This window comes from Rhodnius prolixus, unplaced genomic scaffold, assembly GCF_049639745.1.
Source record: "Rhodnius prolixus isolate KJV_2025 unplaced genomic scaffold, Rpr scaffold_2, whole genome shotgun sequence".
Classification (NCBI taxonomy): domain Eukaryota; kingdom Metazoa; phylum Arthropoda; class Insecta; order Hemiptera; family Reduviidae; genus Rhodnius; species Rhodnius prolixus.
In genome coordinates this window covers 39,230,083-40,383,515 of record NW_027411592.1, presented here as the reverse complement: position 1 = coordinate 40,383,515, position 1,153,433 = coordinate 39,230,083, and the positions used below count along the sequence as shown (strand labels likewise).

Below are 1,153,433 nucleotides of genomic sequence, written 5' to 3'. Positions count from 1 at the left end.
TATTTAATATAAAAGGAGCGATGGCATGGCTTTGTGAGGAAACAGAAATCAAATACCTAAATTCAACCAAATGTGCAAGAAAACTATTGCTACCGTTTCCATCTTCATTTTTAGCTGAATGTGGATTTAGTGCTGTAAATGATTTACTGGTAAAAAAAAGAAATCGGCTGGATATAACACAACGTGGAGACTTGAGACTGCAGCTAACCAAATTGGAACCTTATATAAAATCTCTGTGCAGCAAGCATCAAGCGCAAGGATCTCACTAAATTAAAATAATAAATTAATATAGAAAAATCTGTATTAAAATTATTTGGAATTTGTATTTCAGTTTTTCATTATATGTTTTGAAATTTTACTTACTGTGTTTTGTTAACAATTTCAGAGTGATTTCTTCCTAGAACCTATCATTTATGTTTCTTAAGTGAACGAATCAATTTTTTAATGTTAAATATTATATATGTTACATGGGGGGGCATAAAAATTTTATAAAGGTTAAGGTGGGGCATGACACAAAAAAGGTTGGGAAACACTGCACTAGAGGATATTTCAGAATCTTTTTTATAAACTGTTCATCGTGGGTACAAGTTGATTTCCATCAAAATCATTTGATTTTCACTCTCAACTCCCAGGAGATTTGGATCTTGTATTTATTGAAGTATGAATCTTAATAAAGATTTTTTTTTTAAATCCATAAAAAATGAATAAGTTCCAAGTTGGTTTTACAAGAATTTATTCATGAAAAATGAGTAATTTCATACATTTTTCTTGCATGAGAGACCTGTGAAGCTAATATGTATTGTGGTACTGGGTTCGATTCCCGGTCTTATGCCTTGGATTTTATTTAATGGTTAATAAGGGAATTTTGTAGTAAAGTATGTTTGCTAGTCGCCTCCGTCCACGACGCCTAATTTGATCGTTGGACGTAAAGCCCGCCTGATAAAATAGGCAATTACTTTACTTTTACTTCTTGCATAAGTAATGAATTTTTGAGGTATCTCCTGCCTTTCTCCCTTCATTCTGAAAACTCATAACTGAATAGTCTGTTCAAACTAAATGCTAATAAAAAGTTTGCAAACAAATTAAGAACAAATTTCGCCGAAAAAGTTAGGACATTAGTTTGTAGTATCCATTAATCCAATGTGAACATTGTTGAATACTAGTAACAGCAAATTGGTATCAAGTTCCCCTTTATCGTTAATATAGTAATTTGTTACAACAGAACTTTACTAAAGACTTGGAAACTTCTCTAGTGTATTATTGAGATTAAACTTTGAGCTGATAAATCTTCTAAATATAATAAAGATTCACTTTTACATTCAGAAACTTTTATGAACTTCAAATTACAATAAAATTAATTATTAATTACTGTATATATTTAATAAAGACCATTTAAGGACACCTAAATAAAATTAAACTCAATCTAGCTATAAAGTCCTTAAACTAACCCTGAAGTATGCAACAAAGGCGATTTTAAAGATCTTTTATTATTTGGCTTATGCCAGATTTTCGATGATGTCCATAGACACCTTTCTCTTATTTTTTTAGTAATATTCTTTCAAAAATTCTCCAAACTACTACACAAATCGGAAAATAAACAATTTACAATTAAAAAATATATGTACGTATATAATGAAGATCAGAGCATTGGTTATGAATAAGAAAGTTAGTATTTAATTAAACAATGCCTCTAGTGTGGGGTATAAATTATACTTTCAATTTTGGGCGTGCAGCAGTTTTAGTATTGAGTTTGTGAGTTTTTGAATTTATTTAGATTTTGTTTTTTGTTTTATTAGTCAGTAGAATTCAATTCATACGAGTATGTGAATTGAGTTCATACACATAAACTGATCATAATAACTTTATCATTCAAATGTACTGTGGAAAATTTGAAATTAGTATACTATATTGACAAAAAAATATATAAAATGGCACAGAGCGTTATGTAATAATCAATAACTGGCACATAAAGAAATGGTGGCGAATTAAATACAGTTTTTATTTGTAATTGCGTTGGGTTCTTAAGAAGAAAATAACACATTCCTAGGAAGCAATATCAATTATTTATGGACGATCATATTACAAAAGTTGTACATCTGTTTGTTATTGTTTTTTTTTTTTTGCGAATCACTCAATCGTTATTTAAGAGGATTCATCAAGTATGTACGGCCTTATTTTTACCAAGAACAGCCTCTATACCAACGTAAATATTCCATTAAAGAAATATGGACTCTTACAAAGAAACAATAAAGTGGAATAAATGTAGAATAGAAATCAATAATAACGAAACAAATAATGTTTAAATTATAAATAACAAATCAACATTATTGTTTATCTTATAATATTTCTTAGAATACGTTCATTGCATACATTATCTATTGGATACTCTGTAACTGTTTCTCTTGTCCAGAACGGAATTGTTTCATTTGAAAAATTGTATTCTGATACATTAGGATTTAATATAATTAGGTATTAATATAATTATAAAATAATTATTTCAAAGTTTGATATTTGTTTGACGAATATTAACGTTCATGTTTCCAAAAATTGCTTATAGCTTCTAGGAAAGCCACTTTTGAAGTAAGTGCTTTGAATATACAAATACAGATAATATTTAATTAGATTGTTAAAGTTAGAAATCACGAAAATATTTTTTCGAGGAAAAAGTCATTATGTGCCGATATGTCTTCTTTTTTACTGATAATACAGAAGGAAATAACAGTTGTAAATTTTAGTAGCTGTCCAGAAATTGTAGTTTGTTCATTTAGAAGTGTCCACTGCTTTATTATCTATATCGACAATGTTCAATTACTTTAACATTCCACCTAAGGAAGTCAAAGGTTACAAATTGCACTTCCAAAAAAAAAAAAAAGGTTGTTAAGGTTTATTCATTTATTAACATTTTTTCTTTTTTAACAGTGTAGTTGAGAGTGAAATTGTAATTTGGAGTAAGTACTAACTATATAAATTTTTGTTTATAAAAGTAGTACTTGTTTAAAGTATTTCCTAACATTTTCTCAAATATTTCAGAGATCAGATTTTTTTTTTTTTTTTTTCAAGTGCAATTTGTAACCTTTGACTTCCTTATTATAAGACAATCTACTTTAAAATTGACTACTGGTCCATCTAAAAGAGTTTTCAATGAATTAAACTACTTGATAACTAACACTCTTGAGTGCTCATCAACACGTTTTCTTGCAAAACAAACGTAATTTCTCATACGAAGATAAAAGGAATCCTGGAAAATGATCAGGGGCGGCTCTAGCTCGTGTAGCGCCCGTGTGCAATGAAACCCTGGCGCCCCTAGGCCTGACCCCCCCCCCCGCGGCTATAACTATTAACTAAGTTATCGCGTTTGATAACTGCCGCCACCGCGCTGGCTGGCCGCTTCTGTCATGTCATTGTTGTACCATGATGGTCCAAGACGATGCTCTTAGCTGTCTCAGGGAGACGGCGGCGCCCGTGTGCATTGCACACCCTGCACTATAGGTTAAGCCGCCCCTGAAAATGATATACCGTTTGAAAGCCCATTAGGCCAGGAAACTTTCATAAAAAGTGCCAGCACCCAGGTCTGATAATGATCACATAAGGGCCAAATGAGTTTTCTTAAAAATTTCGATTACTTTTATTTTTCCAGCATTTGGAGGAAGATTGAGGCTGTTTGGAGAATAACATATGCTTCAAAATGGTATCAATTTTTAGAAAATTTATCTGTCTTTCTAACCGTGTCATCAGAATCGAATTCGGACTAAAACTTTCTGAGTAATAACATTTTTATTGGAAAAAAGTAATGATTTTAGAAAAAAATTAAAGTGACGTCACTCAAGAACAGTGGAAAATATGAAGTAGGCCAATACATCATTGAACTCCATATCAGATGTACTACACACAGTAGGCCTATGGACAATACTTACTGGTTCATCCCTGTATAGTTTCTAGTTCGTAGTTTTATGGTTCAACATAATTATTCAAGTTTTAAAATGCGTAACATCCAATAGATTACGAGGAATTTGTATATATTTTAAGGACAATTAATTGTTTCAAGGAAGAGTGGTTTAGTGGCTACCGTACTAGTCTTTGCGATTATATAGCGTTCGAATTTTAAGATGGTTTAGTCAAGGTTCACTCGAGGAACTAGCAGGCATCGAATGGAAAAATGGTGGTCAAACGGGGGGGAAAAATATCGTATGTCAACCAAAAGTCGGTGCCTTGCTAAAAAAAAAAATTGCCTCGGCCCTACTTAAGCTTCAACGCCAAACTTGAGTTGAAGTTCCAAATTGCAAGAAAGATATTTATAACAGAGTGAAAGAGAAATTCTGAAGACATTCACTTTTGAATATTTATAGCAAAGAAAAGGAACAACAATGGTTACAAGGAATGCGCAATAATTCATCTTAAAAAATTCCATTATTGATTGAAATGTTTATAATTAGGTCACTTTCAATAGAAATTGTCGCTTGCTTGCTATACGGCTCTAGAAGCACAATCATTTGCGTTGCAGTAATTGGTTTAATTCTAGGAACCCGTTCCCAATTAAGAGAGAGAAATGTGCCATTCGGAAAATTGCCAACAATCACCGTCATTTTGAAAGAAAATAAGATTTAATTAAAAGGCTTCTCTTTCTCGCTCTTCATTTAAAAAGATTCTCTCTTAATTTACATATACAGGGTGACCAGAGTTAAATGCTCCACCCACTTTTTTTTTAAACGGCGAGAAATTTCGAAAAAATAAAACACACGTATTTAATCATTTTTAGTCTAGTTTATTTTTAGTGATTGGCCCATTTTTTAAACCCCTTGTATCTCGAGATACAGCATCCAACTTCCTTTTTTTTTTAAATAGAACGTTATATTTTTTTTGCATATTTTTATAGTATTTGAGCTCCTAAAAACAACAAAAAAAGTTTTTTTGAAATCGGTTAGGTTTTTCAAAAATTATGGTAATTTAAAATATGAAAAACAAATTTCAGTTTGTCAAAATTATGTTTATTTTTTTTAAAGAAGCCGTTCAAACTGGGCACAATCAACGGATAGGCAAGCCAAAACTCTGGACTCCCACGCTTTGCTTGTAGCAGCACTTATGGTGGCGAAGACAAGATCTGGGCAGGCTAGAGTTATTCGACGTTTCAGATCATCGACTGAAGCCACGGGATTAAGGTTACTGTACACTTTATTTTTTAGATATCCCCACAAAAAAATAGTCCATTGGGGTTAAGTCCAGGTGGCCATTGGATATGGGACAATTAATCCCTAAGCACTTTTCATGGAAATTTCTGTCCAAGTAACCTCGAACAACACTCGCATTATGTGCCGGGCAATAATCTGGTTGAAAACACATATCTAGCCGACGTTGTAGAGGAACATCTTCAAGCAGAACTGGCAAAATGTCTCTTAAAAAAAGTTCGATACCTTTCACCAGTTAAGTTCTCTCTGTAGAAGTATGGGCCGATTAGTTGATTTCCTAAAACTCCACACCAAACGTTTGTAGAAAAAACAACCTGAACGTCGAATAACTCTAGCCTGCCTAGATATTCTTGACTTGCTACCATAAATGCTGCTACAAGCAGAGGGTGGGAGTCCAGAGTTTTGGCTTGCCTATCCGTTGATTGTGCCCAGTTTGAACAGATTCTTAAAAAAAAAAAAAAAAAAATTACGTAATTTTGACAATAAACTGAAATTTGTTTTTCATATTTTAAATTACTATAACTTTTGAAAAACCTAACCGATTTCAAAAACTGTTTTTTTGTTTTTTTTAGGAGCTCAAATACTATAAAAATATGCAAAAAAAAAAAAATATAACGTTTTATTTGAAAAAGAAAATTTGGATACTGTATCTCGAGATACAGGGGTTAAAAAAAATGGGGCAATCACTGAAAATAAACTAGACTAAAAATGATTAAATACGTGTTTTTTATTTTTTCGAAATTTCCCGCCGTTTAAAAAAAAAAGTGGGTGGAGCATATAACTCTGGTCACCCTGTGTATTTAAATTTATAATTTAGAAATTATATTGCATTTTTCTGCAAAATTTTGAATAATTTACGAAAAATCTGGTTTTAGCATTCAAAAGGCACTTTTTAACGTATTCACGAAATTCAATTTTCGTTAAACTTAAGAATGTTTACAAAAGAGAAAGTTAACATCAATGTTCTTACGTGTTTACTACTTCTATTATAAAGAAATTGTTGATGCACAAGTAACGTCACAACTTTCCCAGAACTCTGCTAAAAATGAATATTTCTTGAGAAGAATTTACAAACCAAAGTCATGTCATTTGAATATCCAAATTTAAACGCACAATTTATTTATTATTATTTTTTGCCGGCGCATCGACGTCTACGGCCATTAGCGCCCCGCACAATTTATTGAAATTTGTTCAACCCCACCACAATTGGCCTCCCACAGCCCTTTAATGCTCAACAGAATACTCTTTTACAAAACACTTTTTCGTAATCTAAACTTCGTAATGGCCTAAAGTGTCCCAGCGTCAATTCAACCTACCGTTTTAGTACATATTACTGTAGTAATTTTCCTTCTTTTTTCTCTGCATTCTGCATCCTTCTCATCTTAAGCTTTCCCCATTTTATTGTTATGAAGGTTATGTATTGTTCGTATATTTCATGGCACTTCATGTATTTATTTATTGTGCATAATAAATAATAAAGATTATTTATCTATCATTTAGTTGTGACAATAAATCAAACAACACAAATTACTAAGTAATTTTTTAAATTAACTGTTGGTTATACTATATTTTAAGTCTCCTTGACTTGGAACAGCAGGTTAAACCAACGTTGTTGATTCATTTCCTACTAATATAGTAGTAATTCATAGACTTCTTGTAGGTTGAAGAACGAACATAACGTAACTTCAAAACATTCTATAGAGTGGTTTAATGGGTAGCGCATTCGTCTTTGCCATTATTTCGTCAAGGTTCACTCAGCATCAAGCAAAGGTACAGAATATAGACCAAAAATTTGCATTTTGATTGGTTAAACATTCTGATGGCCTAACCTGACAACCAATCAAAATATACGAATGTGCTGATTCCGATGCATTTCATTTAAACATCAGTGGGTAACAGCAAACGTTGCTCTCTGTATCAACAATAACACAAAGCGACTCTTATTCAGCCACATGCCTGTTTTTTTCCAATCACATCGAAGTTGATTTGAGAAAAATATCTATCATGTCATTCTGATAATTAGAATCAATCATAAAAATGTCCACGTTCGTTACAAATAGATTGTGATTGTTGAACACATGAACTAATAGATGTGGAGAAAGAGAGGGAGGCGAGAATAAAGAGAGAATGCGATCTTAAGACCAAACTTGTATCCGCTACTTGTATCTTTTTTAATTGTTATAATAATAAGCTTTTATAAAAATTATTATTATTTTAAATTTATTTCTTATTTAATATCTGCACATACATATATACAATAAGTAAATAGGAAGAATGAAAGATATCTGGATACGTGAAAGGCAGGAGGAAAGAAACTGCCCAGTGGAAGTACTCTCTACAGGATACGATTTTTAGGCCTTCAGACTACGAGGAAGTCGTGGGGCCACTGGAGATTCAGTCGGCGAGTACTGTTAGGGGTGTCAGAAGAGGCGAGAGGCAGTACAAGAGGATTAGAGCTAGTCGAGAGAGCAGTATGGAATTTTTGGTATTTAGTTTTGGCGAACGAATGAGGTCGTTGTGAAGAGTGCGGTTAGACACGTAGAAAGGAGCGTCAGCTGCCTGTCGAAGGAGTTTTGACTGAAATGTCTGTACTGTCCGTATGTTTGTAGGTTTGGCTGTACCCCACAGCTCTAGTCCGTAAGTCCTCATAGGTTTGAGAATAATGTTGTATATCAAGCGTTTGATTTCAATGGGTAATTTGGAGCGTCATCCAAGTAGTATGTAAAGAAGTTTCGCACGTTTTGTCATTGCTTGTCTTTTAAGTCTAGTATTGGGTTCCCCGTGAGTTGTTTGTCTATGTAGAGCCCAAGGTAGCGCATTAATATTTATCAAAAATATTATGTTCATATACTTCAGGGCAATTTCTATCTAAAAGATAAGAACCATTGACCATTGACCAATGACGCATTGACTTTAAAAATTTATGGATTTCTGCAAAATATATAGCTGCAAGTTTATTATTAGCAATATATGTATACGAGGGTCGTTTGAAAAGTCCGTGCAAAGTCAGAGAGATAGCACTACTGGCGCGTATCGAGGTTATGTTTAGTTAGTAGCATCTCTTGAAAGAACACACACCAAGTTTCAGCCAGATCGGTCTATTTCTTTGTGTTTGGCATTCGTTTGAATCGAGGAAGTCGAGTGATTTTCAAAAAATGGACGAAAAAGAATTTCGTGTGTTGATTAAACACTACTTTATGAAAGGCAAAACGCCTCAGGAGACTAAAGAGAAGCTTGATAAACATTATGGTGACTCTGCACCTTCGATTAGAACAGTTTATAAGTGGTTTCAAAATTTTCGGAGCGGCCATATGGGCACAAGTGACGCTGAACGTTCTGGACGCCCTGTTGAGGTTACTACTTCAGAAATCATTGATAAAATCCATGATATGGTGATGGATGACAGAAGAGTGAAGTTGCGTGAGATTGCTAGTGCTGTGGGCATCTCGAATGAACCGGTACATAATATTTTGCATCAACATTTGGACATGACAAAGCTATCCGCAAGATGGGTGCCGCGATTGCTCACGCTTGACCAAAAACGAAATCGTGTGAAGTGTTGCAAGGACGGTTTGCAGCTGTTCCAGAAGAATCCGCAGGACTTTAAGCGTCGTTTCGTCACTGTGGATGAAACATGGATACATCACCACTCCTGAGACCAAAGAACAATCTAAACAAGGGGTTACCAAGAGGGAATCTGCGCCAAAAAAGGCGAAGACCGTTCCTTCGGCCGGAAAGATTATGGCGACTGTCTTTTGGGATTCGCAAGGAATAATCCTCATCGACTATCTGGAAAAGGGTAAAACTATTACAGGTGCATATTATTCATCGTTATTGGACCGTTTGAAAACCGAGCTGCAAGAAAAACGCCCACGATTGGCCCACAAAAAAGTCCTTTTCCATCACGACAACGCACCAGCTCACACCTCAGCAGTTGTGGTCGCAAAATTAATGGAAATAGGGTTCCAACTCGTTTCACATCCCCCCTATTCTCCAGACTTGGCTCCCTCGGACTACTATTTGTTCCCCAATATGAAGAAATGGCTGGCGGGAAAAAGATTTTATTCAAACGAGGAGGTGATTGCAGAAACGAATGGCTATTTTTCAGACTTGGACAAATCCTATTATTTGGAAGGGATCAACAAACTAGAACAGCGTTGGACGAAGTGTATAAGCCTAAAAGGAGACTATGTTAAAAAATAAAAAAGGTTTACCCCCAAAAATTAAGTAGTTTTTATTTTTGCACGGACTTTTCAAACGACCCTCGTAAATCTAGCACGTTCTCCTCTCAAACATTTCCCGACACAAGGTTTTCCTGCATTGCCTAGATAGTTTCCATGCACTTCATGGTTAATTACAACATTAAACCTGTTTGAACTTCCAGCAGACTGGTTGCTAATTGATCAGGTATCTCTGATCTATTCTCATCCAAAACACAGTGCATGTTTCGTATAAATCTAAGCCAGGGCGTAGTGAACCATAAATTTTAGTTTTTAAATACTAATTCAACAATAATGAGCCAAGCCAGACGTTATTTCTCTTATATCACACTTGTCCACCATTTCAGTAGTATTAATTGTGAATTGGAATCAAAAGTGCTGTCCATATTTTCATTTTCAGGCCAATTTGGCTTTAGAAGAATACAGAAATCCAGACAGGGGTATGCGTTTTATTTTATTATTATTATTTAAGGCTCGACATCTAAAATCATTAGCGCCCGGAGCTTTTCTTCAGTGCATGCCGGCTTCAGAAAGTGCCCTCTCGTTACAGATAACACCAGGCAGTGAGCTGTAAGAAGCCCCTTGGAAGAGAAAATCTAAGGGGACGGGTTGTTATTATTTAAAAGAAAAAGAATTACTTTACATTTAAAAAATGCTTCTGAAATTTTTTATTCTATATTTATTCTGCCGGTTTTCTCTAAGTAATCTTTAGTTATTTCAAGCAAAAACAGTTCACGGAGAATTGTGGACCCTTTATTCAAGGGTCTTATCCCATCCAATAAAAACGCCCCTACAGTGGGAACTACTGATTGGCTGATTGAATAATGCATGAAGGAGCCACCATTCTCGGCTCTTTTCCAGGCGTTCGATTTTTTATTCGATTACCCTGAAGAAGGTAATGCAAATTTCCTTCTGCAGCAGCTGTGATTTTTAAATAAACACCAACGAATAAGTAATGAGCTACTTCGAATTTGTAAATGAGTTTGTTACCACGAAAAGACTACTTATCTGGCCGCTAGTAAATTTGAGATTCTTCTTTAAAAATGTGAGTTTTTTTTGTTTAAACCTTTAAAAAATATTGCAATAACACAGTCTCAACTATTTTAGTGGATTTCTCCACTAAATAAGCCATATTTAGTATTTGGAATGGTATTCCATTCTTTCACTGATTTCAACAATTATTCCCGAAGTAAAAGTGCTTTGCGATTGATTACCCTAAGTTGCCCTAAGTACAGCCGTCATTGAAATAATTTTATTCTTATCAATTTGTTATAATTTAAAATCTTGTTAATTATTCATAAAATATATTCTAGAAAATAAATAAAATAAAACCTGATTCGCTACTTCAACATTCATTGTCTCATTAAGATGTTTGTATTAAGATTAAATAAAGATACAAGAATAATTTTACGAATTTGAGTAGAAAAAAGCTTTGATAAACTATTTTATCTGCTACTTAAACATGAGGTTCCTTCGAGAAAACCTTTCCATGAGCTCGAAGGGTCCCTAGAAGAAAGTAGAAAAGCACCTCTCCAGAACCTGAAAGCGAAGTAAATAAACGTTAAACTTCCTGCATGCGATCAGTTGGAAAAAAAGTGTAACACGTTTTTTCGCCGTTTCATACCAACGTTTCGGTAAATACATATTATCATATTATACGAGTACATATTTCTTAGTGAGCCAGTAATAGTCTACCTCAGGGGTCTTCAACCTTTTACACTTTTAGGGACCATTCGAGCTCTTATCTTACTTCTATTGCCAATTTTCTCAGTATTTTATACCGCAGAGAGCTTCTACTAACAGTGTCAAAACTCTTCCAGGGTTGAATTCTGAGGGCGCTTGCTTTAACTTTGCTGCTGATCTTATCAACCGTTCTAAGAAGTTTTCTTTTAGATTAATTTTCTAGTGCTAGCTTCTTCTTACGCTCCAATTCATAAGCCGACCCTTCATTTTTCCATCCTTCCAGGGCGACAATGTCCCTTATAATATGATGGTTTTGGTTTTCGATCCCGCTGTTATTAGATTATCATAGGAAAACTATTCAGGTGCAGTCAATAAATATTGTAATCAAATTTCTTTTTTCACACCGACGTTTCGGTAAATATATATGTATACCCTTCTTCAGGGTGTTATAAAATTTGTGAAGTTTAATGCTACGTAATCAAAATGAGTTATGAGAGTTATGAATATGATATGAGTTACTGAGAGTTATGATTATGTAGCTTCAACTTCACAAATTTTATAATACCTTGAAGACGGTAATATGTTGTATTTACCAAAACGTTTAAAGAAAGTTATTTACAATATTTTTATTTTTTTGCTTTTTTTTATGGCATTGGCTTCCGCCATACAGCCAGCATCGTCTAGGTGCTTATCACTAGAATATCACTCACTCTCCATTCTTACTTATAAATACATTCGCTTCACACATTCATCCCTCTACTATATACAACTATTTACATAAACTACAGCTAATGGATGGATCAGTACTCTGTGCTTCTGCCATCCTTATAGCTCCAACGAAATTAAAATCACGTAATCCTCCTCTAATCATTTTCTTGCATTCATTCTAATCGGCTATAACTTTTAAATATCTTCATATTTCTTTTCTAGCTCTGCTATAGATTTAAGCACATAGATGTTGGTGGAGAATATTATGTCTTCGTAGCGAAATGGTGCACCTAAATACCTGTATATGTCGTCAAACATTCGTTTCCTTTCTACTTCATAACGTGGACATATCATTATTATATGTTTGAAATTTTCCTCCTCATTGCAATCTACGCAAAGAGGAGAGGACCTTTTGTTGATCCTGTGGTTCGCTCTCAGCCAGCTTATTGTCGTAACAACCCATTTATTAGTGACAGTTCCCTTAAACCATGGTTGTCTAGGTAACTGATCTACCATATTTTTATAGAATCTCCCTTTATTACCATTACTGTAATCTGTCTGCCATTTTTGTTGTGCTGCTTTTGCAATTATACACTTGATGGCGTGTGGTAATTTATAATTAGCCATTTCCCCACTACTGGTGGCTTCCTTTGCAAGTTTATCAACAATTTCATTTTCTTTTATACCACAATGACACTCCAATACAATACAATGACAATACAATATTTATTGACCGTACCTCAATAGTTTACCTATAATAATTCCTTATAGTGCAAGTGCATTTCATCCAATCTTCATTTCTTTCAAGAAGGGAACTCAAAATATGAGTAGTTACTTAAATGAAAAAACTTAGGCGTCTCCAGGAGGGGCATCAGCCTCCCCCTAGAACCCTAGGCAAATAAATTATAAAATTCATCTTTCCTATTCCATTTGGTGACCTTAGACTTTAACATTCAGCTATCTAATTCCATTTCTTGTGATACCCTCTTTGGCAACCATGATTCTGACCCTTCGAAGGGTTAAGAGGAGCCCACCTTCTCTAGCTAGTCTGCCTTGCCATTATCCTGGATTACTTAGAGAAGGCTCACCATTTTCTTTCGGCCTAGTTCACTGAGTTTCCTTCTATACTATATATTCATTTACCAGCTTTGATGAGCACTCAGATGTATCTAGAACCTTCAAAACAGCCTGGCAATCTGAGAAAACTCTTTCTCCACTAATCTGTTGTTACTCCTTAATTAAGTACCTCCTGCGACCAACATTCGAATGCGTATTAAATGGAATATTTAAAGGGCATACACATAGTAAGCAAAAATTTTTCTGGAGAACAACTTTATCGTGGAATGTTATAATAATAAGTAAAGAATTACCTGAATTGTTAGATTTTGAATTGTTGGCTTCAAGTTATTGCATAATATTATTTAGTACAATTTATTTCTTATGGTTAATGTTTATGATAAAATCTCGGTAAGTTATTACAGCTGGCGTGATTTATGATGTCATTCGTTACGCAATACATGGCTGATAATCAACTGTACTTGTAAATAATTTGCAGTAACGATTGAACGGGTAACATGGAGCAGACGGAGTTATGGTGGGAACGAGCTAGAGCTGTGTTAGTGAGGCTGAGCGGCGTGCAGACAGTTCGAAATTCGAATCCCTTCCAAGAAAGGCTACAATTCGTGGAAGTGCTCCAGCTGTACAATGCGCGGCAAAAACATGCGCCAGATATTTACTGTTTGTGGCCGTGCGTTGCTCCAGCATCTTACCCGGCCACTTCCTCGAACTCAGCTAATGCCTTCTACAGCTCGGCTTTCGTATCCGCCAATAAAAATAATGTCAACGTCTCATGTGTTATTTAACTATTCTCACTGTATGAAACTTTTCAAATTGTAAATAATTTTAAAGCAATTGGTAGCGATTTAATTTTTATCACTTAACAATCAGTAAGCTATAGTAATGTTGCTTCAACATTATATCAGGAAAACTTTTGTAACGAACTCCTCCGATTGTCGGTTTTACAGGTCTTACAAATATTATTGGAGATGTCTCTATTAAGAGCGACTTCCTGTTATTTTTGTAATTACAGAAAAACATTTTCAATTCTCCTTTAGAAATACGAGTACTTGCCAAACTGTTATACGATATGTTAAGTTCCCATAAGCTTATTAAAATATTTACAAGTAATAATAATAGTAAGTTTTATAGAAAAATTAAGAATTCAAAAGACATTTTAATATATAAAAATAAAAACTTATTGCGGCACGGATATCCGTCTGCCGGGTTGATTACGAGTACTTCTTTTATTTAAATTAAAATGTTTGGTTTTAATTGAAGCCATAATGAACAATAATAATAATTCAATAATTAAACAATAACTTTTTTTCTTATTTTATCTCCTGACTCTAATTCTTAAATTGAATCTTACATTACTTTAATAAAAATTGCCCACCATTGTCGCAAGAAAGCAGTGAAATGCTTGTCGATAATTGACGGACGGATTTAACAGTTTTTTTTTAAATTGGTGGTAGCCTTCAGACCATCAAGACAATAGAGAATAATAATAAAGCAACTGCTGTGGAATACTGCGCATGTGCAGTAGGCTGTATAATTCTAGAACTTTCATCTTAATTTACTCGTAGAGCTTGTGATATGTCGCCGGAAATTTATTGTATGTAGAAAATGTATGCTAATGAAAGCAATTTATTTATTTTTGAAAAAACATTAAGTCTAATGAACAGATTGTGAATAAGGTGGCCGTCTTCTATTAATTAACCCCTTAAAGCACAGTTTTTTTGAAAAAACCGGCCAAAAAAATCAATTTTTTTTAAATGTAAAATAGGAGTATACCATATATTTCGTTAGTCGACCAATATATTCTTTCTTCTGGTTTTTTTTATAAGGCCCTGAAGTATATTTATCGCTAGAAATATCATCATTTCATTTTTGTCAACGTGTTTCCACTGACTGTCAGATCTGATCGGTTCTTGTTCCGAATATCTATTTGTTTCTAAAACTAACAAATCTAACACCGAATCATCAAAAAATAATTAAAAACATGCTAGTATTGCTAGTATATCAAAATTGTCCTCCAAAAAAAAAGTTGAACCAGCAGCAGCAACAAATGGAAACCTTTGAGGAGCTGGATTTCGTTGGACATTGCTTATAGCCTTCCAATCGGCTATCTCTTCTTCTGAACTATCTTTAGACTTACTACTACAATTGTCACTTTCTTCTGTGCCGCTTTCCGACAAATTTGCGTATTCATATTCAGATTCGCTCATTTTCAATATATATTTTACTAAAATGTAATAATAATAATAATGTAACAACAACGCCGCTCTAATTATCTCGAGTGTGCACAGTTTGGCCAGTTTAGCGCGCTCAAGTTAACTCGACCGTGCACGTTAAGGGGTTAAAAAGATCTTAATTAACCTCTGATGAAAATCCGAAACTTGTTATGGATACAATAAACATACTCGTGTATGTTCTTCGATTGATGATCAGTGCTCCGACTGATCGATTTAAAGATATCCGACAATGCGGACCTAAACCACATTTATGTACAAATATCTGTAAAAACCTGACCATTCTTTAGTTTGCACTGATTTTTCAAGTAGCCGGTAGATTGTACTGTTCTTCTGAACAATTTTTGTCATACTCAGAAAGTGATTGTATTGCTGCTGCGTTTAGCCAATTCCACCCTCATCGGATAGAACAGTTGAGCCCCAAAATATTTTAACCAGGGGAGGACCATATGGTATCTGGGGATTCGGATTTCATCCATTTTTCTTTTTAATGGAGAGTGTATGTCATAAAATATGGGTCTTGTGTCCGAGCGTTTGTTCCAGCGGACCTCCTGGATACAGAAAAAATATTCTGGCTTTAAATATAATTGTTTTTTAGCCATTTATCTTCAACGTTTTGACTCTCTTCTCCATTTTACAAATAGCAACATGGTACATCTCTTTCTTTAATTTTAAACGCGAAATTTGGGAAAAAAAACTATTTTCAGTTAAAGAGAAAGAAATTCTCTTTGAAAAGCTAGAAAATACAAAAAACTTTGCTTTCTAGAGTTTTTTGGTTATTTTTATGATTGTTCTTTCGATTGGTTGAATAGTTATTAATTTAAATATTTCAAAAATTAATTAATCATTATAACATTTACCCGATTTATTTTTTATAAAAGTGGTTGCCTCAGCAGTTGTAAATTTCAATAAAAGTTAATTTAAAAAAAAGTATTCACATTAATTTCTCATTTAAAATTGAAGAGATAATCAAGTCAATTAGTTTAACATTTACAGTGAACCGACTATTGTCATCTTCGTAATTTCCATCAAGACAATAGTTGGCAGCAGCTATTCAAACAAGAGCATATTATCGTTTGAGCTAGCCCCTGGTCGAGATTGCTAATAGATGCACTTCGAAGAACAAAGGTGGGAATGTAAACAAAAGCATGAAGAAGAGGTAGGGGCTACCTTATTCACGATCATTTCATTAGACCGGTCTTGCATGAATTATCTTGTCTAGAATAGATTAAAAGAAAAAGTATTGCTTATCCAGTGAATTCTAAGCAGCTGCGAATTTAGTTACTAAATTACTGTTTTTCGATGTATTTTTAAAGACTATTTAATAAAATGCGGCCAAGATACGAGGTGCGGCCATTAAATAACGAGACTATTGCTGTAAAACATTTTATTTTAAATTTATACATATTTAGTTATTATCACCTTCAATATACACCCCTCCCCTATCCCTACAACGCTTCATGCGAATTTACCATTGTTCGAAACAGTGCTGGAAGTCTTTTTCTGTGAGCTCCAGCATGACGCGTGTCGCTTTTTCTTTCACAGCTTCAACAGACTGAAATCGTGTTCCTTTTAATCCAGATTTGACTTTAAGGGACAGATAAATGTCACATGGGGGCCAGGTCAGGCGGATGGCCTAAAACTGGGATGTTGTACTTGGCTAGAAACGTCTTGACAGACAATGCAGTGTGAGCCGGCGCGTTGTCTTGATGGAGAACCCATGTCTTGTTCTTCCACCAATCGGGTCGTTTTTTACGAGTTACTCTTACTTACTCCTTACTCTTTCAGGGAGTTGAGCAAGCACATCATGGTAGTAATGTTGATTAATTATAATCGATATTTTCATCCGTTTTGGACGTGGAAGGGTGACCCGGGCGGTCATCATCTCCGGCGTCTTCACCGCCATCTTGGAAACGCTTGAACCGCTCAAAAACTCGCGCACGTGATTAATATTCATCCCCATAAACTTCTTTTAATAAAAGATAAGTTTCAGAAGCGGTATTATCAAGTTTTATGTGAAATTTCACGACAATTCGTTGCTCTACTACATGTGTAGTATCATGTTTTCGGCAAAACGAAACTCTCACCTCACAAAACACCTCTTACACAAACGACGGTTCAGTTTTTCTGTAGCATCATCAGTCTCGATATTTAATAGCCACACCTCGTATAGTCAAGAAATTGTGTATACACAATAAAACCAAGTTTTTTAGTCGTTCAAAGAAGGTTTTTGGGAACACAATTTTGTTCCCAGAAAGAAAATATTTTCTTACGTTCAGCATTAAAATAAAGGAAATTTATGTATGTATTGCCATTTTGTGTTAGGGAAAAGACGAGTTGAAAATAACCACTATAACTCAATTTCAAGCTAGAATATATTTTTTGTGCTCGGACATACACTGACAAAAAATTTCTCTTTCTTTGAAAAGACGGTGCCCACGTATCTAGTCGCTCTTTCTAGTACATTACTTCAGATCTCCGCTAGATCTAGAGATGGTAAGTGCTTTGTATCCATGAGTTAACCGGTCACGATAATACTTGAATTCACAAGTCACAGATTCTCATTTTAGCTACAGTAAATTCCATTTTCTTTCCCAAGGATCATTTCGCCTCAAAAATTTGCTTTTGAGGACCTTGAGAATCTCTCTCACCTTTCTTTGCCTCATAATCACTTCCATCTTCAGGTGATCTTCCACATCCAGTAGCCATTTTAACAGAACCTTCCTAAGGCGCCTCTTTTCTCCTGGGAACCCTTCAATCAGTTTTATTTTATTCATCCGTTCAATGTACTTCGTATGTTGCAGTCTATTCAGTTTAACCATTTTTTTACCCGTTTAACCAATTTTTCTACATTATCGCCTAATCTCCATGATTTTCTTGAGTATTTATTTATTCAAAGAATCTTTGTTGTTCTCCTTCTTCTAACCCAAGAGTTGCTGCCCATTCTTTAAATCTCTTTCAGTTGTTTCTTCAAAATATTTCAAATAAATTTAGTGATCCCACTCGTATCTAATGTTAACAATGTTTAATGCAAATCGTTAGTCCATTTTCGAAAAAAATAACTTCTTCAATAGAAGAACATCAACCCTACAATGTAAAAATATTACTTTTTAAACTAGGTAAATAATTTTTGTAAATTTCATTATATTATACAAATTCATTTTAATAGAATCATTGTTAACAATCTGTAAACATGTTCCACAGCCCTGAAGATGACCTAGTCCCTAGGTCAAATGCTCGGCAGTATAAATGTATCACGACTGAAATGGCAATTATTTTTTCATCCTATTGAAACTATGAATAGTCACCAAAAAGAATGAACAACAATTCTTCAATAGAGTAATTCTGACGGCTTATTTTTGTCAAATATTGACATTTTTTTATTAATTCTCATTAATATTTTATGGGTGGAAAGACCGTACATCACTCTAAATAGCAATCGGTGCTCGGATTTGAAACACCTGTGACCTGTTTCACATTTCATTCATCACTGATTGAATGATTAATCAATTTGTAGTAGAGAATTTGACTTCAACTAAGTTACCGTCTCAACGACAGAGAACCAGGGGTTCTGTGCCACCCCCGCAGATTCTGTCTATTTGATTAGACGTAAAAGCTTAGAATGGCCTCTTGGATTAAGCTTGAACGAACTAATTTATCTTCTCTAAAGGGCTTAACTTCCCATCAAAAAGCCGTACACATCTTTCACACTGATAGGAAATACTGCTTACTTCCGTCACACACTACGCTTGCTCACTCAGTGCCTTAGCACAGATAAAATCAGCGATATTATCCACCACTGCGGCTCTAACCACATTTTTAATTGCTTATTTAAATTCTTTAAGACTTGATAGCCAATAAAGCTGAGAAAACTACGACTTTGGACTTGATTAACCCTCTCTTATAATCTTAGCACCAAGAATAGATTGCAACTAGCTTTGTATGAGAGACTATGGCCAGTTTCCCAACCTTATCGCGATATCATTCCTCGGATTAGTGCCGTTGAACCCAGCTCTTCTTCCTCTGTCTTGCAGCCGTCCGAGAACCTCAAAGCTTAAAGTAATTTTTTTTTTTAATCTTTTATTGCAATTTACCACTGCAACAGTTGTTGCAACAAGAAAACATGGTAAAAGAAATAGAAGAAAATCATGAGTGGAGAAGGCACCCAGTGGTGTCACTCCAGTAACGTGCTTTTCACGAGTCCATCTTCTCTTCAATCTCCTTAGAGGATTACTTGGTAACGTGGAGGAAGATGGGTGTTCTATGAGAGGGTTAGGATGAGCTGCTGTGGAGAAATGAAATTTGAGAAAGTGAGTGATAGCAAGATCTGTAATGAAAGGGATTTTGAGGTTATTATGGATAGTGAGGTTAGATACATAGAACGGAGCGTTAAGAAGTTTTCGAAGTACTTTTGACTGTAATGCCTGGAGGCGTAGTGAGTTGGAACGCTTAGTCGATCCCCATACTTCGATGCCTTATGACCAAATAGGTCGCAGTAACAGTAGATAAAGTAATTTAAAGTAATAAATTGATTACTACCAATTTAATGTTATTTTACGGTTAAAAGAGATGATTGCTTAAATTATTTTGTATAATAAGTGATTCTTAACATGAAGAGAAGATTTCCTAATTTCAAACGAATTGCATTCATTCGCGTACCGAGACCAATCAAAATTAATTGATGAGTGAAATCTTCAAAAAATCTCTTTTGAAATTACGAAAGACTTTTATACAAGGAAATAGAAGTTTAATTTAATAAGCAAGTGTTATTTTAATTTTCATAAAGACAGTAAGGGAATGACCTTTAAAATGTAATCGTTACAAAAAAGAAAAAGTTAACTCGTTGCAACTAATCTGATTCTAGAAGTAGATTGTATATGCAGATGTTGTGCTATAAAAAAGGTTGCTAATAGTGAGAGGTCAGTATAACTCTCGCATTACAAGAATATGTTGTCTTAAGGTTACAGCCCTATAAATGGCGAAGTGGGCATTTTTTTTAAAAGGCGTGTAACTAACTTGCCATGTTGCCTAACGGAGCTATAAATAAATTCAATTCTATGAACAAAACATGACGTAAAGGAATGTAGTTCCTTTATTCTGGGTTCAAGGACTATAATTTATTTATTTTGCTTTTTTTGTTTATCCAAATAAATGAAATGAAAAGAAAGAGGGGGTATTAATTTTTTTTTTTAATTTGGAGTTTCCACAGGAGGTCCACAGAATCTCTAACAGAGATTTCCAAGATGTTCTCCGCGAGTTATGAGGTCATTATTCAAATTCGGAAAATCGTTGAATGTTAAATACTTTAATTTTAGTGTTCCAACGGTTGCCAACATCAGGAGCTTTTGGTCGGAAAGAAGCAACTGGAAGTGTCAACAGTTGTAAAGGATTTAATCGAAAACGGCTCCGATTCTCTTTACACTTGGTACGCTCATTGTAAACTTGTAGATGTAAACATTTTGTTTCAAATTGTTTCCGTGGCAAATGCTTCTTAAGGCAGTTCTGGAGGAGAATTAGAGTTTTTGCTATCCTCTAAAGTGTCTTTTAAGTGCAATGTACGTCTTGATTTTTTTTGGATAATACTAATAAGAGTCTAATATACAGGGTGACCAGAGTTATATGCTCCACCCACTTTTTTTTTAACGGCAGGAAATTTCGAAAAAATATAAAACACGTTATTCGTTTCAGATCTTAGACAGAAGCCACGAGATTAAGGTTACTGTACACTTTATTTTTTAGATATCCCCACAAAATATAGTCCATTTGGGTCAAGTCCGGAGATCGAGGTGGCCATTGGATGGGACAATGAGTCCTTACGCACTTTTAATGGAAATTTCTGCCCAGCTAACCTCGAACCACTCTCGCCGGGCAACCATCTTGTTGAAAATACATATCTATCCGACGTTGTAGAGGAACATCTTCAAGCAGAACTGGCAAAATGTCTCTTAAAATAAGTTAGATACCTTGCACCAGTTAAGTTCTCTCTGTAGAAGTATGGGGGCCGATTAGTTGATTTCCTAAAGCGCCACACCAAACGTTTGTAGAAAGAAACAACCTGAACGTCGAATAACTCTAGCCTGCCTAGATGTTGACTTCGCCACCATAAGTGCTGCTACAAGCAAAGCGTGGGAGTCCAGAGTTTTGGCTTGCCTATCCGTTGATTGTGCCCAGTTTGAACAGATTCTTAAAAAAAAAAAAAAATAAATAACGTAATTTTGACAATAAACTGAAATTTGTTTTTCATATTTTAAATTACTATAACTTTTGAAAAACCTAACCGATTTCAAAAACTGATTTTTTGTTTTTTTTAGGAGCTCAAATACTATAAAAATATGCAAAAAAAAAAAAATACAACGTTTTATTTGAAAAACAAAAGTTGGATACTGTATCTCGAGATACAGGGGTTAAAAAAATGGGGCAATCACTGAAAATAAACTAGACTAAAAATTATTAAATACGTGTTTTTTATTTTTTCGAAATTTCCCGCCGGAAAAAAAAAAGTGGGTGGAGCATATAACTCTGGTCACCCTGTATAACTTGAATTATAAAAATTAAAATCGGCTAAGCGATTGTGTCAACTTACTGACTTAATTTTGAAGATTTTTAGTTATTTTTTTCAATTTTCTAGAAAATTAATTACATACTCGTAGATGTCAAATAAGGCCATGCAAGAGTTCGTACAACTTTTTCAATCTTCTTCAGAAAAGAAGATTCTGAAATTTTGAGGAAGAAGAGTGATTCAATTCTTGATCATACATTAAAGAAAAAAAAAAACATTGTAACTAATTATTACTGTATAATTTACAGAAATGTCTTCATTTTTAAAACAACATAATACAGTCGAACCTCGCTTAACGAGCATAATTCGTTCCAGAACCTTACTCGTTAAGCGAAATACTCGTTAAGCGAAACAATTTTTTTCATTTAAATTAAAATAAAAGGGGATAATTGGTTCCATGCAAAAAAAATATTGATAAAATTTTTTTTTATAACATTTATTTCGAAAAAATTATATACATACGTATGTACATATGATGTAATATAATATAAATTACATATATTAATTGAGATAAATATGTACATTCATAATTAATCCTTTTTAATTATAAATTTGTCCAATGTTCCTTGTTTCTGCCGTCGCTTCAAAATGTCTTCAAAATGTGACACAGCATTATCATTAAATAAATTTATAGATCGCATAGCCACAGCCTTATTCGGGTGATAGTTTTCTACGTGTGTTGCAACAGTTTCCCATGCTTTCAACATTTCTCTTATTGCGCTGGAAGATTGTTGTTCCTCTGATATTTTCTCCTCTTTGTCTAATAAATTCTCTTCCACCAATTCTTGTTGTGAAATGTGTTGCAACTCAACAAGTTCCTCTGTGGATAGCTCTTGACTATGATCTGCTACAAGCTCATCAATATCATCTTTATCAACTGTCAATCCCATATCCGTGGCCAAAGACACAATTTCATTATCTAGAGATTCCACAGGTTCGGATTCAATCGCCTCAAAACCAGATTCGACGAGGATTTCAGGCCAGAGCTTCTTCCATGCAGAAATTAGAGTTTTTTTGGTAACCTCGTCCCACGCCTTGTCGATTATCTTGAGGGATGTAACAATATGGAAGTGGTATTTCCAAAATTCTCGCAAAGTAAGGTTTGTCTCTTCAGTCACCTCAAAACAATGTTCGAAGAGACCTTTAGTGTACAGTTTCTTAAAGTTGGAAATTACTTGTTGATCCATAGGCTGAAGTAACGGTGTAGTATTAGGAGGCAGATATTGAATTTTGATAAATTGAAATTCGTCAAGAAGATCATTTTGTAGACTCGGAGGATGGGCGGGAGCATTGTCCAGTACAAGCAACGCATGGAGCGGCAGATTTATCTCCAATAAATATTTTTTCACAGAAGGACCAAACACTTCATTTATCCATTCAACAAAAATGTCACGTGTCACCCAAGCCTTGTTATTGGCTTTCCACATTACATTTAGTTTGTTCTTGTGGATGTTGCATTTCTTAAAGGCTCGTGGAGTTTCCGAATGATACACCAGCAATGGTTTAATTTTCAAGTCACCGCTTGCATTAGCACAAAACAGCAACGTGAGGCGATCTTTCATGGGCTTGTGGCTGGGTAATGCTTTTTCTTCTTCTGTTACGTAGGTTCGCTTGGGCATTTTCTTCCAAAAGAGACCTGTCTCGTCACAGTTAAAAATTTGTTGTGGCAAGTAACCCTCGGAAATCAAAAGTTTTTTGAAGTCGCTGACGTAGTTCTCAGCTGCCTTCTTATCGGAACTTGCTGCTTCACCGTGCCTCATAACGCTGTGAATGCCGGTTCTTTTTTTGAATTTTTCAAACCACCCACGGCTTGCTTTAAATTCTTTTTCGTCTGTTGACGATCCTGGAGTTTTCGTACGAAACACAAATGTCACTATATGGACTTTCCCTATACACCACTCATTCGGTGAAGTTCGGTTTCGACTGTATCAGTGCATTAGATACGTGGAGAATATGAAACGCATATGCGTAAACAGGTATGACTAATCGAAGAATGCGCAGTTTTCGATGAGTCAGCGAAAACTGCGCAGTCAGCGAAATGTCATTAGAAAACTATCGTTATGCGAAACATCGCTCGCTATAAGAATCAATTTGTTTTACTCGTTATGCGAATTACTCGTTAAGCGAGGTGCTCGTTATGCGAGGTTCCACTGTATAGAGTTTGCATTTGCTATATGTATATTTAGGCATTGGTGCAACGAGGAATAGTTTTAGGGCTTGTATAACCCCCCTCCAATTTTTTTTTTTAAATTATTATTATTTATTGTTACTTGCTTATAATACATTGTAGCAAGGGGTTGACCCGTGCCTTTACATGGATAAAATACAGAAGATACATGAAAAAAGAAAGAGAACAGAAACAAAAATAGATTCACTTTACGGATAAAAATAATAATATACAATAAAGAAAAAACTTATTAAATTAATGAGGAGACATATTAAATTTTCGTTGAGTTAATTATAAAAAAGTACATATATTTAACTTTGTTTACTGAATCAAAACATAAGAGATTCTCCAACATAATTTCAGGCTGAATACAGGAAGAAAAGTTAATGTTTTGCAAAGCGTAGATACTTGGATCTTAAGACATCTAATATCGGGCAGATAATTAAGAAATGAATTAGATCATCTTGATTTTCTCCACATAACGGGCAGGAAGAATCAGTATTAAATTTATAAACCCTACTGAGGATATAGAGTTGAGGCTTCTTCTCAGACATTAATCTTAATTGACTGGCAACTCTTATCATATCGATATGAACGTAATGTTCACCCACACCAAAACTGTTAATATTCCTAAGGAAAGTGTTAAATCTGGCGTTTAACAGGGATTCAACAATATATTGAAAAGAGTTTACCAATGTTATGCTATAAAACAATTAAACTGCATCATTTAAAATATTCAATATTTAAGCAATTCCAGCTCTAAGATAATAATATTAAGTGGCTGAACTCTTTTAGAAATACGAATGCATCTGATGCAAGCATTCCAAACATTACTAATCTAGTAATTTAATTCTAGATTCTAATCTAAATTCTAGTAACTTAATAATAGATTTCACTAATCTAGTAATTTAATTCTAGATTCCATGGGAACTGATTATGTACGCAGTAACCCAGAGAATCTCTGGAACCCCCCAGGTCCTATCTTGATTTGATTAGATTTAAAAGCTTTGAAGTCTTTCCTGGATAAAGCGTGAACGAACGAGATTTTCTCCTCTAAAGCGCCGAACTTTCTATCAATAGCTACAGACATCCTTCACTCTGGCAGGTTCACATGTTTCACATACTTCCGTCTCACACTGTAATAGTTCTCTTATAACCTTATCAAGCATTCATCTATTTCAAGTAGCTCTGACTGAAAGTTTGTGGCCAGGTTTTCATAGACTTCCCAAGATTTTATAGCTCGGATTATTACTTCCCCATTTTACTTTGAATTTATCTTTAATATTCTTCTTCTCTTCGATGTTTTAAGCGCTCCCTTTTATTTTCTAAACATGGCGACTATACATACTTCCGCTTAATTAATTGTTTTCTAATTAAAAGAGAACTGGATTTTATAGTTTAAATTTGGAACTTTTTTTCATATTGTTTGAAGTCATCAACAACAAATACTAAATAATTGTTTGGGATCGACAACAATTAAGCTAATCGAGAATCATTTCCAAGTGTACAATTGCAAAAGCAGCACTACAAAAATGGCAGACAGATTACAGTAATGGTAATAAGGGGACATTCTATAAAACTATGGCAGATCAGTTACCTAGACAACCATGGTTTAAGGGAACTGTCACTAATAAATGGGTTGTTACGATAACAAGCAGGCTGAGAGCAAACCACGCGGTGTGCGGATCGTATCTACACAGGATCAACAAAAGGTCCTCTCCTCTTTGCGTAGATTGCAATGAGGAGGAGGATTTCAAGCATGTAATAATGATATGTCCACGTTATGAAGTAGAAAGGAAACGAATGTTTGACGACATATTACAGGTATTTAGATGCACCATTTCGCTACGAAGACATAATATTCTCTACCAACATCTATGTGCTTAAATCTGTAGCAGAGCTAGCAAAGAAATATGAATGTATTTATTAAAAGTTATAGCCGATTAGAATGAATGCAAGAAAATGATTAGAGAAGCATTTCGTGATTTTAATTTCGGTTAGGCTATAAGGATGGCAGGAATATAGACTACTGATCCATCCATTAGTTGTAAGGTTTATGTAAATAGTTGTTTATAGTAGAGGGATGAATGTGTGAAGCGAATGTAATTATAAGTAAGAATGGAGAGTGAGTAATATTCTAGTGATAAGCACCTAGACGATGCTGGCTGAATGGCGGAAGCTAATGCCAAAAAAAAGCAAAAAAAAATAATCATTTCCATTGCTTTCCAGTAATCCTTCATTTTATTTCTTATTGCAAGCAGTTTGTTTCACTCCAAATTCCGTTTTTGCCATTTTTCGGTCATTTTTTTTGTTTACTTTTGCAATAATACACAATATAAACAGTAATTTCTTAATTTACATCCTCCTAGCTTTTTTTGAAATTCTAAAGTAAAATTTAAACCATTTTCCGATAGTTAAGTCTTCACTACGCTAAATAAAACTAAACTTAAAGACATACCTAATAACCCTATTATTTAATTAAAAATTATTACAAATTAAAATTATTGCATAATACAGACGATTCTCTTCGCTGACTACATTTAAATTACAGTTTCATTATACTTCTCTGGCTCAGTAATTTCTGTGAAATACGAGTACAGTAAAAGTTCTTTATTCGCGGGGTATATGTTCCATAAATATGCCGCGAATACAGAAACCGTGAATACGGAATGGTAATTTATATGGGATTATAGGGGATACGTTCCTAGCTGACAAAATAAAAAAAAACTAATATATAAAAAAATCAATTTAATTGAAGTTTTTGAACATTTTGATTAATTATCTTAAGGCTTAGGCAATGGTTTGAAGGATTTTGTAATTTTCTCTTGCTTGGCAGTTTTTAAAAGCTTTTGTTTGCAGTCAAAGTTTGAACTTGCCACTACAACTACCAACAGGTTCTTTAAAATGAGCGTAAAGATACTTTGCCTTCTCCCGGACCATTGGACCACTCAGGGGCACCCTTTTTTGGATGCGGTCTTCGATCCATAATGACAACGCCACTTCCATTTTTTCTATTGCTGGATCACGAACAATTGCTTTCATTCTGTGCGTTTACATTCTAAAAAACACCGATCGCGGCGAAGGCGGCTTATGTCAAAGTCCTCGGCGATATCATTTAACAACATACTTTAGGCAAAGTTGTAATACTAAGATCTATTTTACTTTTTTTATTAGTCCATTTGACGTCATTTACAAAGGATATTGGGTTGGATACCTATTGGAATCCTTTTATTATCATAGTGTACTTCCGCGAATATAGGAATTGGGTCGCATTTTTTTAATCCGCGAATAGTGAAAACGCGAATGAAGGAAGCGCGAATAAGGAGCTTTTACTGTATAAATATTTCAGATGTTATAACTAAGAACAATCAAAAAGTAATGTTAATGACGTGCTTAAGCAAAACATTTGAATATACAAGATGAAAATTATTCCAAATTCTTACTTCTTTGAAACGCTCAAAAAAAAAAAAACTATCAGCTTTTCATTTTGTCGATGGTGTTGAACTATCGAAGTGTAATTCGAGCCCTTAATTTCTGTCAGCTGCAGTATCAAGCGCAAGCCCTCATTTTTACTTTTCCTTTTTGATGAATTCCAGGTAACGGATTACTAATTATAGTCTTTATGTTTAGGCATGCCATTTTGCCGGCTGAAATTATTGCGTGTTTGATCATTATACTATTTTATATTTCTCAGAAATTTTTAAAATGGGGACTGAACATAAATTCAAAAATGTTAATGAGCTGTGAGGAAAAGTAGGTCAAACTACCGCCAGCTCAGTGCTAAACATTTCACTATCAACTAATATTTATCAATATATTTTACAAAGAGGGTAAATGATAGAGGTAGGGGATAAAAAAGAAAAGTAAAATATTAAAAAGAAAAAAAACTAAGCGCAAATAAGTGGAAAAAGTTAAGTTTCAAAAGTTTTCACGAAGTACCAGGTGATAAAATAAGTTTTACGGTAATTTGCAATCCGATAGCTAAAGGAATTTCTTACTTGTTAGATAGGCTGCATAATGCATAGAGATATAACTTATAATGAATGGGAAATCTGCTAAAAACTTCTGACAGTGAAAAGAGCAAGATATTTAGCAGGAATAACGATGCACAAGTTACGATAAGAAATAAGTTTCACTTTAAAAAGAAAAAGAAAAAAAAAGTATTTTGGTACAGGGAAGAAGATATACTAACTGAGTAGAAGAATGAGGATCTGCAGTTTTTTGGAAGAAGTGGGTAACTAGAGAATAAGATATTAGTAATAGAGAGAATAATCAACTAAAAAAAGGGTTCCATTTTGATTTATATTATTGCGCTGGATAAAATTGTAGAAATAAATGTTTTTAATTCTGTTAAAAGTTTTGAAATTTTGTTATTGTATGAAATCTTTTCCTTGAAAATAAAAAATTTTAGTTGTTTTGGGGAGCGAAATTTAAAGTTAATAGAATTAAAGTTAAGCGTAATATTTAGTTTGGCCATTAATTTGACATTAAATTGGATTCAAGATGGCTCACTGGGTCATTATAGGCGTGGGTTCTTAGGGTAATTGTATCTAAGGAAGTGTGAGCTGAAAGTTGGGAAATTTTGGATGAAATGATGTGAAGACAATAAATACGGTTAGTTCCACTTGTAACAAGATTGAAAAGGAAACCACTTCAGTTTGTACACGTCGAAAAGAAATTTTGGGAAGTTGAATAGAAGCAACGAATTCCTAATTCCTTAGAATTAACATCATATGGTGGGCGATGTTTATGCTTCTAATGTTTGAGGAGCCTATTTTGAATTCAGTTAAGTGCTCAACAGTCTTATAAGATAAACTAAAACGATAGCTGCACTCCAGTAGATTTTACATAAAACTACGGGCAAAATTAGTAGACAATTGATTAAAGAGAAACCGCTACTGTTTTGGAGAATAACGTGTTAAATTACTTTGAACTGACATACTCGATGTGCCAATCGAATGTGAGTCTAGAGTCAGTTCTTGAAAGGAGACAACCATAAGCAAAGTACGAGTCGTAGAATAATCTATTCTGTATAGGTAGGACTAAACGTTGTTTGTATGCACTTGATTGAGTTCACAAAAGACAATTATTGTTTAGATAGAACTTCTTAGATTGTCTTGCAAAATTAACACAATGAATTAAATAAAATCGATACCCATGTTGAAAATTTGGCATGATTGCAATACTTGGTATTTGACATGATGGCGCATTAATTAGAGAAACCGTAACCTCTGTTTCCTGCTAATGTATCTAGAATTAGGCATAGATTATTATTATTTGTTGCTTTAAAATCGATAAAACAATTTATTAATTCAATTTCTTGTAGCTAACTTTAAAATTTTGTACAGTTTATTTTGATATTGATCTTAATATTGTTCCAAGCAATGTAGATCAGAAATCTCTCTCCCACTCTTAAATGCTGTTTCGTTTGAACAATACCGTCCTTATTGGAACAATGGACAACATTTCTGCCAATTATTGAAACAAGCCAATTATTTGAAAGCCTCGCCAAGGGTGTCACTATTAAAATCTTCCCTTTGTAATAATAATATTCTATATCATTCTTTCAGAAGGTTTTTGTTAAAAAAAATGTTGACAACTGTTAAGAAAACATTATTTTGATGGATACTTTCACGAACTTATACTCAAAATTCTAACTTACAAATTTTCTTCATACTCAGGACGTTTAATTGAATTTATTAATACTTCCCACCTCTCAGAAGAATCATTAATCTAATTTTTGGGAAAAATGATTGAAGTAAAAGTTATACATTTAATAAATGCTACTAGTAGAGAGTATTTGTTCAGTAAAGTGTAGGAGTCAATTTCACTTGCATTAACTTAATAGGAGGTATCAAACTAATAATCATTGAATCTTTAAAAATATACAAAATGGCGGGCATCCTAGGTGAACATGAAACATAATTTTCTTTTACCTACTTTGCAAGAAAATAACCATTATTCCCAATTTTCTGTTTACCCTTACGTTACTAGTACAGAAAATAATACGTACATTAAGCAAGAAGAAAAACATTTATTTTTAATGTTTTTACTTAGAACATTTTTTATTGCAATACTTCATTAAATACCTACGGAGGAAAAATTAATAAAAAAAATTAAACTTTTATTTTTCAGTAGAATAATTAGTAATAAAGAGTTGGCCAATCACAGTGAAGAATGGAAGTGTGAAAAGTAGGTTTCTTGAAGAGCCAATCAGAAGGTTTATTAAACCACGCCTACCCCTCCATTTATGTCACACCACGCCCTCTTTGTCCCATAATAAAATGGAAAAGCACAAATTACAAACATAATTAAATAACTGCTTGTAAAATTCATTTTTAAAATATAATTTAATGTAGTCTCTTTAATTGAGTACCTACTTGTACAGAAGTTTTATAATTAATTAATAAGTAAATTACTTAAAAGATAATTGCCTATCTTAAAAATATGCATATCTTAACTAATACATGAATAGTGTAATACCTCCTATTACAATCAATATGTGTGCTACACTTTACTGAACAAATATTTTGTATATGAAAATGGCCACCACAAGGGTCTGTGACATCTAATATATTCTAAACAATATCAATGAAAATTTAATACAGTAACATTTCTTAAATGATCAAATTTGAATAAAACCCACAAGCTTTTTCGATCGTTTCTAATTGGCTGAAATTACGAGCTGCAATATTTTTTTTTTTTTTTTTTTTTGCGCATCAACAGCTGAGGTTATTAGCGCCCGGAACTTTTTCCAGTGCACTGCCGGCCTCCGGACAGTGTTCTCTCGTTACAGACAACACTGTCCATCACCGGACAGTGAGCTGTAAGAAGCTCCTAGGAAGAGAAAATCTAAGGGTCAGCTGCTGGATTCGAACCCGGGACCTCCGCGTGGGAGTCCAGTATGCTAACCGCATAGCTAATCCCTTCTTCCCTAGCTGCAATATTAATGTAATGTTAGGTACTAGCTGGTTTGTGTAACTTTTTTCGTTTAATCAACCCTAAAATTATTTTTGTAAATTTTTAAGTTTTCGTTAAGGAGATTTAGGCGAATGATGGCCCCACATTTTCTGTTTAATATTGAAAATAATTAAAAATGTATGTAAAAATACAATTTTGAAGGTATTTTTGAAGAAATGCTTTTTAATAATTAGTTTAGCTTTTTTTTCTGTTTGCACAAATACTAAGCTTGAAGAAAAGTCCATTTTTGTAAGTTACAGGAAGTGAAAGTTCTGTGATTGTTTCTTTTGCTTTCTTTATTTTCTTAAAATGAAATTAGTACTGTTCCTTTGATTTTATTCAAAGAATAAGCAGGGCTAAAGTATAATTTTATTGCTTTAATGCAGCTTTATCTGAGGATTAATTTAATGAAAATAATTATGCAAAGCGTAATTCAGTCAGAAAATTAAAATTCTAGGAAAACTCCTTTATCTTAATTTGGGATATCAAGAAATTCAATTTAAATGTTCATGCAACAGAGTGGTTCTGGAATATTTAATTACACTGATAAATCAAGCTTAAGTTGTAAATCAGTTTTAAATTATAAAATTTCGAACTTTAAATTTACTTTTAAAGGTTAATTAAAACATTAAATTGTTTTTTCTTATTTCATAGTTAATATTCAAATAGATTATCAAAAATTCTTAGTCTTCAAAATAATAAGAAGGAAAAGAAGCAAGATTGCAGAATATTCAAAACACTGGTATTTAAATTCACCTTCACCACCTGTCCAAACTTGAGATTAAGGTTCTTCATTATCACTCTGCTCCCAACAAAATAGAATGTTAATACGTATTTAATTAAACATGCAAATTACATGCAAAGCTCCTTAAAATATATCTAATTGTAAGTGTATCTTTCTCGTTCTAAATCCAACTTCTACAGATGCTTTCTGAGACAACAATCCCCGCCTAGAAATACAGATTGCAGAATTTATTTAATTCAGACGATATCTGTTCAGGTTATAATTGTCTGTGCTGGTCACGTCAGTATATGAGCAGCCTGGAATTTACTTTGTGGAGTTTTTGAATCGCTCCCAGGCCAAAAACCAAAAATAAAAGTAAGAAACTAACGCTACCAGCTGTGCTAGAAAGTCAGTTATATTGCTGAACGAGATGTCATTCTTAGATTAGCCCGGATTACCTCAACTCAATTCCATCTTCTTTCAAAGAGGCATCCAATATAAAGAATCAAGTCAGCGGCTAGGCGTTTTAGACTTTCTTTAGTGGGCATATTTGTGATAGCTGTGTGTACGAATTACAATGGTCGTTGATACGCCCCACCATGTCTAGAGCCAAGTAGAACTTTCTCGCTGTACCCTAGCTGTACAGATTCAGCCCCACTTCAAAGTAGATGAGGTAGTGGTTCAGGTTTAAACGGCAGTCCTTATAAACAAACAACGTAACAATGGAAGTGTTCCCTTCTCATTCAGACAACCAATCCTTAGAACACCAATCAGCGTCCATCAAACTACTGGCCAAAACAACACTAATAAATCCACCCACCATAATGGATACTCGAGGACAACCGCTAACTTCTTAATCCAAAACTTATCAACACAGTTGTTTTCACTTATCGAGAACTACATTATTGCTCATCTTACACGAGTGAGTAGTCTACGTCAAGTTGTGGGCAGCATCAACCCCCAAAAAAACGTATCTGCCATTTAAAAAGAAATCCTATCCGTCTAAGTAATGTTTCTGCCAATCCTCGCCAATTACAGAATGAACAATCTTAGTTTTTGAACGTATAATGGAGAATCCCTCCGATCATTTATCACCAATTTTTAGAGCCATCTGTGTGCATTCTAAGATAAAATTTGTGAAAAACCGTCAGATCACTATCGCCAACTTACAAACTTACAGGAGACGTAGTAAATATTCGCAGATGAAATTCAAACTTTTGTTACATAAACTAATTAATTTTAGAAGTTGATATACAATTATAATTAATAGAGGTTAGCCTCAAATATTGTTCCGAACAGTAGGACTTTTGTTTGTATTTAATAGGAAGCCCAGAGAGGTTGACCGCCATCATTATTCTGCCCAACTTTGGACGGATTATAATTTGAATTAATTCCCGTTGTATATATTATGTAACCTTTATTCATTACTGCCATTTAAGGTTTCTCTTATAAATTTACATCTCATTAACAAAATGAGAAAAATAAAATGAAAAGATGAAGTAACTAAATAAGCAAATTATTGCTTCAGTCAGTTTCATAGAAAAGCTTTCTCAAATTATATGGCTTCCAAAATAACCGATTCCATGAAAGTTTATTTTTGCTTTTTTGTTGGTTGACAAGGTTTATACTGTTATTGTTAGAATTTCCCTTATTCAACGGTTAACCTCTTTAGTATGAAATATTTTGCTATAATGAAACTTCTACTGTTTAAAAAAACATTTATTGTTGTTTATATTATTAAATCTGGAAATATTTTTATTTTCACTTGCAAACAAATAAATAGTTTTATTTTAGTTCCTAAATTGTATTAATTTGGAGATAGTGGTTATGTCACTAATTAAAAGTATTAAATTATATTATTACAATTTCCACATCCATAAAATCTATGGTAGGATTGCGGATACAATCTAATGTGAAATTATACAAGACCTAGAACTTGAAAATAAGGATGAATTCGTTCAAAACATTTCATTAAAAACAGGTAAACAATGCCAATTCTAGCATGGAAGCTTTAATAAGCTCTGACATAAGTGTAACTCACTTACAATGCTTTGGCTAGAAATGTTTTAGTTTTCATTTTTAAATAATGACCTGCTTCAGCACTTACGACTGCTAATACTGCATGTTGTTTGGATTAAATCGCATTAAAACTGCTAATGATGTCCAAAGAAATGTTAAGATTGCGAGTTTTCTTCGATATTATTGTCAATAGGGTATTAAAAAACTGAGTGTTTACTTTCTGTTCCCAGAACAGTCCGCTATCCTTAGTAAATTGCCCTCCACCAAATGGGAATTTTGGAATCCGAGTTAATAATGTCTCAAGCAGTTTGTTTGTATTTCAAATTTTGCCGAGCTCAGGGGCACTTAAAGCTTGTATTTCTGGGATAACATTACATCCCAGATTTTCCAAGATCCTATTGGTTTCTTTTGGCTTTAAAAAGATTTTACAAATTTTATAAAACCAAATATTAAATATACAATCAAATAAATGTGAAAAGGATTAATTGCTGAGTATTGCGTCAATACAAAATTCTTCTTATACAAAATGGAGTTTCCTAAGATTGAATGAGGATGAAGTGTACGTTCTGAGAATGCCAAGAGAGCTGCATCTGGTATTGATTGGCAGCGAGCAAGTTGAGAACCAACCGACGTTTTAGTTATTTAGGTATGATCTTACCTTAGGCTGGACTAATCGCAGTGCAGCTCTTCTCTTTAGAAAAAGTTTTATTAAAAATAAAGCAAACAACGTTTTAACGAGAAAAAATGAACTTTATTAACATGGAAATTTTGAAAAGATTGGAAAAAAAAATAGGTTTAGGTAAACTTTTTTGCAGGAACTTTTTTTTTAATAAGAAAAGTTGATTCTTTCGCCTAAACATAAAAAAGTACTTACATTTTTTATGAATACAAATTGAACTTCACTCAAATATACAGGGTGAACCAGTAAGTATTGTCAATAGGCCTACTGCGTGTAGTACATCTAAAGTGGAGTTCAATGACGTATTGGCCAACTTCATATTTTCCTCTGTTCTTGAGTGACGTCACTTTAAAGTTTTTTTCTAAAATCATTACTTTTTTCCAATAAAAATGTTATTACTCAGAAAGTTTTAGTCTGAATTTAAACAAGTGCTATTTTTATAATCGAAGGCTAATTTGCTTAGTTTCAAAATCTAACATTTTGTCAAATATTTCAGTTTAGATTTTTTTTTTTTTTTTATACATATATATATGCAATAAGTAACCTTAGACTACCTTATTTTAAGACAATCTACTTTAAAAATTGACTACTGGTCCATCTAAAAGAGTTTTCAATTAATTTGATGATCAAAACAACTTGATAACTAACACTCTTGAGTGCTCGTGAACACGTTTTCTTGCAAAACAAACGTAATTTCTCAAACGAAGACAAAAGGAATTCTGGAAAATGATATACCGTTTGAATGCCCATTAAACAAGGAAACTTTTATAAAAAGTGCCAGCACCTAGGTCTGATAATGTTCACGTAAGGGCTTAATGAGTTTTCTTAAAAATTTCGATTAATTTTATTTTCCCAGTTTCCGGAGGAAGATTGAGGCTGTTTGGAGAATAATTTATGCTTCCAAATGGTGTCAATTTTTAGGAAATTTATCTGCCTTTCTAAACGTGTTATCAGAATTGAATTCGGACTAAAACTTTCTGAGTAATAACATTTTTATTGGAAAAAAATAATGATTTTAGAAAAAAACTTAAAAGTGACGTCACTCAAGAGCAGAGGAAAATATGAAGTTGGCCAATACGTCATTGAACTCCACTTTAGATGAACTACACGCAGTAGGCCTATTGACAATACTTACTGGTTCACCCTGTATAGTGAGACATTAAAAAGTATGTACAGATACCACGCTTGTTGGCACACCAACTGAATTATTTCTTTACAGAACTCGATGGCCTGCTGTCGCGATCTCAGCCTCCAACTGCAGTTTCCGGTGAGTGTTCATGAATGATAAAATTCCTTCTGCAACGAGATTTTTGTTCTAAATATTAAATAAATATAATTTCGCATTGTTTTTGGTATAGTAGTGGAATTTAGCAAGTTTTTTTGTAGCTTGATATTCTGAAATGGATCAAGAGGAGAATGATTTCAGAGTACCTACTTGGTAGACCCTACCAATTTGTGTCGGCTAGTCCAGAATCGATTGGGATAGAGTACATTCAACAGAAGAGTAGTTAAAACTACTTTATTAGTACTTATAAGATGTCCCAAAAAAGTACAATCATATTTAAGAATCTAACCTGGACATTAGACCATTTCAAGACTGAAAATTAAAGCACTTCTTTGTTTGTAAATCATTTAATTATGATTAATTAATTGATATTAAAGGCTCGTCTACAATTACTAATAATATTTTATGTTTTCCAAAAATCTAAAACAAACATTTTTAAATAATATTCTGGATCTTTGACTAAAATCCAAAATAATCTTCAAACAATTTTGGTATTAAATTCACAAATTAAGAAAAAAAAGTTATCTTACATGTTTAGTTACATCCAGAATTGTTCCATTGTGTCTGACAATTTTGGTAGTTTCTCGAGTTGTTCCTGTACATATTACGTTGTTTCTGTACCTGTGATGGATAACTGAAATATTGCCAGAGTGAAGAATTTTAAGAATTAAGTATTTCGATTTAATTTATTATCTGAACGGGTGTTTAGGCGGCAAAAATGATGACAAAAGGATGCTGGGCCATTGAGTTACATAATCTTAAGTTCATTTATAGTTCCAAATGGTTGATAACATGCGGTATGGTAGTTAAATATGGGCTCAAGAATGCAAATTGGTGATAAAACAGGTGTCTAGGATATTGGCAGATCAGTACTTGACCGTCTAAATCAGGGGTCCCCAAACTACGGCCCGCGGGCCACATGCGGCCCCCTAAGGACATTTATCCGGCCCTCGCCGCAAAGCGCCGCGTCGCTCGTGTACAATACTACTTCCGATGACGCGGGATGCACGCGTCACGGCTCCGAAAGCAGTGTAAAATAACAGCAGAAGTAGGAAGAAAGGCAAAGCACTATAACTAAACCGGACATTGACCACCTCAAGAGCAGGCCCATAGTTCCCACAGAAATACTGGGCAGTTTGGTGATTTAAATTTACTTGTTCTTTATTTGAAATATTCTATTTGTCCCCTTTTTGTGTTTTTTACTTTAAAATAGTTTTTTTTTTATAGTCCGGCCCTCCAACGGTCTGAGGGACAGTCAACTGGCCCCCTGTGTAAAAAGTTTGGGGACCCCTGGTCTAAATTATTGGATTAACTAATAATTTTCTGAGATGTAACAAGACCTTTTTGGTTTACTTTAATTACGAGAATAAACTGGCTAGTAATTAATTTTAATTAGTTTATTTAAAGTATAATCCGTTGTTTTTAATTACTTCGTAACTTTTATTTGAAACGTTTTCAAAGAAAAATTCATTTAAGGCGAGGCTAAATGTCCAACTACCAATTTAGGTGTCGTGGACGGGGGCAGAAGCAAATACTTTACTGCTAACTTTTTTTTTAACAAATAAAAAGTAATCCCATATACGGGATTCGAACTGGCGATCTCCCACTTGCAAATCCACTCTTCAAAACCACAAAACCCTTCTCAACTAAATATATTTATATATTTTTTTAATTTGTAGCAATTATATAATCTTATAATCAATGTGCTCACAACCTTTTTAGATGTTTTTATTCTGAAACAGAGCTGATGGTTTGTAACGGCTGGGGAAATGAATACAAGTAAAGAAACTAGCTTGTGAATCATAACAGCGGATGACCCAAATAAATCAAAACGTTCGGTCCACTTTCCTAAAAATAACAGGCTGATTCTAACTATTGGATCTATCTTTCTTCAGCAGATCTAATAAAATTACATTCTGTTTCCTGTTCTAAAAGCAAACACCGCTGCGTTAGAAAGACATAAAAAAAAGAAAAGTTTTCAATTAAAAATTTACCAAATAATAGAAATTTTAAATTCAATCAGGATCGTAATGAGGAGGTAAGAGCAGATAGCGTCGTCAGCAAAGGTGGAGAGGATAGTATTTGTGTGTTGAATTGATAGTATTTGTCTGTTGTATGTAAGGAGTAAAGAAGAGGACCTAGGACACTGCCCTGAAGAATACCAGCTCGAGCTAGATGGATATCCTCATTCCGATCCTCTTATTGCTAAACGAACTCTTCAAACGCACATCAACCACTTACAGGACTGGCTTTTCAAATGGAGAATCAAAACTAACGTTACGAAATCAAAATATATAGTATTTACTCTCAGACGAAAAATCCTACCTCCCATCATCTTGAACCAAAGTTCTATACCAACTGTGAACAAAGTACGCTACCTTGGACTGTACCTAGACAAACGGTTGACATGGAATCCCCATACTAGACTGAAAAGACAAGAAACTAATCAACGCTACAAACTTCTCGCCAGACTAGTAGACAAACGATCTAAATTCAACTTACAAAACGAAAGACTCTTATACCTGTTGTTACTGCGACCTATTTGGTTCCAATTCTTTACGCATCCAGACTTTACAATCAAAAATACTACGAAAACTACTTAACGCTCCATTCTATATTTCTAACCTCACCATCCAAAATGATCTCAAAATCCCTTTTGTTAAAGATCTTGCTAAAACTCGTTTCTTAAAATTTCATTCCTTTACATCAGCTCATCCTAATCCTCTAATTGAACACTTATCTTCTTCCAAATTACCAGGCAATTCTCCAAGGAGATTGAAGAGATGGCCCCGCGACCTACTCTCCTCTTAACAGTATAGTGCATCTGTTCGCGTTAATGGAGTGTCGCCACTGGGTGCCTTCTCCAATCTTCAATCAAGACACTATATTACATCACATTTGCTTGTTGCAACAAACCGTTGCAATCGCAAATTTCAATAAAAGATAAAAACTAAAAAAAAATCAATCAGGTACATCGATAAAATAAGAATTGAATAAATTAACTTTTGACCGGTATTTCAACAATGAATAATTTATCTCTTACCATATGGTTTCTCGGGAACTGTGAATACGATAATATTTCTTTGAAAATAATCTATGTTACATAATTAATTTCTCATCTATAAATCCTATTGTACATATACATACAACCCAGTGGTTATAGGAAGAGATAAAAGTAATGAAGAAATCGAAGAAATGAACTAAAATTTATAACAGGAGGGGATTTTAATCTATAACAGGAACTCCATAATGTATGAAAATACAGTTATTAGGGATAAAGTTGTGACAGAGCTAGGTATTCTAAGTAATACGGGTCGATGTCGCACTTCCGCACCCCCTTCTGTGTGCGGCTTTAGCTTCATTCTTGCCGTTCTTCGTACTTGTGACTAATGGTAGGTGCATCAACAGAATATCCGTTAAGAGACGACGGGCGACATATTTTCCACATCTTTCTAGGAAAGGTTCCATTGTAGGTTTCTATATCTGGCAGCCATCCACGCTACTACTTTGTACAACAGTCCATATTTCAATTCTAAATGACTAACACTGAAATCTGTTTACATTACTTTCGCTTTTTTTCTGAATAAGAAAGGATATTGTAATTTTGCGGTTTTAGTCTTATCACCAAAAAGGTTCATTTTAAGTCCGTAAAAATGTACAAATTATTCTGTGTGTATCCATTATAACTGAAAAACAAAAAAGATTGCACAAAGTTGAAATTGGATATAATACAGCTGCGTTATTGATTCTATTCGGTTCTATGTTTTAGAAAGAACTATTTTAAATAAGGGAAAAAACATGAATCACATAATGATATTTATATACATTATTTTTATTTTATTTTAATTAAGGCGTGTCCACATTTGAGTTCAAATTACTGTCTAAATGTTTCAGGTAAATGATAAGGTAGTTTAAAAATGTCTTATTAATATCTTCTTTTTTATTTTAATTTAACCCAATAACAAATAAAGCAGGGTTACCAGTTCTCCTTCTGCACTACCGAGATTAAAGGGCGAGGAATTATTAATTCCAAGGTCGTAATTTTCTCGGATAGTCAGGCTGCTCTACGGGCAATTAGTTCCTACCAGGTCAACTCAAGACTGGTCTGGGACTGTCTGGGTGCCCTGAAGGAAATTAGTGACCAAAATAAGGTCTTTCTGGTTTGGGTACCTGGTCATTCAGGATATAAAGGAAACGAAGTGGCAGATTTATTGGCCCGGGAAGGCTCTGCGGGACACTTCGTTGGCCCGGAGCCCTGTTTTGGGGTTTCGAAGAGTGTCAAGACTGCGGCCATTAATTTGTGGGTGCAGAGTAGGTCTCAGGAGTGGTGGCTCGCCACCACTGGACAGAGACAGGCGAAGGAGTTCATCAGAGGCTATTCGCCGAGGCTGACTGCAGAATTAATCCGTCAAGGCCGTGGGGCTATAAGGATAATTGTAGGCTTATTAACTGGCCATTGCAGACTCAGAAAACACATGCATCGCATGGGCCTGGCAGATGACAGCCTTTGTAGGTTCTGCCAGGAAGAAGAGGAAACTGCACTGCACGTGTTGTGTCAGTGTGAGGGGCTTGTATGGCTAAGGATGTTACTTCTCGGGGAGGAAAAACCAAGGCCTGAGAGCATTACCCAGGAGTCACTCTCCGGAATTAAGAGTCTAATTAAACGGACGGGTCTGGAGGGTGAGCTCTAAAGTCGGGGAGCCACAATAGATCCAAAGGGGTCGCAGTGGCGTAGGCCTTGAGGCCGCCCTAATCTAATCTAATCTAATCTACCAGTTCTCCAAACATGTAATTGTACATTGTGAAGTTTCTATCCACAGATTGGTACCATTGGTGGGTCTGATTTTTATCAAAAATCCTGACGTTTATCTTTCTTTTCCTCTTTAGCTTCATTCCTGCAGTTCTTCGTACTTGTGACTAATGGTAGGCACATTAACAGGAACATCCGCTATAGGTACGTGGGCGACATATTTTCCGTTGTTTATGGTGTAAGTAAAAGATAAACGATAAAGTAAACATGAGTTTTAAAAGAAATCTTTTAACTGCTTATTCTTTAAATACCCTTTATGTTTTAGGAGAATTTTTCTAGAATTATAAGGTGTTGCTTTTGTACAAAGTTTTACTTTTTGAGGTTTCATAGTGCGGTTATCGGAGTACGAAAAAGTGTTTTTTCATTAAATTGTGTGTGTGTTAGCACCGTAAGCCCTTCCTTTTGTTCTATACTTTACTGAAATTTACAACTGCCAAAGCAATTGCTCCTACAAACAATTGAATATAGTAATTGGTGCCACGATAGCCGAGCGGTTAGAGGCGAGACTTGCAATGCTAAGATGTATTGTGGTACTGTTCGATTCCTGGTCTAGGCCTTGGATTTTATTTAACGCTTAATATGAGAACATTGTCGCAAAGTATGTTTGCTAATCGCCTCGGACCACGAAGTTGGACGTTGCTATGGAAGTTGGACATAAAGCCTGCCTGAAAGAGTATGTAGACAATTCTTCACTCTTTTTTTTATAGTAATTGATAGAATAACATGTGAGGAGTTACCATCTATTGGTGGCTCTCCGATGAATCAATTACTGAACATTAAAACCAACGAGGACAACGACATCTCTTTCAACAGTTAGAGGTTATCAGGAAGAATAAAAGATGGAAGCTGGTCAATGAGACGATTGGAATTTGCGAAACTTCTTTTCTCGGGCGGAGATTTGGTCTTGAATAAAAGTTACTTTTAGTTCGGTTCTACTTTCTAGTATTTGAAATAGGCGCAGAATTTTTGATTGTAGAGTTTGGAGTAGGAAGGGGTTGAAATGCTTGGCTATACCTCATAATTCGAGCCGATAAGTACAAATCGGTATTGGTAACGACCGTAAGCTCTGTAGGCGCGCGAAGATGCCTACAGCCAGAAGCGGAAAACGCGAGAGTTTCAGAGAGGGTTAATCTCTAGAGCCCTTAGTGCCTAAGGGTACGTTCACAACGGAGCTGTGAGCATAGATGATAGCGGAGATGATAGCAGTGATGCATCAGCGCTTATAGAATAACCTAGTACATTCTTATGTGAGCGTGCACAACGAAGCTTCGACTAGTGACTCATACTCGCTGGTATAAACGAGCATAGATGATAGAATTGAATTTTTCATTTTTCTGCTAGCTGAACTCCAGTATCGGAGCTTCAAAATGGAGGTAGAAAAATTAATTAGTGCTGTCTTTACTCATTATTTTATTATTTACTTTTAAACAATATTTTGTTTTTTAAATCGTGCTTACATTTATTTTTATGTGTATTTATTTGTTTTTCCTCAATATAACCTTACCTCAGAGTTATCACTAGTTTTTCTTCTATAGTTATAGGATTTCCATGACAATTTTTCCTACGTTTTCTTAATTTTGACCTTATTTTTTCTAAAATTTAGTCAAATGTGGTTGGACCCATCCTCACATATTCAAAAAAACGATCCGGATAATTTCTAAGTTCCTTATATAAATAGTGAAATTCGCCCAAAGTACTTCGTTTTTTTATTTATGGTATGTACATGATATTTTCTACATCTTTTTTTTTTAAAATATACCATTTCGTTGCTGGTGAACATAAAAACTCTTCTTCACTACTCGACATGTTGCATGTATCACAGCTCCGTTGTGCACACTAATCAGCGATTATATTTTACTCTATCAGTTATCATCTCCGCTATCATCTATGCTCACAGCTCCGTTGTGAACGTACCCTAAGCCCCACCACTTCGACAAGGTTGGACACCAAGTGGGGTCAAGACCTGAAGGGCCAGGGCCGTAAAGAAGGGGCAAACAAAAGACACCGAGACAACCCCTGCAGTTGAGGATGGAGAAAAACTGATGCTGAAGAGAAGTGTAATGTAAAGGATACAGGTAGGCGGTTGTTGCTCCTTCTTCTTGCCAATAAACAAGATGAACTGCAGCCTGGAAAGAAGAGAAGTGAAAACACAATGAAGGTTACAAGATGCTTGGCTACAAAAGTTAGGCGGGAACCAAAACGCGGGAAAAGCATGGCGGGAAATTTAAAAAAGAGGGGGCGCCGAGAAAAGCTGAGTTCAACTGAACAAGCTCTATAGCAATCAGTTGAAATTTGATATTTCTCCAAAATTCACCAGAGATAGCGACAATAAGGTTTTAGTCAAAATTATTGAACCAGAAAAACGATTTTACAGAATATACTAAATTTGAAATATATTTCCAGTAAATTTCTACGAATGGCATAGTGAGAGAGCAGGTGGATCATAATAATGTAGAACTAAATTTTCTAATTATTTGACGATAATCGGCTTATTGATTAGTTTTTTCATATTTTTGAGATTTTTACGATCTTTTATCTATTAATTTAAATTTAAAATGAAAACAGCGTCACTGTCCGTGCGATTTCTTCGACGATGGGAGTGAATAAATTGATTTAATGTGGAAGTCCCCACTGGGTGATGAGTCTTCTCGCCTCTGTAGTCAGTGGATTTACCTGATGCAGGTCGTTGTGGTGTCCAATTTTAAATTTCTAATAAAATTTAAAAAAAGAATAGAATGTAGTTTTTAATGAACGTTGTATAGATTATACTTAATCAAAAGAAAATTTTATAAACTTTAACAAGTTAAATTGATGGGAACAAAGTAATAAATGTGGTGTGTGACAGCAATGAAGTTGATGTACGGTTGAGTGAGCAACATCAGGAAGGTTTCTGTTTACCAGAACTCTCCAGGTATAAATTTTGGGAATATCGGAAATAAAAATGATTACGAACTAATGGATAATGGCAATCGTTGTTCATTATTTTTGGTGACTATTCATAGTTTCAATAAGATGAAAAAATAATTGCAATTTCAGTCGTGATACATTTATTCTGCCGAGCTTTCGACCTGGGACTAGGTCATCTTCAGGGCTAGTTTACAAAGTAATATTTTTACATTACAGGGTTGGTGTGTCTTCTGTCTTGTCTGTTCATGGACTGAGTGTGATCGGTCTGTTCAATACAAGCTTACACATATCAAACACAGACCGATATTACTTTGTAAACTAGCCCCTAGGTCGAAAGCTCGGCAGAATAAATGTATCACAACTAAAATGGCAATTATTTTTTCATCCTATTGAGCAGCCATTTTTAAAAACTTCAATCGGTAAAGATTTTTGTACCGTAACCCAGCTGATTGTAAATGAAAATTACGTTAAAAAATTCATTCATTAATAAATAAACAAAAAATGTGTAACTTATCTCTAACTTCTGTGTTTTCAATTCACTTTGTTGTGAGATAATTTTATATACGGCTGCCAAGTAGAGAATACCTTCGTTGAAATTAAAATCTAATTTTGTTTTAGACATTGCAAAATTTTAAATCAAAATTAAATTTTACTTTTCTATAAAAGTCCTGATATCTTAATAGTTATTAATAAATATGTTTGCGAGGAGACGCTATAAACCCAGTTTATGATCGTCTAAAAATTATAAAACAAATAATTGAGTCATCCTAAGATAATAAGAATTTAAAACATAAGTCATAAAGTAAAAAATTATGATATTATGAGTATTGTTCGTCACGTTGATTAAAAGTTACTAGTTTTTTTTATTACTGGGAGTATAAACAAAAAGATGCCCTAAACAAAGAAAACAATGCCGACAAATATATAGACTGTAATAATATATTGGTTTATAGACTGTATTATTTGAAAAATATTAGTGAAAGTTCTAAGCTTAGAAATGAAATGGGTGTGTACTGTCTATAGTTTGTGTCCGCTTATTAAACATGAAAACATTAGTTACTTGAACCGGTTTATTAGGTCACTCCTCTATTTAGTATGTGAAGTGATATACCCCTGAGGTTATGGCCAATGAGGTAAAAGAATGTCGTGTCACAACACACTTGCAACATGAATGACTAATACTTCTTTGTTTAGACTTAAACATAGCCCAGCAGTCTGCCTCATACTTTCAACCGCCCGGTTCGCCTTCAAGAGGAAATACCAATCTTCTAAAACATTTTTATAATGCATTTTTAGATAGTTATTCGTTTTAATATTTCTCTTTTCCTCTTTGATCTTGTGTTTGTCATTGAAGTAGAAGTAATTCTTGAGAATTAACATTAAACTATGCTTATAAGAAGGAAGAATTAATCTGATGTAGACAAGTATTTCTAGATTTAGCTCAAAGATAAGATGTTAAGTGGAAACTGAATCTGTTTGCGTTTGCGGTTTTTCTTGTAAATGATGAAGAATGTTTCAAACATATTCGTAGCTTCTTTTATTCTCAGAAGTTCTAAAAGCTTTTAATGAGATACTACAAAGTTGTTCAAGTTCCACCAAATCCAACAATTCCATCAAAATAAAAGCTCGAAGTACATCAAAAATACTAATTACTGAATAGATTCTTCAAATTACTAACTCATTGTTACTAGTTTTGTTCAAGAGGCTCCTGAATTTCCTGTGCGTACACGGTTATGATCTGAGATGTTTTTAATAAAGTAGTTGTTGCATCCATCTAAGTACTTTTCAGAACATGGTTCGTGATGATTGTGTGGAGATGTTCACTTCTAATTTTCTATGTTCATAGTTTCTATAGGGAAGGGTTTCTAGCAGGGTTTAAGATGGTGCACAATACTTGAGACTGCCAAGAGAGAGAGAAGGTGGCCAAAAGATCTTCAACTCAAAGTCTAAAAACTAAAAGTTGAAAAATCAAAAAAAATGGTAAAATTAATTAACGGAATTTATGGAGTAAAATAGAATCGGTCATAATCTTGGCATAATTAACTCCAGAGACGATTAGCATCGATTTTTTTATGGTATTTGTCTGAGAAACGGCGGTTAAACTTGTAAATTATTTTACAGATTATTTCCTGAATGCATATTTGATAAATTTACATAATTTTAATAGAAAGTATCAAGGCACAAATAAAAGCCTCTTTCTAAAATTGATTTTCTGTCCGAATTGCAACAAAAACTTGCAGAGAATTGGGTAATTTCTGATCCGTGTCAACAGCGGCACAGTAATTGAAAAAATAGTGAATGATAACATATGCACTTATATGGTTTCATATACACATATTGATATTATACATACACCAAAAATGTACGTGTATGTTAAAAATGAGCGGGTGACACTACTTCGCGGTTTTTCACTTATCGCGGCCGGTTCTGGTCCCTATTAACCGCCATAACTGAAGGATGATTGTATATGTTTTCCACAATTTTCTTGTTTAATTTTAAAGTATAGAATCAGTTTATTGGGATACACCAACAATAATCCTGGAATTCTCCAAGTTTATTTATAAAAAAAAGTGACGACAAGCTGGAAATTATGACGCGCACTGTTTATTATTTTATTGGTAACATCCCAAATTGGGGTTTCCCTAGTATCTGTTGAATCATAGTAATCTGAAAAATACGACTACAGAAATAATTATTATTAGTTAATGCTAGTCGCATTTGACAGAAGCGGAAATTAAAACTCTCAGCACGAAACTGATGAATCAACCTCTGGAGATGGATGAAAAAACGAAAAAACGTTAGAAATAAAAAAACTCGATAAATAAAAACTTGAACTTTAATAAACTGCGGTTTAATTAGAAGAGGTTTCTGTAAAACCATACCTTACCTTAAGGAAAATAAACATTTAGTAAAAATTCTTTGATTTTATTTTTTAATAACAAGGCGGTTTCATTGAATAAAGTTGTTTGAATGCAGGCGACGATTATATAATTGCATAATCATATAGGTAAAAGATGAGGTGACAAATATAACAGCGATTATAACTCGTTATTAATTAAAAAATACTTCCAAGAAGAGTTCGCTAAGATGTAATGTAAACTTTTAAAAGTTAGTACCATTGATTTCAAGTTAGTAGCCCTTAATACGAAGTTATAATTTAATACTTATACATATAATATTCATAGCATTCAAGAATTTAGTAAAAACTTGATAGTACATTATAACGAAATATTTAGTTAGATTTCTAGAGGCATAACGGTTCTAAGAGAATTGACATTATTACACCACTTCAATAGTGGTTCTTGGAACAGGGACAATCGTCTCTCTTTTGGACTATTTCACCTGTCCACAGCCTAGTTCATGGTAAAGGAAATAATTACAACTTTCCTGTTATGGCCATGATGTAATTTCTCTAGAAACAAATTTATAAACCAACATCGATTGATTGTAATTTCTTTCTTTGGAATTACAAAAATATAACAAATGTTTTTTTCGCCATTTCAGCTCTCTACTAACAAATTGTTTCCATTGCTTATTTATTAGCACATTTATTTATTATTAATAGACACAGAAAAGTTAGTAATGCTTACTTTCACTTTTACTTTCCCTTACTGCTATGAAACAAATTATTGCATTTAACTTCTTTTAATTTAATCTAGGAGTTCAAGAGGAGCTGTGGTGGAGTAAACATCAAAATCTAAGCATCTAACTTATGTTTATTTAAATTATTTTTATTAGTTATAATTAATAGTATTTGTGTATAAGTTTTTTTATTAATTTAATAATGTAAAGTGTAAATCTTCTTTTATTTTTCCGTTATTAATCTTACTATTTATAATTTATAAAAGTGAAATTTTATTGAATTGGTTTATTTGTTTGGAATTAATAAAGGCTATTTTTATTTTTATTTTATTTTATAATTTAATCTAGGCAATATTTGTCAACGACGACCAAAGCCATTTTTACAGTGCATTGCCGGCCTTTAGACAGTGTTCTCTTTGACAGATCCAAGCGGCCATGTCTCTTTCACTGAGACCTCTGAGTAATTTTTTTCGTTCGCCCTCTTAGGAAGTGGAAAAGAGATTAATGTCGGCTAATAGGAGCTATTATGGACTAAACAAGCGCTTAAAAGTAAATTATTAACAAGGTGCCTCAAATTTAGGCTGAATAAGATCCTTATTCGGCCAGTCTTAGACAGATGCCTCAGAAACTTGAAGCATATCTCAAAGATATGCTAAGCAAAAATCTATGACCCGATCTGGGGACGTAAAAAGAACAGAGAGCTCTAACAAAGCTCCCAGTAGTAGCTTGGATTAAGTTAAACCTACTGAGATGGACAGGCTATGTGGCTGTAGGGCTAAGTACCGACTAGATTCCCTACAAACTTAGGCGCAAGATCCCGCATAGAAAACGAAGGGTTGGAAGACCCAGCTTACGTTGGTAGGGACGCAAGGAACATCTTCAGATTGCGTAACTGGTTGGCGGCCATGCAACACTGGGTTGTAGAGCCAGGAAAGAAGAAGAAAAAGACTTAGGAGTTTTAGTTTTAATTTTAAGGTTCATTCATCGCTGTCACAACATGATTTAGTAGCAACAAGATGTAGTAGGAGCTACAAATTTTTAAATTATGTGTTCACAGCTAGGCATATTTGACTGATTATAGAAACACAGATCAAAAAGGCTGTGCTCTGTAGTTAAAAGGAGCAATTTTTCTGCTTCCTTTTTTTTTAAAAAAATTAAATAAAAATTATAAACCGGCCAAAATTTGTAATTTTGCTGTTCAATAAATGTATTGAATACAGTTCATACGCAATTAGTTCTTGGCCAGGCACTTATCTATTTCTACTTTATTTAATACAAAGAAGAAAAGTTACTTTGGAGTTTTTGTTGCATATATTTTAGGGCACCTCAGTACAGCTCTTTTGTTCGGTCTTCGCTTCGAGGTTCACTGTCGCCATCATGTCTTCAGATGGATTATCATCCTATCCTGAACATATTATGTGCACTCAGCTAATCATGGCCTGTAGCTACCGGCTATAGAACAGAGTAGTTGGGATCTTTTTTTCCGTTTACATTATCAATGTAGTACTTTATCCACTGTTTCCTGTACTTCTCCTTTTTTCCCCTGCCGTTCCTGGTTCATGAGTGACAGGTTCCTAAGACTGCAGCAGATCGCTTCCTCTTTGTCTGCTCCCCCGTTAGCTATCTCATTCCCCTTAATTCCAAAGTGACTTTCGTACCCAATTTTACGAAACCAGCCATCCGCAGTTGATTAGACGTCTACCTGTGTTCTCCTTATTTTGAGCAGACCAAGTTAAGCTTATTTGTTCGGTTGATCCCAATACACACACCGCTGTCTGGTAAACTGCCTCAAATTGTTTGCATCAAAACTAGCGCTTTTTCCTTAAGTCTCACTTTTCACTCTCCAATAAACCAGCGCAGATGAAAATCACATCAAACCACTGGTAAGCGGGTGTTCAGCTCTTGTCGATAACTTTTGGCAGGTACAAACTTTGTTTTCTAAAATTAAGATCGCTGGAAAAAAATATTAGATAAACCACCATTTGCCTACAGCCAGATCTATCTTGATTCTGAAGATAGAATTTCTTAGATTTCCGTTTTCATACGAGATTGATGAAAGTTTCATTCACCGAGTACCTGAATCTTCTTGTAAGTCAGCTCGTTTCAAAAACATTAAGCTTTGTGAACTTCTAGGAACTAATTTGTGGTCCTTACCAACAGAGAAGTAAATCTCCATCAATTGTTCTAAAAGTGACTTGTTTAATTTTACTCATTATACAATTGTTTGAGTAGCTATTATTAGGGAGAAGTAAAAGCCTTTGCTTTTAATTTCGGAAAACGTTTTTCCCTCATATTGTTTCCTACTTCCTTAGATATTATTAATGTATAAACGGGAAACTTCACTTTGCGTGGGAAATGAGACGTAGAGGGTGACCGGCCAAAAAGTCAGGGAATTTTTTTATTGACTATATTTGAAGACCTATTATAATTATTAAATATCTAACAGCTAAATTAATTAACAAATATTCATATATTTTATTTTAGGAGCCCTGCGAAAGATCGAAAGGTATTGAATACTCTTTAAAATTAACCGTCATCCTAAAACGGTGGCTATCGAAAAGATGATTGATTGCAATTGAAGAGCTTGGTGCAAAAAGGAGTTATCTACAGTTTTTTTTTAATTTTTGCGTGGGGACAAAAAACTAAATATGCTTTAAGATGTATTCCTTATGTTGTGTCTGCTGTAAGGATTAGTTAATATATTGTGATGGGGGGTCATTTGGGGCTCAATTTGAACTTTCTAGAGCATTTTTTAAGCTTGCTATAAGCAAAAGTTATTTTGCAGCTAACTCTTTTTTGCACCAAAATCATAATTTTCAGTAAAACTTGAGTACATATTAAGTACTTAAGTCAACAGATTTCTTGTTTTGAGCTTTTAAGTGGCATTTCTAAGTTTGAGTCTATTTAGACCTTTAAATATGGTGGAATATTTAAAGTTTTGGCGATATCTTTATTTTCGAACCACTTTCCACGGCCGCGATAATGTTTTCTTTGTGGGACACAGTAAGGGAGACGTACTTCCAATCGTGACAAAGTAAGAAAGAGAATTGGGAAGTTAAACTGGGCTGGAAGGTGGGAAACATTAAGCCAGAAATGAACAATAAGCAGAAAATGAGAAGTAAACATTACTAGGGAAAATTCGAATTATAAAGAGAGGAAACGCCCTAGTTCGAATTATAGAGCCTTCTCTCCCCCTGTTGTTAGGAAAAGGATTTCGAATTATCGAGCGTATCTTAATACACTGGATTTTTTCGATTTACCGAAGTTAGCAGCTGTAGAGTTCGAATTATCGAAAAATTCGAATTATCGAGGTTCGAATTATCGAGAGTCGACTGTAGTTAGTTATGAAAATACTTTCTAAGTTTGAGTCTAATAAAGAAAATCATATTTTATTCTTCTGCAGTAAGTAACTGGAGGTTGTAGTCTGATGTAAGCACGCGATATATGAATTAGTTATGGATGTAAATTCAGCTATTAACTATTTCTAGGAAGTTGGTCTATCTGTTATCTAGCTGTAAATCAACAACACACTCTCAATTGTGTTTGACAATAATTCTTTCTTTGTAAAGGATAGCGAGAATTGAATTTTTTTAAACAATTTTAAAGGTCTAAGTAAAGAGATGAAATTGTTTGTTTAATTAACCAGTTAAGCGTGTTTGACGTGTATACACCAAATCTCTATTACGTGTATTCTCGTTGTGAAAAATATAAAATTGCCATTAACTATAAAAACTCGAAATTTTAATAAAGTACAATAAGAATATTATTTGGTGGGATGTTTCCTTTATCTTACCAATAGAACTGTCAAGTATTTTATACGGAAAGGGGGTGGGAGTCAGCCAAATGATAATTGGTTGATTGATGTTTGGTCTCCACACTAGAGATTGGGAATTACGCACACAAATAGAAGCTCTCAATCCATGTGCAATGCTGTTTTTACCTCAGCTAGAGATGCAGACCTCAGTACGAGCATGATTTCATTTTGCACAGAATTCAAAGCTCTTTTCTTCCTTGTGAAAGCTCTCGCGTCCCTAGTTATCTAGGCAATGCATACTTGAAGCGGTGCAAGATTTTGAAATGCACTGTAACCTCAAGCCCCAGAGATGGCAGAAAAAGTTCTTGCAGTGACTATTATGACGTGTATACACGTCATTGTCTGATTTTAATTCCGCACACTGTGGGGAGGTTTTTTAAAAACTAAATTCCACGCTTAACTGGTTAATTGTTAAGAGAAAATTTTTTGTTCTTTAATAGAAAATAGAAAATTGTCTTCTTTAATTACATACTTTTGAATAATCATAGTTACTCCATTTAATGAGATCATATACTCTACATCAGCACCATTGGCCATAGACGACAATTAAGAAAACAAAAAATAAACTAATGGCCGGGATGCGGCCAAATGAAACCTAACGAAGCCTGAGTGGCCACTTCAATCTGGAAACCCAGGTCAAAAAATTAGGCCATGCTGCTTCATCATGCCACCATCGTAGCCACGAAAAGAATGGGAGAACTCAGAGAAGGAAAGCTATAGCTGTACTCCAAAACAGAATTAAAAAAAAAAAAAGTTTAAAATGCAAATCCTCGCAATTAGTGGCAGTGGAAGTGCAGTAGCAATTCTGGAGTTACTGCAGCTTTACCCCATGTACATTGTATGCAAGTTCAATTACACCATTCGCCCGGTTCGCCTTCAAGAGGAAATACCAATCTTCTAAAACATTTTTATAATGCATTTTTAGATAGTTATTCGTTTTAATATTTCCCTTTTCCTCTTTGATCTTGTGGTTGTCATTGAAGTAGAAGTAATTCTTGAGAATTAACATTACTTAACATTAAACTATGCTTATAAGAAGGAAGAATTAATCTGATATAGACAAGTATTTCTAGATTTAGCTCAAAGATAAGATGTTAAGTGAAAACTGAATCTCTTTGCGTTTGCGGTTTTTCTTGTAAATGATGAAGAATGTTTCAAACATATTCGTAGCTTCTTTTATTCTCAGAAGTTCTAAAAGCTTTTAATGAGATGCTTCAAAGTTGTTCAAGTTCAACCAAATCCAACAATTCCATCAAAATAAAAGCTCGAAGTACATCAAAAATACTAATTACTGAATAGATTCTTCAAATTACTAACTCATTGTTACTAGTTTTGTTCAAGAGGCTCCTGAATTCCTGTGCGAAGACGGTTATGATATGAGATGTTTTTAATAAAGCAATTGTTGCATCCATCTACGCATTTTTCAGAATATGGTTCGTGATGATTGAGTAAAGACGTTCGCTTCTAATTTTATATGTTTATAGTTTCTATAGGCAAGGGTTTCTAGCAGGGTTAAGATGGTGCACAATACTTAGACTGCCAAGAGAGAGAGAAGGTGACCAAAAGATCTTCAACCCAAAGTCTAAAAACTAAAAGTTGAAAAATAAAAAAAAATGGTAAAATTAATTAACAGAATTTATGGAGTAAAATATAATCGGTCTAATTCGCACAGTAGGCCATCTGATCTTGTAAATGATGAAGTATGTTTCAAACATAATTTACTCCAGAGACGAGAATAAAATATATACTCAGATATGCACAAAGATCGGGGGACCAGATTGGCTTACTAGCTGAAAACAACCATACAGAAATGTTATTCATTCAGAACAACCCAAGAGTAAATCGTACTGCTATTTTGAAGTTTTCTAGTTATCCTCTAACTCTTGGAGTTTTCCAAAAACCTCAAAATGACACTCTGTGCCCCCAGGTCCAGAGAATTACTGTTTAGAGTTGCTTAGTGCTTTTCATCTCCTTTTTCCATATCTGCGTATTTGATTATCTTCAAGTCCTTCCCCCTGTCCTTTGAAGGTATCACTTTCATCAGTAATAAATAAATAACTAAGCAAAAAGGTACAATGTATACTGAATTTTAAGTTAGGATTGCAAAATTAATGGAAAAATAAGAAATTCTCATCTAGTTTCACTGGAAAATTTGAGATTTTGGCTTCAGCGAATTAACATAATAACTAAGCCTGAAAAATCCTTTGTGGTTGTTTTTCAAAAAGGTGGCCGTCGTTTGAATAAAAAATTGTATTATGATGGTAAAATTATTAAATTCGCTAATAAATTTAATTATTTGGGTTTACCCTTTAGTACGTCGGCAAAATTTTATCCCGCTACTGAGCACTTTTTGTCCAAATTCGTTGCTGCTAAATCGACCGTTTTAAATGTACTCAGAAGCTCTAAGTCGGACAATTGGAGGTCGAAGTGTTATCTTTATGAGTCTCTGGCTGAGTCGGTGCTTTTGTATTTATCTGAGGTCTGGGGTGGTCCATACACTGAACAAATTGAGAGAGGTCAGTTGTTGTTCTTCAAAAATCTCTTAAAATTGCCAAAAAATACGCCTAGTGCCTATGTTCGGATGGAGGTAGGTCGGATCCATTCAAGATTTACAGTATTTAAAAGGATGATTGGCTGGTGGCTGTCTTTGTTGGCGATGCCAGAGGACAGATTACCAAGAATGTGCTTATCGCGTCTTGTACAGGTTGAAAACAATTTCAATTTACCATTTAATTGGTACTCATACTTAAAATACAATTTATGTTTAACTGGACATCAGTATTTATTAATTGAGGATGTTGATACTATTAAAAATAACAAATTTAATGTCTTGTTTTCTTTCAGAAATTATTTATTCGGTAAAGATGTTGAGTTTATCTTAAATTCTTCATTTAACCCTCATTTTAGATGTTTATCTAGTTTTGACCCTCAAGGTGAGCTCTATTTGCATTTTAATTCTAATATCGAAAAAATACGAATTTTTTGTCAACTGCGTTTATGTAATTATAAAAAGAATTTTAGGATAATTCACGGTCATGACAGATATCAATTTTTTCCTTTAGCTTTTTGTAAATTGTGCAATAACGATAAAAAAGATGATCTTTTACATTTCCTATATGACTGTAAAGTTTTGGATAATTTAAGAGCTAAATTCTTAAGTAAATATTTATTAACTGCTTATCCACAAACAGACTTACTGAAGTCTAATGATTATAAACAAATAAATGATATATTTTGTTATCTATCTGCAGGTTTAAAGTTACGTAGAAATTTGTATGATTGAGAGACATCACTTCTTTTTGTTTTATTTTTATTCTTCCTTTCTATCATTGTCGTTCTGTTTATTTACAAAAAGAAGAAAATAGGGAGGAAAGGGAGAAAAAAGGAAAAAGGAATGTATTTACAAAAAGTTTATTTACAAAGAATAAGAAAAAGAGAGAGAAGGGAGGAAGAAAGGAGAAATTCTTCTCTCTCGTTATTAATCAATTTATTTTTTTTTTTTCTCAGCTGATTTTGTTTTCACCCACTTAATTGTTTTTAAGAGTATATATAGATATAAGAGCTCTTTTACTCAGTTTCACTCTTATTTTCACAGATGTTGTTTTGTTTGTTCTTAACTTTATGATCTTATTTTTATTTCTATAATTATTTTGATTTTTGTAACCAACTCCTGCTACAGAATGTATTTTCTAAAGCAATAAAAATATTATTATTATAATAACTAAGCCTGAGGTGTAATGCATTCAGATGGTAACCTGAATTTCAAATTACGTCCGAAACAGGAATGGAAAAATAAAAATTCTTTTCCAGTTTTAAAAAATAGAATGAGAAATATTGTGAAAAAAAGAAAAAATAAATATCAATCGTTCCAGTGGAACTAGACGAGAATACTTTATTTTTCCATTAATTCTGCAATCGTAACTTAACATTCTGGGCTTCCCTGTCTGTACAATCCTCTTTTGTCTTAGTTATTAATACATTGAAGCAGAAATCTCAATCCTTCCAGCCAAACTAGACCAGAATTACTTATTTTTCTTTTAATTTTGCAATCGCAACTTCAAATTAGAGGCTACCTTGTTAGTACAATCAATCTTTTTCTTATTATTTATACACTAAACCAGAAATCTTAATCTTTCCTCGCAAACTAAACGAGAATTCCTTATTTTTCCTTTTATTTTGCAATTGTAACTTCAAATTAGGGCTACCCTTGCGTGCACATTCCACCTCTGGCTTATTTATTAAAACACTGAAACAGAATTCTCAATCTTACCAATCAAACTAGTCCAGAATTATTTATTTTTCTTTTAATTTTGCAATGGTAATTCCAAATTCGGGATACCCTATCTGTACAATTTCACTTTTAACTTAGTTATTAATACATTGAAGCAGAAATCTCAATCATTCCAGTCAAACAAGATGAGAACTCCATGTTTTTCCATTTATCTTGCAATTTTAACTCAAAATTCTGGCTACCCTGTGTGTACATTGTACCTCTGGCTTTGCAACTAAATGTATAAAGCAGATGACAATCCCTAATTCGGGCAACCCTGTCTGAACAATCTTTTTTTTAATTAGTTATCAATACATTGAAATAGAAATTTCAATCTTTCCAGTCAAACTAGACAGGAATTCCTAATTTTTCCATCAATTCTGCAATCATAACTGCTAATTAAAGGCTACCCAGTGTGAATTACCCATTTTTGTCTTAGTTATTACAGTAATGCACTGCGGTTGAAATAAATTACTTTTGTTCAAAACTAGACAAAAATTACTTATTTTTTACCGGTAATTTGAAATTCAGGCATGAATTGGATTAGACAAAAAGGTACTCCGAATTTGATGTTACGATTGCTAAATAATAAGGAAAAATAAGAAATTCTCATCTACTTTCTAAGGAATGATTGAGAGTTCTGTTTCGGTGAATTATTAAATAAGCCAGAGGTGGATTGTACACCTGAATTTTGAGCTATGATTGGAAAGTTGACGAAAAATTAAGGGATTTTCATCTAGTTTGACCGGATGTATTAGGATTTCTGCTTCATCGTATTCATAATTAAGCTAGAGGTAGAAAGTGTACACAACAGGGCCGGCGTCAGCACCAGGCTTACCCGGGCAAGTGCCAGGACCTAGATCAAAAAGTTGAATCAACAAAGAAGCTAAAGGTACGTGGTTTTAAACAGAATGACTGCCAAAGAAGACGACGGCTAATCTTCAGAATAGCGACTGAGGGTTGGTCTATTTATTTATATGGTTTTATTTACTGTGTAATTTGTAATCTAGTTGGCTGTCGCCCACATGATTTTCTTCACAAAAGGCTCGCTGAAGCTCTATCGCCCAAGAAACCATGGAGCAGGCCCTGATGTGTACAGAAATAAAAGTCTTTAAAATGATCGAAGTCTTTGTAAACGGCTATGGTTAGTTTTTATTTATTAACAATTACAGCAGACTAAGTTCAAACTAATTTGAAAGCACTTTGATAAGGAAATAACGATAAAGGAGGAGAGAATTTCCTAAAATCTTGTCGTTTATTTCTAAGAAATAGTTGCTTTCATTAAATTTTCTCTCTTAATTAATTTAGAAGACGATTTCTCCCCCCTTGTTTTGAAAGCTGTGTAATTAAATAAGCGTTGTTTATAAAGTAGATAGAGGTTAGGAACTTCTAAAATGTTAACTAAAAAAGTTTACGAGAAATACTTTTTTTCTTTTTCTGTAAACACCTTTTTTTATGAGCTAATTATAATGATACAACATTATTTTTTCTTATGTTGCTGTCAATTGTTATAGAATTTATATTAGGCAGTGGAACGTTTAACTCAAAGGCGAAGTAATTAGTACAAAGGTCATGGGCTCCAATGGCTCCCTTTGATTATCCCTTTTTTGGTACATCGTAATCTGTGATGGACGTTTCAGGCGGCTATCTGAAAACCTGAAGACATCGTCCCAAGGTTGGATGTTGATGAATCTCAGAATAAAAAAAAATAGCTGGTGTGAACATCAAGAACTTCACTCTTCACTGATTACGTAAGTAAAGTTTCTTGTAAATTCTAAGTTCATAAAAATGTATTGAAGGAAGCGTTACTCCTAGACTAGAACCACCTTTAAATAAATATTTTCTCAGAAAACGTTTTCCAAAGAAATACCTAGTACCGTTGTGTCTATCATACCTTCAGGCATGTGTAGAGTATGTTAAATGTGTGACCGGCTAGGAGTGAGAGAGAGATATCCCTTTTATTCCTCCTCTCAAGGTCACCACATAGCCTAGGCTATCCGAGACGATACTCCTAACCAGCTCCAACATGAATACTCTTAAGGGAGCCTCTGGCGGGATAGCACAACGCTAAGAGGAGGGAGGGTCCACTAGTCAATCACACAGGGCGACAGAGAACTGAATAAAATTCTCTCTGGTGCTATAATTGAAAATAAAAATAACTGTATTTAAAGAAAGGAACATTAACTCAAACTAACAGAACAATCGTAAGTAGATTGAGACTTTATAATTATACTAAATACTAAAATTAGAGAAAAAAGATATACAAAAAAATAATAAGACTAAATACAAGGTAATGACTTACAAGTGGCGATAACGTTATTCGAGGCATTGACGAGGCCTAGCGTACGAGAAAGAATGAATGTTTAATGTTCTGACATTAAACAATAAATCCAACGGTCACTCCAAATTTGTAATAATGCGGCAGCTCCTGCCATCTATCGGCATTTTTTGGTTACAAGTCCAAGTAAAACTCTAAAACTAGAGGAGAATAATAAAGTCTAAAATCGACAAGTAATTAAGAAATCATATGTGATGTGACGGATAAAAACAACGTTATAATGAAGTTAATTGGCGACTACCTAGAAAAATAGTAATCGCCCTGTTCAGTTGCAATTCCAATTTATAGATATTCTTCCAGCTCAGAATTTGAAATTTCTTGAAAATAAAAAAATATGGAGTACATCATGAAGGAACAGAGCTTACAAGAAGGTGAAGCTATGCATTTTAATATCACTTTAAGTTTAACGAAAGTGTCAAATAATTTTACTGATAATCAGAATAAGATCGTGATGTCTTACCCTGATAATATGGAAATAAAATTGAAAACAATATCTCAGAGTGAGCGGACTGAACATGGCTTCTAGAGGTAAATTTTTTCTAATTCTCTAAGCAAATTAAAAATCTACTGAGTTCTATAATGAAAACTTTATGCCAATACATAGCGATGGGAACTCCTTTACTGCGTAGTAGAAGATTTTAAAATTTGAGAGTTCTTTTTAATTTATTTATTTTTTTATTATCATTTACCGGACTTTAATTGAACTGTGACTGTTTTGCCTGAGATTTTCCGATCACCGGATTTATATTGCCAGCTAATCAACTTTATAAGCCATTTTTTTTTCCTGAAGAACTTTCAGTTTTACAAAAAATTCGTTTATTTATTTTAGTTGTTTAAAATTGTAAACTATAATTACCTTCCAAATTTTCTCAAGAAAAAAGAAATAGAATTATTATTAAACAGACCAATTTTTGTTTCTTATCCATTAAAAAGAATTATACTAGAAATAGTTATACCTTACATTGGCCATTAGATCCCTCTACATGATCGCTTTCCTGGAATTTATATCTCTAATTGTACATAATAGAGCGGATGTGAATATTTTTCTTTTCCTTATCTTTAACTGAACTTAAACGGAAGGCAATAATTATTCTGTATTGTAAATATTATTCTAAAAAAATATATATACGTATATTAAATTCAACAGTTTCCTTTAGAAAAACAAAAAAAATTATTTGTCACGCGTCAACTTCTCTGGAAATTAGCATAGCTGCCTTCTTAGTCAGTTTCTGGACAATGTTTTCTCATGGCAGCTATCTGTCGTCAGCTATGTGCATCATAGAGAATTATAGAAAATATAAGGAACTGCTGGACTCGGTAACCTACGAATCTAATTCAGTGTGGGCTCACACAGTCAGCGTTATAAGCAGATCTGAGCAGTGCCTTAAATAATGTGCATGCTGCAGTAGGAAGGTAGTATTGCTGCAAGGGTTATCAATCGAAGTACAGAATTAGGTGGGAAAGCGAATATTGTTACCCTTAAAAAAAAAGGTTATATTTCTGTAGAAATGGTGGAATTTCTGTATTATCATGTTTAAGGCTCCCTTTTCCATGTCACACCTTACTAAAAATTCCTTTTGTTTCTGCCAAAACCAAACTCCTTAATCTAAAAGTTTATTCCAAACTATCTCCCAATATTAATCCTACTCAACTTCAACTCTACCCACAAAACCATCAAGACGTTTGAGACGCCGCTGGCTGCCTGACGTGGGCTATCTAAAGAGTCAGTAGTACTCGCTAACGCCTCAAGGACCTGGCGGTTGTCATCACTGGATGGCCGCCGTTCATGGATAATTATGAATACACCATTAGTTGTTTTTGAAAACAACAGAAACGTCTAGTTTGTGAAATTGCAGTCTCAGTTGTATGTTCTCGTCGAAAAGCTTTTATTATAGTGTGTTGCCCAAATCAAATATCAAATTTCTGCAGTTTTCATTTTGTTGTTACGCTGATCTAACACAAACACACAGACAGAGAGAGAGAGAGAGAGAGAGTTTATACCAATTCTTATGAACCAGTTTTCGCGTTCAGAGGACCTCAAACAGATATTTCTGGTAAAAACTCAAAATCTGCATGATCGCAATCCTTTGCCTTTCAAAAAATACAAGTCAAAAATAATAATAAAAGTAAAAAAATTAATTCAATTTGGTTGCACCATTACCGAATGTAATTCTCAGTATCGCATTTCCAAGAAGTGTGTAATTGTAGGAAGTGGTAATTTCAGCTAATGGTGGCGGTATACTTCAAACACACCAATTCATTCATAGAACTGGGCTTTTATCAACTCAATAATTTCATCAATTCGCATTCCTATCAATTGTACTTGAGATAAAGTTGTTAAGCTATGACTCCTTTCTTCGAATTAATCAAATAAAATGCAAGAAAACTAATCCTTTATAAAGCTAAGACTAATATAGTGGTATACGAATTGCGATCAAATTCGTTATTTCCATGCATTTTTTTTGTACGAGTATTATTGGAGGCAAAACTTCTTTTTTTAGTTTGCACCTCTGCTGTGTCCTCTATTGAAATTAGTTTACTGATACCACGGTAAGTAATGAAATCTTTGGTTTTTTCATTTTACTGGAGATAGTCTCATTTTACGAGAAAAATCTGTTGACTGATTCCTACAAACCAGATGAAAAATTGCTCTTACAAGTTGACATACTATAGTGTACTTCAGTGTAAACTATAGTTAATGCTGACCATTAACATCAAGATTGAAGAATTATTATTCACTCCATTCAAAATCAACATTTTTAAGTCAAGTTTATGGATCTTAAGGGTTGATTAGAACTATAATTAAATTTATCATTTTCAAGAGGGAATAAAAAGCAGCAGATCTATCTCATTTTTTATATGTTTATTCTATGTTCTTTGGCCCATCTCTTTATAATTCTAATAATTGATTCCACTTGTTGATTAGAGGAACTTCTTAAAAGTTGTACCACACTAGGCAATAAATCGCTGAAACAGAAATGATAATTATTTAAAATTATTTGTTTTTTACTAGACTTCATAGTTAGTACAATAACATTCACTCAGCCAGCATAATTTTACAAAATCTAGTAATTAACGCCTACTACTTAAATATATAATAAAAAATAATAATAATGATATTGATAATTTTCTTAACATATGAACATTTATTTTTATCCTGTAAGCGTCTGAACTAAGAGTAATTTAGACCATCAATCCATGGCGGTTTATTTTCCTGAATTTTTTAATCTTATTGAGAAATATAAGATATTAGTACAATTAGATATCATGTGATAACTAAAAACGAATGCACCAGTGATAATAATCTAAACTACATAGAAAGCATCTCTAACTGAAAGATCTATAAGTCAATCTAAAAAATGGCCAATTTAAAAAGTTTAACAGATTAAAAAGAAGACTCCGGAACAAAATATATATTCGATAAACTTCACAGACCTTGATTTTTTTTCTGCAATAACCATTTGAAAGGCACCTATACAAGCTCCTCTTTTTCCTTCCCAGTATTCTGGAGATGGATCCAATCTTTCAAGAAGATCAAACGCTTTTGCGGCGTACAAAAAATGACCCATTCTGTAGCAATCGTTTGCAATAAGCTGAAGTAATGAATACGATTCAGTTGATGAGTCCATTTTTAGATATAACTCCCAAGCAAATTGGGGTTTACCAACCATAATATCTGAAAAACCAAGGTTTAAGACGTTAAAGCAATAGAGGCTAGAGGTACCACTCTTAGATGGTAATTCTGGAGATTTTCAAGGACAATGCAAACATGAAATTTTTAAAGATAAAATACGAGGGAGTAATAATCTCCATTTAATTTTAAATATATCATTTTATAGTGTCTTTGGAGCATTTAAGAACAGAAAGTGCATCCAAATTAATTTTGAAACCCATGTGAAAAAAATTACTTACAACAACGAGCGAGGTGACTAATATAAATGTATTCGTTTTGAATTTTTTCACTCTGAATATTCAAAAATGTTTCTTCAGCTTCCTTGTAATTTCCTAAAGCGGATTTGGCCTGAAATTATTACTGAATTAAATCGAGAAAACAAATGAAAAACTATCAAAGTTTTAATTATATTCATCATACATTTCAATTCTCTAACTTTGATTTTACTAATTCCAATTTTTGTTCATTTAATATTTAAAAAGATATTTTTGAAATTATTTTAATTTTTAATTTATCATTAAACACTAATTCTCAAATATTCGCCCAATTTCTTTTTCTTTCTTTTTTTTAAAAAAAAAGCTTTCCTATAGAATATGATTTCATTAAATTATAACTTTAATATCAACATTTAATCCATTTTTTGATCAATCTTCCGATTGTTTTATGGATTGACTCCCAAGAAGACAAAACGAAAAATTTGTTTAATTTGAGAACATCAATAGGTTGAAAAATTATTGCCAATTTCAGTCATATTTTGATTTTTTTTATTATGCCAAGCTTTCGACCTAGGGACTAGGTCATCTTTAGGGCTAATTGACGTAATATTTTACATTATTAAAGGTTGGTGTGTGTGTTGATTGTTGTTCGTGTGTTCATGAACTGAGCGTGATTGATTTGATGTGTTTGGTTGTCAAAAATATGACTGAAATTAGCAATAATTTTTCATCCTATTGAAACAATGAATCAGTCACCAAAAATAATGAACAGTAGTTGAGATCATCCTGATCTTTTAGTTAATTACTGTCACCATAGTGGTCCTAATAGCTCTTCGTGAGAGAGAGTACTCAAAAATTCTAAATTCTAAATGTCCGCGACAATTATCGTACAGTGTTAAATAACAGGCAATGTTACACGATAGCGTAGTTTGTAATATACAAAAAAGAGGTGAAAACAACACTCTGAACTACAATAAAAAAGACAGGTAAGATGGAAATTCCTTTCTTTAGCCCAGTATCAGAATATCTCAAAAAATCAACGCGGAGAGCCCGGGTTCGTATTCAGCAGTTGGCCCTTAGAATGATCTCTTCCTAGGAGCTTCTTACCGCTTACTGTCCGGCGATGAATAGAGATGTCAGTAACGTTTCCAGTGCACTGAAAACAGCTCAGGGTGCCAATGATCTCAGACATTGACGTGCTTTAAATAAAATTATATATATATTTGCGAAAAAGCGTTAAAAAGATTTATCAAGGATTGATTTTTGCTTTTGTCCCCCTTAATAATTTTAATCTTGCAGTACCAATCTTACTACTTTAAGCCAAAGGCGCAATAATACAAAGCTAAATTTGTTACAAAAAAATAAATAAATAAAAAAGACTATTTTTTGGTAGCCTGTGAGTGCAGCGATTTATATAAGCTAAGCGACTGTCAAAATTTATCTTAGATCTCACAAAATCATAATCGGATATATGTACTTCCTTTTTATAACTTAATTACACACACAAATTCATTCATTCATAATTAACCTGTGCATAATTAAAATTGAAACTGTCATCATTGAAAAAATAAGTCTTGATAGATGAAAGGTAAACATGGACATCTTCAAACTGCCTTTGTAGAAAATAGAGTGAGGCCATGCATTGCCTTCCAGGTATAGTATCGCATTCACTTTCACTGTTCCCTACTAATAAAAAATACTGTTCTGCAACTTTCAAATGATCTCGCTGAAAATAAAATCGGTCATAAATTAAAACCACAAATTCTTAATATTTTAAGGGTGTGAGAGAGTGAAAGGAAGAACTTACTGAGTTAGTTTCTTGACCAACAGCTACATTTACAATCCCTTTCAGTATGTACTCTTGTGGGACAGATGGTTCAAGATTCTTTATTAATTCATATGCTTCCATGTATTCTCCCTTAAAAACTTAGCAAATTAATTAAACTTAGCGCTTTTAGACAAGTGCAATGGCATACTAAAGTGAATTGAGAAGTTCAATAAATAAGAATATCAATCTTTAAAATAATACATAAGTAGCCACACTTTAAAAAGTAAAATAAAATGTATTTTTACCTGCTTAAAGTGGAATATTAAAAGATTGAGTCTTGCTTCTGGTATAACATCAACCAAAGGTGGTAATACTTGTAAAGCACCAGCTCCTCCTCGGAATGCCACCAAGTTATGTTTTACTAAATCCTGAGCAAATGTAAACGATGAAGAGCTCATATCCTAAATTGAAAAAAAAAGTCCTGGTGATTGGCCAAGTAAAATGTCATTCAAAAACTTTTGTATTTATTAAAATTGTTTATAAACATCGATAAGAATCTGACGAGTGAAATGTAACAGTCTAGAAGATGATGATATTAATGAAGGTGAGCAGGATGAATATAACACGAAATTAAGGAAAGCTGCAAAACTAGTTGGAATCACGTCTGAAATGCTCAGATATATAGTATGGGTTCACAGATCGAGAAGTTTCCATCACCTCCTAAATTTGGCCAGAAGCAAAAGAAAATCCCAGAAGATTAGATAATCGCTGCTTTAAATTGAACTGAATACATATATACAATTCAGTGGTGAATTTTGGATTGGTGAAAACCATAGAGGCATACTACTTCTGAGTGGCCTGGGTAAGTTCTATCCCAGGCTACTCTAAGGGTGACTGAGAACGAATTGTATTAGATAACTAGCTGGGACAACATATGGATCCCGCAATACATGACAGATTAGCCATCAATTTTAAGTCAATGATAATGTCAATTATCTATAATGTTTATTACTGCTTCATTAATACTGTATGAAATTCGCTAGATATATCTTCAAAGAGATAAAAAAACACTTCTATTTTTAATACATTTGAAAATTTCTTTAACTTGATATAATAAGATTATTTTTTCACTTTTTTTATCATAAAATGTACTATTTTACTTTACCATTAAATTTTTTATTTCGCTTTCAGCTGCTTTCCCATTTTCCAACTTAAAGTGATTGCAAGCTTTAAGATTGATTGCTATTGCAGAGTCGGGGTATTTTTGTAAATATGTTGCTAATACTTCCTGAGATACATCATAATAGTCCAGTTTATAATAGCATAAAGCAACATACACATTCAATGCAAGAAAAGACCTAAACATAAAAATTGTCTTTTTAACACACAAAATGAAACTTTTAAATTATAAAAATTGTCTTTTTAACACACATAATGAAACTTTTAAATTATAAAATATCAAACTGGCAATATTATCTTAGTAATTTTAGTAATAAGGTAAGACTAGAAAAACTATTATTATGCATCTTAAAAGAACTTTTCTTTTGTGAAACGATTGTACTCTAACTTAGTAATTTAATAATCTTCTCTTTAAATTTAAGTAACTTTTTGAATTTTAATACGTTTTCCTTTCTTTTAAAAATAGGAAACATTCATGTGTGCCAAGGGTGATCATTATTGTCTAATAATTGTCATTATTACCTAACGTGCGAAAATTTCAGGTTATTGATGTGCTGAACTGAATTATTATTCTCTGGTTTGAAAGTTAGCATGCAAAATATTTTATATAAATTATACCTACATTTTAAAGTAGATTCCCTTGATGAAGGCGCTGCTATAATTGTCTTGATTTGGTTTATGATGAAAATTATATTTATGATGAACATTCAGGTAAGTAAAAACTATTACTATTACTTATTCGATTGTTTATAAATATTTACGATTGCCCGCATTTTCGGCTGCCTACAGTCTTAGGATTTACATTTCATTGCCAACTTACTATGATCAGACGCCACTTAGAGGCGAAACCTTATGAGGCAAAATTAAGAAATACTGTTGGTTCGGTTCTTGGTTACTAAAATACTATTACAGAAAAGGAAATGGTACACCGAATTAAAATATTATTGGAAAATGTATAAATTAAACAAATTAAAAAGGCTCACATGCTCCAATCGGGAAACAGTTCTGTAAATTCATATACATCACCTTCTCTTATCTGTTGTTTCGCGCAGCCCCTGAAGAAATGGAACAATAATGACATAACTTTTTTTATACAATTTTAATAACGAAAATAAAAAATTGACAACTTCCAGTATTTTAAATTAAGCATTTCCATTTACTACATTCTTAGAAACGAATCATCAGGAAATTTGAAAGTAAGGATTAATGTCTCTTGAAATTCTAGAGATAGCCAGAATTGTTTCAGCAAGCATTGAAGCACAAAGGTCAGGTTTTAGAGAAAGCAGCCCAAATCAGAAACAACACTTTTCTCGGCATTGGTCAGAAAACATAAAGACGTTCTTATATAAGTTCAAAAAAGAGGCAGTGTTTCGATTGGAAAGTTACCTACAATACCATGCCACTAGTGATGTAGTATTGTTCAATGAAGAAATCTTAGATCAATTGTTGATCATACATGAATGATTTTTCTCTTGAGAATTTCCCATTTTCGAATTTGAAAACTATATCTGTCTTCAAATGGAATATGTGGCAACTGAGCGTCAGCCAATTACTTTATTGGACGAGATTATATGATTTTAATATTTGCCATTTTCCGGGCCGTTAAAACACTATTAATACTGACTTATTCTATTAAGCATTAAAATCTCAGTTTACGTTAAAATCCCAGTAAATGACGTTTCAACGATTCTCTGAACAAATGTTTTTGTAAGAAACGTTGCTTTTACTAACAAGAGCCAAATCTCATGTATCCGACTCTGAGGTCGTACGGTTCGACTGAAAAAAAAAATCTAAAAAATTCTTCTTTGTCTGGGAAACATAAATAATAACTTTGAATACAGTAATTCTTATACAGGTTAATTTATACTTAGAAACGCTTTTGAGTTGAAACTGAAGTGATGGAGCAGAATCTAGGCAGTCTGAAGTCTCTGAACGTTCTTTATAGAATCCTCTTCAGCGATTATAAATAATGAAGTGCTTTAAAAATTTAATAAATTATTTTTTAAAAAATCTTCACCTGTTATCCAATAAAATGCGTTTATAAATATCAATAGCTTCCTTATAATGTGAACGTAAATAATGAACAGCAGCTAAGGATAACATATCTTCCGTTACGTTTTGCAATTTATGGTGGTATTCAATTAACCGAGATTCATCATCTTGTTTGTGGCATAAGTGAAATAAAAGCCTTACTTTCAAAGGGCACTCATCAGCTTTTTCTAAAACCTGCAATTAATATTAATAATTTATCTCTTTATTTACAATAATAATTTGTAATATACTTATCGTTTCTTCGCTACCTTCTTATAAAGTTAATCTTTATGGAACTTTCGAGTTCTCATCTTATAATAATTATTTAACCTTTTTTCACATTTTCGAAAGGGCTGTAAACGACTAAAAAATTGCTGACTTAATTTTGCTTGAAACCCTTTGCTATTAGAGGCAGAGGCAGAGACATTGAGAGAAGAAGAATAAATGTCAAGGATTTATTATTATTTAAAATACTAATTCAACCATTTTTTCATTTATTTTTCAATCCTATTTAATACTATGTAAAGGATAGAGATTTAAATTTAAAAGTAAAAGGAACATTTAAAAAAAACTTAAAATTAAAGTTGTATTATTTAGCTTATTATTGCACAAAGTGCAAATAAATAATTAAAAGTTCTAGGTGTAGGATAAATGAACGACTCCACTAACTCTTAATAGGGCTTTAAAATTAAAATGTTAAGAAGAAATAAAAAAAATAACAAAATAGTAACTTTGTCCCTCACAGCAAATATGATTAACTACATATGAAATCTAATATGTACCTTTTCTGCTTCTTGGTACAAACCAAGAAAGAAATAGCAACATGCTAAATTCACAAATACATCTGGAGGTGGACTGGTAGCATTAACAAGATTCTCGTAGATTTTCATGGCTCTTTTATAATCTCCAAGATGGAAAGCACAGTAACCCATCCACCTATCAGTTAATTCTGTGCCTTTTCCACTGGATTGATCAAACTGCAAACATTTTTTAGAAATAAATGTGCTACTTTACAATTATTGATTCACAGGAAGCAAAAAGCTGTAATATAAAGTACAAACCTCCAAAAGAGTTAATGCACCTGTATAATCCCTGTTGGCCAAAAATTGCTCCAAAGACGGTACAGATTTGTTTGAGCTTTGGGCATCACTAGTAGAGGGACCAACTGCTGGCTTTATTCTTGATAATATCTGTCAATACAAATCCATTATTTTGGTTTATTTTTAAAAAGCTTTTTCTAAAAAACTGAAAGAAAAATAAAATTATTGAAACATGTATAATCTTACCATGACTTAATGTGTGGTAAAACAGCTTCTGTTTTGATAAGTAGGCATGGAAACCATTTCATTACAATAGAAGCACGTATTTTTTTTCTCTCTCTCTCTCTCTTTTCATAACTGATCTGTTGTTGGCTCCATTAGTCATAAATTAAGACACCCAAAATACCTGGTTGGTCTCTTTTAAAAAAACATGTGAACATGCATTAATTTGTTTCATTCTAATTAGTAAAAAGAATGAAACAAATTGTAGGAATCTAATCGTTAGGAACATACAACATTATCTTGAAAACAATATATCTTGGAGTGTAAATGCAGTACAATTTTACTAATAACGATAGTATTAATTTTTATTCTGGCCCCAATTTCGTTCAATGCCTTGACTGATGTCAAGATTACTTTGTAAATTTGTAAAATTTAACTTATAAAAGCAGAGGTTCTGTCTGGGATCTCTCAACTCCACTCCTACGAATTCACTTCTGGTAGAGGCCCGTGATTTCCCTCTTAAAATTTGGAGGAAGCTTTTAGCTTCTAGTTTTATTGTGGATAGGCTGGTGGTCAAAAACCATCCAACTATTCGAAAAATATTTAATGTATCAACTAGAGTTTTAACAGAAAAATAATGGGCTAGAAAGAAAACTCCAATTTTAGTTAAGGTTTTCTGCGACCTGTAGCGTTTATCTTCTCTTCCCCACTACATCAACTTCCGCTCCTTCCTGCTTTATTATTATTTATTTATTGTTATAGTGGTCTTGTTTGCACATTAACCAATTACTTTATATGAGGGCTGGAATGTTTTATATGTTTGATTACTATCGAAATAGCTAGATATAAAGGAATTTTTGACCCCATTATGTTGTTGGAGTACTGGCACCTGCGAGACTAGAAAAATAGCTGCCTTGAAGTAGCTGTCGTGCAATTTATGTAAACCTTTCATATTAACTTCAATATAACATTTCAGATAAATTTCCTTTGTGGCACGTATTAGCTTTCGCCTAATCGCGGCCGCTACGAAGGAGTAGGCTTGAACTTATGATTATAATTTAAAATTTAAATTTTCCCAGAAAAATGCATTCTGGAAACTTTAGAATTGTAACTATTAGGTTAAGGTGACATTTCTGAATTTAGTAAGATCTCTGGCAGTATTAATAAGAATCAAATATTTTGCTGAAATTCCGAGTTTAAAAAAGTTCATTTGACTGGAATTGCGCATTTATTATAAATTTTTTTCATTTTGCTGAGCTTTCCTGAAAACCAATCTTGTACTACATTGTATAAACATATGTGCATTAAGACATAATTTCTGCTTTTATTATTTTTTTTTTTTTCAAGGAAACAGTTGTTCCTCTAAAGCAGTGATTTCAACTTATTTGCTGTATTTAAAAAACGCTGTTGCCCCCTTTCAAGATTGTAGAGTGGGATGTACAAGTAGTACAAGGAACGTAGAGTGCGATATATCGATAGATAGAAAGCGTATATCTATTAATCGTAAAAAGGTTATGGGAAGGTTAATCTAGCCCTAATAATCATTCAATTCACTAGCTGTAAATACGATGTAACTGTAGAAATGAACCGTGGGGTTAAACATGCAATTTTAGTACTGTCTGGCAAAGGAGGAGTAGGCAAATCAACAATTAGCGTAAATTTAGCCCTCGGGCTTAAAGAAAAAGGATTTAAGGTTACAGATTAAAGGTAAATCAATGTTAATGATTTTTTCTTAGGCTATTTCTTTTATGAAAAATATGTTTTAGGTTGGCTTGTTAGATTTAGATTTGTGTGGGCCTAGCATCCCTTACTTGTTAGGTATTGAAAATGCTCCAGTTCATCAAGGGCAAGAAGGATGGGTTCCTGTTTATACGGATAAAGAACAAAAGCTAGCAGTTATGTCAATTGCATTTCTTCTGAACAATAGAAATGACAGCGTCATTTGGAGAGGGCCTAAGAAAACAAGTGAGGTTTTTTTTTTTATTGTATGGAAGGCCTGTAAGTTTAAAATGTTATGGGCATATTAATTTGAATTTTATAACATGGTTTTTTAAACGTGTAGGCATGATTAAGCAGTTTTTACATGATGTTTACTGGCAAGATATTGATTTTCTCGTAATTGATACTCCACCAGGAACATCAGATGAACATATTACAGTTGTCGAATTAGTGAAGTAAGTTTTTTCTCTATTTAAGAAATTTTAAATTGTTAAAAAATATATGCATCCATGTATTCAGCAACTACCTATTTAGGACCTACCATGCAAATGTGGGTCCACCTGTAAATATCTAATAAAATATTTTTACAGAGATGTGTGCGATGGTGCTATACTCGTAACGACGCCGCAGAATGTTTCATTGGATGATGTATTGAGAGAAATAACGTTTTGTGAAAAGACTAAAATTCCTATTATTGGCATAGTTGAAAACATGAGTGGCTTCGTCTGTCCTTCCTGCAAGGTATAAACTTCATTTCAATTTTTTTGGAATGCAAGCTGTCTGCGCCACGCGACTCCTTTTCTTTCTCTCCCCAGCTATTTCTCCTTTATGTATGGCCACTCGAGCTGTGATGGTGCGTGCTAGCCTGTGTGTTTCCACACGAAGCACTGCTCGGCAAGGCAGGGAGGAGCGACGGAATCCAATGCAATACTATTTTCTTAACAGCCTCAGCGATATCAGCTCAGAAATTGTTAGTTAACACTGCCTTTGGTGTAGGATAATACTGCTATTTTATTGGTTCAGAACTTTAAAAAAAATAGGTGGGCGACAATGTACTATGAACAAGAAGAGGAGCGACGGTACCGAATTTTGGGAAACTTCTTTCTTCTACTATATTATTTTAAAATGTTTCAAATTGGGTTCCTAAAAGATTTTTTTGTTTGTTTTAGGATTGCACAAATATATTTTCTAGTGGTGGTGGTATAGCTTTAGCCGAGAAGAAGAAAATTCCTTTCCTAGGAACATTGCCTATTGATCCTACAATAAATAGTTTGTTTAGAGACAAAAAAGAAAATATGTCAGTAGCAGTTTCTTCATCATTGTGTAAAATAATTTCTGCAGTTGTTGCTACAGTTATTAAAGAGTGATTGTAATCTATAACTAAGACAAAAATGAACTAATTTTCGTATATTATGTACATAATTTGCAATGAATTATAATGTTTGAATAGATGAGAGTATTTTGATACTTGTACCCGAACAACTAAATAATTCGGCTGAAATGTTCAGTAAAGTTTGAAGAAATTGATTTTTTCAGGCGTGGCTTGACATCCAGCAGCCAAATTAGGTGTAGCGGATGCACATGTACGTAGCTATTAATACTTTTTCTAACAAATAATTAGTAGCTACCACAGGATTCGAACAAGGGGTCTCTTACGTCAAATCCATGCTCAATAACCACTACACCAACACACGTCCCCAGTAAAATGTGCATTCATTTTAAATGATAAACACAATTTTAATGAATAAAAACATTCTAAATCCGAAACTGAATTATAAAATTTTCAAAATTAAAATCTAATAACATAATTAGTGATAAGAAGTGAATAACCGCCAATTATTTCTGTCGGGGCTCAGCGTTCATCTAGTAATGTTAATTAGGTGTCACGGACGGTGGGGTAGAAGCTCGTACCTTTACTATTGCTAATTTTTTTGGCAAAAAAAAGTAGCTACGCGCAGGACATGTTTGGGGATCTCCTATTTACTAGATCACGCTCATAACTACTACAGTAAACCCAAATTGTTAGTTAATAACATCGATAGTAAAGTGGATTACAATTTTATTTATCTAATATACTAGTTGGGTTAGTTGAAGTAAGAGCCGTCGGATAAAACCTGCTAAGTTACAAAACTAAGTTACTTAAAATCATCAATTCTCTTAAATTTTTGTATTATGTAGGTAAGGACTCTCTCAGAGCTCATGTCACTAACTCACTTCGAGGTAGTGCGATTTGTCTTGAGTATACCAAAACCAATTAAGAGGGTATCAGTCACATTTACAATGATGCGTCCTCTCGTATAAACCAGGAGCCTCAGCATAGATTAGAAGGTCTCTTTAAATAATATTTTAATAAAACTTATTGAGGACTTAGGCAGTGGGGTAGTACACTGCACTCTCTCTGAGGGGCCAATTGGCAACCCTTCTAAAACGTAAAGAAGCGATCATAGTTTTTACATACTTGCAACGACCTTAATCAATTATGCATAAAATAATTACATTATTTAAAAAATTATGAAGTTTACATCAGAAATGAGGCTAAATGTGAGTCTAATTATTATTCTTAGGGTAAGAAATGACATATAGCGTAGTAATTCAATATAAAAACTAGGAACTTCAATGATAGTTTTAGATAGATAATGGTAGTTTTAATAACTACCTTTAGATTTTCTCTTCCTAGGATCTCCTTACAGTTCATTGACTGGTGATGATGGACAATGTTATCTGTAACATCTAAAAAACACTGTCGGGAGGCCGGCAGTGCTATAGGAGGCTCAGGGCGCCAAAGCACCTTAAAAAAGGAAAACAAAAATGAAAACTATCTCAAAATAGTAAGTCTTTTTAATATGGTTTACTAAGTTATAAGAAAGGATCATAAATAAGTTAACAGACGTGATCAAGTTGAAACTGTACAAATATCTCTAGTATAAAATACAATTAATATTAACCATTCTCAAAAAACTTGTAAGAGGATAATGAATAAATAAGATTCTCATTCCTCAGACTCCTTAAGACACAAGGAACATTAAAAAGTGTACTCGAACCAAACACAAAAAGACGTTTTTAGTATTGTTCTACTTCAACAGCAAGAATCAATAAAAATACTCATTACCAATTGGCCCTACTTTTTCAATTTCGTTAACATGTAAGTTTTGCTGAATCACGATTTAACAAAACATTTCAGAGATAAAGTATTCTATTTACAGATTTTTGCGACTACTTTCGGCTCCGGTCTTACAGTGAATCAGATAATTAATTGACATTTTAAAATCGCCAAGATTACCTAAAACGTTGAACTAAAGAGAACTTTATCCCTAATTTAATTCCACTTTCTAAGCTAAGTTCATAATTTTGATTATTTTTTGAAAGACAATTTGAACAAGTCGGGAAATGTTTAATCATTAATTTTAATTTGTGCATTTTCTGGAGGATCATGTGTTGTTATTAAATTCTCAACACCAGATGGCGCTTTCAAAGTAAATATAATTGGTAATTTACTAATTCGAGGATTAGTTTGTTCTAGCAATCTTATCCATGAAAGGAGAGAGTCTCTTCCAGATGTTCCGGTGGAACAAATCGCCATTATTATACCATCTTCCTGCTCATGGACGGATGGTCTTCTCATTGGTAATTTACTTGGTTGTGAAAAAAATGGAATTTTCAAATTACTTACATCTGTAAAATCAATAGGAATAAAATAAAATTATTACTTTAACTAATTTAAAATGTTCCAAAGTTTTGAAAGGAAATTCTGATAACAATAAGAGAACTTTGTACTCTATGGATAATTACCGTCCATATTTTCTTCGACGTCAATTTTCCTCCGTATATCTGCTCTCAGGGTAAAATACGTGACGGCCTGATTTTGTAACCAGATACGATAACGTCCTTCAACATAAAGTGGAGTTTCTTCGGGGAGATTATTTAGGAGATTAATTTGTTCCGGACTTTGTCCACTAACTATCCAAGTGTCTTCGATAGAATCCTTAACTTCAGAAGTCTTGAAATAAAAAGAAAACCAACCTTCTTTTTTTACTGGAGAACAATATTATTTACTGTTATAATATAATAATAATGCCAATTTCAGTCACTACTTTTTTAATTTTTGCGAACTTTCGACCTAGAGACTTGGTCATCTTCAGGGCTATTGACTACTTTTTACATTATTATAAGATTGGTGTTTCTTCTGTCCTGACTGCTTATGAAACTCTTCATTGAATTATAATAATCTTTAGGTCGAAAGCTCGGCAAAAAAAAAAAAAATAATGACTGAAATTGGCAAATTCTTTATTCCTTGTGAATTATGTGAATATTTTTTACACTAACAATATAAAACTGTCTGTCACTCTTGTTATTCTCAAAAGTTACAAGGATACGTAAGATATTGCTTGTTTCACAAATCCTTTCCTTTAATTATTTGTTTCGTAGGTAACTATATCCTTTAACAATGAATATCTTGACTAAATGAAAAGTACGAAAACTATAGGAGTGTTATGATTGCTTCATTCTTCAGATAGCGTCCCAGAGCAAATAAATAATAATGACACCTCATTGGAAACCCAGTTTATCGCGCGCATCTGTTAATATCATTTTTATCTTTAAAAACCAATTTATCCACTTATTCATCCATCATCGGTGATTTCAACCTGTTCAAAACTTTCATTGATTTTTGAATACTCTCCATGACAAGCAGAGATAGAGATGTGCAACTATTTTGGTTAAGCAAAACATTCATTTTAAGTTTACCATTTACAAGAGGTCTACATTTGTACACAAATAGCCAAGAGAGTCACATCTTAACATTTAGCTCTTTACACTCTATTCCCACACGCACCAACTCTCTAGCAAATAGTGAATGGAGTGAAAAATGTTAACACCTGTCATTTTGTGAAAGAAAACTAATTCATTACGATATCTTTTGTATGCATTATCACCATACAATTTCATTTTCACTTTTGACATAAACAGTTCCACCTCGAAGTAGAAGTCACTTCACCATAAAAGCAGAAACGAAATGTGTTATAGTTTTATCCTCCCAAATGTATTAATAATTATCTGGTAACATTGTCCGGAGATCAGCAGAGGCCATTAATAGACCAATGACCTCAGATGCTGATGCTCTTTAAATAAAATAATAAAAATAATAATCATCATAATAATAATCTAGAAATGAAAAAAAAATTACCTTAAATACTGATATTTCAGAAGTAACATCAACACTAGTCATTCTTTTCACTGCAAGCATTGCTAACTGAAAAGCATCATTAGGCACTTTCTCTGGAAGATGCCAAGGAGATGCATTTTTAAATTTCGGCATCCAATACATCATCCTCCAATACCTTCTTACTGGGTATCCTCTTCTACCAAATACATTTACTAATTGATCTTCCATATTCCAATCTGGCATTACACCTAAAAACATTTTTGGTTTAGATGCACTTCAACCCTTCAATCAAAATAATTTATAAATAAATTTTTTATGGAGTTAACTGTTGAGTGGTTTGTAAAGAGCATTGTTCTAAAAGATTCAGTTTAATTTTAATATTTACCAGCCAAACGCCTAAAACGAGTTAAAAAACATTTCATATCTATAATATCATTTTGTAGAATCCCATTAATCACTTATTATGAAATATTTTCTATGTCTGAAATAACTAGTAGATTTCCCGCCGAAGCAAGTACAGTGGGGAACAATGGGTGCAAACCCTTACGGATGGGTGTAGCCCATATAAGAAATTTCTGAGGCAGGGTCAAAGGATGAGACTAAGATTGTGCCCTTGTAAACCATCTATCCATCTTTAATGTCGTGTTCTAATATTATTGAGGAAGTACCAGAGTTTTTGGTGATTGACACTGTCAGAAGTGGTCTTAAAGTCCACACCCCCGCTATGATTTTACTTGCTTTATGGCTTAGAACTATAAGTATTGCAGAGATATTGTACGTACATTATTATTTATGCAAACTTACCCTTCCTAAAATCCGAAAAAGGTCGCAATGACAAAAGATTGCAAGATATGATGGACGGCCTAGCTAGCCGATCCAACCGATTCAACATACGGTTGATAAATAACATCACACCAAAATGTTTTCTTAAGGTACTCATACACTTACCATTTTCCTCCATTTGTTCTAAAAGATCAATTGCACATTGTTGTTGTTTAGGATAATGCATAAATTCAGCTTGAAACATATTTCTAGGTATCATTTTTCCCTTTGGTAAAACATCTATTAAAGATTTGTAAACATCCAAATCTTTTTCCACTCCAAATTCTTTCATGTGCTTTAAAGCTGAATAAATAAATTCAACATGACCTCTTCTCTTAATCTCTTTCTCTTTATATATATTCAACATTTCCAAATATGTGTCCTTATTTTTATTTTTAATATTTTGAAAAACATCTCTCTGTACCAGCTCCTTATTCACATCGTTTTTATGCGTTGCGAAATACTTAATGTGGCACCATGTAGCGGGATAGGCTGATTTAACAATGGAAGAGTTGCATCCTCTTCTAACATAACGGCTAATTAGTAAACTTGCAAGAGGAATCGACATTTAAGACTACTCCTTGACTGACGGCAAGCATGTAACTGAAAAAATTAATGTAAATATAATTCTTAAAATGGTTAAAGCAGCTACTTACTCTCTCCACGCTCGTTTTTCCTTTCATTTCCCTGGCTTTGCTGGTTATGTGTCATACACGTTTACTCCACTAGTTTGCTGGATGAGGCAAACAATATATCCGCTAACACAAGATATATGTACCGACAGCGAGTCCCTGTCCGGACTATACAGAACGCCAATACCAACTAAATTTGGTCTATTGCCTTATAAAGCAGATAGGATTGAAAACATCTTTACAGGATATTTCGCCGAAGGTGGATCCAGGCCCTGAGGAGATGAGAATGAGGGGAAGTCTCTTTTATCCAATCAGATTGTACTAAAATCACATGTTTGCGTCATGAGATCTCTAGCACTTGGTGATCAGAGAAGACAACCCGAAAAACAACAGATGGGAAACCGTGAAAGACTATTTTATTCACAGGATTGAATATCCTAGAACCCCTTTGCAGAATGTGTCAAGAACAGAAGAAAATGGCTTCCCTATTTGCCAGCGTTGCAATCGCTAGGATGCACTTGTTGAGACCTGAGAAGAAAGCGATCAAATCAAAACGTAATATGACCTGTGGTTAAAACCTACAACATCTTAAAGGGGGGAAGCTTTGTTTACTAAAACTTTTAAGTGGAAGGTGCAATAAGACACTTGACTACAATGCTTTAAGGAACAAGAACTGCCTCGAGACCCATTAAATAAAATAAATAGCCAGCTCTAAAATAAATTTATTTGGCTGAAAGTAGTAATAAAAAATATCAGAAAAATTAAAATACCTTTTATAATAAGTTAGGTCAATTGCAACTATCGTAGACATGTGCCAGCATAACAGAGCTACCTTCCTCAGCGGTACTGATAGTAAAATATAACTTCTAGGAAGAAAAAAGGATACTAACTTCTTGAGCCTTGACGTTTGGTTGCAGTAGAAAATAAACTTCTGCTACCAAAATACTAAGTGTCTTTTTCCGTCTAGTATTGTGCCTCTTGAAGGTAACTGAAGGTAACAAAAAAAACCTCTTTCACTGTTAAACAGTGATTAGGTTATGAAAATAAAGTATAAAGTAACACGTCACTGCTGGACACTTTGCCAAACTTTTGTTAAAAGTATTATGGACTCGTAAGCGTTCTATAAATTTTTTCATTAAATGGCTTTAAAAATTCTTATTGATGAAGTGGAGTAATGAACCGTTGCTTGGAATCCAGAAATAATGAGAATGTCGACGAATATCCCCAGCCAGTATCAGAGAAGTCTAAGATGTTTATCGTATGCAGAGAAATATTTTTTGTATTTGCAATTCTGTTTACTGCTTATGCTACCATACTTAACACGTAAGAACATTCAAAAAGTTATATGAAAGTTGTGGTTTCATTTCTTTAAATTTTCAACGGTAGTGCTTTTCTGTAATATCTTTAAAATTTTAACGATTTGCAGACAGTCAAAAACAAAGAGAGGATCACCAGCTGTACCTTTCTTTCATAATGAAAACATTAAGGATTTCTACCAAGGAGACCTTAAGCAGTTGATGCTTGATATTTCTGAAGTGGATTTTGCATTTGTGATGTTTTATGCTCCTTGGGATGCAGATAGCCAAGATATAAAAAGTGAATTTATAGAGGCATCAGAATTTTATTCCCATTTGGTAAGATATTTTATGTAATCTTAAGTTATTGGAATTTCATTTACTTTAGAATATAATGCAGACATTGTTAGGCAATTTAGAAGTATAATTGTAATAAATATTGAGCATTTTTCAACACTTTTCTTCTCAGTTTTTATACGTTATGTTATTAAGGATTGAAATAAATAGAAAGGTAAAGCTTGTTTGGAAGTTTATATTAGTTAAACTTTGCGGTGATTGCATAAAACATTCATCAAACAAAATTTAAAACAAGCATAATGTTGACAGTAAAAAAATAAATAGTAATATCTACGTGCAGATTATAGTATGCCCAACTGACAATGAAGTTGAAAGGGCGAGGTAGATTAGCAAACACTCGTATTATAAATTTTTTTCATAATCATTAAATTAAATTAAAATAAAGTCGGTAACCATCCCAGTATAATAATCAGTAAAGTGTTGGAGTTTACAGTTCGCGGTTCAAAGTGATACACAATTTTTGGCCTAATTGCTGAGCATAGTCAAAGTTCAAAATTCAATTTTGGAAGTTACAGGTGTTCTGTCACTGGGCAACACAGTGCTTTTATGATGAAACGTAGCTCTTCATTTTAGGATTACTTACAACTTATTCTTATTTGGAATATTCGCTATTCCGACTTTCTTGAGATAGTAAATTGCTTGCCTTATTTTATTATAATATTTTAAAAACTTTTTAAGCCATCGAAACAAATTTCAAATATTCTCTCTCTTTTCAATTGTAATAATTTATTTAATTAATTAATGTATAGGTTTACTTTGCGGCAGTTAATTGCTGGGAACCTGGAAGTGAATGTAGAGCCGCCTTTAAGGATGCCGTATATCATTTTCCACAGTTGGTTGCTTATGTTGGTCCTCATAAAGCAATTGAATTCAAAGGACCCCAAACTGCAGATCACATAATAAAATTTATACATTCCATTCTTCACCCTATTCAGCGAGTTAACTCCGTGACCGATTTATGGCGTCTTCGTTATCTTCACGATGTAGGTAACAAAGTTGAGATGTTGAGGACACTCTTGAAGTATGCTACATTATTAAAAGTACCCAAATTATGTACCATTTTCAGGCTGTACTGGTTGGTCATCTCAAGTTTTTGGGAAACAAACCTGGAAAAGGTTTTCAGATGTTATATCAGACTTCATTGTTATTAGCATCTAGAGATCACGAAAGACATACAGCTATTGCAGTATTTACTCACACCAAAACTAACGCCTTGCTTGGAGTTACAAATACGCCAACATTTGTTCTGTATCTCTGGAATAAAAGAATTGTTAGTTGAAATGCAATCCTGTAATTTTAATTGCTCTTAAACATAATTTTCAGCAAAATTTTAATCCTCTTACTAATTAACCCTGATTGATGATTTTCTGTACATCCTGATTGCTTTTTTTTTAATGACATTGCATATTTTTAGTAGTAATTTCTCTTGTAATTAGTAAGAGTAATTACAAGTAATTAGAAATTAGTAATTATTTTTAACAATTATTTATAGGTGTATAATGGACAATTGAAGACTGATTCTTTAGTTAATTGGGTTCTTTCTCGAACTCAAAAAGGCTTATCGGAATTAAATTCCAACACATTATTACCAAATATGAAAGGAGGAGCAGTCATGGTTATGTTTACTCCGAGACATCCTCTTTCTAGCGTAATTCCGTATTATCACATGGTTCGTATTTTTTTTATGAAATGATGTGTCGACATTTATTTTTTATATTTGTGTAATATTACCCAGTTTTTAGCAACTTTCCGGTCGTTCTAAAAGGTTTGCTCTATTTATTTGGGTTAAATTCTAAGTTTGCTAGATAACCCTTGAATTTATTCATTTTACTTCTTAATTCTAAATAAATTTAAAATTATATTTAAATTAAATAAGAGAGATATTTCTTGACCATAGGTCCCCAAACTGGACAATGAAACGATTGAAGGGCGTTGGTAGGCTCAGGTTTAATCGTGATCGTCTATAAAACAAAATGGTGGTGAAAGTACCGAAATGCTCAAGAAAAATATTCATTGAGAATGTATTGAATATTTTTTGTAAATACTTAAACAGATTTTTTCAGTAAGTCCATACAGCAGTCATCAAATACAAAATAATTTTCGTTCCATGACAGAAGGCTGCGGGCGCAATGAACTCAGATGTTGTTGCACCTTAATTAAAAATATTTCTAGTATATATAGCAAACTAAAAATAATTTCTAACAGAATATTTAAAAAAAACTTCTAATAAATGTTCCAATTTTCTGTTTATTAGATAAGGAGAATTGCTATGAATTTCAATGTCTGCAATAATAGTACATCTTTTTTCGAAGAAGACTTTTTCTCTTATGTTTTGCAATATGGAAAATTTTATAAAACTGGTTATGAACAAGGTACATATTATAATTCGTTTTTAAAATATTCAATTATACTTTTATTCTTGTCTTCAATACTTCTTTATAATATGAAAGGCTTTTTGTTTTTATTTTCATTTTAAAAAACCTAAGAACAATTTCATTGTTTAAAAATTCTTCCTGATAAATTCATGATAATCTTTAATGGCTTTTATCATTCCAATTATGTATTGTGGTTCTGGGTTTGATTCTTTGTTCATACTTTCGATTTTAACTGTTTATTTGTAGTTAAGGGCAAACACCTGGTAACTACCAGCCAGCCTCTCCAGGAAGCAAGGGGACTCCCAATGCTCTCCTGATTTTCAAAAAATGGCTCCCCAAAGAGAGGGAGCGAGAAGGCTTAATCTCTCCAACCCAGCCATCTCATCCCGCAAATCCCTTCTCCGGTATTCTCAAAATTGGCCCCACTTTAAAGGTTGAGGTTTGGTTGATTCTAATATAGTTGTACACCTCTCCAACCCTGGTAACCACCCAGACACCCTAGCGAAATCCCAGGGATGGGCAAGCCGGCAGATTGGTATTACCACACCCTGGCTCCTGTACCCTTCCCAATTTCCCAGGGAGAACATACCACACCATAACATTTGGTAACCATATAAGGTTTTCGGGGTTCCCTCAAGAAGGGAAGAGAGCCAGCAAATCGGGATGTCTGTTCCTTAAACTTTTCCGCGAGAGAGTGTATTCTACAACCAACCTACAATTGCGTTATAAGAAGTTTTTTGGGGGGGGTAATGCCCTCTCTCAGCTCGTGTTTACTACAAAAGCCTCCTTACTTCTTAGGGTATCTCGGAGACTCTGCTTTTGCCACAGTCCACCTCTGCGAGTCCTTATTCCGTTTCTACTGGCTTGCTCCATCATCGCAGCATTCTCAAAATAAATTTTCCACAAAAGTTTCAATCAGCTATTATTGTATTAATCTTATTAAGTGAACAGTAGTTCAATTCAAGAAATATAAAAGTAAATAGTAGAAATATATTACATGAAAATTAAAAAATTGAGCCTCCAGATTCAGATTTGGTAGAATTTTATTAGAAGTGCGTAACATTTTTGAATCTACGACTTTGCCACGGAGATGAATTTTAATTTTTTATAAGAGAAGGTAGATAAGATAAAATGTATGATATGTGATAAAGTGATCTATTTATTGCCCTACTTGTTCCTTGCTTAATTAATCTCCAAATCTTTCTTTAATTCACAAAATTTCAAATAATAAAAAACAGAAAGGAAGGAATTAGATATGCGATTAGCGTATTGGATTCCCACGCGGAGGTCCCGGGTTCGAATCCAGCTGGTGACCCCTAGATTTTCTCTTCCTAGGAGATTCTTGCAGCTCAATAACACTGCTGTTTTGTGCGTGATGTGATCCGCCATTTTCAAACTTGTACCTTTCAGTAAAACGTATTCAAATGCAGTTAATTGCTGAATTGCTTTATAAATTTTTATAATTTACATTTACTGTGTGAGGATTTTGATTATTTCATAAGTTTCCATAATCTATTATCAAGAATTAAAGAGTTTTACAGACCACTTTTAAAAGAGGTTAAAAGTTTCGGACAGTTCCAGGAGTTGATGACAACAAATTTTTGGGAGCTTATCAATTACTTTTGTATCTTTGAGTTACAGTATTCACTTGCCATCAGAGAAGGGTCTCCTTAATAATTAAAAGGGTTAGAAGTTTGTAAAGGAAAATAATTATAAGACATAGTTTTAAAATAAAATTTGCTTTTAGAAATATACTTCTTTTATTTATTATAAGGAAGTACTCTTTTTTGTTATGAAGTTAAGTGTTGAGTGTTTTGTAAAGAGCTATGTTCTAAAAGATTCAGTTTAATTTTAATATTTACCAGCCAAACGTCTAAAACGAGTTAAAAAACATTTCATATCTGTAATATCATTTTGTAGAATCCCATTAATCACTTATTATGAAATATTTTCTATGTCTAAAATAACTTTAGTAGATTTCCCGCCGAAGCAAGTACAGTGGGGAACAATGGGTACAAACCCTTACGGATGGGTGTAGCCCATATAAGAAATTTCTGAGGCAGGGTTAAAAGGATGGGACTAAGATTGTGCCCTTGTAAACCATCTGATCCATCTTTAATGACGAACAAGGTTCATTCAAAAATGTATAATTAAAAGTCATAAGGCTTTAACTCGTGTTCTAAGATTACTGAGGAAGAACCAGAGTTTTTGGTGACTGACACTGTCAGAAGTGCTCTTAAAGTCCACACCCTCGCTATGATTTTACTTGCTTTATGGCTTAGAACTATAATTATTGCAGAGATATTGTACGTACATTATTATTTATGCAAACTTACCCTTCCTAAAACCTGTTATTTTGTTCAGTTCAATTAATTAGCCTTCATAAATTATAACAGCCAAGATTTTAACTTATATTTTTTATGAGATTTTAGGTTCGTTTTTTTTTTTTTGACATAGTTTTAATCTAGTTTAAACATTCATTTACTGTAAAATCAACGATTGAAACATATTCAGAAAATATATAAATGAGACATCAAAAACGAAATTAAAAAAGTCATTCCGAGAGCAAAACAATGAAAATGATCTAATTTATACAGTTTCGCTTTTGTCTTTACCAGTATGTGCAAATTATATAATACTATTTTGAAAATTTAATTTTTTTTTTTAGATATAATTAGTTCTGAACTTCTACTTCGAGAGAAGTGTACAAAGAGAAGTAAAACAAATCGACAAGTGTCTGGGATATCCTATAATTCTTGTTCAATAATTTCACCACGTGTATGGGATAATATGACATGTTCTAACTCAATGCATGTTTGCCCGAACTTAAAAATTATGCTTTCTGAGGAGAGATATGGCGAAGTGTAAGTTATATACCACTTAAAATAGCAGTGAAAGAGTAATTATCACACATTGGCCTTCCAGTATTTAAGATTACAAAGAATCCTCCTTAAACGTATCATGATTTAAATGTGCAACTATATATGTGTAACAAAAGATAAAGGATCTTATAAATAAAAAAACATCGCAGACTACTTCTATAAAGTTACTTCCATTTTATAATGCAACTCCCACATCCAAGTTATATTTTCATAATACTTTATTCTTAAAGCAAAGTAAAATTTAAGATGGTATTTTTTTGACAATTTTTTCTACGTTTCAGTTTTTATTAAAAGTTGAAATAATGATTTCTGTGATTTACAGTTCAAAAATTTGGAAACAAGATAAACGATCGACTGAATATGTTATTGCTCTTGCAGAAGAAGAGAGATGTTCTATTTTAAAAAGAATTCCTTTACCTCTTATGCCAAAGCCATCATTCAATTTAACAAATTTACCATCATCCTGTAAAATTAATTCTTCTTTTTCATTTATTGCATTAGACAGTGATCAATATTCACATCTTGCTAACGGACTTGGTATACAACTTAAAAAAATTAAGCATAGAACAGCAGTAGCCATTTTTGATGATGAAGTAGGTATTCATTTTGTTTCATTTGAAGTAAAGTTTATACAAACGTAACAGTTATTTTTACCTTTTATAGGAAGTTCTTAAATTAGACACAGCAGAAGTAACTGAATTGAGTGTATCCAATTTACTTAAAAGATATTTTGCTGGTGAAAGAAATAGATCATTGCGCTCAAAAAAAGATTCTGTGTACTTGCACAGTAATTCAAAACAACTATTGTATGATTCTCATTCTGTTTCTATAATAGAACTAGATACGAATACATTTCTCTCTGTTGCATTAAATAAGACAATGGTATGTTCTAATAATTTATATATTTTTAATAAATACTAACCTTTGAGTTTTATGACTGCTTGCATTTGAATTTCATTGCAATCACAGATTCACTCCGATAATATTTTCGTAACTTATGTTATTCTCAATTAACTTTGCATTAAAAAAAAAAAAAATATGTTTATATTTTTTATAGGTATAACACCTCTTTATGTAATTAAATATACATAAATATTTGAAGTCTTCCTCTTATGCGACAAATGTACCTTGGTCTAAATAATCAGAATTTAATCTTTTGTGGAGCAAATAACCAGTAAACAAATTACTTCCGTTTGTACTGATTATTGGTGTATTTACATTTCATTTGCTAATTTTCAGAACGTTGCTGTATTATATCATTCACCATATTGTTCCTTCTGTCTTGGAGTATCAAATTTGTTTCTTTCTCTAGCCCATTTATTACGCAATATAAACAATCTGTTATTAGTTCGTTTGGACGGAGAACTTAATGATCTTCCATGGCAATATACAGTGCATTCTTATCCAAGCATTATATTTTTTCCAGCTAAAAGGTACTCACCAACATGTTTTAGTTAGTCTTTATAGAGGTTGAAAGAAGTACTTTAAATAATTTTTTTTTTTTGGCGCATCAACAGCTGAGGTTATTAGCGCCCGGAGCTTTTTCCAGTGCACTGCCGGCCTCCGGACAGTGTTCTCTCGTTACAGACAACACTGTCCATCACCGGACAGTGAGCTGTAAGAAGCTCCTAGGAAGAGAAAATCTAAGGGTCAGCTGCTGTAATAAATTATTATTATTATTAATATTATATATTTATTTTTTTTTAGAAAATCAGAAAGTCGTATTTTTCCACAAACATCGCCCCTCACGTTTTATACATTATCAAATTTTATACTCTCTAATTTACAAGTATATGAAAGAATATCTGTGTTACTTGCACTATGTTCAAGATGGGGAGATGATCCTGTAAGTAAAATTATTTTATTACTACTCAATAATAGTGCATCAAATGTCATTAATTTAAATTTGTGTCACTTCTTAAAGTCAAATTTCTTAAATATCATTAGTTTTTGCACCTCAAACAATGTAAATAGATTGTTTCAATTTTTATTTATATTATTATTTATTTATTGTATTATAATCAGCTCACTTGAAGTTTAAATTCTTATTCTTAAATACTTCGCCTTCCCTCAACATAAGTGGAACGAAGTATAATTTGTTATTTCGGGCTAAGATCAAATAAAATACCATTCAATCGGTAATTCAAATTAAATCAAAGAGTAAAATAATTATTCACAAAAATTATATAGTTATTCTTGATGACTTTTCCAGTAGGAAATAGAACATGTTTGTCTATGTTTGATTATAACATAAAATGCATTATCCAATGTTGCATACATTTGCGAAAATATAATATTTGATACATAATTAATTTAATTTTTAGTAATGTTTTAAAATAATATTTTGTCGAAGAACCTATAACTAAGTTGGGGTTATTTTCTAAGTCCAGTGCCCCCTTAGATTTTGGCTCTAGAAGCCGCTATTGCTTGCTCACCAACCGAAGATAAACCGAGAGATCCGGAGTCCGCAGTGACGGAAAGTCTCCGTGCTCCAATGACCTTAAATATTAACGAGCTTTTCATTTATGAAAGTCTGTTATGAAAATTATTATATTCATATAATCTCTGTATTGATTTATATTTTTCCGTCGCTTTCAATAAGTTTTAATTTAATAATTTTGTTAATTTTATAAGTTCATATTTTTTCTACAGTTGGCATCAGAAGAAGGAGAACGTTGTTTACAGAATGTTCGCACTAATTCTTTAGAAGGAATATCAGACACCCTTAGAGAATATCGACGTATTTTGTTGAGGTTAAAACATTCCTCATCTCATGTAACAAAAGCAGATCTTAATGTTCGTCTTCGCCTTTTGTTTCGTTACTTAGAGTATCTTAAAACTGCTCACTTGCAATTAGCTCTTGTTAAAAGCTTACAATTGACTGTAATTTTTTTGGAACAGTTGAAAAACAAACTGTTCATTATGTAATCTTAGCATCAATTGGTAGAGATTTATAAGTTCTCCATAACGCTTGTTGCGTGAAGAGCCTTTATTCTAAATTGATTGTTATTTTAAAACTTTTAAGATTATAGTGAAACAGTATTTGGTATCATTTATTTACATTAAATTTAAATACTTCTGAATAAAATAGATTAAATTGCATCACTTCAATTTTTTTTTTTTTTTTTTAAATTTGTGAAGAGGAATCCTTTAATTCTTTAAAAAGTATGTTTTCTTTAAAGTTATCATTTTGTAAATAACTTGTACACATTTCAACATATTTAAAAATATTTACCATTTCTATTTAGCGTGTTTTTGAAATGTCTCTACTGATATAAATAGATATTTTTTTAATTTAATTACTTTTCCTAAAAAAGATAAGGTAGTAATTTTAATCTTGTAAGTTAAAGCTTTTCGTCTACATTGCATTGCTGTACTTATTTAAATAAAAGTTAAATGACTCAGGTTTCATCATGTTTATTTGGGGTCACTTTTTTTGTGCTATTTGGAACTGAAAATTAAACGTTGTGTTCTAGGTACATTTGGGATTTTAATGGTAAAATAGTTAGAAAATAAAGTACTTTAAATTATTCTAGTAAAATGTAAATATTAAAATGAGGATTAAGCAATTTAGGATTTAAATCCCCCATAATTAAATTAGTATTTTAAAATATCTTTTAACTTTGGTTTCAATAACTTCACTTTAAAAATCATTTCCTATTTTTCTATTTGTAGAAAACTTCTTTCTCAAAAAAAACAATTAGGCAAGTATGTTGAAAAATTTTATAAATAAATTTTGATAATATATGTATATTTTAAAAATAATACTTAAATAACTTAATATTTGTTTAAATTTATTCCTAAAGTAATAATTTATACCAAAATTTCCCTTCATAAGCCTTTTGTTATGAATAAAAATACATTTTTTATTTTTAATTCTTATAAAAACGTGTGCAATATATTTTGCTGAGGGTTGTGCAAGTTTTGTTAAAACTATTAAAAAATATTTATTTTATGTAGCCAAACAGCCTCTTATATGGAAAAAGAAAGTAAAAAGAATTCATTTGTTAATTTGTTTTATAATAACAGTATATTAATAATAATACGAATTTGTGATCCCTATAGACTTCATTGATAATTTTATCATAAAATTATTTAAGAAAAAATTATTTGTCTTGAATTCAATTTTTAAAAAAAGAAGATTTCTATAGTTTGACAGCGCAAGTAAAAGAAGAAATAGCTCTGGGTACTGATTATACTGTGATAACGAGTGTCATTTGTATTTATATAAATTCCATTTATACCTTCAAAAAGCGTAATAAAGAAATTGTAAATAATGTATAAAATAAACATAAATTGTTAAGTTTTACATATTTTTGTCACATTCCTTTCATTACTTGAAACTTGTATGCAATATTTATTCATATTTGTTTTTTATTTCCTGACTAATCCTTTACTTTCCGCTACTCAATTCTTACTTAGATTTCTTAAAATAAATACATTTTTATTGCAATTAGTATTTTTATATTATTGATAAATATAAGATGTTGAATTGCAATCAGATATGCCTCGAAAAATTAGGATTCAAATCACAGGCACTGACTGAATAATATTTTGCCTTTCTAAATATTTGACTGTCAAAATCGATTATTAGTAAGTATTTAAAAGTGTTAATTAGATTTATCTGCATTTTAAGACAAAAGATAAAGGAGTGCTATAAATGTCCTCCTATACAAAACCGATGTCTCTATTTAAGTAAATAAGTTAATTTAAAATATAATCTGGGATTATTTGTTCAAAACTATAATCCAATTTATTGATTATATCATTATAATATTTTCCAAATTGTATAGGCCAATATATAGCAATAATGACTATTCTTTGTTTACGAAAAAACCTTGGGACTTGTCTTTTTGGAAAAAGGTAAATAAACCCCAACTAACAAAAAAAAAAAAATCTCAACCTCACGGTCACACCAAAAACTTAATTATTTGTGTACGAAGTTAATCAAAGTACTATTTTTAAAAATTTTATTTATTATCTGTTCAAATTGAAATTCAAAACTAATTGTTAGATTGTTTTCCCACAATGTTGCAAAATTTATTAGTATGATTCATTTGAATTATGATGGAGTAAGTCGAACTATTTAGAATCGGTTCTCGCATTCATTCTTCTTGTTGGTCATACTTAATTCAATTTATTTCTTGTAATTATATTTACATTTAATTTTCATAAAGAAATTTTAAAATTTTGAGCATTAAAGCAAAGTGGAGTTTGCCATGTGCTCTAAATTCATGAAATAGAGAAGGCTGTGCATTAGTGACCTTTCAACCAAAGGCACAACAGTGGAATGTTAGGAGTGGGGGTTACGCCGTGTTGCTCCGAAGATGAACTGTGATAGAAACAAATACTACTTATCAATTACTTTGTAATACTACCCAAAACGTTACAGTGATATCCCACGTAGATGGAATATAATCTTTCACAAACCTCTAACTATCAGTGTACTTATTATATTTTTTAAAATGTGTAGTGTACCCGCAAAGTTTTATGAACTCTGTCGCCTTTGTTTATCACGCGATGGTGGGAAGCTGTCTATTTTCGATGATGAGGGAACACGCCGAAACTTTCAAGAAAAAATAGTGACGTGTCTTCCTGTAGAAGTAAGTAATGAAAAAATATTATAAGCTAATCCTATTAATAAAATTCTCAATTATCAATGCCTTGGCCTAGATATAGAAATGTCCAGATAAGATGAATTGATAAGAGTTTACCTGGTGAATTATGATTCAAGGCCGAACAGTTTTCTATGGTATATCAGAACATGTGCATTAGAGAGCTTTACAATAAAATAAAATTTAAGAGTGTGATTTATCACTCATAAGTAAATGCTCTTTGCTTTTAAATGGCTTCATGTGGGCCACATGTTTCTCACGTTAATCACACCTTTCGCATCCTAAAAAGTTATTTTACTTTCGTAAAATTTGTTTATAAATGATTTATGTTGAAAAACGAATTGTTTGATTAAGGCTTTAGAAAAATGCATTTCTAAATACAGTTGCTTCGGCAGTGATGGTGTCATAGTTAACAAAAACGGTTAGGTTGTGATTACTAAATTTTACTGGCCTTCTCTCATCTTGCGCTGTTCTCATCTTATGTTTGTGTTTATTTGTTTTGGAAATTAAGGAAGTGTTTTAGATAGTGGTCCCTGGTTAGTGAACAGAATTATGTAATTAGGGTTATGGATGTTTATTTACTCGATTTTACTTAATTTAAATTTATAAATAAATATTTTAAATTTTAGCAAGATTGCCTATTTTCAAACTTGTTCAAGTAATGTTAAGTTCATTCACATTTCCCAGGTATATTTACTTGAATAGTTGTTATCAATATTCTTTTATTGTATGTATTTCTATTTCTTCAGTTCTTTTCACAAGAACCCTAGCCAGGTACACAAAATTATACCTGCTTCTTAGCCAATTGGTGTAGGGGTAATTGTGTCTATCCTCTTTTTGTTTGATTTTTTTTTTTTAACAGAAAAGTATAGATTAAAATATTTCGTTAATAATGTTCAAAGTAAATAATTTTTTAAAAATATAAAGACAATGACTCTAGGAAGTGAATGTGTACTTTCACTTAACATAATTTTCTTTTCCTTATACAATTACTCAGCTAAGAGAATGTTTAAAAAACAGTTATATGCTTCTTTTTTTTTTCTTTTTTTTAATACATTTACAACATTAATAATTTTATCAGAAACTTTGAAGAAATATACAACTTTAAATGACTTATCAAATGTTAATGCTGTATAATAACTTCAAAATAGTTTTTGATAAGTCATCATAATATAAGCATTTACATTGTCATTACGAGCACTATTAATTGTTTTTTATATAATTAGTAATATTTTTTTTTACATTTCGTTACGCTAAAAGTTTTTTAATATTTTGTAGTTTATATTGAAGGACTTAGCCCGAGAACTGAATTCTGTGGCTTGCTTATTAAAACGACAAAAAGTGGAAGTTCAAAAGTTTTAATTTTTAGTTTTTAATTTTAATTAACAGAGCTTAATTTCGAATGTTTTGGCAAATCATTCTTTGAGAAGTACTTAATCATTAACTCGCCTTTCGCTGAAGAAGACTGGGCGCAAGTGCCCTCATGATGATTTCATGCGCCTGAATAATGATAATAATAATAATAATAATAAAAACTCAGACAAAGTAGCAGGATTACATTATAGTTTATATTTTAATAATTTTATTAAAATGATCAAATTTTCTGAAGTACTTCCCGGTACTTGTTAAATATTGGATGTGAGGAATAGAGTGTAAAGGAAAAAAAAAATATTAAAGAAAAATTAAGACAGTGAGACGTTATTTGGGTGCAAAACCAATGTACAGATGTACGTCTTTAGCACCTAAGAATAAAGTAAAAAAGGTCAAAAGACAGCTTACTGCAAAGGGTACTTACATACATACTTTCGATTATCATCGAATTTTTACCTAGCGTTACTTGGCAGCAGTGTCGGTGCAATGCGTTAAAATTGTGCTTTTGAGGGACAAATGACGCCCCACAAATCTCTAAAATCTATTTTCATGAATAGAATTTCAAACTATAGCGTTTTAATTTGAGAATGAAAACATAAAAAAATAGAAGAAAAACACTTAAATGCTCTCTTTAAACTTGGCAACATGAGTATGTGACCTGCAGAAACAGAACAATTCACTGACATCCACTTAAGAAAGGAGCATGAAACATTTTATTCCTCTTATCCATATTAAGTTAAAATTTCACGGGAATTGTTTTAAACATAAGTCTGCCTCAGAATGGTTCCCACAAGGAAATTAAAAGAACCAGTTTGAGTGGTTTTTGATTGGTGAAGAAAATCGGAGGGAAAAAAAAATTAGCTTAACACCTCAAGATGAAGAATCGGTTTCTGAAGATACTCATAATTTTTTTGAAAAGAAAATTTGAAACATGGAACCAGTTTGAATGAATAAGACTGATGGGATTAACTCAGCAGTTAGTGCAATGGGCTACCTCGTAGTAATCTTCTATATTAGTAAAAGCCTCCTCATCTTTCCTGATGTCATAACTCACAAAATATGCTTAGTGTAGCCAATGTTGCAAAGGAGAATTTTCCAAATACTAAATTTAAAAAATTAGATTTAGTAATTAATTTTTTTCTCTTGTATCGTACAAACTTCAATTACATTAAAAACACTGAGAAATTTTACTCAAACCGAGATTGTTCGGATAAACTAATTTTTTCGGAACAGAGTGTCAAAAAACGAGACTGTCGCTGTTAATCCAGGACTTTGGACACCTTAATTGTTATCAATTATATCAGTCATTTATTTCATTTTTTTGCAGTTTAAATTTTTTTTTTTTATGAACATTAAACTTGTTGGCAAAAGTAAAGACTTTAGTTTATTTTGGGTAATTTTTTTTTTTTTTTTTTTTGCGCATCAACAGCTGAGGTCATTAGCGCTCGGAGCTTTTTCCAGTGCACTGCCGGCCTCCGGACAGTGTTCTCTCGTTACAGACAACACTGTCCATCACCGGACAGTGAGCTGTAAGAAGCTCCTAGGAAGAGAAAATCTAAGGGTCAGCAGCTGGATTCGAACCCGGGACCTCCGCGTGGGAGTCCAGTATGCTAACCTCATAGCTAATCCCTTCCCTTATTTTGGGTATTCTTTCGATTTCTCTAAGGTTACCTTTTTACTGACTTCTCTTTGAATCACTTGAGCGTCATTTCGTTTTCAATAATTATTTATTTTGTTTTTTGCTTTTTTTCCCCCTAAAAGTTAGAGAAATTACAGGTTCAAAATCCTTGAAAGATTGGATTCACTTTTAAATAAAAAAATTAAATAAAGGGTATAAATCACCTAACGAATTAGGCCCTATTCGCCCTATCCCACAATTTTCGCACCGGCTCTTACATTACTTTAAATTATTTACCAAGTATAATTAAGCGTAAGTACAGTTACAAAAATCAGGTGATTCAATTAATTCACAGACAAAATTTTAAGGAAGGGTAATTTAAAGTTAAATTTTCTCGCTTTTCCTTTCAAATTTGTCTATTCGTACACGTGCAGTTCTTATTTTTTATTATTTTGTTTCCAAATTATTGCTAGAACTGTACTTCTTCTTACCCTTCAGAGACGCTGAAAAGAAAAGTATTAAGAATGTTAAACCTGAAAATACAAAAGTTATTGTACAATTATTGTACGAAACGCACAAATGAGGCCTTTATAGTTTTGGATATTGTGCCCCCAGGTAGATATCAAAGAAACCATGAAAACGTTCCGACTCAAATCTCCGTTGTACATTTTTTTGTTTTTCCATTCAGTAAATGATTAAAACTATTTAAATCACAAATCTCCCTAAAGCTTTTTTCCTTGAAGAAAAATTATGTATATACATTAATGAATGTATAGTTTTCGTGACCGCAAATTGTTAAACTTAGGATGGAAGATTTGCGAGGAATCGGTCAAATAAAACAACTCGTCTTTTTGCCAACGTTTCGACAAATATATTGTCCTCTTCAGGGCCTGGATTGTTTTGTATTTGTAATATCCAAAAAGACGAGTTGTTTTATTTGACCGATTTCTCGCAAATCTTCCATCCTAAGTATATACATTAAGTTACTATTTTGTTTTTATTAGTATCTACATAATAACAAAAATTATAGAAATTTCTGATAATTTTTTGTTGATACAAATTTACACAAAAGTACGTACTTTAAAGTATTCTTATACTTTTTTTTATAAATAATCCACAATAATTTTATTCATCTAATCTTGATTGAGACAGTTCAGAACACTGAAACCAAAAAGAATACTACAGGTCTTTTGATTTTTTCGGATTTGTTAGCGGATCGACTACCATATCGCTACATCTTTTTTAAAAAAGATTAGGAATTTATATACATTCTCTTTGCATTGCCGACTGAAGACTTTTATGCCATGCAATATTTCTATTTTTATAATGAAGGACTGAAAATGAATTATTATTCTTAAAGTAGTTTACAAATTAATTTGCATATTGAAATTATTTTTATTATTATTAAGGAGAGCTTATTATCAATATTTGTGATCATAGCCCAGAACGAATAAAAAGTAAAAAAAAAACGTTTTTCTATGATAAGATAGGAGTCTCCGAACAGTCTGAGATATCATCGTAAGTTCTAAAATAGAAATTAATAAATCAACATAGAAACTCCAGATAGATCACACAATTTTACCAAATACCCTCTCCAAGTTGTCATCGGGTCTTATTGACATACTTCCTTGATGTTAGGTTCAACAGTCGTTAGCAAAATAAATACTGAAAGCTTATTTTATGTCACAATTTAATTACTAATTAAAAACCAGACTAGCGTTCTTTTCTGAAAATTGGAAAAACCTTCTTTGTGGTAATTAGTATACTCTCCAGGTAGTGATGTAGCAGAAAGTTATCGTGTGATTTATCTTGAAAAATCTTATAAAAACTAATCTTGAATGCTAACTAAATAGATCTTATCATTCTGCGAACGTTGTGCTAGACATTTATTTATCTAGATATTATATTACAGTTCTGAAATTCAAATGAAAATATCATTTGAGAAGCATTCAACAAGAATATGGATAATTAATTTTCTAGCGCTAATATTCACTTTAACCAAGTACTTTAAACTAATCCATACCTTCTATAAGGCTGCTACTAAAGTAGGGTAGACCTGAATGTCTTCATTCTACTTAACATGCGTTTATTAATAACTGTCAGGAAATTTAGAGTTCAGTGTTTGTCACAGGTGGTCATTGTATAGAAAATTCTAATTTGTAAAGTTGCACATCTTCTACACAATAAAATAGTAATTCAAGCCCTACTCTTGTCGCTTAATTTCTCTCAGCCCATGTCTCAAGACTGGGTTCTCTTAAATTAAAATGGTTAGCTGTTCATCGGCAAATATGGTCAATTATCTTTAGGTTGTCGCGATGGCCCGGAAAGTATGCCACACTAGTCGCTCAAGGTTTAGCTAGTGATCCAGTATAATTCTGTGTTCCGGTTTTGCCAGTTGCTTATCCCAAATGTCCCTCCCTTCCCATAAAGGCACGGCTAATGTATAAATCAGCATTAATCCCTTTTCTTTTTTTTTTTTTTGCAATGATATGGTATTATCCTGCGGTTGTAGTGAATGGCGTCATTCCTTGCTAGGCGATATGCCCCTTCATTAACCGTGATTTTGCAATGAGCTTCAGGACCGCACCGTCACATCCGTACTTCCTTGTTCGAAGTTTGAATAATAGCAATAACACATGCATTGTACTCACCACAATCTGTCCTTAACGTAATTCATCGAATTGGCCCTGAAGAAAATTTTCTTTCCTAATAAGTAATGAAACATATAATAATTCTACTTAATATTCTGCCAAATTTTATCAAATTCGTGCTAAAATTTACAGAATTATTAGTAATAATAGTTTAAGAAGAGGTCTTACATACATGAGTACCCTCTCATTGGATGTATGGCTTCAAAACCCCCAAAAGGTACATCTACATGAAATTCCAAATTAAATGACACCTTATTCATAGAAATCGGTTCAACCTGTTTAAGCACTAAGTTGTTTAGAAAAAAGGTCAATAAAAGGACAAATTTTTGAAAATGCCGTTTTTGCTCATTTTTGGCTACTTTTTTCTTGAAATCTATTAAATCCATGCTGTTGCACAAAAAATTACACTTATGAGCGAGGACATGCTCTATATTTTATAGAAAAATTTGACAGTTTTAACTATTATTATAGAAAAAGAAAAAAATTTCAACCTTAAGCTTTTTCGTGCACATTTTGACGATCAGTCCTAATGCAACTATACTACCGCAATGTTTTTTATAATTTACATACATTTAGTTTATACAGAAAATTAAAAATACAAAAAAAAAGAAGTATTTTCTTTCATTAATGATCTTCAAAAAGAATTTAGTATTAAAACTGTCCAGTAGGATAATTGTATATGGGTTGTTCGCCAAAAACTGCACGAAAAAGCGTAACGTTAAAAAACACCCAACTTTGACAATCGTTTTCTCTTTTTCTGTAAAAAATAAAATTTGCCAAATTTTCTTTAAAGTGTTGGACATAGAAATAAGTGACCTAATAGAATTGCCAATTTTAATGAATTTATCCTTAGGATAAGCACTTAAATTTTCTCGGTCCTGCAAAAAGAAAGTTCATATATTTGAAGATTTCTAAGTGGGTTAACGAATATAAAGTTATCGATCATTGCCTTATTCCCGTGATTAAAGGCTGCGATTCGTTAACTTCAAGATCTCACAATGAATATGTAGCAGATTTTTCAAGTATAAGGTACCAACTTAACCATACTCTAAAACACTTCCCATAGACGTCATGATTGTTGATGATTATGAGGAATGTGAATGGTCCTGAATTCCAATGTCGAACTTGTTCATAGAATTGTATATCTTTCGTTATTAAATGAGCTGTATATCTGTATTTTATACATATGGCTTAACCATTTACACCAGTTGGTGTATTTATGAAGCATACAAAGCTTGGAATAAGTTAATGTTTCTAGCCAAGGCATGCAGATAACTAAAAGTTCTTAAAACTGTAATATCACTGTATTTATTTACTAAAACAAAAAACACAAAATTTAATTAAGATATTCGGATAGGGTTTATTAAATCTGAGATGTCAATTGGAATTATATAGCCAATGGGTGGAACAACATACAAAAAGATGAAAACAATAAATTCTAGATTCAGAAAAGAATGAAAATGTGAAGCAAATAAGGATTTTTTTTAAATATTATCTCTAAAAGAGTAAATAACTTTGTGAAATTCTCTGTGAAATAGTGATAAAACCTTCAAAAATGCAGAATACAAAAGACGCTATTGTGAAATGGTACTTGATAACGATATGACCGATAACTCAGAAATTCAAGGCATATCCAGACAGAATTGGAAATTCCATTACCTATCAAACATAAGATTTCAAATATTGATAAGAATCAAATAATGAACGAGGGTGATGAAGTAGTGAACCTAGCTGCTAGATGTCACCTAAGTTCATAAGCCACCTCTTCAGATGGTCTTCCAGCCATTCTTTACAAGTACTTCTGCGGTAGAACTCTCTCGATGAGTTCGAAACAATTTATAGTTACTAGAAGAGATATGGAATTATTAGTATATTGTATTTATTAATCATTTCATCATGCAAAAAGATCTCAAGAAGAGATAATAAACATATTTATTTTTATTTTTCTCTTACAGGTCTCATCAGATGACGATCTTCCTAATACGTTGTGTATAGACTGTATAGCAAAGCTCGATGAATTATACAGATTCAGGGAAATTGCATCAAAATCAGATAATGCGCTCAGACAGTTCCTAGCCTCTCCTAATCATCTTCCAGAAGATGCTACAGTATGTTTTTTTAAAAATATTTTTTTTACCAATACACCCCTTTGAGGGCAGTGTATTTTTTCATTAGCAAAACTTATTAGAATTTCTTTAAGTAAGTGATAACATAATCATCAGTTAACTACATCTTTTTAATATTTTTTTTTCAGGAGGAACTAAAAAGTATTTACATTATGATAGAAAAAGATGAACCTATTCCAGAAGAAGCAACAGATGATGTTGAAGTTATGATGAAAGAAGAGGAAGTGCGAACAATGGTAAACGGAGACGATGGAGATTCAGACTGTGATAGACTAGTTATTAGAACTGAAGACGATTCATCTTCTTTATTGGAGCCCCAGACACAAATATCGGAGCCAGAGTCTCCCTCAAGGAGGCACGAAGAGTTCCTCAGACATGTTGTAGAAATGAATAGTACCAGATTGTAAGTGTTTATCTAACTTTATAATTTCGTGTAGTTTATTAAAACTGTCAGGTAGGACAGTTGTGTAAGGGTTGATCGTCAAAAACTGCACGAAAATCCGTAACGTTAAAAAATACCCAACTTTGACAATTTTATTTTCTCTTTTTCTATAAAAGATAAAATTCCCAAATTTTCTTTAAATATAGAACCTTCCTTTATAATATTTATCATGAATTCAAGCCACCTAAGTGACTTTTATTAAATTTAAAACAAATTTTATCAGTAAGCTCTTTGTAGAACAAAAGGTTTTTTTTAAAGTTTCAAAACTCTCTGATTTTCTGTTATATGTCAACCACTGCTTGTTATTTGCCCAAGGAGTAAATTGTGATTTTTTTTTTTAATTTATTTTTTTTTTAGGACTGAAGCAAATAGTTTGTTAAGATCACTAATGACAACGCCTCAAATGTATTCGGGAAGATCAGTTATTTTGATGAGAGAAGAAGTAAGATGGCCACAACCTAATTCACCAAATGAAGTACTTGCCAATAGAACGAACATGCATTCTCCAAAAAATGTAAGTTCTACAATTGTAATAACTTATAATTGACAGTAGACCTAAACAGTTAAGATTAAGATTAGATTATCGGTGTGGGACCTAAGCCCCACGGCACCGCAGCCAAAAGAGACATTGTGTCATCCCCTTTGGATCTAGTTGATGAAACCTCCCCTACTATAGAAGTGGAAGCACTTTCCCAACTAGTTCTTTTTGCGCTACTATCTCCTTTGGTCTCAAAGATGCAAAGGTTTCTTAGCGCAATCACTCGATTGCAACGCAGTGAGAGGCAGTTTCCTCCTCATCCTGACACAATCTGCACAACGGTACCGAGCTAATAAGCCACTCCTTGAACAGATGACTAAGCCCTTTGTCTACTGTGTAAATATATTGGGGTGTAACATTATACGTAGGTCATGTTCATGTTGTTAGACTGGGATACCCGCAGGGACGCCAAGTTCGCTGAAGAAATGGGTAATCCACTTCCCCCTACGGGGTAACCTAAACAGTTTAACCAATTTTTTTCTATCAAATTTGCTATATTTCGTCTTAACGTTAAAGTTGAATAATGAAGAAAGGGAAAAACTTCATTCGATACTCTAAAAAGGATGTATTTTCATTTCCTCTCTGTTATGGAGTGCTGCGATTGGGTACTCCATGCAGTTTAGTATGAAGAAGATGCGCTTATTCCTGTTGTTTTTTTCTCAACAGCCGTATTACATTTAAGAAATTGCCGCTAACTTTAACTACATTAAATATACATACAAGTGACCGTTTGCAGGCTGATAACGGGACGAGTACTGAAACTCGACCATCCGGAGGAGGAGGCCGACGTAAACAAAGTTGTCCAGTAAAATCAACAGAGGCATCGGTAATTCTATCAGGCGAAAGTGAAACAGTAACTGTTACACCTTCTACCCCTGTAGCTACTAGACCTCCGGAACAAAGGTTGTATCGGTCAGCAGAAGCTATATCACGTCTGTTAGAAGCAGCAAACTATACAGCTTCCGGAGATACAGAGTCTCAAGAAGATGTAAACGAGGAGCCAAACAATTCATGGTGTTCATCAGTAGATAATATATTGCGAAATAATAGGGTAAGTGTTGTGATACGTGTAATAGGCCTGAATTACTGTGACAAGTGTTAAGAATTAATAATTTTAAATTATAATTTGTTGTGAGAGAATTTGGTAAACCTCGAAAATTTATTAACGAGGTATTCATTGTACCGTTTTAAATGCCTTCAATAGTTCAATAGCCATAATAGTTCTGATACCTACAGGTACCGAAGCGTGTACAAGTTGCTTGTAGCAATTGTGGAACCCGCACTACTACCATTTGGAGGAGAAATCCTAATGGCGAAATGGTATGTAACGCTTGTGGGTTGTACTACAAGTTGCACAACGTGAATAGGCCTGCTGCAATGAGGAGAGATACCATACATACTAGGCGCCGGCGGCCAAAATCCGACAAACCTAGATCTAAGAATAGGAATAGTGATACCTCATTCCACAGAGCAGAAAGTAAGTCTTAATTGTTATTTACTTCTTAACAAGCATAAAACTCTGGCGAAGTCCAAAACAAATTCAAAATTAAATTCTGATTTTGGCAACAAGGTGTACTATTTTTGTAAAATTTATTCTGCAGCAATTAACCTAATTCGAACATTATTTGGAAAAAATTAGTGGCAACTTCAAACACCAAGAAATATAACTAGTTCTTAAACGTAGTTGGATTGTTTCGGTTACTAATATTAGTACGTTGTTTTTCATTAGGGTGGAAAGTAAAGATAAACTAAGAAAGCCTGTAATCGCTTTAAAAAGTAATCCTATAGAGGATTTTATCTAGAAAGTCATAAAAAAATAAGAATAATAATGTCTTAGGGTCCGAGTAATCATTCCGTCCCGTTTTAAAATAAACACCTCTCTCTCTAAAATGTAAGGACATAGCCAGCCGAACATTAGCTACCTTTCTCCCGATCAGTACTTTTAGTTAACAGTACATATTAACCATTCTGAATCAGCAGCGATGTTGGACAATATTTCAGATGTTAAATAGTGAGAAATTTTGTACTGTCCGAATCACTTTCTCCAGGACATCCAATTCCAGCCATCCACTTACTTCAAACGCATTGATTCTATTAATATTAATATACTAGAGAAGGATATCAAACAATACCTTTACTAATAGGTGGTAATCAGGGATAGGATTAGCTCAGTGGTTAGCGTATACTGGATTTCCAAGCGGAGGTCCCGAGTTCGAATCCAGCTGCTGGCCCTTACATTTTTTTCTTCCTAGAAGCTTCCTGCAGTTCAATGTTTTGGTGATGGACATTGTTGTCCAACGAGATAACACTATCCGGAGGTCGGCAGTGCACTAAAAAAAGCTCCGGGCGCCAGTGACCTTAGATGTTAATGCACCTAAAGTTACTCGTCATACCTAAGACAAATTCTTGGGTAGACTATGTTACTAAATAAAAAGAGATCATAGTGTTTGGGAACCTTCTAGACCATTTATGTTTTGGAAGCAGAAATTATTTGCAAAATTAGATGGAAAAGTTCCTCGAACAAGAAGAGTTGGACTTCTCAATAATGAAAATACATAGCACCTAATGTTGCAAGTAAAAGTGCAATAAGTTTTCTGCAAGGCGCCACGGTTCCCTTGAGCGGTAGAGGCGAGGTCCGCGAAGCTAAGTATTGTGATTCTAGGTTCCATTGACGGTCTAGATATTGGATTTCGTTTAATGGATAATAAAAGGTATTGCGGATAAAGTATATTTGCTAACCTCCACCGTCTACCACACTGATATGTAGTGGAGCGTAAAGCCCACCTGAAAGAATTGTGTTGAATTCCCTGCTGTCATTTTTATATTTTCTTTAATTTTAACTATTGAACTCTTCTTTTATATTTAAAATAGACGTTTTTCACTTCTATAGTTTTAGTTAACTTTACGTGGCGAAGTCAACTGTCACTGCAGTTGGATATGACAGAATATATGTGGTAGTTTAAACGGCTACAGCATTTATTTGGCAAAACAACCCATTGTGTAATGCATTTTATTTATTTATTTTATTTTTTGAGATGAAAATCGGAGAGGATTGCCTTTTTAAAATTATTTCTACATTGTGAAACTTTTGTTAATCAGGCATTCATTCAGTGTTACTTTTTTAGAGTCTCCCAGTGAATGTGCGAGCAGTGGAGGGAATTCTGGGAGCGAGGAATGTGACGATATGCTGGCAGCATTGCGTCGCCAAATTCAACCACAATTCATGATGGCTGCTTTACAACAACATGTTGTTGCAACGTCTCCCAATCAAGATAAACCTCTGAATCTTGTCGCTGGATCACACTAGCTGCCATCGTTACTTTATACATTTAATAACTACCCTTCTCTTTTCCTACCTCGACTATGGACCAATCGAGATGATTCATTGGGAGCCTAATTTTTACTGATTTTTTCGCCACAACGCCACAGATAACTTATTTGTTTCACTTATGAGTTAAGGTGATTGAAATTTTCATTTATTATAATTATTTATACTTTAAGAAAATTATGTCTATTCAAAACTCATACGTTATCACACACATCAGTGCCGGCTAGCTAAAGAGATGGTCACTTAATTTTTTTTATTGGCCCTTTTTATTTTGATTATTTCGGGGAACTGGATTGCTGTGGTCCGTTGAACTAATCTTTTCTGGGGAGATATAAGAAAAGAAGCTTAGAATTGATGTGATTGCTGAATGTAACTAAAAAAGCGTTCCAATGAAATCGATCTGGTTTAAGATTGGCTCCTTGTTTGTATTGCATATTGACAAATAATAAAGTAACTAGAGTGGTTTTAATTAGATTTTTGATTTTGATTTTTAATTTTTTTATCTTTTAAAACTTTGGTAAGCAGTATTGTGTATATTTTAAAAATTATTTGTTACTAACAAAGAGACCATTAATTTTTTTTGAACTACTCATAAACAAAAGCCTTTAAAGAATTAGGTTTACCTGTTATTTTCTAAAACTTTTATGAATTTTTATTATCAAATTAATTAACAATTACAACTTAGGACACAGCAGCAGCTCTTCGTTGATCTTTTAAATTCAGTTACTTTAAAAACATTTAAAATATAAATGAAAATAATTTTTGGGCAGCTCAAACAAAATACTCATGTTTTTAAATAAGTATCTTAATCATGACTATATTTATTTAATTTTTTACTACTTTTTTTAGCCAAAAAGATTATAAACAGAATATTTGTAAACTACAAAGTATCTTAATTTCTTTTATTCAAAATTTGTTTCTCATGTTGTTAATCTTAACTTAATCTTATCTTCTTTCACACTTAACACACAAGTGAAACATATATTTAGGTTTTTTTTTTTGTTTTTTTTTTTTAAGATTATCACTGTCACCCTTGTCTTCCTTTTGAACAATTTATTGCTATTATTTTATTTGGGGATGTTTTATTTTGTTTTTGTTTTTTAAATATAATGCATAATATTAATAATACATGGGCTGTGTGAATTGTATTGTTAAAAATCAAAAGTTGTTTGTCGTATTAACAAAACAAAAAAATTTGATTATTTAGAAATTCTAAAGATCTGCTTCAATATTGATCTGTATTAAGTTATTAGTGGGTAATATAATTCTCCTCTTTTTTTTATTTTAATTTTTTATTTAAATAAAAGAAAAATGAAATGAATCTCTTCAAGATTTGAAAATGTATTCCTCTATTTGTGGTTTATCAATGCGATTGTGAAATAATAATTTTTCAAGTTACTTTTGAAAAACCATTAAGTAGTTTACATCTTTAAATTTATTAGGACATTTTAGTTTTGCCAAAGACTAAAAGGAAAGAAAATTAATCATTTCTTTTCTACATAGACAGTGATAAGAATCTTCTTTTCTTACATATTTCAGTTATTCCTCTACAAGGAATATATATTTAAAACAGAAAAAAAAAATGAATTCATAGAAAATAAACTGCCTTTTTTTTATTTATTTTATTGATGTAATTTTAATAAAAGGTACAATCCTGGGATTTACTTTTCACTATCATTAAAATAAAAGGAATTCTTTCGTCCAATAAACAGGTTGTGTTAATTCATTTAGTTTTAGATTGTATTTGATATTAGATCTTAATAATAAATCATGTGTAGCATGTAGGTATTACATCTACGTTAAGGCTCATGTATTTATCCTAATTAACATTTTTTTTGGTTTTGTTTTATAATAAGAGCTATGCATTGCGAAGGTTAAAGAAGAGTTTGGTACATTTTTTTTTTAAATGTGTAATCTCGATAAAAAGTATGTTTAGTTTCAACTAGAGAAATCTGATAATTTTTTAAATTGCTATTTTGTTGGCTAAATGGAGTTTAAAAGGTTCAGTAATTCCTCATTACTTTTAGATAGAAAGGTTTGACTGTGAGTTATCCTAGAGAAACTTACTAGATTATTCATAAATAATTAGCGTTTTTATTTTACTGTGTCCAGAGAAAATCTTATTATTTTTTGCGAAATTCTTCTAATGCATTTGTAGATCAGAAGGATATTTTAGCTCACAGCGATTATCTGACAAAAATTAAGGTCAAATATAAAACTCAAACTCATGTAGGCGCTTCGCTTTCATAATCAGAATTATCATTGTTACTCATGAATTTCTTGTGACTTGTCTCGAACATACTTCTCGCAAAGGCGTTGTCTAGAATTGATTATTTTCAAAGGTTTAGTATATCAATGACAATTTCTTTAAAGCTCTTGTTTTTTTAACACATACGCGTCCCTGCTCTCTTTAAAAGGTACGAGCATTGAATGAACGTGCTAGAATTTGCTGTACTGAAACATTTAACAATGGTAGTTTAAATTGGAGGATATTTTTTTCTGAATTATTTGCTGGAAATAGTAGCGACAAAATAATAATAAGAAATTAAATAACATACAACTCTTCCTCCTGACAATTTGAGGTGGCTCTACTGTTGTCATCATAGGATCTGGTTTAAAAAGAATAATAAGTTTACATAAAAATATAGTTAAATTTAATTTTTGTCCCGCTTAATTACCCTTTTTTTGCGATTTGATAAAGCCATGAATGAAAATATTAAGATTTTTTTTTTACTTTTCTGAAATACCTTTGCTATTTATTATTTCTACCTGCACTTAGTTTGTTCTGATTTAGTCCATAAACCTCGGTCTACTGATGACAATTTATTGTAAGATTCCAAGAAATAATTTCGTTTTTTCCAGATTCGCTACAGTCGTCCATTATTTTAAATCACTTCAAATTTTGAGCTAACATCAATTATCTACTTATAATTGCCCAAACTCTTTTTAAAACAAACAAATAACTTACATTGTTTCATTGTCTGTATGTTCATAGTAACCTGGCACAGAACTGCATATTTACTTCTCACAATATCAATTTAGTACAATATGTACCTTTTAGGTTTTGATTTTTCATTATTTTTTGAAAAAAAACCCTCGCATTGCATTTTTTTACCTATACTTTGTCACTTTTTCAAAAAAAGAATAATAAAAAAAAAACTTAGAAATAAAATTTTCTAAATACAAAAACTATTTTTTCAAACAAGTTTGTACAAATTGTTGGAATTTTGTAATGAATGAAAAACATTTTTTTAAAAAAAAGGTAAAAAAAAAATGTTGATTGTTTTGTTTTGTATATAGTACTGCATGTTAATTCATATTTTTTACTAACCTATGTTAAAACTTGTTACATTGTTTTTGATTGTAATTCATTCTTACAGTAATGATCGTAAACTGTAGACCAACAAAATTATTTTGTTTGAAATTAACAAATCACTAAATTTTTTTAACTGCTTTATTTTATTTGGACAGTATTAATTTGATTTGTTTGCTTTATATAAGTAATAAAGTAATACACGCCTTATAATTGTTACACTGATTGTAAATAAATAATTAAGAAACAAATTATCATCAGTGGTTTTGTCATAGTAATTACGATACTCCTTCAGTATAATTCTAACAATACTACTTATCAACTACTTAGTTTCTTTTCATTTGTAATTATTTCGTCCTTAAATCATTGTTCCTTGAATTTAGAACTACTATGATTGAATCACTTGATGGGAACAAATTTCAAAAATGATCAACCCATATGTGCCTATATTTAATAGTTCGCAAAAATGAAATAAAAATATTGTAAATAGATATATATATATATTTAAAAAAAAAAAAATGTATTTTTTAGTAGAAGTAAACACGTCATATTGTTTTTCCTTTGTGTAATACATATTTATGTATAAAAGAAAATATCTGATGAAACAATTTTCTTTTAATTTAACTCGGGTATTATTCTTTGGCAATAAGCAATAAAAACAGCTCACTTAGATTGAACTTGTTTTTTTAAGAATTTTTTAACAATTTTCAATTTTTATTTGATTACATTATTATATATATATATATATATATTTTTTTTTTTTTTTTGTATTTCTAATGATAAGATTGTGATGTTTGGTGTAGCCGAACTAAAATAAGATTTTAACATTATGAAAATTGTAAGTCGACAATATTCTTTAAATGTCTTTAGTTTTGTTAAATACTGTACTAAAATTAACAGCCATACCATTTACTTAACTACAATTGGTAACTTTTGTAGCTTGGTTTAGTATGCATTTTATCAATTTTCTTTCATTCGTGCTCTCGTTTTTTCAATATTGGATTAAATTTTGCTTTCTTCCCTAATTCACTAGTAATTTGGACAGTAGAAAGGTTCCTTTGTGTAAGTAAATAGTACTTAACAGTTTTTAACTTTTGATGCTCTCGTTTTATCATTCTCTCAATACTGTTTCAGGACTAATGTATACCTTATTTGGTTCGTGGTATCACACGCGTGATCTTCCTTCCGTTCTTGGTCTAGTGTTAGAATCGAAAACTATTGGGCCATAATTCGGTATCCGGTAAAAAATTGAAGAATTATTACATTTACTAAATTTCCTCTCCATTCAGATCATAATTTCCCCCAATACTTTAGTTTAAAAAAAGTCCAATTTATGCTCTGCTGCTCAGTTAATTGGTATTGGTCCAAAGTAAAACCTGTTCCTTCTATCCATTTTTACCAACTTATTGGACTCATCCTTTCTAGGCAGATTTTTATCCCATTGTTTGGGAAGACATTAAGTTTTCAAGTTCTGGATTCCCTCCCAAAAACGTTTGATGGTTGGTTAGATGGAAACTATAAATTCTCGTGCTTGTGGGGTTTCGGAGAACTTTCTCAGTATACTTGCACTTATTTATCCATTCGGCTCTCTCAGCGTTATTCAATGGTGTCGTTACAATATGTAGATAAGAAGACTTGAAGAAATGACTCGTTTAAGTGGACAAAACCAATATAAGAAAGAGAGAGAATATAAAAGGGGACAAGAATCTGAATTTTTATCATCTGACTGATTTAATTTAAGAAATATAACACTTGACCTTTTCTTGTTCTTTACCTGTATTATTCTTTACTTAGAGAAATCTTGGCTCTTAGAGCCTTAGCCAAGTATTTTAGCTTACATAGGGACAATAAACCTCCTTTGCATGTTTTTTATACATCTTCAACTTAAAATTCTTTTCTAAACCAATCCCTCTAATACTGTTTAATTTTTGGGAAAGCCATGTTTACTGTTTCTTAACATGGTACTTTTATTGTTGGTTGTTGCGATTTGTGAAGGAAACTCTTGATGGATAAGATTCAACTAAGAAAATCTGAAAGTTTACAGTAATTACACAGAAAGTGCACTCTGACCGCTAAAGTATCAGATACCTCTTACAATGGGGACTCACTCATTTTTTTTTTTTCAAAAATCTACCCTTCTGTAGAAGAATGACGTTATAATTTTGATCAGCCAAAGTAATTGTTGTTTAATTAAAACTATATAAATATTTTTTTTAAATAATAGCATTTATTTTGAACGTAAATCGTGATTCCAAAAGGCTTTAACAGTCATACAATCACTAGTAACTCTTTTTTAATTTAAAAAAAAAGAAAAAAAAGTAATAATAAAAATTAATTTTCCAGTATTGAAATTTCTGATTATTTTTAAATCGTCTTACCATGTACAATAATAATAATTCAGGTTGTAAAATCTTTAATATTTATAATTTTTTAATGTTTTAAATGATTGTTGTAATTTGTAAGTATATATTTCAAATTAATACTGACAAGAAGTTTTTTATTTGACTATTTATTTCGCCAAGATTAATACAAAAAATATGTGCTCTCTATATTAATTATCAAAAAAAAAAAAAAAAAATACTCAATTTTATAATAGGGGACAGTTGCTTTGTTGAGTTATTTTAAATTTGTTTACCATGACGGTTCCATGACTTGTAGTTTTGAGATCTGCAGTATTAATATATACTGAGATAAATAAAAATAGTATTGTATTAATATTTTTATAATTAGACTAGTAAAAATTACTTAAAATGGAATGTTTCTTGCTTTTACATTTCTCTCTATTTTTTATTACTATTATTATTATTTTCTTTAATTTTGTTTTATCTACTAAAAATAATCGTTTAACATTCTTTAATTTTAACCATTGTAGATTTTTTTCAAAATAAATTTGATGAAATGATGACATTTACACGATTTTTTTTGGGGGCAATTGTACTCTTGTCATATATGTACTTAAAATGAGGTCTAGGTCACACTACTTAAATTTATTATTTCATTTTAGCCTTATTTGATTGAAGTGCATTTTTAAAAAAACAGCATGTGTGATCTGTCTCTAAACCTGATAATTATAAGATTTTTTTTTTTTTTTTTTTTTTGTACTGATCATAATTTTTAAAATTTTTAAGCCAGTTAAACAAAACATACACTGAGTGTTTGTAAAACTGGCCAACTTTTTTTTTTAATGTTTTGTTTAGGATTAGTGTTTGTGTAAGTTTTATAAGTTTGTATGTATCAGTGCTAAGTATTAATTAAAACTAATACTCTTTTTTATGTATTTAAGTTTGCTAGGTTTGAAAGTTAACGATAAGCCAATTGCATAACTTCACAACAGTATTTATTATTACTTTTTTTTGGCTTACAAATTTTGTTAAATCCATATTTATAACTGTATTTATTTGTTGTCTCAATCTTCAAGTATATATGTTTTTGAAGAGTTTAATTTAAGTGAGGTAGCCGAATAAAACTTATTAATTAATTGACTTTTCAATTGTTCACTAATCAATGAAATTCATTCTTAAGTTAAAATTTTATAGATTTTTTTTTTAGAAAAGAAATAAAAATTTTAGACTTCTGAAGCTCAAGAGGATATTAGTTGTAATTCACTCATAACTTTACTGTTTTCTTCCTCAGTTTTCTTGACTTTCTACCTCTGTTAATATATAAAAGTCCGAAACTTTCTTGAAATAAGGAAACTATGATTGCTATGACTGATCAAATGATAAAATAATTGCAATGGCGGACCTAACCACAATTTCAGTTTAATTATATATTTATTTGGTTTCTGGGGGTAGGTATCACCTCCAAATAGTGTCAGCAAACGTAGAAGCTCGGTTAGGTGCGGAACTATATGTATTAGGCACTCCCTACAATTTTAAAGAGCAGGGCTGCAGAGATCCAATTATTAAAACTGAATCTATTAACGGTAACCTGCAGTATAACAGCCAATGGATGAGCTTAAGTTGGCTAAGTAGGGCAAAATGATTCCGAGGGTTTTTAAGTGGTCAGGGTATAGAATGGAAAGTCAAGAAGCTAAAAAGTTCGCTGTAAAGGCAAACCCTGTGAGCTGAAGACCCTGTGGTAGACCGAGTTTAAGATGGTCGGATGATGTCGTAGACGGCCTAGCAGGTCTTAAGTTAAGAGCCAGTGAATTTTTTAATTCAGACTGGATTAGAGAGCTGTAGTAACATCCTCTCACCATTCATGTCATTGTTTGCACATCTCTCGTTCTTTAACGCCATTCATCTTTAATAACAGCAGCAATTGGAATGGTAGTTCAACAGTCAGCCGTACCAGAAAGTAACAGTGAAAATCCCCTGATGTCAAGGTAAGATTCAAGTAACTAATTTTCCTTGGACCAAATTCTATTAATCCCAGAAGAAGTCTAATACCCTGTTGCTCCGTGGCCTAAGAAAAGGAAGTTATGTCCTCATTTAGATTTTCGATATTTTGGATGCTTGAAACAGATATTTTACAATTCTATGGACGAATAAATCTAAATTTAATTTTTAACAGTGGTTTTATTTATAAATGAATTTTTAGGACATGCTGAAACAGGTTAGAATTATAAGTTTATTTTACGAAACGGACAATTTTGTTAGTAATCAGTTGCTTTTGATGATGTCTAAAGTTTCCTAAAAGATTTTTATTCTTTTCTTTAATAATAGGTTAATAAATTGAGAAATTTTTATTTTAGTTGCCTTCTGCAAACTTGTCCAAATACTTAAATGTTCTAAAGCTAGGTTTGCATTGAATGTTATTATAATAATATACAATTCGGCTCAAAGATTCAAATTTATAATGCCGTGACAAGGCACATTGTTATGGAGCTCAACTTTGGGGAGTTGCTTTGTATAATAAAGTATTTCTGTTTAAATGTTTAAATTAAATTTGTTTCTTCCCAAGTACTTTTCAGATTGTATTATAGTTTAAGGGACTTCTCTGATGCCTATTTTTCAGAATCAATAATATCAATCGTGTAGCATAATAGGAAATTATGTCATTATATTGTATATCGGTATCGTAACCTGCCACCTACCAGATATAACACATATTCAAACATTAATGAAGGAATAGAGAAGAAAATATCTTTACACCGGGTGTAAAACATCTTTCTCCTCCAAATAATTTGGTACAATTTTGAATAAAAACCTCTGCATCTTTAATAAATGTAATGATTTATAGCTTACAAAGAGTTATAAGTGACGAATAATATCGAAACTATTCCAAACTAGAAAAATGGTGAGTGAAGAAAAGGATAGAGGAAAATACTTATAAATTTACTCGGAAAGTTTTGCTCTACATATTTGTATTTCCACTATTTAAAATATTTGTAGAACTCACATTACTTTCTCTTAACAAATATCGATGTCACATAATGACGGCATTGTACCTGTATGGTCACTGTTTTTAGGGTCAGGCTAACACTGTCGGTTTAAAGTCTTGTCCCATAACCAGGATTAAGATAATCCACAATCTTACCTCTTTCCATATGGCTAAGTGGTGGAAGGCAGTCATCCTTCAGAACATCCGTGGGATAATTTTTGAGAAGAGAGAAGAAAGCAAGATTTCCCAGATACTCCTCTCTTCTCTTCCCAGCACTTCTTAACCCATTAAATGGTGTAGTGCCACTCCTGTTGAAGAATTAAATGGATGGACCTGTGTCGAAAACGGAGTCTAAGGACTATCCTAAGGATACCGTGCACTCCCTCTGGAACAAAAGTCTTTTCCAAATTACGTATACTTGTAAAGGCTTTTGTTCGTCAGGAGTTTTTGCAAATGTCAATGATAGAGGAAATATACTCGCTTATGGGCTTGAAATGTTAAGACTTTAAGGAGTGGAGTGATCATCCAAATCCGCCATTTCTTCTCTGTTGCTGAGGGCCCTCCAATGAGCCTGGGTGGTAACCATGTTACGCATGGGAGGGTTCCGTACACCCTTGGATAAATTGTGGAAGAGGTCTAGCGCCAGGACGAGGCTCTGCTAATCTGTCTGCTCCCCGATTTCTAGAGTTTCCTTAGAGAGACTAAACGGTTAACAGGGCTGGCAGGATCTATAACTTCCTTAAATCACTCCTAACGTATTTGATTGTTGCCAATTTTGGAATATCCAGGGAGCGCTTTTAAGAGGGATTTATGAATCACCAGAGAGAATATGGTGTTCACAAAAATTTACAATTTATGGTTAGTTAATTAATTTATTTAGTTGTGATGAATATCAGCCGCTAAAAGTTATTTTTTGCCGTGGGCGAAACCCACAAAGCAATCAAACCTTTTACGTTACGCTTTTTCGTACAATTTTTGACATCAACCCTACCGGTTAGTTTTAATATACTATTCATACCTATTAAACTAAACTAATAGCTAAATAAACTATTAAACTGTTGACAATGTGGTCATATCATTAAAATTATTAGAACTACATACATATGTAAATGGTTTTAGGTTTAGTGAAGAGGTAGAATGAGGAAGTCAATTTTACTGATTTTATGCAGCACATAAACAGTGGGCACTACCATTTTTAAACGGTGAGTCAATAGTTCATATACACCTATTAGTTAAAAGCTTAACAGGTCCACGAGTTTTGCTAAATGAAAAAAGAAAGCTGAACATTGTCAACGTTAGATGTACCTACTTGTTATGTTTTGTATTTTAAAGAGAAAATTGCTTTTAAAAATAAAAAGAATAAAGTAAAATAAAACTGTTTAAGACTAGAATAATGTTGTTTCTTATATTCATTTATTTGGTTTAAGGGTGCACTTTGGGATTAAAATATTTTCGTATTATATTTTGAAAAGCCATAATCCCTGATTTATTACAAAGGATTGGACCGTTACTTTTTGTGCCTTTCTATACCTGAATGTTCTAAATGAAGCCAATGGATTTTAACTCCCGTTGGTCGATTGTAACTTCTGTTAAGTATTACGAAAGTATATGTTGTTGAGTATTGTATTATTTATAACAAATATCTGGGATACAATTTTAGATACTTTGATATTATTTGAAATGATAGTTTTGGTTTTCGACCGTTGTTAATTGAATGATTTAACAGTTATGATGATGTACCTTAAAGTTATACTCCACAAATTTTACACTACCCTGAAGAAGGTAATATATTTACCGAAACGTTGGTGAGATGAAACAAAATTTGTGTTTAAATTTATTGGTTGTCCGCACCTCAATACTCCCAAAATCATTATTTGAAATATTTATTATAGAAAAATCATGGATTGTTGTACATCATCTTTCAGAATACTACCACAGCCAGTAAATCATGCTAATGTAAACCATCACATAAAAACATAAATTTCAAGAGTATTTAAAAGAAAGGGTTATCCATTGCTCTAGTATGCAATATTTATAAATAATTCAGATTAAGATCTTAACATTCTGAAGCATATATTTTTTTCCTAAACAAGTTCTTAAAGTTCTTGTACCAATACTGTGCATGCTTTCTGTATTACTAAAGGGGTTCTTCGAAAATGTTTTATTTTGTGGTTCACTGTTTTAAGAAATTCACCCATAGGTACTTTTTCATAGTGGTAGTTCTTTGATCAAAAAGTGCTCATGATAAATATATTTCTAGGCAGATACTACGCTAGTTGACGATATATTATTTTAAAGATATTCTGAAAGGGGTTGACGACAAAAAACCAGTGAATGATCATTAAATGAATTAGTTAGGGAAATTATCTGACTACCATAATGCGGACCAAACATTACCAAGTAATAGTAAAATAATATATTTTAAAATTTATTTGAATACAGATTTACATTTCTAAAAAATAAAACAGAGGAAAATTGAAACCAATAACTGTTTTAAAATTATTTATTTAAATACAAATTGTCTAAATTGTCCTGTGTCTCAGTTGAAAATACAGGCAATTTTAAGATTACACATTTTCTGCAAAAATAACAAGGAAAACAATTTAAAAAAAAATTATTTCATACATGACTAGAGGAAGAATTATAACATTTACAATAAAAATAGTAATAATACAATATGTACATTCAAAAAATTTCAATTTTAATTCTTACGCGAATACACAAAAATAAAAATTATACATACAGTAATATTAGGTGAGAAATTATGAAAATTTCACTGTTTTTTTTTTAAGGGGAATAGTTTAATTAATTCAAAAGAGTAAAAGCACAACTTTTACAAGTAATGATTGGTTTAAATTTTGTTCTGGATTAGGGGAGGGAGAAATATAATTCCATACGAGTGATAATTGTTTTAAAAAAGAACATGTTCGCCAAAAATCCAGAACAGTATTCAGACAATTTTTGGTATTAAGAACCACTAAAGTAAATATAAATCTAGTAAATTGTTACATCACACATAAATGTGCTTTATGCGTAAATAACACTACGAGGTCCTTGAAACATAAAATCACACTGAATTTCGTTGTGCATTTTCTCGTGGATGATATTATTCTAAAAGTTGATATTAAATTTTTTTTGATGTTTATGTAACTGTAAACTACGAGTGCTTAAAAAAATACATTTTCCTAAGTCTATGGTTACGTTTTAAAATAATTCCTACTATTACGTACTTTCATAAAACTTTTCATATTTCAATTATTTCTTTTCACACCAGAAGTCCTAATTTAGACAAATCAATTTATAACTTATTAACAAAATTAAATAAATAAAAATGCACACAATTGCATTTTATTTAATTTTTTATAAAAAGCCTTAAATGGACGGTAATATTATTTTTATCACATTAATTGGACGGAAATGTGAAATGTTGAGCAACAACTAATTAAATTTATAATTATGTAGAGAATACTTTAATATTTCATCTATAATTTTAAGTTTTCAATCGAAAGAAAAATTTAAGGCATTCTTATTTCATTGAAATGCTGGAATATTGCTTTTTGTTTGTTTTTTTATAATTTTTTGCCACTACATATATGATTTTTTAATAAATATAAAACCTTTGCATTACCTATATATGTTCATTGGATAGTATTAAGTTTCGAGTTAATGGCCAATATTATTTATCTTCAATCTCTGTTCTTGAGACGAAAATATTCCTATAAAGATACATCTTCTTCTATTTTATTTTACCTCCTAGAAAATTAACAGTTTTTATATCATAGAAAATATTAATATAAAAATCATAAACAACAAAATGACTATAGCAATTCAATCTTCACATCCGTTAAAATTGCAGAAAAATGTTAGCATATATGTACATATGTCTCAGGCATAATCCTTCGATTGTGCATGTACTTATATTCTGAGCATAATGCAATGTTTATCAAAGCTGTAGGTTCAAGAAGAGAGACGCAAGCCCAAAACCCGGTAGATGGGCAAAAAATTAATTTTATTTTAGTAAAATAAAAATGTTTAAAATTCAAAAACAAACTTATCCCCTGGGGGATCTGGACTGGTCTTTTTCAGGAATCTTGGGATCCGGCGGGTATTCATTAATCTAAAATACAATATTCATAAACACAAAAAAAAAAGCTTACATTGCAATCCAGCTCTCACTCAATAAACATAGAGCATGCAGAGGTTGTTGATGTGTTCAATGAACCCACAGGCGAACACTAGCAAAATATCACAAATATATGCCCATTGCACATATCAATTTTTTCTGATCACTAAGGGCTCCATAATATATCTTTTAGTAGACTTGCAGTCATTGCCATACAAATCTACGCCAAACAATAATTTATCAATTTATCCAGTCATTCAATTAAGAAGAAATTTTCTCTATTATCATAGAGGGCCAAAGTATAAAATCAAAAGGCTTGTCATTTTTTGTTATTGGAGTGAACACATTTCGTTCAAAATATAACTGTTGTGGCTTCCATTGGTGCCAGGTGAAATTCTACAGCACCAGTAAGTAATGAAACAACTCATCTAGCTTCTCTGGGGAAGTTCTAAGAGAAGCGGAGTGTCAGCAGCAAGGAAAACAATCACTCAGCAACAACATCCCTCCCCTTCAATGCGTTCTAAGACATTGTGAAGATTCTAAGTGGGGTGTCCTCTCTATCTATTAGTCATCCAAGTTCTTCAAGGAAGTTTAGGATGAACGGTAGGAAAGCAGCGGTTACTCTCTGATGCCATTATACCTCGGATGTTCTGAGGATGTCTCTGCCAGTTTAAACAGCTCCATTTTCTCCACGGAAGATTTGGAAGAGGGGAGCTGGTTGTCAGGTATTTCTCCTTCCTAAAGCATCCCCACATATTAAGAGAGATGGGAGGGATTATCTTCATCCTTCCAACTTGGGTGACTACCCAGGCTCCCTAGGGACCTCAAGGAGCCAGTTGTTAGAGTTAACGACTTATTACTAGCATCAATGCAATATACGCAATAGAGAGAATGTACACCCTCCAATACCTGGTAATTTATCCATCCAGACTATCAAGATAAGAGTAGGAGTCGGCAGATGGAATCCTGGTGCCAAATATTTTTCCTTAACACCCCAAGGGACCTCCCACCATCTAGTAATTGCCCAAGCTATCTAGGAAGAAAGTGTAATCAGCATTTAAAGATGTTTATTTGAGCTAACGCCATGAAAATCTAAAGAGTTAATTAGTAAATAATTCAGAATTTCACTTGAGAAATGGAAAACATGGTCACAATTATGTTAAAGTTTTTAAAACATGCTGATCTTATTTTTTCCTCGTTAATTGACAAATTAAAAGATTGTTCTCTCCACTTCGCGACTGATAACCTCAATATGCACTTTCAAATTCATAAATTCCATCAATGAATTTGGAGAAAGAATTTTTACAATTGAATTATGACCATTGATGTGATGAATAACATATGATTTTAAAAGATTTTCATTTAGAAAGCTTGTGGCAAAAAAAAATCTATCAATATAAGTTCGTAATGCGAAGGTTTTAATATCTAATATGATTAATTGATTTCTACCGTTCTGAGAATCGGAAATTTAAGCAGTTTATACTACGTCGGTAATAATTTTTATAACTTGTAAGTTTTTTGAGTAATTTATAAAATCAGCGGATTATAAAAATTTTAAAAAATGTCATCCATCATAAGTCTTCAATTAACTCTTGACCGATTTCATTTAATATCCTGTTTTATTTTATGACAATCGACTTGCAGTGGTCATTGCACAATGCTGTTAACTTATCCACTTATATTCAGATTATGAGTCTATCTCTACATTAATCCTTGACGCCGCTCCGATCATTAAGGTACACATGGGTGATCGTCCTATGATGATAGCAAAACAAAAAAAGCAGGCTATTAGAAAAAAATCTCAACTAATTTTCTTAAGGATTGTTAGAGGTCTGGAAATACAGTTGTTAATTGCGAGTTCATAATACGTGATAGTGTATTATTCTTCTGACAGTCTTTACTTTTAGACAGATTTTCCACCGGTGACCTGCTTAAATTTCCTGAATCTTTCAGAATCAAACTGATCCAAATAAATTGTTTGTACATTATCTGTTTAGCACACATGTATGAGATTATAAAGTTAAAGTGGTCAACATGCGTTTTAGATGTTCAAAGCGTATCCAATAATGAATGAAGTAGTTCTAATTGAGAATCATCCCAGTTGACATTGCCAAGAATCATGGTGGTGAGCTCGTCTTCTGGGCTGATTATATCCGGCATTAATGATTCAACAATAACATTTGGTCCTTCAAATGACGTGGTTGTTACATCAACTACTATATCTTTTTGCTGTTGAGGCATCGTTGCATCTACTGGTTTCCTTTTCGGCCTGTTCACTCTTCTATTCGACAGCCCGCTACTTCCTATAACATCATAAATTTAGTGTAACATCACCCTATAACATCATAATAACTACAGAAATTGTAAATCTTTATTTTATTTAAAAAAAGTAATGCTATTTTCTCAGGCCAACTCAACTCCCACTACAATTTTAGCCTTTGCAATCTATAATTATATCAAGCCATCAAGCTTACTCCATTGATGATAAAATCGATTCTTAACACGAGTGTGAAAAAGTTTTAAAGTATTAATAAAATAAAAAAATTATGAAAAAATATTACTGTAAAAAGTTGTAAGTAAATTTTGGTTAACATCAAGAATATGCTTCATTCTCAAAAAAAAAAAAAAAAAATTATATATATATATATATCTTACATTCCTTCTAAACAAACGTAGTAATAGCAATAAAATAATACATTTTAAAAAGAGCCTTAATAATATAAAATAAAAGGGAGGCGATAACAAACACATCGATTTTGCTACCTTGGTCATTCTGTCAAAAAACTTAAAAGACATCAATTGTGCTAAAAAGGAAAGATAATAAAAACAAGAATGAACGGCATTCCGAAAAGAGAGAGAGAGAGGAAGGAAAATAAAATTGAAGTTCAATAAGCTCGAAATTCTCCTTGATCAATGAAGGTGGTCATTTGAAGAACAATTTTTTTTTTAATGAAAAAATGTGTAGTAATGTGAAATATTTACTGAAACTAACAAATAAGATCTTGTTTTGTTTAAGAAAGAGCTACAAGAAAGAAGTAAAGAAAATTAACTATTAGGCGAACAGAACTTCAAAATGTAGGGCATCAACCTCTGCACTATATCAGTGCTAATGCGTTCAAAGGAAGAAATCGGTCTTTAGTGAGAAGGGTGTGCTTGTATTTTGTTGACAATACTATTTTATTCACTCTCTTACCTAGTCTTTTTCTATTCCTTTGTCCTTCTTCTAATCTCTCCATATCAAGTTTCCAAAAACCACCCTTTCCAGGTTCATCCTTGTTTCTTGGCACTTTTACAAAGCATTTATTTAAACTCAGATTATGTCTAATAGAATTCTAAAAATAAATAAAACAAGTTTTTAAAATAAATTAAAGTAAAAATATCTAATTTTTATAATAAAAATATTCACAATTCATAATTTAAAACTCACTTGCCAACTAGGATCTGCATGGCGATAATAAAGGAAATTTTCCTTAATCCAAGCATATATAGCTGATAGAGTCATTTTGTTTTTGTTTGCTCGCATTGCCATGCATATCAACGTTGCATAGGAAAAAGGTGGTTTCTTATCTCCACATGTTCGGTATTCTTCTGCCATGGAGGGATCTGCAACAAATGAATGATCTTGTACTTTTCTTTTACAATGAAACTTTTGGATGAATCGAAAATGTAATTAAATAACAATTCTGGAATAATTAATCAAAATAATAGAATCAAAAAGAAAAATTGCATACTTAGTGTAAGTTTCAAGGCAGGTGATTTCTTTGGTGGTTTAGGTGATGTAGGTGGCGTGGGAAGAGCTGGAGGCATTATGTTCAGATTGTGAAGCCAACTGAGGCTGGTCAACTCTACATCCACGTTCGATTCCATCTGTGTGGCTGACACCATAGCCATATCTGGACAAACAAACGAATAGATTGATATAAAATAGATTGAAAATAAAAAAATAAAAGTTCGCTGGGTTAGTAATGAAGCGGATAGTGCGAAATTTGAACTACGATCCCGCCATATTAAAATGCCAACTGAAAATTAGGTGATGAATGAAGAAGAAAGACTGTTTTGTTTGGTTTCGAGAAAATTTGGAAATTGAAAATTATAATAGTGACTATGAGGGAAAATCGTGTAAGTTTTTCATCCTAAATTTTTAATTTCTCTTATTAGTAGTAAGTATTGGGTAAAAATTTCTATGTCAAATTTTCAAACAGAGCTACCGTTTAGAAGTCTCGTCAGACCAACAATTAACAAGTAATACACTTCAGCTCAAAAATAAAATTAAATAAATCACAGAATGCCAGACTGTAAATTTTATTTGAGGGAACTGGCTGTAATTTAGCAAAGAAAATTCCTCTAACAAATTTGCAGAATAATTTTTTCACTTTTTTGCTTTTTCTTACTAAAAAAAAAAAAGAATTATGTGATCGTTAAGAATATTCAAATTGTTTTCACTAGAAAAATTTGTTTTGAAGTACCAAAAAAATGTTTTTACAAATTGGTGTCTGTATAGTTCGTGGTCAATACGAAAATCGCAATGTATTGACTGTTACTGTTGCACACTAGAAGCTTTTTCCATATCAATAACCCATCAGAGCACATTTTTTAGTTTTTATTTTTTGCTTTTTTCCATTGTTTTCTTTAACTTGTAATGTACACTGTAACAAACTATATAATGTGAATAAGAATTAAATGTGTTTGAAAAATCCGTTTGATTAAAATTTACAGGTTAGTTCTTTAAGAAGTGCTATGAAAATAAGAAAATTTTACCTCAAGTCATAAGCAAATTTAGAAAACGGAAAGTGAAAAGAAAGATATCATTAGAATATGGAGGGAACCAGGAAATATTTGACAAACTTGAATTTAACACTTTATTTTTGCATTTATATATTATGCACTTTGATTTCTTGCTTTAAGCACTAAAATAAGTGGAAGTATTGCGTTTCTATCATAGAGTTTACACTGGGATTACCTATTTTTCTTTTAAAAATTCAGTGGTATAAAAAAATTTAAAAATTTACTACAGGGAGATGAGAAAAGTAACATTTACTAGTACCAGTAAAAAATGCCGTTTACTTTATATTACAAATGAAGATAGTAAGTTCGACATACATATATTTCACTTTTTCTGAAGAAATGGTAAATTTTTTTAATGTATACTCGTATATATGTATATAAGTGTGCATGTATATATATTTGATGCAATAAATTAATGTCAGGCTTGGACGGCTCTTCTATCGCGAACCACAATACGAAATGGATAAAATCGATAGTCTTGACAGAGTGAGGGACAAAGGACTACGCGCGAACGTTGGACCCATTCTCATCGCTGGTGTTCTGCATATCGACCTACTCTTCATCCGTTCTAGCCATTTACTCTGACAAGATAAGCGCCCTGATTTAATCACTAATTAATTGACAAAACACACTTAGGCAAACCAACAACGTATCTTCTTCACACGCTTACTGACAAACTCATGCGTATTTTAACTAATTTTAATGAGAATTTTAACGTATTAGACCGCAACGTAATAATACATAGTTTTTTGGGATAGTGAAATATGGTTGTAAAAGCACGTACGAAAACACCCAATTCTTTTTACCTCTCCAAACGTCTCCTTAAACTTCTAGACGCGCTGTGCATTTATATGTCCAAATTTTCAACATAGAGTTTACTCATTTATATCACCATTAAGTTATGACTGAACCGACCATTCCAAAGATGTGTATACATACATATATCCATCAAGATGCTGGAAAGATATAATTTTCTCGATTACCTATTTTTCTTTTAAAAATTCAGTGGTATAAAAAAATTAAATATTTTTTAATTTTTATAGCTTTACCACAATAAATATTTGCATGCTTGAATGGTGAGGCATGACGTATCAACTCCCTACGAATATGTATAAAATAAATTTTCAGGGAAATCTTTGCAAGAGACAGTGATAGTATGGTATGGTAAGTAGATTCCATCTTAGAGACGCTTGAATCTAAAAACTGAATACAAATAAAAAGCAGAGCTTATCTATAATACACAGTTATATCAAAGTTGGAGTTTTCAGAATTACGCTTTTTAATGTAGTTTTTATGGTCAACACTTATACAATGTCCTATCGGACAGTTTTAATACATAAATATTTTCTTAGAATTTACCCTTATTGTAAACTCTTTTATTACAATGCGATTATTCAACGATTACTTAAAACTTCCGGAGGATTCCTTAGTACTATCTTTTCAATAAAATCTTAAAAAGCGAAGAGGTATTCATTTTGATTAATAAAAAAAAAAGGTTAAAAAATAATATTGAATTAGGATTCCAATCAAGGATCAATATTTGCGAAAACCGTTCAGAAAAAAGCAGGCTTACCTTCATGATAAAATACTGACACTACAACTGTGGTTTAGAAAATTTTTTTACAACTCTTCATAATATACTTACACAATAAATAAATAAAAGTAACGGTTACTAAATTAAAATCTACATGGCTTTCATAAAGTATTCGATCGATAGCTTTTCAAAAGTTTTTATGCTTAGGAGTTGATAGTGTGTTTTTTAGAATTGTAGAGCATTGATGCGAAAACTGTAAATGCTACGGTGCAGCTAGTGTCGAATGGTTTTGCAACAAGATGAAGCTGACTTCAAGTTAGAAAGAGAAGGTAGATCGCCAAAATTCTTCAAAGCGATTAAGATCAATTTTGTAGAAAAGTGGACGGAAATAGGTATGGTATTATTATACGTAAACAACTTATGCTTAACAGAGAATGTTTCTAGAATCTGTTGCTAATCCTAAACTTGGAAATTTGTTAGGCTCCAAGGGTCACAGGTGCCACTCGGACCTTCTGAGTCACAAATAGATTCCCATAATACGTTTCCTTTTTACCTATATTTATCCTACTTAATGAAATTACCAAGTGGGACAAAAAATTCCAAAAATTAAGAATTTTTATCAAATAGAGTCGTGGAAAAAGATGTGCAGATGTTTCTTCCTTGTCTTTTTTTTTTAATGATTTTGGCCGCATGTTGCGATCTAAATCAATTAGATAGTTCAGTTACAGATGGTCATCCCGTGATTATTTCATGTTGGCATTTTGGTCACGTGCAGATAAGCTCGAAGTGAAACATCGATTAGAGAATGAGCCAGTATAATTAAAGATAATTGTTGCAGTTATTTCCTAAAATCTACTCCCCTTAAAACAAAAACAAAAAAATTCACTTGGCAAAAATTAAAGTAGTTTTTATTTCTACTTCGGTACTATTCAATTAAAATTGCGGAAACAAAAAACAAAACAAAAAAATACTGAACATTCCACAAATGTTTAGATTTGAAATTTTTAATAAATTTGTGTTTCAAATTATACAGACAGTGACTTTATTAATAGTATAAGCACAAACCGAAATAGCTCTCAAGTCCACGCTTGCAAAACTATTCAAATGAAAGAAATTTAAAGCTTGTATTTCTACCAAATTCTACCATAATATATCTACTTATAATAAATAAATAATCATTTATATCACCATTAAGTTATGACTAAACCGACCATTCCAAAGATGTGTATACATATATTCATCGAGATGCTGGTGAGATATCATTTTCTCGATTCATAATGTTGAGGATAGATGTTTTTGCTAGATTCCGAAAGCTTGATCAATTATCTGTTAAATAAGTAACTCTCAAAGAATTTTTAAAATGGTCTTCCACATATTTGACGATCTCTTTTATCACAAGAGATTTTGAAGTAAAAGTGGAAGTGAATTCCACTTTTACTTCCATTTCATTTCTGGTTGCTAATTCGTATAAAACACATCCTGCTCCGTATTTATTCTTTGAGCCACCCGTGAAAAAATAACAGGTATCCGAGAGGAGTCAGTGATAATAGTTGTAGGAGATCAATTTTCCAATTGGTAAAAATAGATGTAATGAAATGTGTAATAATATGGGAATTTTGCAGTTCACATCGTGCTTGTGATAACAATCTCGCAAAAACATTAGTTTTTTTATTTATTTAAAGTCAGTACTTTTATGATAGCACTCTAATGGATTTTTTATTCATTCACAAGGACCGAATAAGAAATTGTATGCCGAGGAATGTTACAGGCAGTACCACATCTAAATGAGGAAACTGCCATGCATACCCAAGTGATAGATTACGTACCTGAGAAGTTTTGCCACCAAAGAATGCCTGTCCTCTCATTTTTATCTTATTTTACCCGTTTAAAAACGCGCACTCAGAATATCTTTTCGGAGAGGCTAAGGTTTGCCTGTATCTTATTGATTAAAACCGCTCAACAGATACATGGAGAGAATTCATCACTTTTTACTTGCTCGTACTGTACTAAGTGAGAAAAGATATTGTTATTGGGCAGTTTTTCGATTCTGACAAATCCCCGTTTAGAGAATTTGTTTTGGGACAGTTCTGGGTAGTGATAGCGGTAGAACTCCCTCTGGTATCACTCTGTGGCATGTAGAATTTTAAAAATTGTATGTGGTAGTAAGAATTAAATCTGTTTTAAAATTCCAAGTTTGTATAAATTGTATACATCAGAGAATTGTACCACGAGATAGTCGTGTGATTGTCATAACAGATTTTTATGAAATTAATTCTACGTAGACAAAAGGAATAGCTACTAATATTTTTTCAGTATACCCCAAAAATTAATATGCGTGGTAACATATTTTACATAAAAAAAAATAGGAAATTAGTTAGGTAAATCAAATACAAAATTTATAAAAGAATCTTTGTAACTATTAAAAAAAAATCGCTTTCTGATTTTTGTCTGAAACCACAGTATCGGAAGCGACAATGTGCAAGTTTTTATGATATAAAGATATAGGATATAAAGACATTAGAACTAAGTAAGATATAAAGAGTTATTACAAAGAGAGGAAAATAGGTCGCAATAAATTGGAATAACGTGCTCTGCAAAATTATGTTCGGACTTCGTTATCCTAAAGATTTATCCCCCCCAAAACTAAAAGAGCGGATACTCCTGGAACAGATAGTTTTTCGAACCCAGTTGGCTTAATCCCTAAACATTAAGATTGCCAAACACGCGTTACTTTTTTTTTGAAGAAATAAAAATCTTTTTCTAGTTTACCTAGAAATTTCACACTAAAAACTATAATTTAATTTGATAAAATCAACTGTGTAAAAGTTAAAAAGTGCTTAGTTTACTTTAATGTTAACGATTCTGTCTGCAGAAAAAGATCAAGACTACTAAAATTGTAACAGAGTTTACTTCCAACGAAACTTTAGCATTCAGTTGACCTCTCAGCGAAATATAATAATATTACAATAAAATTCCTCTTTTTTAAAAAACAATATATACATACATTTTGCAGTGAGTTTTTTGCGAAATTGGACACAGTATTCGAGCAATTAGGTTAATGTTATTTGACATTAAAAATAGCTTTCCAACTTCCGGATGATTAAAATAACGCATTCCACATGGGTGACTCAGTAATAGAAGTCCAGAGATGTTTAAAAATGTGGGAATCAGAGAATAAATATTCTTATATCAGGGAGCTATAAAGTCTAAATAGAAAATGTTCCATTCACGTAATTTTTTTTAATATAAAGTAAGTAAGGAACTTATCTTCAATAGAATCTTGTAATATTCCTATTTTTATTTATTTTTAATAAATTAAGTTAAATGAAACTTTATTCTCCACCTTCTTTTAGTTTGAAATATTTAAGAATTAAATTCGTTACTCTTTCATGTTATGAAATAATCAAGTATTTTGAAGATTCCTAAATGATTGGTTCACTAAAAGTTTTTTGCTAGTTCGTTTTGCATAAAAACTACCTACTCCAATTTAGGCCCTCCACAATATACACCGGACTCAACATTCCTTTCATAGCTGGCAAGGAAAAATGCCAGAAATACCATACTGTACTCTCCCATTGTCTCGTTTTTTTCAGTGAGATTTCTTTTGCTGTCAGTAAGTAGCCACTCTCCTCCTGCTTCTCACTTCTTACAAATTGCATTGTTCATTTCATTTGCTTATTGTGTACATAAGTATCTGAATAAATAATAATAATAACAATAGAATCTGTTAACACTCAGAAAAAATGCTCTTACCGAAGTTTATGTATTTAATTTTCTCTAAACTTACAATTTAAAAAGTAGTAGCACTAGATAGAAGTTTATCACCTCTCCCTCCAAAAAGTGATATGTTAGGTCCAACGATGGCACCTGAACCACATATCAACTATCTTTATTAATCAAAATATTCTAAAGTCAATTCCAGCTAGGTGAAACATAGTAAAAGTGATTGTTTATTTTTCCGGTAGATAGCTCGCTAAGCATAATGATAACTGTCCAAGTAGGGATAAGATTTTGTGGTAGTTTCGTAAAAAAAAGATTCAAGTCAAATTTCTCAACACAAACCTGCACACCGTCTCTAAAATTGGATGAAAATCCGAAATCGTACAGAGTAATAAAAACCGAACATACTGTGAAGGGTAAAGTTATTGAAATCTTGCAGTGTTTTGGGTCCAACCGTAACATTGTTCATCGATATTATATCCTGCATCAAATAAATTAATTAGATTAAATAGCGGCAAGTAAGTAAAAAACTTTGGATGTAAAAATTGTTTTAAAGTTCGATAGGGTTGATAAGTTTGATTAGTGAGTTAATTAAAGAGATACACAAAACAGCTTTATTAAAATAGAGCATTTTTATCCGCTGCTCACCTAGGGTTAATCATTTCTCCGTGTATATAGTGAATGGCACCTACCCCAAGGTCACAGTGATTCATTCTGTTGCAAGGTTCAATGAGACTTCTAGCTCAGGTCAAATGGCATGTCTTTCTCAAATATTATTTTTTCTACTTTCTATTGAAAATTTTTGTTTTAATATTGAAAACAATAAAAACATTAGGCGAGATGAAAACAAAAACTTCTTGATTTTTGAGGAATATTATAACTCTTGTTTTATACCTGCTTTTTTTTTAGTGGAACCTTTTAATAGTTTTCGACCTAAGGACTGTCATCTTCAGAACTTATGCTTATTAACAATTATAATATTCAACATTGTTAACAAGTTCTGCCCTGACTGCTTAGGTACTCATAGGTTTAGAATCGTCCACTTTTGTTTGTGGTTGAATTTTATTTTTAAAGATTTCGGTTAGAAAGCATTTTCAATGGATAAGAGTCATAAATGTATTTCATCATTTATTTATAAATGATTGTTAACAGATATAAATAGATGTATTAAATGTATCTGAGATTAAATATATATTGTAATTTAGATTTTGTTAATTGTTTGCAAAATTATTTCAGGCTGGAGAAGGAAGTATAATATAACTTTTTTAAAGATGTTTGATAATTTGCTGAGAATTTTGGGATGAATTTGATGCTGAATAAGAAAGGAAATCCAACGGTGTGAAGTAGCACATGCACTTCGAATATCAAATTTATCTGGAAAATGTTAGAAAGTGAGTATTCACTATAGGGGGAGCCCTTAACGTTCTTTGGGTTTATGGAGATTGATATGTTGGGTAAACAATCGAAAAAATTTGGTATGAAAACTATTCCCTGAATTTCTAATTACACTGAATATTGCTGTAAGTTATTAGTTTTGCTTAGATAGTTAGTGAGGCCTACCATAAGTGACTTTTCAAGTAACTAAATACGTAATTACACTATACAACATCTTGCAGCACTACCGTCTAATTAAGAAATCTGTTTTCAAATTATACCTAGCGCTTCCAAAATTTGTTAATGAAGGTAAACGAAAAAAATGTTGAAGCCGTTACTAGACAATTCAGAAAACCATTCTGAAAAAATGCATTTTCTGTTATCAAATTTACTTCCATTTTGGGTTCCGTAAATTCGTCTCATATGTTCCATTACGAAATAATAATAATAATAACAATAATAAATCTTGCCTGTGATCAGGGCAGTCTTTTAAACTAGTATCAGGCGAGCTTTACGTCCAACTCTCAAATTAGGGACGTTGACGGAGGCGACTAGAAAACATACTCTACTAAAATTTCGCAAAAATCGTTGAATAAAATCCAAAGTTTAGACCGGAATCGAACCAATTACTACAATTCATCTTAATTTTCAAGCTCGGCTATCGCGGCGCCCAGCGGAAAATAGTGTAAGTTTAAAATAACTAAGGAGCCATTTTCGTGAAAGTCTCCAATTCTACAAAAAAAAAAAAAATCGCTTCATAAAGCCACACTTCAATTTGCTTGAGATCTTTTTGTTGATTACAAGATGATGTAATCCGAACAGTTATTTATTATAAAGAAATTTAAGAAGCTGCATATTTCGCAGAAATAAGAAAGTATTGCGACTGTGCAAATTTATTATTTGGTATATTAAATGGAAAAAGTCCGTTCTGAGCTGACCTAATCCCATTTACAAACAGATATCTCTCTCTCACTCACACACTGAGGTGGGGGGTCAGCATTACTCACGAACTGGAAATAGCAAAAAGTTCAAATCTTCTATTTCATCTCGCACCATGGTTCCCGTTAATATGCCTTTTGGCTCAAGTGCTGAACTGATTCGATTTTTCAGTTTTGAGGAGATTGGATTCAATCTAAAACAGCTCCAACGTTTTGCTTTTAACTTCGTAAGCTTGTTGTTTCATGTAGATTTATACAAGATATTTATGACTTTTATTTGAAACATTTTTCTAAGAAAAGCTTTAATTAGTCCAGGAAGTAGTGGGGCACAGTGGCCTTATTAACTGTAGAACTCTAACAGAATTCGGCAAATAAATGTCTAGATTTTTAGATTTTGAAATGACGCGGCGGGACCCTACTCCCACGGCACCGCAGCCACAAGAGGCTTATTGTGCCTTCCCCTTAAGTCTAATAAGTGAAACCTCCCCTTCTAAAAAGGTTGAAATAAATGTGTACATTTGATTAAAGTCGTTTCTGTGGAAATCCCTCCCTACTGAATAATTTTTGTGACGATTTTATTTAGAAGAATACGTGTGATTGTTTGCAGACGATTCTTTTTGGCCAATTGTGCGCTGTCTATGCTCACAATAAACAGAGATCATCAGCATCTCAATAGTCTGATACAGCTTTGTGTTTATTTCATTAGTCTGCGATATAGTAATTTACAAGTCTCAAAGTAAACAAGTCCATTAAGTAAAAATGCCGATAAATAATTTTTTTTCTAATTAATAATATAATTGTGATGCCAATCACAATCGATTTGAAAAGTCATTACGAAATATAGTCTTGGAATTTCCAGTAACTTTTTTCAAGTGCATCTTATCTATTGATCAGAAGAATTTTTGAGTGAATCTAAGGGATTCCTGTAGTTTGTAGGAAACACCAAGAAAAAATAATTAGATTTTTCATCCACTCAACTGATTAAAAATTTAAAAAAACAAAAAACAATTAGAATAAGAAAAAAAACCTTTGAAATCGGGTAACTGCGGACAATGAGGCATTAACGGTCAGACGAGGGGGATGTTGGTCAGTTCGGTCGATAAGATGACGTCATCCGGGTGCTGACCATCCGTTCCAGAGTGGGATTAGGATCAATATCAAAAAGAGTGGAGGGGAGAGTGGACCAAGATACTGGTCATCTGCATTATTTATCAGGTGAGCTAGAGGTAGGTCCCTTCTTCCCATTTTGTATTACACATTAAAAGATGGCGCAAGTGAAAATCCACCTGTTCCTTGCGATTAATAAAATCAATCTTTCGCATTTTTTTTAAAAAACATTTGGGTCATTTATTGAATATGTTAAAAAAAAAAATCCACTTGGAGTTCGAAATAAAATCAGATAATGTAAATTTTGGAAGTAGTTGCAGAACCTCATTAACTCGTAGGGGGTCCAAATAAAATATGATCATTAACTGCATCTTATAACACTTTCTGTTTTAAATTTCAAAATTATTTAGTGCCCAAAATTAATTTATAGTAATAAATAATAATGAGATAAATAGTTGAAACAGCACAACGGATACAGATGTTTGTTTTTCCATACCACTAACTTGCATGACAAATTAGGCACAATAATATAATTAAAGCGTATCTAGAAAAGCTGAAAGGATATAGTAAACTTGGAAAATTTGCAAATAGAAAAATTTATGTGTGCCTGTGCGGAAAAGATCTGTCATCTATGAAAAAGAATGGCGGGTAACAACCCAAATGGTCTCAGAGCATCTGTCTCGTACCAGCGTCCATTTCCTCTCTACTATCAATTACATGCTTCTCTAAGTTTGATTAAGTGGTTTTTTTTATATATATTTATATATAAACAGACTATTTACTACAATTTTATAAAAATTAAATTACTGAATATGTGTTAAGGATAAGATAAAATTTGAATAATTTAAGATCACGGTTCTATTTTATGTTTATTCATAATTAAAATGTAGAAGTTTACTTTAAAGTAAAAAAATTATTATCATTAAAAAAGTTTTAACGGTCATTAAAAAAAAAGAGAAATTTATTTCTCACAAACTCCCCGAAATTTGAGTTCTCACTTAATTGAAATCATTTGAATTAAGTTGGATTCAGTAAATCTAAGCTCATGAATTACCATATAGATCTACAGTGCCGTTTAAGTGTTTGTGCTTTAAGAAATAAATCTTAACTAAACAAGAAAATCATGTGCTATGATTGTGAACTTATTTAAGTGAACAAAATAGTATAAAATAAAACAAAAAGTGTGTGCAAAAAAAACAATCTTTAGTCTTTTATATCTTGTTGTGTTTTAATGGACTTAACTTACATATATAAGTATAGCAACACTATATGAACTGAGAAATAACAGAGATATTGGAAATGTGGTGCGAAGGTAGGTCGGAATATTTGAAGCGGGCAGCAGTCTCTCAAAACAGCGTCATTGCTAGTGGTAGAATGAGTGTTCGCTGTTGGAGGTACAGCCCAGCGCAGGTGTTACACAGGTGTGTAACCTACTCAACCCCTCCAGAAGCACTCACTCATAAAGTACCCTTGTAGGCAAATGACTTGCACCATATCTGCCGTACGGTGGTTATTAATCACCCAGCTTCTAATACTTGTAATACATACAATGCGACTTATTAGGAAAAAGATTGTATTCACCATACGAGAAATACTCCTTTTTTCACATTCTTCTGCTTCTAGTTTACGAATAGAATTACTTTTTTATTGGAAAATATATAAATATATATCTGGGGTGAACTTTTCTTATACTGTTCTCCAGCTGATGACTTTACACATCTCAAAATGCCCGCAAAAAATTTTCTAAGCAAAATTATTAAAATCAAATCTTCTTATCTAAATGAAGAGTTTACAGAAAATAAAGGAGATGTTCAGGAAGATTTAATTAAAATTTTTTTATAAAGACATTATAATAATACAAAAAACAGGGTCAGTAAATTGAACTGAAATAATACTTAAGAGGTAGAGAAAAAATCACTTCTATCAATATAGTCTGTTTAACCGAATATTCCTGGGTTATTTCTGAAATAAAACTGGTCGACCAACTCTAGGGCAATGAGAATAAAAAGTTTAAAGAAAATATTTCAATGTACATTTAATAAAATCTCAAAAAAAGTGAATTGTTCAAGTGGACTTACTTACTGAGTAGTAAAGGAGGTGATTCTGGTAGTGGAATTTCCATCAAACTCGAAAAGTCAGCAATAAATTCAACCTTCCATTGTAATAAAATTCCGTGTATTGCACTCAAATCAAAGCTTATCAATCCCTCCTTCCAAGAAGGGCTTTTCTTGGGAAAAGTTTCACATAAAAGTTGTAGACCACCATAAGAACAAATTTGTTTACAAACTTTAAAGGAAATTGTCTGAACCATTTTCGAGAAAGTCTCAAAAAAGTGAAAATTACATTCAGGTAATCCGGTTAAGGATAGCTAGGTTGCAGTCAAGTCCTCTGGTAAGGCCCAGTCTTTTCAGCTTTTGCTTTTTAACTTTTAGATTTTTTTTTTTAGATAACATATTCTGTTCACACAAAGAAAAAGACAAATTTCAAAAAATGATTTTTTCTGATTCGGGAGATCTCAGTATTTCTGGTGAAAACACGAAATAAAAAATTCGTAACACTTTCCTTACCTGGTAAGAGGAAGTAATTAAATAATAACTGATCCTTAGATTGAGCTATATAATTAGGAATATCGTACAATGATTGGAATTCATTAACATTCTTTATCCTTGCAGGTTCACGAACTAAAAAAAAATGTCTGGCGTCAAAATTCACTCGGCTTTAAATTTAAAATTCTAAAATTAATATTCTTTAAACACATTTTATTTTCAATCGTTTTAAGGCAGACTAAGGGGCCCTAGAAGCAATGTGGGTCCCCACTTGCTCGGGTTAGCTGAGTGCTGACGCCGGCCCTGCTTTGTATACATTCCACCTCTGGCTTAGTTATTAATTCAATGAAACAGAAATCGTAATATTTCCTGTCAATCTAGACGAAAATTCCTTATTTTCCCACTAATTTTCCAATCGTAACTCAAAATTTTAGGCTTACCTTTGTAAATATTTCATCTGTGGCTTAATTATTAATCCACTGAATCAGAAATCCGTGTCTTCCCGAATAACTATTCAATTATTCCTTACTTTCCATTCATTTTTCATATGTTATTTGAAATTCAGGCTACTATGTGTATACATTCCACCTATAGCTAAAGGATAAATACATAAGCAGAAATCCTAATATTTCTGGTCAAACTAGACGAGAATTCCTTATTTTTCCTTTTATTTTGCAATTGTATCTTTAAATTCGGAATTACCTGTTTGTACAATACAATTCACGCCTGAATTTCGAATTACCATTACAAAATAATTGGAAAAATATGTAATTCTTGTCTAGTTTTGAACAAACCTATTTGATTTCTGCTTCAGTGTATTAGTAAATAAGACAAAGGTCGATTATACACACAGGGTCGCCTATTAGTTAGAAGTACGATTGCAAAATAAAAGGAAAAATAAGGAGTTCTTGTCTAGTTTGACTGGACAAATTGATATTTCTGTTTCAGTGTATTAATAAATAAGCCCGACGTGAATTGTACACACAGAGTAGCCCGAATTTGAAGTTAAGACTGTATGAATAATGGAAAAATATCTATATTCTTTAAGAATTCTTGTTTTTTTTATGGACTAGAAAGGTTGAGATTTCTTTCTTTATTCTTTTTTCAATATTTCTCCTTCATTCGTTCAAAACTATAAGAGAATTTCTTATTTTCCCATTAAATTTTTAGTAGTAATTTGAAATTCAGCTATCCTGGGAATACATTCCACTTCTGGCTTATTTATTGTTACACTGTAGCAGAAATCTTAAACTATGCAGTCAAACTAGACGAGAAATCCTTATTTTCCAATTGTAATTCAAAAGTCAGGCTTCTTTGCGTATACATTCCATCTCTGGCGTATTTAATAATTCACTGAAGCAGAAATCTCGGTTTTTCCAGCTAATTAAACTCACTTTTCATTTAATTTTGCAATCTTAACTTCAAATTCGGGCAACCCTGTGGTTACAATCCACGTCTGGCTTATTTATTTATACATTGAATAAAGAAATCTCAATCTCTCTAGTCAAAGTAGACGTAAAGGAATTCCTGTTTAGTTAGACAGGAAATTCTGTGATTTCTGCTTCAATGTGTTAATAACTCTAAATCAAAAGAGGATTGTACAGACAGGGAGCCAGAATTTGTAATTACCATTGCAAAATTAATAGAAAAATAAGTAATTCTGGCCTAGTTTGACTGAAACGATTAAGTTTCTGCTTTATAGTAGTGATAACTAAGCCACAGGTGTATTGTGTAATCAGTACCCTGAATTCGGATTTACGATTGCATAATGCAGGTAAAAATAATGAATTCTCGTTTAGTTTGACTGGAAAGATTGAGATTTTTGTCTTCATTCAATATTTGCAATATTTATCCTTCATTTGCTCAAAGCTAGAAGGGAATTCATTATTTTTCCATTCAGTTTTCAGACATAATATAAATTCGGCAACCCTATGCATACATTCCACCTATGGCTTAATTGTTGATACACTGAAGCAGAAATCCTAATATTTTCGGTCAAACTAGACGAGAATTCCTTATTTTTCCATTAATTTTGCTATGGTAACACAATAATTCAGGCAACCCTGATTATTAGGGCCGGCCCCAGGTTTTTGTGGGCCTTTGGGCTTCAGCGGGACACTTTGTAGAGGAAATCATGTGGCAACAGCCAACTAGATTAAAAATTGTACAGTAAAAAAAACGATCCAATTAAACAGGCCACTATTCTTAAGCTTAGCCGTCGTTTTCTTTGGCAGTCATTCTGTTTAAAACCTTGCACCTTGTACTTTGTTGATTCAACTTTTTGATTCGATTTAATCACTCCTTCTGGGTCTTCCACTCGGTGGGAGGGCGGCAAGTGCCGGGAGTCACTAGAAGCGATGTGGGCCCCGGCACTTGCTCGGGTAAGCCGGGTGCTGTTGCCGGCCCTGAGCACCTAGGTAATTGTATGATATTTTTCAAAAATTTGGGTGACTGAATCATTGTTCCAAAAAATAGAAAAATTGCAGAGCTCTGTAAAATATTTGACAGTGACAGATTATAATGTACAGTAATTTGGTCTAAAACATTTATAAAAATACTATAATTGTCTAGAAGTATGAGGTAATTCATATTTTTTTGTAAACTGTTTTATTCCAAATATAATGAACTTTATGATCTATCACTGTCAAGAATGTTCCACAGCCCTGAAGATGACCAAGACTCTAGTTCGAAAGCTTGGAAAAATAATTAAAAAATTATGATTGAAATTAGCACTAATATTTTCAACTAAGTAATATTATTGAGAACTGAATTATGTTCCTAAAATGTCGAGTACAAAGAAAATTGCTTGACTGGATTTCTTAATCCCTTGGATAGTTTCTTTTTCAGGTAGAGTCCGATCACTTACGTTCCAATTCCCTTCATGAAAATGAATTTAAGGAGAGGTTCTATTCTGTTCTCTTTTTTTTTTTTTTATAACTTTTAGGACAAATATTTCATGATTTTTGAATTTTATGTTGCTACGAATTGTGCTCACTCACATTGTATTGGGTTCTTGCCCTCATTCACATTGTGTGGGGGTTTTAATACTCACCCACTATGTTTTAGGGTTTTTATACCTACGAACATTGTGTTGGTTTTTTGAACTCTCTTACTGGTATGGTATTCACCAGCCGACAAAGAAATATTAAAACTGTACTAAAGCCAACTTTTAGTAGAAAGTAGAAAAAACTTTCTAGAATTACTTAAAATGTAGTGTGTGTGTTCACACCAGATTTCTATTCGAGTACAACTGATTAACGTTCGAGCTTTTTGATTGCCCATAAACAGCCTGTAGTAACGATATAAGAAACTAGCTTGTTTAACTAAAGAGAAGACAATAGAGCACGGAGAGCATTTTGGATACATAAAGTAGTGAATCTCGCTGTTAATAAAAAGATTGTAATACCGGTATACATCGATAGTAAGGAATACCTAGAACAATCTGACGCTACAAAGTGTGCACGAGTAGAGCAACTAATTTAGTTAATGAACAGAAGAAGAGATTAGAAAGCGAAGCAATATAACATATGTATCGATATAAGCAACGCACCCACTTTTAATTAAGTACGATTGGCTGCTAGAAGACTTGAGCAACAAAATCCGGATTAGCACAACTAATCAGCACAAAAGAAGCATAAAATTTTCCAAGGGTTCACCTTATTAAAGGCCATCTTAACATGTGTGTAGTTTCGCATAGAGTCCAGTAGTGTATAATGCGCCCAGCTCATTCTAAGTTTTGAATACTTTGAATTTTTTTTTTTATTGATAAATTTACATTGATACAACTATAATACATGTTTATTGATACAACTATGTTTCTTAAAGAAGCTACTTAAATTTCTAATGTTGGAATTAACCCTTTCTTAGAATAATTTTTTTTTTGCATATTTTCTGATCAATAATTGTATAAAATTATATACTATATATCCGTTACTTTTACATGGTTCTTAAAAAAAACTGCCCTTTAAATTCACTTTGTTATAAAAAATATAAGCACAAAAGGATAAAACATATCCTCCTATTTAACTCTGTTTTATGTCGTCTAGTTTTACTGCGTAGGATTTCTGCTACAGTGTAACAATAAATAAGGTTTTTTTTTTTGTTTTTTTGCCTTATATTAAGTCTGGACAATTTATCAAAGTAAAAATCATGGTTGTAGAGAGTATAATAGGCACTGCAGCCTGAAACTTCCTTTTGAATATATATTTGTATAACTGTTTTTAAATAATAAATAAACTTTTCAAATTCAACTCAAACTCAAAAAAACTGCCCAATTTTCGAGAGAGCGCTTGTAAGAATAATTTATACCACTGTCCTCTTAACATCTTTTGGTGGGATATTTCTCTTCATCTTACGATGAAAGGAACATAGAACAGAGGAAGAATTGTAACTAAGAGTGTTTATGTTATGTATCTATGTAATCTAATGGTATTTATTCTGCTCGTAGATTTTCTCTTCTTGCAAACATCTTATCGCTCTTTGTCCGAAGGCTGGTAATGCATTAAAAAGGCTATAGGCGCCAATTTCCTCAAAACAGATGTTTCTAGTTAGCTGAAATCCGAAGTCTACACCATTGCAGATAACTAGAAGAAAGAGAAAGCAAAAAAACAAATAAAATGGAGTTCACTAACTTGACATTACTTTTAAAGTAATGAAGTACTTTTGAAAAACTTATTTGTATTATTTTAAAAAGCTAGTACGTACGGAGCTTTTTTCAGCCAACAGCCGCCCTCCACACGGTGTTCTTTCGTCACAGACGCTGGAATAAGTTCCTAGGAAGAGAGATATAAGGGTCAGCACCTGGATGCGAGCCCGGGATCTCCGCATTGGAATCCATTATTCGTAAACTAGCTAGCTAATCCATTCCCTTTTTTATTATTACAATTAGAATAATAATTTTAGAATGAATAATTTAAATTAATTTTAATTTTTTTTAAAAAAAATAACTGCTTGAATTAGTAATATCATTATTTTTTCATATCCTTGGATCTGGTCGAAAGTTGTTGGTCAGAACAGATTTTAATCAACCGGGAGCGAACATCCAACATTTCTAGAAAGTCCTGACTTTGCAGTAACTTATTCTCTTGACTTAAAGGTTCTTTAACGTAGTGTAGTAGTAACATCAATATATATAATTTCTTTTTGTACATAGGTTTCAATCTTTTCTTGGTTCTAAGATTTTAGGCATTTATCTAAAAATTATAATTGTCGCACGTAAAGTAATTTTTCAGGCGGGCTTTAGGTCTCTTCAACTCCGATCAGGTGTCGTGAACGGAGCAAACATACTTTTTTACTTTGTCTCTTATTATCAAAAAAATTCACGGCCCAGACCGAGAATCGCGAACTCAGCATCACAATACATCTTAGCTTTGTGGGCCACGTCTTCAACTGAAAGGCTACATGTTTATTTTTAAAATTAAAATTAACATGTGCATTTTTACTTCTGTTTTCATCTTTCATCTTTACTTAATATTCAAAATACAAATAAGAACGCAATTCAAATAATGAAGTAAAAATAACTACTGTTTCATGTAAGTAACCAATTATTTTTTCTTTCAAAGAAAAGGTTTTCACTGAAATGAAAGAAAATAAAAAGTGAAAAGAGCGAACTAATCTTTCTTGTATCCATTTTCTAAAATTGGCTTTTCGCACTAAAATATTTCCTTTGAAACTTTCCATTTACTAGTCAGAGGTAGTAAAAATAAAAACAATATTATTAAATTCAATTTTTATTTCCTGTTTTAAACATTTAACTTTACACAAAGGCATCTAAAAATTTTCGTCTAAAAAACTCAAGTAGGTGGTACATTTTAAGTTTCTGTTTCTAGTTTTTGAACTGTGATTTGTAAATTTATAGAAGCGCTGTGACCCTGAGTTTTAAAATGATGATTTGATTCTTCTCCAAAAATTCTAAAAGAATTTTTAGTTATGCAATAAAAATATTTTTTTTGTTTGAAATGCCAAATTTGGTTATTATTAAATAAAAAGGGATGAGTACTTATTCTTTTTACAAAGCAATAAAAAGTTCATAGCACAATTTCAGTAACGATTTTCTTTTCTATCACTCAAACTTTAACATTTATATCATATAAAAAGCAACGTTCATGTTAATATTTATTTGTAATATATATTTTCTCTTGTTTTTAATTACATTATATAAATACTATTTTTGATAATAATTAGCTCATATTTATATATATATATATATTTTTTTTTTTATTAACTTGACCAACTTGTAACAAATCACAATTCTGTTTATCCATACACTAATTATGTACATTTTACAAAATCCAACCAAATGATTGTCATTCGTTTTATATTATTTCTTTTTCAATTCATACACAAAAAAGATTCCTCATTTATTTCTAACATATTTATATATGTACAAATACAATGGTAATTGTAAAGACTAGAGCTATTTAAAACAAAAAATAAAAATAACTTCAAGGTAATGTAGGCTTACGTACCTGAATTGGAATATTGCAACTCTAATTTATCACAAGATATAATATAAATGTACACATTTTAAGTTTCTGTTTCTGGTTTATATACGAATTCTCACACATATGTGTGTGTACATTTTAAAATATATTTTGAGTTACACATCTCAAATGTTTCAATATAGGATGTTACAAATTGTTCGGTGATTTTGAGTAAACGTTAGGTGTCCACGATAACCCAAGTTCGACTTTCCATAATTTGGAGAAAAATTAAAAAACAGATTTCTATGTTTTGTAAATTAACCATTTTCAAAGTAATGATGGTTTAGAAAAAGCTACTTCTTAAAAACACTTAAATGGCAATCGTAATTTGCTTTCTGCCTCTAAACGGGTTTATGTTTGTTACTAACAGAGCTATCCAATGTCTCCCTAGAAATCTAAGCTCAATAGAAACTGAGTAGGGCAGTTCTTTTAAAATACTGTTGTTATCTGGAGCCACTCTCCTAAGATGGAGTTTCTCACCATTAACAACTATTTTTTTCTTCAGTTTATTTTAAAAAGTTTTTTTACCCAAAAATCTGTCATCTTTGAATCTTTGAAATTCTAAGAAATATGTCTATGTTTAAAAATATATATATATATATATATATATTATTTATTTAAGAGCGTCTAACGTCTGACGCCTGGAGCATTTTCGATGTACTGCTGCTAAACAGTTTTTTTCACTACAAGCAACATTGTCCATCGCCGGAACGAGAGTTGCTAAAGCTCCAAGGAAGAGAAAATCTAAAAATAGCAAGGCCGGATTTGAAGCATCGGCTGTTTAGTTTCCTGGTTAATCCGAAAGTATATAAAAAAAAAATGTTTCGAATTACATTGATTGAAATTCAAACTCATTGCAATGCAATTACAAACGATATTAATAACCTTGGTAAATTAGAAATTTCAATAAATATTTGGTTGATTTCTGCCCTTTATTTGGTAACATATCTGAATATTGGTAAACGCCAGCCTGATACAGATTAAGAGAACGGGTTATAAAAATCTAATGAGATAATGTTATACTAACTTCTACTAATTTACATTGCTGTATTAGACTTGGAAATTCTTTTAGGATTTAGAAGAAGAAAATTATAGGAGCCAGTAATAATAAATGGAAGGCGCTTTTTCAAAAGAAGAAGGAAGCGAAATCATCTGGATGGACTCTGCTAGCTATGGGGGACAGAGATTACTACAGCAGGCGAAGGATCTGGGGCGATCAAAAGATCGTTTGACATCTGACATGTAAATTAAAATTTTAATAAGAATCAATTAATGTATCAAATAAGTAGTGGCAACTTTAAAATACAGTTATGTAAACTTCAAAGTTTCATTATAACTTATTAATTTGGTAAAGTTGATTAAGCTTAAAATGTATCACGAACATTTCACTCACCATATGCCCAAACGTCTCGAATAATTCTTTAATTTTAACATCGATTTTCGTTTTTTTTCATAAGAAAGAGAATAACGAATCTTTTATTGTCTAAAAATATAAATTTTTACAATATTGACCATCCCAGGTAAACAATTTTAACTTTAAAAACAATTATGTCAAAAACTTGGACGAATAAAAATTATTGCCAAATGAGGCATCTTAACAAACATACAAAATATTTGCCTCTAATTTTATCTTAATGAAATTAAAAATTTTATAAAAGGCACAAACATTTGTAGTTAGTTAATAGATAATCTTTCCAATTCCTAACCTAGGTTAGCTATTCAGAACAAATATTTCAGTAAAAAGAGAATTTAGTTAGATATTAATAAGTTAAGGGATCGGGAAAAGGCTGAAAAATGAAAATTAATGTTTTGGTTGGATATTTTAATATACATGGTCAAAATGGAGTAACAACCATAAGTTCTCTTAATTACTGTAGGTTTGTGGATTCACTACGAGTCCAACTTAGCTAGCATCCAACCAAACCTCCATTTCTCAAGCCAGTATCGCGATTACTGCTGGGTCAAATCTTCTTTCAACTCAGAAATGGTGGATCATCACTACTATCATATGCATACAATAGACGAAACCATTATGAAAATTAAGTATCTTCTCAATGGAGAGAGTACTTATTAAAGGAAAAAAGTAACAGGCTAGTTTAGAGCTAGCTAATGATTTCATGCTCAATTGATGTAGTCATTTTGCTACATTGTTCTTAAATATTAGAAGTAACTATCAGTAAGAATAAAGGTTTTATAAAAAAATAAAAACAAAACCTTTTTTGCCCTCACTCTCTTAAAAAAATAGAAAAGTCTGTAACTATTTTGAAAAAATTAATTGAAATTGGATGGAACAAGTAAAGTTATTTAATAATTGATTAAAATATAATAAATATTATGTATACATAAACATTTATAGCTATACTGAGCCTTGACAGTAAATGCTCAGGTGTGGACAGAAAATATCGGCTTGCACCGAGACAAGGGGGCGGGTTCAGTGTAGTGGTTATTAATGCGGACCAGTAACTGGGAGATCCCCAGTTCGAATCCAGCCATACGAATACTTTTATTTGTTTGAAAACATTAAAGTGAAGTATAAGCTTCCGCTCCCCGTCCGCAAACCAATTGGTGCCGCCTGAAAAAATTGGAGATTTCGAAAACTGAATCAAAGGGCAATAGTAAATAAACTTCTTTTCATAGGAAAAGATAGGAAAATATTTCCAGAATTAAGGGAAAAATACCTGATTTGTGAAAAAATTGGAAATGAGGAGAAAATAAAAATCTGGATCAAAGATCCTGATCAGATGTGCAATTTTCAAATTCCGGAAGATTCTTAAAACTTTTAGACATGTTTGAAAGTTAAGGTCACGAGTTGGATGATTTCATGTTTTTCGAAAAATCAGTCAACTGATCGTTCCACCGTAGGCACTTATGACTGGCTCTCCGTAAGAAGATTGTATGGATCTAACGATTTATTTAACAATACTTATATAATTATGATATCAGTTAAAAATTTATGAACAATCTTATTCTTACATGAAAATTAAAAGGGGGCAGTATCCGTAGATAAAAACATAAAAATGTGATAACAGATATAAACATAAAAATGTGATAACATATGGCCATAAAAAAGTAAATACACGTTTATATACTTTATCATTATTTACTACTTCGAAGATATGGAAAAAATTTTGAAAAAAGGTTCAATATAGTTTCTATAGCATAAGTGAAACATTAAGAACATAAGCAGAAATTTAAAAAAATTGGGTAATAAGTCACTAAACTTGGTAAGGATTTTAAATTTTAGATCCAATTACATAGTTTTTATCTATTAAAAATCCCTTTAGATGCACGTTTACAATCTTCTACTAGATCTTCAAAGGTAAAGCACTTAAAATATTTGCACCTTAATAAACATTAAAGAGCGAGAATAGATTAAAAAAAAAAACATAATAAACACTTAGGCACCAAACTTACACACCAAAAACTTTATACTGAATCAAATATGATTTAAAATTGAATAATGGAAAATTATGTTTACAACTCTATCACAAATATATATATACATATTACCTACATTAAAAAAATTAACTTTCATTATAATAATATTTCCTTTGATTTAAAATATTTCAAACTGGGGTATACAATTGATAGAAAAAAATAAGGAATACATTTTTATATTAAAAATGCTTAATAAAATAAGATGTTTAAAATAATAATTTTTTTCTCCTATTCCTAAACAGTTTATTATGGCTACTATAATTTTTTCTTTTTTAAATAATAAAACTGTAATATAATGATATTTACAGAATTGTAAAGATAACAAAAAATGCACATCACAAATATTTACAAAAAAGGGTACAAAATTTAACAATCGAGAAGAATGTTTCTTAGAAATGTTAATAAATGTTTCCCAAATCAACTAGTTGAGCAATACAAAGTCAATTAACAATGCTCCAATAAAGTTAACATATTTTTACTCACATTAAGAACAGCGTAGAAAAAGCAATTGGTGAGAAAAATATAATCATGGAATATCCATGGTATATATTGTCCCATTATCTAACATGTTATCTAAAATTTCACTAAAATATTGAGATGTATTCACGTTTGAAGTTTCACTTTGTATAATAAATGGATGTACTAAAAGTCTGTTATATTTAGGTCGTTGATTTTCTTCTTTGATCAAGCTAAAATAAAACACAAAACAAATAAATGACACATATTTGATCCGTTCGTTCACTGCACAACTCGATTAACTACATAAAACAAAAAGTGGAGAAATGCGTTGAAATTATGTACATACTTTGTTTTTTCAAAATTCCGTTTATAATATAAATTCAAATAAATTTACCTCATCATTTAGCGCCTATTACTGAATTGGAGTTGTATTATTGCAATTATTTATATTAGAACACAGAGTAACTAAGTCAAAATGGCTTCTGAAATAAATTATTTATTATTCGATGACCCCCAAAAATTTTGCTGTTTAGTAGTATTAAACTTTATTATTTGGAAATTTATTACAAATATAAAAAGCTACTGCTGAACCAAGCGCTTTGTTTGAGAGTTAATCGAGTTGTGCAGTCAACGGCATGATATAATAGTTTAAAGATCTCTCTTTACGTGAGATATTGATGTTTTAAAGGTCAGTATATTCGGTGCAAATAGAAAACCGAATTCCTGGAAATGTGCCCGAATAATAAGTGCAACTGCACAAAGTAAGGTTCTATTTTTTATACATTCAAAAACCGCTATTTCTTAATTTAAAATGCAAATTAACATAACATTTAATTTTAAATTCCAATTGATTGAAGTCGGCTTCCGGATCTAAAATTTATCTCGTAACTCGAAGCTTGACCTAAGTCTTATGATCTAATCATACTCCATCGCTTTTATTCTAATGAAAATCTTTTTTTGGCATTTCAGCACCTTTTTTTACCTTTTTTCATAATGAATATTTTTGAGTAAGGTTTTAATATTAAAAGCCAAAGTATATTTATAAAATTTATCAAATAGAAACAATAATACAAAAAATAAACCTTACCAAGTGTCCACAAAGGATATAAATTTCTGTGAAAATTCAAATTGATGGTAGTTATGCCTTAGTGTAGGAGCATTACCATTGACAACTTGAAGAAGCTGATCAAACACACAATTCCATTTAGGATATGGAAACTTGCCGGTTGCCACTTCCATAAGCGTAATTCCTAATGACCATACATCCGAACGCACATCATATCCACCTTTTCCTCTTTGAGGATCTATTCTCTCCGGCTATCACAATGATTTTGAAAAATGAAATTATTATCATAAGTGTAGTATACAAAATGTAGAGAGAAGTATTGAAATTATAAATTTATGTACATTACATTATAATAATTATATACAAGGTGACCAGAGTTATATGCTCCACCCACTTTTTTTTTAACGGCGGGAAATTTCGAAAAAATAGAAAACACGTATTTAATCATTTTTAGTCTAGTTATTTTCAGTGGTTGACCCATTTTTTTAAACCCCTGTGTCTCGAGATACAGCATCAAACTTTGTTTTTTCAATTGGAACGTTATAATTTTTTTTGCATATTTTTATAGTATTTGAGCTCCTAAAAAAAATAAATTTCAGTTTATTGTCAAAATTACGTAATTTTTTTTAAAGAATCTGTTCAAACTGGGCACAATCAACGGATAGGCAAGCCAAAATTCTGGACTCCCACGCTTTGCTTGTAGCAGCACTTATGGTGGCGAAGTCAAGATCTAGGCAGGCTAAGAGTTATTCGACGTTTAAGATCATCGACTGAAGCTACGGGATTAAGGTTACTGTACACTTTATTTTTTAGGTATCCCCACAAAAAATAGTCCATTTGGGTTAAGTCAGGAGATCGAGGTGGCCATTGGGTAGGACAATGAGTCCCTAAGCACTTTCCATGGAAATTTCTATCCAGGTAACCTCCAACCACTCTCGCATTATGTGCTGGGCAACCATCTTGTTGAAAATACATATCTAGCCGACGTTGTAGATGAACATCTTCAAGCAGAACTGGCAAAATGTCTCTTAAAAAAAAGTTCGATACCTTGCACCAGTTAAGTTCTCTCTGCAGAAGTATGGGTCAATTAGTTGATTTCCTAAAACTCCACACCAACCGTTGGTAGAAAAAACAATCTGAACGTCGAATAACTCTAGCCTGCCTAGATCTTGACTTCGCCACCATAACTGCTGCTACAAGCAGAGCGTGCGAGTCCAGAGTTTTGACTTGCCTATCCGTTGATTGTGCTCAGTTTGAACAGATTCTTTTAAAAAAATAACGTAATTTCGACAATAAACTGAAATTTGTTTTTCATATTTTAAATTACCACAACTTTTGAAAAACCTAACCGATTTCAAAAATTTTTTTTTTTGTTTTTTTAGGAGCTAAAATACTACAAAAATATGCAAAAAAATATATAACGTCCCATTTGAAAAACAAAAGTTGGATGTTGTATCTCGAGATACAGGGGTTTAAAAAAATGGGTCAATCACTGAAAATAAACTAGACTAAAAATGATTAAATACGTGTTTTTTATTTTTTCGAAATTTCCCGCCGTTAAAAAAAAAGTGGGTGGAGCATATAACTCTGGTCACCCTGTATATATATATACCTATATAACAATCACATTTATATATATATATAATCACAATACATATATTGCTAAAATTGCTTAAATGAGCATAACAACATTAAAACATTTTACAATTTCTGAACTGGGGTAAGATACTGTTCAAATGCAAGATAAATACTTTTTTCGGTCATCATTTACATAATTTCTTTAATTGTAATCAGCTTTGGAATAATCTTCTAAATCGACTCCATTTTTAAATGTTGACAAACTGATAATATGGAGGAGTTCAATAGCGGTATATCAAGGAGAAACTATCCTTAATCAATTCGGATTATGAGAGACTAAAACTCGAACAAGTCAATGTATCTGATAAAGTTGGTGAACCAAACTTTTGCTCCGGAAGGAAATCAAAACAAGTTTAAAGAAAGGGATTATGATAAGCCGCAATTAGGTAATAAAGAGAAGTCAGTGTCTTACTATCCTCTCCTTACTATCCTAGTACGTCTTGTGAACTAAAATTAGGTTCTTTAAGACGCTCGACCTCATTCTTACATATCCATAACAAACTTGGACCATTATGAAATCAATTAGAAAGAATTTCTTTGTATTTGAACAGCAAATTCTTCAAAAAATCCTGGATCTTGTGAAAGAAAACAATTTAGGGAGAAGGAGAAAGAAGAATGGACTGTCCGGAAAAAATGATGTAGCGGTTAGATTACCGATGAAATTAGTGCCAGGAGGCAATATAGTTGGAAGAACTCTAGAGGGAGCTCAGGTGGCTAGATGGTGTTGCCAACGACGGAGAAATCTTGTGGGTACTCGCCTCAGGAATTAAAGAGCAGCAGAAAGTTACATGTAGAAAAGAACTTATTTACGAGGGAAGGTACTATCACGGGTTTTAGCACGATGAACATAAAAAGTCAATTAAAAATAATTAAATATAAAAATATGTCTTACAGCCATGTACGGCCTGCATCCTGCGTCCCTCGTCTTGGCTATGGAATCAACTAACTGCCCGGATATTCCGAAATCACATAACTTTATATTTCCTCCTCTATCTAATAGAATATTACTTGGTTTTACATCACGATGAATTATCTTCAGCTTCTCTTTTAAATAATTCAAAGCCCGTACCGTCTAAAAAATAAATATAAATTATAAATTCATTATGAAATTATTTTTCAAGATGAGAACAGTTCAAATTAAGATTTATACTAACAGCTACAGATATTTTCCCTAAAATTTCTTCAGGGATTCTAGCATGTAAGTGATCATAAATATACTTATAAAACTTATCCAACGATGTATCCATTAGTTCCATACAAATCCAACAATCTCCCTAGAAATGATTTCATGATTACAAATTTAAAAATACAAAATATAAGATGTGTGAAACTATCCTTCGAGTATTTTAGCACATTTAATGTATTCAGTTCTAACCTCTTTGAACAATGCTCCATAAAATTTTACAATATAAGAACAATCATTAGATTTCATGACGACATCTAGGTCCATCAACAGTTGTTTTTGCTCTTTTTCATCAACAGTTGAACGGATTCTCTGTTAAATTATGAACAATTATTAATCAATATCAAATGGAATGATGCAAAAATCAAAGAAAACTTTAAGATTTTCTTTACACTAGATCAGGGGTGGCCGACCCGCGGCCCGCTATGTAGGAAGAACTATCTTAAAAATTAGTACAGCTCAAGCATAATGAATTAAAATATCCATAAAATAAGAAACAAATATAAGAACAAATTTTAATTGATTTGAAGATTCAGTCAGTCGTTATTAGTTAGCGATCTTCACATAACTTTAATTGATTCAGTATGCCGAAAAAGCTGTTAAAATTTCGAATGGTTATCGCGAAATCAGCATATTAACACATATCCTGTCCTGTCCAGGCAAAGTATGTACTGTGTATGAATGAAAAGTGAATCAGTGGCGCCCAGGGAATGAACAGAAAGGAGTGGGAGCCAATTTCGGTACTAAACCGAAGTGTAACATTTCGAAACCTACAATCTTCCAGGAGGAGCTGGTCACAATATATATTTGTGCTGTTAAATCATAACACGAGAATGATTCATTTCAGAGTCGTCATTTTCTTGGATTATAATAGAAAGATTTCCACATTATTAATTTATTTTTCATTATGTTTTGGAGAAAATTTAAGCGGCTACCACCTTTTACACTGGTTCAACACATTATGTACTTTTACCTTATTTTTTTTGTTTTATTTAGTCGGGATCTTCCCTTCAGAAGTGCAAAGGAAGCTTAGTTAAATTACCTAATTTATGTGAAGTAAAAGAGTTTTCATTTTTTCATCAAAATGTAATTAATTTTTTTTTTTGTCAAGTTTAGGGGAATCCTTTTCAAACGCGCCTAGAATAAACTTTCTCTTTAATTCCCGAAAGAAGTTATGTTTATAAAGTCACCTAATTAGTAATTTTTGTTTACTCAGAATATCATTCGTTTCTTAAAAAAAAACACGAGTTTGTTGAATGAATAAAATCAATATTTTTATAAGAATAACAAAATATTTAAACCTTCACAGCCATATAAGTACTACTTTGGTTGTGAACCATTTTGTTTACGGTTCCGAATCCACCTCGACCAATTTCTCCCAAATCTTGTAAATCGTCAGAAGTAAACCGATACACCTTTGAAACAAAACAAAAAATAAAAAATAAATACATAGAATGAAAGTAAATAATAATTAGACTTGCTTAATAATAGCTAATGTACAGAATATGGAAACTCAGTTTAAAAAAAAATAAAATATGGGTTTCACAACTAATTTTTTTTATTTTGAATAAATATTTGGGTATTATTAATAATAATAATAATATAAGGGAAGGGATTAGCTATGCAGTTAGCGTACTGGACTCCCACGCGGAGGTCCCGGGTTCGAATCCAGCTGCTGACCCTTAGATTTTCTCTTCCTAGGAGCTTCTTACAGCTCACTGTCCGGTGATGGACAGTGTTGTCTGTAACGAGAGAACACTGTCCGGAGGCCAGCAATGCACTGAAAAAGCTCCGGGCGCCAATAACCTGAGATGTTGACGCGCCTTAAATCATTAAAATAATAATAATAATAATACCCAATAAATTGTACAGTTAACTATTATGTAATGTACACTCTTTTTCTAAAATACTATTTAAAATAACATTCAACATATTTTCCAATACGAATCATAATCTTAAAATGCTTGATATTTTTCTACTTGTACTACTTCTTTTAATCAGGAATATAACGGCACTAGGGTAGCCAAGAGTTTAGGGGCAACGGTCGCTAAGGTAGTCTTTGCGATGGATAAAAAGTTCGTGTCCCAGTCCTGGCCTTGGTTTTTATTAAAGTATTAATATGATAAACTTATGTAGAAATGTTAACTGACCAGCTAGGTCCAAAATAAATGATCAGTAGTTGGAGTAAATCTCGAATGAAAAAACTTCACCTTCCTAACAAACATTACTATACTTTTTTTCATCCCTCCAGTATCCCTTTTTAATAATAACATTACTTTGATGCAATCACAGTTATAATGATAGCATAGCTTGATGCATGCCGCGTACTTAAACTTCACTGCAATAAGCACTTCGCGACGCAAAGGGCAAGAGCAAGTCATCGAGCTAGTGTCAGATCGTCAAACGAGACATCTGCTATTCAACATGCGCCTAGCTTTACTGAAGATTTAGTTCTTTAATTGACACTGATGAGGACCAGATACAATTCAGGGCTTCAGTTTTTATAGAACTAGTAGTTAATACATTTCCTATCGAAGCAGGAAGTAATTAGTTTCAATTTTAGAGCTGAATCTAGTACCTCCACAAAGAATTTTTTTTGTGAACAAATGAATAAAAATTGATAGTTCATCATATATGTTTGAATTTTTAGCTTTTCAAATTAAAATGAACATTTTGGAACAATTTCCGGAGGTATTCCACAAAATCAAAAACCTATTCTCTAAACTCACCCAATCCTTAAAATTTAAAAAAAAAGAAGTAAAATAACAGAATGTATAGGTTAAAGAACGTACCAATATACTTTTATTTTAGGACGGATTTACGTCCATCTACAGCTTAGTTTCATGGACAGAGGCGAATAGAAGTAGAATTCTTACCAAACCTCACAAATTAATCTTATTCATATCTGACATATACCTATTATTAGTTTATTGAATAACAGATTTAATACAAGCAAAATCGTATTTATCACCTCTAAAATCCGAAATATATTTCCTGGCTTCAAATCTAGTACGCGCAACAACGTTTAGAGCACAACTTTTTGCCTGAACTAAAACTACAGAACATACAATAAAATTAATAATTCATCTCTTGTTCATTACCTGCTCAGATGATACTTGCAAAGTTCCAGTAGAATGTAAGTTTTGGCACATTCTAAATCTTTCTCTAAAACAATAATAATTAAACATATATACATTATATGAAATAATTATGAGACCAGGGAAAAAATAATATAAAACACACACAAAAAGAGGTAGCGAAAAAATCATTCCTTATTTTAAAACAAGAAAATACAAAATATTAAAGCAAAAAACTGTAGTACCAAATCTAAAGTTTATGTTCTTCATTTTTTGATATATTAAAGCTCCTCGTATTCTCCATAAATCTGATATTTATTTGTAAATGAAACCATAAAAGATATCTAATGTGAGGATCGCTTGTTGTTCTACTAATTTGTTCTTTTGTAATTAGCCCCACGTCAACTTTATTAAGTCTTTCAGACGTATAAAATCTTCTATGCACTTGGAATCTCTTTGGATGTCCAAGTCTAATAACACCAAGAATTTTAAAATCTGTTACAAATTGCCACTTTTTAATTTGTATGTTTTAGAAACATATATTTTATTGAGTGTCGCGTTAGATGAAAGATTGTAGTCAAAACACAATTAAAATTAAAGTAAATGTATATTTAATATACATTTTTTTAAATGTATATTTAATACATCGATGTATAACTACAGCTGTACATTGTAATTGCAAGAAAGAAATTGACAGTTCAATTTATTATAATTCGGCACTAATTTAAAACAAAATGGCAGCAATGGATAAAAATTCTTACATTTTTAATTATGAAAAAATATAAATCTAATGGGCAATAAATGGGTTCTTCTTGTTACAGACTGCGTCACTAAGCTATGGATTGTTTTACCCGTTTTGTAGAGACTTCCATACAAAATGATGTATGATAATAACAGTAAACTTTAATCGGTTTTAATTTTTCCAAAGAGAAAATTTTCCAATTCGAAAACATCTGTTTGGGGGTCGCCTGAATCCCAAAAATATTTTTTTTCAAGTGATTTTGTGTGTGTGTGTAGTATATACGCAACATAACTCAAAAACAAAAAATAAAATTGAAAGTGGTTTGGGGTCCACCAACGTCTAAAAGAAACCTGATATTAAGCTAGCTTATGGACAAAATCAGTCAATCAGAAGTGCCACTTTTTAAGTGAACTTTTACCAAGTTTAAATCAACTGGTTTTTAGTACAAACTGTATTTTTCAAAAAAAATTTAAGTATTTAACTGTTGTAAGAGAAAGGAGTGTGAGTGATTCAGACTAATACTGTTCTATATTTTCTCACCCGCCCGATTTTTCTTTAAAGACCGTTGTAATTTAAATTAGTGTAATTTAAAATGTGTAAAGCAATATTTAGATAAGTAACTAAAATACAATCTAAGAATAAAGAAAAGATGGCTCACTTGCAAACTTTAGTAAACAATTATTTAACCAATAAAATTTAAGTTGTTCTCTTTATTACAATTGCAAAGCAATGTGTTCTATATGAAGTCCTATATACTTTTCATTTTTTTTATACATTCAGAAGCTACACCGTGATGCCGGTATCATTATTGATGTACCTAAAACGTCTCTTTACGGATGTTACTACATGCACCTCAGAAGAAAACTACAACTTTAAAATCAATTAGTGCACGAAGAAAGTAAAAATAATTAGGAACTGGAAAAAAATTAATAAATAATGCAATCAGTAAACTGATCTAATTTAATCATTAAAATAATAGTTAATTTGGAAACAAAAGAATAATTTAAATAATTCTAGCAAAAAATAAAAATTTATTGCATGTATAAACAGTCTTTCTCTACAAGGTTAAAAAAGTTCAAACCAATATCATTCTGGAAAAGAGAGTTTGTGGAAAGCTGTAGTCATTCAGAAGACAGTAAATGATCAAATAGAACAGTAAAACGATTTTTCAAAAAAATACTTTTATAATTTCTGAACTGCAATTAAAATAAATAATTTAGCCCCAGTACTAATAATATTCTCTACTCAACATTAATCTTATAACATTTAAGAATCCGCTGAAGAAAAAAATAGGTTCTGATGTACATGAAGAAAATATGTAACGTCAACATTAAATTTTGTTCTGTAACACAGTAAAAGGCGCTATCAAATTTCTCTTCTTTTGTTTCCTGGAAAGTTAAAGTATTGCAGTTGGTCAAAAATGATTTATCACCAAAACTGTACTTTGAAGGTTCAGTGAGAACTGGAAGCGCCAATCAATTAAAATAAAAAATAATCACCAGAAAAACTCAAATTTTAGCACACTTGGATACTATTGTACATACACTACCGGATATTTCAAACTTAAGAATTATGTTTGAGATAAATATAGATAAATCGGATATATTTCAATAGAATAAATTTTTTATCTTACTTTTATTACACCCTAAACGATTTTCATTAAAACAGGAATGTTAACTTACATGTAAAAACGAGTGAAAACTAACGAAAAAACTAATTTTAATGTTTAAACTATAAGAAATGAAAAAAAAAAACATGCAACTGAAAGTTAACATAATGTTAGTTTATGTAAATCACAGCACTCAAAAACTGCACAGAAACTTATTAACTGACCTTAACTTAGAACGTTCTGGGTGGCGAAAACTGAAAATTAGGCAGATTATAAAAAAATTACAGATACTCTTTATATTCTGAACTTTGTAATTCATTATTTTTTTTAAAAAAAAAAAAAGAAAGATAAATATTGAGAAAACATCGCTTTAGATAAATTATTTCAATACCTAAAAAATTGCAACAATTACGTGAAGTCTGTAAAGCAAGAAGCATTAGTGTTCGAAAATGGCATATATACATAGTCTTCTGGTTCTTTATCCCTTTCCTGACCTCCTCTTTGAAACACGAATTTTTGGAATGTGAAAACGTTTTGCAATAAATAAACTGCAAAATTAATCGTAATTTGACCGTAAAAATACTTCTTTTTTAAATTTGCTTTTCAACATTTTCTTTACTAACTTTGTAATTTATCCATGACTACATGTTTATTATATATATGTTCGCTTTATACAATTTTAAAATTTATGAAGCATTCACTTTATGTCAATTATTCTATTCGTTTATAATAACACATAGCAATCACTTTGATAGTGGATAATTAGAGAAGATTTTTATTTTTGAAGGGACAAAAGCCATTTAATCCTAACCAGGCAACCGCCTACTAAGCGGATTACACCGATCTGACAGTAATAATTCGATGCACTTCTAACGGTACCAGAAACTAGGCTTCTGGGCTGGGTACGCTAGAAATTCAAATCAAATCTTCGATTACTGAGGCCGTTTGAAGTGTGTTGTCTTGCGTTCAGTTGACGAACTTTTCCGTTTTCCATTAAAATAGGAGTCATATTCTTGCAAGTTAAGAAAATACGCTTAGTAACTGAGTAAGTCAAACGTAGTCAGTTGCAAGACAACTCCAAGTTAAGGATGCCCTTAGTTCAGCCAAACGCACAGAATCATAGTTTTCTCAACGAGAGACTAGGCCAGCTCTAATCTATTTTTTATTAAAGACATGAACACTAATCCATTAATATTTTGAAGAAGTGTTATATTTTAACTGAGCATGCGGCTTGAAAGGTCGTGAGCTGCTAGGGGCCATATGATGTAGGCAGATGCTTGTTACTTTTGATGTGGTGGGCACCGTAGAAAATTTATAAAGTGTTATTGCAAGCTTATCCAAAAAAAAAAAAAGGTCACCCTAGACTAAGCTTGAATTTCATAATTTTTCCAATTTTCCAAATCAATACCAGTGTAGAATTTCTATTAAGTTTTAAAATGGGTCGATGAAAGTTTTTTTTTAAAAAAAAAAGTGCTAAAATCAAAGTGCAAAATCGTGCTAAATTTTAGATCAAGATGGGTTTATTTCTTTCCGTTCAAAAATCGCATAGATCTTTCCTCAGGCTGATTTAAGCATAAGTTGAAAGTATAAGGGTTCCTGATCATCAATTTCAGGAACAATTTTCCTGAAGAAAATCAACACATTATTGAGAGATAACAGAGAGAGCAAACTAGGAAATCAAAAGGACGTTCACACTTTTGTTGCCCGAGTTTTTACCTATAAAACGAGAAACAAAGCATAAAACAGATTAGATGATGGCATCAGTTACTCGAAGGGAAATGAAATAATCAAAAATAAACATGACCATCAGTATGTCCGTCGCCAGAAAATTTGTATTTTGTTTAATCTGTGTGATAATTTAATAAAGACTTTATTATTATTATTATATTATATTATTATTAATCAAAAATAAAAAACTATTTCAAACAATAAAACGGGAATTAAAAAAAAAAAGAAAGTAAAATCAGAAATTAAAAAACCCAAGATGGTATAAGGTAATTTTTTAGTAGTACATTTATGTTTTAATAATAATTTGATTCTGTAATAAATAAGTCATCTTTTAAGATGTTCTAAAAACTAGAATAAGCATTTTTCCAACAGAAGAATTTTTTATAACCGTAAATGATTGAAAATAGTTGAAACATTTTTCTAAGGTAATATGAATAATATGTTAATATTCAATATTATTTCTAAAAACCAAGTCGAAATTTAAAGAGAATTTAACATAGTTATATATATTATATATAATATATTTATTACTTTTATAGTCACTATTCGTTTCAAATTGCTCCGTTCGATACGTTTAAGAGAAATGTATTCCTCAAACCTTACACAAAATTACTGAAGTAATAACCAATGGGTTTAATACTTGGTTTAAAGGTGCACCAATCAAAGCCGTTATCAGTTATAACATCGACCTTATTACAATGCGTGATACAATTTTCATATCCCAAAAATTAAAATTCCGAACAATTACATTTAAAAAGTGCGATATTAAGAGGTACAGAGCAAGTGTACTGGACTCCCACACGGAAGTAAGGGTATATTTATCATATTTCCTCTTCCTAGGAGTGACAAGCAAAGCTGCCCAGGGAGTGTTGCCTTTATCGATAGAACACTGTCCGAAAACCCGCAATGCCCCGAAAAAAAATCCGGGGTACCTTAAATTAAGTTAATATTAAAAACTTTTTAAAAACCCAAAGATAATAATTTATGAAAAAAAGGTTTTACGTTTAATAAGGAATTAAAAAACTACATTTTGTTTACTAACCGTGTCCTTTCTGTTACTTCATTGCTACTTCTTTGTGGTGCTCTTACTCTTCTATCTCTATCTTCCATATTATATGAATTCGTGGGAAGTGGAACAATATTAGATCTAAATCTATAAGAGTTAAGCAATTATATTTAGTTAAAGATTTTAATAAATAAGATAATGCAGTGTTTAATTAAAGGAACTTACATTTGTTGTTGAAATACTGAAGAAGGACCAGGAATTGAATTACCAGAATTAGTAGAGAAGTTTAATTTCAGCTGCCTTCGCCTTTCATCTATCAAAAATATGTTAATTTTAAACATTTGGATTTAAATGATGCAGCCTATGTAATGGTTTATTTACCTTATATTAAAAATAAATTAATAGTAAGACAATTTAATTATATATAAATTATAATAATATATATATATTTCACGTTATTTAATGACAATAATGGAATATCTGAACAGAAATGACCGTTTTTAAATAAAATTCAAAATTTTTAATAATTTTTAAGGTATTTCCACACAGACTCATTGTTGATTTGCAAGCTGATGATCATTGCTGATACCATTCTTTGATTTGTTGAGGGGGAAAAAACCTCTTCTCAGCAGATTTCCGTATTCTAAGAAGAATAAATAAAATATATAAAATAAAAATTTACTTTTAAAGAGAGATTAGAAAGTATCCGTTCTCTTGAGGATCTGCTGAGCTATAAATTTATAAATTCGTGCGTCGCTACAATGATCTTTTTTTAATTTTTTTTCCAATTATTGAAATGAGATTTACTTTTCCTTAGACATTCCAGTTCTGTTGTAAGAGTACAATTAATTGTAGAATTTATTTAGATATGCCGGCCGCCCTGAACATAAGGTCGTTATCACCACTATAACTTTTGTTTAAACCAACCCTGTGCTATAAGCAAATCAAGAACATCATCCTCTTGTAATATTATGCATTAATACACATCTTGATTTTTGTTCTTAGTAATAACGTGAAATTAGTTTTATACTGTATAATATTTACTTTACTGTATTGCGGTATCCAACTAGTGGTCGATATCAGGTCTATTACTAAGGTTTTGTTTTGCTAACCCTAGTAATTTACAGATTTTTGAAAAATTTATAAAAACAAACTTGCTTTATTTTGACGTAATAAAATTTTGCATTTTAATAAAATAACCACCAAATTTGGATAAACAGAAAGATATTTTTTGAGAAAAATTAAGCCATTAAGACAGTTAAAATTTCTGGAACTGCCAGAACGAAGTGTGTTGCCGACTTAATTGGTATATTGCCCTAAGAAGTCATTGCAAGATAGTCGAAGAGGAATCTCGGAGTTAACCCTATATGTAAAACATCCTTTTCAATCGCTATGATCTGACTGTTAAAAAGTTCAAACGGTTGTTCAGCAGACATAAGAAAAATATTGACTAATCTGGAAGAATTTTAATTTTAAATTCAGAACCTACTTTGAAGGATGGTTATCCGAACAGAACAATCCTGTAAAGGAGTTAAATATTTAATAATATTAGAAGGTGAGAAAACCATCTTTGACCAAATAAAGATAAGAACTCCCCCAGAGTGCTGAAAATTCTTCATGGATTGACGATTGAACTGTACGAATGTCGCCTGGTACTTTGAAGAACAGATTAGACATTTATGAAAGCACGGGAAATAAATTGCAAAAGAACACTATGACGGTGTTTCGAGTGTTGATCAAAAGTTGCTTTTCGAAAAAACGTTTTTCTCTCCAAAAATGGGAACGGAAAAAGGCCGTCCGGCATGTTTTAGAGGAAAACTGCCAGGTTTTATTGGGATAAAGTGCACAACAAACATGCACTTCTTCCTCACGGCAAAGGCGAATCGGTTACGTCATTCTACACGCCTGTTCAAAACTTCAAAACCAAGTACAATGCGAGAAAAAACTTTGAAAGCAACTTTGGACCACAGATACTTCTTATACTGAACATTCTGTACACACACAAAGCCTACCACTCCCGTAACTTAAAAGAACCAGTAATTTTATAAAACGCTGCGCAGCCATGAGGTAACAGCTAGATCCCTTTTTGCAAGAACAAACGTTTGCCAAGAATTTTCCATTCCAATTATTTGAAAACTAATATCAAAGATGGTACATATTTAATGCACTAAAATAATTTTTTGATGCAAAAAAAAATAGTAAAGTCATGTCTGACTATGCTCCGGCAGCCACAGGACAATACCGCTCATTTAAAACAAGCTAAAGCCAAAGGTATTATCTCCATACATTGTTGCTATGTTGGTGGCTAAAAATACATGGGAGAGACATTATTAAAAGTCAAATGCAATGCCTTAAATGACTATTTAATTTGTCAACTTTGTTAGAAAAATTACTATAATCGCCTACAACTTATTACGCAAGTTCATTGGTTATCTAGATTATTAGGGCATGTTTGGCTTTCAAGAAAAGACAATGATTTTAATTAATTAAAAAATTTCAAAGCTTATATGAAAAGATTAACTGTAATCAAAGCCATATCTGTGTTTGCAATGCCGAATAAGAGATTGCCGAGAATCCTCGCACAGGAAATAATTGAATATAATATTTATATTATAAATATATCTCTCTGTGTAATAGAGACGAACAGGAGGATTTATATCACTAGGTGTCTGTCCAGTCCTGACCGAATATAGAGTAAAGTGGCTGGGGGAAAAGTATCTGACTCTTTCCGAAGTTATATTCCTGTTGAATGGTGGAGGATGGAAGCAGTTATTTTATCACCATATCACCGCTTATAAATATCGGGCTTTTCTCATAGCTGAATACAACAGCTAAAAACATATCAATTGTAAATCAGAAGAAATATTATGTTTTAGTTGAATTTTGCCTATTTTTTTTTATTATTATTTTTTTTATTTTCTCAGTTATGTAAATATACTAGCAATTCTAGGCTGACGGTAATTTACCAAGCTGAAAATGATTTTTGTTTTTCAGTAGCTTTATATTGAATCTAAGTTTGTATAAATATTCGTCCAATAAAGCTATTCTATTCTATTCAAAGCCATATCTGCGTCACAAATAACCTTAATCCAGCTAAAATAATTTCTTAAAAACTAAAGAAAACCGCTTTTCTATTCCTTGAAATGATATCAATAAGCAAATAACATTACAAATTCTTAAAAACTGATTTTTTTTTCCAATGATCGTCCATCGAATCATCACTTGGCTACGGAATCATGGAGATCATCTTATCGAAGATTTTTTTAAAATGTTTAACCAGCTTTCTGTACGTGTTTAAAGTTTCTTTGGCATAGTTTATCAAAATGTGGACATCTGGATTCTCAGTTGGATCCTCTCTACCTTCTGTTCTATTACTGCAGTTCTATTCTGGCTAATAGTGCAAACTGATGCCAGGAAAAAGGAAAAAAAAGAAGAAAAAAATACTGCAGAGATTCGTTCAGACTAATATTAAAGCGTCTGCCGACAACCAACCCCCTTGCAGAAGGTAGGCCTTCACTAATTTATTTTTTAATTGAAAAATGTGATTTATTTTACAACTGTTCTCGATTTGTATTCTTATGGATTTATGCCCGCTTCTTTAAGTGTACAATTGCCCTGCTAAACAGACGTTAGCTTTCTTCATAAGAACAAATTATTTACACGGACTTTTATTACTTCTATATTTTTACATATTTTATCTTGAATTTACGGGTGAATGTTTACCCTCGTACATTAACATTATAGAATATGTGGATGAGTCGGCTGTGTTCATATAATCAGTCGCACAATTGCATGAACATAACACTTTTGGCCGGTTTAAATTTGGCGATTCTCTGCCCTTAATAGATACATTTCACCTCTGATGACGGACGAAAATCCGAAACTGGTCAGAAACAATATAAAAATGCGTGCTACAACGAATAAAATAAACTATATTTATATTACATAATTTTACATTGCAAAGATTATATTCTAATTCAATGGGATCCTTGATACCCACAAGTTGAATTTACTTCAGCCCTAAAATAAGAGCATATCAAGATTGTAATAGTTTTAAAAAAGCTCATAATTGAACTATTTTAAGAGAACACAATTGTACAGATATATTGACCAAGTTTAAGAAGCTATAATAAAAATTTTTATAAGCAGTTTTACTTATCTACTCTGCTACCAACTACTTTTAAAAATATAGTTTAGATGCGCTGGTAAACAATTTGAAAAAAACAATAAAATTTTTGGACAAAAAGTTTCAGTACAGACAAAATAGCAGTTTATGGAAATAATCTTGGAAAAATAATGTACCTAACCTTCTCAAGTTAATGACAAAATATAAGATCTTCACCACTGTTGGTTAAAACAAATTGTTAGTCTTGTAGACAATCTCAGAATTCATATAATAGTGAGATAAGTTCCAGCTAATAATGAAATGCCTTATAATTCATTCATAGCAAAAACCGATTAAAACATTGTTTTGAATAAGGCTGAAATAAATCCGACACAAATTTTCTATTATCGCAGTTGAATGACAATCATCAAAAATTAAAAACACTGGAACCATTAAATTTTAAAGAAATGAAATAGATTAAAACAGAAAATTAGATGTACACTAGGCACAAAAGTTTATTGGGATAGAAGCATTGCACGACACTTTTAGAATATTCAAATAGTAACAATATCACAGGCCTGATAGACGCTTTAAAGAACTACTAAAATCTCATTAAAATACAAATAGTATTACTTACTTTGCGCATTAGAAGTTATATGATTTCCTTTATTATCTGCCATTTTCTTGAAAAAAAATTTCACGTACTATTGAGAAACTATTTTTGCCAATATTTACAAAAATTTGTCATTGGGAAGGTTAAATGTATTTAATCAACATACGGCTCCAACTGTACGATATTTAGAACATAAACAGTCATAAATATGTCGAATCTCTGAGACATTACAATTTATAAGTGCTGGAGATAAAAAAGACTGCCAAATTTAACGCATAAGATAATACGAATTGACCATGAGTTGAAAGCACATAACCTAAACTACAACCAACATAAATAAAACAAGTTTTAATTTTTTTAACAGATAGCGCCACCCTCCCAATAGCATTTACTACAGCAAGATTTTGCAGCGTTTTAACATAATGACCATGAAATTGTTTTAATTACATGCGTCTTTTACTCTACATTCGACAGAAATTTCAATAAATTCTTTCTTTTCTGGCATTCTATGGCTAGATTTGAGGATTAAGCTGAAACTTTAGTACACTACTTAGCTGGTATTATAACTGCTTTCATAGTTTTAGGACCGATTGGGCAAAGGTAAATAAAAAAAAGAAGAAGAAATGTAAATTTGAATAATAATGAAATTACATAAATAAGTTTATTCAATGATATGTTTTAAAAGCTTTTATGGGATTAAAATACAACTTCAATAAATGGTTTTTCATTGAAAATACCCATTATTTTGTGAGTGTAGTTGTTTTGGGAACGAACATTTCCATCAAATGACAACTTTGTTTGTTTACATGCCAAATGTATTTAATTAAATCAGCTCCTTTCTCTGCAATCATCATGACAGCAGCATTTATATTCGCGCTTGGCATTGTAGGCATGATAGAGGCGTCTACTACGTATAATTTATTCGTCTTATGTACTCTAAAAAAAACAAAAAAAAAACAATTTAATGTAAATTATCAATCAAACAAGAATACAAAAATGGTTCACATTTCTTCCACATGATAGTTACTGATAACAGGCCTGACATTGGTTCTGAATTTCGATAAAGATGATGGATTATATAATTTTTTTTTTTTGCAGTTTATTAAAAAATGAGGATATCACAGAATGAATAATTGCACTCGTTGACAGACTCTTCTAATCATATACTAGTTTATTGAATGGGCAAGGGCATTGGTACTACTTTATTGTTGTACACAATCTTTCTAAAATCCGAAAGACATAGTTCTGAATTGAGATTATGTGTATAAAATTGACGTTAATTAGGAAGAAATAAAATATGTCAATTTCATAAAAGACAAAAAATATTTATCACCTCAAATTGTAATCTACAACAGTAGAATCATCTTGTCCCATTTTGCATGTACCGACTGGATGATAGGCTGTAAGAGTGAGATGTCTAACGTAACATTCCCAATAATCTTTACTACTAAAATTGAATTTTTCACATCCAGGCATCAGCTTATCATATACACGCGCTCCAATTTGGGCCAAAGGTTTAGTTCTTATTAACTTCTGAATCAGTTCTAATCCTTTAAAATAAATATATATTAAATAAAATGGAAATTACAAAAAATATTACATCTAGAATTCTCTCAACATTTATAAGAAACAGTCAATCCACTTCCATTTTATATCACTGAAAAAGAGAAAAGATGGAAGAAAATGTCAGTTACTTCACAAAGGCGACAAAAAAGTCATGTAAACAGTTATATTACTTATTTAACGAGCTAATTTAGTCTTTTTAATAAAACATATTAATTATTATTATAAGCAAAATAAACATGGACTAAAACACGTTTAGCTTTAAAGCATTGAATGAAATATCAAAAAAAGTTAGGGAATTAGCATTTCAATTTAAAACATTTCATTTATATTTAAATAAATAAACTCTTATATAAAAGAACGTGCTCTGTATTCTTAATTATAATAAAAATGATAGACCCAGTACCTTTAACTAATATCTGTATATCGTAAGGATGAGTCAAATATTTCGGATTTATAATAGGAAAATCCTTTGGATCTGAACTCTTCAGGCGCACAAAGCCACGGCTCTTAGGATGAAGTAGAGTAGGAAGTATAGAAACCACTTGTTCTCCTACTAGCGGGGTGAAATATTCTTGCCATACCTTAATGGGGAATTAAAATCACAAATTTTTTAATGGATTACCTGCGTATGCTGAAGATGTAAAAATAAAATCAACAACTGCGTCAAATATCAGTGTTCTTAGTATTATCAGTTCCGAAGAAACCAAAAATATTACTAATTCATATGTTTCTTCTCTATAAAAATATTTTGATTATGAAAACTGGAGCCAATTACATGAACTAACCAAAATTACCGAAAAAAACTGTATACCTTCTCTGATATTCCCATTGCATTTTTCAGAACTACACCTGCATCACTTGAAATACCAGCGGGTATCACCATTAACTGCAAATCAGGAGTTAATTTTTCTTTAACACGAAATAGTCCGATAACTTCACTGCCAGAATGTGTCATAACACCTTTAAAGAAGAAAAAGAAAAAAAACTAGGATAAAAATGAGTTATTTAACATAAAAACAGATTCAAACAAAAAACAGTCAAATATATATAAACAGTCAAATTATAATTTTTTTCTTAGAGAACGAAATTTTTTTTATAGAATACATATTTATTCAAACTTTTGGATAAAAATATTACGAAAAGCAATAGTATTTATAATTTACCTTGGCCGTTAACGAAATAATTATAAGCCTCAAAAGGAGATTTTAATATTGCATTGCTAGAAACCGGAAGGGTTTCATTTATTATTATCAGATCCACTCCAGTAGTAACATGATCCTGCAAATTCTCACCAACTGGTAAATCTACCAGCGGTTGAATCTAGAACAGACAAAATCTTCTTTGAGGCATAATTACTACCAGTATTAAACTAAAATGAGTACTTCTTAGAAATAAAATTTTCTATTTACAATTTCAAACAAGAAAAAGATACATTAATTACTCTTAATTTATTCTTTTTAATTAATTACTACTTTTTCTGTCAGACTTTACGTTCAATTCCAATTAGGAGTAGTGGGGGCAGACTATTTGTAAACTTTTTAAACCATTAAATTCTCAAATTAAAAACTAATAAAATCAAAGCTAAGATCGGAAATCGAACCCTTAACCGATATCCATTTTCAATAGACTAGGCATCTGTTTTCTTAAATTATTATGCATAAATCGTAATAAGGTGTTTAATAGGATGTTTTTCCTAATCTAAGGCGCGACAAAATCAGAGGACATTGCCGCTCGGAGCCATTATTAATGCACTGTCGGCCTTAAGCTGTAATATGCTCCTGGGAAGTGATAATTCAGGGCAGGCAGCTGGATTCGAACCCGTGATTTCAGCGGGGGAATCTAGCGCTCTTACCATTGAGATCCCTTCCATTAGAGTTTGTCATTTTTATTTTATAAATTCTCTGCAAATAAATTCCTATTTTATTTAAGTTAATCAAAAATGCCATTAAGTCACATCTTATTCCTTAATGTAAAAATTTCTTCTCTTGAAAATGAATTACGTATATGGAAACGTGTGTTTGGTTAAACAATCGACGCTGTTTTAAAATGAGTTTTAGTGAAATAAAAATGGAAACAAAAACAACTGACCCGGCCTTAACATAAAAACAATTTCCAAAATTTTGTTTAATATATATGTAATTATAGTCATAATTTGAAAACTGAAGTAGAATATTTATCGTTTATATACATGTTCGGTTACAGACGCGGTTCCGCAAGCTAAAACGTATTGTGGTACTAAGTTTGATTTCTGATCTTAGTCTTGGATTTTATATAATGAATAAAAAAATATATTGTAAGTTAGCCATCTGCCTTCGTCCGCGACACTTGATTGGCAGATGAATGTAAAGCCCGCATGATTATTGCTTAATTATGTCGTACCTAGAAATTAAAATTTCAGAACATTAGGACACATTATGATGTTATGAACAGTCTATTGAAAATAACATTAATCAACAACTGCAGTAGTTGTTTTTTGCGAAAAAAAAATATCTTACATTATGTTGAACAAGATGATTCTCAGGTCCGATTCCTGAAAGCAGAAGTATTTTTGCTGTGCCTACAGTGCCAGCACATAATACTACAGACTTTCTTGCATTAACCTTTCCGCTCAAGCCATTTCGCCTGAACTGCACGCCAGTAGCTTCATAGCCATTTTTGAACAGTACCTAGAATAACAGCTGCATGATATGCCTTAATAATATATTACACTTGATGTAAAAAAGAATAACACCTTCGTTACTTGGGGTATTGGTGTAATTACCTCCTTCAAATTTCTTGTATTGATTCCTTCATTCATCATCATTCACGAGATGCAGACTTCACAAACTTCACTATTTATGTTTAGGGTTAGAGATAAAAGAAATCACTTTCTAAAGTGAAAGGTGAGTTTAACTTCCGAATAGGTATCATTAGAAGTTAACGATGTAATGCGTTTTTTTTTAAATTTCAGCCCAAGAATGATACTAATGTTTGGGTAAGCTATAGGATGTCAAGAGATGCACCAGATTGCTTTTTTGGGACAAAATATCGAACGAGGTCGTAGGGTCTTAATGACTCCCTGCCAACGCACCCATAGGCTTCAATAGTACCTTTGCTTCCAACTAGCCTGGAAGACTGTGACTTCATCCTCAAAAGTCACAGTACTCCTTGACTTTAAACGCTGCATCGAAACTGCAGTTTCAGTTATGTAAGTTTACTACTTGGAACCGTCGAAGTACCAGAAGACTCCTCAAAACCTTAGGGATCTCCTCCCTCAACTCAAAATCCCTTTTCTTACTGATCAGATAATTGAGAAAAAAAGTACACGAAAAGCAACATTACCTGTACATTATCAAATTAAACTATTTACACCTGAAAACTTTCTTTTGTTTTTCGATATGAAGTTAATATTAAACTAATTTTTTCCTTATACTTATTTAACTAAGTTCTGCTATAGAGAACTTGGGTTAAGAGACTTTAGAGATCCTGGTCCTTGCATTTCATGACCCTAATGATACATTTCTCCTGAAGAAAAGTATAAGCTCGTGATGGAAAAACTTACAGTACAAACAAGGGCAACGAGAGTTTTTCAAAAGAATTTTTCTGGCGCCCTCAAATCAAAAACATGCCATAACAAAAACATATAAAAAAAACATAAATATCAAGACTAGTGAATTAGGATTTAGTGAACTCACCTTCTCCACTACAGTATTAGTGACGATTTTAAGATTATCTCTGGCTTTCAAAAAACTTTGCTTTAGTGCCCGATCAGCGCTCCATCTTTCTCCTTTATAAGCTGTTACTTGAGCTTTCATAAAACCATCACTGGACATCATATCATTTAAATCAACCGGCTTAAAACCCAATTCTTCTCCTGCTTCCAATACTTTTTTAGCCAAAATAGTTTGAAATCTCATATCCGATACATAGATTGGTCCTTCAGTACCGAGACTCTTAGCTGCAAATTAAATTTCAAAGGATAAAATAAAAATAAAACCAAAGAAATTAAACATGAAATAATATTTCAGGTATCAATTAAAAATAAAATCAAGGCTTGATTATTTTATTAAAAGGAAATTTGAAAGAAATTCTTAAGGTAATAGAAAATAAAATGCACTTCTTGAATGAAAAAAAAAAGTTGCCACGATTGAATTTTCAGTCCAAGAAATTGAAGAGATCTGCTTTCTATAACTAACAAAACTTATTTAAAACATTGACATACCATTATTTGATTTTGTTCCAACAAAATTTTCCAATTTTTTGAAATAATAAAAGATATCATTATGAGACCATTCGTTTCCATCACTCCACTTTTCATAATCATTCCTGTGCCCTCGTAGGTAAATCATGTAGTTCAAACGGCTAGTGCCTCCTATAATTTTGCCTGCAGGCCATCTGCTTCGCTGCAATTACTTGTATATTTAAAATAATATAATCATAAACATGGGCATAACGTCAACATACAAATACTAACTTTATTAATCATTCCATAGCATGCATTTTCTTGTGATACTGTGGTGTATTTCCAATCGGCATGTGACTGCTGTATTAAAGGTGACAGTAATGGGATGTCAAGAATTGTCGAAGATTCTCCCCCAGCCTCAATTAAAAGAACCTGATATTTTGGATTTTCAGCAAGTCTTCCTGCCACTATTGAGCCGGCCGAGCCGCCCCCAACTTAAGTTTCAAATTTTTTATGGCATATTTTTGGAGCATTCAATGGAAAAGATAAGTGATATGACAAATTTTGGGAAAACTCACCAACAATAAAGTCATATTCCTTTTCTATTATATTTTCAAATTCATAAAAGGCCCATTCCTGGGCATTTTCGCACTGCTTGTGAATAAACAAAAAAAGGCTAAAAATTCCTGCGGATGTGCAATATATATAAAGGATCCAGTAATATTTAATGTAGAACATTATTATTGGAAGTTTTCGTAAGTCCTAGAGTTCAATGTATTGCATCATTACTGAAATGTTGCGTAATGAAATAAATAGAATAATCTCATTAAAAGCAAATGAAATGAAAAGCAGACGCCCCTCATTTTATCAGATTAAAGTTCTTCACTATCACTTAAACGGCCAGTTACATAATTCTACTCTAGGTTAGCATAACCTTCCTCTTCCTAAACAATACAATTCTTTAAATTTAAGTTCAAGTTCGTAAGTTTTTAGTAATAAGGTATTTATTTTCAAAAGGTTCATAAATTTCACAAGCTTCATAAATTAGTTCAATAAATTAAATTGAATCATTAGGGACCTTTGGCTTTTTCCGATATCAAAGCCTAACAATTGACACCTGCACTCACTGTCTCTACCCTATACTCTTACAGTTCAGTGCCTGCACATGTAGTTGTGTGTATGTGTACCGATTTGAAAAAAGCGTACCCACCCCACAAGTAACCTCTAAAAAGCCTTTAATCAGGCTGACTGTCACACCAATGAGTACCAGTAGAATAACGTTACAGACTGATTGAGCTATCGGAAAATCCGAGCTTCAATCAAACCAAAAAAAAAGAAGTCAATCAGGGTATATAATTTACCTCACATTACTCTTGATTTTTTAAATTTTTCATTTCCTAAAATGAATGAAAAGAAATAATTTTCAATAGTTGGGAGTCTAGTAGAGCCTCCACCATTCTTGGAAGTAACAATTGTCGGTGTAAAAGTTGAACAGTTTTCAAGAAGGAAGAAAGAATAATGCAAAAATAAAAAAATAATACTGAAACGGTATAGTTCTTGCTTCCTTCTGAATCACCCACTAATAACAATGAACTGTACTAAACAGTTTTTAAAAATTACAAATACTCAAAAATATTGGGTAACTCCCACTTCCTAAAATGTTGTCTTTTCAAATATTGCTTCTTTCCAATAACGGTATCTAAAAGTGTTGGCAGTGTCTACACATCTACATCTCTAGATGGTACGAATATTAAACCATAAAATTGTTTCTTTAATTGTTGAACGAAAACATTAATGTTAAATATTAGTTTAATCTAAATATGATGGGATGAGTCTGTCGGTCTGGCAATCCCTCTAGTACTTACTTCAACTATCTGTACTGCTTCTATAATAACGTCTTTTCGAGTGGCTATTTGATGAAGAACACATATTACTTATGCAAATTTAAATTAGTCCTACTAATCTAGGCTGGATCATATCTTCTTTTGAACATAGGGAAATGGGGCAAAAGAGTGAGGTGGGAAAGTACAAATTGTTTCACAATCACAATTGTAACAAATTACTGAAATAATTTTATACTTGACTATGTAATCATTTCAGTGATTATGGCCTTCATTCGGTCTATTAACTGTACGAAATGAATGAACCTGGTGTTCATGGCAGAGCCATCCTACTTGAAATGGTCTATTTTAATTATTTTATCGATGGGATGGGTTTATTTCCTTTATTCCGACCTGTTTCATATTTTCAGCCTTTTTCAGTGATAGCTTTATCCGGTTTTTCATAAAAAAATTTGACTTTCACATCTAAATATGTATATTCACTGTTTGACATGACAATATGCGGTGACAGAAGTTTTTTAAGTTGAAGTCAATTTTTTCTACTCCAAGCCTAATATAGCTATCTATCTAGCTCTGAAAACGATCGAAAATTCGAAATCAGCCAAAAGAAAAGAAAATAAGCATGCAGTAACGGTTTACATTATTTGGCTTTTAAGAGTTTCTATTAATTTAAGGGGCGTCAACATGTGAGATCATTGGCGCACGGAGCTTTTAAGTGCACTGTCGGTCTCCGGACAGTGTTCTCGCGTTACAGACATGTCCATCACCAGTGAGCTGTAAGAAGCTCCTAGGGAGAGAAAATCTAAAGATCAGCAGCTGGATTCGAACCTGGAATCTCCGAGTGGGAATCCAATAAGCTAACCGCATAGCTAATCTCTTCATGTTGTTCCTATAATTACAATCTTTAATAATAAATGGTAATAAGATTTGCTTCGTCCATAATGAAAATTACTAACTGATTTGCAACTCTGAAACATAAATAAAAGAAAAGTCCACTGTACAATAATTATATTTATAAATTCTTTGTATATACACTTCATGTTACTTTTGAAAGAGTTGTTGAAGGCACCTTATACTTGGATAAGGACTTCTGTACTTAACCGTGATTGTTATTTACCAATCACAATCTCTCATAAGATCTGTTATTTTTAATGGATCTAATAAAAATTAAATCATGGATTTGTGTAAAAACGATTAAAAGCAAGCTACATAATAAACAACTTTTTTGTTTCTTATTTCTCTAATTCTTTTCGTGTGTCTCAACACTGTGACAAGAGAAAATTCCTTCTTGCCAAATTTTATTCCACTTTCGGTAAAAAAATCGTCTGATGTACAAAAATGTAATCCTAAACACAAATCACATTTTAATATATTTTGTCATAGATCTAGTAAATCTATTTAAATAAAATGATAGAAATTGAACATACCTGCTGTGTCTGAGTTCATTTGAGATTTCCAATTTATAAATTTATCTAATTCACTTTTAACTTTAATGGTATTTTTGGGTCTTTTTAGTAATTCATATTTCTGAGTTAATGTGTTATTATAGGCGTCTATAAATTTGTTTACGTCAGTGACTTTTAATCTACCTTTCATGTACCTACAAATTTAGAATTTAAAATTAAATGATTAACATAAAGTTTACAATATATTACGGAAACAGTACATTATATAAATCATGAGACTTCTGAAATTTCATATCTACCTAAAGTGTGGGAATTTACAGAGCTTCTTTATTAAAATTGAAATTATTAGCATAAATACTGATTTCATACATAATAAATCGTCTTGAAATTATACTTACGGAGGAACATTCTGGAATTCTAAATTAGAAACATAACTAACTGATATTTGTAAATCCCCTCTAGGTTTTGGTGTTGGCACCGTGAGAGTGGTTCTATCTGCTTCAGGCTGAGGGGAAGTATAGTTGTTTTGTGAAATTGTAGCATTTTCAGAAGGAACCTGCGTTTCAAAATGAACTGTCGAATCATAAAATATTTGTACTCTATAAATTAAGATTACCCTTAAAACATCTTTGAAATGCTTGATACTTTTAGTGTTTTCATCCGTCACAGAATGCTTGTTATTCTTCATTCTGACCAGTCCATCCTCTATCTTTAGGATTGAATCATTTGTCTATTGAATTTGACAAAACAACGGAAACTGTATAAGAGGAAATCAATTTTTCTACACTGATTTGAAGAAAAACAAATCTCTGCAGATAAACGAAAATTAACCATTCAAATTAAAATGAATAGACATACTGTGTCGGATCGATTGTAAATTTGGCAGTTGGGCAATGAATATTACTGATTTCCATCTTCAATCATTACTTTCCTAAATTAACTGAATTGCTAGAAATGTACTTCAATTGTACCTCTACAGAATCTACTCGATCCGGGCTTCTATCATCTTCAAATATAATAACTCCTCGGGGATAGTTAACATTCATGTAAGCCATTCTTGTCTGTAGGGTCCGCAATCTATTAACAAGTTGCTACACAAAAAAGACTTAGAATTAACATACGAGAATTTACTTATAACGAAATTATTACTGAAGTAGTTAAATGCCATGCTTAAAAGTTAATCATTACTTAATAAGGAATAAGTATTTGTGACCAACCATTCGATCTTCAATTATCATTTGATTATTTTGAAGAATCTTCTTTCTTTCACTTATTAGAAATTTAATTTCTTTAACTGATTCAAGCAATTTTAAGCATTCTTCGGACGTATCATCATACCCATCCAATATCTGCACTCTTCGGTTTAGTTCACGCACTTTTTGCAATAATTTATCCATTTTTAAACAAAAATCTTTCCTTGATTTTACAATAAATTCATAACGGTCTCACCACATACACATTAATTAACCTGGACACTTAATTTAACATATTATAACGTATGTATATTATGTAAAATGTAAATGCGCCTTTTGATTAAATTAGCGCCAAAATGAAGAATCAGGGCTGAAAACATTTGTGCAATAAATATTAGTTTATATAGCTGAACAATTAAAAAGTAAGCTTTTTCCTCCCCTATTTAACTATTTTTTAAAATTAGTTTTATCATATTACAGCTTGAAAAGTCAAATTCATTATTGGCCTACACTGATGATCAATTATCAAAAAGTGTGTCCCTATGCTTTCGTTTCTTTAAGCCAGTTCGGGGTACTTAATAATGAACGTTTTCTACTTTTGAAGATTCTAGCACAATTAGCGTGAATTCAATTGACCTACTGATTCCAATTGGAATTGGTTAAGCACATGCGACACAGAAATCTTAAAGAACCTCTTTATTAGAACAACTTCAAAATAATGTAGTTGTAAAATGGTTAAAAATCCAAAGCCGGCCAGAATTAAAAAACGAACCACATAAGAATATAGATCTAAGAATATAAAACGATTGTGGTAATTGATTTAAAATCTCCACAACATTAATACGACTAGGTAATTAATTCTTTTTATTCAAAATTTAAGCATTGCAATTTTTCTATTGATTTTTTTTATCGAATATCGATTGTGCAAAAAAGTTGTCCTATTGAGTTTTACAATCATCTTATCTTCAAACAAATAAAAAATTTAAAATCAAATTTTAACTAGCCTAGTTCACTAGAGGATTCAAGTTAACCTGAAGTATCTACAAAAGGTTACATATTAGAAGGTTATAGTTAACAAAATTAGTTTATTACAAAAAACAAGTCCTAGCGTTCTGTACTAATTATAAGTTTGATTTGGAAGCGATTAAATCGTAGATATGATTATTTTTTTGTAGGTATCTGTCTAAAAATATGATTTCGTTGAAGGAAATTTTGAGGAAGAACTTTTTTGAGTGGTAATTTTTTAATTAAATTTACTCTATATTTGTTATTTTTACTCTAAGCGATTATACAGTTATTTTATATGTAACTTTCAGGCATACTTTTTGGGTACGAAATGCTTCCTATGGAGCAAGTTTTATTGAACCGATTATTCAGAGAAAAAAATTAGAAGAAATTAAAGGAACCGAAGAAGCAAAGAAATTAGCTCATATTCCAATCAAAGCTGCTAGAAGTGAACAGTCTACTTCCGTTTTTTACGACAGCACAGTAGAGTCAGTGTAGAAAGTAACAGTAAATAAGTCGCTTGGAATTGTCTTTGTAGATTGGAAGCTAAAAATGAATAACTAAATCAATTTATTTTTAGGAAGTTTATAAATTATGTTATGAGAGGCGGAAAGAAAGAACTTGCCAGAGTTCAGGTTAATAAAGTAAGTAAGTTTTTCAAAAAATAATGACTGGGTTAAAATGCGAAGTTAATTTAAATATCCTATTTTTCATATAGACACTCGAGACAATTAAACGTATTCAAATTGAAAAGTACAATAAAGAAATTGATCCAGAAAAAAAGTCAAATATTGAGTTAGATGCTATGACGATATTTCATAAAGCAGTTGAAAATTGTAAACCAGTTTTAGCTTTAACGGCGGTCAAGAGAGGAGGCTCTACCTATCAGGTTTGGATTTCCGGTTAAAATAGTTTTATGTTAGGCATATAAATTATGTATATTGCCTTTTATTAAATTAATGAATCACATTGGAAGTTGGAAATCTTTTTCCAAATCAAACGTGATAGTTGTATGCAGAAGAGGGATGACGACCAGATGGTGAAGTAGGATATAATGAGACGTTGATCAGTAAACTTGTTTTTGCGAGTACATGTTCAGATAATGTGGAAATTGTGTATTTTAGGATTATGTGACAGTTAAGAGTTTTGAATTGATTCCTTTCATTGAACTTATAAGTATTTGGTTTTTGGAAATAAAGGCTGAGTTGTCTAATAATTTTAAGAGTTTGGCCAAACGTTTTATTCCCAAAAATTTAGGGGAGCCGCTCTGGGATAAAACAGAATTTTTTTTTATAAAGCTACAGTTAAAGTTAACTGAATTTTTTACCTGTTGACAGTAGGCATTATTAAGAAACTGTACTACTAGTTGAGACAAGGAAATGAAATGTTTTGCCTGCAAAAAATATGAACATGAATCAGTTAACTTGCATCGATCGATAAAATGAGTTTTAATTTTGTTCTTGAGACTTAAGGACCGCATTGTATAAATCTATTAGTTTAGGGACACCGAAATTGGAGCTTTTGTCATCTGGAAGTTCAGTAAACTTACTGAAGGCTACTGAATATGTATAGAAGTGACTACTACTTATCACAAATTAGAACATAAAGCTGAGTGACCTTGTCTCTAGGAAGTGATGTCTAGTAGGGTAGTTCATGACAAAAATTTGCATTGATTGTGAAGTTAGTAATAACTTTTTTCATGTGATACCTGATGAATCTTGGCACCAGCAATGGTAGTAGGTGAAGATTTTCTAAAGGACTGTGAAGTAATTAGGTAAAATAGTCTCGTTAAAGAAAGTAGAAGAAAAAACAAAAATGGTAAGCAGTTATAGTAAAATGTTCATATTCACAGAAGAGTTTAAAGCTGGCGAGTTAAACGTGGCAATGGAGCTTACAAAGAATGAATTATTGAAGGGGCAAATAAAATCCCATTATATGACCTAGAGGAAACGGATACAAAAATGAAGATTGAACTTTCCACAAAGAAACATTTACAAATCAGAAAAAATGCTGAATTTGAGGAAATAAAACATTATTTGTCAAAGAGTTAGTTGAGTTTTCGAAAACCCTTCTATCACCAGACGGGCTAGTTGTATATCGACATGGATTGACAGCGAGTGTGTGATAAGACGTTAAATGTATTAAGAGTGATAAACGTTAGGTGTGTTTGAAGTTCATGATTAGATAAAGTGAAAATTGGAGGTATCAAAAATCGTTAAGGTTTAATTGTTGAATTAAGAGTTTTGAATTGATTCCTTTCAGAGAAAAAATAGAGTACTTAGTTTTGGGATATATGTAAAGGTTGAGTTTAATAATTTTGAGTTTGATAAACTTTTGTGCTGATACTTGTTTCCACATACATTTTTGAAATAATGTCTAAAAATTTTAATTTTGCAGTACTTAAGTACGAATATCCGGTATTATTTAAAAATGAAACTGTTAGGTTTCAGGAATTTAGAATGGTTCTTTTAAATTTCTATTTTATGCTTTTTCAAAAGGTACCAGTGCCCATTTCTGATCGTAGAGCAACTTTTCTTTCTATGAACTGGCTAATTGACCAAGGCAAAAGTGAACCTCGTACAACACGGTTTTATGTAAAATTAGCAAACGAAATTATTAACGCTAGCAAATTCGAGGTGAGTGCTCAAAATATTTTGTTAATTAATAACTTTCTACATTACTATATCACCTGGTCCTTTCCTTTCAGTCACTGAGGAAGTTTAAATCAAACCACATTTTCCCAAACAAAAACTAACATCCTACGTTTCTGATCATAATTTTATAATTGTAATCTTTCTGGCTTTCTTTCATTCAAAATAAATTTGATTTGTAAGTTCAGTAAAACTCTTCAAAACACTAGTAAGTAGATGTAATTCTTCATTACAAAACTGTTAAAGGCCTGTGATGTCTATTCTGAATCCTTTTCTTAACGTGTTAGTTAATGAACAAAACTAAACGTTTAATACTTCTCTCCTGAATCTGGTCTATGTTTGTAATACGAAATCTGAATTGTTGTGTCACTTTCCTATGATTAGCTATAACCATCGATGGATTTTCACCTTTTTTTTTGTGGATCGCAATGAATGTTTCAATGAGGAATGATTAATAAATTAACAATACGAAAAAACTGGAGCAGCCAACTGAATAAACGTATTATTAAGCTCTTCAAAAACAAAAGTTATGTTCAATGGAATGTGCCGTCTAGTTTTTCATAAATTTTACTTTTTCATTGCATTCTTTGTTTATTTTCAACCGTCTAGATAAGTTAGGCAGTAAAGAATACCAAAGATACTACATACTTTATTTTCGTTTCTAGAAGGATTCCTGGTTTCTTTAACATTAAAGGGCTCCAGAACTCCCCAATTGCGATTAGCACGAAGTTGATTGAGTTTTACTTCTGATGGTTAATTGCTCGGCATTTATCTTACTTTTGTCATCCTTAGTTACTCCGACTTACCTATGGAAACTGCATAAAACATTGAAATTATTTCAGTAAAAAATTTTTAATAAATGCTTTATTTTTAGGGTAAAGTGATCAAAAGAAAACAAGATCTTCACAAGCAGTGCGAAGCCAATAAAGCGTACGCTCACTATAGGTGGAGCTAAGTTAATTATAATTATAATTTTATATTGTGTGTTTTTAAAATAATGAAATTTAAAATAGCAAATATATTTTTTTCATCCCAGAATAAGTGTAGTAGCAAACTATAAAACAAATAAAAAAACTGCTTCAAAACAAGTATTTCTAATGGAAACTCAAGTTATACAGAACCGAAATTTAAAAAAAATGGAATTAATGTACTACATATTCAGATACACAAAAAATTGGGAGTACTTCGGGGGCTCAGAATGAGAGAAAGTTTAAGGATTCTGTACTAGGGTCGAATTTAATTTCGGATGCTTAGAATTAAGAAACTTTCTTCGTCTTCATCAAACAAAAAAAAAATAAAAATAATATGGGAGACATCTGACGTGCGATGAAGACAGCAGAAGGGCTTAAAAACTCATTCCGCGGTTCAGAAACCATTGGTTATCACGGCAATGCGGGAGGAGACGTTCAACAAGTCAGCGATAGGCCATATTCCAAAAGTAATTTGTTTTTCATCTCTCTGAATGAAGTTGTGGAATCATAAAAAATGAGAAGAGACTGCGAGTCAGACGAACTACTTTAAAATCAGAAGTTACCATCGAGGCGTCACCTCAGCTTGAAAAGTAATATTCGATTCTTTTCAATGGTCGAGATCAGGTTTTTCTTTTCAAGGTCCATGTAAAATATTTTCATAAAAATCCCGCTAATGATCTGGTGCACATTGCGTGATAGAATAAACAATTTTACGGTAACTTCACCTTCTGCAAAAACTATCAATTATCTGGTGTAATGGTGAATAATATGAGTTTAAGTTCCAACGTTGGGAATCAGCGCGAGAAACTGAGTAGCATGTGTTATATTTGATAAGCCGACTTACTGTTGAGGACTGAGCTTACTTGCACACTGTTCCTTTCCGCCATGATCTATGGACTGATACTGGGGGAAAGGCACCTTTGGTTACAAGAGCCTGTAAACAGCAAAAGAGAGTAGTGAGTGAGTTGTACGTGTAAAGTAAGGCGCTGTCGAGAACTATTTCCTCAGAGACATTCTTACTTTGCCTTGCTGCTAATGCGGGCAAGTGCCTTGTTTGTGCTTGACAATTTAAGCAATTTTAGCGCAGAGGGCAAGTGCACGCGATGTTAATACGTCAGGAAAGGTGGGCACACATGGTGGAGCTAAATTTAAAAATACCGCTGTGCTTGACTGAGTAAATCTTCAATTTTTGCCTGAATCTCTTCTTAAATTGGTATAAGAAATAAAATATAAATTTTAGAAGGAATTAAAAGAAGAATCGTATAACAAGTATTTCTACTCCTTAAATGAGTTGAATTACAAAATTGTACTTTGAATTAAGAGTTTTAAACGTATTACAAAATCGCTGTCCCTATTCTTGTTTCAGTATCGAGAATAAGGAAAATATCTGTTTAAATAGTGCCTTCCTAACAATCTGCGATTAACACTTAATATTGCAAACTTGAAGAAAGAATTATTAACTTTAAGTTAATTTCAAGGGGTGGTACCCTTTTGAATAAAATTCGTTGTGATAACGGGTGTTAAATCTTTCGATTTAAAACATCGATTTGGTGGACACGATTCAAAAATAACCTCAAACTGTCTGTGAAATGTGTAGTGTGTGTGTGTAACTTGTACCTTAACTTTCACCTCGTTGGAGTTTGTCAGCGTGTGTGGGGTTAGGAATTTGTTACCGTCAACTATTTTTTATTTGATTCTAATCAAATCATTAGTACTACATGCCTGCAATAATGGAAGACCAAGATAGGGAAGAACATTTAGAACTACCTAGATTTCAAACGCCCGTAATTCAGGATAACCCCCATGGTTGGGGGCCTTGTGATATGCCTGATCAGTTCAAAGATATGCCTTACCAACCCTTTTCAAAGGGAGATAGACTCGGCAAAGTAATCTAATGAATATTTTATGTTAAAATTACTTGAGTTCTAAAGTATTTACTTCAGTTTATTTTATTCAGTGAATTGTGAGCTAATGTAGGTTTTTAATTCATTATATATTTTGATTGCACAGATTTCTGATTGGACCGGTGCAACCTTCCAAGACAAAAAGTACACCAGTACGTAATTCCTCATTTTTCATCTTAGCATATTATTTTATTAACGTATTGTGTTAATTAAGATATTGTATTGTGTTGTTCTAATTAAGGTTGTTGGGTAAGGGAAGTTAGCGGAAATATTCCCGTAGGCAAACGAAACCATCTTCCTCCCAAAAGCATCGCACTGAGAGCGTGAAAGGGGAAGGAGCTAAGCCTCCAAAAATCACCGTGATTTATGTGCATCTGTTGCAATAGAACCAGAACTTTTGCACAAATATCGAAATTAGAGGCGAGATTCGTGGTTCCAAGAATCTCGCTGTGACTTTTTCACATTCAAGCTGACTTCAAGAATTGACCATCATTAGAACACATAAGTGGCCTTATAGCAGACTTTGTGAGACCCTTAAACCCTGAGGATCTAATTGAGGAATCAGCCTTTAGTTTTCGCGAGCTTTTACTTTTACGGCCTTAATTGCCATCAGAATGTCAGAATTCTTTTTATTTGAAGATTTTGTATGAAAATCCTTTACCTACTAAACAAACTTTTTCCCATTAATTGGAAGATGTGCTTGTTGTACAGTTAATAATTAGTTACCTCGTGACACCCCTAATGGATGATCCTTAGTCCTTTCTGTACTGTGGCATTTTGGTACGGAAATGAAGCCCGAATTATACACTTGAACCAAGCTATCTGTGGGCGTTCTAATCATCTTGTAATGGGTAGGCGAATGTTTAATTTAGGTACATGCGGCTGTAAATTCCAGTACCTAAAAACCTCTCAAAAAGTTCTTGTATTTACTTGAACGTAGGTGCGTAAGGGCGATTATTCTTTATACTGATTATTTGAGTACAGCAGGCCCGCATCCTTCTGCTATGCTAGTTTGTCTCTACGCTGAATAATTGTAGATGCTTCCTGCATCGCCTTAATCTTGAATATTCCATCAAAAAAGTTACAACTGCTTAGAATAATTCTTTTATATAATATATAAAATTTTTGTAATTTTATTATAGGCAAGTATCAATCACAATTTGGCGCTGGCAGTCAATATGCATATTATCACGAAGAGGACGAAAGTAGTTTTCACCTTGTGGATACTACCCGGGTTCAGAAACCGCCTTATCAGCGAGGACGTTTCCGTCAAAATCAGAGAAATTTACGCGGTAGAGGTGGCCAGAGGGCAGGGTAATTAGCAGATATTGATTCTTACTAGCTTATTAATTATTTGTTTGGTTTCTATAAATTAATTTATTAAGTTCAATATTTTGCATTATAGTTATTCGAAGGTGAGTGGTATTGCAGTAAAAAATAATTGCCATCAGAATTCGTATCTCATTTTACCTTATCCAGAATTAGAAGTACGCTTCCATATCTTCTAAACTAGCCGCGGCTACTATGTTTATATCGCCAGTGGAGGAAGGATTAAAAATTTCCTTCGCTTGAAAAAATTTACATTTGAAAGATTCTGAGATTCGCTCTTGCTGAAATAAAACGTTTAACTTCTAAAATGTAGTAGAAAGTCTTATTAACGTTCCATAGCTGACTCCGAGCTTCTTTAACTTTTGTTATTAATTATTAAGAATAGAAGAAATTTATTCCTTATTCTGAGAGTGATTTTTTTTTTATAATTTAATTTTCTAGATTACTTTTTATTTTGAAATTGTACAGAGATCGCAAGAACCAAGTTAATGCTAAAAAGTATGGTAAGCAGCAGGGTTTGAGAAATCAGAAGAATCAAGCTCCAATTAAAAATCGCGATGCAAGTGTAACAGTAAGACCTGATTGGGTAACTATTGAAGAAATGGACTTCCCCCGCCTTTCCAAACTATCTCTTCCAAACGTTAAAGAAGCGGAAGATATGTAAGTAGCATAATTTAATGTCGCCCTTTGGTTGAATTATGAAGTTATATTTATTTGGTTATTAATTTTGCTGTAGAGTGTGCTGTGGATCGTTGGAATATTATGATAAAATGTACGATCGAGTAAATGTGAAGAATGAAAAACCACTACAAAGAATTGATCGCATCTTCCATACTGTAACTACTACTGATGACCCAATTATTCGTAAGGTAATTAAGATATTTTATGTAGAATTTGAATTAATCTATTTAAAACTGGGAACTAAATTTTTGTTGGTTTACCTGTTCAAATAATGGAAAGAAAATATTTCTTACCGTAATACAGGCGGGGAAATTCTAGCTAAGATCGAAGAGTAGGAAAGTGGATAGATGTTGTCGCCTGGAATGCTGTATCCTAACTACGGCTAAGGCTTCCTGTGTTACTCACCACAGAAAATAGCCTGCAGCAATAAACGCGAAAGAATCTCGTCAGCAATTTTTGAAAGTTGCTGCATCATAAGGATTTGGAAATGGCACTTTTACGCCAGCCTCTTCAGCTTTACAGCTTTAGGCAAGGCTACCTTTCAAGATTGATAGAGCTTTGCGCATTTTTTAAATAGAAAGATGACTTTTGCAAATCAACAACTCATTTGGGCATTTGATCAATTATAATGAACATATACGATATATACAAGTTACACTAATTCATGAAGAACTAAACAAATAAATTAAAGGAAAGCACAAGTGCCAGTCGGTCGTCTGGTGTTCTATGCAATTTTTTTTTTGTTTAAATTGATGCTAAAAAATGAAAAAATTCAACTTCCGCAATATATTAATTGATTAATTAATTGAGTCAGCTTTGAGTCCATGTTTGAGTATATTTGAAGGGGGGTTAAATAACAATCGAAGTGTGGTTGCCGTACGAAGATGTGGGAGGGGAAAAAATATTAGATTCTAAATTTGACGCGGTTTGAAAAGTATGAGCCTGGGCTTGATGAAAAGATCTTGGCAGATCTGATATAAAAACTGAAAGGAAAAGGCCATATTAGCTATCCCATACAGAGAGGAGCGTAGTAGACACGAGTAGTAAGCAATCAAGATAAAGTAAGAAATAATGAAGCTAAAGTGCATATAAAAATGAGAAAATCCGGAAGAAGATATATCGAGAAAGTAAAGGGAGTTTTAGGAAAGTGCCTACACAAATGTTTTCCTAATAAAAAAGGTGGAAATCCAAAACATTTGAAATAGAAATTAGTAGTTGCAAAATTAATATGGAGCCGATAGACCTAAACGAGCTGTATTGTATGATATTGAAAAAAGTCAAATTTTTTGCTAAAGAAGTTCGACCTTAAAAGTAGACATGAAACTTTTTAAAAATTTGAAATTTCCTCGATAAGAATACTAAAATAATAATAATAATAGAGAGATTTATTGTCATCAGAAATATACATTTACATAAATATTTTAGTTCAGATAATCTCTACTCCTTAGTCCTTAGACTGTGAGGAGGAAGGGTCTCACTAAACAATACATTTTACTGTCCGTGAAAAACATTATACATAGTTGAAAATCATACCTACAAATCCACTGCATGCAGCTTCTCAGCTGTTCAATTGGTGGTAAGTTTGTCAAGTTTGAAAAACTATTTGCGGTTATATCTGTATTATTATGACCTCCGCCTATACAGGATGAACCAGTAAGTATTGTCCATAGGCCTACTGTGTGTAGTACATCTAAAGTGGAGTTCAATGACGTATTGGCCAACTTCATATTTTCCACTGTTTTTGAGTGACGTCACTTTAAATTTTTTTTCTAAAATCATTAATTTTTTCCAATAAAAATGTTATTACTCAGAAAGTTTTAGTCCGAATCCGATTCTGATGACACGGTTAGAAAGACAGATAAATTTTCTAAGAATTGTCACCATTTTGAAGCATTAATTATTCTCCAAACAGCCTCAATCTTCCTCCGGATGCTGGAAAAATAAAGGTAATCGAAATTTTTAAGAAAACTCATCAGGCCCTTATATGACCATTATCAGACCTAGGTGCTGGCACTTTTTATAAAAGTTTTCTCGTCTGATGGGCTTCAAACGGTATATCATTTTTCAGGATTCCTTTTATCTTCGTATGAGAAATTACGTATGTTTTGCAAGAAAACGTGTTCACGAGCACTCAACAGTGTTATGGTACAATAGAAAATTTTGAAACTAAGTCTAACAGATAAGGGAAGTTTATTTGTAAGGCACCTAGTTATATTGGTTAATACCTAATTCAGATTATAAAGATTATCTGTTAGTGGGTTCAAAGGGTTGTTAAGGCTTATTCACATTTTTACAGTGTTAGTTTATCAAGTTAGTTTATTAAGATTTTAGAAAAAAAAATTAAAGTGACGTCACTCAAGAACAGTGGAAAATATGAAGTTGGCCAATACGTCATTGAACTCCACTTTAGATGTACTACACACAGTGGGCCTATGGACAATACTTACTGGTTCACCCTGTATAGCACCACCTCCTTTCAGGCAGATGTGCTACCATTAGGCCTAAAACTGGAAGTTGTTAGTATTTCTTGTTTTTTTGGTTGTCTTTTATTAAATAACTAAATTGTAAATTCTTTTCATAGTTATCGAAGAATGAAGGCAATGTTTATGCTACTGATGCTATTCTAGCAACGCTAATGTGCTGCACTCGATCTAATTACTCCTGGGATATCGTTATTGAAAAAATAGGAGACAAACTATTTTTTGACAAGAGAGACAACACTGAATTTGGTAAGACTTCATAATTGATTTGCATTTTAGTTGATTATTCTTCTTATTTTTCTCTCTCTTTACGCAAGAGAAGATAATTCGAAAAAACAAATTTTTTCACCGTAAATATTCGATTTGAGGTTCTCTGCGTAAGAAAAAGTGGTTTTTGCAATTTAATCTGAAGGTGTGTGAGTTCGTGCATAACTCAGAACGAAAACCCGTGGGGTGTTGAATTCGGTGGAGGTGCCGATATCGGATCCCATTCTACGTTTTTAGACAAAACAATCACTATAATGAATTAGCTTAAGTTCTTTGGGTTTGTATCGTAAACGGCTCCAACGATCTCTTTAAAACTTAATTTAACTTACTCGTATTATATTGATTGTACCTTGTAGATCATAACTTATTTCTAACATTTTCCAGGAAAATCTGTTTAAGGATTTATTAGGGTATGGGTGAGGCAGGCTTACCTTTAAAGTGTCTTTTATCAGCTCTATAATTTTTACATGAGCCAGATATTAAAACAAAATTAACAATTTAAAAGAAACTTACGACCGAAAGTGCCGCTGTGAATTTTTCGAGAACGGTGCTAATGGTTTTCATTAAAAATGGTTTATTCATTGTGTCCATGCAGATCGTTTACTTCTACATTTGAAACATTTTTCAGATCATAGCGGTAATGCTTAGGGATGGTGAAATTCAGATCTTCCTTTAGGTGCGATTCTAAAACACCTTCAAACCTATAAAAATGTTCAACCAAAATTTCGAGTTGGTAGAATATCTATTTGTATTTTAAAGTACTGCTTTTTGATTGACATATTTTCAGTTAGGTATAACGTACGCAAAGTACAATTACTTTGATTGAGTTTAAAGGCGTAAGAAACTTTTATAAGAACGATCTTCCTTTAATGTAGGTGTAGAATTCTACATTAAATTTTGATTCATTAATTCCAGCAATTCACTGAATTAGTTGCATTGTACGACATAACCTTTAAAATTTTACTGGTGTAATGGCTGTACCATTAACCTAGTCTTAACCTCTCTACCAGACCGCTAGAATTTCTTACAAAAAGATTTGTCGAGTAAAAGTAACAGATTATTGTGTTTTCTGCGAAAATAATTGGAATCATATTTGAGAAAATTCCGTAAAACTTAGCATACTGTAAACACGGACTTCTCGGTTTCTACATATGTATTTGAAATACTTTGAATTAGTTTGTAATTTTGAATTACTTCACAAAATGCTAACTTACATTTAGATTGCAGTTTGTTTTCGTTTTCAGCACAACTGATTTAACAGATTATTTCATAAATTAAACATTTTTGTTTGTTAATTTCGCTTATTTTTCAGATTTACTTACCGTCAACGAGACATCAGTTGAACCACCGTGCGATGATAGTACTTCCTTAAATTCACCTAGGAATTTAGCCTTAGAAGCCACTTTCATCAACCATAACTTTTCTCAACAAGTTCTTAAAACTGTAGGTATCTTTATTTATTTTGACAGTTCTTACTTTTTCAATTGTGTAAATTAAGTACGGAATATCCTAGCACAAGACAAAACTATCTCCTCTCTCCTCTCTCCACGGTCTTCTGGGCATCATGGTTGGCCAGTCCTTCAAATTTCAACTTCATTTGAACTTAATGGCAGTAGATAAACAGGATTGTGGTGTATGGCACACCTAGCACCTGTTTGTGTAGTGCATAAATAGTCCGTCGTTGGACAAGATAGATGCTTGAGCGAAATACAGCTTCTTAAATTAGAGCTGTTATTTTAGACCAAATTACTTCTCATTAATTAACGTCTAATCATGTAAAAAAAAAGTTGAACGGACAAAGACAAACAAGTTTACTTTTTTTAAAATATTTATTTTTACGTATTAGGAGAAAATTCTACGTCTTAATTGACCTCCTCTTCAACCTGAAAAATAACAGTCTGATTTCATTTTATTCTAAATTGGAGTGACTAATTTTTTTTTTTTTTTTTAGGGCGAAGCAAGATTTAAATTTGACGAATCGAATCCTTTCATTACTTCTCCTGAAGAAGGGGAAGAAGCGTCAGTGGCTTACCGTTACAGAAAATGGGATTTGGATAATGGAGTCGTATTGGTAGCTAGATGCGAACATGATGCAGTTTTGAATACTCCTTCAGGCGATCTGCAGTTTCTTACTATCAAAGCATTAAACGAGTGGGATTCAAAGGTAATATTAAACTATTAAAAAAAAAAAGTATTATGAAAGAAAGCACTAATGAGTTAAGAGTGCAAAAGAATAATTATAGCATTAATTGAATTAAGGATCATTTAAATTGGAATCAACTGTGATTTTGTATACTGCCTAGAAACATTTTGTAAGTTCAGTTTCATTATAATTATTCATACCTGGTTGAAAATGTGATTGATATAATTTTTATTTTGTAATATTGCATTGTTATTAGAAATTGATGTAAAAACACGTACTTCATAAATTTGTTTGTTAAACAAACCAACATTTCGCCAACTTGTGGTGCAATTTATACTATCTTTTAATTGAGTTGGTATTAGAATAGATATTTGAATTTTATGAATAAAATAAATTATTGCCTGCAACGAATGGAATAAAAATAATACTTGAATAAAAATTCGTACTTACTTTGATCTTGGTTTAGGACTTTACAAATTCTGAATATTTATTAATTAAGAACTTATTTCGCAGCTGTCAGGAGGCGTTGAATGGAGACAGAAGCTTGATATTCAACGAGGTGCTGTACTTGCAAATGAGCTTCGGAATAACGCTTGTAAATTAGCAAAGTGGACTGTGCAAGCAATCCTTGCTGGATCAGATCACATTAAGTTTGGGTTAGATTCATTTACAAGAGAGAGAGAAAAAAAAGTATAGTTCATGAGAAATAAAAATAAAAATTATTTTGTTTTTCAGCTATGTTTCTCGAGTACATGTTCGTGATTCATCAAAACATGTAATTCTGGGAACTCAGCAGTATAAACCTGCAGAATTTGCTACTCAAATTAAATTAAACATGGACAACGCTTGGGGAATACTGAGATGTATTATTGATATATGTATGAAGCAGCGAGATGGCAAATATCTTATCATGAAAGATCCAAATAAGGTGTGCTTATTATTATTATTTTTTTTACGATTTAAGGCGCGTCAACATTTAGATGTTGGCTCTGGGTTATTGGCGCCCGGAGCTTTTTTCAGTGCACTGCCGGCCTCCGGACAGTGTTCTCTCGTTACAGACAACACTGTCCATCACAGGACAGTGAGCTGTAAGAAGCTCCTAGGAAGAGAAAATCTAAGGGTCAGCAGCTGGATTCGAACCCGGGATTGAACGTTGGCTAAACAAAAGTTAAAATATTATTATTATTATTATTGATATCTTGTACATAGCAAGCCTATTTCCAATCCTTCTATATGAATTGTTTCCTGACTTATGTTGTGTAATAAGTTATTGGTTCTTTGTGTAAATCAATCTACATTTTACATTCATAATCTCTCGATTTTTGTCGACTTTCTTTTGCTGGTTTCCAAGCAATTTGTAGATTACATGAACGCTGAATAAATTAAAAAAATAAATAAATATAGCCATTGTGCTGCTGGCTACAGAAACACATTTTATAACGTAATCCAACTGATATGTACTCCAATTTGTTTGTACTTATAAATCAAGAAGAAAAGAAAGAAAGTTATCACCTGCTTTTTAGGCGGGGTTAATCGCGCAACTACCCAATTAGGTGTCGTGGCCTGGGGGCGGTTGCTGATTCTTTTCCAACAGATAGAAAAGCTATACTCGGGACTCTAACGGAGATCTCCAACTTACTGGTCTGAATTCATAATCACTGTACAAATTCTGCACAAATAAAAAAACTGTCCGGTAAGACAGTTGTATAAGGGTTGTTCGTCAAAAAGCGCTAGAAAAAGTAATGTTGAAAAACACTCAACTTTCACAATTTTTTTTCTCATTTCCTAAAAGATATATTTATTTAATTGTCTATTAAGTACTTATTAAGACTATTATTAACTGTTTATTCATATAAGCTTTAATATTTCTAATGTAGATGTATTATTAGCCGAATAATAATGACTTTATTTTGACATTTATAAAACAAATAAATTAAAAAAAAAGTGTTTGGAAATTTCCGACAGCCGCTATCTGAGAACCATTATGGAAAATGTTTCGATATAAGGACCTCTTGAAGGAAAGTGATCATTGTTCTCACCAATTCAGTATAAATAATTGTTCTGATAACCTCAGGCATTGTTACAAGATCGATATTACGGTTATAAAAAAATTTCTCTCTTTACAATACCTAAGGCTGGAAACATAGTGGAGCGGCGGGCAAAGCGGCGATGATAGCGAAGAGCAAAGCGGCAAAAACAAAAACTAGAAGTAGATAGAGTTGCTCTATCTTCGCTTTGCTCGCCACTATGCGCGGTCCCATATGTTTACTTGTGTTTGATTTCGCCGCTTTGCTCTTCGCTATCATCGCCGCTTTGCCCGCCGCTCCACTATGTTTCCAGCCTAAGTGATAATTCAGATGGCGACTTGTTTATTTTATTTTCCTTTAACAATTTTTTATTTTCTCTAACTCAGAAAAAAGTGGTATTGTAGTACGAGTATTGCAGTTTTTCTATTTTAAGGAAATATTCATTTTGAGGTTCTATGCGACCGGAAAAGTGGGGATTTACTAAATTAATTTTGTATTTTTAGCTATTTTTTACTCTCTGAATAGTTTCCAGGAAATTTTATTACCTTCTTGACGGTAAGAGAAAGTGAAAGTGATGAGTTGATCTCATTTCGTTTATTTCACTTCTTTTTTTTATTTAATGTTTTTTTGTTTCATTAAACAAATCTAATTAGAGGCAGTACGTTTGCTTTCAATAACATTCCCCACTGATTTCATATTTTTGCATACTAGAGCAAAGTGCAGATGTTGAATTTTGAACAAGCTATAGCAATTTGCTATTTTCAGATAGCTCTTTGTGCATCGTCTAATCCAGGCCATCAGCTTTCAGCAAATAGTTAAGATTTATTTTGAAATTTGGAATTCCAAACAAAGTCTTTCTTAAATTGTGTTGTAATATATTACAGTTTACATTTAAAGTTTTCAGTTAATTTAAGACCTTTTACGATAAGAGATGATGTGGTCTTATGCATCTTATCGCATCCACTCTTATTTTTCTGAATCCAAATATATTAACCATAGTTAATGTATTTTAAATGAATTTGTATGATATTTTACAGCCTCTCATCCGTTTGTATGACATTCCTGATAACACTTTTGAATCTGAAAATGAAGATGCCGAAGAGGAAGAAGGTGGTCTTTATCTAATGTAGTGTCCTCACCTTGAAAGGCAATATACATATGTATCCATTTTTATAATAAATTGTATTAATATACGCAAAATAAAAATTAATATTATGTATACTTCATTTTAAAAAATAAAATAAACATCTCCAGATTATATGTTTTTCAATTTTATTTACAATAATTCCTATTTTCAATTTTAAAGTTCCTGTTATCATCCACCCAGCTGTTAATATTCGCACTGCATACCTCGGCTACATTTACAGATTTACAAGTTAATCTAAATCTAAACTAAAGTTTACACGCCTATGCCATGAGCCGGTGCTTACTTATTTACTGCTTATGTAAACTTAAAACGTGGAGCAAGGAATTCCTAGAAAATAAGGGTGTTGGCTCGCTAGTGGTCGGATTCTTCTGTAAGCCTAGCTGACCAACACATCTATTGGGTTCTGGATTTAAAAGAGGATCAGAACCAATTTAAAGTTTATTACCAGAAGTTTTAATATAATTTCTATTCATCGATTTCTTTTTTCTGCTTCTTTATTTTTTATCTTAAATTATCAACAAAAAAAAGACCAAAAAACAAAATCCTGGCTGCCATTTGCTCTTTAAAGGACGAAAAAATGATGAAGTGGAAAAAAAATTTCGTTCAAGCACTAAACTTCTCGTAATAGTAAATGAATTAATAATAATAATAATTAAAAAAAATTACGAACGACGATCGTAAGGATGCTCTATTAATTGTAAAGAACTTATTTTTTAGGTTTCATTTCAATTGCAAGGACTGAGCAAATGTTAATCAGAAATATCTAATTTCATAACAACCAAATTACAGGAAAAATGAATGTCATTGTCTAGCAAAAAAAAAAAAATTTTTTCGTACTTTAGTAAAAAACGCTAAACAATTGGAATTTAATTGATTAAATTTTTGTCTATCTCAGATTATAATGATAATTTGCTCGGAAAACAAAAAAGATTCTTAAAAGAATGTTATTTAAGAGTACCAATTATTGTTTTAATAAAGAATTTCCCAGGAAGACAAAATAAAGAAAAAAACATTTATATTTACATGGAAATAATTGATAAAAGCATTGAATCATGGCAAGTTTTCAATCACTGTTAGAAAAAAGTAACAATAGCTTCAAATACAACTTTTCTTCGTTCACTTGCAATGGCGAGTTTTTTAAACCTGTTTTTCTGTTGGCATAATAGACCTTCGTAGCATATAGCGATCATCCTTCGCAGACTGTTGAAGAGCGCTACACTAAATAACAGTTCATTTTCCTTAAAGACTTTAAATGCGACAATGTCTTTTATTACTTCATTACTAAATTTCTTCTCCTTCCATACTAGATCTAATTCTAAATCTGCATCTTGGGCGTTAAAAAAAAAGTAGAAGCGTAAAGTTACACCCCTGAAAGTTCCACCTAAATTGACGAAAGAACTAAATGTTTGATTAGTATTAGGGAAAAATAACTTTTAGAGAATTTATTGTGCAAAAAACCACTAAGAGCGCAATATATTTCTAAACACGAGATGGAATGCGAATGAGATGAACCTTGACGAAATTTCATACTAAGTCCACGATAAAAGTCAGAAAGCTATTCTTAAAATCCGATCTCAACCGATTTCCTGCGAACTTGGAATTAGAGCAATGTCGCTTTAATTTCTCTTAATAATAATAATAATAATAATAATAATACTTTATTTACAAGATAAATAAAAAAAGGAATATATAAATAAGTATTTTGCGGCACGGATTTTATCCGTCTGCCGGAAGTAGACATGCACGTACCATAAAAATGTAAACTGATACAAAAAGCACAGAAAAAACCAAAAAAGTACAGACAAACTGGTACGAAAAATAAAATATATTCTTTTGAATTCAAATGAATTGTAGACTTATAAATGCATTAAATAAAAGAAAAATTTAAGCAAGCTATTAAGCGAAAAAATAAAGAAAAACAAAGAGAAAGAGAAAAGAAACATAAATATCGTACATAAATGAAGAGGTACTAGAAAAAGAGCTAGAGCTAAAAGCAGAATGGAAAATAAAATTTAAATTTTTTTTTTTTTTTTTTTTTTTTAAGGGTTTTCCCCACAATGAGGATTCCCTCGCCCAAACTAATTTAATTTTTTATTTTACTTCTTCAAACCTCTCTGTTCTTTGCGTCCTCTATTGAAACGCCATAACCAGCCATATCCTCCTTAGCCATCTTCAGCCATGACAGCTTCGGCCTGCCTCTTCTCCTTCTTCTCTCTGGGTCCCATTCCATGATCCTTCTTGGAATCCTTTCCTCTTCCATCCTTGAAACGTGTCCGAGCCACTCCAACCTTTTCTCCGTAATTCGTTGGAGGATGTCCTTCTCTACTTCCAAAGTATCGACCACATATTCACTCTCAAACAAATATTGGAGAAAAGTGAGGCTAGGGGTAAAGATATTGGCTTGGTCTTCATCGATTTGGAGAAGGCCTACGATAGTGTCCCGCGCGGAAAGCTCTGGGAAGCCCTAAACATTGCCGCTATTAGTGACCCGATGATCTGCATGATTCGCCGAATTTATAGTGGGAACTGCATCCAGGTGAAGGTGGGGAAATCATTATCAGCCATATTCCGAACATCAAAAGGACTCCTTCAGGGTTGTTGCCTTTCCCCAACATTATTTAAAATATATGTAGATGTAGCCCTTCGTAAATGGTCCCGCAGCTGTAAACCATTGGGATTAAAGATAAATAATGGCGAAAAATAAAATAATAATATTAATAATTGAAGAGTTGTATCAATTGATAGCGGTATTGCCATGCATGACGAGCAAAAGATATAAGAGGTTTAAAATTCTCAATTTGGAGATAAAAATAAAACAGATCTGGATAAGCGGCGATCAAGCCAAAGGAGACGTATCTCGTTGAGAATCGAACATTCAGCCACAAAGTGGAAAATGCCCTCCTTGGCTCCAGAGTGACACAATGAACAGATATCTATATCTCTGTCATACCAAGGCATGTAGTTCAGGTATAGCAGCTCACCTCGCAACTTAAACAACCAGCGAAGCTCAAAAAGACTTAACGTCTCATCTGCGCTACCATTAAAACTAAAGAGCAGACGGTGTGATCGAGCTCTTTGTATAAAAGAAACCTGGTGGATGACTGGGCAGACCGTAAAGACTCCTCCCGGAGATTAGCACTAATTGCTGGTAGAAGCTTAGAGATACTAGACCGCCACTGCGAAACATTCTCCAAGGAAAGATCGAACTGCAAGTTATATTTTTCAAAAAGAAATTTCCAATGAAGAAACCAAGAGGCGTTTTTACTCATTACTTCTGATGCTGTTATATGAGGAAAACGGGAAATAGGGAGTGTAAACACTTTTCTGACGTAATTGAAATGGAGTCTGAGAGTAAAAATCAAATCAACTGAAGTCTCCAGGTACAACATAAAATTTGGGGTAGAATCAGGGAGCGCAAACAGTTTCTTGATAAAATAACGCTTGACCTTCTCCAGCTCCTCATAACGCTGAAAACCCCACACTTGGCAAGCATAACAAAGAAACGAGCATAGCGAAGAATCGAACAGCTAGAAACACTTTGAATTTGGAACGTAGAGGTACCAAATTCTGTTGATCCCCTGCTACGCTACCGAAGCTTTTTCCTTTAGATGACCAGCCAATGAGAGCCTGGGGGAATTTCTCTTAATATTATGTAGGGCAGAGCTGTAAATTGTTCGGCAAGGGCACTTCAGTGGGAAACTTAATTTTAAGTTTAATTTTGTAATTTTACAATACCCTGAGATCCTACTCACTAACAACATTTATCTTGAAAATGCTTCAAATAAAAGTGATGGGCCAATAAATAAACCCATGGAATCCGATGTTGAAAGGAAATAGTTTGGAGTTTATTTTTATGTAAAACATTGTATCAATATCTGTGCATACCATGTTTAAAGAAAGTTGTTGGAACCTTTTTGGAGAAAGATATTTCACTCTTGAGCAAAACCGGATTTCCTCTCCATAAAGCGTAAGACAAAGCTGCGGGCGTTTTCGATTCCAGGTGAATAATACCACCTGGGTAATACGGATATATGAAAACCACTTTTACGGACTCAAAGGACCTTAAATGGTTATTCCATGAAAATATAAATTTGAAAATTGGCAAGAGTATACCAACGTTAAGAGAAGAATCCTTCTTTACTAGGAGTGTGAGAAAAAGTAAAAAATACTGAAATTATTCACTTATAAAAGAAAATTAAACAAAGAAATTTAAGTAGAAAAAAAAGTTAATGTTAATTACATTTTTAATTAGAAATAGTAACTATCTCCTAAGGTAATATTTTTTTCCATTGAATAAAATATTATCTATAATAACGAAAAGTAGGGGTGCTGATATAATAGGCATTCTTTGTCAGTTAGGAAAGAGTTGTCATTTGCATCAGACTACAGCATAACTTAAGAATATCAACGTGAATTTGAGACGCTTAGTCTTCTCATTTTTTTACTCTGTTGATAACATTGGTTTTTTGAAAATTATTTAATTTATGTGCGAAAGTTGAATTTAAGCAACATGACTTATGAATGTTGGCCAGAGAGGATTAGGAAAGGTAAGGTTTAATTTAATCCATATTTTAAGAATTAACACAGTGCTTTATTCCAAACCCCATATTCAAATTTAAGCTTTAATATAATTAAAGAATTTCCTTTTTTTAAATTTTTTTTTTTTGAGGACTTTATAGGAGCGATAGCACTTTTTCTTGCAATCTAAAATATTGTAATAATTAACCATTTTTGAAATAAAAACAATTTTTGTTTTTAACGGAAAAGCTTATCTTTGTATTTGTTTGTTCGTTATTTTTGGTTTTTTTTTACAAAAATTTGTACTTAATGAGAATTATTATTTAACGCATAGAAGTAATAAATTAAGCCATTGATCTGTCATAAATAATTTTATAATCATGTAATAAACTTGTAATGCCATAATAAATAATGATTATTGACAGTAACATTCCTTTTCCAAATTCCTCATTTGTTCAAAACGTGAATTTTCTAGACAGAAAAAAAAATTATTATTGCTTTTGAGTCTTCTTTGCAAGTTAAAAAGTAAAAAATAATAATTTTCTAAGTTTTCCGCGTTATCTTGACATTGACATTTTTCAGTTAACCACAACAATAGTACAATAATTTATTGCAGTTAATGACACATTTTTATATAACTATTATGAAACAAAAATTAGTTCAAAATGTTGTTAGGTTTACTTATTATCTAGCAGTGCTTTGATTTTATCCGTCCTATGACGCATGTTTATTGTATATTAACCCGTTTCGGACTTGTTAAAATGTAAAACGAAGTTAAGAGAAAATAGAGGAGTCATTTTCGACACTTTTTAGGAACAAAATTTAATTTAATATAGGGTTGTTCGAAAAGTAATGTCGATATTTTGTTTTTTAAACTATATAGATATTTTATTGAATTACTTATTGATCTTTTTTATTTATAGTGCAAAAACTTTGGCCGTCTTTCCGATAGTAGCACGATTCCACGCTTATAAAAGTTCTGATCTTTACTTACGAAAAGTTGAGCCAAGTGGTTTTTGACATCCTCATTTGAAGTAAAAGTTTTACTGTCTAAAAACTTTTGTAAAGACCGAAATAAGCAATAGGCTGCGGTTGCCAGATCTGGCCTATATGGTGGGTGTAGCAACATACCTCATCCAAGCTGCAATAGCTTCTGATGAGTGACCAAACAAATAGTCTGAAGTCTGGCATTATCCAACTGGAACACCACACTTTTTCTGTTAATCAGTTCTGCTTTTTTTATATTATTATTATTGAATCATTTAATTTGTGCAATTGATTGCAGTACACTTGCCAATGTATTGTGGAATTGTCTGGTAGAAGCTCGAAAAACAATTATTCCCTTAAAAAAACCTCCAAACTTTTTTTAAAAAAAGAATATTGGATCTCTATTTTTTTTAAAAAAAAATATTGGCTTTGGAAGTGCTTTGAGCCGGTTGATCTTTTCTACTCCATTATTGCTTATATTCCACATTGTGTATATAATCAATTTTTTGACGCCAGTTATGATTCGCTTCAACAGTGGATCATTTCCTTGACGTTTGAGAAGCAAATCATGGATGTCAATTAAACAGGAAATCTCGTACTTTAACCAAAACCTAGTCGTTTCGCTTGACCATAAATAGTTTAATCAGACAAATTTAGCTTTCAGCCAAATCTTGTGTCGTGATAAGGCAGTTCGCTTTAATTAATGCCGTTGTAGACTGAAAGTATGACAAGTTGGGGATTGAATTTGGCTAGAAAAAAAATACAATTTTTGACCCAAATAGTACGAAAAAACGAAAATACTTTACGAGCAACCCTGTAGTATGCAAAAACTGAAAAATGCATTATTTGAAGAAGTACTTTGGAGGGAAAGTACTCTCCTCCCCTAAAAACTTTAATCAATTTGTTTAATTTTTACTGTAATCGTAGGTCAAAAACACTTATAGGTCATTCATTAAAATGGGTGTAAGGGGCCTGAAAAAAAAGTATTACATAAAAAAAAAATGGCTTTCACGAAACTGCTAATGCTCCTGTGGCTCTAAACCCATCTTTGTACTTTTATGGGGTGTTTCTGAATAAAAAACGACAATGTTGGGGATTTTTGAAATTAGGCTTTCGAAGGCCAGAATAGAATGAAAAACTTTAGCTGACGTCAAGTAGTTCAATTTTTTTGTCGAAGTAATTAGTTTTCTTTTCAAAGTTCCTCAAAGCCAAAACAGCTTTCTCCTAAAAGTGGCACTTTGTAGAGATATAAGCCGAAATATGTATTTATTTACATTTGTGATTACAAACTAAGGTTATACTATTTACAACCTTACTTCTAATTTATGCAATACAGATGAAAGTTAACAAAGGATAAGCTGAGTTTATTCCTGCTCTAATTTGATTGCGATATTATTGGTGTTGAATTCATTACATCGGCCAGTCTGGTAAAAGTGTTCTTAGGGTTTCGGTTAACTAGATTGATTTAATATGAATCGGGTAAGTTTTTCTGCTGGGGTCATAATAATAACCCTGTTGATAATGGCGGCGTATTAATTAAGTTTTTCCGAGATTGTAGTTTTAAACAGCATTCCGGATAATGTTTTCTGAAAATCAGAATTAATTAGTTGATGATTTAAGAAATTGATAACTACCGAACCGAAACTGTAAATAATCTATTTGACCAAGCTGACTGACCTGCTTGATAAAATATACATATGTAAATAAATAAACTTTTGGTGCAATACCTTCATAAAATGTGTCGTTTTTGACGAGAAAGCAATTTTGAGCTGAACATTTCGACTAAACGTCGAATAATCAACTTGACGTTCGATATTTTCTTCTAGCGTTCTCGACACTAATTTGAAATACCTCCATACAAGTGCTCATATTTTTATTTTAAGTAGAAATATCTCCTAAAAATTTCATTAAGTTGGGTTCAGGTATGTAGGAACATCAGCAATGGAATGAAAGCCTTTTTTAGTAATTTTTTGACAGTAAACTTTTTTTTCTTGCCCCAGTGGCCCATTCAGACGAATACTTGGCGATTTATTTTCGACCAAAGTAAGAAATACTGATTTAGATGACTTTCTTAAGTTTTTTGTCTAAATTTCAGAAGCTTTTTTAAATTTTCCTTTTCTTTTCCTTTCATTTTTTTTTTTGTCAGTTTTTCTGCCTGAACACATTTGCAAATAATTAATTAGTAGTTGAATTTTGTTCACAATTCTGCCTGTGAATCACATGACTTCCTTGTAACCAATTGAAGTCATAAGTAGGCAAATTGTTAGTTTTATCTCATTTGAAAGGAGCTGTTTATTTTTAGAGAAAGAGACCATTTATTATTTGGAAATATCACATTAATTATCAATATTTGTTATCAATTACTATCACTAGAAATTACTACAAAAACCAACAATTTCCATGGTTTTTATACTTTTCTAACGAATAGAAATCCGGATTCATATCTTTTATACAATACCCGATATTTGCTTCATCGCAAGTCTCACATCACTTAGTGCTTTGTTATGTATGAATAGCTTTACAACAATCTGACAGATGTACTTAGGCCCAATTCACCCGTTTATGGCCCCCTGGTGAAGAAATATTGATTTATATCAATTTTATTATTTAGGAAGGGTAAAATAAATTTTTGTTAAAAGCCACAAATCCACTTACTAAGGCAATAAAAATTGATGAAAGATAACTACGTATAAAACTTATATTGGATTATTTACTTATTACTTAGAGATTTTATTTTTTGCTGAAAATGTGTTTTTAAAATAGTTTTACTTCAAAAAGAAACACCATTAAATATCAAATTAGATCTCTAAACAAATTTATGAATGATGTAGATTACATAATTGCTGGATGAAGCCTCACCTTAAGATAAGAATATTTAGAGTAACGTGAGCGTGATAAACAATTTAGTACTTCAAGAATTTGTTTCTATTGTCTTGTCTTTAAACTGTTTGTCTGATTTTGAATCTTCCGAAAACTTTATGGGCGTATTACACATATACAGATCTATAACTTTATTAGCAAAATTTCTGGAAAATTCAGATTAAAATGTTCTAATGAAGTGAAATGTACGGATCAATTTATTTATGTTTACTCAAATATCTAAAGTTTGAAGAAATTTTCTTGGCCAGAAAGGATTTTTTTTTTTAAATAATTTAAAGCGCGTCAAATCTGAAGTTGTTGGCACCCAGAGTTTTTTTCAGTGCACTGCCGGCCTCCGGACTGTGTTCTCGCGTTACCGACAACACTGTCCGGTAATGGACAGTGAGCTGTAAAATGGTGCTAGGAAGAGAAAATCTAAAGGTCAGACGCTGGATTCAAACCCGGTACCTCCACGTGGGAATCCAATGCACTAACCGCATAGCTAATCCCTCCCTTCGATTTATCTCTTTATATTGTTATTATTAGCGGTTTTAACCGCTCTTTAATCTTGTTTTAACAAGATTGGTCACCACCAGAAAATTAATAAAGTTATTCATAAATAAATTTATTTTTAAATATTTTCTTCGAAACCTTAACCTACATAACAAAAGACTCTTATATCTACTGTTACTGCGACCCATTTGGTCACACGGCATCGAAGTATGGGGCTCGACTAAACGTTCCAACACACTACGGCTACAGGCATTACAGTCAAAAATACTTCGAAAACTTCTTAACGCTCCGTTCTATGTATCTAACCTCACTATCCATAATGACCTCAAAATTCCTTTCATTACAGATCTTGCTAACACTCGTTTTCTCAAATTTCATTCCTTTACAGCAGCTCATCCTAACCCTCTCATAGAACATCTATCTTCCTCCACATTACCAGGTAATCCTCTAAGGAGATTGAAGAGAAGATAGCCTCGTGATCTTCTCTCATCGTGAGAGCAAAGCACGTTACTGGAGTGACACCACTGGGTGCCTTCTCCATTCATGATTTTCTTCTATTTCTTTTCTCTTTTACCATATATGCTTGTTGCAACAACTGTTGCACTGGTAAATTACAATAAAAGATTAAAAAAAAAAAAAAAAATTCTTCAATTTAATTGATTTTTGTGGTTTCTGGAAAGAAAGGGTTACTCTTGACTTTCCTGTAATTAAATTTTAGTTAATCTTGTCCTCGTACACACTATTTAGTAAGAAAGAATCTAGCACCCTTGCTAAAATTCCGCGTTTGAAGATAATCTTTTTAAAGATATTATTTATTCTATTTTTTTTTTTTTATTTATCCTTTTAATGTAATTTACACCTGTACCCACAGGGTACAATAGGTAAATGCGATAAATGTATAAACAATTAACGTGTCAAACGTGAATGACGGTCATCCAGTGATGGCCGCCATTAGTCACCCAGTTGGTCACGGGGCCAACGGCGCCTCAGCCGTCTTCGAGGATTGGAGGGTAGCGCAGTTGAAGACAGGTTTGCAGCTAAAGGGTTGGGATGAAATGAGAGATTTTGATGAAAATTTTTATAACGGATTTTGGCAAGTTCAGAGATGAGTGGAATTTGGAGATCTGTATGGATTGTGTGGTTACTAACATAGAATGGAGCGTCTACTAAGTGGCGGAGAATTTTAGATTGGAGTGTTTGCAGTCTATTGATGTTTGATTTTTTAGCTGTTCCGTAAAATTCGAGTCCGTAAGTCCATATTGGTGTGAGAAGAGCTGTATAGAGTCGTCGTTTGTTCTGCAGTGAGAGTTTTGAGCGTTTGTCGAGTAGTCTGGCTAGAAGTTTGTATCGTTTGTTTAGTTCGGTACGTTATTCTATTTGAAAAGGATTTTAAATATTTAATTAATTTAATTAAACTAATTATCAAAAAATCTGCAACATCATAAATTTTTGCATAAAATATAGTAAATAAATGTTAGAAATACCTTCAATTTAAAGGATTTATAAAAACATAAATAATACATAGATATAAAATATAAAAAAGAAACATATAATAATAATAATAATATCTTTTATTATAAAGAATTTAAATTATACAAAATAGAATACAAATAAATAAAAGACAATATTCTCTGATGTTAAACACCAACAGTGGAGTTGAATCAAAAAACAATAAAACGAAATAGAAAAAATAAACGAATGAAAATAAAAAGGAGGCTTTGCACAAAAAACAGCATAAATGCACAATACTGTATAAAATTAAACAGAATAAAATTACAAAAAAAGTATAAAATTAAAATTTGAATTCTAAAATTAAATTATATCTGTATGACCAAGCCAATTTACAATATTGTATTAATAAATAAATAAAAAGAAACATAAAAAGGTGTAGTAAAAAAAAAAATCAAATATATCAATAAGGTAAATTATATGAAGAATTAATGAAGATTAATCACTTAATTAATTAATTAGTAAATGATTACTTAATAAATATATAAGAATCATCTTAGATTTTCCTTTAATTATCATTTCACTAATCATTATTAGAAACTTGAAAGTTTTCATCCTGTAACTCATCTAGGTATTTACGTCCTTCAACATGTTAAGTAAAATTTCATTCCACAGTTTTTACCGCTTTAGAGAGTGTAGAAGAAACTTAGGTACAAAATAAGAAGAGTTGAAGAAATCTAGGACTAAAAGATAGTGTCGTCCCTCTAGATGACTAAACTTTAACCAAACACTGAATTTCGGCTTAATTTGAGCTAGTTCTATTTGTCATTTCCAAGTAAGAAAAAGATGTTGACGGTTTCTTATTAGACTTATTTATTTTTGCTCAGTAAAATCGTGTTCAAATCTGTCAGGAGGTCATTTCATAGACTTGCGGATACCGAACAGTGATCTGCAATTGCAGAGCACCTACAACTCTGGATTGCAGTGTGGAGGAGGTTCCAAGGAAGTGAATAGTCCATTGGAAATATTAATTTTGTTGTTTGTTTCCTATTTTCCTAAAATCAAAGCCGAGAGGGGGGAGTTACTCCTAAATTCAGTAACAAGTTGTGTTTTCGTTATTCTCTACCTATAATTAATTATATTTCTCTGTTTCAGTTTATGTGCCGCAAAGATATGTATTGGGCATAATGGGCTTTCTTGGCGTAGCTAATGCTTATATAATGAGAGCATGTCTCAACATTGCAATCACTCAGATGGTAAAATCACCAACTATTGATAATTTTACATCTAATGATCCAGACAGTTGTCCTTTTGAAAATGTACCTAAATATTCAAATGCAACTACAACAGTTTCGGTAAGTTTCTTACCACTATTAAATTTTTATAGTGTTGACTAAAATAACTCTTCATTTTTGAAAAGAATAAGTAAATAAAAGTTATCAATTCCTTCACATTCTTAAAAATGTTTTTTTATTGAAACATCTTAAGAATTTTTAACATAGCATTTCGGAAAGTATTTTTATTTAGTTATAGTTTTAGTTACTTAGAGGTAACTGCAACAAGTTTTTTTAACGTATATTTACAACTAACTTCTTATTACTTCTGGATATCTCTACCATTCGGCTCAAAATAATTTAACAAAACATCTATTATATTCTCTTGTATTTGGTTATACGTTGTGATTGAAAGTGACTCGATTTATTTCAGTATCTGTATTACGAAGATCTTCCCTTGGTTAATGTCGTAGTTGGTTAGTGTCGCTGATGACACCAAAGCGAATTATTAGAAATGAACGTTCTGCAGTTGACGCACTGCCAGTTAGGTTGAAAGACACGCTCAGAGAACAGTTTGTAAAAACCACTTGTCCGTATTTCATTGCAAATTCATTTTCTCATTATTTTTTCATAGTGCTTCCGATTTCAAGGTTGTTTGCAATCAGCTTGTCTTAGAATTGTTAAATTGACTTGTCAATGTATTAATAATTCTTGTTATTACGTATATTTTTCCTGCTTGTTACAAAAAGGTAAACAACGTTGTTCTATTAATATTGTCTGAAGGTTTTTAATTTAATAATTCTAAATTTTGCGATAACATTACAAAAAATTGTCATACGTAGCACTTAAGTAAAATATGATACAGTATGAAAAAAAGTTAAATGAAAATTATTTTGGGTAAAGGCAATAATTTCGAAAACTAGATATTTAAATTAATATAAGTTAGTTAAACAAAATGTGCTGAATTCTCAAATATTGAGAAGGAGCGATATGTTTAATAGAATAGTCCAATATTACATTCTTTCCAATCATAAACATTGTTTATTTGTATGTGAATACAAATGGCTTATCTCTGTGACATATTTAAACAACTTTCCACAATGCGATTATTTCAATTCGATTCACTGTTTTCATAACCAAACGAAACGAAACGCTTGTGTGAAATTATCTACAAATTCCTGGTTGCAAAATTCTTGAATCTAAATAGTCTAAAATAATTACTAACATTGCTATTACTCGTTTATCGCTTTAAATAGGCGAGAGATTACCAGTTTTACACGGAGTTTTTGTGCTTCTAACTTCGAATTAGGCTGAATCTATGTGTACATTCTAGCATTGGTCTCGTTTTGGGACTTTCAGAAATTACCCTTTTTATTATTTTAAATTATTTTAGTATTCTAAAAAAATCTGTTTCTGGAAACTTCAGAAAAAAGTTATTGACCCAAACCAGTGACTCACAGTGATAACCAAAACTTTCGTTAGAAGATCCGAGTGAAGGATTGACAGACATTCCACTTAAAAACAAAACTCTTATACAAGTAAACAACATGTCAAATAAAATTTATATTCCAATAAATTGACAAGTTTATGGGCAGTTCTTTTTAAATCAATTCTTCTATAAACAAAAAAAGTTCGTTATTTTATTGACTTTTGTAAATTTTTTTTTATTTGTTTATGATAAATTTTTTATAATATTTTAATGACAAGTAGATACTACAAATGTACTGAATGAGAGAAATTGTTTGTTCTTTAGAAAAAAAACTGCAGTAAGATCTACGATTTCCACTTACTGTAATAACTTCTAGTAAATTTTCTTCACGCACAGAAAACGTTCACCAGTCGGCGAACAGTTATTAGTGCAGTATGTACGATCCGAACTGTTTGGCAGCATAAAATTGCTGCAAATTCCGCATTTTTATTCCTTCATTTCATACGCCATTGAAATCTGCATTTACTACAATTACTATCTGTAATACGACGCAAAACATGTAACTCCCTGTTAGTTAATCCTGATGGTGAGGTATTTCTAGTCCAGAGGTTACTATACGAATTGAAAGTATAAATTTCCTGCAAGGAAGATGAAAAAAATAAAGTTTGCGACATTCTTTCATCAAAATTCCCACAGTTAGCCGGCAGGACAAATTTACCAATGCAAGTGCCGGGGCCCCAACACCTGCGTCCTCCCTCAACTCAAAAGAAGCAATTAAAGCGAATCAAGAAGTTGAATTAACAAAGCACAAGGTACTCGGTTTAAACAGAATGACTGCCAAAGAAGACGACGGCTAATCTTCAGAATAGTGACCGGGTGGTGGCCTATTTATTTAGATCGTTTTATTTACAGTATAATTTTACCTAGTTGGCTGTCGCCACATGACTTCCTCCACAAAGGGCCCGCTGAGGCTCTATCGCCCAAGGGCCCAAAAAAAACTTGGAGCCGGCCCTTATAATCAGGGTACCCTAAATTTATGTGTTATAATAGCAAAATTTAATTAAATCAGTATTTTTCTTTTTCACTCTTAACTTCAAATTCGGGCTTCCCTTTCCGTACAATCCACTTTTGGCTTAGTTATTTATAAAATAAAGTGAAATTTCTGTCCTTCCAGTCAAACAAGATGAGAACTCCTAATTTTTCTATGAATTTCGCAATGGTAACTTCAAATTCTGTGCTACCCTGTGTTTACATTTCACCTCTGGCCTGCCTTGAAGTTTAATGTAAATTTGTGACGCTGGTCACTAGCTGTTGCCCGTGTACTGGTTTTTTTAAGACAAAATCCAAATATTCATAAGGAGGAATGTATCGAATTTTGCTTTACAGTAATTTTTTTCTTTTTCTAAAATTTCCAATTTTAACTTGTTTAAATTTAAAGAAAAATCATTGGCTTATTTATGCGCATTTACAAAATAAGACTCTCCATGAAGAGATTGTCCAGAAAATGGTGCAATACCTTTTCCACCCAAAATTCTAGCAGATTATTAGACTAAATGATTACTTCTATTTGAACAAATGATTCAGAAAAATTGATTTGAGTGGGATTGTATGGATCTGATTGTAAATAAAGATGACATATTACCAATAATAATGTCATCTTTATTTACCAATATATTACTCATATTACCAATAATAATGAGTCTTTAGAAAAAGGAAGTTAACCACAGTGCATCCTAATGGGCCAAACCCTAAAACCTAACCTAACTGCGTTTAATAGTTGTGGTGTGCTAGAGTTGTCTGACAAATTCAAAATAATTTTACCCAAATTATTGCAGCACTCCTTTGTGTATAATTAGAAAGTTGTGCGTGAATGTTAGCGTTGTTGTCTGCAGAGACAGTAAGTACCCTAAAGAGTGGCTAGTATAAAGTGACCACATTTTCATTGAGACAAAGCGGGACAAGTGGGATGAAATGAGAATTACAATTTAGTTATACATATTTTATTGTATACATTCATTTACTTGTACAAAAATGTATTTATTATCAATTATTGTTAACTATAAAAATATTTGTAAAAAATAATTTGAACATCATGATTTTTAATCAAATTAAATTTTTTATTTAAACAAAATTATGATTTTCTTTCACGGTCATATTTTTGATCCGAGTGAATACTTTGCAATAGATTCGGATCATTTATTAAAATGTCGTGAAATATTTCACATGAATTGGTCAAATTATATTTTACACTTAATAATATAGATTTTAAAGTTTTAATGTTCAACAACGTTTTTTCAGTTGTCCATATTTTATTGATACTAGAAAAAACACGTTCTGTTGCTGCATTTGTTCCTGGAATGGAGAGCGCGAATTCTACAATTTTCAAAATATTTTGATGAGGAATATTATTCTGTTTAAAATGAAGGAATAACTCCGTCCATTTTTTGTCTGTTTCCACATTTGCAGACAACCAACATTTAATTTTTTCATCTGAAACATATCTTTTTGCCAATGACACCTCATCAAAAAGATCATTTTCGCAAATATTATTTTTCGGAAAATGGTTACTAATATATTCAAAAGATTTTTCCACATATTCCCATAAAATCTCCTTTTTTAATTTCACCCAATTAGACGATTCCAATGTACGAGACGTAACGACAATGATCGAACACCACCGAGTAAATCTAACTCGGTACATTGCCTAATTTAGTTTACTCTGCACGCATTTTGTGTTTTTTTTAATGTATTTTTTATTTCTTAATATTCACCATAATACTTAATAAGTATTAGGTAACATATTTTTACAGTACATTTAAAATAAGAAATTTTCTAAAAAGCGGGACTTTTTAAAAATCGGCGGGACGCGGGACAGTCCACCAAAAAGCGGGACTGTCCCGCCAAAATCGGGACGTGTGGTCACTTTAGGCTAGTACTCTCAGCAAGCGGCCACCAAGAGTTCAGAAACAAGTACAGCTTGAGAAGAAATGGGCATAAACCCTAACTATATTATAAAATTAAATTAACTAAATTATAAATAAATTACTTCATAATGACAAAATCTGAATAATTGATTCACTTTTGAAGATTGAAAGTGAAAAATTCTCAAAAGCTTGAACTTCTAAAAAAAAAAAAAATTTCCACAACATAAATATTTTTTTTTTTATATAAAATATTTTTTTATTTACATTGCATTAGTAATAATGACAATCCAAAAAATTAAATTGATATAATTAAATAACAAGATTAAAAATATAAAAAAGAAACAAAGAACAGTAGCAAGAATTTGAAACAGGGGGCCACTTCATAGCACCGTTATCAAATTCAATTGAAATTAATTTCCGTGAGTTTAAATATTGAAATATGTTTAAGTATTTGTATAAAATTTTATCTTGGTGCATAGTTTTAAGTGTGCGAATTGTATTGTGTATGTTTGTGTACTTTTCATAATTATTTAAGAGGATCTATAACTAACTGGTCGGTCAGGTTTTTGAGAAATTATGTTTTAAGCTTCCGAGGGATTGAAAAGAATTTTGAGATGTTCTCAAACTTTCTTTATCGCTTACTGTCCGAGTATATAAACAGATCTACTTTATTTGAAACAAGATATAGTTATATATCAAATTGAAAAATAAAAAAATACAGGAAATTTAAATTCGTAGTTAAACCGAAACACAATATGTCGGTCAACGTCCGAGAATCTGAAAATGTGTAATCTTTTACAAAGCAGCGAGTGTGTAACAGCGAAATCCAAGATAGATTAGTTGCTGGTAACCGACCCTTCTTTGCGCTGTACCGGGTTGTGAAATCCAAGTCCATTTCAACTAATTATCTTACTGATATTATTTTTTAGTTAATCTTGACTAAACTGTTCAAAACTCAAGATTCGTTGTGAGAGCAATAATTTTTTTTTTATCATTCGGGTAAAGAAATTATGTAGCTGTGTTCTTAGTTAGTAATGTTTTTTTAACCCGTTGAACCACTGCCCGCACGAAAATGGATTGCGGGGCACATTCTAACAAAAAAGCTGTTCAAAACTAAATAGTTAGCAAACTTAAGTTGCTCGCCATTCCTCTTCTTTACTTATATTAGCCCATAAAGAATCACACAATTTTAAAAACTTCTTTTATTTTTACTTTCAAAAGACTTCATTTCCAATGAAAAAATATGAAAAATTTGGCATGTTAACAGTTCTTTTTAGTGATAGGAGAAGGAATTATAAAAGCAAAATTATTTAAAAAAGGGTCAGTTGCATATTTACCATTTTATACGTAGAGGTTTACATCGTTGTCCAAAAAAATAAATAAATAAACGTAAAATATTTATCGCTTTCTTTGTTTAGTTAAATATTAAAATAAATCAAGATGTTCTTATCTTTTAGTGTACATATGTAAAAACATTTGGACAGGGATTTACTGTGAACGTTTATGTTTCTGTAAACACATCTTTAGAACTTTGTTCATTAGTAACTGAATCTAACAAATTAATACATTCAAAGTTGTTAGAGAAATATACTTCTCAGTATTAAAAGACGCCCTTTAGTTCTAAAGGGAACTTTCCTTTTAACCTTTGAATGTGTGTATTTTAAGATTTAGTATTGCTCTAAAACTTGCGTTTTTCAAGTAATGTACGCATTATCTTTCCGTTAATACCCAGAGATAGCCGAAAGCTAAACTTTAATTATTATTAAGCAGATATCCCAACTGGAATGGAGAACTGCGCAACAGTAGACTACGAAAAACACCAGCCTTTGGTTTAATTCTTGGACGTTATTTCTTGCAGCAACATATTTTTAATCAAACCTGCTATTGTATGCTGAAGTACAGGTAGTTGTAACAGACTAACAAAAGCAATTTTTAATTTTTTCCAACAAATTTTAAGGCAGGCTTACATAGACTATGCTACAAAAATATTACACTGTTTAATAAAAACAATATTAATCCAATACCTCTTCAATCGTCAAGGTGAATTTTATCCATTTTTTTTTATAATAATGTTAAATCTTTAATAAAAAAAATACTGATGTATGTACGATGAGTGGAAACAATTCAACATTTTTTTTATTTATTTAATCAGTATCAGTTTATTAGATATATCTTATTCAATGGACATTTCGTTTTTATTAAGGACATAGATATGTATTAGTTTTTAAAAAGGGGAAGGATTTAGAAGGGATAATGGGGTTAAATTTGAATCACACTGATTGGTAACATCTTGATTTTAATTTGTCGGAACAAATTCTTCGATTCTGTCTGCTATCGGAACTTCACCCTTTGTCAAAGTCAGGTTTCTGAGCAGGAGTTTGATTTCCATAAACCTGATGATCCAAACTCTGAAGAGGTGGAAAGTGAAAATGTGTAGAGTTAAAGAAAGGAAATAGGGTTTGAAGGTAAAATAACAATAATAATAATTAAATACGTATATCATTTTGTAACATGAGTATGGTTACTACAGGTTTGGTTACTACTCCAAAAATAATATAAAAATTGTATTTTTAACACATTTTCTAAACCTTTACTTATTAAACTATCTGAATCGTAGTTCCTCAACTTCGGCGGAACTTCAGTTTAACCAAATGCATACTTGTCTGAGTTGGTCCGTATTGAACATATTAGAACAAGTCAGAAATTATTTTATTTTTTAAAACCATAATGTAATATTTGTTCCGTTTATTTCAGAAAACAAATTCGTTACACGTCAAGTACGAGTGGGACGAACAAACTCAGGGCATAATCCTTTCTGCATTCTATTATGGCTACATATTCACACACATTCCTGGAGGTCTGTTAGCTCAAAAATTTGGTGGAAAACATACCATGGGTTTTGGTATATTGTCTACGGCTTTATTCACCTTGCTCACACCTTTAGTAGCAGAATGGGGAGCTATTCCAGTCTCAGTCTTAAGATTTTGTATGGGACTTGGAGAGGTATGTTGTTTTTTTTTAAACTTCTGTTAGAAAAAGTTGACTAAGTATGGAAAGAAATTGAATAGAACTAGATTATTCCTTTTAGTAAATAAATAATAAATATAGAAAATTATTAATATTGGTTACTACTACTACTACAGACTCGACAAAGTCAGTGATGGAGTTCTCAAATACCTAATCAGGTGCGCTTGATAAACCTTCCTGTAGAGATCTTGTAAATGGATCCAGAATCCAACAAATGTTGTTTCCAGTATCGTAAAAGCTTTGTGCCTAGGACAACGTCTGCCACGATAATGCCAGGATTTTTTTTTTCTTAAAAATAGCTAAAAAAATCTCTTCTTCTTCTTTGTCTAATGCTCTTATGCCTTTCAGCGTCGAGCTTAAGAAAAAAACAATCTCAAAAATGAAAAATAAATTCAATAAAGCGATACATAACGGGGGATTTTGATCGGTGGGTTACAATTAGATGAGAACCAGTGAAAACTCTTCCTAAGTCATTTCTACTACTAACTAAACCGAATTTCTAAGTCTGAGTGCATGATTAGATTTGAACCAGAAAAAGGGAACCAATTTAAATATCAAGTTTTAGGTATTTTTTAGGTTAGCGGTCGATCAATCAGTTTTTGAAGAAAATAACTATATTTCTGTCTCACACTAAACTTACAGTAAAGTGTCTCGAGCACTAAATCAACGACATTACCCAGCACTGTCTACCTATCCACATTTTCAGCATCAATATTCAGCTACGAGCTATTTTCAGTTTTAAAGATATGAACACCTCATTTTCTGACTCAGAAAACCTCAAAAGGGATTTTTCAAAGAAAATTGGAAATTTGGCATAACCTATTTACTGTCAAAGAAGAAAGAAAATACGTTTTAAAAATGTATGCGTCAGAGACATATATAAATATCTAATCACAAATTTAAACAAAATATCGGGAAAAGTGAGTGTAATATTAAATTGGAATTTTGGTGTGTGTGTGTGTGTTTGTTTTGAAATTTTTCCTCAATTTAAACTTTTATTTATTATTTTTAGCTTTTTTGTTATCTAAATGAAATTCCGTCGGATTCAAACAGTCACGCGCGTATTGAAATTGATATATTACTTTTATACCGTGTAATGGTCAACTCTTGTGAAATGTAAAACGCATAAATGCAGTTTATTTTCTTTTTTTCCTTCTTCTTTCATGCCATTATTAATTTATTTTTTTTTAATTTGTTAAGTTACCCAGCGGTAACACTCCCTGGAAGTCATCTCCAGGATTAACTAATCTCTTCAGAAGAGATACAATCGCGAGGCTACTGGCGTTTTAATCGCCTAGGACAGCGGTTCCCAACCTGGGGCGAAAGATTGTTTAGGGGTACGCCAAAAAAAAGTTATTATGGCGGAAGATATAAAAATTATACAGATATATTATTAATGAGAAAAAAATTATATAATAAATGATTCCTACAACTTAATTACAAAATTATTTTAATAAAACTGAATAACATATAAATTGACAAGAATTAAGTACTCATTCGATACTGCAGTATTTTTTTTAAAAGTAAATATATTTGTATATCAAAAATTATTAAATGATTTCTTGAAAATGTGAAAATTTGAAAAAATGTTGTTTTGAGTAATATTACACATGGCCCGCATATAATTTACTTCTCCTTTATTAACGCTTTGCTGTTTCAATTTACGACCCCTGCAATAGTTATTGGTTTGAAATGTTTACCTATTCATAGATGATTTTTTTGATAGGAACATATCATATGTATATGTTCTTTACAAGACACATTATATTCAGATTGTTTTGCTGTTAATTTAAAGTTACAATACGTAAAATCAAGAATACGATTATTTATTTTTTTTATTTATATATTATATACATATATGTATATATGTTAGGGGTACACACTAAGGAAACAATCAGGTTAAGGGGTGCACTAATGAAAAAAGATTGGGAACCGCTGGCCTAGGAGGATGATCTGAAAGGTAATAAAATGATAAATGGCGGACAAGTGGATTGGAATGAGAGTGTAAGTTCCGATGCAAGAGTTTTTTTAGCGAGTTCGAGCATTTCTAACTCTGTGTGGATGGTTAGATTTGAAACGTAAAATGGAGCGTTAACGATAGTGTGGAGAATTTTTGATTAAAGAGATTGAATTCCTTGAAGATTGGAGCGTTTCGTTGAACCCCACACTTCAATACCGTAAGTTCAGATTGTTCTTGGTATAGAAGTATATATCAGTCGTTTGTTATTAAGTGAAAGATTAGATTGTTGGTCTAGTAGTCTTTTAAGTCGTCGATAACGCATGTAACTTCAATTCGTTTAAGTAGTGTGTACGGGTTTCAATCTTTTGCCTAATACAGCCCAAGATAACGGACAACGTTGGCAGAAGGAATAGGAATTGAGTCACAGTAGAGATGCGGAGGAAAGTCAAAGTAATGTTTTGAGATTTGATTTCATTTTCCACTTTTTAAACCATTCTTCAAGAGAAAAGAGATGGGTTTGAAGGTTTCTGTGTGAAGTTACCGGATCAACGTGAGGAGAAAGTATAGCTGTGTCATCTCCATAAGTTCGAAAGATAGTTTCTGGATGATTTGGTATGTCTGCTGGGTGTACTACATATAGGATAGGTCCTAAGATACTTCCTTGCGAAACGCCCGCTTCAATACGATGTTCAGCTGAATACGAAGTTTCGATTTGAACTTGAAAATAGCGTTCAGACAAATATGCCTTCAAGATGAGGAAGTGTGTGACTGGAAGTATGGCCTTGAGTTTCCAGAGCAACCCCGGGTGCCCCACCCAAACGAAGGCTTGCTTCACAACGAGAAAAACACCCGAGCAACACTCTTTCTTCTCAAGGCAGGATGAGATTGTGTCTCCTTTTTGATTGCATATTCACATGTACAAAGAATTTAATTAATTAGTGCTTTTTATAAAAGAGGTTCTTAAATATTAATAGAATTTGTTTCATTTGATTGAAAAGTTTAAATTTATGAATTTAATTATAACTACAGAAAAGAAATATAGCACACATTATAACTACAAACGTCCTAGTAGTCCGGATTCACTAAACTAAATAAACATGTTCTCAAAATGTCTTCTTTGAACAATAACTTGACTTCCTTTTATTGCCGTATTCAACTTCAGGTGTGCAAATTTTCTAAACATTAAATATTAATAACTAATGGTTGTTTTTGTTCATACTGTTGGAATACAAAAGGAGGCCAGACTTTTTATCACTCTCAGAAATCACTATTCTAGAAATATTTGATTTTAAATTAAAATAACAATTTAATACAGGTTTAAAATTTACGCTACCTTTTAAGAATGTTCTTTTAAGAGAAAGTAGCCATTTTCAAGTCACCTTGTTTATTTCTTTTTTCTTCAATGACTAGTCAGACACGCTTATCTCATGCTCAGTCAAGTAAATGACCTATTTATTCTTATTTTAACCTTTTCGATTCAGAAGTCAAATAAATAAATTATGAAGCTTTTTGTTAATCATAGTTTGAAGAATCTTTTTTTTTTTTAATTTAAGGCGCAACAACATCTGATGTTGGCGCCCTGAGCTTTTTTCAGTGCACTGCCGACCTTCGAACAGTGTTCTCTTGTTACTGACATTTTGTCATCATCGGACAGTGAGCTATAAGAAGGAAGAGAAAATCTAAGAGCTGGTTGCTGGATTCGAAATCGGAATCTCCGCGTGGTAATCAAGCTCGCTAACTACTGAGTAAAATTTTCCCTAAATACAGCCACTTGTATTATTTATTTACTCATAACTAGCCTCAATTTTGAGATAAAATTGCAAAATATTTGGTAAAGTAAGGAATTCTCGTATAGTAAGACTGGAAATATTAGAATTTCTGTTTCGATGTATCATTAATTAAGCCAGTAGTGGAATGTATGTGCAGGGTATCCGAATCTCAAATTACAACTAAAAATTGAATGGAAAAATGATAAATTCTCTTCTAGTTTTGAGCAAATGAAGGATAGATTGCAAAAGAATGAAGAAAGAAATCTCAATAATTCAAGTCTAATAGGCGAGAATTCCTCATTTTACCATTAATTTTGCAATCGTAACGTCAAATATGGTCGACCCTGTGTGTATAGTCCACCATGGCTTAGTTATTAATTCACAGAAGCAAAAATCTCCATCATTCCAAACAAAATAGACGAGAATTCCTTATTTTTTTATTAATTCTGCAATCGTACCTCCAAATGCGGTTTACACAGTGTGTATAAACCAACTTTGACTTAGCTATTAATTCAATGAAGCAAAAACCTCATTCTTTTGTTCAAATCTAGTCAAGAATTACCAATATTTTGTAATGAAAATGCGAAATTCAGGCTTCAGTTGGATTGAACAGAAAGGGACTCCGAATTTGATGTTACGATTGCAAAAAAAAGAAAAAATAAGGAATTCTCGTGTTGTTAGCCGGAAAAATAGTGATTTCTGCTTCAGTATACTAATAATTAAGCCAAAGATGGAATGTATACATATGGCAGCAAAATTTTAAATTACCTCTGAAAATGAATGGAAAAATCAGAAATCCTCTTCTTGTTTTGAACAATAGAGAGAGAAAGATTGCGAAAGAATGAAGAAAGAAATTTCAATTTTTTTCAGTCAAACCAATCGAAAATTCTTTATTTTTCCATTAATTCTACAATCGTGACTTCAAATTCAGTTATAGTATTAAGAAGAAATCCAAATCTTTCCAGTCAAACTATACCAGAATTTCTTATTTTTTAATTAATTTTGCAATGGTAATTACAAATTCGGGCTTCTTTGCATTTACATTCCACCTTTGGCTTAGTTACTAATACAATAAAGCAGAAATCACATCCTTCTGTTCAAAACTAAAGGAGAATCACTTATTTTTCCATTAATTTTGTAATGGTGATTCCAAATTTAGGCTGCTCAATGTGTACAATCCACCTTTGTCTCAGTGATTAAAAGTATAAAGGAGAAATCACAATCTTTACAGTCAAAGTAGACGATGATTCCTTAATTTTAATTAATTTTGGAATCGTAACTTCAAATTCGGGCTGCCCTGTGTGTACAATTTACGTCTGGCTCATTTATTAAAACACTAAAGCAGAAATCTCAGAATTTTCTGCTCTCTTCTTAAGATGATTAAGAGAAAGTAATAAGTCAAACGGTTACTCATTAAAGAGTAACCTAATTAAAGTTCAGAATCTCAAGATATTCCATACTCCATTAGATTTGAAGAGCTGCGATTGATTTCAAAGTTCACATAAATAATTGATTGTTAATAAAGTATAAAGTAAACAAATTATCAAAATTGTATTTAATTTTTAAAAACAAATTTTAATACACAGTAATTAATTAAAAAAGATAAGACAAAGATGGAACTATAATATCAAGGTTTTAATGTTAATAACGAGAGCGGAAAAATACAATTACATAATTTTAGGACGACATTGTTTTCTAATTCAAAGCTCTTCCAATGCTATTTGATTCTGGCATACATCGAACTATCTTTGGCACGATACAATCTGCCTCAAGTAAAAGGAAGAGTAGACGCTTTCCTATGTAGTAATACGAGTATGTATGAATTGTTGATTTGGAAATTGGAAGTAAATAACAATAGTTTAATTATGATATAAAACATCAATCTGTTTATATTTAGGTCATTATTTTACAAGACTTGTATATACTTAGTATATATTAATAAACAAATTCATAGGTGCCAGAATTTTATCTTCAACTGGAATAACAATCCTTGTTATTCATCTTTTAGTTGTAAACTTAAAATACGAAGAAAAAGAATACTAAAAAACCCAAGAACCTGAGCAGGAGTTAGACAAAATTTATTTGATTTAATCTTTTCAAGTAACGTTAATTCATTTCATCCAAAATTGTTTTAAATGAAAGCTTCGAAATCATTTACTGAGGATATTTTAAATAAAAGATAATGATTTAAATAAATGTACGTGTCCTAGCACCGAGAAAGCGGAATCCTAATTCACCTATGGGAGTAGGTCCTTCGTTTTTTTCAAAGAATGTTTTTGTGATTGATTCTATAGACTGCAAAATGATTTGAATGTTTATAAACTCATGAAGAAATGTAGACAATTTGGTAAGCAAAAATAAAGAAAGAGTATTTGTTTCTAGAGAAGGTGGAACATTCAGAAATTTAATAATTTAAATAATTTGTCTAGCGGTAGCTAGTATTGCAAGTTCATAACTGGTGACAAAAAAGAAGAAACAAAGTTTTCTCCCACAAAAATGTTTTTGTTTTCAACTTCTTTGGCAGGGCACCCATTTATTACATTAATTTTAGATACATTTAATTTTTATTCTTGCCAACCAGACCAAGCTTTCAATAATTTGTGCATTAAATCTTGTTTTAAAGTAGTTATTTTTCAGGGGACGACATTTCCTGCTCTAAGTACACTTCTCTCCCAATGGGCACCGCCACTGGAAAGGACCAAACTAGCAGCGCTTGTTTTTGCTGGTAAGTATAACGGTACAAAAGCTATTAATTTCTTCTTCATTAAATTATTCAATCCAATTAGCTATTAAAACACAGTAAATAAAACCCTCTATAAATGCGCAATTCGGATTGTAAAATTATATAAATTAATAGGAATTTTGGATAATCATTGCGGACTGGTAAATGGGGGGATCTCCAGTTTTGAAAAACCAATTTTTTGGAAAAATATCATTAGCAAAATATGCTTCCACGACAACGCCCATTTCATTCAATCCACGACACCTAATTTGGTAGTTGAGCATCTCCTGAAAAATTATGCGTCACCTTGCTGCAGGAAAGATACGAGTACGAAGAATTATTATTTTAGTTTACAGGTAGAATTATTCATCAGACATGCCCTAAAACTCTACACATCCCATTCCTTACTCTAAAATTCTGAAATTCCTTCCTTTCTGGCTAAAAACAAAGTCTAGTGAAAACAATCATACGACATACAATTTTCAAGGTTTTAACTTATAAATTTTTTCAAATTTCGAATGTTCAATGATATTTCCATGCTTACTGACATTTCATGTCACAAGTATTCTAGCAAGTCCTGGCTTAGCAGTGATTTATACAAATTTTCTAACAAATTCCAGCATCCTGGAACTTTTTTTTTCTCAATATCCAGCAAGTACGCACAGATTTTTCGTTTTAGCGCCAATTCTAATTTTTTCTTTTTGTCAGCTCTTCATTTTACTTTTATTGTTTTCATACTTAATGTACTTAATGGCTGTTGGGGATGGTAGCTGCCTCAACCGGCCCTTTCCTGACGACGCCCATGTAATGAGCCATACAGTTACAAAAAAAGCAGATTGATTGCCACTGTATAATGAGATGTAAAATAAGATGCAACAAATTATACTAATTTATGTATGTGCGTTAGTGTGTATGTGGTTGAGAGTGTATATGAGTGCATTATACAGTCGCAAGTTATGTAAGCTATATACTTAGTATATCACACATATTTAAATTTCGATTATTTTATTTAAACTTTGATAAATAGATATCAATTTAATTATATATTCATAATTGTCATGCTAGATGAAAATTATAATATTATATTATAATATTTCTTTTGCTAAAAATAAAACCTTTTTAAGTAAAGTGACGCTTCCGCTCAAGCTCTTTTCTTAAAATTTGATCTTTTTCACAGTACACCTCTAAAAGACTTTACAGGAAGCGTCACTCCCAGGACTTTCTTAAGATTATATAGAGCAAGGATTTCAAACAAAAGTTATATACATATAAATGTAATCTTAACATTCCGCAATTTTCCGTTTTTGAATAATACTGTCACCTACCAAACCAACACACACGTACTCCTTAACCTTTACAAGCAAGTAAAACACCCTCAGGTCAACTACTATAATAGCAACAATTCGAAATGTCAAATTTGAACTTTCTGCGATATTCTGCTAAAAAAGATAAGCAGGCTTACACACAAGACCAATTTGTAAAAACACTTCTTTTTTTTTACGAGATTTAAGGGATTTCAAAATCTTAAAATTCTACGTGATTGCATCAAACTACCTTAAAAAAATATTTCCACAGTCCAGAGGAAGGCCATAGGTGGTTAGCTGGAGGAAATTTATTCAAAAATAAAATTGAGCAACCATTACATTTTACGTTTCTAAAGGCCTGCAGCCAACAGCTATGGAATAATGTAACATGGAATAATATAACATTTATTCTTTTGCAGGTGTCCAAATAGGTACTGTTGTTGCAAACGTCTTAAGCGGTATTTTACTTGAATATTATTCTTGGCCGACTGTATTTTACGTCTTTGGCGTCGTGGGGGCGTTGTGGTTTATTGTTTGGTGTCTTACTTGTTACAATGATCCATCCTCTCACCCCTACATTACGGACGAAGAGAGAATCTACTTAGCAACAACGATAGGAGCCACTGCTAGAAATAAGGTATTTTTTTTTCAATTATTTGTAGAAAAAAACTTCTATTCAAAAAACATCTAGATTTAATAGTGAAAGTGAACCCATCTTTTCATTTTCGTAGGTTTATACTTATTCTGACAATGCGTAATTTATTCTGAAAACAATATTTTACTTGTATCTAAAGATACAAAATTTAGTTATATCACCATATGTATCGTTATGTACTTGTCAAAATATTGTTCAGAAGTCGTGTATATTGAAAGCACTTGTTTATCTTTCTTTATTGTTTGTAGTTATCATCCTTAAGAGATGTAAATCCAGAGATTAATTAGACAAAATTATCTTTAAAACCAAGGTTAATTTGGTTAGTAATTAAAATGAATACTCATTCAAAATTGCTTACTTTTAACATTTCCATGTTATTTACTATTAAATTACCATGAAATTTAAAATAATAAATTCCAATTTTAATTTTATCCTATCTGAATGTGGCAATTGCGACTCCTTTCTATTTTCTTTACGTCCCCGAAAAGTAATTTTTATTGTTCATTTCGTTAATATTCTGTCTAAAACTAACGTTATCGTTTCTTTCATTAATAAAATACTAATATTTTAAAATTCATTCTTTTATTCTCCTTTAACAATACTCGCTTAGTTATTTCATGTAACGAAAGGCTTAGTATAGTATTATTTTATACTATTTCTACATAAACGACTATATAAAATAATTATTTGTTCTTATAAAAATTAGGATTTTTAAACTATTTCAGAACCCAGACTTGGATCGTTTCTCGAAATTATTGAACGTTGAAATTGAATCAACGATTTTTTAGAAATGTTTTTAAAGTTGTCCTTCCATTAAGAAGAATTAATTAGCCACATTAAGACTTTCATCAAAATACTACCATCTTTAGTTTTATGTATAATATTTTAGGACCTCGTCAGCACTCCATGGAAAGAGATTTTTACATCAAGACCTTTGTGGGCCCTTACTATAGCAGAAATAGGACACGACTTTGGGCTCTTTATGATGGTTTCTGACCTGCCAAAGTACATGAGCGATGTTATGCATTTCAAAATAGCTGAAGTTAGTAATTTCTGAAATTTAGAGATAGATTCTTATATCGAATGTAATCTAAGTGAAACCTTACTAATGAAGACATTCATTTCAGAATGGAGTGCTATCCGCTCTACCTTACTTAGTAATGTGGATTGTTTCAATCTTTCTTGGATATTTAGCCGACTTAATACTGTCGAAAAATCTAATGCACATCACTAGACTGCGGATTTCTCTGGCTACTTTAGGTATTCATTTATATTAAATTTTTTAATATATTTTTAATTTTTATTTTTTTTAACTTAATTATTCAATCGCATTGTATCACCTATCTCTCATCCGCCAAAAATCAGCTATTTTCTGACACAAAAAAAACTGACATAAAATCCCTAACAAGCAACTTATTGAATTTGAATGAAGTTGAATTAACACGATTGGGGTTCGTGAAAAGACTGGTTTATACATATAGAAAAACAATAACGTTATATATGTATATATAAGTGTTATTATGGTATTCTTTGTATATCATTTAGAGTTTTAAATTTTGGGAATATATGTATATTCATCAAGAACTTGGCTCTGCAATCACGTCACACGTTAAATTAGGTCTTTAACCTCAAGAATGACTCTCTACCTTTCTCTGTTCAAAATAAAAGGACTGAAATACTCTATATTCAAACTCTGAAAGAAGAGTTCTTTAAATGCCGATTGCATGTGCATTATAGTTTAAAGAATTAAAAACAATAAACAAGTCCATATTCCTCAAATACCAATCGTATTTTTTTTCTTATTAAAATAAATGTTTCCTTATTTTCTTCCATGGGTAAGATTAGTTCTTTAAAAATCCATTAACAATGCTAGCAACTTACTTAATTATTTTTATCATTAATAATGAAAATGAATAAACGATAATCCATGAGAACATTGTGAGATTCATAAGATTTTTTTTACAGGTGCCGTTGGACCAGCTATTGGAGTAATTCTGGCATCCTATGCTGGATGCAATAAAAGCGCAGTAGCAACTCTTTTCACGGTTGGAATGGGTCTTATGGGATTTACATACGCTAGTCTACGAGTAAACAGTCTCGACCTATCTCCGAATTATTCCGGAACAATTATGGCCATCGTAAATGGTTTAGGTTCTGTTTCAGGCATGGTAGCTCCAGTTTTAGTAGGAGGCTTAACGCCGAATGTAAGTAGTGTTTTTTTTTTACTTTTTCTTTTTCCTTAGAGGTAGGATTGAATCATGGTCAATATTCTAAAATGACTCAGAGGACAATATTTAAAAATATTTATTACATTGTAGGATGTATTTAGTAATGGTGTTGACTTGATAGTTACCCTAACTGATCGATTCCCCTCGAAGTAGTGTTTCCGAAGGTAAATCATGAGTAACAGAAAGGAAATGTAGAAATGATAGATAGAATATTGTATTGTGTAATGAAAATGAAAGATAAAAAGTTGCAATACCTACACCAGCTAACAAATAAAATTTAAGATTAAGAGAATATGGCTAAACGGCATAACAAGAGTAAGGGATGTATCGTCATAGTCGTTGGGAAGACCCTTCACTTAAAGATGTAAGAATGTTACTGGTCACTTTTAGGTATTTTCTGAGCCTTTCCCCCACTACTTTTTCAATTTATAAATTCTACTAATCAATCACTGCTTTTCCTGACATATCTGATGTGTAAGAGTGAACAGAATTTCTTAAACCCTAAAACTTACAGAAAATTCAACTTGATATTCCATTTTGATACTATCATTACTTTTGGCACCAAGATCCATCAGTAAAAGAGCCATTTTCCCGGAAATGGCCAAGCGATTTACCGTTAAATAAAATCCAAGATCTAGACCGGGAATCGAACCCAGTATCACAATACTTATTGTTATTAGCTTTACAGGTCTCGCCTCTAACCACTCGGCGACTGTGGCGCCTCCAAGCGATTTTGTACGTATACTATTTACCCACTTAAATGCCCATTACTTTCATTTAAAAAATATTTTTCATGAAAAAGTTAGTGAATTCTGAATTCAGAATAACCTATTGAATGTCTCCACAATTATGGGCCATGTTCGTCTTTTACTTACCATCACTCATGCATTTCGGTTTGAGGGAACTAAAGGGTTTGAGGAGGTTTGCCATATAAAATTAAATTCAAATTAAAATGAGTCTACGAGTACACTCCTTCATTTTTTAATTAACCTGACCCTTTTCAGCATGTTTGTTATTAGTAATTAATTTAATTTATTTTTCAGAGAACATTAATGGAATGGCGTTTGGTGTTTTGGGTGATGGCTGTTGTACTTGTGGGATCAAATTTCTTCTTCGTCTTTTGGGGATCTGGAGAAATACAATCTTGGAATGAACCACCCAGAATAGGAGAAAATGGAGAAAAAAAGGAAAATAGGACTGCAGGGACAACACCACTTTAAGAGATTTTCAGAAATTATGCTCAAGAAATTGATTAATTCTGTAAGAAAAAAACATTTTTATTTTGCCAAAAGTCAAAAATGTACAATATTTGAGTTAAGGATGAGAAAATAAGTTATTTATTGTAAATATTATTTTTATTTGTACATAAACTATGTTTATACTGCTTTATATTTATGTGTGTATATATTTTTACCGAATTAATAAAATTATATACTTGTCCATTTTTTTATTATGAGCCTATCATTGGTTTTCAAAAATTTCATTTTGCAAAAAGAAAGATCCTCTTCTTAAATAAGGAGTACAAGATACAAATAATTCTTACTTAATACGAATTGCATGGATAATACTCACGACTCGCAAAAATGAAAAAAAAAAAAATCTCGATTGACATTCATTACTTTCTCAACGTTACAACTCATTTTTTTTTTCAAACTCGGAACGTTTGAGTCATATTTTATTCATATTATTTTAAAAACAGAACATTGTCGGCAGCCGGCCGGGTACCAATCACCGCAGATATTGACTCACCTTAAATTTTTTAAAAAAATAATAATACAAAGATAACAATAATGCTATTTACCTAATTAAAATTGCTTTACTTTTGGATTTTAACTCTTTAGCAGTCTACTAAACCTTAATTTAAGCTATTACATAAAAAAATGTTAAATTGTAAAATATAAGAAAGTAATTAAGCTTTAAGCTCGCCCTTTTAGTTTGATAACTCCAATAACAAGCGTTCCTAGCGAAAATAAGTAAGAAGAGAAACTATATCCATCCACGAGCTGGAGTCAAGTTCATAAAAGTCAGATATATACGAGGATATAAAAAAAAATTCTCTTCCTACCTCTATTAAAGAATTTTCTAAAGAGCACAGAATAATATCGAAGTTCTTCTTTCAATCACTGATGCATCAACCTTAGTGAATAATCATAGTTCATCATTTAAAAGCAACTTATTTTTGTCTTGTTAGGGAAATGCGTTTTAATTTTTTTTCTTCGAAATTATTATTTATTTATGTTTTTGTTTCATCCGATTCGATCTTTTGCTTTAACGGGGTCCTCGACAACAGTTTTTAGTTCGAATCAACACCGTACACTCTCATGCCAGAGCAAATTTCAAACATAAATGTCATTACATCACGAAACCGTAGTCTGCAATGTTAACAATGCGTAAAAATAATTATACACATAATTATAAAAACTAAAATTTGCTACAATCTCAGCATATTTTTTTACAAATACTGTTTATCAAAAAGCAAAAGAGCTCTACAAAACTCGTGACTCGAAGAAGCTATGTTCGAGATAAACTGTGAAGAATGCGTATGGGGAAAAGTATTACTTCCAATTAATTAAGGAATTTATTTCTTACTCCCAATTTTCGAAATATATTTAATTTTTTTAACAATGTGTGAGGTGACCAGTTCCAAAACAGTCCTCGTCCAAATGTTTTGAAATTGAGATATTACTATCACAGGTTTCAGAAATATTCTTCTTTATTCATCCGACTAGAATTTTCGGGGCCAAAACGACCCGGATTCCACGATTAGAAATATAGTGGTAGTAGTGGTGAACGGTAACTAACCGCCCCATGTCGTTTTACTAAGAAATGATGATCCTTTATCCTTTTAGAAATCGGCCATTTTTCCTATCAAACTAGAAATAAAAATATCTTTTTCTCGAACATATTCATTCTATAAACTGAGCAAGTTTCTAAAACGATCCCTTTCCATTTTCTTACGCTTCAACATCTTTTCTATTGTAAAGTCAATTGCTCCAATTTAACGTGGTTTATTTGTTTTCTAATATTGTCAACATTATCCTTTGAATGATATAACAACTTCTCTCTAATTTTTGAGAGGTGGCTAACGAATAAATCTTAGATTTTACTGTTTCTCTGTTGTATCTGGTTTTGTTGCGAAAGAAATAACGAAATCCTTCTTTCAAAACAGGAAACGCTGTTTTTAGAAAAGTGGCCAGTGTATAATATTTTATAGTAATATTGATAATTTATCTTTACCAAACAAATTTTGTAAAGGAGGAAGATAAAACACTACAGTTGTTCAATGAGCTGGACGTAGTTCACCTTGACAATGGCCACTGGCCATGAATATAAGGCAGCTGTAAGTTAACCGTTTTAGTTCAGGTTATGTTGTAAACTTCCCTGTTATGAGTATGACATGTGACAGATCTTCAGAGTTGTGCACGTTGAATTATAATAAATGAATACTTGTTAGCTGTTTTAATATCATCAATGGTGGCCAGATTGACGGTGTGGAGTTTATGAATGTTTTTGTGAGCATGGATGTAGCCGTAACATATGGAAGCTTAAGAGATCAAACTCGAAAGAGGAAAGGAAAAGGAATTTGATCGGAATGTTTCAAGGTTATACTTTCTAAAGAAACAGTTATTAACCTCACGAAGTATTAGAATCGTATAATCGAAGCAGTCTCTTTCTTGTTAAGGGTATAAAGACTTATTAGGCCCAGCATCCTATCTGGAAAATAGCAATTATCCCTTTCACGGAGACGCAATAAATAATAAAGAAAAATGACCAAGGAAATAGAAGAACTGTATGACAGATCTCTTCTTGAACAGTTAGATTTTTCTTCAGTGCAAAGCAGTTATAATCCAAAAATTAACATAGAGAATCCGGGAAATAATCTGAAAATTAGGCCTTTGAGGATAAGTGATTATGAAGCAGGTACGTGTTACTGTTTTTTCTACTTAATGTAATATTAATTTACTACTTTACTTTTAAATTTGTTTTTCTTTGAGGACTCTCACTGAAAAACATGTGGTTAGACTCGCGATGCTACTCAGTATGATTTTATCCGTCGTAACCATCTCACAGTTTTTTGCTTTTATTTTTATATTCTACATTTAATATTAATTCTTCACACAAAGAAGTGGTGTGAATGAAATAAAATAAGCTTGATGAAATGAACTCCCAAAATCAGTGATAAAATCGTAATATTTATTGAAGGTTGGATGATATTATTTGTATAAAGAAGAAAGAATAGAAAAGCTTACTTACTATAATTTTTTTACATTTATCCATTGGAAACTTTATTTGCAGAGGTCATGTACATGTTCACTTCTTCAAGCATTATTCATGCGTTTAGGGGATTCCGTACAAAAGATTATTTCGGTTCCTCATAGCTTCTCATCAATCGGTGATTGTTATCAGAGAAAACGTATCGTACCAACCGCATTGGTTCCGAATAATTATTGACTTTACATTTCTAAGTAGAAAATAATGTCTATGGAAATGGATTAGCTCAATATAGTGTACTACAAGATTCCCACGCGAAGATCCTGCTGCTTATCCCTAGATTTTACTCTTCTTAAAAGAACTTCTCACAGCTCACTGTCCAGTGACAGACAATGTTAATTGTAACGAAACTGGAAACTGAAGAAGGAAACTCTCCTAAGGCCGATGATAGCGCCTTTTAAAAAAGGCTTATTGCTGCTCAATAAATTAAAAAATAAAAACTGTTAATGTGACCAGTATGGAAGAAATCCTTATAATATTTGAATTTTCCGATTAAATTAAATTTACTGCATGTGTTTTGTTAGGTAATGGAAATTAGAGATATTAAAGAGGTTGATGGCCAAACGTTTCAAATCCTTCCCCTATGTAAAAAATATTTTCGAATAACTTAGTACCAAAAGGATGTAGCCCAAAAATTAATATGTATTAGTGGATCAGGATTTCAATTCAAGTTTGATGGCTATATAACTTTCAACGTTAACGAAGATGAAGTATGATTAAGATTAAAGATAGCGGGACGGGATTATGCCCCACCGCAGCCAAAAGAGGCTTATTGTGCCAGCCCCTTTGGATCTAGTCGACGAAACCTCCCATACTAAAAAGGTTGAGGACATTCCCTATTACATCTTTTTGCGCTACTATCTTCTTTGGCCTCAAAGATCCAAAGGTTTTATTGCGCAACCACTCCATTGCAACACAATCGGACAAGTGAAAGGTCATTTCCTCCTCATCCTAACACAACGGTTCCGAGCTAATAAGCCCCTCCTTGAACAGATGTTTCCTGAACCTACCATGTCCTGAGAATAGGCCTGTGATCAGAGTAAGCACCAAGTCACTTTGGCTCTTTGTTACACAGGCAAGGCATATTCTTACTGTGTTTGACCCCAGGACACATCACCCAGTTCGTTTCACGTTCTCTCCAGATCTAGTCTCTGAGAGCCTCACGAACTGAACCCTTGGTGATTACCAGGCAGTAGGGGCTCTGTTAAAGGTGTTTTGCCTTTAGTGTAACTTTATCTAGATGTGCTTTCCAAGTGAGTCTGGAGTCTAGAACAACACCCAGATACTTTACTTCACCAGACACAACCAGAGCTTTCTTTAAAGGTTTTTTTTTAGCTCTCTATGTCCCTTCAAGTAAAGGGGACCAGACCAGACTTAGAAGGGTTCACAGTCTTAGAAGATCTTCCCTTCTGCACCGATTCTCTATGATCTTTATTATCTGCGTAGCCCAGGAACTGCGAAGGTCTAGCATCTCAAGTAAGTAGTCTGCGACCATGCGCCACAGGAGCGGAGATAAGACCCCTCTGAGGGCACCGCCTGGCAGACTTTAATTCCAGCGTGAGTTGGGGGGGATCAGCGGTCACCTGTGGCAGAACCACACTACCACAGGAATGCTACATTACAATGGGGTTTTGCCCGGAGCCCAAGGTGATCGTAACCGCACATAATTTTATGCATTCAGCCTCGACACGAGTCCCCCTCTAAGCTTGGGTAAGAATCCGGGGTTCAAGAAAGGGATAGACAGGATCAAAGGAGGGATAAAAGCAAGGATTAGCAGTATACTATGCCTTATGTATACTATGTAAATGTCATGGGATGTTTCAGAGTATGTTGCTCATGTTCATGTTGTTAGGCTGGGATACCCGCAGGGACGCCAAGTACCCTGAAGAAGTGGCTAATCCACTTCCCCGTATGAAGAAGATGAAGTAGGTTATGGAGGTGTAAGATTCATTTGTTATATTTATTATTCACTAACTGAGAATGTCAACTCCATGCTAATAGATGTATTCTTATAGCAATAAATATAATATATTTATTATTCACTTTTTTATGATATTTTTGTAATGTGAAATTTATTCTAGGGTACATGCAGCTTTTGAGCCAGCTAACTGAAGTTGGAGAATATGGCAAGGAAAAATTTATTGGTAGGTTATAGGTTATAGTAGAATTTGCTCTTGTAAACTCTCAGGTTTTTTAAGTACATTGTGATCAATATAGTTTGAGTGATCCATGTGTGAGTGTAGGTTCTCAAGAACCGCTAAGTTTATTTAATTATAATTAATTTGCCTCCAGTGATACTCGTTTCCTAAATCACTAGAAAGTCCTTCTTCCCTCAGATTCAGATTTTCAAATGAGGTAACCACGCGGTACCACAAGAATGTGGTAAAAAACTGAAGTAGTTAGGTGTGCGTAATGCAACCGAACCCTACAAGGAGATCAAAAGAAGTTTTCCCCCATTTTCACTTTCAAACGGAGTGTTAGGTTTTTTTTCTTCTAGTGCTTACCCTTGTAAGTCTTTATTTTTAATACATGGAGTAACGTACCTAATTTCCCTGAAGCTACCATTGCCTATGTCCAACCTCTTGTCCCATTTCCCCCACAATATCGTAATTTGAGAGTTAATAGACCCGCGATGAGAAGGTTGGATGATTGCAGCAGCGACACTGCTTTCAGATACTTGGAAAAGTTTTACTCTTTGCGAGGAAGTACAATACCTTAAGTCTATTGGGGTCCACGTTATCCCAATAAGTTTAGATTGATTTATTTTATTTATTTATTTTTTTAGAAACATTTGCATTAATGAAGCACCATAAAGGAATGTATTACATAACAGTGATTGAGGATGTTGCTTCTGGTCAAGTCATAGGCTCCGGTACACTTTTTATAGAACAGAAATTTATCCATAATTGTGCACTGGTAAGAACAAAATTTTATGTTTCATTTTTTCCATTTTAATTGAATTAATTAACTTGTTAATATTTTCTTTAGAGAGGGCGACTAGAAGATATTGTTGTTAACAGCGAATACCGCGGAAAGCAGCTAGGAAAGTTGTAAGTAACCTTCTACTTTCTTTTCTCAAATAAGTGTGATATCTGTAATAAATGCAACTAATTACTTTCAGGATTGTACACACCTTGACTCTATTGTCGAAACATCTTAACTGTTACAAAGTAAGTCTGGATTGTAAAGACTCCAATCGACCTTTTTATGAAAGTTTAGGGTATAAGAAAGAAGAAAGCAACTCTAATTTTATGCAAATAAGATTTGATTAATACTTTTTTAATTAACTGTATATAATATTATGTAAATAAAGAATTTGAACATAGTATTAAAAGATATTAGCGTTTTCGTCAGATACACCTCGACTAGTCAGAGATTGGTATCGCCAACCCCATTTTGGCGAATGAGATTTAAACAGGATAAAAAGAAATTCCCGCCTAATAAGGGGGTTTATCATTTATTTAAGTAAGATTATTCTCTTTAGTTAATAATATCTGTTACTTTCTTTTTTTTTAACTTAATTTTACTAATATATTCTTAAAATTTTAATTATTGTAATAAAACTACAATAACTTTTATATTTATAAATTAGACAGGTCAATCCTTGCTACGAGATTTGTAATCTCTATTAGCAATAATTATTAAAAATATTCATTTATTTATTTATTATATAAAGTAGTATAGTACGAAAAGCTCCCGTTCCCGCATCCTATTTTGGTAGTTATAGTAAAGCCCACCTATAAAAGCATACTATATTTAACTTACTTTTTTTTCAGGCATTTTCGAATCTAAAAATCTTATTTTTAACCTTTATTTAAATTCTATTAGGCATTATGTTTACTTGAAGAAAAATTGAGATAGTCAACTTTTTGAAGTAGATTTTTCTAAAATGATATTTGTTTTATGAAAAACTTGGGGTAGATTTCTAGGTAGAAAGGGCCACTAATTACAGAGCTTATTTCTTCCTTACTTTTTTGTATTATTACTTCTGCAGTTAGCATAATATAGTACAGTACTAAGACTTAAGGCCGAAAATCGTTAAAACGGATTCGCAATTTTACAGTTGAAATTTTCTGTATAGAAGCCGAACGATTTTTTTTTTTAAAAAAAACTTCATTCTTTGCTTTTTATACATCAAGCCGTACCACTTCTGTTTGAAATAGTTTCCGAGGAAAATTGTAAGTGCAAATATATGGATTTATCAGCTAATAAATTATTTTTAACCTCAGAGATTAAATTTTGAAAAGTTGCTGACAAAAATATGTGAAAAAAGGATGGAGTTGGTTGGACAACTATCTTTGATTGTATTTCTTCTTGGAACTATCAACTTAAGCGGAGCTTCATTTCCAACTAATAGAGAAGTGATAAAACTTGAAAAATTGTTTAAAGACATCTTCAATACCTTGACTTAATTAAGCTAATTAAATGCAAAATATTGAAGATTAAAACATTTAAACAATTCTCCTTAATCATTTTGTAATGCATTTTTCCAACAGAACCTACTGTTCCAAAAGAGGTGTATGTGATTGGTTCCTAACTATCCCATATAGATTTTTGATTTTTCACAATAAATTCTAAAAAGTATTTCCTTCATAACTGTGCTGGATCGCAAAAATGGTTATTTCTCAATTTTTAAAGAAAAATCACAATTGCAAAAAAAATAGCCAGTTTGTAAAATCAATCAAGCAATCCTGCTGAAATTCGGAATTAAAACATTGTGACTTTTTTCAATTAAATAACGTAATAAAAACTCATAATTCTATATAAATAAATTTATTAAAATGACTTTCCTTAATGACAAGAAATACTAAATAATAAACAGTAATTACAAATATTATTACAAAAAATATTTAAGATATAGATCTGTACATGGTCCTATACATTCATATAGTTTGGGTTAAGATCTGAATTATATACATTTCAAACGGTATTTACAGTTAATAATTGTACAAATAAAACCAGATAAAAGGATTATAATGATTTAATAAAATATTTAAACAAGATTTTGTCAATTGGCACAAAAAACTTGAGAAACATAAATAAAATAATTAGTTTTTGAATATTCCATAATATTGCACAATTAATTCAACAAAATAAGTGTCAAAATAATATTCTAAATTTAATGATATGCAAATTTCAGGTAGTGGTGCTTTTGGAATTTAAGAAAAGTGATGAAAAATAAATAAATGAATGCTACACAACCAATTTTCATTACATTTATATAATAAAGATCATTCATTCTGCCTGCCTTATTGTCTAAATTATTTATTGTACATAAATAGTCTCAAAGTTTGACGTTACAAAGGTAATGAGGGAAAAAAAAGGAGTTCTAATATGAATAAATTTCTATTATGTTTTATAAAAGTGTTATTCCAATTTCTAATTTGAAAATATAATTTTATAACCATTTTTTTTAGTACATCTTTACTTGTTCAGTACAAATTTTCAATTACCAAGAATATTTTAAAATGCTGACATAAATTCAGTATATTGATTCGCAGTTCTTAAAAAATAAATTGCGATGAAATATATATTTTTTTAAAGTTTTCTCTATCATTTGGCCTCAAATACTGAAGATGTAAATCGAACGTAGACTTAATTTTTTGTGTTAATATATTTGTCCTCCTATTAATATTTTTCAAGAATTTCTGATACAAAATATATCTTAAGTACATTTTATTACTGTATGAGTTTCAACTAATTTATAAGGAACTTCTAATACCCTGCAGTCTTTCATAACAGTTAAATATCAGCACAAATGAAATGTTTAAGAATCATTTAACAGAAGTGAAAACACGTTGAAGACGTGTTAAAGTTAAATTATTAAAATGTTCAATGCAGAAAGAAAGAATTATTAATTTTTTACACAGATTAATTCAGAAAAATATTTTGTGTTTACATCCACCATCACGACCTGAGACGGTCATCACATTTGTTAGACGTTTTACGTTACTTCCAATTTATTAGTATTATTACTTTAAGATGTTTAATACAAACATTCTCTAATCATTGTATTTCTAGAGCTATTTGTATTTATAAAAGCAGCTTCATTTACTTTACTTATATTATGTCCGCCATGGTTGCTCGCTCATTCACGGTGTCATTGAAAAAGAAAATTAAGCTCCTCAAGTGTAGCAATGCTTTCGATATACGTGCAAATAGGGAAAATTTGTATTATTATTTTAGAAATCTTTGAATATAAAAATCGAATAAACACATCTTTTGAAGGTGGACCTAGAAAAATTAGAAACTCCTCGATATTATATGCAAGCAATGTTGGAGATCGTAAACACAAATAATTATGCTGATTTATTGAAAGTTTTTTCGAATGATCTTACAATCTGTTTTCAATAAAACATAAATTTGTTATTCGTATAAATTTGAAATTGATTAATACTTCAATATTTTCTAAAATCTCATATTTTAGTAAGAAGATTACTTCAGATATTGCATTATAGTATTCGCCCCATTAGGTCGTAACCCTTAATTTAAAAGATCTGAAAGCCCGTTATCGTATTTACATAGAATAATATACGGTTGTATTTATCCAATTAAAAAAAATCCTAATCACAAATCAAAAATGATTAGAGTAGTATTAAGTCATGGATAATAAATCCATGAGAGAAAAACTCAGAACACGTGAAAAAAAAGAAGATTTTTAAGTAAGTCTTCACAATTAGTGTGAAATTCAAACTGAAATCTAAATCTAGTAATAAAACAACTAATTAAGATCAGTTCTAAAATATCTTTGCCACATTTAAGTTAATTGGAAGACAACGATATAATAAAAACACTGCAAATTTAGACTAACGCAGCATAAATAAGTTTGTTTTTTTTGCTCTGCTTTACGGGGGCAAATCGAGGATCTTAAAGGAAAGAATGCAGGCAGCAGAGTTACGCTTTTAACAGTATTCAGTGGATTCTGCACGCAAGTTAGATAATAATTTGGCCTCAAATAAAGATGGAAATAGGAGAGCAAGAAATGAGGACAGATTTTACGCCAGGCTTTGGCTGGAATATGCGATCACACCTTTTATTCATTTCGATGATTTTAATAAGAATTAGTGGCGAAAATTCTTATAACTAATTAAGTTTTGTACATTAAAAACAAACTATTCGGCACTCCTACTGTTCTTGTGATCAAATCAGAAGCCCTTATTTAGACGTTGAGAGAATAAGTTCAGCGGATAAAATTCATTCGGAAAGTGTCGGCAAAAAAAAGTAACAAGAATATTAAAGCGGTATCAAAGTTTAAAAAGTGTCTTCTTCCCTCGATTACGAAGAGGATTGAAGATGATTTGCTTTAGTTAGACCAACATCACGCACTGAAGGTCCTCGGTAATAATGTTTAAATTTATAAAAGCGTAAGAATACATTGCATATATTCATTTATTATAGGTTAGTTACTCACTTTTGCTTTATTAATTTTTTATTTCCTCCCCTCTAAGTCAATACTTAGGCTCATTTTTGGGTTTAGTTTTGATAAATAAAGAAAAGACAAAGGTTTAAAAGAAAGTAGCTTGAAACCATTTTTCTTTTCTTATTTATTTACTTTTGAAGATACACTAACTTGGTGAAAAGCCTTTTGATTTAAAATTAAATTACTAGAACGTTAGGCCAATTTCCATTTTGGATTTTGTTCTCTAGCCTACTATGATCCCATTTATCCAAGGAAATATCTACACCTCAAAAAATTAAATCAAATATTTATATTGTCACCGAACGATAAAATTAAAACCGTTAATTACTCATACTTGAGGCAATAAAGTAGAAACTTTAGACTTGATTTTTGGGGGCATTTCTGATGAGCAATTTCCGGATGTATTAATAAATATTTATTTTAATAAAGGGATTCACTTAAAAAAAGATATTAATAATCTCTCTTCAAATGAATTAGGAAGGGCTTCGTTAAATTAGAAATATTTATCGTTTTTGAAATGTCAGTGTGATATTTTACATAGAACAAATTAAAAAAGAATGATGCGCAAATGCTTCAAAGATTTGCAAATGAAAACAAAATCTTACTTAAACCAGTATCAAGTTTTTGAGGGTAGAAGAAGTTCCTTTTGTTTTAGAAAAACTAAAACTCAGCAATATCAACTATCTAATCATAAATACACTTAAGCATTAAATTTTTGTATGTTCAAATACACATCAAATATATGTTTAAAAGATTTTTATTATTAAAGCGTGAAAATATATTAATTTATATATGTATATTATGTGTTTCATACAAATAAAAGCGATCACAGCCCTACACGCGGAGCATTGTTAATTGGTGGCGGTTGATAACTGCTGAGAATCACCTTATGTTTTAATGCTTCTTCGTATGGAGGTGGCCCAGCTGGTAACAACAAACAGGGTGGAAACGCAGCACTATTTCGAGAATCAACACCATTCATTGGACCAAACACTGTATACAAAATAATCATATTTAAACTGGTTAGGGAATTATCAAGGTCTTAAATTTAGAGGAAAATATTTTTCGGTAATACACAGAAAATAAATTATGGATTATTTTTTTATTATTATATTTGTCATTTCAGGACATCCTCAAAAGCTCAAAGAAGCTGTAGATGGTTAGTACCAATGGTACCCTACTACATTGAGTAAAAATAATGAGTATAATAAAAAAAAACCTTGGTTTTGGGTCAATAGTCTGCCACATTCGAAAAACCATTCATTAACATAATACAAATTAATCATATACTATTAACGCGTTTTCCTCAATTAAAATTCCTCAATGAAAATACATCTTTCGGCGAATAAAAGAAGAATTGAATAGCAACTTTTTTGGAAAGATAGAAATAGTCAAAATGAAGAAAGTAAACTGTTGCATTCCCAAATTATTAAATAATGTTTTGGAAGGATTGAGGCGGCAACTCTTTATAATAAAAAAGTCCAGCAGTAAGTAAAGTAAAGTAATCGCCTATTTTTTCAGGCGGAGCTAACGTCCAACTACCAATTAGGTGTCGTGGTCGGAGGCGACTAGCAAACATACTTTACTATAAATTTCTTTTATTAACCTTTAAATAAAATCCAAGGCCTAAAGACCGGGAATCGAACCCAGTACCACAATGCATATTAGATCTTGCCTCTAACCGCTCGGCTACCGTGGCGCCTTAAGTCCAGCAGTATAGTGGCGAGAAGTGGTGAGGGACGCACGCGCAGTGTGCGAGGAGAGACTGCAAGAGAAAAGTGTCCTGATTTATCTAGTACTAACTTTTTAGAGTCTATCAAACAATCAATATCTTTCTTTTGCTTAGCGCGTTAGACGGTTAAACATTTCAATTATAATTTTATCTTGCAGTGAGTTTAGGTCATCTTCAGGGCTAGCATAAGTGAGATTACACAACGTGTTCCGAGAACATTTTTTAACTAGTTGTTTTCTAAACACTATCTAGGCGCCAGGTAGCCGAGCGGTTATAGGATTTAATGAAAATGGTTTTCTGTAATCTAGGTTAATAATTTTGTTTATATAGATTTATAATTTTTAAGTGAAACATTTCAAAGAAAATCTGGTTAAGAGATTTCTGGAAAAGGGTGGTTAGGGTTCATTCTGAAGTGTTGCTACTGTTTATTATTCTGTCTTTACACCTCCTTAAAGACAGAAATCCCTCTCCAGTTTACAGCGAACATCCCAAAATTTATTATTGATTTTGATAAGAATAATTCGATATTAAGTTTATTATAGACGAGAAATTTTGTTGAATACATTACCTCTGTAAGAAGCGATAATCTGTGAAGGTCCAACTGCAGGTATTTGTGCCTCTTCAATCGCTCTGGAAACTTCATTAGCTCTTCGCCTGCGACGCCAGCTTTTACCACTACGCAATGTAATGATTATTAAATTTTAACATTATCGCATAACAAGGAAGCCGCTGGATCAAAGAACGGAAAAGAGCTTAAAAGAGACTTGTGCCAGATAAAATAATCACTTGTAATGAAGGTTGTTAACTTAACAGCTTGAACCATTTCTTTCAAAACCTTATTCGAATCTATGAGCAAAAACGAAAATCTCGCAAATGAATCCCAATTTTATAAGTGTTAATTTTGTTTTTACCTTCAAATCAAACCTTAATTTCACACAAAAAATTTAAAAAAAAAATAAAAATAATAATAAAAAAATTAAACCCCACAGAGGCAACGTTACAAAGGTAAGATTGGAAATTTCTTACTTATGTTGCGTAACTTACTCGTATGTTCAGAAGTTGTGTAAAGTGCATTATTTGATAAATTAAGGAATAAATTTGATCCTTAACATGAAAGATATTGATCACTTAAATATGAGGCAGGTGGTTTCCAATTTTTATTTTATTTATTTTACATCTGTTTTAAACAAGAAGGTTTAATAATTATTTGGTAATTTTGGGAGAGTTGCGTTTAATTACCAAAAAAATTGGAAACCACCTGCCACATATTTAAGTGATCAATATCTTTCATGTTAAGGATCAAATTTATTCCTTAATTTATCAAATAATGCACTTTACACAACTTCTGAAGCATGTTCTGTGCCTTCAAAGGTGCCTCCTCAGATACAGAGAGCAGTTGATAACCTCCAGGCTAACCTGGATTGCGAGCCAGAGAAGGCTCCTTTGAAGGCACAGTACATGCTTCAGAAATGGCAATTTTGAAATGGCCTAGCACCTTTAATTTTGAAGATATCGAATTGCGGTTTCCGGTTTCTTTCATAACTTTTTTTACTCTTTAAAACCGTTATATGAAAATGGGGGTCAACAGCGAACCCTCACTTTTGGTCGCGCGTCAGTCGCGTATGCGGGCAGGAATCTAAAATCAAGTCCCATATTCTGAAACTAGAGGTACGGGCAACAAATTGTTCCTCTACCAGAATGAGTAAAGGAAAGTTCGAGGATTGATTTGTTTTTTGATTAGTGGTTTCATAAATTTTGGCATTATTAGTAGTTTTGCATTATCAGAGATAATGATAAAAGATCAGAGTTACAAAATCCAAATGAGTACACTCTGCTGACTAGTAGATTGACAAATTTAAACTTGCACGTTCACTTTCAATCTCGCTTGAAACCTAAATTAATTTTTCCAAACATAAAAAGCAGGACTGTACAGTAATAAATATCTCTATCTTAACCCAATGATAACCTATGTTTTACCTACTGGAATCTAGGAAACTTAAAAAAAGTAATTGGCCTACCAACGGGCAATATCTTGATCAGAAGCAATGAGAACTAAATTTCGAATTGTATATAACTGTGCGCACCTTCACGGCGATGGCAGCTCATCGAGAGATCTTGGATACATACTTCTGTAGAAAATATAGATGAGTATGAACCTCATCACACTTATGTAAAGAATAAATTTCAACATGCTCCTTTTAACACAATTTTAAATCTAAATTATTGGGGTATCCAGTAGAAGATTACGAATGTCTTAAAAAAGGAATACAGTTGAGGGCGGCTCAACTCGATGTGTGCAGATATAATTGCATTTAAAAAGAACCACATTTAAGATGAAAAGGATATTTGACCACATAATTTGCTATGAAAGAAATGACGAGGATAAAGAGGTGAAATCAGACCAGGAAAAAACTATCCACAGTAAGTACGATTCTTCTACTATGGTAACCAGAAATCAGTTTGGAGTAAAGGAATATTGGTAATTATAGGATTATAGAAATTTCAAACATTCTGAGCTCCAGCTACTTTCTGCTAAGGTATGTGGTTCGGCTCGCGTGGCAGTAACCTGAAATTCACAATAACGTTCTTCAGAAATTGGGCATCTCCAAGAGTCAGCCCATTTTATCCGAGAAATTCAGGTGGACTCCTTAGAAATATGAGCACATCAACGTAAAGGTAAAGGTGGTGTTAAATAGTTTTCTTGGGTTTTTGGTAATTTAATTCCTTTTAATTTAGTTAATGTTAGACAAAAATACATTTATCTACTTTAGTTTTTTATTTTTGTAATATGTTTTCAAACTAAGTAAGGTAAAATAACTTCTACTGTGATTGGTGTCACCATTTTAAGTGTTATTAATTTAATGGGGTTTAATAAGAAAATATTAACACAGAACACGTGTATTAGAGATGAGCAGAAGAACACACACAGAGCAAACGCATACAAGAACAATAAGACCGCCAACAACAGCCAACATAACAACAATATTTTTCTTAACACCCTCTCTCAATGAGATGTAGTTACTTAATGTCTACAATAAGAAACATCGAATTGAATACTAATAACACAACATCCACATAAACTAAAATAATTAACAAGATATTAAATGTTAAAAAAATCAATTAGTGAGCAGAGAGTTTCTAAGAGTTTCAAATTTTTCGGCTCCTAGAGCTTTGGTAAATAGATCAGCTATATTTTCTTTTGAACAAACATAGTCAATTTTAATAACATTATTTAGGCACAGATGTTTGATGAAATGAAATTTTATTTCTATGTGTTTGCCACGTTTGGTATTTGAAAATGTATTTGCTAAAGATATCGCACTAGCGTTATCTATTTTAAGAACTGCTTTCATTTCATCAGGCTCTTGTCCTTTCTCATTAAACACATCTTTAACAGATTTTAACACTTTTTCACATATCACCTCACTGCTTGCTCTTTTCACTTGACTCAAATCACTTAACACACCACGAAGATTCACTAACTCTTGAGCAGCGAACCCTGCCGCGATGTATTCAGCCTCCATTGTTGATTGAGCAACACATCTCTGCTTCTTTGAGTACCATGCGATAGGGTTTCCAGCATGAAAGCATATGAATCCACTGACACTTCTTCTAGAGTCATTTTGATCAGCTCCCCAATCAGCATCACTCATACCTTCTAAGCCTCCTGTATTTTTAGAAATAGGGAGCCTTAGATCTTTTGTACAACTTAAGTAACGTAGAATTCTTAGGCCAGCTTTCCATGTCTGACTGGTTGGCTTGTCGAGATATCTACTCAAATATGATACAGAGAAAGTAATATCTGGTCTTGTTGTTATAGAGATGTACATTAGACTACATATCAGTCTCCTATATGGCACATCATTTATAATATCCAAGCTTTCATCTGCCTTGAACTTAGCCTCCATAGGTGTTGAGATTGTCCTACACACCTCCATGCCAAACTCTTTTGTCAAACGATCTATCATTTTAGTTTGAGACAAGTGTAAACCATTTCTAACATGATTAATTTCCATTCCTAAAAACGATTTAGGACAACCTAAGTTTTTTGTATTAAAATTCTTCTGTAGATCTTTCAATAATGAATTCACATTCTCCTCCGTCCCAGCCAGTATCGCATCATCAACGAAAAGAACTAAGTATATATTATCTTTATAGTAAAGACAATAATCATAATCAGATCGTGTAAATCCAAGATTTTTCATTACGGATGAAAATTTATTGTTCCAACATTTTGGAGCGGAGCGGAGACCATATAGAGATCTATTAAGAATGAGAGTATTTTCTTGACATTTTAAACCTTTAGGTGTTTTAATATAGACCTCTGTATCTAAATCTCCATTCAGGAAGGCGGTGGGTACATCAATTTGAGTCAAAATCCAGCTATACTGGACTGCTACTGATAACAAGAGTCGAACAGTTGGGATCCTACATACTGGTGCGTAGGAGAATTCCCATTCTTCTTGAGGAACTTGAAATCCACGAGCCACAAGTCTCGCCTTCTTGGTTCCATCTTCTTTGATTTTAAACACCCAACGTGTTTCAATAGCTTTCATTCCTTCAGGTAATTTTCCGGGGGTCCAAGTTCCAAGTTTCTCGTGAGACTCTAATTCTGAATGTATTGCACTTTTCCATTCTTCTGATTCCATGGCCTCTTCAAACGTTTTTGGTTCTTCATTAGTTGACAATAGAAAACAGTAAGCTGTGTACAGCTCATAGTCATCCAGATATCCAGGTTTTTTCTTTTTTCTGTTTGTAGTAACTATTTCATCTTCTGCATTTTTATCCATAGAACCCATTTGTAAGTCATTCTGCACTACTTGTTCACCCTCTTCATTAATCTTTATTACTGGATTATTTTCTACCCCTTGAATTGGAACGATAGTGTCTTGTCCATTTTCCTTGACCATATTATTATCTTTGTATACCATGATTGACTCATCAAATTTGACATCTCTTGACTTTATTATTTTCCTTTCCTTTGGTAACCACAATCTGTAGCCACCTCCACAGTAACCGACCATTACCGCACGAACTGCTCGGGGTTCCAATTTCCCAGGCTTAGGTGTCACAGTATGCCATGCTCTACATCCGAATATTTTCAATTTGGACAGATCATTTCGCCCATTCCACAGATCCGAGGGAGTTTTACCTCTAGGCAAAACTGAAGTTGGTGACCTATTTGTTTCATAAACAGTACATTTTAGTGCCTCTCCCCACAAATATTTGGGAACCCCAGAATCAATTAATTTAGTTCTTAATTTTGAGAGTAGAACCCCATTCATTCTCTCACATCTGCCATTCATTTGAGGAGATATTCCATTCGAATGCCATTTCTTTCCACAAAGTTTAAAAAATACTTCGATTTCGCTTCCCCACCATTGTCTAATCTTATGCGCCGGACGCTTAAACCGAACTGAGTTTTTATTTCTTTAATGTATGATATCAAGTTTCTAGCTGCTTCGCTCTTATTTTTCAGCAATTTAACAACTACAAAGTGGGAATAATCATCTAATATTACCTGGAAATATTTTTCGCCATTGAGTGTACTCGGTGTGATGGGACCAACTAAATCGCTTGAAATAAGACTTCCTATTTCTGTTGCACGCTTTTTGTTCTCATAAAAGGGTTGCCTCTTTGCCTTGCCTTCTATACAAGATTCGCATAATTTGTGCGGAGTAGGTAAATTCAATTGTGTTAGCCCATCAATTGAGATGTGCCCCATTCTTTTATGCCAAAGATCTCCTTCATTGGCAGCAACAAAGCACTCTTCATTAAATTTATCCGCTTCAAAAAGGAAAAGACCATTTTTGGGTTTGAAGAAAAGTACAGGTTTATTTTTAATGAAAATAGTTGTACCTGATTTATCAGTGACTATTTTCGCCCCACGGCTAGCAATTTTTGAAGAAGACAAAAGATTGTGCTTCATACCAGGAACGATTAATGCTTCGATAACGAATTTTTGTCCCTGGCAATAAAGGCTCAACTTCCCTCTTTCATTTGCTGTCAATAGCCGGCCATCCGCTTGAACTATTTTTACTGTATTTTCTAATTCTGTAATGTTTTTCATGAAACGTTTTAACTCTCCTCTGACAAAATGATTTGAAGCGCCGCTGTCATAGATAAAAGATTTTTCTTCGAAGATCATGCCTGAATTACAACTTTCAGTTGTAAATAAATCAACTTCACTCTCACTTTGAGCATGATTTGCATGGCTATCCCTTTCTGTAAATTTTCTTCCTTGACTCTGCCGTGAAGGAAAATTGCTACCTCGGGTCCTTCTGGCTCTGTGGTATGATTGGTACCCTCTACTGTTTGATCCACGTCCTCTTGTTTGGTTGCTTCCCTGGACCATTTTTGGACAGTTCGCCTGGAAGTGTGAACTATCCCCACATCTAAAACAGCCATTATTTTGAGCTTTAAGGCCTGTCTCAGAAATATCTTGAGACTTAATTTTTAGTTCATGATCCAACAGACGTGCCTTCACAAAATCCATTTTTATTTTTTCAACAGTTTCCAAAGCAGTGACCACAGTATCATAATCTTCTGGAAGTGAAAGAAGCAAATGACATATTTTATCACTTTCGTCCAGCGTGGAACCTAAATCACTCAGTTCTCTGATAATTTTATCAAAATTAAGAAAATGGTCTTCCAAATTTTCAAACCTCTCACTTTTTAAGTTTACTAGCTTCCTCCATAAGGTTAGTTTAGAAAAAGAACTAGACCTCGCAAATACATCTTTTAAAGCTTGAAGCATTTCTTTTGATGTTTTAGAATCTTGAATAATGTCAAGATGTTTATCGGAAATACCTTGAATTATGATGGCTTTTGCTTTTGCATCGTTAATGAGAAAAATTTTCTTTGCTACTGCATCAGTTGGAGGGTCACTTTCTAAAACGTCAACTAACTGTTCTTTTTCAAGGATTGCATTTATTCTAAATTTCCAGTTCGTGAAATTATTCGACGAGAGTATAGGAACAGGCAAAGTAAGCACTGACATTTTTATAAACTGCACTAATTGAAATTATTCAATTAATCACGTAACACGTAACACTAATATACTTTTTAATTTAGAATAACTGGGCCCATAACCTGTTATGAATTTATTGGGGTTTAATAAGAAAAGTTTTAACACAGAACACGTGTATTAGAGATGAGCAGAACACACATAGCAAACGCATACAAGAACAATAAGACCGCCAACAACAGCCAACATAACAACAATATTTTTCTTAACATTAAGTACTTAAATTGGATTTTGAAAGTGTTGTCACTTTAGATAAATCAGCACGCTGTGTATTGCACAACTCAATTTAGTTAAGCAGCCGCGTGATGTAATTCGTATCAATAAAGTTTTGCTCTGTTATAGAACCTTTCCCTAATTAAATCGATCACCAAATGTTTTCATTAACACCTATAAGGTGAATCTCTTTCTTAAACTCATTTGACCGAAGAGGAGTCTTGAATAGATCTTTATGCTCTTTCAAATCGATTTGTAAGATTCCTTCCTCAGAGTAATCCGGAACCAAGAAGAATGGTTTCTGCCCACATATGCGCAACTTCTCTGAAATGAGCTTGGATCAATTATATACAAAGATGTATCTGTAATTAATGAAGTCTCAAACAATGATGGCTTCTTTATCTAACTCATATTCACAAAACTTTTTTGTTACTAAAATACCACATTAATAATAAAAAACCTTTATTTGTGTAAAAAAAATATATACAATAAAATTATACAAAACTTGTTCATTATACAGAAATTTAAAAAAAAAATATATATTCTTTTCCCTTTTTATTTACATTCTTAATGTTAGTAATATTATTTTTAATAAGTAATAATTTCTATTCAATAATATTTTTTATTATTTACACAAAATCAGCCTTAGCTGAGGTTTTATTTGGTTGCAATTTAATGACTTTATGTGTCTTTCAAAAACAATTAGGCACAAAAACGATTAATATATAAAGCAGAAACTAAAAAGAAAACAAATAATAAGCCTTTTAATAAGAATGTAGTCTATGAAGTTCGTTTGCCCACACTTCACAGAACACTTGCGTCATTCGCTTCCACTCCGTTCTGTCTCTAGCTACCCTAGGCCAGGTCGCTCCACCGCAAATCTTTATCATTTCTCGATCCCAGTCCGTAGTTGGACGTCCTCTTCCTCTTTTCCACATCCTAGGAGTCCACTCTATCAGCATCTTCGCCCACCTTACCTCTCCTTTTATAATGTGACCTGCCCATTTCCACTTCCTTCTCGCCACTCTCTCTATTATGTCTGTCATTTCCGTTATGCTTCTAACCCAAATATTCCTTTTCCGATGCCTCTTTGTTATGCCCAGCATATACCTTTCCATTGCTCGAACAGTTATTCTCAATTTATTCATTGTTCTTGCATCTAAGGTCCAGGCTTCACAGCCATATGTTATTACGGGCAATACAAGTTTTTCCCAAAGCTTAACTTTTAGTTTAACATCCGCTTGGGATTTGAAGAAGTGTTTAAGGCCACACATTTTTTTCCAACCTAGAATGCATCTTCTGGATATTTCAGGAAACTGACCTTCTGAACTTATCTTGTGACCGAGATATACAACATTTTCAACTCTCTTTATCTGGATGTTATCCACAACCAGATCCTTCGGTGGACAGCCAAAAGTGATGAGTTGGGTTTTGGACGGGTTTACAGTCAAACCAATAAGTTTACATTGGTGCATTAATTCTTTAGCCATTTCTTCCACTTCTCTTCCATCTTTAGCGATTAGAACGACATCATCTGCAAAGTCTAAGTGATTCAACCAAGAACCATCTACTCGAATTCCTTTTCCAGTCCAATCCAAGTTATCAAAAACTCCCTGAAGAAGCAAAGCAAACAATTTCGGGGAACTTACATCTCCTTGTCTCATCCCTTTTTCAATTTTCACTTCTACTGTGCTTCCTTCTAAGGAAAATAGGGCTTTTGCATCTTTATATAAATCTTGAATAATTTTAACTATTCTATAGTCAATGTTTTTCTCTTTTAATGAATTAATAATTCTGTCTATTTTCACACAATCGAAAGCTTTACGGAAATCAATGAAAAGTAGGTATAAGGGAAAATTGTAAACTTTTGATTTGTGAATTAAATGTTTTACTGTGAATATGTGATCCACAGTAGAGAACTTTGGTCTAAAACCGGCTTGATTTATAGTGAGGTAGCAGTCCAATTTAGCGTTCAGCCTGTTAAATAATATTTTCATAAATATTTTATGTGTTACAGAGAGAAGACTTATTGGTCGATAGTTGGATAAATCTTTTCTATCGCCATTCTTGAATATTATTATTAGTTTAGCTAATGCCCATTGGGTAGGTACTACAGCTTTCTCTAGACATTCAATATAAAACTGAGTTAAAAAGGACAATACTGTTTTGCCTCCAGCTTTAATTACTTCAGCTGGGACACCATCCACCCCTGCTGCTTTACCGTCTTTCATAGATTTTATTGCATATTCTACTTCTGCTTCCGTTATTTTGGGTTCCAATTCCTCTTTATTTTCTGGTTCTAACACCGCTGCTGAGTAATTAACATCATCGTCCCTGTAGAGGTCAGAAAAGTATTCTTTAATCCTTCCTAGAATAAGATGATTCCCTCTGAGCTCTTCTCCGTTCTTGCTATTAATACTTATTAGCTTGTTTTTAATGCTTCTCTTACACTTTAGTTTACCTGAACCCTGCAATGCCTCCACTATCTTGTTTATTCTATTCTCCACCAACCATATTGACAGTTCTTTCCTAATAGTTTTACAGAGTTCTGTATACTCATCACAGTCAGTTTTCGTTTTCTTCATTTTCCTTCTTTTTTCAAGCATTCTTTTTACCCTATTAGGTAGTTTCCTACAGTTAAAATCCTTACATCTTACACCTTTATCTAGAATATCTGTTACTTCTAACAATGTCTTGTTGAAATCATTTAATTTACTTCCTACATCGCTATCCGACTTTACGCGCAATACTTCATTTAATTTGGCTTCGAACTCTTCTTTATTTAAACTTATAAAGGAGGAACTAGGTTGGTATTTTTTCTTTCTAATGCTTTTCCTTTTAAATTTGTTGTCCATCACCCTTGCTCCAACAGGTCTGTGATCACTGCCTATATCTAATTCAGTTATTACTTCGACGTCTGTAACTAAATTCTTTTTATTTGTAAGTATATAATCAATTTCGTTTTTTGTTTCCCAATTCGGGCTTCTCCAAGTCCATTTCTTCTCTGAACATTTTTGGAAAAATGAGTTCATTAAATATAATTTATTGCTCTCTATAAATTCTGCCAATCTATCACCTCTGGAGTTCCGGTCCCCTAACCCAAAGTTGCCTATTCCTTTTTCACCTTTATTTGGGCCAACTTTAGCATTGAAATCCCCCATTATAAAAGTTAGATTACAGGGGTACTCATCTAGGGCTTCTTGCAGATTACTGTAAAACGCTTCTATTTCCTCCTCCTCTGCTGCAGACGTTGGAGCATAAATTTGAATAATTTTCTTCCTACCATTTTGTTTATCTTTTACCAATAAGCTGGATATTCGATGTGTATAGCTTTTAAATTTCATTATATCTAATTCACAGTCGGATCTTATTATAAAGCCAGTACCTCCAAGTCCACCTTCTCTCCCATTAAAGTAGGTTTTGGTACCATCGCCCAATTCTAGGTAATTCTCTCCTTCTCTTCTTACCTCAGCCAGACCAATTATAGACCAATTAATGTTTTTTAATTCCTCAGTTAATTCAAATAATCTAGCTTCTGTTCTCAATGTTTTACAATTGTATGTTATTAAATCCCATCTGCTTTCCTTGGCCTTCCCTATTTTCCTATTCCCCCATAACTTTGATTGCTACTTATCGCGAAATAAATCATCGTTGAGTTCATCAATTTCACTTTGATTCTGGTCATCTTTAATAGCTTTTACTTTTTTGTTTACCTTAAGTGAAGTTGCGTTTTTACCTCGTGGTGACTTTTCCTCACTTCTATTCCTTTTGCTCTTATTATCTTGAAATTTTAATTCCGCTAAGGTGTAAAGTTGTCCATTAATCACAAGTTTATCTCCTCTCAGCATTACCTTATTACCTTGCTTCTTATAGTCAATCAGATAAGTAAATAGTTCCTTCCTCACTTCCCTCACGGAAATAGGAAAGTCCTCCTTTATTGTAATGCTTCTGAAATTCTCCGAAGAGTTCAGTAAATTCTTAGATTTCAAAATTTGATTTTTTAGAAGAAGAGAGATAAGTTTAATCAGAACGGGACTATTGTCTTTCTTCAAATTAGTTTTACGAAAGTAATCTATATTCTGTAATTGTGAGCCCAGTTTTAAATACTCGAAAATATTTTTTATTTCTGTAAATAAAGCAGAAAAGGACGTTCCAAAAAGCCCAAAGATTAATAAATTATATTTTCTCCTGGAACTTCGCTTTGGAAGTTTCGATATCTAATTTAATTTTTTCTATATCGTCTTTTACTGATTTTATATTTTCTTGAAGGTTTTGTTTTATTTCGGTCATTTGCATTTCCAGACTATCTAGTTTATTTAATTTATCCAGAATGCTGTCTATTTTTTTCTCCATTATATGTTTAATAAAAATAGATTCAATCAAAAATAAAGAGAATATGAATGAAATGTTTATGTTTAAACTTTCTTACCTGCAGTTACAATAGTACAGATAAATAAATTTGGCCTTCAAAACTTCCAAAGCTCACGTCCAACTATCCCCACCTCTACTGCACGTTTAACTTTGTTGCAGCGGAATGAATTTAATACAAATATTCACTGAAATATATTTCAATTTCTGTTCGATAGAATTTCTCCGTAATTCACACAAATATTCTTAAACTGTAGAACAATCACTCTGCCAATTTTCACTACTTAAAACCCAATTCAACTTTACTTTCTTCACTGATCTAGCAGACACGATGTGCACACTATGAACTCTACGTAACAACATACCACATTAATTACTAATAATACATTTTGTTTAATTTCCGCTCCCCACAATACCTCTTAAAAAAACACTCAGTCACCTGCGTTAATATCAAAATTATTCATCTACCCTGTACAGCTGCAGTGAAAATGAGAAATACTAGAAGTAAAGAAAATCTTTTCTAATTTTAGCTGTTTTGCAAAATAATAATAATAATAACAATTCTTTGGAAGAGACTGTAAAGCCGAGATATCTTGTTTTATCGAAGGAAGAGCAAAATACAATTTTGGATAGCTAACATTTGCAGAAAGTAGCTGGAGCTCAGAATGTTTGAAATTTCTATAATCCTATAATTACCATTTTTCCTTTATGTTTCATTCTATTTTCTGATTCAACAGTTTCAATAAGATCCTTTTACTTGTCACCTATGTAGGGATCCTCCTGCTTTGCAATGAGTAAAAATATCGCCAAAATCAAAAGTAAACACAACTTACCAGTTGCAAAACAATTTAAAGCAAAGCCAAGCTGTAGCTCCCAATGTCATTAGAATTACAGATGGGATGATAACATCTCTCGTAGGATCAAATTTATCTCCTAAACATAAAGGTTAAATTTTCTATGATAATTACAATTTTTAAAATAATTAAATATTTATCAAATGTCAAAATGGAATACTTACTGATAAATGGATTTTCATCTTCAATGAGGTAGCATCTTTTTGATACAATGTCCCAAACAAGTCCTCTAAAGAATTGCGAAAAATGATTATTTAAATTAAATTGCTAGATATAATTTGTGAAATACTAATTATTATGTTTAATATTAACACATTATAATGATCAAGCAAAAAAGACTGGTTTAAACTCTCTTTCTGCAAATAACAAATCTTGTATTGCAAGGAGATAAATTAATTAAATCAACTGACCAGTTTCGGAATTTTTACTTAATTATTTATGTTTTTAATATACTGGTGAACTTGATTCATCGTTATAGATGTTTATTTAGATGAATTACTTTAAAGCCTGAGTATCTTTTTGAAATTTCTCTTTAAGCAAAAAGTTACCAACAAAAGTGAAATGTCCATAAATTAGTAATTAGTTTTTAGGAGGTTGAAGAAACCGGCACGTGTTTTTGAATAAAATCGTATTAATTGCTGAAAATACTTCATTTTGAAATGTGCATTCTCTAGAGACAAGAAGACAGCAATTCTATCTCTTTCTTATATACCAAAATTTATCTCAAATTGAAATTTCTTTTCATATAATTTTATAGAACGCTCAAAATCCTTTTTTTAGAGAAGATGTGTTAGATGGCATTGATAAGTCACACGCAGTAAAGAAATTCGAAGAAGAAATTGAGATGAAAATCATAGAAGTCAAAAATCTCAAAGAAGTTGCAGTGACAATGAACCAATGAGTACATACTTGATGTATACTTAGTAGTCCTTAATATTGTTCCTTTTTATTACAAAAATTTTGGTAAATGTTAACTTCTTCAAAATAATGATGTAAACATTTACTGTTCTAAGAGCATGAAAGCAAGGTACTGGTTAATTTTGGATAAATAAGCTCGAATCAATAAAATAAGTTAAATTTATTAATTGATTTAATATATATGTCAAAAATAACATTTTATGCAGTCAGAGGACCTCCCACAACGTGGAAAATTAAAATTGAAAACCGTTCACGAATAGATAAAATTGTAACTTTGAGCTTAAATATCTCAACTAATTTTGGGGATATCGAAACGGGATTAACGACATTTTTCACAACTTTTTATGTAGTTTTCATAATCATTGTCAAAACCAGTGGTCCTTATGAAACCTTAATTAGGTTTTTGCCAGTAACTCCGCCAAAACTAAAGATACAGCATCGGGGGTGGAAAATTTGAAAACTAGATAAAAAAAAACATATAGTTTACTTCGTGGGTTTTTTCGAAATTCCGCTTTCCTAAAAAGTTATTAGCGATTGGTGCGTTTTAAATGGATCACCTTGTATAATTATTTAATTTTAATATATAATATAAAATATTTAAACAAGAAAATCTGGTATGAAAATTAAAATTTGTACTTTAAAGATACTCAATTGATTTCAATATTTTACACACAATGATTCTACTGAAGGAAGTTTGATGTCAAACAATGCACGTCGGTATTTCGGACACATGTTTGTTACTTTTAAATTACTATTTAACATTGTTAGATCAATAAACAACATTGGAGACAACTCATGTAATCTCCTTTAATAATATATAAATAGTAAGACGAAAATAGCACAGAAATAGTACTTTCGAGGGAAATAAATGTAACCTATGTTTAGTTTCTCTTACGAGACTAATAAAAGAAGGTACTGCGCGATGGTGCAGATTTTTCGATTTATAGTTTTCCCCGGAAATATCAATTTTGAGTCGTTAGTTCCCCCCCCCTGACACCGAAAAAGAGTTTTCTTTCTACAATTTCATTTGTTTTTCATGTTAATTTGTCGGAGTATGGTAAGAAATAATTTATAAACGAATATTCATAAACTAAAAGAGATTTCATTTTAACAATGAACTATAGGGAAGGGATTAGCTATGCGGTTAGCGTACTGGACTCCCACGCGGAGGTCCCGGGTTCGAATCCAGCTGCTGACCCTTAGATTTTCTCTTCCTAGGAGCTTCTTACAGCTCACTGTCCGGTGATGGATAGTGTTGTCTGTAACGAGAGAACACTGTCTGGAGGCTGGCAGTGCACTGAAAAAAGCTCCGGGCGCCAATAACCTAAGATGTTGACGCGCCTTAAATCATTAAGAAGAAAAAAAAAAATGAACTACGTTAATCGAAGGTAATAAATTCAACTACCTTTCACAGTACCTAGTCGAAAGCAAAGCAAAAATAAAAAAAAGGATTAAAATGGGGCATAATTTCGTTAGATTTTATTCGTCTTAGCGATAATGTCTTTTTTTTCTATTTCTGACCAGTTTCGGACTTTAATCTTCCATCACAGATGGTTCATCAGTTTGGTGAAGAAAATTTGACTCAACTATGATTGTGTCACACACTAATGGAAATAATTTCTCACCTTCTCAGAATAATCTATCAGTCATACAAATAAATAAATACATGAAATAAAAATTATGAATACAGTACGATAAAAATATCTTACTTTCGATTTATAGTTTTCCCCGGAAATATCAATTTTGAGTCGTTAGTTCCCCCCCCCCGACACCGAAAAAGAGTTTTCTTTCTACAATTTCATTTGTTTTTCATGTTAATTGGTCGGAGTATGGTAAGAAATAATTTATAAACGGATATTCATAAACTAAAAGAGATTTCATTTTAACAATGAACTATAGGGAAGGGATTAACTATGCGGTTAGCGTACTGGCAGTGCAGTATAACAAGTTAACAACCAGAATGGGTACTAAAAGCTCAATAGCTGATGATTCAGTAAACAATAAAAATCTTCAACAAATCCAGCAATAATGTGCGATTAATTTTTGAATTGAAGTGTAAAATTTTTCTATTGGAGTGTTATGCAATAAAAAAGTTTAAACAAATAAGATCTCTAAAATAGGTAATTATTACAAAAACGTGTACATCAAACACTTGAAGCAATAAAAATTAACATTAACCAAACATGAAAGAGAAATTTATCAGTATTTCAATTATTCTAATACTGCGCACCATTCAATTTATGTACAAATACGTTGGTAATAACACTATTGAAGTCTTTATATTTATATTTTCCCTTAAGTCGCTAATATTGATAATAACTTTCCAGACTTTTAAAGGAAAACTAATAAAAAACATGAAGAAAATGATTACTTTAATTTCGCACTGTTTTTATTTCTTTTTATTCATCTTGATTTAATTTTTCTTTTATTACTAGAGTAAAAGAAAGTACTGCGATCTGAACTTGATATTTACATGAAATATCCAGACTCCTCTACTTTATGATGATTGATTTAAAGACCACTGTACATATCCCATTGTCGTATTTATAATTAATCATAGCTTTTTATTCAAAATCAAGAAAAATTAATCTATTTTGTTAACTAAAATCGCAAAATATTAGAGTAAATAATCGCCGGGGGCTTACTCAGTGCATGTATAAAAGAATAGGAAAGAAATAAGACAGTGGACTGGACTTCCCAGGGATCGAGTACTGCTCCCTAACCTTAGATTTTCTCTTACACGGTGTTGCAGATGCACTGTACAATGATAAATACTTTTCTCAACAACGTGAAAACAAATTTCCAGAGGCCGGTAATGAACTTGAAAGCTCTAGGCACCAATGACTTAAGATCTTGACATGCCTTTAAAAAAAAAAACACTCAAATGACTTGCTCCAAAAACTCTTTTCAAAGTTCTAACTCAAAAATTCTTCAAACTCGAAATATTTGCATAATTTAATTCTTAGCAACATTATAATAGGGTGTTCATTTTAAGACGGCTCAAATGCATTTCATGCTTGAACGGTTGATCTGAGCAAAAATGGTAGAGGAAAAATTTGTTGCCCGTCACCTCTAGTTCCAGAATATGTGACTTGATTTTAGATTCCTGCCCGCATACGCGGCTGACGCGCGACAAAAGTGAGGGTTCGCAGTTGACCCCCATTTTCATATACACAGTTTTAAAGAGTATAAAAAGGTTATGAAAGGAACCAGAAACCCCAATTCGATATCTTCAAAATTAAAGGCGCTAGGCCATTTCAAAATTTGGTATTTATTAATCATATTTCAATTTTTTAACTTGTTATCAAAGAGAAAGATAAGCACGCAATTGGTCATTTTTATGTATTTTTTCATCCCCTTTCTACTGAAAATATTGCTAAGGAAGTAAAGCTAGTATTTTTCTTAATATCGGGAAATAAATCGTTTTCCGAGTGATTTTTCTAAGAAAAATCAAATGTTAAGAGCTTTAGATGTTCTCAAGCGTACACATAATGGCTAAAAATTAATTTTACATCTGTTACAAACAAGAAGGTTTAATAATTATTTGGTAATTTCGGGAGAGTTGCGTTTAATTACAAATTGGAAACCTCCTGCCACATATTTAAGTGATCAATATCTTTCATGTAAAGGATCAAACTTATTCCTTAATTTATCAAGTAATGCAACTTGTGAAGCATGTACTGTGCCTTCAAAGGTGCCTCCTCAGATACAGAGAGAAGTTGATAACCTCCAGGCTAACTTGGCTTGCGAGCCAGAGGAGGCACCTTTGAAGCATCAGTACATGCTTCACAAGTTGCGTAAAGTGCATTATGTACTTATGTACGTACCCATACTTCTCTCTCTGAGAATTGCCTTAAAATTATTTTTTTAAAAAATGATTAAAGAGGAGGATAAAAATGAATGTGAATGTAATACGAAGTTTACAGAAACGTCAGAAGACATTTCTTAGAAAGAGTCCAATCTATTGAGTAATGCGGTACTTCCGGTTTAGGAATCTTCGGCAGCAGACTTGATTTCAGCAATACTTTCAACCCACCTTAACATTACACAAGAGAAAGAATCGTACAGTATAGAAAAATGACACTTTTAGAGGGAATTTTCCAAGAGTACTTTCATTCGAATTTTTTGTAAAAATTTGTCAAATATAAGTTTAGATTCATATGTAAGCGATCACTGTACAAAGATTAAAAAATAAAATCGTAGTGGATACGTAATCTCTAAATACAGAAAAAATTATTCGGTAAGAGGTATTTCCGGACGGCCGATTTTCTTCAAGACTCACATTTGATTTTTATTTAAAAATTAGCATTCTTATTTATATTATAAATTAATCAGATCTATTTGAGGTAACAATGCTGGTTTTTAAGAAAACTACTTATAATATTGATAATTAAATTAATATACATATATTAATATTAATGCATGCCACTTCCGTAAATGTAATATTAAAACAACTTGCTCTACGTTTGAGGATTAACATAATGTAACAATCTTTTATTACAGTGTGAAACGAAAGATAATTTCGTAATGATATCAACGTAATAATTTTGAAATAAATAAAAAAATTAGTTAAAAAAGTTATATAAGAAAAAGTTTTATAGAGTTTTGCAATAATTAAGCTATAAATTAATTCTTTATTTAACTTTCTATTAATCTTTTTCTTGATATTATGTTTTTGATAGTCTAAATTATTGTAAAAAAAGAACATTATCGCTTTACCTTCTACATCTGCATGTCTTAGGTTCGGTTTTGGCACAAATTAAATTAGCATCTCTAGGGAAGCAATCATGATCTGAACGACAGGTATCACCATAACTTCTTACTGAAAATAAAATGATTATTATTTTTTTTTGTGGTAATCTAATTATTAATTATTAAAAATTTGTGAAGTTCTGAGGGTTCATCCCCTAAATGATAGCCATAATGCCAATAACGAAACAGGGAAATCTATGGATCTTGAGATGATTGAAACAGGTTGTTGCAGACGTCCCTTGAGGACAGAGAAATTACGGTAACCACCTTTCTCAACATTAAGGGGGCTAATGGCCACAGGCATAGGCCCAAAAAAAAAAAAAAAAAAAAAAAAAAAAAAAAAAAAAAAAAAAAAAAAAAAAAAAAAAAAAAAAAAACATTAAGGGAGCTTTTAACAATGCCTCTGAGTTGTCGGTAGAATCACTGGCAAGGCGCGGTTTGAGGAGAAGGACGAATATAGCTAACTTAATGTATTCGTTTCAGGGATATTTTCAACCCCTTTGCTGTGATAATTTTAGCTGATGATCGTCTAGTCAGACTTCTCGAAGTTTAGAGGAGCGCACCTTGAAAGGATTAGAATTCTTTTTACCAAGGAGACTAAGTATTTAAGATCATTTTTGACCAGAAGTTGGCATGAAATCATCACCTTAGAGATTCACAGGCAAGGCTAATATTGCCCAAATGAAGGCGCAAAAGACTGTATGGAAAAAGTTGGGGTTTAAGCCCCAGGATGTCCTTATGGATCTATACCTGCGTGGATAGACCAATGGAGTTCAGTGATTTTGTTGGACGAAAACTTCGAAAAAGCGAGCTATCAGAGCGATCAGGGGCGCATAAAGGCTTGCTCGGCTGAGCGTGACGGATGCATTGAAGACCGCACACACTGGGGCCTTAGAGATCTTCATCTACTGCCACTTCACATCTACGGACAAAGCGTAGCTAGAGTGAGACAAAAAAGATGTAAAAGGGGTAAGTAGACTCTAAAAGCAGCAGTGTGTATGAAAAGCTGTGTGAGGAGCTGAAGGCGGATCCGATTTTTGGTCTGCTGGCTGGATAGCTCCTAGGTACAGTTTTCCGGGCAAAGAGCTTGGAATCGCGGATTGCCAGTGACAGCTGATTCAGGGTGGTACACAAGACGGAGAAGAGAATGGAAGCCGAGGAGTGGTTGAACTTGGAGGGGCTGAACCAAGATTTGATATTTTTGATAATCCAGGTAGACTCCGTTCAGTCTTTCAGATGGAGCTAGACGCTATATATCTTTGGGCTGCGGAGATCTTAAGACGAGGAATAATTCATTCTGGCGTCATTTTCTCAAAATACCGGCTCGTCAAACAGACAGGAATGGTGGGAGTGCTCTAATTAGTTAGAGCCACAATAGACCCTCTGAGTCGCAGTTCCGTAGCCTTTCTGGTCAACCCTTTTAAAAACTAATCAACGTATATAGTAGTTTCCAGTACGTAGGGTAACATTAAAATTAAAAGCTAGAGAAATCGTAGAAAATCTTAAAAATTTGATCGATGGATAAACTACTTAGTTTATTAATAATTAACATTGATGTAAAATAATTATACAAACTATTGGGCTAAATGAATGGTACTTACATTGATTGCAAGGTGATGCAGGAGAGAAGAGAGTTTCTTTAGGTATTTCCCTCTGTTCACAAACACATTGGGAATTTTGACACGTATAACCGACTAGCATTTGACAATCATTTGAATCTTGACAAAACTGTACTCCTTTTGTATGAAAACATAAAAAAAATATATATATAAAAAATGAAAGTATTAGTATACCATAACCATTGGGAGAATATAAAAAAGATAATTTCTTTGTAGAAGTTAAATTGTTAAAAACTGTTCAAGCTATTTTTACCTAAAACTGTGCCAAACATTATTGCAAAAATAACGAACTGTCGAAGTGTTGATAAGCGAACAGAACACATGGCAAGGCCGCACACGGCCCACTATACCAACAAACTTCACTCCCACTGGCCGTGATTACCACTTCACATTATTGATCCTGTCATCACTATGCAAGGATACCAACCGCTTCTAAAACTATCCAACTTTATTTATTTCTCTATTTTGTACTTAAAATTAGATATCTGCAAAGGATTACAGAATGAAAGACTACTTATATTTATCCCACTTTATTAATAGAAAGATACAAGACAAATCAACTTGGCACCAACTTGGTACTGATTACTTCAAGGCATTACAAATTTTTACCTTTTTTTGTTTATTACAAATTTAACAAGAATAAATTTCTTACAAGTACATTTACAAGAATTACAATCACAGATCCCATTATTATCTTATATGAACAAACTCTGTAAAGAATTAACATTTAGATATTAACAAACTTATTTGTTTTTACAACAATAATCACTACGCTATTTATAAAGCAAAGCTTTAAAATAATTTCATTTTCACTTTATTGTATTTCAGAATGAAATAATTTTTCATTATCATTTAAAATCCAAAAAATTTTAATAATTATTTTGGTAAAATCAAATACTTTTCTGTTTAAGTTAATCTACTTTCATTTCCACGGATTTGAAGACTTCAGAGAAGTAGGATGAAAATTAAAGCAAATGTTTGGTGGAAACTAAATACAAAAATCTAATATATTAATCTATCTTAATTGGCACTTCCATGATTTGCTGCTTATAAACGCTTGTTAAGTCCAAAATATTTTAAATTTGGTTCCTTTAACTTACATTCTCTTTTAAAGACTTTAACCCGGATTTAAAATAGGGGTGCTAAAGAAGTAACTGTAGATATGGAAAATCTCTGCAGCGGTCTTTGAATGAATGAATATCTTTCTCCCACACAAAAAGGAAAAAACTAAGTTCTCCTTAAACTTTGAAAAGTAAACTATTGTTATATACTTTTTACAAACCATAATTTTTAATTGCATATGTTTTCTAATATTTCTCACGAATTACAAGCCACAAAAAAATTACTTATTTACCAAAACGAGTGACAAAATTTAATTAGATTAGGCTGAAACTTTTAGTTCTTTTAATATCCAATAACTAAAAAAAGGCGAAACAGGAAAAACATAGCAATTCCTAACTCAACAATTTATTAATGATATTTTTCAAAAAGTATTCATCTTAAAAAGTTGTGACTGAAAAGTACAAATGCTTGCCTAAAATTCCATTAATTTTAAATAGATTTCAGTCTGTCCTATTTATAGTAAAAACGTTTAGATGTAATCTCGTAACTATTAGTGTAAGTATAAAAACCAATAAGATTTACGCGAATTCGTATCAGAGTTCAGGACAATATCTAGGCAAAATGCGGTGTATTGTTTCTAGTTTTCTGTTTTTCAAAAAAATTTGCAAGCATAAAACTTTCATATGAGCAGGGTAATTGGGATATTATGCAAGAATGAGCAACCAAGTTATTGACAGTCTTCATACCTTTTCGCGGTACCACACATTAATACGATGCTCCGAATAAAATCATTGATTTAATTTTTTTTAAGTTAAAAAAGTTGGATAGCGTTAATTCCAACAATTAATATTAATAATTCTAGAATTTGGGAACAAGTAATACCTGAATTCAGGAGACAAAAGACACTGAAAAGTGTATTTAAGCTGTGAGAAATATTAGCAATAAAAATAACTGCACATGGTAGGTAATCTGATTATTATGCCGCTAACATAGTTACTTGAACATTAAATTTTATCTGTAAATAACTCCTAGCATACCCTGTGGAAATAGTAAAATATAAAATTTTCTGGTTTAAAATGGTTTAGTTCAAAATAAACAATCTCCAGCTAAAACAGAAAAATTATCAGCTATAATTTTATTGTCAGATTCACATCTTTTTGAATGTTCTTCTATATTGTTATTTCCTGCCTTATACTGGACACTATCTTGTGGTATAATCATTAGAGTTGTAGGATCGATTCCTGAACGCTTTAACGATAACCACATCAGTGGAATTCGAGTATCTATACTCTTTGTATAAGACATACAATGTAAATGCTCCGTCTTTTCATAAGTGACTTTCATAAATCCTATATGGGCTAATGCCATTCTCCAATTTTTCATTAATTGCGAATTAGCAGTGGCATGTTTTGAATCTGGTGTAATGATTAATAAAGCTCCACCTGGTCGGAGAAGTTTATAAGCCTTCAAACAACAGTCATATCTATTATAATAAAAAGAATTTTACAAAGTACCAACATTTTATGTTTATAAAATATGTGTAAAAATTATGAAGAAATTGAATGTTAACTATCCAGAGATAATTAACCTTTTTATGAAAAATTAAACATACTCAGAATCTAGTTCAGGTTATTCATTATTGCAATGAAGTCCAAATGTTAAAAATAGACACGAAATAATCGTTATCAATCGAAAATTAGAAGCCTGTTTGTGAACAGTAAAAAGAACAATGAATTTCTCAATGATAAATCATTGGTTTCTGATGTGAAGTAGAAAGCTAACTTAATGTCCAAGAGAATCAAATGAAAAAAAGATGGATACCAAATGGGAAGAGTGTAGATAATTTTTCATTTCTAAATTTTGCAACACATTATTTGCTGTGATTTTCTTTTCAGAGCTATACCCTTACAATTTCCAAATTTAATCAAGATAAACCATAATCCCAGTGTCGGTCATAAACCTCAACCATAACTTCCTTGGCTGGTTACGTTTCCTCCACGCAACTTTAGCAGTATTCTGGGTCATCTTCCAAAACCCATACACTATAACAACTGCAACAGCAGTGTCTTCTGTGAAAATACTCGTATTTTGTTTTTTTAAAGCCTAAACTAAATATGAACTTCTAATGAAGGGGAGATAGCAAAAAGTATGATATATATGTATGATCTGGCCTTCTGAAAACTACTTGGTTATTTCCCTTAATATTTCATTTTCTCTGGGCTTCATTTTTAAATTAAATCTGTTTTAAGAAAGTTTGTTGCGCTTTCTACGCCCAAACAAAAACCTGCGGTTCTTTTAACTACGGTTCCAAAACATATTGTGTGATCTAACTAACCATCTACTGAACGAAATTCACTAGGGAATAAGAATTGCTGATTGATTTGTCTTAAAAATTATTTCCGTCGAAGCACATATTTATACTGTATCCCTAAGCAGTTATGGACTTACATCCATCATCAGAGCTAGATAAATAAGTTAGATTAGGAGAATTCACTACAACTATGTTTCCGTCTCCCTGGACTAGCTGATTTAGCTGAAAATCGGAATCCTCTTAAAGATACAATACACATGCGCCTTAACTAGGACGGATAAAATTGGCGATATTATCCAACACTTCGGACCTAACCACTTGACTTAAATATTTTGATATAAATTATACTGATATAAATCTGTGTTGAATTAAAGCTCACTTTCAATTATTTCCAAAACAACCAAATTGGCGACGACTTTAAATAATAGAAATAAAAAAAAATCAAAACTTATTCTGCCGGATAAATGACTACTACAAAAAGGAAGAGGAAAATTCAAAAAATATTTGGCTTGAAAACAACCATTTCCAAGCTTGTTAGAGGAAATAAGTTTCAAAACCACCGACGGGTACAGCAATGCAACTATTGGTTAATTACAATCCTAAAAATTGTATCAAATAGAGTAAATTTTAGCCAATGGATAGAACGTTTTGAAAATAACCAAATCATAAAGGGATTAAAAGACAAAATAAAGTCTCACCTAACTCCATATTGTATTAATTAGCATAAGATCTGAATAGTACGAAAAAAAAACTTATTCGAGGAGAAATAATTATTTCAACCATTCTCTAAATTGAAAACAAGTATTTATTTTTATCCCTTTAAAAACCGTCTATTTCTTTTGAGGAAACAATTTCACATTATGATATAATGCTGATTCTGATGAAATATCTAATTTTTCGTATTTAATGTTATGGATTGGATGTATTTGTTAATTTACCTTAAAGAAGGATGTGGAAGATACTCCAACAATAGAGAGAACACAACAGTATCAAAATGTTCCCTAGGTAGTGACACCACTGAATCTTCTTGTATAACACATTTGTCGTCTATGTTGACACTTAGAAAATCGCACCTAAAAGTCATAATGAAAAATGTAAACGCAAGTACCTAAAAAACACGAATACTGAACAATTTTAAGAAAAGTATCTCAACTTATATTACGGATGGGGAACAAAAGATTATATTATACGAAATAACAAAAAAGTACCTTAAAACGTCTTGCGTGGCCGGAGCCAAATCAATAGCCGTAACTTCAAACTGTTCAAATTGTTTGAATGGATTATAACAACTGCCTACGTCAAGTAACTTCAATGCTACTTTACTTCTTTGTAGTGCATAGTCTTCAAAATTTATTATATCCCCAAAATAATAATGGGACATTTTTTGCTCCTTTTCGAGCCTCTCTTTCTGTTTTGTTTGTGAAAAATAAGTATCACATTCTTTAGCTATCCACTTTACTCTGTTAACGTTTTGCTCAACACTTTTATTCCAAAAAACAGTAGCCAAATCTCGCATTGTTTCGGCATATTTCTGAAGAAAGAGAAAGTAAAAAATAAGAGTGTGAAATATACATAATTTAAATTCAACAAACAATGAAATACCTTAAGAACATCGTCTTTCTTGCAATGTTCTTCCCAAGCGGCTTTTGCTCCAATTTCTCTTGAAGCCAACCGGAGATCTATATGAACTTTTTTAATGTAATCTGACAGTTCTTGCTGATTTGCCATCGCTGTTAATGTTTAAATTGTTTAATTAGTGTAGAAAAAACAATTTAGGACAGGGGTCGGCAACTTATTTTAAGTAGAGAGCCATTTCTCCTTAAATAATTTTAATAAATCTTACAAAGAGCCGCAAGGATGATATTGTAAAAAAAAACTCTGTAGAACATTTGTGTTCACAAATTATTATTTTATGATATTCAATAACAATTAAATGTTTTATTATATTTATTTTCACAAATTGCAAAGTAAATAAACAAATAAATAACTAATAATAAACTTGTATTTGAATGAAAATGGCGGCAGTCCTATATAATTAAGTACTGCATTTTAATATAATTCTATTCAATTTCAAACCTATCACATTAAAAATTCTTTTTTTGAAAAAATATCTTTACTTTAATAAATGAAATTTTCATTTGTTTCAATAAAAAATTGAAATATACAATTTATTTTGGACAGGCTGAAGAGCCACAAAATTTGGATAAGAAGAGCCGTATGCGGCTCGCGAGCCGCGGGTTGCCGACCCCTGATTTAGGAAATAATTAGCAAAGTTGCATTTTTAAAAGAAACTTTACGTTAATGTCATTAAAATCTAAAAATTAATAACATCCTACGCAGAAGTCAATTCACCCGAAAAACACTAACAAAAATTCAAGCAGAAAATCACCATTAATCACAAGAAATAAATTTTGTATGAGATCGAAATTGCGGAAACAGATAAGGAAAATCCAAGAGTGGATCCTGGCCTTTCTGGGCTATTTTCGCTAGCTTTCTTCATACAAAATATCAGATTAAGTTGGTCTCTAAGGCATAGCAAATTCTGTGGATAGGCTCATATGAACATCATCACAATACTACCTCCCCCACATAAAAACAAAAACAGAACCCAAATCAGGGTACCATCCGGAGAATGCAAAAGGAGTATGTTCGGAAAAACCAAATCGGGGTACCATCCAGAGAATGCAAAAGGTGTATGTTCGGAAAAACCAAATCGGGGTACCATCCAGAGAATGCAAAAGGAGTATTTTGGAAAAAGCTCCCCCATCAGGCAAGCCTGAGGGCTACACTAGCCCTCATAACGCCATCATATTTTCAAATATCGATTAACAAACAGCATGAAATGCTTCACCAATGTTTGGAAAATCGATGACTTGTGAATGGATGGTGATCCTAGAGACAATAACCTTGTAGAGTTCACGTAAGTGGAAAGCCACGATATGAAAAATAATCTATAAGAGACTTATTGAGAAAGCCAGAACCAATTAAAACTAGAACTAGAAACAATAGATTGTTAATTTGAACTTCCTAGCTTTCTCTCTTCTGCTTTTATAACACATATCTAGAAACAATTGGGAGAGAACTTACTTTTCCAAAAAGTATTCGGCTATCACTTTTCCTTTAAAAAACAGTGTACCCTCAGTATTCTTCTTTTAAAATCCGACTATCAAAGAAAATCGAAATAGTCATAGGGTTAGTACTTCATAGAGCCTTGTTACATTACCACATCAGATAGCAGCCTTTCATTTCAAAACCGAAGTTCAATATCGTATTCTTGCCCCAAAATGCCTGTTGCTCAAGTGCGAGATTTAATTTTTATCGAACACACAAAAACTAACACTGTTACCACAATCCAATCTCTTTTCTCTTTCCAAGTATAAGCTCCAAAAAATAATGAGGCTAAATGATTTTAAAAAATCCGACTAAACTTACCTGAATTAACTGTCGCAATATGTTAAGTAAGTTTTGTAAGCAACATCAAGCTTTTCTTCAAGTTCTTTTGGACTCTTTAATAATTTCTGAACCAAATCAGGTTCTAATTCTAGTAACATTCCAGTTAATCGGGACGCAATTTCTGGTCGGAATTTTTCACAAACTAAATCATATAATTTTTCTCCTAATTCTTCACGTTTTTTTGTTTGCTTAAACAGACAAAGTAAAATGTTATAATTCTATTAATTATTTTTGTACTTCGGTTCATATAGATTTTATATTCAACTATATCAAATAAAATTTATAAGCAATACATGTAGAATAAACTTACATTTGTGTATTCGACGTATTCCTTCTTGGCCTTAATTATTGCCTTACATAAAAGTTCTTCATCACCTAAAAGCTGTTTTATTGTATTTGTATCAAGTTCCAATAACATTCCAGTTATTTTAGCGCAAAGGTCAGATTCAATATCAGACACTTTATAAAACAATTCTTCGCCAAGTTCCAACTTTTCATTTTTATAACTAAGGGGCAAAATAATTATTATAAAATGTTGATGGAGGTCTTCATTCAAAGTATAAGATAAGATACATCACAATAAGCTGAGGTTAAAAGTGTTAAGAGGTTATGTAGCTTTCTACTCACGCGTTTGATTTATTTACAACTTGCAAAAGTAATTTATCATTTTGTAATAAATCCAGTATATCCTTGTTTTGAAGATTATTAGCTATTTCTAACAATATTTCTTTTGCAAGAAGTTTTGTTGAGCACAAAGGAGTAACTTTTGCTAGCAAATGATCTAATAAAACTTGGCGAGTATTTAACACAGGAGCTGACATAATGCACATTTAAATACATAATTAGGACACTTAAACAAAAGTTATATACTTTTTATTTTAACAGCACAACAATGACTACTCCCTAGACAAGAACAACTCTAGAAACTGGCGTACTCTTCGATTTTCACATTACAAAGCAGTGCCCATGTGATACTGACCACCTTAATAAAATATTTGATATAAAGATAATTATTATTTTACATTGAAATTTTCATTAAAAGTTAAAATTTTAAGTAGCTGCTGCTACTTAAAATAAAACTAATTTCATTAAGTTCTGGAAGTAACAGTTAATTTGTAGATGGGAGGCGCTCATGTCGAATAACTGTGTGCTGCACTCGTTTGGTGAAACCAGTAATTAACTCACATGCCAGATAGCAGAATACAATATTTACAAAATGGCTAGAGGTGTGTGTGTTGTCCTTAGCTAGTGATGTGAGGTTTTTGTGATAATAAAAGTGTTCACTTCATAATTTTGACCATGGCGGAGTTTAATATAGACATTTCAAAGCTGCCAGAAGACGTTAGAGAGAAGTTGGCCGAATTGGACTTAGAATTATCTGAAGGTAAAAACATAGAAATTCATTACCGCTCATTGCCCATTTCTGCATTAGATGATAAACACTTTAAAATCAATAATTACCAAAATTGCTTGCATTATTTAAAGATAGATTTTAGCTACAAATCTTATGTGTAGGAAAGATATATGTGTATTTAATTTCGTTCACATCGCATCGATATTTTCCGGGCACTTTTTTTTCACTTAAACAGTTTTAGTATAATATTTAACCTTAGGCCTTGTGAGTTATATAGGATACATTATTTATTTTTTAATGTGTATTTAGTATAATTGATAGCATTTATTGTGTGTTATTGTGTGTATTACATTGGGTAAGATTTGTGTAGATTAGTAGACACACATTCCCTCTTAACATTTTTAAAGCTAAATTATTTTTTCCTAATACATTTCAGTTATTTAAGGCTACTGATGGATTTAAAATAATAAATTTGGTCACAGATTAAGTTGATAATAATAATTTTTGGATTTTTAATCAATAAAAGATAAGTGAAAACTAGAAACAGGATGAAAATGGGAACCATTTTCTTCTTTGTTATCAATGCGTTTGTTTACGGATTGGTTGTGATTTTGAAGAAATATTTTATTTTGCTTTTTCAGAAGGTAGTTACGGAAAAAAAAATCAAATGCCTGACATTTTTTCATTTCAAACACGCTCAGATTAATTTGAGATTTTGTTGTCATTTTCTGAATTAATTTTTAGAATCATATTTTATAAAGTAGTTTGATTTAAATGTTTAATTTTAAAGTATTTTATTTTTTCCTAACTCGAATTTCGTATGTACATTTTTGTTTATATTTTGAAGTTGAAACTTTTTTGTCGTCATAAATGTGATTATTCTTTTAAAGATTGATTTTTTCAACACGTATATTCTAATGAAAATAATGTGAGAAATAAGGTTTACCTCATATTTTTACAAAATTGAGGAAAATAAAATTATTTATCGATATCATAATCATCTTGCTTCATTCCTTGTGTTTACTAGATAGTGATTTCTGGTGTATAATAAGACATCACAACTCCTATCAAAAAAACATTCCGTTTTATTTAAGTTTTGTCAGATTGATTTATAGGTCCTAAATCTGGTTCGCGTGTTACATTGTCGAAATGTCTAGTCGGACTTTTCGTCTAAAAACAGGTTAGCACCGCCCTTGGTATGTATGATCTTGTTGACTGGATCCCACCTTAGAAGTAGGAAATAATTTCTCCAAAAGATTATTAGAAATTATTGTTTAGTTTCAATTGATCTCATAATTAAATTAGTTTAATACGGTTAATTTTAGAAGTATTTTTCAAATTTTCAATTTTATATTTCTTCCTCAAGTTAATTTTAGTTATATCACAACATTGTTAAGGCTCTTTTAACAAAGACATGAATGGGAAACGTTACTTTTATTAGTTCCTGATAAAAAAAAAATTCTTTACAATATTTTTGTAGTAATTTTGTATTTTATTACATTATAGTTGAGAATCTTATCGTGTCACCCTTTAAAATGATCTACTGCCAATTTTCCGTTAAAAAATAATTTATCAATTAATTTGCCTATACTTGGGTTGCATGGCTATAGTTATCACTTGTTATCTTTGTCTAACTAGCTCGCTAATAACTGGCTTTATTTTGTTATACATGTAAGCCCATATCATTTTTTCTCCCCTAGCTGTAATATTTTATTTTCTTTTTAAATAATGTGACCTCAACAGTTCTTAAATATATTGCATCGTGGTCATTTTATTTATTGCCATTGGGTTTAAGAAATGTGTGATTAGGAATTACGATATTTATGACGAGCTTTGTGAAATCAGATTTAAATTATCATTATCAATAGATTTATGAACAAATTGCAAATAATTCATTTAGTTACAGTTTATTTATTTGTTATAGGAACTAATAGGTGTAATTTTTTATTTTTATCAAGAAGTGGCAAAATATTTTTGAATAATAGGGTTTTCTCTCTTTTATATTTTAAATTATTTGTGAAGAAGTTTTCGTAGTTGTTAATTTGGTTCTCTTTTAGTTATAATCGTACCTGCTGTTTTTCAAATCCTTAGGGTTCCCTAAGTTAATACAAGGGAGTTCATTTCATATATAACTGGAAAAACCCTGTGCAGATAGTTTATACCATGCAGCTAGTTACATCTAAGATAGAGATAGAATCTAAGATGAAATTAAATTGGTTGATTATTAACTAATATAATTTTGATAAACTATCATTGTAATAAAATTGTTAGATTACTAGCTTCCTCAGTGCGGTCCTTAAAGATTCCTGAGTTCATTTATTTGAAACAGTTTAAGAGGGAAGAATGTCCATCGCTGGACACTGAGCTGTAACAAGCTCCCTAAGGGTACGTTCACAACGGAGCTGTGAGTATAGATGATAGCAGAGATGATAACTGATAGAGTAATATATAATCGCTGATTAGTGTGCACAACAGAGCTGTGATACATGCAACATGTCCGAGAAGTGAAGAAGAGTTTTTATGTTCAGCAGCAACGAAATGGTATATTTTAAAGAAAAAATGCTTTAGAAAATATCATGTACATCCCATAAATAAAAAACGAAGTACTTTGGGCGAATTTCACTATTTATATAAGGAACTTCGAAATTATCCAGATCGTTTTTTTGAATATGTGAGGATGGGTCCACCCACATTCGACTATATTTTAGAAAAAATAAGGTCAAAATTAAGAAAACATTGGAAAAATTGTCATGGAAATCCTATAACCACAGAAGAAAAACTAGTGATTACTCTGGTAAGTAATGGTTTTATTGAGAAAAAACAAATAAATACACATGAAAATAAATGTAAGCACGATTTAAAAAACAAAATATTGTTTAAAAGTAAAGAATAAAATAATAACCAAAAATAATGAGTAAAGACATCACTAAATAATTTTTCGACGTCCATTTTGAAGCTCTGATACTGGAGTTCAGCTAGCAGAAAAATGAAAAAATTTAATTCTATCATCTATGCTCGTTTATAGCAGCGCGTATGAGTCACTAGTCGCAGCTTCGTTGTGCACGCTCACATAAGAATGTACTAGGTTATTCTATAAGCGCTGATGCATCACTGCTACCATCTCCGCTATCATCTATGCTCACAGCTCCGTTGTAAACGTACCCTAAGGGTAGAAAAACATATTACATTTGAATGTGAGCGTGCACAACGAAGCTGCGACTAGTGACTCATACGCGCTGCTATAAACGAGCATAGATGATAGAATTGAATTTTTCATTTTTCTGCTAGCTGAACTCCAGTATCGGAGCTTCAAAATGGACGTCGAAAAATTATTTAGTGCTGTCTTTACTCATTATTTTTTATTATTTACTTTTAAACAATATTTTGTTTTTTAAATCGTGCTTACATTTATTTTCATGTGTATTTATTTGTTTGTTTTTCAATAAAATCATTACTAACCTAAGAGTAATCACTAGTTTTTCTTCTATGGTTATAGGATTTCCATGACAATTTTTCCAAAGTTTTCTTAATTTTGATCTTATTTTTTCTAAAATATAGTCGAATGTGGTTGGACCCATCCTCACATATTCAAAAAAACGATCCGGATAATTTCTAAGTTCCTTATATAAATAGTGAAATTCACCCAAAGTACTTCGTTTTTTATTTATGGTATGCACATGATATTTTCTAAAGCGTTTTTTCTTTAAAATATACTTTTTTGTTGCTGCTGAACATAAATACTCTTCTTCACTTCTCGGACATGTTGCATGTACCACAGCTCTGTTGTGCACACTAATCAGCGATTATATTTTACTCTATCAGTTATCATCTTTGCTATCATCTTTGCTCACAGCTCCGTTGTAAACGTACCCTAAGAAGATAGATTCGAACCTAATCTTTGCGTGGGAACACAATAAGCGAACCGTTGAGCTTATCCCCTCCCTATAAAGCATTTTATTATACACTAGATAACTAAATCGATTAATTTCGTTGAAACAACAAAAAAAATGGCGTCACATTTATTAAATTTCTTCTCATTCCATTCCGCAATCACCTCTGTAAGTGACTGATGCGTCTCCTGAAAATTAATCACATGTGAAGGTTAATATTGATTACTATTCATCTCTAAATTGCGCTGAACTTTTTATATTTCCTAGCACCTGTAAATTTTATAGAGATAAACATTTTTAAAAACCTTGAATAAAATGACAATTTTTAATAAATGCTGAGAGTTCGGCCCTGAAAATTATTAATAAATGCGTCTGGTTTTTTATTTATAATCTTCGAGATTAAAAAAAAATAGAAGATCTCTCATCAGTTAAACTAAGTTGAACTCTTTAGTAACAAATGTTGGCGATTTGTTGGCTTCGGTTGAAGTTTTGTTTCTGTCGCTTGATTTGATGGTAAAGCTTCCTTGCGCTTTGTTCAGCGCTAAGGGTTTTATTTGAATCTCTAGCTAGTTGCCTCTTTTCTCAAGAAGAAGAAACCTTGATGAAGTTAATGACCCTATCTGTCCAAATCCCCCCCAAAAAAGTAGCAAGAAATTAATTGTTTAGAGAGTGATAATGAAGCGAAATTCACAGCGACTTATTAGATCTTTTATGGCCTCCTTTGCTTTCTATGTTTGTTCCTGGGATTATCTTTTGAAAACTGTACAAAGTGATAAATGTGCGTGAAGAGTTAGCGTTTTTCTGTAGATTCGCTAAGCTCAAGTAGTTCCACAAATCAACTCCTCTGCTCTGTGCATTGCTTGGTTGGAGAGTATGAACGAACGTTGGTTGCTGTTAAACTAAAGTAGATACAGGGACGCCAAAATTCTTGTTGATAATCTTATAGATTATAAACAATGATAATCTATAATTAACTTTTATTGAGACGTGGTAATGATTTTCCTAACATTAGATAAATATTGCGTCGGATATATCTTAGCTAAAAATGTGCGATTTAATCGCAAGGGAAATGAAAATAACATTGATGCAAATGTTAAGTGTGTCCGCTGTTTTCGCGGTTTCGGTTAGTGAAGAACGGTTTTGTTTTCATTTACGGGAATAAAAAGTAACCTGCTTCTAAAGCAGCGTTTCCCAACCTGAGGTACGCGAGTTGCTGGTTGGTGGTACGCGAAAAATAATCAATAATGGCGGACATTAAAAATAAAAAATAAACCATAAAAATATTAAAAACGTTTTTTCCTAAAATTCATAAAAAAAAAAATTAATTCCTACTACTATACGAGTACAGTAAAGATGTTAATGTGTACAGTAATAAGGCTGGTCTGTTTCAAGATACACGAGAAAATATAGCAGCACATTTAACAGGATTCAAATTGTCTTTCATGGAGTATTTTCCAAAACCCGAAAACACAAATGATAATTGGATTTCAAACCCCTTCTAGAATTAGAATTGCTCATTAGAACGCTTATATCACAAGCCTAATATTTCTATAATAAAACAGGGAACATTTGCACTGATTTAAATAAAGTAAATAACATTATGTTTAATATATTTTGGAATTCTCAAAATTTATTACAAAATGGTGGTCACAAATATTTAGATAAATTCATTTCTTTTCGAGTTATATGAATTCTTTCTGAAATAAGATTGGGTGGCCCTTATGTTATTAAATTTAAAAATCAATAATGCAATTTATATAATCAAACCCAAAGATCATTGTTTAATGTGCAATAAAAACGAGCCAGAATCATTAATACACCTGTTTATCAGCTGCCCGGTCTATGAAAGTTTTAGAATCCCACTCCATATAAACAAATGTAATAAACCTAAAGAACTTGTAAATTAATTCATAATTTTGAAGAGAAAAATATGTAGGCAATTTTTAATTATTTATTAAAAAAAGTTTTAAAACTATGATTAAACTCCTTTGTAACAGATACATTGTATCTCTGTACAAATAAAAATGATAATAATAAAATAACATACTCGGAATAACAAATTTCACGAAATACAACCATTCTGACGAAGTGGTACAATTTAGTATGTTGTACTACCTAGTGGTGAGCGAGCCAAAATGGGTTGGGAAACGCAGTTCTAAAGTGTAACCATGTTTGCGTAAAAGGGACGTCAAGTTTCTGGGAAATTTGTGTAATAATATGGATGAATAAATTTTCACAATTAAAGGCTAAATTCTTCCAGAATATTCTTCCAAAATCTTTCATATTCTTACAAAAATAAATATTAAAGAATTAGTCGAGACAAAATACCGTAGTATTGATTACGTTTTGATGTAAAGCGGAGATTAATAGTCTAAAGACAATTTTAAATTGATCGTATTTGTAACTTTATGTTTTGTAAAATAAACTATTACATAACGAACTCAGCATCTTATACAAAATACTAACCAGTAATATTTTGATTGATTTATTGAAGTGCCTATGACAGCGTTCTTAGTCCCAAAATTGTATAAAGCAACGGCGGAAATGAAAGTACCTCGCAAGCTTACTAGGTTGGTTAAGATAACGAAGTCGGAGATTGCAAGTGTAGTGCGCGTCCAATCTGGTACATCCTCAGAAGAGTCAGCTAAGGAGGTGTTCTTTCTACCCTCTTATTTAATTTAGCGTTAGAAAAGGTGGTTACGGATTCTGAGAGGCAGACATCTTGCACAATTCTGATCAAGTCCATCCAACTGCTAAGCACATGCAGATGACGAGGACGTTATTGTCTGATCTCTTCCAACAACGCTTTTAGTACCCATCAAGAAGCAGCGTGGTATGTAGGAATTATGAAGAAAAAAGAAAAATGTATGTATGACGGAGATGGTAGTGCCCTCCGGAGGGAACATTGTGGTGAATACCAGAAGTGATGGACATATTTTTTATTTTTGAAACAAAAATTCGTTGAAGGATCTTTATTTGTGAAGGAAGGAAGTAGTTTAGAGAAGAAGGAAAAATAAGGAAGTGTATGATAATTATTACGAAAATCAGATATAGTGAGGAAAATTAAATAGATTAAGATAAGCGGACTACGTGGTAAGAATGATGGGAAGAGGAGGTACCAAGAAAGATACTCAAGGGAGCAATAAGGTGGCCCAAAAAAATGAGATGACAGGAGGGTACCTCCAGCTATGTTTGGATCTTATTTGATACTCACAACTAGAAGGAAACTGCACAAAACAATCACAGTTAAAGGAAACTAATTCAGGAGAATAGGACCTACTTAACTTGGGAACTACTTAATAGGACCTTGGGTTGCAATGGATATAAATACAACGAATTCTGCTTAGTTGTTGGTATGCTAAACCCAAATGGTTTAAGGTTTATCAGCATTTGGAAGGCTACTTATTAAAGCGCACCTTCATTATTTGTGGCCATCCTCTGGTCAATGCTAAGAAGAAAGACTGCAAAAGGTTCAAAATATCAAGTTAAGTTCTAATTTCTCTTAAGAAAGTGCATAAAACCCCTATCTATGTACGCTAAACCTTGATTATAGCATGATTATTTCTTTTATCAGATATAGTGAAGTAGTAGTTTACTCTCTTCTCGATTCGCTAAGAATGTGAGGGATTTCGTGGTCTGCTTTAATCTAAAGATTGGGTTGCTACTTCTGTAGAGGCTTTTCTCTCCACTAGTGAAATTTAATCTATATTTCTTATTCATTTAGTAGATACCCAGACAATAAATGTTTAAAACCACTTATTAATGTTTGTGGTCACGAATTCCATTCTCCTAAACATAGATGGGATGTTGAGGTACCTATGCGTTTGAAGTAGAACTAAAACATTGGCCTGAGGGAATGAATCCGGTGAGCTAGTCACCTAATGACTCATTGTCTAAATATGTCTATGTTTCTGCTCTCCTTTATAATATTCTCCTTCTTTATCGAATAGTCTTTTGTTGGCTGTGTGTGCCCTCATTCCTTTCTAGTATTCTGTGATACAGACGATTGTTTTCTGGGGGTTTTTGGAACACCATTCATCAAGTCCTAAAGCCGAGGGAGTTTTGTTTTTCTTTATAGTCAAAATAATTAATGTTTTGCGAATTGAATTGGAGATAAGTAGAAAATTTGGCGAGTTCCAAATAAATAAATGAAGCCTTTATTCCAAAAAATTACAAAAATACCACTTTTTAATTCCTTATACAGGGTGACCAGAGTTAGATGCTCCACCCACTTTTTTTTTAAACGGCGGGAAATTTCGAAAAAATAAAAAACACGTATTTAATCATTTTTAGTCTAGCTTATTTTCAGTGATGGACCCATTTTTTTAAGCCCCTGTATCTCGAGATACAGCATCCAACTTTGTTTTTTCAAATGGAACGTTATAATGTTTTTTGCATATTTTTATAGTATTTGAGCTCCTAAAAAAAAACACAAAAAAATTTTTGAAATCGGTTAGGTTTTTCAAAAGTTATGGTAATTTAAAATATGAAAAACAAATTTCAGTTTATTGTCAAAATTACGTTATTTTTTTTAAACAATCTGTTCAAACTGGGCACAATCAACGGATAGGCAAGCCAAAACTCTGGACTCCCACGCTGTTCTTGTAGAGCACTTACGTGGCGAAGTCAAGATCTAGGCAGGCTAGAGTTATTCGACGTTTCAGATCATCGACTGAAGTCACGGGATGACTGTACACTTTATTTTTTAGATATCCCCCACAAAAAATAGTCCATTTGGGTTAAGTCCAGAGATCGAGGTGGCCATTGGATCGGACAATGAGTCCCTAAGCACTTTTCATGGAAATTTCTGTCCAGGTAACCTCGAACAACTCTCGCATTATGTGCCGGGCAACCATCTTGTTGAGAATACATATTTAGCCGACGTTGTAGAGGAACATCTTCAAGTAGAACTGGCAAAATGTCTCTTACAAAAAGTTAGATACCTTGTACCAGTTAAGTTCTCTCTGTATAAGTATGGGCCGATTAGTTCATTTCCTAAAACTTCACACCAAACGTTTGTTGAATAAACAACCTGAACATCGAATAAATCTAGCCTGCCTAGATCTTGACTTCGCCACCATAACTGCTGCTACAAGCAAAGCGTGGGAGTCCAGAGTTTTGGCTTGCCTATCCGTTGATTGTGTCCAGTTTTAACAGATTCTTTAAGAAAAATAACGTAATTTTGACAGTAAACTGAAATTTGTTTTTCATATTTTAAATTACCACAACTTTTGAAAAACCTAACCGATTTCAAAAATTTTTTTGTGTTTTTTTTTATGAGCTCAAATACTATAAAAATATGCAAAAAAAAAAATATAACGTTCCATTTAAAAAAACAAAGTTGAGATACAGAGGTTTAAAACAATGGGTCAATCACTGAAAATAAACTAGACTAAAAATGATTAAATACGTGTTTTTTATTTTTTCGAAATTTCCCGCCGTTAAAAAAAAAAGTGGGTGGAGCATATAACTCTGGTCACATAAATCTATTAATCTGTAGTAATCAAACTATTAATCACAGGTTGAAAAGTAAAACGTTATGTTTATTTTATTTATTTAGTTTTTAAATAAAAATCGTCGGTTTAAGTTCATTCTTCGATTAAAGCAATTGTTATTTTATGTAGTAGTCAAACGTTTATAATAATAGGTAATAATTATCTGGCTTTATCGCAAATAATGTAGTTTTCTTCAATTACATTCTCCATCTAGGTGTTCTTCCCACAATCTTATATGTATATATGGAATATAAAATAGATAAAATTTGCACATATTTAGGACAGTTAATTATTAAAGTATTTTACTGCAAGTACTCAATTAAAGGAACTGCATTAGAGAAATGAATAATTTACTTGTTATTAACTGTGTGTCATTTGTGCTCTCAAATACTTCTGTTAGACGAATTGAAGATTCAAATTTTGTTCTAACTTTGTGATTCAAATTGAAATAGTAATCAGAACTACACTCAACTTTTTATTTTATTTTAATGTACATATGTATGTGATTACACAGAATAAAGGGCATAATAGAAATAAATCAGAAAAATAATTTGGAATAGAGTTAAAATAAGCTTCTATTTAGTTATGATGAAGAAATATACATTTTATTATTATTTTCACAAAAAAATTATTATAAATGAATTGGCCAGCATAAGGGTCTGTGACATCTAATGAATTCTAAAAAATAGTAATGAAAATTAATGCAGTAAAATTACTTAAATAATATCAATGAAGTATTAATGAAATGTTGGGAACTGCTGATTTGTGTACCTTTTGGCGTTTAATCAACCCTTATACTTAACTTTTTAAACTGTAAGTTTTTGTTAAGGGTATAAGAAGTTTTGTTATTAAATATTTTCTGTAAAACTTTAATTAGCTTATTTAACTAAATAATTAAAAAACGAATATTTTTTTTTATATCTTTTATTTGAAATTTACACCTGCACTCGTGCAGTACAATAAGTAAATATGCTGTGCGTACAATAAAAATGGCGTGGCAATCATGAATGATGATCATCCAGTGATGACCATCATTAGTCTACCAGTTGGTCACGGGGCCAACGGCGCCTCAGCCGTCTTCGGGGGTTGGAGGGAAGTGTGGTTGAGAATAGGTTTGCAGCTAAAGGATTAGGGTGAAATGATAGTTTTTGGTGGAATGTGTTGTAGCGGGTTTTGGCAAGTTCTGGTATCAATGGAATGTTGAGGTCTGTGTGTATGGAGTGGTTACTGACATAAAAGGGAGCGTTTACAATGCGGCGGAGTATTTTAGATTGGAGTGTTTGTAATCTGTTGATGTTAGATCGTTTAGCTGTCCCGTAAAGTTCAAGTCCGTAAGTCCATATTGGAGCAAGAAGGGAAGTGTACAGTCGATGCTTGTTCTGTAATGTTAGTTTTGAGCGTTTGTCCAGTAGTCTAGCAAGGAGTTTGTATCGTTTGTGTAATTCAGCCCGTTTAAGTCTCGTATGAGGGTTCCAAGTTAGTCTTTTGTCTAGGTACAGTCCAAGGTACCGCACATGGTCGGCTGGTGGGATAGGAGTGTTATATAAGAAGACAGGTCCAAGAGTTGTTCGTTTGAGTGTGAAGACTATGTGTTTGGATTTGGAAAAAAATTAAATAAAAATTGAAAGGAATATAGAAATAAAATATTAAATAAATAAATAATTAGATATTTTTAATTATAACAGTTAAAAAGGTTATAGTGTTACCTTATAGAAATTTAAAATGGATTCTAGTGATTCCTGTTTAGTTTTTTTTTTTAGTTAATAACCCTAATGGTTGCAGAAAAAATATAATATTTAACTCGAGTGTAAAGTATTTTCCACACTTGTTAAATAAATAACTATACTCTTATGGTTAAAGCAGTTTATACTGCTGAATCTTTACTACTTCTAGGAAGTGCATTTTTTTTTGGTGCAGTAATTAAATGCATTATAGTGAAATTGGGACATAGATTTCAATGATATGGTATTTCCATTGTTGAAAATGTATTTCTCTTTTCTTAGTATGACGTCAATAATATGTAAAGGGGAAGTATCTCAGACTGGACGTCCTACCCAAGTGTTTATGTCATTTATTTAGAGAGTATGGCGCAATTTCGTGATATTTTATTGATTAAGGTAAGTGCTGAAGTAAGGGTACCTAATCCATTGCTTTACGCTCCATTTGTGATGGATTGCTCAAAGTCCTTTTGGTGATTTTCAGACATAATCGATTTTATCTCTTTACCAACTTATTTATTGTACGTTGAAATAAAAGAGAAAACAATGTCAATGAATTCAAAATTGAAGTACAAGTCTCTTTTTAATATCTCCTAGCATTGTCAAGGATTGGCGATCATGTCAAATTTTCTAGTTCCTGTCTCCTCCGAAAATATCTGCATCGAGTTCATTTTAAAGTCCCCTCCAAAAAAAGGTTTTAAAGAAAAAGTTTTTAGATTTTTTTTTTAAGTCAGTTAAAAAACTGGGAAAAACAAGTTAAACTTTTTGGAGATCCGCAAAAAAAAAAACAGCTTTAAGGGGAAAAATGTAAACAAAAGAGGAGAAAAACTAGATTAAAGTAGAGGATGTTTTTGTTTTAAAATGTGAGCATTACAAAGGTTTATACTATTTTCACCTCAAAAGCAGAGAGATAGTTCGCTTCTTTTTTTAATGTAGAGGGGTTCGGAAATATAAAGACACTGTTTAAAACTGTAATGGTGGTTGGCTTGGGCCAAAAAAGAATTTCATTTCCTTAATTGCAAGTAAAAAGCATTTCCTTCCTTTATTTAAGATATTGTTTACTTTTAAAAAGAGCACAATCTACAGCCACGGATGTTATTGCGAAGTGATGCAGAATTATTGCCTATATGAGGTTGCAGTTTCCAAGTGCCCGTACCACTGAATTCCCATGAAATTTGAACTGCTTTTGGAATAACAATAAATATTTACTCGTAACTCCTTTTTTAATCTTTCTGTTAACATTGTGTCACATAAATAAGACACCTTATCTGTGGAAGCAGGTAAAAATTGGGTGACAACAAGGTTATAGTGTAAGGATATCGTTCAAGTCTATTTTCAAAGTCACACTGCTCACTTATAACATTATTTTCGTCACATAGTTGTATTTTGTGTTAGCCAGATCTTAAGTTCGCTAGTCGGGTGTACTATTCACTACAGCACTAATCTTTTTAAAAATTACCACTCCTTTTAACTATTTTTACAAAAACCGGTAATTGAGTCCAACATTGATCATTTTCTTAATCTTAGATACTGTAAAGTGTTAAGCTACAAATCATTTTTTAACTTTTAATACGTGCTAAATGTTTTTTTGCCTTTAGTATTTTGTAAGGTGGAATTTAGATAAAGGAAAGACGAAGAATAAATAGTTATAAAACGTTTTAACCGAAAGTTAATCTAAAGAAAACACAAATGTACAAACTAGACTTATGTTAATACTAAATGACAATACTGGGCTTAATGAATGTAGACTGATGACTGGAATAAATGTTGATGTATGCAGATGGCAGTGAATAGAAGAAAGGTTTTAGATATGGCTTCTAGCTGATCTGCTTTTTTAAAATCATTTCCACCCTTCCTGTTAGCTTTTCCCTTCTGTGGGCGCTACGGTAGGGTCAAGTCTTGGCTAGTGAAGGAAGATGGATTATACTAAGAACCTTTACTAAGGACGATAAGTTTTATTCCGTTACATTTCCTGACAGAATTATAATCGCGCGATAATGTGAAGCTGAAGCGTGATATTTTCTCAAAACCTCTGTAGAATGATGTTTGTTTTTATTAAAATTGATAAGATAATATGTATATTGTGGGTTAGCTTTCAGAAAAAGCTTTACAGAATCCATTTGGATGTAGCTTTTATTCATTTTTTGAGAAATTTGCAAAAAAGTGGAAAACATGTTCGACAAGTCGCGTTTCTGATAATTTTTCTTTTTAATTTGTTATTTTTTCTAAAGGTTCAGAATTTTTTTTTTAAACAAAATATCAAATTTGAACTATCTATTATTCTGTTTTTGCGCTGCTCGCCAGCCCAGAGAAAAAGAAGGAGAGAGTCTAAATAAAAACCACCTGATCGTATTCACTATAAACTCCAAATAGGTTATACGAGGGTCGTTTGAAAAGTCCGTGCAAAAATAAAAACTACTTAATTTTTTGGGGTAAACCTTTTTTATTTTTCAACATAGTCTCCTTTTAGGCTTATACACTTCGTCCAACGCTGCTCTAGTTTGTTGATCCCTTCCGAATAATAGGATTTGTCCAAGTCTGAAAAATAGCCATTCGTTTCTGCAATCACCTCCTCGTTTGAATAAAATATTTTTCCCGCCAGCCATTTCTTCATATTGGGGAACAAATAGTAGTCCGAGGGAGCCAAGTCTGGAGAATAGGGGGATGTGAAACGAGTTAGAACCCTATTTCCATTAATTTTGCGACCACAACTGCTGAGGTGTGAGCTGGTGCGTTGTCGTGATGGAAAAGGACTTTTTTGTGGGCCAATCGTGGGCGTTTTTCTTGCAGCTCGGTTTTCAAACGGTCCAATAACGATGAATAATATGCACCTGTAATAGTTTTACCCTTTTCCAGATAGTCGATGAGGATTATTCCTTGCGAATCCCAAAAGACAGTCGCCATAATCTTTCCGGCCGAAGGAACGGTCTTCGCCTTTTTTGGCGCAGATTCCCCCTTGGTAACCCATTGTTTAGATTGTTCTTTGGTCTCAGGAGTGTAGTGATGTATCCATGTTTCATCCACAGTGACGAAACGACGCTTAAAGTCCTGCGGATTCTTCTGGAACAGCTGCAAACCGTTCTTGCAACACTTCACACGATTTCGTTTTTGGTCAAGCGTGAGCAATCGCGGCACCCATCTTGCGGATAGCTTTGTCATGTCCAAATGTTGATGCAAAATATTATGTACCCGTTCATTCGAGATGCCCACAGCACTAGCAATCTCACGCACCTTCACTCTTCTGTCATCCATCACCATATCATGGATTTTATCAATGGTTTCTGGAGTAGTAACCTCAACAGGGCGTCCAGAACGTTTAGCGTCACTTGTGCCCATATGGCCACTCCGAAAATTTTGAAACCACTTATAAACTGTTCTAATCGAAGGTGCAAAGTCACCATAATGTTTATCAAGCTTCTCTTTAGTCTCCTGAGGCGTTTTGCCTTTCATAAAGTAGTGTTTAATCAACACACGAAATTCTTTTTCGTCCATTTTTTGAAAATCACTCGACTTCCTCGATTCAAACGAATGCCAAACACAAAGAAATAGACCGATCTGGCTGAAACTTGGTGTGTGTTCTTCCAAGAGATGCTACTAACTAAACATAACTTCGATACGCGCCAGTAGTGCTATCTCTCTGACTTTGCACGGACTTTTCAAACGACCCTCGTACTTTAATGCTGATATTTAGGGCAAAGTTTGAGTCCTAAAATTTGCTAAAAATTGTCCGAATTACCTCGTGTGAATATATTAACCAGTTAAGCGTATTTGACGTGTATACACGTCAAACCAAATCTCTATTTTGGTGCGTTTGACGTGTAAACTCGTCGTGAAAAATGTAAAATTGCCATTAACTATAAAAACTCGAAATTTTAATAAAAATACAATAAGAATATTATTTGATGGGATGTTTCCTTTATCTTACCAATAGAACTGCCAAGTATTTTATACGGAGAGGGTTGGTGGGAGTCAGCCAAATAATAAGTGGTCTCCGCATTAGAGATTGGGAATTACGCACACAAATAGAAGCTCTCAACCCTTGTGCAATGCCGTTTTTACCTTAGATAGAGGTTCAGACCTCAGTGCGAGCATGATTTCATTTTGCACAGAATTCAAAGCTCTTTTCTACCTTGTAAAAGCTCTTGCGTCTCTAGTTAACTAGAGCAATGCATACATGAAGCGGTGCAAGATTTTGAATGAGCACAGAATGCTCTGTAATCTCAAGCCCATAGAGATTGCAGAAAAAGTCGCTTGCAGTGACTATTATGACGTTGTAAACTTTTGGTTGTTTTTGCCCTGCGTTCGACGTGTACACATTTCGCGCTTAACTGGTTAAACATAGTGTAATCGTTTTTGAAACCGAATAAAAATTCACAATGCTTTAATATGCCAGAGTGACGATAGATCATTGTCTGTCTCTTGGTAGTGCACTGAAAAGGTCCGGGCCCCAATGACCTAATGAACATTTTTGTTGACCGTGTGGATGAGACTTAGTTTTTTAAATATTAATAATTTTTTATATTATTATTATTATTATTATTGTCTGTAACTCATGACAATGAATCTAGTCTGGTGAGAAATATTATTATTTAATATAATGCACATATGTTAAGTGTGTGATAAAAGGCGCAAGGTTTATAGTTCAATGAATTCCTGTATTTATTTCAACCACATGACTCATCCTTTAGTTTAGAGATAAACACGCTAGTTTATCACCAATACAAGGTTACCGGAGTCCTTTTTTGTTTAGTTATCCTTTAATTTATTTAGCGTTTAATTATTAAACGAATTTTGTATGTTTTTAATTATTTTAAAGAATGAAATTATATAATTTTAAAATATTTATTGTTGTTTAATTTTCGTGGTGGAATAAAGTTTTGATCAAACTCTCGCTACGACAGCTGAGCGGGAATAGGCAAGAGCCGCAAAGCTAAGATGTATTGGGGTACTGGGTTCGATTTCCGGTCTTCGCCTTGAATTATTTTTCTCATATTGATTAAAGTGAGAAATTTATAGTAAAGTACGTTTACTAGTCGCTTTCGTCCACGACACCTAATTGGGTAGTTGGATTTAAAGCCCTTTTCCAAAAAATTGGCTTTACTTTTTACGAGTTCAAATTTTCATCTTTTTGAAGTACTCAGTCCCAAAAAGTGTTGTTTAAAAAAAATGTTTTTTTCTGCAACCATGTAGGGAAGTTCTCATTACTCAATTAAAATCGGCTGTGTAATGCCCAACTTCCCACACTAGTGGGGAAAAATTCCCATTAGTGTCACTTTCCTCACTAGTGAGTGGAAAAACTTTATTGTGCTTCCTTGATATAAGAAGTTTTGTTATTAACATAAATATTTTCTGTAAAACTTTAATAAGCTAATAAGCTTCTTAAACGTTAAATATAACGTAACTAAATAATTAAAAAACGAATATTAAAAAATAAAATAAAAATTAAAGGAATATAGAAATAAAAATAATACTTTAATAAATAATTAGATATTTTTAATTATAACAGTTAAAAAGGTTATAGTGTTACCTTATAGAAATTTAAAATGGATTCTAGTGATTCCTGTTTAGAAAACACTCCTCCATCAATAAAAGAAACAGCAGAAAATGTAATAAGTAATGTAAATAATTGTAATATAACAATAAATGTTTATAATAAATAAATTACTTTTTGTAGACTGTAAAAATGAAATTTTTAATTTTTTTAGTTAATAAATCTAATGGTTGCAGAAAAAATATAATATTTAACTCGAGTGTTAAGTATTTTCCTCACACTCGGCAATTAGCACTTGCACTCGCCTCGCTTCGCTCGCTCGTGCGTGCAAACCCTGCCTCGCGTGAGGAAAAGTACTACTTTCCACACTTGTTAAATAAATAACTATTGTTAATATGCAGTCATAATTTGAATTGACCGGAAGGTAAAACATAGAACATGACTGTAGCTTACTGAACTAAATACTTCTACTGAAGTATCTCTGTGCTAAAAAGATTTTTCTCTTTTTTTGTGATTTTCTCGAAAATGGCCGCAAGGATTTTCTTTATACATTTTCCTCATTTTGTTCTTGAGTGGTCTAAAACGTTTTATTACAAATGTTTCCCTGTAAAATTCGAGTTCTTTCCAGGCATTAGGGAGTTAGGAAAGCATAATATACTGTTCTCTTCTTACATATGTATTTGATAATAATAATATTTATTATTCTTAGAAAATACTAAATACAAAATAAAAAAGTGCACATATTATTGTATTTGGATCCAGATCAAAACAACAGGATTCTGTGCAACGGAGTTTATTTAACCATACAACTCACAACTCGCAACTCGTTTCTGTAAACAATAAATATTTTGTACTTACATGAATATAAGAGAATAGAACTTATGCTAACAAATTAACAATAAATATGACATTTACCACATTTGTCTGCTTCTCCGGATCCACAACCCAAAACCAAATACCAAATTAACTACAAAACTGAATACTAATAATGTTCTTAACACATCAGTCATATGATAGTTACTCTAAAATAGAACCCATATGTTCGATACTTATTCTAAAATATAAACCCATGTGTTGCGCACTAACAATTATTACAATACTTATAATTATACAAAAATATAATACATACACCTTCAGAGAGAAAAGAAAATTAAAAAAAAAAAAATCTGAACTAAAACAATATCTTAACTAGAAATAAAACAAAATAAACGATATACGATATTAATGATATTTTAAATTATTAAAAATTAAATTCTTGAACAAGCTGATAACGATAAGACCAGGCGTGGCGAGCATATTTAGTGAGAGGTCTACAACTAGACGTTCCATTTAACAAAGAAATAAGTTGCGCTCTTGTAAGTACTGAATGTCCGAAATACAGTCTCCGAATCTCAGAAATACAAAAATATAATTAATACATACACCTTCAGAGAGAAAAGAAAAAAAAAAATCTGAACTAAAACAATATCTTAACTAGAAATAAAACAAAATAAACGATATACGATATTAATGATATTTTAAATTATTAAAAATTAAATTCTTGAACAAGCTGATAACGATAAGACCAGGCGTGGCGAGCATATTTAGTGAGAGGTCTACAACTAGACGTTCCATTTAAATAAGAAATAAGTTGCGCTCTTGTAAGTACTGAATGTCCGAAATACAGTCTCCGAATCTCAGAAATACAAAAATATAATTAATACATACACCTTCAGAGAGAAAAGAAAAAAAAAAATCTGAACTAAAACAATATCTTAACTAGAAATAAAACAAAATAAACGATATACGATATTAATGATATTTTAAATTATTAAAAATTAAATTCTTGAACAAGCTGATAACGATAAGACCAGGCGTGGCGAGCATATTTAGTGAGAGGTCTACAACTAGACGTTCCATTTAACAAAGAAATAAGTTGCGCTCTTGTAAGTACTGAATGTCCGAAATACAGTCTCCGAATCTCAGAAATACAAAAATATAATTAATACATACACCTTCAGAGAGAAAAGAAAAAAAAAAATCTGAACTAAAACAATATCTTAACTAGAAATAAAACAAAATAAACGATATACGATATTAATGATATTTTAAATTATTAAAAATTAAATTCTTGAACAAGCTGATAACGATAAGACCAGGCGTGGCGAGCATATTTAGTGAGAGGTCTACAACTAGACGTTCCATTTAACAAAGAAATAAGTTGCGCTCTTGTAAGTACTGAATGTCCGAAATACAGTCTCCGAATCTCAGAAAGAATTGAGCAGTCGCCAAGAAAGTGTACCGCGTCCTCAATGCATTACAAAGAGAACAAAGTTCAATTTCCCTAGGGAGCCATGGCTTTATGGTTCAGTTAGACTAGCTCACATCTTAACTTAAAGATCCAGCGGAGTTCAGTCAGAGTTAGACCTTTTGGAATGATCCTCATTCAAGTGACAAGGGTTAAAAGAATGGTCCAGTTTTTTTGTATAAAAGTAGAGAGAGAGACGCGGTCCAGAAACTCCTATCGATTGGCTGCTTTCATCTTAAGCTAACCGGGAGCTTAATTGATCTTTCCTCTTCTTACATATTTCCTTGATTTTCTTTAAACTTCTTTTTTATGATCAAAACTTTTTTAAAAAAATTATTTTTTGTGGAAAATTGGTATATTAGGATTTTTCCGAAGGAATTAAAATGTAGAATTAACACCACCACAAGAAAATAATTAGAGGAAAGAAGTGTAAATGCATTTTTTTTAAATTTTATTAGGGTGATCCATTTAAAGCCCACCAATCGCTAATAACTTTTTAAGAAAGCGGAATTTCGAAAAAACCCACGAAGTAAACTATATGTTTTTTTTGGTCTAGTTTTCCAATTTTTCACCCCCGATGCTGTATCTTCATTTTTGGCGGAGTTACTGGCAAAAACCCGATTGGGGTTATATAAGGACCACTGGTTTTGACAATGATTATAAAAACTACATAAAAAACTGTGCAAAATGACGTTAATGCCGTTTTGATATCCCTAATATTAGTCGAGATATTTAAGATCAAAGTTACAATTTTATCTATTCGTGAACGGTTTTTGATATTAATTTTCCACCAGAAATACACATTTTGGGAGGTCCTCTGACTGCAAAAAATGTTATTTGTGACGCAAATAACAAAAGTAATAATAATTGAAGATTTTAAAACATGTAGTGTAATGTAATGGTTGTGGGTGAATCAGGATAAATTTGTTTTATCATCAAATAAAAGCAATCATCACATCATTTTAATGTACCCCGTATGCAAGACTTCTTGGCCTATGATTTCGGTAAGAATATCTTGCCAGGGAGAGGCGGATCTTGGTCTAGTGGTCAAGAGTGTGGCTTTGTAAGTGGGAGATCCCCAGTTCGAATCCTGCGTATGCAGACATTCTTATTACTTAAAAAATCATAATACTTTGTTTAATAAAGTGTGGTCATACGCAGGATTCGAACTGCCGATCTCCCACTTACAAAACCACGCTTTTGACCACGAGACCAACACTTGGCTAAGATATTCTTACCGTAATCTGTATATACAGGGTGATCCATTTAAAACGCACCAATCGCTAATAACTTTTTAGGAAAGCGGAATATCGAAAAAACCCACGAAGTAAACTATATGTTTGTTTTTGGTCTAGTTTTCAAATTTTTTACACGTATGACTACATTTTATTTAAAAAAGTGTTATGATGTATTAAGTATTGTGAATGACTGCACCCGTGTGATTCGAACTGGGGATTTTCCATTTACAAAGCCACGCTCATGACCACTAGACCAACACCCGCTCCTCCCTGGCAAGATATTCTTACCGTAATCATAGGTCAAGAAGTCTTGCAAAGGGGTGCATTAAAATGGTGTGATGATTGCTTCTATTTGATGATAAAACAAATTTATTCTGATTCACTCACAACCATTACATTACACTACATGTTTTAAAATCTTCAATTATTATTATTTTGGTTCTTTGCGTCACAAATAACATTTTTTTGCAGTCATAGGACCTCCCAAAACGTGATTTCTGGTGGAAAAATTGAAAACCGATCACGAATAGATAAAATTGTAACTTTGTTCTTAAATATCTCAACTAATATTAGGGATATCGAAAAAATTATGGAATTAAACTTCAGTTAGGAATCATCCTAGTAGCGAGTTACGGTTGTACGTCATGTAGCCCCGCCCCAAAATTAATTGTAAATAAAATTAACTTGGAATAAATAAACCAAAAAGCAAGGAATAGTGCTGTAATTACAACGTACAACAAGAATACAATTTGTTTGACATATATACAATATTTATAATTACTGCAGACTTAATCTCAGGGGTATTAAAATAAGAAACGGGAATATTGCCAAATATTCTGTTGTTAAACCTAAAAAGAATTATGAATGCGCTAAGATTGGCTGGTGTTTGGTCAGGTGTTTCTCTAATGATCGTTCATTAAGCGGATCGTAGACTTGATGTACACATTCTTTCTTGTAATATAGTTAAATGTTTTATCTGATTATTAGTATATTTACTGCGAAATAGCGTAATTTACGGGCAATTTTGTATTTGTCTAATTAAATTAGATTAGTAAATGGATTGGCTACAAAGCCGAACTCACTGCGCCCATCAAGATGTATTTTGATTCCCTAAGTACAGACAGTAGGGCTTTGCAAAGAATGCACTGTGTTGGGTTAGTGTAGTAATGAGCTAGAGCTAGCCTCTATATTGTAAGAGTTTTTGTACAGATCAACTTACCTCAGACATGTTTTTGAAATTACTTCCTTTATTTGCGGTGAACTTTATGCAAGAATGGCTATTTTTCATTAATTAAGCAAAAATTACCTATTTTTTATTAAGATGTGATAGTGGAGGTTAGGTTTATAGAGGAGCTTGGATTTAGTAGTTGAGCCACCAAAGTCGATATACTACTAAGTTTGAAATTTAAAGTTTACACGAAAGCACTGGTTAAACATTTAGTTGATTCAAAATGCGAAGGAAATTTTTTCTATCTCCCTGAACTTTTGCCTTCTTTTACGCGTTATGCAATTTTTTCTATTCTCACAAATTTTGTCGAATTTAATTCTTCTTTTTCTGACACTGACAAGTGTAAGAGCCGTCAGTTCAAGGCAGGAAAGTTAAAGGTCTTTCAGCGGCATCTCATGGTTGAATGATAAGGATGCTTAGGTTCATCCTATCGCTGGGAAGTCTGCAAGCATAGATCATGGCGTTTCTAGAATGCAATGCGTTGAATATACGAGTATCTTGTCTACAAACATCGTTGGGGGTGTTTTCTTGAAAATTTCCTGCAAACCGTCAAATCTTCATTTAATTGGCATTTCCAATTGGCTGATTTGCCAAAAATGCTCCTACAGAAGCACCGATTTGAACAATCAAATTTGTACTTTCTAAGATTGGGACTTATGCCACCTCTTAAATTTCTAAAATTCACTTTTATGTTTCCTTTTTCGCCCTCAAGGAACGTTAAAACGGGACTTTTCTGGGGAAAACTAAAAAAAAAATCGAAGATCTGCACGATCACAGTACCTTCTTATCACTAGAGGTAAGAGCAAATAAAAAAACACGTGTCCGTGATCTACCAGTTTTACGTTGCAATGATAAAGGATTTCTCCCTGTGTGTGAACTTAAAAATAGATAAAACTTTATTATATATATTTTTTTCGTCGCACGTGTAGTGCACGTGTCCGCGATCACTTCTCTCTTGACTATATAAAATTCTTAACATTATTTTGTATTATTCTTGAAGTTTATCTATCGCGTTATCAATAGTAGTTTGAAGACAAAATTTTTTTTAACTAGCACGTTAAGTTGAGTCGCACAACTCGCACGATCCAAGGAGAATCGAAACTTTTAAGTCGTTTCTGGCATTACCTAGCTAATAATCGTTGAAGACGATGCTTCTATCATTCAGCAATCTTAGTTAATCCTTTGGCAACTCTTTGTTAAATATTATTCCCAGGTAGGACTTCCTCTTGTATTTGAGATCTTAATTCTCATCACATGCACTTAAATCCAAATTTATAATAATTTTTATTTTTATCAACTTGTTTTCTCAGTCTCATTGTTGGAACTTGCTATACGAGGGTCGTTTGAAAAGTCCGTGCAAAGTCAGAGAGAGATAGCACTACTGGCGCGTATCGAGGTTATGTTTAGTTAGTAGCATCTCTTGGAAGAACACACACCAAGTTTCAGCCAGATCGGTCTATTTCTTTGTGTTTGGCATTCGTTTGAATCGAGGAAGTCGAGTGATTTTCAAAAAATGGACGAAAAAGAATTTCGTGTGTTGATTAAACACTACTTTATGAAAGGCAAAACGCCTCAGGAGACTAAAGAGAAGCTTGATAAACATTATGGTGACTCTGCACCTTCGATTAGAACAGTTTATAAGTGGTTTCAAAATTTTCGGAGTGGCCATATGGGCACAAGTGACGCTGAACGTTCTGGACGCCCTGTTGAGGTTACTACTCCAGAAATCATTGATAAAATCCATGTTATGGTGATGGATGACAGAAGAGTGAAGGTGCGTGAGATTGCTAGTGCTGTGGGCATCTCGAATGAACGGGTACATAATATTTTGCATCAACATTTGGACATGACAAAGCTATCCGCAAGATGGGTGCCGCGATTGCTCACGCTTGACCAAAAACGAAATCGTGTGAAGTGTTGCAAGGACGGTTTGCAGCTATTCCAGAAGAATCCGCAGGACTTTAAGCGTCGTTTCGTCACTGTACATGAAACATGGATACATCACTACACTCCTGAGACCAAAGAACAATCTAAACAATGGGTTACCAAGGGGGAATCTGCGCCAAAAAAGGCGAAGACCGTTCCTTCGGCCGGAAAGATTATGGCGCCTGTCTTTTGGGATTCGCAAGGAATAATCCTCATCGACTATCTGGAAAAGGGTAAAACTATTACAGGTGCATATTATTCATCGTTATTGGGCCGTTTGAAAACCGAGCTGCAAGAAAGACGCCCACGATTGGCCCACAAAAAAGTCCTTTTCCATCACGACAACGCACCAGCTCACACCTCAGCAGTTGTGGTCGCAAAATTAATGGAAATTGGGTTCCAACTCGTTTCACATCCCCCCTATTCTCCAGACTTGTCTCCCTCGGACTACTATTTGTTCTCCAATATGAAGAAATGGCCGGCAGGAAAAAGATTTTATTCAAAGGAGGAGATGATTTCAGAAATGAATGACTATTTTTCAGACTTGGACAAATCCTATTATTCGGAAGGGATCAACAAACTAGAGCAGCGTTGGACGAAGTGTATAAGCCTAAAAGGAGACTATGTTGAAAAATAAAAAAGGTTTACCCCAAAAAATTAAGTAGTTTTTATTTTTGCACGGACTTTTCAAACGACGCTCGTTTAAGTTTTTGCGAGTTTTTTTAACCGAGAAACAATCTTATCTATTCTTAATTGTATTTAAAGGATAATCGGACGATGCGGCATGTTACCGGCACAATTGTTTTTTGTAATTGTTGCAGTTTGAACTCATTGGATTGGAGTTTCAACTTTTTAAGTAAATTTTTAGTTTTATATTTACTTGATTAATTGTAAATTATGTCTTTTTAAATGCCATTTTTTATGGTTTCTGTATGTAGATTAAGATTTTCTAAGTGACTTGCAATAAAAATGCTTTTATTAACAATATCTTTATATGGTTAGATTATATTTACAAGAATGTGGACTCCATTCGTTTCTTCATTGTATAATAATGATTTCCTTCTTAGTCACAGTCAGTAATAACTGGGCAAAAGTTAATGCTTTTGCCATTTACTTCTATTCAGAATAATTCTAGAAGGAACCACAAAGCCGCACTGGACACAATCTAGAGTGCTTATCAATTTTTTGGCTTGGTTTTCATCTTCTGTACCTTGAAAAGGAGACTGTGTCAAATTTTGGTAGTTAGTGGTCCACCGCAAATATCCGTTTTTAAGATTCCTTCAATCCGGCAATAGACTCGCCATTCCTGCTCAGTCTGTGTGTGTGTGTGTGTGTGTGTGTGTGTGTGTGTATATGTGTTTGTTTACAAAATAAATCGATAGTGAAAAATCGAAAGGCACATGAAACTAGTTCGATTAATTTTATTTGCTCAATCGGAATTACCATTTTTTACGAAAAGTATAGCAATTTTTATGTCTTCATATTTAAGAATATTGATCTCTGTTCCGCTCTCTATACGATTCAAGTCGCACTCTATCTTGCTCTAGAGCAGTGATGGCAAACCTATGACCCGCGGGTCAAACACTGACCCACAATTGCTAGGCAACCATTTGTTTGTTTACGCGGGTTTATTTAAATTTTCTAATTGTGTGGATAATTTATATTTTATCTGTATTTTTTTCAATCACGCATTGACACAAAAGCAATTTAAATAGTATCTATAACCTTTAGTTTGATCATTACAGTTCTAAAACGCAAATGACGATAAATGCTTTTGTAGTATTTGAAATAAAGCGAATGTGTTTACAAAATATCAAATAAAATGTATAATTTTACTCATATTTTCTTTGTTAAAAAAAATCGACAACTCAAAGCAAATAACCGTATTTAGATTTTTCTTCAGATAAAACACACTTTAGTAAGGTTTTGTTCAGTTATGTTTGTAAAAAGAGACTGCCATCGCACTTCTTTCGTCCCGTTTTACCCGTTAAGTCAACTGAATCTTAAAGATGTTTAGTTTTGAAAATACTCAGATTAATATGCTCTTGTTCGCAGACGACCTGGTAATATTTGGATACTCCTGGTACGATGCACAGAAAAATTTAAAACTCTTGGATCAGTATTGTTCTAGTAATTGTTTATCAATAAATTCCCAAAAAACAAAAGTTTTAGTGTTCCATAAGTCACCCAGATTAAAGCGATTGAAGCCCTGTTTTGTGGGGGTTTAAAGTTAGATTATTGTAGGAGCTATATTTATCTGGAAGTCCCCTTTTCTGCGAGTGGAAAATTTAAAGCCGCTTCAGATTTTTTTCTACAAAAGTCGGTAATAGCCGGCGCTAAAGTTAGGGACATTATAATAAAGAGCAAAAGTGACGCTTGGGAAACGAAAATGGCTCTATTTGACTCTATGGTAGCATCAACAACTTTATACTGTTCTGAGGTGTGGGCTTTAAGGTATTTGGATGTGTTGGAAACAGCACAAACTAAATTTCTAAGAAGTTTATTTTACTGGTCACAGTGTACCCCTCACTACATGATAAGGCTTGAAACTGGTAGAGCTCCGTTAAGTTCGTTTGTTTTTAAAAGAATCATTAATTATTGGACAAAATTACTCTCTCTTCCTGAAGATAGGCTTCCGAAACAATGTTTCAGATTTTTATGTTCCCTGGATACCAATGATCATTATAGCAATGAATACAACTGGGTGTCAATGGTTAGATCCTGGGGGGAATCATTAGGTGACGTACATATCTTTCATACAATGGACAGTGATTTTATTTCAAATGATGTAGTTGATAAACTACTAAACACCTTACTTAGTAAAGATATAGATCGGGCTCTTAATTCAAAATTTAGTTCCACCTACAGACGTGTAACTGACTTCAACTATTACCAACCACAAACCTATTTGAAATACAAAATTAACTTTGAAAAATTAAGAATAGTTAGTCAATTGAGGCTCAGTGGTGATAATATGATAAAATTGTTCTTCAAAGGTTCTCTCCTCAACATGTCATCCGATCAAGACTGCCCAATTTGTCAACAAATAATTTTAAATCCGTTGAATCATCTGCTGGTAGAATGTCAGGCGAATTATAGTAACCGTGAAAAGTTTTTAGAACACTATTTAACAGAATCTGAGAGTGATGCCCAATCAGATCGCTTGCTGAATTTAGACAGCATTCAAAAAATAAATTCTTTGTTTTTGTTTATCTTAAACACCATTAGAAAAACCACTTAAGATTTAAATAAATAAAAAAAAAATAAATAAAAAATGTAAAGTTGTTTTATCTCTGGATGCTGTCTCATTATTACTGTTAAGTCTGTGCTCTTGGTTTTATATTAAAAAGATTGGTTCATTTTTTATTTATTAATATTATTATTATTTTAATGTTACAGTAGGTATAGTTTTCAGAAGAATTGTTTAATTCGTTTATACCAGACTCATTGTACAAGTTTATCTTAAACAATAAAATATTATCTATCTATCTAGTTTTGAAAATATTCAGTTTAAAATTTGTAAACATAACTCTTGTGCAAATGGGCGGTAGTGACCCAAGAGCTAGTACTAAAAAAAAAGAACAAAATTTGACCCACGTCTCAAAAAGGTGCGCCATCCCTGCTCTAGAGCAAACTTCAGTGATTGGAACACACTGACATTTCGAAGTATGACAAGAGCTTGAACTGTAGTGTGAATTCACTTAATGGCATCTAATATCAAGTTGTGTGACGTAAGGGTTTACCAATTTTTGTAGTGAATTGATTTTGTTGTATTTTATTTCAGCCTAAATTTATTTTCAGAATGATTGCGATCAGTTTGATATTTATGGGCCAATCAACGATCACAACAATAGAAATGGTATTAATGAATGGTGTACAGTTGATGAGAATGTTATTGTGTGGGCCGTTACCAATATACTGGCACATCTGCTGTCGTCCTCACATTTATTGTGAGCACAATGGTGACCACCTGCTTCTTCCAACCTCTGCTTCTTCCAGCCTGCTTATTATATTGAAGCGTTTTATACATTTGACACAAAAAGAAAGAAAGTCCTTTATCATACGGGCTAATAAAACAACATTCAGTTTCTTCTCTTCTCGTTTTTGTGTCATTTTTTCGTGACCTTCAAACGTCCGTCCATTCGCTTTTGTTGTGAGTTAGCTGAGACCTTAAAAGTTCATTTCTATTTGGGAAATTTGAGATGTTGAACTCTTCTGGACTACGCTTTCAATAAATCGAAGTAATGGAGAGGGTGGCACATTTGAACTGAATTTACATTTTCTGTTACAGAGTGCACAGAATCGTATTATTGAACCTTTTTATTTTGTTTTCTACAACTTTCAAGTATTCTTAACAGATCTGTATCAATACACAGTTGGTACTTTACCTACATATCTATATTTTTTTAATTTAAAAATGTTGTGTCAAATGTTAATATCTGCCCCCACTGGTGGGGTACCTTTGAACACAATATAAAATAGAAAGAAATGATATTACTTTTTCTGCAACCATGTAGGAAAGTTCTCATTACTCAATTAAAATCAGCTGTGTAATGCCCAACTTCCCACACTAGTGGGGAAAAATTCCCATTAGTGTCACTTTCCTCACTAGTGAGTGGAAAAACTTTATTGTGCTTCCTTGATATAAGAAGTTTTGTTATTAACATAAATATTTTCCGTAAAACTTTAATAAGCTTATTTAACGTAACTAAATAATTAAAAAACGAATATTAAAAAATAAAATAAAAATTGAAAGGAATATAGAAATAAAAATAATACTTTAATAAATAATTAGATATTTTTAATTATAACCGGTTAAAAGGTTATAGTGTTACCTTATAGAAATTTAAAATGGATTCTAGTGATTCCTGTTTAGAAAACACTCCTCCATCAATAAAAGAAACAGCAGAAAATGTAATAAGTAATGTAAATACGTAAGTAATGTAAATAATTGTAATATAACAATAAATGTTTATAATAAATAAATTACTTTTTGTTGACTGTAAAAATGAAATTTTTAATTTTTTTAGTTAATAAATCTAATAGTTGCAGAAAAAATATAATATTTAACTCGAGTGTCAAGTATTTTCCTCACAATCGGCAATTTGCACTTGCACGAGCGAGCGAAGCTCGCTCGTGCGTGCAAACCCTGCCTCGCGTGAGGAAAAGTACTACTTTCCACACTTGTTAAATAAATAACTATTACTCTGAATCTACCTTCTATCAGTTATTTCTCTCACTACTACATTACTTTCTCTTGTAAACCAGTGAAATCTAGTTCGAAAATCAAGAATGACTCAGTTCGGGATGTTGTACCCGAAGTGTGATGGGTTTAGGAAGTTTGAACAAAATATTCGGTTTATTGCGCTTCTTAATGTAGATTCGGACCACTTTCCACTTCTCTGCGATTAAACAGAAAAAAAGTCACAAACTTGCAGGTCGATAAGGCACATTTTAACTGTGATGTTGAAATGTGCCCCCTCTCCTTCCATAAAAGAAAATATTCAACGCTTTTTGCAAGCAAATAGACTTTTGTAAATACTAGGTTTAAAAGTACGAATTTCAAATGTTAATATGGGGACTAACAATATTTACACCTTGTCCACCACAATCTTCACATCACACTTCCAAAGCTGCGACAATAAATTTTACTTTCACCTTACAAAATATAACATTCCTCAACTCTGGACTTTGAATGAAAACGAAGGGAAACTCGTGTCAATTATACAACAGGTCTACCACAACATATAAAGACAATTACCAATCATAAATGTTTTAAATATTTGGCGGGAAATTAAAACTGTTCAAATGTGCCCCCTATATATATATATATATATATAGGGAAGGAGAGGGGAGTTAGTTGTAGAAAAGTAAGGAGTGGACACGGACCTACCGTCCGCCAGGGCCCGAAGACCAATTGGTAAAATATTTTTTTGAGCTCATTATTTTTAAATCTTAATTAACTTGATTATTTAATTTTTGTATTTTAAAGGAAACTTCAACTGTTTTATTATTTTAGTTTATTTATGGTTTATATAACTTGTTACCCAGCTGGCGTCATTATTTAATTTAAAGAAATATACTTTGGTTTGTTCAGTTTTGATATGCGTTTTTTTGTTTTTTCTTTATTTGATATATCACCACCTCTGAGGACAACTATAACGTTGCATATATATTTATATATATATACGAGTATACCCAAAAAACTGGAACCAATTATGTTGAAGCATTCTTTCAGTTTTCAAAAATTCAAAAGTAAGGTCATACAGACAATATTGAGGGAACATAGTGCATTATTTCCGTTCCGTCGGACGCGGTGAATCTTTTAGCACGACCGGGGGCGATATAACGAATTCATCGCATTAAATTTGATATTTAATTACAGGGAAAATTGTATTCGTCTTATAAAAATATAAGGCTATAAGACGCCATAACAATAATTCAGACATAGTTTATTTATAGATTTATATCTACAATCATAGTTTACATAGTAAACTTCAACCAAACTTGTGCAAGTAGGACAGTAAAACAGGCCGTTCATTTTTTTTATTTGAAATAAGTAATTATAACTATTAATTACTAATTATAACTATATAATAATTATAATCATAATAATTAATAATTATAACTAATAATAACTAATTGGCTAGTAAAAAATATTTAATAAATGTTATGGGTTATACTAACCATAATTTATTGAATGAAATTATTTGGCATGCCATTTATTTAGACTGTGATCCTAAGTAAGTCCCCCTGGAATACTACGGCTCCTGATGCAAGCTGGAATGACGCGAGGCTGGCCCCGATATTCGAGATGTTCACAAACCCCCCAGATAGGTCTTGTAGCAGAGAGTTTTATTCTCGTTTAAACATATCTATGCCAATTTGCAATCCTATCCAATACTGTAATGAATCACGTTCAGTTTCTCTTGTTTCGTGACGTAAAAAACAATGCTTGCTAACATCATTATGTTTCCTTGACATGTAACTATGTAATCTTTCTATTCTAGCTAGTTTATTCATAATTTCAACAATTTTTATTCTCTGTGGAACTTACATTTAAGATTAAAAAAGCGTGTTAGTTTAAAGTAAGCCCACTTCCATTCATAAATAAAATGTGAGTGAGAATACATTTTTTTTTAAGATTTTGTTTTTTTTGGGGGTGTGTGTGTTTATAGAAATACTTTTTGATTATTTTATTTTTTGTTACTTTTTTTAAAGCACTTCAGATATATTCTGAAAGCACAGTTGTGAAAAAACAGTTTTAGCGAATAGACATTCTCACCACTTTTGTGATTGTTGAAAACAGTTTAATTTCTCAAGAAAAAATCTCGGTTTCCGCTACTATAATTTGGTTAAAATTAGCCAATCAGAAACGCTACTCTAAAATAATTTACTTTTCAGAATTATTTCCAGATTTTATAACTATTTCAATTTAAGTATTGGAAATATGACAATATTTAGTTTTACATTTCATACAAAATAGGCTTCGACGATTTGGATATAAAGTTTTGGCATAATTAAACCCAATTGATTTCATTTAACCTTCCAAAAGGGAAGTTTAGGAATCAGCCTACAGATTACAGATTCCCAAACTTGTTTCTGACATAGCTCTCATAGTTTATTGTGGCCTCTGACCGGTTTCGGACGCAAGATATATCAGTTTGATGTAGAGATTTAGACTTCAAAATATTATCAAAAAATAAACTTACAAGACATTATCCAACACAGCGGTCCTAACCACATTTTCTTAAAGATTTTGTTACAAATTAGACACATCCTGGAATATGAAATAACTGAATTATTTTATTAAAATCAATGTAGAATTAAAAATATAAAACAAGATGGAGTAATTACAAAATTGAATTTTCGTTGCACATATTAAGAGTAGTTTGGGAGAAAAGATGAACTTGTTGCAGTCTGTTTGTTTTGAAATTTTAAAGAATTGCATTTATTTTTGAGCAATGAACCTTTTTCGGTTATTACGCTCTTCCACTCTCTGCATCTTGATTCCTTCTTCATCACTTCACTGACTATTCAGGGTGTAGTTCCACTTTCAATCTTATATTTGATCAATTAATTTGCTTCAAAAACTTAAATCACCTGGTTTATTTGGACTGAATCATTTCCAAGGGCCTCCGCAATGTTGTTTTGAATTCTGTTACTCCCGTCGAGCCTGTTCATAGGACGGACATTCAGCAATGTTGTGCTGGACGAACAGACAGCTGTTACAGGCGTTGCAAAACAGGGTAGAGTCGCCATACATCAGGTAACCATGCGTTAGCCGGGTATGGCCAATTCGCAGCCGAGTCATTACCAACTTCTCTCGTCTATGCTGAAGTCCCAGGCGTGCACAGTTTCTTTTAATTGCTCTGAGTTTGTTGTCCGTTATTGATGTCCACTCGCGCTGCCACTGGCATGTTCCTTTCTATGTTTACTGTCATGATAGCGGCCTCTTTTGCAGTTGAATCTGTTAAAGAATTGCTAAATTTTTATCTCCCAAAAATCATTCAAAATGTCATTCAAACATGTTCATTTTTAAAATATTTCTTTTATCTTTCATTTAACTCTGAAAGGAAAACAACCAAATGCTGACAATTCGTGATAATGTCATCATGTTTTCCTTTTTTTAATAAAACGGAAACTGTTTTTTCGTCCCCAAACTTTGTTCGAAGTCCTCTTTCCTAGCAGTTCACCAACTTTCTTTGGTGTCAGGCAAGAGGACGAGATCCTGCCTTTTTTTAAAAATTCTATTTTAGATAAGAACCTGTGTTCTTGATTACATTATGAAGTAGCAAGCTTTAGTGTTTTTGTCTTTGAGTGTCATTGATGAGAATCGACCTGGGGTTAATATTTTAGAGCACTTTTATAGTTTTATGACGAATAATTGCGATAACAATGAATCCCAAAAAGCTCACTATCTCCAGGGTGAAGTGGATCGCTCGTCAATATGTTAGAAAATGGTGGTCATTGTACTGGCCTCCCATAGTTGCCGTTTTTGCTGTACATTTTTTTCACTTATCGCTACATAATTTAATAGTCACACGAGAGGAATAGTGCTGTTACAAAAACTAGTATACTTCGCTTCACAAAGTGTTGTTATGTTGTAGTAGCAACATATTGTTAGGCCTACCATATGTTCAGTAGATAGTTAATATGTGTTCGCCACAAAATACTTCCGTTGCTTATATTGATTTCACCCTTTATATGTATATAAAAAAAAATCTATGAAATATTTTACTTTTAAACTTTAAAAATATAGTTAATTCTAGGCGATTTTCATAAGAAATCACAAGTTTTCCTTTATTTAATATTGTGAACTAGTTTATATTTTACTGCCTACGTTGCTGTACCAGTATGTTATGAAGAGATTAGCTAAGTGGTTATTGTGCTGACTCTAATAGACAGCCGTTTCAGCTGTAATTTATTTTCACTTATCACTACATAATTTCATAGTTATACGAGAAATAGAGCTGTTTGTAGAAACAGACGTATTGTGTAATTCCGTAATTTTAAATTTGCTAAGGACTGGATCTTGTAAAATGCTGAAAGCAATGTACAATCTTGTCTAAAATGCCTATTCTCTTCTACAAACTCAATTATTAGAATTTAACTGTTCAAATAATTGCAACCAGTTCGTAGGGTAGTTTTTTTTTAATACTAATTTAATCTGAGTTTCGTCCTTCAGTTTATTTGTACTTAAGGCTAGGACGGAGTCAGCAGTGGACTAGTCTCTGCGCTAAAGTGGTGTTTCAGAATTAAAGTACTCATTACGATCTTATTATTTTGTTTTTTGTGCCATAATCTATGCAGCCTCCTTTATCATTCCACTGTGTACCGAGTCTTAAATTGAGCTTCTACCTCCCTCCACCAGTCGTCTGTTTCTTGGCCTGCCAATCTTCTTTATATAAATCGTCCATTCTGTACTATCTTCAACAGTCTTAACTTTTTTCATTCTGATGGACCATGGCCCTTGCCCCTACAGCTCTTTTTAATCTCTCCAACCAAAACCTGAAGAACGGTACAGAACTCCCAGCTTCTAATTGCTCCGCATTTTTCCATTCTCCGTTTATTCTTTCATTCAAGAATGACTTGCGTAATACCTAAGAGTTGGATAATGATTTTTTATAAATCCTTGAGTTATAAACTTTATTTGTAAATGAGTTCGCCATTACTTAGGACCGCCATGATTTCCTTAATCTCACTTACTACAAAAGAAGTAACTCATGTACTGAACCATAACATGTCTTTATAAGTAAGGCTCTAGTTTCCAAAGTCAGTTATATACTTAAATTTTGATTGTAGTTTTACATTAGTAATCAATTTTTTATTGAATTAAAACTGTCCGGTAGGACAGTTGTATAAGGGTTGACCATCAAAAACTGCACGAAAAAGTGTAACGTTGAAAAACAGCCAACTTTGACAATTTTTTTCTATTTTTCTATAAAAGATAAAATTCCCAAATTTTCTTTATAATATAGGGCAAATCCTCCTTTATAACTGTAATTTTTTTGCAACCACCCAGATCTAATAGGTTTCGAGAAAAAAGTTGCCGAAAATGAGCAAAAACGGCTTTTTCAAAAAATGTTCTTGTTCTTGTTCTTCTTCTTCTTCTTGTTGTTGTTGTTGTTGTTGTTGTTGTTGTTCTTGTTACCTTTTTTGTAAACAACGTAGCGCCTAAACGCGTGAACCGATTTTCATGAATGAGGTGTCATTCGATTCGGAATTTTATGTAGATGTGCCTTTTGGGGGTCTCGGCCCTGTACATCGAATGGGAGAGGAGTTAGCCCCCTTTATGTAAGGCCCCCTCCAAAATTATTATTACTAATTACTCTGTAAATCTTGGCCCGATTTTGATAAAATTTGGTAGGATGATAGGGTTAGGGCTCCCCTACCTAACATTAAAGCGACGATCTGCTCTTACACTTGTTAAGAGGAAGTATAGCAATCATTTCAAATTATCGAGGCGTGAACCGATTTTCATGAATGAAGTGTCATTCGAATCGAAATTTTGTACAGATTTGTACTTTAAAAGTCTCGACGCTGTGCCTTATAAGGAGGGGAGTTTGCCCCACCCAAGTAAAGCCCTTTCTAAATCTATTATTACCAATATTTCTATAACGCTTAGTCCGATTTTGATAAAATTTAGCACGAAGCAGTAATTAAAGCTCCTCTACGTGGCTGTGATGTGCCATCATGCTCTTACACCTACTAAGAGGAAGTACTGCAATCGTTAAAATTATCAATGGGTGAACCTATTTACATTATGAATGAATTGTCGTTCGATTCAAAATCTTTGCCTTTTAGGGAGAAGTACTGTAATCGCAGTTTATTTTTCTTGCTCCTCTTAAAAGGAAGTACTGAAATCGCAGTTTAATTTTGCTATTTACGTACAAATACCTTCCTATTTTATTCAAAACGCTTTCTCAAAAAAATGGTTATTGAGGATGGTTTGGGGACCGCAACTATAATCATTCTTTAAAAAGATCTCTCCAGTGGTAGTTACGGTTCCGATTTAACACCTTATCAGGTTATAATGATAGAATAGCTTATTCCAAATTTTAAAAAATCTGTAAAGCAGACGTAACTTTGCAAATAGACAAAAAGGAAAATCTATCCAAAAGGTACAAAAATCTCCTTAACAAAAACTTACAGTTTTAAAAGTTAAGTATAAGGGTTGATTAAACGCCAAAAGGTACACAAATCAGCAGTTCCCAACATTTCATTAATACTTCATTGATATAATTTAAGTAATTTTACTGCATTAACTTTTCCTTCACATTTTTTAGAATTTATTAGATGTCACAGACCCTTATGCTGGCCAGTTCATTCATAATATTTTTTTATTATAATTATGATAAAATGAGTGATGAATTATTCTGAGTAGTCACATATACATGCATGTTAAAGTAGAAAAAAACAAAGTTAGAGTCGGCCACTTTTTAAATTTCAATCACGGAGGATTCAAAACAATATTTCAGTCTTAAATTCGTCTTACCGAAATATTCGTGAGCACAAATAACATACATTTAATAACAAGTAGATTATTCAACAATATTTACTCATTTCTCAATTGTAATTTAATTTAGTCCCCCTAATTTTACTTATGGTAAAATACTGGAATAATTAGCTGTCCTAAAAATATGCATATCTTTATTTTCTTTATTTTATATTACATATATATAACATTGTGGGAAGAACACCTAGATTGAGAATGTAATTGAAGAAAACTATATTATTTGCGATAAAGCCAGATTATTTATTACTTATTATTATAAACGTTTGACTACTACATAAAATAACAATTACTTTAATCGAAGAATGAACTTAAACCAATGATTTTTATTTAAAAATAAAAATAAATGCATAAAATCATTGATGTAAAAAAAGTTTATGAATTTTTTAGCCTCTTATTTTTTTTATATTTTTTATAACGTTTTCTTTTTCACCTGTGATTAATAGTTTGATTATTATAGATAAATAGATATTACAGTCAATCCAAGTTAAATGGTGTGCTACTTGAGTAAATATTTTGTAGACGAAAATGGCCAGCATAAGGGTCTGTGACATCTAATAAATTCTAAAAAATGTGAAGGAAAAGTTAATGCAGTAAAATTACTTAAATTATATCAATGAAGTATTAATGAAATGTTGGGAACTGCTGATTTGTGTACCTTTTGGCGTTTAATCAACCCTTATACTTAACTTTTAAAACTGTAAGTTTTTGTTAAGGAGTAGTTATTGTATAAATCACGTCTTATGGTTGCTAAATCTAAATTTGAGACAAGAACAAAGATTTTATAAATGTTCAGCGTCAGAATAACTGCAGAACTAGTGCAGAAAGTGATCCATTTTTGGGAGTGAGGATTATTGCTTCACCCAGCCGAAGACTTGTGTTGTAAGCGCACGAATAAGGGAACATTTTTGCACTAATCTCACACATCATTTTTTTTATCGTCAAAAATAATACAACTTTTGTTTATCCTGAAATGAAGTAAACTGTGGTTTGTTGTGGCAACAGTGGCAAAAAATGCGATACTAAAACAATATTTTAAAATTGAAATACCTCATCTATTAAAAATAAAAACCTAATTAAATTTAATGTCAGGAACCAAGACAGTAGGAAAGTGATTTCCTCAGTGGTTAGCTGGCTGAGCCTCAGATTTTCTTTTCCCTGGAGCTTCTTACAGCTCACTGTACGGTGATGGACAGTATTGTCTGTAACGAGAGAACACTGACCGGAGTCGGGCTGTGAGTTGAATAAAGCTCCCGTGAAATGTCCTGAGATATGGACGCGCATTAAAATTTTAAAAAATACAAACAAAAAACAAGTCCTATTAAATATTAACCCACAGAATTACTTTTATTTGTAACGTTATTATTCATTTACAAAGAGTAAAGGTTAGGTTAACCAAATTTCTTTTTTGCTTCTTCTTTTATTACTAAAATAATTTAAATAAAACTACATTTTTGTAAAATTAAATAAGACGAATTGAACTCTGCAGAAAAGTGTAAAATACAACTTGGAAATCTAATTTAAACATGATTTCAATAAGCGTGCGGAATTCAATTTCCGCAAATTGATACCAGCGCCTAGAGTAAGTTCTTGTGGCAAAGAAGGACTTCCCCCCCCCTCCACTTACTCAAGGCATCTTCCCACACACAACCCTCGGAAAAACATTTTGCGTTATTATCCTGGTTTATAAAAAAGTTTCAAACTACCAACTAGGCGTGCATACAATCTGTCGCATTGATTACGCCTTAAAAAGCTTTAGTACAATAAGTTCTACTGTAATCCAAAGATTGCTTCTAAAGTGTGGGGATCTTGCAAGGAGGTATAGGAGTAACTTAAATCGCTATCATCTTCAAAAGCTGCTGAAGTATATAAAAGGCTTTAAAAGTTTGTTGAGGTCCATTGTAAAAGCTTCCCGTGTTCTTTGTGTATGTATGCATTGCTCTTCTTTCTATTCTTTTGGTTATCATGCTAATTAGAATATAAATAATTAATGCCTACCTCGGCTTGTTTCCTCTTCCAAGACCCAGGACCCTTGTGGATTTTACTCTATTCTACTTTTTTTTTAATCACTAGGGAGAAAAATGCTTTAAGAAGGAAACATTTCTTGTTTAATTCCTTAATTTATGCAAGTTTTATCACATTTTATCTATTCCTAATCAAATTCAAAAATAAAATTTATGTTTTAGTTACTATTTACTCGAGTGAATTTTTGAAATATTATTTCTTTAAATTTAATATTCTTTATTTCCTACTGGACAAGGCTGTGGTCTTCCAGAAATTTAGTAATAAAGGGTACAATCCAGAAAGTGATATTTTTGCTTGCCCTTCTGTATGTCCAACTCGGCATTAGATTTTTTTTTTTTTAAATAGATCATTTCTAATATTAGTTAATGAGTCTTTGGAACGTCAGCTAACTCTTCCAGCTCCTCCAGCTTTTTGGTACTGTTGTAACGGAAAGGAGTATTAAGGAAATTTAGCAAAAACTGAGTATATTTCGACAAGAAGCGGAGAAGACGTAACAATAGAAGACTTAAGAATCCAAGAGTTGAGAAATTCAAATACTTGGGGCAAATAAAAATGATGAATTGAAGGAAATGCAAGCGCGAAAAGAGCAATCAGCATACAGAACCCTGTATTATGGAGCGGGAATATTCTGAATAGTACAAAAAGGCAATATATGGTAGCTTGGTATTAAGTAGGGTGAGATGGCTACCATTTTATTTGGAGGGTGCCTGCAAATTTTTGGTAAGAGCTAGGCTTACTTTATTATTATTTTTGGAAACCTCATACGCTCACAAACATAAGATAAGGAAAAAAATTCAGAAAAAATACTAAGGGAAACATTTTCTTATTCTTACAAAAAAAAAATAGCAATTGGCTATCTATCCCCACTGGGTTGGGTGAGTTGGCCAATGTAGCTTGGGAGAGATGGCCACATATTGTAAATGAAATTGCACTAGTAAAACGTAAAAATAACAGAAAAAAATGAATGGTTAATTAATATTTACTTATTATTCTTCTTTTTAAATGCGCTTTTACTACAATTTTGGCTAGCGCATGCAGAAGAAGAGCAATTTTCGTGGAACCACTTCCGGCATATTATGCACTCCAACCAATCTTTTTTTTCTGGACTTGTAGCTTTCCCCATATCCTGTACATTCAGTTTCATCGATTTCTAAAATGGCATCACTTTCCTCTTCAAATTCAATTCCTGTTTCGTCCTCTTCATCGGAACTTGGGGAAGGTGAGCGTTTTCTTTTTCGGGCAATCCTTTCTTTCAGAATTGTCTCTTTGGGGATGGTATTTCTTGTTGGTTTGTATTTCTTTGCTACCCTGTCTTTCACAGCAGCAATGTGCTCGGGTGAAGTAAATGAAGTGGCAACAGACTTGGCTCGTTTTCTTGCAGAGACGACAGTTTGGGTGTGGGGTTAATACGATCTCAAATTTTCTTCAGTATAATTTCCGCGGTTAGTGTTCTGTCTTTTATGCTGAGTTGGCATTTTTCTGCAGTGAATTGGAAACTGAGCCAAACTATAACAGAAAAAAAGTAAAAGTAATTGGCCATCTATCCCTACTGTTTGATGGCCATCTGTCCCGAATGCTAGAGAGAGATGGCCAACATGATAAACATTACTCAACGCGTACTTTTTGACAGTTTTAGAAGTTAGGATTCATTAATGTATACTGTACTTTCCTAATATGTAAAAAACAACACTAAAATTTCGACACATACATTCGCTGCAGCACGCAATATGCAACTATCATAAAATTTTTTGTTGAGACGATAATGTTTTTATTCTCTGAGTTAATTAGTAACGCTTTGACGCAGACCAAAATATACTCATTGTAGTCAGACATGAAGGTTCATCACTGGAGAAGTCACGCAGCGCCGTCGGACGACATTTCGGTTAAATTTCGGCTGTTGGCCATCTCTCCCGATTGGCCATCTCACCCGACATTACTCTATACTTAATATATGCCGCTGAGACTTAGATCTTGCATAAGGCTTTAAGTAAAAAGCATCTAGCCACCGAGATGGATTATTGGAGAAGAGCAGCACGAATATCAAGGCTTGAAAGAGTAAGAAATGAAGAAATAAGATAGAAAATTAATGTTACAAAAAAAAATGTGCTACAGAAGGTAGAGGAAATGAAACTTTGATGGTGTGGGCCATATAAAAAGAATGGAAGATGTAAGAATGGCTAAAGAAATCCTAGACTGGGAAGCTGAAGGAAGAAAAGAATGGGTAGGCCCAAGGAAAAGTGGATAGATAGCGACTTAGAAATCCTCCACGGTTACAGACTAAGAAAAAAAATCCTTGTGGAATTTATACTTAGTGTAGCCGCTAATTACAGGACTATTCTCAGCCGAAGCAGGTTTTCTAGGTGGAAACTCTGTCGCTAAAGAAGTCGGAACTTAGTGTTGACGTGCTGATTACTGCCTCGAGAGCAGTAATTGTTTAGCATAAGAGTTGGATTTCATTTATAGTTTTCCCAAAACTAATTTTTGTTATGAATACAGAAAACATAATGGTTGCTTCAAGGCAGAAACATTATTTTTGCCTGGTTACTAGTTAAAACTGTCCGGTAGGACAGTTGTATAAGGGTTGACCATCAAAAACTGCACGAAAAAGCGTAACGTTGAAAAACACCCAACTTTGACAATTTTTTTCTCTTTTTCTATGAAAGATAAAATTCCCAAATTTTCTTTAAAATATAGGGCAAATCCTCCTTTACGCCCGTAATTTTTTTGCAACAACATAGATATAACAGATTTCGAGAAAAAAGTTGCTGAAAATGAGCAAAAATGGCACTTTCAAAAATTGTTGTTGTTCTTCTTCTTCTTCTTGTTGTTGTTGTTACCTTTTTTGTAAACTGCGTAGCGCCTAAACGCGAGAACCGATTTTCATGAATGAGGTGTCATTCGATTCGGAATTTTATGTAGATGTGCCTTTTGGGGGTCACGACGCTGTACATCGAATGGGAGAGGGGTTAGCCCCCTTTATGTAAGGCCCCCTCTAAAATTATTATTTCTAATTTCTCTGTAAATCTTGGCCCGATTTTGATAAAATTTGGTGGGATGATAGGGTTAGGGCTTCCCTACGTAACATTAAAGCGACGATCTGCTCTTACACTTGTTAAGAGGAAGTATAGCAATCATTTCAAATTATCGAGGCGTGAACCGATTTTCATGAATGAAGTGTCATTCGAATCGAAATTTTGTACAGATTTGTACTTTAAAAGTCTCGACGCTGTGCCTTATAAGGAGGGGAGTTTGCCCCAACCAAGTAAAGCCCTTTCTAAAACTATTATTACCAATATTTCTATAACGCTTAGTCCGATTTTGATAAAATTCAGCCCGAATAAGTGGTTAAAGCTCCTCTTCGTGGCTGTGATGTGCCATCATGCTCTTACACCTACTAAGAGGAAGTACTGCAATCGTTAAAATTATCAATGGGCGAACCTATTTACATTATGAATGAATTGTCGTTCGATTCAAAATCTTTGCCTCTTTGCCTTTTAGGGAGAAGTACTGTAATCGCTGTTTATTTTTCTTACTCCTCTTAAAAGGAAGTACTGAAATCGCAGTTTAGTTTTGCTTTTTACGTACAAATACCTTCCTATGTTATTCAAAACGCTTTCTCAAAAAAATGGTTATTGAGGATGGTTTGGGAGCCGCAACTACAATCATTCTTTAAAAAGATCTCTCCAGTGGTAGTTAACACCTTATCAGTTTATAATGATAGAATTGCTTATTCCAAATTTTAAAAAAATCTGTAAAGCAGATATGTAACTTTGCAAAATAGACAAAAAGAAAAATCTATCCAAAAGGTACAAAAATCTCCTTAACAAAAACTTACAGTTTAAAATGTTAAGTATAAGGGTTGATTAAACGCCAAAAGGTACACAAATCAGCAAGTATCCATCTCATTTCATTTACACTTCATTGACATTATTTAAGTAATTTTACTGCATTAACTTTTCCTTCACATTTTTAGAATTTATTAGATGTCACAGACCCTTATGCTGGCCAGTTCATTCATAATATTTTTTTGTTATAATAATGATAAAATGAGTTATGAATTATTCTGAGTAGTCACAAACACATGCATGTTAAAGTAGAAAAAGACAAAGTCAGGGTCGGCCACTGTTTAAATTTGAAACACGGAGGATTGAAAACAATATTTCAGTCTTGAATTCGTCTTACCGAAATATTCGTGAGCACAAATAACACACAGTTGATAACAAGTAGATTATTCAACAATAATTATTCATTTCTCAATTGTAATTTAATTTAGTCCCCCTAATTTTACTTATAGTAAAATACTGGAATAATTAGCTGTCCTAAAAATATGCATATCTTATTTATTTTATATTACATACATACAACATTGTGAGAAGAACAGCTACATTGAGAATGTAATTGAAGAAAACTATATTATTTGCGATAAAGCCAGATAATTATTACCTATTATTATAAACGTTTGACTACTTCATAAAATAACAATTACTTTGATCGAAGAATGAACTTAAACCGACGATTTTTATTTAAAAATAAAAATAAATAAATAAATAAAATGAAATCATTAATGTAAGTTGGTGTTAACATTTTTTTTAAAAAGTTTTTGAAATTTTTAGCCTCATATTTTTGTTTCTTTTTAACCTGTAATTAATAGTTTGATTATTATAGATAAATAGATATTACAATCTACAGACTGCAGTCTTGAACAAATATTTTATGCATGAAAATGGCCAGCATAAGGGTCTGTGACATCTAATAAATTCTAAAAATGTGAAGGAAAAGTTAATGCAGTAAAATTACTTAAATAATGTCAATGAAGTGTAAATGAAATGAGATGGATACTTGCTGATTTGTGTACCTTTTGGCGTTTAATCAACCCTTATACTTAACATTTTAAACTGTAAGTTTTTGTTAAGGAGATAGAATATTTAGACTTCCTCTCACTGCTAATGTTGTTGTACGCTAGGTGTGGCAGTGTTCCGAACTTAATAAGCAAAAAACAGCAACAAAGAAATCAAAATCATTGTCTATCATTTTTTAAATGTATACATGCAGCATTAACCATTTCAAGCTTTGCACTATTTCTGAAGATACGTGCTTATTTTTAGTCAATACTCATTAAGGAAATAGAATAGATAATCAATGTAAATAGAAGATAACAGGGTATTCTATAAAATGGCCATTTTCCTTCTAATATGGAGTTTTGTGGGAGAAGATGAAGAACAAATATGGTGTATCTCCCTGGGCGTCCACTCCTGTGGGAGGTAGACATTTTGCCCATCCAGTTAGTTGCTAACTTCAGCCAGCTTACTCGATAAAATGGCCTTGCTCAGCTGTGTTTGCCAAGATGTACAACAAAGTCAGCTACTCTCTCTGGGGTTTAAGCTTTTTCTGTATCACAGTATTTACCTTCCACAAGTTCTTTTTTGGTATTTCACGATACGTGTAATTTATTTAGGATAAAGTCCAACCCATCTTGTCACTAACTTATTCTAAAAATAATATTTTAAATTTTTTACTCAGATATTGTTATTATTAACTACTTTAACCAGTTCAGCGTGTTTGACGTGTATACTCGTTGTGGAAAATAAAAAATTGCCATTAACTATGAAAACTCGAAATTTTAATAAAATACAATAAGAATATAATTTGGTGGGATGTTTCCTTTATCTTACCAATAGAACTACCAAGTATTTTAAACGGAGTGGGTGGTGGGAACCAGCCAAATGAAAAGTGGTTGGTACATGTTTGGTCTTCGCATTACAGACTGGGAATTACGCACACAAATAGAAGCTCTCAACCCTTGTGCAATGCCGCTTTTATCTTAGATAAAGGTTCAGACCTCAGTAGGAGCATGATTTCATTATGCACAGAATTCAAAGCTGTTGCGTCTCTAGTTAACTAGAGCAATGCATACGTGAAGCTGTGCAAGATTTTGAAAGAGCACAGAATTCTCTGTAATCTTAAGCCCCAGAAATTGCAGAAAAAGTCGCTTGCAGTGACTATTAAGACGTTGTAAACTTTTAGTTGTTTTGCCTTTGCGTTTGACGTGTATACATTGCCTGCTTTTGATTCCGCACACTGTGGGGTTTTTTTAAAAACTAAATTCCACGCTTAACTGGTTAATAGAATAATACAGACTTCAGCCAATTCTTAAGTTTTTCTTCTGTTTTAAAAATTCTTCTTCTTTCTTTTCTTTGGTTACTTTTAAAAATTTCCAAAAGTATTGGAAGATATAGAGGGTAGAACGTTGGCCGTTAGGGGGTTTGCAGCATGTCCTCGCTGTACCACCGAGTTTATTTCACTTGTTAATACCCCCAACTGTTCGCAGTGGTTCTTAACTTCTGTATCGATTTGTTTAACCCCTGCAGCCCTTTACCATATCCAAACACTGATTTAACTTAGGCATTAGAAAAGTTAAATAAATTTTCCAAGATAGATCCAGGATGCTGCTAAATGAAGCTACAAACACCATTTTTCCTGTATCTTGTATAAAAAATAATTCTTTAATTTTTCTGTTACAGGTAAGTGATTGTTTTACATCTTCTCATCTTACTGTAAGTAGAAATTGAAAGTATTCTAAATGAAAACATTTTAAATAAATTTCCGATCATTCTAACGACTTCTTTTCATTATTAAATCGCACAAAAATACCTACTATAGTTTAAACACCCCAGCATCACTCAGGGAATCATCACAGTACGCCATACGTATGTTGCATCCTTAAGCATAGGGATTATATAGGTTTGGAGGTCTATTTGATTCCTCGCTGACCATTGATAGAGTTTGGTATCCGAGCTTGCTCTCAAGCTCAAGGTAGTTCTTCCGTCCACACACTTCCTGATTCTCAAATTCTACCAAATTACCGAACGATTCTTCCAGGTCAAAAAAAAAAAGAAAAAGAAAAAGTAATTCTAAAGGATCAAAGTGTAGCAAGAAGAATTCAAGACCGACAGCTATTTAACATCCATCATTTAACAATATCTCCTTTCTTAAGGATGAGATACTTCCTTAGTTCCGATTCAGGTCTTGAGTTCCGATTCACGGGTTACAAAGTGTCAACTATAAGTTGCTAAAATTTGTGACAGCCTCGACAAATACCCGGATAACTGAACAGCCCTGTAAAGTTCTGCCATAATGGATAAGAAGATCTGAAAAAAAATTGCAATCGTAATAATCTTACCATAGATTGGTTTGTTCCTTGCTAAGTTTGTACAGTTTGTAATCTTTAACTGCCTTAACTAGGCGCCACGGTAGCCTTGCGGTTAGAGGCGAGGCTAATTATGTACTGGGTTCGATACCCGCTCTAGGCCATCGATTTTATTTAATGTCTACTAAAAAGAATGTATAGTAAAGTTTGTTTGCTAGTCCGTCTCCGTTCATGAAACCTAATTTGGTAGTTGAACGTAAAAAGCCATTGGTTAAAATAGGCTTTGCTTTACTTGCTTTCTACTTTACTAATCTTTAACGGCCTTAACTAATCTAATAAAACTGATGGGTTTTGTGCTCATTGCTTACTTCGTGTTTAACAAGAAAGAATCAATACTCTTTAGAAATTTTATGTTTTCCAATTTGTTCATCTAGCGTTGGTTGTAGTTCGCGTGACAGATTTACATTTCCTTCCTTTTATGTGTATGACAGAATTATAATGGCGTTTACCCAACCATATCACATACTTTTGTATACCATCTTATAACCATTAGCTAAATCTTTGAAGTGGAACCATTCAAGGATATTTAATTCCATCCATTTTATTTTCATTCATTAATTATTAAATTTTTATAATTGACTTAATTTGTTGATGGGTTTATCAGGAAGTAATTAAATAATAATTAATAAGTAATATTGAATCGAAATTATTGTTTGGCCATTTGCTACATTACGTAGTGTCAGATCTTAACAGTGAATCCATAATAATTGATTAATGTTAAGTTGAAACATTATCTTGATATCATTTTTAGCGAATTTACCGAATAAAAGATGATGCTTTGGATGATATTTTCAAACAATACCTTGAAATCCAAAAATCGTCAAAGAGAAATGTGATTTCGCGGATAACTTTTTGAGATTTTTCCCATTTTTGAAATGGTTAAAAAGTTCTTCAAACTTACAAATAAAACGAAATCTTTTCATGTTTATTTAAGACTTTTAATATTTTTACTCGTTGGTAAATTTACTGTAACTTTAAATAGAATAAGCATTTGTAGCAGCAAGTCATTAGTCCAGTGGTTAGTGAATTGGATTCCCTTGCGGAGATACCAGGCCCTTAGATTTTTCACTTCGTAGGAGCTTCTTATAGCATCACTGTCCGGTAATGGATAGTGTTGTCAACAAGGAGAGAATCTGTTCGGTGCTCTGCGGTGCACTAAAAAAAAGCTCCGGGCGCCTATTTCCTCATATATTTACTTAAAAAAAGTTATTCAACGGTATAATTTAGATTATATTAGCAGAGTTCATTAGCAAAAAATATTACACACCTAAATATACAGAATCTACGCACAAACAACAGATAGACTGAAGATGACAGTCCACTCTTCTGGCCAAACACTCTTTGGTTGGCTCCAGAATATAGGCAAGCATTCCCGATCAGAAATTTATCTGCTCTAAGTACTAATCTCTGCTACAACATGAATCTGAAGAGAGATATTCCAGAGGACTAATGGTACGGTTGGCTGTGGACGGAGCATGTTGTCAAGCACTTGGTGAGGAATGTAGCTTTCGTCACCCAGACAGTTCGGTTACACTTCGATCCTCAACAACTTGTACGCTCTGTTGATACTCCAAAGAGAGAGGTGTACCTGGAAGGCGGTAATATAAAAGGTGAAAAGCATGTAAGGTCGGAAGTGACAAGTTGTTATTAACTCACAAATAGGTGAGTCATACTATTCTCTAATGACGTCATCTTTTTCTATATAACCATGTGATTAATTTTTAAACGTTTCTATAAAACTAAATTTACATGAAAACGGGGTGGTATAATTTGCTCTATCGTTGTAAATGAGAGTTGTAAAATATGAATCAGTCTTAGTATTATTCTTGCATCATTCGGCTTCAGTTAAATTAAGTTTTTAAACTTAAAATTACCAACAAACGGCGAAAAATTGTTTCCATATATTTTAGAATAGTATAAAATAGATTAAATTAGGGCGGCCTCAAGGCCCACGCCACCGCGACCCCTATGGATCTATTGTGGCTCCCCGACTTTAGAGCTCACCCTCCAGACCCGTCCGCTTAATCAGACTCTTAATTCTGGAGAGTGGCTCCTGGATAAAGCTCTCAGGCCTTGGTTTTTCCTCCCGGAGAAGTAACATCCTTAGCCATACAAGCCCCTCACACTCGACACAACACGAGTGCAGTGCCGTTTCCTCTTCTTCCTGACAGAACCTACAAAGGCTATCATCTGCTAGGCCCATGCGATGCATGTGTTTTCTTAGTCTGCATTAGACAGTTAATAGGCCTACAATTATCCTTATAGCCCCACGGAAAGACCTTATTCTGGTCACTAATTTCCTTCAGGGCACCCAGACAGTCCCAAACCAGTCTTGAGTTGACCTGGTAGGAACTAATTGCTCGTAGAGCAGCCTGACTATCCGAGAAAATTACGACCTTAGGAATTAATAATTCCTCGCCCATTAATCTCGGTAGCGCAGAACCTAATTGCAGCTAGCTCAGCCTGAAAAACTGTAGCTAGTTTTCCTAGGCTAACCGAAAAGCTACATTTCGTGCCATATCTTTTTAGAGTTCTAAAACAAATTAAAATCTGTGTTGTGCATTTTATAATTTCGGAAAACTTTACAAATTCCCTGAATATTCTTCTGTATTGAGGCAGCACTAATAATGATCTAGGAAACATTGAAAAGATCTCACGTCATTAAAATTCTTAAGGAAGAATCATTGTTGCTTATTTCAGTCAGAATGTTTTATTTATTTATTTTATTTTATTTATTTTTTGCCAAAAGCTTTTAACGTAGAGATTAGGTCAATTTCAGGGCTGTACAGCAAATTTTACAGTAACAGATTATAATTTACTTTGATTTTAACAATAAAAAATAGTTGACAAAACCTATCTCATTATACTTATTAACAATTATAATTTGTTTTACATTATTAAGTACAAAGGTTGTTGACTTCCTGACTGTTTAGTTAGGAACTGAGTGTGGCTAGTTCTGGTTTGTGAACAGATCAGTGTAGCCAATTATCAAAAAGATATTCTTTACGTGTTTTGTAGTAAGTTGGCATACATGTTTTTTAAATTGTTCGTATTTGTTTTAAAATTTTAAAAATTTATGTTAATCTGTAAATAATTTCTAGTACTTTCCTTTTATTTTTTTGATGACTCAAATACGCAGTCAATTTACCCATTAAAAAGTGTAACCAGATAAGAAAGTCGTTTTTTTTTGGTCTGGATAATTTTTTTTGGCTCATTGCGGTAGGACGCAATGGCAAAAGAAGTTGCGCTATGGGAGACAACATTTAATATAAAACTGTCTTACATCACACATCCGAACTAAAGTTAATGGTAAATGGTCGAGAGAGAGAGAAAGAGAACATGAAATATCCGATGAGGACTAATTCTAGAAGTACATCCAGTCCCTGAGGAAATGAGGATTCCGTGTTACAAACTTTGGAGTCATTAACAAGCAGAACGTCACAATCATTGATAAGTTGCGTGCTGATGTAAACTTCCTCAAAATAGGACAGGCATATTGTACTCCATTTTGGGCAATGACGACAGACGACAGCGAACTCATGCTGCCATGAGCTGTGGAAAACAAGAAATATTTAGACCGACCATGGTGAATAGAATAAATATCTATCACGCACGAAATAACAGCTGTAAAGACAGACATTCCTCACAGTAAATATCGTAATCTGTTGTGAACGCTAAACTAGACTTTCTCTCGCTGCAATTCTTTAGGTTTTACATTTATAAAAATTTTAAATGTACATATGAAGTTTTGAGAAAATTTAGAAGACATTTTTAAAAAAAAAAACAATTTAAGTAAAGTGAAGAAAATCAATTAAATATTTAATATTTCTTTTAGTTTTGGAGTTTTCTTCGAACTCAGGATAAAATCAAGAGACATTTAACCCATTATAATTTAAAAAATGTAGAAATGTGTACTTTGCACTTAAATGTTACTATAAGACAGGAGATACAGCAAGTCGAAATATGAAGGAAGTGCATAACTCTCAAATTTTATCGCCTAATAATCTCCTTAATAATTGCAGCTAGAAAGCTGGAATTTCACACAATTGTAGTGGTAAACGAGTTCTATAATTTTACATATTTTTGCAGGGATAACACTAACAGGACAAGAGATACAGTAATTAGAAATATGAAGGAAATGTAAAACTCCCAAATTTTATCACCTAATATCTGCTTAATAAATACTGGTAGGAACCTACAATTATCAACAATTGTAGAGATAAACGATTACTATAATTGTACATATTTTCGTAGGGATTACACCAATAGAACAGGAGATACAGCAATTAGAAATTTGAAGAAAATGCAAAACTCCCAAATTTTATCACCTAATATCTCCTTAATAAATGCAGCTAGAAAGCTGGTATTGCACACAATTGTAGAGGTAATCGAGTACTATAATTTTACCTATTTCCGCTGAGATTACACCAATAGAACAGGAGATACAGCAATTCGAAATTTGAAGGAAATTCAAAACTCCTAAATTTGATCACCTAATATCTCCTTAATAAATGCAGCTAGAAAGCTGGAATTGCACACAATTGTAGGGATAAACGAGTACTATAATTGCAGATATTTTCGCAAAGATTACACCAATAGGGTAGGAGATACATCAATACGAAATTTGAAGGAAATGTAAAGCTCCTAATCTTAACCAGCTTATATTACCTTCATAATTGCATCTAATTCTAAACCTTACAGTAAATTCTAGCGCTAGTGTTGCTTGCACTTAATGTGAATTTACAATCAGAATCTTATTGGTGATATTGAATGGTATTCGGAGTTGTTAGGTTGTAGTTTGATTAAGAAGAGAAAATGCTCTTTGATCAGCTTCACGTGAGGGTGGAGAGAGAGAAGTGGCCTACAATTTGGCAGTAGTCCACTCCACGTGTTATAGTTCTTATTTCCAGTCCTAGACATCTCAATAATTCTCTCCCAACTTTCTATTTTTGATCAGTATTTATTCTAGTGTCAGATTTATTTAATTTCAATTTTTTTTTACTCACGAAAGTAGAAGTTTTATTTTTATTATTGTTAATTTTAATATCTACTAGGAAAACGTTGAATAAGCGCCTGTATGTAAGATTTCAGTTGGTTTGTTAAGTAATTCACGCTACCATTAAGTTGGTTTGTTAAGTAATTCACGTTCGACCATTTGTCTGCTAATATCACGTTCAGATAAACTGTTTAAAAGACTCCTACTCCGCTATCTTTCGTCAGAGCAGTCCTCTTTCGCATAGTCATATTCTGGTTCGTCCACGTATTTTATAAAATTAGATACTTTGTCCTTAAACTGTATGGACATAATGCTCTTCCAGTTTACGCTATGACTTTATTAATATCAACAAAAATACTAAACTTAATTTCAACTTAATATCAACTGAAAATTAATTTTGTAAGATATTATTCTATTCATAGTACATTTGAGAAAGGGGGAAATGAATAAGTGGTCGAGCCGGAAATACATACGAGTACACCTACATAGACCGGAGCAAGTATTTTGTCTGCCTAAGCTTCCATAACTCTGCGTTCATTTGCAGAAAAGAGCTGAGGACTTCATTTCATTTCTATTGTTCTGGGACTTGGTGAATATTTGGAATTCTAATCATTCCTAATGTCACAGGCTTTGTCCAGAAGAACTACTGTTGACAGTAACACCGGAAGAATAATGGTGACGTTAACAGGGTGGCAGATCGATTTCTGTTTCCGTGTTTGTCCGTTGCAGTAGGTAGTTGCTTTCTGTAACTGTGGTGGTTAGAGGAAATACTTTGTCTCACTTGACAAGTTTTCACTTTTGGAGGGGGATTTTTTGAATAAGTTTTTCTTTTTATTAAATGTCGTGGTTGACGAAGAATTTAAAATTGAAAATCTCATGACCGCTAATACGAGAACGTGTCAACTGAGGTAGGAGCAACGTATAATTGATACAACTCACCTGAAGGACAGTTTTTATTTTTCTAGCTCACTGAATCTTGTTCAGGTGCAGAATTTAAAATGAGAGTCTCAATAGTTGGCGGTTGAATATCCATTTTGAGGCCACCTTAGTCCAAAAAAAGTGGTAATTACAAATTTTTCTGTATTAAGCTTAAAAAATATCGCAGAAACTTTGAAATTATTAAGCTTTATTATTGTTAAGCTATCACTATTGGGCCTTACAATAGGCTTATGTTTTTTTGAAGTAAATTTGGTTAACGGTGGATTCAACCATCTTTCAGCACTGTATGTTTCAAGAACATTCAGTTACGTAACAAAAAGTCGTGTGAGATACACGCCAGATTTTTAAAATTTAAATTTAACGCACATATCTTAAACATCTTACATTTGAAACACGCTAGAAATACTTAAATCGATGAGAAGATTTTTTAGAGTTTGGAAATGTAACAGATTGGCAAACAGCGAAGTTATTGGCTGGATTTCCTTAAGAGACTGGGGGACGCTTCTAAAGGAGTTATTTTCTTGCCAAGCGAGCTTACTGCGGAAGTCTAATGCGTATTGTTCGATTGATTGTGGTTTCAGTAAAAGAGAAACTATTTTTTTAACAAAATCAATTTATAATTTTTTGTTTTGCAGTGATGTAAGATGCCATTATATTGCCCGTTCAGTAGAATCGTCTTTATGAAATAGCTTGCTTTGTTTGCAAATATCTTCTGCCAATCAGTTATTAGTAGCCACAACTAAAGAAATGAACAGAAACTTTAAACGGCTTTTTGTAAAAAAGACAAATTGAAATTATTTATGAAATACTCACAACCGCTGAACCAAAATTATTGTTAATTCAAGCATTAAGTTAACCTTAACATAAAAAATAAATTGTTTTTTCCTTTTTCTCGTTACGTAAAGGCTTTTCCACTTTTTCTTACTGCACTACTTACAGAGGAAGTATTGCAAACGAAATAGTTTTCGCGGTGTCGAGTTTTGACCTCAAATATCAGATCTGAAAAATATATATTCACAAATACCTGGGGTCCTAAAAATAGATCTTTACAATTTGATCCATATACAGGGTGAACCAGTAAGTATTGTCCATAGGCCTGCTGTGTGTAGTACATCTAAAGTGGAGTTCAATGACGTATTGGCCAACTTCATATTTTCCTCTGTTCTTGAGTGACGTCACTTAAATTTTCTTTCTAAAATCATTACTTTTTTCCAATAAAAATGTTATTACTCAGAAAATTTTAGTCCGAATTCGATTCTGATGACACGGTTAGAAAGACAGATAAATTTTCTAAAAATTGACACCATTTCCGAAGCATAAGTTATTCTCCAAACAGCCTCAATCTTCCTCCGAATGCTGGAAAAATAAAAGTAATAGAAATTTTTAAAAAAACTCATATCCTCAGCAATGTAATCATTATCCACCTAGGTGCTGGCACTTTTTATAAAAGTTTCCTTGTCTAATGGGCTTTTAACTTTTATTTTTCCAGCATTCGGAGGAAGATTGAGGCTGTTTGGAGAATAACTTATGCTTCGAAATGGTATCAATTTTTAGAAAATTTATCTGTCTTTCTAACCGTGTCATCAGAATCGAATTCGGACTAAAATTTTCTGATTAATAATATTTTTATTGGAAAAAAGTAATGATTTTAGAAAAAAAAATTAAAGTGACGTCACTCAAGAACAGTTGAAAATATGAAGTTGGCCAATACGTGGTGGCGGTAGTCTTAAGAGAAAACATATTAATAATTAATTGTACAAATTGTATTACGACTACAAAAAAAAATAGTCACTGTGGCCAAGATTATACTGAAATAATTATTTATTTTGAATCTAGCAGAATAAAAAGAAAAAAAATTATAACAGAATTCATTGAAAAATAAAAGGAAAATGACGAAATGAGTCTGTTGAACCACTGGCAGTAACTTAGCAACTGTTGACCAGTTCTTGTTTGATGACCAATCAACTCTCAAAGCCGTTTGATTGTCTTTATTTTTTTTATTAATTCAAAATTCCACTTAAGACTTTTCAACAATTGACACTTTTGCTGCACCATATTTTGCTCTTCAATTATTTTAGATACTTAATTTTGGTTCTTCCAAGGATAATATTGTACCTAATCCTGCATTTACAATGCAGACCAAGAAGAGAAGTAAGGACTTGGGATGGAGTCTAAAATTAAAGTTCCTACATTATAGTCTGCCTGTGGAATGGTATGGACACGGTAACCGCTGATGGTTTAAATTTCATCTGTGTTTTGATACCACTTTTGCCCGACAACATAATTTTTTTGGAGGAAAAAATAGGCTAACCAGAATTGAGCCACTTTACTAAATAGAAGTTTCAATGGTACTTTTTGGGATAGGGCTACTTCTAGAAATCTCAGCGCTGAGTGTTCTGATTTGGTAACAAGAGTGTTTCTACTTTCATTCTAAGTACGACACGTATTAAATGTGGACGCGCTTAAAGGCCTTCTTACAACCATTTTACTGCTCAAATCCATGGATTTGGATCCATGTCATCCGTTAATTAATGACATAGCATTGCTTAAATAAGTAGACTATCAAATATTGTTAGCTCATTCGTTTGATTAATTGTGGTTAAAATCATTAACATTCCAAAATCTGAATGGAACAAGAGAAAGTAATAATTTTCAAGAATCTAACTTAGATTAAGGGCACAATATAAATCTAAATGGAATGCAAGTTAGAGGAAGATATCTCTAGTTGGTGTTAGAGATGATATCAGCCACGCAAGGAGGTGTCTCATGAATTAAGGACAGCATCACTACCTTGAAATATTACTGACACATTTTACATATAGACAGCTGACGTAAGATTGTTCCATTCCCAGAATTATGCTCACCATATTTCTATGTTTAAAATGCTGAGGTTGCGCTTCTTTTGTTGATTACTGTTGCGAGAATTACATATTCTGTTTATATCGTATCACAGTTTTTATAAATATGTTAATTATTGTCGTTTTATTGTTTATTTTTCATCAAAATGCTGAGTATTAATTCTGTCGAAATCTTGAAGTCATATAACTGTGACATTGATACTTGTTCTTGTGATTTCGTCTTCTCTGTTGTATAGTATTAACATTTAAATTCAATACGAAATATTAATTAAAATTTTTTACAGAATAATAAAAAATAGCAAATCTCTGGTAAGTGTTTCTAATTAAAGACTTTTGGGAGAGGCCAGCTGTTAAAGGTTTCTTTTTTTCCTAAAATGCAATGTTCGTGCATTTTGCACCCTTGCCACTAATATAAGTTTAATGAAAACCACATGGGAGATTAAATCTCCAAATTTTATAGAAAATCAGTGGTCCATAAGTGTACGATTTTACGGGAATACGAGACATTTTTTAGTATTTCGAAAATTTTACTGGGACTGCTGCGATTATATTTGGGCTTGTATTGTGTTTTTCAAACATATGAACCTACAACTTGTAGAGTAAAGTAAAGTAATTTGACGGAGGCAACTAACAAACATACTTTACGAATCTACGAAACGTTTAATGAAAAAATTCGATTAGTGATACTTCTAGAAGAAGGGCGCATAGATTCCCTCTAAAGTGCTGTTTCCGTATAATGTACGGTGCTATCTCTACAGCGCTTTATTCAGAAAGGTGTGAAAACTGTTGCTAAAATAAAGTTTTTAAAATGAAAATTTCTAATTAAATTTCGTTCTCAAAAGATGATTTAAATTGTAGTTATAGTAATTATTTGGGAATATTTGCGGCTCGTTTCAGATCTTAGAAGTTTTAATTGGTGTGAATTCAACTTGAGTTTCAGGCTATTTTTAATTCTTGATTTTTTGTCTACAGACACACACCAATTCTAATTATATAGTATATATTTTCTATTAATTTATATTTTTTATTTAATAACATTTCAAAAATAACATGCCTTTTTTAAAGGTAAATTCTGCAATAATTCTGGAAATATTATACTGTAAGTAAATTTAAACAAACTGACTAAATAATTAATATATATTCAGTGATGTCATCACCAGACAGTGTCATTGACATTGTTCTGCTCTGGTCACATTCGTCCATGAGAAGACATTGTGCAGTTGAATGCATCCTTGTATTTGGAAGTTGGCCAAGCTATAACTGGCTGTTCACTGTTAAATTGGCCACTATGTCTCGCCACTTCTTTCATTCGTTAAGTAAACATTAGTTAACGGTATTTTTTACCTGTTAACACAGAGCATTGCCATTAAAACTTATCTAGTTTCCATTTTATTGTTGTTGTTGTTGTTGTTGTAATTATTGTTTTTTCATGGTCAAATCTGGCTACGTCATGAATTCAGAACTTCCATAGTCGGCCTTGGAGTGGGTGAACCAATAGTATTAATTTCATTCTGGTGTGAACTTTCCCGCCAGCTCCTCTTGACGCAGTTTAATAATTGCATTTTCTTCAACCTTGCAACTAATGTGCATAAAGGTAGTTTTTTCACAATGGTCTATGTTCACTTTAAACGTTCTATTTTCGAAAGATATCTTGAAAAATATTTTAGCTTGTATTCAATATAAATTTCATATATTGCTAATTATTATACAATATACAGGGTGACCAGAGTTATATGCTCCACCCACTTCTTTTTTAAACGGCGGGAAATTTCGAAAAAATAAAAAACACGTATTAGTCTAGTTTATTTTCAGTGATTGGCCCATTTTTTAAAACCCCTGTATCTCAAGATACAGTATCCAACTTTTGTTTTTCAAATGGAACGTTATATTTTTTGTTGCATATTTTTGTAGTATTTGAGCTCCTAAAAACAATAAAAAAAAATTTTTTGAAATCAGTTAGGTTTTTCAAAAGTTATGGTAATTTAAAATATGAAAAACAAATTTCAGTTTACGTTATTTTTTTTAAAGAATCTGTTCAAACTGGGCACAATCAACGGATAGGCAAGCCAAAACTCTGGACTCCCACGCTTTGCTTGTAGCAGCACTTCCGGTGGCGAAGTCAAGATCTAGGCAGGCTAGATTTATTCGACGTTCTGGTTGTTTTTTCTACAAACGTTTGGTGTGGAGGTATAGGAAATCAACTAATCGGCCCATACTTCTACAGAGAGAACTTAACTGGTGAAAGGTATCCAACTTTTTTTAAGAGACATTTTGCCAGTTCTGCTTGAAGATGTTTATCTACAACGTCGGCTAGATATGTATTTTCAACAAGATGGTTGCCCGGCACATAATGTGAAAGTGGTTCGAGGTTACCTGGACAGAAATTTCCATGAAAAGTGCTTAGGAACTCATTGTCCCATCCAATGGCCACCTCGATCTCTGGACTTAACCCCAATGGACTATTTTTTGTGGGGATATCTAAAAAATAAAGTGTACAGTATCCTTAATCCTGTGGCTTCAGTCGATGATCTGAAACGTAGAATAACTCTAGTCTCCCTAGATCTTGACTTCGCCACCGGAAGTGCTGCTACAAGCAAAGCGTGGGAGTCCAGAGTTTTGGCTTGCCTATCCGTTGATTGTGCCCAGTTTGAACAGATTCTTTAAAAAAAATAACGTAAACTGAAATTTGTTTTTCATATTTTAAATTACCATAACTTTTGAAAAACCTAACCGATTTCAAAAAAAATTTTTTTGTTGTTTTTAGAAGCTCAAATACTACAAAAGTATGCAACAAAAAATATAACGTTCCATTTGAAAAACAAAAGTTGGATACTGTATCTCGAGATACAAGGGTTTAAAAAAATGGGCCAATCACTGAAAATAAACTAGACTAAAAATGATTAAATACGTGTTTTTTAATTTTTCGAAATTTCCCGCCTTTAAAAAAAAAAGTGGGTGGAGCATATAACTCTGGTCACCCTGTATACGAGTATAATGGAAATAATTATAATTATAAATTATATATACAGGGTGTTCATTTAAAGATGGCTCAAATGCATTTCATGCTTAAACGGTTAATCTGAGCAAAAAATGGTAGAGGAAAAATTTGTTGCCAGTCACCTCTAGTTTCACAATATGTGACTTGATTTTAGATTCCTGCCCGCAAACACGGCTGACGCGCGACCAAAAGTGAGGGTTTGCAGTTGACATCCATTTACCATATACACCGTTTTTAAGAGTATAAAAAGTTATGAAAGCAACCGGAAACCGCAATTCGATATCTTCAAAATTAAAGGTGCTAGGCTATTTCAAAATCTGGTATTTATTAATCATATTTCAATTTTTTAACTTGTTATCAAAGAGAAAGAAGAGCACGCGATAGGTCATTTTTATGTATTTTTTCATCCTCTTTCTATAAAAAATATTGCCAAGGCAGTAAAGCTAGTATTTTTCTTAATATCGGGAAATAAGTAGTTTTTCGAGTGATTTTTCTAAGAAAAATCAAATGTTAAGAGCTTTAGATGTTCTCAAGCATTCACTAAGAATAATTCTACATCTGTTACAATCCAGAAGGTGTAATAATTATTTGGTAATTTTGGGAGAGTTGCGTTTAATTACCAAAAAAATTGGAAACCTCCTACCACATATTTAAGTGATCAATACCTTTCATTCAAAGGATCAAACTTATTCCTTAATTTATCAAATAATTCACTTTACGCAGCTTGTACAGCATGTATTGTGCCTTCAAAGGTGCCTCCTCAGATACAGAGAGCAGTTGATAACCTCCCTCCTGGCTAACCTGGCTTGCGAGCCAGGTGAAATATCCAACTTGAAACTTTCTACTCGTATTAGCTTTCTTTCAGAATCATGCTGACCACATTCACACACCAAAAAAAAAAAGAACGCACCATCAATTTTATTAAAACCGCTAATAAAAACTTTTACGTACTCAGCTGATAATTTCACTCACCACTCGCCAATCATTTTGCTCTATTCCAATTATTACAACCAATCGGGTGTTTATTGGAAAGCCAATACAACGCCATGATGCATTATCGCTAGGTCGTCCAGTATTTTCAATTATCAGCTGATACTGTTAGGTTATTCCTACTATATCAGCTGTAATTCATTAAGGAAATTATTTGCGAATATTTTAGTTATTCAAAAAATGAATTAAAATGGAAAAAATAAGTAATTTATACTTCGTAAAGATTGTTTAAAACTTATCAGTGTAATGAGTAATATCACACTACGAGGGGGTACCCGAAAAAAACCGGAATTATTTTTTAAAAGCTATTTATTTACAAATTTTTTACAGAACAACCTTATCCCCTTCAAAATACTCTCCATTACAACTAATACATTTGTCCCACCGGTGCTTCTACTGTTCGAAACATTTTTTGTAGTCATCTTTAGAAATGGCTGACAGCTCCTTCTTCGTTTTTCTCTTGACCTCTTCAATGTTGTCAAATCGGTGACCTTTCATGTCACTTTTCATGCGTGGAAATAAGAAAAAGTCGCACGGAGCCAGAGCAGGCGAGTAAGGTGCGTGGGGCAGCGGAACCATGCCATTTTTAGCCAAAACTGTGTAACAGAGATGGCTGTGTGTGCAGGTGCATTGTCGTGGTGGTAGAACCAGTCTCCTGTTTGCCACAAATCGGGTCTTTTTTGGCGAACACTATTGCGCAATCTTTTCAAAATTTCCAAATACAAGGTTTGATTGACGGTCTGACCTGGGGGGACAAACTCTGAATAGACTACGCCTTTGGCATCAAAAAAGCAAATCAGCATTGTTTTGATGTTTGACTTGACTTGACGACATTTTTTTGGTCGGGGTGAAGATGACGTCTTCCATTGGCTCGACTGTTGCTTTGTTTCTGGGTCATAACCAGTAATGACCTTTGACAGAAAGTCTGGATCAGTTTCAAACTGTTGTTTCAAAGCACGACATGTTTCAACTCGATGTTCTTTTTGATTGTCAGTCAGAACTCGAGGAACAAACTTGGCAGCAACCCTTTTCATCCCCAAATCTTCCGTTAAAATTCGCTGAACCGAGCTCCAAGATAACCCACTACTCTCTGACAGTTGATCAATTGTCTGTCGACGGTCTGTGAACACCAGCTCTCGAATTTTTTCAACATTTTCGTCGATTCGGGCAGTTGATGGACGTCCAGAACGAGGTTTGTCATCAATCGACATGTCGCCATTTTTAAACCGAGTAAACCACTCGTATACTTGAGTTTTTCCCATAGCGTCATCTTTGTAAGCTGTTTTCAACATTAAAACACTTTCAGCAGCATTTTTGCCGAGTAGAAAACAAAATTTCAGAGCTGCACGTTGTTCACTTAAACTTGCCATCATAAAAAACGAAAAAAGAACAAAACAGCGCTGGTAAAAACAATCACTGCAGATGAACAGAACAAGCCAGGCAGACAACACAGGCAGGACTGAACTGGCAAGGAATTGCGCTATACACGTCTAGCGGCAGAAATGCGTACTACATAAGCTCCATGCGCGGCAACGCAATTCCGGTTATTTTTGGGTACCCCCTCGTATTTAAGTAATACATACTTATGAGAAGTCGTGAAATTATCCAGTTATTAATATCTCTCGTGCACTACTTTTTACCCCGGTAATTTTGTTTCTGTTAGACAGTGGCATTCATGTACTGAACCCTCTTGTACGATAACCATGGAAACTCACAGCATCAAAATTTTGATGAAACCTCCAAATAGGTAGCCGGGCTCATTCCCTTTTAAAGAGTAAAGTATTGATCAATTAGTGTAAAAGATGTTTGTTAGTTTAGATGAAAACGGAAAGTTCAACTTGGACAAATACAAGAATTATGCTCAGTAACTAGGTCGTTTTTCATTTTTATTCATAATTAATGTTCTAATTTATTTTATTTTTCCACTAATCGATTGCAATGATCATTAGCGCCTATGATGCTATTGAATTGTAAACATTTAAAGATCGAAAATCTCCATTCATAAGACTAACAGAATTGTTCATTTTTTTGCCTCCAACGTATTGAACTTACCAACGCATTTCCTGTGTATAACTTGCTTGGCATGAAGTGAAAATGTGCCAGGGACATCTGGGCGAACAGGTCCCCTCTGGTGCGCTAGAGTAGGAACAACCTAACACACCTTACCTAACGTTCTCTCTCACATTCATCTTGAACTTTGACCTACCTTATTTCACACATCTGACTGGTTTGTTCTTTTTCCTTTTCATCTCTTAAATTAATTGTTCATACTGATCGAATACTGTATCCGATAAGATTTTAGAAGTGGACAAATAGTTCTACAGACTGCTTACACAAATGCGGAAGCTTTTAGAGATTCTAAACATGATTTTCCGTTATGATGTTCAAACCAATTCATTCAGTAATGAGTCTTCGAACTAAATCTATCGATTCATTTAAAATAAATGATTTGGTTTTTGGTTTTTATTTACTTTCTTTCGAAACAACAACTCGTTTGGTCTTTATTAAAATTTTTGTAAACCACTCATTAAAACTGCTCAATTTTTATTTGACACGTTTTAACAGATTTCAGAGAGTTTTGCTCCTTAATTTCCCTTGCGGTTTTTGCTGGATAATTATTCAAAAAACTACAAAAATCAGATGACTGCGGCAATTTAGATGATGCTAAGAAAGTTCACTCCTCTTAAAATGGTTCAAAGATTTAGTACATAATCCGTCTGGCCTTAAACTATTTTGAGAGACATGTTTAACAGTCAGAGAACGTCTTTTTTTATTGGTGCCTTCATCAGGAGCTTTTGCTGCTGGAGACTTAGATGACTGAACTGGACATTATTAATTAGAAAACTAATTGCACTCTGCCCTGTTTAATCACGAGTACACCCTGGGACATTCCTTCTGTTCTAACAAGCCACGTTTACCACATTCACTAATTATACCAAACGTCTCCTATCCAAATCCGTACCACCTCCATCCTAACTCCTATCAACTTACAAAACACAAAGTCAAGGACATCAACACATCGACTTCCTTCAACATTTTCCACAGTATCTATTCTGTGGTTAATGTCCAGAAGCTTTTGATGAAGAACTAATGGTCCCCTGAAACTTAAGAGCACAAATAATATTATTTTTGTAAAAGTAGGAACTTAAAAAAAAATTGGAGTTTGGAGGCAACGTCATGAAGTGAGTTCGTGAGATGATAGTTTGCTTGAACGCAAGGCATGATTGTTTGACTCCTAATGATGACTGCATGATTGGCATTATTTTATTTTAAATTGGAGTGCACCATTCCGTACAATCCTTGCATTTTTATATGCAGCTTTGGCTTTATACATGCGAGGGTATTGGTACACTTTTATTATTAAATTTCCTCTCTTTGATTTCTTGACTCAATTATTTGGTATCTTTTCTTGTTAATGTTCTTGGCGGGTTATATTAGAAATTAGGTCAAAATCTACTTTAACAGAGATAGAGATAAAGTAAAAGTGTTATTAATAAACAAGTCTTGTAAAACCTGATCTAGTTAACTTTGTTAAAAATTCACCACAACGATATAAATAAATATTCATTTTATTTTTGTTCACTTACAGTTCATACTGTTGAAAACTTATTGCTAACTGAAATTACATTGTATGAATGAATTTACATTCGATCAAACTTCGTTCAGATAACATTCGTTAAAGACTGGTTTAACGGTTTGTTCAAACCTCAGCTTGCTAGATAGTTCTGACCTCCATTCCATCTAGAACCTACTTTCCAATACTCCTTTTTAGATAATTTATAAATATGTTTCAGTACATAATATTTTGACAGTATTAGATAGTAACGTACTAATTTTGAGATCGATTACCTACCTACGAAGGTGGTTCTTTACTGTTTTTCTTCGTCTTTTAGAAGACGTAGGCGTTTGCACTCATCCTTAATTAATTGGGAATGTCTTTTTTGAAGTTCTCTGAGTCCCAAAAATCCCTATTTAGAAAATGATTTGCATGTTTTGAGTTACATCTCATTATAACATCGTATCATATCACTACAACGTTATTGAAATGAGCAATTATTGAAATTTCTTCTCTTATTTTGGAATTTTGTTGCCAGGAAATCAAAAGTTACATTTTCTTCTTTTTCTTTAATAATTTTTTCAAAGACCGAATTTAGGAATATTGAACGGACACTATCTAAAAATCACCAAATATAAAATACCTATCTTTTGTATAATCGAACCTAGCGTTTTTCCTGTTTACAGTTTATTTTCTCTGTTGGTTTTTCTTATCGTTTATTGCGCGTGAAATTTTCTTTGTTAGATTATTTTCTTTTTTTTATCCCGCATACTTGACACTTGAGCTTCTGGGCTGACTTTATTCATCTCTCTCCTCTTTATTTCTTATAGAAGGTTCCAATTGATGTCAGCTATTCGAGCGGAACACATGATTATCCTTAGTTATTCCAGATAGATATTTACAGTCTCTTGTTGACAAAGGATACATGTTTTTTGAATTTTATTCTTATTTTCTTTATTTTGTGATGGCAGTAGAATATAATAAAAGATAAAAATTCCAGATAGGAAATCAGAATTTAGAAATTGAAAATAATTTAATTAATAAATAAAAATAGTTAAATAATATTTTTCTGCAACCATGTAGGAATGTTCTCATTACTCAATTAAAATCAGCTGTGTAATGCCCAACTTCCCTCACTAGTGGGGAAAAATTTCCATTAGTGTCACTTTCCTCAGTAGTGAGTGGAAAAACTTTATTGTGCTTCCTTGTTATAAGAAGTTTTGTTATTAAATATTAAGATGGAAGGAGTTACAGCTGGTCATTGAACAATATTTCTAGTATCTTCACAGCGGAACTTTTTGCAATTTTCAAAGCTTTAGAACACCTAATAGATTCCGCTGAGAGAAAATTTCTAATTTGTTCAGATTCTCGAAACTCTCTGGATGCGATATGTAAGTTGGATACAGACAACCTACTCATCCAGACCGTGCATAAACGTCTGCATCTTTGTGCTGAAATTGGAAAAACAGTCGTTTTCCTATGGACTCCCGGACATTCAGGGATTAAATTCAATGAAATCGCCGACAAGGCCGCTAGGAATGCAGCCTTAATAAGTAACCCAAAGGAAAATGTTCTGGAGGGCTTATCTGCGCACCCAAGCCTTATTGCTATGGAAACGGGAATGGGAAACACTTCCATTAATGAATAAGCTGAGAAATATTAAATCCACACTACTGAAATGGATGACTTCAAGTAGACAGTCCCGCCACGAAGAAGTCATACTTGCAAGACTAAGAATAGGCCATACGATGCTAACCCATGGCTATATCTTTAGAGGTGAGCAGCAACCCATATGTGGAACCTGCAATGTAATACTATCCGTCCATCATATTTTCGTAGAATGTACCAGATATACATGGGCTAGGCGGAAGTTAAACATGGGTAATAGCATGAAAGAGATACTGGACGATAATGAAGACAATGCAAGGAAAGCCTTGCAATGCCTTAAAGATATAGACTTATATAGTCTCATATGACACTATGCTAGTCTCTAATTATGAAAGTATGTAAATATGTTTTTATCTTAGATTAGGTTATGAATGTGATGCGAGGAATATCAAGTACTCCATCACTAATCGCGATTAGATTTAATGTGTGTGATGGTATTTATTTGGATGAATGTATTTATATGCATGAGTGTTTTTTATTAGAATGATTGTTTTAGTTTAGAATGAACTAGTGTAGTGTCATTCAGCAACATTATCAGGTGCGAAGGACCTTAGATGTTGAGCACCTTTAAAAAGAACACAATAATAATAATATTAAATATTTTCTGTAAAACTTTAATAAGCTTATTTAACGTAACTAAATAATTAAAAAACGAATATTAAAAAAATAAAATAAAAATTGAAAGGAATATAGAAATAAAAATAATACTTTAATAAATAATTAGATATTTTTAATTATAACAGTTAAAAAGGTTACAGTGTTACCTTATAGAAATTTAAAATGGATTCTAGTGATTCCTGTTTAGTTTTTTTTTTTTTTAGTTAATAACTTTAATGGTTGCAGAAAAAATATAATATTTAACTCGAGTGTAAAGTATTTTCCTCGCTTCGCTCGCTCGTGCGTGCACAAACCCTGCCTCGCGTGAGGAAAAGTACTACTTTCCGCACTTGTTAAATAAATAACTATTTAATGACTAAATAAAAACCCAGGAGAGAGGGAATTTCAGTGCGATTGGCGGGTATGGAGGTCACAAGAAAAAGAGATTTACTCTAAACAATCTTAAGGTTTTTGGCGCAGTCCAAATCGCTCACATAGTAATGGTGAAAAGTGAATAAGAAGCAACCAGTCTTAAAACAAGAGTCTAAAGATTCACTTCTTAACCACGCTGTATCTGTGCCAGCTTGTCTCGTTATAATTGAGCTGTTCACAGCACAACTCGATTAACTCCATAGAACAACAACAAAAAATGGAGAAATGCTATGAAATTATGTACATTATTTTTTAAAATTCCATTAATAATGTAAATTCAAAGAAATTTACCTTTATCAGTGCCTGCTACTGAATTTGAGCATAATTATTGCAACGATTTAGATTAGAAGACGAAGTTAATCAAAATGGCTTCTGAAATAAATTATTTATTATTCAATGGCCTAAAAATTGTGTCGTTTAATGGTTTTAATCTTTATTTTTTGGAAAATTTATCATAAATATAAATAGCTATGACTGAACGAAGTGCTTTGGTACTTAAATTTAAGATAAGATCAATTGTCAATTCAGGTCTATAATTTTAATTTGTTTATTGCTCTTATTATTCTTGTTATTAAATTAATTATTTCAAAGGTTTTTTTAAAGTCCAATTTAATAAGTTAACAATTATAATTATTTAAATAAACATACGTTCTGTCTGTGTGCTCTGTAACACATTATACACTCAGTCTCTATAATAAAGTCACTTTAAATGTTTTGAGTCACTATTGTGGACCTAAATTGCATGACGTTTAGAAATTGTTGAGAAAGTTCTTTTAATGTTTTACTGATGTCTTAAGACACCTTGAAGCATTCAAGCGGTTAGAGGCGAAGCCTAAAAAGCTGTTAATATGAGAAATACATTTGCCAGCCGTCTCCGTCTGCAACACTTCTTTTGGTAGTTGGATGTAAAGCCCACCTGAGAAAAAAAAGATTTCTACTTTTGTGTGAACTAGCGAATGTGGGCGAAAGTAACGTCTTTACCATGGAGAGCTTTTGTGTCCATAAAGACGCCCTTGCTAGTCTTTAATTAAAGTTACATTTAGGCTATTCATAATGTTGCGTTTATAAGAATTTGTATCTTGTTTATATAATTCTTTGAGATTTTTTTTTCTTCTTTCAAAAACTCTTAAGCTTGTTAGAAAGTTGTTTAAGCTTTCTTGAAAACTTCTTTAAGCAGGTTTTTATTTATGTAATGTTATACGAAAGCTTGGAAATCTCTTTTTGAAAAACGTGGGCGGGGCTTGTATCTTAATCTATGGAGCGTTAGCTCGTCATTGCGGATGCTGTTACATAATTTTAGTGGCGTAGTTTGTATTGGTATTGAACCGATTGATAATCTATTATCGGACTGGATTTTTATTAGAATACTGAAAAAAAAACTAAATTTTGTAGCGATCGAGTTGATTTAAGTAACGATACAGCTTTCGATTCCTTATAGCTACCTCTAAATGGCCTTCAGTGTTTCTACGGGCGTTAGCAAATTTAATCTTTGGCATTTACCTTTAAATCGTTCGTTAAACTGTATCTTCCAACTGTATGTGCTCTCTTGTCTTTTATTTGGCGTTCTTAACGAGCTCAGATTATATCCGGGCAGTGCATTAAATTTATTTATTTTTTTGAGAAGAACCATCAGGACAACGGTTACAAGCGCATCGGCAGGCCAAATGAATTATTATTGGAAAACAATTTCTTTGTTTTTCGTCATTTCGTAACTTTATAATTAATACAATAAGCGGAAAAGATAAAGAGAAATTCATTCATAATACAGACATACACAACATTAAAACTGTCCGGTTGGTTAAATATGCATGTAGTAACGTACAAGAATGAACTGTAACCGTCCAGAGTTGGTGACCGTCAAAGCCATCAGAGCTATTAAGAGGGTCGTTTGAAAAGTCCGTGCAAAAATAAAAACTACTTAATTTTTTGGGGTAAACCTTTTTTATTTTTCAACATAGTCTCCTTTTAGGCTTATACACTTCGTCCAACGCTGCTCTAGTTTGTTGATCCCTTCCGAATAATAGCATTTGTCCAAGTCTGAAAAATAGCCATTCGTTTCTGCAATCACCTCCTCGTTTGAATAAAATATTTTTCCCGCCAGCCATTACTTCATATTGGGGAACAAATAGTAGTCCGAGGGAGCCAAGTCTGGAGAATAGGGGGGATGTGAAACGAGTTGGTTTATTTTCATTAATTTCCTATTTCCATTAATTTTGCGACCACAACTGCTGAGGTGTGAGCTGGTGCGTTGTCGTGATGGAAAAGGACTTTTTTGTGGGCCAATCGTGGGCGTTTTTCTTGCAGCTCGGTTTTCAACCGGTCCAATAACGATGAATAATATGCACCTGTAATAGTTTTACCCTTTTCCAGATAGTCGATGAGGATTATTCCTTACGAATCCCAAAAGACAGTCGCCATAATCTTTCCGGCCGAAGGAACGGTCTTCGCCTTATTTGGCGCAGATTCCCCCTTGGTAACCCATTGTTTAGATTGTTCTTTGGTCTCAGGAGTGTAGTGATGTATCCATGTTTCATCCACAGTGACGAAACGACGCTTAAAGTCCTGCGGATTCTTCTCGAACAGTTGCAAACCGTCCTTGCAACACTTCACACGATTTCGTTTTTGGTCAAGCGTGAGCAATCGCGGCACCCATCTTGCGGATAGCTTTGTCATGTCCAAATGTTGATGCAAAACATTATGTATCCGTTCATTCGAGATGCCCACAGCACTAGCAATCTCACGCACCTTCACTCTTCTGTCATCCATCACCATATCATGGATTTTACAATGATTTCTGGAGTAGTAACCTCAACAGGGCGCCCAGAACGTTCAGCGTCACTTGTGCCCATATGGCCACTCCGAAAATTTTGAAACCACTTATAAACTGTTCTAATCGAAGGTGCAGAGTCACCATAATATTTATCAAGCTTCTCTTTAGTCTCCTGAGGCGTTTTGCCTTTCATAAAGTAGTGTTTAATCAACACACGAAATTCTTTTTCGTCCATTTTTTGAAAATCACACGACTTCCTCGATTCAAACGAATGCCAATCACAAAGAAATAGACCGATCTGGCTGAAACTTGGTGTGTGTTCTTCCAAGAGATGCTACTAACTAAACACAACCTCGATATGCGCCAGTGGTGCTATCTCTCTGACTTTGCACGGACTTTTCAAACGACCCTCGTATGTCAGCAAGCTAGAGGGATGGCGACAAACAATTAGAAGATCGTGAGGCCATCGGCTCCTATGTCTTCGTGGAGGCTTGGATTTTTAACCAGTTAAGCGTGTTTGACGTGTATACACGTCAATCCAAATCTCTATTACGGTGCGTTCGACGTGTATATTCGTTGTGAAAAATATAAAATTGCTATTAACTATATAAAAACTCGAAATTTTAGTAAAATACAATAAGAAAATTATTTAGTGGGATGTTTCCTTTATCTTACCAATAGAACTGCCAAGTATCTTATACGGAGGGAGGTGGTGGGAGTCAGCCAAATGATGAGTGGTTGGTACATGTTTGGTCCCCGCATTAGAGATTGGGCATTACACACACAAATAGAAGCCCTCAAACCTTGTGCAAAGCCGTTTTTACCTTAGATAGAGGTTCAGACCTCAGTACGAGCATGATTTCATTTTGCACAGAATTCAAAGCTCTATTCTTCCTTTGTAAAAGCTCTTGCGTCCCTAGTTAACTAGAGCAATGCATACGTGAAGCGGTGCAAGATTTTTGAATGATCAAAGAATGCTCTGGTAATGTGTAAGCCCCAGAAATCGCAGAAAAAAGTCGCTTGCAGTGACTATTATGACGTTGTAAACTTTTGGTGATTTTGCGCTGCGTTCGACGTGTATACCACGTCATTGTCTGATTTTAACATTCCGCACACTGTGGGGGGTTTTTTAAATCTAAATTCCACACTTAACTGGTTAATTGAATTAACTAACTAGCAATAATAAATAATGGTTAGGCGTTCTTCTGAACTGCTATTACTGATTATTGTACTGCATTGACACCTGCATAACATTAATAAGAATTACCAAAATGCCAGACTGAAGATCGGAATTTGGCGGCTGTTAAAATTTTAGTTTTCTTTTTGAATTAAATCATCTATTATGCAGTTTGGCAGCCAACTTTCTGTATAAACTATACAGGATTTTCTACATTCGTTCCAATGTTCCCAGTTACACCACCAAATACCTTTTTAATTTCCTGTTCCCATTTTGTTATTGGCCTGCCTCTCATCCTGTTTGTAACATTGGTCTCTTGCCCAATATTCTCCTTGTCCACCTCTGATCAGTGGATCAAACAATGTGGCCCATCCAATTCTATTTCTTACCATTCTGTATGTGTTTTCTCCTTCATCATACCATACTTTCCACCACACTTCTTACCATTCTTCTCAATTTTCCATTAAGTTATAAAGGGTTTGCTGCCAGGTTTCGCAGCCATCATAGTGGATTCCACAAAACCAGTTCCATAATTTCTTCTTTCTTTCAATCGATTGCGATATTGATCTGATCTGAATAATTTCCAATATTTTATTATTTGCTCTCCAATTCTTCGGATCATTTCTTTAGCTATTCTGTCGTTTACATCAATCATTCTGACCTTAATAAATACTATAATTTTACATCTTAGTTCATAATAATTTGAATTTAAAAAGTTTCTTCTTTATTGTTTAATTACTTTTGTTAATTTGTTTGTAAACCTATTCTCTTAGCTCTTAGCCTCCATTCTTTCTCCTCTCGTTCAATAACTGCAATACGAGTTCTGAATGCAAAACATTCGTGTTAGAATTGTGTAGTTGGTTATACTTTAAATTTCAATATTTCACATTCAAATATTCCGACCTGTATAATACATTCCCGGAGAGAACATGCCCTTATAATACTAATGGCGACCTAGTACTACAACTACAGACTTGATCGTGTTGAAGGATGCGTTCAATGTTTCAGTACCTCACCTTTAGTAAACTATTCAAGATTCTGACTGTAACCCTTTACTTTTTACGTTATTAGACAGCAAGGAAATAAACTCGCCTTTCTATTAATCTGACTGTAGTAATGCTGATTTACCATTGTTACATTAATATAAATAAGATCTTTTCATTTAATTATTACATTACCCTCCTTAAAGACTTCAAGATCTCATTCTAACACTAAAGATACAAAATCTAAGTATATAGAAAATTCTTTGACTCTCTTCCATTCTGTACAAATTCTTGTTGTTCCAACGATTCCAGGTCGATTGAAACGCTGAGCTGGCCCCGTGATCATCTGCTACATTAATGTAAGAAATTCCAACGAGAGTGATGTCAGTGGGCAGCTCCTTCAGCTGATCCAGTTGTGAAGAAATCTTAGATCAGATTCACTAATTACATTTTATTTTCATAGATTGTGAATGGCAAGTAAATGAAACTATTTAGTTTAATGATTTATACATCTTTTTGTTGCTAGTTTGTTGAACTTTGGAAGGAACAGTTTTTCTTTCTCGTTCAGTTGGAATTTAAACTGGTAATATTGGGGCACTTGTACTGTAATACAATACCCGACTTAATTACATAACTGTTTGAAATGTGTCTCCATCATAACTGCAGTCAGTACTTAGTGCATTTAGAGTCGCATGAATATCAGCACACTCTTCAGTTTACACTTTTCTCACATACTCTAAAGTGTATAATTTTGTTTTGTCCTTGAAAGAAAAACCATCATCTACGCACTCTGTACACACGGCTTCTGACTAATCAGAACTACCATGTACGAGTAGCTGGTGCACTAGTAGTGTGTTCTGCAGAGCTGCTAACCGTTGCGCGGAGTCTTTCGCTTTACCTCCTCTGTTATTACCATGAGGGTTGCAGTACATTCAACTTGCCACTAGAACTAACATGTAAAGTGGTCTTCTCGTATACTATGGGAACATTCTTTATTTGGTTTGTCTCTAACTACCAGTCTTCATCGTATACCTTTTTTTTTTAAATACCTTTTTCTTGGTAAAGTTCTTTTCCTTTGTGTACGTGTTAGTCAAGTTAGTATTTTTAAAAATTGGTACAACACAAACGTTTTTATTATTAAATTGAATTGAATTGAAATTCGGATTGTATTAAATGAAATATTTGTTAGCAATTTGCTATAATTTAGGATCATATCTAATTTGAGGCTGAGGCTTCTTAAATAACAATACTGAGGTCATCCCGACCACTATTTACTTATTTACCTTCATTTCTATTTACTGTATTTGTCTGTGCCTCCGTCCACTTTGAAATTGATCAAATTAAGAAGAAAAGTAGATTGGAACTGAAATAAGATCAACTTGAGTAATTACTTTAATGGTTCGGTAACTTAGTTAAATCTCCGCTTTCATTGCCGAGATGTCTGTCGTTTCATGTGTTTGTATAAAGTTTTAATTTTGTTCTATTCTTTTTAAACTTCCTGCATATAGCACTGACTTGTCAGCAAGTATACTGTATAAGTGAAACATAAGTGAAGTAGAATTCATTACATGAAACAGTTTAATCTACCTCTGATAATGGATGACATTCCGATACCGTATGGGCATACTGAACGAATCCGCAATATTATCATCCAGCCTTGCGGATCTAACTACATTTTGGTTCTGTTATAGAGAGATAGATTTTTTTAAGAATAAACGGTACTTTATTGCGTAGCATGCTTTTTTTTATGGACAATTTCATTGGCAAGGACACAAGTAACTGTTGTAAACTGAACTCCTATCCGGTCAGTGCTGTATGTATCGTATGTTGTGCCCTGTACAGTTTTCTGTTATTATTCAAAAAAGACAAAAATAACGTACATAGAACTGCAGTCAAATCGTATTTTCTAGTAATGTCAGAGAACTCTCATAGTAACTAGCAATCTCAAATTATCGGGAGCGAAAACAATTTGCCATTTTTGAGATTCTCTTAACTGTCTGAGGATATTTTTGACATTAAATCCGTATTTCTTGCTGAGAATGCTAGTGGTACGATACGTAAATGTAAGCTAAGTCGTATTCTGTACACTAAACAGAATAATCTATCTTTAGTTATGGACAAAATCCCTAAAACTCCTCAGGGATACGATTTTTTTTTTTTTTTTTTTTTTTAAACATCTGAGGAATGGCGTCAGGAGCTTTTTTCAGAGCACTGTCGCTCTCCGATACTCTTGTAACAGGCAACACTGCCCATCACAGGACTTCTTTAAAAAGCTTCTAGGAAGAGAAAATTTAAGAGCCAGCAGCTGGATTCGAACCTGGGATCTCCTCGTTGTGATCCAGTATACGCTAACCTTAGCGTGGTTTATTATATTAAAAACTATTAAATTTTTGTGGCTTTTTTTGCATTACTAATAATATCCGAGGATGATGAATTAAGCAGATACCTAATTTTGATCAATATCTTCTCTTATGCAGTTTTGTGTCTGATAATACCTGTTCCCTTACTATCAGATTTTTTCCTGCTCCGAAGCGTGTTGGTCTGTCACAGGTAAATTATCTACCAAACTTGCCTTGTTTAAAGAGATTAAATTAAAAGTTCTATTTATTTTATAAAGTACAATTCTCATCAAAAGCTAGCACTTATATCCATAGAAATTAATATCCGGTTGTTCTATATACGTCTCCCCTTATTTGGTAACTTCGCTAGAGTAGAAAGTACAAGGATATTTTGATTTTCTGCTCAAAGATGTTGTAGGGAATTCATACAAAGCCAATCTTAGTTCAAAGATTTATATAGTGTGTATTAAAACTGTCCGGTAGGACAGTTGTATAAGGGTTTGTATAAATAAGTTTTGAAGTTTGCTCTTATTTTATTTTATTATTGTGTTTCAGGTAAGAATGTTGGTGTTTAAATACTTGGTGATTAGTTGAGGTAAAACTTTAAAGATCTAATTTTTAAAATGAATATAATAAAAATATAATTGTAAACTTCTCAAGCAGACGGCTTTGCTTATTTGCTTTATTAATTTTTTTACATTTATTTTTGCTACGTATAATATATGATTTCTAAATAAAGTGATAACAACTACAAACTTGTTCTGAAAGGGTACTAAGAGGAGTGCATAAAGGAAAAGTTTCAAATGAAAGGGATAAGAGGTTGGTAAATAAAAATGGCCGTTCAAAGATAGATCAATTTTCTCGAAGATTGAGGAACAGAATAGAGGAGAAGGTGGTAGTATGGGACGGGGTTGGAATTTGGGACACCCCTGGTTTTGCGAAACCAGTAGTGCTATCTGGTTAGTTTTAGGTGCCTTACTACTCTTCGGGGTAGGCTTGGTCTGCTGCAGAGTGGCAGCGCATCCAATCGAGTGGCAGCTTTGTCCACGAGAGGACCGTGTTGATTTTGTCAATGCTAAAAAGTTTTCTTAAGGTTGATTTTCCTCTGCTTTTAGTTAATACAGAGGAAAGTTAGAATAATTTCCCTTAGACATTAAAAAGTAGAAGGTAGAGAGTTTTAAGTGCCAGTATTAAGGATTTCAAATATGAATGTATATTGGGTTTTTTTTATGGACAATTTCATTGTATAATTAAATTGCAATTAATGCAATTAAAGGGAAAAAAAATTGAGGTTATATTGTACGCGGTGTATGGTGGTATTATGGGACAGCTTTGTCCCATATAACAACCTCGTTAATCGTCTGCTGTACAAGTGTGAAAAGTGGCACTGAGGACGAAACTAGTGTCTTATAAATATATTTTTTTTTCTCTACAGGGTACTATAAAGGGCCTACAAAGATCATTTCAAAGATTTCTTGACATTTCTCTAAGAAAACTGATTACATCCTAATTTTTATCCTTAATGTACGATAATTGTGTAAAATATAGGCATATTTAAGGCTTATTTTTACAATTCATAAAGAAACGAGAACATTAACTATAATTATGGTTATGGTTATTTCGACCGTTGTTGATAGATGATTTTTGGTGAATATCGAGGTGCGGTCTTGAATAAAAACAACTTTTTTGCTTTATACCAACGTTTCGGTAATTTTTACTACCTTCTTCAGGGTATTATAAAAAAAGTTTGTGAAGTTTTTTATAATACCCTGAAGAAGGTAGTAAAAATTACCGAAACATTGGTATAAAGCAAAAAAGTTGTTTTTATTCAAGACCGCACCTCGATATTCACCAAAAATCAATTAACTACAATTATTATGTGTGTCAAATATTACGACCACACTTTCTGAAAACCCAATATGGCACCACGACAGACTTTTTCAATGTTACTCCAGACTCCTTGCTGTAATCAATTCAGGACTCCAAATTTACAAAGACAAATACTGTATGTCTATGATTTTACTTCAGAGTAGACTTTAAGAATTTAAAGTAGTATTCAAAATATGCAAGGTAAAAAAAGACTGTCTCATATTACCACCTTCTCGACTACTAATATCGAACTTACTGTGTGCCTTCGTTTTTGAGAAATTCGTTTACATACTTGTAGTAATTTTTGATGTTTTCCCTCGAACTTTAAGACCCTAAAACATGTTATTTCCCAATGAAAATTCGGCACGATCTCTTTTACTCAGGGAGTAAGAGAAGTTACAGTTAATTAATACAATTAATGCAAAATTTTGGTATCTTTTTCAAGCTAGCACTTTCAAGGTCTATTGTGTTACATGACAATACGAATTTTACAGCTGTTTAACACTTGATTTCGTTTAGATTGTTTAAATTACCGTGACCTTGCATTGTTGGCTATTGACGCTATTATAAAAGAGCTTTTGAATACAGGAAAGAACTATTGAATGCCTATTATTTTGTATTATAATAATTAAATGCTAGTGAGTACAATATTTTATTGGCCGAGTGCAAACTTCACTGCCTGTCCCAAATTTTCTTTAGAAATCCATGTTTGGAAGAGTTCTAAAACAAACAAAAATATGGTTTGTGTTAGTGAACAAACCATTATATTGGTAAATCCAAGGAATCCAGACCGCATATTGTGGCTAAGTGTTCTCATCGTGTTCGACTGGAAAATTTCGTCCAAATCCGAGATCAGATTTTCTAGTTTTCCACGATTTCCACGAAAATGACTTCATGATTGTTTCTAATCTTTGCATGTCATCTGCGCTCATTACTCGTTAATATTTCTTAATTAGTATTTTGTAAATTAATTCCTAATCAACTATCTGTTTATTAAGATTTACCTTGAAATCACTAATTGTGTACTGGGGTGATTTCTCCAACTTAATATTAAGTGCACCCATTAATTACGATGCTGGATTACTCAGAAGAAAATTGATTGTTTGGTAAAAGGAATTGGGAAAATAGGTTTTCCACTTGACTCAAAACTGGAACGAACATTCTTACATCACTTTGTTTTTCTACAATTCTTAAGTTTCTATTTCATAATAAATAGTAACTTTTTGGGGCTCAAGGGAACTCAAAATAAATATTTCTTTTGTAAACTCAAATTTCTACTCGATTACTACTTGAAATAACTACGAGGGTCGTTTGAAAAGTCCGTGCAAAGTCAGAGAGATAGCACTACTGGCGCGTATCGATGTTATGTTTAGTTAGTAGCATCTCTTGGAAGAACACACACCAAGTTTCAGCCAGATCGTTCTATTTCTTTGTGTTTGGCATTCGTTTGAATCGAGGAAGTCGAGTGATTTTCAAAAAATGGACGAAAAAGAATTTCGTGTGTTGATTAAACACTACTTTATGAAAGGCAAAACGCCTCAGGAGACTAAAGAGAAGCTTGATAAACATTATGGTGACTCTGCACCTCGATTAGAACAGTTTATAAGTGGTTTCAAAATTTTCGGAGTGGCCATATGGGCACAAGCGACGCTGAACGTTCTGGACGCCCTGTTGAGGTTACTACTCCAGAAATCATTGATAAAATCCATGATATGGTGATGGATGACAGAAGAGTGAAGGTGCGTGAGATTGCTAGTGCTGTGGGCATCTCTAATGAACGGGTACATAATATTTTGCATCAACATTTGGACATGACAAAGCTATCCGCAAGATGGGTGCCGCGATTGCTCACGCTTGACCAACAACGAAATCGTGTAAAGTGTTGCAAGGACGGTTTGCAGCTGTTCCAGAAGAATCCGCAAGACTTTAAGCGTCGTTTCGTCACTGAGGATGAAACATGGATACATCACTACACTCCTGAGACCAAAGAACAATCTAAACAATGGGTTACCAAGGGGGAATCTGCGCCAAAAAAGGCGAAGACCGTTCCTTCGGCCGGAAAGATTATGGCGACTGTCTTTTGGGATTCGCAAGGAATAATCCTCATCGACTATCTGGAAAAGGGTAAAACTATTACAGGTGCATATTATTCATCGTTATTGGACCGTGTGAAAAACTGCTGCAAGAAAAACGCCCACGATTGGCCCACAAAAAAGTCCTTTTCCATCACGACAACGCACCAGCTCACACCTCAGCAGTTGTGGTCGCAAAATTAATGGAAATAGGGTTCCAACTCGTTTCACATCCCCCCTATTCTCCAGACTTGGCTCCCTCGGACTACTATTTGTTCCCCAATATGAAGAAATGGCTGGCGGGAAAAAGATTTTATTCAAACGAGGTGGTGATTGCAGAAACGAATGGCTATTTTTCAGACTTGGACAAACTCTATTATTCGGAATGGATCAACAAACTAGAGCAGCGTTGGACGAAGTGTATAAGCCTAAAAGGAGACTATGTTGAAAAATAAAAAAGGTTTACTCCAAAAAATTAAGTAGTTTTTATTTTTGCACGGACTTTTCAAACGACCCTCGTAATCACGAGACTGAATTGTTAGTTCTACGAGTAATATGATCGAACATTTTGTAATTTAAAACTGTCGAAACACCCAAAATAAATTGTAAATAAGTTATTTATGTAAATAACTGGAGACAAGTGAAATTTGTTTATTGTCTCATATACGAGTGCGCTGGAATCCATAGATTTACTGAAATCACATAATAAGTAAATTTATTCCTTTTAAAATTCTAAAATAAAAATTGTTTTGCATATTTGAAACGTAACGTCTAGACGATATTTATGTGGCTATTTGTCGGCTGGGAGAGATTTCTGCAACTGATGCTGTGTACACATCTAAACATTGCCAGAGAAAGCAGTGTACCAGTTTGGCCGTATGCCAGCCATTATCTGCACTAGGGTGTACCCAGCAGCCTGGTGCTAGTCTGTCTGTTATTTTTTATCCCTTCCCCTTTTCATTCGGCAGCTTGTTGCAGTATCGTTTCTTCTGTTGGTAATTTAACCCTGTTGTTTAGTTTTGCTTAGTTCTGTTATTTTTTTATAATTTTTTTGTATGCTAATTATTTCTAATTTTAGTTTTTTGCATATTTTTAATAGAATTGGATAAATCTGTGTAAAATTTGTCTTTTATGAGTCTCATAACTATCCTAATTCCCTCGTAGAATTACTTCGTTACTAAACTTCTTAGTAAGTAAAAAGTTCAAGTAATTGCCTATTTTTCTGACGTTCAGTTCAGGAAACTTCTTATCCTTAGCGTTTATGTAAAGAGAATTGCAGAAGAGAAAAATAATTGTATTCTTTTTGCTCTAATATTTGTTACTTCTATACTCTACTCTAGAAAGAGATAAAGGCATTGTAATCGTGCAGTTCATTAGGTCAGTATCGTCCATCACGATTCATTGAGGTGTTGTTGGAGCTCTCAAGAAGGTCTAAGCATCCAACTAGAACAGGGGACTTCCGCTTGGAAGTTCATCCACATCTACTTACTAAATTTGGAACGCTATTTATATAGTAGTAACCAACCATCTTTATTTGAATAATATATTTTTTGCGCGTGTAGCAGGCTAGTTAAAATTTGAATCTCATTTACGGATTTGATAATGGCGAAGCTAGCTCCCCAAAAACCAGTTAACTACTTGTAATCAATGATAGGCGTAACCATGCTTAGATACATAACAAAATACCACCCAGTAAAATTCATTATTATAAAATTTTTATTGTAGATTTGATGATGCATTTTAAATTTTAATCATAGGAGTACCAGAAAGCTGGGTTTTTTCAGAAGCTTTAAGTTTTGAAAAAAAAAAACATTAGCGTAGTAGCGGCCAAGGGAAAAAATCTAATTCTAAAATTGAAAAAATGAACATACTCCTATCAGCTTAATGATTCATTTGCTGAGTTACCTATGGGTTAAAGTGGGTTTGTCTTCCTCCAGTTTTATTTCTGCATTCCTGGCAATGCTTCAATCTTCAGCTAGCAGAACGGAACCAAATTGAACCGGATGCGAGCAAGTAAAGTTGTACAAATAACACGTTTAGAGAAAGCTAACTGGCTTAGAGATGGTGTCTTGTATTGATGGATCGGATGGTAATGGGCTCACGTATTCATCTTAACCTTCTCTTTTCTGCGTGCACTTTGATTTTCGAAGTGTTTTCGGTGCGTGGAATACATTACGATGTAATCATTCAAGCTTCCTTTTTAAACTGGCGAGTTGTGTTTTTCCTTTTTCCTTTCTTTTTCTTCCTGTTATTTCCCAGGAAGGGCTTTTCTTAGATAACCAGATAACCCTGAAAGTGCTAAAATTATTTCCTTCTCTCACTTCGCTGAGAATGAAAAATGTGGGTTTTGACAAATTGGTCTCTGAGTTTGTCTATTTGTCCGAGTGTTTGTACCTTCTTGTAACTCAAAAACAAGAGAATCGCATAAAATCTAAATTACGTATCAACTTTAAGGTTTTGATTTAAAAAAACGGTCCACAGGAAGTACCCATTTCTTCATCAATTTTCCAGGTTGTTTTTTAGGTTTCCTCAAAAGTGGCTTCTTCGATACTCTTTAATATGGTTATACCGAATATATATCTGTAGATCTATAAGTTTTATCTGCAATATTTTCAAATAAAATTCGATTAAGGACACTTCTTGGATAGGGGTTTGCATCTAAAGTGCTATTTTTGTATATTTTATTCCTGCCACGTGAATTAGATTGCTTAAGATCTGGGGGTACCTCAAGGATCTATTCTTGGTCCACTATTTTTACTCATTTCCATGATGACATCACTGAGGATAAGCATGTTCGCAAATTTTATGTAAATCTAATTATTTGACTGTGTGGGTAAAAGAAAGTTTAAAGTTGGTCCCCGTGTATACAGGTCTGAGGCCCTTATCATTTTGGGAACACATTATATGGTCTGATGAATCTAAATTTGAGGTAATGAATCAGAGGAAAAGAAAAAGAGTATGGTGTAGGTCAGTGGTTCTTAACCGGTGTTCCGCGAATATGGTCCAAGTGTTCCGCGAAATTTGTCTTTGGAAAAATCTTATAATGCAAAAAAATAGAGTAGATAAGTTTGATTCTCTTCAAAATGAAAAGTACGACAAAATCATTCCTGATATAACAGAACATTTAACATTATTAGAAGCCAAACTTGAAAATTATTTCCATCTTTAAATGTAGAATTTTATGATTGGATACGAAATCAATTTGGCATTTCTGATACATCGCATGCTCAATTTTCCTAGCAAGAAGAAGAAGAATTAGTTTTTCTGTCAACAGACCGTACCCTTAAAATGAAATTTTTAGAAGCAACTGTTGATGAATTTTGCATTTCTATCCAAAAAGAATGCCCAGCTTTGTCAAGTAAGGCACACAAAGTTTTAATACAATTTTCAACATCTTATCTTTGCGAGTTGAATTTCTCAACATTAACCAACATAAAAACCAAGAAAAGTGAAAGACTTACTAATATAGAAGAGGAAGTGAGGGTAGCTCTATCTCAAATCAGACCTGATATTGTTCAGATATGTAAGAATCGCCAGCCACATATTTCTCATTAAAAGATTTTTTGTTATTTGTAGCAACGTACTTTCATGTTCATTATTTGATTAATTTCATTTTCAGAATTTATTTTTTAAAACTATGTAATAATTTGTCCTTTTTAATTTTAATTAATACATACATCTTTTTTGAAAATTATATTCGATTTTTTATTATTCATTAATTTTAAGTTCTTGCTAAATACCGAATTTCAAATTTTTTAATGTTAGTGTTCCGCGAGAAAAATATATACATAATTGTGTTCCGCGTCTTTGAAGAGGTTAAGAACCACTGGTGTAGGCTATCAGATCGCTTAAAAAAGTAAAAATGTTCAATCGATAGTTAAGCATGGTGACGGTTCGATTATGATTTGGGGCAGTTTTTCTAAAAAAAAAGGTGTTGGGTAGTTGGTTGAGATTCGATGGGAGAGTGACTGGCGTTGACTAGTATAACATTGTAAATAATAATTTACTGCAATCAGTAGAAATGATGTGCTTAGGATAGTTTATCTTCCAGCAACGACCCTAAGCACACTTCCAAATTGGCATTCAAATTTTTTACTGAAAAAAAAAATGGAAAAACTCGAATGGCCACCACAGTCACCAGATATTAATCCTACAGAAAATTTCTGGACCATTTTAGATCAACACATCCCTTAAGTGCCCGTACTAACAAAGAATCAATTTCGGAATCTGTACAACAAAAATGGTACAGTCGACTCTCGATAAATCGAAATCCAAGGGACTACAAGAAAAATTCGAATTATCGAGACTTCGAATTATCAAGAAGTTTGAATTATCAAGAAGGGAAAAATAATTCGAATTATTAAGAGTTTTTATTATGTATATATGTATGTAGATACGGATATTGAAAATACGTATGAGCTTACCTAAGTTTTAGATATATATAGCCTCAAGTAAAATAGTAAAAATAATGAAAACGACAAAAAAGAACAAAAAAAATACATATGTATTAACATTTCAATAAATAATAATATACATATGTACCTAATTAAAAAAATGAACAGCTTTTTGTTTCAATGTGGCTTGACTTAGTCAAGTGACTTAGAATTGTAGAAAGCGTTGATGGTAGAATATTGAAAGTTTTGGCGATATCTTTTTCTTTTCGAACCACTTTCCACGGCCGCGATAATTTTTTTTTTTTGTCGGACACAGTAAGGGAGAAGTACTTCCCATCGTGACAAACTAAGAAAGAGAATTGGAAAGTTAAACATTACGCAGGAATTGAACAATAAGCGGAAAATGGGAAGTACACATTACTAGGAAAATTCGAATTATAAAGAGGTTGAAGCGGCCTCGTTCGAATTATGGAGCCTCCTCTCCCCCTGTTTAAGAAAAAGATTTCGAGTTATCGAGCGTATCTAAATATACTGAATTTTTTCGATTTACCAAAGTTAGCAGCTGTAGAGTTCGAAATATCGAAAAATTCGAATTATCGAGGTTTGAATTATCGAGAGTCGACTTCTAATATATCTTCCAATAAATATATTAGAAAACTTAGTTAACAGTGTGCGAAAAAGGCTAAAAGCAGTAATAAAGAGCAGAGGAGGTCTCCTACAAACTATTAAAATTAACAAACTCTTCAAATACAAATATAATAATCAAAAAATGTATAATTAAACTTACTTTTGTCCACCTAATTTTTTAATTTGTTTAATTGCTTAAAAACGTATTACATGTCTTTATATTCTGTTCTTATGTTATTTATTACTTTGTAGGACACAGATATTTAAAAAATACTCATTTTTGGTTCATAATACTGCTCCGTTTTCTCAAAATGATGATGTTCTTGGTATAATTAACCTTCTAAACTTCTTTTGTTCGCCTTTCTATGTCAAAGAAACAAGAAACTTTGAAGTTGTTTGACGTACTTGTATCAAAAGCTTTAAAATTTTGTGCGTCTATACTAGAATATTTCTGTCACTATTATAAATTTCTCTGTAGCAGGAAGTATTGCAATCGTTTCTGTTATGAGTTATCACCATTTTATGTCTCCTGAGAAAGAATTTTATTTTTTTTTTTTCAAAAAATATAATCCCTGTTTAAAGTAATAATTTGGAAGAGTGCATTGAACTGAGCCCTTAGTTTCTAAAGCTCATTCTGCACGCCTTTTAATAGAGAGTAATTACATTTTCTTACTAATTATTCTCGAAAGTTTCAGTTTGGAGTATCTAATGTTCTGCATCAGAACTTCGGCTTAAGAGTGCAGAGAATAATTTATTATTCCTGGAATGCTAAACGTAATTACTGTATAAGTAATGCGGTTAAGCGTTATTCATTCAGCCTTGAGCTTTGTATTTCCTTAATGATTCGGAAAGGTTTTTATTCTGATGCATAAATTAATGTGTATTATAGAAACGCCTGTAATCGAATGGATTAGGAATTAATTCATAGAAACCTTTCAAGTTCTATTCGAGAAATCTCAGAATCTAGGTGGGTCCTAGAGAAGGAATATGGTTTTAAGCACGTGGTATCTACCTAGGTGACTAAATTTTCCTTGAACGGGTGGCATCGCTGTCACTTAGGAGGTTTCAATTCCCATAGAGTAGCAGGTAACATCATGTTCCGAGTTTTTCTGGTACCTACTGAATCGAAATTGCCACTTGAAGAAACCTTACCATGTGTCGAAGCTATTTTTTTTTTTGCTTTTCCGAGGCATGTTTCAGATTTATTGAGGTTATAATTCCCATACGGTTCTTTGCCTGCTTTCAACCTGGAATTTAGACCAGCGCGCAGCTTTGCAAACCTCCTCGTCCTTCCTAAGCTCTTTCTGGAAAGAACTATCACCAGACCAGCAGAAGAGTTCAGTCCCATAAGTAGAGATTTAGAGACTTAGGTTTAACTTTTAACTTTAAGCTTAAGCGTTGGCTGTCTCATTTACTTTGGCATCTAAAATATGGTGTTTGTTTTAGTATCCAACTTGCCAAGCTATTCTTGGCTTGCTCAAAACCTTTTCGAGCTAGTAACAGCTCAGCGCTTCATTGTTGGTCTGTCTAAGGCTCACACTCTCCTGATTACAAGATTTCTGTCGTCAAGGTTAAACTGAACTATTTCTAAATAAAACTAACGCGTGAATTTTTGCCAGGCAAATATTCAGAACCAATAGGTTCGGTGTTCCTGCTTCAGGCCCTAACACTGTAGCTCCAGTTCCCTCGGGGAGTCCTGAACCATACCATTGCAAGATTTTTATACCAGAAAGTGTGGATTCACTGCTGCATTCTCTGTTAGCGTTTTTCTTTTTAGAAGAATTCTTGAAGAAACTGTATCTCTTGGTCATTTCATCCCTCGAAGGATTCAGAAAGAGTTGCTATCTTCAAGGATTACCCTCTCAGCTACCAGTGTTCCCCCTTCTCCCCACAGCTCTTCCTTAATAATTACTTACTAACTAAATAATAGTTATATTTAATTATAAAAACTCTTATTATTAGTGGACTGAAAAGAAGATAGTAACCGATAAATAAGTTTTGTTGTAGCACGAGCTGTTTGATGGAGCGGAACATATAGCCATTGGTAGAGTTACCGTGTCCAAGTCCATTACAACGGTTACCAGTCCCTCTGTCTATCCCTGCCTGCCTGAATAGATAGAAACAACTTCTTCTATTGACAGAACTTGATTGAAGTAGGCCTCACTTGCAGCCGGAAAACTCCTTTTATCTCCTTTTCTTTCTTCTTCTATCAAGAGAAATTAAAGGAGAAAAACGAGAAAAGAAAAATAGATAAAGAAATATAAACGATTTAATTGAATTTTCAAGAAAAAGATCAGCATCTATTGATACAGTTCTTTCAAAGTTTTCTTTTCTTGCTGGAAAAAAATACTACAGTTTTTCTTAGACTCATTTCCCACTAAAATCTCTTAAAAATCACATGAAAACTATTATTTACAAATTATGTTTTTATATGTTACTTCTTATGCCTGTTACGATTTGCAAAGCTCGGTTTAATATAACATTCTTTTATTTCAAAAATCTGTTTGGTTAATGCCTTTAAATAAAATTTTCACTAATTGCCCATACCGCGGTCTCTTCAACCCTTTAACTTAAAGAATAATTTTCCAGAACTTAAATTCAGGTATAAATCTTTTCCAAAATTAATGATACGAGGGGGTACCCAAAAATAACCGGAATTGCGTTGCCGCGCATGGGGCTTATGTAGTACGCATTTCTGCCGCTAGACGTGTATAGCGCAATTCCTTGCCAGTTCAGTCCTGCCTGTGTTGTCTGCCTGGCTTGTTCTGTTCATTTGCAGTGATTGTTTTTACCAGCGCTGTTTTGTTCTTTTTTCGTTTTTTATGATGGCAAATTTAAGTGAACAACGTGCAGCTCTGAAATTTTGTTTTCTACTCGGCAAAAATGCTGCTGAAAGTGTTTTAATGTTGAAAACAGCTTACAAAGATGACGCTATGGGAAAAACTCAAGTATACGAGTGGTTTACTCGGTTTAAAAATGGCGACATGTCGATTGATGACAAACCTCGTTCTGGACGTCCATCAACTGCCCGAATCGACGAAAATGTTGAAAAAATTCGAGAGCTGGTGTTCACAGACCGTCGACAGACAATTGATCAACTGTCAGAGAGTAGTGGGTTATCTTGGAGCTCGGTTCAGCGAATTTTAACGGAAGATTTGGGGATGAAAAGGGTTGCTGCCAAGTTTGTTCCTCGAGTTCTGACTGACAATCAAAAAGAACATCGAGTTGAAACCTGTCGTGCTTTGAAACAACAGCTTGAAACTGATCCAGACTTTCTGTCAAAGGTCCATTACTGGTGATGAGTCATGGTGCTATGGTTATGACCCAGAAACAAAGCAACAGTCGAGCCAATGGAAGTCGTCATCTTCACCCCGACCAAAAAAAATGTCGTCAAGTCAAGTCAAACATCAAAACAATGCTGATTTGCTTTTTTGATGCCAAAGGCGTAGTCCATTCAGAGTTTGTCCCCCCCAGGTCAGACCGTCAATTTGAAGTATTTGGAAGTTTTGAAAAGATTGCGCAATAGTGTTCGCCAAAAAAGACCCGATTTGTGGCAAACAGGAGACTGGTTCTTCCACCACGACAATGCACCTGCACACACAGCCATCTCTGTTACACAGTTTTTGGCTAAAAATGGCATGGTTCCGCTGCCCCACGCACCTTACTCGCCTGACCTGGCTCCGTGCGACTTTTTCTTATTTCCACGCATGAAAAAGGGCATGAAAGGTCACCGATTTGACAACATTGAAGAGGTCAAGAAAAAAACGAAGAAGGAGCTGTCAGCCATTTCTAAAGATGACTACAAAAAATGTTTCGAACAGTGGAAACACCGGTGGGACAAATGTATTAGTTGTAATGGAGAGTATTTTGAAGGGGATAAGGTTGTTCTGTAAAAAATTTGTAAATAAATAGCTTTTAAAAAATAATTCCGGTTTTTTTTGGGTACCCCCTCGTAAGTGTAAATAGAAAATCCTAGCCTTTAGTATAGTAACCTCTGATATTTCTAGTATCTTCTAGTATATATTGTAAATATTGTGACTAAAGGTCTAAGATATTTAATACTTCCCAGAGCTAACCAACCGTTACGGCTTAGATTGTAGTAATAGCTAAATTCATCAAATTAGGAATAGATTAGCGAAAATAGAAATTTCAGTACAATAATTACTAACTATTTGCTAATTATACTTTGCCCAGAGTTCCTCATCAGCCTCCTAAAACTTCTTAACCTTGCAAAAGTGAAGAAGGGGTATCCCCTCTGCATTAAATCAACTTACTGACAATAGCGTTAGCTTTCTGGGATATAATCACAAATTGATTGTACCTAATTTAGTTTTAGAAAGTGGTTATTTCGATTAAATGTTGATATTGTTGTTGCTAAGTGGAAGGTATTGGTACAATTTTGGTTACAATAATATTATTGATTGGCACTTTATATATATATTGTAACATTTGACCTCGCATGTCTACAACCGTCAATCAATCTAGGGTCAAATTGCTGACTTTCACCTGGATATGTTCCTGTTATTTATAGAAATTTTAGGTTATCTGCACATATTCAATTACTGCTAAGGTTATAGTTGTGGTTATACATTGTAATATTATTAATATTTACTTATTTTCCCTTTTGTTTAGTATCAAATTTATTACTTTTTTTCATAAATTTTCAAAAAAAAACAATCCAAGGTTTTAGTTTTGTCTTATTCATGTTTTATTTTGATGAATCTGAATGAAATGGTGGAAAATTCAAAAAGTATCAATAATAATAGAGGAACCCTTCTGGTATTAAGGAACCCTTCTGGTATTAAGGAACCCTTCTGGTGTTAAGGAACCCTATAATATTTTGGCAGCTTGTGATAGTGTGTTAACAGTATCCGGCTCAAACTGTCGCTAGATAGCGGTAGTGTGCAAAGCAGGTGGTTGGTTCAGTATGTTCATTTTGAAATTTTCAATTTTGTTTTTATCGATTCTTGAAAACTTGTAAGAAGGCAAGTTCAAACTGTTAGTTTTCTTTTGTTATCAAAATAGTGGTAGTTATCCGCACTATATATTGGTTCAAAGAGGTGTATTGCAGCGATTTTCATTTGTGAATCAGTTCTTATGTCTCCCAATTTTAGTTTGGTGACATATCAAATCCAAGATAGCGATGTTTGATTTATGGAAACCCATGGGTGCTGGTAATATTGGAACCCTGTTCTGTGATGATGTGTAATGATGTGTCAACTTTTATCCTAGAACTAGTTTACTATTTTGACAGTCAATTCGTGACAGAACATTAACCTTTTCTTTATCTCTCTTTAAGTCTGGAATTGTTTAACAATACTCTGAATAGTGGCACTGAAATATTAGGCATCCTTCAGATTGACCAACTATGAAAAAGTACTTTTTCTTTTTTGTCTTTAATTTAAAATGCAAAGAGCAAATTTATATTGAGAATAATGTATGAAAATTTGAGAGTTGAAATTTGGAAAATTTCATTCTGTCCGTTACTGGAAACAATTTCCCACCCTCGGTTCTGAAGGATTATCTGTTTAACTTTTCGTTGCATTTAAATGATCTTTGTAACTTTTTATTTTAATTAATTAATTTTTCTGCAACCATGTAGGAATGTTCTCATTACTCAATTAAAATCAGCTGTGTAATGCCCAACTTTACCTCACTAGTGAGGAAAATTCCCATTAGTGTCACTTTCCTCAGTAGTGAGTGGAAAAACTTTATTGTGTTTCCTTGATATAAGAAGTTTTGTTATTAAATATTTTCTGTAAAACTTTAATAAGCTTATTTAAATTTATTTTATCTAAATAATTAAAAAACGAATATTAAAAAAATAAAATAAAAATTGAATGGAATATAGAAATAAAAATAATATTTTAATAAATAATTAGATATTTTTAATTATAACAGTTAAAAAGGTTATAGAGTTACCTTATAGAAATTTAAAATGGATTCTAGTGTTGCCTGTTTAGTTTTTGTTTTTTTAGTTAATAACTTTAATGGTTGCAGAAAAAATTTAATATTTAACTCGAGTGTAAAGTATTTTCCTCACACTCGGCAATTTGCACTTGCAAACCCTGCCTCGTTTGAGGAAAAGTACTACTTTCCACACTTGTTAATTAAATAACTATTGTCTATACTTATTTTAGCTGTAACTTAAAATGCTACTTTTATTATGAAGTTTCGGCCTGGAATCTTTCTCCCACATTTTAGAATTTTCTGTTACTGCTGGTTAAATCTTGATTACTGTTTATTGTCACTGCTGTTAACTAGAAATGAAATGGTTTTCTTACATTAAAGTATTCCGCAATAATCCTAATGGCAGTTTCATTTTCTTGTACAAATAAATAGAAGTATACAAAAACAGGTGTTAGAAAGTGAAATAAGGTCGTCACCGTAGCGTGCGCTTAATGCTTATCACCGAAATAGATCTAACTAACTAATATTTATCAGGTGCTTTACTAGATTTGAGAGCGAGAGAATGCTGTTAATTAAGTAATTCTCTTATCTCTTTCTTTTTGTTTAATTAACGTTTAAACAATATCAATTCATTTAATTGGCTAGAATGCTGGAACTGCTGGTGATAAAATCAGGAGCAGTTTGCACTTTTATTGAAGTTTTAGTAATAGTTTTTACTTTTTAGTAGAAATTTAAATGGACATGGTATAATTAATTTTAACCTACCCTAGTACGCTTGCTTATTTTATCCCAGTCCGCTTTCGTATTTTGATTCATCATCAGAGATTCAAATGGTTGTAGAGAATTAGACTACAAATAAGATTCCGTCTCACACTTGCTGACGAAGTTATTTGGTGTAAGTGTGTTTCTTAAAATAATAAACAGATTAGATGTTTTGTAAAAGTGATGAAAAAAATATAATAAACACTGCAAACTGCTATACAAAAGAGGCGCACGAATTCAAACAGGAAACACTGAATTACTTTACTTAGTTCATTTGTGTTGGAAAATAATTATGAAATTAAATATATTCCCCGATATACGGAGCAGAAGTGTGGGGCTCATTTCATGTGAACTTAACCTGTATGATCAAATTTCTAGATACAACATTTGTTGTAGTTGTAAATATGGCGAATAAAGTGGAAAAAAAAAAAAAAAATCCATCTTAACATTCAATCACATCACAATCCACTTCTACAACATCTATCTTCCAGAACATTTCCAGACAACACTTCTAGACAGAAGCCTCGCGATCTTCTCTCTGTTGAAGAGAGTCAATAGCATGTAGGATGTTTTTGGAGTATTACCGCTGGATAACTTCTCCACTCTGATATGTGTGATATGTTGCTTAATTTTACCCCTTTTTGCTTATAACGCAAAATGCGTTGATTGCAACTAAATAAATGGTTAAAAAAAAAAAATAAATATTGATGTACATGTGGTTCTAATAGCTTAATAAACAGTATGTAAATGTTTAAAAAGTATAGGGCAGGCTACACATGCTAGTATATTCATGCAATTTGAGTTTGTGTGAGTGTTATCATGGTTTTGGTGAATTTTGTTCCGTTCAGTGAGTTTTCTACATTTTCAATTCTAAATTGCGCAGATAGATTTTAAAAAGAACAATTCGAATTTTTCTTATTACAATCAAGTGGAACATCCTAGAATTAGCTAGAATGAACTTGAAATTATACCCGATACTTAGAGCATAAATAATTCTTTTATTTTATTTATTTAATTTGTTTTTTTGCAAAACTTTGGCCATCTCGAACCTCTTTCTCCTTATTAAATTAGAACCTCGTGAGATTAAAATTGGTTGAGTTGTGCTCATGATACAAAGAGAGTTTAATTAAAGTAATAAACTGGCGAATGTAAATTAAAAATACAAACAATCCGCATTTTTTCTTTTAATATAAAGAGAAAATGCAAGTGAAAACCACTCCCACATATACATCAAGTGAAGTATAGAGGGCAAAGGAGAGAGAACAAAATGGTGTCCATATTTCCCGGTGGAGGAGCTTTTACAGATAATTAAAAAAGGGGTGGGTAACATCTCCCATCTATCTAATAGGACGAGGACACGTTTAAAAAAAAAATTGTGAAGTACCTAGAAGAAATGATGGGAAAAGGTCCAGACTAGAATTGAAACATGCAGGGGAGTTTTCTCTAGGAGAGGGGGTTTTCCTCGTAGAAAACTCTAGCAGATTCGTCCATTTTAAAAAAAGGCGATTGCTTGCTCTACTACTTATCGCCGCAACTTTTCAAAACTTATACTACGTCACTACTCCCGTTCGAAATTAAAAAAAGAAACGAAATCTTGTGTGAACTCTTTTTCCATCCACAATTTAAGTTTTCGATTTACTAAAAAGTAGTCCACTTCACTATTATGCGGAAACTGCTATTTCCTTAAAAAACGCTGAAAACTTCATTGAAACAGCCCTTCTGGTCAGCCAATTTTCTTTTATTTTGGAATTTTGCTTTCATATTGAATCCATGTCCATATTTAATAGGTCTTAAGTCTACAACAGCACCCGAAGTGAATTGCCGGGTCGCCAATATTAAACTATTCCGTTCTTCTCTATTGTCACGTAAAACAAAAATTAATTTATATAAAACATTGTTTAAGGCCAATTGTGACATATTCTGCGGAAACTTGGACCCTTTGTAAGGCGATTGTGAATCAGTTAAGAATATTTGAAAGGAAGATTTTAAGAAAGATCAGGTGCCACATTGGTGATGGGAGTGTGGAAAATAAGAACGAACAATGGAGCTTTATGAGATGTATCAGGAAAATGACATAGTACAATTCATAAAGGTAAGAAGAATTGAATGGTTAGGTCATGTGGTGCGTATGCCGGACAATCGGCAAATTACTTTTCTCCAAAATGTAGGGTACAAGTGGTAGAGGGCGGCCAAGAAGGCGTTGGATGCAGGATGTGGAGGCTGATTTGCGTGACTGATTGGAAGAGGAAGGTGCTGGACAGAGAGAGGTGGTTCGAAGTTGGCAGGGAGGCCAAGGCTCGATCAGAGCTGTAGAGCTATGTATTTGAAGTCCATACCTAACGCTGAAATGGAACTTTAAGGGTACCACAATATTATCAGGAATAATAATAACATTTACAATAACGTTATATTTACCTTTATAATACATACAGTGAACAGTATTTTTTTTTTTTGTGGCGGACTCCCACTGGCTAAAACACCCCCTACTTCCAGGCCTAGTCTGGATTCACTGTGATTTCAGCATTACATCAGGCTAGGCCTCAATCCTGCCCCAATTCAGGGGACCCTGCTCTCATTATGTTCCGTGTCCCTTTTTTTTTAGAGACGAGTACTTCTCTTGCAAAACTAGCCACTAGCGACCAATTAGTCCTGCAAGAGAGCATCGCCTCTAACAGCATCTCAGGAGTCAATCGCCCGATTTTCGACTCCAATTATCCAGATGCTTATATCTCTGATAAGCCTGGCGGTCCATCGGCCACGCGGCTCTTCGTCCCAGGCAGCCTGCCATTCCAGGTCGGTTCTGAAACGTTCCTCCCTGGTCACGGCTTCCTTATCCATTTCCGATCTCCTTTCAAAAAGCCTCTTACGCTCAACAGCTAACAGGGCAGTAGGGATAACCCCAGCTAACAGTGAACAGTATTAGTACGAATAATATAATAATATAATTATTGTCAGGATAACGTTCAGTGCCGTTTCAGTTCGTAAATTATTTATATCACAGCCATTTAAAAATTTTGTTTACTTTTTGTATTATGAAGACTCAAAATATTTTGACGTGCCTTCTGTATCTTCATATGTTCAGGCAATAAATAAAAAAAAAATACAAGTTGGTTGTCACAGTAGCACACACATTATGCCATCTACTCCTCATCCGATTGTCTCTTAATTAAATTTTTCTTTAGATTCTAGTTTTGCTGCTGGGGCAAAAGACAAAACCCAGCTCTTATTTTACAAAATTATTTTGGTGACCAGAAAAAAAAAAAATGTTAAACTCGTTTGTTTTTGGGGCTAGTTTACATCATAATTAGAGCTTAATTACTAATTGCAATACTTTGTTCAACATGTAACACAGTGCCAACTCCACTGTAACATACACTTTGTATGCATCAGATGAAATAAATGCCTAAATAAATACAAATAAATTTCTAATTTTGTGCTGATCAATTTCGTGAAGTACGACTTAATAAATTCATAACTTCGTTTATAATTCATTTTTAGCTAATCATTTCATAAAGGCGGAGGTAATTTAGTAATAATATATCGTACCTGGGAACGGAATTAGTTAAGTGGTTATACTGGAATCCATCGCGGAGTTCCCGGGTTCGAATCCAGCAGCCAGCCCTTAGATTTTTATTTTTCTCCCTAGGAGCTTCTTACAGCTCACTACCTGGTGATGGACAGTGTAGTCTGTAATGAGAGAACACTTTACGGAGGTCGGCAGTGTACTAAAAAAAGCTCCAGGCGTCAATGACCTCAGACGATGGATGCGCCTTAAATTAAAAACAAAACACAAAATATGTATATATATCGTTACCTTTTCGCTCAAAAATGAAGTTACCATGTTGCCAAATGTAAATGACACGCGCTGCCATAATTCTAGGATAATTTACAGTAGTAGACAATTACGAGCACAGCGCTAAATTTAGAACTTAACCCCTTGCTCCGCTCGATTTGACCCTTGTTGCCTTCTATCAACGCTAGTTTTCTGCTTTAGCTTTGTGATTAAATTGATCTGCATATACGATGACCACAATAAGTCTAGTGTTTAGGCCTCTTTATTTATTAATTGAAAATGATATCTCTACATACTATCTTCTTGTAAGATTGTGATTTTTTTCTTGGTGACTGATTCATTAATCCGATAGGAAGAAAGAATATTGCCGATTTCAGTTGTAATTTTGAAATTATTTTTGTGCCAGGCTTTCGACCTAGAGACTAGGTCATCTTCAGGGCTAATTTACAATGTACTATTTTACATCATTAAAGGGTTGGCGTGTTTTCTGTCATAGATTCCATGAACTCTTTAATGATGTAAAAATAGTACATTGTAAGATGACCTAGTCCCTAGGTCGAAAGCTTGGCATAATAAAAATATATCGACTGAAACTGGCAGTTATATTTTCATCCTATTGAAACTATGAATCAGTCACCAAAAATAATGAATAGTAATACTTTTTTACATTTTGTTACATCCAAGGTTGATGTGCCTTCTGTCCTTAATTTTTAGATGAAAGAGAATTATGACTGAAATTGGCATTATATTTTCTTCCTACTTACTTCTTGCCAAAATCTCGAGATTTAAGTTTAGACAATGAATTTCTTCTTGTTCGGTATTTGGGTTTTACTAGATGTACATAGTTCATAGTTCTTAATCTCACTTAGATCATCCTCACTTATTACTTTACTTCCTTACCCATCCATTTTGTTTTTACCTGCCATTATAATTGAATTGCTACTTCTTTTGCGTGACTTTATTTATTGCCGGCCATCTTGCTGTGAGTTTGTTTTTTTACTTTAATACGAAATAAGTAATTTAACTGGTATACATTAAAATTCCGAATGTATTGTGCAAACTACAATTAACTGAGCATTATGTAGCCGTGAGTTTGAACAGTCACACAGTATGACCACATCCTTTGGCAATACCTGAATGACTCATCTATATACTATAGTGACTAGTAATAAAACGAAAACATTAACTGCGCCTAATCTGTGCGATTTAAAGATGAATGAGCAAAACTCTTTCTGTATTTAAAAAACTAAAATATTTATTTTTAACAAATATTTTATTTCTTCTACCTCAAGATGCCTAAATTCTATGTCAAAGTCTGAAACTCAAGGGATACACACTAGTTCTTTTTAGTTCGCATTAGATTTTGACCTTGAAAATATCTCCACGTATCGATCGATTTAGGGTAATCGAAATTGTGGTTGGGTTGCAATGCTAGATAATATCATTGATGTTATCCGTGTCGTAGCACACATTTTTTTAAAATTATATAACAGATCGGTTTTGGATTTTAATCCATCATCAAGAGATTGATAAATCTGTTTGGGTGATTTGACCTCAAGTTGGTGTCCGTCCCACAATACACTTGCTAACAAATAGGCAGCTTATCCGATCAATATCTTGGATTACTTTTCCTTTAAAATCCATTTTTTTTTTTTTTTTTTATAGCTGAATTTTAAAAATGTTCATTTCACTGGAAGATAAACCCGCATGGAAGGTTATTGTAATAGGTTAAGCAAAAGAGGCGGTTTTCTGAGAGAGCATGTATAAGGATCACTTTTTCACTCAAGGGGGTACAGGTCTAGTACTTCGGGTCGATAATACTTCCGTCTCCCAACGCTCTTGTCGAGTATACTTCAAGCAAGTTTCTCTCCTTTTTATACATCTTCTATTCTCTTTCTTTTACACACGCTGGCTAACAAGTACACCCAGAGGGGAGCGCCTGTTAAAGCGAGTCAAGTTCCACTACGTCACTGTTCTTGCTTATGTTTTATATGTATTTCACGTAAATCTAAGTGGCAACAGGAAATCTTAGAATGTTAGTTTATTCTTCTTTTTTTCTGAAAAAACTTATATTTTTTTTCTTTCTTCAAATTTTTACTAATTAACTATTTATTTGATTGAGATTGGATTAGGCAAGCTGAAAATATCACCGAGTTTTTCCTTTATCTTTATTGCTTTAAATGATAAACATTTGGTACCATAAGAATGTGTAAATAATCGTCATACATAAAAATAAATTACGTGAATGTAGATATCAATGATAAAGTATATCGTTAATGAAATAATAACATACTTGTGCTAAAATTAAAGCAAAAAACAAGATAATGACAACCAAATAATAATCTATCCTGCAGTAACCCCTTATTTTAGGTGTATGTCTCTTTTTCAACCAAATGCGTATATTTTGTCTTATTTTTATTTACATCATTAAAAGTTAGAAATCCATCAACCCATAAACTGAGGGGGATAGTTCAGCTGCTTCTATCCCTTTGACTTACATATACGAGGTGTGGCTATTAAATAACGAGACTGATGCTTCTACAGAAGAATTATGCATGCGCCAAATCTTAACGACCGACAGCTGGGCAGCGTAAAGCCTTCTCTTTCGATTGCAGCGTCTCACGTGTTTGTAGAGAAATCTGTCGGACCGGAACCGTCGTTTGTGTAAGAGGTGTTAGTTTCGTTTTACCGAAAACATGATACTACACATGTAGTAGAGCACCGAATTGGCGTGAAATTTCACATGAAACTTGGTAAAACCGCTATTGAAACTTATCTTTTATTAAAAGAAGTTTATGGTGATGAATGTTAATCGCTTGCACGAGATTTTGAGTGGTTCAAGCGTTTCCAAGATCGGCCGAGAAGACGTCAGAGATGATGACTTCGTCGCCCTTCCAATTTGTGGAAGAACAAGTCAAAGAGTTCTCCATCAAGACAACACGCCGGCTCACACTGCATTGTCTGTCAAGACGTTTCTAGCCAAGTATAACATCCCAGTTTCATGCCATCTGCCTTATTTGCCTGACCTGGCCCCATGTGACTTTTATCTGTTTCCCAAAGTCAAATCTGCATTAAAAGGAACATGATTTCAGCCCGTTGAAGCTGTGAAAGAAAAAGCGGCACGCGTCATGCAGGAGCTCACAGAAAAAGACTTCCAGCACGGTTTCGAATAATGGTAAATTCGCATGGAGCGTTGTAGGGATAGGGGAGGGGTGTATTTTGAAGGTGATAATAACTAATTATGTATAAATTTAAAATGAAATGTTTTACAGTAATAGCCACACCTCGTGCATTGGATAATTTAAATATTAGACAAAATGTGCGTAGTTTTATCGACCTCAATCTTGAAACAAACTGGACACAGCGTATGGGTCATCATAACTCATGCCTATTGCCTTCAACAAATGATTTGCTCTTTTTTTCATTTGCCAAACATTGCGAACCTTTTAAAATGCGTAAATTAAAATAAAGATATTGTTGTTCTATTCCCAAAATGCAGATGTAATAATTTAAATTTTAGACTTGATTAGAAAGCGAAGCGGGGCGGGGCCCAGCCCCACGGAACAAGAGCCAAAAGAGGCTTATGTGCCTTCCTCTTTGAGTCTAATAGATGAAACCTCTCGTACTAAAGAGGTTGAGGACTTTCCCTACCAGTTCCTTCTGCGCTACAATCTCCTATGGCCTCTAAGTTTCATAGATACCGTGGCGCAGCCGCTTGATTCGCAACGCGATCGAATAACAGATGAGAGGCCCGTTTCCTCCTCTTCCTGACACATCCTGCACAACGGTTCCGAGCTGATAAACCCTACCATGTCTGTACCTGTGTGCTTTCTGAGCCTGCCGTGCCCTGCGAATAGGCCTGTAATCAGAGTAATCTCATTATTTAAATTGTAAGTACAGTTGTGAACAAAATGTCTTTACTCAATAAATATTTTCAAAGGAGGAATGAGAATGGCGACAGCGAAATAGTCTCATCTCCACAAGCGCATTAAAAATAAAGTAATTTACTGTACGATATTCACTTAATCCCACTAATTTAACAAATGCCTTAAAATTTAATTTATTTTCTGAACTCCAGAGTCCTTTCTGCCTTTTTGTCTACCATTGAATCGTTGACCAAGCCCTAAGTGAAAACCATGGTCGTTCTTGTGCGTCCTCACTTGACACAAAGCCAACTCCTTATGCTTAGTAACTATATAGATTTTCAAGAAGAGAAATGTTCTCAAAATGTTGAATCTAAAAGAATTCTCTTCTCTTAATTCTCAACTTGTTTACCAAAATTTTTGTATTAGATCCATGTTTTACAATCATCTTATGAAGTAACTGAAAAATAAATTGCTTTATTTTTGAAATTACACACATTAAATACAATACATGAATTAAGCATTTTTCTGACATGGATTTTATCCGTCTTCCAGGAGCTGTTGATAACAAATAACATGACATCCCTAAAATTAATTAAAAAATAAAAAATAAATAGACCTGCCATTATGAGCAACGAAACAATACCTACTTTTAAAAAACAAACTGCTGCATTTCAAAGGAACATAAATGCAATGAAAAACTCTTACAAGGAGGTAAAACAGAAATTAGTTGATAGAATAGCTAATAGTTGAAATGACTTACTAAAAACTTCCTGTAATTCCCCTCCATTTTTACAAATAGACACAATTTTTCCTAGTCTAGTCCTTCTAGAATTTGAATCACATCTCCTTGTATCAGGTTACTTTTATGAAGAGATAGTAAACGACTAAAAGATAACCAAAAGTCGAATCTAGAAAATCGGGCGTTTTCGTCTTTCAACTTTAAAAATGGTTTTAACCGCTTCTGGAATTAATGAAGTAAAGAGGAAAGGCTCTGAAAAGAGCTTTAATCCCCGAAAATTAGCTTCGTCTAGGATGTCCTGTAATCTTTTAAGAGTCAGCTATTCTGTCGGTTGCTTTTGCACCCGATGCACTAGAAAACTTCCGATTAAGATGTATCTGAATGTAGCCGGCATGTTTCCCAGAAGCAGCTGAAGCATTAAGTTAATATAATGACACTAGGATCAGTTTTTTTCTTTTAAAAAAAAATCATCTGAATAATTTCTGTTTCATCAAAACGGATTTACCGACAATATCAAATTGACAAGTTTTAAACTAAGAAAAAGATTGGTAAATACTGCTTTTATGTCTTTTTCTAACGGAGAATAGCTCAACCTAGTCACTCCATCAAGATTACATTCGTCAAGAATACGTCTTTAGTAATCCAGTTTTTGAGGATTTCAATTTTGATTATCTCCTTTAATTAGCTTATAGCCCAGATTTGGTACCTCTGCAAATCTCCTGTTTTCATCTCCGCTTTTTATTACACAAATAAATCTGAGTTGGCGAGATCAGAAGTGCTCTTAAGAATAGATTGTTAATTCAATTTGAAAATTGATTTTAGCTTTAATTTAGGTTATGTTACATTTCATGTACCAAATTTTATTACTTTTAGTGAACAAGGAAGTCTCCAGTTTAGAGAATGGTTGTTCTGAACACCTGAACAAACAAACTGATAATATCTCCCTTATCACCGTGCCTCCAGAATCAACGCTCTATGGCTTCCTTCGCTACTGCTTGTTGGGAGGAGCTCTCCTCTGCCTTTATCTACAGAAACCCGTCTCTCTATCTTATTGTAGTTTATTTTAACCAGTTATTTCTGGTTATTCTGTTCCAGAAAGTGCTTTATACTTTATATTCAGATTGTTAGTGGGATGCAGCATTTCTTAGTTTTTTTTATAATAATAACAGATTTCTGGAGCTTACTTGGATTAGAAAGTCTTATTTACTATCTTTACTTTACTTTACAAATTACTGCAACAGGTCCAATTTTCGAAGCACAATATTTATCGGAAATGCAAGTTTAGAGGGAATGGTTTTATCATTTTCCCTCTGTATTTCATTTGTCGTCTCGCGACCCAACATAATTTCACCAAACTTTAAGCGGTCATCAGTCAGTCTAAGTGGCACATCCACCAAACCTATACATCGTCACAATTGTTGAGCGTTCATTTCTTCCACAGATAAAGAGGCTAAGTGGAACAAGTTTTTGAATTGTCTAGAAAGATATACAGACTTTTGTCCCAAAAAGTTACAATAAATGGTTGCAAGATACTCGATCTACGATATTGCATTATTATTTTCGAGTTGTATTGCTAGTGATAATAAATTCACCCTGAATTGTTTGAAAATAAAACGGATGAAGGAGTTATTTTTGGATAAAAGCTCCTAAAAATTAAGTTGTTACGATTAAAGAATAAAGATTCTATTCTAATATTAGAACAGCTTATTCTTATCAAATTATTGAGTTGAGTATTAATTAACTATTAATATAAAGTCTATCAGATTCTTTTGCTTGAAAGTTTCGTATTTGATTAAGCACGGAACAGCGATCAAGTTTATTCATTATTCAAATCATTGGGTGAATTGATGTAAAAAGCATTATATAATAATAGTAGCCACACTAGACTTGGTGACTTAAGCCATCAGCATGACTAACTATTCGGTAATTAACTTCCTATTATGAACTCTATTCCAACGTTAACTCATGGAATAGCCCAATATAATCTTTTTCAACGATTCGTGCCACTTTCCCATTTTGGTATATTGCGTGACGAATGTTTAGTTCAACGTTACGGCAGTACACGCATGTAGTAAATGAATCAAACTTCAAATATGTTTAAAAGATGCTACATGGCTGTTTGGATTGATTTCCTATTGACAGAGGGATGGCTAGATTTTCAAATAAATTAAATAATTTGGTGGAATCACTCTCATGACTTCAAATTTTGAATTTAAAAGATATTTGCTTCTTTCTAATGATAATCCAGATTTTTAAAACTACCAATTACAACGAAATGACACTATTTCCTCCTCAGGATTCCCCACAACTATATGTATGTAATGTATGTACAAAATTTGGAGACAATCGCTGAAGATGTAAGCGCGGGAGGGTGCCTACACCCAGATGCAGAGATGCGAGATTATTAAAGAGGGCGTAGTCTTTAGTGTCCTTAGTGCGTAAGCCCCACCATCTCGTCAAGTGGGGTCAAGGCTGGAAGGACCAGGACCATAAAGAGGGCGAAAATAAAAACACCGAAGGGGACCAACCCTGAAGGCGGAGATGAAAGAAAACTCTGTAATGCAGAAGAATAGATGAATATTTAAAGGATACAGGAAGACGGTTATTGCTCCTTCTTCTTCTTGTCAGCACATGAACAAGATGCACTGTTTTGTAGCCTGGAAACAAATGAGCTAAACACAACTACGAAGGTTATAGAAGCGAAGCTGCAGATGATATAGCTGGGTAGAGGCGATGGCGGGAAAGATTAAATTAACCGCCAACCAAATGTTGAGTACGACCGAAAAGTAGGCATTTTCGGAAAACTCGGAAAAGCGAAGGATTCAGCCAATTAAGACGTACTTCCTGTTTTGGGTTATCGACAAATTTGAAAATTTAGCTACAAATTTAGCCTTCCTTTCTAATATGTAAAAAGCAGGACCGTACTCTATTCTAAAATGTTGCTTACATAGCTACGGATCATGACCGATTGTGGCGACTAATGAAAGACTGACCTTTTGGCTAGGCTAAACTCCCTTTTATACATTTTTCTCACGGCCTCCTCGTTCGCAACTACTATTCTAGTCTACCTGCAAGAGTTGTAAAACTCGTCCCTCTTATAACTTCAGTGTTACCTATCTTACAATAGATCTGTCTTTAAATGCCCTTTCTCCTTATAAAAATTATAAAATTATAGGTTCTTACATTTACAACTTCTGTTAATTTACTTACTAATTGAATTATCTAAGATATAAGATTTACCCAACCCTCTGGAGAAAGTTCTTATTTCCTTTCACTTGCTGGCTAACCTTCGGGCTTGCAAGCAACGAGATTTTTCCCCCAAGTTGTTAAAATATGGCAGAAAGCTCTGATTCTTTTGATTTTAGAATCAAATCAAAGTATGAGGCAGCTAATTAAAACCAATCGCCACTTTGGGCCTCTTTTGCAACCGAAATGGAGGACTTATGTTCTAAATTAAAATTTTTATTAATCATAACAGCAAACATTATTAAAGTCGAGTCAAATTTTATTGTCTTCTTTTCGCTAAATTGCATTCTCTCTAACGAGTTAAGGCCGATGCTAAAGCAGTCGGTGTCTGAAATATTCGTTTGCATTTTATTATCTGAAATTAACGACAATTTATTAAAAAAAACAAGAAGAAAAATACAGAAATTAATTTATTTACGTTTTGTTATGACAAACATCTTGACAGATCAAGAAGGAGAATGCGTTAAGGCGGCCTCCATTACCATTATATCTGGCCGAGGAAGGAGTTGAGCATGACTTACAAGCTAGCATATCCAGCTATCATTTGTCGAAGAGGCTGTCTCACTCAGCATACATCTCTTCCTTGTGTACACAAGAAAATGATGACACTTTATCACGCAGATAAAAGGAGCGTTATTTTTAGGGCCTTTTTCCTTGCTTTTCTTCCATTTACAACTGCCTGTTTTCCTTCATGTTTTCTTTCCCTAACTTTACATTCTGCTAAAACAAATTCTTTGACACAGATCGGTCTTATTTCTTTTTTATTCAGATTATTTTCTTTTTTATTAGCGATGAAATTGAAGAACCACCTTAAATATAAGTAAAACGTATACGAGGTGTGGCTATTAAATAACGAGACTGATGCTGCTACAGAAGAACTATGCATGAGCCAAATCCTGACGACCGACAGCTGTGCAGCGTAAAGCCTTCTCTTTCGATTGCAGTGTCTCACGTGCTTGTAGAGAAATCTGTCTGACCGGAACCGTCGTTTGTGTAAGAGGTGTTAGTTTCGTTTTGCCGAAAACATGATACTACACATGTAGTAGAGCAACGAATTGTCGTGAAATTTCACATGAAACTTGGCAAAACTGCTATTGAAACTTATCTGTTATTAAAAGAAGTTTATGGTGATGAGTGTTAATCACGTGCGCGATTTTTTGAATGGTTCAAGCGTTTCTAAGATGACCGAAAAGATGTCGGAGATGATGAACGCCCGGGTCGCCCTTCCACGTCCAAAACAGATGAAAATATCGATTATAATTAATCAACATTACTACTGTGAGGTACTTGCTCAACTCCGTGTAAGAATAAGGAAAAAACGACCCGATTTGTGGAAGAACAAGTTATGGGTACTCCATCAAGACAACGGCTCACACTGTATTGTCTGTCAAGACGTTTCTAGCCAAGTACAACATCCCAGTTTTAGGCCATCCGCCTTATTCGCCTGACATGGCCCCCATGTGACTTTTATCTGTTCCCCAAAGTCAAATCTGCATTAAAAGGAACACGATTTCAGTTCGCTGAAGCTGTGAAAGAAAAAGCGGCACGCGTCATGCAGGAGCTGACAGAAAAAGACTTCCAGCACGGTTTCGAACAATGGTAAATTCGCATGGAGAGTTATAGGGATAGGGGAGGGGTGTATATTGAAGGAGACAATAACTAAATATGTATAAATTTAAAATAAAATGTTTTATAGCAATAGTCTCGTTATCTAATAGCCACACCTCGTAAATAAGGTTATTTTGTGAAAAGAAACCAATTCCAATTTGTTTTTTACGAAGGCTTCATATACTAAATTAAGGTTAAATATCCTCCTATAATTTGGGCCCCGATCATTAGAAGGGAGATCAGAGCCAGAGCCCTCTCAGTCATTTGGTATATCCCTCTTTCAGCCATTTGTATTATCGGTATGATCTTCATATGTTCGCCCCAAATTTTATTATCGATAAAAGATAGTTTATAACTTCATTTTATGATTGCTTTTATTATTAATTGCCTTTATTTTTAGGATTAAAGTTTTATAGTTCTTTGTTTAAGATAAGTAAGTAAAGTAATCGGGTCTTTTTCCAAACGGTGCTTAACGTCCAACTACCAATTAAATGTCCTGAACGGGGGGCTAAAGCTTAACGTCCAACTACCAATTAGGTGTCTTGGACGGAATAAGCTTTACTATTAAACATTCCCTTTAAACGCGTTTCAACCACTACAACACCCGCTCCTCCTGAAGGACCACTGCAAATGCAAGTAAAACGTATAAATAAGGTTATTTTATGAAAAGAAACAAAAATAAAAAATAAAGCAATGAATTGAATTTTTAGAGTTTACCAAAAAAATAAATAAAATAAATGAAAAAAAGGAAGTGCTTGTTAAACGAAAAAGTGTGGAAATAGTTATTGTTTCGCCAATTGTTGCGAGGAATTGAAGTAGTCAGTAAATAGTGGGGTTTCAATTGAGTGTCAATGTTAGTTTTACCATTCAATTCCTCTGTAACTATTGGTTGCTTCATTCGTCAGCTCAACAATTCTAACCAATTGTGTACTGTTACCAAATTGGCGAAAGAGTTTGCTACAAACACATGTAAAAAAAAAAAAGAAACTACCTTTGTTTTCCCTAAATAAATAATGGAATAATTGGGATTTTATTGATATTTTAAAGGTGTTGGGGGGAAAAACTGGTGTGAACAACGCTCGTTCTCGAAGACTTCTTTTTAACTCAGAACATTTGAGTCATATTCGATTCTTATTAGTGATTAATAAGCCTTTATTTCAAGGCGCCACGTAGCCGAGCGGGTTAAGAGGCCGAGACCTTCAAAGCTATTATGCATTGTAGTACTGGGTTCGATTCCCGGTCTTGGCCTTGGATTTTATTTAATGGTTAAATGAGAAATAGTAAAGTACGTTTGCTAGTTGCCTCCGTCCACGACACCTAGTAAATGGTAGTTGTACGTTAAGCCCCGCCTGAAAAAATAGGCGATTACTTTACCTTATATTTAAAACAAATACAATGACAATATATTAACAAAAATATTAAACAACTGACAGACCATTAGATTACATTAGATTAACCTAGGGCGGCCTCAAGGCCTACGCCACTGCGACCCCTTTGAATCTATTGAGGATCCCCTCACTCTGAAGCTCACCCTCCAGACCTCTTCTTTTAATCAGACTCTTGATGCTGGAGAGCGACTCTTGGGTAAAGCTCTCGGGCTTTGGTTTTTCCTCCCTGAGAAGTAACATCCTTAGCCATACGAGCCCCTCGCACTGACACAACACGTGCAGTGCCGTTTCCTTCTCTTGCTGACAGAACCTGCAAAGGCTATCATCTGCCAGGCCCGTGCGATGCATGTGTTTCCTGAGCCTGCAGTGGCTAGTTAATAGGCTTACAATAATCTTTACAACCCCACAGCCTTGACGGATTAATTCTGCAATCAGCCTCGGCGAATAGCCTTTAATGAACTCCTTAGTCTATCTCTGCCCCGCGGTGGCAAACCACCACTCTTGAGACCTACTCTGCACTCATAAGTTGATGGCCTTAGTCTTCACACACTTCGGAACCCCAAAACAGGGCTCCGGGCCAACGAAGTGTCCCGCAGAGCCTTCCCGGGCCAAGAAATCTGCCGCTTCGTTTTCCTTATGACCTGAATGCCCAGGTACCCAAACCAGAAAGACCTTATTATGGTCACTAATTACCTTCAGGGCACCCCAGACAGTCCCAAACCAGTCTTGAGTTGACCTGGAAGGAACTAATAGCTCGTAGAGCAGCCTGACTATCCGAGAAAATTACGACCATAGAATCAATAATTCCTCGCCCGTTAATCTCGGCAGCACAGAACCTAATTGCAGCTAGCTCAGCCTGAAAAACCGTAGCTAGTTTTCCTAGGCTAACCGAAAAGCTACACTCCCGCTCCCACACCCTCCTCCATCTTGGAGCCATCAGTGTACCACATCGAATTTCCCACCACTGGGACAGACCATACTCTTGGTAATAAGATCGTCGGAGATAAAGAAAAAGATGTTTGTTTTTTTAAACAAAAACAAAAAAATTAATAAAATAGTAATAATAACTAAAATTTAATTGTACATCTCGTATTCAGTTAATAATTTAATTCACTAATTAGCTCAAATTTGTACTTCCCAGCTTCTTTGGTTAATAATTCTAAAATTTAGTATTATTAAAATTAACCTTAATCTAAATTCAGCTAGAATAGGGCATATGACCACAACAAGATAGTCACTTTCTTCTCTGTCCTCGAAGTTGCACATTTTCTTTCATTTCTATAACTGTATTTTTTTTAGGTAAAGCAGTTCGGCTCTAAGTTTAATTATCCACTCTATAGAATTCGTATTTAACTTACAGTATTAATTTCAGAATTTAATGTTTCGATTAAAGTATGTAACCGACTATTCTGTGCTGGCCCACAATACCTATTCACTAAAATATTTCTAATTTTCCCCAAAACCACATTTATTTCTATAACCTAATGCTTATAAAATCCAAAAGAGAGATATCAAATTTGTCCTACGTTTTGTTAATAAACACAACTTCTTTTCAACAACTTCCCTCAATGATTGGGCCATCTACCCTACCGGCAACGAGTAACATCTCCGTAGATATTTCATGTGCAGTTTCATGGTGTACAGAAATGTGGCCATCACTTTGGTCTCAAGATATAAAGTCCAGGTATATTGACTCGAAAATTAATCGCTATTTTAATAAATTTTTTTAACAATATCTCCACCTCATTGTACCTAGCAGATCTCCATACCCATAGCAAACTACAGCTCCACTCATCGCATTATAAATTTGTTATTTTGAGGAAAAAGGCACATCCTTATTAAATATTAAATTATTAAAAGAGTTAAGCGGAATTCTAATATTAAAATGCTTAACCAAAGTATTCAATTCTTACTACTTTAGAAAGAATCTGTAATTTAGTAGGATTGGGTTACGTTAGTTACATTAGTTGGGGCTGCATTAGTTTAAAATGCAATCTTAAGCTGTTTCAATCCTCAATCCTAAGTTATGGAAAAGTCTTGTCAAATTCTATATCCGGTTTTCGTCTAAAAATAAAAGTGATATTTTTTTTAAGAAAATTATCAGAATGTGTGAGTTGACATTTTTCCTCAAAAACTCAAAAGAAAGGGAAATAGAGTACACAAATTTGGTACTCTGACTTGATTCCCCTTTCCGACTCTGATTCTAAAGTATTGACCAAAGTTCGCGAACTGGAAGTGGTACTTTACTGATGCCTTAAATTGATACTACAAACGCACACAATATCTACAAAATGTATGTACAAGGAGAGTAGTCAATATCTGAGCATATGAGAAATAACCATCAAGAAATGATGTTCAAAGTAATCTTAAGAGAAATACAATGTGGACGATATGAAGTTAATAGTGCCCGTCACTAACAGTAACCTCTGAGGTAACAAACAATCAAGCTGGGTTGCACTGGTAATATTCCTGTAGAAGGTAGAAGATTGTATCAGACCATCATCGTATTGCTAGAGCCGTCAAGCAAGAGTATGTTGGCAAACCTTAATTTAAGTTGTCTTTGCTGTATCCAGTTCTATGGATATATCTTGTTTGTTACCAGAGTGTTCTAGTTATTAACTGACCTAGATTTCCTTAAGAATGGCTGCGTTAAATAAAAAGATTACTGTTCAAAAAGTTGTTCAGTCCACAGTGAGAGATATCACTGGCCATTACAGCACCAGATATTGCTTCTATTGACTTGTGATGGATTCACGTTCAACATCATGGCTTAGATTCATCTACTTGGCGTAAGGAATTTGCTTTCCTCTTATGCTATAAAAAAATCGTACTTCTGGTGAAAATCGTTGAAGGCCGTCAAGAATACACAAGAAAACCCTTCACCAAAGTGCCAGCTCCGGTAGGCTGGTAAATGTTGGGTGTTCAAACAAATATCTTTGCGTTTTAATATATCCAAAATAAAATCAATTATTATCTTCTTATAAATGTTTACTTAGACCTGGGAAGCTAATATGTATTGTTAGTACTGGATTCGATTCCCGGTCTTAGGCCTTGGATTTAATGGTTAATAAAAGAAATTTACAGTAAAGTATGTTTGCTAGTCGCCTCCGTCCACGACACCTAATTGGCAGTTGGACGTTAAGCCCCGTCTGAAAAAATATGCGATTACTACTACTACTTAAATGTTTACTTTGTTGTCTTCTTTACATCATTGTCGTAAGTTATTTTGAGTTTGGGTTTTTGATTTCTTAGTTGCCTAGTCTATAAACCCTACACATGACGAGCGTCTTTAGTATTTTTGATTAATTACAGCGTCATCCTGTTGTGTTTTATGAATTCAGAGTTCTGTGTAAATGTTGCCATCATCAGATGCAAGAATAGTGTTTAGATTGGCAGGTAAAGGACATCCAGTTGCTAAAACAGCTCTCCACAATCGTTCTCTTCCTTTAAAGTGGTTTGCACATTCCAGAATTAGGTGGTTAGCGTCTGCTATTATTCCAGAAGTACACGAACACAAAGTGCGTTGTTTCCACACCAATCCTGGCTAGATGGTGCGGCGAATAATTATGATTTAACCGCATTCTAATAAGTGTGCTAACAAACTTCCTATTGTCTTTCTTATATCTGTAAAACCAAGGTCTTTTAGGGACACTAGATTGGATGGATGTGTAAAATTAGCCTTTTCTCGCCTTTGACATTGAACATTAACAACACTAATGACACTGTAACATATTGGCTGCTAGAATCGTATGGCGGAAGCCATAATTATTTAAAAAAAAAGGATTTATAATCCAAAAAAGTGAGGTGTGGGGACGCAGACCTAGGGCTAGTTGCCCCTTTCATTATTTCTGTGATATATTTTGTTTCACTTTTACCATCACTTTTTTCACCTAAATTCTTTCAATCAACCTGTGAAAAAGCCTCTTTTCAATAGGCATATAAACATTCAAAAGTAAAATTAACTTCCGTATATAATCATCAATCAGGTTAATAATAGTTGAAATTGAATTTGTGAATGAGGAGTCACTACATATTTATTACTGCAGTATTGGTGGGAATAGTATGCAAATATCGGCGGGATTTTGCCTAGAGTAGATGAATGGGTTTGGCAGCCAAGTACATCTGTTGGTGGCATGAATATAAATATTTATTCAGCATCTGTCGCTCACCGTTCTGCTTTAGGACTTTTTTTTGCGTAGTTTATATTGGAGTAGTTTAACACCTTCATAATTTGGGAGTGATTATTATGTTTCCCCATTAGCCTACAATAGGCAGTGCTTGGAGATATGCTAGTTTTGGTGACGTACCTTCTGTGAACTATCTGGTGTGTTTAACTCAATTGCTGTCCCTTCAGCTCCTGGCGTCATGCTCATTCTGCAGTAGAAGCAAAGTTATTACCAAGCATGTTCGCATAAAATCGCGTAACTTAGGATCCTGGCAGAACTATCCTCTATAGTTGTTTGGGACTGAACGCCGATTTGGAAGGTTGAAAACATTTGTAAGACTTCATTCACTTACAAACTTACAATTTAGAAACAACACAATACTGAAACCGTTGCAGCCTCCTTTACTATTGCAAAGAGCAGAGAAGAGATACCAATAAAATCAAATGTAACCCTTCCTGAGATGATGCAGATTATACTAAGGCATATGACAGTCTCGCCTCACTAAATTTCAACCCAGACATTGCTTATAGACTGACTAATTTTTTACGGACAGTAATGAATGAGGTCAACAATGACCGACTTCTTGAGAACGGCGATTAACTTGTCCCCTGTCTAACGATACCCTAACTCTAGCTTCATTACCAGATAACCCAGTTCGCGGACTTAGGAGGGCCTGGTCGGAGCAATCTTCTTCACTAAGTGGATCGGCTAAATATAGTCAAAAAATTAAACCGCTTTTCAGTGCACAACTAACCAAATGCTGTCAAGTGTGAAGACTTACTACTTGTGGACACATGATTACTCCTCTAAATATATCAACACCCCCAACCTTCTGAATTTAATGTTTGTTTTATATACTTTTAAAATTTTAGCATATCAGTACTTGATCTTGGGATACATTTAATTTTTAAATTTAAAGTAGCCAGTAAGAAACAAAATTCTTTAACAATTCATTACCTGCTTTGGAAAATCAACTTCGCTTCATTAATTTTTCCTTATAAAAATTTTAATAATTCATTTTGGGTGGGTGGGTCTTCCTTCATAATGCAATAATCTTTCGCTTTTTACAAGAGATTTCCATGGAGAGGGACTTAAAGCGTCTAAATCTATTTTTTTTATGTATCTCTGCCGTAAGATAGAGCAGCGCAAGTAGCCTCGACATTGCTAAGGTGGTAAAAGAGCGAGCATGAATTATGGATGTATTTTTTAGTTTTGAATAATTTATGATTCATATTAATTCTTTTGGCTCATTTCATTTCCATTTTAATATTTTGACATAACTCTATAAATTCAAACCAGTTTTTATTTTGAATTAACTTAATTTCTTTTTATTTCTTTTGCTACTTTTTAAGGTTATGTTAATACTACTTAAAACCTAGCCCAGAATAATGCTTTTATGTCCTTCAAAATTATCTAACCAAATTTCTTTTAACCACGAAGAAGTCATAATGCAACATGTTTTCAGTATTAAGTATACACTTTCTAGGTAGTGGATGAGGAATAGACCAAAAGAGAGAGGGAGAACATGTTCAAGGTTGAATAAAATCTCTTAATTCAGAGTCTAGAAAGGTCCCATTCAATAAAGAGAGGATGTTGTGCGCTTAAGAGTGACGTACTTCCGTTTTTAATTGTATTATTAGCACTTAAAAGGAGGGTGTTAATTACTTGAATACTCTTATTGTGTTGTGGGTACCTGAAGACAGGAACTTTTGATCATTTCTTTAGGTATCAATTAATAAGCTTTTAAATCTTCGACGCCGCGGTAGCCGAGCGGTTAGAGACGAGACCTGCAAAGCTAATATGTACTCGTATTGTGGTACTGGGTTCGATTCCCGGTCTTAGGCCTTGGATTTTATGTAATGGTTAATAAAAGAAATTTACAGTAAAGTATGTTTGCTAATTGCCTCCGTCCACGACACCTAATTGTTGGACGTTAAGCCCCGTCTGAAAAAAATAGGCGATTACTACCTACTACTACTTAAATGTTTACTTTGTTGTCTTCTTTACATCCATTGTCTAAGTTATTTTGAGTTTGGGTTTTTGATTTCTTAGTTGCCTAGTCTATAAACCCTACACATGACGAGTGTCTTAAGTATTTTTGATTAATTACAGCGTCATCCAGTTGTGTTTTATGAATTCAGAGTTCTGTGTAAATGTTGCCATCATCAGATGCAAGAATAGTGTTTAGATTGGCGGGTAAAGGACATCCAGTCGCTAGAACAGCCCTCCGCAATCGTTCTCTTCCTTTAAAGTGGTTAGCACTTTCCAGAATTAGGTGGTTAGCGTCTGCTATTATTCCAGAAGTACACGAACACAAAGTGCGTTGTTTCCACACCAATCCTGGGTTCGATTCCCGGTATTAGGCCTTGGATTTTATTTAATGGTTAATAAAAGAAATTTACAGTAAAGTCTGTTTGCTAATCGCCTCCGTCCACGACACCTAATTTGGTAGTTGGACGTAAAGCCCGCCTGAAAAATAGGCATTACTTAATCTTCGATACTGAATATATTAAATCTGATTTGCTAAAATGTTGAATACAATAAGTAATTGTAAAATTTTGGTCTTCTATAAACTGAAATGAAATCGGTTATAAAGTCTCAAATACAGTGTAAAGGCCAATTAAAAATTCCCAAAGAAACAAAAAAAAATCCAAATTGGGCTGCAAAAAGGTGTGAAGTTGTCGTGAGTTCAATTTGAATAATCAAATCGAGTTTCTTTTGCCACAAAATTCTGACAGTTTCTGGGGCACTTAGAATTTGCACTAAAAGATAACAAGAACCTGCAACATGCTTGCGATAAAGTGACATTTCAGTCCTACTCTTTTCCTCAATATTTGGTGAAGTTGATGATCCCTAATTAGTACCGTAAAGAATGACGCTAACTTAAGTAAAGGATTATCCTCTACTTTCATTCAGAGACTTTTTTTTTGCTGTAACTTGTTAACTGCAACTGTTTTTTCTTGAATTCTCGAAAACATTGCGTATCATCGTAAAATTGTGCCAGGAGAAGTGGCTAAAATCTTAGTTCCGTTGGAACACCAGTAGGCTAACCATGAAACACTTGATAGAGAAATAACTTACATTTCCTGTCTTCCACGTCACAGTTTATGTAAATATATGGCCACAACTAATGGCTCCCATTTCCTATTAGTTCTCTTAAATAAGGAGACATGGATAAGGTGCGGTCTCAAGCGGATGCAAGCAGTTAGAATTTTAATTAAATTTTTTTGATTCTAGCGGATTGTGAGATCTTAAGATGATATTTTATGTACATGTGGTTTAAATTCCTTAATTTATTGAATAAAGTTAGGGAATTTACGAATTTGGGTCACCGTCATAAGTGGTAGAGATTTTTCTCAACATTTTGGGTGATTATTAAAGAGAAAAAAAAATCTTTGCTGACTTTCAAAAAGCTTATTTTTTTAATTTATGGTGCCTCAAAAACTGTGGTTATAACAGCAAAATAACTGACGCTTTTTTCAGTGTCCTGCCGGCCTGCGGGCAGTGGTCTCTCGTTACAAATAACACTATCCATCCGCCGCACAGCTTATTGTTGTGTTTAGTCAAGTATTAAGGTAGAATTCTTTTCGGTCTGTAATTTCCGTGTTATGATAGACATTGGAGGAAGCGCTTCGCCAAATTTGATTTAAAGTCTGAATTTATCATTTCTTTTTTGGGTTTCTCTGCTGCAGTGATAATTAATTTTTAAAATTCATTGGTTGAAGCCATTATTCAATTAGAATTATAATTATTGCAGTACGAGTGTGCTCCTCGCTAGGTCTCGTATTTTTCTCTTGCTATTCAAGAGAAACAGACAAGTGGAGGAACAGAATTTGGTCAAAACTCGAACTAGTTTTTAAGGAAAAAGGAAAGCATTTAGAGAACAGAAAGTAAGCTAAACTTCTGAAGCATTGTCAGTAAGATGTTTACAGAATAAAACTTGGTGAAGCATCTTTCTTAAACCCTTAGGGTCTGTTTTTATTTGTACATTTTTTTTTAACTTGAAGGTTATAACGGAAGTGCTCAGTTACTTGTCCCGGATGTTTCATCGCCACCGGATGTTTATTAGCATGAAGTCCAGCCGATCACTTTTTTTTTTGTATTTCCTCTTTGGTTTTTATTTTTTGTTTTAGTATCTTTTATGGCCACAAATGAAATAAAAAATATTTTTTAACATCGAATAGTACAGACCTGGAATTTTAAGATATATCGTTCGTTAAGAGGGACTAAAATTAACTATATCTAACTGCAATTCTTACCTTGAAAAAAAGTCAGGGGAGATTTGTGAGGACGTGGTTTTTTAAATACCTGAACATTAGTAAACTTTTTTTGTATTTAGAATTAAAACTGTCCGGTAGGATAATCGTATTAAGGGTTGATCGTCAAAAAGTGAAAAACGTGAACATTGAAAAACACCCAACTTTGACAATTTTTTTCTCTTCTTCTATAAAAGAGAAAATTTCCAAATTTCCTTTAAAATATAGGGCAAATCCTTCTTTATAATTGTATTTTTTTGCAGCAACCCAGATCAAGTAGATTAGTATAAGTTTCGTTGTTTAATGGGGGCAACTTTATTCATTAAGGATGACCGTGAAACACTCCATTCTATATTTTAGAATACTTTGCGAAATTGTGACTTTTCAAGTATTCCTACCTTGACATGATAGTTCGCCATTGAAATTTAATTTGTTTATTTTTATGTAACCTTATTGTCACTCATTATTATTGTTATTATTTCATATCGTATTAAATATGGTCACTCGCCTGACTGTGTTAGACCAAGGCTATTCATTTTGATAAATGTGTGTTAATTGTATTTTATTTTTTCAAATAAATGATTATTATTATGGTAGTTTGCCGCTATCTTGACTTGCCTGCTAGCTCTATGTAAAGGTGGTGCATATTGCACTCGGATCTGATTCCCAGATTACCTGAGTTCAGTTTTCCTCTACTTAGACTTGGTCTGAGGTGCGGAGGGTAGATGATCCGGACAGCACATATCATATACCTGAGGTTCCAGATGTGAGCCCTCTCCGCTGTGGTGTGTGACTGTGATTGACTGTGTTAGGCCGGTGTTTGGAAAGAGGCAGCAGGGAGCCATTGCACATCGGATATCAGAGTTTCAGCCCGTAGTAACGAGACACCACAGTGGAGAGGACTCACGAGGAAACAACACCGTCTGCCCCCCTTCAGTGGCACTTGTGGAGGTTGCTAAGTTTGCCGCCAGGTCACAAAGGAGCTGCACCCACACAAAAAATTCAAATTTTGGCAGTCTCCTTATTTTTATTTGTTATGCTAGAACTAAAGCGCACAATTTACTGACGAGTGAGGACTTAGTTTAAATAGTGGGAATAAATAGCAAAAGTAAATGTACACTTCTACTGCAGTTATCAACATATAAATTACCAACATTATTTTTTTGGTCTCGCTGAGCTGTGTGACTCATGCTGTACTTCCCTCAAGTCGCTCAATGCTCTCAGCCGTGTTTCAAGCCATTGTCATAGGATATGCAGGAACCCTCTATTCCTACCAATGTAGGTGCGCGTTCATGTAGTGCAGTCCTGTTATAAGCCCAAAACTCGCCTCACTAGTCGTTCTGATTAGATCTGCTGATAAGTGGTCGATGATCCATTTTTGCCAAATATAACCTCTGCACTGTCTGTTAAGGGAAAAAAATAATTATAACCTAATATTGAATTTTTGGATTTGGATGGTTAACTTTAAAGGTACGTTCATAACGGAGCTGTGAGCATAGATGATAGCGGAGATGATAGCAGTGATGCATCAGCTCTTATAGAATAACCTAGTACATTCTTATGTGAGCGTGCACAACGAAGCTGCGACTAGTGACTCATACGCGCTGGTATAAACGAGCATAGATGATAGAATTGAATTTTTCATTTTTCTGCTAGCTGAACTCCAATATCGGAGCTTCAAAATGGACGTCGAAAAATTAATTAGTGCTGTCTTTACTCATTATTTTTGGTTATTATTTTATTATTTACTTTTAAACAATATTTTGTTTTTTAAATCGTGCTTACATTTATTTTCATGTGTATTTATTTGTTGTTTTTTTTCAATAAAATCATTACTTACCTAAGAGTAATCACTAGTTTTTCTTCTATGGTAATAGGATTTCCATGACAATTTTTCCAATGTTTTCTTAATTTTGACCTTATTTTTTCTAAAATATAGTCGAATGTGGGTGGACCCATCCTCACATATTCAATAAAACGATCCGGATAATTTCTAAGTTCCTTATATAAATAGTGAAATTCACCCAAAGTACTTCGTTTTTTATTTATGGGATGTACATGATATTTTCTAAAGCGTTTTTCCTTTAAAATATACCATTTCGTTGCTGCTGAACATAAAAACTCTTCTTCACTACTCGGACATGTTGCATGTATCACAGCTCCGTTGTCAGCGATTATATTTTACTCTATCAGCTATCATCTCTGCTATCATCTATACTCACAGCTCCGTTGTAAACGTACCCTAAGGCCGCGTAACCTAGACAAAAAAACAAGCATTATTGATTTCCATTTCTTAATGCGAGGGGCGTATTTTAAAGAAGAGCTGAAAAAATGCAGGCCTAAGTTGCCAACAAGGAGAAGAAAGGAGCCCTGAAACAAAGGATGCTAGTTCAAATTACTCAAGTCAAAAAGTTTTTAATTATTAAACCTGGGAACTTAGACCCCACCCATTAATTAGTGATGGCTCAAAGTCAGGAGGAAGCTCTTTCTAATTTGGGGAAGATTGATGTTTGATTGGATAATGTGAAGTTAATTGCTGTTTCTAATATAGAATGTTAGGTTTTGGGTCCCTAAATCTGTCAGCCTCTTGTTGCTCCAATTTTTCAAGTAAGCCTACATTTGTTTTTCTTATGTTTAATGAAGACAGATTAAAAATAATTCAAACACCATTAATCCTAGAACAGTTAGAAAATAAGCTGACTGCCGCAAAAATTAGAAATGAGAAGACCTGATTATTTTTGTCAAATTTAAATTGCAATTATGATGTTATTAAGATTTACCATCACTTAAGTTTTTAAAGTATTGATTAAAATTGTCGAGAGCTCCAATTGGATTCTCATCGCCTGCTACTCATACCTTCTTACACTACCACCACAAATTTCCTTATGGTACAATAAATAGCTTGTGAATTCCTAAATAAATCAATAGAAATACAAATATTTATTGACAATTTAATAACTCTTTCAAAAATTATTCAAAAGTATTAAATTATGATTTGTTTATGTTGCAGGTGAGTAAAAGAAAGTGGAAGATCTGAGATTCACAGTATATGGGTGAGGGTGAGGTGCACTAAATATTAAATCTAATGTTCTAACAAAGTAAAGTACTCCACAGGAAAGTATGGCGGACAATATTTATTTCAATTTATCCGTAGTCCAACAAAAATGTGTTTTTTTGAACATGATTTGATTTGATTTTAGATTTAGATTTGAAAAGACGGGGCGGGACCCTATCCCCACGGCACTGCAACCACACGAGGCTTATTGTGCCTGAACATGATAGTTGTATGTAGAATGCGATCACCATAATTTATAGAAACCAAACTCTCAGGGAAGTCAAAACGTTATATTTTTTACAATTTTTAGATACTCCGAAATCGTGGATATTTTGGAAAATATAATTTCTTATGAGAAACTGACATTTAAAAAAAAAAACAAAGTGAGTTGTACCTAAATGGTTCGCTCAAATGAGGCCAAATTTAATGTGTTACATTTATTGTTATTACTATTATTATTATCGTCAATTATTCAAATTAAACATACAAACTGAAAAATAATATTATTAAAACATCTTTTTCTGACAGTTCTCTGGTGCTGATTTCAATAAAATAATATCTTACAACATAGTCCATTCCTTTCTAAAGGTTAATACAAGAACTAAATTGTTAAAGGAAGTAAATACAAGTCAGTTCTCCAGTTCTGCGAACTGTTGTATTATGTTTTAGTTGTATACTTCTACTTTTACATATAAATCAATTATTTAAGTTAAGTTGGACACTCTGCTTTAGATACTATTTATTTACCAGCTGTTCTAACCAGTTACCGGCGGCCATCTTTTACTCTGTAGTTATCTCACTTTATTAACTTGATTATTTGTGAATAACAATCAGTTTTATGGTGAAATTCTGTTATATACATTTTATTTAAGTTATTCTTAGTGCAAAGTATTGAAAGTTTAGGGTAAATCATGTGATTTAGTGTTTAACTAGTGTAAGAAGTGAAGTACTTATCTTGGGTTGGATATCTGATCTGGAAAGATGAGCTTTTACATTCTTTAAACAAGGTAAGACTTCATTTACCACGAATTCACTGTAAATTACCATTAAGTTTTTTTCAATTCGCAAACGAAATTGGTAATCTTTCATTTAAAAAAAAAAAAACCTTCAAATTAATGAGAGGTTAATCTGGCTACGTTGTTGCTTACGGACTTTTTCTCTTTTAAAGGGTTAAATTTAATTTATAACGTTACCTACATTTATAAATGTTCTAATATATTATTTAATCTAATCTTTTCTTTGCAATTGAATATTACAGTGAGTGTTCTTAATTTTGCAAAATTATCTAAATTATATGTTGATATTACTAAAGCTTGTGTTTCTCTTAATTACCGACTGAAGCGCTTCAGTTTTTTTTTGTTCTAATGCAACCTTTTCCATATTCATTTAATAGCATTTCTGTATTATTCAAACTAGACAGGCTATAAAGACTGTAATATTTAAATAACTGCTTAAAAACAGTTAATGCTTTAACCAATTTTAATTTTTTGACACTTTTTTTTTTTTCTTCGAATTCTTACCAACTTCACGGAGTATGAAATCTACTCCGTAAAGGATTTCTTTCGGTTGAGAGATTTTCTTCAAACTGGAGTTTTTAACCGTTCATTGTGAATCGTTCCCAAAAATGTTTTTAATGATAAGACGGCCCATTTCTCTAAATTACACTTTTAAGAGAAATGTTCTACTCCCCTTTCTCTCAGAAGAGCTAATGATAGAATTTTTCCGACAAGATGTTTCAATTTAAAGTTGTACAGCTGTTTGAGTGTAATGAATCTGTCAAGTTTAAACGAATTCATTGGGACGGTTTTCCAATGTTGCAGGATGTTTGCATGTATTGCTTCCTACCAACGCTTGGCACTAGGATCCTTCAAATACCATTCCTTGCCATTCCTCTCTCTCTCAAGGACAGGTCTTCTCCATCTCCTCACGCTGAATCTTCGAAGAACTTTCTCTAAATCGTTAAGCCATTTTGTGCAAGCGCATCCTCTGCTTCTACTTACTTTAGGCTTACCTTCTAATAACTGTCTTGAGATCCTCTCCGCATGTCCCGGGCACCTCAAATGATTCCTTCTTGCAGAATACCTAGATTCCATTCGCTGTACATCTCTCACGAGTTCGGCATTCTTCATGATTTACCAGTGCTCATCTTCACAGACAGGTCCATATATTCTTCTAAGTATACTTTAGCTTCTCCATATATAGTAGCAGTAATTTGCATATATTCATGCGGTGTTTAATTGATGTTAACTTTCTCAAATTCAACAAAATAGGTACATATAGCTTTAGCGCGTCTGTAAACTTTGCAAAACATGAATATATAGGTTTTGTGACGGTAAATTATTAAATTAAGAATTCAAAATTGGCGAGGAATCGATCAAATAAAAACAACAACTCGTACTTTTTGCCAACGTTTCGACAAATATATTGCTTTCTTCAGTTTTCTGTAACTCAACCAACCCGAATTGCCTGAAGACGGCAATATATTTGTCGAAACGTTGGCAAAAAGACGAATTGTTGTTTTTATTTGACCGATTCCTCGCCAATTTTGAATCCTTAATTTGCAAAATATAATAAAAAATAAGTGATAGGAATAAATATTTTTAAATATTAGTTAAAGATGAGAGGAACCCCTTAAAATACATAACTGAGAGAGGTTTTTTTAATTAGAACATAAATATTTAATTATAATTGAAATTAACCGAAATTATTACAATATTTGCTAGGAAATACTCACCGCTTAATGCAATTAAGATAATGCAATTTTCTTGGAACTATGTTGTACGAAAAAAATCGCTAAAAAAGCAACATTTATTTGGTAAATTGGTTCATCCGTTCTACTTGAAATGCATTTCTTCTGCATTCAATTCGTATTAATATCACACAGGTGATGAGGACCAATCACTATAATGGTATCACACTTTAAACGGCAGCTAGGTCCATCTCTTTTCCAGAAGAAGCATTTTGTTCTTTGGTAAATGTTTTAAATAAAACGTTATAAATCTACAGGTTAGCCATGAGCGTACGAATTCTGTAGTAAATCTTTTTTTTTTCAGTAAAGTTTCACGTCCATTTAGTTGGCTGATTTCTCATCATGAATCGAAATATCTCATATGATCTAACTGCGATTTTCCATTTTGGTTTTACGCTTTCTCTTTTTCAAACACAGACCATTTTCAAAAATCACTTTTTCAGAATGAGAGAAACTCAACACTGATAATTCCGAGTAAACTCGATTTGATACATTTATTAGTAGGAAGTAAGATTGATATCTCTAATAGTTGGTCAGATAAGGCAGGTGTCAGGCGATAATGTATATTAAATTAGGTGTTCACATTTTATAGTGAACGACTAGTGAATATAACTATAAATAATTTATCTTTCGCTTTATGAAGTGTTATTTGCATATAATAGAATTGGCAGTTAGAAAAGATGGCCCATGGTTGTTGAATAAATTTCAATAAGGCACAATTGAATCCAGTTGATGTGGGGAGATATCTCGTTGCAGCCAGTGGTGGTGGACTGTTCGCTTCTCTCCGTCTGGAACAAGTAGCTTGGTTCCCTCATTGTTTTAGTGGAGGATGTTGCTCATTTGAAGTAAATAGAGTTCTTGTTTTCCTTAACTCTTCTTCACACATAACACCTAGATCGCTCTACACAAATATTGGACTACTTAGTCTTATTCCAATAAAATTTTGAACGGCAATGTCTGGGTTACAAACTAGCTAGCTTTTGCCTAATGCACATGTTTTAAACTCGCTGATTTTTAAACTGACGTAGCACGCAGCGTTTTTTTTTTTTTCTTTTATATTTCTGACCGGTTTCGTATTTTCATCCATGATCAGAGGTTGAATGATTAGTTTGGTGAATAGTATTTGGCATTATCTAAGTTTCCGTTTCAGAAAGCTTTTAAAACAAGTGAAAAAAGAAAAAACATTCTGTAAAGTGGTAGTTATAGTTGAGGAATTTTTCTTTTAACACTAGATTTACGGGTATCGACCGTATACCTATTTTTTCTGAAATCCGTCTTTTTGACGGGTAAATTCAAATGCAATTTTTGTAAATCTTTTTTATCTTAAAACAATAGATTCACAGTTCCCCTTAAATAGGAAAGCTGTTTGACTTTTTGAAGAGTAGTAACTTGTATAGTAAAATTTAGTTCAGTTAGGTTAGGCTAGGTTAGGATATCTTAAGCGAGGAGTGGAATATCGAGTACACTCCTCCAGAGTGAATGTAGAAAGTGTGTATGTATTAGTAATAATGTATTTGTTGGTATGAATGTACTTGCTGGTATAAATGTATTTATTAGTAAAAATGTATTTATTGGTATGAATGTACTTGCTGGTATAAATGTATTTATTAGTAAAAATGTATTTATTGGTATGAATGTACTTGCTGGTATAAATGTATTTATTAGTAAAAATGTATTTATTGGTATGAATGTACTTGCTGGTATAAATGTATTTATTAGTAAAAATGTATTTATTGGTATGAATGTACTTGCTGGTATAAATGTATTTATTATCATGAATGTATTTATTGATAAGAATGTATTTTCTAGAATGAATGTATCTTCTGGTATGAATGTATTTATTTAGTTAGTGCTTAGGTAAACTGATTTAGCAAGCAATCCCCTGCTATTAGCTAGAGAATGGCGCGAAATGTTAGGCTGACTTCTCCCCGTCGTCAGATGCGATGGTAAAGAGAGTAAGTCAAGACCATCATACCATACCTTCTTAGCTCCCTCCGCCTTTGACCATCCAAAGGCGTTGTTTTGGATGCTGGGTACTTTGGGCAAGCGCCATTCTAGATCGAGTGGAAAGGAAAGAGCGTGAGGCGCTAATAACCTTGCAGTTGATGCGCCGAAAAAAAAAAAATAGATTCACAGTTGTCTTGAATACATTTTTTACATGTAAACTCTATTTTGGATGGTACACTTTCCGCATACATATTTGTTACATTTACTACAAATAACATTAGACCTGTTTTTTTTACATAATCCAATTTCCGATCTAGATTGGTCTTCATTTATGCTGGTTATTTTTGTTATCAATTCCATATCTTTTGTAGTCTTGTCCATAATATCCCCAGGCTAAATAGACACAATATAAATGCAAAAAAATATTTCTTTTTGGATAAGTATTCAACAAACCTTGAAAAATATAAATCTTCACTTACAAAAATAAATTTTTACTGAACTTCCAAATAGCACTTATTTTTTTTTGTCCAAAATCCACTGTTGAAATAATCACTCACATTGATCTAATTGTATTAGGAAATATCAATCACATCCTCACTAAATTTTCAAAAATCACTTGTTTTCTTTGCGAAATGCACCGGCGAATTGATAAGATTTGTAAACTATAATTGTAAACAAGTTAAAATGTTTGTTTCTGTATTTATTGCTCAACAACCGTAATTTGTTTCATTTTTTGTTATTCAAGAGAAAACTTGAAGCAAATTATTGTAAGAATTGAAACAATTTATTGTAAATTTGACGGATTTTCGTAAAAATAGGTATACCACATATAGAAATAATAAAATATAGGTCTTTCGGAGGAAATGAGTGGAAATATACATATATTCGTTGCATTATATCATTAAAAACCAATATGTTATGTCTAGATAATAATATTTACATTTTCGGAATTTTTAAGCATGAAATCAGAAACCCGTCAAATTGACGGGTTCCGTAAATCTGTGTTAATTAGGAAATTTAGCACATTTACAAAACAAAGAGCCGTTGTGTACAATGAAATGAAAAATCCCTAGAAGTGTATTTATTTCAGTAGAAACGGAGGAAGCTGTCGGTTATATTTGCGATCTAATCTGCAATAGTCTCCTTATTTCTAATCATTTCCATCTAGATGTACGTGCGTTCCATTTCATTACCCAGTTTATTTCTCTGTCAGATCCAATCGTCTCGGACGGAAATTATTCAATTTTGCCACTGATTTGAATCGATTGAAACAAGTAATCGTAACATGTATTCGATTGTGGTCTTCTCCAATTTAATCACCTCATTATTTGACCATTCTAATTCCATTATTTAACTGATTTATTTTATTTTATCGCTTAACAATATTCACGGCACTGTTTCGTTCTGCCTGATTTTAAAATTTATGGCCGGATGTTGGTTAAGTGGTTATTGGAGCGTGGGTTCGCATCTTGGAGTTCGAAACAAGCGAGTTGATACTTTTTTTTTTGTTTGAAAAACATTCTAATGTTAAAGTATTCCGCCCCCGTCCGTGAAATCTAAGTAGTAGGTAGTTGGACAGTTGAGCCCCCCTGAAAAATAGGTGATTACTTACTTTTAAAAGTTAATGTAATTTGTTATTGTTACCGGAGATCCCTGATGTTAGAGTGGTCTTTTATTTCGAAAGACTTAGTGTGAACACATTCACGAATTTTTCTTATTACGTTTCTCTAGCGTAAAAGGTAAGAATTTCGAATTATTAAACTATGTTTCTTTGACTCTATGTCAAATACACATCTCATTGAAATGGCACATAAGAGGGGTACCTTCCATCCAAAGTTAGTTTGAAGTACGAGGTGTGTTCAAAAAGTAACGGGAATTTTTAAATTTCGCGGGTTTGGAGAGTCTGATTGTAAATTTTTTTTTTTTTATTATGTTGGTACACATGCCCCTGAAGTACGATAAAATTTTCAGTAATATTCATTGTTTACTTCTTAAGTGGCAGCCGTTAAGGTTAGACGTGTTTTTCGAGCTTGGCGATTTTTGTTTGTTAAAAAAAATGGATCAAAGAATTTGTATTAAATTTTGCGTAAAAAATGAAATAAAGTGTAATAAAGTGTGTGAAATGTTAATAAAGGCATATGGTGAGTCTGCTATGAGTAAAACAAGGATTTACGAGTGGTATAAGCGTTTCCAAGATGGCCGCGAAAACGTTGAAGATGACGAACGACCTGGACGTCCAAGCACATCAACAACCGATGAAAACGTGAAAAAAGTGAAAGAAATGGTTATGAACGATCGCCGAATCACAATCAGAGAAGTCGCTGATGATGTTGCCATATCAATTGGCTCATGCCATGAAATTTTTTCGGATGTTTTGGGTATGAAACGTGTGGTAGCAAAATTTGTTCCAAAATTGTTGAATTTCGAACAAAAACAGCGGAGAATGGAAGTTGCTCAAGAGTCACTCAATGAAGTCGACAACGATACGGATCTACTGAAACGTGTTATAACAGGTGACGAAACATGGGTTTACGGATATGATGTCGAAACTAAGGCTCAATCGTCCCAGTGGAGGCATTCTGGATCGCCAAGACCGAAAAAGGCTCGACAAGTGCGGTCGAATGTGAAGGTTATGCTCACTGTGTTCTTCGATTTTAATGGCATAGTGCATCATGAATTCTTGCCACAAGGTCAAACAATCAATAAGGAGTACTACCTACAAGTTCAACGCCGTTTGCGTGAAGCAATCCGAAAAAAACGCCCGGATTTGTGGCAAAACAATTCATGGATTTTGCACCACGATAATGCACCTGCTCACACTTCATTGCTTGTTCGTGAATTTTTGGCCAAAAACAAAACTTTAACGATGCCCCAGCCTCCATATTCGCCAGACATGGCTCCATGTGACTTTTTTCTATTTCCAAACATAAAGAGAACATTAAAAGGCCGTCGTTTTACAAGCATAGATGACATTAAAAGCGAATCGCTGAAAGAGCTGAAAGCTATCACAAAGATCGAGTTTCAGAAGTGTTTCGAGGATTGGAAAAAGCGCTGGCACAAGTGTATTGTATGCGAAGGGGACTACTTTGAAGGCGACAATATTAATGTAGATGAATAAATAAATATTTTTTTCAAAAAACGAAAATTCCCGTTACTTTTTGAACACACCTCGTAGATCCTAATACTGTAACATGTTTTTTTGACAGGCGGGCCTCGACTTTAACCGCTCAGCTTATTGTCAGAATATTGTTTAAAATTGGAAATATCCATAATATTGTTCACAATAGTCTGTATTACTTATGGTGAAATTGGGCCGTGGTAATAATCAATTTTTAAAAAAAATCTTATCCCTTTCTACTAAAAATATTGCCAAGGAAGTAAAGCTAGTATTTTTCTTAATATCGGAAAATAAGTCGTTCTCTGAGTGATTTTTCTAAGAAAAGTACATACAGAAAATGGCTAAAAATTAATTTTACATCTGTTGTAAACAAGAAGGTTTAATAATTATTTGGTAATTTTGGGAGAGTTGCGTGTAATTATCAAAAAAATTGGAAACCTCCTGCCACATATTTAAGTGATCAATATCTTTCATGTAAAGGATCAAACTTATGCCTTAATTTATCAAATAATGCACATTACTCAACTTGTGAAGCATGTACTGTACCTTCAAAGGTGATAATATTTTTAGTAGAAAGGGGATGAAAAAATACATAAAAATGACCTATCGTTGGCTTCACTTTCTCTTTGATAACAAGTTAAGAAATTGAAATATGATTAATAAATACCAGATTTGGAAATGGCCTAATATCTTTAATTTTGAAGATATCGAATTGCGGTTTCCGGTTTCTTTCATAAGTTCTTATACTCTTTAAACCTGTGTATATGAAAATGGGTGTCAACTGTGAACCCTCACTTTTGGTGGCGCGTCAGCCGCATATGCGGGCAGGAATCTAAAATCAAGTCACATATTCTGAAACTAGAGGTGATGGGCAACAAATTTTTCCTCTACCATTTTTTGCTCAGATCAACCGTTTAAGCATGAAATGCATTTGAGCCTGTATGTTCGTAATATTTATACGAAGTTTGCAGAAAATGCTAGAAACCATTGACGAGGAAATCTCAAAAGAAGTGAGCGGTCCATTGGGTTAGACTAAAAAGCCAACTCTTGCAGACGGCTATAAGTCATGCAATATCATAATTATAAATTTTGTATTTTGTATTATTATTTATTATTATAAAATTAAGAATTGTTGAAATTGAATTAAAAAATAAATAAATTTGGATTGGCCTTTCACTGTCGTAATTTGAATCGAAAGTTAAAACGAAATTTCAGTCTTCAATTCGCCTTACAGAAGAATACGAGAGCCCAAATACACACATCTAATAACAAATAATTATCCACTTGTAATAATAATTCATTCTAAAATAATAATTAAATGGAATCCCTCTAATTGAGTACTTGTGAAGAAGTTTCATGATCTTATAATTAGAAAGTTCTTTATTAGTAATGTCCTGTTCTAAAAATAGGCATGTATCTTTATCTATTTTGTATTACCTACATATAACATTGTGAGGAGTAGATCTAGATTAAGAATGAAATTTAAGAAAACTATTATATTATTTAGTAATAATAAACTTGATAATTATAATTAATTATTTTTAACGCGTAACTACTAAAGAAAGTGTAGTACATAACTTAATCAAATGCTCTAATCTAAACCGTCAAAAAGTTTTAGTTGGGGCCTTATATACAACAGGCTAACTTCTTTCCCATTCAAAGTACAAAGCCGAGATCCCCATAAGCCACAGCTAGATGAAATTTCGAATCAAATGACACCTCATTCATGAAAATCGATTCGGACGTTTCGGCGTTACGTGTAAACAAGGATTTGCCCAACATTATAAAGAAAATTTGGGAATTTTATCTTTTATAGAAAAAGAGAAAAAAATTGTCAAAGTTGGGTGTTTTTCAACGTTACGCTTTTTCGTGCAGTTTTTGGCGATTCAACCCTTATTCAAATGTTCTTCCTGGACAGTTTTAATCAAAGAGTGTGGGGAAGAAGAAGTCCGTGATGGATAGAGGTAACCTTGGTAACCTTGAGAACATCCTCTTCATTTACATAGCTGCATGTTTGTTCAGGACAATATTGTACCACTTGCATCATTTTGCGAACTGTTTTTGTTCCACTATCTCACTCAAACAGACCTAACGAAGTTGATTCACACAGTAATAGAAGAACAATAATATTGCATATTATGAGCCTCTCCTCTTTGACGAGTCTAACTTAACCGTTTGATACCGAATGCTGTTTGCTGAAATAGGGCGAGACGGGTCATAAGACGAAAATTTTTGCCTCAAACTAATTTAATCTTCCTCTGATGCAAGTCCGAAACCGTTCAGGGATACAATAAAGATAAATGCGGCGACAGATATAATCAAATAATATTTGTTTAGTTTGTTTATTCCATGTTTTATCTTTGATATCCAACTTACCTAATACATTTTACTTATTAATTATTTTTGAAATACCTCAAGTTGTTTTTCTATTTTTCTGAATAAGAGATTTTAACTAGGAAACACTTGATCATCATTTAGCAAAAATATCTCAAATTACAATCATTGAATAGTTGTCGATTCGAAAGTAAGCTTTGTCGTTTCGAAAGTAAGCTTTCTTAATGTGAGAGTTTACTAGATTGTGATTATCCTTGTAGTAAGTCAGGAAATAGAAACAATTATTGCAGACAGCTTCCTTGTGAAGAAGTTGAAATGACGATCTGTGCCATTATCTCCATGCTTTTTATAACTTCTCAATTATGGTTCTTACTAATTAAATAAACAACTTTTTTTTAATTAATTAATTGGAAAGTGGTTGTTGTATAATTGAAAGCTTAAGTCTGGCTACTTCGTGTAACTGGAACTTAGAAAGCCACCTTCACCGATATTATGAGCAGCGAATACTAAGTTATGGCTTGTTCTAAAATCCTGGTTTGCTTGGTAGGGACATAGCAAAAAACATTTAGTTACATTAAATATGTAAACATTCTTTTAATTTTATTGGTATTTAATTTGATTCAGTTATATTGTAGTTTTGACGCCTTTCCTGGCAACCTAACTTTCTCTCATTCGCCAGCTTCCTGACAATCCCAACTGTTGCAATGGGTGTAAAGCGCTATTAAGTAATTAAAAGAAAGAAAAATATTCATAGTTATGAAAGTTTTGTGGTGATAGTTTTATCTTGTTCATTTCCATAAAAGTTTAGGTCTTTTTTACCTTCTCTTACACTACAAGCAAGAGAAGGTATTGTAATCGTGCAGAATTTCGATTTGGAGATGTCACTAGAAATGTGCCAGTTTTGAGTATTATTTGATAATAATTTATTGGTCAGAGGATATATTTTCATAAATATCTAAATCCATCCTAATTCTAAAAAAGAAAAATGGCGGCAAGTTTTTTCACCAGCTGAGAATGCCACTATGAAGTTTTAGCCAAGAAGAATCACTTCGTTTTCCAGGTTTTGGTTTCTGTGTGGAAAGAGGAGGGTGTGGAAAGGCTTCCTTAAGGTTATATTTCAGTGTAATGTAAGGTTACAAACTGTAAAATATGAGCAAGAATTAAACGTGACTCAATTATTTGTTGTTTAGTTAATGGTGAACAACATTGAGAATAGTACATCAGCTTTTTTTTTTTTTTCTTTTTTTTTAAATAATCGCGGTTCTGGACTGTTATCGATATATCTCAACTAATATCGAGATAATCTCGAAAATATACGATTTTCTTTAATGTCTAGTCGTTACTGTAAACATGTTTCATTGTTATTTCAATAATTTTTCTGGGAAAATGATTTTCATGGTAGTTTTTTGGGGGGGGGGGTTGGGTTTTTTATCCTGGCAACGATTTGTTTAGCGAATTATAACTTGTAACAGATCTGAGACATGTCTCGTCCTGAATAGAAAAAAAGAAAGAAGAAGATAAATGCCGCAAACTGACGAGTTCTCTAAGGGGGTTTTGGCGACTCAGAGGACACCTGAAGAAGTTAGGTCGAGAGAAGTAATGGTACTTGCAGATTCTTTGGAGAGAGAGTAAACTCCATTACACCTTCTAACTAGCTGAGATGCGATTATTCAAGGAAAATTCAGACACCTGGGTGATTACTAAGTGTTGGAGAAAGACATACCCTATTTAGAGCCCTAGATTCTGGGATTTATTCTTCAACTGTGATTGGAGAAGGTGCTATAGGGATTCGCCTGGCATCAGAAAAAGAGTAAAATAAGTTCACATCTAATTATTCTCTGATTATGAGAATAAAGTCATTTTTTGTGACTCCAAAGACAAGAGCTTCATGAATTAGAAGAAGTTGAACGATTCCAAATCGAATTATGAACAAGACTTTGCCCTGTAACAAAGAAACAGTTGATTAGAATTAGATATAAGTAACTGCAGTTTGTTTTTTTATTCAAAAAATAGAAAATAAATGAAGAATAGTGCATGAGGAGCACCTGACCCAGGTGCAAGATGATGATGACTAAGGTTGACCTTATTAGTAACCGGTTAGCTTACATTCCCGAGGTTACCTCTTTCTCCTGTGTACTTATTTCATATTTATATGGCCACTCTTACCTGGCCTACAAGCTCAATTCATTTGTTCTTGAAATTAGGGCTTATTATAATGTGTAAAATTCGAGAAAAATGATTATTTTATTAGTCGGATAAAGGTTGGGAAAGTATGGAGGAATTGAACACCTGGGTCTGCAAACTGACCTACTTTGGCCATATTTATTGTTTATATTCGGCACCACATGATAGATCATCTCGTAACTGTGGCTAGCTCGTTTTTTATTTAAGGAACAAGTGCTTTATCGTTTGTGTATGGTGGCAATTGCCCACCTGTGTGCTCTCCAGAATGTTCAAGCTGTCGGGTAGCCTGGTAAAAGAAGTAAAAGATTTAAGACATCGGCCAATAAAACTATAGTCGACGATAATCACTCCTTTTGCCATCAAAAGACTAAGTAATTCAAAATAATGGCTTTCTTTTTTTAGCCATATAATTGAGGTCAAATTAGTAAGAAAAAGTAATGCCTATTTTTGCATGCGACCTTTACCAAATTAGGTGTGGTGGACGGAGGCGACTAGCAAACCTATTTTACTGTTAATTCCTCATATTAACCGCTAATTAAAATCTGAGGCCTAGACCTCGTATTGCGGACCTCGCCTCTAACCGCTCGGCTATCGTGGCATCTTAGTATTTATTCAGCAATAATACAAATTAACTCAAACCTGAAAATTCCGTCCATTTATGACTTATTTATCTTGAACATTGTATGCTCATGTGTAAGGTGGTGAACATGTCGGTCCCTCAAAGAGAAAGTTTAAAGAATAAATTAAAATAGCATACGCTGTAAAACCGTAATTAAACAATAACACCAAACATTATAATTACATACTCTGCAATTAAACAATAACAACCTGAAAAAACAAATAATTTATTGTTCAGTTGAATTTATTTATTTATGAGCTATGGACAAATTAACTTTGTTCAAAACATTTCTGAGACTTATCTCGATTTATGGAGTCGAACTGTGGGGCTCCCTGAAACCCTCCAACATTCTGAGAAACCAAGCCTTCCAATCTAAAGTCCTTCATCAATGTTCTCTTTGTTTCTCACTGTGTTCAAACACTGCAAGCCAAATTGATTTACAAATTGACCCTGGCATTTTCAGCCTAAAATAGTAAACTCGTTTTATGTTTAGTAAGAAAACCATTAGTTATATTCATTATTCTTGAAGACCTCTATTATCTCTAGTATGTTTCCACAGAAGAAAAATGTAAAGTGTGCATTTTGGAGGTACGCATGTTGGTGATAACATATTGGAAACTAAATAGTACTGACTGTTTTGTACTATATTACAAGTTGGCTGAACTCAAAGCAATATTCTAGCGAACGAAGGGCTGAAAAAAAAAGGGAAATACAGGCCTCCCCCTATTCTATAGCATATTTTGATTGGTGACCTTAATAAACTCGCTAGAATAACAGAGGCTGTTCGCATTCACGGTTTTAGCTCACATTGTTTCAGCACAAATAGCTCACTGTTCCAGCTGAGAGAAAGAAAAAAACCGGCTTATTTATTTGTTTTTCAATGCAGATTCTCCACCAAAAACTGTGTTTGTAAAGTATGAGATAATGTTTGTTGAACACTCATTTCCATTTTAAATTTTCAATTCAATTACTGATTAGTTTTCGTTCGGTTATGTGAGTTTAACCTATTTGTGTAGGAATGGATAAATAATAACAATTGAGTTCAATCGAAGGCCATGGCTATTGAACTGGAGTTAACGTTGCTATTAGTCAAAGCATTGGTTTGCAAATGACCTCGTTTGGTCTACAATGATTTTCATTTAACTTGTTGCATTCTGGTTTTCATATTGTCATTCAATCGTTTAACATATATTCTTTTATTTTCTCTAAGCAAGGTATTACAAGCAAGGTATTACAAGCAAGGTACTCGTATTACAATCATAGAGATTGTATACATTGAATTTTTACCAGATATAATAAAATTCCTCAGATTATGTTATGTAATTAGAAGCACCCAGAAATAGTTTAACGTTATGTAAATTTAAAAATCTGGCGTGACCCTCACACGACTTTCTGTTACTAATCTCAAGGTCATCATACCTCATTAATAATCTCAAAACTGGAAATATCTAACTCAAAATAATTCTCACCAACTTGACGAACCATAAATCACACTTACAGCCTAGCCCCCTAATGATACGAAGTTTAAAGGAAAGCATAGGAACCATTTTTGGAAAAGTAAATTATCCCTTGATTAAATAGTCACTTCCGCTGGGGGGGAATTTCCTTCTATCACGATTTTAACAATACATGTCACCTCCCCTTCCTTCCATAAAAGATAAGCTCGAATCTTTATGAGAACATTCGGCAAAAAGTGCCACTGCATTTTTGCGGGAATCTTACCAAATCCTTTCCCTTAAACTATAACTCTTGATAGAATTTTCTAGAAATATTGTTTTGAATATAAGTTATAGTTTATATATTTTTGTAATCACTATTTGAAGTTAAAATGAAATGTTCTCGAGGAAGTCTGAAAAATCCTTTCTGTAATTTACAACTTTCGGTCAGCCAAATTTCTCCAAATTCGAAAATTTAATTTATATTAATTTAATTTATTTAAGTTATTTATTTAAAAAATTATAATATTTGAATATTTTTTTTAAGGCCAGCAAGATATTACAATGGCAGTGGTAATGTTACATTAGAGTAAAGGTTTATCCCTCTTTGCAAGTGCCCTTAATCTATTTGTAAATACCTTCATCTTACTAGAGTAAGAGAGAGTAAAAATATGTAAATAAAGGTTTGGAATGTAATATGAAAAACATAACGTAACAAGTGTAGAAAATAAAATGGCGCTACAGTCTAGTTGGGTCTGGGCTTCCTCCAGAAGGAATTGCCATTCCTGTCTATTCTCGACCATCATCTTACTTCCCGAACTCCCTGAGATTAGCCTCAGTCTTCCACTTAATGATCTCCATCCCGGCCTACCCGACATCATCCTTTTAGGGCAGCCTGATATCTGGCATTCTTTGAACATTGCCAAGCCACCGCTTGTCTTGCTATTTTTGAAGAGGGCCCACTTGGGTGGGTACACCGAATATCTCGTACAACTCCCTGCTACTGTGGATACTCCATCTTTCATTCTGATTGACCGTGCCAAAAATCTCCCTAGAACCTTCCTTTTTCCAAAAAAACCAAAGATCATCTCCCTTTTCTTTGTTAACACCCATCTCTCACTACCGTACGTGACCACGGATCTATTAGTTTTGTAAACCCTCCAAATATAAGTTATAGCTCTGCATATATAGAAATTTTACAAAAATCGTGGGAGCTGTTTTTAAGAAAATCTCAAAAAATAAAAAGTTAATTTTGTGAAGTAGTACTTCCGTTTAGTCGATTGTAACCAAAACCTTATATTGTGGCGCTTTCTGTTAGCCTTTAAGCAAAATTTCTTTCCTTTTTTTGCGTATTATTGTTGCACCAGCATTTGTAATGCAATTGTGATTTGACCTTCTCATATGGTAGTAGAGTAAAAAAATGTAACATTTTTATTATTTTAATTGCTTTAAGAAAAAGCCAAATGAGTGTTTCAAACTAACATCTGTTTATGATTATTTGTGTCCTAGACTGGATTGGCTTTTGGCTATAATTATATAATTAATAACCTTACCAAAGGGAAGGGATTAGCTATGCGGTTAGCGTATTGGATTCCCACGCGGAGGTACCGAGTTCGAATCCAGCTGCTGACCCTTAGATTTTCTCTCCCTAGGAGCTTCTTACAGCTCACTGTCCGGTGATGAACAATGTTGTCTGTAACGAGAGAACACTGTCCGGAGGCCAGCAATGCACTGAAAAAAGCTCCGGGCGCCAATAACCTCAGCTGTTGATGCGCCTTAAATCATTAAAAAAAATAATAATAAAAAATAACCTTATCATTGCACCAAAATCATAATAGCTTTTCTCTGATAAGTTCTGACTTGGGTCGGTGATCAGCCGTGAAGTGTGCAAGACAGTCGGTGAACTGCGATATCTTCTTGTCCTGCATTCTGTTCTTGGTATTCCCAACAAGAACAGACCTCCTTCTCTCCGTTCAACCTGTGGTACCGTCTCTCTAATCCTGAGCGGTATTCCACACATCTTGCCGAACCACCTGTCGTCTGCACACCTGTACAGGAAAACTAGTCCATTCTCTTTTTAATTTCTTCTTTATATATATATATATATATATATATATATATATAGAGAGAGAGAGAGAGAGAGAGAGAGCGAGAGAGCTACATTGTTACAATCCTTAAGTTTTCCTTCATGCTCCGTTCGAGCTTTCTTTAGTAGATATTGAGTTTCATCGAGAAATATTTCCTCCTAGCATGACGACTTTTTAGGGCTTTTTGGATTCTTAATCAATTTCTATCCATGGCCTCTTTTGATTTATGATTATTTCGGTTCCCAACTTCCGACAGCCTTGAGAGGCTATAACGTAATATCATTTTCTAAACCATTGAACAGTGATTATATTGTTTAGATAAATACTTTTATTGTTTATTAAATTATAGTGCATGAAATGTTTTATTTAATCAAAAAATTATTTAGTAGAACAAACAAAGAAGTTAAAAATATTATTCGAAATAAGGAAGGGATTAAACTCATTCCCACATCAACCTCATTTGAGATTCCGTGTTCGCACCCAGTTGCTGGCCTTTCGGTTTTCTCTTCCTAGGAGCTTCTAACAGCTCACGGTCCGGATGATGCACAGTATAGTCAGTAATGAGAGAACACTGTCCGGAGGCCGGAAGTGCACTGAAAAAAGCTCCGGTCTTCGATAACCACAGATGTTTTCGCGCCTTAAATTCAAAATAATAATGACAATCATCTAAACACTCTTACAGTTAAATTAAAAAAAAAAAGTTTTGTGCGAGAAGGATTAATATTGCAAAATTTATTAAATGATATGGCTCATCTACTCAGTCGATTTTATTCAAAATTATATTCAAAATATTAATAAAAAATGGAACTCATATTAGTATTAGCCCTTACTTATGGCGCGGATATGAAATGCTAAGTTAAACTTTGCACGAGTTTCCGTTTTTTAGACATGCTGCCCTGAAATCTTTTCGATTGCGAATTATTTCCTAATTAGTGGTCATAAAAAGAGTAAAATTTTTAAATTTAAGAAACCATTAATTGAATGAGTAACCACAACTTCTTTTTTGGGGAATACCATCTTTTTATGATGACGTTTGTGTCACCCTAATATTTTATGTAATAGCTAACTGGTTTTTTATTCATAAAACTAATGAGCAAATTGCTCATCATCAGTGAGTGAGAGTTTTGCTGTCTTAAAGCGAGATCTTAACTTAATAAAGTGTAAAACCAAAATTTAAAAAAAGAATTTGTTTACATTGATTAAACAGTGCAAAACAAAAAAGTGTAACAAACGGCAATAGTTAGTTTAAGAAAGAAACTATAAAATCTTTTTTAAATATTGGACGTTTCGAACACCTGTGGTCACCCATTTTCAGGAGGTTCATTTTCCTGGGAAAATGTATTAAATAAAAGTTTCTGATCTACCAGTGAATATTGTGCAACTGAAGTTGAAACAAATTGGAACCGTTTTCGAGAGGGAGAGAGCGCCATCGATCGAATGCACTTTCGGTAATCTGATTTTGTCCCAAAGCTTATTACCAAGTGTGACGTTGATTGGATATGACAAGAAACCAGTTTCTGAAGAAGGAGACCAAAACAAACATTTAAGAAAATGTATTAGTCTTTGGCCTCAGCCAGCATTAACAGTTTGTATTGTAACAGCGGTCAACTTCTAATTTAGTCAAAAAAAATATATTACATTGAGATTTAAGGGTTAGCGCCACACATCTAGTGTCTGGGTACAATAATTCTAAAGTAAAGTAACCGCCTATTTTTTTCAGGCGGGGCTTAACGTCCACCTACCAATTAGGTGTCATTCTAATGTGTTGTATATATTATTATTATTTTATAGCTAACGATTATTATTTAGCTAACTATAAATATTTTTAAGAAAATAAAACCCTTTATTTGCCCGGCAGAATTTAAGCCGGACAAAACATTTCTCAAAATTGATTAATTTAAGATAATTACAAGTGAATATTACATCGAAACTATTATTATAACTAATTAGAGCTAAAGGGAACTAAGTTGGGCTCCTTAATTGAACTTATGGCCTCACTAAATCTCAAAATTATTCTGTGCCCTCGCTTAATTTAAACCCCTGATTAAGGGCAACTGTTGTCCTTCACCAAATCGCTTCAAAATAGAACTATTATTATTTAATGGTTATCAAATATTCAGTTATGGTTAGATTGAGCTGTAATTAAATCACTAATTGATTTGCTTTTATTTTGTTATTTATTTGTTGTGTAATTACCATATAGCGTCCATTACTACCTCTCCCTGTGGAAATACAATTAATTTAGAAGCTAAATATTTGATTTGATTGTTTAATATGCAAAAAAAGAGCATCTGAGAGATAAAAAAAAAATTATTTCGTTGCAATATCTGGAAACTGTAGCATGATTTCCTTAGGGATTATACCTAAATCTATCCATTTTGTTTTGTTATTACTTTTTTTGACTCAGTTGCTTTATCATTGCTAATGGTAGGCCAGGGCAGGCCTCCTTAGAGGTTAGCCTACCCAATCTAACCAATCCAAGAAGTTATTGTAATAACACGTTCTTAGTTCTTTGGGGAAATAGGTAGGTAGTAGGTGAAGGGGGTTGCTGAAACTAGGAATTTTCACCTAGACGTAATGGTTAGCTTTTTAGGCCTTAGTTTTCCAAAAATTGACTGCGGTTAGAGACTGGCCCTGTTGACGGGTACATTTATCCTGTGAGATGGGAGAGAGTTTTTATTTTGGTAAAAAGTTCAGTATTTTTTTTTAAAATTGAAATAAATTTGTTTAAATAACGTTATTTGAAATAAATTCTTTAAAATAACGTTATTTGAAATAGTTTATTTCAAATTGTTCTTTTTTTTTTAATCATTTATTTAGTTACAATCAAAGCATTTTGCGTTATAAGCAACAATGATAACAATAAATAAGATTCACACATATCAGAGTGGAGATGTTACTCAGCGGTAACACTCCAAAAACATTCTAAATTCTACTGACTCTCTTCATCAGAGAGGAGATCGCGAGGCCACTCCTCTTTTAAGACGTCTGGAAGTGTTGTCTGGAAATGTTCTTGAAGATAGATGTTGTACCAGTGGATTGTGATGTGTTTGAAGGTTAAGATGGAATTTTCTGTAACGTGTTTAAGCCACTTGTGTGACGAAAGGAATGTTCATGAATGGTTTGATTGGTGACGTAGTAAGGAGCGTTTACTATAGAGCGAAGAATTTTAGACTGCAAGGACTGGATCCTTTGCAGATTTGAGCGTCTGGTTGAATCCCACAGTTCGATGTAAATCGTTGTTTAAAATAAATTTGGCCCTATTCTTTCTCACACGAACAAATCTATTGAAAAAATCAATTCCAAGGTGATAGTGGCTCAAAAACAACGGATGTAATCGAAATTGAAGATTCAAAACCATTTCCGAAATCCATTTTTGGTGAATTAACAAATGTTTTTGTGGTCTATCTCAGATTAGTTGCGATTCTTTGTAATGGAATAATATCGCTGATTTTATTCGCGTAGCAGGCATAATTTTTATATCTCTAATCTGTTTCGGATTTTCATCCATCTTGAGAGATGTTAACTGCTTGTTGACACAGTGCTTTTTTTCCCCCTTTTTTTCTTGCCTTTAACTAGAACTTTGTTTTACTAATTCCTTTTATTTTTTTGTTGGCAGGTAAGTGAAGCTTCTGTGTGGCTCTGTAAGTATTATTTTTGTTTTATGAACGTAAAAAAAGAAATATTTTTGGATGTAATATGGGATAAGGAGGTCTTGACATTGATGAACTATAAGAGTCTCCAAGGAAGAGAAAATCAGATGGTATTCTGCTGAAACGGTACTTTACTGGTAGCTTGACTCCATCCCCCCATATGAACCCGAAATAAAGTTTCCCGGAAACGTTTAAAGAAAATTCAGTACAAGCATTTTCCGAAAAAAAAATCGATTAAAATTAAAAAATCTATTTACGGTCAATCGACATCTTAAAATTCGGTATCAATACACAATATTTTAATTCTAACGCATCTTATTGCTATTAACATTATGCAATGAAAACCGCGAATTATAATGAAGTTGCACTCCAGAAATAAAGTTTTTCCAATCCTTTTACGTAGATGTGGCCATCTTTAATAGTGTTTGCCAGTAAAATGTTTTAAATTATGGATCGATATAAATGCAATTAGTATACTAAGTTTGCGAGTAAATGGTTTGAGCCTGACAAAATGCTAATGGAAGTGGACAAAATCACATTTTCCACAGACATTTATGAAAATGATAATAGATCTAGACAAACATAAGTGCATCATATAAAAGGTATTTTGAGCGTTTTCTTTTGAGGACATAAGGGATTCTTATTTATATGCAATTAAAAATCTAAAAATAGAGGATGTATTTTTCTATTTCTTTTCTTTATTTAATCTTCGAGGGTGATTTGAATTAATTTTCAAATATTTTTATTAATAGAACAACTAATTATCTTTGACTATTCCCCCTCCACTTTATTCTGCCATTGTGTCAAGGTTCTTCCTTTTTCCACAAAACAATGTATGGGGGTGTAAGGAGAGTATGGGGGCGAACATCCTTGGTCCAACCCATCTTTGTTTGCAGCAATAGTTGACAACATCTGCCATCTGAACCAGATAAATTCCCTCGTATTTTTTTTTTTTTTTAATGATTTAAGGCGCGTCAACATCTAAGGTTATTGGCGCCCGGAGCTTTTTTCAGTGCACTGCCGGCCTCCGGACAGTGTTCTCTCGTTACAGACAACACTGTCCATCACCGGACAGTGAGCTGTAAGAAGCTCCTAGGAAGAGAAAATCTAAGGGTCAGCAGCTGGATTCGAACCCCGGGACCTCCGCGTGGGAGTCCAGTACGCTAACCGCATAGCTAATCCCTTCCCTAATTCCCTCGTATTAAATTTAAAATTTAAAGTTACCTTATAATGAGGTTAATATTTGCAAAATATGAGAGAGTATTGTCCAGTTTTTTCCCCGGCTGATTTATTAGTCCATAGGAAGAAAGAATATTGCCATATTTTCAGACATAATTTTTTTTATTTATCTTTTTGCCAAAATACTATTTATGGGAACAGATTACAATATAAATTGATTTGATACAAAAAATAGAATACAAAAATTATTTACCTTATACCTACAATTACAATTATAATTTGTTTAATTACTGACAAACTCAACACGACAATATTCTTCAAAAAGACAATCTTGAAACTTCTTCTACTGCTATCTTATCTCCTCATTCCGATCCTCTTATCGCTACACGAACTCTTTAAACGCACATCAACTGGATGTACTGGACTGGCTTATCAAATGGAGAATCAAAACTAACGTTACGAAGTAAAAATATATAGTATTTACTCTAAGACGAAAAATCCTACCTCCCATCATCTTGAACCAAACTCCTATACCAACTGTGGACAAAGTACGCTATCTTGGACTGTACCTAGACAAACGGTTGACATGGAATCCCCATACTAGGCTGAAAAGACAAGAAAATAACCAACGCTACAGCACTTCTCGCCAGACTGCTTTACAAACGATCTAAACTCAACCTACAAAACAAAAGACTCTTATACCTGTTGTTGCTGCGACCTATTTGATCATACGGCATCGAAGTATGGGTATCGACAAAGCGTTCCAATTCTTTACGCATTTAGACTTTACTATCAAAAATACTACGAAAATTACTTAACGCTCCCATTCTATATTTCTAACCTCACCCTTCATATTAACATCAAAATCCCTTTCATTAAAGATCTTGCTAAAATTCTTTTTCTCAAATTTCATTCCTCTACAACAGCTCATCCTAATCCTTTAATTGAACACTTATCTTCTTCCACATTACCAGATAATCCTCCAAGGAGATTGAAGAGGAGATGGCCCCGGGACCTACTCTCCTCATAACAGTATAGTGCATCTGTTCACATTAATGGAGAGTCGCCACTGGGTGCCTTCTCCAATCTTCATTCACGACGTTATTTTATATCACATTTGCTTATTGCAACAACCGTTGCAGTCGCAAATTTCAATAAAAGATTTAAAAAAAAAAAATCTAACAATCAAATCTAATCTAATCTATAAAATAGAATGTAAAGATTGTCACAAAAAATATATCGGAGAAACATTCCAGTATTTAAAATCATTACACTTTCGATTTACCGAACACAAAGATATTAAAATCAGAGACAGAAACACAAAAATGAAATTACTAGAAATTATTTACGTATTAATGGCAGAACTGATATGAACAATCTAAACATGTATGCCAACTTACTACAAAACACGTAAAAAACATCTTTCTGATAATTGGCTGCACTGATCTGTTCGTTTTAAAACAGAACATTTTAAAACCGTCCACACTCAGTACCTAAACAGTCAGGAAAGAAGGCATTCCAACCTTTGATGTTAACAATTCAAAATAAATTATAATTAAAACGGCACAAGTAATCTATAAATCAAATTTTATTAGAAAATATTGATATCAGGCGTATTGGTTATAAGAGAAAACAATGTACCACTTTATAAGCCCAAGTCAGGTGCTGATATGAATTTCTAATCAGGTAATTCGAGACTTTTATGGTACAGTGGAGTTTTTATTACTTTCGGATCGTGTCCTAATTGGTTAGAACTTCGACAATATTTGGCCCTCCTATTTTTTTTTTTTTTTTTTTTTTTTTTTTTTTTTTTTTTTTTTTTGGCGCATCAACAGCTGAGGTCATTAGCGCCCGGAGCTTTTTCCAGTGCACTGCCGGCCTCCGGACAGTGTTCTCTCGTTACAGACAACACTGTCCATCACCGGACAGTGAGCTGTAAGAAGCTCCTAGGAAGAGAAAATCTAAGGGTCAGCTGCTGGATTCGAACCCGGGACCTCCGCGTGGGAGTCCAGTATGCTAACCTCATAGCTAATCCCTTCCCTCGTCATATGGCTTAGCCATCAGCGAAAAAATCTCAAGTTCTGTCTAAAGACAAACTCGAAGCCCAATACAAAACTCAAACATTTCAATGTTGGCCCTCCTATTAATTAATATCCTAAAAGTATTTTTATTAGTGAAAGTTTGGCCATTCTAATTTATCCTTCTCTATCTCTTCTTTGCAATTTGTGATGTGTTAGTATAATCTGTAGCTCGCGTGTACATAATTACACCTGTGTTTGTTATACTCTGCTGAATACTTAGCATAGTGGTGACTCATACAAGTTGAACTCATAGTTTTGTTAGCCATCTTGTTGTATCCGGTTTTCTTATGTAGCTTTTAAAAAAATATAATGCTCATCAGAATTCATCATTCAGAGTCTATATTTGTGATTTTACATTCACGTTCAGAAATTTCATCTAAATTTATCTGTTACCATCTTTTTTCTTTTTTAAGAACATAAATTCTGCTATTAACACTCCTTTTATTTTACTACCATTTTCGAATTTGTTCTTTTTTTCAATCCAGAAATGTTTTTCCAATTTTCGAGAATTAGAATCCTTATATTGCACAGTCTTTAGAACCGATTATCAGTCAGCGCTTGCTGACTCAAGATGGCAACGAAAGTGAAGCTCGAAATCTCTACTCCAAACTGATTAATCTTCCTCTGGTGATAAGATAAGATTCTGGTAGAGCGGTCCAAGACCTACGCCTCTGCGACTCCTTTGGATCTACTGTGGCTCCCCCCACTCTAGAGCTCGATTTCTAGACCCGTCCGTTTAATCAGGCTCTTAATTCTGGAGAGCGTCTCTTGATAAAGCTCTCAGGCCTTGGTTTTTCCTCTCCGAGGAGGAGAACCTTAGCCAGACAAGCCCCTCACACTGGCAAAACACGTGCTGTACCGTTTCCTCCTCTTCCTGACAGAACCTACAGAGGCTGTCATCCGCCAGGCTGTATACAACATCGAATCCCTCACAACTGGGGATTCACACCTCCAAGCCTCCCAGTTCTAAATACAGAGGCTTGTCGCAGCTATATTTGGGAGTCATAACACCCGAAGGAAGGCCCAAAATAGGGTCAGCCTCCAGCTCCTCATATAGCTCTTGATACGCTCCTCTGATGATGGTCGAATGTCCATAATCAATCAGGGATAAAATAAACATGCTGCTATGACGGATAAAATCAAAGACTTTCAAGGTCTTAGTAACAATGGGGTGTTCACTCAAAGAAAGTACTTTTGAAGAACTGCGTTCTGTGATCCTATGTTTACATTTTGTAAGTGTACAACCGTAAGAAATATTCTCTCGGATGAACAAACAATACGGCCGTAGTTGCATGAACCCGGGCGAGTTTTTGCGCATAGCTGGTAAAGTTTAAAAAGTGGCCGCAAAAGCGTGAGCGATGAGCCCCGCTCTGGGTGTCGTATAGTCCGATTTTTGGTGGAGCAACGCACTACGAACATCTTATACAACTGTGGCAGGATTGAGAACAAAGTCAAGCACGCGCTGATTTGTAAATGTCCGGAATAGTTGAGGAAAGGGACATGCTTCTTCTTTAAGACAACGCTCGACCTCATTCGACACAGCTGAAGCCTGGAATCATATCAGCTAAGTGGGTTTGGAGGTCCTACCTCATCCTCCTTACAGCCCTGACCTTGACACCTTCCGATTTTCTGTGTTTGAATGTCTGTAGATGAAAGAAGCTTTGAGTGGCATTAAATTCGACGGTAATGAAGAGCGGTAAAGAAGGTTTAGTACAAAACTGGCTTCAAGATCAAGGTAAAGAATTCTTCGCTGTGGAGAAAAGAAGAGAAGATGTGCATAGAAGTTGAAGGGGGATTACGCGGTAAAATAATCAAAAAATCAGAGAGAGTGGTAAGCAAGAGTATCAATTCGGAATTTGGAGTAAATTTGTGAGTTAGAATTTCGAAATTAGCAGGAAGAGATTTGAGTGTTCACACAATTTGAGCTTTCCTAATTTAAGAATAAACTGCAAGAGACTTGACAAACCAATCGGAGATCCCCATTTGCTTAATTAAAAAATCAGAAAGTAAACGTATTTGCAGTAAAAATGAACTTTTCAAGTAAAAATATATTTTTAAAAAAGATGCTTAAAAGATATATCCTCAAGCTTTCATTTTTTTGTTTGTTCAAATTTCATGACGTCAATAAATTATTAATACGGCTGTGAACTCGTTTAATCTGTAGCTTAGGTGAGAACGATTTATAATATTTCAAATTTAATTGTTGCCTATCCTGTTAATAAGCCACCTGTGGGTAAAAATAGAGCCGTAAATAAACTTATAATTATTGATTACTTAAGAAGTTAATATTTTTTTTTAAATATAACCAGAAAACGGAATCAGTGTTAATAAGAATTGCCGGTACCTGGAAACTAGCGCGGGCGGAAGTTACCATTGCCGTGGGAGATGAGTGAGGTGATATTAGGTTGTGCGCCCTGAGGCTAGATTAGACTGGGTGACAGCCCGCGCTTGCCAGGGGAAATGAATGTTTACTTGCTCAACTTCCTTTCCCGTTTGCCGCGTCACCCCCATGGCGGTGCTCTTCTCTGCGGTCCGCCTTCCGTAGAATATTTCTCCTTCCTCATTTCCTTCCTTCGCCTGCACTGATTGGGACAAATCAGATTTCTAATTTCTTTTTCCAGTTAGTTCCCTGGCAACACCTTTTAGAATTCTCTCATACTTGGATTTTGTATAAAATTTTCCTGCTACTGTCATCTTGTTTCCCAGTTTAAGTTTTATATTATTTATTGCCTTCTCTTTGCTAAGTAACATAAATTATTAGGTTCATTCCAAATTTTTTGTAAATTGAATTTTTGAATTAAATAACCGTTTTGATGTCCCTTGAGTCAGAATAATAATAATAATAGTAATAATAGGCCCTAATGACCAAGTTGTCGATGCGCCGGAAGAGAGAAGACAAAAAAAAAATTACAGTAATAATAAGAACAATAATAATAATAATAATAATAATAATAATAATAATAATAATAATAATAATAATAATAACAAGGGAAGGGATTAGCTATGAGGTTAGCATACTGGACTCCCACGCGGAGGTCCCGGGTTCGAATCCAGCTGCTGACCCTTAGATTTTCTCTTCCTAGGAGCTTCTTACAGCTCACTGTCCGGTGATGGACAGTGTTGTCTGTAACGAGAGAACACTGTCCGGAGGCTGGCAGTTCACTGAAAAAAGCTCCGGGCGCTAATAACCTCAGCTGTTGATGCGCCAAAAAAAAATAATAATAACAACAACAATAATATAATAATAATAACAATAACAACAACAATAAATAACAACAATAATATAATAATAATAACAATAACAATAATAATAATAATAATAATAATAATAACCTAACAATAATAATAATCTAACAATAACAATAATAATAATAACCTAACAATAACAATAATAATAATAATAATAATAATACGTTATTTACAAATTTAAAGAAAAATAATAAAATAAATATATAAATAAGCATTTTAAGGCATGGATTGAAATCAAACTCTGAATTATAGCAATACATTTAATCCTTCCTTATTGTTCATTAGAGATAGGATTGTACTCTACACAGAAATGGCACTTGAAAAGAAATCCACTCAGAAGTACCCTTAATAGAATTTGCTGGAAAAAGTGTTTCAAACATATTATGTTGCAGATTTATGTGCTTGTAATTTACTGTATGAAGTATAAAACTGAATTACTAATAATTAATTGTAAAATGATTCCAACACGGTGATCCGGGTTTCGAATCCACTTGTTGGCCCTTAGATTTTCTCATTCTAAGAGCTTCTTATAGTTCATTGTCCGGTGATAGACAGTGTTCTCTCTGTAACGAGAGAACACTGTCTAGAGTTCGATAGTTTTATATATAAAAAAAAAAAGCTCCAGGCGCTGAAGACCTCGAGCGCTTTAAATAAATTTTTTTAAAAACAGCTGCACCAAAGCAATTTCATTTCCCTTTTAATTATTTTTGCCTGGAGTCTGAACTTTCTTATTTTTAAATAACAATTGCTTTATATAAAAATTGATGAAGATTTTGTTTTACATTTCTAAATAGATTTATGTAAATACCAAAACTTTGATCTTATGTGGTTTTGTATTTGATCAAAATAATGCCTCATAAAATTGAGAAAAATGATCTATACAATAAATAAATCCGTCACGATCAACTCCTGAGAATTTAAATTTAAATGCTTAGATATTACAATAGCGCCGTTTACATGACTTTATTACTTACTTCCTTATTCATTGAGGTTGTTATAAATAGATGTATAAAAAAAAAATATTAAATTGCGCCATTTAAAATAAATGGAGTATAGTAAGGTTTTGAAATACATGTACTACATTTTAACCTTCGTTGGTTAAAATGGTTCGCTCCATTGTTTTTAAAAAAAAGTTTATACATATTTACGTAAAAAGTGTTATATCATAGTGCATTCCACTGTAGTTCAAGATCAAATAATGTTAAGTACAGAGAACGTCCTGTGCGGTGCAACTAGAAACTACAACTAGTACTTGAAATAGCCGCAAGGTTGCAGCACTGACTAGATTTAGTTAAATAGAGATTTCCCACAGTTATTTACAATGAACCTTTTTACTTTCTGGGTATTTGAATAGAAATTTGATGCTCTGAATTATAAGTTTTTGGTGTAATTGTGAAAAATGAAAATATTTTCTCTAGATCTCAAACAACTTCTGTAACGAGGAAATAATCTATAGCAAAAATAAACATTCCTAAATGAACTTAGAATTCAAATACATAACTGTTGACTATTTTGTCTTCTTTTTTCGTTAATAATAGATGCGAAAAACTGTTTTAAAATACCCAATTGAGTGAACATTTCTTTAAAATTTCTACTCCATCTTTGTATTTTTTAATTCATTCGACTTGTGCTATTTTTGCAGTTTCAATTCCATTTCATTCTTTTTCCGAATCTTCAGCACAAATTTTTAAAACTGCTGATCATACTTATCAGTTTCTATAAACTTTTACGTGCAGACCCTTTCATTAAAGATATTTTACCTACAATCGTAGTTTTACCTGATTAGTTCTCTTTTTGCAGTGTTTAACATTAGCTTAGGAAATAATGTTTACATCAGCAGTTTTATAATATCTGTCAATAATTTATGTGATAATCTTTAAATTTGTAGGTATTAAGTTGGTCTCCTTGACAAAATTGACCTTATAATAATAGGCTGGGGTCAGAAATGAGGTAATTGTTGTGATGAAAAGTTATAGTGAACTAGAAAAGAAAAAGGTCATTTTGAACGGAGGAACCAATTGCATTCAGTTTTTAACTATCTGTTCCAAATCGGTTTTAAATTTAAAATGAACTATATTAAACTCTATAATTATTTATCTATTATTAACTCAGATTCTGCTAATTCCTAAAAATTGAAGTTGCGTAATTAATTTGTATAATGGATTACTTGATCTGTTTTACTGAAATGTGCAATTATTGAATACAAGCGAGATAGAATTTTGTGTTGGTAGTGCTGTAATTACCTCATTCCAGTGTATCCCAGTAGTGCTGGCTGTGTTTCGCGCTGCTATTAAATTTTACTGTATATTTACAGTATTCATGTTTTCATTAGTGGAGTCTGCGAGATAGAACGGCTTGAAAGTAAATTTCCTCATAAAACTTCTTTGCATTGTCTGGTTTTTAAAAACTTTTAACAAAGCGATCGATCTAAAACTTACCTAGCTGATTAAAACGTGCTGCCTTGGCGCTTGATCCCCCTTCTTAGAACCGCTTTTCTTAGACAGCTTTCCCATAAAAGTTAGGTTAGTTTAGGTCGGTATGTGTGTATATTATGTAGGAACTTTAAAGGAACTGGTTAGAACTATTTTAGAGAACATGGCAAATCCATTCAGTAACCCCATCCCATATTACTGTTCGCTGACAGAGTAAGGTACGTGTTATTATATTTAGACCATCGAATCATCACGCTAAAACATTCTTGATTTTATCTCTGGCAGAGATAGGCAAAAAATCATGATAGAAATTTAAAAAAATTAATCGGCCACCGTTCTCAAACTCAGCACCTTCATTCTAACAATATGAGTGCCATCAATTGTAGAAAGTGCTTGGAGAATTATGAAAAACTTATGAAATATCTTCTCTCTAACTATTATTCCATTCTACTGTTCTCAAAGACTATCTCCAAAAGTAGTGAGATTGACTCCCTTTGTCTACCTCATTGTTGAGGAGAGCTTGAGGATTATCGCAATTCGGTCTTTGGAATAAGTTCTGATGACGTCTCTATTGATGTATCGTGATCAATAGGATTTTTGCCATTGAAATCTATAAAAAACAAATAGCCATAATAAATAGTTTATTGGGGGAGTAACAAGTAACACTTTTAATTTGCAAAGTGTTGCCAGCTCGCGGATTATAAGATTATCATAAAGTAGTAACCGCCTACTTTATAAGTGGCAAGTCAATCCAATGTAACATAAAGTGAGAAAAACTGTAATGTATGCATAAGACTCAAACAAATACTCACAAATTAACTGAGTAATGTAGCCTTACGTGATCTCTTTTTAATCCAGGAACGTCCTGCAATACGAGGTACCACCAGAGTGGAAAAGCAAAGGTGTAAAAGATGTAGCTCAAATTACTGACTTCACTAACATGGAGATGTGTAGTTGTTAGATTGACAAAATTATAGACACAATACTTAAGTAGGTAGCTGAGCGGTTAGAGGCGAGGCCTGTAATTGTGGTACTGGGTTCGATTCCCGGTCTTAGGCCTTGGATTTTATTTAATGGTTAATAAAAGAAATTTACAGTAAAGTATATTTGCCGTCCACGACACCTAATTGGTGGTAGTTGGACGTAAAGCCCGCCTGAAAAAAAAAATAGACATTACTTTACTTTTATTTAAGTAGGTTACATGTAGTACTGTAAAAAATTATTTAAATATTTGTGTTAGATGGTTCTATATAAGTCTAGTGAGACATCATCATGGATAAATGTGAATGTAGAAACTGCATCTATGTTTACAGAAATTGCCACTAGAGTTCTCCACCGGATGGAGTATAAAGTAAGCCTTCAGCCTAAGTAATGGCGGCTTACGAGTTCACATGCCCATTTCTGTTTTATCTATTTCACGATGAAACAATAAAAAATCTCGAACCTTTTTTGTTTCTGTTAACGATAGTTGTGTAAAACATGAAGTAGGTATTATTCCAAAAGAAAGATTACTTATCATATTTTTAAAGGGTTTTTCTTTTTCTTGCTGAATTCGAAAGTTTATTAAATACCTATGGGAGAAATGTTGAATTTTTTTTTTGTAATTATTAATTTCATTGAAATAATTACGTTTAAAGTACTGGCCAATCACAATGCAGTATGGTTGCAGATTGTGGGCGGGTCTTGCCCACCTCTATGGTAATCACGCCCCATCCATTGAAAACCAGTTATGGCTGATGAAAGCGAATGAATAATGGTGGTTCAATACCTTTCACTTATTTTTCTAAATCTTTTACCATTTCCTCATATAGACATTTTTTATTAAGTTTCGAATAGTTTTCGCCAATATTCGACAGTTTCACTTCACTTTCTCATGAAAAGAAACTCGTATGAACACTCTCATGACTTTTTCTTACCAAAACTTACGAATATAATTGAATGTAACTAAGAATTGCATAATAAAAGAAAAAAAGATATCAATTTAATAATAATGTTGATAGGATGCGACATATCCTTTCTAAACCAAACTATTAATTAAGAACAAATTACAAGCCAAACTGACATTTAAGCTTAAGTACGCTGTTAGATCAGCTTCAAATGAATCCGTTTGACAACTATATTAACAGTAAATTACAGAATAAAATCTTTCTTTGAAATTGCACTTCTGGTGTATTGATTTGCTTTCTTCTTGGAAGTTTGGTTAGAAAGTTAATAATCAAATACCTAGAGGTAGTAAAAAAAAAGGGAAGGCGTACTAAGCCTCTTGTGGCTGCGGCGCCGTGGGTTACAGGTCCCGCCCCGCTTTGTAATCTAATCTAATCTAATCTAGAGGTAGTAAAAACCTTAAAATATCTAAATGGAAGTTTAGAAAACCTTATTTAACTCCTCGATGGTCCTATGTAGTGAGGTCACCAACACGGTTAAAAGTGAGTGTAAGGGCGAACCTATCTTGGTTTAGTGAATCGTATACTTGTGAAGTCCAAGTCTGACAAAAATGTATAGAAATTTTTTTGTTGGAGTTACTCAGAAAGATGGCCTCGCCAAAACGTGGTCTGAACCATTAGTTGAAAAGTCATATAGTGAGTGATTAAATCAATTTAAAGATTGAAATTAAATAAAATCCGTGATCAAAATTAAAGTTCAATTAAATTCTCAGATTTAATCATAATTTTTTTAGTTTGATTAACGATTAAATTTGAAATTTAGTTCACATATTTAATATTTAACTGAAACCCAATAAACCTGCACAGCAACCTAGCTCCTACCGTCCAATAAGCCTTTTACCTGTTTTAAGGAAAATACTGGAAAAGCTTCTGCTAGGCGTCTAATCCCTATAATAGAGGGATTGCTTCCTGAGCATCAATTTGGTTTCCGCGCATTTCATTCAACAACTCAACAGCTGCACCGTGTGATAGATATCATATCTTCTTCCTTGGAGCGTAAACAGTATTGTTCGGGTGTCTTTCTCGATGTGGCTCAGGCCTTTGATCGGGTCTGGCACTCGGGCTTACTGCACAAACGTAAAAATCATCTTCCTTTCACCTACTATCTGATCTTAAAATCTTATTTAACCGACCGGTACTACCGCGTTCGTCAAGGGCAGGTCCTCTCGTCCTTTATATCCATAAAAGCTGGAGTCCCTCAAGGAAGCATTCTCAGCCCTTTCCTTTTTCTAGTATACATTGCTGACTTACTTCTATCCCAAAATACAATAGTTTCAACATTTGCCGACGATACTGCTATGCTTTCGTCCCACTCCGATCCGGTCCAAGCCAGTCAGAATATTCAAACACACTTAAATCTTCTCGAAACCTGGTTTCGAAAATGGAAAATAAAAATTAACGAACAAAAATCAGTGCACATTACGTTTACTTTACGAAAATCTGCGAGTCCACCAGTTCAACTGAACGGTGTAACGATTCCTCCAGCTGACGTAGTACGATACTTAGGACTGTACATTGGACAAGAGACTCACGTGGATCCCACATACTCGACTGAAACGACAAGACGTGAACAGACGCTACAAGCTACTTACTAGACTACTTGACCGCAGATCTATACTCCACTTGAATCACAAACTGACAATCTACAAGACACTGTTAAGACCCATATGGACATACAGAGCAGAAGTGTAGGGCTCAACCAAACCCTCTAACTCCAAACGCCTGCAGACACTACAGTCTAAAATCCTACGGAAAATCCTGAATGCTCCATACTACATTTCTAACCTTACAATACACACCGACCTTCACATCCCTTTCGTCACTGACCTAATAAAGTCTCGCTACCGTAAATTTCACAGCCTCCTAGCTCTCCATCCTAATCCTCTTGTCCAACAACTCTCCTCACCTTCCAGATAATCGTCCTCGACGATTGAAGCGGAAGTGGCCTAGAGATCTGTTGTGATTAAATCATTGTGAAAGAGTTTTACCAGTGGGTGATTGCACTAACCATGTCATTACAAGAGAACTGAACCAGTAAGATCAAATTTACTTGATGCAACAATTGTTGCAGTTGTAAATACACAAAGTAAAAAAAAAAAAAATTGTCGTATGTTTACTGGTGCGAATAATTTCGCGAATTAAATTCTGTTTAAAATTTTAAAAAAAATTAATAAATTAAAGAATTTCATCTATTAAATTCCGATTAAATTTTATTTTTAATCAGTGCCCATCTGATCTGTGGTAGTTTGCCTGTTTATTGTGCGTTTGTCCGGTTTCATACTTTAATCTATTATCAGAGATAGATTAATCTGCTTGGAGTTGTGATTTCGACTTCACTTACGCTACACCGTCTCGCACTATACTGGCCGAGTGTGCTGAATCAGCTGCAAAAAGTCAAAATCTCTACACCAAACTGATAAAATATGGATAAAACATTTAACAATCAAAACCATAGAAATTTACTTTTACGTCAGTTGTCCCTAATAAGTGCTTGCATTTGCTTCAGTTTAGATAAAAGAATGCGGGTACACAGATAGATTGGTTTGCGTGATTGTTGTTGACATTTGGAGCCGTGATTGTGTCCGGGTCACGTGTTGTCAAGTAATGGACGGGTACTTACTAATATAAATACTCATAAGCTTTCACTTTAGTAATTGTTAGCTTTAGTACATTTTACCTTACTTCAAATAACCTATTTGCATTTCACATTGTAAAAAAGTGAATTTTGTGCTTTAAACTATTGCGAATAAATCTGGGTAATTAGATTAACCTGTACACTTTTAAATCACTGGAACCTTTTCGCACAATTATAACCTTCCACAAGAGTACATATTTTGAGTTTTGGAAAGAATAAATATTTTGGGGCCTCCTTGGTACAAAAATGTGAAGGCATCTGTCTAGAATCATATATTAGCTCTCCTCTAAAGTACATTTTATAGTACGGTATATCTGTAGAGAAGGTCCTCGCCTGGGTCAAGTACTAGTCCGTCAGTTAAAGTAATATGGGAAGAATAGTTATTGAAAGCTGCCTCTTATGACCTACAACACTCAAATATGGTCCCTTACAAAGGGCCCAGGAAGCCAATTTGTGGCATAGAGCGCGGTTGAGCTTAGCTTTAAAGGGACAAACAAGGTCAATAATGAAAGTTATAAGGGTCTCCTGTTATGCAGTGCGTTTCATGAAGAAACTGAATTGGTTAATATTGAGATTTATAAAGAAAGCAATGCAGGCAGATACCAATGTCTAGGACGGCTGTCGGTCTTCAATTTTTAAGAAATAATATTAGCTTTAAAAAAAACTAAATTATTTGATCGATTTAGACCATAACTTTATTGCGGTACATTTTATATTCACCCAATAAACTGTTGAACTAGAACATTTTTGCGACTCACCGCTTTTGAGTTCGACATGTGACCGAGGATTTTGTAAAATCCTTTTTTTGGGGGGGCTCTGGGGTCCACAAAACTTTATATTTCCGTTGTAAATCGAAAATTTGGTGGATTACAAAACCTTTTCTTATTGCAAAATAGATAAATAAGTTCATTGCTTTACCAATTATCTTATTCGTTAATTTAAGGGAATTGCTTTCAACAAAAACCTTTTCAATTATTTCCCAATATAAGTTACATTATTTATTTAAGTTAAATTATTTTATTTATATGCAAGTAGGGTTCAGTCCCATACAAAAGAAATTGGCGTTACAAAAAATGTTGAAAGATAAATACAAAAACAATTTTTCAATAAACTATCAAATAAACTTTCAAAACATCAAATTAATTATTAAAGATTGAACATTAAGAGAAAAAATTGCAGAGCAAATAAGCTTAAATTAAGCAGAAATACAATTCTTTATCTGATTCTCTATTTATTTTTTTTTTGTCTTTTTTCTAACTTTATTTTTATTTATTTTTTCTATTTACGAGGGGGTACCCAAAAAAAACCGGAATTATTTTTTAAAAGCTATTTATTCACAAATTTTTTACAGAACAACCTTATCCCCTTCAAAATACTCTCCATTACAACTAATACATTTGTCCCACCGGTGCTTCCACTGTTCGAAACATTTTTTGTAGTCATTTTTAGAAATGGCTGACAGCTCCTTCTTCGTTTTTTTCTTGACCTCTTCAATGTTGTCAAATCGGTGACCTTTCATGCCCTTTTTCATGCGTGGAAATAAGAAAAAGTCGCACGGAGCCAGGTCAGGCGAGTAAGGTGCGTGGGGCAGCGGAACCATGCCATTTTTAGCCAAAAACTGTGTAACAGAGATGGCTGTGTGTGCAGGTGCATTGTCGTGGTGGAAGAACCAGTCTCCTGTTTGCCACAAATCGGGTCTTTTTTGGCGAACACTATTGCGCAATCTTTTCAAAACTTCCAAATACAAGGTTTGATTGACGGTCTGACCTGGGGGGACAAACTCTGAATGGACTACGCCTTTGGCATCAAAAAAGCAAATCAGCATTGTTTTGATGTTTGACTTGACTTGACGACATTTTTTTGGTCAGGGTGAAGGTGACGTCTTCCATTGGCTCGACTGTTGCTTTGTTTCTGGGTCATAACCATAGCACCATGACTCATCACCAGTAATGATGACCTTTGACAGAAAGTCTGGATCAGTTTCAAGCTGTTGTTTCAAAGCACGACATGTTTCAACTCGATGTTCTTTTTGATTGTCAGTCAGAACTCGAGGAACAAACTTGGCAGCAACCCTTTTCATCCCCAAATCTTCCGTTAAAATTCGCTGAACCGAGCTCCAAGTTAACCCACTACTCTCTGACAGTTGATCAATTGTCTGTCGACGGTCTGTGAACACCAGCTCTCGAATTTTTTCAACATTTTCGTCGATTCGGGCAGTTGATGGACGTCCAGAACGAGGTTTGTCTTCAATCGACATGTCGCCATTTTTAAACCGAGTAAACCACTCGTGTACTTGAGTTTTTCCCATAGCGTCATCTTTGTAAGCTGTTTTCAACATTAAAACACTTTCAGCAGCATTTTTGCCGAGTAGAAAACAAAATTTCAGAGCTGCACGTTGTTCACTTAAACTTGCCATCATAAAAAACGAAAAAAGAACAAAACAGCGCTGGTAAAAACAATCACTGCAGATGAACAGAACAAGCCAGGCAGACAACACAGGCAGGACTGAACTGGCAAGGAATTGCGCTATACACGTCTAGCGGCAGAAATGCATACTACATAAGCTCCATGCGCGGCAACGCAATTCCGGTTATTTTTGGGTACCCCCTCGTATAATCATGTGATTATTAATAAAATAGAGATACAAAATCAATAATAGTTTGCCCAAACTTATTTAACAAATACAGCCAGAAAGCTTTATAAAGGCAAGGTTCAATCTTTAATCTAGTGTGTGGTAAATTGAAAATATTTACAAGTATTAAAACTGTCCGGTAGGACAGTTGTCTAAGGGTTGATCGTCAAAAACTGCACGAAAAAGCGTAACGTTGAAAAACACCCAACTTTGACAATTTTTTTCTCTTTTACTATAAAAGCTAAAATTCCCAAATTTTCTTTAAAATAAAAGGCAAACCCTCCTTTATAACTGTAATTTTTTTTGCAACAACCCAGATCTAATAGATTTCGAGAAAAACGCCGAAAATGAGCAAAAACGGCATTTACAAAAAATGTTCTTGTTCTTCTTCTTGTTGTTATTCTTCTTACCCTTTTTTGTAAACAACGTAGCGCCTAAACGCGAGAACCGATTTTCATGAATGAGGTGTCATTCGATTCGGAATTTTACGTAGATGTGCCTTTTGGGGGTCTCGACGCTGTACATCGAATGGAAGAGGAGTTAGCCCCCTTTATGTAAGGCCCCCTCCTAAATTAAATATTTAACATTTTAAACTGTAAGTTTTTGTTAAAGAGATATAAATTTATGAAGTAGAATTGGTTTATGGACTCAATGTGATCGTTGCAAAAAATGAAAAACAAAAAATAACAAAAGTTAACGCTGCTAATTAAACTGAGTCTTAACTTATTCATTATTATTGAATTTTATTTTATCAACATTATTCTTTGAAATTTGATTATTATCGCTATTATCTTATGCAGACAAAATAAAAGATCTCAACTTTTAACACTGAGGAAAAATTATTTCTCAATATAACTTTATTCTTTAGTGCAGTTAAAGGTATTTTTAATTTATTTGATTCTCCAATAGATAAGAAATTAAATATTCGCTAAAGTTTACTTGTATTTTAACTTTAAGGAATGGATGTAAAAAAATTAGTTGAGTAAAGTTTCTGATAAAATCCGCTAGATGGTAGAGGCGTACATATTTTCATAGTAAAAGGCATATAACCCCTTCTTCTTGCGGTGGTTGGCTGAAGCTGGGGACTGTCTGCTATGCCAAGGTCGGCCAGCCTTGGTCTCACTGCATCTTCTTGTTCTTCTTATAGCCACTTCTCCATCTTGCTCCCTCTCTGGTGATCTCCACCACCTCCTTGCACACCACAAGAACAAAATAAATCATCACTTTTATCCGTGCCTGGACTGAACAAGGTTATCGACCTTTCTCTGTTGTGCTATACACACACACACACGCACATGTATAACAAGCCAGTCGACCAATGTGTGCCCAAGTTCTGTTCTACAGGACGACCGGCTGAAGAATGAAGAGATGACCTTATTGTTTATCTATTCACCATTGGTTGTAGTTTAATTATATTTTTACCGTATTATCACTCCACACTCTAATGTGGCCGTATTGTAAAGAGGAGCCATGTTTTAAAAGTACTTTGCCGCCCTCGTCCAATCTATTGTGAAAGGTCCGTTCAACCCTAACGTCTCAGTAGAATCAAATCGTTCCCATTTATTTACAGTCTCATGTGCATCACATCTCTAAACAGCTAACCGTCTGTAACAAGTTGCATTATAATATATATATATATTTTAATACTTGCATTAAATTTAAATCCATTTACATTTACTGAATTTCTGCACTGTAGGTGTTTATAGATCATATTGGGGCCCATTTTTATTCATCGTGTGGGCTTCCATGGTGCTACCTTATTATTGGTATGCCGTTCACGGCGGTCCCTAGGCAGCAGCAACCTCTTACGCTTTATTGCTTCTTATTTTATCGCTTGGTTTTATGTCGCTGCTTGTTTAATAGTTTATTTTTCTTCCTTATTGTCTGTGCTTATACAACTCTGCTTCTGTTCCATCTGGTTCTATTTTTAAATCCTTCTCGCTTTAAATTCCTAATTTAAAAGTAATTTTTTTAAATTATTAAAATTTAAAAAATTATGATTGTTTTAAGTTAATTATTGGTGCTTATATTGTCCGTTGCACACTACAAAGTGCGTCTTTCAGTGTCATACTACCCTTTGTGGAGGGGATAGACTACCAGGTCTAGATACCAGGAATCGTATTCTGCTATCGCTTTTTATGTGGAGAGATAAATTGTTTAGTTGGGTTGTAGACAAGTAGGCTTTTGCTGCAGGATTAGAATCTGGCGAGGGATAAGGAAACTTGAGCGAATCAGTTTGGAAATAAAACATGTTAAGTACCGTAATCTAAGTAAGAAGCGTTGAAGATTTGTATAAAAGGTTTTAGGTTGGTAGAACTGTATTTGCGTAGATGTTGGAATGATTAAAGTGATCCCCTTAGCACGTTCGATTTGCCCATTATCTGCCGTAAAAGTCATTTTTGAAATTGTCAGTTTCGTATTTGTTGTTAGATAATTTCGGAGGCCAGTAAAATTGTCTTTAATTGGCTGTAATTGTCAATTGTTGCTTTTTCAGTCATACGATGTAGGAGGAGAGTATGGTTCGTATGGTTGAGGCAGGCATTAAAATTTAACAGATTTTAGGCACTAATGGGTAGTTTGTAGAAGCATAAAGGTTTAAATCTTTATAATTATGTACAAATAAATGATATGCTGGCTGTATGGGTGCTACCAATGCCCCCCCCCCAAAAAAAAAAAAAACTTGAAACTTACCTAACCTGATGGATACGCCCCAGATTTTAATTGATTTATTTTTTAAATTAGTGTATGCCAAGAATAGGATTAACCGCGTAGATTAACTCTGCTGTGATAGTTAAAACCTGTGGTGATACCAGTCGGCTATTTAGTCGCTTGCAGTGGCAGCTTCGACTAGAACATGCACTAATTAAATTGAATTGGCTGAAACTTGGAGGAGGGGGGTTTGATTGATACATTTTCACGAGATTCTTTGCACGAGTAATACGAACGGAATCCGGATGCTATCCTCAGAATATACTCGTGTCACATTTTATCTGGTGCATAATTACTTTTTATATTTTCGTTAGAGGCGCTAATTGCTTGCTGCATTTCTATTACCACTTACAAATATTTTCCTCTAAATATTGTAGATTGCTATGGTAGGTTGCTATGATGTATTGTGGGACTGGATTCGATTCCCTTTGCTATGCCTTTAATTATTTCTCTTAATCTTAAATTTTTTATCGGTTAATATGAGTTTGCTAGTTGCCTCCGTCCAGGATACCTGATTTGGTATTTGGTCGTACAGCCCTTCTCAAAAAAAAATGCATTTCTGGGCTTACACTTCGTACCTGATTAGCGGTTGCAGTAACCACAAACCGGACAGGCAAGCCTAACAAAATAGGTACCAACTCAGCTAACCAAAATTCTGTTATGGATTTTTTTCTCCTTACTAATTGTATTTTTATTACAAGGGAATTTATTTACAACATTTTTGCATATTCCATTATTATACAACATGCATTATCAAAATTCAATATGTATTGGAGAAAAGTTAGAGAAGGAGCGGGTAAAGTTGTTCAATTAAGTGATATTTAGTTGGCGGCCTGTAGCGCAAGTTAGAGATGGTCCAGCAGCTTGCAACTCAAACAAGTAAGATGATGCGGGTTCTGGTCACTTTTCTTTTCTCACTGGCATGATGGCGAATTGATGACCAGATGATTGAAAACCTGATGATTTTCAAGCTAATTAAGTAATTTTTAAATTTACTCTGCCCTCCAGTGAGAGTAGGGGGCGTTTTAGGGGGCGCGATGGCTGTTTTGTGCTTTTCTAAGATTTCAAAACTGAAATCAAAACCTACCTATCTACACTACATCGATTATTTCTTTGTTTTTTATTTCGTTTTTCGTTAATTTTGGTTAAAAAAAAGTCAATCCCGCAACTGTATTCTGGTCAACGATTTTCGATAGCATTCCCATCGTCGTATTTGTGTGAACGTGGATTTAGTGTTGTAACGCTGCTAACTAGAAAGGGAAATCGCTTGCTTGTAACCGAACGCGGTGAGTTACGGCTGTTATTTAACAAACTTGTCAAAAATCATCAGATTCATCCTTCACATTAGGTTAGTTTTAAAATTTAAATTGAAATGTTTGTTTTAATTTTAATATAACGTTTTCTAAATATTATTTAAAAAGTTGCCTATTTTTAGAACAGTATCATTTAAAATGTAAATTTGAACTCAGAAACAGGATAAGACTCATACGGCGCGCTATAATTAAATTAAAATAATTTAAATAATTAAAAGTAAAGTGCTAGAAAATAATTGATCCCAAAGTGGGCCGTGGACGAAATAAGTTTGAGAACCTCAAACCTATAGTATGTTTAAGGTGCTAGAGTTAGTCCAGTCTTCGCAGTGCTCTCTTCTCGTAATCTCTTGAAACTTGTTTCAGCAATTGTTCAGCCCTCTCGTACTTAACGGTACCTCTCTTGAGCTTTATAATCTATTAACTTTAGTACTGCCGGATAGTTATTGTAGACATATCTACTGGGTCAAGCCGCATTGTCTTTACCAGTAAAAAAAACGCGCTATTGGAGTGAATAATTGCCGCGTGTATGATTTTACTGGCCGTCTTGGAGACCGCTGTCATCATTTCGGTCCATCGTTTTCGCGGAGAAAATGGTCCTCTACAGGAGGCCGATACTAACTACGCAGAAGTTTTTGTCGCTAGGCGTTGTAAGAAGGTTACAAACTGTTAATGATCTGCAGAAAGTTTATAGCAAAGCTGACCACGTTGGACTATTTTTTTAGCCCTACCTCAGAGTATATATCTTCGAATTGTTCTTGTATGTAACCTTAGAGTATCTTCTTGCCGAAAGGCTGAATTTCAAATCGATTTAAGTACTGATAACTTCCAAATTTTTCTGTAAAAGAGGCGAAGTAGGTAAAAATGGTTTTTCCAATTCAGAAAGAAGATTAGTCTAGAAATCATCATGTCTATCTGCTCTGTTACAGGACAACATGTAGTACGGATTTTGAACTTTTCTAGTACTTTTTACGTAAATCATTATTTAAAATAAAACAGCTTTAAAAAAAAAAGTTATTTCGAAATCTGTTTGTATACTTAAATGCAAGTGGATGGCATAATAGGTAACTTGATACTTTTGAATTATGTATATCTGTGTGGACACCAAGGATGGTGTTTGCATTAATCTCTAGATGTAGTGTGGCATCTTATATTTTATAATGCAAGCTTACGAAACGCTAGAAGATATATGATTCAGATTCTATATTATCTACTTTCGTTTAGTTTATGCTGTCGTTAGTTATAAATTTAAACTTCTTTTGCGCCAACAAATATTTTGTTTATCAGCAAGTTCCAATCCCTTAAACTCTTAATACTTGTGATTGTTAAATAAAAAATATAATAACGCTTTACTCTGTTACCTATTCGTCGTTATTAATTTCTTACGGCTGAAAAAAAGAAGTAAAAAGGTTTATGTCAAATTCTTGGTGGGAAATTCTTGTAGATTTTTGAATTCGAAAATTATTTTGAAGGTTGAGTGCTTGTCTCAAGAGAAGTTTTGTTCTTCCAACCCTCGCAAATAAACTAAACTCGAATGCCAGAATCGCGACAATTCTTAAAATCGTTCTCTCAGTTACAATTTTTTCTTCTTAGATCCTAAGGCTCGTGGATTTCCTTTTTCCAACTTAGCCACGTTTAAAATTGTTATTAAGTTTTTAAAAATCATGTTAGAAGGGGTACAAAATTCGAGCCCTATTCCTGGACAACACTGTATAAAAGATAATGTTGAAATACTTTAATGAAGGGAAGATGTATTTATATCAAATTGAGATTTAGGTTAAGAGGTTTTCTATTTAACTCTTTTCGCCACGTAACAATTCATTGTTTTACCATACTTACTTAAATTGTATATTCTTTACAAGACATGGAAAATACATTAAGATTTTACAATTTCCTTTTTATCGTTATTATCTTCGTTTTAAATTTGATTTCAGTGTACTTTGCTTACATTTCGTAACGTTTCAGGGGAAAAGATTGGTTTGGAAAAGTAGGTTTTAAATAAAATCAGCTGTAAATATGAGTCTTTGATTTGAGAATCAGGATTATGATCTTTTCCAAGCTCAAGGAGGTGTGCGCTGTAACACTTCTGGTAGTAGAGCATCTCGTAAACAAAGTTGTTAAAAATGTTACTGCTGAAGTGCTCATGTGGTTTTTAGATTAATCAGAAGTTGGCCCACTTAGAACTCAAACTATGGAGCTCATTGATTTGGTCTTATGATTGTCCAGTGGCATTATTGAAATTATTGGCTATCGCTCCTTGTGGGATTAGATCGTAATAGGTTGGCAACTAAGTAATTTCGGATTTGAATTATGATATAAAACTCATTCTATTACAAAAAATAATTTTTAATCAATGACATATTTTCCATTTTGTTCGATGACATATTGCCATCTTTCTTGCAGCTTCATGATTCCGCGCTCAAAGAACTTTTGGTCCTTATCAGCAAAGAACTTTTCCAACTGCGATTTAAGGTCATTTTCATCTGTAAAAGTTTTTCCGTTCAAATAAATCTATAAACTCCGAAATAAGTGATAATCAGATGGAGCCAGATCAGGGCTGTATAGAGGATGTGCCATCACTTCCCAACCAAGCTCCAATAACTTCCCGCGAGTTGCTAAAGATGTGTGCGGCCTTGCATTATCATGATGGAACACAATTCCTTTTCGATTTGCCAATTCTGGACGTTTTTCTTTGATTACTTCTTCAAGTTTCATAAGTTGTTGACAGTAAACCTCTGAAATGATCGACTGATTCTTTGGAAGCAACTCAAAATACACAACACCTTTGTAATCCCACCAAATAGATAAGCATGATCTTTTTTTTGGGTGCAGTTCTGTTTTCGATGTGGTTGGTGCTGATTCATCTTGCTTGCACCATGATCGTTTTCGCAATATGTTACTGTAAAGGACCCATTTTTCATCACTAGTTATGATTCTTTTCAAGAAAAGGTCGGTTTCATTGCGCCTTAATATGCATATCGCAAATGTTGATTCGTTGAGTTAAGTGAATCTCTTTCAGCTTATGCGGTACCCATATATCCAGCTTCTTAACGAGTCCAATACACGTAAGGTGTTTTCAATTATTGTATGGGATACATTTAACTTCTCTGCAATCCCTCTAACAGGTATATTACAATCCTCTTCAATTATGACTTTGATTTGGTCATCATGAACTTCAGTAGGTCGACCAGAGCGTTGCTCTTCTTTGAGGGAAAAATCTCCAGAACGAAATTTTTTAAACCTATTCCGGCAAGTGCGCTCTATTAAGCAGTCAATGCCATAAACTTCACATATCTCTTTGTGAGCTTCAGCAGCTTTTTTTCCCTTTGCGGAAACAAAAAGAGTAAAATATGCCGAAAATGTTCGTTTCTGCACACTCCATTTGAAATGGACCAACAAGTAAGGGTTTTGGAAAAAGCACGCACAACTTGTTTCTAAAGTAACCCCAATATTACCTTTACTAAATGTAATAAGGCAAAGTACGCCACCAACACGACTAATTAAAACAATGAAGGTCCGCTCCCTGTGAGTGAAAATCGAAATTACTTAGTTGCCAACCCAATAGTTTGATCGGTTCTTCGAATGGGTAACTTAAAACTGAACGTTGTACATACATGGAAAATTATCTTCGCTAAACTCAGTGTATTCAAAACAAATCAGAAGACGCATTCTGTTTTCAAAGGCAGAGAATTGGTCATGTGAGAAACTACTTGCTAGAAAAACATCGTTGTCAATTTGATCTCGTTTTTGCAAATTTCATTAAAGGGGTGGCCTGGGTTTTAACATCAATTTTATGTTTAAAACATATAAATAAATTTCTTTGAAATAATTATAAAAAAATTTTACGATACAGTTAACGTTAGCAATTCGAATTTGTTTCATAAACGATTTTTTACTTGACTGCTTGAGTGCAATTATATAAGGTAAATGTAAACTATATGGCTAACAAATATGATTATAAAATAGAATCAGGGAGAGCAGAATGTGAACTTTGGTCTCCAGGGAGCTGTGATTGGCGGAGGCATGTCCACCACACCTTTATCCAAGTTATTTCTCCCGTTGGGGTTCAACTTTTTAACTTCACCTCTTACGCAATAATATATTTCTTTCTACACCCATTTATATCCCTGGGCCATTATGCAGTAGCTAGCTAGCTATACCGCTTACGCATGAGTTTTTATTTTATTCCTTTCCCCCCTCCATCACCAAGATCAGACAAGCATTCTATAAAATATTAACATAATTAGGTTATGTTAGCAATGCAGTTTACACTGTACACATTATTGCATGTAGTCACTATTGATTAATTTGAGCTAGTAATATTTTCAGATAACAAGAGCTAATAAATCTTCATCAGCGATTGCATACAGTTTTAATGCAGTCCCGATGACCTTTAGAATCGTATTTAGTGATGAAACAGTGCCTTGTTAAGAAAAATTGCGACCTTTCTTTCGTATAACAAATACAATCAGGCTTTACCTATTTTTTTCTTTGGTACAGGAAGAGCCGTAATAGCCGCTACATAGTCTTAAACCAGAACTTAGGGTGTATTGTCTAAGAACTAGTTGTCTAACAATCTAGTGTGTGATCGCAGTCAATTGAAGGCTAGATAAATTGCAAAGTTAGATTATATCGACTTCTTTTCTACGCTCCAGGCCTTACTCTAGGGGTGACCATTTTATTGAGAACTGTGTTCTAAAGAGTTTTATAAAATTGGTATGCTAACTAACCACATTTGCAACAGATACAGTTACTAGTCTTTCATAACTACCTCGTATTTCAGCAAGCTGGATTCTATTTCTAGCTTCTATTAATTCAGTACCTCGGAGGTATACAACACTATGCTACATTTTAAATTTTTTAAAGGAGAGGAAATAAAAGAGTTATTTTCTTACTTATAAGCCGACGGGAGTTATTTTGCTTAAATCTTTGGTGGATAATAAGTAACATAGATGCATGTTAACAGATGGTTGCGTAATACAAAACAATAATTTTGTATTAGAAACATTAAAAAAAGAAATTTTGAAAAAATGGACTTAGTGCTGTTTACCTCCGAGGTACTGAATTGTTTCAGAGAAAAGTATCTCCAGCAGGACCGCAAAGCTGAGATGTGTTATGGTACTAGGTTCCTCGTTTTAGTTATGGAGTCCATTTAATGGCAGCGCAAAAAGGTAGGGAAAGTCCTCAACCTTTTTAGAAGGGGAGGTTTCAACTACTAGACTTCTTTTGGCTGCGGTGTCGTGGGGCGTAGGTCCCGTCCTTTTTTCTAATCTAATGTTTACCATGAGAAATTTAAGTAAGTTCACTAGTCGTCTCCGTCCGCAATACCTCATCTCTATTTGGATTTTTAACCTGCCTGAAAAAGAATAGACATTACAAGATGGAAGAAAGAATTAGAGTTATTATTTTAATTCAATTTTAGTCAGCTTCTTCCGTAAACCTGACAAAACAGCTCCTACGAAAACATATGAATCTACATCTTTTACTGAAAATTCTATAAAGTGTTCTGAAAAAGTATGTTAACTTTTTCTAAAGCGCTAAAAATTAAATATGAATCTCATGTGTTCAGAGTATGAAGGAAATTTGGGAATTAAAACTTGGAGAGTAGTAATAAGAGAAAGATTTGGGGAAGGAATTTCCAAAATTTGCGCATCAATAAGAACTATTTTAAACTTAAGAATGGATGGACTTATTTTGTTAGCTTACATTAAGTAAGGCAAGAGATAGAAAAAATAACGGGACCAAGGAAAGACAAAACTGAATTGTTTTTGAAGTAAGATGATTTTGAAATTGAACGAGGAATAAACTAATTGCTCTTTCTGATATAAGAACTGCGCGAAAATAAAACTACGAACATCCTCTTCAATCTTTAGGGAAATGCTTTTAATAAACTGAAAAGTACTTTCCAATAAACGAAATCAAGTAGAATATATTTTCAATTTTCTCGAAATTCTAATGAGATAATTAAAATATCAGTATAAATTAATGAATCCGATTATATCTGCTGTGGTGGTCCAGAAAATGAAGCTAAGCTGGATTTCCCAAAATGCTTTTAGGCCTTTTCCAATAATCTTACTATAACCATTCTTAAAATAGGATTTATTCCATAATTTTCCTTAAACCCCAATATAAGTATTAAAAAAAGAAAAGTGTAGCGGACCAATTCCAATGTTTGCTGCAGATCGAATCGACTATGTGAAGCACCACTCCTCCATACCACATTTTATTTATTTATTTTTATTAAAGTTTACACATTTTTTACAATGTATTGGTATCAAAAGTTGACTGGCTTTCAGTTCTTTATTTAATTTTAATAAAATAACTTTTTTCTATAGATATTATATTTATATGGGTGAGCAATAAAATTCTCCTGCACTTGTTTGGGTTTTCGGTGAAATTCAATGTTCGGGACAATGTTTTCCCGTTACAGACAATTCGTACTTACCTCTGGACAGTTTGAAGCTTGAAAAAAGGCGCCTAGCAAACATTCTTTGCTATAAATTTCTCAAATTAATCATTAAATAAAATTCAAGTGCCTAGGCCGGGAATCCGGTCAAGATTCCAGGCTCCATGCTTCGCTAATTGGTAGGATCACTAATAAAAAGATAAGAACTAACTGGCCCAGTTACCTTCTCGACATAAAAATTGAAAATTTGAACCCAATGAATGCAAATGACTAATGATTTAATTTAAACAATTTTATTATTATTTTTTCAATTGACTGCAATCACACCTCTCCTCATTAGTGGTTTTAGAAATGAGCTATTAAGCTCAAAGAAACTCTCAAAACATCACCTCCTTCTTCATCGCTTTACTCTCCCTGAAGTCTACAACCTAATGTACCTTTACCATTAGCGAACGTTGCCCGCTACCTTGGGCTTTACTTAGACTTGAGACTCTCTTGGATCCCACACTCAAGCAGTAGAAGATCAGAACTAAACAGACGCTATTGACAACTCAAAACAGTTTTAGACTCTTGACTAATGTACATATATTAGCTTAGCAAGCTTCCCCTCTAATCGCGTGGCTATCGTGGTTACTTATTACTAATAATTAAATATGTTTGGAAAAAGTAATTCGGAGTTTAAAAAAAAATGCACTTTGAAAGAGTGCATGTTCACGCCAGATTTCTTTATTTAGCACTTAGGATACTTATATTTAATTCTATGGGTAATTTCCATTAAATTTTATTTAAAAAATAAACTGGGTTTATTGTAGTTCATACTGTGCATTTTCCACTCTGTGTTGCAAATGATATTCAAAATATGTCTGCGTATTGTATGCAATATTTGGATGCTGTTATATCTAGAAAGCGAGCAACATTTTATTAAATAAAATCGTTCTAGACCATGTAGAAAAAGATTTAAGATTTAAGCCGCCGTGGCCCGCATGTTAATTGTACTTCCATGCAACTTCAGAGGTATTAGATTAATCTGTTTGTTGTTGAGATTTCAACTTCACTTACGTTTCCGTCACGCAATAAAGTGGCTGACTCCAATCTGTCTCTGATGATGGATGAAATCCCGAAACCTGATACAGATAACATGCTACTTCGACGGGTAAAATCAAATATACGAGTATAATCCAGCGCTGCCAATCTAACCACATTTTTATTAGGAAAAGATTATTGTTGAGTAAATTCAATTCAATTAGCTAGTGAGTCAAAAAGGTAGATCCAGTAACACAAACTAATGGCGCATTTATCATTTATTTTTAGTAACTACTGCACTTCAAAGATATAAGTCCCATTTTTCGAGCGAATGGTACAGCCTCTTATTTATTAAATTCCATTAGAGCATTTCTTATAATCTTAATTGATTTTATTATGCAAAGTGTTTAATGAAAGGTACTTACAAAAAGTTTATTAAAAGTTTTTAGTTAATTAAGTATCATACCTAATTCAAGGAAAGTTTCTTTACGTAAAGTTTAAATGGAATTTGTTAATGGCGGCCCCGCAAACGGTGTTAAATGTTAATTAAACTACTCTAAAAAATATACTAATATTTAGATTAAAATTGTTTAATACTGAAATTATGGAATTTTGAGGCTTCAAATTAGATTTGACGAGTAGTAAAATAAAGCATGCTGGCTTTATGTCCAAATATCGAACAGAATTTTAAAAGTAATGAAAATTGAATAACTAAAATTCTTGTTATATCTTTTGTAAGATTATATAGTTGGATAATAGATTCACTGCTTCTTTTATTTGTATAAGTTGCTTTAAAATATCACAATTGAAGTACTTAATTACTGTTACTTATACGGCGCCTCCCTCAATGAGTTCGCCTCAAGTCATTTGGTCTTTCTATAATCTCCTGTTGTTCCAATCTCCATCTATCAAGCCCCTGACCATCATCACCTACTGCCATTGACGCGCTGGTCTTCCTCTTCGTCTTCTTTCTGGGCTTTACTTAGACTTGAGACTCTCTTGGAACCCACATACAAGCACTAGAAGACCAGAACTAAACAGACGCTATTGACAACCCAGAAGACTTTTAGTCGGTAGTTCTAAGACAGTTTCTTCCAACCTATGTTCACCCCTTAACCCTTAAAAAAATTCCAACCTCACACCCCCTGAAATTTATATTTTGCTCAAGGATAAATATAACAACAAAAATCAAGCACATTGAGTATATAACGAAGAAAGTATACTTTACAAAATATAATTATTTTCTTGAAATATGTGCAAGAGAAATAAAAATATTTGAATAATAATAATATCCTATTATTTACCTGGACGTTTCTCGCACCCCCTGGAATATCGTCGATCGAATATCACTCCCGGTTGGGAACCCCTGATCTAAGCTGTCTCTTGACTATAAGAGCCCTCTATTTTAAACCCATGTGGGCCAGTGGAATAAAGCTTTGGGGTTCAACCAAACACACCAATCTTTACAGGATTCAATCTCTGCAATCTAAAATACTTCGGTCCATAGTAGACGTTCCTAACAATCGTTTTATCACCCAATGTCGCCAAAACTCGGTATAGGTTACTTTACCTTCAACTTGTCACTCGTTAATCCTCTAGCTCAAAATCTTTTTTCTAGAACACTTCCTGACAACCCTTCCTAAACGTCTTCTTTAAAGATAATGGCTTAGCTCTCTCTAGTGTAATGAGTATAGTTCAGTGTTTCGGAGTGCTACCGCTGGGTGAATTCTTCACTCGTTGGTGTCTACAGTCCAGATTATAATTGCAGTCTAGACTTGAGAGAACTAAGTAGAATTTGCGAAGTTCCTGTTTAATTCAATGTAATTTCACAAAAATGAAGTACACAATGACTATCAAGTGTAATATAAAAATTTAGTAGTTACATTATTAGAGTTACAAATGACGGACTTAATGTCTTTTCGTGTATTCACTAAATATATTAAAAGTCTTCCTCCATTGTATTCTAAGCAGATTTACTGAATCTTCTTAAGCTATTAGTGTCATCTTAAATATAAGAACGTGCTCCCAGCAGGGCCTTGGCAATGACCATTTATAGGAATTTTAAAAAAGCTCCATTTTATGGTTGTGATAAATTCTTTGTGAAGAGAAGACAAAAATTACCTCTCACGACTTAAATGTACAAATATTCAAATAAGTTGAGTCTTTTTTTTTTTTTTAAAGTGCATTCGTTCTTTAATAGCGTGGCCATTTTATTTTCAAAGTAGCATCCTTTAATATTTGAACATAATGCAGAATTCTAGATTAATTATTACCTTCTCTTGCACAATAGATCGCGGTGACGTAGGCCTTAAGGCCGCCCTAGAAGTATCTATAAGGTTACGTTTTTATGTAAAAGGTTATAAAAACTTATTATTTGATAATAAACTCTAAATATCATGCAATTATTCCAAGTTTGCGGAGATTCAGTGAGTTTAGAAACTTGGGGGTACTAAGAGAAGATCTTAGGAGTTTTCATCAGTTTTTTGGAGATTTTCTTTGAGCTGAGTGTGCTCAAGTTGATAGTATACTTGAAGACTTGGAATGAAACATTTTTCCGGAATAATTCCGTTTAGAGTACTTTTATGCGGGATTTAATTGCATTTTTGTAATTATTTTACTTTTTAATAACTCTTCGAAATTTACTATAATTTTTTAAGTTTAGTTCCGTAGAATGTTTTGGTAGTTTGTTGTGACTCCTTTCATTCCCATATTGTTTCCAATCTATTCTATTCACGTATAGTTTGCCACAGTATAAAAGGTTTGTTACTTCTTTAAGTCCAACGAAAAGTAAACTGACTTCTGTACAGTTTTCACTTATTTTTTCTTTATTTTCTCTTTTCTCTCGTAAGTTTGGTTTTATTTTACTTTGTTTCTTTCACTTTATAAATTATTGACTTTACTCCAACCTCTATTTACTTCTATTTTATTCTTGATCCTAACGAAGGCGTGTAAAGTTATACTCGTATCTGTGTTCTGTTTCTACATTTTTATTTTTAAGTAAAGTAAAGTGATCGCCTATTTTTTCAGGCGGGGCTTAACGTCCAACTACCAATTAGGTGTCGTGGACGGAGGCGACTAGCAAACATACTTTACTGTCAATTTCTTTTATTAACCACTAAATAAAATCCAAGGCCTAAGACACGGAATCGAACCCAGTACCACAATACATACTAGCTTCGCAGTTCTCGCCTCTAACCGCTCGGCTACCGTGGTTCTGTTTCTACATTTTTATTTTTGGCTTAATTCATTTAAAAATTCTGGTGTGAACACGCTTCCAGATTTTCTCCTAGTACTATTTTTAAGTATCTGTAACTCCCAAATTTTCAACTTTTATTTATGTAAAATGTTACAATTTGTACTCGTAAATTACACTGAATTGTAACCTTACAGACTCATCCTTCTCTGATGATTATTCTAAAACGATTTTCTGTTAGAAAAATAATATTATTCAATACAGAAAATCCTAGAAGCCATTTCCCAGAAAGTGAACCATATATTGACATATGGAATTAAATTCCGGTTTAGAAGTTTTCTTTTAACTCGATATTAGCCCCCCCCCAAAAAAAAAGAAAAAAGCCTTTTAAACAAACGTTTCCACCCATATTAGAGGAAATGACAGATTAAAATGGATCTATCCAATCCCAGTCCCAAAAATACTCTTAATAGATTTTTTTTTTGAGGAAAAATGTTTCCAATAGATCTCGTGTATTATATTATAAAGTTAGTGCACAAAATTTAAAGAAAATCTTTCGAGCCTTTTTCGGGAAAAAAATGAAAACTGGATACAGCTATTCAGGTACAAAGGTACTACCGGGTAGAACATTCTGAACAAAACTTGATATTTACTTATCAATAAAATTTGTTGTTAATTTCTGTACCATTCCTTTAAGTTTTTAAAACACTACTTTCACTTTGGTGGAGTGCGTGACGTGGTGTACTTGATAATTAAAGATCTAAATAGCACGAACTAGCTCTATATACACTTTAATATACAGCGATTAATAAAATCAAGAACTGACAGCAGTGATGTAGGTGTCATGATCTGAACCTCTTGCTTGCACCACAGATGACCTTCCTTGTCATTTTGCTTCCCATGTTTTGGCCGTCCAAAACTAAAAGTGGTTTGTGAGAATCAATGGTGTAGATTTTTTTTTCTTATATTTTCATTATTATTTTATGATGTTAGTAATCGTTAAAGATAAAAACTATTAAATACTCGCTGTAAAGGTCATCTGTAGATATTATGCTGTTATATTAATCTCAGTGCAGTTTTCATGCTTTCTCTTGCTCTATTCTCTTATCCATCCTTAACTTAGAAACCAAAATGGCGTAGGAAATTCGAATTTGCTATATCGCCTAGATGCTAATAGAGCTCGACACAATTAGGTTTTTGTAAAGATTGGTCAACCTCAAGTACCACAATACTGAATAGTTTGTTCAGTTTTTTATAATTTCATTAAAAACAACTTCATCGATTTTATTATTATTTTTTTAACTTGGTATACTTATTGTCACTATTATTATTATTATTATTTTATTTGTTTATTTATTTTGCAACTGTAATAGATACAACAAGCAAAAGGGATGAGAGTAAGGAAATGGCGCAAATACACGGGCACGCATATACATGCACTTACATACACGCGCGCGCACATGCATGTGCGCCAAGGGCGTGAGTGGAGTGAACGACGACCATCCAGTGATGGAAGCCGTTAGTTCGCCAGGTTGTCAAGCTTACCCAGCAACCATCCTAGGAGGTCGGCGTTGTATCGAGATGGTCGCGTGGCCACCGTCGCTTTAGTCTGCGCTGTGAATTTGAAGGAAGTGTTGTAGACATGTTGTGGATAAGAGGGTTGTAATGACCGAGTAGATTTGAGTGGAGATGAACATTTAACCTAAAAAAAATAAACTTCATAAATTAAATAATTACGTTTAGGGCTCTCTGTGGTGTACGGCGCTAATGCAAGGTACGAGAATAATTTGATAAGCTTAGAAGAAATGGCCAGTCTTTCTGAGTTACAATGCTGAGGAGATTTGTAAGAGAAGGAAGTCAATTCTAAGAGACGTAATTTTCTCGTAGGCTATTTATCGGCTATCAAGCCCTAAGAACTTAATTCACAGATAGTGCGAGATTGTTTGGATGGACATGACCTGACACTTATTGACAGAGTGCCCTTCCCAAGGTACCTGAAAGAAAGTTCGAACCTTGTGAATAGCAGTAAGAGAAAGTCATGCGAGTGGTCAAACCAGATTTATTTTTGCAAATAGTAAATCTGTAGCTCAATATTATAGTCAACTAACATTGAGTATAAACTCCAATTTTAAGAAAATTTGAAGATGGTTAAAATATTGTTAATAGACATTTGCATTACTTGTAGTGTTTTGCAATTCATTCGGTTTGCTTGAATTAAATGTTGATAAGCAGTTATTTATATGCAAATTGCTGCAAATTTAATGAACTTGCACGAGCAATTAACTGACTAGCTACTGTTTTAGATAGTGTTACGTAAGTTAATAAAAGACATAGTGTATTGTAAAATGGTTGGATTAGGTGGGAGAGCCCACAGGTCTGTTGCAAAGAAAGCCCGATTTATGTGTCTGTGAAGAGTTAGGTAGTTGTCCCGGGCCCAACTCGCAGAGAAAGCCAGCCGTTTAGGATCACTGGCCATGTGCTACGTACTCACTCGATTTATCTCTTCTAATTCTCTTGCAGCCTAGGCCTACGCCATGTCTTCTATTTCTTAAACTTTCTGACAGCCCTATCTTATGTTTTTGTTACCTAACAATTTTGTGTTGTCTGCCGTTCATACGATATAGATCGTCAATACTTTCAAAACTAGCATTACCTTCACTTTTTATTTTTAAATGTTAGCTATTATATATAATACATTATTCCCAATATATTTCCGAGATATCTTCATAAATTCCTTGTTATAAGCAGGGCGAATATCTTTGTGGTTATTTAATTCAGCTAATGAACTGTGAAGCTTCTTGGTGTAATAATTCATTTCTTTTAGATAAAAGGTACTTTCAAATAATTTACATGCGGCTTTCGTTAGATACTTTTGTTATCAAAATTTTAAATCAGTAATTTATCAACGTTGTTTGGATTTTCGTTCCTCCTAGCCCACTTAGAGTGACCATTTCTTCAAAATTCCAAATATTCTCTTGGAAATTCGTGTATATCCCAATTATTTGATTCATCCTACTTAGCCTTGATCCAGGTATGGCGCTTCCATTTCTCAAGTTTTTCTCATTCTGTGCGTCTCTTCTTCACTAATGGAGCCAAAGATCTTCATCTTCCAATCATTTAATGACTTCCTATTGTCTTACGTGATCTCCAATATCTTGCTGGCATAAGCCACTATTAGTCTTAATATGGTCTTATGTTATATTATCTTAAATTCTGACTTTTACTCTCATTATGAAGTTCTAAACTTTGGTCCGGTTGTAAGAAGCTACGAGGCGTGTTTTTTTTTTAAAGAAGTGCCGATTTAAATTCGGCCGCTACTGTACTGCGGTCGGTATTTGGCGCATGCGCGCTGTTTACCCTAAATCTGACAGAAAGAAAGCAGACGCTATTACGGTAGCATTTGAAGGTGTTTAAGTTTGTTTATGAGTATTTAAAATGATGCGAATCCCGCCTACTATTAAATACGCGCTGTGATTCGTATCCCTAGTGCTAAAGGTGCTGAAAGAGGTTGAAATTAATCGTGAGATCAGTGAAGTTTATGGAGAAAACATAATGAACAGTGAAATCGTACGGAAATAGATTAGTGCTTTTAAAGATTACCGCACGATTGTTCATGATATTGAACGAATTGAGCGACCTTCAGTCATTGCTGAAGATCTGGTGCAGAAAGTTGCCGAAAACGTGAAAGAGAGTGACTACCGCTTGTTTCTGCATTTGAAGTTGCATCTGGGTGTTCAGCGCCAGGTCGACGACGAGGAGGAGGTCAAAACGTTCGAGTTACAGTGGTTGTCAAATCAGACGGCCGACTTCTATGAGGATGGGATTCAAAAAGCTGGGGTGTACGATACGATAAGTGCCTTAATATTAGTAGTAATTATGTAGCAAAGTAGATTAAGGTTAGGTTTTCATGTAAAATTTAATTGTTAAAAAAGTATAGTTTTTCTTTTATTTCAAAACGGCACTTACTTAAAAAGGCACGCCTCATATTTAAATAACGATTTGTCCCTTTCAGCTATTAGATGGATAGAGTTGCTTAGAAGGAAGGGGTACCTAACAGCTAAACTGTTTGTCATATAGAGAAGTAATGTTTGCGATTTGTGCCTCTTGGGTAATGTTGGAAAAGACAGAAATCCGTTCTTTAAAGAGGTACTTCCGATTGAGAAACTTAGATCGTTAAGTTGCAGTCAAGTTCCTTATTAAAGTTTTCAGTCTAAATATAAAGTTCCAGCTTTCTTCCACAGTTAATTTTAGAATTTTCACGAACACTCACCATTTCCTCAAAAATAGAATCTGACTCAGGGAAAACCTCAAAACGGATATTCTAGTGGATACTCTAAATCAAAAATTTGTCGCGATTACAATACTTTCTTTACGTAGTAAGACTTGGTAAGAAAAGGAAACTACATAATTTAGCCAAAACACCATCATAGATTACATTCTAGCAAGACGATGAAGAAACCTAACAATTCTGTCTCCTAACTAGCTCTTCATTATATACTGTAATAGATTGGATTTATGTATTTCTTTATTTTTAAACCTTCTTCTAGGGAAACAATAAATTACATTAGAGAAACGTTGTATTTGAATTCTTAGTTTAGCCGCAGTTAATTAAAAGTTGTAGAAGCAGTAAAGGTATTTTATTACTGGGCTTATAAAGGAAGAAGGCGGGTACGCCATAAAACAGATTTTTAAATAATACATCAGCACAGCATCAGTATGTGCACGCGATGCCCTGCTTACTGGTAACATAAAAGTGTCTAGGCTTCCTTTACTTTAACATTTTTATTATTTTTTTTGTTATTTTAATTTTTTAAATTTAAAGAATCTGCTATAAAATTTCTTACTAGATTGTTTTCTTATCATTGCCCTTCATTTTGGAGCCTACTCAAAAGATAATAAATGTTTTGAGGGCTACCCATGTAATTTGTTTGTTTGTCTTTAATTACATCGCATTGACGTTCGACTACTTGCTTTACCTTTTTAAATATTTTGTACTTTTTAACCAGTTTAAAAGTTTAATAGCTTACTCGAAGTAGTGCAGTTCGTGAGGCTCTCAGAGGAGTTGCCTCCGCTTCAGTTTTTTATTAAGGCTGAGACAAGAGCTGGTGAGTACAAGCTAGCGAGAAAGGGTCAATGGAGGCGCATTAGCTCCTCTGTAGGACATATGAATATCACAGACAAGGTCGACCCTTTGCTTGCTATAAGCATGGTCGGGGACAGTATCTGTCCTAGATACAGTTTCGAGACTCCGTTTCAGGTGATCCTAAAATCGAGGACTGAATGGAGGGTAAACTGGACAGAACATGTGATTCACGTATGACTCCAAGATGGCCTGTGGGACCGGAGCTGAAGTGTGTGGAGTTAAACCTGAGATACTCATTGTGAGAGCTCTTGGGAGATATGCCACAGTCTTTCAGACCGAGGTTTTTGCTGTGTGTCTCTGGGCTTGGGCAGAAATCACATTACTCTAGTTACAGGCCTTTTCACAGGGCATGGTAAGTTCAGAAAGCACCTGCACAAACTTGCGCTAAGGAAAATCTGCGTATGAATCTTATAAATAGGGAAATTTGCATTTTTTCGGACAGTCAAGCTGCACTGAAGGCCCTTTCTTCCTTCAGAATTACCTCTTCTCTGGTTTGAGAATGTAAAAAGGCCCTAGATCAACTGGCTCGACACAATAAAGTCCGACTGGAATGGGTGCCGGGCCATGTGGGGATTAAGGGGAATGAATTAGCAGATCAACTGGTTAGGAATGGAGCTGGTACTCCTTTCATTGGCTCGGAACCAGTCCTGGGGATCACTAAGGGTGCAGTTCGTGAAGCTCTCAGAGATTGGATCTGGAGAGAACGTGAAAAGAACTGGGTGATGCTTCCTGGGTTTAAACACGATCCTCGCTGTGTAAACAAAGAACCAAAGAGACTCTGGGCTTGGGCAGAAATCAGATTACTCTGATTACAGGCCTATTCACAGGGCATAGCAAGTTCAGGAAGCTCGTGCACAAGGTAGGACTTATCAGCTCGGAACCATTGTGCAGATTGTGTCAGAAGTAGGAGGGAACGGCCTCTCACTTGCTATTCGATTGCGTTGGAATCGAGCGGCTGCGCTACGATATCTTTGGCACTTTGAGGTCAAAGAAGATTGTAGCGCAGAACGAACTGGTAGGGAAAGCCCTCAACCTTTTTAGAAGGGGAGGTTTCATCTATTAGACTCTAAGGGGAAGCCTCTTGTGGCTGCGCTGCCATGGGGCGTAGGTCTCGTCCCGCTTTCTAATCTTAATCTTACTCGAAGTAGATCTCTATATTTTTTTTTTTTTTTTTTTTTTGGCCTTATTGTACACCCAAATTAGCCATTGGTGACGTGTACTTGCGATTAAACTAATATTTATTTATTTATTTAGCTATATTTAATATTTATTTATTAAAAAATATTTATTTTTATATTTAATTCTACGGACGATGGTTCCTAGCATCTCCATTGTTCCAATCCTGTAAACTCGTCTATGATTCCAGATTCACAATCCCTCTGTTGCTCCTGTGGTGAAAAATCCTAAAAATAAGATATGCCAGCTTGCATCATCATCATCATCTTGAGCTTTCAGATATTACAACTTTATGTCTGATCATTGTAAATATTTAGTGAGCTGGACGGTGGGTGTATATTTGACACCCACATCCCCTTTTGGTCCCAGTTCACCAAGTTAATTAAGAAACGATTAGCAGTGTACGTAGTTTGGAATTGTCCTTGGGTTGTTTGGCAGTATTAATCTTCTTGTATGATATAGTGTTGTGATTTGTTAATAAACTTTACTTTAGTATTGTGTAGCAGAAGAAATGTTTGGAAAATATCGTAACGAAGGTCATGGAGGCCGAGAAGTTTTCTGGAGGCGGCAGTTCCAAGGGCAAACCTAATGTCATTTCTCCATTTCCTATTCTTTCATTGCACAGTGTACTTCTTATTTAATAGCTTCTAGCTAGCTTCCTTGTCCAATCTATTTACTTCAGGATCTCTTTTTCAAATAATTACTTCTGTACATAGATAGTCCTTTCTCAAGTGCTCTAATAAACTCTCTTTTTCTTCCTTTCATACGTTTTAGTTTTATTTTTACCTTCTTTTATCCTAGCGTGCGAGCCCTTTTCTCAGGATTGTCACTTCCTGTTTTCGAGGACGGGTTTCTAAACACTTTTTATTTTATTTTCACCTCTAAATGTTCATTGTTCCGCTCTTATTCCATCGACATCTACCAAAAACCGTCTTCTTCCTTCTTCTGGCTGACTCTTGTGGGTGCATCGGCGTCTCTGCTCTGGCCTAAACCTATTAGTGTATTGTAGACAATTCGTCTGACTTTAAGACTAACATTAGAATACTATATTGTATTATTTTTTTGTTAAAAGATTGACTTGTATAGTTATCCAAGTCTGAGCGTTTGCTAATAAAATTCTTAGTTAATCTACTTAAATTATATTGTGAAATTACCATTTATTTTATTTATCCTGCTTGTTTCCTTTCTCACTGATCGCTTTCGGGTTTTCTTTCATCATCAGATATTCTTTCATCAGCTTGTTGAATATAAAGTAGACTCAAACTTATTAATCATCTGTCACTTTGTCACCATACTGTCTGATCATGGGCCAACTTGAAGGGTAATTACTTTCTGGGACATGCTAGGCAGTAAAAGGATCCAATTTAGAAGTTGGGTTCGAGCCATTTAACTTGAGAGATAAGTGGTTAAGTAAGCCTGTATCAAAAGGGGTTTTCCTACAGATTCGTAGTAGTTCTTTATTATTTCCGATTATTTTCTTTCGAAAATGTGTTCACTAGAGAAACAGTTTGAACTTGTGTTTTTTAATTTCAATAATTCGGCGGATCAGCTAAGTCCCTGGTATGGGCATTGTGAAAGTAATGCTCTACCTTTCCTTTCTTTAATTGTCCAACAAGAAAAAGAAATTAGTAGTCAGTAATTACTAGTGAATCTTCTAGAATGGAGCGTTTACTTGATTATAGATACGACGTTCGTTGCTCTCTTCTCTGAAAGCTAGTGGCCAAAACTATAACAGTGACCCGAGATTAAGAACAAGTAAAAGTAACCAAAGTGAAAGCAGTTTTAAATAGTAAGTTTCCATTTTGAAGATGACGTTTTTTAGTAACACTAAATTATCTAGAAGGTAGGCATTCCTTCACTTTGAAGAAAAACTTAGCGGGCTACATTTTTTTGTAATTATTTAGAATGTTAGAGAATAGTTTTCGGTCACATATCAGAACTAGCCTTTCTAGCTTCTGTGTATTCTTTTGGCTCCAGCGTATATTGAATCCGATCTATGAAAAAGTTGTTTGGATCATTTTTTTTTGCGATTTATTGTGTGTTCAATGCCGCCACCTAATTGATTTTAAGATCAAAGAGAATCAAGAATCGCTCTTCAACATTATTAACCCACCATGTTTTTGCGAAATTACCAGTGCTTAAGAGTTTTTGTGCCTCGAGTAAAGCAAGAGGCTTCTATCAAATAATAGCTGCTAATTAACTTAAGCGGTCGAAGCACAAAAAACAAAAAAAATATTAAAACTGCATTAATAGGAGATGTTGAAGTTTAGGTACAGTAGTGAAGTGTAGGCCCAGCGTTGGGCATTATTTCCAATAAATATCCGAAATAATTACTTTGAGATGAAGGTATTGAAAAATTAATAATTTCATTCGAATTATAATATGAAATAACCAAATGAATATTTAGATCAGGCTAACAAACATAATGTAAACGTGTTTGTAAAAAATCACTTCTTTGTGATTCAGGACTTTTAAAACGAGAAGTCTATCTCGGAAATTTCTCACGATTGCAGTACTTCCTCTTAGCACTAGAAGAGGGGTATTGCAAGAACCAATCAATTCTAATATTAATATCTAATCTGAAGAAATTAATATCTAATTTGGAACTCCATTTCAATCAGCTCTGTTAACATATATAAAACAAAAATATGGGCCTTTGGTTGCTTTAATGAAATTGAAAGAATGCGATTGTAATTTATAAAACAAATTCTCCATTTAAATACAGTGCAACCTGGATTAACCGGGCTGACCTCCGGCTATACCCACCCCGGAAAACTGAAATCCCGGTTAAACCGAATACACCGTATTACATAGTAATACATTACTGTTTCGTCCCAGAGATCATCTCCTATCTTAGACGGCAATCCTTCTTTTTATTTTTTACATATTTTTTTTGAATTTTTGAACTTTTTCAATTTTTTAATTTTTTTGTTTTTTAATTTTTTTTTTCTCCTTTCTTTTTTTAAAAAAATTTCATTTTTTTGCCATTCAACTTTTTGAAAAAATACTTTTCAAGTGTTGTTAGCTTTTTTTTTTTAACAAACGACCACTCTCTGATGAGTGTACGCAATTTAAAAAGCACAACTTTGTCACTGGTTAGAATGTCCTTATTGTGAAAAAATTCAGCAACTCCATCCATCCATCCATGCAGATTTCTGTTTGTAGTAATTGACCGGTAGATTGGTGCCCCTCGTGCCTTTGAATGAACGCGGTTTCTTCGCTTTTCCGATGCGTGCCCGCAGCATTGGCACAGCACATCGCAGTAAGACGTTCTTTACTCGGTTTGAATCCTGGAGCCTGCTTTTCCTGTTCTGAAGCAAGGGTTCTTCTCGGTAAACATTACCAGTAAAGACCTGTTTCGTCGGCGTTGTAGACCTGCTCGGGGGTGAGATTTTCTGCCTCTAAGAATTGCTTGAATTCGTCAGCTGCGATATGATCAGCGCAAAGTTTTTCCCCTTGTACACTGATATCGCGAATACCGTAGCGATTTTTTAAATGCCAGTGCCAACTAGATAAAGCGTTGAATTGATCCAGGTGTTCTTATGATGACTCAACATGATCCCGGTTAATCCGAACCCCGTTAACCGAGGGCCGGTTAATCGAGGTAGCACTGTATATACACTTCGCATAATTTTATTCGTTTGAAATTTGGCATTAATCCCTTGCAGGTAGCCTATTTTTTTTAACCCATTTTTTCTTTGTGTTGTGACAAAGCGCAGCTCAAGTTAAAAATTTTTTTCTAAAACTGGTATATAAAGTAAATACCTATTGTAAAATCACTTCAATTCAGTAGTTCATTCAATACATTAAAAAATGAAATTAATATTTTGACGTTTAGATATCGCCGTACAAATTTTTAAAACTTCCTGAACCACCTACAAACTGTCTTGTTGGAGGGGAGAATCATTATTTACAACCGTTCATTTCTCTCGCCGCGGCTGTCCAGTTTTATTGAGAGTCATCTCGCCCACTGGCGACCTTCCCGGGGCCTTGCCACTAACTGCTTCTATCTATACACACTTCGTGTCAACAGCACAACTCAAATGAAAAAAACAAGAAAGAAAAGAACTATTCTTGCCAAACGCCTCTTCTATCTTAATCTTCGAGTTTATGAAGACTGCCGAGGTATTGTCTAGTCCCCGACTCTATTAAGCACCATGATTTGCCAAAATGTATCCAATCAACGGACCTTTATTGTTCTTCTTCTGTATTTACTTTCCATCCCATCTTCTTATCCAGCCAAGCTACCAGCATGTTGTGTGAATATTTCTTTTTGCTAGTAATAGGTACCTCTATGTACTGTGTATTGTTCCGTAAGAGTGTTCTATTGCAGTAATGTATAACAAGGGATCCCTTTATCCATTTCGATAATACAAGAGTTGATTTGTTTTTAGTGTTATGACGTCTACTCATCTTTTTTTTCTTTTATTCAATTGGTTATTTGTTGTTGGGCGTGGCCATGTTTGTTACGATAGGGTTTTCTGTGCTTACTTTGTCGCTACATTGTCCAGTTTAATTAATTATTCTTCTGCAAGCTGTATTCCTATCGCATGTTAATATGTGAAATTACCCCTTTTTGAAGGAAAATAAATTAAGTAATCTAAAGCGGTAACTATCCACACCGGCCAATTTTAAATTGAATAAAGCATTAGCATTTTTTGAGATATTAACCAGTTAAGCGTGGAATTTAATTTTAAAAAAGCCCCCCCACACTATGCGGAATTAAAATCAGACAATAACTTGTACACACGTCGTACGCAGGGCAAAACAACCAAAAGTTTACAACGTCATAATAGTCACACTGCAAGCGACTTTTTCTGCAATTTCTGGGGCTTGAGATTACAGAGCATTCTGCGCTCATTCAATATCTTGCACCACTTCACGTATGCATTGCTCTAGTTAACTAGGGGACGCAAGAGCTTTTACAAGGAAGAAGGGAGCTTTGAATTCTGTACAAAATGAAATCATGCTCGTACTGAGGTCTGAACCTCTAACTAAGGTAAAAAACGGCATTGCACAAGGGTTGAGAGCTTCTATTTGTGTTCGTAATTCCCAATCTCTAATGCGGAGACCAACCAATTATCATTTGGCTGACTCCCACCACCTCCCTCCGTATAAAATACTTGGCAGTTCTATTGGTAAGATAAAGGAAACATCCCAACAGATAGTATTCTTATTGTATTTTATTAAAATTTCGAGTTCTTATAGTTAATGGCAATTTTATATTTTTCGCACGAGTATACACGAGATTTGGTTTGATGTGTATACACGTCAAACGGGCTTAACTGGTTAAATATGAATTGGTTATAAATAAAAAGTTTACACTGAATTAAGCATAAATTACGTGGTATCTCTTCTTTTTAAATGGGTTTACACTGCTTTCAGAATAAACGGTCCAAATGTTGAATGTAAATCCGTGATAGGATAAAAAATTTATTTGGTAATGAGATAAATGGATAATTTAGTCCTTTTTTGTTTTTTTTATCTTCAGTGTCATTATCCTCAAGTAGGAAGTAATAAATCCGTTGGAGAAAGAATTTATAGCTTCTAATTAATTTGTCATTGTATTTATTAAACGGACATTGAGTAATAGTGAGGAGATTCATTTATTTCTTTCATTAAAATGCTAAATAAATTATTTAATTCCAAAGCAATAAATTATGTATGTTTCTCTTACACGCCATTACTGTATCATCTTCTGTAGCCTTGCTGTCCTGTTCGTACGAGGTTGTTTGAATTAACGAGCTGCGCCGAAGTTACTGCATATTATCAAAATACACTTATAATTTAAAATTTGAACAATTATTTTTTGTTTAAATTAAAAAAAATTATGATTTTTACTCATTGCATATTTAGGACTTCGTGTCGATAGTGTTCGATGTCAAATTAGTACTTGCTAAACCTGTGAGAACCAAAGCGGACCATAAAAAATAAAACAGTTAATATACTTTTGTAGGCGGAAAATTACCGTTATACTTTTTATAATAAATATTTAAAAGTCCCTTGGATAGCGGCAAAGTCATTAATAACTTATTTACTTTCAACAGAATTCGCCAACTTAATTTTTTTTTTTTTTTTTTTTTTTTTTTTTTTGGCGCATCAACAGCTGAGGTTATTAGCGCCCGGAGCTTTTTCCAGTGCACTGCCGGCCTCCGGACAGTGTTCTCTCGTTACAGACAACACTGTCCATCACCGGACAGTGAGCTGTAAGAAGCTCCTAGGAAGAGAAAATCTAAGGGTCAGCTGCTGGATTCGAACCCGGGACCTCCGCGTGGGAGTCCAGTATGCTAACCTCATAGCTAATCCCTTCCCAACTTAATTAACTTCAAAATTTTAATGGAAATAATTATTAATGAACTAGCTCTAAGTTTGATAGGCTGAACTCTCTCTAACCTTGTACATGTAGGGGTGAGTAGGGGCTTGGCTACAAATACGTAAGTAACGCGTCAAAAATGAGGTATTTCCGGCTTAATTGTTTTAAAAAATTATTATTTTTTTTTAATTTTGAAAATATATATGGAAATAGTGCTATAGTACTGCATTTCATCTTTGGGTAAGAGAAATTAATCGAAGAAATGTGTTGCAAGTGCCTGGATGCAAATTATTGTATAATAATTCCCTTTCAGGATTTTAAGGGGGTGTTTCATCGTAACTGCAACAAATTAAAGTTCATTTTGTAAATTTTTTAAAGAGGAAATCATGTTTCATCGAGCAAGTCCGTTTTGAGGTCTCTCTTTCTCTTATATCTGTATTTTTTTGTTAAAAAAAAATCTAAAAAACTAAAAATCGCGGGAAACTAAAACTTTTAATTTAGATTGGGACCCGTCAGAGAACCCGACTGCTTAGCCAGCAAAATTCCTCAATTGGAAGTTCTTGTTTACAGTTCGGAAACGTACTTTGACTGCCGTGATCAACTCCGAATCAGGATTTCATTGCGAATCCACTTCAGGATTGCAGATCACTTCTTTTGTAGAAGCGCACAAAGGTATTTTGTTTAATTCGGCAAATATCATTCTCTTAGCAGCCTTTTAAACTGCAATATCCTATTTCATTTATATACCATCTGGTGATGACGGTTACAGTGACTGACACCACTACTGGTTGGTAGTTTGGATTTGACTTGACATCTCTCCTTAAAACTTCTTCTCTAAATAAATTTCTCTCAGTTGGGTTTGGATAAAGGGAATGCGGTTAAACCTAGGTTCACAGCCACTCTTTGATATTTTATTTAGCTACCAAGAACTTGCCTTTCGCTTTCAAAGATAGCTTGATCCATTCACCCATATCACTTTAGAGCATGCCGAAATTCTGTTGCTGACTTTTTGTTTTTAGTATAACATGAACTTACTAGCACACATTCATGGTTTCAACACAATAAGTGTTGAGTCTGCAAATACATCGTTTACAAACCTGATGCGTTATGTTTGTGAGTTTTTGATGGATCATTTTCTTTAATACTTCCCCTTTCTTCGTAACTTCTTTGCTAAGATTAATTTTTGAAAGGTTCAGGAAAAGTTACTTTAGAAGCTTAGTGAAGTTAATTTGCAAATTAATTTTACAATAGCTGTTATAATGAAAAGTTAGATTATAAATTATTTCTTGCAATTATTAATTCCTTAATGAAAATTATTTATTTTTATTTTTCTCGTCAGAAATTAGTGAGTGCATCACACTTAGTGTCTGGGTATGATGTCAATTGCAGTTGCGTGAACTCCATTTTTACTGCGACCTTGTCTTTTATTTCTGCTTAAAAATAGTGAAAAGTAATTTTTTATTTTTTCATAATTAAATGGGCGAATATCTACATCTTAGTACAATACCGTTTACTTAGTTTCTTTAAAAGTTTTAATTAATACGTTCTTACACTTCATTTTGACGTGAATACGTCTTTAAATTTGCTATCATATGGAGGCAATCCAAAAAACCTAATGATAACAAAATCGGGGGATACAGTTTGCCATTATAGCTTCGAATCTATCGTCTACATCCAAAATTAAATTAGACCACTGGATCGCTAAAGGATCAAAGAATTCATTACGTTAAGCGAGGACTGTGACGCATCGCGCGCGGTGGAGAGGGAAGCGCCGCCATTTTGAGATCATTTTGCTGCGTATCGAGATTTGCAATTTGTACAACTTTTTACTCGGAGAAGCTACGATGTTCGTTTAAGTTTTAATCGTCAGCTGTCGTCACAATCTATCGATTGTATATAAAACATTAGTGTAAAATAGTGACAGTGAATATAATAAGGTGTTAGAATATAAAAATATTATCAAAAATATATAATGTCGGCCTATACGCGTCGAAAAGCCAAAACCAAATACAGAGATCGTATACGGTTGGAAAGGGCTTCTCAAGAACAATCGAATGGTAATAATAAAACACCATATGACCGAGTCAAGCTGTGCCGGGAACGTAAAAGAATGAATGCGGCCGAGCGGATCAACGACGGTGTCAGTACATCTGCAGCTGGGGCGGTTGAAATTATGCAAGAGGATGATGAAATCGCTTCTACATCGACAACGGACTGTATAGACATAGACTGTGTTCGATCGTCGATTATGAAGACACATTGGGCAGCAGCTAGTGCACTTTTCACTACGACGTTTGTCAACAATCCATTCGGACATAAGTGTGATGTGTGTGATCGTCTATGGTTTTCTATTATTTTTATTTGGACGTTTACTGTTATAAAGTATTATTGAATCTGATGAAGAGGAACGTCTTGACAACTTGTGGACGGAGGTGCCTTCCAATGGAGGAACTCTATGACACTTCAGATCACTGATTGGAAAGTGTATTCCTTGAAGAAAGATGGTCGTAAGGCCAGCGACATTTCTGTCTCCAAGGAGGATTGTTTGGGATAGTGAGAGAGAATGAGGTCGTGATGGTTGGACACAGATATTGGATTTTTACTGCCGTATCTATTGGTTTTAAATTAATCGTACAAAAGTTCTGTTTTCTCGCGAGCCATTTTTTTTTGGTATAGTCCGTTTCTCACACCTGTATAATATTTAATTATTAAATGTCTAATCGAGATTCTGATTTAAAAAAAAAAAACATTCACCTGAAGTGCAGCTTTAAGGAAAGGCATTTTTACGTTATGTTTAATTTTCCAGGCAGTTAAAAGGAGTTCACTTGAACATCGCGTTGTCGCCCTATCCGTTAGATACGATCATTTTTTCTCTAAGACAAAAAAACCCGTGTAGTTCTGGGCTAGTCTTGCAACAGCAATATTTTAACCGTATTTACTGGGGTTAACTCCTCTCCCATTGATATACAGCGTCGAGACTCCAAAAAGCACATCTTGTACATAAAATTCCGAAACGGTTCTCGTTTTTAGGTGCTACGTAGTTTTTACAAAAAGGTAACAACAAGAACAATTTTTGAAAATGCCGTTTTTGCTCATTTTCAGAAACGTTTTTCCCGAAATCAGTATGATCTGGGTTGTTGCAAAAAAAAAAGTACATTTATAAAGGAGGATTCGCCCTACATTAAAAAGAAAATTTGGGAATTTTATCTTTTATAGAAAAAGAGAAAAAAATTGCCAAAGTTGGGTGTTTTTCAACGTTACGCTTTTTCGTGCAGTTTTTGCCGATCAACCCTTATACGACTGTCCTACCGGACAGTTTTTATTACACTGATAAAGTATAGCATTAAAGTCATCCATATTTTAGAGCGAATTCCAAGTTCCAAATTTAGGTAAAGTTGCGCTAAGAGAAAGACGTGTGTTCACAACAGATTTCTGCGATACGTTATAATAACTATTTACTATCTCAATTCATGCTAAATTCGCAGGCCAAGGTTTGAATTTTATTTTAATAATTAATTTTTATTAAATAACATTTTTGGTAACGATGACATAACTAACACAAAATGGAAATCTAGCAAATATTTGAATATTGCTAAATTTAAATTATATGTTTTAAAAAATCGTATAAATAAGTGGCACGCATGTTTGTACAAGACTCATTTCGCATTTTAAATGAATTTCAGATATAATTGAATTTCCTTATAGTTACGAGATTATTGTAATTTATGACAAAATTTTATATTTATATTTAGCTCTCACTCAAAAATATCATTAATATTTTTATTTTGGTCGAAAATTCTAATTTTCAAAGTAATTTTGAAATAATTTAATACATATTAATTGCATTGGTATACCCCAATCAACTGTTGAAGTGCTCATCGATTCTTCTTAGACTCTTTTTGAGTCTTTTTTTGGAAGATTTTGCTTATCTTTAACGATGAATGATTCATTGAATTTGTTCAAATCAATTTCAGTGCTTTGAGATTTTTCTTTGTACCCGTTTTCATTAGAGAGATTATTGTGAATGGTTTATTCTTAAGAAGAAACGGAAATTTAAGGAATTTGATTACAATTACGACTTGTAATAAAAATTCCAAAAATTTTGCTTTCTAGTTTCGTGTACGTTTAATCACAGTGTACAATCTTTCGGGAGTGAATCTGTGGTGAAGGAAGTGAAAAAGCTTTTTCAGGTTATAAAATTGAGGCGCATCATCTTGCATCCAATGGCCGCGTTGTAGTTGTAAACAAAAGTATTAGACACCAAAACAATGGCACAAATAAATCTTTTTAGTGTTAACCACGTTTATAATAAATATACCAAGTATGCATAATCTGCGCCAAAAAAAATTCAGATCTTCCCCTGCTTAAGACTGTGGTACCCCTGCAGACCTCTTCCTCTCTTTGAAAACTATAGCGTAAAAGGGTTCAAGCCCCCATAATAAGAGTTTTGGCGCCTTGAATCAGCGTTGACAATCTCATTCCCTTCAAAAATGTCCCGACACCAAAAATGGAGAAACTGTACTATCTGTGCCCAGGTTGTTGAATGCATTCCCTTAACATCGTCTAGCTGATAACACTGAAGCTCAGCGGTTTGATGCCCGCCTGGAACTTGCCTGGGCACTTCCTCATAAGTACCGAGTACCGAGTTCTTGTACCAAAAAGGAGAGCCCTATTACTCTTAAGGAGGGCTCTCCTTCAGTAATTATCGGGCTTTATTAGTTGGAAATTTGACAGTCTGAATTCCCTCCAAGGGTCGCTTAAATTTTTAGACCTGCAGCATACTTATTCTGAAAAGTGAATTATTACTATTTTATTGCTCAGTTAAAGTATAATTCAGCGACACCTTCGGTTTCCATTCTAAAAACTGAAGTACTAAAATTCACTCTATAGTTGAGCAGTTTTAATTGCGATATATCGAATTAGTGATGCAGTGAATGCATATGCACTAGGAATATTCTCTCCTGTCTGGGCGGCCACTCTATTCTAGCGTTTATAATGGAATAATTTCAAAAACTTTTGCTGCATTTAAAAAAAAATGTTCAGAAAAAAACAATGTGTTAAAATAAAAACAAAACCATGTAATAATAATAATAATAAGGGAAGGGATTAGCTATGAGGTTAGCATACTGGACTCCCACGCGGAGGTCCCGGGTTCGAATCCAGCTGCTGACCCTTAGATTTTCTCTTCCTAGGAGCTTCTTACAGCTCACTGTCCGGTGTTGGACAGTGTTGTCTGTAACGAGAGAACACTGTCCGGAGGCCGGCAGTGCACTGAAAAAAGCTCCGGGCGCCAATAACCTTAGATGTTGACGCGCCTTAAACATTAAATAATAATAATAATAATAATAATGAAAAATGGCTACAGTTTTCTGAAAAGAGCACTTTAAGATATGATTGGTGTTATTTTATTTGTCGAGTAATATATTCTATTTACCATAATTGCCTCTATGTAACTACCTCCAAGACTAGAATGGAGGAGTACGCTGTTTGGTGACATTTGACACTACTGAGTTCTTCTGCTGCCTTGTGATTAGCCAGCGGAATAATTATTACACTGTCTGCGGGTATTACCGTGATGTCACTTGCATTGTAGTGTTCACCTTCATGAGTTTATTGTTTACTGTCTACATATCACTAAGAACCAAATTGTCCTGTGTTTTAAAACTCTTTATGATGTCGCGCTAACTGTGGATATAATGGCATTAAAGCTTAGACTCATATAACGTAATTGCACCTTCTTAATTGTACTTAGCTTGTGCATTCAATATGGTTTCCAGCCAGCCTTCATAACGAGGCAGTAACAGTTTTAGTGCAGTTCTGTAATTATCGCTAATATACTGCCCCCACATAGTCTGCAACAGTTACTACTATTAAATGTAATTTAGTAAACATCAATGACAGCAAAACAAAAGGCGTCTGTAGTATAATTTTATTGGCTGATTTTTCTATTATAATTTTATCGAAATAGTTGCTGCACTCACTAAAATCTATTCGATTATTAATTTTTTACATTCCATAAAAATGATTGCAATTGTGCAGATTTTCGATTTTCAACAAGTCACCGTTAATATTTTTTTTTAGCTCTCCTGAGCTCGAAAAAGTGGGTTTTTACAAATTTTTGGTGTGGATGTACAAATCATCTCCGGAACTAAAAATCGCAGGAAACTGAAGCTTTATATGGTTTTATACGACTGGAAATTAGGTATCAAAATCCTTTGAACTGAAGTACTTCTTCACTGTATTGCGGCCCCGAATTTAGTTTGAATTTTGGTACTGAGTTCGATTTCCGGTCTATGTCTTCGATTTTATTTAATGGTTGTTCTGTCAACTAAATGGTAAGTTTGCTATCGCCCTACAGCCTTGGGCATCTGTTCGGTAATTGGTCGTTAAACTCGTCTGAAATATAAACTTTTTTTGTCAAAACTTCATTTCATTAACACCTTTGTGTTTTTCTGTTCCAGGTATGTTTTCCAATTAGTGCTGAATGATGTGGTAGTTGTTAATCCCTGCGAACTGTGAGTAAAAGTTTGTATTAGCTTCTAAGGGCTAACTTTATCTTGATCCTGGCTGCAATATTATTTTAATATCCAACGTAGGAATTCCAATAGCAGTTAGCCTCAGCATCACTATAGTTTCGTTAACATATTCAAAGCAAAAAAAATAATTTTACCAATAAACATATCTACAAATATTGACTTATTTACACGCCTCGTCACTCTGTGGTATTGGTATTGGTAGGCAGAGATTTATTATTTTTAAGAGAAAATGGCTCCTGTAGTTTTTAGGTTCTTTGGTGACAATAGCTTCAGATTAAAACAGATAGAAAGGATGTTTATAAAACGTGAACGATACAATTATAATCTTACAAATTGGTAATTGTTTTGGTGTTATTGACGAATCTGACTTCGTTCATTGTGATATTGGGAAGTGCATAAAACAGAAGGTGCCAGATTTGATTGGAAAATAGTCTAATCATGTTCTTTCGCTCGATGTCGATATAGGCTGTTCATTCTGGCTATAGTCGCTTGTATACAGATATCAGTTTAATGGGTCTTAATGAGGGTTATATTTATTATAATTGCACTTTAGACAAGCTCAGGGTGGTCAGCCAGATTCGAGTATCGAGTTGCAAGGCATTGAGAATCATTTTTAGAATGGTTATTACCAGATAGACACCAACTCAATCTGCACAATGTGCAATCTAAATAGAATTAAAACCCTGGAGCACTTTCTCTTTGTCTGTCCGCTGTATTCACTGCTGAGAAGACACTACCTGGGAGAGTTCCTCCAAAAAGAGTCCCAATTAATAAATATTCTCAAAGTAAACACATATTATCGCCTAAATAAGATCTACCATTATGTTATAGAATCTTTAATACTAAGATCATTTGTTAGAAATGAATAAAGAAATAGAATTTATTGTAGCTAAAATGTTTAATTTACATCAGTATGATTATTATTATTATTTTTGTTCTGTTTATTCAGAAGTGTTTAATTTATTTTATTTTATTATATTTAATGTTTATATTTACAATATACTAGTGGTTTCAAAACTCCTGTAATATCTAAAGTTACATCAAATACAGAAATTTTTCAATCTATCTATCTACAAATTGTAGACTAAACACCAATATAGGCCCATCATATCGTCTGGCTGTTAGCAATTAATAAAAAAATGTACATAATTCCATGTGGTCTCTCGCATAAACCAAACAAAAGTACTCTTTCAATATTTGTACTACATTTTGAATAAAAGTAGCTACACGCAAGATTCGAACTTTAAAAGGGCATCTTCCCTTTACAATCCACCCTTCATAACCTCTACACCTGTCCTAATATTCTGAATAATTTGGAAAATCGATTTAAAAAGAGTAGAAACTTTTCTAGTATAATTGTTGAATTCAGGTTATATGGCTCTTAACTTGTTGCAGGTGTATATAAATGTGCAATACGTGTAGAGGGGGAATCGATCGACCGAGTATTTTTATTATTTCTTAAAATTATGAATATTTTTGTTTTAATTTTTCCAAATTTGTTTAATTAAGTTTCCATTAAATTACAATAGTTTCTTAGAAGAAAAGTGAATTAAGTCGATGTGGGTAGGTCGAGTTGAACACCTTGCAATAATTCAAGAGAAACGTTTAGTTCAGAGCCATTTCATACATTCTAAGTAACAATTTCTCGCCATTGGAGACCATTATGTATTCCGAGGAACTTGTTAATTCTTATTATTCTGAAAGCAATACAAGGAGAATGCTGACGCTTCTCTCTGTTACAGACGTTTGGTTTCATTTAAGTGAACCAATTTATAAAGAAGAAATAAATAAAACAAAATGTGTATTTTTAAATCATTTCCAGAAATTTTGGGATGGACATGAAGGTTTAATATTGCAAGAATAAAGGGCAGTCAGACAGTTTGAGGGGTTTAATAAATAAAAGTAGCATTTCAGTTTTCGTGGCTTTTCTAACGGTTCCCATTTTATGGAAGAACTTAATTCATCGTAATTTTTATTTTCTTTAAGGATACTCAGGATAAAAGTAATTTTCTCTGCATTATTGATGTGACAGATACAAACGGACTCCAAACTGGGGATTAATATTCTAAAATGAGTCGAACCAAAGTGGTGATACATGAATGCTTCACTTGTCAAATCGATTAACTCCTTAAAACAAAAAGTTGAGAAACTAGTATACAGGGTGATCCATTTAAAACGCACCAATCGCTAATAACTTTTTAGGAAAGCGGAATTTTGAAAAAAAACCCACTAAGTAAACTATATGTTTTTTTGGGTCTAGTTTTCAAATTTTCCAACCCCGATGCTGTAGCTTAATTTTTAGCGGATTTACGGCTAAAAACCTAATTGGGGTTTCATAAGGACCACTGGTTTTAGCAATGATTATGAAAACTACATATAGTTTACTTCGTGGGTTTTTTTTCAAAATTCCGCTTTCCTAAAAAGTTATTAGCGATTGGTGCGTTTTAAATGGATCTCCCTGTATATTGGTTTTTAAAATTCCTGTTAAACAATAGATTCAAATAAACTATTTAGACTGTATTGCTGCAGATGTATCTTTTATCTAACGACATATTAAAAGTATAAGGTGGAATACATCGTTATTATTACAATTTTTTCGTGAATCGGCAAGTGAAAGAAAATGGTCAATTCAAATTCAGTCTTAAATTTATATTTTTATTACAGGAAAACTTCATTATATACAATTTTTATTAAAGATTTTAGCAAAAATTAGTAATAACAGTTCTATTACAAATACTACAAGTATTATTACTTAGTTTAATTTGATTCTTCAGCAATATAAATGATGTCTTCTTCGTTAGGTGTATTTGAGCTCCCGCCATGTCGATTTGTCCTTAAATTTTTATAATAATCAGGTTTAATAGATGTTTAAGAAGTCCCCAATTGCTGTGTATAAAATAATTTAACTAAATTTTAATTACAATTTACATTAGAGTTAATCAGATTGACTTCTGAAATAAATTATGTATTATTCAATGGCTAAAAAATGTGTGCCATTTAGTAGTGTTATTACTTATTACAGCGAAATTTGTTTTGATTATTATACAGTTAGGAGTCTATAAAGTGTTCAGACATTAAAATTTAATAAAATTCAGAAAGTGGAGTTAATCGATTTGGCAAGTGGAGACATATGGATTGGATATACTCGTACTGTGGAAAGTGAAAAATGAGCATTTAGATGTATTTAATATGGTCAAGTGATGAAGAGAATGTGTTCAGTCGATTTGGAAGGAACGTTGTATCACAATGTCTTCTGTCAACTTTATACATTTTTAAATCATCAATATATTTACGTAGCTTAACTCAGTTTTAATGTCATTTACGATGGATAAAATTAATCATTCCACTTTTAATTCTTAATAAATGTCTCGGAGTTCATTGAGTTTGAAACTGTTTTTCCCGCTATGGCTGTGTGAGAAAACAATGACTCTAGCACGATATGTCATCATAAGGATTTCATGCTTATAAAGCTCAGCTTCCACTATGAGGTAGGTCTTGGTTCCATATTAGTAGGTTGATCTGCAGTACACAATGCTCTTCCAAGTCATGGTCCTACAGTTGTTAATTTTGCTTTCATTTTTTCCTGTTCATCTAATTTGGTGAGGTGTTGGCGTTTTTAAGCGTTTACCATAATAAATCACCATTATTTACTATTTCCACTATTTAATGTCTTTATTTTATTCTTTCAACATTGTTTTTTGCTTCGGTATCATTGTTATTTAAATTTAGTAACCAACCCTTTCTAGTTTTGGGTAATAGGTGATTTATTATGCGCGTTTTGTTTCTTTCAAACTGCTCTTTTGATTTATAAAAGGATGGCGAGTAGGTGTTTGGCGGCAGAAAGTAAATTTAAAGGTATTTGTCACTTCTTAGATATTTTTTTTTTTTCAATAATTTTTTTCCGATTAAAAATTGATCTGAAATGTTACCATTTTATTGATTACCATTTTCCAAAGAAATTCGTGCGGCTTCTTTGTTTTGTGAGTTTTAAATTCTATTTTTTTTTCATCATCGTGCAGAACTTTCGCAAAAGACTAACTGTCTAGACTCTACAATAAATGGAAAATCAAAATAAACCATGGGGAGACTAACGGCCATACTCTTGTACTAAATGTAGACCCTTTTTCAAGCGACAGATTAGACATAACAATGCTCTGAACCCGCGGACTAACCACGTCCAGTATCTCGGTTTAATTGTGGACAGCTAACACGCGTTCAGGACAAAGTGAACTTTGGTAAACTGACTACACTATTGTCCTTTACTCACAAGAGATTCGAAGATGGACTGTTCAGAAAAAACTGCTCCTCTACCAAAGTGGTCATCAGGCCGATGTTACTCTTCACCTGTGGGCTGTAGAAGTAACATTAAGAAACTGCAGACAACGTAGAACCAATTTCTCAATCTTGCGACAGACTCTCTTCGTGCCACTAAAATCAACTCACTTCTTAAGGCTGCATCCATTATCCCTTTATCTACAACCGTCTGCTGAAACTCCTATCCTCTCTAGATTGCCATACTAACCCACTCTACCACGAAATAGCCACCTAACATCCTTCCATTCCCTGCAGATACTAAAGAATTAAACATTTTCTGTAGGTTTTTGTGTTTTTCCTCCTGCATATTTTACCCTTGTCCCATTCTAAGCGTTCCCTAAACTATAATGAAGGTTACAATTTAAATTTTAGATGGGTACTTCATCTTTGTAATTAATTGTAATAAAATATTTAATAATATTAAAAAATAATAAATTTAGGACAGATGCCAAATTTTCAAAATTAATGAAATATAACTTTTAAGAGGCTTTAAGCCAAAAAAAATGGTTTTAGAAAGTGTTCTTAGTTTACAAAAGACCTAATTATCTAAAAATCACAGGAAGTTGATACTCTCTATTTCGATTTGGTACCAACAGGGAAACTAACAGCAACTTAGCGGTCAAAATCCCTTTACAGGAACAACGGTTCTTTCATTTTTCTTGTGATTTTCACTTTGATCCACACATTGTACTTAAGAAGGTTTGTAACTCTTCTTGTCTCGCAGGACGTCTTCCTGCACTTTCTCGGGAGCCACTGCTTTCTAGGACGGGTGGGTCTTTGTCGGGATTGGCACCCTGGCACACGTGTGAATGGGCTGCGTAAATGTAAATAGATTTAGGATTGTAAATGAGTGAGAGGAATATAGAGTACTCCACTCAATGTATATATAGGAATATAACTATTAGGATGAATGTATTTATTAGGATGAATGTATTTATTAGGATGATTGTATTTATTAGGATGATTGTATTTATTAGGATGAATGTAATTAATAAGATGAGTATATGAGTGTACATATAAATTTTGTGTAAATAGGTTTTTTTAAAATTTAGGTTAGATCTCTATGGGGTGCGAGGAATATCGAGTACTCCACCCCAACATTAGTTAGTTAGGTTAGAAGAAAATAGGAGTTAGGCCAACCGTTAGGTTTGTATCGATCAGATTGACTAGGTGTAGGTTAGGCTGTGTAGTAAAGTGTCTATTCTACAGTATAGTTTAGGTGCAAAGGACCCTTGTTGTTGCGCACCTTACAAAACCCCAAAAAAAGGTTTGTAACTTTTAATTGATACATTATCTAGAAACTGTGAGAAGGAATGGGTACATTTCCCTTTACTATTCAATTTCGGTATAATGTACGGGTCTTAAATATTGTCTAAAATAATTAAATGTGTTGCTATCATTTTTAGTCTCACGTTGTGGAGATTTGAGATTTTCTTGAACCATTTTCATCAATTTTTTAAATATTTTATATTTTTTTAATAATTCCATTGCAGTTTTTATATTGTTGGTCAAATTATCTAGAAGGCAGCAGTATTGTGATTTTATACTTTCAATAAATGAAATTCTCCATACAGAATTAGGTTTAATTAAATTTTATATTATTTTTCAAATAACTCTTACTGCAATTACTTTACTATATTAAATTTATATTTTGTTTGTATTTAAAGATTTTATTAATTTAATTTTAATTAATGTCGATGTGAATTTCAATAACTTTATTCATTTAGTTTTATATTCATTTATATGACGAAATAAATAAATAATTTATTAAGCGAATTTATTAATTTAAGCGAATATTTAGTTACTTTTTAATATGTTAACAATGTAATGAAGCCCAATCAAAACGTTGTTATTCTGGAGAGGCTCGGAACAAAAATAAAGTGGTTAATATTGACATGCTCGTCAGCGGCGCTCTGTCAAATTATTGGTATTTCTAATGGAGCTAATGTATAGTCTAAGGCTTGTGAGTAGAAGCCCTCGGTCAGGGGTAAGCCAATGATAGGCCATTCGCTTTGATTTAATGCCGGCGCATCCCAAGCTGCAAGCTAGCTATAGTTTAATTGATATAATAGATAAGCTGGAGCAGTATGATTACGTAGTGCTCTTCTTGAGCCAGAAACCTGAGCCAGAAATGTATAACACTTCGAATCCTTATAGTTTGAGGAATTGTCATCATTAAAATCAAACAGGAGATTAGTACACATTATCTTGTAGACCAGTATGTAGAATGAACTGATGATAACCCTTTATATATTGACGAAATAAATTAACTATTTTGCCTTAGCATTATTTACCTACAGTTTTCGTACGGATATAATTCCAAACTTATTAAAGCAGCTAGAGTAAATGTTGTGATGATTGAAGGATAAGAGAGATTAGCGCTTCCCCTAATATCGTATGATGATGTGACAATTGAGAGGGATGTGCTGATGATGTCAATCTCAAACGCGAAAAGAATAAAGACAAGAAAATAAACCACATTTTAAAGTGATGTATTGCTATCCGCGAGGGAAAGAAGCATATATTAATAATTTGGTGCCAGATTGGGGCTGTACGCTGCCTTAGGTTACAGCTATATCCCCGCAAAGTCTTCAAATTTCTTCAAGAATTGAAAAGTTATTATCGATTTATGATATCCTACAACTATCCTGTTGTAAATGTAATCGTGCTAAAGCAGAATTTTCTGTTTGACCAAAGGGGCATACATAATTTCTAGCTGGTTTCCATAATAGAGAATTCAACCAACGCTTTTTGGGAGAAATTCATAATTAATACCACCTTAGCTTCAACATCCTCTTACAATCCTTTTGTTTGCAAACGGAAGTGATTGGCCATGTCTTATCCATAACCCGGTTACTCTCTGAATCATGTTAGTAAATTAACTTTTCGGTACAAGGAAGATGTGTGATTTGATTAATACAAATTAAATAATTTATTTTTCTTAATTTACAGCTGTTCTAAAATCTAGGCTGAAATCACAATTTCTATTTAGCCGATTACGTGATGAATAAATATATTGTAACTGTGGTTAACATGAGCATAGAGCGATCTAAACGTTACTCCTAAAATTTTCTAGTGAAAACAATAAATTACTAGAACAACGCAAAGAACCTTATGCATTTGGAAGTAAATAATTGAGTAGAAGCTAAAGTCAATAGCCGAACCGCATTCCATCTTAATAATTTTTGACTTTAAAGCCTATAAAAAAACAATCTCCGAGACACCGTAGTAGATGGCTACATTCTTCGCCTTAGGCGGCCATTATTTCGTGTAGTTTGAGCTTATGAGAAGAAGAGGATGTTGTAAGCCGTTAATATGAAAATTAATTAAAAGCTAAGCCGAAATTCTTAGAGCTAACAAACAATAGGACAAAAGCAACTAATAATGAGTCAATGCACCACAATTGTTTGTCCTCTCAAGGAGGGAGTGGACAGTCGGGGTCATAATTATCCTTTATCCTTTTATTATTTTTAATTTTATTACTCTTTAATTTATTAGGGATTTTTTTGTTTAATAAAAACATTTATTAGTTCATTAATCAATTCATTGAACGGACAAAATAACATTAAGAGTTTTTTTTTAGCTCCGAGAAATTACTTTTTACTACTTCCTTAAAAATAGATATTTTTATCTGTGGGGAGTGTCCAATTTCATCGTAATACGAGGTGTGGCTATTAAATAACGAGACTATTGCTATAAAACATTTTATTTTAAATTTATACATATTTAGTTATTATCACCTTCAATATACACCCCTCCCCTATCCCTACAACGCTCCATGCGAATTTACCTTTGTTCGAAACCGTGCTGGAAGTCTTTTTCTGTGAGCTCCTGCATGACGCGTGCCGCTTTTTCTTTCACAGCTTCAATGGACTGAAATCGTGTTCCATTTAATGCAGATTTGATTTTGAGGAACAGATAAAAGTCACATGCGGCCAAGTCAGGCGAATAAGGCGGATGGTCTAAAATTGGGATATTGTACTTGGCTAGAAACGTCTTGACAGGCAATGCAGTGTGAGCCGGCGCGTTGTCTTGATGGAGAACTCATGACTTGTTCTTCCACAAATCGGGTCGTTTTTTCTTTACTCTTTAACGGAGTTGAGCAAGCACCTGACGGTAGTAATGATGGTTAATTATAATCGATATTTTCATCCATTTTGGACGTGGAAGGGCGATCCGGGCGGTCATCATCTCCGACGTCTTCTCGGCCATCTTGTAAACGCTTGAACCACTCAAAAACTCGCGCACGTGATAAATATTCATCGCCATAAACCTTTTAATAAAAGAAAAGTTTCAGTAGCGGTTGTACCAAGTTTCATGTGAAATTTCACGACAATTCGTTGCTCTACTATTACATGTGTAGTATCATGTTTTCGGCAAAACGAAACTAACACTTCTTACACAAACGACGGTTCCGGTCAGACAGATTTCTCTACAAACACGTGAGACGCTGCAATCGAAAGAGAAGGCTTTACGCTGCACAGCTGTGGGAAAGTTAGGATTTGGTGCATGCATAGTTCTTCTGTAGCAGCATCAGTCTTGTTATTTAATAGCCACATCTCGTAAATCTAGGAACTGGAGTGGTACAAATGTTGTCCATAAGAAAGAATTAATCGTCATCTATTCATTTGGATTTCCAAAATCTTTTTAAAGTGAAGACCGATTAACAGTCAGTTGGGCTGGCTTAAAACCCTCTGTACTAGAAAAAGATGGTTCAGTAAAGGGAACAGAAGAAATGCTGTCGTTATTAAATACCACATTCTGTTTATATTTCTGTTTCATTAGGTTACGGAACAGGAAACAGCCGTAGTAGTAGCTTCGCGATGGGCTGGCTCAATGGCTTGGCATTTAGGTTACAAATAAATCGTTCCAATTGCAAAGAATTAGCTTTGCTGTTGATTATATGGAATAGTTAGAGCGATTGTTGTATAGGCCTGGAGTCACAAAATCTTTTTTTGTAATTGCCTTCTTGTGGAGCTTTAATATCGTGGCGTTTTAAATAATTGTGGTAAAAAATGCACAGGATATGGAATGTTGAATCCAATTTTTATATTATTCAGTTTAATTTATGTTTTTTTTATTTTACTAAAACTCTGTATAATCCATTTTTAATAATTTAATTTATTTGTTTGCAATCACTTATATTTTAGTTAATTGTAAAAATTGGCTTTGTCCGTGAATAGATAATTTAGTAGGTTGAAGCCACGATTTGTTTGAATTGAACAGTATTCCGATACTTAATGCGATGGCTGCCGACAGATAGTTATGGAGGTTAAAAGTTAACGAAATTGAGTTCAGTGTTGAATGCGATAAAACTAGTTGGTTTTTTTACTATGCTAGAAATAGATTAGTAGTGAAGTAATAGCAACCATCTCCGGCACTAAGTTCGGTAGTTTGACGTTAAAAACCCCGTCTGAATCTATTTGGCGATTGCAGTTACATTATTATTTTATTTTTATTGCAAGTTATACCAAACCCAACATCTGAAACATTCAGTAACTTTTTAAACTTTCTAGGAATCTATATTTTTTTGGTTAATACGAATAACCTTGTTGAAGAACACCTACACTTGCACCATTGGTAAATCTTTCCTCCTAGGTCAGGCTTGTTGAAGTGTAATATATATTTTTTTGCTTCAGGATACCAAACCTTAATTCAATCTACGATCAACTGAATTGCTCCAAATTACGAGGGTCGTTTGAAAAGTCCGTGCAAAAATAAAAACTACTTAATTTTTTGGGGTAAACCTTTTTAATTTTTCAACATAGTCTCCTTTTAGGCTTATACACTTCGTCCAACGCTGCTCTAGTTTGTTGATCCCTTCCGAATAATAGGATTTGTCCAAGTCTGAAAAATAGCCATTTGTTTCTGCAATCACCTCCTCGTTTGAATAAAATCTTTTTCCCGCCAGCCATTTCTTCATATTGGGGAACAAATAGTAGTCCGAGGGAGCCAAGTCTGGAGAATAGGGGGGATGTGAAACGAGTTGGAACCATATTTCCATTAATTTTGCGACCACAACTGCTGAGGTGTGAGCTGGTGCGTTGTCGTGATGGAAAAGGACTTTTTTGTGGGCCAATCGTAGGCGTTTTTCTTGCAGCTCGGTTTTCAAACGGTCCAATAACGATGAATAATATGCACCTGTAATAGTTTTACCCTTTTCCAGATAGTCGATGAGGATTATTCCTTGCGAATCCCAAAATACAGTCGCCATAATCTTTCCGGCCGAAGGAACGGTCTTCGCCTTTTTTGGCGCAGATTCCCCCTTGGTAACCCATTGTTTAGATTGTTCTTTGGTCTCAGGAGTGTAGTGATGTATCCATGTTTCATCCACAGTGACGAAACGGCGCTTAAAGTCCTGCGGATTCTTCTGGAACAGCTGCAAACCGTCCTTGCAACACTTCACACGATTTCGTTTTTGGTCAAGCGTGAGCAATCGCGGCACCCATCTTGCGGATAGCTTTGTCATGTCCAAATGTTGATGCAAAATATTATGTACCCGTTCATTCGAGATGCCCACAGCACTAGCAATCTCACGCACCTTCACTCTTCTGTCATCCATCACCATATCATGGATTTTATCAATGATTTCTGGAGTAGTAACCTCAACAGGGCGTCCAGAACGTTCAGCGTCACTTGTGCCCATATGGCCACTCCGAAAATTTTGAAACCACTTATAAACTGTTCTAATCGAAGGTGCAGAGTCACCATAATGTTTATCAAGCTTCTCTTTAGTCTCCGGAGGCGTTTTGCCTTTCATAAAGTTGTGTTTAATCAACACACGAAATTCTTTTTCGTCCATTTTTTGAAAATCACTCGACTTCCTCGATTCAAACGAATGCCAAACACAAAGAAATAGACCGATCTGGCTGAAACTTGGTGTGTGTTCTTCCGAGAGATGCTACTAACTAAACAACCTCGACACGCGCCAGTGGTGCTATCTCTCTGACTTTGCACGGACTTTTCAAACGACCCTCGTAAGAAATCTGTTCTATATTTGATTCCTATTATTGTACACGCGACAAGGCGGTAGTTCGTGTTAGTAATTATATTTTTGTAATTTGTAATTAGTTCTGTACTTCTTGGCGGATTCAATGATATATACTCTATTACCAAGTTCAGCAGGTAGCAGTTTATTTAGAGTAATTGCCTATTTTTCAGGCGGGGCTTAATGTCCAACTACTAATTAGGTGTCGTGGACGGAGGCGACTAGCTAACATACTTTACTGTAAATTTCTTTTATTAACCATTAAATAAAATCCAAGGCCTAAGACCGGGAATCGAACCCAAACACACATCAGCTTTACAGGTCTCGCCTCTAACCGCTCGGCTACCGTGGCGCACCAAAAAATAAACATTTAGTGGATTTATATCCAAAATTATTGGAACGATTAAACATTTGAGAGAAATGTTTTCATATACCCACTCGCTTTGCTACATAACTTGCTAGTGAAAACTATCTTCTTAACTTCATTATCATTTCCAAAGAATTGTAAGTACGCCTTAACAGACATGGCAAGTAGTAGTATTATTGTTGAAATTATGTTCAAGGCAGAAATTCATGCAGGAAGAAGGAATTTCTTTTGAATAAAATCACGTATGTTATTGTGGTCCGCAAAACCCCGGAGAAGTGTATTTACATAAACACCAATGGGAGGATTTTTTTTAGCTCCTTTTACTTAAATTAAAAGCTGAATCCATGTTCAAGACGCAAGCACAAGGTAGAGGTACGCATATTTAACGCGCTCTTACTTCCTGCAAAAAGTTAGTTACTTATCAACGTTTCTTTATTTAAATATATTCTTTATTCTTACTTTATTGAAGTAATTCTAACTTGAGAAAATTTAGAGCTCAGAAGGAGTACAATGTGTGCATGTAAGCTAGACTTTGTGCAGTTGTAGACTAAAATTGCATCCATCAAACTGCCTCTGCACATCCACGGATATTAGGTGACTGGGATATCGGTATAATATTTCATCAACACCCCTGAAGAATTGGCTAGTCCGCGTTTAATGATTTTTAAAAATCCGGATGTCAAGATTTATACGACTTCCTGCGATATTTTCAAGGTTCTAATTCACAATTTTTTTTATCTCAAAATCCGAACATATGAGTTATATTTATTTCTTAACAGTTTGTAACCGTACATTACACTGAAATGTAACCCTTACTGGAAAGCCTGCCCCTATCTGAGATCTGCTCCAAAACATTTTTTTAATATTAAAAGTTCTTAATCTTTGTGTTAGTAATGTTTATACGAAGGAAGCCTTAGAATAGGGCACTTCCGCTTAAAGAATTTGCTGTAGCGGATTTTTGCAAAATTTTAACTTCCTTTAAGAATAAACCTTTGAATTTTAGGACATTCTTTTACAGAAAATGGCGCTTTAAAGGAAATCTACCTAACCTATTTTCCAGAAGCATTTTAATTGAATTTTACCGTAAAAAAGATTTCGAATATCAGTTATAGGTATCAAGAAATCTTGTGCCATGAAAAAAGAAAATTCTAATCGTTTTCAAAGAAATCTCAAAATATTGAGATATCTTTTCAGTAGAGTGGCATTTCCAGTTTGTCTGTTTTTTCAAATTTGAGTACAGAATATCTATTAATACTATAAATGGAATTTGGGTAGTTGGTCTAAAGCCTGTCTGAAAAAATAGGCTTGTCTTTATTGTATACACGGAAAATCTGTACAGTATACAAAAATAGCACTTTAGAGGTAATCCCTCCCTCTCTTAAAAGTGACCTTAATAAAATTGTCCTTAAGAAATTCATGGAAGCCATTTTTGAAAAAATTTTAAAAAAAGGAAAGAGTTCCGTAAAATGGTGCTTTCAGTTGGTGTATTTAGACCCAAAGCGTATGACATGATGTCGTTTGGACGACCCTTTAGTTTCAACATCAGTTAGGCGATTTTTACTTATTGTTGAACAATCAATAAAAAATCATCGTATTTGTTGATGATTACAGTACTTAGAACTGATACTCCTTTGTTGCGGTGTGAATATTGTGCGAATAAAGATTCGTATCTGTTTTGTCTTATCATCAGAATTAAACAAACAATGCTTTCAGAAGGCGTATTTATAAAAAATAAAGTCATAATTGAAATATAATTAACTATAAATACATATAATGCAAATTTTAATGCAGTTGCTTTTTTGTGTAATTGATAACCTCTTGTGCAGGTTATAATGAATTAAACAACGTGTATGCCTTTTAGATCACGACCATTGTTGAACAGTATATAGAAGAGCTGGCCAAAAAGCTAACGGAGAAATATTATATATATTACATGTATGATACATAAATATATTGTGTTAAAGAGATAGCGCACACTGGTTGGATCCAGCTCGGACTTCTCACGAATCATCATCCTCCTCTATTCTTCGTAAATCGTCTAACGGTCCCTAGAGATATTTTTCTAAATTATTCTTTTACCTTAATTGCTCGTTAATTCTCACGCCTCAACACAAAACGTTTTTCTTCTCTCTTCAGAAACATTCTATTGATTTTTTTAAACATATTGTTATTGTATTCGTTTTATGTTCTGTGTGAAGATAGGTTATCTTGTATTTGTTTTAGTAATCGTGAACTTTTTAATTGTTCTTTTTAAAAAAAATCTATACTCTGCAGGCAATATGGTTTTATACAGAAGAATCTATTATGTTACCACGGGGATTGTTCTTCCTCGAAGGACCTTGCCTTTCAACCACTCTCTTCCACTACTACATCACCAATTCTTCTTCTTCATCTTCTACGCCGAGGCTTCTAATTTCCTGTTCGAATTCATCAAAGCCATTTTTGCCGTGTCACTGACTTCTTTGCCAGTATCGTATATCTCCAGAGATTCCTTAGTTGCTCTAGATTCTTTTTTTTTGTGCCCTAATCATCGCAGTCACCCTCTTCTCTTTTAACCAACCCACCATATCCTGCTCCTGGTTTTCTTTTTTGTCCGCCGCTATTCTTCCTTGTATTTTTTCGCTAACCACAGTAATTTCAATGAGAACGACTCCAAAATATTTGAAAGCTTATTTAAGACCCTAGTTTAAGACTTGTACGAGAGAAAAAAAAAGATCTGAGATTATCGCGCGTTGTCACTAGTTCTAGTTAGCCAAATTGTTCATCTTTTCAGAAGGAGAAATGGTTTAAGTTGAAGAACTTTTAGTTCAAGTTAAACATTTGAAGAAGAAGTCATTTTTTGGGGGAAAATTCAGAGTTCTTTCAAAAAGATAACTTCCTTTCTACGCTAGGAATTGAATTACTGTTACCTATTTTGACCTAGTAAGTCTGTAAACTAAGGAAAAAAACATTCTGAAGCTTGGTAGTCACCGAAAGCTGTAGATTGCAAAATATAAAGCATATTATTTCAGAAAATTTCTCCTCTAATTCAACTTTGTATTGGCGTACTGCGCTACTAAGTATTCTGTTTGCCTAGTAGCGAGCGAACTCCAAAGCGGAATTTGGAAAATGGGAAGCGATCAGAGAAATCAAAGAGAGAGAGAGAGAGAGAGAGAGAAACAATTTTTCTGACGCAGTGAGCATGGAGCATGGAGAACTGTTGCCACAAGCTCGGCAAACGCGACGCACTCAGTAGAATGGCGCGATTATAAAGCACGCTGCTTAGCTAGGAAGAAGCGGACTAAGTCGCAAGCTAGGAGAGAGGCACGCTCGAGTGTGATGGACAATCTTTGTGCTCTTTCTGCTTAGAAGAGCCGGAGGCATAAAGAGGCGACTAAAGAAACCGAGATCGCCGGACTCGACACACCTACATACAAAAAAAAAACCCTCTTATTCTTGTATCCATACTCCTAATTGGATTTAGTCGCCAGGGAATTTCCTCAGTATGCAACTTTTCCAAGGATTCACTAATTTGATCTCGCTCTGGCAGAGGTTTAGGGTGTTGTGCCTACTTTTTTCAGCCGAAATCTTTCCTAGATATGCTTGGTGATAGTTATGTAGGCACTTTGATGAATGTAGAGATCTTGAAGATCAGAGATAGGGCGTGTTTGGTTGTCCAGTACAGCTGATCTATTAAAATATAGTCTTATAAACGCTACGATACAGGTAGCGTTGTAATTTTTTGTTTTTTTTTGTTTTTATGATTTAAGGAGCGTTATCTAAGGTTATTGGCGCCCGGAGCTTTTTTCAGTGCACTGTCGGCCTCCGGACAGTGTTCTCTCACCGGACAGTGAGCTGTAAGAAGCTTCTAGGAAGAGAAAATCTAAGGGTCAGCAGCCGGATTCGAACCCGGGACCTCCGCGTGGGAGTCCAGTATGCTAACCTTATAGCTAATCCCTTCCCTTAGCGTTGTAATTATTACAATATTTGGTTCAATCGAGAGGGTTCTGATTTACGAACTGTGAACTAACCAAAAAAGAAAGAATTTTCTTGGATCAATTCCATTTTCTTAGGCGCTTTTGGGCATAGATCCTGCAAATGGTCTGCAACTTTTTCCAATGCCTTAGCAATTGTAAACTCTATTCCTAATATTTTTCTAAAATTTCCTTTTCTGCCATAATAACAGGTTATATAACTCTTTCTATTCAAAAGTAATTTTGTACACTAAAAAAACAAACATCAAGTTTTACTTTTGTTAATAGTTTCAGTCTTAAATTGATACCTTTCTTCTTGTCGTGACTAAGAGATAACATTTAACAGAGCGATCTTGAATTAATTATAATCATTTCTGTGGACTCATTGAATACGCTCTCTCCGCCAGCCTCGAAGAAACCATTACGTTATGCCCTTAATTCTTAGAAGTAATTGTAAATGTAAAAGACACGCCGTTATTGCATGAAGAGTATCTTCATAATCTTCGTTGATCAGGTGTTTTGTTACAATGGGTTTACTATGGGTTTTTTTTATAAAGAGGTTTAGTTTATTAATAACATGACTAGAAAAAGGGTACACTTTTATTCTTCGCCTAGATTAGGTTCTCTCTCGTGTTAAGACAATGTAATTTTCAAATCTATCTTTATTTCTGCCAACCCTTTCTAGGCCATTCCTTGAATCTATCTCTCGTTTACAAGAAGATAATTCCTAGGTATCAATCAACGACAATAGCTCCTTTGTTTTAAAACTGCGCAGAAAATAGAATCGTTAAAGAAAACAAAGGATAATCTCGATATTGTATGAAGCACGATTAATAATAGCTCGAAGAGATGGGACTGCACACCGCAGACCTGCATAGAAGGGTCGGCCATAAATTGTAGTTGCATTTCCAACATTGACCTGGCTGTAGTTGCTAATCTCAATAGGATTATTGATTAATGCAGTCGGTTGAGTAAAGTTGCAGTATTTACTGCAGTGTGCAATAGAAACATCCCACTAGGAGTGCGAAAAGAAGAAGGTGAACCAAAATGTCCTTCACCCTGACCAGCCTGGTTCAACGTTTGGTGTGGGTGTCAGCAGAGTGCATTCCTTTTTAGGACCGAACATCCTTCCAGTACTTCTAGGCTTATCAGTAGTCAATCTTTTTATTGCGATTTAGTATTAGAATTTATTTTTATTTCTTGGTTCAGTTATGTTTATTACAGTGTGTAGGCAGGTTATAATATAAAGTTTATTGGTAAGAATTTATATCAATCCATTATCTGTCTTGTCATAGATTTACTTATTTATTTTTTTAAGGATAGGATTTTAATTTAAAAAAAAAAACAAAAAATCCCTGCAGGAATTCAAAGGATTGTGTTTTATATTTTTTATTGAAGTGATATTTTAATTTTCCAAAGTATATTATATGATTTTAATTTCTGTAGGTAACTGCATTATTTCCTGTATAACTATTAGCACTTTGAAGTTTTTCTTCTTAGAGACATTTCGACCTTCTTAGTGTCATCTTCGTAGCTAAAAGAAGCTGCGGTTACATTAGTTATTGTAACACTTTATCTCCATTTTAAATAAAAATTCCAATTAAATGTACCCTACCTAAATTAAACATACTCGTACCTTAGGCGAGTGATGGCGAACCTATGACCCGCGCAAGCTTTTTCACTGACCCACAATTGCTAGGCGACCATTTGTTGGTTTACGCGGGTTAATTTAGATTTTCTAATTGTTGAATAATTTATATTCTATCTGTATTTTTTTCAATAACGCATTGACACAAAAGTAATTAAAATGCTATCTATAACCTTTAGTTTGATCATTACAGTTCTAAAACGCAAATGACGATAAATGCTTTTGTAGTATTTGAAATATAGCAAAAGTGTTTACAAAATATCAAATAAAATGTATAATTTTACTCATATTTTGTTTGTTAAAAAAAATCGACAACCCAAAGCAAATAACCAAATTTAGATTTTTCTTCAGATAAAACACACTTTTGTATGGTTTTGTTCAGTTATATTCAGTGCTCCATAGCACTTGTTTCGTCCCGTTTTACCCGTTAAGCCAACCGAATTTTAAAGATGTTTAGTTTTGAAAATATTCAGTTTAAAATTTTTAAACTTAACTCTTGTGCAAATGGGCATTAGTGACCCAAGAGCTAGTACTAAAAAAAAAAATGAACGAAATTTGACCCACGTCTCAAAAAGGTTCGCCATCCCTGCTCTAGGCATACCTTATTTTATTCCTAATTTATCATTTAAAAAACAATTTTGTGACCACTTACAACTACTTTTTCTTACCGTCATTTATAATACTTTAAATTTCTTGAAACAATATTAAACGTGTTCACTTGAAAGGTACAGTTTTCAAAAAATGGTCATACTGGGTCGAAATGTGGGAATCGACTAAACGTCCCAACTCATTTAGACATTACAGTCAAAAATACTGCAAAAAATGATTTAGGTTTTTTTATTTTCTGCAAATAACCTTTTTTTTTGGGGGGGGGGGCCTTCTGGGCGTGCAGATTAGCCAATGATTCAGTGTGGTGGTGTATTTATTTCTTCAATAATTTAATAAATTATATTATTTAATTATATTATAGTTAAAAAAGTATTTTTCTAATAATTAAATTATATTAGAATGTACCAAGGGTATCTGTCCTTATGTATATTTATAAATAAAGACAGCTTATTATTATTATTATATATTAGAATGTGATTATGTTTAATATGATTTACTATTGCCTCAAGAGTTCCAATATTTGCCCCTGCCAATATCTGCTGCAAATTAGTCGGCAGTTCTATCTTATTTTCCACTATGGCTTTCCAAAGGTTGTCCCTGCCTTTAGTTCTTTGAGGGCATGCCAAAATTAAGTGGTTGGAATCAGCTTCTGCTTCCTCCCCACATGTGCACTGCTTATCCGGGAGAACCCCTATGCGGAATAGATGGCTTGGAGTTCGGTTATGGTTCAATCTAAAACGATTGAACTTGAATTAAATTGATAAAAGTTTGTGTAGCAGAATTTGTTCGGAGTGATGGCCAATTTGTAATCGTATAGATGATAAGGAAGTTTTTCAAGTCTTTCCAGTGGGTGTAAGTGATTTGCTATGTCACAGAATGTTTCGATTAGTATTGGGGTCTTTTTTAGTTTCCAGTACTGTTCTGTCAGAACTCTAGAGGTAAGGGTCGGGATTTGTTTGGTAACTGGATAGGATGCGATGAGGAGTCGGTTAACTAGATATCTTGCCGCCAATGTTTTGCGCCTCAGCCTCAGTGGAAATTCTTTCGTTTCTACCAATAAGGCATTTGTGGGGGAGGACTTCATAGCGCCCAAACAGCTTCTTAAAGCTTTATATTGGATCCTCTCCACTTTAGTTAGGTGTGTGTGAGAGGCATCGCCGTATAGAAATGCCCCGTAGTTCAATTGGCACAACACTAGCTGTCTGTACAACATCAGAGAGGTCTTAATATCAGCTCCATAATTCAGATGAGTGATGCACCTTATGACATTGAGAGCTGCTTCACACTTGCCCACTAGATTGTTTATATGGGTTCTCCAAAGAAGTTTGCAATCCAAGAACATCCCAAGCCATTTCACGCAGTTAACCAGCTCAATTCTGAGTTTTCCTGCCTTGATTCTTCTAGGCACAACGTACTTCCTATGTCTCGTGAACATAATTGCCTTGGTCTTTTCAGCGTTTATAGTGAACCCGAGTTGATCGCACCAATTCGAGAATTGTTCCATGGCTGAATCTATTGCTGCCAACGCTTCTTCCGCTTTTTTCGCCTCGCAGTATAACATAAAGTCATCAGCTAACTGTTGGATGCGCACCTCAGGGTCCAATACCCGTCTTAGGCTGGCTGTATAGATATTAAAGAGGAGAGGGCTGAGTACCGCCCCCTGGGGCAGCCCAGTACCCGAGAGGCGCGGTCCCAGTCGCTTTCCATTCACCTCCACCACCATTGCTCTTTCGAAAAGGAAGTTCACTATATTTAACAGCAATCTTCGTGGGGTGCCTATCTCTTGCATTTTATTTATTAGAATGTTGATATTCACGTTATTGTAGGCATTAGACAGATCAACGCTTATTGCCAAAAGATAGTTATTGTTAGAGTTGCTGGTGAGTACATCATTGTAGAATGATGTAATTGCGTCAATCGTGTTGCGGCCTCTTCTGAATCCACTCTGACAATTTGGGTGAAGTCCCTCCGATTCAATCCACCATTCAAGTCTTGCTTTAAGGAGACGCTCGAATGTCTTTCCGAGTGTGGAAGTCAATGTTATCGGGCGGTAAGACAGCAGGTCATTTGGGTCTTTTCCTGGTTTTAGGATAGGAACAATGAGGTGAACGTTCCAGTCCTTAATATTAGTGCTGTTAGTCCAAATTTTGTTATATATGTCTAATATAGTTGCTTTACTGCTATCTGTCAGTTTATTTATCATGGGGTAGTGAAAGCCATCTACGCCAGGTGATGTATTTTTATTGGTTTTGAGAGCATTGTTAAATTCTGCAATGTCAAAAGGTTCCTCTAGTCTGTGTACTGTAGTCGCAAGTGGTTGTATTCTAAGGTTTTGTGGAGCGTAATCCGGAGTCAGTGCGTGCAGAAGGTCGGTCGCCCAGTCCAGCTTAGCTGAAACAGTTTTCCTCTTATACCCAGATTTCAGAATTTTTATTCTTTCCCAAATTGTTTTAAGGGGGGTGCTAGAATTAAATTCGCCACAAAATTGCCTCCACTTTTCTCTCTTTTTGTTTTTATACATCCACCGACATTTAGCGGTAGCCTGTCTACTACGGATAAAAGCGGTCAGAGAAGATTGATTTTTATATTTGTTAAAGGCCTCAATATTATCTAATCGAGCTTTCGTACAGTCGTCATCCCACCAAGGTCGAGGAACCGTCTTCTTGTTCCCTGCATACAATTTATATTTCGGAATTGACTTGGCTGCTGCATAGTTCATTGCATTCACGAATTTGCTATACTCCTCCGTGGGGTCTTCACCTGTATCTACCCCTCCCAACTGCTGGTCAACTAAATTACTGTACTTATCCCAGTCCGCTTTATGTAATTTCCATTTTGAGCGACTGATAACCCCTTGCTGGGTGTATGGGTTATGTGCCCCGATCTTAATCGATAAACCTAAATGGTCCGACCCCAATGGTTCGCTAACAACACTCCATACGCACTCAGCTGCCAGAGCCGCAAATAACCTTCACAAGTCATTATAACCTCAAAATCCATTCCGTTTAAAGATCTTGCTAAAACTCGTTTTCTCAAATTTCTTTCCTCTACAAACAGCTCATCCTAAGACTCTAGTAGAACACCTACCTTCTTCTTCAACAATACCAGGATAATCCTCCAAGAAGATTAAAGAGAAGATAGATAACCTCGTGATCTGCTCTTATCGTCAGAGCGGTGTAATAATATGTACACGACAATGGAGTGACACCACTGCCTTCTACATTCAGTATTCCTGGCATTGTGTTATCATGTTCCACATTTACTTGTTGCAACAATTGTGGTTGCAGTTGTAAATTACAATAAAAGATTTAAACAAAATATTAATAATAGTATATAAAAAAAACGTTACAGTTGAGAGAGATCCTTGCTTATAAAACGACGCCATATTGAAGATTACAAGAGATCGGGAAGACAGAATGACTAAATGAAGATAAAGGTCTTGTTAATATGGAATTAAAAAAAAAAATCCGCCAAAGCCGATTGTATCTGTTGAGCCGTTGCAGGATTAGATTGAAGAATATTTCTAGCGAAACATGGAGGGTAAATCTGATTACTTCCAAGAAATATCGTTCGTGTTTTAACGTTTTTGTATGTAAATTGAGAGGATGTGTTAGTGTTAAGGTTTTATGGCCACTAACTACGACCGCTTTTCTCACACTGCCTTCTAAATCTATCTTCAATATTGACTGGAAACTAACTCTTGCCTCCCATCTGGTCGCTGTCCATCGTTACATGCACATGGCTTTTATTTATTACTCTGTTCTTCAAACAGCCACGGTCTCCTGGATTATTCCCCAAACAAGTTTTTGCAGTATTTTTGCAGTGTATTTGTTGGGGGAACTCAGTTTTAATTATTTTAAAATATACTCTGTTTTAATGTTAAATCTTTTGTTTGCAGGTAAGAAATTTGAAGTTTGAATCTGTATGATGATTTGCTGAATCAGGTTAGTTTACAAAAAAAAACATTTTTATGCTTACCTCAAATATCAATTTAGAGAGAGAGCTCGGATTTGGTGTAGTGGTTATGAGGAAAGACAAGGTTATGGAGGATTACCTGGTATTGCGGAAGAAAGTAGAGATGTACTACTAGAAGCTTAGGATGAGCTGTTTGTAGAGGAATGAAATGGAAGGGATTTTGAGGTTATCATGACTTGTAAAGGTTATTTACAAATTTACTGTCTGGTATTATTACTATTGATACCCGGGAAAAGGGGTCTGTTCCACAAGGTTCAAGACAATTAGTACACTTCTAGACAAGCTGGCGGCACATTGCACAGATAATGGTGGAATTAGGCACCCATTTCTGCTGGCAAAGTACCGGTATTTATAAAAAAATCGTTTACTGTTTTCATTTTGTGATTTCCCCCTGGACAAAGTAGTACATAAGCTGTACAAAGAAGAAAAATCTTTAGAGAATTTTTTTAAAAATTCGAAGTAAAGTGAAAAAATCCTCTCCCAGTAACGAACATACTTTCGAATCAGTTTTTAAAGAAAGGTATGGCTTTCCATTTTCAATTGTAGCAGGTTCATCGTTGATAAGTAACATTTCGAAATATGAATAATTTTGTCACATTATAGTTCTAATTGCAGTAAGACGTAGATTTCAAACATAAAATAATGATATTTTCACGTTACTTAGTAGAAAGGAATCTAATGTTTTACAACTTATACAGGTATTTAGATGCACCATTTCGCTACGAAGACATAATATTCTCCACCAACATCTATGTGCTTAAATCTGTATCAGAGCTAGCATAGAAATATGAATATTTAAAAGCTATAGCCGAATTAGAATGAATGGAAGAAAATGCTTAGAGAAGGATTACGTGATTTTAATTTCGGTTAAGCTATAAGGATGTCAGGAGTATAGAGTACTGATCCATCCATTAGCTGTAGTATATGTAAATAGTTGTTTATAGCAGAGAGATGAATGAGTGAAGCGAATGTATTTATAAGTAAGAATGGAGTATGAGTACGGTGACCATTATTTTTGTATCAAAAAACAGGACAAGGAGCAAAAAAGAACCTATAAAAAATATTAAAAGGTACGTTTATTAACACGAGATCGGTTATTACAAAACAATGGCCATACGAGGGTCGTTTGAAAAGTCCGTGTAAAAATAAAAACTACTTAATTTTTTGGGGTAAACCTTTTTTATTTTTCAACATAGTCTCCTTTTAGGCTTATACACTTCGTCCAACGCTGCTCTAGTTTGTTGATCCCTTCCGAATAATAGGATTTGTCCAAGTCTGAAAAATAGCCATTCGTTTCTGCAATCACCTCCTCGTTTGAATAAAATCTTTTTCCCGCCAGCCATTTCTTCATATTGGGGAAGAAATAGTAGTCCGAGGGAGCCAAGTCTGGAGAATAAGGGGGATGTGAAACGAGTTGGAACCCTATTTCCATTAATTTTGCGACCACAACTGCTGAGGTGTGAGCTGGTGCGTTGTCGTGATGGAAAAGGACTTTTTTGTGGGCCAATCGTGGGCGTTTTTCTTGCAGCTCGGTTTTCAAACGGTCCAATAACGATGAATAATATGCACCTGTAATAGTTTTACCCTTTTCCAGATAGTCGATGAGGATTATTCCTTGCGAATCCCAAAAGACAGTCGCCATAATTTTTCCGGCCGAAGGAACGGTCTTCGCCTTTTTTGGCGCAGATTCCCCCTTGGTAACCCATTGTTTAGATTGTTCTTTGGTCTCAGGAGTGTAGTGATGTATCCATGTTTCATCCACAGTGACGAAACGACGCTTAAAGTCCTGCGGATTCTTCTGGAACAGCTGCAAACCGTCCTTGCAACACTTCACACGATTTCGTTTTTGGTCAAGCGTGAGAAATCGCGGCACCCATCTTGCGGATAGCTTTGTCATGTCCAAATGTTGAAGCAAAATATTTTGTACCCGTTCATTCGAGATGCCCACAGCACTGGCAATCTCACGCACCTTCACTCTTCTGTCATCCATTACCATATCATGGATTTTATCAATGATTTCTGGAGTAGTAACCTCAACAGAGCGTCCAGAACGTTCAGCGTCACTTGTGCCCATATGGCCACTCCGAAAATTTTGAAACCACTTATAAACTGTTCTAATCGAAGGTGCAGAGTCACCATAATGTTTATCAAGCTTCTCTTTAGTCTCCTGAGGCGTTTTGCCTTTCATAAAGTAGTGTTTAATCAACACACGAAATTCTTTTTCGTCCATTTTTTGAAAATCACTCGACTTCCTCGATCCAAACGAATGCCAAACACAAAGAAATAGACCGATCTGGCTGAAACTTGGTGTGTGTTCTTCCAAGAGATGCTACTAACTAAACATAACCTCGATACGCGCCAGTGGTGCTATCTCACTGACTTTGCACGGACTTTTCAAACGACCCTCGTATAGGTTAGTTTAGTTATTAGTTTTTACATGACGTTTAGCGATCGATGTGTACACTAGTCGACTAGTCTACTCTATCGGTAAAACAGGTTGTGATTTACGCTAAAGGTTCGTCCAAAGTTAATGTACACAGACAATTTTTTTCTAAACGATTATTTGCAAACTTAATTATTATACGTTTATACTATATTTTACATTCAAAAATTAAATTTGAGTATAATTTAAATGTCATTGAACAACAGTACAAAACAGTACAAATAAATAAAAAAACAGGAAATTTATGCTTAAAAAATAAAAAGGACAGCATCTTAAAAAACAGTACTGTCCTGCAAAAAACAGTACGAATGGTCACCGTAAGTATGAGTGATATCCTAGTGATAAGCACCTAGACGATGCTGGCTGTATGGCGGAAGCCAATGCCACAAATAGAAATAGTCGTATTTTCATCGTGAAAATTTTCGATTTTATGTTCATGTTCAGTTACCCAATTGGGCACCTTCTCATCTACTTGATATTGTGTTGCAGTTGTAAATTTCGATAAAATGTAAAACAAAAAAGAGATAATTTTTAATTATTGTTTTCTTTAATTTAACGTATTTAACTTTTTTACACAAATCATTTCGGCACTAATTCTTCCACTTATATTACTAACTCGCTCTTTTTGGAGAACCTCTGTGTCTTCCGGGAAAGAAAAGAGAAAAAACAGTTATGGAACACTCATCTACACAAAATCTCAAAAACAAGAAATGGCGTTACGTTTGCATGAGATAATGTACTCTCCAGTTAACGTCCAAGTCTTAGATTCTGTATAATGTCCTCACTTCTCCAGTCCGCCTGTTCTACCCAGTGAAACAGAAAGTATACTGAAACAATGAACACCTTAACGACAGATTAAAAAAACTGATAAGCTGTTTTACCAAAATTAGTTAATCTAACGAACAAACGCACAAAACCAGCATTTTCCCCGTTATTTTTAACTTTGAACGTATCCTCAATGAATGTTGAATTAGGCATTACACCGTGTATTTCAGCCACACATTTTATAAAGTTCTTACCCAATTTTACATCAGCATCACCAATCAGTTTGCGTGGACTGTTTAAATCTTCTTTCCAGTATAGAGTTACAACCAAAGATGCTTGAACTATTTGCTGTATTAGCTCTGTTGGTTTCATAGGAAATAGGCAAGATTTACCACCGTAGTATTTATGTCCTGGCGCCATAGTTCCAGCCACATCCTCGCCGGTTGATTTGTTTTTTTTACGTTTACTTTTCCCATCTTCCTTTCCACCATCGTCGGCTTCCGTTTCTTCATCTGCCTTTGCCTTCTCATCATTAAGCGTGGATTCTTCTGCCATCTGTAACTTTTTCGTAAAAAATAAATCATCAAAATTGTTCGCAACATAAGTTGCATAACGTTCCAACTGATCTAGGTTGAAGTACTGCACCGTTAAAGCCATTTGCCTGTTATCTGCTGGATCTCTCTTTTGTATTAAAACTTTCTCCCCTTCTTCGTCATCGTCCTCCTCCTCCTCCTCCTCTTCTTCATCATCTTCGGTTTTTATTTTATCTTCTGTGAGGCTGTACTTATCTACCAATATTTCTATCATGAAGACGTGCTCATGTGAACATTCTACTTTGAATCCCTCTATTTCCATTTGATCTTCCCACTCTACTCTAAATGCATAATCTAAATCAGTGCTTATATTTAAAAAATAAATAAATAATAATCAGATTTTAATTTATAAAACCATGGTTTCCATTTATGGTTATTTTCTGTTTTACACAATACCCGATCTGATGGATTTTAATGCATATGGACAAAACTCTGTTCATCCAACACCGAAAAGCGTAGTAATTGATGCGAAACTTGTGAAATGTAGTTTGATTCGCCGAGCCGGATAATATCGGCGATTATACCCGTCATAGCACGCATATTTATTGCATTCTTGACCAGTTTCGGACTTTTATTCACCGTCAGAGGTTGAGATGTTTCCGTCTTGCACTACAGGGTGTAGTTTATTCTACTTCCTATAATCTTTTTATTATTTACTTAAGACAAGCAAGGTAAAGCACCAGTTTCCCGGTCAATGACAATATTATTGGAACCACTTTTCTCTTCTCTAATATTTTGAAAATCACAAAAAAAAAAAAACGAACCAAACTATACTGGAAGGAAAATAAGTTTACGAAAATAGGGAAAGAAACACACAACTCTAGGATCACTGGTTGGAATTTCTGGATAAATGGTGGTAGATCAGGACCTAGCGGCTCCTGGGGATCTACTGGTCACAGGAGGCCACTGAATAATTTTGTGATTTAAAAGGCCAGCTCAATTCACCCAGCTGAGCTTTCACAAAGTCGACTTCAAATTTTTAGTTATAATAGTCTTTCTTGGAACCCCCACACTAGACTAAAAAGAACTGGACTAAACAGACGCTATCGACTACTTAAAAAACTCTTAGACGATAGATCAAAACTCCCTCTGGACAACAAAAGACTAATTTATACTTCCATTTTGAAACCCACCTGGGCGTATGGAATAGAGCTGTGGGGTTCAACCAAACGCTCCAATCTCCAAAGGATTCAATCGCTACAATCTAAAATACTTCGAACTACTGTAAACGCTCCATTTTATGTCTCTACTTTGACTATACACACTGACCTTAACATTCCTTTTGGCACTCAAGTCGCCCAAAATACGATGCAGAAAACTTTACCTGCAATCTCATATAAATCCTCTAGCACAAAAATCTTTCTTCAAGAACTCTTTCTGACAACCCGGACAAGACGCCTTAAGAGACAGTGGCCTCGTGATTTCCTCTCAAGTGAAGAGATCGACTAATAGCCTAATGTTTTGGAGTGTTACCACTGGGTAACTTCTCCACTCGTATACTTCTGTTATCACTGTTACTTATAGCGCCAACGCGCTGATTGTAGCCAAAATAAATGCCAACGAAAAAAAAAAGTTATAGTATTTAATTATAATCATATTAGTTGGCTAGGCGACAGAAACCATAACTCTGGATAAGAAATGGTCCTCCATTGATGTGTTTGTTGACTTTCTTGGCGTTGCAAATTAATGGTTCTTCTCTTACAAGATTTACATTTACGCAATTTTTCTGTAAATTTTTATTTCCTATTTTGTTTGTTTCATTATATTTTATGGGAATTTTCTTTAATTGTTTAATATTAGCATATAATTGTGGGAACGAAAGTACTGAAATAATAAAATGGAATTATGAATAGCAAATTGATAAAATGAAAAGTGCGCTGTTAAATTATATCTTTCATTTTAATAACTTAGAATCATAAAATTGTTTTTTACACATAAACAGGTTTTTTTTCATTTAAAAAATGACTTCTAAAAAATATCTCTAAAGAATCATGAATTAAGAACTCTGAATTATGTTTACTAAGTCAGCTGTAGTTACTAAGTATGCTTAGTATTTTACAATTATATTTTTTACGATAGTAAAAAGATCCGGACACTGGCAGGACTTTCTCGTACGTAAATGATACAATGTGCAGGTTCACTGTGATGAAATATTGTTGATGAAGGAAAGGTGACGTCACAGATCCCTCCCAGAACTGAACTTATTCTCTGAGCAAAAGTTTCATACCAAAATGATAGACCTAATTTACGTTTTGTCCATGTTCGAATGAATCCCTATGTTAACTGCCTAGACAAATTGTGGAAAACGAGAAAACCACATGTTTTAAAGCCGCACTTCCGGAATTTTGGGTGTACTTGCATATTCTTTCTGCTTTTAGAATTTTGGTAAGACAATTCAAACTGTAATATCATTTCAGATCTTAAAAAAACTTACAATAGCTTACTGCTACAAAAGCTGAAATACAAATATACCAAATCTTTGGACTTTTAGAACTCGCTCAAAAAGCATATTTCCAGAGGATACCAATTTAGAAAATTAGTCATTTCTTGCATATTAGTGTCGTAAAATATGTTTTTATAGCAATTTTGTCGTGGACACACGTGCGACGACCTTGACAGGTCTTCTATGCGCCCAAGAAAACGGTGTAGGCTACACCTGTTCTAAGGAAAGGATTCTTTGGTTAACAATGCTTAGCACCTTACGGGGGAGTTTTATCAAAGAATTTCAGACTTACACTGTTTTCCGCCTGAATATTTATTTACAAAAGTATTTGTAAAAAGTTGTGTATTTAATAATTGAATAATGAAAAATACTTAATCAAATAGTGCTCTATAAGTTTGCCACATTGTACCACCGAGAATGATGGTATTACATTTACCGTTAGAAGCGCTGTCTCGTGATTGTGGTACATGAAACTCGTCAAGTCATCCAGGCCATCCATTCTTCTTGCATAATGACTAGGAGCCTGGTGTACGCAAAGTAATCACTATACTGTCTACCTAGTAGGGCAGTGTTCCTTTTAACAACCTTCTTGTTGATGAAGGCTCTGTAATAAACCCGTTCATCATCAGACTGATGGAATGTTTGCTTTGGATGATCAAATATTCTAGATGGATGTGACAGTACAGTGGTTGAACGGATGTGATCTAGATAGTGGCTCTGTTCAGTGAATCCAATTTTGTAGTTGTGAGTTTTAAAATTGAGTTAAAATCTCAGAAGTAAATTTTATTTTTATTAAAAAATAAAAATAAATTTTAAATAATTATAATTAAATTAACTCCTTAACAAAAACTTACATTTTAAAAAGTTAAGTATAACAGTTGGTTAAACGCCAAAAGGTACACAAATCAGCAAGTTATATCATTTAAGTAATTTTACTGCATTAATTTTCATTCATATTTTTTAGAATTTATTAGAAGCCCCAGACCCTTATGCTGGCCATTTTCATCTACAAAATATTTGTTTAATAAAGTTTAGCACCCTATTAACTTAGATTGATTATAAGGAGCTACTCAACTATTAATGCACTGGTTTTTAAAAAAATGCTAATGAAAAAATAATCATTATGACGGTCATTATTTTAAAAAATTACATAAAAAATGCATCTGCCATCATACATTTGATTTTTGTTTTGTTTTTAAAAAACATCTTATGTTGTACCTTACTGAAATTGTAACCCTCAATTGCCACCCTCACATTGTTCATATTTTAAGAAATTTAGGTCAAATATTTTGTCTCTGTATTGAAGTTTTTTATGTTGTATCTTCTCTTTCATATGTTGTAGTCACGTGAGCCTGCATATCAGATGTTAAACATTAACTAGGAAATTAAAAAAGTGAATAAGAATGGCCAACTATTAAAAAAGCAAGGCTAAGGCTCGATGGGTTACAGATCAAGTAACACCTGGAAATCTGTGTACCTGTGTCTCTTATTGTACTTATTATACAGTTGCGAAATAAGGAAATGGAATAACAAAAGTAATCTTCCAAAATTATTGAAACTATTGCAGAAAAAATGTATTATTGAAAACAACAAATTAATTATCGTTCTGTTTTATTTCTCAGAATGTGAGGAATAGCTCAAATTCCCTTCACGAATTCCTCTTTATTCCCTAATAAAGCATTTTTAATAGTTTTTCAAATTCTGGCCAAATCGTTGAACATTATTAACCTCCTGTCTCTAAAAAAATGGTTTCCAGCCATATTGGAGTTAAATACAATGTATTGTTCAGTTCTCCTTAACATTTTGCCCCAAGTTGATGAAGGTTTTCATCTGAATTGCCGCCAGCAATGTTCATAACTTTGGTTAAATTGAACTGGTTGACATATCACCTTGAACTATTCCGTTTATTTCTTTTTTGCCAGCAGAATTTCGTGATCATTCTAACCCAACAGCTTCCACTTCCTTCTTCTCCAGCGAAAATTATTTTCAATTTCTTAAGGTTGAGGGGATTTGTGTTAATTATTGAATGAAATACAGTAATCGCTCAGATACTGTTGCAATAATTTTAAGATCTGTTATTCGATTGTTGTTTGCTTACGATTTATTACTGACCTTCGCGTAGCCTATATGAAAAAAATTAAAAAGATTATATTACTATTTTAAATAAACAAATCCTGTTGAATGGAGTAAATGTCATGAAATCCTGTTGAATTTAGTAAAAACTCCTGAATTATCCAAGGATACGTAATATATTTCAATCAAGGCGTTCATGGCAAAGTTCTTATTTGAAGTTTTCTATCCCGTTTTGAGGTCTCCTGAATTCGAAATCTTGTTTTTTAAGGAAATATTCTTGGTGTTTATGTGAAGAAAACTTCTCAAAAACTAAATAATTACAGAAAGCTTAAACTTAATATATCGTTTGGTAACTTCCATGCGGGTCCTGACAGAAAGTTAGCGACCAAAATCTTTCAGCCGGAAGTAGTGTAAGTATTTACTACTTTGGTGTGATTTTTCTCTGAAATGGCCAATTTTCGCCAATATCCTCAGTATACTGAAGAAATAATATTCTTTAGGAGCAGTTCTTGACCGAAGATCAGATATTATTTCTGTGAAATCTTGGAGTTTTGGTCAGATTGTAAATGCCTACGCTTCGAACTACATTTAATTCAACTTCAGGGTTTAAATTTTTTATTAGTATCTATTAACTACGTGTACATATTTTGCTAAAATTTTTATTTTTATTATTTTTATTGTTTTTTTAGTGCACGTCAATATTTGTAATAATAATTGGCTCCCGTAAGTTTTTTAGTGCTGTACTGGCCTTTGGTCAGTGCTCTCTCGTTACAGACGACTCTGTCCATCATCGGACAAGATTTGCTGTGATTATTGCAATAATATTTACTAATGCACTACAAAAAAACGATTGAGTAGATCTTGATTTTGTTCTATGTGCTAACAGCCTGTCACCTCACATAATAAAAATTTGCTCAATCGCTTTTTGTAAAGTAGTAGTTAATATTATGTGCTATAATTTTAGCAAAATATGTACATTAATAAAAAATCTAAGCCTTGAAGAACAATTAAAAAATATAGTTCTAAACGTAGGCATAAATATTTTTTATATCCAAACTGAACAATACTTTTGATTCCTCAGAAATAATTACATCCTTAAGTATCCTCATAACAAATTAGAAACATTTTGCCTGTAAAGTTCCTTTAAAGTGCCTTCCTTTGAGTGTACCGTTAAAGAGAGTGAATACCAATTTGAAGAAAATTCTTTTCCATAACTACCGCTTTACTAATTCGGCTTTTCACTTTTTGGGTTCTTTCTTGAAAATCGTACGATTTCCTCCGAACATGCAAAGCTAATTGCACTCATTTCAATCTTCAACTTTTATTTGTAATATTTTCCAAAAGAAACTCCATTATTAGTAATTCTGGGTTGAGAAATGGGGATGCTGCGTTTTGAATGGACCTTTGCTCTTCAATGAACGGAGTTTTCACTATTTTGAAGGCTACAATTTTTATTTCAATCATATAACTAGAGAAGTTCGTTTGTTGTGCAACCTCAGGAAACATGGAGCTTGCTGAAAGCAAAATGATCACCTCATAAGTAAGATTTGGTTAAACATAGTAGATAAACAGTAGCTTAGTACGGTTGAAGAACAAGACAAAAAAAAAAACGCTTTGGTTACACCCCATTAGATTTGTTGCACTTGTTCAGTTTGCGACATTGAACAGTAGTTAAGGTTGAATAAATATTCTATTGTGGTAAACCTTACCATTTACGAACATTGTCTCAACGTCCCCGTAGGGGGAAGTGGACTAGCCACTTCTTCAGGGAGCTTGGCGTCCCTGCGGGTATCCCAGTCTAACAACACTTCAACACTCACACTGACACCCCTTAACACTCACACACTACACTTAGGACCTGCAGAGGTAGTTGCTGTGTGCAGCTACTTGGGTTTAGCGAACCCACAGGTAAACTCGAGCTCCCCACCACACACCTCACTCACACCTTAACACTCACACTATACAGACGACTACACACACTGCACGAACAAGGACACGCACTCGTCGAGAGTCAGAGTATAAATATCTCTCCCTCGCGTGCCGTGGCGAGGCTTTGGGGCTAGGGTGGAAAAGAGGATCCTGGGCATTGAGGGAGACGTTGACCTGCGGGCTTCTTATCCCAACACATGTCTTTGGCCTCGGCTTCACCCGAGAGCTCCACCTGGAGGATACCCCTACTTCAGGAAATCGGCTAGGGAACCCTGTCTCAGACAGGTTCCTAGGGGTAGGAAGGGGGTCACGGGGGCACGGGTCGGTACCTGGTACCGGAACGTTGTCTTCCGTGGCACCTGACTATATCAAGGTTTGATGGTCCACCCGGACAGTAACCGGGTCCATTTGAGCGTCCGTGGAGGCGGGCCCACGAACCTTGATGAATCCCTTTTGATTACTATGGCTAATCAAATCAACCCCCTAGGGCTCAGCCCACCCATTTTCCCTATCCAAACCTCCAATCCCACTCCCTCCCCACATAACCCTCTCCCTTTACCTATCCTAATTCCGAACCCACAACCTCCTATTATTTCCCTCACTCCCCAACCTACTAAACCCCAAACGACCGTTCAAACTAGGCAACGACATGGCGAGGACATGGACATTTCTACAGGACTTACGAAATCAGGTTTGCAGTTCACCCTGCAACCATTTGGCCCCTCTTCCCCGCCAAGGAAGAAAGCCAAGGGCGGCAACAAGCAGGAAAGCAAGAGTCAGGTAAGTTATAAATTCATAGATCTCGAAGAGGACAACTGGGGAAGATACTTCGTGGTTAAAAAGAAGGAGGGTACCTTTGTAAACGAGTGTTCGTTTAAGTTAAATAAATTTATAAAGAGTATTGTTGGCAAGACCAAAAGTGTAAAAAAACTCAGTGATGGCTCTATCTGTATAGAAGCTGAGAACCGTATACAAGCAGAAGCAATCTTAAAATTGCAAAAGTACATGGATGCTGAACTTGAAGCTGGTCCCCACAAACGGTTAAATAGTTCACAGGGAGTAATTACTTGCAGGGACTTTTTAAATAGCACAATAGAAGATATAAAAGAGGGTTTGGCAGATGAAGGAGTAGTGGAGGTGAGGAGGATTAAGAGAAGGCAAGATGGGTCCTTAGTGGACACCGCTTCTCTTGTTCTCACCTTCGATCGGCCTAAACCGCCACAGTCAATAAATGCAGCATTCTATAAACTGAAGGTGCGCCCGTACATACCATCTCCAATGAGATGTTATAAGTGTCAAAGATTCGGGCACACCTCAATGCGTTGCAAAGCTCCAGAAGCGGTGTGCACATGCGGAAAGCCCATGCATGATGGTGAGTGCACACCCCCAATAAGCTGTGTAAACTGTGGTGGGGAACACTCTGCCAGATCCTCTGGGTGTCCCACATTAATAAAGGAAAAAGAAATCCAAAAAGTAAAGACACTGCAGCAGTTGCCCTACCATGAGGCGAGGGCAATAGTAGAAAGTAATGCTTATGCTTCAAGTGCAATATCCTTCGCAGAAAAGTTGAGGACACCCGTACCAGTGGCACACTTAACAAGCTCCGCCCAAATTCAAGGGCACTTAATAAAAGGCCCCTCCCCTGCCTTAAAGGGGACAATTGTAAAAGTGGGAGAAATCCCACCATTAACCACCTCCCCTGCTTTAAGGGGAGTAGTCCCAAAGGTGGGTTCGGCCCCACCATCAAAAATAAGCTCCCCTCAGGGGGAGACAGTAGCCTCAGGGCTACTACCAACTGCTCCCACTACTAGTGGGGGCGCCATAAAGGTGGCGTTAAACCCACCTCAAAATGTAACCGCCTCCAAAGGGGAGTGGAAAGTGGTCAGTCCACCTAAACGCTCCCTGAGGCGGAAAGTAAAGACGATTCTGTCACCCCCCTACCCTACTAGGACTAGGGGGAGAAAATCATTAATGGAAGGACAAACGTCCTCCAAATCCAATGTTCGCTCCCCCAGGAAGCAGTGGCTTCTTATGGGGACGGACATTGAAGCATCAGAATCGGAGGGGGGAAATGCCTCCGACAATCCTCCCAGACGAAGAAAAAAGGGTTGGCCTAAAGGCAAGCCCAAGGATAAGTGTGCCACTGAGTAAATGTATTGTAGAGTTAAATCAAATCACAGCATCCATGTATTTTAGCAGCTATTTCCATACACTGAGTTTATTTTATAACATAATGAATAGTAGGTTACCTTTATTCAATATTTTAAATGCATTAGATATTAAAAAGATCCTGCCAGGTTTAATATTGGGAAAAAAATCATAATGTTTGAGTCAATTATACAATGGAACATGCGGGGCTATACAAGTAATAAAGAAGGACTACGCCGAATGGTGGCGGAATATCGTCCTTTTGGGTTGTGCCTCCAGGAAACGAAGATACGCCCAGGTCAGATCATTCACATACCTGGGTACAAAATATACAGTCATGAGGTACAACCTGCCCCAGGTGGGAGGGCGCACGGTGGTGTAGTCGTCTGTGTACGGGATAATATCCCTAGCAGGCGTCTCAACCTACAAACTAATATACAAGCTGTTGCCGTGCGTCTAGCTACACCACTACAGATCACGTTAGCTAGCATATATCTGCCAGACATCTATTGGCGTAGAAGTGATCTGGAAAATCTGCTCTCGCAGCTCCCTGCGCCGGTGTTGTTGATGGGGGACTTCAACTGTCACAACACCTGGTGGGGGTCAGCTGGGACTGATGCTCGAGGCAGAGCTCTTGAGGAGATTATAGATAATAGCAACTTGATGCTCCTCAATAGTGGTGAAGCAACACGCTTCAATGCACACTCGGGAGGCTTTAGTGCGATTGACCTGAGTGTTGCAACTCCCACCATAGCAGTACGTCTAGAATGGACCACACTAGACCATTTGTATAATAGTGACCACTTCCCAATCCTAGTATCGAGCTCCATCTCCAGATCCGACTTTGTAACTCCACGGAGATACGACATCAACAAGGCGAATTGGCCTGCTTATGCCGCCAGAGTGGTAATACCACCCTCTACAGGAAATACCACTCTGGATAGCGAGCTGTTTGTCAAGGCCCTGGAGGAGGCATCTGGTGGTTCCATTCCGAGAGCTGGCGGGAGAGTCCCACGAACCCCCGTCCCATGGTGGACCCCAGAATGTAAAAGCGCCATAGCAGCTACAAAGCAGGCCTTAAATAGATTCAAGAGGTATCCGACGGATGAAAATCTAATAAACTTTAAAAGACTGAGAGCCAGAGAGAGGCGTATAATCAATGAATCAAAAAAAGCAAGTCTCACCTCCTACGTGTCGAAAATTTCCACGTCAACGACTTTGAAGGAGGTGTGGAGTAAAATAAAAACCCTCTCTGGCGGACGAAAAACCCCGTCGGTACCAATATTAAAAGTCAATGATGTCGTCGTTACCGAGCCGCGGGAGGTAGCCGAGTCCTTGGCTGGTTACTTTGCTGAAGTTTCCAGCTCACAAAATTATTCGGCAGAATTCCTCCGGCGAAAAGGTAACGTGGAGCAACAGCCACTCGATTTTGAAACTGCTATCAGTGAAGCTTACAATGAACCGCTAACCATACATGAATTAGAAAATACTTTAAAGAAATGTAAAGATTCCGCTCCAGGTGTGGACGGAATCCCATATGCAATGATCCGAAATTTGAATGCAACTGCAAAAGAAGGCCTCCTCCGGTTATACAACACCATATGGGAGACCGGCCAATATCCTGATGGTTGGCGGGAAGCAATTGTCATACCGATCCCTAAAGAAGGAAAAGATCCCAGCGATCCCTCCAGTTACAGACCCATTTCGTTGACCACTTGCTTGAGTAAGGTCCTCGAATCTATAATCAATTATAGATTAGTATATGTATTAGAAACTAGAGGACTTTATAGCCAGCATCAAGCGGGATTTCGCAGACATCGTTCCACGTTGGATCAAGTGAGCCACCTAGAGGTCTATGTGCAAAATGCATTTATGCGTAGAGAGCACGTGCTGGCCGTGTTTTTTGACCTCGAGAAGGCTTATGATACAACGTGGAGGTATGCGATTCTGCGGAAGTGTCACGAGTGGGGTCTGCGAGGGAAATTACCAAAATTCCTTCGTGGATTTTTGGAATCACGTAGGTTTCGAGTTCGTCTGGGGTCAGTACTCTCAGACCAGTACCATCTGGAAAACGGAATACCACAGGGATCGGTTCTAAGTGTTTCACTCTTCACGATAGCGGTCAACTGTTTAGCCGAAGTTGTAGGAGATCCCCTAAAAATATCATTGTATGTTGATGACCTCGCCATTTATTTAGCAGGCAAGGACTTAGCCGAGGTTAATGTACTCCTACAACAGGCGATAGATAGAGTGGCTGATGAGGCCAATAGAAACGGGTTTAAGTTCTCTAGAACTAAAACGGTGTGCCTACACTTTTGTCGACTAAGACATGAGCATAATGCTCCAACGTTATACTTAGGAGGCACACCCATTCAGTACAAACCCAACGTTCGTTTCCTGGGCCTCATTTTCGATACTAAGTTATCCTGGCAGGATCACATCGACTACACTAGCAAAAAATCAAGGAGAACCCTCGACATAATAAAATTTTTGGGAAGCTATAAGTGGGGGACGGAGCGGGAAATTTTAAAACGTATTTTCATTACACTCACCCGTTCAAAATTAGAATATGGAGCCCCAGTTTATAGCTCTGCGCGCAAATCACGCCTGAAACTACTAGATAGAATTTATAATGAAGGAATTAGATTATTTACAGGCGCCTTCCGAACCAGTCCGTTACAAAGCCTCTACGTAGAGTCAGGGATGTTGCCACCCCAGCTCAGGAGAGAACAACTCACCCTGGCCTACGCAGCCGGAATATGGGGGAAACGGTCTCATACCTTGTACCCCGCCATATTTGAGAGCCCACATGATATGGAATTTCGACACCAACGCACGCGGACGAGGCCCCTCGGGGTCCGGGCAAAGGAAATTTTAGCAGCGGAGGGCATCGAGTTGGGAGAAGTTATGAATTGGGGTTTTGCTCCTGACCCTCCCTGGCTATTGCCCTCTGCAAAAGTCCGCATGGACCTGGCAATCCACAAAAAAGAAGAAACTTCCCCCGTTGTCTATAGACAAAAATTATTAGAAATTATGAATTTTCACTATGACTTCCGACCTGTCTTTACGGACGGGTCGAAGATGGGCAACGGTGTGGGTAGCGCTGTGTACACAGAGGGAGTTACCCTTAGTTGGACACTCCCTCATTATGCATCGGTGTACACGGCCGAGTTGTTTGCTATTAGCCAGGCCATAACGCTCATAAAAAACAAAAATTATAATAAAGCGTTGGTGTTAACCGACTCACTAAGTGCAGTCATGGCTCTCCGGGATAAGTTCTCGACGGACCCATTGGTCTCCAGAATATTTTATTATTTATCTGAATTGCGTTCACGTGGGCAAAGGGTGACGTTCGCTTGGGTCCCGGGCCACATTGGTGTGTCCGGTAATGAACAAGCGGACGAGGCGGCCAAACGTGCCGCCTCTACAACTACTGATGAAGTCATCCCTGTGCGTCCCACTGACCTAAAAGTATATATGAAACTTCTAATAAGAAATAAATGGCAAGGGCAGTGGGATCGCACAAACGAAAAATTAAAAGAAATTAAACCACGTGTTTGGAACGCTACAGTCGAGAACTACCCGCGGCACGAATCTGTGATTTTGACAAGGCTAAGGATTGGACATACACGTGTGACACATGGGTACCTCCTAATCGCCGAAAGAAGGCCGAGGTGCCCCCGATGCCGAGAAAGGCTGACAGTGTCGCACGTGTTGGAAGGGTGTCAGGCACTGCGTAGCCAAAGAGAAAGAGCAGGCCTGCCACATGACAAGTGCGCTATTCTTGAAGAGGGTTCTCCTTACATAAGGAGGCTATTTACATATTTAAGACATATTAATTTATATTGTAAAATTTAGGTTAGCACTTAGGTTAGTTTATAGTTTAGTTCTTTTAAAGGGGAAAGGAATATCGAGTACTTTCCCCTTGTATGAAATGTGGTGTGAATGTATTTATTGGCGTGAATGTATTTATTAGCGTGAATGTATTTATTGGCGTGAATGTATTTATTGGCGTGAATGTATTTATTGGCGTGAATGTATTTTAAGCGTGAATGTATTTATTAGCGTGAATGTATTTATTAGTAAGAAAGTTGTATGAATGTTTAGGATAGATCACAGAACGGGGTTGAAAGAAATTTTATAAAAGTATTTCAACCCCTCTAGGTTAATTTTAGACTAAGTTTATTTTAGAATGTGCAGGAAAATTTGTTAAAAGTACTGCACATTATCATAGTTCCAAGGAAATAGCCTCCTTATGGTAGATTAGGTTTATTTATATTCGGTAATAAAACACTTTTGGTCTTGCGTTAATATCTTAAGTTAATGTAAATAGGGGAAGGCACGAATATATTCCACTCTCCCCCTCGTCGACTGGATCGATGGACAAGAGGGGATGAGTGGGATATATACTCCAATATACCTGGGCTCCACCCTACCTTGCTCAGCAAGGTGCAGTATGTGGAAGCCCGAAGGTGACGCGTGCCGACCCAGCTCGAGTGGATAAAAGATGAGAGAAGATTAAAATGATTAGGGGCGCTAATGACCTCAGCAGTCGATGCGCCAAAAAAAAAAAAAAAAAAAAAAAAAAATTGTCTCAACGTATATCCATCAATATTTGTTTAGGAAAATGATGTTTTTCTAATCAAAACATAAATATTTTTTATTTTGAATTAAACTTTATCATTTTTAGAAATGTGGTTCGTGATCCACATTATCCATTATATTGGATATTTTAGATTTTATCCGTTTTAGCACGCATGTTGATTGTGTTATTGACCGGTTTCGGTTTTTTATGCATCATCAAAGGCAGTTTAATCGATTACACGTAGAGATTTCGACTTAATTAACTGTCTCGCATTACACTTGCTTGCTGAATCAGCAAGTCTAAGATAATGTTCGTAGTGTTTACGCAACAGAAAAAAAAATCACTCAATTTCAAATTTGATATATTTCTTTGGGAATAAAATAATGTTTATAAAATTTAAATTTGAAATTACTAATTTAGCAAAGAGATCATAAGAGTTATATTTGTACTTACATTCACAGTCTCGCAGTTATTAGCTCTTAACCTCTCGAAAATTAATTGTAACCGAATTAATTCTAAATATTCAGAATTGTTTTTCATTATATTTACATAAATTCACGTTTAACATAGTTTGTACTATCTTCGTGTTTATCGTAAGGTTATGTGTGCCGGTAGTCTTTCTTTGCCTTTATAGTATTACGAGGGTCGTTTGAAAAGTCCGTGCAAAAATAAAAAACTACTTAATTTTTTGGGGTAAACCTTTTTTATTTTTCAACATAGTCTCCTTTTAGGCTTATACACTTCGTCCAACGCTGCTCTAGTTTGTTGATCCCTTCCGAATAATAGGATTTGTCCAAGTCTGAAAAATAGCTATTCGTTTCTGCAATCACCTCCTCGTTTGAATAAAATCTTTTTCCCGCCAGCCATTTCTTCATATTGGGGAACAAATAGTAGTCCGAGGGAGCCAAGTCTGGAGAATAGGGAATAGCCAAGTCTGGCAATAATCCTGAAATCACATTTTAATATTTATTTCTTTCAGTTAAATTAATACTAAATAAATTGCTTTGAATCTTGAATTTGGAGTCCTTCTCTATATCGTGTACTTACGAGGGGGGGAACCCAAAAAAAACCGGAATTATTTTTTAAAAGCTATTTATTTACAAATTTTTTACAGAACAACCTTATCCCCTTCAAAATACTCTCCATTACAACTAATACATTTGTCCCACCGGTGCTTCCACTGTTCGAAACATTTTTTGTAGTCATCTTTAGAAATGGCTGACAGCTCCTTCTTCGTTTTTTTCTTGACCTCTTCAATGTTGTCAAATCGGTGACCTTTCATGCCCTTTTTCATGCGTGGAAATAAGAAAAAGTCGCACGGAGCCAGGTCAGGCGAGTAAGGTGCGTGGGGCAGCGGAACCATGCCATTTTTAGCCAAAAACTGTGTAACAGAGATGGCTGTGTGTGCAGGTGCATTGTCGTGGTGGAAGAACCAGTCTCCTGTTTGCCACAAATCGGGTCTTTTTTGGCGAACACTATTGCGCAATCTTTTCAAAACTTCCAAATACAAGGTTTGATTGACGGTCTGACCTGGGGGGACAAACTCTGAATGGACTACGCCTTTGGCATCAAAAAAGCAAATCAGCATTGTTTTGATGTTTGACTTGACTTGACGACATTTTTTTGGTCGGGGTGAAGATGACGTCTTCCATTGGCTCGACTGTTGCTTTGTTTCTGGGTCATAACCATAGCACCATGACTCATCACCAGTAATGATGACCTTTGACAGAAAGTCTGGATCAGTTTCAAGCTGTTGTTTCAAAGCACGACATGTTTCAACTCGATGTTCTTTTTGATTGTCAGTCAGAACTCGAGGAACAAACTTGGCAGCAACCATTTTCATCCCCAAATCTTCCGTTAAAATTCGCTGAACCGAGCTCCAAGATAACCCTCTACTCTCTGACAGTTGATCAATTGTCTGTCGACGGTCTGTGAACACCAGCTCTCGAATTTTTTCAACATTTTCGTCGATTCGGGCAGTTGATGGACGTCCAGAACGAGGTTTGTCATCAATCGACATGTCGCCATTTTTAAACCGAGTAAACCACTCGTATACTTGAGTTTTTCCCATAGCGTCATCTTTGTAAGCTGTTTTCAACATTAAAACACTTTCAGCAGCATTTTTGCCGAGTAGAAAACAAAATTTCAGAGCTGCACGTTGTTCACTTAAACTTGCCATCATAAAAAACGAAAAAAGAACAAAACAGCGCTGGTAAAAACAATCACTGCAGATGAACAGAACAAGCCAGGCAGACAACACAGGCAGGACTGAACTGGCAAGGAATTGCGCTATACACGTCTAGCGGCAGAAATGCATACTACATAAGCTCCATGCGCGGCAACGCAATTCCGGTTATTTTTGGGTACCCCCTCGTACATTCCGCAATGCGTTTTGCTTCGCTTTTAATATTAAAGACTCATAATTTACATAAATTCTAAATTTCGCTTATTTATTTCGAAAGAAATACAGAAGAAAATATAGTTTTAATTAAAACTATCCGCTAGGTTGTATCCAGCTGTACGAGTATAACGGTTGATCGTCAAAAAAGTGCACGAAAAAGCGTAATGATGAAAAACACCCAACTTGGACAATTTTTTTCTCTTTTTCTATAAAAGATAAAATGCCCCAATTTTCTTTATAATATAGGTCAACTCTTCCTTTATAACTCTAATTTTTTTGCAACAACCCAGATCTAATAGATTTCGAGAAAAACGTTGCTAAAAATGAGCAAAAACAGCATTTTCAGAAAATGTTCTCTTCTTCCTTGTTGTTGTTACCTTTTTTGTAAACAACGTAGCGCCTAAACGCGTGAACCGATTTTAATGGATTTAATTATTGTACTTAGTACTGGGCTTCCTAAATCATTAGAGTGTAATTGTGAAGTATTTACTTATTATAAAAAGATATAAAAGTATAAAAGATGTTTCAGTTTCAAAGTAGAAGTTTGTTATTACATTGTTTTACCACTTACCATTTTAGTTTTTTTGGTCTTGTTTGTATTTCAAATAATTTTACTTTTTTTTAATTCTTATTTTTTGACCGCAGGAAATAATTTGTAAATGCGGAAGTGGTTTTTTTCCCCTCATGCGGTTACTATTTAATTATTTAATATCATTATAATATTATTTATTCTTTATAAATCTTTTATTTTTAAATAACTATTTAAATAACATCCTCTGCGAAAGAGTATCGCTTTATATTAAAGATAAACTTTTAAATCAAGCCTAGATATTGACTTAAATCATTCAGATTCTGGTTCCAGTATTATCTAACTACTATTGCAACGTATCTCTAAATATTTTTATTAATTTATATGCAAATAAATAATACATATTTGTTTAAAACTTTCTAAATGATTTGTAGAGAGGCTATTAATTGTAATGATACATTTTATCCGTTGCCGTTTCTCATAGTCAGTATTATATCGGTATCATAAATTGTAATAATGCAGTGAGGTAATCTGTATAACACAGAGGGAGGCGACTGTTATCTGTTGGCTGTTGTGTACACAAGGCTAATGTACCTACACTTATTCCCTAAGGCATGCAAGGACATGCACTTCCTTAAACAGATGCCCACATGTCTTGTTATAAGATATATTTCTATTTCCCGAATTAAAAAATATAGTTTATTTAATTTTATCAATGTTTATGTTCTAATAACAAAAGAAAGATACTCGTATTGTAATCTTACAGATTTCCCTAGTTTTTTTCACTAGAACTCCACGTTTGGATGGCAACTCCAAAAAGTATAAGTTAGAAAATTGGTCTTTGTGTATATATGTTATCTACTTAACTCAGAATTTAAAAAAAAAAAATAAATAAATAGAGAGAATTCTAATTTGAAATGTCTTAGAAGCAATATGGTACCCGGCAATGGATGTAAACTAGCGTAAAAGATGTTCCTCATTCTCCTATCTACGTTGCATTTAGGCGTCGCTAAATTGGACTTGGTTATTTAGAGAGCGAATACCATGAGATCCTCCCCGTACGAGTACATAGCGTTAGCCTTTCAGCAAAAGTTGATTGTTCTGTAAGTATGCAATTATTAAAATCTAAGATAATTATTATTTAGAAATGCGAATTAATGATATAGACACAGTGCACAAGTTATAAAGATTAAGAATAAAAATACTCCGCGCCGCTTCGGTCAGTTTCGTTCCAAATGGCGGACCAGATATTTGCCAATATATCATTGCGGAACTAGAGATTTTAGATGTTCAAAAGAAGGCAATATTTTGACGTTTTTTTTTTCTTAAATCTTTTATTGGAATTTACCACTGCAACGGTTGTTGCAACCAGCAAATATGGTACCTGATAAAAAAAGAAATAAAAGAAAATCACGAGTGGAGAAGGCACCCAGTGGTGTCACTCCAGTAACGTGCTGTGCTCTCACGATAAGAGAAGATCACGAGGCCATCTTCTCTTCAATCTCCTTGGAGATTACCTGGTAATGTGGAAAAAGATTGGTGTTGTATGAGAGGGTTAGGATGAGCCGCTGTAGAGGAATGAAATTTGAGAAAACGAGTGTTAGCAAGATCTGTAATGAAAGGGATTTTGAGGTTATTATGGATAGTGAGGTTAGATACATAGAACGGAGCGTTAAGAAGTTTTCGAAGTATTTTTGACTGTAATGTCTGGAGGTGTTGTGAGTTGGAACGCTTAGTCGATCCCCATTCTTCGATGCCGTATGACCAAATAGGTCGCAGTAACAGTAGACATAAGAGTCTTTTTCTATCTAGGTTAAGTTTAAGTTTGCCAAGTAGTCTGGCGAGAAGTTTGTAGCGTTGGTTAGTTTCTTGTCTTTACAGTCTAGTATGGGGATTCCATGTCAACCGTTTGTCTAGCTGCAGTCCAAGGTAGAGTACTTTGTCCACAGTTGGTATAGGAATTTGGTTCAAGATGATGGGAGGTAGGACTTTCCATCTGAGAGTAAATACTATAAATTTTGATTTCGTAACGTTAGTTTTGATTCTCCATTTGAAAAGCAAGTCCTGTAAGTGGTTGATGTGCGTTTGTAGAGCTCGTGTAGCTTTTAAGAGGATCGGAAGGAGGAGGGACTACTGTTTAAGCTAAGGGAGATTCTTCCTCATACTTACTACCTCATCCTCAAATCCTACCTACAAGATCGATAATTCAGAGTCAACTGTGGAGCCGCAGACTCTGATATCCATCTAGCTTGAGCTGGTGTTCCTCAGGGCAGTGTCCTAGGTCCTCTTCTTTACTCCTCATCTACAGTAGATATAACTTAACACCCAAATACCATCCTCTCCGCCTTTGCAGACGATACTGTTATCTTATCTCCTCATTCCGATCCTCTTTTGACAAGGTAATAATATTCCTCTTATTAGGATATTATGATTTAATTATCTAAATTCACAGTTAATTAAATGATATGGGCTTGGTTTGTACACGTACAAAGTAGGACAGAATATGTTGCGCTTATTGCTATCAATTCGGTATAAGAATAACAATACTAGTAGACATTGTTTCAGAGTTACGACACACTACTTAAGTCGAGCAGCTAGAAATAATAATCCAGACGTTTGGATTATATACATATCGCAATGCAGATATAATCGATATTCTCTCCTTGACCAATATATTATATGATATCCGCATGCTTGTACACGATTGCATTATATATATATAAAATAAAATGTATATTAATTTTTCTTTATTGTATTTTGTAACTGGGTACTGGGTGATACACGTTTGGGAGAAATAAATATTAGTTTTGTTTATATCATTTATAGATTTCATAATCATTATAGTTAATATTTAGAGCTAGCTGTGAATTTTATTTATATTAAGAAGCTGTTGCTGTCTTAGTGGCGTAGGTAATAAAATAATCATAAATGTTTTATAAAATAATAAAATATTATCTGGCTATGTTTATAGGGGTAATAACTAATATTGTCCCAACCAAATATAGTTATTCCTATTTGAAATATTTATTAGATTTAGAAAATATTTATTTCATTTTTGTTTATTAGATCGCATAAATTTATTTATTTTTTATGAAAATATTATATTATGTACTTAGCTTCTTCCTGTATTATTATACAGAATGATCTCTATAATTCATTAACAATACATTTGACTCGATTCCAACGTAACCTCCTACGTGAAATCACATAATAATATACAAAATTCTAAATTGCTAACCCTCTACATTCTGTCATATGACTGCTTTTAAAACATCAATTGACTTTTTTAATATATTCTCCAATTTTTGAAAGTTTTCTGGTGGAGCCTCCAAAAACGTTTTGGGCACTCGAAGACCCTAAATGTTGATGCGCTAAAAAAAAAAGTAAAAAGAGAAAGAATTCTGATATAATTTTAGGCACAGACAGTGATGCATGTGACGTAAAAGTTTGAAGAAAATATTCCATTTTATTTGTTGAGAGATTGCTCTTGCGGAAATCGGGAAGATCTAGTCTTTGATTGGCTGTGTTGTGTGTAAAGAGGAAGAAGAACTTCTTCGATGGTCTTGAAAACAAGAATGAGGTCTTTAAATAGCTGTGGGTAAAAAGGGACTGATTAATACGAAATTCATTTGCATGAAAATTAAGCACACTGAAGTATATGTATATATGTGCTGGTTGTATCTTATGAATAACCAGTTGTGGTTAATACGCTTTCATTGCTTTTTTTATATTAGTACTGGTAATAGCGCTTAGACATTATAACCTAATACACATGACCAAGGACGCAAAGAGAAGCAAGGTTGTGGGTATCGCGACCATTACAGCGGTAGGATGATGGGTATATCTGGTGTTAGCCGCCGAGTCCATCCTTAGATAGCCATAATCTGTAAAGTAAGCAAACTCAAGTCTTTCACGGCCTATTAAATACTCTTTAAGGAACATTCTGCTTGATGGGAGTAATATTACATCTCCTGAAGTAAGACTGAATGCTGTGGACAGAGATTGCTTGCTCTAGCCAAAATGAGTTGCAAAAATGCTGAGTTGGAAAGGTAAAGTTAAAAAGTTGGGATTTCCATGAAACGTAGTGCTCTCTTGGTGCAGAAAAGGCCATTCTTTCACTGGACAGTGAGCTGTAAGAGAAAATCTAAGGACCAGCAGCTGGATTCGAACCACTGAGCTGAACCGCTTCCTTAAACAGTTGGGTACTCTAAGAGAAAGTCGTGTGAGTTTCTAGGCCTATCACTTTTTAAACAGTTATTTTGAGAGAATATTTTTTGCAATCGCAGACGGCTGGACATTATTATTTTTCTCTCTCTGAAGTGTCATTCCAATGTTGTCAGACCTGTCGATAACAAATGTTATGGGCCGCAGAACACATTTAAAACTAATTCCTAAGTTATTTTAAGGGTTATAACATAAAAATGTTTTTTTTTTTAATTTTATTTTTATTATTCATTATAAAACAGTAACTTTATCTGAGGAAATACAGTTTCTCTGGAGTTCTGATGAAGCTACATTCAAAGCTGCCATATTATTCGCCGTTGAACTTTTATCATATTGAGTAATCAACTACTTTTTGGTACAAAATCAAAGTTTTAACGTTAATTAATTTGTTCAATTGCAATAATACATATTTATGTGAATGTACACACCAGATTTCTGTATGAGCGTGGCTTTGAAAGTGGGAGATCCCCGGTTCGAATCCCGCGTATGACTACTTTTTATTCGTTAAAAAAAAATTGTTTATAATAAAGTATGAGCTTCCGCCCCCGGCCACAACACCTAATTGGTAGTTGGACGTTAAGCTCCGTCTGTAAAAATAGGCAATTACTTTACTTATTAGCAGTTACTAACGCAAACCTTAAATAAATGTAATGCTAACCGCTTAACAACCAAAACTATTTGCCCAGGAAAATGGTGTTTAAAATAATCGGATATGGCATAAAACTGTTCGTCTGGCTAGTTATTTTTCTAAAATACCCATTCGCCTACGCAGAGAAGCTGTATTCACCGTTCATTAGTAGAGGCGCTGGCGGTAGAGACGATATGATGTTGGACGTTTTCACTAACTTCAAACGTGCCGAAAGCGCTTCGGAACTCTTTAGGCCTAGGCTGTTGATGGCATTTTATGGTCTTAGTCCATTAGAGGGTAAATAACATTTAAAGTAGTAGAAAAGATATTATAATGAACATAAGTTTGTTATCTTGGTAGATGTAACTTTAACACAAGATGTCGCTGGGTTATTCTGTTTTCTTAATAACATTATGTATTTTATAATTTACATCCGATAAGAAATTTTTAAATGTGGTAGTTCTATAAAGATTTGAGTATAAATCCTATTAAAAGAAGGATGTTAGTATGCTTAATTTAAATAAAATGTTTAAATTGTCATCCAAGAGGCTAAATATGTAGCAAGCTGTGGGTATAGTTGTGCAACAATGTTGAAACTTTTTAGGAAGAGAAACCAGCTCTGAAGACACCAGATGCTGGGCAGATATTATTCTATGTTGCACTATATCGTCGAGTTTTAGAAGGGTTTTTTTAAAAAGTAGATTTGAATCTATTTGAACATCCATTAATTTTGTAATATTTGGAATCACATCTCGTTGGCAGCACTCATAGACTATTGCCTTAGTTAAACATCATACTACTCCAATAACTTGCGTCAAAAGTTTTGCATTCTTCACATCTAAGCTCTCCTTTTAGTCATAAAATTTCTGAAACCAACTATAGTTCTTTAACGACTTTTATTTAATTTATATCCATTTTACCGTTTTTGGATTTATAATACATAAGTTTATAAGTTTATACATAGGCTAAAGTGCACAAATTTCGTCCCCCTTAAGTGTATTGAATTTTACTATAAAATAAAAAATACTAACAACTTCAAGGGAAGGGATTAGCTATGAGGTTAGCATACTGGACTCCCACGCGGAGGTCCCGGGTTCGAATCCAGCAGCTGACCCTTAGATTTTCTCTTCCTAGGAGCTTCTTACAGCTCACTGTCCGGTGATGGACAGTGTTGTCTGTAACGAGAGAACACTGTCCGGAGGCCGGCAGTGCACTGGAAAAAGCTCCGGGCGCTAATAACCTCAGCTGTTGATGCGCAAAAAAAAAAAAAAAAAAAAAAAAAAAAAAAAAAAAAAACAACTTCAAAGAATATTGTGGTCTTATACTCGTATAATACTATATTGATACACAAATCTGAAATAAGGTGATAAATCAATTCCCCTTGCAATGTTTGCTGATGTATCTCTGCTTGTTCTGATTCCTGTTGATGGCTTAAAAAGTCTGCGTCTCCAAATGCATTTGGATTAAATGGAGCAATTCCAGTTTTGCTAAAACCGCTAATCGCATTTTGTACTGTTGCTGCTCTACTGTACGCCTCTCCAAAGAGAGAATCTATCTGAAGTTTCCTTACAATGCGATTCGAATGTGATCAGAGCCAATTTTCAATTGCAGCAGCATAGTGGGTTTTAAATGGAAACATGAAAGCTACATCTAAAGCCTGCTTCACCAATGCCTCAGGATTTCATTGCTTACGTTTTGCCATCTAAATTTGTTTTTTTGTAGCCTTTTATTTAATAGAAAATCGTATTAATATTTCTGCCCAGTAAAGCTATTCTATTCTAAATCGAAAGCAAATAATCAACTTTTTTTTTATAACTTTATCAAATATGAAATAAAAATAACGTTCTAAATTTCCTGTAATTAGCGCAGACCGTTGTAGAAGAATATATTATTAAGTCTTTAGGAAATGGAAAAATCGTAGGTCGGCTATTTTGCGAAAGATTAGATCATTCTAGGCAACCCGCGGCTCTTTTATCCGAATTGTGTGGCTCTTCAGCCTGCCCTCAATATATTGTACATTTTAATTTTATTGAAACGAATGGTAATTCCATTTATTAAAGGTATTTTTTCAAAAATAATTTTATTGTAAATGTGATAGGTTCGAAATTGAATGGAATTATACAATATCAAAATAAAGTACTTGATTTATACTGTAAGACTGCTGCCTTTTCATTCGTTTAGTTATTATTTATTTGTTTATTTACTTTGCAATATGTAAAAATAAATATATAAAACAATTAAATATTATTGTATATCATAAAATAATAATTTGTGAATACAAATGATCTACAGAGTTTGTTTACATTATCATCCTTGCGGCTCTTGGTAAGATTTTTTAAAATTATTTAAGGAAATGTGACTCTCTACTTAAAATAGGTTGCCGACCTCTGTTCTAGGGTAATGAATAGTTACAACAGACGGTTTTGGATGAAGAATTTTGATGGTGCTAACCGATTCTAGAGGTTCGTTGAGAGTCTGAGAACTTTTTTCTGTATTGTATGGAGTTTCTAGATGTTACTACTACACGTCAGGCTCCAGGCGGAGTATGGCTGATGACCACTTTGTTAAGGAGGAGTTTGTTCTGTAAAGTCATCTTGTATTCGCTTGAGAGTGATGGAAAAAGTAATGCTCTGGCAGTCTACCGGAGTTCACTTTGTCCTCTCTCTATTTCATACGTTGGCGCCCTTTAAATTAAAAAAAAAAAAAAAAATGCCTGTGAGTCAGAAAAAGCAATCGCGGTCAACCAAGTTTATAAATCGCAATCAGGGAAAGTGTTTTTAGTAGGTTCTAGATTTTTTTTGTTTTTTTTAAAAATAATGTAATCAATGGTTTTATTACTTATTTATTACAAGTTACCTCCCGTAACACTTAAATCGAATGAACACTATGCTTCTTTATCAAGATAAGATAAGCTTGGGAAGTCATTTCAGTAAAAATTAAATTGATTCGCCATAATCTTGAGAAAAATAATTATTCGCGTTAACCAGAACAGGTGATCCATTATTACTTCAAAGGACTGGCACACCCCTTTTGGGGGTGTTCTTCTTTTCTAAAAGTTATTTTAATTTAAAATTAAGAACAGTTTAAAGAGGAAAGGTAATTCTCGTTACATCGTTAAGGTCATGATAATGTACTTTCACCTCCTGAAGATACCCCCTGCTGTGGCCGACATAGAGGTCGTTAGTTGACAATCAATCATACAAGGATGAAATAACTGAAGAAACATTTAGAAAACTAATTATCTATCATATAACTACAATGGTTACCTGTAATGGAGTCACAAGCTATAAACACACAAAATAAATGAAATATTGATTAATTGTTAACACCTCATTGAGTTTTGTGAACTTTTGGTCTTTTTAACTTCGAGAAAACTTTTTTGACATTCATCCTTAGACTCTCTTTAAAAGATTTTAACTCAATAAATAACTATTCTATTAATCCCAACATCGTGGATATTAATAAATGTTAATCAAAGAAAACTGGGATTTACACAGCTCCTCAGGACTTCGAATAATCCTAGAGCATAGAAAAGTCAAGTCTACTGATACCTAGAGAAATAGAATGAGAAAGTTCTGAATACACAGAAAGATTTGTAGACAGGGCGACAAAAAAGTGTCATAGAACTGGAGTTCCGGTGGAAGGTTAGAAAAAGACAACTAAGAATTAACTGGACAGTAAGGCTGCAATCTACGAGAGAAAGTACAAGAAAAAAAAGGAAGTTTCCTTCGAATATTTTCTTCTTTGAATCCTTTGGGTATGTCACATGTCTTTGCGCCCTCTCGATCTAGAAGACTTGAATAAGATAAGATAAAAATTTATTTCATATATAAAATACATACATATATACATTGGAGTGCCAGTTAAGTACTATAACCTCCAGACATAGTTCCATAAATTGTACAAACAAATGAAATGAAATTATATATTAAGGGGAAAAGCAATGAAAAACCCCCAGCTTATAAGAAAGATTTCAATTCAGGGAGTCCCTAACTCTCCTGTGCCTGTGCACCGTGTCCACCTATAGTCACCTATTCGTCTGAATAGGTGGTTGTGACTTGATTCACACTTACTGAAGAAACCAGTAGCTAGTTACTTGATGTAGTGTTCTACGAGGGTCGTTTATAAAGTCCGTGCAAAAATAAAAACTACTTAATTTTTTGGGGTAAACCTTTTTTATTTTTCAACATAGTCCCCTTTTAGGCTTATACACTTCGTCCAACGCTGCTCTAGTTTGTTGATCCCTTCCGAATAATAGGATTTGTCCAAGTCTGAAAAATAGCCATTCGTTTCTGCAATCACCTCCTCGTTTGAATAAAATCTTTTTCCCGCCAGCCATTTCTTCATATTGGGGAAGAAATAGTAGTCCGAGGGAGCCAAGTCTGGAGAATAGGGGGGATGTGAAACGAGTTGGAACCCTATTTCCATTAATTTTGCTACCACAACTGCTGAGGTGTGAGCTGGTGCGTTGTCGTGATGGAAAAGGACTTTTTTGTGGGCCAATCGTGGGCGTTTTTCTTGCAGCTCGGTTTTCAAACGGTCCAATAACGATGAATAATATGCACCTGTAATAGTTTTACCCTTTACCAGATAGTCGATGAGGATTATTCCTTGCGAATCCCAAAAGACAGTCGCCATAATCTTTCCGGCCGAAGGAACGGTCTTCGCCTTTTTTGGCGCAGATTCCCCCTTGGTAACACATTGTTTAGATTGTTCTTTGGTCTCAGGAGTGTAGTGATGTATCCACGTTTCATGCACAGTGACGAAACGACGCTTAAAGTCCTGCGGATTCTTCTGGAACAGCTGCAAACCGTCCTTGCAACACTTCACACGATTTCGTTTTTGGTAAGCGTGAGCAATCGCGGCACCCATCTTGCGGATAGCTTTGTCATGTCCAAATGTTGATGCAAAATATTATGTAGCCGTTCATTCGAGATGCCCACAGCACTAGCAATCTCACGCACCTTCACTCTTCTGTCATCCATCACCATATCATGGATTTTATCAATGATTTCTGGAGTAGTAACCTCAACAGGGCGTCCAGAACGTTCAGCGTCACTTGTGCCCATATGGCCACTCCGAAAATTTTGAAACCACTTATAAACTGTTCAAATCGAAGGTGCAGAGTCACCATAATGTTTATCAAGCTTCTCTTTAGTCTCGTGAGGCGTTTTGCCTTTCATAAAGTAGTGTTTAATCAACACACGAAATTCTTTTTCGTCCATTTTTTGAAAATCACTCGACTTCCTCGATTCAAACGAATGCCAAACACAAAGAAATAGACCGATCTGGCTGATACTTGGTGTGTGTTCTTCCAAGAGATGCTACTAACTAAATATAACCTCGATACGCGCCAGTGGTGCTATCTCTCTGACTTTGCACGGACTTTTCAAACGACCCTCGTACATAGTCCATGTTGGTGTTAGAGTGTAAGTCTGTAATACGGGTGTAAGGAAGTTGTGACAAGCTTGAGGAATTTGTTTTGGATGATCTGCTGCGAGGCGAAATTGGATTGACATGTCAAACTCCAGGAGGAACAAGCAAAAAGTAACATGGGCCTATCCAAGAAGACTTGAGTGTAAATTTACTATTGGCCAAACTAGTGCAATCTGCAGTTTTGAAACATTTTTAAAAGAAGCTTTTTCCTTTTGCTTCAGAGATTTGACTACCATATCCAGGGCAGTGAACTGTAGAGACTTCTTGGGCTAAAAATCGGGACACATTTCCTGAATTCGTGCTCGGAGCATTCCTGTCCAGTGCTGAGCTAGACAGTCTAGTCTTGAGTATGATATTCCATTCTTGTGTAACTTTTAGAAAAACATCTTAAATCCAAATTCAAAAATAAATACGCACTCTAAATTAGGGAAATAGTCATTCGCTTGTTCAAAATGAACAAACTAATTTTCTGACCATGGAGGGTATCAGAGCAATTAAATTAATTCAAGGTTTTTAATTTTAAAATCCACAACCTGAAGGTTGGGATATCATATGCATCCCCAATAGTAAAAACGTAATCAGTACTTGAGTGGGGAACTGCGCAAGTGCAGAAGACTGCGTAAAGCGTCGGCCTTTGATATAATATTTAAACGTTTTGGCTACGTTTATTAATAAAGCGCAGAATTTAATTTTATTGTTTTTGTTTTTATCAAGCTGCTTCTGTAATCTGAAACTTAGATCCCTTAGACACTTTAATAGAAGCTTCACCACTGCTTTTACTTAAGGTTTACGTGTGTGCAATGCTGACTTTAGATTGCTGAGCTTCGTAAAAGGCCTTTAATAGGTTTGTTAACTGTTCACCATAAGTTTGTTTGCCTTGTCGAAGATTCTTGGTTATTTTACACCCGCTGATGTTTAAAATTATTTAGAAATTGTTTTAAAGTTGTCAAGACTGACTCTTCGTGCTAATCGAGTCCATCGTTTAATCAAAATTAGGGCGTGGCTTTAAAACCCTCTGGTGCATATCTACATCTACTCCCAGTACTAGAAATGTAAAAGAAGATAACAAATGTCTTATTAGAGGACACATTCGTCATTGATGGATGCTGTACATTAGTTATTATTAACCAGCCAAAGATATGTGCTGTTATCACGTAGGGTCCTAAAACCGCTGTAATTTAAAACAAGGAAGTTTTTAAGTGATCAATCTTTTTATATTTATAAATTATATAATGTTTAAATGATTAATTGATTTCAAGTTGTAACTATTTTTTTTTTATTAATTTCATTATTTTATTGTAGTTGGCCGGAGGTTGTGAGCTAAAGGTCATTTGTGATTTAGCGGGTCAGAACGCAGGCCCAATGAGTACAATAATTTAACTAACTGTCACAATGTTTGCTCATATGTTACATAAAAACTTATACCCCTTCTCTCGCACAATTTGACCTGTAAACTCGTGGATATATATATTTCTCTAATAGGCTTTAATTTGTCATAATTTTTAATGGTTTGTTGGTGAAATAAATAATCTTTGAATTGTGCTTGTATTAATTATTCACACATTCACATATAGACATTTAATCGAGTCACGTGTATGTACTTTCAGTACTGACCTGTAAATTTTATATATTTTGCGTTTAAATTATCTAAATTTTGTGAACTAATAACCTTTAATTCCTGACATAGAAAGTTCTGTTGCTGCTATAAATTTCATTAGAAATTTTGAAGGTTATTAAAACGCTACCTGAGAGAATTTGTGTTTTCTCTCCTTTCAAAAGAAAGCTTGAAATGGCTACTAGAACTATGGTTATTGTCCATTGGAATTCAAGCCACTTTATCTAATCGATATTAAATTTATCAGCTGGCAACAAAGAAGCTAGATTCTTATTCACAGCTCCCAATAAAAGGGAGTTAAATTCTACTAAAAATCAACATTTTGTCAACTGGGCAAACATGTTGGTGTTCTTAAAAGGTTTTGGGGGACATGGAGGTTTATGTATTTCAATAAGGAGGTAACAATCGGTTGCATCTATGCTGCTAATAGCTCAGGTTCTATCTAGATACCATTTGAACCTTAAATACAAAAGTAAAGTAATGCCTATTTTTTCTAGCGGGCTCTGCGTCCAGCTACCAAATTAGGTGTCGTGTACTATTAAATTGTTTGTGGGAGGCTATAGAACTAAGAACTGATACTCTTGTACATTAATGGTTTCGTTATAAGAATATAATGTGTGAATCGTATGTGCACCCAGAAATTATCTTTTAAAAAAGTAAATGCTGTGTACATACATTACTTAGAAATTCCAGCTTCAAGACAAGGTTAAATGGTGGAAGTCTCCTACATTTGCGTAGAAACATGAATCCTTCTGTTTACGGTTTAAACATAATCCTATTTTAACCTTTTTTTACATTTCGTGAGTAGTTATCGGTTCTTTCACGACTTAGGTGTTGCAGTCCTGTATGTTTGGTAAATCATAGAAGTCTGGAATAGGAATCCTGGGCAAAACTTGATGGGACGAGTTTTTGGAGCCGTACTCTTAAGATACAGCCATGCTCATCACAAGAACAGACTAACTTCACGCAGCCCCAGGCTCATGCTTTGCTTTATTATTTTTTTTAACTTGCTGTGGCTCAACGAGAGACCTACGGTCGTCCGAGTGGTCGAAATAGTGCCTTTGCAAACTTATTCATGAGTTTTTTTCGCTTGCTTTGAAGAGTTTTTTGCCCATCAATAGCTAACACCATTCGTCTTATTCTAACCCTTAATATTGGCTACCGCTACTGCGATAGTTTCCTTCGCACTGAATAGTTCAGGATCTTTCAGGTACCTTGGGAAGGGCACTCTGTCAATAAGTGTCAGGTCATGTCCATCCAAACAATCTCGCACTATAAGTGAATTAACTTCTTTGGACCTGATAGCCAATAAATAGCCTACGAGAAAATTACGTCTCTTAGAATTGACTTCCTTCTCTTACAAATCTCCTCAGCATTGTAACTCAGAAAGACTGGCCATTTCTTCTAAGCTTATCAAATTATTCTCGTACCTTGCATTAGCGCCGTACACCAGAGAGAGCCCCAAACGTAATTATTTAATTTATGAAGTTTATTTTTTTTAGGTTAAATGTTCATCTCTACTCAAATCTAGACAGTCATTACAACCCTCTGATCCAAAACATGCTCACCAGAACTCTTCCTTCAAATCCACGTCGCAGACTAAAGCGGCGGTGGCCACGCGACCATCTCCAGCATCTAACGCCGACCTCCAAGGATGGTTGCTCTGTAAGCTTACCAACTAGGCGAACTAACGGCTACCATCACTGGATGGTCGTCGTTTATTCCACTCATGTCTCTGGGTGCACATTCATATGCGCGTGTACGTATGTATATGCGTGCGTATGTGTTTGCACCATTTCCTTACCCTAATCTTTTTTGCTTACTGTAGTTAATTACTGTTGCTAAATAAATAACAAAATTATTGAAATGCATGGATTATTTTTTATAAAAAAATACTAGAAACTATCTAATTAAGAAAGTGTTTGCTTTGTATCCTAATTAGTGGAAACTCGGCTATAAATGGCGGTGTTGAGTTATATTTCGCTTCTTTTTCAAAGCTTTCTGTGTGTTCAATATGTGTTGATTGTCTGTTTTGTGATTGATTAAAAAAGTAATAATTTACTTATCAAGTCAGAATCCCCATAAAACAATTCGTCTCTGGATTGGTCCATCCCTGGTTCTCCGTAAATTAATCTGTGTAATCTATATTTATGAACTTAAAATAACACCGTTTTAATTTTTTTTAAAAAAAGTGGAAATTAATAATAAAATCGATTCGTTAAAGTAGACATTACAGGAAAATACTCATTCGAGGGGCAAGAAATGTTATCTTCAAGTTGATTTTGGTTAGGTGAGGATGATTTAGATGATAATTGATTTGAGATTGCTAAACGGTTAGTAAAGTTTGTCTAAGCTTCTTTTTCTTCCATCTGAGCGATATTCCTTTCACATCGCCGAACACTAAGAGATCGTTCTCCCTAGTTATAGATTATTTCCCAATTCTTTGTTTTCTATACTCGAGGGAAATTTCCATGAGAATTTACTGTTGAGGCGAATGAGGAACAATGGACCGTTTAGAACTTTTGCCTCTTCAGCCTACACCCCCTTTTGCTAATTTTTGCTTTTACAAAACTTGTACGTTGCTCTAAATTAGTGGATTTACGAATCTGGCCCTGGATTTTAAAAACTTGACTTTAACCATTAGTTTGCAATTTAAATAAATCAAGCTTGTAGTGTATTGGTTTTGATTATCAAACTGTGGTAGAAACTAATTTCCGTTTCCAAGAGCACCCCTACTTCTGCTCATTAGAAGCTTCAACAGTGAACAAACTGTGATGAATTAATTAAACTTGCTGATGTTCTGCTTGCTGGCTAGTACATGGAAATATTATCCTGAGTGCAACTCAATCATTTCCAGTTAGTTAGATGATGTCTGAATGGGAATTAGAATCGGACATCATTACAATAATGTTGTAAGTTCATTATTCCAGTGATTTAATTTTAATCACCCACAGCCTAACAAAATTATTATAACTGATAATTGTTTAGTTATTTTAACACCACTGTATGCTGTTTGTGACCATTCTAATTGAATACGCTTTGCCTAATTTTCGGTTTTTTCTCAGTTATGAACATCTATTTGTTGAAAATGCGGTTAGATCCGCAGTATTGGAAAGCAAAGATGTCGGGTAAAAGGACCCAGGACGGATTTTGGAAGTAATAGCGCTTTTTCCTGCGTTGATTTTTATTTTCCACCTTCTGGTCAAAGAACTGTCTGCTGTAAGGAAATCCTAAGGACCAACAGCTGCACTCAAACCTGTATCCTCGCGAGAATCCAGTACACTAACCACTGAGCTAATCAATTACTTTAATAAATTATTTTATGTTTGTTATTAATACTTGATTTTATGGTTTTGTGTCCTAATTTTCAATTGAATCTAGTTAAAGTTATATTATTTTATACTTAAATTGTAATTATATATAAAATATGCACTTACTTCCTGAAGGTTTTATATTCAGAACGTTGACACAAGTTATAATCAATAATTAAATGTAAGACATTCATTCATGAAAATCGGTTCACACGTTTAGGCGCTAATTTGTTAACAAAAATGGTAACAACCAGAACATTTTATTTGAAATTGCTGTTTTTTTTACAGTTTCCGGCAACTTTTTTGTCGTAATCTATTAGATCTGGGTTGTTGCAAAATAATACAGTTATAAAGAAGGATTTGCCCTACATGATAAAGAAAATTTGGGAATTTTATCTTTTATAGAAAAAGAGAAAAAAATGGTCAAAGTTGGGTGTTTTTCAACGTTACGCTTTTTCGTACAGTTTTCGACGTTCAACCCTTATACAACTGCCCTACCGGACAGTTTTAATGATAAATTTTGCGTTTCCAGCGATGGTTAATATCTATGCTGAAGTATCTCTTAAAACAGGATTTCATCTTCTCTGTATTACCAGTTGAATTAGTGGTCGTTCAATGGAATGTTCCAGTATTGTTTCCAGAAATCTATTGTTCTATTGCAATCTTTTTATCCTCTAAACTTATCCATCCAACAGTCCAGTAAATAAAATTCCTTCTAGTACAATACTTTTAACTCTCCAAATAAATTCAAGTATCAATATGAAACCGAGCGAATTTAATCCGCTAAAATGTGTTTTTACAATTGTTTATTCTATTTATTTATTTTTTTAAATAAAAAAAACCCGAGTTTTAAAGTGTTGAGTAAGCTCGTTGGATATACGATTTTATTTATATACAAAGAAACTCCATTAAACCAACTGTAAGTAAAATAAATAAAAAGTGGGTTCAGAAAGGGTTCAGGAAATCATATTATATATTTTTCAACATGTAAAAAGAATTAGGTCACACGACCATTTCTTTTACAAACTAGGTTATCCTCTTTTACATTTTTTATAAAGAAATATTTATTTACAAGAAGATTCAAAATCTAAAAAGAAGAAGTTGATTAATAAATAACAAACACGAGATTTTTGTGCTCTATCTTTGTCTTTCTCAAATTGTCAAATTTTAACAGAAGTTATATATGATTAATCAGTTGTTCGTAGTAAATTAATAGTCTGAACAGTAAGCGGAAGTTGATAGTTTGGTACAGTAAAATGGTTTCTGCGTTCTATTTTTATTTCTATTATCTTAGTAAAAGAAGGTATTTATGGATTTTGGATTTTGATTTCCCTCAGTAAATTTTCGTTTTGATGTCCTCTGAGTCTGTAAAAGTGCTTTTTACAAATTGGTTTTTATGTGTATGTACGAGGTATGGCTATTAAATAACGAGACTAATGCTGCTACAGAAGAACTATGCATGCGCCAAATCCTAACGACCGACAGCTGTGCAGCGTAAAGCCTTCTCTTTCGATTGCAGCGTCTCACGTGCCTTGTAGAGAAATCTGTCTGACCGGAACCGTCGTTTGTGTAAGAGGTGTTAGTTTCGTTTTGCCGAAAACATGATACCTACACATGTAGTAGAGCAACGAATTGTCGTGAAATTTCACACAGAAACTTGGTGAAACCGCTACTTAAACTTATCTTTTATTAAAAGAAGTTTATGGCGATGAATGTTAATCAGGTGCGCAAGTTTTTGAGTGGTTCAAGCGTTACCAAGAAGACGTCAGAGATGATAACCGCCCGGGTCGCCCTTCCACGTCCAAAACGGATGAAAATATCGATTATAATTAATCAACATTACTACCATGAGGCGCTTGCTCAATTCCGTGAAAGAGTAAGGAAAAAACGACCCGATTTGTGGAAGAACAAGTCACAGGGGTTCTCCATCAAGACAACGCGCCGGCTCACACTGCATTGTCTGTTTCTAGCCCAAGTACAACATCCCAGTTTTAGGCCATCCGCGCCTTATTCGCCTGACCTGGCCCCATATGACTTTTATCTGTTCCCCAAAGTCAAATCTGTATTAAAAGGAACACGATTTCGGTCCGTTGAAGCTGTGAAAAAAAAAGCGGCACGCGTCATGTAGGAGCTGACAGAAAAAGACTTTCAGCACTGTTGCGAACAATGGTAAATTCGCATGGAGCGTTGTAGGGATAGTGGAGGGGTGTATATTGAAGGTGATAATAACTAAATATGTATAAATTTAAAATAAATTTTTTTTACAGCATCAGTCTCGTTATTTAATAGCCACACCTCGTATTTACGTTCCCAACTTATCAAAAAAAAAAAAAAAAAAAAAAAAAAAAGGCTGTAAATTTAAATTTGATACTGTTTCCGGATATGAACGGAACTTCGAAATCATGTGGCGAAAAGTAAAGGGACTGAACAAAAAATATCAATGTTTTCTTTGAGAGCTGAAATACACTTCTGTCTGTCACAAAATATCCCCGAAAAGACTAAATAGAGGAAATACGACTAGATGAATTGAGTAATGAGTAGTGTAATGTGGGAGGAGTTAGTTGTAAGGGAAACGCCAGTGTTGCCCAATGAACTTGTTTTAGTTCTAATACTAGATGGTCTGGAGGGGCACGACCTTAACCCACATCTCTCATCCTTTATTAGAGATCTAGAGATGATATTCTATTATTCGGATGATTTGAAGTTTAAAAATATTATTAATATTTTAATTTAATATTGCTTCGTTTCACCAGTTGTATATTAACACAAAACATTTACTTCGTTAAAATCTTTTGTTAATCTGGTGCGAACTCAGACAGAACTATCTCTCTGACTATTTTCAAAGTTCTAACTAATATTCTTCACACTATAATAAATTTATTGTTTTCAAGTTTTCACCATAGCAAGGGGATGAGCATACAAATACAAAGCTGATAACTTAATTAATAAACATTATAAAAATATTAATCGGACACTACTGCTGGGTTCTTTGAAATCCTGTAAAATAGCGAAATTTACATAAAAAAAAAGACATGGGTATAAAAAACCTTATTTAGACAATATAATGGAAATCTTCAGCATCTTAACATATAGATAAATGACAATAATTATAATGATATTTTGAAGAAATGAATGTTATGTCAGAGAATATAATTCAAGCACAAAAGTACAAAAGAGACAACAATAGTACATGTTTAAGCCCTACAATAATATTGATCTTACTCTTAATCCCTCGATAGTAAATTTACAAATATTGTTTGCTTTGATATCATCTAAGCACAGTAATTTTTCAAATTGGACTAAATTAGAAACCGGCTCCTCTTTAAAATGAAATAGTAAGAATTTATTTCTCAGCCAATCTAAAATTTTACATTCTGCAAAGAAATGACAAAGATCGTCCTTAGAACTAGCCTCATTACACAATTTACATTGGCTTTCAGGAAAAAATGTGTGTTTCAGTCCATTAATAAATTAATCGAACAGATCTTTTAGAAGCTAGTCTAATTAGAACTGTCCGGTAGGACAGTTGTACTCGTATAAGGGTTGATCGTCAAAAACTGCACGAAAAAGCGTAACGTTGAAAAACATCCAACTTTGACATTTTTTTTCTCTTTTTCTATAAAAGATAAAATTCCCAAATTTTCTTTAAAATATAGGGCAAACCCTCCTTTATAACTGTAATTTTTTTGCAACCACCCAGATCTAATAGTTCTGAGAAATAATTCTGATTTGACTGATTTGAGGAATTGAATTTTTGGCCTCCCAATAAACTAATCATCCCTGTAGAACAAATTAAAAGTTGAATTTACAGCAAAATCTATATCTTTGCTCAACTAGTGGTTACTGAATGCGCTAATCAGTCTTTTTTATAATTTATAATGATAATATGGTCCTCACAGTTCCAAAGATGTTCCTTACCAATAGTAGCTAGATAACTTTTGAGTTGTAGAGCCCAGTTAAACGGTATCTTCTTACTTGGAATATTGAGTATACAGGAAGAGAAGTAAAGTTTTTCTCCCTTTCTCCCCTTAAGAGAACCTTAAAAATTCAGGAGAAAATTTAGACAAAAATTTAACTGATTGCCCACATTTGAAGGGAATCGATCTGTAGTCGGACTGCTTTGATTTTGGTCGCTTGTTCGTAATTAAAAAAAAAAGAAAAGTGAAGTCAAATCATAAAGATTACAAAAAGATAAGTATTTAACTTGATAATTCTGCTTCCTTTCAAAACATATTTTCTCTTGGTTGGGGATACGAATTACGTTTAACTATAAATTAAACCGTGGGAAGGTTTTGTGGACACATAAATGTACTGGATACTAAAGTTTTGTTAAAAAAGTTATATAACATCCTGTGGCGTCGTTTTTTCTAACTGATCATCACTAATCGCAGCTGCTAATTATTGGGCAACAATAGTTATCTGTGTTTATATAATACTGTAGTAATGTTAGGTATTAGGCGAAAACGCTTTTTAAGATGTTAGAGAACTACCTCGAGTGGAGCCCACTTCGTCGGACAGTTACCTAGCAAACCTGAACTTTCTACCACTCGGTTAAACCATTATTAACGTAATACTTGCTTAATTAATTGCAAGTCCTACGTTTTGATACTTGGTAATTAAATTTTGTATTAGATTATAAGTCTAATTTTGCTACTTTATAAGTTTTCTTCATTATCATTTTCACATTCGTCACAACCTCCACAACAATATTTGGTAGAGAATATAATCTATTGTCTAGAGATACAGACTCCACAGAAACATATTAAAGACCTATTCAGCCATTTATCATTGAACAAGCGTGTATAGCGTATCTCAGTTCCTCTAATAATGCAGAATGGCTAATTCTATGTTCCTTTTTAGAACTCACGGCCAAAACAAAGATCTTTTAGTACCGAAACATTAAGATAGACTTTAAGAGATGTTTCCCTACGCCTTAATGATCATAACGATCCTCTTAAAGGCAATTCTGTAGTTTTTTTTTTGGTTTAACGAATGGTAATAATAAGAATAAAACGCTGAGTAGAATTCCAACACCTGGTAGAGGTGCAATTACTTAGTTTCTGTACGTTCTGAACCAACTCATCAACAAACACTAAATGCGCATCCTAAAAACCTGTTCGCTATAATCTTACTAAAGATTACTTCCAACGAATAATATCTTTATATAAAAGCAATTATCAATTTTTTTTTTTTTTTAAGCCACGTCGACATCTGTGATCATTGGCGCCCAGTGTCTTTTTCAGTGCACTACCCGCTTCTGGACATTGTTCCCCGTTACAGACTGGAGGTCTACTTGTATTTCCCTCAAAAGTGCTGTTTCAGTTTTATGATCCTGACTCTTAAGTATCACCAAAGAGAAAGATTCTTAGCCACATTATTCATTTTGCAAAAATGAACATTCATTACAATGAACTGAGAATGCTTGGAGGGTTTTATACCTGTCCCTAACTCTGCATAGAACCACCACAAAACGAATTCTTCTAGAGAAATTATTATTCATAAACAAAGAATTGTCTACGGCGGGGGTCGGCACCCTATTTCAAGTAGAGAGCCATTTTTCTTTAAATAATCTTAATAAATCTTACCAAGAGTCGCAGGGAAAACTCTGTAGATTATTTGTATTTTCACAAATTATGAATTTATGATATTCAATAACAAATAAATGTTTTATACATTTATTTTTATATATTGCAAAGTAAATAAATAATAACTAAACCTGTGTTTGAAGGAAAGTATTATATAATTACGTACTTTATTTTAATATATTTATATTCAATTTCAAACCTATTAAAATTCTTTTTGAAAATATATGTTTACTTTAAATAAATGAAATTTTTATTTGTTTCAATAAAATTAAACTATACAATATACAGGGTGTCCCAAGCTATATGGATAACGACTTTTTCTCAGAAACTAAGATAGCTAGAAAAAAACTAAAAAATACGTGTTCCCTTAGTTTTTTGTTAGGAATCCAAATTTACTTCGTAAATTTTTTTCGGTGCTTCCAGAAGCGAGATACAGGCACCAACTTCATTTTTTCAAATGGGAAGGTGCGGTTTTTATTTCAGAAATAGATTCCTCTATTTTTTTAAAGAAAAATTTACTGGAACGGTTTTTTTCTGTGAGCGATATTTTAGAAGTTATGAATGAAAACATGATTCTTATAAGAAATGTCAAAATGATAATATTATAACGGTTTTTTGATTGAATAAGAAGAAAAGTACTATTTTATCATAAATTTTACTCCTCATTAATATTGCAGATCATGCTCGAAATGGCCTCCACAATTAGAGATGCATAGACATGCACTTTCCTGCCCCTTACTGCCAAAGAAATAGATTCAGCTTTAACCGACTTACAGGCATCTATTATTCTCTGCTTTAGTTCATCTACAGATGCAATTCCGGCTTGATTCTGATACACCTAGATTTAGAAATGCTTTTAGGTAAGCAGAAATGAGAAAAGAAAGAAAAAATAGAGGAATCAATTTCTGAAATAAAAACCACACCTCCCCATTTGAAAAAATGAAGTTGGTGCCTGTATCTCGCTTCTGGAAGCACCGAAAAAAATTTACAAAGTAAATTTGGATTTCTAACAAAAAACTAAGGGGACACGTATTGTTTAGCTTTTTTTCTAGCTATCTTAGTTTCCGAGAAAAAGTCGTTATCCATATAGCTTGGGACACCCTGTATTTTGGGTTGGCTGAAGAGCCACACAATTTGGATAAAAGAACCGCATGCGGCTCGCGAGCCGCGGGTTGCCGACCCCTGGTCTAAGGATATGAAATACAAGTAACAGGTTTAAAGAATATCTTAAAGAGTACTTCCGCAATTTTGGAATTTTCTACAAACTTTAGGTAAACAAATTTAACCTTACTTTGTAATAAATGATAGTAACCCTGTCCATTTAACTTAAATGGCAATTTAGAGGCAAGACTGCCCTCCACGTATCCTAGATGTTCCTTAATCGATTTATTTTTAGTGGAAAAATGTTTCAAATCGAAGTTATCGATCTAAATATTTATAATTAGTACGTATACTAACTTTAAAGAATGGTAATCTTAATAGCAGATTTAGAGATAGAGAAAAAATAATTCAATAAATTAATCTTATTTTGGCGTCCGCTGATAACAACCTAAGCAAAATACAAACTTTCCACTTTTTACTATTTTTCGTTTTTGAGTTACGTTGGATAAAAACAGACATACTTACTCTCCCAGATAACAATTTGTTAAAATTTCTTTTTCGGAATTCTCAAAAATCTACACGATTGTCTTTTTTCTACTTGAAATTTTTCTTATTTAGAGTATCAAAAAGTAAAAATTGCCGGTTGTACTCGTATGATAAAATACAAGGTGCCCTGTATATTTTTTTTTTTTATTTAATCACTTTGATAATTATTAATAACAATAATTATTAATAACTAATTATTTATACTAACAGACTAAATACTTCAACCGTAACATATGCACACATAATGAATGTTCTTTTGCAAGAAAATAGGAATACGAACTGACAGAATGTAATTCAATCAATCACATCTACTTTAACTTCTCTTACACTATCGACTTGGGTACGGTAAGAATTGGCCAACATTTGTGGTTGATTTATTTCAGCCAGCTGTACATTATACAACAATTCCCGACCGCAGAACTGGAAATAACGGTGGGTAAGAGACCCCCTCCTTATAGAAGGACCTGGATGAAATTAGTTCCGAATGATCTGCTTGTTCCTTATTTATTTGAAAGTTAGGATTGCAACAGGAGAGTGGGCATCTCTCTCTTGTTTTTGTTTACATCCGCTCTGTTTTTTTATCTGAACATAACTTTACCACAAAAATTCTCAACTGATCACCAATTGACTGTGAGTGAGGGAAACCATTTGAAGTTGTTGGTAATGAAAAGAAAATTAAATATTTCATTATTATGACCATCGCGGTAATAATAGTCAAGAAATTGTGTGCAAGAAGTAATTTACTGCTAACTCCATTGGCTTGTAATTTACAAGAAATTAATTCTTAATTTCATTTGCTACATATTTTTTTAAAAAATCTTTTACTGTAATTTACAACTGCAAACATTGTCATTATCAATAACATAACAGATCATGAAGACGGACAAGAAGAACCTGATTCTATGACAGCGGATGAAATATATGCAGGGATCCAGCTTTATAGCAAATAGGAATAAGCATTTTCTTAAAATAGAAAACAATTCCAAAAGACGTTTGGAATTCTAAATAGAGCTTCGATCGTGTATATCTGGCTTTCGCAACGTTTACGAGGTGTGGCTATTAAATAACAAGACTATTGCTGTAAAACATTTTATTTTAAATTTATACATATTTAGTTATTATCACCTTCAATATACACCCCTCCACTATCCCTACAACGCTCCATTGTTCGCAACAGTGCTGAAACTCTTTTTCTGTCAGCTCCTGCATGCCGCGTGCCGTTTTTCCTTTCACAGCTTCAACGGACCGAAATCGTGTTCCTTTTAATGCAGATTTGACTTTGGGGAACAGAAAAAAGTCACATGGGGCCAGGTCAGGCGAATAAGGCGGATGGCCTAAAACTGGGATGTTGTACATGGCTTGATGGAGAACCAATGACTGGTTCTTCCACAAATCGGGTCGTTTTTCCCTTATTCTTTCACGGAGTTGAGCAAGCACCTCACGGTAATAATGTTGATCAATTATAATCGATATTTGCATCCGTTTTGGGCGTGGAAGGGCGACCCGGGCGGTCACCATCTCCCCGACGTTTTCTCGGCCATCTTGTAAACGCTTGAACCACTCAAAAACTTGCGCACGTGATAAACGTTCATCGCCATAAACTTCTTTTAATAGAATATAAGCGGTTTTACCAAGAATCATGTGAAATTTCACGACAATTCGTTGCTCTACTACATGTGTAGTATCATGTTTTCGGAAAAACGAAACTAACACCTCTTACACAAACGACGGTTCCGGTTAGACAGATTTCTCTACAAACACGTGAGACGCTGCAATCGAAAGAGTAGGCTTTACGCTGCACAACTGTCGGTCTTTAGGATTTGGCGCATGCATAGTTCTTCTGTAGCAGCATCAGTTTCGTTATTTAATAGCCACACCTCGTACAAGCAGCTGATCAAACGACCGTCGCCGCAGAAACTAATTACATGGTAAAAAAACGATATCAACGCTAATATCTTCAAGTGATGAAAGCGCATACAAACCAGTTCATCACAAGAATATGCGCATTTTGAACTGAGACGAATAGTTTTGAAAATTTCTCCATGTTTAAAATGAGGAATTAAATTTTTCTTTAATGTTTCCGTGGTAATTTAATTTTTTTTATTTGGAATGCACTTGCTCGCTATTTCTCGTAAAGCTTTGGCATATTTTCTGAATGAGGCTTTTGCCCCATATCTACCGCACAAAAACAGATTTCACAGTATTGTATATAAATAAAGATTTTAAATAGGTAAACAAAATTCCTAATTTGAGGGAAATTCGCTGAACAGAAATACAATTTCACTGAATAGTTTTTAAGTTTTCACTCATTTTTTCGAAATTTAATCTTTCAAGTGAACATTTGCAGTATAGAAATGAACAACTTTACTAGTGCAGATTATAGTTTCAAGAAAATTGCAGTAAGTAAGTTGCTGTGAGTGTTCACAACAGTGTTTATTTACTTTCTCTTGTTGTTGGTTGTGAGAAAGTATTGCTGTCGACGAATTTTGGGTACTGAGATTTCACCACTATTTGTTTTGGCACCTTCGCAACCATTAAAAGTGGCTGTTTTGTGCAGAAATGTGAGGAAACTTTCAATTCAGGAACGTTTTTTTAAATAGAACAACCCCAACTTAATGCATTGTTTTCCTACCAGATAAAGTTTACATTACTTTCACCTTAGCCGTACCACCTGCGACAAACTCTATACGATGAGGATCCTAATTTAGATTCAATTATTAATACACACAATTTCAAAAAACCAGATTGAAAGAGCCCGCTTTGGTGTTGTATAAAAAGAAGTTGTTTATTATGAGTGAAGTTGTTCTTCTTTTCGTGCTCTTATTATTCTTTTTATTATCAGTGTGGTTATAAGATTTCATATCATCTTGGAGCTGTGAATAGATCTTCACTCTGTTGAAATCTGTTTATAAATGAATACTTCAGCAGTATTCATGGCTTCTCATGGATGAAGTAAGGCAAGCACAAATTTTTAATTATCTTTACTTTTTTTTTTTTTTTAAATTTGGGGTTTACTGCATTTTAGTTGGTTTGTTATTTGGTTTTATTCTATTTTTTTTTTTTTAAATTTGGGGTTTACTGCATTTTAGTTGGTTTGTTATTTGGTTTTATTCTATTTTTTTTTTTAAATTTGGGGTTTACTGCATTTTAGTTGGTTTGTTATTTGGTTTTATTCTATTTTTTTTTTTTTTTAAATTTGGGGTTTACTGCATTTTAGTTGGTTTGTTATTTGGTTTTATTCTATTTTTTTTTTTAAATTTGGGGTTTACTGCATTTTAGTTGGTTTGTTATTTGGTTTTATTCTATTTTTTTTTTTTTAAATTTGGGGTTTACTGCATTTTAGTTGGTTTGTTATTTGGTTTTATTCTATTTTTTTTTTTTAAATTTGGGGTTTACTGCATTTTAGTTGGTTTGTTATTTGGTTTTATTCTATTTTTTTTTTTTTAAATTTGGGGTTTACTGCATTTTAGTTGGTTTGTTATTTGGTTTTATTCTATTTTTTTTTTTAAATTTGGGGTTTACTGCATTTTAGTTGGTTTGTTATTTGGTTTTATTCTATTTTTTTTTTTAAAATTTGGGGTTTACTGCATTTTAGTTGGTCTGTTATTTGGTTTTATTCTATTTTTTTTTTTTAAATTTGGGGTTTACTGCATTTTAGTTGGTTTGTTATTTGGTTTTATTCTATTTTTTTTTTTAAAATTTGGGGTTTACTGCATTTTAGTTGGTTTGTTATTTGGTTTTATTCTATTTTTTTTTTTTAAATTTGGGGTTTACTGCATTTTAGTTGGTTTGTTATTTGGTTTTATTCTATTTTTTTTTTTTAAATTTGGGGTTTACTGCATTTTAGTTGGTTTGTTATTTGGTTTTATTCTATTTTTTTTTTTTTAAATTTGGGGTTTACTGCATTTTAGTTGGTTTGTTATTTGGTTTTATTCTATTTTTTTTTTTTTAAATTTGGGGTTTACTGCATTTTAGTTGGTTTGTTATTTGGTTTTATTCTATTTTTTTTTTTTTAAATTTGGGGTTTACTGCATTTTAGTTGGTTTGTTATTTGGTTTTATTCTATTTTTTTTTTTTAAATTTGGGGTTTACTGCATTTTAGTTGGTTTGTTATTTGGTTTTATTCTATTTTTTTTTTTTAAATTTGGGGTTTACTGCATTTTAGTTGGTTTGTTATTTGGTTTTATTCTATTTTTTTTTTTTTAAATTTGGGGTTTACTGCATTTTAGTTGGTTTGTTATTTGGTTTTATTCTATTTTTTTTTTTAAAATTTGGGGTTTACTGCATTTTAGTTGGTTTGTTATTTGGTTTTATTCTATTTTTTTTTTTTTAAATTTGGGGTTTACTGCATTTTAGTTGGTTTGTTATTTGGTTTTATTCTATTTTTTTTTTTTTAAATTTGGGGTTTACTGCATTTTAGTTGGTTTGTTATTTGGTTTTATTCTATTTTTTTTTTTTTAAATTTGGGGTTTACTGCATTTTAGTTGGTTTGTTATTTGGTTTTATTCTATTTTTTTTTTTTAAATTTGGGGTTTACTGCATTTTAGTTGGTTTGTTATTTGGTTTTATTCTATTTTTTTTTTTTTAAATTTGGGGTTTACTGCATTTTAGTTGGTCTGTTATTTGGTTTTATTCTATTTTTAACCTTTTCTTTGTAATCGTTAAAGTTTTCCATTTCTTTATCGCCTTTTTTTCAATGATTTCTGTTAATCATCAATTTTAAGTGTAATCGTCTTAATTCCTTTTACTTTATTTTATTTTGTTCATTTTTATCTTACGCGCAAAATGTTTATCTTCATACAGCTTTGAATTCTCTCTTTATTTCTATAATTACTAAAGAAGATTTCTTTTATGGTGCAATAACCTTAGATAAAATGTACTCGACAGAGATTGCATTAAGAATGGTAATCTTGTTATTTTAACCACAACTATAAAGTGCAATATCTACAAGCGTGCAGTTTCGCATTACTTATCTGGCTGGAATTCAGCTATGTGTAAAATAGCTTCTGAATGTTTTTGCTTGATAACTGGAAATGAAAATGGAAATTTTATTACAAGGTATTGGTTATAAATAAATAATAAAGCCAATAAGTAATAAAATTAAGGGTAACAGCAGCTAGATAATACTAATCTAAAGTGGTCCCAATAAAACCTCCATTATAGATAAACAATGTATAACATACGGCAATAATTCAATTCATATTTTGCAATAAATTATTGCTGCAGGATATTTGTTCCGCATAATCGGCATATATCGTATAATACTATTCTGTCTCCATCATTATGCCCCTCTCAAGGCGATTTAGTATAACATATTAGCGGTTATTATAGGCACATGGAGCTGTGACCATAAAAATTTATAAATTCCTTGGTAAAAATGTTTTCTATTGAACACTAGAAATTTGAATTTCCAAAATTCAATGTGATTGAATTATTTTTGCCCTTTCTTTCCGAAACGTGTCTGCATTCCGCGATTCCGCGTACATATTGGGTTTAGATATGTCTGCGGTAAATTTATTTGAGAGGATAGTTCGGGGATGTTAGAATGAGCTTGTAAACAGTTGGCCAATATTTCTAGACTTGAAGATATGGTGCTACAAAGCAAAACGAATTATATCTGCAAGCTCTGGTTTGTTTTGTGTGGGTGCAGGGTTGTTTGTAATAAAAGTAACATTTTTGTTATTTAAAAAAATTATTAAATATATATTTTGTAGAATTTTCTCAAAAACGGTTCCTACGATTTATTTTAAACTCAAGAGTGCTAATTGCCCATAAGTAGACCTGTAACTTGGGGTGATCTAGTGGTTACGGAGCTACTTTTTATTGGTTAGAAAAATATAAATCAAGTACGAGGTCTGTAAATTAAGTAATGAGACTGATTTTTTTATTCAAAAAGAATTACAATTCTATATTGTCACCTTCAAAATAACTTCCTTCTGAAGCCACACAGCGCTGGAGACGTTTCTTCCACTCCTCATAGCAGTGCTCGAACTTCGATACTGGAATAGCCTTCAGCTGGTCGGTTACTGCCGTTTGAATGTTTTCGTCTGTCCCAAAATGAGTTCCCTTGAGGTGATTTTTCAACTTTGGGAAGAGAAACTTCGTATGTGCTACTGCCTCCTTAAAGGTTAAGCCTCCTTAAAAATATTTGGTGATTACTTTACTTTTTAGACCTTTAAACTTTTATTTGAAACATATTTCTAACAAAATTCGAATGAGAGCATTTCTGGGGAGTAGGGAGTGGTTGGCTTTCCGCTAAAGCGTTATGAACAGGCTTGCCACCAGCATATAAATGATCCGCATTAGATCGGAAGTGGCTGACCGCAAGTGCCATTTTACCGAATAGAATTAGGTTAAGGTGTCGCCTATTTTTTCAGGCGGGGCTTAATGTTCAATTACCAATTAGGTGTCGAGGACGAGGGCACAGAAGCTCATACTTTACTGTAAACTAATTTTTCTAACAAATAAAAAGTAGCCATACGCGGGATACATTCTCGAACTGGGGATATCTCCCACTTACAAAGCCACGCTCTTGGCCACTAGACCAAAACCTGCCCCTTAATAGAATTTGGTAAAGTATTATAACATTTTTTCGCAATCAGCTCCTTCAACTTTATAGCAACTTTTTGTTGTTTTCCAAACATATAAATTTACACTTTACATTTGAATACTTTTCGTGAAAATTCGATTAACGTTACTCCTTGAAAGAGGAATGAAAAGATAACCTTGCACCATTATTCTGTAATTTACGTTCCTTTTTCTAGCGTAATCGAGAAGGTGCGGCTAGATTTATCGGTACAAACTATAATGTTGGTAAGAATTAGTTATATCTTAAGCTTTCCGAATTTGAGGAATATTAAGGAGTTAGAACTTTGTGAGAATAGTAATGAGAAAAAATCAAGTGAGTGATCTCTCCGGAATTTTTACTTTCTCTTACCAAGTAATGGAAGTACTGTAATCGTGCATATTTTATATTTTCTAATTTTCAACGGAAATATAGGTTTTGAAGTCCACTGATTACGCAAGGTTTTGAAGTCCACTGATTACGCAAAAGTGGGTTTATAGTGTGAGTCTCTCTGTTAGAATTACAAAAGAACAAAAACAAATAAAAGGATGCTATGAAGGAACCAATATTGGAAGAAATCATTGGGATCATTACTCAGAGTACGAGGTATGGCTATTAAATAACGAGACTGATGATGCTACAGAAGAACTATGCAGGCGCCAAATCCTAACGACCAACAGCTGTGCAGCGTAAAGCCTTCTCTTTCGATTGCAGCGTCTCACGTGCCTTGTAGAGAAATCTGTCTGACCGGAACCGTCGTTTGTGTAAGAGGTGTTAGTTTCGTTTTGCCGAAAACATGATACTACACATGTAGTAGAGCAACGAATTGTCGTGAAATTTCACATGAAACTTGGTAAAACCGCTACTTAAACTTATCTTTTATTAAAAGAAGTTTATGGCGATGAATGTTAATCAGGTGCGCAAGTTTTTGAGTGGTTCAAGCATTTCCAAGAAGGCGTCAGAGATGATAACCGCCCGGGTCGCCCTTCCACGTCTAAACGGATGAAAATATCGATTATAATTAATCAACATTACTACCATGTGGTGCTTGCTCGACTCCATGAAAGAATAAAGAAAAAACGACCCAATTTGTGGAAGAACAAGACACGAGTTCTCCATCAAGACAACACGCCGGCTCACACTGCATTGCCTGTCAAGATGTTTCTATCCCAGTTTTAGGCCATCCGCCTTATTCGCCTGACGTGGCCCCATGTGACCTTTATCTGTTTCCCCAAAGTCAAATCTGCATTAAAAGGAACATGATAAATTTAAAATAAAATGTTTTATAGCAATAATCTCGTCATTTAATGGCCACACCTTGTATTACCAAAGTTCTATCGACGGACAGTTGCTGGCAAAATGAATGATGAAAGATTAGTAAGGTAACTGAAATGCAAGGGTCTTTGGAGGAAACGCCGTAAACGGATATCAAAAGAAAATGACTTCCTGTATAAAGGTTTATTACAAGACAAAGAATAAAAATAAAATAATAAATCCAAATTTTAATAAGCGGTCATCAAACTGTAGTGAACTTTGTAAAATCATTGAAAATGGGCAGGGAAGGGATTAGCTATGAGGTTAACATACTGGACTCCCACGCGGAGGTCCCGGGTTCGAATCCAGCAGCTGACCCTTAGATTTTCTCTTCCTAGGAGCTTCTTACAGCTCACTGTCCGGTGATGGACAGTGTTGTCTGTAACGAGAGAACACTGTCCGGAGGCCGGCAGTACACTGGAAAAAGCTCCGGGCGCTAATGACCTCAACTGTTGATGCGCCCCCCCCCCCAAAAAAAAAATGAAATTGGGTATAAAACCATATTTTTAAAAATAATTGCCCACGATTTTATTCCACTTTTTTAATTAGACAATCTTATTTTATGGAATTGCTAAGTTATGGGCAAGTTTAATTGTTAAATTAGATGAATCTAAGTGGTAACAGATAAGACCCGCGTAGGTGGCTTTCGCTCAAACCTCGACCCAAATTTGATTGCCGTAAGTTTTTAGTATTTTACTAATAAATTTTTGTACTAAATAATAGTTAATTTAAACTATACCTTTCTTACTTTGCTGTAATAAAGTAATTAAAGTTTTAGCACAAACTAATTCTGCCCCTCTCCTCCTCTTTGAATCCACAGGGTGAGGGGGAAGCGAACCATTTACTTTCCCTGTTAATCTAACAATAATTTGATGAAGTCTACATGATACAATGAAAGTTCCTGTGGACTAAATAATTGATCTTTGTTGTTAGTCTTTAGTGTTTTCACCACTCGATGAAGAAAATCAAAATTTTTGTAACTTATCACGTTCTTACACGCTTTCCCAAAAATCTTTCACTACAATAGAGCTATGATTGATACATATTTGCTGGGACAACCAAAATCGCTACTTCTTTAAAAAAAAGAATGAAAATAATTGAAGATTGTTGTTTCTTCTATAGCAGTTTCTTTTTGACCTGCCAGTTCGGTGAAATCTGTTTTGGTGTTTAGAGGGACAATTAGTGCATTCATGGTTTTTTGCTCTCGACTTCTAAGGAATTGCCAATGAAATCTTAACTCAGTTTTACTTTGATTTGGTATTTACCAAGTTAGGATTGGGTATTATTCTAAAAGTGGAACCAATCTATATAACTCTTGCAAAAATATAGTTCGCATTTTGACTCCCAAACCTTGATTACACCCTCTTCGCCGTATTTTTAAAGTGTAGGTACATTTGTTATCCTTTAATTGAATGCATTCCTCGAGATTGTTTTACTGCTTACAAATACACTGTCACACATGCATTGGTGCAAAAGCAATTCAGTGCAAACCCAAATTATTTTCTGTAGCCAGATGTGACCCTCCACCTATTTTAAGAACTTTCCACTTTCCACGCCTCACCAGGATATCTTGTAATGTACATTTTTCTAGAGTGTTGCAACTCTCCCACCCTACTCAAAGGCCAGGACTAACTGACGATACGGTACAGAAATCTCGCCAGTCTTCTAGGCCAACCTTCAAACCTGTTCATCACAAGCAAAAGAGTAATGCACATCTCGGTACTAAAAATTGCATGGAATATCCGACTGGAACTGTGGGTTACGACTCTGTAGAACTAAATGGCTCTAAAATTAAACCCATTTTAAATTCCTCCCTCATCTTCCTACTATTGACCAACTTTAGATCTAGTTTTTTCCTTCCGTATATATTTGGTCAACATCTTTCTGGAAGAACCATGCTGTTCTAATATCCAAATAATCCTAGAATCAGTTGCGCCAAGTATCTTCCCAAATTACCCGCCAACTGCTTGCCTCCTCTCTAATATTATTCCCCAAACTTTTAATTGTGGGTGTCTAGTTCATGAGAACCTCCCTTGGGTTTTCTAAAGCAAACTAAAGCGTTTGATGAACCGTTTTCTACTTTTTATTTTCAAGAACCCCAGAAGCGATCACATTACCCATCATACGTTTCATTCAACGAGCTCTTTCCTGAAATCCTCCGTTAACACTTTCTTGGGACCTTCTTACTCTAGCTGCCACATCCCTAAGGCTTTCCCGTATACTTCAATTCCTTCAAAGTAAATCCTCTGTACTTTCCCGACGTATCCTCTTTCGACCTCCTTCCCAAGGGCAACAAATCCTTCCTCATCCATGCCACTTTTCTTACATTTGTTACTCCTCTTTACTCTCAGTTTTCAAAACTCACCTATTCTTATTCCAGATTGCTATTTCCTATCCTCATGAATTTTCTACGGATTCCTATAAGTTTGATGTTAATATAATACTATAAATTAATTTTTTTCATTTAATGAAATTAAAAATAATTTTGGTATTAATATTTTTTGTTAATTAAAATTTTTGTTATTCGGATTAGACCATTATATTATTAATTTTTTTTTCAAATGATTTAAGGCGCGTCAACATCTAAGGTTACTGGCGCCCGGAGCTTTTTCCAGTGCACTGCCGGCCTCCGGACAATGTTCTCTCGTTAGAGACAACACTGTCCATCACCGGGCAGTGAGCTGTAAGAAGCTCCTAGGAAGAGAAAATCTAAGTGTCAGCAGCTGATTCGAACCCGGGACCTCCGCGTGGGAGTCCAGTACGCTAACCGCATAGCTAATCCCTCCCTTCCCCTCCTATTATTATTATTATTATTATTATTATTATTATAATTATTTACTTGTTTTCTATTCTTCCAAGCCGAAACTCTCATAAAAATGGCTCTCAGGCCTATCCTCTCGGAATCTAATCCATTGTAAGCTTCCCAATTTTGTTTAAAATTAAAGCTGATTTAATCAAGAAAAAGGCTAATTTAAGAGCGCCTAACTACCACTGTGTTTCTATTCTTCCTGTGTTTTTCTATTATAAACAATATTTAAACTTTTATTCTTCTGGTTTATATTGGAAGGATAAAACAGAAAATATCACATAGGAAAAATCCTAACTTTTAGTTTTTTTTTAAGATAGCACTTTTTTTATTTATTTTAAAGATCCGTGAAATACCTGCGGGAGAAAAATTAGTAAAAATATAAATTAATTATTTTCGATCGAAAATAGTATTTTCGATGCTGTATTCGATGTGTGAAATATAAGCAGAACTCCTGATGAGGAATGATTATCCGAAACCGGTCAGGAATTTAAAAAATATGCGTGCTGCAGAGGATGAAATCAGCGATATAATTCAGCCTAGCAGAACTAACCACATTTTCCCTCCGCACTATATTATATTTAAAACAGAATGTTTGTTCAAAGACTGGGAACAAGAAGAATGCAGTGCCATATTTTAGATCCCCTGTCACACTGCGAGTACACTAGTAAGAAGGGTTATTTGCTCCAGTAAACTCCACTGAATGCATTTGGTCTTTTATTTATTTATTTTTTTGACTCTGTTCATTAAGATTCACAATGCTTTTTTTACTAGTTGAGAAATTCCCATGAAGTGTAGCTATGGAGGTTGGTCTCCAATCGTATTAATATATATTTAAATATTATGTGAACGTTTGTTATTGAGCTTTTTTTGGGTTATCTTAAACTTAAGTTGATATTTTAAATTTCCGTCTTGACTGCTCATGCATTCACTTTAATCTTTAGTATTTCTTCCTTTCTGCAAAACTGGGGAAGTGAACACCATTCAAAGAACCAAGCTCCGCTATTATTCTCGACGAGTTGCGAATTGTGAATAACATTGCTATTTATTTATCTATTGTACAATAGATTGCTTAAAAATATTAATTGGGACTGACTTAAAAAAAAAAAGTAAATTTTTTAGAGTCAAGTTTTTAATTTAGTAATTTTTTGGACGAAGAACTCAAAAGACTATACGGAGCACCTGACTTAGTTTCTTGTATCAAAAAAGGTAGGCTGAGGTGACTCGGCCATGTAGAACGGATGCCAAGAAACCCGGACACCCGGGGGGGGGGGCGCTAGACGTAGAGGTCGTCCCAGGATAAGATGCTTAGATGACGCAGAAAGTGATCTGCCAAAGGCAGGTATTAGAAGATGGAGCCAAGAAGCCGAAGACTGGGAAGAGTGGCACTCTCTCTTGAATGAGGTCCAGGTCCGCTAGAGGGCACTAGCACCATAAGAAGGAGAAGAAGAAGAATTTTTTGAGTGAGAAAACAGGCGATTGGTTCCTCTTGGGCAGGGGCTCTCAACCTGTTTGTATCACAGGCGCATTTGAGATTGCAAAAAATAGTGGCGATCGTAATTGAATTTGAAGAAAAATAAATGAAAAATATCATGATATAATATAAAAGTTATGCAATTTAGGGAGTTTTCGGAGCAATAATTTGAAAATTAAAATTACCTTCTTTTTATTTGCTTTAATTTTAATTCATTATTATTATTTTTTTTTTCATTTTAATGATTTAAGGCGCGTCAACATCTAAGGTTATTGGCGCCCGGAGCTTTTTTCAGTGCACTGCTGACCTCCGGACAGTGTTCTCTCGTTACATACAACACTGTCCATCAACGGACAGTGAGCTGTAAGAAGCTCCTAGGAAGAGAAAATCTAAGGGTTAGCAGCTGGATTCGAACCCGGGACCTCCGCGTGGGAGTCCAGTATGCTTACCTCATAGCTAATCCCTTCCTAGTTCATTATTATTATTATTATTATTTTAAGACTATGGTATGCAAATAGGGCACAATGTTGAGAACTGCTGCTTAAGAGAGAAGCATTTTTCGACCCTTTTCTTTTTTTTCCCTAAATCAAACTAAATGTGTTCCCCCTTTTTTTCCCCCAAAAATAGCTTAATTAAAAATTTTCTGGAAAAATGTTTTGTAACAAAATGTGTAGATCTATATTTGCTCACCAACTTCTTGAAAAGCTCAACAAAGTAAAAAAAAAAATCCTTTCCGGTCATGTCGAAAGAATATACGATCATGAAAAACTCAAAAAGGATGTTGCGTTGGCAAGCCTGGTAGGTAGAGGCTGAAAGGCAAGACAAAAGTGACATGAATATGAAATGTAAAAGAGGATCTCAGTCTTTGGTGGACAACAGCCAAAGATAGTTCTTCAGGAGTGGTAGGCGATGGTTCTCCGTGAACTATAGAGCACATTTAGTATCTCTCAGATCCAGTAAAAATTTTAATTATAAATAATTTGTTAAAAGCAACCTTTAAGGTAAAGTTGCAACTAGAAAGGCAAGAAGAAGTGAACTTAATGTGGCATTGTGAACTTTTTACTATACTCTATACTGTAACAAATTGAATTTACATTTTAGCTAATCAACAGAGCTATACGACCTTAGCCATAGACGTGTGCAAAATCAACTTAATGGGCACGTGAACATTCTTACGAGACTTGCATAAAGGTACGCAAATTACCTCATACTCGGTGATTATTTGATTTTGCAAATTCTATAATTCACGCCTTAGTCTTAAATCTTTTTATTATTATTTTTTTTTTTTAGTTGACTCTTTATCAATCATAATTTTTTGTTTTTCTAAAATAAAGAATATTATTTTATTATCTTGAAGTATTTTAATAAAGTCTCAGAGAAGAATAAATTATTACATATGCCAATAAAAGGTTACGGAATGTGCTTATGAATGAGTCATAGAATCTAAAATGTGTGGAAGTTCCGAATGAATAGATCAATAAGCCAATGTCGAAGTTTTTGTTTGCAATGGTCTTGGAATATTCTTCCTTCCTCACTTTCGTTTCGATGGCCGAACGCTCCAAAACCGGTTCTAGGTTTGGCGAACAAAAACGAAACTCGACTCCCCACGCGCACTATTATGTCGTATTATAACGTTTTCTCTTCATCTAATCTAGATTAGACTAAAAGTTCGTTTTCCTGTAAATTAGAATTCAGGCTGTATCATTATTCACTTGAATGTCCAGTGTTCAATAAGGCTGAACATCTCTTTGGATGTTTTTAATTGTATTAATTCTGAATACAGCATGGCTGTGCGCTTAAATAGCTGAAAACTTCCGAGGCGAACGAAAAAAACTAATTATTCAGCGAATTACACTTTATTTCGCCTAGGATTTAAAAGAAAAATGTATTCTTTATTTATTATAATGTAATGGTTGATTCTGGCCAGCGAATTTATCAGAATATACAAGGTGTGGCTATTAAATAACGAGACTGATGCTGCTACAGAAGAACTATGCATGTGCCAAATCCTGACGACCGACACCTGTGCAGTGTAAAGCCTTCTCTTTCGATTGCAGCGTCTCACGTGTTTGTAGAGAAATCTGTCTGACTGGAACCGTCGTTTGTGTAAGAGGTGTTAGTTTCGTTTTGCCGAAAACACGATACTACACATGTAGTAGAGCAACGAATTGTCGTGAAATTTCACATGATACTTGGTAAAACCGCTACTGAAACTTATCTTTTATTAAAAGAAGTTTATGGCGATAAATGTTAACCACGTGCGCAAGTTTTTGAGTAGTTCAAGCGTTTCCAAGATGGCCGAGATGATGACCGCCCGGTTCGCCCTTCCACGTCCAAAACGGAAATGAAAATATCGATTATAATTAATCAACATTACTACCGTGAGGTGCTGGCTCAGCTCCGTGAAAGAGTAAGGAAAAACGACCCGCTTTGTGAAAGAACAAGACATGGGTTCTCCATCAAGACAACGCGCCGGCTCACACTGCATTGTCTGTCAAGACGTTTCTAGCCAAGTACAACATCCCAGTTTTAAGCCATCCGCCGTATTCGCCTGACCTGGCCCCATGAGACTTTTATCTGTTCCCCAAAGTCAAATCTGCATTAAAAGGAACACGATTTCAGTCCGTTGAAGTTGTGAAAGAAAAAGCGGCAGGCGTCATGCAGGAGCTGACAGAAAAAGACTTCTAGTACTGTTTCGAACAATGGTAAATTCGCATGGAGCGTTGTAGGTACAGGGGAGTGGTGTATATTGAAGGTGATAATAACTAAATATGTATAAATTTAAAATAACATGTTTTATAGCAATAGTCCCGTTATTTAATAGCCACACCTCGTATTTATTATCGTCATCTTCAGGGCTGAGGAACATATTTACAGTGTGTTAACAATAATTATATTAAAACGAATATGTATAATGTAACGTAATTTACAAAATTATTTGCCTCTTTTACAATGTAATATTTTACATCATTTAAGTGTGTCTTCTTCCTTTTCTGTTCATGGACTGAGTGTGATCGGTCTATGTGTGATATGTGTTTGGTTATGAGTAAGTCAGTGTTGCCAATTGACTAGTATTTTGTAGTAAGTTGGCGTACATGTTGTTTAACTGTTTTTGTCTGATATATAGGTATATCATTTCTATAAGTGAACAGTAATTTATTACATTCCTTATCTCTTATCGACCCATCCTTATTTTAAAGCACCATTAGACTTGTTTGTACTTAAAAATACTATTTCTGCTGAATGCTAGGCGCCTTTTTGGCGTATATTTAGCTCTCCCCCAGGCGATAGTCTTGCGCTTCCTCTGAGAGAAGCCTTGAGTCTTTAAAATGACTTATTGTGTGTCATTAAAGCTCCTTATTGGGTGAGATGTCCAGTTAGGACTTCTAAAACAGTTTTTCTATTTTCTAATTCGAACTATTCTGTAGTGAAAGGAATAATCCACTAATCTTACAGCAAAGTTTGTAAAATGATTACTGAATCCTCCAAATCGGTAATTATGTGGTATAATGGATGTTAACCTTACCATTAAAAGTAGGCATTAATTTACTTTAAATTGTTAACCATCTTTTAAGTTGAAAAAAAATTGTAAGATACGAGTATTAGTGGATTGTATTTTGTTTGGTACATTTATTTGGGAATAAGGACACAACTACTTACGGCTAACCTGCAATTACTTTAAGAATTGTGCAATTTATTTTATTTATTTCTTAACAAACGTTGAATCAAATTATCCTTTCTTACAAATTGCCCAAAATAAAATTCTTAATCATTCATTGTTTTATGACTGGAAAAAAACATAATCTGAATTTCAGCTCCCACGTAATATTTTAAATTAAAGTATTATTAACTAAACTATAAATTTGCAAAACTTTATTGTTCAACTTAATATTTTAATATTTGTGCACATTACACAGCCATTCTCTAGAAACAGAATGCCACTGTTTGAAAAAATATCTAGTCATCTCTAATGTAGCAAATGGTGGACTGGCAATGCCTTGTGTATAATGGTAACATTAAGGTCAACAATCGAGTTTACATGGTTCGATTAATATTATTTGTAGGTGTGGCCTTGCTTAGTCAACATGAAGAAATATATTCTGAACTTTGTAAGTAATCGAGGCAATTGATATTGCTTTTTGTTATACTCGTAGTTTTTGAATGTGATCATTTTTTCTATTTGTATCCTTGGGTTCTGGGTGTGTGGACAGTTAGCTCGTTATATTCTGATGTTAACATTTTTATCATATTGTTTTATTACAATTTGTTTTGTATGCAATCTACCTCAAATTCAGAATTTACCTGAAAAAGTCGCTAAAAACTATAAAATAGATGCACTAAAGTGGCAATATGCTCAATAGTTCATCTTCAAATTTGGAACTTTACTTACGTTACTAGTTCCAATTGATGTCATACAGGTAATGCCGCCCCACGATCGGCACTTAAGAGCAAGCTTTACCCCATCTTTTCCACATAACTGTCTTAAAAAAGGTATTGGGGGGGGGGGAATGTTTATAATAAAAGTGGTGCCAACGTGGTAAAGCGTTTAAAGGCTTGGCCCGCATGTTTCATGGTATTGAATTCGATTCCCGGCCTTAGTCTTGATTTCACATTTAATGGAATTTATCTAAATTCGTAATTAAGTATGTTGGTCATAGCCTCCATCCGCAACTTATTTGTACTTGGACGTAAGTTTTAGATAAGCAGATTTTACTCCACTTATTACTTAATAGGCTTACTCGAATAGTTTGCGGTGTTAAAAAAAGAAAAGTTTAAAGGTGTTTTTGAGAAAACCTCAAATAACAGAAAAACCTGCTGTAAGGCCAGTAGTGCTTGATAATATCGAAAAGCCAGTTAGTGAAGTGTGTTTCAGAAACATAGTTAAAAGACCAATTCTTTGCATCAAATGGATCAATCAACGTCTGGTAAGGGTTAGAAATCCGAGAACGATCTCACATTCAAGAAAAACATCGAGTTACGACGGATAAAATCAACGGAACTAAACAAAGAATCATTCAATAATGAGGCAACTTCCGTTGGCAGGATCTTGAATCTTATTGCCGGAACGAATATTCTCTTAATTAATCTCCAACGAATAGAAACGAAACTGCTTTTACGATTTCTTAAACCTTGGGATGCTAATTAAGGACTGTAGCTATTATTTGAAACTTGTTTCCCAAGAAATTTTGAGGGGCTATTCAGGTATCCTTCTGATGTACCATTACTTGTTTACTGCATTGCCATCTATATAATAATGTGAAGAATCGATTGTGACGGTTATTTCCAAATTTGTACAGAACTTGCTGCCCAAAAGTGTTACTTTATGGAACACATTTTCTCAAAAACGGCTCGTACGATTTTAATTTAACTTAGTATCTTGAATCTTAGAATCATTTTTCACGTCAAATTCTACTTCTGAGGAAGATACGGAAAGGCTATTTTTAATTAAGGGTAAATTATCCCTAATGTGCCATTTTTGGGTAATGTACAATTCTACTTCTTGTGTACTGAAGTACTTCCTTACTTAGATTAGATTATCGGGGTAGGACCTCTGCCCCACGGCACCGCGGACAATAGAGGTTTATTTTGCCATCCCCCGTTGGATCTAGTTGATGTAACCTGCCCAACTAAAGAGGTGGAGGACTTTCGCTGCTAGTTCTTTTTGAGCTACTATCTCCTTTGAGCTCAAAGATCTAAAGGTTTCATAGTGCAGTCACTCGATTGCAACGCAATCGAACAGCCACTGAGAGGCCGTTTCCTCCTCATCCTGACACAAACTGCACAACAGTTCCAAGCTAATAAGCTCCTCCTTGTACAGCTGACTGTGCCCTATGTGTACTGTGTAAATGTATTGGGGGTGTAACACTATATGTTGCTCATGTTCACGTTGTTAGGCTGGGATACCCGCAGGGGACGCCAAGTACCCTGAAGAAGTGGCTAATCCATTTCCCCTACGGGGTACTTCCTTACTCAATGGACTATTCTCTTTCTCTAAAATGGTGCTTGGCTTTACTAAAACTTGCTTACTTAAAACTTACACACATAAAGATGTATAATTTTATTTTATTTATTTATTTTTAAATGTACATCACTGAGTGGCCACAGTGGCCCCGCGACTTCCTTGAGGTCTTATTCCATAATTTATCAAATAATGCGCTTTACTCAACTTGTGAAGGATGTACTGTGCCCCTTCAAAGGTGGCTCCTCAGATACAGAGAGCAGTTGATAACCTCCTGGCTAACCTGGCTTGCGAACCAGAGGAGGCACCTTTGAAGGCACAGTACATGCTTCACAAGTTGAGTAAAGTGCATTATTTGATAAATTAAGGAATAAGTTTGATCCTTTACATGAAAGATATTGATTACTTAAATATGTGGCAGGAGGGTTCCAATTTTTTTGGTAAATAAACGCATCTCTCCCAAAATTACCAAATAATTATTAAACCTTCTTGTTTGTAACAGATGTAAAATTAATTTTTAGCCATTTTGTGTATACTTGAGAACATCTAAAGCTCTTAACATTTGATTTTTCTTAGAAAAATCACTCGGAAAACGACTTATTTCCCGATATTAAGAAAAATACTAGCTTTACGGCCTTGGCAATATTTTTAGTAGAAAGGGGCTGAAATAATACATAAAAATGACCTATCTCTTCTTTCACTTTGATAACAAGTTAAAAAATTGAAATATGATTAATAAATACCAGATTTTGAAATGGCCTAGAGCACCTTTAATTTTGAAGATATCGAATTGCGGTTTCCAGTTTCTTTCATAACTTTTTATACTCTTTAAAACAGTATATGAAAATGGAGGTCAACTGCGAACCCTCACTTTTGGTCGCGCATCAGCCGCGTATGCGGTTCAAAAATCATCGAGAACGAAATTTTTAGACATTCAGGTAAAAATTTCATTGTTATAAGAATCGTTTTGAGGTTCTGTACCAAACAAATTTATAGGAAATTTAATGCTCCTTCGTTTGGAATAAGCAGATTTGTTGTAGGATAAAGGATAGAAAAGTTACGGCAGTTTTTATGGAGGAATACGCGAATATCGACGGAAAAGTTAAAAATGCAAATATCTTGGACACTATTGAGAATCGGGCCAAAGTGAAGAGAATATTTTTTGTTGCATTTGAGCTGCTGAATCACCTCCCGAAGTTTCGACCACTCCTCCGTATACACCCTGTAGATGGTGAGAATTAATATGACTTGAAACATTCCGAGTTTGAAAATATTATAAGTTATAACCTTGAGAATCTAAGAGAGAGGCGTGTGAGTGTGAACACCAGATCCTTTACTTTTAATTACTTTAAGAGATAATCAATTCGTTTTTACTTGATATTGATTAGATCATGATTGAGGTGTTGTATATTTATTTGTTAATAGATTTTGATAGATATGGTAAGCACATGTATAACAGGGGGTTTGTTAATTCTGCAAAAAACAATCTTATTTAGGGTATACCAAAGGAGGGGATAAATGAATTGTAACATATATAGATATAGAGGAGGTGTATTTTATACCTTGTGTTTATAAATATCAGATCGTTACGCTTTTAAACATAATTATTAAAAGTTAAAATAAATTGAGGACAAGTATGTTGTACGGTAACTCTGTGTACTATCGTGGGCTTTACAAAGCTTGTAATCAACATCTATTGAACTGAGTAAGTCTATTTGTACACCTTGATTAAAGGTGACCTACACCAATTCTGTACAAACTATACATGTTTGTTGCAATGAATTTACTGCACGCCTCAAACTGTCAACAAATCGTTACTAATCCAACAAAATGTTTTGTTCTATTTTTTTCTACATTAATTATTCAGAGGCTGCAATTCAGTCAGGTTCAATTATTCAATCATTCTGCGAATATTAAAGCACCGCCCAAAAAGAGTAGCTGTTACACATTCGTGGATCAAAAAGGAGAGAAGCTGAGTAATTTACATCTCCTTGCTACAAGTTTTATTTTTATTTTTTGGTTGAATTTTGATGGAATTTGAAGTTGGAATGAAAATTTTGAGGACTTTGACTTGAATACTTTCAAAGCACTTTTCTAAATGAAAGAGAACCAAAGAGACTTTGGGCTTGGGCAGGAATCAGATCACTCTGATTACGGGCCTATTCACAGGGCACGGTAGGTTCAGAAAGCACCTGCAAAAATTAGGGCTTATTAGCTCGGAACCATTGTGCAGATTGTGCCAGGAAGAGGAGGAAACGGCCTCTCACCTGTTATTCGATTGCGTTGCAATCGAGAGACTGCGCTACGACATCTTTGGGACTTTGAGACCAAAGGAGATTATAGCGCAGAAGGAACTGGTAGGGAAAGCCTTCAACCTTCTTAGAAGGGGAGGTTTCACCTACTAGATTTAGAGGGAAGGCACAATAAGCCTCTTGTGGCTGCGGTGCCGTGGGGTATAGGTCCCGTCCCGCCCGTCTAAATCTAAATGTAATCTTTCTAAATGAAATATACACTTAACCAGTTAAGCGTGGAATTTAGTTTTGAAAAAACCCCACAGCGTGCGGAATTAAAATCAGACAATGACGTGGTATACACGTCAAACGCAAAGGCAAATCAACCAAAAGTTTACAACGTCATAATAGTCACTGCAAGCGACTTTTTCTGCAATCTCTGAGGCTTGAGATTACCAGAGCATTCTGTGCTCATTCAAAATTTTGCATCGCTTCGCGTATGCATTGCTCTAGTTAACTAGAGACGCAAGAGCTTTTACAAGTAAGAAAAGAGCTTTGAATTCTGTACAAAATGAAATCATGCTCTCCTACTGAGGTCAGAATCTCTATCTAAGGTAAAAACGGCATTGCATAAGGGTTGAGAGCTTTTATTTGTGTGCGCGATTCCCAATCTCTAATGCGGAGACCAAACATGTACCAACCACTTATCATTTGGCTGGCTCCCACCACCCTCTCCGTATAAAATACTTGGCAGTTCTATTGGTAAGATAAAGGAAACATCCCACCAGATAATAATATTCTTATTGTATTTTATTAAAATTTCGAGTTTTTATAATTAATGGCAATTTTATATTTTTCACAACGAGTATACACGTCGAACGCAACGTAATTGAGATTTGGTTTGCTTAACTGGTTAATACCGAAATTTCGCAGAACCATTGTCACATTTCAGAAAATCATTTCGGACAACTTATTTTTTTATTATCTCTAACTAGGTCAAAGCGCTGTGAGATCGTTCCAAGAAATTTATGAGTTTACCAATAGTATTAGATTTAACACTGGGAACGTTGGTTACAGAAATTTTGATCTTTTGGCGTGGAAGATAACCTCCCTATCTGAAGGGCTATAATGGAAGGTAACTTGTTTCAAAGGGTTCTATTATTGTGCATTCGGTGGACAACCTAATTATTTGGTAGACTGTTTCTAGCGCAATAAGGAGAGGAGAAGACTGGAAAAATTAGGGGCCTCATGATTTGTGTAACGATCGTCAGTAATTGTCTAACACTGCATTTACCCAACAGAAGTTATTTGTATTTGGAATTAAGTGATGAAAGTAGATGCTACACGATCTTAGGAAACATTCTGTAGAGTAATTGGATAAAGCTGTTTCCAAAAAACTTTCGAAAAACCCAAATTCATTAAAAAAATTACCATATTAACGATATGTGGTGGTCGAAGACTGGTGGTATCCATCATCCATCTTTATTCCGCCACCATCCATCTTTAAAAATCGGTGAAACTGTCGTCAATTCATAAAGGGTTATTAAAAACAAAAATATACCCAAAAATTAAAAACCATGAACAGCCACATTGTTAATTGGCGCCGAGCGTTCATGAAGACACCATGCATAAGTAGCATTTTCCAGAGAAGGATTCAATTTTACAGAGAAATGGATTCAGATTCGTTGTATTTGATTTGTGTCTGCAATGTAAAACTAATCCATTCGTGTGGTCGTCAAAAAGATACTTCTAATGAAAAACTGGAAGTAGAAAATTGGACATTTTCTCACCGATAGTAAGAGAAAATAAAATTAAAAAAAAATAGTTTTTTTAAATCAGAAATCTTCATTCTTTCAGACAATCAACACTGAACATAACAAAGACTGGCTCATGATTTTTAATTATTTCCCAATCAGTGTGACTGAGAAATGATTTTAAACGATAATAAAAGTTAAATTTCCCGTTGTGTAATCGTTATTGTATTCATCATTCTTAGGTGTCCTTTATTAGGCGCTCATACGCATGAAACGCACACACGAACGTATTTACATTCACGCTACGATCAACATCACGATGATTGCACAGCATCCTTGGTGAGGGCAGGCAATGTCTACACAAAACATATAAATTACTTGCAACTACTGAATAGTTCCTTTTAGATCGTGATGGCTGTGGTGGCATGTGTTGACATTACTGGTTGGCATTCAGTTCTAGTTTTCTCTTTATCCCAAAGAGAAGCTTATCTCCCAAACTTTAAATAAAATTTAGTCCTTTACTAAACCTTTAATCCCTTGTAAAATGGTACCTTAAACTAAAATGTAACTTTACAGGTAATCCAATACTAGAAAGCTTATGACCCGTTTTGGGAAATAGAGAAATGCATTAAGTAAAGAGGTAATTTCTGTCTTCTTCCTAATGGACGGAATCTGAGAATTGGTATTAATTTGCGCTTCTAATGATTTCTTTGACAGTACGCCCAAGTTAGGGATCGTACGTTACAGGATAAATTACACTCAAGAGGGCATCTATCCATACCATTTTTCAGAAATATTCAGAAAATTTTTGAAATAAAAGTTTTAGATCTACTATTAGTAAAACTACATTAAAGAAAATCAAATAGGAAGAATTTTCGAGGAAAATTAATTATGTGAAAAATGTATTCATTAAAATAGCCTTTCGTTCAGCCAGTTTTTTTCAAATTGAAAATTTAATTTTACATTAGATTCTTCATATTATAGCCAATGCATTATATAATACAGAAATATCGCTTTAATGGAAAGCCTAACCACAACCCCTCTAAAAGTACGTCAAATAAAAATTATAAATTTACGTTCTTTCAATTAGAACCACTAAGCTTAATACCAAATTTTTCTTAACAGTAGTTTAAGAAAATATAAAAACGTAGCTTTATACTGAGCACTTAATAGTCCGAGGAACAGTTTTCCGGAAAATTAAACAAATTTAAGTTCATTAAAGAGGTAGTTCCGGTTCACCGATTTGGACGAAAACCTTTCTGAGCCCTTCCTTTATTGGAACCAGAGCTAAATATGAGATTCCAATTTTTTATCATTTTTTTACTTTTTGATTTAGTGGATACTTACACTGACCTTTCTTTTTTCTTGATCAGAAAACGGATATTTCTGATAGAATATCAATATCAAAATCTGGATGATTAGACGATTACAATACCAAATTTTTCTTAACAGTAGTTTAAGAAAATATAAAAACGTAGCTTTATACTGAGCACTTAATAGTCGTACCGGTGCTTAAATCGTACCTCAATGATTTCAAAAGTACTTTTCCCGACATACAAATGGTAACAGTATACAGGAATACTGCTCGGCTGTACTTGTGCACGTAGACAGTGGCATCTGCGTTTCAATGAATTAAGACTGTTTTGGTAAACAAAATCCATTTATAGCTATTTCAGTGTAATGTTCATCTGGAGTGTGGAAGCTCCTAAGGCGAGGAAACACTAGAAAAATCCATTTCGCTTTTTTAGTATAAGTTATATAACTATTAGTGATTTGTTTGTCTCTGGCAGGTCTGTGAAAGTTTTTTCAAAATTGTTTTGGGGGTTTATTAACAGACATGCGCGCTATGTCTTAACTCTTAACTCGGCCGCAAGGAGTTTAATGTTTAGATTTCTGGCATAAAACTAAATTGAATTACATATTCAATAACTATTGGGCTAGGGTAGATGAGCATACCACACCGGCTTCAACCATTAGACCGTACTTTTATTAAAATCTCAGAGTTATTACGAAGCTTCATCAATTTGGTAAGAACTAATCCTGGCGAAACAATTAAACCAAGTACTGTCACGGAGTTATTGGGTAAAGCATAACCCAAAATCTGTTCGTATGGATATCGTCATAAATGGCTTTAAGTCTACAGGAACGTGACCAAATAATAAACATGTCTTTCGGGATGAAGACTTTTCTGCTTCAATGATAAATAATGAAGACTCATAGTCCAAACCAGCTCCAGAAGAGAATACTGATCAACTCCAGAAGACAATACTGAAACTGAAGAAACTGAAAGTCCGTCAGCAAACACACTTCCATCGACTCTAGGACAACACCTACACAAGTCGTGACAAATTGAGGCAATTGAAACACTTGCTGTCGATATTATTGTCTCACATTCCAAACTTATCACGTCAGACATCGAGAGAAATAAAGGCAAATTTGAATGTGCTGGTTCCACTTCCTCGTCTAAATATCATTATTTTAAAATAAACCATATACGAGGGTCGTTTGAAAAGTCCGTGCAAAGTCCGTCAAAGATAGCACCACTGGCGCGCGCGTATCGAGGTTATGTTTAGTTAGTAGCATCTCTTGGAAGAACACACATCAAGTTTCAGCCAGATCGGTCTATTTCTTTGTGTTTGGCACTCGTTTGAATCGAGGAAGTCGAGTGATTTTCAAAAAATGGACGAAAAAGAATTTCGGGTGTTGATTAAACACTACTTTATGAAAGGCAAAACGCCTCAGGAGACTAAAGAGAAGCTTGATAAACATTATGGTGACTCTGCACCTTCGATTAGAACAGTTTATAAGTGGTTTCAAAATTTTTGGAGTGGCCATATGGGCACAAGTGACGCTGAACGTTCTGGACGCCCTGTTGAGGTTACTACTCCAGAAATCATTGATAAAATCCTTGATATGGTGATGGATGACAGAAGAGTGAAGGTGCGTGAGATTGCTAGTGCTGTGGGCATCTCGAATGAACGGGTACATAATATTTTGCATCAACATTTGAACATGACAAAGCTATCCACAAGATGGGTACCGCGATTGCTCACGCTTGACCAAAAACGAAATCGTGTGAAGTGTTGCAAGGACGGTTTGCAGCTGTTCCAGAAGAATCCGCAGGACTTTAAGCGTCGTTTCGTCACTGTGGATGAAACATGGATACATCACTACACTCCTGAGACCAAAGAACAATCTAAACAATGGGTTACCAAGGGAGAATCTGCGCCAAAAAAGGCGAAGACCGTTCCTTCGGCCGGAAAGATTATGGCGACTGTCATTTAGGATTCGCAAGGAATAATCCTCATCGACTATCTGGAAAAGGGTAAAACTATTACAGGTGCATATTATTCATCGTTATTGGACCGTTTGAAAACCGAGCTGCAAGAAAAACGCCCACGATTGGCCCACAAAAAAGTCCTTTTCCATCACGACAACGCACCAGCTCACACCTCAGCAGTTGTGGTCGCAAAACTAATGGAAATAGGGTTCCAACTCGTTTCACATCCCCCCTGTTCTCCAGACTTGGCTCCCTCGGACTATTATTTGTTCCCCAATATGAAGAAATGGCTGGCGAGAAAAAGATTTTATTCAAACGAGGAGGTGATTGCAGAAACGAATGGCTATTTTTCAGACTTGGACAAATCCTATTATTCGGAAGGTATCAACAAACTAGAGCAGCGTTGGACGAAGTGTATAAGCCTAAAAGGAGACTATGTTGAAAAATAAAAAAGGTTTACCCCAAAAAATTAAGTAGTTTTAATTTTTGCACGGACTTTTCAAACGACCCTCGTATTTATTTAATTTTAGCTTGAGGTACGACCTAAGGTACTGGTTTCCTAAGTTGTACCATTTTCATTTTTTTTTTATATATATTTAGGTTTTTAAGGAAAAAATGCTCAGACTAATTAATTTTTTGGAATAAATAAAAGCAGGGTTTACTAATATATTCTCTGATTTCTGAGTACACTTTTTCAACGGGTATGACTTGAGCAACCTTGCCCAAATTGCAACTAACAAAGAAAAGGATATAAATATTTGTAGGTCGTTTCTTTTAATCGATTTATTTGCTAATGAAATTATTTATTTGTAGTGGGGGGGGGGGGGGTGGTAACCAAAATTCGCAAACTAGACTACTCCTCTTCTGCCTAGCATTTTATTGTAAACCTAAACTAGAAATGTCTAAACAATTACCCACTATATGTTTAATTTTAGTCCAATAATAGATGTAATGCGAACCACTTTAGGCAGTTCGTTGAAATACCTAGGGAGGCATTGAAAAAGATGAGGTTTTCTCATATTCTGTCGGTATCATATAGATATATATTTAGAGAGGCAATAATTAAGCGAGTTACAAAAAAATTTATTCATATTCTTGTAACTGGTTTAGGATTAAAATTGTTATTCTTTATTTCATTGCTTTTAATTTTTGTTAACAGTAATGAAACTTACTAAAATACAGGCTGAGGTAACAACATTAGTTATTTTGGTTTAGTTATAGAAAAGCCGGAGAAAACTTTTGTTCTTTTGACGTGAAAATAAAGCGAACATTATAAAACGGCCCAACTGGGCGAGAATAAAGAATAAAAAAAAACGCATTAAAGTTGGCGTTGTGTGTAGAAGATACACAGGGTGGGGAGGAGTTGATAAATTAAAAACGTTTAAGAAATGTAATGAAAGGCCAGCACATTCCAGCGGAACAGTAGTCATGGTCCTACTGCAGTCGGACCGCCGTTTATAGTCACAGAGAATGGGTATTAGCATCAAATGAAAAAACCCTATTTCTAAGAAATTATTAACGTTTTCAACCTCTCCCAGTATTACGTCATTATGTCCTATAATTAATATAATTATGTTTTAGAAGCTAAAATGAAAAGTTAAGAAAAGATGAAATAAGAGTTGAAAATAAATAAAAAAAAGCCCCTCTGCACGCTAGATATTTCTCTCAGCTACTGTTGCAGCATCTAGCTGAAAAAGGTGTCCATCATTAAAGATTCTTCTGATATTAAATTGAACAGGACCAAGGTTACAAGGACATCTTGTTAATTATAACTACTAACCTAAGTAATATCAGAATACAACAGACAACTGATATTGTTTGTCTACTTTCTCTTAATATTACGTAAAAGGAAATGCAAGAAACGGAAATGTTTATTTTGAGGTTTGTCTGTCAGGAAGCTCATCGGTGAACAGGGTACTTTGTCCTTTGTTGGGTGTTAGTTTCTTCATGTGTTTTTGTACAAAACATCTTGACATTTAGAAGCTAAACCATTAGAAAAAACCCGACTTTAGCTATCAAAAATCCGTAAACCTGACTTCAGATACATGCCGTCGTAATAATCAGAAAATAAAGAATTTTGAATTTATATGTGCAATAAATTTAGCTCTGTGAAGTGCACACAAACTGTGTGCATTGCCCACAATGTAGTTATGTTGTACCAGCTTGAACTAATGTTAATAATGGCAATAAAATGATTAAGTAGACAACATGTTATTACAATGTTAGATTTATACCGACTGAAGGAAATATAACGATTATACTATCTAACTTGCATGTGCATAATGTAATAAATAAATTACTATTATAATTATAAAGTATCCTTACATGTTTATTATATCGTAAACAAATGTTTACCTATGCGAATGAGTAAATGTTTTTATTTGGTGATTCTTTGTTCACTTATAAAATTATATGCATACCTATTGGAAGAATGATTACTGCCAATTTCAGTCATATTCCTTCCTTCAAGCTCTCAACCTAGGGATAAGGTCATCTTTAGGGCTGTTAAGAAAAATTTCACAAAAGTAATAGCTGACATAGCCATTGGCTGTCTGTCAGGAGTGCTAATTTCAAATAATAATGTATATATTTTAGGTAATCCCGATTGTTTAGGTACCATTTAGTCAGGACAGAAGACACTCCAGCCTTTGTTATTAAAAATGTAAAAAATATTTTAATTGCCAACAAGCATAAGCCCTGAAGATTACCTAGCCCGCTAGGTCGAATGCTTGGCAAAAAATAAACAAAATATGACTTAAATTGGCAATAAACTTTCCTCTATTTGGATTAATGAGTTGACCACCAAAAACGATGAACAGTATTCTACAAAATAAATGCATATGTTGAGTTATTAATTATTTCAAATATTTTTAGTTCTTTGAGAATTTAAAAAAAAAAGCTAAATGGCTGTAGATTAGAGTGGCACATGAATAATAACCACATTAGAGGTTGCATTCTCTTATCATTTCTTGGGCTACTTCGAGCATTTTTTTTGCTCCGAGAATCGGCCTCGAAATACTAGTCTAGATACCTAGTATGTAAATTTAACTACATTTCAAAGCTCTGTAGATTGCACATTCAAAGTAAATTCTCTAAAACGAATCCTTGGATTGATTAAAACCTAAAACCATTTTGTACAAACTATATTTTGTTTTCAAACATTTTTTTATAATATTATTCTCAAAGTAAAATGTTTATAGTGACTAGATATTTGAATAGTTACATTTCAAGATAATAAAAGTAAAAATTATGCACATTAATGGAGGGTGCCTTTGCATATACAATAATTACATAACAATATGTGTGTAAATAAATTTCTGAAATAGTGAAATATAAATTATTATACATATATACTGTGAGTATTGGAGAGGTGCTTGGTTTTCTAGTCAGAATGAACTGGGTGGCCCCTGGGTTGGAGACAAGACAGCTGGGGACATTAACAGCCAACAAGGGAAGAGTTCGTGTCACGCGTGCGAACTTTATCTAAAAGGTTACTGTTCACCACCTTTAACAAACCTCGCACTACCATGCATATATTATATACGAGTATATCCTCTTCAAGTTCTTATTTATTTTATTTCGTTTATAAAATAACTTTTAATAAATCACCATTTTTACTGCAAATGCAAAACAATTTATTTATTCATTATTTTTCTTGCAAGAATTCTTAAATTAAAAGTCAATGTCGTAAGATTTCTTGTCTCAATAATTTATTTGCTGCTTATTTCGCTATTTACTATTGGAACCAAACGAATTGGCGGCTCAAGGTCATACCATGCTGAGTCATCTGCAGTAATTTCTCTGCGAGGTGGTACTATCATCATTGAAACACAATCAGCTGCTATAACCCATGTATTAATTATAACACACTCATCTGTAATAACCCACGTATTAATATGTTTTACTTGGTGAAGTATAAATAAAGAAAATGTCTTAAGTACTTAGTGCGATTTTAGAAATTAGTCTAATAGATAGAATTTAAAAAACACCATTTACATTTATAATGCGTTTATAATACATTCTTTAGCCCAATTTTGAGATAATCTTGATCAAGTTACATTAAAATATTTTATTAGTCCCTCAACATCGAAACGTCGAGTGGCATTCACTAGAACTGTTATAGCTTTGCGATTTAGCTGATGGTTACATCAAATTACAATATAAAGCGACATTTTTTCAGTATCTATCAGAAAAACGGGACAAATCAGCGACTGGTTGACAAAAAAAAATGGCTTGTTCGAGGTTTTGGGGCAAAATGTGGCAAACTGTGAGAGAAAAAAATAATTATTATTATTGTGGACAAGTTTTTTGATGTAATGGTTCATAATTTTGGTGGAATATCCCTAATTCGAGGCTAACATTCCAAATATTTGTTGCAGTGTAAATAGTATTAAACACCCCCTGATAATCTAATGATTATTTTTATGTTTGCTGATAAAAACCTTACTCTCTCTGGACCCATCCTCCTTACATGTCTATACCATGTGAGTGCCTTAGTCTCTCTAATCTCCAGGACGTCTCTCTCCACTCCTATCCTTTTCCTGATATCAACATTCCTCACTTTGTCTCGCCTCGAACATCATGCAGATCTCCTCCAAAAATCCATTTCTACTGCTGGAGTATCTCGAGATATTTTCTGTTCAAGACCCATGTTTCTGCGGCATACAATAGGATACTTTGGAGAATAGATGAAAAGATCAGCCTCTTGGTTCTGGGTAACAAATTTCCGCTCCATAGCACTGGGTTCAGTAGGCCTATTACTTTTTTCGTCTCCATGATTCTCCTCTCTACTTCCTGCTGGGAGGAACCATCCCAAGGTATTTAAAATGATCCACTCTTTTACTGCGTCTACCTTCTATTTCTAAGGTACTTGCATTCGAGTGGATAGGTGCTCCGTCTTATCAAAATTTATACCCAGTCCCCATTCAGCATAACTCCCCATCAACTTCCTCAGCATATAGCACGCAACATCTACATCTTCCGCAATCTTCATCTTCCTGGTCGTTGCGATTAGAAATGTACAGATTATCAGTAGTTTTCATTCCCATTCTCCCACACTTCTCATTCCATCCTCATGATTAAAACTAATTTCAGAAAAGTATGATCATAGAGTACCTTTTAGAAGCCAAATTTGAATTTAAAGCTTAGCTTATCTGAAAAATTAGGCATTACTTCAAGTTATTAGTACAGAACATAATGGTAACAGAGTGTAATACGACCATTAATTTGCGGCTTAACCAGACAGCGGAAGAACTGACTGGAAGTCACCGTTTTCGTCGTTAATTAAACACTAATTGTGCCTCGTGTGAATAAGCTAAATGTGTGACCTTTATTCTTGTGTTAGTTTTGTTTCAGGTCTTCCTTGATTATAATGTTGCTTAACCGTAAGGTTATTTAACCTTCTTACTTTAGGGAAGGGATTAGCTATGCAAATAGCATATTAGATTCCCATGCGGAGGCCTCGGGTTCGAATCCAGCTGCTGACCCTTAGATTTTCTCTTCCTAGGAGCTTGTTACAGTTGGGTGATGGACAGTGTTGTCCTAACGAGAAAACCTCAGGCCGGCACTGCACTGTAAAAAAGCTCTAGGCGCCAATAACCGCAGTTGACGCGTTTTAAATGATTAAAAAAATATATATATATTTTAATTAAGTTTAAAATATAAAAACAGTTTATTGTAATATTCTAATCCTATTTAATTTTGTTTCAGGTAATTATATTCATTGGTTAGAAAATTGCAGTTCAGCTACCTGTCATGAAAATGCAAGTATTTTTTTTTTTATTCATTTCTGTAACTAATACATGCACCATTCATCCATCAACTATCTCCCCTGTGTAGACTATGCTACTGGGTATCCTACAGCGACCCCGAAATCTTTAAAGGATAGTTTAAAAAGGAAAAAACAGCGTCACAAAATACCTCTTAGCCTTCACGACATCACTCTCTCTCCAATTTAGTACAATTTAATTCCATTTCTACCCACAAAATTTCTTCCGCTATTCAGTGACAAGAATTTAAATTGGAACACACACATGTGCCCCAACAAATTGTCACTAATTGAAGAACCACTTTACCATAGAGCCCTTTTTTTCATTAAAGAACAAACAACTAATATTTACCTCCATTTTGAAACCTATCTGGAATTAAATTTGGGGTTCAATCAAAAACTCCAACCAAAGATTACAATCCCTGCAACCCAAAATCCTCCTCACGTTCTTGAATGCTCTCCTTCCAGGTTTTCAATTGAACTTCCTCATAAGTGTAATTAGAATGCAGACCATACAGACAAAAAAAATTAGACAAATTTTGAAGCAGTACAAATTTCTAAGTCTAAAATGAGTTTCAAGTTAGTTGAGTGTAAAAACAAAATTTCTTTTACAACAATTTATTCTGAAAATGGTGATTACTTCTCTAGGAATCGATGGGAAAATAAATTTTCTTGAAAATAGTCGAGGCATGAAAATGATTTTGAGAAACGCTGGTTACACAGTTTGGACGAGAATGCTAGCTCTGATCACACAAGGACGATGGTGGATGTCAGAGAAAAAAAGAGGCTTCTTTCTTATCTTATTATGCACGCTCATCTACCCTTCACTGTCACCATCGGTCTACTCAGTACGCACCTCCTTACCTAATCTTTTACTTCAATAAATTAAACACAATAGCTTCTGGGACTGAAGATAGTCGTCGCCACCTGATATATCCCTAAATTTTATTTTATTTCCTGATTTTGAAGGTAGTTATAGTAAGGATTTGAATGGCCAGGCAGCAGAAAAAAAAATTTATTACGTAAAGAATGGTTTAATTTCTAATACGAAATTGTTATTTACCTAAAAATAATTGCCTTCCAGGCTAAACGTTTTAACAAGAATTTTTTATTGTGGAATACTTTTGATTTACTCTTTAAAGTCATTTTCTACCTAACTCACCTACGCAAATCTCACCAATAGTTATTTATTTAACAAGTGTGGAAAGTAGTACTTTTCCTCACGCGAGGCAGGGTTTGCACGCACGAGCGAGCGAAGCGATGCGAGTGCAAGTGCAAATTGCTGAGTGTGAGGAAAATACTTTACACTAGAGTTAAATATTATATTTTTTCTGCAACCATTTATTAACTAATAAAATTAAAAATTTCATTTTTACAGTCTACAAAAAGTAATTTATTTATTATAAACATTTATTGTTATATTACAATTATTTACATTACTTACGTATTTACATTACTTATTACATTTTCTGCTGTTTCTTTTATTGATGGAGGAGTGTTTTCTAAACAGGCATCACTAGAATCCATTTTAAATTTCTATAAGGTAACACTATAACCTTTTTAACTGTTATAATTAAAAATATCTAATTATTTATTAAAGTATTTTTTTTTTTTTTTTTTTTTTTTGCGCATCAACAGCTGAGGTCATTAGCGCCCGGAGCTTTTTCCAGTGCACTGCCGGCCTCCGGACAGTGTTCTCTCGTTACAGACAACACTGTCCATCACCGGACAGTGAGCTGTAAGAAGCTCCTAGGAAGAGAAAATCTAAGGGTCAGCTGCTGGATTCGAACCCGGGACCTCCGCGTGGGAGTCCAGTATGCTAACCTCATAGCTAATCCCTTCCCTTCGTTTTTTTATAATATTATCTAATATTAAAAGTATTCTATTTAAGATATTATTTATTTACGCATCATTTATTTAATGATTAGAATCACATATTCATCTTTTATTTAACAATAATTATTTCCCAGTGCAAATGATTTAAGTATGATTCAGTTTTACCTGCTTATGTTCTCACAACTTCCATTTTACAATTCTAAAACATTACCAACGCCCAATAACCTGCATATCCCTTAAATACCTACTAGGATTCTTTAATTTTATTTCAGCATTTGTACAAATAAAAAAGACGTTCACATAGAAGGATTTGTACCAACTACTTCCGTCATGTTCAAGGATCTGGATTATTTATATTCGGCAGATCGAAAATCTGCACGATTGTAATACTTACACATAGGAAGAGTGAGATAATGTTAAAAAAACTTGGAAACGTTAGAGTAATGTAACCGACATAAAGTGTTTCTGTCGATAATCACTTGTAACTCAAGCATTGGGTATTTGTGTATTAATTTAACAAATTATGGTTGGACGAATTTATTTGCTAACAACTATTACATAACTTGACTGACTCACATAAAATACCATCTCACCATTTTGGGTTCTGGTCTAAGCATTTATCAATAACATGAAGTTAAGCGAGTAACTGAACATATCGTGAATAAAGAAGAAAACACAGAAAGCTATATAACTTGGTTTAGATGATGTATTTGACAATTGTTGACACGTTGTACTGCTTTACAAAATTAGGTAGACTTACGCTCTTAATTAACATACATCATTCAAATCATAAGATCCTTTTCACAAGATCTAACTTTCTGGGTAAGATTCAATAACCTTTACAGTACTCGATTCAATTTCTACTCTACATGTTATTAACAAAAAACGACAATAAAGTCAATAACAAAACCATCACTGACTTACAGACATCAGCTAATCTGTAACTAACTGGTTTAAAAGAAAAATCAAAAATATGGAAATTTAATAAACCTATCGAAAACGAAAGCAAAACTTTTCCCTCTAAGAAGGTTACAAAATGAAGATCTAAGATCAATATAAATAACCGAGAAATCTCTTAGAATCAAAAAGATCAAGGAGTGTGCTAGCCTAACATAACCGAGGACGTCTTCACATCTACACAAAATCGCAACAATCATAACTGACACAGTTATATACATAAAAACACTACAATAACGTACAAGACACTACAAAAAACCTCTTCCGACATCTTCAGAAGTTAGGTTAACAGATAGTAAACAACTGGCCTAAAGAAATTAGAAAAAAATGAATCCCTGAACGTCTCTTCTTTCACCAGAAACACACTCATTTATGGATTTCGTATTGTATTAAATAAAAACACCGTCTTCTAACAATATACTAGCATTTTTATAACCATTACGCTGGAAAGAAACTTATACAATATGTTTTACTGTAATTGACTTGATTAGTTGTTTGTTAGAAGTTAGTTCTTCTTGTAAAGATTAGAGTGATGTATTTGATAAGATTTCTCGACTTGTTTCTTATGATTTTAAAACATCAAAATGATTTAGAAATCAATTAGAATACTTTTTGTGGTATTCAGAATTAAAGGATTAACCAACACTGTACGTAGTTAAGACGTGACATTATTAGTAATTTGTAAGAAGTATTTACATGATAAAATGTTATGTGCTTGCAAGAATAATAAAAATATAATTTAAATTTAAATTTTATAATGGATAATAAAGTATTACCTTGACATTGGTTAAAATACTATAATTAACAACACTATTTGCACTAACATTAGATAGCGCACAGTAAGAATAACTTAAACACAATTTATATAAAATAGAACTTCACTCAAACGCTCTTTAATATTCACTTTAAAAAAAAAAACACGTTAATAAAGAGACGAGTTAAAGATGGCCGTCGGTAACTGGCCTGGGTGATCAGCTGGTAAAATAAATTATCCAAACAATAGCCAATTTTTTATTCATAATCTACAAAAAAATAAAATTTAATTAGCGAATTAGGGATTTTATTTCATCGATTTATTGTAAATTACCAACGAAGTTTTAATAAAGTAAAAGCAAATAAAGAAAAATCTGGAGTCATTTGGCTTAACATTTTTAAATAAAAAGTAACTCTTTTTGTAGATTATGAACGATAAAAAAGAAAATTGGTCACTCTGTTTGGATAACCTTAATTTACCTACCAGCTGATCTGCCTGCCCAGTTACCGACGGCCATCTTTAACATCTTTAACTCGTCTCTTTATTAACGTAGTTTTTTTAAAGCGAATATAAGTGCGTGTACGTGTATTTCTATTTTATTAATTGTGTTTAAGTTATATTTAGTGCGTGTTATACAATTTTAGTGCGAATAGTGTTGTGAATTGTTTTAAAGAGTGTCAAGTGCTATTGGACTGGTGATCCATTCAGGTGCTTTATACAGGATATTCCTTAAATAAGGTAAGACTTTATTGTCAATTACTTCTATTAAATTTCAATTATATTTTTATCATTCTTGCATGAAAATATCATGTTACCATTTAATTGTTATTAACTAATTAATAATAGTGACACGACTCGACTACGTTTAGTGTTGGATAATTCTTTCATTTTGAATACTCTAGATTTCTAAACCTTCTTGATGTATTCTTTAATCATTTCTTTCTGAGTATAAAATTAGCAATCATAATTTTCCCAAATAGTTTTTTTAGAATTAATATCTAATCCTCATTGTGTATTCTTTGATATTTTCTTTCTAATGGACTATAGGTTCAAAATTAGCATTTTTGGTTTCCTTGTGGTTTTTGAATTTGATTTATAAACCTTTTTAATGTGTTCTTCTTAATTGCCTAAAAGTTCCAAATTTCCTTTCTTGGTTTTCCCAAAGTGTTTTTATGTAATGGATTTCTATTTTTTTAAAAATGTTTTCGCCTTATTCGACTGTTAAGTTCTAAATTATCGTTTTTGTTGCTCCAAAAGGTTTTCTAGGCCTTTTTTTTTAAAAAATCTATTCTTTGATGTTTTCTTTTTAAATGACTTAAAGTTCCAAATAACCTTTCTGTTTCTTTCAAATGGATTTTTATTTCTTTTCAATGTATTCTTTGATATTTTCTTTTTAATGGACTATAAGTTTGTAATTAGCATTTATGGTTTCTTCTCATGGTTTTTGAAACTATCAAATCTTTTTAAATTCATCTCTTATTCTTTTTCATTAACTATTAAGTTCTAAATTAGTTTTATTTCCCTACAATTGGCTTTCTAAACCTTTTTATTTTTTTATGTATTCTTTGATATTTTCGTTTTAATCGACTATATTTTCAATATCAGCATCCTTGGTTTCTCTAAGTTATTTTTTTATTTGATTTCAAATTGTTCTCTAGGATTTATTTTTTATTTTTTAATGGTTTTCTATTCTTTTTAATTTATTGTTTAATCTTTTCTTTTTAATCGTCTGCAAGTTCAAAGTTAGCTTTCATTGTTTCCCTAAATTGTTTTTTGGATTTATCTTTAAAATTATCATTTATGGTTTCTCCCATTTTTGTTTTTTGTTATTTTGGAATTGATATCTATGTTTTTTTAAATGTAATCTTCAAACTTTTTTTTTCGTCTTTAAGTACTAACATTAGCGTTTTGGTTTCCCCAAATTGATTACTAAGCGTTTTTGATCTATTCTTTGATCTTTTCATTTAATCGGCTATAAATTCAATATTACCGTTCTTGGTTTACCGAATTTTATATCTAAAACTTTTTGAAGCATTAAATGTTATAAGTAACAATTCAAGTAGTCTCATCAAGTGCATCACCTTAAACTTTACAAGAAGAAGTAACTAATAACATTAAGTCAATCAATGCTAACCATGTTACCATATTATATTAGTTTCTTTTCAGTATAGTGGTTGGTATAATGCTAGTATATTGTTAGAAGATTGTGTTTTTTATTTGATACAGAACGAAATCCATTTTGCTTGAATTCGTGTGTTTCTGGTGAACGAAGAGACGTTCAGAGAATAATTTTACACCGTTCTGAAACTTTTAAGGCTAACTTAGAATGCCTTATCAACAATTTTCTTTGCAAAATTAGCCAAATAGATGTATATACAGTGGAACCTCGCATAACGAGCACCTCTCTTAACGAGTAATTCGCATAACGAGTAAAACAAATTGATTCTTATAGCGAGCGATGTTTCGCATAACGATAGTTTTCTAATAACATTTCGCTGACTGTGCAGTTTTCGCTGTCTCATCGAAAACTGCGCATTCTTCGATTAGTCATTCCTGTTTACGCATATGCGTTTCATATTCTCCACGTATCTAATGCATTGATACAGTCGAAACCGAACTTCACCGAATGAGTGGTGTATAGGGGAAGTCCATATAGTGATATTTGTGTTTAAATATTATTGTGTTTATTTTGTTATCCCTCTAACAAAATGGCTTCGAAGAGAATGAAAATAACGTTAGAATTGAAACGTAAAATCATTGAGAAACGAGAAAATGGTGTAAATGTGGCTGATCTAGCAATTATCCCCTTTTATTTTAATTTATATGAAAAAAATTGTTTCGCTTAACGAGTATTTCGCGTAACGAGTAAGGTTCTGGAACGAATTATGCTCGTTAAGCGAGGTTCGACTGTACTTATTTATAGAATATCGGAGCAGGCGTTTTCGGAAAAAACAGAACTAAAATTGAAAATTCCATTTGGTAAAGTTGTACTTTCGCTTTCAGAATTTCTTTCAAATTCAGTAACGCATTTAAACCCTATTGATATGTAAGACCCATGAATAGATTATACTCAAACTCCTTCAGAGTAAAGCCTAACCAGCTCTCTCTCTCTCTCTCTGTTAGCCCTTCATCCAGTTTTAGTGTAATAATTAAATCGTTTTAGCCTTTCGCTCAATTTGCTTGATATCATTTTAATCAGCGTCGTTTGCAATTCCTGCTGGGCTGAACTCATTCTTAAAAAGAAATTATGTACGCAAGTCTTTCTAATAAAATATTTATGAAATTACAAGGGATGAAAGTGAATAAGGTAGAGGCTGGTCCATACCAGTGTTCTATTCCATCAAATTATTAACAGCATTGTACTCATGGAATCCAGGCACAGCAAAGGTTTTTTTTGTTTGTTTTAGTGATGCTCTTGTCTTATGCAAAGCTTTTGTATTCTTCAATGTCATTAACTCTTGCTCTAACTCTAGTGGTTTTAGTATACTTGCATTCTTCTAACGTTAGAACCACTTAAAGTAGACCTTCCTCGCTAAAGATGGGGCGTCGGCCGAAACCGGTTCGAAGAAGCTAACCACAAAATGCAGGTTATGATACGAGCCACGAACAAACATACGACTAGACTCCCGTCTCTCGTTCTTAGAAAAAAAAATTAGCCTTTTCTAGTATATGGAACTTGTGTAATATTATTTTGTATTCGAGTGAAAGATTAATATAACCAAAAATAAATAAAAATGGACTATATTATTTACCGTCAGTCTACTTGTTATGATTATAATGTACAGAGAGCAGATTTCATCCAGTATTTCTAGAATCGTGTGTGTATATTTTTATTTAATAGTTGTACACTTTTACTACATACAGTAAAAAACTACCTTTTGGGAAAAATTAAAATTGTCTCCATGCCTTCTAGTCTTTGAAGTCATTTCACGCTCAGTAGTTGAGTCTGTACCAGTGTAGAGATTTTGGGCGGTCTTATTGAAGCAACTAATTATCTTAACGAACCTAACTAAATATCTAGATTCTAGAATGATTTTAGATTCTAAACATGATCTTAGATCCAGATAGCATAGGTCAGTAATTGAAGAGCTTGGTGCAAAAAGGAGTTATCTACAAGTTTTTAAAAAAATTTAGTAGGGACAAATAACTAAATATGCTTTAAGATGTATTCCTTATGTTGTGTCTGCTGTAAGGATTAGTTAATATTGTGATGGGGTCATTTGGGGCTCAATTTGAACTTTCTAGGGCATTTTTTAAGCTTGCTATAAGCAAAAGTTATTTTGCAGCTAACTCTTTTTTGCACCAAAATCATAATTTTCAGTAATACTCAGTATTGTCCATAGGAATGTTATTCCCATGGGACGTTTCCATCCCATGGATGGGATGGGTTGGGACAGCACACATTTGTATTTCCCATGGTAGTCGATAGAATGATACTGAATTGTCATACTTAGACTATACTTTTGAGTGTTAAAGTTAATAAATTTAGTCGTTTTGCATGTCTCTTTGAACATGTAGTCCTATTTAGTAGACACTAAACGTAAACTTTCATAAATTTAATAATTTTATTTGAACTGTATTCCATATTAATATTATAATGGGAATCCCGTGGGATGGGATGGGACAGAAAAATATGTCCCATGGACAAGTCTGGTAATACTTGAGTACATATTAAGTACTTAAGTCAACAGATTTCTTGTTTTTGAGCTTTTAAGTGGCATTTTGTGTCTTGTCGAAGCGAATGTTAGATATATTATTATGCCTGTCAAAAAGAAAAATAATATCTACCTAATATAAACATTAAATAAACCTAATAAAAAAAAAATTCCAAGGAATATAAAGAATGTATTTTTAGAAATGAAAAGTTTTATTTTTTTCTCACAAAGTACTCATACATTACAAAGTACAAAGTAAATAATGGATACCTGTCTAACAATCGGTAATGCTTTCATCAGAGTCTACTTCACGTGTAGCTAGCCCTTGAAAGTAACTTTAATTTCTGATAAAAGGATGTACAATCAGGGGGAACATACTTTGCAACAAGCTCTTGAATTAACCTAAGTTAGAGAATAAGTAATATAAGTAATAATAAACGAGTCTGCATAAATACTCGTTTATGCACCAAAAGATGTAGAATTGAACATAAAATAGGGGGGAGCCACTAAACACATTTTCTGAAAAAAAATATAGATAACTCCTTTTTTGCACCAAGCTCTTCAATTATCGTAGTTGAGTAGCCTCTAGTGATCCCGTTAATTGGTTTTTGGGCATCAGATTCCTCTACCCAGGTCCTTAATATGAAATAAAAGTTATTGATTTACATATGTACCACGAGTACATCGAGAATAATGATAATCGTATAGGCAGGTTTTTTTTTTATTAAAATCTTAGAAAATATAAAAAATACGTTTCAGTGAAGTAGAGTTCCGTTTGACTAATTTTGATCAAACCAAACTGTGGCCATTCTCTGAGTGAATTATCAAATTTTAAGTTACTGCGTGTTTTGTTTTTTTGAATTTCGGTGGTTTTGTGGTCACACACACACCAATTTGTTTTATGGAACTCAAGGGACGTCAAAATGGATATTTTCGGTGGCTCAAAATCTAAATTCTGTGCGACTTTAATTTGTAAAATTAAGGTAATACGCTAGTATTTTACAGCAAAAACGTTTTGGAATAAAAAAAATTGTTCGACCAATTTTTATAAGGATTGCAATTAACTGGTGGCGTCTTGTTGACTCTCTTTAAGAATAAGAGAGCCAATATTAAAGTAGAGGTTTTAGTGATACAGGTTATTGCAGTGTATTCCGATAAAAGCTCCTGATGGGCAGTAAGCCAAGCTAGTCTACAGGATTCTGACCAGTTTCATCACGTCCAACCAGCTGGCTAGTAAAAGGGTCAACGTACTTTAAATGCGTTTCTGTTTGCATCGTATAATAAGAGTAGTTGGATGATGGGACCAATAAAACAATGTTTATATCGATTAAAAGCGTAAGAGATTACTAATGAAAAATACATTCGTAACTGACTATATAAACACTAATTAAAACTTGATAGCATTTGATATAATTTAATCTTCTAGTCATTAAAATTTAGAGACACTGACTGATATAAACTAACTGCAAGTTGAAGCTTTAGATTTAAGGTTCGTGGTAGTTATATTTGGATTATGTTCGCAATTTTATCGATTTTATTCTTTGCTTGGCTAAGAGATACGGTTATTACACTAAACATATACTTTCAATTTTAGTTATTTATTGGCCATTTTATCGCTTAATCACTCTCACCCGAGTACAGATCTCTGGGTTTAATCCTGTAGGAAGAGTTTAAAAAGGAAGAAGGTTGGGATTGCAGGAAACTTGCGGAAACGAGCGCTTACTTCATCATTTATGAAAGGAATTTTGTGGTTATTTTTATTAGATTTTGAATTGAACGGTTTAGGGTTTTGGTTTGGTTGGAAGTTCAACCATTCGTTTGGCTGAACCCCGAGAATTGTAGTTAGTGAGTTCCTAACAGGATTCAGTATTGACTTGTGTTTGTATTTATCTTTTAGTGACCGTAAACTATTATGATTTAGGATTAAAACTAGCGAGGATTCGGTTAAATTAAAGAAGGCGTACAGACTTTGTTGTATTTTATTTGATCGAATACTCGCTAGTTTTATCCTAAATATTAACTTCTTTATTAGAATGTGGCTTGAGAGGATCAGGTTTAATCGTTTGTCGTCTGGTAATCTGAGTAGAGTTCAGTTCTAATTCATAATTTCGTAACAAATCTGGCGGGTATATAGTATTGCTACTCAGACTTCAGCTTCTTCTGAAGTTGAAGTCGCACACGAAGTATCAGAGACAATAGGGTAATGAGTACTGCAACAATGCAGTGGATGTAGTTACTATCTTTATGTTTAACTATAGCTGTGTATTTATTTATAACAGGATTTAATTTATTATTTTTTCATTCAGAGTTGGTACTTGCTGGAAGTGAGACAAAGTTATGACTGTTTTTGAAAACTGCTGAAAGCTGACCTGCGAGTTTTCTAGTCTGCGGCCTTGCGGCATATTTATGTTTAGAAATACATTAAACAATTCATTAAAGAATTTATCCAGAGAATCTATTCTGATTAATGGTAGATTGGCTATCGTTACTGTAGCTTAGTTCAAGTAGTTTATTGGTCCTATCCCTCTGCTTGTGTGTGCTTGAGTGTATGATCATTACTTGAAGTAAGTGTCTCTCTATAAAAGAGTGAAAATTTGGAAGAGTCAGCGGCTGGCCTACAGTGCTAACCTATACAGTCATCACCTGCATTAGTCGGATAAATACGAGGGTCGTTTGAAAAGTCCGTGCAAAAAAAAAAACTACTTAATTTTTTGGGGTAAACCTTTTTTATTTTTCAACATAGTCTCCTTTTAGGCTTATACACTTCGTCCAACGCTGCTCTAGTTTGTTGATCCCTTCCGAATAATAGGATTTGTCCAAGTCTGAAAATTCGTTTCTGCAATCACCTCCTCGTTTGAATAAAATCTTTTTCCCGCCAGTCATTTCTTCATATTGGGGAACAAATAGTAGTCCGAGGGAGCCAAGTCTGGAGAATAGGGGGGATGTGAAACGAGTTGGAACCCTATTTCCATTAATTTTGCGACCACAACTGCTGAGGTGTGAGCTGGTGCGTTGTCGTGATGGAAAAGGACTTTTTTGTGGGCCAATCGTGGGCGTTTTTCTTGCAGCTCGGTTTTCAAACGGTCCAATAACGATGAATAATATGCACCTGTAATAGTTTTACCCTTTTCCAGATAGTCGATGAGGATTATTCCTTGCGAATCCCAAAAGACAGTCGCCATAATCTTTTTTGGCGCAGATTCCCCCTTGGTAACCCATTGTTTAGATTGTTCTTTGGTCTCAGGAGTGTAGTGATGTATCCATGTTTCATCCATAGTGACGAAACGACGTTTAAAGTCCTGCGGATTCTTCTGGAACAGCTGCAAACCGTCCTTGCAACACTTCACACGATTTCGTTTTTGGTCAAGCGTGAGCAATCGCGGCACCCATCTTGCGGATAGCTTTGTCATGTCCAAATGTTGATGCAAAATATTATGTACCCGTTCATTCGAGATGCCCACAGCACTAGAAATCTCACGCACCTTCACTCTTCTGTCATCCATCACCATATCATGGATTTTATCAATGATTTCTGGAGTAGTAACCTCAACAGGGCGTCCAGAACGTTCAGCGTCACTTGTGCCCATATGGCCACTCCGAAAATTTTGAAACCACTTATAAACTGTTCTAATCGAAGGTGCAGAGTCACCATAATGTTTATCAAGCTTCTCTTTAGTCTCCTGAGGCGTTTTGCCTTTCATAAAGTAGTGTTTAATCAACACACGAAATTCTTTTTCGTCCATTTTTTGAAAATCACTCGACTTCCTCGATTCAAACGAATGCCAAACACAAAGAAATAGACCGATCTGGCTGAAACTTGGTGGGTGTTCTTCCAAGAGATGCTACTAACTAAACATAACCTCGATACGCGCCAGTGGTGCTATCTCTCTGACTTTGCACGGACTTTTCAAACGACCCTCGTAGGTGGCCTAGGAAGATCCTAGATCGCGTTCCTCAAATTAGAAGGAAAATAGGCCAACCTTTGACTCAGTCAAAGGTGATAAAGGTGAAAGATACTGAGTGATCCGGAGATCTCTATAGCGATCAAGCAAACTAATTGATATGCATGAATCGATAAATAGAAAATTAAAAAAAAAAAAAATCATATCACATCGAGTATGGCATTACTGCAAGTGTAAATAAAATCGACTATCATAAAGAGGAACGTTTAACGGAGCTCTCTGGAAACTTTGTGGAACAGATCGAAAGTAAGAATTTCCTGCAAAATAGAGTGTTTTTAGAAGAAGCCGGAGCTGGGTCTAAAGATTCGAAACACAATATGCAGTAGAAAGCAGTTTGTAGGAAATATCTGCCTATTTTTACTTCGAATATTTTATTTTGATGAAAATACAATTTGGAAAAAGGGAGATTTTCGAAAGCGAACTTACAAGATTTCATTCCCAACTTTTTTTTAAACGCAAAATAAGATGTGGTTAATAAAAAAAATGTATATTAAATTTAAACAATTTAAAAAGCAATTAGTCCTGGTAGGTTTCATTTGTGACATGTTTATAAATAAGGGGAAGTAATTTGTGGTTAATTTCTCTCTGATCAATAATTATTGAATGCCATTATTGTCCAGTTGTATGCACGCACAGATATATACAAATATATATACATATATATACAGCCTCACTAACTAATTGCTAACAACCGCAGACTGTGTTTAACCACAAAAAAATGAAATGTATCTTTTGCCAGAGAATTTAAGCATTTGTACTGCGGATTACTTACTGTGTTTAAAAGCTCTTAAGGTTTTCAATTCAATTTAATTGAGACATTTCATTATTTTATCTTAATTTTGGCAACTATTAAGATCTTATACATTTTTCAACATCTGATTTCTACAATAAATATCTGTTTTAAGGCTTCTGTCCTAGAAAATGGTCCATGTACATCTTTTATTTGAAACATTTTGAGGGAAATTCAATTATGGGCACTTCCGGCAGTTTGGTTTTTCTTGTTGAATGCTACTACTGTATATTGTACTGGCTTGCCTCCTGTTTAGTATTAATAAGGATCAAATAGATAGAATTTCCATATTTCACGGTTTTATTTAAATTTTTGCTACCTTTTATGGGAAAAAGTTTCAAAAATGGGTGCTTTACAACATTACGGTTTTTTATATGCAGTTTTTGACGATCAACTCTTAAGCAACGGTCCTATCAGACAGGATTAAAACTGATAAATCTAAAACTTTTACCCAAAACATTTTTCCTGGAAATCGATTAAGGATGCTCCTGTGAGAGAGGTTGTGGTTGGTTCCTTCTATAGTGAGAGTTTGATGTAAATCTTGAGGGTTAGAAGTTTGAGAATGGTACTTAGAGAATGTCGTGGGGTTCACACCAGAATTTGGTTTGTTAAGTTAATTTAAAAACTAGGGTTTATCTTTATCCGGACATGATTTTAAATTTTGTGTCCTAGTCGTGGTTGTGGACATCTTTTCTGAGTTCTCAGTTATTCGTAAAATAGATGATGAATAAATTCTTGTCGCTTGTAGCACGTATGTTTATTATATCTCTGACCGGTTCCCGACTTTTATGCGTCAGCATAGGTAGATTAATCAGTTTGGTTTATAGATTTCGATATCACTTAAGTCACCGCCTCGTAATTAAACAGGACTTTTGAAATTTTATTGTAGAATACTAAAACTGGTCAAATATCTCCAATAGACCATAAAAATAAAAGTATCTTTTGGAAATGAATAGTTTTTTTACAAAATTTTCTGCACCAAATCCTTTTTGTAGTGCGAAACGGTAACTGAAGTGACTGAAAATGACCAAACTCTACACCAAACTGATTACACCAACCTCTGATGATGAATGGAAATCCGAAATCGATCAGGAATGCAACAAATATGCGCGCAATTACGGATAAAATCAAAGATATTATCTTCCACTATAGACTTAACCACGTTTTTTTAAACAGTTGGTAGGTTCCTCGAAAAAAGTTACCATCTTCGGCAAAAAGGTCTTCTATTTCAAATTTTTGGGTACCGGAATACGAAAAGATATCTCGAATTGGTAATTTTTGAGATTTTGTACAATGAACGATAAGCCTAGACAACGTCACAGTTGATTTTTAGTAGCCACGTTTTACAGATGAATCAGAAAGATGAAGTGAAACTATGGTGCATTGTATGAGGGGCAGGTAGGGAGCGACTGGCCGCGGTCCAGCCACCAGCCTCTTTATACAGCTGGTGAAACCGGCCTTAACTCCGGCGGACGAGCCCGGCACGGCGACACGCACATGGCCAAAGACGCCCTGAACGCGCTATATTTAGCCAAACTGAGACGGAGAACGCAAGCGTCACATTCTCCTCCCTTTGCCGCCGTGCACACGTTCCTTCACTTCTTCACCAACGGCTATTTAAATTTCTCTCACTTTTTCTGTTTTTTTTTAATCGAATCTTTTCAGAAAGATTCACCTTTAGTGCATTTTCCTTTATAAGAAGTTACTCTCGCTGGTTTGTTACACGATACAAGCCTCTGTGCAGTGCTCATATGGCTGTTCATTGCAGTTTATTACTAATAAAACTGACACTTTTTCTCTGATTTGGAATTTTTCATATTTATCTGTTTTGCATAATAGATGTTGAGCAAACACTGTTCCTTTAGGTTAGTTGATAGGACATGACAGCTAATCGATCTACATTGACAAGGGTTCAAAGAATGTTTCGTAACTAGATCTATAAAAAAGAAATACAGTCAAAGAAATTATTATTTTGTTAGACGGTTTTATTCAAAAAAAGCTCTTTTTGGTTTCTATTCACTTATTACAACGCTCTAATACAATTGATTCGAACGCTCGTTTCAGTTCACATTAGGAATTAAATTGCCGCCTCCAAAGCACGCATCTAAACTATATGTATGGTTAAAATAACCGTTTTAACATAATCTTAACTTTGGAAATAACGAGATGATCAGGCGATTATGGTAGATGGTCCATCACTCAGACGTTATTTTAATTTACTTCTTAAAGTGAGTTTTGAGACTTGGCGCATTATTAGACGACAACAAAGTCATTGGTTTTCTTTTTCTGGACGAATGCGACGAATCCTGGCCTTCCAATTCTTGAAAACATTTACATAGTACTAATTAGAAATTTTTTATTCATTTAAAAAAATTCTTTGTAGATTATTTATTGACTCAAGAAGCGGGTCTTGTCCCCGATAGCACTATTTTACCACCTCTAAATGGCTGAATAGAATAATATCCCCTTCTCTTAAGGCTCAAGTTCTTTCCCAGTTGGCAGTGTTGCGTTTTGATCTCCTTTGGCTGCCAAATACCGAATATCTCATACCGCAACCTTGAGACAGCTACGCACTCAAGCTGGATTTCTCCAATCTGGCTATTTTCTCGTTCTCGCAAAGCCTACACGAAGTTTCTTTCCGGATTGACTCCACTTCAGTTTCCAGAGATGTTTCCAGCGACATCTTTTAAAATTGAAGAGCCCTTTACGAGAAAAAAAAAGTCAAAAAGGGAAAATCAATTTAGTAAGAGTGTTACTTTTGGTAGTCAACCAAAAGCTTATTGTCGAGATTGTGGAATGAAATTTGAACTTTCAGCCATTTCTCCAAGTACACACACTTATTAAGATCCAATTTGTTAAAATTACTTTTTTGGACAGTGAGAACTTCTAAATGGTAATTCTGGGAAAAAATTGTATAAAAAATTGGACTCGATGGCAATACTTTCATAACCTTTCACAGTTAAAGAACTGCGAAATATTTTATTAGTAAGTTTAGATTTTATGGCCTCGAAAGTTTTGCGCTCATTATTTGGTTCAAATAGAATTATCTGACTTCCAGCGTACTGAATTTTGGCTGTCCAAGCTGATGAGCACTGGTTCACTGTTTCTTACCGAGCGTTGAAGTCACCACAAGAAATGGAATTTCTCTCTTGTGATAGTATGATCCACTCATTATTGATTATAACGAAACATGCAAAGCAATCTCTCCAATATCTCGTGCACTTTTTAAAAAAAAATATACGTTACTACATTTACGCTTAAAGAACGTAATCGTATTCGGATGTAAATTTGAAATGAGAAGGCGTGATGCCATTTATGCTAAATGTAAGGAACACATGTACACGGAGGGTGAGTATTGGTGGACTAGTGGAGGACCAGTGGAACAGAGATTAAGCGAGGTGAACGAACCAGAACCGGCTGGATAATCGCGTACAACGTTGGTGAATAATGTTGATTACAGCCGACTAGATGTCCGGGTGTAAATAAATACTGATGGAGCAAAATGTAAGTTAAATGCTGGCTAGTGTTTGGTGTTGGGATTAAGTATAAGTATGGTGTAGGTGTCCTTGTGCCGGAGAGAGGAGGCCAAGCCGCCGCGGTAGGAGGCTGAAGGTTGAGCGCCCTTTCTCCCCACCAGATTCTCGCTGTCTTATGTGCCGCCCCTCTCCAACCACAGCCGTAAAACCACCGATCCTAGTTCAGTATCTGGCCAGCAGTTAGTTAGTGCGTGTTCATAATATATATTAGTACATTCTGGTTTTCTTCTCTTTCTTAATGCTACTTCTCTCTCTCTTTAAAGTAACATATTGCAGTGTGTTTTGTGTTATTGTGTGGGAGTGTTGCTCTCCATAGTTCTTCTGATCATCATGCACCAGCCGCCATGAAGCCCATCACTTTCGAGAATATCCGTCGTCTTGTCGCCGGTGGTCGAAAGAAGAAGGAGCGTGCTGAATCTTCTTTTAAAAGAAGTGATTCTTTCAAAAGAATATCAATAAGGAAAAACTATTTAGATCGTGGTGGCAAAGGTAGAAATCCAAAACCACCTCCACCTCCCCAAGTAACTGAAAAAGCGCCTGTCCAAGATAGTAAACCAGTGCCTGATTCGCTAGTAATTGGCTATGGCCAATGGATTAAGTGTATGCGAGCAGAGGATTATGAACACCTTAAAGAGCTGACTAAGGCGGCAGTTAAAGATGTCCCACCTACACCTCCACCGAGAAAAAAATACAGCATTCCTTCCGCTGATTCTAGCCTGGAGATTCTTAAACTGGACACATCACCCGTACCAGTTAGAAGACGCTTCAGGAAATCACCACCGCCATCATCAAGGGTGTTAGAGCCAAAATGCGAGGAGCGTGCCGATTCTGGCCTAAGCATAAGCTTAGGTCGAGTATGGATGGACGCTCCGCTAGCAATGGCTAATGCACCTCGTAGCTTAGAACTGCCCAGACCTTCGGCTTCTGTCGAATCTGATCCAACTGGCCGTAGGATTCATCACTCTCTAGAAAGCGCGCTAAAGGAGCGGAGAGATGATAAACCCTTCGGTTCTAGAAGGTTTCATAATTATCCATCACGACCACTTTCGCCTACACCACTAATTATGGCCAATCCTTCGGCCATATGCAGGACACTTTCTTCTACTACACAGACTACGTCCACAAGTAAAACCATTTCTTCCAGAGGCTCTACCGAGCTGCTCAGCTCAAGTAAAGACTCTGGTTTTTCCTTCTCTATTTCAATACCTCGACTATCAGATCTTTCGCCGACGAGCAGTGGGGGCGGTTTTTTCTGTAAAAAGAAACAAACCAAACCAAAAATAGTAACAAACCGTGAACATTATTTTAAAAGAACTACTAATAGTGTTTTACAAATAGAGCCACGTCGAGGTTCTATAAGACGCAGTAGTAGCAAGAAAAAGAAGAACAATCGTAAGAAATCTTTCGGAAGCACAGCCAAAAGTGATATGTACCAAGTGATTATAAATAGACCACCGCGTTGTTTGAAATCGTTAAAATTAGATCCAATGATATTTGTACCACCGGAAAAAAGGAAACCATCGAATACAATTAGAAAACCGACAAGATTGGAAGTTCAGGAAATACGCGATTATTGTTCACCGCGAGATGTGCGTATAATAAATAGTGGTGACGATTTTGATGAAGAGGATGAAGGGTTATATGAGTGCATATCTGGAGATTTTAACGGTGAAAGTGACGAACCGTTGGTACCTCGTAGGCCAACTATTAAGTTTGCTTCGTCGCCTAGTTTAGTTAGTGAACACAGTGAAAACGATGCTGACACTGAGGAAGATGATAGTGATGATTATTTTCCATTGGAGGAGGAGGATGATGACGAGTTGGAGGGTGATTTCGAGCAGGAAGAACTAATACCACGGCCGGATCGTCCACCAGTTAGACGGAGAAAATCGGCCAGGAAAAATTATAAATATGTCGCCAAACCATCAATACATAGGGCACCATCCACCCTAAAACGGAACAAGAAACTGCTGAAAAAGACAGGTATGTAACTCCAGTTAAATGACTGTTGACGTGGCTGTCTAGACGAGTATGAAGCTCGGTAATAATACTACAGTCACAGGTATGCTTGTGGAGCCCATTGTTGTCTGTCTGGCCCTTCTTGACTGAAAGGTACTCCTCAATAAGCTCTTCACCCACAATTACATACGAGCCATTGAGAAGGACTGCTAAGAACTCGATGTACACATTTTACAGCCAGTCTTTCACAACTTGTCTGTAACCAGTTGTGTTTTAGTGGCCTTATCCTGCTTATCAATCTTAATTCGTTATTCTTTATCTGTCACATATATCTCACTCTCCATTAATGAGTACCCTCTTACCAACTTCAATAGCTTAGAGTTCACTTCCGGTTACTGTGAAGAATTGCGTTCATTTCAAATTTCTAAATCGAGCTTTAACCGGAAATAGTTTTGAGGTTCTCTGAGCTTTTTAGAAAAAGTACTCTCGTCACACTGGGTGTGTAACTCGAAAACAGAAAACGGAAGCTGTAACATTAAATTTCCATAGCGACCGAAATCTTCCATCTAGGAGCATCGCTTTATTGGATGGTTTTTCACTTCTATTTTTATCGAAAATTACTGCAACAATTATATTAAAAATTAATTGTATTGGGCACTATCGGCGTCCTAAATAATATACCATCACCAGCATCTATTGGCGATAAAGGCATGCATATAGTTTCATTTATTGATATTCTTATTTTATTTAATACATATTCAGAAATGAAACTTTAAAGAATAAAAAAAATATTATATAAATTTAAATAAAGTTTCCAAAGCGGAGATTCCGGGTTCGAATCTAGCGGATAGCCCTTAGATTTACTGTTTCTCGGAGCTACTCACAGCTCACTGTCCGATAGTGGACAGAATTGCCTGCAACGAGAGCACACTGTCCGGAGGCCAGCATTGCATTGGGAAAAAAAAATCTCCGGGCGCCAATGACTTCAGATTTTGACGCGCCTTGAAAAAAATAATAGTAATTATTGTTATTAACGTTTTATGCCAATTGTACCCATTTTGATCCACAACTTAAATTTGCAAAATTTTTTGTACGAAAAATCTAATTAAAAGTTAACGTTTCTGCGAGAAGTGGTTGGATAGGCTATTTCAGTATAATGTACGATGTCGTATATACAGTAAAGGGATAGTAAATAACCGTCTACCCTATTTAGAAAATAGAAAATTCGTCTATCCTATTTACCATTTTATTGTGTGTGCTGTACACTTATCCATTTTTATTTCTGAAAATATCAGTAACTTTAGGCAGAAGGAATATCGCCAATTTCAATTTTTTTTTATTTTGTGTCATTTTTTGGGGCTTATTTTGACAATTATTTAATTAAATTTTTTTAAAGATATCTATGTAGTTAAGTACATATTAATAGCGTTTTGAGGACGTATATAAGTTTCCTCTGAAGTGTCATTTCGATTTTTTTTCCTTAATCAATCACCTAATTAGGTGTCGTGGACGGTGGCGATTAGCAACATACTTTACCACAAAGTTCTCTTATTAACAATTAGATAAAATCCAAGGCCTAGACGGGGGAATCGAACCCAGTACCACAATACCTATTATCTTAGCGGACCTCGCCTCAAATCGCTCAGCTACTGTGGCTTATTTCGGTTAATGTGTTTTATCATTGTGTTGATCAAAATATTTAAAATTCATAATTTTAGAAAAATGTTTAAGTTCAAACCTGGACTATTTAAAGCAAGGAAATTTGTGGGGTTTAAAACAGATTTTTTGTTAATTTCGTTTCATGTAGATGATGTAGAATTTATCCTAAGTTATTTCCATATTTTAAATTGTATGTGGCTCGACGCAAACAAAGGTTCTACATTGTAACATTGTTATTACCATAGTTCATTGACAGATATTTATTATAACTTTAGTTAGGCAAATTATCAGCATTTTTTAGTCTCTAAGAAAAAGCTTTCTTTCATAAACTGCTGCTAACTCTAGTGTAAACAATCGTCCGTCTTATTCTTACCATAATTAACTTAATCTCTGTATGTTGAAGCTTAAATTTAGTTGAAAAAGATTGATGACTTCAGTATTATGCGTGATCGCTCGCTTCATTGTAAATAAAATTATTTATATATGAAGGAAGCGTAACGCCCAGGAACTCAGTAAAATTAATGGGGAAGAAGTTTCAAACCAGAACGGATATAGACCATACATGTCAAAGTTTAAGTGAAACTCTTTGAATTATTGACGGCCGGCCTCCTTGAATACAGTTTTCAGGTCAAAGTTTCAGACAGAAGCAGTCCTAACTGTATAATTTATAGTGGGTACACAAAGTTACAAAGAATATTTATTGGTACCATTTTCTAAGGAATAGCAAAAAACTGGAAAAACTATTCACTAAAATGGTACACTTCCGTTCTATTTTGGAATTTTACGTACATATTTCATTTCTTACATTATAGTGTATTGCTCATCGTTTTTGGTAACTGATTCATTAATCCAGAAGGAAGGAAAGAATACGACCTAGAGTCTAGGTCTAGGTCATCTTCAGGGCTTATCCTATTAACAATTAATTCCCTAAGGTTGGTGTGCTTAGAGTAATCGTTAATAAGCATAATCCCTGTAAATGATCTAGTTCTTATGAAAAAATAATGACTAAACTTGGCAATATTATTTCTTATTTTTATATGTAAGTCCTTTTAGTCGTATACAGTTGGCCGTTACACCGAAATGTCTCTCCAGAGAATTGCTTGCTCCTATCCCTTGTTCACTAGTTGCCCTTTATGAAATTTCCGAGGAAAAAAAATTGTACAATATATACAAATTAATGATCTAAATATATATGCAATTAGAGAACTAAGTTGAAAGAAAATCTATTGAGATTTCTAGTGAAAACGGAATAATACAAAAACGGAATCACATTTCGACTTTCTTATAGTTTTCCCGTTTAAAAAGAGTATGGTGGGTACATACTGGCAGATAGACTGACAGCTTCATAGATACCAAATCAATTTGTAAGAACCTTTTTAATAATAACCTTTGAGGTATTAGGATACCTCAAAATTAAATTTTTGGCGAAAACTCAAAACCTAGGGGTACTTCCGGGTGATCAGGATTCCAGCTTCTAATAATCACTGCCTCTTTGATGAATGTATTTCTTTTTTTAGATTTCCTCGAGTCTACTGATGGAGTAAAATTGATTTATAATTTTTCCTTTGTAATTTTACTATCATCTCGCTCAACTCAAGTTGTTCACTATTCCTTATCACTTTCACAATCTATCGCCTGCATATTTCTCATTCCTCACTTCTTGACAATATCTCGGAGGGTTGTCACTGGACAACTGCTCCACTCTTGTGCCCTTCATCATATTTAACATACTAGATGCTAATTTTGCAGTTGTAAATTTTTCAATAAATAAAAATAAAAATATTTCCTGGAAAATGGGACACACATTGTTCTCACCTCAATTATTATTTTAAACTTTTCTTTTTTCATAAGAAAATTTCAGGGCTCCCTCTAACGTACTACTTCAATAGAATGTACTGTCCTACCTATTACTTAGATATTAGGAAGGATTCAATGTTTTGCTCTAGAAAAATCCGAAAGCAGAAATGTCGTCTTGCTAAAAGCATTTTCCATTAACATAAAATCTCTCAAAAAATGCTTCTACAGTTTTTGCTAAACTTATTAAAACAATTAGATGATATATTTTTGCACTTTTCTATTCCTTAATTTAGTAGGGCCGTTCTGAGGTGGGATTGCTTATAAAGTATCCATTACAAACTGTATAATTTAAGAATTAAATTATTGTTCATTTTTTTGGGTGACTGATTCGTTCAGAACATGACTGAAATTGGCATTCTTCTCTTCTTGTTAGAATTAAAAATATTTTGAACACTCGGAGATAAAAGAAAATTTGCTCGCCTCAATTAAAGTGATAGTCACGTGTGTGTTTGTATCAGATTTTGTTAAGTGATATTAAAAACTCGTGCTCCTCGCAGAAATACGTGAGCACGAGCAAAATATGGAGAAAAAAATAAAACATTTGTGAATTGAATGTACGATAGATAATAGGAAAAAAGAATAGAAAAAAAAAGGCAGGCTAGGTAAATGACTACTGACTGGGCAGGGCCTGGATGTCAATGCCCTTACACTACGTGATAACCTATCTGCATCACTTCCTTCCACACATACGTCCTGTCCATTTCATTTTATTACATTTACACAAAGCAAGCAATAATAACTATTTAGAAATCAACTGGGTCACAACTTGACGTTTAAATATTCCATAATTTCTTTCCTCATAGAAATGGTATTTCGAAGTTGCTCCCTTCAATGGTACAGTTTTCTCTACATTGCATAAATAAACTACTATGTTCAAATGATAACAAATATAATAATTAATAAGCTCCTAGTTATTTAATTTTTTTCGAGCTTCCCGTTTCTGTCTCAAATTTATTTAATGAATTACATGTTGTTTAAAAGCAATGTTTCATTACAAAAAAAAGTTGTGAATGTCGTTTGGAGTAGTATCCTAGTTTAGCTTGCTTACACAACGACGAGCTGGATTAGTGTTGTGCAAATAAGGAGCTCATTCCTGTTCATGAGAAAAATTTCTCTTAATTATTCGGCTCAACGTGAAAAGACCGTCTACATCCCTCCGCTAATATCTCTTTCTCTTTTCACTGCTTCCTGAAATTGGTGTCTAAATATTTAAAAACCATTTTCCTAATAGCTCACCACCATTTATCGTTCATATGCCCAGTTTCTGCGACAACAGATTCGGCTAAAACAAACCTCAAATATAACATGTAACTTAGTTTTGGAATAATTCACCTGCAGTCCTTAAAGGGCTTAGCCGTTTCGTAAATTTGTTTAAAGGTTTCCAACGCCCTTAAAAGTTTTAGAGCCCCATATTGTCAGTGTATGACTGACTATATGATAGGCAGAACGTCGTAGTATTAGGGTTCACATTAATGCTTCGAGTGAATGAGGTTATGAATGCGGTGTAGATAATGTACATAGATACATTGTATCTCGAATACACTTGGCATGGTCTAATACGAAAGAATTGTGGAATACACATCTAATATTAGTTCCTAAATCCAGTACGTTTCGTTAATACTTGTTTTTTTAAAATGTTTGTTTCCTTAATTGAGCCGTTCACTGCCCAAATCGATTAACTCCACTTTTTGAAATATCTTAAATTTAATTATCAAAGCACTGGTTCAGTCATAGCTTTTTATATTTATTAATAAATTTCCTAAATAATACAGATTAAAACAATTAAACATCAAAAAAATTTTGGCCATTGAATAATAAATAATTTATTTCAGAAGCCATTTTGATTAACTCCGTGCTCTAATGTAAATCGTTGCAATAATTCAACTCAAATTCTGTAGCAGGGCGCTGAATGATATCGGTAAATTTATTTGAATTTATATTAAAAACGGAATTTTAAAAAACAATGTACATTATTTCATCGCACATCTCCACTTTTTGTTTTGTGGAGTTAATCGAGTTGTTCAGGGAACGGCTCAATTATGAATCTACAAAATAAGTGTACAATAATGAGGGTATCTCAAGTAGTTAATTCTCTCATTGAGTTGGTCATTACTATACCTTGTGGCAATGATCTCGGCAGCCCATGACAAAAAGTTGAAAAAATATGCTTCGAATTACATTTACCATTATGGTTAAATAATATAACCATATTATTTATAAAATACCATATCCAACCGGAAACAACTCGTCTTTTCTGAGACTCCTGCTAATGAACAGCCTTCTTGGATGTAGCACTCTAGTTATGCTGATGGAATCCTTAGTAGGTTGATTATCCTCAAAGTAATGGCAAATCCACGCAGAATATCAAAATGTTTTTATTGAAGCTATCTATTAGCTTGTTTAAAGTCGATGAACAAAAGTTGCAAATCTAAGTGGTATTCTTAGCCTTTTCCTGCACCATTCTCATTTCAAGAAGATGATCAATCGTGGCTCGATATCTTTTTCTGAATCCTGTCTTATAAAATAAAAACTTGGTTTATTGTCGGAAAACGAATCGTAGTTTGGTTTGAAGTTGTTCTCTGTAAAAGCGTATTTTATGGTTAGAGCGGCAGTTGGAATTCCACTATGTGCTCAATTCCCCAACAAAGTTTATCAACAGATTTTATTACAGCCTCCAAAAGGATGGCAAACGTTTAATGTCAGTGCATGAGTTGAGCATTCAACAATCGCTGCAAAGATTGTATATTCAGGACTGGAATAACCTGTACAAGGATTCTTGTTGACAAGACCCACAGAAGGAGGCGGTGGACACAGCAAAGAACTGCCACTCACTTCTATCTTCAGCTTTCCTTCTCCATTCCTTCCCCTCCTGATATTCTCGGCTAATATTCTTTCTGAACATACTTGTAGCCATTTCTCAATTAACATTGCTTTAACCTTGTACGCAAAGGGACAATTTAGCAATTCTAAATACACTTTAATGATTAGTAATGATTCAAGTTTATTTTCGGGACGTTTGTAAAACTAACAAACTTTTAGACAATATAGTTTGTAGTTTAATAAACCTAAACCAACAGAACAGCTCTCCAAGGAGACCAACCGTCTGATCAAGTCTAGATTGAGTTAACGACCTTATTAAAAATTCTATTATTTGTTACTTAATCCTAACTCTGGTTTAAATAGTCATTCGTTAGCAATTCCATTTTATTGACTGAGAATACGTAAATAATCCAAAGGAGAAAAAGAATAGTGAAGACAAAAAAAACACATTGGAGCAAACCGGTCCATCTAGTCTTGGCTAGAACTGGTTTTCTGCCTTCAACTTGGAATGGTTTTTAAATATGTTGAAAATATTTTTACTGATAACGCGAAGAAGTGACATTAAAGTAAAAAAATAATAATGGTAAAAAGGGAAGGATTAGCTATGCGGTTAACGTATTGGATTGAGTTCGAATCCAGTAGCTGACCCTTAGATTTTCTTTTCCTAGGAGCTTCTTACAGCTAAATGTGCGGTGATGGACAGTGTTGTCTGTAGTGAGAGAACACTGTCCGAAGCCCAGCCCATTTAAAAAAATCTCCGGGCGCCAATGACCTCAGATCTCGACGCGCCTAAATCATTTAAAAAAGATATTGATATTGGTAATAGGCGGATGTGTTTATCTCTATCTACAAATTCGTCTGTAGAGGATTCTTTCTTGTTGGTCTGTATAATCAATCAGATCATGAGTTCATTTCGTCTGTGAAGGATAGTCATGTTGTCCGGCCACATGAGGGTAGGGTGCTTATTTTGATTCCATCTAACAGATGTTTTGTAACCACTTAAATTAATTATACACCAGATTTTCTTCCCGATCTTTTCTACAACCTGACTTTGACCTTTTCAGTTGATATCATTTCTTCAACATTCTAATTTTGGCCGATAATTTCTGTTTTATATTCATGATTCGGTTATATTATTGATCAAATTTCATAATGTTGATGAAACAGGAAAAGTTTACATTAGACTATTATTAAGATCTTGTGAGTCTAGAGAATTGGTTTTTGGAGATAATGGTATCTCTCTCCTCCTCCTCGCCTTTCTTTTGTGAGAGTGTGTCTGTAGGGAATATCTCAAAAAGTGAAAATCAGAGGGAGCTGAAACTTAGTATTTAAGAGTAGGAGCCTATTCCCCAGGCCTTGGATTTTAGTTAATGATTTTCAAGAGAAATTTATATTCAACTATGTTTGGTTTTAGCCTCCGTCTACAACACCTAATTTGGTAGTTAGATAGACGTTAAGTACTCCTGACAAAATCGGCCTTATTTTAATTTTAAAAAATTAAATGGCTTGGAACATTGTTAATATAATTTTTTTTTTTTTAATCTTTTATTGAAATTTGCGACTGCAACGGTTGTTGCAACAAGCAAATGTGATGTAATATAATGTCGTGAATGAAGATAGGAGAAGGCACCCAGTGGCGACACTCCATTAACGTGATCAGATGCACTATACTGCTCTTATGATGAGAGTAGATCGCGGGGCCATTTTCTCTTCAATCTCCTTGGAGGATTACCTGGTAATGTGGAAGAAGATAGGTGTTCAATTAAAGGATTAGGATGAGCTGCTGTAAAAGAATGAAATTTTAAGAAACGAGTTTTAGTAAGGTCGTTAATGAAAGGGATTTTGAGGACATTAGGAATGGTGAGGTTAGAAATATAGAATGGAGCGTTAAGTAGTTCTCGTAGTATTTTTGACTATAATATCTGGAAGCGTAGTGAGTTGGAACGCTTAGTCGATCCCCATACTTCGATGCCGTATGACCAAACAGGTCGAAGTAACAGTAGGTATAAGAGTCTTTTGTTTTGTAGGCTGAGTTTAGATCAAGTAGTTTCAACTTGCAAGTAGTCTGGCGAGAAGTTTTGTAGCGTTGGTTAGTTTCTTGTCTTTTCAGTCTAGTTTGGGGGGGGGTTCCATGTCAACCGTTTGTCTAAGGTACAGTCCAAGGAAGCGTACTTCGTCCACAGTTGGTATAGGAGTTTGGTTCAAGATGATGAGAGGTAGAAAAATTTTAGATCTTTAAAAATCGTCATCAAATTTCTTTTTAAAAAAACTTTAAAAAATCCTGTAATTTAAGGCGCGTTGCTATGTGAGGTCACTGGCGCCTGGAGCTTTATTCAAAGCGTTGCTGATCTCTTTTAGTGTTTTTTCTTAAACACTGTCGATCATTGTCTAGGGCAGGGGTCGGCAACCCGCGGCTCGCGAGCCGCATGCGGCTCTTTTATCCAAATTGTGTGGCTCTTCAGCCTGTCCAAAATATATTGTATATTTTAATTTTTAATGAAACAAATGAAAAGTTCATTTATTAAAGTAAAGATATTTTTTCAAAAATGAATTTAAATGTGATAAGTTTGAAATTGAATTAAAATAAAGTACGTAATTATATAATATTTTCATCCAAACACAGGTTTAGTTATTATTTATTTTTTTATTTACTTTCTAATATGTAAAAAGTAAATATATAAAACATTTATATGTTATTGAATATCATAAAGTAATAATTTGAGATTACAAATGATCTACAGAGTTCTTTACTCCTCATCCTTGCGGCTCTTGGTAAGATTTATTAAAATTATTTAAAGAAAAATGGCTCTCTACTTAAAATAGGTTGCCGACCCCTGGTCTAGGGGCATTAAGAAGCTCCTAGGAAGTGGAAATCTAAGAACCGGCATCTTGATTCGAACCTGAGATCTTCGCATGGAAATCCAGTATGTTAACCTCTAAATGTATCACTTTCCACCCAAGACACGTACAAATATTTTCTTTCTCATAGTAAACTCGAAACTGAAAATCACGCGAGAATGCGGCAGTTCCTGTAGTGAGGGGTAAGAGAAGGTGCAATGAAGTTGAGTTTACAAAAAAATGTAAATAAAAACAGAATCATAACTGTTTTATAGAAGATTAATTATATGTACCTCCCATTTGGGCCTTGCTAGTGACATAGCCTCACGTAAACACCAATGTATGGGTCCAAGGTCTGGCATTCTTCCAACACGTGTTAGACATACTATCGGTAGACCTCTTTTAACTCGGGTTTAATGTTTCACACGTGTGTTTATTATCTTTCTCTTTATCAACAGTTAGCTTTATTATCTTTGGAGCGCATGTTTCATTGTCTTATCAACATACCTTCTTTATTATTATTATTATTTTTTTTTTTTTAATAAAAGAACTTGGTTTGGACAAAATTAAGTTTAACTGCGTTGTGTTCGCTGGACAAGTCGGCAATTTCTCAAAGAAGACGACATACCCAACTAGCCAAGGAGAAAATATGGACTGAACTGAAAAAAATGAGTTTATTTATATCTTGCATCTTCCATAAGCTTTCTCTGCGTAAATTACTGTAAGACTCACATTACTTTCTCGTAGTGCATTTTAAAAAGATTAGTAATAGTAGAATATCATTCTTGTTCATTTTTATGGAACCATTTTCAAAAAAAGTCAATGAAGACTAAACAAGAAATCTATAACTACTGGCACTTCCTCCCTTGTCAATTTTTGGATTGAGCTTCTGTATGTAATATGCTTATAGTGCAGTTAATCCTTACATTACCACGAAATGGCATTTAAGAGCAAGTCCAATTCTCTTCCCCTCTCCAAAAAGTAAGAAATACAATATTTAGCCAAGCTTGTAATCTTTACACGTCGATAGCATCTAATCTAAATCTGAACGTATATAATTTTTTATCGCACATTTTTATGCTATTCACGTGTACCCAATGCTGATTATTTACCAAATATAGCTTCCAGATGTCATCCTCGTCAACTTGGGTTAGATATTTTTCAATAATAATAAAATGTTTTTATTGTCCAAATAATACAATAGTTTTTACTTTATATAAACATTGGAGTACCAGAACCAGTTCGTTTCCTCTGACAAAAATAAGTTAAACTTCTTCATACTTAAAAAAAATTTTCTTTTTATATTTTGGGAAAAAGGACAAAAAACCCAATACAAAAAAATCAAAATAATATAAAATCAAAAATACTTAAAACCAAAAATAATTTATAGTCTAATAAATAAATTAAAGAATACTTTTGAATACAGTTTACAGCAAAATGTTTTTAATCCTTTTATGTTTATACACAATCTGCGTGTCGTACTGAGATATTTTTCAATCGATGTATGTGGACCCAAGGACGTACCCGCGGATTAACGACTCGTTTCACACTGAATACCACATCTGAAAACTTGTTTACAACGTTGTACGGTTCAAACAAAGACTAATGCTTCTTGTTCCGTGGAGTTGGAAACCAAATCTAGTCACTGTCTTCCCACTTTGGATTCACTCAAATTGCATTTAGTGTCATAATAGTTCTTCAGCTCTTTTTGTTGCCTGAGATACTCATAGGCAGCCTTCTTCTGTTATGGTATGCCCTTCTGTAATGCTAACTGCTCCTGTTATGGTATGCCCTTCTGTAATGCTAACTGCTCCTGTTATGGTATGCCCTTCTGTAATGCTAACTGCTCCTGTTATGGTATGCCCTTCTGTAATGCTAACTGCTCCTGTTATGGTATGCCCTTCTGTAATACTAACTGCTCCTGTTATGGTAAATCTTTCTGTTTAAAATATTTTCTGTGAGATTCTTCTTATCCGTGGACTTCATGTACATAACATTCACTGGCAACCGTTAATGGAATTCTCCTGGAAAAAGATTTCAAGTTAAAGCTATAGATCTTCTTGGGCTCAGCAAGTATCCGGAGCCGAGAAAATGTTAAAAAGCTGAAGAATCTGTCCAAAATCTTATTTTTGGGTTTACTTGTATCATCGAAGCGAAATGTTTACTTAGAAAGTTGGCAATTTTCGTTTTTGAGACACACTCCACCTTGTATAACTCCAAGTAACTCTGTAATTTTTTTCTATTAAGGAAATTCAAAAATGGTATTTCGTTATGAATACAAAATTCTTACACAAGGAGTAAGGCGCGTCAACATCTGAGGTTATTGGTGTCCGGAGCTTTTTTTTTTAGTGCACTTCCGGCCACCGGTCAGTGTTCACCTCGTTACAGGCAACACTGTCCATCACCGAACAGTGAGCTGCAAGAAGCTTCTAGGATAAGAAAATCCAAGAGCCAGCAGCCACGTTGCAATCCATTAATTGCTAACCTCTGAGATAAATATTTGTTTATTAATTTAGATTTGGATTTAATGTAGCATTTTTATTTCTTTTTCGTTTTTAATGATCAAAGTAAGCAGTATACCAAAATTGACCGAATCTATATAGAATATGTTCAGAGCAGTTGCCACTAAAAGAATGGCTGTCTGGTAGTTTGTAGAACAATTTCTTTAAAAAGGTGATTTTATGCCCGAGTTTAGTAGTTATTGTTTGCTCTGTAGCTTAGTTTACGGTTTACTTTAATAGTAATAGTAAAAAATATAATAGTCTTGCGTACATTGAGAAGGAGACACCACCTCGTCTTCTAAGCATGCTTGTGGTTTTCTATTGTTTAGTCTCACTTCTTTTTTAGTTTAATTTTTTTACTTTTTATGTAGTTTCCATTCAGGTATTATCTCTTCACAATTTGGTGGATTGAGTTATAAAAAGAAAAGTAATATTTTCTTATAAAGAGTTGGGGCTGGCCACCTGTGCTTCTTCATGTACCTGGCACATTCATTCTGTCCAACAAAAAGCGGTCGAAGATAATAAGTAATAATGGATGATGAGAATCCTTGAGATTCAATCTAACCTCCTTTTTAAGGGGCTTGGAATAATTCTTCTTTCCTAAAGTTTACGTCTTCAGTTTTCTCCAGTCTTTTCATTGGCACTTGATTCATTTTCTGTATTGAGGACAAATTCTTCTGAAATTGTTAAGAAGATATTTTTTTTTTCCATTTTCGATTCTCAGTGAGGAATCGTTACGAATTCGGCCAGAACTGATTGATTAGATTTTTTTAAAATTCTGTTCCAGTTCACTCCTTGCTTAAATAATACTTATGCAGTACGACTTCACATTGCTCATATCGTTGCATACTTCGACTATGCACTTGTTAGAGAAGATTAATTTTTTCGCACTAGTTATATAAATAACTATATTTCAACTATAAATTTGTTCAAATAGGTAATTTGTACTTGAATACCCATCAGTTTGTTCGTATTAAGCGGTCTCTCTCTAATTTGAATTGGATTTCTACTGCAACGCTTTGCATACGATAAATAATTTTAAAGATATTTTTCTGTTTCTTCTACAGCAGGAAATGAGTGCGGCTTGCACACATGTTGGGACAGTTAGCACATTGGTTGGTTCTCTTTGATCCAACAAAAAGCGGTCGAAGATAATAAGTATCAAAGGTTCTCTTTGATCGATCACAAATCAATTTGAACTTAATGTTTTAATGTTTGAACTTACGTGGAATAACTATGCCTTTTTTGCATGTGCTGCGCACAATGACAAATCATTTAGAGGTTCTGTTGCAGCAAACGTAATAACTGCAAAACAACTTAAGATAATCTAAACTTTTATTGTTGTATTAATTAATGCGTAATATTATTAATAAGTTATGAATGATAATATTTAGGACTGAATTGTTTCGTAACTTAAGTTTAATTTCTCATGCTTTTTCTTTAAGAAGATGTTATATTTCAATATGAAAGTATTGGTTTGTTCTTATTCCACATGTTTATCAGTGTATCACAGTAATCGCTGTTTACCGTATCTCAGGTTATGTTGGTATATCTGCGGAATTACAGGACCCACACATTACTATTATCTAAGCCAAGAGAAATTACATCATATTTTACATAGCATTTCGTAGATTGTATTACTATTTGTGGATTGTGACGAAAAGTGTCTGGGTTGTACTTATCCGGCTTATCTGGTCCAATAGATCTCATGACTAAGTACAGGATTAACGGATTGTGAAGCATCAAAAGTGTTGTTAGGTGGTGATTTAATGCATTGCCATTCTCAGTAAGACGATTATGGAAGCATTTGTAGTGTTCGATACTTCCGTTTGTATGAACAATTTTTGTTAGTTGATGTAAAGTCAGGGTAGAAACTTAATATCTTATGCCTTTTTGAGAAGTTTTTAAACTTTCTTATTTATATAAATTGGGAGAAAGAGAATGAAAATGCTGTATAATTTTGCGAATTAAATAGAAAGGATTTAGGGGGCCATCCTTGGGCAACATGTGTCTGGGATTAATTAAAATTAGTTTTATTATCAAAAAGTTCATTTATAAAGCGCTGACTTTGTGCTACATAAATCACTGTAGTTAGCTATTACGTTGGCACTTCTAACTAGGCTTGAGATTTACTAGCGAACTGTTTTGATAGCGAATCATTTTGAATTAATGAGAGCTCTCTTGTAATATTAAAAATACTCAAATAGGTTTATAAGAATAAGATTATGTTATTTATATTGCTTGAATCTAGGGTCTGCGCCCCAATTGAGTTTCATCGAAGAATGTGCCTAAATAGAAGGCTACCAAATTACGATTAAGTTTAGATCTAGATTAGGTTTAAGTTATTATTAGATCCAGGAGTGGGTCGTGCCCACTAAATCGTACCATCTTCTAGATAATGTAGTAGGTAAATCCTTTTCTTCTTGAAGTCCTGGATGTTCCCCACAGTTGTTGTAGTGTAATGATCTCGTCTGGGAGGACGCAGACGGACAAATCTCATACTTCAACGCATTTAAAGAAAATGTTAGAAACTATTCCTTCTTCTGGCGAAGTCTTTAATGAGGTGCCGAGTTGACCACCCTATGTTCTGGATCTTGCATGTCCTGTGAAGAGGTCAGTCACCAGAATCATTGTTCCTATCTAATCTCAGAGGCTTCTCAGTTCTGATTTAAAGCAAAACGAACAAAAGCTCGATTTCTAGAACAGCCTTTCAAGATTCGTCGTACTGTTTCCAGAACCAATGGTCAAAAGCAGTACAGAGCATTTGTTAAAACCAGTTTATGGTCTATTGAACCTATTCCTGGCAATTCGATCAGCAACTTCGTGGCCCCTGGTACTATCATTGCCATGCACCCTTTTAGGGTTACCGTATTACACCCGGTTATGGCGCCTCAGGGACTCCCTTCAAAAGAAATGATGTGTTGTTGCAAGCTGTTAGTCTTTTTATCGCAGCTGACTATCCGGAAAATTGGGAATTTCCTTATCTCCAACACCTTTTCACAATTCTCCCGTTTTTATAACTTATTGGATCCATGTTAAACGTACATAAGCTTAAGTTGATCGATTGAATTATGGCTCTGTAAAATTTCGTGTGTAAATTTGTTGAATGTAAGCTCTAGAGTACTAGGAGTCCTTTATTTGAGTTTGGGCAATCATTGTTTGTTTCTTGCATACTTTTCTTGTTAGAATGTCATGAAAGACAGAAGCGTGTTGGTGTAGTTATCCAATTGCCTCATCAAATGAGTATAGAATTTCATTCAATTCTTTTTTCATACCACTGATTGGTCAAAATCATAAATTGGTTTGTACTCGCAGGTCGGAAGTTCAGAATTTGAGCTCTGAATTTTAGGTTTTCAGTTTCATGGAGCCTCTACTGCTCACATCGGCTGCGACAAGAGATCACTGTCAAAAAACTACCAGCGCGCAGAAAGCTCCAATTGCTATAGACCACGATTTAGACGTACTTAATTTAAAAACCAAAAAATCGTGGCTAGTGCAGCAAGGTTAAAAAAAGATAGAAGTAAATTATTCAGAATTCAATTAATCGGTTGCTTTAAAATAACAGGAACAGATTCTTTCACCCATCAACATTTTGGTTATAACAAAATTGCCGTCTTAAGATGAATGATTAACCCTACGATGTACAAGTGAGTTTTGCTGTAATTATTTTAGAAAACTGGCAGTGGTTACAAGCTATAATATTGAATTAGCTAGTGGTGTTGGCAGACTAATAGCTGCAGATTGGGTCCCTACGCTCAAGGACACGAGTCACTCACCCGAGTTGTACTTCCCACCAGGTGGGAGAGACTTCTGAAAGTTGTTTCCCTGTCCATTCTCCCTCAATGAATAATCAGGTTGATAGAATGGACATTCTTTGTATTCTTAACGGAGAGAAATTTCCCTTGTTTTAGTTATTTCCCAACCAAGGCAATCCTAACAAAATGAGAATGAAGAAACTCAGCTAAATAGAAGTAAGAAAATAAAGGAGATGAGACGAAAAAAATAAATTACAAAGAATCATGATCTAACAAATAGTTGTTGAGTGGAGAGGCATCAGTTAATCATAACAGTGTTTAGTAAAACGATTTATGATTGGAGTTAGTTTTGGCTTGTTATCATCACTCTGAAGTCAGAAGTCTAATACAGTGATTGGTTTTAGATAGATAGATAAAATTTATTATTACGTACGTACAATTTAATTACAAACATGAAGTATCAGTGTACAATTAGGGTAAGGTTATTCTTGTCGAACCCTTTAAAAAAACGTTCGCAGAAATCAGAGAATATACTAGTAAATATATACTTCTGGGTATCATTAGAAACCTTAATAAACCCTACTTAAAGATTATAGATCCTTATGGAGCAACATTCGGAAGCAATTCAGTTTTCTTTAACCGTGTCTCTGGAAATTGAATACTTTGTTTGCTTCTAATGTTCTATTAGTGCTGATTTCCTCTGGTTACTATTCCTTTACTTCCTTACCTGCTGGAACGGCTACTGTTGCGTCCCACCAGGGTAGTACTGCAGTGGGTCCCAACACACTGTGGACTACATGGTAACGAGGAGGCCGACAAACTTGCAAAACTGGGTGCCCAAAAGGTACAGCCCGAAAACGCGATTAAGTACCTTACAGTAAAGAAGAATATTAAGGGTCACATGTTGGGAAAACTACAAGAGATGCTGAAAGGGAAAGCGGAGGGCAAAATCTGGGGCTCATTGTTAGTTCCGGCAGATCGTGTTCCCACAAACCTTCCACGTAGGACAGAGGTGGCGTTGTTTTTGGATGAAAACGGGCCATGACTATTTACAGTCCCATTTATATCGTATTGGTGTTGCTGGATCACCAATATGCCCATTATGCAGATTAGAAATTATGACTGCCTCGCATTTAGACGACTGCATATCTCTGCAGGATGTACGAAGCAGCAACTGCTGCAAATCTGATTTATATTGGGCCGCACGCAGTCGGATGGCCGAAGTAGCGAGCGACCATGGCGTAGGTTAAAGAAAAAAAAAAAAGACTTCCTTTTTGCCTCAGAGCCATCTTGTACTACATATACAGAGAAGACTGAGCGACGATCTGCAGGAGCTGAAATAGCGTTTTTTTCAGCACCATCGTTTTAACTGTCCTTTTTTTGCATTCTGAAAATTGAAAGGCTCAGAATTGCGCAGAGAAAGTCTTATGATTGAAAAGCACTAGTTGTTTTCGATCTGTTTGGCCTTCATCTCCATTCCTAATTCGTACTACTTCCGTGTGCAGCTATTAAAAATAATTAGCAATTCAAGTGAATAACCTGTATTACTTATTAACTCAAATGAATGATTTATCTTTCTCTACTGCAACTTTTTCCATTTTAATTTCATTATGTTGTATTGTTCATTTATTAAAATTTAGTTATTAATGAATTGGTAGCCAAAAGCGTCGATTTGGAATCATTAAGTTTTCAGTTTGGCTCGTCTCGTCCTGTCTGAGACATCGGGTCCTTTTAATAATGGATGAAGGAACTTGAACTGAGAATGATAAAATAAAGTTTCGGTCAAAATAGGTCAACTGAAACTTTACTGAATAAATTTCTTAGTTCAAGATTTTCCCAATGACGGCTGCAACGATTTTCCTTAAATTTGATGCACCAATTGCATATAATGCAGTTCTATAACTTTTACTGGTAAAAGTTTTCCAGAAACATCGATTGAGGGCAATTTGGGTGAGGGGAGTGGTTAAGCGTTCTTCTATGCACCATTAGTGCTTATTGTGCAGCTATCTAATAATGAACTTAATCAAATGAGAAATTAAATTTGAAACTATAATGAAAGAATATCGGGTAACCAGAGGTACTATTTCACTGAAAAGATTGTCCAATCAGCGCCTAGTTTTTCATTTAAACTTCATATTCCATTAAAGGTGAGTGCCCCAATATCCCGAGGTACAGCATCCAACTTTTTTCTTTCAAATGGGACGTTATATTTTTTTTTGCATATTTTCATAGTACTTGAGCTCCTAAAAAAACAATTTATTTTTGGCTTGCCTATCCGTTGATGGTGCCCAGTTTGAACAGCTTTTTTAAAATTAAAGAAAGTAATTTTGACATTAAACTGAAATTTGTTTTTCATATTTTAAATTACCATAATTTTTGAAAAACCTAACCGATTTTTTAAAAAAAGTATTTGTTTTTTTAGGAGCCCAAATACTATAAAAATAAGCAAAAAAAATATGTTTCATTTGGAAAAAAAAAGTTGGATGCTGTATCTCGAGATATTGGGGTTTAAAAAAATGGGTCAATCACTGCAAATAAGCTAGACTAAAAATGATTAAATACGTGTTTTTTATTTTTTCGAAATTTCCCGCCGTTTAAAAAAAAAAGTGGGTGGAGCCTGTAACCATGGTCACCCTGTATATCTGTAATAAGTGAAGTTGATACAAGTATGAGTAACGTGAGGGGAGAATTCACCCATTAGTGAAACTCCCAAAGAACAACAGTTCACTATTGTGCTCTGGCACTTACTTCATTGATAAGATTGCTTGGCTACCTGCGCTTCAACCATCTTAGAGTATTTCCAGGCAATGCAGTAAGTTGGGGTATTAGCGGATTAGGATATTAGGTAATTGAAGTGTGGAATTAGAACGTAACGGGATCTTACAGCTTCTGAAACATAGGGAACAAGGAAATCTCGGTGAAAGGTAGAGTTTGATACAAAGTAAGGAGCATTAGCGATTCTGCGCAGTGTTTTTGACTGGAAGGATTGGATTCTGTAGATATTGGAAGCTTTGGCTGAGCCCCAAAGTTCCATTCCGTAAGTCCAGGCAGGGTTTCAGTATCATGGTGTATTGTTAAAATCGAAAAACTAAAACCTTTTCCCATTTTTTTTTAAATCATGGGTTTCGTAATATTTCATTGATTTTTCGGCTAAAAACTATCAAATGGCCGATCGTCCGATATGCATAGCTGTGCATCACAATTCTACATGCACTTTATCCTCTTGTTACCACAGTTGTTGAGAAGAGGATATCTTGATCGTACGACAAGACTACTTTTGCGACAGCTGGATGCACCACAGTCTGATTTGCAGTGTAGTCATCTTCCAAAGTACTTTCGGTTTGAATATAGCACGATATGAAACATAAGGTTAGCTTTCATATGGTAACAAGCGAGACCCAGAAATGAATGATGCATTACTTATTCTCAGGGTCGAATGATTCAATACACATTTCTTCATGGAGAATAGCCTTGAACTGCTGGACATTTAATTCTAAATTCTATACTGGCAGTTCCATTTTTTCTCTCTGTTTTTATTAAAAAAGTGAAGACTAAAATAGTGCTGATTCTTTCTTTTTGCATTTGAACTGATAATTCAGTATCTGAAGATTCTCTTCTGCGGTTGGTGAATTGAGATGTTCTCATTTTTCTTTTCTTTTCTTTTTTGTTTTCATAAAAAGTCCAGAGTTTGATATAAAAACTAAATCTTCACTTTCCTCAGATCGTGATATTGGACATGGTTAATCACATTTTCGCGCTAAGTATCCATAATTACTGAGAAAGCTGTAAGATTTCCCCAAATACATGAACGTGCTGCAGTCGTCCACCGCTGTCTAGTCTAAAAGCATACAAAAACTAATGGAAAGGAAAGTGAGGATGTTTAGACTTGTCAAACAGCTGAGAGTGGTTAAATTCCTAAAACACGAAATGTCCTTTTGTAGTCGTTTCCTTCTTCAAGTGGCCAACGTGCTTTTCTCATTTTTCTTAAAATTCAACATTATTGGTTAAATATTTAATTTAACAATATTTATTCTTAACTTGATACAAATATTGTAAATATTTCCAGTAAAGTGAAAATAATAATAATATTTTTATAAACAATTTTTATTAAATAATATTTTTACCTGCTGTTACTGCGATCTAGTATTTGGTCATACGGCATCGAAGTATGAGGATCGACTGAACGTTACAAATCTCTAGGCATCGAGGCTTTACAATCAAAAATATTACGAAAACTACTTAACGCTCCATTCTATATTTCTAACCTCACCATCTATAACGATCTCAAAATCCCTTTCGTTAAAGATCTTGCTAAAACTCCGTTTTCTCAAATTTCATTCCTCTCTACAGCAGCTTATCCTAACCCTCCCATAGAACACCTATCTTCTTCCGCAATACCTGGTAGCCTCCAAGGAGATTGAAGAGAAGATGGCCCCGCGATCTACTCTCCTCATAAAAACAGTATAGTGCATCTGTTCACGTTAATGGAGTGACACCACTGGGTGCCTTCTCCTATCTTCATTCATGATATTTTTATCTTATAGCAAATTTACTTGTTGCAATAGTTGTTGCAGTTACAAACGAAACAATATTTAAAAAAAATAAAAAATAATAAAATTTTAAATTGTGGTATAACCAATTTTCCATGAGACGATTGTATTTATTGGGAAATTACTTTTAATGACAGCGCCACATCGCCGCGTCAAGATAGCGGTTTGGTGTGGATTTCAGTGTTACCCATTCTTAAAATCCCATACATGAAGACTGCAGTGAGCGAAACACTGTCACGTAGCTTTCACTTCTTAACTGTAATCTTACATTCCCCACCAACACTTCTACCAATCACTCGATGAAGTAACAAATTTAATTTAAACTTAATATCCTTTTAAACAGCGAAAGGACGTTTTATCGATAAACGTCTTTTCTTTTTTTTTTAGTATTACCAATGGTGATAATTGATAAACGGAAGTTTTAATTGGAAGTGTAATAATTGAGGAAGTTTTAATTAAAAATATTAGAAAATTTATTTCGTAACTTTTCTAGTCTTTTATATTTTTTATTCTGGTTCCCCTAATCTACACAATTAATACGTAACAACTATTTTACGTTTGTAACTGTCAGATGATGATTTGTATTTTGTTAAAAAAAATAATTATTTTCAAATCAACTTTATATTAGATCTTTTTCTGTTTATTGTGAAAAAAATTATTTATAAAAAATTAAATATAATTTTAGGATGTAAACGACCTTACAAATGAAGACGTCCAAATAGAATTTCGGTTTGTTCGGTCCTTCCTTCCTCTTCGGCGCTACAATCCTAAAACGACCAGGGCCTTCTCAACCAAGGCTCTCCACTGAGCTCTATCAAGAATTAGTTCGGTACATGAAGCAATTGGTTGTAATAAGATAATAGACATTTTTGTATTACGTCAGCATAGGCGAAGCCTCAAATCTCGGAAGTATAAAGCAATATGGACTCAACAAGTGATTCAAACAAAATGCATTTAGTTTTCCAAGTATCGGATTTAGTGCGACTGAGTGAATTGCAGTACAAAAGTTTTTTTGGCGGAAGTACAAAAAAAATTGCTAGCACCCACGAATTTTTCGGAAATAATAAATTCTATAATGGATGTCCGGAAGTATTAGATTAGAATTATAGTAATTTTAACAGAAATGACTTAAAATGAATGGAAATGGGGTCAACCTCATTGGATGAGATTTAAAAATAAAAATAAAAAAGTTTATGAATGAAAAACTATACGACTAATATACTTTTCTTTTGTTTACAGGTTAGTGGAAGGCTAAATCACTGCTTTTTATGGAGGTAACCTTAGATATTCTTTTTACCCCAGAATCCAATATCATTTCCGTTTCAAGAGAATTTAATTAAAAATGGCGATAAAAGAGAGTGGTACAAGTGCTCGTTCCGGAATTTTCATTTTGTAAACTTCCTGTTCAATTTCGTTTTAGTATTTTTATTGCCTGTCTCACGTTCACCATTACTCTGCCCACAAATTTACTTTAGAAGACAGGGTAGAATTTAGCAGTTTTTATATTTTAAATTTCTAAAAATTTAAATTCAATTTGGAAAAAAAAGAGAAACACGAAAATAAAGCAAATATTTGTTGTAATGCTGAAGTGTTGTTTATTGGATAATCAACTAATGGGATTTGTTGATTGGTTGGCTAATTGTTAAAACGCATTTTAGTTGAAATCCTGCTCTCCTATTGCTTTTTTTTTTTTAGCACAATTTGATTTCTAGTTAAACGAAAATTCAAATATAGTTATTTCCCATCTATCCTATCTAGTTATTTTGTTTTAATTAATTAATTTTAACCCACACTAGACTTAAAAGAACAGAACTAAACAGACGCTATCGACTACTTAAAAGACTCTTAGGCTGGAAACATAGTGGAGCGGCAAGCAAAGCGGCGATGATAGCGAAGAGCAAAGCGGCGAAATCAAACACAAGTAAATATATGGGACCGCGCATAGTGGCGAGCAAAGCGAAGATAGAACAACGCTATCTCTAGAGAGTAGAGCAAAGCGTTATGACATGTTTGATTTCTTCGCTCTCATCGCGCTCAATTTGTAAAGGTTATTTTTCAAAGGTTACGGATATTGATACATTATTGGTTTAGTTTGTTTAAAGAAACCTCTGTGGGGCCATAGTATTTGTGAAGCTACAATAGTTTTTAACAATTAATAATTAATAGTTTAAATTAATTAACAATTAGTAGTTAATGGAGAATTCAGGTAATTTTTGCTACATTTAATTTGGTTCTCAATCCCTTAATGCTAACTTTCATCTAAATACTATACTAAATTAAATTACATTTTCACGTCCTACTACTTCTGATCAGGACGAATTCTCCAATCCTTCTTCTGTAGCGTCGTACTACTCCAGTTTTTCAGATGAACAACATTAATTTACGTCAAATCATGGTGTAGTGATTTAATAAAATTATTGTGTTTTTTTAATTGACTAATTTCTTTTTATCTGCATATATTTCTATTTTATTTTTATTTATTTTAATTTTCTTATCTTAAAGTAACTGCTAGGATTAATGGGGTTACACAGATTTGTATTTAGTTAATAACCTACATAGTTAATTTTTCTATATTGTGCCTAACTCTTGTTATGAGTTGAATTACTCACAAACAATAAAATTTGATTTTGATTAATGGTCTAGTATGTAATCAAATGTTGATAAAGACATTCGAAAATACGCATGAAACTTGCCAGGATGCTCCCGAAGTTGTTGGTACAAGTGATGAAATTCACCAAGTTCATTTCTAGACTTATTTATGTCATGTACACTGCAGCTCCTACTACTAAGCTGCTGCTAATACCAAAGTTTCAACGAAGAATTTTCATATAAAAATAGTTCCTCCATCTTGTTTTGTCAAAAGGAGAACGCGACTAAATTCGTCACTATGTGCATGCGAATCTTTGCACGCTGCTCGTCGCTCTCTTTGATTTGAAGCAGCTATCATCGCCGCTTTGCTCGCCGCGCCACTATGTTTCCAGCCTTAGACGATAGAACTAAACTCTCTCTGGACAACAAAAGACTCATTTATACTATTTTGAAACCCATCTGGGCGTATGGAATAGAGCTGTGGGGTCCAAACAAACCCTCCAATCTCCAAAGAATTCAATCGCTACAATCTAAAATACTTCGAGCCATTACAAACGCACCATTTTATGTCTCCAACCTGACTATACACACTGACCTTAACATTCCTTTTGTCACCCAAGTTGCTAAAACACGATACAGAAAACTCCACTTCAGCCTGCAATCTCATATAAATCCTCTAGCTCAAAATCTTTCTTCAAGAACTCTTCCTGATAACCCGACAAGACGTCTTAGAAGACAATGGCCTCGTGATCTCCTCTCAAGTGAAAAGAGTGACTAACCACTGGGTAACTTCTCCACTCGTTACCTTATCATTTATTACTCTATTGTATCATTGTTACTTATAGCGCTAATGCGCTGATTGTAGCACAATAAACGCAAAAAAAGTTCATTAATTTTAATTTATTTCATATCTGTTCGTGGATTTGATTGGAAGAGGCGACTAACGTTTGGGAATGTTAATCTTTGTAAATCAGAATTAATTTCTACAATGCATTTATTATAATTAAGATGCTTTTTAACGAACATGATACATGTATTACATGCGCTCACAAGTTACCAGGATGTAAGGTGAACACCTTCATTACTTTCACTGATAATGGCTGCCCTATATTTACGTAATTATACTATAAGTCATGTTTTCTTTTATTTTTCTTTTCTTTGTATTAATAATAAAAAAATAAATAAATAGAATAAAAGAACTTTTCTTAAACTTTCTCTGATAGGAATTCTCACTTTTTCTTAAAACCTTGAATTATTACTAAATGTTCGTTGGCTTCCCTGCATTTTAAAGGTATAACGGACTGTACTAGCCTCTCTCTCGTGTTTATCGAACTCAATCAAACTCCCGATTTTTGAAACTCTTTTACTACTTATATTGTAGTTTTTTTGCTCAGCTGAAATGGCATATTATATAGATGTATCCCTAACATTCCGGAATTGGCGTGAAAAAATTGTCTCTGTATATTAATTAAATAAAATGTGTAACTATGTACTACGAAACCTATGTCCCAAGACTCCCAAACCAAATTGGAACATTCTGTGAATTTCAACATGTTTCTGGTATAAATATCGTTATTTCCATTATTTAAAATGTATGCTTTGGTATTATTATTATTCACTCTAGTAAAGTAATAGAAGTGACATTGTAATGGAGAGTGAACACTAGGTTAGTGTACTTCTTAACAACTAATCTAATGACATCATTCTTTCTGGTCTGTTGTGCCTTTCTTGGCTAGTTGTCGGAATGCCCTCCATATCTTAGTTTCTCTTCTCAACGTCATTACACGCTGTAGCCACTAACACAGTTTGTACTATATAGTTTTTGTACATATTATTTACATGTTTCACACCAGCTATTTATTATTCAATTACAATTATCATGCGGCTGCTGCTTTGGTTTTTTTATAACGGAAATACTATAACTGTTTATAAACTCCAAATACTTTATTATACTTCTGCTCTTTTAGTCTGCAGTATATTTATTTTAAGCTGTTAATCTTCTACGAACAAATATTCCTTATGTTTTAGTTACAGAATTTTTGTTGAATCTATTTATTATTGATATTTACAACTGCAAGGATTGCTGCAACAAGCAAATGTGGAACATGATTAAAAAATATCACGTGAAAATATACGAGTGGAGAAGGCACCCCTTCTCATGATGCCACTCTATTATCTTGGATGTATGTATGCTCTTATGACAGTAGATCGCGAGGCCATCTTCTCTTCAATCTTCTTGGAGGATCACCTCGATTAGAGGGTTAGGATGAGCTGCTGTAGAGGAATGAAATTTGAGTGAACGAGTTTTAAGCAAGGTCTTTAACGAAAGGGATTTTGAGATCGTTGTGGATGGTGAGGTTAGAAATATAGAATGGAGCGTTTAGTAGTTTTCGTAGTATTTTTGACTGTAAAGTCTGAATGCGTAGAGAATTGGAACGTACAGTTGATCCCCATACTTCGATGCCGTGTGACCAAATAGGTCGCAGTAACAACAGGTATAAGAGTCTTTTGTTTTGAAGATTGAGTTTCAATCGTTTGTCAAGTAGTCTGGCGAGAAGTTTTGTAGCGTAGGTTACTTTCTTGTCTTTTCAGTCTAGTTTGGGGGGTTCCATGACAACCATTTGTCTAGGTACAGTCCAGTTAGAGAAATTGGAGTTAATAAGTTTACAATTTAATAAGTGGGGTGTATAAAAAAAAGTGAATTAATCTTTATGGTTTTTTACCTTTCTTAAGAATATGAGAGCCTGGAGGATTACTTAAGCTCATTATAAGCAAACTTTTCCTGGCTCCAGGACCTTCAACCTTGCACATCATCCTCGCTTAGAAAGTTCTAGATATGTTTAATATTGAAACTATTTTTTTTTCCCTCCATATTTCATTTCCGGTTCTTCCAATTTCAATGGCGGCCTGAGGAAGTCATGCAAGTTCTCTCTCTACAAATGATTTTGCTACTAGCCAGGGCAATTATTATTACAAGAAATGTTTTGTCAAAATCACAGTGATTCATTACGTGAACGTGTAACTTCGGTTTTACGTTCTGTTACGAAAGATTAAATTTAATACCATCAATTCGAGCCCCATCTTATTTGAACCAAAAATGCAGTTTTGTAATATAAACAGATTTGATTTTGACCTTATTCTCTGTTCGGTGTATTTAAACAGAGTTTTTTTTAAAAAAAGTGTTGCGGCGAGATTACATAATGTTACTCCAGTTCTTGTGTTACACTTTCTGTAAAGATGATCGTTCTTTGTAATGCTCTCCTTGGTCCAGTTTCATTTCATCTTTTATTGTACTTGTGTGGCCTACTGTTGCATGGGTTCTTTTTATAGTTTCGCTTTTTTTTTTTTTTTTTTTTTTTTTTACAAAAATTGTGTTACTTTTGTTATTATTTGTTTTATTTAAAATAAATTAATGATTCCGAAATTATTTAGATTACTGCCTTCTGAGAAAAAATATTCTTTGCTGTACAGATGACTGTTTTGGTCAAATTAATAGTAAATTAGCGGTGCTGTTGTGAAACATTGCCCAGAAGGAGACATGTGTTGAAGTGGTAAGCGACTATTCAGTTAGAGTGAACGGTAAGTCAGGTCTTGGCTGTGAGCAGTGATGGTGACACTCAATTCAATCCCTCACTGGACTATCTCTGCCCGCTGTTAACACGATGAAAATTTCTCAAAAATTAGAATTTCCACCGAAAAATCGAAGACGCACACTTTTTGCTTAGAATGTCCTGTTCTTTCATTCTGCATCTTTTTTCCTCTGGATTCGGTGTCCATCTCCCTGCCACCACATAGTGAGCAAGTAGTAGGTACCAGCTATGAGGGGTAAGATTCGTTGTAACCTGTAACTAGAAGGAAGTTTGCTCAAGCCACTCTTTGAGGTAATTGTATCACTGGTAATTATAGAGTTTTCCACCAGTCATTGCCACTTCTGGCCTGTCGCAGCGTCCGTCCGCTCAAGATAGCTAGAAGTTGATGAAGTTTTTGTAGTTGTGTAACCTGCATCTGCGAAATTATCAGGATTCAAGTATAACTATACGCCATTAGCTGCTAGAAAACCACTGTTGTCCTTAATCTTTTTTATGGTGTTGTTAATTCGCTCTACTGCCATGACAGTTGACTGTCCTGGAGTCTACCAAGATCACAGCTATGATAGGAGTATTTTCTTCTTCTAATAGGAACTACTCCTCCGACTTCTTACAGTAAGAGACACGATGTAGATTATATTTTGTACAATCCTCCTCAACTCCATCTCATCGCTGTCTCTCACTTTGAAGGTTCTATACTTCAGAATTCCAAAATAGATTAGAAATATAGTCTTTTCATCCAGCATCTGTTTCTGTGATTTATGTGATATAGTTGAAAGAGAAAGATGAACAAGAATATATCCTAATCTGCTAACGGACTTTGAGGAGATTTAGAGGCTTGCCCAAATTGGCTTTGTTGCAATTCTTCTGCATCCTGTTTGCGAACATTTTTTCAGGGCGGAAGTCATCTAATAAATGATTTACTAATTAATTTTTTGCATTTAGATTGCGTGCTAAGAACTAAATTCTGTCAGCTGCAAAAAGAACTCTGTACTAAAAAAAGCAAAATTATTTTAAAGAATTAAAAGTTTTTTCTATTAATATTGCTTTCTAAATCATTCATTGCTGCTCGGGTTGGACCACCAATCTCCTCTATTCATTAATCTTAAAATTAATCAAGACGGAAAATAATTCATTCATATTTAATTAATTTCGTTGAGAGTATTTTTCAAAAATTTACTGTTATAAGATGCAAATACGTTCTTATGTAAGGTTTTAGCAAGTAAAAACAATATTACTAAAAAACAGTTCGATTATTTGTGGAACTTTCAGTACCGTATATACTGGTTCGAATATTCAAGGTATGTCAATTCGATCGTGAGCCGTGTTACATTTAACCTTTACGTTGATATTTACATATGTACTTGTTTAATAATACATTGGTGTAGATTTGCTTGCTAAGCATTTAAGAAAAGATTTCCAATGTAGATTTGTACAAAATTAAACTGTCAGTACAGAAATTAAGTCTTGGAATATAAATTAAGTGTAAAACGAATTGCTGGGAAGCTTCTAAATACTTAGATATTTAGTTAACAGATAGTATTAACCAACTTCGCAAAAAAATTGAATATTGTTAAGGCCTAATATTCTTCCATTATTTTTAATTTTTATTTTTAAAAGTATCTAATGGAATTTAATAAAATACGAGGGTCGTTTGAAAAGTCCGTGCAAAAATAAAAACTACTTAATTTTTTGGGGTAAACCTTTTTTATTTTTCAACATAGTCTCCTTTTAGGCTTATACACTTCGTCCAACGCTGCTCTAGTTTGTTGATCCCTTCCGAATAATAGGATTTGTCCAAGTCTGAAAAATAGCCATTCGTTTCTGCAATCACCTCCTCGTTTGAATAAAATCTTTTTCCCGCCAGCCATTTCTTCATATTGGGGAACAAATAGTAGTCCGAGGGAGCCAAGTCTGGAGAATAGGGGGGATGTGAAACGAGCTGGCACTCTATTTCCATTAATTCTGCGACCACAACTGCTGAGGTGTGAGCTGGTGCGTTGTCGTGATGGAAAAGGACTTTTTTGTGGGCCAATCGTGGGCGTTTTTCTTGCAGCTCGGTTTTCAAACGGTCCAATAACGATGAATAATATGCACCTGTAATAGTTTTACCCTTTTCCAGACAGTCGATGAGGATTATTCCTTGCGAATCCCAAAAGACTGTCGCCATAATCTTTTTTGGCGCAGATTCCCCCTTGGTAACCCATTGTTTAGATTGTTCTTTGGTCTCAGGAGTGTAGTGATGTATCCATGTTTCATGCACAGTGACGAAACGACCCTTAAAGTCATGCGGATTCTTCTGGAACAGCTGCAAACCGTCCTTGCAACACTTCACACGATTTGGTTTTTGGTCAAGCGTGAGCAATCGCGGCACCCATCTTGCGGATAGCTTTGTCATGTCCAAATGTTGATGCAAAATATTATGTACCCGTTCATTCGAGATGCCCACAGCACTAGCAATCTCACGCACCTTCACTCTTCTGCCATCCATCACCATATCATGGATTTTATCAATGATTTCTGGAGTAGTAACCTCAACAGGGCGTCCAGAACGTTCAGCGTCACTTGTGCCCATATGGCCACTCCAAAAATTTTGAAACCACTTATACACTGTTCTAATCGAAGGTGCAGAGTCACCATAATGTTTATCAAGCTTCTCTTTAGTCTCCTGAGGCGTTTTGCCTTTCATAAAGTAGTGTTTAATCAACACAAGAAATTCTTTTTCGACCATTTTTTGAAAATCACTCGACTTCCTCGATTCAAACGAATGCCAAACACAAAGAAATAGACCGATCTGGCTGAAACTTGGTGTGTGTTGTAATGGGTTCAGATGAGAGAGAGAGAGAGAGAGAGAGAGATGTTGGTTGTGGATGTTGATGGATAAATAACACTTTTAGTATCGGTATAAGACTTTATGTATTTATATGACTGACTGCCAAGTACTCTATACTTTACACTACAAGAACAGAACAGACTGACTGACGTGGCTAAACGATGTGTACAATTGAAGTCTAATACTTTGAACAGAATTACAGAATCTTCGAGTCTCCGAATTGAATATATATCTCACTGAATATCTCTGAATTGAATTTCTAATTGAATCTGAATATCATAATGAATATGATGAATCTGATTTGACTTTCCTCTTGTTCTTATATACCTTCGCCGAGCCTCCCTTCTCTGTGTCCAAGGGGGCTGCCCCTTTCTCTCTGGCTAGAGTGGGTGAGTGGTGGGGTTTCACTACCCCTACGCTAGAGTGGATGAGTTGTGGGGTTTCACTACCCCTACAGTGTTCTTCCAAGATATGATACTAACTAAACATAACCTCGATACGCGCCATTAGTGCTATCTCTCTGACTTTGCACGGACTTTTCAAACGACCTTGGTACTTAAGAAATATTCGGTTTCATGAGGAATACCTCAAAGTAACCAACAAAATACTGAATTTTTCAATTATATATCAGTGTTAATATCCGTCTGACCATTTTTCCAACTTTTTACAGCAAATTTTTGTCTCATAAATAAACCTCATTTATATAGTTATTCGTAAAAAAGTACGACCTGTCACGCTTTGAATTTTTCGATTGAGTTTGGAAATTAGATCTAATATCAGATTATCAATTTAAACTTGAATTACCTAAATGCCGAAAAATTTATTTATGAATATAATACTATGAACTTAAGAGTCTATTTATTAGCTAATACTATCTCTTCACATAATAACCTTTTGCGCACAAAAAATAATAAGCCCTGCTTTGATAAAGATTGTTTTTAAGCTCGCAAAATTTCTTTTAGTTCCCTTAGATTGTACAGAAAGACAAATAATATTAATGAAAAAACAATTATTTATGTGTTTATAAAATTTTATGTTCGAAGTATTAACTGCAATTTGTACGCAGAATTTTTATTGATGCTAGCTCCCTCTGATGGTATAGAAACAAGTGTATTATCTTTATGGTGATATTAATTTTCATGTTTTGATTATTTTCTTTTAAAATTTGGCCTAATAAAGATTTTATTATTATTTAGTTATTCGTAAAAAATGGGATGTGAGGTGCTTACTTGATTCCATAAGAATTTATTCATGCAGAAGTAACCGTTATAAACTCTTCTTCAGAAAGCTGTCACTCCACCGTTTGGATGCGATTCTCATTAATTGAATGAGCTCTGATTTAGTATCCAGATAACCTTACAGATAAATAAAAGTACATTTTACTAAGTGTTGAAGATTAGAAACTGAGATGACATTTCGAATCCAAAAATACAAAACCTATAAATATATAGAATTATGTAAGTATATATACAATGACTGCATCATTTTAACTGCTTGGCGAGAGCAAGGGGCCGTGCTCCGCCTTTGTTAGCGCGCTATCTACCCAGTCAGCTCTTGTATATAGTATCTGTGTTATGAAACGTCGTTGTCTGCACGGCACAACACAGCGTTAGCAGTATATTTCTATATTGCACTTACCTCTATGCACACCATCACCACATAAAGTCATGACTTGAATAATAACATCTTGTTCATTATTCACCCATATATTCTGCCCAAGTTTTATTGCATTCTTAAGACCTCCAGGCGGTAATTTCTGTTATTTCGATCTAGCTTATTAGTTATTTGGTATAATGTACTTATTGAAATTTATCTCACATTAATAAGTTTTTTATTTTGCTTACTGCTTGTGCGCATGAGCAAATTTGAGAGAAATATCATCACGCACATATACAGACAAAGCGGTTGATGCGGTTTTGCAAGCTCTAACTTGATTACACTCAAGAAAACGAAGAAAAAGATCAGATGCCACATACAATTCTTTACAAATAGTCAAGTGACTCTGGAGGTGCTCAAAATCTGTAAGAAACAAACCCGGTTTTTTTTTATTAAACTAAATTACTACTACTAACTGAATTGCAAGATATAGCCAACAAGTTCAGTTTGATAATATAACCAACAAGTTAAAGCTCAAGATAATGAGCGAGCTGACTTATTTGCGAAAAAAGTTGCAAAAAATGAGGAACTCTGTCTGCAGTGTTGCAGCCAATGTGAATATATGAATTAACGCAATCATCTACCATAGGATCCAGAAGTTTTGGACGGGATCAGGCAACCGGACGTTTTACTGATACTGAAATAGATTTTCCAGTTTTAGAGATTTTTCTCGAAATTTGGTTTCGTACGATTGACTTTAAAATTAGCATGAAAATGACGCACCAACAACTTTTATTTTGAAAATTTTTATCAAGAATACCCCAGCAAAAAGTGCCTAACGCGTCATCTCATTGTAATAAAAATGAAATTGGCCATTTCACCTATTATTATTATTATTATTTTTTTTATGATTTAAGGCGCATCAACATCTATGGTTATTGGCGCCCGGAACTTTTTCCAGTGCACTGCCGGCCTCCGGACAGTGTTCTCTCTTTGCAGACAACACTGTCCATCACCGGACAGCGAGCTGTAAGAAGCTCCTAGGAAGAAAAAATCTAAGGGTCAGCAACTGGACTCGAACCCGGGATCTCCGCGTGGGAGTCCAGTGTGCTAACCACATAGCTAATCCCTTCCCTACCTATTATTATTGTATAAATTTAAATTTCTAACAAGTATTCAAATAACGCCGCTATAAGATTGTAAGCTGATAATAAATTCAAGTATAATATTTATTTAGCCCACTGCTACATAGTTCGAATTGCAAGTTACAGAAAACTGCGGTTAATTAATTCGAGTGAGTTTTCAAACCAGATTTCCTAATCAGTAAAATAAGATAATTCAGTTTATTACCGGTCATCATTAACTCTTTATGCCAGAGAGTTCGCTAGGCCTACACAGTTGTTTCCCTGATTTTGGAGAAATTAATGCAAAAGTTCCTGATTCAAGGCAAATATTAATTCAATGTCAAATTGTTACTTTGGATTCAGGTTATAATCTTCGTTTAGGAGATGCATAAAATCTGAAAAAAACAATATCTCGCCTAGAATGCGTGCTGTTCGCATGATGCCTTTGTTATTCTTCCTATTGCTTCAGTGCCCCTTAGGATACGTACTTATTATCGTATGAATATTTTGTTCTGAATAACGAAGATAAAAAAGAAGAATACAGGAATAGAAGGCAAGAAATAGCCTCCACCAGGAGAATCGTTGGCAAACTGTATAGTTTTGCATTCCTTCTGATTGTGGCTTTGGTAGTGTATAATTTTGCGATTGCTGGAATGAGAGGCTAGACAGGAAAGGTAATTGGACAATGGTAATATGGAGGAAGATGGAGATGTAGTATTAGATTGGTATGATGCGAGATGATGATGATGATGATGATGATGAAGCTGCGAACGCTAAGAGGGATATGGATGCTCGGCAGCGTGTGTCTCCCCGTGCAAGTACAATGACCCTGGTGTGACAGGCACACTCGCTGGCTGCTCCCACCTTTGCATAATCTTCCTTCTAGCCGCACACTTAAACCCCTCTTCTTCTTCTTCTTCTTCTTCTACTTCTTCTTCTTCTTCTTCTTCTTCTTCTTCGTGGACCATCTCTTTTAACAGGTTTTATTCCTCTTTTCTATCGCGCCCTCTTCTCTCTGCTGAATCCTGCTGCTAGCCTAGCTGTTGTTGTGTGTGTGGTCGTCCCCATCTAGAAAACGACCTTAACTCCTTTGGTTGGCCAGACCAGAGAGAAGCTGCTGGTAAGGGGACACACGTCGTACCACAACGCACACACGCCAGCCAGAACATGTCACGACACTGCGGGTGTTTTGTGTATGGTTGGCATGTTGACGACTTGAGTATAAGGTCCGTAGGTGTGGTCTGCTTTCTCTTCTAATATTCAAAATGTACCCTTTAGAAGATCATTTATATACAAAAACATTCTTCCTCGTTGGTCCTTAATCATATTTATTTTGTATAGTTACCCAGTCATTTACTTAAGGGAATGCATATTAAGCCCAATGCAAGTTCAAGTTAGAAATTAGTCCCCCCGTATTTTATTATTTAATACGTTTATTTATTAATCAAAAAGCATACATAATCCAATTACAATGCCGCAACAAACCCATGGTCATAAGACCGTCAGGCGAGTTCCATACAAAAAATAATCAAATAATTATCACAGATAGTTTAAATATTGATTTATAAATTTTCATTATTTATGCCATTTTCTCATATTTTGCATTCCTTACTTATTTATTTATTTTACTTTATTTTATTTATTTATTTTTTTCCATTTTATTTAATTTATTTATTTCTTTCTTTAAACTATACTTTCTCAACTCAGCTTTTTAAATTACAAATCCCCGTAGTTTGGCCTTATACAAAGCAGATCCTTCCTTGAAAAATAAACTCTCTTAACCCTGAGGACGCTCCTCGACAGAAGTGAAGCATCCTTAATTGTTATAATACTTAATATTAAATACCAAAGTTTTCCCCCAGTATTGCAATAACAACATGGTGATTACTTATTTTATTACATGTTCCTTCAACAGATATTGCTCGCCCAAGTGAATCTCCAGAGTTGCAGCCATTGTAATGAACATAATCATCCAAGGACGCAACAGTTCAATTATAATAAAAGTTAACCTTTTCGACTTGGTTATGTAGTGTAGTCCAATCTATAACCTTTGACCTATCAAAGTACCCATGAAGGTCCTTCCATTGCAATCTAACTATAAATATCTACCACATTTAGTGCACATTAACGTAAGTTCGTCTTTCTTTTTTGTTCTCGCATTTTGTCTAGATTAAATGCTGCTTACGTCGTACGCAAAAATACCCACTATTGAAACTGGGTGAACGAATACTACTCCCCAACGGCTGCCAACTAATACACGCTAATATTCCCTGAAAAATAAATGCTTTCCTATAATATTTTTGTTTTGAACTGACCTCTTTAATGGATAAATTCATTGTAATTAGTTTGGTACCAGCGCTATTTAGTGGTACCAGCACTATTTAGTATAACCTCGTAAAGAAGCCAACTAAATCGCACTATTAAATAAAATGTCGATAAAAAAGGAAATAACTTTCATTAGTTCCAACATTCTTGGGTCCGTTGTTAAGGTATACGTTTGAGATAGGCATATTTCTTTCCTAGCTGAGAGTTTGGCTTATCTTTCAAGATTCATTTTTTTTTTGTTTAATTCTGGCAAGAAGTCCTGACTGGTTTTCCTATTCCTGCTAGGAGGTAGTTGCACAATCTAGCTTCTATCTCTTTATATACTTCAAGATTTTGATTTTATCTAAACTATTTCTTTCGTTCTTGTTACGAACGTTTATATTTGTAATATCCTATTTTCTCTCAATGTTATAATTTAAACTACAAATTTTATAAGTAGCTTTCTTCCCACTTCTCCCTCTTCTATCTTGGCTCCCCATTGAATTTCTACTGCCCTCTTCTGGCTCTTTTCGTTCTCTTACTTGGCCAGCATATCTTTCCCAAGTCTCCTTCAAGTCAACCAGCCAGGTGTTTTTTTCCAATTTCTCTCGCATTTATTTTATTTAATTTTGCTCCTCATAGCCACGTGGTTAGTCTTTGTAGACATACGAGGTGTGTTCAAAAAGTAACGGGAATTTTCGTTTTTTGAAAAAAATATTTATTTATTCATCTACATTAATATTGTCGCCTTCAAAGTAGTCCCCTTCGCATACAATACACTTGTGCCAGCGCTTTTTCCAATCCTCGAAACACTTCTGAAACTCGATCTTTGTGATAGCTTTCAGCTCTTTCAGCGATTCGCTTTTAATGTCATCTATGCTTGTAAAACGACGGCCTTTTAATGTTCTCTTTATGTTTGGAAATAGAAAAAAGTCACATGGAGCCATGTCTGGCGAATATGGAGGCTGGGGCATCGTTAAAGTTTTGTTTTTGGCCAAAAATTCACGAACAAGCAATGAAGTGTGAGCAGGTGCATTATCGTGGTGCAAAATCCATGAATTGTTTTGCCACAAATCCGGGCGTTTTTTTCGGATTGCTTCACGCAAACGGCGTTGAACTTGTAGGTAGTACTCCTTATTGATTGTTTGACCTTGTGGCAAGAATTCATGATGCACTATGCCATTAAAATCGAAGAACACAGGGAGCATAACCTTCACATTCGACCGCACTTGTCGAGCCTTTTTCGGTCTTGGCGATCCAGAATGCCTCCACTGGGACGATTGAGCCTTAGTTTCGACATCATATCCGTAAACCCATGTTTCGTCACCTGTTATAACACGTTTCATTAGATCCGCATCGTTGTCGACTTCATTGAGTGACTCTTGAGCAACTTCCATTCTCCGCTGTTTTTGTTCGAAATTCAACAATTTTGGATCAAATTTTGCTGCCACACGTTTCATACCCAAAACATCCGAAAAAATTTCATGGCATGAGCCAATTGATATGGCAACATCATCAGCGACTTCTCTGATTGTGATTCGGCGATCGTTCATAACCATTTCTTTCACTTTTTTCACGTTTTCATCGGTTGTTGATGTGCTTGGACGTCCAGGTCGTTCGTCATCTTCAACGTTTTCGCGGCCATCTTGGAAACGCTTATACCACTCGTAAATCCTTGTTTTACTTATAGCAGACTCACCATATGCCTTTATTAACATTTCACACACTTTATTTCATTTTTTACGCAAAATTTAATACAAATTCTTTGATCCATTTTTTTTAACAAACAAAAATCGCCAAGCTCGAAAAACACGTCTAACCTTAACGGCTGCCACTTAAGAAGTAAACAATGAATATTACTGAAAATTTTATCGTACTTCAGGGGCATGTGTACCAACATAATAAAAAAAAAAATTTTACAATCAGACTCTCCAAACCCGCGAAATTTAAAAATTCCCGTTACTTTTTGAACACACCTCGTACATGACAGCGCTGATCTGTTTAAAAAATAAGATTTATATGTACTGCCAGTTAACAATAACTTTTTTTGGGTTTCATTTGATATTTTCTCCAACATTAAATTGGCAATAAATTTTAAAATCCATCTTCTGGGGACTGTGAAGGGCTAGCTACTTTTAAATTATTAGTGTTGTTTTAGTTTCTGAGTTCCCCATTATTATTTTTTTTTTGTTCGGCTTTGTCGTCCATTATTATGATCCAAAACACTAGTATTTTATAATTAGCCTTTTTGTTTAGTTCAATCCACATTAAATAATCATTTTTATTCCATTGAATACTAAATAATTATGAACACGCAACAGGTACAGAGTGATTGTTCGGTCACAAAGCATCAAAATAATACAGAATTTTTTTTAATAAAATTAACATTTCCTTTCCCAAACGCTGAACAGAGAAACACCCCAGGCTATTGTAGATCGGAAATGGAAAAGTAAATGAAATAAAGTGAAATTCTAAGAGATCTAATTAGAATTCTATAAAGTTTGAAGAAGGTTTTGCAAGATATATGTTGAACCCACAAATAATCTTCAAGAGAGCACAGCAGAATTTCATCAGCATCCATCATTGAAAAGCTGTGTTCTACCAATAATGTTCTACAAGTGGATTTGCTTAGATAAGTAAAACAAAAGAAAGAAATGTCTATTTATTTAAGCGATGTTTCGTCCTACTACCTAATTAGGTAGCAAATATACTCCTACTTTACTATAATTTTCCCATATAAATAATTAAATAAAAATTCAAGGCCTAGAATCGCAAGCAGTACCACCCAAAATACCCCTCAGTTTTGGGGGCTTTCAGTAAAATTGATGTGACCCTCCCACTGGATATTCAAAAGTCTTTTGACCAGCGCCCCACCCTTAGAGGCACACTACCTGAAATTCTTGGGATGTATATTATGTATCTGTATTGCCTGTATAATGGATCATTTAAAAGTTAGGTATTCAAACTATTTAAATGTTTTATTGGCAAAAAAGGAGTCTTTTTTTTATTGGTGTCTGTTGCTGCAACATTTTTAACAAAAGAGGGAACGTGTCTTGGCTTTGAGGTTTAGACACAAATTTCGGTATTTTTTGGGTTGAACAAGTGGAGTTCACGCTGCTATCAATTGTGAAAATTCTCCAAGTAACTGTTGGTTGAAATAAAAACCTCTTGCTTCCACTGAATGATTCTTATTGTGAAACATGCATTTTTACTGTATCGTTTGTTAGATCGTTTAGTTCTTCCTAGTCATCTTCAGCTAGAAAGGGCCATGAAGACCCTTGGCTTCCTCGACAATCACCTTCCAAACCTCCCTGTCTTGTGCTCTTAACTCGCCAATAACCTAATACCCAATCTACAGATATCCTCCTCCACATCCTCCAACCATCTCATTCTCGGCCTGCCTCTCAATCTTCCACCACCTGGCGGACCATCCATTGCTTTCTTGGGCATTCTCTCTTTTCCCATTCTTTCTACATGCCCAATCCACCTCAGGCTACTGGCTTTTACCACTCCCACTATATCTGGTTCAACGGTACAGCTCCCTCAGTTCTGAGTTGGATCTCATTTTCCACCTGTCACCACTTCTTACAGGACCATAAACTTTTCTTGAAACCTTTCTTTCCCAGGTATTTAATCCTTTCTCCTGCTCTCTCATTAACACCCAGGTTTCTGCTGGATAGGTCACTACAGGTCATATTACGGTTTTGCATTTATTTATTTTGATTTCTCTCAAAACCCGTCTTGCTTTTTAAAACATTGTGAAGTGCTGCATAGCACCAATTTGCTGCCATCAACCTTGCCGCAATCTTCTGAGACATTTGATTCTTTGCAGTGATTATTGTACCCAGGTATTTAAACTGGTCCTTGCTCTTGAAGGTGTATCCGACTACAGTTAGAGCGTTTTGCCTATTTGGTCTTCTACTGGAGACTACATATTCCGTTTTGTCGAAATTAATCTCCAGTTCGAGTTCGGCTGCTCCCATTTTCAGTTCTTGAAAAGCGCTACATAATACTTTTTGGTTTCTTCCAATCAAGGCCACGTGTTTCCATTTAAGACAGTTCGGTTTCTTTCATTGTCTAGATTAGGCACATTGCATTTTTTTAAGAGATGGGGTTGTTAGCCCCACGCCTAACCCCCAACCTGGAGGACCAGGGTCGTTAGTTCGGGGTTACCTTCCTCTAGAACAGTTCTTTCCACCACAACTAATGAGCCTGTTCTGCCCAGCCTATTTGGTCCGCGAGAGGTACTTGATTTATTGTTTCTAATATTGGAGATTAATTACTATTAAGAGGCCAACCTGCCTTGTTATTCTGGTGGGATTTTTAATGTACTTGAACCAGAAAAATGGACCTCTGAGCTAGAATCTCTACAAATGAGTTTCCCCTAGATAAAGCAGCCACTAAAATCATGTCATTATTTCTTCAGTATTTTTGACAAGGTAGCCTATCAGAACAGCACCATAATTTCCCTCGCAATTGTAGACAATACTTTTCAAATTTACTAAACCGGAAAAAATTCGAGAGTAAATAGGATGAAAATAATTTGTGAATAATTTATTTTTGCCGTTCTACAGTTAAAAAAACCAAAAGTAAAGTATGTTAAACAAAATAAAGAAAGAGAAAAAAATAACATTATTAGAATTAAATTTTGCATATTTCCGGGTTGTTATTGTAGCTAGTATAATACTAACTAGCAAAGTCTAGCGTAAAAAATTTGTTGCGTGTTTAAAGTCACTTATGTATTATATATGCTCTCATTTCGTCATTGAACTTGGCCTCATTCCACTTAGAGTGCTTTTTATTTCTACGGCTGGCTGTCTTCGTTATTCCTAATATTATTTCAAAATGGTGAATAATAACTTTTTATCTCCATTAAAATTCTCCTCCTACTTTTTTCTGCATTGTGTGCAGGTAATTCAACCACATATCGAACTAAAAGGAAGGAAGTGTAACTGCATTGCTATTTACCTATATTCTTTGACCGAAAAAATGTTACCATTGGGAAAGTAATCTCAAATGATTGGCTCACTTTGATTTTTTTTCAATTATTTTTGCTTTATCTTTCTCTGTTAGGTAGAAGAAGGTATTGATTGTAATTGTGTAGATTTTTGATTTTGAATTTTTACAAGAAGTATCTGTTTTGGGGGACCTGAAGTCCAAAAAATAATGTTTACATATTTTTCTTAGCTATTATGCTCATTTTTGAGGCATTATCTAAGAAATCTCGGGGCAGCATAGTACTAGTTCGTAGTACCCCAAGCCATCACTAACTCAAACGAAAGCGTGGACAGCTGTAACGATCTAGCTGATAGTCTTATCAGTCAGGGTTGAGATCTGGTCCTTAGTACAGTAGATCTCTAGCCTTTCTGGATGATTCCAGCCGACAAGCTTTCTAAACAAAGTTCATAATTGAAGAGATTTTCTTCCCTGCAGAACGTGTGGCCTTCTTTGTTGTAATTAAGACCTTGCGTTTAACCTACGGAGATTTCAGAAGACAAACGATGGGCAGCGCTTTCTACAGATTAGACTGCCAACTGATCTGCCGATACAATGCACAAGTAGCGTGTTGCAGATTGGCAGCTGGAGATTATTAACCTAAACAAGCATCTTACAGGAACGACAGAGTGGTACACTGTAACGGTTTAACCAAACGATGCACGTCACCTCGGCGTTTGCGGCGCTGCAGGTTTGTTAGGAGGAATCAAAAGGGTGGTCAATATTTTAGCCCAAGCCGTGCTTTATTGAACTACGAGATGTCGAATGGCCAAAATAATGGCCACTAACTTGGGCATTGATAAACAATGTCCGTGTGTGAGTTGCACGAAAGCGTGTCTGTAAATGTGCATTCTACTGTAACTGAAACAAGGAAAATCACGAAAATTTAGCTTACTTACCATCAGAGGATGCCACTAGCGGAAATAAGGTTTAAATCGGTGAGCCGGAAGTACCGCTTCACTAAAGCGTTTTTTCAGTTTTTTAAGATTTTCTCAACAATGCTCTAACGGTTTTCTTGGTGTAACGATTTTACATACGTAGATCTTATGAGGGAGGTTGGGCATATTCCTTTGAAAGTAGTAAGGGTCAATATGGCTCAAACGGTTGGAATTAAAAGAAAATTTAGGGAATTACAACTTTTATTTACTGTTTTTGGTAATACTTCTCTTTAAAATTGTCCGGTAGGATAGTTGTATAAGAGTTTAATCGTCAAAATGTTCACATAAATTCAATCGTTAGGTTAATTTAAATTTGTTAGTGTTGTGAACAAAGTAAACTGAATTATTATTGTAGTAAATCACAAATTACATTGAAAATTCATCATAAACGACCAATTAGAACTTCTCTCTATTGGCAACAAATTAGTAAAGCTATAAACGATATATGGTTTTGTAGAGCTTATAATTTGTAATTGCACACTTTGCAATTAACTTTTCACACAGGGCAGCGTTTTATTCAAGCAATATTGCAATTAAAAAAAAAAAATATTGTGATATTACCATTGATTATTTACCCGCTAACTGCCATTACCAATAAAATTGCTCTATTTCAAACAATCAGGTGCATATGACTACCTTATAAACTATTATGCTTTACTATCGCTACAAAACTAAGCTTATTGGTTGAAATCTATGAATTACTATAACTTCTTGTGGTTATAATGCTTAGAGAACTGGTCTGATATTAATGCTCTCACCTGGCTCCTATATCGAGAATTGCTAACGTTATCAAGCAACCTCTTTTATTTACGCTGATTTGTAATTAACACATTTATTATATGAAGAGATTGCTATTTAAGTTATTGATTTGTTTTATTACTTTTGCATTAAAATTGAAGACCAAAATTACTTGTAAATTATCAGCATTAAGTCTTCGAAAGTTCATTATCTTTTAAATTGCTTCTAAACCGGGTTCATCCTAGTTGCTCTTTGACAGTCAAATTTAGCACTTGTTCACCTAAATTACTTTTTTATCAGACAGTTATCGATTACTGTTTCTCGCGTGGTTTATCAATGACATTAACTCATTGAACGAACAGATTTAAAATGTGCATCTGACGCTTGAATCTAAAGAAATAATTAATGCAGCCGTAATAAAAAATGTGCAATAATATTTAACATTTTTGTTCCTAAATACACTGCTCCACAAAAAAAGTGGCGCACTTTAAAAATGCGTTATTTTTTCTTCAATGTAACTTTTTTATTCTACATTTCATTTTAGTTAGCAAATATAAGAAGTATAAAGTTACGGGAAGGCTAAAATAAAATAAAAAATGATCTAAAAGAAATGAAAACCTTTAATTTAACAAAAAAGTACTTCTCGGCAAAAAATGAGTTTAGAAAAAAAAGTATTTCTTCCGATTAAAAAAAGAGAAAAAGAATTTTAGTAACGTGTATTGTTCGCATTACTGCATCCAATCTCCTCGGCATACTCCTTATTAAATAAATTTCTCACGAAATCTTGTGTTAATTCCTGCCATATCTCCACCAGAGCACCTCGCAACTCTTCTAAGCTCCTGGGAGGATTATTTCTCCATCTTAATCGCCTACCCAGCTCATCCCAAAGATGTTCAATAGGGTTTAAATCCGGACTGCGTGCTGGTCATCTCAGAACATGAAAGCCAGTATCGTGGAGATATTGAACAACACAGGCGGCAGTGTCTGGTCGGGCATGATCTTGCATAAAAATAAAATTCTCCCCAATAAATGGTGATAGGGTATCACACATTGCTGCAAAATTTCTCTCACATACAAATCTGCCTTCAAGATTGCCCTCTTGAACACGTGGAGCTCAGTCTAAGCCCCCATAGAAATCCCAGCCCACACCATCTCTGAACCACCTCCGAATGGTAGTCTACCAGAAATATTGCACGGAGCGTAGCGGCTCCCCAGGCCTTCGGTAAACTGGGTAAACCCATAAGATGCATAGAGAGCAAAACGGGACTCGTCTGAAAAGAGAACGTTTCTCCAATCGTCCTCAGACCAGTTGCGGTGTTTCCTAGCGAACTCTAGACGGGCTCTCCGAGGATCTACGGTGAGCAATGGTCCTGTGGCTTGCTTCCTAGAGCGTAAATTCATTTCAGCGAACCTTCTTCGTACGGTTTCGGCACTGACTGAAACTCCACGAACAGTAAGCAGTGTTTGAGCTGTTTCAGAAGCAGTTGATGTACGATTTCTTAGAGTGTGAATTCTAATAAATCGGTCATCAAGTGCTTCTGTGGCTCTTGGTCGACCCGAACCTTGCCTGCGAGTGCAGAGGCCAGTCTCCCAGTAACGATGGATGGCTCTACGGGCGGTGGTCTCAGGCAACCTTAACGTTCGTGCTGCGTACCGCTGACTCCGTCCATCCTCAACTAATGCAATAATACGGGCCACTTGCTCTGCTGTAATTGAGAGTTCGCAATGCTTTCAGCTTGAAAAAAGTAGAAACGCAACTGAAGAGGTCAATAAATTTATTTACTGTTGAGGTAAAGTTCACGTTGTTGTTTACACAAAAAGACCGAAGGGGATTAAACGAGGAATTTCTTCTCTATTTACAAGAAACTTTGGACCTTGATTCGATTAATTGTTCCCTGACAGGTTATGAAAATAATTAAAACTAATAATCTTTCCCCAAAATGTGATAAAACAAAAAATTAACGCTTTTTTCAAAGTGCCCCACTTTTTTTGTGGAGCAGTTTATAAGGCCTTCAACAGTTATCATATTTATCTTTCCTTCACCATATTAGACAATACATTTTATCAATGCTATAATTATATTGGATATCATTAGTTACACGAATTTCATTCTAGAAATCAACAGCATCTCTATTGACATTTTTCAGTTTTGTTTAATTTTAAATCACTTCATCAGGTTACGGCTCATGAGATGTTAATATTTCCAAAATGTAATGTCTCAAGAAATAGTAACATTTCGTACCCTTTTAGCCTCTTGGAGTTCTCAGCCAGCCAGGGCCGTAGAGGTATTTCGTACCCTTTTAGCCTCTTGGAGTTCTCAGCCAGCCAGGGCCGTAGAGGTATTTCGTACCCTTTTAGCCTCTTGGAGTTCTCAGCCAGCCAGGGCCGTAGAGGTATTTCGTACCCTTTTAGCCTCTTGGAGTTCTCAGCCAGCCAGGGCCGTAGAGGTATTTCGTACCCTTTTAGCCTCTTGGAGTTCTCAGCCAGCCAGGGCCGTAGAGGTATTTCGTACCCTTTTAGCCTCTTGGAGTTCTCAGCCAGCCAGGGCCGTAGAGGTATTTCGTACCCTTTTAGCCTCTTGGAGTTCTCAGCCAGCCAGGGCCGTAGAGGTATTTTGTACCCTTTTAGCCTCTTGGAGTTCTCAGCCAGCCAGGGCCGTAGAGGTATTTCGTACCCTTTTAGCCTCTTGGAGTTCTCAGCCAGCCAGGGCCGTAGAGGTATTTCTTATTCTCTCTTCATACTCTTCAGAATGATTCCTTGTTAGAGGCCAACTTTCATTTCATGACATGACCTAATTAATAATGTGTGGACGTTCTCTTTCTTTTTTTTTTTAAAAAAAAGACTGCAACTTATTTTTCTTAGGGTCTTGCAGACCGTTTGACTGGAACATAGCGCTAGAAAAGGCTCTACGAGATTCTGCAACCCCATTGAAAGGAACGATCTTCGATAAAACCATTCTGATCCTGGCCGTTGCAGATGACGTTGACATAATCGGGAGATCTCTCGAGGGGGTGAAAGAAGCATTCTTATGTTTACATGAAGCTGCAAAGAAATTAGGCCTAATTGTCAACCAAGCCAAGGCAAAGTATATGCGGACTGGTGGAGATGGTACAGGCGGTGGTAGCACCGATATAACGGTGGGTTCCTATGAATTCGAAAGGGTTGACCACTTTAAGTACCTCGGATCCGTGGCTACCCAAGGGAATGAAATAACAACAGAGGTTCAAAGTAGAACAATAAGCGCGAATCGATGCTACTTTGGAATCGCCAAACAAATGAAACGCAAGCTGATTTCTAGGGAAACTAAAATCATCCTCTAAAAGACACGCCCAGTTATTACTTATGGTTTGGAAACGTGGGCTTTTTCTAAAACAGATAAAAAAGACCTCCTGATTTTTGAGAGAAAGATCTCAAGAAGAATATTTGGACCAATTCGGGATGACCCGACTTGGCGAAAACGCAATAACACGGAAATCTATCTCTCTGTAAAAAGAACCGGACATCTTTTTCGTCCGACACAATATACAAAAATTAAAACAAATAACGCACTACTACTTCTCAAGAAGAAAGCTACCAAACTGGACCGCTCTAACAAAAGAATCGCGCCAGTGTGACGTTTCCATATCGCAGACCGTCGCGACAAACCGCCTTCAGTATGCCCAAGGCCTTAATCTACATATTTTCTTTCCAGAGCTACTCGATCTGGATAGCATTGACTATCATCCTGTATATGTAGCTTCTATGCCTACAGAACCTTGACCATCAAGGGTTCTGGTAGGTTGAAGATGGTGATAGGGTATTTTCCGGACATCTTCTCTAACTTCATCGCACTTCTAGTCGACGAGAGAGAGCGAGAACTCTTAATTGTTTTATTATTATTATCATCAATTGTAGGTCATAATTATACATAAGGTAATATGAGTATGCATAGAAATGGCACGAAATGGTTTGCAAAGGTGCCTCTCACAGGAAGTATCGGTGTTACCATAACAACCATTTTTTCCCCTTTTTATTAGCATAGTAAAACTATTCCGCTAGTAACTGTTCCGCACAAGTAAGAAAAGAATTGATTTCCGCACTAGTCATGAAAGTATCACCTCCTGGTCATAAAATCTGACTATTCTTCAGAATTGAGAGATAGGAAGGTTACAGCGTAATATCGGCTCGCTTCTCTAGTGTAATTCCCTACATCAGTTTCTTTCTTAGAAATTTAAAACACACAAAAAGTTAATAAAAATAAGGAAAACATTTAGCTTGCTGCGTATTATTTAGTTCAGAAATTGTACGAATTGTTGCTAGAGAGTCTAAGCGAAACTGTTGTGCAGGTCCTTGGGGAATTCCCACTGTGGTGAAACAGATGTTGAGCTTTAGAACTCTTGCGTAAATCTTCTTTTACATGTATTTCATTTTATAAATTTTCTCTCTCTTATTAGTTCTAAATAATGCTCCATTTTTTGTAAGAAAATTATTCTTAAGAGATTTTTCCATCTGAAATATTTGGCTTTAATTTATGTGAAATAATAGAGAAAAGTAATTAATCTGACGTAAAAAGCTCCCACTCTCTTTCACGCAGTAATAAATTGGCACATTCTTAATTAATGTTTTGATTGTCTTAGCGTTAATACAGACGATGGGTGTATGCGGAGATTTAAAGTCAAATCTACTTCCTACCCACTTGTGTGTGAGACTCGCCTGACAGCCTTATCTGTGCGTCTCCAACTCGTCACTATTAGATTTTGATTTAAAAAACCTTGACGCTCAGAATTTCTCTCGAAATAAATTGATGTGAAAAATAAATTACTCACTCAACTTCTCACCAGGTGCTTCGCGTTGTAGACACTATTGCTACCTCCCTCGAGCGAAAGCAGTATTGCCCTAGTGTTTTCCTTGACGTTGTTCAGGCGTTCGACAGGGTGTGGCACGAGGAACCACTGTTTAAGCTGAGGGAGATTCTTCCTCATACTTACTACCTTATCCTCAAATCCTACCTAAAAGATCGATATTTCAGAGTGAACTGTGGAGCAGCAGACTCTGATATCCATCTAGCTCGAGCTGGTGTTCCTCAGGGCAGTTCCTAGATCCTCTTCTTTACTCCTTATATACAGCAGACATACCTCAACATCCAAATACTATCCTCTCCACCTTTGCTGACGATACTGCCAACTTATCTCCTCATTCCGATCCTCATATCGCTACACGAACTCTACAAACACATATCAACCACTTACAGGACTGGCTTTTCAAATGGAGAATCAAAACTAACGTTACGAAATCAAAATTTATAGTATTTACTCGTAAGACGGAAAATCCTACCTCCCATCATCTTGAACCAAACTCCTATACCAACTGTGGACAAAGTACGCTACCTTGGACTGCACCTAGACAAACGGTTGACATGGAATCCTCATACTAGACTGAAAAGACAAGAAACTAACCAATGCTACAATCTTCTCGTACAGATTACTTAACAAACGTTCGAAACCTTAACCTACATAACAAAAGACTCTTATATCTACTGTTACTGCGACCCATTTGGTCATACGGCAGCGAAGTATGGGGACCAACTAAACGTTCCAACTTACTTCAAAAATACCAATACTTACGTCAAAAATACTTCGAAAACTTCTTAACGCTCCATTCTATGTATCTAACCTCACCATTCATAATGACCTCAAAATCCCTTTCATTAAAGATCTTGCTAACACTCGTTTTCTCAAATTTCATTCCTCTACAGCAGCTCATCCTAAACCTCTCATAGAACACTTCCTCCCACATTACCAGAGTAATCCTCTAAGGAGATTGAAGAGAAGATGGCCTCGTGATCTACTCTTATCGTGAGAGCAGTATAGCAAAGCACGTTACTGGAGTGACACCACTGGGTGCCTTCTCCACTCATGATTTTCTTTTATTTTTTTTAATCATGTACCATATTTGCTTGTTGCAACAACCGCTGCAGTGGTAAATTACAATAAAAGATTAAAAAATAAAAAATAAAATAAATGGAAATGGCTTATTTATTAAAATTTAAAGTTCTAAACTCTCATTCCAATCCTCTTTATATCTCATCACCATCCAGATCATCCTCCCAGACGATTAAAACGCCAGTGGCCTCGCGATTTTCCCTCTACTGAGGAGAGTAGCTAATCCTAGAGACGACTTAGGGAGTGTTATCACTGGGTAACTTCTCCCCTCAGTTAGTGAGTTTGTAGTGGTGTCAGTTATTGTCATTGTTACTTTTAGTGTATTTAGTGCTGGTCTAACTTAACAAATAAATTTTTAAAAAAAGTATACTCTCATGAATTTCTCCAGTACTACAATATTGTCGGCCAAAAAAAAATTTGTTTTTGTTGAGAATTTTTATAAAAACCCGATGACCAAATTTCTAAATCCAGGGTAAAAGCCGAGGACACAAAATGGATGTTTCCAGTAAACAATGAAAATACAAAAAAAATTTCATGATGGCCATCTTTCTCCACCTAGTTAAGAGAATGAAATTCCAGCGGTCTCAGGAGCCCAGTATTCACCGTGGTTGTTCTTTTTGCCGCCAGTTTTAATATTGATGCAAAAGGCAAATACTTCCCGTTTAAGTAATCACGCGGTCGGTTTATATTGCCTAAGAGAGAGGACTTCCTGTATTGCGAATATAATATCCGCTGACAGGTAACGCCATGCTGCAGTCACTATAACAGCTGCTTATTAAACGATATTTGGACATTTCACCGTGACACTCAAAGTGCCCTTCAGCCATGTGTGATATCACCGGTGAAAGTACTGTTACCACTCTCAGCCACAACTCTCGGCCAATATCATGCTTTGCTATTTTTTATTTAGATTTTTTTTTTTCAAAAAGTGACTTCTATTTAATAACTACTAGTGAAAAAGTGGTGGAAAATGTAGTTTGAAATTAATATGGACTAGTTTTTCATTTTGTCCATCAAAGCGCATTCGATCAACATTGCTCCATCGAATCGTTGAGAGAAAAGAGATTGAGACAGGCTATTTTTTTAAAAACCACTTTTTAATCTCAGTGGACTTCGAAACAAATATTTCCTGTAATAACTATTTTCTCTCGTCTATTTGTGCTACAATCAGCGCATTGGTGCCAAAGTAACAATGATAGAAGTGAACAGTAGAAGTAAACGATTGCAGAAGTTAGTACTAATACTCCAAAACATTAGACGGTTAGTCACACTCTTCACCAGAGAGAAGATCACGAGGACACTGGCTCTTAAGACGTCTTGTCGGGTTATCAGGAAGAGTTCTGAAGAAGAAAGATTTTGAACTAGATGATTTGAGTATGATTGCAGATTGAAATGAAGTTTTCTATATCGTGTTTAGGCGCCTCGCGTGATAAAAGCAATGTTTAAGTAAGTAAAGACATAAAAAACAAGCGTTTACTGTACATCGACGTATTAGATTGTAGAGATTGAATTCTTTGGAGATTGGTGCGTTTCATTGAACCTCACAGCTCTATTCCACTGGCCTAGATGGGTTTTAAAGTACTTAATTGATTTTGGGGAAAATATTGAGGGGGCGGTCAATTAATTCAAAAACAAATTTTGTTTCTTCTTATCAACGTTTCGGTAAATATATTACCTTCTTCAAGGTATTGTAAAATTTGTGTAGTTTAATGTTAACCTACATCATCATAACTATTAAAATAGTAGTATATCGTACATTAATCTATTGCTCTCTAGAGACAAGTTTATATCTATCGTCTAATAGTCTCTTAAGTTGTTGACGGCATCTGTTTAGTTCTGTTTCTGTTCTGTTGAGAATACGAGGGTCGTTTGAAAAGTCCGTGCAAAGTCAGAGAGATAGCACTACTGGCGCGTATCGAGGTTATGTTTAGTTAGTAGCATCTCTTGGAAGAACACACACCAAGTTTCAGCCAGATCGGTCTATTTCTTTGTGTTTGGCATTCGTTTGAATCGAGGAAGTCGAGTGATTTTCAAAAAATGGACGAAAAAGAATTTCGTGTGTTGATTAAACACTACTTTATGAAAGGCAAAACGCCTCAGGAGACTAAAGAGAAGCTTGATAAACATTATGGTGACTGCACCTTCGATTAGAACAGTTTATAAGTGGTTTCAAAATTTTCGGAGTGGCCATATGGGCACAAGTGACGCTGAACGTTCTGGACGCCCTGTTGAGGTTACTACTCCAGAAATCATTGATAAAATCCATGATATGGTGATGGATGACAGAAGAGTGAAGGTGCGTGAGATTGCTAGTGCTGTGGGCATCTCGAATGAACGGGTACATAATATTTTGCATCAACATTTGGACATGACAAAGCTATCCGCAAGATGGGTGCCGCGATTGCTCACGCTTGACCAAAAACGAAATCGTGTGAAGTGTTGCAAGGACGGTTTGCAGCTGTTCCAGAAGAATCCGCAGGACTTTAAGCGTCGTTTCGTCTCTGTGGATGAAACATGGATTCATCACTACACTCCTGAGACCAAAGAACAATCTAAACAATGGGTTACCAAGAGGGAATCTGCGCCAAAAAAGGCGAAGACCGTTCCTTCGGCCGGAAAGATTATGGCGACTGTCTTTTGGGATTCGCAAGGAATAATCCTCATCGACTATCTGGAAAAGGGTAAAACTATTACAGGTGCATATTATTCATCGTTATTGGACCGTTTGAAAACCGAGCTGCAAGAAAAACGCCCACGATTGGCCCACAAAAAAGTCTTTTTCCATCACGACAACGCACCAGCTCACACCTCAGCAGTTGTGGTCGCAAAATTAATGGAAATAGGGTTCCAACTCGTTTCACATCCCCCCTATTCTCCAGACTTGGCTCCTTCGGACTACTATTTGTTCCCCAATATGAAGAAATGGCTGGCGGAAAAAAGATTTTATTCAAACGAGGAGGTGATTGCAGGAACGAATGTCTATTTTTCAGACTTGGACAAATCCTATTATTCGGAAGGGATCAACAAACTAGAGCAGCGTTGGACGAAGTGTATAAGCCTAAAAGGAGACTATGTTGAAAAATAAAAAAGGTTTATCCCAAAAAATTAAGTAGTTTTTATTTTTGCACGGACTTTTCAAACGACCCTCATAGTGTGAGGACCTGGTGTTAAAGTCGAAAATCTGCTCGATGGGAATATCCTTTCTTACTACAGCTGTTTAACAGAAGTTAAAAACAAGTTTGATTCATATTCTTAGATAGAACTAGCCCAGGATTTACTTATAGAATTTAAATTCAAAACAAAATATTGCTAGAGAAGAAAAAAGATATGAAATTAATACAGCTAAACTTTTGTCTTCCGTCAAACAAGTACCAAACATCTCTTAACCTTCTAATTTATCTTTACTAATAATGAAGTCGGCAGAGAAGTACCGTAAACCAGGGCAACTTTACTAACAATTTTTGCTTTTTATTTTACAGTTAAATGACTTTGTAATTCAAATTAATTTTTGTAAGGTTTATGCTTAAATGTGCTCTAATTTATTAAATACGGATTTGTTGAATTTCTAAATGACACTGTGACGTTCAAAATTTCTTCAATGCGTAATGGACAACTTGGTGACAACCTTGAATACGGGTAAAATCCATTATTTGAAACTGACGCTTTATCTGGTAAATATCTATTTTAGGATTCAGACGACCAACAAAAACAAGTTGTACTGAAATTTAGTTGTAAAATGGTTGTGGATTTATATCATTAATTCGAACTTTGGGAACTTGAAAAAGTCAAAATTACTTTCCAGTTCCTGCTCAGATTTTTTTTTTTTAAATCTAGCAATTGTAAAAGTTGCATTTGCAACTCCCAACTTTGATCATTTTTATTTATTGGGAGTTAATTGAAGCAAAATTTATTGGGAGTTAATTGAAGCAAAATAAGTCCACTGTTGCTCGGAACTCTTTTCTCCTGCCATTTGTAATGATAATTGTTCTGATTTTATTTCAAAGCGTATCCCGACAGCGTGCCGACAGTTTAATACCGGTATGTACGTGAGCTATTCTTTTTCATACATTACCCGGATGCATTTCACCACCGAGGAATTGCTTTTCTATTGCTACTACAGGGTTTGAATTGGCTCTCCCCGAAATAACTTTTAGAGAGAGTTTATTATTTTCTACTCGGTTTTGTAGAACAGATTTTTGGTAGCTGTTACCGTAGTCTCGTTGCCAAAGATGAGACACATTCGCTAAAGACCCTAAGGAATCAGTTTATTCTAATAAATGTGTCACCAGAAGATCTGGCAGCTGTAATTGTCGAACCTATTTTTGAGAAGCGCTTTTTACTGATTTTTTGTCCCAAGTTTAAATTAAATGTACTTCTTACTTGAGCGAGCTACTCAAAAAAATCGAGACCAAAACTGGCATAATTTTTCCTAAACTTTATGTAATCAATGAAGTCACTTATCCTATACCTCCTCCTTCATACTATGTCAATATAATTTCGACATCTGTTCAGATGATTTCTTGTTCCAAGTACAAACAAATTCACGCACGAAATATCTTTATTAATATCATATATTTCTTTTTAATGACAAGATAGATACTTGCTAAAATAAGATTACCGCCCAAGAACTTACTTCATCAGCTAACTATCCATCAAACTTGTAACTGGTCTTGTCACATCATGCCGGAAGAAATATTTGCCAAAGGAGATTTATCTCAGATTTGCACGAACTCTTTAAATGTGTAGTATATTTTAGACACAGTTCTGTATAATATGACATATTGAATTTCACTTTAACAGGATCTGTTCGTTTACGGGCGATAGAAATGTGTTAAGCTTATGAAGAAGACGTATGGATGTTGTGATTAATGCTAGTGTTAAGATCTTTGGCCAGCCTGTCGGCATCTGTGCCAAGAGAAAGTCTGTATTACATAACCTGTATGGTGCTGGGTAACCTCGTTACAACCCTAACCTTCACTTCCATTTATTTCAACCTTATCTTCGCTCTACCTCCCACTTACAAACCAAGCACACCCGTCTTGGTCCTTATTTATAATATAATATGTTGTAATATATACGTGAACTTCATTATAATATTGGAAAGTGTTAACCATAACGGCAACTAGAGTGTCGAATCAGATAATATTAAAATTTTATATTCTGTAAGTTTTCTGTACATGTTACTTTCCCTTAATCTGTTAGTACGGGATGGTGCGGTTTTTCGATTTTGTGTTTGAAATATCCGTTTACAAGGTCCCCTGAGTCGAAAAAAATGGTTTCTACGAGGGGCACTATTTATATTTTGAGCCTAATAATAAAAAAACAGTAATTTGTCATTGAAAATGACTATTGTTTTTCAAAATATTCTCCTTTATGATCTATACACTTCTGCATGCGTTCGAACCACTTGTCAAAGCATTTTTTCCATTCCGCTTTAGACACCTCCAAAACATGGTTTTTGATTGCATCAACGGCTTCTTCTGCCGACGAAAATCGTTGTCCACGTAATTTATTCTTGACGTTCGGAAATAAAAAGAAGTCATTTGGTGCCAAATCAGGACTGTACGGCGGATGACCCATTAATTCGATTTTTTGAGTTCCTTATTTCATCGAAGACTTCCGGCAAACAAATGGTTGTGTACCATTCAGAATTGACCGTTCTACGTTCCTCTAAAGGCACTGTTGCCACATGACCAGTTTTACCGAAAAAACAGGCGACGAAGTGCTTCGAGCGCGAGCGTTTTGTTAGATTTGGTTCATCTTGAAACACCCATACAGTCGACTGCTGTTTAGCTTCCGGCTCATACGCATATATCCATGATTCGTCACCTGTTACAATCTTATACACGTCTTTTGAAGCACCGCCATTGTATTTCTTAAGCATTTGTTTGCACCAATCGACACGAGCATCTTTTTGAGATTTTATCAGATTATGTGGGATCCAACGAGAACAAACCTTTTTCACGGCTAAATGATCATGCAATATTTTATATATGCTGGTGGAACTAATGCCTAAGGTTGCTTCAACCCCACAGTATGTCATATGACGATCTTGCATTATTAGTTTTTGCACAGCATCAATGTTTTCTGTCAAAATAACTGATTTTGGACGATCTTCACGACTTTCGTCGGTGAGCGAACGACGACCACGATTGAATTCGTTATACCAGCGTTTCACAGTGGCAAAGGATGGGGCTTTATCGCCAAAAGTGGAAGTAAGTTGATCGATGCACTCCTGTCTTGATAATCCACGTCGAATGTCGTAATAAATTATTGCACGAAAATTTTCACGAGTTAATTCCATTTTTTCGCTGAGACACAATTTTCAAGTGACTGTAAACAACACAAATCACGCTCAAATAACAAAACGTTCTGAAGAAGGTTATGGTCAAAAATGTCAAACTTTCAAGTGGAAACGTCAGATAGCACCTGACAACACTCATTGTTGACAAAGCTCAAAATATAAGTAGTGCCCCTTGTACACATAGATCTGTTTGTGAGGAGCATAACTCAAAACCGGAAAACAGCCGCAGTTCTCGGTGTTGTGCTTTTTGACTAAATTGGCCACCGGAAGTAGCTTTTTACTAATTCAATTTTTTAGTTGATATTCTTTTTGATTTTTTCGAATTTGGCTTCAACGATTTTCTTTAGAGTTTATAAGCATTTGAAACATTTTCTTTTGAAACTTCTTCTTTCTAAGGAAAACTGCTCCTGGTCCCCCCCCTCCGAGAAAAAATAAGGTGTTGAGAAAGTAAAAGTATAATTCTAACAATAAATATTAGTTTTGGGTAATCATTTGACCATAAATAAGATTTCAATCGGTGTACTGCCGCTTGCTGCTCACTAGAGCGTTCAGCGGAAACTAAACTGAAGAGAAGTATGTTTAAAACTAGATTTGTATCACACTCTTGTTTGAATAAAATAGGTGTATAAAGATCAATCATGGCCGCACAGGTGTCAATGTGCTTACGTAAGTGTGATTTGTGTGTGTATGAGATTGTGCTTCAGCTTAGATGCTGTTGGTAACATAAGAGACAATTGATTGCTCTAGGTTTGTTTCTGTTATTTCGCTCTTTATTTATCTTCATTAGTACAGTTTGAACGCTTTTGGATGTTGAAGCAATGTACTCTTAATAGTGTTACTTTACAACCTGCCAGTTAGTAAGTTCTTTGTTAAATAATAATTTTTTTTTTGTAAAGTTTATTAGCAAGTCATTTAAATTGCTGATATTGATACTAATACAATATATGTATAGTTAGGATTCACTTCTACGAGTATGCTACCAACAACCTTTTCCACAAAGAAATTTAATTTTCAAACGAGCGACTGGACATCTCGGCCCTGTCCGAGCACTCTTTCAGATGTTTTATGCTGAACACTTCAGAACAGTCTTTGTGCACCTTGTCTTTAGCTGCCGAATTTACCGAACACAAAATCATCAATTTGATTAGTTCACCAAACTTCCGCAACACCACGGATTGTCATACGCTTGTTTAAAATCAATAAAAAAAGTGATGAATGTCTATATTATTCACTTTTTTAAATTTTTAATTGTTATTCACAATTTACAAAAAAATAAAAAACGAAAAATAGTGTAAAGTAAAGTAAGTAAGAAGTCTTCTTGGCTGGATCAACTGGAGAGGAGACTCTCGCTGGATTCCTTAATTACTGTAGAAGAGGATTATGAGGCCAACAGCGTTTCAATCTGCGTGAAGAATGACCTGGAATCTTGGTGTAGGCAAAATTTGTAAACAAGAGGATTTGTTCAGAAAGGAATATAGAAGGAAGAATTTCCTATATTTAGATTTTGATTTTTCAGCCATAATTCTTGTGATCCACTCTGCAAAAAAACTGTTTGTTTGTCCGCTTAAACCCTATTTGCATATTTGACGCTGAAAATATTACCTAGCTTTATTTCTGAACTTATAAAATATAGTATATATAAGAATATAATTTTATTTGCTTGGCCACACACATTATTATCAATATAGAGCGGTTTTATTCGTAACGGTTACAGTAATATAGATTATTCCAGATCTAATAGATTTTCTCTTGGCGAAAAAGAACATTCAGTTGCCAAGAGAAATCCAATGCTCCAAAATGCATCTAAATTGCCTGAAGAGAATGTGTGCAGCAGCAAGATAAATTGATTGTGCAGTTTCTCTTCAGTTTGGAATCAGTTTTCTCTTTTCTGAATGATTCAATTCTATGAACTGTTTCTGCTTGTTCGTTGCAAAATAATAATAATTGTTTATTTTGTTTCAGGTATGTGACAGAAATTATCTAAGGAGAGACTGTGGCCTTGTTATTTCGCAAGTATTTTAACAGAATAGTTTTAATTTGCATTTTATTTATTTAGTTGAAACAAACTGATCAAACGAAATGATTCTATACCAATAACCTTACTACTGTCTGATGTCCTCATGATAGAGCTTTAATTGGAGCTTTCCTTTCTAAGCGAAACAGAACCCTGTCCGATTTTCATTTGTAAGTATCTTTTCCTAAAAGAAATAGAAATTCAATTCTTACATCAGAATAGGAGTATTATTTCGGCAATTTGTATTTTTGATTTCCCTTACTACTGGTAAGATTAGACTTTACGATTGTGCCGCTTTTCTAGTTTCAACTTTTTCTAAAAATGTCCGTTAGTAGTTCTTCCGAGCCCGAAAAAGTAATTTTACAAATTGGTTGAGCCCAACTGACAAACGGTGAACCAAAGGAAGTACAAATTCGATATTTCGAATCGAGGCCATAATTGGGATCTGATAATAAGATCCCAATGTTTGGTGAAAACAGCCAATCAAAGGTAAAATTTTATTGAGTCCATTTTTGAATTCTTTTTAAGGTGCACTTAAAAGTGGAATTTCCTTATATTTCTTACACACGCTACACTTACAGTTCTAATACAACTTCATTTTTCTATTTATTTGAAAAATGTTACTAGAAGAATGCTCCTGGCAGCACTAGGGGCCGAAGTGCAGTTACTTTCCCCTTTAAAGTGTATACTAATTAAATTATTTAGTGTTGGCCATTTAATACATAAATAAAGTTTCAAATTTGTTGAAAATCTGGCAACTGACATTTTACTGAATAAATTTTGTAGTTTCCAGCGTTTTCCTCCACAAAATACTTTAATTTTTTAATTCTTTACGCAAACTGCTGCTACAAAAGTGAGTCTTTCAACAGAGTTTTCTGTTAAATTGAATATTGGTTGATTGGTTTCGGTTCTAGGAGGTCTCCAATTTTAGTGTGAGCAATACCTCGAGAATGAGGTATTATTTGCGATAATCGATATGTCCACCAGATGAAATTTAAGTCTTACACTAACCCAAATAATTTTTTTTTTTTTTCACTTTATTTTTATATTTACAACTGCAACAATTGTTGCACCAAGTAAATCTGATCTTATTGGTTCAGTTCTCTTGAAAAGTCATGGTTGGAGCAATCACCCACTGGCGAAACTCCTTCACAATGATTTAATCACAACAGATCTCTAGGCCAGACGAGGAGGATTGTCTGGAAGGTTAAGAGAGGAGAGTTGTTGGACAAGAGGATTAGGATGAAGAGCTAAGAGGCTGTGAAATTAGCGGTAGCGAGACTTTATTAGGTCAGTGACAAAAGGGATGTGAAGGTCAGTGTGTATGGGTAAGGTTAGAAATGTAGTATGGAGCATTCAGGATTTTCCGTAGGATTTTAGACTGTAGTGTCTGCAGGCGTTTGGAGTTAGAAGGTTTGGTTGAGCCCCACACTTCAGCTCCGTATGTCCATATGGGTCTTAAGAAATAAATTAAACCTAATTTTGTTCCAATTAATTTTTTTTAAATCAAATTATTCCATCTTATTTGTACCGGAAAAGGAATAATTTCGTTTTAAAGAGGCTTAATTTGGGAGAGAGAGTGAACATCTTGAAGTAATCTGATAGAAACGCTCTTAGTTCTTTTTACCTCTCAAATTCTAAAGGTTCTAACTTATTCCAATTATTATAAAATGATACTGAAGTGTGGCTGCATGATGTGAATGATGTGTTTTATTTAAAAGAGCCACACAATTTGGCACTAGCGGTATTTATTTAAGGAATAGAAATAGAAACTACGGCCTCAAAGTATAGACATTAGGAACACTTTGAAATAACAAATATAATGACTGAAATTAGGTGAGCGTTTTACTTGTTTAAAAATGTAGCCTAAATAGGACAACTATAACGGCTAGACAATGTAGCATAGCTGCAGCGTGGTTAACGGTGGTTAACTCTTAAATCTGCTGACCAAGTCTTCGGATTCATATACAAGATGGTAGATTGTTTTCTTTGATTTACTCAAGGATAAACCTATAATAATTTTAAAATATAGTTTTTTTAAAATTTATAATTTCTATTCTGAATTCTTACATTTTCTTCTGATTCTGCTGCCGTTTAACTTTGGTACCTATTATTTAGCATAGATTCCCAGTGGACAGTACTAATATAAGAGAAGTCAACTCTCCGAATCCCAGACCGCCACTAAAATAAGAGACTTTTCTCCAAATCTTCAAATTAAATAAAAATAGCAAACAAAGTTTAAAATACATCGTTGAGGGCATTGAAGAATAAAACTTAACTTAAAAATTTGTTGCTTTTCATCATATTTTTATATTTCAGCTCATATAAGCTACTTATTACTTTCTTAGTGATTTATTACTCTGAAATCTAATTTAATTAATTTTGAGGAGAGTTGCTAAAACTGAGAGATATCAATAAGCAAACGTACAACATTCCAGATTAGAAGTTACAAGTCATATCAAAGAGATTGAAAAAATAATAATTAAAAATTAAAATTCCAAAAAAACGCTGCTGCAGAATGCGCACACAAAAGTATATTGGGACACTCAGATAGTAACGGATAGGAGTGTTGCTAACAACAAGCCGAACATACTAGTTATGGATAGGAAGGGTAGAGTGGCACATATCGTCGAAATCGCCATACCCAATGATGATAACATGCAGAAAAGCAGGGGCGAAAAGATCCGGAAGTACCAGGACCTTAGTTTCCAACTAAGAGAAATGTACAACCTGGACAAAACGACGATTGCGCCTAATAATACTTTCCACGAGTGGCCTCGGGCCCAGAACAACGGTGACTGCTGTCAATGAGTTGGGCCTATCCACAGATCTGGTTGTAGAGGCGCAGAAGGCAGTCCTCCTAGATACGGTCCGTATCGTCCGAAAGTTCCTGAGTGCTGCCCATTAAGCAGATCAATACAGCCAATCGCCGCGTGCAGCCCGTTATTATTTGGATTTAGTTTTTAACTCCGAGAGATAGATAGTAATTTAGATAAGGGGTTGTGGCAAAGTCCACCCCCCTAAGTGATTTCCCTAATAAGGAGTCAGAAATGAAATAATAATAATAATAATTCAGGGAAGGGGTTAGCTATGAGGTTAGCATACTGGACTCCCACGCGGAGGTCCCGGGTTCGAATCCAGCTGCTGACCCTTAGATTTTCTCTTCCTAGGAGCTTCTTACAGCTCACTGTCCGGTGATGAACAGTGTTGTCTGTAACGAGAGAACACTGTCCGGAGGCCGACAGTGCACTGGAAAAAGCTCCGGGCGCCAATAACCTCAGCTGTTGATGCGCAAAAAAAAAAAAATAATAATAATAATAACAATAACAATAACAATAATAATAATAAACAAAAATAATATTTGGATAATTGCAGCAAAAAAGCAGTGTTACACTGTTTAGAATTGATGGACGGTTTTTTAATTTTGTTTGAACAGAGCATTTAATGAAGTATCTCAGTTCGAGATGTAATCGTGTTGCTAGCCTTTGGATCCTCAACCTCTTGGATGTCCACAGTAATGGGCAACTAGAATGGAGGACTGCGCAAGACTTTTGTGTTACGTTGAATATACTGACAGTTTTAAGTTTTAAAGAAATACTTCCTGTATTGTTTTTAGACTGTCGTTGACATTGTTTTATTTTAAGGAAAGTATAAGGCTTGACAAGAAAGGTTATCTGTGTTCGCCTTATTTAGTTACGTAGTCATATCTGACTTTCCACTTTAGCCCAACAAACTAAATGGTTATGTAAAAGGAATATTTGTTGAAAATAATTTGAGAAATTGCAGCAATTTTCTGTTTTTTTTTTGTTTGTTTTATCTCTGATTTTTGTGTTTTTACTTCGGCGAATACATTTAACTCCACATAGCTCCAATTCAACGTTGCTTTCTTTCCAGCTGTGCATTACACGTGGTCATTGAGTCCCAAATTGCTTTTCTAGAATGGAACTTATGGTAATATCAAAAAATAGAAATATCAGATCAGCATAAAAATTGATTCTCCATTCGCTGTGGTGAATAAAACATCATGATATTACCGTTAAAAATCTTTTAACAGATTTAGCGTGATTCTGCAGCATTCATCAATATGGAGTCCATTTTTTTTTTTATGTTTACATGATTTAGTACAAAAAAGACAACAGTGACTGTGCACTTCTTCGGTAACTATCTCAAACGTATAAAGCTTACCTCTCGTCTACGGTTCTTTGTAATATTTCATCAAATTTTTTCTATACGCCCCTGCTGGGATCTCGATTTCGGATTGCCTAGAGAGAACTCAGTCTGGGAGCTGGTACTGAACTGAAGAAGACACTTAGATGTTAAAGCCTTAAAGAACAAACAAACTGGCATTAATTGTACATATTAAGGTAATTAAGTTAAGTTCTTAATGGTATTAAACAACATTTACACAAACCATTAATGGGTGTAGCTATAATTTTTTTTTATAGACTAGGTTATAAAGTTTTAAAACTGGTCATAACTTAAGATTTAGAAAAATTTGAAGGAGATAGTGGATATTAGCGTTCCTTCCTCTCATCGTTCTCAAAACAGCTGCAGGCGTATCATTTGATACATGCATGAAAGGATTTTGGGCATAAACTTTGCCTCAATTCATTCATCCTTCGATGAATTGAACTTTTGTCAGTCCAATATGTTGATATACGGAACTTACTGTGTTGGTAGTGAGAAGCTGTAGAGTCGTTAATGGATCTCTATCTCAGGCACTTCATTGGATCCTCTATTTGGGCATTTGTGGTTCTTGTAGTGACCACTCTTTACACAAGGGTTATTGGTCGATCCATCCTGTACAGGAGGAGGATATATCCTCCATCTTAGATTAGATTAGATTAGACTAGGGCGGCCTCAAGGCTTACGCCACTGCGTCCCCTTTGGATCTATTGTGGCTCCCCTCACTCTAAACCCTCCATCTTGGGACAGACTATTCAGGATATCAGGTTCAGGGTTAATAATAGGATGTTTCGCTTTAAGGATTTGCTTGATTTGTCCGGACTGGTATGATGATGCTTAGGGTGGCTACGACCTGAGACTGGCTTATCATCCTGTATCTGTTACTATTGTCCTTTTTTTCTTTGGGTAGCCATACGGGCATAAAGTATTCAGGTAGAGTAGAGTTCCGCTCCTCACTGACGAATAATCTGGGAATTTCGAGTAATGAGAGGTGGGTGGAAGGCTGGCCAGATCGGAAGCCTTGCTCCTCTACGTCGGTCCCTAAAACTACCTGTTGGCATTTCGTTTGCCAGATGTAGGGTTTTCGGGCCTTCCTAGCTTTGCAGCATTCATCCTTCCAAGTTGGTAATGCGATGCTTTTGGGTCTCTTAAGGACAAGGGATTAAAATCTAAAACAGTCAGATAAAAAGAAGCAAGTAAGCCTGTTATAGCTCCATCTTTTTAATTAAATTCATTCATTAGTTTGTTTGGTGTTATTTGCAATGAGCTTTTACAATTATTTACAACTTCAGGATTTCATAATGCATGTCGCCGCCCATATTCACTCAACTACAATACAATGTTTGCATTAACTAATATATACAAACATTAGCAATTGTGGTCTAGATTAAATTAAGATAAAAAAAGTGTCTAAAAACCTTAACACCACTTTGAACCAAGGTGACAATGAAGGAAGCGCTTTATTCTAGGTTGGATTCCAAAATGAAAACTTAGTTGAATTAGCTGATTAACACCATATTTTATTATGATTAGGAGTTTCTTTGAAGACAACTAGCTTTGCGATTGCAAGAAATAGTTACACAGCTGAAAGCGCATTTAATTTTGAGTGATTATAGATTATTAAAGGTTGTTAACTATAACTATGGCGATCGAGTGCTCGGATACGTCAATTAAATACGTTCAAAGTCTTATTATAGTATGTATAACCAATCGACTCTGATCAATCTTTCAATAATAGTATAAGTTGATATGATATGACCGTTCTTGATCTCTTTGCAGTATTGACAGTTGCATTTACTATTTGGAAGTAGGTTACGGTGGTTTCGAAATTTATGAAGGTATCTTTCAACAACTAAGTAACATAGCTTTTCTAGGTGTCTTGAATTGCTTGGCATGTCAATGCATACAATTGCATGCCATACCTACATGTATTTTCTGAATTTTTCTGATAGCCTCAATATCGATTTCCTTTAAACATACTGCTATCATGCTTTTTCATAATTTTCTTGTTTTTTCCATCTTCTAGGTGAGGAAAGTACTTTGGTCGTGTCATTTCCATCGGAAATGTATACAACGATGTCTGAAAAAGTGATTTTTTATAAAATAGCCAGTTTATTTTTGAATGAAATATCTCCAAAACGAAACATCACAGTAAAGTGAATCTTTAAATTTTTCCCTAGAAAACCCCTCCTGAATGACCACTTTGCTAAATGGATTTCCTAATGCTTCAAGATTTCTCAAAAATGGATCTTGGGATTTAGTTTTTACCTTCTCTTAACTCTATTGAGAGGTATAAAGCGATCATTTTACGGGAAATATCCATTTTGATGTCCGCTGAGTTCAAAAAAGTAATTTTAACAATTTGGTCTTTTTGTCTGGGGAGTTTTTGGTCCGCATTATGTAACCAAAAAACTGCTGTAAGTTCTAACTTGATAACCAGATTATGTGACACTATCGAACCGGACAGTGAACTTTTATGCAAAATCAGTGAACCAGAAATGGCACTTTCACCGAATCGGTGGCAGTATTTTGAGATTTTCTTTAAACTTGGGATGTTTATTGCACCATAATTAGTTCTCAAACTTTTATTTGGAATTTTTTCAAGGAAAAAACGATTAAAGGAACGTTTTGGGTGAGGGGTATCTAACCTTTTAGGTATAATTTCAGAGTATTTTCTTGACTTATGCTCTATTCAATATTTATAAAGAAGGCGCCACACTAGCCGAGCGGTTAGAGGCGAAACCTGTAAAGCTAATATGTATTGTGGTACTGGGTTCGATTCCCGGTCGTAGGCCTTGGATTTTATTTATTAGTTAATATAAGAATTTAAAGTAAAGTATGTTTGCTAATTGCCTCCGTCAGCGACACCTAATAGGTAGTTGGACGTAAAGCCCGCCTGAAAAAATAGGTGATTACTTTACTTACTTCAATCTACAGAAAACGCTCTTTTTTTATGTATCTAGCCGGGCTTTACTTACTTAACATTGCTTTTATCACGCAAGGTGCGTAAACACGATACAGTTAACTCCACTTCAACCTGCAATCACACGCAAATCATCTAGTTCAAAATCTTTTTTCTAGAACTCTTCCTGATAACCCGACAAGACGTCTTAAGAGCCAGTGTCCTCTCTGGTGAAGAGTGTGACTAACCGTCTAATGTTTTGGAGTATTAGTACCAGCTTCTGCAATCGTTTACTTCTACTGTTCACTTCTATCATTGTTACTTTGGCACCAATGCGCAGATTGTAGCCCAAGTAGACGAGAGAAAATAGTTATCACATGAAATGTTTGTTTCGAAGTCCACTAAGATTAAAAAGTGTTTTAAAAAAAAAAAAAAAAAAAAAAAAATAGTCAGCCTCTCTCAATCTCTTTTCTCTCAACGATTCGATGGAGCAATGTTGACCGAATGCGCTTTGATGAACAAAATGAAAAACTAGTCCATATTAATTTCAAACTACATTTTCCACCACTTTTTCACTAGTAGTTATTAAATAGAAATCACTTTTTGAAAAAAAAAAAAAATCCAAATTCATTCAGTATTTAATGTATAACCAAAATTATCTACATAGTTTCATCAGAGAGTGCCACAAAAATCTAGTCCAAAATCGTTTATTTACTAGTACCTCTTTACAGTTGGGTTTTTCAAATTTTTTTTTTTGAGATTTTCTAGCAAACGGCTCTAACATAACCTTTATTAGCACTAGGGGAATTCTTTTGAGGACGCTTTCAGGAAAAAGGGGTGGTATAGCTTTTTCTCAAAAGTGCACTTCGTATAGGCTGTATGGCCACCTGTAATTTGATAAGAATCTAAATTCCAAATTTGGAGAAAATCAGGTGGCCTAAAATGTTATTTCACTGAAGAGATTTTTTTTTTTTTTTTTGTTCTGAAGAGAGAGAATGAAAGAGGTTCGACTTCCTCTAACGTGCCATTTCACTGGAATGTACGATCCTAAGTTTTATATATTATAAATATGGGAAAAATGTGTAGATAAATTTTCGAATAAATAATTGGCCAATAAATTTTGAATAAAAATTGAATAAACTGTAGCTGCAATAATTGCATTACCAGAAGGTCTCTCCGTTTGCAAACCCAACCTTTTTTTTAAATAAAATAAAAAAATACAATACCAATTAGTTCCTGTTGTATAACTTGGGCCAAGAAGATATCAAACAACTTTAGCTGCGATTAAAATTAGGTTAGCTAATTTATTATAAAATATTAATGAAAGATATTTACAATAAATCTTACCATTTAAGTGTTCCAATCGGGTGCACGAGGATTTCTTCCTTTTTTGTGAGTCCCACTTTCACCAATGAGATCATTGCTGCAGGGCAGGTCCGTGTCTCGGACTCTGTCTGCTATCATTTGTTATTCCCTCGCCTCACCTTCTATTCTCTATCGACCAATATTTAACTAATCGCCCAGGCCTGCAGGACATTATTTTTGCCCATAATAGAAAGTTTTTTTTATATAAAAAATACGTACCTAATGTTAGTCACTCTCAAGTATTACGATTCTTTCAAAAGTATTATCTAATAATTTATAATATCTTTCACTTTCTCTCTTTCGATAAAGATTATCTTTAAAAAGAAAATACTTTAATTAATCTTAAGGATTAACGTCAGAAGATATTTTTATTAATTGGAAAGATATATTTTCCTTCGTTTGTTATCTAGGTGAAGACAACCCCGGCTTTGTCTTTTTTCTTTCTACTTTCTCCTCCTTAAGCCAGAATAATTAATTATTACCCATTCGTATTTGGAGTAGCGAGCAGAGGATCTATAAGTTTAATCAGGATTAAATCCAAAATCTTGAGTAGGATTCCCTGAGAATTTCTCTTGTTGCACATAGTTTCTGACGTCATCTAAAAAATAGGAAAGGATTTTTTACTTTCTTTTGCGATAACAAATAAGGCGCCACTAAATCGTGTAGATACTCAGTGTTGCGATTTCGCTGTAAATAGGCGATTGGAGATCTTCTTACTTACTTACTTACTATCTGGTGCAACAGTCCTTAGAGTAGGACCTGGACCTCCTCAACAAGCTGGCCCCATCCGCTCCGGTCTGCGGCCTTAAGGCGCCATCATCTAACTCCAGCCCGACGAAGGTCTTCTTCCACATCAATAAATATTCCATCTAAGTCTAGGGCGCCCTGGAATTCTTCTGCCTCCTGGGTTTTCATTTAATAGTTTTCAGGGCACGCTACCCGCAGGCATCCTCTCCACGTGTCCCAACCATCTCAATCTACCCATCTTTATTTGGGCGACTATGTATGGTTCTCCAAACAATTCCATCAATTCGTGGTTCTTTCTGATTTTCCAGTCGCCATTCTCGCACTTCGGGCCAAATATCTTTCTTAATATTTTTCTTTCCCAAACCCCAAATATCTTTTCACTTTCCTTGCTGAGCACCAAGGTTTCGCTGGCGTATGTGACGATGGCTCTGATTATCGTTTTATAGGCTATTATCTTAGCCTTGCGGGACAAATCCTTAAACCGCAAAACCTTTTGAATAGCGAAGAGGCATCTGTTTCCTGCCGCTATTCTCGCCTTTAATTCTGCGGTTATGTCATTATTGGTTGTAACAAGTGACCCTAGATATTTAAAATCACTGCACGTTGGGAAGCTGTGATTGCTTAACTGGATTTGTCCTTCTCCACGCGACTGGGCTCTCGAGGTTTGCATGTATTTTGTCTTTATCTCGTTGATTTCCAGACCGCGTTTCTTACAAGTTTCTTCCAGTTCTTGGAAAGCTCCCCCTAGGGCCGCTCTAGTCCTCGCTATGATCAACACATCGTCAGCATAGGCCAGGTGTTGCGTCAACCTGTTGTAAATGGTGACACCGGGGTTCGTTCTAATGGCCCGCTCTGCTCGCTCTAAGATTGGAGATCTTCTAAGTAGTAAAAAGTGGCCTTTGTTCGTGGTCTCTGTCCGTTTATCCATCTTTTACTCAAAAATGAAATATTGCATAAAATTGAAATTAGATATTTCGCTTAGTAGACCTTGGTGGAATGTATCTCCAAAATTTGTTTAACTAGAATTAACATTTTACTGCTGCATTTTTTTTTTAGTTTTTCTCGCAGACGGCTCCATATAAAACTAGTGGATAAATTGTGTGCATGTAACTTTAAATTTGAATTTATCCACGAAAATTTGATTAAGTGTATTTCTGTGTTTTGGGGTAGATTGCCTCTAAAGTGCCGTATTTAGTGCAATCTACGGTCCTGTCTCTTGTGTACTGTTGAACGAGGGAGCCAAATTTGTGGTTAAAATTGAGTTTGAGGCAAATTTCTCAAACGTAAGTACCTTTTTTACTCAGTAGGGTTATTCGCATTCTTGCAAATGTCTCTTAGGCTTTTTCGTAAACTTATATTTATTGTAAATTTATAGATTTCTTACCTTTACATTTATTTTCCTAGATACCTAGGGTATTAGAGCGGTAAGGAGGGTCGGGTAGGCATCCTGTAATGTACGGCTACAATGTGCACAGTCTTGGATGCCCAAAGTTTGGGGAAAATTTGTGTTTTGTAACCTTGAGAAAGTCGTGTGGGTTTTCTCACCAGATTTTCACCGTTGCTTGGACTGTGGCGCCATTATCCTCAGAGTGTATGAGGTTAAGGTACGTTTATAGGCTTCCTCCCTTGGCACCTGATTTGGTAGGTAGACTTAAGGAACCGCTTGAATAAATCAGCTTCTCTTTACTTTTTATTCGTAAGTAAGTAGTTATCGTATCAAATTTCCGATTTAATTTTGAGTTTTGATCGATTTCCGGATCTATTCATTTGGAGATCTATTGAGTCCGAAAAAATGATTTTTTTTTTTTAATTGTGTAAAAATGATCTAGATATGTCATAAATTAATCTTGTTTTAGAGATATTTGAATATTTTCTTAATTTAGAACTTAACATTCAAGATTTAATTATTTGACAATTCTTGCAAATGTAACAGGGCTAATTTACTCGTACCAATAATAATCCAAGGAGCAGGGATAATGTCTTAATCTGTTAATCTATAAAAATTACAGGTGCTCTGCAGTTACGGTAAATAAAGTTAGTGCAGATACAGTGGGCGCGCGATAAGACAAGCTTTATTTTCAAGAACAAAAGTAGTCGGTAGACATAAAAAAGGTTGACCTGATCTAGTTTCTAGGACTAGAACTAGAAAAACGCGCTTTAACTACTTATTTAAACTATTGCGGGAAAACATTTAATCGGGCAATGAAGTATTTTTAAAATTCCTTTTCAGTTGTTGCTCTTGGTTTAGCGACGAGGCCACCCTGATCGTGGTTCACGTAACAGTGCCACTCTAATCTCTTGCCAAATATATATATATATATATATATATTGATAGTGAAAGTGGTATTGTTATAGATATTTAGAGAAAGTCGGTTTGTCTCTCTGTGGGTATTGTCTAATATCGGCATGGAACAGGAGTTGGGCTAGTTGTTCTCTGAGCTACCTGTACCGCCATGAGGTCGGTCGTGACCTTAGTTCACCGTTTCTTCATCTTCATCTACCATAACTTTCAGTATGGGCTCTATAATTCATCGGAGAGCAGTTCTATAACTTTCAGCGCTCTAACTATCCCGCCGAATACTGGCAAGACCTCTAATCTTTTAGAAATATAATGCTCCTATCAGAATATAATACCCCAGCTCTAGTAATGAAAGCAATCCTATCGTACATTAGATTCATTTTCTGTGAGCCGACCCAGACATGTTGCAACATGCTGCAACTTCTCTCTCTATCTTCCTATGTTCTGGCTCTTTGCTTCATCTTAACGAACGAAGGTTTTTTTTTTTTTTTTCTTTAGGTACATCAAAACTGTACTCGAAGATTTGGCCAGCATTCATTGTAATCGTAGATCACTTAATGAGCGTTAGTCATTATGGTTGTCAATAAAAACCCAATTCGGTTTCTTGAATTCTTTTTCTTTTACTAGGCAATGGTAAAGATAGGTATTGAGATCATGTTTAACTTTCCACATTGGGTATTCGCCGTTTTGAGGTCTCCTGAGCCCAAAAATATGTTTTTTCAAAGACAATAGTCTCTCTCCCCACCTCTTTAAAAAAACAATATTAGATAAATGAAATGAAAATTAAATAAAGTCATCTCTAAACTTAGCTATAATTCTTGCTACATCTTTTATTAACTGACAATTTTTATTTTATTAACAAAACGAACAAAGTGGATCACCAATTGTCTTAAGAGGAATTGCAGTTTGGAATCTGGGCATCTATTCCTTTGTAATTATCGCTTCTTTTACCATATAGCTTCTCTCCTCCTCATGCAGCTGAAGATGATGTGTTCCCACGTCCAGTCACTAGAATTTTCACAGGATCAAAGCGCGTAACCTGTGGAGGAGATTGGCGTGTGGGTAACTGTCTAAAGCTATAGCTCTCGTAGCCAGCTCGAACTAAGATGGATTGCATCCATATGGGAACGAACGCTGGCAGCAACTATCTGTTCTTCCCCAACCACCGAAGAGGAGAGTTAGTTGGAAATCCATGCAACAAGAGTAACTGCAAGGATGTATTAGAATAACTGTACATTAGTGAATCTGCCAGGAGGCATGACAGCTCACTTCTGGATGAACTTAAAGATTTCGTTTTATTTACGAGGGTCGTTTGAAAAGTCCGTGCAAAAATAAAAACTACTTAATTTTTGGGGGTAAACCTTTTTTATTTTTCAACATAGTCTCCTTTTAGGCTTATACACTTCGCCCAACGCTGCTGTAGTTTGTTGATCCCTTCCGAATAATAGGATTTGTCCAAGTCTGAAAAATAGCCATTCGTTTCTGCAATCACCTCCTCGTTTGAATAAAATCTTTTTCCCGCCAGCCATTTCTTCATATTGGGGAACAAATAGTAGTCCGAGGGAGCCAAGTCTGGAGAATAGGGGGGATGTGAAACGAGTTGGAACCCTATTTCCATTAATTTTGCGACCACAACTGCTGAGGTGTGAGCTGGTGCGTTGTCGTGATGGAAAAGGACTTTTTTGTGGGCCAATCGTGGGCGTTTTTCTTGCAGCTCGGTTTTCAAACGGTCCAATAACGATGAATAATATGCACCTGTAACAGTTTTACCCTTTTCCAGATAGTCGATGAGGATTATTCCTTGCGAATCCCAAAAGACAGTCGCCATAATCTTTCCGGCCGAAGGAACGGTCTTCGCCTTTTTTGGCGTAGATTCCCCCTTGGTAACCCATTGTTTAGATTGTTCTTTGGTCTCAGGAGTGTAGTGATGTATCCATGTTTCATCCACAGTGACGAAATGACGCTTAAAGTCCGGCGGATTCTTCTGGAACAGCTGCAAACCGTCCTTGCAACACTTCACACGATTTCGTTTTTGGTCAAGCGTGAGCAATCGCGGCACCCATCTTGCGGATAGCTTTGTCATGTCCAAATGTTGATGCAAAATATTATGTACCCGTTCATTCGAGATGCCCACAGCACTAGCAATCTCACGCACCTTCACTCTTCTGTCATCCATCACCATATCATGGATTTTATCAATGATTTCTGGAATAGTAACCTCAACAGGGCGTCCAGAACGTTCAGCGTCACTTGTGCCCATATGGCCACTCCGAAAATTTTGAAACCACTTATAAACTGTTCCAATCGAAGGTGCAGAGTCACCATAATGTTTATCAAGCTTCTCTTTAGTCTCCTGAGGCGTTTTGCCTTTCATAAAGTAGTGTTTAATCAACACACGAAATTCTTTTTCGTCCCTTTTTTGAAAATCACTCGACTTCCTCGATTCAAACGAATGCCAAACACAAAGAAATAGACCGATCTGGCTGAAACTTGGTGTGTGTTCTTCCAAGAGATGCTACTAACTAAACATAACCTCGATACGCGCCAGTGGTGCTATCTCTCTGACTTTGCACGGACTTTTCAAACGACCCTCGTACCTGACGCGACAATTACATGAAGGCAAAGCTTTTTACTTCTTATGTGTACAATAAACGTGAATATGTAACATTTCGTCTAAAAACTAGAGTAGTAATCATTTGTCTATAAAAATTAGTATTGAGGCATTCCGGAGGAGAGATGATGGTAGTCATATTCCTCTTAAAAGTCTTTCCAGCTTGATGTTCGGTTTGAAAAAAACTATTAATTGCTGGGAAGAATTGAAAGTAAGGAGTTTGAATATTTCAAATTTGAGATTTTCAAGAGAAATTCGTTATAATGTTCGCATCAGATTTTTAGTTCGGTAAAATTGTCGCCGGAAGTATTGATGGTCACAGCAGTAACATATACATACGCTCACACCAATCTCTTTCCCATTTCTACTCACGGAACCCCAAGGAAGGTGAAGATTGAAAATATAAAACTTATACGAATCCATTTCTTCCTCTAAAGAACCATAATGGTAAAAGTTAATATACGGAGCAGGATATGGTGTATAAAATGTTATTTTAGGTTCCGTTTATTTCTGGATTTAAGCAGGATAAGTGTTGAAATTATTGCGTTAGTTTAAAGTGCAGGGCTTTCTAATAGAGCCGCCAGAATAGATGTTCCAAGTGTTGCTGTTGGCCGGAATGGGTGGAGGAGAGGTGGATAAAAGGGTTATATGTGGCGGTCAATTGAACAAAAATTGGCTAGTAAATTGTGGTCAGTACTGCAAAGCCTTTACGGTCTTTCTGTTTATGGCGGCTACACCACCTGACACCTAAAGCCTTTACGCACTTTCTGGCCCGCTTATGGCGCCGTAAACACTCGCAACCAACAGTAAACTAAATACTAATGAATTCCTCTTGAGTGGACTATCCTTATAGCCAACTTCATACTGTTTATAAAATGGTTTTTAATTTCAAATTAGTTATTGAGGTTATAATAAAATTTTAGTTGTTCAAAAGTTTGCAATTTTAGCATTTATTGCTATCGTGGGTGCTATTCATAATTATGTTTTAAGAAGAAACTTATTTCTTCGTCTCCCTAAAACTATATAAATAGCATAATGTTGATGCGTCTTCATGTTTTTATGAACGGAATTTCTTGAAATTTGATTCAAAAATTCATTCCGCAGAATGTGCAGTCTAGATATTTGCCTATGAAAATGGCAACAAACTACGTACGAGGTGTGGCTATTTAAAAACGAGAATATCGCTGTAAAACATTTTACTTTAAATTTATACATATTTAGTTATTATTAACTTCAATATACACCCCTCCCCTATCCCTACAACGCTCCATGCAAATTTACCATTGTTCGAAACAGTGCTGGAAGTCTTTTTCTGTCAGCTCCTGCATGACGCGTGCCGCTTTTTCTTTCACAGCTTCAACGGACCGAAATCGTGTTCCTTTTAAATGCAAATTTGACTTTGGGGAACAGATAAAAGTCACATGGGGCCAGGTCAGGCGAATAAGGCGGATGGCCTAAAACTGGGATGTTGTACTTGGCTAGAAACGTCTTGACAGACAATGCAGTGTGACGCGCGGGCGGTCATCAGCTCCAAAGTCTTCACGGCCATCTTGGAACTTCTAAAAAACTCGCGCACGTGAAAAACATTCATCGTTATAAACTTCTTTTAATAAAAGATAAGTTTTTCAGTAGCGGTTTTACCAAGTATCATGTGAAATTTCACGACAATTCGTTGCTCTACTACATGTGCAGTATTATGTTTTCGGCAAAACGAAACTAACACCGCTTACACAAATGACGGTTCCGGTCCGACAGATTTCTCTATAAACATGTGAGACGCTACAATCGAAAGAGAAGGCTTTACGCTGCACAGCTGTCGGTCGATAGGATTTGGCGCATGCATAGTTCTTCTGTAGCTGCATCGGTCTCGCTATTTAATAGCCTCACCTCGTAAGTGAAGTTTATTTCTAAAAGTTCATTCACATTCTAGATTTTTTGTTTCGTAATCCAGATATCTTTGGATATTGGGAGAAAGAGGGAAGAGGTCTACAATGCATAACAGAATTCTTGATTGAATAATCGGCGTCTAATGTAATTTTGTTTTGATGTATCTATTATTAAAGCTTAAATGAATAATATAAAAAATGTATGTACATTAGAAAAGCTTTGAGAAGTATGTAACAAAGCAAATGGATCAGGTTCAAGAACTTCATCAACTTGAGTGGATGGACCAAAGCTGCTGCTGAGTGAATAATAAGAGTATATTCAAAAGAGTACAGACCAAAACATAACAGCATGAGAGCATATGAAAGTGGCAAGTAACAGTATTGGTTGTATGTAAAAGGTTCGTGCCTTTTACTCCATCAAATGTGTTTCTTTCGCCCTTCAGTGAATAACTGTACGCGCACAATGTCAATCAAAGGTTTATTTACTTTCTGAGATTACTGTTACTTTCATAGTGCATTCAATGTCATGCCAATTTTAGCGCTTTATAGTAACCTTGAAGTATTTACTTCGAGCGTGACAATGTATATTTAGTAATTAATGCAAGTTTCAAGTTGCATTCCATATTTTAAATGAAATATTTTTTCTTATCCCGTTTTGGACTTCTATGGTGCAACTAAAAAATACAAATGCTTGAGGTCAACATATTTTCATCCATTCTTTGAGTAAACAAACTATCTTACAGACCTCAAGCCTCTATTAATTACAGGTGTAGAGGCCTTATGGATCACAGCAGGTCAACATGTCGTGGAGGCAGCTGACAACAAGACGACGGTGTCTGAGATACAATATTACGTATCCAAGAAAATAATTCATATATATGTTTATGTAAAAATTATGATGGTATTCAGTCAACGTTAGTTCGAGTCAGATGAGAAAATAGACACCAGTTTAATATTTCATTGCCGACTTTCTATAGTAGATATATTTACACAAAAATCTCTACAAAGGCTAAATATAATTGGAAATATGTTTGTAAAATAAACAAAGCTCTTTGGAATTTTTCTCCTGTCCATAAACTGAGCTTTTTTATTACCAGACTTTACTCGAATACAAGTTTTGTAAAAGTTAAAATTCGCTACAAATCTTCTCTAATTCTGCTGCCTTTTGTTCAATACTTCTTTGGTTAATCAAAAGTGAGAATCCGGAATTCTAGAAATATTATTTTCCAAGTAATAATATTAGAAATGATTCGAAGTAAATTATAGAAAGAATTCAAGAAGAATTTCCGTTTATTAAGCGGTTAGTAAAGATGTACATAGTTAGTAAATGACTGTCCATCATTTAAATGCAAAATATAGCAAGATGGCGGTAATTAGCATCCAAACTACCTCTGGTTTCTTATTTATTTTCATGTGTAACATTAACATAATTTCGCTTTGTTATTATTATTATTACCACTATTATCCCATTTTGAATTCCAAACTCGATTCAATATTTTTAGAGCGACTTGTTTTTTTAAATTAAAATATAGTTTTTAAATTTCGACCTCCATTTAAATCTTCTCGAAACCTGGTTCCGAAAATGGAAAATAAAAATTAATGAGCAAAAATTAGTGCACATTACTTTTACTTTACGAAAATCTGCGAGTCCACCAGTTCGACTGAACGGTGTAACGATTCCTCCAGCTGACGTAGTACGATACTTAGGTCTGTACATTGACAAGAGACTCACGTGGAACTCACATACTCGACTGAAACGACAAGACGTGAACAGTCGCTACAAGACTACTTACTAGACCCTTGACCGCTCGACTTGAATCACAAACTGACAATTTACAAGACACTGTTAAGACCCATATGGACATACGGAGCAGAAGTGTGGGGCTCAACCAAACCCTCTTAACTCCAAACGCCTGCAGACACTACAGTCTAAAATCCTACGGAAAATCCTGAATGCTCCATACTACATTTCTAACTTTACAATATACACTGATCTTCACATCCCTTTCGTCACTGACCTAATAAAGTCTCGCTACCGCAAATTTCACAGCCTCCTAGCTCTCCATCCTAATCCTCTTGTCCAACAACTCTCCTCTCTAAACCTTCCAGACAATCCTCCTCGTCGACTGAAGCGAAAATGGCCTAGAGATCTATTGTGATTAAATCATTGTGAAAGAGTTTCACCAGTGGGTGATTGCTCTAACCATGACATTACAAGAGAACTGAACCAGTAAGATCAAATTTACTTGATGCAACAATTGTTGCAGTTGTAAATATACAAATAAAGTGAAGAAAAAAAAAAAAATCGTCCTAATTTTTAATTTTCGAGCTTCTAGATAGTTGTAAACAGATCTATCTACTTAAATCGGGGGTTTTCACCGCAGTAAATGTGATTCCTTAGCTAAGGTTAGGATCAAAGTTCCCCTTGGAGAAAATACTTCTAGCAAAGGACCATAAACTTTGACCTGAAACTGAAAACAGTCGTAGACTGAAGATTTTTCTATTTGTTAATAGACTGTTGTCAATTGTTTTAGGTGTTTAAAAAGCTTTTTCTTTCTACAATTTAGACTGTTTGGTACAGAAAACTCTTGATGTGCTAAACGTTTCGGCACGGAGTGTGTACTCATCAAAATCTGATAAGGTAGGAGATGTGCACCACGCAAGGAATATGGTCAATGGAGATTATACTTGCACTTGGATGTAATCTATTTGAAAGATTTCTTACTGTCCGAGATAAATATGTTCTAAGTGGACGAAATTTCAGATTTGTGGTTATAAGTTTATATTTCTTTAAATTCGTTGGCAAATAATAATGTGTAGTGGTGTGCCGTATAATTTTTTTTTTGCGTTTATTTGTGCTACAATCAGCGCGTTAGCGCTATAAGTAACAGTGATACAATAGAGTAGTAAATGATAAGGTAACGAGAAGTTACCCACTGGTAACACTCCCAAATATTGGATGGTTAGTCACTCTCTTCACTGGAGAGGAGATCACGAGGCCACTGTCTCTTAAGACGCCTTGTCGGGTTGTCAGGAAGAGTTCTAGAAGAAAGATTTTTAGCTAGAGGATTTATATGAGATTGCAGGCTGAAGTGGAGTTTTCTGTATCGTGTTTTAGCAACTTGTGTGACAAAAGGAATGTTAAGGTCAGTGTGTATAGTCAGGTTGGAGACATAAAAAGGAGCGTGTACAATAGTTCGAAGTATTTTAGATTGTAGAGATTGAATCCTTTGGAGATTGGAGCGTTTGGTTGAGCCCCACAGCTCTATTCCGTACGCCCAGATGGGTTTCAAACTAGAAGTATAAATTAGTCTTTAGTTGTCCAGAGAGAGTTTTGATCTGTCGTCTAAGAGTCTTTTAAGTAGTCAATAGCGTATGTTCAGTTCTGTTCTTTTAAGTCTAGTGGTGTGCCGTATAAATAAAAACTTCTCTTAAAATTAGCCGGAAATATCTTCTGATGGAACGACTTGAACGAAATTTTGATTGAAAGTAAACTCGGCTCTGTAAAATTCCAGAAAACTTTCAGTTAAATTTGAAAACTAAAATCGATATGATGAAAACGCTCGTTCGATTTTTTAGTAATCATATCTATCTTTAATTGAAAAATAATTACCGGATACTGTACAGGTTCTAGCAGCATTTTACTGTAAGTATAATTATGCAGACTCAATAAATAGTTGTATTAGAATAAAATAAGCTATTTCGTATAATGCATTACTTTAATTAGTTTAGCAAGATTTGAATGAAATTGAAATAATACTGCAGGAAAATAGCGTATATATAACACCGTTTAGAAACTGTTGTAGATGTTGTTGCAATGTCGGAGCTGGCCACCTAACTGAAAGTGTTGCTTAAGATTTGTAACGTTTGCGTTGCAATAAATTTCTTTTAATAACTAAACTTTAACTATCTCTAAACAACACATAATTGCAGTATTTAACACCATTTGATTTTAATTTGTATTTCTCATTGTATGACGACGCAATGTGCTTCACTAAGCTAGTAAAAGTATTATTAGCAAACTAGAATTATGTTTAGTAGCTTTTGTACTTCTAATGGTAATCATTGCTCTTGGTGCATCTGCTTAATGGTGACTAAGGCTTCTGTTTATTGACTTACATCGCTCCTCGGCTAATCGTGAGAGAAGTGAAGGTGTAACCATTATCAGAGAATAAAGTTTTTTATTTAAAAAAACTGTACATAGACTGAAAAATGCTTTTATTAGGGCAAGGCGGTAAAAGCTTCCGAGGTAATGGACTAGGCCTTCAGGAATCAGTGAAGGAATCAAAGGCCCTCTGATTCAGTAAAGAAGAAGAAGAGGATTGAAAGATGTGGAGAGAGACCAAAGAGGACAGTCAAAGCGATTATTGGATTGAAGGTGAAGTACTCAAAACAGTACAAGCAAGATATATGTTTACTTCATATAAGGAAGACCATCCAACTGCAGGAGTTGGTAAAATGATTATGAAGCGTTGATTTGTAAGTGGAAGATCCCCGGTTCGAATCTAGCGCGAAGCTACGAACTTTTTATTTCTTAAAAAATAAAATAGAAGTTAATTATGTGCTTACGCCTCCGTTCAAGATATCGCATAGAAATAGGCTATTACCTTCCTTTGTAACCTTTGGCCAGATAACTTGTTTAACCGCTGCCCTTGGCTCAGATCAGGAAAGCCGATAAACTTCATTAAAATGGTGATACCGGTTGTTCACTTGGCAGATACCCGCCCTGAAGTTCTATGATCTTTGTTTACAGGAATGTGTAGGAATAAAATAAAAATATATGATAATTAGGGCTGCATACATTAAAAGATAATCTTACCCAGAAAGCCTAGTTGACTTCTGGCTCAGTATGGCCACTATAGTGTGACTTTTAAAGAATTGAAACTTGTTAAGAAGACGATAACGTAGGATGATGCTGTTTGTCCAGTGTGAATCACTAACTTGAGAATAACTTGACTCAAGTTAAATAATAATAAATGTTTAAGTGACCACTATGAAGGCCAGGTGAATAATCAGTTGAGAATAAATTGAAAACTGGAATTAACCATGGAGGTGGTTCAAGTGACCACCCTGAAGGCCAGATTAAAAAAAATCTGTCTCATTCAGAACTGTGTCGAGTTTATTTTTAAAGTGTTCGTTTAATTGCGTCTGCAAAAGATTTAACGCAAAACATGTTGATTATCTATGAAATAAAATTTACGAGTAAAAGAAGTGACAAACTATGTGAAGCGCTAATTCAATTAAATAATTTGGAATAATAGAACGCAGAGAGCTCAAAAAAAGGATAAGGTCATTCATAAATAAAATGAACAAAAAATAGGCTAAAAATATTTAAAACGCTTGGCAACAGATTTTTTAAAAGGAGTTTATTTAAATTATAATTTAATTTTACCTAAAGTATCATAATAAAAAACCAATGTGCGTATAAAACGAAACGTATGTTTGTATTGTCATTAATCGTGTAAATATTTCATTATTAAAATTATTTTCATATTTTAACGTTGTTTTGTATGTTGGTAGGCATGATTATTGCAGATGGCTAACAAATAACCATCCTTCTGTAAAAAGCACAACCTAACGTTGCCCTCCTGTTGACGGAGAAGGGAAACACACATACGCAATTATTTTTGGAATTCTCTGGAACATTACGTTTCTTTCTTTCACTTACTCACCCTGAAGAGTGAATAGTTTTCTCTGATACTCTACTTGTTGTTGGATCCAGAATCTCAATTTGGTTTCATTAAAAAATTTACAATAAACGAGTAATTTTTTAATTTTAGCTGGTGCAGTCTTTTAGCAAGATTACTTAAGATTTATCCGCTGTTGTGCCCTAGCTTCTTTAATTTTTGTTTTTTGTTTTAGTTTTTTTAGGCAACATAAATAACTGGTTGAGGACCAAAGCTTTATTATTTTAGAAATAATCATCAAAAAGTTTCTTACTTCTTCAATCACGAACTAGTTGGTCCCCAGAGAATTGTTAACTAAATTTGGTAAGCAATCGGTTGTCTAAATCTTCAGGCTCCAAGTTTCAATGGGAACATTTCTAAAAAAATTAGTGTTTATGCCCGATGCTCTCTTTAGAGTTTAAGATGGATTGTTTCTTTGATCAGAGAAGTTATTTTCCATTTTATGTTGACGCCTAAAATTACAGTTGGCTCAACACCCTGATTTCTTTCTGTCAGTTTTATCCAGTACGTAAATAGTCAAAACTATTTAAAGAAAATACTTCGCGGCACTTAGAACGAGCAATTTAACCGAACAGAATATTTATTGGGGAGCTGTTGCTCGTACAGCTGTGAAACTCGTGCCAAGCACTGCACTTTTGCCTACTTTCGCATTGTTGCTATTGTTATTTTTCTTTCAAGTAGCTCTACAGTTCAACATTGGCTTTGTGTAGAGTTTCTTATAATTGTTATAAACAACTTCTGCATGTAGCCTTAAATTTGCATGAATACTCGTCCAAAATTCTTAAGTAATAATTCTGGTTAATATTGACTATTTATCTTAAATTAGGTTTTGTACGTTAATTTCTCATTTATTAATTATTAAAACTAACAGATGCTTTGGGGTTGGTGACCTCTAGTTGAATACTATAGCGTATAAGTTGCCGTCAAACTGTATAGATGAGAATCCCGCTCAGAACACCGAGTATCATATTATTAACAGTGTTTTGCTTTAAATAGGTCATGTTACCGTTGTTTATGTGATGATATTCCGCTGACGTTTCTCTACATATTTTATTATTATCACCCCACCCCCCCCTGTTCCAAGCTCCTGTAGAGAGGAAAGTGTGACTTACTTCTTTTTTTAACCTCAACTCTAGTATCTAGATTTGGTGTATGTATTGCTTTTCTAGGAGATTTATAACAGCGCTTAATTACAGTTGCAACAGCCAAGAAGTAATGGTAGGTTGTTTTGTGGTTAGAATTGTCTCAACAAGAGAAATGCTCTACATTAACTGTTTCTCACTTGCTCTTTCCGTCTGCTTTCTTAGTAAAGAGAGATTGTGAAAGAGCCAAAAGTTATTCTCTGCCGTACTTCTAGCTTAGGGGGGGGTCTACCCAAATTTTTTTTTTTAAAAGACATGGCTTTTATTGGCTTCTTATAACTACAACTACCTACATTTCAGTATAAAAATAATTTTGAACTACATTATGCGAATTCTGAACCTATACGTTCAAGAATTATACCAAAGGCGGCCACTTTTCGTAGCCACCTGCACGTGCTTCACTCCAGTTGCAATTACTGCTTTTTTTTTTTGATGCATTTTGTACTTCTGGAGTGACGAGCCGCGCATTATCACATAGTCTTCAGAACGTAAAAAAATGTTCTGTGTTATTGTCCAATCAGAAAATTCGTCTCCCAATTTTATAGATAAGCTTATCACTGCTTTATTATTATTATTTTTTTTTTTTTTTTTTTGTTGGAATTTCAAGTTTAGGAGTTGAAGTGGAAAATGAAAATTAGTTCTTTATTGAATAGTATTCTATCTGTAACTGTGAATGACATTTGTGATGGCTTTAATTGAAGACTAAACCTGTACAAGAACTTAAATAGATAATTTTATTATTTATTTGCTGCAATAAAGTTATAAACAAATTTTAGATGAAGTTTTTTTTATAGAGTAATCGCCTATTTTTTCAGGCGGGGCTTAACGTCCAACTGCCAATTAGGTGTCGTGGACGGAGGCGACTAGCAAACATACTTTACTGTAAACTTCTTTTTTTAACCATTAAATAAAATCCAAGGCCTAAGACCGGGAATCGAACCCAGTACCACAATACATATTAGCTTCGCAGGTCTCGCCTCTAACCGCTCGGCTACCGTGGCGCCCAAGTTTTTTTTATAAATTACTTTAATTTACTTTAACCAATGAATAGATCTAGATCTGGAAACACAACTAAATAATTTTTAGAAATAAAAAATACTTTAAATGGAACAACAATTTTATTTTTCAGTTATTTAAAATTCGTTGATAAAAAACAAAATAGTGTAACTGTTTTTCTATTCTTTTAATGTTTTTAAATAAAATGGATGCTGCACCACGTTAATAAATTTAGCCATTTGCCGTAGGGAAGGAGGCAACAACAGCGTGAAATCTAATCTATTCTATATGGTTATGATGTGTGCTACAAATATTTGCCAATTCCCTAAACGAGAGACACCTTAGAGAAGACAATTTGACCAACTCGAGGGTGTTAATTTATTGAAGTTAATGATGAACTTTGACGTTGATGCTATATATTTATGAATATATAGTTTTCTTGACCGCAAATTGTTAAACTTAGGATGGAAGATTTGCGAGGAATCGATCAAATAAAACCACTCGTCTTTTTGCCAACGTTTCTCCACATTTGTTGTCCTCTTCAGGACCTGGATATTACAAATACAAAACAATTTACAGAGTCAGTAACATAGAAAAAACAGTAAAAATCAGTAATACAAAAATAAACAGTAAAATACAATAAATTCTTTATAATTATTGAAACTTAGGTGGCTATGCGGGTTGGTTGAGTTACAGAAACTAAGAGCCAGAAATGGAGAAGCAGGTATATATATACAGATATAGCGGGACTTACACGGGAATTTTGGTAATTCTAGTTACAACAAAAGAGTAAATACAATAAATATTGGGAAATTTCTTTAAACAACAAAAACCGTTAACACAAAACACAGGAGAAACCAAATAACCCTTATGAACTAAATAACAAATAACCAAAAGATTTGAAGTGAATTTAAAAAAAAACAGCAATAATTATGAACAAAATTTGGATATCTATTTATTTTTTAATGACAAAATTGTAGCAGTTGGCCAAATTCGACGTGTCTGTCCTAAAGTTAACTGTATTGTTCTGTTTCACTATGAGGCACATTTCAAGAAAATTTCGCTTATACTGGTTTTTCCCCTATCGAGTACTGTCACATTCTGAAAGTCAAAGTGGTGTTTGTTGTCCATGTGGTGTCTGAGTAGCGCGGTGGAATTGTCGTCTTTTTTTGTCTTACAATCATACTGATGTTGGTATACCCTTGCCTTGAGATACTGACTTGTCTGGCCTATATAACAACTGTCACAATCCTGGCAATTTATTTTGTAAATTATGTTGGATAGTTTGTCTGTTTGAAATTTGCTCTTTGTTTTGGTGAAAAATTGTTTAATGGTGTTCCCCGATTTCCATGCGGGGATTATGTTGTAGCTGTGAAGTAGTTTGTTAATTTTCTCCGACAAAGTGTTAATGTAAGGGAAAGCAATGTAATGTTTTGCAGGTGGTTCTTGACAGTCTGATGGAAGTGTTGTTTGTAAGTTAGCGTTCGGTCTTCTATTTATTAATTTAGGGAGATTATACGAGGGTCGTTTGAAAAGTCCGTGCAGTCAGAGAGATAGCACCACTGGCGCGTATCGAGGTTATGTTTAGTTAGTAGCATCTCTTGGAAGAACACACACCAAGTTTCAGCCAGATCGGTCTATTTCTTTGTGTTTGGCATTCGTTTGAATCGAGGAAGTCGAGTGATTTTCAAAAAATGGACGAAAAAGAATTTCGTGTGTTGATTAAACACTACTTTATGAAAGGCAAAACGCCTCAGGAGACTAAAGACAAGCTTGACAAACATTATGGTGACTCTGCACCTTCGATTAGAACAGTTTATAAGTGGTTTCAAAATTTTCGGAGTGGCCATATGGGCACAAGTGACGCTGAACGTTCTGGACGCCCTGTTGAGGTTACTACTCCAGAAATCATTGATAAAATCCATGATATGGTGATGGATGACAGAAGAGTGAAGGTGCGTGAGATTGCTAGTGCTGTGGGCATCTCGAATGAACGGGTACATAATATTTTGCATCAACGTTTGGACATGACAAAGCTATCCGCAAGATAGGTGCCGCGATTGCTCACGCTTGACCAAAAACGAAATCGTGTGAAGTGTTGCAAGGACGGTTTGCAGCTGTTCCAGAAGAATCCGCAGGACTTTAAGCGTCGTTTCGTCACTGTGGATGAAACATGGATACATCACTACACTCCTGAGACCAAAGAACAATCTAAACAATGGGTTACCAAGGAGGAATCTTCGCCCAAAAAAGGCGAAGACCGTTCCTTCGGCCGGAAAGATTATGGCGACTGTCTTTTGGGATTCGCAAGGAATAATCCTCATCGACTATCTGGAAAAGGGTAAAACTATTACAGGTGCATATTTTTCTTCATTATTGGACCGTTTGAAAACCGAGCTGCAAGAAAAACGCCCACGATTGGCCCACAAAAAAGTCCTTTTCCATCACGACAACGCACCAGCTCACACCTCAGCAGTTGTGGTCGCAAAATTAATGGAAATAGGGTTCCAACTCGTTTCACATCCCCCCTATTCTCCAGACTTGGCTCCCTCGGACTACTATTTGTTCCCCAATATGAAGAAATGGCTGGCGGGAAAAAGATTTTATTCAAACGAGGAGGTGATTGCAGAAACGAATGGCTATTTTTCAGACTTGGACAAATCCTATTATTCGGAAGGGATCAACAAACTAGAGCAGCGTTGGACGAAGTGTATAAGCCTAAAAGGAGACTATGTTGAAAAATAAAAAAGGTTTACCCCAAAAAATTAAGTAGTTTTTATTTTTGCACGGACTTTTCAAACGACCCTCGTAGATAATGCTTTTGGGATAACCATTGCTGGTTAAGATAGTTATTTTATTTTTGTTCCTTTCTTTGAATTTATCATCGCTGATTGTCATAACTTTTTTGTAGAGAGAGATAGCAAAGTTCAGTTTTTGGTGAAAAGGTTGTTTGGAATGGTAGTGTACGTAAGTATCTGTCAGATCTGCAAGGTTTGGTGTACCAGTCAGTGATGATAGTGTCATTGTCTGTTCGTATTAGTAGCAAATCTAGGCAAGGGATTTGACTAAATATATTTATGTTAAAGAATCCCACTGAAATCAAATAAATTACTGTTAATTACAATATGTTTCAATTTGGTTTTAAATATTTCAATTGAAATCTATTTCTGAATGAAAAGAGATCAATGAGAGAGATATGTTATATAGAAAATTATGAAAATCTTCCAGCTAAAAACAACAAAAAGTATTTTGAAAAAGGAGCAAAAAAAGAGCAGGAATCTAAGGATTTTATTCAACCCACTTGATAATTCCAACGGGCCATTATTGATTTTCTGTCTTCTTAAATCCTACTTTGGATAGGATTTGACATAATGATTTCTGAGATGGGATATATTTTCTGAAGCTATTATCTTCAGTGGATAAAACCTCTTAAAGAAGGATAGAGCGTTTCCCTTTCTTTCTAGCCAACTGGTAATGTTCAGGGGGAAAAAATATTGAATAAATTAGTTGTCTTTTTATCAACGAGGAGCTGCAATTTTGTCAAAAATAAATTGATCTAATCTTAACAGTTTGCGCTGGATTGAAGCTAATCTTACTCAAAGCAAAAAGTTCTATGAAAAGATGAAATTATTCGTAGAAGTTGAATTAATTATTAAAGAGACAGTAAAATAATTTTTTAAGTTAACAATGTCGAAAGGCGAACGCCTAAATGCTATAAACATTCAACCTTATGCAGATTCAAGCAAAATTTCCCATCGTACAGGAAGTCACAAATTAAATGAAATGTAACATTTTTAGTTGAGGCTTCTTCTTGTTGAAAATAATACACTATTTTGTCTTTTATTAATATTTGTATTTATTTTTGTAGCGAAACCTCTCACTAGCGCCCCTAATGTTCGTTTGCTTCTTCTACTTTTTCCACTCATATTATTTTATGTGATTAAAAGGCGCGCCAACATATGAGGACATTGTTTTTTTATACAGAGCACTATCAGCCTAAACCGGGCTCTTTCTGTGTTCTTTCGTTACAGAAATATTTTATTTTCATTTCAAATTTGTTTATAAATGGCAAATTCATTTAAATATTTAGAATTATTTCAAAATAAATTAAAAGTAAAGTGATAGCTAATTTTTCAGGCCAGCTAACTGCAATTTTGGGGTCGTGGACGGAAGCGGATAGCAAACATACTTTGCTACAAAGTTCTCATATTAGCCATTAAAAAAAAAAAAACGAAGACCTAGACCGGGATTCGATCCTATTACTACTACAATACATATTAGCTTCGCGGGCCTCGCCACTAACCGCGCTTAGCTACCGTTGTGCCTTTTTTTAAAGATTTTTTAAAAATTAAGTTACCTTGTTATATAGAAGGCCTAGCAATTTCAAACTGTTGACGAGTTATTAAATACGTTTCGTTTTGTAGCGGCAGACTAAATTACTCGAGTAATTGACGGTGTTTAGATTTTACTAATTCAAGTTAGACGAGAATTGAACTGAAGATCTTAAAGGTTTAGAGATTTTATTCTCGATTCAATTTAACTATTTGAAAAAGCGAGAAAAGCTTTCTTTTTTTCCACTTTCTTCTATTTTTAAGAAAGTCAGTTATCTTATTACTGACTATGAAAGAAGTATTGAAGTGGGCAAGAAAACTGAAATTATTTGGGAAAGATTGCTGCATTTGCTGTTACATTTGTCCAGACAATTAGAAAGTGTCATGGAGACCAATTTGTTAATGATGATATATAAAATTTAGCAAAAAAAGAAATCAAGGACTAATTACTTTAAAAACAGCTGGGGAAATGTTAAGAGCAATCAAGTGTGTCTGCTTTAATTATTTCACTCTTCTATGGTGGCCTTCCTGTGAGGGAAATGGAGCTAAATGTTGAAAGTTACTAAAATAAACTGTTAGTAATAAATCTGATTTTAAATGTCGCTTTCTTTTGCTACAGTTTTAAATGACGACAATTGTAAATGACTTGTTTTCATCAACTTTTCAGTTTTCTTAAAAAACGCAAGTGTAGATAGAGCGCAGTTTTCGTTGACTTATATTAATAACTTGTAAATATAAGAGTTTATAATGTATTTTACAATTTTCTGCAACTTATATATCAGGATTTCGTCTAGGATAATTCCAGGGGAGTCTTGGTTTAAGGAAAGAACGTTCTTCTCTGTAAAGTTCTTTTTCAGTATAATGTACGATTTGCGTGTTTTATATTATAAAGGGGAGGGGTAAAGTCTTCTTAAAATTGCAAGTTTATAATAATTCCATCAAAAGTACCGCAAGTACCTACCACATTACAATGCATTTTTCTGAAATTCGTTTGCAATATGATCCATTCATAAAGTTTAACCCGAAAACTATCATCTCCAGTTCATTCATGTGCGGTACCCTGCAAGGTATTGTAAATTTGGAGTGTGGTGTAGTAGTTTTGGATCGTGGGTATCATAGTGTTTGCTTCGATTCGTCGAAAATAAACAATATAATGAAAATAGAAGTTTTACTGGGAGTTGGCTGTTCCAACTCAATGTTTCAACAGACAACCAGCGGCAATTTGTCACGGTAAACGTCCAAATTCAAACGTCAAACATCGTAGCATGCATTTCTTCAGTTTGGTGCAGTGATTTCGACTTCTGTCCCCTAGCATTGCTAAACTTGCTTGTGTGCTTCGAAGGAGAAAGTCAAAGATATTGCCCAACACTGCTGCACCTTGCCACTTTTTCAATAATCCAAAAAAAAATACATTCTATCAGAAAAGTCTTTAAATGTTGGAGAGATCATCAACATCAGCATTTGATTCTTTTAATAATTGCATTGCAATAATAGATTTTGCTTTTAAAAGTTTTCTGGGAATAATAGTGCACTTTATTCGTACCTATTTTTTGTTATTTTAATTTTTTAGTTCAAAGATTTATTTTCAAGTAAGAATTAAAAGGTTCTTATATTTGATTTTTTTTTATATTGAACTTTAAATAAAGTTAGTGTTGTTGATTCGCGTCTTAACCAAACAGGAAGTGAATACAGAACTAGTTTAGATCCCATGACCCGCCCAGTTGCAGCTTTATAGAAGATGATAAAGCCAAATCTAACTGATAAACCAAATGTTTCAAATCTGACTGCTACATTCAGGATTTACATCATATCAGTGAATGTAACGGTAAAAAATCCTCTGTGACGTAAACTAAAAAAGATGGTTGCTAACATTATTTCAGACACATATCTAAAGGAGAGATTTAATTTCTTTAAAATAAAAATAAAAAGTCAATGGAAAAAAATAACTTTCATCATGTCTTGAAAGGAAAATGATTTTAAAATCAAAGCCGTTATACTAATTACTACGAGCAGGTTGTTTGCCCGTTAGACTGCTCTTATCTGTTCGGTTCAGTAAGTTCTCTGACATGAGAAACTAATGCTTTCTAGCATTTTTATCTTTTTAAATTCTTTCTAGCCGATTAACTTTTCTTTTTTACAGTTTCTTTTCTTTCACCATTCAGTTTGTACTTAATAATTGTAATTTTGTACATTAATCTGGATTAAATAATAGAAAAATATCTGTCTGTTTTAGATAAATTCGCCATTTGTAATAGAAAAACGGTATTTGATATGAACTAAAACGTTCTTCCGCTATTTTTGTTTCTTATCCAAGGCACAAAGAGTTCTCACCCGTATTTGGCGGCCCAATAAAAGTGCATATTATGTATATATTCTCTGTCCGGCTGAATAGTAATGAGGCAGGTGAAAAACAAAAGGCAATAGAAAAAGCAAGGAATGGAGTTTTTCATGGGCTGTATCCTAAACTAAATTATAATTGTAATTATTTTGATTCTTTGCCGTTCAGTGATGTTTAAGTTGATTTTAAAAGCTCGTTGCAAACTGTTCTATTTAAATTACAGGCCTTTTAAATCAGAGTTATCTCAGTTTTGCTCATTATGTAATTTTAATGAAATAGAAAATGTAACTTTATTGCAGTCTGTCCAAATTTTAAATTATTTTCGAAAAAAATACGAGGGTCGTTTGAAAAGTCCGTGCAAAAATAAAAACTACTTAATTTTTGGGGGTAAACCTTTTTTATTTTTCAACATAGTCTCCTTTTAGGCTTATACACTTCGTCCAACGCTGCTCTAGTTTGTTGATCCCTTCCGAATAATAGGATTTGTCCAAGTCTGAAAAATAGCCATTCGTTTCTGCAATCACCTCCTCGTTTGAATAAAATCTTTTTCCCGCCAGCCATTTCTTCATATTGGGGAACAAATAGTAGTCCGAGGGAGCCAAGTCCGGAGAATAGGGGGGATGTGAAACGAGTTGGAACCCTATTTCCATTAATTTTGCGACCACAACTGCTGAGGTGTGAGCTGGTGGGTTGTTGTGATGGAAAAGGACTTTTTTGTGGGCCAATCGTGAGCGTTTTTCTTGCAGCTCGGTTTTCAAACGGTCCAATAACGATGAATAATATGCACCTTACCCTTTTCCAGATAGTCGATGAGGATTATTCCTTGCGAATCCCAAAAGACAGTCGCCATAATCTTTCCGGCCGAAGGAACGGTCTTCGCCTTTTTTGGCGCAGATTCCCCCTTGGTAACCCATTGTTTAGATTGTTCTTTGGTCTCAGGAGTGTAGTGATGTATCCATGTTTCATCCACAGTGACGAAACGACGCTTAAAGTCCTGCGGATTCTTCTGGAACAGCTGCAAACCGTCCTTGCAACACTTCACACGATTTCGTTTTTGGTCAAGCGTGAGCAATCGCGGCACCCATCTTGCGGATAGCTTTCTCATGTCCAAATGTTGATGCAAAATATTATGTACCCGTTCATTCGAGATGCCCACAGCACTAGCAATCTCACGCACCTTCACTCTTCTGTCATCCATCACCATATCATAGATTTTATCAATGATTTCTGGATTAGTAACCTCAACAGGGCGTCCTGAACGTTCAGCGTCACTTGTGCCCATATGGCCACTCCGAAAATTTTGAAACCACTTATAAACTGTTCTAATCGAAGGTGCAGAGTCACCATAATGTTTATCAAGCTTCTCTTTAGTCTCCTGAGGCGTTTTGCCTTTCATAAAGTAGTGTTTAATCAACACACGAAATTCTTTTTCGTCCATTTTTTGAAAATCACTCGACTTCCTCGATTCAAACGAATGCCAAACACAAAGAAATAGACCGATCTGGCTGAAACTTGGTGTGTGTTCTTCCAAGAGATGCTACTAACTAAACATAACCTCGATACGCGCCAGTGGTGCTATCTCTCTGACTTTGCACGGACTTTTCAAACGACCCTCGTATTGTAAAAAATGTACACTCTCAATGAAAATGAACTTTGCAGTTATTTAATTGGTTTAGATTGGCAAGCATTATGTAAATATTTAAAAGATGCACTTTCCTGTAGATCTATGCTAGTTAGAGAATTGAATTACGATTAATTTTTAAACGCTATTTTATTTATTTATTTTATTTTTTTGCAACTCTGCTGCCGGATTTGATCCATAGCAAGAAATGTTTTCAATTTTTTAGGTTTCTTTTGTGATATTAACTCCTTTTCTTTAATAAAACATTATTTTTATTATTATTATTTTGGCGCATCGACTGATGAGGTCATTAGTGCCCCTTATCGTTAAGCTTTTCTCTTCTTTTAACCACTCGAGCTGGGTCGGCACGCGGTTCCTTCGCGCTTCCACATACTGCACCTTGCTGAGGGTGGAGCCCAGGTATGTTGGAGAATATACCCCACTCATCCCCTCTTATCCATCGATCCAGTCGACGAGGGGGAGAGTGGAATTATTATTATTATTATCTTCTGTCCGTAAAGTCGAATGTTTTCCACATAAAAACTTATCCAAATTTAAAGTGGTTTAAAAATAAATAAAAACGGTAACAAACAGGAACGTTTTCTTGAACACTTCAGCCATATAACCAGCGGCAATGACAGACAACTATTGTTCCAAATGCGGCAGCGGTGTGAACAAGATGCCTGAAAATAGAACGCTAGAAAACTGAGTACTTCATTAATTGGGCGCTATGGCTACTGAAAACTCGTACTCCACTGTTGTAGTCGGAACAACACAAAGCGGCACCGCTTTTTTAGAGCTTGTGTAGATAATGTTGATGGACATTGGTAAATAATTATTATTTTAAAATCAGGAGGGTGATTCAAAGCGGTGCCACCCTACATTCTTTTTTGGTATTATTTTTATTGGTATTAATAATATTATCCCGATATTATTTTATTATTTAAATTATTAAATTATTACCTACGATGGGCCACCTCTGCGTTGTGCCTACTATTATGCTATGGGCGCGGCTTTAGCACATGGCCTACCGGTTGCGGTGCTTTCAACTCTAGGTTAAACATTAGATCTTGTTAGAGTTGTTATCTTCAGTACATAATCAGAGGTTACATAATCTTAAGTTTAACCCCCATTCGTTCTCAAGTAAAATGTTTGCATTCACGGGATGCTTAACACTATTTTCTATCTATCATAAACAAAAGTGATTATTATTTCTTATACCTAGATTTTTTTTGTGATTCACGTAATGAGTAAGTCTGCTACAAAGATATCCATACAATACCTGGTTTTCGATAGCATTTTTTGAATAGAGAATTATTGAATTAAACTTTATTTTAGAAAAGTTTTCAGAATTATTCTAATTTTAATTTTCTTGTGGCTTACTAAATACTGTCAGGATCTAGATGAAAGTAATTTGGGGATAATCCTTTAATAAATACGGGGCGAAATAACTCCTGTCTTTATTTGAATGAATTGCTACAAATTAGAAAATATTGATTCACTCTTATTTCACTCTAATGTGAAAGTTTGTATTTCTGTTTCATCTAGTGATTAGATATATCGATGCAGACAAATGATGTTCGGAGAGGCCGGTAATGCCCAAAATAAAACGTGATCAGTGCGTTTTTTTTTTATCGAACCGTAACGAGAGTGATATATCGAAATGTCCTAAAAATAAAAATACTGGCGTTGCGTGGTCTCGTAATACCTAAATATCGATAGATACCCAGGAATAGCGTATGCATAACTAATAGAAGACTAAACCAAGGAGATTGTATTATTTTTGTTGATATTGCAGTGTACAGTTTGCTCCAAGTAGTGGCAAGTGACAGTAATAATTTTCAGTCGGTTGTAGTACAGAATTGAACCGAATTTCAGCTAGTAAGGTTTTTCACTAATAAATACTATGATATCCTTTTTTGATTTTTTTAAAAATAACGTTCCATCATTTTATGTAAAAGATGGGCGCAATGGAATGTTTTAATAATTTAAAACTGTACCAAACATTATTTTTAAATAAAAAAATAATTTTAATTAATATAGGACAATTATTTGAATATATTATTAGTTGTTACAGACTTTTAATTCAATTTCATATGCGGGCTACAGGTTGCACAGGCCTGTTTTGCGTATCAGACTCAATTTAATTATTAACTAAATCTCCCAGAGATTCACCATTCTTACGAGATCAGCATAAATTAAACGCCCTTATTATAATAATGTATTAAAAAGATGAATTTGTTATAATGCGATTAATATATTTATATTTATCTATTTGTTTTTATGAAATCACAAAGAATTGAGCTTATGAATACAAAAAGAAATTAATACTTCCAGAAACAAAACAGTAAAGCACATTTGCAAAAAACGAAATAATAAAATTACTATACGATAAATATAGATGAAACTTTCATTAAATAGATATAATAAATGAAATATAACTGAATAAACGATAAGGTTACAATAAATAGGTATAGTTGGGCTCTTCTTCTCAGATATTCTTTTAAATAAATAGTTCATAATAAACTTGCCATTTGATCCTAACAGAGAGAATTCACAAAAAGAACATATTTCTAAATACTTCTGCCTAATTGAGTAGTAAGCTGAACAGATAAACAATGTATGTGGCAAATCTTCATACACTTTCAAATCTCAAAATTGAGAGAAAAGTATTGGATTGAGTATATACTTATTGTTACTGATATTTAATAAAATTCTGTATTGAGCTGAAGTTCTTAATTGTGTAGATACTCTTGTTACTGCTAACGGTACTTTATGCAGAAGGTATTTTTGAGTTGGCAAACTGTAGTCATATCGTCCTTAATAGTAGAGATATGTTGAAGTAAATCCGTTTACATTACGAGTCGCTACATCAGAGGCAGTAACATAATTAATTAACTGCTATTTCGGTTCACTATTACCTTTACTTGATATTTTATGCTTTTTCAAAATCTTCTGAGCCTTCTTTCTCTCGTTCTATAAATGCGATTTTATACATGAATTATTGTATAATTACTGTAATTGAAAAAAAAGCATAATTTATTCTGATTGCCGTAAATGTTTTAATGAACTTTATTTTCTTTTAATTTCAGGTAAGTTGGTGCTGATGAAAAACGATTGTAGAAAATTGCAGCCCATAATAATCTAGTTTCACGGAGTTAGATTGTTATTAATCGATATTTTTAGCTTTTCTTACTTCTGTAAGCAGTGTTACGTTCTTCTCAGATTGGTTAAACTGCTTGAAATGCTTAAGGCCATCTACTGCTTAACAACGTTTTAGCCAATTAAATGAATTGTATTTAGAAAAAAGTTATACTTCTAAATTTCTGCATGTGATTGTTCAAAATGCCATTTCAATATGATCTAGTAATTTCGACCATTAAATCTGAAGAAGATTTAGTGTTATACTTCAATCTGGATTATATTTGGCAGTTGGAATAAATAGGCGGATTTTTACAAATAATATTGTGGTCTCTCTCTCTTTTTTTTATATACTATTTCTCTCTCAGTTTTATAAATTTCTGCTTATTTTACTTTTTATTCTTAATTTCAAATGTTATGTGCCGGCCACTTTATTTATTCTCTCATCTTCTCTGGCAGACGGATTTTCTGTACCGTAAAAAGTAATAAATTCAAATATGATTTTAAATAACGATTGTGAATATTAAAACGTAATTTTATTCATAAATATTTGTTCTAAAACAATCTAAACTCTGCTGTTACTGGAGTATTATTACAATGATGGGACAAAAAGGTAAATTCAAATTATTACATCAATTTTACTTTCTTTTTTTTTTAAATTTATTAGCTACAGCTGCTGATGAATCGCAGATTTACCTAGCATTTAGTGTACTGATATTTATTGCACGTAGAGGAGTATTTGCTAAAATATTCAATTTTATTTGCTGTTTTTTACCGTCAGGCGTGACTGACCTTCCTGTTCTCTATCTCACTATCTCAAATATACTATCGCAAATACACTATCGCAAATACACTATCGCAAATACATTATCACAAATATGTTTAGAGTACATGTTAAATTCCTCTGAATAAAAATGAATTAACTACGTGAGCTCCTTTTAGTGCAATGTTTTTGAGACTGGCCAAAGTTGAGAGTCAGTCTGTTATTCACTTGGAAATCATGTGATTCCTGGAACTATGGTTCCATCAGGAATCCATGAACCGGAAATGCTAATTTCTTGTTTTTTTTTTCATGATATTTCGTTTCGCGATCCATTTATGTTAGTATCCACTTGTTAGTTTAATATTGTTAGCCTTAGTATCTCTTTTGAACAAATAAAACGAAATTAGCCCCTGATTCTTATTTATAGTTACACTTAAAACACCTCAAGTGAGTCATTGGAAGCCATTTGTGTGTTGGGATTAGAAAAAAGTAGGTTTTTCTTTGAAGTATCTTCACAAATCACTGCTTTATTCAACTTTCAAAATATAGCTCAATCAAATTGATTCTGTAAATACAACACATGTGTACGAGGGTCGTTTGAAAAGTCCGTGCAAAGTCAGAGAGATAGCACTACTGGCGCGTATCGAGGTTATGTTTAGTTAGTAGCATCTCTTGGAAGAACACACACCAAGTTTCAGCCAGATCGGTCTATTTCTTTGTGTTTGGCATTCGTTTGAATCGAGGAAGTCGAGTGATTTTCAAAAAAAAGAATTTCGTGTGTTGTTTAAACACTACTTTATGAAAGGCAAAACGCCTCAGGTGACTAAAGAGAAGCTTGATAAACATTATGGTGACTCTGCACCTTCGATTAGAACAGTTTATAAGTGGTTTCAAAATTTTCGGAGTGGCCATATGGGCACAAGTGACGCTGAACGTTCTGGACGCCCTGTTGAGGTTACTACTCCAGAAATCATTGATAAAATCCATGATATGGTGATGGATGACAGAAGAGTGAAGGTGCGTGAGATTGCTAGTGCTGTGGGCATCTCGAATGAACGGGTACATAATATTTTGCATCAACATTTGGACATGACAAAGCTATCCGCAAGATGGTTGCCGCGATTGCTCACGCTTGACCAAAAACGAAATCGTGTGAAGTGTTGCAAGGACGGTTTGCAGCTGTTCCAGAAGAATCCGCAGGACTTTAAGCGTCGTTTCGTCACTGTGGATGAAACATGGATACATCACTACACTCCTGAGACCAAAGAACAATCTAAACAATGGGTTACCAAGGGGGAATCTGCGCCAAAAAAGGCGAAGACCGTTCCTTAAGGCCGAAAAGATTATGGCGACTGTCTTTTGGGATTCGCAAGGAATAATCCTCATGGACTATCTGGAAAAGGGTAAAACTATTACAGGTGCATATTATTCATCATTATTGGACCGTTTGAAAACCGAGCTGCAAGAAAAACGCCCACGATTGGCCCACAAAAAAGTCCTTTTCCATCACGCCAACGCACCAGCTCACACCTCAGCAGTTGTGGTCGCAAAATTAATGGAAATAGGGTTCCAACTCGTTTCACATCCCCCCTATTCTCCAGATTTGGCTCCCTCGGACTACTATTTGTTCCCCAATATGAAGAAATGGCTGGCGGGAAAAAGATTTTATTCAAACGAGGAGGTGATTGCAGAAACGAATGGCTATTTTTCAGACTTGGACAAATCCTATTATTCGGAAGGGATCAACAAACTAGAGCAGCGTTGGACGAAGTGTATAAGCCTAAAAGGAGACTATGTTGAAAAATAAAAAAGGTTTACCCCAAAAAATTAAGTAGTTTTTTGCACGGACTTTTCAAACGACCCTCGTACATGTTCCTTTCTTGGGCTTGCGCGCTCTATTTGCTGCTTTGTGCCAAACAGAATTCTTTCTACGCCTAGAGATAAACTTAAATCAATCTTATGGTACCTTAAACTAATATAATTTCCATAATCATATGTTGATTTTTACTGTAAATGAAATCGATAAATGAAGTGCAAAAAAAGAAACGGTGTATTAGAAATCTGTCTTGCGGTTTAATGTCTGAATGGATTGCATTGACATTTTGAATAGTCTAGAATCTGGAGTCCTAACCTAGAGTTCGAATTGGTACAACAATATGATAAATTAAGGACAATTTTTATTACGTAGGCTAAGTTGTAGGCAATCAAATTTAATCAAAAAAGTTTAGAAAAACACATAATAAAATGTTCGTCCATCGTCAAAATGGTTCCATATTTACGTCATTAAATGCAATATTATCATATTCTAGTTCGAAATGTCAAATATTTAAATTTTGTCACACATCGCAATTAGCTTTTTTAAAACTTAATTAACAGTTTAATTTCTGTTTCCATTACAGTGAGATTGTTTGTAATGACCTGAAGGTCGTTAATGATTGCATAAATTATTCTTCTAATAATTGTAAACTCAATTAGTGCAACTGAATTTAGAACACTCCCACTCCGAAGTTCTATTTGCTTTGTTAAGTAGTTCATAAATAGAGTATTAGGTACTAATTTTACTTTAATTTAAATTTATATCAATTTCTCTACCTTGTTAATTACCGGCTTTAGTTCACCCCGTCTTTTTAGCATTCATTTGTATTAAAAAAAAAAATGATGCATTCATAAATTACAATTGTGTGTACTTTTATTAATCGAGGAGGGACAAGGATGAAGGTCTACACTGCCCAAGTCCCGAAGGAAGACGCAGTTCAGTCAATTTCCCTGGGCGCCGGAGAGGTGGTTTTGTATTTTTGAATTTAAAAAGTGGGAGAAGAAATGAATAAAAAAAAAAAAATCAAATAAAGTCAATGCCAAAACCTTCTTGATATTAGCTTTAAATCACACCAACAAAATTCTACATGATGCTTCTAAGATGATTTTTCCGTGGCAAAAATGCCTGAAGAATTTACGATGATGTCACAAATACAAAACATTCACTCCACTTTCTTGTACTGCCTGTTTTCAAGGTCCTAACTTAACCAATTTTCTTCAAAACTCCGAACGCTTGTAACATATTTCATTCTTACCAACTTATTTGTAACTGTACATCACAAACTGTAATGTAACCTTACAGAGTTCCACACTTGATTTTCATAATTATTCAAGTGTAAGACAGTACAATATTCTGAAATGGCACGTTAGAATGACAATCTAACTATGCTCCCTCCAAGAAGGGCGGCGGTTAATCGAATATAATCAATTCTGTAGAATGTTCCCGAGAGATACACTTCTTTGAGAATTACCCAGCAATTTCAACAAATACCTAAGGTTCTTCTTGATGTATAACCAGCAATTTCCTGAGGATTTGTATGTGTGCGCCTTGATGAAGTAACTGTTAGAAGTTGATCTCTCTCTAGGACCGTTATGAGATAACAGCCTCAAGCGTTCAAGAACATTTAAGTTTCTAGAAAGGTTTCGTTATTTATTGTATTCGTCCATTTTATACATAGATTCTAGAATTTCTAGCTGGTAGGTTATTATTATTTAATATATTTTTGTACTAAAAAAGTAAAGTAATGCCTACTTTTTCAGGCAGGCTTTACGTTCAAAATAGGTGTAGTGGGCGAAGGCCGCTGCGTACCTAACTATAAATTTCTCATATTAAACATTAAATAAAATCCAAGGGCTAGACGTTTTTTTTTCTTTTTTTTTGGCATTGGCTTTCGCCATACAGCCAGCATCGTCTAAGTGCTTATCACTAGAATATCATTCAATCTCCATTCTTACTTATTCTTACTTATATCATAAATACATTCGCTTCACACATTCATCCCTCTACTATTTACAACTATTTACTAAACCTTACAACTAATGGATAGATCAGTACTTTATATTCCTGCCATTCTTATAGCTTAACCAAAATTAAAATCACGTAATCCTTCTCTAATCATTTTCTTTCATTCATTCTAATAGGCTATAACTTTTAAATACATTCATATTTCTTAGCTAGCTCTGCTACAGATTAAAGCACATAGGTTTTGGTGGAGAATATTATGTCTTCGTAGCAAAATGGTGCATCTAAATACCTGTATAAGTCGTAAAACATTAGATTCCTTTCTACTACATAACGTGGACATATCATTATTACATGTTTGAAATCCTCCTCCTCATTGCAATCTACGCTAGACGGGTAATCGAGCTCAGTACCACAATACTATTCTTTACATTTTTTAACTTAATGCAGCTAGTTTAACATAGGTCCCTCTAATTGTCACCTATCGTTGCGTTTTGTTATTAGCTTGCCAAGAAAGTGTAGATTCTTTGGATACCAAGCCTCTAAGGTCCCTAATTGTAGTAAATAAATTGAATGATGTACATTATCGGGCTAGTTACCATCATCTTCTTGTGGGAGAAGGAAAGCTTCCTCCAGCAGCTGATAGTATTGAGGATCTAAATGCTTGTCTTTCAGCTACCTCTGGGAGGAGAATAGGGAGTTTTCGTGGAGATGAAACACGATTTTTAATCCCGTTATCATTTTGAATTGGAAACTTAATTAAATTTAAATTGCTCTATTACCTACTGTTTTAGTGCAAAGTTCGTTTGTCAATTCTCGACGGACCTGTCATTGATTTTTTGTTTTAATTGAAAACGAAAACTGACGCTATAATATGTATAATAATTTTGGAGGGGGCCTTATATGTATGCATGGGGCTAACTCCTCCCTCATTCGATAAAAAAAAAATACAGTTATAAAGGAGGATTTGCCCTATATTATAAAGAAAATTTGGGAATTTTATCTTTTATAGAAAAAGAAAAAAAAATTGTCAAAGTTGTGTGCTTTTCAACGTTACGCTTTTTCGTGCACTTTTTGTCGATCAACCCTTGTACAACTTTCCTACCGGACAGTTTTAATTCATCTTTTTTCGCATAAAAGAATAAATAGTGCTAAAAGATCTACTCGTCATCTCTCTTTAAGGTTGCATAATTGGAAATTTACATGTCATTTCCCATAACAACAGTTTCTTTAAACAATTTCTTCCTGCACTTCTATCAAGAAATTGCAAAATCTATTAATATTTCCCTTAAATTAAAATTTTAAAGAGAGTCCCACTTCAGTACACATGGAAATCCGATATTCGGTGTGTCGTCAGGAGAAGGTATACTGGATATTTATTTACTCGCTACTTTAGTTCATATAAATAGAATTAAGAAATCCATTGATAATGTCTCTATTAAGAGAAAAAAAATTCTAAGATCGCCGTCTAACTTTAGAAAAATATCATTTGTAAATATTTTTGGTATTGTTTCTGTTGTGACAAAGTGGATTCAATTCAAGGTATCATACTTTAAGTTCTCGTCCTGAATTCTTTACATTTTTTCTCTGTTTTGTTTGGGGAAAGGGTCTCATTACCCATAATTATCTTTCTTTTCTCCGACTTTACTCACATCTTGTTCCCAGTTATTGTTCTCAAATATAATTGTCGGAACAATAATCTATGCAGCTTTAATGTGTCAACAGTAGTTTTTCTCTACCAGCTGTTCTGTTGATTTGGTTTGATGTGGAATAGACTTTGTTGCGACAATAGCCTATGGCCGTGTTAATGGATTCATGCCAGAATTATGCTTGGTGAAATCATAAATAGTTTCCGCTCCATAACTGAGAATGTCTAAATGGAAATTAATTCTAATTGGTGATGCTATTTTTATTACAAACTATCCTAATAAAACAATATAAACCGTTAACCAAACACTTTCATCGCTGGTAAAACTAGTTATTTATTGTCTGCCTAAACAATGGGAGTATATTAATCGTTAAAAATCTAATTTATTCAATAATAAACTAAACATATTCATATCACAGGCCAGCGGAAGATACAGAGATGTAATAAATACGTGGGCACCAATGTCATCAATGCAAATGTACTCTTGTCACCCCAGACTGCAATACTATGTATTATTATTTTGAAAACAATAGGGTATAAGGGTCAAGACCTATTGTAACCTCTTACAATGCCCTATATTATTCTTACGTAAGCTATAATTGTGGGTTGGGCTGGCATGTAATATAATAATATTTAGATTCTCTATTTTCAACAAGCTAATATGTTTTTTTAATTAACTTTTAAATTAAAATGTTGCATACGACCCTATAACGACTTGGAGATTGGTAAATGGGGATACTTTAACATTGAATACCAAAATTGTCCTCGCTGGTAGTTTAAAAGGACGTGGTTAGGGTTGATTTAAAAACTTCTGTTTAACTATTGCTGACACCTAAAAAGTAGAGGTTTTTCCCGGATTACTAGACAGATACTGTCTGACATATGATGATTTTTAAGAATGGTGGTAGGCAATCTAAAAATGAAAAATGGTTTTTTAATGGTGTAGAAATTGATAATGTAAACCAGTATAATTATCTAGGAATAACACTTACTACCAAGTTATGTAAGCAAAAGAATATAGGCTTAAAAGTCTCTAAGGCAAAGTTAGGCCTTAACATGTTATGGAGTAGGTTTGTTAGGAACCCTGAAATATCTTATTTTTCAAAACTTAAATTGTTTAATGCCGTGAGTAGATCTGTTGCTTGCTATGGAGCTCAAATCTGGGGAGGAGTCTATTGCAATGAGTTGGAAAAGTTGTTTCGGTTTTTTATCAAAAAATTGTTTACTCTGCCAGTGTTCACTCCGTCACCTTTCATTTATTGTGAAACGGGTTCTCCACCTATTTTTGTCCATACTCTTAAACTGCACTTTAAGTATTTAATTAAAGTGTTTAACATGTCAGATGTCAGACTTCCCAAACTGGTTGCCATGGAAATTTTAAAGAAAAACATTTATTGGGCAGAAGAAATAAATAAAAATATTTCCAAGTATAATTTAGGCCCAATAATTAGTTCGGGAAATATTAATACATGGTGTAGCATCTTTCAGAGCATACAGACCTGTGTCCTGGAAGAATTTCGGAATAATCTAAAGAAGAAAATTAGTGATTGATTGTGTTAGATACCCGGTCTATAAGGAATTAATATTTGACTTGGGAGACCGTCACTATTTAAATGATAAGCTCAATATGGACCAGATGAGTTGGATTATGAAAGCGCGCGGTGGTGTTCTTCGGATAGATGGTTATTCCTTTCACCAGTATGAGGATGAGTGCTGCCATTTGTGTGAGGGGTTAATAGTCGACCGAATATACCACTTCTTTGCCGTCTGTCCCAGGTTGAGTGAAATTAAGTTAAAATATTTTGGGAATTCCGAATTATCTGGAATGGATGTGATAAATGCTTTGAATGGAACTGATTGGCCATCATTGACACTTTTTTGTAAAAATTTATATAACTACTTATAAACAGCTAAAAATAAATAAATTTAAAGAACAACAAAATATGTGTTACATAAATGTAAAATAGACATGGTAAATGGTAAATAAGAAATTAATAAGTTTTTAAATTCAGTTTATTTCGCTGTATTTCGGTTTAAGATTTATTTGATAACTTTTTCTATTATTTTAGTATATTTATTTTATTTTATTTATTTATTAGTTCACAGAAGAGTTTTTGTTCTTTCTTTCTTCTTTTCCTTTTTGATTTTTCATATTTAGTTCTGTTTTTTAATTGTATATAATCCAATCACAGTGATTTTGTTTATTTAATTAATAATTCTGCAACATTTATTAAAACGGCTCCACCGACGGTCTATGACCATGGTGATTGTCTAGTTTATTGTATGTAAATATGCTAAATTTGTAATATTTATGTTATTATAATTTAATAAAGACTACTACTACTACTACTACTATCTGACATAGGATCTAGAATCTAGACCATTAATAACCTCTAACCTTCCCAAATTTAGTCTTAATTTTCTGGATACACTCTTTAGAAGATTAAATGCTGCAAACACTATAAACACCATCGATTTTATTTGCTTTTTTTTTCAATATCCTCAAGACCTGTTGTTATTAATAATTAAAACAAAAACGAAGAAAATATTTTAGTTTAAGATTATGTTTACTGTACAGAAACTTAAATTACTTTTACCACCTCCATTTTTTTACGATAAAAATATATTTCTCGCAGATTATGACAGCCATCTTTGTTTATCCTTCAAAATTTTGCCAGCAATTTTTTGTTTACCGTATAATATCATTTTCAATAGACAGCCATTTTTTCCCCCACTTAAATTATTATTCATTTTTCCTCTGTATAAACTAGTACGTAGATTTCATAATTGTAAAGATATGGAGAGAAATTTCTCTTTACACCATTTTAATTTTTCAAGTCATAAAATACAAACAACTTCATATATAATCTGTGACTAAATTTAACAGTTTATTGGTTACATCATTGATCTAATTGGTAGTTATTGTTGATTTTGATACAGTTGTTTCCTTCAGAAAAACGGTAACATCGTGTCAACCAACCTCAGTGTAATCTATGCTTATAAGCTGGCTGACTAACCTTCCATGATCTACCAAAATTTCCATCGTACGATAAAACGATTTTATCGAACTTTGTGCCTTCCAATCATCCTCATATTATTGGGTTTCTATTTCCTTGAATTGTTACTACTTCCTGGCTCTTCTTATCTTGCTGAAGAATAATTCTCGTCAAGTAATAAATCTTAAGCAATCTGCAGTCTCATAATGGGAACGAAAGGTTTCTTTTTTAGCGTTAAGATTGTGTGCCGTACATGTCCTTAACTCGTGTGAATGTTTGATTAGGTTGGTTTACATGTTTTCTAGGTGCTAGAATGGATACGTTTTCAAGGAAAAGGCTCTAACATGAAGTTCATGATGTAATTTCATGATTTGAGAAGATTTTAAGAGGACAGTCTCCTCACAAATAAGTCTTACTTTTACTGTGCAGACTCCATTAGTAGTAAAAGCGCTAGCAATGCTAAGAGAACCCAGAAATTACCAGATTCCAAAAATACTTAAAAAATCTCCTTAAATGCCCTTTCCACACTGCTATGTAATATACTTACTTTACACGTAATAGTCTTTCTGGCGAGCTGACAGAATATGAATTTGCTACTTAGAAAAAAAGGAAGCAATAAATGAAACCTGTTTTAGATGGAGAGAGAAGAGATCTACAGAGAAAGTAATAAAAGTGAATGATGAGACATTGAGAGAAATGAAAGGTCAGGAACCTTCGCAAATAGTACAACTTGATCTTAAGATAATAACGCAATCATAAATGCTATTGTTAGTAAGTAATTGCCTCGGGTCTATGGGACATGATATTTTCTTTATTTGTGCTGGAGTGTCAGATTTCAACCTAATTGTAAAGTATCTATAAATTGTTTTTAGAACCTCTCAATAATTTCACTGAGCCGAAACTACGTTATTGCACAATTGTTTAACCTGTGATCGTTAAAGATCGGACCTAAGATTTGATATTTGGGAAGCGTGCATTAGTTCAAAGATAGGCGAACACAAAACTTCTAATCTTGGTAGTTTTATGAAAGATTTTTTTCAAAATATTTTTGGGGTTTTATTAATTGACATGCTCACTGTGTTTTAACTCGTAACCACTTACGCTTTCTAAGTCGTACCGGTTGTACTTAGGACCCGGCCGCAACGAGTAACAAGTTTAATTTTGTGGCGTTTTTGTTTTACATTTTCAATAACTCTGAGGCTAGGTAGATGAGCACACCGTCTTCAACCATTAGACCGTCCTTTTTTTAAAAATCTCTTTAAAGTTATTACTACGAAGCCTCATCAATTTGGTAAGAACAAATCCTGGAGAAACAACGGAGTTGATGAGTAAAGCGTACCCAAAATCTGTTCCGAAATAGCCATTAACCGCTTTAAATCTACAAGATTGTAGTCATGTAATAGACATATCTTTCGGAATGAAGACTTCTCTGCTTCAATGATAAATATTGAGGACTCGTTGTCGAAACCAACTCCAGAAGAGAGTATTGAAACTGAAGAAATTGAAAGTCCGTCAGCCGACCCACTTCCTTCGACCTCTAGGACAACACCTCTACACAAGTCGTGACAAATTCAGGAAATTGAAACACTTGCTGTCGATATTATTGTCACATATTGAGTCTCCAACTTATCACGTCAGACTTCGAGAGAAATAAAGACAAATTTAAATTTGATGGCTCTAGTTTCACGTCCAAATAGATTTTTATTTGAAAGTAAACCACATATTTATTTAATTTTAGCTCGAGGTACGACTTAAGCAGTAGTTGATACCACTTAAGATACTGGTTTCCTAAGTCGTACCGATTTCATTTTTTTTTATATGTATTTAGGATTTTAAGGGCAAAGTACGCAGACTATTTAATTTTTTTGGAATAAATAAAAGCAGTTTTTACTAAGGTTTCTATTAATAATATATTTTTTGTTTTCTGAGAACGCTTTTTTAAGGAGTATGACTTGAGCAACCTTACCTTAATTGACTCCATTTGATGATTGAATTATTATTTAAAGTTAGCCAACTTAGTGCTTGCTATTTTATTCTACAGTTCTAGTCCAGTCGTGCGCAAACTGTAGCAACTGCATGAATTTTAAAGTAAATTTCTTGTATCGAATTTTTTAATATAATATTGCTTAATTGTGCAGAAAAGCTTCTTTTTTTTAAGGAAAATTAGTTTTTTGGAAGTGCGCAGTTGGAGTTAATAATATAAAATTATCAACGTGTTTTTCTCAGTTTTAGTTATAGTAATGCCGACTTCCCAAAAAATAAAAAGCTTATTTTTCCTTTTACAAGGCTAATTGGAAACTTTTCTCTACGATTTGAAATTACAATGGAAAATTTTTTTTGTCTGGGTTCGAGATGCGTATTTTTTTGCTATTTCTTTAATTCCAAAAATCAATCTTTAGTAAAAAGAACATCTTATAAACTTAACAACTGACAACAGATTACTGTGTTTGTTTCATTAATTTGGAATTGGAAATGGATTTTCTTGGGAATAGCTGCAACGGTTTTCAGAATCCTTCGCTTGCACTCCTGTAGTTGATTTGAAAGATTCATTTGAAGTATTTTCCTAGGATATTAAGTTCCTCTCTGCAGAGGCATTTAAGTGAAATGAGCGGCCTCAACACCAGTTTAATAGAAATTAAATTTGTACATAAAATTCCAAATTTGAAGCAAATCAGTTGAGCAGTTGATTTAAAGTGCAATTTTACGGAATAACAGAGAGATGGTGGCAGACGGTGTTTTGTTTGTCAGTTTCAAATAGTTATTTGTTTGTTTATTGGCTTTCTTGTTTATTTTTGTGAATAAAGTAATTTTCTGTCAACTTACATGTAGAATTAAGGCTAATTTTAGTTGAGGATAAGTTTTCTCAGAGTGTCAAGCAGTGATACTTCGAGTACAATACCTGGTTGCCATCAAAATTTTATAGAATGTAGAGGCAAGCGTCAAAGAAAGCTGGAGGAATTCAACGAAACGCAGCTAATAAAGGATCTGAATCGGATTCAGCCGTCAAATAGAACCACAAATACCATACTGCAATGATGCACTATGTTATCCAAACAAGAAAACAGTTTGCAATTCTTATTGCACTCTACATGCACTAACAAACAGCTATTTTAAATAATTGAACGTTGAAATAATGGGAGCATAAAATTGTACCATACAAGTTCCAATTCCATAAATTTAATTGAAGAATTATGCATTTCGATAGAAGTAATTCACGTATGTTGTAATAGAAATATTGGAATTGAAATTATTGAATATCTTGTAAGATAATCTTACCTTATCTCGCTGGGAGTTATCGATTTCATTCTACATACAACAATATAATCACATTAAGTAAGTTAGACTCTATAATTTTCGGTTTGTTGTAAGAATCAATGGGACAATCAGTAAATGTAACCACTGATGAATGCAATACATGGAGAAAAATCATCTCTGGAAACCATTTAGTTGATTGATAGAAGAAACAACTACTTTCTACAATTACCAACAGTGCCAGGCTATTTGGCCAATATGACATTTTGAGGCTTATTATAGCTCTGTTGTTTCTACTACTGTAAATGGTATTGGATAACTTCACTTCAAAGAGGTGGATAAAAGATTGCGATAGGGTCACTCTTAGAGTTCATTTTATCGTAAAAGAATTTATCAGTAAATATTTTTTTTTATAAATTGGGTAGCCCATTTTTTATTTTTATTAATCTGTTACGTTGGAGTAGGTCAGATGGCATCTTATGGCCATCCTATAGACAATTTAAACTATGCACCTTCGAAGGAGGGGTTCATAAATTGGAAAATTTAATCAAATGAATTCAAATTTCAAAAACACTACTTTCAATTCCTATTCCTCACGCTATCTTGGGTTATATGTACACGAAAGACAGATTTGGAACTCTTACACACAAATGAACTGAACTTAAACGAAGGAGCTGTTGGTTGCTCTAAAGCAGGGGCGTCAAACTCGATTAAACCTCGGGCCATTTGGTGCAACAGGCAAGATTCACGAGGGCCAAAACATATTTGCAAAATTTTTTCTAGTTCTTGAATATCTGAACCCAGAGAATGAGAACAGACAATCTTCATTAGGGCAGATAGATGTTTATCAGTTGATCTTGACCTGCATGCCGTTTTATTTAATTTCATGGACTGAAATAGTTGCTCACACAAGGACATACTCCAAAAATAACATAAAATTTTTACAGCAAAAATTTTTGGATATTTTTTACCTAAATAAGAATGTATTTTGGGAATTCCTACTTCGTCTTTTAAAACCGAATCATTCTGGAATTCCACTGATTATGGCAGACATATTGCTTCCAAACGTCGCTGGATCTAAGACATAGCGTTTATACAAGCCCCCAGGAAAGGCCCCGGGCCACGTCTTCAGCAGTTAACGGAAACTGGAAATTGTGTGCACGATATTGCCTCGATCCTCTCCTAAGCGCTAATTCCTTCATAAAAACTTTTTCTAGTTTCATTTTATTTCAGTGCATCGAGGGCCAGAAGAAATTACTTTCCTGTCGCATGCAGCCTGCGTGCCGCTAATTTGACATCTCTTCTCTGAAGACTGCTTGACCGCATATCTAATATCTTAACAAGGAACGACACATACACTATTCTATAGTAAAACCTTCCTGTACTCACTTTATTGAACTACGGGGGTTCAGCAAAACGTTCCAATTTTTTGACGAATTTAATACAATTCAGTTTAAAATTATCCTCAAAGCCGTTTTATGTTTTAAAGTTAATAGAGGAAAATTCCTTTTGTTAATGTCTTCGCCCGCACTCTTTTTAAACACTTAAACTCTCATCCTGCCATTTCGTCAGATTCCAGATCATCCTCCTAGACGATTAAAACACCAGATCTTCCAATGAAAAAAAGTAGATAATCCTATAGATTACTTAGGGAGTGTTACTGCTGGGTAACTTCTATCTTCTGTTTAACACTTTTTTATGTGAACAGGAAATAAAGTCAATTCAAGGTAGCGATATTAATTATAAGGAAGTGTAATTGATAAATGAAATTGTGATTTTATTAGAAAACATTAATTAATTCTTAAATAGAAAAATCTAATACGATCTTTTTGCGGATTTGTGAATTTCAAATGTTAGGTTCACACACAATATAACTTCGTAGCTGAAAACAAGTTTTACACTTCTTGGTTAGCAAAAACATCTCATTTCCGGCGGGCGAATTCAAACGGTATCTTCTTCCTCTTTGTAGCCTTGAAAAAGGAAATTGAAAAAGAGGGAACTATTGTTTATCCACCTAACACAAGGAATAAAGTCAGAGAAAATTCAAGAAAGATATCTGTAGACAAACAGACAGACATATTTCGTGGTTTCTCTTCAATATAATAATTCATTTTTTCCCATTCAGGTTTTCTTACTACTGCGACAGGGGATTGCGATCGTAAAGAATTTTGGTTTGACCGGAACTAACTGTTTTTGAGCCTGAAAATATGATTTTAGCAAATTATTCTTGTGTGTGTACAGCTTAGCCATCGAGTATATGAGCAGCGTAATTCCAAAACTGAAAATAACAAAAAGTTCTAATTTGATGCATCGAATCGGTGTGACTAGAAATAAGCTTTTGGATAAATGCTTCAACCGAAAGTAATTTTTTGCTGAACCGACTTTTCAGTTTTTGGAGATTTTCACGTAAATTATTTTGTTCAAACTTCTTTATGGGTTATTTCAATTCGAATTTTGAAGGAGTTCTTAGCGATGGTTTTAGTTCATCATGGTTTGTATAAATTGAGTGGGTGTTGGTCTAGCGGTTAAGAGCGTGGCTTTGTAAGTGGAAAATCACACAGTTCGAATCCTGAGTATAGTTACTTTTTATTTGTTAGAAAAAAAAAAATACAGTAAAGTATCTGCTTCCGTCCAAGATACCTAAATGGTAAGTTGGACGTTAAGCCCTGCCTAAAAAATAGGCGATTACTTTACTTATTTTATTTTTTATTGTATAAATTGCTGTAAGATGTGTTGTTTCTCAGTAGAGATCTATTTTGTTTTGTGAAGTATGCAAGGTCGTACTCGTACACCTTTTTGAAAATTAAAAGTTTTGAAACAATAGGATATTGTTTATTATCAATTCCATCTATAGATCTGATTTAAATTCATGTTTCTGCCAAAAAATCTATTATCAAATTCTTTCCCATTAAAAAAAAGGAAGCGCTGAAAATAATTGATTCTATTTTTAATTCACATAATAATTATAAAATGATAGTGAAAGTGTTGATTCACAAGTTTGTTGTTTGAGGAGCAAAACAGTTCGTTTTTTTTTTCTAATTTCCTTAAAATATCAGAAACACTTTCAATTAATAATTATGTCTCAAACAATGCGCAATTAACTGCTGCTGGTCGGCTATTTTCAGAATTGTATTGAAATTAAGTACTCGTATATTCCATCTTTCCTTCACCAAATTATAATAGTTGTTTTCTTGTTGATAGGTTTTATATTGTAGGAATTTCCAGACTATATTTTTACTAAAAATAATAAATATATATAAGGCACTATTAGCAGCTGTTAGAAGTACCGATCTGTCTATTGGACTACAGAGTACCGTTACTCCTTTTGCTCCTTAACTTACCTTGACCAGTCACGCACTCCATCAACTTGCGGGCCTTATTTATACCGTCCAGTACTGCATTTATTGCATAATATTCTTTATTTTATACATAGTTCGCTTGTTAGTGTTGTTCATTTTTTTTTAAAAAAAAAAGTTAAATGCTACCTATCAAACCGGTATCGATATTTTGAATTCTTGCAAGTAAACTTGCGTTGCATCTTTTGCTAATCTTATCTTATAAAGACGTGGAGCTATTTAAACAGCGGTTGTTTCATTTTTAAGACTTTGATTTACATCTTTGGAAGCGGAAGGTAGAAGAAAGGGTAGACCCCAGGAAAAGTGGGTAGATATCGTCCGAGAAAGCCTCCACGGTTACCGACTGAGAAAAGAGGCTATCAGGGATGATATAGATCCAGTGATCTAGAAAACCTCAGTGTTAAGGAACTCCTAAAGAGAAAAGGTTTTTCATTTTAACCGTTTTTCTCATGTTCCACTAAATCAAGATAGTATCTTTGTTCTTCTTTGTTCATTTCCAGTCAGAGTAACTTTTCATCATTTTTGAAGCCCCCTAGCTCATGCTATTTCTTTGGCGTAAATCTCTCAAGTAGTGAAGTGAACTACCTAGACAAACTATAATTAGGGAAGATGAAGTCATTCTAGATTTCATGTTCATTATCTGTTACTATACCTGAATAAGAGAATGCGTTTCTATAGGTTCGAATTTTAAATACTGAGTTATTACTCAGTAATATCGGTTTTGAGACCCCTGTGCCCTGATATTTAGTTTAGATTCCACTATCAGATTCGACAAAGAACTTTTGGATAAAATCAGCCAATCAACAGTCAGTGCCACTTTGCTTCAATTTTTCAGTAGTTTTGTTTTTTCTCAAAAACAGCTCTTTCATAATTATTTTTCTCAAAAACGGAATCATCCATAAACTTGGTATATATGTTACATAGTATAATATGGTCTATAGCTTTCTCTTGTTATAATCTAAGACCTGAGTATTTTTCTTGGAAAAAAAAAATCATTATTTTGGGAGAGGTTGGAGAAGGTTTTCCTGTAAGGTTACATTTCAGTTAATTGTGTGATTTTACCAACTGTAGTGTGTTGGTGAGAATTATAATGAGCCGTTCACTGCCCAATTAACTCCACTTTTTGAAATACCTTAAATTTAAGTGTCACAGCACTTGGTTCAGTCATAGCTTTTTATATTTGTAATAAATCCTCTAAATTATAAAGATTGATACCATTAAACGACAAAATTTATTTGGCCATTAAATAATAAATCATTTATCTCAGAAGCTATTTTGATTGACTCCGTGCTCTAAAGTAAATCGTTGCAATAATTCAACACAAATTCAGTAGCAGACTCTTAATGGTAACGGTAAAGTTTGAATTTATATTATAAATGGAATTTCAAAAAACAATGAACATTAATCATTGTTTCATCGCATTTCTCCACTTTCTGTTTTATGGAGTTAATCGAGTTGTGTAGTGTACGGCTCAATTCAGTGACTCGAAATGTTCATAGTTTCTTTGTAAGTTAGAACTTCGAGAATATGGTCGTGTGAGTGCTTTTTAATTTCACTGCTGTTAACAGTTGGGCGTGGTTACATTGTTTAATTACCGGTACAGAAAGGAAGGAAAGGTATTAATTAATGTTAACAGTTACCAGTCTTGAGTTTTACATTTTATTGTCCCAGATATTCTTCAACATGTACCACTAAACACCGTTAGCCAGAGCGTGTCAGCTAGGATAATCGTGTGATAATTTTGCGCATGTCCACTTCCTGGACATCAATAAGGATTGTTTTCCTTTTCCTTGTTTTAATCTAATCTGTGATGTGTACAAGGAGTTTATTCCCCTCCATATATGAGATCTTCCTGACGCAGACAGTGTTATTGTTGTATTCCGCAATAGTTCTCAGCATGAATAGAAATTGTTAATTAAAGTTGTTATTGTTTAAGTGCATTGTCCCTCCGTGGGTTGTTTCTTGTTATAGTAAGATCAATCAAAGTATTGGCCTGCAGGCTGTTACAGCATCTCTTTGTCACTCTGCTTATAACTTCCCTTCATCTCCGTCTACAGGACAAAAGAAGGCCACTGACTTTGTTAACAACGACCTCGTACATTGCTATCCTTCCTTGCACTTATTATATGTTCATCAACTTGTACTTCATTTTTTAAGAAAGACTTTGGGAATGCCCTAAAGCTGTTTCCGAGGTTTTGTTTAAGATTATGTTTGGTGAAGATTCATTAGATAATATATGTTAAAATTATTATTGGCTTTCTAAACTGAAATAACTCTAGGATTCTGTGAGTTTTAAGAAAGTATTCCAATCTTCTGATTATTAAACGAGAGTTTAAGTGCATGCTGTTCTTTCTTTCGTTATTTTTGACATATAAGTAAGTGCTGCACTCTGTAAGGTACAACTTTGAAAGCCATCCAGTGCTGACTCCCTCAAAGGTGGGTGGAAGTTTCTCTCTTAGACCTGAAGGCTTTTACCAGATTTTGTTTCTATGAAAGTCAAATGGGATTGAGGCATAGAAATTGCGATATAATAGACCAGTATTGCCTCTTTTAAGAGGGCCTTTATTGGCGATTACAGTTGGTTGAGAATGTCTTCAAGCGGGCTTTACCGTCACTTGCAACAGACCAAGTGTACCTCTAACCTGACTAAGCAAAAAACTAACGGCAGACCTGCATAAACAGGGCTCCGAATGGCACTAAGAGTTACTTGGGTCTACTAGCTGAGCTTTGCAAGCTTCAGAACACTTATAGCTGTGCAGTTTAAGGGAGAGACATCGCAATATGTTTGCTGCTACTGCGAGAGCATTGTGAGAACGTGGTCCCTAAATAGGCGTTGAAACGCCCACGGCGTTATTGGATGCTATTGTTTGGATTATTGATTAGTTTGCGGGGTTAATGCTATGTAAAAGCTCATGATGGTTGCATTTTGTCACAAGCTGCAGTTATATTAACTCCAGACTATCAAGGACAAGTAATTACATCACTTTTGTGATCTTGGTGGATTAAAAAAAACTATTTTTTTTTTTTACAAATTTTCTTTTTAAACTTGAGGGGTTGGCAGATGTGACACTTTATGCAACCACTTCCTGCAACACACCATGTTGCAGCGGAATAAAAGGAATTGCAGCGGCGATAGTTTAGTTAAAAAAAAAAGATTAGAAATAGGTCCTTATTGATTCTAATAAATTAAAAATTTGATAGATGAGCCACTTGTGGAAAGGCAACTTTCCTCACCAAACAACTTATTTAAACGCCAAAATGACTTCAAAAAAAAGGTGGTGTTAACTGCCCCTGGGATTTTAAATTTCAACAGGTTATTATTTCCAGTAAATGTTATATCCTAATCATTCAAATTTTTACCTTCTTTTACGAGGGTCGTTTGAAAAGTCCGTGCAAAGTCAGAGAGATAGCACCACTGGCGCGTATCGAGGTTATGTTTAGTTAGTAGCATCTCTTGGAAGAACACACACCAAGTTTCAGCCAGATCAGTCTATTTCTTTGTGTTTGGCATTCGTTTGAATCGAGGAAGTCGAGTGATTTTCAAAAAATGGACGAAAAAGAATTTCGTGTGTTGATTAAACACTACTTTATGAAAGGCAAAACGCCTCAGGAGACTAAAGAGAAGCTTGATAAACATTATGGTGACTCTGCACCTTCGATTAGAACAGTTTATAAGTGGTTTCAAAATTTTCGGAGTGGCCATATGGGCACAAGTGACGCTGAACGTTCTGGACGCCCTGTTGAGGTTACTACTCCAGAAATCATTGATAAAATCCATGATATGGTGATGGTTGACAGAAGAGTGAAGGTGCGTGAGATTGCTAGTGCTGTGGGCATCTCGAATGAACGGGTACATAATATTTTGCATCAACATTTGGACATGACAAAGCTATCCGCAAGATGGGTGCCGCGATTGCTCACGCTTGACCAAAAACGAAATCGTGTAAGGACGGTTTGCAGCTGTTCCAGAAGAATCCGCAGGACTTTAAGCGTCGTTTCGTCACTGTGGATGAAACATGGATACATCACTACACTCCTGAGACCAAAGAACAATCTAAACAATGGGTTACCAAGGGGGAATCTGCGCCATAAAAGGCGAAGACCGTTCCTTCGGCCGGAAAGATTATGGCGACTGTCTTTTGGGATTCGCAAGGAATAATCCTCATCGACTATGTGGAAAAGGGTAAAACTATTACAGGTGCATATTATTCATCGTTATTGGACCGTTTGAAAACCGAGCTGCAAGAAAAACGCCCACGATTGGCCCACAAAAAAGTCCTTTTCCATCACGACAACGCACCAGCTCACACCTCAGCAGTTGTGGTCGCAAAATTAATGGAAATAGGGTTCCAACTCGTTTCACATCCCCCCTATTCTCCAGACTTGGCTCCCTCGGACTACTATTTGTTCCCCAATATGAAGAAATGGCTGGCGGGAAAAAGATTTTATTCAAACGAGGAGGTGATTGCAGAAACGAATGGCTATTTTTCAGACTTGGACAAATCCTATTATTCGGAAGGGATCAACAAACTAGAGCAGCGTTGGACGAAGTGTATAAGCCTAAAAGGAGACTATGTTGAAAAATAAAAAAGGTTTACCCCAAAAAATTAAGTAGTTTTTATTTTTGCACGGACTTTTCAAACGACCCTCGTAGTTTTTAGTAAGAGCTCGTATTTAGTAGGGGATGTATAACTTAGCAAACAGTTATCCTTTGCAGTTGTCGTCAGCACTTTTCATACAATATTAACAATTTTATCTGGAAGTACGTTTCAATGGTTGTCCATGAATGCACCTCTATTTGTGATAGCCTTTAAATTGTTCATATTATCCTATCAGTTTAATTTTATACATAACTGTTTATGAAATTCAATATCTGTAGCTATTAGATTCGTATAAAACAATAGAGAAAACAAAATTAATCCTTGTTTTGCGTGAAGCAAAAAAACCTGTTTATTTATAACAGTAATATAATCTCCTCTAAAAGCTAGTATTTAGATTTATATCCGTCTGTATAATAAGCTGCTATTATTTTCTAAGATGACTGGATGGCCACTATAGCGGAATTAGTCCAACTTCAATGAATCTAGTAAACGCTGGACACACTCAGCTACTAACTTCAAATTGGAGTAATTTATTTCACTTAATGACTTTTAGGTATTCTAAGAAGATAATGATTTCTAACTAAAAGTAATGTAAGTAGCCTTCTTTAAAATGTTAACGATGTTAGTTATATCTTGGAATAATGTTTATTAAAATACATAATAAACAATTTTAGTTCATCTCCCGTGGGAAAACGAGAGCACTGTGATATTGATAAATTTTTGAAAGTGATTTTATTCAAAAAAACATTTTTTGCGAAACCCTGAAATGTTTCAAGAAAAATGTGAAAGAGAGCGCCAGAAAGAAGTAAAAATAAAAAAAAATTATTGTCTTGGGAATGGATTCTCAAGGGATAACTCACACATTATAAAGAAGAAAATAATACTGAATATATTTGAACAAAACAAAATTAGAAATTGCTGCAAAAAACTGCAATAAAATTTAAAATAATGGAAAAACTTTTATCATAAATTTAAGGGTTCTGACTACAATAAATATTCTAATCAAATTGCTTTTATAAACCGCTTAAATTTTATAAGCCCTTACTATAAGGGAAAGTGAATTCCAGATACTATTGTCTGCAATAATTAAACAATTTTTGATGGTTGATCGTAGGGCTGGTTATAACGCATCATCTAGATCATCTGTTGCATTTCATCTTGAAAGACTTGGGCATGATACGAGGGAGTATCCGAGAAAATGCATTGCCCTAATTTTTCTTTTTTTATCATCGAAGAGCTGAAATATGTTCGTTCTTCTTTCTTGATTTAAAAATGAATCTAACCCTGGAATTCTGGTCTTTTTGGAGTTTATTCTTCTGTTTTGACGCTATTTCATTGTACATCAGACGATATTAGAGTAAATAAGGGATGTTAAAATCTACACCTAAAAGAGATAGAATATTTCCGTGCCCAGAGGATATCTTTGAAAAGAAATTCAAGTAGAAGGATGGAATTTTCCAGATATCTTCCAATGATCTAGCACTAAGTTTAGATCGAAATTTAAGTTCAAGTGGTCCCAGTTCTTATTAACTTTTGTAGCCTTCAATAGAAGAACAATAGTTCTTGAAACATATTTAGAGATTATCTGTATGTTTGTACTCATCTGTGACTTATTCATCTTATGACACGGCTCGCATGACGTCTTGGACTACTGGACTTAGATTGGGAAGAGAAGGAGGCAGCAGTATGGGATATCTCACTTCCACTATAGGATATCTCTTTTCCACTATAGGCTCCACTTCTTCCAAACATCTACCACTATAGCCACCTCTCAGCAAGTTGCAGAGGTGTGACTTACAGAAGAAACATTTTAACTAGACGAATTGTCTCAGAAAAATTATACAAATAATTATTTTGTATATATTTGATAAAACGCATTTTTGTGAAAGAAATCTACCGACCACTCAGAGTGCTCCTTGTGGTGTGGAATTTTAGCAGGATATTTAATCCTCCTTTATAATATGTGTTACACAAAGCCGTACATTGTACTCAAATGGCTCTTTAGAGGTCTGCCTGACCGCCTCTCCCTCATTCTCTCCCACTTTCTCCCAAAAATGCCCTCAATCGAATTTTTCTCCTCCAAAATTTCCCACACCAATGGAAAGTCATGTTACAGTTTCTCACAGTTTTTTCAGTTATCTTCTGTAATTCGTACTGTTTACTGGCTCCATTGATCCAACAGATTAATGTTTTATTACTATAGTCATGCTTTATCTAACTTTATTTATTTCGTTATTTGTTTAAATTTATTTCCAGTTAATCACGAAGTTTTCCCCAGTCCATTATTATCGTTCTCTAAAAATCTAGGTCAGTGTTTTTATTTCTACAATCAATGTAACCTTGTTTGTTTAGTTCGCTCCTCGGTTGTGATTTATTTGTTATTATCATATTTCCATTGTATGTTCAATTTATTATTTAATTTTAGTGCAGTTCTAATAAAACTTAGGAGTAACATTCGGAATAAGGTTCTGTTAGGTTACGTGTTCTTTATGGTTAATTGCTTGACGCTGATTTCTATAAAGTTGCTGTTGGTGGCTCCTTTTTTTGGGGTTTTCCATTCAAAAAATGGCTGACGTCAAGATTGTTCAAACTGGGGTCTACTATTAGGAAGATGAGAATTCTAAGAGGTTTAAACAGAAAGGCCTCTATTCGAATGCTAAGTTAATTTACTTCAGTCAGTTTGATAAGTTCTTACTTCAATTGTACTCTTCAATAGCAAGGTAATTAGGATCGCGATAAATTTTGGAAATCGATTTTTCAATAGGAACAAGTTTTTAGGTTCTCTGACTATTAAAAAAAAAAGTTAGTTTACGATAACCCTCTGCCATTGGGATGTTTCACAAGAGTTTTGTTTATAATCCTTGGCTACACTGTCCTATAAAGACATGAGCCTCTTTAATCACTGGCTGCCATTCTTTTTGTCCTCGACTCTCTGCCACTATCTTCTTACACCATGCTTTCTAATGTTGTCCTTCACACGACAGGAGGTCGTGTCCTTTACCACCGCTCAAGTGGCTTACCAATCTTTTAGGAAGTCGCTTTTCTGGCACTCTCTCTCTTTAAACCTCACACAAGTCGTGCTTTTTGTTCACAAAGGGGGACTCTATCTGGCTCCTCAGAGAGCTCCTTTAGCTCTCTATCATCTTATCCCCCACTAACCATTCACCTATAGTGATCCATAGACTTTAGTATACACTTTTGACTTCCAAATGTTCAGCTGCCTCTGAACTTCTGAAGGTTGGTATCCAGGATTCACATCTGTACTTACAGATACCACCTGTCGAACTGGGGTCTATAATTTTAGAAGTTTTTGCTCCTTATCCTCTGTTGAAGTGAGTAGATGCGACTATCGATGCCCAGCTTTCATTTCCTCAATCACTAATATCATTAATTACTTCCCCAAGCTTTTTGAAAATTCGCACTTTTTGGATCGCCAAGTTTAATGGTTCTTTTTCCATTTTGCATTCTTTTCTTGACAAGATATGGTTCGATATGCTGAAAAGCTACTTTAAAGGAAATCCTGTCCATCCCAATCTCCCAGAAGCTTCCTGAATCGAATTTACATGTAAAAAGGTGACAAATAAACATTATGGACCTCAATGAGTGCAATTCGTTGCAGCCATATTTCGAGGAAATGTTATAAAAGTTTAGATCCATTCTTTAAAGTGGTACTTCTGGTGGAGGGATTTTGATTCCAAAATTACTTTTGGTTCCTCTTCTAGGAACCATTCGAAAAAGGATGTTTGACATTTTTGATTTAAATCGTTGATTTTTAATTTTGAATCAAGTTGGCAGTGTACTGAACTCTAGATAATAAAATTACGGGGACTAAATTACGTGACTCTGATACTTTTTACTGGAAATCAACAATTACAATAAATAAACTTGGTCTTCCTGGGGCAAAATTGTTCTGCTACCTCACTTAAGGAGTGAAACAAGGAAAGCAGCTATTGCCAAAACATGTCGGAATTGGCTTAAGAGCAATCCCATAGGATAAGGATTAGAGCCTCCGTTCAAGAGCAAAAAAGGACGACTACTCAAATCGAAGCGTCTATGGCAATCGCTGGTTTGATAATAAATAAGATCGTTGTCACCTAGAGATAAATAGAAATTATATTACAAACACCACTTCTTTAAAATATTTGGCTACGGTGCCTCAGGCAAGACAATTCGTTCACGCCAAGCTCCTAATCTAATCTAGACGCTGTTATATTTGACTTGCCCACCGCTTTAAGCTGGAAACTAAGAAATAGAAAAGTAGATTCAAGCTTCTTGATGAACACCAACTCTTGAATTTTCCCTAAAGTAATTATGGGTGTTTTCCATTTTTTATAAAATTAGTTTTTGTATTAAGTTTAATTTGAGTGAAGTAAGAATTCCGACGGTGAAGAAATACCAATGCGTGCTCTGCAGCCCCCACACATTCCGTCGAGTGTTGTTGAGCTGTTAGCAGAACTTACCTTATATGGATTGTGATTAGCTAACTACAATTAGTGACTAAGTATCTTTTGGTGCTGAGTTAACTTCATTTAAGGTGCTTTTACACCATTCTAGCTAGTGTTAACATCTTTATGAGAGCCTACAGCATTGTTCGCAGCGTGTGTCCACATTAAATATTACATCATTCGTTTTACTTTGAAAAACAAATTTCAAGGATTTGGAAATAATAACAAAATATAGAATTATTTCCCAAAAAATGAATGAAATAACTAATTTTTTATCCATTCAGGGCAATTTTCGATAAAAAGGTTTACCTATTTAATAGCTAATGTTTAATTAATAAATAAAATCTATGTATTAAATTATTATAAAAGTTTTATTCTCAATTATCTTAAGGCGGCATTCTCCGCAAGCGAAGTGTCACGATACTTTTTATTTCTGTTTTTTATAAAGATGTGCCGTTTTTTTTTTTAATCTGAAAAAAATATTTTCTTTTCAAATGTACGGAAATGGCATAATTCGGCAGTTTATCTTTCCATTCATTGTCTCTTTTCCATCTTCAAAACGTTGAAGGAGCAGGATGAACCCTCTTTGGGAGCCTTGGGGTAATAGAGGGTGCAGCATCAGGATAAGGGTTATCCCCGAACTGCCAATTTTCCCCCTTTATGGCACTTCCTTGTAGAAAAAATTGGATTTAAATTGGTGCACCCACTCAATTTCTGTTAAATTTTGAAGAGTTTCCTTCAGTATATCTTGGATGGTATTGGAAAGAAAGATTTTGTTGGCGCACGAATGAGAGATCCTTGATTTCCGGTTCCCACCGCTTCTAGAGATTCCCTAGAGAACTAGGGAGTGATACAAACTCAAGAATGTGCGCCTCAATAGTTGATTTCGGTCGTAATGCTGTACACCTCGTTATAAAAGAAAGAACAACACTAATAACCTTTGATGGAGGAAATTCCGATGCATGGGCGTAACACCTTCGCTTCAGAAAAATGGAATAGCATTCTTGGCAAAAAATAACAGCATTAGTGCGTAAATGTCCATACATTTTAGCAAATACATGCTCTGTAATGAACTGTAAACTTTGTGAAGTACCAGATAGAATAAAATATATAGAATTTAGAGTGCAGCGGGTGGGAAAAGGTTGCCAGACATAACTATAAAGTAGGTAGGCAGATGGGTTCCTGTCTTACCTATTGGAAACCCTAAATTCTCTACCAATTCTCAAATTCAGTCTTCACAGTCTTCACAAGATTCTAATAAATAAGTTGAAAAAGCGGTAAATACTTGAACACAACAATGTATTACTTAATTATATAGTTATTATTATTATTATTATTATTATGTATATATATAAGTTAAATAATTCGCAATGATTGTGTTCAAGAAGTATTCTTTCTCTCACGCTTACATCTAGCTGTAATTACAATTTCAGTATTGTGAAGGGCAACGAGATCCTTCAAGAACACATTGCCTTCTTCTGTTACTCAAAAAACACAAAGTTATCAGTAACACGTTTTTCATTAGTTTTCTAATAATCATCACACTGACTCTCTCTATTTTAAATGTTTTGAAAACTAGTTACTATGGCTTAGTTGACAAGTGTACTTTTTAGTATCGGTGTTACGGTGATAAATAGACCGAAATTGGAGAATGTCAAGATTCACTTATATTATTTGGTATAAGTTGTTGCAATAAATAAGATCGTATAACGTCAATCACATAATTAAGTTTATACTTGGTATTTCGACCTGCGAAGCTAATACTGGGTGACCCAGTGAAAATGACCACAGTTATTTCTTTAATAACAACAAAAGTATTACAGATATAAAAGTAACAAAAAAATCTTTGAAAAGTAGAAACATGGGAGATTATTTGTGGAATATTACATCCTTCAAATGATGACCGTTCTGGGCTTTACATTCTTCCAATCGTTTAACGAAGTTTTTGAATACTTTCTTCAGCATGGAAGCCGAAATTTTTGCGAATTCGGCTCTAATCCTCGATTTTAAATCCTCTAGATCACGGGGCTTGGTTTCATAAACACAACTTTTCAAATACCCCCACAGAAAAAAATCTGGAACCGTCAAATCTGGCGAGCGAGGCGGCCAAGCGAAATCTGAAGAACGTGACAATAAACGAATTCCAAACGTTTCTTTCAACAACGCAAGTGTAAGAGCGGCGGTGTGACGAATTGCCCCGCCTTGCTGGAACCAGGTTCGATTCAAACGACGTTTGCGGCGGAGTTGGGGGATGAGGAACAAGTTTAACATCTCCCTGTACCTCTCTCCATTGACGGTTCCGTCGAAAAAATACGGTCCGATAATTCCCCACGACGCTACACCGGCCCATACTGTAACTCGTTGGCTATGTAACGGTTTTTCTGGAATGAATTGGGGATTACCACTTGCCCAGTACCGAAAGGTTTGTTTATTTACCGATCCAGAGAGTTCGAAATGAGCTTCATCGCTCATTAAAAGATTATTTAAATCAATCTCACCATCGTCCAATTTCTTTAACGTGTTTTCGGCGAAAAGTAATCTCTGTCGGTAATCAGTTTCTTTCAACTCTTGAGTGATCATCAACTTATATGGATGGTGGTTCAAGTCTGAGGTTAGAATTCGACGCACAGATTCCCTTGATAACTTTAAAGAAGCTGCGTGACGGCGAGCGGAACGAGTTGGACTAATTTTTATTGCTTGGTAAACTTTTCCGATGTTTTCCGGTGTACGAACTGTTCTTTTGGCACCTGGATGAATCTTATCAGTCGTCTTGCCACTTTCACGGAAGTTTTCAACCCACCTGAGGATCGATTTTCGCGTAGGAACAGATTCATTACTTTTAACTTTGAACTGTTTACGAAACGCTCTATGAACTTTCACAACCGATTTATCTCGAAAATATGCTTCTACACAAAATGCTCGTTCTTTTGCAGTGTAACGTTCCATGATTACTAAAATGTTGATAACAGGAATCTCCCAGGTCTCTACTAACCATAGAGCGCGCGTTCGTCCCTGTAGCAGTGTTACCACCACAGTTATTCAAAAAAGAAATGTGGTCATTTTCACTGGGTCTCACTGTACATATGTATTGTGATACTAGGTTCGATTCCCGGCCTTGGATTTTATTTAATGGTTATTGAAAGAAATTTACAGTGAAGTATGTTTGCTAGTCGCCTCCGTCCACGACACCTAATTGGTAGTTGGACGTAAAGCCCCGCCTGAAAAAATAGGCAATTACTTTACTTTTAATTATGAATTTTGATTTAAAAATGTAACAAAAATAGTTGTATTCAACTGAAAACTATCTCAATCAGAAATAAGAGTATTTAGTTATTATTTTGGACATACACTAAGCGTCTATGTGAATCTGAAGATTCACTGTCATTCACCAATTTCGGTCTAACATCGGGATTCAGAATCGTATTTGTGTAAATATTTATCAAAAAAATAAACGTAAAAACAAAAAAAATTTTGTATCAACAATTTTATTTACATTTTCATAGCGCCTGTTCTAAAAATTCAAAGTCAAGTTTGTAGCTTTGACTGACCTACTCAGTACGTATGTACGAGTATATATGTTTTCTTCATTAGACACCTTTTTCTTTTTGTCCGAGCTGTAATTAAAATCTCCTCACATTAGAAATCTTTAGTAGAATGATTAAAAATCATATAGGACACATTAGAATTATCATTATTTTCATTCGCTGACTAATCACAACTGATGTCAGTGTAAATAATGGCCGCATTGTGTGTAAATGTAATAAATACTACTTAATGTTTTAATGCTACCTAATGTATTCGAAATGTTTATATGACAGTTGCGTTATGTATTATTGGGCACCACTATTGCAAAACAGCACTCATGGTTATGATTTTGTAACCCTCCAAAAAAAAAAGTTGACATTGTAGTCACTAGAGAATGTTGGCAACACTTAACGGTTCCATTATTCTGTCCGCCCTTCAGTAATTCCAATATTTTGCCTAAAATATATTTTTGAAGCATAATTACAAACTTTCTGCTTTCACGAGTTATGCTGATCCTCAGTTCCCTGACAGACATACACACTAATAAACATGCATATTCAGAATTATTTGTAAAAATTGCTCTTTTCTGCCTCAAGGTCCATAAAATCTTTTATCTCCGGATGTGTCTAGAATCTAGCAATTTAAAGTTAATGAATTAATTACCAGATTATTTGGATTGTTTCGCAAAAGGTACTTCTAGCTATTAGTCTTTAACAAGGATTTAAAGGAAATTTCGCTAATTAATCCGGTCTTTTCTTTTGTTTCAGGTAAGTTGAAGGAAGTAACCAGTTAATGGGAATTTCCGTAAGTACGCTTATATAAAGTGAATCTTTTTCCAAATACTTGTCTTCGTGAGGTCCATGTTGAAAATTCTTTTTGGGGATTATCTTATCCCTCACAAAGACATGTTTTCTTCTTTCTGTTCAATATCAAATCTCCGTCCGACCTTCGGGGATGAAATCCTGAACCAAATCCGGTACAAATACAAGATAAATGCATGCCGCGATGGTTAAAGTCTACCGTACTGTCCAGTTTTGTGGATCCTACCAACTTTTCTTTGTTTTTTTTTTTTTATTTATATAGAATATCGCTTTGTTTAGTTCTTGATTTAAAGACGGTTTTCGGTTATTGTTAGTTTCGGCAAGTAACAGTGCTCTATTGATTTAATTGTTTCGTTTGTGCTATTTGTATGGTGTTCAACTTTACTTTTACTTTTACTCAGGCGTCTCCCGAAGGTATCCTGCACGGATCTTATCTCTCCAAACCACTCTAACCTGGCAATCACTGAACCGCAGTCCACATCCGGCCATAACCTCCTGGATGCACTGCTGCCAGCCCGCCTAGGTGGCCTCTGGTTCTATTACTGGGTGGTTGCCACCTTAAACATCTACCGGGCCATCCGTCGTCTCCCCACTCTGTGTATGTGACCATACCAAGTTAAACCTCTTTGGAATATCCGGACTGTTACGTCGTCGTCCACTTCCATGAGCCTTCTTATTGTTTCTGACTTCACCCGTTGTGCTCGTGAGCATCGCGCCGACCTTCTCCAGAAGTCAATTTCGACAGCCTTAAGCTTTTGCATTTGTTTTTTCGTGAGAATCCAGGTCTCGCTCTCTTATAGCAATATACTCTCCACAATGGACGTATAAATTTGCTTTTTCACTTTTTCACATTTGTTTAACTTAAAAGTAAGAATTGTAGAAGAGGAACGGTAGGACTGTCCGAGGTACAAGGTACTTCAGATAGAAGTTGGTCTAATTTAAGGATATAAATGACGTTTTGACAGTTCGAGGCTTTGAGGTTTAACAGCATTAAATAAAAATGAATCCAGAATTATTTTTAGAGATTTGAAATTCCGTCATTAATAAGAAATAAACAACAAACTAGGTCACTTTCTATCATCACCGTCATCATTACTATAATTTTCCACAACCGGCTACAGCGGCAGCAGAAATCTAGTAGAAATCGAACCAAAATGGAGACATAACTGATTACCTCTTTTTAACGAAAATATGTGTTCTACGATTTTAATATGGATTTACGATTCCATTAAGGACTGTATATTTTATTATCATTAGTTATTAATTCGACATTATGCCATCCATCTAGGTGAAAATGAAGAAAGAAAAACACAACACAGTTTTATATCATTGTGAAATATTACATAAGAAAGCCACACATATTACCTAGAGTGCAAATGCGTAATACATTATTGCGTTTTTGTGGTAGAGATTACTGTTAGAGGTTGGTTGTTTTCATTGGCTTTGTTCATATAATTGTAATGTATTTTTCTACGTCAGAGCCTCTCTATTTAAGCTGAACATTATAGATATTTCTCACCATTATTCTCAGCCTTACTTTTTACAATTTTTAAGTTTTTTTTTTTTAATTTTTCGCAAATTACTTGGGAAAGGAAGAAGACTGCTGTAATGAAGTTCTAAATGCTGGGAAATTTAGGTCTATATCTACAAAGCTCATAGAAATCCGATCCTTGTGCGCACGTGGTGCCAATGTGGTTACCAGGATTCCTCAAAACAAAACAAGATAAAAATCACAAGGTAGCTCAGTCATTGGTTTAAACCGAGTCATTATTAAGATAATAAATAATGTCCAACCTAGATTCTTCTTTAAAGAAAAATATTGTTAACTGATAAATTAAGTAAATGTTTGGTCTCATGAAGATAGGTGGGCGGAAGATCCGGAAGCTTGCGGAGTAGAAGGAAGGAGTGATATAATAAATAAATAAAAATCATAAGGTACTAATTCGAAACAAACTAAATGGGGCCTAATATCAATTAAGTAATTGAGTAACTGAAATAATACCCATTTTTTTCAGCTTGGCTTTACGTTCAAGTACCTAATTAGGTGTCGTGGACGGAGGCAGCCTACATATTTTACTATAAATTTCTCATTTTACCATAAAATCTAGACCAGAACTAGAATAGACCCACAGCCACAAAACAATACATCTTAGGTTTGCGGAACTCCTCTCTAACCGCTCATCTACTGTGGCGCCTGGTATTAATATTAAATTAATAACTCATTCTTTCAAACCTTTGAAAGTGAAACCTTTGAATAATCTCCTTAACAAAAACTTACAGTTTAAAATGTTAATTAAGTATAAGGGTTGATTAAACGCCAAAAGGTACACAAATCAGCTAGTACCCAACATTTCATTCATGCTTAGCTGATATAATTTAAGTAATTTTGCTGCATTAACTTTTCCTTCACATTTTTTAGAAATTATTAGATGTCACAGACCCTTATGCTGGCCATTTTCATCTTCAAAATATTTGTTCAAGTAGCACTGTAGATTGATTTTAATAGCTATTAATCTATAATAACAAACTATTAATTACAGGTTAAAAAGAAAAAGTTACAAAAAAAATTATGAGGCTAAAAAATTCAAAACATTTTTTTAAAAAATGCTTACACCAACATACATCAATGATTTTATTTTATTTATTTATTTTTATTTTTAAATAAAAATCGTCGGTTTAAGTTCATTCTTCGATTAAAGTAATTGTTATTTTATGAAGTAGTCAAACGTTTATAATAATAGGTAATAATTATCTGGCTTTATCGCAAATAATATAGTTTTCTTCAATTACATTCTCAATGTAGCTGTTCTTCTCACAATGTTGTATATTTGTAATATAAAATAAATAAGATAAGCATACTTTTAGGACAGCTAATTATTCCAGTATTAAAACTGTCCGGCAGGACAGTTGTATAAGGGTTGACCATCAAAAACTGCACGAAAAAGCGTAACGTTGAAAAACACCCAACTTTGACAATTTTTTTCTCTTTTTCTATAAAAGATAAAATTCCCAAATTTTCTTTAAATTATAGGGCAAACCCTCCTTTATAACTGTAATTGTTTTGCAACAACCCAGATCTTATAGGTTTCGAGAAAAAAGTTGCTGAAAATGAGCAAAAACCGCTTTTTCAAAAAATGTTCTTGTTCTTGTTCTTCTTGTTCTTCTTCTTGTTGTTACCTTTTTTGTAAACAACGTAGCGCCTAAACGCGTGAACCGATATTCATGAATGAGGTGTCATTCGATTCGGAATTTTATGTAGATGTGCCTTTTGGGGGTCTCGTCGCTGTACATCGAATGGGAAAGGAGTTAGCCCCCTTTATGTAAGGCCCCCTCCAAAATTATTATTACTAATTACTCTGTAAATCTTGGCCCGATTTTGATAAAATTTGGTAGGATGATAGGGTTAGGGCTCCCCTACGTAACATTAAAGCGGCGATCAGCTCTTACACTTGTTAAGGGGAAGTATTGCAATCGTTGCAAATTATCGACACGTGAACCGATTTTCATGAATGAAGGGTCATTCGAATCGAAATTTTGTACAGATTTGCACTTTAAAAGTCTCGACGCCGTGCCTCATAAGGAGGGGAGTTTGCCCCACCCAAATAAGGCCCTTTCTAAAACTATTATTACCAATATTTCTATAACGCTTAGTCCGATTTTGATAAAATTCAGCTCGAATAAGTGGTTAAAGCTCCTCTACGTGGCTGTGAAGTGCCATCTTGCTCTTACACCTACTTTTGAGGAAGTACTGCAATCGTTTAAATTATCAATGAGTGAACCGATTTAAATCAATGAATTGTCGTTCGATTAAAAAATCTTTCCTCTTTGTCTTTTAGGGAGAAGTACTGCAATCGTAGTTTATTTTTCTTACTCCTCCTAAAAGGAAGTACTGAAATCGCAGTTTAATTTTGCTATTTACGTACAAATACCTTCCTATGTTATTCAAAACGCTTTTTCAAAAAAATTGTTATTGAGGATGGTTTGGAGGAACGCAACTATAATCATTCTATAAAAAGATCTCTCCAGTGGTAGTTACGGTTCCGACTTAACACCTTATCAGATTATAATGATAGAATTGCTTATTCCAAATTTTAAAAAAATCTGTAAAGAAGATATGTAACTTTGTAAAATAGACAAAAAGGAAAATCTATCCAAAAGGTACAAAAATCTCTTTAACAAAAACTTACAGTTTAAAAAGTTAAGTATAATGGTTGATTAAACGCCAAAAGGTACACAAATCAGCGAGTACCCAACATTTCATTAATACTTCATTAATAGTCAAGTAATTCTACTGCATTAATTTTCATTAATAAGTTATTTTTTAGAATTTATTAGATGTCACAGACCCTTATGCTGGTCACTTCATTTATAATATTTTTTTGTTATAATTATGATAAATCACATATATACGTACATGCATGTTAAAGTAGAAAAAGACAAAGTTAGAGTAGGCTACTGTCTTGAATTCGTCTTACCGAAATATTCGTGAGCACAAATAATACACAGATAATAACAAGTAGATTATTCAACAACAATTATTCATTTCTCAATTGTAATTTAATTTAGTCCCCCTAATTTTACTTATAGTAAAATCCTGGAATAATTAGCTGTCCTAAAAATATGCATATCTTATTTACTTTATATTACATATATACAACATTGTCGGAAGAACACCTAGATGGAGAATGTAATTGAAGAAAACTATATTATTTGCGATAAAGCCAGATAATTATTACCTATTATTAAAAACGTTTGACTACTACATAAAATAACAATTACTTTAATCGAAGAATGAACTTAAACCGACGATTTTTATTTAAAAATAAAAATAAATAAATAAAATAAAATCATTAATGTAAGTTTTTTATAAAAAAAAGTTTTGAATTTTTTAGCCTCATATTTTTTTTTCTTTTTAACCTGTAATTAATAGTTTGATTATTATAAATAACTAGATATTACAGTCAATCTACAGTGCTACTTGAACATATATTTTGTAGACGAAAATGGCCAGCATAAGGGTCTGTGACATCTAATAAATTCTAAAAAATAACTTATTAATGAAAATTAATGCAATAGAATATCTTGACTATTAATGAAGTATTAATGAAATGTTGGGTACTCGCTGATTTGTGTACCTTTTGGCGTTTAATCAACCCTTATACTTAACATTTTAAACTGTAAGTTTTTGTTAAGGAGATTTTTGTACCTTTTGGATAGATTTTCATTTTTGTCTATTTTGCAAAGTTACATATCTGCTTTACAGATTTAATTTGGAATAAGCTATTCTATCATTATAACCTGATAAGGTGTTAAGTCGGAACCGTAACTACCATTGGAGAGATCTTTTTAAAGAATGATTATAGTTGCCATCCTCAATAACAATTTTTTTGAGAAAGCGTTTTGAATAAAATAGGAAGGTATTTGTACGTAAACAGCAAAATTAAACTGCGATTTCAGTACTTCCTTTTAAGATGAGCAAGAAAAATAAACTGCGATTACAGTACTTCTCCCTAAAAGGCAAAAAAATTACAGTTATAAAGGAGGATTTGCCCTATATTATAAAGAAAATTTGGGAATTTTATCTTTTATAGAAAAAGAGAGAAAAATTGTCAAAGTTGGGTGTTTTTCAACGTTACGCTTTTTCGTGCAGTTTTTGATGATCAACCCTTACACAACTGTCCTATCGGACAGTTTTAATATGCTAGAATAACACGATTAAGTATTGGAAATCGTCATAGCCACATTTTTTGTTCAAAAAAATAACAATGCAGCATAAAAACATTATAATTAATTAAGGTAATTATCATCACTAGTTCCCTTAAACTCCTCAACTCTTCCCTTCAGTTTCTAAAGAAAATCTCGAGTCAATTAATTTCTGTTTAAAGAAAAATTTATTCCCTATCAAATTACAAAATGGCGGAAAATTAAAATAATTTATCAGTCAGCAAGATTTCTTCTTTAATGGTTGCTATGGATTCGAAATCTAGATAAACGGCAGCCCTGATGATCTCATGAGGAAAACATGGAAGATCTTGTGATTCGTTTTTGGTTCTGTGGTATTTCGTTCACCATAGGTGTACTCGTACCTATAAAAGAAGGCCGTTAGGGAGTCAATTAATTTTTAAGTAGAATTAGATTCAACGGCCACAACATAAATGCTCACATCAGCGATTTCATTAGTTTTTAGATTGAAATACCGGCTCTGAACTACGTCACTCTACCCATCTCTCAATACGAGCCCCATTGTCCTAGTAATTCCAACAAGATAAAGTTACATATTATCTGTATACATTTAGTTAAATAATTACATAAGAGGAACAGATGATAATGTTTGTGAATGACCTAAAAGGTTGTTTAAATGCAAACTAATAAGCATTTAAAGTGCACAAGGTGTGGCGATTGATCTTCCTGCCCTGTTGACACTATGAGCGCACCCATGTTACTATTTGGGTGGCGTTGATTGTCCTCTCGGACAGAGAACTTCCTGTCTCCAAGTTCCCGTAAAGCTATCTCAAGGTCACAGTATTCCCCCTCTCACATACTCTCTTTCCCGTATATTACACCCATTTATTTATTTATCTACTTTTTTGTTCAACATTTTAGCATTTAGTGCCTCTACGAAGAAATATGGCAGTCGTGAAAATTGTTAAAGATGAGTTTTCAGCTTGAGTTCTCTTGCTCTGACTTGAAACCCTCTAATGAATCATTAATTGCAATCATTAAAGTACTAATTTGGACAAATTTGAAATTTTTAATTTGTCACACGAATTTCGCCAAAACTAATTATCAAGATACTAGCTTAAACTCATTTTCTTGTAAATTTAAAATTGTAAATAAAATTTAATTGATTTCAAACTACTGTGAACTGTGCGCATTTAAGATATAAAAACTATGTATTAATGACAGAAACGTTAAGTGAGTTTATTGAATTTCAAATAAAAATATTTGAAGCCATTTTCAAAAAAAACTTGAAAAGATTTCATTCAATCGACGTCTTTCCGGATATTTTCCTCAAATTCGGACTTTTTGGATACTATTTGATTCTGATTAGTACCGTTCAATTCAGGAACTTAGTATTTGAGAGAATAACCTCGTGAATTTCTTTCTCAGACCTACCGTAAAATAGGTTTTGCTGGCAAAATTTTTCAAATAAAACTATAAATTTCATTACAGCTTTTTCCAAGAGAATTGAAATAAAATAAAGTAAATCAATTTTGAGAATTAATAACTGTGATACAAATTTCTAAATTGAATTGTTTTGAGGTCCAAAAAAATGGTTAAATAAGTAAATGTGTAAGTATAGATTAGGGATTAAGAGTTAAATAAGATTTGAGATTGAGTTTAATTAATTCACAGGTTAGATCTCAGGGAGATCTTCTAATTTTAATTCTACTTTTTTAGGTGTTATACGTGGATTTATAGCTTTTATTTTGAATGTTTTATTTGTGAACTTAGTTTCAGAGAGGTTATATTTGAAGGATGAAGGCGCCACGGTAGCCGAGCGGTTAGAAACGAGACCCGCTAAGTTAAAATGTATTGTGGTACTGGGTTCGATTCCCGGTCAAGGCCTTGGATTTTATTTAATGGTTAATATGAGAAATTTATAGTAAAGTATGTTTGCTAGACGCCTCCGTCTACGACGCCTAATCGGCAGTTGGACGTTAAGCCCCGCCTGAAAAAATAGGCAATTACTTTACTTTTACTTCTACTTTACTTATTGGAGAGATGGGATTAGGTTTAAAATAAAAATGTTCTTTTAGTGTTTCAACACATTCTAAGAACATTCTAAATGAATACCGAGCTCAAACTCGCGAAATGCTGTTGTAGCTATTAATCTAGGCTCTAGTTTTAAGATGTCACTTAACAGCCAGTACGAGAGACGTTTAGAGACCCAGTGCATTTGCCCAGTGCATTTATTTCTTATTTTGATCCCAATAAAAAAATCATGACAAACAGGAAATTATATAAATAGTCAGCTGATGAAACAGATTTAAAACTTTCTCTTTATTCCGCCTTTAAGCGGCTGTGTAGTATTTCATTATGATTATCTATTTCCGGTCGCTTGTTAAATATCGCTAATTTTATACTTCATTGAAGAAAGTAAACCCAGCTAAATAACGCGAAAAAATGAAAAACCTATTCAAGAAACCGTGCAATTAAAATTCTCCTGTCATACGCAACACCACATAGATTTCTCCTCGAGTCTCATCTAAGCAGATTTGGCATTTTTCTTCTTTTTCCCCTAAAATCATTCCATTACCTTATTTTCTTTGTTCCTAAGACATAAGACAAAACAATAAATATGATTTCATTTAAATACATATTTCTATGTACAAAAATGTGGAATTTTTATTGCATTATCTGATAATTTATCAAATACCTAGGGTGGAAAAATTATTTTTAAAAAAAACTTTGTGTTTTTCTATAAAATAATTAGTGTTTAATAATTAACCATTAAGAATGCAGAGATCAGGGCGTAATTTGTGGGCGGTTAGAATGGCCAATCAGAAGCTGAAACTTTCATGGCGACCATGCCCACAGCCACGCCCACTTCTATCAGACTACAATGGTTGCTAGTTTTTTTTTTTTTTTTTTTATTATCCTTTTAATGAAATTTACACCTGTACCTACAGGTACAATAGGTAAATGCGATGAAAGTATGTCAATAGCGTGGCATACGTGAATGACGGTCATCCATTGATGGCCGCCGTTAGTCACCCAGTTGGTCACGGGGCCAACGGCGCCTCAGCCGTCTTCGAGGATTGGAGGGTAGCGTAGTTGTAGACAGGTTTGCAGCTAAAGGGTTGGGATGCAGTGAGAGTTTTTGGTGAAAATTTTTGTATCGAATTTTGGCAAGTTCGGAGATAAGTGGAATTTGGAGATCTGTATGTATAGTGTGGTTGCTTACATAGAATGGAGCGTCTAGTATGCGGCGGAGAATTTTGGATTGCAGTGTTTGTAGTCTATTGAGGTTGGATTTTTTAGCTGTACCGTAAAGTTCGAGTCCGTAAGTCCATATTGGTGTGAGAAGGGCTGTATAGAGTCGTCGTTTGTTCTGTAGTGAGAGTTTTGAGCGTTTGTCGAGTAGCCTGGCTAGAAGTTTGTATCGTTTGTTTAGTTCGGTACGTTTAAGTCTTGTATGGGGGTTCCAGGTAAGTCTCTTGTCTAGGTACATTCCAAGGTACCGCACATGGTCGGCTGGTGGGATAGGTGTGTGATGTAAGAAGACAGGTGGCGGAGTTTGACGTTTGAGTGTGAAGACTATGTATTTAGATTTAGTTGGGTTAATTTTTATACGCCAGTTTTCTAACCAAGGTTCTATTGAGTGAAGGTGGGACTGTAGTGAGCGTACTGCGAGGATAGGGTCAGAGTGTGTGGAGAGAATGGCAGTGTCGTCAGCGAAGGTGTAAATAGAGGTATTAAGGTTAGAAGGTAAGTCGGCAGTGTAGATTGTGTAAAGAAGAGGAGCTAAGACACTTCCCTGTGGCACACCAGCAAGGACGGGATAGATGGAAGAGTGAGTAGTGCCTTGAAGAACTTGAAAGAATCTGTCAGAGAGGTAAGAGCTGAGTATGAGGTAATAAGTGCTAGGAAGGATGTGTTTTAGTTTCCACAGTAGACCTTCGTGCCAGACTCGGTCAAAGGCTTGCGAAACATCGAGGAATACTCCAGCGCAGTACTGTTTTCGCTCGAGTGAAGAAGCGATGGTGTCTACAACACGATGGGCCTGCTGGATCGTCGAGTGGCAGCTTCTGAAACCAAACTGATGGTCCGGTATAATTTCGAGAGATTCTGTAATTTCGTAGAGGCGTGGTAACAGAAGTCTCTCGAATATTTTGCCCAAGAGAGGCAGTAGGCTTATCGGTCGATAGGAAGAAGGTAGTTGAGTCGGTTTGTTGGGCTTGGGTATCATTCGAACTGTAGAAAATTTCCAGAGTATAGGGTAGTAAGTAGTTCTGAGAATAGAGTTGTAAATGGTAGTGAGGAAGACTATTGCTTTTTTGGGTAGTTGGAGTAGGATGTTGGCAGTAATTAGATCGTAACCAGGGCTCTTTTTTTTATTGAGATTAATAATGACTTGCTTGACTTGGGAGGGTGTGAACGGTTTTGGAGGCATAGAAAGAGGTAGAGGTATGTCTAAGTCCCTAATAACGTCTTGAGTATGTTGTGAGTTGAGAACGTCAGGATGCGGAATGAAGACAGTTGAAAGGTGCGTTGCAAATAGTTCAGCTTTTTCCGAGTCACATTTAGCCCAGGAACCGTCAGTAGTACGAAGAGAAGAGGAGGTAGGTTGAAATTTTAGAATACGTCTAGTGGCAGCCCAAAGGGAGTTGTCTTCAGTAGTCAGAGATTTGGTATATTCGGTGTATTGTTTGTTGTAGTATTTACGGAGTTCTTTTTTAAGTTGGTTTGTCAGGTGATTAAGTTGTTGTTTATGAGATGGGTATTTTGTACGTTGCCAGAGAGATCTCGTTCGTCGTTTGTTAGTTATGAGTGTGCGCAAATAGAGGGGTAAGTTATAAGGTATGCGAGCAGGTTGTTTAGCGGTGCAGTTAGTCGTCGCTTGCCAGATACTCTGCTGGATGGCGGCAGTGAAGTGATCAACGGTATTGTCTAATTCTTGGGGTGTTTTGAGAGGTATTTTGAGGTCAATTTTCTTCTCAAGTAAGTCTCTGAAGAAGTCCCAGTCTAAAGGTCCGTTTATTAGCGTTGGTTTTGGTGGTCTAAGTTTGTGGTGGATGTCTATTGTGAGGATGACTGGACTATGATCAGAGGAGAGTTCATTTAAGGTGAATGAGTGAGTATGAAATGATGAGATGTTAGAGCAGATGAAAAAGTCAAGCAAGTCAGGGAGTTTATTGGGAGCAGTCGGCCAGTAAGTTGGTTGAGAAGGTGATATGTATGAGAAGCTAGTTAGAGAGAGTGCATTGTAGAGTAGGCGTCCTCTTGGGTTTGCCACCCGACTACCCCAGCGAGGATGCTTCGCATTGTAGTCCCCACCGCTTATGAACCTGGGACCCAGAGACTGGAAGAAGGATAGAAATTGGTTTTGAAGGATTGTGTGATTAGGTGGACAGTACACTGAAGCAATGTTGTAGTGGAAGGGTTCACTTTGGAGAGAGATCACAGTAGGTTGTATGTAGTTTGAGGCATTGTATGGAATGGGAAAGTGAGATAATGAATTTTTTATGAGAATAGCAGAACCGCCATGTGCAGTACCATCAGGATGGTCAGTTCTGTAGGTTTGGTAGCCATTGATGTAGAAGCGTGTTTTCTCAGTGAAGTGGGTCTCTGTTATAAGGGCAATGTCTATCCGTCTGTCGTGTAGGAGGATGTCCAGCTCTTGTCTGTGGTTAGTTAGTCCGTTTGCATTCCTTAATAATATAGTAAGAGAGAACTGAGTTAGAGGCATTAAGGAGCGAGACGGGGAAGTAAGGTGTTGACAACGGTGGTGAGAAGAGTGACGAGAGGAGTAAGGAGCGATTTGAAGTCAGAAAGGAAAGAATTTAGCAAAGTGGTAATGTCGGAAGGAGAGGCTGACTGCTGAGGCGGCGGCGGACCCGCGACCACTCGGGCATAAGATGAACAATCGTTGACGTTGGCTGAAATGTTGTTCCGTGGGAGGTTCCCTGATGAGGCCGAAGCAGCAGGTTGCTGAACAGACGCAGCTACTCTGTTGAGGGCTGAGGGATGGTCGTAAACTGGCGGTCTTCTTCTTGAGCGTTGAAGTTCCCGGTGGACTATGCATCCTTTATAGTTCGCAGGATGTTCTCCATCACAAAGAGCGCATTTAGGACGTTCTATGGTGAGCTTGCCACATTCTTGAGTGAAGTGCTCGCCAGCGCACTTGACGCACCTTGGTCGATGCTGGCAATAACTTTTGGTGTGACCATATTCTTGGCAACGTTTACATTGCACAATAAGCCGCTGTTTGTGAGGTTCCTCAACTGTTATTCTCGTGTAGCAAAGTAATTCTAGGTCAAAAATATCCTTGTTATTATTATTTGGCTCGAGGTCAACGAAAAAAAGTGGTAATGTTTGCTTTGTAACAGGATGAATAACTGGAGTGATACTGCGGGCAATATGCCCATGTTCCGCTAGTTCCTCTTTTATTAAATCGGGAGGTGTGCTTTGATGCAGATACCTTATTACTACCCGATATGCTTTCTCCTGTTCAAGTTGGTAGGTATGAAATTCTGCTTTTTTCTCCCTGAGGTAGTGGATTATTTGTCTGTAGCCGTCAACTGTTTTCGCCTGTATAATTAAATCAGTTGCTCGGGCTTTGCATGTAAAACAGTTTGGACCAATTAACTGTGTCAGTGCTTTACAAAGATCAGCGTACTTGGTTACGTTTTTTAAATATATTGGCGGTGGTTTCGGTATTTTCTGAGACTGAGTAGGCACAGATGCAGGCATTTCATCTGGAGTAGCTAGGGGAGTGAACGGGTTGTAGGTGAGTATTCCTGGAGCTACTATTGTGTCTGGCATGGAATTTGCAGTTGCACTGCTAGGCTCTGGATTCAGCTCGGGGAACAGAGTGGGTTTGCTTGCTAGGCTTGTTTTCGTAGTTGCTGCAGGCGGAGCATTTTTCTTTTTGTCTTTGGGGGGAGAGCTGTGAGGTGAGATTGTTCTTTTTTTAGTTGTTTTTGAACTTACAGAGGAAGTAGATAAGCTGGCGGGAGATGATTTGGAGTTAGATGTGTTGCTGAGACTCATCTTTAGAGTTGAGAATGGAGAATTGGAAGATAAATAAAGAGGGGTGAGAAATTGTCTTAGCACTTGGTTTTACACTCAGAAAGTCAAATACTTACAGAGCTGAAGGTTAGAGGTCACTTGAATGTTTTGCACAAAAAAATTAAGAAAAAAAAAAAAAAAAAAAATTATATTTACATTGTTCTTGCACACCGTTAAACTGGTTAAAAGTACGTTACAATCATCTATTAACACAACTTAAACTCTTTTAAACTGATTTTTTAAGAGAGCAAAATAAAATAATTTTACTATCCTAGTTAAAGTATTTAGGTTTTACAGCTCATAATTAGTTTTAAACGATGAAAACTCATTTGTAGTTTTCTTACTACTTTGCGTAAATAGCACCAAATGATTCTCTTTGAAGATTGTACACCTACTACGTGCAAATAGATATTATTGTGTTGTTTTCAAAATAACGGCTTTGAAACCATTAATTAACTTTAAAATAAAATTGTTGAATTCCTGAGAATTCTATCTTAATAAAGAAAATTTAATTTGCTACTCTTGCAATAAAAAAATATTAAGTAAAAAATATTTTCGCCATTGTTAAATTTTTATTTAAACTCTAGTCCAGAACTGCATGTGATTCACTGAAGTTTCAGCTAGTAGGTGTAACTGTTTTGCTAATATTGCATAATAAATACTACCTACTCTTTAATGCAATCATTACTGTTGTGCCCCCATATATTATATATTATCAACTTAGTTTCTATACATGCAACACAATAGAATTAGGCAATAGTATGTAGATGTTTTGTGTATAAAGTTTCGATAACATACATCTCTTTGTACTTCTTTATATTTTATTGGTTAATTCCTTCTCTCTCACTTTTTCATACTCTCTCTCTCTCTCACTCACTTTCCCGCACACGCACACGCACTTACACACCCCTGACGTTTGATCCGTAGGCGCGTGCATATTGTTATTGAATTCTTAAAATAAAATACTCTTATTTCTGAAGGATCATTTCACTAGCACAAAGTGAGTTTGATTTACCAAGGGAAAGCTTATGGCTTCAGAAATTTTTATTATATTTTTTTTGAAGAATGAAGTACAAAAAAGTCACGTAATTCCTACTATTTTTAGAGGCGACTCCACAAACGTACTTTACAATTAATAATAATAATAATATTTATTCTTCATATGAAATATAAATTACAAATTACAAAATGAAAATATTATACGGCTTGGAAAATCCGTCAGCCGGAGTCGATGTTACTATAATGATAAATAAAGGAAAAGGAAAAACCAATATAAAACAGAATTATAAATTAATAATTAAACTCCTGAACCAGTTGATAACGATAAGACCAGGCATGGCGAGCATATTTAATAAGAGGTTGACAATTTCGCATTCCATTTAGGAAAGAAATCAGTTGTTCTCTCGTAAGTACTGAACGTCAGAGATAGAGTCTCCGGATCTCAGAAAGAATTGAGCAGTCACCAAGAAAGTGAACCACGTCCTCAATGCACCTTGAGTTACAAAGAGAACAAAGTTCAATCTCCCTAGACAGCCATGGCGTATGGTTCAGGTAGACAAGCTCACATCTTAACTTAAAGATCCAGCGGAGTTCAGTTAGAGTTAGACCCAAGGAATGATCCTCATTCAAGTGACAAAAGTTAAATGAGTGGTCAAGCTCTCTGTATAAAAGGAAGCGGGACGAGAGAGAGACGCGGTCCAGAAATCCTCGACGATGTACTGCTTTCATCTTAATCAACAGGGAGGCTAATTGATCCTTCCACGCACAGGTATATTTTCCACAGAGGCCACTAAATCGCAGGAATACTTCTGAGTCAAGTCTATCCAATGTCGAAACCAGAAAATCTTTTTATTGATAATCTCCAACGCTAAGATTCTCGGAAAGCGGCACTGGGGGAGATCTAAGACTCTTAAAATATATTTAAAATGGAGTTTCAAAGTAAATACCTCCAACAAGTCCACAGCGGTCTCAATGTATAACATATAATTAGGCGAAGTTGAGGGAAGTGCAAATAATTTTTTAATAAAAAATCTTTGGAGGCTCTCTACAACATCATACTTTTGAAATCCCCAGACCTGGGCAGCATAACATACCACTGAACGACAAATGGAGTTAAAAACTTGGAATTTAAATGGAAGAGGTATAGTGCCCTGCGAGAGATAGCCAGACTAGATGAGATTAAGGATTCTATTCGAGGATGCCACCTTCTCTGCAATATGGGTATTGAGCGAAAGACGAGGCGTCAAGGTTACACCCAGATATTTATATCTATTAACAACCTCCACTGGATGATTTTTGTAGTACCATTTTTCTGATGCGGCCAGTCTGCCTCCCCTTCTGAAAATTAAAACCTTAGATTTATTAAGGTTGACACAGAGATTCCATAAGTCACAATAACTTGCTAGAATATTAATATTTCTCTGTAGACTCTTTGGGTTATCGGCAAGAAGGACCACATCATCAGCATACATTAAAATTTTGATTGAAGTGTTAGAAATATGAATACCGCCCTCAAGTAACGCTGGGAGGTCATCCAGGAAGAGAGAAAAAAGTAAAGGACTCAGAAGGCAGCCCTGCCTTACTCCACTCTGCACTGAAAAGGGATCAGAAATTCCATCTTTGCCTCGGACAAAAGCAGTATCATTTAAGTAAATGGATTTTAGAATCGAAATAAATTTTGTGGAAATGCCCATATTGAATAACTTTAAAAATAATGCTCTATGGTTGACATGGTCGAACGCAGCCTTAAAGTCGACGTAAAAACAATATAACTTTTGACCCCTATTAAGAAATTTAAGTTTAACCATATCATTAAAGTGAAAAGATGGTGGCCAAGTTATTCACTGGATTCATGCTTAGACGATTAGAGAACTTTGTAGTTGTAAATGATTTGCTAAGCGAATTCCAGGCTGGCTTTAGTCGGGGATACTCGACTAATGATAATCTTTTCACGTACTTTACAATTAATTCTTTTATTAACCATTAAATAAATTCCTAGGGCCTAGACCGAGAATTGAACCCATTAACCAACAATATCGTTTTTAGAAAAAGAGAAAAAAATTATCAAAGTTGGGTGTTTTTCAATGTGACGCTTTCTCGTGCAGTTCTTGACGATCAACCCTTATACAACTGTTCTACCGGACAGTTTTAATACATCTTAGCTTTGCGGGCTTCGCCTCCAACTGTTCGACTATTGTCTAGCCTAAAATAACGAATTATACTGCCGTAACATACTATAATCTTATATAGTGTCTCAATTTCTGATTAGTTTATACAGGTATACTCTGTTCGTTTATGTTACCATTCACATAAGGCCTTCAACAAATCATGTCCCACTGGAGTCCTTCTCTTACAAACATTAAGAGGAAGTAAGAGTTCTGGGCTTTCTTACTGCATAAACTTGACTAAACTCATGTCTAAATCATTTTCTTGTTATTGGCACACCTATGATTGGGAAGGAACGTAGATTTTATCTGCTTAAAGTTTCTTTTTTTTTAAATTTCAGTGAATAAATTTGCAGTAAAACTACCGATATTATTGAGGTTATAAATGGAAACCCTTTGTATCCTGCAAACTATAGTGATCTTTATTGTTCCTTGTTATTTTCTATTTAGTCCCCTTTCTTCGCTTATCTCCCTGTTGCTCTCGACATTCAGACTTGCTGACGGAGAGCTAGATTGCCCTTGAATGTATACCTCACTGGTTGTATTGTTCTTAGCCAACTGCAAACCACTCCACTCGATTATACACCTCCCTTACTTGATTATAACCTTCTCTATCTTAGATTTTATAGGTGATATTTATGAGGTTATCTACTATATATTTATAGACACATGATTTCTCAGGTTGTTGAACTAGCTACATAAGGGAACTACTCGTATAAAACTCTTCTTCCAGACCTCTTCCGACAAAGAAATTAACAAAAGTATCATAATTTACTCCATTTAAATAGAAAAATGGTTCCAAAATTGGAAACTGAATGTAAACTCTTTAAAAATGGAGGCCAAAATCATAACTTTTCGAAAGTTTTGCAATTAAGATCTACGTAAGTTTACTTATTGACAACCTAGGAATCATATCAATCATTACGCTACGCAGACATTACCCAGTGTATTACTGTTACTGACTTAATTGTACGTCATAACAAGAAGACAGAAAGAAGTCCTTATTCAATTGAAAAGATACATAACTTACAAATTTCTGAAATATGTATAAATGACAGAATTCATAAACGCACAAATTATTAATAAATCAAATAATAATCATTACATCAAAACAAACTGGGGCCATAAAGGTTGAATTCCTCTAAAACTGAGACAAAAAGTTTCTCCCTTCGTGGATTCTGGGAATGATGATCTTCGACTATTAAAACTCAAAAACTGGGAATACTCTGGAAACAACAGGACTTTTGTGTGCTGTACCTGGAGGATAGTTTCATGGATTCAAGACAAACTTGGAAACTAGACAGCTGTAAAGTGCAACAAGCTCCCACTGCACTTTTGCTCAGTATACAGGCTAGACACTCCTCAGATGGAGATAAACATCTTCCAGTTTAATAACATCTTGCAACACACTTACTAAACCTCTAAAATTCTGTTTATTGTACTAAATGCATCTTGGTCCATCAGAGACAGTTAAATTCACAGAGAACTAGACAAATTCACGACATAATATAACCATACTCCCATGACTACAATAACCGACAGCTTTTTGCCCCTTCTTCTTGTCTCTTCCTGCACCTTCCTCAGTTACCCAATGTCACATAAATCACAATTTTCCTAAACAATTTTTTAATATAGGCCAGAAGCAGAAAAGTCCTGAATATTTATTATTTTATTGAAAAACGAGTAATAGAAAACTGACTTGTAAATCAACATTTTTTAAAAATCTTAATTAATTTTTTAATAATGTTTTAGTTGTCAAACAAGTTTTGAGGAAATTTCACGAAGCGTTCTCGACAAAAAAATCTCGGAAATACATTCCTCAGTGTTGTTTTTTATCTAGTACTAGTTAGAATAAGTATTGCAATCGTGAAATCTTTAGTTATTAGTTTTGAGGTATTGAGAACGATAAATGTGTCACTTTCACTTGTTTATTTTACAGCTGTATTCAAAACACCACAAACAAAAGAGATTTTTACTTTTTTGGTGACGAAATTTTCTTGATTTCAATATTATTAGGGTTGTCTGTAATCAAACAAAACGAATATTTACAAGTTGTAAGAGATGTTTTCTCTTTAGGCTTTGAGAAGTAGAATTCCATTACTTATTTGGTAAACTCTAATTATTTTTCAAATAGAATACAATCAAGTACTTAAAAAAAAAAGTGTAGTACTTAGTTCGATTACAACCAGAACTAGTAAACAACAATAAGTTCTCGCTCAACACAAACAAGGCGGGTCTGACCTAGTAATTGATAGTTACATTATACTTAGCACGAAAATACTTCAGTCTACCCTATTATTAATCTCAGAGAGTTTCTTTAGCTGGCGGCTATGTCAAGTAAAGGCAATAATAAAGTAACTTTATTTGAGGGCAAAATTACGAGTGGGAAGCTTTGTAACCCTAGTATGGCGACTGGATTCAGAGAGACAGTCAAGAATTAATTTGCATCGTTTACAATTAATTGAATAATTGATGTCAAATATAAATATTTATGGTTTTTAAGCTTGATAAGTTTTCACGATACAGTCCGGAAGAGATGTCACGCACTCTCTTACCTCATCCGGAGACTGGGTGAGCATTTTTCCCTCGAACTGATTACCGTTCATTTTCAAGTTCTTTCATTCATTACATTTCTAATATTGCCATTATGAGATTCATAGTATTTTTTAGCATTTTATTTCTTATAAAAATGAATTAACACAATTTGTTTTAATTTAAATGCAGTTTGTGGCATTTCAAATAAATAAAATATATTTTGTTTTGGACTGCCAAAAAAGCCTTCCTGAAAAAATAGGTATTGCTTTACTTCAAATAAATAACAATTTTTCTGCAACCATGTAGGGAAGTTCTCATTACTCAATTAAAATCAGCTGTGTAATGCCCAACTTCCCACACTAGTGGGGAAAAATTCCTATTAGTGTCACTTTCCTCACTAGTGAGTGGAAAAACTTTATTGTGCTTCCTTGATATAAGAAGTTCTGTTATTAACATAAATATTTTCTGTAAAACTCTAATAAGCTTATTTAACGTAACTAAATAATTAAAAAACGAATATTAAAAAATAAAATAAAAATTGAAAGGAATATAGAAATAAAAATAATACTTTAATAAATAATTAGATATTTTTAATTATAACAGTTAAAAAGGTTATAGTGTTACCTTATAGAAATTTAAAATGGATTCTTGTGATTCCTGTTTAGAAAACACTCCTCCATCAATAAAAGAAACTGCAGAAAATGTAATAAGTAATGTAAATAATTGTAATATAGCAATCTCCTTAACAAAAACTTACAGTTTAAAATGTTAAGTATAAGGGTTGATTAAACGCCAAAAGGTACACAAATCAGCTAGTACCCAACATTTCATTAGTACTTCATTGATATTATTTTAAGTAATTTTACTACATTAATTTTCATTAATATTTTTTTGAATTTATTAGATGTTTCACAGACCCTTATGCTGGCCATTTTAATCTACACAATATTTGTTCAAGTAGAACACCATTTAACTTAGATTGACTGTAATAAGATAAATAAGATATGCATATTTTTATGACAGCTAACATAATTATTCCAGTATTTTACTATAAGTAAAATTAGAGGGACTAAATTAAATTACAATTGAGAAATGAATAATTATTGCTGAATAATTTACTTGATATTACCTACGCGTTATTTGTGCTCACGAATACTTCGGAAAGACGAATTCTAGACTGAAATATTGTTTTAAATCCGTGATTCAAATTTAAACAGTAGCCGACTCTGCCTTTGTCTTTTTTTACTTTAACGTGCATGTACATACATACGATATATGTGACTATTCAGAATAAAGAGCATAATAAAGATAAATCAGAAGAATAATTTGGAATAAAGCTAAAATAAAGTACCTATTTAATTACGAAAATATAATATACATTTTATCATAATTATAACAAAAATAAAATATTATGAATGAACAAAGGGAAGGGATTAGCTATGCGGTTAGCATATTGGATTCCCACGTGGAGGTTCCGGGTTCGAATCCAGCTGCTGACCCTTAGATTTTCTCTTTCTAAGAGCTTCTTACAGCTCACTGTCCGGGTGATGGACAGAGTTGTCTGTAACGAGAGAACACTGTCCGGAGGCCGGCAGTGCACTGAAAAAAGCTGCGAGCGCCAATAACCGCAGATTGTTGAAGTTGTTGAAGCGACTTAAATCATAAAAAAAAAGAAAAAGAAAATGAATGAACTGGCCAGCATAAGGGTCTGTGAAACATCTAATAAATTCAAAAAAATATTAATGAAAATTAATGTAGTAAAATTACTTAAAATAATATCAATGAAGTATTAATGAAATGTTGGGTACTAGCTGATTTGTGTACCTTTTGGCGTTTAATCAACCCTTATACTTAACATTTTAAACTGTAAGTTTTTGTTAAGGAGATTTTTGTACCTTTTGGACAGATTTTCTTTTTTGTATGTTTTGCAAAGTTACATATCTGCTTTACAGATTTTATTAAAATTGCGAATAATAAATTTAATTTTATCATTATAACCTGAAAAGGTGTTAAGTCGGAGTTACTACCACTGGACAGATCTTTTTAAAGAATGATTATAGTTGCGGTCCCCAAGCCATCCTCAATAACAATTTTTTTGAGAAAGCGTTTTGAATAAAATAGGAAGGTAATTTGTACGTAAATAGCAAAATTAAACTGCGATTTCAGTACTTCCCTTTAAGAGGAGTAAGAAAAATAAACTGCGATTACAGTATTTCTCCCTAAAAGGCAAAGAGGCAAAGATTTTGAATCGAACTACAATTCATTGATGAAAATCGGTTCACTCATTGAAAATTTTAACGATTGCAATACTTCCTCTTAGTAGGTGTAAAAGCATGATGGCACTTCACAGCCACGTAGAGGAGCTTTAACCACTTCTTCTTACTAAATTTTATCAAAATCGGACTAACCGTTATAGAAATATTGGTAATAATAGTTTTAGAAAGGGCCTTACTTGGGTGGGGCAAACTCCCCTCCTTATGAGGCACAGCGTCGAGACTTTTAAAGTGCAAATCTGTACAAAATTTCGATTCGAATGACACTTTATTCATGAAAATCGGTTCACGTTTCGATAATTTGAAACGATTGCTATACTTTCCCTTAACAAGTGTAAGAGCAGATCGTCGCTTTAATGTTACGTAGGGGAGCCCTAACCCTGTCATCCTACCAAATTTTATCAAAATCGGGCTAAGATTTACAGAGTAATTAATGATAATAATTTTGGAGGGGGCCTTACATAAAGGGGGCTAACTCCTCTCCCATTCGATGTGCAGCATCGAGACCCCCAAAAGGCACATCTACATAACATTCCGACTCGAATGACACCTCATTCATGAAAATCGGTTCACGCGTTTAAGCGCTACGTTGTTTACAAAAAAGGTAACAACAACAACAAGAAGAAGAAGAAGAAGAACAAGAACAAGAACAATTTTTGAAAATGCCGTTTTTGCTCATTTTCAGCATCTTTTTTCTCAATATCTATCAAATCTAGGCTGTTGCAAAAAAATTACAGTTATAAAGGAGGGTTTGGAGTAAGATTTAAAGAAAATTTGGGAATTTTATCTTTTATAGAAAAAGAGAAAAAAATTGTCAAAGTTAGGTGTTTTTCAACGTTACGCTTTTTCGTGCAGTTTTTGATGATCAACCCTTATACAACTGTCCTACCGGACAGTTTTAATAAATGTTTATAATAAACAAATTACTTTTTGTAGACTGTAAAAATGAAATTTTTAATTTTTTCAGTTAATAAATCTAATGGTTGCAGAAAAAAATATAATATTTAACTCTAGTGTTAAGTATTTTCCTCACACTCGGCAATTTGCACTTGCACTCGCCTCGCTTCGCTCGCTCGTGCGTGCTAACCCTGCCCCGCGTGAGGAAAAGTACTACTTTCCACACTCGTTAAATAAATAACTATTTATTCCGCTCTAAATTAAAAAAAAAAAAAAGAAGAAATCTTTGAAGATCACGGCTCCCGGTTAATGTGTTTTTATTGTGATTATGCTAACACGTTACACTCCGGAGTGTTGATGGATAGTAGACACAACGCCTTCCAGCATGTTTCAACACTTAAACCCTGTTGGAACTAGAATATCTAACATCCAGTTATACGAGTATTTGCCATTAGAACTTTTTATTTCAATTATTTAATTAAAAAAATAGAAAACATGTGACCTAAATTTGATGGCCTTCATTTGATGAAAATAACTACACGACATTCGGCGAAACATTGGTATGGATAATATAGATAGATGTAATCGGTATTAAATGAAGTGTAAGTTGAAAATAAAATCTGTTTTTCAATTGCATTTTCTAAAATATTAAGAAAAACCATCGAGAGGCTTTTGTTTCGGTACGAGTACTGCGCTTTTCACAATGCATAAAAAAACTGTCTCGAGATTTAGAGTTGAGATTTAAAACTTCTGATCTAGAATTCAATAAATTCTAATGGTTATTTCGATTTTTTCCCCTTTAGTAAGGCACTTCCAAACTGCTTATTCCACTGGAGCAACAAGAAAATGCTTTAAATGTACAAGTAATAATCAAATACAAACAACAAAACAAAATAATTTATAAATGACAATAAAATAAGGACTTGAAGGGCTTGAATGAAGGTCATCCAACGATGACTGTCATAAGTCGGTTAATGCGAAATACCAAATGAATTGATGAATGAATGGATGGGCTTGTTCATTGTTTGACCAGGTGCTCGCGAGGCCATCGACGTCTCCGTCTACGAGTGTGCGAGTTTAACGGGTTGTGCGAGACAAGTTGCAGATCAAGGAGTTATGATGTAACGGAAGTTAGGAATAGAATTTGATTTAGCGGAACTGGGCAAGGTCAGGAACAAGATTCGCAGGTCGGCGTGAGTTTGAAATTAGTGGTTTATTATTATTAATTATTATTAATTTTTTTTAAATGATTTAAGGCGTGTCAACATCTAAGGTTATTGGCGCCCGGAGCTTTTTTTAAGTGCACTGCCAGACTCCGGACAGTGAGCTGTAAGAAGCTCCTAGGAAGAGAAAATCTAAGGGTCAGCAGCTGGATTCGAACCCAGAACCTCCCGTGGGAATCCAATACGCTAACCGCATAGCTAATCCCTTCCCTATATTATTTATTATTACTATTATTATTATTATATATTATTATTATTTTTATTCTTATATATTATTATTATTCTTATATATTATTATTATTCTTATATATTATTATTATTCTTACATATTATTATTATTATTATTATTACTATTTATTGATAATATTCCTTAGTTGGATTCAAGCTGTGTTCTTTCTTTAACGTAGAGGTACGCTGTTCCTGGCACTTTTTGAAGATCAACCCAGTTTTAATTCTTTAAAAAAGTAGTTTCAAACTAACGAATACACTTAATGAAGTCAAAATATCATTTTTTGGGTACAGACTGAGATTCTAATGCATTAGATGTCCACTTGCCTTGAATATGATCCTACAGTTCGAAGCTCTCAATTTAAATATCCTTTACGTATGCCGCTTTCAGTTTCCTTGGTTTTTTTTTTTCATAGTGAAATTATTCTATAGTTGGATTTATAGTGTTAATCTAGACTTCCTGGAAAATGTAAGCTTTCTAACGACGACACAATTAGGGCATAGCTACCAGCTAAAAGTTGGGCCAAACTATACACACAGTCAGTGGGCATTACCCATGGAGTTTGTTATAATCTAGGCACGACCAAAGTTTGTTCCATTCAACTTACCTTCTGCAGCACCTCCATTCTCACCATCCAGCTAACTAACAATTCCTAAATGATCTCAAATAGTGGTTTCCTTGGAAACGCCTTAATGTTCACAGACCACACTGCTCAACATATTTGTGTATTAACCTTACCACAGCGCCTTTCCACGACACTGTTCCGAGTTTAAATTAAGTTCACACTAATATTGTTGGAAATACTGAAGTAACTTGATTAAGAAGTAGCTTTAGACCAAACATTTTTTGGTCTCAAAAATCTATGGATTTATAAAAGTTACAAGTATCACCTTTCTGAACTTACTAACTTAGCTTATTGTTCTCTGAAAGTAGTTACATTCAATCTGGCAATTTTTCCAGTCGATTTTCTTATTTAAAATCTAATTAATTTTACATATCTTAAATTTCACAGATATTTTTCAATTTAAATTCTCAATAACTTTATTTTTTTTTGTTATTAAGTTTTAAGTTACCAGATTATAGGTCACTTATCTTTTTACCATCTCCTTTGTAATAGTTATTTTTAGGCACAAGTAAATAAAGTTACTGGATTATTTATGTTAATTTATTTCTTACCGGAAATAGGTCTCTCATCCCGAAAAAGTGCATTTTAGTTAATGGTCTGTAAGATTACTCCACAAAATAATGTAGAAACATTATTTCTCGTCTTTTAATACTTCCAACAGCACTTAGCATGAACAAAATTCTAGAGAAATAGTTTGTTTGTAGGGGGAAAATTTGCTTAGACTAATTCTAATCATGCCGTATTGTCTCCGCTGGTATCCGAGTGCCACAGGCCTCATATTCAATCTAATGATGGCAGTGCGATTTGACTGGTTAGAAGAGAAATTTTCTCTCTTCCAGTCAAAGAGTGTCAAAGAATCTAATCAATGGTTGATATTAATTAATGTTTTTTATGTACAATTATCAGATTAGTTACGCGGCTACATTTTATGGTCATCGACTGGTGCGTCCCCTCTTCATTAGATCATCTTGTTTAAAAAATAAAAAGATATCACATTTGTTCCTTTTTGGCCAATTATACTCGACATTTCTGCCCTGTTATTTCTTGAGAGAAGTGTTCTTCAACACATTGTGCATGCAGAAGCTTGACCTAAAATATGTATGACCACAGTAAATCCCCAGATTTTAGTTACTTCAACCAGGAAGGGAGGCACTTTTCGAGAATCTCGGGCCAGCACGTGTAGAGGCCCCAATAATCATAGTAGTGTGCTAATCCCGAACTGTAGGTATTGCTCACCCAATACTATTCCCAAAAACTCTCTGACTACTTTCTATAAATAACGTCATACACAATATCAAGAAAAGAAGTGACATCACAATAAATCCAGATTGGTTGTGAGTAGTGAAGTTATTTCCTGTCTATACTTCCCAATGATAGGGGCCTCTCAAGATGGTTCCTTTAGTGGATTCTAATGTTATCATCCCATCAACATTCCGAGAATAAATCTCGTGTATTTTGGCACGCTGACCAATCTTGCACATTCTTCCAAATCTGCTGCTGAACTTCATTCTGAAATCTGAGCACTCTCCTTTATAGTATTTCCGTTATATCTCAAACTGCTTCATTTAATCTAAGAGATATGTTAGTTAGAGCTAATGGTCGTCGAGTTCACAGTTTAGTAGTTTTCTATCAATCTTGCAGAAGTTTGCCGACAGATTCTTCAGCGAAAGGTTGTAATTGTTTTTTGTTTATCTACGTTTCAAACAATGTTATATCTTTTTTAAGAAAATTACTTCTTATTAACCTAAAATATTGCAATAAAACTTTTTTTTTGTGACATTTCTAATAATTTTAGTGTTCGGTTAACAATAAATGTGAAATTAATATAGAGATTTTGTCATAGTTTCTTGTTAATGTTCATTTTTAAACATTATTTTATTGTTAAATTTAACTACTTCGTGGTTTTAAAAAACACACGACTGTTAATAAATTTCATTTAATTTAAAACTGCCCGGTAGGACATTTATATAAGGGTTGATCGTCAAAAACTGCACGAAAAAGGGTAACTTTAGAAAACACCCAACTTTGACAATTTTTTTCTCTTTTTCTCTAAAAGATAAAATTACCAAATTTTCTTTATAATTTAGGGCAAATCTTCCTTTATAACTGTATTTTTTTTGCAACAACCCAGATCTAATAGATTTCGAGAAAAAAGTTGCTGAAAATGAGCAAAAACGGCATTTTCAGAAATTGTTCTTGTTCTTCTTCGTGTTACCTTTTTTGTATTTTTTCAATTTATGCGATTTGGTGGCGCAACCATTGACGAGCTGGCCGTGTCACGCACACTTGGCGCGATCATTTCTTTCCAATAGTTTGTATTATGATAGAACACCACACTGCACGCTCGCACATTCGTGTTCCTCGCAATCAGCTAAACACAGAATATTAATAATAATAATAATAATAATAATAGTAATAATAATGTCTTTATTAAAAAGTTTTACATAATTATAAATATTTAAATACAAAAGCATTAAGGTAGACGATATTCACGTTCCTTAGACCGTCTGTAGAGTCGACATTAAATATTTTAAATATAATAATAATCATTGCAAATTTTGAAATTAATTAATAGTTCAACTCAGATATTAAGAGGTATGTATCTCTATTGCCTGCCAAGCTTCTTTGCAAAATTTAATCAGACTTACCCAATCCTTCTCATCCAAATATTCAATAAATTAATCAAAATTTAGATTACGCGTTTTAAAAAAATGTTTGACGGAACTCATTCAGAATAGGGCAGATTGCTATAAAATGGAACACAGTTTCTTAAGCTCTCAGATTACAGAGAGAGCACAATTTTTCATCTTTAGTAAAAGAATAACCATTTAAATACATAAAATGGCCTCTGGCCTTCAAATCCACCCCTGTAGACCGCGCATATAGACCTGGATGCAGGTTTAATGCATAAAATATTGATGTTGGAATTTAACTTTTTGTCACAGAATTTAGTTTAACTTTACTAACATTACTTGACGTTTTATGATACTCTCGAAAACTGATTAATGTTCTCTAGAAGCGAGTGACATTTACACATACATTATAAACTCATCATAATTGCCACCTTTCTAGAGCAATTATGAGATACCATCCAGATAATTGAGAGTGGTAATTATTAATGGGGAAAGTCTTACTATATAATTATATGATTTGTTGGTAAGTTAACATAAAGGAAGTGTTTATATGTTTTAATATGTCACATAAATTGTGAGAACTTGTAGATTTAATTACATTACAAGACGCAATATTGTAGTGTTGCTCGCATACTGTAATTTAGCTCCTACTCCCACATGTAAGTTATTACACTACGTAGCATGTACAGAAGTGTTAATTGGTTACTATTTTGTGTAATGGTATATTTTAAGAGACTCTCTAGAAGGATGTGGATGAAAGTTGTTACAATTAAGAGCGCCGGAGAGACATCTCATTTCCCAATTTATTTCATTTGACCCTTATGTCCTCTTCTCTCATTATCTTAATTGCATTTCTTTAGTTACAATGAGCTTGGCTTTTATGCAATTTTTTGTAACATTGTATTTCAACTTTTTTCATACAATATTTATATACAATCAGCGCCATTTCATCACAACTCTATCTTAGTTCCGCTATCAGGTTCAGTTGAAGGTTACGAACTGTTTATCTTCCATCAAGTTTTAGATCTCAGTAGGATCATAGCATTTCTCTTCTTCCAGGTTGGGTTTGGCTGTGTTCCTCTCTCTATGATACCCATCGCTATTCACACATATCGTGGCGATCCTTGCCAATTTTTTGCTACTACAATACTTTTCGCACGAGATATCGTTGGTTTCTAGTAACAAGCTGACAGTTTGTTTAGTTCTTGAATTTCCAGTCAAGTGTGAGTGAACCAAATACTTTACTATCGAAGTAGAACTCCCCGATAATGTTCTCGTATTATCTATTAATTCGTATGTAAGGAAAGAATAGCGGTAATTAGATGAAAATATTTTGAACATTAGTGTATAAATATTGTTTATATTCAGTAATGAGTCTGGAACAAATATTTAAATCAAAAAGGTGGAAGTAGTATAGTAACTATTGCGGGTAAGGAAGAAGTTAGTAACATTTTTTTGATGTTTGGCCCAAAGTATGAAGCAGATTTTTTTTTTTTAAATTAAGACGCGTCAACAACATCTTAGGAGATTAGCGCAAGGAGGTTTTATCAGTGCACTGCCGGCATCCTGGCAGAGTTCTCTCGTTTCAGGCAACATTGTCCATCACCGGACAGTCAGCTGCAAGAGGCTCCTGGGAAGAGAAAATCTAAGTGCTAGCAACTGGATTCGAACCCGGGATTTCGCGCGTTGGAATCCAGAATATGTTAAACATTGAGTTAATCCACTCTCATGTCTCAAAATTAATATCAAAATTATCAAAAGAGAATTAAATTGAATTATATTAATAATTTTGCTACAAGATGAGGGAAAGAAAGAATTAATGGCATCTAAATCTGACAAGTAATCTCTCTCCGACTAAATGATGAGATGTCCAGGAAAACTGTTATTATTATAGAAAATTTTTAATAATAATTCCAATCAGAAGACAATATTTCAGAGTTAGACACTCGAAGCTATTAATAAAGTGCGGAACGTCGCTATTATATTTCGTGATTCATTCTCACATTCTTTGGTGCCACAGGTATACAGGTTGAAGTTAGTACAACACTGCTGCAAGTTTGCTGCTTTCATCAAGTCTTAATATTGAACTAGAAGGTTTGTTTAATATAATTCCACAACAGCTGGATATGTTTCTGCTCTAGGCAATCTGCAGGTGTTTCATATTTCTTATTTTCCTTTTCTTTTTTAATAAAATAATCTTACGAATTTTCCATTTTCTTTCTTCATCTCTTTTATTCACAATAATTTTTAAATGGAGATCGTAATTTCTGTTTTTCTCGTTTGAACAAACAGGTTAGAGTCACATTCTTCCAGATTGAGCTATCCTAACCGGTTGGAATCGAACCGGTTCTCCAGTCTAAAGTTGCACTCTTGGTAGCACATGAATAGAAAGAGATCTTTCACACTAAAGGGCCCAATAGTGTTGGCAAAGTGTCGCCAATTTTGTCAACATTAAACACTTTTTACAACTTTTTGTTAATATAACAAAATTATTAAATGTACTTTCTTCGATTGTCTTTTAAATCTACAATAACAAAGAAGAAATGAAAATTTATGATATATCACTTCGGGAACCTGAACGCCCAATAAAAAGGCAACAAACCTGGTTACTTCTTGAGCGGAAATTACTGGTACGTATTTTGTTCGGGGCCAGTTAACGACAATGACACGTGGCGAAAAAGAAAGAAGCGGAAATTATATAATTGATATTGGGATATCAACCTTTTTCAACACAGGTCAAGTAGCAGTGGTTGTTCGGACATCTGTCTATGGAAGGTTGCAGAATTGCCAAAACAATAGTGTGTGAAGGGATGCGACTGAGATGGTATCCAAGAACAGGTGGAAGGACAGTGGGCAGCAGGAGGATTTAAGGTCTATAAGAGACAGACTGTTAACTGAGGAAGATGGTTAGCGATCATTTAGGAAGTTATGTGCGCTTGTTGTTCCAGTAACTACGAGAAGGTGTGTAACTCTTAGAAGAAGAAAATTTAACTATTTAGTATCAGCTACTTTAGTGTATGATAGAAACTTGGGGCAGCATCTCTACCCCAAGTTGATGAATCAGTCCTTGATAATTGGGTGAAAATCCGAAATTAGCCAAAAATAGAAAAATATTGGGCACTCGATTCGTTAATCAGGATTCATTTTCGTGATGCCTAATTATCATCACACCTTTTATAAAGAGAAAACTGATTTAATGAGTCGTTTCTAACTTGGATTGTGAGAAGTAATCTTAAACAAAAACTATATGATTTGGTCTTTATTTTTAGCTCCTCTGTTCTTTAAAAACTCATAGATGATTTGTTTAACAGTTATTTTAATTAAGTATATGGTTATTTTAAATTCCCCTTTTGAAGAAAATTAAACAGTTTTACTACGAATAGAACCTAGAGCAGTATTCTTTACGTTTGTCGGTAATTTCAGTTTGGCCCTCGAGCCGGTTTTAGAGAAGATCTTTCACAGGAAGCCAGTGCACTTCTTTATGTGTCTGCCTTCATGCCGTAAATGGCCGGAAGTCCACATCAGGTTTTAGAAACCAAAAATAATAAAGAAATAAATAAAGATACCTTAATACAAATTCAAACCTCTTTCTTTGAATTCATTGCTTCATTGTATATTCATTTTGTTTTTCTTGCTTGCTGCAGTCGTATTTAATTATTACAAAAGTGTGTGTAAAACGAAGTAATTGTTTTAGAGTTTATTTCCTCTTTAACGCAAATAATGCGAGTTGTGAATTTTGTAGACTACATACTGGACTCTGTTTTCTGACCAAAACCATTTACTTGTCTCTATGATTAACAAATCCTTTGATTAAGCTAAGTTTTATTTAATGGTTATAATTACATTGGTATTAGAATATAGTTAGTTATTAGCTTAATTATTAAGGTCATTTGGAAAAGTGCGCCAGGAAAATAAATGAATAAAAATATGGTTTGCTTGTTTCCTTAGTGGAAAAGCTTTCCGGCCCAGGATCAGTCCGCTACAACTGTTACTTCCCTTTTTAATTTCTTTTACTCTACTTAGTGCAGGTTTCCAATTTTTGAAATATCCGTTTTGAGCTTCCCTGAGTCCAAAAAGTGAATTTTACAAATTTGAATGTTTTTTATCTGCTCTGTTAACTCTGAAAAATAACAGAAAATTCAAATTTGATATTTAGTTTGTGTGCTTACTGTAAGGTTTTGGTCAAAATGCGCCAAACGGAAATATTATTTTACAGAATTGAATTTCCTTTTGGAGAGGTTTCAGAAAATGCTCTTAATGATTTACGGTGTACTTATTGTACACTTGTGGGTAGATATATAACTTTGATTTAAAATTGAATAGAATAGAAAATAAATTTATTATCCTGGGACTATTGTCCCCTAAGAATAAAAACCTGTACAGTTGGAGGCCCTATTGATTTGGCCTGTATTTTAGATATTTATGTACAAAAAATAAGGAAGTATTTACAAAAATAATAATAAAATTAATGAAATGAATCCTTTCAATTATTATTTCGGAGGAAGCTGGGTAGAAAGGAGATGATTAATCAAAAGGTATTTAAATATGGAAAAGGTAGGAGCATGATGGATAGCTGAAGGTAAGGAGAACCAGAAAGAGGTAGCGCATATTAGTAAGGGTTTGTCAAAGGATGAAGTACGGTGTGAGGGAATATAGAGATCGGAGAAACGAGATCTACTATTACGGGAATGGATCGAGGATTTGAACTTGAAGAGTTGAAAAATATAAGATGGTCTTTGAGATTGGATGACTTGGAAAAAGAAAGAAGCCAAAAACTACTGGCGGCGGTATAAGGAAAAACATTTTTCATATTTAAAACATTTTTCCAGATCTTTTGGCTGGTAATTCAGAAAAAAATCATTCTAAGGGAAAGCTGCCCTTTAATGTGTCATTTAAATATAATGAGCTCTCCCCATTCTTTATAATATAGTAGCAATTAAATGGAGAAGTAATATTCCAAATATGAACAAAATTATCTAATTGAAGTAACGCTTTACTGGATTTAATTTTGCGATTTTTGTTTGCTCGAAATATGTGTACTGTGATTATTTAAGCTTTGCGGTGTTGCAGTCTTGCAGGAATTCTTTAATTCTTAAAGTAACCAAACAAAATGGATGTCCTTTTATTGATTCCCCATTCAACATTCATATCTTAATTTTTAATGAAACAAAATACTATTTCTTTGACAATGATTACAGTAATCTTTCTCCTCTCTGCTTTTACGACTTAGTCATTCACTTAACTAACCAATACGACATCTCTGCTGTACCTGGAAAATGAACGACATGGAGTTTCATCCCCATAAGGAATCTCTAACGAACTGATCTCAATCTGAGATTAACATTTTAATAAAAAGATCGCTTGACAAACTACTATAACTGACTCTTAACGAATGAAAGAAAACTGATAACTTCTGTTCTAGTCACATTAAGAACCTCAGGAATACAGTTCTCTACTTCATCAATTTTACTAAAATCCTAAGAAGTTCGTTCTTTATTGTGCCTTTCTATGTCTCCAATCACTCAATACATTCTGACCAATATTACAAACGTTTCTAAAATGGTCCAATATCTCTATATAAACATCCAAACGCATCTCAACTCAAACCTCTGATTCACAATATCACCTTTTCACCGTTTCCTTTAAATCCTTATTGCAGACTAAAGCGGCGTGGTCCAAGTGACCATCTCAACCCACAAAGCCAATTGCCTAGGCTAGTTGCTGAGTATGTTTGCCTTTATGGCCACTTAACGTCATCCATCACTCGATTGGTCATCGAACATATGTATGTGTTTAGATATGATGCATACTGATATATTGCACAATGCCTCATTTCTTTGCTTGCTAACATTGCATAAAGCCGCAAAATAAATGAAAATTAAAAAAATTATACATTTAGTTAAATTGTTTAATAAATTATAGTGAAGTGTCAATAAGAATGGCAGGTAGTATGTGAATATGAAATATTAATAACTGAAAGAACAAACTAAAATTGCAGAGGTTGGTAAAATAAGCTTCATTGCGTTAATATGCTGACCCGCACAAGGAAATAGAGCTCCGCTGGTGCACATGTTAACTAGGTGTTATTTTTACAATATTTTGCTTACTCTGCCTTCTAGATATTGCTTTTTTTTTAAAATTGTATTTTCCCAGCTAAAATGTACTCCTGCATGAATCAACTATCTTAAGCAAAGATAATAAAATCATCAACTTATCTATTCTGTTTACAAAACAAAAACAAAAGATGTTTTATTCTAACATTTCGTGTAGCCGATACTGATACTGGGTTCATCACGGACAGCCAGGCTGCAATTAAAGCTCTGGCCTCTCCTAGTAAGAACCAAATCTCGGTCAATTCTTGTCATGTTGCTCTCAATTTGTTAGGAGCTCTGAATATTGTTTCGCTTCCTTGGTCTCCTGGTCATTCTGGGATTCCGGGTAACGAACTTGCTGATGAAACAGCAAAGGAAGGAGCTGCATTGATAACAATGACTCCTCAGCCCATTATCCCTGTACCCTATCGACGTTGTGGAACAGTGGTGGAGCAGTGGATTTTGAAGGAACATCGGAAACGGTGGAGTTCCCGAGCTGACTGCCGTCAGGCTAAGGAAATTCATGGCCTGTTAAAAAACGGCTATGGTTGGTTTTAGCAGGTCCCATATCCGCCAGTTGGTTCAGGTGTTGGATGGACATGCGAATTTAGCGTATCATCTTTTCAAATGCGGCCTTATCCAATCGCCAATTTGTGCTGGCCGTGGTGAGTCCGATGAAACTGTGCACACTTCGTTGAGGTGTGTCCAGTTTATTCTAAAACTAGATTCCTCGTCTTCGGTAGGGTTAATGTTTCCCTACCGGAGATTGTAGCGTCTGGTAATCTTAACGAACGTTCTAGGTTTATTCAGTGCACTGGGCGATTGAGTCGCCATGCTCCCTAGTGTCCTGTTGCTACTTTATTAGTTTATTGTATTAGCATCTGGCAACTTTTAGCCGGAAACTCGATCATCGTTTTAATAGGCTTTTAGAGAAATAAAGAATATAATTAACAAAAAATTAGATGTAGCCTGAATGAATTCAGCTTCGGGCCAGAAATGAGATATGAGAAATATGAAACCGAATCCCGTACGTCCTTTCAAAAGCTAGTTTTCGGCTAGCTTCCACAGGGGCATTACTTGCGAATTGGGGTAAAGCCTAACCCGATTTGTCCATATGTGACAGGGAATTCTGAAACAGATGCTGTCCATTTATTAGCCCGTGCTTTGAAGTCGAAGGTGATTTATTCTAGAGAACTATTCAAAAAAAGTATTTAGATTGCACGTAAAAAAGCGGGAACGCTTCTAAAAAATCTGGCGAAGAAAACTTGTGTTTTGAGTTTAGAAACTTTAAAAATTCTTATTTGAGTGATCATTTGAGTAATGGGTAAGACTTTCTTATAAGAAGAAAAACAAAATTATCTAGGTGACTTCCTTCTGCCGATGAGATAACTGCTCAGATGACTAGAAAATCCCGGTCTGATAATGGTACTTGAGACTGCATTTCCTGCCTGATTGTAGGCCTTTACGTCAAGTTCCATGTTCATAAATTATTTACAAATAGCACCGATTTAATTGGTGGTGCGAAACTTGGAAATCCCGATAATAAATATTTTCTTTAACGTGTTTACTTCATTCTTTGTAAATGTGAAGTTTTAGTTCCAAGCTGAATTTAGAAACGGCAGTATTATGATTCAGAATTATTCACTTCACAAGAATCGAAACTAGTATCATCTCTACAGAATTGTGTCTGATAGTTGGTACTACTTGTGTCACATAATAAACGGTTGTTTTTCTTTACTAAGAAAGAAATATAAGTTAGATTGTCTGCGCAATGAATCAGTCACATTGATGATTGTGAGTAATTCTGTGTGTGGATATTGTCCGCGTTGTTTCTGTAAAGAGTAGGAGGTCTAGATAATGCGGGGGCTAGACCACACTCTTTATTTTTTAAAAGAGAAGGAAATGGAGAAAGATTCAGAAGGCAGTAAGGCTTTTTGTCAGTGTGTGTGTGTGTGTGTCGCGCGTGTGTATGCATGTACACAGCCTGTTGCTATTACTTAGTCTTCCTGTCTGATTTTGTTGTGTGCGCGTTAGTATGTTTGTTGTATTGTCTTTTCAAAAACCAACTTCGCATACAAAATGTAAAGCGAAGCACATCTCTTCTGCTGCAGGCCAATTAGGGTAGGTCCGTGAGGCGACTGCGCCCCCGGCTGGAGTCGCTCCAGTGCTGTAGTGGGGAGTTTTGTCGGTTACCTCCTGTACTACTGGCAAGCTGGCGCTACCATCCCTTCCTTTACGTCAGTACTTGCTTGCCCTCCGGACCAACAATGTGTTATCACTTTTTTTTTCTTTCTTTTTTTTTTAATTTTATTTTAGTGTCAACTATTTATTTTAGTAACTGAATCAATGTTTAAAATTCGTGGCCATTTCTTCTTCTGTTCCTACTTTTTAAAAATTAATTAGTTTACCAAGAAACTTGAGTTCAGTGAGTTTACATGTGACGTAATGGAAGATAACGCGGCAGCTCGCCAACAAAGCCTTATAGATTTAGAAGAATTATATGTTTGGCTGCAACAATTCGAAGATCCTAACATTGGCAAACCGGAATCGCACAGTTTTCCTGGCGCGCTAGGTAAGAAATGTATGATGTTCGATTGTTTACTCTCTAAATCGATTTTATTATCTAAATTATCTTAATTTTAATAGTAAATTTTAATAATTGTTTATCAGAAACGTAAATCTAGGAAATATCTACATTAAACTAAGAGTTGTTAATATGTTAATAGTATAGAGCAATAAAAAAGAAATAGATTAAGAAAATGCGAAGTTTAAAATAAGGAATTCTTGCTTCTACAAATAGTTTGTGATCTGTTTGCAGCATTGTTCTAAATAGAACAATTAAATTCGCTTAGTCAAGTCATTTTGTCAGTTAGTTCTTCGTAGTTCTTCATTTCTTATTACAATTGTAAATAGATATTTTGTTTTTATTCAATTCTGTTACTTAATAAAGAATATTTTGAACATTATATTTATTGTAAATAATTGTTTAGAATTAAAAATGAATTCATTTAACCGAATTGGAAATATCTTGCCCGTTGTTGGTAAAGTTAAAATGTTGAAAGATAACCGTTTTTATAAACAGCTGATGTTTTACCCCCACTTTTTTTTTAGATATAAACTTGGCTCATGCAATTTTTCTTTTTTAAAAAGGTAAATTTTTACTTTAAATTTCTCTGCTAACTAGAATTATTTTAGAGTTATTTTGCTTTTTTTTAGAACAACTACTGACAAATCTATGGTTTTTTTTTTTAGATTCCCAAATTTAAATTACCCAAATGAAATATTTTGAAATCTACTGCAGAAAGAAAGATGTGCATTGTTAGTTTTTTTAAATTAAGCTTTCTTAATTTCAAAGTTAAGCCTGTTTCCGTTCTCTCGGCATTATAATGTCTTAACTCTGGAAAAGCGTCAAAACTTCCTCGAAAATTTCCCTTCTAGTTAGTAGGTTAGACTTTTCTCCTATGTTTTGTTTTCATAATCAATTCCAACAGTATACTTTTCTTTGCTTTCAGAGGCTTTCCGCTTTCCTGGGGAATACTTATGTACTTATATTTCCTGCTTTGATAAAAGGATTTTCTAAACTTTTGCGATTATTCCAAGAACTTTCCCTCGCCCTTCCATTTTTGCTGTACAATTGTTTAAACTTTGTCTTTTTTACTCTTGGGATTTAGAAAAAGAAGAAAATTCTCTTCAAAAATTATTTTTCTACCATTTTTCTTTTAAATGATTTCAGCTTACTCTCTACTTTGGACAAATTTTTACCGGATATAAAAGTTATCGGTCATATTATAACAGTAAATAATTTTTTTTGTAAATTGTATTACAAGTCAGAGGTCTTTGCGAGTGTTGTTAATGCAATGTGTGCGCCGCAGAATCACTTAGCATTATTAAAACTGTCCGATAGTATAGTTTTATAAGAGTCAAAAACTGCTCGAAAAAGCGTAAAGTTCAAAAACACCCCAACTTCAACAATTTTTGCTTCTTTATTAGATATAACGCTGGAGGGAGCCAGCCCCATGTGTTGCGTTTGGTTTTCTAATAAATGAATAATACCAATAAAATTAATATATGTAGTAAAAAAATAAAATAAAAGAATAGTGAGGTGCAGTTTTGAATCGTTGCCGACTCCTCATTGAAAATGGCAGAACATTTTTGAAGTTATTAAATATTTTATTAAACGTTACACTCCAGGCATCTCGTTTTTACCCCCGCCCTCGTCATTTACGTAGGAGATACCATGCCACTGGTTATACCGCTGAACTGTGCAAAATAAGTAAACGTTCATGTTTGTTAACGTTGTGATTTACCCGCACAATCCTTAAAATATGGATAAGATTTTAAAGAGAAATAATTTTACTTCACGGATAGATGACTACATCTATATACAATATACTTTAAGTGCGCCCCCAAAATTTGCGGGAAAAACTTTGTTTTGTGCCTTTGGCATTCTTTCCTTATTTTGATTAGACATTTTATAATTAATTATTACTGTAGGTTGTAGAACCTGACAATATCTAATATTACAATTTAAAAGGAAGCCTTAAAAAAAATCGGCATTAATTAAGATGCTAGGAATAATATTTCAATAAATGTAAATTCCTGCATGTGTACTGGTATTTGTAACTAGTGTAAAAAAAAATTCGTCAGAGCCAACTTCTAGGAAATCCTATCAAAAAAAACAAGAACTTTCTGTGACGTAGCACTTCCGGTCGGCCGTTTACATATTCTGATAAGCGATAAATCAATACTAAAGTCACACTTTGATTTGGCGGAGGAGCATAAGCTCTGTGGTCCAAAGCATATAGGGTTGTCCGAAAGTGAATTCTAAACTAAATACAAAATTGAAGGTACACGGTCAATTTATTCGATTTTGAGTTGTGCTGCACTCTTTAGTCAAAACGGATATACCAAGGATAATTCGTTATCGAAAATTTTGTGGCTAAAACGGCCTTTCAGAGGAAATATCATTAATGTTCAAAAAAACATAATATTTCGACAGCTTTTAAGAACACCAACACCTTACGAGGGTCGTATGAAAAGTCTGTGCAAAAATAAAAACTACTTAATTTTTTAGGGTAAACCTTTTTTATTTTTCAACATAGTCTCCTTTCAGGCTTATACACTTCGTCCAACGCTGCTCTAGTTTGTTGATCCCTTCCGAATAATAGGATTTGTCCAAGTCTGAAAAATAGCCATTCGTTTCTGCAATCACCTCCTCGTTTGAATAAAATCTTTTTCCTGCCAGCCATTTCTTCATATTGGGGAACAAATAGTAGTCCGAGGGAGCCAAGTCTGGAGAATAGGGGGGATGTGAAACGAGCTGGCACCCTATTTCCATTAATTTTGCGACCACAACTGCTGAGGTGTGAGATGGTGCGTTGTCGTGATGGAAAAGGACTTTTTTGTGGGCCAATCGTGGGCGTTTTTCTTGCAGCTCGGTTTTCAAACGGTCCAATAACGATGAATAATATGCACCTGTAATAGTTTTACCCTTTTCCAGATAGCCGATGAGGATTATTCCTTGCGAATCCCAAAAGACAGTCGCCATAATCTTTCCGGCCGAAGGAACGGTCTTCGCCTTTTTTTGGCGCAGATTCCCCCTTGGTAACCCATTGTTTAGATTGTTCTTTGGTCTCAGGAGTGTAGTGATGTATCCATGTTTCATTCACAGTGACGAAACGACGCTTAAAGTCCTGCGGATTCTTCTGGAACAGCTGCAAACCGTCCTTGCAACACTTCACACGATTTCGTTTTTGGTCAAGCGTGAGCAATCGCGGCACCCATCTTGCGGATAGCTTTGTCATGTCCAAATGTTGATGGAAAATATTATGTACCCGTTCATTCGAGATGCCCACAGCACTAGCAATCTCACGCACCTTCACTCTTCTGTCATCCATCACCATATCATGGATTTTATCAATGATTTCTGGAGTAGTAACCTCAACAGGGCGTCCAGAACGTTCAGCGTCACTTGTGCCCATATGGCCACTCCGAAAATTTTGAAACCACTTATAAACTTTTCTAATCGAAGGTGCAGAGTCACCATAATGTTTATCAAGCTTCTCTTTAGTCTCCTGAGGCGTTTTGCTTTTCATAAAGTAGTGTTTAATCAACACAGGAAATTCTTTTTCGTCCATTTTTTGAAAATCACTCGACTTCCTCGATTCAAACGAATGCCAAACACAAAGAAATAGACCGATCTGGCTGAAACTTGGTGTGTGTTCTTCCAAGAGATGCTACTAACTAAACACAACCTCGATACGCGCCAGTGGTGCTATCTCTCTGACTTTGCACGGACTTTTCAAACGACCCTCGTACATACCTTATTCACAAAACTAAAAGACCCTACACCAAAATTGTCACGTTCAGATGTAATTTATAAAATCAATTGCGAAAATTGTGATGCCACACACGTTGGAGAAACTGCACAATATCTGAACAAGAGACTATACCAACACCAACACACAATAAGCAGGCTGAGAGCGAACCACGCGGTGTGCGGATCGTATCTACACAGGATCAACAGAAGGTCCTCTCCTCTTTGCGTAGATTGCAATGAGGAGGAAGATTTCAAACATGTAATAATGATATGTCCACGTTATGTGGTAGAAAGGAAACGAATGTTTGACGATATATACAGGTATTTAGATGCACCATTTCGCTACGAAGACATTATATTCTCCACCAACATTTATGTGCTTAAGTCGATAGCAGAGCTAGCAATGAAATATGAATGTATTTAGAAGCTATAACCGAATCAGAATGAATGGAACAAAATGCTTAGAGAAGGATTACGTGATTTTAATTTTGGTTAAGCGAGAAGGATGGCAGGAGCACAGAGTGCTGCTCCATCCATTAGCAGTAGTTTATGTAAATAGCGGTATATAGTAGAGGGATGAATGTGTGAAGCGAATGTATTTGTAGGTAAGAATGGAGAGTGAGTGATATTCTAGTGATAAGCACCTAGACGATGCTGGCTGTATGGCGGAAGCCAATGCCAAAAAAAGAAAACAAAAAAAAACAAAAAAAAAAACACCAACACGACTGTAAAACTAAAAAACCTAATGATACCTTATCTGTGCCCTCACTAAACACCATCTAGACTTAAAACACGAATTTGACTTTGACAACACTTCCATACTTGCAACTAACACCAACAGAAGCAAACGGAACATATTAGAAATGATACACATTAAAAAACAACAAAAATCCATCAACTTTAGGACAGACACGAACAATCTTTCAAATTTCTACAATAACATTCTTCAAACAGTAACTTAACAAATTACTCACCACATTCCTTAGGTTTTTCCAGCCCTATTGTTTTCACCCCTATATAAACCCGCTTTTCCGTCAATCCTTAACAGTTGTGATGATATACTCGTAGCTCTACATTATACTTCACAACCTTTTTTTTTATAACGTAAGTCTTTCCAAATTATATTTATCTATCTATTTAATTTTATGTTTTAGAAATATTTTTCATTTTTTTTTGGTTTTCAATTTTATCTATATTAGTGTAATATTCCTTTTGTACAGACCCTGAAGAAGGTAGTAAAAATTACCGAAACGTTGGTATAAAGCAAGAAAGTTGTATTTATTGATGACCGCATCTCGATATTCCCCAAAAATCATCTAACAACAACGGTCGAAAAAACCATAACCATCATTGTATAGTAAATGTTTACTGGGAATGCTGAGATAATAATCTCTTCCTGAAAAGTTTGATAAGATTGTGATGAATTTCTAGATAAATATTGTTGGTTGCGTATTTCCGTTAATGTACGATAATTTGTTTTAAAAAGCAGATAAATTGGATAGCCTGAACGAAATTATGGCTAATTGCAGTTAACTTCCATTCTTTAGTTTTAAATAAAGAATTCTTCATAATTAATGTAATATGCTAATTATGGTAGAATTATTTCCCCTAATTCCAATCATTATCAAATATTATTTGTTCCTATAAAAATTTGTGTATCAGTTGGTAGAAAAGAAGGATGTACTAATATTTCTGTCGCTTTGTTTTTTTATATATATGCCATCAAATTTCACGTTTTACGATCTGCGGAGATCCAGGGTTCGAATCCAACTGTGGCCCAGAGTTTTTTTCCCCTAGGGAGCTTTTTACGGCACACTGTTCGGTGATGGACAGCAGAAGTCTGTAACGAAAGATTACTGACTGGAGGCCGATAGTGCACTGGTTAGAGCTCTGGGCGCTGACGACTCAGATGTTGATGGGTTTATTTAAAAAATAAAAATGGAACAATCCAAATTATCTAGTTATACATTTTATGTTAACAGTTTTTTTTCTAAATAGTTTTCTGATTAAAAAAAAAAAAAAATTGTTCGAAGTTTTTTGAATAAGCAAGCGGCGAAGCGTAATTGTAATTTAAAGTTTGTTTACCACGATCACCGCTACCAAAAATCAGTTTACCCAATATTCGTTTCTCACCCTATGGATATCGCATCACCCTAAATTACAAGTTAATTTAAGTGGGCCTAGGTAAAAAGCTGAAACATCTTGCTAATGACTATTAAAAGTAATAGCAAGATAAATTGTAATAGCGTTATAAAATTTTCTGTGGCACTTTGAAAGCATCTTTCAGTTTTGAGTATTAACTTAATTTCAGTTAATTAATTTGGATTGGTCTTATCTTTTACTCACTTTATTACTTCCATCTTTTCCCAGTCTGATGTTATGGAGCTTCGGTTGCAGCTACTTCTAAATTGTTTCAACTTTAAATTAATTTTGTTTTCTAGACAACAAAAGACTAATTTATACATCTATTTTGAAACCCATCTGGGCGTATGGAATAGAGCTGTGGGGTTCAACTAAACGCTCCAATCTTCAAAGGATTCAATCTCTACAATCTAAAATTCTTCGAACTATTGTAAACGCTCCTTTTTATGTCTCCAACTTGACTATACACACTGACCTTAACATTCCTTTTGTCACACAAGTCGCTAAAACAAGATACAGAAAACTCCACTTCAGCCTGCAATCTCATATAAATCCTCTACCTAAAAATCTTTCTTCTAGAACTCTTCCTGACAACCCGACAAGACGCCTTAAGAGACAGTGGCCTCGTGATCTCCTCTCAAGTGAAGAGAGCGACTAATAGCCTGTTTTGGAGTGTTACCACTGGGTAACTTCTCCACTCGTATTCTTCTGTTATTTGTTGTTACCCTGTTATCACTGTTACTTATAGCACTAACGCGCTGATTGTAGCAAAAATAAACCGAAAAAAAAAAATTTGTTTTTCCCCAAAATTACGCCAACAATAGAAATGATAGACTTCTGAGTATACAAAAATTTGCAAGCTATTTTCATTTGAAACATGATTCAGGAAAACGAAGGAATGGTCTCTTTGGTTAGCGCACTGTATTCCCGCGCAGAAATCTCGGTTAAAATTCATCTGTCCACCCTTAGATTTTTCTCTTCCTTATATTTCCTGTGTTGGACAGAATAGTTTTATAACGAGAGAACCCTGTCCTTAATGTAGCCCTTGCTTTTTTTAATCCCTCTACAATCTAATTATCAGAACATTTGACAATCTAGGCCGCTACCTTGGGCTCATATTGGCTAAGTACTGGAATCGTTTAAAATGACTTAGTAGAACAAAATTCAACAATTTGAAAAACTACTAAACAATAGATCTAAAACTGGGGCTTAAGTATGCAGGCCTTGATATCTAAAATTCTTCATTACCATGTAACCAATCTCCTGTAAGGGAGAATGAATGCCAGTAAAGTTTTATTTGAAGCATTTCTGTTAAACATGAAATGAAAATTGCACATGCACATAACAGTCTCTGAAAACTTGATGGAACTTGAAGTGGTTCCGTTCCTAGGGCTGATGGGAGAATTTCAGCCGTCATTTTGTTTTTGCTTCCATAAATGTGGGTGAAATTATCATGGGACAAACCGAAATCTAAAAAGTCGTTTCCTCAGTGTCCATAATTTTTTTGGCTATTGGCTCTTTTAATGAACGATACAGATTAATTGTACTGATGGAGATATCAACGGTAACTGCAAGTGAGATTTGCCATATGTACAAATGTTCGGATATCATCTCACATTCACATACTCCTAAAAAAAAAGAAGCGATTGTGGCAGAGCTGACAGTACGCAGGGATGAAAGCATTCCCAGTCAGCATGCGTGCAAGATAAACTTGGAGATGTTGTAGGCTCAGCTCGGAGAAATGGTAATAGTGCTCCTTTCTATGCTGTGGAGGTAGGTGTTCATGGATTTTAAAGCTTACTTTTGTCAGAACGTCAGAAAATATCAAGATAGACAGAAGTAGAGGTATCTTTTGCAATGTGGGATGTTGGGAGCGGTTAATGAGACGGTTAGGTTGTCGCAATATGCCCGATCACTCTTCATGCCCGATCACACCTCCGGGATTAGCCGCTCCGTAGCCTATTTCTGCACAATCTGCGACATCCTTTACTTTTATTGGCGTTGCTACTTTTACATACTTATTAGATTTTGCTTTATACTAAGAAAACTTGTTTATTTATTTATTTAATTGAGGTAAAAGTTTTCCGCTGGCATTAAACACACGTTAGCCGAGTTATTAGAGCCGAGTCCCGCAAAGCAAAGAAGTATTCGCATTTTATTTAATTGTTAATAAAAGAGATTAATATTAAAACATGTTTTTTAGTCGCCACCATGCGCGAAACTAATTTTGTAGTTGGCTGTAATAAAGCACGTCTATTTACTTTCTACTATTTAATTTTGGGGTAACTCCATGTCGTAGGGCTGCCACGTGTAGAGAAACTATTGTTTGCTCTGTCCCTTGATTTTCTTCTATGAGATAAATTATTTTAGATATTACTTGTTACTGAGTACATACTCAGATTATTAATTACCTAATCTTTTTCTGTTACAGGTAAGTGACGCTGACGACATTGTGATTTTAAACAGGTATATCTTCCATTTATTATTTTACACATTTTTTAGGGATATGATATACGAGGGTCGTTTGAAAAATCCGTGCAAAGTCAGAGAGATAGCACCACTGGCGCGTATCGAGATTATGTTTAGTTAGTAGCATCTCTTGGAAGAACTCACACCAAGTTTCAGCTAGATCGGTCTATTTCTTTGTGTTTGGCATTCGTTTGAATCGAGGAAGTCGAGTGATTTTCAAAAAATGGACGAAATAGAATTTCGTGTGTTGATTAAACACTACTTTATGAAAGGCAAAACGCCTCAGGAGACTAAAGAGAAGCTTGATAAACATTATGGTGACTCTGCACCTTCGATTAGAACAGTTTATAAGTGGTTTCAAAATTTTCGGAGTGGCCATATGGGCACAAGTGACGCTGAACGTTCTGGACGCCCTGTTGAGGTTACTACTCCAGAAATCATTGATAAAATCCATGATATGGTGATGGATGACAGAAGAGTGAAGGTGCGTGAGATTGCTAGTGCTGTGGGCATCTCGAATGAACGGGTACATAATATTTTGCATCAACATTTGGACATGACAAAGCTATCCGCAAGATGGGTGCCGCGATTGCTCACGCTTGACCAAAAACGAAATCGTGTGAAGTGTTACAAGGACGGTTTGCAGCTGTTCCAGAAGAATCCGCAGGACTTTAAACGTCGTTTCGTCACTGTGGATGAAACATGGATACATCACTACACTCCTGAGACCAAAGAACAATCTAAACAATGGGTTACCAAGGGGGAATCTGCGCCAAAAAAGGCGAAGACCGTTCCTTCGGCCGGAAAGATTATGGTGACTGTCTTTTGGGATTCGCAAGGAATAATCCTCATGGACTATCTGGAAAAGGGTAAAACTATTACAGGTGCATATTATTCATCGTTATTGGACCGTTTGAAAACCGAGCTGCAAGAAAAACGCCCACGATTGGCCCACAAAAAAGTCCTTTTCCATCACGACCACGCACCAGCTCACACCTCAGCAGTTGTGGTCGCAAAATTAATGGAAATAGGGTTCCAACTCGTTTCACATCCCCCCCTATTCTCCAGACTTGGCTCCCTCGGACTGCTATTTGTTCCACAATATGATGAAATGGCTGGCGGGAAAAAGACTTTATTCAAACGAGGAAGTGATTGCAGAAACGAATGGCTATTTTTCAGACTTGGACAAATCCTATTATTCGGAAGGGATCAACAAACTAGAGCAGCGTTGGACGAAGTGTATAAGCCTAAAAGGAGACTATGTTGAAAAATAAAAAAGGTTTGCCCCAAAAAATTAAGTAGTTTTTATTTTTGCACGGACTTTTCAAACGACCCTCGTAGGAACTTCACAGAATATCGGATTTAATTTGTATCGAGGGCTTAATGATTGATAAGGACTGTGAGATCTCTCACTAGATCGCGAACTTCCTGGCAAAAATTTTAATTAAGCAGAGAAATAGATTTCCTTAGAAGTAATCCTATTTTCTTTTTTAATTTATTGGCAGAAATCAGGATACCATTCTTTGAAATGACGTAGATTTCCCATTATGCATTCTTAGAGAGCGAGATTATGAGTCATTTAGTTTAGATCATTTTTAGACCACTTTGGACCATCAATACCAAAATTTAGTAATCACAACTGGCGTGGCGAACTGCGCAAGTGCTGGAGGCTAGCAGTTGGTATATTTCTTTAACTTCAAATGGTATAGGCTTCGTTTATTCATACAGCAAGTAATGCAAAAATAATTTTTTATTTATTTTAATCAAAGCTACATGATGACTTTGAATTCACAAATGTGACTACAAAAACGACTTTGATGACTTCCTTTTGTTTACTGGCAGGTGTGAGTGTGTCGATAAAGATGCTGTGAGTTTGGGGGTGCACATTTGAACAGAATTTACATTTTCTGTTACAGAGTGCACAGAATCGTATTATTGAACCGTTTTATTTTGTTTTCTACAATTTCCAAGTCTTCTTAACAGATCTATATCAATAAACAGTTGGTACTTTACCTACATATCCGTATATTTTTTAATTTAAAAATTTTGTGCCAAATGTTAATATCTGCCCCACTGGTGGGATAGCTTTGAACACAATATAAAATAGAAAGAAATGTTATTACTTTACTCTGAATCTACCTTCTATCAGTTATTTCTCTCACTCCTACATTACTTTCTCTTTTAAACCCGTGAAATCTAGTTCAAAAATCAAGAATGACTCAGTTCGGGATGTTGTACCCGAAGTGATGATGGGTTTAGGAAGTTTGAACAAAATATTCGGTTTGTTGCGCTTCTTAATGTAGGTTCGGACCACTTTCCCCTTCTCTGCGATTAAACAAAAAAAAAAAGTCACAAACTTGCAGGTCGGTAGGGCACATTTTAACTGTGATGTTGAAATGTGCCCACTCTCCTTCTATAAAAGAAAATATAATGTCCTACACTTTTTGAAAGTAAATAGACTTGTGTAAGGAATAGGTTTAAAAATAAAAAAAAAATTGAAATATGGACTAACAATACTTACACCTTGTCCACCACAATCTTCACAATACACTTCCGAGGCTGCAACAAAAAATTTTACTTCCACCTTGCAAAATAAAACATTCCTCAATTCTGACTTTGCAAACAATGAAAACGAAGCGAAACTTGTGTCAATTATACAACAGGCCTACCACAACGTATGGAGAAAATTACCAATCCTAAATGTTTTAAATATTTGGCGAGAAATTATAACTTTCAAAGGTGCCCCCTCTCCCTACTATCTGATATTCGGGTTCTGTGCCAGTTGTACATATCAGAGTTATTTTCTAAAAATCACCTTTTTGGACCCGAAGATCCTCTGAACTTGGACTTGTGTTGAAAGCTTAGTATCAAAGTACTGAAAGGATCACAATACTTCCTATTAGTTGTTGAAGAAAATAGAAAGGTTTCATATCTAACTAGAAAATCTATACCGACACCTTTTTTTGTAATAATTAAAACTTTCTTATAACTTATTAAAACTGTTTAATGTTAATTAAGTTATTTTAGTGTTAATGAAGTGGACAAGTTATCCGATAGTAGATGTAGTTTTAAGCTTAAAACTATCTTTAGCTGGGTAAAGGATCAGTATTGAAACGTAACTTTTACAGTTTTTCACAAAAATTAATCAGTTTTTGTAACTATTTTGCACTTAATAGTACCGAACTTCACCACTACTACGTGGACTTCATCACCGTTCGCTTATCACCTAAAAGCATTTCTTGTAATTTAGTTTTTTGTTTATATTAATGAAATACGTATGTGGAAACAACCATAAAAATAGTGAAAATAGTAAAATATTTTTAAAAAATTATTCTCCAAAAAGATGTTATTATTTAAATATGAAACCATTGTTATTTTAATTACCCAACTTTAATTAAAGTTAAGACCAAAACCTGGTTATAATCAGAGGTTGTCACGTGGGAATAAAGAGGCAACTACCCCTGATTTATGCCAAAGCACCCCTTTATACGGAAGGCATTCCAGAAATACCAACCTTTGAACCTTTGATGTTAAAAATGTAAAAAATACAATATAATTGTCAACAAGCATTTGTATTAATGAATTAGTCACCAAAAACTGTAAACAATACTCTACTACAATAATTTATATACTATACAGGGTGACCAGAGTTATATGCTCCACCCACTTTTTTTTTTAAACGGCGGGAAATTTCGAAAAAATAAAAAACACGTATTTAATCATTTTTAGTCTAGTTTATTTTCAGTGATTGACCAATTTTTTTAAACACCTGTATCTCGAGATACAGCATCCAACTTTTGTTTTTCAAATGGAACATTATATTTTTTGTTGCATATTTTTATAGTATTTAAGCTCCTAAAAAAACAAAAACAAAAATTTTTGAAATCGGTTAGGTTTTTCAAAAGTTATGGTAATTTAAAATATGAAAAACAAACAGTTTATTGTCAAAATTACGTCATTTTGTTTAAAGAATCTGTTCAAACTGGGCACAATCAACGGATAGGCAAGCCAAAACTCTGGACTCCCACGCTTTGCTTGTAGCAGCACTTATGATGGCAGTCAAGATCTAGGCAGGCTCGAGTTATTCGACGTTCAGGTTGGTCCATAGGTGTCAAATCCGGTGAACGAGGTGGCCACTGAATCGCCCCCTGAGTCGATATAACACGCCCATCAAATTGCCTATCGAGATATCTCTTTACATGCCTGATGGTTTAATATCAACTCGGGGGGCGATTCACCGGATTTGATACCTGTGGACTATTTCCTTTGAGGATACCTGAAAAACAAGGTGATTATTCATAACTTGAAAAAATGAAGTTGGTGCCTGTATCTCGCTTCTGGAAGCACCGAAAAAAATTTACAAATTAAATTTGGATTTCTAACAAAAAACTAAGGGGACACGTATTTTTTAGTTTTTTTTTTCTAGCTATCTTAGTTTCCGAGAAAAAGTCTTTCTTCATATACCTTGGGACACCTTGTATATCACAATAATGATATATATCTCATATATTTATTAATTTTTCTGATAAAAAATTGGGCATCCGTGTACAAAAATTGGGAAATTTAAAATCACAAGATTATAGGTTTTAGACAAAAACTGTAGCTCTTTCTGCTATTGGGACTTAACGAGAAATCTTGTTTTAAATATCTTTGCTTCTATTAGTGAGTGCTTTTTCACAGATACTCAGAATAATCTGGATGTAGAATATAGGTTGTACTAAAACTTGTCTCTTAAATTAGACCCAGCTTGCGATTGGTGTCTAAGGTATGGGTAAAAAAAGTCGTCGAGTGTTTTTTTTTACAATACATATTTATTTTTGGAAACGCCTATCCAAAAAATGCCAAGTTAATTGTAACTGCAAGAGTCTCACAGTGCTTATACCTCATATGTGTATTGGAGTGTTAGCCCTGAAATGATACGGGATCACTTAGTACACAAAATACCGAGAATTACCAAATCACTTATTGTGTACCACCAACTTCTTGTTCTCCTTGTTCTGCAAATTAATTTCGCGTCGACTTTCGCTGTAACTTAAGACATTGTGAAATATCAAACAGAACACCTCTTTGCTTATTTATTTATTTATTTCTAAATTTTTAACACAAAATTTGTTAAATGTAAAAAAAAAAAAAAATCTGTAGAATAAACAGCCCACACTGCATGATATCATTGTGTAGAGCAGCGCATAAATTCATGAGACTCCCACCATATTGTGTTGTTAGTAAATTATATCCAAAGCGACAAAGAAAATGTTACACCTTACCTAATAAAGTTTCCCAAACGTAGATTCACTTTAAGTGTTACGCAATCTATATTTATTGTTGATTTTCCTACTGCTTGTGCAATCTTGTTCATTTAGTTGTTCTAGTTAAAATAATCTGCACTAAAATAAATACAATATTTAATTTCTATTTTAGACAAACACTAAGCTGAACTTTGAAAAGATGATTAAATTGACTATTTACTAAAATAGAAATGGCCGTTCATGAACCTGCACGCTATAGTTGCTCTCTATTCCGAATTAGGTCACTAACTCTTCATTTTATTTTAGTTAATTATAGATGGAAGATAGTGGTTATAATATTTGAATATTTGATAGTAGTTTGACAGTTTTATTTTATTTTGTGTTTAATGACTTTTGAAATTCCATTATCTAAGCTTTATGATATCGCGATCTTCTAACAGCCTGTGGAAAGTCTTTTTAAAGACCAAAGTTTCTGAAATGTTGGCGGGCCCGCTCTAGAGGTGAGAAAATTATTTACTTTTCAGAGAAACTACGTTTCTAATTGACGGGGCTAAATTTTTTCTCGGTGAATTATGCATCAATTAGTCTTTCTTTTGCTTCAAGCAACGAGGAGGATTTTCTAGGAGGTGAGGAGAGGATTTGGATGGAGACCTAGTAGGTTGTAAAATTCGCGGAATGCTTAATTAGTTCGGTGAAAAAAAAGGATGTAAAGATCGATGTAAAGTTAAGTAAGGTGCATTAGGATTTTCCGTAAGATTTTGGATTGCATTGTGTTTGTATGCGTTTGGAGTTTGAGGGTTTGGTCGAGCCACACTCTTCTGCACCGTATATCCGTATCATATATCTTGCAGTATCTTGTAGATTGTTAGTTTGTGTTTCAAGACAAGGTTGTATCTCATTGAAATAGTCGAGAGAGAAGTTTGAAACGACCGCTCACATCTTGTAGTTTCGCATTGCTAAATATTATGCGAAAAATATGATTGCCACAACTTCAATCGGATCACAACAGTAGGATTCTTAAGATAAGTTATAATTAAGTTTGTAAAAAGATAAATGGAATTTTTGCTTGTTTATTTAAAGCAAAATCTATTTTTAGTACATCTTAGTTTTTTTTTTTTTTATAAATAATTGAATCCAAACAGCTACTTTGATGCTTCAAGGTGAAGTGTTCAAATTAATTTAGTGCGTTTCAGGAGTTTATTTACTAGTTATCTCCTCGATGTTTACGCTTTGCTCTTCACCCGACTGTTACCCATTTCGTAGTTAACTATTGTTTCATTTTACTGCGTAACTTCGCAGCCACTGCACTAACGTAAGTAGGACATTGAATTTAGCAGATTACATAACTTATTCAGTTTTATTTAAATGTCAGTTCTGACAATCATTATAAACAATTTATACTGCTTCTATCAAAATGAGAGATTATTTTCGAAAATAGCTAAAGAATTGTTTTCTTATTTTTGATTTTACCCGTTGTAGCAGGCATGTTTATCGTATCCCAAGTAGGTTGATCAGATGAATCAAATAGATCAGTTTGGTGCAGACATTTCAACTTCACTTACGTTACCTTCTTGCACAACACTTGCTGACTGAGACGTGCCCCAAGTTAATTTACGGTAGTTAGTGTTTTAGATGTCTTAGATCACCCAATGAAATAATCTTTAAGGTTAGACTTACCGCTTATACTTCTGTACAAAAGCACTTTCAATAAGCACAAGTGTTTTTAAGTTGGTGCTTGCTATTTCCTGTCCGTTTTCTTTAAGTCCCATTCTGGCTCCTTAATAACTGTCGAGAGTAGCACTTACTCTGGGCGTATGAAGGTTTGCGAAGAGTTCGCCTTCGCCAACAGCTCTTTCATTACTCAGAATTTCTTGGTAACCAAGAGACAAGAAAAGGCTCGCTGCTCAGAAATAATGCAGTCATCACTTTTAATTAATTATTTTTTAGTATTATTAAAAGTCAGTTCCTTTAAAGGTGTTGTAATGTTAAACAAATACCTATTTCAATAAAAAAAATTACCCTGTTTAACTTATTATAAATTAATTATTATTATTTCAATTCATATAATTGAGAATTGAGTTTAAAATATTATGCTATTAATACAGCACTTAATATACATTCCTTACCTTGGTAAGCAGATTCTGTAAGATTTTCAAAATGAGATTTGATCAGAAATACTCGTATATCATTGAAAACTATGTGTGTTGTTTTTTGTATCTCAATCTGATTTAAGTTTTTAATAATAATAATGTACAAACCTCTTTGTATAGACCACGGTCTCAAGCAAGTAAGTAATAATAATAATGTACAAACCTCTTTGTATAGACCACGGTCTCAAGCAAGTAAGTAATAATAATAATGTTCAAACCTCTTTGTATAGACCACGGTCTCAAGCAAGTAAGTAATAATAATAATGTACAAACCTCTTTGTATAGACCACGGTCTCAAGCAAGTAAGTAATAATAATAATGTACAAACCTCTTTGTATAGACCACGGTCTCAAGCAAGTAAGTAATAATAATAATGTACAAACCTCTTTGTATAGACCACGGTCTCAAGCAAGTAAGTAATAATAATAATGTACAAACCTCTTTGTATAGACCACGGTCTCAAGCAAGTAAGTAATAATAATAATGTACAAACCTCTTTGTATAGACCACGGTCTCAAGCAAGTAAGTAATAATAATAATGTACAAACCTCTTTGTATAGACCACGGTCTCAAGCAAGTAAGTAATAATAATAATGTACAAACCTCTTTGTATAGACCACGGTCTCAAGCAAATAAATAATAATAATAAAGTAATATATCATTGAAAACTGATTCCCAATAATTTATATTCTACGAGTAGAGTAAAATATGCTAAGTAAGTAAAGTAATCGCCTATTTTTTCAGGCGGGGCTTAACGTCCAACTACCAATTAGGTGTCGTGGACGGAGGCGACTAGCAAACATACTTTACTGTAAATTTTCTTTTATTAACCATTAAATAAAATCCAAAGCCTAAGACCGGGAATTGAACCTAGTAGCACAATACATATTAGCTTCGCAGGTCTCGCCTCTAACCGCTCGGCTACCGTGGCGCCCTATTCTACGAGTAGAATTTTGCCCAGAAGTATAAAACTCAAATTGTGATCACAAGCTGTGGGACTAAATTAAACTGCACTGACGTTTTAGGTTTGTTATTTGAAACAAATAACGGTTAGTGAGTTTTATTGTACTTGACGTCAGCGTGTTATTTGTTATTATTTTTGTTTGATTCATTTGTTAAAACTTTGATAAAAAAAATTATTGACGATAGCATTTTTTGTTTCCATTCTCTATCTCTTGTTACTGTTTTCGTGTGGAACAGTCAAATTAATCAGGAATATTCTTATCGAATAATTTATTTGTAGTTAACTGTTGTCCTTATTTAGAGGAGGCTAGCTGTCTATATCTATAAAAATTAATAAATAATTTGAGAATTGAGTTTTAAATTATCATGTTTTAAATTTTTAAATGAGTCATTAATAAAAGTGTTTCATTTCGCTTAGCTGGCAAAGTAAATGAAGCAAATAATTGTGGAAATAATTGTATCAATTTTTCTCAGAAATGAAGTCAGGAAAACATCTCGTTTTTCATTGAAGTTTTTAGAAAACTACTCAACAGTATCAGCTCCCATTTGAAGTTATTATATTTAAATAAAAGTTCTATTTACTTTGTTAAGGTAGAAATTAAATTTCCATACTTGGAACTCCCTTCGTTAGTTCATTCAGCTTTAGCTCATCGCTATTAATTTATGTTGGAATACAAATTGTTAGTTTCTTTGCTGCTGGTGATTTATTTAAACACAGAGGCGATCGCCTGACTTCTACAACTCGGCCACTTTTGTCCCACAACTACTTGATTCTTTCTTTTATGAAAGAAGTTAAGTATTTTCATCAAGTTTTCGTAGTTTATACTTTACATTTGAAATATTTTGACGTTCCTTGAATAAGTATAAAATGTTTTTATATTTTATAAACACATTCTTTAGATCTGTACTCCTCTGTATGTTTGCCTAGTCTTGACAGAAAAAAAATACATCAAATAAGGAAAGTTTAGCACATAAATGAGAATTTGGAAAATTCAAGTCCATAGTTCGGCCAAAGTAAAACTTATTAATGTGCATACCTGATCATTTCTTCGATGGGCACAGTTTTCTAAAACCATAAACTTCGTACGTTAAGTTTAAAACTGTAGGAACTACATAGGTAGACATTTCTGTTAGCAAGGGAAGGTTTCAAATCCATTAAATGCAACTTTCTTTTTTTTAATTAAATTATTTCATTTATTCATATCATATATCAGGGATGGCGAACCTATGACCCGCGGATCAGACACTGACTCGCGCAAGCTTTTTCACTGACCCACAATTGCTAGGCAACCATTTGTTTGTTTACGCGGGTTGATTTAGATTTTCTAATTGTGTGGGATAATTTAGATTCTATCTGTATTATTTTTTAATCACGCATTGACACAAAAGCAATTTAAATGCTATCTATAACCTTTAATTTGATCATTACAGTTCTAGAACGCAAATGACGACAAATGCTTTTGTAGTATTTGAAATAAAGCGAAAGTGTTTAAAAAATATCAAATAAATTGTTTAATTTTACTCATATTTTCTTTGTTAAAAAAATCGACAACTCAAAGCAAATAACCGTATTTAGATTTTTCTTCAGATAAAACACACTTTAGTAAGGTTTTGTTCAGTTATGTTTGTAAAAAGAGACTTCCATAGCATTTGTTTCGTCCCGTTTTACCTGTTAAGCCAACTGAATTTTAAAGATGTTTAGTTTTAAAAATATTCAGTTTAAAATTTGTAAACTTAACTCTTGTGCAAATGGGCATTAGTGACCCAAGAGCTAGTACTAAACAAAAAATGAAAAAAAATTGACCCATGTCTCAAAAAGGTTCGCCATCCCTGTCATATATTTTGATTGGCATACAGGTTGTTCGTAACTAATACTGAACTTATTTACTGAATTTACTTTATTGAATGTACGTTATCTGAAACAATAGTAAGTAATAATGGCGATCATCATTTGATTTCAGTCTTCTATTTCAATGCTTAACTAAACATTAAATAAGTATCAAAAGAATGTATTTTGTTTCTTAGAAGAATAAGGAAAAAGCGAGTGGAAGGTTCTAACCTAACACCTTGTTCTTACTGCTTGCTAAGCTAATAAAACTTCCTTAGGAATTTACCTTGTTATTTATAATGCACTGCTTACCAGATTTACATCTTTGTTTCCCCATTTAACATAATTCTACTGGATAATATTCTAAACATTATTAAATACGTTCTGCATAAAATACGAACATAAATGAAAACTTTATTTTCATTATCATAAATTAACATAACATACGCTTGTTAAAGGAAATTTATTAAAGGTTAGGAAGTAAGTAATAAAAAAAAATGCTTCATTTTTCTGGCAAAATAATAAGTCAAGATATGTGAGTATTTTAATTGGTTAGTTTACTAGGATGGAAGGTAATATCTCGGGGGGTTATACAGGGTATTTTCCAAAGAGGGTTTTTTTTTGAAAACCATGTCAACGAAGTAATTTGGTACGGTATGCTTCGATGAGTTTGAAACTACAGGAATTGAGAGGCTCAATACTATATGAGGCACTAACAGTTTTACAGTAAATTCTTGACTAACTGTGCCAAAGAAGTCATCAATGTAGCTAACTGGCTTTCTTCCATTTAACATTTTGCTCTATGGATCAAATTTCCAATTGTTCAGTGTACCAAGTTGCTAAACAAAGTAGAAAAAATTGTAAATGTATGTATTACAAAGGTCTACAAACCAAAGTGTTGTAGTCAATGTCAGTTGTCATTCAGTTATGCATGCTGCTAGCTGTCATGAATAACGGTTTATGAAAATGTTATAGAGATATGAATGAATGCTAATGAATATTTAATCATTTAAAATGACTTTGCAATTTTGTGGTTCTATATAGTACGATCATTATTACAGCGTTAAGTCTAGGCGTTTCTTAAATTAAAAGTATTCTAATAAGAAAATGAGTGTTAACAAAATCTAAAGCGTTCATTGCAAATAAAATTCTGAAAATTCTACTCCTAGTCCTTTAATAAATGAATTGAAAACCGTCTTAATAGTTCTTGTTTGCGGAGTTCAGTGCTAAATATAACTACGATGTATATGAGGAAGTGACAAGAAGAAATTAACCCTAATGAAATGCATAACACGAACGAATTCCGGACCATTACTCATAGAGTTGCTAGATGTTTATGGAAGTGGTAGTAATATTTATTCCAATCAGTAAAGATGAAGTACATGTCTTGAAATAGAAACATTATTTACTCAGTGTAAACTAAGGCTTTCGAACAGTTAAGTGTCTCAGTGTACGTCATGGAATAATTTAATGAGAATTTACTAGGAATAAGTAAAATTATTATTGTAAAAAAATAGTGAACCAGCTGGCATTGTTAAAAGGTTTGTTTGGATTTTGAACCATCAGTGTTATGGTTAAAACACAAAGGGGTTGATTGTTAGTGGTTACAACCCTTATGCTAGCGATAGAACATAGTAAAGACTAGAGCAAAAGAGTGAAAAATGATGAAAGGATGTTATTGTTGGTTGGCAAATAGGAAATGAATGTTTGTTTTAGGAGATAATATGTATGCATGATGCAGGCAGACATGTCTTAACATGATGACTTCAGTTTGGGAGGGAAAAAAAAATACAGAAAATGCAGCATCTTTATATCTTTCAAAGCTTTTGTACGCCCTGATAATGTGACTGATGGTAACATGTAGGAGCTATTTCGAAAATAAAGCATCTTTCATCATCCAAATGAAAATCTAGAGCATAACAAAAATCTCTGGGCATTTCTTTTATTAAAATGTTAAATAAAATGTATTTTTTAGTTTTCTTTTTTTTTTTGCAAAGATTAGTTGAACTGAATACCTATCTTATCAATTTCATGCCGATTTGCTATAAGTTTAAGGGATGATATCTTCTTTGCACTTGCAACTCATTATAATTATATACAGTCGAACCTCTCAATAATGGACACTGGCGGGGGAAAGCAAAGTGGCCGCTGTTTGGAGGTGGCCGTTAGAAGGAGGTAGGCAAGTTTCATAATGAGAAAAATATGGGTTTTGTTTTCCAAACATCTATTTGTTTATTATTAATAGATTTAAAAACGTACATAATTGCATAATTATTTAGCTATATGATATGCATCAAGTTTTTCTTAATTATCCAAAAAATTTATCAAAAAACTACATATTATTGACTGAATTAATAATTTTTATAACAATTTTTATAATAATCATCACATTTATTCATAACAATAATAATTTATGGTAAAATTATCATCATACTATCATCTATTATTAGAAAAATAGAACAAACCTTTCGGTAAGTTGAAGATGGCTCGATTTGGTTTTTGCAAAATCTTACAACACATTTATTTTCTCTTCTAGAGTTAACCACTTTCGTTTGAGAGACATATCGGAAAAAATAATATTGTTCGTCCAAAGTAATATTGAAAAACGATTGAAATGGTACAAGATGTATGGAGCTTATAATAGGAAACTTTAGTAAAAACCAGAAAAAAAGAAAAACTTGAGAGGGGATAATTATTTTTATCACCGCGTCAAACGAACTTTTAATAATAAGGTGGGTCGTTGGTGGGAGGTGAAACATATAATCCATTACCCAAAATCAATGTCCGTTACTCTAAATAGTGACCGTTACACGGAGGTTCTTTTATATAGAAAGTGTATAGGGGTAAAGGAAATCCAAAAACTGCCAGTAAATGGTGGTGGCCGCTAGTGAGAGGGTCCTTTATAAGTGGCTCGGCTGTAACATATTATAATTACTCAGTGACGCACATCTAAACTTAGGAAAAGTTTTCTCATACTTTTCACCATCTTTTTATTTATTAAGATTATTTTTACATAATTTTTTACGTGTTATTAATTTTAAATGCTAAATGTTATGGAAGTGGCGCTTATCAACGGCGATCTTACACATCTAAGCAATATGAATGAGTCTGCAGATGTCTTGAAGGATACGAGTTAATAACTTGACTTCTAAAATATTTCTAAAAGTAGTAATTACTTTTTTAAAGTCGCAGTAGGGGCAAAGTTATTCTCATTGTTATTATAAACGCTATTAGTATGGCACTTGTACCACATGACAATAGTTTTAAGGGTAGAAACTACTCCTCCTAGGGAACTACCTGCATCTTCTAGAAGTTGGTACCCTCTCTGGTACCCTGGCACTTAGAATATTTTCATAAGGGCCATTAAGTTGATTCTTACAGTGGTGTGTATTATTTCTGAACTGGTGGCACATATTTATTTTTTATTTTTAGGTACCTTGTCCTTTTTCCCTACTTTGTCCTTTTCCCTAAGTCATTTAGCCTTTTAACTGACTGAATGTTTCTTGCTTGGTAAATAGAGAGTTTTTTTTTTTTTTAATAAAACAAAATTTATGACAGGGAGAAATTGTAAAGCTGCGTAATTTTGAACGACTTAAATTCCCATCAAGCCCTTAAAAAAATTATGTTCATTGCCATAACTGCGCTATAATTTCGGAAGTTATGATTTACAGTAACATCGGTAGATTTTACAATAGAGATTTGTTATGCGAGATAAGCAGCGGCACATTGAGGGCAGTAAACCATTTTATGATAGATATTCCCCTTCTTATCAGAAGTTAGCAGCTAATCTGTGTTGCGCACGTGCAACGCAAATTATGTGCGCCTTTATTAGTTTATCCGTTATTGTGCTTAAGCAACAGGGACATCCTGTGTCCGGTTTTCCACATATAGTTTAATGGTAATTGACTTGAGCTTAATTTACAGCTTTTGGAGAAAAAGAAATGAAGTAGAAGCGTTTTCATGACTATACATACGCACCTCATGAAAGCCTACTTGAATTGATTGATTGATAGTAAATTAGTTTCAAATTATAACAATAAAAGCAAAATATTCCCTAATTTATAAGTTTCAGTAACCCAAAATTATTTGTTTTTTAAATTCTGTACGAAACACATAAAAAATGAGGTGATTTTAACGTTAATTAATCGAAATCTTTCAAAAATGTATATTTTTCTTAATATTTTTTTTAAAAAAATACAGCTTCTTTAATTATTCATAACTTTGAAAATAAAATGGCCATCAAAATTATTCCATCTGCGTTGTCTTTATAGCAAATTATATTTAAATAAACTTTGTACAATTACATGTTTTGCTTATGATTTTAAAAGATACAAGACATTTAATAAGGATTTTTTAATAAAGCAAAACAAAAATTTTTTGATCCATGGTAGCGACCTCTAAATATTAATCGATTTTGCTCTACTACGGTCGAAACTTTTTGTTTTTAAATGAACTTTGATTTTCCGCCCAAGACAAAAAAAGTAGTTTCTTAGATAAGCCCATAATGCAGCACATTTTTTTAATTAAATTTAATGATAACTGAGAAACCCTCGTGAGTGGCATGAATTCTTCTTTTTTTATAATTATATTTACAGCTACCATACGGTATTAAAGTTACAAATATGGATCGGGATTTAGATTGAACTAAACCATATTGTCTACAATAAAATCTATGTTTGATATTTAGAAATGCTAATAGGTGAGTTATAAAAATACAGGGGGTCAAGGTGAACTGCACTATACATTCATACGGAAATATTTGTGTACAACTACATATGTAATAATTCGAAGTAGATAAATATAATTTATTTTTATTGAATAAATCTATGGAGTTTTGCTCGTTGTTTTGCTACATCTTTCGGTAGATTTTTGGTAGAAAAGCTCTCAAATTGGAACACAAAATGATGTGCCCAACGGCATTGCATCTGTTGAAGTCGGGTGTTGGTATATTACTTTATAAAGCTATTATTTATAAGTGGAAGATCATTAGTTCGAATTCCAAGAACATCGTTTTTCTATCTATCCATGATACTTAATGGGTAGGACGATAAACCCCGTCAGAAAGATTTGGCGAATTGTAGTGAATTGAATAAAATTGAAGTGGGGGTCACTCGCATGATTTTTTTTAAACAAATTTTTTATAAATTCAAATTTTTTCAAGTCCAAAAAATCTTAAAAAAACTAAAACCAAAAATTTATTATACATGTAGCTGTTAGGCAGAGTAATACCAACTTTCTGGCTATGATTTAAGAGTGCAGCTAGAAAGACGACTTTTTTTTACGTGGCTACTGTAAAGTCCGAAGAATATGTACAATATTGAAGTCCTATTATTGTATAACTATACAGTAAGTCCAATTAAGTTCAAATTGTAAGTTCCTAGAAAATTTAAACTGCGATGAGAAAAAGTTGTATTAGTGTTCAACTTCAGATGATTATTCTGTTTTAAATTATAAATAAACAATCGGATCGCCGTAGAAGTTCTAAGATACGTTGCTGTTATGTTGGCGCATCACTTTGGTTAAATAAACTGCGGTCTAGAGCTGCGTTTCTTAACCACCAATCTGTAGACATTTCATTAAGAGCCGCAGCACTTCTAACAGCTAAATAACAATGACTATCGTAAAATAATATTGTAGAATATTATAATGTAATTTCAGATTTGAAATTCAATTCCTTCAACTTGAGCGATCTCTTCAACATGTATTGCGGGTTCTTTTCTCCAAAACTCCCCAAAAATTATCCCTCTTCCACAAAAAAAGATTCAAACAACAGTTAAAGATTTATTATTTTATTTAATACTTTTTATTTATTAATTTATTTACAAAGTTAGTACAAAGTATTTACAGGTGTATTCTAGCTCCTACTCAGTTATAGCGTATAAAAATCTCTAAAAGGTAAAATAAAATGTTAAAACCTAATTATAATCATAAATTATAGACTGAGTACATATCTGTACCTCGGAGGGAAAAGGCACCATGTCCATTTTTTTCGATTTTCAGATTTTGGCATCATTTTACAAATTTTTTGTTGCTCTTTCTACAGGTGTAAAGCACTATGTCCTATGTTTACCATTAAGCAATTTATGTATTTTTAAAAAGCACCATGATACTTCATTACTTAAGGGTAAAAGGCACTACATGAACATAAATTTTTTCACATTGGAGATGAAAGTAAAATATTTTAAAATGTGGGAGTTAAAGTGGTCATACCTAATGTAATAATTACGGTGAGAAGTACAGGAAAGAGTACAACCGGAAAAGTGGAACAAAAAATGAATTTGGAAAAATATCTTCATTTGGCTCCCCTGTAAAATTTACTTTTTGTGACATGGTGCCTTTTCCCTCCGAGGTACAGATTATATTTTTAACTCTTTTAGGTTTGTATTGAGAGTTAATATCGTATCTTCCTGTTTGGCTGTAAATAGGTATGTCACTGTCTTGCAGTTTGGTGAAAAATCTGTGTATACTATTTGTAACTATGCCTTTAATGTAAGTAGAGTTGGTAAAAGGTTTATGACGCAAGTGTGGTGGTACCTGGTCAGTCAGTACCGTTAGGTTAAAAGTGAATGGGTCTCCCAGTAATCAGATTTTACTCAAACTTCCAATTCTAGCATCGCTTTTTAAAATTCATTGGTACAACCCAAGGAAACGTAGGATCCGTAAATTAACTGAATGAATACTTTGAGGGAAATTTATCTCTCAAAACTGTTAAAAAAGTAATTCGAACCATTTTAAAGAAAACCGCGTAAAAGATAAAAATTCAATTTCGAAAACTTCCTCTTTTATCTATTTAAAGGATCTCAAAATGTTCTCAATACTTACTGTGATTAGGTTAGGAAATTTAAACGTAACCTCCCTAAGTATCTCAGAGGCACTGGGAAGTGTTATAATTGAAAGTCTAGTGAGTGACTTAATCTCTATATTTTGCCTTTATTTTTTTTGAGAAAAAAAATCATACTGTAACTTAATAAACCTAGGCCGGAGTAAAACTATTATTATTTACGTTTTAGTGAAAGCACAGTGTTAACATAACTATGTCTTTGTAAGACTCCTGGTTATTTACTCAGGCACTTTAAATGGATAAATTATTGGGTTAGTTGCTGACGAACAAAAAACAATGTTAAAACTTCCTTTACGGAAGTTAAGGCGGTCACTAGCCTTTCATTTTCTCGCCACTGAAACCATAACTATTATCTTATCTACTACCGTCTTTATTCGCTCTATGGTATAGCCATTTGTCATGTCATATTTTTCTTGATTCTCATCGTGACATTTCTCTCAATTTATTGTACTTATAGCAATGGAGCGCATTTCGTTTTATACAATTTCCTTTTTCTATTTGTATTCAAAAACTTACTAATGCATTGTTTGGTTAGTTTTTTTGTTTTTGTTTTTAAAGTTAGATTTTTTTAGCCTTACCACAGATTTTTTAAGTGCTTTAGACTGTGAACCGTCCAATTGGCCTTCTTGACCGAGCAAAAATATTTTACTTTTCCTAGGATTCAGCTGTATATTTTTACCATTATCGTTAATTTTTTATCGTATTTTTTCTCCATCGTTCAATAAAGTGGAAAAAGTGGCAAATCAATTTCATCGTTCTCAAAACACTGGAAATTACAGGAAGCTCAAATTTAACTTAGACCCAAAATTCAGGGGGATCCAACTGTTACGTATCCAACAAAATTGCTCCACCGAAAATTCCACTTTACTGAATCGAGTATTCTTTTTTGTTTTGAAATTTTTCTCGAAATAGCTCTTAAGATTTTTTTAAAACTAGGTTCACTTATATTGTACTCATGGTGGTCTACAACATTTATTAGAAACATTTTGGGAAATTGGATATCCACTTTCAAGAAGAGGGTGGATAAAATCTATAAAAGAAGTCCTCTGAAGTACCATGTCCGCATAATGTAAAAGAAAATTAAATGTTTTGGTAAAATTTTGATTTTGAATAAAATTTTACCTCTCGAAATAATAAATTACTGAAATTTTTCACTTTTTCAGTTTTTTCTCTGAATGGTTCCTACATTTTCTCTAAGCCGCGCATAGAGATCAATAATTTTTATTTGATTAAAATTTGGAAATTTAGAAAAACAAGATGTAATGTTCCTACATATTAGCACCTAGAGATTTGTTATTAATTTGTAATGAAAAACTATCTCCTGGACACATATGTATTAGATTTCTTAGATCAGGGGTCGACAACCTATTTTAAGTAGAGAGCCATTTCTCCTTAAATAATTTTAATAAATCTTATCAAGAGCCGCAAGGATGACGGTGTAAAAATCTCCTTAATCGGAGTTGCTACAATCTCCCTGGAAGAGAGTGGTGAAGGAGGTTACGGTGAGGCTATATATTCTACTCATCCTTCAAATTTTTCATACAAAATTTCATTGCGGTAAGGCTAAATTGTGCGAGTGTTCGGCCCAAATGTTTTCACTACTGTTTGGCAGCCATTTTAAGTGAACTGTGACTTCTCTCTTCCCGTAAGTATATTTAAACAGAATCAGTGCCGACGTAACTTTAAGTTTAAATACTTACATAATATTCTAAGCCACCAAAAGAAGTAGTACGAGAAATATTAAAGAAGTAAGTGGTTGGAGCAGAAAATGGATGTTGCACTAGGTGGGAAATCTAAGGGCGCCTCTAGTGGTGGGTCCTCCAACTATATCGAGTCACCCAGCACCTCAACTTATCGCCTCCATTTCCAAGGTCCTATTGTTTTCTTGACGTTACGTCCTACTCCTCTGGGGCTACATAAAAGGTCAAGAAACAACATTCTCATCTTATTTGTTTATATCTATGTTTCAGCCATGTTTTTCTTTTATGTTTGTATGAATTGTGTAAACTTACAAATATATGGTTAAGTACTGTTATTATTATTTGCTCCTTTTATTGATGGCCATGGGAAGTTCTGCGGTCTTGATAAATCCCTTAATTTCCAATAGATTATCTAGATATTAGAAACTAGGCGGAGTTAGGATGTTAGAAGGAGCATATCAAGAGTTATATGAGGAGCTGGAGGCCGATTCTATTTTGGGCCTGCCTTCGGATTCTATGACTCCCAAATATAACTTCGACAAGCCGTTCAAGGTCTGTATTGGAGACCGGGAGGCTTGGAGACGTGGACCCCCAGTGGTGGGAGATTCAATGTGGTACACTGATGGCTCCAAGATGAAGGAGGGAGTGGGAGCGGGAGTGTACGGGGTGAAGCCGAAATGTAGCTTTTCGGTTAGCCTAGGGAAGCTAGCTACAGTTTTTCAGGCTGAGCTGGCTGCAATTAGGTTCTGTGCTACCGAGATTGAAGGGCGAGGAATTATTAATTCTAAAGTCGTAATTTTTTCGGATAGTCAGGCTGCTCTACGGGCAATTAGTTCCTATCAGGTTAACTCAAAACTGGTTTGGGACTGTCTGGGTGCCCTGAAGGAAATTAGTGACCAAAATAAGGTCTTTCTGGTCTGGGTACCTGGTCATTCAGGACATAAGGGTAACGAAGCGGCAGATTTATTGGCCCGGGAAGGCTCTGCGAGATACTTCGTTGGCCCGGAGCCCTGTTTTGGGGTTCCGAAGTGTATTAAGACTGCGACCATTAACTTATGGGTGCAGAGTAGGTCTCAGGAGTGGTGGTCTGCCACCACTGGACAGAGACAGGCGAAGGAGTTTATTAAAGGCTATTCGCCGAGGCTGACTGCAGAATTAATCCGCCAAGGCCGTGGGGCTATCAGGATGATTGTAGGTCTATTAACTGGCCACTGCAGACTCAGAAAACACATGCATCGCATGGGCCTCGCAGATGATAGCCTTTGTAGGTTCTGTCAAGAAGAGGAGGAAACAGCACTGCACGTGTTGTGCCAGTGTGAGGGGCTTGTTTGGCTAAGGATGTTACTTCTCGGGGAGGAAAAACCAAGGCCTGTGAGCTTTACCCAAGAGTCGCTCTCCAGCATTAAGAGTCTAATTAAAAGGACAGGTCTGGAGGGTGAGCTTTAAAGTTAGGGAAGCCACAATAGACCCAAAGGGGTCGCAGTGGCGTAGGCCCTGAGGCCACCCAAATTTAATCTAATCTAATCTAGGATGTTAGAATGAGCAATCAACATGAACATAATCGGTTCGTACAACTCAGAATGGCTACTAAAAATTTAATTATACTAATTATTACCACTGAGTGCATAGATATTTGAAATAGTTACTTTATTTGGAACGCTTGGAATAAATAGGAGATTATTCTAATTTAGGTGACGTCAGTTACAGGAAGGTTATAAGATTAGATTAGGGGTTTTATTGTTTCATTTATTACTACTGTTGTTTTTAATTTGACAATTACTGCAGGATGGTTATTTATTTGGTTTTCAGTTGGTGACCTCAGATTTCTTGTGGCAATTATTTTGTTGTTTGGCGATATGATTCATTCCTTGAAGTCTTTACTTCCCATGATGTTTTATAATTAGTAAACTTTATAATTTCTTAGTCATTTATTTATTTTAATTTTGGTATGTAGTCGTTAATATGTCTAATAACTGAACACAGGCACAGTTAATATTGACTTCCCTCTGTTCAGTTGAGTATTCTTTTAAATTAATGATTGAACGCACAATCGAAAAGTCGATTTAGTAAAAACGGTTTTGTGCTTAACCGAACAAACACACTAGAATCAAAAACATTAACAGTTAAATGAGCCGTTCGCTGCACAACTCCATAAAAGAAAATATGGAGAAATGCGATGAATTACCGTACGTCTTCTTTTTTTTTTTTAAATTCCTTTTATAATATAAATTCAAATAAATTTACCATTATCATTCAGCGCCCTGCGACTGGATTTGAGTTGTATTATTACCACAATTTACATTAGAGCATGGAATTAATCAAAACGACTTCTGAAATAAATTATTTATCATACAATAGCCAAACAAATTTTGAAGTTTAATGGTGTTGATTTTTATTATTTGGGAAATCTAGCATAAATATAAACAACTATGAAATAATAGTACCTCTCATCCTCTATATCAGTTTCTAACCTTTAATACTTTTTTTCTCAAACTCCTAAAAATGTTAAATATACTCGTATTATCAAAACAAGTTTTGAAAAGCTAAATTTAACCTACAAATTCTGGAACTCAGAAGGAGTGCCAGACTGTCCTGTATGTAATTTAGAATGTATTGAGGACTTGCATCACTTCATGGCTGTGTGCCCCAAGTATAATGTCTCAGGTATTTTGGGAGTATACAGCTTCTTACCTCTGACTGTTAGAGATAATGAATGGTAGGGATTGGTTTGCTCTTGCTGCCTGTGTTCGGGATGGGCATCACCGTAGATTGAGCGTTATTAAAGGGATTATTTTATAATTTTATCACTATTATTACTTACTGTTTCTGTTTTGTAATGTAAAAATTGAAATTTAATTTGTTTATTTTTATACAACCATATTATTACTCATTATATTTTTCTTTTTGTATTAAATGTGGTAACTCGCGTGACGGTCGATGACCAAGACTATGCATTTTGATAAATTTGTCAATGTAACTAGATAACTAAATAAAAACATGTTTAATAATACTCGTAATAATAAAAACAACTATGACTGAACCGATTGCTTTGACACTTAAATTTAAGAAATTTCAAAAAGTGAAGTTAATCGGTTTCTGCAGTGAACAGCTTAAATATTCACCACATTTAAAGATGGCCTTGATATGGCTGTTAATGGGGCCCTCTTGTGAGGGTATGAGGTCCCCAATTTGAGTTGTAATTTTCGTAATTTAAAAACTATTTCAAACTTTTATTTCGCCTACCATTTATTATCTTACTGCAAAAAAGGAGTTTAAAATTGACCCTAATACGTTATTAACACGGTGTAGTTCTTCAGGTTTAATTTTTTTTTTACATTCAGCTTGAAATTGCTGACGACTTGACAAACTACCTGGCTTGCAGTAATTTGACAGTAGAAGTTCTTGTAAGTAATGTAAACAGGTGAAAATGAAGCACTAATAGAAAGTAGCTTAGAGCGCACGTATTAAGTTTAATTATTTTGGACATGTATACATTCCTTTATTTTTATTTTGATTTTGGGTTACCTAGTTTACCTCTAGTGCTGTTTATTACATTAACAACTCATAAATAATTATATGAGTTCTGTAAATAATTTGTACATTTCTAAAAACTAGATTTATTAAGCACTTTTAAAAATTTGGGTTGCAGGATAGCCAATACTCTTCCAACTACTTTCATTAATTACCTACTTTGCTTATTTAATTTTCACTAAATCATAAAAACATTTCCCCAATTTTATCTGACATAGTATGAATGGTTTTTTGTGTATCGCACCGAATTTGGACTTTCATCAATAGGAATTGATTAACAGTTAAATATTAATTAAGGCAGTAGTTAATTTTTTTGTTTAGCTATCTTTTAAATTGATATTTAGATCTACTACTCAATATGTACGGACTCGAACTGTGCAGGACAGCTAAACGATCCCATCTCCTTCGAATTTAAATTCTCCAATCTAGAATGTAAATAATAATAGTAAATGCATCATTTTATTGTCTCCGACCACGCATTCTCTACCGATTTACACATTCCGTTCGTATCCAACCTAGTCCAATCCCGTTATACTAAATTCCATGGCAAATCATCTCTGCCCATTTTAATCCATTGTTAAGATGCAATTTCACATCGACAATAATCCCCGAATAGAGAAATCAATTAATAAAACCGAAACGCGCTCAATCGAATAATCCTGGAAATATGAATTATAAAAAAAGTTATTTGCGATAATATTTTTAGTTGCCGGTTGAAATGGCTACTGACAGTAAAATAGGCTATTTATTATTTTATATTTTACATATTTATATCTAATAAAATTCTGAATAATTAAATTTGATAATTTTTAGTTGCATTTAGCACAAAAATTATTTCTTATTTGAAAACTCTTTCTCGGCAATTAACAACGGGGTTAATGTTTTTAACTGAAAATATTTAGTTTCTTATCTTTTAATAACATACATAATACACGATATACGAGGGTCGTTTGAAAAGTCCGTGCAAAAATAAAAACTACTAAATTTTTTGGGGTAAACCTTTTTTATTTTTCAACATAGTCTCCTTTTAGGCTTATACACTTCGTCCAACGCTGCTCTAGTTTGTTGATCCCTCCCGAATAATAGGATTTGTCCAAGTCTGAAAAATAGCCATTCGTTTCTGCAATCACCTCCTCGTTTGAATAAAATCTTTTTCCCGCCAGCCATTTCTTCATATTGGGGAACAAATAGTAGTCCGAGGGAGCCAAGTCTGGAGATTAGGGCGGATGTGAAACGAGTTGGAACCCTATTTCCATTAATTTTGCGACCACAACTGCTGAGGTGTGAGCTGGTGCGTTGTCGTGATGGAAAAGGACTTTTTTGTGGGCCAATCGTGGGCGTTTTTCTTGCAGCTCGGTTTTCAAACGGTCCAATAACGATGAATAATATGCACCTGTAATAGTTTTACCCTTTTCCAGATAGTCGATGAGGATTATTCCTTGCGAATCCCAAAAGACAGTCGCCATAATCTTTCCGGCCGAAGGAACGGTCTTCGCCTTTATTGGCGCAGATTCCCCCTTGGTAACCCATTGTTTAGATTGTTCATTGGTCTCAGGAGTGTAGTGATGTATCCATGTTTCATCCACAGTGACGAAACGACGCTTAAAGTCCTGCGGATTCTTCTGGAACAGCTGCAAACCGTCCTTGCAACGATTTCGTTTTTGGTCAAGCGTGAGCAATCGCGTCACCCATCTGCGGATAGCTTTGTCATGTCCAAATGTTGATGCAAAATATTATGTACCCGTTCATTCGAGATGCCCACAGCACTAGCAATCTCACGCACCTTCACTCTTCTGTCATCCATCACCATATCATGGATTTTATCAATGATTTCTGGAGTAGTAACCTCAACAGGGCGTCCAGAACGTTCAGCGTCACTTGTGCCCATATGGCCACTCCGAAAATTTTGAAACCACTTATAAACTGTTCTAATCGAAGGTGTCACCATAATGTTTATCAAGCTTCTCTTTAGTCTCCTGAGGGCGTTTTGCCTTCCATAAAGTAGTGTTTAATCAACACACGAAATTCTTTTTCGTCCATTTTTTGAAAATCACTCGACTTCCTCGATTCAAACGAATGCCAAACACAAAGAAATAGACCGATCTGGCTGAAACTTGGTGTGTGTTCTTCCAAGAGATGCTACTAACTAAACATAACCTCGATACGCGCCAGTAGTGCTATCTCTCTGACTTTGCACGGACTTTTCAAACGACCCTCGTATGTCCCACATATAATTACTATCCGAGTAAATACAGTATCTGCTCGGTACCTATATTATGATTCAAAGATTTCAGACATGGTAGAATTCGTTTTGAAGATTTCAAAGAAATAAGTTGGGCTGAGCGATAAAAAAGGTTGAGCTATACCTTTGTAGAGTTCTAGGAAGTACAGAACAGAAATTCGGAATCGTTTTCGAAAAAAAATATCAAAACAATGAAAAATCTTTTCGGAAATATGATTCTTCCGGTGGAGGAAGTTTGGTAGTTAGATTTTCGGTCAAGCTCCTTGATTGGGCCAGCCGGAATCTAAAGTTTCAACATCCTGTGGTTTTTTAATTTTTTTTTATTATTTCATTCACACTCCTTCTCTCTAACTGTAAGGCACTTCGGACCATTTCCTTAATACCACTTTCTCGAACCTCAAAAAGAGACACTGCCATTGAAAGTTCCAAATCGTAAATTTGACATGTTCACCATAATTTTTCTTAACACGGTAAGGAAGACAAAAATTTTTCTAGTATACATCGAATGTATTATTTGAATAGTACAGAAATTCCTGTTCAAAATAGAATCAAATATTACAAAATGCGTCACTGTGTCGCATGAATTGCGCTGTGAGTTCGACTTCCGTCTTAGCTTTTTTTTTGTTTTATCATTAGTCCAACTGAATTTATTAACATTTTTACGCCAAATATTTTTTGGAAAGCTTCAAGCTAATGTTTAGTGATAGTCATTATTATTATTATTATTTTTTCCTTTGTTATTTATTGGCCTCTTGAGCTAGCAAATCAGCCATTTACATTCTTCTTTCTAAACTTCTTTAGTAATTGAATATTTACAAAGTTATCTTGTTGTTTGTAATGAACTTAAAGAGCTCTGTGTAAATGCTGCCAGAATATTATTTAAATTGGCAGGTAACGGACATCCAGTCGCTATCACCGCCCTCCACGAACGTTCTCTTCCTTTAATATTATTAGCACATTCCAGGATTAGATGGTTGGCGTCTGCTATTATTCCAGAAGTACAGGAACACTGGAGAGATGTTTCAACACCAATCCTGGCTAGATGTTGCGGCGAATAATTGTGGTTAAACCTCATTCTAATGACAGTGCTAACAAACTTCCTATTGTAGTTTTTGTATTTGTAAAACCATTATTTTAGGTTGCTTTAAGGATGAAAGGATTCTGGGCAAAATTTTGAAGATATCAAATAACAGATGTTATACCTAAATAGATAGGTGTTTATCTCCTAGTTTATTTGAAGCTATTTTATTTTATTTTATTTAAATATAAAGCTAAAGAGAATTCAGTGAAGAATTCCTTTAGTATTCAAATTCTTCCTCGTTTTCGTGTCGCTATTCCCTGAGTCGTCAGTATAGAATTACACAAAAACTAACTTGCCGTTCATTTCCCGCCAGGCTTGCTTGTTTACTTTAATTCCAACAGGTTGCGGAGTTTCATTCAAGTTCTCAGTTTGTTTCATCAAGTTTATGGAGAGTATTTGACTTCCGCTTTCAAAGTTTCCCTTTTCCAAAGTCCTCTGTAGCTAGGCTATGAAGGCTCCAGGCACAATTAAAGAAAATAAGTACGCTTGATACTTGAACTGTTGGTATTAACCAATATTTCCACTAGTAGCTAAATTTTACCCGTTTTATTTTGTGCCATTTTTAATCTTGCATCTTATAAATTCTGTATAGTAGCTAAAATTTAATTATTTTTAAGCAAAATTATTTAACTGTAGAGTTTAAAAATGAAGATGTAAGCTATTGACTTTGCAACTTTCACTTCACAGGTCACTCACTATTAATTAATGATATGCATCACGCGTGGCGTGACTCAACTTAACCCCGTGTCAATGACTGCCACCGTGCACTCATTTGAGTATCTCTGCTTCGCTAACCCGGGCGATATATTTCTATTTACTTATTTAAGTTTTAATTAAAATTATTTAGAATCTTAAATTGTGGAGCGAATTCTAAGAGAGTTAAGATTTAAATTTTTTAGTATCCAAACTTATTGAATTATATTTATTTTAAGAGAGAAAAACAAAAAATATTTCAAGAAAAAAGATCTAAATTACTTTCAACTTTTTTTTTTATTTGTTTATTTATTTTGCAACTGTATCCTAGTACAATAGACAAAAGTGATGAGAGATAAGGGGTGGCGCAAATACACATGCACGCATATGTATATCCATACATATAAGCGCACATGCACGTGCGCCAAGGCGTGAGTGGAGTGAACGACAACCATCCAGTGATGGAAGCCGTTAGTTCGCCAGATTGGCAACCTTACACAGCAACCATCCTAGGAGGTCGGCGTTATATGTTGAAATGATCGCGTGGCCACCGCCGCTTTAGTCTGCGAAGTGGATTTGAAGGAAGTGTTGTAGTAGACAGGTTGTGAATCAGAGGGTTGAAATGACTGTGTAGTTGTGTATCGAGATTGGGCTATTTCAGAGACGAGAGGAATATTTAGATCAGAGTGTGCAAAATCTTTTTAAGGCACTTTTCTGCTCAACAAATATTCCCAAATTAGAATTTTTACATATGTCTTGATTTCCATTAACGTCGCAATGTGTTAGGGTCGCTCCTTATACTTAAACTAAACTGAAGAGGGTAAAGATCTACAGATGTAGAATGAGCATACGGAGTTAAGAATAAATCGTGTAACAGTTTTCGATGAAATTTCAAAAAACTGAAACAAATTGATTAAGTAAAGAGGCACGCTTCTAGTTGGCTGATACCAGGTCAAAAGAAGTTGTGAGACAATTGAAAGCCTTACATTCTGTGCCAGGAATTCCGCGTTTATTGAATCTCATAACTTTAAGCCTTCGTTGGGATTGGATATAAAACACAGTTTTTTAAGAGATCCATTTATTCGAAAAGAGCAATGCTGCTGACAATTATGATGGAAGATTTATAAAACTTCTTGCTCTTAAAAATTCCTTAGATGGTGTAGGATTTCGGTATCACGAAGCCACGGTTATTTAAATTCTATTTTTACATATTTATATATATATATATCAGTTGGGCGCCAAGGTATCCGAGGCGAGACCTGCAAAGCTACGATAGTATGTATTGTGGTACTGGGTTCGATTTCTGGTCTAGGCCTTAGATTTATTAAATGGTTAATATGAGAACTTTGTAGTGAAGGATATTTGCTAATCGCCTCCGTTCACGATACCTAATTTGGTAGTTAGACGTAAAGCCTGCATGAAAAAACACGCATTACATTACTTTGCTATATACGAGTATTTCTCGTATTGCTCGTATTTCAGTTTATTAGTTCTTTACAATCTGTATAATACAGCAAGAAAATCAGCTCAAGTGATGTTACGTTGGCTTGGTTGTTGTAGCTAACTGTACATCCATTAAACATTTGTCTCGGAAAATTCGATTAAAAACTGGAAGATTTGGGGTTCGACTTTGTACTTACAATGGCGTGTATATTAATATTAATACCAATGAAATAGGGGGAATGAATTTTCAAATTTTATGAAAAATCGGCGCGCCAATTTACCGAATAAAACTGTCCATATTGTTTAGATTTTCTGCCAAACTGCTCACACAAACATAATAAATCTACAACTTTTGCTGGAAACATTTTTCTCGGAAATTTGAAAGGTACTTCTTTGAAGGGCGGGGAGTAGATTCTTTCTCAACGGATATGAATCAAATTGATTCAAATTTCGGAAATTAGAGAAACTAAAGAAATTCGGGAGATAATACTTGGATTATAGAGGGAGGAGGTAAGTGATAACCCCAGATTTTTGAGATATTTTGCCCATACAAACACCAACTCAGCCTTTTCTTTAGCCTCTAAAAGAACTCTAGAAGAGATTAGACCAATCTCGAAGAGAATTAGACCAATACGAGCAGATTTAAGCAAATAAATAACTTCTTTTTTTCTTTTTCTTTTTTTTTTTAAATGATTTAAGGCGCGTTGACATCTGAGATTATTCGCGCCCGGAGTTTTTTTCAGTACACTGCCGGCCTTCGGACAGACAACACTATCCATCACCGGACAGTGAGCCGTAAGAAGCTCCCAGGAAGAGAAATGGGTGAGCAGCTGGATTCGAACCCGGGATCTCCGCGTGGGAATCCAATACACTTACCGCATAGCTAATCCCTTCCCTAATAAATACCAAAATAACAAATAATCTAACGCTGAATAATTAGTTAGTTTTTTGTACAAAATAATTTTACAGTTTTTAATTGTATTATTATCTTTAATTTTAAATAATGTTTAATGAATTTGAACATTTATAAAACATTTTGCTGGTGAATACACAACTAACTTTTCCATTTCTCTTTTGTTTCAGGTAAGATAGAAATGAAATTCGAGAGTCAGAAATACTTAGAGGTAAATAGAATTTAAGCTTCGAAAATAACCAATGCACAATTCCGAAATGAAGGTAAATAAATAATTAATTATCAAGTATATTGGACAAAGAAGTTTTACCTTTCACTTCTGCTAGTTTTTCCAGCTGCATTTTTTGGAATAGATCTAATGTTTGTCTAACTGAAAGTTTCATCGTCTTTAGAATATATCAAAGCAAAGCGTGTAAACTGCTTATGCATATGCTTTGCTTGTGAACGGTTCGATTGTTTCAGAATAATATTATATATTATAAGTATTGTACATTTATACAGAGAAGAGAGAATAATTTTTTAAATCAATTAACGTTAAAGCTGAAAATTTACCTTTCTAGATTAAATGAATCAGCTTCATTAGGCCTTTAAATTATCATGATTTGACTGGAATTAGGAATTTAATGAAATGTAGAAATGGATTATCCGATAAGTAATCCAACAAAATTTTGAATTTAAGTCACAATTAAATAAGGGGTATTAGTGTCCCTTGAATTTACCACTGCTTGCTTTCGTTCTACATCGCGTGGTCTGATTTTTTAGAGTTTATTCCTCACTTAGAGCTAAATTCAAATCACTTGCGCGTTTTTGACTAGACTGGGGGATCGAATTGAAAACGATTCTTAATTAGGCCGAGTATGTAATGCAAAAAAAACAAAATTTCTCCCCAACAAGTGGCGCAAATAGGAAGACAGCCACTAAAAGAATGTCCTCTTTGTAGGCAGAAGTTGTCAAAGGCCTCTCTTATAAAAATTAATCCACTCGAAGCCTCCAATATTCACCCTCCACCATTATAGCTCTTCTCTTTGTAGCAGCATATAATATAGCTCGTCACTTCTCCATTTTAAAGTTTTACATTTTTCTGATTACATTTTATTTTTGATGTTTGATAATCACTTCCATACTCCCTTAAATTCATCATTCCTGACGGATTGCAAGTAATTTGTAGCTGTAATAAAGTTTTTAATGAGCAATTAATTGAAAACCAAGGTCAAATAATAAGTTGTGGTCACTTTATGAAGACCCTCAGCGTAAGTTGCTTTTGTTAAAGGGCCAGAGTCACTATTCTTTAGTTTTTCAAGTTAGATTGTCTATGGCAGTTGATTTTTTCAATAAAGTTATGAACAAGTAAATATGGCGTTACTTACATGACTGTTAATAATATAGTTCAACTTAAAACAGAAAAATAGAAAAACTATATGTTTCAACATGGCACTAATCTCACAAAGTTTGTTTGTAATATTTTGAGACTGTTTAGGCCCCTAAAAGTTATAAATAATGAAATATGTCATGTTACTGTTTACACAAAATAAAGTGTTGCACATGTTCAAGAGATTGTTTATACCGCGATCGGCCAGTTTTCATTTCTAGACATACATTTTTTTCTACTCCTTGTGGCCTCACACCATCAACCCCAAAAACAATCTAAACTTCCGCGAAATCTAGTGTAGACATTAGGTAGGATTTATACATCCCTTGATATGTTTCTAACCACATTTTAAACATCTCACTAGGGGTTAAAATATGCGGTAGAAAAACTAGAGAATGATTAAAAAAAAGATTAGGAAAAAGATAAATTTCAATAATTAAACTATCGCAAAACAAAAAAAAATCAATAAACAAACCAAAATTTAAAATTATCTTTTTTATAATTTTGGCTATTTAAGAACGTTGAAGAGAGTATCCTTGCAAAGATTACACCAATAGAACAGAAGATACAGCAATCCGAAATTTGAAGGAAATGTAAACCTCCAAAACTTTATCACCTTATATCTCCTTAGTAAATACAGCTAGTAAGCGGGAATTATGTACAATTGTAGAGGCAAACGAGTACTATAATTGTACATATTTCCCCAGAGATTACACCAGTAGAACAGGAGATACAGAAATTCGAAATTTGAAGGAAATGTAAACCTCCAAAACATTATCACCTTATATCTCCATAGTAAATACAGCTTGAAAGCGGGAATTCCACACAATTGTAGTGGCAAAAGAGTACTATAATTGTACAGATTTCCCCAGAGATTACACCAATAGAACAGGAGATACAGCAATTCGAAATTTGAAGGAAATGTAAACCTCCAAAACTTTATCACCTTATATTTCCTTAGTAAATACAGCTAGTAAGCGGGAATTATGTACAATTGTAGAGGCAAACGAGTACTATAATTGTACAGATTTCCCCAGAGATTACACCAGTAGAACAGGAGATACAGAAATTCGAAATTTGAAGGAAATGTAAAACTCCCAAATTTTATCACCTAATATCTGCTTAATAAATACTGGTAGGAACCTACAATTATCAACAATTGTAGAGATAAACGATTACTATAATTGTACAGATTTCCCCAGAGATTACACCAATAGAACAGGAGATACAGCAATTCGAAATTTGAAGGAAATGTAAACCTCCAAAACATTATCACCTTATATCTCCATAGTAAATACAGCTAGAAAGCGGGAATTCCACACAATTGTAGTGGCAAAAGAGTACTATAATTGTACAGATTTCCCCAGAGATTACACCAGTAGAACAGGAGATACAGAAATTCGAAATTTGAAGGAAATGTAAACCTCCAAAACTTTATCACCTTATATTTCCTTAGTAAATACAGCTAGTAAGCGGGAATTATGTACAATTGTAGAGGCAAACGAGTACTATAATTGTACAGATTTCCCCAGAGATTACACCAGTAGAACAGGAGATACAGAAATTCGAAATTTGAAGGAAATGTAAAACTCCCAAATTTTATCACCTAATATCTGCTTAATAAATACTGGTAGGAACCTACAATTATCAACAATTGTAGAGATAAACGATTACTATAATTGTACAGATTTCCCCAGAGATTACACCAATAGAACAGGAGATACAGCAATTCGAAATTTGAAGGAAATGTAAACCCTCCAAAACTTTAGCACCTTATATCTCCATAGTAAATACAGCTAGAAAGCGGGAATTCCACACAATTGTAGTGGCAAAAGAGTACTATAATTGTACAGATTTCCCCAGAGATTACACCAGTAGAACAGGAGATACAGAAATTCGAAATTTGAAGGAAATGTAAACCTCCAAAACTTTATCACCCTATATCTCCTTAGTGAATACAGCTAGCAAGCGGGAATTATGTACAATTGTAGAGGCAAACGAGTACTATAATTGTACATATTTCCCCAGAGATTACACCAGTAGAACAGAAGATACAGCAATTCGAAATTTGAAGGAAATGTAAACCCTCCAAAACTTTAGCACCTTATATCTCCTTAGTAAATACAGCTAGAAAGCTGGAATTATGTACAATTATAGAGGCAAACGAGTACTAAAATTTTTCTAAACCCTTCTTGCATCATCTACATCAAGGAAGAACAACACGCGGCCCGCCAAGCATTTCTAAAATTGAAATATTTTTTATGGCAAGTTACTTGTCTGTCGACGACGTATTTAAACATGCAATACGAACGCGCCGCGTCTGCGCGATTTTTTTGTGACGAGATACACACTTGTCGATGACTTGTTCAAACATGCAATACGGACGCGATGCGTTTCGTACGAAGTTTCGTAAATTATTAATAAGAGTTAATCTATGTGCGGCCCGCCAAAAAAAAATTAAATTTAAATTGTCCCATTGATTAAAAAGGTTGCTCACCCCTGATCGTACATGGATTTACGGACTATTAGAATTCTAAGGTACAGCTAAATGTTACCAATATAGCTGATTATAAACTCTTCAATCTAAGTTCCTTTTGTCGAATTGCAATTTTTTTCAGCAAAATAACAGTTCTTTCAATCCCAATTGGATTCCATTCATATCTGATTTTTGCAAATCTAGCTGCACCAAATTCATCAGAAACATGTTCTCACTCTCCAATCGTCTTGTAGCAAATCTATTTCACAACCGTTCTTCCGTCCAACGCTCTGGGTCGGTTGGCCTCACTTCCTTGATGGCCACCATTCATGCCTTTACTATTATGGCATTACAGGTTTTTTTAAATAGTCAATTACTAATACTCACGTTCTGCAATTCACTCCAAGAAATTTTCATGAAACAATTAGAACGTGAAAATTGAAAAAGATATTTTCATTTTAAATAATCTTATAAACCTAAGTGATTACGTTTAAAATGAGTGAAATGAAATACTAATTTTGTAAAAGAGTTAAAAAAATTGAAAGCATTGTATAATAGTTGGTCATCTTGTTCTCTCTGTTCGTCGTGCCGTTCACATGGTAGACCGTTAGTTCATTTCGATGGGAGCCGAATATCTACCGGCTATTCTCCACTGAACCAGGGAACCGGTTCACATCTACACATCCTTTTTTTAAAAAAAATCATTATGTATTTATAGTACAGATTCGCTTGACACCCTTCACTTAGGAAAATATTAATTTTCATTTATGTAAACTTATTAGGATTTGGATGGAATGATTGATGATGGAAATACAGTACAACCCCAATTAACCGGGCTGACCTCCGGCTATACCCACCCCGGAAAACTGAAATCCCGGTTAAACCGAATACACAGTATTACATAGTAATGCATTACTATTTCGTCTGATCAACACTGAAGACCAGCTTGAGAGTAGGCTGCTCTCTGGGAAGATTAAAATAATGCCGGTAATTATCCATAAAAATATTACATATAACCGTGAAGTTGAAAATCAACCATTTACGACACGTAAATCCCATGGTCTTTTGTAAGACCGTGGTAAATCCCAAGAAATTCAGTACTAATTGCACCATATTTTGGGTTTTTACATACATACATACATAATGATCCTTCAAGAAAATCAGGTATAAAAGAGTTGCTGCCACGCCTACAATTATGTTACATCGGAAGTCAAAAAAGTTAATGTCGCCACCGAAAATTAACTTTTGTTTCGACGCCGATCCAGGTGTTCTTATGATGACTCAACATGATCCCGGTTAATCCGAATCCCGGTTAACCGTGGGCCGGTTAATCGAGATTGCACTTTATGGGTAGTTTCTCTCCTGTTGCTGTTAATGTTTAATAGATTCCAATATTCTTTAACTACACCGATTGTAAATTTCCAAATAATTGCTATAAACGTTCCTTTATCTGTATTTGTAGAGGATCTTACGTGTCTCTTTGTACACCTTTACAGATTAAAACCAATCCATCGATAGATAAATAGAACACAAAAGATTTTGCACATTTATCCCTTCCGCACCTTGCAGGGCTCTGGTATTCTTCAGATATCGAAATCCTCTAACAAGATGCTGAAATGTCCAACAGTTTAAACTGGTTCAATTTAAATAAAATATTTGTAAACCAAGCTAAAGAAATAAGACACCATAAACTAATCTAGTAGTTCTGTTAGTTTTTTTCTTTTTTACAACTTTCCGTAATTCTAATCAGGCTGCCGGATATCCTTTCAAGAGAACGTACTAGCCTCAAGAGACACCTTTCTTTAGATAGGAATGTTACGTGGCAGCTCCTGCGGATTCCTAATGCGGAGATATACGATACGTATATCTTTGCGGACTCCAATGCTCTTTCAGAAGCTTGAGTTGAGTTCCCTGTCTGTAACTTTACCAAAGATTCTAGATGTCCTTAGAAAATTACCATTAATAGTCCAATCTCACATCGTCGCAATGAATATTTTCAAAAAAAATCACTACATATCCGTTTTCCATTATTATTTTAAAACATTCTTCGAGTGAATCAAATGAAACATCACTTCCTGAAATGTGTTAGTGTGAACTGAGATTGGAGATAGGAAGTTATAAATTAAGTCCGTACACTGGTACCTGATGATCCTCACACATACCAACTCACGTACCAACATACACCCAGTACTTAACAGAGATAGTTGGGAAGGTTGAGACCTTGGCCTCAGCAGGCCGTTAACTTAAGACTTTTTTTATGTACATCCTTCTCTTACGCCGTGTGATTTTTTTTTGTTTTTATTATATCCATTTATATTCTGGAATATTAATGGGCATTACTGCTGTAACTTTTTCTTTTATCTACTAATATTATTTACTCGCATAATTACCTTTCTTCGTAAACTATATTAATAATAGTACAATAGTATTTCTCTTAGAAGTTTTTTTATTCGGTATACTCGTACTTTATTAGGTCGTTGTAGATTCCTTCCTTATATACATATAAAAAGAATATTTGCAATTTGTGTAAGAAAGTTGAATTGGGTACGCGAAAAAATATTGGAACGCTTTGCAGAATCTCACAGTTCATAATTCCATAAATAATCCAGAATTGCGTTGTACATTATATAGGGACAGGTTCCAAATTTGTATAGCAGTCTACAGAGAGCTCTGTAGTAGTAGTAGTTAGAGAAAACCAATGTTCACATTAGAATTTCGTAACATCTCAGGTCATTTGCGCCCAATGCCTTTTTCATCGCTCGGCTGGCATTCAGACAGTGTTTTCTCGTTACAGAGAACAGTATCCATCTCCGGACTATTGTAAGCAGATTCTAGAAGAGAAAGCCTAACATCAAGCAACTGAGATTCCTATTCGGAATCTCAGAGCGCAAAGTTGTCATGTTTGGATAGAGATTGCCATTCAGGAAAATGCTGAATCTTCTACTTCTTTCTATAAAGCCATCGCTTGAAATTAGTTAGCTGAAATTGCAAAAATTCTAAAATATTTATTACTAACACGTACATTTAAAAAGAGCAGAATCCTTTGTTAATTAATTTCTATGATGATTATTATTATTGCTTTATAGTTAATTAGATAAAAGTGAAGAATTGATTAGAGAAAAAGTCAACAAAGAGTATGTTACAATGTATGGAGCTCTACATATCTATTTATAAGAGCTACGAGCTACGAGCTACGAGCTATATCGTGCTTTAGAAAAACAAAATAAATAAATAAAATTCGACAATCATTGACCTTGGGATGCATGGTGAAAATCGTGTCCAATCAAAATGTTTGTTATATTTTATTGAATAGCTAGTAGTGGTCATAAAGCTGCCATGTAATTCGTGCTTACAATTCCACACTCCTCCCCTATTGGCTTATCCACTACACTTTTGAAAATCAACTTTTAACTGGCTAACTTTGTTTACGATTGGCTTGTAGTTCGATTAACCCTGTTATCAAGTTTTATGGTTTAAATTATCCTTTTTTTTTATTCTTATCTCATTCCATTTACTCTTTTGTCTGGTCCAGACAAAGTATCGAGACCGTCACAAATTTTCGACGTTGTGATTTCACCTCAACTGAAAAAAAATGTTGTTCTGTTCAAACTTCGGAAGCTTAGTTTTGGGTGTAATCTGCCTTTTTTTATTGTTACTCTGGTGCTGTAGCTCAATAATGTGCCTTGGCCTCGTCGATGCTCTTTCACCAGTCCTCTTGATCCATTGCGATAGCCTTCCAGATTCTGGAGAAAAAAAAATGTACGCTTGTGACTCATTCCAACATGTTGAAGAAGCAATCACAGATACTGTGCTTTTATTAGCTTAAAGTTGAGCAAAGCGCTACTGAGATGACCTAACTAATAAGTTAATGCTGTTCATGGTACCAATAGTGAAATCACAGTGCAACATTTTGTTCCAGAAATTTCGTTTGGAGTTATTGACCTTGAAGAGTGCCCACGTACCGCTCTACCTACAGTAATCGATGGTGATAATGATGATGATGTTGCTTTGAACGTGGAAGTTGACCCATGGTAAATGTTTCGGAGGAGCACTGAACTGTTTAGCCATACTCCTGTTGTTGATTGTTTAAAGCGCGTTGTAAAAGTTCAAAAAAAAAAAAAATAGTCGACAATGCTTGTTTTATGATTTAAAAAGTTCTTGAAAATTGTCACGTTTGGAGGTTAGTTTCCAGAAAAATAAAAACTACCCATTTTTGGATCAAATCGTGACTTGTGATGAAAAGTGGATCTTCCATGAAAATAAGCAACTTTCAACTTTCTGAACCCCTTAATCATCTCCCAATAATCAAAACCCATTAAGAAAAACAAAATGGTTGTGAAATATCAGTCAGCAGCTGATGACCTCAGCTATATATCGCTTGAAATTCAGCGAAACCGTGAGGTACTGTCCAGGGATGAACAAAATGTACCAGAAATTACGCCGGTTAGTTCAGCCGGTATTGATCAGCTGAACCTTTTTCATGAGAACACTCGCCCACATATTTCACAAAATACGAACAAACATTATATGATTTTTGGGGTTAAATGTTCTATCCTACCTTTCCAAAGTCTCCCCAGCTCCTCGCCAATGGCTTATAACTTCCAGATAATCTGTAAAACTTTTTTTTGATGGTAGAATCAGGTGGAAACAATATTCGGCGAATTATTTGAATACTGAGGACCCAATTTTTTAATAGTGTTGAATGAATCTAGTTACTTTCTATTGATAAGTTCGTGCTAATAGTGTTTACGTATTTCTATAAAAATTGAAAGATTATTGGTTGTATTACATAATTTTTATTTTTTACTGTTTTGATATTTGTAAAACTTTCCTTGTAACCATATAGTTTATTTACCACGTATTTAAAATTGCGTTTCTGAAATTGGGTTAAAAAAATATTTGATACAGAAAATTTTAATTAAATTACCGCTGTGGATTCCCAACAATTTAAGTTATTGTATGTGAAATTAATTTCATTATATGTGAGATTGAGAGCTGAAAGGAATGAAGTAGAGAACAGATGAATACGAAGAAAAGGATTCATTCGCAGCATTCATCTGGATTCATTTGCTCAGTTCACAAATAATACAATAGAATGAGTGAAATCAAGTTGATGGTATGAAGCAGTGGTGGCTCTGCCTCGCCTCTTGGCTATATTTCTTCCTCTCTTATGGAACGAAATAGCAAGGCCGCTGGAGCATTTATGCAAATAGCGTACTCTACGTCCCCGCTTCTGGTAGTCGTTGGTAAATAGGTTGCTAGCTGTTTATAGTGGAGTCGTTTGGCGAACTGTTTACCAGTTGGCTAAGGGTGGAAATTGATTTAAGAGGAGTGCTTCGCAATGGATACGGCCAGGTCCGTCCATTACCCTACCAACCAGGGAGTTGGTGGCATTCAGTGTATGCGGATTGTATTATTATAAATTTTAGTAAATGCGGATAGAGAATCGCTTATGACATACCGGAAATACTGTGTGTACTCGATTGTAAGGTAGAGCCGGAAGTTTATCCTTATGGCTCGCATATCCAGATAGATGTTTACATAAATTAATACGAGCATTTCATAGATTTAATTAAATATTTCAGAAATCCAGGACGCTTGGAAGTCACTGTACGCTAGAGGGTTCGTTTTTGAAAAGCTGTAACATTCTAAACTAATTAATCCTTAGTAAAATTGCTGATTAATTCAGTCTGCAAGTGAAACGTAAGTGAAGTCGAAATCTCTTCACCAAACTAATTCATCTATCACTGACGACAGATGAAATTCCGATACCAGCCAGGGATATATTCTGTACGCGTGTCACGACGGATAACATTTTAAGTTTCAAGATATTGAATTCTATAATTTGTAATAAGAAGAGGTTCACGCCTGATTTTCCTTAATGTTCTACAACAAGCCGCTGGGAGCCGCTTTTTTACAATTCCTAATTTCTGAAATCAATATTCAAAAAAGTGAAGTTATTAAATTTTTTTAGAAGAAAAAGAAGAGTTTAAAAATTATTTTTGATGAAACAGTGAGTTAAAAAGGAAACTGAATTCATGCTGAAATTGGTGGAAAAGTTGGTAAAACTGTTACAATCAGGCTAAACTTGATTACAGTTAATGAGGTACTAACCATTTTCTATTAAAGGGAATATCTGAATATTAAGGTTATTGTGCTTTTACATATTTAATTTAATTGGCTCTCTAAAGGAAGGGACTCTGTATTTTTGAAATTGTAAATTTATTTAGTGGTGATTGTTTTTTGAGTGTAGGTTTGAACAACTCATTGAATCGTTGCAAGCAACTAGCTCGGGACAAGAAAAACGGATATTCACCTAGAATAGGAAATAGTTGGCATCTGTTTCAATAGGATGAAAAATTAATGCCAGTTTCAGTCATTATAAACTTTATTCTGCCGGAGCTTTCGAGCTAGGGCCTAGGTCATCTTCAGCGCTGTGGAACATATTTACAGCGTGTTAACAATTATATTACCAATTAATTATATTACAATGAATATGTATAATGTAACGAAATTTACAAAAATATTTACCTAATATACTGTTTTACATCATTAGAGGGTTAGATGTGTCTTCTGTCTTGTCTGTTCATGGACTGAATGTGATCGGTCTGTGTGTGATTGTGTTTGGTTGTAAGGAAGTCAGTGTTGCCAATTGTCAAGTATTTTGTTGTAAGTTGGCGTATATGTTGTTTAAATTGTTGGTGTCAGTTTTGAAATTTAGACTATTTTCTGACTTAGATATGTAATAACAGTCATACCTATCATCACCTATGGAGCGGTGGTGTGGTGGAGGAAGACTGAACAACAGACGGCCATAAAGGCTCTTGCTAGAGTACAAAGGTTGGCCTGTATGTTGATCACAGGGGCCTTTAGTAGTGCCCCTACTGCTGCGCTGGAGGTACTGCTGGGGTTGCCTCCGCTTCAGCTTGTTATTCAGGCGGAGGCAAGGGCTAGTGCGTACAGACTAGCGAGAAATGGACAATGGAGGCGCATTAGCTCCTCTATTGGACACATGAATATTACAGACAAGGTCGACCCTTTGCCGGTCATGGACATGGTTGGGGACAGCGTCTGTCCTAGATACAGTTTCGAGACTCCGTTTCAGGTGATCCTCAGATCGAGGACTGAGTGGAGGGTAAACTGGGCGGAACAGTGCCAGAAGGGAGTCATGTGGTTTACGGATGGCTCCAAGATGGCCTGCGGGACCGGAGCAGGAGTGTATGGGGCTAAACCTAAGGTACTCATTGAGAGTCCTCTTGGGATATATGCCGCCACCGTCTTTCAGGTCGAGGTTTTTGCCATTAAGCTTGCGCTGGGGAAAATCTGCGAATGAATCTTAGAAATAGGGAGATTTGCATTTTTTCGGACAGTCAAGCGGCACTGAAGGCTTTCTTTTCCTTCAGAATTACCTCTTCCCTGGTCTGGGAGTGTAAAAAGGCTCTAGATCAACTGGCTCGGCACAACAAAGTCCGACTTGAGTGGGTGCCGGGCCATGTGGGGATTGAGGGGAATGAAATAGCTGATCGGTTGGCCAGGAAAGGAGCTAGTACTCCCTTCATTGGCCAGTCCTGGGGATCACTAAGGGTGCAGTTCGTGAGGCTCTCAGAGACTGGATCTGGAGAGAACATGAAAAGTACTGGGTGATGCTTCCTGGGGTCAAACACAGCAAGAGGGTTATACCCTTGCTGTGCAAACAAAGAACCAATGTGACTCTAGGTTTGGGCAGGAATCAGATCACTCTGATTACAGGCCTATTCACAGGGCACGGAAGGTTCAGGAAACACCTGCACAAGGTAGGGCTTATTAGCTCGGAACCGATGTGCAGATTTTGCCAGGAAGAGGAAGAAACGGCCTCTCACCTGCTGTTCGATTGCGTTGCACTCGAGAGACTGCGCTACGAAATCTTTGGTACCTTGAGACCAGGGGAGATTGTAGCGTAGAAGGAACTGGTAGGGAAAGCCCTCTACCTTCTCAGAAGGAGAGGTTTCACCTACTAGACTCAAGGGAAGGCACAATAAGCCTCTTGGTGGCTGCAGTGCCGTGGGACGTGGGTCGTGGGTCCCGTCCCGCCGAGTAAAATATAAAAAAAAAATCTAGATATGTAATTATATCATTTCTAGCACTTTCCTTTTTTGTGTGTTGGTTTTTGATTTAAGTATCTTTGTGTTTGGGAAATCGAAAGTGCGAATGATTTTTTGCTCTGTGTAAGGAAAGTGCTGTGGTGTTCAGCTACTGGATCTTATTTCTTCCTGTGCTTATAATGATTATTGCCGATTTCAGTAATAATTTTTTATTTATTTTATTTTATTTATTTATTTTGCCTAGCTTTCGGCCTAGGAGGAAATATGTTCCACAGCCCTGAAGAAGACCCAGTTGAATCTTTGTATTAATACAAATAAAAAAAATTAATTGAAATTAGCAATTCTTCCTCTTGGATTAATGAATCAATTACCAAAAATGATGATCAATACGCTACAATTGAATGATTTAAGCTAATCGCAGGAAGTTTAGATTTGATGTCCTGTTTCACGCGCAATAAGCATTCTACAAAATCTGGCCAATCAAAAGGTATCGCTAGTCCACGGAGTTGCTGTTTTTTTTAGATCCTAGGAATTCTCTTTTAAACGTTTTACGATTCTCTTTAAACTGAATCAACTTGTTGCCCTTAAATAGATGCCCAAATTTTATTTCGAGGGCAAATCTGGGTGAAGAGGGATGGTCGAGTTTTTTACCAATGTTCTATTCAGTGTATTTTACAAACTTGACACCTATTCAATATTCATAAGGATTAAATTATGTAACCAAAATTCAGAATTAAATTAAAATGGAAAAGTGCAGTTCATAGAACATATTTTCAATTTTTTTGCGAATTTGGTGAAAATGATTCCTCGTATAAAGCAAACAAGTATAACATTGGAGTCAACTGTTGAATGATAAGTTGGAGATCCTGAGTTCCACTCCAGCTGATGACCTTTACATTTTCTCTTCGAAGTAGTTTTTACAAGAAGACTCAAAAAGGAGAGGATACTGTCCGGAGACTGGAAGTGCACTGAATAAAGCTACGGGCGCCTATGACCTCAGATGTTGACGCTTCTCGAAATACGAGTATAATTAACAAAAAAAAAAAAAACTTTTTAGTGCAATTAGTGTGATTATACGGAAACTGCAGTAAGAGGAAGACTTGTGAGTGGCCCTACCAGATTTTGAAGATTTTCGCTTCTTTGAGGAGGTCTGGTCCAATCGTGTACCCACGTGAAGACATGAAGTTAAGAGCAAGAAAATTATCTGCGAAGAAAAGTGGCAGTCCCTTACTGCATTGATTTAAACAGCTAAATCTGCACAAGTTTATTTTATTATTTGAGGTATTTAAATTAATATCATATTTGGTCTTACAGCCTTATTCTTGTATAAGCATGCATTAAATTCGTAAATGAAGTCTTAACCAGTGTATCTGAAATAGATTTGATATACGTATACTCCCAGTTATCTAGTTCAAAACCAATAACAAATGAAATCAGCCACTAAAATCCCCGCAGGGCTGTCTACTCTTCATAAATCAATTCCAACCATAACATTAACAAAAGAACAGACTGCAGAGATCCCCTGTGAATGGGTTCATTATGACCAAACATTTTGGACTCTTAAAATCACACGTTTATGCGGCCAATTGTGTTCCACCTAGTAACCAAAAACCATCCACCATTAATAATCTGTTATTCACATAAACTCTTGATCTTTTGACCCCTATGACCTTTTTTTCCAAATAGCTCTTGTTTTAAAAATTAAAAAAAAAACAAAAAAAAAACTGGTACATATGCCTCTTTTATATTTGCAGATTGTCGAAGAATTTTTTTTGAGACAGGTTTAATAAATTGGACAGTATAACAGTACGGGAAATTTGAACAAACTATAGTTAATATTTATTTGCGGTACTGACAATATCAGTAACAATGTAACGGCCTTAGCATGACCTATAAAATTCACACGAATTAAATATGCAAATTTGAAGAGATTATTTCTGTCGGCAGTATATTGAAGAAATTCACAGTTTTTAGCGAAATTGTAGGAAATGGTTCTAACCATTTACCTTAAGCTGGTTAATACAAATGCTGTATTCATATTGGATTGTTACATTTATTAGTTACATTTTTCCTGGCTATTTTATTAATGCTGAGTTCTCTTAAGGTTGGGTTGAACAGTGGCCCTCCATTAAAGTACCACTTTAGCTGTTGTAATATTTGATTATGAAATATCTTGACCATAATTTAGAAAGAATATCTGCTCTCCACAAGTTTGGCTTTTCATGTTTTCCGTTATCTTATAGGGATTTTTTTATTTTGGACAAATCATGGCTTCTACTCTTTGAAGCTATCTGGCTCCTCCCACATTGTTTTTTAGCAATATTGCGAACGCTTGGCAATGCCACTTGGAACTCTGTGATCCATCAGGTTTGAAACTTTTTCTTCAGAGAATATTTTGTGGTTCCGGAGGAACTAGAAGTCGCCTCTCCTTCATTAATAATATTTTATTTCAGTGAATTGTAGATTATTGTAGTCAGCTACTTTTTTTTTATAACATATTCTAAATTTTAGATTTATTCAGAAAATTTTGTAACAATTTTGTTTGTTTATTTTAATGGTAAGAAAATTTTGCTAATCGTGAAGTTTATATGGTGTAGACCCATGGTAAATTTGGCTTAGGCATGGGTCTCTATATTTCTATCCTTTTTGCACGTCACTAACAGGACCGAGCAAATAAAAAGGAAAAGAAATACGAGAAGTAATTAGTAACCGCCTAAAATCCAGCAACATTTCCCAAGAGTAAAAAACTTAAACGAATTCCTTACTTTTTATCAATCAGCTTACTAATAAATAAATGTAAACTTGGTATTTTAAACTTTGTTAAAAATAAAATATCCGTCGGACCGAAAAGCCTATTGATTAACGGTGACCTAATTAGGTCTGCAACGGGACAGCAAGTAGCAGATGGAATACATTTCCTTGTGCAAGGCTTTAATAGTTCCCCCGAGGATAAGTTATGGACATTTCAGCCAATTAATTTAAATTGGGTGGTAGTAAATGTAAAAGGGAAAGGGCACCTGCTTCCTCAGTTTGCACTAAATAACTTAAGTACTAAGTAGTAAGTACCCAGTAAGTATACCAAGGTAGATTATTATAAGAAGAAAGAGCATTTTAGGGAAAATTATTTCTCTCGCTCATCTTTAAAGTTATTAGTGTTCAATAATTATGTTGGTTTTTGTGAAGGAAGGATTGTCTCAAGGAAGGAGTTCTTTTTATAAATTTGTCTTTTTATGTGGTCAGCCTAATTAGAAACCAAAAAATCACCGTAAGTCCATAATTGATATTTCAACTCTTCGCCATCACTGGATCAAATAATAAGATTTTGGATAAAATCTACTAAACCAGAAGTGGCACCTTATAAAAATCGATATTTGATTAACGACTTGAAACTGATTTATGATGGAATAAATCTGAATCTGCTCCTACGCACAAACGTAGCTCTAAAAAGTCCCAGAAAAAATGTTTCTCTTTATCCTGTGACTTGTGGTACTCGGACGGCTCCAGAACAGAGGAAGGGGTGGGTGCGGGAGTGTACGGGGTGAAGTCGAAATGTAGGTTTTCGGTTAGCCTAGGAAAACTGGCTACGGTTTTTCAGGCTGAGCTAGTTGCAATAAGGTTCCGTGCTGCCGAGATTGTTGGACGAGGAATTATTAATTCTAAGGTCGTGATTTTCTCGGATAGTCAGGCTGCTCTACGAGCTATTAGTTCCTACCAGGTCAACTCAAGGCTGGTTTGGGACTGTCTGGGTGCCCTGAAGGTAATTAGTGACCTCAATAAGGTCTTTATGGTTTAGGTACCTGGTCATTCAGGACATAAAGGAAACGAAGTGGCAGATTTATTGGCCCGAGAACGCTCTGCGGGACACTTCGTTGGCCCGGAGCCCTATTTTGGGGTCTCCAAGTGTCTTAAGACTGCGGCCATTAAACTATGGGTGCAGACTAGGTCTCTGGAGTGGTGGCTTGCCACCACAGGGCAGAGACAGGCGAAGGAGTTCATTAAGGGCCAAAGCTGACTGCAGATTTATTCCGTCAAGGCCGTGGGGCTTATTAACCTAATTGTAGGCCTATTAACCGGCCACTGCAGGCTCAGAAAACACATGCATCACATGGGTCTGGCAGATGATCGCCTTTGTAGGTTCTGTCAGGAAGAGGAGGAAACGGCACTGCACGTGTTGTGTCAGTGTGAGGGGCTTGTCTGGGCTAAGAATGTTACCTCTCGGGGAGGAGAGTCTGATTTGAAATGAAAGCCTGTAAGCTTTACCCAAGAGTCGCTCTCCAAAATTAAGAGTCTGATTAAACGGACGGGTCTAGAGGGCGAGCTCTTGAGAAGAGGAGCCACAATAGACCCAAAGGGGTCGCAGTGGCCTAGACCTTAAAGGCCGCCCTATTAGAATCTTATCTTATCCTGTGACGTGCAACCCTCCTCCAAGGGATCATAATCTTTGCTGGTAATCGAGTTCATTATCTTGGACATTATCTCGATAAATGAATAACCTGCAACCTACAAACTATACTGAAGAGACAAGAACTAAACTGTACAAACTTCTCTCTAGACCACTGGCTTCCCTACCTATGCGCCGCGGCACACAACTGTGCCACGGCTACGGTAGAAGTATGCTGTGGCAAAAAATGTAAAAAACTATATAATTAAAATTAATTATTAGTTAAAATAGTATAACCTCATATTCCTATAATGAAATAAAACATAAAATGATGCGAGTACATATGCACTGAATTCGAGTATGCAAGGCAACGAATCAAACATACTCTCTGTTATACTGACAAGCTATGCGCATTTCGTAAGAGACTTCGAATGTGGTCACATGAAATAGAAGCAACTAATTCAATAGCATTGTTTCGTCGTGCTGTTGAAGTTGTGCAGTTGTGTTACATGACATAGTTATTGAACATTTATCACAGTTGGATGAGAAGTTGCAACACAACTTTTCAAATCTAACTCTTCTGACAAAGATTAGACCAGAAACCCATTTCATATCCAAGTTGATATGTCTGGCCTACAATTAGTAGAAAAGTAACAGCTTATTGACGTTGAAGCTGACAGTACACTGCGATTGAAGTTTCTAGAAATGAATTTAGTATAATAGATTTCTGGATTATGGTTGAAAAATAATACATATTGATAGATTTTTTTTATGCTGTTACAACACTCGTTGAGCATAATACGAGGGTCATTCAATAAGTAACGAGACAAATTACTACTGCTCAAAAACAGCTAAATTGATCTGTATGAAACTTTCAGGACATAAAGTTGGCAACCTTGCGATGACATCTGATCAGCTGTTCAATTATATTTTGTAAACATAACCTCAAATTTACTTAGTTAACGATGGCGAGTCCGCTCGAGTATTGCACCGTGGAAGAACAACATACCGTCATCAGATTTTTAGTCGCGGAAGTTGAGAAAGGTAGTAAAATCCACAAAAGAATGTTAAAAGTGTACGGAGACAATTGTTTGAATCGTTCGAACGTTTACAAATGGGTAGAACAGTTTCAAAGTGGCCGTACAAAAGTTTCTGACGAGCAACGCAGTGGACGACCGATCGAAGTTGGGACTTCCTCTCTCGAATCTCGGATTGACGCGTTAATTCGGGACAATAGCCGTATCACCGTTGAACTGATAAGTGAAAAAGTAAACGCGAGTGTTGGAACTGTCCATAACATTATTCACAACAAGCTGCAGTACAAGAAAACCTGTGCGAGATGGGTGCCCAGACAACTCACGGACGCTCACAAAGAAACCCGGCTTCAAATCAGTCAACAGTTGAAAAATCGATATTCGACTGAAGGAGAAGGTTTTTTCAAAAGAATTGTAACGTGTGATGAAACATGGATCCACCACTATGAGCCAGTGTCAAAACGACAGAGCCTTGAGTGGAAGCATACGACTTCTCCCATTCGGAAAAAATTCAGGACCCAGCCATCTGCCGGAAAAATCGTGCTTACAGTATTCTGGGATTTTCAGGGGCCAATTTATTGTGATTTTCTTGAAGGCCAAAGAACAATCAACAGCCAGTGCTACAGTGACATGCTGGAAAACAAGATAAGACCTGCAATTCGAACGAAACGCCGTGGGCTCTTGATTGAAGGCGTGATTTTGCTTCATGACAACGCCCGTCCACATACGGCACAGCTGACGAAAGAAAAACTTCAGAAACTGGGATGGGAGATCCTTCCACATTCCCCCTACAGCCCCGACCTCGCCCCATCAGACTTCCATCTGTTTGGACCCCTTAAAGATGGTCTACGAGGGATACATTTTCGATCCAATGAAGAGGTAAAAAATCAGGTGCAAAAGTGGCTTCGAGATCAACCCAAAGAATTTTATGCCAAGGGCATTTACAAATTAGCAGAAAGATGGGACAAGTGTATAAGTGTTGCTGGGGACTATGTTGAAAAGTAACCAAAGTTTTGTACTGATTCAATAAACCGTTTTTGAGCAATAATAATTTGTCTCGTTACTTATTGAATGACCCTCGTACGTCATTTTAAAATGGAATGGGAGCATTTCAGTTCCAGTATGTCGTTTACTGTTTGGTCTCTGACTGATGTGCCATGACCAGAAAAAGGTTGGGAAGTACTGCTCTAGACTATTTGGTCGACATTCTGAACTCTAACAGAAAACAAAAGACATATACTCTCATTCTTATTCTGTATTTTCAATTCGTCACATATCAGTACCAAATTTCTCTGCCATCTTTCATATTGCGCATGTGTCGTAAAGTAATTATTCATTTCTTTTTATTTAATTATGGCGCACGAATAACCGGGCTAGCAGAGCTCTAATCCTATCAAGTTGTACCTTTATACAAATATAAATAAATGTGAGATTTATTTCAATAATTCAAAATGGAAGTTGGAATACAATAGGAATTTGATATTCAAAAACAATGAATAAAAAAAATAGAAAGATACCAAATAAATAATATTCAAGCATTCATAATGCAATTGAACATCTCATAGGGGGCACATGTAGATACCTCCTGTTGAGTTTTATATCTTCTTTTATTTCCTTCTACGACCACTGTGAGCTCCTGCTTCTTTTCTATGGGAAGGGCCACACCTTATAACAAGGAATCTCTGCATCCATCGAACTTACAACATCCACTTTTGGAATTATGCAGTGGAGATGTCCTTTACTTTATTGCAGCAAGATGGCCTGTAAGGCTATCGGTTGAACAATAAAATTCTTACCTTCATGCAGCTTTTTCTTTCTTTTATGTACACACATTCTCTTGGGAAATGGTTTTGATTTAAGGCTCATCAACAATTATTATAACTGTAGTGTAAAATATGTTCCTCAGCCCTGAAGATAACATAGTCCCTGGGCCGAAAGTGCGGCAAAAAAATGTAAAAATCATGACTGAAATTGGCATTATTCTTTCTTCCTATTGGATTAATGAATCAGTCACCAAAAGCAATGAACATTTCTTATAATACTACTGCGACATTTGTAATTGTATTAACCGAACATTAAGGTGCAGAAAGTATTTTTGAAAAAGTGGTCAGGCCCATAGTGCTGTATATTATATCGATTTTATACATCTTAGCGCGCATGTTTCTTACTATTTCTTATTGGTTTCGGATTTTCTTCCACTATTAGAGGTTGATTCTTCTGTTTGGAGTAGAAAATTTGACTTAAACTACGTTTGTATCTCGCTGTCACAGTCGATTAATCTACTCCAAAATTGACAAAACTCGTTGTACTATCGGTGACAATATATAGCTTCCCCTAGAAAGAGCGAACCTCCTCCTCTTTATAGCGGCTCCACGACTTAACGGGATGGTTCCCTAAATAATCATCTGTATCATGTCTGTCTGTCTATTCATGGCGCAACAGCCCTAAAGAACCCGGGCCTACAAGCTACTGCCAAACACCCTTGTCTTTGGCCTTCATTCTCCACCGCCTAACACCCATTGAGGTGAGGTCATCTTGGAGATCGTCCAGCCAGTGCAAGCGAGGTCCTATACCTCTTCGGCGAACTCAATCGGGTCGACCAAAGAGGAAGCCTTTTAGGCAGTCTGTCCTCCTCCATTCTCTCCGCATGACCTAACCAGCGGAGACGACCTTTCTTTATAAAGGTCACGATATCTTCTTCCTTGCACAATCTGGTACAATTCTTCATTTTTCGTAATCCTCCGCTGGCCGTTCACAAAGCTTGGGCCAAATATTTTTCTCAGGACCTTTCTCTCCCACACCCCAAGCAACCTTTCGCTCTCTTTAGACAGTATCTGCATTATGTACGATATTATTATTTGTATAATTTGAAAAACTTTACTTAGATCATCGATATACTTCTAAGTTGGATAAAAAATCAAGATTGTGGTAGGTAAGATAGACATTATTAATAAGAAAAGTAATTTTTAAATGTGGGTAGTTTTATTCTAATATTTTTCAAAGAGTATATGATTACTTTTCTTCTGTATAATATATAACCAGAATACTGTTCGACCCTGAACGAGAATCTGGAGATGGATGTGCTAGCTGAACTGTGCTACTTGATAATGTAATACGACACATCATCTGTCTGTCTCTACTTGGCTGCTCTATCTTGCATCGGATTTATCAACCACCCACAGAACTTTTCTCGCTTAACTGGGAACAAATAATAATATTGCACAAATAAATAACTACGTTTTCTTTGGCGGACTGCTATATAATTTGTTAATATTTGAAATAATCCTGATCTGTCCCAACTTCTTTGCTCTTTTATTTCTCTTTATTTTATAAGTTGGCAGGTCCATCTTTATACGTAGTAAAGTTATTAGAATATAAAATTCTTCAATGCGTAAGTAGAGAGTTTAGCATCCAGGGTCAAACCAGTCGCCAGGCTAAGTGGAGAAATTCAATAGCTGTAATAGCTGTGCAAGAAGCTGCAGTAGGACCCCATTCTGGCTGGACAGCTTCAGCAAGCCTTTTAAAGTTCTTAATCCGGGTAGAGAGGTTTGGAAGTGACACTGACGGCTCCAAGACACAGGAAAGAGTAGAAGCCAAGTGTAGAAGAGTGAGATTTAGGGGTGTGTGGAGCTAAACCGAGATTTGACATTTAGGCTAGTCTCAAGAGCGGACTTCACAATCTTTCAGACGAACAAAGTCGCAATACACTGTTGAGCTTCCGAGATAATAAAATGGGCAATTATTATTTCTAGGGCTGTCATCTTCCTGGAGAACCAGGCAGCTATTACTAGCCATCAGGTTTTATAAAGTTTGTTCAAGGCTACGTTAAGACTGTGTAGATATCCTAAAAAAAATTGGTTATCAAAATAAGGTCTTTCTCGTCAGGGGATTAGGGGTAACCTGGTAGCAAATCGCTTGGAGGAGTTTCACGAAACCCGAACTGAAATCGTTTCAATAATTTTTTAGATAAACTCTAAACTTAGACGAAAATAGAAGTTAGAGGTTAAGTTAGTTATTAAATTTAGAATATTGGATTAAATTGAGTTTAAGAAGTTTAAAATTAAGAGGATAATTAAAACATTTAAGTTTTATTTTATATTTTTCAAAGTGTTTCTATAACTGGTAGAAGTAGGTAATGTTGTTGATAAGTTACAACTATTGTATTAATAGGTACGTTTTAGCCAAGTTATCTATTAGATTCCTGAAATTGATTTATTTTTTGGTATTTTCAGATAAATATTCATCATTGTCGCGTGAAATTAGTCCCCACATCATGACGTTTTTAACATTGTTCATCTTTATAGGATAAATAGATTTTTAACTTGATGTGAAATGGTTTTTCTTAGATTGCTGAACAAGGGTGTCTGAAATTTGAAATTTTAAAAGGTATTACCAACCTAAAATTAAAATCAAGTTGTATATATTTCTGACTTAAGCCAAATAAATTTATAATATTGCATCATTTTATCATACGAATATTTTGTTCTTTTCATATTTTTTGAACATTTAGTTGTTGATAGAGAGCAAGACGTAAATGTGGTAGAAAATATTCCGAACATGAAAAGCGTGAATGGCCCCCCAGTGATCAACTCCAATAGTTGAACAGTTGGTTACGAGGCCTACAGATCAGCGTCTTCGAGTATAGTTGTGAACAGGTTAGCAGCGAGAGAATTGTAAATACAACTTGGTTGTAACGTATTTTGGAATTATAAGATACAATTGCACTGTTGAGGACTTATTGAATAGTTAGGTTACTGACTTAGAAGGGTGCGTTAACAATGCGGCGGACGATTTACGATTGTAGCGTTTTGTATTCTGTTCATGTTTGAGCGTTTGGCAATACCTTTCTTGTCTATGGCGTAAGTTCATATCAGTGCAAGAAGAACTAAGTACAACCATCGTTTATTTCGATGTTATTTTTGATCATTTGTCAAGTAGTCTGGATGATAATCACTTTAAAGTTCAGTTCGTAGAAGACTTGTTTAGGGATTGTGATGTCTGTTGTCTAGTTATAGTTCTAGATATAGAATCATGGTCAGTTGTTGGAATAGACCTGTTGTGAATAAGAAGACGGAGGCGAGAATCGGTCGTCTATATTTAGATTTGTCTGTGTTCTTTTCTATGCGTCATAACTGTAGCCAAAGTTCTAGTGAATGAAGATAAGATTGTAGAGAGCGAATAGCGATTACACGATCAGGATGTGTGGAGAGAATGGCAGTATCGTCAGCGAAAATGAGTAATAGACTAATGCAAATTCACTAATTAAGAACGCAGTGCATTAGTGCATAAAACAATTATTGAAAGATTCCAATCACTAGTTATTAAAATTAGAACTTCCATTTAAATTTTGCTTAATAATAAGTCCTAGTATTTAGTGATTGGGAAACTAAAATTATTATCTGCGAAATGCTTCGCATAAATTTGAAATTGACATAATATTATAAAAAAAGAAGAACACTTACTAAAAGTTCCACGATAATTTATATTATACCTTAAGAGAAATCATCTTTCACAGATTCTTTTCTTGCCTCATTTATTCAGAAGTTTGACATCTTGACAAAAAGGAGATAGAACAATAACCTAGCGGTGAAGTTTTGAAAGGCCATCAGTTATCGGAGAGAAACTTAAAAGACATTATTGATGCTCTCAATATTATTTTACTATAGTAACTTACTTAAATGTTTCTATAGTAATATTAATTCACAAGCTTAGCAAATTTGTATAGATTGTTAAACTTTAAATCTTCTCCAGCTTATTTAGAAAATTTAGATCCATATTTCGTGATTACGCAATTGGAATATTTCTGGCATCACGAAACTCATTTTCTTCAAATTTCATTAAAGTGAAAGAAGTCTGTGGAGTTAATGTTTATTACAACGTGGAAAAATGGTAACTGAGATTTGCATTTGAATACTTTTGCGATCATGTCTGAGCCCAGACAAGCAGTGTTTCGAAAGTGGACCAAGAAACTAAACCATTTTCCTTGGCTATCACAGTTGCTACAGTTGAAGATTGTAGTGGCAACGGCTAACTTAAGGTACGGAACTGTAGGGGTTCAAACAAACTTTCAAACTCACAACAAATCCAGTCCTTTCAATCAATAATACTTCCGTCAGATAACGGATTCTCAATTTTTTTGTTTTTTTGTCTTTAACACTACCCTCCATAACGACCTCAAGATCTCAAGTATAACTGAAGAACCAAATCTAAGTACAGTAAAAGCTCTTTATTCGCGGGGTATATGTTCCATAAATATGCCGCGAATACAGAAACCGTGAATACGGAATGGTAATTTATATGGGATTATAGGGGATACGTTCCTAGCTGACAAAATAAAAAAAAACTAATATATAAAAAAATCAATTTAATTGAAGTTTTTGAACATTTTGATTAATTATCTTAAGGCTTGGGCAATGGTTTGAAGAATATTGTAATTTTCTCTTGCTTGGCAGTTTTTAAAAGCTTTTGTTTGCAGTCAAAGTTTGAACTTGCCACTACAACTACCATCAGGTTCTTTAAAATGAGCGTAGATACTTTGCCTTCTCCCGGACCATTGGACCACTCAGGGGCACCCTTTTTTGGTTGTGGTCTTCGATCCATAATGATAACGCCACTTCCATTTTTTTCTATTGCTGGATCGCGAACAATTTTCGCTGACAGTGAAGTTGAAGCTACAGACGATCTTATTTTATCTTCGGATTTTTTTTATCGATCGTACAGTTGATTTCGTTGACATTGAATGAGCGTGATATGGATGCAAATGACTCTCCAAGGCGTAAACGATCAAGCATTTCTATTTTCACTTTAAGCGGTAACACAGATTTTTTTTCGTGTCGAAACTCGTTTCTCATTTTTTTTTTAGTTGACATTATAAATTAGAAAAAGAGCGGTAGAGACGTGTTACTCGATCACAATTTTTGTAACGAATGTGAAAGACGAAACAATAGAACACGCAAAGCGGCTTTTACCATAGAACGGAACAGCAACATTTAAAAATATACTTTGTTCATTGAGTAATAAGGTTGCTTTCATTCTGTGCGTTTACATTCTCAAAAACACCGATCGCGGCGAAGGCGGCTTATGCCAAAGTCCTCGGTGATATCATTTAACAACATACTTTAGGCAAAGTTGTAATAAGATCTGTTTTACTTTTTTTATTAGTCCATTTGACGGCATTTACAAAGGATATTGGGTTGGATACCTATTGGAATCCTTTTATCATAGTGTACTTCCGCGAATATCCGCGAATATAGGAATTGGGTCGCATTTTTTTAATCCGCGAATAGTGAAAACGCGAGTGAAGGAAGCGTGAATAAGGAGCTTTTACTGTATAGACAATCCCTTGGCTCTCTTTCATTCTGTTCAAATCCTCTTGGTTCAAAATCTTGCCTCTACAGCGATTCCAGATCATTTTCTAAGCAGATTGTAACCCTGTTGGCTTCTTGATCATCTCCTACATCCCGGTGGGCAGCTTCTCTCTTCCAGCTGATCTAGCCAACTTCTTCTTCTTCTTACATCAGATTTAACAATTCAATTTTACATTTGTGAATGGCCAAATAAATGGAGTGGAAAAAAACAAAAGTGATATCTTAATAAAATCAAAGCCGCTGCGATCTAAAAGAACTATTGTGGCTTCCTTCATTGTCAGTGTTTGTGCACAGAATGTAAGCGTCTGTAAAGTGTGTAAAGGGTGGATTGTATGTGTGTTGATGAACTAGAGTTTGCCTCACTCAGACTAAGTAGTTACATTCAGCAATTACCTCTGCAAACCCTATTGGGCGAGTGTTCGTAGTATTTGTTTGTAGTGTTTGTCCCTGTTATGAGACAAGATTACCAGCTATCGACCACTAAGCTATTTAGTATCTCCTTCTTCCATTGCGAGCTACCTCGATACTCAACGGTATTCTATTGGTCTATTTATTACTTTAATATTCCTCTTAGTATTAAGTACGATTATGTATTATGTACAAAAAGGTATGAATATTAGGGTGGACAAAAATTAATCTCATTCGCCGATGGGGTATCCTCACATTTAAATAATTCACTATAATGTCTAAGAAACCTTATGCTTAACCTTATTATATTGGACAAATATGCTAATTGAAGACTTAATTATTCAGTATAGTTGAAGTTACAACAAAGAAATTGAAATTTGCTTAATGAAAAAATGTACTCCCTTTTTGTGAATAAGATTTGCATTTTTCTCATATTCCTCATTGCTTAATGCACTTTTATTTTTATCTTTGAAAGCAAATACGAAAAGTCCGTGCAAAGTCAGAGAGATAGCACCACTGGCGCGTATCGAGGTTATGTTTAGTTAGTAGCATCTCTTGGAAGAACACACATCAAGTTTCAGCCAGATCGGTCTATTTCTTTGTGTTTGGCATTCGTTTGAATCGAGGAAGTCGAGTGATTTTCAAAAAATGGACGAAAAAGAATTTCGTGTGTTGATTAAACACTACTTTATGAAAGGCAAAACGCCTCAGGAGACTAAAGAGAAGCTTGATAAACATTATGGTGACTCTGCACCTTCGATTAGAACAGTTTATAAGTGGTTTCAAAATTTTCGGAGTGGCCATATGGGCACAAGTGACGCTGAACGTTCCGGACGCCCTGTTGAGGTTACTACTCCAGAAATCATTGATAAAATCCATGATATGGTGATGGATGACAGAAGAGTGAAGGTGCGTGAGATTGCTAGTGCTGTGGGCATCTCGAATGAACGGGTACATAATATTTTGCATCAACATTTGGACATGACAAAGCTATCCGCAAGATCGTTTCGTCACTGTGGATGAAACATGGATACATCACTACACTCCTGAGACCAAAGAACAATCTAAACAATGGGTTACCAAGGGGGAATCTGCGCCAAAAAAGGCGAAGACCGTTCCTTCGGCCGGAAAGATTATGGCGACTGTCTTTTGGGATTCGCAAGGAATAATCCTCATCGACTATCTGGAAAAGGGTAAAACTATTACAGGTGCATATTATTCATCGTTATTGGACCGTTTGAAAACCGAGCTGCAAGAAAAACGCCCACGATTGGCCCACAAAAAAGGCCTTTTCCATCACGACAACGCACCAGCTCACACCTCAGCAGTTGTGGTCGCAAAATTAATGGAAATAGGGTTCCAACTCGTTTCACATCCCCCCTATTCTCCAGACTTGGCTCCCTCGGACTACTATTTGTTCCCCAATATGAAGAAATGGCTGGTGGGAAAAAGATTTTATTCAAACGAGGAGGTGATTGCAGAAACGAATGGCTATTTTTCAGACTTGGACAAATCCTATTATTCGGAAGGGATCAACAAACTAGAGCAGCGTTGGACGAAGTGTATAAGCCTAAAAGGAGACTATGTTGAAAAATAAAAAAGGTTTACCCCAAAAAATTAAGTAGTTTTTATTTTTGCACGGACTTTTCAAACGACCCTCGTAGCTTTATGTTCATGAAATAAAATTTAGCAACAACGCGAAAATAACTTGAGATCTTCATCTTAAGAGTTTCGTTCAGCAAATCATGTTGTTCATAATATGAATGCTGATACTTTAATTACGATACTTTAATATCTTGGTATCTTTGCTACAGTGCTGGCCGCTGTAATTGTGAACCTTTCCATCCTGCGGTAGTAATTGTTGTTTGCTTTTCTTACATTATTCAGTAATAACCCCTTAAACAAGAACCTTGCTCAATTTAACAGTCTCAGTTTCTTGTTTTTCCCATTAAATCTTATTCTAAAAATAACATTTTCCCTTTGTTTGTTGGTCAGACTTTTTTGGAAATTGTTAATTTTTTATCAAGTTCTTTGATTCCCATCCTTGGACTTATAATAGTTAATTAAGAAATTTACAATAAACTATGTTTGCTCTCCACCACCATCAACATCTGATTGAACTGTAGAAAGAGAAAAAAATAGGCAATACATAGTTAATTAAATTAATAAAAAAGAATTAGGATAAAGTTTAAATAAGATAGAAAAGAGATTGCGCCGTTATTTAAACAATGAAGAGAAGCAGCTTAACATTGTCTCTAAACAATATCCGGGTTTAAATTATTTTTGTTTCTTTTATTTTTTAATAGTTGTACCGCCCTTTATGTAGGTGTAAATCTATCATTAAACAATAGACTATCTAGCTGTAACCAAGGTCAGAAGTGATTAATATAGCCGGTTAATCAACAATCAAGCCAGGCTCTCAAACAATCTAAAGTACCGTACTATTATACTGATTGAACAATATTTTTTATTTTGTAAGAGCTAGTTCGCCACTTAGATAGTTCATGCTTTGAGAAATATGGCGGTTCCAAATTATATTTGAAATCCATTTACATGGATTTTCTTTATTGTTAGCTTCTCATGAAAGTACTTTTCAATAAATAGATCCCTTGCATAACCTTCCTTCAAAGTTATGTTTGAGTGTAATTAAAAACTGTACGAAAACTTATCATGTGACCTCCATGGTGATTTATATAGAAAAGTATATAGCATATAGTATAGCAAGGTAAAATTAAAGTAATCGCCTATTTGTTCAGGCTTATCATCAAGCTACCTAATTAGATTTTGCGGACGAGAGCGAAGAATATTATATACAGTAAAAGCTCTTTATTCGCGGGGTATATGTTCCATAAATATGCCGCGAATACAGAAACCGTGAATACGGAATGGTAATTTATATGGGATTATAGGGGATACGTTCCTAGCTGACAAAATAAAAAAAAAAACAAATATAAAAAAATCAATTTAACTGAAGTTTTTGAACATTTTGATTAATTATTTTAAGGCTTAGGCAATGGTTTGAAGGATTTTGTAATTTTCTCTTGCTTGGCAGTTTTTAAAAGCTTTTGTTTGCAGTCAAAGTTTGAACTTGCCACTACAACTACCATCAGGTTCTTTAAAATGAGCGTAAAGATACTTTGCCTTCTCCCGGACCATTGGACCACTCAGGGGCACCCTTTTTTGGATGCGGTCTTCGATCCATAATGACAACGCCACTTCCATTTCTTCTATTGCTGGATCACGAACAATTGCTTTCATTCTATGCGTTTACATTCTCAAAAACACCGAGTCGCGGCGAAGGCGGCTTATGGCAAAGTCCTCGGCGATATCATTTAACAACATACTTTAGGAAAAGTTGTACTAAGATCTATTTCACTTTTTTTATTATTCCATTTGACGGCATTTACAAAAGATATTGGGTTGGATACCTATTGGAATCCTTTTATTATCATAGTGTACTTCCGCGAATATAGGAATTGGGTCGCATTTTTTTAATCCGCGAATAGTGAAAACGCGAATGAAGGAAGCGCGAATAAGGAGCTTTTACTGTACTCGTATTTGCTTCCCTCGGTACCAGATCAGTTAGAAACTAGTTTTTGGTTAAATTTCAACATTTTCCTTAATTAATACCTTGGCATGTTTGAGCATTTTTTGTAATTTTCTTCGTTTTCACGATCTTTTTACAAAAGCGGGGAATATTTTATTTTTAAATGATTTTTTTCTTGTTTTTGTTTTACAGAATATATTTCATGTAAAATTTAATTAATATTTTTAAGCATTTAATTTATTCAATTTGAAAGTGCGGGCTAGTTGTAATTAGGTTATTTTAGTTTGCATCATACTTTTTTTCTTTACACCAACTTTCGGTAATTATCCATGTTGGAACAGTGCATTTTGTATTGCAACTGGCCTCAACACATGAACCAATACTTTGGAAACGAAGATTCGCTAAACAATGTTTAAGTACCTGAATGCTTTGTTTTAAACAAACAGATTATACGTAATAAAGCAGTAAAAACCACTCCACATAGTGATCCGAGCGTTTACGAGTTGGACGAGAAGGAAGTTTTGATTTCTAGTTAGTAGCAGCTAATTTCAGGAAGGGCTGACAACAGTTAGTAAAAAAAAATATATCAAAAAGTAAATTAACTTAAAAATTGTTAATAAATCTGAAAATAAAATATTACTTTGGGAGTGGTTAACTCACTGGATCTCCACGCGGAGATCACGGTATCGAATTCAGCTCCTGGCCTATAGATTTTCTCTACCTAGGAGCTTCTTACAGCTTATTGGTGGAAAGTGTTATCTGTAACGAGATAATTCTGTCCGGATGCCGGCAGTGCACTGAAAAAAAAACTCCAGTAGTCATTGGCCTAAAATGTTGGCTTCGCCTTAAATTGGAATTTCTACATATAAGAGGTGTGGCTATTAAATAACGAGACTATTGCTGTAAAATATTTTATTTTTAATTTATACATATTTAGTTATTATCACCTTCAATATACACCCCTCTCCTATCCCTACAACGCTCCATGCGAATTTACCATTGTTCGAAACAGTGCTGGAAATCTTTTTCTGTGAGCTCCTGCATGACGCGTGCCGCTTTTTCTTTCACTGCTTCAACGGACTGAAATCGTGTCCCTTTTAATGCAGATTTGACTTTGGGGAACAGATAAAAACCACATGGGGCCAGGTCAGGCGAATAAGGCGGATGGCATAAAACTGGGAAGTAGTACTTGGCTAGAAATGACTTGACAGACAATGCAGTGTGAGCCGGCACGTTGTCTTGATGGAAAAGGACTTTTTTGTGGGCCAATCGTGGGCGTTTTTCTTGCAGCTCGGTTTTCAAACGGTCCAATAACGATAAATAATATGCACCTGTAATAGTTTTACCCTTTTCCAGATAGTCGATGAGGATTATTCCTTGCGAATCCCAAAAGACAGTCGCCATAATCTTTCCGGCCGAAGGAAAGACGGTCTTCGCCTTTTTTGGCGCAGATTCCCCCTCGGTAACCCATTGTTTAGATTGTTCTTTGGTCTCAGGAGTGTAGTGATGTATCCATGTTTCATCCACAGTGACGAAACGACGCTTAAAGTCCTGCGGATTCTTCTGGAACAGCTGCAAACCGTCCTTACACGATTTCGTTTTTGGTCAAGCGTGAGCAATCGCGGCACCCATCTAGCGGATAGCTTTGTCATGTCCAAATGTTGATGCAAAATATTATGTACCCGTTCATTCGAGATGCCCACAGCACTAGCAATCTCACGCATCTTCACTCTTCTGTCATCCATCACCATATCATGGATTTTATCAATGATTTCTGGAGTAGTAACCTCAACAGGGCGTCCAGAACGTTCAGCGTCACTTGTGCCCATATGGCCACTCCGAAAATTTTGAAACCACTTATAAACTGTACTAATCGAAGGTGCAGAGTCACCATAATGTTTATCAAGCTTCTCTTTAGTCTCCTGAGGCGTTTTGCCTTTCATAAAGTAGTGTTTAATCAACACACGAAATTCTTTTTCGTCCATTTTTTGAAAATCACTCGACTTCCTCGATTCAAACGAATGCCAAACACAAAGAAATAGACCGATCTGGCTGAAACTTGGTGTGTGTTCTTCCAAGAGATGCTATTGTACTAACTAAACATAACCTCGATACGCGCCAGTGGTGCTATCTCTCTGACTTTGCACGGACTTTTCAAACGACCCTCGTACTTGGGTTTTAGTGTGCCATACCAAACTTTTACCCAATAATTTTTATCTAAACAAAACATTTAAATAAAATCTCTGGTAGCTTAAACTTGATGTACAGTTTAAGAGATCTAAATCTTGTGAACGACAGCGATAGGCTGCAAATTACTGCTTAAATTAGAATGTGGCGTTATTTGTGAATAATATTAGGTAACATTACATAAAATTTTATTATGGAAGAACTATAATTTAAAAGAATTACAAATGGCTATGATAATAAAGCCACAGCGCCCACATCATTAATATTTTAAAATCTCTCTTCGACCTTTGAAATAACACCGTTAGGTGAAAGTATTTATAATGCAGTCGACCATTTTACATTGTTGCAACAGAAAATTTGTTTAACGTTTCTAACCATGAAATATTTCATCTATGTTTACACTAATCGTTCTCACTTCTATCGGAATAACAAGAAGGTCGTGGATTGCTTTTTGTCTGTTGCCGTTAAGTTGCCCTTGGTGGCTTCAAGGAGAGTCGATTTAATTTAATTTTCTTGAGCAGCGTCACTTTACAAAAGTCAACCTAACTTAGCAACTTGTTCATGGTTGGCGTGATACTTTAAGTTAGACACTGATCCTTTAATCGCATTATTGAATAATATATAAATTCAGAATGTGATTATAAGTTTTACTAAAAGAAATTCTCTGACTTAGTCATTGATGTCTGCGCTAGAACAACAACAACATTGCCCCAACAATCTTGGAGGAAAGAACAAGAATTAATTGGATTGGTTAGAGTGGTTTCCCTTAAATTTCATTCAACCAATGTCTGGAAATGCAGTCAATTTAATCGTCACCGCCCTCTATTTCTCTTTCAACTTTGTCTCTCTAGCTGGATCATCTAGTACGGGGGCAGCCAACTTCTGTATGTATAGGATCTACTTTTTCTCTGCAAAACTTTGTCGCTATCTACTTATTAAAATCTTAAGTAAGGGCCCTGCCTATGTACCTTTCTCGGTGACCTGAGCGGTTGCGCTATGAAACATTGAGACCAAAGGAGATAGTAGCGCAAAAAGAACTAGTAGGGAAAGTCCTCAACCTTTGTAGTAGTGGAGGTTTCGTATACTAGATCCAAAAAGGGGATGGCACAATTAGTCTCTTGTGGCTGCGGTGCCGTGGGGCATATAGGGTCCGTCCCTTTCCTAATCTTATCTTTCTATCTGTTAAAATCTTGATATTTAATACATACAAACTTGTAATGAGCAATAATGGAGAAAATGGTGTTATATCGACATAATATTTTATTAATAATAATAGAAAACTAACTACAGGAAAAATATAGATTTATATTTTATTATACTATCCCATCATTATTAAGAAGCATGTGTCTTCATGTTTCTAACCACGGAATCATAATTTGGGGTATATTCAGAGAAAGATAAGGATAAGGATCGTCTCCTGTCAGCTGTGATCGACCAATCGACCAATCGCTTTGACTGGTCGATCGCGATTGGCTTGTTGGCCATACCTGACCTAGATAATTAGATTTATTATGCGTTTTATTTAGTGGTAGCTTTATGGTAGTTTATAGGTTTTGAGTTTTAAACAAGGTGTTCACCAATTATTTATTTAAACATATATGTATTGTTCATATATTTTATTTATTCATCTGTATATACACTATACAGATGTATAGTAGGCGCCACAGTAGCCGAGCGGTTGGTTAGAGGCGAGACCTGCAAAGCTAATATGCATTGTGGTACTGGGTTCGATTCCCGGTCTTAGGCCTTGGATTTTATTTAAAAGGTTAAATAAGAGAAATTTACAGTAAAGTATGTTTGGTAGTCGCCTCCGTCCACGACACCTAATTGGTAGTTGGACGTAAGCCTGCCTGAAAAAATAGACGATTACTTTACTTTACACTATACGGTATCTCGGAGGTACACAACACAGCCCACTTTTTCAAAATTTATTGTTTTAGTCTTTCTAATACAAAATTATTTTTTTTATGACACAACCATCTGTTAACAGGCATCTATGATACTTATTATCCACCAAAGATTTAAGCAAAATAACTCCCGCGGTCTTATAAGTAAGAAAAACCCGCGAAAAATATCTTTCATTTGCTCTCCTGTAAAAAATTAAAAATGTGACACAGTGTTGTTCACCTCCGAGATACTGTTATATATTTTTTTTCTCAAATATTGTATTTTTCAAAGAATTTTAAATGTTTAGGTACTACTGAATGTGGTTAAGTAGAATGATTGGTTGAACCCACCACTAACGGCTGAAAATGCAGTCGATTTAATCGTCTCAATCATTATTTGTATCGTAAATGCAAATCGATTTAATTAGAAATGCATAAATTAAACCTTTTTTGGGACGCGCCTTGCGTTAAAATAAACTTAAATAAAAAAATCTAGCTAGACACTAATTCTATCAAACAGTTTTATTCTCTTTTAACAATTTTTTTTTCTTTTAAAAGAAAAACTCATTAAAACTTCGGTTTTTACGTTTTAACTTTTTTATTGAGATACCACTTAATAGTTATTTTACACGTGCTTGGAATAAAATTTTCAAGTTTTCTCTCTGATTGCGCCTACCGTGATTTACATACTTTTTTATGATTGTAGACTTTCTGTAGTGTGTCAGAGCGTGTGTTGAGATAGTGTATACTCGTATGTAAGTGACTGAATACTTGAGTGTATTTTATGTATATTTAGAGTGATTCGACGTCCATTGTGCCTTGCAGCCTTGGATGAATCAGTTAGACGTGTTCTTTTTTAAAAATGTATGCCCCAGATTCTACCTGTGAATCATTTTATTACGTATTCAGTTATTTGTTTACAAATAATGATTCATTATTTTGTAATCGATATGCAAATATTGATATATTCATGTTAACTTTTACAAAATGTACCAACAGTGAACTTTATGTGAAAAAAAAATCACTTACTTTTTTGAGAGGTGATGATGTGGGTTGAAGTTATGATGAAGGCATCGCTTGCTTAGTTGCATTTTGTAATCATTCTTGAAATGTGTCTAGGAATTAATGTTGTAGGAATTTTTAACAACAATAAGCAGTTAGGGTACTTTATTTATTAATCAATTTTATTAAATATAAATATGAAGTATGTCCTTCAAAAAAATAAAACAAAGGTTCTTTTATACAGGTTTTGTAATTAAATCAATTATGATCCTCTATTTGAAAGCCGAAGAGTGTAGAAGAGTGCATAAGTGCAGGAAGTAATTAGGGGCACTGAGTCCTTATTTTCAGGACACGGCAGAGTACTTCATCCTTCGAGTCTTGCCCTAGCCTAATGATAGAACATTCGCGAATGATTGGAATTTTACAGAATATGTGAAACAACTACTATTGCTTGAAGCTGGTCTGTAGACTCTATTAAATTTAATTTAGACTTCTTTTCAGCTACATATTGTTGTGGAGGAGTAGAAGATGTTGGAACTATTCCCGAAGGTAAACCCAACCAGCCTCCTCACACACAATAGATAAAGAGGGGACCCCACTATCTCCATTGCGACACCTCGACCACCACGAAACCTTTCCTCAGAGCTCGTGAACCTGGAGACAGAATTCCAGTGGGCTGCCTCATGATTCAAGGTACCTGACTAGGTCTCCTACATAAGGCTTAAAATGGCCACAGGTCCGACCATGTCAACGTATCCTTCGTAACCTTCTGACGTCAGCTTGAGCTTACCACGTCATTACACGTGTAGATGGTTTTCCGTACCACAAATCCAACTACAATTAGATTTAGAATGTTCATAAATTTTGTTAGGGTTTGTTCGAATACTGAAAGTTAAGCGCGCGAAGATGGCGGCTGACTCTGGGCACCAAATTTTAGAGGGCGTTAAAATCAGTTCAAAAGGACGTGTCTTTCAAAATTGTATCTTTTTTTCGGGTTAAAGATATTTAATTCGGTAACTTATTCAGGTTGTGACATGCAGAATATGGAATTTTAGAGTTAATATCCATAAAACCCTCCTAAAATCCATTTTCCATGAAAACTGTCCTTAAATGTGCAGCCAGAATAGAGAAAAAAAAAAATTCAAGAGTTCATTTCGTTTGGTTTATGACCAAATCGCGAAAAATAATAATCAAATATTCTCTTACAATGTTCCTGAAATTTGTAATTCCAGATTACTCTTACAAAGTAAATCTAAGCCCTTCCTTATCTCAGAAACGCCCTTAATATAGAATATTTCTTAATAAATATATGTATTAAATAAAAGTTTCAGTTACAAAAATAACGTGGTTCGACAAAATTCTCAAAATAAAACTATGGCTGATCAGTTACCTAGACAACCATGGTTTAAGGGAACTGTCACTAATAAATGGGTTGTTACGACAATAGGCAGGCTGAGAGCGAACCACGCGGTGTGCGGATCGTATCTTCACAGGATCAACAAAAGGTCCTCTCCTCTTTGCGTAGATTGCAATGAGGAGGAGGATTTCAAACATATAATAATGATATGTCCACGTTATGTAGTAGAAAGGAAACGAATGTTTGACGACGTATACAGGTATTTAGATGCACCATTTCGCTACGAAGACATAATATTCTCCACCAACATCTATGTGCTTAAATCTGTAGCAGAGCTAGCAATGAAATATGAATGTATTTAAAAGTTATAAAATGAATGGAAGAAAATGATTAGAGAAGGATTACGTGATTTTAATTTCGGTTAAGCTATAAGGATGGCAGGAATATAGAGTACTGATCCATCCATTAGTTGTAGTATATGTAAATAGTTGTATATAGTAGAGGGATGAATGTGTGAAGCGGATGTATTTATAAATAAGAATGGAGAGTGAGTGATATTCTAGTGTGATAAGCACCTAGACGATGCTGGCTGTATGGCGAAAGCCAATGCCAAAAAAAGGAAAAAAAAATTCCCTTGGAGGAAGGCAGACTAAATATATTTACTTTAATCTTTCTATGATTTTTCATTTTTGAACTAGTGCGCTCAAAATTCAAAACGCACAATTTTTAAATATTACCTTTTTTGGTATCAAGTAACCGCCAAAGTTACTTACTGGGTATCGGAAAACTTGTCACAATATCACAGTGCTGCCACTTAGTTTGGACCATGAGAAAGTAAAAAAAAGTGGTACAAGGTGTGCAGTTCGGAAAAATATTTTCCAGCCCAAACCACTGGGAAGTTTTCAGTCGCCTGCCTAGTCCAGCCAACACTTAGAGGATGTGTTACTGTTTTATAAGGAAATCATTTGCTTAATTATATTAAAAGAACTCTAGAAGCTCTCTCTGATATTAGACGATAACTTGTTTCCTCGCAACTGTGAAAGATGCCCAGAATTGGTTAATGAGTTGGAAAATGAAACAATGAAACATCAATTTAACTTTGTGCAGTCCTAAACTGTTCAAAATGTCGTAGCGAGAAACACGTAGAGAAAGGTTCCGTGAATCTGAGAGAACATCTAAAATTGAATATAAAAGGTATTCTGTGCCCAAGAAAGACGAACGTGGTGCGCTCTTTTAAATATAAGGAAGAAATATCATCGCAGTAATGAGAGATAATGTTTAACTCTCCACCAAAGAACTCTTGAAGTTCTTTGTAAGCGTAATGAGCATTGGAATGTGAAAGACTTACCACAAAACTACGAACCCTAAATTGTAATAAAGTCACATTAATTCTTTTAATCGTTTCGTTAGATAGGAATTAGAAAAAAAAATGTTTTTCAAAAAAGGGATAAAGATGAAGTGAAATATAAAAGAAACTAAACCTTTTAAGGAACTAACCATAAAGTGGATATGGTAATGTAAAGAGTAAAAGAGAATGAATCGAACAGACTAGAAGTTTTAGAGGTACAAGTTCAGAAGGGAAAGAGCATTACGAAGATTTAAGTTTATGACTGGATATAGTTGAATGTGAAGTAACAGCATTGCTGGCCTGTACGCACAGGCTTATGATGACATCATGTATGCCTTTATGAGTATATAATGCTTCGACTACATGCCCGCAGTGCTCCTTTATGTGCACCATTACCAAAGCAATGCCCTTCTAAACCAACCAGTTTTCTTTTCTACCGCTTAACCATAGATTCTTTCATGCTCTTTCATTAAAACGAATGAAAACATCACAAAAAAACTAAACAAAAATTTGTGCGCACACTCATTTCACTTCCTCTACTCTATACTCTAGATTCTAACTCATTAATATTCTGTAAATACGGAATATTGTCCTTTTATTAATTGTAACCAATATTATGGTTTGGTAGTATGGTTTGTACATTACTCTGAAAAGTAAAGCAACAGAAAAGCCTTCCCCAGACAATATGAAGTTTACTCAAAAGCCTAGGAATCATTTTCGAAAAATCCTGTACATCTATCGACTAAGAAGTATTTCCGTTTTGAAAAAATGTTCTTTAAATTCGATTTTAAGTATAAATTTAAACGTTACAAAAGAGATAGGAACGTACATTTTTTCATTTTTAAGTGATTTATTTATGTAATCACTGTATGTTATAATAATAATCGACACTATAGACCCATTACTAAGCCTAGGCTTCCTCAAAATCACTGGAGTAATTTAAAAAAAATTGCACATTTGCTAAAACTGGAAAAGTTATTTTATGAAGTGGTAATACCGGGTGATCTATTTTGAGCAATACCTTGAAGTAGCAACCCCCCCTAAACAAGATATTGGATTTCAATTTTCTGAGATTTTTTTTTTGTTTTTTCAGTTTCGGTGGACTTATAAAAATATTGACCATTTTTTTAGAGATTTAGAGGACTCAAATTAAAATCTGAACGGTTGAAATACTTTTTTAATTTTTGTTTTTTTGAGTAAGAGTAAGTCTAAATTTAAACTCTGCATTTTTATGTTTTAAATCTCGAGTGTCTCTGGCTTTGATTCAGTTGTGCAAAGAGAATTTCGTTAACAAGGTAATTAGCTTAAATAGGTTTTGTTTTAAAAGAAAACAAAACTGAACCAAATTTGGAACGTAACTTAGGTTCTAGAAATAAACAGTCTCACCATTTTTTTTTTTTTGCACTTATTGTGCTACAATCAGCGCGTTAGCGCTATAAGTAACAATTATAACATCAGTGAACAGTAGAAGTAAATGAGTGGACAAGTTACCCAGTGGCAACACTCCAAAACATTAGGCTATTAGTCGCTATCTTCACTTGAGAGGAGATCACATGGCCACTGTCTTTTAAGACGTCTTGTCCGGGTTGTCAGAAAGAGTTCTAGAAGAAAGATTTTGAGCTAGAGGATTTATATGAGATTGCAGGCTGAAGTGGAGTTTTCTGTATCGTGTTTTAGCAATTTGGGTGACAAAAAGGGATGTTAAGGTCAGTGAGTACAGTCAGGTTGGAGACATAAAATGGAGCTTCTACGATAGTTCGAAGTATTTTAGATTGTAACGATTGAATCCTTTGGAGATTGGAGCGTTCGGTTGAACCCCACAGCTCTATTCCATACGCCCAGATGGGTTTTAAAATAGAAGTATAAATGAGTCTTTTGTTGTCCAGAGAAAGTTTTGATCTATCGTCTAAGAGTCTTTTAAGTAGTCGATAGCGTCTGTTTAGTTCCGTTCTTTTATGTCTAGTGTGGGGGTTCCAAGAAACCCAAATTAATGATAAGATTTTGTTACCATTAAATTCGATCAGATGCAGGCAGGGGATTGCGAGTTCGCTTATCCGGAACATTGCTAAGAGAAGCATAATCTCGACCTTGAAAACAGTGGTCTACTCTCCCAAGGGGCATCTTAGGTATTGTACTTTTGCTAGAGAATATTTTGACATTCTGAATTGACGCCATCTTGAAAGCCGGCAATAAGCGTTTGGATGACCAAAGTTAGCCAACCAGAAATGCCAGTATTCTGGATATTGATATTTTCTAGTATTCTCGGATTTCCTCGACTGTGGCGCTATGGATTTTCCTTAAACATCAATGTTGATTGCATACATTTCAATCTATAACTTTTATTTGAATTATTTTTCCAGGAAATGCGCGGAATTCCGGAGAAAAAAAGTGGGGTTAAGGTTCCCTCTGAAGTGAGGCTTCATTACCTTCCTAGTAAGCAGATAATTGGTGAAGCGGAAAGCCATTTTAATGGATACAGTTTTTAGTGATTTTTCCGCAAAAGTTTTATTATCATTATCTGTTATAATTATAGATATATTTTTAATCATGATCTTTGCTTCAAAAAAAGTTTTTTAAAGGAACTGTTTGGCAATCAAGAATAGTTCTTTTTTATTCATGTTTATAGACAAAGTTGCTGCAGTACAAGGTTGAATCTTTGCAACTTCAATGATCAGTCGGTTGTTAACTAGAGCATGTTAACCTGCATCTACTCGAGTAGCACGTATCCCTCCAAGATATCCCTTTACATCGTTGTCCTCTTTCTCTGAAGCACACAGTCACTTTCTCTCGTTAACTAATTTCAAGTGCCTTAAATTATCGAGGTCTCTTCGTTGTAAATAGTTAGTCGGTCTATGGTAACGGATCGCACAAAACCTTACAAGATTTATGTAGTAGAACTCGGTTTAGGTGGGTGTCGATTCAATCTTCTAACGATTCTAATCCAAGTAAGGGAGCTGGATTCAACTATGGATCCACGCAGAGGGAATCCTATGCGCTAACCACTGAGCTATTTTTTTTCCTTATCATAGTATGCAGTCAAATTTTGTTGACAAAATATACCCTAATAAAAAGTAGTTCAATTAAATATTTTACGGGTAAAATTGGTGATAAAGGCCAATGAAGAATATGTGCATTGAAGACTTCAAATTTATTTCTTAAGAGTCTTCTCCCTACTGTCCCTGTCACAAAAGAACTGACTAGGATGTTCATCGCATCCTGTGCGATGGTGGTCCGCTATCTAGATTAGTAGAAAGAAGCAATTTACGGAATTAGTAAATAATTTAGATTTATAAATCTATAAAAGTAAATATTTCTCCAATAAATCATTTTGAAGTTATCTTTCTCCTCATTCCGATTCTCTTACCGCTACAAGAGCTCTTCAAACGCACATCAACCACTTACAGAACTGGCCTATCAAATGGCGAATCAAAACTAACGTTACCAAATCAAAATATATAGTATTTACTCGTACTCTAAGACAAAAAATTCTACCTCCCATCATCTTGAGCCAAACTCCTATACCAACTGTGGACAAAGTGCGCTACCTTGGACCTCAGCTAGACAAACGGTTGACATGGAATCCTATTCTAGACTGAAAAGACAAGAAACTAACCAAAGCTATAGCACTTCTCGCCAGACTACTTGAAAAAACGTTCGAAACTTAACCTACTTAACAAAAGACTCTTATATCTACTGTTACTGCGACCTGTTTGGTCATACGGCATCGAAGTATGGGGATCGACTAAACGTTCCAACTCACTACGCCTCCAGGCATTACAGTCAAAAATACTTCGAAAACTTCTTAACGCTCCGTTCTATGTATCTAACCTCACTATTCATAATGACCTCAAAATTCCTTTCATTACAGATCTTACTAACACTCGTTTCTTAAAATTTCATTCCTCTACAGCAGCTCATCCTAAAGCTCTTATAGAACACCTATCTTCTTCCACATTACCAGGTAATCCTCCTAGAAGATTAAAGAGAAGATGGTCCCGCGATCCACTCTTTATCAAAAGAGTAGTATGGTTCACGATAATGGAGTGACACCACTGGGTGCCTTCTCCGATCATATTCATGTCATTTTGTATCTTATATCGCATTTGCTTGTTGCATCTGTTGTTGCAGTTGCGAATTTCAATAAAAGATTTTTAAAAAAAAGTTTAATTTAGTTACAAATATATTTGAATGTTCTATAACTATCAGGGGGAAAAAATAAAATAAAATAATTAGACTGAGTGTTGAAGGCTTGCATAACCCATAACCTTGTAACCTTCCACCAATATTACCTCCCTGCCACACAATTAATTTGCAATTTAATGATGTGTCTCATGGGTTAATATTAATTTGCTTCTATATTACATGAATGCCCATTGTAAATTTATCGTAAATCCATTAATTCGGCTCAGCGTTACCTCAATGGGAATTTCACATGTAATGCTGTATAGATTGAAACAGTTCTGAACACATATATTGACAAATGGAGATCAAGCATCAGTTCGGAGCTGATCCTTTAATAAAGGCCAAAGCTCTTCGTTAATAACTGTCCATGCGGTTTATTGAATTACCATTACTAATATGATTTGCCCCAAAGATCTACTTTCAGTTCTTTGTACAATTTATGGGATAATGGATCTATTACATTTTCCAAGATACTGCCATCTGGTCCAGATGTTAATATATTTGTGTGGCGAGATTGTGCCATTGTTGGACACTTTTGTAAAACAATTATAGTGAAGATGTGACAGAAAGAAATTGCCATCATAAGCGCTTTAAAAGTATTGAAAATTATGCTGGAAAGCAACGCTCTAACTTTTCATTATATGTGCATTATGTTGTGCATCGACGGCTGTATTTCGTCCTTCTTGCACCCGATATTGACTGACGCACTAGAACTCTATGGTGCAACTAAACCTCCACCGCATTACAAACACCCCCTTTGTGGTATGGCACCTAACCTAACTGACCATAATGGCCTCAATATTCCATTTCTATCTGAACAATCCATATCTCGCTTCACCCAAGTCCACCAAGACTTGTCTTGACACTCTAATCCTGTTGCAGTCTTGAACAAACCACATCTTCGAAGTTTTTTTTTTTTTTTTTTTTTTTTAAGGAACTGTTATTATTTGTTGAAATTAATCTTTTGCATTAATAATTTGTATAGGGAAAAATTTAAGTTGTATGTTTGCTGCAAAGTAATTGTCTAATTTAGCAGATCATATAATAATTTTCATTTTATATTTTCAGGTGATATAACACAAAAAGGGTATGAGAAGAAACGAACCCGTTTGCTCGCGCCATACATCCCGAAACAAACGCAAGGTAAATATATTTGTTTATTTTAATTATTAACATCTTTTTTCACAAATTAAATTTTAATAAACTTTATTTTAAACAAACATTTCGAGATCATTGAATCATTTTAGTATGGCCGTCCGTGTGAACAGTCAATCAGTCATTCTCATCGTTAGATATTTTTTTATTTTTTGTCATTACAATGTGTTCTGAACTTCTCTAGTGATTTAAATATTTTAATTGGATTAAACAGAGTATCAAGAAGGCTTTAAAAACGAGGTGTCCTTTTTTTTTCTTAATTCAATAACAGCCCACGCTCGCTTTCTTAGATTATTGTAAAAAAAGAAAAATATTATGTTATTCCTAATATATAAAGATCTCTATAATATAATAATAATGGAATTTATGGAGTTTGTTATTATTAATCCGCCATGTTAGAGAGAGACCCCCTGCTGCAGGATATGCCCACCTTTCTCAAATTAATGTTTGCATGTTCTAGTTATCTTTTACTTTTTTTAAAAAATGTTTAATACAATAAATTTATACAGAATTTTTGTTTGCAACTAATTAATTAGACATTTATTGTTTCGTTTCAATTTTCTGCTTATTACGGTTGTAATTTATAAATTGTTTTTACTGAAAACTTTCGAATGTACCATATTTTTTCCTCTTGATGCTCTGAATGTTCGATTCAAAATGTCGTGTTGTCTTTGACTTTGTAAAGGTAAGATTCTATATCATGCCATTCAAGTCAGAGCTTAGAACTATCCCCAGTAAACAAACTTTCTCTTGTAAGTTTAACACAATGCTAATTCAAAAATTAGGTCTTCCATTTTTACACTTCAGTACCGAATAAATTTCTTCCTTATAATTTGTGACAAATTTTAACATAACCATAGTCCAGCCAATATGCTTGCTTGTATTTCAAAAACTCCAAATTAAAAGTTCCAATATTTGTAAAGAAACCTTTTATATTTTCAGATTTTTCAAAACGAAGCTCCATTTGTTTTGTTTTTTTATAATTTGCAAACAGATATAAGCAAATTTAGAAATAGTAGATAAGTTCAGAACCCACTGTTTGACAAGTTCTTTTAAAATAGACAAAGTATGGGAAAAGTTTCTAATGCACGCGTATTTAACATTGCTTGGCAATTGTACACATCTATTATCCGTCCCTAGAACAAAACCATATGAAGTTCAGAAATGCAATTTAACAGTTGAAGCAGAAAACCATTTTATTAGTTTCGTTTCTAGTGGTTTAAAGGAAGCCTTACAGCGCCAGTATATATAAAGGCTTCTTTGTTGTTCAAATCTACCGAAAGAGCGCAGAATTTAAATTCAAATGTTTAAAAAAACACAAATTGACGAAGGAATTTGATCTAGGGTACGGATTTAGATATAAATCAATTTACTCTTGAGGCCAACAGATTTCCTTTTTTAGTTTATTTTGTTAATTAAAATTTTATAATTTCATGACACTATTTTAATTATTGCGAGATTCTTTATCTTACAGTTGGTGAAAAACGCTCTGTATTTAGTTTTATTTATTTATTTATTTATTTTTTTGTCTAGAAAGGTAATAGAATTGTTTAGATAAATAATCGAAATCAGTTTGTTAAATAATAGTTTGCCTAGACTGCACGTGCTGTCTGCGCTTTTGCAAAGCTGTTAATCTCAGGTTATTGCATTGCTGCAATTCTCTTCACACAGTGCATTGTTGAAAGAATCTACTATGAATGCATTCATTTGATTAATTTTGTTATTACGTTTGAAAGTAAAATCATTGAAATCTATAAAATATTAATTTTATTAAAAAACGGCCTCTACTTTAAAAAATTTTGCAGTTAGGAATGTTTTGTTTGTATGTAAATTACTTTTAAAATTTGTCTCAAGAGACCTAGACCGCATATTATACTACTAGTATAATGAACAAAATACTTTTTAATACTTTAATTCTGTGAATTGCTAACTTTCTCCTTTCTAGCAAGCATTTTTAATTTTTTTGTTTGTATCCCTTACCGGTTTTAGATTTCCATCTGTAATTAGAAGTTAATTAATCGGTTTGGTGTAGAGAATTTGACTTCCGCCATGTTTTCGTTTCATGCTTCACTTGCTGACTCCGTTATTGGATTCAAAAAACAAGTATTAAACGACGGATAAAATCCACAACCATTTTAATACTATTTGTACATTTGCAGATATTAAATTATTTGAAAATTAAAGAAATTAATTTCTCTAAAAATATTTGTAATGATATTGAAAAATAATAAGTTTAATAATCACTAGAAACTTATTGATTTGAATGCACTCAGATTTCAACTTAAAAAATTGTCGTCTTCAGTATATTAAGTGATAAAATAAATAAGATAAGATAGTAGATGGGACGGGACCTACGTCCCACGGCACCGCAGCCACAAAAGACTTATTGTGCCAGCCCATTCTTAGATCTAGTAAGCGAACCCTGCCCACCTAAAGAGGTTGAGGACTCTCCCCTACTAGTTCTTTTTGCGCTCTATCTCCTTCGGCCTAAACGTTCCAAAGGTTTCATAGCGCAAACGCTCGATTGCAACGCAATCGAACAACAGGTGAGAGGCCGTTTCCTCCTCTTCCTGACATAATCTGCACAATGTTTCCGAGCTAATAAGCCCCACCTTGCGCAGATGCTTCCTGAAACTGCCGTGCCCCTGTGAATAGGCCTGTAATCAGAGTAATCTGATTTCTACCCCAAACACTGAGTTTCTTTGGTTCTTTGCTTACACAGCCAAGGCATCATAGTTTTGCTGTGTTTAACCCCAAGACATATCACCCAGTTCTTTTCGTGCTCCCTCCAGATCCAATCTCTTAGAGCCGCGCGAACCGAACCCCTGGTTATCCACAGGACTGGCTCCGGACCGTTGAAAAGAGTGAAAATAAATAAATCACTTTAAAATTTCATTATTATAAAGCTGCTGAACTTTCATTGACATGGAGAATCGTATCTGATTATTTTTGCCAGCTTATATAGAGCTTTAATAGAAAAAAATACTACCCATATTGAATAATCTTAGAAGTTTTGTTAATAAAGAATCTCGCAATAATTTTTATGTTACATAAAAAAAATATTGTACAATATATATATATGTAAAAATAATTTCTCGTTCACATTTTGTTTTTTGTTTCCTTGCAAAGCCATAATTTCCAGCGGAGTGCCTATATCTCATTTACTTATTAACATTCCTAGTTCGGCCTGGCCTCTCTCAACACTTCCTTAATCTCCAGTCCATCTTGCCCAGACCCTAATCTACGCCATTTAAAACTTTCCCGATCTAATTCATTTAATTAAACTTCATTCCTCTCCGGTCCAGTTGTACCTACTTCCAGTTCCTCTCACTGGACTATTCACTATTTTTTTTTTATTTTAATTTTTTTCTAACCAACTAAATGTTCTCCACGCATTAAACAATTTGTTTTTAGGTTATCAGGATAGTTTAACAAACTAGTGAATTTTAATGGATTTTTGTTTTGAATAATTTTAAATTATGTTGGTTTTCTGGTGATTTATTTTAGTTTATTCACTTATTGAGTTTTGTTTTGAATATTTTCTTTTTAGAGACTGCCTGATCTGATTTGCTTCACTCATTGAGAATATTTTACACGTTCGGATACAAATATTTATGATTAGCGCTTCGTTTAACTCCAAATTTAGATATTTTATATCAATATTAATGTGAGTTTAACTGCAGTTACTGTCGTTATTGTAGAGTGTATAATCTCGTCCTAACGCAGCTTAAAAGAAATTTAATCCCGTAAAAGGATAGCCATCGAGGAGACAAGAAACCACTAATAGAAGTGAAAGTTCCACTATTTCAGGTTGTTTTTAGAACCCAGGCTTAACAACACTTATTTCGTGTGACCCAACGTTTAAAATACAAATATAGAAGTGCTTTATGAGTTGGCAGATATATTGGAGACAATTATTTATGGAAGTAGTTTTTACCTGGGCAAATACCTCTAAAATCAGAAAAGGAAGTTAGACTAATAACGTTTCTTAATTGAGATTGTGTGTACTGATTATAAGACTTGGTAAGCTTGTCTCGGGCTTTTTCGAGCTACTTTCGTTATTTTTGTCTCTTTTCTTGAAATTCATCCACTTCTTCTTGACATTATTGAGAAGAAGTAAAATGTAGAATTCTAATTTGTAAATTTTTTTTAGTTTAGCTAAAAATAACTTTGAATACAATTAATCTAATCATTACCGGAGCAAAGTTATTGGTGTTCAATTAGATAATTCAACCATCTTTCTAATGATATCAGAGAAAGGGAAATACTTATTTAATTAGTTATTTAAACATATTACAAAATAGGCATATTCTTTTTTTTACAATAGAGTAATAAAATATTTGCTATTAAATATTCAATTACTATAATTATAAATTACATCTAATAGGTAGAATTATAATCTTAATTAGCAGAAATACTAGAGCATGGTATATTATCGCGATAATTTCACTCCAAACTCAACTGCCAATCAATTTGTCCCTTTTCAATGATTTCAACCAATCAGATGCGTATTATAGTGATAATACAGCAGCCAATTATATTGCGATAATACAGCTTCCTCCAGTAATTCCACCAATCAGGTGATACTAATTTATGTTATAATTAACTACAAGAAAAAAAAGTTAATTAAAATGATGAAAATACTTTCGATTTAAGAAAAGTATCTGTTTTTAAAACATCATCTTAATACCTTAGTAATTTTCCTTACTCCTTCTTTTTCATTTGAGTGATTCGTGAAATTAACAAATTAAATATCGCTCGTTCCACTACTTTTTTTCGTTAATTTTTCCGTACACTCATGCAGTAGTGAATCTATAATTTGATTGGTTAAAAGTTATTAAAACAATTTACTATTCAAAATTCTATACTTTACTTCTACTCACACCAATTTCATATTTTAAATTGTGTAGCCTTGAAGAAGCGAATAAATTCTGAAATTTTCATGAAAAAAATTTATTTGATTGTTTCCAAGGAAAGAGATCGAAAAAATGGGTTTAAATTGTCACCAAAAGCCACTATCTTTTTAAAATTATTTACGTTTTTACTTTTTTTACATTATATATTATAATAATTTCTTCAGGGAAGGGATTAGCTATGAGGTTAGCATACTGGACTCCCACGCGGAGGTCCCGGGTTCGAATCCAGCAGCTGACCCATAGATTTTCTCTTCCTAGGAGCTTCTTACAGCTCACTGTCCGGTGATGGACAGTGTTGTCTGTAACGAGAGAACACTGTCCGGAGGCCGGCAGTGCACTGGAAAAAGCTCCGGGCGCTAATGACCTCAGCTGTTGATGCGCCAAAAAAAAAAAAAAAAAAAAAATCCTGTTTCGAGTCGAATTTTATGTAGGTTCCTTTTAAAGTCGCTTTATTTCATGATTTCTATTTTATTTTATTTAATATTATTAATAATTGTTGTTAAGACTCAGTTTAATGAGTGTTAATTGTTGTTAATAATTGATTTAATTTTTTGACTAATGATCTATTCGGTAATCCAAATTATACCTGTTTAGGCAAAAGCTATTTTTTCCTAAAATAATGCTTACGTTAGGGATTGTTACCGGAGGCAAACTCTAGCTTTCCAAAATGTCTACTCACACGCATTGCCACTCTAGAAAATGGCTACTTAAATTTAAAATGGGATACTGGTGATATATCACTACCTTGCAGTTAACTTCAGCAATTCAAATAAAATACTTTTTGACAAAGAATTGGAGAAAACAGGTTGCCTAATTTGGGGATTTATTTATATGGAACTACCAATTTGGTTAGTAATGTTAGGCATAAAATTCTTTTACCGCGCTGGAAATAAGTTTGAGGCCCCTATTAGAAGTAAAATTCAGTGTAAAGTAAAACAGACAGACTTCATCTCTTTCGATAGAGGCTTCATCGAATTCCTAGTAAACAATCTTCCGTTTCCTAATGTTTATCCCTTTAAGATCGTGGGTCTCTTCTTTTGATTAACTTCCACCGGAATTAAATTTAATGGAGTAGAAAACAAAGGTCAAATTTTTAAAGAAAAAAATTAAATTTTAAATTTTTTATATTGAAATATATTAAATTTAGAGGGTCTGTAGTTAGTATTTTCGGCTAGAGAAATATCAAAAAGTTGATATCTTTTTTCTTAAAGAAATAAATGTACTAAGAAGAAGACTAATCATAAGTATTTGTTTCTGTTTTTGCGTGGAAGTGACAGAAGCTTTTTTATGGGAAACCCAAGAAAAAGAATTTCACAACACTAATGGATTCCAAAAATATTTTCTCTAAAAAGATGTTTTGTAAGCTTTATGGCTGGGTAACACAGCGGTTATCATTTCTGAATGTTGCATTTCTTGAGTGTTAGGTGCAATGGGAGAGATTTTGATCTTTGATTGTTTAGCGCCAGCTCGAGAAAGACGAGAAGGGACCAGACCTCGCAGAACTCAACGACGTCTCACACACAATGAGAAAAGATACCATTCAGGTATTGGAAATATCAGTGAAAAACAGAGATATGTGTAGACTAAATTTTTAGGAATTTTTATAGAGATATTGGAGAATCAAGTTTCTTCTTTGATATTTGATGCATTTGCACGATTCTCTCTCTCTCTCTGTCTTACACATTTTCTTGATCACATCATCATTATGCTTTCATTTTTCAACCATCTCTATTTTTGCTTTTCTTGCATGTTTTCCACTATTGCATTTAGAATTGTAAATTACTTCGTCTATGCATGTTGATTGCTTCAATTCACATTATTTCTAAGACTTTATAAACTTTAGCAAATATTATTACGCTGTAATTGTAGAAAATAGTGAAAACAATGCTACAAACATATAAAATATTATAAAATAGCTGATTTATTAAGAAATATGCTTTATTTGTTTCCTTTCTTGGCTGTTAGTAATATTTTTCCATGTGTATATAAATTCATGTAAAATTTCCTACAAAAAAACTACATTTAGGATTTTAATATTTATCAATAAACTTAAAATTTCATACATATAATTAACACATAATATGTAGGGCATTGTTAATGTTTTTTTTTTTGTTAGCGTAATTTTCATAAATTATGTACGTTTTTGCTTATTGTGTTAGATTTGATGTTACTGATTGTAGAATTTGCCACTTCTTTTATGTACATATACATGATGTTTATGTCTATGTATACATAAATATTTAAATAATTGTCAGAATAATTTATTTATTGCCAGAATATTGTTCCAAGTATTTAATAATTATATGCAAATCGAAATGGTACCATGAAACTTTTTTCTGCATCGGCGCTTCCAACCGATATTGATACTATTATTATTTATTGGGAATCAGTAAATTGATTTTGATGCGTCTCAATTTAAAATGCAGATTACTGTATTGTATTATTATTAAATAATACTTACAACGATAATAATTGATAATCGCCAGTTTGCTTTCTTTGAATGCTGTTAAAACCGGAAACATTTTAATGATTTGGTTAGTGCATTGATATGATCGCAATGAAGAAAAACTTGATTTAAGTAAGTATTTCTGATTGTTTTCTAGGGAATCGGAATCTTCTTACGGAATTATTTTTTCATTAATCTTTAGTAACATTGAACCTCTCCACATTCTGCGACTTGTTCTAGAAGGTTAATTTACTTAATTATGTAGGTTGATTTAGTTAGAGTCAAAATTATTGGAGCTATTTCAAATCGATTAATAAGTCCAGAAAATCATTTTAACTCTACTTTTTGTACTTAGTTCCATTCTAATGAACATATCCAAAATTAATTTTTGCGGCATTATTTTTGTATTCAGAAGCAGTTGAAATACCACTTATCATTGAAATAAATTTCGATTCTCTCTTTGTTTACTGCTAGCATGTTCCTCTTAAGAGCGTACATAGTTTGGTTCCGTTTAGGAATTATCAAACTTAGAACTATCATAGTAGTTGGAGTGTGGAATCAAAATGTACTAAAGGAGAAACGTTGAATTACAAGATATCTATTTTGATGGATTGGATTGTTAGAGGTTAATATGAGAAATAAGAGTCGATATTTGTACAGTAGCGGTTTCACATGCAACCCACAGATCTTAAACGTATTGTGGTACTGGGTTCGATACCTGGACTGGGCCTTGGAATGGTTAATTGGAGTTGAAAGAAATTGATTGGCAGCATTGATTGTGGCCAAGTGAATCACATGTTTGGACTTAAGATGCCAATCCAATTTGGTAAATTAGTGTACTACTATTACTAATATACAAGCTTATATTTAAATATCCTCTAATAGACTTAGATCTTAAAACCAAAAGTGTTCCTATGATAGAGGATCTTGATTCCGTAAACTGTTACTGTCAGCAGATATGACATTATTATTTCAATAATAATGTGCCTATCACCTATATTCTTGGCCATTGAAGTAAAATCAAGAATACATTTTAAAAGCCTAATTGAAATGAGTAGATCCACCATCGCTTCTCAGCCTTTTGCTTAAAATCGTAAGTACAGTTCCATGTTGAACCATTAGGTAAATTCACAGCGAATCTGTTCCCAGATTTTTGGTTAATTAACTGGGCAAAATTAGCTCATTGTGGTTATTTAATCTGAATAGGTGTAGCTGGGGGTGATCTACAACTTTATATTAGTCTTAATGTACTTCTCCGAGTATTTGTAATTATCAGTATTTTGATGATTATATACAGGCCACAAGAACATAACGGAAATTGGCAGTATGAAAGAATTCCATGTAAAAGTTTAATTTAGCAAAGAAATGTAAATAAAATTTTCAAAATGTTTTCGAAAGTGACATTTAAATTTGCCATCAATTCTCCTCGAAGAAACATTACGAAAATTGCTTTTAGTTTTAATTATTTTAGCGAGACAAGAAATGGAGGACACCATTAAAGGATCCCCCACCTGTTAGAATTTTCGTTCTCATTTAAAGTAAAGATCTGTCTTACAGAAATAATTGTAATAATTCAGTAGGAAGTAATTTCTATTCTTCAACTGATTATAACTCAAATCTAAATTAATTTGTATCTCTCACGTAAAGAAATAATCTTGTGCAGACACTTTCACGACTTACTTCACCGCCATTTGCAAACTTTCAACTTGGAATATTCAAATAAAGTTTAAACAAATTTAGTTCTTCTATCCTTAGATTTTTTTTTAAAAAAAATCTTAGAAAGATTGTACAAATGGAATTAATAGATACCTGCGTGCACGTGGTACTCGTACATTGGAGTTTTGACAAAAAAATCAGTTGTCACTAAAAGTCCCAGAAGGTTCACTAAAGAAAGATTCAGAAAAGTTGTCCTTGTGGTTGTTGAACTTTATAAAGTAAGGAGATCTGAAAATTATATTGAAATGGTACTTTAGAGAGAGGAATAAATTCACATTCTCTTTTAGGCTCAGCGGATCTTAAGGGAAAGTTCATCACTGGTTAGAATGCTGCCTGAATTTCATACCTTTTGGTCTCCTGAGAGCAGTATCCCTTGTTAAAGAGGTAGTGGTTGCTTTATGACCTTCATTTGGGGCAAATAGCAGAAGACTTTACAGGTTTCCACACTTGGGTATACCCAATAACACACTAGTTTTTTCTTTTTGTGTGCCCACACTAACGCTAAACAATCTTTTAATAGATTTCAACAACTTGTTTTACGAACTATTAGGTTTTTATTTCCATTGGACAGTGTTGCTAGCGTAACTGTTGAAAATGGGAAACTGCTAGTGAAGCGAGCGTAGTAAAAACTTCATTACAAAAGCAAGCTACCCTGAAATGAAGTGTGGTGAAAGAAATCACTTACTTCTATTGGAAGTATAAACCATTACTTTATAAGAGCGGCCATATAATCCGCAGTTTCCTAGCTGCAATGCTGTCTTGTATCTCTATTGGTTTTTAAAATTCTGAACACTTTCAGGGCTAAAGGTTATAGATTACTTTGATAGTAGAAGAGAAAGAGAGTGGTTTGGATAATGTGCTGGAGAAGTGACGTATAAGAGCTACATGCATTATTCAGTGCCGAGGACAAACACAGTGCTGTCCTCTATATCCCTGCGAACTGTTCAAACTGGCTAGCCTCTAGCATAGATTTATATTTGTGCTTTCTATCCAATTTACCATCAAATTAAACCTTTATGTGTCTACCTAGATTTAACTAGTTTTATTAGCACATTTTCTTTATACATTTTTTAGACTATTGATTTTATTTGTATTTGTTGGCAATGGATGAAATCTTTTTGGAAGATTTTCTAAGTTTCGGGCAACTATTTATTCCCATGATTAAAGTACATTGTTTTCTGTGTGTAATATGTTTACTGCCCGATGCTTACGTAAACTGGTTAGTAAATAAGTGTGACTTAAGTATCAATTGTAAGTTATTCATAATGAAGGTTTAAAAATTCACTAATCAATTCAAGTTAGTTGCAGCAGCAAACATGATGCTCACAGATAACTAAATCCTCTATAGAAAGGTTCCTGATGAAGGGTATCCAAAGAAGTAGGTAAATCATTAAGAAATTAGTCTAGAAAGAAGATTTTCTCTGGCCATAATTTAAGACTTAAAATTATTTTTCCCACTGAAACCATCTTTTCTGATTTCACGTGCTAGTGCTGTAAGTATTATTGTCTTTTCTAATCTAATATGGCCTGGGAAGGAATTAAATAAGCACTGAGGCCTTAAGTTGGCCCATTTTGCCGTAAAAAAAAAATCAGTTCACATCAAACCTGCATCATTTAAGAACGCCACGCAGAGGCGTGTACGATCTTCAACTGCCAGTTCGGCTCAATTCTGCTGGCATCAAACGTTAGTAATTGTTTGTGAGCAAAAATTCTCCCAGGGAATGGAATGAAATAACGCAGCTGGTGGATAATAGAACAACAATTCCGCAGTCAGACCCATTTTGTTACCAATGTAGGCAATGCTCTGTTACTGGGTCTTAACTCAGAGCGACATTCGTTCTGCCATGGAGGTTAGCTAACTGTTCCAATGAAGAGTATGCTTCCATGTGAGTTGTTTCTGTAGGCCCACAAGTTGTTTTTTTGTGGAAACCGCAAATTCGGGTTCGGAAAGTGCGCGAAGTGACGCCACATTAACACTTAGTCAAAATTTTGTTAATATAATACATTTAATCAACAGTCAGAGGCAAATTCGTTATCATATTTGTTTACGTATCTATGATTATGGTGAAAAACTTGACGTTCGCTGTATCCCCTCTTTTAGCAGAAGTAATGGAAATTTTAAAAAACAATAAGAAATGGTGAACTTTAAAGTAATCTCCTAAATTACTTAGTTTAGGTCAATTTTTCAAATGTTTCTAATCAAAAACGCGATAATACTTTTCTTCTAACTTAGCTTTGTTTTTGGAGAGGGGAACCTCTAAAAGCAGCAACACTGACTCATTCCTGCGTTTCCATTTATCACCATTGAATGGTCAACTTTTTGCCAGCAATAAAATATTAATTTTAATAATATTACAACATCTAACATTCTTACTTCTTCCAAGCATTATTTATGATGGTTCCAAATGTTCTAAAATGAATTATTATCAACTCAACTAAAAATTTTGAGCCTAGTTTAAGAATAGTTTAGCATTTATTAAGTATTTATGGCTATAATGACGTTTATATTACAAAAAGTTTGTGAATTAAGTAAGTAAATCTTTGAAAACTTCCGTGAAGTATACGTTGAACCCGGAAGTTCTCAAACTTTTACCGGAAGTGTGACTTAGTAAATCCTTCTAATAATAAAAACTTGTAAACTTTTAATTAGAATTGATGAATTAATCGGTTGATAGGTTGTTGTCGTAACAACAACTTTTTAATTAAAATAATACCTATTTCAGATTTGTGTTCTATTACATTCTAATTTTCAAATAATATCAACGAACAAACATGTTTTGTGTTGACCATAAAACTTCAAGTGAATTTGGAAAAAAGAAAATTAAGGTACAGAGGGAAGCTTAGAATTAATACAGTATTTCAACATGCTGAACGACTACTGTTGTATTGTAGACCAATCAAGCGAGATCTTCATTAAGATTTTAATATTTATACCTCATATTTGATATTTTTATTGCAATATGCGTTTCCGTTTAACATAGCAATACTTAATCTGAATACTTACTAATAATGCATTAATTCAGCCAATGAGATTATCACTTTATCCTTTTTTGTCTCTAAGGCGTGCGTTTCTTGTGAACGTATTCATCCTTACAATAATTACAAATTTAATTTTTCTAAACTAATTATTGTGTGCAGTTTTTTTTTGTTTACCCATTTCTAGCACTAATTATGAAATTTTCCTACTGTTTCTTCGCTTTTCCTGTAACGTTCCATTTATCCAATGTATTACTTTCTGTTTTTCTTTTTATTTTCAACATAATTAAGGTGACGGCATTAAGTTACTTTTTCTTTTTCTTCTGATTTAATACAATTGTCAAAGAAACCCTGGTGCTGGATCAGCAGTTGTGTGTGTGTTCTAATTCAATTTTTTTTTTCTTTTTTTTTCATTTCTGTTTTTTCACATCATCTCTTTGTGTGGGACAGAGCACCATCTTCTGGATGGATACCTGTTGGTTAATTAATTTTAATTAGGTAATGTTTTGTTTTTATTAAAACTTTTTCTTGCTTTTGATCTGCCATCTATATTTCTGTTCTTAGTTAAATTTAGTTTTTATTTCTGGTTCTGACTAGTCATTATTTTTAGTTTAACATTTTGGTCGAGTGTTCGCTTTATTATTATCACATTTTGGAAATAGTGAAAAAAAATAATCAAAATAGCAACAATATTTGTTCAAATCATATTATACGAGTAATAACGGCATTCAAAACGCATTAATATCTCCCAGTATTTCTCCAAAATAAAAAATATTTTCATGTTTTGTTCATTTATCATCACCATTGATCGATTTTAAATTACAATCTTTCGTGTTCCCTCTTGATCTCCTAATTATATCGAGTTTAAAAAAATGTTTTTTCTAAAAAAAAATTGCTCCCGAAACTAAGGATCAACAAATCTGGGCACACCATTGCAACTTTCCTAATATGAATGTGATAAAACATCAAAAATATTAATTTATAAACTCTTATTAAATTAGTTTTCAAGATTTTAAACTATCATTGCCGACTATATTTGCTGGTCGATAAAAGTCTCACAAACTACCTCCCAATGTTCTTAGTATAAATGGAAGTTCTAGGACGGTCTATCCCAGGTACACAAATCTAGCTAATCGCAGATCTTCTCCAAGTGGTTTACGAAATTATTCCTCGCCTGAGAGGGAGTTTATCTGTACAAGGCAGAAACTATTATGTTAGTCCCTAATAGATGCAATCACTCCGCCGGGGATAATCCATTTAGCTGGATTACAGCTGCACTATTTACCTCCTCTATCCATTAATACGCTCTCCTTTGAACGTGTAAATTTATTTTTATCTATATTAATTAAAATAAATAATTAATTTAGTTAATTTGGAAAATGAAGCGAACTCCTCTTTTCCCGTAATATTCTATTTTTTCTTTTTTACGGAACTGGTTTCGAACACAAAAGTATCATTTCGTTGCCATCCCGGGTCTCTCTCATAGGCATACTATTTTCATAGTTCTACATGATAAAAATTATACTTACATTACAAATGAAAGCAATACCTTTTTATGTAGTTTTCACACATACGAGGTCTGCAAATTAAATAATGAGACTGATTTTTTTAAATTGTTTTATTCAAAAAGAATTACAATTCTATATTGTCACCTTCAAAATAACTTCCTTCTGAAGCTACACAGCGCTGGAGACGTTTCTTCCACCCCTCATAGCAGTGCTCGAACTCCGATACTGGAATAGCCTTCAGCTGGTCGGTTACAGCCGTTTGAATGTTTTCGACTGTCCCAAAATGAGTTCCCTTAAGGTGATTCTTCAACTTCGGGAAAAGAAAAATGTCACAAGGACTCCAAGTCAGGCGAATAAGGAGGCTGAGGAGCCACAGGAATGTTTTTACCGGCCAAAAACTCGTTTATTGAAATTGCTGTGTGACAAGGAGCATTATCGTGATGCAACACCCACTTGTTCTTGATGTTTGGTTTCACACGAATGACCCTTTTTCGAAGTTTTTCAAGAACCTCTCGGAAAAAGTGTTGATTGACCGGTCGGCCTTGAGGTAGAAACTCTTTGTGGACGATTCCGTGGATATCGGAAAAACAAATTAGCATGCTCCTTGTCACACAGCAATTTCAATAAACGAGTTTTTGACCAGTAAAAACATTCCTGTGGCTCCTCAGCCTCCTTATTCGCCTGACTTGAGTCCTTGTGACTTTTTTCTCTTCCCGAAGTTGAAAAATCATCTCAAGGGAACTCAGAAAACATTCAAACGGCTGTAACCGACCAGCTAAAGGCTATTCCAGTATCGGAGTTCGAGCACTGCTATGAGGAGTGGAAGAAACGTCTCCAGCGCTGTGTGGCTTCAGAAGGAAGTTATTTTGATGGTGACAATATAGAATTGTAATTCTTTTTGAATAAAAAAAAATTTAAAAATCAGTCTCATTATTTAATTTACAGACCTCGTACATCCAAATTTAGGTTACTCTAGCAATCATTTTTCTAAAAGTCCAAACAAAATGGAGTAATCATTTATTATATTATAATCTCTTTAACAAAAACTTACAGTTTAAAATGTTAAGTATAAGGGTTGATTAAACGCCAAAAGGTACACAAATCAGCAAGTACCCAACATTTCATTAATACTTCATTAATATTTAAGTAATTCTACTGCATTAATTTTCATTAATATTTTTTTGAATTTATTAGATGTTTCACAGACCCTTATGCTGGCCATTTTAATCTACAAAATATTTGTTCAAGTAGAACACCATTTAACTTAGATTGACTGTAATATCTAATCAACAAACTATTAATCACAGGTTAAAAAGAAAAACTTTATTAAAAAAAATAAAAAAAAAATATGAGGCTAGAAAATTCAAAAACTTTTTTAAAAAAATGCTTACACCAACATTCATCAATGATTTCATTTATTTATTTTTATTTTTAAATAAAAATCGTCGGTTTAAGTTCATTCTTCGATTAAAGTAATTGTTATTTTATGTAGTAGTCAAACGTTTATAATAATAGGTAATAATTAATCTGGCTTTATCGCAAATAATATAGTTTTCTTCAATTACATTCTCAATCTAGGTCTTCCCACAGTATTATATATTTGGAATATAAGATAAATAAGATATGCATATTTTTATGACAGCTAACATAATTATTCCAGTATTTTACTATAAGTAAAATTAGAGGGACTACATTAAATTACAATTGAGAAATGAATAATTATTGTTGAATAATTTACTTGATATTACCTACGCGTTATTTGTGCTCACAAATACTTCGGAAAGACGAATTCTAGACTGAAATATTGTTTTAAATCCGTGATTCAAATTTAAATAGTAGCCGACTCTACTTAGTCTTTTTCTACTTTAACGTGCATGTACATACTCGTACATACATGTGACTACTCAGAATAAATAGCATAATAAAGATAAATCAGAAGAATAATTTGGAATAAAGCTAAAATAAAGTACCTATTTAATTATGAAGATATAATATAAATTTTATCATAATTAGAACAAAAAAATAAAATATTATGAATGAACAAAGGGAAGGGATTAGCTATGCGGTTAGCGTATTGGATTCCCACGTGGAGGTTCCGGGTTCGAATCCAGCTGCAGACCCTTAGATTTTCTCTTTCTAAGAGCTTCTTACAGCTCACTGTCCGGGTGATGGACAGAGTTGTCTGTAACGAGAGAACACTGTCCGGAGGCCGGCAGTGCACTGAAAAAAGCTCCGGGCGCCAATAACCTTAGATGTTGAAGCGATTTAAATCATAAAAAAAAGAAAAAGAAAATGAATGAACTGGCCAGCATAAGGGTCTGTGAAACATCTAATAAATTCAAAAAAATATTAATGAAAATTAATGCAGTAGAATTACTTAAATATTAATGAAGTATTAATGAAATGTTGGGTACTTGCTGATTTGTGTACCTTTTGGCGTTTAATCAACCCTTATACTTAACATTTTAAACTGTAAGTTTTTGTTAAAGAGATTTTTGTACCTTTTGGATAGATTTTCCTTTTTGTATGATCTGCTTTACAGATTTTATTAAAATTGGGAATAATAAATTTTAATTGTATCATTATAACCTGAAAAGGTGTTAAGTCGGAGTTACTACCACTGGAGAGATCTTTTTAAAGAATGATTATAGTTGCGGTCCCCAAACCATCCTCAATAACAATTTTTTTGAGAAAGCATTTTGAATAAAATAGGAAGGTATTTGTACGTAAATAGCAAAATTAAACTGCGATTTCAGTTCTTCCCTTTAAGAGAAGTAAGAAAAATAAACTGCGATTACAGTACTTCTCCCTAAAAGGCAAAGAGGCAAAGATTTTGAATCGAACGACAATTCATTCATGTAAATCGGTTCACTCATTGATAATTTTAACGATTGCAGTACTTCCTCTTAGTACGTGTAAGAGCATGATGGCACTTCACAGCCACGTAGAGGAGCTTTGATCACTTCTTCATGCTAAATTTTATCAAAATCGGACTAAGCGTTATAGAAATATTGGTAATAATAGTTTTAGAAAGGGCCTTACCTGGGTGGGGCAAACTCCCCTCCTTATGAGGCACAGCGTCGAGACTTTTAAAGTTCAAATCTGTACAAAATTTCGATTCGAATGACACTTCATTCATGAAAATCGGTTCACGTTTCGATAATTTGAAACAATTGCTATACTTCCCCTTAACAAGTGTAAGAGCAGATCGTCGTTTTAATGTTACGTAGGGGAGCCCTAACCCTGTCATCCTACCAAATTTTATCAAAATCGGGCTAAGATTTACAGAGTAATTAATGATAATAATTTTGGAGGGGGCCTTACATAAAAGGGGCTAACTCCTCTCCCATTCCATGTACAGCGTCGAGACCCCCAAAAGGCACATCTACATAAAATTCCGAATCGAATGATACCTCATTCATGAAAATCGGTTCACGCGTTTAGGCGCTACGTTGTTTACAAAAAAGGTAACAACAACAAGAAGAACAAGAACAAGAACAAGAACAATTTTTGAAAATGCCGTTTTTGCTCATTTTCAGCATCTTTTTTCTCAAAATCTATCAAATCTAGGTTGTTGCAAAAAAATTACAGTCATAAAGGAGGATTTGCCCTATATTATGAAGAAAATTTGGGAATTTTATCTTTTATAGAAAAAGAGAAAAAAATTGTCAAAGTTGGGTGTTTTTCAACGTTACGCTTTTTCGTGCAGTTTTTGATGATCAACCCTTATACAACTGTCCTACCGGACAGTTTTAATAATAAGACAGGAAAACAACAAACTCACAAGGGGCGTGTTTTATGGCCTCAGCCGTGAAATTTAGTCATAATGGTTGAAACAAAATGGTCAACTAGTTATAAAATACTTCCCCAGGAGGGGAAATTTTGGATGGTCGCCAGTTTCCAGCAATAAAATTGGCTTCCAAAATCCATTCATATCGATTTTATTATTGCTATAAAACTAATTTCAAATAAATTGAAAAGTTTCATGACATAGTAATTAAAGTGCAAAATTTAATGACAAAGTTGTTAACAAAATTGTTGCTATAATATGAAGTTTAATTTAACTTTATTTAATTTTGAACGAAAGCATCTCCTCCATTAGGTTAATGGTTTGGTTAGACTGTGGACTATATTCAAGTTTAGGAATTGGTTATTATTGTTGTTTTGATGGGCGACTTACCTTGTATTAGTTGGTCTAAATCCTCTTTCATCGTTAATCCCACCCTTCCCCCTCTCCAGAAGGTAAGCTAGGTTTTTTTTTTTTTTTTTTAATTTTTCCTTGATTTGTCACAACTCTTTCTACGTCGAGTGTTGAGAGCTTGCCAGCATTAATATGGTTTTGTTTTTTTCTCGTTTCCGTTTAATTATTTGGTTTTTTATGGGGAATAGCCCGATCTGGACATGGCGCTTCAAGTCCGAGTGCCAGAGCTAAACGAAGAACAACAAATCGAAGCCGTCTTACCAGAAACGAAAGCAGATATCATTCAGGTTAGTGTTTACATTTTATTGTTTTATTTTTAACGAGACATCTTGGGAGAGAAGAGATGAATTCTCTTCTTCCTTCTTCGTTGATTTTTCTCCTTCCAAGATTTTCTGAAACCTTGTAACACCTTATTATGTTACAGAACCTTCATCTTATGACGATAGATAAAGAGAGTAATCGTACTTCGAATAAACCTAGAGGCTTCATCAAAAAATAGAGGTCTACCTGCAAGACTTACAAATGTGAAACAATCTATCTTATTAAATTCTTTACCACATTCAGATTTGGAGTTTTGGGGAGCGGTTTAACTAACATGTGATTCTTTAATAATATTAATCAGCAAGAGAAAAGTTACATACCCTAAATCTTATTTAATGAACCTATAATTAAACTTTCATAATTTTGATAAATCCAATGAAATGCTAATGTGATCCAGGTAACTAAGTTTAACTTCGTGAACTTCAAATATAAAAAAGCAAATTTTATTTATCTATATAGCTATGAAAGAAGACTTAGATACGATCGTTATATAGATATCTATTAGGTTACTTTTCTCGACTGGCGCATTTCTCAAATTCTTGAACTGCCAATAAAATAATTACTAACTATATGACACTGTTAGCTTCACAAGTCACTGAATGAGGGAATGATCTTCCTCTGTGGGCAAAATGCCCTTGTTTGTTTGGTGTGATAATTCAACTGTAGTCAGGCTGTAAATGTTTATCGAAAATACCTTTACAGTTACGAGAAGGAGAATTGAGTTTATGTAAGAACGACTATAGACTATTTTTGGCAAAATGCTGTCGTTCTCTATAACCTGCATCTTTAGTAAAACTTGATTCCATTCCTTTTTTAAAGTATTTCCTCCAGGTAGGGTAATTTTAATTGAATCATATAATATGAGTCACTTTTTGAGTTTATTAGCTCTTTATAAGTAGTTGGTGTCTTTTCACACATATTATAGTCAAATTATATTAGTTTACCATTAAGTCTTGGTAATAAATAACAACCGAAACCTGTCGATCTCTAAGATAATGAAGCAAGATCTGGCTACCAAATTATCTGATTTTTTCTAGCAGTTCGGAATTATTCATTAATCATTGTAAATGGCAGTTCTTACTTTCCTGATGGGTCTTAAAATAAATACTATATCACTACCTTTGATTTAATAATTTTACACAATAAACTGTGGCAGAAATTGTACTTTTATTTCATTATGAACAATTTGAGCGATTCATAAATGCTAATATTTTATTTTTATTCAATTTTCTGCCAACTGATATAAAAATAAGGCACCATTTGTGAAACTAACAAAGAAGACTTTTGCTTTGATTGGTTGTAGTCGTCTTTAGAAATGGGAGCTCCATTCATTTATGTATAGTACAAACTCTGACAGTAATATACATACGAGTATAATATACACCGGACAGAACTAGCAATACCTTTACATTGAATAGATTGCCTTCTTTTTGAAGGAATTACTTATGTATATGACTATATTTCATTCATATTCACATAAGTTCATAGAAAATGAAGAGAAACTCGATACATTATCTAACTTTTGAGAAATATTATACAAATTCAATTTCTCTTTATTACTTTACTTTTAAAACATGTTGTATTCGAACAGTTTATCAATTCAGAACCTTACTTACCTTCTACGGTCTCTTATTCTGCCGGCTAGGAGAAGATGCTGCGATCTTCCAAGTCCTTAGTGAGTGCGTTGCTTGGTGCAGTGGGCAGCATAAACGCTGAAAGTTCAAATTCCATATTTTAATGGGGGTGCCAACATGAAACCTGGAACAAACTTTCGGATAGAACCAACTGCAACTAACTTATCCTTTGCAGAATCGATTTTTTAGTGTTTTTTTTTTCTCTTTCAAAAACGACTCCTGCTCATTTTCTCAGAGAAATCCTTCATAAGGCAGTACTGAGGAAGAAGTGGAATAAGCTTTCAACTACAGAGTCACCTGTGTAATTCAAAAATAAAAATTACATTTGTAAATAAAATTAGTAATTTGAGGAAAACCTATCCAGTTCAAATTCCATTTTACTTAGTGAAAAATGTTTATTTATTTTTTTTGTTTTTAGCAATTTCTCAGATAAAATAGTTTTAACGAAAAAATTTAAGTAAAATATGTCAAGTTAATGTCCCACAAGTCATTTCTCAAGTCATTTTTTCCAATACTCAGATCATCTTGCATGTTAAATAAAATTATAATTCAGTGAAATCCACTCCCCGTCATGTTTAGTCTAGTAATGTCGAGTAGTAAACTCGAAGAGAAAGAAGCAAGCAATATCAAGGAAGATAAGTTCTTTCAAATGTAAGTTATTGATTTATTTGATTAATCCGAAGTAGTGCGCATATTTATTGTCTCTCTGACCGGACCTTAATCCATCACCAGAGATTGATTAATCTGTTAGTATAGAGATTTCGACTTCACTTATTTCACAGTATTGCACTAAACTTGCTTTAGTCAGTAATTTATCAAAAAGTTGAAACCATATTTTGGTAAGTTATAGATCTTTATGTGCATATACGAGGGTCGTTTGAAAAGTCCGTGCAAAAATAAAAACTACTTAATTTTTTGGGGTAAACCTTTTTAATTTTTCAACATAGTCTCCTTTTAGGCTTATACACTTCGTCCAACGCTGCTCTAGTTTGTTGATCCCTTCCGAATAATAGGATTTGTCCAAGTCTGAAAAATAGCCATTCGTTTCTGCAATCACCTCCTCGTTTGAATAAAATATTTTTGCCGCCAGCCATTTCTTCATATTGGGGAAGAAATAGTAGTCCGAGGGAGGAAAGTCTGGAGAATAGGGGGGATGCGAAACGAGTTGGAACCCTATTTCCATTAATTTTGCGACCACAACTGCTGAGGTGTGAGCTGGTGCGTTGTCGTGATGGAAAAGGACTTTTTTGTGGGCCAATCGTGGGCGTTTTTCTTGCAGCTCGGTTTTCAAACGGTCCAATAACGATGAATAATATGCACCTGTAATAGTTTTACCCTTTTCCAGATAGTCGATGAGGATTATTCCTTGCGAATCCCAAAAGACAGTCGCCATAATCTTTCCGGCCGAAGGAACGGTCTTCGCCTTTTTTGGCGCAGATTCCCCCTCGGTAACCCATTGTTTAGATTGTTCTTTGGTCTCAAGAGTGTAGTGATGTATCCATGTTTCATCCACAGTGACGAAACGACGCTTAAAGTCCTGCGGATTCTTCTGGAACAGCTGCAAACCGTACTTGCAACACTTCACACGATTTCGTTTTTGGTCAAGCGTGAGCAATCGCGGCACCCATCTTGCGGATAGCTTTGTCATGTCCAAATGTTGATGCAAAATATTATGTACCCGTTCATTCGAGATGCCCACAGCACTAGCAATCTCACGCACCTTCACTCTTCTGTCATCCATCACCATATCATGGATTTTATCAATGATTTCTGGAGTAGTAACCTCAACAGGGCGTCCAGAACGTTCAGCGTCACTTGTGCCCATATGGCCACTCCGAAAATTTTGAAACCACTTATAAACTGTTCTAATCGAAGGTGCAGAGTCACCATAATGTTTATCAAGCTTCTCTTTAGTCTCCTGAGGCGTTTTGCCTTTCATAAAGTAGTGTTTAATCAACACACGAAATTCTTTTCGTCCATTTTTTGAAAATCACTCAACTTCCTCGATTCAAACGAATGCCAAACACAAAGAAATAGACCGATCTGGCTGAAACTTGATGTGTGTTCTTCCAAGAGATGCTACTAACTAAACGTAACCTCGATACGCGCCAGTGGTGCTATCTCTCTGACTTTGCACGGACTTTTCAAACGACCCTCGTAAAAAAAAAAATTGTTGCAGTCTATAAGAAATAAGAACTCAAAAAAAAGGGACATAAGTAACGATAATTGTGGTAGAAAGACTTCGATTGCTTACTTTTTTATCCGCACCCACGGAAGTATTCAAAGGAATTATAAAGTTCGATTCTTAGTTCTTTTAGCGAAGAGAATTTATTCACAATAAGATATGTTGACAATAAGATATGAACATGTTGGCAAACATGTTCCATTCTCTATGAACCACATTTTTGACTCAAAACGGATTTACCAGCGAAAACTTAATTTTCAAAATCTGGCTCGATGGGGCAATAAATCGTCCCTTAAAACGAATAATGCATAAGAATAGTGCGTTATTCGTATACTTACAGGCAGACTATTATTAATTTTACAATAATTAGTACTGTTTGGTTGATTCTTGTTTATTTTAATGGCTTTCCATTATGGGTACCACTTATATACAATTGTATAAGTTAATTAGCCAAGATTTTATTATCATTTCTTACAAAGTTAATTATAGTCATTAAAATGGCGCAAACATGCTAAGTTAGATATTTATGGATAATAAAATGGATTTATCAACAATAAAGCCAGAATCAGTAATTATCATCCTTTAAAGACATTAACTGCTTTTTAACATTACTCTCCTAACCCAGCTCGTCTATTCGAGGCTGTTTGCGATGTGATATAGTTTGTACACTTTAACCTTCAAAATTTATATCGGCCATTATTTTAATTTGTGTATAGTTAATGAATACAGCAAAGTTTACTAAAGATTTCCCAGCATAACTAACATCGTGGACATTAACGTTAATGTTAATTTGTTTAATGTATTGCCTTAACTTTCCTTCAGTTTAACAGCGCCCAAACATAGTGTTCCATTTTGCCAATTTATTTATTTATTTAATTTTTTTGAATGGAGTAACTTAATTGAGAAAGGGAAGTTGGTAGCAGTGAAGTAGAAGCCGAGATCTCCCGAGTCGTTCTCGATAAAGTCAACTATAAATTTAGTTGTAAAAAGTAAGCAGACTATGTAATAGTGGAAATAGGTTTGAAAATAGTACGTAATTTTGATTATTTTTTTTTTTTACGTTTATTGTGCTACGATCAGCACATTAGCGCTATAAGTAACAATGGTACAATAGAGTAGTAAATGATAAGGTAACGAGTGGTAACACTCCAAAACATTATATGGTTAGTCAATCTCTTCACTTGAGAGGAGATCACGAGGCCACTGTCTTTTAAGACGCCTTGTCGGGTTGTCAGGAAGAGTTCTAGAAGAAAGATTTTGAGCTAGAGGATTTATATGAGATTGCAGGTTGAAGTGGAGTTTTCTGTATCTTATGTTACAAAAGGAATGTTAAGGTCAGTGTGTATAGTCAGGTTGGAGACATAAAACGGAGCGTGTACAATAGTTCGAAGTATTTTAGATTGTAGCGATTGAATCCTTTGGAGATTGGAGCGTTAGGTTTTACCCTACAGCTCTATTCCATACGCCCAGATGAGTTTCAAAATAGAAGTATAACTCAGTCTTTTGTTGTCCCGAGAGAGTTTAGATCTAACGTCTAAGAGTCTTTTAAGTAGTCGATAGCGTCTGTTTAGTTCTTTTCTTTTAAGTCTAGTGTGGGGGGCTTTATTAACTTAAGTATTAACTTAAATAAATAAATAAATAAATTTTATAGGAAAATAGAAATTTCAAAATTTGCAAGTGCTCCATCTTAAAATGCAGTGGTGACTGGTAGGGTGAAGGGACCAGTAATTGACTGCTTAAGAAAAAATTCGAGTTTAAGATAGAATAACTTCCGTTATTTTGGCTCCAGGTGTAGGTTGTAAAATTGTACCGCTCCAGTAGGATGTATTTTATTTTATTAATATTTTAAAAGCAGTAAATTCGATCTTTATGTCAACCAAAAATGATTTTTTTTGGAAGTATGTCAATGACCCAGTAATTGACATACCGAATTTTCGGTGGAACCAGTGTTTGACATGGGGTGGGACCAGTAATTGACATACAAATACATTCATGAAACGACATAAGGTATGCATTCAAAATCACTTTTAAATCTAAATAAATCACTTAAATCACCTAAATCACTTTTTCAATTGGATTTATAACAAAAATTAGTCTTATTCATAATTAATTACAATCAGTTTTTAAATAGGCAAACCTAAATAATCTAATATTTTTTCAACCTTACCCTTTTTTATGCAGCTTTTGACGATCAACCCTTACACAACTGTACTACCGGTAACATCACAAACATCACAAAGTCACCAACTCTCCACGTATGTTTGATTTCGCACCTGGTACTTCTCTTGAGGGAGCTTCATTTTTCCTCTGGCCGTTTTCTTTGCTGGAATTCTATGGTTTAGCCATTTCCTCCCTTTCTTCTTTGTCTTGTGGCTAGGACCCAAAACTGAGGGAGAATGAGAGATTTTCCAACTCCGATAAGTGGGCGTCGTTTTTATCAGTCACGTTGGCCTCGTGAAACTGTTCGGCGATCTCGACTATTCCAGTTTGTTGTTCATACATTGTTGTTCTCTACAGAATAATCATTCTGCATGCCCTCTTGAAATAAGGCGTACATTTGCTAATTCATTAATTTAAACATATTTTGTTGGAAGTTTTACTATTTATTTTATGTTGCCGATTTTTATCAGTGATTTTATTTTACAATGTATTGAATTTTTAATTATAATAAAATTTACCAACCTATCTTATCATTTTCCCAGGAAGTAAATCACTGGTCTCAAACAAAAAAGCTGTAGGACTAGTAATTGACATACATGTTAATTACTGGGCAGATTGCCGTTTCAAGGACCAGTGATTGACAGCCCCATTTTAATCCTCAATGCTTCTTATAATTAAAAAAAAAACTACATAAATGAAATCTACAAGTAATACTAATTATAACAGAACATTGATAACCACACGAATATATGAACAAATAAACGAAAAATAAGAAAAAAGGAAAATTATTTTCTTATCAATCCTCCTTAGCAAAGGCTTGTTTTTCCCTTGATTTTGAACTTTTAACACAAATAACCTTCCACTGATACCAAGGAACCTATCCAATAATTAATATTTTTCTGGAACTGCTGCCCAAAGGCTTCTCAATAACGAAATTGAAAGAATCACCACTAAAAACGGCTCATATCCCTTATAATACCAGTTTATTTCTGGTATGTCAATTACTGGTGCCCAGTCAATTACTGGTCCCTTCACCCTACTTGAAAAATGTAGATATTGTAGCTTATAAAACAAAATTTAGTTTTTTCTACTGTTATTACAAACATGGCAACATTATTACGATGAAGCATTATGAAGTCCTCTCGGATTTTAAATTTTCTATGAGGTTGGCCAGGCCTACGTCAAATTTTATACTCAAACAAAGACTGGATTGCACACACTGCACAAATCGAATGACTCCATTTTTGGAAATATCTTAAATTTAAGTGTCAAAGCACCTTCGTTCAGTCAAAGCTTTTTGTATTTATAATAAATTTCCCAAATAATAAAGATTAACATTATTAAACGACAGAATGTTTTGGCCATTAAATAATAAATAATTTATTTTAGAAGCCATTTTGATTAACTCCGTGCTGTAATGTAAATCGTTGCCATAATTCAACTCATTTTAACTGAATGGTAGCGGTAAATTTATTTGAATTTATATTATAAACGGAATTTTAAAAAACAATGGCCATTATTTCATCGCACATCACCAGTTTTTGTTTTGTGGAGTTAATCGAGTTGTTCAGGGAACGGCTAATATGAATTTTTATTAGTTGAATTATTTTAATAACTATTAAAATATGATAAAACTCTGCGGAAATATTATTTGTAAGCCAAACTTTGGCACACTCGAAGCAAACATCAGAATCGATTGGTAATAACCAATTTTAATCAGATGTGTTAATAAGACCAATTTTTGCCCATTTTCAACAACGTATTTCTCGAAATCTGTTTAATCTATGTTGTTGCAAAAAAATTACAGTTATAAAGGAGGGTTTGCCCTATATTTTAAAGAAAATTTGGGAATTTTATCTTTTATAGAAAAAGTGAAAAAAATTGTCAAAGTTGGGAGTTTTTCAACGTTACGCTTTTTCGTGCAGTTTTTGACGATCAACCCTTATACAACTGTCCTGCCGGACAGTTTTAATTAACGAAAAAGTATCTTTATTTGCCTTTAAAAACAAACGTATGAAAGCCAATTTTGAATTATAGTTCATAACCGTTGACCCAAACATTGGGTGTTCAAAACTAGAAACTTGTCTCAAGTTCATTAATGTGTAGAGAGAGGGCTAAATATTACTTCAAAATTTAAGTGATAATTGCAAATTGAATCAGTGGATTGTCAGTTAGAAAAAGTTTTCTTTGTCTGAACATTTGCAAGTATTTGAAGCACAATGAATTATTTTAATTTTAATTTCAATTTATACTCGTATTATGAGTATGGAGACATAAATTATGTTAGCATATAATTAAAGTAATTAAAGTGTAACTACGTTATGAATGGCATTTTTGGTCCAAATTAATTACTAAACTTTGTAAAGTGCCCGACATCTCATAAACTATACTGTTTTACCCAAAATTTATTGTATGCACCATAAATCAAAAGATGATATATGTAATTAACCAATATTTATATCCAATTTAGAACAAACTTTTTTTTGGATTTATAGCGCCGCACTAATTAGAGAGATAATTTCTACTTATAATTTGTTGATAAAGATGTGATAAGGCGATGATGATGATGTAATTTAGGACTATTTTTCTGTTGATAAGCCACATTTTAATTTAATAAAATTACTACTCATTACGTCATCTCACAGTTAAGATTTTCTACGATTGCAGTTACCAATATTATTTTTTTGATCGTGTTCTCGAGATTATGTAATTCTTTAATTCAGTACATGCATATTTGACTAACTGAATTCTGCAAAAAAGAAGGAATCTTCGAAATCTATATATTTTTCAGAAAATACAGCATTAGATTGGCATAAACAGAGTTAGGCTAAATTCCTCATGTTTCTAGGGATAAAAATGCACGTATAAGTAATAAACTGCATAGTCTATGAGGCGCTATGGTAGCCGAGGGGTTAGAGGCGAGACCTGTAAAACTAAAACTCGTATGTATTGTGTGTGGTACTGGGTTCGATTCCCGGTCTTAGGCCTTGGATTTTATTTATTGGTTAATAAAAGAAATTTACATTATGTTTGCTAGTTACCTCCGTCCACGACATTGGTGATTAGACTTAAAGTCCGCCTAAAAAAATAGGCAGTACTTTACTGTATTGTCTATGCCTTGTTATTCCTGACATTAAAGATTCCAAGTTAGTATTAGAGCTACGGTATATTGAATGGGTAACATTTTACTTTTCATAATAATTTTATTGAACCTAGATCAGAGGGGGATGTAAAGAGTGATTTGGAATTAGGTTCTATCAGAGGTAGACTGCACTTTGAAGAACTATGAAAACCTCGTTGGGCTACTCCTAGTAAAGACAGGACTTCTTTTCTTCTGCATTGGGTCTGAGGAAGGTGGATACTTTCGTGTATTCCCAAGCTGTAGCGGGACTAACACTAAACTGTGACCATTTACTTGGCAAAATACACCATATGGGTTTTATGGGGGATTATTTTTGTCTTTTTATGAATGCAAAACCTCTGATCACATTAGTTTCTTTATGTCAACTCATACCGATAATCTCAGAATGGGAATGAGTCCAAGAATAGGTCTCCGTGTAAGCATACTTTCTTTACTTAAAATAAGTCTGCGTACGAAGCCTACAGTATTTTCACATGGGTGGCTATAACGAGGAAAATGGAGAACAGCTGGTCAAATCAGGCGCAGTCTCTGATTGGTTGAATTAATGTAATGATAATGATAGTGGACAGCATATGGTTCAGGTTTAGCATGGAGTTGACCTCTAGAGTCCTTCGAGAAGGGGCAGTGGGAGAACAAGAAATGTTGGACTTTGGGTATTGGGGATATGATTCCTTAGGAACTGTCTTTAACCCAAAATAAATATACAGTTAATGTTTTGGAGGTTGTTTTTTATTTTATAAAGAAAAAAAAGTAAAAAGTACTTTACTGCAAATTTCTTTCAACTCCATTAAGAACAATCCAGGGGGCCCAGACCGGGAATCGAACCTAATTAACGTTATTAGATAGTTGTCATTCAATGTCGACAAAGAGTTCGCGGATAGAAATGAACTACTAACTTCTCGAGAAAAACTTTACTGCTACTCGGGAGAGAATAGTAATACCACCGCTTCCTAACCGACGGAGTTAACTAATTTAATTTTTAAAGATAATTTTTCTTCGGTAATTTTGAATAGATTATTAACTTTTGCTTTGTTTAAACTAGAGTATCGCACTGGTACACTTCCTGTAATTGTCTTAGTGAGAAGACATGCTGGTAATCAACTCAGAAGTATCAGCATTCGAAGTATACCGTTGTAAATTGAAAGTTTGTATTTTTTCTTGAAATACTGCAAGCTATTTGGTGAAGAAGGGTACATTAGGGCAGGGGTCGGTAACCTATTTTAGTAGAGAGCCATATTTCCTTAAATAATTTTAATAAATCTTACCAAGAGCCGACGGATAATAATGTAAAAAACTCTGTAGATCATTTGTATTCACAAATTAGTATTTTATGATATTCAATGTTTTATATATTTATTTTTTCATATTGCAAAGTAAATAAACAAATAAATAATAACTTAACGAATGAAAAGGCGGCAGTCTTACAGTACAAATCAAGTACTTTATTTTGATATTGTATAATTCCATTCAATTTCGAACCTATCACATTTACAATAAAATTAATTTTGAAAAAATACCTTTAATAAATGGAATTTTCATTCGTTTCAATAAAATTAAAATTAAAAGCTGCGGGTTGCTGACCCCTGCTCTAGGGGGAAGTAGAATCATGGCCTTTTATTTGTGGAAGAAGGAATTTTTCTTCCAGACTAACTTTAGTGTAGTGTTCAGCAGAAAAATTTAATACGGGACCCAATTGGTGGAAACGACATACGAATCGGTCAAACGGTGGTCTTTGGGAGTGTTAGGGGCGGTGGTATTGGGCGTGGATGAAACCTATAATTTAAGTAGAATTTCTTTATTGTTCAGTGATACAAAACATTTTCAGTGCTTGTCATTTTCAGTAAAAATAGGTGTTTTTTTTTCGGTCTGTAATTATTTCAAGATGGTTGCTTTAAAGACCTTGGCTAACTCCATATTTGCCATATTTTTATGTCGGAATTAAGAAGAATCATAATTTTCATTTGGAAGTTCTGTTCAAATTTAGATGCCAAAGAAAAATTTTGAAAGTTAGCCTACATCTTCGAGATAAAATACTTCACATTCTGGTGCAAAGCACTTATGCTTTCGAGAAGAACAGATTCGGAAACTGAACTCTTTCAGTAAAATTGTCTGTTTTTTTATCAGTAGTTTGCAAAAAGTAAATAGTTAAACTAAGCAGCTAATCTTGCTTTTTTTTAATTCATTTTTAGCGGCGGTTTCCTCACAATTTTTTCTTTTCCAAAAATTTTAAAATTTATGATAATATTTTTTGAAAGGAAAAGAAGAATATTAGCTTGTCTTAAGATTGTGTAGGTTGTAGAAGACCTCCAGATTGCGTGTGATTACTGTTTTAGGTCCATATAATTCTTTCCAAAAGTTTAAAAAAAATAATAAGATATATAACATTATTGCTTATAAAATATTCGCTTAATATAAATTCCTAATGTTGACCACTCATTACCATTTTAAATTCGTATCTCAAAAACATATATTATTCAATAAACTATAAGAATTTCAGTCCTCAAATTTCCTTTATTAAAAAATAAATATCTACATGTTTTATTTGTATTTCTGTTAATTGGATTCTTCTATCAATATTTATTTACTGACAAATTCATCTTGTGTAACCTTGAAGAAATATATGCTAATATAAAGAAAATGGGGGATTGTAAAGTTTAAGGAATAGAAAGAACTGGTTGTAGTCGAAATTTATTAACTTTTTTGCCCTGCTACGAATTAATTAAACTCATATTTACATTTATTGCCTTTTAACCATTCAATAAATCATTCCATCTTTTGTAAAAAGTATTTTTGTTGCTTTTTAAAAATGCATTATATTTCTTCTGTGTATTATACTATTATCATTTATTCAACTTGGGAGCTGCTATATAGGGTGTCCCAAGCTATATGGATAACGACTTTTTCTCGGAAACTAAGATAGCTAGAAAAAAACTAAAAAATACGTGTTTCCTTAGTTTTTTGTTAGAAATCCAAATTTACTTTGTAAATTTTTTTCGGTGCTTCCAGCAGCGAGATACAGGCACCAACTTCATTTTTTCAAATGGGGAGGTGTGGTTTTTATTTCAGAAATTGATTCCTCTATTTTTTTAAAGAAACTTTTACTCGAAAGGTTTTTTTCTGTGAGCGATATTTTAGAAGTTATGAATGAAAACATGATTCTTATAAGAAATTTCAAAATGATAATATTATAACGGTTTTTTGATTGAATAAGAAGAAAAGTACTATTTTATCATAAATTTTACTCCTCATTAATATTACAGATCATGCTCGAACTGGCCTCCACCATTAGAGATGCTTAGACATGCACTTTCCTGCCCCTTACTGCCAAAGAAATAGATTCAGCTTTAACCGACTTACAGGCATCTATTATTCTCTGCTTTAGTTCATCTACAGATGCAATTCCGGCTTGATTCTGATACACCTAGATTTAGAAATGCTTTTAGATAAGCTGAAATAAGAAAAGAAAGAAAAAAAGTTATGAATAATCACCTTGTTTTTCAGGTATCCCCAAAGGAAATAGTCCATAGGTGTCAAGTCCTGTGAGAGAGGTGGCTACTGAATAGCCCCCGTGTCGATATAACATGCCCATCAAATTGCCTATCGAGATATCTCTTTACATGCCTCATGGTATTATATCGACATGGGGGACCATTCAGTGGCCATCTCGTTCACCGGATTTGACACCTACGGACTATTTCCTTTGGGGATACCTGAAAAACAAGGTGATTATTCATAACATTTTTCTTTCTTTCCTTATTTCTGCTTATCTAAAAGCATTTCTAAATCTAGGTATCAGAATCAAGCAGGGATTGCATCTGTAGATGAACTAAAGCAGAGAATAATAGATGCCTGTAACTCGGGAGGCCATTTCGAGCATGATCTGCAATATTAATGAGGAGTAAAATTTATGATAAAGTACTTTTATGAAAAGTACTTTTCTTCTTATTCAATCAAAAAACCGTTATAATATTATCATTTTGAAATTTCTTATAAGAATCATGTTTTCATTCATAACTTCTAAAATATCGCTCACAGAAAAAAACCGTTCCAGTAAATTTTTCTTTAAAAAAAATAGAGGAATCTATTTCTGAAATAAAAACCGCACCCTTCCTATTTGAAAAAATGAAGTTGGTGCCTGTACCTCGCTTCTGGAAGCACCGAAAAAAATTTACGAAGTAAATTTGGATTCCTAACAAAAAACTAAGGGAACACGTATTTTTTAGTTTTTTTCTAGCTATCTTAGTTTCCGAGAAAAAGTCGTTTTCCATATAGCTTGGGACACCCTGTATATCTAAGAAATACTTCGTATGCTTATCAAGTTGTACTAAGTAGTCATTTGTTAGTTATTTTAATTTTTTAATTTCTCGGCTTTCATTGTCAATAGAAATAGCTGCATTGTACCATCTTTCATAATTCATACTTCGCTACTTCTTTTACAATTCCATTTTACTGTTAACGATAACTCTATTCTCCGAAACTAATTATTGCTCGTGAGGAAGAACTAGCCTCAAAGGAACCTTAGTAAAATTAGGTGTGCATAGACGCAGCAAAGGAGGGTTAAGGAAGGATTGGACCCACAAAAATGTTTGAAGAAATAAAGATTGTCCAATAATGTGCTAAAAAAGGTTTTATTCATAATTTAGGGCATTCTAGCTCTAAGAGAGAATATATTAATTCCACTTCTACTTTATAGAACGAAGAACCCATTTCTCGGCTACATTCTAAACATGATTGTCTAACTTAAAAATTGGTTGTAAAGTAAGATTAAATTTGATTCCTGGGGGATTCGCCAGTCAGCTTACGAGGGTCGTTTGAAAAGTCCGTGCAAAGTCAGAGAGATAGCACTACTGGCGCGTATCGAGGTTATGTTTAGTTAGTAGCATCTCTTGGAAGAACACACACCAAGTTTCAGCCAGATCGGTCTATTTCTTTGTGTTTGGCATTCGTTTGAATCGAGGAAGTCGAGTGATTTTCAAAAAATGGATGAAAAAGAATTTCGTGTGTTGATTAAACACTACTTTATGAAAGGCAAAACGCCTCATGAGACTAAAGAGAAGCTTGATAAACATTATGGTGACTCTGCACCTTCGATTAGAACAGTTTATAAGTGGTTTCAAAATTTTCCGAGTGGCCATATGGGCACAAGTGACGCTGAACGTTCTGGACGCCCTGTTGAGGTTACTACTCCAGAAATCATTGACAAAATCCATGATATGGTAATGGATGACAGAAGAGTGAAGGTGCGTGAGATTGCTAGTGCTGTGGGCATCTCGAATGAATGGGTACATAATATTTTGCATCAACATTTGGACATGACAAAGCTATCCGCAAGATGGGTGCCGCGATTGCTCACTTGACCAAAAACGAAATCGTGTGAAGTGTTGCAAGGACGGTTTGCAGCTGTTCCAGAAGAATCCGCAGGACTTTAAGCGTCGTTTCGTCACTGTGGATGAAACATGGATACATCACTACACTCCTGAGACCAAAGAAGAATCTAAACAACGGGTTACCAAGGGGGAATCTGCGCCAAAAAAGCGAAGACCGTTCCTTCGGCCGGAAAGATTATGGCGACTGTCTTTTGGGATTCGCAAGGAATAATCCTCATCGACTATCTGGAAAAGGGTAAAACTATTACAGGTGCATATTATTCATCGTTATTGGACCGTTTGAAAACCGAGCTGCAAGAAAAACGCCCACGATTGGCCCACAAAAAAGTCCTTTTCCATCACGACAACGCACCAGCTCACACCTCAGCAGTTGTGGTCGCAAAATTAATGGAAATAGGGTTCCAACTCGTTTCACATCCCCCCTATTCTCCAGACTTGGCTCCCTCGGACTACTATTTGTTCCCCAATATGAAGAAATGGCTGGCGGGAAAAAGATTTTATTCAAACAAGGAGGTGATTGCAGAAACGAATGGCTATTTTTCAGACTTGGACAAATCCTATTTTTCGGAAGGGATCAACAAACTAGAGCAGCGTTGGACGAAGTGTATAAGCCTAAAAGGAGACTATGTTGAAAAATAAAAAAGGTTTACCCCAAAAAATTAAGTAGTTTTTATTTTTGCATGGACTTTTCAAACGACCCTCGTACTTCACCGCGACCAAGGTGGTGTGGAACTTCTCAAATCCTGCCCGTTCGATTAGACATAAGAGACTGTAGTAGAGCCCATGGGTACAGTTGGAGGGCTTGAGTTTGTCTGCTCCTATGTGACAAACTCTCTTCCTTCACATTGATCGAAAATACTCAACATGTGTTGCGCTGTTCCTTTTTATGCATGCCATATTTACTCGGTTCATCTAATTGGTCTTCCAGCTGTTAAGTACTGATGCAGTAAACTTATGCGAGAGGATAATGAAAGAACTTTCCTGTCTGCCTCTGCCCTAAGTTCTTCACTTACCATTGATTTCTACGACTATTCATCCTCACTTTATTGGCTGCATTACTGCGGCATTTCACCGTACCAGAGTACCATCAGTTTTTGCTTTTGTCCTGAATGGCCGAGCACACAGATACTCACTAGAATCTTCATTTAGACAGTCTAACCTGAAAATTGGTTATGCGTTTTAACATGAAATAGATCCTTCTGGAAGTCTTAGGAAATTATGACTCTAGAATTGATTCCCCTTCTCCTATAGTCGCTACTGCACTATTTGTATTGCTAAATTGTCTGAAATGAGGTCCGTCCTGAATGACTGTCTGAAAGTCTTCGTTAGCCTTACTGCGATATCATTTTTTGGCTCAGCCCCTTTCCCAGCTCTCCTTTTTCTATCTTGGAGTGGTCCAAGAACTCGAAAGAGAATAAGGTCAAATTAATTGCCTAATTGTTAATGCCCGTCAATTATTGCTTATTTTATGGCCTAAAAAGATAAGGTTGCCTCAGTTATTTTGTAAATATATTCTCAGAAAAGTCTTAGTATGAAGGTGATAGTGTTGTACCCTAAATGAAAGAGCAGTGATTTATAAAAGTAATGCATTAACCTCTCAAAAGAAGTGTATGTTCCCAATAAGCTGGAATTAATAAACCTAAATGTTGCAGTTTACAATAAATTAATATGGGCACTATAAAAGCAATTACATTTAAATATTAAACAAACGTAGAATATTATAGGTGTGATGGTACCATTTAAGGAGGAGCCCATGTGGTGTAAAATGGGCTAACATTACTAGAATTAACGTTTTGTTATAATACCTAGTTTTTCGCTGTTAAATATAAATTAAACAGAGATAGTGAATCTACTTTAATATTCTAATGGCCGCGGCTTATGTTTGTATATAATTTCTCAACATTCTACTTCTAAGTTACAGATAAATTATTACTGTTTCTAAATAAAGAGGGCTTATTTAAAAAAAACAAAAAACTGAACCGTTTTTAACTTGGTGGTTTTTGCCGAGCAAAGAGAATATTCTTTAATAAAATATCTCAAAATGAAAACATCTCTTTTTCTAACTTTTTTCCGAAGATTTCCGAAATCACGATTCAGGCGTGGTTAGCTAGAAATTCAGGTTACTATTGTATGCAACCTTTCCGGAATGTTGATTTCTAGGTATTGTTATTTATCTGTATACATACAGTCAGGGACAAAATGATAGACACACACCTACAATTTCTTTTAGAAAATGTTTATTTGCAATTTTAATTTATTTCTGACTTTTGATAATATTGTATCAGACATTAAAATAAGGAATAAACAGTAAAATCAGATTAATTTATGAATGTGTCAATTTGTAGAAAGCATAAACTTAAAATAATCACTTTGATGTGGGACAAAAAGATAGACACACCTTCAGTTTTGGAGTTTCAGCTGTCGCTTAATATTTTGTTGAGCCTCCTCTGTTGTGTATCACTTCGAACATTCTATTTGGAAGACTTCTGTTCAAATTTTGAACCTCTTCTTGCCCGATATCTTCCCAAGATGACAAAATTGCGATTTTCGATTCCTCAACATTGTCGAAATGGCGACCATTGTCGTAAACCTTCCTGGATAGGATTCCCCGTAGATTTTCAATTATATTGAGGTCTGGAGAAAGAGCTGGCCAAGAAAGAGTTTCAATGTTACGATCTTAGAACTAACTTTTTATTGTTCGAGCATTATGAACTGGAGCGTTGTCTTGCTGAAAAATATAATTTTCACCAGCCATCCCGAGAAACTCATGTTTTACTTCTTCCAATATGTTCTTGTATGCTTCGGCGTTAACTCTGCGAAGCAGAAAAGTTATTTTGCCCTTATTTAAGAAGACTATGGATGCCCACACTATTATGGATCCACCACCCATTTTCCGTTTAGACAAAAATTTCTCTTCTTTCCTTAAATCATGGAAATAATATCGAAATCCCTCAAGGCCATCTAAATTAACTTTTTTTTCATCCGGAAAAATCACTTTATTCCATTCTCCGACCCACGACATGTGTTCCCGTGCAAAATCTAGTCGGCCGAAGTTGTGCCTTTGTGTTAAGACTGGTTTCGTCCTTAATTTTGCTTCCTTAAAAATCTCCTTACATTTTTCACATTAGTGTGGACACAAACACTTGCAGCAATTGCCAGAACTGAGAGCTTGAGAGTTTGAGGCAGCTCTTAGAATTAGTCTTTTTTCACGCTTCGAAAGGCCGAAGGCCTGCCTGTTGACCTCCCAGCGCCAAATTGTTCCCCGAATTTCAAAAATTTACACACTGATGAGAAACTCCTCTTTATTTGGCGTCCAATTTCTCTGGCAGACATACCCGATTCCGAAAGAGATTTGATTAACCTCCTCTCTTCGTCACTAAAACACTTCCCTCTTCCCATTATAAAAAAAAAATTTTTTTGAACAAAAATGAAGTAACAAAATGTGGTATAAAAATTGAAAAACTGTGCGCTAGATTAGAAAGCGAAAAAAAATTTAACTGAAGCATTAAGCTAACAAAAACACAAGTGTGTCTATCTTTTTGTCCCACGTAAATATTCACTTTTTACAAATATTTGAGAATATAAGTAAAATTTCACCTATCCGCAATATGCCAATAAAAGTGTGATATCACAAGGCAATAAATTATGAAAATAATCACTAAATTTAAAAAGAAAACTTCTGGAAAATATAAAAGATGCTTTTGGAAGTGTGTCTATCATTTTGTCCCTGACTGTATATTGATTTATATACATTCGAATATTACTGGATTACTTATTCTAGTTGAGGAAACCAATCGAATAACGCTAATCGCATAAATGTATTAACAAATTCAGACTGTACAAATTTGGAAAATCAAAACAAAAATAAAATTGCCCTCTTTGTTGATTTAGTTCCCCAGTTTATCTTATTTTCTATCCTACATGATTTATGTAATAATATTAATTTTAACACAAGGTCTTGAGTTGTCAATTGTCATTTTATTTTTTGCAAAAAAAGCTCTGTAGCAACTTTACTTAAGAGACTGAGCTAGAATAAGGCGTTAACTAGATTAGAACTTTGTTGTGTAAAACAAGAAATAATAGAGAACATATATTTTTACGATGTAAATAAGATTAGAACTGAGTAGATCATATTGTTAAGATCTGAGGTTGACCTTCTCTTCCAATCATAATACGGGTGGTACCAGCCAGCTGGTGGGCAAACAGTGCACTATGTCTGAGTGGTTAGTGACAAGGTCACAAGATGAACGTAGTCGGCCTTCCAGTTTGTCCTTAATTTTGAATATATATGACGTGTGCATCCGTCGTAATGTTCAGTTATTTTGAAAATAAATATATGGCGCGCCAAATGAGAGGTTATTGTGCCCGACCTTTTTAGCGTATATCCAGCCTCCGGAAAGTGTTCTCTCTTTATAAATAACACTGTTCGCACAGGATAGTGAGCTCGATCTCTACCTGGGAAACTAGAGCTCTAATTACTGGGCTAATCCCATCAATTTTTTTTTTTAAACACAACAACTTCAACGGTAAACTCTACCTTCCGAGTTGGAAAAACTTTTTACCAGAATTACCTGTTGCAAGTTTTGGGGATTTACTCAAAGAGGGCCCCTAAAATTTTAAGCAAACATGTATGTAAATCATACAAATTCATTTACAACTGTAATAATCTTGGGCGTCTATATTTAATAATAATAATTTTGGAGAGGGCCTTACATAAATGGGGCTAACTCCTCTCCCATTCAATGTACAGCGTCGGAGCCCCCCAAAAAGCACATCTACATAAAATTCCGAATCGAACGATACCTCATTCATGAAAATCTATTCGTGTGTTCAGGCGCTACGCAGTTTACAAAAAAAGGTAACAACAACACCAAGAAGAAGAAGAAGAACAAGGCTAATTTTTGAAAAAACCTTTTTTGCTCATTTTCAGCATATTTTTTCTTAAAATCTATCAGATCTGAGTTGTTGGAAGAAAATTACAGTCATAAAGGTGGATTTGCCCTACATTATTGCAAAGAAAATAAGGGAATTTTATCTTTTATAGAAAAAGAAAAAAAAATTGTCAAAGTTGGGTGTTTTTTAACGTTACGCTTTTTCGTGCAGTTTTTGACGATCAACCCTTAAACGACGCTTAAAGTCCTGCGGATTCTTCTGGAACAGCTGCAAACCGTCCTTGCAACACTTCACACGATTTCGTTTTTGGTCAAGCGTGAGCAATCGCGGCACCCATCTTGCGGATAGCTTTGTCATGTCCAAATGTTGATGCAAAATATTATGTACCCGTTCATTCGAGATGCCCACAGCACTAGCAATCTCACGCATCTTCACTCTTCTGTCATCCATCACCATATCATGGATTTTATCAATGATTTCTGGAGTAGTAACCTCAACAGGGCGTCCAGAACGTTCAGCGTCACTTGTGCCCATATGGCCACTTCGAAAATTTTGAAACCACTTATAAACTGTTCTAATCGAAGGTGCAGAGTCACCATAATGTTTATCAAGCTTCTCTTTAGTCTCCTGAGGCGTTTTGCCTTTCATAAAGTAATTCTTTTTCGTCCATTTTTTGAAAATCACTCGACTTCCTCGATTCAAACGAATGCCAAACACAAAGAAATGGACCGGTCTGGCTGAAACTTGGTGTGTGTTCTTCCAAGAGATGCTACTAACTAAACATAACCTCGATACGCGCCAGTAGTGCTATCTCTCTGACTTTGCACGGACTTTTCAAACGACCCTCGTATTTTCTGTCTTTACGGTGACTATGTTTTACAGTGCGAAGAAAATGCGAGGATTAGAATCTTGAGAACTGCATTAACAGGAAGTCGTGTTAGGCGTCTGATTTAAACTTTTGGAAAACTTGTGAAAAAAAAAATGAAAAATAAAGGTCTGCAATCAATAATTAAATTGTAACAAAAGTCAGAAACAGGTGAATAACATCCCAGAATATCTTCTGGCACCTAAAGCTAGTGTAAACGATAATTTAGACAACAGTTTATCAATTAAAGTTTGTTGCTAGATTTGAGAGCAGCTTTAAAGTTAATGTAGATAGAAGTGGGATTCTAGTTTGACAGCTTGTTGGACAAGTTAGTTTAATTGAAGTGACATTTTGGGTAAATGATTCATTAATAAACTGTTCTTAGCCGTGTTGAACGTTGGATCATGCGATTCTAATAATTTCATTCTACTAACCTCTTAATTTCAAATGAAGCAACAACTCGAAGAATATAATTTATAATGAGATTAAGTAGTAATGTGCCATAGATTGGGCAGCTGATAAACAATTAATGTTTCCGGCTCGTTCTTATTACACATTAAACAATGATCTTTGGGTTTGATTGTATAAATGACATTATTGATTTTTAAATTTAGTAACATAAGGGCAGCCACCCAATATAAGAAAAAATTCTTATAACTCGAAAAGAAATGAATTTATCTAAATATTGTTGACCACCATTTTGTAATAAATTTTGAGAATTCCCAAATATATTAAACATAATGTTATTTACTTTATTTAAATCAGTGCAAATGTTCCCTGGTTTATTATAGAAATATTAGGATTGTGATATAAGCGTTCTAATGAGCAATTCTAATTCTAGAAGGGGTTTGGAATCTCATTATCATTTGTGTTTTCGGGTTTTGGAAAATACTCCATGAAAGACAATTTTAATCGTGTTAAATGTGCTGTTATATTTTCTCGTGTATCTTGAGACAGACCAGCCTTATTACTGTACACATTAACATCTTTACTGTATAATATTAATTAAAATAATTTTTAAGAATAATAGGAAAAACCATTTCTATGATATTTTAATGATTTTATTTATTTAATTTTTTTTTCATGTCCGTTATTATTGATTATTTTTCGTGTACCACCAACCAGCAACTAGGCTACCACAGGTTGGGAAACGCTGATCCAGCATACCAGAAATTGTACTTATATATTTATTAGTAACTAGATAAATCAGGGCTAAAAGGTCTCCCGCATCCTTCCATCTCAAGATCTGTCTTCCCTTAGTTAATAAGGATAAGTCCAGTAGGGGCCTCTTCAGTGATCTTCCCACATCCTGGCTGCATACCTTGCCTGCACTCCCTTTATACCATCAGATCCACTTTTACATTAGTTGTTCCAGTTTTTTTTTCCTAATTCCTTATTTTCTGCACCGTCTTAATCTACCATCTATCCAACTCTTAGTGGCAACACGGCCCGGACTTAAGGTCCATAGCGGTCAGGTACGAATTCAAGCTTCGAATACCTGACTTTTTTCCTGGATGCTCTTGCAGATATAAATGTGAGACTTCAAAATCTTTTCCTCGATATTTATGGCCTTGCGTCTGTGTATATTCTTGGTTATGAGTTGGCCGAGGTAAATTGTACTGTCGACCCATTTTATTGAAAACAACTTGTTTTTTATCCAAAATTTATAATTTTTTTGCTTAACGAAATGTATGAATATAGCGTCATAGAAAAAAATGTACGTATTTTGTTCTATTTGGTGAAGAATTCTTCTCTTCACCCACTGACACAAGATAGGGGTAGCATTAATTACTTTGTGACCTTAGTTTAAGGCTGAATTACTAGAAAAAGAATCTTCCTATTGTTCCAGTCGTCTTGGGAACGAATCTTAAAATGGAATCAAATCCCAGAACTCTTCCTACTCTCCTCCAATCTTCTGTGACTCAATTCCTATTCGTCCTTGTAACGTTGTCCGCTTCTTCGGGCGTAATTGCAGCAAAATTCTGACGTAGAACTCCACAATCGACTTGAACCAGCACAGCTTAACAACAGACGCCATTTGCCCAAAGATTTTATCTCTCACTTCTACCTTCTACTTCAGTTCCAACTGAATGGACGGAATGGAACTGTCTGGTTTAACAGAAGATTTTTAGATCTTCAACAAATTGAAACTGTTCACTCTAAAATTCTCTCCATTATTATTAAAGTTAAATTTTGAGTTTAAATCTAACCAGCCATGCACAGATTTGAAAATTCCGCTTGTATGTGTGGTTGCCAAAACCCGTTACACAAAACTGTCAACTCTTTTAGGTGATCATTCTAATTCCTTAAAACAGATAGCATCAAATCGTGTTCTAGTTTCTTATCACGGCAATATTACGCAGTTATTTAATGACACAGTTTATTGTATTTTATAATTATGTATTGGATAGCAAGAAAAACTTGGCATTGAGTGTGGATGAGTCAAAAGATAATTAAATTCTTAACGTTTTTTTATTGATCTCATACAGTTGTTCGTAAAGTTTTGTAATTTAAATACTATAATTTAGTCTTGAATTGTCGGATTCAACAAGAATTGTGCGCATAATACAACAATACACAATTGTGCGTACATCATGGATTGGTATGTGGAGTCTGGTGCAAAGAGATCCGAATTCGAGACTAATATGGTGGGTTTTACGTCGAGTATAATTGTTAACTCTCGATCTTCAGTAACGATTTGGATTTAAATGGTCCTATTTTAGGCAATGTGTATATAAAGCGGCTAACGCTGCCGATTTGTTTTGATTTCATCAGATTGTAAAAGTATTTGTCTAAGGCTAAAGCAGAATGCTATTTTTAATCAAGCGAAGTTGGATGCAAATGTAAAGGCGACAGAATGTAGTTTCACTCTCTTATATTATTATGGAGTAGCTCAGAAATGGAGGGCACATATTGGCCACTTCTTAGCTCATCTCAATGAGTTACTATTAAATAACGAGACTATTGCTGTAAAACATTTTATTTTAAATTTGTACATATCTAGTTATTATTACCTTCAATATACACCCCTTCCCTATCCCTACAACGCTCCATGCGAATTTACCATTGTTCGAAACAGTGCTGGAAATCTTTTTCTGTGAGCTCCTGATGACGCGTGCCTCTTTTTCTTTCACTGCTTCAACGGACTGAAATCGTGTTCCTTTTAATGCAGATTTGACTTTGGGGGGAACAGATAAAAGTCACATGGGGCCAGGTCGGGCGAATAAGGCAGATGGCCTAAAACTGGGATGTTGTACTTGGCTAGAAACGTCTTGACAGATAATGCAGTGTGAGCCGGCGCGTTGTCTTGATGAAGAACCCATGATTTGTTCTTCCACAAATCGGTTCGTTTTTTTTCCTTACTCTTTCACAGAGTTGAGCAAGTACCTCACGGTAGTAATGTTGATTAATTATAATCGCTATTTTCATCCGTTTTGGACGTGGAAGGGCGACCCGGGCGGTCATCATCACCGACGTCTTCTCGGCCAACTTGGAAACGCTTGAACCTCTCAAAAACTCGCGCACGTGATAAACTTTCATCGCCATAAACTTCTTTTAATAAAAGATAAGTTTCAATAGCAGTTTTGCCAAGTTTCATGTGAAATTTCACGACAATTCGTTGCTCTACTACATGTGTAGTATCATGTTTTCGGCAAAACGAAACTTATGTTACACCTCTTACAGAAACGACGGTTTCGGTCAGACAGATTTCTCTACAAACACGTGAGACGCTGCAATCGAAAGAGAAGGCTTTACGCTGCACAGCTGTCGGTCGTTAAGATTTGGCGCATGCATAGTTCTTCTGTAGCAGCATCTGTCTCGTTATTTAATAGCCACATCTCGTATTGTCTTGAAAGCGCCGATTACAGTGTTCTTGGATAATCAGGTTTTGTTAGCCCGCATTCTTTGTCTTTCTTTACCAACGCTCTCTTTCCTTTTCATCCCGAAGGATCTATGTATCAAGATTTCAAACTAATGGCTCTGTCCTAACATAGTTACTTTGCACACTATTCTTTAAACAATATTATTATTTATCATATTTTATTTAAAATTTATTATTAACACAATTTGTGATATATCTAGTGCAAGTTTTACACTGTTCTGACTCAATCCGTTCTTATCTGAATACTTAGCCTATTCAGAGTATTTATAGATTGTACATATATGTTTTTTTTTTTTTTTACAATAATAATTGTGCGATAAGTTCGGTGACCTTGAAAGCCAGATTATGACAAGCCCATCGCCGTTCTCCGCACATCTTATCTTCAAAGAGAAGGGAGGACAGTTTCAGTTGGATTGTTGCGCCTGTCCAGTTTTATGACTCATGGCCTGTGACTGGGCGGGCAGCATTATTCTTTTCAATAATTAAACAGTGAAAGCATCGATATCGACTGGCTGGTTTATTCTTAGTTCGTGACACAAACATTGGTTTTCAATTTATTGTTATTATTTTTTGGGGAAATTTACGTTTCAATCGTTTTAGTGCGGTGACAGTTATTTAGTGATTAAGTGAATGCATAAGTTTTCTTACTTACCTTTAGGAAATGCAGGTATTTTGATATTTCTTTTAATAATCTTTTATATAATAACCTAGTGTCCAATTGTGACCAAAATGTCACTGTAGTGTCCTCTGTTGTTTCCTAAGAGAAACGTCAAATTCTAACTGTTCGTTTTTTAGTTTTACATATTCTCACACGATCACAGAGGGACTATTTTGTAATTGAAAACTGAAAGAAGAATCTGGTTATTGAATGATTAGCCTTAAATTAGGATGAAGAAGGTTTTATTTATGGGTAATGGTTACACAGATCAGGTTGATGCAACATATTCCTCTCTCAGGACACCTATGGCGTTCTTTAAGTAGAGAATCAAGAAATTAGCCTCAAATAAACACTTCCTCTGGCAGTTACCTATAAAATCTCCTCAATAAAAAAGACGTTTAGTCATTATTGGCCTGTAGGTGTGCTAAATTCATTTTTTTTTTTTTTGCCTTCGCCAAATAATGGTCACATTATTATTCTCACAACAAATGGCCAAAAGCTGGACTTGTAAGTAGAGTATCGCTCAACTTTCCCACACTTTTACAACAAAACTATTAACAGCAATAGTTAATTTGGCCAAGTTTTATCTTTTAAAAGAAAATACAAATTTTTATGGGAAAAAGCGTCCTACTTTGCCAAATATAATCTTTTTACTCCTAAAAGATAAATTAGTAAAACGAATTCGTTGAGTAATGACGTAATAAACAGATGTTTCATAAAGTTATGCCTTACAACCTATTACAACCATAATCACAAGTTCTAGAAACTTTAAAGAATTTTTTCAACTCCCTTCGTATTCTTAGCGTTTTGATGAACACTTGTGTGAAGATTTCATTTCTCTTTAATTTCACAATAAAAAAAGTCAACATATTATTTATTTTATTTTTTAAAAGAGTAGGGTTGTGAATCACAGTGGGTACAATGGTTATTGTAATTTACACAGAATGCTGCTAAACAGTGACGGGCACTTGTTAGTTCTTTGAAGTTGTCTGACGTTGTCTGTTCTTTCAGCTCGTTCGTTGAAGTGTCCAATTCATTTCGTTCGGTCATTTAGTGTATTCTTTTTTGGGTGAAATGCCACGAACATCGGCCTCAAACAAACAACTGGTTGCTAAATATCTTCGCAAGTTTCTAGCAGAACTTTTTCCTGGGAGTAAGGGAGATCTGATCAGATCAAAACTGGTAGAAGTACTGAGCAAGAACAAAGATTTCTGATATTATCAGTGGAACAGAAGTCACCTCAGAACATCGTATACCCTTTACAACCAACGAGATAACTTCTTTCAGCAAGGCACCTATAACATCTGTTACAAGTCCATCTTACGCCCAGATCGTCGTCACTTTACGTTCCAACATTTGAAATTTCATGTGGTTGCAAACAATTTCGAAGAGTGAAGTTTTCAAAATTGAAAATTTAACACATCTTTTTATAAATAGTAAAAATGTTCTTTGTTGTATAAATCATTATAACTTGTAAAAACAAATTATTTTGTTCCTAATAAATTATTGTAAATTGTAAAAATGTTCTTTTCTTGAATAAATAATTATAACTTGCCCCCCCCAAAAAAAAATCCATTTTCATAAAAAAAAAATGTCCATTTTACTTAAATATTCCAGAAAATATTTTAAGAAAATCACATATTTTCCACATAATTGACGAAAATAAATGCATATTTTAATTAAATATTTGGCATTTTTAAATACATAAAAATCCGTTCCTTACTTATAAGTATTATATAAAATTTAAACATTACCATGCGGTGACTAATTTCACAGGATGGTGATGAATATTTATCAGAAAAAAAACCATCATTGTATCAATTACAGTTAACTAATTCATAGATAACTTACTTAAAACTTACTCATATAATAGTATCAGCTAATAATGTTTTTTTAAATTTGGTGCTCAATTTTTACAATTTTAAAGCTCGTTCTATTCCAATATTCTAAATTCATTAACCTACTAAAGTAATCAGCGACTAGCCTTTTTGTCTAAGTTTCGAATTTTTCTTCCGAATTACAACAGAAACTTGGGGAAAAATAATTAATATTGAATAATTTTCTTTCTTTTAAAAAAAATATTTTATTCAGTTAAATCAACGCATTTACTGCGTTGTAATCAACAAGGATAATAAATCAACCCACTCAGAGTGGGAACTCCAACAATATTTCGCTATTTACGGACTCTCGTCGTTGGAGAGGCCACTGTATTTTAAGATGGCAATACGAGGGTCGTTTGAAAAGTCCTTGCAAAAATAAAAACTACTTAATTTTCTGGGGTAAACCTTTTTTATTTTTAAACATAGTCTCCTTTTAGGCTTATACACTTTGTCCAACGCTGCTCTAGTTTAGTGATCCCTTCCGAATAATAGGATTTGTCCAAGTCTGAAAAATAGCCATTCGTTTCTGCAATCACCTCCTCGTTTGAATAAAATCTTTTCCCCGCCAGCCATTTCTTCATATTGGGGAAGAAATAGTAGTCCGAGGGAGCCAAGTCTGGAGAATAGGGGGGATGTGAAACGAGTTGGAACCCTATTTCCATTAATTTTGCGACCACAACTGCTGAGGTGTGAGCTGGTGCGTTGTCGTGATGGAAAAGGACTTTTTTGTGGGCCAATCGTGGGCGTTTTTCTTGCAGCTCGGTTTTCAAACGGTCCAATAACGATGAATAATATGCACCTGTAATAGTTTTACCCTTTTCCAGATAGTCGATGAGGATTATTCCTTGCGAATCCCAAAAGACAGTCGCCATAATCTTTCCGGCCGAAGGAACGGTCTTCGCCTTTTTTGGCGCAGATTCCCCCTTGGTAACCCATTGTTTAGATTGTTCTTTGGTCTCAGGAGTGTAGTGATGTATCCATGTTTCATCCACAGTGACGAAACGACGCTTAAAGTCCTGCGGATTCTTCTGGAACAGCTGCAAACCGTCCTTGCAACACTTCACACGATTTCGTTTTTGGTCAAGCGTGAGCAATCGCGGCACCCATCTTGCGGATAGCTTTGTCATGTCCAAATGTTGATGCAAAATATTATGTACCCGTTCATTCGAGATGCCCACAGCACTAGCAATCTCACGCACCTTCACTCTTCTGTCATCCATCACCATATTATGGATTTTATCAATGATTTCTGGAATAGTAACCTCAACAGGGCGTCCAGAACGTTCCTCGTCACTTGTGCCCATATGGCCACTCCGAAAATTTTGAAACCACTTATAAACTGTTCTAATCGAAGGTGCAGAGTCACCATAATGTTTATCAAGCTTCTCTTTAGTCTCCTGAGGCGTTTTGCCTTTCATAAAGTAGTGTTTAATCAACACACGAAATTCTTTTTCGTCCATTTTTTGAAAATCACTCGACTTCCTCGATTCAAACGAATGCCAAACACAAAGAAATAGACCGATCTGGCTGAAACTTGGTGTGTGTTCTTCCAAGAGATGCTACTAACTAAACATAACCTCGATACGCGCCAGTGGTGCTATCTCTCTGACTTTGCACGGACTTTTCAAACGACCCTCGTAAGTATTAGCTGGAAGAAAGGTGTTATAGTTACCAGTAGATTGTGATGAGATTGTAAGTTGAGATGGGGTTTTGTTTGTTTTAGGAACTAGTGTGACGTAGGGAATGTTTAGGTCTGTTTTTAGGTCTGGATAGTTTGATTGGTGACGTAGATAGGAGCGTCTACTATAGATCGAAGAATTTTAGACTACAAAAACCCTAAATTCGATGCAATAGGCCCAGTCGGGGCTTAAATACTCTTACATAAATAAGTTTTTTGTTGTCCAGAGTGAGTTTTGATCTGTTGTCTAGTAGTCTTTTTGATTGTCGGAAGCTTCTGTTAAGTTCTGTTCTTTTAAGACTATGTGAATGAGGATTCCAAGTCTTCTGGTATTGCAAACTTGAGGGGAATGTTAGTTAATACAGCCTCGATCAAGGTACCACCACACTTGCTACCTACGCTTGTTGTGCCGTGATGGCGAACCTATGACACGCATTGACAGAGACAAAAAAATTATATAATTTTAAATTATTTAGCGATTTGTGGAGTATTGTGAAGAACTCAAGGTATTTATTGAGAATTAAGATCTGGCAAACTTTCCTCAGATCAATGATCATAAAGTGGTCATTAATTATAAATCTTTGTTTTTTACTGCGGTTGCAAATATCAAAAAATTATGAATATTTTTATTTGGGATACGGTAACAGAGTTATGTTAGGGTTTTTCAAAATTTCTCTGAGCTCAAAAGGTTCGCGATCTCAGAAATAGCGTATGAAAACTACGCTTGTCTCACTTAAGTATTTCCCTATTTCTTTATTAAGAGAAACAGCAACATCTACTTGCAGTGACAGCTGCATAAATGTAAGAAACTAAAACTTGAAGTATTTAAAAAGAACGAGCAAAATGGAGTAAAGACTGTTTATCAATTTGTGAATTTCATTCAAATTTCCTAAGGTGTAAATGTGCATTTTAATAAACTTTTAACATCTATCTGATTGAAGATTTATTTTAATGAATGTAAATATTTGATTAGGATTTTAAGTATCTAAAAACATCCATTTCTAGAACATTATTAAACATTCAATTTCGGGACAGTACAGTGTTGCATCTGTTAGTTTAAACATTCAATTTCGGGACAGTACAGTGTTGCATCTGTTAGTTTAAACATTCAATTAGAAGGTGTAATAAAACAATCTTACAAACTAATTAAAACGATAGCATTCAAGAGACAATTGCTAATAAAGTAAATTAAAATTCACTAGGGACTAGAAATAAAAATAAAATAGTCGTCTCCTACTATCTAAAGTTTTCTTGGTTGTTCAGGTGTTAGTAATTGTGTTGGCAAGAGCTGCTTTTATGACGTCGGCACTAGACGTGTCTGCCTTTCAAATAGCCTAATGGGTTTCTTAGAACGGGCACCACTTCCCTCGAATTGTTGTAATTTTTATGCTTAATTTCGCTTCAGCGTCAACATTAGAGAAACATATTTATACATTTTATTTAACGATGGTTTTATGTATTTAAATACACTTAATGTAATTAATTATTAAAATTACAACAGAATAACACTTCTGTGCTGTCTGATAAAATGTAACTTAACCTACATAGTATCTTTTCTAGCGGCGTTACTGTAAACTCTAATGATTCTATTGAATAAGGTTTTCCGCTGCAGAGTTATTCCTTTTTCAAATTCTTTTTTCCTTTTTGCAATTTTCCCTGAAAAAAGAAAATTGTATTTTTGGAGATTATTATATTATGAAACCAGGGTTAAGTATTTTTTTTGACTGGTTGGCTATAATAACTAACTTCGCTGCAGTTACAATTCCTCCATTAGCGATTAAAAAAGTTAAAAACTTGTAATTTACTCTAAATGATGGAGAAACGCTATTTATTTACTAAAAGAGTTAATCTCACCAATGATTAATTCATTCTATTTGAATTAATTGTGAAGTCGAAGATTTGAGTTGCTCTAAAGTGATATTTAATTGAATGTCTCAGTATTTACTGTTACATTAATCGTGTTACCTTTTCTAATTGTTATTATTATAATTTTTTTTAATTTCAGGAAATGTTAAGCAATGTTCTGGTCAAGTTCACTCTACTAATCGTGACATATTGCATAGCTTAATAATTTCTAATAATACTATTATGTCCCCCTCAATCGTATTTTAACAATTTATTTACTGAGTGGCTCTCTAATTACGAGGGTCGTTTGAAAAGTCCGTGCAAAAATAAAAACTACTTAATTTTTTGGGGTAAACCTTTTTTATTTTTCAACATAGTCTCCTTTTAGGCTTATACACTTCGTCCAACGCTGCTCTAGTTTGTTGATCCCTTCCGAATAATAGGATTTGTCCAAGTCTGAAAAATAGCCATTCGTTTCTGCAATCACCTCCTCGTTTGAATAAAATCTTTTTCCCGCCAGCCATTTCTTCATATTGGGGGACAAATAGTAGTCCGAGGGAGCCAAGTCTGGAGAATAGGGGGGATGTGAAACGAGTTGGAACCCTATTTCCATTAATTTTGCGACCACAACTGCTGAGGTGTGAGCTGGTGCGTTGTCGTGATGGAAAAGGACTTTTTTGTGGGCCAATCGTGGGCGTTTTTCTTGCAGCTCGGTTTTCAAACGTTCCAATAACGATGAATAATATGTACCTGTAATAGTTTTACCCTTTTCCAAATAGTCGATGAGGATTATTCCTTGCGAATCCCAAAAGACAGTCGCCATAATCTTTCCGGCCGAAGGAACGGTCTTCGCCTTTTTTGGCGCAGATTCCCCCTTGGTAACCCATTGTTTAGATTGTTCTTTGGTCTCAGGAGTGTAGTGATGTATCCATGTTTCATCCACAGTGACGAAACGACGCTTAAAGTCCTGCGGATTCTTCTGGAACAGCTGCAAACCGTCCTTGCAACACTTCACACGATTTCGTTTTTGGTCAAGCGTGAGCAATCGCGGCACCCATCTTGCGGATAGCTTTGTCATGTCCAAATGTTGATGCAAAATATTATGTACCCGTTCATTCGAGATGCCCACAGCACTAGCAATCTCACGCATCTTCACTCTTCTGTCATCCATCACCATATCATGGATTTTATCAATGATTTCTGGAGTAGTAACCTCAACAGGGCGTCCAGAACGTTCAGCGTCACTTGTGCCCATATGGCCACTCCGAAAATTTTGAAACCACTTATAAACTGTTCTAATCGAAGGTGCAGAGTCACCATAATGTTTATCAAGCTTCTCTTTAGTCTCCTGAGGCGTTTTGCCTTTCATAAAGTAGTGTTTAATCAACACACGAAATTCTTTTTCGTCCATTTTTTGAAAATCACTCGACTTCCTCGATTCAAACGAATGCCAAACACAAAGAAATAGACCGATCTGGCTGAAACTTGGTGTGTGTTCTTCCAAGAGATGCTACTAACTAAACATAACGTCGATACGCGCCAGTAGTGCTATCTCTCTGACTTTGCACGGACTTTTCAAACGACCCTCGTAAGATAGCAATTAAAATTGTTTTCATAATCCGTCCCAAATGTATCCGCGGAATATCCTGTTTTAAAAAGCCAATCCACTCGAGCCTCTTTCGATATAAGTGGAGGGCAAGGTTTGTAATCAGTTCCAATAAGTTTTCTTTTTTTAAAAACAACATTCACCCTCCTTAAAAGATCATCAAGTATCCCTTGTATCTTCTTCAAACTCTTCTTTTGAAGATTCTTTTATTGCTAGTAATCTTCTATTCGAACCCAAAGAACTAATTTAAATAATCTTAAGTTACTTAAGCTTCTTAGTTATTGCTGTTGATAAACCAATTTACTTTTTATCAAAAAGGATGTTTACTTTTTTAATTTTTTCTTATAATTATTTAGAATTGAAGTGGTCATTACCACAGTTTTTGCCCTAGTTTTCTAATTAGTAACATCAAACGTTGTCGGAAAAATGGTTGCTATTAAGGCGAACTTGAAGAACTGAAAGTAATAAGTAGATAGCTAATTCCGCTAATGTTTAAAATTGCTGTTATAACATTTTTATTTCTTTCTAATTATATTCTGTTTTATTTTAACGAGTGTTTAGGGCATAACATTCTGTGCAACCTCAAGTTCTTTCAGAAAGGAAGATAAAGTATCTCGTAACTCTATTCAAGTCTAAAATTTCATATAAATAGTATGTGCACTAGTTTCCCTAAGTAGGTAATTAAAATAAATGTTAATTATAATGCACATTATTATTATTTTTGTTTAAGTCTCTTTATTTAATTTACAACTTCCTTTTGGCAACAAGTAAATCGGATTACAATACATAGATAAAAATGGCTTGAAAGATTTGAATGAGGGCCATCCAACGATAACCATCTTGAGTCGACTAAAACAAGATGCCGTTGAAGTGAATTCGAAGGATGTCCTTTTTTATCATGCGATCAGGTGATCGCGAGGCCATCGACGCTTCGACGAGAATTTAAGGGAAGCGTAGTTTGGGATAGATTGTTTATGAGCGGGTTGAAGGGTTGGAAAAGTTTGGGAATGAAATTTGGTGTAACGGAATTTGGCTAGCTCAAGGACAAAAGGGATTTTTAGGTCAGTGTGGATGGTGTGATTGCTTACGTAGAAAGGAACGTTTAGCATTGTGCGTAGGATTTTCGATTGAAGGGATTTGATGCGGTTGAGATTGGGTAACGCTTTGCAGCACCCGTACAGTTCAAGTCCGTATGTCCAGATTGGGGGCTAGTAGAGCTGTGTAGAGTTTCTTTTTGTTAGTAAGAGACAATTTGGAGCGTTTGTCGAGGAGTCTTTTGGTCATTCGGTAACGTAACTAAAGTTCCTGTCGCTTGAGTCGAGTATGGGGGTTCCAAGTAAGGCGCTTGTCTAGGAAAAGTCCAAGATAACGCACCTTATCTGCCGGAGGAATAGGAATATGGTTCAGATAGATTGTTGGGGAGTACCTTGTGATTGAGGGAAAAGGTTGCACATTATTTGTACTCGAAACTTAAAAATATCAAAACAATTAGAAACCCTTTGTTAAAAAAAAAAAATCCTGTAGACAATTATTGAATAAGTAAAATATAGGAATATTTTGGAACATTCTATAAAAGTTTTTTGGTAACTGGCACTAATTGTTTAAGGGTTTTTCCTTTTTCTTATTTCCAAATTGTCGCCAAAGTTCGGAGTGAAAACTCATGTCCTATGAAGTACAATAAGCCAAACCACCAATGGAAGTTGGGCGTCCAAAGTAGTCATCAACAATGTCTCGAAGTGTTCCCCGTAGTCCTCGCGGAGTGTGTTCATAATAAGTAACATATCACGCGGAACGTGTTATTTCTTTGAACCTCCACTCCTCGTCGGAGTGAGGCAGCGAACTCATTCGCATACCTCTTGAATTCTTTTCATGTACATACTTTATACTTCCTTTTACATTGCCCGCATAAATTCCTTGTTCATATACTGTCAGATATTTTCGTATTCCAGCCATTTGTGGCACAAAGAAAAATTGTCTGACCTAACCTTTTCAAATATACATTGCCATCTACATCATAGACATATGTATGTAACTTCCAAGTTTCTGCGCATAGAATTTAGTTGCTATTTTATTCAGGAGGCTAAAACTTGCAGCCAATAATATTTGGGCATTAACTAACTGGTCTGAAAATTATTCTCGACAAACCGCTGGGATTCATTTCTCTATTTCCGCTCAGAGCAATAGCTGTTTCCCCTTTGGTTATGATTGTCGAGACAAATTTGTGATTTCTGTTTGTATCTCAGAACTGCTTATTTAATCCGATTTGAAGTTAAAGATTCATTTTGCTTGGCTAATAACATTCTCTTTTGCAATTTATTTATTTCATAAATCATTTTTAGACGTCGAATGTTTTATTGTAGAAAATTAGAGTTAAATATACCGATTTTTTTGTACACTTTAAGTTGTGTCGACAGCTGAGGTAATTGGTGCTCGGAACTCTTCATGACGAATATTAAAAAAATAAAATAAAAATTGAAAGGAATATAGAAATAAAAATAATACTTTAATAAATAATTAGATATTTTTAATTATAACAGTTAAAAAGGTTATAGTGTTACCTTATAGAAATTTAAAATGGATTCTAGTGATTCCTGTTTAGTTTTCTTTTTTAGTTAATAACCCTAATGGTTGCAGAAAAAATATAATATTTAACTCGAGTGTAAAGTATTTTCCTCACACGCCTCGCTTCGCTCGCTCGTGCGTGCAAACCCTGCCTCGTGTGAGGAAAAGTACTACTTTCCACACTTGTTAAAAAAATAACTATTATCTCAATTGGTTTCAGTGTAAGGAGAAATTTTTGTGCTCATCTCCTAAGAATTTTTAACATCATTTTCTGATTGACAATTATTAAGGTAATCAAAAAGATAACACAATTCACTATCTACGACCTTCAATATTACTGAGATTTGAAACCTTAATTGAGCCAGTGTAACTCAAGCATTAATTACTGAAGTAAAAGGGAGAAAAACAAATCTAAATTCAAATAATTTAAATTTGCTGTTATAATTAATTAAAGAATTTCTTAAAATAATAATAATAATAATCATAATCTATATGTAAGTTAATCAAACAGTTTACAAATATATCAGATAAGTTTAATTGTCAAATCATTAAACAAATAAAATTATTAGTTATTGGAAGGTTTCTAAACTGTTCTCTTTTGTTTTATATATATTATCTTGTTTTATATTTTTTTTCCAAGTCCAAGTTCATATGAAATCAACAAAAATCAGTAGGACTTTAATTCTACAATTCCTTGAGTCCATCACAATTAGGTGGGTGATTAATCAATCCTAATTACCATTAATTGTTACGATGCAACTTTTCAAATTTATTACTTTCGTTTTGTATATAATTTTCTTACTGACATGAGTCCTTTATCTTATAATACTTGTTCTTGGTCGAAGACGACAATTTTAATATATGGGAAAATTCAGCGATTACTAGATATTTTTTTATTTGACTCGTTAGAGATATTTTATCCAATAGGCGGTGTTTTTTTTCTGTATTAGTAGGGCCCCCTGACCCGATCACCTTGTTAATTGGTCCATTGGAAATGTTTTATTTCTTAATTTAAATTAAAATAATCAGAAAATAGAAAGATTTAGTTTCTCTGACTAGTTTTACTACTGAAATTAACAGTAACTCCTTCCAATGTCTACAAATTGTTTAAAGTTATCTGTAAGTAATGTTTTTATTTTGTCTGTTCGTAATTACACCAGTAAATATCTTTAATTATTAGGTAGAGAAAAGGTAAGTACAACTAGCTAATGTAAACTATCTCAACACCACTGTTTACATCCTTCGTTCTTTCAAGATTACTAAGATATATAATATTGTACTTATCTGTAATTAACTGCGGAATTCAATTATAATTTTAATAACAGTCTCGTTATATTATAGGAAGGTTATTGGGTCTCAAAATTGCACACTTAGCTTTTAGTTTAAACTTTTAATTTTCAGTTACTGCCATCTCTGTTTCTTGATTATCCCATTTCATCGAATAAGTGTTCTCTTATTTTTCTAAATATTTATTTAATTAATTTGTGAAAATAAATAAATATTATTTTTCTTGTATTTTAATAGGATTTACACCAATTAAAGTTTCCTATTACCGAAAAAATAGTTCTACCATGTTTCAAGGTCTTGCCAATCTTCTTTATACTTAGATCTTTAGCCTTCTACCCCTACCGTGTCACCGTCCATCCACTGTTTTCTAGTTCTTCCGCGAGGTCTTCTCTTCAATCTCCGCCATTTTTTCTGGCACTTCCTCATGCATACCAATCTAGTCGCCGGGTCATTGCAGGCTTTGACTCTGAATTTCCTCGTTTGGAATATTCACAGTTTCGGGGGATTTAACTACTTCGGCTCCAAAAATTCATTTCTATTGTCATAAGAGTCTCTTCCCTACTGGTAATCGCCAGACATTCCAATACATGTTGAATAAATTCGGAAATTATTATTTTGTTCTATAAAATGCAAAATATTAGTTCTTATTTTCAAACGAATAATAATAATTTCTAAATGAAGTTAATTTTTTTTAATTTCACAACTGCAGTACAAGTTTCTGAAAACAAGTGAAGCTGATACAACATGATTCATTGTATGAATAGCATGAGAGGAGAATCGCTCAATGGTGAAACTCCATAAGAAAAGCATTTAACTATTATGCATTGGCACTTACTTCATTTAGAAAATCATTTAACCACCGGCGCTGTAAACGTCTTGAAGGATTTCCTGGACATATAGTAAATTGGGAAACTGGATGATTATGATTTGAGGAAATTGAACCATCGAACTTGGCGTAGCGGGAAATTGCAGCTTCAGAAACGTAGGGAACAAGAAGTTCTCGATGCCATTAGAGTTAGATACAATGTAAGGAGCATTAGCGATTCGACGCAGTGTTTTAGACTGGAAGGATTAGATTTTATAGATACTGGAAGCTTTGGCTGAGTCCCAAAGTTCCTTTCCGTAAGTCCAGGCAGGTTTCAGTATCATGGTGTAGATAAGTCGTTTGTTGTTTATTGAAGTTTCCATCGTTTGTCGAGAAGTCTAGAGATAAGTTTGAATCATCTGTTTAGTTCTTTCCGTTTGAGTCTAGTTTGTGGATTGCAGGTTAGGCGTTTGTCCATGAAGTGTCCTAGGTAACTAACACAATCTGTTGTGGGAAGAGAAGTGAGGTTTATGTAAACGAGTGGAAAGATAAATTGTGATTAAATAATGTTTAGTTGATGTCGTTGAATTGCACAAAAATTGCGATTCCAAATTAATTAAACAATGCAAAACCTTTATAATATTCATGAAAGCCTGTGGTAATGGATTGGTATTGCGGTAACACTTGTGAAAGGTAATCCTTGTCAAGTGGGTTCCTTTATGTAAATGGAAGCGACCAACACCATAAATACCACAACCACGGCCTCTAATGGCCAGCTTTAGTACAGTCTGCAAACGGGCCAGAAAGAAGTAGCCCAGTTCTGGTGTAGATAGGAATGGAAAATGGACTAGTTGGACGCCTGAGCTGTTTTAATATAAAGACTTACTTTTTCTACTTCGCGTCTTGGATCGGAGTTCGACATCCGTTCCAATAAAATTTGAATAGATTTCTGGAGCTTTATTTTGGCAATGAATAAATATTAATTATTATTGTAAATGAGAGATTTTATGTATTATTGTGACATTCGTTCTTGTTATGTTACAGAAGTTCGGCAGGAGGCTGTACAGCAAGCTCTTGCAGCCATGCAGGGCCGACCCAAACCTTCACTACCGATGCCATCCAAAAGAACCTCTGTTATGGCCAAAAGTCCGGACAGGGATAGGCACGATTCAGGTGAGTTGTCCGTCTTCTTTCTTATCAATTCGCTGCACTTAAATTGGCTAAAGTTATCCCAGGTTTGTTGTCAAATATAAGTCTTTTATGGGGGTGTTACAGCGATCCAACTTGGCGATCAATAACCTCTCCAGACTCTTACTTTAATTTCTCGAAATTCTTGGACTCCAGTCAGGTGTTTTCACTTCTTGCTTCCTTATCATAAACTCTATATCTTTCTGCGTATTGTCTATATCAGTGCAATCGGCATGCAGAGGCCAAGTGTAAACACTTGAAACTATGCTGAGGTGGCTTTTCGTGCCTCGCGTGTGGTCTTATATAGTAAGAAATACATAATACCAATAATAAAGAAGGACCGACGCGACTAACAAACATATGTACCTTAATTATTAGATTCTCGAATAAAATCCAATGTTTAGACCGAGTAATCAAAGCTGTACCAAAATGCATCTTAGCTTTGTGGTCCTATCCTCTACTCGGCTATTGTGGCGCCTGCAAGTTGGTGCAAATCTATGTACTTTAAGTGTGCCGCGAAATACGGAGAAGATCTTCGCGCTTGGATAAGAAAAGGTTGAAGAGCACGGCCCTACATTACTCATTACCTTAAAGGATTATCTGAAAGGAAAAATTTGAAAAAATTTTGAAAATTATACTTTTTATAATATTAAAAAGTAGTTTTTCCAGCTTCTTTATGCAGCTTCAAATTGGTCAGTTTCACTTTTACACATCACATATTTACCTTATTCGACCCTGTGGTAACGAGAGACTGAGTTTAGCCATTCGCAAAATCACGACCAACAGTTTGCTAACTATAATTTTAGGGAAATTATTTGTTTATAATGATTGAGAAAATATTCCATTAGCTCCAAATAAGTGAAAAGATTTCTTTTCGACATTATCAACTTTTTGTATTTTTAGACACTGGACTACTTTGAACAAATAAATTATCTTTTGTTATGCAGAAGCTTAATCGTTAAATTGATTAATCGTTTCCATTTAGTTTAAGAAATATTTTAATTTAATTTGCTTTTAATTCCTTTTGAAAATATTGCGATTTTTTTGCTTTCCAGTTTCGGTGCACATAATATCTCTTAGCTCTATTTTTGCTTTTTTTAACTCGTTCTAGTGATAACTTTACATCCCATAAATATCTAAAAGAAGTAAAATATTAAATTTCAAAAAGCCCTTATATTTTCCAATAAGTTCACATGTGTTAGAGCAGCAACCCAGCTTCTGATAGAAATTATATCGTCTGGCTGTTCTAGATTTATAGCGGCAAATTTACTTTCAGTAAAGCAATACGTGTATAGAATCATTTTAAGTGTTCAGTTGTAGCCACGTATGTTACACATGTTATCAATTTTATTAGAAAAAACACAAAACAAAAAACAAATTTATGAGCTTAATATTTAGAAAGCAAACCTTGAAGCAAGACAACGTACAAAACCTTTCTACTATTTTTTTAAAAAAATGTTGCCCTTTTATAAACATTTATATGGAAACATGCTTTACCTATTTTCATTTTATTGTAATGGTTATTTTACCAATACCATGAATGTGTGCGCTTCATGCAAGTTATTGATATTTTTGTCGGATAATAAGAATTTTTAAACGAAATTTCAAATTAATTTTCATATCAAAAACGGCTTTAAGCTTCACCTAATGAAACGTCTCCCTTAGGACTGTCAAGCTGAACTGATCCCTTCTCTTTTCAGCAATTTAAAATAAAAAAGGCCACTTTGATGACTATTTGAATTAGATTGTTATTCAATATTTTTTTAATCTCTTATTTAAAGTAAACTTCATATTCTGGTTTTGTTAATTCCGAATATTTAAAATACAAGTTTTATGGACTAGATTGCTCTTTTAAATTAACATTATTAGCCTTAAATTCTATTTTAGAACTCGAAAAAAAATGAATTTTTAACGCTGTCTTTTCTTTTAATAACCCACTAAAGACTATAATGAAAGTTACATCATCTAAATAATTATCTAGGAAGCAGTTCATCATTGGAATAGAACTTAAAAACATATAACAGAAGCGGCGATTGCTAAAAGAATTTATTATCACTGGATTATTCTAACAAAAACAGGCGTCAAATGTTTCTTTTGCTTATTTTAAAATATACAATTTAATTACTGTTCATTATTTTTGGTGACTGATTCACAGTTTCAATAGGATGAAAAAATAAACATGGACTCCAGTCCACGAACAGACAAGCCAGAAGACACACCAACCCTCTAATGATGTAAAACAGTATATTGTAAATTAGCCCTGAAGATGACCTGGTCCCTTAGGTCGAAAGCTGGGCATAATAAAGTTTACCATGACTGAAACTGGCATTTATTTTTCATCCTATACAATTTATATAGAACGCGAAGATATTGAGATTATGAGTGAATATCCGCGAACATCAATGTTTTCAAAGTAAAACTGTGCAACATTGTGGTGGACAAACCATCATCAGAACGTCGCTTTAATGGTACGTAGGGGAGCCCTAACCCTTTCACCCTGCCAAATTTTATTAAAATTGGGCTAAGATTTACAGAGTAATTAGTAATAATAATTTTGGAGGGGGCCTTACATAAAGGGGGCTAACTCCTCTCCCATTCGATGTACAGCGTCGAGACCCCCAAAAGGCACATCTACATAAAATTCCGAATCGAATGACACCTCATTCATGAAAATCGGTTCCCGCGTTTAGGCGCTACGTTGTTTACAAAAAAGGTAACAACAACAACAACAACAAGAACATTTTCTGAAAATGCCGTTTTTGCCCATTTTCAGCAACTTATTTCTCGAAATCTATTAGATCTAGGATGTTGCAAAAACATTATAGCCATAAAGGAGAAATTTTAAAGAAAATTTGGGAATTTTATCTGTTCTAGTAAAAGAGAAAAAAATTGTCAAATTTGGGTGTTTTTCAACGTTACGCTTTTTCGTGCATTTTTTAACGATCAACCCTTATACAACTGTCCTACCGGACAGTTTTAATGTGCTCACGTTTAACTTTTCTGTACAGACCGCTAAAGTACTGTGGTGTTAGCCTGTTAGTTATGTTTAGCAGACAAAAATTCTGTCAGTTACTTTAACGATCACTATGACTAACAGTTAATGTGTAGCTGTTAGCTATCTTGCCTTGATAAACACATAACTTGCAGTTAACACTTAACTATTAGTCAAATTTAACTTGACTGAGCATTGATAAACTGGCCCTTAGTCTAGTAAATAGATTCCGGAATAGATTCCCCAACTTACTCGCTAGGAGGACGTCATCCTTAGAGAAGACCAAGTGCAGAAGGTTGAGATACATAAAAGATCGGTGTTAATTTATTTCTGACTAAAATTATTTGTTGAGTTTGTTCTGTTTTATCAAGGGTTTTATACGGGTGCAAGTTGAAAAATTCAAGTAGATGCTGGCTTACGTTTGAAACCTCCAGCGGCCGGTAACTTTTACAAAAAAACTACAATCATTCCTATAATTTCCAATTATAAAGAGAATTCTTTGTAAACAGTTGAAAAAAAAATTTTGCTCTAAGATAAAATCGCAGAAAATGAACAACCAATGATCCCTGAGACGAAAGTTAATAAAGATTAGCTGGGAAACTCTTGATTTATATAGATTCTCATCAGACAGTTATTGTAGAACTAGCATCAATAGCAGCATCAACTTGTACTATCCCAGCTTCCAGGCCTTTAGTATTGGGAAAAAATGTTGTCCCGCATAAGGTGACCAAGAATGCTAGCTTCATGTTATGAATTATGCAATTTCTCAACGGGTACAAAGCAAATTATCTTTTCTAACATCACGGCATAACTTGTAGCTAAAAATGTAATTAAGTCTAATCTCTTCTGCCCTTGGTATCCAGATGTCATGTTTTTCATTCTCAGTTGTAGCATTTACGTTTTTGAAAAAAGAAAAGCTTCAAAACTCTAAAAAGAAATCGAAGTGACTTTTTTACTCAGAGAAGTAATAGCGATAATAAAAGACTGAATGTTCTAAAAAAGAACTGGTCTTTTTCATTAAGGATCAATGGATAAACAGCGGTAGGTTTTGCATAAATATAATTTCTTATCTTAAACATCGATATATATATATAATCGACTTACGGGTTATAACTGAGCCCACGCTTACATATACCATTTAAGGATGCAGCTTAAATTGTATAACCAGCAACTTCCGTCACACTTCCCCTACAGTATAATATTTTACAACACAAAAGCAGACATTACCATTGTTGGAATTCAAAACAGTTTCCTGAAAAGATTTTGTTTCTTGCTTCTTTTTTTTTATACCGCCACTTTTGCGGTTCTCAAAGTTAGTTAGTTAAGTCATAATGGCCGCCTCTTTTTACAGCCTCATCTTCTGACGAAGACAGTGTGGGAGGCGACGCTCAAAGCACTCCTGAAAGAGAGCGGGTAAGAGCTCCAGCGCCTCTGCCGCCGCACAGCGACACCAGCAGTACTGGTTCCGCACGGGAAACACCGCCACAAATACATAGACATACCAGGTATTTGTTTTTTATAATAGCATTGTCACACTTTCTTACTGTAGCTGCATGTTGCCTAGTTTGGAAATTTTTTTTCATACATAACATACATTTGTGATTGGTACATGCTTCAGGATGTCGCACAATACGTAACTGTTCAGATGTTCAGAGAACCTCAACTATTATGTTATAAATCCTGACGATGACGTGCTTTTATGAACATGATCTTCCTAAGCAGTTAAATTGAATATCATAAAGACGATGTCATAGCACCGTTAGTGTAATTTATAGCATTGATAGAGAGGCCAATTCATTTATTTTGAATACATCTCTACAGCTCACTTCAAATTATTTTGGCATTATCTAAACCAGTGATGGCGAACCTATGACCAGTGGGTTAGACACTGACTTTCGCAAGCTTTTTCACAGACCCACAATTGCTAGGCAACCATTTGTTTTTTTACGCGGGTTGATTTATTTTCTAATTGTGTGGATAATTTATATTCTATCTGTATTTTTTCAATAACGCATTGACACAAAAGCAATTTAAATGCTATCTATAACCTTTAGTTTGATCATTACAGTTCTAAAACGCAAATGACAACAAATGCTTTTGTAGTATTTGAAATAAAGCAAAAGTGTTTACAAAATATCAAATAAAATGTATAATTTTACTCATATTTTGTTTGTTAAAAAAATCGACAACCCACAAAGCAAATAACCATATTTAGATTTTTCTTCAGATAAAACACACTCTTTTGTAAGGTTTTGTTCAGTAATTTTTGTAAAAAGAGACTTCCATAGCACTTGTTTCGTACCGTTTTACCCGTTAAGCCAACTGAATTTTAAAGATGTTTAGTTTTGAAAATATTCAGTTTAAAATTTGTAAACTTAACTCTTGTACAAATGGGCATTAGTGACCCAAGAGGTAGTACTAAACAAAAAAAAATAAACAAAATTTGACCCACGTCTCAAAAAAGGTCGCCATTCCTGGTCTATAAAAGTTTATGAAATATTTTAATCACCTCAAGTTTACACAATACACTCCGCTGAACTGTATGCCATTTCAAAGTTCGTATGTGTGGAATTCTATAAAGATGGGGAACTTAGTAATTACTACTGATTGTAAAAGCTCTCTCTGTCCAAACATTGATGAGTTATAATCCCAACATTGATGGTGTTGTCCTCCTGGTTCTCACTTCCGTTTTTCATCTAACCACTGAAAGAAGTTCAGTTAATTTTGTTTGAGTAAATGCACTTGCAGACTTAACTAGAAGTCAGTGAAAGGGGTGATAACCAGCACAAAATATAAAAAAATCTTATTTAGCTCCTTAATTAACGCGGAAAACATAAACAAAATTGTAGACTCTGACACCGTTATTTTAAAAATCTTTTAACCCGGAAGTAAGTTAGAGAAAACTCTTGACATCTTAGGGCAGACAATCAATATAAAAAAAAACAAGTACGAACCTTGAGACAAATGTGAGTAATTTATAGCTTACTGTAATGCTTTCTCTGGAGAATCGGAATTACAAATTGGCCAACTTGTAAGGGAATACGCAGAATTAGAAACAAAGGACTAATCACGCCCTATTCTGAGTGTAGGAGTGAATGTATGATAGGATTTCAATAATTATTGCTTCAGAACGTTAATGAAAGCAGCAGGCTTGGAAATTTGTGTTGCTATTCGCTAGTTTCTCTTCTCCGCCAACGAGAAGTGCGTAATCGTTTAACAAACATGGCCGATTAATTCTTCTTGAATCAAATTCTTCCAAATAGCGCCATGGTCACTGTACCACAATTAGATAGGCTGGCTATGGCTCTAACGCTGAAGCCCCCTCTCCCACCACATCCCAGAACACAGAGAAAAAGAAATAAGGAAAAAACCTAAGCTTAGAAAGTGTCAACAGTAAACACTTGGATCGTTGGTTAGTGTTACATCTCCATCCTTGAACCCACTTAATTGGCTAATGTTTTCAAATGAGTTTGTCTGGAAATAGAACTCCATTCGATCAATATCCCAAAGTATTTGTGCATCTTTCCTCCATCATCCACATATGGAGCGAAAAAACTTTCACCTTGAGAGAATCTTCAATATTCAATACTCAAATTTACTCTGTACTCAAATCTAACAAAAAGCTACTCTTGTAATAAGGTAGTTATTGTGCCAGTGTCTTACTGTGTTCAGTTCTAAGGATACTCGCTTAAACTATTGGACTTGAATTAGCATCCTAAGACTGACCCATCTCCAAAAAAACCTGATTATATCTAGGAAGCATTTCGTCAATAAGTTTTCACCCTCAATGCATAGCTTTGTTCTCCTTAATAATATAATGCCCTGATGAAAGGAAAATAGGTACATCTTCCAATGTTGATAAGACATTTATTTGGCTTTTAAAATACAAAATTTGACAGCCAGTGAGTCTGGTCCACAAATTACATTCATATTACAGATTACATACTCAAAAAATAAAAATCCAAATGAATTTATTAATAAAAGAGAAAAGAATTAAGACTAATAGAGAAAACTAAAATTACTTATTTTATTTAAGAACTGAATTACTACTACACTTTATTATACATCAAAATGATGACTGAAACCAATAATAATAATAATAATAACACAATAATAACAATAACAAAAGAAAAAGAAACTTAAAGAATCAAAATAATAATCAACATAGACATCTTTCAATCTAATCGATTCTTGTGAAATGATTCAATCAAAGCAATCGATATTAAATAATTATTTATGGGAAAAGGGCTCAAACTATTTTATCTACATTGTTTTATAATTTACCTTCCTAGTACAGGGGTCGGCACCCGCGGTTCTATTACCCAAATTGTGTGGCTCTTCAGCCTGTCCAAAATATATCGTATATTTTAATTTTATTGAAACAAATGAAAAGTTCATTTATTAAAGTAAAGATATTTTTTCAAAAATGATTTTAAATGTGATAAGTTTGAAATTGAATAGAATTATATTAAAACAAAGTACGTAATTATATAAAACTGCCGCCTTTTCATTCAAACAGGTTTAGTTATTATTTATTTGTTTATTTACTTTGCAATATGTGAAAATAAATATATAAAACATTTAAATGTTATTGAATATCATAAACAAAATGACCTACAGAAGTTTTTACACCATCATCCCTGCGGCTCTTAGTTAAGATGTTTGAAATTATTTAAGGAAAAATGACTCCCTACTTGAAATAGGTTGCCGACCCCTGGCCTAGTAAAAAGAAATTCCTGTCGGCCAGATTGGCGAGAATCTTTGGATCGCCCTGTTCACTATGTCAACACAATCCTCTTCCCTTCTCCTCAGATAGAGGCTGCCAATCTCATCTGAAGTTCTTTTTTCTGCTGCTCGCAACCCACTAACGTGATCCGCGGTATGCCTCGCCATGTTTATTTCATTCTAACTCACATCTGTAGCTTCTAAATTTCCATTTATCAAAGTGGATGGTACAAACTGGTTTTTAGATACCGTAGAATCAACTGCATTTTTTTTAAGATCTCCCCTCAGTTCTCATACTTTTCATTTTAGCTTTGAACGACTTATCTATGGTTCCCACCTGACGGTAACAATGATTCTTCACGGAGGTTCCAACGCTCAACTGATCGATCACTCATTCAGAAGCGCAGACTCAAATGTTCATTAATCTAATGAACTATAAAATTTGAAAAATAAATTTCATTTTATCATCATAATTTGTTATTAGAAAAATTGCATTTGTAGCTTTTAAAAAAATTTAAGATTCAGTTCAATTTTTTTGTTTATGGAAATGAATTCAGTTTCAAAAAGAATCTGTGGCACTTTATTGTTATATATATGTGCATGTTTAATTTACACTAACTGCTATAGTTAGGCATGAAGCACCATATATGTAACAAGAAGTGATCAAATAATGTACCAATATATCTTTTTTTATTGAAAAATAGATTACAATTTAGGCTTCCAAACGGTGGTTCTGGACAGACTGTGTGGGAAGAGAGAAGTAACGACCAGCAGCAGCATAGAGATGAAAGGCAAAGAGAGAAACAAAGACAAAAACAGGAAATCACTGATCTGGCTGATGTCATGCACAATCTTAGGCCTTGTAAGTTCAAATGTCTACTAATAATATATTCTTTTCTATTTGACATAATGAGGAGTGAATTTTGTTTTTTAAGTATTGAGTAATCCTTCAATCTGGTAAGGAGTACCTTGTACATCGACTTCCGCAGCAAATGCTAGTAGTCACCTGATGGTCTAAAACTGTACGGAACTATTGACTTTAACTACAAGCATACAACTAATTTTTTTTAAAAACGTTGAGATTATCTGTTGGTAATTACTTCGATTCAATTGTTTATTGCCAATTTTAATTTTTATGGAAGCTTCAGCTTCATTTATTGTATTAATAGAGACGATAGATAGACTAAACGCTAGTCTAGGATGGGCTAACCCACAGTAAAAGCAAAAGACAGCTAATTTTAACGACAAATTTATCTAGTTTTCTTAACGTTAATTCTATAAACTAGTTTTTCTTTTACTCGGAATGAATTCCGTTATGAGATGTAATTAGTGTCGTTATAGTAGTGTTGTTCAAAAGCTGAACCATAAGGCTATAAGGTTCGTGCCTTAAGCGCTCTAACTCCTAGGGCTCAGCGGGAGACTCGAGTCAGAGCTCGAGCTGAAGCCTCATAGAGAGCTTGGCGAGCCTCCGAGGCTCGGCTCAAAAGGCTCGAGCTTTTTTTTTTGTTTTTTATATGAAGCATTTTATTTGTAATATTAATAAATTCATTTCTTAAAATGCAACTAATGAATGTTTCAACATATTTTTGTATAAATGAATACAATAATTTTTAAAATGTTCATTGTTCATTGACTACTCGTCATTCCTTAAGAATTTTAAAAGGTTTGTGGGCCTCCAACTTGCTTCACGGCTCGAGCTTCGAGGGCTATAAGGCTCGAGCTCTGAAGGCTCAAGCCGTAAAGGCTTGTATCGAAGCTCGACTCGGTTGAGCCTTCAGCTCGAACCTCAACTGAACAACACTACGTTATAGCCTGAGATTTGTCGCTAACTAAAAATTTTACTGTATAATTTTACAAATTACTTGGATTCTAGCAGCGCATTTTTACTTTATAGTTTCACAAAACGCCAATATAATGGTATACATTTGAAATAAATTAGCTTATTCCAATACGAAATGAGGGAACTTGTTTTTTTATGATTACGTAATGTAGTTAATAATAGTAATTACATTACTGCTTGATTGGAAAGAGAATCTGTTTATATCTGTATTGTTTTACAGAAGGCACAATAAAGTGATGACCTTGGTTAGCCTAATCTAAGCCATGAAGAGGAAGTGGCGCCCCTATCATTACACTGATCACCTTCCTCCCCCCACCCAAAAACAAGCCAAAGTTATATTTAAATTTTTTTAAAAAAGCAACGATAACAAAAAACAAGTTCGTTGTGTGGGTAGTTTGTAGTATTCAACCTACACACCTCAGAAATTGAAATGGGAGAATTGTTGACATTATTATCTTGTAAAAAATACTTCCTAAATCATCATTTGTTACCTACTTTACAATATAATCGTTTTTCATTAATTTGGAAATTACACCAGGTTGTCCTTTTTAAAGACGTAGCAGCCCTTTGCTCTTCAATCTATTTTTTGTTCTCACTAAAGACAAAATTAATTTTGTTTTTGGATGTTCAGACTCCCAACCTCCCGATGTAACGCACAACACAGGTCAAGCCAGACGGATCACACCGGCTGATCGGGTCAATAGGTACCGATCAAGGCAGTCATCTGATGATGGTATGGGAAAGTTATTCATTATTGCTTTTTCTCATTTTCTCTTTGCTTTTTCAAATCAATTTTCTTTTCTTTTTTCACTGGAGAGAAAGGAAATTTTTCTTGTTTTAGAAGGAAACTTCTTTCTATTTTTTTATTATTCAGAAGGAGTGTTTCCAACCATATTTGTGAACAATGCTAATCTTAGTAAACTTGGAATCATTGTTCAAATAAAAACTGTTTTAATTAAAATGATTTTTAGTAAAACTTATCCAGTAATATCCATCCTTTTTTTAACATCTACTTAAATAATGTTAACTTGAACTCACTTCTTATGTTATCAAACTATTCTAATATACAGGGTGACCAGAGTTATATGCTCCACCCACTTTTTTTTTAAACGGCGGGAAATTTCGAAAAAATAAAAAACACGTATTTAATCATTTTTAGTCTAGTTTATTTTCAGTGATTGACCCATTTTTTTAAACCCCTCTATCTCGAGATACAGCATCCAACTTTTGTTTTCCAAATGGAACGTTATATTTTTTGTTGCATATTTTTATAGTATTTGAGCTCCTAAAAAAAAAAACAAAAAAAAAATTGTTGAAATCGGTTAGGTTTTTCAAAAGTTATGATAATTTAAAATATGAAAAACAAATTTCAATTTATTGTCGAAATTACGTTATTTTTTTAAAAGAATCTGTTCTAACTGGGCACAACCAACGGATAGGCAAGCCAAAACTCTGGACTCCCACGCTTTGCTTGTAGCAGCACTTATGGTGGCGAAGTCAAGATCCTAGGCAGGCTAGAGTTATTCGACGTTTAAGATCATCGACTGAAGTCACGGGATTCAGGATATTTTACACTTTATTTTTTAGGTATCTCCACAAAAAATAGTCCATTTGGGGTTAAGATCGAGGTGGCCATTGGATGGGACAAATGATTAAATCCCGTGTTTTTCATTTTTTCGAAATTTCTAGCCGTTAAAAAAAAAAAGTGGGTGGAGCATACAACTCTGGTCACCCTTTATATTTAAAAAAATAACATCATCGAACAAGCAAGAAAGGAAGTGATGTCACGAAAAAGATTATTTATGAACGAATATCTTAATATAGCAAAGAGGAAGGCACTTTAAACAATTAATTATATGTCATTAAAAAATTGTTTTTTATTTCCTGCAGCTATATGTAATTTTTGTTTTTCGTAGTTTTAACGGAAAAATTAGTAATATAATTTATATATATCGATGGACAAGGCTACTTAACAAACAATTTCTAGGTACAGTAACTGGCACAGGTAGATGGAAAGTTTCAGCAAAAATACAACAACTGCTCAACACTTTAAAGCGTCCTAAAAGGCGACCATTACCAGAATTCTATGAAGATGATGATATTGAATTGGAAATTGCTGCTAATCCTAAAGATCCGAATGCTCCAAAACCTGAAGGTGCTACAATGACACCAGCCATTGGAGACCAGCTTGTTGTTAGTTGATTTTATTTTGTAATTATTGTTTTGAAGAAAATAATTGTTAGAATATTTCAATATCTATTAATTTATTTCTTAATAAATTTTAGGTGCCATCTGGTTTGCCTCGCAACCTCGAAGCTGCGATTCAACGATATGGATCAGCTACCTACAAAGCCCCTGTAGCTACAGTACTCGATCCTAACGGCAAATTGAGCATAACCTTAACTTATGGTAATTGTTTTTCTTCTTTAAAAAAAAAAAATGCGTGAAATCGTGTGAATATATTGGCTCCCGGAGCCTTTTCTTTACTTACAACTTTGTAATACATGAGCACTAAGAGATTCGTAGAAAGAGACAATCCAAGGGCGAACTCTAATTTCTCTGTTCGATTCCAGTGATTATCTCTTCATAAAATAGCTATTAAAATTTATAATAATACAACTGAAGCAATTAATAATTCAGTATATATAATACTTCTCTTATATTTTTAGGTAAATTGCTGAGTAGATCCCAAAAAATAGCGTATACACTATTAACCAAGAACTTCAGTAAAGGTGGTGATACATGTTCTTTGAAGAGTGGCGATAGAATAGCTTTGGTTTATCCCAATAATGATCCAATCAACTTTATGTGTGCTTTCTACGGATGTATGTTCGCTGGTGTTGTTCCAGTACCTATTGAAGTGCCAATTACTCGAAGAGTTAGTTTTAAAATAACAATCTATCGAAATAAATATTGTTTTTTCCCAAATAGAATAACACATTTATTGCTATTTATGTAAAATATTTCTTTTATTTTTAGGATGCGGGTTCACAACAGATTGGATTTCTACTTGGTTCTTGTGGTGTACAAGTAGCTCTTACATCAGAAGCATGTCTAAAAGGATTGCCAAAAACAGCAGCTGGTGAAGTAGTTTCCTTTAAGGGTTGGCCTAAATTACAATGGTTCGTTACAGAGCATCTTGCAAAAACTCCCAAAGATTGGAGCCCAACACCACGTCTCACTGATGACAATCCAGCCTACATTGAGGTATATTTTTTTTTGTCTTTACAATTCTTTCTGATTCTGTTAAAAGTATTAAGAGTAGCTTGATGGACATTTTATTTGTAAACCATCTGCATCGAAAACTGTTCTTCATGAGATGCAAAAAGTAAATCTGAGAATGGCTGAGGTAAATACTCAGTTGAAAGCAATCCTTTTGGCAGAATAACATGAAACTCGACAATAATTTAATTTAAAGCTATCCTTCATTACAAATCAGGTTTCAAATGGTTTAATTTTATTCCCCCAGATGCTGGAAAAATAATCTGAATGACCTGACCAATAGAAATTATCTTTGAAGTTACAGCGTATCCTCATACATTTAAGAGGTCTGCTAAAAATTTAAAAAAAAAATACAACTCTGGTCCTAAATTCATTCTAGAGGACAGTGCGGCCGTACAGTACCATTGACCATATTTTCAGTGTCAGGCAAATGTTTAAAAAAAGTTAACCTCAATTTTGGTTGCACTCCTTTTCTCTGTTTTTAAGCAAACATACTACAAAGTTAGTATCAACAGAGAAGGCCTAAATATGGTTTTTTGAATTTAAGAAACTCTTGTTAGTCCAGTTATGCTTACGATTACGGTGCTCACATTTTGTAGCTGTAAGGTGAAGAATTACGGCCTAATGCAAAATGCTGTTCCCTAATTTTTGATTCTAGCATTCGAATTGGGTAATTGGGGTCATTCTTACCAATCAAAAAGGTATGATTTGCAGTATTCTGTCGCATTATCTCATCTACACAGTTGTTGCACTTATATCAGCTTCCAGAGATGCGCTAGCAGGGTCGTTTGAGGAATTTGTAATAATGATTCTCTGAAATAGGCTTACTTTCTTGCTACAGATTGCAACATAGCTTCACTAATGATACTGCCCCTATTACAAAAGAGAAAATTATCAAATTATTATATTTTAATAATATGATTTGAACATTTATGTTTTATTAGTATACGACTGATCGTGACGGATCTGTTATGGGAGTAACTGTGACAAGAGCGTCAATGCTATCACACTGCCGTATGTTGACCATGTCCTGCAACTATACAGAAGGCGAGAACATGGTCTGTGTACTGGATTTCAAAAGAGAAACAGGACTGTGGCACAGTATTCTTACCAGTGTCCTAAATGGAATGCATGTAGTATTTATACCGTACGCATTGATGAAAGTGAATCCGGCATCATGGATGCAGATGATAACCAAATATAGAGGTAAGTTAATTCGTTTTAGAATAATAAATTTCGTTTTAGAAAAATAAAGAACTTCAGTAGAATATAGTTTTCTTTATCCTTCTTTTTTCTGTCTTTTACTAATCTATTGTCAAATTTTGGAAATTTAATTTTTTTCAAAAATAGAAATGTTTAGAATGTGGTTAGGTTCGCAGAGTTGGATAATATATTTGATTTTACCTGACTGTAGCACGCATGTTTATTGTATCTCTGACCGGTTTCAAATTTCTATCCATTATAGAGGTAGATTGTCACTGGTGTAGATATTTCGTCTTCACTTATGTGAAGTCTCACTCTCACACTGTACTTGCTGACGAGTAAAAAACAACCAGTAAAGAAATTATCTGACGTCTGAATTGTATCTGATTATTTTAATTGCCAAATAAATTGATAAATCTGACAATGTTTGAAGAAAAAGTATGTATTAATGAGAACATTGAGAATTACTGAAAATTATGAAACTGTTTTCTGCAATTTTTTTTTAATTATATTTTATTTTTATGTAATACTTAGCCTTTTTGCTTTCTTTTGTTTTTTTTAGCTAGCGTAGCCGTGGTGAAATCACGAGATCTCCATTGGGGCCTCCTAGCCACAAAAGATCATAAGGATATTAGCCTTTCATCTTTACGCTTACTTTTAGTTGGGGACGGAGCTAATCCTTGGTCATTATCATCATGTGATCAATTTTTGGCAGTTTTTCAATCCAAGGGTTTGAGAAATGATGCTATTTGTCCTTCAGCCTCATCCACTGAGTGCTTAACAGTATCCATAAGAAGGTAATAATGAGATCTGTTCAATCCACCCGCTTTTATTGAATATGTTTATTATAATTATTAAATTTCACTTCTGTTTATAACAGGCCAGGTAGAGGAGGTGTAAATGCCACAGGAAGGGGGGTGTTATCTATGTCTGGCCTCAGTTACGGTGTAGTCAGAGTTGACCAAGAGAATTCTCTAACTTCGCTTACTTTGCAAGATTGTGGCCAAGTTATGCCTGGATGTAAGTATATTATTGCCCTTTAATCGCAAAAAAAAAAAACTCAAATCCTTTCAAGAGATCACTGACTATCAATAACCAAAATTGATAAAGAAAGTGCCGTTAGCGTTCTGATTATCCTTAACACAAAAATTGTCGTCCATATTTTATACCGCTGTTTGATAAAAGATCAATTACTTCGCGCATTTTGTTGTTTATCGGTTTAAATTGAGAACGGCCAATAGACGTCACAACAAAACTGTTGTACTGCAGGTTTACATCATTAGGTATGAAGTGGATTCTTTTTTGGTTATACCATACTTGGATTGATGCAGTAAGAAAGTTGTTGTTTATTAAGAGGTAAGATTCCCCGTCGGTGAGAGAAATTCTTTTTCTGGACACGTTTGGAGAACACCCAAAAGTTTCCGGAAAAGCAATATAGGTGGATAGTATTTGCTGAGATTGTAAGAAACGGCGCTTTGTTCCGTAATAAAAAAGGGATCTAATACCCTCTTACAAGTGCGCTTCCTCTTCTAAAGCCGCCTCAGATTAAGCTACTTATTTTGAAAAGACAATTTAGGCTAGAGTATTACGACATTTTCATTTTAACAATTAAAAAACATGTCATTAAACTAGTGAAATAGATTAATTATTTCTTTTCAGCTTGCATTGTCGTAGTTAAAATGGAAGGCACATCATACCTTTGTAAGACTGATGAAGTAGGAGAGATTTGTGTGAATTCTCCCGCCACTGGTACCCAGTATTGGGGTTTGACAGGCGTCAGCAATAACACGTTCAGAGTTTCTCCTCTACTACCTGATGGTTCAGCACTCTCAGATGCCGAATATACAAGAAGTGGATTACTTGGTTTTCTTGGACCGGTTAGTTTGTCCTTTTACAGATTTGGTGTTTACAGAAACAAATTCCGTCTTGTTTTCTTTTCATTAATTATTTCGTTTAAATTTTTAGGGAGGATTAGTATTTGTATGTGGCTCCCGTGATGGTCTAATGACAGTAACCGGAAGGAAACACAACGCAGATGACATCATAGCCACAGTTCTAGCAGTAGAACCAATGAAATTTATCTATCGTGGCAGGATAGCTGTGTTCAGTATGAGAGTGCTCAGGGATGAGAGGATTTGTGTTATTGCAGAACAACGGCCAGACTGTAGCGAAGAAGAGGTAACATTTTTTTTAAGCTTTGTCTTAGCCAATATTTTTATCATCTGTTAAAAAGTTGATAAGGCTATTATTGATTTTTTGTAATTAATCTTTCTATACAAAAAAGTTTAGCTATTGCTAAAGATCGGATTGGAATGAATGAAAATAGTTATAATAGAAAAGCAGCTAAAGCGTTAGCTAATGTTGGTAGGAACTGCTTTTTTATTGGGCAAACACTCTTCGAAAAAATATTATTTATACAGTAATTACAACTAATCATATCACACTAATATGATGGAAAGTAAAAATAACCAAAATTAATTATACAAAAAACAAAAATCTTAGTAGTTGATGATTAATGTCTTAATAATTCTTAGTAGGTTAAAATCAATATAATTTTCAATACCAAGAATAATATAAAGTTTTCTCAAATCCGTTCTTGCACCAATAAATTGAAATCATTTAATAGCCTGATGCTTCATGAAATTCAAAAACTGTCTAGTTGGAGGTGACTGATGTTCACTATGACATAATCAGATATTTTATTGAATGTGTAGATAAGTTCCCCATTTTCCCCACTGCCTAAAATAGAAAATTGTCCATTCTAGATTGTGGATTTATTTCCCGACTAACTGTATTGGGAAAACTCTTTTTTTTTTGTAGTGAGTGTTCTTTCACTCCGTTGGCCCAGTCAATTTTTTTTGCTGCTAATACAGATTTTACAGTATATGGTCACTTTTTTTTTCCTGTAAAATTACAGGAGAAATTTAAATTCCTTTCAATTTGTACAAGCTATACACATTAAAAACCAATGTGACGAGAGGACTAGTTCAATTTTATTCTTAAGCAAATTGTGAAAATTGTTGAACTTCTATTATTCACTTTAAACATACATAACCTTCTACAAGTTTTAAAGTGTTATGTACACGTTTTGAGTCAGTCCGAAGACAAGTTCATATTTGTTCAAATAAAATGTTCAATTATCACAAATTGCCCGCACATTTTATGAGTTACTTAAAAGTTATTATAATTGATCATTTCATTTTTAACATACTTAAAAATTATTAGTAGAGTAGAGGAATGCTAGTTAAGATTTCTTTCAAATGTATTTTTATGCTCTTTCTGTAAAATGCCTAGAGTTTCCAATGGATGTCAAGAGTACTGCAAGCTGTTGATTCCATCCATCAAGTGGGACTTTATTGCCTAGCGTTAGTACCACCCAATTATCTGCCAAAAACTCCATTGGGTGGTATTCACTTATCTGAATGCAAACGTCGCTTCTTAGAGGGCACACTTCATCCAGCGAATGTACTTCTCTGCCCGCATACATGTGTGACAAACTTGCCAAAACCAAGGGAGGTTCACTTAGGTTAGTAAATGTTATAAATAATCATCACCACTCTTTTCTCTTTTTCTTTTCGCTTACACAGTCACACACATGTTCCATTCGAATCTTCTACAGCCTGCAAAAAAAAGTTCTTTTTCCCATTATTTTCTAAAGCACGTTTATTTTCATAATCTTCTACCTCTTGGTTAAAAAGAGCAAAAGAAATAAAAAAGAAAAAGACAATTCTTAAATCGAGAGTTTATAGGCAATTATGTGGCAAATGATTGAGGCTATTTATTTTGCAGATGAATACTTTAAAATGGCCCAATATGTTAACCAAATTGGTGAAGATCAAGGTAACAAAAAATTATATTTTTTAATACGTCCTGACCAAATTCATGATTTTATAAAATTTTCTTTATTAAGTGTGAGCTTTTATTTAAATTTGGAATGACGAAAATCAAAATGAAAGTAATTATTTAAATCCCTGAGATATTTTTCTTTGTTTTTTGTTTTTGTTTAACCGCTGAGCATTTTTCCAGCTAAAAAAATAGTAGATATCAATTTTTGCATTTGGATATAGCAGTTTATTTGTCCAGCAAAGTAGAATTGATAGATTCTTCATAGACCGTTGCTAGTGGGCATAATTTATTTACCTTTTTTTCGGGTCTTTAGGAGAGACACTAGAAAAGTTATGCAATTTGTATGGTGATGCTTTAAATTTTCCCCTTAGTAAGCAACTAAAAAAAAAAAATAAGTCCATTGCTTTTTCCAATTGCAATTTTTCTAGAGTGATTTTGTTAATTATTTATTGTTAGTGAATGTATGCGTTTGACTGCACTGAGTTTATTCTATTCAAAATGAGTGCTACATATTTTATTTTGTTGATTTGGGCAGGACATTTGAAAAGAAAATCTTTTAATGTATAGAACAATATGCAATCATTTTGCCATAATATTTAAATAAAAAAAGAATCTTTTATTTGGATAACAAATTCATCACACATTCAAATTTCACTCTCCATAAACAGACTTCTTTTGCACTTATGTATATTTTTTCAGCTGTTTGTGTGTTTGGTCTTACTATGTGGAATATTTATATGCTCATATTATAAAATATATCATGTATAACTTTTCATGTGTCTCTATTTAATTAAATAATAAATAGAAATATAACAGTATTGTTATGTATTTAAATCCATACATTATGGGACGGACGGGAGGAATATCTGGGACAACTTTTATATACCTTCTTCTGCAATGGTAATTTTATTAGTTTTATTACTATTAATTTTTAGATTAAGTTCTACTTAAAATTTCTTACTCTTTTTTTTTTTTAAGGCACTGGCCATTTTGCTTGAACAATAAAAAAATATCACATCAAATATATTATACACTTTGTATTTATATGACATGCTCTCATCTTAATCTTGTCTTAAAATCTTTCAGGTTTAGAAGATTCAGAACAGTAGAGCACTGGTTTTAACATTTACGAGCTTATAAAAAAAAAGACTTCATTATTTGAATTGATTTACATATCGGAAATTAGAAATTAGAAACCCAAAATCAAACCAAAGAAGCCAGAAATTATTTTCTTCGCAGCTTCAGCTATAATGAAAAGGAGATGTCTGACACTTGTAACTCCTTATAAATTTACTGAATCACTGTTTAAAATCATTTTAAAAATCTTATCTTTAGTGTATTAATTAAACACATAGAGTTGTAACTTTCATAGTTAAAAAAATATTCTGAAAAGTAAAACTTTTCCATTCGTCAAAGGTATTTTAGAGATTTTCGAGATTACCTATTTCATTTTGTGATCAAATCTAGATTTGACAGGTTTCACGTGGTGATTTTTGCCTCACGGTATTAGCGATCTCTCTCTCTTTTTTTTTAACCGGCCAAAATGTAGGATAGTTATTGGGGCAAAAATTCTCTTATCCCAAAATTGCGTTTAAAGCTCCCATTTAATATAACTTATCAAGTATAAATTATTGATGAAATTTAAAAACCGATAATTCCTAAACCAAGAAATTCTATTCATATTACTTTTTTTAAATCTACCTAAAACAAACTTTTAAGTGGCTTTTCTTATAAGTTTTGAAAGCTTAGTGATTTTTATATAATTTTATAGCTAATTAAGTATTTAAAAACAAATATTACAAAATTAATCTTGTTATTTTTGAGTAATATTCATTTGAGAAATTTATAAGAATGCTCTCACTTTCTCTATACTTTTAATCTTTATTTATTCGGAATATTAACCAGCTCTCTACTGTTGAACAATTGATTATCGTTTATATCCAATTATAATTGTTATTTTTAGAACAATTCAAAGAGACTTTTTGTTAAAATTATTATTAAAAAATAATTTCTATCATGAAATAGGCTGGCTTAAAATATTAATGTGCCTTAAAAAGTTTTATTATCTGGAACTGAATTATAATATATGGTTTTCTTGGAAACCAAAGAAAAAAGTTTCCACTGAATTTTCTTAACAGTAAAAACCTGTTTATACAATCTCGTATGGATTGGCGTAAATGTGATACCACAGCTCCAAAATGAATGAGTTGCCAAAGTTTAAAATTTATTTAAAGGCTACTTATTGATGGGCGATTTTACTCGAATTTTTACAAGGGATTTTTTTTTTTTTTTTTAAATAAGGAAACTATAATCTGTGCCATAATAATTTTCTTTTGGTTAAATCTTGCTCTCAGTATTTGTTTAAAGAGATTTGAAGGTGAACATAATGTGTTCCTCACATCATTCATTACTAATTAAGATATATCTAAATAATGTTTGGAAATATTTAATTATAAATTCCACTAAATAATTAAAACTTTTCCAATAAGAAGAGCGCTGTTGAAGTAAATAAAAATGATGAATGATATCACTTAAAATTTTATGTCAATGATTTTAGTTGCATTGCAAATTTATCCTTCACCATTCAGTCATGCTCATGGCTAGGCAAACAAGTATACTTTAATACCAAATTGTAAAATTATAAATCAGAAACTTTGTTTTATCCAAAACAACAAGAACGAAATATTTATTCAATCGTTACAGTGGGCTTAATTACTATTTGGGTACCTGGAGAATACATTTTTCTTAAGTTTTTGTGAATAATAGTTATCTCTTTCTGAAGGTAACTGAAACGAAGATAAAATTGCTACAAAGTGTGTAGAAACAAAATGTTCAGACAGAAAAAGAAACGAGCAAAGAGATAGACAGAACATGCTAAAAACAATTTAGAAAAAAAAATGTAAATTACCCCTCTCTAATTGGTTCTGATCTCGCTGCCTCTTTATTTTTAATAGTTCTGAGGACATTACTTACTACAGTAAATGACCAATATTATAAACATATACTAATACTTTTCCCCATTTATCTCCACAAAAAAAAATATGTAAGTCACGATATTTCAGTGACCAAAATTGTTTTGCCTGAAAAAGAGAGCATGATTAACATGAGTCACGTCTTGCTTCTCTCCAGGATTACTTTATCATAAGTCATCTATTTCCTCTTTATCATATCTTAGCTTCAAGACCCTTTTATTGATTTTTGATTTTTAATGTTTTGTTTTTCTCTCTCTTGGTTAAGCCGAACGATATCCTCATCATTCTGCACCACATTGTCTCATCACAGTAAACTCCAGTTCGAGACAAATATTCAACATCCTTTCGTCGAAAAATGCTGTATCTGGTCGTCCAACAATAGATTTGTGTAAAATGAATAAAGAAGCAGGCGCATTAATGACGTAACTATTTTTCTGACTGACATTTTAAAAATTCTACAGTACACTTTCTTGATCTTTTTTTTTTTTTTACGTTTGTTTTTCACCATAAAGCGATGTTGCTTTCTTAGTTGTAGCCGCAATGCTGGACAGTTCCCCCAATTTCATCCATCGTACCAATTGTTTTCTTTTAATGTAGAATTCTGGAATCAGTGCATGCAACGACGGATGAAATTATACTCAATACTTCTTTAGATTTCATTATTTCTTCAATGCTCTTCTCTTTATACTTTTACTTAATATTTTGTTTCAACGTTGGGTCTAAGATAATTAGCAAAAAACCTTTACAATTACGCTTTTCTTTTTTTTTGGTCTCACTTTTTAAATATAATCCATCTTTTAGTACTAAATATATTCTCTTGGGATAACCTTTTATTTTCCGGTCTTACAACACAAGGTCAATTAAGCCCACTGCAAATCGAAATAGTGCCCTATAATGAAAATGGCTGGGATAAATTACTTTTTCACAAAGGAAAGGATTTTTTTCTGAGAGACGAAAAAAACATTCTTCATGACGATGTTTCTATATTTTCATTTATTATATATTTAAGACGTTTTGACGCCCGGAGCCTTCTCCACAAGCTGTCTGCAATGTTTTTACATTAAAGGAATGCTCTCCACCATCGGATAGTGAGGTGTAGAGGCTCCTTTTGGAAGGGAAAATCAAATAGCAGTTTGCAGGACGCGAACTCGCTGAAATCCAATGCACTGGGCTAATCTCTAATCTTAATGTTTTTTTAATTTATTTTTAAATGTTCTTTGAGTGTATTCTCAATAATAAGCAATGAGAGTTTCATTATGTTCAATACAAAGAATTAAAGAGATCAATTTTAAAATAAATCAATTAAGTAATGCAATTCAGAATATTCGTCTCTTTGAATTGGTCTATCGTTGACAATGTACCCTATTGTTTTCTTTGGGGCCGTGAGTGAGGGTGTCGGGTATGTTGTTGCAGATGTAGGTCCAGCATCCGTGATGGTGGGCAATATTGTACAAGGAAATAGACTAGCTTCGGCGCAGGGACGTGACATGGGCATTGTCGACGAAGAATCTGATTCTGCCCGTAAAGTAAGTATGGTGTATAAAATTATCTTATTCTTTTATCTAAATTGAAATACAAAAGAAAAGAGTTGGTCTTAATAAATTGGATAGTAGACTTTTAAAAATTTACTGATATTTTGCATCCCTGGCAAAAAAGTATACGTAGAAATTGCTTGAAGTCTACTATCAAGTTCCATTCTGATTTCTGAATTGAAAAAAATGAAATTATTAAGAATTATAACCAAACTGGAACAAAGTATATCACAAATAAAATATCTAAAATTGATTCTGTTATTTATAGTTAGTTCTATTTAATCTTTGAAAGGAAAGTTCGAACTGAAAAGTTCTTTTGCTGTACTCCTTCTTCTTTCTTTTAAAAAAGTTAAAAAAGTGTATCATACAACATCCTGATATCTATCTCATTCCGAAAGATCTGTCTATGTTGTTATATCTGCATTTTATTGGAACATAGCGAATGAAGTTTAAAGATTTGTTTCGATATACTGGCTTGAAATTTCTTTTGTTATCTCTGTAAATTATGAAATTCCAATTTTTACTAAATGATTTTATTTAAGCTAATTCATGTGTGAAAAGATTTGTACTTATAAGAGGTCACTTTTTAAAAGAAATAAATCTTTATCCTATTTACATAACAATGGTATTCATTTAGAAGGTGAAGTTTGTATTAATTGTAGAAAGTGTTGCTGTTCATTTTTTTTTTTAAATTCCTTCTTTTAAATTTGACGATACTGATTAAACTTAAATTGTTATGATTACAGTATCAGTTTATCTCTGAGATCCTTCGATGGCGAGCAATCTCTACCTCGGAGCATGTTATCTTCACATTGCTGAATTCAAAAGGCGGTGTAGCTGGAGTCCTTACTTGCTCTCAGCTTCATAAAAGAGCTGAAAGGGTAGGATCCCTGTTATTAGAAAGAGCAAAAATAAATACTGGCGATCATGTTGCTCTAATTTTCCCACCTGGCATTGATCTCATTTGTGCTTTTTATGGCTGCTTATATGTTGGTTAGTATATACACTTTTAAATAGTATGTAATTGTATACAGATTACAGTCTGTCTCTGATAAGACTCTACAGTTTCGCTTCTTTATTAAAATAAAAAGGAAAAATCATCTAAAACTATAAGGGACATCATTTTATTTATTGTTTATATTTTTAAAAGTCTATAAATACTTCCTTCTTTATTTTAGTCTCAAGAATTATCATATAAAATTTCGAGCCTTAATATTAGTAAATAAGCTATTTATTTCTATTGTGGATTATTTTTTCTCAGAATTAGAGGACAAAATGTCGTAGGGGCTTTTCTAAGAAGAAATTCATTATTTAAAAATCTCTTAAACTTTATATAATTTTTTTCAGGTGCTGTACCAGTTACAATACGACCTCCACATCCACAAAACCTCCAGACTACACTGCCGACAGTTCGAATGATAGTAGACGTTAGCAAATCGGTTCTAGTCCTTTCAAACCAGAATGTCATCAAACTTCTTCGCTCAAAAGTAAGTGTTCTTTAATGATGTTTTTGTGTTCATTATTGGTTCAACATCAGTTTTACATAAAACAAATTAATTAATTCAACTAAATAAAATAATAAATATAATTGAATAACCTATTTCAGGAGGCCAGTAATGTAGTAGATATTAAGTCATGGCCTGTAATCCTAGACACTGATGACATGCCTAAAAAGAAATTACCTGCTATGTACAGAGCTCCTACAGCTGAAATGCTAGCTTATCTAGATTTTAGGTGAGATTACTTAATTTATGGATTTAAATGACGTATTTTATTTTTTTATTGAAAAAAAGAGAAACCAAAAAGTTGTTAATAGGTTAACATTAAGTTTGGTAGATTATCTCCAAACTATTGTAGTTTTAATAATAAAATTAAGTTTTCACGTAATTGTGATTTTTATTTCAGTGTTAGTACAACAGGAATGTTGGCAGGAATAAAAATGTCTCACGCGGCGGTTACGTCTTTGTGTCGTTCAATGAAGTTGGCGTGTGAGTTGTACCCGTCAAGGCACATAGCTCTATGTCTAGATCCTTATTGTGGACTAGGTTTTGCTCTATGGTGTCTCAGCAGGTAATTAATTATATAAGCGCATTAAAGTTATAATCTCTTTGGTTTTTAATGAGGCTGTTATGAAAAATAGCAAAATCATGAGTGCAATATTTTCATTTTCGTAGTGTTTATTCTGGACATCATTCCATCTTAATACCTCCGTCTGAAGTTGAAGTCAATCCGGCCCTTTGGTTATCAGCAGTCAGCCAGTACCGAGTGAGGGATACATTTTGCTCATATGGTTAGTAGAAACATAATATGTATCTTTTTAATGGTTACGAAAAAAAAGGCAAGGTCTTCGGTAACATGAGACTGAAATTCTTATGGTTGGAGATGACCGCGTGCCGCTTAGTTCACTCCCTCTTTTCTTAAGTTCTTTTATCAAATAAGGCTGCGATTCCAAAAAATAAAAATAAATAAATAAAAAAAGCTACACATTAGAAGGATGCACAACTATTCTTTCACAGATTCACAATTAATCTTCACAGTTACTATAATTTGCTTTTCACTATTTTTCCTAATTTTCTTCAGGAATAGATAGAAGAAAACTGCAATTATCGGTCTTATGAGTGAGTTTTTCTTTTTATCTTAAAAATAGATACCCCACCATTTTAATATTATTATCGTTCTAATAATAACATATTATCTTTAAATATAAATAAATAAATAAATAAATATAAATTTACAGTTTACTGCACAGATCGATTAACACCACTTTTTGAATTATCTAGAAATTAAGTGTCAAAGCCCTTGGTTCATTCACAGCTTTTTAAATTTATAATAAATTTCCCACATGATAATGAATAACACCATTAAACGACAAAATTTTTTGGCCATTGAATAATAAATAATTTATTTCAGAAACCATTTTAATGTAAATTGTTGCAATAATTCAACTCTAATTCAGTAGCAGCCGCTAAATGATAACGATAAATTTATTTGAATTTTTATTATAAACGGAATTTTAAAAAACAATGTACATTATTTCATCGCACATCACCACTTTTTGTTTTATGAAGTTAATCGAATTGTGTAGTGAATAGAACGATCAGCTAAGTCGCCTATTTTGTAAAAGAAGCTGACCGTTAATTTATACTGCAAAAATAGATATATGTTCCTTATTTTTTTTTAAACTGAATTTCTCGCCTAACAGGAAAGAGAATTTTGAGAAGTGAGCCCTGTGGTTTAATATAACCAAAAATTAATTATTACAAAATAAATCGGCATTTTCATTATTATTATTATCGGCAGGTAGATGTTGGTATTTAGATTTTGACTGATGGCTAATGCTTCAGACAATCGCTTTTTGCAAAGTTTAGGTTAAATTTTGGGTTTTATAGGACTGTAAGTCTATATAATAGCCCTCTCATGGCAGCTACTTGTGGAAGCACATTAACAAAGCATATTCAAATGAACGATCCCAAATTAGGGTGAGGGAAGATTAACCTAATATTTTGAATTGCTCTTAGGTGTGATGGAACTGTGTACAAAAGGCCTAGGCTCATCGGTGAACACATTAAAAACTCGAGGAGTCTCTCTGGCATGTGTGAGAACGTGTGTAGTGGTTGCCGAAGAACGACCTCGAATCAATTTAACTTCATCATTCTCTAAATTGTTCTCAGCACTTGGTCTCAGTCCAAGAGCGGTGTCTACCAGTTTTGGCTGTAGAGTTAATGTAGCGATATGTCTTCAGGTAATTAAATATTCTTTCTCTTATCTGCATAAGTATTAATATATGTAAAAAGGTATTCTCATTATAGCACAATGTGTTTGGATAGTTGACAATTTGATTTCTTAATGTCAGTTTGATGCCTTTTGCATTGTGCATTAACACAATTTTACGGGAAGGCAAACCAAGGTAACAACCAAAAAAAACAGTAATAGATTCATGAAAATTTGATGAAATAAATATGAAATGATATAAGAATAGCACTACCAGTATTTTTTGTTTATTATATTAATATATATATGTTGAATATATATATATATGTTGGTTAAATAACCATTACATTTTTCAATTTGTCAAAAGGGAGCGTCTAGCCCAGAACCATCTTCGGTGTATGTAGATTTGCGAGCGTTGAGAAATGATAGAGTCAGCCTTGTAGAAAGGGGATCTCCTCATTCACTTTGTTTGCTGGAATCTGGGAAATTACTTCCTGGAGTAAAAGTTATAATCGCCAATCCAGAAACCAAAGGGCAGTGCGGTGATTCACATCTTGGTGAGGTAATGAAAATATTATGACTTCTACGACAGCTAAAGGTAAATTTACATCTTATTTTAGCAAGATTTAATTGATTTCTCATTATCCTTTATTCAGATATGGGTACAATCGCCTCACAATGCCAGTGGATATTTTTCAATTTATGGTGATGAAAGTGAATATGGAGAACACTTTAATGCTCGCCTGGTAACCGGAAATACTGGTGAAATATACGCTAGAACTGGCTACTTAGGATTCCTCAGAAGAACAGAGAACTGCACAAACCAATCACCAGCGCCAGTGTCAATAATGAGCGAAGTCACTGATCTTACTTCTTTGCACGAAATCTCCGCTCTAAACAGACCTCCTTCTGATACTTCGGGTTTGTATATATCTTTTTTTTTTTAATACTTCTTTCAAGAATATTGTTTTCTTTTATTTCTATGACAGCAAATAAAATATTGTGAATGCAGTTATAAATAAGGTATCGGATTTTCGAAATTTCTGAGACTGGGAGAGAAATCATAAAATGGTTCTTACTGCATTGCTCTCCCTCTGAATAGTTATCTATATTCATTTTTCACTTTTTATTTAGAAATTCTTGGTCGTATTAAACATATGAAGTAGGAGAATCTTAAAGAAAATATAATGTTTTGATAACTTTTTATTATTATTTTCTTCGCCAGTCCATCTCTTAATTTTTCTAGCTTGCTAATTGTTCAGAAATGTCCTATAGTAGTACTGTGTAACTAATCTTGGCTGGTCTGTCACCGGTATTTCAGTTACTATTTATAGCTATATTAACATGAAATTGCTGCTATTATGTAAAACGCGTGTATTTTTGTAGTTATATTATTTTTAATTATTATTTTTAGAATTACATGATGCAGTCTTCGTTGTTGGAGCTTTAGATGAGACGGTAATGTTAAGAGGTATGAGATACCATCCAATTGATATTGAGAATAGCGTCATGAGATGTCACAAGAAAATTGCAGAATGGTAATTCATATATTTTTTTTTTGGAAACTAATTTATTCAACAGAATCATCGTTGTTAAAGGCTCCTCAATAGAAAAAAGAAAGCCTTTTCAAATTTTAGTTTTATTTTAATTAAACCTTAAGCCAATACAAAATATAAGCGAGTCTAAGTGAATAGGTGTGTCATTGTTCTCTAAATGTTTGGTATCAATTATGTCGGGTTAATAATTTCTTTGATTGGGGTAAAATATAGCTTTTCAGGTACTGAAGTCAGTATGTTCAAAATGTCCGCCATTGTCAATAGCTGCTACCGTTGTTATTGTCGGTCGACATTCCCGGTGTGTTAACTTTTGAGGTCTCGTATTAACGTGTAGTGTTTTGTGTGAAGGAGAATTGAAAGACGTATCTATGTTTGGTCCCAGGTAGCCCCTTTGGTGTAATCACCTAGATGACTGTCCCTAGATTTTGTATCGGTGATAGGATTAATGCATTATTAATTAAAACTAATTGCCCATGCTCCAGTCATAAACTAGACAGAAATTCTGATGAAATAGATAAACATTAGTCTAACTTTAATCGAACCAACTAATTAATTGGTCTCTGAAACCTCAACAAAAATTAGGAAAACATGCCTACCTATCGACTTATTAAACAAAAATGGCGTCATATCCATATTTTGTTGAGGGAGCCTTGTAGTATAAAATTCTTCAAAATGCAATTAGTGTAATAAGGTTTTTAATGGAGCAACTCCGAATACATTTCTTTTACACTTACACGTTTGATACATTGAACCCCATCCTTTAAATTTTCGAGCTATGAAGAACACAAGTTGTTAAGTTAGACTAATTAAGTAGTTAAGTATTTTTATATTATTATTTAAGGTGATAAAGATCTAAAAGGTGGTAAATTAACATGAAATCTGCTCTTTCTCCGATACAACTAGGCAGGATTATTTTCTCAAATAGTTTCATAATTTATTGAGGAGAATCCACTGAGTTATTCTGATACCGGGAAAGGTTATTGCTTTCTTCTGGGTACAGGTTTGAAGACCTTCGAAGTAGTATCTTCTTAAATTGAAATAAGCCATCGAGTTTTTAGTAATATTCTTAAAATAACAATAAAAGCACCAAATGGTCTGAATCCTAACAAATTTTATTTTGATCTATGTATTGTAAATATTGTGTTTAATTACATAAAAGAGAGAACGTTATGTGTGAGAAAGTAAATATTTTCATTGAATTTAAACGATTTTCTTATTTCAACATCTCTTTCAGCGCTGTTTTTACATGGACAAATCTTCTGGTGGTAGTCGTAGAACTTGATGGAAATGAAAGTGAAGCTTTAGACTTAGTACCACTAGTAACAACAGCTGTTTTAGAGGAACATCATTTAATTGTCGGAGTAGCCGTAGTTGTAGATCCTGGTGTGGTTCCAATCAATTCCAGGGGAGAAAAGCAGCGTATGCATCTCAGGGACGGTTTTCTAGCAGATCAGCTTGATCCAATTTATGTTGCATATAACATGTAAATATAAACATTATACTTGTATGTATCCTGGCTTGCGCCGATGTGACAAGCTTTAACACCGACCTTAGCGTCCATATCCAGTATCCCGAAATTTCAACTTTTTTTCTTTATACAGTATACTGCCCACAGTATTTGAGGGTGCCTCAGCTTTGTGTTCTCTAATTTAAAGTTAATTCTTTTGACTGCCAACTATTTATTGTTGACTTATTAAAAAGTTTGAATAATTACGTAAATTTACTTTTTATTATTCGAAGTCACATTTTTAAAAAAATCGACAGATGTACCCTTGAAACTGTAAGCATTGTGTCTAGTTTAAGTTGAATGAGGACTGATATATTTAACGAAATTGTATAATTAATATTGATTTGTATGAAACGGTTGTGTGACAGATTTATTAAAATAAAAATTACACAAATAAGGGCCGGTTGTGCTAATAAATGGCCTTTTTATCGTAACTGCCAATGACAAGGCCAATATTTATGGCGTAAACGTATCATACGCTTAATTTTTATTTTTCCCTCACTCTCTCTATTTTTCTGTGTTGTTTTGTGCTCTTACGAAAAAAGCTGTTTTTAAACTGTGACTCTGACTCACGTTTTGGTTGTGCTTTTTTGTTAACATTTTAACAAAATGAGACTAGAATATAGGATTGTTTTCGACTCCATCTGAATTTTTAATAAAAATAAAATTTTTGATAAAAAAAAAAAAGGGTGGTGTATTGTGTACCACGTGATTCTAGCATTTTAAGTCACGTTTAAAAAAAAAATTACATTGTGATCTGTAACCATATTTCATATTATATATAAATCTAGGACCCGGATCTATTTCGACAGATCTGAGGCTAGGCTAGTCAGTGAGAAAGTTGCCTTGGCTTCATATTCGTCTCAAAAACCTTGATTATTATGTCCGAGGCTGTGTGTAAATAAATAATAAATCAAATCATTATATAGCAGTATAAAAAAAAAGAAGTAAATATTAATAAAGTAAATAAAAAATTTGGTATGTGCCAGTTTTTAGTGATAAACGTAATGTTAGATTGATGTATTTTAGCGTGTAGAATTAAAAAAAAAAAAAAAGAAAAAAGAAAAAAAAGGTGTATATTATTTCTATAGAAAGCCATATACATATTATAATTAGTTCTGATTTCCAAAATTTTCGAGGGACCGTGTATGTGGTGAAGGAATATTCCATAGAAATGTATATGTAAATTGTGTGTTGATATACATGGGATGTGACATGGTTGTATATTTGTTTTTTTTTATTTTCTTACTGTATGTAGATTTTTTTTTTAGTAATCACAACATAACAATTATTTTAAAACTGTGGTGTTTTTTTTAAATTTTTGAATTAATCACTTCACCAAGTCCCATATCATGCCATTCAAAATAAACTATACTAACAGTATGTAAATAAAAATTTAAAGCTTTTACACTAGATTAGATTTATTAAATGGCATCACATATTTTATTGTTTATAGTTGCTAAAAAAAAAAAAATAATAATAATAAAAATAGTAATTATTTTCTATTCTCATCAATATTCAAGACAAAAGCTTGTTCATCCAGGATTAATATAAGTATTTATATTATAATTTAATGTATGAATGCAGTAATAATTTTATGTACCAATAATGATGATATTTACATATAAAATAATAATATAATTAAGATATTAATTAAAACTATTTATTAAGTATAATATTCAAGTACAGTCGAGAAAAAAAGAAAAGATGGTTTTTTGTGAACAAGCTTTTGTAAAATGTAAAATGCACCCATCATTTGTTTCTTGTACCTTTTTATTTTTGTATAGTTTTCCAATATATCCTGCTTTCCAATAAATTATCTTTTTACAGTATCTAACTGAATATTATGCTTTTGTTATTCCAATTTTTCTATGCTTATGTAAGAAATGTGTGATTCAGAGTTTACCAGTTTCATTCCATGTGCATGCTTTTGTGCATTTCGAATGGTTTTTGTAACCTTAAATAAAAGTAATATTATTGAAATTTCCATTTCATCATTGAAATATTTTTTAAAAAGTGTAATTTTAAGCGTGTATAGCTCATAAAGCGCACATTTCATCTGACTTTGAACAATCGCATAAACAACAAAGCATCATTAATTAAAATACACGAACATTAATTTCTTATAAATCATAATGTATTTCAAAGAAATAATGATAAGTAATATTTTATAAATTATTTTGTTTATGCCACATTTATTATATATATGTGTCATGAGCTAAAAATAGTGTGTTATAATGTTAAATTTATAAATATCCTTTATAATAATAAAAATATTATTTGTTATTTATCTTATTATTCCAAACTAGTAGGTTTCATTTTATAATCAATTAACAATCTTTTGAAATGCATTTTAGTAAATTTCCACCCTTTAAATCCTATTAAATTTATTGTTCAATTTAACAAATAACAATTTGGCAAAGTTTCCGCTTTATATTTTCAGCTATTGTTTTTCATCCATGAACAAAAGTTGACGACAAAAAGTGGGCCCTTTGAAAATGATTCCTTTGCCGTATTCGTTATAAAAACAAGATATAAGTAAGAAATGTATAAAGTGTACTTAGATTTTGAAAGAAAATATAGTAAATAATTGCTTCTCTATACCAGATTTCTAATAAGTAAGCATTTCTTGATGTTAAAACAAATGTGGCCATTTTCTATATTATTATGTTAATATAAAAATTACAGTCAAATAATATACTTTATTTGTTCTTTTACCATAGAAAAAACCTACTTTTCCAACATTAATTTTGGTCACCTAAAACCTTTTGGTACTTGAGCCTAATGTGGCTGTTTGTCCCCGATCCTCCTCAGACCCTTGCCCCCCCAAACTAAGGGCCTTTCATAGAAGAAATTGCCCTGTTTGTCTGAAATATCGTAAGATATCTGTGAGCTCCAATTCTCAAGCAAACGCATTTCCATATATTCCTTGTGCCCCCTTTGTGCTAGGAGTGAACCAGGAAAAAATTTATCAGTTTAACTAAAATGAAATGTGGCAGAGAGAAACGTAAATTCATAATATACAGCAAAAACTAAAGCCGAGATTGGATAGTGGTATGAGTGTATGAGGGCATCCTGAGTATCACTGTCAATAATTTGGTATCACATAACAGTCTAATACTAATCTGATTTAAAATAATTTTAGTTAAAATTTTTATTTTTTACAGTATTTGTCTTCAATATTTTACACTCTAACAGAAGATCTAAGACACTAACAGAAAAATTCGACTAGTTCTGAAACGAGTTCTCCAAATAATAACAATTTTTGCACAAGTTAGCTAACCAAATAAGATCAAACCTCTTAGGGTATCCTATACAGTGATATCAAGGTGTCATATACTATTCAAAATCATTGATTTACCATTTTAATTAATACCTCATAATGAGTGTACGTTTACAGAACTGAAATTTAAATCCTAGAAACATCAATGAAACGAAAACTAGTAATGAAGGAAATAAAAATAATAAAGTGAACCAAAATATTAATAAAAAATAAAACTGATAACGTATTAAAAACGTAGCAAACAGTAATAAAATAACTAAAAAATTAACCTTACGAAAAATTTGCTCCTACTTAGATTGAATCAAAGAAATATGATTATACTATTGAGAAATTTAATTAATTCAAAGAAGTCCTGATTTACAATGCATGAGTATTAAACAATTCAAGAATAAAGTACTCGTATGTCTCCCATTTTCCTCCAAGTTAATGAACCACTTGAACTCCCTAGTTCAATCTCGAGTAAACGTTTACCAAAATACTATGTTGAATACATGGTTGGATGGAAATAAATATTCATGATTTGATCCATCTTACATCTGTGATTACTCGACCGGTTTCGGTTTTTCAAACTTTTGGTTCATTGGATTTGAGTAGAGAAATTTTCTCTTTTGGTGCTTCTGACACAGTGTCAGAAGCTCTCATTAGAAGACCAACTCTCTTCGTAATCCTGATGGGCCAATCTCTGGAGATAGATGAAAATCCGAAACCATTTTATATGGTAGAAAACTACTATACTATAACGAATAAAATCATTTGATAAATTCGAATTATTTATTTGCGTTGTTACATGATTGATAATTCATGAATTGTTACCTATATTTCCGATAAACTGATGGATACTATAATAGCTTGGGCTCATCCCTTACTAATGTCGAATCATCGTCTTCCTATATTGCCTCCTCCTCAGTTGAAATGACGACTTCTTTAATGACTTGACAGCGAACTCAAGCTGATATATCAAAACTTTTCCACACTGGTATAAAGTACTTCTGTTATGGTTGGCTTCTCTTCTCTTCGGGTGATATCTAATGGTCACCAGAAGACTTCATCCGTTGATTCTTCATTGCAGTTTTTAAGGCATTAATCAAGTAGTTGAAGTTGGGGTATCTAGTCTCTAGGCAAGTTTTAGTTTTTGCTCTACATCAATCTCATTGAGGTTTTTGTTATGTATATGACGTAAATATCAGAAGTGCGGCCACCATTTCTTCTGCTTCAAACTATTCCTAGCCAGATCTTAATCCCTCCCTGATCTATTGAATCCTCGTTACGAAAATATACAACCTCTCTTTCATTAACGGTATGCAAAAAAAATCTCAACAAACAAAATCGGAGGTATGCACTCCAACTACACGCTCTTGTCTATGTGTTGGTGTGGTCAGCTTATACAAAAACGGATATCTGTAGAAAGTTCACTTTTGACATTTCACCATGAGATTCGATAACAAACCTCTGGACAATTTAGCCAAACGAAAGTCGATTTGTATTTTCTTAAAAACAGTAGTAACGATTATCTTTAAACTACAAAGATCATTTGCTCCCTTACAGATCAGAAAGCTGCTTGTAAAGCCAGTTCTAGATTAGATGAGGGTTAAGCTTTTTTTCCTTATCTTATAAGTACCTTTTACTAGCTCATTAATAGGAATGCAACTACAATTGAAATACAAAATTTGAAAACAGGTTTCAACAAGTTTCATGTTTTTTTGCTATTTTTAATTTAAAAAAAAAGTTTCAAATATATTTCTTGACAGAAATTGCGAAAAGAGAGCCATAAATGTATTCACACCATATTTTTTCAGCTGTAAAGGTGCATTCACATCTAGCCATCTCTTACTTACCATAAACAACACTTATCTTCAATTTATTCGCTAGTAAAATGTTGAATTCCTCATTGATATTTGTATTTATTTCTCTTACTATTAATAGGAGTAAAAGTAAAGCGGTCATGCTGAATTTGTATTTTAAAGTTTTCACTGGAATCCTATTTGAGCTCTCATCGGCCCGATAAATTTTTTTTTTAAATTTGTCGGTGTTTGTGAGAGGTCCACATAATTCAAAATCGAAAAATCTTGGGAATATCTAAAATTGACTTGAAATATTTGAATTTCGAATTGGTACCACCTTTGGAATATTAGTTAGTCAAAGCTGTTGACTAAATTTGCTAACTGGCACTCTCACTTTTTTAAATAGATTTTTGAACTTTTCTCTAAAACGGCTACAAATACTTTTTTAAAGTTTGATCATTCCGTATTCTAAATCTATATCTTTTATGTAAAATATTTTTCTAGTAAATTCTTTCTTAGAGTTAGTGCCGAGGAGAGGTGGATGAAGTTCTCTTTAAAGTGTTATTCAAGAGTACAATTATAAATTTTCCAATTTGGGGAAAATCAGTTCAGCGGAAGCACACATTAAGGAATAAAAACTTTTTTTTAACTATTTCTGTGCTCAATATCTATGTTTCAAGAAAATAATAATATATAAATTACTACTAGAAAAAAATGGTGCATTAATTTCTCTTTAATAATTATTTACATGTATATGTGTAATCGTTTCGGCCGTACTAAAATTATAATTATTTACATACATATGTTGTCTTAGAACGAGATATCAAACAAAATTTTTTACTCGTAAATTTTTCCAATCTCTCTGAAAAACATTTCTAAATTTCAATTAATATTCTTCTATCATAACTCAATACTAAGAACAACAAAACTTTAAATAAAATTCTAACTTAATGTACATAACTATAAAATAATAAAATTTTAAAAATATGTGCTCCTGATTAATAAAATCTGCCTTAGCCCTAAACACAACGCCCGAAATTGGATTAGAATTTTGACTTTTATTTACAATATACAGATTTTGAGATAAAGTGAAAAAAACACATTTTTCTTATATTTTATCACCAATGGCAGTTAATGAGAAACAAACAAAAAATCTAACGACCGAGGGCAAGTAAGAATTGCAGGAAAAATATCTGTTTATAAACACATGTACACAAGTTCTAAGAAATTGACCTCTAACGAGATGACGTCATGTCTATCATTAAGCATTTCTCGCCATTGCTACGTATGTATTGTACAGTGTTGCCAATGTCCGGGTAATTACCCATTTTTCGGGTAATTCAACATTGAATGGGTAAGTAAGCAAGTAATTGAACTTTGACGGGTAAAATCGGGTAATCATCTTACTCAAACGAAATAATTTTTCGAAAATTTCAAATTCGATCTAGACTGAATTCAGCTTTTGTAAAGAGCAATAACATTTTTATATATTTAATCTACTTATATTACTAACAGTTCAGTAGTTAAAAGATTTTAATATCGATATAAATTTGGACACTGAGGATTACTGGGCTAAAATTTTTAATATAAAAAAAGCTGATGGTGAACTTGAATTTAAAAATTTAAAAAAAGTTATATACTTTTTGCTTGTTTTACCCTTCTCTAATGTATCTGTTGAAAGAATTTTCAGTGACATAAAAAATATAAAAACTGATCACAGAAATAATTTGTCAACTAATACATTAAAGTCTATTTTAATCACCAAAAATTTTTTATACAAAGATAATGATATTATTAATTTTGAACCAAATGAGGAAATGTTAAATACTAACATTTGGGACAAAAAAGAGGTTTAAAAGTTTATTTTCTGTTTAGTTATGACTATTATAATAATTTTAAATATAAAATTTATAAAAATGTTGCTACTAATTATGTTAATACATAAAAGCTGTAAAATAAAGAATAAAATAATTTAATCATAGTTATTATTTACATACTGTTTATAACCCTTTAAGCTTACAAAGTGTTTTTTATATATCCCGCTTATAAAATATAGTTGGTAACGCTGGTTTTAGTATCGGGTAAAAACGGGTAATTGAACCTAGTGGAGAGGGTAATTCTGATTTACCCCATCGGCAACACTGGTATTGTATGAATACATGGTACGTAAGTCGGTATTAGTGGAGATCAGTGCTTGTTAGTGACCATTGTTTTCAAACTATCTAAATAGTTCTTAATAATTGGTGTTTTTTCTCAACCCTTCTTATTATTTTTTTATATATTTAAAGTAAAGAGTAAGTATGTCTATTTTAGTCCATTCTTTGTTATGATTAGCTTATTTCATTTTTCCTTTACATTTGTGGGTTATCTGCTGCCCTAGTTATTTTTGTAACGAATTCTTATTATAAACATTAAAACATTCAACATATTACGTTTAGATTAGAATTTCCTCTTTATATCTAAATATTTACCTACATATGTAAGACATGTTATTGGTAATCATTAAGTGAATTAGGTTATATCAATAGCACCTCCATCATACTTACTGAATTAAAATATTTTCTATTATATAAGTATTAATGACATTAATTAGGCTTTGATCAAAAAACTATGTTAAAATAGTTTGTGTTCTGCATTATTTAACCTCAAACGTGCTTAATTTATTTTAACCAAGACCTTGGATTTGATATTTCGTTATGTACGTTTGGAGAATTGCATTAACATTTTGTAAAATTTGCCTTTTAAAAACAAACTTATTTAAAATACTACAGTAGTAATGGCCTGGGAAATAATGAATTCATTGAAAATTGTCATTATCAAAAATATTGGTGTTGACTGAAATGTAACGAATTTTTCTTCTAGAGGGATGAATCAGCAACCACCACCATACAATCCAGGGTATGGATTCGCACCAGGATATGGGCCTCCACCGGCGGCCCCACCGAGTTATGCGGAGGCGAGTGGAGGAGTACCACCCTCCAGTCCTTTTCAAGGACAGCCAGGTACTTATTTGGATATATTAATTTGAGTTTACATTTATGGGTAATTATTAAAAGTCGAATTCCTAGTTTTGTGAAATCAGCATTATAATATTTGTTACTGGAAATGAGGGTAAATTAGATGTTCCTCTCCTTTAGGTAGAGGCTAGGCTCAAGCATTATTGTTATTTTGCACAATGACTGCCATGGTTATTAGCGCCCATTATTACAAATGAAAAAAAATTGAATAGTACTCTTGAGATGAGATGAGAAACTGAAAGTTATTTTAAAAGGGTGGGGCTTCAGAATTACTGTTAATAATTTAGTCTTCCAAAAGGTTTATCTACCTAAAATTCCTCATCAACCTAGTAACCTGGAACGTATTAAAGAAGTATAAATCGGGATTAGCTAAAATTGGCTTATCATTGTCGGGAACCTTTAATTCAAACTTGGCAAAACCGCTTGTAAATATTGGTATAATATTTATTATTACCTTCTTTAATTTCCATACATTATTTTATGTCTTACATTCCGCGTTTTTAACCACGCTCTCAACTCCGTAAATGTCTTCTGTAGCTTATCTACAAATTAATAAGGTATAAATTAATTTCTAAACCGCTAGAATTATAAACGGGACGAGACCTACGCCCCACGGCACGGCAGCCACAAGAGGCTTATTGTGCTTCCCCTTTGATTCTAATAGATGATACCTCCCCTTCTAAAAAGGTTGAGGAATTTCCCTACCAGTTCCTTCTGTGCTACAATCTCCTTTGGTCTGAAGGTTTCATAGCGCAACCGATCTAAGTTAAATCAATCTTAGTATCTTTTACCTGAAGAGTTTTTTATATTTATTTAATATTTGCTAATAAAGTATAGTCAGATAAATCCCCTTTTAGAAGCTGCTGATGGATCATTGTGTGATTTGCTAAACTTCTTTTCCGAATTTTCGAGTCTTCTAATCTATAGGCAACATTTTGCTTGTTCCTTCTGTTTCCGTTTCGTTTTTACTGACGTTTAAAAACCATCATGAATCATGTTTAACGGTGGGAGCGAAGTCGCCGAAGAACTTAGTGGATGACAATCCTGCAGAAATGGTACCATAGATTGATCAAAAGCTTCGCAAATAAAATTCTAACTGTGATATGGTCACTACCACACGACGCGGGCAAGGGCCCAAAGAAGTGTAGAGGGCATACCTGTATGTTCTAATTACAAATATACTTACTCCTCAAGAGAACCGTTGAATATCTTTTATCGTTATTCAACGTTATGTTAGGTTAAAAAGTACTATTCATTCAACGATCAAGTTCTTAGAGAAAAGTAATTACAGTCTTCGTCAAAAGACGGTTTAGCAAAATGTTAAAAAAAGTTTAAGCAAAAATTACAAGAGTAGGTTTGCCTTAGGCTCTTTTAAATCTTCTATTAGTCCTAATTAATTTACATTTTATTTTATTCTGTAGTAGGTAAAACTGCTCCCACAATTGTAACAACAGTGGTTCCCCTTGGACCACACCCAACACATATGATATGTCCTCATTGCCATGTTGAAATAGAATCGACAACAAAACGTGAACCTGGCATTGTCGCCTACATTTCTGGAATCATTATCTTTTTAATGGGGTAAGTTTAAATTGTATTTAAAAATTTATTTCGTCTGTTTATAATTATTAAATTTATAGTTATTATTTGTTATTATTACCGGTATTAAAATAGTTTTTTTATGCGATTTAGTAATCTTCTAAGTCGGCATTGTTGAAGAATTATGTGCTAAATCCTTTCAGACAAAATACATTTCTAAAGAGATTGCTAAATTAAGGTTATTATTAAAAATGCTATTTTAAAAATACATGCAACCTATGGTAAATTTGAGGATGTATTCCACAACTTTAAAAAATGGTGTAAGATGAAAAAACTCTAAATATTTTCCCCCAAAAAACGTGCAAAAAAGTAATAATGAAATCCATATTACATATTTGTAAAACAAAAACAATTCATTTTTAATAATAAAAAAAAATTAAAATTAGTGTACAGTGAAAATTCAGCCCATGAGAACGTATAAAAATTTCAATTGAAATTAGGAATAAAAATCAATTTCGCTACTATTCATCGTTACTGGATAACAAAAGTGTACGCTCATTACGAACTGGATCAAAAATGCTATCATAAGTAGATATGTCAGTAAATATGATATACTGAACACATTAACACTGAATAACGAAACGCTGCGTTCAAGTTGAAATACAACGAGATAAAGAAAAGAGTGATAGTGAAAATCTGGTATTCCCCGTTAGCTCCGGAATATAAAGAAAACAGCCTTGAAGTTATGTGATGTCAACTAGACGAAGTCACTAACACATGTGTGGTAATAAACCGACTGACTTCTGATCACTCTGTTGAAATTAGAAGTAAAACAATTATTTTTGGGATTCGTGCTAGAACAAAGAATTCGTGTAAAAAAAGTGTATTTGTTCATATTGGTGAACCGTGTTATTTCAAAATTGTATAAAAAAAGAGTAGGGTGTATATATGTATATTTATAAATGTTTGAAATTTTTTTATTTATTATAAACAAATCAAGGGGTTTTAGAAAAATGCGTAAGAAGAAGTCATTTGCAAAATTAGAGAAGTTAGTGGAGACATCTTTTCTTTAGCAATGTTATTTTGGCTTTAGTAACTCGTTATAAAAGTTAGGTATGATTAATCGACTGTCTATCGCAACCTTTTTTCAAACTAAACAAAACGTAACTAATTTTTTCAATGAGAACTCTTATTCATTAGATGTTTTAATCCCTTTAATGGATTAGTTATGTAGACATCCATTTTCCGTGTTTTTCTTCAACATTACTTTTCTTCAGTCTTGTAAATAGCATCAGAGGGTAATTAATTTTTTTTTTTTTTGGCTTAGCAAAATTAATTTGTCTCTATTCATTTAACCCTTAATCTTCAAATCTTATCTTACAAAAAATTGAGGTTAGTTGAATCAAGAGATAATTTTGTAAGCAGATTTTTTTTTTGTGTCATATTGAAATGTGTAATTTATGTCTAGATGTTGGTGCGGTTGCTGCCTCATTCCTTGTTGCATAGATAGTTGTGTCGATGTTCATCACGATTGTCCCAATTGTGGCGCCTATCTTGGCAGGTTTAGGCGTTAAGATTAAAATCTGTCCCAATATCTTTCACTTCCATGTTGCCTTATTGTTTATTTTTTGCACTTAATATTATAATTATGTGTTATCTACTAACAAGGGTGAATTTTCAATGAAATTGAAATTTACAACAAAGTGTTTGGATACATTCATCCTATTTATGTAAAAAATGTAATATGCATAATGTAACAATTAGGTTTCAGTATGCTTTTGTTGCCTATAAGTAATGTTCTTTTCAAATTTATTGTATTAATATTAATTAAAACTATTATTGGAAACTGTAAGAATCTCATTTCAAAAATGTATTTTTGTGAAAGGTAACAGGACAAATTTGCCTAAGGCAAACTCAAAATGACAGGAATTTCGTTTGAAGTTTTAGATTATAAGTTATGTTTCTTTTATATAAAAACTTTGTTTCTTTATTGTGTATAGTACTCTTAACATATTATCCAAGTGCATTTATGTAATCCTTAACAACTTAGTTAGAAATATATTTTTAACCAGAATCAAAAAAGTAGTGCCTTGGAAATTCTTAACGGATTAGAAAAAATGCGATGGCATGATAACCATGGGACACTTGAAACGTTTAGTTATTTTCTCAAATTATTATTATTGTTAATATATTAAACCCAAATATTATGTATATATTTCTTTACATCTTAGCTATAAGTGTATTATGTATAATTTATTCATTAAAAATTAAAATAAAATAATAAATTCAAACTAATATAAAATTTGTTATTTACATTTATTATTATGAAAACATATAATACTGAAGAAACCAAATATTAAATGTTTTAATGAAATCCACATCTCGATCTCTGGTTACTGTAGCAAAGTTTAAGTGGTGGAATGTCGAGAAGTTAGATTGGCAGAAATATTTGCACATCGCAAGCGTTACGAGTCAAATATCTGAACTATAATACCGAAGAATACTAGCAGCCTGTAAGTAGCTTAATTATATTCATGAAACAAGCATTGAATGATGCAATCAGGGTTGCATTGAATTGAAGCAATGTAATAGAAAAGTTATGTGAAAGTAAAATTAATCTAGTGGTCAAGAGCGTGGCGTGGCTTTGTAAGTGGGAGATCGTTAGTTCGAATCCTGCGTATGACTACTTTTTATTTATTAGAAAAAATTGTTTACAGTAAAGTATGAGCTTCCGCCGACGTCCGCCTACTTAGTGTCGTTAAGCCCTTCTTGAAAGAAATAGGCGATTACTTCTAATTGCATGTACAATCGGAACGTCGACTGGATAAAAAATTCACTTTCAAACTAACTTCTTGAACAATTCTCCAGAACTTTTCACTCATATTTATATATGATTTATGTATCACTTACTCTCATATTTTTATGTAACAGAAATCGTATATATATTTATATTTGTGTGCCTTTATGAGCTTAAAATAAAAGGTAGCATATCTAATTAAAGATTTATTCATCTTTCCTTGATCCCCATCCTCCAAACATTAATTTTCGTGTGCGCCATTGAATACATTGCTTCGCAATTTCAGATCAACTCTCCATGAATCTGTCTAGAAAGTAATAATTTCTATAAGTGCAAAGAAGTTGGAACGTTAAATTATGTAGATTAAATCTGCTAAGAACCAGCCATTACAGAAAGAGAGATAGAGAGACTTTAAGAATAAGGTGGAAGTTATTGATGAACAAGCTTTCTCGAAGCATTTCATTTTTAAAATGTTCAAGCAACACGTAGAAGCCGCATCAGTGCTATTATACTTATTCAAACTCAATAATCACTTTTTTGATTAATAATAATAAAGGCGCTAATGGCATTGATGCGTCAAAAAATAAAACAATTATGCAATACTAGTATTTACTTTTAATTTAAAGCTTAAAGAAGGTTACATGTGACAGCATCAGCTGATCAACACCACACAAACGTGTCAGTCAGGTTGAATAAGGTAAACCCATATGTTCGTGTCTGTGGTGTGGTGTCATTAGAATTTCACGCAAGAATGTTCGATCTATATTTTTGCAGTTAATATGAATTGCAGGATGTAAATTTCAGTTTTTTTTTGTGTACTTGACGGAGGTTAATTATCTAAATTTAATAAAGGATTCTTTTGGTAACGTATTTAGAATGTGGATCACTCTTTTGGTAATACCCTAGAAAATCATTACTTCAGTGCTTGTTTTTGATAAGTTTACATAATCATTTCAATGTATTTTATGTTTCAATAGTTTAACATATTGGGTCCTGGAAGTGTTGGATTACATTTAACTCGTTTACATGTTCTGTAAAAAAAAAGCTTAGAAGAGTGCATAAAACAATTTTTTGAATCATGAGTTTGGATTTGAATTAAAATACGAGGTAAATTTTTGTTGCTTTTTTTTCTAAAGATTTGAACTGTTTCTACATTTAAATTGTTTTCCTTAAGCATTCCTTATAGTATTGGAAATTCATTTTCTCTATCATGGCACATTTCGGAGGGAACGATAATTGTTGGACTCGTCGGAGAGAGCGCAATTCACTTAATAGTGACAGAAATTCAAATAAGAAAGATAAAAAAAGGGGTTCAGGAGATGCACTTTTTCGAGAAACACAAAAGAAACTGCAAAATTCAATTCTAAAGCACTTGGAAAATGAGTACGAGTCATCATCAGACGAAGAAGAGCTGGAAGCAGAGAATATTATGGGTAAAATCATTATTTTGTTTTTCATTAGATCATATGATATCCCTTTGGTGTGCCTCAGCTTGCCTTTTTTAGCTTTTGTTTGAAGGGTGTCAGACGATTTATTATCATAATGATGGATTTAATGTTTCTTCATAGTAGTCAGTTTTATTATAAACTACTCAAAAGTTGCTAATAAATTTATAAATAACCGAAAATAATTTACTTGCTCTATGTTTTAATGTTTATCTCTTATTTTGGCATTCATTATTATAAACGACAAAAACAAACATTGCTAATTTTGAGTCAAGATTCTGTTTATCCAGTGATAGCAGACGTTTGCGAGTATGGGGAAGGCCAAACTCTCGCTTTGAGCCACAATTTATCCAATCGGCAACAGCATACCGCGAGGCGGTATCATGGTGTAGGGTGGAATTACCCTCAACAATCTTACTGAACTATACATCATTCAGGGCACTTTAATTGGGGTGAGATTCAGAGACGACATTATTCGGGGTTTGTCTCATACTTCCGAGACAATATTGGGCCACAATTCGTTTTCCTTGACGACAATACCCGCCCTCACCGTGCCAGATGTGTTCTTGAGGAAATTCGTCGTCTTGGCATTACCCACTTACTGCTGCCAGCACTATCACCAGACCTAAACCCAATAGAGCACATTTGGGACAATTTACAAAGACGCCTAAATAATTATCAGCCCCAACCCAGGAACTCTGGAGAGCTTGCTAACGCTATTAACATTACTATGGGAAGAAATTCCGCAAGAGGAAATTGCTGTCGTTATTTTGAGAATGGCAAACCGTTTTTCAGAGCTGTTCAGAGAGTAAGCGAAGGGTACACCAGGTACTAAAAAACTATTAATTGGATCAAGGAAATAAAAATTGTGGAAAAAACAGTGAAGATGTTTTCAACAAATTGTTAGGAGCTTTTGTTAAATCGTGTTTTATCTTTGTTTTTAAAAAAATTTATCTGTAAAAGATAATTTGATATTAAAAGACAAATGAAGCAAACTTTTATTTTTAAAAAATATAACTCTATCTTTTTTTGATCTTTTTATTGTGATTCCTTAGCAACTTTTGAGTATTTTAGTTTCAATAATTTGATAACTAGCGCTAAAAATGTAAACGTCCTTGGTACGTTCTAAAAGTAAGTAAAACGTATACTTTGTATGTATGTACTTACATCTACTTATATTTTTAGGCTCTCTGCTTAAAAATTATACATTACTTGGAGGAACAAATGATGATTTAGGGCGCACTCAGAATTTTTTAGAAAATGCGTTCCAATCTGGAGCTGCCGTTTGCCTAATATGTATAGGATCAGTTAAACGCGTTGAATCGGTAAATATTAGTTTCTTTTTGTATATATTTTGTAATGTTGAATTGTATTAATTTTTATTTATTTATTATTGTAGATCTGGAGTTGTGATTCTTGTTACGGATTCTTTCATTTGTTTTGCATCCAGCGTTGGGCAAAGGATAGTATTGCTCATCAGAAGTTATTAGCTGAAGATACACAGAAAAAAGGTGTTACATTCAATTGGCAATGGTAAATATAACCTTTTAGAAAGACAGTTTGAAGGGGAACCACTGCAGCCCTAAAGAGTAGATCTATAATGATTCATTTGAAGCCATTGTCTTATATAGATGTACACAGAAAGTTTATTGAAAGGAAGAAAGTAGTGACTGTGAAAGAGCAACTGAGATGTTTGCCAACAGATGCATGAATCTAAAAAGTTTCCTCTTCTCTTTGGGCCCTGAGTATTGAGTGAATGTTCCTTTGGTAGTTTGCTTCCTAAGATCCTTGACCAGAGATGGGAATCTACTGAACGTTTTCTTTTAAATTTTACATGCATCTACATAGATTAGGTCTATCGCCTTGTGTGAATTTTTTTACGAAAATTGAATTAATTAATTGGGGTATTGTTTACTCTTTTAAGGCATTTCGTTGTAAAGAGCCTTCTTTGATGCAAACTGAAATTGAGTAAAAATGCAAATGTTTAATAAAACCGTGACTATTGAACGAGAAATGTCCTGTGAGCAAACCAGATTTTTTTGCTTAGAAATAATTTTTATTGTAAAAAGTATTCGTTCTTTTTTCTTTTTAAGCCCAAAATGCCGCAAAGACTATAAAGCTGATAGCATTCCTAATCATTACCTATGTTTCTGTGGTAATAAATTGAATCCTGAATTTCATCCATGGCTTATACCTCATTCTTGCGGAGATACATGCAACAAACCTCTAGAGCCAAAATGTGGTCACGACTGCCTGCTTCTTTGCCATCCTGGTAAGTTTTCTGATTGTGTTTTAATTTTCAGTTATCCTGTTGAGAGATATTCCCTGTTATATTCTTAATTTTGAAACCTTTTTTATTTGAATGTCCAAAAAATTTTATTGACGTTTATATGTATTGTTTACTTTAATATTTCGAATTGCGGTATAAAAATTACCTACGTAGATTTGTGTGAACTTTCTCTTATTACAATTTTAGAAGTTCTAACACATAAAAAAAGTTCAAATTCGGAATTTCAAACATATTATTACTAACATTCTACAGATTTCATAATGGTTCGTCGAACCATTTATTATACTAAGATATAACATTAATAGTGAAGTCTACATTCATCCCTTCTTTGAACTTCCCATAATTGTATTTTCTTTGAAGAATAATTCGGATAAAACGTATAGATCAAGATGTATGTAATGCATTAAAAAACGTAGTTTAGACAAAAATTTGTAGGAGAGTTTTTGAGATAATTTCAAAAACATTTGTTTAGCGGATTAAAGATCGAAGAATTCACATTGAAATATTATCAACAAACGGAACCTTCAAAACTGATTAATCTACCTCTGTTGATGAATGAAAGTACGATGAAAGGGATTCAAGAAACATGCTTGCTACGTCCGATAAAATCAAAGATATTTCATTCATACTTCAACTCGTGATTTCACCCACTTAAAAATGTTCGAATAAGCTTATGTGTTTTATCTAAATTTATTTTATTTAACTTTCTAAAGAGTACAGGTTTAACACTGGCACCATTATAACCAGACTGATGATTATCCTTTTTTTAAAAGTAAAAAAAAAAAAATTAATACATAAATTTACTGGATTAATGCGGGTTTGGAATAAAATCATAACATACAGTTCAGTACTACTTCTTCTTCTTCTATATTCTCAAACTATGATGACTTTGTCATTTCAGCCTAAAACACTACAGTGTCTGATGGTCATATTCGGGCACAAGCGTATTAGCAGAAACGAATTTACAAATAAATCAATACATGCTGAGGAGTGATCAATCCTCTCCTGAGAATTTAGAAAAAATTCCAAAATTCAATCGGATCCAGCAGAGAAGATCGAAGTTTGGTTTATATGTATATAGTTTTAAATTGATATAAGATTTATGTATATGTAGAAGTAGAATCATTTTAAGGCAATGGAACCACTTTTCGGCTTAAATGTACTTTATTATAAGCTCATCAAAATCACCTCCCGTTAATAATCTGGAAAAAGTTTTTATATACAATTGAGGGATTATAAATGATTGTAGTTGTGAAAGTTTAAGCAAAACATAGGAACTTTTTATCGAGAAAATTAATTTTCAGATAAATAATTAACGGAATCAAAAATTTCCTTGTTTAAGCTTCTTTTAATGTATTTTAATCGAATTTTTTTTAAAAATCTTATAGATTTTTGTTTTATTGTTTATCTTTTTTCAGGACCTTGCCCTCCTTGTCCCAAAATGGTAAAATCTCAGTGCTTTTGCAAAAAGAGCCCTTCCAAGACAGTTAGATGCAGTAAAAAAGAACGTAGTTGTGGAGGTATTTGTGGCAGGAAACTAAAATGCGATAAACATTCTTGTCCTGAGATATGCCACAGTGGTGATTGTCCTCCATGTAAGGAACAATCGCTAGTGGCATGTCAGTGTCGATTAAATAAAAAACTGACTGACTGTGCACAGTATTCTTGGCAGTGTGATAAGGTCACTCATTTGCATTATTTTTATTATTCTAATGATACCTTTATAAATTCTTAACCAAATTATCAATTTTCAGGTTTGTGGCAAACCCTACTCTTGTGGCTTTCATTCTTGTGAGAAGACTTGTCATAGTGAAGACTGTGGCTGTTGTCCAAAAACATTACCTAGAGCTTGCCCATGTGGACATGAGACGTATGTCTTACCTTGTGTTGAGGAGGCTCCTACATGTGGAGGAACTTGTGGAAAAGTTCTTGATTGTGGTATTCACACCTGCTCCCAAAGATGTCATCGCGGACCTTGCGGAAACGTTAGTTCGTTTAAATGTTTTATAATTTTATTCTTTTTATAAAGACAAACTTTTTAATTTATTATCTAATTGTATATTATATTATATTTGTTTAAAATGTTGTCTGTGTAGTGTATGGAAGTTTTGATAAAATCATGCAGATGTGGACTACATAAGAAAGAGGTACCGTGCCAGAAGGAGTATCTATGTGAGACAAAATGCAAGGGACTTAGAGACTGTCATACGCACACTTGCAATAGAAAGGTTGGTCAGTTCTCTTAAAACATAGTAGAGCAGTTTTTGATTTTGCCTGTAGCCAGAATGTTAAGTCGATGGATCCATAATTTCATAAATTATTTTTTAATGGGTTGTACGTTCTGAGAAGATTTTCACAGTCAACATGTAAGGGTGTCTTAATGCAGATTGCAATATCCCTAAGAGTAAATACATTTTTTAAAGATTCATTTTCAGCAGAACATTCTCCACTAAGAACATACACTTATGGTTACCATAATTTGTCAATCAAAATAGCAAGTATTTCACGCTATATATTCGTGGGGAATTCCGAACTTCCTATGTATTATACACGTATAATTATACATTACACACTGTTACGAGGAAAAGAAGTTCTACTTTGAGCTCTAAAATTGTATTTTAATGTAAACAAATTAGTGTAAATGTCAAGAGAGGTGAAAGTAATCTGCAATTTTTTATTTCAAGTGCTGTGATGGACGTTGTCCACCTTGTGAAAAGCCATGCGGAAAAACTCTTGTTTGTGGTCAGCATAAATGTACCTCGGTTTGCCACAGAGGTCCGTGTTATCCTTGTCAAATGACAAAGACTTTGACATGTCGATGTGGTGGCACATCATTAACTGTTCCTTGCGGCACTTCAAAAAAAAGAATAATTATTCGTTGCAATAAACTTTGTAGGTAAGAAAATATGTTTCTATTTTTGAATTTATTTTCTTTTTTATTAAATAATCAATACACAAATTTAAATACGTACATCATCCTGTATCTGTATAATTTTTAGAATTCCACCTGATTGTCATCACAGTGCAAGAGAGGATCATAAGTGCCATCCTGGTTCTTGCCCTACATGCAAATTACCTTGCGAGAAAAGTAGAATTTGTGGTCATAATTGTAAACTACCTTGTCATTCTTCAGTAGTTGTTAGTGCAGTTCCTGACTACAAGCCTGACACGCCGTGGGAAAAGGTAAAACAGCTCATTAAAAAACTACTAATTAGTAGCGGAGAATATATTGTAAATTTAGAAGGAAGAGATTGGTAACTGTAAGCCAATTGCATGCGATCCAAAAGCTCTTTTGGCTTCAACTGCCAGTGTTTGTGCATAAAATGTAGGTATCTGTAAAATATTAAATGTTCTCGTGTTATGATAATGAGGGATAATGCGTGGGGGTTTGCAAAAACCAAAAATTTCGCAACCGACCATCACTGCAGGCACTATGTGCATTAGTTGCGTCATTGTTGAGCTATTGGTTTCAAAACTTGTACCCCGTTATAGCGAGAACCGCATTTATTGCGGGAATGGTTTGTTTTAGCGTAAGTTTTAAATGTAAGGCCAAGTTAAAATAGAATGAGGGCTTTACTTAAATTACTTAAAGTGGTTAAAGAAACAACTAATTATGTTAATTGTTTTAGGTGACAGCGCCTGTAGAAGTGAAGTCCTTACCTTGTCCTCCTTGCAATGTACTGATGCCGGTCTGGTGTCCTGGACAACATGAACTTTTGCAGTTACCTTGCCATCGAGCCTTTGAACAATCTTGTGGAAGGATCTGTGGTCGTTTATTAGACTGTTCAAATCATCACTGTTATTTATTATGTCACACCGTTATCAATGCAAGGCAGTTACCAGAAAATTTAAAATCAGAAGAACTTCAAGAGGTGAGAGAGAAATGGTGATCGACAAGTTGTATTACAGATTTAAATAATATTTTTTTTTTTTTTTTTTTTTTTTTTTTTTGCCCATCAACAGCTGAGGTCATTAGCGCCCGGAGCTTTTTCCAGTGCACTGCCTGCCTCCGGACAGTGTTCTCTCGTTACAGACAACACTGTCCATCACCGGACAGTGAGCTGTAAGAAGCTCCTAGGAAGAGAAAATCTAAGGGTCAGCTGCTGGATTCGAACCCGGGACCTCCGCGCGGGAGTCCAGTATGCTAACCTCATAGCTAATCCCTTCCCTAATAATTTGTTATTGTTATTATTATTGTTAAGGAAGGGATTTGCTGAATGGTTACAGAGATTACGGGTTCGAATCCAGCTGCTGGCCCTCAGATTTTCTCTTCCTAGGAGCTTCTTACAGCTCATTGTCCGGTGATGGACAGTTTTGTCTTTAATGAGAAAACTGTCTGGAGGCCAACAGTGCACTGAAGAAAGCTCCAAGCGCTTTCTCAGATATTGACTGACTATTAAATCATTAAACAAAATTAAATAATAAAAATAAATAACGATCATTAAAATAGTTTTATTAAAGCTGTGCTTTTTTTAGGGGTGTGGAGATACTTGTGAAGAATGCTCTTTGGACTGTGAAGCTGAAAGAGCTTGCACTCATCCTTGTCCCCTAACTTGTCATCCTCCACCATGTCCTCCATGTACCACCACGATCAAGATGAGATGTCATTGTTTCATTAACTCTGTCTATATAAAGTGTTCAGAATGGACTAGTGGTGATGATGCGTTTAAAGAACAAGTACTTTCCTGCGGTAATCAGTGTCCTAAAATGGTAAGTCATTTGCTACAGTTTTTTTCATATATATTTTATATTTCATTTATATATAATAATTTTTTAAAGATGGGTTTGCAATTAATTTTTATCTTTCTTTTTGGATTGCTTTATTTTGATTTGTACCAAGTTCAAACAGAATAAGAATTGAATTTTCCCAAGATTTAATTGGAAATTATTGCCATGTTAAGAATGTCGTTCGCTGCTTTACAAGTAGAAATAAATCGTCCAAGAAATTGATAAAGCCTTAAGATTTTAGATAACTCTAGATCTAGAGTAACCTTTCGTTAGGAACAACAATTTTTGAATCACCAATTAGGAAGTTTGTTCTTTGGACTGGGAATCTGAAAGAGCGTGCACCACGCTTATGCTTTCGCTTATCATCCTCCAAGATATTATTTTTTCTACTTCTGAAGAATTTAAACGATCAGCGTAGTTTATACTTAGACATTTTTCACGCTTAGTAAGCAATTTCAATTTTAGTTCCATTAGTGAAATTTCGATATGCGCTATTGTGACCTAACAGCTTAACGCAATTAAATAATTGTAATTTACTATTTTCAGCTATGTTTCATTTATATTTTGATTCTCTTTTAATTAATTAAATAACCTATCACTCCAATTTGTTTCCTGCTCGAACTTCTCAGAGGAAGAACTTTTGTTAATTAACAACATTCAAGAATTAGTGAGTAAATTAACTATAATGATGAAATAACATGAAATCGAAAAGTCTAGTTAAATTCGATTGACGGGTTGAATAGTGCTGAAATGAGTGTATTTTTGCAATATTAACAATATGAAGAACTTCACTATGATGATTAAATCGCTTGGTCTTCAGTTCGAATAGAAAAATCTTTCCTTTTCAGCAGGTTTGGCTACTTCATCTGTAGAGATATGATTATAGGTTGGAAGAGGTATAAATCTTGTTTGATTGTGAGATTACTTTCAGTATCCCAAAAAAATTGATTATCTCAAAGTTGAAAGTTGTAAGATGAAATACATTTTAGATTTTTGAATTGTTTTTATTAATATGGAAGCGGAAAGTGGTTATTTTATTTAGAGGTAAATTGTGGCGCCTACTGATCGTGAATCAATTTTCTTTCAGTTTAACTGCTCTTAAAGACAAATGTCGGATTTATCTGCATTCTAATCATGAAATGCCAAATGTGAGAATATGTTTGGATTGCCTCAGGGTATAGTAGAGTAAAATTTTAATTTAGTGAAGGAATCTAATAATATTTTTCGAGAGGCTGCGAAAATCTTCAGCTCTTGGAATAATTCTTAAATGTTCAGGCCTCTTTTATTCGCTAAGCACGAAATTAATAATAATTTGCTTATCAAAGCTGCATTTATTTGTATGCTGAAATATAGGTGTTTACAAAAGACTAATAAAAGCAGTATTTTCTTTTTTTTCCAAAAATATTTTGGTAGGCTCAGACTTAGAGCTTAAAGAAAGCTTTGCCACCACAATCACCAGACGCTTCTTGAGTTGGTTATATGATATGAGCTTACGAAAATAAAAGAAATTTTAAAAAAACTGAAGTCACATTCCAGTAAAACGGAGGTTGATTCAGCTATTATACATAGCTGAATTTTTAAATATGTTTAAAAATTGGTATGTTTGCTCTAGTAGGAACATCCGAAGCTAAAGGGACGCTGTAAAAGCGAGTATAATTAAAAAAAATAAATAAATAAATAAAAATACAAGTGAATAATTGTCAATGTTCTGACTTTAGTGAAATGGTTTTGAGCTTATGCTTTCTTGAATGGTATCTAGAGGTTTGTTTGTGTAAATGAATTTGTTTAGTAACTGTAAAAAGTTGAAATTTTTTGGTAAATTAGTACTTAATTTTTCTTTTATCCCTGACTGGTTTAGGATTAGAGATTGAGAATCAGTGCAGCAAATTTAACTTTTGCAATGTTTCACACTCACTTGCTGTCTCTAATTGCAGGATCAGTGATATTGTCCAATACTGTGGGACCTAACCACATTTTTCAAATCTTTGATTTTGTGATTTCGATATGAAATGGTTATTTCAAAGCGGAAAATTAGCTTGTTCTGGTAACATTTCTTATTATCCCTTTCCTATTCTTTCTTGTTTGAATGTTCGTTATTGTGCGAATCTTCATCCATCTTCATAGTTTGGTTTTAAACAAAGCTTGATTTACGGCTGTTTCTATTCTCAAATGCTTTGTAGCTGTAAGGAAAAAATGAATTAATTAAATTATTGATAAAACTCAAGATTTGAAATAGGAACTGTATGATCGATCATTAAGTATCTTCAATATAATGTATTTATTTTAGTTTTAAATTTATTGTTTGTAGTACTCTTGTGGTCATCGATGTATAAATCTGTGCCATAAAGGAAAATGTTCAGGAGAAGAACTATGTAGGAAAAAAGTAAAACTCAATTGCCTTTGTAAAAGAATAAAAAAAGAAGTTGTTTGTCATTTGGTTTCAAGCACTTCTGTTGAATGTGATTTCGTCTGTACTTCTCAAAAATTGGATAGGAAAATGGTAAGTTTAAAAAACTTTTGTTCTCCTTTTATATAATAAGTTCAGTAAGTTGGAATGCAAAAATAAGTGTCATTGGTTATCAAATAAAACAAAAACCTTTTGAATTAAAAAAAAAAAGGAAAAAAAAACAGCATGAAAATTTAACACCAGTTGAATCTGTTCAAGCTTGTACCTTGTTCCATATTTTTAATATTCCCTTCACTAAAATGTTAATTCATTATATTCATTCCCTTATAGACATGAGGTTAATACCAGCTTAACAAATGCAATGTTAGATTTTGTTATTATTTGCTTAAAGCGCGTCCACATCTGAGGCCACTGACACCCGGAGCTTTTCAGTGCAGACCTTTGGGCAGTGTTTTCTCGTTACATGCAACACTGTCCATCACCGAACAAAAAAAAAAAACTCCTGAGTCCCTCCCAAAAAGGTGTTTTTAAGAAATTGATCAGGGGTTTATATGAACAAAATATCTAAAAAAATCGCAGGTAGACAAAAAATTAAGTTGCGTTTGTGACCGACCCTACTATAACTTAGTGATCGAAATTTCCTAGTCGCCATTTTACAGCACGCATTTTTCATTTTATTTCAATTTACTTTGCATATACCTAGATCTTATAACTATTGAATCCCGTTTCTAGGAAAATTAGTTTTAGGACAGTTGTGGAGTTAACCTTCCGCGAATAATAATGCCATGAGCGTAGGTACGCGTCGTGATAGTTGAGCTGAGATTCATTGATGAATTGGTTTGATCTACAGCTTTAATCCGGGTTTGATTCAATGCATTAATTAATGTGAAAAAGTTACACTAAAATATGCCAGCCATTATTAAATAACACCTAGACGTAAAGGCCGCTTCTAAATTTGTATTGATTTATTTACTTTTTACAAACTGTTGAATAAAATAACAAGGGCGAAAACATTTATTGAAATTTGAGAACGCTTTTCTTTTTCGGCAAAAAGTAAGAGGAAGTTCATTTTTAAGAGAATAATGTTTGCTTAAATCGGAAATTCGTAAATGTTGGGAAGAGAGGATTAAAAGTATAAGTAAAAATACGATTTTTTTTTTTTTTTAAATCATTTAGCTAAATAACATTAAAAGTAAGTAACTACGAATAAAAATCTCTTTACTTACTTTGCTTAACCTAAAGTGTGATTTTTTTTTTTTTTCAGAGAGAAGAAAAAGAACAAGAAGAAGCGCGACGTGCTGAAGAAAAACGAAATAGGGAAGAACTAGAAAAGTATGAAAAGAAACTTCAAGGTGGAAAAAGACACAGGACAAAAAGAAGAACCATCAATGAAGAGGACGATAGCTCATTTTGGATTAGAAATAAGTTTACAATATTCGGTTTAATTCTAAGTATAATTATATCTACAAGTTTATTTTATGCTTTTAAATTGTAAGATTAATGACATTTTTTTGTAATTTATACTTCCTAGTACGAACATATATAAAAAAGTAATAAGTAATGTATCTGTAGACGCTTGTTGGGAGAAAGTAAAAGAATTGAATCAGTGAGTTTGTATTATTTACGGAATCCTTGATGGAAGTGTCGCCTCCACGACACCTAATAAATTGGTATTTGAATGTAAAGCCCGCCTAAAAAAATAGGCATTACTTTAATAGGTATTTTTTTTTATAACAGGTATTTAAACTGCAGTCGTTTGACCTAGCGCTGCTAAAGAATGATGAACACATTTACCTATTTATTTCCATTTGCCTTCTTTAGAAATGAGTTAGTTTTTACCTAATGAAAAATATCGTGAACTTCTAGAGTAAGCCATTTTGTGACACTTCAAGCAACTAAAATTTAAACCGGATGAAGACTAAAATATTTGCACCATGTGAACGCTACATTCTTTAGCGACATGTTTTGAAACTTGAGCTGGAAGTAAAGCAAAAGTTTAGTTAGTGAACGAACACTTCTGACTAACCTCAACTAAAAATTAAAAATTTTAGATACCTAACGAATTTTAAGAATAATAATAATAATAAGATGGATTTCCACGCGAAACAATCCCTGGTTCGAATCCAGCAACGGGCCCTTAGATTTTCTCTTCTAGGAGCTTTTTACAGTTCACTATTCGGTAATGGACAAGTGTTGCCTAATGAAGGAACCAGAGACCGGCACTGCAATGTAAAAAGCTCCGGGAGCCAATAAACTCATCAGATGTTGACGCGCCTTAAATTAAAAAAAAAAAAAAAAAAAAAAATAGAAATTATAATGAAAAAATACTTGCATAAAGCACTTTATTCAATTTCATGACAGATTATGGAGCCCATGATTTGCCCATATAAGTCCTGTACTCCACTTCACTGGGACCCCAGAGATGGATGATGTCACTTCGATATTTTTTTTAGCTTTAGCTATAAACTCGGGTTGCTTCAAAATCTGTTAGATATCATGCAAAATTAAAGAATGTTTTTATAATTTTTCTAAAAATTAACCATGTTCTAAATACACACGCACCAGAAAAAAAAAATCAGGAAAGAGACGCTCTTAACTACAATACTGGATTTTTTCTATCTTCGTATTTTTACCTTCATTTGAGGCTCTATTAAAAGAATAATTTTAAGGCGTTTTGACTTCTATCCCTAGAAACAAGGGAACCTAAATAGATGAAAGTTCTTGTATCTACTCTACCAAACCTAAAAATCTGCTAGATTTATATAAAATGAAATGCAAACAAAATGTATGATTGATTTTTATAATTACGTTTTTATAATTTACGTTTATTCACGTTTTCTGTTTTCCATCATAGGCGAGAACAGAATAGCACTTTAGTGGAACACTTTCATTCAAATTGGTTTTAATAAATGTAACTAAAATTTATAGATTCTTAGAGAGTTAGCCACACAGTCGTAAGCCATCGAGATTGCAGGAAGATTCTTTTGGTACTCACTATCTTTTTAAGTAATTAAATAATTGGAACAATTTTTAAGAAAATTGCAGAAAGGCACATCAATTTGACGGATGCAATCTGACCTAATAGCCTCTCTAATGGATCCACCTAGAATATCCGGATAGCATATGATTTACGACTTTTGTTTGAGGAAGGAGTATCGGGAGAATTATTTTGTCTTTTAATTTGATAGGGTCGCAATAGTTGTTACTTTTAGGAGTAAATTGGTACTAAGGGTTGCTAAAACATTAGCCCTTTAAAAAGAATAACGTAACGAATAAAAAAAAAAATCTAGAGAAATTGGTGATAAACGGTAGAGATCTAAAATTGTTTAAATTTCTCAAATTAACTATGTAATTATTATTATTATTTTTTTTTTATTTACTGCACTTTAAACAACCTATAAAAGTATTATCCAGTAATGAAAAAACGTTTATTTACAGGTACATGATAATTACAGTTCATAGTGTAAATTGTATTAATTGTGTAAGAAAGTCAACATATTAAATATTAATTTTCATATTACATTTAGTTTAAATTTGGACTGCTTTTATGGCAAGTTACTACCCTAGTTTTTATTCTTAATTAATTGTTTTTGTTTTTTTAATAAGGAGCACAAAAAATTTGGATAACAAAAATTATTAAATCCAAAATCCCTAACTTTTATTATATCTATTTTAATAAAACAGCTTACATGCAACAGACAAAAGAAAAAAAAATGCAATTAAGAACGCAATTAGAAAATTTTTCCCAAAATAATATTTAACTAATGTTGATAATAAAATAAAATAAATAAAAAAATTATTATAATCTGCAACAAAAACAGTCTTTCTACATTTGAGAAATGTGAGATACCCATGAATTTCTCTATTTTTTTAATTTTAATCTTGCAATATATATAAATATATATATATTTATTTTGATGGCTGTTAAATTTAAGTAAAGTGTTCCGCTAATTTATAAAGGAATAAAGGTTTGATAAATATGTATTTATAAAGCATATAAACATTTCAATTATTTTTTCATTAAGTTAGTTAATGAGAGACCAAAGGAATAAAAAAGTTTTCTCATTGTTTCATTTTTAATGTGTGTGACTAGAAATAATGATGAAGTTTTTATTTTCTTTATAACAAACTGAATTTATTTTAAATTCGCACAATAATTATCAGGAAAAAAAACTTTTACAGTTAGGAAACATCAAGTATCAGCGGAAAAACCATCATTCACTTGCATTTTCAAGCAACCCAAATTATGCGCATTTATTATACCGGCTTAATACATTAGCCCATTGATCTACTCAAATCTACAATATTTTTTGAACATTAGAAAAGTCAAATGATGTGCATATTCCTAATTACACGGGCAGGATTACACCCGCCAATTTTTTTTTTTTTTTTTGAGGTGCGTTTTAACTTAATTCTAATTGGTTTTGAGACTTCGCAAGTGTCATGTTTAAGAAAACCGTGAAAATTTATTATATTATACTACCAAAAAATGCTTTAAATAAATTATGTTTTTTAATGAATACAAGATTTAAGTATTGATGAAATAAGTTCAGTTCTGGAATTTCGCTTGCTACATTTATCAGCAACTTTTGTTTTATTTTCTCTTAAATTAGTAAAGAAAGTATTTGAAATAGTCATATTTACGATATCATGTTTTAACCGAAATTACTCGTTTAGAAGTTCCTTTGTGAGTCTCCTTCCCCAAAAAAGAGTTGAAACAAAATAAAATAGTTATTCGTGTGAGCTAAAAAATGGAAGATTCGCAGACACAATCAGACTTCATATTTCGTTTAAGTATCCTTTGAGACCTGAAGGAGAATCCTTTACTGTTTTTGTCTTCTTTTTTTTAAATACTTTTTCCAGGAAAATTCTAATTATGGCCCTTCTGTGAAAGGGCTAAAGGGAGATTGATTCCTTCTTAAAAAAAAAAAAACATTTTGGCCTGATGAGGCGTAAATCACTTACTCGCAATGCTGATTGAATTCAGAGTTTAAAGACACAACTTTATCGATGTTTATACTTCCTACTTTTTGAGATGTTTACGAAAATGGCTTCGATGATTTCCTCCAAACGTAGTATATATATAATAAAATCAAAGATTTATTTTTAAACTTGAAGCAAAATTATTTTTACGGCATATCATCTATGGAGGAATTCACCTTAATGTACTGTATATATACGTTATTAAAGATTTAATCAGACAAAAATTTCAGAGTTTGAAAAATATGTATGTTAGTAACTTGAGAATCGTAGTGATTATTTATTACGGAAATAATTATTACGAGAATTATTATTATGGAAAATTGTGTGAGTTCCATATGAGTTCATATATATGTATATATAAATTAGCTATCTGAAAGACGGAGCTCCAAAACTACTTTCACTAAGTACAATTTACCTATCCTGCCTTTTTACGCGTTTATATCGATAAAAGATGTTCACACATTAATCATCAAGCTTATCGATACTTTAATTTTAGTTTTCGAAAATTGTATGGTGGCTATGTGGACTTGGGCTTCGTAAAAACCGCCAATGTAACGTAATTCATAGTCCAAAAGTGGTAAAACAAAAAAAACAATAAACAAACAAAAACAAAACAAAGAGACAAAAAAGTAAGTAAGTATAGTAATAACAAAATGTTCATTGTTTTTAAATTCTAGTTAAAGATCGATAATAAATCGGAAGTTCTCCTTGCGAATGTTTTGTTTTCCTAATTATTTTTTTTCTCATATTTTCAGTTTAAAATTGACCTTACTATCGGGTATCCAGGAAGAAATCCTCCTCTTTCTGTGACCATTTTATTATGATTGAAACATCTACCACCTTAAAAATATTAACTAATTAGAATTAAACGTATTTTCGAGGATGACGCAAAAACTGTACCAATTGGAAACTAAAATAAGTTAGGGAGTTGGTCAAACTATTGAAAAGAAGAGATACTATTTGTTAAAAATTACCATCCTACCAATTCATAAGTGTACAACCAAAATAATATTATAACCAATTTTTGTAGGCGCTGTAGCGAATATAGTTAGAAGTTTTTAGACCCTAATTTATTATATTTTTGAATTAACTAGAAAGAAGACTTCTTGCCTTCCGAAGATCCACTCCATTTGGGGCACGCATATTCTTTTTTTATGTACTTGGGCGAACGAACGATTGAGATAAACCATTAACGTAATATATCCGAAAGTAAAATCCAATAAAAGTTCTCCTCAATTAAATAGAACCCAGTTTTTCATAAGGCAACATGATATGATTTATGATAATAAATAAGATTAGACAGATAGGAGATAAAAAAATAACACCCTTATTTGGAGGGATAGGTAATATTTGATTTGTTAAGTGTGCATCGTATACTGCGCAAAATTTGGGAGGCTAGGAGGAAAACGCTTAAAAAAAGTAATAATTTGCGGAATCACAAAAAATATATATTTTAGTAAACCGCATTTTACCGTACATACACATACAATTAGCGTACATCTTCTTCAAACAAACCACAAAAAGAAAAAAAAAAGAAACAAAAAAAGAATTCTATTATAAATTGTTTTGCTTTTTCTGACTAATACAAATACACTAATAAATTATTTACACACACTAAGCAGTCTAACTCCTCACAATTTTTCGCTTCATTTACTAGTTTTTTTTCTTTTTTTTATTAAAAAAAAAAAGTTAAGCCTCAAGGATTTGAATTTACAAGAATCCTACAAGACCAAATATTTACATTTTTTAAACTAGGAGTGAGCCTGCTGTGGTGCCTGGCCCACCCGAATATCACAGGGGCTTCTTTTTAACTCTTGTATTTCAGTATGCACAACGCTTGTTTTTTTATTTAAAAAAAAAAATAATAATAAAACAAAAAACAAAAAAAAACAAAAGTTTATACAAAAATATCAAATACTTCTTAAAACTCATCAATTTTAAATTTTTCCTAAATTATATAAAATTCGCACACATGAATTCTACAATGGGCCAGGCCATGTTTAGATTGTGTGCTAACTACGAAACTAATGTCTACTTACAATTTACTCCCAAAATTATTCATGAGAATTACATATTTTTTTAAAAATTTTATATTAAATTCTTATATTTTAGTTTTATATATATATAAAATGTACAATATGATTTATTGTGAAAATTCTCCTCAGAATGGCACCATATTTTTTTAAGGCCATATATATATTTCCCAATTTTATAACTCCAAGCCCTTAATTTTTCTATCGATAATAACTAAAATCCATTTTCCCCTAATGAATTGTTCTAAATCCAATATTATTTAGTTAATATATATGGATATACATTACACCCTCTTACTTTATTCCATTATTTAATATTTATATTCTTATATATATTCTTGGAGAATGTTCACAATGTTATTTTTATTCTGGATGGAAATAAAATTCATTAAAGAATATTAAAGTAAGTAGATATTATAGTGTATATAGAGGGAAAAGCTAAATTTATACAAAAGTCATTATTATTAGTAATATATATATATACATACAAAAAAAAAAAAAAATCATTCCCTCTTATTTGTTTCATACAGTTTTTTGTTCTTTCTTACTGGAATTCTACCTTGTCTGTTATATGTTTTATATATAATATATATAAACATATGTGTTACTTTATTTATATATTGGCTTAGATTATATAATAAAAAATATACACCTGGTCTGATGTAACAGAGATAAGCCATTAAATTTAGAGCGATCCTCTTAAAATAAAGCTTAAAAAGAAGCAAATTTTCTTTTTAAAAATGTGAAACACTGTGTATCCTCAAATCAAATAATTATGAAGAGGATAGAAAAAAAAAAATCAAACATTTCTTTACAAAATATATCTTCTTATTATAGTTTGTACAGTTCCTTAAAAAAAAACCATTCATTTATAGAGGAGGTTTTCCTTTAGACACCACGAATTAAATGTAGTTCATTTACAATGTATTTTTTTCTTTTTCTTTTAATAAACAAATATATAACACTTATTATTAATAAAAAGTATATTGTTTTTCCCGTAAAAGAAAAGAAAAAAAAAACTTAAAAAAAAAATATTTGGGCAATGTTTGTTTAAAAAACAAGATCACTATTAAATATATTCGCTGTACAATACGTTTCCATTGTTAATGTGCTTTGAATTCAGTCTACATTTGTTAAATTTTTTCACTAAAATATAAACGTTAGGAGAACACTATAAATATAGTTTAAAAGTAAATTAGTTTCCCTTCTTACCTGAGCTTCGTCCTTCTAACTGCTTTTCTTATCTTCCTGTCTGTCGTCACTTCTGGTAAGCTAGCAGCACTTTGTGCACTGGGAATAAAATTAAAAAAAAAAAAAAAACGGAATTTAACATAACATCAAAATATTCATATCCTTCATCCACTTCAGAGGTATTAAATCTTTTTTGAATTCAGCTTTAATGAAAAGGATTATTGCAATTTAAAAACTGACTGAGTTGACTGTATAAATTAAGACATATTCTGCCTCAAAAAATCTGTGACAATTCCATACCCTTCAAGTATAATTTTTTTCATTTGATTCCTATAAAATCAGATTAAGGTTGTGAGTACGCACAAATAATTTCATAACTCCCTCTAAAAACTGGATCACGTTTACAAAACACACAAGTTTAAATAACTAGTGATTCGATTGGTCAAAGGAATTTTTGCCCTCCACGTTGATTTTTTTTTATTTAAGGGATTGAAATAGTAATAAATGTAGTTTTGTCTGAAAGATCTGCGAATCTATATCTACAGAAATAAATATAATGATGACTAAATAAATTATTTAAGGAAATATTTACATTCTTCAAGTCAAGCAAGGAGCAGTTCTTAGCCTGTTCACTTCACACCAAAGTAAATCATCTGTTTAGAAATAAATTAGGAAAACAAAATAATCAACTTACGAAAAGGAAGGCGTGGCTCCTCCAGAAAAATTAAAATTTGGTTTTATATTTGGATCAAACGTTGGAGGTGCTGCAGGAGTGGCGGCAGGTGTACTGGGAGGCACCGCACTTTGAGAACCGAAAGTAAAAGTCTCACCCATTGACGCTGCTCCACTAGGGGCAACCTAAATTAAAAAAAAAAAAAATCATGAATATTAAAATTTTATAATTAATAAATAAACGATGATAATTATGTTAATTTTTCAATTAATTGAAAAGTAAGGTTTTTAGGTTTTAGAAGAGGTTTGTCCCCTCCTAACCCTTCAGAATATATAATCTTGTCAAATATATGTATATGACCAGTGCTTATTAGTGATCTTGGATAATAATGACAAACTATACGTAGATGTAATTAAATTATTTTTATATATTTCAATATGAACCACCAAAAAGCACACTGTTCTCGCAGTTAACACAAAAATAATTGATCAAAACGACATTTAAAGTGTTTAGTACTGTAAATTATCAATCTATGAACTACTGAAGTTTGAATATTCATTACGATAATTGATCGCTTTTATCTCATTTGGGGTTGATAAATGTTTGACCTCACGCAAGCAGGCATATGTGTAGAAGTATCTAATAAGAAATAATTGTAATATAATTAGAAAACAAATTCTTTAAGCTCAGGTTGGTGGGCTACCAGGTTTTTAGTGCAAATTAGTTTTAGTGCGGTAGTTAAAAAATTAATGCAATTATTAATTTAGTTATACCTTTCTGAAAGTTTAAAGATTTGACATCTCAATATGCCGTATTCAAAACGTTGTACCATGCAGCAACTCATAATACTTTTATTCAATATTCAATTACTCTTGCTATTCCGATTTCAGTTTTAATAAAATTTAGCTACATACTTTTTTTTTTTTTGTAGCTTCGTTTGATGTTACTGGCATTAGAGTAATTTGCGAAGAGAATGCATTGTCCTCCAAGAGAATGAATATTTTCAGATCATTTGAGGCATACTTCGAGAGAGAAAGGTTTCGAAGGTAATATGAAAGGAAGATAGTAACTAACTAAGATATAGTATGTATGATCCAGACAGTTGCACTATGCTCGCGATGAACAAAAAGGAGGTGCAAGGCTTTTTCCGTTTTGTAGATTTCTGCACCATTTTGTCAGAATTTAGTTTAAAATATTTAAATAAGAAAACATTAGACAATACCAAATTTATTTCATATTTGGATGGAAAAGATTGGGCTGGTCTAATAAATTATTGTATTCACGCGTGAATGTACAGGTACTTTTTACAGGTACTAAAATGTTTAGCTAATAGAAGGAATGGATAAATTATTAGTTAAAAGTAAATTTACTCAGTCAGTAAACAGTCACCGCCATAATCGGACGTTCGCTAAGCGTATGAAACCGTTAGCAAGTGGTAAAATAAAAAAATAAATCATGAAAAAATAAAAGGATGTAGTATTCTCTTTATTTAAACTAACTTCTGAGCTATATATGCTAACTTTACTGTAACTCTCTGTTATTTTAAGATTACTTATTGACATCTTCAACTTAATTTTTACTCAACGATCCTTCTCCCCTACCTATTCGGTAATAGGATCGATCACCCAGTCCTCACATGATTCTAACCTAGTTCTGATTGATAAGAGGATCTACTGAACTATTTAGTCCCATCCAACTAATAAGCGTGAAATTTTAAAAAAAAGAGAGAGAGAAAATTTAAGATATTAGATACTACTTGATACGCGGTCGCAAAACAAAAGCTTCTTACAATCTATGATTACCTGCGCCAAGTTTTCTTTACAATTAGTAGCAATTCTGGATTAAAAAGTTATCAAAATCAGAAAGTAATCAATGAATTTACCTGAGAAGGGGCTGAGAAACAAAAGATTCCTTGAGACTGCTGAGGTTGCGGAGCACCAAATGCAAAAGAAGGGCCAGAAGCATTGTTGTTGGGTTGGGCAGCAGCATTAAATATTGGTGTTGCAGAACCAAATACATTTGGTGTAGGTTGTGTATTAGTTCCGAATACGTTAGTATTTTGTACCTGGGTACTACTAGGCGCATTAAAACAGAAACCGCCGCTAGGTTTATTATCTGATACATCATTTTCTTTAAACATAAATGGATTAATACTGTTTGTTTGAGTTGTGTTAGTATTGAAGGTAAATGGTTCATTCTTTAGCTCTGTGTTGTTCGGAATAGTCGATGTTGACGTACAAAAAGAAGCGGCTAGCTTTGGTTCATATGTTTCCGTTCCAAAAGCAGGTTTTGGATTCCATTCGCCTGTTTTCGCACTTCCAAAGATATTGCTGTTTTCATTTGTATTGGATGTGAAAAACAGTGATTTATTTTCAGTCTTTGAAGAACCAAAAATATTTGGTTTTTCTTCATTTTGAGGTTGTTGAAGATTGAAAATTGTTGGTTCATTTTCTCTTTTTTCTCCAAATATGTTATTAGTAACTCTTCCCTTTTTCACTTCTTTCTCCGCATTTGTCTTCTTTTCATTGTTAGAATTACCAAATGTAAAATTTGTAGAAAGTGGAGTTGCGTTAGCACCAAACTGTGATGTTTTATTATTTGTGGAGAAACCTCCAAAAATACCAATTTCTTTCTTTTCCGTTTCTGACGAAGCGAATATTGGTTTAGGGGCACTGTTCGATTGGAAGCTAAATGTTGAACTTGCTTTTTCGTTTTCACAGTTTGATGAGAGAGTTGAGGTTACTTTAACCGAATTATCTCTAACTTTTGCAGTAGAGGTGGTCACAGGCGAAACCGTTGCAGCTGTTGTAGGTGCAGAGGATGGATTGCCAAATTTAAATAAAGTATTTGATAGATGATTATCAGGTTTTGAAGACAGTGGCGTAATATTACTAAAAATTGGTGTTTTAGATGGAAATGAAAATGTAGATGAACTCTGCTTGTCAGTATTAGCATTGTTCGAGAAGTTAAAAGAAGAAGCTGTTGATTGGGTTTCAATGTCTGATGATATGGTTTTCTCTTGGACTAATTGTTGACTAAATGTGACCTTTTTTGGAGGATTTTCCTTAATAGTTTCTTGTACGCTTTTATCTTCCACTTTTTCAATTACTTTTTCACTTGTTGAAACACTACCTACAGTAAATTTAGACGCAGGAGTTTTAGATTCACTTTGTTCAGTTTCCTTTTTACTCGTTTCTTGAGGACAACCAAAAGAAAATGTAATCTTAGCATCGGATGCACTAGATGGCGCTGGTGATCCAAATTTAAAATCTTTTGTTGTGGAAGAATTAGATTCATTTCCAAATTTAAAACCACCGACTGCAGCATTTATTGTACTACTGCCCTTATTCTCGCTGTTGGAAGAGACGAATCCAAATGTGAAACCACCAGTAGTTGAATCAGTAGTACTGGAAGGTATACCAAACTGAAAACTAGGTTTGGTAGCAGAGGTCTCAGACGGTTTTGGTGTTGCCCCTGGCTTAGGAGTACTGCAAGATACGCAGATATCCGTCTCACTTTTGTTAGTTACTAAACAAGTACTACATTCCCATGATCCTTCTGACTTTTTGAATAAAGCACTGAGTGGGAGGGATGAAGAAGTAGAGGTAACATTAGTGTTGCTAGCAGTTGTTACATCAGACTTCGTCACTGAACAAGTAGGGCACTTGTTATCGCAAGCTTTATAACTTTGAGAACAAGTTTTACATTCAATGGGATCTGAAGAACCCACTTCCACTTTATTTTTTGACGATTCATTCACTTTATCATCTTGAAGTTTAGAAATTCCGCATTTTTTGCAATTATTATCGGAAGTATTGTTTTCTATTAAGCATTTATTACAGGTCCATCTATTGTCAGAAGACTGGAGCGAAGACATTGAATCCATTCTGCTCGTTTTGGTAGTATCAGTACGGTCAGAAAGGTTTCTCTTAGTATTATCTGAGACAAAACTAGGACTATCGCTTATCTTAGATTTATCTTTCCCGATTACTTCGGAATTACTTTTTTGAAAGAAGTCCATTACACTTCCAGATTGTGAATTTGAAGATTGCTTCATAGATACGGCGTTAACGGTGTCTCCTTGATTGCACTTCCTTTTTGACCTAGGATTAAAACTGCCGGTTTTTATATTACCAAACCTATTTTGCTCTTGCTTCAAGGAACTCTTCTCTTTATACAATTTACTATGATTCTGCAACTCATTTTCTTTTCTTAAGCTTTCAGCGTCTAAAGGATTACTGAATGTAATTTTAGGCTTGATACTAGAAATTCTGTGCCCATCGTTACTCTCAACTATAGGATCTGAAAATTTAAATGGACACGATGTCTCTCGGGATGAAGCTGATGATAAATTACTTGCGGAAGTTGATGGAATATTAATATTCGAAACGGGTAGGGATGTACTTGATGCAGTAACAATATTGCTTGCTGTCGGAAGACTAAATGTAGGTAGTGAAGTGATATTTAATTTTACATTCGGAAGATTCACTTCCTGTATCCTCTCATTTTCTAGTTCAGTATTTTTTCCTTTTATACTTGATACATACTTTTCTTTTTTATTGAGTTCTTCCTTCCTGTAAAGACAAAGAATTGATAAGATAGAAATTTCTTTTGAGTAATGTATTAAATACTTGCAATCAATCACAGCAACTGTATTATCGATTATTTCTTGGGATAAACCACAAATTGTGTATCACAATAAAATATAGATTTAAATATTTTCCGAATTTTTAAATTAGAAATTTTAATTACCTCAACGAATAAGAAGGCAAAAATTGTGAAGTAGATGTGTTTTCCGTACAGTTGGATAGTGATAGCGGCTGTTCATTACTGTTGACCAAAGAATGATCTGTTACATCTTTGTTCTCAGATGCATTTACTTTAGAAGAACTGTCGGATCTTTGTCTTCGTTTTAACCTCAGCAATGTTGGCATCTGGGGAATCACTAACTCCTCGAATGGCTGTATTGGCTTTCTTCTTCGCTGTAATTCATTCAAGGGCATTTTCTTCGCTTCGGTCACCTGTATTGATTCAAAATTAATAAATTCTAGCTATTAATTAAACAAATATGTACATAAGATTTGGCATTTCTGTTTGTGGGAAATCTATACTTCCAACAAAATTAAACTTAATTAATTTTAATTATCTAAGGTTATGAAAACTTGCTAAACATCTCTGTTTCAAACTTCATATATAATAACAATAAAAAATAACTTACAGGTGACGATATCTGCTCCAATGCCCTAAGTATCCTAAGAGCTGAGGTGCCAATAGTATCTCTCTCAGAACCCTGTCTAGATACTGGCTTGACATTAGTCACTCTAGGTTTCGAGGCAGAAGAGATTATAGACATATTTAAAGACTCCCGACTAGCTGATGCACCTCCGTACATAGTTCTACCTCTATAGAATGTAGATGAATCATCCAACTGACTACTCCGACTAGAGTTCAGGCTCTGTAAAATTTGTTAAGTTTTTGCAAATTTTCTACACTGTTCCTATTTATAATATAATAAAAATGATTTAGAATTTAATTACGATAAAATAATGCTAAAAGTTTGTTATTACATATAATATGTTTGAGTGCTTATTACCTTATTGTGAGGATTATGAAATACATAATGATCAAAAGATGGTCTGATACTGCCAGCAGATAAATTCAATTTTGAATATCTATCTTTTGATGTAGATAGTGTTCGCACAGCACCTAATAAATAAAGTTTGATAATGTAAATTAAAAAATAAAAATAAATAAATATTTATTATGAATAAAGACTTCTTTACGACTATAAAATTTAGATTTCATTCCACTTTGAGAAATAAGATAATTTTTTTGGAGAAAATGACTGGTAAACAGCAATTTCCCTAATCATTTGAAAAAAATAAATCCACAAAAAAAAAAATTACAATCAAATGTTCAGAAAACGTTTCAAGTATATATTAATATCTGCGCATTTATTGTTTCCAATTCCACCCATACGCTGGATCTGTCGGGAGTGATCTCACTTCCGGCGGCGACATTCCAATACTTTTTTTTGTAAATAGTTCTCCAGCGTGAAACGTATTCATCTTCGTAACGAATTTGTAATAAATGAAACGTAATCTTGGAATTACTGACACACACCGGAAAAACCAGAGAAGGCTACTCGCAAGTAATCATGCACAGAGACTAGTTGGATGTTGGCAGTGAAGTCGCTGCGTAGATGACTAATTCGGAGATAAGGTTTCGGAAGATTTTCCCACTTCCCCCAATGAATTTATTTATACACGCCATATATTGATAACATTGTTCAGGCTACTGGCAGCCTTCCTTCACTAGCCTGTCCACTTGCTCGTCAACAGTGGCTAGGAAACTAATGAAGCAGAATCTTCCTCCTTCTTAAGCCTTCCAAAGAGAAATCACGTCCTTTTTTTAAAAAATCAAATTATATGGTCTTTGCCGCTCTTATGTCTGTTTTTTTGCCAGGATAGAATACCACGGATTCATAGTAGGGGCGGATATTTCCCTTTAAGCGGTAATAATCCTTAAGGCTTTATTTAGTGTCTTTTCCAGTTAAGCCAGACGTTAAAGTCAATAGTTTTCCAATATTGGAACGCAGGTCTGTCTTGTAAGAAGGGAACAGTAGATCTTAGGTCTCTTCCCACGGAATCACATTCAACGTTTTTTAAGCGTCTTAAACTAAGTCACCCACTTTAACTTAAATTTTTAGTAAGTTTTGGAAGACTTTTCCCAATTTAATCTAATTTTTAGAAATACTCTAGTACAGGTTACTTAATTAGGTAGTTAACCCTTCAGGCAAGGCGCAGCTTGATTGCATGGTTTTTGATAGATGAACTAGAGAGTTAACAGTAGCCCCGACCAGGGAAGGGATTAGCTATGCGGTTAGCGAACTGGAGGTCACGGGTTCGAATCCAGCTGCTGACCCTTAGATTTTCTCTTCCTAGGGACTTCTTACTGTCCGGTGATGGACAGTGTTGTCTGTAACGAGAGAACAGTGTCCGGAGGCTGGTAGTGCACTGGAAAAAGCTCCGGGCGCTAATAACCTTAGATATTGTAGCGCCTTAAACCATTAGAAAAAAAAAAAAAAAAATAGCCCCGACTGATTTAGGTAAATAGACGAAGGCAGGCAAAATTATTACATAACTACCTCTAAAACAAGGGTGTCAAACTGATGGCCTGCGTGCCGCATGCGGCCCCTAAAATAATTTCTTTTGGCCCACGATGTACTGAAATAAAATGAAAATATAAAAAATGTTTATGAAGAAAATGGCGCTTATGGAAGATACATCATACCGTATACACCAATTCCTTGTTAACCCTTTAACTACTGAAGACGAGTATACACGTGGCCCAGGGGGCCTTTCCTGGGGAACCCCAGTGGGCATGTATAAACGCGGCGACTACTTCCGGCGACGTTTAGAAACGATATGTCTGCCACTCTCAGTCGAATTCCAGCATAATTCGGTTTTAAAAGACGAAGTAAGAATTCCCAAAATATATTCTTATTTAGGTGAGAAATATCAAAAATATTTTGATGTAGGAATTTTATGTTATTTTTGGAGTACGTCTTAGTGTTAGCAACTATTTCCGACCGTGAAATTAAATAAAACGGCATACAGATACAACTATCTGCCCTAATGAAGATTGTCTGTTCTCAGTCTCTGAATCCAGATATTAGAAAACTAGGAAATATTTGTAAATATGATGTGGCCCGCGTGAATCTTGCCTGTTGCACCAAATGGCCCGTCGTTTAATTGAGTTTGACACCCCTGCTCTAAAAGTTTATTTAAGTACTGGATAACACTAAAGAAATCTTGATGTAACGTTTCTAATATGATACAAAATCACTCTAACTCGGAATTCCCAACCAATTCAATAAACAAGCACTAGGTAGGGTGGTTCCAATTATCCTAATTCTGATTTCATGACGAATCAGCTAACTAGATCAAAAAAACTAGGTTATGTTTGGAAGTGTCTCTGGATACACATTATCACCGAACAAGACAAACTCAAGTTTAAAACATTTAATAAGATACTCCTTCAGCTAAGATGCAACAGTGAACGACGTGTTTGCTAGGAATTGGAGACAAATTTCAAACAAGCGTTTTTGTTTTAAAGAATTGAATTTTGATCAAATTCCTTGCGATCCAGATACCTCAACACAATGTATTCGTTAACTTGATTGTGAAGTAAATTAAGAGTCATTTAAGGGAAGGGATTAGCTATGAGCTTAGCATACTGGACTCCCACGCGGGGGTCCCGGGTTCGAATCCAGCAGCTGACCCTTAGGCTGGAAACATAGTGGAGCGGCGAGCAAAGCGGCGATGATAGCGAAGAGCGAAGCGGCAAAAACAAAAACTAGAAATAGATAGAGTTGCTCTATCTTCGCTTTGCTCGCCACTATGCGCGGTCCCATATGTTTACTTGTGTTTGATTTCGCCGCTTCGCTCTTCGCTATCATCGCCGCTTTGCTCGCCGCTCCACTATGTTTCCAGCCTTAGATTTTCTCTTCCTAGGAGCTTCTTACAGCTCACTGTCCGGCAGTGCACTGAAAAAAGCTCCGGGCGCCAATAACCTTAGATGTTGACGCGCCTTAAATTATAGTATGAAGTGTCAACTACTTATTTTATTTTAAACTTCTTTCTTTATATTTTTATTCACATATTGGATTTTTAGTAACAGTGGGTTTTAGTGCTTTGCTCTTCTCCTCACAGATGAAGTAATTGCTATAAACGTTTTTTAATTTTCTCATTTTACTACTAAGTGTACAATTTCAGTCTAATAAAAATTTAATAAATTCGTAAAATCGGTTAAGAAGAAATGCCATTTTTGGAACAAATGTGAGTCCTAACCATTTTTCACATAAATCCTAATTTTCAAGAACAGTTCATTGTAAGCTTTAAACAGCTGTAAGAATAATGTGAGCGTTCGCAGAAGAGAAGCTTTATAATATACAGTAAAATTTATACAAAATTAAGTGAGCATGAAAATTAACAGAATTTTTTTAAAAAAATACTTACCAGGTGAAAGAACTTTATGGGTTTCAGCTGTCAGCTTAGGTAAGACTGCATTCGAGGAAACCCTCTTGTCTTGTGGCACTAGAGAGGAGCAACCACTTGTTGATTCATTACTGTCACTTCCATCATCAACTGCAACTTTTTAAAGAAGAAAAAGATAAGGTTTTACTTAAAGAAAATTTAATCAAGAACATTTGCAAAATAAACGAAAACATTTCCTATAATTTCACTATACTTGGTAATGACTTTGAACGTGTTATGTTCAGATAACAGTGAAAAAACGAACAAAAGCAAATCCCCCAGCATTGGGATTACAGAAAATTAAGATAGTCATTATCTTTAGTTCTCTAGCATTTAGTAATCACTCAGATAGCATAGTTGATATACCCAAGGAATGAAACCAACAACCAGATGTGTCTAGATCGAAATTCCCGTTAGGAACTACCTAACAGTCTTAAACCTACATATAACATTATGTCAGATTGTTGTTAAACAAAGTCATGTATCTCTTGTTGCCCAAAACATTAACTGTAAAATGAATATACATCCCTATCGAGAGGTATCATACAATAAACAATTTTATAAAACAGCAAACAAGAGACGATTGTGTATAGTTGATTGATGCATGTTTCAAAGACATGAAAGAGTAGAAATGTGGTAATATAAATGCAATAATAAAGTCTTACACATAAATTATAAATATGCCAGACCGAAAATCTATACACCCTGAAAAGAATCAATATTAGCGACATTTCTTAAGACAACTTGTTATCTGTAAAGTGCTGGTTAGCAGATCCAAAAAGGGATAGATTTTTATCTTGTATTTCAAGAGCTTCCTTTGGACATCTAAATGGAAATTTTTAAAGATATGTTGGTTTAAGAATACAATAATCTTTTTGGGAAAATTTGAAATCCTTTTTGAAATAGGAATGGAAGAAACCAGACAGCTACATTAAATTCGGGAAAATTCGGAGCTATTCTACGAACAGCTCAAGCTGTTTTTTCTTAAGAAGAAGTCTGTTTGTTGGAACCAATTGAAGATAGATTTGGAACTAAACTGTTTACCAAGTTCAGCCTGACGCTTTTATTCTTTGGAACATAGTGTAGATACAGGACTGTAAGCGCTGCAGTAAGCCCACCTCGCTAATGAATGATAATAAATTTGAGACTTCTCGGATCTAAAATAATAATCAAACTGAACGTAGATCGCTCAAATTTAAGCAAAAGTGTAGACCTCTACACCAGTTTTCCGCAACGTTTCGTAGTAGAATAAGACACGTTGTAAAAGTTTCAATATAAATTAAGATGCAGAAACAAAAAAAATATTACCACGTGCGGAATTAGCAGAATAAAAAATGGCTTTCTATTTGTCTATCTGACAGACTTCATATTTGCGAATGGAGAAAAATCACTTAACTCTTCTTAATCTGAAAATGGGGCTCGTAAAAACGAAGTTCGTTGAGTGGACCTGGATTCTTGATCTTTTGTCTTTGCAAGCCGTGGTGAAATTAACTGACTAAAAACAGTCAGAATTCTTAAAATACAGTTTAGTGAGGTTCCCAACGCTGAAATGTAATTTCAGTGATAATAGTGCTATTTTAATAGGATAAACAGATTTTCTGATGCACACATAAAATAATGCGAAACTGAGGACTATAAAAATGTAAAATGTGCTTCGTTTAGGATTAGGCTACTAAGTTTTAGAAGAAGTTTAAAAAGCCATTCTATTTAATGATGGACGAATCAAGAGGAAATTTCTGCAGCTTTAAAATAATTATTAACAATTGATAAACTTTTACCATCACCCTAAGAATCTTAACTCTTCGACAAGAATTAACAACATGAACTTGGGTTAAAATATAAGTTAAAAAGACTTAAGTAATAAGTAACGAAAGTATGTTACAGTTATTAAAAATGGTACATTGTCGATTAAATATTTACATAAATGGCATTGATTTGAAAAAAAAGGTTCTATAATAAACTTAAAAAACTTGGTGTGTTGATGGAATATAAAAATTCAATTATGGTATCTAGTTTTGCAGGTGGCCAAAGTTGGCGAAGCACTTTTAAAAACACTTAAGTATTTTATAAAATACTTGAGACAGGGGTTTTTAAGGCTGAGATCATTCATATTTTCCGCAGGGATGGCCTAGACTAAAAAAAAAATCATATTTTGAGTAGAATCACATTCTAATAATTAAAAAGACGCTGTTTAGTGCATTTCAACTCCTTTCATTGGCCCGAAGCCTGTCCTGGGGCTCACCAAGGGCTCGGTTCTCAGAGATTGGATCTGGAGGGAGCACGAAAAGAACTGAGTGATGTATCCTGGGGTTAAACACAGCAAGACAATTATGCCTTGACTGTGTAAGCAAAGAGACCCTGTGTTTGGGTAGAAATCGGATTACTCTGATTACAGGCCTATTCACGGGGCACGGTAGGTTCAGGAAGCATCTGCACAAGGTAGGGCTAATTAGCTCGGAACCATTGTGCAGATTGTGTCGCAATCGAGCGGTTGTGCTATGAAACCTTTCGAACCTTGAGACCAAAGGAGATAGTAGCGCAAAAAAAGAACTAGTAGGGAAAGTCCTCAACCTCTTTAGTGGCGAAGGATTCGTGTACTAGATCCAAAAAATGGGGCTGGCACAATAAGTCTCTTGTGGCTGCGGAGCCTTGGGGGTGTAGGTCCCGTCCCTTTTCTAATCTAATGTAGTATACCCGACCTCGCCAAGTAAGAAGGCAAACGAGATGATATTTCAATACGAAATTAAAATACATTTGGAGTTAAGCTGACAGTTAGCGATACTGTGCAAATGGTGCTTTAGGAGAAGGCTCAACCACTGTAAAAACACGTGGCAACAGAAGTAGTAGCGATTATGTTAAATTAGATTATTATCCACATCACTGTGGATTATTAAAACATTCTTTGAAAATTAGATGTGTTTTCTACCATCAGTTTCATTACCACTAAAGAACTCACTAATTACTTGAATAAAAAAAAAATACCTGCGTTGACTTTGATTACTGGTGATGAAGTCTGCGTGGTTGCTGGAGTAGACGAAACGAAATTACTTCGCCGAATCTGCAGACCGCTGGGTCCAGCAACAGCTCCATCATGATGATCGATTCTGCTAATAGGACTTAACTCTTCTGAATTACCTTCTGTGAATGCGTCATTTTAATTGTATATTAATTTTTAAGTCTTTACTAAGTTACAGTTTAACATGATTTATACCGTAATTAACACTTTGTAACTTATGTGTCCTAGAGATCTAATTCTTAAAAAATTGAATCAACTTTACTCTTGACTTCCTCAATTCTTTCTTGCAAGAAAAAGCAAATTAAAATAACTAATTTTATTTAAAACTTTCGAATCCAGGAATAGTCAAATTATTGACAAAGAAAAAAAGGTGTATCTCTAATTAATTAGTGGGCTAAAATAAAATAAGAGATATTGTTTTACAAACAACCAACACTGATTTCATCTGTTTTACAAAATTAGTTGGCTTTCAGGGTTAATGGAGAGTTTTTTCAAATTAATAATTTCAGCCCACCCTAACTGGCTCTACTAGCTGGTGACAATTATGTAAGTACAAATCAAATTTGCTACAAAAAACTGAAAGAACAATCTCTGAAAATGAATAGAAACCTAATTAAAAACATCTCTTCAAAGAAGTACACTTGATACTTGATATTTGAATGAAAATGTATTGATTCATGTAGCTTTTAAATCTTAAATTAATGCTAAAACTGACTTCTTCCAACAAACATTGTTTATGGATAAAAGTTATTTCTTAAACTGAATTCTATGCAATTCAATTAACAGATCACTTTCTATAAATTACTTAGTTTAAGATAAATTAGTTGAGTAAACTTAAATAGGAAATAAATAGTAATACTATTCATTTCTTCGGGATATTACTGCATAATGTGAAAGGCGTAATAAAATAACCTTTAGGATATAGTTTTCATCTAAACATACTTTACAATTTCAGAACAATGCTTAATAGATCTAAGAAAGTCATAATTTTTGAAAAATTGCATTATTTATACGAACTAAGGTAAAATAAAATTACAAACGTGTCTGTTTCAAAAGCCAACATGAGCATTAATGAATACTAATTAAACAGAAAATATATTACCTAGCGTTTCAGGTTCATTTGATTTTACACCCCTTAAAATAATGGAGTCACAAAGAACTAATAGTTTCAAAACAAAGTTGTAAAAGTGTTCGCAGGCCTACGTTTACGACATTCACTCTCATTTATGAAACAATAAATATAAAAAGTAATCAGGTCTTAACAATAAAAATCATAATATAGTGAAGGGTTTAGTAGTTAGTGCCGTAGAACAAAAACAGCATGTTCCAGTTTCACAATGGTGTAACCCTAAATTTTCTCTTTTAAGAAGCTTCTGCAGCTCACTCAAATGTAATAAGACAGCAAACGCTGTAATTAGCTAGAGAACACAGTCCGGAGCCGGCAGGGCACTATGGCTAACCGGGCATCAATAAACAGATGTTGACGCGACGTAGGTAACAAAAAAGAAAGTTAAGTTCTACGCCACGTACTTCAGTAGATGGTAAGAAATGTACATTACTTCTGTTGGGCTTACAATGCAACAACTACATTGGCAAATTGGCAGGGTAATCAATTTATTATTCAAAATAGAAATGGTCAAAGAATAAAGATAGCTACACCGTTCATCCGATTTTAAGATCAATAAGAAACAACACAACTTCATATCTTCCTTTAAATCACAGCACTTGCATAACAGCATGCAAAACAAAAAAAAAAAACACGAACCTTATTAAGTAAAATAAAACTTACGTAAATCAGTTAGGCGTTTCACATGATTTTGTTGGGTATAGTCATTAAGCGAAGTGTGAAGGCGAATTCTCTTCACAGGAGGTTGTTGCTTTTCTTCTTCCTCCTCATCTTCTTCATCTTCATGATCTTGCCTAAAGTTAACTTGTGGGGTAGGTGTCAACCAACGACTAATCCATGATGGACCGGGCAGTATTTCCGTAACTCTAGAAGTTATTCTTTTGACAAATGATGACTGTAAACAATAACGAAGCACATAAGTTGGTTTTATAAAAAATTAAAAAATACAAAATAAGTTTTGAGTCGCTAGCTAATTCATAGAAATAACCTATCAAAAATAGGTCAATGCTAAAATCATTAAATCGTTTTGAATTAAATGTGAATCTTCTTCAAATTATACAGTTTTTAGTCCCAGAAAAGTAAGTTATGTAATTTTGAACTGGATATTAGATAAAATTTAATTAAATGGCCTCCCAAAAAATTGGAAAAAGTAAGCATCTAAAATACTGCATGAACTTCTTAACATACAACAGGTCTAACAACAAAAGAATTTATTGTTAATTTCATCATAAAATAATTTCCTAAAGCTGCAAACAGGTGGAATTCATTGAGAAGACTTCTTCTTGGTCAAAATACAAAGAATTATAAATAAATACAGAAAGACTTTCAAGTGGCCAACTGTAATATTGTCACATTAACAATTAAATACATTCTGTTCTAATACAAAAATGAATAAATAACATTTATGTTAAATGTTAATGACAAGTCTAACATGGAGGAAGCTAGGTTAGAAATTCTAAAGCATGGTTGTCTATTACTGCACCCCCAGAACTAATCTGCACTCTTGTTTTTTTAAAGTTTGCTGCTACAAAATTTTGTCATTCCTATTTAGCTATAAAATAAAACTGGTATCACTTAAAAGTTTTTTTCTCTGTTAGAGGTCGTTATATCTGCAGACGAATCTTACACAATGTTTGGCGCCGAGAAGACAAAGATTAATAACTTACATTTGAGGCATCATAAGGTTTATAACCAAGCGATCTCTTCGATTTGCCGGTATTATTTCCTTTGGCCATTTCGTCACAAATATTACATACAATTTAAAACACTTTATCACCTCATGATGAATTTACCAAAGAGCTTACCAACTTTCACTTAGTAAATGGGAAATGGCGGCACTACGCATTCTTAACATTTAAAGCAGTGTAACCAATGTAACAAGCTTAATAAAAACAACTATACGTACTATCAATTTTTCTCCAAAATGTTTCCAAATGTATGCATAATAATAAAAATAAATAAGTATTATAAATATAAATAAGATTACAAATAAGAAAAACTTTATTATTCTCAAGAATAAACAAAAATTACTCCAGCAAAATAAAAATTGAAAAATGTTCAATCTTTACATTACGGCAAAATTTTATTTTATTAACAATTATATTCTTAAAAATATAAAAATGAATGATATTAAAAAATTATATAGAAGTGAGAAATTTTTATCTTTCAATTAATAAATAAAAGAAGAGTATTTTGTTGTGAGATCTTTTTACCCTCCTCCCGAAAAACTTGGAATATAAATAGTTTCATTTAATGACAGTTATGAATCAGAGTGCTATGTAAATGTAAATATTAGAGAGGAACAAATTAATTATTCTTGTAATATTATATGTATGATAAATAAAAATGATTAATTTTACTTTTGATACTATAATTTGATGTTTATTTCTCCATATGGAATTTGATACTTATTGATATTCTTCTCTTCCCAGAACGGAATATCAGTTATAAATCAAGAATAAGCTGAAGAGAGCACCTGTTAAGAACTGGAGCTCCTCAATTTTTGTTCAAAAATACAAAATATTACCATTTTCTTTCGAAAGATAATACTTTTTTAAGCTTGTCTCAGCCTAACATCAACTTATTTACACTTTAGATTGAGATTATGTCAAACAAAAGTACCAATAACTTCCGAATAATAATTGATACAAATACAATATTTTCGTTTGCTTTTGATAAGCAAATTTTATATTTGCTGAACTGGTTTGGAAACTAAGAAGTTTATTTTGACGAAAACTTAATCAAGATGAAAAAAAAACATTCAATTAATCTAAAAATCTTTGTTTATTTGGTAAGAAACGATGCAATGATTTGAAGCAGGTTGTGGGACACCTTTAAGAATGTAATGAAAAATGTTATTAATAAGAGATCTTCTACAAAACTTGGTTCAAAAATACCGACCTCTTCTAGTGTTCCACCGCCACATCCCCCAAGAAAATAATTGTTGAGAAGAAATATTCAATAGAGTGCGCTGTGATGTCTTCAAATGACATGAAGTTCAAATAAAAAATGAAAATATTTAATTTTATTTACAAGAATAACTAATCCCCCCAAAAAAATGATAATTAAAAAACAGTTTGTGCTACATTTCATACCTTCAATCTTATTAAATTAACAAACTTTAGTCTCCATCTTGCCTTTTTACATAACCTTATGGAACTGAAAGCTTGAGCTTCTTATTCAATCAGTTCATTTTCTTGTCATTTTTGTGTAAGGTGTTTCGTAGAAGTTAACAACAGAAGTTTTATTTTTAGTTAATTGTTTTAATGGTTGGTTTGTTTAGACACTTTTGTGTACAATCAGCACTTTTATCTGAACCTGCTTCTGCAGACTTGTTAAATTGATTTTGAAGCTGATACCAATACAAACAGACCCTTTTTCACTTTTTCGTCCACACTGCCTTTCACCTCCTCTCAATTATGTGTTCATACATAATAATAATAATGTTTTATCCTCCTAGATATTTGCAGTTTCAATCTTTCGGAGTTCAGTGACTCCTACTTTCGTTGTACCCTTAAAAATAATAATTATCATCACCATATTCACAATAAGGTAGTACTTTGACCGGATGGTGATAACTGGCAGAACAGTCTAACATAATAAAGATCGGAGTACGGTAATTACGTGGAAATGGTTTGTTCCAATCACAACAATCTCCTTCAAGTTTCAGAAGAGAGTAAATAACACCAGGTACGAAATACCCTAGGGAGGTAAAGACATTCTGGTTGCGTTTTAGTTCCATGGAACTACTCATAGTGTTGCAGCACTGGGATTGGAACGAAACATCTACAATCAACTGCAAAAAGCATAACAGATGCGGTATTGTCCGCAAATTTCTAGGTTATCAATATGTGCCCCCTATCAATTCTATATACCACGATTAGCGGGGAAATATCATATATGGAGAGGTGACTCCGGTGTAGAGATGTGACTTTCATTTTGTCTGTGGTTCTTGCCTCACTGACTGGGAGAGGGCCTACATAAGTTAAGAGTAAGCGAAGCCTGGTGCTAGAGATGCAGCAGACTGAAGTGATTTGTAAGAGAGGTCATGCGAAAGAAGTCGTAGCAGGGAGCTAGCCTGTCCGAGAGCCACGACTCTCCATGAGTATGAAGTGTAGTTAGAAGAATGTAATATGAGCCTATTGGAGGTGTATGATTTTGTGTATTGAACTTAATTAAATATGTAATAAGTTAGTTAAAATGCCATCCTTGCTCTCGGACCGCGAGGTAACTAGATAAAAAACCCCAAAAAATAATTTAGAGGGGAACACCTAGCAACTAACGGGCAGCAACCACATTTCGAATTAAAGGGGCAAAAGGATAGAAAGGGATGCTGATGTTTATTTATTTATGGATAAAATCCAATTGTAAGTGTTAGACAAGTTTGCGCAGGGCAGGTTTCTAAAAAACAGAGGAATATTTTCACAGCTTGGTTACACTAATTGGATTCTGAAGAGTACTTAACAGCGTGCACCTAGATGCACTGGTGCAGCTTAAAATTGACAGCAACTTAGTTGTTAGCACATAACATAGCATATGCCAATTAATGAATACATACACAGGAATGTTTTTACTGGCCAAAAACTCGTTTATTGAAATTGCTGTGTGACAAGGAGCATTATCGTGATGCAACACCCTCTTGTTCTTGATATTTGGTCTCAAACGAATGACCATTTTACGAAGTTTTTCAAGAACCTCTCGGTAAAAGTGTTGATTGAAAAGTGTTTTTGGCCAGTAAAAACAATCCTGTGGCTCCTCAGCCTCCTTATTCGCCTGACTTGAGTCCTTGTGACTTTTTTCTCTTCCCGAATTTGAAAAAACACCTCAAGGTAACTCATTTTGGCACAGTCGAAAACATTCAAACGGCTGTAACCGACCAGCTGAAGGCTATTCCAATATCGGAGTTCGAGCACTGCTATGAGGAGTGGAAGAAACGTCTCCAGCGCTGTGTGGCTTCAGAAGGAAGTTATTTTGAAGGTAATTCTTTTTGAATAAAATTTTAAAAAAAAAATGAGTCTCATTACTTAATTTACAGACCTCGTAGTCCTCCCATAGTTTGGAAAAGTAGCGACTGCCAGCAAAGAGCTATAAATGTAAAGAAAGGGCCTTTTCAGGTGATAGTTTCAGCTCATTACAGATCAATATGTCTTGAACACACTTGTTTTTTTTTTTTTTTTTACTCTCGTGCCAAGCGAATCAGCCAGCACACTCAGTTATTTATTTAAATACCCTTTGGAATTATAAAATTAGCCCAAATTTTTCATGGACGATTTGAAACTACATAGCAAACTTCTACCTAACGTCAGAATATTCTAAAATCTTGAGAGCATTAAGTGACGAAATAATTCATAAATTTGCAGTGCTCCATCTAAAACGATGAGAATTTTCAGATAGTATAGATGATTAAATCTCAAGTAAGTTAGTTAGCTTTCTTGATCACTTGAATATTGTCAAGATTTTTTTCTTTTTTGTAAATAGAATAGAATTTTGGAGACAGAACCATATTGAAAGCAAGATTCATTGATAAAGACAAAACACACCATCAATGCTAAAAAATGAAGGCAAGAAATTTTTTGCAGGAGTGAAACTATAATGAAATGTTTAGATAGGTTAACTTCGTCCGAAATCTTCATGGCATCACTGTTAGTGAAAGGGATATTTCAAATGTTGGAACTGTATGTTGGGAGCAGGAAAATGTCTGAATCTGGTGTTACATCTGATGATTTGCCATGTTGAAAAGCAGAAATACTGCGTTGAACATCACAATGCGATGTGTAAGTTAGAATGTTGATTAATGAAGAAATCATGAAGCTGATTTTCAAAGAGTTTGGGCTTAGATTCAGCATCCCCAGTGCACAGTTAGTGTCAGCTGATGTGAAACAGGAATGGTCAATCAAATGGCTTATTCCCGAAAGACTGCTAGCCACAACTGAAGGCTTTGAGTAAGAAATTCAAGATCAAGTTATTGCTAATAATTCATATAAGATACTTTCCTTACTGATTGTCGCAAATATTAACTGAAGGATATTTGGAATCACAAACAAGAGCATTCAAATAGAATGCCTCTGGTTGTTCCATACTAACGTTATAAAAGATAAATAACGGCCTACCTTCCTAACTGAGGCGATTTGGTCCTACGAAGACCTGGATCGTCTTCGCTATTTTTTGACATTTTTTTGCGATATGTCTTATCCTGGCAGAATCTAGGCGACACCTTGGTGTTAGTTCTTTAACTTGGCTAATTTAAGGGAACTTGTAAATTCTACTATCTAAATCTTATTAATAATGCCGGTCTGCCTGGTTGTATAGATACCAATTGATTCAAAAGTTAATGACTACTTGATGAATATGTATGTTTGTTTGTGTAATATGTATATTTTATTATTTTTATTATTGTAGTTCTATTTTTAATTTAATTTAGTTTTTCTGTGAATGTTTAACAGAAATTCATGGAGGAAATTTTTCTTTATTACTTTTATAAAATAATTTTATTTTTTCTTCCTCATTAATGATGATTTTTGTTTTGTTCTAATCCTATTTCTGTAGTTATTTTTTGTTTTGTTTCTACTTTTTAATTATAAAAAGCACTTAATTTCCGGCTGACGGATTACCAAGCCGGATATGTTTTTATTTCCTTTTTTCTTTTTTTTTTACGTGAAGATTGTTTATTAATGAAGTATATTAATCAATGAAGTGTATTTTTATTATTATTATTATTCACAATGCGATGTGTAAGTTAGAATGTTGAAGATGGAAAAGAAAGTCGTGTGCTCAGGCCATATTTATTTTACTTTTTTTCCAAAAATATCGCCAATAATTTTTCATTAAACATTGAGTTCGCACTAAGTAAAGAGCTGAATGGCCTTGAAGTATCTCCCAAACGACTTCATCGATCTTCTTTAATCTCCAATTTCTTTGCCTCGAAAATTGATTTCTTGAAAATTCTAATGAACTGCAGTCTTCAGCTTCCTTCTAAAATGACTCTTCTGAACAATTTTACTGTTTTCCACCTGCAAAATAACTATGCACAATAAAACCAATGCCAGAATGTCGAGTTTAAGTAGTTCAATGTCTAAAAACGTAAAATATTCTCAACCTCAGTCATTAATTTGTGAAGTATTTTTTAAAATTATTTTTAGTAATAATTTTATTATAGTAAAAAAATAACCATATGAAAAATTCGTCTTAATGAAACATTATGAGGAGGGTTCCTTCATTGACACTTATGTACAAATTTTGGACTTCTGACCTAAAAGGTTGTGCACCCTTGGGTTAGAAAATATTTACAATACGAGGTGTGGCTATTAAATAACGAGACTGACGCTGCTACAGAAGAACTATGCTTGCGCCAAATCCTAACGACCGACAGTTGTGCAGCGTAAAGCCTTCTCTTTTGATTGCAGCGTCTCACGTGTTTGTAGAAAAATCTGTCTAACCGGAACCGTCGTTTGTGTAAGAGGTGTTACTTTTGTTTTGCCGAAAACATGGTACTACACATGTAATAGAGCAACGAATTGTCTTGAAATTTCACATGAAACTGGGTAAAACCGCTACTGAAATTTATCTTTTATTAAAAGAAGTTTATGGTGATCAATGTTAATCACGTGCGCGAGTTTTTGAGTGGTTCAAACGTTTCCAAGATGGCCGAGAAGACGTCGGAGATGATGACCGTTTGGGTCGCCCTTCCCTGTCCAAAACGGATGAAAATATCGATTATAACTAATCAACATTACTACCGTGAGGTGCTTGCTCAACTCCGTGAAAGAATAAGGGAAAAACGACCCGATTTGTAGAAGAACAAGTCATGGGTTCTCCATCAAGACAACGCGCCGGCTCACACTGCATTGTCTGTAAAGACGTTTCTAGCCAAGTACAACATCCCAGTTTTAGGCCATCCGACTTATTCGCCTGACCTGGCCCCATGTGACTTTTTTCTGTTCCCCGAAGTCAAATCTGCATTAAAAGGAACACGATATCAGTCCGTTGAAGCTGTGAAAGGAAAAGCGGCACTCGATATGCAGGAGCTCACAGAAAAAGACTTCCAGCACTGTTTCGAACGATGGTAAATTCGCATGGAGCGTTGTAGGGATAGGGGTGAGGTGTATATTGAAGGTGATAATAACTAAATATGTATAAATTTAAAATAAAATGTTTTACATCAATAGTCTCGTTATTTAATAGCCACACCTCGTATATTAACAGCGTCCTTTCATGATAAGTAGTAAAAACCATTGTTTATCACGTAAATATTCAAGATATATTTTTCATTTTATTCCTGGAGCGCTCCTCAATCAGAGAACTTTTGCAGGTTTCACGCGGCATCCCTAAATAGTTTCTTGTTTTCCAGGTAACAGAAGTAAACAAAAACAACCTGTTAAAACCTAAAAAAAATTTTAAAACCTATTCGTTCTTGAGGGTGGTTGTAACGAACTTGTTGAATAATTCTATTCTTAATAATGAAGGTGAAAATTTTGTAAATCTGCCGGAAGTTTCCAATGTCCTCTTTACATTTTTGTTTTTTAAATATAATTATCATCTAGTTACTCTTTCATTCTTCCGGTATAATTTTATCATTCAAAATGTTATTAAATAGACTCTTCAATGACGAAATCTGCACACTTTCCACTTTATTAACAGATCATTTCCAATTCCATTAACACTAAGAGCTTTCTTCCGTTTCGTTTGCTTAAATTCCCACAGAATCTCTACTTCCAGAACAAAAAAGAACTTCATTTCATCAGCAGTCTCTTTTGTGCCCTCTTCATCTACTACAGCTTCTTCTCTTTTTTAGGTAAAGCTTTATATAAAAACGTTCTTCTGCTATTATTCTTATTTTTTGTTAGCCTTTACCCTTCTCTGCTCTAAGCCTTGATAGACAGCATTTCTATATTAGTGATAGTTATTTCTCCTTATCTCTATGGTCGAGCCTGTAGGTTTCACAATAAAAGTAATGCGTTTTTTCAGGCGGAGACGACTAGCAATAAAGTTAACAGATTTACTATAAAGTTCTCATATTAAACATTAAATAAAATCCAAGACTTGGACCGGTAATCGAACCCAGTACCCAATACATAGCCTTGCAGATCTACGTAGGTTTCACAATATTTGATAACAAGTTCTTGTTAATTCCTTTTTTTCCCTTCTTATTTTTGCAATTATTTATTTTTAAAGTTTAGAGTGTTCTCACGTTTATTTTGGTTTTATTTGGTTTTGTTTTTAAGCAACTAAAGAGGAATGTTTTGGCTGATTCTCTGTGCTATAAAGTAATTCCACAACCATCATTTCCTTCAGAGACTCAATGTCCTCTTTTCTTCACAAATGAATCCTTCTAAAAAAAGAAACAGTACATATATGCTAAATTTACGCATTCCTTCGCTGAATAATGGGAAGCCCACTCTATTCGACAGCAGCTAACCACTATCAACCACCTAACAGAGTAAAATATGTAGGCTAGTACCATTTAAGCACACATTGTAAATTCTAGAGGAATGCCAACATGAGCCGTACTGTCATTCGTACTAGTGTAGGATACGCTCAATTCTTAGCAACTACTTAGTTATTTAGGCCTTCCTAGAGTTCCGGAGCCTCTATGTAACTACGTGTCCAATCACTTCTCAAGACTTTAATTATTCATCATCATCAGACACCTGCACTGGTAAACTTTTCCATTGGAAAACAAGATACGCTCTCTAATGATCACCTCTAATTCAAGGACTTGAAGACGGGCGAATTGCATGCTTCTTGCGTAGCTCCGTCGCCTAGAAATATCTGCATTCTGTATAGATTCGACGTTTGCATTCTGAACTACTCTAAATAAAATTGCTATTAATTCAATGCCGTGAGTTAAACAGGGAGGAATCAACGAGAAAATCCTTGTTTTTCATTCTAAACATGAGCGAATCAATAACTTTTTCGTGATACATTTTCCTAGAAAAGGAAAAGTGAATTTTTAGGATTGATGTAAGAAGTCTTTTCACCAGTTCTTCGCCAGTGGATTTGCCGTGATCTAACCTTCTGCTGCCAGTTCAGGAAGCTAAACATTTAGCACAAATTAGGCCAACCAAGAAAATTGCAGAATGCGCAAGTCTGAGATTGTTTGTTACTTCTTCAATGTTATTTCTTCGGTGTAGAAATATGAAATACATTATATTTCTCATTATACCGTTTCTCTTGAATTAAATTTTCTTTTTTATTAATAATTCAAGTAACGATATTTTCTTCGTGTGTACTAAATAATAAATTATTCGAAATCATATGCACACTCCAAAACATGAAACTGTTATGGAAGTAGCTGTCCAAATTTGCCAACCTTTTTAAAATAAAGATATTATAAAGTATGCGTGTTTCTGATTCTAGTCGCATTTGTACTGTTTGGAATTCCGTTGAAAAAGGGGGTCAATCTAGTTTCTGTTCTTCTCCACCCTTCTTGTAGAGGGAAAGGCATTGTCAAGTATGTATGCTTCTCTCTTTTTACAAGTTGTCACTAAGGGTGGTAGACAGGGCAAGCGTGTACTCATGTATGGAATTGCTAGGAAGAAATAGAAGACGACCAAGAAGAAGAAGAAGAAGAAGAAGAAGAAGAAGAAGGTTTAAAGTAGTTCCGGAGAGCTGTCAGAAGAGGGGATACCTGGTGGAAAGTAGTGACGTCATAAGAACAGTTTACAGTTAGAGCCCCAGTTCAGGTGAGTGTTTTAGTCAGTCGTAGATCGAGTGAGGCAGGTGGAACTGAAGAACAGGTGCTAGCTAATACTTGACAGTGGATATTATATCAGGAATGAACGTCATCCTACCCCTATTAGCGGGGCTGGTCGGCAGCGCTTTCGCCCAAAACCGTGAGTAAATTTTGGATTTTAAACATTAATTATTTAAACTGTTTATTTTCTAATAATTTTTAATTAATTTAATGACGAATTTTTTTCTTTTTACAAAAGTATTTAGCAATTTGTGGATAATTCGAAACGATAAATATTTTTTAGCATATTTTTATTAAATATTAAATAATTTAGGCTGCAATAAACTGTTATTTTAACTAAATTCATTAAATTATCAGTTATATAAATTCTATCTAAAATGTTATTAGGAAAAATTAACTTTTCTATTAAAGTAGTGAGAGAGTCAACTACCAGATAAGTCGCTGAAGATGACGATGCTCTTTCGATCCTAATCAGAATACCCGAATTATTGATTAATATTTTTAAAAAGTCAAGAATTTATTTTTGTTTTAATTTACATGATAAATTTTAAAAATTTGGTTAATTTTTACCTTTTTCTTAAAATGAATCTTTACTCATCCCCACTGACAAATGTCAGATAGAAAAAAAATGCATCTAGTAATAGATTTATATATTCGAAATATTTGTTTGGTTCGTGAAAATGTCTCAAATGCCGATGTTTGCCGATTTTCATCCAATTTGGAAATTCGTCCAATATTTAATTCGTATTAATACTATATAGATGGCAAGCCAGTGCAATAAACAGTAATTGCACTTTACGGGAAAGTCTATTTCTCACTTTCAGAAGAGCCCCAATAGAATTCTAATAGAAAATGTTACTTATTTAAATAAGAAAAAGTAAAAGTTTCTGCAGTTTAAAGCCTTGACTCAAAGCGAATACCTTCCTAATTCCAGTTAAAGTCTTTTTTGATAGTCAACAATTGAACAAATATTTTTTTTGTTTTTGTTTTTTTAAAGCTTTATTTCCAACCTTTTCAGAGCGGAAGCCTCATTAAAAAAGCAAAGTAATTGCCTATTTTTTCAGGCGGGGCTTAACGTCCAATTACCAAATTAGGTGTCGTGGACGGAGGCGTCTAGCAAACATACTTTACTGTAAATTTCTTATATTAAGCATTAAGTAAAAATCCAAGGCCTAAGACCCGGGAATCGAACCCAGTACCACAATATATGTTAGCTTCTCAGGTCTCGCCACTAACACTCGGCTACCGTGGCGCCGGAAGCCTCAATATTAAGCATTCTAAAAGATAACGAAAAGGTTATTTTCCCCTAAATTGTTTGTATTCTACAGTACAATTGGTTTTAGCAAATAGATAATGAAAAATATGTTAACTTTCCTTAAAATAAGTATTAAAACTGTTCGGTAGGACTGTTGTATAAGGGTTGATCGTCAAAAACTGCACGAAAAAGCGTAAAGTTAATAAATATCTGACAATTTTTTTCTTCTTTTCCTAAAATTGTCGTAATTCCCCAATTTTCTTTAAAAAAAAGTTTCATATCCTTGTTTACAAATCAATATTAATTGATGACTGAAACATTAAGATTGGAATTCAAAGTCCCAAACTTCATGAGCCTGGTCAGAAATGGAAGAGAAGAAGCAGTTTCAAGGGATACTTCCTCCGATGTATACATTACACACGGAAAGAATCTGAGAGAGTTAAAAAAACATTAATAAGTTTGAAAAAAAAAGTGAAGTAATATACAGTCTGCGTTAAGTTGACTGCTCCTGTTACCATCGAGGGAATCATCGCACCGTGAAGCCCTCTTTCCACTCAGTATGCGCTTGGTTTAATGCTTATTCTTTTTACTTCCTTCCTCTGCAAACATTCTAGACTTCCTTATGTTGCGATGAATTGTTATTAACAGTTTGGTTTAACCCTGTTATGTTTATTGGTTTTTCGTTCTAAATAGTGCTCAAGTTTGTCTAAATATGTTTGGTCGAAATATGCACAGTTAGCAGTTTATTGTTCGACATGAATTAAATGAATTTAAAACAATGAGCATTAAGTCCTAGTTTCTATAAAAGGATAATTTTTAGCCTACTTCAACCTACGTTTCTGATGAAGTCGATTTCGTTCTCAGACCGGAAAAATAAATGTTATTTGAGGCTTAATAAGGGATGAAACTGAAATATCTTACTGCGATTTTACATCAATAAATGTGGTGCGTTATTATGACAAAAAGTGCAAGGGTTTTTGTGAAGCCTGATTTGGAAGGCGAGCTATGTTACATTTCATTTTTTCCGTACCCATAGTTCATCTAGGATCTAATATTAACAGATTATGAGATCGAAAGTAGCTTGTAACCATCTCGGCCTGAAAGTCTATCAACATTTCTCTTATTTATTAGAGAAATAAACAGTGACATTTAACTATAAATAGAAACCGTTGGAAAAATTTCTGGTAGAAAACAGTAAAATTGATTAATATAAATGAACCTCGAAGAATTTCACGCAGCGACTTTTTCTTGAATTTGCGATAATTTGAAAGCTTACCAACTACGCATTATACTTTGTGTTAACGATGATAAGTCTGAGTGGGCTTAGGTGTCGACCGCAATTCATGCGGAACACTCGTATCGAATAAAAATTGATAAGCCTGACGGAAATGGAACTCATTCTACGGAATTAGCTTACTATAAAATAATATTGTTATTTTAAACATAAATTTTCTCTTCAAGTCGCGATTATTTCTTCTGTTTTTATCGTAAACGTTTGTCTTATGTTAACTTTACTTAAACAGATACTTCAAACATCTTTGATATATAATAATTAAAAACAAAAAATACGAAAACTATAATAAAACATTAATCAAAATATATTTATTTTGTATTATAAGAGTAAGTTAGAAAGCACTACGACGAGACAACGGGACAAATCAGGGGCGTACGCACACCCTAATCTTACCTTACCAAAAACTTTTTCTTGTCAGTCAAGGTTATACACATTCTTTCATTTACCTGGAGGAATGCGGGGTTCTCAGAGTAGGCGATGCTAACATTGCCAACTTGCACTTAGATCTTCAGACTATAATCTTCACTATTCAGACAGCATAACCATCCTTCGCCGCATACTGATCCTGTACAGTCAACTCGCGTCTTACTACATTACTGACACTGTCACACTTTACAGTGTGGTTCGTCGAATGCACAGTTAAGGTTAAAACAAGCAAAAGTATAATGTTTCTTCTCAGGCAGATGGACCATCAGCATACTAGTGCTGCATAGTTAGACGTTCTTTGAATTCTCCTAATAAAAAGACATCTTTGGAACTCCTCTAAAACAAAAAAATAAATAAAATAAAATAACGATAACGGTAGTTCTGGGAATTGGTAAATAGTATTTACCGCATGTATTTATTTAGCATTAACAGTAACACAGTAAACACTATAAATATTTCGCTAATTTATTGTAATTCTTCGCAGTTATGTAGACATACGAATAATGGTTAATTTGCGTTAGACCAATAAAAAGAAGAAAACCAAAAAATTACACGCTCAATATGAAAATTTTAGTAAAATCTTCAAAGAATCCAAATTTTTAAAAATGCAGCTTCTTGCAACTAAGTGACCGGTGATTGACAGTGATTTCTGTAAGGAGAATATAAAACACAACATATAGCTAAAATTAAAATCATTTTCTATCATTTTCACAGCAGGATTATTTCCATACAATAACTCTTATTTTCAAAGCTGCAGTAGCTGTAAATATAGGGGCTTAAACAAAAGGGAAACAAGCTAAGAGAAAGTGTTAATTGTTAACTCCCGCGTCAGGAAACACATTTAGGTTTTAGCAGTACCATTCACTCAGAAATATGAAACAGTAAGATTCCCTTGGGTCCAAGACTGGTATTATAGAAGATGACTTTTCCAAGGCTGTGTCACACCATTATTACATCGTAATGAAACTTTTTAATATTATTTAAATTTATTAAAACTATGCTACAAATCCTAATGTGCATTAAAGAGATAAATCGCAGTTTTTCTTACAGGTTATGTAAGTTATTATAAACTCGGAAGGTTGATAGCCGCATTTTCCGACTTTACCCAAGAATGTTTATTCAAACTTTTCTAATATTCACAGTTTAATCTTCAATTTTAATTCTTTTTCAAATTTCTATGGAAATAATCCTTATTATAACTTATCCTCCTCAGTTTGCCTTCGTTAGTCCATAAATTTTCCCTAAATAAGTATCTTAGAGTAATCAAAATTATAAGTAAATTTAAAAACGAAAAATCTAAAGGCATTTGTTTCGCGATAAATTTGGTCTACTTAAGTTAATTGTTCCATTAAACAAAAAAAACAAGTTTTGCTGATTGTTATTTGCTACAGTGACCACTACAGGAAAGGTGTACCAAAACGGAAGCTTGTGAACACTGAAACTAGGCCATTTGTACGGTCACTAAAGAGTTGGTATGTCTGATTTCAGAAATCAACTATTTAGCAGTAAAAACGAATTTTTCATCATTGTGGTGAAATTGATTAGTTTTCATAAAGAAATTTTTTAAAATGCCTTCTAATTAGTTTTAATTAATGCATTAAAAATTCACATTTAATCATTGATTAAGAGCAAGAAGTAGCATAAAAACTTCACCAACAATTTAGACACCATGAGAAGCCGAAAGTTGGAGGTTTTTTTTATCTTTCACAAGTTCTGGTAATTTGAAGCAATTTGCTCGGTTAAAGTAAAAACAAAGTATAATAAATTCAAGCTCATTTCACAAACAAAATTGTTTGCAAAGATTCCTAAATTTGGAAAATTTTAGATTCTATGACTAAAATCAATACAGCAAAAGAAGGATGCCTCGGTAAGAAATTGACTAGATATTCGGACTACTTTTCTGCAATTTAAGTAATGAAACAGAATACTGTTTACCTCATAATTTTAAAGTACACATGCGACGGTAAATTATGTTGCGAATCAAACCCGTAAATCAGTAAAAAAAAAGCTGACACAATGTTAGCTTTCTTATTTAATATTTAGAAAATTAAGAAGGGAAAATAATGCTATTAAAGAGTATGGGTTACACAACCATTACTGACAACTCAACATCCTGAGTACCGAAAATCATAGGACAGCAAGAAAATGCGAGGCACCAATTCCATTCGCGTCCTCGTCCCAAATAAAAAATCCCAACATCACTGCGTTATGAGTTTTTTGATGAAATAAATAATCTTTTACTTCCCCCATTAAAGTCTACAGCATTACTATTAGTGTAAATTCTATTTGATCTTTCAAGGTGAATGTAAGATACAGGGGATGTTTAAACCCCATTAAAAGTGGGGGTTGTAAGTACCTGGGCTATTTTTTTTGTAACAAAAACCGTTGGCAAGATACCTTAGGGACGGACACTATAGGGGAATAAAATACCTAACACTAGAGCACTTCGTTGTGCATCGTTACTACCTCTTAGGAATGAACTTTTGGTTAACATTATTCTTTTCGGGTATTTCTCTTACGATAATTATTAACAAGATCACCCCAACAACTTTAAAAAAAAAAAGATAGGACAGTACATAAAAGTAAACATCTAAAACAGTTTCTTGGTGATTATTGGGCTGAACCTTTTTACTTGATGCACATACATAGCTGAACTAATTTTTTAATATAAAGGAATTTTTATTTCAAATCTACTTGTTGATTTACCCATATTACAATAACCGTTGTGGTTGATTCCTTGAGTTATTTAACCTTTAATATTGATTGATTACTACCACTAGGTGATAAACTTAACGCAGCAATTATTGCATTGGTTTTTTTAAGTAAACAAAGTACTTTTTATCACCTTGAGTATTATATGAAGGGTGGGTGAATAACCTCTGAAGGTAGATAGTAACAACGACAGAGTTAATGGGCTGGTCTTATATAGTTAGCTTCAGAAAATAAAGAAAGAATATTTTAAGATAACTATCCCTAATTGTTTTAACCATAAGATAGTTTTATATTTAAAAAATACAGGATTCTGTTTTTTTAGGTCAAGATAATACAGAAAGTGGCTTGAGTAATCAGTTCAATGAATAATTTTATTACTAATATTACATATTTATGTAAAACAAATTTCCAAGATGGAGAACAATTTAAAAAAAAAATACTTATTTGTAAGTATTTATCTAAACCATATTTCCTGCTTTAGTAGTAGCTACTTGGTCACTTTATAACCAATTTCACGCACTACTTTTTGTTTTTGCTCGAAACAATCGTCAAATTCTGCATTTGCGAATGAACTTATTACAAATTTTGGAAAATCACAAAGAGTTTTTGGAATCAGTTTTATGAAATCTTTTAGAGTTCACCAGTCTTGGTCTTGCAATCTCTTGAAAAGGTCTCACATTTCTTATTCACTCATTTATATTTCAAATTCCATTTAAGGGCAGTTAATGAAGAAGATTTAAGGTTGCTAAAATATCGATATAAAGGAAAGTGCAAGTTTGGGTTTGACAGCAAAATTATGGTTTTCATTTATCTCCATCAAAGTTCTGTTGTTATTATTAGAAATTCATTTGATTTAATGGGGATTCTGAAGTGATTTTAAGGAGTTCTGAAATGCTGGTATTTAAGTTTATCTAAATTTTTTTTTTTTTTTTTTTTTTTTTTTTATAGCTCTACAGCCCTTGTAGGGCCCTGGCTTCCTTAGTAATTTTCCTCCAGTCTTCTCTCTCTTTTGCCTTATACCTCCATCGTGCCATGCCCAGCTTGGCAATATCTTCTTCCACTTCCTCAATCCACCTTCTCCTCGGTCTGCCGACCTTTCTTCTTCCTTCAGGTTTATTTCTGTACAACTTACTTGTAATACTATCCCTATCCATGCGCTCTACATGCCCCAGCCAGTCAAGTCTTTTCCCTTTAATTTCAGCTACTATGTCTGGCGACGCGTAAAGCTCACTGAGCTCCCTGTTTTTCCTAATGCTCCAAACTCCGTCCTTCAGGTTAGGGCCAAATATTTTCCTTAAAATCTTCTTCTCCCAAACCCTTAGCATGTTACTATCGCTCCGGTTCAGCAGCCATGTCTCTGATCCATAAATTACAACCGGCCGGATAATAACTTTATAGATATGGAGTTTGTTCTTACGTGAAATGGACTTTGATTTCATTATCCGGCTCAATGCAAAGAAGCATCTGCTACCTGCAGCCAACCTCTCTTGAATTTCACTTTTCACATCCCGCTGCTTTGTGAATATGGCTCCCAAATATTTAAATGTTTTAACATTTTCAAACTTATTTCCGTTGATGTTCACATAACTTAACCGACATATTCTGCTGTCAAACCTTGAAGCTAACATGTACTTGGTTTTGTCACAGTTTACTCGTAAGCCAACGGACTTTGCCACTTTTTCTAACTGCTCATAGCTCTCCTCCAAAGCTCTAAAAGTCCTTCCAACTAATATGACGTCATCCGCATACGCCAAATACTGAATGGATCGTTCAAAGATCGTACCATTCGGGTTTACCTTAATACTTCTGATGACCTTTTCTAAACTAAGGTTAAACAATATGGTTGACAGAACATCACCTTGTCGCAGTCCTCTATTAATGTTAAACAGTCTTGAGCAGCCGCCTTTTACTTTCACTTTTGCTGATGAGTTATTCAAACACATCTTCACCAGATTGCTCAGTTTCATAGGAATACCAAACTCCTGTAGAATTTCAAAAATCTTGCTCCGAAACAGACTATCGTATGCTTGCTTAAAATCTATAAACAAGTGGTGTAAATCGATGTTATATTCATAACACTTCTCGTGTATCATCCTCATTGAAAAGATGTGATCGATAGTCGATCTATTCCTACGGAAGCCAGCCTGGTAGTCACCCAATATTTTTTCGGATCTAAATTATGTTTACCAAGTTCATTTGCAAGTGCCAAATTTGACGATTGTTTTGAGCAGAAACAAAAATTAGTGTGTGATATGGGTTATAAAGTGATCTAATAGCTACTACTTAAAGTAGAAAATATGTTTACATAAATACAAACAAGTATTTTTTAAAAATTGATCCCCATCTTGGAAATTTGTTTTACATAATCTGAATTGTAAAAAGTTTTATAAAAGTGAACCTAAAATATATTTAATAAAAGCAAATCTAGTAAGAGCTCATAGTTTGAAGGAAGTTTAGTGTTGATCGTCAATTAGAAGGTTGAGAATTATAAGAGGAAAAATACGCCCGGAGGTAGCGAGCCTCTTCTAGATCTTGGCTTCCAAGAGGGTAACCCAGCCAACAATACAAATATCTCTTGAAGCGACACCTTCAAAAAGTTCATTCAATGCATAAAAGGGCTGCTGAGATAGTTTGGAGATTGAGTGCACTTGAGACTCTCATAACTCAATTCTCATCATGTTACAGCAGTTTTACCATGAGGCACTCAATGGTGGACACAATTTCTGAAACTGAATTAATGTAGAGCAAACAAAATTACCTATTTTTCTGATATACTTTTTAGATTTATTATTTAAGATATAAAATAAAGGTTAACTTACTTCCATTTACATATATATTTAGATAAAAAAGGTTTTCTTCACTTAACTTTTGTATTGGTGTAGAAGTTGAAAGAAAGGGCACAGTTAAAGGTTCTGTTATAGACTGCAGTTCAAACCTTCTTGTAGATTTATAATAACCCTTTTAATTCTGATAATGGCAAGAGTGTTAGTAAAACTTCTTGGATAGAAAAGGTTAACAATCAGATCATGACCACATTACTCCCACTTTTCAATAGTAAGAGAAAGTAATAAAAGTTTAGAAGTCAATCTAAACTTGAACAATAAATATGAAATAGTTATTCAACTTATAAACAGTTTAGATAATATGATCAATCACCAGAACGCAGGTAATCTTCATTTTGCGGGCTAAACACTTCGCTTGGAATATTTCCACGATTTGGTTAAACTCAGTCAACTATTAACGAATGTTCATCCATCTTTTGAGCAATGATGACACAGAGATACCACAAAACAAATATTATTTTATACTTTGTTTAAATAAATGATGCTTCAAATGTGTGTTGTACTAAACAAAAAATGCCAAGAAGAAGCTCAAGAAAGTTAAACTATTCCTCGTTTGAGATCAGGAACAATGATCGATATTTGAGATCATCATTCACTCTGTTGTAGATGTTGTTAATAACAATAATTAAGTCAAATGTTGGAAATTAATGGATTTCTGCAACTGTATTAAATTGGTTCTTTATTTAAAAAATAAGTAAATTAGGAGAACATTCTAAAAAATGTATTTGAATAAAGAATTTAGATGATATTATTTATCTGTAAAGGGAAACAAACGCCCCGTAAACTCCAAAGAAAAGCATAAACATTAAATAAAACAGGGACTAGAATAAAAATCTAAAAAAATTTTGGAGAAACATCGATGGGAGATGGCTAGTTGGAATTTTTGTTTTGCCTTATTTTCCTGCAAGTCGACGATAATTTGTGTGAATTACATTTTTAGTTTAAGTTAATATTCGCTTTTGTTTTACATATTTATATTAAATAGCTGGAAAAGTTTCTAATATGTCCATAAAACTGTCCTTGTTCTGGTTAAGATTACAAAGTTATGATTTTAATGTTAATTTATTTTAGATCTTTTTTATTTTATTTTACTTGAAAATTGTTTTTTAATCACTGATAAGTAAATTTAATGAATAACGATAGTTTTATAGTTACAAATATATGGTCACAAATTATGAACAGCATTTAAGTAGATAATATAAACTTAGGATGGAAGATTTGCGAGGAATCGGTCAAATAAAACAACTCGTCTCTTTGCCAACGTTTCGACAAATATATTGTCCTCTTCAGGGACTGGATATTACAAATAAACAGCAAAATACATGAACAGTAAAATTTTGTATTACTGATTTTTACTGTTTCTTCTATGTTACTGACTCTATAAATTGTTTTGTATTTGTAATATCCAGTCCCTGAAGAGGACAATATATTTGTCGAAACGTTGGCAAAGAGACGAGTTGTTTTATTTGACCGATTCTTCGCAAATCTTCCATCCTAAGTTTAACAATTTGCGGTCTCGATATATATTCGTAGATAATATACTTAACTAAATTGAGTCCGTAATTATTTCTGTTATGAAAATAGATAAAAGACATTAAAACGTTTAAATAAATATCTAATTAAAAAGAAACAAAGTTTAAATGGAGACAATTAGTAATTTTTTAATGCATTAAAAACAACATTATATCTTTCGTAGTCCCGGAAAATGAAGCAAACAAGAAGAAATATGAAGTTAATTCAATATTTTAATGGGAGAAATTTTTAGTAACCAACTTCGTCCACTGCACCTGATCACTTATTGGGCGTAGAGACAGTATCTAAATTTCTTTCTAGATTCTAAAGTCTGATATCTTCAAAACAATTGTGAGTTTATTCCCAAGACTTTACGATTTATATAAATCCATAAAGTAAGTGCCAGACGATAAATAACGCCGCTCTAGAGGAAAGTGGATACTTATGGTGAAGCTCTCTAAATATCTTTCTCTACGATGACAATAATGAGAGATAAAAAAAAACACCCCTTCTCTTGCGTAATATCCAGGAAGTACTTGAAACCGGGTCTATCACGTTCACTTTATGTTAGATTCTCAGCATTCTAAAATTTCTTCACACTCTGGATAACAATACAGTTATCATCACTTAACGTATTTGTAAACGGTAAATGTTACTGTAAATATTGTAGCTCATATTTGGATCTACTAAATATAATATGATGTTCTCACACTTTCAAAAGTAAGTAAAGTTCGAGTTCGTACACATGCGAATAATAAGGTGATCACAGAGAGAGAGAAAAAACGGAAATAAAACTATAACAAATAAAATGCCTTATTATGTCTTTTTAAAACAAAAATGACGGCACTTTTGAAAGTAAAATAATTTGTCAGGTTTGAGAAGGGTTATTGTTCGTAAGAATTTGAGTTTTTAAAAAAGACCGAAACGTTAAGAATTCACAATCGTATCTGTCACTAAGTTTTTGTCCATAATCCATCCACATGGAATACAATTTCTCTTAAGGTTTATTTAAAAATTGTTTTTTAATATTTAAAACCTAAGATTTGTTTGTAAATTTCAGATTTTAAGCTCAGCCTTTTAGGTGAACCGAATTTTTAGGTGCCTAGCTTTATACATTCATATACACAATAAATAGTAAGAACTACTTAGGCCACTGATGCTACCAGTATTTCTTCAGAGCTAGTCCTTTTTTCTTTCACTCCCATATCTAACGTGTGCCTATTCAGGCTTCTTCCGATAGACAATTTCCTTGACTTGGCGTGTAACGCTTCTGATATTGTCCCGAAGATCTGGATTTTGCTGGTCCAACTTCGTCTCAAGTACACTTTTTTCTCCGACTATCTTTTCTTGGCGATACTATTTTTGTTTTTTTTTTGTTTTGTTTTTTTACCGACCTCCAAATTCTGGAAATATATCGGCTTTTGCTGTCTTCCAGTTCTGACACCATACGTTTAGCGAAGACATTGCTCAGCCGTTGGATGCAGGGTCTACATTTCCTTACTCAGAGCAACTGCAACCAAGTTACAACTCCATTAAATGGACTTCGCTCATCAAAAGCCGCGAGAATAGATAGTGATTCACATAATCTTTCTTGTGAGTACTTTTTGGTTTGCTTTATCTAGTTGTACGGAGCAAACTCTTCATCTGAACTGTTTTCTGTTCTTTTTATTCTGAAATTTTAAGGGGCAGTTCTGGAGGTTCTGACAATATTGTGAACAAACGCAGACTACTGGGTGGTTTTTATGAAAATCACGCAAATAGTAAAATGCAATTTTTCCTGGAGCGCAGTGAACCATTCTCTCCGTTTTCATTCTTTTTTTTTTGAAAGCAAAAGCATTTCTGAACGTAGGCGTCAAGTGCAAACGTATTTTTTTGAATTAATTAAAGAATTTACCGGAAAATACCACTTGAAATCTTAAGTGTACCAATTTCGTATCCTTTATCTTTTATCTTTATCTTAAAGATAATACTACAGATAATATATAAGCATTTGGAGAGCCCATGTTGACACGGTTCCCATAAATATCACCAATGACAATGAATCATTTTCTACTCTTTACTGATTCAGTCATGCTTACTGATTCACTATTTTGTTCAGCGTTTAAAGAGGCTAAAGAAGAGACCCCTCAAGAAATTGTTAACACAGGCACGAAAACACCGATATGCAACTGTACTTTTTGACCAGGCCACAATATATTGGTTAGCGATTAACCTGATTTGCATTGTGCTACGGATATTTTCACAATAATCTGCTACTAGTTTCACAAACTAGATTTATGCAGATAAACTGTAAATTAAAAATGGTTTAACATATTAAGCCATTCGTTCTTCAGTGCGTAGAATTCTAGTTACTTTAATTATTTATAGCATTGTTAATTTTTTCTTGGTGACAGATTCATTAATCGTGAGAAGAAAAGATTTGTGCTAATTTCAGCCATATTTCTTTTTGCCAAGGGTTACTTTACACTCATTAACAATTAAAATTTGTTTTACATTGATAACATTAAAGTTTTAGAATAGGTACTATTACTGTTTGAATCGTACTCTTTTAATTATCCATATACTACTATAGTAGTTTATAGTAGTAGGTTAGTAGTTTGACTAGGAGCTGAGTAATTTTAATTGAGAACTGGTTACATTTTATAAACATGAAATAAATGGATAATAATTAATTATTCATCTATTTTTTTTTTTTTTTTTTTTTATGTTTTGAACTCAGGATTGTTGAATACAGGTCTCAAAATTTGGGGTGGGCCCATCGGTGGGAACAAATCGAAAAGTAAAGTTCCAGCTTCTTCTAAGATTTGTTTTTTGAGATGTTTTGTAAACACGCACTCACACATAGACAAGACTCATTCTCTGAGAACCACATCTTTTTTCTGACACTTGAGCCTTCGAAACGTCTATTTCTGGTTAAAAATCCATTTCGAAAATTTGGCATGATCACAAGCACTTTCTTAATTCCAGTAAGAGAAAGATTTGTGATTAGCGAATACTGGATTTCCGCGCGGAGGTGGATTCGAATCCAACTGCAGGCCCTTAAAATATTCTCTCCCTAGGAGCATTTTACAGCACACTGTCCGCTGATGGACAGAGTGGTCTGTAACGGCAGAACACTGTTCAGAGGCTGGATGAGCATTGAAAGAAGCTCCGGGCGCCAATGACCTTAGATATTGACATGATTTAAATTTAAAAATATAAATAAATACAGGTAAATTTTTTCATTTTTCTTCTTATAAATCTCCGGATAGGTAATTCGTCAGTGAATCTAAGTGAAAACGAAAAATATTCCTAGAACAAGGGAAGACCTACATTACGGTGGGTACAGTTAGAAATAAGTGGGGCGGAGCGCATAGTTCTTCGGCTGTCTCATAGCGCCTTCGCCTCCACCTTTGGCAGTTTAAGTAAATTAGTTACATTCCAAGTGCACCATCAATCCAAGTCTATTTAGGTTAATATGTTCAGTCCATCCAGAGAAACATATTTAATACTTTTAACTGTATAACTGTCTTATCATGTTTCTTAATTTGTCCAATATAACAATCATTTCGGTGAAAGTAGAGTTTAGTTTGGTATTTAGGTCTTGCAACTTGTAACAGTAGAACAACACTAATTTTCTAAAGTTTTATAAAAATGGTTTCAGCAACTGCACTTACAAATTGTGTGTAATTTTGTGCTTGTGTATTCTTCTGTAAGACGAATTCAAGACTGAAATTTCGATTTTTACTCCATAATTCAAATTACGACATTATAATAGACCAATTCTGTCTTTCTCTTTTTTTTCGATTTTAATGCGCATTTATATGTGATAATTATGCAGAATAAAGATTGTAAAAAAGATAAATTTGGAATAAAAATAAATTGCCTACTTATTACTATTTATGACAATTTTTTTTTTTTTTAATCTTTTATTGCAATTGCACCACTGCAACAGTTGTTGCAACAAGCAAATATGGTGAAAGAAATAAAAGGAAATCATGAGTGGAGAAGGCACTCAGTGGTGCCACTCCAGTAACGGGCTTTGCTCTCACGATAAGCGAAGATCACGAGGCCATCTTCTCTTCAATCTCCTTAGAGGATTACCTGGTAATGTGGAGGAAGATAGGTGTTCTATGAGAGGGTTAGGATGAGTTGCTGTAGAGGAATGAAATTTGAAGAAACGAGTGTTAGCAAGATCTTTAATGAAAGGGATTTTGAGGTCATTTTGGATGGTTAGATACATAGAACAGAGCGTTAAGAAGTTTTCGAAGTATTTTTGACTGTAATGCCTGAAGGCGTAGTGAGTTGGAACGCTTAGTCGATCCCCATACTTCGATGCCGTATGACCAAATAGGTCGCAGTAACATTAGATATGAGTCTTTTGTTATCTAGGTTAAGTTTCGATCGTATTAAAAAAATAATTGTTTTGAATGAAAATGACCAACTGAGGGTCTGTGACATCTAATTAACTTTAAACTAAGAAATGTTAATGAAATTTAATGCAGTAAAAATACTTAAATGTTATCCATTGGTTTTACAAAGCTTTTTCAAACGTTTCAAAATGGCTGAAATTGCGAGCTGAAGTATCAGTGAAATGATAGTTTTGGTTTTCGACCGTGGTTGATTGATGATTTTGGGGAATATTATAGGTGCGGCCATTAAATTTAAACCCAAATTTTGTTTCTTCATACCAGCGTATTACCTTTTTCAGGGTCTGTTACTAAAGGAATATTCCACTAATTCAGATACAAATTGAGGAACTTAAAAAATATACATTTACCGAAACTTTGGTATGAAGAAACAAAATTTATGTTTAAATTTAATGGCCGTACCTCAATATTCCCCCAAAATTATGAATGAAATGTTGAGTTCTGATTTGTATGTCTTTTGGCGGTTAATCAACCCTTATACTTAACTTTTTAAACTGTAAGTTTTTGTCAAGGAGATTTCAATAATAATAAATAAATATTTACTTTATTTTACTAGTTAAGGATATCATTGTGATGATCTTAAATTTATGATTTCTAACTTTTGCCATAATTATTACTTTCGAGATTCCCTTAACCCGAATGAAGTTTTTTAGAAAACAGTCTGTCTACTGTTTGTGTCGGATTGTGTAATCTAAATAAAATTGTGAGAAAGCTGAAAGTTTAAATTTCCATTGAATTCCATTAAAGAACCGGACAGGAAATTGGCGATCAAAATCTCTGAATCGGAAGTACCAGATTAAAGAATTGATCTTCAACTTTGTTCAGTTTTTCTCGAAAGTGACTCTTATTATTTCCTTGAAACATTGTAAACACATTGAGCTCATGTTCGATTACAACTTCTATCAGAAAAGTTTGTCTAAGAACATTCGAAGTTTCAAACATGAAATTCCGCTGTCTAGTTTAACAAAAAAAAATAGCAAAACAAATCAAGTGAAATAAATAAAGATAATAAATAGAAAATTAGCTTATGAAGTAATATATCTCACACATGCTGACGGAATACCTTTAGCGGTAAGAGATAATTTGGAAATAAAAGCAAAACTTATAAAAAAAAAAAGCAAATTATTGATGATAAAGCAAATTAGTCGACTGCTTAAGCAAAATACGAGGGTCGTTTGAAAAGTCCGTGCAAAAATAAAACCTACTTAATTTTTTGGGGTAAACCTTTTTTATTTTTCAACATAGTCTCTTTTTAGGTTAATACACTTCGTCCAACGCTGCTCTAGTTTGTTGATCCCTTCCGAATAATAGGATTTGTCCAAGTCTGAAAAATAGCCATTCGTTTCTGCAATCACCTCCTCGTTTGAATAAAATCTTTTCCCCGCCAGCCATTTCTTCATATTGGGGAACAAATAGTAGTCCGAGGGAGCCAAGTCTGGAGAATAGGGGGAATGTGAAACGAGTTGGAACCCTATTTCCATTAATTTTGCGACCACAACTGCTGAGGTGTGAGCTGGTGCGTTGTCGTGATGGAAAAGGACTTTTTTGTGGGCCAATCGTGGGCGTTATTCTTGCAGCTCGGTTTTCAAACGGTCCAATAACGATGAATAATATGCACCTGTAATAGTTTTACCCTTTTCCAGATAGTCGATGAGGATTATTCCTTGGGAATCCCAAAAGACAGTCGCCATAATCTTTCCGGCCGAAGGAACGGTCTTCGCCTTTTTTTGGCGCAGATTCCCCCTTGGTAACCCATTGTTTAGATTGTTCTTTGGTCTCAGGAGTGTAGTGATGTATCCATGTTTCATCCACAGTGACGAAACGACGCTTAAAGTCCTGCGGATTCTTCTGGAATAGCTGCAAACCGTCCTTGCAACACTTCACACGATTTCGTTTTTGGTCAAGCGTGAGCAATCGCGGCACCCATCTTGCGGATAGCTTTGTCATGTCCAAATGTTGATGCAAAATATTATGTACCCGTTCATTCGAGATGCCCACAGCACTAGCAATCTCACGCACCTTCACTCTTTTGTCATCCATCACCATATCATGGATTTTATCAATGATTTCTGGAGTAGTAACCTCAACAGGGCGTCCAGAACGTTCAGCGTCACTTGGGCCCATATGGCCACTCTGAAAATTTTGAAACCACTTATAAACTGTTCTAATCGAAGGTGCAGAGTCACCATAATGTTTATCAAGCTTCTCTTTAGTCTCCTGAGGCGTTTTGCCTTTCATAAAGTAGTGTTTAATCAACACACGATATTCTTTTTCGTCCATTTTTTGAAAATCACTCGACTTCCTCGATTCAAACGAATGCCAAACACAAAGAAATAGACCGATCTGGCTGAAACTTGGTGTGTGTTCTTCCAAGAGATGCTACTAACTAAACATAACCTCGATAGGCGCCAGTGGTGCTATCTCTCTGACTTTGCACGGACTTTTCAAACGACCCTCGTAATGTAGAGACAATGAATTTACAGCAAACAAACCTTACTTAATAATAACATTAGTATCTAACATGAGTATTAACAGTATAAATTACTATATGTTTGTAAATATTACTATTCGAACTTATTGATTATCTAGGATCTACAACTTATAGATTGCTTAAAGATGGAGGACTGCGGTCTTCAGTGAGGTACGCCGACTAGATTGGCCTAATAGCGATTAGAGTAATAATACTATAAATGAAATATAATGAATGTAATATGTAACTTAGCGACATTCTAGGCACAAATATTTTTTATATTATTTTTTCGGGCAGGATATATGTATTATGTTTACATGTAAGTTCATTCATGTTTTGGAAATTATATAACTCGGTTGGATTTCTGAAGCTGTATCAGCAAAGTTGTTACCAAGTTATTACTTCTTCCTGTAGCACAGACTGTTTAAGTTTCACTCTCTTTTGGAATGTAAATTTTCTTTTCTTTTAAAATTATTATCACGCAGCAAAACAAAAACAAAAAAAAAATGGAAAAATTTTACAAAATATCTTGTGAAAACAAAAGAAATTACATAACACAAAATAATGAAATATATCAAAAGATCTGTCCAACTCCAGCAGAAACATGCAAATATAACAACTTTAGGAAAAGTAAACAATACTCTCAGCACAACAATAAACGAAATTGTTATAAACAAACTTTCTCCTTACTTCGCAGCACCGTTTTTTTTTTGTTAAAAAATATATATGTGTATCTGTGAGATTGTGTGCGTTGTAAATGTGGTGTATGAAAGGCTGTTTAAGTATTGGTGGTGCACCATTTCCCACCAACTTCTGGCAACCGTCGCTGAACAAATATTCCTCTTCTTCCTTTTATTGGCCACATTATTAGGTCAATCCTACTGGCACTGCATTATTTATTCATAGATCCATGTAGTACACAGTTTTTAGGACGTCTAAGAAGTTACTGATATAAAAATGATGAAGGCGTGGCTATAAAAAGCTGGCAGCCTATAATCGTTTGCCACAATCGTAATTGCTATTGGCTTACAATTGGCATGCAGAGTGAAATTTAAAATATTTGTGGGGCCCAACACATTCCTATAAACATAATAAAGGTAATGAGGTTATACGTTGCACTTAAATTTCTCTTATACCTATCTCTCATTCTGAACTACTTAAAGATAGATTTTCCTGTGCAGTTGTACCTGGTCCAAATCACACTATGCGATGAATATACAAAGTTTAATGTACATCGTTTGAGCTACGAGCAAAATAAAGAGCACTAAAATGACGAAGCATAGCATCATTGTCTGGCCCTCGCTGTTGCTACCTAAATAAAATATTAAATCTAAACTTCCTTGAATTTTTTGTCTTTGTTGAGGAACGAACAATTTTTTTAAAAAAAAATTTTTTTGGGGACTGGACACCTTAATACAATTATTTTCAATTAAAACTTAAAAAAAAGAAAATCTCACTCACAGAGTAAAAAAAAAGTATAAAAAGGGTTTGAATAATTGGATTCACAAAAATTTAGTCGAATTGTCTTGGTACTCAAATGAAATTTTCAAAACATTCAAAAATGGGGCTACCTTCTCTCCCCTAAAATTGTACAGCGTCGAAACCCCCAAAAAGCAAATCTACATAAAATTCCAAACCGAATGTCACCTCTTTCATGAAAAATTGGTTCACGCGTTTAGGCGCCACGTTGTTTACAAAAAAAAAAGGTAAAAATAAGATGAACCAGAATAACAAGTTCTAAAAATGCCGTTTTTTGTTTGGCACAGGTTTACACGAAATCCAAATCGATCTATGTTGTTGCGAAAAAATTACAGTTATAAAGGAACATTTGACCTATATTTTATAGAAAATTTAAGAATTTTATCTTTTATAGAAAAAGAGAAAAAAAATTGTCAAAGTTGGGTGTTTTTCAACGTTACGCTTTTTCGTGCTGTTTGTGACGATTAACCCTTGTACAACTGTAACTATGTAATATATGTTGGGCGTAACTCAGACTTCGTTGCATTGTATAGTCCACTAACTATTCAATAGTTGAGAAGCGAAAAATGTCAATCTTAAATTTGAGCAAATATTGTATTAATAACTGATAATTTAAGATATTTATTTGTTTAGAAAAATAGAATTACTGCACTTTACATTTATAATCAGCAAAGTCAAGTGCTTGAATATAACAAACGTAAAACTTAATTAAAGTCATTGTTTATTGAAAGTCAATTAATAGTGGTGACATGACTGTTGCCCCAAGGAATCTTATTGGAGAGTGCCTGAATCACTTGTAAATAAAAGGAGCTATTTGAGTCATAAAAATGAACCCTTGATCATCTTCTATTACATGTAGATCACTTCTACTCCTAGTTTCAAGAACATTTCTACATTAGCAAACAGTCACGATTACATTAGGAGTTAGTAGTTAGTGTTGATGGTGTTTCTGGTCATATTTTTTTTAAACTTCACAGATTGTCTAGACGTTGTATCCTAGTAAAATGTCATTAAAGCGGCCAAGAATTGTCTCAGATATTAAGATAATTGTCCTAATGTTTTCGATGTCGAAGAGGTCATTTAGTGAGTGATTAAGAACGAGGGAGAGAAGAAACTTTAAATAAAGCATTAAAGAAATATCTTAAAAGACGGATGAATATTGATCGATTGCTTTGGATATTTTATGAATGGTTGTTAACCTTCCAGGTGAATAACATTCTAGTTTACAGATATTTTTCTTCTTCCACTATATTTTTTACAAAATATTTCTTGCATTAATCATTTTTAAATCTCAAATAAACATAGCAGGGAAGGGATTAGCTATGAGGTTAGCATACTGTACTCCCACGCGGAGGTCCCGGGTTCGAATCCAGCAGCTGACCCTTAGATTTTCTCTTCCTAGGAGCTTCTTACAGCACACTGTCCGGTGATGGGACAGTGTTGTCTGTAACGAGAGAACACTGTCCGGAGGCCGGCAGTGCACTGGAAAAAGCTCCGGGCGCTAATGACCTCAGCTGTTGATGCGCCAAAAAAAAAAAAACAACTTTTTTCTTTTTTTTTTTTAATCAGAGATGTTTAGGTATGATGCAATAACATTATCTTTGTTCATGTAACACTTAAATAAATTAAACATACTCTCAGTGAAAGTCTGCTTCTTAAAAAGGGGTAGTCTAGTTATCGCGTTAAAGTTTGAAATAGAGATTTTCCTGATATTCCCAAAATCGCGTAATCCGAATTTGAACCCACAGTTTTAAAGATGAATGAAACATAAACCTTAACAGGATTGACACGAATTTATTTACATTTCTTCTTCTTTTCGAAACTTTAAGAAACTATATTGTTTCGGTCTTCTAAATTACTTATCAGCATGGCATTCCGCGTAGAAAAGTATTTCTGAGAACGAAACTTTGCTGGATGAATGCCAATTTAATTTGTCTTAGAGCTAAATAAATGTATTTAAAATCTAGCAAATACTAGTATCAGCTTCAGAAATCTGTGAGACGTGCCCTCCTGATCACAAACTAGCGTCTACGAACTGCCTATAGATACCAATAACTACCGAAGCATTCCATACCCTCATCTTCAAGCCTGTAAAACTCTTCAGTGACTTTATTTTCACCCGTCGAATTATAACTTTGGGAGAAGAATGGCTTTATCTTGCAACCCAATAAACTGGGTTTATTTAGGTATTTATTTATATAAATAGGTATTCTTTCCAAGCCCGAAAATAGTTGCTTCATTCAAGCCACTTTCAACTCTTTTTTGTAGGTTTGCCATAGTTGTTGATATTTACTGTTGTTAACCGTAATATTTTTAATTTAAGGTGCGTCAATTTACTGGTGCCTTTGCCTTTTCCTGTGCTCTGTCTACCTCTGGGCAGTGTTCTTCCGTTAAAGACAACACTGACCATGATCGGTTAGTAAAACATAAGAGTTGGCTGAACTAGAACCGGTATTTCCTCGTGAAAGTCTAATGCAGTGATCTAATCTCTCGCACATAAAATTATTTCTATAAACGGACTTGAGCTGTGGGGTTCAACCAAACATTCAAATTCACAAAAAAAAATACAGTCCTTTCAATCAAAAATACTCCGTCAGATTACGAACGAATTCTGCAATTTATGTCTCTACCCTTCATAATGACCTAAAGATCTTATGTGTAACTGTAGAAACCAAATCAATTGGCAATTGTCAACCAAAGTACTGATAATTCTTTGACTCTCTTCCATTCTGTACAAATCCTCTTGTTCAAAATCTTGCCAAAAATGATTCCAGATCGTCCTCCAAGACGATTGAAACGCTGTTGGCCTCGTGACCAGCTTCAGTAGTGCAAGAAACTCCATCGAGAGTGTTGCCGTTGGGCAGCTTCTCTCCTCAAGATGGTCCAGCCATGAAGTCTTCTTTTATCATATTTACTGATTACATTTTCTTCTTTTTGTAGATTGTAAATTTTTTAAAAAAAATTGTAGAATGTTAATCTGATGTCTTTTATTATTATAACAGATTTTGTTTGAACTCCAGTCGTAACAATGGGGTCCAACTTACGGGCAGAGAAAGCAAAAATTGTAATCAAAATTGCGTAGTCATCGAGTAAAATGAGTAATCGAAAGTTCTAATCCAATTCTGGAGCATTAGCCACCGTTTTCCGGGCCGAAGTTTAAGACATTATTTGTTGTGTTGAATGCACGAACTCGCTACTATTAAAAAGGGTTTTACCATCTATTTGGATGATCAGACTGTGTTGAAAGCACTACATAATGATTTCTTCACCTTCAGACTGATGCTGGAATGTACTTATAGATTGGAAATGTTTTGTTCTTTGCCTTTGTGCCAGGGAAATTTGATGTATCTTGTCTAACTAGCGGTAGTGGCTGACCAAATCGGGCTCCTCTATTAGAAGCGTAACAAATTTAGGAACTTCTAATTCTATCACCCTGACTTTTAAACATGTTATATATCCATATCCTGTAGATTTATAATATATCTAGAACACGCGCTCGTATAAATGCGCGCCGCATACAATCAGGTTCGGTACTTTTTTTCTTTTATTTAGTGTATAAAAGGAAGTTTGTATCGCTGACCCACTAAAATTAGTGCCCTGAATAACAATTTGTAAGGCTGCTTCAGTTACGGTTTAATGCAATATATGTCAGCAGAGTTTTCCTTACATGCCAATCTTAAAATGAAATAAATGTTTTTCAGATATAGAGGTCACATTTCAATTTGTTTTAACTATTTGTGCGTAGTCCCAGTTTTTAAAAACGAGATACAATATATTTTACTGTCTTAATGATAAGAAACTGATTGTTCAAAATAAATGAAATAAATGTTTAAAATCAAATATGTAATATTTTTCGGTTTTTCCTTGAAAAATATTCTTGAAAAATTTTATCAAGGAAAAGCTTGAATTTTGATACGATTTTCTTTTTGTTACTTTCTGACTGCTCAAGAATTCAGTGATCAGAGTATATGAGAAATTTTAAGAAAACTCATTTGAAAAATTTACAAGTAAATCATCTGATTTTGTGATTCCCAAAGATAAATACGAGTACATTCTTTACTCTGTGGTATCTTATTCTTCGCAAATTATATACGAGGGTCGTTTGAAAAGTCCGTGCAAAAATAAAAACTACTTAATTTTTTGGGGTAAACCTTTTTTATTTTTCAACATAGTCTCCTTTTAGGCTTATACACTTCGTCCAACGCTGCTCTAGTTTGTTGATCCCTTCCGAATAATAGGATTTGTCCAAGTCTGAAAAATAGCCATTCGTTTCTGCAATCACCTCCTCGTTTGAATAAAATCTTTTTCCCGCCAGCCATTTCTTCATATTGGGGAACAAATAGTAGTCCGAGGGAGCCAAGTCTGGAGAATAGGGGGGATGTGAAACGAGTTGGAACCCTATTTCCATTAATTTTGCTACCACAACTGCTGAGGTGTGAGCTGGTGCGTTGTCTTGATGGAAAAGGACTTTTTTGTGGGCCAATCGTGGGCGTTTTTCTTGCAACTCGGTTTTCAAACGGTCCAATAACGATGAATAATATGCACCTGTAATAGTTTTACCCTTTTCCAGATAGTCGATGAGGATTATTCCTTGCGAATCCCAAAAGACAATCGCCATAATCTTTCCGGCCGAAGGAACGGTCTTCGCCTTTTTTGGCGCAGATTCCCCCTTGGTAACCCATTGTTTAGATTGTTCTTTGGTCTCAGGAGTGTAGTGATGTATCCATGTTTCATCCACAGTGACGAAACGACGCTTAAAGTCCTGCGGATTCTTCTGGAACAGCTGCAAACCGTCCTTGCAACACTTCACACGATTTCGTTTTTGGTCAAGCGTGAGCAATCGCGGCACCCATCTTGCGGATAGCTTTGTCATGTCCAAATGTTGATGCAAAATATTATGTACCCATTCATTCGAGATGCCCACAGCACTAGCAATCTCACGCACCTTCACTCTTCTGTCATCCATCACCATATCATGGATTTTATCAATGATTTCTGGAGTAGTAACCTCAACAGGGCGTCCAGAACGTTCAGCGTCACTTGTGCCCATATGACCACTCCGAAAATTTTGAAACCACTTATAAACTGTTCTAATCGAAGGTGCAGAGTCACCATAATGTTTATCAAGCTTCTCTTTAGTCTCCTGAGGCGTATTTCCTTTCATAAAGTAGTGTTTAATCAACACACGAAATTCTTTTTCGTCCATTTTTTGAAAATCACTCGACTTCCTCGATTCAAACGAATGCCAAACACAAAGAAATAGACCGATCTGGCTGAAACTTGGTGTGTGTTCTTCCAAGAGATGCTACTAACTAAACATAACCTCGATACGCGCCAGTAGTGCTATCTCTCTGACTTTGCACGGACTTTTCAAACGACCCTCGTAAATTAAAATCAAATAATAAAATAAATTATTAGCAAAGTACAAAGTTTAGAAAGTAAGAGAGAAGAAATAATACATAAGAAAGTGATGAATATGTGCTGTGTGACCTACTAACATCTGAAGTCAGCATTTGTTTAGGTTTCACATCATTATTAAATGTATTTGTATATTATAGATGTTTTTTTTTTCAATTATTATTAGATCATCTTGATATGATGATCTGCATATCTAATCATATTATGTACATCTATGACATCTTTATTGATGTCTGCACCTTAAGTTTATTTATTGATTTCGACTTTTACAGGGAGATCTATTGTTGCTAATCAGAGTGAAAGTACACAATAATTGAAATAAAATTTACTTAGGACTGCATTTATCCTATGGGCACTTGACTGACTTGTTAACAATTAACTATTTCTATTAAATTTCTTAATTCATCTTTCAAAAGTTCCATTGAAACTTTTGAGATACAATCTAAGCGTCAGCGATTACTGAATTCATTCAAAAGAATTAACCGGTTATTTCTTTGCCAATAAAAAAAAAAAGTGCACGTGTAATAATTTATACGATTACATACCTCTCATTTGAAGAGACAAGAATAAAGGATAAACACTATTTATTAGAGTTCAGTTCTTTTGTAAATGGGTAATTAGATAAATGAATTAGCCAAAGATCTTCAGATTAAGATCCAAAGATGTCCAGTCAAATGGCTGGCGTGTTTGTGATACTGGGTTCAATACCCGGTCTAGGCCTTGGATTTTTTATTTAATGCTTAATGTGAGAATTTTGTTGTAAAGTTTATATGAGTTATGGTCTGAGTGTCAAGGTCAACCTGTGCCGACGCTGGCCGCACTCGAAAGAGTGGCGAACGGAAACGGACGCGGAAAGTTTTTATCACAGTATCACCACATGATACGATCTTTCCCAATACAAGAGCCGCTTTTGTAGAATCATTTCATTCATTCTGTTCTCCACAGTATTGTTGCGGTTTAGAATACGGTTTGAGTGCTTCAACTGAGAACTACTTACATTGTTACATATTTATTGATATATAAGTTAACTGGACCCCGTTACTTACAACCGAGTACATGAATTTATTGTAGATCTTGAGACAACGTTGTTGGTATTCGGAATAGACGTCGTTTTTTGAGTTACATTACCGTTTTTTGAGTTACAGAACCGTATTTCTGACTTATCTTTTGAGTGTTTTTTGGGATTTGTATGTTTTTGAGTGGTACAGGAATTACGTTAGTATTTCTTATTACTATATTAAAAAACATTTGTATTTACATGGTATGTTGAATGTTGGTAAAACATTTCTGATTCGTTTTATTAACGCATTATTTATTGAATAGAGTGTACTATGAACGTATACCATGAACAACCGCTATTTGATTTTACAAACGATTATAAAGTTATCATTTTCGAGGAGTTTGATATTCGAAAGTGCAACATTGATATTGATTGAAGCAATTGCTTTCTGGTGTTACGTTAAACGGAAGTATTACGTCGAACGTGTGGTTATTATCACTGATCCTATAATTAGCTTCAGCAATTTCCAACTTATTTCTGTAGTTGCGTTGAACAATCGTTTGTTACTATCAATGAGGATACACCTTGTAGGAGATTCGTGGAGCTACCGGTGGAGTCTTTTGTACGGTAGTATCTATCGAAGAAGACGAGTCTGAGAAGGAAAATATTCTATCATAGACGCTACAACCGTTTTCGCAGGATATGCTTACCACGTAGGTTTTCAACGGCTTTCAACTATCCTTGAAGTCTTATACTATACTCATAAAGTGGTAAAGGGTGGTTTGTTTTTATCTGGCGGAGGTTTTAGCGTGAGTGAATGTCAAGGTTCGATCCGGTGAGACTCAAATGAACTGCATCGCGAGCAAATGTATAGTCAGCGGTGAGTCTGATGGAGAAGTCTAAAATTAATGATAGTGGTAAACGCAATCAAAATGTCCATCACGCCAAGAGCCCTGCTGTGCCAAGTAAGAAATAACTAAGAGAATAGTAAATTATTTAACAAAGCAGTAACCAGTACTGATAATACTGATTATTGATAATAACAAAAATTCATTTTAACCCAATCGTTAAGCCACACTTCTTTCTCCTTTACCCTCCTCTCCACAACTGATAAAAATTATAGAAAATTATAACATTATTATAACTTACAATATTGTAAAAATTATTTTTTATTTTTTCAATTTTTGAATCGACCAAACTACCAGCTATAAATCTAGAATTTAATTTCACGACTCCGTTATGTGAAAGTACTGGCATTAAAGGTACCAACCTGTAATTGTCATTTCTTTCTGGATAGTCTCAATTTCAGTTAGCTTCTGTCGTAACGGTAATATGTACCAATCAACGTGTTTCTTTCATTCTTTCTGTTAAAGTTTTTATTTTGGCTTTTAAATGTGTTATTATCTTTGGACTCAGGTGGTTCAGTTGTACGGTAGAGCGTTTTGACCAATAGAAGTTTGTAATAGCTGTTACTATAATAACAGTTATGTAATAGTTCAAATATTGGTGTTAATAGATTAATACTTAGTGAAAAGTAATTTTCAGATTTTTTTTTATAAGGAAGCGAAATTCATTGCGATCTAGTGCTTTCTCAATTTCTTCAGTTGCAATTAGTAATAAAATATACAGTGAGCTGCTAAAAATGAAACCCTTATCAATTCAGAGAACATGTACTTCTACTAACCACTTTAACTCAGCAAAGAAATCAATCAGGAACATAGGAGATTCCTTTGAAAGTTACTGCAGTTTCCTAACTACTAAAACAGCGTTATGATTGCAACGAAAGCACCAATGACAAGGATGCATAGTATTGGCGTCTATGTGCTATTAACGGCGCAATAATTACTGAAATTTGAAACCTCCCCAACAATAGCTTGTATAAGTAAGTAATATTGATTAAAATCTGATTTACTCTCAAGTTTGACAATTTCCCTACATTTGTTCATCCCTTTCTTGTAACCAGGGGTGTCCTGTTTTTTTTTTGTTTTTTTTTAATTTATTTGCTATTCACAATCTACAAAGAATAAAATGTAAAGAGTGAATACGATAAACGAACACTTCAGGACAGGATCAGCTTGAGGAGAGAAGCTGCCCACCGGCAACACTCTCGTTGGAGTTTCTTGTACTATTGAAGCTGGTCACGAGGCCAACAGCGTTTCAATCGTCGTGGAGGACGATCTGGAATCGTTTTAGAGGCGAGATTTCGAACAAGAGGATTGGTACAATTTTTTTTTTTTTTTTTTTTTTTTTTTTTTTTTTTATGGCGCATCAACAGCTGAGGTCATTAGCGCCCGGAGCTTTTTCCAGTGCACTGCCGGCCTCCGGACAGTGTTCTCTCGTTACAGACAACACTGTCCATCACCGGACAGTGAGCTGTAAGAAGCTCCTAGGAAGAGAAAATCTAAGGGTCAGCTGCTGGATTCGAACCCGGGAGGTACAGAATGGAAGAGAGTCAAAGAAATTTCTATATTTAGTTTTAGATTCGTCAGTTACGTATGAGATTTTGAGGTCGTTATGGAGGGTGAAGTTAGAGACATAAAATGGAGAATTCGTAATCTGACGGAGTATTTTGGATGTCCTGTTAATTATGTTTTTTTACCGGAACGCTTAAATGTATATATGTATATATACATTAATTTTTTAAAATATTTTTTATGCATCAAAAAGGAAAGGAAGCAAAAATCATTCCGAACCTCATTTTATGTATATATACCTTTATTACAATAATAAGAACATTTTATAAAAATAGTGGACGATCATATAATACGTATAGTACTCATAAACAATTACATAAATACTTGTGTTTAAATACATTAAAAACAATAATTTTTATAAAATATTCCAATATTCCAATTTTTAAAAAATATTTCCTGAATATGTTCAGGATCTTTTTGTTGAACTTTCTTTATTTTGTTGTTATCTGCTGAACGATGAGACATCAACCAAATTTTTACATAATCATCTGGATTAAATAATAGTTTCGGAGGGCCATTCATTTTTATAAATAGGAGATTTGCTAGATTTTTCAATTAATATTCTATTTCTTTGTTCATTTAAAATAATATTCATATTACTAAATCCTCGCTCGCACTCTGGCGAACTGCAATGAATAGTATTTATATAGCGAATTAAAATTTGTAAATCTTCAGGAATTTCTTCGCCTCCATTTTCAATATAATCTCTAAACGCATTGCGTCGTTGATGTTTTTAAATTAAATCTGGTGCATAACTACTCGATTTCATTTTCTCCATAGTCAGTTTCAATATTCGTTGGCCATTCCGTCGGATCTAATACTCGAAATTCATTTATTAAATTACTTTCTATCATCATGCAATACAATAATGACCACATACAAGACTTACATTTACATAAATTAGAGAATCCAGAGTTGGGTCTGACCTCCAAGCGACCAGATGTGGAATATTGTATTCACGTAATTTTTTTTTTTTAACCAATTTTCGTTAAAACAAAAATCATCTTTAGTTCCGGAACGCGTTCCTGTCCAAAAAGGAAGTACCGGAACGACGTTCCGGCTTGAAGACACCACTGCTTGTTACCCAGTCTAGCTCTTCAAAATTCTATTCCTCGCGTGTGTAATTCAGATCTTGTAATTCTTACGCCTTTTTTGAAGAAAGTTGATGAAAGAAAAACTCGGTAGGGTAGCTTCCTTCCGCTTCGCAAGTTTTTTTAATATCCATCCATTCTTCCTTCTTCATACTTTGTAATTACTGGCCTTTATTTTTGCTTTCTATAAATATTTGTTGACGACACTATTTTCAGAGCTCTCACTATTTCTGATTCCATAGATTCTGGTTTTGCTTAGTTTCAGCCTTGGTTCACATCCAGAACCTTGGTACTGTTATGCGCATAAAATATTTTCTGAACGAATAAACATGAATTTCTCTTGAAAAGTAACAGTTTTTTTTACTTTTTTTTTTATGTTCTTATAATTTTTATGTCTTATAATTTTTGCTAATATTTTATTATAATTTGTTTCAGATTGCCGATTTCCAGGGGCACCGGCGCACTCGACTATAGAATTTACAAACACGTCTCTGATCGTGGGAACCGTGGCCAGTTACTCGTGTGAACGTGGATTTGAATTGTTAGGTCCATCTAGACGGATATGCTCATCAGGTGGTGTTTGGACACCCGAAGGAATTCCATTTTGTGGTAGGTGCTTATTGAAGTAAATAATTTCCATTGTGCATGTAAATTTTCATAATTAGTGATGTCCCTAGGTGCAATAACTATGTTTTCTTTTCATGTAAATTCAAAGATTCAATTTCAGCGTAACGGACAATACAATGTTGTTACAAGAAACTGTTGAACTATTAGCAATGCCCGACAAAAATAATGGCAATTTTTCACAGATTTGGGTTGGGGAATAGTGTAAATAAATGTATTAGTGGAGATACGTAGTCGAGTTTGCAGAACGAATGATTCTGAAGTCTGAAGAACTGTAACCACAATTTGTTAGAGGAAGATGATACAAAAATGCCGGGGATTAGTGTTTGGCATAATGAAAGATCCCGGGTTCGATTCCAGCTCGAACTTTCAGATTTCTTCTTCCTTGTTAAGATATATTAAGATAGCATTAGTAATTAATGATTGGGAATTAATGATTATAGAATTTTTAAAATGTCTAATCTAATGAATAAAATAAATAACTCGAAGTTGTTAGGAAGTTAAAAATCAAAACTAGGCTTCACAAGTTGTAATTTTATTGCTACAATCTTGATATTTATTACATTAAGAAAGAATGACGTTGGTTTTTTTTTAAATGAATTAAAAACCTTTCTAGGCACTAGGGACCTCTTCAAAGACTCTAAAACCAACTTCAAAATTAAGATTATAACTTCTTAAAATGCGAACAGTTAACCTTCCTTGGATTAGTAATGTCAGGCAACAGCTTTCGAAAGCAGAGTGTACGAGAGATTACTATTTGAGATTTGACACTTACATACATAAGCAGACTCAGGGCGCCAATGTTAAAAACCCTTGATGCGTCAACAAGTGCACTTATTGAGTTGTACACATGATTTTAACACAGATTACTGGGGAGGTATTACTATTTCCTTAGATAAATCTACTAGTAAGGTTACTCGTAATACTCCACTACCAACCATTATCACAACAACACTGCCATTTTGGCCTCAATGGTTTTTATAGCTAGCCAAACCTAAGGCGAGTAATAAACGTTTTAAGAACTATCTTCAGAAACTTTCTGTTCTAAAGTATCATTTTCCCAATTACAATGTAATGAACTATTGTACTTCTTGTTACATTTTATCGCAACTTCCCTATTTCATATGACAATAAAATTAAAGTTTAACAGGTTAACAGAATAGATCTATCGTAACTTGTAGGTTAATGATGTGTAAGCAAAAGAGAAAAGAATGTCAAAGGGGTAAAATGATAAAAGGAGGAGCAGTTTTATCAGTTTTGGATTAAGAATTATGTAACCTATTTTTATTAGTATAGAGGGAAAAAGTGCTAAGTAATAGTCATTAAATAAGCCATTATAACTCCATCAGCCAAGTTATATGTCAGGCAATTGAGGACGAATAGTTAAGGGAGAGAAGCTGGAAATGATAAATGGCGACAAGAAGATTCCTTTTTTGTTCATATTTAATTTGTATTTAAATAGAGAACCGTTAAACTTATTCATTTTGTAGTAATGTAAATCATCTTCATTACTGACTTTGCACATTAAATCAAATATACTTCTGATGTTTTTAAACAATGTAAATTATGGTTTTTATAGAAATGTTTAAAACCCAAATTTTTGTTTCATCTTAAAAGAATTCTTTCTTTCTGTCAATTTGTCATTATTCCAATGTTTTTATCGTAATTTCAATGTAAGAGAAATTGACACAAAATCTTGACAGCATTATTTTCAAATTGTTCAAAAGATTAGTCCTAATATTTTTAATCTTAAATGGCCAAATTAATAAGCAAACTGAAACACTCATAAGTAACGCTCCTAACAAAATTACCTGAGGTTGTCAGGCGCCCAAGTTTTGTTGGCCTACACGCGTAATTATCATGTTTTAGATCATAAGTTTTGCCGGACGTGATCAATTCTGAACGCTGAGGATCTTCTTTCGGTAAAAAGTCCTAGTCTTTTTTGTCCACGCTTTTGAAAGCTGTTTCCTGACATTACTAATCAAAGGAAAGTTAACTTGTCACATTTTAAGATGTTATATTCTTAAATTTGAAGTTGGTATTAGTGCCTTTAAAAAGGTTTCTTGTGCCTGGAGCGGTTTTTAGTTCATTTAAAAGAAACAACGGCATTTTCTTAATATACAATAATAAATAACTTCAAGATTGAAGCATAAAAATTACAAACTGTGAAGCCCAGAGTTGAGTTTTTACTTTTATCTGCACTATCTAAGAACTTCGTATTGTAATACTCGTATTATACATCAATACGTATTATTATACAATTATAATACCCAATCATTAATTGCTAATGCTATTTTTACATATCTTAGTCCGATTTTTGTTTTACTAGGAATAATATTATTATAAATGTAAAAACAAATTATCTACATTAGATCTTTGCTAGAGTTGTTTGACTGTAAGAACTTATAACTCTAGCAGCAGAAAACTATGCAAATCAATAGAACCACTTCCTCTAGGGTTTATTCTAGTTGTAAAGTTCTAAAAATAGATTTAATCCATTGATTCAGTGCTCGATTAAGAAAGAAATCTGAAATGTTTTGGCAAAACAACTTTGTGAAGTGCTAAGTGAACCACACCGCCCTTACAAATAAAGTAGTTTTTTGTTTTCTTTCTAAATTTCACGTTAATTATTTATTTTTCTCTTCAATTTGTTGGATGAAGGAAGTGTAATTCTATTTCACAAACACCACGGAATCAGGAACCACTATTTTTTTAATTGCTTCTCGTTTCAAATATGTAGATCTTCCTCAACCTCGATTGTGGCTTTCTCGGAATTTAAGAGAAAAAGAATTACCAACTTCAGATTATGGAATTTTTTATAATTTTGTTTAATCATTTTTGATATTTATGAATCCAGAGATTGGATTGGATTGTGTCATTACCTATTAAGTAATTGTAATAAATTTCTAATCAAAAACTACTGATTCAGAATCAAGTAGAATATTAATTATTCTATAATTTTTTGTTCATACTATTTGCTTTCATAATTTTGTATATTTTAATTATCGCTGGAAGGAGGAGGTGTAAAAGAAAAATAAGAATTGCACCCAAAATTTCGTGAAATCGAAACTGCTGCTATTGAAATCTTCAGTACCTATGTGAAAGATCATTACCTCATCATAAGTTTAAATTGATTAATCAATTTGATCCTTCCTCATTCACGTATCTGTTTTGGAATCTTCTAAATTCATTTGCGTCTTTAGCATTTAGCTAAATTATTCTCCAATCAAGCGCCACGATAGACGAGCGGTTAGAAGCAAAGCTAATGTATGCGAGTATTGTGATACTGGCGGATTCGATTTCCGGTCTAGATCTCGTATTTTATCTAATAGTTAATAAAAGGAATTTTTAGTACAGTATTCTAGCTATCCACCTCCGTCCACTTAATTTGGAAGTTGAGCGAAAAGCCTGACTGAAAAAAATAGGTATTACTTTAGTATCCAAGGCGCCACGGTAGCCGAGCGGTTAGAGGCAAGACCAGTAAAGCTAATATGTATTGTAGTACTGGGTTCGATTCCCGGTCTTAAGCCTTGCATTTTATTTAATAGTTAATAAAAGAAATTTAAAGTAAAGTATGTTTGCTAGTCGCCTCTGTCCACGACAGAGACGAGACTACCACGAGAGATTGGTAGTTGGACGTTAAGCCCCGCCTGAAAAAATAGGCGATTACTTTACTTTACTTTACTATCAATTCTAAGTTTTAGAATATTTACTTACGAAGACCTATTAATAGGTAAACTAATTATTGGGAAACAGGTAACAATAAAGTGTGTAATTAGGTAAAACGGTAGTTTAAATGAATAGATGAAAGATTCTCTTAAACACTTCCCCGATGGTCCATAGAATTCCAAACTGTTATTTGATTGGAACTGTTATTAAACACAAGTTCCCACAGTAGTTTTGCATGCAAGTCTTGCCATATTTCTTTAGCTTTTTTATTTTTTAAAACGGTGAGAATTTTAACAAGGTAAATTAGATTTTATTTTGAGTTAACAAATATTATTTTAAAGTGTTTCAAGTGTTTTTGCAACTGGTGCCTAACGGTACCCATCGTGGTTAGCGTTCTCTTCTAATCAGAGGTTAATCCCCATAAGAGGAAAATAGGAGATGTAGTCAATAAAGGTCCAGTATTGAACATATTTTGTACATCTGACTTGATCGGTACTGAATAGATGAGAATAGAGAACATTTTATTTACCAAGGTTCGGTAATGCTGGATTTTATCTGGAACAAAAACAAACAGAAAAATACAAAGAACGATTTTGGTCGAAGATATTTAAAGATAAGAAAACCAGCTTTATTGCAATATATTGGACGTACAACTCTTTGTTTATAATGTACTTTCAATTAGCATTAATAGAATTGAAAGGAAGGGCTTATAAGCAGTGACGGGCAACAACTTTACAAGCAGTCTGCTATTCACAGATGGCAGGAACGGTTACTCAGAACGGTGAGAATACAAACTACTTGATGAAGAATTAATCAGCAATAAAAGCGCTTGACATTCATTATAAACCAAAGTAGAATAGAGTTTTTAATGTAAAATCTTGATGAAGTAAACTTCTGAAGTAAGTTGATTCCAATAGTTTCGAATATGTACCTGGGATTGTTAGTCAAGAGAGGTGGTATTCAGTTTGGGAGGTGAATGGTGGATCGGTGAAGAATTATTTCGAAGGACTTGGTGCTGTAGAAGAAAAAAGCCTAGCATCTCATTCTTGGAGCCATTTTTGGAAAGCCAGGTGATGTAATCTCTCTCAAAGAGAAATAATAAGACTGTTATCTCTGAGGAAAACCACTGAAGGAAATTAACAGGATAATTCGGGTGAAATAAGATTGGAAGGGATTTGGAGATTTGTAGGAGCATCCCGAGGTCTTCGAATGGTTCGGGCAGTTTATTGAGCGGGTGTAGGAGATAGTTTTAAAAGAAGGAAAGTTTTAAACTGGGAAATCAAAGCATGCTTGAAAAGAGGAAGTCCAGAAATAGGTTAGACGGAAGTAGTAGCAGAGGCCATGTTGGGGAGAACCTAAGGGAAAGAGGTTTGGGGAAATGGGGGGCCTTTTGGTTTTGGAAAATGGGGACCTGTAAGTGGGAAGTATAACCCCCTGGTATATTTCTCTTGATGTTTAAACAGTCCCACACTACTTTCACCTATTGCATTTAGTGCAATTATAATGTAGGAATGTTCTTAATACTGGAACTTGCAAATGCAAAACACAATATAGTTAATGGTAAATAAAGGTGATGAGGACCTAGAAGCCCAATCTGGCTCAAATTTATAATTGGGTCTATATCATGAATAGCACTGTCTCCCTTGAACTTGTAGATACATTTCCTACCCTTTTTATGTTGTATTCTATGTTTAGAGTTGAAAGAACTATTAAAATCTCTAGATCTCTCCAGAGTAATTTTCCTATCTTTCAAACAAACCCATGTGTTTATATCTGAGCATCACTATCTCAGTGTATAGTAAAACGGCCGGAGATATTTCCCAGAAATGTTCAATAATTCTTATATTTATGCATTTCCACTTAACATGTTTCTTGAAAAACCTATTTGTCCATCAATGCTTCAAATTTATTTATAATATTATAGCTAATATTGTAAACAAAACCATACATCGTTCTGACGGAGCGTTCTAGAAGGATGGTCGTCCCTGAGCACCCTCTCCACGTTCGTCAGAAAAGACGAATCTGCATTTAGCCTGACGGTTACAATCTTCCTAGAACTATTATTCAAGTTTTCATGGATTCAGATCAATTGTACGAAGGAACAAGTTAGATAGCTCTTCCCTTTATTTAAAAGCTTACTGTTTAGCCTCCTTGATTAGAAATTAAGTTAATGATTATAACATAAAAACAGAAATTAAGATAAGCTCCTTTAAAACATAAAAACAGTGGAACTTAATCATTCAGCCATATTTGTTCAAGAACTTTCTGTAAAAAAAAGTAGTGACAGTCGTTGCACACCCGGAAAGTGCTAATTCAAGATTTATGTTGTAACTTCCACAGTCAGTACATAAAATTTATTTTTAATAAGAATTCAAGAAAAAAAAATTTCCTCCAGAACTAGATTTCACTTTAGTACTTATGGTTATACAGACTGGACGTTATGTGAACACCCATTTCCAATTTCCTTTATATGTCTTCACTTCACGAAAAGGAAGGACCATTATACAGTTATATAATTCTAATTGTTTGAAAATACTTCCCTATTCGCTACAACCAAATCTCTAGAAATAAAGATAGTTCGTTGCGAATTTAAATCATAAATAGCATTATATTTATTGCCACTACAAGTTAATAGTTTAAAAATATAGTTTGAACGATTTTTAGAGAGGCTTGAAATAATTATAAGCATTCTCCGGAGGCTTTTACAGACATAATTTTACATACAGTTGTAGCCTTCAGTTATAATAATAATTTTAACTATCATAAGTGCCTTCAGTCTTGGGCAAAATTATTCGAAATAATGCGGAAACATAAAAATTTAAGAATTATTAACACATCAGGGATAATTGAACGCTTTATTTTCTATGAAAAAAATAATTAAATACCATATTATTACAAACAAATTTTAGCAAATATTTTCAATTTTAATTAGTACTTTCCTTCACTTTTATTATTTTTGTTAATATTTATAAAACCTTTTTTGAAAATATGGAGGTTGAGAGATTATGTTTTTAATCGTGCTCTGTGAATAACGGGAGATTTCTAAATTACGGCCATTCACTCCTTCTTCGTTTTTGTAGCTTCTAATTTATATTAATAAAATCTGCAGTAAGAGCACAATAAATCTGTTGAAATCTGGTTTAGAAAACAAGGTGCCTCAGCCGCAGCCTCAGGAGTCTGCTTATCTATCTTAACTCTGGCAAGCGAAGAGATAGGCCTACCCGTTATGCCTTCTGTTTGTGCAAAACGATTGTCTCCGTCGCTAAAGAATAACCCACTTACACGATTCAGTGACATCAGATCACCTTAACATCTGTTCTCCTTTGAACTGGTTGAATATTGCATTATTCGACATCTTAAACCAACACAAAAGAACTGCCACAATCCTCGATTGATGTAAAAAAAAAAAAAAAAAAAAAACTCTAGTCCCAAAATCCTCCTGATTAGGGGAGCTCTTTCAGTGCAGCGTTCTTTTTTCTCACTCGAACCTCGTACTCCCCACTGAACATAGCATCTGCTCCCCAGCCCAGCGAAATACAGACGGAGCTCATTGTATGTTCTATTGTACGTGGATCGTAATTTTTGATATTATGAGAAATGTTCTTTCTCTACTGGTCGGCTGTAAGGCAACATACTGCCAATTTCTAAACGCAATACAATTATAGTGACATCTTATTCGTGACAATCAAACCTAGATATTAAAACTAATTGGTGGTTTCCAACTTCTCATGTTATGGCCAGTTTAATAAAGACGTTCAAGTCAAATAACAAAAGTTTCATTTGGTAGCCGTTACAAACATTTTATTGACTTTATTTCATTGGATGGAGCATACTTACAGGGGAAAAACAGAAATTTAATTTAGCCATCAACGTTCAAAACAACAAGAAGAAAGAAGTGCCTTTAGATTTCTGGCAGTTAATTTTCAGTCTTACAAATCAGAAAAACGAGGAAAATTACGTTCGTAAAGTATTTACACTTTTAAATTTTATGTCTAGGCGTTGTATGTCCTATAGTAATTTATATTTAAGACTTTTTAAAGTAGATCTCCTACAATATAATTCTTTGCTTCGTCATAACTTGAAAGTCTTTTATCAGTGGTACTTATGACTTCATGAGGATTGACTCATTGTGAACGCACGAAAGCGAAGTACTTTGTTTTCCAAGATTTGTAGTGTACTAATTGCTGTCATATCCCCCATCCAGGTCAGGCAGTTGTCAGTAGAGGTGTAAGTACTATTCTATAGAGCATTGTGGTTTCAGTGGGGAGCGTCTGTTGATTAGGGGGTAGGACGTCCTAAAATTTTAGATGGATGTACCTTAATTTGTGGGAAGTCAATGTTTGTCAAGTGTTGTGTTGTAAGCCTTGATATTTTAGTCAATATTATTAATTTTTATAGATCTATTTGTCTTACTTCGTCTAAAGATTTTTGCGTATGTCATCTGTTACGTTTAGACCCCACTTCTATTTGCGAAACAAATCTATTATTTCTTTCAGAAAAGTTTTGTAAATTAACTATGGCTTCATTAAGATTGTGATGTCTACAAGGGCGAATATATGAAGATGTTAACAAGTTGGTCAGCTAGTTGGTTAGATCTGAAACGTGTTGTCTCTGCGGTCTGCCAGCACTCTACATTTTGTGCGGTCAGATGTGGCATGTTGAATTCTGTTAGTCAGAGCTTTAAAAAAAAATTCTGTGCTGTTAGGTGCTCCCTGTAATTTTCAATTCTCAGCTAATACAGAGCTCATGTTGTTGGTCCCGTTTGCCTCAGGGTTTTCTCAGCTCTGGATTAATAGATGTCTATTTTGGTCGTGGATTTATTCTAGTAAATCTTTGGGCTAGTTATGTAGATTAGTTTATATACTGACACATTGTCTTTAGTTTCTTTCCGGCGTAAGAGGTGTAAGTGCTATTCTATAGAGCATTGTGGTTTCAGTGGGGAGCGTCTGTTGATTAGGGGGTAGGACGTCCTAAAATTTTAGATGGATGTACCTTAATTTGTGGGAAGTCAATGTTTGTCAAGTGTTGTGTTGTAAGCCGTAAATGTGTTCTGTTATTTTGAGGTAAGCTCGATTTGTATCTTGTTATCGAGTTCCATTCTGAAAGAGTGTTGTACTTAGACAATTAATATTAAGGAATGCTCAGATTTCAAATGAAACTAATGTCAAGTATGAAAGGGATTTCACTTTGTCTCATTCAACTAGTTGATGATGATAACGCACTTTTCCCCATTTTATTTTGTAACCAAATGGTGGTAATTTTCTCAGCAACATGTATTCCCACAGTTTTAAATTTTTTATATGTTGCAGAAGTAAAGTACATACGGAAGTTAGATTTTAATTACGGCTTATCAGACATCAAAATTTGTTAATTTATCTGCGGTATTTTAGGAGTCATTATCATTCACAAAATGTAATTTTCTATTTTTCATAGAGCAAACTATCCGTGTGAATATTTTTATCTTTAGTTATCAAAGTGTTAGTTTTGTGGAAGCATACAGGACCTTTCTATTTCTTATATCTCAACACTTCTGACAAAGAAAGTAACTTTTGATATAATGTACCTTTTAAAGGCAGTGGAACGATTTCTTTGAGTTAATAAATATTTGTTTGGGCTTTTAGAATATAAATTTTTGACTTTTCTATTATCTTACACAAATGATAGAAGATTTTCTGTATTAGATCTAATAAAATATATTTTAAAATACATATATGGTGGTATCGTTGTACCGAAAAGTGGTTGTACAAAGAATAGTACTGTTGGATACACCGCGCTATAAGGTACTATCGTGGCTTAAATCTATTGGCTTGATAATATACCACAGTTTATCAAAAGATTATTGTCCACCCCTGCAAGAATACAAATGACATATGCATTAGTAAGTATTAATTAAGAAGACGGGCGCAATGCTATATGTTGCACTGTGGTTGCACTGCAGTTCCATGTTAGCACAAACAAATATATAATTATATAGAATATTATAAATTGACGATATTATATTTTTTTGCATTTTTTAAAATGTTCCTTTACTAACTTTCAAGCGAAAAAAACAACAGATGTAAAAAAATCCAGAATTGGATTTTTTTCTTCAAATATTTTAATGTTTAAATAAATACTCACTTCCTTGATTGTTAGATCTGCATTCAAATGAGTAGTATAAACAAAAATACTTACTAAACACCTCTTAGTATATAATTTAAATCCGTTTTACTATAGTATTACCTTCTTAAAGAAAGAAAACATTAAAGTAGCCTTTAATGAAGAATGGAAACTAACATCTACTTACTTTCTTATTTCATTCATTTCTCTTTTTACTATTTCCTGTAATGTTTTGCAATTTTCCTTTAATGTACTATTTGTTTGTTTGTTTGTTTTTTAAATTAGCGATTCACAATGAAGAAAAGCATTACCTTTGGTAAGGGCTTAAAGAGGATTGTCTTGTCAACCTTACGCTGGAGTTAGTTTAGAAAGTGCCTCCTTAATTCACGGGTTATATAAATATGTTAATAAAAGGAAAAAAGGGGAAGAAAAACGTATAATTAATACATTAAACAAGAAATAAAAATACAGTTAGTTGTACTTCTACTGCTAATTTGCTTTATACTTCTCGAGTAGCGTGCTTTTCCTTACTTACACTTTCGATTAGTCGACAGGGTAGGGAAGGAAATGTAATAGTGCAGATTTTCGGTTTTGTGTCTACAATGGACCCTCAGTAATTTAAAAACCAAAAATTGTAGAAGTACAAATTTGACGTGCAACTTAGAAGCCAACGAGTATTACAGAATAAAGTTTCTTGTCAACATTGGTCAACCAGAAGGATTCTTCTTAAGGTGATTACTTTACGGAATTAATTTCTCCGTTGATTGCTCCTTCGATTTTCTCGAAACTCAAGGTGCTAATTCTTTCCATCCTTTCATCTGAAACTGAAACATTTTGTTCTTATTCGCTGCTTTTATTTACGAAGTCTTTTGTGTCGTCAATTACCCTTGGTAGGCTTTCCATCTACATGGCAAGCCTTCTATCTTAAAATGAACTATTGATTTCAACATATAACAATGGATTTGTCCAACGAATCAATCAAAATGCTAACTGAAAATATCCAGTACGAAAAACATCACAAATGTTTATCTGAAACTTAATACAGGTAGTCCTCGACTTACGACGTTGATCCGTTCCTACGCGGCGTCGTAAACCGTTTTTTCGACGTAAGTCGAACTGTACCACATACAGTACAGTACTGTATTACTAAAATAACACTACAGTAACTGTAAGCACTAAGCCTAACCTAACGGCTATCCTAACACAGTACCCTACATGATTATCAAAAAACACATGTAAAATACTGTACAGTACGTTTAATAATGAAATGAAACAGTAATAAAAAACAGTAGTGTACTTTACGATATCTAATTTCACTTCCATGGTGATGGCCTTCCTTTTCTTCGATGCACTGCCATCAGAAGAGTCTGCCTTACGTTTGGGAGCCATAATGAAGGGCAAAAAGTGATCGTGACAACGATGTTAATGGCGTAATGGGATGCTGGTGACGCCGTCTTCCTCGGTCCCGAGCAGCTGCACGTACAGTAGTTCGCGGGCTTTTCATACTACTGTACAGTACTGTACTGTAAATGATAGTCGTAACCACTAAACGCGTAACTCGAGACCGTCATAACCCGAGGACTACCTGTACTATTATTTCGCACCAATACGTACAGGCCCATTTCGTTTATTTTACAAGCAACCTGCTGGAATGTTCTAGTAAAGCTTTTTTTTCTTTTGAAGGAGTTACGAACACAGTACAATGTACGGTTCGAAAAAGTACACAATACTTTAAGGTTAGGAAAATTGTCAACATAAAGTGAAATTTTGAAATTTGGGTTTTGGTATTTACTAATATTTGAGGAGTGACAAACTACAAAATATAGATTTCAAAACGAAAAATTGTTTAAAAAGCATTGGGATAAAAATTCTATTTCGTTAGTTGAACAACATCATGGTACATAGTTCAACCTTTATGTTCCACCATTCAAATTCTTTTAACTTTAAATTTTAGCAAAACATTCGAATTATTCTCAAAATTATGCTTGTGAATTAGGCATAAATATGAATTTATTATATTTTCGCTGGTAATTAAAGCCAAATTAACATAAAATAAAAATATTAAATGTGAAAACAATTTAAACGAATGTCCAGGCGTGGTGATAAAAATAAGAATTCTTTTAAAGAGGAGGCAAGTAGTGACTTTGAATGTGAGTACTACCAGCTACTAATTCACTGAGTTTACGTTTAAATGATGTCTGGAAACTTAAACAGAATGTATTTTATATAAATTATGTTGATGAATTCGTAAAAACAGTTATTACATCTATTAGAGTTTATTTCTCTGATTAATCTTGTTTAAAACAGGATTTTATTCTCTCACCAGCAAGGGATTTCCGGAACGAGAGCCTGGGGTATCTTAAATGGAGGAAAACTTGAGGAAAGGTCCTATAAAAGAGTTAGATTTTACATTTTACACTCATTTTATTTCCAGTTTCTGAATAAAAGCCTAAAATTTACGAAACTCTCAAGCGGATACCCTGCGATCCCAGGAGCTTCTTGCAGCTAACTGTCCGATGATGGACACTGTTGTCTGGCCGGTAGAGCACTGACAAAAGCTCGGGCTGCCAATAACCTCAGATGTTGACACGCCTTAAATTAAAAAAAAGAAGAAGAAAATATTTTAAAAAAATGATAAAATTTCGGCCTGCTATTTGGCAGTTGTTAAGGAGAGATATTAGTTGCAAGTGAAGGTGTGTTTTCAGAAAGAAAGTAGCTCTCTTTTCTTTCCATTACTTTCTTACATTTATTTCTGTATCACCTTACAGGCTCTCTAAGTGTCTAGATTACACTAGGGCTGGGTGTGAACTATCAGACCGTTCTATTTAAAAAGAAATTGTTTTTATGATATTTTAAAAAAAATATTAATTCACCATCACCTGGCATAAAGTAATCTCTTCAATAGAAGATCTACTAACAGCCAGCATCGTCTAGGTGCTTATCACTAGAATATCACTCACTCTCCATTCTTACCTACAAATACATTCGCTTCACACATTCATCCCTCAACTATATACAACTATTTACATAAACTACAGCTAATGGATGGATCAGTACTCTGTATTCCTGCCATCCCTATAGCTTAACCAAAATTAAAACCACCGTAATCCTTCTCTAAGCATTTTCTTCCATTCATTCTAATTCGGCTATAGCTTTTAAATACATTCATATTTCTTTTCTAGCTCTGCTATAGATTTAAGCACATAGATGTTGGTGGAGAAGATTATGTCTTCGTAGCGAAATGGTGCATCTAAATACCTCTATATATCGTCAAACATTCGTTTCCTTTCTACCATATAACGTGGACATATCATTATTACATGTTTGAAATCCTCCTCCTCATTGCAATCTACGCAAAGAGGAGAGAGGACCTTTTGTTGATCCTGTGTAGATACGATCCGCACACCGCGTGGTTCGCTCTCAGCCTGCTTATTGTCGTAACAACCCATTTATTAGTGACAGTTCCCTTAAACCATGGTTGTCTAGGTAACTGATCTGCCATAGTTTTATAGAATCTACCTTTATCACAATTATTGTAATCTGTCTGCCATTTTTGTAGTGCTGCTTTTGCAATTATACCCTTGATATCGGTGTGTGGTAATTTATAATTAGCCATTTCCCCACTATTGGTGGCTTCCTTTGCAAGTGTATCAACAATTTCATTCTCTTTTATACCACAATGACCCCTTACCTACAAAAAATTAATGCAGACTCCCTTCTCTTTAAAAATGGCAATAGTTTCTACAATCTCTGCGATAATGTGATTCATTCCTGCAGACTGGTTGTGTATACCTGTATGTGATAATTTACACAACGCACTCTGGCTGTCACTAATAATGGTATATTTTTTCTCCGACAACGAATAAATATATTTTAAAGCCGTATAGATGGACGCCTCATCTTCTAATTTAATTATCGTAAAATAGTTCCGAACCGGATCATACACAGCACTTCCGACTTTATTATTGATACTAACAGTTAGATCGGTACAAAATATTTGAATAGTAAATATTATCTGTACGCTTGGAATGTTCTTCTACTTGTGTTACAGAAATAATTCATTTTAGCGGATTTGAATAATAATAATCATGGTTAAATTGAATAAATTACATTTCTATGCAGATTAGCTATTAGTTTTTCATTTCAAGAGAAAATAAATAAATCCATCCTTAATGCACTTTCCAAATAATTATTGTTTTTTTTTTAATTCATCAATCATGAATCATGATTTACTTTTATGGTTCAAAATATTTATGAGTTGTCTTCAGATAATTCTAAAAAATTCTGATAATATCTAAAAAGTGTTTGTAATTATTTTCTTTGCTTTTAGTTTAATTCAATGCTTTTGGGGTAAAGAAAATTGAATCATTTTTGAAAATTTTGAACGAGCATTTGTAATAAAATATTATAACAACAGTTTTTCTCTAATATCCTAAAGATTAATATAATTTTAATAAATTGCCATTCAATCAAATTTTTACTTTTTTTCTGACAGTGAATTTGAACGCTTCGCGGTACATTTCCGGTAATGAGTTTAAACGTTCTGAAACGGATTCTTTTTTTTTGTTTTTCTTTGAAAAAATACAACTAATTTGCATTAAGAAAAGTTATTTGATTGCATAAACCAAATAATTAAGAAATATTTATCATTTGAATAAGATGTTTATCGTATTATATTATTATTTTCCTGCATTCTAAATATTTGGCTTTGCAAGACGCATTTCACTCATTCTGTGTACTTTCACTCTGATTTTTCATGTAATTAAATATGGGTTAATTTATTTTGTGTTGAATTTTATGCTTTTAATCAAATATTACCATTCGCTTTGAAAATTAATTCTGTAATTGTGTATGAACTGAATTAATGCAACGTTTTTCGCCTCGCGACTGGACCATTCTCAGCTCAAATATCAGTTCCTAGGACAAGAGATCTTTCCTCGTGGAGTGTCTTGCAGTTTTTAGAAGTCCATCTACAGGCTTTTTGAGCGAATTCAATTCACTCAAACAATTAAATAAATTCAGTCGTGATTACAAAGTAAATAAGATTGCAAATAATATAACTGCTCAGATCATTACCATCAATCTCAAGACAGAAATCCAAACTTCAAATATAATGATTAAGTCGAAGGATAAAATTTCAGCTCAAAGTTTCTGGGCGTGTAGTCGCTTACAACTCGCCCTTCGCTACAATAATGATTTATTATTCGGCTAAGCTGTGTTTTCATATAAGAGACAGAATTACTAAATCTCAAGCCAATCACGATTTATTTTATTTAATAAGAAAATAGGAACTTACTGGACCAATCCCTATCGTCGTAGATTAACAATACAATCTCTAATTGGTAGCTTTGATACATGCAACCTTTTCATAAAATTCCCTAGTAACATCATCCTTACACTAATCTGATTTTCAATTGGTTAAATTCATTCCCGTCATCCCTTTTTTAAAATCTCTGTAAATCTCAGAAATCCTGGCACTTTTTTCCAGTATTTATTATCTTTTCCCGCATCACAAAGTTCACAATTTCCCAGATATGTTTCTTCAGTAACAAAAATTTCCAGACTTTTTATTTGAATGAAGAATGGCTTATTTTTCACATACTTTCGTATACTTATTGTATTTTAAAAGAATTCAATTGCATCCCTAGCATTAAAATTAAGGATACGCCACCTCGTGAAAGAAGTAGTATCCTAAAGAGAAGAGATGTCTATTATAAGATGATTCCACCTAACTCTTATTCTTTCTTGATAAGGAGTTGCCCATCAGGTAGAACACCTGAACTTTTTCAACTTCTACTCCTGCATTCTTTCCCTTGTTTCTGCTTAAGAAAGGTATTTTAAGAACCTGTTGTAGTACATCTCACTCTTGACCAGATTAGTAATGAAAATAATCTCTATCATTCGACCTATACCAGCTTATTTATTTTTTTGAGGTAGGAAATAATCCAAAAATTAAGTATATACATATATACCTGTATGTTTATATCAAATATCTAGTAAATTCCAATCGGTAACTTTTTGCTTTAGTTCAACGAATTGGGCTTGTACGGTTAGGCAAGCAATAAGACTGACATACGACATATCTTGAATGTCACGTTTGACTTTTCCATTGCATTCAAGAAGTTGTTGTGGAATGCGTGCTAAAATATCTATTTAAACAGAAGTGTTGGAAATTATTTTCAGTTCAATGGACCTAACAGTTTCAAGATGACCGTACTTGGCGCGTCATCCAGTTAAGTGACAAGTCTTGTGTTTTGATAAATTTTGAACATATAGAAGAAAAAATGTGTTACGATTTTTTCTTTTGTTTTGTAAGTAACATGTAATTGTAATTTGTAAATGCAATGTAATTACACAAGTTACATAGAAATGTTTATGTTTGTGATCTCGTTGTAACACACGTAACAATCTCCTTATTTGTAAACCATCTAAGAAGTACTAATTATGGGTAACCGGAATTGAATAAAGAAATATTACATTGGATTTATTACAGCACGTGTGTCGTAACAAATAAATAAGATTACTTTGCAAGAAGTAGTAAGAGCAAATTATCTTCTTATCTTTCGATAATGGGTGTCTTCTAAGATTGAGATCTTCAAAAGTTTCAATTATTATATTTCAAATATAATTCATTAAAAAAGTTGATATGATTTGTTCTACATAATCTTTGATAAACGATGAAACACCGTCACACTACCAGAAGTCACGTTAGTGTTGAGTTAGTGTTAGCGATAGTGCTTGAGTAATGATTTTTACTTCTCTATTACGCGATAAACTTTTGAATTCATACAAATATACTACAATTTATTATATTCTATGTTAAACATTTTCTTCAACTTTACGTTTCAATCATATCAATTTTTCTCGTAAAGTATGAACTGCATATTATGTTCATCATCTTACAATTAATCAATCAATTAAACTAGATATGATTGAGAATTACTCATAAAAGATTCCAATGATCCCCTTTGCCAATAGGTTCAGAGGATCTGATGTTGCATCTCTAGTTGGAGTATCCCTCCATTTTTGTCTGTTTCCTAAAAGAGTTTGAAGAGGCTCTCTTGAATAAAGTTGGAAGGTACAAGTTTCTCTTCTCCGAATTCGAATTCTCTTAATTCGAGTTTTTCCAAGGCTCTTGCGTTGCCTGTGTTTAATCAGCGTACAATGACTCGCCAAGTAGCCTTGTTGGAGGATAACCGCAGTAACCTGCTAATAATAAACTTGTTCGCCAGTCTCTGGATCTATGTTTCTACCCAATAGCTACCATTGCTACGACTATATTTGTCCACATCTTTTTTTGCTGCTCTTCTGCTGCGGTATGCACTTCTACAACGTAGATGGTTTAACTTCTTTTTAAGTATGTAGAGGGCCGGCTCCAGGTTTTTGTGAGCCCTTGGGCGACAGAACCTCAGTGGGTCTCTTTATGGAGGAAATCATGTGGGCGACAGCCAACTAGATTGCAAATTACACAGTAAATAAAACTATCTAAATAAAAGACCAACCCTCAGTCGCTATTCTGAAGATTAGCCGTCGTCTTCTTTGGCAGTCATTATCTTTAAAACCATGTACCTTATGCTTCTTTGTTGATTCAACTTCTTGATTCGCTTTATTCGATTCTTCTAGGTCTTCCATTCAGGGTGTAATAAGGGGAAATAATTCATTCTTGTCTAGTTTAGAACAAAGTATTTGAGTTCAGATTCAGTTAAGCCAGTGGTAGTTTAAATACACAGGGTGGACCGAATTTGAGGTTATGATTGCAAAATTAATGGAAAAATAAGGTAAATAAGTTTACTAATTAATTGCCATACGATTAATTTCGGCGATTAAATTCTGATTAAAATTAAAAACAATTATGATTAAATTTTATTTTTAATCAGTGCCCATCTCTGCACTAGAATTACACTCAATACCCTACAGACCGCGCAGGCAGAATTGCACTGTCTTGAATTAATTTCTTGGGACTTATTAGCAACTTATACCCTTCAAGATTTCTGAGGAAACTACGACTTTGGACTTGATTAACCTTGTCTTATGATCTAAGTATTTACCACGAATAGATTGCAACTAGCTCTATATGAAAATCTGTGGCCAGTTTTCTTGGGCTTACCGAGATATCAGACTTTAGTTTTTAGCGCCGTATGTCCCACCAATTCTTCTGTCTTGGAGCTGTCCAAAAGACTCTCAGAGACATAAGCTTAAAGTAATTACTTAATTACTTTTATTTTAAACCTTAAAGAGATTACGTTGCCTAAATTATTCGGTTAACATATTTCCCAAAACTTTCTCGTCACAGAAGTAATTATGTAGTTACTAAATTGAAATGAGTAGTTCTAAAATGAAAAAGTATTACATTTACTTCTCAAATCAATCCGAAAAAAGTGTGGGTGGGCCGCTGTTAACAAGTACTCAAGTACATATTTTAATGATATTAACTTACTTTTTTAGAATAACTTTTACTTACACATAGCTAGCTTATGCATATCTGGAATTTATAAAGAAAATTTAGAATTATTATAATATTGCAATTAAGAGAGAAGTAAGCTTATGATTCTTAATTAAGTTATGGAATCAAACATTAAAAGTAAAAATTAATGAGAATGGTAAATAACTTTACTAAAGAATTATAATTGATTGCATTAGTTATCAGCAGTTAGGTGTTTCTATATCTTAATAAATTATAACATATCCCAGGAAAAGGCAATATATACGGCTAGTAATTCCAAAGTAGCTGAGTATTCAGACCATATTGTATAATATATTTATGGATCGGTAATCTATTTGAATATGTTCATGCAATCAAATCATAAATAGGGAGACATTTCCTTAAAAAAAAAATAATAATGTGAAATTATCTGAAAAATGTGTGTCAGTAGAACTTGACAATAGTTTTCTGTTGTCTATTTCATCATCTTACCTAAGGAACTATTTGATTGGCCTTTCTGTTAAGAATTCCTGTTTAGAAAATTCTAAATCATTGCAATTTACAGTTGATTTAGTCTGTGAATCTAAATTAACTAAAACAAAGTTGGCTGTTCCTTTGAAAAAATATATTTGAAAGTGAATATTGATAGACTTAGAAATCACCGCTATCCTAATTATGAATGTCAATGTCAAATGTCTATTTATTTTAGTTTTGAAATGGAATGTGGTATTTTTATATTTTAAGTGTTCTACACATTATAAATCGACAAATGTTAAAATACAATTATGGAATATTATTTCTAAAACACTTGAATGCTGAAATACATGAAGTAGGAAGATATCTTATATGTATAAGAATCTAGACTCTAGCTATTTCTGGAAGATCTTAGAGGGCCTCTTTTTCCAGCTTGTCTCGCCAGTTCAGAGTATGGTTTCGTGTTGGGTTTTCTTCGGAGCAAACATTGCTAATAACATTAGTGATTTAAAAACGATTAATTAACATGAAATCACTGCCAAATCATTTTCTTTTTTGTGTTACAAAAGGAATTCCTGGGCAGTTTGCTTGGATTGATTGTTTTATTAAATTTTCTTCATAGGTAAATAAAGTACGAGTAAAATTATTTATAGTTAATTTTTAAATTAGGTTTGATAAGTTTTAAAAAATTAATAAAGATATTTCTTTAAATATCTAATTAGAAGTGGGTTACTTCCTTTAGATGTTTACTTTGGCATGGACTAGGCATAATTTTGTTTTACAAATAATTTAAATATATTTTTGATTATGTTATTAAGATATATATTTGCCATATATTTGTTGACCAAGATTAGCTGGGTATTAAATTTAGATTGCGGATTGTATTTACTGTAGATTTTATGAAAAGCTATCCACAGAAAAAGACATCTTGTAAAAGAAAGACGACTGGAATTTTCCTTTTAAGTAAAAAGCTGTAACCCTCAAATTTTTAGGCTCCAGCCCACTAGCACCAGTATAATTATCAAAGTAGGATTCTAAAACCTTTTTTTTTAATCATTTATTTAGTTACAATCAACGCATTTTGCGTTATAAGCAACAATGATAACTATAAATAACAGAATAAAAGAGTGGAGAAGTTACCCAGCGGTAACACTCCAAAAAACAATTTACTTTCTACTGACTCTCTTCATCAGAGAGGAGATCGCGAGGCCACTGTCTTTTAAGACGTCTGGAAGTGTTGTCTGGAAATGTTCTTGAAGATAGATGTTGTACCAGTGGATTGTGATGTGTTTGAATGTTAAGATGGAATTTTCTGTATCGTGTTTTTGCAACTTGTGTGACGAAAGGAATGTTCAAGTCTGTGTGAATGGTTTGATTGGTGACGTAGAAAGGAGCGTTTACTATAGAGCGAAGAATTTTAGATTGCAAGGACTGGATCCTTTGCAGATTTGAGCGTTTGGTTGAACCCCACAGTTCGATGCCGTAAGCCCAGACTGGCTTTAGTATACTTACATATATTAGTCTTTTGTTGTCCAGAGTGAGTTTTGATCTGTTGTCGAATAGTCTTTTCAGTTGTCGGAAGCGTCTGTTAAGTTCTGTTCTCTTAAGTCGAGTATGAGGGTTCCATGTGAGTCTTCTGTCAAGGTAAAGCCCAAGGTAGCGGACTACGTTGACAGCAGGTAAAGGAATAAGATTGTAAAAGACAGGAAGAAGAGTGATGCGTCGAAGAGTGAAGGTGATATTTTGAGATTTAGTTTCGTTCAGTTTGACAGCCCATTTTTTGAACCAATTTTCTAAGGAGGTGAGGTGAGTCTGAAGGTTTCTATGAGCTATTATTGGGTCTTTGTCAGTAGATAAGATGGCAGTATCGTCAGCATAGGTGAGAAGAGTCGTTTGAGGATGAGTAGGTATGTCTGAGGAGTAGATTGTGTACAGAATGGGGCCTAGTATGCTGCCTTGCGGAACTCCAGCGTCAGCATGGCTGAATGGAGAAAGAATAGTTCCTACCTTCACTCTAAAATGTCTGTCAGTCAAGTAAGATTTCAAAATGAGGAAATAGGTGGCTGGAAGGATGGTCTTGATTCTAAAACCTAAAAAAAAAAAATGGATATTCAAAGCCTTCTAAAATTTTAAAGGAATTATTATGACTGCCGTTTGTTTAGGATTTAAAATCACCTTCAATTTAGGCTGCCTACGAATTTTTCTTAAAGTTGTTAACTTTCAAATATATTTATATGCAAATTGCATCGCCTTACAACAATTTAATCCGATTTTCTCTTGCTGTCCAAACTAATTAGTTTTAAAATTGATTTGGCTTCTAAATGTTGCTTTCTTGCAGCGTTTATCTTGGGCCCGAAACTGGGCAACACTATTCCAAACTTACTTTTACAGACCAATGAATCTCTTTAATTTAGACAACTATTTCTCTTCTTCGTGGAATGTTCGCTCTTACTAAGTCCGCTGAGCCTATTTCTTCATCTTCCTGCTCAAGCGAAGAGAAAATGTTTTATAGTGAAAGTAAGCTCAAGTTTTCTTTAGTAACCTTTCCTAATAATTTTGTTTAAATTCCACGCTAAATCCTTCATGGATCCTAATGAGTGATTTCGCATGTATCAGACACGTGATAATTAATTTTTTTTTTCTTAAGATTTGTTTTAATTACTTTCTCGTTTTGTCCGAGTTATTATTTACAGTATTGAATATTAAACATAGGGAGTAACTTTTAAGCTATTTTAATAAAATTTAGCTAAATTTAAAGAACCTGAAGCCTTAAAAACCGTAGTCCAATTTCCTTTCTTCTTGACAGATTGCATCCAAGTGGTCCGCGGTTGAAACCCACCAAGCTATCTTAGCGGGCCAAGCTGCTTTACTTCAATAGTTCTTTCATAGACAGGTTGAAACTTGCAACAATTCTATTTACTCCATCGAACTAACAAACATTTCAAGAAATCAATTAGATATAAGAAGCGTCAAACAACTTCGAATTTCATGACTGTGCACTTGAGATCCAATTGTTTTCAAAACCACTTTGAAGTAGATATCCTCAAAGTTCTAGACAATTTTAAAAATTGAAGTAATTCAATTAAAAGTGAAGGATTGATTGGGGGGGGGAAAAAAACGCAATATCTCTCATCGAAATCTCCAAATAGCTAGAAAAATTTTGTTCACTTAAAGAACAATTTTAATCTACAAATTGATGGCTAAGTAGACAAAGGATGTTGCCTTAATAGAACACACTTGGCCCTCAAATTTCTAGTTGTAATATTTTATATTTTGTTTCGTAAAGTTTAGAACTGTATGAAATTCTGCGATTTAAAACAATCAAACAGGCAAAAACACTATCAAGTTGAGAAGCTAGCTAGTTGCAGTCTTCAAGCTATTCAAGCTATGCAGTTTGTGGCTACGAATAGTAAGGGATTATTGGCATAATTGCCATTGAGAGAGACGAGTAAACACTCTGTTTACTTTTCTTTAGCTGTGATAGTAAATTGAATTTTAGTTGATTACCTATTTCATTCATAATAATTTATGTATCTCATATGAATGGACTCAGAACGCGTAATAGCGTAATTAGCTCACCCGCAGTTTTACTATTTCTATAATCACTTTAATGTTTATTTGTTTTGAGTTAAACAACAATAGGTGATTATGCAATGATACGGGATGGATAATTTCTAATAATAACTAAAATTTAGTCAGTAAGGTAGTTCAAACCTTTGCTAACTAATATATTATCTAACAAAGTTAGGACTGTGAAGCCACATGGACCAGAGCAAATCAGAACCTTGCAGAGTGTGAGATGATAGTATCTAAGAAAATAATACACACATTATTATGTTTATTGTGCATAATATGGTTTTTATAAAAAAATTCTGGCGTTTTCAGCAGAGAGACCGAAAATAGCAAGCAATAATTCGCTATGTATTTTTTAAAAAAACACAAATCAACAAGCACTCACAAGAAACAGATCTCAAAAGAATTGAACTATTTAGAAGATCCTTCAAGAGTTTACACCTGAAAGTGTTATCATCTGTCCATCAATGCCTCTATAAAGTGAATGAAGTTAATCTTTAACTGATTGTTCTATTACCGTAGTTTTGAGCACTAATTTAACAATGTATCCTTCATCTTCTGTAATCTCTAGAACTTTGTGGCACATACCAATTACAACTGTCACGAACATAATCACTTTTGAGCAATGTTGTCTATTTACGGTGCACAGCAAGCAATCGCTAACAATTGAAAGACTGGATTGCGTTATTTTTAGAGGCGTACGTTAGGGTATGTTGACCCTCAAATAGTCAAGGCTTGTTCCCGTTACTCAGTATGTGTTGGCAAGGTTGAGTCCAAGGTTAGTAGGTAGCCCGTTATGCACACTCGAATGTTTGTCAACACTAAATACGATCTATACAGCTGCAATTTTTTAGTTAATAGTTATTGCATAGCTTTTATATTGACAGAAAGGAATCATTAATTTTGGAGGATATATTAAATAATATGAATAATAGATTTTCAAAATAGGTAGCCTATTTTTCAAAATTATTTAAGTAAATTTTTGTTTATAATCGTAAATTTTAAATTCACTTCTATTTTACAATTATAATTCAACCATAAGTATTCTTTAATTTCGAAAAATGGAGTCTCACGCGTTCAATTCCAGATTCGAAACCAGCCTGCTCATAGATTTTCTCTTGCTAGGAATCGCTTTCTTTCCACTTACTGCTCCGGTGATGAACATTGTGGTCTGCAATCAGAGAACACTGTTTGGAAGTTGGCGATATACAGGAAAAGGTTCCGGATGCCAACGACCTCTTTTGTTGACGCGTCAAAGATTTAATTTCATTATTTAAAGTAAATTATTCTCAACTACTTCGATAGATTCTCACTTGCATCTAAGTCCATTTTGTGAACAGCTAAATGCATGTATTTCCTTGCTTAGTTGTGATAATCTTTTTTCCTCATAGAGTAATATTCTCTAGCTGTTAACTGCCGCAGTTTTACTATGGAGATGGAACATTTCAAACCGTAGTAACTTCCTTGAATGGTTTCGAAAAAAGCTTTCTATTCCACAAGTCTTGCTTAGACTCAGTTAGAGAGCAGGATTTGGAGTCTCGATTTGAGATTACATAAGAGACGTATATACATACTATTCATCAGTAGTATGTGACCATTAGCTACGTCCTGTTGAAATCCTTCCGTTCAGGAAGTATTAAGTTAGACAAATAATTATTGTAAGGCGAATAATCTTAACTTTTTATCCTAATGTGTTCTATTTATTTCCGGACTAAACTGTACATAATTAACTTTCTTCCTTCAATTCATAATGTAGTTAGCGAGTCTGCCGTCCTTAAATTATTTGTAGCACTTTGTTACAACATACATTTTAAGATTACTCTCTGAAAACAAACACTCTTTTAAATTATCTAAATTACATAACTTTTTTTTAACTAGTCCAGATATTAAAATTTTGATTTTGGGATTGCGAATCGTGGACGTCATTAAAGGATTTAGAATAAAGGCAAATCCTGAACACTTTTTGAAAAGTTGTAGTTGAAAAGTTCAAAACTACAGGTTATGAAGCGTGAACACAGGAATGATCGAAATATAATTCCGAATTTCGAAATATCTGGTAATCTACTTTTGCTGAATTTAGAGTTATCCATTTCTGAAAATCCATAAATAGGCACAAAGTCAATTTGTCTGTTCAGAAAATAACATAACATTTGTTTTAAACTTAATTATTAATATTACAGATGATTGGCCATTGTCCTCTCCACTATTCAATTATTTTTCCCAGCAGTATTTCCACTTCACAAAGTATTTCTGGATAGCTTTATTTCAAATATCTCTTATGGCCAGTGCCGAAGTTTCTTTAAAGGCTTCAATAGTCTCGAATCAGCTTCCTTTGATTTTCATTATGGAAATAAGAAATAATCATATGAACGGATTAAGGGGATAATCTGAGGGATGTGATTTTTTTGTCAAAACTCACAAAACTGAGTGTGCGGGCGCCTTGTCTCGTCACAACTCTGGTCTCTTTTTGCGGATTTTTACCCGTAACTGTTGTAAAACACTTTGCACGTAACCAGTTCGATCGTTTTCTAAACTTTTGGAGTCATCAGTTGAAGTCGTAGGCATTCCTGGTCGTAAATTATCTTCAATGGGCTGACGATCACTTTTCAAATCGTGAAAACCATTCGTAACAATGCGCACGGCCTAGAGCACCATTTCAACCTAAATCCATTAAAAAGAAAAAAAAAAAACTGAAATATGCTAAATTATTGCTTAAAAATTATTCTCTCTTAATTTGAATAAGAACTGCTTAGTTTTTCTTTGATTGTGCATTATTGATTTATTTGTGAACAATCTTCTGATTGTTGCTGCTGTAACTGATAGAAGTTTTTCAAATATTTCTTAAATGAATGTTTAAATTTTACATCTTAAAATATATTGTATAAAAGCATGTATAAATTGTAACTACTTCTTTTATAAAATTTATTTTGCCTTAATAATTTTTGTCAATTACGAGGGTCGTTTGAAAAGTCCGTGCAAAAATAAAAACTACTTAATTTTTTGGAGTACACCTTTTTTATTTTTCAACATAGTCTCCTTTTAGGCTTATACACTTCGTCCAACGCTGCTCTAGTTTGTTGATCCCTTCCGAATAATAGGATTTGTCCAAGTCTGAAAAATAGCCATTCGTTTCTGCAATCACCTCCTCGTTTGAATAAAATCTTTTTCCCGCCAGCCATTTCTTCATATTGGGGAACAAATAGTAGTCCGAGGGAGCCAAGTCTGGAGAATAGGGGGGATGTGAAACGAGTTGGAACCCTATTTCCATTAATTTTGCGACCACAACTGCTGAGGTGTGAGCTGGTGCGTTGTCGTGATGGAAAAGGACTTTTTTTGTGGGCCAATCGTGGGCGTTTTTCTTGCAGCTCGGTTTTCAAACGGTCCAATAACGATGAATAATATGCACCTGTAATAGTTTTACCCTTTTCCAGATAGTCGATGAGGATTATTCCTTGCGAATCCCAAAAAATAGTCGCCATAATCTTTCCGGCCGAAGGAACGGTCTTCGCCTTTTTTGGCGCAGATTCCCCCTTGGTAACCCATTGTTTAGATTGTTCTTTGGTCTCAGGAGTGTAGTGATGTATCCATGTTTCATCCACAGTGACGAAACGACGCTTAAAGTCCTGCGGATTCTTCTGGAACAGCTGCAAACCGTCCTTGCAACACTTCACACGATTTCGTTTTTGGTCAAGCGTGAGCAATCGCGGATAGCTTTGTCATGTCCAAATGTTGATGCAAAATATTATGTACCCGTTCATTCGAGATGCCCACAGCACTAGCAATCTCACGCACCTTCACTCTTCTGTCATCCATCACCATATCATGGATTTTATCAATGATTTCTGGAGTAGTAACCTCAACAGGGCGTCCAGAACGTTCAGCGTCACTTGTGCCCATATGGACACTCCGAAAATTTTGAAACCACTTATAAACTGTTCTAATCGAAGGTGCAGAGTCACTATAATGTTTATCAAGCTTCTCATTAGTCTCCTGAGGCGTTTTGCCTTTCATAAAGTAGTGTTTAATCAACACACGAAATTCTTTTTCGTCCATTTTTTGAAAATCACTCGACTTCCTCGATTCAATCGAATGCCAAACACAAAGAAATAGACCGATCTGGCTGAAACTTGGTGTGTGTTCTTCCATGAGATGCTACTAACTAAACATAATAGTGATGGGCTATTTGAGCGGACTCGTTCCATTGGAACGAGTCCGATGGTGGAACGAGTTGATTCAAATCCCTATTTTTAAAAAAAGTGATTCCGCCCCGCCCCAAAAAATTTAGGCAAATAAAAATGAAAATGAGGCAGCAGAAGGTTTGGAACGATTAAACATAAGAACAAATGTCACGCAATTTATTATATTATTATATCATTAAATGTTAGCTTTCCCAGTTAATAACAAAACTATATTTCTTTAACACACATTGAGTACTATCCCTAATTTCCAATTGCTCTGTTAAATATAAAATTAACAACGTAATACAAATATTAACACAAAAATAGGCTAGTCAAATATAAATTAAAGCAATGCAGTTTTGTCATTATCTAGCTTGACCACTAGAAGACTGGAGTTAACTTACTTCAAGAGTATTCAAGGTAGAGAAACGGAAATGGGTAGGAAATTATTCCATAAAAATTCTAACCCTTCAAAATTATAATTACTCATAATATTTATTAACTAAGAATTGAATATCAAGCTTTTAAAATATTATCTTATTGTTTTACAAAAAGAAAAAGCTGTGTGCTTAATCTTAAACTTAGCGCTGGACACTCTTACTCTCATCTTCATTGGCGTAAGCTTGAACGTGTACATGTCAGCTAGACGGTCAAAGTAAAACTGGGCCAAAATTTAGTATTACCTAACTGGTTTACTTAGTGTAGTATCCCTCCCACTCTATCACCTATTTCACAAACATTCATCGATTGAAAATATTTTTTAGTTAAATATTCGTTTCATTGGAATACAAAAAACATTATAACGCTTTCTTAAGATGATTTGAATTTTTAAAATTTGTTTTTGTCCATTACTCTTATAAAATACGAAGAATTTCAAATAAAATATAATATACAAACACAGAATGATCTAGTGTGCAGGTGGAGTCAGTCGTAGTTACCATGACAACGGAACCGTTAAACGACTCCGGCCCAGCTCTAGCATTTTCATTGGTTAAATCCACTGGAGTTGGTGGAGTCGAATCCGGAGTGATTTAAATCCTTTTGAAACCGGACTCGTTCCATTTTTTCGTTCACTGAATCTAGCCAATAGAAATTGCTGGAGCTGGAACCGGAGTTGTTTAACGGTTCCATTGCTATGGTAACGAGGACTGACTCCACCTGCATACTAGATCATTGTGTTTGTATATTATATTTTATTTGAAATTCTTCGTATTATTTAAGAGTAATGGACAAAAACAAATTTTAAAAATTAAAATCATCTTAAGAAAGCGTTATAATGTTTTTTGTATTCAAATAAAACGAATATTTAACTAAAAATTATTTCCAATCGATGAATGTTTGTGAAATTGGTGATAGAGTGGGAGGGATACTGCAGTAAGTAAACCAATTAGGTAATACTAAATTTTGGCTCAGTGTTACTTTGACTGTCTCACGGTCATGTACACGGTTAAACTTACCCAATGAAGATAAGAATAAGAGTGTCCAGCGCTATGTTAAAGATTAAGCACACAGCTTTTTCTTTTCGTAAGATAATAAGATAATATTTTTAAAGCTTGATATACAAGTCCTAGTAAATAAATATTTCTTTATTTATGAGTAATTATCATTTTGCTTGAAGGGTTAGAATTTTTTTTATGGGAATAATTTCCTACCCATTTCCGTTTCTCTACCTTGGATCCTCTTGAAGCACGTTAACTCCAGTCTTCCAGTGGTCAAGCTAGATAATGACTAAACATCATTGCTTTAATTTTTATAATTGACTAGTCTATTTTTATGTTAATTTTTGTGTTACGTTGTTAATTTTATATTTATCAGTGCAATTGGAAATTAGGGATAGTACTCAATGTGTGTTAAAGAAATATAGTTTTGTTATTAACTGGGAAAGCTAACATTTAATGATATTTTTTAATGAATTGCGTGACATTTTTACTAATGCATAGGGTAAGTACAGAGACCGGAATCGGTGAACGAGTTGTTGGAATCGATTCCAACCCTGGAACTGATTCAAATCCAACGAGTCCAAAGACGGACTCGTTCTGCCCATCACTAAAACATAACCTCGATACGCGCCAGTAGTGCTATCTCTCTGACTTTGCACGGACTTTTCAAACGACCCTCGTACTTTAATTTAAAATACAAAAGTATTGTAATTTATAATTTAACAGAAAGTGACTTATTATGTAATGTTTTCAATTTAATAGGGTCAACGGTGTGTTGATAATCATAAAATTTATACATAGTATACATATTTTGACAAAAATTAACTAAACTAAAAAAAAAATGGCTAATTAAAAGACATTTGAATATTTTGGAGTAAACATTTATCACAAGTTGTTCACATTCCAAATATACGAGTTGATGAGTTGAGTGATGTGAATTTGTGTTTGCACTGTTAGTTACTCTGATCAAAGCTGGGCCGCCACTAATTGGAATTTGAAATTAGATGCTAGATTTGAGCCAATCATCTTAGAGATTTGGGCCTCCATGTAGTGAATGAGTCATTGCAATGAAAAGAATATTTAATGTGAACAACTTTTTTTTGAACATAATTATTTCGTTCTTATACTTGGAGCTTATCCCTTATTTAGGAAAAATGACCTCATTCTAGCTTCCGAGCTTGGAACTCCAATTGTTACTGTGTCTCCACCGAGTTTCTACCATCATTTCTCCTACTACATCTTTCTTCCAGTGCTTAACGACTTAGAACACTTTATATTTTCTCCTGGCAAGCCAATCACTTTCGCGGCCACTAATGTAGTCAAATATCAGTAAAACTTTTTTAATTATCTTACACCAATTCATTGTCCTTGTAATTCTTAATTCTATTCTATATTTAAGTGCCCTTCCACGAAACTATTGAATGACGGTTTCAATTCTTGATGGGAGGATGACAATTTGAACAGATCTTCTTCTTTCACTTTATCCATCCAAAATCTTGGAGAACGTGGACTCTCTGTGGACTCAATGGACTTCATCTCTGCGCTCGTCTATTTTTGGATGTTAATAGTAAATTTCACTCATCTAAGACTATTTTCCATTTTATTCATTTACTTGTAGATAAAAAATAAAATTAATCAGGAATTTGATTAACCTTGAATGTTGCATTTTTCAGAATTGCGTAAATAAAAACTCAAATTGAGTAAAATAATAATATATATATTTTATATTTTGGGGCAATCGAAGATATTTTAAACATAATTATCAAGATAAAGATATATATGTCTAAGAGAGAGAAACTATAAAGCACTTCCAGTTCTGAAAATAATGTGACTAGGACATCTGTTTATGGGTAGATAACCCGGTTTATACTGGAAGTGTTACGAGTCTGTTGTCTTCCTTCAGCTTTGTGAAAGTCAATCAAACTGTTTATTGATTTCTAGTCACGTTGTCTGTCTTTTTAAATACTTTCTTTATTTTATTAATTTTCGTATTCAACAATACAATAGAATTTGGTTGTAAGACAAGGAATATTATTCATTTTTTTTTCCTTGTAAATTTATTCTTGACCGAGATTTTGTTATTGTTGTTTTTTGACTTTTTTTGAAGCAAAGCAAATACTGGATATTTGATTTTTGAATTTCAAATGATCTCTTTTAGGACTAGCTCATTCCTAATAACACCCACTCTGACCATTATTTTCACAAACGTATGCTTGGGAGGATCTTTATGGTCTTTTTTGACTATCTCCCTGAACAATTCTTGATTGTCCTCCTAGACGTGATGTGCGTTAAAGTTATTAAATCTCATATTTGGAGTAACTGGTTAATATCTCCCCTCTTTGATTGTTATTATTACTGTTCAATCAGCTGTATTAGAATTAGAATTAGAATAGTAGATGGGATGGGACCTACGGCACCACAGCCACAAGAGGCTCTTAGTTGTGGTTAATTTCTGCTGTTGTAATTATCAAATAAATTTTTAAAATGTGTGTTGCAATTCAATATAAATATATAAAGCACTCATGAAAAACATTTTTTCCTTCTAGAAGATCTTTGAAACCCAAAGAACTCCTTTTCAGAAAGTTTACCCGACTTCAGAGGAGCAAGTTATGGTGAAAAGATCTAAAAATTGATCTACCCAATTCACTATACATCAAAGAATCAATAAAACATATCAAGTGATAATTTCTTGATACATTCTGACAAATAATTTTGACTTGATGAAAAAAAGAGAGGTAGAAAGGATGTCAGATTTCATTAGTATTTCATATCAGTCTTGTTTTTTATAATTTAAAATAGAAAATAAAGGAAAAAGCTGTTGAAAATACAATTTGATTATTGCTTTAACTGTACCGAAAGCTAATGTTTATAATCCAGAGAAAATGGAAGAAGTGTATCATTTATTTTAAATTCTTTTGAATATTTATCCTTATTTTGAACAAAACATCTTTTCGACCTGTAGTTTTAAATCATATATTTTGTAACTTAGCTATAATAATTTAGGCAAGAAAACAATGGGTTTTGAGACCTGTTTTAAACAAAATAGTAAGTTCTAACTTGGAATCACCTACATGTCTCATGATCCGAATACTCAAAACTGAATTACAAAGACAAATCTTTTTGGTAAATATAACTACATTACATTTACAAGATAATCTTTTCCTGTGTAAAACTGTAATTTGTGTTTTGCTCTAGTTCAAATATCAATCAGTAAGCGATAATAACATGTGGAATCGTTAATTTACTTTTGTTTAAAGCATTGTTCTTAACTAAATATAAATATAAACATATCACGAACTTGCTAGATGTAATGATCTCTAGATAACTTGATTGATAATAATTACTGAGGAAAGTGTAATGAAAATATAGTTAATTTCCTCATATCTTCTTTTCTTGTTATTATAGTAAAGGTTTACGCAATTACAGAATTATAGTTTTCTTCATCCGAGAGTGCGATCATAACTTCTATTCAGCTTTAATTTCAAGCTCTAATTTACTTTTTCTTACTCTTTATAAGAGGACTGTGGTAATCATGCAGAAAATTTTTGGATTTATAGTTTTAGTTTTCCAAAGAAATTACTGTTTTAAACTAAACTGTGTAGCCAAAAAGTGGATTTTATCAATTGGTTTCATTATCGCGTACAATTTCGCCTACGTGTATCACAACTTAAAAACGAGGAGTTCAAATTTTATTATTTCATTTAGAAGTCAATAGCTTCTCCTAGATTAGCTTTAGGTCAAAATGGGTTAACCAAAGGTATCACTTTTACTAAACAAATTTCCAATTATTTGAGATTCTCTCGACAGATTTTTACAAATGATTCGCCGTAACTGGTTCATACAGGTAGTTCCATAACTTTTATTTGAGACATATTGCCTGGGACTGTTATCTTAGGGTAGTTCTGGGAGGCTTCTTTCTATCTTTGTTCTTTTAGGGGATAGTTCAGAAAACAAAACAAATCAAGCAATTTATACGAAATGGTTTAATTTTTTGATTCTTTACGTTAAACTCATCAATTCAATTGAATAATACTTTGAAGTTTTATAAAGAATATTTTTCTTCTTTCTCTTTTTTATCGCTTTTTTAAGGAAAATAATGTTTGATTTCAAAATTGTTTTTCTTTTGGGTACATTTTCTAAGATTTTGTTTTCAGAAATACTTAACAGGCAGGTTTCTATCCTCCATTGCCTGTGTTCATACTTATTAACAATTTTAACTATGTAATAAGTCCACCGAACATTCTATTGAATGGCACAAGTGATGGTAGGTATTTCATGAATTCCCGGACTTTAAGAATGAAGTTGTAGGATGCTTAAACAGGAAATTTAAAAAGACCGACCATCTCTCCTTCATGTTTAATGAAATGAGCTTTTTTAAGTTATTTTTTTGTAGTAAAAGTGATTCTTTTGGTTAACCCATTTTTAACCTAAAGATAAGAACCATAAGTAGAACTCAGATCTAAATTGTTCCTTGAGAATAATCAGGAATAGTTTCATGGAACACTTTCGTGTTTTTGTCCCTGCATACTAGCATTTTTCATTTATATATGGTGTGGCGAATCTTCGATAAATTTTCCATGTTTAGGAAATCCTGATAAACATATGTCCGATATTTAATTTTCAGCAATAAAAGCGAAGCCTTAAATAAAAAAAAGTCTTTTCCCATGATGCCTTTTGCTTTTTGAAATTTAAAATATCAAATCTTTGTTTTGGCGAACGGTTTTGAACGTTTATTTCAAATACTTGATACAGTTACTGATATAACGCAATGTATTCGTTAAATAGTTTTAAACCGTTAAATTCTAACGAGAGGAATACTTAATTAACTGGAAACTTAATATTAGATGAAACAACTGAACTAAATCCGTTACTAACGTCTTATTATAAACTTTATTGCAATAATTCTGCGTAAATTACTGTTGTTTAAGTGTTCTATGTGCGCTCACTCGTTTAATTTGTTATATATCCATGGAGTTAATAGTCGAAAATTTATTTACTTTGGACTCTCATTAATTAAATCATATTAAATTGACACTATTTACTTGGGATATTAAGGATAACGTGTGATATAAATGTTATTAGCATCTCATTGTTTTCAAAGTTTTCTCCGTTGTTGAAAGTAACCCAATCTATATTATTTGATGCAAAATTTATGCGGAAGTTGGTCAGAATTAAAAGAAAACAAAAAAAAAATTCTAATCAAAAGTTTGCGACAAATTATCTAGCCTATTTTTTTTTATTATTATTTTTGATTGATTTATTTAAAACACATTTAAGTCCAAAGGGTAATTGTACGAAGATTGGAACAAAATGAATTACAAAGAAAATAACATAAACAAAAATTCACAAAAAAAATAATAATTGTACTATCAATGATTAAAATTTAGAACATGTTCTTTTTTAGTAATTTACTAGCCAGGACAGAAATAGCCACTCACAGTTATGTAAGTTGGCTACACATTTATACGAAACAAACGATGAAATGTAGTAGCCAAATTTGTTATTATGTGCCAAAATCCAAATTTGGTAAGGAGTTATAATTGTTTGGCTAGAAACAATAAACGTAAATTTTATTTAGGAATGAATTATAGATAAACAGTATCATTCCAATTATAACATCCAATATCTTGTCTTGCCATTCGCTTTTACTATAATTTCAAGAGTAGGTTGATAATTTTAGAATTAAGTGTTACTAATTTTTTTACTTTCTCTTGCTATCCCAAGTTATGTTAGCAATCTTGTCAAATTTTGAAATACTAGTTTTTATCTTCCCTGAGGGAATGAGTGTGTAAAGAAAGTTTATACAAATTGCTTACATTCTTTTAGGTAATAAATAAAAAATAAAGTTAGGTTAACCAAAATTCTACTTTCTGTTGGAGTTTTCAGTTCTGGTAAACTTAATGCAACTGTCCTAAAAGTAAATCTATTACCTACCTTTATTTGTGATGTGTTACCGGACAATTGATTATAGAGGTTTTATCATAGACATTCCTTAAAAATATTGTATGATTCTCCAAAAATATATAATTTTAATGACTGTCTACCATTATAGTATTGACAAGAAATAAATATAGGACCGAATTTCCATTCTTAATGAAAATCGGCCGCTTTAATGAATAGAATTTTCCGTATTTTCTCGCCAACAGCTCCCACAATTTTATTTTTGTATTTATTTTTTTTATTTATTCTGTTTTAACCAGATAGGTATACAGAAGAAGTTGCATAAACAAAACAAATACTGAAAGATACAAATTAAACAGAACTTAAACAAAAAATAATAATTATAAATTATAAATCACAAAATGTAAAAATAATCGTACTAAATAAAAGATAAACTTCTAAATTAAATTATAACTTAAAAATTTTAACAATACCTTATAACTTACTTCAGTCGTTAAGCAAGGAAGAGCCGTAGCATTACCACATTAACGATATAATTGTAGATATTAAGGCAGTCAGATTTTGATAAAGGTGATAGTAAATTAAACAGTTTTACCTCTTTGCTAACAGTGATTGGGATAGATAACTGGGGTAGATATTTTAATCTAATGCATTCGTAAATCGGACAGCTAATAATCAAATGAAATAAGTCTTCATTTTCGTGGAGATTACAAAGAGTACAGAGCTGGTTCGGATTTATTAAATAGGCTATTGCTTTGTGGGTGATTTTAATAGAGAAATTACTGCAAGTTCTAAGTTGAAACAATATGGTAGTTACAGAAAATGGTAGAGAGAGTAAAAGATAATTTTGTTCACCCGAGATATTTAAAGGGATATTTCTAAAATAAATACTATAATTTGAGGAGTATAATCTGGCTACATCAGTATTGTATAAATTGCTTCATAGGTTGACTACATTGCATTTAAATTTTTACGGTTTACTTATGGATCCTGCATTTCCCAAAGATGGTTATATCCAACATTTAATTCTATTCAATTTCTCCCACAATTTTATTTAAAGTTTGTATAATGATTACAAACTCATAAATCAACAACTTTTACTACACAAATTTTTCCTAGAAACTCATATTTGGTTTGACTAGAACTTTGGCCATTTAGATATCTTCTAAAGCGATAAGAATGAAAATATCATTCAAATGTACGGAGTTTGAAGACAATTTGTAAGTTGGAACTTGCAGTAAGAGAAAGGTCGTGTAAGTGTTCACACCAGATTTCTCTCCAGAATGAGAAATCCCTCGTACAGCTAAATTTAGGTAGTCAAACTTCTCTCCTTCAACAATTCCCTACTAAAAAAATTAACTTGTTTAGTGACGAAATTATTTGAATTTTTAAGCGTCATTAATGTTTCCTGTGAGAAGAGTGGGAGCAACCGTGAGATTTTGACGCTTTAATAATAAAAGTGACAAAATTTCCTTTTGTTACATCCGTTTACCTCGTAACAGAGCGGTACATCATTAATAGTTATGCATTCACTTTCCAACTAGTTCGTTTTCGCGAAACTATTGCTGTCTTTTTTGGCCGATGGCTGTCTGACCGTCACTGAATAGTAATTCAACAAGTCTATTCAATTCAACTCTTACTGTAACGCAAATTATCTAACCACTTTTACTATGTCTACTTCTTTAGAGTCGCCTTGAACTGCACTAGACGTTCAGAAATATTAGGTTCATCTGGGCGAATTGGCCAAAGCTGTGAGTTTATGCGATTCGAGGGTGAAATGTTCTCTAGGGGAATGTGAAAACTGGGCATTTTGCACATTAAAGAGAGCATTCATTTGTAGATCAACTCCTGGCATTCCTTACCAATTCGTCGCTTAACCATTCAATCCGTTATTTCTTGCTCCTCATCGCTAGTAGCAGGATAAATAGTGGATAAGCTTAGTGGCCTGGTAATAGAACCTCTCGAGAGTAACGGCCATAAAAAGTTTCAAAATGGTGATGGGTTTTGCTTGATCTTCTTTGCTCCATGGACATATGTCTATGATTTCACCAAGAACTCTGCTGTCCACAGGACCATAGGCTGAGAGGGATGGGTACACCGCCATATTACTCAATAACACAACAATTACACTCAATAACTCAATTACGCAATTGTTACTCATACGGTCGCTAGGAAATGAAAGAGTGCTATTTTAGTTCAGGATGTGGCCCACTGGAGCAAAAGTAGAGTCTTCCTACTTTGATCCAGTAGTGGTAACCAATAAAGGTCGAGGTTAGTCTCGACTGCTGGTTGAGCGTAGGAGCCAAGCAGGGAAGTGCCGGGCACTTTGCCACGATTAGGCCTTGAATATTCTACCCTTTTCTTGGGAGGAATGGTGTACTCGAGAAGGTAGAAACTGTCCTTAGAAAGGGAGTTACAGAGAAGAATGTCCCTATTCCTTTGTTTTTGCAACTAGGAATAAAGTGCATTGCTGCTAAGTTCAATTGCTGCATAGCTCGTACAGCAGAGATCTCTTCTATTGACATGTTGCTTCATGTTATGTGGCTCGTTCCATTATCACTAGAAATATAAAGTTAAATGTTCAAGCACATTTCTAAAGAACGTAAAAGTGATGCATTTGTAAATCTACAGCAGCTTTCCAAAGTCAAAGAAAATAGTTGAGCTTGCTTTCAAGGGATTTCCATAAAGCTCTTAAATTTGCCGCAAATGTTTTTTTTTTTTCACTTTCTCTTAGGCCTAATGTCTTTTGAGATTGAGTTTTCTCCGAAGATTCGCGTTTTGAGGTTACAAGTTTTGAGTGCATGTTCAGATATCTGAGTGTGAGTGTATAGGAGTGAACAGAGATCTCAATTTGAAAATCGCCGTATGCTTAAACTAGGTATTCCGTTTGGGTTTTGGTTTTTTTTAAAGGCAAATGTTTGACTTTAATAAAGGAGTTTTCAATTTTTTCTCGACTTTCCCAAAATTTATAAACATTGCGGGAATTTGTTGTTTGAGCAAAAATCATTTAACAAAAAATGCAATTTTAACCTCAACGTTAGATTGTTGGACTTATTCGAAAAGAGCTGTTCCCAATTTTTTTTAAAACTCAGAATTCTAGTTGCTCACATACAAAACTATAAATTTTACCTAAAACGTTTTTCTGGGAACATTATTGTAAGAAATCATGTGAATAAATAACATTAATACCTTTTAGGTAGATTTATACTTGTGCATTTATTTCCGGTTGTTTGATAATTGTTACATATAACGCTATAATTTGTAATCGAATCTTAATTAATTATTTGAAGAGGTTTGACCGCTCAACAAGTTCAGGGGAAGCGAGAAGTCAGGACACTTTTGCTACCAGCCAATGTCGGCCACTTATTTGAAAACTGTAACTACTTACCGCCAAACATCTGACCACCCGCACGAACACTTTCTCTACCTCTTTCATTTCATTTTCTTTTGCTGCATTTATTTTTAAGTAGCATTAGTGATGTTATCCTTGAAATAAAATTCTTATCAAACATGATTCTTAAATTAAATCTCTTTAACAAAAACTTACAGTTTAAAATGTTAAGTATAAGGGTTGATTAAACGCCAAGAGGTACACAAATCAGCTAGTACCCAACATTTCATTCATGCTTAGCTGATATAATTTAAGTAATTTTGCTGCATTAACTTTTTCTTCACATTTTTTTAGAAATTATTAGATGTCACAGACCCTTATGCTGGCCCTTTTCATCTACAAAATATTTGTTCAAGTAGCACTGTAGATTGACTGTTATATCTAGTTATTTATAATAATCAAACTATTAATTACAGGTGAAAAAGAAAAACGTTATAAAAAATAAAAAAAAATTATGAGGCTAAAAAATTCAAAACCTTTTTTTAAAAAATGCTTATATCAACATACATAAATGATTTTGTTTATTTTATTTATTTATTTTATTTTATTTACTTTTTTAAATCGTCGGTTTAAGTTCATTCTTCGATTAAAGTAATTGTTATTTTATGTAGTAGTCAAACGTTTATAATAATAGGTAATAATTATCTGGCTTTATCGCAAATAATATAGTTTTCTTCAATTACACTCTCAATGTAGCTGTTCTTCTCACAATGTTGAATATATGTAATATATAATAAATAAGATATGCATATTTTTAGGACAGCTAATTATTCCAGTATTTTACTATAAGTAAAATTAGGGGGCCTAAATTAAATTACAATTGAGAAATGAATAATTATTGTTGAATAATCTACTTGTTATTAACTGTGTGTTATTTGTGCTCACGAATATTTCGGTAAGACGAATTCAAGACTGAAATATTCTGTTAAATCCGTGATTCAAATTTAAACAGTAGCCGACTCTAACTTTGTTTTTCTCTACTTTAACATGAATGTATATGTGACTACTAAGAATAAAGGGCATATTAAAGATAAATCCAAAGAATAATTTGAAATGGAGTTAAAATAAAGTACCTATTTAAAAACGAAGATATAATATACATTTTATCATAATTATAACAAAATAATATTATGATCTGGCCAGCATAAGGGTCTGTGACATCTAATAATTTCTAAAAAAATGTGAAGAAAAAGTTAATGCAGCAAAATTACTTAAATTATATCAGCTAAGCATGAATGAAATGTTGGGTACTAGCTGATTTGTGTACCTTTTGGCGTTTAATCAACCCTTATACTTAACATTTTAAACTGTAAGTTTTTGTTAAAGAGATTTTTGTACCTTTTGGATAGATTTTCATTTTTGTCTATTTTACAAAGTTACTTATCTGCTTCACAGATTTTTTTAAAATTTAGAATAAGCAATTCTATCATTATAACCTGATAAGGTGTTAAGTCGGAACCGTAACTACCATTGGAGAGATCTTTTTAAAGAATGATTATAGTTGCCATCCTCAATAACAATTTTTTTGAGAAAGCGTTTTGAATAAAATAGGAAGGTATTTGTACGTAAAAAGCAAAATTAAACTGCGATTTCAGTACTTCCTCTTAAGAGGAGTAAGAAAAATAAACTGCGATTACAGTACTTCTCCCTAAAAGGCAAAGATTTTGAATCGAACGACTATTCATTAATGTAAATAGGTTCACCCATTGATAATTTTAACGATTGCAGTACTTCCTCTTAGTAGGTGCAAGAGCATCAGCAACGTAGAGGAGCTTTAACCACTTATTCGTGCTAAATTTTATCAAAATCGGACAAAGCGTTACAGAAATATTGGTAATAATAGTTTTAGAAAGGGCCTTACTTGGGTGGGGCAAACTCCCCTCTTTATGAGGCACAGCGTTCAGACTTTTAAAGTGCAAATCTGTAAAAAATTTCAATTCGAATGACACTTCATTCATGACAATCGGTTCTCGTGTCGATAATTTGAAACGATTGCTATACTTTCCCTTAACAAGTGTAAGAGCTGATCGCCGCTTTAATGTTACGTAGGGGAGCCCTAACTCTATCATCCTACCAAATTATTTCAAAATCGGGCTAAGATTTACAGAATAATTAGTAATAATAATTTTGGAGGGGGCCTTACATAAAGGGGGCTAACTCCTCTCCTATGCGATGTACAGCGTCGAGACCCCCAAAAGGCACATCTACATAAAATTCCGAATCGAATGACACCTCATTCATGAAAATCGGTTCCCGCGTTTAGGCGCTACGTAGTTTACAAAAAAGGTAACAACAACAACAACAAGAAGAAGAAGAAGAACAAGAACAACAACAATTTTTGAAAAAGCCGTTTTTGCTCATTTTCGGCAACTTTTTTCTCGAAACCTATTAGATCTGGGTTGTTGCAAAAAAATTGCAGCTATAAAGGAGGGTTTGCCCTATAATTTAAAGAAAATTTGGGAATTTTATCTTTTATAGAAAAAGAGAAAAAAATTGTCAAAGTTGGGTGTTTTTCAACATTACGCTTTTTCGTGCAGTTTTTGACGATCAACCCTTATACAACTGTCCTACCGGACAGTTTTAATAAACTAGCGGGAATTTTAGACTCAAATTACGTCTTAAGAGAATCAACATTCTCTTCGCCCACCACAAAAATTTGCCAACAATTCAAACTTAATCATCGATTCTACGGATGACTTATACCTAAAAGTTATTCGAAATGGCTGTGATAAATTGCACTAGAGGGACTTTAAAATTTTTTTTTCTGTAAAATAACACTTCCAGCAATTTTTTTTAATTTAAAAATTTTACAACTATACAACAATTACATTAAGTAAAAAAAAGAATTGTACATTAAGTATGGGCGGTGATTTTTATGGTTAAAACATTAGTTTTAGGGGGCACTAATGATATTATAGCAAAATTCAAGTTTGAACTGTCGCCGATTTTTTTTGTTCTTGAGACAATCTATTACATACATGCATATTTATATAGTATGTATAATTAAAAGGAGAGTGTATATAGAATTTAAAATAGGTGTTAATATGCAAAGAGTTTATGAATGAATATATCAAATAATTGTCTGACATCTTCTATAGTTCTATTGAACTTGAACCACTACTTCTAACACGATCATTGTGTGACACATTTATCTGCTCAGACACATGTAACCAAAAAGCAACGTGTGAGGCTTGGACTAAGTAAATTATTTTTAAATTACGTTAGGTTGTCCGTTATTCAAATAACCGTTAACTTTCATATTCCTTTTTTTGGTTGCGTCAAAAATGTAATTTAAAATCTAAGCGAAAATATTTTATTCATTATGGATTGACTATCTTCTTTTTTTTTTTTGCTATCAAATTCAATTTTTTAAACTCAATTACTTCAACGAAGAATAATTATAATTGTAACTAATGGCTAATTTGCTTTACTACAAAAGCCAATTAAGAAGAGAGAGAGACAGAAAAAAAAAACAATAATGTTAATAATTCGAATCACAAGCTTTTTATTATTTGAAATTCACGCTTCACTAGCATTTCTTTCTTCCCATGGCGAGAGTTTTATTTTATTATTAGGGTCTTAATTAATTGAACTATTTCTAATTTTTAAAGCATTTAACCTGAACAATCCCTTAAATAAGTCACACGTGAATATATTTGGCTTCGATTTACTAACAGAGAGGTCATTAGTTTAATTTAGTTCGTAGTTTTTACGTCGGATAGCAGCACATTCCTATCAATAAAAATTAAATTTAAACTAGGCTCTACGTTGTCCTCATAAATCGAACGTATATATATGTACTTATGTAAATCTTAAAACCTTATTTGCATTTATGATTCAATCAAACGTACATACATAGGTGTATTCCAATAAAAACTACTCCGAGAAATACTTAATTTGTCGGAGAAATTTGTGCAGCAACTCACCAAGAAAAAATAGCACAATTACCATTTTTCTATTTCTCTATTTGCTTCAATCCTTTTATCAGTCGCTCGCCTGTACTTTCATTTCTGACAATCCACAAAGTTAACTGAATCGCCAGTGACTCCGAGACTTCCTTTAGGACTAAAGATTAACACGATATCCAGTAAAGAGTAATTGGATAGTTTCTTTCATCTTGTACATTGCATCTTTATACCTACTTTACACATATTCAGTTAATAAATATTACAATTTTATACAGATTATAACTTGCTAAATAAATTAAAAGTTTTGGCCAAGATTGGCTCTCTGAAGACGAAATTAAAAAGAATTTAAATTTGATAAGGTTAGAAGACCATCCTTTCGCAGAGTTTTACTGTTAGTCAGTTTAATGACTAAAGGATTAAATAGTAGAAAATATAAAATAATAGTTTTATGCAAAATGCAATATTACTGCAGTTATATTGTATTATATTTTAGAATCATGCTCCGCACGCATACAAAACCACCGGCCTGATAACAAATCTTTGCACCCCGTGGCACTACAATGAATCGCAGTGCATTTAATAATTCAAACAGTTATTATTAATTAAGTAGTCATATTACGAGACGCTTGCTTTAATTTTTTTTCAATGACTTCAATTGCTTCCAGATACTTGAACTTCCGTACTACCGAAAAGTTATGACCATTCAACTTCACGCTTTCTGTTCTTTTCGCTGGGTTCCTCAAAATTTTTCCTAAACATCTTTTTTTCTTCATTTATTGCCCACCCAAGCGTTCTATCTGCACACCTACTTCCTTTTAAAGTTCCACCTGATATGAGCAGTGATTAAAACATCGTCCAAAGATAATCGTTCTGCAATAGATTTTTCCTCTAAGTTTGGTTTTTATAACCCTCATGTAGCGTTATTGAGGTCCCAGATCGAATAAAATGGACGTTGAAGACAACGAATAACGTAAAATATAATACAACTTCTCTAACCTTCTAAATTGGACTTAGACATGACGGGTTATTTTTAAGGGTCAATGGTGTGGGTACTTCTAGCATCCTGGAGTTGTTAAAATGTCTAAAAATTCGCATTCTGTTTACTGTCGTAAATAAGCCTGCTTAAAATCAATAAATGAGTGGTACAGATCCCTGTTATATTCGTGGAGTTTGTATAGCTTTTGACTCACATAGAAGACATAAACATGGAAGGATCTCTGCTAAATCCACATTGATAATCTCCTACAGTTCTTTCTAAAACCATGCCGTTACCCTTATAATTGTCTTTGCAGTTAAGAGTTTAAGACAATCGAGAAATTTTGAAAACTTTAAAGAGAGTGTTATACCTCTATAATTATAACAATTGAGCCTGTTCCCTTTTTATATTGAACTAAGACAACATAGACTAATCTTTGGGCATTTTCCTATTCGATACATGTATATCCTATTAGCCTATGAATTAGGTGCTTAATATCACCCGGCTGCATATCAAAGATATCTCATGCAGTTCTGGAGATTTGTTTAGTGCATTATTATTTCTCCCACCGTACTTTAAGGTGGAATCTCGTGTTCACTTCCTTCTTCTAGAACTGTTTTTTCTCCAATTAGATTTTACGTTACATTTTATTATTTTTGGTGCAACGTGCAATCTTTTTTACTATTAGCTAGGTTTCGTTTTTATCTTTGAGGAGAGCAATCATTATTATCTGTAACTGGTGATGCCTCACTTTATGGTAGTAATTTTTTGATCTTCAAAAGGGTTGCTATTCATTTAAAGTTAGAATGAGTCACTGTTGATGGAGAAAGTAGATTTAGTTTTGGGCAGGAATCCAGTATGCAAGCAACAATCTCAGTGAAAGTAGTCTATGCGATATACAAATGAAATTAAGCAGCGATAAAATTGAAAATATTCTCTAGAACAAAGTTAGACCAAAGTGAAACCTACCAACCTCATTTGCAAATCTACCTCTTATTTATTGAAAACTGTTCTCATAATTAAAAATATTTAGTATAAAGAAATTTGTATACTGCATTAAAGAAAGAGTTAATAACAAATAACCTCATTTCTTTTATAATTACACTTCTTTTTTTTTTTTTAGCACTTCTCACTCTTATTAAGTATATTTTAGAGTGTCCTTAGTACAGTATTTTTTCAGATTTTGTTCTACAGTATTCTTTAGAAAATTTTATAAATCTGTAAATAGAAAGAATTTTTCTTTCCTTAATTCTTAAGATTTCCATTTAAACAAACTTAATATTGCCCTTAGTTTTTTTTTTTAAACGTTCTTTAAAAATTAGGCTCAACAAAAGTTGGTTATTTTAATAATAAAAAAAATAATATAGTTGACGTATTAATGTATTAGTAGTACTACCAAATCAGCTGACAGTTTTCAACAATCTTTTGGTATCAGAATTCTAGGCGCCGGTATCCCAGACTTCTTATTTATTTTAAGTGAGACTCGTTCTTCTGAACGTTGTCTAATACTCTGGAGAGTGTGCATCTATCCTCACCTAGACTAAAGTGGTCACACGTCCGCTGACATTGTTCAGGATAGAAATTTACTTCGACCTACTGGTCAGCTGGTTAACCGCAATTGCCCTGGAAAATATGTTTGCCGGTATGATTTTTCTAGTTTCCTTCTAACATGTTGAAACTATCCTAGTCTAAATGAGATTGGAGGCATTTTGGAGTCGCCTGTCTGAAAGCAGATAAGCCTTTTCCTATTGGTATGCCAGAGTTACTTTTTCTTCGACCCTAGTGCAATAAACTCTGCCAAAGGTACTAAATGGAACAAGGAAGTGGGTGTATTTTCAATAATTAAATAAGAGTATGCTAGATAGTTAAATGGTCATAATCTAAGGTAATAATTTCAATGTGATTCATTAATGTTCATTGATTAAGTGATTTGATTTTTCTGTTGCAGGTAAGAAGCAGTTCCATTATTTGTTAGTTCATTTCAGCTCGTAAGTAACATTTAAATTGTCACAATTTTAAAAACAAATTGTATCACTTAATTAGATTGAAGCATGCCTTCTGCAGCGAAATAGAAGTCCTCTTATTCTTCAATTTCTCAAATTAAAATGGAACTTTTTTAAATAAATGTTTTAATGTTAAATTTGGTGCACAATAAAAAAAAAATTAAATTATTTCTTAACGACCGTTCAAATAGATGCATCTGTAACTGTTTAGAGCGATTCCCTACGAAATGGTTAAAATAAGTAGAATTTTAATCTCTGTGGAAAGATTGTGTGAATTAGATTACTTTTTCAAATGGATCATTAGATTCGTGCTTTGAAATTTGTTAGTTTTTAGATCGTTTTGAGGGTCCTAGAAGAAATGGGATGTCTTTTATTTGTGAAGTGTTTCTTTAGTACTGATCAATATGAGTTTTTATCTTTTATTTACTTTCATTTGTTCTTTGGGCGGAGGTACGTAGTCTAGATTCAGTCCTGAAATTGTAAGTTTTCCTCCTCTAGAAAGACAAGTGAGTTTTGTGAGTAATTAGATGGATTGGCTTGTGCCATTTTAATGCTCTCAAAATTCTTAACTAAGGGCGCCGCTACTCAAAATAATAGAACTTTAAAATCGTTACTACTTTCTAGCATGACTACTAGACAAACGATCAAAACTGCAATACTGAAACTGATATGAACTTAGAACACGAGATCTAGGGTCAGCCAAGCATTCATAGATGCCTTTACGGTCAGAAATTCATCGTCATATGCTCCTTACTATGTATACTGCTTCTTCCCCCAAGATTTCCTTTTATCTTCCTTTTCAGGAATTTAATTCTCACTTCTTTGGACGTCACTCATGATAAATCACTTTTTTGGACATCTTATCCATCATTTCTCTTCTTTATCTTTTTTAGACAGTCCCATTCGACGACTGAAGCAGTGCTGGGCACGCGAATTACTCGACGATAGTAGATAAAAATTGTTTTGGGCGATTCACCGTAGGGAGAAGACTCCTCCTACATTTTATAGTCATTTCTTGTTGCAGAAGATACAGTTCTAAATTGAGAAACAAGTGCATAATTAAAGAAAAATTTCTGCCTTGGTAAAATCATGGTTCATCATAATATAAATATTTTTCTTCTTTGATCTTATTCATCTTTATCTAAAATGTAGTATCATCATTCTTAGTTTTTTGACGAGAATTTTTGGCAAATTTTATGAAATATTTAAAGGTAAAATTTTTACTAATTATTCCTCAAGGAAATCATGTTCGGAGATCTGCCACTTCAGAAAAAATCAGATGATACATACGAAAAGAAAAGAAAATTAAATAAAAAAGAAAGCTAATCTATAACAATAAATGTAGGCCCCTTTTTTAACTGGATCAAAGACAATAATGTGTAAAAACTATGAGAATAAGTAGTAATTAAAAATTCAAAATATCTTTACTTATTGTTTGGTTTGACCAACTTGTCCTAGAATAAACAGAATATTTTATTCCCACACCGGTGTTATGTTTACCACAAATTGCACTCTTAGGCCCGCTGCCCTTATTTTCAGTAGCTGACTGTTTAACTTACTGGTCCATCCATTTTCGCATCTAGTAAATGTATCTGGTATTACTGAATGTTTAGTTAATCGCATTCATTTAAAGAGATTTCAACGGAATTTCAAAATATTCTCTTCATTTTTGCGTGGGAAGAGGCATGCAGTTTACTTTAATCTCATAAAAAATACTTACTGACTTAGAATTCCCAGTTAGACGAAATTGTAAATTTTGAAAAGCCCGGAAATAATAATAATACAAAAGTTGGAAGAAGAAAATATTTGTAAAAATACACTCCCATGAAATAAATTTAGAGACACCACCGCCTAATATTATTTCATTACTATGTTTTAATTATGCTAAAATAAACTGTGTTTTAAAACTGAACATTCTCAAACATTTTCTCTTTTCTTATTTCTCTTAGCGGCAGAATTTGTAAATCAGTTTTCAAAATTATGATATTTCATGACAAAAGAATTATTTAAGAAGCTTAGAACAGTTTACTTCTGTAAAAAACTGTAAAAGATACTAAAATAAACGAAGTAAATTAAAATAATATAATTACTTTCGAATAAAAATCTTACGAAGTTAGAAATTTAATTGAACGTTCAACTCCAAATGAAATGCGCCTGTTTTGTGGTACTTTATGATTTAATTTTAATTACGGTGTACTTTCATTATTTCTCCTTTTGTATTTTATTACATAATTACCCCTTTTTTTTGCAGTCTTGTAATTATTTCTTTTGGTCTCTTTATAATAATAAAGAAAAAGAACATTACTATAATAAATTATCTTCAAACTAATTTACTTGACTATCACATAACTTGTAACTGATGCAATTATTTTAATGAACATCATTTGCATGTGAATCAGGTCACATTTAATGAAGATAAATATTGCAAACAATTTATTAATCAATGATTTTATGGTGAATATAGATGAGAACAATTGAAGTACAAACATGAGAGAGAGAAAATAAGGTGGACTACACATAAAGTATAATACACACCCAACAGTAGTCTCGACTCCCAAAGAAGTGACTTCAGCGCTCAATTCTTTCATTATGATGTGACCATTTTTAGAAATTAATTAAAAGAAGCCTGTAGAGGTACCAAATCATTGGTTTCCCCAGGGCACTTCACACGTCCCTGCTTCTGAGGACGTACTGCAAGACAGGCCGAAAAGCAACGGTGTGGTTTTATATTTTAAACTTAGTTACAGCTTTACTTGGTAGAATTTTTAATGTCTATCTCTATTAAAGGGCTTGTAGAACCCACCTTGTTAGAAATCATGAATACGTTCAATGTTTCTGATAAAGATGGAAATCCATTTTGACTATCGGGTTCTCAACAACTTTGCTGTGGATTAAACATAGTGTATTCCAAGTTTGACCTATGAGATAACTTAAAACCTAATAGACAAACCTCTAGGATTGGATGACGATTTTAATGTAGAATATAGAAGAGTAGAATAAATATTCATTATAATAAATATATAATACATAAAATAAATAATATAGAAGTATAAATGTATAATACATTTCAACCTTCTTAACTAAGTGAAGTAAGAGAAAAGTTAGGTGAGGAGGATTGGAATGCAGGGAAAAAGGAGGAAAAACCTGCAGCTAGATTTTAATGTAAATAGAACCATGTTGAGAGACGAATCCAACGTCCAAAAGCAGCTTGATGGAACTCCAATGAAATATTAAAAACAGTACATAGTGCCGCACAAAAATTCACACCCAGATTTTTACAGTGGTTCTTTCCCAAAATCAAAACCAAATCGCTCGCTAAACCATGGTAGAAGGTTTTTGGGTATTTTGTAAAATTTATTTCAGTAAATTGAGTGGTGATTTAATGGTGACGTAAGAAATAATGGCGTAATTCCACAAATGATAATTAATTATCGCTGGAATGCTGGTTCCTGACGGGTTAAGAGCTAACAGTGTTCAATATGGTTCTAGTAAAATGTGATTGGGTAAAAAACATACGTTTAAACTGAGATTGGCAATTAGGAATTTTTTACAGTGAAAAATTAATTCAATGGTTAAAAATTAATTAATGGTTTTTAATTAAAAGTATCGAACATTCTCTTTTTATTTACTTTTTCATTTTCGCTGTTTTTATACTAATTTTGTCTAGCAGCCACCGCATGAATGATGTTAGAAAGAATTGAATATGTTGTTAATATTCAGATAATGCTCGAGCGGAACACCAGAGGGAGTCGATTTAGAGTTGTCTGTTGTCATTGTCGGCTCCAAGAAGGAGGAAGGAATGTGATGCCTCGGCTCACGGTTAGCCTAGGTTGGCTAGTCTTTTAACCTAATGACTAATTCTAAGATTGTTATATTATCCGGTAGTCAAATTAATAGCGCATTGGTTGAGCGGATCGCTTGGTCCACAAAGGGCCTTATGCATTTTTTACAGGACCACTTCAAAAATGCCACTTCAGAGCGGCCATCAGAGAATGAGGAGTGCATAATGAGAAGTGGTGGCCGGAAAGCTCAGGAGCAAGTGGAAAAGTTACTGCGACATTACCCAGCCAGGCGCCGAGCGGACATCATTGGCCTCTTAGACTGCAGTACAATGAAGAGTCACTTGTATGGAATTGTCACATGTTTATGCAGATTCTGTCAGAAAGTATGTTAATCGTATCTGCAACATATTGGAACAGTATGAATAACTGGTTAGCTCAGGGTCCAGTTCATCGGAGGACAAAATACACTTCTTACCTTACCCAGAACATCCTCATCAAATTCATAACTCTAATTAAGCAGGCATTAATTTAAACAGTGTCACAATAAATTCTCTAAGTCGCGAGCAATCCTAGTGGAATGTAATCTAAGTTCAGGGGTAATTCGGACTTACCCCACAAGGTTATGTCAGTGCATTGTATGGTGATATTTATACCTGAATAGTATAATATTAATATTTTCTTCAAAAATAATTAAATATGAGTTAAACACTTGAAATTTACACTAAGAGAAAGTCATACATTTTCGATTCACCATAGTATAATATTTTCAAAAATCTAAACGAGAAAAGGTCGGCTTTGGGATAGAAATCATTGCATAAAAATGGCTTAAATTCACAAGTTGAGGAAAATTCCTGATGACTCTACTGTCATGCTTAAATTAAAAGTACAATTTAGTACAGAGATACAATGTACCTGTTACAAAGGAGTTCAAGTTCATGTTCACTTTATAAACTTCGTAAATTTTAAGATCTTTGTTTTAAAACTTTTTTTAAATAATTAAAATTTGCGTACATATTTTTCTCTTCAAAATTATTAAGTAATTTACAAAGTTCTTCTTTAGGATTATTACATTTGTTTATTTGGAGTGGGACTCTAAAGCTTTCATAGATTGGACAGATAATAAAAAGGTGAATTAATATTTCCGGCTCATTCTTATTGTTATTACGCATTAAACAATGATCTTTGGGCTTGATTGTATACATGACATTATTTATTTTAAATTTAATAACATAAGGACCACCCAATCTTATTTCAAAAAAAATTCTTACAACCAATTTTGTCATTTCTATAGATTAAACTATTGTTTTGGTGTTAATCAGATGCAAATACTTATTTTTGGAATTTTCTCTTAAAAAAAATTATAAATATTTGTTTTGAATAACAATTAGCTTTCTCTTTCATTGTCCAGTTTTTAAATGCTTGTAGTTTGTGGCGATTTTGAAGTAAAGTTTTATTGGACAGAGAGCTGGCAAAGTGCCTGTTGAGGTTTTTAAAACGAGGCATTGTCTGGTTTAACAAGTGAATGCCGCACGTTGACTAAACTTATGCCAATCTGTTTTATTGTGGGAAATTAGTAAATAAATTTTGTTGCTACTATATTTTGAAAAAGTATTGTACACAATTACATAACCGAAGTCAAAATAATGCTTTGTATTGCGTAATATTTGCTCAACAGGTACATCTAATTTAATGTAATTAAATAGGAAATAATAATAATAAGTAAATGAACTGAATCATACACGATTTTTTGTTCTTCATATACTTAATTTAATGTCTACTTTCACTTGGTAATGAAGTTAGCGCTCCAGATTTTAATTTAATTCCTTAAATTTATAAATATAGTTAATTATGATCAGCAACTTTTTTTGGATAGTAGGATTATAAGTAGGAATCGTTAGGTTATTAATATAATAGAATTGTAATTACGTTTCTCCATAAAGAAATAATTGTTTAAACACTGATGGAAACTATGTAAACAAACTTGTATTCTCAGTTTCACAGAATATCTCTGGGGGGTCCTCCAACAAATCTGAAATCTGAGTTGAAAATGAATTATACAGTGGGTTGTTGCCGCTTTTCTAAATTGAAATCTAAACAGTATAGTGAAGGCTAAAGCCTAAGATCTGTGGTTGCTGCAGCCAAAAAGATGGAATCAAGTTTTTATAGATCTTATCTAGAAAAGTACATTTATTTTATTTTAATTTTTTGCTGACAATTAGAATCTTAAAATCAGGGAGTTTTCTTTGACATTATAAACACTGTAGAGCCAGCAAAATGTATGATTAGGTGAATTAATAACTACAAAAATATTATTTTCTTGAAGAAAACACATCAGAAACGAGAAATTACAAGTTTGATGATAGAAAACAACTAAGAACAAAAAGCTTAATGAAGTTCCATCTATGTTTACGCGAAATTGATGTATTGTAGAAGTAGTTGTTTTTTTCCATTCGACTTCCGGCAAAAAATTGATTTAGAGCTCCCAAGAAAGCAGAACTGTACACACAAACTTCTATAGGTTGTTGTCAATATTTTTTTTGGGAGGTTGTATCAACTTCTTGACCATTACTTCCTACTTCTTAAGTGTCATGAGCTGACTGCTTAAGAAATTAACTTTTTCGGAGCTAGAATAGTGCGCTATTGTTGTACTATCTAAGCTCATTGACAATACTCAAAGTGACGATATCTCACTTTCTTTTAGTAAGGGCATCGTATGGGAGTGATTGATAGTGATAGCGGTTTTACCATTCTCCAGTCTCGAGTTGGATGAGTGAAATAAAGGGACTCACTAAGAAGTTCGAATTTTGGCACAATAAGGGCGCGGGCAACCAAACTGATCATACACAATGCACAAATCAATTTGTAAAAACGATTTCTTTAAAACGTAGTGACCTCAAAATGGATATCACCAATGAAAGTGAAGTTTCTGCTTATTTTCGAATAATACCTAAGTTAACTAAATAATTTTCTATTAAAATCAGTCAACAAGGAAAAAAATCTGTTACATTTTTTTAAAAAAATGAATGGTAGCAATGAAAACATCTGGGCCTCGAAAAGATCAATAATAAATAATACAATAATAAATCCCCATAATTTTCAGTGTGACTTATGAAACATTGAACTATCATTTTATCAACTCTGTTTTGATTTCGTAACATCCGGTCATTTTCCCATTAGTACACTTTGGAAAACTATTTTGTGTGGGTCTGTTGTTCCTGTTTTATTGGAGAAAGTATTCTTGTTTTAGTACAGATATCCTATTAAAAAAAATAAATAAACAGTATTTTAAAGTAAATTTTGGAACTTTTCTGAATTTACTTATCTTTTAGTGAAACTTATTATAAAAATAAATTACGAATATGGAAAACATTTATTAAATGTTCCTTGAGAAGGTAAGAGTTTCAGAAAACTTTCGCCATGAACTTTAACCTTGAATGACCATCAGAGAGATAGTTAAATGAAGAGATTTATAAAGGATATAAACATAAAGTGGAGGATGTAAATATTTCTTTGAAGGACTAACGGTTTGCGACTAACTAACTGATTCTCGATAATTGGGGAGTTCTTCACGATCTTAAGTCGATTGGTGCCCTAAAAATTCAAATATTTTGAATATAATTTATGTTTTCGTTTGCTTTATTCATTATTTAGCTCCACAAGTAACAGCCATATAATTTTTTTGCACAAAAAGCTGCCAGTTATATAAAAATAATATACCTAAAACATTCTAAATTCTGAATAACTTACCTTTCCACTCAGATGAGTCTGTTATCTAAAAAGGTGTATGGTAGCTACAATAATAATTATTAGTATTTTTAATTAAGGCAAGTCTACTCCTATCATTTGCGTCTGCAGGCATTTAGTCCACTGCCGGACACGGACATTGTTCTCTAGTTGAAGGATTTGCGGTTTCTTTTACTTCTAGAATAGAAAATCTATCGGCAAACAGCTAAAATTGTACTTCAAAAATGTTGCCTGTACAAAAAACACTGTCTAAGCCGTATTTGATACCTGGTTCTTTTCTAGAAAGTGTTTCTGTGCTATTATTATTATTATTTTTTATTTATTTTTTTTTTTGGCGCATCAACTGCAAGGTTATTAGCGCCTCACACTCATTCCTTTCCACTTGAACTAGAATGGCGCTTGCCCAAAATACCCAGCATCCGAGACAACGCCTTTGGATGGTCAAAGGCGGAGGGAGCTAAGGAGGTATGGTATGATGGTCTTGACTTACTCTCTTTACCATCGCATCCGACGACGGGGAGAAGTCAGCCTAACATTTCGCGCCATTCTCTAGCTAATAGCAGGGGATTGCTTGCTAAATCAGTTTACCTAAGCACTAACTAAATAAATACATTCATACCAGAAGATACATTCATTCTAGAAAATACATTCATATCAATAAATACATTTTTACTAATAAATACATTTATACCAGCAAGTACATTCATATCAATAAATACATTTTTACTAATAAATACATTTATACCAGCAAGTACATTCATATCAATAAATACATTTTTACTAATAAATACATTTATACCAGCAAGTACATTCATACCAATAAATACATTCTTACTAATACATACACGCTTTCTACATTCACTCTGGAGGATTGTACTCGATATTCCACTCCTCGCTTAATGTATACTAACCTAGCCTAACCTAACTGAACTAAATTTTACTATACAAGTTATTACTCTTCAAAAAGTCAAATAACTTTCTTAAATAAGGGGAACCCTCTTTTAATATTGCCCCTGTGCTATTATTATTAACAAATTTCGTGTTTTAAGTCTCTAAGCCAAATGGTTTTACAGAATAGATACCCAAAAAAACTTTTTTCAAAAATATAACTCGAGAAAAATCATTCCTTGCTGAAAGTGATGCTTTTCATGGGAACTTAGATTTTGAATTCTTGGGTATCTGAACTTGTGTTAGGAATAAAATTAGGAGGAACGCTTGCATTTTTCTCAAATCGATAAAATATTTGAGTGTGGTCTATTCTCGATTTAGGCCTTCTAGTTCATCATTCATCCAACAAGAAGTGACACACGCTCAATTTTTGTTTTCGCTCATGAAAATCAATAACTCTTATGTAGAGTGAAACTGAATGTTTGATTTCAAACGGAAATCAATTTGAAAAGTTCCCATCATATTTCAGTATACATTTTTCTTTCATAAATAATTTAAAATTTCATTACACCAACCAAGCAAAATGTAAATTCTCGATGTTTCATTAATTCCCCTTCAATCCTACAATCTTCTTGTTTAAAATATCGCCTCAACAACCACTCGGGAGAGTGAATCATTACTGCAGTCCGCTGGAAATGGTGTATCGAGTGAAATAAGGTAGAAGAATCGTGTTGTACCCGTCACTAAGGTCCCCATATATTTGGTTGGTTGGAATGTGATGAAGCGAACAGAAAACTGTTTCCATTTCAAAGAATCTTGAATACCAGAAGTTGAGTAAGATATTTTTGTCATTCATTGACGTCTCAGGTGTCCGAAGAGTTGATTATTACTCTAAAAATAGTGATCCTTCGTACAGCCTTTTCTAAAGCAATCTTGTCGAATATCCCATGATATTATTGAGTAGAGAATGATACCTACTCAAAACCAAGTAATGGTAAATTAAATATCTTCAGAAACTTCATGCAGAGATTAAAGAAGTATTGTCGTAGGGGGTTTAGGTCTAGGCCTTGGATTTTATTCAATGGTTAATGTTAGAATTTACCAGTAAAGTCGTTTGCTACTCGCCTCGGCCCACGACACCTCATTTAGTAGTTGGAAATAAAACTGCCTTAAATGTTTGTGCCATACTACTAATTCTAAAACTAAAGATAAAAACACTTTGGAAAGAGGAAACAATACAAAGTTCTCTCTGAATAAAAGTAATGGACGGTGTTCATTGACCCAAAGGAAGGCTACAATTTTCTCCTCACAAAGAAAGAAAGACAGAGGGGTGGAGGAGAAAGTAAGAGAGGGGATATAATGAGAGGAGAAAACTATAAAATTAAGTAAATTTTCAGTTACGAATTACCCTTGGTTCAAAAGTTCAAACGTTACGCATTGAAATGCTAGCACACTCTTGAATAGATACTTCATTTCACCTGAAGTATTCGCAGAAACTTGAGAAATCAATTTTGCACACTATGATCACTCCTCCTAATTATTATCTATGTATTTCAAAAATAAAATTGACCACGATCAAGAAGCCAGAGATAGAAGTAAATTATTTATTTTTGTTTGTACCTCCCAGCAATCAGTGCAATTCTGTCCCACGGTCAGTTCCCCAAGTATGCATTGTAAAATATTCATTAAGTAAAATAAAATAATAACAACAAAGTTTTTTATTCATAATATTAAGTGCTCACAATGAAACATAATAAATACCTTCTTGACAAAGGAATGTGAATTCTCACAGCTCTCAATCATCTAATTTAAAAATACGAACAAAAATACAGCTCTAATTTTCTTTGAGAAAGATTTAAAAAACTAATTTTTGAATGAAATCTGTTTTAAATTATAATTTTTTTAAATTATTAAAGAACAATTTATTGGAATTTCTAATTATATTGGGTAATGTATTGATTAGGAAGATTTACTTCTTAAAACCTTTAAGTTTTAACCTAAACTCCTTAACTCAAAGTACCACACTTCTCTGATATCAATTTTCACTTTTTTGAAATTTTCATATGGCTCTTTGGATACTCAAGCCGTAGCTAGATTGTAAAGGTGCAGCTAAAAAACATATTCGCAGCGATCTAAAAGAACTATTGATCCCAAATATATCAGTGATTCTGCATAAATGTAGCCATAGACGGTTGGTTTGTAAGTAATGTTCGTGTTGTTAGGCTAGGATACCTTTCAACCTTTTAAGTTAACCTTTCTTAAATGAGAGTAATTAAAATTTGAACAAGTTGTTTTATTAAAAGCAGTAAATCGATGAAAGATAATGCCAAATAATAGTGAACGTATTTGGTAGCATAATTCTTACCTTATAAATGTTCAAAGAAGGACAATAAGAAAATGCGAGATTTTCGATGCTATTTCTAATCAAATAAAATAAGAACTTACAAATAATTTGTTCCAAAACATAAAAACCAAACAAATTTGGCGGACTATTATCGCCACGATTAATCCAAGTTGATAACGCCATCAAATGTAGAATGTAGAAATCTAATCAAACATAATAAATAAATAAAGAAATAAATCTAATCCTAAATTTGGATGCCATAAAACGAATCTACAACATATTGAGTCAGTGAAAAAAACTGGTTTGGCTCAGGTTCTTGTTCTTCGGAAAACAAAATGCACTTCACACTTTTACCAGAAAATCCTCCTCATAAGTCTACATCATAAGAAAATTAACTAAGAAAAAACACATATAATTAAATGGAGACAGGAACTAAACAAGAGATAAGGTCTACTTAGAGGTTTAGTAGGACCCAAGCTACGCCACAAACTTAGCAAATCTCTCCTGAGACCCTCCTGGACATGTAGAACTCTATTAAAAAAACCCAATCTAAAGTCTTCCATTGCATCCTTTTCGCATCATGCTTTCTTTTATATGCGATTTCGCTCTTCCAAGTATTCAGCGTTGTTGAGTCCTTGACTAGTCATGATCATACTATTGCATTTCCTTATTTTCTATAGTTTGTACGATCGAAAAAAAAAATGTGTTAAAACAATTTACTGAACTTTCTATTCAAAAAGAAATCTTGAAATATTTCATTTTTTTTATCCCAACAATTGTGGAGGGCAGAAAATAGGAAAGTTAGTTTCATGGAAAATCAGTTGAAGTCACCCATTAAATTTCCCATTAATTATGAGGGCATAAAAAAAGTTGCAGGAAATAAAGAAAAATCTAGAAAAATTAGAGAATTAAGATTATTTACTCAGATTTGTTTCCTGTAGAATGGAACAAATAATAAATTCAATAGGACACATGTCGCCAAGCTTGGTAGACCATGCTGAGCCACTTTTATCTGGAACAGGCTATTTTCTTGAATTTCTTTATGACTTTTCGCATTTAATGTTTCTCATAGTTTTTTTTATTATTATTTGAAAGCGAAATAGAATATCGTTATTTTATGATAGACACAATAAAACAATTATTACACCAATTATGTCTATTCTTATCTAGTAAATGTAGAATTAAATGTCAAAATTAACAATTTACTGGTTAAAAACAAAGTTAAAAGAAAGGAAACTTATTAAATTTAACTAAATTAGTCTTCCAATTACAAGATAACTATCGTAGATAAACCTCTAAACATAAACGAAAATTTAATTTCACAAAAACCTTACGGTTAAAACCTGTACAAGGTACCTTTGCTGATACAGGTGTTTCTGTGCAAGCTTATAATTAAATAGAAAATTTATATCTTATGGACCCCACACTATAATTAAAAGAACAGAACTAAACAGACGCTATCGACTACTTAAAAGACTCTTAGACGATAGATCTAAACTCTCTCTGGACAACAAAAGACTGATTTATACTTCTATTTTGAAACCCATATGGGCGTATGGAATAGAGAGGTTCAACCAAACGCTCCAATCTCCAAAGGATTCAATCCCTTCAATCTAAAATACTTCGAACTATTGTGCACGCTCCATTTTATGTTTCCAACCTGGACTATACACACTGACCTTAACATTACTTTTATCACACAAGTTGCTAAAACACGGTTCAAAAAACTCACCTTCAGGCTGCAATCTCATATAAATCCTCTAGCTAAAAATCTTTCTTCTAGAACTCTATCTGACAACCCGACAAGACGTCTTAAAAGACAGTGGCCTCGTGATCTCCTCTCAAGTGAAGAGAGTGACGACTAACAGTCTAATGTTTTGGGGTGTAACCACTGGATAACTTCTCCACTCGTTACCTTATCATTTGTTGCTCTGTTATTATCATTATTACTTATAGCGCTAACGCGCTGATTGTAGCATCAATAAACGCAACAAAAAAAAATCTTATGGAAAGAGACAGTCATAATTTCTTAGATAGCAAAGAACCGCCGACCTAACGTTGTCGTAGTGGATAATGATCTCATATTTGGCTTAAAAAGTTATCCAACTTTCAACAACTTCACATACAATGCTTGCTTATATCGCCAACCTTGATACACGATAATAATAATAAAGCTCGCCCAAAGAAGCAGGAATTGGTTATAGATAAATGAATCAGTAAAAGATCAGTCGCGGATGGCGTTTTTACTACAGAATATTTTGATTTTTTTCAAGCGACATAACATATCTATGTTAGCACCACTAGACACGACCAGTCTTCGAATAGTAATGCAGTCAATGATCTGGATACAACTAGAACATATAAATTCAAACAGAAAGTACGTAAACAGTTTTTGTAATAAAAATCTGAAAATATTTAGATTCTCCAAAATTTTGGGCAAAATGTCATGCAGTGGAAATAAGAGAGGTGATTGGTTGGCCAAAAAAGCTGTGCTGTAAGAATTTTTTCTGCTACCAGGAATCCCATGTTTCAACACTATCAAGAATTTTGATTTTTTCTTAAACATCGAAACTAGTGATTACGTTTCTTGCCAGAGAACAGTTTGCTTATGTCACTTTTAGCTAGGCCTCCCAGCTGCCGAACACTTCGTTGCGTGTGGATCTACAAAATATAAACAAAACATGATCGAAATTTTTATGTCGAATAGTTAAAATGTTAAAAGTCCGTTTGTACAGCATCATCAAAACAAATGTTTCAGACATTCTGGTTCCGGATGTAGTGAAAGGAAACAACATACGCCTAAAATGTAGAACAATTCATTAGCAACAAGTTTTTGTTATTGTTCATTTTCTGATTTTCCCTTTGTTGGGAATGGAACTTGTAAACATGAAATGACTTTCTAGGAATTAACGTTAAAATGAGAACATTGAATTATTCTATTGCAGGAAATTATCCTTAATTTTCAAACTAAATCTATGCATATTAGTATATTAATCTAAATTCGAATTAGATTAGCTTTTTTTAATAAATTGAGTTCAATGTTTCTTTCTCAGCTACTATGGAAAGTATGAAAGGCTAAAAATTGCAGTAAGCTTGAATTCGCTGTAACATTTGTTGTTAAGTGACAAGTGTCTCGAAAGAACATAGTTCTCAGAAGTGAAAATTGTGGTGACATGCTGAAGGATGTTTAAGTGATGAATTTTTAAGTAAATGAGATGAATGATCTTCTACTTATAGAAGCAAAAAGTATTAAGAAAGATTCAGGCTGAGGTAATGGTTTTCTTGATTTGAGTACACAATTAGTTTGCCGTTATGTTGGCGCAGTTACAGTGCTGGTTTAAGACAAGCGTATGTTATTGCTAGAATGTCTAATATGGAAATAACTCCACTAGACCTCCTTTAATGCCTCTCTAGCCTTTATTTCATTAGCGACCCTATTAAATTGTTCGTCTGTTACGCTGGAATCAAGCGCGCGTCAGTAGTCCTCCCAAATTAGACAATACAAGTTTTTTTTTATTACTTATGATAGTAGAAATTAAGTCCTCAAGCTTCTCAGCATTGTATTTCTAAACCAGAGACTTTGTTAATAAATCCATAGATATTTGATAACATAAAACTTATATCGAAACAGACAGATGGTTGGCTTCGTCTAAATTTCAGCCAAAAAGTGACGAAAATTGCATGAGAATAATAACAAAATAGGAAACTGGATCACAGTTAGAGCTAATTTTAAACAGAGAAAAATGGAGAACTCTTTGAATGTATTGTATTCTAGTTTTGATAAAAGAATTGTTTCTACTTTATCACCTGTTATTAGATATTATTATTAATTTTAGCGTGTTAACATCTGAGATCTTTGACACCAGAGCATTCTCGATGCAATGCCAACTTCTTGAATGTTCTCGAATACAGTAAAGTAACGCTTATTTTTTTTTAGCTAGCTTTACATCCAACTACCAAAATTAGGTGTTAAGGATGGAGGCGATTAGCAAACATACTTTACTACTAAATTCTTAAATTAACTGTTTAATAGATTTCAATTTAAGAAAACCATTTAATAAAAAGCTTCGCCCCTAACCGTGGTTTCTTGTTCTCTAATTAATTGTCATTCTCTCGTTGACACTGTCATTTACCGAAAAGTGAGCTGCAAGGGCTCCTAGGAAGAGAAGATCTAAAGGTAGACAACTTAGACTCGAACCTGAGGGTTACGCGGAATTATTATTATTATTATTTTGATGATTTAAGGCGTGTCAACATCTAAGGTTATTAGCGCTCGGAGCTTTTTCCAGTGCGCTGCCGGCCTCCAGACAGTGTTCTCTCGTTACAGACAACACTGTCCATCACCGGACAGTGAGCTGTAAGAAGCTCCTAGGAAGAGAAAATCTAAGCTGGAATTATTATTATTATTAATATTATTATTATTATTATTATTATTGCATTTTAAGGGTTTAGAACTTTGACAGCAATCACCATTACACGTTGTTCAGAATTGTGTTTTCAGCATTCTTACTATTAATTTGTAAATAAAAATCCATATCTATTGATTAATGTCTTCGATTTATGAGCAACCAGAAGTGGTGCAAGATTCGGGCATTCATTTTTTGAAAAAAAGAATCAAGAGTTTGCGTTCTAGATGGACAAGCGTGTCGTCTCACTTTCTTTCACCTTCCCTCTGCATATTTTTTTGCTTATTCAGAATCGAAGCTTTATTCTATAATCAAACGTTCTACGAAGCACAATGTCCGTTCAAAAAATTAAAGACTTTTTGCATTGATTTACAAATCAGATTTCTTTTGCAGCATCTTTTTTATAGATTAATCAACGTGTAGAAGTTTGCGTGATTTATATAAAGTCCCTCTATATTGTTTAAGAAAGATACTTCACGAACCTGAAATGGTTTCTTGCAAACTTGATTTGCAAATAAGTACAGCTTACACTGTTTGCTGCTTGAAATGCAAGAGAAAATTTTAGGTATTATAATTTCTAAAGTGGATTTCTACTCTTACAATTATTGACCAAGTTGTGAATGTTATGTTTGCAGATGTTACTAAAGTTACTTGAAGAAAAAGTAGCCGAAACTTTTTGTTTTTGAAAGTTAAAAGAAAGCCCTATAAATATAACCTGTCTAGATTAGAGCAAAGCAAAAAGTAGTGTCCAAATTATTTATAGCATTTCTTTGACCTGATTCTTTTTGAAATAAAGTTTCATTAATCAGTGATGCAGTATTATAGGAGAAAATTGACACGATTAGTTTTTGCTGGTTAGAAACTAATGAACCAAAAGGTAGGTGACCTGCTTGAGAAGACCAACGTTCATGACATTGTCTGTGGTTTTTAAACTATTGGGTAAGAAACGTTTGTTTAAACAACAATGTCGAGCCATAGAAATGTTTTTGTACATTTTTAAATTTTGTTCAATTAATAAATGAAGTATCTTAGAATAATTAATGAACTTAGAGGTTTTACAGTCTCTCACACTCTACGAGGGTCGTTTGAAAAGTCCGTGCAAAGTCAGAGAGATAGCACCACTGGCGCGTATCGAGGTTATGTTTAGTTAGTAGCATCTCTTGGAAGAACACACACCAAGTTTCAGCCAGATCGGTTTATTTCTTTGTGTTTGGCATTCGTTTGAATCGAGGAAGTCGAGTGATTTTCAAAAAATGGACGAAAAAGAATTTCGTGTGTTGATTAAACACTACTTTATGAAAGGCAAAACGCCTCAGGAGACTAAAGAGAAGCTTGATAAACATTATGGTGACTCTGCACCTTCGATTAGAACAGTTTATAAGTGGTTTCAAAATTTTCGGAGTGGCCATATGGACACAAGTGACGCTGAACGTTCTGGACGCCCTGTTGAGGTTACTACTCCAGAAATCATTGATAAAATCCATGATATGGTGATGGATGACAGAAGAGTAAAGGTGCGTGAGATTGCTAGTGCTGTGGGCATCTCGAATGAACGGGTACATAATATTTTGCATCAACATTTGGACATGACAAAGCTATCCGTAAGATGGGTGCCGCGATTGCTCACGCTTGACCAAAAACGAAATCGTGTGAAGTGTTGCAAGGACGGTTTGCAGCTGTTCCAGAAGAATCCGCAGGACTTTAACCGTCGTTTCGTCACTGTGGATGAAACATGGATACATCACTACACTCCTGAGACCAAAGAACAATCTAAACAATGGGTTACCAAGGGGGAATCTGCGCCAAAAAAGGCGAAGACCGTTCCTTCGGCCGGAAAGTTTATGGCGACTGTCTTTTGGGATTCGCAAGGAATAATCCTCATCGACTATCTGGAAAAGGGTAAAACTATTACAGGTGCATATTATTCATCGTTATTGGACCGTTTAAAAACCGAGCTGCAAGAAAAACGCCCACGATTGGCCCACAAAAAAGTCCTTTTCCATCACGACAACGCACCAGCTCACACCTCAGCAGTTGTGGTCGCAAAATTAATGGAAATAGGGTTCCAACTCGTTTCACATCCCCCCTATTCTCCAGACTTGGCTCCCTCGGACTACTATTTGTTCCCCAATATGAAGAAATGGCTGGCGGGAAAAAGATTTTATTCAAACGAGGAGGTAACTGCAGAAACGAATGGCTATTTTTCAGACTTGGACAAATCCTATTATTCGGAAGGGATCAACAAACTAGAGCAGCGTTGGACGAAGTGTATAAGCCTAAAAGGAGACTATGTTGAAAAATAAAAAAGGTTTACCCCAAAAAATTAAGTAGTTTTTATTTTTGCACGGACTTTTCAAACGACCCTCGTATTATTATTATATTTTCACATTTTATTAGACTATAAACATGTATTTTGACTCAACAAAGAAAAAAATAAACCAGCGAACGAATGCATTTAACTAAAACATTTGAAGCACTCGTACGATTATATCTTCGTAACTTCTCACAGTACCTATTTACAGATTTGAAGAATTTTCCGTACTTTAAAGAAATATGTAGTTATCTAGATTGTTTGATGATTTTACATAAAATTGGATTTACCCAATTAAATTACTCACCTTGTAAACGAAAAAATGAAAATACTTCAATTATATTGAACGGGACCTCAAATAAAATGTAACTCTCAAATACCATGCCAAAATCTGCCGATGCGATGTCTGTTATAATATTAATAATATTAATGATAATGATGATAACGTAAAGAAAAGTAACTGCCTATATTGGAATAATTTATTATGTCGTTACTTTCAAAACGTTTAGCCTGAGATAGCACAAGAAGTCAGCAATCACCTCATTCAAAACATCACGATTAGAATATGTTGTTAACCTTGATGAAATAATACATTATTTATCATCATTGATTGCCAAATTTTTCTTTTATTGAAGTTATTTTCTACACAGTTTACAGTACGTTAACTTGAAAGTTTTAAGTTTAATGTAGAGACTCTAATCTGCAGGAAAAAAAAAAGTTCTTGATCTACAAGTTGGTGGCACATGCTGTTGTGTGCAATTCAAGTTGCAGAACCTTACTTAATATCCAGGTTAGTTACGATTCACCGTAATGCACCTGGATCTCTATTCTACATGATAAGTACAATGTGGATTTGGTGAAGAAATGGATTTATCATCTAGCAGAGCAATTCTTCGTTTTGAATAAAATGAAAAATTGCGATTGACAAATAGGATTACTTTATAGCGCTATTCTTTTAATGTAAATAATAAAATAAACGTAAATTTAATGATTATAATAAATGGTCTCTAAGTGTAGAAATTTGGCGAGTTTAGTGGATTGGAGCTGTCCTTTGTTTTAATCACTCACCCACGTAATATTGATAAGTAAAACTTATTTTTTTCATAGTTTTATGATTAATTTAATCGTTTGTTTAATTAATTGGTTCTTAATTAATGGATCCTCTAGCAATTTTCTGGTTACTTACTTTCAACAGTTGTAATCATAATTCTAAATTAGGAATAATTTAGAATAGAGTTAGTTAATACCCAACTACATATTTTTTTTTTTTTTTTTTTTTTTTTTTTTTTTTGTTTGTTTGTTGGCTACTACATATTTAACTTAAAAGTTAAATTTAATAAATTAAATTTCCAAGGAAACGTTTCAATTACAGTGAACCCAAATTTAAACAAATATTGAGGCATCTGAAACTCAAAAATGAAATTTAAGGCTTTTTAGAAGGCATTTTTTGGATAAGATATATTCCCAAAACGGCTTCAAAGAATAATTCCCTTTTACGATACAAAAAAATTTGGTGTCGCTTTAGGTTCTTTATTTCTCTTGTCTCTTAAGATATCTCTCTAATGAGGGTTGCTAGCCCAATAACCATTGTGCCCGGTCCAAAGCATTGCCTCCATACTACATCCCTCGCTGTAATTGTCTCGCATACTCTGCCATCCAGCTATCAATTGGACTCTCTATCTTCTGTCTGCCAGGTAGTGGCCTATTAAACACTTCTCCAGGAAGGCGTAAATCATCCATTTTTGGAATAAGTCCAAACCATAAAAGAGCCTTCTCTCTTCTATTCCATTAGAGAAAATCTTTCTCGCTACGACTGACTTCCTGTTGATGGCGTTTGGAATTCTTTGAGGAACTATTTCGGTCAGGCACCCCCAAAATCCCATTATAGTTGCATTTAGCACATTGCAAAACTTTGCTGACGGAGCATACAGAATTACATTTTTCACTAACGAGGTGTACCTGTCTAGTACGAATTAAATCCGTCGCAACTACTTTTTCATTCCATGTCTTTTTAGCATAATACCAAGTCCAACTAAACGAGGAGCTGGTCTGCTGCAAGACCCTCCAGTCCAGAAGTTTTATTTTGTAATTCTTCTCTCTTAGACCTTGATACTTCTTCCATGGATTTAAGAATTTCATCCACCCTTGTCGGAAGTTCTGCGAAAACGGGTCCAATATCGCCTCTCTGATACTTTTTTTTATGTAATAAACAAATTAGTGGGGTACTTTAGGGTTTATTTAATGTTTAATAGGGTTTGATTACGGAGCTGCTCTCTGGTTGAAAATAATTCAATTATCGTAAACTAATTATGTTACTGCAAACCTCTTTCATCACAAAATTTATGATAAGAACAACAAAACGTTTAAAAATTCATTGTTTGAATAAAATTTGACAAATTTCTATTTAAATGAATTGCAGTAAAACAAAGTATTGTAAATGTTTCAGAAGTACTTTAACCCGGATAAGGGTATAAAACATTCAGTACTTGTAAAGAAATAGTTTTAAAAATGAGACAATGTGAACCAAGCATTCACTTATTGTCAAATAATAGAAGAAAGTAAATCATTTTGCAATACAGCGTAATTTTATTTAAATTTAACTCAAAACATTTAATCATTTAGACGGTTCGCAGAAATATAATAATCAGGTATAGTAACCGGATGGAGAACTTTCTTATAAACCGGAACTAATAAGATCCTTGATTCATATAATTGTTCTTAATCTTAAACTATGAGTCACCGGGAAGAACTTCATACTTAAGAAGTCTTAAATAACTGTGAATCTGACTCCTCACGGCTAATGATTTCTATCGAGAGAATGTCACTATAGACAATACTCTCACTATAGACGCCATTGGAGATACCGAATACTGAGTGGTAAAGGAAGTATATGTAGAAAGTATAGGTATATATTATACTTGGGGAAACCTTCTTATACACTTATTCATATCTTCGTTAAAATGAATTCGGTCTTTTTTAAAAAAATGTCTTTATTCAATTGAAATTGTAATAATAACTAAATATTTTATAAAGAAGAACCGAGTTTTATTTTGCCTTTTATTTAGTTTTACGATGGTTTTGGAAAGACTTATTGGGGAACTTTTGGTAATCTTGATCTCAAAACATCCCGAAACCAGAAAAACTATTCAAAAAAATAGTGGTACGCGTTGATTCGTCTGAAATCTAATTCCAAAATTTTGTTACGAAAAGCTTTTGATAAAAAATAAAGTCTGTTTAAATCATTAATTATTATTTATTAATTAACGCGGCTACTGCAACATATTAAACAAACAACCGTAGAAAAAGGTTACTATTTAAAGATTACTTGTAAATGGTTCTTATTTCCGCAATGCCAAGAAATAAGTAGAAAGAAGAGTAGAAGTAGGTCGTCTAGTCTAAGGAGAAAGTGCTCTCTGAGTATGCGGCACATATCGCCACAAAGGGAAGGAAAACGGTAACACTGTGCCAAGATGGACAATATGTCTAAATAAATGTAATTAGATGACAAAGACGTGCTCTCTTTGGTTAATACAGAGAAGTGTTTTTTTTTTTAACTTTAAGTGTATTGTTTCTGGCTAGCTTGTAAGAATTTATTTCATTCGTTGTTGTTTTTCACGTTGTTTTGAATTTGTCTCCAAGCAATAACAAAGCCTAAAACTGAGGACGTGGATTCAGTTATGTCTTATTTATATATTTATTAAGTTAATGTTTCTTCTATTAGAAGATTGTCTCCAAGAATTTCTTCGTGATCATAATGTTCAGATTTGTTAGCAATTGAAAATATGTTTGCACAGTTAGTGCAGCAAATATGTCATTCTTTAGTGTTTTGAACATAATTTTGTTAAATCCAAAAATATATTTTATATAAAGTAGCTTCTACATTAGCTGATAACACATTCTGCTATTCTCAGTTCTTTGTTATTATGCTGCTCACACAAATACAGAAACAAATTAGTAAAAATTACTTTTTCGGACTCAACGGCCCTCAGAACAAATATTTTTTCTGAAAACTAACAATTCAAAATCTGACCTCTATCACAATACCTTTTCTTACTATTTGATTAAAGAGAGTGTAATCAATGTTTAAAGAAGAAGAACCTGTGCAGAAGATCTTGAACTTTCTTTAGGGCAACACTGTTACCTATTGTTTGAAGGAACCGTTGATATTATTGCTTTCAATTATTAACAATAACAAGAAAAGATGAGACGATATAAGAGTGAAGGTGCAATAGTGTGAACAATTACTGATTGTGTTATTAATTAAAGGTGAATAAAAACATAATAACATCATATTATCTAGTTTGGGAGTGTAAACCAACCGAAAGTGTCCATTGGAAATAGGTTAGATACCTGTACACCAGTTTCTAGGTTAGTGTGACAAGTGGGGAATTCCGACTGGTTTTAATTCTTTTTCTTTCCTCTTTTTAATGATAGAATTCTCTTTCTTTTTTAAAAAAACTTATTTCTTTTATTACTCTTGTTAAATTTTCAATAGAAAATTCAATTAGGTCAAATTAAACATTATTTGTCAACCAGAATTTTACTTTGGACGTCGTAAATGATACCCAAAAAAACTGTGCTCTTCGCTTTACAATATTTTTAAGTGATTAAAACTATTATTTTGGAATTTCTCTTTTACTTGATATACTTTTTTCAAGCATTTCTAAACCTTCTTAGTTTCTGAGATTTTGTCGCGTTTCCTACTTTATACTGTGGTTAACGACCACAAAGATCCCTGGTGATGCAGTTCTGGCTTTCACCTTCTTTGCTCTCTTTTTTCTTTGTGAATGAATTCTGAACTATTTCCCTGAACTGGGCTAATATAAATATATTTGCGTGAATGGTAATTTTTTTTTTTTTTGTATTTAAGGCGCTTCTAGATATGAAGTTATTGGCGCCCATAGCTTTTTTTCAGTGCACTGTCGGCCTTCGGACAGTGTATTCTAGATACAGATAACATTGTCCATGACTGGCTGTCCAGGGTCAGAAACTGGATTCGAACCTGTGATCTCCGCGATGGAATCCAGTATTCGCTAACCAATCAGCTAATCCCTTTCCCAAGACCGGTTGCAGATTTATGGTTTCAGATTGTAGTTTCACGTTTGAAGACGATCGATAAATTAAAGATTGTTGAATAATTGTCTTAGTATTGATTAGCGGTCGAAGATTGTTAACGGTCATAGATCGAAGGTTGTTTTAGGTGTTGGTCGCACATTCAGTCTCGCTCCATCGTGCCAAGTTGAAACGGCACACCCTTTGACTTCTACATCTTACTTTCTAGCTTTTCATTCTGCCGTGCCCAAGTGAAAGCTCATGGTGATATTTTTCTTTGTGTTCCTTCCTAACAATTACAGTCGTGTCAAGTTTGAATCTTCACCGGAAACAGTTCATTTGAGATTCTCCACAGCGGAAAAGCGCTTTCTGGAAAAGATAAAAGATTGTTAAACCGTTCTAATTTTCTAATGGATTTTTGATAGAAAGCTTCGCATGTCTCTCAAATCATTCTACTAGGAGTAGCAGTTTTACAAAATAAAAAACTTACCAAAGTTTTAGTTTAAATAGTACTTTATTTATACAAAAGAAAATAAATACAAAAACTAATATATAAAAATAAGTACAATAGGCATGGCTAGACCGTCTGCCGGAGTTTGTCTTAAATACAATATCATAAATACAAAAATAAAATAACTATTTGCAATTGAAGCAAAGTAATATGCAAAATTTAAGTAAAAAAAATTAAAATATCTACAATAATGTAATAAGTAAAATATAAATTAGGAAACTTCTACACAAAAAACAAAGAAAATACAGATATAAAAAATATATAGAAAAAGAAATGAATAAGATCACATAAAAATAAAAAGAGACAAAAAGAGACAAAAGAAAGAAAGAAAGAAAAAAAAAAAATTATTAAATTCTCTGAATTATACTGCTTAAAAAAGTGTACATTCCTTATGTGAAGAGTACATACGATATTTAGTTTGACAATCTTAAATTTCTTATGCCCCAAATATGACGAGCAAATTTAAGCAATAACCGATCTGATGTGGAAAACAATTCAACAATAAATCTACCAGAAATGAGATCAGAACCGAAGAACCTTTTTCGCGAGTCAACAAATGCTGGACATTCCCCAAGAAAGTGATAAAGAGTCTCAGGCTGCCGAAGATTACACACCTGGCAATACTCCTTGTCCGGATCCCTCTCCATCCACGGGACTCTATTTAAATTTAAGAGCTCCCCTTTGAGTTTAAACCACAAACTCAGATCAGATAAATTAAAACAAGTCACTGAGTTCAACCCGCAATGAGTACCGAAATCTTCCTTGTTTTCTATTAAAGCTCGATACAATAGATACTTATCAGAATTTTTAGCACGCTCAAGAGATTCTTTCCTATAAAAACGTGTTAAAGTGGAAATTAATGAGCCTAGTTGCTTTGACCATACGGATTTATCCTGGATTGATGAGTCAAAGTGTACACCATGCAATTGGGATAAACTAATCCACGAAGAAAACCATGATAATTTACGCCTAATTACTTCCATGGCCACTATCTTAGGCAAGCGATAGTCAGGTAATTCAAGCAAATTAAGACAATAACCTATATTAAGTTTCAATGTGAAGAGAAAAACCGGATCTAGGGAAGTTTCGATATGCAGCATATAGTTGGGAGTGCAGGCAGGAAGAGAGAACAACTTTTTAAGAAAGTATCTTTGAAATTTCTCCAACAATTCATATTGTTCATGCCCCCACACTTGAGCACCATAACATGCTACTGCCCGAGATACAGTCTTATAAATTTGATATTTGACCCGCAATGGCGCATCATTCACCGAAATCACATTGGCCCACGTGGTATTAATACCAAGTTTGGCAACTGAGATTTTCCTCTTAAAATGTTCAATTACAGTCGTGTCAAGTTTGAATCTTCACCGGAAACAGTTCATTTGAGATTCTCCACAGCGGAAAAGCGCTTTCTGGAAAAGATAAAAGATTGTTAAACCGTTCTAATTTTCTAATGGATTTTTGATAGAAAGCTTCGCATGTCTCTCAAATCATTCTACTAGGAGTAGCAGTTTTACAAAATAAAAAACTTACCAAAGTTTCAGTTTCAATGGGCAAATATTGGCAAGCTGTAATTTCATAACTAAAATATCAGTATCGAACTTTTTTCTTACAATCTTTGTTAACGTTTTCGAGCAAAAACTTTCGCAAACAATTTTTTTCGCATTCACTAAACCACAGAACATTATTTTCTCAGATAATTTAAAAAATATGGCCAACAAAAGCTTTTTCTTGCAGCAGTTATAGAAGTGATATTCAATTTGTTGAAGGGAGAAAATTGAATTACTTCTATAAGAATCGCAGTGAGGGTAGAGAGTATTTCGTATAACATTCTTCTTTTAGCTCTAAATGGAGAACAGTGTAAATATTACGGTGTCAATAATCAAATTTAAAAGCAAGAAATAAAGGCGCTAATAACCTCAGCTGCCCATGCGCCAAAAAAAAACTAAAATACTAAAGAAGGCTGAGAGTAACAGCGAAACAATATGAATTTAAATAAATATGAAAAGACAAGGAAGCAAACCTGACACCACTGAATGAGCAGTATCATATAATGTTTCATAAAAGTGGCTGTGAGAATTACGATCATGGGTGAGGAAAACACAACAAAGCTGAGGAAAAGCCACTTCTTGAAAGCGCAAGCAGCAGATTTTGGAGATTTACTTAGTGAGCAATTAATAATTAGGAGAATTAAGGTAATGCGGTAAAAACTATGAAATACAAAGAAACTCTCTGAAATCTGTTCCGTAAAGTACAGAACTGCTATTATTCTGGGGCGTTAGAGGCGGTAAGCAGCCCTGAACAGACGCGTCTAAGCCTAAATACTCAGATACTTTCGGTTCTCAGCCATTCGAAGAGCACCAAACATCTAGCGGGCCGGAAGCTTACCAAACAATGGTTGTAAGATGGATTCACAAGCTTTTTAGTGTTGTCTATAACAATAAAAACAAAAACGGTAATAAAAATGTAATAAATAATGCGTAAAAGTTATATACATATATATACACGAAATAGTTCAGTCAACAATATCTTTAGGATCATGGGAACTTGAAGAATTGGTACTCTAGTAGAACTAAGCAGAAGTTCTTTTCTTTATTTAATTATTTCGTTATTGTACAAATACTGATTAGAATGTGCTACCATTAAAGGGGAAGCAAATATAAGATTTATATTGGTGAAGAATTCTATAGTAGAATAAGGAAGCATTGAATATCTTTTAGTGTGTTGCAAGGAATTCTTGTAATGTCTATTTTACCTAGTTAGTTTCTTAGTAACAGGAGGAGCACGTAATGAGGATGTCTCCAGATTGGCCAGTAGAATGCTTAATTGGCAGCCATGTATATGTTGTACAAGTTATTTATTGTTATTGTGTACAGTTTTATTTATTTTGCTGTTGTTTTTACAATTCTGAAGCTAAACAAAAATAAAAAGATGGCGCTTAATTCTGCTGAAGTATGAGCTCTAAAGATGACCTATTTATGTTACGTGAAAGATGTCTGGAGTTTTGGGACCATTTACCAATTGGTATCACTGCCAAACACCGTAAAGGGAAGGCTTCCAGGGAAAAGGGAAAGTCTAAGCACCTGATTCTGCCTTGGCTCAAAACTCCAGCCACCGCGTTTCCAAGCGCACTTTCAGTGAATTAATCTCTTCCCTAACAGTGCACTTAATTTTGAAAAGCTTAGTGCTTTCTTCTGTTCACTAACTTCATGTAACTTGATTCACTCTTCTTCCACAACACTTTCAGAATTGTATCCAAAAGATCATCAATTGTTTCACACTCTACTTCTCATCCTTAAAATTGAAAACACAAAATCAAAACGATTGAATAATCAAATTGCTTTAAAAAACTTCTCCACTAGGATTTAAAATCCGAGTACCCGAAATAGAGTACCCGAAACATTGAACTATGTTTCTCGTTTGATATAAATAAATTTTTATATAGAATTAACAAATACATAAGATATTGAACTAGTGGTTCAGTTCACACAACAAAAACATTTCCATATTTTACGATTCATATCTATATAATATAGAAGAAAACCAGGAAATAAAGCGGAAACAATACACCATAGAAACAGTTTTGTTTCCCATTACCAACAGAAACATAAAGGTCCCTTAACTTAGGAGAAAGTCTGTGGTTTGACTAGTCCAGAATTGTGTTTATGGTCAGTTAGAGCAATGGGAGTTATTGTCAAATGATGGCATGGTACGTACAATCGAGAAAGTTTTAATTTAGGAAGGTTGATATTTAAAAGTTCAGGGGATTTAAAAATTATAGCAGAATTTTACTCAAACTCAATAGCCAAACAATTTACCAATTTCAATTATTTCCACAAATCATTAAGTATTACATCGATAATACAGTAACGTCTTATATTTTCATTGACCATATCACAAGATTTCTACCTAATTGTCTGTGACTTATAAAGTAATTATCTAAACATTAAATTCAAATAGTATTTAACTTACTCAAAAAATATATAAATTGCATTATGTAAATAAAATTATCGATTGAATGAAATTATTCAATTAAATCTCATTCTTCGACAATTTTGGGTAGATTATTAACTCTTGCCTTGATTCTTGATTAAACAATCGAACTCGTAAAATTATTATGGAAACAAGGCACTCTAGTTTAATCTAGGTATTGCCGTTGAAAACATTTAAATGTTCAAATATATTGATCGACAATGTGGACAGCTGGGAGTAAACAGTACACATAAAGGTTTTCGTTGTAATTTTTGTTTCATTGAAGATATTCAATGATTCCAAAATGTCTGGAAAATTATAATAGCTTTATTTAAATTCATGCTGGAATTAACTGAGTTATTTACATTGTAAACATATCTTTAAATCAATAAACTTGATCGTACAGTGCATGTTCAATAATTTAAATGCAATAAATAGTAGATAAAAAAGGCTATACTACTAAAAAATGTACTCACCAAAGTAAAAAAAAAATTATTATTATGTCAATAGATGTGTTTCGGCTCTAAGAAAGCAAGAAGTTGTGTAGAGCAGTCGGTTTGTCGATGGATTAAAGAAGGTCCAATTCTTGGCCATCAAAATGTAATTTTCTTCGGGCAAGAGCAAGCAACTATTACATGCTGGTGCTCTCGAGAAGTTGATGGTTGAAATGGAATGTCCTGGCATTTCCTCAGAATACTTTGCACAAAACGTTTCAAGGAAATCTCACATCCAAATTGACTGTTCAAACTAACTGAGATCTTACTTTGAAGAAGTTGTTATTTGTAGCTCGTTTCTTAATTAATACCTTGGTACCTGAAAAATAATTTTTTTTCTTTAGTTGCAATAATAAAAAAGAGAATTGTTCCAAGATATCTATTTCTCTTTAGGGAATTAGTTTTATACAACCCATATTTTTGACTTTGCCTTTAAGAAGAGCCTACATACAAATCCCCCAGGAGAAGCGAAAATGGAGAAGAGGGAAACAAGCATAACTGTATAATTCAAAGATATCCGAAATTAGAAAATTTATTAATAAAATTTGACATGATCATTTTCTTTAGGAACTTTTTTATTTAAATTTATTTTGTAATTTACAATCTGTATACATTGTATACAATGAGTAAATGTGATGAGTATGATGAACTGGTGAGGGAGGAGAGAAACTACCCAGTGGTAGCACATTCTACAGGAGAAGGATGACGTTTAGGTCTTCAGACTGCGAGGAAGTCGCGCGACCATTGGCGATTCAGTCGGCGAGGAGTATTAATAGGAATGTCAGAGGAAGCATGAGACAGTACAAGAGGATTAGAGCTAGTCGAGAGAGTAGTATTGAATTTTTGGTATTTAGTCTTGGCGAGTTGGTGTACGAAAGGAATGTTGAGGTCGAAGTGAAGAGTAAGGTTAGTCACATAGAAAGGAGCGTCAGCTATCTGTCGGAGGAGTTTTGACTGAAATGTTTGTACTGTCCGTATGTTTGTAGGTTTGGCTGAACCCCACAGCTCTAGTCCGTAAGTCCACGTAGGTTTGAGATAGTATTGTATATTAAGCGTTTGAGTTTTATGGGCAATTTGGAACGTCGTCCAATAGTAGTCTGTAAAACAGTTTCGCACGTTTTGACATTGCTTGTCTTAAGTCTAGTGAATGGGTTCCACGTGAGTCGTTTGTCTATGTAGAGCGCAAGGTAGCGCACCAGATCTGTACAAAGAATTGCTGTTTAAGAGCTTTAAGCATTTAAATTCTAATAACTGAAAATCTGAAATAATAAGTTTTAGGACTTATGTTTCAGAACTGATATAAGAAAAAAATGCTTATACCAATTTGTCCGTTGGAAGTGTGTGTGTGTCCAAACTGTACATAAAAATAAAACTGTAAATAAAATAAAAAAGGCTAATTAATTTGAGTATTTATTGAGGATTATAAGTAAACACAGTACCATGTAATTTAAAGTAAAAAAGAATTTCATACACCAATTAAAAAAATAAATAAAAAAACACAAGTGAATACAAAGTTTAAGGAAGTATTACGAAAAGATTAATGGCTGCGTGTATTATGCATAAATTACTTGACAGCAACATTAAAACAAAATAAACAGGTCAGAGTAATGTCTCAATGAACAACGCCCTTAACGAGAAGATATTATCATTTTTAGAAAAAAAAACAATATAAAGAAAATTACTTTTAAAAGAAGACATGATTAAATAACTAAAATGTATAATAATATTTTAGAAATTCACACAGTATATAAAATAACAGTGAGGTCCAGGATTATGGAAGTGGGTTTGGTTAACGGTTCGGTAGGTAGGTTCCAAGGAAGTGTTTTTTCACACTACCACCTCTGCAATGGCGAGTAGCTCATTTATAGTCAACAGGCTAAACTAACATGACTAGCATATAAATTTTCAAGTAACTTCTTTTAAAAAAACGCAATCTGAACAATGGCATTTGTACAACTACAATTTCTTATTCATTGCGTTAGGTCATTAGAAAGAGACCCCCTTACTTTCCTTTTAAGAAATCCTTCTTTCAAGAGGAGATTCTTCAAGAGGATGTGTTGGTCTTGTATTCTTTTATATTGGTAACTTCATCAGGTACTCATCCTCTGAGTGCCCCTTAATGTTGACTTAATAATTTTAGTCAATAATTTTAGTGATTTTTCTCGAGGTAGTTACAATAAAATAATATATAAAAAATAAACCAACAATTGTAATAAGACCCATTCTTAAAAACTTTTGCTAGTTTAGCACCAGCAATAAACTAGGAATATAATTCTTATTTTCATTTTAATAAAGTAAAAAAGTTCTATCATTTATAAAGATTTTTTATTTAATGAATAAAATATTAAAATTTACCAAACTAAGAAGAAAAAAGTTATTAAAAAAATAAAATAATTAAAGAAGAAAGGGATTAGCTCAGTGAATAGAGCACTGGAGTTGAGTATATTACCGTTTTCATGGTAGTGAACATTTATGATTGAACTATTTTTTTAAGGGGCTTTACTAGGGTGGTGAGGAAGACACTGGAAGCAACCTAATATCTTTAACAAAATTTAATCTAGTTGCCACTAGATTAATTGTATGCCTACTATTTTATTAATAACTTTTTTTAAAAAATTTATTAATCTGATTAATCACTGCTATTGTTAATTTTACTTTCAGTACTGAACGTGGCAGCTGGCAAAGCACCAATGCAAGTAAGCTCTGAACAAAGTGGGGTACCACAAAAAGCAATTGATGGAAGCACAAGTTCGTTCTTTAACTCAGATACTTGCACACTGACGAGACCAGAGCGAATACCTTGGTGGTACGTCAACCTGTTGGAGCCTTACATGGTTCAATTAGTACGTCTGGATTTTGGAAAACCTTGCTGTGGTTAGTGCAATTTCTTTTCTTTTCCATTCATTTTGCTTTCTAATGCATTAATTTGCTAACACCTCAATAAGTATTTTTACAAAAGGTATTTTTAATTTAGATGGAATAAATATTATTTTCTTAAATACTGCAGGGAAAAACAAACCAGCTACAATTGTGGTCAGAGTTGGCAACAACCGTCCAGACCTAGCAACCAACCCAGTTTGTAACAGATACACCGGCTTTTTGGAAGAGGGTAAGCCGCTTTTTCTTCCATGCAATCCACCAATGCCTGGCGCTTTTGTTAGCGTCCACTTGGAAGCAGCGTCATCTTCTAATCAACTCTCAATTTGTGAGGCGTTTGTCTATACTGACCAGGTAAATTTACATGCGTAAATACATTTGAAATTTTGGTTTAAAAAGCTGTGGAGTGTGTACGTTGTGATGTACAAGTTGAAATGAACCTCGAAGTTAAAGGATTAAAAGAAAATAGATGTACATATATTTGGAATATTTAAAAATATAGTTTATATATTTTCTTCTAATTGTAATCAAAATGTAATGCTAATAAATTCAATTTTAGTGTAGTATTTCTCCTGTAATTTCATTGCATGTGTGACAAAAACTTTTTTATAGGCATTGCCAATAGAAAGGTGCCCTCAGTTCAGAGACCAACCCCCAGGTAGTACAGCTACTTACAATGGTAAATGCTACATTTTCTACAACAGACAGCCCCTGGCTCTGAGGGAAGCTCTAAATTTCTGTAGAAGTCGCGGAGGCACTCTTGTTGATGAAAGTAATCCTGCTTTGCAAGGTTTTATCAGCTGGGAACTTTGGAGAAGGCACAGGTTTGTAAAAGTTTATTGCAAAATAAGTATAACTCTCTTTTGAATTTTGAAAACGGAATATAGAATGCAAAAGATTAGTTATTTAATTGCATTTTGCATATTGTGCTTAACAACTGAATCGTGTTCCGACATTTTCCACAATATAAAAAAATGGCAGATATGATCATTTCAATACACTTTAAGAAATATCAAATTCCCAATAATCAAACATTCAAATGTTATGTCTTTTTTGTTTTTTTTTTTGTATGGACTTCTTATGCAAAAGTATAGATGAACAACTAAAGATTATCTTAGAAAGAGGAATATAATTTATTGCTTATTATGTATAAGTAGCAATAAACAATTTTAAAAAATTCTTGAATTCAAGAATTCTAAAACAAGCAGGTAGATAATTTTGGACTTTTTTAAGAACGAGACAGGATTACAACTGCCCACCACATAATGTATACTACCACGTTATAAAAACTGTGCGGGGATTGGACGTGATAAAAAGTTCGTTCTGCCATATAAAATGAGTGATCTACACACCGTCACTCACTTTGGGATATTCGTTAAGACTAATCTAATAAAATTTTCTGCTACAGTTATTTCAAATTCTATGTTATTATTAGAACTGACACAAGCAGTCAATACTGGATGGGTGCTGTACGAGATCATAAAGATAAAAACAACTGGAAGTGGATAAACGGAGAGGATGTAACTGTTTCCTTCTGGAATCTACCCGGCGGAGATGAAGATTGTGCACGCTACGACGGATCTAAAGGCTGGCTATGGTCAGATACTAACTGCAACGCTAAGATTAACTACATTTGTCAGCACCGTAAGTAATCTTTTAATAATGTTTCATTACTTTCGGTAATTTTATCCGACATTGCGTAATTCTATTCCCTAATTCTAACTAAAATCTTAATTTTTTTTTTCTCTCATCACTGTTTGTTTGCGAGATTCCATATAGTAACTTTCAGAAATTATATCACATCTAACGCAATTCATATTAAGAATGGAGGAATATCCGAAACGGTCCAAATAGAAGAAACGTAGCATATCCAATTATGTGATTGTAACCACCTATTTACATGACTTCATTCTCTAGTAAATAGTTTTTTCTTTTTTTTTTAATGAAAATTGAAATGAAATGATTGCATTAGACCACTGCTGACCCTTTTAGCATTTAATTGATTTAGAAGAAATTATATTTTGGTCAGGAGCGTCTCTTTATTTATAGTCACCAGCGTACAAAATTTAAAAAGATTTTGACCATTTTTTTTCAATTTATTTAGCAATTTACATCTGTATAAATATACATATATGTATAATAAGTAAATAGGAAGAGAAGAGAAACTACCCAGCGGTATCACTCTCTACAGGATATCGATATTAATGATGACGATCATCTTCAGACCTCTAGGAAGTCTTGGGGGGCCATTGGCGATTCAGTCAGTGAGGAGGATTGTTAGGGTTGTCAGAGGAGGCGAGAGACTGTACGAGAGGACTAGACAATCAGAGAGAGCATTATGGAACTTTTGATATTTCGTCTGGCAAGTTGTACGAATGGGATGTTGAGGTCGTTGTGAAGAGTGAGGTTAGTCTCGTAGAAAGGAGCGTCAGCTATCTGTCGGAAGAGTTTTGACTGAAATGTTTGTACTGATTGTTGGTTTGGCTGAACCCCACAGCTCTAGTCCGTAAGTTTACATTGAGGATAATTTTTTTTTTTTTTTTTCTAATGCCATACATCATTGGCGCTCAGCCATTAGATGTCTCGCAGCCCAATATATTTTCGCTCTTGAAGAGAGCTCGTCAGTAGTCGCAGTCAAATGGGACAGGGCTTCGCACTCAAAAAGATGGTCTTCTGTCATGTGCCCGTTCCCGCAAAGCACACAGTTCGAGTTGTCAACTACGCCGATCTTAAATAAGTGTGCCTGCAGGTAATCGTGTCCAGTGACCAAACGAAAACAGGCCACCGCTACGCTCCGAAGCAGGTTCTTTGGCAGCACATTGTCCCTCAAGATAGCCCATCGTTTGCCCTCTGATAGTGTGGTGTGCAGCTCCGCTGTTCTCTTTTTGGCTTTTGTCCGGTAAATTCGTCTTGTGGTCTCAAAAGGAATGGACCCTTTAGGCTGTGTCATATTTGCTGACAGCTTGGCGAGTCTGTCAGCTTCCTCGTTCCCGCTGAGGCCGCAATGGCTGGGGATCCATTGTAAAATTACTCTCACATTTTCCTCGATGAGGTCGTTAATTATTTTACGACATTGAATTATGTCGTGGGAGTCGGTCGCAGCCCAAGTAGTCAGTGCCATGATCGCGGCCTGCGAATCGATAAAAAGGACTACATTCTTAATCGCCATATTTTCAATGCATTTTAGGGCTAAAAGGACCGCTCTGACCTCCCCATCGAAATTAGAGGCCACTCTTCCTACTGGTTCCGCCAAACTGAAAGCGGAGCTATAAACCCTTGCACCTGCACTACCACTAGCGTTTACAGCTGACCCATCCATATACACATGCAGCCAAAGGCTGTCCGGGTATCTATTATGGATGGTTTCTAAGGCTAGGGTTTTTAATTCATACGCTGGGGTTTCTCCTTTATTCACATCTTTGATAAGATGCAGCAATCCTTTGGCGAGGTGCCTTTGACGTATCTCACCCAGCAGCGGGAATAACTGTCTTTCGCCTGCTGGCGTGGCATAAGAATTTGTTATCTTTTCTGCAATCGATAAAAATGTACCTTGGGTTTTGAGACGTTGAGTGGGTTGCCTGTAGGTGTCCCAGTACAATAGACCAAGACGCTTTATCCGCTCACTAGTTCTTACCACGGCCATATCCCTTCTTACTGACAATGGTTCGATGCCAGTTTGTATCTCCATGGCTGTTATCGGCGTGGATTTAGATGCGCCAGTGATAAGTCTTAGCGCTTGATTCTGAGGCTTGTCTGGTTTCTTTAAAAGCATTCAGCCCAAACATTGAGGATAATATTGTATATTAAACGTTTGAGTTCTATGGGCAATTTGGAGCATCGTCCAAGTAGTCTGTAAAGAAGTTTTGCACATTTTGTCATTGCTTGTCTTTTAAGTCTAGTATGTGGGTTCCACGCGAGTCGTGTGTCTATGAAGAGCCCAAGGTAGCGTACCAGATCTGTGCAAGGAAGAGGATTTCTGTTGAAGAAGACAGGTGGACAGGAGCCCTGCTGGAGAGCAAACGTGGCATGCTATATGTTCATTATAATCCACCACTTCTTTGCCTAGGATTCTATCATTCATTAATTAATTAATTGGTTATCGGTATTAATGTCAATGTATCATTTGACAAAAATGTCCTTAATTTTTTTCCCTTTAATTTAAGGACATGGATGCCTCTGAATATGGTGTTAAAATAACAGAACTTTTCTTTAATTAGAACCAAAGGCTTGTGGGAAACCAGAGCAGCCGCCAAATTCAACCATGATAGCAGACAGTTTTAATGTTGGCGCTACGATTGAATATTCTTGTGATGAAGGACATCTTCTTGTTGGCCCTAATACAAGAGTATGCCTCCCTACTGGTTTCTACAATGAGTTTCCACCTGTTTGTAAACGTAAGAATCTAAACATAAACTGCCATAATTATTACATAGAAGTGTTCACTAAATTTTATTGTCTTAAGGTTACTATTCTATTTTCTAAATTTTTTAAATTGCTAGAATAACTAGTGGATATTCTAGTTATGAATATTTAGTGGATACTCAAGCAAAAGAAATTGGGTACTTAACATTTTTTTTTTTTTTTTTTTAAGAATGCATGTTTAATGGAATGTCAAATAATAATTATAATAGGGAAGGGATTAGCTATGAGATTAGCGTACTGGACTCCCACGCGGAGGTCCCGGGTTCGAATCCAGCTGCTAACCTTAGGTTTTCTCTTCCTAGGAGCTTCTTACAGCTCACTGTCCGGTGATGGGCAGTGCACTGAAAAAAGCTCCGGACGCCAATAACCTTAGATGTTGACGCGCCTCAAATAAAAAAAAAAAAAAAAAAAAAATAATAATAATAATAATTATAATAGGGAAGGGATTAGCTATGAGATTAGCGTACTGGACTCCCACGCAGAGGTCCCGGGTTCGAATCCAGCAGCTGACCCTTAGATTTTCTCTTCCTAGGAGCTTCTTACAGCTCAATGTCCGGTGATGGACAGTGTTGTCTGTAACGAGAGAACACTGTCCGGAGGCCGGCAGTGCACTGGAAAAAGCTCCGGGCGCTAATGACCTCAGCTGTTGATGCGCCAAAAAAAAAAAAAAAAAAAAAAAAAAAAAAAAAAAAAAAAAAAAAAAAAATAAATGTTTATGCTTTATTCAATCTGATTTGTAGATAGATATCAGAGATGAAATTAGTAAAGGTGTAACTGCGTTGTAATGCGCATTTGATTTCTTAATTTTCTTGTTAGAATTGAAAACAACAACTTAGGCTTTTTCACCTAATAAATTATTTTCAAATAGATTCGGTTAAAACGATTTCTACTTTTATAGTATTTTTATTTTTACTTTTTTTTCAGGAATTGAATGTGGATTTCCCGCTGATATTGTAAACGGTGGCTACACATTAATAAATGGTACTATTGGATATTTGAGCCAAGTTTTATACCATTGTAATGAAGGTTATAAAATGTCTGGAAGAGCCCAACTGATTTGTGATCTTGATGAGCGCTGGGATGGACCACCGCCAAGATGTCAACGTATGTATTTTTTCGTTTTTTATGATAAAATTATATTTGGAGACTTAAAACGGCTTAAAGTAGATTTTCAATCAAAAGGATGAACAATTATAGTTATAATTCTTTTTTTTTTATATAGCAATTCTTTGTGGGGAACCGCCAGTAGTGGCAAATGGTGACATGTTTCTTTCGAATAACATAACTATTGCTGGAACAGTTGTTGAATATTCTTGCGTCTCCAGAAAGTATAAATTGTTTGGACCAAAGCAGATAACCTGCCTTGATAATGGAAAGTATGATAAGCCTCCACCAGTTTGCAGAGGTAAGAGAGAAAACAAAATTTAATTATTTTGTATGAATATTGAACGCAACCGTCACATCCAAACTTAGAGATTTGATAAATTGAAAATTTCTATATTCTAGTAGTTTTTTCTCCTTACAAAATACTATATACTTGTATAAAAAAATAAAAAGGTGTAAATTTATAACAATCATCATTGGCTGTTTGTCAAGTAATTAGTTCAGGTTTTGGTCACAGTCGGTCTATTTTCTCTCGAGCCTGGTGTTGTTGCCCAGTATCTGTATTCGTAAGTTTACTAGAAATTGGTGTGCTACTCTGTAGATAAAGACTTATCGTGGATATTTCCAACGCCTTGTAATTATTTTTTTACAAAATCACCCAGATGATCGCAGCTCATTATTTTAGAAAACGTGTTGCTTAATTATTGCAGTCTTACTAGCCGCAATGGTCTGAGAGAGATGTGTACAAGAGTCTGGAACAAATTACGCCATATTTTTTAACTAATTTTCAGACAAGCGTTTTTAAAATTGAAGTCTTAATTTTACAACTATTGCAATTATTTTTCGTTGTTGAATTCTTTTTTATTTAAGTATAGCAGAGGTGTTGCATTTATACTTTCAAAATCTCACCAACAGTTTTTATTTTTTAAGGAGGTTCTTGAAAATGAATACATTTTTTATGTTTAGTAAATGTTGCTTATTTAAGGCGCCTTTCAACAAGAAATGGTACATGGTTGTGAAACTCAGGTATAGAGCATTGAGGTTTCGTAGTAGTAAGAAATACAAGTCTTTTGATTGTACGTTATTATTGCGACTAGTTTACCAGTCGTTTTTGCAAATAATCTCCTCTGATCTCCAAGCGTCATATCGCTAATTAGAGATTGCAAGAGGACTCATAAGGCAAACTACTGATTGCAGAGCAATCTAACAGGGTATAGCAGCTGTTTTTTCTCTCCTCCTGTCACAATATCCACAAGGGCTTGAACCAACTACAGCGGAACTCCCTGAGGATAAGTTTGCTGAACAATCGTGCCTTATCTGAAGGCATAAAACCCAATTATGTTGACATGAGCACTCGACTTAGTCCGCGTCAAGACCCCCGACTTGCTTCTTTGTGGGACTTCTTGGAAGTGGGTTGTTGGCTTTGAACAGCAGACACTTGTGGGACGAAATCGTATGTTGCATCTAGCCCTAATAAAAAGCCTCTCCAACCTGTTAGCTAAATGGGTCACAGGTGAAATAATGCCTATCGGAGCAGTCTCAGGTTTTGCTGCCTCGCCTAATTTAGAATATCTTACGACCTCACAATAGGCCTTCCTCATCAGCCTAGACTATTTCTAAATACTTTTTCCTTCCTCATTCAAGGGAATGTAGGAAGAAACCTGAACAATGAGAAAGCCGATTTCCGTGTTCCTATATGAGTTTTTCCTGTCTATATGTTTTTTAGCTTTCACTACAAAAACTTGAAATGGAATAAAGCCAAACCAAATAGAAATGAGTAACATTAATAAACTTATTATTAATTATGTTAATTAATGTATCAGTTAAAATTAATATTTATCAATATATTTTTATTACGTTTTACAGAAGAACCACGAGGAAGTATATTACCAAGTTTGCTGCCCAATCGTCCAGCGACCACAATGCGATCTCCACCGAGAGAAAAACCACGGCCATTCACACCTCGACCGGTTCAGACTCCGAAACCAGTTTCCGCGGAACCAGATTTAGAAGATAACAAACTCAGCGAGACGAGGCATGTGCCGAGAATTGTCGTTGCAGGAAGGCCGACTGATTCAGATTTATCTGAAAATGTTCATATTAGACATGATATCTCAAGGAATGGTGTTGAAATTCCATCTCATTCTATTCACGATGAAAGGCCTACTCTAGGAGCTAAACTTAATCTTGGTACTTTTTATTAAACTTATAGTTTACAAAGAATTAGTAGTACATTTAAAATAAATGTGAGTTAATTAGTTGTATTTTGAAATGGTAGGATGATGGATAACTCAATTAAAAATACTGCTCAAACATATTTCATTCCATACAACCCTTATTCAAAGAGACATGCAAGTCTAAAAAGTTTGATAATTTTGCAGGTGTTCTTTCCTATCAATAAAAGTAAAATAGAAAAAATCACAAATTCAAAAGTATGAAAAAGTAAAAAACCATTGAATATCAGTATATATATAAAAAAATATAAATATAAAAAGAATATTTAAAAAAAAAATACTGAAAGGCAAAATAAAATTTGTTTGTGTGAAAAATAGGTTTGCAAAAATGAATGCTTTATGAAATTAACTAATTTTAGTACACGTTTCTGAACCATTCATGCAAATATAAACATTCTTGTCACATTCAATTTATCCAAAATATTTTCCAGGTGCTATAATTGCTTTGGGCGTTTTTGGAGGATTCGTATTTCTGGCTGCCGTTGTTACAACTATTGTGATTTTAGTGAAAAGGTAGAGCAATTTATTTTCTTGCTTTCTTTATTTATATTAAGTTTATGTTAATAATCAAATGTGAATGAATTCTAAATGCTTTCCAAATAACCTCTTATTCTTATTACTGATTAATTCTATTTCTTCTAACAGTGTCTAAATTTCTTCTTTTTCGGAAAAGATTCTTTCTATATTAATAACAGATCCACTGATTTGTATTGCATTAAAGTGCACATTTTATTTATTTTAATCGGCTAACTTATTTTTTATTATAAAGCAAAAAGAATTTCTCAGACTCAAAATAAAGATTTCTTAGTGTAAGAAATACTAAAGGATAACCAATTTGATCGTATTGTTTCATCATTATTCAAAATTTAAATAATTAAAAATTAATAAACGTATTTTAGTTTTCCACAATTTTTAAATACATTTAATTTTTCGGAAAGCAAATTTAATTTTTTTCGTGGTTCTCTTCGCCGTTTAATATAAGCAGGTGTAATAGTGATTCGGCCAGGATCTGATGAATAAGTAACCAGTCTAGGTTTTTCCAGAATTTCGTTCTCAGGAATATAACGTCGTTACCTAAGCTTGGGAGTCAATTTGTTTTCACCACATCCTGATCTAATCTCTACGACATCCTGCTATCAATTTAAAAACTCAGTTAAAAACTTGCAATATAGTTATTAAAACTTATAACCAAGCAGGTTAGGAATAATAAAAATTAAATATGCTTCTGCAAATACAAAATAAATGATTAGATTTATTTAAATGCTGAAAATTACACTTCTTTTCACTTTGACAAGTTTTGTTTTTATCACCCATAGCATATTGTCTTCTGCTTTTTTTTGTTAGTTAGTTGTAAAAGTAGTGTCGATAGCATGTGACTAACGTAGTTGTGTCGGGGGTGTCGGGTTATTGTGTGTTGCAGTGGGCGGAGGTCGAAGCTTCCCCCGACACGATCAATGCCATCCCGGTGGTACACCCTCCTCGCGATGCCCTTCCCAGACCAGCAAGTCGGGCGGCGGCAGTTTGCAAGGGCATACCACAGTCGTGCTGGATATTTCTCTAACCCAATATGACACTCGCACACCCCGACCATGTATTAGAAACTATATCGACTGATAAAGTACAAATAAAATAAGGTAAAAATAAATATTATTTATCAAATTTATATTAAATATATTGCTTTTCTGCATACACAGGAAATTTCAAACGAACTATACAAACCCTTGCCACATATCTTTTCGATAGACAGAAGCACATGATTGTCACAATAAACATGTTTGAGGTGTCAGTGTCAATTCCCTTATCCAAGCTTTCTTCCTTTCCATCAATTACAAAAGTAAAATTGCATGATGCACGTGCTTATTTATTTATTTTAATACATATTCATATATGGTTTTTTCTGCCAGTGCATGGCTAATAATTGCATGTTTTCTCCAAAAATCTCAACAAAAATAATCATAGAAAGGACTAATAGAAGGAAAACTTTATGCTGAAAAAATAAAATCATTTTGCTCTTGGAAGTGTAATTAATCTTATTAATAAATTTTTATCAATCATAACTTATTAATCAACCTTTAAAGATGGGAGCTGAAATTATTTAATGAATCTATTCAGCACCAACAAATTAAAAAAGCAGAACTTTCAGCAGATGGAATAGCGAGATGCTTTTATATTTAAATACATATTTTGCACTCATCTCGATTTAAAAAAAAAAAGTCTTTTAAATAACATTAGCATTAATACCATGAAATTAACTAATTTTGACGAGTTATTATAATATTTTTGTCCTTTACTTTTATTTAATACTTTTAAGAGTTAAGATGTTATTTTTTAAATTATAAAAAATAGTATCAAACACTCAAATAACTTTTTCTTAATTCCTATTCGGTTATACTACAATTGTCTTTAAACTTTGAATTCTTACTAATGTTTAATGGTTTTCTTTATTATATAGGTTGTGATTGTTAACAAAATGAAGTGTTACTTTACTGGCAACCAAGTCTAATGAATCATTCCACAGATCTTCTCTCAAATGTTATTTTTTTTTTTTCTCAAGTTGCTCTCGATTGAGAGCTTCTCACTTTTGGTTTTCATCAGAAATATCTGTTTTGAAGTCCCCTTAGTCTGAAGAAGTGGTTTTTACTAAATATCTTGTGACTGTATTTTGTACCTTGTGTGAGAATTCAATAGCCGACAACTCAATAAGGGCTAGAGTAAGTTCAAAATTGATACTCCGACTTGCTACTGGTATTAGCGACCTTCTGATTAAAATTGGTTTTTAAGATGTGTCACTTTACTGATTTTTTTTTTTTTTTGAGTTTTCTCAATATTACTATAAACTTCATAGACTCATTACCTACATTTAGGACTGTAACTTTTATTTTCTGAAGGAAACATTGAGTAATGTGTCAAGTAAGAATAATGTCTCTTACCTGAATAATATTAACAGGAATTAAATATGCAAGTAAAGTTCCAAATTTGACGAAAATCGTTCAGTAGAAATGCTTCTTTACTCAATATATATTGTGTGGTTTTCATTGATTTTGCTGACCAAATTCCAAGTTGCTAAAAAAATTCATTCATTGTCAATATCGGTAACAGAAAAAGTCGTATGAAAATTCTTGCCCGATTTTTTATAAGATAAAAAAAATGAAGAAACCATCTCAGTGGAAGACTTTGTTTATTGACTTTTTTCACAACGTAATAATTAGAGGAATCACAATTACGTAATTTTAATCAAAAAAGTGCTTTCAATTGCGTCTGCGACACCTTTTACTGAAAAAAATTGCACTCTTCTCACCTGTTAATATTATCGTTCTTTAAGTTTTGAAGTCTTCATTTAAAGTGTTTATTTAATATAATTCCAAATTGTTAAGCTATATTATTATTTTTTCTTTCAATAGAAACCGTAGTGCCAAACACTATCGCCATCGAGGATCCCCGGACAGTAATACGGTAGCATCATTTGATTCCTCAAGTTCTGAATCCAGAGGAGGTCTGAATCGCTATTACCGTCAAGCATGGGAAAATCTTCATCAATCTGCTAGTGGAGGTGGCGGAGCTAATGGAAAAGTTAGCAATGGAAGTTCGGCGGGACATCACATTATGAAGGAGACGCCTGCAGAGAGAGATGGCAGTGAGCTCGTGATCACGGACGTGTACAGACCGGTGCAGGATAAGAAACGGCATCATCATCATCACCATCACCACCATCATCCGCATCATCAGCATGTCCACGGCCAACAGGACTGGAGGCATCACAAAAACCATAGATATTAGGAAATCTTTTGTGTTTAATCACAATAAGCAATCTATTCTACAAGATTGCACATTCAAAATCTAGTTTCTTAAATTAGAAAATGAAAGTTTTAAGAATACCTTCACGAAATAATTAGAAAGGTATGCTGAACTTTGTAACCTTTTTTGTGTGGTTTTCTTTTCCTTTTTTTTTTATTCAAAGTAATCATTTGAAATCATCGTCCGTAAATTCTATCTCTTGAAATTAATTATTTTACGATTAGTAAAACTACCTTCGGCTTACAAAGGCAACCACATCTAGTTTTCATGCAAAATTATAATGCTCGGTCGATTATCTAGAACGCTCAAGTTGTTCGATTAATGTTGTCCTGCCAAACATTATTATGTTACCAAATTCATAAACATTCCGAATTGTTAATTATTAGAAATTTATTAAGATTTTATTTTTTTACTACTTGATTTTGAATACGTTGAGCATATTAAGTTTACCTGTAAATAAATTGATGAGTACTGATTTTAAAATCCAGAATACATGTTCTAAAATAGAATAAGTTGAATATTTTATAATTATTTAAAAAAATTATCCCCAATGCTCATAACTATTCAAACATTATGTATAGCTGATTCACGATATTTATGATGTAAATAAAATTTATAATTAATTAGATTTTTAAGAAATGCTTCTTAACAAATATGAAGGAATTCCTTAGCCTAATTTTAGTAAATAAAATTTGGCTGATGTAATTCTTGTGAGTAGTTGAACAATTAAAATATTTACTTAATTAAAAAAATGATAGAACTCCCACCTTTCAAAAACTATTGAAAAATTATTAATAAATCCTAATAAGAGAGGAATGTATGTGATAATTTCATATTATAAATAAAACGAAACATTTTTATACTTCTGTAAATAATATTGTTGGCTTTGATATTACAATATACTAAATTGTAAGTATGTATGTATAAATATGAAATTATATTTAATATTAGAAAAGTCATTCATTCATTCATTTCACCTTTTTCTTCTTTTTGCCCAAAATTAAAGTAAAAAGTAAAGTAATGCCTATTTTTTCAGGCGGGCTTTACGTCCAACTATCAATTAGGTGACGTGGACGCAGGTTACTAGCAAACTTACTTTACTGTAAATTTCTTTTATTAACCATTAAATAAAATCCAAGGCCTAAGACCGGGAATCGAACCCAGTACCACAACACATATTAGCTTTACAGGTCTCGCCTCTTACCGCTACCGTGGTGCCTCATAAGAAAGACTTTTTGTTTTGCTGTTTTCTTCTTAGGGGATCTTTCCCTAAAGAGCCCATTGAGTAAAACTTACAGTTCTTACATATATACCATATTAAAAGACAAAACTATCTCTGGAGTTGAAATTGATCGAAAATAGATTTACTGAAAATGGTGAAATTTATAGAAGAGTTTTTCAATGTTTTTTTGACATTTTCCCGAAAATGTCCATTCACTTTTTTTTTTTTTAAAAAAGGGCCACTTTTAAAGAAACACTTTTATTACATTATACATTTTGCCTATTTTGTTGATTAAACATTATTCCATTTATTAAATATCCATCTTTTAATTAATTTTCTGAGTCTACAAATTATTCCTATATTTAGCATTTATTCCTGAAAGCAAGAGAAAGAAAACACGCCCCACCATATATGAAACAAGTAGGGGACTTCCCGGTTGAGCGGAGGCCACTCTTATTTCAAAAGTGGTACCCTAATCTTGACGGATCTTGTAATCGTTCTACATCAGATGGTAGTAAGATACTCGTAAAATGCAACTGCATAGGAGCTGGCTTTTCCATGTCGCCTACTTTTTTACTTATATGATTAATTCATACAGGGCAAATAATCGTAAGTTATGAGCTTTTAGAAATTTTTATTTTGTAGGAACAAGTGATGCCAGTATAACAGAATAATACTCTCCATTAGATGATACAATTAATTACTTACTTAATAAAGAAGCAATTTAATTTCAAAAACAAGTTTATAATTTAATTTAAGTTATAAACAAAGTAAATAAATTAGATACTACGTCTAGATCAATATTTACCATAACTTAAGTCTAACATACCTATGCCATCAAGTACACATCTAAGTACATATATATACCATAAGTGGGCCTTTCTTGGGTCTAGTGTACACAAATCACAGTCCTAGAATACAAAACAATAAAATAGCGCTTTTCTCTAATAATCCAGCGAATTATTCAAGTTCTTCTTCAGTGAAATCTTTAACTGCTAATATCTCGTAAACTTCTTAATAGATTTTGTTTATACTTAATCTGTATATGGTGACATCTTATGTGACATTTTATGAAATTTCGTAAAAATCTGTCGAGAGGGAAACGAGATATTGAGAGTTGAATTTTGGTTTCTTTTAAAACGGTGAAATCTTGAAATTCACGTATCTCGTAAACTACTCGATAGATTTTGTTTATATTTTACCTGTATGTGGAGACAACTTTTGTCTATAGTTGTATAAAATTTCGTCAAAATCTGTTAAGTAGGAAACGGGATATTTAGAGTTAAATTTTGGTTTCGTTTGAAACAGTGAAATCTTTAACATCAAATATCTCGAAAACTACTCGATAGATTTTGTTTAATTTTACCTGTATGTGGAGACAACTTTTGTCTATAATAGTATGAAATTTCGTAAAAATGTGTCGAGTAGGAAACGAGATATTTAGAGTTAAATTTTGGTTTCGTTTGAAACAGTGAAATCTTTAACTTCAAATATCTGGAAAACGTCTCGATAGATTTTGTTTATACTTTACCTGTATATGGTAAAGATAGACATGTTTTGTCTATAATTTTATGTAATTTCGTAAAAATCTGTTTAGTAGGAAACGAGATATTTAGAGTTGAATTTTGGTTTCTTTTAAAACGGTGAAATCTTGAAATTCACGTATCTCGTAAACTACTCGATAGATTTTGTTTATATTTTACCTGTATGTGGAGCCAACTTTTGTCTATAATAGTATGAAATTTCGTAAAAATCTGTCGAGTAGGAAACGAGATATTTAGAGTTAAATTTTCGTTTCGTTTGAAACAGTGAAATCTTTAACTTCAAATATCGGGAAAACGACTCGATAGATTTTGTTTATACTTTACCTGCATTTGGTGACAACCTTTGTCTATAATTGTATGAAATTTCGTAAAAATCTGTCGAGAGGGAAACGAGATATTTAGAGTTAAATTTTGGTTTCGTTTGAAACAGTGAAATCTTTAACTTCAAATATCTCGTAAACTTCTCGATAGATTTTGTTTATACTTTACCTGTATATGGTGACAACCTTTGTCTATAATTGTATGAAATTTCGTAAAAATCTGTTGAGTTGGAAACGAGATATTTAGAGTTAAATTTTGGTTTCTTTTAAAACGGTGAAATTTTGAAATTCACGTATCTCGTAAACTACTCGACAGATTTTGTTTATATTTAACCTGTACGTGCCAAATTTTATCAAAATTGGACTATAATAATTTACGGAGATATCATTAATAATAGTTTTATTTAGGGTCTTACTTCCTTGGGGTAAACTCCTCTCCTTGAGATGGATTTCAAAAATGCAAATGTATGTAAATTTTGAATAAATGACAATTCATTCAATGAAAAAGGTTCTCGTGGTGATAATATGAAACGATTGCAATACTTCCCCTTAATAGGTGTAAGAGCAGAACGTCGCTTCAATGTTACTTAGGGGATCCTTAACTCTTTCAACCTGCCAAATTTTATCAAAATCGAGCCAAGATTTACAAAGCTATTAGTAATAATAATTTTGTGGCGCTAATGGCCATAGACGTCGATGCGCTGGCAAAAAAAAAAAAAAAAAATTTGGATGTGGCCTTACATTCGACATAGGGCTGGCTAACTCCTCTCTCATTGACACTATTAAAGGATTCTTAACATCATTAAATCCGCAACAACCTCATTAAAAATCAATCATAATGCAAGCAACGTCTTATTCTCAAACATAGGCACAAATCTGTCTTAAATAGACGAAATCAGATTTAAAATAATTGTACTGGAAACAGTCACCAGTTAAGAAGTCATCTTTGCATTAATTCATTAGTGAATAAAGTAGTAGGTAATATCCAAGATCTTTGTAAGGTCGAAAAGAGTGACGTCATAATGAGGGAATACTAGCATTTTTAATGAATGATTGTGAATCATTAAGACAATATAATTAGTGAAATGATTGACAAATCTTGATTGACAAGTTGAACAATCTTCTATTTCAAACGATTCAAAACTTCCATCCGACCGGCGTTATCTTAATCTACAGTTTATCTTCTGTTTGAGTAGACCCTCAAAGGATCGGAAATACATAAAAAGGAAGTGCTACTTCATAGAATTAGCTGCATAATGAAAAGGATTTTCGAATCACCACATTACAACCATAGCTGGAAATAACACGTTCACATAATTAAAATTCCATTTTGTAACTAATCGAAAGCAAAGATTATGTCTTCCTATTGACAATAATTGCAAAATGCTAAAAGAACAATTATGCAAAATATTAAAAGGTAAGAATTTTTACTAGAAAAATAACTAAATTTCATCTATAAACAACAAAACTATGTAAATTTTATTGTATGTTAATTATAGTTGTTCAAGCATTCATTTACTAAGATAATATTTGGTGGTAAACTACAACTAACGAACCAAAAAACTATTGTTTTCTTAATTGATGTAAAACAAAATCTACAGCTTTTATGGGTTAGAAAGTTGGTGGTGCATTACTAACATCCTGCATCATTCAGTTATGAAAAATAAAATTATTATTTTTCTTATCTTAATGGTTAGAGTTCTAAGAGTTGTTAGATTATTAATAAAGTTGTTGACAAGTCTTCTCCTCTACTAATGATCGATATGCTTCAAAACAGCCGCTTTTATAGCCATGAATGAATGTTCGACTTGACGCCGTCATAACTAGACTGTCAGTCAAAATTTAGTGCTTATTTTAGACACACTGACACGCATTTGTAAACTGTTTGCTTCACTATATTTACATAGCTCTCAAAGTTTTTGAGATATGCCAAGTTTTTGGACTATTATTCTAGAAAATTGTAACAATTACCAGAAAACCAAAAAATTTCCCACGTCAAAAATGGTCAAAGGTAACTTTAGTACTTTGATCAAACATTAAGTGCGCTTGGGAATTAAAAAATATTTCTTAGTAAACCATGAAGCCATGCTGTTTGTAATGATGTCCGAGCTTAACGCTTGTTGCGTTCATGTTCATGCATGCTTCTGTACCCAGATAGCGAATTAAGTATTTAATGGGAAATTTGTGTTTTAGATATTAGAGTATCAGAAAGTGTAGCCTTGAATGTGTTCGACCAAACAGCTAAGGAGCCAGTTTGAATTTATCACTAAATAGTACCCTAATTTTCGTACTACGTAATGAAGGTTTTTGTCCCTGCTTTTAAAGATGATTCTCACCTAATATCACGAAAAGAACCATTTCTGGTAGTAGAGCGTTTTGTTGCAGCTTAGTTTTTTTTTAACTAAGATTTTTTAACTGATTCTCTTTAACGGAAATGAGGTTTTACTGAATTTTCTTTACCCCACACTAATTCAAAAAATGTTTTTGATAAAGAAGTCCTAACAATCTCACACAAACTATACCAACTTATAACAATGCAACTTGAAAAATAAAAAATTAAACGTTCATACCGAAAATTCTTAGAAGGAAATAAGATTGGAAATTTAGTTCCGTGAGATCTGTAGAAAACGTAAGTCCGCACTACTTCCTTCTTTTCAAAGTCAAATTAGTTTTCATAGTTTTGAACGTTCTTAATAAACCCACCAAACCTTAACTTACAACAACGTAATCATTGCCTAGTCAAAAAAGTGCACTACTTATGTAAGAAATGGTCATTTCTTGAAGATAATGGGATATAGTTGAAGGCTATCTTAATAATTTTTTGAAAACTCCATTTTACTTAATTTACCTGTTTCATTTTTTAAAAATTAATTTAGCGTATTGAGCTGTTATTGAAATACAAACATTAGGATTTTCTTTTAGAAAATTTAGAGAAAAAGGCGGTTAAATTTTGTCTTATACCAATTTGTGTCTATAAAAATCTGGTATACGAAATCAGAATGTTCCCTACTCTTTCAGGAATGGTGGCTTAATTCTCTAGCAATGAGGAATTCTTTGATAGAACACAAAGCGAATGAAAAGAGATTTTTTTTAAGGAAGAGAAGACCGAAATAAAAGTTACTTTCGAAGCCCTTCTCAACCTTACAGAGAGCAGAGAATGATGGAAAAACATCTGTCCAACTTTTCAAACCCGTTAGGGTTTTTCACATTCAATTTTTGAAACTTATTTCATTCTTCCTAACATTCACACACACATTTTTTCACATTCGGACGTTAAACTTAGGTTTTCTGTCGGCAGCCACATCTTACCTGTAATTTAAAATAATTCGTTCTGTACTTAAATGTTTTTACTTGGGAATGACAAGCAATCATTTCCTTGGGTTAGATTCAATATTCTTACATTTTACATAGAATTCAGTAAAACTATTTAACACTCATTATAAAATAATTGAAGAATTATGTTTTATCATATTATTGCTCGCACAAAATAATTGTAAAACCTTTTAACTCATTTCTTATTTCTAGAAAAAAATGAGTGCAAAGTTTTTCTGTTAATTAGCGATTTTCACCAAATACATTTTAAAAACAAAGAGCATTTAATGATTGGGCCTTCAAGCCCACCAACTGACACCAAGTTCTAAGCCAGAGAAAAGGTACAATGGAAACGGTGTACCGCAAGAAAAACATTTTTATGGGAACATAACACGACTTTCTATTAAAATTCTCAAAATTTCAATTTCAAACTTCGGTGGTTTAATTATTACATTCAATTTTTGAAACTCATTTCATTCTTCCTAACATTCATACACACACAGACCAATGACTAAAACCCACTTTTAATGGCTCAGCAGGCCTCAAAATTTTAAAATTTGAATCACTACGTTCACCATAGAGAGTGAAAGTTGAATTCAGATTCAAGGGGTATGAATTTTGTGTTATTTGGTTTCCGAAAAAAAAAATCCTAAGGGAAAAAACCTGAAAGAAATTGGCCTTTTTTAAAAAGAAATAAATGATAATAAGAGTTTCACATTGTGAAGCTAAAGGTAATTAAAAATTAACACAAATGTTTAATCATCTTCTGCATTTTATGAATTAACAAGATAACAACAATCACTTGACTAACTTGAATATATCAATAAAAAGAAATCCTTCAATGAGTTGCTTAAGTGAAAAATATATGATGATTCAGAGTCACCTGATAAATAGGTGGACGATAAGCTTGGCTGAACAAAATGGGCAGTTTTTTTTACTTACATTTATCTTTGCGAACACTCTAAGATTAAAAACGAAAAATTGTAGTAAGCTTAAACTTCATACAATGTTTGGATACTGTGAGACAGTGTCTCGCAATCAAATTAGTTTCTCGGTGACGCCGCCAATGTGTCTGAAGATCTTGTGATAAAAATGTGTTATTAAGACTACCATTTTTAAAACTTAACTTTAAAAATATCAATTCTGCAGGGGCATTATAATTAGTGTGATTTTTTTATTAATATTTTTCGTTAATAACTCTATCCTAAGGTTCCAAACAATTATGTAAGGTTAAGATTTCATGTAAAATATGTATTTTATGATTTAGATTAATCTTATTATAACAATTTTTACTAGTATAATTTGACTAGACCACTCACAGAACCCCAGGTCTTATTGAGGACAGGAAATTTTCTATTTGTAGCCACTTTTTCTTTATGACATCAGTTATTTTTTATTTATTAATTAATTTTTTTAATATCTGGCAATTAGGGGCCACTTCTCTTGTTTTATTTTAATCCCGGATTTAAAAATATAATAATAAATTTAAAACCTTGGGCATTATAGTGAGAAGTTAGTATAAGTGTTCATACAATTTTTATTTTTTGATTGAATGAAAAATATAATTCTATGATCAGGTTATGGTGAGGATGCTGCTGCCAAACAGTTAACGAACTATTTCAACCAACACAAATCAGTGAGTATATCGACCTTTTGAATTCAATTACAAGTCCCTTTATTCTCGTGAAAGGAAAGAATACTCTCATGCAGATGTACAAAGTTTTGTTTTTACTGTTAGTAAACGTTTTGTTTTAACTTTAATTAAGTAATCTCTTCAGTTCCATTTTCACCAGATGCGAATAATTTCTTTTATCAAATTTGTCTTTAGTAGGTTTGAAACAAAATACGAAATGCTGTACCTTGCTCAGTTCTCACATATCCGATCAGTGTATAAAAATTGGGATTTTTAATTACACAACTTCTTTAATTTACAACCAGAACCACAAGATATTAATTATTATTTAATATTATTAACATTTAATTTTTAATAATTTAATAATTAATATTTCTAATAGACTGTTTTTTTCAAAAAAATTAAATAATATAAAGAAGATCAAAAATTAAAATTTTATCAATGAAGGTTGAAAATAAACAAGTTATTTTTTAAATCTTAATAATTATTCGCTAAATGGTATTTTAGAACCAATATGAAATCACATCCAGCAGCGGAAGTCCGGTAGATGATATAACAAATTCGTTGACTGTGGGACCCAGAGGGCCTATGCTAGCTGAAGATACAACATTTTTTGATGAATCAAGGCATTTCGACAGAGAAAGGATACCAGAAAGGGTAGTTCATGCCAAGGGGGCAGGTAATTTTAGCTAGAAATTAAGTATTATTTTGCAAAAAATTTAATTTATAAGTTTTGGTGACTATGCCTTCTTTTATGCAATGGATTTGATTGAAATGTTTGGGGCAGATCAGAGAAATGAATTAATCTTCTTTCCATAAATGTTCTTTGTTTCTTTAATTTAACCGGAACCAGAAACGGGTCTTTAAAAAAACTCTATATATTCAAGAGAAAAGGTTTGTAAGCAAATGGTTTGAAAGCAATCCAATTCCCTTAACCAAAATTAGCAATTTACTGATGAGATTTTTCCATTTTTTAAGTTTTTCGACTACTAATCCTTTCAACTTGGTCCATTCATTGCTCTGGCATATTTCTACAATTTGTATTGCAAATATTTGCCAAAGAAAGCAATAATTAGGCCGCTTCTGGAGAAGAACCTGTTGACGCTTCTCTCTTTTTGCGTCAGGTGCGGGATACTATTATTTATGTATTCTTAAGGAGGATTAGAGGAATGAAAGTCTTAAAATTCCGATTAGAAGGAAAATTCCTACAGAAAAATAATCACTTAATGAGGAGTTTTTTCAATTTTAGTTATTCCTACAAGAATGGTTTGGAAGACTTTTCTCTTAACACCGTACAACACGTAGATCTGAATCTATTATTTGAATAATTTTTCTATTATAATTTTAGGGCAATTCTAGGGGGAAAGTAAGGTCACTTCTAACATAGAATTGCCGAACTGTTTAGGTTGTCTGGGCCAAATTGTAAAGCAAAGTGTACTTTGCATAATTTTCTGTCATTATTTTATTCGAATCGTAAAGTGGGCTTTGTACGATACACATCTGTTACGTTTATTTTTAAAAATAAAAAAAAATAGTAATCTTCGAAATAATGAAGGAAAAAGCTAGAGGATAATGAAAGATTGAAGATCGCAGTATTTCCCGGTTGCAGTTACTTTCATCCATAGTTTTAGAACAACAGCTCGATCGAAGTTACTAGAAAAGAAGTGATATTAAAATAAGTAATAATGCATCTTTAATTTTTAAAAGTAGCATTTAGATTCCTTTATAAAATATGGAGGAGCTAAAACTCCTTTGAAAAAAGTTTATAATTATATGATTGCATGCTTTGGGTCGAAATCTGACTGTAAGAAAACCAAACTATTTGTGACCGATGAAGAACTGTTTGTCATTTCAAAAAAAATCTCAAACAATCTTAACAACCTGAATTAAAAGGTTTAAAAAAGGTTACAATAAAAAAAAAATTAAAAAGAAGAACCTAGTAGTAACATGGAAAATAATTTTCCTACGCTTTACGCAATCCTGCTATTGCATGCGCTGTAATTAAAACTGTCCGGTAGGACAGTTTTATAAGGGGTGATCGTCAAAAACTGCACGAAAAAGCGTAACGTTCAAAAACACCCAACTTTGACAATTTTTTTCTCTTTTTCTATAAAAGATAAAATTCCCAAATTTCCTTTAAAATATAGGGCAAACCCTCCTTTATAACTGTATCTTTTTCGCAACATAGATTAAATATATTTCGAGAAACACGTTGCTGAAAATGAGCTAAAACGAATTTTTCAAAAATTGGTCTTGTTCTTGTTCGTCTTCTGGTTGTTACCTTTTTCGTAACCGATTGGTGGCATTTGATTCGGAATTTTATGTAGATGTGCCTTTTGGGGGTAAAGAAGTGGTTAAAGCTCCTGTTCGTGGCTGAGAAGTGCCATCATTCTCTTACATTTGTCTTGCTCCTCTTAAAAGGAAGCACTGAAATCGCAGTTTAATTTTGCTATTTACGTACAAATACCTTCCTATTTTATTCAAAACGCTTTGTCAAAAAAATTGTTACTGAGGATGGTTTGGTGACCGCAACTATAATCATTCTTTACAAAGATCTGTCCAGTGGTAGTAACTCCGACTTAACACCTTTTCAGGTTATAATGATAAAATTAAATTTATTATTCCCAATTTTAATAAAATCTGAAAAGCAGATATGTAACTTTGCAAAATAGACAAAAAGGAAAATCTATCCAAAAGGTACAAAAATCTCCTTAACAAAAACTTACAGTTTAAAAAGTTAAGTGTAAGGGCTGATTAAACGCCAAAAGGTACACAAATAAACAAGTACCCAACATTTCATTAATATTTTTTAATTAATTAGATTTTATTAGAATTTATTAGATGTCACAGATGGATTGTAGAGAACACTGCTTCTTTGAGAGGCGAGATTTGTTGTATTCTAGTAGATGAAATTCCATGAAATAGTGAGGCAAATCTAATTATAATTAATTAGTGCAATCCAAATATGATTGTCCGTCGGAAAGACAATACAATTGTGGTTGAGGCTATCATGGTGTTTTCCAAAACATTTGGTACGATTCTATGAATGAATCGATAAAAGAGAGAAGCAAAAGTATTTGTGAATACTCTTCTATATTCTCTTTTGATACTCTTATATTCACAAATATTTTTCAATAATGATTACATTTTATAAATTTAATAAATTCAAATAACCAGAACATTTGTACAATTTCACGTTGCGATACTATATTTTTCCTAGTACTGCCTTAATTTAATCGAAAGAAATAACGCCCTTTAACATTAAACTTTATGATTGTAGAGTGCAAAGTGGTTTTGGTTATGAATTTTATCAAAGAAAAAATAAAATTAAAGGAAATTTCTGTTTTAATTATAATATGGAGTCGAGCAACCCCACTGATTTGTTTTTAATTACATAAATAAAACGTTTCTTTCTACATGTATTTTGTTGTTAGGGGCCTTTGGAGTGTTTCAAGTAACCAATGACATTACACAGCATACGAAAGCTGATGTTTTCTCGAAAATTGGTAAGACCACGCAAATACTGGTCAGATTTTCCACGGTTAGTGGTGAAAAAGGTTCTAGTGATTTAGACAGGTGAGTATTTAAAATTTAAATATTTACAGTTAAATATGCTCAAAGAAGAATCAATTTGGCATGAGATCGGTAAAGACCAAGATCTTAAACCTTAAACAAAATTCGAACTGAATCAAATTTCAGCATCTTGGTACTTCCAAGAGAGTAAGTAATAATCTGCTTAAAAATGATTTGGTTCCATCCAAAAAGCATCAAGAAAAACATTTTCGTCTCTTTTTTTCTTTTTGATGTTAAAAAATTCTATTTATTGATAAATAAAAAAATTTTTGAAATGTTTAACAATATGAAACGCGAATTAAACTGAATATGAGCTTAAAGTGGATGAAACGTTTCCAAACAATTCTAAAATTTTGTTTTATAGTATTTGGATCTATTACCTATAAAAATAATAATGTAATTTATAAAGAATCATTTAATTGACATAATCTTAATAAAAATATTGTGTACATAATAATCTTATGTAAATGAAGAGAGCTAATAGACAATTTAACAAATGCTCCTTTTTCTAAATTGAAGAATAATCAATAAAATGAGAGTTCAAAAGAAAAAAAAAATACCAAGTATTTATTTGCCCTAATTTGATATAAATTATTTGTATTGCCAACAAACCGATTTGTTCCTCGAACAACCGTTTAGAATTTGTCAACTATAAGATTTCAGTTCAGAATGTTGTGAAAAAATGATTTTTTGATAAGTGCGCTTTATTTATGTAGATATTTCTCTCTTATATACTTGTTAATGTATTTTGTAGCTCAATTTTGTTTTAGAATGATTTTAATTTTAGATTGAGCATTGTCAATATTAATATTATTTCAGAGATGTAAGAGGTTTTGCAATAAAATTATATACACGGGACGGTAATTGGGATCTAGTTGGAAACGATATACCAATTTTCGCAGTTCGAGATCCGTTGATATTTTTTAGTTTTACTCGATCTCAAAAGAGGAATCCAGTCACTAATTTAAAAGTAATTATTTTGTATACTTGGTACTTATACGGATGTATTTTTTTCTTTTTCTTTTCACAATTCTTCATTTTCAGGACCCAAATATGGCCTGGGATTTTTTCACAAGAAGACCCGAAACAGTTCATCATGTAATGAGGGTTTATTCAGATGCTGGAACACCAAAAAGTTTCAGATATATCAATGGATTTGGTATTAACACATTTAAATTGGTCAATGCACAAGGGAATGCTTCCTACTGCAAATTTCATTATCTGGTAAATATAATTTGTTTCCCCCTCGAACATGGCTACTAATCAATCTTCTATGAAATATCTTTTTTATTAAGATACGCTTGATACATCAAATTTTTTAAAATACTAAATTATGTCATTCAAAAGTAATAGTCAGAGCAAATTTCAGTAAGTTAGATAGAGCACTAATTTATAAGGAGTATTTATTAATCAAGAGATTTGTAGGCGATGGATTTTGGAACACTTAGACGAATCCCATAACTAGAGCTTTGTTGTAAAGTAGAACTTACTTTGTTGTTTAGAATTAATTTCCAGCGTTTGTCCAGTAATAGCTTGAGTGGTAGTAACCTTATTTTCACTTCGCTTCGTTTTTGTCTTGTATGGGCGGATTCCAGTTCAGGCTTTTGTCCAAGTGAAAATCGATATTTAAGGATTATGTGAGGGTGCTCTTGAGCTTCCGTTCAATCCCGGGTGCCACAACAATCAATGATTATGCAATATCTAAGCAGGCCCCGGAGCAGTACTAATAACAACTGTATACAACCATCGATATCCATTGGAAGATTTGGGTTTAAAATGTCCTAAATGTTCTCCAAATAATTATAGCATAAGAGAAAGTTACCTATATTGAAATGTGAGATTACTAAGAAGCTGAGAAAATCAATACTACGAGTATTTAAGATCTGGGGTATCATATTCTAAGAACAGATATTTTCTTTTAGTTTTTCTCTTTTAGTATTTATAGTAAAAATTAAATTATCAACATTAATGCAATACAAAATATTAGTATGTTGTGGGATAGTTGTTTTTTAAGTAGAATTGCGTATTTTTAAGTTTTTAAAAATGTGTCACTCAATATTTCTTCCCTCTTTTTGTTTATAAACCCCGCCCTTATAAAAATATTCAATATTTACAGACTGATCAAGGAATTCATAACTTCACTAATGAAGAAGCAATGAAAATAAAAGCGGAAAATCCAGATTATCTCACAGAAGATTTATATAACGCTATAGCCGAAAAAAATTACCCAAGCTGGACGTTTTACATTCAAGTAATGTCACTCGCACAAGCAGAACAATCTGGATTTAATCCATTTGATGCAACAAAGGTAAAAACTTAATATTTAGTTTTACCATACACAAATCATTAGAGCTTGGATCAGTTATTTGATTTTGTATGATACTAATAAATGAAAAATTTACAGTTTTGGCCAGAAAATGAATATCCTTTAATAAAAGTAGGAAAATTTATTTTAAATGAGAATCCTAAAAATTTTTTCGCTCTAATCGAGCAAGCTGCATTCGCTCCGAGTAATCTGGTCCCCGGCATAGAAGCGAGCCCTGATAAAATTCTGCAAGTAAGTATTAAAATAGTAAGTTTGTTGTGATTCTACATGTAAGTGTTGAACAATTTTTATTATCAATATTTTTATTTTTCAACATTTTTATTTTCAATATCGGGCTGACAGAAGTACGTATTATAAATAAGCCGGGTAGACCATGGCTACCAAGGTAACCAAAATGAGGGCCACAATGGTAATGTTGGAACCAATAATCTATTGCTAGATTAGGAATTTGTTTATTGTGATATCAGTATTATTAAGTATGTTTAAACTGTATAAAAATTAATTCTTTCAGGGTCGCTTGTTCTCTTATGTGGATACCCAGTTTTATCGACTAGGTACTAATCATAGGCAATTGCCAGTGAATTATCCTCACGCGACAAAAGTATACAATACCCAAAGAGATGGCATCTTCACCTACTATCAAGATGATGCACCCAACTATTATCCTTCAAGTTTTGGTATTCTTAAAGAGAGTCCGCGTGGTCGGATTTCATTCTTTGAAGCTTGCGGTGTAGTACGTAGGTAAGTATAGAGAAATTTCATTTAACGTCATGGAACAATCCGAAGATCAAGGAAACTTGAATTTTTTCCTTCGGTTTTAATAATTTCATTTTGAATCGTCTCATTGTAAAGTTGTCCAAATCATTCATGTTAAGCAAGACAACGTTTTTCTAATATTGAAGAACTGCACGTTAAGCGAATAGCCTAGGAAAGTACGGCAAATTTATGAACAGAGAACAGGACATAAACAAAAATTATTTTTTAAAGTTATGAAGAATGTGTGGAAAGAGTAAACAGATTGATACTAAAATTCTGAATAATATTGGGAAGTGTTGGGAAATTGATCTATTGAATCGCAAAATGATGTGGATTAGATGCTTACACCTGCTGAAATAACGACTAAGTGGTATATTTATTGGTGGTTTGGTTCGCTTTTTCTTGCATACGGGCTTATTTTTAAGATATTGAATTTCGTTTAAACCAATACCTTTATTTGCTGATCTGAGGCCATTGAAGATGTAACGGAAAATTTGGAAATTAGGCAGCGTGTACCCTTCCTTTCAAAGCTCTTCAAATAAAGATATGCTCTGCGATCTGTTGGTTACAAAGGTAACTACTCCGGTAATACATTCTTGTTACATAATTTTGTTGTAGTTGACCACTTATTTTTTGTAAATTTAAATGAATGATGGTTGGTATTTCTTTTAAATTTTTTTTATTAATAAATCAGTCTAGATTTTCATTATTTCAGATTTTTATTTTACCCCTATTCTTAAGAAACTTTTTCATCCTCAGTGTGTTATCGCTTCTGATTATGATTATTTTAAAACGTTGATTATAAAATGTTGGTTTTTAACATATTGACTTTCTACTTATATTTCGTCAATATATTATCTCCATGTATTTTTTTAATCATCTAGTTATTTCGATGTGGACTTATATATTTTTTTAGAACAGACCAATCAAGAATATATTAATTTTTATCAATTTTTATAAAATTCAGGTCCGTAAATAACATTAATTTATTTTATATATATACAACCATGTTCTTAGAAATAATTAAATGTTATTAGATATTTCTTTTTTCATTACGTCAAAAGGCTTTATGATTAACTCAGCTACTCTCCCAGTTCTTCCATTTAAAAATCAGATTTTTGGCTTTTAGAGAGTTCTATTAAGGCATTTAACTACCTGCTCATTCAGGTAACAGTAACTTTTTTTATTGATATGTGATAACTTATATTCATATTTATATTTACAAGAAATTTTACTGCATTTGATTGATTCCAATTGCAGTTCGTTCCAAATTCTTTTTATTTATTATTTACAAATAAATTGTTTTTAACGGTTTTATGATTCACTTTTTTCTTTGCGACATTGTTTATTAACCGTTCTTTAAATTTTTTAATGGTCGAAGTTTTTCAATTCACGGTATTTTTTTTGGAAGTAAAAATTATAAATTAGAAGCCCTTACAGAATATTTTAGTAGCTGAGCCAATTTAAATCAAACTAATGCCACCTAACGTTTTTTTTATTTAAAAGTAATTGTTTAACAAATCCTATTTCAACAAAAGGTTATATTAGTTTTCTCTTTGTGCAGGTATAATTCGTCAGATGATGATAATTTTTCTCAGCCGGGAATACTTTGGAGAAGTTACAGTGACAATGATAAAAACAATCTTGTACATAATTTGGTGGGAATTCTTAAGAAGGCAGAAAATTTCATACAGGTTAATAATTTTTTTCTTTTATTTTATTTTTCTCTTATTGAGCATCGACAACTGTAGTCTTAGCGCCCTAAATTCATAATAATTATTTTGGTTATTTTTCTTAACCTATGGCCACTCGAGCTGGGATGTGCGAACCTGTGTGATTTTTTCGGATAAGAAAGATAATATAGAATACCGGTTATTGTAATTATTTCTATACCATGTTCTCGACTAATCTACTTCAGAGTCTATGTTTGTGGGTTGATCCCTAAGTAAGTTGGCCAATTTTGGATTTTTCAACAAACGATTGGTAATCTTCTTCTAAAACCTTAATTTTTACCAATAGTCTTCATGTATGCACAGCTTGATACACTTCAGAAATTGTTGCTATTTTAATAACCTTAATTCTCTACAAGAAATGAAATCCTATGAACGAGGAAGTAATGAAAAATGGTCTAGAATGGTCTTTAACACATTCTTAGCTCAGCAATAGTTCCATTTAATTCTTTATCAGAGTTGGTTGAGCTTATGAATATGAAAACAAAAAATGGAGCTGGAAAGATGATCAATGTTATCACAGAGAATCAGGTTTAAGTTTAAAAGTAAACTTTAGGCAAAATATTTGTATTCTTTATCCTTTTGTTTAAATAGAAATAACAAACATTTTGATTTAGTTAAAATTAAATTTAAATAAATGGTCTGCACTTGTCCAATAAAGTTGGAATGTTCTGATTATAAATTGCTAGTTTTATTCAAAAGTTTCTTATCGTTAAGCTTCTTTCAAAATATTGTGAACTTAAAGAGTAACTAACATCTAGCTTAGAAATGTATTCATCAATTAAATATTATCCAGAATAAATCCTCATTCTCAGCTTCTTATGCTGCCGGCTTGTATGGCTAAGGATGTTACTTCTCGGGGAGGAAAAACCAAGGCCTGAGAGCTTTACCCAGGAGTCACTCTCCAGAATTAAGAGTCTAATTAAACGGACGGGTCTGGAGGGTGAGCTCTAAAGTCGGGGAGCCACAATAGATCCAAAGGGGTCGCAGTGGCGTAGGCCTTGAGGCAACTCCCCTAATTTAATCTTATCTTCTTATGCTGCCAGATTTAAAGGAAACAAGGGATGATCCAAAAATAAAATGATTAAATGAACAGGAGACTGACAAAAGCTTTGTTAAGAAACTAAAATATTAAAAACTGAAAAGAAATTTATTAACTTAATTTTTTCAGGAAAGAGCTGTTGGTTTGTTCTTCCAAGTAGATGAGCACTTTGGTAGAATGGTACAGTCAGGATTAAATTTATAATCTGACGGTTAAAAACAGTTAAATAATTGTTTTTTAAATTAGATCTTAAGGTCTTAGACTCTGTATGTTCTAGAAATTGACAAATAGGCGTTATATAATATTTTCTTATTGGTTATATGATTATTTATTTTATTCTGTAAAAGATACAGAATTCTCTTTCTTAGAAGAGTTTACTGCATGCCTAAATGAAAATGTAAAATAAATTATATACCATAAATCATAGGTTACTGATTCTTATGGTTTAACTACAAGAAATTTAACTTGATATGCATTGTTTCTATTATAATGTAAAATATGAATTATTTTACTGTTGTGCTTAAAAACTCTGTCAGAGATATTTATTTCAAAGAACTTTAAATTAATGTTTATGAAGATTAAATAATTTGTTAATCTTTAAATAGAGGAAAATATAGTTGATTTCATGTATCATAGCTTTTTGTCCTTGATTTCTGCCCGTTTTCACATTTGTTTCTTTGTAGCTTTTGTATTTTTGTACCTTATACTCCGCAACATATTGCCAAGGCAAGCTGGTCGACTTACGATCTTTTCGGCCGACATTCAGCATGGACAACGGAATCCGACTGTCTAACTGAAACAAATTATTAATAAATCTTAATAAGAGAGGAATGTGGGTGATAATTTCATATTATTTACAAAACGAAACATTTTTATACTTCTGTAAATAATATTGTTGGCTTTGATATTATAATATACTAAATTGTAAGTATGTATAAATATGAAATTATATTTAACATTAGAAAAGTCATTCATTCATTTCACCTTTTTCTTCTTTTTGATGAAAGCGATATCAAATTGGCTTGGTACATTTTTTTTTTTTTCTCAGGGTTCTCAAGCAAAAAGAGCTGTGCCTTCTCGAGTTCTCTAACTTTTCTGGATGAAAACATTTCATTTTTTCAGAATATTCATTCAGAAAGATTCGAAGTTTTTTTAGTACAGTGGTTCCCAACCTTTTTTTTGCCTCGTACCCTAAAGAAATGTTTCTCGAACCTCACACAATTTATATTTTGCTCAAGGATAAATATAACAAAAAAAAAAAATCAAACACATTGAGTATATAACAAAGAAAGTATACTTTAAAATAATAATTTCCTTGAAATATGTGCAAGAGAAATACAAATATTTTAGAAATAAATTAAGAGGAATAGGATAACTCAAAATAGAGAATTTGCTAGAAAAGCAAACATGTAATCCATTTAGAGTTGGTTTCCTCTAATTTGGATCAAAATCAGATGACTGAAGATAATTTAAGAGATTAGGATTGGCTTAGACTTTAGAGGTAGGTACATAATGGTTCTACATAACGAACAAATTATACTGTGGTAAGATCATGTAGTGTGAGTGATTGTCTTTTGCACATATGCCATCATCGCTAAAATTTTGGTTTTTTTTTTATTGGCTACTACAACATTGTGACTTTTTTCTACTCAAAAGTGTGACTAATTTTCTTGTGACACTAATACTGACAGCCCTTCACATTCTGTTGGGACCATTTACAGCGTTGAAACCATCAAGAGGCTAACTACATTACATTTCTATTCAAATAAAATTTAATTTATGAATATTGCTTTACGTATTGGACACTACATTGCTTTAAAAAAGTCAACAAGTTTTAAGCAGGAATGATAACACAGTTTTTGCTAATGTTTTGTCAAAATATATTTTATTTGCTCGGTTGCGATAAATTTTTAATAATAATAATAGTGTTTATTCAGGAACTTAAAAACATACAAAAAACAAAATATTTATCCCAACTATAAACAAAATAATCTAACGTTTATTTTTTTTAAAACAAAACACACTTCGAGCATGGATAGTCCGTCTGCCGATTTGACTCTAATTTATTTATTAACCACACTAAATTTACAAATGTATGAATAAATATATAATAAAACATTTGCTAAACTTCGGAACTAAACATATTTCAAGATTAAAAAAAAGATTAATAGCGTGTACCTATACAGCTTGCACCAATCAAGGCCATTCAAATAAAGAATAATTTCACTTTTCTGGAGTTTTCTATTTTCCAAGTACTGTACCCTGAACTCCTGTAAAATCGGACATTCCCCAATAAAATGGATGATATCTTCTACCGCTCCAAGATTACACAGAGAACAATAGTGTCTATTTTCATCCCTATTAACACTAAAATTTAAGTTAAACAGTGGGCCTCTCAGCTTCATTATTACATTAATGAACTTCATACTGTTTTTATCATGAATATATCCGTTTTCCCCCAAATCCAACTCTAATTCTTTGTAAATATAATGGTATTTAGCGCTATTTGCTTTCCGTATCAGACTGTCACTAAATTCTAATTTTATTTTTAACATCAATTCATTATTAGACAATTTGATTTTATTTGCTGAAATGTAATTGATCTGGGCTATGCCGTTTCTTACACAGATCGAGATAATCTTTATACCAAAACAATTAAATTTTTAATATAAGTAAAGATAAGCAGAAAGTTGAGGAATTTTATATTTTATAGAGAAAGAAGAAGAAAATGCCAAAGTGATGTTTTTCAAATTTTCGCTCCTCCGTGCGATTTATTATCAACTTATATAGATCCTATTCAACCAGACGGTTTCAATTCTAGTAAGGCTTTCTAATAATTTTGAAAATAAATAAGTCGTTGCTTGATTTTGGATAACATAAATGCATTTGAGAGTTTACACAAAATCAAAAAAAAGTTCGTCTATGGGCTTTTTGCAGAAGGTTTAAAGCGGTATTGTACTGTAATATTAGATCTCTTAATTAGATGGTTTATTCGGTTGTTAAATTTGATTAAATAATATATTTGTTTACACATTATCACATCATTATATCGCTCCTTTTTTTAAAACGAATTTGGCGTGATAAACTGTAAGAAATAGTGTATTGGTAAATTCACTGTAAGAAATACAGAACAAAGAAAATACAGTAGGAACATATTAAAACAGTTAATTTTAAAGGAAGACTGTAAATACGTATTGGCTTTTTGAATTTTTACGCTAATGTTAAACGAATGCAAACTAAATCACAATTTTAAATGGTGTAATCTGTAAGCGCGTTTTAGCGGAGTTCGATTCTTCCCTCCAAAAGATCAGCGTTGAGTTAGAATGTACAAGGAATTCCTGGATTCAGTCGGCTGTGAATTACCTAACAAACTGTGTTCCATGAGGGGGGAGGTGTTTCAGTGGTTTGTGACAGTGTAGAGTGTATGTGTAATACTTTAGTTATGTAAACAGCAGTAGTTGTATTTGTAGTTTGAAGGTACAATTCAGATTTTGTTTTTCTTCTATTAGGTGCCATAAACACTTCAAGATTGCCTGAAAAGTGCATCATAGAAATGTCGGAAAGAATTGACCCAAACAGGGTTTGTGTACCTCCAATGCATACTCATAATCAACAGGTGGTTAGAAATAAATGTTTATTTCATTACTTGTCAACATTGTATAACAAATTAATTAAAATTGACGCAATATTAGAGTGTTAGAAGACGCAGCTTCACCTACATTTGAATTGTCGTATAGTAATGCTTTCTTTTGTTTATAGATGTCAATTTCTCAAAATATTCAACAATCTTCAGCACTTGAAGGCCTTCCGAAACAATTTGTTGGTGCACTTCGTACCCTCTTTGATATTCTGGACGAGAAAGCTGTTGGCTTCGTTAAATTGACAGGTTCAAGCAAATGATTTACAATAGAAGTTAAATTAATAATAAATAAAAAAAATCCAACCTCCAACCAAGTTTGGTTGGTTATATTTTCGAACACTATTCATAGATACTTTTTTTTATTGACTAATTAGAGCCATATATAGTGAATTTTTCTAATTTGAAAAGCACAGTTTACGGATCTTTTGTTAGAATGAAATTTATCTCGTAAATTTATAAATATTTTTGTAACAAGAAGTAAATTTCTTTGTGACGCAACTCAGAAATGATTTGTAATAGATGTGTTGAGAGCAGATATTTATTTGTATTTACTTACTCAGCATTGATGAGATTTCGTTTATTATTTAACGAGTGTTAAGGTTTATTCTGTTTTAATAGATATTGAGCATCGCTGGCAAGATGACGGCACAAAAGGATTACCCAAAGGAGTCATCGAAAGCTTAAGAAAAGTTACTCCACCTACTGGTTTGTTATCATTTGAAAGATTTTGTGCTGGTTTAAAAATCTGTTTATTACGAAATCAGGTACGTCTAAGGAAATATTTAACTAAAATAATATTAATACCTTCATAGTAATTGAACATTTATTTAATTGACAGTTCGGTTGCATTTTTTTTTTGTTACATAAGTGCCTAATAGGTAAGAAAAAATACCTTCAGGTAAACATAAACGGGATGGATTTAATATTTGATTTAAGGTGGAGGTTAAGAAGAGAGCTGGGCGACCTTCTGAGAATTGTGAGCCAAATGTTAGACCTCCGTCCGCGCCACTTCTTGATGTGGAGCCTAAAGGGAGCAATGGGATTGGTCAATGGGCAGCTTCTGTTGGAAGACATACAATGGCACAACAGAGGACTCTTAGCATGCCACAGTTACCTGCAGATCCTCCTCTTGGAATACCCGTCAAACCGCCTCTTTACGGGCCACCAAAGCCTCCCAGGTCAGTACATTTTTATCGATTTACAGTTCCGTTTAATCTTAACTTCAGAATATGACTCGACATATCACTGCAGACTAGCATTATGCACATTTCCAAAGTACACCCTCCTTAAGGTAGATTTACTTTAGGTGGGAATCTCGTCACTTATAAATTAAAACAGTTATTGTGGTCTGCCGGACGCTTAATGGCAGATTGCCAGTAATCCCGGGTGGCAATAAAATTAAGAATTTTTCTGAAGATTTCGTTCGAGTGGCGATTTTTTTGTTCTTTCTTTTTTTCAAGGGACTTCGCAAATATTAGATGGGGCTCTATTTTATAATCAACAAAACCTTCCTAAGGAGCATGCCCCAAAACCTAAGAAACCCAAGCCTAGAAGGGATCAGTCCCGTTTTCTATTAATATGAATTTGGAAATAATTCTAAATTTTAATTGTTTTGGGACTAACAGCATAGGTTCTTAATCCATGGGTATCTATCCTCGAACTCTCTTTTTCACCTTATCAAACTTAATAAAGTCCTTTAATTTAATGACTAGCGTAAATCATAAAACACTTTTCTTGATAACGTGAGTGGAAGTTGGAGTAAATTTTCGTGCTTTCATAAATTTTTCTGCTTTCCTAAAGAAAAAAACGTAATGTTTAATGTTGTAATGTTTAGTTGAATAAATCATATTTGTTCTCCTGGAAATACTCTACAATGGGTTGAATAAAAAGCCTTTGTAGTCACAATTCACGTATTCCTTAAAACAAAACGTTTTAATGTATTTGTCGACTGAGGATAGACTCAAGGAAACCAGGAACCTTCCGTTTAAAAAGAAAAAAGAAAGAAAAAAAAAAAAAAATAATTGGACTGAGAAAGCCTAATTCCATCCACAGTTGGAATCACGACTATAAAGAGCGACAGAATCTTGTGTTTCATCTTTTTATTCCTGTGACCTTTATTTTTGAGATTATTCCACAAGAAATGAGAGGCTTAAAAGTAAAGAAATTTACTTTTGTTTTTTACCTAAGATTCCAAAAAGAAGCTCTTAATAACACTTGATTCACATCTTCATTCATGTGAAATTGATTCACATCTTTTCTTTATGAGGGGTGCAAAATGATAGAAATACTGTAAGTTTTTCTTTTTTTTATATAATTTTTATAGTTTTAACTTTTTATTGAATTTAAAATGCTGAAATTTTATCATTGAAAAGGAGCGCTGTGGTACTTGAACGTGGGACAGTTGATAAATCTGAAATTCGATCAGCATTGCAAAACTGGCAGATGGGAATGATGATGGAAGAAGAGAAAAGAGCTTATAGCAGCGGAACTGGAAGGCCTCGTAGCATAGGAGACGGAAAACCCGCTGCTGATTCTGTGAATTCTGCTTCTTCCAACCAACAGCAGCAGCAATATAAAAAATCTAATCCTCGAAGGCGTGAACCTCGTAGGCACACGTTACAAAATGGCATTGACTACAATATGGTAATTATTTGAATTTGCTTTATATTGGTAAGTAAGAACTAGGTAGTTAAATGTGCTTTTAAGTAGCATTATTAACTCAGTAAACTTTTTTGCGATTCCCAAAATCACCTGTTTCAAATAACGTGGTCAACTACAGTAAAACGCCTGTATTCTCGATGTTAGATTAGTTTAATAATGAGTTTTTATTTTTAGTTCTAAAGACGAAGGAATTCATTGAAACATTAACATTCTTTATTTAATATCAAAGAAATTCATTTTTTAGTCCTAAAAGAATTATCTTTACATTCTTTATTCCTTAGTGGTGGTTAAATATTCGATATAAATAAAATGATTAAAACTAATCACCTTTAATCATTTATTTTATTACCTTCCCACCACTCCTGAAAGATATTGAGCCTTTGCCATTTATCAAGGCTGCATCATTGATCTGGGTTAACTTGGAACAATCTAATAGAAGTTTCGCGTCTATGATTAAGGACAATGGTACAAAAGGGAGCCAGTGGACAGCTTTTCACTGCACTCCTACATTAGTGCTGGTGAAGGTAATCGTGGCCCTTAACTAAAACATAGATTAGTTTATTAGATTTTTATTTATTGGATTAAAGTAAATACATATATACTCGTACATTGGAGTGCCAGTACGAATACTATAACCTCCAGCATATTAATTACAAAAATTGTTCAAAATATAAAATTGAATAATGAGGCAAAAAACTCATGAAAAAACCTCAGCTGATAGAAAAGTTCTACCTCAGGGAGTCCTTAACTCTCCTGTGCCTGTGCACCGAGTCCAAGCTATAGTCCCCTATTTGGCTGCAGAGGTGGTTGTGACTTGATTCACACTTACTGAAAAATCCAGTAGCGAGGCACTTGATGTAGTGTTCTACATAGTCCATGTTGGTGTTAGAGTGTAAGTCTGTAATACAGGTGTAACGGGGGGAAGTTGTGACAAGCCTGAGGAATTTGTTTTGGATGATCTGCTGCGAGGCGATATTGGATCAATATGTCAAACTCCAGAAGGAACAAGCATAAAGTAGCATAAGCCTAACCACTACCTTGTACAGGAGGAGTTTCTCTGCGGACAGTTTAGAGTCCCTGCAGAACAGCGGGAATAGCACTCGAATGGATGCCTTACCTTTATTGACTCTGCCCTTTATGTGGGGGTAAAAGTCAGCCCACGATCCAGTAATACTCCAAGATACTTGATAGTGGCAGCCCATAACCCAATTCGTCCCCCGAAGTGGACATGTCGATATCTAAAACATAGTCTCTTGGAAATAAGTTTAAGGTTAGCAGATCTGTTCACGAAATCCTGTTGTTTTTTTATTTTCTTTCATTGTTGCCTCGCTTTTGTACCTAAGCTCTGCTTAGTCTGTAAGTGAATTGTTGGACGACGTTAAATCACAACCTGCCTTTGCCATTTGATATTTTCGCTGCAGAAATGTTGCAGTGAATTATTACATTATCTTTCAACCATATTGTGAGTCATTTTTTAGTGCAGGAAATGTGTTCACAGTCCGTTGGAACTAAAGGCTTTCACGCCTTTCTCTGAGAATCAACAAATATTACAGACTTAATTTTCCAGCCTCACAACCTCCGCTTATAGCTTTAATTCGAAATATGTAGCGGAGTGTTCGAGGCTTCATAAACCTTGAAATGCATCGCCCCTCTGGCAATTATGTTTGTTTATCAAACTGAACCACTTGTGTAGATAGGTTCTAAGAAATCCTGGGATACCTGGTGAGGATTACAGCCAAGTATACAGCTTTCAGTTTTAGTGCTTAGACGTCTCTTTCTTGACATCATTTCCTACTTACTAGTCATTTTTCGCATGCTTGCTTACTTTTTTCAGTTAAAGCGAATGAAACAAATAGAACTAGAAAAGGATGTACTGATGCAAGGCTTGGAGGCAGTAGATCGAGCGAGGGAATGGTATCTGAAGCAAATATCGGCGGTTCAAGAAAAGATGAAGTACCTTGGTAGAATGGGACATTCGGTAGTGTTGCATTTTGTAATCAATTTATTTCTATACAGCTTAGTTCTTAACAGCTCTTATACAACTGTCCTACCGGACAGTTTTAATTAATAATAATAGAAATTTTCGCCAAAAATGAAATTAGTAATTAGTTCTAAAATGAAAGATGTTTAGTCAATTATTGTTTGTATTTTCAGGAGCAATGGAGTGAAGCGCAAGAAGAACGCCTAGAGTTGCAAAGAGCTCGAGTGCTTGAAGTGAACAGACATTTAGCTACCCTCACAGATCCTGGAGAACGGGGAGGTCTTCCATTGCACATGAACTTAGCAGTTAGTCCACATTCTTCTCATCTCATAGCGAGACTTAAACAGCAAAATCATATTCTTACTCAGGCAAGCGTTTGAATAGATATATGATCAATAAACGTGATTTATAATTAACGGATCATAATGAAATGGTCATGATTTGCAGGAAGTTAACAAGAAAAGTGATCGTATAACTGCCCTCGAACGAGAAAAAGCTTCTTTAATTAGAGAACTATTTCACACGAGAGGTCCTTCTACTAGACCTTCCGCCCAACCACAAGAACCCAACGCATTTTTGTAACAAATTTATTCTAGTTCCTATAACGTTAAAATTATATAGTTGTAAAAAATGTTAGTTTTTTTAATCATTCGACGAATTTAACCAAGAAAATTAATATTAATGATTGTTAAACAATCGATGGCCATCTTAAGTTTTAAAGTAAAATTTCTGTTACTTTTAATTTTTTGCAAGCTCAGCTAGTAATAAAACTAAAGAAATTTTACTAGATCAACTTAGTTGGAGCCCTCTTGAAATTAGTATTAGAAAATGTTCTTTTTTTTTAAATTTACAATTAAATTGATTAATTTTGAAATTCAAATGTTGGTGACACATTAAGCAATATACAAGTAAACGATCAATGATGATTACGAATGAACTCGCTTTAGACTTTGAATCTGTAATTGCAGGAAGTTCTGTCCACTATTTGTAAATCAAAATTCATTTTGGAAAAACGCTCCTTTATTGAACCTTGATTTTTAAAAACAATTTGTTTGTATAAAATCTCATCTAATTTGACCTTTGAATAGGTTTTAGGACTGAGAGGTGTTAGCAAAGAAATATAGATTAGGCCAAAAATGAAACTTGTTAAAAAATAGTTAATTTTTTTTTTGGGAGTTATTTTTCTTAAAGTAGTTTTGTTTAGTAGTAGCCGATGATGCCCCTCCCCTGGTAGCTTGACAGCCTTGATATTTTTTTTTATCAAAGATACTTTTATATCTTGAAAGGTTTTTTCCCCTTGAGCTGGCCTTAAGGATAATGGCCTATAGAAAGAATTATTAACTCTGTAAGTCCTCATCACACACTCATAAATTAAAAACAATTGAAATATTTTTGTACGAGAGAATTCTTTTTTAAATACTGGTACTACGATTTCTGAGATGAAATCTTTCGAAACATCTATATTTTATTAAAATTTTGTTTAAGTGAAATAAGTAGCAATTTGTTTAGACTATAGATTGGTACGATTTATATCCCACCGAAGCTTATTAGTGAAATTGTGGTTTTTTCATCTACATTTTTATTTATTAAGATTACATACAAACAAGATTGGTTTCACTTAGTATGCTGAGAGATTAGGAAGATATGGAAAATCTCTTACACAAAAAGTAACTTGTCTAAGATAATATCTAATACTTCAAATAAATTATTCTTCCATTTAGGAGTTGAAAAAATAAGTAAATAACCGAAAAAGTTTTTAATTAAAAAAAAGATTCGATAGGTAAACAGTTCAATTTTGAGATCTATCACCTATATTTTTCTAATCTGCCTTTACATAATAAATCAGACTCATCATTCTTATAAATTCTTATAAAATAGTTTTATAGTTAATAGTGACATATATAGTTAAAAAAGTTATATAGTTTCTTTTTCTGTCAGAAAACAATTTAAGCCGGTTTAGCTTCAAAAATATTTCATAACGCTCCTGTATTGCTACATTCAAATATATTAAGAATAAAATTAGAAATTGTAAAGTAGTGAATAAAATTAGAAATGGTAAAGTAGTGAATGTTACCATTAAGGAAAGAGGCCATAAGTAATTGTTAGAAGTTTTAGCTCTACATTTCAAATAACCGAATAAAATTTTGTTTATCATATTCTTACTAATGATGTTCGTATAGTTCATAAACTCTTTTTTAGGAAAGAGTTTCCTTTAATTTGTAAATTACTGATACTGAAATCCTTCGCATCCATTTAAATTTTTATTAAAAAGTTTTTAGGATTAAAATTAGTCTAACAATATGTTTTCCCAATTGTAGCAAAATTATTGCCAAGTACCCATCCACAATCACTGTGTTATTACTTATCAATTTCTGTTTAATGTTTATACTTACTTTTACTGAATATTTAGTTTTATTAAGCAAAGTTTGCATTTAATTAATGAAAATTATCCGTCCTTAAAATGCTGTGTATACATTTTTATATAAAATTTTTATTAAATGAATTTTTAACAAATTAAATTATTACTAAAACTTTTGGACATTTTCATTTCCTTTTCCTTCGTTTTCCTAATAATCTGACTTTGTAAGTTTCTCTATTTTAACTCATTTTCTGTCAATTACGTAACATTCATAATAAACAATTTTCTAACAGATAAGAAAAGATAATTTATACTTTGGATATTACCAATTTGAGATGGTTTTCATGATCAATGACGGTGGTACAGTGGTTGTTTGATTTAAGATCCAAAGTTAGAAGTAAAAATGGATGCAGGATAGTAGTCCTGATAGAGTGCTCCAAAATAGTCTCCTCATATTCCTTCAGATCATCGGAAAACCTAAATGTTCGTATTGAGGTCATCGTGACACAAGGTTCTTTAGATGGCTTAAGTCACCATCTTGAATTTATTCAGTACTTCTTTCACATAGGGAATTACAGCGAATCCTAAACTTTCCTGGTATTAGTTATAACCTCTTTTTTTTAATATGATAAAGGTACAATAATTAATTTTTTCTTTTCCTGATGTCTTTAAGTTTTTAAAATTTTCTTTTTTTGATGTTTTTGGCAAGGAGAACCTGTCTATTCCCTACACTCATTTAATCTAGCGTAAGGAAAGCTACGAGAACCCCATTAGCCATTCATTGCTAGAATACCATTAGGTAAGTTTATATAAAATGCACAAAAACGTGGATCTGAAGAGGAAGTTGCCTTGAGTTTAATAAAATCGAAGTGGCATCGAAAGTAGCCTTTAACTAATGTAAATACTTGGTCCTTAAAAGAAAAGCTCAAGTATGAAGTAGATGCTATAAAATTTAGAGAATGCTTCCAGTATTGATTAGCAAAATTTTGAGATTTAGCATTCGCATTAATTAAAAACAGATTGATTGCTACCAATTTGTATTTTTGAGTGTACTGCAAGAGTTTTAAGAGCTTCTCGTCTAATCTCTCGCCAGGGAAACTGCATTTTTCTGTCAAGTAAGAATATTAAAATTACAATTAGAATAGTGGTGATCTACTGAGCTGGGCCTGAAGCCAAAATATAGTGTTCGTCCAGCGAAGCCTTGTCCTATCAGAGGGTCGTGAAACTTCTGACAGATTGTCTTTAGTAAATTAAATATAACTAAATAAATAATTAAATATTCTAAAATGTTCTCATAATCCGCGAATGCTGAATAATGCACTTTTAAAAATAATAATAGTAGTTTTATTAATATTTTGCTTGGTAACCGACATAAAAAGAACAGTATATTCAGATTTCTCCAAACTGCAATTACTTAGTTCCAACTGCGCACCTCCAAAATAAACAAATTATTATATTGCCATAGTGTTTTCGGAAAATCAACTGAGGTGACAATAACTGATATAGGCCTAAAGTTGAAACACAAGTACCCTCTTGCCCTCTTCATTGCGCCAATATCTTATAAAAGAACTGTATTTGAAAAATTAGTTGCTAAATTTCCTGATGAGAATGCATCACTTGTTTTACCTCTACATACACCAAAGGAATCGCAGGAAGGTCTCTTGTACTTACTACTAAAATTTAAAATCATCTGAGGCTGCTGTAGTGAGAAGTACTAGGACCACAATCTGTTTGAAAAATGAAATTATAATTCCCTAGGTGGGTGCCCAGATGGAGCAAAGGAAATGCTATGCTCAAGAATTGGGAGTTATAATTGCATGAAAGGTGGTACTATTTTAGAGAAAAATATGCAGGGATTGAGGAAAGAAGTTATACTATTGATTTCTCACTGTTTCATGTTCAGTTCTTTTATGGAATCAAAAATAAATATAGAAACGTTTTTGCAAAAATTTTGTCAGGTTTAATGGTTATGTATTAAAAAAATCTTCCAGGTGCTGGCCATTAGATTTTTTCTTTCTAGGAGCTCTTTACAGCTCACTATTCGGTGATAGACAGTGTTGTCTGTTAAGAGAGAACACTGTACAAAGGTTAGCAGTGCACTGAAAAAAGCTCCAGGCGCCTACGACAGATGTGGCATCGCCTAAAAATTTAAGAAAAAAAATCTCAAATTTTAAAAGATGTTTTAAAAATAAGTACTAGTTTGTGAATAGAAATTTATTTATTTTTTTATAGATTTCTTTTAGCAAACTCTTTAAAAAAAAGCACCTCGTTTAATTAATAGAATTCTACGGCTTGGAAGATCATTTTATAGATCATGGGAGCGCAAAATGGTCTGACTGATAATGATAAATAGGTAAAAATGGTGCTCAATCTAAAAAAAGTTGGGGTTTAGTAAAATGAAGCATATTCAGAAGTGTCCAAATTTAAACTAATGAATTATAAACTACTACCTAAAAGGAATATAGTGAGGGGAAAGAGCTTAGCTTGGTAATAGTTGTCTGCTGATTGTTTACAATTTATTAGGCAAAAGAAATCAATAAGGTGGTGGCACATATGTACGTTGAAATGTTTATTTACTTAATCAAGAGTGAGTAACAAAAAAAGTAAGATTATTGTGAACATAATTTTATCGTCATTGTAACATAACTAACAGTTCTTCAATGCAAACTAAACATTTTTTAGCATAACACAAAAATGTGCCAAAATCTAAATTTAAATAAAGAACAATTGTTAAAAAAATGTCTTATCAACGTAACAATTAATTTATCATACAAAATTAAAGAGTTTAGGAATACATTTATGATCACAATTTTTTTTAAACAGTAACAAACTTTCTCTCGGTTCAAAACAGAAGTGCCACAATTCTTTACTTTAAAAGACATTTATACAATTTAAAAAGCAAATTAATTAAATGTGCAATAACTTCTTAAAGCAGTTAGAATGGTGTATATTGGTCCACGATAAGGTACGATTTATCAATTCCATAGTAAGTTAATAAAATATAACTAACATCTTAAATAAGTACATACAAATAAGAATTTCATTACTACTTTGCTAAGCTTTTAAAGACATGTTTTAATACATTGGAACGAAGATAGATATCTTATCTGATACTCTTTCAATATCCGTAAATATCTGGAAGGGGCTAGCGCCCACAGTGCTTTGGACAGCTTACGACTATCCCAACAAAAAACATCATGCCTGGAAGGGAATCTCAATAAGGCTCAGCACAATTCAATGCCAAACAAGAATACAGCTTATAATAATAGCTCCATGCTTTTTTTTATGATTAATAAGTTGGCTCACAAGAACTTAATTTTTACATGCAAACAATTAGAAATTAGTTAAAATTAGTACAATTTTCACCAAAACGTGATGAGACTATTAACCTTTTAAAAAATAGATTTGGTACAAAAAGTTATAACTTAACAAAACTGGATATAACAATTTAAAGCTACAAATTATTTTAGTGATCTTAAAAACTGCATCAAAACCTACTGTAGAGCAAATTATTTGATTAACTTTAATTACTTTCCTTTACTCGTCAATAATTTTATTTCATCCCAGTGTATTCCATCAGTTGGTAATTCAGAAGTAACAAAAGGTGAAATCCATGTTAAATACCATCGATTGCCAAACACTATTCGAATATTTTCTTTAGCGTTTCCGAGATCGTAATCTTTGATGTTTTTTCCTTTTTCGTACATTACCATACCGTTACAAATATTATTAAAGTGATAAAAAAATAACACACTACCAGCTACCATAGCTACCATTGTAAGTACACAGAGGAGCCTGTAAAACTGAAGTGTAAATGCATCACTCCCAAACACTAAAGCAGCTAGGGGTAAAAACAGTTTTAAGAATCCAGATAATGTTAAAGAGGTGTACTTCCAAACGTAGAATGCATTAAAATATGTGCAATATATACCAGATAACGTAAAATAAAAGAGAAACATAATGAAATAACGTTGATTGTAATGTCCAATGCAGCAAGAAGTGAAGTTACAGTGATGATCCCTTTTTAAAATACATGTGTTGCAAGCATTGCAATGCCATGATCTTGGAGGAGTTATGCAATCACAACTTGCACAAAATTTCCACTTTGGTTTCAATTCTGATGATAGAAATTTTCCATCTATACTTGTGTCAGTGACATAAACAGCTACATAATTTCCTACAACATTGATTAAAAGATATGTTGATATTATACAATGAAATATGTAAATTGCGTTACGATCGCCGAAATATTGAGGTATGACCATAAATACTTCAAACCAGTAAATAATTGGAAACATAGAAACCATAAGTATAACAGCAGAATAGTCCGCAAAAGTTTTAGGTAACAATCTCTTTCGCCACATTGCACTTTAGTTGCCGCACATTTTATAAATAAAATCCATTTTTTTGAAAAAATAACACACCCACTAAACCATTTAGAGGTTACATGGTTTCTTAGTTTTGTATCAGATTTGTAACCTTCCCGGCTCTCTATCATATGAAATAAAAGATAATCGATCAAAATGCGACTGTTCTATTATTTATTCTAACAGTCTCAGTTTTTTTTAAAAAAAAGAAAGAAGAAATCAAATCAGATTTAACAAATAAAATAATTACTAGAATTCTCTCTTATGTACTTAACTTAGCAGGTGATGTAAAAATACATATGATTCCCTGCAGAGTAACATTACAATCACTTCAGACTGGGCCAATAGTTGATGTCTTCAAATTAAAGCGAAATGTTTGTATATGTATGTACCTATGTATGATTAGATTAAGTTCCAACCAATTTACTGCAACCTTTATCTTGTAAAATGATCTTATAAAAAACTTATTGTGGCACTGGGTTCGATTCCCGGCCTTGGCCTTTTATTTAATGGTTAAATGAGAAATAGTAAAGTACGTTTGCTAGTCACCTCCGTCCACGACACCTAGTAAATGGTAAGTTGGACATTAAGCCCCGCCTGAAAAAATAGGCGATTACTTTTATAAAAAACTTTCTAGATGAAAGATTTAGATCGTTAGCCACGCCCAGCCCCGTACTTGCGATTTTTACTTAAAGAATACCTGCAGTTTCAATAAGAATAATTATTAGTAACGTAAAGAGTGCGAAGAGTTATTACCAACAGCAAAATAATTAGCAAAAAGTACACTTCACTGACATGCAGGGCAAATTAGAGTAGGAAAAAGAGCGAGGGTGTTTGAGGTATTTTGAAGAAAAAACGCTAGATGTGGATAAGTGGTTACAACTTACAACGAGAAAAAGATTTGTTGATTAGCAGGTTGAGAATCATCTTCTTCCAATCTATAAGTAAGCAAGCTTATTTAAGAAGTGCCGCATGCTTAAAAGAAGCCTTTTTATGAAAATGTGTCTACTGCCTCTAATAACGGAGCTTTAAAATTGAGGATTTAATTCATATTCTTTAAGATACATACAGTTAAGGACAGTCATATCCATACACCAGTTTTTGTTTCTTTATCTGTTTTTATTTTATTTTTGGTGAGTTAAGGATAACAAATAACACTCACATATGTATTAGGTAAAATTTTATTTTTTACAATATAACACTTTTTTCAATTCATAAACTGTAAAAATTTAGCCAAAATAGGTAATTGTTTCGAAATAACTCCGTCACCAACGAGACTTTCATATTCATACATTTGAAACAATAAACATTTCTTGATCATAAAAAAAAAAACTCAATATTTCGTTGGGTAGTCTTTTCTCTTAATTACTTCAGATAACCTCCTAGGCAGGGGCCAAGGGGGGGGGAGTCTTCGAGCTTCCATTCCGCCAGGGTGAATAGTTAAGGCTTCACCTTCTATTCACCAAGACCGTCCGAGCGTAGCATTAAGTTATACTACATCCTGCAAGAGGTGGCCCTGCTGGATAACTAAACTCGGCGGATCTAGACATGGATGTCGATAAAAATCCCGGGTGGCTTAGGGTGGAAGTCACTCGTCACCAGGGTGGTGTCCCCGGGGGCAGCTCTGGAAAACACCCCCCCAATCCAAGGTGTGGGACTCCGTGCTGAGGGATGGATGGCACAGGGGTTTTTGTGCCAAGAACGGATCCTCCGGGGTACCAGGCGACCCCCCGGTAGTAGGTAGCCTTACCCGACCAAGCGGGGCTCTGGCCGGGCGGACTTTTTAATTCCCTAGCTACTCGTGGGACCAAAATGGACAAGGAAACAAAAAACAAAAATACGGGTGGGGAAAAACAACAACAGCAACAACAGATACAACAGGCACAACAACAGTCACAACAACAGCAGTCACAACAACAACATCAACAACAACAGACACGACGACAAAACAGACGGAAACAACAGTCTGTAATAGGCCAGGGGGGTGGAGGTAAAAACCCCACGACCTCTAAGGCCGATCCCAATATAATAACAGCCAAAGGCCGTAAAAATGTGGCCATGGCAGGTATAAGCGGGGAAATAAAACCCTGCAAAGGCCAAGGGAAGGGGATGGGTAATCCTCCAACCAAAATGGCCGGTATGGTTAAACCTAAGACACCTGAGGCCCTAGGGGCGGGAGGTGGACAACGATCTAGTTTTAGGGCAGACTCCCTAGAGGCGATAGAGAACATGTCGGATGCAGAAGTGCATGCGGCACGTATCTCGGGTAGCTCAAAGAAGAGGGTCATGGCCCTTACTAGAGAGGGTCGGGATTACGTGCAAGCCAAGAGGCAGGTAATCCGGGATAATTTTAATCGCTGGGCCCAGCAAACCTCTAAGGCAGCTAAAAGACCCAGGTCAGAGGGGGAATCCCCACAACAATGGCAACCGGCAAAGAAGGCTAAGGCTAGGGCTGGGGAGAAATCCTACAGCGAGGCCCTCTCCTTTGTCAAAGTTGCCATTGTGCAGGAGGGGTACCCTGAAGCTCAGCTGGCTCCGGAAAGGCTCACCGCCATCCAGCAGGCCGTGCTGAAAGAATATGATCAAATCCCAAAAGGGAGCATGCAGGTTAGATTAGCCAAATGCATGTATAGGCCAGGGTTTGTCTTGGCCACCTGTGCTGATCAATTCAGTGCAGAGTGGCTTAGGGACATTGTCCCAAAGCTTAGACCCTGGGAGGGAGCCAAGCTGCTGCCGCTGCTAGGGGATGATATTCCAAGGCCTGAAACCGCAGTAGTATTTATCCCCGATGAGCAGGGTAGCAGGATAGAGGCCGATACAGTGCTGAAGCGGTTGGAGGTAGGTAATCAAAAGTTATGTACCGACAACTGGAAAGTATGGGGTTGTAAGCCCGCGGAGGGTGGTCAGGTGTGGACCTTCTCCATGGATAGGGCCTCATTAGACGAATTGAGGAGGCTGAATATGTCTCCTTTCTTCGGTTGGGGACAGGTGAAGTTTAGGGCGAAGTCCTCAAAATATCAGGGCCCGGAAGAGGCCAAGACATCAACGGAAGAGGAGGGGTTGATGTTGAAGGCCACAGACCCTGAAAAAGAATCTACGCCGGGGGGGCAGAGTGGGTTGGAGGGGGAAATGGAGGCCCTCAGTGCCGCTCTGTCCGAATTACCTGCGGACGTGGGGTATCCCAAAGGAGAAGGGGTAGAGGCGATGGAGATTTCCGTGGGCGAACTCCCGTGTGGAAGTGAATCCTTGCCTCAGAGGCCTAGCGGCCTGGGGCAAGAGTCAGGATCCGCCGAGACACGGGGGGGAGTCGCGGGAACACAGGACGTCGCCCTGCCCCCCCCGGACGCTTAACATGGTGCTGAAAGTGGTGCAGGCAAACCTTCACCACGCCAAGGCTGCTTCGGCCGTGGTGTGTAGGAGGTTTGACAGCGAGGGGCTAGATTTAGCCCTACTGCAGGAGCCATGGTACCATGGGGGGTCTGTCCGGGGTCTTAATCCCAAATTGGGGAAGACACTATACAGCAAGTCTGCTAATAGACCCCGAGCCTGTATAGTGCTTAAGAATGGGATTGGCTGTTCTCTAATACCGGAGCTATGCTCTGGAGATTTTGTTACAGCTCTTCTCAATATCAACACCGAAGGAGGACCAAGAAAACTTGTAGTTTGCTCGGCTTATTTTCCCGGTGATGAGGACTGCCTCCCAACTCTGTTAGGCGACACTGTTGCCCACTGCCGGAGAGAGGGATTGCAGCTAATACTGGGGTGTGACGCCAACGCACACAATACTGCATGGGGGAGCACCGACGACAACGCCAGAGGTAAGTTACTTTTAGAATTCATTTCTGGTGAGGGGCTGCATGTGTCTAATATAGGATCAGTCCCGACTTTCGTGACTGCAACTAGGAGGGAGGTGTTGGACTTAACTCTTGCCACGCGTTGCATGTCAAATACCGTAGCTAATTGGCATGTATCGAATGAGCCGTCTTGTTCCGATCATAGGCATATCAGATTCGATATATGCGTCCCGCCCCTGGTTATCAAGAGGCTGCGAAGCCCTAGAGAAACCCACTGGGCGGGATTTACCCAATCGCTCACAGAGTCTCTAACAAGCTTTAAGGTTGATGTTAGAAGGACGGAGAGCATCGAACAGGCAGTGGACCACATCAATGAGGCGATATTGGAGGCCTATCAGGAAAATTGCCCGGAAAAGATTAGACCCCAAAGGTCGAAAACAGTCTGGTGGAATAGTCACCTCGAAAAGAGGAGAAAAGAGGTGAGAAGGCTGTTCAATAAGGCCAAATCTAACCAGGACTGGGATTTGTATAAACAAGCTCTGACGCAGTACAACAAGGAGATAAGGAAGGCCAAGCGAAGCGCCTGGCGGTCATTCTGTGAGAACATTAAAGAAGCCCCAGAATGCGCCAGAATACATAGAGTCTTGGCGAAAGAAGGTACTGCGGGCAGAATAGGTTTCATGGCTAAGGATGATGGAACCTATACTAAGTCGATGGAGGAAACCCTGGAATTACTCTTGAGTACTCATTTTCCGGGGTCCACCCGACTATCAGCCTCGGGTTATGAGGAGGTCTGCTCGGAGGTACCGAAAAGACCTTCAAGGGCGGATTGGAAGATTGCGACGCACATCGTTCAGCCAAACAAGCTGCGGTGGGCGATCGCGCGGTTCCAGCCCTTCAAATCCCCGGGGCCGGATGGAATTTATCCAGCCTTTTTACAAAAGGCAGGGGAGGTGCTAATGCCCTTCCTGTGTAGAATTCTCAGAGGCTGTTTGGCTTGGAGGTTCATTCCTGAAGTATGGCAAAGGGTGAAGGTCGTGTTTCTTCCTAAAGTTGGGAGATTAGGGGACCAAATACCACAGTCATTTAGGCCGATTAGTCTGTCGTCCTTCCTGCTCAAAACATTGGAAAGGCTTTTAGACAGACATATTCGGGACGAAATCCTAAGAATTCAACCCCTTAGTGATCGTCAATATGCCTATCAGGCAGGCAAGTCGGTGGATCTTGCTTTGGATGATGTTAATAGGCTACTTCAAAAGTCCCAAGAGGACAAAGAATTCGCAATGGCCGCATTTTTAGACATACAAGGGGCCTTCAATAATGTCTCGGCTATGTCGCTGATAGATGCCCTGTCAAGGAGAGGCTTGGCGCCGACTATCTGTCAGTGGATTAAGTCTAATTTATTAGGCCGCATTGTTATGGCCACATTAGACGATTGTTCGGTGGAGGTCAGGGTGGCGCGGGGTTGCCCGCAGGGGGGGGTTTTGTCACCCCTTCTGTGGACGATTCTGGTCGATGACCTCTTAGTGAAAATGACGGCGGAGAGTTTCTACTGCCTAGGTTTTGCAGATGACCTGGCAGTGGTTGTTAAGGGACGATTCGCTTCTACGGTTTCGGAGCGCATGCAGAGAGCGCTAAATATCGTGGATAGGTGGAGTAGAAAGGAGGGTCTCTCCATCAATCCGCAGAAGACTAAGGTTGTCCCTTTCACAAGGAGGAAGAATCTGGTTGGACTGGAGCAACCAATTTTGGGGGGAGTTACTATCCCCTTGTCCATGGAGGCCAAGTATCTGGGAGTTATCTTCGATAAAAGGCTTACATGGAATTCACATTTTAATATGATTTCCCGCAAGGCTAAGGTTTCCTTAGGTTGCTGTAAAAGGCTGTGTGGGAAAAGTTGGGGACTAAGCCCTAGAATGACACTCTGGATCTATAAAAGTGTAGTTAGACCCATGGTGTCACACGGGGCGGTGGCTTGGTGGGCGAAAACCTTGCAGGTGGGTGGGGTTCGGGCACTAAGTGGTATTCAAAGGCTGGCTTGCCTGAGTGTCACTGGTGCCATGAGGACTTCCCCTACTGCGGCCTTGGAGGTTTTATTGAATTTACCCCCATTGCACATATTTATTCAAGGCGTTGTAAGGGCCGTTGTCACTAGGCTTATGAAAGGACAAGCTCCTATTACCGTTAGGCACGGAGGAGCGTATCAAGAGTTATACGAGGAGCTGGAGGCGGACCCTATCTTGGGCCTGCCTTCAGATTTTATGACTCCCAAATATAACTTCGACAAGCCTTTCAAAGTCTGTATCGGAGACCGGGAGGCTTGGAGACGTGGACCCCCAGTTATGGGAGACTCGATGTGGTACACGGATGGCTCCAAGATGGGAGAGGGTGTAGGGGCAGGAGTGTACGGGGTGAAGCCGAAATGTAGCTTTTCGGTTAGCCTAGGAAAGCTAGCTACAGTTTTTCAAGCTGAGCTAGCTGCAATTAGGTTCTGCACTACCGAGATTATAGGGCGAGGAATTATTAATTCCAAGGTCGTAATTTTCTCGGATAGTCAGGCTGCTCTACGGGCAATTAGTTCCTACCAGGTCTGGGACTGTCTGGGTGCCCTGAAGGAAATTAGTGACCAAAATAAGGTCTTTCTGGTTTGGGTACCTGGTCATTCAGGATATAAAGGAAACGAAGTGGCAGATTTATTGGCCCGGGAAGGCTCTGCGGGACACTTCGTTGGCCCGGAGCCCTGTTTTGGGGTTTCGAAGTGTGTCAAGACTGCGGCCATTAATTTGTGGGTGCAGAGTAGGTCTCAGGAGTGGTGGCTCGCCACCACTGGACAGAGACAGGCGAAGGAGTTTATAAAAGGCTATTCGCCGAGGCTGACTGCAGAATTAATCCGTCAAGGCCGTGGGGCTATCAGGATGATTGTAGGCCTATTAACTGGCCACTGCAGACTCAGAAAACACATGCATCGCATGGGCCTGGCAGATGACAGCCTTTGTAGGTTCTGCCAGGAAGAAGAGGAAACTGCACTGCACGTGTTGTGTCAGTGTGAGGGGCTTGTATGGCTAAGGATGTTACTTCTCGGGGAGGAAAAACCAAGGCCTGAGAGCTTTACCCAGGAGTCACTCTCCAGAATTAAGAGTCTAATTAAACGGACGGGTCTGGAGGGTGAGCTCTAAAAGTCGGGGAGCCACAATAGATCCAAAGGGGTCGCAGTGGCGTAGGCCTTGTGGCCGCCCTTATTTAATCTTATCTTATCTTAACCTCCTAGGCATCGACTCAACAAGTTTCTTGGTGGTTTCCGGAGTAATGCTGTACCATTCTTCAATTGCTTTCTCCTTCAGCTGACTAGCATTTTGGATCTGATGATTTTTCAATTTTTTTTAAACTCTGCCCACAAATGCTCGATTGGCTTAAAAATGTTAATTTTAGTTTCATCTGTAAAAAAAAAATTTTTCAATGCGATGGAAACAGTTAAGTTTGGAGGAAAAGACATGAAAGCCTTTCTGTAAAGAATCTTCAACAGACAGTACAGTTTGCAGGTGGATCTATGATGATTTGGAGGTGCTTCTCGGCTTCTATGGTAGGGAAAATTCAATTTATCAACGGCATTATGAATGCTGAGAAGTAGGTAGATATTTTAAGAAAAAATTTAAAAAAATCGGTCAAAAATTTGGGAATTGAAAGGAATTTTATTTTCTATCAGGATAATGATCCCAACCACAAGGACGTTAAAACCAGAGAATGGCTATTATATAATTGTCCCAAAGTGATGGGCAATACCCCCACAGTCATCAGATCTAAATCCAATCGAGCATTTGTGGGCAGAGTTTAAAAAAAATTGAAAAAATCATCAGATCCAAAATGCAAGTCAGCTGAAGGAGAAAGCAATTGAGGAATGGTACAGCATTACTCCGGAAACCACCAAGAAACTTGTTGAGTCGATGCCTAGGAGGTTATCTGAAGTAATTAGGAGAAAAGACTACCCAACGAAATATTGAGTTTTTTTTTTTATGATCAAGAAATGTTTATTGTTTCAAATGTATGAATATGAAAGTCTCGTTGGTGACGGAGTTATTTCGAAACAATTACCTATTTTGGCTAAATTTTTACAGTTTATGAATTGAAAAAAGTGTTATATTGTAAAAAATAAAATTTTACTTAATATGTGAGTGTTATTTGTTCTCCTTGACTCACCAAAAATCAAATAAAAACAGATAAAGAAACAAAACCCTGGTGTATGAATATGGCTGTCCTTAACTGTATGTGTATGTATGTAAAAAGACTATATTTAATATTTTTTTATCTTTAACCAAATTTATTGAAACTAATGTAATATATCCCTTTAAAATGAAATATCCTTTAAAAATAGACAAGAAATTACTCCAAAATAGAATAGTTGAATAGTTATTTGTGTAATGGCGTGGGAAATGCCTCTGTTGTTTTTATGTGTGTATAATATTGTGACACTAGCCAAAGGCAAGTGTAGTTACATATATGGGGCTAAGACAACACATCCACCTTAGTTACTTGCAGTACAGGTGTGTTTCCTACAGTAAAATAAAAAAGAAAAGTTCAGGATTATAAAATATTTCTGGCATAAACATATGTAACTTGCAATCAAGTATATAAGGTTGCCATGGTCAAGATTAATAACAAACCGGTACTTTAAAATTGAAATATCTGTCTAGATCAGACGCTTGGACTGTTCTTTGCGAAGGAAAAGGCTGATTGTTAAATAGAAAAGTGTACGCAATATCTGGAACGGTAAAGGTTAGAGAGTGCGTACAATCCGCAAAAACGGAAATTTGAAACTAAATAGAAAATTTTCTCGTTTACAATACTTACTCTTTCTAATAGAGTAATAAATAAAATAAAATAAAAGGAAGTGATAAGATTCAGACATAGTCCAGTTCGCATAAGAGAAATGCATTTTTATTTCAGAATTTCTTTTTTTATATTTCAAATATTTACAAGATGTAACTATGAAGCGAATTGAAGATGTAGAGCGTGAAGTGGAAATAATATTGTATGCATTTTGTTTTGAAGTTTTGAAGTTATCTAACAATTGTACACACATTTAACAATATTTTTATGGATCTATTTTGTAGCTCTGAAAAGATAGATGAATATGTTATTTGTAGATTGCTTTAATTTTTGATAATATTCATTCAAGAATGTAGGCGTTTGTAATAAGAGTTGCACCTTGTTGTGCTATGAGAACTGATTAGAAGTTAGAACTCTCGTCCAACTGTAGTATGCAACTGCTCTATAAATGATTCTCTTCTGTATAAGACATATATGGAGCTCTAAGAAATGTTTGGCAATTGAAACTAAACCTGCCCAAATAACCACAAAATGATTCTATTCAGTGTAAGATATCGTAATTGATTGTTTTCGATATAACATTCAATTTAATTTGATTTTATTGAACTTAATCAAGGATCAGAAGAAATTGTTGTTTTGGCCGGATTTGTTTTCAGCATACTCAACGAATTTCTCTACTATTTGCCCTTATCTGGTATAAATTCCTGAGAAGACTTCATTTAAGAACCATATTAAAAGGAACTATTGAAACGCAGACACAATTACATTCATCACATTTACATATATCTAAGAATTTTCAAGATACCAATGCTATCCTTAATCTTTTTTGCATTTTCTAATAAATTATATTTGTCGCAAAGTTTTGTCTTTTGTTTTTCCTGGTCTACTTCTAAAATAGTTATTAAGGTAGCTATCACTGAATTAATGGAAAAGGTGGAAGATAACAACTGGATTAGCAATCAGACAGTTGTAATTTCTCATATTATGATGAACCGAATTTCGGAGTTCATTCTATCCCTGCATTATTATTCCTATACTGAAGTGAAGACTGATCCACTCACCTGTTATCAGGCCCATTCAGGTATTCAATGGAGCTTTCCAAGTAACTATTTTGACATTACCTTCTACTTTTAATTTTTCGTTTGTGTAGGAATAAATGAAAAATACTTTTAGAAGTGACTTCAATATAGCATAAAAAAGTCAAAAATATTTGATTTAATTTATTTTATTTCCACGCACATTGAAAGATCCATCGTTGGTGATGCACGAACTTGCTAAAACAAGTCCGGATAAAATACATTCACCTTAACGGTTAACGACCTGAACGATTTTTGCAGTTAGTAGCGTATCGTAGCAAACGGCATTTCAACAGCAAATTAGTCACTTCTTTGACATTTCATTGGAAGGCTATTTCTTTATTTAATAATAGTATTTTCACAAAGTTGGTTTAGAAGGCATTACCTTGTTAATTACCTCATTATCTTGTTTCTGTAAAAGAAACAGAAAAAAAAGTGATTTATTTTATTGGGTTGGCAACTAAGTCATTGCGGATTTTGCCAATAGATGGTTTTAGCACATGCTTTTGTTTTGTTTACGTGATCAAAGCACCGAAGCGGTATTGTTTTCTCGTTGTTAGGACTTCCGCCTTTAATTTAGTAAAAAAAGTTTATTGATTTGTCATTTAGTTTCGTTTTTATCCAATTTAAAAATGGAAGAACAAGACGCGCATTTCAGACATATTTTATTATATTATTTCCGAAAAGGCTGGAACGCATCGCAAGCACACAATAAGTTATGTGCCATAAATGGGCATGAAGCCTTGAAAGAAAGGCAGAGTCAAAATTGGTTTGCCTAATTTCTTTCTGGTGATTTTTCACTGAAAAATGCGCAACGATCTGGCTGTCCAGTTGAAGAAGATGATACCCATATCAAGGCAATTATCGATTCAGATCGTCATAGCACAACTCGTGAGATTGCAGTGAAGCTCAATATATCGCGTACATGCATTAAAAAAAAAAAAAATTAAAACCACTTGGCTATGTAAAGAAACACGATTTACGGATCCCTCATAAGCTTGAGAAAATTCATTTGACGCAACGCATTAGCGTCTGCGATTCGCTTTTGAAACACAACGTAATTGATCCATTTCCGAAACGGCTGATCACTGGCGACGAAAAGTGATTAGTTTACAACAAGGTTAATCGGAAAAGATCGTGCGAGATGCAAGATGAACCAGCCTAAAGCTGAGATTCACCAAAAAAAGATTATGCTGTCAGTTTGTCGGGATTATAAAGGAATTCTGCACTTTGAACTTTTACTTAGAAACCAAACGATTAGTACCAAGCGTCTACGTTCGACAACTCGCCAAACTGAGCGATGTAGTTCAAGAAAAGCGGCCAGAATTGGCAAACCGTAAGGGTGTTGTTTTCCAGCATGATAACGCAAAGCCCCACACATTTTTGGTCACTCACCAAAAATTATTGGAACTAGGTTGGGATGCGTTGTCACATCCACCATATAGCCCTGACCTTGCGCCTTCAGATTACCATTTATTTCGTTCCATGCAGTCCTCCTTAAATCATAAAATTTTTAATGATGCTGATGATGTAAAATCACAATTAATTCGTTTTTTGCTGGCAAAAATCAGTCGTTTTATGAACATGGAATTATGACACTGCCTGAAAGATGGCAAAAGGTCATCGACAAAAATTAGAAATACCTAATTGATTAAAGTTATATTTTTAAGCAAAAATTTTGAATTTTCTTTCTTATTTAAAATCCGCAATCACTTAGTTGCCAACCCATTATTAATCCAAAAACGTACGGAGAAGGTTTTTCAAAAAGTTTTCTACTAGCTACTTCCTTTACTTTAGTTAACTTCTATCAGCTTAAGTAATGATCATTAGGATTTATAAAATGATCAAGGTTAAACTAGAAATTAGATTATGTTGTACTAATCTTGAAAAAGATGTTATAGTTACTTTTGCCTGTTCAGTCTCGTAAAATCCTGCATACTGTGTATGTTTCCAATCTGCCGACCCGATTGATTGACAAGTAACTAAGGTGAAATCCAGATACGAGAGGGACAGGAACTAAACAAAGGGAACAAAACGATACTTGGATTCATAGGGGACGATCAAAATTACTGCTGGAACATTAATCAATAATTAACAACTGCGTAATAAAACTGATATGGCTTTTTGTGGGTTTCAAACACTCGTATCAATGTTTAGAAAATGAACTATCCATACACCGTCAGATGGCGGATGCTCTATAGTACGCTAAATAAAGATCTCAACATTCCGTAAAACAAAATTTAAATACCAAAAATGCTACAACTCTCTTCCTTTTTTGATCTAACCCTCAAAATTTTGCCTGTATAAAAATTCCTTGTAACCTTCCACCAAGGCTGAACCGCTCCTACCCTCATGACCTTCTCCAAAACTAATCACAGTCTGATAACCAGGGAGTGAATTACCATAGGGTATTAAGGCGGCTACCTCGCCAACGCAACACTTAAGCTAATTTATTTATTGTATAATATTATACAGATTGTAAATTTCTACTTAATTAAAAAAAAGAAAAAATGAATACAACTAATGAAAACGAGTAGAGAGGAAGGCGTTTAAAAATTGTATTAATTTTTATTTTGGCCGAACGATGAAATCCTCTCAGCTGAAACGGTACAGTCCGTTTTGGCTGAAAAATATCCTCATTTAGTTATTCCCCTTGATATAAACTTCCTCTTAAAAGTCCTCAAATCATTGATGATTTAAATTTCAGCACTCTCTGACTTTATAAACCCAGTCGAGGTTCCCTTTTATTACAACGTTCCTATAGCAAAAATATGTATTGCTTGGCTTAATAGATCTATTGTAACTTGTTCGGTCAGAATGAATTCCCACTTTATTGATTGGACACTCTGGCTGCCGTGTCAGGGGAACAGACCAGTTTTTCAATTATTATTATTAATTCTGCAGCTTTTTAACAAGTTCACAGAACTATTTACTGTTTCACAAGAAAAACTAATATTATGTCAAGATTTCAAACCCAAAAAAGTAACTGTAAATAAATTATTATATTTCATGTTTTAACAACAGTGTTACAGTATTAATTATATTTGAAGTGGGATAAGTTCCCCGCTTATCTTTCTGGAAATAAAATTTTTAATTCTAGCAAATAAACTGACTCATTTACTTGGCTGTTGAATGGCTACAGCAAAAGAGAAATGTATATATACTTGTTACATATTGGAAAATTAGGTAATAAATATAACGTGAAGTTATTTATTATATGAAGATTAGTAGATTTATGGAAAGATCACCACGGTGTTTTATAAGGTATGTACTTAATAAAATGTAAGGTATAAAAACACTGGTAATTATATAAATATTATATACGATACTATTTGTCTTGAGTGAATGGGAAAGGTATCAGCGTTACTCTTAATTCAGCCTTTTTTAATATGAAGCGAGGTAGAAAAGGACAGCATTATGTACAATGACTTTGGGTAATTGTTTATTTGATTTTTTCCATGTACATGACAAGCATTACAATTGATCTACATTTTGTTTGGCTGAAGTAAAACATAAAATATTTATGTTATTAGCAATTTTCCTCTAAGATGCGCATGTGAGGTGCTTAGGCGCAGTCAGAAAGTTTTAATTTTCAAAAGTTTATTAAAATTGGCCAAATTTATTTCCACACAAAAAAAAACTAAATTTCCGCATAAAGCCAACAGTATCGTATAAAAGATATTTCATTTATTTAGCGATATCATAAGGAATAATAACCGAAACTAGTGAATTACCACAAAATGAGACAGGCCAACTTAGAAAATGTTAATGTTTAACTTGTACACAATACCGGTTATTCACTCTTATTGCTGCATTAACATTTGGCAAGATTAAAACCAAATTGTGTTTATTATTTATATTGGGATAAGTTTTTTTTTTTATATATATAATAAGAATAAAGAAGTGAACCTAATCCATGCTAACAATGAGTCAACAATTTCCTTTGATGATATTTATTCCAAGAAATAAAGAAAGTTTATTATGTAAGCTTGATATATATACATATCTTTTTATTACTTTACTATTCTTGTGTAAATACTCTGCATTTTGTATTCTTAAAGCGAAGTTGTACCTGGGTCATTACCCGCACTATAACTAAATAAGTATACTTTTAAAAAGAACTTATATAAAAGTACTTTTTTTTTTCTTTTTTTTGGTGATTGGTTCATGCAAGGAAGAGAAACTAATTTTAGTCTTATTGTATTTTTTATGAAATTGGCAAAAATTTGTTTGTATTAAATAAATAATAGTCTTTCCATTGATGCCAAGGCAATTTTGAACTCTTTCGCTGACCCAAGAGTCATTTTACTACAATCACAATTTGAAATAATTTTCATTCGCACACTTATCTTCAAGTGTGTAACCAGGGTAGCATAAAATATAAAAAATAATAATAATAAATAATAGCCTTAGCACCGGGTAGGTGGGTAGATCATTATCGCAGAGATTGTAGAAACTATTGCCATTTTTAAAGAGAAGGGAGTCTGCATTAATTTTTTGTGGGTAAGGGGTCATTGTGGTATAAAAGAGAATGAAATAGTTGATACACTTGCCAATAGTGGGGAAATGGCTAATTATAAATTACCACACACCGATATCAAGGGTACAATTGCAGAAGCAGCACTACAAAAATGGCAGACAGATTACAATAATGGTGATAAAGGTAGATTCTATAAAACTATGGCAGATCAGTTACCTAGACAACCATGGTTTAAGGGAACTGTCACTAATAAATGGGTTGTTACGACAATAAGCAGGCTGAGAGCGAACCACGCGGTGTGCGGATCGTATCTACACAGGATCAACAAAAGGTCCTCTCCTCTTTGCGTAGATTGCAATGAGGAGGAGGATTTCAAACATGTAATAATGATATGTCCACGTTATGTGGTAGAAAGGAAACGAATGTTTGACGATATATACAGGTATTTAGATGCACCATTTCGCTACGAAGACATTATATTCTCCACCAACATTTATGTGCTTAAGTCGATAGCAGAGCTAGCAATGAAATATGAATGTATTTAAAAGCTATAGCCGAATTAGAATGAATGGAAGAAAATGCTTAGAGAAGGATTACGTGATTTTAATTTTGGTTAAGCTGTAAGGATGGCAGGAGCACAGAGTGCTGCTCCATCCATTAGCAGTAGTTTATGTAAATAGCAGTATATAGTAGAATGATGAATGTGTGAAGCGAATGTATTTATAAGTAAGAATGGAGAGTGAGTGATATTTTAGTGATAAGCACCTAGACGATGCTGGCTGTATGGCGGAAGCCAATGCCAAAAAAAAAAAAAAAAAAAAAAAAAAAAAAAAAAAATGGGTAGATTCAACCCGACAGGGTAAAGTCCATCTAAATAACGCTACCAGCGGAGAGCGAGGTGAAGCACTCCGCTACCAGTGCTCTCGGCGTATGGTTCTTATGTATTTCTTATGTTGTGTCTTCTTTTGTGACAAATCAGTGTACATTTTGTATTATATATGTTATCTATTACCTTCAATATATGGTTGTATCTTATGGGAAAATTAGTGTGATTTTTGGTGCCCACATACGGATCCCTCCCTTCCTCACCTGGTCTGGCCGAGGAGAAAAATTTAATATTTTTTGTGAACTGGAAAAGTCAGGTAAGATTAACTAACCTTGAGCCACCGGAGTTTTCCGGGTCATAAGTGTTAACATTAATTTAACTTATTCCAAAGTTCATAGGAGTGCCGATAGTCAGCGTTAATTGTATCCTTAAAAGTTTAGTGCCATGAACCGTTCAAGTTCAGTCCGATGAAGAAAAAAGCTAATAGAGTGGTAATGTAGGCAGAATGCAAGCAGTTTTAAATCCACATGCCTGGACAATGCTTGTGTAATAAAATTTCTTAACCGCCGTTCTAACTAAAGACTGTGCGATTTGAGGACCATATATTTTTAGGGAGGATTCTATTAATTCGTTGATTTTTTTTTAAATTACATTTTCTCTGTGCTCAGACCGTTTTTACGCGACCAGTGCTTCATTCAGTTATGTTAAGTACAGATAATGACATTTTACCTAACTACATTTTCAAACTTTTTCTCGGTCTATCATAATTCTTTTAGTTCCCATTTATATGTTCCAGTTTCTTGGCATACATTACACATGTCTGATTCACCCGAATCTTGTTTTGGTATGTCCTGCATATCGCCTGATTCGATCTGATCCTATTTATCGTTTTAATTTTCTTTCTCGGTTGGGACTAGGTTTTCTTCCTAATGGTGTGGATCGTTTACAGAATTCCTGTTACACACATTTCATATGACGGTTGCTCTCTTCTCGAAATTTTGGAGCTATCAGTAAAAATTAAATGATAATTCGGGACTATACTAAGGATAATCATCTTTAAATAATGTGTTCACTAAGTCTCTTTATAATCCGGCAAGAAACAGAGAAACGCCTCGAATAGTAAATCATCTACATTGAAATATTGGCAGTTTAATTTATCTGTAAATATCTGAGAATAAAAATTGCCGTTATTGAGAATGAAGCTTTCGTTTCTGTTATTAGAAGAGAACCATTTTTGGACGGTAAGCACACGTTATGATCATCGTTAATAACTGAGCGATTTTACTGAAGCACCTGAGGTATATTAGCTTCGATTTTGTAATAGCAAAACGATCGCTTAACATTTTTATTTTAAATTCCATCGACGGATCAGAAGCCTCGTCTAATATTGCATCCTTGTATTCACACTTATACATTCGTATAAGTTGAGTAAGTATATTTATTAGGGTGAGAGCAATTATCAGAGTGATGCTGATGAATGATCGACTCATGGAACGGAAGTTATGGAAATAATGTAATATATGGTTAGCAATCGAGAGAGCATAATAACTCCCAAGGTTCATTGCTATCGAAAAATAAAAACAAAATATTTATGACTAAATTTACTACACGCATATTTAATAAAACTTGGCAAACGAATGCCTTAAAGGTGAAGGATAAGACTTTTCTCCACGTTTAAAACATTAAATTCCTTCATTAATATTTGGCAATTTTCAATTAAATCTTGTTAAATGTAACTAAAAAACTGTAGTATCGTTAAAACTAAGCGAAGAGTGTCAGGTACACAATTGTATAACAATAATCAAAATTGGTCACTGATATATACAGCTTCGAGAAAATAAATATTTAATAAGGGGTAAAATTACACAGACGAAGAGCCGACGAACCTGCTAAAAGTTAGAACCTTGCTTCTCAGAAAGTATTAGATGTTGGAATTAGGTAACACATGGCATTAGTTTGGTACAAGGCTAAAAAACTTGAGTAAAGTATAGTTTAATTAGATATACAGTTAGAATCAATCTAACACAAGCACATATCTCCTTCGAATATTTTATTTAATTTTATCAAGATAATATTTTTAATAATTAGTAATTACCTAGAAAATAACTTCGAGGTTTAAGAATTAAAAGTCACTAACCATTGAAATTCATGTAATAACTAAAAAAGTACAATTACAATAATTAAAATTTTGTACACTAGTAATTACAAAAGTCCCTGAGGAATTAATAACCCTGATATTCTTAAATTATTAGGTCTAATTTTCCCTGGCGTCGGACCTAAGGGTGACCAGCACTGAAGCCAATCAATTTTGAAAACCTTCCGAAACGTTAGAGAAAAATAAATGAAAGAATGTTTATTAATTTGACAAGACCGTAATATGGTGGTTTTATTAAATGAGAGCTAACCGCATTAAACTTAACCTTATAGCAACAAAAACAATTAAAGTTGTAATCACGGTTACTTTATTTCATTTCTCACTAAGATAATTTTAAATTAAGAATTTATTTATTACTAATCTCTTTGGATGTTTGAAATATGTCTGATAAATACTTTTAACCAATTATTGATTTTTAAATTAGGCAAAATTATGTCTATCTCTGTTTTTATAGGAAAAAATGTCCAGTTGGGCGTTTTACAATATAACGTTTTTTCCATACAATTTTGACCATCAACTGCCCTACCAGACTGTTTTAACCGCTTCTTTAAAAACTTAACGACTGCTAATTGAAAACTTAGCCGTTCTTTTAAAGGTGTATAAAGATATAAAATCATTGGTGCCCGGTACCTTCTTAGTACACTGCCAATCTCTGGACTGTGTTCTACACTACAGACAACCAGTCCATTACCAGGCTGTACTATCTCTAGGTAGAGAAGAACTAACGGATGCGTGCCTGGATTTGAACTAAAGTCGCTGGACATAATATTTTTAGAGCTTAAGGCGTGTTTTTCTCAGTGTACTGCAGTGCACAGCAATTAATCTCTACTTACAACTAAACTACTGTCATATTATTTCACAGATACAAAAATATATACTCGTATTGTATTAAAAATAGAAACATCGGTACCACATTAAATAATAATTATAACCACCATGAAAGCTGAAAAGTAAACAGTGATTTGTGCTTTCCTTATTTTGGACCAGTTTTTGACAAATCATTGGCTACACTTGCAGACTCAAGTTTTCAGTCTATTAAGAGTTTTGTTAAAAACCCCAACATATGCATTTGAACTTGATAGAAATGCTATTATTGAATAATACTCACTGTATAGATCGGCAAAAAATCTTGCTTGTTGAATTATTGCTGAACGTAAGGCTTCCATTATAAAAAAAAAGTTTTCCATGATGTGGTTCTATACCGCCAACATTTGTTACTAATCTCTTTTGACTTACCAATATCTGTCTAAAAGAAAGGGAGGGTAGTTCATATAGCCAGGCTTAAGTACAATCAGAATGAAAGAAACAGTTTACATCAATTTGTCAACAAATCAACAAGTATGGAGAAAAAGGAATCAAGTAGTACGTACTTTCTTAAACTGCGTTGGTGACTCATTAGCAACAGTAACAATGATTACTAGTATCAACAATAAATCCTTGTGTAAATCCAATCTGTAAATGTTTACTCTGTAACATGTCAAGTAATCTGTTTATTATATTTTCAGTTTATAATAATTTCAGCAAGATTTAAAATAAGTTGGTCTAGTACTAAGTGTGGTGCTCAGTATGTATTTTTGAAATACAGCAAAGTGTAAATAAGATTTGCGTCGCTTCTCAAAATCCATTCGCAGTTATGGTAAATTACTTAAGTTTTACAAATTTACCATTTTGATTATTAGACTCTTACATTCAATGTACCACCTTGTGAACACATCAGTGCGCTTTAAAACTGGCCTGGTAGTATCTAGAAATAAAGTTTGTCTTTACTAAGTTCAAAGAAAGTTATAGTGCCACAATTAGGTTTAGTTCTTTAAAAAAAGAAAAAGGTGATGTCGGACTGGTTAGTCTGAAATACGTTGAGCTAGAAGTGTCTCACTTAAATACATCTGATGCCGTAATTTAAGCCATTTTTCAAGCATTACTCTTAAACTTACAACCCAGCAAGCCGCATGTCAATTTGAGTTTACGCAAGTCATTCATGCCATGACAAACATCACGAGCAATCTAATGTTATGAGTTTCTTTCTCATTCATTCATACAAACACCCGCCACCCTCAGATTATCACTTCTTCCGCTACAAGGCCCACTCTTTCATAGTTTAAAAAAATAAGCATAAAGAGTTGGATACGAATTTGTTTACAAAATTTAGCTCTGTTACGAATAGCAATTGAACAATTAGCTTTTAAACACCTGCGTTCCCTATCATTAATTAATAACTTTATTTCGACCATAAACGTTAACAGCTTTTTTTTTTTTTTTTAAATTTTCAAATTTGGTTTCCTATTTCAAAATTGATTGAAATTAATGTATAATTGGCATTTATTGCATAGCTCCTAAAGTATACTTAATAGAAAATTGGTACCACATTTTTTACTCTTTCTTTCCGTATTTTAACTCTGAAGCTTGTCAAGGTCTTAGTTCACGTTAGAAAAATAAAAATAATTTTAAATCCGTGAATGGAATAAGGAAAGAAATTAAATAAAAGTGAATGTGTTACTAAATAAATAAAAATATTTTAATATTAGTACGCTTTTACTGCAATGTGAGCTTCTGAATATAGGAACTTTTTTAGAAGTGCTTTCAAAAGTGTACATTACCTAATTTTTTAATTTGATCACGAAATTAATTTTTCAGATGACATTAGTTTGTTTAAAGGAAGAGAATGTTTAACAAATTTTATTTTTATTTGAAAATATTTTCGAAGGTAAAACCTCCTTGTTCTTACCTAAATGAGGTTATTTTGTTATGAATCTTAATTAAAATATTAATTCAATTTGTTTTACCTCTCTAACTTTTCAATATCGCATTTGTTCAAGTTTAAGAACACTATTGAGACGATAAATGAGCCTTGAAGGAAAGATTTTTTGTTATTATTTTCTTCTATTTACTTATTATTATTGTTATTATGTTCATTTACTTTTTTTCCTATTTAAATCAGACAATCAGTGTAGATAATTGTGATTTGTTGCGCAAAAATTTAATTACTATTAATTGTTATTTAATCAACTTGGAACCAGACTTACCCCTATTTGCTCCCCCTAGAGAAAGTAAAGGGACAGTCGCAGTAGCTACTTACCCCCCTAGAGAAAGTAATTGGACGGTCGTAACATTTATTGTTAACCCATCCATTCATCCACCTACCAATTAAGTTTGGTCTACTCTAAACCTCCCTAAGATAAACATCTCTGCTCCACTTTCGCACCTTCCCCGTTGTGCCCAGGTCGACTACAAGATCATCTAGCTCATTGCAATTAGTTTTTTCTCGTGCAGTAGGTAAGACAAGACACAATTAGTTTATTATCCAAAACTATTTTGAATTAGAGAGAGAGAGATTAGTCACATTGTTACAAATCATGGAAAATGTTAAACTTTCTAAAGGATGTAAAAACAATTCAATTTGTTACAAAAATTAAATGGGATTTTAATGAAAACATAAATAAATAAAAATAACCTTGAACTAAGAAGTAAATGTCCTGCCAATGAGTAAAATGGTGACCTCTGGACTGAAGAGTAGTTTCAGAGAGTTCGTCTTGTCAGAGTCATTATTATTCCTGCCATTGTTTTTTTCTTCTTTTTTTGCAGTGTTGACTTCTTAACCGAACTGCGTACAAAAACCGGTCAGAACTTCTCAGGTCAGCCAACTTCTGAACACAGACCTTCACTTTTAGAAAAGCTATCATTAGTAAGATTTGTCACATCGCAGTAATGCTACGATATTATCAGATTTTTTCCAGCAATCAATTTTTTACTCATTCTACATTAGCTATGGTTTAATCTCAATTAAATGACATTTCATTTCGTATATTACTTCTTTCTTCTTCTTCTTCTACATTTTTGGCACTAGAGCCCATGAAGGGCCCCTAGCATCCTCAATTTTCCAATTGGGTTTCGAGACTTATTAAGGTTTAGCAGGATAGGGTTGTCGGCTCTACGCCCAACTCCTGATACAATGGAGGATCGTGGATTTAAAGGGTTTACTCCCTTAGCCGAAGCTATCTCTAAGGATAGGTAGCCCTTGAGTGTGAAGTGTATGTGTGCTTGTTTACATGAATGTAGGTGTAAGTGTATTGTCTCTATTGTATGGTGAAAGTGCAAGGAGTACTGTGCTAGGAACCCGTGGGATTGCAACACCCAAGAAGGTGCATAGATCAGCCACCCCCTGCGGGTTCATATATTACTATTTTCAAATAATATTTTCTAAAATCTTTCATGAATATACCACTTCGTGATAACAGAGTGCCATCAAACGACATGCATTTAGCGAAGTGAGTGAAGCATAAAATCAAGGTCAATATCGCAGAAACAGCCTTCTTTGAAGGCAAACTATTCAAGATATTTCAATAATAATTAGCCTTACTTTGTATTCGATCTTTAGACCATTTTTCTTTCTTTAACAACACCATAGGAGCCTTCATGAAGTACTTCGGCTTATTGGCCAGATTCATCTGTAACCGCTCCAAAATATCTTCTAATTTGTCAATGACCCGCAAGGATTTACTATGGTCGATAAATTGTCAATATTACCCACATGGGATACAACAGAGTTTGAACTAGTGAAGTTTTTAATCGTTAGGAAGTCGTTAATATGAAGAAGTCTCTTAAATAATAGAAAATTATGTCAAGATCTTTAAAAATTCTACGCCCCGATTGGCTTACGATAGCACCTGATTGGTTGTTTCTTGAAAAATCCTTAATTATTGTGACCCTAAGAAGATCGAGATCATGACAATAAAATAAAAATATTTATAATTAATAAAATAATAATAATAGGGCGCTGATAGGGAAGGGATTAGCTATGAGGTTAGCATACTGGACTCCCACGCGGAGGTCCCGGGTTCGAATCCAGCTGCTGACCTCTTAGATTTTCTCTTCCTAGGAGCTTCTTACAGCTCACTGTCCGGTGATGGACAGTGTTGTCAGTAACGAGAGAACACTGCCCGGAGGCCGGCAGTGCACTGGAAAAAGCTCCGGGCGCCAATAACCTCAGCTGTTGACGCGCCTTAAATCATAAAATAATAATAATAATAATAATCGGGCGCTGATGACCAAGCTGACGATGCGCCGGAAATAATAATAATAACAATAAATAAAAAGGATTATTTTTAAAAGTTGGAAAACACATCCAACACAAATCGGGATTGTGTTAGTTGTGTCTACATTAAAAATGGAGAGATGAGGTACAAAATTATTATTAATTTTCATGCCAAGAAATGTGAAATCCCCGATGGTTCAACCTGTTGTTTGGATATTTCAGTTGAAAGGGAACACGGGAATCCCAAAAGTGAAATTATAAACCTTACAGCTCAGATAAAGTGTTTATTTGATCTCTATGTAATTCTGGGCAAATAGAAACCTGCTCCATTTTCTTGGCAAGTGAGCTGTTTTATTTTAGTAAAGATATACTTTATCAGAAAGAGAAATGGTATGTTATCTAAATGGAGGTATTTATCTGAGTTTACAAGGTTTTATTTAATAAGATTTTAATAATTGGAATTATCTGGTTTCCCACTTTAATTTTATAATGTTATACTGTTTATTTTATTTATCTGAATATATAATTAATTATTTAAAGAAGTTACGGTTATTTAGAGTAATATCTGCTTTAAATTTAGTATTGCAGCCTTCCTGGCTGACAACGATAAGCCATACCTGTTTGTTTATTTAAAGTACCTGTTTATCAATTATCGAAATGAAGTTTCATTTTATCAATTGTAAATTTTCAAGCCAATAGACGTGAAATCAACCTATAGTTTTTCTGTTGATAGTTATGCGGGTAGACTAAAAATGGTGCGGCATAGAAATTAAAAAGCCTTGTAAAAACTTGAATAAAGTTATGTACAGTTAATACAACAAATTATTTACCTTATTGGCAATATAATATTTTTACATTGTTATAAAGTTGGTGTATCTTCTGTCCTACATGCTTATGAACTGAGTGTGATCGGTTTTCTATCATCGATAAGGTAAATAATTTTTATAATCTATATAACTTTACACAAATTCATTATAACACAGTTATTAGAACTATACTTGTATTGTAAAATATGTTTCACGGCCCTGAAGATGACTTAATCCCTAGGTCGAAAGGTCGGAAAAATAATAAATCATGACTGAAATTAGTATTATTCTTTTCTTCTTACTAAAGTTTGGAATGAAATTTGGTGCCATAGGATTTGGCTGCGTAAAAGGCCAGAGTCTGTACACTTTTTCTCTTCACCTTGTGCAATATATACCTAGATACATTGATTTAATACTTTCAGAAATACATTTATTCCTCTCTGGTGGCTGTACAGCCAACTCCCTAACAGTGACTGGACGGATGTAGGAAGCTAACAAACTGTTCAGTAAATTTCTCATATTAATACTTTAACAAATAAAAAAAATGCATAAGGAAAGACTGTGAATTAAAACCATTACCGCAAAACAACTAAGCTGAGCCGTTTAGTAAGCTAATTGCGCCTTAGAGATTTAATATAAAAACAATCATTGGATAAGTGAGTTTGAAATACTGAGATATTGCAAATCACTTTCCCAATTCTCTGGAGATTCCCAACTACATTAGTACAAACGTAGGTTTTTCCGTTTTCATGATCTTCTTTTCTAATCGTTCTTTTTTCTGTTTACATAAGACAAAGTATAAACTAACCTCAGCTAGGGATTAGCTATGCGGTTAGCTCCTATCTCCCACCATGCGGAGGTCCCGGGTTCGAATCCAGCTGCTGACCCTTAGATTTTCTCTTCCTAGGAGCTTCTTACAGCTCACTGTCCGGTGATGGACAGTGTTGTCTGTAACGAGAAAACACTGTCTGGAGGCCGGCAGTGCACTGAAAAAAGCTTCGGGCTCCAATAACCTTAGATGTTGACGCGCCTTAAAAAAAAAAAAAAAAAACTCAGCTAGCGCTCTTACACTTCAGTAAATAAGGCATTTTGACAACTACTATGGTTATTCATCGTTGAATATCCCTCAGTCCGAAATAAGTGGTTTATACGAATCTATCTGTATATGTGTGTATTTTAGTCTGCAGAGTGTGTACTCGGCAAAGCATAGACGAAATGTCGCACAAATTTCTAGATTAGATATATGGTTCAGATGTGAATGTGACCATTGGTCCGAACAATAAACTTTGGAATAATATCAGCTAATAGGATAGGATAGGATGTGGCTCTTCGTCGAACAGATTTCTTAGTTTTTCATATTTTCTCATAGAACAGATTCTACAATTTTCTTTGTAATGAAGTAGTTCTGTAGCTTTTATTGGGAAAATTTGATAAAGGACACTTCCTGGTGAGAGAAGGGTGAACTATTCTTTTAAGTTTAGTGTATTGAATGGTCTTATCACCTTTCAAATATTAATAAGCAATAATTATGTCACTTAAATTTGAAATTTGAGGAAGTTCATTTCACTGAATAGACTTTTTTAGTTTTTTAGCAATTAGTTCGAAAATGATACATTTAAAGTTAACATACATAAAAGTTAACTTCTTTTTAGTTTAAATTGTTTCAAAAAAAATTAATTATGTAAAAGTCAATTATGAGAGTTTTAATCAATCAGATTTTTTTTAAAAAAAGATATCTGCTCATTGGAAAAATAATTTTACGATATCCCGAGGACTAATCTACTCAAAGTTTTAGCAGAGAGAAAAATAAATAAACCTCTTATACTAAGGTACGAATTAAAGAGGCAGTCGTTTTCTAGCAAGACAGCATATTATATCTAACACATTTTTTTTTTCTTTTCATGTTGAATGAAAAGAATAGGAGAGAATAAATCATGTTTCTAACCATTCCTGAATTATGTAAATATTGCATAAGGTTAGTCTGTAAATCGAAAGACAAATTAATACCGCATTCTTCTGACTACAATTAAATATTTCAAAAATGACCTTCAATGGATTTCTTTCTAAAAGAATTATTCTAGGTTAAAAATAAAATTGATTTTAATCTAGACTTAATTTAGGATATTATTAATAAAATAATAGTTAAAAAGGAAACATTTCTTGAAAAAATAGATTTCATTCGACTGTACAAAAAATGTAACTTCATTTATTTCCTTTAATGAGTAACTTTACTACTCGTAGTACTTTAATTTGATATTAATTGATTTAATTAGTATTACTTTTAATTAGTTTTCCGCAAGAAAAATATATTAAATGAAACGAGATTTCAGTACTAAACATATAACACATCTTAGCCAATGGATTTTTACAATGTAGTTAAATAGGGCTTCTAGTTTATGGTAGATTTCTTGTTAAGTTTCAGAAAAACTTATTCTCAGCATTTCAAAATAGCTTTTCTGAATAGAAATATAAACATTCAAATTTCTTATGCAAACATAAAAAAAGAGATTTTTAAAAAAAATAAGCAAGAAAGTAAGTTGTGCGATGGGCAGTTTAAGATAACTGGACTCTTCCAAGAGCAAGTAGAAACAAAAAACTTGTTTGCACATCACCAGACTCGTGATATCCTGATTTTGAGACTTGGCCAAGACGATGACAGTGAATTGCCTGGAACTTTAGGGTTTGACACCTCTCTGAAAGTTTCAGTCCGCCGACTTCTTTCTGAATGTTTTTACAGCTTTCCCTATCTTTTCCAAAATGGTCCCAATTATTGCCTTTAAATATTTTTGGACACTCAAAGACGTAAGACATATAATTTTTATTTGAAACATTTTCATAAGAAAGTAAAATAATGCCTATTTTTTTCCGACGGGCTTTACGTTTAAGTACCAATTAGGTGTCGTGGACGCAGACGACTAGCAAACATACTTTACTGTAAATTTCTTTTATTAACCATTAACTAAAATCCAAGGCCTAAGACGGGGAATCGAACCCAGTACCACAATACGTATTAGCTTTACAGGCCTCGCTTCTAATCACTCGACTACCTTGGCGCCTCATAAGAAAGACTTTTTGTTTTGCTGTTTTCTTCTCAGGGGATCTTAGACATCCTCTAAAGAGCCCATTGAGTAAAACTTACAGTTCTTACATCTGTACCATTAAAAGACAAAACTATCCCTGAAAATGAAATTGATCGAAAATAGATCTACTGGAAATGGTGAAATTTATGGAAGAGTTTTTCAATGTTTTTTTGACATTTTCCCGGAAATTTCCGTTCACTTTGTAATGACAACTTTTAAAGAAACACTTTTATTGGCACATTTTTCCGTTTTGGGGGAAGAGGATGAAGTGGAGGCCTTAATAACACAGGGACTAGCTTATTGGTTAGTGCCCTGGACTCCTTCCTCACATGATCCAGCTATCACTTCGATTTTACCTAGCAGTATATAACAACTCACTGTCAGACTTAGAAGAGTTTCACATCAGATTTGGTTAGGATTGATAGTAGAAGGTTAAAAGCCACGGTTGAGGTATTCTTCCGCAAAAAATGGAACCAAATAAAAATACCTAGTTGAATTATAATGGAAGATCTTTGTAAGACCAAGAAGGTAAAGTTAATAACTAGTTCGCTTACAAAAAATTGAATTAAATTTTACATTTTGCCTATTTCGTTGTTTTAACATTATTCCATTTAATAAATATCCATCTTTTAATTAATTTTCTGAATCTACCAATTATTCCTGTATCTAGCATTTATTCCTGAAAGCAAAAGAAAGAAAACACGCCCCACCATATATGAAACAAGTAGGGGACTTCCCGGTTGAGCGGAGGCCACTCTTATTTCAACAGTGATACCCTAGTCTTGACGGAACTTGTAATCGTTCTACATCAGATGGTAGTAAGATACACGTAAAATGCAACTGCATAGGAGCTGGCTTTTCCATGTCGCCTACTTTTTCACTTATATGATTAATTCATACAGTGCAAATAATCGTAAGTTATGAGCTTCTAGATTTTTATTTTGTAGATTAAAGTGATGACAGTATAATAGAATAATAATTAATTACTTACTTAATATAGAAGCAATTTAATTTCCAAAACAAGTTTATAATTTAATTTAAGTTATGAACTAAGTAAATAAATTAGACACTACTTTAAGATCACTATTTACCATAACTTAAGTCTAACATACCTTTGCCATCAAGTACACATCTAAGTACATATATATACCATAAGTGAGCCTTTCTTGGGTCTAGTGTACACAAATCACAGTCGTAGAATACAAAACAATAAAATAGCGCTTTTCTCTAATAATCCAGCGAATTATTCAAGTTCTTAGCAAACGAACACTAGCATATATAACACTATGCCGGTTTATCAAAGATTAAATAAATTAATGAATACTATTTAAAGTGGATAAGAAAGCCAAATCTAAATGAGTTTAAAGCCATAATACTTAAATACTTACTTTTAATGCTTAAAAAGATTTCTTTCTGTGAAATATTGACTGTAAACTAACGTTCAGCACACACATTATTTCTGTAGTAAATAAATCCAACAAAACAATAAGAGTAGTGTTTTCACTAATTTCCTATGATTTTGGCTAACTCTGCCAAGTAGTATACTGATTCCTATCAATTTTAACATTCCTAATTCCTAAGTTAGCATTAAAGCATTTCTTCCTAATAAATCTAAAGTAGGTTTTTTATGAATTCTTGGCCATCATCAATGAGTTAATAGCTACTATAGGTGTATTGATGCTGAAGGAGCCATTCATCAGACTTATTGAACATTAATTTAAAGTTGAACTGTCAGTGATTAGAGTAAGGTTTTTTCCCCCTTTGAAAACTAACAAGGGATCAGAATTAAATTAATTTAATATTAAATTTATACAATGTTGTGGATACAATCAATTATTGTAACCCTTGTACATGTAATTATGTATTTTGCCTAATAATAAATTAATATTTTACTTCTAACTTTGGGTAGACGTATATATCTTTCAAATACATAAAAAATGTTCCTATAGTTTAACCCCAACTTATTGTTTTTCTTGTAAATTCTGTATCAGTGTCTTTATTTGAAGTTGCTTTGAATCTTCAGGTTTATAATGAGCAGATTCCATTTTAAATAGATAAATATACATTTCTAGCTATACTGAAAAATATAATATATTAAAAAAGTTTAATGATGTAAATTTTATTTTTTGATCTTTGAATTGTGTTTATTGTCATTTTGAAGGATAAATGTAGTTAAAAACCAGTTCTCTTCTGAGCTCTGGTTGTTTTTATTTTGAAATTTATTATTTATTATATCAGTAATTTTTTTTTTTAATTAATCATTTCAGCATCTTTTTTCCTTTCGTTCATTTTAGAGCAAGGAACTTTTTCAACAGTTATAAACAAATTGTCACATTTTTATTTTATTTATTTATTTATTTATTTATTTTGTGCGCATTTGATAACAAAAAAAAATTTACATAAATAAAAATAATACAAAAGCAAAATAAAAACTAATCAAACTTTTTTTTTCCAAGGTAATCAAAACTTAATGCACCTAGACAATTGATAAAATCCGTCTGTCAAGTCTGTAGATATAAAAAGTATTACTCCCTATCATATTTTTTAAATAGATAACCATATAGAAATCAATAGACAATTATAAACTTAGATTAAATAATAAATATGTAATATATAATAAATAGTAATGATAAATTAACAGTTTTTCCTTATAATATATACGAGGGGGTACCCAAAAATAACCGGAATTGCGTTGCCGCGCAATGTAGTACGCATTTCTGCCGCTAGACGTGTATAGCGCAATTCCTTGCCAGTTCAGTCCTGCCTGTGTTGTCTGCCTGGCTTGTTCTGTTCATCTGCAGTGATTGTTTTTACCAGCGCTGTTTTGTTCTTTTTTCGTTTTTTATGATGGCAAGTTTAAGTGAACAACGTGCAGCTCTGAAATTTTGTTTTCTACTCGGCAAAAATGCTGCTGAAAGTGTTTTAATGTTGAAAACAGCTTACAAAGATGACGCTATGGGAAAAACTCAAGTATACGAGTGGTTTACTCGGTTTAAAAATGGCGACATGTCGATTGATGACAAACCTCGTTCTGGACGTCCATCAACTGCCCGAATCGACGAAAATGTTGAAAAAATTCGAGAGCTGGTGTTCACAGACCGTCGACAGACAATTGATCAACTGTCAGAGAGTAGTGGGTTATCTTGGAACTCGGTTCAGCGAATTTTAACGGAAGATTTGGGGATGAAAAGGGTTGCTGCCAAGTTTGTTCCTTGAGTTCTGACTGACAATCAAAAAGAACATCGAGTTGAAACATGTCGTGCTTTGAAACAACAGCTTGAAACTGATCCAGACTTTCTGTCAAAGGTCATTACTGGTGATGAGTCATGGTGCTATGGTTATGACCCAGAAACAAAGCAACAGTCGAGCCAATGGAAGACGTCATCTTCACCCCGACCAAAAAAATGTCGTCAAGTTAAGTCAAACATCAAAACAATGCTGATTTGCTTTTTTGATGCCAAAGGCGTAGTCCATTCAGTGTTTGTCCCCCCAGGTCAGACCGTCAATCAAACCTTGTATTTGGAAGTTTTGAAAAGATTGCGCAATAGTGTTCGCCAAAAAAGACCCGATTTGTGGCAAACAGGAGGCTGGTTCTTCCACCACGACAATGCACCTGCACACACAGCCATCTCTGTTACACAGTTTTTGGCTAAAAATGGCATGGTTCCGCTGCCCCCACGCACCTTACTCGCCTGACCTGGCTCCGTGCGACTTTTTCTTATTTCCACGCATGAAAAAGGGCATGAAAGGTCACCGATTTGACAACATTGAAGAGGTCAAGAAAAAAACGAAGAAGGAGCTATCAGCCATTTCTAAAGATGACTACAAAAAATGTTTCGAACAGTGGAAGCACCGGTGGGACAAATGTATTAGTTGTAATGGAGAGTATTTTGAAGGGGATAAGGTTGTTCTGTAAAAAATTTGTAAATAAATAGCTTTTAAAAAATAATTCCGGTTTTTTTTGGGTACCCCCTCGTATAACAAAAATTTCTCTTTTTACGTATTTGAAATGTAATTGTAAATAAACATAACTTCAGTAAAGAATCACATTTTATTGGTCATCTCATTTAATTCTTTAAAGATATTGTAAATTACAGTATTAACATACTATGCAGTTCGTTTATAATGTTATTTAAATTAATAGTGGTTCTTAAATGGGGCCGAGAACATCATATATGCTGCCGGAGCATAATAAACCGCAAGGTACATTGCTCAAAAAAATAAAAAGTGGAATAAGAATTAAAATGAAATTATCTGATCTTATAAAGAGGAAGGCATAATAAAGAAGCAAGTTGGTAAACAAAATTAGTGAAAATGTAAACAAATAATTAAAGGGAAAAAAAATTGAATGACACACTCATGCGACCTTTCCTTTTTGGAAATCTGGCAATCCTAATCCACAACTTTTCTCTGAAATTGAACTTTTATTAAATGTTTCACTGCTTTAAGTTTTTTCGATTTTTCGGAATCTTAATACAAGTATATTATAACAATAACTAGTAATTTTCATTGAATGTTCTTATATCTGTTGAAAATGGAAATTATACACTGCACAATTCTCAGATCATCATCAAAGTAAGTTTTTGATACAAATGTTTAGCTAAGTATGAGGAGAAAATAAATAATAAAAAATTTAAAGTAAGTCATTTGGGAATTAAAAGGAAGGGGTTAGCTTATTGGATTCCCACGCGGAAGTTCTGGATTCGATTCCTGTAGATTTTCTTTTCCTAGGAGCTTCTTACAGCTCACGCGTCTTAAATCACTAAAAAAAAATATGTGTAACAATCTGAAAGTCATAATTCATATAAAAACACTGCAGAATCTAACGTTGAAAGTAAGTCATTTTTGTAAGCAGTTCTTGGTCATTATATTTGGATATGTTGAGCAGTTGTAGCTCTGTGATAATAAGGAAACTGAATAATGTTTGTTTCCCCCCCCCTTCTATTCAAAATAACCGTGGGATTTAATATTCTGTAGCGACTCCTCACCTTAGATACCGGAGGCTTGTCTTGGTAACCGCATATTCTTTAAGTTGTGAATCTTAAAGAGTTGGGGAACTACGCGTTTAGGCGGCTAAGAAAACATACTGCCTGTGATATAGCTTGTGATTAGCATGCTTCTTGTCACTCTAACCTATTTCTGATTTCCATCCACTGTCAGAAACTAAATTCTCCGGTTTCAGTAGTTAAATTTGAATCCCACTTCTGCCACGTTATGACCATTCTATCTGACTTAATTGTCGCAGTATCACAATAATAATAAGTTACCACTTAAATATTGTTCAATATTGTTTTGGGCACATCTGTTTTAAAACCAAGAAAGACAACTGGCTAACTGAAAAGTGACTGTTAGGGAAACAACTCCTCGTACAATAAATATCAATAAAAAAATATAAAAATACGTCTGCATTTTTAGTTTTACAAACTTTCAGTACACAAATATTTTATAATCCAGTCTAACCTTCAGAGGCTATCGTTTAATTCTAATTTTAGTGTTGTTTTTTTTTGAACTGTAACAACGATTGCAGAAAACATTGCATATTAAACAGGAGTGAATACTCTACATCTCATCCATTCAATAAATATTAACTCCACAAAAAATGTATTACTAGCTTAACAGCCGTAAGGAAAATTGTGTATCAAAAGTTGATCTTTAGAAATGTTGAATTATTTCGCTTTCTACTTGTGGTAAAATATGGTAATATTTCCAGTGAGTACTATGTTACACATATTTATTAAGAACTTTTACATAATACATGATAATAGTACAATGAAATATTTGGTTAACCAGAGTTCCCGGAACGTAACGGAAGTAAATAATAAACAAATTCTTATCTAGGTAAAATGGATAATGAACCACAATGTATGAAAAATTTAAAGTGTTAAATATCTTTCAAAGGTGTTGACCACTCGTGGAAAAAAGATTTTTTTTAAAAAAAGTCTTAAATATGATTACACTATTGTCACTGATCTTTAAAGAAAGTTTACGAACCAGAGATACTTTCTAAATTGAGCGCCAACCAAAAAATGTTGGCACACAAAAGAAACACATTTTTTTTGGAAAACGAAACAGTTTTTTGATTTTGGATCATATTTACAAATGTCTAAGAACATCTATGTGTTTATAGGATACCCTATTGTTATGGTTTTTGATCCTTTGTTTTCTACTGAAACCCAGCAATATGACTTGAAGTTCTCAAAAATGGCACTATTTTGTTTACAGTTCAATTTTCCTTACCAAAAGGCCTTCACTTTTAATTGAAACATTGCCTTTAAAAAAATTCATTTAAGGGCCATCGTATCTAAAGCCTTCCTTTAGAACAAGGAGCATTAAAGATCAAACTGAAATTTCAAGTTTGAGGTGAAGTCGGTTTCCTGGAAGTAGTACAACTTCGAAGAGCGCTTTCTCCCATATATCTCTACACAAAAAGCTTTATTTGTTTATTAAAACAGTATTTTTTAATGGGTAATAGTGCTTTATTTAAAAAGAAATTTAACCTTAAGCCTTCAGTAAATAAAAGGATGTGCGACCTGTTGTGGAAGCGTAACTTGAAACAATTTTTTGAAAGTCAAGATCTGGGTAACAGCTAGTAGAAAGGTCAAGTTCTTCTATAAAATGATTACAGTGTCTATTTAAACTAAATGGTACAATTTAAAAAAGTAAACATAAAAGTTTAATGTTAGCTTTATTTATATTTATTTTATTCATTTGACTTATAAATTCAACGAATTAAAAAAAAAAAATCATTGAATTATCATATATCGCACTTTACATTTAAAAAAAGAAAATTAAGTAAAAATGAAAAATCCTTGACTTATTTTAAATTTCTAATTCGTACAGAATACAAAATCTAATATAATGAAAAATAAATTCAAATGAAAAGTTAGAAGCTTGTTCAAAATTTATTTAATAATATTCCTATTGTTTATTCAATTTTCACTTTAGACATACCAACTAATCTACCTAATATTGCACTTAATTTCGCAGATGACACAGCTAACTGTTCACTAATCAAGATCCTGTAATAGCTCAACCATGTGCCATAATAAATTTATCGTTTTATTCATCCAAATTTGTCTTCCAATTATCTTTAGATAATTGTTTATAATAATTGAAATATTTTTACAAACATTATTTGCAATATATATGAAAGAGTTGTGCTTTTACCCAGTTGACTGTAATTGAATAAATCGTCCAGATTTTTCTCTCTTACCTTCTATACTATTACAATTATGTAATTAATTCTAATTACAAGGGGATCCGTTCTGATTTTGTAAATCTTCAAAGATGAAGACTTTTAGACTGAGTGTGTGTTATTTATTAAACACCAACAAATATGTAGATCTATTATTTAATATTTAGGTATATGATTTATTTGTTCAACAAATTTAAATATTATCTGTTAAAGAATGACAGAAGGTTTTCTGGAGGTCTTCAACTGACTGACATTTACATAATAGACAAATTCGTTCTAAGAATCAACCAGCATGACGCGCGGTTACTTACACCTATCATTTAGATTTAGTAATTAAGGAAATAAAAAATTAAAATTGCTGTTAAACGTTTGATAAAATTAGTGAGAAGAAAAAGTGAAGTACGCAGTAATTTTCAATTGGATTTCATGCCAAACTACAAGTGTCCTGGACGGAAGTTTCATAGCTAACATATTTTACTCAAATTTCTCATATAACATTAAGTAAAATCCAAAACTAAGAACGGAAATCGGTTCCATAATACATCTTAGCTATGCGAGCAACGGTTTAGAAGAAAATGACAACATAATTTCATTGCAAGAGTGTTCTAATCCTCAAATTTAGTCCAGTTAGATCGGTCGGATTCTCAAAAAACATTTTTAATTATTTTTCAGATTAAATTGCAAACTTGAAATGTACTTTATGTGTCTATTTTCAGCTGCAACTTATGAGCATCCCAATTTCATTAATTGATCATCTAAGAAGATAGATTAACTCAGTCAGAGATCTTGAATTCTTATTAAATCAATTTTCAAGGACACTTAATTTCCCAATTTTATAGAAATATCAATAAATTTTTAGATTAATTTCAATCTTTAACAAACGTTTCGAGGAAATACTGAAAACTTACAACTATTAGCCACCGTGCAACTTTCGCTTAAACTATTTTCTTTAAACGAAATATTATTCTTCAAAGGCTTAATAAGAGTTAAGATATCTTTATGCTTAATTTTTTGTATAGAAAATTGCTTTAAAAAAATCTCTTTTAATTCGCTTTGTGTTCTATCAAGTAAACAATTCTACAAAAATTCCTCAGTCCTAGAAAAATAAGCCATTACTCCTGAAAGAGTAGGGAACATTCTAATTTCGTATACCAGATTTTTATAGACACAATTTGGTATAAGACAAAATTTAACCGACTTTTTCTCTAAATTTTCCGTAAGAAAACAGTAATGTCTGCTCAAAACGCTAAATTTATTTTAGAAAAATGGAACAGGTAAAATAAAATAAAATGGAATTTTCAAAAAATTATTATGATAGCCTTCAACTATATCCCATTATCTTCAAGAAATGAACATAGCAGAAATTAGACAAAACGACTTGGTTCATTATATACCTGCTCCTTCTTATTCCGTGGTTACCATACTTTTTTAGCACCGTTTCTTTCACTAATGGTTAATTACTACGCTGTTGTTTGACCTTGGCAAAGTACTGCTTATAAATAATGACGTTGTTATAATCTTATTTGATAATCAAGACCGTTTAAATTGACTCTTATTGAAGAAACTTTCTTAGTCAGAATACCCTCCTTGAGAATAACATTTAAAGTTTAATTAGATATGAATCAATTTGGAAAGAATCCAATCCATTCTTTCGTAGAGTCTTCCATTAAATCAACACACGTTATCGAAGAGTAATGAATTGCAGGGTCATTGGCATAGTTACAGAGATATGTATAGTTTTCTTCGCAAAGATCATCCTTGTACCGCTTATTTTTTATCTGTGTTGAAAATTTTTAATAAATGCGCGCTGCTATCTCAGAGAAAGTCTTATAAACTGTTACAAAAGAACCTTCTCGGGCATAAACTGTCTTTCTTTTTTGGTCGCCAAGCATTTTAGTTAAAGTAGGCAATTTACATCCAGACTGAAACTTTACTTCTCTAACAACTCACTTTTTTAAATTGCTTCAATGATAATATTTGGCAGTACTTATAATAAGTAAACAAATATTTATATTATGGTTTGTCTCGCTTCCCCTTAATTTTTTTTCTAATTATTTGGGGAATCCCTGCTCTAACGCAAGGTTAATGGCTTAATTCTTGTACATTTGAATAGAAACATGAACCCATCAATTGTTTGCATTCTAAACATAATGTTATAATCTCAAAATTGAATGTAATTTTAGATAAAACTAGATTTCGTGGGGAGATGGCTAGAGAGTTTACGCCAAAGCGATCCAGGGGATCGGTAACCTCTAGTTAAGACAACCCTTCATCTGGTCTATTTAACAGTATTTGGAGGTGGATTCCTGAATAAAACATGAAAAATCAAGTTGTTTTTAAAAAATACGATCCCGAACCTTTCACTCATACCTTTATGGAAATATGTGCAGTTCCATTAGTTTTCCTTTCTTAGAAACCAACAAAGGCTCTGCATTAACAGACTTACGCGATGCGAGTGTTAATTTAGCCTGAAGTGGTTCGTCATGCCGACCTTGGAATAATAACGTAGGAAAACTTAGGCATGTGGCTAATAATGAACTTTTTCGACTGCTTCAGACCAGGACAAAGGTTGACTGCAGTTCTGCAACATTTTGTTACAATAGCTTCAGAACCTTAGAGTGTAGAGGGAATCCTCCCGCACCAAACAGGTTACTGTCTCAATTCGAATTAGACCTGAATTTCCAGATAATATTTTCCGGATAATATTTTCTAATTACCATCAGAATTTTCATGTAGATATTCTCTCTTTTTGAAATAACTTGGGAGTGAGTAGAGCTGTCTAGCTGCAGCCTGGAGAAAATTAAGGCACTGAAATCAATTGCTTATCTTATAATCCCTGAAGTACAAACGTATAACGATTCTGTCTGAAAATCTGTGACAGTTTTTTTAAGCTTACCCTTCCTATGTCTTGGAGCCGTACGGAGATTTCTCCCAGCAAAAAAATTTAAATAATTTATTAGTGACAGTCAGTTATTGTTATTTATTTTGTGTTTAAACAGATCATGTTGCTTAAGCAAATATATTCGAATACTTTCCTGTAAAATAATTAGAGAGCTAATTTTATTTTGTCAATAAAAATCCTTGAAATACTAAGTTTTATGGTTAATTAGTCTCCAAAACGAATACATGACGGTAGAAAGAAGTCAAACTGAACAAAGAGCCAAGAACTAGGAAATAAAAAACAGGTGTCCATTAGAGACCAGTTTCCATTTTAATACTTAACACTATAATAGCAGTGATACTATCTAATAAAATTGAATAGGTAAATTGTTTCTAGTCCCATAAATGTTTTATTTTATTTAATACATACTTGATTAAACTGGATTGTCTTGGTTATATTGTAGTTCTTAACAATTCTACTTTTAAATTAATTTAACCACAATTACTTTCGACTTGTAAACATTAAATCACAAATAGAAATACACGTAGTGAAAAAAATTAGCTGAAGCAAATTTCATGATATTTTCATATAAGAACTTACAAAACGTGAAATATAATTATTTATCCATTTAAATTCAAATCATGTTCTAAATTCAAAATACATAGTTTATTCCAATTAATAATTTTAAATAAGGCTTTCACGATCAGAGTTTTCCATTTTTAAAGGCTTTGTATATCAGGAAATAATGAAATATTCCTTTGAAATGCCTGTCAAATTAATAGCTTTTAATAAAACTTTATTCTTCGTGCAGTACTTGGCAAGATAGGTATTTTCATTTAGGTATTAGGTGCACCGTTATGTACTGCATGAACTGCTGCATTCTCTTTGTACGGTCTATTAGTGCAGTAGATCTCTTGACCGCTACTCCTTGCCTACGAACGGGTTCATTAAAACAAATTCATTTGGACTAGTCACGGTGTGCAAAAATACGATTATTTCACTTTGTTATGCTGTTAAAATTAATAACATAGAAAGATGACCGTTTCTATTAAAGGTTTTCTTTAGCATTTATATTTAGGATTATACTAGCAAGGATTTAGTCAAATAAAAATCAGCAAATCATGTTTTACGCCAACATTTTCGAAAAATTTATTGTCTTCCTCTGGGCGATGTTATGTGAGTTGCTGGTGAGTTACAGAAGTTACAGAAAATCTTCAGTGACTTTCTTTGAAGTGTAGAAATTTTATTTTAATTTGCACTTACGAAAATTAATCAATTAACTTGTATTGTTTATCTTTCAGAATGTTCGCGGGATAGTGTCTCGAACCAGTTAATTAATTATTATAAACAACACCAAGGGGTGAGTAAACTGTTTTTATTTAATAATATTATTTAAAGATTCGGTACTGATTAGTAAATGTATTAGTTTAAAGCGTATCTTATTTAAATAAAAGCTAGAATATAACTGTCCAAGTTTATTAAAATGGGAATTAAACAGCAACAATATTGGTATTTCGCTTTTATATAGAAATTTCGAAACTTTAAACTTTGTTTTCTCATACTTTGGCAAACATGCGACTTAGTTTAACACGAGTTATCTTCAATTTATTGTTGTAATCAAAAATACTAACTTAATGTTAGTATTTTCACCAAATTTTCACCTGTATACGAACATATTCTGTCTTAATAAGTGTAAAAACAATATTCACCAATTTTTGCCAATATTAGCATCCGTCTAACTAACGAAAATATTTTGCACACACATTTTTTTTTGTTTATGCACAAAGGAAGTCGACACACTCACCACAGAAAGCGGTAACCCAGTAGATGATGTTAACAACATTTTAACTGTTGGAGCACGAGGACCACTTTTGGTGGAAGATTTGGTTTACTTTGATGTAGTTCAGCATTTCGACAGAGAAAGGATTCCCGAGAGAGTAGTGCACGCTAAAGGAGCAGGTAACATGGTTTGCCAAATTATAGTATCACGGATCTAATGGAACTCATATGAAAATGAAAATAAATTAATACATAATTGTATGTAAGAATAAACGAAAGTGAGGTATACGATGATTAAACAATAAGGAATCTCAAAATCGATACTACTTAATATGTAATTTGGATTTTTTTTTAATTAAAAGTTTGCATTTAAAGAATTAATTTTAATTATTACTATTATTGATATTCAAACAACAGTTTTCCCTTACAGGAGCCTTTGGATATTTCATTGTTACTGACGATGCTATAGCGCGCTACACAAAAGCTACTGTGTTTTCTCATGTTGGTAAGAAAACTCCACTCATGGTTAGATTTTCCACAGTAATTGGCGAACGAGGTTCTGCTGATTCAGCAAGGTATGTTTATTTATTTTATTATTCAGAAAATGTTACATAGTGTTAAACCTTTTAGAATCTCCTTAACAAAAACTTACAGTTTAAAATGTTAAGTATAAGGGTTGATTAAACGCCAAAAGGTACACAAATCAGCGAGTACCCAACATTTCATTAATACTTCATTAATAGTCAAGTAATTCTACTGCATTAATTTTCATTAATAAGTTATTTTTTAGAATTTATTAGATGTCACAGACCCTTATGCTGGCCATTTTCGTCTACAAAATATATGTTCAAGTAGCACTGTAGATTGACTGTAATATCTAGTTATTTATAATAATCAAACTATTAATTACAGGTTAAAAACAAAAAAAAATATGAGGCTAAAAAATTCAAAACTTTTTTTTATAAAAAACTTACATTAATGATTTTATTTTATTTATTTATTTTTATTTTTAAATAAAAATCGTCGGTTTAAGTTCATTCTTCGATTAAAGTAATTGTTATTGTATGAAGTAGTCAAACGTTTATAATAATAGGTAATAATTATCTGGCTTTATCGCAAATAATATAGTTTTCTTCAATTACATTCTCAATCTAGGTATTCATACCTCAATGTTGTATATGTGTAATATAAAGTAAATAAGATATGCATATTTTTAGGACAGCTAATTATTCCAGGATTTTACTATAAGTAAAATTAGGGGGACTAAATTAAATTACAATTGAGAAATGAATAATTATTGTTGAATAATCTACTTGTTATTATCAGTGTATTATTTGTGCTCACGAATATTTCGGTAAGACGAATTCAAGACAGTAGCCTACTCTAACTTTGTCTTTTTCTACTTTAACATGCATGTACGTATATATGTGATTTATCAAAATTATAACAAAAAAATATTATAAATGAAGTGGCCAGCATAAGGGTCTGTGACATCTAATAAATTCTAAAAAATAACTTATTAATGAAAATTAATGCAGTAGAATTACTTGACTATTAATGAAGTATTAATGAAATGTTGGGTACTCGCTGATTTGTGTACCTTTTGGCGTTTAATCAACCCTTATACTTAACATTTTAAACTGTAAGTTTTTGTTAAGGAGATTTTTGTACCTTTTGGATAGATTTTCCTTTTTGTCTATTTTACAGTTACATATCTTCTTTACAGATTTTTTTAAAATTTGGAATAAGCAATTCTATCATTATAATCTGATAAGGTGTTAAGTCGGAATCGTAACTACCACTGGAGAGATCTTTTTATAGAATGATTATAGTTGCGTTCCCCCAAACCATCCTCAATAACAATTTTTTTGAAAAAGCGTTTTGAATAACATAGGAAGGTATTTGTACGTAAATAGCAAAATTAAACTGCGATTTCAGTACTTCCTTTTAAGAGGAGTAAGAAAAATAAACTACGATTGCAGTACTTCTCCCTAAAAGGCAAAGAGGAAAGATTTTTTAATCGAACGACAATTCATTGATTTAAATCGGTTCACTCATTGATAATTTAAACGATTGCAGTACTTCCTCTTAGTAGGTGTAAGAGCAAGATGGCACTTCACAGCCACGTAGAGGAGCTTTAACCACTTATTCGGGCTGAATTTTATCAAAATCGGACTAAGCGTTATAGAAATATTCGTAATAATAGTTTTAGAAAGGGTCTTATTTGGGTGGGGCAAACTCCCCTCCTTATGAGGCACGGCGTCGAGACTTTTAAAGTGCAAATCTGTACAAAATTTCGATTCGAATGACACTTCATTCATGAAAATCGGTTCACGTGTCGATAATTTGCAACGATTGCTATACTTCCCCTTAAAAAGTGTTAGAGCTGATCGTCGCTTTAATGTTACGTAGGGGAGCCCTAACCCTATCACCCTACCAAATTTTATCAAAATCGGGCCAACATTTACAGAGTAATTAGTAATAATAATTTTGGAGGGGGCCTTACATAAAGGGGGCTAACTCCTCTCCCATTCGATGTTCAGCATCGAGACCCCCAAAAGGCACATCTACATAAAATTCCGAATCGAATGACACCTCATTCATGAAAATCGGTTCACGCGTTTAGGCGCTACGTTGTTTACAAAAAAGGTAACAACAACAAGAAGAAGAAGAAGAACAACAAGAACAAGAACAACAACAATTTTTGAAAAAGCCGTTTTTGCTCATTTTCAGCAACTTTTTTCTCGAAACCTATTAGATCTGGGTGGTTGCGTAAAAATTACAGTCATAAAGGAGGATTTGCCCTTTATTTTAAAGAAAATTTGGGAATTTTATCTTTTATAGAAAAAGAGAAAAAAATTGTCAAAGTTGGGTGTTTTTCAACGTTACGCTTTTTCGTGCAGTTTTTGATGGTCAACCCTTATACAACTGTCCTACCGGACAGTTTTAATAAGATTACGAAAAGTAAGATCATTGTTTAAACTTTTGTCTAGAAGCTAAAATGTGAATTAAAAGAGAGAAAGTTATGTGCAAGTAATTGAAAATTCCTTGTGCTACAGCATTAAATATTTAATTTTCACTGACATTAATTATAATGTTGCACTGAAATACATTCTAGTCCAACAAAAGAAGACTTCATTCAGGCTACTTTGTATACACCGTTCATTATTCTTAATAATTATTGAAAGTCTAAGATTATTAATGTGCCAGTATCAAAATATGAAAATTATCTATGTAAAATTGGTCTCGGGGTGTCTGGACCATCAAACCTCTAGCGAGAACTTTGCACCGTGCGAGTAATTCCTAATTTGTTTTGAACAATATTACAACTTAAATGTTACTGATGAAGGTTAATTTCGTTACAGAGATCCTAGAGGTTTTGCTGTTAAATTCTACACCGAAGATGGAATTTGGGATCTTGTGGGAAACAATACTCCTGTATTTTTTACCCGTGACCCACTCATGTTTTTTAAGTTCATACATTCTCAAAAAAGGAATCCAGTCACAAATTTAAAAGTGAGTTTTTTTTATTTAAAAGTCTTTTTTACTTAAAAGTCTTTTAACGAGATTTTGATTAATTAATTAAAATCTTTTCAGGACATGAATATGATATGGGACTTCTTCACATTAAGGCCTGAGTCTACATATCAGTTACTGATCCATTATTCAGACAGAGGCACACCAGACGGCTTCAGACATATGCATGGGTATGGATCGAATACATATAAGCTTGTAAATGCCGAAGGCATACCTGTGTATTGCAAATTCCACTACAGGGTATTTAGTTTTACATTTATTAAGACTAAGATTTTGTTAAAGATATCTATGTATATTTTTTAAAAATTTTCGAATGTAGTGAGGTTAATGGAGAAAAGCACTCAAAGGTACTGGTATCACATTAATGTGATCCAGTAATAATGATTATATTAACAAGTAATACTCTAAATAAGCATTGCTGTTTAATCAAGTTACTCTCTCTACTTTTGTTTAATGAAGCAGTGAATAATTTTCTTTTGGCACATTATGTCCCTTTTGAAGAACTAAAAATACAAAATATATTACCCGAATCTAGCTAACAGAAGTAGATCTATAAAACTAGAAGTTTAAGAAGTATAAATTTAAGTGGTGTATAAAACACTTGATTCAGTTTGATATTTGACTTGTAGTACAGAAGTAAGAAGAGCTTGTAGCGAAATAGGTTTTTTAATAAAGGGAGCGAAGGCATTTAATGGGGATGGGAATACAAGATTTTTGCAGAAAGGAATATGTAGATAGGAAAGAATAAGAGCGTAGAGGGCAGATAGCAAAAGTTTCTTTGGAGTATTTGGGGTTCGATAGTTTGTTATATGAGACTCCAAGGAAATAGTGGCGATCGAATTCAGAGAAAACTGGATGAAATGGAGACCCCGAAAACCCTATTATCTTTAAATCATCAGGTTTCTTAGGTTTATTTTTAAGATTATTTAAAATATTTTTTAAATTTGGAAAATTAGAGAGCTCATTCTAAGAAAATTTGCAAATATTCTTTTAAATGAAAAATATTCCACAAAACTCAGAGTAACGACTATTATTTTAAGTAACATGTCGTTCGTTTATAGTTCTTACATCTCTTTAACAAAAACTTTCAGTTTAAAATGTTAAGTATAAGGGTTGATTAAACGCCAAAAGGTACACAAATCAGCAGGTAACCAACATTTCATTAATATTTCATTGATATCATTAACCTAATTTTACTGTATTAACTTTTCATTAATATTTTTTAGAATTTATTACGTGTCCCAGACCCTTATGCTGGCCATTTTATTCATAATAATTTTTGTGCTGCGAGAAGGCTCGCTTCATCTAATTTAGATTGATTTTAAAAGGACGTATCTATCTATTAATGCACAGGTTTTTTAATGAAACGCAATTTAAAAAAAAATTATTAAATTAAATTAAATTATTAAAATACTTTTTAAAAAATGCATTCACCGAAATTATTACATCAGTATGAACCTAAAAATCATTGATTTAAGTTCATCCTTTGATTAAATTAGTTGGATACAATTTGCCAAGTACACTTCTTTAAAAATAACAGATAATTAATACTTAACATGGTTTATTAATATTAAATATTATTATAGTTATCTTTAATTACACTTTTAATTTGTTTACTTATATTTGTATATATATTATACTTATATTATAGATATAGATTTAAATATTGATATACTAGGGGCGGGCGTTGGTCTTGTAGTCAAGAGCGTGACAATGTAAGTGGTAGAACCCCAGTAAGACTACTTTTTATTTGTCAGAAAAAATTGTTTTTAGTAAATTATGAGCTTTCGCCCCTGTCCACGTCACCTAATTGGTAGATGGACGTTAAATACCGCCTGAAAAAATAGGCGATTACATTACTTTTCTTATTATACAGTATATACTAACTAAATAAATACAACGTAATTAAGGATATTTTTAAATTAATTTATCCCTAGATGGATTACTCTGAAGGTTATATACATATATGTAAAACAAAATAAAGATATTTATATTTTTCAGATGGCAATTATTATTTAAATAAATAAATAAATAAAAATTATTATTAAAGTGCTTTACTAATTATTTGATAACAAAACGTCTTTGATAAGTACTCAATTAAAGACTACATTCAATTAAAGTTTGCAAATGAATTATAATTACAAGTATTGTTTATTTGTTATTAACTGCATAATTTGTGCTCATATATTCTGCAGTAAGACTAATTCAAGATTCAATTTATTTTAAATCCGTGATTCAGATTTCAGCAGCAATAGACCAACTCCTACTTTCCCTTTTCCATTTGAATGTGAGAGTGTGATGATTATTCAGAATAAAGCGCCTAAAAAGAAAAATCGCAATAATAATTTAGATTACAGTTAAAGTAAAGTGCCTTTTTATAACTAATGATGATATTACTCACCTTTTATTATTATATCAAAAAAATTATTATGAATAAAATGGCCAGCATAAGGGTCTGGGACACGTAATAAATTCTAAAAAATATTAATGAAAAGTTAATACAGTAAAATTAGGTTAATGATATCAATGAAATATTAATGAAATGTTGGTTACCTGCTGATTTGTGTACCTTTTGGCGTTTAATCAACCCTTATACTTAACATTTTAAACTGAAAGTTTTTGTTAAAGAGATTTTTGTACCTTTTGGATAGATTTATTTATAGTTTTATAGAGGGTTGCAAACAATACCATATTTACACAGCATAAACATTTATGAATATATCCTCCCTCTCCTGGCTCTGCGTATAGTTAGCCTTTACATCCTGAAACATAAGTAACTCCGACGGACCCCTCATCCTTTCTCACCTGGGCTTGGGACCGGCTTGGCGGACTTAGTCCGTCAGTTAGTTTAGTCTCACATTTAAAATAAAAGTACAAAAATATGTAAATAAATAATAATATAATTATTTTTAAACAAATCTTTCACAGTGTGGACAATTTTTTTTATTTAATATAATAAATTGTTTCTTTTGAATTAGTTGTGCAAATCTTACAACTGCATCAAACATAAAATTAAATTCAGTTCATAAATAAAAGTTTCCTTCATAATTTAGAAGAAACAACGATCGTAATATTTAAAAAGTTACAAGAAGTTGAGTGCAATTCAATTCCATTATGTAATTAAATTAACTGCTTATAGGGCTGGAACTGTGAAAGGTTCATTTAAAGATAAGTAAAACATCAAAACCATATAATTAAGAATATTGAATTATTAAGTGATGACCTTTTGGCCATTCGGTATAAGAAAACTAATTCAAATGATATATACAAACTTAAAACATGCAATTAAATAAAATACAGAAATTAACTTATAAATATCGTACGATAAGACATAGAATTTGTTTTATTCGCAAATATAAATGTAAATTACAATTGAATAAATTGCGTCATCTTTTTTTTATATTATTATTGTTTGAAATATATTTGGCCTGATTAAATACAATAAATTACAAAATGGGAAATGACATCGAAAATGAAGCAATAATTTCTTTCAAGGCGAGTGATTGACTTGAGACATGGAACCTAAGGTATAGAATCGTACCATCAACTATTCAAGTTATTAAATAAAAACTAAAAACAAAAAATGAACACAGTTATTAGATCTTAAGTGAAATAGTATAAAAACTTAGGTGGGCATAATAAATTTGTTGTCACTTACTATTGTGATAGTATGTGAGGACCAAACAGAGGTATTCATTGCGAAAAACATATTCTATGTAAACAATTTTTTTACTTCAAAAAACAGAAACATGCACAAATAAATTAATAATATCAAATAGAATATTTTCAGTCAGTCCAAATGTCATCTGCTGGCTCTCCAACGGCTAAAATTCGATATAAAAATATTTTAAGTTTTACTAAAAATATAGATTTTTTTTTAAGCACGTTACGTTATTGATTTTAAAAATAAAATATACGCGTCTTTTAAACCCGGATCAAATTTAAAATTATAATTAATAAAGTCGTCATTTAACAAATTCCACGAATTATTTGGACTTTTTACCGCGCAAACGTAGTGGCCAGAATTAAGGTCCGAACCGTAATGGTAAATCACGGACGAAAGTGTGAAATTAAAACCGTCAATATTAATTTTATTTTCATCGAAAGAGTGGATTTCATTTAAAACACGATTTCCTTGATAACGCTTTAGTATAACTATTAGATAATCCGATACCGAGTATAATTTACTACGAATATAAATTTTATTTTCTCCGCATTCTGAACAAGTTATATCCGATAATTTATAGTCGAATAACGAGTGAAAGGTAACCGGCTCGTTATTTTGGAGAACCCCGAATTCTAAAAAGTACATTAACTCAAGATTAATGGGAACGTCATCCCAATAACTATTGCAATTGAAACACTTTCGAACGAATTTTACTGTACAATCAAATAACCTGCAAGGAATGTTATTTTCTGTTTTTAAAGCGGATATTAGAAATATTAGAAATTCTTGCGCGTCTTGTTGAACATTCGCGTTAAAATTTACGTCACTACCGTGAGCAATTAATTCGCGGAGTCTTTTGGTATTAGGTTTTTTGGCACCTCGAGTTATTCCGGATGTTAAAATATTAAATAATTCGAAAGTTACACTCACTTTTTGGTAGTTATCGCGAGTTTTTGGATCCGGAAAAGTTATGTTTATATTATTGACGAGGTTATTCGTTAGGTTAAATTTAACGGTATGTATATTAATCAAACACTGTGCAACGACATTCGCGTAACATGAAACGCCGTCAGAATTCGGTAAGCCAAATATTTCCGTTTTAGAAAAAAGTTCGCGATTAACATTTGATTGGAGAAGGGATTCTTCTTTTGTTAAATTGATGGTGGGGGAAACGCAAATATTATTATTCGCTGTTTGCAAACATGGTGATCGGATCATTTTATTTAAACGACGGTATTCACTTATCGCGTCCATATCTACTTTTATTTTTGCCGAATCGAAATCAATTAAATACAAACCGTTTAAATTAGTGACCCGCGAGAGAGCTACATAGTGCATGCCCGGTGCAAACACTTCTTTTCCTAAACTTGTGAATAAACAATCCAAGGTTAAGCCTTGAGATTTGTGGATGGTTACCGCGTACGAAAGAGTCACCGGAAATTGTTTCCTATGCACGTAAATATTTTTTAACAACAGAAATCGCGCTTTTACCCTTTCTAAAGAAAAGGGTTTGTTATTCACGATAATGATTAAAGAATCTACGACGTTTCCTTTATAAACAAACCGTTCCACTACACCAATTGTTCCGTTTACAATTCCGTTAGCAATATCGATATTTCGTTTAATCATTATTTTCGCGCCAACAAATAAATTTATTGTTTTAGATAAATTAGCAGTGCGGGAGACGTCTTCCGAAATTTTATTAATTAAAAAGTTCAAATCTTTTATTTTTTTATTCGTGAGTTTAAAATTATAATCAATTTCATCGATACTATCTATTGTGACTATTTCTTTCGCGAATTTATCTGAATAAATTTTATTAAAAGTTGTGCACTGAGCTTTAGTCGCGAAGAGACATAACGGATTTCTACCGCAATCGAGTAATACTTTATAATTTTCAATTACATTATTTAAATCATTATTAGGCAAAACACGTGAGTTTAATAGTGCGATGTCTTCTGCGCAGACATTACCCGACCGAATATTGAGCAAAGTGTTTATAAAACCGCTTTTATCATTTTTCTGTCTTACGTTAATTTTTAATTCGTCGTATTCGAACATCGACCAAAGATCAGCAGAACCGATAGACCCGAGTTTGGATTTGCATTCGATGCGAGTTAACTTTTTAAAAACTTGATTACCTTTAACGGGCTGCAATTGTAACAAATCACCGAAAAGTAAAATATTAAAATTACCGAAAGGTTCATTATTTTTAGCAATTTCCGTCAACCGAAGATGAATATAAGCGAAAACGAGACTCGAAACTAAACTAATTTCATCTATTACCAATAATTTCATATCTTTAAGTACGTGTCTAATCGCCCGACAACTTTCAACGTTTAATTTATTATATTCGGCGGTTTGTTGGTGCTCAACCGGGAGCGATAAAAGCCGGTAAATGGTGACGCCATTAACATTATATGCAGCCAGGCCGGTCGGAGCCGTTATAGCCACTGAAACAGTGTCTTTCTTGGGCGGAAATGTATTGTTAATCCAAACTTTTAACGCTTTTAAGAGATACGATTTACCCGTACCGCCTACACCAGAGACGAATAATTTTATTTGACTATTGCATTTATTATTACTTTGGTCGATAAGAGTTTTAGTTATTTTATTAAAAATCCGGCTTTGATCTTCGTTTAAATTAAATTTACTATCGCGATCGTCAATACTAGTATACATCGCCGCGCAAACTTCCAACATCGCCACGTCTGCATCCTGCACTTCTCGGATAATATTATCCTCTTCTAAATTAATGAAATTCTCTTCTTTGAATTCCGCAATTTTACTCTGAAGTTCTTTGATTCCTTCTTCAATCATAATTAATTTATCATGATAAGTCATGGCCTGTTTTAATTCCGCGGAATAATGGTCAAACGCTTCTTGGTACGTCCGAAAACCTTTTAAAATATCCGATTCATTACGCCACGGTTTAAAAAGAAGTAAAAGGGAGTGATAATACTTATTGCGGTCTTGTTCTGTATTTAACGTTTTGTAAATGGGGTGTTGAATCACGTAAGGTTTGCCGCGCTTTCTTAAAATAACATTATTTTTTAATTTTATTCGGTTTTCGGCTTCTAATTGATCGCGGGAAAGATCGTGATAACGACAGAAATCGTACAAGTTTAAAGTTTCTAGATTGTCGGGTCGATTCGGATAATAGTCGTTCAGCCATGACTTCAAATATATATCCGTGGAATTAGCCGGCATATTTTTTAGTTCATTATAAGGTTTTAGACATAGTTTTCTATTTTCGCGAAACGTGGTGCTGATATATCGCATATCTTCCGATTTACCGTACAAATGATGCCCGAGTAACCGGTCTATTGTTTCGTATAACCCGATCTGCCGATGCGTTAATTTTTTTAATCCTAAACTCCACAACGCTTTTTTATTCGATTCTTTACATATATCAGCCCATAGATCTTCTAATTCCGTTTTTTCATTTTTAGAAATGTAACTGGTTACGTAAATAACTAATCTCAAATCTCCGTCTTTAACAAATTGCACGTCAACGTTAAACCCGCCGGAAGCTAATAGAAGGACAGGGTTGTAGTCGTTAATGCGAACCTCACTTCTCTGTCTGGGCAAGTCATAAACACGTTTCGGACCGAAACCTTTAACTCTAGACGCGATTGTAGAAATAATGTCATTAATTATCAATTCGTCAGTAACTTTACGCGGAAATCCAAACCGACATTTAGTATACATTTTTTGTTTTACGCGATATTTTCGTTGGCAATACGAGTTACACTTATGCATTTGATATTTCCGGACAAACGAGTGCAAGACAGGTGACTCTAAAGGATCCGGTAACCGAGCACAAATATAAGTGTTAATAAAATCGGCAACCTTTCTAAAGCAATCGTTATTAATTTCCGGACTATCCCGAATCCACAATAACATGTGGTAATGCGGCGCCCCCCTTTCTTGATATTCTACGCGCCAAAAATAATGCTCCACGTAACCTAATACCGGATTTATTTTATCGTTTATTAAAAACTTGAACATATTTCGGATGAGGCGGTGATAATATCTACACACGCTAGTCGGATCTAACGCACATAACTCCCCGGCGGACATTTTCTCCACGTTAGGAACATCATTATTAATTTTAACAATATATTGCAATAATTCGGAATGATCATATTCTGCACATGACAAAGTTACAAAAAAAGTCGGCGCCCCAAAATCGCGTGTCATGGCATTGAGTTCTTGGCGACGACGTTGCCAATACTCCTTAGTACCCCGTAACGAACTAAATAGATTGATTAAATGCTGTTCCAACTGTTCATCGTTTACGGTAACTTTAGTTAAAATATCATTCACCGTGTACGGTTTGTACGCGCGAACGTTTAACAAGTGTGCTATGGCCCCGCCAAGGTATTTAAATTCTCTGTCATTTAGCAAATGAAATAAATAACAAGGATCACGCCGAAATCGCCCGTCTTTATTTAATATCCGTGTTTTACGATACTCAGCGTCCGACAGAGGAACATTTCTATTTACATCAAATTTTCCGAACCTGCCTTTAGGAAATAGATGCGGGAATGTTAAATAATCTAAATTTTTATCAAAAACCGACACGTACTCTCCCTTCATTTGCTGCATTTGATACGATTCGATTTCGCTCGATTCAACCGCGCTCATATTTATCGGATGAAGGGAGTGAAAAGTATAAAATCCGGTTTTATAAAAAGTTGCACTATCTACTTTTTTTATGGATGCCCCGGATACATCCTTAAAAGTATATTTATTACCTATATTTTCGTTAATATTCGGTAACAATTTTACATTTAGATTAACGTTCGCGTATAACGGGTTAATTTCTTTTAAAGCGGCAATCGCTTTGTAAATTTTATTCGCGCTCACTAAATCTCGCCATATGACTCGGTTTTGTGTAGGTACGCCATTAACCAGTACAACCACTTCATGATTTTGGGGCAGTTCGTTCGGTAGCAAGTCCACGTTTTTCTGCAAAGGGAGGGGTAAATAAGTGACGCGACCCTTTAACCCTTTAAGTTTTTCACTGACCGCAATTTTCCCTTTTTTCGGCTGGAGACGAACTACACATTGGAACGATTTAACTAATTGGGTCAGCATTGTTTCGAAAATATTCAGCTTACCAACTTCTTCTGGCACTAGATCTACCTCTAAACAGTTATATGCGGCGCGTCCGGGAATACAATTTTGATTTAATTTTTGTGCACAGTATGTACAAATTTTAATATTATCCGAATGAACTTTATCATAATTTTTATTAATATAAATAATTATAGTTTGCCACGATTTATTATCTTTATTTTGAAATTTAATAAAATCTTTTAAATCCTCGTCATAAAATAAGATGTTGCAACATGCGCAAAAATTTTCCGGAAAAGAAGTTACTTTACTTTTTAACGAAGACAAGTTTTTCTTATATTTAGTCAAAATGTTTATTTCATTAGTGTCGCAACTAGTGGAAGGTACATATTTTTTAAATTTATTGGTGTCGATTTTAAGTGTTCTGAGAAACTTTTTTAAATCATTAACGGACCGTAAAATAGATTCGACATTATTCGCTTTATTTATACACGATGTTACACGATTTATTTTGAAAGACAGATTACGCATAGTGTAAATCTGTCTTTTTAAGTTCCTAAACGCGGTGTAATGTACCGATAATTCAGAAAGAATTTGCAAAAGTGTACTGCATTTAAATATACTGTTGTGTGAAGCGCAGTGTACGGTGTGTCCTTTTTTATTAAGATGTCTGTACCTACATGTGTTCGCAAGCTTTTTGATTGACATTTCATTCACATTGCTTTTTACTAATTCAACTAATTTATTTAAAATCGTGCTCATACTTTGGTCTGAAAATTTACAAGTGATACCGCAAGGCCATTCCACAATATTATTATCTTTAGTAATGTACTTTTTAAAATTGTGCCTATTCACGAAAACGGTGTGATTATCAGTGAGCAATATATGTCCGGGAGGAACCACGCTGTAGGAACTTTCGTAGAAATAAGGTTCAGAATGTGTCGTGTGTTTTTGTTTACCTCCGAATACTTTTACGATATTTTTAGACGTTAGTGTTTTAATTTTATTTACTTCGAACTTATTAACGGCCTCATCGACAACGGCTTTTAATTTATTATTTAGATACCTAAAGTAGGATCGGGCAATTCCGGTTAAATGTTTAGAATGTTTTATCAGGTAATAAGTCATTGTGCGATTAATTTTATTCCTTACACGGCGGTGTTTATTGAACTGACGATTCCGTTTTAAAGATAAACACAATTTATTTATTAGCGCGCATTCATCTCGAAATGTACAAATCTTTTTTCGAGTTTGAATCCGTTTCTTTAATAAAGATGCGAATGACGCCGAGGGTTTATTTACGTTTTGGCGAGTCAAAAAGTACCGAATATTTCTTTTTAAATTTATTACAGCGCGATTCTTTTCATTATACCTTTCTTGTCTTAAGTCAATTTCGTTTCTTTTTTTTTCATTGTACTTTCTTTGTGTTTCAGTTTTCTTTTCACTGTTTGTTCTGTCTTTTTGTTTCTGCTTCCTTGCTATGCCAACTTTATGGGCAACATTATACACTCTTTGCTGGTTTATTTTTTTATCTATATGCTCTCTATCATATTTCCTCTGTTTCTTCTGTATTTTCTCTCTATTAGTTAAATCATACTCTCTCTGCTTCTTCAGTATTTTCTCTCTATGAGATAAATCATACTCTTTCTGTTTCTTTTTTTTATCTTCTGTATGAACAAAATCATATTTCCTCTGTTTCTTCTGTATTTTCTCTCTATTAGTTAGATCATACTCTCTCTGTTTCCTTGCTATTGTTTCTTTGTGTTCCAAATTGTACACTTCCTGTTTTTCTTTTATTTCTATTTTTTTTCTTAAGTTATATTGTCGCTGTTTAGTTACTATTCCCTCGCGATTTTTAACGTAGTACCGCTGTTGCTTAGTTGCGGCGGGGGTCACAATAGTGTATAAACTACAGTTTTCGAGCTCAGCAGTGCTGTCAATTGTCTGTCTAATACCCGATACTAATTTTTTAATTGTTTGCTTTTTTTTCCGGTGTTTAGAAGGCATATCTATAATATAATTTAAAATCTTTAGTATTTAGAAATAAATAACTAATACTTAATATAAATACTTAACGTAATGTTTCCTTCGACTCTGGAAAAAAAAAATTTAGGTTCGAAAAATGAAGTAAATTTTGTTTTTTGCAATGAAACATAAAACTTTAAAGAGTAATTTTTTTAAATTGGAAATATTTTAATTTGATGTATTAACAAAAAAGAACTTTTAGAACAATAACTGATTATTGAGCAAGGGCGGAAATTTAGTTTATAGTTATCCAAATTCATTAATGTGCTATGGTATTATAAGATAGATTTGCAATTTACCAAAATAAATAAAAAAAAACTTAGAGGAGAATAAAAATAAAATCAATGAAAAACGAAGAAATTCTTCACTAATGCAGCAGAGTAGAGACTTCCGGTTTAGGGATTGTATTGTCTGTGGGCTTTGTCGAACCTGATTGAAATTAGTATCAGTTTAATCACTGATACGAGTATCAGCTTAATACGATTTTCGTTTTGAGATATTTTGACAACACATACAATGCTACATATACAGTATGTGCGCATATATACATTTCCGGTGGAAAGATGAAACGGAAAATTTTTACAAGGGCGCAATACTTGTCTAAGAGGAAGTGAAAAAGTAAAAAAATGTTTTATTTATTTTTTAAACAGGCACTTCCGGTTAAACAATTCTCTTCAAACTAAGAATTTAAGCGGAATATTGAATTCATTTGTTAGGACTTAAGTGGTACCTCCGATCACTAGAATGAAATGATTGTACTTTAGCCTGCCTACCTTCCTTCCTCCACCAGAATCGTTTGAAATTGAATTTTATCGGAAAAATGTTTCAAATAAAAGTAATAGACGTAAATATATGCAAACTATGTGCCGAGAAAATTACAGTAGAAAATTGTTTAGAGAAAATCTTGAAGAAGTGAAAACTGTTCATTAACATGATAATTTGGGTTACAAGTTTATTATCAGACAAAAGTAATGAAGCAAGTTGGTCTTAAAAGCGGGGAGATACGTTCAAAAAATGGATAAAAAAATAAAAATAAATTAGAGTATCTACATCACAACAAGAAGGTTTAAACTTTTAAATTTTTAAACTTTATTTTTCCGATCGAGCAACGAAAGTACTCTAAGCAATATTATTAACTTTTTGATAAAGGAAGTGAATTTTAACAATCAGTCAGAACTAGGATCACTTTTCATCTAGACAGACATCAGCAGTTAAGTACAATTAATCGGACTAAAATCAACCGCCAAATAAGAGTAATTTCTGAATTAAAATGTATTTAACTAAATTATTACAAAAAATGTACTTACCAAATTGAGAAGGATGTATGAAGTCTTCAATAAATAGTTTAATAGCTAATAAAATAGAAAAAATAACAAGCACTTCTTCTACGGATGTCAAAAGACGTTTGAATTAGATTAAATAATTATTTCCACTTTATAGTGCATTCAAAAGATAAAGGAGGGGGAAATCACGCCACTAAGTTAAGTTTAAATAAGTTTAAAGTTTATTAAATTAAAACCATATCATGTTTATTGTTTACTATTCAGGTGGAAAGAGTAAAGTCTAATGGCATTTATATTATCAAGTTAGGGATTAGTCATAGATATTATTTCTGAATGTTTTTATGTAGACATTATTCATAGTTTATTAAATTATAGAAAACATTATTATTATTGACTCTTTCTCATCGCAACAAATACAAATTAATATTACAAACAGTTTTAACTGATGAAGTTCTCTTATCGCAACTTTTGGAACAAGATTTTCTCAGAAATTATAATTTCTATGAACAAAATCTGGTAACAACACTCTCACGACTTCCTCTTAATATTATTCTTTAAATTATACTTACAAATATTCTACAAACTTGGGACGTTTGTTATATTTAATTCTAATAAGTTTAGAAATTTAGGATTAATCGGATTTCCTGTATAAGTTTCCCAAAAATTCCTGACAAACTGAAAAATCTCGTCATTAAAGTGATACTTCCGGTATACCGATTTTGACTAAAACTTTATCTCATCTAAGCTAAGACATTTAACGTTCTGCGATTTCTGGTATTTGATAATCACACACACTGAAACAGAGAGAGATAGAGGGAGAATTTTTTCAGGCCGCTCGTTACACTTTCATTATCTAAGCGAGGCTTAATCTACCGTGCAATAAAATGTCCATGTTTGAAGAAAGTAACACGCGGAAGTCTTTTCTGAGAAAATGTGCTCCCTTCATACACCCACAGCCAGACCATTTGATAATTTGAAACGATTGCAATACTTCCCCTTAATAGGTGTAAGAGCACACCTTCGCTTTACTGTTAAGCAGGGGAGCCCTAACCCCTTCATCCTCCCAAATTTTATCAATATCGGGCTGATTTACAGAGTTATCAGTAACAATAATATTGGAAGGGGCCTTACATACATTGGACGAACTCCCGTCCCAAATATGCGCAGCGTCAAGGCCTCTAAAATGCAAATCTACATAAAATTTTGAATAATATGACACTTCATTCACGAAAATCGGTTATTGCGAAGATGATTTGAAAAGATTGCAAAACTTCCCCTTATTAGGTGTAAGAACAGAACGTCGCTTTAATTTTAGATAGAGGAGCCCTATCCCTTTCACCCTACCAAATTTTATCAAAAACGTGCCAATATTTACAGAGTTATTAGTAAAACTAGTTATAGAGGGGGCCTTACATACATGGGGCTAACTCCTCTCCCATTTGAGGTACAGCATCGAGACCCCCAAAAGGCACATCTACATAAAATTCCGAATCGAATGACACCTCATTCATGAAAATCGGTTTGCGCGTTTAGGCGCTACGTTGTTTACAAAAAAGGTAACAACAACAAGAAGAAGAAGAAGAACAACAAGAACAAGAACAACAACAATTTTTGAAAAAGCCGTTTTTGCTCATTTTCAGCAACTTTTTTCTCAAAACCTATTAGATCTGGGTTGTTGCAAAAAATTACAGTCATAAAGGAGGATTTGCCCTTTATTTTAAAGAAAATTTGGGAATTTTATCTTTTATAGAAAAAGAGAAAAAAATTGTCAAAGTTGGGTGTTTTTCAACGTTACGCTTTTTCGTGCAGTTTTTGACCATCAACCCTTATACAACTGTCCTACCGGACAGTTTTAATTATTAATACGAGCTAGTCGCCTCCTTCTATTTAATTTGGTAGTTGGACGTAAAGCCCGCCTGAAAAAATAGGCATTACTCTTTTATTTGTGAGTTGAGGCGATAGTGTAGGAAAAGATTAATCAAGATCTACCGGTCGAGTAGTTGTATTAATTTTCATAATTTCTTATAGGTATGGTCACTTCTTAGGACTCACAGTTCATAGTGCAAGGCTAACCTTTGGCTAGCGGCGAAGATAGCCAAAAGGTGTATTAGGGTGCAGGTTGGCTTCTCGCACTAGCCCTTTATTTTATTTTTTAATAAAAAAGATAATGTAAGAAATTTATATAAACTTATGTTATCTAACCACCCTAGATCGATCCACCTTCTACAAGAGTAGTAAGAGTTGAATCCAGCCTAAAAAAAAATAGCTTTATTATACTTTAGTTGACGGTGTAAAGAGCTGATTATAAGTTATATATGACTGAAGTTTCAAATTAAACAGCTGAAACATACTGAGAAAATACATTCAAAGTAATACTTAAGTGGGTTTTACGCCCTCTAATTCAGAGGGAAGCTGCGGTGGATACGAGCGGTTCTACTTTTTAGTCAATGTTATTAACACTTTAAATAATATCCAAAACTGAGACAAAATTGAAACAAACCGTGCCCGCAATCGCCTTAGCTTGGCGGTGGTCCACACCATTAATGCCTCTAACTGTTCAGCTGTGTGGTGTTGCGATATATTTTTTTGCAAAATAATAAAAATCAATTGATTGGAGTATATCAAAACAATATCTACTTATTGTAATTTATATTTTTCATTCCTCACTTTATTAAGAATGTAGCGCTTAAAGGAATCCTTAAATTTAGACTGTAGAACTGTTCAGTAGCCAAATGATTTGTCTCAATAATTCCAATGAAATGATAATTACACCTTGTAAATAATTACTTAACAAATGCAATAACTGGATCATTTTCCCTGAACTTTCCTCAATCATTAATAAAAATATTGCTGTCCACAGACTGATCAAGGATTTAGAAATTTAACAGCTGATGTTGCTCAAAGATTAATGATGGATGATCCAGACTATGCAACCAGAGATTTGTACAATGCTATTGAAGAAAAGCGATATCCAAGTTGGACTTTTTACATTCAAGTTATGACATTCAAACAAGCGGAAATGTTTAGGTGGAACCCATTTGATGTGACAAAGGTTTGTTATTTTTATTTACTTGTTTAATGTCATAGAGTGATCGGTGCTTGCAATATTTTGAATATCTATGTTCAGATTTGGCCAGAAGATGAATATCCACTTATTGAAGTTGGAAAAATTGTTTTGGATCGTAATCCAACTAATTATTTTGCTGATGTGGAACAAGCAGGCTTTTCACCTAGCAATATGATTCCTGGAATCGAGCCCAGTCCTGATAAGATGTTACAGGTTTGTACTTTAAAGAATAATTTGCGTCTCTAAATGTGTAATTGTGGCGATCTTCTCTTGCTAAAGAAATCATTAAACTTTTCCTTTTTTAAAATAATTTTAAGTAGGTAAATGAATGCAGTGTGTTTTGACAAATAATTATTTATATTCGGCTTCTTCTTTACATTCCGGAAGTAATACAATCCCTAAAGAAGAATTTAATTTTTCTATATTATTAGGTGTTTAGGTGTTTGTTAAAAAACAAAATATTCCTTAAAATTTTGAACTCGAGTTAGTTTGCGAGAAAATTCTCGCAACACTATTATTTCTATCATTCCATAATATAGTAAATAATGTTGGTCTTCTTACTGTAATGTACGCCAACTCTTGCTCGTTCGAGTATGCCACTTATTCCCTAGTTTCGTGGAAATGGTATTGCCATTTCCTCTGTTCACTTATCTCATCAGGGAAGCTTACATGACAGTGCATAACTCTGCAACTAATTCACAGGATCTTTAGGATCGTCTCCTCTTCTGTTCTTTTAAAATGGATACTTTTCGGGAAAAATATGATAACGCTTATTCGCAAAATCGTTTGATACTGTCAAGCGGCTCTAACACTCTTATTTTTGCTTCCAATTAGATTGAAGGCAGAGTTTTCAGCCTTTTCCTTTCCGGGGCACACCAAATTTTGTATTTCTGGTAAATCACAAAGCTTTACGTATTTCAGAACATCTATTTTAAAAATTTAAAAACTTACTTATCCGTGGGTCGTGGAATCCAGTTTCATTTTACTGAAGCTGGAAGCATTATAATAAACTTCAGTACCAAAATATACCAGTCCTTTCATTGTTCACAATGACTTAAGTTAACAATAAGTCAATTAACTTTACCGTAAGGCCCTACTGTGATTTCTTTATCCAACTCTGCTATTTCCTAACTCAGTACCCAGCTTTTTCCAGGCAGTTGCTCTTTCCGAAAGTTGGTAATTTATTTTAATGAGTCTTAAATATTGTTTGTGTTCGTACATTTTAATCTTTTTAGGGTTTCTATAGTTAATATCCTATTGATTTATCACTTGTAACCTGTTTATGACAATATTTATTTGTAACAGGGACGACTGTTTTCCTACAAGGACACGCACTTCCACCGTCTAGGAACAAATCATTTACAGCTTCCAGTTAACAGCCCTTTTAGGACAAAAGTAGCCAATCTTAATAGAGATGGCTACGGGACGTATACGGACAATCAAAATGGTGCACCAACTTATTATCCATCAAGTTTTCGAAACCTGGTAGGCAGTCCAAATGCAATAAGATCACATTATACTGCGTGTGGTGATGTTGCAAGGTAGGCAGCCATTCAATAATTAATTTTACAAAATACGAATAATTTGCTCTTAAGATTATAAAAATTATGTTTATATATAGGTATAATTCTTCAGACGACGATAATTACTCCCAGCCAGCTATATTTTGGAGAGATGAACTTACTGAAGATGACAGAGTAAGGCTTGTACAAAATATGGCTCAAGATCTTAGACAAGCTTCGCCTTTTCTTTGGGTTTGTATTATATTTATAATTTTATTGATTTATTCATTTAAAGGTGAACCCAGTAGATGTGGATAACATAGAGTTGTCGCAACTTTGTTTATTTGGTATTTATTTTAATGCGTGTCAACATAAAAAAATCTACTGGCAGGCTGATAGATTTTTCCTCCTTAACTTACTAATATTGAATAGGCACGGATATAAAAAATAATGACGCTGGAGGTAGCGTCAGCAAGCCATTTGGCAGCGCTTTCCAAATTATGGGGCGTGCCCTCCAGGTAAGAAAATCATAGTAATCATAGAAAATCATAGAGGCTTTTATCAGAAAAGTAATTTTAATTTAGAAAAAAGTCGTTAAATTATTAATATTTAATGCGAGTAGATGCCTCAGTAGGCCATAAAATAAGCTAATGAAGTTTAGATATATTATCCATCAAGATATTCTGGGAAATTCACAGTTTGATTGAAATAATATACTAGAAACATTGATGAGTCACTAAATTAATTGTAATGTGAGAAAAGTATTTATAAAAAAAATGCAGGGGCGGGTAACGATTTAACATTTGTGTTTGGAATCACTGCGATAAGTATGGCTTAAAGAACAGCTATGTATAAACTAAACTCAATCCAATTACTTCTTCTCCTACGAGTAAGGCTAATTTATTTTTGTAGGACAGTAAAATTTTTTAAAAAGTGGCATACAATGGAAAAGAAAGCTCGACACCAAAAAATCTTGGCTTACAACCTGTCGACAAACTAGTCTGCACCCCACTAGCTTGTTACCCGAAAGAGCAACTTCTGCAAGCTATAAAATCTTGTCACAACACTAAATTCTCTAATAATTTGTTTTTGTTTTTTCTTTTCATTAAATAGGAAAGAGCGCTGACAAATCTGCATAACGTAGATGTGAGGTTAAGCAGTATGCTAGCAGCTGCATTGGCTTAAACTTGATTACAATATGTTAAGTTCAACTTACACAATAAAAGACTAATTCTTTGCTTTTATGTTGTTTAATGTTAGCTAGTTATTTAGTTTATTTATTATACATACCAAACTTTGTTGATATTTTAAGGAAAACGTTTAAATAAATGTCAAGTACCTAATGCCAAGTTTATTGTTCATAATAACTAAATAATAACATAAATGTTCTCTAGTTTAATTATTTTAGACACAATAACCTATTCCTTCAAGTGGAAAGATCATTTTAAATTTATTACATATTTGTGAATGTAATAGAATTTTGCAGAATATGTTAAATGTCCTTTGTTCTTTATTTTACAAAAATAATTTTAAAAAAATTGGTTAGTTGATGTTGAAAAATTTTATCAACAAGAACCTAACTATTGTAAAAAAACAAGATTTTTAATAGAAAATTGGTCTCTAGGCCAATTCATGTTTGCGTACTACTTTGAGGTAATTGAAAGAATGCTGTCGGAAAAGTAAGAAGCCTGAAAAACTATCTGTATTGTTCATTTAGTAAATAAATTAGATGTTATTCAAGTTTTGATATTATTATTATTATTTTTTTTTTGTAGTGTTAAAATTATATATTTAATTATTTCTTTGTTCTATAACAGAGGGTATAATTATCTTTTGAAGATTAAAAATTCAAAAATAAAGTTATTACATTTTTAAAGCTGTGATACAGTGAACTAGTATTACAGATCCATCTGGTTTGCTCACAAGTATAATTATCATAAGTAATAGAATCATTTATTACTTTCAATTGAATTAAATAAATGAGAATCATCGAAAATCATGTAGATATCAATGTAACTGTAAAATGAGAATTGAAATCACCTTGTAGTGCAACGTAATCTGAAACTGTGCGGTATTGAATTAAGCAAATTATAAAATTAGCACACACAAAAAAAGTTTGCGATTAATAACATTCCAGCGAAAAAAAAAGAAAGTTTTTTTCATATGGATTTAGAGAATCTAATGGCTCGCACGATTCGTGAGATTTTATTTTAATAATAATCATTCTTAGCCAAAAAGTAAGGAAAATTGGTTGAGTCAGAAACAAACCTCAAATAAGTACATAATATCCTTTCAGTAATATAATTATAAACTCTTTAATTATAATTGTGTAACGATTATGCAACGATTTTTAACTTGGGCACATATTGCAAGGATGAAAATCTATTTGATTACTTTTTTAATCTATTTTATGTAAAAAAAAAATATACAGGAAAATTCGTTAAAGGCCGCTTCTGGAAGAGAATGTTCGGTATAAGTTAGAATTTTGAAAAGTATAAATAGAGAAAATCGTGATGTATGTCCACAATTTTGTTTAAATTTTTGTTCTTAAATATTTTCCCCCCTTTCACACTTACATTCTCATTCCAATCCTCTTGTCCGCCATTTATCATCCCATTACCTTCTTGATCATCATCCTAGGCTAAAACGTCAGTGGCCTCGCGATTTTCTCTCTTCTGAGGAGAGAGGTAATACTAAAGATGACTTAAGGAGTGTTATCGTTGGGTAACTTCTCCCCTCAGTTAGTGAGTAGTAGTGTCACTTATTGTCTTTGTTACTAATAGTGCATCTAGCGCTGGTGTAACTTAACAAATGAATAAAAAAAAATTAAATTTAATTTTTCTAAATCTATAAAATTGTAATCTAAAGATTCATAATCTATAATCGAAAAGGCTTTCGACTGGGCGCTTGGACCGAGTTATGGAGGAAAAAAACGTGAATGAGCCTTTATAGGAAGGATAGGGAGGGGGATTCTATAAAACTTGCGGTAATTATGTTCGGGTGGATAGCAAAGAGTAGATCCTAGAAAATTTTGAAACGGAACATGGTTATTAGCACCGGGAAAACCAAGAGTATGGTATTTTCAAGTATGGTGAAGAGGATGCGGGTTTCAGTAAATGGCGAGAACATATCCCCAGTTTCAACAACATTGGGGTGATGCTCAGTGAGGTCGGAAGGATAAAAGAAGAGATTAATAGAGTGGCCGCAGCGGGAAAGCTGTTCTCCACTATTCATGGAAAGTTCCTTAGAACTGGCAGTGTACCGCTCCACTTTTGTGTCTATGCTTATCATGGTCGTTGAAGGTATCAGATCATAGCTGTCTACAGGATAAGGAAGTTTCTTAGGAAAGTTGGAGGCAAGGCAAGGAGAGGTCAGAAACACTACGATCAGAATCACTTTAAAATTAATTGAGAAAGCGCAGCTGATTTGGTTCGGACATGCAAGCAGGATGGAGGTCGGCTACCTAGCAAGGCGATGTAGACCAGAATCTCTGGCAGGAGACTGGGGGAAGAAGTAACAGTTAGTTACACAATGTTCAGAGAAGAATCAACAACGGTCGAGGATTAGGATGAGTACAGATCAAGAAGTTGCCGAAGATGGATGACGTTCTTCCTAACTAACCTCTACACTTTAAGATAGATGGGGACGGAGCATTTTTTTTAAATATTTTATCTTATTTCTGAATTCGATACTTTTTTTTTTCTTAACTTTCGATTCTTTTTTGTTAACTGTTTGTTTTAAATTAAATTGGGGATGTTCTGTGAAAAATTCAGAAATCATTCAATCGTTTGCAGGAAGCAAAAAATTGTTGGCAACAAGAAGTCACACCTTTTGACTGTTTATCTCTTAATTCGTAAAAATATTGAAAGCTTCAAATTTTCAAAAATTTTCATTGAAAAATAAATATTTTCACTTGAGTTGGTTGCGGAAAAATTAAAAAAAAATAAAATAAAATAGGACGTTAAATATTCTGAAAATAGGACTTTTAGAATATTTAAAATTTCACTAATGCTCAAAGTATTCTTATCTAATCTAGAACCGAAGACTCCATAAGTTAGCACTTTCTCAACTGGCCTCATTCTGTCTCAGTCTCATAACTGATAATAAGTTCAAGAAAGTTAAAAAATAAATGACAGTCTCCAGAGAAAAATCTCCCCTCCGCCAAGATACAAAAAACAGATTTCCTTGGAAAATGTTGCAGTTGAAAGTTAAAAACCAATTAAATAGATAACTAAAACACAGTTTACATCGTTTAAACAAAAACTGAAAATTAATTCAGTAATGTCAGATTACCGATTGAGGAAATCCACCGAAACAGGTTTCAGAAACGATCAAAACAGAAAGCGAAGTTTTAAACGTAAATTTAGAAAATTAAATAATTTTCAATGGAATGAAAAAATAACTGCCAGTTTCAGTCATGATATTTAGGGACTAAGTCAAAAGCACGGCATAATACAAAAATATCATCATACTTATCATTTTTTCATCCTATTGAAACTATGAATCAGTCACCAAAAATAATGAACAGTAAATAATTTTCGCTGACTTCTTTAAGAATTGTGTGACAGAAGAATCAATATCTAATAATGGATGAGAATCTAAAACTGGTGAAGAATAAGATTCATAATGTTATAAAAAAGATGCTTTGACGGAAGAAATCAATAATGTTTTTTTAAAAAATAATGTTTTAATTGGTCTGTTTCTTTTATTCCATGGAGTGTAACTAAAAAACCGCAATCACAGATTGTTCGATCTTGAATCTTCATTTATGGGCCAATAAGTGGCCTTAAGAAAAGCCTTTAGTCAAATCAATCGACCGGAAACTTTATTGAATAGTTTTCAGTTTTAAATAAATTGCAGCTGCTTAAAAGTTGTCTCCAATTATTTTCTTAAACTGATGTGTGCATATATTTAGAAATATAGTTTTCATTTGGCACACTTCTTCAGGATTATTCATTTTAGATCACTAGTGAAAGAGATTTATTTTGTATTTAGGGAGATCATAGACTTGGATTGTCCACAGCAATGGTGAAGACCACCTCCCTTTTGACAGTCTCTTCTGCCCCTAACCCTTTTGCATCCAGAGTGGCTACATTCGTCTTTACCCTCTGACTGCTTTTTATCCGCTGGCAGATGTATCTCTCCTTGCAAGTGATTCACCTATGAAACAGTGAAGGCATAGTTAAAAGCCCCTTCTATGCAAGTAAGGTAGCTCCCGCTTATTTATCCTCAAGAGACTTTGCAGCAGCCTAAGGTAAGTCGTCTAAAGAAAGGTTCTTAGATTTCCATGCCTGGTAGGCATACTTGGCGATCATTCAGAAGGTGATCCCCCAAACTTCATTTCTTATATGTCCTTCTTTCAATTTCTCCATAGTCTTCTTAGGAAACCTGTAAAGAAAAGACTTGAACGTCCGATCAGGGATCCTCTTTACCTTGCGTAAATTGGTTATCTTCACCTTCTGAAGATTCTACATAGGTGAGGTACCAGCACTTGCTCTACCTTCTGTAGGAATACAGAGTAATACCATCCTCCCCCTTTACTTACAGAGCTAAAATTGTGAAATCGCCTATCTCAGACTATCAATCTGTGACTCGTGGATTGCCAGTTTCCAGTCTGCTCTACATGGCCTTCTAAGCCTTTTAGGAAGGTTTCCGTTAGTTCCTGCCATCAGACTCATAGTGGCTGTAAAATGATCCGAGTGCCAACGATCTCAGATGTTGAAAAAGAGGAAGAAAAATTCTTGGAACAGTTTCCTCCTATTTTTATGCTAGAAACGTTAAGGAATAACTTGATTAGTAAATGCATAGTTAAAAAACAATTTTTCAATAAATACAATGATAAATTATATTAAATACTGGTGTAAAAGATAGATACGTTTACTTTATTGTTGGTAATAATTTGGAGCTGTTATCAACTGGATAAAGAGAAATGGAAATTTCAACATGTTGATATTTATGTTCAACTTATTTAAAAATGGGACCACTTATCGTGGAAATAATATTTTTATTAGTAACAGAAGAATATGTCACCAGAAAGGGTCTCGGTTACCTCAATAATATTTTTCCTCTCCTGCACTGTTCAATGCTCTACTGCTAGTGGAAGTAAGTAAATTTATTTATATTAAATGATTATTAATAAATAATGAATCTACCAATTGTTTATGATTTACAAAGCATTAACATTTAAATTTTATTTAATGAGTATTATTATCAGAACTTCTAACGAGCAACATTAAGTAATGTTGTCTGTATTTTATTTTGTTTTTAATGATTGTAATATTTTATTTTTATTTATTTATTGCATATTCAGGTTTTTTTTTATTTGTATTTTTGAAAAAACTGAATTTAGGTTTAACGTTTTTATTATTATTGCTTTAACTTTAACTAGATCTTGTGATAAAATTGTGTTATTAAGACTACCATTTTTAAAACTTAAGTTTAAAAACATCAATTCTGAAGGGGCATAATAATTAGTGTGATTCTTTTTATTAGTATTTTTCGTTAACAACTCTATCCTAAGGTTCCAAACAATTATGTAAGATTAAGAATTCCATGTAAAATATGTATTTTATGATTTAGATTAATTTTATTGTAACCATTTTTACTCCCATAGTATAATTTGGCTAGACCACTCATAGACCCCCAGGTCTTATTGAGAACAGGGAATCGTCTATTTGTGGCCAGTTTTTCTTTATGACATCACTTATTTTTTATTTATTTAATAATTGTTTTAATATCTGGTAATTAGGGGCCACTTCTGCTCCGGAGTCTCCCTGACTGCGGCTTGCCAAGCTGCCTTATCAGCCAAGTCATTTCCTGTTGTTATTCCATGTGACCTGGAACTCATAAAATGATAATGGTTTTGCCATTGTTAATTAGGGATATCGTGAAAGCCTTTGGGAAGTAACTTTAAATCGCATTAATGATCAATAAATCCAATACCATTCTGCGTATATTGTTTTCCATATATATATATATTGAAATAAATATTATAAAATTAGATCTCTAATAAAAATGCTGAAGGGGCGCTATAATATGTTAGTAAATATTAAGTTGTTTCTTTATAATCCTATTTAAAATAATAATAATAAATTTATAACCTTGAGTATTATAGTAAGAGAAGTGTTCATACAATTCTTATTTTTTGATTGAACGAAAAATATAATTTCTTTAATTATTCTATGTTCAGGTTCTGATGAGGATGCTGCTGCCAAACAGTTAACGAACTATTTCAACCAACACAAATCAGTGAGTATATCGACCTTTTGAATTCAATTACAAGTCCCTTTATTCTCGTGAAAGGAAAGAATACTCTCATGCAGATGTACAAAGTTTTGTTTTCACTGTCAGTAAACGTTTTGTTTTAACTTTAATTAAGTATTCTCTTCAGTTCCATTTTCACCAGATACGAATAATTTCTTTTATCAAATTTGTCTTTAGTAGGTTTGAAATAAAATACGAAACGCTGTACCTTGCTCAGTTCTCACGTATCCGATCAGTGTTAGAAAATTGGGATTTTTAATTACACAACTTCTTTAATTTACAACCAGAACCACAAGATATTAATTAATATTTAATATTATTAACATTTAATTTTTAATAATTTAATAATTAATATTTCTAATAGACTGTTTTTTTTAAAATAAATAATATAAAGAAAATTAAAAATTAAAATTTTATCAATGAAGGTTGAAAATAAACAACTTATTTTTTAAATCTTATTAATTATTCGCTAAATGGTATTTTAGAACCAATATGAAATCACATCCAGCAGCGGAAGTCCGGTAGATGATATAACAAATTCCTTGACTGTGGGACCTAGAGGGCCTATGCTAGCTCAGGATTTAACATTTTTTGATGAATCAAGGCATTTCGACAGAGAAAGGATACCAGAAAGGGTAGTTCATGCCAAGGGGGCAGGTAATTTTAGCTAGAAATTAAGTATTATTTTGCAAACAATTTAATTTATAAGTTTTGGTGACTATGCTTTCTTTTATACAACGGATTTAATTGAAATGTTTGGGGCAGATCAGAGAAATGAATTAATCTTCTTTCCATAATTGTTCTTTCTTTCTTTAATTTAATAGGAACCAGAAACGGGTCTTTAAAAAAAACGCGCCCGACACTATATATTCAAGAGAAAAGGTTTGTAAGCAAATGGTTTGAAAGCAATCCAATTTTCTTAACCATAATTAGCAATTTACTTACTTTTACACTTTTTGCGTCAGGTGCGGGATACTATTATTTATGTATTCTTAAGGAGGATTAGAGGAATGAAAGTCTTAAAATTCCGATTAGAAGGAAAATTCGTACAGAAAAATAATCACTTAATGAGCAGTTTTTTCAATTTTAGTTATTCCTACAAAAATGGTTTGAAAGACTTTTCTCTTAACACCGTACAACACGTAGATCTGAATCTATTATTTGAATAATTTTTCTATTATAATTTTAGGGCAATTCTAGGGGGAAAGTAAGGTCACTTCTAACATAGAATTGCCGAACTGTTTAGGTTGTCTGGGCCAAATTGTAAAGCAAAGTGTACTTTGCATAATTTTCTGTCATTACATTATTCGAATCGTAAAGTGGGCTTTGTACGATACACATCTGTTACGTTTATTTTTTAAAATAAAAAAAATAGTAATCTTCGAAATAAATGAAGCAAAAAGCTAGAGGAATATTTGATAATGAAAGATTGAAGCTCGCAGAGTTCCCCGATTGCAGTTACTTTCATCCATAGTTAAGGCCGGATTTTCCTATAGGCTAACTAGGCTACAGCCTAGGGCCTCAAGATGAAGAGGGGCCTACGTTCAAATTATTAGCAAAATTAAAATTACACTATTGTAAAAACAGTGAACAATAAAACACTGCTTTGTTGATGTATCAACGTGGTGATGTATTTTATCTCTCACTATCTCCCATGTAATTTACAAACTTAAAAATGGGAGGTGAAAGGGCCTCTGTTCATCTAAATTCGGCCTTGTCCATAGTTTTAGAACAACAGCTCGATCGAAGTTACTGGAAAAGAAGTGGCATTAAAATAAGTAACAAATGCATCTTTAATTTTTAAAAGTAGCATTTAGATTCCTTTATAAAATATGGAGGAGCTAAATCTTCTTTGAAAAAAGTTTATAATTATATGACTGCATGCTTTGGGACGAAATCTGATTGTAAGAAAACCAAACTATTTGTGACCGATGAAGAACTGTTTATCATTTCAAAAAAAATCTCAAACAATATTAACAACCTGAATTAAAAAGTTTAAAAAAGTTCAGAGGATACAATAAAAAAAGAAAATACATAAAAAAAAAAAAAATTAAAAAAAGAACCTAGTAGTAACATGGAAAATAATTTTCCTGTGCCTTAGGCAATCCTGCTATTGCATGCGCTGTAATTAAATCTACAAAACTACATTTCTTGCTTGGAGGTAGATAGAGTATTCACACAGAAGAATATTATTGTAGAGAAGACTGCTTCTTTGAAAGGCGAGATTTGTTGTATTCTAGTAGATTCAATCAAATAGTGAGGCATATCTAATTATAATTGACAACCCTTATACAACTGTCCTATCGGACAGTTTTAATTAGTGCAATCCAAATTTGATTGTCTGTCGGAAAAGCAATACAATTGGGGTTGAGGCCGTCATGGTGTTTTCCAAAACATTTGGTACGATTCTGAGAATGAATCGATAAAAGAGAGAAGCAAAAGTATTTGTGAATACTCTTCTATATTCTCTTTTGATACTCTTATATTCACAAATATTTTTCAATAATGATTACATTTTTATAAATTTAATAAATTCAAATAACCAGAACATTTGTAAAATTTCACGTTGCGATACTATATTTTTCCTAGTACTGCCTTAATTTAATCGAAAGAAATAACGCCCTTTAACATTAAACTTTATGATTGTAGAGTGCAAAGTGGTTTTGGTTAAGAATTTTATCAAAGTAAAAATAAAAAGAAATTTCTGTTTTAAGTATAAACATATATATGGGTCGAGCAACCCCACAGACTTGTTTTTATTTACATAAATAAAACGTTTCTTTCTACATGTATTTTGTTGTTAGGGGCCTTTGGAGTGTTTGAAGTCACCAATGACATTACACAGTACACGAAAGCTGATGTTTTCTCGAAAATTGGTAAGACCACGCAAATACTGGTCAGATTTTCCACGGTTAGTGGTGAAAAAGGTTCTAGTGATTTAGACAGGTGAGTATTTAAAATTTAAATATATACATTTAAAATTTACGTTATGCTCAAAGAAGAATCAATTTGGCATGAGACCTGTAAAAACCAAGATCTTAAACCTTAAACAAAATTCGAACTGAATCAAATTTCAGCATCTTGGTACTTCCAAGAGAGTAAGTAATGATCTGCTTAAAAATGATTTGGTTCCATCCAAAGTGCGTCAAGAAAAACATTTTCGTCTCTATTTTCTTTTTTATGTTAAAAAATTCTGTTTATTGATAAATAAAAAAAAAATTGAAATTTTTAACAATATGAAACGCGAATTAAACTGTATATGAGCTTAAAGTGGATGAAACGTTTCCAAACAATTCTAAATTTTTGTTTTATAGTATTTGGATCTATTACCTATAAAAATAATAATGTAATTTATAAATAAACATTTAATTGACATAATCTTAATTAAAATATTGTGTACATATTAATCTTATGTACGAGGGTCGTTTGAAAAGTCCGTGCAAAAATAAAAACTACTTAATTTTTTGGGGTAAACCTTTTTTATTTTTCAACATAGTCTCCTTTTAGGCTTATACACTTCGTCCAACGCTGCTCTAGTTTGTTGATCCCTTCCGAATAATAGGATTTGTCCAAGTCTGAAAAATAGCCATTCGTTTCTGCAATCAACTCCTCGTTTGAATAAAATCTTTTTCCCGCCAGCCATTTCTTCATATTGGGGAACAAATAGTAGTCCGAGGGAGCCAAGTCTGAAGAATAGGGGGGATGTGAAACGAGTTGGAACCCTATTTCCATTAATTTTGCGACCACAACTGCTGAGGTGTGAGCTGGTGCGTTGTCGTGATGGAAAAGGACTTTTTTGTGGGCCAATCGTGGGCGTTTTTCTTGCAGCTCGGTTTTCAAACGGTCCAAAAACGATGAATAATATGCACCTGTAATAGTTTTACCCTTTTCCAGATAGTCGATGAGGATTATTCCTTGCGAATCCCAAAAGACAGTCGCCATAATCTTTCCGGCCGAAGGAACGGTCTTCGCCTTTTTTGGCGCAGATTCCCCCTTGGTAACCCATTGTTTAGATTGTTCTTTGGTCTCAGGAGTGTAGTGATGTATCCATGTTTCATCCACAGTGACGAAACGACGCTTAAAGTCCTGCGGATTCTTCTGGAACAGCTGCAAACCGTCCTTGCAACACTTCACACGATTTCGTTTTTGGTCAAGCGTGAGCAATCGCGGCACCCATCTTGCGGATAGCTTTGTCATGTCCAAATGTTGATGCAAAATATTATGTACCCGTTCATTCGAGATGCCCACAGCACTAGCAATCTCACGCACCTTCACTCTTCTGTCTCCATCACCATATCATGGGTTTTATCAATGATTTCTGGAGTAGTAACCTCAACAGGGCGTCCAGAACGTTCAGCGTCACTTGTGCCCATAAGGCCACTCCGAAAATTTTGAAACCACTTATAAACTGTTCTAATCGAAGGTGCAGAGTCACCATAATGTTTATCAAGCTTCTCTTTAGTCTCCTGAGGCGTTTTGCCTTTCATAAAGTAGTGTTTAATCAACACACGAAATTCTTTTTCGTCCATTTTTTGAAAATCACTCGACTTCCTCGATTCAAACGAATGCCAAACACAAAGAAATAGACCGATCTGGCTGAAACTTGGTGGGTGTTCTTCCAAGAGATGCTACTAACTAAACATAACCTCGATACGCGCCAGTAGTGCTATCTCTCTGACTTTGCACGGACTTTTCAAACGACCCTCGTAAATGTAGAGAGCTAATAGACAATTTAACAAATCCCAAAACAAATCCACCTTTTTCTAAATTGAAGAATAATCAATAAAATGAGAGTTCAAAAGAAAACAAAAATATCAAAGTTTTATTTGCGCTAATTTGATATAAATTATTTGTGTTGCCAACAAACCGATTTGTTCCTCGAACAAGCGTTTAGAATTTGTCAACTATAAGCTTTCAGTTCAGAATGTTGTGAAAAAATGATATTTTGAAAAGTGCGCTTTATTTATATAGATATTTCACTCTTATATACTTGTTAATGTATTTTGTAGCTCAATTTTGTTTTAGAATGATTTTAATTTTAGATTGAGCATCGACAATATTAATATTATTTCAGAGATGTAAGAGGTTTTGCAATAAAATTTTATACACGGGACGGTAATTGGGATCTAGTTGGAAACGATGTACCAATTTTCGCAGTTCGAGATCCGTTGATATTTTTTAGTTTTACTCGATCTCAAAAGAGGAATCCAGCCACCAATTTAAAAGTAATTATTTTGTATACTTGGTACTTATACGTATGTATTTTTTTTCTTTTTCTTTTAACAATTCTTCATTTTCAGGACCCAAATATGGCCTGGGATTTTTTCACAAGAAGACCTGAAACACTTCATCATATACTGAGAGTTTATTCAGATGCTGGAACACCAAAAAGTTTTAGATATATCAATGGATTTGGTATCAACACATTTAAATTGGTCAATGCACAAGGGAATGCTACCTACTGCAAATTTCATTATCAGGTAAATAAAATTTGGTCCCCCTTTGAACATGGCTACTAATCAATCTTCTTTTAGATATCTTTTTTATTAAGATACTCTTATTACATCAATTTTTTTTAAATACTAAATTATGTCAATCAAAAGTAATAGTCAGAGCAAATTACAGTAAGCTAGTTAGAGCATTAATTTATAAGGAGTATTTATTATTAAAGAGATTTGTAGGCGACGGATTTTGGAATACTTAGACGAATCCCATAACTAGAGTTGGTAAGTCCAAATTGGTTTTAGGAGTAAATTGTAAAGTAGAACTTACTTTGTTGTTTAGAATTAATTTCGAGCGTTTGTCCAGTAATCTCTTGAGTGGTAGTAACCTTATTTTCACTTCACATCGTTTTTGTCTTGTAAGAGCGGTTTCCAGTTCAGGCTTTTGTCCAAGTGAAAATCAACACTTAAGGATAAGGTAACTGGATTATGTGAGGGTGCCCTTGTGCTTCCAGTTCAATCCCGGGTGCCACAACAATCAATGCTTATGCAATGTCTAAGCAGGCCACGGAGCAGTACTAATAACAACTGCATTCAACCAACGATTTCCATTTGAAGATTTGGGTTTAAAATGTCCTAAATGTTCTTCAAATAATTATAGCTTAAGAGAAAGTTACCTATATTGAAATGTGAGATTACTAAGAAGCTGAGAAAATCAATACTACGAGTATTTAAGATCTGGGGTATCATATTCTAAGAACAGATATTTTCTTTTAGTTTTTCTCTTTTAGTATTTATAGTAAAAATTAAATTATCAACATTAATGCCAAACAAAACATTAGTATGTTGTGGTATAGTTGTTTTTTATGTGGAATTGCTTATTTTTAAATTTTTAAAAATGTGTCACTCAATATTTCTTCCCTCTTTTTGTTTGTAAACCCCGCCCTTATAAAAATATTCAATATTTACAGACTGATCAAGGAATTCATAACTTCACTAATGAAGAAGCAATGAAAATAAAAGCGGAAAATCCAGATTATCTCACAGAAGATTTATATAACGCTATAGCCGAAAAAAATTACCCAAGCTGGACGTTTTACATTCAAGTAATGTCACTCGCACAAGCAGAACAATCTGGATTTAATCCATTTGATGCAACAAAGGTAAAAACTTAATATTTAGTTTTACCATACACAAATCATTAGAGCTTGGATCAGTTATTTGATTTTATATGATATTAATAAATGAAAAATTTACAGTTTTGGCCAGAAAATGAATATCCTTTAATAAAAGTAGGAAAATTTATTTTAAATGAGAATCCTAAAAATTTTTTCGCTCTAATCGAGCAAGCTGCATTCGCTCCGAGTAATCTGGTCCCCGGCATAGAAGCGAGCCCTGATAAAATTCTACAAGTAAGTATTAAAATAGTAATTTTAAAATAGTGAGTTTGTTGTGATTCTACAAGTAAGTGTTGAACAATTTTAGTACTATAAAAAATGAAAGGTAAAATAAACGAGCTGTCTACCTACAGCTTTACTAAGTAATGCAGATTAATGATCGTCATGATTTGAATTAAGGATAAAGAGCAATCATTTCCCGCATATATGGATTATTTATTAAAGTTTAGAATGATAGAAAACCAAAATATTGTGTGACGCATGTTTTCCTTGAATGTTCATTTTTACATGCTTGCAATGCTACGATTAAACTGATTAATCTATTTAATGAATTATTGTCGTATTGAATGTTATTTATTAAATATACAAAATTTATTATTATTATTATTTTATAAACTTTGACTGTAGAAAAGAATTCATGAAGTTCATACTTTTTCTTTTAATAATCTACATTTTCTGTATGCATATTTCTATTCTTGAGTATCCTCTAAATAATATTATCTATTATCAATATTTTTATTTTTCAACATTTTTATTTTCAATATCGGGCTGATAGGAATATTATAAGTAAGCCGGGTCTGTGATGGCTACCAAGGTAACCAAAAATAGGGCCACAATGGTAGTGTTGGAACCAAATATTCTATATGAAAATATTTCCCTTCATAGCATTCTTGCATTTCTTGATCATGGCCGGTAAGGATTATCATTCATTAAGATTGTGTAAAGAATAGCAATCAAATTGAAACTGACATGTGGAGATTTCCACATTTAGTCCAAGCATTATTTTAGAGTTCCTCGCCGTGGTCTTTTACAGCTTATGATTAATTGTGGGATTGTTACTTCCGATGAGAGAACAATGCCGGGAGGCGGCCACGAATCAAGGAGGCTCTCAGGGCATCAATGTCTACTTGTCATGCATTAAGTGATTTTTTCCACCAACATATTGGTAAATTGAGGCGCTAGGAGCCAACTGTAACTGTGCATACCAATATGTTGGTTTTTTCCAGCCCTCATATAAAGTAATTGGTTAATGTGCAAACAAGACCACTATAACAATAAATAAATAAATAAGTGAAAAAAAGTATCTTTTCAAATGGATTTGGGATTCAACTGTTATTTAGAAAATGTTGCTAGATTATGCTTTTCTATTGCTAGATTAAGGATTTGTTTATTGCGAAATCAGTATTATTATGTATGTTTAAACTGTATAAAAATTAAATCTTTTAGGGTCGCTTGTTCTCTTATGTGGATACCCAGTTTTATCGACTAGGTACTAATCATAGGCAATTGCCAGTGAATTATCCTCACGCGACAAAAGTATACAATACTCAAAGAGATGGCATCTTCACCTACTATCAAGATGATGCACCCAACTATTATCCTTCAAGTTTTGGTATACTTAGAGAGAGTCCGCGTGGTCGGATTTCATTCTTTGAAGCTTGCGGTGTAGTACGTAGGTAAGTATTGAGAAATCTCATTTACCGTCATGGCAACAATCCGAAGATCAAGGAAACTTGAATTTTTCCCTTCAGTATTGATAATTTCATTTTGAATCATCGTCTCATTGTAAAGTTGACAAAATCATTCTTAAGCAAGACTATGTTTTTCCAATATTGAAGAACCGCACGTTAAGCGAATAGCCTAGGAAAGTTCGGCAAAATGAACAGAGAACAGGGCATAATCAAAATTATTTTTTAAAGTTATGAAGAATGTGTGGAAAGAGTAAACAGATTGATACTAAAATTCTGAATAATATTGAGAAGTGTTGGGAAACTGATCTATTGAATCGCAAACTGTGGATTTAGATGCTTACACCTGCTGAAATAACGACCAAGTGGTATATTTATTGGTGGTTTGGTTCGCTTTTTCATGCATACGGGCTTATTTTTAAGATGTTGAATTTCGTTTAAACCAAGACCTTTATTTGCTGAACTGAGGACATTGAAGATGTAACGGAAAATTTGGAAATTAGGCAGTGTGTACCCTTCCTTTCAAGGGTTCACGCTAGCAGACCCGAGTCGAAATGTAATTGGAGGAAAAAAGAAAAATAATAAGAAGCTGGACGCAGGTCAAAGATAGGAACTTTGCGAATAATCACAAATTATTATCATTTACCATCGGCCTGTGGCTAAGTGATAAACTAAAATCGTTAGAACACAGAGCTCTTTAAATAAAGATATGCTGTGCGATCTGTTGGTTACAAAGCTAACTACTCTGGTAATACATTCTCCTTACATAATTTTGTTGTAGTTGTCGACTTATTTTTTGTAAATTTAAATGAATGATGGTTGGTATTTCTTTTAAATTTTTTTTATTAATAAATCAGTCTAGATTTTCATTATTTCAGATTTTTATTTTACCCCTAGGGCGCCACGGTAGCCGAGCGGTTAGAGGCGAGACCTGCGAAGCTAATATGTATTGTGGTACTGGGTTCGATTCCCGGTCTTTAGGCCTTGGATTTTATTTAATGGTTAAATGAAAAATAGTAAAGTACGTTTGTTAGTCGCCTCCGTCCACGACACCTAGTAAATGGTAGTTGGACGTTAAGCCCCGCCTGAAAAAATAGGCGATTACTTTACTTTTACTTTACTTTTTATTTTACCCCTATTCTTAAGAAACTTTTTCATCCTCAGTGTGTTAACGCTTCTGATTATTTTTATTTTTAAACGTTGATTATAAAATGTTGGTTTTTAACATATTGACTTTCTATTTATATTTCGTCAATATATTATCTCCATGTATTTTTTTATTCATTTAGTTATGTCGATGTGGACCTATATATTTTTTTAAAACAGACCAATCATTAATGATTTAGTTGAATGTATTAATTTTTATCAATTTTTATAAAATTCAGGTCCGTATATAACATTAATTTATTTTTTATATATACAACCATGTTCATAGAAATAATTAAATGTTATTAGATATTTCTTTTTCATTACGTCAAAAGTCTTTATGACTTAACTCAGCTACTCTCCCATTTCTTCCTTTTAAAAAACAGATTTTTGGTTTTTAGAGAGTTCTATTAAGGCATTTAACTACCTGCTCATTCAGGTAACAGTAACTGTTTTTATTGATAACTTATATTCATCTTCATATTTACAAGAAATTTTACTGCATTTGACTGATTCCAATTGCAGTTCGTTCCAAATTCTTTTTATTTATTATTTACAAATAAATTGTTTTTAACGTTTTTATGATTTACCCTTTTGTTTGCGAAAGTGTTTATTAACCGTTCTTTAAATTTTTGAATGGTCAAGAAAGTTTTTCAATTCACGGTATTTCTTTTTTGGAAGTAAAAATTATAAATTAGAAGCCCTTACAGAATATTTTAGTAGCTGAGCCAATTTAAATCAAACTAATGCCACCTAACGTTTTTTTTTTATTTAAAAGTAATTGTTTAACAAATCCTATTTCAACAAAAGGTTATATTAGTTTTCTCTTTGTGCAGGTATAATTCGTCAGAAGATGATAATTTTTCTCAGCCGGGAATACTTTGGAGAAGTTACAGTGACAATGATAAAAACAATCTTGTTCTTAATTTGGTGGGAAATCTTAAGAAGGCAGAAAATTTCATACAGGTTAGTAATTTTTTTATTTTATTTTATTTTTCTCTTATTGAGCTTCGACAACTGTAGTCTTAGCGCCCTAAATTCATAATAATTATTTTGGTTATTTTTCTTAACCTATGGCCACTCGAGCTGGGATGTGCGAACCTGCGTGTTTTTTTTCGAATAAGGAAAGATAGTATAGAATACCGGTTATTGTAATTATTTCTGTACCATGTTCTCGACTAATCTACTTCAGAGTCTATGTTTGTAGGTTGATCTCCAAATAAATTGGCCAATTTAGAATTTTTCAACAAATGATTGGTAATCTTCAGTTCCAAAACCTTAATACCAATAGTCTTTATGTGTGCACAGCTTGATACACTTCAGAAATTGTTGCTATAGCATATAACCTTAATTCTCTACAAGAACTGAAATCCTATGTTCGAGGAAGTTATGAAAAATGGTCTTCAACACATTCTTAGCTCAGCAATAGTTCCATTGAATTCTTTATTCAGAGTTGGTTGAGCTTATGAATATGAAAACAAAGAATGGAGCTGGAAAGATGATCAATGTCATCACACAGAATCAGGTTTAAGTTTAGAAGTAAACTTTAGGCAAAATACTTTTATTCTTTACCCATTTGTTTAAATAGAAAGGACAAACTTTTTGATTTAGTTAAAATTAAATTTAAATAAATGGTCTACACTTAAGTTGGACTGTTCTGATTATAAATTGCTAGTTTTATTCAAAAGTTTCTTACCGTTAAGCATCTATCAAAATATTGTGAACTTAAAGAGTAACTAACATCTAGTTAAAAAATGTATTCATCAATTAAATACTATCCAGAATAAGTCCTCATTCTCAGCTTCTCATGCTACCAGATTTAAAGGAAATAGGGGATGAACCAAAAATAAAAGGATTAAATGAACTGGAGATTGAACGGAAGCTTTGTTAAGAAACTAAAAATATTAAGAACTGAAAAGAAATTTATTAATTTATTTTTTTCAGGAAAGAGCTGTTGGTTTGTTCTTCCAAGTAGATGAGCAGTTTGGTAGAATGGTACAGTCAGCATTAAATTTATAATCTGACAGTTAAAAACAGTTAAATAATTGTTTTTTTTCTTAAAGTAAAAATAAGCTGTTAGACTCTGTGTGTACTAGAAATTGACAAACAAGCGTTATTTAATATTTTCTTATTGATTATTTAACTAACCTATGATTATTTATTTATTTGTTTTATTCTGTATCTTCTGTATCTTTATTCTGTTTCTTAGAAGAGTTTACTGCATGCATAAATGAAAATGTAAAATAAGTTATAAAATAAATCATAGGTTACTGATTCTGATCGTTTAACTAAAAGAAATTTAACCTATGCGTTGTTTCTATTATAATGTAAAATATGAATTATTTTACTGTTGTGTTTAAAAACTCTGTCAGAGATATTTATTTCAAAGAACTTTAAATTAATGTTTATGAAGATTAAATAATTTGTTGACCTTTAAATAGAGGAAAATTCGATGATTTCATGTATCATAGCTTTTTGTCCTTGATTTCTGACCGTTTTCAAATTTGTTTCTTTGTAGCTTATTGTAATATTGTAAGCTTATTCTCCGCAACATATTGCTTGACGAGCTAGGCATGCTTTAGGTTTGTGTGAGCCTTATTGTTATTTTTGGACAAAATTATTTAAACAAGTCTGCAACGTACACAGTCTGGAAATGTTTTCCTCTTCGTTCGATTTGACAATTGACCTGAACTCCCAAGTGCACACTCGAGCAACTGTTTAATAATGGTTCCCTGATTCTAACTTCTTCATCCGATGAAAGAAAACTGCAGCGTGAGGCTGCATTAAAGTAATTTCAAAACTGCATTCAATACAATATGTTTTCGTACAGTGTGTGAATGCTGTGTGGTGTGTCTCAACATAGAAGCTCCTCTTTTTGACCGTTTTTTGAACTTTTGGTTGGGTCTTTGGTACTATTTAATGATTTTTTGAAGGGTTTGGTCGATTGTTGGAATGGGTGGCAGTACTGCATGATGATTTTCCGTATTAACATGATGGTTGTGGGCGTTCGTGTGGTTTTGGGATGGTTATTTACTATTGTTCTTTTGTCTCTTGCAACCTGCTGGCAACGTGATCGCGTTGCTTTATGTGCTCACTGTCATCAAGAAAAAAAAGAAATGCCTTTTCATACCAACCATCTTATGCGACAAATTCTAAAATTGTGTAGGTAGCATAAAAGTTATCTCTATAGCAGGGCCTCCAAAATCAATAGCCTCTAGTTAAAAGATTAATGTAGGTGAGGTAAGTCGGTTAATGCGGTCCGAAACTTCCGGATAAGGTTTGGCTTGCTGGGCTTTTGGGCGATGAGAAAACTGAGTTGCTGCGCTTTTGTATTCAAGTTCGGTCCGGTGCCTTGGCCACCCACGGTTCTTCCTTGCTGTGAGTGGTTACTGAGAAATTTACCGCTAGCTTCTGCAAGCTGGTCGACCTGACATACGATCTTTTCGGCCGACATTCAGCATGGACAACGGAATCCGAGCATTGTTTTCAGCGATGTGTGTTGACGTAATGTGATTTCTGCCCAGTGCAAAACTATGTTAAGTTGTTATTTGCAGATAAAATATATTAGCTAGATATCCAATCTCTGTTCGTGCAAAATGTGAAAAATTGAAGATATTTTTTTATTTATTTTTATTTTAACGAGAGGCCCTAAAATTCGAAGCGAACACAGTCCTAAATACTGTTTGTGTTTTACTACCCTGTTCTTAAAATTGAAAATGAAGAAGAGATGGAAGCCATTCATTGACCAGACATCCGGCGAGTTTTGCCACTTGGTTTTGCAGTAGTAGGGCTGAATAATTAGAGTGCCTCTAATCAGGAAGTACTTTACAGTTTCAAGTAAGTATTGATATATTGGCCTTGAGCATCGACTATCGTATGTCGTCCATTTCTTTCCATTTGAGCAAAGAAAAACAGTTAGTCGAATGAATTGAGAAGTATCTAGGAAAGCAGACACTTATTTCGAAAATGATTCAGTAGTGAAACTCGCTCAAGAGAATACCACCGATATATTGAAATTCCGATCTGAAGAAGAGATTGGAAGAAGGGTAAGAGAAGAAATAGCAGATTGTACTTTTCGCGGGTGCAGTGTAGACAGTTCAAAGAACACCATTTTTTCTAAATATCTTTTGAGATGTTGCGTGTAGTTACTTTTTATTAATGAGAGGACATTGCGCTGACAAGGTTTACTCCGTTCAATATAATTTCAGTTTGGTTCTTAATGATTTATAGAATTCACTTACCGAAGTGATTTTCATCTTACATATACAGGGTGTACACTGAGGAGAGGTCGAAACTTCGAGAGGTGATTCAGCAGCTCAACTGGAACAAAAAATAATCTATTCACTTTGGCCCGATTCTCAATAGTGTCCAAGATATTTGCATTTTTAACTTTTCCGCCGATATTCGCGTTTTTCACCATAAAAACGGCCGTAACTTTTCTAATTACATACCTATTCAGACATTGTATTTTATTACTACTGAGTTTTATTGCTAACTGTATTTTTTACTTCCGTTTTATTAAATAATAATTGTTCAACGGTAAAATGGTTACTTTTCTTTTTGTTCCTTCTCCAAAAGTTGACATTTGAGTAAACTAGTAGTGAAAACTTTCCAGTTTTCTGCATTTACACCCCTTTGTTCGGGGGTAGGGTTTTATTAAAAACAAAACAAAAAAATCATATAGACTTCAAGCTCAATAATTGTACAACTTTTTCTGTAATTGGGTGACTCCTTCAATCATTAATCATTGAAAAAATACAGTTGATTTTAACAAAAATCATCGAGAACGAATTTTTTAGACATAAAGTACAAATTTCATTGTTTATAAGAAAAGTTTTGGAGCTCTGAGTTAAGCAGATTTATAGGAAATTCAATGCTCTTTCGTATGGAATAAGCAGATTTATTGTAGGATAAAGGATAGAAAAGTTACGGCAGTTTTTATGGAGGAATACGCGAATATCGACGGAAAAGTTAAAAATGCAAATATCTTGGACACCATTGAGAATCGGGCCAAAGTGAAGAGAATATTTTTTGTTGTGTTTGAGCTGATGAATCACCCCCTGAAGTTTCGACCTCTCCTCCGTGTACACCCTGTATACCTACTGACCGGATGTGCATTTCACCGAAGGGAATTTTCCGTGTTTTAAGATTTTACCGTTAATGGCTCTTATGATTTTATTTAAATTTGTTCGCTTATAGTATTTCTAACATTTGAACAATCTCATTCTTCTTTTAAGGTAAGAATAGGTTTAGAAAGCTCTTTATGATCCAATTATTAAGTTGCGTAACTACCCGAAAGCTAAGTCAAGGGTTCTATCAAATATTAATCGCTTGCCATCTCTGTTGCTGCTGCATTCTAGTTAAATGCATAGGCTAAGAATCCAATGGCGTCTGGGTACGTTCACAACGGAGCTGTGAGCATAGATGATTGCGGAGATGATAGCAGTGATGCATCAGCGCTTATAGAATAACCTAGTACATTCTTATGTGAGCGTGCACAACGAAGCTTCGACTAGTGACTTATACTCGCTGCTATAAACGAGCATAGATGATAGAATTGAATTTTTCATTTTTCTGCTAGCTGAACTCCAGTATCGGAGCTTCAAAATGGACGTCGAAAAATTATTTAGTGCTCTCTTTACTCATTATTTTTGGTTATTATTTTATTATTTACTTTTAAACAATATTTTGTTTTTTAAATCGTGCTTACATTTATTTTCATGTGTATTTATTTGTTGTTTTTTTCTCAATAAAATCATTACTAACCTAAGAGTAATCACTAGTTTTTCTTCTATGGTTATAGGATTTCCATGACAATTTTTCCAAAGTTTTCTTAATTTTGACCTTATTTTTTCTAAAATTTAGTCAAATGTGGTTGGACCCATCCTCACATATTCAAAAAAACGATCCGGATAATTTCTAAGTTCCTTATATAAATAGTGAAATTCGCCCAAAGTACTTCGTTTTTTTATTTATGGGATGTACATGATATTTTCTACATCTTTTTTTTTTTAAATATACCATTTCGTTACTGCTGAACATAAAAACTCTTCTTCACTACTCGACATGTTGCATGTAGCACAGCTCCGTTGTGCACACTAATCAGCGATTATATTTTACTCTATCAGTTATCATCTCTGCTACCATCTATACTCACAGCTCCGTTGTAAACGTACCCTAAGTCTAAGCCTGAATCCAAATATTCGTTCTGACTTTTTTCTTTCTTTTGGCAGTCATCTTTTCAATCCTCACTACAGTCATCAATGGCTACTATAACGCTAGGGTATACTTCGATGACTTTATGTGGAGCTCCTTAGACAACGATTTTAGTCCTTCTTCTCTAAACGTGGTGTTCGCACATTCCACTAAACATCCTAAGCAGCACTTTGCGCACGAAACGGAGAAGGGCAAGCTCAATTAACCTTTTCATTTTCTAGCACTCACTCTGTAGCGTAGTTTGAAATAGTGTTGAGAAGCACTGGAAGTATATCAGGTCGGTACAGTGGTAAGAAATTCCATGAAAGAAGTGTAAAATCTATTTGAAGGCGTCTAGTATTTTTTCTGTGTACCAGTTTATCTAATCTTTGCAGAACTTTCGTAGCGTATTGCAGGGTCAGAGTGGCTGGACCCATGCTAAAGCCCCGTCCCATTGGAAGCTCTAGGATTTTAAGATTCATTCCTTTTGCCAAAGTAAGGGAAATATTCCCTCGATGCACTCTGAATGATAGGTAGAAGAGTCATTCTAGTGAATGTGCTTGGTGTATTCTCAGCTGGGACCCTTGGG

The 1,153,433-nt window shown here is 33.7% G+C and overlaps 26 protein-coding genes, 4 long non-coding RNA genes and 1 other non-coding gene across 67 annotated transcripts; 18 read left to right on the top strand and 13 right to left on the bottom strand.

Annotated features, from left to right (window-relative positions):
- The first annotated feature begins 55,599 nt into the window (after positions 1 to 55,599).
- Positions 55,600 to 64,814, top strand: LOC141449651 (uncharacterized). The gene is made up of 3 exons (XR_012455629.1): positions 55,600 to 56,022; positions 56,393 to 56,629; positions 64,594 to 64,814. It is a non-coding gene; the product is annotated as an uncharacterized lncRNA (long non-coding RNA).
- On the bottom strand, positions 60,063 to 67,522 carry Ttc26 (tetratricopeptide repeat domain 26). 2 transcript variants are annotated; one of them, XM_074119260.1, is made up of 12 exons: positions 67,369 to 67,522; positions 67,144 to 67,272; positions 66,865 to 67,059; positions 66,069 to 66,277; positions 65,035 to 65,106; positions 64,038 to 64,230; positions 63,178 to 63,333; positions 62,912 to 63,022; positions 62,633 to 62,830; positions 61,129 to 61,237; positions 60,652 to 60,892; positions 60,063 to 60,183 (listed from the first exon to the last, which is right to left on the bottom strand). In XM_074119260.1, exons 1-12 carry the CDS (start codon positions 67,369 to 67,371, stop codon positions 60,072 to 60,074), a joined length of 1,728 nt encoding a protein of 575 aa, XP_073975361.1. In that variant the 5' UTR covers positions 67,372 to 67,522; the 3' UTR covers positions 60,063 to 60,071. The 2 variants fall into 2 exon arrangements, with proteins under 2 accessions (XP_073975361.1, XP_073975362.1); XM_074119261.1 differs by lacking the exon at positions 65,035 to 65,106.
- Positions 67,523 to 68,720: 1,198 nt separating this feature from the next.
- Nubp2 (NUBP iron-sulfur cluster assembly factor 2) lies at positions 68,721 to 70,514 on the top strand. Its single transcript, XM_074119265.1, has 5 exons — positions 68,721 to 69,037; positions 69,111 to 69,309; positions 69,407 to 69,518; positions 69,654 to 69,804; positions 70,233 to 70,514. Exons 1-5 carry the CDS (start codon positions 68,927 to 68,929, stop codon positions 70,428 to 70,430), a joined length of 771 nt encoding a protein of 256 aa, XP_073975366.1. The 5' UTR covers positions 68,721 to 68,926; the 3' UTR covers positions 70,431 to 70,514.
- A 1,369-nt stretch (positions 70,515 to 71,883) lies between these two features.
- ECSIT (evolutionarily conserved signaling intermediate in Toll pathway, mitochondrial) lies at positions 71,884 to 76,709 on the bottom strand. Of its 2 annotated transcripts, none has more exons than XM_074119263.1 (5): positions 76,569 to 76,709; positions 75,173 to 75,649; positions 74,246 to 74,472; positions 72,853 to 73,060; positions 71,884 to 72,735 (listed from the first exon to the last, which is right to left on the bottom strand). In XM_074119263.1, exons 2-5 carry the CDS (start codon positions 75,612 to 75,614, stop codon positions 72,455 to 72,457), a joined length of 1,158 nt encoding a protein of 385 aa, XP_073975364.1. In that variant the 5' UTR covers positions 75,615 to 75,649; positions 76,569 to 76,709; the 3' UTR covers positions 71,884 to 72,454. The 2 variants fall into 2 exon arrangements, with proteins under 2 accessions (XP_073975364.1, XP_073975363.1); XM_074119262.1 differs by having other exon boundaries at positions 76,449 to 76,680.
- Positions 76,710 to 86,896, top strand: LOC141449647 (thioredoxin domain-containing protein 11). Its single transcript, XM_074119259.1, has 12 exons — positions 76,710 to 77,001; positions 77,105 to 77,312; positions 78,080 to 78,313; positions 78,397 to 78,600; positions 78,823 to 78,999; positions 79,585 to 79,702; positions 82,374 to 82,569; positions 82,910 to 83,180; positions 83,251 to 83,469; positions 83,827 to 84,020; positions 84,295 to 84,433; positions 85,240 to 86,896. The coding sequence occupies exons 1-12, from the start codon at positions 76,853 to 76,855 to the stop codon at positions 85,513 to 85,515; spliced, it is 2,385 nt and encodes a 794-aa protein (XP_073975360.1). The 5' UTR covers positions 76,710 to 76,852; the 3' UTR covers positions 85,516 to 86,896.
- Positions 86,897 to 87,877: 981 nt separating this feature from the next.
- On the top strand, positions 87,878 to 100,615 carry LOC141449644 (uncharacterized). Its single transcript, XM_074119244.1, has 7 exons — positions 87,878 to 88,190; positions 95,798 to 95,950; positions 96,097 to 96,371; positions 96,768 to 96,924; positions 97,685 to 97,999; positions 98,185 to 98,425; positions 100,074 to 100,615. The coding sequence occupies exons 1-7, from the start codon at positions 88,053 to 88,055 to the stop codon at positions 100,253 to 100,255; spliced, it is 1,461 nt and encodes a 486-aa protein (XP_073975345.1). The 5' UTR covers positions 87,878 to 88,052; the 3' UTR covers positions 100,256 to 100,615.
- A 10,784-nt stretch (positions 100,616 to 111,399) lies between these two features.
- Positions 111,400 to 127,909, bottom strand: LOC141449638 (forkhead box protein J1-B-like). 2 transcript variants are annotated; one of them, XM_074119236.1, is made up of 5 exons: positions 127,742 to 127,909; positions 116,769 to 116,930; positions 116,465 to 116,640; positions 116,231 to 116,369; positions 111,400 to 115,340 (listed from the first exon to the last, which is right to left on the bottom strand). In XM_074119236.1, exons 2-5 carry the CDS (start codon positions 116,926 to 116,928, stop codon positions 115,087 to 115,089), a joined length of 729 nt encoding a protein of 242 aa, XP_073975337.1. In that variant the 5' UTR covers positions 116,929 to 116,930; positions 127,742 to 127,909; the 3' UTR covers positions 111,400 to 115,086. The 2 variants fall into 2 exon arrangements, with proteins under 2 accessions (XP_073975337.1, XP_073975338.1); XM_074119237.1 differs by lacking the exon at positions 127,742 to 127,909 and having other exon boundaries at positions 116,769 to 117,095.
- LOC141449643 (uncharacterized) lies at positions 117,017 to 136,735 on the top strand. The gene is made up of 3 exons (XR_012455628.1): positions 117,017 to 117,156; positions 124,313 to 124,467; positions 136,596 to 136,735. It is a non-coding gene; the product is annotated as an uncharacterized lncRNA (long non-coding RNA).
- On the bottom strand, positions 134,755 to 156,666 carry LOC141449635 (dual specificity mitogen-activated protein kinase kinase 4-like). 2 transcript variants are annotated; one of them, XM_074119231.1, is made up of 11 exons: positions 156,212 to 156,666; positions 151,695 to 151,782; positions 151,506 to 151,616; positions 148,960 to 148,989; positions 146,409 to 146,472; positions 144,609 to 144,722; positions 143,500 to 143,619; positions 143,279 to 143,398; positions 143,017 to 143,196; positions 140,508 to 140,737; positions 134,755 to 139,650 (listed from the first exon to the last, which is right to left on the bottom strand). In XM_074119231.1, the coding sequence occupies exons 1-11, from the start codon at positions 156,252 to 156,254 to the stop codon at positions 139,488 to 139,490; spliced, it is 1,263 nt and encodes a 420-aa protein (XP_073975332.1). In that variant the 5' UTR covers positions 156,255 to 156,666; the 3' UTR covers positions 134,755 to 139,487. The 2 variants fall into 2 exon arrangements, with proteins under 2 accessions (XP_073975332.1, XP_073975333.1); XM_074119232.1 differs by lacking the exon at positions 148,960 to 148,989.
- A 147-nt stretch (positions 156,667 to 156,813) lies between these two features.
- LOC141449632 (glucose dehydrogenase [FAD, quinone]-like) lies at positions 156,814 to 163,101 on the bottom strand. Its single transcript, XM_074119227.1, has 10 exons — positions 162,494 to 163,101; positions 162,207 to 162,409; positions 161,955 to 162,135; positions 161,428 to 161,690; positions 160,249 to 160,419; positions 158,917 to 159,073; positions 158,565 to 158,713; positions 158,157 to 158,334; positions 157,521 to 157,737; positions 156,814 to 157,123 (listed from the first exon to the last, which is right to left on the bottom strand). The coding sequence occupies exons 1-10, from the start codon at positions 162,651 to 162,653 to the stop codon at positions 156,928 to 156,930; spliced, it is 1,875 nt and encodes a 624-aa protein (XP_073975328.1). The 5' UTR covers positions 162,654 to 163,101; the 3' UTR covers positions 156,814 to 156,927.
- Positions 163,102 to 164,749: 1,648 nt separating this feature from the next.
- Positions 164,750 to 166,766, bottom strand: LOC141449637 (uncharacterized). Its single transcript, XM_074119235.1, has 5 exons — positions 166,380 to 166,766; positions 166,134 to 166,253; positions 165,561 to 165,718; positions 165,184 to 165,356; positions 164,750 to 165,102 (listed from the first exon to the last, which is right to left on the bottom strand). The coding sequence occupies exons 1-5, from the start codon at positions 166,557 to 166,559 to the stop codon at positions 164,951 to 164,953; spliced, it is 783 nt and encodes a 260-aa protein (XP_073975336.1). The 5' UTR covers positions 166,560 to 166,766; the 3' UTR covers positions 164,750 to 164,950.
- A 117-nt stretch (positions 166,767 to 166,883) lies between these two features.
- Positions 166,884 to 171,099, top strand: mRpS7 (mitochondrial ribosomal protein S7). Of its 3 annotated transcripts, none has more exons than XM_074119240.1 (7): positions 166,884 to 167,205; positions 167,531 to 167,590; positions 167,672 to 167,848; positions 167,941 to 168,004; positions 168,079 to 168,249; positions 169,859 to 169,996; positions 170,886 to 171,099. In XM_074119240.1, exons 2-7 carry the CDS (start codon positions 167,547 to 167,549, stop codon positions 170,964 to 170,966), a joined length of 675 nt encoding a protein of 224 aa, XP_073975341.1. In that variant the 5' UTR covers positions 166,884 to 167,205; positions 167,531 to 167,546; the 3' UTR covers positions 170,967 to 171,099. The 3 variants fall into 3 exon arrangements, with proteins under 3 accessions (XP_073975341.1, XP_073975340.1, XP_073975339.1); XM_074119239.1 differs by lacking the exon at positions 166,884 to 167,205 and adding an exon at positions 167,331 to 167,419; XM_074119238.1 differs by lacking the exon at positions 166,884 to 167,205 and having other exon boundaries at positions 167,426 to 167,590.
- A 1,463-nt stretch (positions 171,100 to 172,562) lies between these two features.
- eIF3d1 (eukaryotic translation initiation factor 3 subunit d1) lies at positions 172,563 to 183,071 on the top strand. The gene is made up of 11 exons (XM_074119228.1): positions 172,563 to 172,868; positions 172,993 to 173,038; positions 174,029 to 174,200; positions 174,684 to 174,875; positions 174,952 to 175,084; positions 177,478 to 177,625; positions 178,956 to 179,086; positions 179,595 to 179,807; positions 180,300 to 180,442; positions 180,522 to 180,714; positions 182,851 to 183,071. Exons 1-11 carry the CDS (start codon positions 172,701 to 172,703, stop codon positions 182,941 to 182,943), a joined length of 1,632 nt encoding a protein of 543 aa, XP_073975329.1. The 5' UTR covers positions 172,563 to 172,700; the 3' UTR covers positions 182,944 to 183,071.
- A 4,235-nt stretch (positions 183,072 to 187,306) lies between these two features.
- On the top strand, positions 187,307 to 214,018 carry LOC141449634 (sialin-like). Of its 2 annotated transcripts, XM_074119229.1 has the most exons (9): positions 187,307 to 187,507; positions 194,442 to 194,641; positions 201,668 to 201,916; positions 208,307 to 208,394; positions 210,115 to 210,332; positions 211,240 to 211,392; positions 211,478 to 211,610; positions 212,316 to 212,554; positions 213,622 to 214,018. In XM_074119229.1, the coding sequence occupies exons 1-9, from the start codon at positions 187,471 to 187,473 to the stop codon at positions 213,796 to 213,798; spliced, it is 1,494 nt and encodes a 497-aa protein (XP_073975330.1). In that variant the 5' UTR covers positions 187,307 to 187,470; the 3' UTR covers positions 213,799 to 214,018. The 2 variants fall into 2 exon arrangements, with proteins under 2 accessions (XP_073975330.1, XP_073975331.1); XM_074119230.1 differs by lacking the exons at positions 187,307 to 187,507; positions 194,442 to 194,641 and adding an exon at positions 197,732 to 197,886.
- A 1,918-nt stretch (positions 214,019 to 215,936) lies between these two features.
- Gnpnat (glucosamine 6-phosphate N-acetyltransferase) lies at positions 215,937 to 220,186 on the top strand. Its single transcript, XM_074119241.1, has 5 exons — positions 215,937 to 216,499; positions 218,932 to 218,994; positions 219,636 to 219,766; positions 219,839 to 219,900; positions 219,972 to 220,186. The coding sequence occupies exons 1-5, from the start codon at positions 216,346 to 216,348 to the stop codon at positions 220,120 to 220,122; spliced, it is 561 nt and encodes a 186-aa protein (XP_073975342.1). The 5' UTR covers positions 215,937 to 216,345; the 3' UTR covers positions 220,123 to 220,186.
- A 26,081-nt stretch (positions 220,187 to 246,267) lies between these two features.
- Samtor (S-adenosylmethionine sensor upstream of TORC1) lies at positions 246,268 to 253,560 on the bottom strand. The gene is made up of 7 exons (XM_074119234.1): positions 253,207 to 253,560; positions 252,890 to 253,085; positions 252,559 to 252,767; positions 250,729 to 250,856; positions 250,335 to 250,657; positions 250,065 to 250,199; positions 246,268 to 248,298 (listed from the first exon to the last, which is right to left on the bottom strand). Exons 4-7 carry the CDS (start codon positions 250,852 to 250,854, stop codon positions 247,902 to 247,904), a joined length of 981 nt encoding a protein of 326 aa, XP_073975335.1. The 5' UTR covers positions 250,855 to 250,856; positions 252,559 to 252,767; positions 252,890 to 253,085; positions 253,207 to 253,560; the 3' UTR covers positions 246,268 to 247,901.
- A 209-nt stretch (positions 253,561 to 253,769) lies between these two features.
- On the top strand, positions 253,770 to 871,062 carry DIP2 (disco-interacting protein 2). 17 transcript variants are annotated; one of them, XM_074119213.1, is made up of 29 exons: positions 253,770 to 253,963; positions 783,423 to 783,497; positions 801,461 to 801,559; positions 839,108 to 839,236; positions 843,595 to 843,748; positions 847,685 to 847,830; positions 849,440 to 849,541; positions 850,796 to 851,001; positions 851,094 to 851,217; positions 851,478 to 851,686; positions 851,788 to 852,015; positions 852,975 to 853,236; positions 853,796 to 854,030; positions 854,114 to 854,253; positions 854,893 to 855,110; positions 855,199 to 855,411; positions 856,528 to 856,759; positions 857,023 to 857,073; positions 861,465 to 861,577; positions 862,330 to 862,576; positions 862,931 to 863,070; positions 863,190 to 863,317; positions 863,489 to 863,653; positions 863,758 to 863,873; positions 865,102 to 865,325; positions 865,662 to 865,856; positions 865,951 to 866,215; positions 866,709 to 866,832; positions 868,085 to 871,062. In XM_074119213.1, exons 1-29 carry the CDS (start codon positions 253,879 to 253,881, stop codon positions 868,335 to 868,337), a joined length of 4,878 nt encoding a protein of 1,625 aa, XP_073975314.1. In that variant the 5' UTR covers positions 253,770 to 253,878; the 3' UTR covers positions 868,338 to 871,062. The 17 variants fall into 17 exon arrangements, with proteins under 17 accessions (XP_073975314.1, XP_073975313.1, XP_073975315.1 ...); XM_074119212.1 differs by having other exon boundaries at positions 847,673 to 847,830; XM_074119214.1 differs by lacking the exon at positions 801,461 to 801,559 and adding an exon at positions 789,886 to 789,969 and having other exon boundaries at positions 847,673 to 847,830.
- Positions 360,222 to 360,336, top strand: LOC141450584 (U5 spliceosomal RNA). Its single transcript, XR_012456180.1, has one exon. It is a non-coding gene; the product is annotated as a U5 spliceosomal RNA (small nuclear RNA).
- Positions 461,427 to 464,899, bottom strand: LOC141449627 (uncharacterized). 3 transcript variants are annotated; one of them, XM_074119198.1, is made up of 2 exons: positions 461,912 to 464,899; positions 461,427 to 461,735 (listed from the first exon to the last, which is right to left on the bottom strand). In XM_074119198.1, the coding sequence occupies exons 1-2, from the start codon at positions 462,510 to 462,512 to the stop codon at positions 461,674 to 461,676; spliced, it is 663 nt and encodes a 220-aa protein (XP_073975299.1). In that variant the 5' UTR covers positions 462,513 to 464,899; the 3' UTR covers positions 461,427 to 461,673. The 3 variants fall into 3 exon arrangements, with proteins under 3 accessions (XP_073975299.1, XP_073975298.1, XP_073975300.1); XM_074119197.1 differs by having other exon boundaries at positions 461,427 to 461,719; XM_074119199.1 differs by having other exon boundaries at positions 461,427 to 461,690.
- Positions 871,063 to 875,573: 4,511 nt separating the features above from the next.
- On the top strand, positions 875,574 to 880,977 carry LOC141449642 (LITAF domain-containing protein-like). 2 transcript variants are annotated; one of them, XM_074119242.1, is made up of 4 exons: positions 875,574 to 875,715; positions 876,284 to 876,423; positions 877,860 to 878,019; positions 879,446 to 880,977. In XM_074119242.1, exons 2-4 carry the CDS (start codon positions 876,288 to 876,290, stop codon positions 879,549 to 879,551), a joined length of 402 nt encoding a protein of 133 aa, XP_073975343.1. In that variant the 5' UTR covers positions 875,574 to 875,715; positions 876,284 to 876,287; the 3' UTR covers positions 879,552 to 880,977. The 2 variants fall into 2 exon arrangements, with proteins under 2 accessions (XP_073975343.1, XP_073975344.1); XM_074119243.1 differs by lacking the exon at positions 875,574 to 875,715 and adding an exon at positions 875,743 to 875,900.
- Positions 880,978 to 881,460: 483 nt separating this feature from the next.
- LOC141449631 (NF-X1-type zinc finger protein NFXL1) lies at positions 881,461 to 893,251 on the top strand. Of its 2 annotated transcripts, none has more exons than XM_074119223.1 (15): positions 881,461 to 881,668; positions 881,752 to 881,881; positions 881,949 to 882,207; positions 883,405 to 883,544; positions 883,619 to 883,752; positions 884,313 to 884,491; positions 885,928 to 886,190; positions 886,264 to 886,494; positions 886,606 to 886,737; positions 887,194 to 887,405; positions 887,509 to 887,692; positions 888,139 to 888,381; positions 888,986 to 889,219; positions 891,546 to 891,737; positions 892,909 to 893,251. In XM_074119223.1, the coding sequence occupies exons 3-15, from the start codon at positions 881,985 to 881,987 to the stop codon at positions 893,137 to 893,139; spliced, it is 2,598 nt and encodes an 865-aa protein (XP_073975324.1). In that variant the 5' UTR covers positions 881,461 to 881,668; positions 881,752 to 881,881; positions 881,949 to 881,984; the 3' UTR covers positions 893,140 to 893,251. The 2 variants fall into 2 exon arrangements, with proteins under 2 accessions (XP_073975324.1, XP_073975325.1); XM_074119224.1 differs by having other exon boundaries at positions 881,467 to 881,668; positions 881,961 to 882,207.
- On the bottom strand, positions 889,071 to 915,567 carry LOC141449629 (uncharacterized). 4 transcript variants are annotated; one of them, XM_074119221.1, is made up of 13 exons: positions 915,372 to 915,567; positions 914,368 to 914,599; positions 912,545 to 912,700; positions 909,545 to 909,679; positions 906,118 to 906,230; positions 905,743 to 905,979; positions 905,277 to 905,545; positions 902,407 to 905,098; positions 900,546 to 900,709; positions 899,873 to 899,950; positions 893,977 to 894,128; positions 891,153 to 891,417; positions 889,071 to 889,211 (listed from the first exon to the last, which is right to left on the bottom strand). In XM_074119221.1, the coding sequence occupies exons 1-11, from the start codon at positions 915,438 to 915,440 to the stop codon at positions 894,122 to 894,124; spliced, it is 4,152 nt and encodes a 1,383-aa protein (XP_073975322.1). In that variant the 5' UTR covers positions 915,441 to 915,567; the 3' UTR covers positions 889,071 to 889,211; positions 891,153 to 891,417; positions 893,977 to 894,121. The 4 variants fall into 4 exon arrangements, with proteins under 4 accessions (XP_073975322.1, XP_073975320.1, XP_073975321.1 ...); XM_074119219.1 differs by lacking the exon at positions 893,977 to 894,128; XM_074119220.1 differs by lacking the exons at positions 889,071 to 889,211; positions 893,977 to 894,128 and adding an exon at positions 889,235 to 890,103.
- Positions 915,568 to 924,376: 8,809 nt separating this feature from the next.
- Positions 924,377 to 1,040,335, top strand: LOC141449625 (uncharacterized). Of its 6 annotated transcripts, XR_012455627.1 has the most exons (13): positions 924,377 to 924,536; positions 953,216 to 953,389; positions 1,027,606 to 1,027,818; positions 1,027,952 to 1,028,175; positions 1,028,434 to 1,028,645; positions 1,029,257 to 1,029,465; positions 1,032,039 to 1,032,215; positions 1,033,168 to 1,033,347; positions 1,033,466 to 1,033,648; positions 1,035,214 to 1,035,537; positions 1,036,013 to 1,036,094; positions 1,037,002 to 1,037,215; positions 1,038,983 to 1,039,120. XR_012455627.1 is itself a non-coding variant. In XM_074119190.1 (12 exons), exons 1-12 carry the CDS (start codon positions 924,479 to 924,481, stop codon positions 1,039,356 to 1,039,358), a joined length of 2,412 nt encoding a protein of 803 aa, XP_073975291.1. In that variant the 5' UTR covers positions 924,378 to 924,478; the 3' UTR covers positions 1,039,359 to 1,040,335. The 6 variants fall into 6 exon arrangements, 5 of the variants coding, with proteins under 5 accessions (XP_073975291.1, XP_073975294.1, XP_073975293.1 ...); XM_074119190.1 differs by lacking the exon at positions 1,037,002 to 1,037,215 and having other exon boundaries at positions 924,378 to 924,536; positions 1,038,983 to 1,040,335; XM_074119193.1 differs by lacking the exons at positions 924,377 to 924,536; positions 1,037,002 to 1,037,215 and adding an exon at positions 949,166 to 949,430 and having other exon boundaries at positions 1,038,983 to 1,040,335.
- LOC141449626 (uncharacterized) lies at positions 1,029,524 to 1,032,024 on the bottom strand. The gene has a single exon (XM_074119196.1). It carries the CDS (start codon positions 1,031,591 to 1,031,593, stop codon positions 1,030,379 to 1,030,381), a length of 1,215 nt encoding a protein of 404 aa, XP_073975297.1. The 5' UTR covers positions 1,031,594 to 1,032,024; the 3' UTR covers positions 1,029,524 to 1,030,378.
- A 712-nt stretch (positions 1,040,336 to 1,041,047) lies between the features above and the next one.
- Positions 1,041,048 to 1,057,452, top strand: LOC141449613 (catalase-like). Its single transcript, XM_074119179.1, has 11 exons — positions 1,041,048 to 1,041,207; positions 1,047,352 to 1,047,410; positions 1,047,915 to 1,048,086; positions 1,050,842 to 1,050,983; positions 1,051,800 to 1,051,950; positions 1,052,025 to 1,052,204; positions 1,053,097 to 1,053,288; positions 1,053,385 to 1,053,537; positions 1,053,818 to 1,054,047; positions 1,055,627 to 1,055,756; positions 1,056,964 to 1,057,452. The coding sequence occupies exons 1-11, from the start codon at positions 1,041,129 to 1,041,131 to the stop codon at positions 1,057,036 to 1,057,038; spliced, it is 1,563 nt and encodes a 520-aa protein (XP_073975280.1). The 5' UTR covers positions 1,041,048 to 1,041,128; the 3' UTR covers positions 1,057,039 to 1,057,452.
- Positions 1,057,453 to 1,060,216: 2,764 nt separating this feature from the next.
- Positions 1,060,217 to 1,066,726, top strand: LOC141449615 (suppressor APC domain-containing protein 2). Its single transcript, XM_074119182.1, has 9 exons — positions 1,060,217 to 1,060,256; positions 1,060,344 to 1,060,450; positions 1,060,594 to 1,060,720; positions 1,061,093 to 1,061,238; positions 1,061,411 to 1,061,652; positions 1,062,847 to 1,063,117; positions 1,064,970 to 1,065,113; positions 1,065,290 to 1,065,484; positions 1,065,564 to 1,066,726. Exons 2-9 carry the CDS (start codon positions 1,060,388 to 1,060,390, stop codon positions 1,065,696 to 1,065,698), a joined length of 1,323 nt encoding a protein of 440 aa, XP_073975283.1. The 5' UTR covers positions 1,060,217 to 1,060,256; positions 1,060,344 to 1,060,387; the 3' UTR covers positions 1,065,699 to 1,066,726.
- Positions 1,066,727 to 1,070,031: 3,305 nt separating this feature from the next.
- LOC141449610 (probable palmitoyltransferase ZDHHC24) lies at positions 1,070,032 to 1,071,999 on the bottom strand. Its single transcript, XM_074119169.1, has one exon. The coding sequence runs from the start codon at positions 1,071,837 to 1,071,839 to the stop codon at positions 1,071,003 to 1,071,005; it is 837 nt and encodes a 278-aa protein (XP_073975270.1). The 5' UTR covers positions 1,071,840 to 1,071,999; the 3' UTR covers positions 1,070,032 to 1,071,002.
- A 15,023-nt stretch (positions 1,072,000 to 1,087,022) lies between these two features.
- Positions 1,087,023 to 1,131,673, top strand: LOC141449612 (catalase-like). Of its 2 annotated transcripts, none has more exons than XM_074119176.1 (11): positions 1,087,023 to 1,087,158; positions 1,109,293 to 1,109,351; positions 1,109,779 to 1,109,950; positions 1,110,201 to 1,110,345; positions 1,113,136 to 1,113,286; positions 1,113,368 to 1,113,547; positions 1,128,225 to 1,128,416; positions 1,128,492 to 1,128,644; positions 1,129,737 to 1,129,972; positions 1,130,053 to 1,130,185; positions 1,131,047 to 1,131,673. In XM_074119176.1, exons 1-11 carry the CDS (start codon positions 1,087,038 to 1,087,040, stop codon positions 1,131,116 to 1,131,118), a joined length of 1,614 nt encoding a protein of 537 aa, XP_073975277.1. In that variant the 5' UTR covers positions 1,087,023 to 1,087,037; the 3' UTR covers positions 1,131,119 to 1,131,673. The 2 variants fall into 2 exon arrangements, with proteins under 2 accessions (XP_073975277.1, XP_073975279.1); XM_074119178.1 differs by lacking the exon at positions 1,087,023 to 1,087,158 and adding an exon at positions 1,098,665 to 1,098,828.
- Positions 1,115,512 to 1,116,126, bottom strand: LOC141449621 (uncharacterized). Its single transcript, XR_012455622.1, has 2 exons — positions 1,115,709 to 1,116,126; positions 1,115,512 to 1,115,627 (listed from the first exon to the last, which is right to left on the bottom strand). It is a non-coding gene; the product is annotated as an uncharacterized lncRNA (long non-coding RNA).
- Positions 1,122,145 to 1,127,222, bottom strand: LOC141449620 (uncharacterized). The gene is made up of 2 exons (XR_012455621.1): positions 1,125,389 to 1,127,222; positions 1,122,145 to 1,124,150 (listed from the first exon to the last, which is right to left on the bottom strand). It is a non-coding gene; the product is annotated as an uncharacterized lncRNA (long non-coding RNA).
- A 3,950-nt stretch (positions 1,131,674 to 1,135,623) lies between the features above and the next one.
- On the top strand, positions 1,135,624 to 1,148,860 carry LOC141449972 (catalase-like). Its single transcript, XM_074119955.1, has 11 exons — positions 1,135,624 to 1,135,729; positions 1,137,123 to 1,137,181; positions 1,137,682 to 1,137,853; positions 1,140,001 to 1,140,142; positions 1,142,271 to 1,142,421; positions 1,142,497 to 1,142,676; positions 1,143,609 to 1,143,800; positions 1,143,897 to 1,144,049; positions 1,145,262 to 1,145,491; positions 1,147,486 to 1,147,615; positions 1,148,594 to 1,148,860. Exons 1-11 carry the CDS (start codon positions 1,135,624 to 1,135,626, stop codon positions 1,148,666 to 1,148,668), a joined length of 1,590 nt encoding a protein of 529 aa, XP_073976056.1. The 3' UTR covers positions 1,148,669 to 1,148,860.
- The last annotated feature ends 4,573 nt before the right edge of the window (positions 1,148,861 to 1,153,433 follow it).

Coding starts and splice junctions, on each gene's coding strand:
- LOC141449644 (XM_074119244.1), top strand. CDS start 88,053: ATGTGTAGTGTACCCGCAAAGTTTTATGAACTCTGTCGCCTTTGTTTA. Junction 95,951..96,096: donor ATCTTCCAGAAGATGCTACA/GTATGTTTTTTT, acceptor TTTTTTTTTCAG/GAGGAACTAAAAAGTATTTA. Junction 98,000..98,184: donor ATATATTGCGAAATAATAGG/GTAAGTGTTGTG, acceptor TGATACCTACAG/GTACCGAAGCGTGTACAAGT.
- LOC141449627 (XM_074119197.1), bottom strand. CDS start 462,512: ATGGAAATAGAGGGATTCAAAGTAGAATGTTCACATGAGCACGTCTTC. Junction 461,720..461,911: donor TGATGCTGATGTAAAATTGG/GTAAGAACTTTA, acceptor TCATTGTTTCAG/TATACTTTCTGTTTCACTGG.
- ECSIT (XM_074119263.1), bottom strand. CDS start 75,614: ATGTCGATTCCTCTTGCAAGTTTACTAATTAGCCGTTATGTTAGAAGA. Junction 74,473..75,172: donor AGAACAAATGGAGGAAAATG/GTAAGTGTATGA, acceptor AAATGTTTTTAG/GTGTAATGCCAGATTGGAAT. Junction 73,061..74,245: donor CTGAAATATCAGTATTTAAG/GTAATTTTTTTT, acceptor TTTTATTTCAAG/ACTTCTGAAGTTAAGGATTC.
- Ttc26 (XM_074119260.1), bottom strand. Junction 63,023..63,177: donor TAATATTCCACTTTAAGCAG/GTAAAAATACAT, acceptor TAAGTTTTTAAG/GGAGAATACATGGAAGCATA. Junction 60,893..61,128: donor TAGTCACCTCGCTCGTTGTT/GTAAGTAATTTT, acceptor TTGGTTTTTCAG/ATATTATGGTTGGTAAACCC.
- Nubp2 (XM_074119265.1), top strand. CDS start 68,927: ATGAACCGTGGGGTTAAACATGCAATTTTAGTACTGTCTGGCAAAGGA. Junction 69,038..69,110: donor TTAAAGAAAAAGGATTTAAG/GTTACAGATTAA, acceptor AATATGTTTTAG/GTTGGCTTGTTAGATTTAGA. Junction 69,519..69,653: donor ACAGTTGTCGAATTAGTGAA/GTAAGTTTTTTC, acceptor ATATTTTTACAG/AGATGTGTGCGATGGTGCTA.
- LOC141449610 (XM_074119169.1), bottom strand. CDS start 1,071,839: ATGTGGCGAAAGAGATTGTTACCTAAAACTTTTGCGGACTATTCTGCT.
- LOC141449642 (XM_074119242.1), top strand. CDS start 876,288: ATGAATCAGCAACCACCACCATACAATCCAGGGTATGGATTCGCACCA. Junction 876,424..877,859: donor TCCTTTTCAAGGACAGCCAG/GTACTTATTTGG, acceptor TTTATTCTGTAG/TAGGTAAAACTGCTCCCACA. Junction 878,020..879,445: donor ATCATTATCTTTTTAATGGG/GTAAGTTTAAAT, acceptor ATTTATGTCTAG/ATGTTGGTGCGGTTGCTGCC.
- LOC141449637 (XM_074119235.1), bottom strand. CDS start 166,559: ATGGATAAATTATTGCAAAAAGTGCGTGAACTAAACCGAAGAGTGCAG. Junction 166,254..166,379: donor TGATAATTGAAGATCGAATG/GTTGGTCACAAA, acceptor TTTTTTGTGTAG/CAACTTGTTAATAGATTGCG. Junction 165,357..165,560: donor GAATTCCAGAATGTTCCTCC/GTAAGTATAATT, acceptor CTAAATTTGTAG/GTACATGAAAGGTAGATTAA.
- LOC141449972 (XM_074119955.1), top strand. CDS start 1,135,624: ATGATCCGAGTGCCAACGATCTCAGATGTTGAAAAAGAGGAAGAAAAA. Junction 1,137,182..1,137,681: donor ATTTCAACCAACACAAATCA/GTGAGTATATCG, acceptor ATGGTATTTTAG/AACCAATATGAAATCACATC. Junction 1,145,492..1,147,485: donor GCTTGCGGTGTAGTACGTAG/GTAAGTATTGAG, acceptor CTCTTTGTGCAG/GTATAATTCGTCAGAAGATG.
- LOC141449635 (XM_074119231.1), bottom strand. CDS start 156,254: ATGGCAGATAATAAAGGAAATCATATAACTTCTAATGCGCAAA. Junction 146,473..148,959: donor CCAGAACGTTCTAAGTTAAG/GTCAGTTAATAA, acceptor TTATTGTTTTAG/AGAAAGATTTAGAATGTGCC. Junction 139,651..140,507: donor ATATCCTTTGTGGACACTTG/GTAAGGTTTATT, acceptor GTTTTATTTTAG/CTTGATCAAAGAAGAAAATC.
- LOC141449647 (XM_074119259.1), top strand. CDS start 76,853: ATGAACCGTTGCTTGGAATCCAGAAATAATGAGAATGTCGACGAATAT. Junction 78,314..78,396: donor GTCTTCGTTATCTTCACGAT/GTAGGTAACAAA, acceptor TACCATTTTCAG/GCTGTACTGGTTGGTCATCT. Junction 78,601..78,822: donor ATCTCTGGAATAAAAGAATT/GTTAGTTGAAAT, acceptor AATTATTTATAG/GTGTATAATGGACAATTGAA.
- LOC141449634 (XM_074119229.1), top strand. CDS start 187,471: ATGACTTATGAATGTTGGCCAGAGAGGATTAGGAAAG. Junction 201,917..208,306: donor TTTGTATGGGACTTGGAGAG/GTATGTTGTTTT, acceptor GTTATTTTTCAG/GGGACGACATTTCCTGCTCT. Junction 210,333..211,239: donor GAGCCACTGCTAGAAATAAG/GTATTTTTTTTT, acceptor ATAATATTTTAG/GACCTCGTCAGCACTCCATG.
- LOC141449638 (XM_074119236.1), bottom strand. CDS start 116,928: ATGGCTATGGTGTCAGCCACACAGATGGAATCGAACGTGGATGTAGAG. Junction 116,641..116,768: donor TGCCTTGAAACTTACACTAA/GTATGCAATTTT, acceptor CATTTGTTGCAG/ATCCCTCCATGGCAGAAGAA. Junction 116,370..116,464: donor ATGCAGATCCTAGTTGGCAA/GTGAGTTTTAAA, acceptor ATTTATTTTTAG/AATTCTATTAGACATAATCT.
- LOC141449626 (XM_074119196.1), bottom strand. CDS start 1,031,593: ATGCTTTTAAAGAAACCAGACAAGCCTCAGAATCAAGCGCTAAGACTT.
- LOC141449615 (XM_074119182.1), top strand. CDS start 1,060,388: ATGTCGGAAAGAATTGACCCAAACAGGGTTTGTGTACCTCCAATGCAT. Junction 1,061,239..1,061,410: donor TCTGTTTATTACGAAATCAG/GTACGTCTAAGG, acceptor ATTTGATTTAAG/GTGGAGGTTAAGAAGAGAGC. Junction 1,063,118..1,064,969: donor ATGGCATTGACTACAATATG/GTAATTATTTGA, acceptor TACTTTTTTCAG/TTAAAGCGAATGAAACAAAT.
- Samtor (XM_074119234.1), bottom strand. CDS start 250,854: ATGGCAAATCAGCAAGAACTGTCAGATTACATTAAAAAAGTTCATATA. Junction 250,658..250,728: donor AGAAAGACGATGTTCTTAAG/GTATTTCATTGT, acceptor CTCTTTCTTCAG/AAATATGCCGAAACAATGCG. Junction 248,299..250,064: donor CTTCCACATCCTTCTTTAAG/GTAAATTAACAA, acceptor TTATTATAATAG/ATATGACTGTTGTTTGAAGG.
- LOC141449631 (XM_074119223.1), top strand. CDS start 881,985: ATGGCACATTTCGGAGGGAACGATAATTGTTGGACTCGTCGGAGAGAG. Junction 883,753..884,312: donor GTTACATTCAATTGGCAATG/GTAAATATAACC, acceptor TTTCTTTTTAAG/CCCAAAATGCCGCAAAGACT. Junction 889,220..891,545: donor GTAATCAGTGTCCTAAAATG/GTAAGTCATTTG, acceptor TATTGTTTGTAG/TACTCTTGTGGTCATCGATG.
- LOC141449632 (XM_074119227.1), bottom strand. CDS start 162,653: ATGTTCTACATTAAATATTACTGGATCCTTTATATATATTGCACATCC. Junction 160,420..161,427: donor CTAATACTGTAGTGGAGAAG/GTGAGTTCACTA, acceptor CTGTTATTCTAG/GTACTGTTCAAAAATGGCTA. Junction 157,738..158,156: donor TATACAGATATTAGTTAAAG/GTACTGGGTCTA, acceptor TTTATTTTAAAG/GATTAGAACTGATTCAGAAG.
- mRpS7 (XM_074119240.1), top strand. CDS start 167,547: ATGATTTCGTTGAAGGAAATTTTGAGGAAGAACTTTTTTGAGTG. Junction 168,005..168,078: donor CCAGAGTTCAGGTTAATAAA/GTAAGTAAGTTT, acceptor TTTTTCATATAG/ACACTCGAGACAATTAAACG. Junction 169,997..170,885: donor TTAACGCTAGCAAATTCGAG/GTGAGTGCTCAA, acceptor CTTTATTTTTAG/GGTAAAGTGATCAAAAGAAA.
- LOC141449613 (XM_074119179.1), top strand. CDS start 1,041,129: ATGCAACTGCATAGGAGCTGGCTTTTCCATGTCGCCTACTTTTTTACT. Junction 1,052,205..1,053,096: donor ACTGCAAATTTCATTATCTG/GTAAATATAATT, acceptor CAATATTTACAG/ACTGATCAAGGAATTCATAA. Junction 1,054,048..1,055,626: donor GCTTGCGGTGTAGTACGTAG/GTAAGTATAGAG, acceptor CTCTTTGTGCAG/GTATAATTCGTCAGATGATG.
- eIF3d1 (XM_074119228.1), top strand. CDS start 172,701: ATGCCTGCAATAATGGAAGACCAAGATAGGGAAGAACATTTAGAACTA. Junction 173,039..174,028: donor CCAAGACAAAAAGTACACCA/GTACGTAATTCC, acceptor ATTTTATTATAG/GCAAGTATCAATCACAATTT. Junction 174,201..174,683: donor AGAGGTGGCCAGAGGGCAGG/GTAATTAGCAGA, acceptor GAAATTGTACAG/AGATCGCAAGAACCAAGTTA.
- LOC141449625 (XM_074119190.1), top strand. CDS start 924,479: ATGAACGTCATCCTACCCCTATTAGCGGGGCTGGTCGGCAGCGCTTTC. Junction 1,033,649..1,035,213: donor GCCTCCACCAGTTTGCAGAG/GTAAGAGAGAAA, acceptor TACGTTTTACAG/AAGAACCACGAGGAAGTATA. Junction 1,035,538..1,036,012: donor AGGAGCTAAACTTAATCTTG/GTACTTTTTATT, acceptor AATATTTTCCAG/GTGCTATAATTGCTTTGGGC.
- LOC141449629 (XM_074119219.1), bottom strand. CDS start 915,440: ATGGCCAAAGGAAATAATACCGGCAAATCGAAGAGATCGCTTGGTTAT. Junction 905,980..906,117: donor TTCATAATCCTCACAATAAG/GTAATAAGCACT, acceptor CAAATTTTACAG/AGCCTGAACTCTAGTCGGAG. Junction 905,099..905,276: donor TTGCCTTCTTATTCGTTGAG/GTAATTAAAATT, acceptor TTGTCTTTACAG/GAAGGAAGAACTCAATAAAA.
- Gnpnat (XM_074119241.1), top strand. CDS start 216,346: ATGACCAAGGAAATAGAAGAACTGTATGACAGATCTCTTCTTGAACAG. Junction 218,995..219,635: donor TGGCAAGGAAAAATTTATTG/GTAGGTTATAGG, acceptor TTATTTTTTTAG/AAACATTTGCATTAATGAAG. Junction 219,767..219,838: donor TTATCCATAATTGTGCACTG/GTAAGAACAAAA, acceptor TATTTTCTTTAG/AGAGGGCGACTAGAAGATAT.
- LOC141449612 (XM_074119176.1), top strand. CDS start 1,087,038: ATGGTTGTATCTTATGGGAAAATTAGTGTGATTTTTGGTGCCCACATA. Junction 1,128,417..1,128,491: donor ACCCATTTGATGTGACAAAG/GTTTGTTATTTT, acceptor ATCTATGTTCAG/ATTTGGCCAGAAGATGAATA. Junction 1,128,645..1,129,736: donor GTCCTGATAAGATGTTACAG/GTTTGTACTTTA, acceptor TATTTGTAACAG/GGACGACTGTTTTCCTACAA.
- DIP2 (XM_074119201.1), top strand. CDS start 548,789: ATGAAGCCCATCACTTTCGAGAATATCCGTCGTCTTGTCGCCGGTGGT. Junction 550,428..783,422: donor GAAACTGCTGAAAAAGACAG/GTATGTAACTCC, acceptor TTATATTTTCAG/GTGATATAACACAAAAAGGG. Junction 855,111..855,198: donor TACTTGGTTTTCTTGGACCG/GTTAGTTTGTCC, acceptor TTAAATTTTTAG/GGAGGATTAGTATTTGTATG.